Below are 1,054,795 nucleotides of genomic sequence, written 5' to 3'. Positions count from 1 at the left end.
GAGGAACCTGGTCAGGTTTGTGGTTAATAATAAACTTGGGGCCGTTGGTGTGGTGTAGCGGGTAAAGCTGCTGGCTGCAGTGCCGGCATCACATACAGACCCCAGTTCCCGACTGCTCCACTTCTGATCCAGCTCTCTGCTATGGCCTAGGAAAGCAGTGGAAGATGGCCCAAGTCTTTGGGCCCCTGCATCTGTGTGGGAGACCTGAAAGAAGCTCCTGGCTCCTGGTTTTGGAGTAGCTCAGCTCTGGCTGTTGCAGCAGTTTGGGGAGTGAACCAGCGGATGAGAGATCTCTGTCTCTCTGCCTCTGCCTCTCTGCCTTTCAAATAAATAAATAAATCTTCAAAAAAAGAATTTAATGTGAAAATAAATTATTTAGCTTATAATGATAAATATACAAGAATGCTGAAGAAGCAGAAGACCTATATCATGAACTGACAGAGTGCTGAGAGGAAAAAAATAATAATAAACTTGACAATTTTGGTATAGACATGTGAACTGAAGAGTAAAAGTATGCAAAAAATGTGAATGATAACGAAATTATGAAGAGAGTATAAATAGTCTGTGAAATGCGAAGGGAAAAAAATGTTTAAGTTGGTCATTATACTGAACTAGTATTATAATAGAAAAATACAGCATGTCTCAACAGGGAATTATGATTTAATTGTGAAGCACTGACATTGTTAGCTTATTTAGCCAAATTAAATGGTGTTCTTATTGATACATCTGTGAACTTCCCATGTTTACTCTGCACTGAAATGTCATGAATCTAAATTTTTTTATGAATCTTAATATGTTTATGGGAATATTCTAAACATTTCTGTGATGTTTCATACTTCATTATATTCAAGTTTTGTTCTCATCAAGCCATTTCATTAATCGTAGCATAGGGATTGCACAGAGTTTGATTTTAAGGTTCCTATGAAACCGAGGCCTTTGTTGGTTTCATTTGGTTTGGTTTGTTTTTTTGGTTGTCTTTGAGTTCTGTTTTTTAAATCACTGCATTTAATTATGGTCTCCTTTCACTTGTCAGCCATATAATTAAAACAAGTAAGTTGAACAGGTAAATTATACACAGCCCTGACTCTTTCTCAAATAGTTGATATTTTAGAAAAGAATATGAAAACAAAGGGTCACCATGGAGGAGTAGCAACTTAGCCTGTCACTTGGGGTATTCATCCCATGTCTGAGTGCCTGGCATGAGTCCCAACTGTTCAGCTTTCCACCCAACTTCTTGCTGTTGTAACCCTAGGAGGCAACAGTGATTAAGTCCTGCCACCCATATGCAGACCCAGATGGAGTCTGGGCCTGTATCCCATTTCTCTCTCTGCCTTTTTTTTTTTTTTTTTTTTTAAGATTTGTTTACTTGGAAGAGTTACAGAGAGATCCTCCATCTGCTGGTTTGCTCCCCAAATGGCTACAACCAACTGAGCTGGGCCAAGCAGAAACCAGGAGCCAGGAACCCCATCTCATTCTCCAATGTGGGCAGCAGGGAACCCAAGCGCTTGGGCTGTCTTCCGCCACTTTTCCAGACACATTAACAGGGAACTGGATTGAAAGTGAAGCAAGTGGGACTGGAAACTATATGCCAGTATGGGATGCTATTGTCCCAGGTGGCAGTTTAACCTGCTGTGTCACAATGCAGTCCTCTGCTCTGCCTTTCAGATAAAGGAAAATAACTTTATAAACTACTCTGTATCAACAACTCCAGGTTTCGCAAATGATTCCTTGTTGTGAAATTCAGGATAATAAAAGGACACTCAGTTTAGCAAATAAGTGAAGGTAGTTTTGGTGGCTTTTTTTTTAATGAATCTTTTATTTTTGGAGTCTACTCCCTAATTTTATTTTTATTTTTTAATTTCATTTAAGGTGTACAAACATCATGCATCTCATATATACAAATTTAGGAACATAGTGATTCTTCCCACTCTACCCACCATCCCGCCCGCACTCCCACCCTTCTTCCTCCTGTCTCTCCTATTCAATCCCACTCTTAATTTTTACATTTTACAAAGATATATTTTCTTTTTTTTTTTTTTTTTTTTTTTTGATAGAGTGGACAGTGAGAGAGAGAGACAGAGAGAGAAAGGTCTTCCTTTGCCGTTGGTTCACCCTCCAATGGCCGCCGCTGCAGCCGGCGCACCGCGCTGATCCGATGGCAGGAGCCAGGATCCAGGTGCTTTTCCTGGTCTCCCATGGGGTGCAGGGCCCAAGCACCTGGGCCATCCTCCACTGCACTCCCTGGCCATAGCAGAGAGCTGGCCTGGAAGAGGGGCAACCGGGACAGAATCCGGCGCCCCGACCGGGACTAGAACCCGGTGTGCCGGCGCCGCAAGGTGGAGGATTAGCCTATTGAGCCACGGCGCCGGCACAAAGATATATTTTCGTTCTCCTTTATATTCATAAGATTAACCCTACAGTAAATAAAGAGTGCAACAAATAGTGTGAGGGAAAAAAAAAGTGATTCTCAACTTGTAAACAATCATTAAATCTTAATAATATTGATCTCTCCAAATCATAAAAATGATACATTTCTCCATTTATCTAGGTCATTAGTTTCTTTGACAAAATCAAACATCTATTTGTGATAGCTGGTCTAAATAGAGTCTTACCAATTTTATTGATCTTTTTGAAGAACCAAACTTTGTTTTCACTCAGTTGTCTCTCTTGGCTGCATCCAACTCCTTGAGGAAAGTTTCTTCTCTGTCTCCAAAAGTCGGTTGCCCAGCAAGTCCCACCGATGTGCTGCTTCTACATCTCCTCCCAGTACACCTAGTAAGCAAACAGCAACAGGCTCTGGACTTCTGCCCTGAAGAAAGTGACTCGTTCAGATTTGCCCATTAGTAGAGGGTTCTGTCTAAGTTTCCCCTAATTGGATCCTAACTGATACCCAAGCATACCAACATAATCTAGTCGCCTGAACCATATTAGATCCTGAAAGGCCTTCCTGTTCCTACATTCATGTTCCAGTACGTGTGATGTCCAGCTATTCCTGATCATGAAAATTTCACTGGAGGCTGGTGTTATGGTTCAGTGGGTTAAGCTGCTACTTGTGACACTGGCATTCCATTTTGAGTCCTGGCTGCTCTGCTTTCATTAAGCTTTTGGATAATATACCTGGGAAGGCAATAGAAGATGGCCCAAGTAATTGGGTCCCAGCCAACCATGTGGGAGACCATGTTGGAATTCCTAGCTCCTGGTTTTGGCCTAGGCCAGACCTGGCTGTTGTGGCCATTTGTGGAGTGAACCAGAGGATAGGAGATTGTTTCTCTCTCTCTCTCTCTCTCTCTCTCTCTCTCTCTCTCTCTTTCAAATAAATACATAAATCTTAAAATAATTTCCTTGAGTCTTGAAGTTTCTGGTTATCCATGTTTATAGTCCTAAAATATCATGGTTAAAATAACCACAATCATCTATTTTCTTGAGAATTTCAATTTACATAGGGTTTTGTTGGGGAGATTCACCTGTTTCTCACAGTATCTGCTGGGGTAGCCACCCTGAGGGCTAGAGGATTGCTTCCAAGACGGTCCTTTGATGTGGCATTCAGATTAGTGCTATCAGCTGCGAGCATGATGGCCGAGTTCCAAAGGGAATGGGAACTGTATCGCTCTTTATGAACTCTCCTAATAAGTCACAGACTGTTACTGCTGCCATTCATTCTGTTAGCTGAGTCAGTGATAAGGTCTTCTCAGGTAGGGAATAATGAAATCTACTCCCTATGGTAAGGGGCAAAGTTCTGAAAGAGTATGCATATCTGGAAATGCTCATGTTCACGGATTTCAAAAAATTTGCATCAAAATAAATTTCTTTTAATTCCATTTTCCAGGAACTCTTTGAAGTACCCCTGTATTGTTAAACCCTGTTTGATGAAAATCTATCCCCAACTTATGAAAATGTGTTACAGTCAGCTCTCGGTATCTATGAATTCCACATCTGTTAGAAAACATTTGGAAAAAGAAATTGCATCTGTACTGAACCTGCACAGGGTTTTTTTTTTCTTGTCATTAATCCCCAAACAATATAACAACTATTTATATAACACTTACATTGCATTAGATATTGTAAGTAGTCTAGGGATGTTATAAAATATACTAGAAGGAGGTTTGTGGGTTATGTGAAAATACTATGCCATTTTGTAGAAGGGACTTTAGCATACACAAAGTTTGATATTCACAGGGTATCCTAGAATAAACCCCCGGGTATTCTAAAGAACAATTGTATATTACAGTAAAGGCTTCAATATATTTGAAATTACCTTAGTGAATCTTTGTTCTTTGCTAACAAGACTTTACGTAACACCCTAGGTCATCAGAAAAAACTCCCCACCAGCCACTGGGACATAGTACGTGGGATCACTGAGCCAGTCAGACCAGGAGAAAGGTTATGCACGCTCCCCAAGAAACTGAAGTAACTATTCATGAGAAATATATGTCTCCTCTCCATCTTCCATAACCGTAGAGCTATATATTTGAGCAAAGGACTTTCCATAAATGAAGATTATTTGATCCATTCTGCTAGAAATCTTCCTCAGAAGTCAGTATGGTAGAAATTTTACCTCTGGACTTCTTACTGCCTTTCACTCTTCAGCCCGCAATGCAAATGTAATAGCTGGAGCTTTAGCTTTAGCAGCCATTTTGGATCCTGAAGACAAAGCCACACTTATCTAGGGATGATGGAGTAGTAAACTGGAAGGAGCTGCCATCACTGAGGTCTTTGTGGGGCATAACCAACATGTCGTTATTCTATTGCCTTTTTTTTGAAGCATTTACATGATAAAATATTTAAAAATTAAATCTTATTTTGTTTGAGACTCTATTCTCTCAAGTCTTTGTTATTTGCTGTTCTCTCTATATATTTATAGATTTGCATATACACATATATATATGTATATAATATATATGTATATATAGTATATATACATATTATATATATATATTTACAAAGACATTAGTTAATACAAAGACAAATGTAATGGCACTGGGCTTTAGTGTTAGTGGACTCTCTTACTGCATTTTAAGACTGTTTCTCTATATTCTCAAAGAAATGTTGTGGTCAAAGTGATTGCAACTTGAAATTGCTGGAATAAGGTGCTGGTGCTCAGTGCTGTAAGGTTCCCAGATCTCTGGAATCGGACAGGAGTCAAGTGAAGTGAGACAAACCTCCCTAGAAAGCAACTGGGACCCTTTGTTCTGTAAGCCCTACTGGCATTGGAGCTACAAACTATTTTCAGCATCTCCAGGTTCACATTATCACCTCCCTCTAAAAGCTTATGAAGTAGCAGTTGCCAAGAGAAAGCCAGAATCAGGCACATGGGAAAGTGAAAAAGTGTAACTGAGACTCTGTGCCCAACCTTAAGTGTGGGTTCTACATTACCCAAATTTTGCCAAAATGTGGACATAAAAACTCCACACTGCTGACAGTGCCAAAACAAATATACTCACAAATTGTATTTTGTTAGAGAAACTTGTGAGAAATGCCTGCTTTGGACTTCTGAGCTGTTTTCATTAATTTTTTAAAATTGAAATTGAGTCATTATCAATCATCACTACACATGCTTTTGTCTTGAGTAGACTGTCATGAGTTTTTTGAACTTGTTTTTACTAAAAAATGAAATCAATTAGCAGTGTCTTTTCTTTTGTACCAATAAAAAGTAATATAGTTTGTAATACTTCAATAAGTTCATCTGATGAACATGACAGGAAATGATCCATAAAGTACATGACATTTAAAAAACATTGTGGAGGAACTATTGAACTAAACTAAGAATTAGTGAGGAAAGACATTTTTGTAATGTGTAGAGTAGCTCTAAAAGATGTAACAAGGGCTGGTATTTAGATCAGTGGTTAAGATGCAACTTGGGACATCCCATATTGCAGTGTCTGGATTTAAGTCTCAGCTCTGCTTCTGATACCAGCTTCCTGCTAATGCACACCCTGGGAGGCAGCAGGTGAAGGCTCAAGCACTTGAATCCCTGTCACCCATGTAGGAGACCCAGATTGATTTCCAGGCTGCTGCTTTGACCTTGCTTAGCCCTCTGGCCATTCAGACATTTGGAGGGTGAACCAGCAGATGAAAGATCTCTCTCTCTCTCTCTCTCTCTCTCTCTCTCTCTCTCTCTCTCAAATAAAAAACAAATATTTTTATTTTAGATGGAACAGGGACAGTGGTGTAGCACAGTGTATTAAGCTTGTGACCCTGGCATCCCATATCAGAGTGCTGTTCTAATCCAGACTGCTCTCTGCTTCCAACCCAACTTCCTGCTAATGCACCTGGGAAGGCAGCAGAAGATGGTCCAAGTAGTTGGGTCCCTGCTACCCATGTGGGAGACCAGAATGGAATTCCTGGCTCTTGCATGAGGCCTGGCCCCAGCCCTGGCTGTTGTGACCTTTTTGGGGTGAACCAAAGGATGGAAGATCTCTTTCCTCTCTCTCTCTCTCCCTCCCTCTCTCTCTCTCTCTCTCTCTCTCTCTCCCTCTCTCCCTCTCTCCCTCTCTTTCTCTCTCTGTGGTTCAGCCTTTCTAAATAAATACTCTTTTAAAAAATGTTGACTGATTAAGCAAATGAATAAATCACTTAAAAAATAAATAAATGAAACAGGTTTACTCTGACAGCAGCTCATTATTTAACTAAATAAAAATTCTGAAAGCAATGACTGGACTTCAATGTGTTCTTCCACTTGAATCTATTTTCTAGACTTGTAGTATACAACAATTTTAGAATTTCTGGAGAGCCCAGACAGTATCAGAAACCACCTAAGAATTGTGTATTCCTTCAAATTTGTTTGTATTCAAGTGAAATGCAATTTCCCTATCCATTGTCTAGGGAACATTGCACATAACAGAATCCAACTGAAACTTTAAGATAAAAATGTAAAAGACATGAGGGTGAATGCTTATTATAAGGCTCCTATAGAGTCTCATAGCAAGAACCCAAAGAGAAGAAGGCAATCAGTACTCTGGCAGGGATTTGAATATCCTCAGAGGGCCGGCGCTGTGGCGTAGCAGGTAAAGCCACTGCCTGCAGTGCTGGCATCCCGTATGGGCACCAGTTCGAGTCCCAGCTGCTCCACTGCCGATCCAGCTCTTTGCTGTGGCCTGGGAAAGCAGTAGAAGATGGCCTGATTCCTTGGGCCCCTGCACTCGTGTGGGAGACCCAGAAGAAGCTCCTGGCTCTTGGCTTTGGATTGGCTCAGCTACGGCTGTTGCAGCCATTTGGGGAGTGAACCAGCAGATGGAAGATTCTTTCTCTCTGTCTCTCTTTCTCTTTCTGTGTGACTCTTAACTTTTAAGTAAATAAATAAATATTAAAAAAAAAAAGAATATCCTGAGAATTCTCTTTCACTCACCTCTCCTTTACTCTGTCCATTTTGTTCCATTCATATTGATACCAACAAGCTACTCCCCTTTGCCCACTGGGAAGTGGAGTAAGATGACCTAAACAGTGTTTCCACATTTTAAGTTACAGGTCCATTACTTAAATGTTCTTTTTTTTAAAAGATTTTATTTGTTTTCTTGAAAGTCAGAGTTACAAAGAGGCAGAGGCAGAGAGAGAGATGTCTTCCATCTGCTGGTTCACTCCCCAGATGGCTGTAATGGCCAGAGCTGGGCAGATCTGAAGTCAGGAGCCAAGAGACTCTTCCAGGTCTCCTATGTGGGTGCAGGGGCCCAAGGACCTGAGCCATCTTCTACTGCTATTCCAGGCCATAGCAGAGAGCTGGATCAGCAGTGGAGCAGCCGGGACTCGAATCAGCGCGCACATGGGATGCCAGCACTGCACGTGGTGGGTTTATACACTATGCCGCAGCACTGTCCTCTTAAATGTTATTTTTTAAAATTTTTTCTTCTAGTTATGGTTCAGAAATGAATTTTGAACTTTTTGCCTGGATGCCATTAAGGTAAATATATATTATTGTATATATAAGTTTATACTATTGTATATAACACAAACTTAAGAACAGCTTAGTAAATTTTCTTTTTAATATTGTAAACCAGCTAATGTAATTTTCGAAATAATTTATTTTAAAAGATTTATTTATTTATTTGAAAGAGTTACACAGAGAGAGGAGAAGCAGAGAGAGAGAGAGAGAGAGAGAGAGAGAGGTCTTCCATCTGCTGGTTCACTCCCCAGATGGCTGCAATGGCCAGAGCTGTGCTGATCCAAAGCCAGGAGCCAGGAGCTTCTTCCAGATCTCCCATGTGGGTACAGGACTTGGGCCATCTTCTACTGCTATCCCAGGCCATAGCAGAGAGCTAGATTGGCAATGGAGCAGCCGGGACTCGAACCAGCGCCTACATTGGATGCCAGCACTGCAGGCGGCGGCTTTAACCACTATGCCACAGCTCCAGCCCCTGAAACAATTTTCATACTACTAGTTTATGACTTAGGGAATAATCTGGAAGATGTACCTAGCATGTGATACAACTAAATGACAAAGGATCCTTAATGTCTGTAAAGAATGCTCATCTTTGAGTGTACAATGACATTTTGTTAAAATTCCAGGAAAATGTATTCACTTGGAAATTTTTTTTTTTGACAGGCAGAGTGGACAGTGAGAGAGAGACAGAAAGGTCTTCCTTTGCTGTTGGTTCACCGCACAATGGACACTGCGGCCGGTGCGCTCCGAAGGCAGGAGCCAGGTGCTTCTCCTGGGGTGCAGGGCCCAAGCACCTGGGCCATCCTCCACTGCACTCCCTGGCCACAGCAGAGAGCTGGCGTGGAAGAAGGGCAACCGGGACAGAATCCGGCGCCCCGACCGGGACTAGAACCCGGTGTGCCGGCGCCGCAAGGCGGGGGATTAGCCTAGTGAGCTGCAGCGCCAGCCGGAAATTTTTAAACATCTGTTTCTTGATAGTAAGCAATAAAGTTCTTGTGGATACTCAACATTCATGAATGAGGCATTCATAACACTATTTTATTTTTTTAAGATTGATTTATTTGAAGGACAGAGTTTCAGAGGAGAGAGATCTTTCATAGGCTGGTTCACTCCCTAGAGTGCTGTAACAGCAGAGGCTGAGCCTGGCTAACTCCAAACTGGTCTAGTACATGAGTGACAGGGGCCCAACTGCCTGGGCCATCCTCTACTGCTTTCCCAGGTGCATTAACAAGGAGCTGGACCAGAAGTGGAACAGTGGGTACTTGCACTAGCACTCATAGGGGTTGCCAGTGTCGCAGTGGTGGCTTAACCCACTGTGACACAATGCAAGACCCAGGACTCAGTGTTCTTAAGGGACGAATTCATTCATCTGATCTTATTTTTCCCTGATCTAAGAAAGGTTTAGACATATGCCCTCAACAATGTACATGTATATTCTTGTGTATAGGAGACAGTGTTAAGTATGCATAAGACTTCCTTGGGGGATCAGAAGGGAGGAGAGGCCTACTTTCCCTAGAGATCTGCTTATCTGACTTTGTTTTCTGGGTATCACTTACTTTCTTTATTATTATTATTATTATTATTATTTTGACAGGCAGAGTGGACAGTGAGAGAGAGAGACAGAGAGAAAGGTCTTCCTTTGACGTTGGTTCACCCTCCAATGGCCGCTGCGGCCGGCACACTGTGGCCGGGGCACCACGCTGATCCGAAGGCAGGAGCCAGGTGCTTTTCCTGGTCTCCCATGGGGTGCAGGGCCCAAGGACTTGGGCCATCCTCCACTGCACTCCCTGGCCACAGCAGAGAGCTGGCCTGGAAGAGGGGCAACCAGGACAGAATCCGGCGCCCCGACCGGGACTAGAACCCGGTGTGCCGGCGCCGCAAGGCGGGGGATTAGCCTAGTGAGCCACGGCGCCGGCCATATCACTTACTTTCAAGCTTTTTAAGTAAACCTAGTTTTAATTAAAAATAGGCTTAATAAAAAATTGTGAACTGGATCTTTTTGGTATATTACTTGGACAGTGGTGGAAATTTCTTTATACATGTATTTATTTGGTTTTTTTTTGGATGGCAGAAAGAGATATGGACAGAGATTTTCTGTCTGCTGATTCACTTCCCAAATGCCTGTAACAACTGGAACTGGGCATCTTAGCTAAAAGGCCAGAACTCAATCCAGACCATCCTGGTGGGAGTGGCAGGAACCCAACTACTCAAGCCATCACCCACTTCCCAGGGTATGCATTAGCAAGGAGCTGGAATTGGGAGTGAAGCGGAAACTCAAACCCCGGCAGTTTGATATGGAGTGAAGACATCACAAGTGGCAGCTTGATTGCTGTGCCAAATGTCCACCCCAAGTGTTAGAATTTGATTAGGGTTTAAGGAGCAACTGGTAGCATCATTTCAGTGTTAATTTCCTGATTTTGTTGACTGAATTTTGATGACATGGGAGAATGTCTTTGTCTGAAAGAAACAAGAGATAACTTGTCCAGGGAAGATGGGTCAGAATGTTGTTGGTTCATTCTCATACGGTTTAGAAAAAAAAGCAACTATCATTGTACTGACATGCAACTTTTCTGTAAGTTTGAAATTGCTTTGAATAATAAAAATCAAATACAATTATTTTGAAAAATAATCCAATCTCTAAGTTTACAGAGTCAATGTGATTGTGGACAAAGTTAAGGCTCACCTTATATCTATTGCTTGCTTCATTGGTTATGGTCTGTGGCAGCCAGGCCTTTCTCTGCACAGTTTCTAAGACAGAGATACTGGGTAAATGCTTCAATAGATGTCTGTACACCTAGACAGTAGTTGGTATTGTGGCTCACTGGTTTTATACCATTGAGTTTTAAACACTGAATTGTTTCTTTAATAGAAACAACAGAGTGACAGAGATAGAGACGGAAAGATAAGTAGACAGATAGAGGACTCTTATCTCTCATCCGGTGGTTCATTCCCAAGTATCTGCAACAGCTAGGCCTTGGCCAGGCCAAAGCCAGGAGCTGGGAACTCAGGCTGGGACTCCAATGCTGGTGGCAGGAACCCAACCACTTGAGCCAACACTTGCTTCCTCCCAGGGTGTGCATTAGTAGGAAACTGGAATCGTGTGTTGATGTGAGAATCCCAAACAGTCATTTTAACCCCTATGGCAAATATCCACCCTAATGTACTGTTGAATTATTTTAATTCATTAGGATTTGTTAATTAATTTTGTTAGCTCTCTGTCTCTTTTACTCTTTGGGGAAGAGGGCAGAGGTGGGAGGCTAGATATATGAAATGCAATAAAAATCAAGACCAGCTTTAAAGTGTCCAACATGGAACTCCAGGCTGTGGTCAACCTGGTTTTGAATCCCAGTGCTGCCACTTATTACTAATAAGTGATTTGTGGCCAGTGATTTAACTTCTTCAAGGCCTGATTTTTTACTTTTAATACAGTGATATTAATATTACATATTTCATAGAATATTTTTAAGGATTAAATGAAATATATCATGATTACTATTACATTTCAGAAAATATCCTCTTTTTTTAAAAATATTTTATTTATTTATTTGAGAGGTAGAGTTACAGACATTGAGTGAGAGAGAGAGAGACAGAGAGAAAGGTCTTTTCTCCATTGGTTCACTCCCCAAATCGCCACAACAGCCTGAGCTGCGCCGATCCGAAGCCAGGAGCCAGGTGCTTCCTCTTGGTCTCCCATGCGGGTGCAGGGGCCCAAGCACTTGGACCATCTTCCACTGCTATCCCAGGCCACAGCAGAGAGCTGGACTGGAAGAGGAGCAACCAGGACTAGAATCGGCGCCCATATAGGCTGCCAGCACCGCAGGCGGAGGATTAACCTAGTGTGCCATGGCGCCAGCCCCAATATCCTCTTTCTTCTCCACATTCCCACCGACTCATTCCATTAGACATAACGTTAGCAAGTTCTTTCTTAGAATAAACTGCAAACATGATTTTCCATTGGTAATTCCTCTGGAGATAATTTTTATCCCAATTCAAATGTGACAGTGTTGTACCAACTAATTTAAGGTCCTATCTTAATATTGTCAAATGGCATAAAATAAGAAAAAGAGAAGCTTTACTTGCATTTTAGATCTTGAAACTACTCATAGAGACTACATTATAGCCAAGGTTTCTACCACTGTAGAGGGAGTGTTGTGGAAATATGTCATAAGTAGATTTTTCCAGCTTCTTGGTCTATATAATTTGACTGGTGACATTTGGTGGCTAAGAAGACAGATTGCTTTGCCTGAAAGACCTTTGCAAAGACTGGCTATGATTGGGTGTTCTGATATCTCTGTCTTTCCACTCTGACCAACTTGAAAGGGACAGAGGTTCTACTGGTCTTATCCTATCTCCTGATTATGCTGATTCTCTCCAACTCCTAGTTGGGCCAAGCTCAGCCTCATTTTCAGGGCAGTGAAGGCTCAAGGCTTATACATAAATGAAGAGTTTCATTGTGAGGATAATGCACAGCTCTTGTATTTTAAGGAAGAGTTAAACAATGGTCAAATGACTGAACTCAGGTGCTTCTAGAAATATCAGTCAACAGTAGTTTGGAAACTTCCCAAGGATGTTACTCCAAGCTGGCCCAGAAATAATTATCTTACATCTTGGCAACTCTATCCAAGTAGCCTGTTTTTGGGGGCAGAGATCATGATTGGTGTAGCTTGAGTAAGGTGATTTCATTTACCTCACTCCCTCGATCCCCAACCTCATTAAGTCAGTGGGAGAGAGCAAGGTTGGTTCTATTTCCAGAAGAAGAAAAGTCATCGGGGTTAAGTAGACCAAAGCAATATCCCCCTCTTCTTCTATTTCTTCTTCTTCTTCTTCTTCTTCTTCTTCTTCTTCTTCTTCTTCTTCTTCTTCTTCTTCTTCTTCTTCTTCTTCTTCTTCTTCTCCTTCTTCTCCTTCTTCTCCTTCTTCTCCTTCTTCTCCTTCTTCTCCTTCTCCTTCTCCTTCTCCTTCTCCTTCTCCTTCTCCTTCTTCTCCTTCTTCTCCTTCTTCTCCTTCTTCTCCTTCTTCTCCTTCTTCTCCTTCTTCTTCTTCTTTTTCCTTTTTAAATGAGAAGCCCAAAAAGCACTGAATGCTAACAAAGTCAAATGAAAAAGCAGAGATGTTCCTCTTTGTTGTTCTTCATTACACCTCACCAAAGCTGAATAATGTCTAGAGTCACTAAAGCCAGTTCAGAGAAGCAATGTGACCAAAGGTACTTGGAAAAGCCAAGACAAGTGAGGAAGTTCCGCAAGTTAAAGGTTGGTTCTTGTCTATTCCTACCATCAAATTATTTTAAATTCCAAATACTTTTACAGAGATGATAATGCTGTCTCCTAAGAGACAGAGATGCCCATGTGTCCATTCTTAAATATATATTTTTTGACAGGCAGAGTGGACAGTGAGAGAGAGAGAGACAGAGAGAAAGGTCTTCCTTTTCTGTTGGTTCACCACCCAATGGCCTCTGCGGCCGGCCCAACACGCTGATCTGAAGCCAGGAGCCAGGTGCTTCTCCTGGTCTCCCATGGGGTGCAGGGCCCAAGCACCTCTGTGGAAGGGCGGTTCCCCCTGCCACTTTCCCTACTTCCATGGGGGAGCGGCACACCGCCGGCCGGCTCTCTCGGGGGCTGCACAGGTGTTCCCTCAGATGTTCCCCTTAGATGCACTGCACTCCCGGGCCACAGCAGAGAGCTGGCTTGGAAGAGGGGCAACCGGAACAGAATCCAGCGCCACTACCGGGACTAGAACATGGTGTGCCGGTGCCGCAGACAAAGGATTAGCCTATTGAGCCGTGTGAGCCGTGGCACCGGTCATTCTTAAATATTTTTGAATGTGCCTATGTGTAATGCTCTGTCAGATGAGGCTGGAGCCACTGTTAGCTGGATCTAAGGGCAGTATTACCAGTAGCTCCCACTGACACCCAAAAAAACTGTTGCAAGCAACTACGATCAGCAAAGGTCAGCATCCTAGGCATCAAAGAGGGAAGAATATGTGTAGAATGGATAGGAATGGGAGGTGAGCAATGTGAGGAGTGTCACCGCAAGAGCTAGTCCTTGGACCTGTGCAAATTGTAATACATGTCATCTCTGGAACTATGCTGAAGGTCATGCATCCTATTTCATGTTTCCATAGCAACCCACCTCTTGCCACAAGATAGTTTGGCAGTTAGATTTTAGGAATGTGCCATTTCAATTCAATCCCTATTATAAATTGAAGGCTTTTATCTATAGCATAGCTTATACAAAGGGGAACCCAAAGCTCCTAACCTAAAGTAGAGGGTTGAATGGTTTTTATTATTCTTTATTCTAGCATATAATAAAATAATAAATTGCAACCTTAGGGATATGAAGATGAAAACCTTTTTCACAGGCACAAGAATATGTTGATTTAAGAAACAATGGTGACTTGCATGAATCTTGCAGATTTGCCAAATTGGTTTTAGAATTTCCTAAGTCTTCTAGAAGTATGCCTTACCCAACTGGAAGTATTATACATGTGGAGGGCAAGAAAAATAATATGCTTGCTGTCAAACAAAGATTTCTTTCTGCTCAAATGGTGTTTGTTCTCTAAAGGGGAAAAGAAAATTAGTATTTATTGAGTGTCTACCAAGTGATTCTTGGGAATTTATTTTTATTGAGTGTCTACCAAGTACATTAATATTTATTGAGTGTTTACAGAATATCTCCTGGGAGGGAGAAATAAAGTCTATCATCCAAGCTGGATGGCCATTTTGACGCAAGCCAAAGTTATCATTTGGGGTTAACTGATGACCTGCTGGCTAATAAGCAATTGAAGAATCAAGCATCAAAGAGAAGCAAGAGAGGGAACAGATACACAAAGGACGCAGAGGTGAACTACCAAGAAACTGCAGGGAAAGAAGGAAGGTTGCTGTGCAGCGATGATCGCTGATCGCTGCATTTGATCTGTGAGGTCCATTTTTACCTTAGTTGGCTTGAGAAAGCTTCTGTCACTTTCTACTCAGTGTTTTCTGAGACAGTTAAATGATGTCAGTTCTTAACAACTTTGCTGGTAATCTTACCCAAAACACGGGATGTGGGTTTATCGAAAACATTAAATTTTCACAAGAAAATTATACCAGTCATTTGAGGAACAGATAAATCCATTGAACTGAGTTTTCAGTTAATCTCTTCGATTCTGTAACTAATCTAATTTCCTATAGTTTTCTGATGCTAAAGCAACAGTGAACAAAGCCATGGAATTTCCCCTTGGGGCAATTAGAAAGAGCACTGCGTAAACATTCTTGATGTGTCTGTGGTGGGCATATTCAGCAATTTCTGCCAGGTATCTTTCAATAGAGGGTGTGTCAGGCCACCAGAGGTACCTATATTATTCATTCACGTTCCCCAGAAAGACAGAAAATGAGGAAAACCATTCCTTCACAGGGTGGAAAAGGAGTTGTCAGCTGCTTCTTAAGCCTTGCCAGACTCTTAAAAATATTTATTTATTTATTTATTTTAAAGCTGGTGTTACAGAAAGAGGACTGAGGGAGTGTGGGGAGCAACCCGGACTGGACTGAGTTACTGGAATTAAGACTTATTCTATGCATCTGCTCTCCCACAATATGGCGCTGGGAGAGGAGGAAACAGCTTCTACGCAGCTGCCTCTTGCCAACTTGAGTGATGACCTCCAGGAGCTGATCCTGCTCCTGATTGGAGGAGAGCAGCGTACTCGGCGTATGGGCAGCCGAGTTGGGATTGGCGGAGGAGGACTATATAGGAGGAGAGAGACAACATGCACCAGGAACATCTAAGGGGAACATCTGAGGGAACACCTGTGCAGCCCCCGAGAGAGCCGGCCGGCGGTGTGCCGCTCCCCCATGGAAGTAGGGAAAGTGGCAGGGGGAACCGCCCTTCCACAGAGGTGGAAGGGACGGTAGCCAACCCGGGAAGAACCAGCAGCAAACCCGGGGAGGGCCGAGCAGACAAAAGAACAGCGCAGGGTCCTGTGTCGTTCCTCCACGAAGAGGGGGAGCGACAAGGGAGAGAGAAAGAGAGATCTTCCTTCCACTGGTTTACTTCCCAAATGGCCCCAACGGCCAACACTGGGTCAGGCTAAAGTCAGGTGCCTAGAACTCCATTCAGGTTTTCCACATGGGTGGCAGGAGCCCAAGTACCTTGGATCAGCATTCACTGCTTTTCCCAAGGAGATTAGCATGAAGCTACAATGGAAGTGGAGTGTCTGGGACTTAAACTGGTGCTCCAGGATGGGATGCCGGTGTCACAGGCAGTGGCTTAACTCACCCACCATAGCACTAGCCCCAAGCCTTGTCAGACTCTTGAGAGAAACATTTGGCTACCTGAAGATGGGATTTAGGATGATGCAGAAAAGATAAACCTTTTGCTTAAGTTTATTTTGAAAATGTATTTGAAAGAGAGAGAGACAGAGAAAGAGAGAGAGAGAGAGAGAGAGAGAGAGAGAGAGATCTTGCACCTGCTAGTTCACTTGCCAAATGTTCACAACATTCAGGACTGGGCCAGGACAAAGCCAGGAACCAGGAACTCCATCCAGGTCTCTAACGTGGGTAGCAAGGGCCCAAGTACCCAAGTCATCTGCTGGTTCCCAGGGTGCACATTAGCAGGAAACTGGATCAAAAGTAGACATGAACTCCATCCCAGGCACTCTAATAAGGACTGTGGGCAACTCAAGCGATGGCTTAACTCCTTATACCACAAAAGCTGCTTCAGATATACTTTTAAAATATTTAAGTTATGGGGGCTGGCACTGTGGTGTAGCGGGTTAATCTACTGTCTGCAGTGCCAGCTTCCCATAAGGGGTCAAGTCCTTGGCTGCTCCACTGCTGATCCAGCTCCCTGCTGGGGGCCTGGGAAAGCACTCACGTGGGAGACCCAAGGAGGCTGCTGGCTCCTGGCTTTGAATCAGCTCTGCTCTGGCTATTGCAGCCATATGGAGAGTGAACCAGCAAATGGAAGACTCTCTCTTTCTCTCTCTCTCTCTCTTTCTCTCTCTATCTCTCCCCCCGCCCCACCTTCTTCTCTCTCTGTATATCTACTTTTCAAATAAATAAAAAAATCTTTAAAACATGTATTTAAAATATAAGTAACTTAACCAGGAAAGGACAACAACCTAAGCCTCATTCTACTTCAATGCACATCACACCATTAAGATAGACTACATGCTCATTTCATTATATTTACCTTCTCTATTGGGAAGTTTGGATCTGGACGGCTAGCTCCCAGCATCGCTTTTATTAGGAGACTTAGAATTAGGCTTCGCTCTGGAGAGTAGGCTGTTTTTCAAAATTTCTACCTCTCGGGGCCGGCGCCGTGGCTCAATAGGCTAATCCTCCACCTTGCGGCGCCGGCACACCGGGTTCTAGTCCCGGTCGGGGCGCCAGATTCTGTCCTGGTTGCCCCTCTTCCAGGCCAGCTCTCTGCTATGGCCAGGGAGTGCAGTGGAGGATGGCCCAGGTGCTTGGGCCCTGCACCCCATGGGAGACCAGGAAAAGCACCTGGCTCCTGACTCCTGCCATCGGATCAGCGCGGTGCGCCGGCTGCAGCGGCGGCCATTGGAGGGTGAACCAACGGCAAAGGAAGACCTTTCTCTCTCTGTCTCTCTCTCTCACTGTCCACTCTGCCTGTCAAAAAAAAAAAAAAAAAAGAATTAAAGAAAAAAGAATCAAAATTTCTACCTCTCCTAAGCTTTCTGGGTCAAAAATCATAAGCTGGGAACTGGCAAAATAGCACTAAAAATATCATCTCCGTTAGGATTACTACGAGATGCTGGAGAGTCTGTAATTCCGTTGGGTTATATTTCTGCACTTGATTTTATATTAGCTTCCAAGAGTTTGTTAGGTTGGATAAACTGTCCACTGAATATCTCTGGAGGCTCCGACAATTTTCCACACTGAATATTTTTCCTTCTGTATAGCATTTATCCTGCCCTAAAAAACGTCAAGAAGCTGCCTCAGAGAGCCCAGGCCACAGCTTTTTAATAACTCTGGAAAACAAGTAGAGTACACATTTATTCTTCCATTTCGCTGGTGGGGAAACCTGAGACTCAAAGAAATTATGTAACCTTCCTCAGATCACGCAAATAGTTCGTGGCAGAAGTAGCATTTGAAGTTAAGACACCTCTCTCTGTTAAATATCCTAAACAGCATTTAAGCATGTTGGGTCTAGATTATTACACTAAGTATGACCATTTTGGTGAATTAATTATTATATATATGATTATATATATGATGAATCATTCATTTTATAATATTTATTAAGTTTTAACTGTGTGCTAAAGTCTATTTTAATAATTTATTGGTAGAGATGGGTGGATGTTATGGTGCAATTAAGATGCCGATGGGACATTTGCCTTTCACATCAGAGTACCTGGTTTGAGCCTAGTTTTTGTTGTTGTTGTTGTTCTTTTTCTTCTTCTTCTTCTTTTTAAGATTATTTATTTGAAAGTCAGAGTTCTGCAGAGAGAGAAGAAGAGGCAGAGTGGCTGGAGCTGTTGTGCAGTGGGTAAACGCCCTGGCCTTAAGTGCCAACATCCTATATGGATGCTGGTTCAAGACCCGGCTGCTCCACTTCCAATCCAGCTCTCTGCTGTGGCCTGGGAAATCAGGAGAAGGTGACCCAAGTCCTTCCTTGAGCCCCTGCACCCATGTGGGAGACCTGGAAGAAGCTCCTGGCTTTGGATTGCCCCAGCTCTGGTCGTTGCTGCCAATTGGGGAGTGAACTATGGGATGGAAGACTCTCTCTGCCTCTCCTCTCTCTGTGTAACTCTGACTTTCAAATAAATAAATAAATCTTTTAAAAAAATAATAAGAAGAAGATGGGGTTGAGGGGTCTTCCATCCACTGGTTCATTTCCCAATTGGCTGCCAATGGCCGGAGCTGCACCGACCCAAAGCCAGGAGCCAGGTCTCCCACACAGAGGTAGGGGCCCAAGGACTTGGGCCATCTTCTACTGCTTTCCCAGGCCATAGCAGAGAGCTGGATCAGAAGTGGAACAGCCAGGGTTCAAACCAGTGCCCATATGGGATGCCAGCACTGCAGGTGGTGGCTTTACCCGCTACACCACAGTGCCATCCTTCCCCTGCTCCCCAGTTATTCTTCTGGTACAGCTTCTCGCTAATGTGCTTGGGAAGGCAGCAGATGACAGTTCACATACTTGAGTTCCTGCCACCCAGGTGGGAGACCTGGAAAGAATTACAGGCTCCAGGTTTTGGCCTGGTCCAGACTTGGCTATCTGGGGAGTAAACCAGTGAACGGGATGACCTCTCTCTCTCCCTCTCTTTCCCTCTCTCCCTCTCTCTTTTTCTGTCACTATACATCTCAAATAAATAAATAGTTTTTAAAAAGCTGGTCAATATGGGCAAAAACATCAAACTGGTCATATTCATAAACACAAGGACACTATTTCTTCCACTGATTGTCTTCCTTAGCTTCATCTTCATGATAGTTATGTCTAGGTATGGCGGAATCCTACATATAAATGAGCAAAATGTTCCACAAAAACCTTTCAGAAAAATGTTCTTGAAAGTCCATTAGGAAAGTTTTCTTTAAAGTCTTTTAGAAACATGCCATCTTGGAGAATATGCTGTTTGGCCAGTTTTCCCCCCAACCATTTCCATTCCCTTTGTTGATTGCTAGTGAAAGTAGAGGTCAGTGTACAGCATCTTTTATGAAATGTGTGCTGGAATCATATCATAGCTGGCAAGATGCTCACATCATGGGAGGAAACACAGAATCAAGACTGGCTGTGGGGAGAGCTACTTACATCTGCCATGCCAATGGAGTGTAGAAAGGGCAGATCCACCTAAGCAACTGAAGCTGTTACTGTCTTCTTGAATGAGCCAAGTGTCTGTGTGATGCAACCCCGCTCTGTTCAGCCTCTCCTCTAAAACTCAGGCTACTGCTAATTTTTCTCTTTTTAACTACTCTAATGAGATTTCTTAGTTAATACTCTTTGGCTGTAACTGCCAGAGTCCAAATCAAGCTAATATTCAAAAAAGAGGAGAAGTTATAAAGATATGGAAGTTTCTGACCAAATTGGAAGATGAACATGATGAATATTCATTGATTCCCTTCCTAACATATACTTTTTTTTTTTTTTTTGACAGGCAGAGTGGACAGTGAGAGAGAGAGACAGAGAGAAAGGTCTTCCTTTTTGTCGTTGGTTCACCCTCCAATGGCCGCCGCGGCCGGCATGCTGCGGCCGGCGCACCGCGCTGATCCGATGGCAGGAGCCAGGAGCCAGGTGCTTTTCCTGGTCTCCCATGGGGTGCAGGGCCCAAGCACCTGGGCCATCCTCCACTGCACTCCCTGGCCACAGCAGAGGGCTGGCCTGGAAGAGGGGCAACCGGGACAGAATCCGGCACCCCAACCGGGACTAGAACCCGGTGTGCCAGCGCCGCTAGGAGGAGGATTAGCCTAGTGAGCCGCGGCGCCAGCCAACATATACTTTCTTTACCAAGGTTTCTCTTTGGGGATCTGTATGGATATGGGCGGCTAACGCCAGCTCTGACCCTGAAGATGGAACATGGAATACAGAGTCATCCAGAAAATACAGTCCACCCAGTTTCCCACCTCCATGGCTACAATGATTGATGTTGAGATGGGCATGAGCCTCATGTCAAAACAGTCAAGATGATTCTTTGAACTGCAGTGAGATCTTTTCTCTGGATGACAGAAAACAGGCACATGGCTCTGAGGGCTTCAGCCAACCATTGTGACCTCAGCATGCTGAAGAAATGCAAAAGTAATAGGTCCTTGGAGTATATATGACCCACATGATCAAGTCTCACCTGAAATGAGATTTCTGTCATTTCAGTTACGTAAGCCAGGAAAATCTCTCTCTCTCTTTCTTCTGCTCTCCTTCCATCTCTTTCTCTCTCCCTGCCTCTTATCCTTTTCTCCTCCCTCCTCTTCCCCTCCCCCTCTTTTTTCTCTCTTTCTCTCTTCATTTCCCTTTCCTCCTTCCTTTCTCTTCATCTACCCTCTCTCCTCTTTGTCTTTTCCTCTCCTTTTTCCTTTCCTTTTACTTTTCAGATCACCAGTCACTGGCCTTAAGGCAAAACACAAATCCCCAAAATTACTGATAATTCCTAAATTAATTAATCTCAGTTTAAAGCAAACAACACACATTGAATTAGAGTATCTTGTACCAAAATCACATTTCTGGAAGCAGCATTTTATTTTTTTTTAAATTTAGAGAGAGGGAGGGATCTTCCATCTGCTAGTTGATTCCCCAAATGCCTGCAACAGCAAGGGCTGAGCCAGGCAGAAGTCAGGGGCCTAGAACTCAATCCAGGTCTCCCATATTGGTGGTAGGGACTCAAGTATTTAACCACCACCTGTTGCTCCCAGGGTGTGCATTAGTAGGAAGTTGAAATTAGAGCAGAGCTGGGACGGACTTGAACCCACATACTCCAATACTGAATGTAGGCATCCCAAACAGCATCTTTAAGATCTAGGCCAGGGACTGGTGCTGTGGCGAAGTGAATAAAACCACCAACTGCAGCACCTGCATCCCATGTGAGTGTGGGTGATGGTTATAGTCCCCCCTGCTCCACTTCTGATCCAGCTCCCTGCTAATGAACCTGGGAAAACAGTGGAAGATGCAACACATACTTGGGCCTCTGCACCCACATAAGAGACCTGGATGAAACTCCTAGCTCCTGGCTTCACATTGACCCAACTCTGGCCATTGCGACCATTTGGGGAGTGAACCAGCAGATGAAAGATTTTCTCTCTGTCTCTCTCTCTCTCAACTCTGCCTTTCAAATAAGTAAATAAATATTTTTAAAAAGAGAACTTGGCCAACTACCCACCCTTGGAAGCAGAAATTAGATTGGTTTGATCCACAGTCACCCTGAGGGAACAGTGGAGAGAGTGACAGGCAGAAGGACATACAAACTCCACTGACCATCCACCACACTGGTTATATAGAGGGGGCTGGATAGAGCTCAGATCAAACTTGTATCTTGGTTAACCAAGACAGTCAAGGACACCAAGATCAAAATGAACTGAAAACAATGAAAGTTTGTTTTAAATGAAAGATAGGTTGTCAGCAGACAAATTCTCTCATTACTTGGTTTTTCTTCAATAGAAATGAGAAGAAAAAATGTTCTTATGAAGAAGTGTATGTGGTGCAAGATTTCACCAAGTAAACCAAAGGCAATTCCTAGAAGCTTTTTGAAAAGAAAATGCTATAATTCTTGTAACCACAAGAAATGAAAGATGGATGGCAGAAAGCAAATGGTGAAAGAAGAAATAAAGGGTAGCATGAGCACTTGGAGACTTCTGTTCAGACAAGTTGCTAAAAAGGATTACCTGTTGATTTAGGAAAGATTGGGTTTCTAAAATTATGATTTTGTAATTAAAGTGCTATGAATTTCTTTAAATCTGGCTCTCACAAAAAGTTTCTGGTTCAAGACTGTGTGTTATGATTATACTGTTGTGGTGGTAGACATGGTTCAGGAATGTCCTGTGCTCCGTTGAGCTCATTCTACTAGTTCAGAAATGTTTCCGATTCTTATTCATTTCAAGTTTCCTTGGGGATGGGAGAGCTTTGAACTTCAAAAAATTTTACTTGGTCTCATTTCCAAAAGGTATTCTTAATGAGCAGATTTTTTCCATAGAACCAAGGGGTTGCTTTTTCAAAAATATTTTACAATTTTGCTACAGTCAGAATTCTTTCAATTCATCAGAAACCCAATCCAAAATTGCTTAAGCACAAAATACTTCTCATGTGCCTGAGAAGGCTAAGCTTGGGTATGCTTCAGAGATAAGTTTATATTTTAAGTCATCAATAGGCATTAACAAGCATTAAGATTTTAGATGTCCTAATATATATGCACCCATTGTTTGTAACAGCATTGTTCACAATAGCCAAAAGGTAAAACAGCCATAGATATGCTGACAGATGACAAGGTAAAGAAAATGTGGTATATACATACAAAGGAATAGGATCCAGCCCTAAAAAATGATCTAAGGGCCAGTGTTGTGTGTGGCTCAGTGGGCTAAGCTGCCACCTGCAATGCTGGCATCCCATATGAGTGCTGGTTCAAGCTCTGGCTGCTCCACTTCTAATCCAGCTCCCTGCTAAGCACCTGGGAAAACAGTGAAAGAGTACTCAAGCACTTGGGCCTGTGCTACTCACGTGGTAGACCTGGATGGAGTTCTAGGCTCCTGGCTTTGCCCTGGCCCAGCCCCAGCCAGTGTGGCCATTTGGGGAATGAACCAGCAGAGAGAATATTTCTCTCTTTCTGTATCTCTGCCTCTTATTTATAAATAAATAAATCTTAAAAAAAAAAAAACCTCTGCTATATGCCACAACATGGGTGAGGCTTGAAAGCATTAAGCCATGTGAAATAAGCCAGGCACAAAAGTTAAAAATATTAAATGATTTCATTTATGTAAAATGTCCAGAATCAACAATGTCAAAGAGGCAGAACACCGGCTTCTAGAGAAAGATGGGGTGGGAAGTAACTGCTGACTAGGTACAGGGATTCCTTTGGAGGTAGTAAATGTTTGGGAGCTAGATAGAAATGGTAGTTGCACACATTTTCAGATTTCTAAATATTTCTGATTTAGATACTTTAAAATGATTGATTTTATGTTATGTGACTCTGACGTCAATGAAAGTAAAGCTTTTTTTTTTTTTTTTTTTTTTTTTGACGGGCAGAGTGGACAGTGAGAGAGAGAGACAGAGAGAAAGGTCTTCCTTTGCCGTTGGTTCACCCTCCAATGGCCGCCGCGGCCGGCGCACCGCGTTGATCCGATGGCAGGAGCCAGGAGCCAGGTGCTTCTCCTGGTCTCCCATGGGGTGCAGGGCCCAAGGACTTGGGCCATCCTCCACTGCACTCCCAGGCCACAGCAGAGAGCTGGCCTGGAAGAGGGGCAACCGGGACAGAATCTGGCGCCCCGACCGGGACTAGAACCCGGTGTGCCAGCGCCGCAAGGCAGAGGATTAGCCTAGTGAGCCGTGGCGCCGGCCTAGAAAAGCTTTTAAAAAGTTTTAAACGTTCTATCCTTGGTAACAAATAGGCTTTTAACTGCAGCCATAATTATACATAATTATAGCAGTGCTCTTTTGTTGTTGTTGTTGTTGCTGTTGTTTTTTATATTTGACAGAATGGATAGTGAGAGAGAGAGAGACAAAGGTCTTCCTTTTGCCGTTGGTTCACCCCCCAATGGCCGTTGTGGCTGGCTCACCACACTGATCCGAAGCCAGGAGCCAGGTGCTTCTCCTGGTCTCCCATGCAGGTGCAGGGCCCAAGGACTTGGGCCATCATCCACTGCCTTCCCTGGCCACAGCAGAGAGCTGGCCTGGAAGAGGGGCAACCGGGACAGAATCCGGCGCCCAGACAGGGACTAGAACCCGGGATGTTGGCACCGCAGGCAGAGGATTAGCCTAATGAGCCGCGACACTGGCCTTGGCTTACCTTTTTAATATATGATTTTTAGTATTTTTCATAGATTAAGGTTGCAAGAATAGAATAAATGACTTCTACAAGCACTTCACCCATATTTCCCAGTTGGGAACTTGGGAATTTTACCACCTTCACCTGATTATTCTCTTGCTTTCTCTCGGAAGTAGAGCAGCCAGGGCTCGAACTGGCACCCATATGGGATGCTGACACTGCAGGCGGTGGCTTTACCAGCTATGCCACAGCTCTGGCAACCCCCCCCCCCCGCCCCCGCGCCTCTTGAGATTTAAAGGCGCTGAGTTAAGTATTTACCAGTTACCATTTAAGGGCTTTTGGGATGTCTGGCTTGCTGCAAGGAGAATGGCCATGCTCTCTTTCTCCCTCTCTCCCTCTCTCCCTCTCTCCCTCTCTCTCTCTCTCCCTCTCTCCCTCTCTCCCTCCCTCCCTCCCTCCCTCCCTCTCTCCCTCTCTCCCTCTCTCTCCCTCCCTCTCCCCCTTCCTTTCTTTCTTTTTTTTTTAAATCTGCATTTTTTTAATACAATACACTTTGCATGAATTTTTTTAAAGATTTATTTATTTATTTATTTGAAGTCAGAGTTACACTGAGAAAGAAGGAGAGGTAGAGAGAGAGGTCTTCTTCTCTTTTTTTTTGACAGGCAGAGTGGACAGTGAGGGAGAGAGACAGAGAGAAAGGTCTTCCTTTTTCCATTGGTTCACCCCACAAATGGCCTCCACGGCCGGCGCACCGCGCTGATCCGATGGCAGGAGCCAGGAGCCAGGTGCTTCCTCCTGGTCTCCCATGGGGTGCAGGGCCCAAGCACCTGGGCCATCCTCCACTGCACTCCCAGGCCACAGCAGAGAGCTGGCCTGGAAGAGGGGCAACCGGGACAGAATCCGGCACCCCAACCGGGACTAGAACCCGGTGTGCTGGCGCCGCTAGGCGGAGGATTAGCCTAGTGAGCCGCGGCACCGGCTCCTTCCTTTCCTTCTTGTGCTCACTTTTGCTATCTCTAGCTCCATTTCTATTTTTTATTATTAAGAAGGTCTACAACTCTCATAATCTATCAGACTATGAATAATAGTAGAAATTGAGTCAATGGAGAAGCAAAATACAAATTTTGTTTAATTGTGTTGTCTCCAAAATTCAGGTGTTGCCAGTGTGATGTTATTTACAGATGGGGCCTTTAGGAAATGGTTGTAAAAGAGGCTTCACACAGTGTTAGCTACCTCGCCCTCCTGCTCTGCTATGTGAGGACTTCTCAGCAAGGCCTTCAGCAGACCAAATGCCAATTGCTTGATGTTGGACTTCCTACCCTCCAGAACAGTAAGAAATACATCTCTGTTCTTTTTAAATTGCCTGGTCTCTGTCACTTTGTTATAGCCACAAAATAGAAATTATTACAAGCCACTGCCTTTTCTTAAGTGCACCTAACTGTGTGGTTTTGGGGATGAGCTGGAGAATGGGAAAGGAGTGATAAGGTTGTGGTGAAGGAGGAAGTTCTCAGACAGCTTTGCTAAGGGACGGGTGGCTGCCAGGATGTGTTCTAGGAACACCAGTACAGGAAACAGAGGACATGCTGGCTCCAATCCAGCTTCTTAAGCGCAGGGGCCTCCTAATAAACTGCCAACCCCATCTGCCCACATTTCTGGTTTTTCTTTGTGCTGTGTTTTCTGTCCTCTGCTTTTGAAGATGACACCACTAAGTAATGCTCCCCAGCTGGGAGTGCAGGTGTTGCCGATAAGACCAGTGGGGCACAGCAGTCTCCCCATACTGGGAACATATGGTGTTTTCTCTTTATTTTGGGCCTGCGGTTGCCATTCATAGCCTGATGTTGGGTGCTGTTGGTTATTAGACTCGAGGGTTTGCTCATTAAGAGTCATCTCATTTCTTATCGTCCCAAGTGCAAGAGCCTCTCAAAGCCACAGTAGACATTTCTCTATTGCAACACAGCCTATAGGACTCATAGTCATTGTGGGGAAATATAATCCAGCTTCATTCATACTAATCCTGTTGATATAACTGTTTAAATAAACATGCATGTTTTTAGCTGTTTTTAAAGAAAAGTGCTATGACTTTAGAAATGCTTTATTATTTTATCTCCAGAATCCATTGAAGATGACATTTTCAGAGAATTATTTGAAAAATAAATGCAATTGTATGTGGAATAAAAACAGTAACTTTACAATATTACTTTACTAAATTAGTTAGCACAAATTTTACCCTTGTAAATCTGTACTGATGACTTGAGTTTAGATACTTCAGTCAATCAGAACTTGGCAATGTCTCCATCCCAGACAAATCATATAGAGAAGTTTGTGTTCACCAGGCATTAGGAAATGTAGCGATTTCAGCTCTCCCCAAAGCAGAACCTGAGAGGAATATGGGTGGCAATCGTGTGTTGATGGAGATGAGATACCAGGAGATGGGGTGGGAGGGTAGAGAAGTGAGACAAGGAAGGGAAGGAAGCCAACAAAAAATGTGTGTGTTACCACTGTGGACAACTAGAGCTTAATCCTATTAAAGCACTCTTGGTAGAGCACAGACCAACCACTTAGAAGCAATGATCCCACCTGAGATTTTTTTTTTTAAGATTTTATCTGTTTACTTGAAAGTCATGGTTACAGAGAAGCAGAGGCAAAGAGAGAGAGGTCTTCCATCTGCTGGTTCATTCCCCAGATGGCCACAATGGCCGGAGCTGCGCTGATCCGAAGCCAGGAGCCAGGAGCTTCCTCCAGGTCTCTCACAAGGGTGCAGGGGCCCAAGGACTTGGGCCATCTTCCACTGCTTTCCCAGGCCACAGCAGAGAGCTGGATTGGAAGAGGAGCAGCTGGGACGAGAACCAGCGCCCATATGGGATGTCAGCGCTTCAGGCCAGAGCATTAACCTGCTGTGCCACAGTGCTAGTCCCGTATGCTAATTTTAAAAATTAAATATTTGTAAGAAAAGAATAAAGTAATGTGAGCATATATATGAGGGTACTTCAAAAATTTTGTAGGAAAATTGAATTAAAAAATAATATGCATTCTCCATGAACTTTCTCAAGCATCCTCATGTATCTACAATGTTGGGGAGTTGTAACAAGGCCAAAATGTAAAATGAATCTGTACAAAAAGTAGGAAATTTTGAAAAAAAAAACCAAAGCCTCAAAAACTATGTATCTATTTGCCTTGTGAATCTCATTTGAGACTTCACCAATTCTCTAGTGACCTCTGGTATTTCAGCAATGATTCGGCAGTTCAAAGGCTCACCCACGCTTTTCAGTAGTGCCAGCGTAGACAGGTAGCATACCATACCCTGTGTCTTAGAATGTGATCACCCCATTTCAGCAGACCCAATAGCTGTCTCAGTATGCTACCACCATATTTCTGTTCATCTAACCCAAACCGGAGGTGTGACCCTTACCCCAGCCCAAGGTACTATTTTCACGATCCAAAATATATAACCTGTGCTAGTAGGATTTAGCAAATAACTGGAGGGCATTTCCTGGCAGTGTGACCAACAGAAAATGAGTTGTCAAGTTAGTTCTGGGGAGAGTTGGTAGAAGTGCCATCAGACAGTTAGGAGCTGAGGAATTCCCAGTGTAGCTGAAACAAGGAGGAGAGGAGGGGCCATTCCACAGCCTGCATTCCCTGGGAAGCAGACCCTAAGGTGGAGTGGAGTGTGCTTGATGTTTCCTGGGCAAATGTTCTTGAATTCAATGCCTAAAGAAAGGAAAGTAGACAAAGAAAGGAGGTAGACAAAGAAATCTGTGATGTGGGGCTAATGATAGACTCAACCAGTTCATGGGAATGTCAGAAGCCATAATGGGCCTTCAGAATTGTGCTGAATACCACTGGGGTTGATAAGTTAATGAGCATGGACTGCCCTTGGAAGAGAGTATATTGGTCCATTTTCTGTTGCTATAACAGAACACCTGAAGTTAGGTAAAATATAAAGAAAAAAGGTTTATTTAGCTCACATTTCTGGAGGCTCACAGTCCAAGATCAGGTAGCTCTATAACTGTTTCTGGTGAAGGCCTAATGGCTGAAGCGTTGTGGGATCCCACGTTCAAGGTAGAGATTACATAATGAAACAGGCAGCCAAGAGCAGCGAGAGGCACCAATCTTGCTCTTTTATGATAACCTTTCTCTCTCAGGAAGTAACTCAAGGTCCTACGAGAACTCAATAATTTCTTCCAAGAACAGTGCCTCTAACAATCTAAGGACCTTCCGCTAAGCCCTGCCTTTTAAAGTTCTCACCACTTCCCAACACCCTGCACTGGGGACCACGTTTCCAACGTATGAATTATATCCAAACCATAGCAGGGGTACACCTTAGATGAGATAGTTCCCTGTGGCTGAGGCAATCCCTAAGGCATGCGTGACTCAGAAGTACATCTTGTGAGCTGCAGATCTGCACACAACTGCAGATCTCTTCACATTCCTTTTCCATTCCAAAAGGGATGAAGAGCTTGAGAGCCACAGGTGGGAGCCTGGAGGGCCTGATGATGACGGCTCTTGAAAAGTCACAGAAAATAAGACTACGGTACCAAAGTTTATGTCACCACTTTTATAATTTTACCAAGGTCTGATCCTTATCCTAGAAACAGCTCCATGAATAGTTGATTCCAGATCTTTAAACTTGGCTGTGTCTTCCTTTTTCTACCCATTAATGTCCTCCTCACATTTCGCACAGTAGTGTGGATGTCTTTTCCTTACACTTTGAAAGTTGATTTTCCTCCTCTTCTTTTATTACATAGTTCAGTGTTTATGAAAAGGCTTTTCGGAATGGATGCAAGAACAATGTAATTTAAAGATTTTAAAGCCAAAAGACTTTGGAAGAAAAAGTGTTTTAGGTCTTTGAAAAATAGAAGGCAGCCAGTGGCTTGAACTACTAAGATTTTCTGGGCATAAAAACTCAAGAATATTGGAATGAGTCTTTTCCTCTTTCTCTCCTTCCTCTGAATACAAATTGTTCCATAGGTCAAATCCTGCAATGGAAAAAACTTCAAATTTGATCTCCAAAACTATAATTTATCTCTAAAAATTTAGAGGAAGTAAAAACAAGAAGAAAAACATCAGAAGGGTGAAATTTTGCATTTGTGGTGTTGGAAAAAGTATGAGATTAAAAGCCAAGAAACTTGGATTTCTGGTCCTGACACTACCATTAAAAGTAGTTGTGTGACCTTGAACACAGAACTGACATTTTCTTGGCTTCTCTTAGGAAAGGAGGAGCACTGGGCCCATTTGTCTCAAAGTCCTTTCCACTGCTCCCTACCCCACCATCCTCATTTTTCAAACCTGTAAAGCAGTTTCTTCTTAGTTTTCCATCATCCCTTTGAGTTCAGAGTGGAGTTGGGTTGTGTCTTGCCTTTGAGTTAACATTTGTGTAACCAGACTGGCTTTCTGATAACTTGTGAATAATAGTTTGCCAGTCCACATTTTTTTTTTCTTTTCTGACAGGCAGAGTGGACAGTGAGAGAGAGAGAGAGAGACAGAGAGAAAGGTCTTCCTTTTGCCCTTGGTTCACCCTCCAATAGCCGCTGCGGCCAGCGCATCCCGCTGATCGGAAGCCAGGAGCCAGGTGCCTCTCCTGGTCTCCCATGCAGGTGCAGGGCCCAAGCACTTGGGCCATCCTCCACTGCACTCCCGGGCCACAGCAGAGAGCTGGCCTGGAAGAGGGGCAACCGGGACACAATCCGGCGCCCCGACCGGGACTAGAACCCAGTGTGCCAGCGCCGCAAGGCGGAGGATTAGCCTATTGAGCTGCAGTGCCAGCCTCACATTTCTTTTTAATGCTGAGATTCTATTCTGGGGGGCTGGAGCTGAGATGTAGTGGGTAAAGCTGCCACCTGCATCGCTGGCATCCCATATAGGCACCAGTTCAAGTCCCAGCTGCTCTACTTCTGATCCAGCTCCTTGCTAACGTGCCTGGGAAAGCAGTGGGAGAAGCCCAAGTACCCGGGCCCCTATACCCACATAGGAGGCAAGGAAGAAGCTCCTGGCTCCTGACTTCAGTGTGGCACAGCCCATTGTTGCAGCCATTTGGGGAGTGAACCAGCAGTTGGAAGATCTATTTATTTGTCTCTTTATCTCTCTCTCTCTCTGTAAATCTGCTTTTCAAATAATCAAATCTTAAAAAAAAACTATTCACATAATTGTGAGAAATGATAGCTCACCCATGTGCAGAACTATATTGAAGTCAGCAATGTACTTGCACACACAGTAACTCATTTGAGCTTCACAAATGTTAACAGCCCTATTAAAGTAGCTAAGGGGACTGGCATGGTGGTACAGTGGATTAAGCAACTGTCTCCTTTTTTTTTTCTTTAAGAATTTCATAAGATTTTTTTTAAAAAATTTATTTATTTGGGCCGGCGCCGCGGCTCACTAGGCTAATCCTCCGCCTAGCGGCGCCGGCACACCGGGTTCTAGTCCCGGTCGGGGCGCCGGATTCTGTCCCGGTTGCCCCTCTTCCAGGCCAGCCCTCTGCTGTGGCCAGGGAGTGCAGTGGAGGATGGCCCAGGTGCTTGGGCCCTGCACCCCATGGGAGACCAGGAAAAGCACCTGGCTCCTGGCTCCTGCCATCGGATCAGCGCGCTGCGCCGGCCGCAGCGCGCCGGCCGCGGCGGCCATTGGAGGGTGAACCAACGGCAAAGGAAGACCTTTCTCTCTGTCTCTCTCTCTCACTGTCCACTCTGCCTGTCAAAATAAAAAAATAAAAAAAAAAAATTTATTTATTTGAAAGGCAAAGTTACAGAGAGAAAAGGAGAGACATACTGAGAGAAAATCCTCCATCCAATGGTTCACTTCCCAAATGACTTCAATGGCTGGGACTGGGCCAGGTTGAAGCCGGAGCCAGGAGCTTTTTCCACATCTCCCATGTGTGTGGAGGGGTCCATGCACTTGGGCCATGTTATGATGCTTTCCCAGGCACATTAGCTTTATCCAAGTAGAGCAGCTGGGGCTCAAACTGGGGCCCATATATGGTGCTGGGCACTGCAGGCAGCCGCTTAACCTGCTGCACCACAGTGCTGGCCCTTGAAGCACTGGTTTGAACCCTGGCTGCTCTGCTTCGAATCCAGCTCTCTGCTAATATCCTGGTACAACAACAGGTAATGGTCCAAGTACGTGGGCCTCTGTTGTCCATGTGATAGACCTGGATGGAGTTTCTGACTAATAGCTTTGCCCTGTGCTAGTCTTGGCCATTACCACCATTGGAGGATGAACCAGTGGACAGAAGGTTTCTCTCTATAGCTCTCTGTTACTCTACCTTTCAAACAAATAAGTAAATCTTAAAAAAAAAAAAAACCTAAAAAGTAAGTTGGGAAAATAGTAATAATTTTGCCTTTTGCTGCTTGAGAAAGAAGCTTAGAGACCTTTAGTTTGTTAGTATTTCAAGATTCAAGATTCATTCAGGGCCGGCGCTGCGGCTCACTAGGCTAATCCTCCGCCTGCGGAGCCGGCACCTTGGGTTCTAGTCCCAGTCGGGGCACCGGATTCTGTCCCAGTTGCCCCTCTTCCAGGCCAGCTATCTGCTGTGGCCAGGGAAGGCAGTGGAGGATGGCTCAAGTCCTTGGGCCCTGCACCCGCATGGGAGACCAGGAGGAAGCACCTGGCTCCTGGCTTCGGATCAGTGCAGCGTGCCGATCTAACTGTCTAACTCTAGCTTTCAAAAAAAGAAGAAGAAGAAGAGGAGGAGGAGAAGGACCCAAGTCCTTGGACCTCTGCACCCATGTGGGAGGCCCAGAGAAAGCTCTTGGCTCCTGGCTTCAGATCGGCGCAGATCTGGCCATTGTGGCCAACTGGGGAGTGAATCAGTGGATGGAAAACCCCTCTATGCCTCTCCTTCTCTCTGTGTAACTCTGACTTTTAAGTAAATAAATAAATCTTTAAAAAAAATAAGAAGAAGATGGCCCAAGTCCTTGGGTCCCTGCACCTGCTTGGGAGACCCAGAGGAATTTCCTGGCTCCTAACTTCAGATCAGCCCAGCTCCAGCCATTGCAGCCATTTTGGGAGTGAACCAGTGGATGGAAGACTTTCTTTCTCTCTGCCCCTGCCTCTCTGTAACTCTGCCTTTCAAATAAATAAATAAATCTTAAAAAAAAGACAATATTTGTTGAGTGCTGACCATGTGTCAGGAACTGCTCTAGTTGCTGAGGATTCATCTGTGACAAAGATTTTTGCCCTCAAGAAACTTATATTCTGATAAGAAGAGGCAGTCAATGAACTAAATTGGTTTGGATGTATGTGTCCCTCCAAAACTCCTATGTTAGAACTTAAATTCCAAAATGGTAACATCAAGGAGTGAGGTGGTTTTGAAAGTGATTCTATGAGAAACGGTAACTTGATCAGCCCTCACCCTGACTGTTGATGAGCAACTTAATATGTTATCCCTCTTAGTATTTTTTTTGTTTGTTCTACTTAATACTTTTGGTTGAATACTGTAATCAATACACAATTATTCTTAAGTGCTGAAACTTAACTGAAAAGTGATCGCTGTTAAATATAAGAGTGGGAATAAGAGAGGGAAGAGATGTGCAATTCGGGACATGATCAAGCTGACTTACCTCAAACGGTAGAGTTAGAAACATACCAGGGGATTCCAATTCAATCCCATCGAGGTGGCATGTACCAATGCCATCTCACTAGTCCCAGTGATCAATTTCTGTTCACAATTGATCATAATGATAGGACTAAGAGTCAAAGGGAGCACATAAACAAGAATAGTGTCTGCAAATACTAGCTGATACAATAAAAAAGGGAGAGAACGATCCAACATGGGAAGTGAGATACACAGCAGACCCATAGAATGGCAGATGTCCTAAACAGCATTCTGGCCTCAGAATCAGCCCTTAAGGCATGCGGATCCAGCTGAAAAGCCCATGAGAGTATTTCAGGCATGGAAAGCCAAGACACTCGGGGGGGAAAAAAAAAAAAACTAAATGAAAGATCTCCACGAGTGAGATCCCAGTGGAAAGAACAGGTCATCAAAGAAGGAAGTACCTTTCTCTGAAGGGAGGAAAGAACTTCCACTTTGACCATGGCCTTGTCTAAAAATTATCAGAGTCAGTGAACTCAGGGGGCTTCCATAGCCTTGGCAGCTCATGACAAGAGCCTAGGGTGATTACTGATGCCATAAACAAGAGTGTCAATTTGTTAAGTCAACAACAGGAGTCACTGTGCACTTACTCCTCATGTAGGATCTTTGTCCTTAGTGTGCTGTACATTGAGATTTAATGCTATAACGAGTACTCAAACAGTATTTTTCACTTTATGTTTCTGTGTGGGAGCAAACTGTTGAAATCTTTACTTAATGGATGCTAAACTGATCTTCTGTATATAAAGAGAAATGAAAATGAATCTTGATGTGAATGGAAGGGGAGAGGGAGTGGGAAAGGGGAGGGTTGCGGGTGGGAGGGACGTTATGGGGGGGGGAAGCCATTATAATCCATATTCTGTACTTTGGAAATCTCTATTCATTAAATAAAAGTTTTTTTAAAAAAAGAAAGTGATTCACTTGGGGCTGGCACTGTGACAACAGCAGGTTAAACCACTGTCTGTGGCACCAGCATCCCATATGGACTCTGGTTCTAGTCCCAGCTGCTCCACTTCTGATCCAGCTCCCTGATAGTGTGCCTGGGAAAAGAGTGGAGGATGGCCCAGGTGCTTAGGCTCCTGCACTCTTGAGGGAGTCCTGGAGGGGGCTCCTGGCTCCTGGCTTTGGATCAGCCCAGTCCCCGCTGTTGTGGGCATTTGGGAGGTGAACCAGTGGATGGAAGATCTCTCTCTCTCTCTCTCTCTCTCTCTCTCTCTCTGACTTATAAGTAAATAAAATACATCTTTAAATAAATATGTAAGTTAGAAAGTGATTGATTTATTAGGACTCTACCCTCTTGTGTTGAATTAATGCCCTTGTAAATGAGACTTCTGTGAGCTCTGGGCCCTTTTTCCCTTCTACCTTCTACCATGTAAGGTTACTGCAACAAGGGGCTTTGCTGGGAGCAAAGACCTCCAGCCCTTACCAGACACAATCTTCCAGAACATTTATCTTACACTTCCCAGCTTTCAAAACTGTGAAAGATAAACTTCTACTGTTCATAAATTACTCAGCATAAGTTATTTTTATAGCAGTGGAAACTGCTAAGACAATAAATAGGTAAACAATATAATAGGTTGAAGATGGTAAGTGCAATAAGAAAAAAAGCAAAATACGTGAGATGGAGTAGGGATGCTATGATTTAAATTGGGAGGACAAGGTGAGCCTCACTTAAAAAAGAATTTGACATTAGGGGCAGATCCTAAGAGGCAATGGTGATGCCCCAAGTAGCTGAGTTCCTGCCACTCACAAGGGGAACCTGGATTGGGTTCCTGGCTTCTGGCTTTGGCCTGGCTCGGTCCTCGATGTTAGTGGTATTTGGGAAATGAACAGTGCATGGGAGCTCACTCTTTCCCACATCTCCCTCTCAAATAAATAGTAATTAAAATTATTAATTAAAAATAAATTAAAAGTTCAAAAAAGTAAAAAAAGGCATTTGAAGCTCAGTGGCCATGAGATAAGAACAAGCCCAAAGGGTTCAATGTTGACAAGCAAGGTCAATGTAGCTGGAACAGAAGCAAGGGAGGAGGGTTAAGAGATGAGGCACTGATGCAAATGAGAGACAAGATTATGACTTTGACTCTCATTGAAATAGGGAAGCATTACAAGTAACATGATGTGGGACTAGCGTTGTGGCACAGTGGGTTAACGCCATGGATTGAAGCACCAGCATCCCATATGGGCACCGGTTTGAGACCCAGCTGCTCCACTTCCTGTCCACAGCTCTGCTATGGCTCGGGAAAGCAGTAGAAGATGGCCCAAGTCCTTGGGCCCCTGCACCCACGTGAGAGACCCAGAAGAAGCTCCTGGCTTCTGGCTTTGGATCAGCACAGCCCCGGCCTTTGCAGCCATTTGGGGAGTGAACCATCAGATGGAAGACATCTCTCTCTCTGTCTCTTTCTCTCTCTCTCTCTCTCTGCTCTCCTCTCTCTGTGTAACCCTGACTTTCAAATAAATGAATAAATATTTAAAAAAACAAGCGACACGATGTTATGATATTTTAGGTGGATTGTCCTAGTTGCTAAAAATCAACTGTAGAAGAGCAACAGAGAAAGTGGGGACACCATGCATGTGGCAACTTCCATAATATAGGCGAGAGAGAATGGTGGTGGGGGCCCGGGTGGTGGCAGTGATAAGATGTGGCCAGACTGGTTATATTTTGAGTGTTAGATGATTTCCTGTTAGACTGAATGTGTGTATTGTCATAAAGAGAAGTATAAAAGATGACTCCAGGCTCTTCAGCTTTATAACTGGATGGATAACATTTTTAATAATTCAAATGTAGACGACTACGGATAGAAGACTTTTTGTGGGGTAAGGGAAGATCAGAAGGTCAGGTTGGGATGTAGTAACTTTGATACATCTAATAGAAATCCAAGTAGGGGTATGAAGTAGGAAATGGAATATGAGTGTAGAGTTCAGTATGCATTTAGAGTTGGAAATATATGAGGGTCATAAACATAGCACTGGCACCTGTAAAATAATGAGAATAAAAGTGAGATCACCTAAGGGAGCAGATGCACATAAAGAACGGAAGTGGTCAAAAAGTCAGCTCTGTGGCATTCGGCATGAAGAGGCCAAAGGAGATAGGGAGAGAATCCACAGGGAAGGCTGAGAAGGAAGAGTAACCGGGTAGTAGGGTGACCAGAAGGGCATGGGGACATGAAACCAGGAGGGCATGAGGCACGTGACACAGTGCTCTCAGGAAGAGAGAAGGATCAATTAGGGTGAAGATTGAGAATTGTCCATTAGATTCTCGAGCATGGAGGTCATGGGTCAACTTTGGAACAGTTTCTTGGAGTTCTGGTGACAAAGCTTAATATAAGTAAATGGAAGGCTGGCGCCGCGGCTCACTAGGCTAATCCTCCGCCTAGCGGCGCCGGCACACCGGGTTCTAGTCCCGGTCGGGGCGCCGGATTCTGTCCCGGTTGCCCCTCTTCCAGGCCAGCCCTCTGCTGTGGCCAGGGAGTGCAGTGGAGGATGGCCCAGGTGCTTGGGCCCTGCACCCCATGGGAGACCAGGAAAAGCACCTGGCTCCTGGCTCCTGCCATCGGATCAGCGCGGTGTGCCGGCCGCAGCGCGCTGGCCGCGGCGGCCATTGGAGGGTGAACCAACGGCAAAGGAAGACCTTTCTCTCTGTCTCTCTCTCTCACTGTCCACTCTGCCTGTCAAAAAAAAAAAATATATATATATATATAAGTAAATGGAGGAAAACGGAGTTCTGTTGAAGAGTTTTGTTTATCCAAACCTAAGTCAAGCAAAGAATGAAGCAAAAAAAAAAAAATGAGATCAAGAGAGAGTGGTTATTTTACAAAAGGAAAAATAACAGCCTGAGTAAATGTGCTGATGGGAATGGTCAAATGAAGAGGGAGAAATTGATGATTTTGGAGCTGAAGGAGGAATTGCTGGAGCAATAGGTTTAAATAGGCCAAAAGAGGTGGTAGAGGGCAGTGGTTCTCAAGCTTTCATTTTGAGTCAAATTCTCCAGTAGGGCTTGTAAAAACAGATTACTTGGCGCCATGCCTGAGTTTATGAATCAGTGAGATGGAACTTGAGATTCTGCACTCCTAATAAGTTCTCAGGGGATGCTAATGCTGATGTTTGGGGAACCACACTTTGGGAAACAAAAGTATATAGGAGGCAGCACTGTGGCGTATCTGGTAAGGCTGCCACCTGCAGTGCTGGCAACCCATATGGGTGCCGGTTCAAGACCAGGCTGCTCCACTTCTTTTTTTTTTTTTTTTTAAGATTTTATTTATTTATTTGAGAGGTAGAGTTAGGAACAATGAGAGGAAGAGACAGAGAGAAAGGTCTTCCTTCCGTTGGTTCACTCCCCCAAATGGCTGCAACAGCCAGAGATATGCTGGTCCGAAGCCGGGAGCCAGGAGCTTCTTCCAGGTCTCCCATATGAGATGCCAGTGCCGCTGGCAGGGGATTAACCTAATGCACCATGGCACTGGCCCTGCTTCTCCACTTCTGATCCAGCTCTCTGCTAATGGCCTGGGAAAGCAGTAGAAGATGGCCCAAGTGCTTGGGCCCCTGTACCCACATGGGAGACCCAGAAGAAACTTCCAGCTCCTGGCTTTGGATTGGCCCAGCTCTGGCCGTTGTGGCCATTTGAGGAGCGAACCAAGGCCTTTCTCTCTGTTTCTCCCTCTCTCTGTAACTCTACCTCTCAAATAAATAAATAATTAAACAAATCTTAAAATAAAAGTATGTTGGAAAGGGAGTGTTGGCTGTAAGTAGGAGCCCAACTGTTAACCTATAGTGACAGATCCATTCATTAAAACAGTCATACATGAGGATTTATTTTGGAAAGATGCAATCCAGAAGACAAAAACAACCAGCATAGCCAGTGTCTGTCCTAGGACATATGATTCACCAAAAGCCTGGCAGTGCTTCCAATGAGAAGTCACTCAGGATAAGTCTAAGTCAGCAGGCGCACTTATCCTCACCTCCTACTAGCTGGGCCATTTTTCTGATGTCCAGCCAAGTAGAAACACTTGCTTCACATAATCGCTCCCTTCACATGACTGGAATGCCTCAGTGGCCTCTCCTGGCTGGGCCTCAGCAGCATTCCTTGGAGTCCCAGGTCCATCACACCCCGGGACTTCTCCTTCCAATGCATGTTCCATAACATTGCCAAAGAGCCTAACTCAATGTGATTGTATTGCTTTGCTGGCCAGTATTTGGAGTTGTGCTTAGCTGAGGGCTGAGCCAAAAAAACCCAAGACGCCTGAGCCTGTATTTTTTTGTTCTTGCTGCAATGTTCATCTCTTTCCAGAAACAGCCACTAGCAATCAATCTTTCCATAAAGTTTCCTCTTTTCTTTTTCTCATTGAAGAGTTGGGTATAGCAATATATATTCAGAATACAATAACAGCAACTTCTCTTTTTGTAAGAAGTTTGGGGTTTAAAAACCTTTTCATATCCAATTTATTATGTCCAGTTTATACAGGAGGAAATGGAGGTTCAGAGAGGGTGAGCTACTTGACTTGTGATCCCGCACCTGATGGATCCAGTATGCTACGTCTTTGTATTCTAAATTCCAAACCCTTTCCAAATTTCAAATTCATTGGTCATATGCTGGTCAGAACATCTCTTCAAAGCCTCTGCCTTGGCAAGTGGCTGATACAAGCACAAGTAGCCCCTAGTCTCTCTGTTGGAATGAACTGACTCATTGTGACCTCTTATGGACACAGGTATTTGGTGTACCTTATCTCCACTAGGTTTCATCCCCTATCTCTCCCTTGATTAATATTGGATTCTGGATTATGTGAATGCATTTCCTAAATACCATATGTTTGAAAAGATGAATATGTGGGGGATGAATTTTGTGACTTTACTTTTTAAAAGACCTTTTTTTTTTTTTTAGAAAAGTTTAAGCTTACAGAGAATTGGAAATTACAAAATGATCAGAAAGTACATATACTTTCTTCCACCTTACAGAATTGTCCTTATCATTTATACCTTATATTAGTGTGGTACAATTGATAAACAACATGGGTACATTAACAAAAATTGATAGTTTACATGAGGATTCAATCTTCATGTTATAATTCTATGGGTTGGACAAATGTATGATGACATCTTTCCATCATTGTAGTGTCTTAAATTTATTTTCACTGCCCTAACAATATTCTGTGCTCCAAATATTCATCCCTCTCTCCTTTTCTTCCTTCAAAAATCATTGATCTTTTTACTATTTTTATATTTTTTATATTTTCTAGAATTCCATAGTTTGAATCATATGAAGTGAAAGTACTTCAGAAAGTTCATTGAAAAACTATAGATTTTTAAATTTTGGCATCATTTTTTTTATTTTTTATTTTTATTTTTTGACAGGCAGAGTGGACAGTGAGAGAGAGAGAGAGACAGAGAGAAAGGTCTTCCTTTGCCGTTGGTTCACCCTCCAATGGCTGCCGCAGCTAGCGCACTGCGGCTGGCACACCGCGCTGATCCGATGGCAGGAGCCAGGTACTTCTCCTGGTCTCCCATGCGGGTGCAGGGCCCAAGCACTTGGGCCATCCTCCACTGCACTCCCTGGCCACAGCAGAGAGCTGGCCTGGAAGAGGGGCAACTGGGACACAATCCGGTGCCCCGACCGGGACTAGAACCCAGTGTGCCGGCGCCACAAGGCGGAGGATTAGCCTAGTGAGCCACGGCACCGGCCTTGGCATCAATTTTTAATCATATTTTAGTTCCATTTCCATGAACTTTCTGAAGTACCCTCCCATATATTTCTTTTAGATTGACTTCTTTTTCTATTTTATAGATTTATATTTATTAGAAAAACAGAGTTAGAGGCTTGGAGGGGGAGAGAGAGAGAAAGAGAGAGCGAGATCTTCCATCCATTGGTTCACTCCCCAAATGGCTACAATGACTGGAGGTATGCCAGGTCAAAGCCAGGAGCCTGGAGCTTCTTCCAGTTCTCCCACATGGGCAAAGGGGCTCAAGTTCTTGGGCCATCCTCCAGTGCTTTCTCAGGTACATCAGTAGGGATCTGGATCAGAAGTGGAGCAGCCAGGTCTCAAACCTGCACCCATATGGGATGCCAGCATTGCAGGTGGCAGCTTTTGCTGTGACCCGTTATGTTACAACACTGGCCCCAGATTGACTTCTTTGAGTTAGCAACATGCATTTAAATTCTTTCCATGTCCTTCCATGACTTGATAGTTCACGTATTTTTATTGCTGAATGATATTTCATTGTCTGGATGTGCCACAATTTGTTTATTCAGTCACCTACTGAAAGCTATCTTGGTTGTGTTCAAGTTTTGACAAGTAAGAGTCAAGCTGTTTAAAACATTCATGTGTAAGGTTTTGTGTGCATATAAGTTCTCAGCTCATTTGAGTAAACGAGTGAAATTGATGGATCATATAATGAGCACCTCCAACTTTGTGAGCTATCATCCAAAGTGGCTATGCCACTGTGCATTCCCACCAACAAGGATGGGAGTTCTTATTGTTGGACATTCCTGTCAGCATTGAGTGTTGTTGGTGTTTAGAATTTCGGTCATTCATGTAGGTATACAGTGCCAACTAATCGTTGCTTTAACTTGTGATTGTCTAATTTCATACCATGTTGAGTATTCCCCACATATTTCTGATTTCACTAACTCTCAAGTCCCACAAACCATAAAATACCCCCTTCCAAAAAATCCTTTCAGGGCTACGCTTCATTTTGGCTAAGCTGAATTCGGTACATGTGATATGAATTAGCAATTTCTACTCTTCAGAATATTAGTTTACCACTTATGCGGTGATCATTTAGTTAATTATCATTTGGGCAAAGTGAGTCTTAGAAAAGATACTTCTATTACTTCCAGTTTACCATAAATAAGACCTCAATTTTTTCTTCCTTTCTTCCTTCTTTCCTTCCTTCCTTTCTTACTTTCTGGAAATATTGGTCTCTAGGCAAAAGATGAAGACTCCAGGTGTTGAAAGATCGTATCTCTTCTAGAAAGATAATTCTAATGTGGGTCTGGAGTATTAAAGACTTCTGTGTTCTCACACCACTGTTTCTCAGATGAGCTATTTGTACTAGTCATGGTTCATGATTGCAAAAAGCAGAAATTGACTGTAGCAGAAAAATGAATCAGAAATAAGTTGTTTGCTCACAGAATTGGTGGGACGGTTAGAAAATGGGCAGCAACCAAGGGAAGCTACATTTTAAAAATTACAGCCAAAATCATACTTCAGGAAGAATCTGGTTGTGATATTGCTCCTATTAGGCACTCTATACATCCAAAAGAATGAATTCGAAACTATTTTTTCTTAGATATGGAACTTGCTCCAGATGTAAGGTTCTGGAAGAAGGCAGCATCTATCTGATAGACATGATTGGCTGAACCAAATCACATGACTGTGGAGTGGTCCGAGAAGACTTGCCTTCCGCTAAAAATCATTACTGAAACTATAATAGCAAGAAACTCCTGTATAAGTCAGCTGTGGTTAAAATAATGCTGTGTAGCCATCTTACATACATTTCAGTAACTTATAATAACATTTTTCACAAGCATGAGTCTGCAGGTTGACTGGGGAAGTTCTGCTCAGGTTACCAGTTCTCTAGGCTTCGATTCAGACTGTAGTTCCATTCAGAACCGCTCCATGTGTCTCTAATTCTAGAAATAGCAGCTACCCGGACAGTTTGTGGAGATGATGAAAGCACAACAGTCCAAGACAAGTCACACCAGCTCAAATAAAACCTCTGCTCATATGGTATCTGCTAGCATTCTATTGTTCAAAGCAAGTTAGATGCCCAAGCACAAAGACTGGGGTAGAGTTGTGTACTCTATTTTATTGGCTACTTTGGACACAATGTATTATTTTTCCAGTTACCTAAGGTGGAAGCATAGATGATTAACTTCAGATCTTCTTCTTCTCTAACATATTTATTCAGTGATACAATTTCTTTCTACCACTCTCACTACTCTCACTAATTTTATGTTACATTTTCATTTAGTGTATAATTTTTGAAAGTTTTTATTGAAATTTGTTATTTAATCCATGTGTTATCTATAAATGTGTAATTTAATTTCTAAGCATATCAAGATTTTCTTATTATCTTTTTGTTATTGATTTCTTTTTTTTTTTTTTTTTTTTTGACAGGCAAAGTGGACAGTGAGAGAGAGACAGATAGAGAGAAAGGTCTTCCTTTGCCGTTGGTTCACCCTCCAATGGCCGCCGCGGCTGGCGCGCTGCGGCCGGCGCACCGTGCTGGTCTGATGGCAGGAGCCAGGTGCTTCTCCTGGTCTCCCATGGGGTGCAGGGCCCAAGCACTTGGGCCATCCTCCACTGCACTCCCTGGCCACAGCAGAGAGCTGGCCTGGAAGAGGGGCAACCGGGACTAGAACCCGGTGTGCCGGCGCCGCAGGCGGAGGATTAGCCTAGTGAGCCATGGCGCCGGCCTATTGATTTCTAATTGAATTCTATTGTGGTCTGAGGGAAGTTATTGTATGATTTTTATTCTTTTACATCTTTTTTAAGTTATGTTTTGTGGCCTAGAATGTGGTTTGTTTTGATGAATGCTCCATGTGGGCTTGAGAAGAATGTGTGATCTTCTGTTGAGTGAAGTAACCTGCAGGTGTCAACTATTGGGTGAAGTAACCTATAGATGTCTGATTGACTGATGGTGGCCTTGGGTTCAACTACGCTTTATTTATATTTATTATGCCTGATAAATCTGTCCATTTTAGACAGGCAAGTGTTGAAGTCTCTAACTATGATAGTGCATTTATATATTTCCTTGCAGTTATATCCATTCCTGCTTCGCATACTTCAGAGTTCTATCATGAGGTATATACTCCTTAAGGATCGCAAGGGCTTGTTGAAGTATTTAACCCGTTAGCATTATGTAATAACTCTCTCTATCCTTAATAACTTTCCTTGCTCAGAAGTTTGCTGTGTCCAAAATTAGTATAGCTACTTTCATGTTATAATTACTATTAATATCTTTTTTGATTAATGTTTAAAGTGATAAATGATTTTGATGTATTTGTATTAGTCTATAATATGTATTACTATTTTCCATTTGTGCTTTTATTCTTTGTTCCTGTTTTTGCCTTCTACTCTTTTTCTGTTTTTTTTTTTTTTTGTGTGTGTGTGTGTGTGTGTGTGTGTGTGATTTTAATTGAACATTTTATGATTTCATTCCCTCTCCTTTTTTGGCATACCAGCTGTGCTTCTGAAAATGTTTTAGTGATTGCTCTAGAGTTGACAATATATATTTACAACTATCCCAAATCCACTTAAAAGTAACACTGTACTGTGCCACAATGCAGGCCCAATCTTGGTAGCTTTATTAGAAACAACATAGACTTAGGCAGTTGCTATGTGAAGCTCTATGCTGCCTCCTGACTTTGCCAGCAAAAACAACTTCACCAGATGCCTGACTAAAAAGATCACCATGGACTGTGAACCTCCAATACGATACCCTTTGTAAATTTAGTTTATTTCAGGTACATCTCTGTAGTGATGAAAATCTAGCTAATACATGTGAGTTTTATGTAATAACAAGATACTCCAGATTTCTCTCTCCCATCCCTTATGTCATGGTGTCATTCAGTTTATTTACATATATAAGTGCACGTGTATACACACACATACACACAGAGAGAGAAAGGGGAGGGGACTTCAAAAATTTATGGAAAAATATTTTTGATGCAACTTTTGAAATCCATGCATAGTTTTTTCATAATATGCATTTTCCATGCATCTTTTGAAGACTACATGAATATATGTGTGTTCTAATACATTGTTACCATTATTATTTTGACTACATCTGTTAGATCAATCAAGAGCAAAAATAAAAAATTTTATTTTACTTTCATTTATTCATTCTGGATTCTTTTCCTTTCTCTATGTAGATCGGGTTTCTAGCCAATATTATTTTCCTTCTGTCTAAATAGCTTATTTTTACATTTCTTGCAAGACAACTGTACTGGCAACACCTTTCCTCACATTTGAGGAAATCTTTATTTCTCTTCCTTATTTTAAAGATTTATTTGTTTATTTGAAAATCAGAGTTAGAGGAGATACAAAGAGAAATTTTCCATCCACTGGTTCACTTCTCAAATGGCCACAACAGCTGGGCTGGGCCAGGCTGAAACCAGGAGCCAGAAGTTTCTTCAGGGCCTCCCATGTGGGTGCAGGGGCCCAAGACTTGGACCATTTCCCGCTGATTGCCCAGGAGCACTAGCAGGGTGCTGAATCAGAAGTAGAGCAGACTCGTCTCCAATGGGCGCTCATATGAGATGCCAGCACTGCAGACAGCGACTTAACCCATTGCACCACAGTGCCAGCTCCTCTCCTTCACTTTTGAAGGTTAATTTTGCTGAGTAGATTGGTAGATTTTTTTCTCTCAACACTAAATACTTTCCTCCACTTTCCTATTGCTTGCAAGCTTCCTAAAAAGAAGTCACATGTAATTCTTATCTTTGCTCTGTTCTGTGTAAGATTTTTTCCCTCTGGCTTATTTCAAGATTTTTTTCTTCTTCTTTTTTTTTTCTTTAATAGATTGAATGCGGGTTGTGAGATTGATTTATTTATTTGAAAGGCAGAGCAACAGTGAGAGAGGGAGAGAAAACCAGAGACAGAGACAGAGAGATTTCCTTTCTGTTGATTGACTTCCCAAATGGCTGCAAGAGCCAAGACTGGACCAGGCCAAACCCAGGAGCCAGGAACTCCAATTGGGTCTCTCATGTGGATGGCAGGGACCCAAATACTTGAACCATCTTCCACTGCTTTTCCAGGCACATTAGCAGGAAGCTGGAAGGGAAGCAGAGTAACCAGGACCCAAACTGGCACACAAATATGGGATGCCTGGGTCACGATCAGCGGCTTAACTACTGTGCCACAGCCCCAAGATGTTTTTCTTCATTTTTTTGATATAATTTTGGTACTTTTTCTGCATGGTGTTCTGAGCTTTGCTGAGCCATGGTTTGTTATCTAACATGAATTTGGGGGAAATTCTTAATCATTACTGCTTCAAGCATTGCTTCTGTTGTTTTCCTCTCCTTTTTATCTCACTGCATTCATATTAATATTTGTGATTGTCCCACAATTCTTGTTCTTGGATATCCCATTCAGAGGGTTTTTTTTCCCCCAGTCTTTTTGCTTCTCAGTTTTGGAGGTTTCTATTGCGATATCTTCAAGCTTAAAAGTTCTTACCTCAGCTATGTCCTGTCTACAAGTGAGACCATCAGAAACATTCTTCATTTCTGTTAGGGTCTTTTTAAGCTCTAGATTTTGCTTTTTGTTCTTAGAGTTTCCTTCTCTCTGTTTACATTATCTGCCTTATTTTGTATGTTGTCTACATTTCCTGGTAGAGGCCCCAGCATGTTAATTATAGTCTTGTTTTCAAATTCTCATTTTTAAAAAAGATGTATTTATTTGAAAGGCAGGGGCCGGTGCCACGGCTCACTAGGCTAATCCTCCGCACCGGCACCTTGGGTTCTAGTCCCGGTTGGGGCACCGGATTCTGTCCCGGTTGCTCCTCTTCCAGTCCAGCTCTCTGCTGTGGCCAGGGAGTACAGTGGAGGATGGCCCAAGTGCTTGGGCCCTGCACCTGCATGGGAGACCAGGAGGAAGCACCTGGCTCCTGGCTTCAGATCATAGCGGCCATTTGTGGGGTGAATCAATGGAAGGAAGACCTTTCTCTCTGTTTCTGTCTCTCTCATTGTCTAACTCTGCCTGTCCAAAAAAAAAAAAAAAAAAAGAAAAAAAAAAGAAAAAGAAAGAAAGAAAAAGAAAGAAAGAAAGGCAGAATGACAGAGGGAGATACCTTCCATCCACTGGTTATTCCCCAAATAGTCCCAACACCCAGGAAGGCTCAGGCCAAAGCCAAGAGCCAGAAACTCCATTTAGGATTCCCACATGGTGGCAGTAGCCTAAGTACTTGGGCCATTACCTGCCACTATCCCAGGCACATCAGCAGGAAGCTGGATTGGAAGTGGAGCAACTAGGACTTGAACTGGTGCTCTGATATAGGATGCCAGTGTTGCAAGTAGCAGCTTAACCACTGTGCCACAACACCCTAAATTCCTATTTTGATAATTCATTCCTACATCGTTGCCATATCAGACTGATTCAGATACTTACATAGCTGCTTTTTGCCTTTTAGTATGCATTGTAATTTTTTGTTTAAAGGTGGACATTATGTACTGGTTAAGAGAGCTGTGAAAATAGACCATTAATAATGTGGTGAAAGGTGTGGGGGGGCTAGGAATCATTCTATTGTCTTAGGATTAGGTTTCAATTTCTAATGAGCATGTGCCCCAGGACTGTGAACCTCACAGGTTCTCATCTTTGCCCACTCTGACATCCACGGTGGGACAGGATAGTTAGAGCTGGCAAGAGTTGGGTGTGTACCACCGCCCTGAATAGTTTAGGCTCTGATATAATGCCAATAAGTCAGATTCTGAAAGAAAATAGTTTCTTTTGGGGTAGGCATTTGGTGTAGTCATTGGCATGCAGCTTGGGATGCCCATATTCCATATTTGAGTGCCCAGGTTCAAGTTCTGGCTCTGCTCTCCCTTCTAGCTTCCTGCCGATGTGCACTCTGGGAGGTAGCAGGTGATGGCTGATGGCCCAGGTGATTGATCCCTACCACTCACACAGGAGAATCAGATGGAGTTTTTGGCTCCTGGCTTTTGCCTGGCCTAGCCTCAGATGTTGTAGGCATTTGAGGTATAAACCAGAAGATAGAAGATTCTCTCTCTCTAGTTTTGCCTTTCAAATAAATAATTATTAAAAAAAAAAACAAAGCACGGAAGTCCTATCTATTTTACTGAGAAGCTCTGAAAAGTCACTTGGCAACAAACATCAATTATAAATCCTATTATAAATAGCAAAGAATCAGAAAAGAAAAATCCAATCCACTCAGATCCTTCAGGGTATAAAAGAAGGATCAAGGAGGTTGGTAGATGGGGCTGGCATTTAAGTAAGGGCGAGAGATTAGGATAGAAATCAGCATTGGCCAATAAGGGAATGGTCACATGATAATGATTCCTTGTGGTCAACACCAAACACTGGAGGAGTCCTGAAGTTGAATTGGAAGGTCCAGAAAAATTGTTAATACTGATTGCTGTAGTTTTATTTATTGATTTATTTATTTGAAAGAGTTACACAGAGAGAGAAGGAGAGGCAGAGAGAGAGAGAGAGGTCTTCCATCCGCTGGTTCACTCCCCCAACTAGCCGCGATGGCCAGAGCTGCGCCAATCTGAAGCCGGGAGCCAGGAGCCTCCTCTGGGTCTCCCACACGGGTGCAGGGGCCCAAGCACTTGAGCCATCCTCCACTGCTTTCCCAGGCCATAGCAGAAAGCTGGATTGGAAGTGGAGCAGCCGGGTCTCTAATTGGTGCCCATATGCTGGCACTGCAGGCAGCAGCTTTACTCGCTACGCCACAGCTCCAGCCCCAATTGTCGTATTTTTATATTCTCAAGATATTTCCTAAGATCTTGCAAAATGAAACTCTACAAATGGTGTCAAGGAAGGCTATGGTTATGGACTAAAAATAAGAAAAGAAAGAAACAAGAAAACAGGGGCTAGCATTGTGGCATAGTGGGTAAAGCTGTGCCCTGTGATGCTGGCATCCCATATGGGTGCCATTTCATGTCTTGGATGCTCTATCTCTGATCCAGCTGTCTGCTGATGTTCTGGGGAAAGGGCCCCTTCACCCTTATGAGAAAACCTATTGAAATTTCTGGCTCTGGTTTTGGCCTGTCTCAGCCCTGGCCATTGTGTTTATCTGAGGAGTGAACTAGCAGATGAAGCACTCTCTCCCTCCCTCTCTCTTCCTCTGTAGCTCTGATTTTCAAATAAATAAATTTTTAAAAAAGATGAAAATAAAGAAGGGGGATACCAAATAGAAGTAGAAATTGTAGGAAATTTGCTGTCAGAAGATAGGAAAAAAATAATCACAGATGCTGATGCCCTTTTTTAGCATGGATGGTTCACTACCGATGTAGAAATTCAAGGCATCATGCATAGAATTTTAATCCTTCTCCTCCTGAGTGCCCAGAGGCTGACATTCCCTCAATCCCAATTGTTGCTTCATTCTGGGACAGGAAGTTCTCAAAAAAATTTCCAAAATAAGGTTTCTGATTGTGTTCACTTCCCAGAATTTAGTCCTGGCCTCCTTTTCCAATTGCAAACTATGAATCAGAATCATAGCTAATGATTCTGAAAAATAAACCTTAAGATGGTTCTTTGTACTTGGAGAAAGAATTAAATACACTATGAAGTGCTTTGCTGATGCATTTCAGAGTAATCTTCATGTTAACTCAGTGGGAAAGGAATTAGATTTCTCCTGAAGGAGAGGAAAAGATATCTCCCACATCACACACAAAGAAAACCAACATCAGTGGATTCCAGGGCCAGGAGCTACTACAAATGTTCCCATTTTTTGAAGAGAATTTGTTCTGACTTCACTTCTAAAGGACTCGGCTTATGTGTCTTGGGCTTATTTTCCATTTGCTAATTAAAAGTTCCTTGTCAGCGGGATTTATCATTATTATTATTGGTGAGTGAATCATTCTTTTTTCCACCAAATCTATTTTCCAGACTCACCCATTCTAAGTGCTGGCTTCCAACTCCCTCGTGAGTGCCAAGACGACCCACTCAGATGAGTCTCTTCTACATTTCTCTGTCAAATCTTTTTCTCGCCAATCTAACACTGAAAACTATAGCTGAACAATTGCCCACTTTTAAGACTTTTGGATTGACATTTGTCTTACTCTCAAACCAGAACATTTTTTGCATTCTTTCAAGACCAAGTCAGATACGCTTAATAAGGCACCATGAAAGAAATAGATTTGCCTTCAGCTTGGAGTCTTCCAGGATGTAACTGTAAATTCTGAATCTTTCAAATAAATGGTTTCTCAGGGGATTTGGAGACCCCATACTGTCTCTGTACTCATGGAATATCATGGCAAGGGAAATATTAATCAATGCATTTAACAGAAGGTCATTTCAAACCTGTACTTTAGTTTTCAAGTTAAAAAAAAAATTCTCTGGGCCAGGACTCTAGCTTAGTAGGTAAAGCCGCCACCTGCAGTGCAGACATCCCATATGGGCACCAGTTCCAGTTTCAGCTGCTCCGCTTCTGATCCAGCTCCCTGCTAATGAGCCCGGAAAAGCAGTGGAAGTTGGCTTAAGTACTGGGCCTCTACACCCTTGTAGGAGAACAGGATCAAGCTCTTGCCTCCTGGCTTCAGCCTGGCCAAGCTGTGACGGTTGTGGCCATTTGGCGAGTGAACCAGCAGATGCAAAATTCTTTCTCTCTGCCTCTCCCTTTCCTTCTCCATAACTTTGACTTTTAAATAAAAAAAATCTTAAAAAATAAAATCTTAACTCTTCATTTTGAAATGTTTCAACCTCCAAAAACATTATAAAATTAGTGTAAAGATGCTCATATACCCTTCCCGTAACTTGACCAAAGGAAAACAGGGTACATAACCACGGACTGATTATCAAAACTTTGCTTATCATTCCACAAAATCTGCTTTGTCTTTTCCAAGATCCAATCCAGGGTTATATGATACCTTTAGTTGTCGTGTCTCCGTGGTTCTCTTTAATCCAGGACAGCTACTCAATCCTTCATTGTTCATGACCTTGACATTTCTGAAGTGTCAGTTATTCTGTAGAATATTCCCCAGTTTGGGAAATCTATTCTCAAAGAATAGCTTATCCCTTTGCCCTCCTCTAGCCAAAATTCTGGAAAAGTATTGAGGTTCTGTGCTTGTGAGCAAAAGTATGCTAAGTGGGGTTGGGGTGGGGGAGAAGATGAAATTATCCCAAATAATTACATACTTATTTCTTCTATAGTTTCAGAATGATGCCTTGATCTCATGAAATCTATATAGTTAATTCAATCAGAAACTTGGTTATCCTTTTCAAAGAAGCAATCAAGTAAAGTAAGTCATTACAGCAAACAGAAACCCAAATCAGACTGGGTTAAGCAGTGGAGAAGATTAATTGGCATATGAAGTTGAGGAATTTGGAGATAAATTCAACTTCAGGCAAGGGCTGATGGTGGCTCTGGAAGGTCCTTCTAACATTAACTCAACTTGCCACACTGTTGGCTAACCCAGGCTGGCTCTCTTTGTGGCTACCAGTAAACACTGAGTGACTCACTCACTCATCTACATGCAGCAAATACTTGAGAATTGTTTCACACCCACTCTCTAGAGCTGGAAGATGGAAGACACTGATTGCCTTAAACCAATTATAGATCACCTCTTACTTGACAGTAAGCTTTTCCACTCAATTCACATGTGGGACACTGTTACCAAGGGAGAAGGAGAAATGTGTGTCATGCAGACAATTAGCTTATAGCTACCATAATCCAGAATCTTTAGTGGTAGAACTGCAGAGAAATATGTATATGGGGACAAAAGATTACATGCCAGTGTGTTTCTGGGGATTATCAATCAGTGCTGGAATGGACTTGGCCAGAATGTCAGAGAGAAGACAATATGCAAAATGTTATACATGAAAACTTGGAGATGGTGGGATTTTAAAATATTTATACACATTTTTAGGGGGCTAGCATTGTCATGTAGTGGGTTAAGCCACTACCTTCAACTCTAACATCCCATATGGGCACTGGTCAAAGTCTCAGCCTCTCCACTTCTCATTCAACTCCCTGCTAATGGCCTGTGAAGTCAATGGAGGATGGCTCAAGTGCTTGGGCTCCTGCCCCAACATGGGAGATCTGGAGGAAGCTCCTGGATCCAGCTCCAGCCATTGTGGCCATTTGGGGAGTGAACTAGAAGACGGAAGATCTCTTTCTGTCTTTTCCTCTTTCTCTCTCTAACTCTGCCTCTCAAATAAATAAATCTTAAAAATTATTGCATTTGCCGGCGCCGTGGTGGAGTAGGTTAATCCTCTGCTTGCTGTGCTGGCATCCCATATGGGCGCCGGTTGTAGTCCTGGCTGCTCCTCTTCCAATCCAGCTCTCTGCTGTGGCCTGGGAAAACAGTAGAGGATGGCCCAAGTGCATTAAAAAAAAAAGAAAGAAAAGTTTTGCATTTAATTTTTAAAAAGAATATGTATTTCTAAATTTTTTATTTATTTGAGAAACAGAGAGAGCTCACATTTGCTGGTTCACTTCACAAATGCCTTCAAAAGCCATTTCAGAGCTGGGCCAAAGCCACTATCTGGACACTATCCAGGGCTCCTATAAGCATGTCAGGAATCCGGTTACTTGAGCCATCAGTGTTGTTTCCCAAGGTTCACATCAGCAGGAAGCCGGAGTCAGGAGCCTGAGCCAGATTGTAAACCCAGGTACTCTAACGTGGGAGTCTATAAATTTGTTGACTTTGTAATATACTTTCTTTAAAAAGCATATTTTGAGTCCAGTGCCATATAAACAGCTGTTAATAGAGGTTAGCCTTAGCCGGCACCGCGGCTCACTAGGCTAATCCTCCGCCTTGCGGCGCCGGCACACTGGGTTCCAGTCCTGGTCGGGGCGCCGGATTGTGTCCCGGTTGCCCCTCTTCCAGGCCAGCTCTCTGCTGTGGCCAGGGAGTGCAGTGGAGGATGGCCCAAGTGCTTGGGCCCTGCACCCCATGGGAGACCAGGATAAGTACCTGGCTCCTGCCATTGGATCAGCGCGGTGCGCCGGCTGCAGCGCACCAGCCGCGGCAGCCATTGGAGGGTGAACCAACAGCAAAGGAAGACCTTTCTCTCTGTCTCTCTCTCTCTCACTGTCCACTCTGCCTGTCCAAAAAAAAAAAAAAAAAAAAAAAATAGAGGTTAGTCTTGACTAAACAACTTTTGGGTGTCACGTGTTGCAGTTGTGGTAGTGGGTCTCCAAGAATGACCCCTAATGAACTGCTTATGACTACTCATGGCTACTTCTGGTAGCCATGCTCTTGATGTGGCCCACTCCCCACTCTCACATTGAATATGGGGTGGCCTGGGACTTATGTTAGTCAATAAAATGAGAGAAATAACCTTGTAATTCTGACCTTTTAGATGACTGAGCTTAAAGTGGTCTTCCATTTTTCTCCTTCTTAGAATATATTTACCTTTGGGGGCTTTGAGCCACCATTTCAGTCTGGATATCACGTTGGAGAGACTATGTAAGGAACAGGGACTATGAGACTGGAGAGAAAGACATGCAGCTGGCCAGCATCCCAGGTCAATTTCCAAATAACTCCAGTCCCATCCACCATCCAACTACCACCTAAGTCAGACCAGAGAACTTCCCAGTTGAGATCAGTCAACCAACACAAACCTAAATATACTGTTTGTTGTTTTAAGTCACTAAGTTTTGAAGCGTTTTGTTACATGCTATAATAGATGACAGAAATGAAGTTCCTAACAAAACAGGGAGTAAGATACAAATATTTCAGTGTTTGATTTCTTGTTTAGGTGTTTCCTTGCTTTGCTTGGTGTCATTTATTAACTTACCATGTGGGGTTTTTCCCTATAGAAATTTTACTATAAAAGTCTGAATCTTGGGGCTGGCGTAGCTGGTAAAGCCATCACCTGCAATGCCTAGCATCCAACATGGGCGTGTTCTGGCTGCTCCACTTCCAATCCAGCTCCCAGCTAATGGCCTGTGAAAAGCTGCAGAACATGGCCCAAGTGTTTGGGCCTCTGCCAGCCACATGGGGGACCCAGGTGATGCTCCTGGCTGCTAGCTTCAGCCTGGCTTAGCCCTGGCCTTTGCAACCATCTGGGGAAGAAAACCAGTAGATGGAAGATCAATCTCTCTCTCTGTCTCTCTCTTCCCCTCTTTATAACTCTTTCAAATAAAAAAGAAAAAAAAAGTGAGAGTCTTCTTATCTAGTAAGAGAGATGAAACTTCTCTTGAGATCCAAATCTTTATAACCTATTTTTTTGTTCTGTTTTGTTTCCTGCCTCCCAGCATTTCTTCAAAACCTCTGATTGCAATTCTCTAAGGAAGCAATCCTTCTACTCACAGTTTATGTGCTAGGTCTACTCTGGCTCAATTGGTGACTCTGGGACATAGGTATAACCAATCAGAGCTTCCCTTACACTAGTCACAGTGACTGGCTCAGGGGATGACAATGATCCAAGGTAATCAAGATAAATTTAACTTTCTGGTCAATTGAACACATACAAGCATTCATTTCCTTCCTTCCTTCCTTCCTTCCTTCCTTCCTTCCTTCCTTCCTTCCTTCCTTCCTTCCTTCCTCCCTCCCTTCCTTTCTTCTTCTTTTCTTTATTTATGTGAAAGTCAGAGCTACAGAGTGAGAGGGAGAGACAGAGAGAGAGGTCTTCTGTCCACTGGTTCACTACCACATTGGCCATAGCTAGGCCAGGCTGAAATCAGCAACCAGGAACCAGGATCTTCTTTGAGGTCTCCCACAAGAGCAGCAGCGGCCCAAGCACTTGGACCATCTTCTGCTACTTTTCCCATGCCATTAGCAGGGGACTAGATCAGAAGTACAGCAGACAGAACATGGGATGCTGGTGTTGCAAGCAGTGGCTTTAACTGCTATGCCACAACTCTAGCCCTCAAGCATTTTCTTTTCTACTGAACTTGGAGTGAGCATCTAAGCAACAGAACTGAAGCTTAGACATCGTACCCACACACCCATACATGCTGGGCTACAGCCTCAACTTTTCTTTCAAAGGCCAGATGTGTGTACTCAACAATTTGCTTAATAGCTCCATTTAAATGTCAAATAGGTGTCATAACTTAACATGTCCAAAAGCAACTCTTTGGAAACATCACAAACATAGGTTTTGAATTGTTTTTTCCATTCCACAGAAGATTCTTTTATTGACCCACTTTCTTTGACCAGAAACCAGGATGTTATCTTTTATTTTTTTCTTCCTTTCACGTCACACATCCAAACCATCAGGAATCCTTTCCAATGTACCCTCAAAGAATATCTAAAATCCAATTATTTCTCATTGGCTTCACTAGGCTTTTTCAATCCATTATTTCTTCTTCCCTTGATTATTATAATAGCATATATTATATATCTGTTTGCTCATGCCTTCTCCTTTCTCTAGAAAGTTTTGAGTACACTGATGAATGTATGAATGTAGACTCATTAAATGGATTTTTTAACACAACTGTGTGTTTACTCATTGTCCTAAGTAAATGTCGTTTTACTCTTTGTGCCTATAACAATGAATTATACATAGCATGTGTTCAATAATTATTTATTGGTTTGATTAATAAATATACACAGAAAAGAGTAGCCAGATTATGGAGAGAAACAATAGTTTGAGCTCCTTGATTCAACTGAACTTGAAGCCTTATCTTTGAATTCCACAGCTACATGGTTGGGCCAGTTTTTAGTTGAATTTCTAGGAAGAACTTGCAACTGAATGAATCTTTTTTTTTTTTTTTTTTTTTTTTTTTTTGACAGGCAGAGTTAGACAGTCAGAGAGAGAGAAACAGAGAGAAAGGTCTTCCTTTTTCCGTTGGTTCACTCCCCAAATGGCCGCTATGGCTGGAGCTACTCCGATCTGAAGCCAGGAGCCAGGTGCTTCTTCCTGGTCTCCCATGCGGGTGCAGGGGCCCAAGACTGGGGCCATCCTCCACTGCCTTCCCTGGCCACAGCAGAGAGTTGGATTGGAAGAGGAGCAGTCGGGACTAGAACCCGGCACCCATATGGGATGCCAGTGCCACAGTGGAGGATTAACAAGTGAGCCATGGTGCTGGCCCCGGGTCATCTTCTACCACCTTCCCAGGCCATAGCAGGGAGCTGGATTGGAAGTAGAGCAGCCAGGACTGGAACCAGCACCCATATGGGATGCCGGCAATGCAGGCAGAGGCTTTACCCACTGTGCCGCAGTGCTGGTTGGGCCATCTTCTACTGCTTTCCCAGGCCATAGCCGAGAGCTGGATCCCAAGTGGAGCACCCGAGTCTGGAACTGGTGCTCATATGGGATGCCAACACTGCAGGCAGTGGCTTTACCCACTATGCCACAGCGCTGGCCCCAACAAATATTATTAATATTCAATAGAATGAATACATGAACAGATCAGTGTGTGAATAAACACATGTGGAGTGATTTGGGGTCTTGGAGATGCTGATGTCATCACTCTGTGGCTTTGATCTTAGTGTATCTTGTCCGGAAGGGATGGTGAATTTCCTGAACCCATCTGGGTTTCATTTTTTATTGTTATCACCACTGAGCATTGTATCTCCAAAGTCTCAGATTGAACAGAAGGTAAAAATGGAAAGCGAAGCAGGAAAAAAGGTTGTAAATTGCAAGGGGAACTAACACTTCTCTGCTTAAAAATGTTCCCCATCATTGGTACTGGTTCTACTGTGGCCAGAAGACAGCAATGGCACTTGAATACAGCAGAGTTCAAATACAGAAGACCCTGCTGACAGCCAATAAGAATGGCAGGACATTTTAAATATAGGTAAGGGGGTCAAGCCTGAGTGAACAACAAATGAATTATGCCTATGACACACTCGAAGATTTGTAGTTTCCTCAGATGAAGCTACCTGGACTGCAGATGATAAACAAGTTCTTAGGTTGTTACAACAAATTACTACAAACTTCGTGGTTTCAAGCAACATCAAGTTATTTAACAATTCTAATTGTATGAAATCAGTCTTTCTGGGCTAACATCAAGATGTTGATAGGGCTGTGTTTTCTTCTGGAGGCTCAATGGGAGAATTTTTTAAATAATTTTTTTCTTGTTTAAAAAAGATTTATTTATTTATTTGAATAGCAGGATTACAGAGAGGCAGAGGCAGAGAGAGAGAGGTCTTCTATCCACTGGTTGACTTCCCAAATAGCAGCAACGGCTGGAGCTGCATTGATCCAAGGCCAGGAGCCAGGAGCTTCTTCTAGATCTCCCAGGAGAGTGCAGGGGCCCACCCACTTGGGCTGTTTTCTACTGCTTTGCTGGGCCACAGCAGAGAGCTGGATCAGGAGTGGAACACACAGGACTAGAATCAGTGCCCTTATGGGACGCCATCACCGCAGGCGGCAGCTTTCCTAGCTGCACCACAGCGCGGGCCCTAGAGTTTGTTTTCTTCTTTTTCCTGCTAGTAGGAGATGCCTTCATTCCTTGGCTCATACTTCTTTCTGGCTTCAAAAGTAGCAATGATTATTCAAACTTTTCTCACACCCCGTTATTCTGACACTGATAATTCTGATTCTCTCTTCTTGCATAAGACTGTTCTGATTACACTGAACCCACCTGGGTAATCTAGGATAACCTGTTTTTAGGATCATTTGATTAGAAACCTTAATTCCTTCTGCAACTTTAATTCCCTTTTACCATGTAAAATAACATATTTACGGGCCGGCGCCGTGGCTCACTAGGCTAATCCTCCACCTAGCGGCGCCGGCACACCGGGTTCTAGTCCCGGTTGGGGCACCGGATTCTGTCCCGGTTGCCCCTCTTCCAGGCCAGCTCTCTGCTGTGGCCAGGGAGTGCAGTGGAGGATGGCCCAAGTGCTTGGGCCCTGCACCCCATGGGAGACCAGGAAAAGCACCTGGCTCCTGGCTCCTGCCATTGGATCAGCGCGGTGCGCCGGCCGCAGCGCGCCGGCCGCGGCAGCCATTGGAGGGTGAACCAACGGCAAAGGAAGACCTTTCTCTCTGTCTCTCTCTCTCACTGTCCACTCTGCCTGTCAAAAAAAAAAAAAAAACATATTTACAGAGTAAGGATTCTATTAGGATGTACACATCTTTGGGGAATTATTAATCTGTCCACCATAGATAATATCTGAATCATAACAGTTTTTTTTTGGAGGGGGGTTGTTTTAGAAATAGGTTCTAGAAAAAAGAGGCTCAGCCTGGATGGCCTCTCTGCATCCTTGTTTCTCTCTGGGAATTCCAAGAGACTGTAGAAAAAACCTCAAAGACTGGTTAGACACACAGTAGTGACACTCAGTGAATATTTACTGCATGAAAAGTAAAGTGGAAACAAAGGTGTTTTATTGACAGTGTCCCACATGAATGTTCAGCTCTCTTGGGGGCAAACTGAACCACAGCCTACAAACAATTTCCTATCTCTCATGTTTTATACTTGCAAACTTTAGAGATAAGTAGTAGGAGCTGGGATAAAGTTATTAATAATCAAATATGATATTTAATAATTTCTCAGTGAATGCTGTTGGACTCAGGTAAATGTATGGTTTTTTTCTAGTGGCCTACTATAGGTTGATGTAGTGATTCATATAACCTTCCAACATATCCTTATTAGGTTTCTCTCTTTCCTGGCTTCCATGAATTCTGGTAAATAATGTCTGAATGAGCACTGAAGTGCGTGAGGGAGTTCTTGCCCTTTTCATTCATACACCTTTCCCACCCCCACACTCTCAAAATGACCCTGACAGAAAATAAGTGGCCCCTGGGTCAGGGGCCTCCATCATGTCACTTTCCTGAAGATCCACACTATACCTAAAGCAGCACACAGTAAGCCTTCAAAAAAAAAAGTTACTGGTTGGCAGATTGGGTTAAGTCAGCAGTTTTGAGCAGAGGTGCCTCATCTCGGGTCTTACGAGGGATTCTTCAGAAGCAGGCCCAGAGGTAAGGATTTATGTGTAAGCAAATATGCTAAGGAACGAAGGACTTTTGGAAAGGGCAGATAAAGGAGTGCAGTGATAAGGACAGAGAAGAGGAAGAAGCCAAGCAAGACAGAGGTCAGGCAGAGCCCTAGCCTCTTCTTAATCCCATAGGGATGCTCTAGAGTCTAATTAATGCTTCCACATCTGTACCTTCTTGAGGGAATGGAGCTGGCAATATTTCAGGGTCATCACAGGTTGGCCAAGAGCCACCCTAGGGGGTTGTGAACTCCCAGGCATTGCCAGCCCTCAGCAAAGTGGGCCAGATGGATCCAGTAGCTCCAAGGATGGCCTGCGAAGAGGTCACAGGTGCTGGCTGTTTAAAACAAAAACACAGAAGCCAAAGGAAACGCATATGAATGGTCAAGGGGACCCAAGAGCATCTAGGTGTAGCCCCAAGCGATGTCCACAATTGTTTCTTCCAGTTCTGTGATTGTAGAAATATTGCTGTAAAGGGACAATGTATCAGAAATTTTATGTGCAAAAATTCACATTTTGAGGCTTCTAAAAGAAAGACACCCTGAATTTGGAATACATTTGTTTTTAATAAAGATGGTTTTGCTCCTAGGAAGTAAATGTTTCCAGTGGTAAATCTGGTTTTAAATGGCCATGTTATATATAACTTCTGCTTTTAAAAATTTCCATTTGGTTGTTTCTAGGAATATTTTGGACTTTTCTAGTCCAATTCTACTATACTTGTTGAAAGGGACCAGAAAAATGCAGCTGACCACATACCAGATCTAAATGTCCTCCTGTTCAGTTATGCTATTAATTTGGTTTAATATTGATGTTTTGGACATTATTCATGGCACGGTTAAAAAAACCATAAAAATAAAAGTTGAAGCACATGTTCTCCAGTTTATTTCTGAACACATATCCCCACAATTAAAGAAAAAGTTACTGAAAATAAAAGGAACTGAAGAGCTCCATCTCATGATCTCAGAATCACTGAGGGCAGGATGGTCCCGTGGAAGATGAAGACATTTCACTTCTAAAGCTTCAAGTTAATCTTGTTTCCACTGAGGGCAGGTCAAAAAGGCACTTGAAAGCAATGCAATGTGTTGATTTTGGATCATTTTAAAGCTCAAACACATATTTAAGCCATTTACACAAGATAAACTAACAATTTTTTGGCCAACAGCCTGCCAATTACTGTGTTAAAAGAGAAGCATAAGAAACCATGAGTTGTTTGGGATGTAATTTGAACCTGTTCTTTGGACCAGCAATATTTGTGAAAGACCAACATGTTCCTGTTTAGGACCAGCTTGTTTCTGTAGACTTACGAGGCTTCTGTGTCTCACGACTACTTTTAAAGCTGTTTATCTTTGTCTGGAGAGTGACTGGCATGATCACTGAGAAACCACTTGGCAAACAGATTGACAAACAAGATCTATGGATTTAATTCACATAGAGATTGCAATGACTCGCTGTTAAATACACCTCCCGTTCTTATCATGAGGATGTTAATGATGATGGTGATGACCATGAAGAGGAAGAGTGTCGCTCCCCCTCTTCGTGGAGGAACGACACAGGACCCTGCGCTGTTCTTTTGTCTGCTCGGCCCTCCCCGGGTTTGCTGCTGGTTCTTCCCGGGTTGGCTACCGACCCTTCCTTCCACCTCCGTGGAAGGGCGGTTCCCCCTGCCACCTTCCCCACTTCTGCGGGGGAGCGGCACACCGCCGGCCGGCTCTCTCGGGGGCTGCTCAGGTGTTCCTCAGGTGTTCCTTCAGATAGATGTTCCTGGTGCATGTTGTCTCTCTCCTCCTTTATAGTCCTCTTCCACCAATCCCAACTCTGCTACCCACACGCCGAGTACGCTGCTCTCCTCCAATCAGGAGCAGGTCCTGCAGCTTGTCAAGTTGGTGAAAGGCAGCTGGGTAGAAGCTGTTTGCTCCTCTCCCAGCGCCATATTGTGGGAGAGCAGATGCATAGAATAAGTCTTAATTCCAATAACTTAGTCTAGTCCAAGTTGCTCCCAGTTGCTCCCCACAGAAGAGGATGGAAGATACTTCCCAAGCTTCTTTATATTGTTAGAACACCCAGGGGCTTTGTATTTTCTCTTCTTGCTACTTGAGTCTTGTTCCTCCAGATCTTGACATGGCTGGCTTCTTTCTTCATTGAAATATAAACCAAATAATCCAAGGCCTTCCCTGGCCTGATCTAATGTTATTTCCCCGGTTATACAGTTATGCTCTTTGAAAACACTCTGCTTTAGTTTTCTCCTAACACTCAGCACTAGCAAAATTTGTCTTGTCCACCTATATTTTTATTCATTTATTGTGGGTCTCCTCCAGGCCACCCCTATCATTTAGGGAGGTCTCTGACTCACAGCTCAACCCTCTTTTTTTTTTTTTTTCCATTCCCTGACTCCTTCTTGTACCGTGAGGCATCCTGGGGACAAAGCAGTATGCCCATTCCAACTCTATCTAACACACCACTGTACCATGAAGGCTCAGATATGGCACAACAGAAAGAGAACTGCTTACATTTACTTTGAAATTAATTTTTAAATTTAAATAGGCTTATGGCTGGATACTGGAATGGCTAAATGGATAGATACGTAATAAAGCACATACAGTTAAATGTGAATGATAGAAGCTAAGTAGTAGATATATGGGAACTTTTTAAATTTTTAAAATTTTTAGTTCTAAGATTTTAAGTTTTTAGTGTTTTGCCATATTCACTTTATATGTAGATATTAAATACATATACATACATACTATATTTTCTTGAAAACAGGTATATTAGTATCACAGAATGTGTGATTCGTGACAGTATTCATAAAGCGAGAAAAGGGTATATTGTGGTGTACGTAGTATAATTCAGCGAAGACAATATTTACTACTATCTGTATTACCAAATAATATGATAGCCACATAATTTTTATACTCTCTCCATATATATTAGCTTCTACAAATAAAAAAACCACACAAATTCAAGTTCTGTATATGTTTGAAATTTTTTATTATATTCATTGGAAGAAATATAAAACTAAGAGACCTGGTCTGGAAGTCTGGAGATTTGTGATTGGGTCACAGGGCTGCTACTCACTAGTCACACAGTTTTTTTTTTTATACTAAAATATAGTTTCACTATATATTACCCAGAATATCTTCCATTTGAAAGTGGCAGAAATACCCCTCAAACTAGTTGAGGGAGAGAAAAGAGAGAGAGAAATTAACTCTAACAAGGGAGGTAGGAGGTAGGAGGTAGGAGGTTTCAAATCAGGTCATTTGACATTCATCCCAATTTCTAGCCTCTGCTTCTCTTCATGTGTTGGCCTTAATTTGCCAAACTTCATATGACCCCAGATATTTCTTATTCCTAATTTAGTAACCCCACGTGTAGAAGAGAAGAGAATCATCTCTCCAAAAATCCTTGTTTTAAGATTTCAGAGAAGAGTTTGGATTGGCCTGGCCTGAGTCATATGCCCAAACTTAAAGCTCAGGGGATGGAATGTGATTAACTAGGCCTGGATTATCTGTTCCTACAAGGGCCTGGCTATTAATAGACTCTGTCTGGGAGACCCAGGAAAAGCCACATAAAATGAGGATGGAGATCAGTTCCCATGGTCCAAGGGGGAAAACGGAAGGGAAGGAGAGAGACCGGAAAGCGTATGCCAAGTATAGCCTGGGCTTTCTAAGGAATCTTCTAGTGCTGATGTTTTATGAGTGCTGATCAGATTGCTGCTCCCTACATAATAGTTGCTCAGAAGGTATTTGTTGAAAGAAAGAATATGTATAAGAGCCTTGAAACAACGAATTATTTAAAATGTTACTAATGAGAAAATTTATTAGAGATCAGAGCTAAGCCTAACCTGCTTTGTTTTACCCATAAGGGAAAATGAAGCCAAAGCGTGAAACGATTTCCCTAAGGACGTGGAAATGCTTCTAGCACTCAAGCCTCCAGATCTCCCGCACTGCCTCTCTCTCTCTCTCTTTACTACATTCTTATTTCTTTTTTTAATTTAAAATGTTTTAGCAAAAATAAGAGATTCATATATATATGTATGTATATACACACACATATCACCAGATATCAGTTTAAACATTTTTCTTAAATATTTGGCATGTTCAATTATTTAGGGTTTTTTTTTAAGAAAGCTTTTATTTAATAAATATAAATTTCATAGGTATATCTTTTGGAATATAGCAGTTTTTCCCCCCACACCCGCCCTCCCATCCCGAAACCATCCCACCTCCTACTCCCTCTCCCATCCCATTCTTCATTAAGATTCATTTTTAATTGTCTTATATACAGAAAAATCAACTCCATACTAAGTAAAGATTTCAACCGTTTGCACCCACACAGACACACAAAGTATAAAGTAGTTTGAAGACTAGTTTTACCATTAATTCTCATAGTACAACTCATTAAGGACAGAGGTCCTATATGGGGAGCAAATGCACAATGACTCCTGTTGTTGACTTAACAATTGACACTCTTATTTATGATGTCGGTAATCACCCGAGGCTCTTGTCATGAGCTGCCAAGGCTATGGAAGCCTTTTGAGCCCACAAACTCTGACATTATTTAGACAGGGCCATAAGCAAATGGAAGTTCTCTCCTCCCTTCAGAGAAAAGTACATTTTTATTTGATGGCCCCTTCTTTCCACTGGGATCTCACTCACAGAGATCCTTTGTGTAGATCATTTTTTACCACAGTGTTTTGGCTTTCCATGCCTGTTATTTCTTTCTTTTAAAAACTTCCATTTATTGGGCCAGTGTTGTAGTATAGTGGCGATGCCTCTGCTTGCAATAGGGCATCCCACATGGGCACTGATTTGAGACCCGGCTGCTCCACTTCCCATGCAGCTCCTTGCTAATGTGCCCAGGAAGGCAGCAGAAGATGGCCCAAATGCTTGGACCTGTACACCCAAGTGGGAGACCTGGAAGAAGCTCCTGGCTCTTGCTTCAGATGGGCCCTGTGCTGGCCGTTTCTGTCTTTTGGGGAATTAACCAGCAGATGGAAGATCTCTCTGTCTCTTCCTCTCTCTAACTCCACCTTCAAATAAATAAATAAATCTAATAAATAAATAAATAAAATTACAAAGGAAAGGGAAAGGAAAAAATTCACCTTTGTTTAATTGTTATTCTAATCAGTTAAAACTTGGAACCAACACAGGCAGGCTCTCCTAATTGAAAAGAAGACAGGTTTGTTGGCTGCTCGCACAGGCAAGCTTGACGATGAAAGTGTGTTTATACAGCTGGATGGGTGCAGAAAGAGCCAGGGCTGAAAATATTTGGTGAGCAGGCTGATGGCAGGCGACAGCTGGGATCATCTGTTTCCCATTAGGGACGTCAGGCTACCATAGCAATGTCCTCTGTGTCCAGCTTCCCTGGGGGCCTGGGTGTATTTCCAGGTCTCAAGGTGCTGAAAACCAATTCACTTGCTAAACATCCCAATGCTGCCCATGGTTTGAAGGGCTCTGGTAAAGGATTTGGATGTAAAACTCAGAACTCAGACACTGTAGGTGCAGTTACTTATATTCAGCTTCTAAAGCACACTTTAATTGTGCAGTAAAAACTGACACAACAGCTCATCCATTTCTCTCTCTCCCTCCCTCCCTCCCTCCCTCCCTCTCTTCCTTCCTTCCTTCCTTCCTTCCTTCCTTCCCTCCCTCCCTCCCTCCCTCCCTCCCTCCCTCCCTCCCTCCCTCCTTCCTTCCTTCCTTCCTTCCTTCCTTCCTTCCTTCCTTCCTTCCTTTCCTCCTTTTAAGCCAAGCAAGAACACTGACAACAAGCTACTCAGTTTCTATAGAAAGACAGAGTAATGCTGCTCCTAAAATCATTAGCAGTTAGTCGCTCTGGCCAGCATATTGAAAAATATATTGAGTCTTATGTGCAAAATGAGCATCATAAAAAAGAATAATATTCAAAGTTGTTCTATGACTCTTATAAAATACCCCCCTTTTTTAGTGTTTGAGATAACATATTAACTTATTTTTTTAAAAGCTTTATTTTACTTATTTGAAAGGTAGAGTAAAAAGGGGGAAGGGAAGAGAGAGAGAGAGAGAGAGAGAGAGAGAGAAAGGAAGAAGGAGAGACAAAGGGAGAAAGATATCTTCCATCCCCTGGTTCACTCCCCAAATGCCTACAATGACCAGGACTAGCCAGGGCTGGGCCAGTATGAAGCCAGGAGCCACAGGTTTCTTCCAGGGCTCCCACCTGGGTGCAGCAGCCAAGGACTTGAGTCATCTTCTGCTGTTTTCCCAGGTGCATCAGTGGGTAGCTGAGTTGGATGTAGAGCAGCCAGGACTGGAACAGGTGCCCAAATGGGATGCCAGTGCTACAGGCTGTGGTTTACTGACTAAACCATAACACCAGCCCAAAGATATATGTTTTACATTTACATTACAGTAAAAAGGCTTAATACTTCACCAACTAAGAAGTTTAACAAGTAAAAAGCTAAAGACCCTAGTTTAGTGGTTATCTGGACAATGGCTATAAACAATAATTGAATGGAAAAATGGCCATTTTACCCACATACAGTAAATTTTAGAGTAATCACAGATCATTAAAACTATAGTAGTATAACATAACTTTTTAAAAGTATTTTAATGTATTCTCTTTTAAAAAAATCATTTATTTTTTTATTTGAAAGTCAGAGTTACAGAGAAAGAGAGGTAGAGGGAGAGAGAGAGAGAGAAAAGAAGAGATATTTTCTAGCCACTGGCCAGAGTTGGGATGATCTGAAGCCAAGAGCCAGGAGCCAGGAGCTTCTTCCAGGTCTCCCAACTGGGTGCAGGGGCCCAAGCACTTGGGCCATCTTCTACTGGTTTCCTAGGCACATTAGCAGGAAGCAGAATTGGAAGTGGAGCAGCCAGGACTCCAACCAGCACCCATATAGGATGCTGGTGCTGCAGGCCACAGCTTTACCTGCTAAGCCATGGTGCCAGTTCCTAGTCTAACATTCTTAACCACTGGTTTAATAAAGGTATAAAATAAAGTTTTACAAAACTATATTGTATCAGTACTGATAGACACAGACATTTCTTCTTTCTGTTTTTTAAGTTTTAGCTCCCACTTATAAGGGAGAACATGTCATATTTGTCTTTCTGAGTCTGGCTTATTTCATTCAAAATTATGTCCTCTACTTGTGTCCATTTTGGTGCTAATGGTAGAAACTCATTCTTTTTTATAGTTGAATAATATTCCATTGTGTATATATACCACATTTTCCTTATCCATCCATCTGATGACGGGCACCTTCATTGATTCCAAATTTTGGCTATTGTAAATACTGCTGCTATAAACATAGTGGTGCAGGTATTTCTTTGATAGAACATGCTCATGTCTTTTGAGTATATACCCAGTAGTGGGATTGCTGAATCATATAGCAAGTCTATTTCTAGTTTTTAAAGAAATCTCCACACTCTCTCTTTTTTTTTTTTTTTTTTTTTTTTTTTTTTTTTTTTGACAGGCAGAGTGGACAGTGAGAGAGAGAGACAGAGAGAAAGGTCTTCCTTTGCCTTTGGTTCACCCTCCAATGGCCGCTGCGGCTGGCGTGCTGCGGCTGGCACACCGCGCTGATCTGATGGCAGGAGCCAGGTACTTCTCCTGGTCTCCCATGGGGTGCAGGGCCCAAGGACTTGGGCCATCCTCCACTGCACTCCCTGGCCACAGCAGAGAGCTGGCCTGGAAGAGGGGCAACTGGGACAGAATCTGGCGCCCCGACCGGGACTGGAACCCAGTGTGCCGGCGCCGCAGGCGGAGCATTAGCCTAGTGAGCCGCGGCGCCGGCACACTCTTTACTTTAAGAAAAAAAAGGATTTATTTATTTATTCATTCATTTATTTGAAAGAGTTAGAGAGAACGAGAGGCAGAGTCACATAGAAAGAGAGAGAGAAACCTTCCATCTGCTGGTTCGCTCCCCAAATGGCTGCAATCATCGGGATTGGACCAGGCCTAAGTGGAGAGCTTCATTCAGGTCTTTCAAGTGGGTGCAGGGGCCCAAGGGCTTGGGTCATCTTCCACTGCTTTTCAGGGGCATTAGCAGGGAGCCGGACTGGAAGTAGAGCAGCCGGGGCTCAAACTGGTACCCATATGGAATGACAGTGCTGCAGGCCACGGTTTTATCTGCTACTCCAGAGCACTGGCCCATCCACACTATTTTCCACACTGTCTGCACTAATCGACATTCCCACCAACAGTGTATAGGTGCTCACCTTTGTCCACATCCTCGCCAGCATTTGTTGCTCCCTGTGTTTTGGATTTTAGTCATTCTGACAGGGATGCGGTGATATCTCATTGTGGTGTAATTTGCATTTCCCTGATGTCTAGTGATATTGAGCATTTTTTCATGTATTTGTTGGTCATTTGTATTTCTTCTTTTGAGAACTGTCTAATGAAGTCTTTTGTCCATTTATCAACTGGATTGGTGTTTTGTTGTTGTTGTTGAGTTTTTTAAGTTGCTGATATATTCAGGTTATTAATCCTTTGTCAGATAGGTGGTTTGCAAATATTCTTTGCCACTCCATTGGATGTCTGTTTACTCTATGGATCATTTCCTTTGCTGTGCAAAATCTTCTGAGTTTGACATAGTCCCATTTGCTTAGTTTTGCTTTTGTGGCCTGTGCTTTGGTGGTCTTGTCTGAAAGGTCATTCCCTATACTAGTGTCTTAGAGTGTTTGTCCTACATTTTCTTCCAGCAACTTCATAGTCTCAGGTCTTAAATTTAGGTCTTTGGTCCATCTTGAGTTGATTTTTGTATATGGTGAGTAGTATGGATCTAATTTCATTCTTCTACATATAAACATCCAGTTTTGCCAGCGCCATTTGTTGAAGAAATTATCATTAGTCCATGGTATAGTCTGAGCATTTTTGTCAAAATCAGCTGGCTGTATTTATGTGGATTAATTTCTGAGCTCTCTATTCTGTTCCATTGATCAGTGTATCAGTTTTTGTTTTGTGTGTGTGTGTGTGTGTGTGTGTGTGTTTTGGACAGGCAGAGTTAGTGTGAGAGAGAGAGAGAGACAGAGAGAAAGGTTTTCCTTTTTCTGTTGGTTCACCCCCCAAATGGCTACTATAGCCGGTGCGCTGCGCTGATCCGAAGCCAGGAGCCAGGTGCTTCCTCCTGGTCTCCCATGCGGGTGCGGGGCCCAAGCACTTGGGCCATCCTCCACTGCACTCCTGGGCCATAGCAGAGAGCTGAACTGGAAGAGGGGCAACCGGGACAATCTGGTGCCCCAACCGGGACTAGAACCCCGGGTGCCGGTGCCGCAGGTGGAGGATTAGTCTAGTGAGCTGCGGTGCCGGCCTTTTATCGGTTTTTTATTACAGTACCATGCTGTTTTAATGACTATAGCTTTGTATTATGCTTTGAAGTCAGGTATTGTGATGCCTCCACCTTGAGTTTTTTTGTTCAAGATCACTTCAGCTATTTTTTTTTTTTGTGATTCCCTATGAGTTTTAGGATTGCATTTTCTAATTTTGTAAAAAATGTCATTTGTGAGGCATGCCATGGTCTGGTGAGGTCATTGGAGTCCAGCTGGAGCAGGAACTGTTGCTTTGGAAAGTGTCAGTGTTATAGGCCTGCATCCGGGGCTTCTTGGTCAATTCCAGAGGTGTGAACTGAGAATGAGGCCATTGTAGGAGAGATCGAGGGTGACCTGGGTCTGCTTCAGTGGACTGGATTCCCAGGCAGAGGTTTCTCCCAGAGGTACAACTGACTCTTCCTGCTGACACTGGTCACAGCCTCACCTCCTGACACCCCAGTCCCTACTCCTCACCAGCTTGTTTGCTAGGTCATGGTGCCCAGGTACATGAACGGTTAGCCCTGGGACTCTCAAACCTCTCTGATTTCTCAGAAGGCAAAATCCAATGGGGGCAGGAAAGCAGGAGACAGGGTATCAAATGCAAAGCAACAGCTGCCGGAGCCTCTTCCTTGTGAAGAGCCTGAGAGACAGGCCATCTGGGAGAAGAAGCCAGGAGAGAGCCCAGCAAACCCGGAAGTCTTTTCAGCAGATGACAGCCCCCAGCTTCAGGCTGAGCAGAGCAGAAAACCCAAGCAAAGGGAGACCAGGAACACATCAAGAGTGGAGAACCCAGAAGCCATGGGTCCTGGATTGCCCCAGGTCTGCCAGAGCTTCAGTCTCACCGCAGCCACGTGGCCATGGAACTGCTTTGGATTCAACAAGCCATCAATAGCTGAAGGAGTACTTAATACTCAAACAAACACTGAGCTCCCCAGAGGCAGGCCAGGCAAGCCCAGGATGTGCACAGACCATGGGGGCCAGGCCTGTGGGTGGATCTGGTCACAACCAAGTCTATCACTAGAGGACCAGTCCTACAGAGACAGGACCACCACAGAGCTAACCCACGCAGATGACTCCTGCCAGGGGGTGGAATCTTAATGCCACAACTCCCCAGAAAGTCTGGCTGCTACAGAAAGAAACCCGCTGGGGCTGAGAGTAGAGAACCATGTTACAGGAGTGCTGGCCCACAGCTGCCTATGCCACTAGACAGCCAGCCTAGAGGGCCCAGGGTCATCAAAGGGCCAGACCGTGGAGGACAGGCACTTGAAGGGACCTGCCTGTAGCAGGTGCAACTCCTGGAGGACCAGACTCCTGGAGCCCTCAGACCTAGAGGTCACTGTTCCAGGAAGGCCAGGACACAGCTGCCTGTACTCTGTGAGGACCCAATATTGAGGACAAGCCCCCAGGTGGCTCAGCCACCAGGACTCTGACTGCCAAACAGCCAGGCCCCAAGGGGTGGGGCTCTCAGAGGACCATATCATCTGGGATAGGACTGTAGCAGGGCCAGAGCATGGTGGCCCAGATTTCAGAAAGGCTAAACCAGCCCAGAGCCAGACCCCCAGTGATAGAAGTTCGAGGGATGGAACCTCCATTGAGCCTAATCACAAAGGATGGAGAAGCCAGAGGACTGGACCATGGAGGCCACCTTGAGAACTTTTCTTCCACAGGGTCAGACAGTACAGGAGAGGATCAGTGGAGGGGCAGGCTGTGGAAAACAGGACCAGAAGGCTAAACCCTGGGGAGCCAGAGGAGGGCGGAGTCCCAGAGGAGGATGCCATGAGAGGTGATGAGCAGGGCAGAACTTCATCCCACCTCCCTGGTGCCAGCTCTGCCTTCTTCCCTGTCGCTGGTCATTACTGGCTGGTGGGACCAAGAGAAGCTGGAGTAGGGAGCTGGCAACAATGGAGAGAGAAGGGCAAAGGGCACTGCTTTATCCTCTGCCTGTGGCTCAATCCAGATTTCAAGATAAGGAGTCTTCTGGGGGAAGTAAAGTAGGAAACCTGATGGAGGATAAAGGTTTTCCTTGGATTCTGAAAAAAAAAAAAAGTCATTTGTATTTGATAGGGATTGCATTGAAACTGTAGGTTGCTTCAGGTAATATAGGCATTTTAATGATATTGATTCTTCCAGTCCATGAGCAAGAATGGTTTCTTTCATCATGTTTGATTTTTTATGGTAGAGATATTTTCTTTCATTAGTTAAATTTATTCCTGAATATTTGATGTTTTTGTGACTATTGTGAATGGGATTTCTTTCTTAATTTCTGTCTCTCTCTTTTTTTTATTTGACAGGTAGAGTTATAGACAGTGAGAGACAGAGAGAAAGGTCTTCCTTCCATTGGTTTACTCCCCAAACAGCCGCTACGGCCGGCGCTGTGCCAATCTGAAGCCAGGAGCCAGGTGCTTCTTCCTGGTCTACCATGCGGGTACAGGGGCCCAAGCACTTGGGCCATCCTCCTCTGCCCTCCTGGGCCACAGCAGAGAGCTGGACTGGAAGAGGAGCAACTGGGACTAGAACCTGGTGCCCAAATGGGATGCTGGCGCCATAGGCAGAGGATTAACCAAGTGAGCCACGGTGCCGGCCCCAATGCCCTTTCTTTCTCTTCTCTAATTGCTCTCATTAAAACTTCCAGTACTGTATTGAGTAAGAATGGTGAAAACGGACATTCTTGTCTTGTACCAGATCCAAGGGGAAATGGTTTCATCTTTGCCCCATTCAGGATGATATTGACTATTGGACTGTGATATTTGGCCTTTATAATTTTGAGGATTGATTCTTCTATACCTAATTTGTGGAGGATTTTTTTTATCATGAAACAGCATTGAATCTCATCAAATGCTTTTTCTGCATCTATTGATGACCAGAAGATTTTTGTTCTTCATTGTATTGGTGTGATTTATGATGGTTATTGATGTGCAAATGTTTTTTTTTTATTATTTTTTGACAGGCAGAGTGGACAGAGAGAGAGAGACAGAGAGAAAGGTCTTCCTTTGCCTTTGGTTCACCCTCCAATGGCCGGTGCGGCCAGCACGCTGCGGCCGGCGCACCGCGCTGATCCGATGGCAGGAGCCAGGTACTTATCCTGGTCTCCCATGGGGTGCAGGGCCCAAGGACTTGGGCCATCCTCCACTGCACTCCCTGGCCACAGCAGAGAGCTGGCCTGGAAGAGGGGCAACCGGGACAGAATCTGGCGCCCCGACCGGGACTAGAACCCGGTGTGCCGGCGCTGCGAGGCGGAGGATTAGCCTAGTGAGCCGCGGCGCCGGCCGATGTGCAAATGTCGAACCATCCTTGCATTTCTTGGATAAATCCTACTTGATTGTGATGTATGATCTTTTTGATGTGGTTTTGGACTTGATTTACTAGTATTTTGTTGAGAGTCTGTCCATCTATGTTCATTGAGGATATAGGTCTGCAGTTTGCATGTCATGTTTTCGGTTTTGGCATCAAAATGACTCTGGCCTGATAAATAAAGTTTGGCAAAGTTCCGTCCTGTTCAATATTTTGAAATAGTTTGAGGAGTATTTTACTTCAGTTACCTCCTCTTTGAATGTTTTGTAAAACTCAGTAGTAAAGCCATCAGGTCCTGGACATTTCCTTGATGGAAGACTTTTTTTTTTTTTTTAAGATTTATTTTATTTACTTGAAAGACAGAGTTACAAAGAGAGGTACAGCCAGAGAGAGAGAGGTCTTTTTTATCAATATGTTCGTTTCCCAAATGACTGCAACAGCCAAAGCTGAGTTGATCCAAAACCAAGAGCCAGGAGCTTCCTCTAGTTCTCCTACATGAGTGCAGGAGCCCAAGGACTTTGGCCAACTTCTACTGCTTTCCTAGGCCACAGCAGAGGGCTGGATCAGAAGCAGAGCAGAGCAGCCAGGAGATGAACTGGCACTCCTCTGGGACACCAGCCTAGCAGGCTGGGGCTTTAACCCACCGCACCACAGTGCTGGCCCCCAAAGGAAGATTTTGATTACTGCTTCAATCTCATTACTTGTTATGGGTCTTCTTAGGTTGTCTATATCTTCTTGATTTAATCTCAGTAGGTTATATGAATCTAGGAATTTATCCATTTCATCTAGGTTTTTAAGTTTATTAGCATATAGTTCCTATAGTAATTTCATTTGATCCTTTGTATTTCAGTTGTGTCAATTGTAATGTCTCTTTGTTTATCTCTAATTTTATTTATTTGAATTTTTTTTCTCTTTTTTTCCTTTGGTAATCTGGCTAGAGTTTTACTCTTTTGTTTATCCTCACAAAAAAAAAAACCACAACTTTTTGTTTTGTTGATTTTTTCATTGTTTCATTTTTTTTTTTTTTTTTCAGTTTAAATTTCATTTAGTCCTACTCTGATCCTTGTTATTTTTCACTTTCAGCTGATTTGGGATTTGGTTTGTTTTTATTTTTCTAAGTCTTCATGTTGCATTGTTAGAGCTTTAATTTGAGACATTTCTCTCTTTATTTAATGCAAGCACTTAATGTTATAAACTTTCCTCTTAATACTGCTTTTGCTGTATCCCACAGGTTTTGATATGTTGTGTTTTCATTTTCATTTATTTCAAGAGAGTTTTTTATTTCCTTTTTAATATCTTCATAGACCCATTGATCATTCTGTAGAATGTTGTTTAATTTCCAAGTTTTTATGCATGTTCTATTGCTCTTTTTGTTGCTTAGTTGTACTTTTATTCCTTTATGGTCTGAGAAGATACATGGTATGGTTTCAGTGTTTTCAAATTTGCTGAGACTTGATTTGTGGCCTTATGTTATGGTCTATGCTAGAAAACGTTCCATGTGCTGATGTGAAGAATGTATGGACTGTAGCTGATGGGTGATACGTTCTGTCAATGTCTGTTAGGTCCATTTGTGCTATGGTATGCTTCAACTCTATGTATCTTTATTTTTTTTTTTTCATCTGGATTATCTGTCCATTGCTGGAAGTGAGGTGTTGAAGTCACTCACTATTATTGTATTGGAGTCTATCTCTCCCTTTAGGTCTGTATATATCTGGTTGGTCTTGTATTGGGTGCATATATATTCATTCTATGATATTTTAAAATATTTTTATTTATTTATTTGAGTTGTAGAGTTACAGACAGTGAGAGGGAAAGACAGAAAGGTCTTCCTTCTGTTGGTTCACTCTCCAGATGGCTGCAATGTCCGGAGCTGTGCCAATCTGAAGCCAGGAGCCAGGAGCTTCTTCCAAGTCTCCCATGTGGGTGCAGGGGCCCAAGAACTTATGCCATCTTCTACTGCTTTCCCAGGCCATAGCAGAGAGCTGGATTGGAAGAGGGCAGCCGGGACTAGAATCGGCGCCTACATGGGATGCCGGTGCCACAGGCGGTGGATTAACCTGCGCCATGCAGCTGGCCCCCATTCTATGACTTTTCAAAAAATATTTATTTGAAAGGCAGAGTGACACTCAGAGAGAGGGAAGGGGGGGAGGAGAGAGAGAGAGGGAGAGAGAGAGAGAGAGAGAGGTCTTCTATCTGTTGCTTCATGCCCGAATGGCTGCAACATCCAGATCTGGGCAAGACTGAAGCCAAGAGCCTGGAACTCTATCTGGGTCTCTCAAGAGGGTTGCAGGAGCCCAAATACTTGGGTAATGTGCCTGCTTTCCCAGGCACATTAGCAGGGAGCTAGTTTGGAAGCAAAATAGCTGGGACTTGAACTAGTGCTCCAGTATAGGATGCTGGCATCACTAGTGGCAGCTTAACCCTGGGGTGCCACAACACTGGCCCCCATTCTATGACTTCGATGCTAATTCAAAGGCATAATTGAATTACACATACCAGTCTTCATCAGATTTTCCTGAGTACAGACCTGGGTGTAGTATGTTTTTTGGGAGATGGTTGCAAAAAGCAAAAGTGAGGGACTATAAAAAATAAGGGAGAGAGGAAGGAAGAGGCGATGTAAGTACGCTTCACACAGTGCTTCCGAGCTCTGTATGCTGAAAACACTGAGAAGTTTACAGGATGCCTCTTAGAATGGGCCTCAAAGACAGAGATTTTTTTTTTTTTTTTTGACAGGCAGAGTTAGATAGTAAGAGAGACAGAGAGAAAGGTCTTCCTTCCGTTGGTTTACCCCCGAAATGGTCACCATGGCCGGTGTGCTGTGCTGATCCAAAGCCAGGAGCCAGGTGCTTCCTCCTGGTCTCCCATGTGGGTGCAGGGCCCAAGCACTTGGGCCATCCTCCACTGCACTCCTGGGCCACAGCAGAGAGCTGGCCTGGAAGAGGAGCAACCGGGACAGAATCTGGCGCCCCAACTGGAACTAGAACCCGGGGTACTGACGCTGCAGGCGGAGGATTAGCCTAGTGAGCCATGGCGCCGGCCAGATGCTTCACTTTTTTTTGACAGGCAGAGTGGACAGTGAGAGAGACAGAGAGAAAGGTCTTCCTTTGCCGTTGGTTCACCCTCCAATGGCCGCCGCGGCCAGCGTGCTGCGGCCAGCGCACCACGCTGATCCGAAGCCAGGAGCCAGGTGCTTCTCCTGGTCTCCCATGGGTTGCAGGGCCCAAGCACTTGGGCCATCCTCCACTGCACTCCCTGGCCACAGCAGAGAACTGGCCTGGAAGAGGGGCAACCGGGACACAATCCGGCGCCCCGACCGGGACTAGAATCTGGTGTGCCGGCGCTGCAAGGCGGAGGATTAGCCTAGTGAGCCGCGGCGCCGGCCTCAGATGCTTCACTTTTAATCCAGCTCCCTGCTAATGGCTTGGGAAAAGCAGCAGAAGATGGCCCAAGTCCTTGCATCCCTGCTATGCATGTAGGAGACCTAGAAGAAGCTCTTGGCTCTTGGCTTTGACCTTGCCCAGCCCTGGCTGTTGTAGCCATCTGTGGAGTGAACCAACAGATGGAAGATTTCTCTCTCTCTCTCTCTCTCTCTCTGTCTCTCCTTCTCTGTCTGTAACTCTGACTTTCAAATAAATAAGTAAATCTCTCTTTATAAAAGATTATAAAAGGTAGAGAAATTCTACTAATTCTAAACTATATACAATGATAAATGTTAATGATTCCAAACAAATGATATACTTAAAGTTGACAGAAAGCATATAAGTTCAAAGAAATAGACAACATGGCATAGGCAGATATTTAAAAAATTATGCAAAAGGGAGAAACCCTGACTGTTCTCCTTATTTTAGGCAAAGTTAACACACAAAACACCCTGGACATCTAGATCCTGGAGCAGCTGTTGTTTTTGCAGTTGTGTATCCATATCCTTTCTCTTGGAAATAGTTTCGCAATTGTCTTCTAATTTTTTACAGTTTTAGTGGGATTTTAAATTCCAGGGTCTTTTCTTCTCTAGGATCAAGATAATAATTTATTCACAAGTTATTTTCACCCTGGAATTTGAATGTTGAGCCAACAAATTACCAGAAATAGATGAAGTTGATTTCATCCCATGATTTTATTGTGAAAAGCTTGTCCGTTAGTACTTGCTACATAGCTAGGACTTTGCTCCCCTCTTTTCTGACTTTTCCCCTTTGACTTTGTGAGCTACATGTATTCTCTCAAGAAATTCATCTTGCTTTTTGCTTTAGGTAGCAAAATGAGATCTCAGCCACAAGCAATTGCTGAACTGTTACTAAGTATGGAAGTTTGTCTCCAAGAATTCGGCTGTGGCGCAGTGGGGTAAAGCCCTGGCCAAGGGTGCCAGTTCTAGTCCAGCTGCTCCACTTCCGATCCAGCTCTCTGCTATGGCCTGGGAAAACAGAAGATGGCCCAAGTCCTAGGGCCCCTGCACCCGTGTGGAGGACCTGGAAGAAGCTCCTGGTTCCTGGCTTCAGACAGGCCCAGCTCTGGCTGTTGTAGCCATCTGGGGAGTGAACCATAGGATGGAAGACCTCTCTCTCTCTCTCTCTCTCTGCATCTCTTCTCTCTGTATGACTATGACTTTCAAATAAATAAACAAATCCTTTTTAGAAGATTTTTAAAAGATTTATTTTATTTATTTGAAAGTCAGAGTTACAGAGAGAGGAGATGCAGAAAGAGAGAGAGAGAGGTCTTCCATTCACTGGTTCACTCCCCAGATGGCCACAACGGCCGGAGCTGCGCTGATCCAGAGCCAGGAGCCAGGAGCCAGGAGCCAGGAGCCAGGAGCCAGGAGCCAGGAGCTTCTTCCAGGTCTCCAACATTGGTGCAGGGGCCCAAGGACTTGGGCCATCTTCTAAAGCTTTCCAAGGCCATAGCAGAGAGCTGGATCAGAAGGGGAGCAGCCAGGACTAGAACCAGCGCTCATATGGAATGCCGGTGCTTCAGGCCATGGCGTAAACCCACTGCGCCATAGCGTCAGTCCCATAAATAAATCTTAAAAGAAAAAAAAAATTCCTTCCTTCCCTATAGGTACATGATACCCTATCCAGGCAGAGGTTGTTCTTCCTCCACCCCTTTTAAATGAAGCTGGCCTTTTTTTTCCTTTAAAGATTTATTTATTTATTTGAAAGAGTTTACAGAGAGAGAGACCAAGACAGAGACAGAAACAAGGACAGAGACAGAGACAGATAAATCTTCCATCTGCTTGTTCATTCCCTATATAGCTGCATCTGCAAGGGCTGGTCTGGTCTGAAGCCAGGCGTCAGGAGCCTCTTTCAAGTCTCTCATGTGGGTGCAGTTGCCCAAGGATTTGTGCCATCTTCCACTGCTTTCCGAGGCACATTAGCAGGAAGCTGGATCAGAAGTGGAGCAGCTGAGACTCAGGATGCTGACATTACAAACAGTGGTTTCACCCACTACACCACAATGCTGGCCCCTGAAGCTGGCCCTTAACTAGACTTCTATGCAGTGTAAGTGGAGTTCTGCTAGTTCTGGGACCAATTTAAAGGAGTAGGCAGTTTCCAGTTGCTTTTTCTTACAATATTACACAGTGGGAGGTCAGCTCCCTTACAAGAAATCCAACTACATTGTGACCTATATGTTGTAAGGAAATCTAAGGTACCTGGAGAGGCTACATGGAGAGAATGAGCTCTCCAACCAACTCCAACTGCTCTAGCTAACCCTGGCCCGGCATCAGACATGTTAGTGAAGAAGCCTTCAGACGACTTGAACCCCAGTTGCCATATAACTACGAGAGACCCTAAGGAAAAACTGCTTAGCTGACAAAGTCAGCATCTAAAACTGAGTGTACAGAATGTGTGCGGGGCTGTAGCAAAAGATGTGTTCTAGAATTGCCACAGCAGCCATGTTTGTAATTCTTCTGTATGAGTTTCCTTGGGCTGTCATGATCAAGTGCAACAAACTGGATGGTTTAAAACAAGAGAAATCTGTTCTGTCATGGTTCTGGAGGCTCCAAGTTAAAATTCAAGGTCTTAGCAATGCCATATTCCTGCTGTGACTCTGGGTTGTGTGCTTCCTGCTTAGCTTGTGGTGATAGATGTCAGTTCTTGTAGCTCCATCGCTGCTCTCCCTTTGTGTGTCTGTGTCTAGATTTCCTTTTCTTAGAAAGATGCCATATTGGATTAAAGGCCAATATGGCCTTTAACAGTGAGTTAAGTTACCACTTGTGACGCTGACATCCCATATTGAAGTGCTGGTTAGAGTCCCAGCTGCTCTGCTTCTAATCCAGCTTCCTGCTAATGCATCCAGGAAGACATTGAACAATGGCCCAAGTGCTTGGGACCCTGCTACTCATATGGGAGACCTGCATGGAGTTCCTGGCTCTTGGCTTTGGCCTGGCCTAGCCCAGGCTGTTGTAGTCATTTGGGGAGTTAGCCAGAAGAGAGAGTGCTGTCTTTCTCTTTCTCCATGTCTCCTGCTCTCTCCCCCCCCCCCCAACCGCCTGATGCTATGCTTTCAAAATATATAAACAAATCTTTAAAAAATAGGGCAAGTATAACAGGAAAAGCCTCTGCCTGCCATATGGGCACTTGTTCACGTTCCTGTTGCTTCATTTCTGATGCAGCTCCCTGTTAATGGCCTGGGAAAGAGTTGACGTTTGGGCCCCTGCTGTCCACGTGGGAGACCCAGATGAAACTCCTGGCTCCTGGTTGCAGACATCTGGGGAGTGAACCAATGGGTCAAAGATCTCTGTCTCTCCCTCTCTTTATAACTTTCTCATTTTAAAAGATAAAAGCTTAAATGTAATTTAAAAGATTTATTTATTTATAATGCAGAGTTAGAGACAAAGAGAGGGAGAGAGAGATCTTTCATCCCCTGGTTCCCTCTTGAAATGGCTGTGTTAGCTGGGGCTGGGGCTGGGTCAGGCCAAAACCAGGAGCCTGGGACCCCATCCAGGTCTCTTCTGTGGGTGGCTGAAGCTCAAGTACTCTGGCCATCTGTCACTGTTTTCCCACGCACATTAACAAGGAGCTGGATAGGAAGTAGAGCAGCCAGTACTCGAACTGGTGCTTGTATGGGATGCAGATGTCACAGGCAGCAGCCTAACCAGCTGCACCTAACTGTTTGTTCTAGTCCTTAGAGCAACTCCACCCAATACAGTTTAGCAGCTTGGAAAATTGGGTCCGATGGTGGGCTTGATTGAATTTTGTTATTTAGGTACATTAAGGGGGATGACAAGTGCGGCATCTGGGTGGGATATCCAAGATAAAGGTGGGCAGAGCAGTATTGGGAGTCTTTATCTTAATGTAGCTAAATTTTGGGAACACAGTGGAGGCTAACATTGTCCATGATTTGGAAGGGGCATTTTGATGCATTTTACAAGATGAGCATCTTTTTCCCCCTTTATTCCTACCTGTTCAAGTTAGCACTGCAGTGTAAAAACAAACAAATAACTGTAATGGCATAAGAGCCCAGCCATTTTTTTAAAAAAGATTTATTTATTTGAAAGGCATTACACAGAGAAAGAAGGGGGGGGGCAGGAAGAGAGAGAGAGGTCTTCCATATGCTGGTTCACTCCCCCAAATTGGCCTCAACGGCTGGAGCTGCTCCAAGCCGAAGCGAGGAACCAGGAGCTTCTTCTGGGCCTCCCACATGGGTGCAGGGGCCCAAGGACTTGGGCCATCTTCTACTGCTTTCCCAGGCTGTAGCAGAGAGCTGGATCAGAAGTGGAACAGCTGGGTCTCGAACTGGTGCCCATATTGGAGACCAGCACTACAGGCGGCAGCTTTACATGCTATGCCACAGTGCCGGCCTAAACTCAGCCATTTTTATCATGCTCATGGATTATGAGGGTCAAGAATTCAGGAAGGCCACAGTGTCAATGGTTTGTATCTGGGCCAAACTTTCTGGCACCACAGAACAAAGGCCCCTATTCTCCAGCTTCCAGTTACGCCTCCTTGCCTCCCTTCAAGCGCTCAGGGACAGTCCTCTCCAGGCCTTTTACTTTGGCTGGCATTCTCCCGCCCCTCCTTGCTGCTTCACCTGTTTCCAAAGCCAGCTTGTTCTTATAACATAATGGGTGTTTTCTTTTTCAGACTAGCATTTATCGATTACTTACTGTGAATCTGATATTTTCTAACACATTTCTTATAAGCATGGATTTCAACATTTTTGCACCAAAATAAACATTTTTAACCCATTTCCATAAAATTTTTGAAGTATTCTCATAGTAACTTATTTAGTCCACACAACTGTATAAGTGGTACTATTATTATTCCCATTTTACAAATGTAGAAATGGAATCACAGAAAGATTAAGTAAATTGTTTAAGGTGACACAGTTGGTAAGTGACAAGACTGACTATGAACCTTGATTCTCATGGATCCAGAATCCTTGGTCTTAAGCTTTCCACTACTACTGTTTATATTTTGTTGACTTGAGCATTAACCACTGCTTTTATTTTTTATTATTTAAACCACTTAATTTAACATAAGTTCCTACATTCCCTTTCAAATCTAAAATCATTTTCCTATTTATTTTCCTTATTTATCAACTTTGAAGACTATTATGACTAAAATGTTTTTTAACTCTTTTTTTTGACAGGCAGAGTTAGACAGTGAGTGAGAGAGAAAGAAAGAGAGAGAGAGGGAGAGAAAGGTGTTCCTTTTTCTGTTGGTTCACCCCCCAAATGGCTGCCACGGCTGGCACACTGCGCTGATCAGAAGCCAGGAGCCAGGTGCTTCCTCCTGGTCTCCCATGCGGGTGCAGGGCCCAAACACTTGGGCCATCCTCCACTGCCCTCCCGGGCCACAGCAGAGAGCTGGCCTGGAAAAGGAGCAACGGGGACAGAATCCAGTGCCCCAACTGGGACTAGAACCCGGGGTACCAGTGCCACAGGTGGAGGATTAGCCTAGTGAGCCGCATTGCCGGCCAACTAAAATGTTTTTTAAAGATGTGTGTTTATCTGAAAGGGAGAGGAAAGGAAAGAGGAAGAGGGGGAGAGGGAAGAAGAGGGGGAAGGAGGAAAAGGGGGGAGGGGAGGGGTTGGGGAAAGGGAAAGGGTTTTCTACCTGCTGGTTTACTCCCCAAATGGCTGCAACAGCCAGGGCTGGCCAGGCTGAAGCTAGGAGCCTGGAACACCATCTGGGTTTCCCGGGTGGGTGGCAGGGACCCAAGCAATTGGACCATGTCCCACTGCTTTTCCAGTTTTGAGTTTTTGAAGGCCTGAAAGTTTGTTGCATTGTTCTCTTATGAGGAGCTCAGTGTATCACTCTTCCTACTTCATCTCTACAACCAGGGGAAGGAGAAAGTCATGTAGCTCAGTAGCTCTCAAATTTTAGGTGCATTAGAATCACCTGGAGGGCTTGTTAAACTGGCTTGTTGCGTCTCAAACCCAAAGTTTCTGATTTATTTAGTTGCATCTGATGAAGGACCTAAGTATTTGCATTTTTAGTACAAACTTAGATAAAGCTGATGGTCTGGAGACCACATTTCGAGAAGTCCTGTCTGAACATCCTTAATCTGAAAATTCGAAATCTGAAATGGTCCAAAATCTGAAGCTCTTTGAAAGCCAACATGACATCACAAATGGAAAATTCAACACCATGAAACTTCGTTTCATTCACAAAGTTATTTTGAAAATTGTATAACATCACCTCCAAGCTACACATATGAAACATAAGTGCATTTTGTGTTTAGAGCAGGATTCCAAAGTATCTCATTATGTATTTCAAAATAATCCAAAATCTCAAATCCGAAACACTTTTGCCTCAAGCATTTCAGATAAGGGATACTCAACTTGTGTTGCTCTACTTTCAGTCTTTGCCGCCCTAGAACAGGTTACATCATAAACATTTCATGCTAATGGTTACAAGGAAACATTACAGAGATTACACAAATGTTCCCAGGTCTTGATCTTAGATCCTAGACAGTAAAAGTAAGGCTACTCCTTTACTCCTGCCTAGTGCAAGCGTGGCCCCCACCTACCACACGCAATCCAGACAGAATTTACAGGGAGGCTCTAAGAATTGTGTGAAACTGGGCTCTTAAACAAAACTTCAATTAATCATAGCCAGCTTAATTTATTTCATAGCACACCGACAGTGGACCAACCGCTCCGATTAGAAAGTCATGTTCTGCAGCCTAATTAAGGAGCAGGGTCCATGGAAAGATAAGTAATGGCACCTGCAAAGCTCAGGACTTAGCCCGAGGCGGCGTTAGCACCGCACCTCTGGGGCCAGGTGAGCAACTAGGGAGCAAGGGCGGAGTCGGAGTAGCGCGTGGGCGTGCGCTTCCGGTCACGTGTTCGACATGCACGGCCAATGGAAGGGCGTAGCGTCATCCTCGCTTCCTCACCCTGGCAACGAGCGGGTGACTACTTCCGGTGCAGTGAGGGCTCGGGGCTGGAGCTGGTGAGTGTCTCTCTTTCTCACGCTGTCCGTGCGGCTGCTGCCGCCTTGCTTGGGTGTGGGTCCCGTAGGCTCGCTGGGACTTGCTCTCTGGGGCCAGGAGGGGACAGCGCGCTGGAAGCCCTTGCCCGGGGCGGGGCTGGAGTCGGGGGCCTGGGATGTCTCTTGTCTCGGTCTCGCGTGGGGCCAGCGTCAGACCTTAACCCACCCCAGTCTCCGGTTTGGCGGCCTCTTCGCTTCTGCGGAGTCGCGGGGAAGGACTGTCTGGGAGTTCTCAGAGCCCTCACCAGCCTTGCAGTCCGGGGCTCACAGAGATCCGAAAGTGTGTACCCTTAGCCTTGGGTGGCGGGTTGGCGGCAAGGCAGCCCCGTGTAGTGTAATAGAGGTCCGGTTAGAATCCTGTGGGACCTGAGTGTCTACTGCCCTGGCACAGGAGGAGTAAAGCACCGAGAAGATGGAGCAGCTGGCGAGGAGGGCGAAAAGCAGGAACTGGAGGTGCCCAGGCAATAAAGGGCATCGTGTTTCCGGAAGGAGGGAGCTCAACCTGACTTGCTTCTGTAGGGGAGGGGAAAGAAAGGTATATTGGGGACCCTGTGACTGAGATCGTTGAATAATAAGCTAAGGAATTTTTGCTCATACACTTGGGAATTGGATAATTTCCCTTTTTGTTTGTTGTAAATAAAGCTTTTCTCCACCACTTAAAAAAGCAGTGGATATTAAAGAATAACTGGAAATGCAGGCATACTTAAGAGATTATCTGTGGTTCTACGAACCCATCATTTGTTCTGATTTTGTATGAACGTTAGTCTGTGATTATAGTATAATATACGGTTGTAACTGAAAAACATAATTTGTGTACATTGCATCTATCGCATGGCTAGATTGTCAGTTTTTTGATATATATTTCACATGCCATACAATTAATCCTTTTAAGTTGTAAAATGCACTGGTTTTTAATATAGTCACGAAGTTGTATGTTCATCATTGCTGTTTAATTCCTGAACATTTTAATCACCCCCTCCCCCACCAAAAAATTCTGTGCTTACAGTGGTCACTCTCCATTAGATTCTCCTCTTCTTGCCCACCTCTTCCACCCAGGCCTTGCAGTCAGTACGGTGGATTTTCCTGTTTTGGACATGCCATGTAGGTGGAATCATAAAATGTGGCCCCTTGTGTCTAGCTTCTTTCAGGTAGCACAGTGCTTTCAAGGTTCATCCGTGTCTATCAGTATTTCATTATTGTTTTATGGATGGTTGGTGTTCCATTGCATGAATGGAAATGTACCACCTATTTTGCTTGTCCACCATCAGTTGATGGATGTCTGGCTTGTTTTCACCTTTTGGCTTTTTCTCACAGTTTCAGAAACATCCTTGTGTAAATTTTTGTGTGGAAAAACATTTTGAGTTAGTATGGGTCTATACCTAGAAATGGGGTCACCGGGTCATGGTGGAATCTTTGTTGAACTTTTTTGAGGTATTGCTGAGTGTTTTTGATAGTGGCTGTACCAGATTACCTTCCTTTCAGTACATTAGAGTAGTTTGTATTCTCTGGTTCTTGCTAATACTTTTATTTTCTGTCATAAACATCTTGGTGTCTGAAGTGGTGGCTCGTTGTACTTCTGATATGCATTTCTGTGATGACTAACCATGTTAAACATCTTTTCATGTGCTATTTCTTTTGTGTGTCTTTGGAGAACTGTCTATTCCTTTGCTCTTTTTTAAGTTCTCTTATTTTGAAGTTGTATGAGTTTTTTTCTGTAATCTGGACACAAGGCCCTTATTACATACATGATTTGCAGTATTTTCTCCCATTTTGTGAGTTGTCTTTTCGCTTTCTTGAATGATGTCTTTTAAAAACAAAAGTTTAAAATTTTGTTTAAGTTCAACTTACCAATTTTTTTCCCTTTGGTTGCTTTGTGCCTTTTGTGTTATATCTAGAAACCATTGTCAAATCCAGAGTCACTGAGATTAATCTCAATATTTTGTTTTATAGTATTAACTCATTATAAGAGGTTTTTGACCTACTTAATTTTTATATCATTCTTTTGCATGAGGATATCCAATTTTCTCAGCACCATTTGTGGAAGAGTGTCCTTTTCTTACTGAATGGCACTGGCTTCCTTGTTGAAAAGCGATTTACCAATAGTTACCATTTTCTTAACCATTTCTCTGTGTTGGACATGTAGGTTGCTCCTAAATTTTTTATTATTCTAAATTATCTTGTGTTAAACATAGCATGGAAGGCTTAAAATATTTTCTGTCTTTAAAGTTATTTTGGTAGAAAGCATTCTTGGAAGTGGATTACTGGATCAAAATTGCTGGATCAAAGATGAACTTATGTATGTTCTGGAGGTCATTTAATGATGCACTAAACCTTCAGTGTCATGGTGATAAAAGAAATAAAAAGTTTTATTCATCAGTTGAAATAGTTTACAGGTGAATTTCTGTAAAAGGCTTGCTGTAAGATGGATTCCGTGACTTCCTTCATCCTTCAACTGGTTCTGAAAGAGTGAGCAAACCTAGAGCAAAAAAACCTCAACACTGTAGTAACAGGATATGTGGACATTTCCTAAGTGGTAGAAAAAAAAAAATAGTGTCATCACATGCAGTAGGAAAATAAGAGAGACATGAGATCAGGATTTAGATCCTTAAATTAGTTCCATACAAGTCCCTGAGAGGTAAAAACAGTGTTCTATCCTGAGTCTTTATCCTGGCCTTGATAATCAAGGTTTAATTTATATTCATATTGGTCTCAGAGATGACATTCTTAAATTGTTTTTAGTAGATATTATTGAGTAAAAAAAGGTTTATTAGAAAATCCAGTTTCCCATGTCCTTGTCACTGTCTTCTAGTTCTCCTTGGAGGATCCTTGGTACTGTTACCTTGTATCTGTGTAAACTAGTCTACACCTGGAATATCTCAGGAAAGATGGTATATGCAAAATGATACATTTTAAGGCTCTGGATACTTATAAACAGATTTCTTTTCAAAATGGTTACATCAGCTTATGATGCCAGGACAGTGCTAGTGAGGTAAATTTCCTTTATGATTTTAATTCTTCAACATTCTTTCTTTAATGTTGGATTTTCAGTTTATATTTACTCTTATATCTTGTTTGCTTATGCCTTTTGGCATAGTATTTTTAGTTGGAGTTGTCCTTTATGATATTTGTTTTGGCAGCCTTTTGTAGGTGGTTGCTTTACTGTAACCTGTATTTGGGGAGGAAAGTTAAAGTGCTTTTTGTAGAATTTATGCTGAGAGGTATATCGGTATATAGAACAAGAGTCAATGAAAAGGAAATTAAATGCTTTAGGGAGAAATCTAATTGATTTGGCAACTTGGGTGCATTCCAAAATGACTTCAAAGTGGTTTGGAAAAGGGTAATGCTATTAAGAAAAATGAGTAATTTGAGATGGAGAAGATGAGCTTATTTTGGGTTTGCCAAGAAGACATTTCTTTCTTTTTTTTTTTTTTTTTTTTAAGATTAATTTATTTAGTTGAAGGACTGAGTTAGGGAGAGAGAGAAAGAGAGATGGATCTACCTGCTGGTTTACTCTCCAAATGACTGCGATGGCCGGAACAGGGCCAGGTCCAAGCCAAGACCCTGTAACTCTGTTCTGGTCTGCCACATGTGTGGCTGGGGCCCAAGTGTTTGAGCCATTCTCTGCTGCGTTCCCTGGCATATTAGCAGGAAGCTGGATCAGAAGTGGAGCAGCCGGAACTTGAACTGGCACCCATATGTGATGCTGATGTTGCTGGTGGCAGCTTAGCCTGCTGTGTCACAACTCTGGCCCCTCTGGATATTTCATATAAATGAAATACTGTAATATGTGGCCTTTTGTGTGTAGCTTTCATCGTTTCCAGTGTTCACTCATGCCATAGCATGTATCAGCACTTCATTCCTTTCTGTGTTCCACTGTACAAATACACCACATTTTGTTCTCCATTGTCAGTGATGGCCATTTCCACCTTTAGGCTTTTTTTTTTCTTATTTGGTAAATATCTGTGTAAAAGTTTGTGTGGGAAAATATGTTTTTAGTTCTTTTGGGTATTTTCTTAATAGTTAGGAGTTGCAAGTTCTTATGATTACTCTGTGATTAACTTTTTGAAGAACTATTGCAGATGATAGACAAGTTGATAGTATTTAGAAATAATCACAATGATTTTAATATCACTACAGGTAGGAAACTACAAAATGTCCACATTCAGATCATTATTTGGAAATAAAGGCATTATAAAAGTGACCCATAGAATTGTTTTTATTCTAAAAAATGTTACATGTGTAACATGAAATGTACATCTTCTTTCATTGGAATTTTTTTTGTGTTGAGTTACCTTAAAACTTAGCTCAAGTGTTAAGACATTTTTCTTGAGCATCAAAGTATGCTTTATCCATTTTGAATGATTTGTAATGATGACAAATTTGATAAAATATGAAAACATAACAGAAATAAATTTTTACACAATTATTTGAAATAGACTCAGACATGTGCGCGCACACACACACACACACACAGACAGAGGAGTCCATTTGCTGCTCTACTCCCCAGATACCTTCAACAGTTGGGCCTGGGCAGGTGAATACAGGAGCCAGGAGCTCAATCTGGGTCTCTTGTGTGGGTGGCAGGGACCAAGTATTTGAGCCATCACCTGCTGCCTTCCCATGTGTATTAGAAGTTGGAATCAGAAGCAGGCTTCAACCCAGTCACTCTCATGCAATGTCTTTTATTTATTTATTTTTTTTTAAGATTTATTTATTTTATTCAAAAGAGTTACAAAGAGAGGGAGATACAGAGACTGAAAGATTTTCCATCTGCTGACTCATTCCCCAAATAGCTTGCAACAGCTGGAGCTAGGCTGATCCAAAGCCAGGAGCTTTGGGGTCTCCCACGTGGGTGTAGGGGCCCAAGCATTTGGGTCGTCCTTTGCTGCCCTCCCAGGCCATTAACAGGGAGCTGTATTGGAAGTGGAGTAGCTGGAACTCAAATTGGTACCCATATGGGAAGCCAGCACTGCTTAGCCTCATATGCATGGCACTGGTCCTTCCATGCAGTGGTGTAACCATAGACCAAATGCCTACCCTCATTGCAGTGATTTTTGATGTTAACCTACAGTCGTGATTTTTTTTTCACTCCCTAATCTTAACTGTAGAGAGAAAATACTGTATTTTATCCATTCCCCCCCTCCAAGTTTGGATTGTCAGTAGTTTGCTGCCTGAAGTTCAAGATCCAGAAACACAAAACCAGAAAACTAGAAAGGACCCTTTGGTCAGTATTTGTGATTGGCTGTGTGTGTGTTTTTTTTTTTCCTGACAGGCAGATTTTAGACAGTGAGAGACAGAGAAAGGTCTTCTTCCGTTGGTTCACCCCTCAAATGGCTGCTATGGCCGGCGCGCTGCGCTGATCTGAAGCCAGGAGCCAGGTGCTTCCTCCTGGTCTCCCATGCGGGTGTAGGGCCCAAGCACCTGGACCATCCTCCACTGCCTTCCTGGGCCACAGTGGAGAGCTGGACTGGAATAGGAGCAACCGGGACAGAACCGGTGCCCCAGCTGGGACTAGAACCTGGAATACTGGTGCTGCAGGTGGAGGATTAGCCGAGTGAGCCACAGCGCTGGCTGTGTTTTTTTTGTGTTCCTTCTCTTGATGGGATGCATGTTCAGAAGCTTCAAAAATGTGACAATACCCTGCTTACTGCAATTTGTGAGATTTCCTAGGCTTGTTGTTCTTGAGCTTGTTAACTAGTGTTTCCATTAAAGAAAGAGAAAATGAAAGTAGCTTTTAAAAATAATATGTTCTGCGGGCCATCAAAGAAAGAGGTACCTTTCTCTGAAGGGAGGCGAGAACTTCCACTTTGACTATGACCTTGCCTAAATAAGATCAGAGTCGGTGAACTCAAGGCTTCCATAGCCTTGGCAACTCATGACAAGAGCCTAGGGTGATTAGTGACGCCATAAACAAGAGTGTCAATTTGTTAAGTCAACAACAGGAGTCACTGTGCACTTACTCCTCATGTAGGATCTCTGTCCTTAATGTGCTGTACATTGTGATTTAATGCTATAACTAGTACTCAAACAGTATTTTACACTTTGTGTTTCTTTGTGAGTGTAAACTGTTGAAATCTTTACTTAATATATGCTAAATTGATCTTCTGTATATAAAGATAATTGAAAATGAATCTTGATGTGAATGGAATGGGAGAGGGAGCCGGAGAGGGAAGGGTTGTGGTGACAGGGAAGTTATGGGGGTGGGGGGAAGCCATTGTAATCCAAAAGTTGTACTTTGGAAATTTATATTCATTAAATAAAAGTTAAAAAAAAAAGAGGCTTCCAGGAACCTGAACTAATTGAAAATACCTTTAAAAAAAAGAATATGTTCTGATGATTCAAAATAAAAATATGAAAGGATGAACAGTGAAATTTTGTTTGCACCCTGGTTCATTAGTACTCCCTATCTCCTTCTGGTAAGCATTACTGTTTTATTTTTTGATAGATCCTTCCAGATGTATACTGTATATTTAGCTCTCCTTATACTATATATTTATATTTATCTCTGTTCTCCTCTCCTTCCAATGTGATTCTGTATATACTTCTATACCTTTCCTTTAAAATTTTTTAATTTTCGTTAATTATTTCGGTGCTTTTTTGTTTTAAAGGTTTATTTATTTATTTGAAATGTAGAGTTTCAGACAGGGGGAGGGGGGGGAGGGAGAGAGGGAAGGAGGGGTGTTCTGTCTATTGGTTCATTCCCCAAATGGCTTCAATGGCTGGAGCTAGGCTAATCTGAAGCCAGGAGCCAGGACTCAGGAGCTTCTTCAGGGTCTCCCACGTGCACGCAGGGGCCCAAGCACTTGGGCCATCTTCCACTGCCTTCCATGGCCATTATCGAAGAGCTGGAACTGAAAAAGAGCAACTGGAATGCTAACCAGTGTCCATGTGGGATGCTGGCACCACAGGCAGAGGCTAAGCCTACTATGCCACAGCACCAGCCCCCTGTGCCTTTTTATTTTACTTCCTAAATATCTTTGAGATTATTAAAAATATCTGTGTATCATGAGCTTTCTCTTTCTTTCCAGTGGCGGCTTTTATTTTTAACCACTTCCATGAAGACATACTGCTGACCCATATCTTAATTTTGGGTGATTTTTGCCAAATTGTCTTTATTTAGGTGTACCACTGTATATTGCTGGTAGCTATTTAGAACTGCTGTTTCTCTGTGTCCTCAAAACACGTTGTCTGTATTTTTGATGTTTGTCAATCTAAGTTAAAAAGTGGTATTTGAATGTAATTTTATTTTGTATCTTTCTTTTGAATGAATTTAGCATCCTTTCTGTATAATCAATTATATAATTTTTTTTTCTGTAAACTGAGATCTATCCATCTTACCTGTTTTGTTGTCTTTTCACCATTTGTTGGAACTTTATTTATTAAATAATACAGACATCTAATGTGTTCTGAGTTATAAAGTCATGTTGGGGTGGAAGTAACTTCATTTCTGATAGAATTAAACATTTTTGGGAGTTGGGAGCCAGAAATGCATATTGAACAGTCTATCTAATTGAGTTCTTTCCAGCACAGCTTTGGAGCCAACATTTTTGGAGGGATTTGTTGAAATGATAAGTGTTGATAGCTAATTATATTTCAGATAGTGTCTGAGGGAGGACACATTGACTAAGAAATAGCATACTGATTGATTCATCTTCACACTTTATTAACTTTTTAGACAACCTTGAGAAGAAAGTTTTAAATCTCATATTAAAATACCTATTACATCAACCTTATTATAAAATAAAGATGTTATAATTTATCACTTTTTATAAAAGGTAAATGTCACTGTGAAAAAATAATCACGTCAGTGAGTCAGAGTAGCTGCTTGGATTTGTTTTTATTTTTATTGAACCTCTTAATTTTGCTAAGCCTTTGTGTTCAACATAATCTTATGTTTGTGTTTTTAGCTCTTTTTCTGGCTGTGCCAGACATGGTGGCACATGTGGGCTGGCAAATGAATCACTCAGTTCTACTTTGTCACCTGAAAATACAGAAATGGTAAACTATTTCAGAGAAATGTGAGAAATTAACCAAATAAAGGTAATTGAAGCAGATCCTTGTGAGATCACTGGACGAAAACCATCATTAGGAAGACAATTAGCACACAAAATAAAAACAAGAGCAAGTGTTAAATTTACTGTTATTTGATCAACATCAAAATTTTTGTAATTTTACAGTTTTTATAATTGTAAATTCAATTTTTTGTAATAAATAAAAAGTTTTCCTGCATATATGATTATATGTATAAACATTTTAATGTAACACTGTGTGTGTATGTATATCTAATCTATTTTTCCTTCAAGTGAAATGCTGAATAATAAAAATTAAATGGGTCCTTTTAAATCAGGAATTAAGAGAAGTTAAAAATAATATATTACAGTACTTCTCAGACTCTCAAGTGTAAGGGACCAGTTTTTTAAGAACTTAAGTCCATTGCAGCCTAACTCTTCTGTAAAATGCAAACTTCCCTCAAACGAAAAATAGAACATACTGAAATATGAAACTGTGGGGGCTGGCACTGTGGTGTAGTGGGTAAAGCTGCCGCCTGTAGTGCTGGCATCCCATTTGGGTGCTGGTTCAAGTCTTGGCTGCTCCACTTCCAATCTGGCTCTCTACTATGGCCTGGGAAAGCAGTGGAAGATGGCTCAGGTCCTTGGGCCTCTGCATCTGCACCTGCATAGGAGACCCGGAAGAAGCTCCTGGCTTCGGATCGGCACAGCTCTGGCCGTTGCAGCCATCTGGGGAGTGAACCAGCGGATGGAAAACCTCTCTCTCTCTCTCTCTCTCTGCCTCTGCTTCTGCCTCTCTGTAACTCTGCCTTTCAAATAAATAAAAAAAAGGAAAAAGAAATATGAAACTGTGCAAGATAAAATGGAAAACTCAAATTTTTGTTAGGTTTAGCAGGTAAAATTGTTTCAAAAATATAATTGTAAGGGAATAGAAAAGCATTGTGAAAAGTATTTACATCATTTATGAAAATGTGTCTCTAAAGCAATTAGTATGTTAACACAGTATCTCTGCCCTGGGAACAAAACACTGAAAGTGATTTCTGTTTTTTACATTGGAAAAGAAAAACTTGCTGCCTTTTCTCTTCCTTTCTCAATTTAGTTTAAGGTGCAGATTTTTACTTAAAGATGTGAACTTGGGTATTGAATAATTTCAACCTGCTTACTCTGATTTTCTTTGGTCTCTGTCAATTTTTAAGTGATCCAGTTTCCCCTAATCAGAAGTGTGTTCTTTTTTTTTTTTTTTTGAAAAAAAGAAGTGTGTTCTTATATTGGTATTGTTATTAAGCTTTAACTGGTGATAAATATTTTTATTAAACTTTTAAACTGGTAAATAAATATAGAACCTTTGTGTCATAAGTTATTTGTAATTTGTTTTATTAACTTTTATGTCTCGTTTATCTTTAGAGAGCCTCAGAAATAATGTTTTTCATGAATTGATGACTATTCACAGAAGTGTTGTTACTTTAATTTCTTGGTTTAGTCATATACCTTTGTTTGCATTTTTGTTAGGCAACTCAACTATGGAACATAAAACTGATTAAGAATTAGCATGTGTGCATCTGTATGTTGCTTCATTTTCTTCATTCAAACTTGTATTATTTTTTCATTTTATTTGAAAGGGGGAGAGAAGGATAGGAAGAGATGTTCCATATATGAGTTCATTCCCCAAATGCCTGGAGCAGCCCTGGCTGGGCCAGGCTGAAATGGGGAGCCAGGAATTCAACTCAGTCTGGGTCTCTCACTGGGTCTCTCATGTGGGTATCGGGGACCCAAATAGTTAGGTCATCATCTTTTGCTTATCAGGATGTGCATTAGTAGGAAGCTGAAACCTGGAAATAGAGCTGGGACTTGAATCTAGGAACTGCGTGTAGGATGTGGACATTCCAAGCTGTGTTGTAACTCCTGCCCCAAGTGCCTACCTCTCCATTCCTTTATTTAAATTATCAGAATCTAAGCTTTGTATCAAGGGTCATTGGTGTTGCCAGCACCACTTGGTGTTTCCAAAATAATCTAGAGATTATTAGCCTTTGGTTCTTAGGGAGTAAAAAGTGATATTTAAGATATATTGAAGATAACTTCAACGTAGTGTAGAAGAATGATAAAATACTGTGAGATCTTTTTATAATTTTTTTTTGTTTATATGACTTCAAGCAGTTACTCTCAGTGAACAGATTTAAGTTCTAACCTTTTTATATTCTTTGTATTACCCAGTTACATAACTTTAAATATAAGTTTTGAAAGGTCCCTTTCCATGGTTTTTTGGTAAGTAATGTAATGGGAGTATTAGTGGAAAGAAATCATACCATCTTTGCTTGTTTTCCTCTAGGGTAATTCCTGTTCTGCAGTTACTTTTGGATAGAAGTATGCCCTTTTTCCAGTAGAAGATGGTAATCTTGGAGAATGACCATGGAGAAGGGGATGAGTTCTGGAGAAGGGCTGTCTCAGATTTCAGCTGTTAAAGTAACAGCCAAAGACTTGGAAACAAAGCAGCCCCAGAAAGACAGACGAGGGGGCTTTGTGCTGGTGCATGCAGGTAAGCTCTGCATGGGTGATTCTGAAGATGAAGGTCATGTTGATTTTTTTTCTTGCCTTGAAATACACTGAGAACTGCATTTCACATGTGGAGGAGGCAACTGCCAGAGAGTAGTTGAAACCAAGAAAGTGTTTGCTTTCAATATCATGGGGACCTCTAGTTGAAAGATTTCCTAGTAGCAGTTCTTTCTGTATCTTCTTCACTCTGCTACTCCGTTATTTGTTTTTACCCCATATGATGGATATATTTAGATTAGAGAATGTTAAGTAGTTTTAAAATAGTTTTACAACTCTTATTTGCATTTTTTAAAATAATGCTGCTGAAAGAATTGTTTTGACTCCCATAGTAGACTATGGCCATCTTCGAGTGTAATTATATAATCTTAGAGTTACTTTGCTTTGTAGGGAAATTTTAAATTTTCTTTTTTCCCTCTGAAAATTGGATTACTTTAGTCTTTGAAATAAATTGACAATTGATTAATAGGAGAAAAACAATAGGTTTATTTTACAAGTATTTAGTTATTTATTTGAAAGGCAGAGTTACAGAGAGTGAGAGCACGAGCAAGAGAGCTAGTTTGAACAATAGTTCAGTCCTCTCAAATGCCTGTAACAGCCAAGAGTGGGGACCTCAGCCCAGGTCTCCCACTTGAATGGCAGGGACCCGAATACTTGAGCTATCATCTGCTGCCTTCCCAAAATGTATATTAACAGAAAGCTGGGTTAAAAGCGGAGTAGGCAGAACTTGAACTTAGCACTGTGCCTTGAGATGTAGGAGTCCCAAGTGGTCACCTGACAGCTGCACCAAATGTCCACCCCTTACAGAGCATTTTGAGCTACAGAAATGCCTCTTACAGGCTCGAGGCACCTGGAGATATGACAACAGTTATGAGAGGTTGAGGGGAAGAAATGGACTGCAGATAGAAGTCCTATGCAGATACAGTCTCCCATGTAACAGTCATTGGAAGAATATCTGATGTACTTTGGTGATCTCTGGAAGAAGGTGTTATGATATTATTTCTTCTTGAGTAGATAAGGCAGATTAGGGGCTTCGGAAAAGCTTCACTAATGTTGATGTCCTCTCCAGATATAGATCTCCCTCACAAAGCTATCCCATATCTGCAGCCTCTCTGAATAACCACCATGGAATATGCCAAAAAGTTGCATTTTGGGATGGGATATTTTACTCTCCACACATTCTTGATATTTTAATTGAGGAACCTTAAGACCAGAGAGATTAAGTGACTTAGCCATACTGCTATTAGGTGCCAGGGCCAGGCTGAGAGACTCTTAAGTGGGCCTTTGTGTCTCAGTCTGGTGTCCTTGGTACTGCATCATTCTGTGATCTCTATTCAAGAGGACCATGGGGACAGACACAGTGAACTTCAGACCCTGAGCCGCCCATCATTGAAGGGTCTTGGGTTTCTGAGCAGTGTGGCTCTGCTCGAGTATTGCTCAGCAGGCTCTTTTTCCTTTGGCTCTTTTTGTATTCCTGCTTTCAGAGTCTAACTTGGACAAGCTCTGTGAAAACTGAATGAATAGATGGGTCTTCTATGATCTTTCCCTAGACAGTCAAGCAAAATTGATGCAGGATCAGCTTTGATATGGAGTGACTTTTGTGAAACTGGTGTTTGGCCTGTTTTGACGTTTGTCTATATCTGCACTAAACAACCTGGGAAGTCTAGGAGGATCTAAAAATATAAAAACATAATGGGTTTAATTCCTTTTTATATAGATACTTTTACAAAGAAATGAGTTACATTTATTTAAATAACAAGTTCAAACTAGACCTGGAACTAGAACTCCTGCCTTCAGATTCCTGGTTCAGTGTTCTTTCTACTATGCCATGTTGATGGTACATATTCCATGATACCTACTGAGTTGCCATATTCAGAATGAGCATTTGGAAAATGAAGACGGGAGATCTGAAATTTTTAAGAAGCAGTAGCATAGAGCTTTTGATTGTTTGGAAAGCATCACTTTCTATTATTATCATAACAATAGCTGTCCTTTCTCGGAAACATACTAGAAGGTAATGGCTATCAGGTAAAGTTTGTACTGGGGGCCAGCAAAAAAGCAGAGGAAATTGGGCAAGAATTATGTGGATTAAGGGTGATACACCTCCAATTTTTAATTTATTAAAAGATCAGGTAGAGTGATTGATTATACAGAAATATATATCTTTCATGTTTAATGGACAAAATTTCAAATCCTTAATCATCGAGGAGCTGTTTTTTCACACTACAGTACACTTGCCTAGATTAATCATTTAGGTAGATTCTTGTTATTATTTTGAATATTTGAGAGGCATGCAGGGAGGGATAGAAGGAGTGAATAGGGAAAAATGGAAAGAGAAAAGATAGGTATAAAAAGAGAGATGTTGGTTTGTGCTCTAAATGCCTGCAATTCTAGGGCTAGACCAGACTGAAGCTGGGAGCTGGGAACTCAATCCATTGGGTGGCAGAAACCCATTGCTTGAACTATCACTGCTACCTCCCAGGATCTGTATTGATGGGAAGCTGGAGTTAGGAGCCAGATTGCAGAAACCAACCCAGGTACTCTGATGTGGTATAGGGGCATCTTAACAGCTAGGCTAAGTGCCTTCTTTTTTTTTTTTTTTTTTGAGGATATCCAGGGCTTTATTTTGTAATGCAGAGGCCACATTGTGGCCCCAACCCCACTTCCCACCCTGCACTTCTTAAATGTTTATCACTCTAGGAGACCTAGCAATCCCCTTCATGATCTTTTGCAGATCATTGAACTGGAAAATTACACCCTTATTTCTCTTAAACAGATCAATAGCATTACTTACAGAATTCATTTTACATAGATAGCAAAAGTTACACTAAAATTTTCACTAAACTAACTTTATATTTTCCTTGCTTCAGTTTCATTGCTAAACATCGTCACAATGCCTTCTGGTTCTCTTTTTCTTGGTGCTCACAATGTCCTTATCTAAGTGCCTTCTTTTTTAAAGATATGTTTTATTTGAAAGGCAGAATGATAGAGGGAGAGACAGAGATAAAGAGATCTTCAGTTCCCTGGTGCATTCTCCAAATGGTTGCAAGGGTTGTGGCTTTGTTAGGTTGCAGCCAGGAGCCTGGAACTCGGGGTCTCCCATGTGGATGCTAGCATCCAAGTAAATGGGCCGTCTTTGCTGCTTCCCTAGGCACACTAGCAGAGAGCTGGATCAGAAGCAGAGCATCCAGGCCTTTAACCAGAGGAATCCCAAGTAGCAGCTTACTCTGCTGTGCCACACCTCTGGCCCTGAAATGCCCATTTATATATGCTTTTATTGAAACTTTTATTTACTTAAATGAAGTATTTAAGTATTTGTCATAAAGAGAAAGGAACTTTAAATGTAGTGAAAACAAAACTGTGATTAAATTTTATCTGTGTCATATTGGTCAGTGGCTTGGAGCCTGAGCCTGTATTTCCTTTGTTAAGTGATAAAATTAGCAAATGCTAACCAAATAATAATGAAATAATGGATCTAGTGAGACTTTTCCCCTATGCTAATCAGAAAAATTTACATGATCACATTACTTAATGCCCTTATCCATACATGGAAGTTATCTATTTGGCAGTAGTATCCCATGCTTTGAAAAATACTGCCAGAAGACTGGGGTCCCTGAGACTTTAAACAACAGTTCAGGATCTCCTATAGACAGTGAATCTGCTATTCTGAGGCTTCAGAGATACCCTGAGCTACATAACAGGGAGTAAGAGCATGTAAAAGTGCTTGGGTAGGGGTGATGGTGTTGGTGGTTGTGAAACCGATTTGCTCTATTAGTATTTCCTGAAATTAATAAGCCTTATGGGTTCTTGCCATAAATTCAGAGAATTCTGAATACTGCCTCAAATAGACCAGGAAGCATGGTAAGTTTTTAGGCTTCTCATTTAGTGAGAGAAATGCACAGGAGAGTGATGGCTTTATCTAAAGGAGAAAGAAAAGTCCGAAAATTAAGTTGGAGTCCATGCTGAGCAGAGAGCAGGCCGAGAGCCACGTGCAGCAAGCCTTTGGTTAAGAGCAGCTAACACCAGCAGCTTCTCACAGGCAGCAAAGCTAAGGCAGAGAGCACGGGAGGCCTCGTGCCCTGAAGGCGTGAGGCAACAAGAGCAACAAAGGTCCATAACGGGGCAAAAAGGGAAAAAGGGCCTGGCCTACCCTGTTTCAGGCCTTTTACCCACTTCCAAAGGGGAGTGTTCACATAGCCTGAGTGGTAGGTGGGGTCAAGTGGGGGATGAGATCACACAAGGGCGTGGTGAAGGCATGGCCTTCCAGCTCACAAAACTAATCAATTTTATCCTATATGCCTGCCTCCATTGGTTGTGGGTGGGTAAGATGTGTAGGATGTGCAACCCCTCAAACTCAAATGCTTTTCAGGAGCTATACCTGGTTTTCTGAAGTTACTCTTTTTTTTTTTTTTTTTAAAGATTTTATTTGTTTGAAACACAGAATTACAGAAAGAGGTAAAGACAGAGAGAGTAATCTTCCATCTGCTGGTTCACTCCCCAAATGGCCCCAGTGGCTGGAGCTGAGCTGTTCTGAAGCCAGGAGCCAGGAGCCAGGAGCTTCTTCCAGATCTCCCACGTGGTACAGGGGTGGAAGGACTTGGGCCATCCTCCAAGGCACATTAGTGGAGAGCTGGATTGGAAGTGGAGCGACTAGGGCTTGAACCAGCATCCATTTGGGATGTGATGCTATAGACCAGGGCTTTTTTAAAAAAAATTTTTTTTAAAAAACATTTTATTTATTTGAGAAGTAGAGTTGCAGAGAGAGGGAGAGATAGAGAGAAAGGCCTTCCAGTCACTGGTTCAGTCCCCAAATAGCCACAATGGAAACTGAACCAATCTGAAGCCAGGAGCTAGGAGATTCTTCTGGGTCTCTCACTTGGATGCAGGGGCCACCAAGCACTTGGGCCATCTTCCACCACTTTCCCAGGTCAAAGCAGAGAGCTGGATTGGAAGAGGAGCATCTGGGACATGAACCGGCGCCCATATGGGATGCTGGTACTGCAGGAAGAGGCTTAGCCCACTGTGCCACAGCACTGGCCTCTGCAGGCTGGGGCTTTAACGTGCTGCACCACGACACCATCCTCTCTAAAGTTACTCTTAAGAATTCTGGATTCCTTTTTTCTTTCTTTCTTTTTTTTTTTGATTTTTTTTAAAATTTATTTGAGAGTTACAGACAGAGGGAGAGACAGAGAGAAGGGTCTTCCATCCACTGGTTCATTCCCCAAATGGCCATAACGCCTGGCGTCCCTCCAATCTAAAGCCAGGAGCTTCTTCTGGTCTCCCACATGGGTGCAGGGGCCTAAGCACTTGGGCCATATTCTACTGCTTTCCCAGGCCATAAGCAGAGAGCTGGGTCAAAAGAGGAGCATCTAGGACACAAACTGGTGCCCATATGGGAAGCTGTCACAGCAGGCGGAGGCTTAGCCTACTATGCACAGCACTGGCCTCAAGAATTCTGGATTCTAAACAGTAATTTCCAAATTTTTTTTGAAGACTTATTTATTTGAAAGTTAGAGGTTGTTCATCCACTGCTTTACTTTCCAGATGGCTGCAACAGCCAGGGCTGGGCCCAGCTGCAGTCAGGAGCCAGGATCTCCCTCATGGGTGCAAGGATCCAAGCACATGGGCCATTCTCTGCTGCTCTCCCAGGCCACTAGCAGGGAGCTGGATCTGAAGTGGAGCAGTCGGGAATTGAACTGGCACCCACATGGGATTCCAGCTCTGCAGGTGGTGGCTTCACCTCCTATACCACAGTGCTGGTCCTGTGGCAGGAGCTTTTTGAAGGCCAATAGAGAAGGGACCTTATTTTTTCTTTCTTTCTTTTTTTTTTTTTAATTTATGTAATTTATTTGAAAGGTAAAGTTGCAGAGAGAGAGAGAGGTAGAGAGACAGAGAGAAATCATATATCTACTAGTTCACTCTCCAAATGGCTGCAGTGGCCAGAGCTGGGCTAGCCTGAAGCCAGGAACCAGGAGTTTCCCCTGGGCCTCTCGCATGGGTGCAGGGTCCCAAGGACTTGGGTCATCCTCTGCTGCTTTCCTAGACACATTAGCAGGGAGCTGGATTGGAAGTGGAGCAACTAGGACTTAAACTGGTACCCATATGGGAGGCTGGCATTGCAGATGGTGGCTTAACCTGCTTTAGCAGAATGCTGGCTCCAAAGGGGCATTATTTCTGACATACCTGGATTATCAATTCCAGATCAAAAGAAGTCATAGCTAGGAAAGAGGTTTTCAAAAGGAGGAGAGGAGGTGATTTTGGGATATGAACCATTTCTGGGGCCTCTGGCCAGAAGAGCTTTTGAGAAAGAATATAGGTATGGCTTATGGTGGAGAAAGAAGCTATTAGATCTTCAAAAACCTATAAAATATGGGCAATAGGTTTATTTTCACTAGGATGGCATCAGTTTTATGGAGTACTTATATAAATAAGCAAGAACTCTGATATTATGAGGATAACTTAACAATTGGTTTTTGTTTCTCTACTCTAGGTGCAGGTTATCATTCTGAGTCCAAAGCCAAGGAATATAAACATGTATGCAAACGAGCTTGTCAGAAGGTATGAACAGAACGTGTAGGGTGTAAATGTTTGGAACACAAGGGAGCTTTACCTTGAAATTCCAAATTTTAAGATTTCATTTATAGGGCAGTCTTTGGTTTGGAACACAAATTGTTTTGCTCATATTTGTAGGTCTGGTTTTCCTTCAATTTCTGAATGAAGCTTAGTTCTTTCCCTTCCTTCCCCAGATTAAAGTCTATATTTTTGGAATTGTGGGCACATAATCATATCTCTTGTAATCTTTGGTTGTACTCTATAGAAGGGGTAGGGAAAACAGCTTAAAGGCAGCTGTTGTATCTTTCCATGAAGGAAAGAAAAAACATAATTAAAAAATTAAAGTGGGTGCTTTTCTTAGATTATCCTGTACTTTTTTCCTTCTGTTTTTCATCATGTAATTTGTATCCCAGCAAATCCATTGTCATTCCTGAGTTTAGCTTTATCCTTGTATTCAGTTGTGCTTTTTTCCTCTTTGGTTTTTGAGGTTTTGCTAAATTATTCAATAATTAATGTGGGAGTAGGAATGGACTCAGAAGAAACACTGTTTGTTTTTATTTTGATCCTGATTATATACTCTTGTAAACAAACCTTCCATTACTTTTTATGCAAATAGAATGTTAATTGGATACTGTGTATCAAGTAAATATGGGTCTTTCTAAGCTCTTTTCATTTAGAAAGATTATACTTTATTAGAGATCCAAGCTTTTTCTTATGAATGAAATCCCATAAATAAGAATATTTTGTTCTAGGGTTTTACTGTGTTTTTCAAGTTGATAATAAAGCTAGTCCCCCACCCTCCTGCCCTCTGGCCTTATCATTGCCTCCTTTGCTCCCTGAGTATGCCCAGCGCAGGCTAGAGGTTGGGCTACAGGCCTGGGGCAATGCAGTGTGGAGAGGGCGGGTGGCAGGCTAGGGGCCAGTGTAACTGCCTATCTATGGTAGAAGCTCTTTCAGGCATGACTGATTGGTTTATTTATTTATTTGAGAGTCTGAGTTACAGAGAGAGTGAGGAAGAGAGCGAGAGCGAGAGAGAGAGAGAGAGAGGAAGAGAGAGAGAGGAAGAGAGAGAGAGAGAGAGAATGAAAGAGATCCTCCATCCACTGGCTTACTCTCCAGATGGCAGCAACAACAGGGGGTTGGGCCAGGCTGAAGCCAGGAGGCAGGAACTTCTTCCAGGTCTCTCACATGGGTAGCAGGGACCCAATCACTTGGGCCATTCTCTGCTGCTTTTCTCCAGGCCATTAGCAGGGAACTGGATCAGAAGTATAGCAGCCAGACATGAATTGGTGCTCATCTGGGATGCCAGCGGTGACTTTACCTGCTGTGCCACAGCTCCAGCCCTGCTGCTCATCTTCTACTTGGCCTGGCAGCTGTGTGTCAACTTCCGCTACCTCTGCATCATGATCTGTGTGGTGCTCCACAGGATCATATTGAGATCCATTGATTCCCTGGCCTTGACAAAGCCATGACCTGCTTACCGAGTCAAATGGCACCAAGCATACGGATGGAAGAGGGACCCTTGGGCACCTGCCTGGCCAAAGTAAAGGAGGAAGGAGACAACTTGGACATGCTCCCACATACACTTAAGAAAGCACAGAAAGAGCCTTTGTGTAGCAGATCTGCCTTCCTGGATGAATAAGCCTGTGGCGGATGTCAGTGGAAATTCGCAGAATAAGACATCATTGGAAATGAAAAATTATCCTAGCAAGGCTGGCCTCTTGCTTCACGAAGTGCCCCCATGTTTGCAAGAACGAGTAGGAAGAGATCCAGCTTCAACAGCTGCTCCTAGCAGGATCGTGCATCTGTTTTCTGCTTCTACTGAAGAGTGTTTGCCTGCGCTGTCCCAAGGTTGCAGATAGCCACAGAACATGGTGCCCCAAAGCAGAGCCCTGAGCATCAGGACTGCCACACCATCCAGAACTGTGAGAAATGGGAGTTTTAAAGGGTCAGCAACTAAGTGGTTTTGCTGAGGGGCAAGGCAGAGCAGGAACCATCCTACCTGGATCCTTCTGTCTGCAGTGCTGTGTTGACCTCCAGAGATCTTCCTGAACGACAGACCCTATGTGTTCTCCTTGGCCTTTTACAGCGCACGTCTTCAGAGATATTGATAGAATACAAGAAAATGCTTTCAAGCGTAAAAAGTACCTCAAATGATCTATAGGTAACAGGATTCCTGATTCCATCAGCCTTTGAATTAGCAAATCTATTATGCCATAGTTAAGGTACAAGCAGAGCGATAAAAACTGAGATTAACATTAAAGCTGTCTTTCACATTGTTGGGGGCAAACTACATAGCCCTTAAGTTCTTGCTTAGCTAGCTGATGTGGAAGGAGATTTCTGAGTGTGTTTTAGATTGTGCCTGAAAAATATTCAAATTGGGAGCTGTTTCAGCAGTTGATTGATCCATTTTGTATAAATACCAGATGAGGACATAAAGATGTCACATGAAGTTATCTGTGAATCTCTAATACCTGTTCTAAGGGCCACTGTCTGCTATACCATCTCATTCTTCAACTTGTCTCTAACAACCTAACAGGAGTGTGTATTTATAGACTCTGTCCCACTGTATTTTAATTAAGCCTCCTGAATTCAGGGTAAGCTATAACCATTTCTGCATTTGTTACAATAATTTTTGTCTGGCAAAATTTGATTTCTTTACTCAAACCCCTCCCTTCTACTTAAAATGCACTTTGAATGGAGAACCTACAGTGAGAGCGCCAATATTCAATTTAGAGTAATATTCAATTTAGAATAAATTGATATTCAATAAATTATTCAATTTAGAATAATCGCAATAAACTAAGAACTCTAGCAGTGTTACTGTAGCTAAAAAGAGCTTGGGACCACTTGATGTAGCCCTCGTGTTGTGAGGCAAATCAAGTATTTCCCTTAAAAAATTTTCCTGATCTCAGGAATTGAGGTATATTTTACACCAAGATTTTTCTGAGGTAACTCCATTAGTGGTTTGTTGATAACTTTAATAAAGGTCATTTAAGAGTGCAAGTTTTTCAAGACTGCCAAAGTGAGACTGAAAACAACCATTTGAGGGATTATTGAATGCTTATGTCTGTGTATATTGTGAAAAATATAATAAGGCTAAGAGTTCTTTAAGCTATTTTATGCTTTTTCTTATTTTTCAAAGGATGAATTTTTTCATTATTTGAAAAGAAATGTTTTCTTTTTATACAACTGTAGTCCTGGAAATCTAATACATTTGGATTGTGTAATTAGCCTCCTGAATTTCTATAACAAGTGAGCCTCTTAAAAGTTTAATGAAAAAAATGTTTAATTAGTAGTATAGTTTTTAGCTTAAAACATTGTATTTATTGAATAAATAAGGGTTTTAATAATTTTCCAGGCTGCTTTCCCTTCTTTCCTTTTCCTCTCTTTATTTGTACCCAAGGAAGTAAGGTGATTTTATAGTTTTATTCTCCATAGTTTGTATTGGAAAAGATTATGATCTTTTAATCTTGGTATAATAGATATAATAGTATCAAAACTATGTTTGTCAAATGTATGCTTCCATTTATGGATTCTGATATGGCTTTATGACTGAATTTTTAATCCATGTAGGTGGGGAGAGTGGAAAAGTGGATGAAGAAATCGCTAGTTTAGTCTGGGATTCAGTTATCTATACAAAATGTGCATTGTCAGGCTATTTGAACAAAACTGAATTTGTGCAATTTCTGCAACTGTTTTGAATTGCCCTGTGATAAATGAAACCCTTTCACTTATTAAATTCCTGGTACTTTGCATTTTGCGGTTATATTCTATTTTCTTAATTTAGATAATATTGAATAAACTACATCATAAATTAGCCTGCATATGGAATACTGGCTTGTTTATGTCTTGGAGTATGGATTGGATTTAGTGATAAGTTTTTATTGACTCTAAACATCTTCTGTACTTCTTTAAGTGTATGGGTATGCCTGAGAAGTTGTGGTTTTATAATGAATAATTTCTGCCCTTGGTTTCATAGGCAATTGAAAAGCTACAAGCTGGTGCTCTTGCGACAGATGCAGTGACTGCAGCTCTGGTGGAACTTGAGGTATTCTTTCTCTCTGTTTGTGTTTTATTTGATATCTGTGAGTTTATGTTCCTTGTTCTGAAATGACATGAAACCGTTGGGGTAGTCAACTGTAAATTTGATCATGAGTATTTCCTGACAGTATTATCCTTTTTATGAAGAAGCCATTGATATTGGTAGGCTTTTTTCATTAGGGACTTTTCTGAGTCACATAAAAGTTGTTGTTGCCTTTTCTCTTTGTTTTTTCGGGGTTCATGAATACAAACATTAGTGGTGACTGGGTACTTAACATTTCTCAATATTTTCAGTGAAAGATTCTTGAAGTTAATTCCTTAAAAGACATATGTGTTTTCTTGGTTAGAAAAGAGAATTTCCAGCTGTCTAGAAATGCCTAACATGGAAGGGGCAGTTTCCTCATGAACCTGATGATTAGATGTATACCCTGATGCTGTCTGTTACATGAAGTGCTCTCGTTCGAGCGTGATTGTCTAGTCTGTCCCCAGGGTACAGTGGATGTTGAGGACCTCAGTGGACAGGCTCGTTAAGTTTGTCATGATTCTTTGTACTCCACTGTGAGGGCCTTTAAGTTCTTCTAACCTGGAAACTCAATAAGTTTGTACTGGGGATACTGAGGCCTTCATAAGACTGATTTTTGCTCTTCAGTTAGAGAAGGTGTCTTTGTGTTAGTGAGTTAAAGGATTTTTGTGGACCAGTGTTTTCCTGGTTGAGAAGGCTGCTTGGGGAATCAAGTAAGACATGAAGATAAAACAGTAATCAGTTTGAGGGATGAATGATAGTTAAAGTAGACATTCTCAAGTTGGCTGGATTTAGTCTGTCACATCAGGTCACCTGCCTTGTCATGCTTTGCGTTGTGAAAATGGCCAAGTTTACCACAACTCCTGGTTATGATTTCTGTATGCTCCCCAGCTTATTGTGGAGTTAGCCTTTTGGTCATGCTTTGTAGATTTTAATCTCTCTTGATAACCCTCTCATCTTGTCCTAATGTAGTCAAGAAAGGTGAACATCTATAGTGGGCCCCAGTTCTGTTCTAGTTTGATCGCTGAGGCATCTGACATGGGGATATGTGGTGCCCTCCCATTTTGACTGTTATATTTTCTATCAGCTCTACCCATCATTAGCCATTTGTTCCTGGGTACATCAGAGTCTGTCCTTGACTCAGTTTCCCCATTTGTAATATGAGGATAATTCCTATATCAAAGAGTTGTGAAAATTAACTGAGTTGGTATGTGACGTTCATTCAGAATATTATGCGGCACACAGTAAGAACCTTTTAACTGTTAGCAATTGTTCCTGTTATGAGGTGCTTTGGAAATGATATATGTGAGGTAAAGATTTATGGTGACTGTTAGTGATAAGTGTTACGTCAAAGACAGCTTAATTATTTATTGTGGATTACAGAAGAAAAGTGACGCAAGAAAGAGGGTGTACTTACCACCAAATCTCACTTTTACTCAAAGCACACACAAGGAGGACTTTGTCTAAATCCAGTTAAACTTAGTTGAAAATGACTCTCCTTTGTGCAGGAAGTGGTGTCCTGATATTACCAGTGCAGAGTATGTGTGGGTCTGGGGAAAGAAGATTAATGAGTAGTTTGGGAATATGCTGTAATAGCAACTATTATTATAAAATTGAATGAAGCTAAGTTTTTCTTTTCATCTTAGAATAATTTTCAAATGTCATATTTACATCATATTGAGTGTTTAATTCCAGTTTTCCCCAGTGATGAATACTACTCTTAAAGGGTTTACTTATTTTTCCTTTTTTTAAAAAAAGATTTATTTATTTATTATTTGAAAGAATTACAAAGAGGCAGAGGCAAAGAGAGAGAGAGAGAGGGCGTGCGGGCGGGGTGGGGGGGGGTCTTCCATCTGCTGGTTCGTTCCCCAGATGGCCCCAATGGCCAGACCTGTGCCAATCCAAAGCCAGGAAAAAAAGCTGCCTCTGGGTCTCCCATGGAGGTGCAGGGCCCCAAGGACTTGAGCCATCTTCTGATTTCCCAGGCCATAGCAGAGAGCTGGATCAGAAGTGGAGCAGCCGGGTCTCAAATAGGCAGCCATATGGGGCACTGGCACTGCAGGCAACAGCTATACCCGCTACACCACAGTGCCAGCCCCAAAATTATTTATTCTTAAAAATACATTTTGGAATAATGAGATACTCATGAATAAATGAGATTTATAGTTTTGAATGATTACCTGTGCTTTTTGAGAGTGCAGTTATGAATTAAACAATTTTAAAAAATAGAAATAGGTCATGGATCATGGTGGCATAGAATACTGCCTTAGTTAGTTAGTGCAGCCCTCCCCAATTTTTTTTTTTTAATTTGATAGGTAGAGTTGTAGACAGTGAGAGACAGAGACAGAGAGAAAGGGCTTCCTTCCGTTGGTTCACTCCCCAAATGGCCGCTATGGCTGGCACTGCGCTGATCCAAAGCCAGGAACCAGGTACTTCTTCCTGGTCTCCCACATGAGTGTAGGGGCCCAAGGACTTGGGCCATCCTCCACTGCTTTCCTGGGCCACAGCAGAGAGCTGGACTGGAAGAGGAGCAGCCGGGACTAGAATCGGCATTCATATGGGATACAGGCACCGCAGGCGGAGGATTAACCAAGTGAGCCAGGGCACCGGCCCAGCCCTCCCCAATTTTAATTATTACATTTAAGAGAAAATTTTAAATACCTTTAAATTTATTTTTGTACAGTATTTTTCTTCTTGTAAGAAGTTTTATTTATGTTTTTGGGAGGCACAGGACAGAGATCAAGACTGAGAGCAAGAGAAAGAGATGGACAAAGAGCTCCCATTAGTGGTTCATTCTTTTTTTTCTTTTTTTTTTTTTTTTTAAGATTTTTATTTATTTACCTGAGAGGTAGAGTTACAGACAGACAGTGAGAGGGAGAGACAGAGAGAAAGGTCCTCCCTCCGCTGGTTCACTCCCCAAATGGCCGCAATGGCTGAAACTGCATCTATCCGAAGCTAGGAGCCAAGTGCCTCCTCCAGGTCTCCCATGCGGGTGCAGGCACCCAAGGGCTTGGGCCATCTTCCACTGCTTTCCCAGAGAGCTGGACTGGAAGAGGAGCAGCCGGGACCAGAACTGGTGCCCACATGGGATGCTGGTGCCGCAGGCAGAGGATTTTCCACGGCGTCTGCTCCAGTGGTTCACTCTTAAAATGCCCACAACAGCCCCTTCTGGTCCTAAGGTGGAAGCCAACAATGTAATCCAGGTCTTGCATGTGGATAACAGAAACCTAATTACTTGAGTCATCACTGCTGCCTCCCAGGGTCTGCATGCAATAAGCTGAGTCAGGAGCTGGAGCTGGGAATTAAGCCCAGGTACTGCACTGTGGGATGTGGCTATCTTAACTATTAGGCTAAATGCCCACTATCTCTGTAGTGTCTTGTGGAAATGCATGTTAGTAGTTTAAAGGCTAAGGCTACATTTACTGGAAGAATTTTCCTGAATCTTAAGAATTAAGTCATGCTTATACTGCCCCCTGCAGTTTCTGTAACTTTATATAATTCCTTAAAACAGGGTCGGATTCTAACTGCAAAGCTCAGTTGAAGAGGTAATAGTTTGGGTGATGGAAAGAGATAACGTTGGATTCTAATATATTCTGTATGTATAAAAATATAAGTAACCCTATTGTGTGCTTTCAGTTTACTGAAAAGTACTGAGAAAAATCCAAGGAGCCTGATTTATACTGTGTTATGTTGCTTCTCTTTATAGATTAGGTCAGTATATTCAGTGGAGCTAAGTTTTGTCCTAATTATTGAATAGATATGGACATTATCATACCTTTCGTTTTTGACTTTGGGATATATATTTTTTAATTAAAGAAACTGTACTTTTTAAACTTGCCTGTTACATATTATTACTTAGGCAGATACTAAAATGGATGTGAACTCCCTGAACACTCTACTCATTGTGGACTGAAAGGACTGAAATGGTTTAATGATCCTTTCTGGCTGGAAATAGTATTTGACCTTATATTTAAAAATGTATGATGAAGGCCGGCGCCGCGGCTCACTAGGCTAATCCTCCGCCTAGCGGTGCCGGCACACCGGGTTCTAGTCCCGGTCGGGGCGCCGGATTCTGTCCCGGTTGCCCCTCTTCCAGGCCAGCTCTCTGCTGTGGCCAGGGAGTGCAGTGGAGGATGGCCCAGGTGCTTGGGCCCTGCACCCCATGGGAGACCAGGAAAAGCACCTGGCTCCTGGCTCCTGCCATCGGATCAGCGCGGTGCGCCAGCCGTAGCGCGCTGGCCGCGGCGGCCATTGGATGGTGAACCAACGGCAAAGGAAGACCTTTCTCTCTGTCTGTCTCTCTCTCTCACTGTCCACTCTGCCTGTCAAAAAAAAAAAAAAAAAAGTATGATGATTTGTACATTCCCAGTTAGTAAAAAATAGACTGATTTCAACCTGATGCCTTAGAAAAGGAAGAGACAAGGTGAAGGAAAAGGAACTCTGTATGTCTGTGTGTGAGTGTGTTTGTATGTATATAGTCACACACTAAAGGAACTTATGTGGGCCACCTAGACACATCATTTTGGAACTTTTCTTGGAAACGGATATCTTCTATGGTGTGCCTTTTTTTGTCCACCACACAGATAAGTGGTGTCATCCTAAGACTTAACACTTCTGGACTTTAAGAGGGGGTTTTCCTTCTTTGAAATAAAGAAGTGATGGTGTAAAAGTCCTTACCTATTAAACTGAACAGCTTCTCCCTTGAGAGTTCAGGAGGGAAGGTGGCTGCTCCTGTGTAAGAGTTGTCGTGCAGTGTGGAAATGAAAATGATGTGACTCCAAAATTCAATTTATTTTTTTAAAAAATATTTATTATTTGGAAAGCAGGGTTACAGAGAGGCAGAGAGAGAGAGAGAGAGAGAGAGAGAGAGAGAGAGAGAGGTTTTCCATCCGCTGTTTCATTCCCCAAATGGCTGCAATAGCCAGAACTGGGCCAATCTGAAGCCAGGATCAGGAGCTTCTTCTGGGTCTCCCATGTGGGTGTAGGGGTCCAAACTCTTGGGCCATCTTCTACTGCTTTCCCAGGCCATAGTGGAGAGCTGGATCAGAAGTGGAGCAGCCAAGACTCGAACCATTACTCATATGGGATGCCAGTACCATAGGAGGTGGCTTTAACCGATGTGCCACAGTGCTGGCTCCTTGTTTATCTTTAAAATATGGGGAAGGAACTGGAAAGGTCAGTTTACAGATAATATTTTAATGATTATTTGTTGATTATTTATTGTGAAATTGATTCGGCCCAGTTGTTTCGTAAGGCTTTTTGGAGATTATCCCTATAAATAATAAGAAAGTGAAAACTATTCATTGGGTAGCACAGCTGTGATTTCATTCTTAGCAGAGAAAACAATTTTTTTTTTTAATGTGGGACTGTACATTTGGAAGACAGTTGCTTTCTTGGCTGCTTTTGAAATTGGTTCAGAAAGTTATAGTAGACTTAAAATTCCATACCATAATTTTGTACATTTTACATTGTATAGCTTCTAGTGTGAATTTCTTCTTGAGGAAATTAGATAAAGATTTGGGTTAGTTATACCAAAATTTTCTTGGGATTGATAATAAGGCAGAAAGTGTTTCATAGATTTTGACTGAAAATTACTCAGAATACTTGAATTCCCTTTTTTTTTTTTTCAAGATGTATTTATTTGAAGGCAGCGTTACAGAGAGGCAGAGGCAGAGAGAGAGAGGGAGATGTCTTTGATCTGCTGGTTTACTCCCCAAATGGCTGCAATGGCTGGAGCTGCGTCCATCGAAGCCAGGAGTTTCTTCCGGGTCTCCCACGCAGGGGCAGGGACCCAAGAGCTTGGGCCATCTCTTCTTCTTTCCCAGGTCATAGCAGAGAGCTGGATCAGAAGTGGAGCAGCCAGGACTCGAACCGGTTTCCATATGGAATGCTGGCACTGGAGGCAGCGGCTTTACCCGTTACACCACAGCGCTGGCTCCTCCCTTTGCTTTTTGATGTTTTTCTAAAAAAAAGTGCTAAGACTTGGTATAAAAAGGTCTAATATAGAGTCATAGGTGAAATATGAAATATTGATAGTTTTCAGTGAGAAAACAGTATAGCAGAGATTTTGAGTATCTTGTGCCCTTTGAGGAATTTTCATCAATTAATTTTAAAAACTGATTGTTGGTGGGACTGGCGCCATGGTGTACTATGTTAATCCTCTGCCTGCAGTGCCGGCATCCCATATGGGCACCGGGTTCTAGTCCCGGTTGCTCCTCTTCCAGTCCAGCTCTCTGCTGTGGCCTGGGATAGCAGTGGAGGATGGCCCAAGTGCTTTGGCCCCTGCACCAGCATGGGAGACCTGGAAGAAACTCCTGGCTCCAGGCTTTGGATTGGCTCATCTTCGGCTGTTGCGACCATTTGGGGAGTGAACCAGCAGATGGAAGACCTTTCTGTCTTTCCATCTCTCTGTCTGTAACTTTATTTCTCAAATAAATAATAAAAATTTAAAAAAGTGATAGGAATAGCTTTTAAATTTCATTTAGTAAATGACAAATTAGACACACTCCTTTGTGAAAATGATCTTGTTGAAAGTTATCTAAATACACCCTGCAGTTCTTTTGTTGTATTGATTCATTTTTTAAATCTCCCTTACAGTAAGGGAGTTAGTAATCTGTGGTTGGAACGGGCTTATTATCCAAAGGCTTTAACATTTACAGAGCAGATTATATTGGGCACATGTTTTTATTCTGCTAAAAACAGTCTGCCTTTCCATCTCTATATAATCCAGCATATTGGTTGCTGATAAACTCTAGGAAAATCTTCTACGAAGTAGCTTCTTGTTAAACTGGCTTATGTTTTGGAATGTGAGAGAAGGAAAGTAGGTATTGCATTATTATATATGTATATTATTATTTATAATATTGGTATACATTTGTTTATTTTTCAATAGCCTGTTACATGCAGAGCCAGATCTACATACGTATGTTTTTTTGTTTTAGATTTATTTATTTATTTGAAAAGCAGAATGATAGAAAGGGAGCAAGATGTGGGAGGGAGGAGAGAATGAGAGCGAGAGAGAGAGAAATCTCTATCCACTCATTCTCTCCCCAAACACCCACAGTAATGGGTGTTAGGCTAGGCCAAAGCCAAGAGCGAGAAATTCCAGTTCTGTTCCCCCACATGGGTGAAGGAACCCAATTACTTGGAGCATCATTTACTGCCTCCCAGGCACATTAGCAGGAAGCTGATTGGAAGAGTGGAGTAGCTGGGAATGGAACCAGGTACTGGAGTATGAGATGTGGGTGCTCCAAGTGGTGCCTTAACTTGCTGTGCCACAATGGCACTCCCCTGCATTTCTCTCTCTCTCTCTCTCTCTCTCTCTCTCTTTCTCTCTCTATTTCTTTCTCTTTCTCTCTCTCTCTGTTTTAAAGATTTGTTTATTTGAAAATCAGAGTTAGAAAGAGAGAGAAGAGAGACACAGAGAGATCTTCTTTCTGCTGCTTCACTCCCCAAATGGCTGCAACAGCCAAGGCTGGGCTAGGCTGAAGCCAGGAGCCAGGACCTTCCTCTGGCTCTCCCACGTAAGTGGCAGGGGCTCAAGGACCCGGGCCTTCCTCTGCTGCTTTCCCAGACATATCAGCAGGGAGCTGGGTCAGAAACACAGCAGCAAGGACTCCAACTGGTGCCCATTTTGGATGCTGCCACCACAGATGGTGGCTTAACCTGCTACACCAACAGTACCGGCCTCTGCATGGAATTGTTTAAAGCAGGGGTCTTCAAAATGTCAATCACTGTTGTGTAGTCTGTTGCAGGGGGACCTTAGCCCAGGCCTCTACGTAGCTACATGCTTAGGTCATATTCCCTTTCCTAGGCCTTTTACTTCCAGCTGGAATTATTTGTGTGCCTCCAGAGGTTAGAAGGAATACCCTAAGGTGTAGGTGCTTAGTGGTCGTGGAGATGGTATGACTCGTTGCTGACATGTAGACGCATGTAGGATGGAAAGGGAAACTAGGGAGGGCTGATGGAGCCTCCCTCTCCATCACCAAATTTACAGGAAGTTTACTTATGGGATTTCTTTGTTAGCAGAAGTGTAATCATGCTGTGGTCTCTACCCCACTTCAGTTGTTTGTTTAAAAATTTTTTTTAAATTTATTTGACAGGTAGAGTTATAGACAGTGAGAGAGAGAGAGACAGAGAGAAAGGTCTTCCTTTTTCTGTTGGTTTACTCCCCAAGTGGCCGCTAAGGCTGGCACTGCGCCGATCCGAAGCCAGGAGCCAGATGCTTCGTCCTGGTCTGCCGTGCGGGTGCAGGAGCCCAAGCACTTGGGCCATCCTCCACTGCCCTCCCGGGCCACAGCAGAGAGCTGGACTGGAAGAGGAGCAACCGGGACTAGAACCCAGTGCCCATATGGGGTGCCAGCACCGCAGGCAGAGGATCAACCAAATGAGCCACGGCATTGGCCCAAAATTTTGTTTTTATAACTAAAAATATTTGAGAGGCAGAGAGGAGAGAAAGAATGCAAGAGAGCATGTTCCCATCTCCTGGTTCACTGCTAAAATGTGTTCAGTGGCTCAGGCTGGGGCTGAAGTCAAATGAGGAACTCAAGACAGGTCTCCCACATGGGTGGCAGGAACCCAGTTACTCTCAGGGTCTACAGTAGCAAGTAGCTGAAGTCAAGAGTGGAGCCAGGTATTGAAAGCAGGAACTCTGATATGAGATAGGAGCAACTTAATCTTAACCACTAACCTCAATTGTCCCTATTGCAAAAAAAGAAGGGCTTCTGCTTTGGAAGGTTTGAAGTTACTTAAATAAATTAGCACCTCTGTTTTCAGGCATATTTTTTTGTTTTGCAGAAATCTTTCCATAAATAGAGGGTAGCTGAGTATTTCAGTTGTTCCTTGCTCCTTCTTTCTCTCCCCTCTCCCATAGGCCTGAACCATTGGAAAGACAGCTTGATGCATTTAGCTTGTATGTACGTAAGTGCCCATTAGCTGTAATGTGGGTAGTGAGTCTAATTTTAGACCTACCACTCTTGAAAGCCTCAGTTTTCTCTTCCATTGATAATATCTTTCATTTTCTGTAATGGGGCTTGGGGGTATCTGCTTTTATATATGTAAAGTAGATTTCCTTTGTAGTACTTAGAATGTTTTCATTGCATGAAATTTGAGTTCTGACTTTACATACTTTATCCTTTCCTTTCTTTTTTTTTTTAAACTTGATGTCATTAATTATTTTAAAGATCCCATTTTGCCTGTTTAGCAGTATTTCCAGTGGTGCTTCAGTATTTCTATGTATTCCAGTTGTTTATGGAGTCTTTATGTTTCTCTGCATTTTTTTTTTGTTTTATTTTTTGAGGTGTACATACACAGTTACACTTCATGGAGTTGCATCCAGCCAAGTATCCATGTTCTTCTTGTGAAGAGGCAGAGAAAATCACCTCTCCCAAGAATTTCCACCTTCTGACCAAGGGAAATGTGTCCTGAAGAGCTGTACGCAGATGGGAGGCAACTTGTTTGCTTGTTCTGCTGTAGAGCATTGATTTAATTAGAAGACAGGCTGTGGGTGGCCATGTGCAGACAAAGAAGCACCAGACACAGCCCAGTTAGCCTGGGACAGTAAAAGTAAGTTACGCTCTTTTTAAAACACTTTTTGAATACTGATACTGATTCTTGCCTTTAGTACTACGGGGCAACTTGTAACTTACTGTTTGTGTTTTACACATTAGGTACTTCTGTTCTTTTCCTAGTACCCTAGAAATGAAATGTGCTCCCTAGCACAAAGTGTCTGCTTACTGGAAAAGCAGTGATTTTTTTTCTTTCCTTTTTTAGAATAAAAAAAAAGGAATCAATCATTACATTCTAGAATAATTTTATACTGCCCCCAAACAATGTTTTGTCTTTTAACCCAATCAAAACACATAAATACAGAGCTTGTCATGTTTTACTTTGTAATGATGAGAACTTAAAGAATTATTCTAGCCTTTTCTAAGCCATTTCTTGATGAGTTGTGTAGACCTTATTAGATGTAGTCATCTTAGCAGAATCTGTTAGGAGATTGTGGTCCAATACCATACTTAGCAGTTTGTAAGGAGCATGTGGCTTTATGCTATGAGTTCTTTTCTTTGGGTTGTTTCTCTCAAGAATACTGGAGTTCAGTTGAGCTACTGTAGTATTATGGCAGAGTTGAAAGTAATTCTGTGTTTGGACTATATTGAAGGAATTCAGACTGTTGGACTTCTAACTGTAAAATTCCTTCTAGACCTCTTTTAATAGGAATATTATACAAAAAAGGATTTAATTAGATTAATTCTAGGGTTTATAGTGTTTGGATTTTTGAATCATTCTTTGTATGTGTATTTGTGTTCTTATGGATCTATGTAATTTGGGGTGTCAGTTTTATTATATAACATCTCTTTTTTGTTGTTGCCTATGATGGTTTTTTTTTTTGTTGTTGTTGTTTTTTTTTGGTTTTTGCTGATGGTAATAAAGGAGCAAGGCTAGGAAGAAAACCTGCATTCAGAAATATCATAGACTTATGTCATTGTGTTCAATTTGAGATTTTTTTTTCTCATTTTATTTGAAGGAGAAAGGGACAGACAAAGATAGAGATAGAGAAATCTTCCATCCACTGATTCACTACCCAAATGCCCGTGATAGCCATGGCTGGGCATGGTGAAAGCCAGGAGCCAGGAACTCAATCCAGGTCTCACGAGTGGGTGGCAGGGACCCAAGCGCTTGAGCCATCTGCTGCTCTTCTCCACCACGTGTGTTAGCAGGAAGCTGGATCAGAAGCAAAGTTGCTGGAACTCAAACCATGCACTCCATTATGGAATACAGTATCCCAAGCAGGGTCATAAATGCTGCACCAAATGCCTGCCTCAGAAAGGCTTCCTTTTGATTTTAAGTTTTTGTGCAACTCTCAACTATAGACCTTTGTTCTGAATTTGGAAAAGAATGAGGAAGATATTTAATTAATAAATTATTTTTAAGAATCCTTCTCAAGATAACATTATAAATCTTGCTCCAAAGTAGGAGAGATTATCTGAAAAATTTTTTCATTTGTGTATGTCTAATTTTTATGTGAGGTAAACTTTGCCTAAGTATAATGAAAGATTGCATCTCACTATAGAAAATGACTTGAACTTCAATCTTAGGTATCCTACTTGACAGAAGTTCCTTGAACATTCTGACTGCTAAGAAGTTTTTAATGGTAGTCATTCTCACCAAAGGTCCAGTCTTCTGCATGACGTATGCATTTCCTGACAATTCATGATATGCTTATACTCACATTAGGCTCACTAGGAAATTCAAAGTGGGGAAATTTGGAAAATTTATATTTTCCATTCTTGGAGTATGTGCAAATGTTAATACTATTTTCTAGTGGGTTGGAAGTCTGTTTAATAAAAAGAAACATGGTTAGTCAAGGTTTTAAAAGTTAGTAATACCCCTCTCCATCCTCACAGTTCTGCCTAAGTTATTTGATAGAAGAATGGTTTAAGTTATTATAATTCCCTAGTCTGTTAGGTTTTTTTTTGAGTGAGATTTCCATATTCTTGTCAACTTGGTTAAAAGGTATAATTATTTAGGTTCAAGGGAAGTGTAAGTGGCTGCCAAATTTGTGAATACTGGCGAAACAGCTACATTTGTCTTTTCTATTGTGGCACATGTGGAAAGGACAATTTCAGGTACTGTGTGTACTCACCTCTTCCCGGACATCATAAAGCATCCAACTAAAACAAAGTTTAAAACTATTTCAGATGTGGAATTCTACTGAAGCCAATATTTTATTTTAGAGATTTGTGCTATGTTCGACAAGTAACTCTTTGTACTGTAATTCTGTGGCTTTCTATTAAAAAAAAAGAAAATAAACTGCTGTGGTGTCATTTTTTCCTCTTAATTATATTTATTGGTAAATTGGGCAGATTAATAGAACAGAGGTAAGTGTAGTCATGCAGTGCTTTTTTTATTCAAATATTTTGAATAATAAAGAAAAATAGAATTCTGTGTTTTGACAGAATATTCTATGTCATATCAACAAATGGTGTAATGAACAAATAACAAGATTTGTTCCATTTTTTTTTCTGATGTTTCCAGGAGAGTTTGGGTACTTTAAGAATATCATAAAAAGACTTAGTTCTTACTACATATGCTATTGTGTGAAGGTTTTCCGTTTTTTTAATAATAGTTTTTTGTTTAATTGAACAATTAAAATAATGAAGTGTTACAGGTACTAAAACTTGGTATTCAACATACTGTATTTGACTCAAGTGTTCCCAGAATGTGATGCAAACAAATGTTCTCTCAACTTACATCTAGGACAGCTAAAATATTACTTTAACACATGTTAAAAGTAGAGCACTGTAACTGTTTGGCTAGATATAATTCCGGGCTGTCTGAGTTGAGTAATTTCCTTAGGCATTCCAACTTTGATCAACCACAGCAAGAACTTCCAGCAAGTCTGTAAAGCAGCCAGTGCATCTGTAAATATGTCCTGAGGAAGAGAGAACAGAGAGAATGCCCAGAAAGAGAATACTTTCTGTCATTAAGGAGCAGTTACAGAATGAAAATGGAAAGTTTTTTATTTCCTTAGAAAACCTTTTTAGGTAATTGAACCTCTGATTTCTGAGTATACCCTGTGGTTCTGTATTAATGAATGAAAGATACTTCATTTGAGCCTAATAAAAATGCTTTCTGGCTAACTGTTGAAAATTATTAAAGTCCATTAATTCTTGAAGTTTCTGCTCTTTGTAGAGTAATAGTATATACTTCAGTAAGCATGTCTTAATTGTTTATAATTGGCTAGTATTTGGGCGAAATGTTCTTAAGTGATTCTATTTTTGAGAATAACTTAAGAATAGGCAGCACCCCCATAGAATTAACCTCATATGTTTTCTTTCAACACATGGATGAAAATAGGTTTCCTGGTTTTTGTTTTCCGTGACCTGAAAATGAATTTGCAAATATCTACTGTCCATATACAGATATATATTAATTTAAGAATATTTTTAATGGTAAATCATTTTCTGCTATATAAGTACTATACCTTTCCTGTAGCTTTGGACACAGCATGCTCATATTTTAAGGTACAGTTAACAACTGCTTGCAAACTGGCTATTAAATTGGATGATTGTCTAGTTTCTTTCTGATCTTAGTTTTCCTTAGTCTTGTGATAATAGATACCATGACCTCCAACTGATTAGCTCCAGTTGTGAAAATTCTGCTTATAAGATCACTCTTTTACCAAAACTTAGGAAGAATGCATAATCCTTTTATGACTTCCATGTTGTCAAGCTCTGTTCCTGTCCATTTTCTTCAATTCTTAAGTCATGGATGTTGAGGTTAGCACAGTTAAATAAAATTTAATAATAAAAATAAAAAAGTTTCACTTTTAATTTTTGTTTTTTAAAGGTTTATTTTATTTATTTGAGTTAGAGAGAGAGAGAAAGAAAATATGTTCCATCCGTTCATTCATTTCCCTAGATGGCTGAAATGGCTAGAGCTGAGCCGTTCTGAAGCCAGGAGCCAGGAGTCAGGAGCTTCTTCCAGGTCTCTCATGTAGGAGCAGGGTCCTAAGGACTTGGGCTATCCTCCACTGCTTTCCCGGGTGAACCAACAGGGTGCTGGTCTGGAAGTGGAGCAGCTAGACTCAAACCAGTGCCCATATGGGAGGCCGGCACTGCAGGCTAGGGCTTTAACTCTCTGTGCTACAGCTCCAGCCTCTCACTTTATTTTTATTGATCAGTTTTTCAGAACTAAACAAGCAGCAGTCTAGAAAGATCTGCCCTCTTAAAGCTCGTCTGCTATATTCTAAAAGAGGTACTGTGGATAAACCAGGAGAGAAGACTGAGGAGTAAGTCCTGGGTCCACTAACTAACTGTGTTGTATTCTGGATTGCCCAGATAAAAAGAACCAGCGAGACTCACTGAAATGCAAAGAGCAAAGGGACTTTATTTATTTATAGGTCCAGCATGCTGGGGCCTGACCTCCTGTGCAACTCAGTGCTGGGAGACCAAGACCCCCTTCTCGTTGTTCCCGGGGTTTTTATAGTCCCCAGGCAAACAAGTATTCCTTCTTTCCCCTGGCCCTGCTGGACCAAGGATGGCCCACCTTATTGGTTGCCCCTACCTGGCCCTGCCAGACCAAGACTGTCCGGTGTCAGGTTTCATCTTCCTGGAAGTCCTGGGCCTAGCCAGTTCCTTTGTCTTGTGAGAAGCCTGTCATGACGTGGCTCTGGCCTCTCACAACTGTGATGCTCAGGGGCAGCGTGCTTGAACAGATGTTTGAGTTGGTTGTTTCATTTTAATATTTACTCGAGCTTTCTTCCTAAAATCTTGCACATGTGAATGTCATGCTTTTTTTTTTTGGTATTTAATACTTTATTTCATATGCTTGCTGCCTTGAAGTCAATAAAGTTCACCCTGAGATCATTAGAGCCAAGTTTTACCTCTGTAGGTGCTGGTTACCTAGTTTATAGATAAAGTCTCATATTCCTACATTATTTTACCTGATCAACTTCTTGCCATTTTTTGTATGTTGCCTGATCATCGTTGTCCCCTGCCTTCCATGTACCTCTCTGTGATTTTTTTCCCCTAAGACTGCTATTTCCAAAAATTATGTATTTTCTTCTATCATTTAAAAAATTGTTTGAACAAAGGGCTGGTCCAGGCCAAAGCCTATCTGGGTTGCCCACATGGGGGGCAGGGACCCAAGTACAGAACCATCACTTGTTACATACCAGGATGTGCATTAGCAGGAGCCTGGAATCTGAAGCTGAGCCAGGAGTTACTTGATCTCAGGCACTCCAGTATGGATTGCAAGCATCCACGTGGTATCTTAACTGTTGTGCCAAACTCTGCACTTCTCTCTCTCTCTCTTTTTTTTTAAAGATAATTTATTTATTTGAGAGACACAGAGAGAGGTTTTCTTACACTGGTTCACTCCCCAAATGGCTGCAATGGCTGGATCTGGGCCGATCTGAAGCCAGGATCCAGGAGCTTCTTCAAGGTCTCCCATGTGGGAGCAGGGGTCCAAGCACTTGGGCCATCTTCTACTGCTTTCCCAGGCCATAAGTAGAGAGCTGGATGGGAAGTAGAGCATCTGGGACAAAAACTGGTGCCCATATGGTGTGCTGGTGCCATAGGCCAGAGGCTTAGCCAGCTATGCTGCAGCGCTGGCCCTCTCTGATATCATTTTTTAAAAGATTTATTTATTTATTTGAATGTCAGAGTTACACACAGAGAGAAGGAGACACAGAGAGAGAGAGAGGTCTTCCATCTGCTGGTTCACTTTGCAATTGGCCGCAACTGCTGGAGCTGTGCCGATCTGAAGGGGGGAACCAGGAGCTTTTTTCCAGGTCTCCCATGTAGGTGAAGGGGCCCAAAGGACTTGGGCCATATTCCACAGCTTTTGCAGGTCATAGTAGAGTTGGATAGGAAGTTGAACATCCAGGACTCGTAACAGCACCCATATGGGATGCTGGCACTGCAGGCGGTGGCTTTACCTGCTATGCCACAGTGCCGGCCCCTTTCATATCATTTTAAAAATAAGAATTATTTGAAAGGGAAGAAGGGAGAGAGAGAAGAGGAGAGGTATGTCTTTCATCTGCTGATTCACTCCCCAAATGGCTGCAACACCCAGGTCTGGGCCAGGCTGAAGCCAAGGAACAAGGAACTCCATCCTGGTCTGCCCTCTGAGTGGCAGGGGCTCACGAACACGGACCATTTTCCTCTGCCTTCCTAGGTGCTTTAGCGAGAAGCTAGATTGGAAGCAGAGCAGCAGATATTTAAACCAGCAGTCCCATATGGGACTTAACCTGCTGTACCACAATACTGGCTCCTCCATCATTTTGATACAGATATTTCTTCATTGGTTAAAGTGAGAGATGAAGTTCTTTATGCTAATGATAATTGAGAAAGATAATAATATTTGATTGGTTTTCAACTTGTAGATTCTGTGTAGAAAACTCATCTGACTAATTTTAGAGAAGCAGAAAAGCATTATAAATTGTATTTGTTGTACTTAGAAGATAAGTGGCATTTGTGATCACTAACCCAGTTACTAAAGGTGAGGTAACATATGATAGACCACAATACAGGTTAATTGGCTTACTTCTGTGTTTGTTATCTTCTTTAGCAATAGATAATTCTTATTTTAAATAAATGAGCATGTAAATGAAATCATGATTTGTTGTTAGGACTGACATTTGAGTCAAAGAAGTACTTTACCTGGAATCTGTATTGTGTGGGAAGACTCAAGACTTACCGAAGCTCAGCTTTTGCATTGGGTAAAGTTTGAGACCTTCTTAACCTTTATAAAATGGTGTAGGTCAGAGGTTGCAAAAGAGACAGTTTGCAAATGTGTGTTGATTGACCCACAGACTAGTTTTTAAAAATTGGAATTTGTTGTCAATATGTAAAAAATCAGGAGACTCGTCAAAATCAGGGTTTTTAACATCCCTTGAAACAAACATGAGATCTGGCCACATGGAGCATTCATTTTTTCAAGACTAATCTTCTGGGACTGAGTGAGAGCTTTTTCTTCTGAGTATAATTAACACTATTTAAGTTAAAGATACAGCTGAAAATAAGTCTTATACAGAGATGTCATCTTTTATCATGTTGCAAAGGCCAGGAAAATGAATTGACGTAGTTGACATCAGTTTAATGCTCTAGAGGTTGTAAATTGTTGTAATGGGATTTATTTAATATTTTAGCTACTTTCAGGATTTTTATTTCAATAAAATGGGATTTCTACCAAAACTAAGTAAAACTGGAGTGAATTTTGATTTAATTTAAAAAAAAAATAGGAACTGGACTTAAGTATTTATTTTGAAAATGAACCTCAAATTAAAGACTTTTCAAAAATTTCTTATTAAAGCAGTTTGAACCAGTACCAGAGTACATCACCCCAAAAGAGTTTTGAACTGGAGCTAAAGCAGATCAAAATAATCTGTGACCCAAATAAGCTTGAACCAAATGGTTCCTTTATTTACTTCTTGTTCCAGGAGGAAAATAATGTTTTCAGTGTTTATAGTAAAGAACGAACCGTTAAGTCCAAGAATTTCCTACTGATTTCCAAGCTTGGTCTTGCTAACTTCCTAAAGGATATTTAGCTTCTAACATCATTTATCTTATCTTGATTCCATTACTTCTTAATTGAAAACACACAAAGAGAAATCATTGATTTGCACATAGTATTTGTGACTGCATCTGTAATGATTGCTCATGAAGATTTTTATGTCCATTTACCAGTGGCTTCCTCCCTTTTTATTAGATTTCTTCCAACCTATCTAATTTGTCTTCAGCCAAAGATGAAACATGGGTCCCAGAGTGCTTAGCTTCTGTAGCATCTCAGTACTCATATTGTTGCCAATACATGCATTTACAGACATCCTCAAGATGGGGTTTGGAGACAGTGAAATTCAGAAGGAATAGAGATAATCTAAGTTGTAGTTACTCAAGATGATGGTCATGATCCAGCTGAATCCGTAGCATTTGAGGTAGCTTATTTATTTATTTTTTGACAGGCAGAGTGGACAGTGAGAGAGAGAGACAGAGAGAAAGGGCTTCCTTTTGCCGTTGGTTCACCCTCCAATGGCCGCCGCGGCCGGCGCGCTGTGGCCGACGCACCGCGCTGATCCGAAGCCAGGAGCCAGGTGCTTCTCCTGGTCTCCCATGGGGTGCAGGGCCCAAGGACTTGGGCCATCCTCCACTGCACTCCCTGGCCACAGCAGAGAGCTGGCCTGGAAGAGGGGCAACTGGGACAGAATCTGGTGCCCCGACCAGGACTAGAACCTGGTGTGCCGGCGCCACAAGGCGGAGGATTAGCCTAGTGAGCTGCAGCGCCAGCTGAGGTAGCTTATTTTAAAAAAGCAAATATTCCATAGTTTTAATTAATTTGACCTAAATTAAAATCTTTGGGGAAGGGAGATTGGAAATGTTTATTGATTTTTATTATAAGTTATTTGTAGATAAATTCAGTCTTAAGAAATAATACATAAGAGATTCTTTGGACCTTTTAACCTACATTAGTAACAGTTTTTTTTTTTTAATTGCTATTAATCTTTTAAGTTTCCATTGTAGTTTCAAAATGTTTATTGACTATAGTGAACATGTACTACATGAGCTGTGTTAGGAGTCCCCAGATCAGGAAGCAGAACATTTCCAGTCTTCCAGAGAGCTCGTCGTGCCCCTTTCCAGTTACCACGGGGTGATATATATTTCCATATATTAGTCTTGCTTACTCTAAAAGTTCACATAAATGGAATCATGTGTTCCTTTTGTGTTTGCCTCTTTAGTTTGCTTGTTTGATGTAAAATTCATATAGCACAAAGTTAACCATGTTTAAATGAATAATCCAGTGGCATTAAAATGTTCAGTGTTGTATAGCTGCCACCTGTATCTTTATCCAAACATTTTTTATCTCCCCTAAGAAACTCTGTACCTAATGAGCTGTTGCTCTCCATTTTCCCCTCCTTAACCTCCTAAAGCCAATCTGTTTTCTGCTCTGTGGATTTACTTGTTTTGGATACTTCATTAAAAAGGAATCATAATGTATGTGATCATCTGTGTCATTGTATGTGATCATCTATGTCTAGCTATTTTTACTTGGTATAATATTTTTGAAATTCATCTACATTGTATGCCATTGTATCAGTACCCTGTTTACCACCCTCCCCCCCTTTATGAGTATTCAACACTATTTTTGTATAAATGGCAATTTATCTGTTTTTTCATTGATGGGCACTTGGGTTGTTTCCACCTTTGTGCTATTGTGAATAATGTTACTCTGAATCCTGCTATATAAGTATCTGAGTACTTGCTTTCAATTCTTTTGAGTGTATACCTCAAAGTGGAATTGCTGGTTCATGTAGTAAATCTTTATTTAACTTTTTGTGGAATCACTGAACTTTTCCACAGCACTTGAGTGAACCATTTTACATTTCTAGCAGCCAGGTCTGAGGGTTGTGATTTCTGTATGTCCTTGCCATCCTTGTTATTTTCTGTTTCGTCATTATAGGCATCCTTGTGGATGTGAGGTGGTACTTCATTGAGCTTTTGATTTTCATTTTCCTGATGACAATGATATTAAACATATTTTCATGTGCCAGGAGGCCATTTCTGCTTATTTATCTTCCTTGGAGAAACATCAGTTTAAGTCTCTTCAAATTCTTTTCCTATTTTTAAATTGATTATTTATTTACTTTTGATGATGGTGCTTGGTTGTAAGTTGCAGGAGTTGTTTATATATTCTGAATACTGGACTATTCCACTTGATTGTGTGAAATTATGTTAAAAGAAATAATTAGGAGGGAAAATAAATTACAACTACTGCTTTGGTGGTTTTGTCTTCCCCTTGTAGCCCTCTGACTACATTCAGAACTCTCTTTATCCTGTCTTGTCTTATTTTTCACTATCATATTTACTGCTACCTTTTATGGTATCTAATATACTGTAGTACCTCCATATATGTAAGTTTTGCACCTATAGATTAAGCCACTTCTGGATTTAAGGTATTTGGGGAAAAATTGTGTCTATTGAACATGTAAACACATTTTTCTTGTCAATATTCCCTGAAAAATAAAACATTAACACAAAATTTACATTGTGTGGGCACTATACGTAGTCTAGAGGTGACTTAACATATATGGGAGGATATGTGTAGATTATGTGAGAATACTGTGCCCTTTTATTTAAGGTCATTGAGCATTTGTAGATTTTAGTATCTGCAACAGGATACCCCATGGATACCAAATATTATCTGCCTTAGTGAAATTGAGGTTTCTTGTGGGCAAGGATATTTTTCTGTTTTATTCACCACCGTATCCTCATGGTTTAGATTAAGGATTGGCAAACTATGGCCTGAAAGCCAACAGTCCTGCTGCCTGTTTTTGAATGGGTTGCAAACTCCAAATGGTTTTCACTTTTTTATATGGTTGAAATAAAATCAAAAGAATAATAATATTTCATGACACCAAATAGTTTATGAAATTAGATATTAATGTCTATAAATGAAGTTTTATTGTAATACAGCAATACTCATTCTGTGAATGCTTTTGTGGTATAATGACAGAGCTGAGTTGTTGCAGTATTGTCTGTGTGGCCCTCAAAGCCTGAACTATTTAATATATCTGGCCCTTTATAGAAAAGATTTGCCTGGCACAGAGTGCCCAATAAATATTTGTTGAATGAAAAAATCTTAGCCTATACTACCACAGAAGAATCTAAATTGGAAATATTTCAAGTATTCAGTTCTTGAAAATTTGAGTTCAGTTGGCTGCTAAACAAAAATACAAAAAAAATCCCTAAATGAATATTTTCATCAGTAAAACAGTTTCATTGGCTTCCATTCATCCTGTGAGAATTGATGATGGAGTGCCAGAGAATTCGTAATTTTAAGGATATTGTTAAGTAATTCTTAATTCTGGTGTTAGTTTGAAAAAGACTCTAATGACATAGAATACACATCCTATTTTTTTGTTTTAAAGATTCAAGAAAGTTTGTTTCAAATACTGTTTTTCTCCTTTTCATAGTTTTAGATAAATAAAGCTACTTGCTGATCAATGAAAGTAGTGATTAATATAATTTTGATGGTATACGTATTTGAGTAAGAAGCTATATTGTTACATATTTTATTGCATTCCATCCATCTAATGATGTGTTTGCTGAATTTGCACTTCAGTAATAGGGTGTGAATACTAACATATTAGTAATTTCCTAGTAATGTCTAACTTCTCCTAAAAGAAAAAATGGAAATTGGACAGACATAAATCATTTTATATAAATATGATTTTATAATGTGCCAGTCTAGTTTTTTGTACAACATTTGAAAACTAAATTGTTTGCATCTGTAAGAGCTGTTAATAGAGGCCTCATAATAGATCCCTAGAGGTACAGTACACCCTGTAGCCTTGCAAATAGTTCTTACTTTATTTTATGCTTTCAGCAAAGGACATTAAATGGGTAATACAGGTTGTGGTTTATAGTGAAGGAGTAATGCTTTGCAGAACTTTGTCTTGGCTTGGTGTTTCCAAATTTCATTAGCAGGAAAGGGTTTCCATATCAGAGTGAGAGAGTAGTTCCTGACTGGCCTCTTGGCCCTCATACCCTCTGTTTTCTGGGTTAGTCAGTCAAAGGGATCAAGTTTTGTCTTCTCTAAAAGTTACTGATAGGCTTAAATTATATTTTGTTTTTAAAATTCCATCTGTTAGAAACTGGAAATTCTGTTGCCTGAATTTATTTCATTTCTCATTTGAGAAGGTCAGATTCCTAACATCTCAATTAACATTTTCCTGTCATTTCTCTATAGGAGTAACCTGTAAAAATATTGATTTGTTTATATCAGCTCATTCAGAGAGATCCATTATTCTATTTATACATGGTTGTGATTAACTGCTGTTTATTCATTCTGCAAATATTTTTTGAATTCCTACCCAGTTTGCTTTAGACATTGGAATGTCTTTTTAAGACAATAATATCACATTAACACGAGAATTAATGAGAATTGTGTTACAGTAATTATTATGCACTAGCTGTTTGTGACCCTGAGAATCTAATATATTAGTAAATCCTTAAAAAAAGACAAATTCTTATATTTCTGGGGCTTACACTCTATGGTGAGAATTAGGCAAAAAAATTGAACTTTTTCAGGAGTAAAAAGTACCATAAAAAAGTAAAAAAGCAGGAGAATGCTTAGAGAAGGCTGGAAAAATCTTACTGTAGTAAGTTGGGAGAGAGCCTCTGATAAGTCATTCGAGCAGAGACATGAATGAACAGTATGAAGATGTTGGGAAAAGTAGGTCTTGGTCAGCACTGCCCCTTCTTGTTCTTTGCTCTTTATAATGCACAACACCATCAGACAACAGTTATTTATACTTACAAGGAAGCTAAAAAACTCATGGAAAAGTAGAATTAAAAGATAACGCACATTTTCCAGAACTAATGTTTTGAAGTGCTCTCATGCATGTACAAGCGTGTTTACTCACACAGTCTTTATTTATGGACCCTGTCCCCCCAATAGCTTTACTCATGAAATTTCACAGGAATGAATGAACAGCAAATACAAAAGCTGGGGGCATTCCTGGTATGCTGGGAGTTACAGTGTGGCTGGAGTACAGTATAGGAGGAGAGGAATAGGTGGTAGGAAGTTGGAGGGGGAAGGAGGAGCCAGACCATGTAGGGCATTATAAACCTTGGAAAGTAGGAATTTGGATTTTATTTTAAATGTGATGGGAAACCACTGTAGGTTTTTGAATGGAGGAGTAACTGGGTCAGACCAATTAAAAGATTAGATTAAAAGAATCCCTGATGGGGTAGGTGTTTGGCACAGTGGTTAAGGTGCCATTGGGCTGGCGCCGTGGCTCACTAAGCTAATCCTCCGCCCAGCGGCGCTGGCACACCAAGTTCTAGTCCCGGTCGGGGCGCTGGATTCTGTCCTGGTTGCCCCTCTTCCAAGCCAGCTCTCTGTTGTGGCCAGGGAGTGCAGTGGAGGATGGCCCAAGTCCTTGGGCCCTGCACCCCATGGGAGACCAGGAGAAGTACCTGGCTTCTGCCATCGGATCAGCGTGGTGTGCTGGCCGCAGCGCGCTGGCCATGGCGGCCATTGGAGGGTGAACCAACAGCAAAGGAAGACTTTTCTCTCTGTCTCTCTCTCTCTCTCACTGTCTACTCTGCCTGTCCAAAAAAAAAAAAAAAAAAAAAAGGTGCCATTGGGATGCCTATATCCCATCTCAGAGTGCCTGATTCAAGTCCTGACTCATCCGTTTCCAACCCCGATTCCTGCTAATGTGTTACCCTGGAAGGCAGCAGGTGAATGCTAAAGTTCTTGGGTCCCTTCTACCCACATGGTGAGACCCAGATGGAGTTCTTGGCTCCTGGCTTTTGTGTTTAGAAAGTGAAACAGCAGATCTCTGTCTCTGCCTCTGTCTCCTTGCACTTGAAATAAAATGAAAATGAAAAGGAGTACTGTAAGTATTAGAATAGTGATTATCCATAATGAGTCATGTCAGAAATCAACAAATGACCACTTAAACTTTACATGTATCAGTTATGGAGAAAAGTTTATATGTAGGGTGACGAGCTTATGTCAAGTGATAATTGTAGATAGATACTTTTGTCAGCTTCTTTAAAGCATAATTTTTTTAACTTTTATTTAGCAAATATAAATTTCCAAAGTACAGTTTATGGATTACAATGGCTTTCCCCCCCCATAACTTCCCTCCTACCCACAACCCTCCCAACTCCCACTCCCTCTCCCATTCCATTCACATCAAGATTCATTTTCAATTATCTTTATATACAGAAGATCAGTTTTGTATATATTAAGTAAAGATTTCATCAGTTTGCACCCACACAGAACACAAAGTGCAAAATACTGTTTGAGCACTAGTCATAGCATTAATTCACATTGAACTACACATTAAGGACAGAGATCCTACATGAGGAGTAAGTGCACAGTCACTCCTGTTGTTGACTTAACAAATTGACACTCTTGTTTATGGCCTCAGTAATCTCCCTAGGCTCTTGTCATGAGTTGCCAAGGCCATGGAAGCCTTTTGAGTTTTCCGACTTTGATCTTATTTCGACAAGGTCATAGTCAAAGTGGAGGTTCACTCCCCCCTTCAGAAAAAGGTACCTCCTTCTTTGATGGCCCATTCTTTCTACTGGGATCTCATTCACAGAGATCTTTCATTTAGGTAGGTTTTTTTTTTTTTTTTTTTTTTTTTTGCCAGAGTGTCTTGGCTTTCCATGCCTAAAATACTCTCATGGGCTCTTCAGCCAGATCCAAATGCCTTAAGGGCTGATTCTGAGGCTAGAGTGCTGTTTAGGATAAAGCATAATTTATATACAAAAATTTACCCATTCTAAGTGTACAATTTGATTTTTAAATATTTATTTATTTGAAATGGGGGAAAGGAGAGAGAGGGAGAGAGAGAAGAGATCTTTGATCTGCTGGTTCACTCTCTAGATGGCTGCAAAGAGCCAAGGCAGGGCTATGCCAAAGCCAGGAATCCAGAGCTTCATGCAGGTCTCCCATGTGAGTGACAGGGGTCCAAGCACTTGGGCCATCCTTTGCTGTATTCTCAGGTGCATTAGCAGGGAGTTGGATTAGAAACCAAACAGCTGGGAGTCTAACTGGCACTCTGATATGGGATGCTGACATTACAGGCAGCACTGTAGCCTGCTGTGCCACATCATTGGCACTTAAAATTTTGATGAGTTTTGACAAATGTCTACAATTGTGTAACCACCAATAAATCATGATATATGAGGGTATGTTAAAAAGTTCATGGGAAATGGAATTGAAAGATACGTTTATTTTGGTGTCTGCATTGTGTCGTAGCTAGTAAAGCTGCCCCCTGGGTGCCAGCATCCCATATGGGTGCTGATTCATGTCCTGGCTGCCCCAGTTCAGATCCAGCTCTCTACTAATAGCCCAGGAAAAGCAGGGGAAGGTGGTCCAAGTGCTTGGGCCTCTGCCACGTGTGAGGGAAACTCCGAAGAAGCTCCTGGCTTTGGCCTGGCCCAACTCTGGCCATTGCAGCCATCTTGGGGAGTGAACTAGCAAATGGAAGACTCTTTGTTCCTCTTCCTCTCTCTCTCTCTAAATCTTTCAAATAAATAAAAAAAAAAAGATGAGGTTATTTTGGTGCAGACTTTTTTTTGAAACCTGTGCAAATGAGGGATCTTGAAAAATGCATGTTATGAAAACCTGCATGGATTTAAAAAATATTTTCCAGCAAAATAAGCTAATTTCCATTTTTCCAGATTTTAAAAAAAGATTCATTTATTACTTGCAAGGCAGAGATAGAGGCAGTGAGAGAGAGAGAGAGAGAGAGAGAGAGAGAAGTATCTTTGATCTGTTGGTTCACTCCCCAAATGGCCACAATGGCCAGGGCTGGGCTGATCTTAAGCCGGGAGCCTGGAGTTTCTTCCAGGTCTCCCATGTAGGGCAGGGGCCCAAGGACTTGGGCCATTTTCTACTGCTTTCCCAAGCCATAGCAGAGAGCTGGATTGGAAGGGGAGCAGCCAGGACATGAACTGGCGCCCATATGGGATGCCAGTGCTGCAAGCAAAGGCTCAGCCCCCATTACACCACAGTGCTGGCCCCTTCACATGTTTTTTCTTTTTTTGAGTGCCTTTCAATGATGTTTTCTTATCTACAGTGCTTCTCTCTCCTCAGTGGCCCCTGGCAACCACTGTCTACTTTTTTCTCTATAACTTGACATTTTCTAATTTTTTTTATAAGTAGAATCATACAGTGTATAGCTTTGTGGCTGACTTCTTTCACTTAGCATAGTTCTTTTTGAGATTCATCCATAGTGTTGGGTGTATTAGGAGTTTGTTCCTTTTATTGCTGAGTAGTATTCCACTGTATTGGTGTATCACAATGTTCATCAATTATTTGGTTGGAACTTGGATTTTCATTTTGGGCCCGTTATGAATGAAGCTGATGTGAACATTTGAATACAAATCTTCATGTGGACATATACTTTCATTTTGCTTGGATACTTTAAGAGTAGAATTGCTGAGTCTGTGGGAAGTATGTGCTTAAGAAAGCTGCTAACCTATTTGTCATCTGCATTTTCACTAGCAATGTAGGAGTAGTGCAGCCGTTCCACATTCTTTTCAGTGCTCAGTGTTGTCAGTTTTTTAAATTTTAGCCATTTTCGTGGTCAATCATTGATATCTGGTGGTTTTAATTTATATTTTCCTAATGACAAATATTAAAGAAAAATATTTATGATACTTACGAAATTTGATAAAGTAGACTGTTGAAGAGGATGACTATTGTGATAGGTACTACTGCTGTTGGATTTTGCAGTGAGGGAGAAAGGGCTCAACTCTGCAGCAGAGCAAAGTGGGAATTTTTAGACAAGGAGCTGGTTGAGGATCAGTGGATAGAAAATTACTAAGAGAAAACCACAGGGTAAGGCAGATTCTAGTTAAATCAGCCTAACATGATTGTTGCTGGAGGCAGGGCAGGGTGAGCAGACATCACCTGAGTGATGGTGGTTGGTGAGGAAGCCAATTAAATATTGAGGTTGACCAAATTTCAAGGGTAGGAGATTCTGGTCAAACTGATCTAGGAAGATTCTTATTAAAATTGGACATTGGAAAGATGAACACAGAAGTCCAAAAGTCAGGGCTAGTTGGAAGAGTTTAGGGAAATCTGAATAGTGTAGGGTTTGGTCAGTGAGAGAATCTTTGTCACTGAAGATATTAAGCATCCTTCCATGTGTTTTTTGTAATGTGTTTATTAAGTTGTTTTCCCATTAAAAACTTTGGGTTGTTAGTCTTACTGAGTTGTAGGTATTTATAGGTATGTACATGTGTGTTTATGGGATATAAATCCTTAAACAGATTTATGTTTTGTGAAAATTTTACAGGGTGTATCTGTAGCTTAATTTTTTATTTTTATTTTTTGACAGGTAGAGTTACAGACAGAGAGAAAGGGAGGGAGGGAGGGAGGGAGAGAGAGAGGGAGAGGGAGAGGGAAGGAGGGAGAGAGAGAAAAGAGAAAGAGAAAAGAAAGAGAGAGAGAGAAAGAAAGAGGAAGAGAGAAAGAAAGAAAGGTTTTCCTTCCATTGGTTCACTCCCCAAATGGCCACTACGGCGGTGCTGCGCTGATCCGAAGCCAGGAGCCAGGTGCCTCTTCCTGGTCTCCCATTGTGGGTGCAGGGGCCCAATGTAGCTTAATTTTTTTAAAACAAAGTATTTTTTTTAAGATTTTTTAAAAATTTATTTGAGAGGCAGACTTACAGAGGGAGAGACAGAAAGGTCCTCCATCTGCTGGTTCACTTCTCAAATGGCTACAACAGCCTATTCGAAGCCAGGAACCTCCTCTGGGTCTCCCACATGGGTGCAGGGGTCCAAGCACTTTGGCCATCTTCTGCTTTCACAGGCCAGGAGCGGAATGCTGGATGGGAAGTGGAGCAGCTGGGATAAAAACCTGTGCCCAAATGTGATGCCGGCACTTCAAGCAGAGGCTTAACCTACTATGCCACAGCGCTGAACCTCAGATTTTTATTTTAGGATAGCTTTAGATTAGGGCCGGCATTGTGGTGTAGTGGGCAAATCCACTGCCTGATGCCAGCATCCCTCATGTGTGCCAGTTTGTGTCCTGGCTGCTCCACTTCTGAACAGTGCTGTGCTAATAGCCTGGAAAAACCAGCAGAAGATGGCCTAAGGGCTTGAGCCTCTGCCAACCATGTGGGAGACCTGGATGAAGCTCCTGGCTGACCTATCTCCACCCTAGCTATTGCTAGGGAAGTGAACCACTTAGGGGGTGAACCAGCTATGGAAGACCAGCCTCTTCTGCCTGCCTCCCTTCTTTCCTCCCTCCCTCCCTCCCTCTCTTTCTCAAATAAGTAAATAAATCATTCTTTAAAGAGTAGTTTTAGATTTTCTGTCATTCCATTATACATGGTTAATATTTCAAGCCTGCATTGTAAAAAGGTCTCCACTTTGGTATTTGTGACTTCAGTTCCTCCTTTTCATATAGTATATGAAACTCAGTTTATATTTCCTTGGCCAATATATTCAACATGACTTTGTCCTATATGGAAAGCTTCAATGACTTCTAATTGTTTTCCCAATCAAGTCCCGATTCTGATGAGTGACCCTGGCAGTTTCCATACTTGACTCTAGCTAACCCCTTTACCTGAGTCAGTTTTCTGTGACGCTTATACTTGCCCATTGTCTATGTATTGCTCATGCCATGTTCACCAACTGTAACTTTCTAGCTTCATGACTAGGTCTTTCTTTCATTTCATATCCTCTGCTAAGCCTGTTATTAACTTCTTCCTCTTGTAGTGGGCCATTTGATTTTGAATGCTCATGTATTTATTATCTGTATCACTTATTTTCTATTTAATTATATCCTTTTTTGTTTTCTTCCCTGTGATCTTATTTTTAGAATTCCATGGACATATAAATTGGGTAACTGCATTGGAAGAAAATCCTGATCTCAAATCCCTGACCCCTCTGTTCAATTATAGGTGCATATTGGAAGGGGTCTTTGTCATGGCCATGTTTTCTGTGGATTTGGCAGAAGTCCAGAACACCAGGGAAGTTGGTTGATGATTTTGAGCATTGATAATCTTCAGGTTGAACCAGAATTGCCCTGGGATCTAGGTATTATTGGTCTCACTTTAGAACTGATGGAATACTCTGTATTGCCTCAGATTTTTGCAGTGTGAGTTAGAATTGTTCATATTAAGCATATTGCTCAGTTATTTTTGAATGAGCTCTTCATTATTGCAGTTACCCTAAGGAGTGTTGAGTCTAAACTAACAGTCTGTCTCATTTTTTAAAGGTAAATTCTTTTGAAACTGTGTCCCATGATTTTTTTTTCATTTTTTTAATATTTATTTTTATTTATTTGAACGAATTACAGAGAGAGAGATCTTCCATCTCCTGGTTCATTCCCAAAATGGCCGCAATGGCCAAGGCTGTGCTAGGTCGAAGTCGGTAACTAGGAGCTTCATCCAGGTCTCCCCAAGTGGTTGCAGAGGTCCAGACACTTGGGCCATCTTCTGCTGCTTTCCCAGGCGTATTAACAGGGAGCCGGTTTTTTTTGGAAGTGTAGCAAACAGACTGCACCCATATGGGATGCCAGTGCTGTAGATGGCAGTTTAACCAGCCATACCACAGCACTGGCCCCCATGGTATTAATTTTTAATGTAACTTTTTTTTTTTTTTTTTTGGATAGACAGAATGGACAGTGAGAGAGAGAGAGACAGAGAGAAAGGTCTTCCTTTGCTGTTGGTTCACCCTCCAAATGCCGGCGCGGCTGGCGCGCTGCGGCCGGCGCATCGCGCTGATCCGAAGGCAGGAGCCAGGTGCTTTTCCTGGTCTCCCATAGGGTGCAGGGCCCAAGCACTTGGGCCATCCTCCACTGTCCTCCCTGGCCACAGCAGAGAGCTGGCCTGGAAGAGGGGCAACCGGGACAGAATCCGGCGCCCCGACCGGGACTAGAACCCCGTGTGTTGGCGCCGCAAGGCAGAGGATTAGCCTATTGAGCCACAGCGCCAGCATGCTAATGTAACATTTTATGTTACTGGCTTTTGCCTTTTTTTCTGGTTGGAGAACAAGTATGATATGGGCATGACTAAAAAGAAACATGTTTATTTATTTATTTTTATTTATTTGACAGAGTTAGACAGAGAGAGAGACAGAGAGAGAGAGAGAGAGAGAGAAAGGTCTTCCTTCCGTTGGTTCATTCCCCAAATGGCCGCTACGGTTGGAACTGTGCTGATCCGAAGCCAGGGGCCGGGTGCTTCCTCCTGGTTTCCCATGCGGATGCAGGGCCCAAGCACTTGGGCCATCCTCCACTGCCTTCCTGGGCCACAGCAGAGAGCTGGACTGGAAGAGGAGCAGCTGGGACTAGACCCCAGCTCCCATATGGGATGTTGGTGCTGCAGGTGGAGGATTAACCAAGTGAGCCACATGTTTTTAAAAGAACTTAATTCACTGTTTTAGGAAAAGAAAATAGTGTTTTCTTTAGATTTCATGTACATGGCTTGTTTTGGATTCAAATCCTTTATGTTTTGTTCACCTTATTGATAAAGCTTTCTTTTTTAACAATGCATTTTTTGAGATATAATTCACATTGTGCTTACAACGTTCTGTAACTACCACCCCTATGTAATTCCTGATTATTTTCACCATGCGCAGTTAGGCTACATTTCCCCTTTCTACTAGTGCCTTGCAACTACTAATCAACTTGATGAATTTGCCTATTCAGGACACTCCACAGAAAAGTAATCAGATAGCACATGGTCTTTTGTGACCAGCTGCTTTCACTTAACACAATCTTTTTCATGTTCTTTCATATTGTAACACATATCAGTACTTACTTTTTGTTGCTGATTAATACTCCATTGTATAGATACATCATATATGGTTTATATGATTATGAATTGATGGCATTTGAGTTGTTTCCATGTTTTGGTTATTATGAATAATGCTGTTTTGAGTATTTATGTGCAAGTCTTGTGTAAGCATAATGTTTTAATTTCCCTTGGGTATATACATAGAATTGGAATTCCTGGGTCAAATAGTAACTCTGTATTTAACTCTTTGGAGACAGTCCAGATGTTTTCCAAAGTGGCTACACCATTTTACATTTGCCTCAGTAGCATATGAGGGATCTCATTTCTCCATATTCTTGCCAACATCTGTTATTACCTAATTATAGCCATCCCTGTGGGTGTTAAGTAGTATTTTGTTGTGGTTTTGATTTGTCTTTCCCTGATGACAAATGGTGTTGAGTGTCCTTTCATGTCCTTACTGGTCATTTATATGTCATCTTTGGAGAAATAGAAATTCATATTCTTTGCCTATTTTTTTATATTTATATTTTAGTTTATTTAATGAACATAAATTTCCAAAGTACAGCTTATGGATTACAATAGCTCCCCCCCACCCATAACTTCCCTCCCACCCACAACACTCCCCTCTCCCACTCCCTTTCCCCTTCCATTCACATCAAGATTAGTTTTCAATTATCTTTATATACAGAAGATCAATTTTGCATATATTAAGTAAAGATTTCAACAGTTTGCACCCACACAGAACACAAAGTGTAAAATACTATTTGAGTACTAGTTATATAGCATTTATTAAACACCTAAGAGTAATTGTGTATTAATTACAGAGTTCAACCAATAGTTTAAAGTAGAACATAAAAAATACTAAAAGGGTAAAGTATTAAGTTCTTTTTTTTCTTTTTCTTTTTTTTTTGTTTGTTATATAGTTTTTTTATTTAATAAATGTGAATTTACAAAGTGCAACTTTTGTATTGTTGTGGCCCCCCCCAACCTCCCTCCCTCCTGTGGCCCTCCCCTCTCTCACTCCCTCTCCCATCCCGCCCTTCATCGAGTTTCATTTTCAATTACCTTCATATACTGAAGATCAACTTAGTATATACTAAGCAAGGATTTCAACAGGCTGCACTTACACAACCACACAAGGTATAGGGTATTGTTCGACTAGTAGTGTTGTTTTTTAAGTTTCATAGTAGAACACATTAAGGGCAGAGATCCTACGTGGGGAGCATGTACCCAGTGACTCCCATTGTTGATTTAACAATTGGCACTCTTATTTATGACGTCAGTAGTCACCCGAGACTCTTGCTATGAGCTGTCTAGGCTATGGAAGCCCCTTGAGTTCACCGACTCTGAACTTGTTTAGTCAAGGCCGTAAAACAGTGGAGGTTCCTTCCTCCCTTCAGAGAAAGGCACCTCTCTCCTTGATGGCCTGTTCCTTCTGCTGGGGTGTTGTTCACCAGGATCTTTCATTTAGATTGTTTTTTTCTTTGCCTATTTTTAAGTTATTTTTATTTTAGAGTTGTAGGTGTTTATATATATATTCTAAATACAAGTTGCTTATCAGATAAATAAATATAATTTGCAAATTTTCTCCTGTGGCTTTTTCTTTTTCCACTTTGTTTATGATGTCCTTTGAAACACCTACATTTTTAAGTTTAATTAAATCTAGTTTATTTAGTTTTTTCTTTGTAAAGATTTATTTATTTCTTTGAAAGTTTCAGGGACAGAGGGGGATTGAGAGAGATCATCCGTTTATTGGTTCACTCCCCAAATGCTTGTAATAGCTAGGGGTAGGCCAGGCCTCAGCCAGGAGCCAGAAATTCCATTTAGGTCTCCTACATGAGTGGCAGGAACCCAAGTACTTGAGCCATCACCTGCTGCCTCCCAGGGTCTGCATTAGCAGGAGACTGCATCATGAACTGTAACTGACACTCAAAATAGGCACTTTGATAAGGGATTCAGATGTCCCAAGTGACAGCTTAACCTACTGTGCTACAATGCCCACCTCTAATTTTTTCTTTGGTTGTTTATGATTTGGTATCAAGTCTAAGAAACCATTGCCAAATCCAAGCTCACAAACATTTACTTTATTTCTTTTTAAGAATTTTGGGGGAACTATTGCTGTGGTGTAGTGGGTAAAGTTGCTGCCTGATGTGCTGGTATTCCTTATGGGCACTGGTTCGAGTCCCAGCTGCTCCACTTCTGATCCAGCTCTTTGCTTATGGCCTGGGAAAGCAGTGGAAGATGGCCCAAGTGCTTGGGTCCCTGCTCCCATGTGGGAGACCTGGAAGAAGCTCCTGGCTCCTGGTTTTGGATCAGCCCAGCTCTGGCTGTTGTGGCCATTTGGGGAGTGAACCAGCGGATGGAAGGCCTCTCTCAGTTTCTGCCTCTGCCTTTCTCTCTGTAACTCTGCCTTTCAAATAAATAAACATCTTAAAAGAATTTTGTAGTTTTAGCTTTTAACACCGTTAGCTAATTTTATATGTGGTGTGAGATAGAAGCCCAGCTTCGTTCTTTTACATATGGATACCCAGTTGTCTATGACTTTTTATTAGAAAGACTATCCCTTCTTTTTTGTTTTGGCATCATTGTTGAATTGACCATAAATGTAAACATTAATTGATTTTCAAAGTTCCCAGTTGTATTTTATTGGTCTGTATAATCTGTATCACATTGTCTTGATTACTGTTAGTTTTATAGTTATCAAACCTAGAAGTGTGACTCTTCCAATTCTGTTCTTTTCAAGATTGTTTTGACTATTTTAGATCCCTTGCATTTTCACATGAATTTTAGAATTAACTTGTTGATTTCTGCAAAAAGGCACATAGGATTTGGTAGGTTGAATTAGGTCAATTTAAGGAGTATTGCCATTGTAACAATATATATATTTTAAAGATTTGTTGTTTATTTGAAAGACAGATAGGGAGAGAGAGAGAGAGAGAAAGAGAGAAAGAGGTCTTCCATCTGATGATTCAGTCCCCAAATGGCTGCAGTGGCTGGAGCTGAGCTGATCTGAAGCTAGGAGCCAGGAGCTTCTTCCTGGTCTCACTTGTGGGTACAGGGGCTCAAGGAGTTGGACCATATTCTGCTGCTTTCCCAGGTGCAATAGCAGGGAGCTGGATCGGAAGTAGAGCAGCCAGGACTCGAACCAGCACCCATATGGGATGCCGGCGCTGTAAGCCAGAGTTTTAACCCACTGTGCCATGGCGCCAGCCCCCATTGTAACAATATTAAGCCATCTGATTATTGTACATGGGTGTCTTTTCATTTATTTATGAATTTCTAATTTTTCCATATGTTTTATAGAACTTTAATGTATAAGTCTTCTATTTCTTTGGTTAAGCTTATTCTTAACTACTGTATTTGGTTTATTTTATTTTTGTTTTTATTTTTGAAATTACTTTTTATTTAATTGGAAGGAAAGGAGGGAGGGAGGGAGGGAGGGAGAAAGAACAATCTTCCATCTTCTGGTTCACTCCCCAAATGGCCTCAAGAGCCAGGGCTGGGCCAGGCCTAAGCCAGGACCCAGGAACTCCATCCAGGTATCCCATATGTGTGGCAGTGGTCCAAGTACTTGGGCCATCATCCACTGCTTTCCCAAGCACAATAGCAGGGAGCTAGCTCAGAAGCAGTGTAGCCAGGATTTGAATTGCTCTCTGGTAATGCTGGTGTCACAAGCAATGGCTTAGATTGTTCATTTCCAATGTATAGAAATTAAATATATTTTTGTGTGTTGACCTTGTATCTTATAACCTAATAACTTATGTATTCTATTAATTTCTTAGTGATATCCTTTAGGACTTTTTATATATAAGATTGTATTGTCGCTAAGCTTTTTCCTTTCCATCCTAGATGCTTTGTAATTTTTTTTTCCTTTCCTAATTATCTGCCTAGATTGCCCAGTATATTGCTGAATAGAAGAATGAGATAGGGCTGTTCCTATCTTTTTCTTGATTTTAGGGGAAAACTTTTAGGTTTTCATCATTGTGATATTAGCTTTGGAGTTTTCTGGATGTGCTTTGTCATGGTAAGGAAATTCTCTTTTATTTCTAGATTAGATAGTTTTTCTTATGAAAAAATTTTGGATTTTGTTAAGTGCATTATTTTCTGTGTCTGTCCTTTATTTTATTAACATGGGCTATTACACTGGTTTCAGACATTAAACCCATCGTGCTTTCCTGGGATCCTTGTTGTTTGTGATATATTATTCTTTTTATATTTTGCTTGGTTTGCTTTGCTGGTTTTTCTTTAGTGATTTTTGTGTCAGTATGTATGCAGAGTATTGATGTGTAGTTTTCTTTTCTCATGATCTTTATCTCATTTTGGTGTTAGGAGTACTGGTTTCAAACAATGAGTTGGAATTTTTGAAGGATTTGCATTAATTCTTTAAGACTAATGGTATTTTTGTTTTTGTCTTTCAGGATTCTCCTTTTACAAATGCAGGAATGGGATCTAATCTAAATCTCTTAGGTGAAATTGAATGTGATGCCAGCATAATGGACGGGAAATCCTTAAATTTTGGAGCTGTTGGAGCATTGAGTGGTATGTGAACATTATAACATACTATCTCTAATCTCTGAAGAACTGTGTTTTACCATTTTATGACACAATAGGACATATGCCAGTCTTTTTCACCACTCTTGCTTGGAATAGCGTTGCAAACAAACATTTTTTGTTCTTTTGCTGAATTTAAAACTTAAATTCTTAGCTATGAACAGTTTAAATAAAAACATCAAAACATTTTATGTCCAAGTTTTTGATTTTAATATGATCATTCTCCATTCCTTCAAGAGCTTATATATATGATAGACATGATTTAGTATAATTTATGATTCTAAAATATGCAAATAATGTGTTTTTATCATCAAAAGTTCAAGTAATATAAATAAATTGACCTTTGATTCCCCCGAATTTTCTCTTCCCATTCTCATGCCCCCTTGTGATTTAATCAGCAAATATGTTGTGTGTCTATATTTTTATGTAATAGAGACAGTTTTATTTTGTGGATGTGGTTGCTCTTTTTCTTTTCTTTTTTTTTTTAATTTATTTGAAGGAGTTAGAGAGAGGAAGAGACAGAGAAAGACAGATCTTCCATTCTCTGGTTCATTCCCCAAATGGCCACAACCTCCGTACTTGGGCTAATCCGAAGCCAGTAGGCAGGTCTCCTGTGTGGGTGCAGGGTTCCAAGTACTTGATCCATCTTCTACCACCCTCCTAGACCATCAGCAAGGAGCTTGATCAGAAGTGGAGCAGTCGGGACCCGAACTTGCTCCTATATGGGATACTGGCACTGCAGGCGGCGGCTTTACCTGCTATGTCACAACATCTACCCTCTCACTAATTTTTTTTTTAACTTTTATTTAATGAATATAAATTTCCAAAGTACAATTTATGGATTACAATGGCTTCCCCCACATACCATCCCTCCCACCCACTACCCTCCCCTTTCCCACTCCCTCTCCCCTTCCATTCACATCAAGATTCATTTTCGATTATCTTAATATACAGAAGATCAGCTTAGTATATATTAAGTAAGGATTTCAACAGTTTGCTCCCACACAGAAACATAAAGTGAAAAATAATAGATGATTTTTTTAAATGATGATGAAATCAGATCAGACCTATTGTCATGTTTAATCCCAGTGAGAGTCAAGTTAGGAGTTGATAATTTCTTTTTCTTTTTCTTTTTTTTTTTTTTTTTACAGAGGATCAGTTTAGTATACATTAAGTAAAGATTTCAACAGTTTGCGCCCCCATAGAAACACAAAGTGAAATATATTGCTTGAGTACTCGTTATAGCATTAAATCTCAATACACAGCACATTAAGGACAGAGATCCTACATGAGGAGTAAGTGCACAGTGACTCCTGTTGTTGACTTTACCAATTGACACTCCTGTCTATGGCATCAGTAGTCTCCCTATGCTCCAGTCATGAGTTTCCAAGGCTATGGAAGCCCTCTGAGTTCTCCGACTCTTATCTTGTTTAGACAAGGTCATAGTCAAAGTGGAAGTTCTCTCCTCCCTTCAGAGAAAGGTACCTCCTTCTTTGAAGACCTGTTCTTTCCACTGGGATCTCACTCGCAGAGATCTTTTGCCAGAGTGTCTTGGCTTTCCATGCCTGAAATACTCTCATGGGCTTTTCAGCCAGATCCGAATGCCTTTAGGGCTGATTCTGAGGCCAGAGTGCTATTTAGGACATCTGCCATTCTATGAGTCTGCTGAGTATCTCACTTCCCATGTTGGATCACTCTCCCCTTTATTTATTCCATCGGTTAGTGTTAGCAGGTACTAGACTTGTTTATGTGCTCCCTTTGACTCTTAGTCCTTTCATTATGATCAATTGTGAACTGAAATTGATCACTTGGAATAGTGAGATGGCATTGGTACATGCCACCTTGATGGGATTGAATTGGAATCCCCTGGTATGTTTTTAACTCTATCATTTGGAGCAAGTCAGCTTGAGCATGTCCCAAATTATACATCTCTTCCCTCTCTTATTCCCACTCTTATGTTTAACAGGGATCACATTTCAGTTAAATTATAGCACTTAAGAATAACTGTATATTAATTACAGAATTAAACCAGTCATATTAAGTAGAACAGACAAAAAAACTATTAAGAGGGATAATGTATTAAGTTGTTCATTAACAGGGCTATGCTGATCAAGTCACCGTTTCCCATAGTGTCCATTTCACTTCAGGAGGTTTCCTTTTTGGTGTTCAGTCAGTTGTCACCGATCAGGGAGAACATATGGTATTTGTCCCTTTGGGACTGGCTTATTTCACTCAGCATGATGTGTTCCAGATTCCTCCATTTTGTTGCAAATGACTGGATTTTGTTGTTTCTTACTGCGGTATAGTATTCTAAAGAGTACATATCCCATAATTTCTTTATCCAGTCTACCGTTGATGGGCATTTAGGTTGGTTCCAGGTCTTGGGTATTGTGAATTGTGCTGCAATAAACATTAGGGTGCAGACCGCTTTTTTGTTTGCCAATTTAAATTCCTTTGGGTAAATTCCAAGGAGTGGGATGGCTGGGTCGAACGGTAGGGTTATCTTCAGGTTTCTGAGGAATCTCCAGACTGACTTCCATAGTGGCTTGACCAGTTTGCATTCCCACCAACAGTGGGTTAGTGTCCCTTTTTCCCCACATCCTCTCCAGCATCTGTTGTTGGTAGATTTCTGAATGTGAGCCATTCTAACCGGGGTGAGGTGAAACCTCATTGTGGTTTTGATTAGCATTTCCCTGATTGCTAATGACCTTGAACATTGTTTCATGTGCCTGTTGGCCATTTGGATTTCCTCTTTTGAAAAATGTCTATTGAGGTCCTTGGCCCATCTCTTAATTGGGTTGTTGGTTTTGTTTTTGTGGAGTTTCTTGATCTCTTTGTAGATTCTGGTTATTAACCCTTTATCTGTTGCATAGTTTGCAAATACTTTTTCCCATTCTGTCAGTTGTCTCTTCACTCTCCTGACTGTTTCTTTTGCAGTACAGAAACTTCTCAATTTGATGCAATCCCAATAGTTAATTTTGGCTTTGAGTGCCCGTGCCTCCCGGGTCTTTTCCAGAAACTCTTTGCCTGTGCCAATATCTTGAAGGGTTTCTCCAATGTTCTCTAGTAACTTGATGGTGTCAGGTCGTAGATTTAGGTCTTTAATCCATGTTGAGTGGATTTTTGTGTAAGGCGTAAGGTAGGGGTCTTGCTTCATGATTCTGCACGTGGAAATCCAATTTTCCCAGCACCATTTATTGAATAGACTGTCCTTGCTCCAGGAATTAGTTTTAGATCCTTGATCAAATATAAGTTGGCTGTAGATGTTTGGGTTGATTTCTGGTCTTTCAATTCTGTTCCATTGGTCTATCCATCTGTTTCTGTACCAGTACCATGCTGTTTTGATTATAACTGCCCTGTAGTATGTCCTGAAATCTGGTGTTGTGATGCCTCCGGCTTTGTTTTTGTTGTACAAGATTGCTTTAGCTATTCGAGGTCTCTTGTGCCTCCATATAAATTTCAGCACCAATTTTTCCAGATCTGAGAAGAAGGTCTTCGGTATCTTGATTGGTATTGCATTGAATTTATAAATTGCTTTTGGGAGAATGGACATTTTGATGATATTGATTCTTCCAATCCATGAGCATGGAAGATTTTTCCATTTCTTGGTATCCTCTTCTATTTCTTTCTTTAAGGTTTTGTAATTTTCATCGTAGAGATCTTTAACGTCCTTGGTTAAGTTTATTCCAAGGTATTTGATTGTTTTTGTAGCTATTGTGAATGGGATTGATCTTAGAAGTTCTTCCTCAGCCATGGCATTGTCTGTGTATACAAAGGCTGTTGATTTTTGTGCATTGATTTTATACCCTGCTACTTTGCCAAAATCTTCTATGAGTTCCAATAGTCTCTTTTTTTTTTTTTTTATTTTTTTTTAATTTTTATTTATTTTTTTTTTTGACAGGCAGAGTGGACAGTGAGAGAGAGAGACAGAGAGAAAGGTCTTCCTTTTGCCGTTGGTTCACCCTCCAATGGCCGCCACGGCCGGCGCGCTGCGGCCGGCGCACCGCGCTGATCCGATGGCAGGAGCCAGGAGCCAGGTGCTTTTCCTGGTCTCCCATGGGGTGCAGGGCCCAAGCACCTGGGCCATCCTCCACTGCACTCCCTGGCCACAGCAGAGAGCTGGCCTGGAAGAGGGGCAACCGGGACAGAATCCGGCGCCCCGACCGGGACTAGAACCCGGTGTGCCGGCGCCGCTAGGCGGAGGATTAGCCTAGTGAGCCGCGGCGCCGGCCCAATAGTCTCTTAGTAGAGTTCTTTGGGTCCCCTAAATAAAGAATCATGTCATCTGCAAAGAGGGATAGTTTGAGTTCTTCCTTCCCAATTTGTATCCCTTTAATTTCTTTTTCTTGCCTAATAGCTCTGGCTAGAACCTCCAGAACTATATTGAATAGCAGTGGTGAGAGTGGACATCCCTGTCTGGTACCAGATCTTAGTGGAAATGCTTCCAACTTTTCCCCATTCAATAGGATGTTGGCTGTGGGTTTTTCATAGATTGCTTTGATTGTATTGAGGAATGTTCCTTCCAAGCCCAGTTTGCTTAGAGTTTTCATCATGAATGGGTGTTGTATTTTATCAAATGCTTTCTCGGCATCTATTGAGATAATCATATGGTTTTTCTTCTGCAGTCTGTTAATGTGGTGTATCACATTGATTGTCTTGCGCACATTAAACCATCCCTGCATACCAGGGATAAATCCCACTTGGTCTGGGTGGATGATCTTTCTGATGTGTTGTTGCATTCTATTGGGGAGAATTTTATTGAGGATTTTTGCATCTATGTTCATCAGGGATATTGGTCTGTAATTCTCTTTCAGTGCTGCATCTTTTTCTGGCTTAGGAATTAAGGTGATGCTGGCTTCATAGAAAGAATTTGGGAGGATTCCCTCTTCTTCGATTGTTCTGAATAGTTTGAGAAGAATTGGAGTTCTTCTTTAAATGTCTGGTAGAATTCAGCAGTGAATCCATCTGGTCCTGGGCTTTTCTTTGTTGGGAGGGCCTTTATTACTGTTTCAATTTCTGTCTCAGTTATGGGTCTGTTTAGGTTTTCGATGTCTTCCTGGTTCAATTTAGGTAGTTTGCATGTGTCCAGGAATCTATCCATTTCTGATAGGTTTCCCTGTTTGCTGGCATACAAGTCCTTGTAGTAATTTCTGATGATTCTTTTTATTTCTGTGGTGTCTGTTGTTATGTTTCCTTTTTCATCTCTGATTTTATTGATTTGGGTCTTTTCTTTTTTTAGTTAGTTGGGCCAATGGGGTGTCAATTTTGTTTATTTTTTCAAAAAACCAGCTCCTCGTTTGGCTGATTTTTTGGAATGTTTTTCTTGATTCAATCCTGTTGATTTCTTCTCTGATTTTAATTATTTCTCTTCTCCTACTAGCTTTGGGTCTGGTTTGCTGTAGGTTTTCTAGATCCTTGAGGTGAATTGAAAGCTCATCTATTTGGTGCCTTTCCAATTTCTTGATGTAGGCACCTATTGATATAAACTTTCCTCTTAACACTGCTTTTGCTGCGTCCCATAAGTTTTGGTATGTTGTGCTGTTATCCTCATTTACTTCCAGAAAGTTTTTGATTTCTCTTTTGATTTCTTCTATGACCCATTGTTCATTCAGGAGCATGTTGTTCAATCTCCATGTGTTTGTGTATGCTCTAGGGATTCCTGAGTTGTTCATTTCCAACTTCATTCCTTTATGGTCTGAGAAGCTGCATGGTATGATTCTAATTCTTTTGAATTTGCTGAGACTTGCTTTATGGCCTAGTATGTGGTCAATCCTAGAGAAGGTTCCATGTACTGCTGAGAAGAATGTAAAATCTTTGGCTGTAGGATTGAAAGTTCTGTATATATCTGTTAGATCCATTTGGGCTATAGTGTCATTTAAATCTACTGTATCCTTGTTGATCTTCTGTCCTATTGATCTATTTCTGAGAGTGGAGTATTGAAGTCCCCCAGTACTATTGTATTAGGGTCTAAGTCTCCCTTTAAGTCCGTTAACAAATCTTTTAGATAAACCGGTGCCCTGTAGTTAGGTGCATATACATTGATAATTGTTATATCTTCCTGTTGAATTGATCCCTTAATCATTATGTAGTGTCCCTCTTTGTCTCTCTTAACGGTTTTTGTGGTAAAGTTTATGGTGTCTGATATTAAGATGGCTACGCCCGCTCTTTTTTCATTTCTGTTGGCATGGTATATCTTTTTCCAGCCTTTCACTTTCAGTCTGTATGGATCTTTGTTGGAAAGATGTGTTTCTTGTAAGCAGCAAATAGATGGGTTTTGTTCCTTAACCAATCAGCCAATCGGTGTCTTTTAACTGGACAGTTCAGGCCATTCACGTTCAATGTGACTAATGATAAGTGGTAACTTTGCCCTGCCATTTGCCAAAGATAAGTTCTAATATATGCTTTGAATTCCCTGTGATCTTTTGCTGTGAGCTTTCCTTCCTTGGTTTCCTTCCTTTACCTTCTTTCATATTGATGACCGTGTTTCTTTGTTTCTGTGTGTAACACATCTTTAAGCATCTTTTGCAGGGCTGGACGAGTGGCAACAAATTCTTTCAATTTCTGTTTGCTATGAAAAGTCTTTATTTCACCTTCATTCACAAATGATAGTTTTGCAGGATATAATATTCTGGGCTGGCAGTTGTTCTCTCTTAGTACCTGGGCTATATCTCGCCATTCCCTCCTAGCTTGTAGAGTTTCTGATGAGAAGTCAGCTGTGAGTCTGATTGGAGAGCCTCTGAGAGTAATCTGACGTTTCTCTCTTGCACATTTTAGGATCTTTTCTTTATGTTTCACTGTGGAGAGTTTAATTACAACGTGCCGTGGTGAGGATCTCTTTTGGTCGTGTTTATTAGGGGTTCTGTGAGCTTCCTGTACTAGGATTTCTCTGTCCTTCTCCAAACCTGGGAAATTTTCTGCTAATATCTCACTAAAAAGGCCTTCTAATCCTTTCTCCCTCTCCATGCCTTCAGGAACTCCTAGAACCCGAATGTTGGGTTTTTTAATAGTATCCTGAAGATTCCCGACAATATGTTTTAGATTTCTAATTTCCTCTTCTTTTCTTTGGTCTGACTGTATCCTTTCCTGTTCTCTGTCTTCTAAGTCCGATATTCTCTCTTCTGCTTCACCCATTCTGTTTGTAAGGCTCTCTATTGTGTTTTTCATTTGATCTATTGAATTCTTCACTTCAGTCACTATCCCAGTTTCCTGTTGTACTAGTTGTTTCGTTTCATTTTGATTCTTCCTTAATATTTCATTTTCACGAGAGAGATTTTCTATCTTGTCCATTAAGGATTTCTGTAGTTCAAGAATTTGTTTTTGAGAACTTCTTAATGTTCTTATCAATTTTTTGAGATCTGCTTCTTGCATTTCTTCTATGTCATCATCCTCATAATCTTGAATTGGGGTGTCTTTTTCATTTGAGGGCGTCATGGTGACTTCCTTGTTTTTATTACCTTGGTTTTTGCGTTTGTTATTTGGCATATTGGAGATATTTGGTTTCTTCACTGTGGTGCTTTTTCTTGTTATACTATGACTCTAGATTAAGTGGACTATCTGTTTTTGATGGAGCTTTAGGGCTTGAGATGGGTGTGGCCTGAGAGCTCTGTTTGGTGTGCCAAAGGTGACACTCCCAGGTTAGGCATGGTAAACCTCTCTCTCTCTCTCTCTCTTTCTTTTTATTGATTCAAAAGGGAAGTTATTCTGCACAACTGAACGAAGTTGGAGGTAGTTAGCAGGCAAATGATATACCCACAGGAGCCAAAGATCAGAAGCTCTTTCCCAAGGACCACACAGAGAATCTGTTCGGCCCTCAGAGTGGGCTCAAATTCTCCTTCAGTCTCCCACTGGGTTGCCAAAGTTACGGAATTGTAGCGTCTCTGGAGAGTGCTCACATGAATTCCGTGAGTTCTCTCCCCCACCGTCTCTTTTTTCACAGTCTCAGTTCAGTAGCACCACAAATTTACTAGGTCCTAATCTCCTGTTAATTTGCCCCGCCCAGAGTCAGGTTTTTCTGCTAGGCTCAGGGCCGGTGCAGACCTGAGGTCGCTCTGCTTATGACGTATGTCCAAGATGGCGCCTGCTCTTTGTCTTGCTCGCCCTTGAGAGGTGAGCGGAGAGAGAGAAACCCGTGTCCGTACCAGTCACCTTTTTTTTTTTCTCTCTCTCTCTCTCTTCCAGCTAGCCTGGTGAACTCCCCCCCCCCCCCCCGGGGGTCGTTCCCTCTAGTCTCCTCTCTCCACTTGCCTGCCGGTGTCTCGGGCTATTGAGGTTCGGCTCACCTCGCGTTCCAGCGCTGGTGTGTTGAGTCTGCCGCTGGTGTCCCGAACTGTGGGCTCCCACGCTCTCCACGCAGGTCCGCTCCCCTTCCAGTGCCGATGTGTGGACTCGGAGCCCTGGACGTCCCAAGTCTCCCCGCTGTTGTCTGTGTGGCACGCACTCCCCTTCGAGCACTGGCGCGCAGAGCCTGCGGCTTGCGCAGCTCGGTCCCGCGGCTCGGCTTCCGTGGCTCGGTCCCGCGGCTCGGCTTCCGCACGGTGGGCGACCTTGTTCTCCCAGTAGGTCCTCCGATTCACGGCCACTCAATCCAAAAGAGTTTCCTCTGCAATATTTTCCTGGTTCTTTTTTCTGAGGCTACCGTAACTCCCCTTTTATTAAACTAAATTTTCCCGGACTATCAGTGCGCGCCCTCACTATTCCGCCATCTTGGCTCCCTACCCTCTCACTAATTTTTAATATTGTTCTTAGTTTAAAAAAAATTAGTCTCTTTATATGTTTGTAGTGGTTTTCACTATTTTGAGTTTCTGCAGTAACTATTGAGACTGAAAAACATTTTAATATACTTTTTGTCCATTTAGATGTCCTCATTATGAAGTGCACACTCATATCTTTGACATCTTAATTGGATTATATTTTTTATTAATTTGTTAGAGAACCTTATGTATTTTAGGTATAAATTCTTTGCCAGATACATCTCTTCCAGTCTGTGGCTTAACTTTTTACTCTATTAATGATGTCCTTTGAAGGACAGAAGTTTTTAATTATAATGAAGTTTAAGTTATTTACCTTTTCTTTTACAGTTAATTCTTTTTTTAGGAAGTTTTTGCCTACTCAAAGTTGTTATCTTTTAATAATTTTACTGTTTTTACTCTTAATATTTAACTTTGTCACTTGGATTAGATTAATTTTGTGTGTTTGAGGTAGAGGTCAGTATTTATTCTCTTCTTCATATGGACATTCCAAGGGTTTCTTGCCCCTTACTGAAAGGACTGTCCTTTTCCCACAGAACTGTGTTGGTGAATCAGGTTAATGGTTATGTAATGGTTTGTTCCTCTGCTCTGTTTTGACCAGCCATGTAATATGAGTTGAAGATTTTTTTTTCTGTTCTTGAAAATGGCTTATATATGATGGGAATGATTTCTTTTTAACTGTTTGGAAGACTTCATTAATTATTCTTAATGGGATTTTCTTTGTGAAAAATTTAAAACATAGGATTTAATGTCTTTAATATTTATAAAATTATCCACAGTTTATTTTTGTTACATATTTTTTAAGGAATGTGTATTTCAAGTGAGTTGTTAAATTTATTTGTCTAGAGGCTGGTGCCACGGCTCACTTGGCTAATCCTCCACCTGCGGCGCCGGGGCCTCAGGTTCTGGTCCTGGTTGGGGTGCTGGTTCTGTCCCAGTTGCTCCTCTTCCAGTTCAACTCTCTGCTGTGGCCCGGGAGGGCAGTGGAGGATGGCCCAAGTGCTTGGGCCCTGCACCTGCCTGGGAGATCGGGAGGGGGTGCCTGGCTCCTGGCTTCGGATTGGTGCAGCGTGCCGGCCGTGGCTGCCATTTGGGGAGTGAGCTAATGGAGGGGAGACCTTTCTCTCTCTCTCTCTCTCTCTCTCTCTCTCTCTCTCTCACTAACTCTGCCTGTCAAAAAATTTTTTTATTTGTCTAGAGACATTTCAGTTAGTTTTCTTTACTGATTGCTAGTTTGATTACACCATAGTCAGACAACATAGCTTTTGTCTGATTGCTGTCCCTTGAAATCTTCTGAGACTTGCTTTATGGTGTAGCTTATGATATATTTCAGTAAGCGTTTCAGGTAAACAACAGAACTTTAAAAGAGTTTGTATTCAATAGTTGTTGGTTACAGACAAACCTCTTTGGGGCTTGTCTTTTAACTCTGTTTATAATTTTTTTAGCATATTGTAATTTAGATTTCTGTGTCAAACTTATACTTTTACTTTTGTAGCTTTTGTATTTTTACATTTTTTTTTTGACAGGCAGAGTGGACAATGAGAGAGAGAGAGAGAGAGAGAGAGACAGACAGCCAGAGAGAAAGGTCTTCCTTTTGCCGTTGGTTCACCTTCCAATGGCCGCCGTGGCCGGCGCACCACGCTGATCCGAAGCCAGGAGACAGGCGCTTCTTCTGGTCTCCCATGGGGTGCAGGGCCCAAGTACTTGGCCATCCTCCACTGCACTCCCTGGCCACAGCAGAGAGCTGGCCTGGAAGAGGGGCAACCGGGACAGAATCCGGCGCCCCGACCGGGACTAGAACCCGGTGTGCTGGTGCCGCAAGGTGGAGGATTAGCCTAGTGAGCCAGGGCGCCGGCCGTATTTTACATTTTTTTAAAGTTTTTTTTTTTTTAATTTATTTTTATTTTTTTTTTATTTGAGAGGTAGAGGTAGAGAGAGAGAGATTTTCATCTGCTGTTTCACTCCTCAAATGCCTGGAGTTGGGCCAATCTGAAGTCAGGAGCCAGGAGCTTCTTCCAGTTCTCCCATGCAGGTACAGGGCCCAAGGACTTGGGCCATCTTCCACTTCTTTCCAGAGAGCTGGATCGGAAGTGGACGGCCACGCCTCAAGCTGGCACTCATATGGGATGCGGACACTGCAGGCGGTGGCTTTACTTGCTGTGCCACAACACTGGCCTGTATTTTTTTCCTTTCTTAAAGTTTTTTCTCTTAAGAACCATCACCTGTATTTTCTTCTAATATGTGTATGATTTTTAAAATTTACCATTTGAATACATTACTTTTTCTGAAATGACTAAAACTTTGTCCCCACCTATTTATTAATAATACTAATAACAATTATAGTCACCATCACTTATGGGATTACTATACCATACTAGACATTGTTCTATTCTGCAGTGCTTTATGTATATGAAATCATTTAGTTATCACAGTAACCTTATGAGATCAATTCTTTTATCCCCACTTTACAGATGAAGAAATGGAGATGTACAACAAGTTCAGTAAATTGTTCAAGGTTATTGTATCACACTAGGAGACAGAAACTTCACAGTAGTTTAGACAAGGGAAAGTTTAATACAAAGTGTTATCATGCAAACCCATTTACAGGTATTCTTAGCCTAGACTGCATAAGAAGAATTGTATGTGGTGAAATGTTGGAACCATTCCTCTTTTGATCTCTGTTTGATGTTGAAAGGCTGAACTAATAGGCAATGTCAGTTTCTCTCTTTCACATTCTTCCTTCTTGAGACTGTCAGTTTCAAGGATGCAAATTGCATTGCAAAGTCAAACTGACTTAAACATTTGGGCCAGTGCACTATTTACTTCCATGTGTTTGGAAGACACGTTAGGGCACAGCATTTGAGAGCCCTTTGTATCATTGCTTTTACAAAGAGCCCCTAATCTTAGTTTACTAGAAACCAGTTTAAGATCGATATGATGGAGTTTCTGTGCTGTTGCTGGGATTGGGAGAGATAAAACATGCCATTTCAAAAAAAAAAAAAAAAAAACCAGTGTTATCATGTAGTTAAGAGAGAGTATCTACGTAAAGATAGAAAAGAACTCAAAGTGTATCCTAGGATAGAAAGATAATGCTCAAAGAAATACGAACTTGAAAGTGGATTCAAACCTCATTGAAGATGTGATTGCAGCCTATTGTATAGCAGGAGAGTTGCTGATTTCTCCAGGTCAGAGCTGATCTGTAGTCATTGGTATGAGCAAAACCAATCCTGTGAAGCGCAGGCAACCTCTGTGGGGTAGGTAGACACATGTCAAGAGATTGTGGAAAGTTTGGCTCACTAGACTGCCATCCCCATGCTATACTTGCTTTGAATGCCCTTGAGGTGGAGAAGGAGTAGTGATTGGTCACTGGACGCTGACTAGGGTAAGGTCTCCTTTCTTGATCCTAAGCTTTGCTTTTATGGCCTGAATCAGGAGCTGGAGAAAACATGTGGTGACCAAATGCTAGAGAAATCTGTACCCTGTGGACACTTAGCATTGGAGAGTATCACATGGGCCAGATCATGGAGGCAAAATGGTGCTGTCCGGTAGCATAACAGCAAGGCATGTTTTCCACTGGAGTGTGTCCAAGTGCTTTTTGCTGATGACGCTTACTGTTGTGCCAGCTGTCAAAGGAAATTTATGTAAAGTGCCCATATCCATTTTTGCAGATCAGGCAACACAGGGTGAATTCATAGCTGAGAAACAATAAATTGATTGCTGGTAAAGTTATAATGTAGTCTGACATGTTTGCTTTTTACTTCATGTTCTGTCTGCCTAACATGGTCTATCCTTTTCCCTCTGATTTGAAATACTATCTACATCATATATTAAATACCCCAAATCACATGTGCCTGTTTCTGAACTTTAGCTTTAGTCTGTTTCATTGCTAGGTTTTTCTACTTTATATGCAATCCACCCTCTCTCTCTGTTTTTTTTTTTTATTTTTATTTTTTTATTTTTTTTTTAAAGATTGATTTATTTGACAGGCAGAGTTAGAGAGGCAGAGGCAGAGAGAGAGAGAGGTCTCCCATCCACTGCTTCACTTCTCAGATGACCGTGATGGCCGGAGCTGCGCCAATCCAAAGCCAAGAGCCAGGAGCTTCCTCTGAGTCTCCCATGGAGGTGCAGGGGCCCAAGGACTTGGGCCATCTTCCACTGCTTTCCCAGGCCATAGCAGAGAGCTAGATTGGAAGTGGAGCAGCTGGGACTAGAAACTGTGCCCATATGGGATGCGGCACTACAGGAGGCGGCCTTACCCACTACGTCACAGTGCTGGCCCCAACATACACACACGCACACACACACACACACACACACACACTCTCTCTCTCTCTCTCTCTCTTTTTTTTTTTAAAAGATTTATTTATTTGAAGGGCAGAGTTACAGAGAGGAAGAGGCAGAGAGAGAGAGAGTGAGAGAGAGAGATGTCTTCCATTTGCTGGTTCACTCCCCAGATGGTCGCAATGGCTGGAGCTGTGCCGATCCGAAGCCAGGAGTCAGAAGCTTCTTCCAGATCTCCCACGCGGGTGCAGGTGTCCAAGGACTTGGGCCATATTCCACTGCTTTTCCAAGCCATAGCAGAGAGCTAGATTGGAAGTGGAGCAGCTGGAACTTGAACCGGCATCCATATGGGATGCTGGCATGGCAGGCAGTGTCTTTACCTGCTACTCTACGGCACCAGCCCCATCCAGCACACTCTCTTAATCAGAATAGCTTTGAATAAAAAAAAAAATGTATTATTGGATGAATATCTCTTCAATTTTCTTTTTTTTAAACTTTTATTTAGTAAATATAAATTTCTAAAGTACAGTTTATGCATTACAATGGCTTCTCCCCCCCCATAACTTCCCTCCCACCCGCAACCCTCCCAACTCCTACTCCCTCTCCCATTCCATTCACATCAAGATTCATTTTCAATTCTCTTTATATACAGAAGATCAATTTAGTATATAATTAAGTCAAGATTTCATCAGTTTGCACCCACACAGAACACAAAGTGCAAAATACTGTTTGGGCACTAGTCATAGCATTAATTCACATTGAACTACACATTAAGGACAGAGATCCTACATGAGGAGTAAGTGCACAGTGACTCCTGTTGTTGACTTAACAATTTGACACTCTTGTTTATGGCATCAGCAATCTCCCTAGGCTCTAGTCATGAGTTGCCAAGGCCATGGAAGCCCCCTGAGCTTGCTGACTTTGATCTTATTTCGACAAGGTCATAGTCAAAGTGGAAGTTCTCTCCTCCCTTCAGAGAAAGGTACCTCCTTCTTTGATGGCCCATTCTCTCTACTGGGATCTCACTTGCAGAGACCTTTCATTTAGGTTTTTTTTTTTTTTTTTTTTTTTTTTGCCAGAGTGTCTTGGCTTTCCATGCCTAAAATACTCTCATGGGCTCTTCAGCCAGATCCAAATGCCTTAAGGGCTGATTCTGAGGCCAGAGTGCTGTTTAGGACATCTGCCATTCTATGAGTCTGCTGTGTATCCCATTTCCCATGTTGGATCGTTCTCTCCCTTTTTTATTCTATCAGTATTAGCAGACACTAGTCTTGTTTATGTGATCCCTTTGACTCTTAGACCTATCATTATAATCTATTGTGAACTGAAATTGATCACTTGGAATAGTGAGATGGCATTGGTACATGCCACCTTGATGGGATTGTATTGGAATCCCCTGGCACATTTCTAACTCTACTGTTTGAGGTATGTCAGCTTGAGCATGTCCCAAATTGTACATCTCCTCCCTCTCTTATTCCCACTCTTATATTTAACAGAGATCACTTTTCAGTTAAATTTAAACACCTAAGAATAATTATGTGTTAATTACAGAGTTCAACCAATAGTATTAACTAGAACAAAAAAATGCTAAAAGGGATAAAGTATTAAATTGTACATCAAGAGTGATGATGAGGGCTGATCAAGTCCCTGTTTCTCATAGTGTCCGTTTCACTGCACGAGGTTTCCTTTTTGGTGCTCAGTTAGTTGTCACCAATCAGGGAGAACATATGATATTTGTCCCTCTGGGACTGGCTTATTTCACTCAGCATGATGTGGTCATATTTGCCATTGTTAGTATCATCTTGATGGTGTTTATCACAGTAGTGCTAGCCTGTTATTATTCCCAGGTGAGCACTATCATCTTACTTTTACATATTGTTTTGCCTGCTGGAAACAATCTGAACAATTTCAGTTTACAGTCTTATCTGTGAGGACTTCAAAAATTTCATGGAAAATATGCGTTATGCAAAAACTATACATAGATTCCAAGATTTTTTTTGTACCAGAATAAACCTGTTTTAATTCCAGTTTTCCATTAACTTTTTGAAGTATATTTGTACTTGAGTTCTTCCTTCTACCCTTAAACAGTTTGAAGGACTTTCTTTCCATTCAGTTTCCCTCAGAAAATTTTTAAGATTTGGCTTATCTACCTTCATGAATTTTTCTTTCCAAGGTAAAATTGAAGCTATCTATAATTAGGTTTATTCTTTAAAGGAAATTCATGGCTTTGTGGTCAGTAAATGCCTGGAACATTTATTTAGTTTTGATAGTAGAAGAGTGCCAGATTTTCTTTTCATTTTTTCTATTCTGTTCTGAAATCTCTTAAAAAGAAACCTAACTTAAATATGTAGTAGTTCAAATTCATTCTTTGCTGTTGTAGCACATGATGTGAGAATATATATTTTATATTTATTCCTTTCTTACATCTAAGTATTCATATATCATTTTGATTTGACTCTTATTCATGATAAATAAGGGTTTTCATTATTATATTTGATATCTTGAAACAGAAGAATTTCCTGAAACAACCACAAAACTATTGAGGAAACTTGAAGACATTTCTGACTTTTTTTTCTGCCAATTTCATTTTACAGGAATCAAGAACCCAGTCTCGGTTGCAAACAGACTCTTGTGTGAAGGGCAGAAGGGCAAGCTCTCGGCTGGCAGAATTCCTCCCTGGTAACCACTTTCTTCTTCCCACGTTTTCACTGGGTCTTTAGTATTTAGTGCATGCAGTATTTGAAGGCTGTTTTTATCCACAGAAAGCTGATGCTTTGGAATACAGTAGTAATAGCAAGGCTTTGAGAGGAAGACACACTTGTTCTCTGATCTTGAAATACTTCGAAAACTTGATAAAATTCCAGAGGGGAATAGAATATTATGAATTAAAGCAGAGAAGAGCAGAGTTAATTTTGGGTTGTATAGTTGATTATAGAGTTGTTTTTACTATTACTAAGCGCTCATTTGAGTCATCTTGTTATGAAACTTTAAAAGTATCTTGATGATTGGAGTCTGGAGTCTATGAAGTAATTTTTAATTTAATTTGGAGAATTTTTTTTTTTTAAAGATTTATTTGAGGTCGGTGCTGCGGCTCACTAGGCTAATCCTCCGCCTTGTGGCGCCGGCATACCGGGTTCTAGTCCTGGTCGGGGCGCCGGATTCTGTCCCGGTTGCCCCTCTTCCAGGCCAGCTCTCTGCTGTGGCCCGGGAGTGCAGTGGAGGATGGCCCAAGTGCTTGGGCCCTGCACCCCATGGGAGACCAGGATAAGTACCTGGCTCCTGCTATTGGATCAGTGCGGTGCGCTGGCTGCAGCGCGCCAGCAGCGGCGGCCATTGGAAGGTGAACCAACGGCAAAAGGAAGACCTTTCTCTCTGTCTCTCTCTCTCTCACTGTCCACTCTGCCTGTCAAAAAAAAAAAAAAAAGAAAAAAGAAAAAAAAAGATTTATTTGAAAGGCAGAGTGACAAAGAGGAAGAGACAGAGAGAAAGAGATCTTCCATTTGCTGATTCATTCCCCAAATGGTCTTAAGAGCTGCGGCTAGCCAGGCTGAAGCCAGGAACTAGAAATTCCATCTGGGTCTCCCATGTGGGTGGTAGGGGTCCAAGGACTTAGATCATCTTCTGCTTCATCCTTAGGCACATTTGCAGGGAGCTGGATTGGAAGTAAAGCAACTGGGATTCAAACTGGCACTCTAGTATGTGATGCTGGTATCATAAGTGGCAGCTTAACTTGCTGTACAGCAATGCTGGCTCCCAGTTCCAATAGCTAACAATGTTTTTTCTTTCATGTATCTCATGCATCTTGACTTTTCCCTATAGTATTTTAAAGCAAATCTCCCAAATTGTATTTCACCCTTAAGCAGTTTTATAAATACCTGTCTTTGCAGAACATAGCCACCATTCTGCTAGATACCTAATAATATTAATACATATATCTTTTTTAAAAAATATTTATTTTACTTGAAAGTCACAGTTACACAGAGAGAAGAGAGGCAGAAAGAGAGAGAGAGAGAGAGAGGTCCTCCTTCCATTGGTGCACTCCCTAGATGGCTGTGATGGCTGGAGCTGTACCGATCCGAAGACAGGAGCCAGGAGCTTCTTCTGGGTCTCCCACGTGGGTGCAGGAGCCCAAGGACTTGGGACATCTTGTACTGCTTTCCCAAGCCATAGCAGAGAGCTGGATTGGAAGTGGAGCAGCCGGGTCTCAAACCGGCGCCCATATGGGATGCCGGCACTGCAGATGGTGGCTTTACCTGCTATGCCACAGCTCCAGCCCCAATACTTTATTTATTTATTTATTTATTTATTTATTTATTTATTTATTTTTCGACAGGCAGAGTGGACAGTGAGAGAGAGAGAGAGAGACAGAGAGAAAAGTCTTCCTTTTGCCGTTGGTTCACCCTCCAATGGCTGCCATGGCCAGGAAAGAATCCAGCGCCCCTACCGGGACTAGAACCCGGTGTGCTGGCGCTGCTAGGTGGAGGATTAGCCTATTGAGCCACGGCGCTGGCCATACCTATGTCTTAATACCATCTCATATTATTCTGTGCTTAGCATGCCTGACTGTGATAGTGTGTTAGTGTTCTGTGTTGAAAGTTGTGACGTTGACACTTCTGAAGTCGTAGAAAAAGAAATTAATGAGATCTTAAAAAAAATCTTAAAATCTGTTACCTAAATATATTCAAAGTTTCCTTTTAATCACATACATTCCAATTGTTTAATAATGGTACTAAAGGGTTAATTATAAAATGTTTCTCAAGGAAATAGTGATTTTTATTATTATATGGTTTGATAAAGCAAGAGGAAGAGGTAGGAAATCTGATTTTTAAAAATGATTTAGTATTTATATATTTGGAGGTTAGGGTAGCAGAGAGAGGGAGAGAACTTGAATCTGTTGGTTTACTCCCTAAATGGAAACAAGAGCTAGGGTTGGGTCAGACTGAAGCCAGGAGCCCAGAACTCCATCTGGTCTCCTCTCTGGGAGGCAGGGAAACACATACTTGGATCATCATCCTCTGATTTCCCAGGGGTATGAGCAGGAAGCTGGATTGGAAGTGGAATTGCTGGGATTCAAACCAGGACTTTGATGTGGGAGTCCAAAGCAGTGGCTTAACCTCCTGTGCCACAACTCATCTCAAAATCTGATTTCTTGAGATCAGTTCTAATATGAGGGCACCCGAAAGTTTGTGGAAAAAATGGAGTTAAAATGTAAGTTTATCTTGGTGCAAAACATTTATTTTTAAATATTTATTTTATTTATTTGAAAGAGCTGTGGGGGGAAGACAGAAATTTTCCATCTATTGGTTAACTCCCCAAGTGACTGCAACAGCCAGGGCTAGACCAGACCGAAGTCAGAAGCCAGGAGCTTCCTTCGTGTCTCCCATGTGGGTGCAGGGGCTCAAGCACTTGGGCCACCCTGTGCTGCTTTCACAGGTACATTAGAGGAGAGCTGGGTTGGAAGTGGAGCAGTCGGGACTTGAATTGGCACCCATATGGGATGCTGGTGTTGCAGGTGGCAGCTTTACCCACTGTGCCACAATGCTTGTCACAGTGCAAGATATTTTGAAATCGATACATACAAGTGGTGTTCAGAAAGATCATGTAAAATACAAATTTTTGTGTACCAAAATAAACCTATTTTTTATTTCCATTTTATGAAACCTTTCAAAAGTGCAGTCAGATATGTTTGATATCAGTAGGTTTCATTATAATTTTGGAAGTGAGAAAAGTACTTTAAGATATCGTATATTTACTTTTTTCATAATTTTTTTAAACACATGCTTTGGGTCTAACTGATATGAAGTCTGTCAACCCAAATGTTGCTAAGTGTTTATTCAGTGGGTACATCCATCTGTATCTTCTTAGGAAAGTAATAGTTGTAAGGTCATTGTTTCTGTATTTTCCTCAAGGTGATTTTGAATTTGACTGTGTTATTTTACCCATATTTCCCATTTTATATAGAACATAGGACTAACTGAGTGGAGGAAGACAGGTACTCAATAGAGAAGAAAAGGTACACAGTTGTTTTAGCTGACAAAAAAAAAAAAAACAGCATAAATACTGTAAAAAGTATTTTGAAGTTCTCCTACATATCTACAATAATGCTATTCCCTACACTCCTCATGGCATTTACCAAACAAATTCTCAAATTTATATTAAACAGCAAGTGTATAAGAATAGCCAAGACAATTTTGAAACATATCAAAGAGTTGGACTTATCTAGTAGATAGCATACCTTTTTTTCAGGCATGCTTCTGAGATACTGTGTGCTTTGTTCCAGATCCTCACAGTACAGTGACAATTGCAGTAAAGTGAGTCACATATCTTTCTGGTTTCTCAGTGCATATAAATGTTGTGTTTATAATATACTGCAGTCTAATAAGTGCAATAACATGTCTAATAAAACAAATGCTTTATTGCTAATAAATGCCAATGGTCATTTGAGCTGTTAGAAAATAGCTTGCTTGATACAGGGTTGCCCTAACCAAACTTTTTTTTTTTTTTTAATTTATTTGTTTCTTTGAGAGGCTGTTACACACAGAGATAGAGAGGTACACAGAGAGATCTTCCATCAGCTAGTACATTCCCCAAATGGCCGCAACAGCCAGGTCTGGGACAGACTGAAACCAGGAGCCAGGAACTCCATCTGCTTTCCCACATGGGTGGCAGGGACAAGAGTACCTCGACCATCTTCTATTGCTTTCCCAGGCACATTAGCAGGGAACCAAATCAGAAGTGGAGCAGCCAGGATGTGAACCTGTGCTCTTATGGTGTTACAGGCAGCATCTTTACCCACTGTTCCACAATGAGGCCCCTGCCACAAACCTTTAATTTGTAAAAAACACAGTGTCTCTGATTTATATTGAAGTGAAGCAAATACAATAAGGTATGCCTTTAGTGTACTCTAATAATTAAAACAGTTTATATCAGGATAGCTTAAAAAGATCAGTAGGCAGAACATATGATAACAGTGTCATCTCAAATCATTGTGAGAAAAAAGGATCGGCCTAGCTCTGTCCCTTGCAGCTATTTGGGGAGTGAACCGGCAGATGGAAGCCCACCCCCGCCCCCGCCTCTGCATCTCTGTAACTCTGCCTTTCAAATAAATAAATAAATCTAAAAAAAAAAAAAAAGAAAAAAGGAGGTTATGTTAATGATAATGAAGTAGCAAAAATCTTAAGGTAAAAAATGGGGGGAGGGTATTACTGTGCTGTGGCAAAGCAGGTAAAGCTGCTGCCTGTAATGCCAGCGTCCCATACGGGCTCCAGATTGAGCACCAGGTACTCTGCTTCCGATCCAGCTCTCTGCTAATATGCCTGGGAAAGCAGTGGAAGATGGCCCAAGTCCTTGTGTGGATGAAACTTCTGGCTTCTGGCTTTGGCCTGGCCAGCCCTGGCTTTTGTGGCCATTTGTTGAGTGGACCAATTGATGAGAGAGCTTTTTCTCTGCCACTCAAATAAATAAAATAAAATTGAAAAGAGGTATTCTAAATTTTAAAAAGTGGTAAAAGATACACATAGTTTATGGAAAAGAAAGTAATTGGAGCATATACATACATGAAAAGGTGCCCATCATAATTTTGATCAAGGAATTACGTTAAGATTTTTGCCTTATTGATATAGCAAAATTAACAAGGACCAATAATATTTAATATTGTTGAGGGTACAGAAAAACAGATTTTTTTCTTCTAATGGTGGGAATATGAACTGATACAGCCTGCTGATACTTTTTGGTATAATTTTTAATGTAAAAATTGAAAACATGCATTTTGTGTATTCTAGCAAGACTGTCTTTTTAAACATTTTATTTATTTATTTATTTTATTTTTGACAGGCAGAGTGGAGAGTGAGAGAGAGAGAGACAGAGAGAAAGGTCTTCCTTTTGCTGTTGGTTCACCCTCCAATGGTCGCCACGGCCGGCGCGCTGCGGCCGGCGCATCACGCTGATCTGAAGGCAGGAGCCAGGTGCTTCTCCTGGTCTCCCATGGGGTGCAGGGCCCAAGCACCTGGGCCATCCTCCACTGCACTCCCGGGCCATAGCAGAGAGCTGGCCTGGAAGAGGGGCAACCGGGACAGAATCCGGCACCCCGACTGGGACTAGAACCCGGTGTGCTGGTGCTGCAGGTGGAGGATTAGCCTATTGAGCCACGGCGCCGGCACATTTTATTTATTTTTTTAAGATTATTTATTTGAAAGGCAGAGTTACAGAGAGGCAGAGGCAGAGGCAGAGAGAGGCAGAGAGAGAGAGAGAGAGAGAGGTGTCTTCCATCCTCTGGCTCACTCCCCTGATGGCTGTAACAGCTGGAGCTGTGCTGATTCTAAAGCAGGAGCCAGGAGCTTCTTCTGGGTCTGCCATAGAGGTTCAGGGGCCCAAAGGACTTGGGCCATCTTGTATTGCTTTCCTAGGCCATAGCAGAGAGCTGGATCTGAAATGGAGCAGCCAGGATTTGAACCAGTGCCTATATGGAATGCTGGCACTGCAGGCAGTGGTTTTACTTGCTGCACCACAGCCCCAGTCCCTAGCAAGTCTATCTTAAGAAAAAAGACCCATACATGTATATAGAAGGTTTGTGCAGCACATGGCAGTGCTCCTTACAGGGTATAAAACTATAAAAACTTAAATGCCCTCCAGTGGCTAAATAAACCATTTTCTAGTCTTATTGTTCAATACCCTGTGGGATTAAAAAAAACATATACTTTTGTATATAACAGTGTAGATAATAATGTACTTGGCTACCATAACAAATTAAGGTAGATAGGGTGATTTAACAACATAATTTATCTCTCATAGTTTTAGAGGTTGAGAAGTCCGAGATCAGAGTTCTAGCTTGTTTGGCTTCTTATAAGGGGCAGAATGGTTGCTTCTTCCTTGAGTCTTCACATTGCCGGTAGAAGTGAAAGAGTTGAGACATGGAGATGAGGGAAGGAGGGAGGGAGATAAGGAGATAGAGAGAAATAGAGAAATAGATAGAGATGTCTCTTTTCACACACCAATCCCATCATGAGAGCCCTACGTTCATGATCTCTTCTAACTTTACCTTCCAAAGAAACTCTGCATATCAAATTGGAGGCTAGGGTTTTAGCATATGAAGTTTTGAGTGAATACATTTCAATTCTTAGCAGATCTTCACATAATAGTTTAAAAAATCAATTTGCTGGTGGTATGTTTGGTTTAATGTATCTTTTCTTAAAAAATTAGAATGTAATGTGATGCACACCTGTTTTCCTACCACCCAGGTTAATAAATAAAACATCACTAAAACATTGGAAGCTGCCTAGACTGAACCCTTTCTATTGAAATCCTTGCCCTTCCAATGCCCTATATTCTCAACTTGACCCCATTTCTGCTCCACATTTAGGTAATAATTATGACTTAGAACCTCTCTCCTTTCCATAGATTCCTTTATGCGATTACAATATATATAATATTCTGCTTTTCTAAGGCTATGAAAATATATACATTGATGTGCAAGAACTATTTGCAAAGAAGAAACCAAACTCATCTTAAAGGAGGCAGAAAGATGGATCCAGATGAAGCAGTTTTCAAAGGGAACATGTGCAATATCTTATTATTTTTATAAGGAGAAAATATATGGGAAATAGTGAGGGCTACCTCTTCACTAATGTCATATAGTAATGCTAGTTTGTGACTAGCTGTCTGATTTTTCTCATACACATAGTTCTTCAACTTTATTCTTTGTTTTCAAAATTGCTTTGATATATTATATTTCCATATGAATTTTAGAATTAGCTTAGGCTTTTTGGTAGATAGCTTGCTGGAATTTTGATTAGGATTCCAGTATATCCATTTTTTAAGGACTACATCAAACTCTCTTAATGGTATTTTATGGTTTCCGGTGTATAGGTCTTACACAACTATTACTGTATGTATTCCTAGGTCTTTTTTTTTATGCTATAGTCAGTGGTATGGTATATTTAAACATGTTAATTTCCAAATTTATGTTGCTAGCACATAGAAATGTGAGTAATTTTTTTGTTTTGGTAGTCTGTTCTTAAGATTTTTTTTAATTCTTTCCAATCTGGATTTCTTTTACTTCCTCTCCTCCCTTCCACTCCCCCCTTCTCCCTCCCTCCCCATCTCCCTCCCTCCCTTTCTCCCTCCTTCCCTTTCTCCCTCCCTCCCCTTCTCCCTCCCTCCCCATCTCCCTCCCTCCCTTTCTCCCTCCTTCCCTTTCTCCCTCCCTCCCCTCCTCCCTCCCTCCCTCCCTCCCTCCCTCCCTCCCTCCCTTCCTTCCGCATTGGCTGTAAGCTACAAGGAATGAAGTATGAAAGTGTACATCTTTGAGTTGTTTGTGACCTTAGGGGAGAAATATTTGGTTAATCTTAAGTGTGCTGGTTGCTGTAAATTTATGACAGGTACTCTTTATCATGTTGAGAAAGTTTCTAGTTGGTCATAATATATTATCCTTTTTATATATTGTTAATATTAGCTTCAATTTGTTAATATTTTATAAATAATTTTACACCGTAATTCTAAGGTAATACTGGTTTATGATTTTCTTGTAATGTCTTAGGTTTTGGTTTATTGGATTTGTAGGGATTTGTTTGTTGGATTTGTAGGGATATAAAATTTGGCAAACTTTGGCTATTATTTCTTCAGATATTTTTTCTGACTCCCCCTTCTCCCCTCTCTGCTATCCTTCTGGGCTTTGATTATACATTATGTTTTTAGCCTCTTATAGTAGTCCTGAAAATCATTGGTGGTTTATTTACTTTTTTTATTCTTGCTTCATTTTGAATAGTTTTCATTGTTGTGGTTGCAAGTTCCCTAATTATTTTTCTACAGTGTCTTATTACCTACTGATCCTATCCAGTTTATTTTTCATTTCTGAAATTTTAATTTTAATCTCCAGAAGTTTAAAAATGTCTTCCATGTATCTACTTACCATGTTTAATCTTTTCTATAGCTTCTTGAACATGTGCATACAGTTACAACAACTGCTTCAATATCTTCATTTACTAATTCTATCATCTTTGTTATTTTTGGGTTGTTGTCGTAAGTTATTTTTCTCATTATAGGTTCTATTTTCCTGCTTTTGGCATGCTTAGTAATGTTTTATTGGATTTCAGACATTTTGCATTTTGCCTTTTTTGGTGCTGTATATTTTTGTAGTTTATCAAATATTCTTGAACTTTATCCTAGGATGTGGTTAACTCATTTAAAAACTGTTTGATTCTTTCTGGTTTTATTTTAAGCTTTGTTACATGAGACTAGAGATGCATTTGGCCTTGAGCTAATTTTGCCTTGCTATTGAGGTAAAACCTTTTGGATTACTCTAACAGATGTACCCAGTATGTGTCTTTTTACCTTGGCTGGGGAGAGCAGGAGCTGTTCCTGGCCCTGTCTGTACCTGAGGATTGTTTCCTTTAGAAGTTTCAGCTTATTCATTCCAATACTTTGAGAAATTGCCTTTTTTTTTTTTTTTTTTTTTTGAACAGGCAGAGTGGACAGCGAGAGAGAGAGACAGAGAGAAAGGTCTTCCTTTGCTGTTGGTTCACCCTCCAACGGCCGCCGTGGCTGGCGCTCTGCGGCCAGTGCAGCGCTGATCCGAAGGCAGGAGCCAGGTGCTTCTCCTGGTCTCCCATGGGGTGCAGGGCCCAAGGACTTGGGCCATCCTCCACTGCACTCCCAGGCCACAGCAGAGAGCTGGCCTGGAAGAGGGGCAACCGGGACAGAATCCGGTGCCCCGACTGGGACTAGAACCCGGTGTGCTGGTGCCCCGCTAGGTGGAGGATTAGCCTAGAGAGCCACGGCGCCGGCGAGAAATTGCCCCTTAAACTTGCATGGATCTCTACTCAGTTGAAGACCAGAGGAATACTGCCTACAGATTTCTGGAGTGCTTTCTGTTTGTAGCTCTCTCCTCTCTGGTATTTTTTTTTTTTTTTAAAGATTTATTTTATTTATTTGAAGGTTGGAGTTACAGAGAGAGAAGAAGAGAAGGAGAGAGAAAGAGAGAGATACCTTCCATCACTGGCTCACTCCTGAAATGGCCCATAATGGCTGGGGCCGGGCCATGCCGTACCAGGAGCCAGGAGCTTCTTCTGGGTTTCCCATGTGGGTACAGGGGCCCAAGTACTTGGGCCATCTTCTGCTGCTTTCCCAGGTGCATTAGCAAGGAGCTAGATCGGAAGTAGAGTAGCTGGTTCTTGAAATGGCTCCCATATGTGGTGCAGGCATTGCAGGCATTTACTCATTTACTCACTGAGACTCTTGCCCCTGATCTGGTACTTTTCTTGTGAACTTTGGCATCTCTGGATGCCTAGGTTTGTTTCTTCAATGCAGAGAGACTGCTGGACTCTTGTGCTGGGTCCTTTCAGAAGCTATCTAGGTGGTAATGAGTAATAATTGCAGTAAAACAATCAGTCGTAGCATTTATGTTGTTCCCTTTCTCTCAAGGATTACTGTTCTATATTGCCTGAAGTTTAATATTTAATTGTTGCTTTCTGTATTTTGTCTTTTTTTTCTTTTTTCCATTGGTTTGGGCAAGAGGATAAATTACTCCCTGTTACTCTATCTCATCTTGAAGTAGAAATCTCTCACTTACCTGGAATTTCACTATAAAAATGTAGTAGTTTACAAAAAAAAAAATTCTGGGATAGGCATTTGGGGTAGCCTGCTTTTTTAAGGGCGCTGATTCCATTTAGTAGGCATCTCCCCTCATGACCTAATCACATGTACAAAAGGCCTCACCTCCTTTTTTTTTTTTTTTTTTTTTTTTTTGACAGGCAGAGTGGACAGTGAGAGAGAAAGAGAGAAAGGTCTTCCTTTTGCCATTGGTTAGGATTTCAAAATATGAATTTTGGAGGGAACATAAACATTCAGGTCATAACAGTTATACATGTTTGAAAATTTCTCTAATAAACAATTATAGAAAAAGTTCTCTTCTTACTATTTAATTTGGTTGTTATATATGAATTCCAAATATAGCAAATTATTCTTTATTTGTACTTTGTGTCTATAAAGTTTGAATAATCATAGCCTAATTTGCCTATTTTCAGTTTTATATTTGGGTATCACAAATGGGAAATGGAATTAAAAGATAAGTTTATTTTGGTATAAGATTTTTTTGAAATCCAAATACAGTTTCTTCATAATACACATTTTCCATGATCTTTTTGAAGGCTCCTCACTTATAATAGATGAAGTGATAGACAAAACACATAGCAGTTTTTTTTTTTTTTTAAATTTATTTGAGACGTAGAGTTACATATAGGAAGAGAGGGAGGGAGGGAGGGAGAGAGGTCTTCCATCCGCTGGTTCACTCCCCAAATGGTCACAATGACCGGAACTGAGCCTGTCCAAAGCCAGGAGCTTTTTCAGGTCTCCCATGTGGGTGCAGGGGCCCAAGTGCTTGGGCCATCTTCTACTGATTTCCCAGGCCACAGCAGAGAGCTGGGTTGGAAGTAGAGCAGCTGGGACTAGAAACGCGCCCATATGGGATGCTGGTGCTGCAGGCGGAAGATCAACCTACTGCGCCATAGCACCGGCCTCAGATACAGTTTGAAGTCCTAAAAACTAGCTATTATTTTGTCCTATATTTCTCTTATTCAAAATAGTACATTTTGATTTTTGCAGTCTCTGAGGATCCTCGAGAGTTTCTGAATCACTAAGTTTAACACTTTTAGAGTGATTTTAGAGACATAGTTCCTTGAAAGTGGATGATTCTCATCTTTAAGCTTGTTAGTTCCCATCATCATACGAATCTTTGTTCAGATAGCCCCTTTCACTGTGTTTTGCTCTGTAGATATTTGGGATCATACTCGCAGCTCAGCTTGTTGAGTGCTATAATCACCCCCACCTTAGTGCTGGTCTCAGTAGCTTGTTGTTGCTTTTTGTTTCCTAATATTTTAGACCTACTTAAATGTAAATTAAACTGAGTATAACACAAATATAGTGCTATCCTTTAGGGAGGTTTGACATTCTAAGTTTTAAATTCTGTTTAATATTTTGATAATGTTTATGTAAAGTTTAGTACTCTTCAAGAATTATTCTGAAATGCTTGAAATTTATAGATGAAAAACCAAAGGTCTTACCTTTATGAAGCTTACAGTTTATAAGTTAGAAACAGAAATAAGTCAACAGATATAATATTCAATATTATATTAATAAATTATCAAGTATGTAGTATGTTAGAAGGTAGAAAAAAAACAGTGTAAGAAGAGCAGGTTGAGGGAGATGGGGAGCAATGGGTAGGGGAATATAGTGTGTTTGGGTGTATTTTTAGACAAACTTCACTAAAGAGGAATATTTGAGCACATGAGGGAATTTGCCTAGTGAGCCACAGTGCCGGCCCTACACAATAATTTTTGGTAGTAAGGAAAGGTCAGGTATTTGGTATGTTTACCTGTGAAATGACTTCCAAATGTCCACTTTCCTATGAATATTTTAAAATGCTTAATATATGAGAAAAACTTGCAGAGTACACAAGAGTAAATTGATTTCCTTTAGAATCAAACCTATGAATTGTGGAGAAGTGAAAAATAAAGCTAAGATATTTATCAGAATGCTGCAGATACTAGAATTAAATCCAAAATAAGTAATGAGAGTGCTGACAATGTTAGAGTCAGTTATAAACTTCTGTGTTGATAATTTAGTGTACTGTTTTAGCATCTCTTAAATCTTCACATGAAAATAAATTATTTCTTTTATCAAATTCTTTTTCTAGAAGAAGGAAGAACTCAAAATGCCATCAGGACAACTCAAATATGCATCTAAGTTTTTATTTCTGTAATTTTAACATTTGAACTTTATCTACTGGCTTTTCCTTGCCAGTGATCTTCATTTGGAACAAGAGTAGGAAAAACTTATTTATTTTCAGAATCTCTTAAATTTTTAAAAAGAGATTTGAAGAACTAAAGTTGTTTATTACTAGCCCTCATTTTTTTTCAATAGTCTCCCCATTTCCAACTAAATGTATATTGGCAAGCAGTTACTTGTGATCAATCATTTAGTTTCTTGTTGGGACCATTTGAATAAGTGTCTCAGGGTATACTTAGATTTAATTTTGCCATTCTGTAACTAGTCTTCCTATTAATGATTAAATCTTAAGGCTTCTGTGTGTTTAACTGTGAGTTTTTACCGTTGGAATAATTAGAAGAAGAGAAACAAAAGACAGAGTGGGAAACTTCGCAAGTAGGCATAAGTTCAAGGAATCCATTTCTAGCTAGCTGAAATCTTTTGAGAAGTGTCTGTGGAAGAAGATGAAGTGATTTATTATGGTAACTGCTTGTTATGACTCTTTGCTTACTCAAATTACTTAAGAGAGTGGGGTAGTTAATTATCTTGAAAATAACTCTTTTATAGTTATTGTTCACCATTTTACATTAAAACGTGCAGATTAGGGCTTTTGGGACATACCATAGTTCTTTTCTTACCACAGTAAAGATAATTCTAAGGGTTATGTGTACATTTTTCTTGCATCAAGTCTTAGAAATGCAATCATATCATTATGTTTGGATATCTCTAGATAATATCTACATATTTGGGGTGGATCAAAGTATTCTACTAGGGAAAAATACCAAATCTGAAGATATTTATTTAATCTTAGATTTTTTTTTTTAACATTTGTTTGAAAGGCAGAGTTATAGAGAGGAGGAGAGGGAGAGAGAGTGAGAGAGAACTTCTATCATCTGGTTCACTCCCCAGATGACTGCAACTGCTAGGACTGGGCCAGGCTGAAACCTGGAGCCTGGAACTCCATTCTGGTCTTCCACATGGCTGGTAGGGGCTCAAGTACTTTGGACAGCCTCCACTACCTCCCCAGGGGCATCAGCAGGGAGCTGGATCAGAAATGAGAGAGCTAGGACTGGAACCAGTGCTCATATGAGATGCCAGCATCACAGGCTGTAACTTAACCTGCTCTGTCACAATGCCAACCCTTAATCTTAGACACTTAACCTTATTAAATAGATCTTGTTACATTAACTGAGAACCATGTTGATCCAAGATAAATCTTAGTATTTTCCATGTGGGAAGTCACCATTTTTACTTTTTTGTTATGTTACATTTTTACTTATTTGTTATTACAAATAATACTATAGTATTTCTGATTTGAGGAAAAGTTCATAGAATTTTTGACCATATAGTCGTGTATTATTTTGAAATAAATCTAGAATTATGTCTGTGCAGAATTTTTTAAAGTTTATTTACAATATTTATTGAATATGTGGAAGGTGACACTGTAAATTTTTAAAAGAATGATTTTTCTGTTAGCTTTTTAGTTGGAGAAGGAGCCTACAGATGGGCAGTAGATCATGGAATACCCTCTTGCCCTCCTAACATCATGACTACAAGTGAGTAAAAACTTTTAAAAAATTAAGTCATATGAACATATATGCCTGAAAGTGTTACATTGTTTCTGTTATGACCCTGCAGTAGATATTTAAGGAAGGAAGCTTACATGTTGAAATGTTTCTTGATGTCTCTCTGTTGCTTTATCATGCTTTTATAGAAGTATTGCTTTAAGATTCTTTTTAGGTTACATAAAACAATTATTACTAATAAAACTATAGTTTTAAAAACTACAGAGAGAGAAGGCTAACATGGTTAATATTTTAAAAAAATTTTTTAACAAATTTTAAAATTTATTTGAGATGCAGAGACAGAGGTCTTTCATCTACTGGTTTACTCTCATAACACCAGGGCTGGGCCAGATGGAAGCCAGGAGCCTGGAACTCAATTTGGGTCTCCCACATGTATGCCAAATACGTAATTTCTTAAGTTATCACCCACTGCCTCCCAGAATGAGCGTTAGCTGGAAGCTGAACTCAGAAATGGAGCTGGGACTTTAACCTAGGCACTCAAATATCTGATGTAGGGGTCTTAACTGCTCCTCCAAAAGTCCTCTTCCACAGGTTAACATTTGTAACAGTTCTTGAGCAGAGGAAGGGCTTTTTAGGTTCAAATACAAGTGGAATAAAAAGCAAAACTGTGACACATAACTGAAAAACAGTTAAAACTGAAAAACATTTGTCACAAATATGACAAAGTGATAAACATCCTTAATCTATGAAGAAGTTTACCAGATTAAAAACCACACAAGTAGAATAATAGCCAAATAGAAAAGTAGTCAAAAGTCTTATATAGATATCATAACATAACCAGTAGAGAAATTGGAATTAAAATAGTACATGTTAATGTTCCCTTTTTATATGTGAAAGAGTTAAATAACATCACTGCCAGTATGTGTGCATTGTAGGTTCAAATGTAAATTGGCAAGAATTTCTGGAGAAAAGCTAAGTAGGACTTGGGCCATCCTCTGCTGCTTTCCTAGGCCATAACAGAGAGCTGGATCAGAAGAGGAGCAGCTGGGACTAGAACCAGCGCCCATATGGGATTCTGGCATTGCAGGTGGAGACTGAGCCTATTGTCCCACAGCACTGGCCCCCTGCTGTTTTCACAATTCATTTGTGGGGCAATTATAAGCCATATAAGCTTTGTGAGTGAGGGCAGATCTTGTTGACCTCAAAGTGGGTTATAGGACCAGGTGTTTTTGTTGGGGGAATCTTCTAGCTGTTGTTCTGGCAGAATCTTCTGTGTTTTTTTGTTTTGGATCTATCAGAAATCTCTCAGCTCCAGCAGGACAATAGCCAGTATATTGGTTACAGACCAAGGGAAGGGGCTGGAGGGCTGACCTCTCCCTTTTCAGACTTTTATGTAAACCTTCTTTTTTAGTGAAACCTGCTGCATGCCCTGAAACCAGCTCTTCCTGATTTCCATTAATTTGGGGCCTATCTGATTCAAAATCTCAGAAGAGTAAACTTCATATTTTCATAAGCATGAGAAGTGGATTTGGGTATCTAGGTAGATATTCCTTATTGACATTTTGTGCTAGTTTTCCTGTTTTTTTTTTTTAATTAATTAAAAAAATTTTATTTGAAAGGCAGAGATACAGATGGAAAGAGAGAGAGAGAAAGGGATAAATATATCTTCTGTTTGCTGGTTCACTTCTGAAATGACCCCAGTTGCCAGGGCTGAGCCAGGCGGAAGCCAGGAGCCAAGAGCTTCTGCTGGATCTCCCACATTGGTACGGGGCCCAAAAATTTGGGTCATCTTCCACTGCTTTCCCAGGTTCATTAGTAAGGAACTGGATCAGAAGTAGAGCAGCTAAGACTCAAACCAGTGCCCATATGGAATACTGGCACTGCAGGTGGAGGTTTAACTTTCTACACCACAGCCCTGGCCACAGTTCTCCTGTTTTTAATCCCAGCCTGGCTTTCAGAGATAGCAAGTGCTTTCTATTCTGAGCTCTTCTGATATTTCTCTGGCAAAAGTGTCCTGGCTTCCAGACATCAGGGTTCTGCTTTCTTTCTCAATTACTTACCATTTCCTAAAATTATATTGTAATTACTCTTATCATTATCATCATTACTGTCATCTCTACTTTGCCTATTTAAACCTTTTTGTTTCTTGAATTTCTTTTTGGTTTTAGTAGGATGTGGGAGTAAATTCATGTTTAGCCTGCCAATTTTACTTTACAATATTTATGTAAAAGAGTTGCAAAATGGCTATTACTAGATTTTGCAGAATGACAAAAATATTTTTGACTGTACAACAATATTTTGTTCGTAGCAAGAAAAATATAGTATAGCACAGGTTTCTTAGAATTTACATAAATGAGTAGCAAGATATGTTCTCTGCATAAATAAATGCATTTTAAAGTTAAGTGATACAGCGATCTGTTTTTTAAGTTTATTTGTATTTACTTGAAAGGCAGAATGACAGAGGGAAATGGGGATAGAGGGAAGAAGGAGGAACTGTTGATTTTTTAAAAATTGTTTTTCTTTATTTGAGAGGGAGGGAGTGGAAACAGAGATTCAAAGAGAGAAGTAGAGAGACAGCTCCCAGCTGCTGAGGCAGTTTAATGTGATGTGCTTAAGAGTGGTTTTCTTTCTGTATAGTCAGCACTTTTAATTAATAAACCAATGCCTCTGGCCTCCAAAGTTTCTGATAAGAAATTTGTTTTTATTTTTATTGGGGTCCCCAGTGTGTGATGATCTTCTATAATGACCCTCTTTGTCTTTGGTCTTTATTTATTTTAAAGATTTATTTATTTGATAGGCAGAGTTATAGATAGAAAGGGAGAGACAGGGATTTTCCATCTGCTGGTTCACTCCCTAAATGGCTATAGTGACTAGGGTTGGGTCAGACTGAATCTTCTTCCTAGTCTTTCATGAGGGTGCAGGGCCCAAGCACTTGGGCCATCCTCTACTGCTTTCCCAGGCACACTAGCAGGTAGTTGGATCAGGAGTGGAGCAGCTGAAACTCAAGCCAATGCTGTGGGTGACAGGTTAACTCTAAGCCACAATGCTAGCCCCTGTCTTTACTTTCTGACAGTTTGATTATAATGTGTACTGGTATCTGAGTTTTCCTGCTTTTAGTTCATTGTGCTCTTGGATATTGATATTTATGTTTTTCATCAAATGTAACAAGTTTTCAGTCATTCTTTCTTCAAATTAGACCTCTCTTTGTTTCTTCTTCTGGGACTTCACAAGGTGTATATTTTCAAACCAGTGCAAGGGCCTTAAACAGACCAAAAATTCTCAGAGTTTCCCCCCAACCCTTCCAATCCTTTCATCCTCATCTTCCTCCTATGCTCTGCTATGATTTAGAATAATCTTGCCTCATGTTGGGATACAGGGTTGGATGGACTGACTGAGTTTTGAATCAGCCTTTCCATGAGGGTATTAGCTTAGTCTCTGTTAATTAGCCCATTCCTAGCTTAGTTTCTGTTACGTCTCAATCTTTAATGGGCCCTGGACTTGTCCTTTACCTCTCCTTGATGCCAGTTAACCTAACTTGTATGTACTAATGTTGGCAAATACTCACAGTGAAATGACAACTTTAGTCCTCAGATAATTCCTTGAATTTAGCTTGGTAGTTCTTGTAATGTTTTTAAGGTAGTATTTTCCATATTTTATCAATTGAATTTTAATTTGGTAATTGGAGATTTACTTCAGTTACTTAGTCTGCTGTTATCAGAAAACTTCAGTAACCTCTGTAGTGTTATGTTCCAGTTTGTCATTTTTCTTATTCATCAAATTTAATAAGCTGTATCTAAAGACTATTAAAATCTATATGTAAGGTTTTATAATTTTGATTATTATATATATTTATGTTTTTAAAATAAAGATTTATTTATGTGAAAGGCAGAGTTAGAGAGAGGGGGAGATATAAAGAGAAATGTTCCATTTGCTGGTTCACTTCCCAAATGGCTGCATTGGCAGGGGTTGGGCCAAGCTAGAGCCAGGAGCTCCATCCAGGTTTTCTACGTGGGTGCAGGGGCAAAAGGACTTGAACCATCATCCACTGCTTTCCCAGGCACATTAGCAGGCAGCTGGGTTGGAAGTGGAGTGTCAGGGACACAAAACGGTGCCCATATGGGATACTGGAACTGCAGGCTGTGGATTTAACCCGTTATACCACAACAGCAGCCCCATATTTCTGTTTTTGAAGAAGCTCGGTTTGCTTCTTCAAGTCTACCCTAGTCATTTTGTCATCTTTTGCTCTTCAGTCATATTTTTGGTATATGCCTATCATTTATTGGAGCATAAACAAATATTATATTCTGAGGCTGGCACTGTGGCATAGTGGGTTAAAGCCCCAGCCTGTGTCGCCGGGCATCCCATATGCATGCTGGATTTGAGTCGCGGCTGCTCCATTTCTGATCCAGCTCTCTGGTATGACCTGGGAAAGCAGTAAAAGATGGCCCAAGTCCTTGGACCCATGTACCCACATGGGAGACCCAGAAGAGGCTATTGGCTTCTGGCTTCGGATCAGCTCAGCTCTGGCCATTACAGTCATTTGGGGAGTGAACCAGTGGATGGTAGATATCTCTCTCTCTGTAACTCTATCTTTCAAGTGAATTAAAAATAAAAAAATAAAAAAGCATAAATATTTTGTTCTATATCTGATTATCCTGGTAGTTTTGAATATCAGATTATATACTTCTGATACTTGGCTGACTTATTTAAAAATTTTTTTTGTCATTCATTTTTCATGTGTTTTATGAATTTTTCTTTTTAAACTAAGGGCATGTGGTAATCAAATCACTGAGAATCCTTTGAGGTCTGAGTAGGTTAGGATGTATGCATTTTTCCAGGGTTTGCATTTGTGTTCAGAGAGCTTGTTGAAGCATTGTTACACAAAGATCATGTTTGGTTTTGTGTTTTTGTTTAGTTTTCTTGAGGCTATACAGTAACATGAATTTTCCAATACTCTCTTTAGTCGTGGATTTACTGGGGGAAACTTTTAGATCCAAATTTGAGACTTGCAAGTTTTCTGTTTCTTTGTGTATGGTGGCTTTTTTTAAAAAAAAAAATTATTTATTTATTTATTTATTTGAAAGGTAGAGTTAGAGAGAGAGGAGAGACAGAGAGATATTCAATCTGCTGGTTCATTCCCAAAATGACTGCAGTGGCCAGGGCTAGGCCATTCTGAAGCCAGGATCCAGGAGCTTCTTCCAGGTCTCCCACTTGGATGCTGGGGCCCAAAGGACTTGGGCCATCTTCTGCTACTTTCCCAGGTGTATTAGCAGGAAGTTGGATTGGAAGTGGAGCAGCTGGGACACAAACCAGCACCCATGAGGGATACCGGCACTGCAGGCTGTGGCTTATTACAGCGGCTATATCATAGCGCTGGCCCAGTGGCATTTTCTTGTCATCCTATTCCCTGGGGATATCAATCATTGGAATTTCCTTTTGTGTGTGCGTGTGTGTGTGTGTGTGTGTGTGTGTGTGTGTGGTGGAAAACTTCCAGTATATTTTCTCATGCTACATTGTCCCTAAGTTTCATCTTTTGTCTCCTTTGCGTGGAGACCTTCAAAAACCACAAGTGGTGGTGGCATGCTTTAGTAGATGGGGAATGTCTACTTTCAGTGCTTGCTTATATCTGAGTTTGAATGTTTTTCAATTTTTTAATCTTAGATTGTTTTTTTCTTTTGTTTATTTATTTGAGAGGTAGAGTTACAGTCCACTCCCCAAATGGCTGCAATGGCTGCAGCTTCACCAATCTGAAGCCAGGAGCCAGGAGCCAGGAACCAGGAGCTTCTTCCAGGTCCCCCATGCGGGTGCAGAGGTCCAAGGACTTGGGCCATCTTCTGCTGCTTTCCCAGGCCATAGCAGAGAGCTGGATTGGAAGTGGAGCAGCCAGGACTTGAACTGGTATCCATATGGGATGCTGGCACTGCAGGCCAGGGCTTTAACCTGCTGCATCACAGCGCCAGTCCCAGATTGTTTCTTATTCTCATACTAGCTCACAATATGTTGAAATGACCTCTTTAATATTTATGGGCCAGCGCCGTGGCTCACTTGTTTAATCCTCTGCCTGCGGCACCAGCATCCGATATGGGTGCTGGGTTCTAGTCCCGGTTGCTCCTCTTCCAGTCCAGCTCTCTGCTGTGGCCCAGGAAGGTAGTGGAGGATGGCCCAAGTACTTGAGCCCTGCACCCGCATGGGAGACCAGAAGGAATCACCTAGCTCCTGGCTTTGGATCGGCATAGCTCCGGCCGTAGCGGCCATTTGGGTGGTGATCCAACGGAAGGAAGACCTTTCTCTCTGTCTTTCTCTCTCACTGTCTAACTCTATCAAATAAATAATAATAAAAAATAATAAAATTTATTTGAGTGGCAGACACATACGTGTGTGTTTGTGTGTGTGTGTGTGTGTGCACGCACGCATATATGTATATAGTGAGAGAGAGCATGTGAGTTCCCCCATCTGTTGGTTCATTCCTCAAATGTTCCCAGTGGCTGTGGCTGGGCCATGACCAAAGTTGGGAGCCAGAAACTCAATCCAATTCTGCCATGTTGATGGCAGGAACCCAGTTACTTGAGCTATCATTGCTGCCTCCCAGGGTCCACATTACCAGGAACCTGCACTTAGGAGCCAAAGTTGGAAGTTGAACCCAGGTGTTTTAATATGAGATATGGGTGTCTTAACCAACATCTTAACCACTAGGCCCAATCCCCACCTCTGAAAAGACTTTTTAAACTTTTAATTCAATATCCTTAAGGATTTTGTTTTAGGAAGGCTCTTCAGGATATCTTATTAGTCCTTTTGCCCTAATATTTCTTAAATGTTATTTTTAATGTTTCTTTTATAGGATTCAGTTTAGCTGCATTTAAAAGAAACAAGAGGAAACTAGAGCTGGCAGAAAGGGTGGAAACAGATTTCATTCAGCTAAAGAAAAGAAGACAATCAAGTGAAAAGGTCAGGAGGTATTTCAAATATTAACAATTAATGTATGATAATGATATCTCTAATCTGAATTTAGATATATAACCACTAGAATATTACTATCCAGTAGAAATATGGTATGTGCTACATAGAGCTTTTTTTTTTTTAAATTTACTTGACAGGTAGAGCTAGATAGAGAGAGAGACAGAGAGAAAGGTCTTTCTTCCATTGGTTCACCCTCCAAATGGCTGCTGTGCCGATCTGAAGCTGGTGCAGGGGCCCAAGCACTTGGGCCATCCTCCACTGCCCTCCCAGGCTACAGCAGAGAGCTGGACTGGAAGAGGAACAACTGGGACTAGAACCCGGCGCCTCTATGGGATGCTGGTGCTGCAGGTGGAGGATTAACCAAGTGAGCCACAGTGCCGGCCCCCTACATAGAGCTTTTAAAGATTTATTTATTTATTTGAAAGGCAGAGTTACAGAGAGAGGAGAGACATAGAGAGTGATCTTCCATCTGCTGATTTACTCCCCATATAGCCCCAACAGCCAGGGCTGGGTCAGGCCTAAGCCAGGAGCTTCTTTCAAGTCTCCCACATGGGTGTAGGGGCCCAAGCACTGGGGCCATCCCTCACAGCTTTCACAGGCCATTAACAGGGAGCTGGATCAGAAGTGGAGCAACTAGGACTACAACCAATGCCCATGTGGGATACCAGCATTGCAGGCAATGGCTTAACCCACTGTGCCACAATACTGGACCCATATAGCTCTTATTTTTTAAAAAGTAATCATACAAACATTACCATAGTCCAGTTATGCTGGATAAGGATATTTTGATTCAGGACAGACCACATGTATAATTGTGGTTCCATAAGAGTATATTATCTAATGACATTGTAACTATTTTAGTTCCTATAAGTTCACTCTATGATGTTAGCACATTGATGAAATTACCTAATGATGTATTTCTTGGAGTGTAACCCCACTATTAAGGGATGTGTAGCTGTACTGATAGAAATAAGAATTAAAACAAGAAAGAATTTCCTTATTTTGATGATCTTGTTGCCATAGTAAACTAGTGTTTTTTTTCTCAATCTTTGATCCTTTATATTTACATTTGGTTAATTTAAAATAAGAATGATTGTGGCATAGTAGGTTAAGCAGTCACCTGCTATGCCCGCATCCCTTATGGGCACCAGTTCATGTCCCAGCTGCTCTAGTTCCTGTCCAGTTCCCTGTAATGCACCTTGGAAAGCAGCAAAAGAAGGCTTAAGTACTTGGACCTCTGCCATCCATGTAAAATAAAATAAACTAAGAAGAGTTAATCTATGGAATGCTTTTGGCTACAAAATAATTGAACACCTGACTGTGGATTAAGAAATTTGCATTTGTCCCTCTGCTCTTTGGCTCTTCCTCACGTAAGAAGTCTGGAGGTGGTTGGTTGTTAGCATTAGTTTAGTTTTCCAGTGATGTAGGACCAATCTATCTGGGATTATCTTGGGTCTTTCTCTCATGCCTTTGAAGCATGGATGTGATATGACAAATCCAATTTTAGACGTCACGTCTGCATTTGTGGAGGATGGGATGAAACTAGTGCTAGATGTATTTGTCCTTTCATTGTCTTGGATGCAAAAGTTTCTTGGAATTTCCCATCCCAGATTTCTCTTTAGTAATTTTTAGGGGGTATTGGGACAATGGGCCAGTTTTGTCACATGACTGTTCTTGGCTGCAAGGGATCCTGGGAAGTAGAGTAGATTATCATAATGACTATTCTCATAGCTCATAACTTGAGGCTGGACACATTGTTTTCCCAAACAAAAAGGGGTATTTATTATTATTATTTTTTATTTTTTTGACAGAGTGGACAGTGAGAGAGAGAGACAGAGAGAAAGGTCTTCCTTTGCCGTTGGTTCACCCTCCAATGGCTGCCGCGGCCGGCGCGCTGGGGCCGGCGCACTGCGCTGATCCGATGGCAGGAGCCAGGAGCCAGGTGCTTTTCCTGGTCTCCCATGGGGTGCAGGGCCCAAGCACCTGGGCCATCCTCCACTGCACTCCCTGGCCACAGCAGAGAGCTGGCCTGGAAGAGGGGCAACCGGGACAGAATCCGGCGCCCCGACCGGGACTAGGGGGTATTTATTATTTTTATCAAAGGAGGGTGGACACATGGTTATTAGGTAGGAAATTTATAGTGTGTCATGTAAATGGAGATGAGTTTTTTGCCATCTTTCTTTCTACGTCCTTTCTTACTATAAATTATTAGAGTCTTCATGTTAATTGAATAAAAACAGATTTTTGTCTCTACATGCAGAATATGTAGATTTTAAGGTATAATGTTAAAAATGAGGATACAAATTCTGTTTTATCCTTATTTTTTTGAAAAGATTACTATTCAATTCTAATATTATATTGTAACATAAAAATGGTAGTTGTTAACTTTCTTTTTCTCCACTGAGCAGACCCAGTTCTTCTGGATTTTCTTTCTCTCTCTTTCTAAAGATTTATTTATTTATTTGAAAGGCAGAGTTACAGAGAGGTAGAGGCAGAGACAGAGAGAGAGAGGGGTCTGGTTCATTTCCCAAATGGCCACAACGGCCAGAGGTGGGCCGATCTTTGAGAGCTGGATTGGAAGTGGAGTAGCCACTTCCGTATGGAATGCTGGCACTGCAGGTAGCGCTTTACCTGCTATGCCACAGCGCTGGCCCCTTTCCTCTTATGGTATATACATAGCCCATACTTTACATAGTAGTCCCCAACCATAAAAATGACCATGCATTCTAAAACCCTGCAAAGTAGTCTTTTTAAAAAAAGTTTATTTATGGGGGCTGGTGCTGTGAGGCAGTGGGTTAAAGCCCCAGCCTGCAGCACCGACATCCCATATGGGTGCTGGTTTGAGATGCGGCTGCTCCTCTTTCAGTCTAGCTCTCTGCTGTGGCCTGGGAAAGCAGTAGAAGATGGCCTAACTTGGGCCCCTGCACCCACATGGGAGACCTGGAGGAAACTTCTGGGTCCTGGCTTCAGATCAGCTCAGCTCTGGTCATTGTGGTCATTGGGAATTAATCACTGGATGGAAGACCTCTCTCTTTCTCTGGCTCTACTTCTCTCTGTAACTCTTTCAAATAAATAAAAATATTTTTTTTCTAAAAAACTTTATTTATTTATATTTGAAAGGCAGAGTGACAGATAAAGATCTTCTGTTTGCTGTTTCATTCCTCAAATGCCTACAGCATCTGCATCTGCATCCGAGCCAAACCCAGGCCAGGAGCCAGGGAGCTCCATCTGGGTCTCCCACATGGGTGGCAGGGACGCCAAGTGTTTGAGCCATCTTGTGCTGCCTTTCAGGGCGTGCCTTAGTAGAAAGCTAGTTTGCAAGTGGAGGCAGGACTTGCACCCAGGCACGTCAATATGGGATGTACGCATCCTAAGCAGTGGCTTAACCTGCTGTACTACAATGCCTGCTTACAGAGTGGTCTTTATGGCAAAAAAAATTACGTTTGTTCCATGACCTTTAAAGATTTTGGTTAAGAGTTTTAAAAATTCTTGCTGTTGATTATAAATATTTAGGGAAATGAAAATAAAAAGTAAATAAAATGGATTTTTTGTCAGTCATTTAAAGCATTAGAAGCATTAAGAAACTTTCATTCTTTGTAAAAAAACTTACCAAGAGAAGTTTGTTCTTTTTGCCTTCTTGATATATAATTTATGATGTACAGTTGAGCCTACTTTTGACATTGTGCTGAATTTTCATGCTTCTTTGAAATTCTGGATCAGCTTTCAACATTTTATCCGTTATGCTTCTAATGATATAAAAATAGCTCCTGCAGTAACTTTAGTTGCCATTTTTGCTAGCATCACTTCCTTCAGGGTATCTTTTTCTTTCTTGTCAAAACTACCTTCCTTGTTTGCTTGTCCTTGCTGTATTCCTCTGGCTGTATACTTCAAGCCTTGAATGGTGGTGGTGTCCAACATTTCCCACTGCCACTTATGTCTTCTGTAACTCTGTGTGTCTTTCATTTCAGTTTCACTTATCATTTTTTTTTGTTTCTTTGTTTCACTCTCTTTGAAATAAGTTCCCTCTTTTGATAATCAATTTTTGTAAAATATGTAGATTTATCACTGTGAAACAAAGAGGCCACACAACCACATGCTTTGCTGTTTGTGCATGGTGACACATCACTGATAGACTTTGAAAGACGTGTCTGTTCACATATCATGAAGTGTGTCTGATGTTTGTAGTGGTTTGTGAACTAAGAAGCTAGTAATGGAGTTTATACTTTATGTGATTACTCACTGAATATATCATGGTACCTGAAATTTGAACCATGTTGTTGGGGAACTGAATTTTTTTTTTAAACTAAACTGTGGTAACTGAAGTGTATATGAATAGGCAGTGAGACTGTGTTTATGACATTTCCTTCAATCTGAGTTTTGCTGACCACACATTCATCACGCAGCTTAGCATGCTTCTCTGTCTTCTGTAATTTCTGCAAATTGGCATCTACATTTCTGAAAAAAAAATGCCATGGCCTCTTGTTATTAGAGTACTTAACAATAGCTTCTTGTGGTATATGTGATGAAGTGATTACCTCTTTTAAATAAAGTTTTGCTATTGAAGGAAAAGGGGGTAGTTGTGTTGGTGCTATTCATTATCATATTTGAAAGGTAAACCTTTCTTTTGGAATGAAGTGGCTAACTCCTTGGTGTTAACTTGCTATAGTTGGCTTATGCCATGGATTGACTGAGTAGCTACATGATTGAAAGTTGCTTATTAAAAGAGGAGACCCTACAGTGAGAAGACAGATTCAATACACATCGTAACCTAGGTTTCATAAATATCACTTTAAAGCGATAATCCTGGATATGATCAGAGGGGACTCTTAATCTTTGGAATATTGAATGAAGTTGGGGGCATTGTTTGATCTCAATATTTTTGATGTTCCAAGCCTCTTTCTCTTCACTTTCACAAGCATATTGTCTAAATAGTTTCCATCTCCTTTGCTTTAATAACAGATTTTGGAGTTGAATGTACATATTAAGTGATTTTTTTTTGCCTCCTCTCATCACTTTTGTGATGTAATTTAAGTTTTCAATTAATTTCATTGGTTTTTAGGTAAAGCAGGATTTATTTAGGACAGTAAAATGAAAGTTAATCAGACCTTTCCATTGATTGTTCAATATCTAATGAACAAGTTGAAAAAATTTTGTAATGCTTTTGGTGTTCTTATACTATGTTGTGGATTCAAAACCACTCTAAAGAGATGCTACAACTTTTAATTTTGTGCTCCTAAGCCACCTCACAGAGACATCAAATTGGCCACATGTTTCAGAAAGGAAATGTTGGGCCTTGCTTTGTGCGCTTCATATAAATATGTTCTATTCTTTTGAAGTATATTGTGGGTAACATTTTTCCCTTTTATTCACCATCTTGAAATTATTATGTAAACGCTTAACTGTATCATACTAAATCACTGTATTCTTTGGGTGAGAGGTAGGTTAAGATCAAAGAAAATAAATGCACAAAAAACAACATGTTTTCCTCAGATTGTTCCATTTGTACTTGTGTACATATCTGTGCATTATGTGTTCAGGGAAAGGAGTAATTAGTCTTTTCTAGAAATTCACTTTGCTTCATCTAGAATTTTGCGTGTTTCTCAAGAAGATGATTAGTACATGGATACCCAAATAAACAGAAGCAGGAAACTTCTTATACTTCCCTACATAAAGATACTTTACATATTTATGTTTTTTCCACTTAGCTGAAAATTCATCCTATGAAGTGTAGCTATCTTCTGTTTGAAATTATTCCATTGAATTTTATACTGTATTTGTATCACCTAAGACTATTTTCATTACTGAATGAGCTAGAGATTTCATATGTAAATTGATAAGTAGGTCAGAAACATAATTAAAGGTTTTGCTGGATTGCCACTACCTCATGAATTTGTGTAGGTTATGGAGCCTGAAAATCAGCATTTCTTTCCATTATAACTTGATGGGGATTCTTTAAATGTCTCTAGTTACAGTACTTTGTCAATTCAGGTCTGGAGCTTTCAATACTTGAAGACTGGGCAATGTATATTTGTTCCTGCTTCAGGAATATCTTCTAAGTTCTCATGTAAAGATTCAGTAGCTATTAGGTTGGATTTTTTCCCCAAGTGTTTTTTAAATTTATACCAAGCTATACCTTAAATTTGTATGGGTCTTAAAGTTATGAGCAAAATAAAAATTGAAGCAAAAAGTCCAGGTTAACAAATCTTAACTACTGTTTTTATTTTGTAATGCAAGTAGCCTGTGGGTTTTCAGGATACATGATACAAGTTGACAGTAAGTATTGTCAGCCATAGTAATTCTCCCTCATTTTTTAGTATTTAGCAGGTCGTCACAGCTTCCTTTTGGTTTTTCATATTTCACAAAAATCAACTGGGGGGACAAAAGAGTATTCTTTCATTATCATTGGAATAGTTCTGGCTGATCTTGTACCTATGTAATATGGAGATTATATTGTAGCTTTCCTAACAGGAAGTACCTCCAGTGAATGTAATCTCATTGATACTACACATAGAAACCTTCTTATCTGGAAGTCGCATCAAGCTGTGGTATTAATTAAGAATATCAGAGTCTTAAGGCAGGACTTTAAAATATGTCTTCATATGATACCAAATGATATGACTCTGCACTGATGACCTGAGTTGACCCATCACGGAAATGATGATGCTGGTGCATGTATAGTTACAGAAGCAGAATAATCCAGTGCATGAAAAGAAAGTACGTGCACATGCATGCATACACATGCAGATCAATTGCAAGATATTTTTGGATCAGAAAACATCAACCAGTGCTTAATTAGGTTGAAGGAAAACTATTTAAGTTTGTAAAGGCTTGATTGGGCTATTTATTCTCTGGTCAGGCTTCAAGATTTTGAATAGGTAAATGCTACTGAAGGGGTGGAGGAGAGAGGATAGAGTGTGAGATGAGCTCTAGTCATCTAAGAGTTGTATCTGAGTCTACTATTTTCTAGCTCAGATACTTGGGACAAGATTGAAACCTCTCTAGGCTTCAGTCTGCTCATCAGTAAAGTCAGTTTGTGAACCAGATGATTACACCATGGCCATTTGAAGTCGATAATCCTCTCACGCATTTTTGTTGGCAGCATGGAGATGGTCCACATTCTCTTGATTCTCTCATTAAGGGATTCTTTCTTCTAGTGGGTCCTAAACTTGGTTGGTCATTAGATTCATTAGGGTGTTTTAAAGCTACTGATTGATTCGTAGGCTCTATTGTAAACACACTGAATCAAAATCTGTTGGGTCAACATTTGCGACATTGCTTTGTTCTTCCTGAAACGTGACGGTGGGCTTAGAAATCATTGTTTAAACAAACATGGAACATTCTAGAAGAACTGGGAATTGCATGATTGAATAACATTGCATGCAGTCTTCGCTCTCCTCCAACTGGATAAAACTCTTGTTTGAAAGCTGTAGCTCTTTTTCTCTGCTCCAGGACTTGTCTCCAGGTAATTTTCCCTGTTCATAACTGACAGCTCCCTCAAGTCAGGGTCCCTGCTCTTGGTGTTTCCTTTGTTGAGCAGAACACATTAGCCACTATTTAATGAAATTTTGTTTAATTGGATGAATCTAAGTTTATATTTACCCTACTTTTTTTTTAAAAGATTTTATTTATTTATTTATTTGAGAGGTGGAGTTACAGACAGTGAGAGGGAGAGACAGAGAAAGGTCTTCCTTCCTTGGTTCACTCCCCAAATGGAAGCAACGGCCGTATCTGTGCCGATCCGAAGCCAGGAGCCAGGTGCCTCTTTCTGGTCTCCCATGCAGGTGCAGGGACCCAAGCACTTGGGCCATCTTCGACTGCTTCCCCAGGCCATAGCAGAGAGTTGGACTGGAAGAGGAGCAGCTAGGTCTAGAATTGGTGCCCACATGGGATGCTGGCGCCACAGCACCGACCCTCCACTACTTTCATCTTTCAACTGTTCCAGCTACCTATTTCCACACGTTCACTCACTGACCCATCATACCCTAACTCATCCCATCTGAAATCAGATTTCATCATTCTGTCTGAAAGACTACAGTAGCAGTCTAACCCATCTGCCCTCAACTACTGTTGCCCCTCAGTTCTCCACCCAGCATTTGCTGAGTCATTTAAAAGCCCATCTTCTGCTTTAACTCTGTATTCACTTCCAGCTGCTCCTAAGAATAAGGTTTAAACTCTGTAACAGAGCAGGTGCCTTCTTCTCCACTCTTTTGGTATCTCATTCTTACTCTCAGTCACATTGTTTGCTAAGATTCTTCTTGTGTCAAGGCCATCATGCTTATGATTCCAGATACAAGGATTGTTGACAATCCCTTTCCTCTCTCCTTCTCTCATGTTAAGCTATTATGCCTTCCAGTTGTCTCTCTGTCATCAATTGTTAGTATTTGATGTCTTTCTCTTTAGATAGAGTGCGTGGTCTGGGAGGACAGGAATTATATCTGTCTTGTTCATCATGGTTTTTTTTTTTACTTGGTATATGATAAATGCTGAAGAGACAAGGGCTTAATGAATACATGCAGCAGTCATTTTTTTCTCATTTATTTTACCATCATCAAGTCTATGGTGGCATGAGCATTTTATTTTTTATCTTTACTATTGTCTCTAGAAACTGTGCCTTTATTTAGTTATTACTAATTTAAACATCTAAATTGATTATTATAATATAAATTTTGAAGTAGAAAAATGTTATTTTCTTTAATATTAAGTCTCATAATCTCTTAGGATAAGTTTGAATCTATAAATTCTTCAGATATACATTAGTCCAAAAATTATGCCTAAGTTTTAACAATAAATTTGCATTTGGAGATATAATGAAATAAAAGTGGTAGTTCATATTAAGTGTTACTAAATAATGTTAGTTTACTTCCTTAATATTTCAAATAATTTAAGATGATAGCTAAGTAAATAAGGGAAATGAGTGTCAGGAAATACTATCTTAAAAACCACCTACAATTTCCAAACTCTATTGAAGAGGTGAGTCAGGAAGTGCCCACAAGGGGGCGTGCTCATCTAGAGAAACTTGACCAAATGCCTTTCCTATTCTGCAGGTAAAAATTCCTGTTTAACAAAACTGTTTCTAGACTATGCCTCCCCCCCCCCCCCCATCCAGGAAAAAAGATGAACCATCTCCACAATGAGAACTCTATCCCTATTCATTTTATAGCATGTGTTTACTTTGGGTGTGTGATTAAGCAGAGGGTAGGGTCTTATAGAATGGAAATGTGAATTGCCTTGCAAGTTCAAACAAATTTATGAAGCAGGTGATTGCACATTCCCTGTGCTGCTTGCTCCCCGGCCCCCCGCCTGTGTTTACAGCATTTTCACTTTGTAAGCATTGTCATCTTTTCTATGAAGAAGTGTTAAGGTCTACAAAATTTCTTTTGTGGATGATTAGCCCAAAGGATAGGCAGTGCACCATTTTTACTGCTGGATTAATCCACATAGCCTGGGATTATAAGGAACTCACTAGCAAGTCTCTTGGAGAAATGCACAGGCTCTGTGTGGTGTTTGCATGAGAGACTGTGGCCTGATATTCCCTTCAGTTTTTCTTATCCTGTACTTTTTTACCTTTGGGCTCAGTGTTACCACCAGCAAACATTTATTGAATGCTCTTTATGATAGTTTTTTTTTTTTTTTACAGGCAGAGTGGACAGTGAGAGAGAGAGAGAGAGACAGAGAGAAAGGTCTTCCTTTGCCGTTGGTTCACCCTCCAATGGCTGCCGCGGCCAGCACGCCGCACTGATCCGATGGCAGGAGCCAGGTGCTTCTCCTGGTCTCCCATGGGGTGCAGGGCCCAAGCATTTGGGCCATCCTCCACTGCACTCCCTGGCCACAGCAGAGAGCTGGCCTGGAAGAGGAGCAACCGGGACAGAATCCAGCGCCCCGACCGGGACTAGAACCCGGTGTGCTGGCATGCCGCAAGGCGGAGGATTAGCCTAGTGAGCCGCAGCGCCGGCCTATGATCAAGTTTTTAAATAGGTTTTAGGGAGTAAATAGAGGATATGGCATATAGGCCCCACCTTTTAAGTATTTGGTCCAGGAGAATAAATAATAAAGGAAATGAAGCCATTTGGTGTGTGCTAGAAGAGTGAAATCGTGAATGAGAGCTAGAGAAATTAACTGGATGGGTAAGTCACTCTGAGCAGTAGTATGTTTCTTAAGCAGACTTTATATAGAGGGAGGAATTTAAGCTGGTTCTTGGTTAAAGAACAGGACCAGGAATCTGGGGGGAGAGAAAGAGAAGTCTTGGGTTTAGAGGCCTGAAAATGGAAGAGCTTGATTACCAGCAAGATTTGGGGGCCGTGCAGGAAGGCAGCCTAAGTGTGTGAGACAAATCTAGAGAGGAGGATAGGTAGAAGAGAGTAGGGCTGATTGGTGACATATGCTGTGTTTTAAGGTATTCAAAACAAAATATGTCACACCAACACTACATTTGTTGGTCAAACCAAACTCTGGTTTTGGTAGTTTGTAATCCCTGGTGGGTGAACGTAACATGGTTCATTTAACTGTCCACAGAATTTAATGAAGTAAAATAGGGTAAAGAGGCATTAAATCCACAGATGTAGTCCCCCTGAATTTCAGGCTACGTTTAGTGGTGCATTAACTTTTAACTGTACTTTGGATCAAATGTGCAGAATGTTTTCAAATATGTATAAGCAGGAGCCCTGGTGGCTATTTGCATTACACACAGGATTTTGAATGTTGAAAGTCTGAAAACACCACTGAGGTTAATTTGAATATTTCATTTTCTAGATACAGTTCTGTCATAATTAACTTAGATAGTATTTCATATCTTTAAATGTATTGGAGGCTCCTTTCCTACTCTTTGAATTATTTAGTTCTACTTTCTAAAAAGATTTTAATCTATTGAGGAACAAAAAGAGAAAGGGTGTTTTTTCTTCCTTTTTGTTTTTTTTAATATGCTTATATTTAGTTGTTATGTATTTATAATTTTGAATAACAATTTTTGTGGATAATTATATGGCCAAACAGATATGCTATACTTTAAAAAACTCAGGTCGATAAAAGCAACTTATTTATTAGTAAAGTCAATGTCAAATATCAAATATTATTCTTCAGTCTCATGAGGGTTGACTTTAAAACCAGGTTAAGTGACCCATCCCAATTTTCATGGTGTTTCAGTGGCAGGAATGGAATCCAGATTGTCTGTGTTACCTTCTAGTCCTTTATCTGTTATTCCCCACTGCTTTAAGACTCAGTTCAAAGGCCATTGGAGCTCTGGTATTTAAAAGAAAAAGTGTAATTTTATCCAGAGAAGGTAAATGCATGCCCTAAAATGAAAGAAAGACCAGAGGTCCAGACCACGGCCAGGTGTTCCTAGAAAGAGCCAAATTGGACGAGTAAATTGAAAAAGGTTGCCTGCTCTTATAAAGAGACTTTGTAGCTGTCTGTTTAATTAGCAAGGACTTAGCTTGCTTATTTATGTGCTTTTTAATTTGCCCAGGTAATGAATTCATATCCTATTAGTGAATACATTGGTTGTGTGTTTTTCTATCTCTCCTTAAAGTACTATCCATATGCCTCCAGGAAGTAAAATTACTAAATAATCTTGATACTCTCCTTTTCTCTTGAATACGTTTCCTAGATGGTGATGACTGATTATAGAAGGTGCCCTGCTCTCTAGTTGAAAAAAAAAAAAAAAAAAACAAAGCTGAAACTAAACTATAGTCTGGGTATTACTTATTAGAGCTTTTAGGAAGTCAAGAAAATTTGGAATTAAAGCAAATTGAATTAGCCAAGAATGAAAGTCAAATGACTCCTGGGTATGAGAAGGCAGTCAAGAAGTGTTATCTGAAGAAAACATTAAATAAGGAATATGTGACCAATATCATGATATATAATTCCTTTATAGAGAAAGTGAGAGGCTTAGTGTTTGATGGTTAGAGCCTTAGAAGTTTGTTTCGAATAGTAGACCAAAGGGCATGGAAAAACTTCTAAAGTTAAGATTGCTCTCATATTGTGAGAAATGAGTCAGGACTTGAATTTGTCATTGTGGGGACCAGACAAAGATTTTATGAGAGTTGTTTAGTGATGTGCTTTGAGAAAGGACTGATTTAGAAGTGACATTTCAGAAGCATTACATTTAAGGAAGTTATAAGTATGAAATAACCAGAAAGAAGCATGTGAAGTAATAGGAAAACTGTATTACGTAGGCCGAGTTTGTATTATGCATACAAACTGAACAAGATGCATTTTCAGAGGTCATGAAGTTGTAGTTACTGATGAGGTTTAATTTAAAAATATTAATTTCATGAAACTGTTATTTGTTGCTTACAGGCGCATGAAGGGCAAGAGAAGCTGCAAAAGTTCCTAGAACAAACCCATGTTATGTTTTCTCTGATCGGGAAGCATACCACATGTTTAACGGGATTTAAAAACACAGGAGTCTCACATGTGGTTAAGAGGTGATCCAGGAAACTTTTGAGTTATTTGAAGACCCAGGACTTGAATATGGGCAGTATTTTAATGTTTACGGTGGGAGTAGGAGATAATGGCAGAAAGTGACATTTGTGCTGGACAAATGCAAATGAGGCAGCGAGGCCAGTATCCATTATTTAAGAGATCCAAGGCTAGTGTTAGAGGAGAAGGCAGGAGAGAGGGAGTGCCTTTGCTGAGAGGTTGACACATAGAGAAAATTATTGCCCATTACATGGAATTCAGTCACTTCATTCACTCAGCAAGTAGTTTTCTCATGAAATCAACTTTGCTTTTTTAAATGTCTATTTAATACTTAACTTTTTGGCCGGCACCGTGGCTCACTAGGCTAATCTTCCACCTAGCGGCGCTGGCACACCGGGTTCTAGTCCCGATCGGGGCACCGGATTCTGTCCCGGTTGCCCCTCTTCCAGGCCAGCTCTCTGCTGTGGCCAGGGAGTGCAGTGGAGGATGGCCCAAGTACTTGGGCCCTGTACCCCATGGGAGACCAGGATAAGTACCTGGCTCCTGCCATTGGATCAGCGTGGTGCGCCGGCCACGGCGGCCATTGGAGGGTGAACCAACGGCAAAAGAAGAAGACCTTTCTCTCTGTCTCTCTCTCTCACTGTCCACTCTGTCTGTCAAAAAAAAAAAAAAATTAACTATTTTATCTCCATTTTCTTTGTGTTTATCTTGTTCTGTAAACTCTTAATTGGATAGCCAGTTTAATTAATTTTTGTTGCCTTTCTCATGTCAGCATTTTAGGTATAAATTTTCCTCTAAGTACTGCTTTTACTGTATCCTACAAGTTCCGAAATGTCATTATATTTTTATTATTCATTGTGCATTTTTGTTCCCATTTGGATGTCATCATTCTGTTAACTTTCAACTTTTCCATATCTTCATGCTTTCAGTGTATCTATTATAAATAACATGTAGTTAGGTTTAAAAACCCAATCTGACATCCCAGTAAGACATTAAAACAGTATCAGTTTGGATTTACTTGCAGGTCTGGCATTTTATGTGCTTTCCCATTCCTTGTTGCGTGCCTGAATGTCTTTCTTGGATTGCTTTCCTTCTTTTTGGAGAGTATTGTTTATTTATTCATCTATCCATTCAACAAGGATTCATTGAGTGCCTGAAGGTATAAAGTGCTTTTCTAGCTTCTAATGTTGGATTGGGCTTTTTTGGAAATTTGACTGTCATTTTGTTGTAGGAGACTTTTCTATCTGGTTCCTTTCCTTTCTCACTGATTTCCTAGGGATCTGGATTCTTGTTTTCTATCAGCTATGCAAGACTTGAGACATTTTCTCTTCTCTTCTTTATTTTGTCTATTCTCTTTAGTTAAATATAGATTAGACCTTCTCTCCTCCATATCTTGTACTATGTTGCTCGTATTTTTCATCATCTCTTTCTCTGTTTGCTTACAATTAAATATGTGTTAAATATGTGTCATAACAATAGCAAAACTTGGAAAATTTGTGTATAGTCTGATGTTTTGAATTCTTTGGTGTGTTCTTTAGGATAGTATGTTAGATTATTCCAGAAACTTTCCTTATGCCCCTTTATAGTGATTGCCTCTGGCTATCCCCAAGACAACATTTTTTGGCCTCATTCTTTCTACCATAGAGTAGTTTTATCAATTATAAAACCTTGTATAAAAGGAGTCATGTATTGTTTGCTTTTTTGTGTCCAGCTGCTTTTCCTGTGTGTGAAAGACTGTCCGTATTGTTGTACATACTACTATTTCCTTTCTATTGCTGAGCAGTTCTTCACTACTAATTATATCATGATTTGTTTGCTTATTTCCCTGTAGGTAGATATTTGGGTTGTTTCTAGGTTTTGGCTGTTGAAAAGAAAGATGTGACCATCTTTGACAGTCTTTTTGTTGTATTTATTTTGATGTCTAGTAAGTAAATACATAGGAATTTAGTTGTTGGGTCATAGGTAGATTCATATTTAATATAAAATTTAAAATTTTGACTTGAAATTATAAAATTATTATTCAAGACAAATAAACCAATTTATATATATTCATAATTATACTTTTAGATGATTTTTAAAGTTTTTGAGATATATTCTATATGTATTTGTATAAGATAAATGCATATCTATTTAATATTGTCCTAAGGAGCTTGTCAGAGTTATCATTCGTAACTTAATTTTTATTTCAACTCTAGTATATCCTAGGTTTACTGTCCTCACCTGTGGTTCATTCTGAGTATCAGTTAAAAATATTAATTAAGTCACATATGAATAAGAATTAAACTGATTTTAAAGTTGCATAAAACTACTTTTATGATTTTATTTTTCTGTTACAATGTACAAATCATGAGTATGTTCTTGCAATCTTTGCCATCACTTACACCTGCCCCCTTGATATGTACACTGAGGCTATCAGAACAATTCCATTTTAAATTCCTCTTTAAATTCCATTTTAAAGAGAAAAATCCCACAACCTATTATTTGAGAGAGTATCTTAACAACTAAGATTAAGCCATTACATGTTCCATCTTTAATGCCTCAAACCTCATATCACTGTGTGGGAGTTCTACCAGTTGGAAAATACTGCCATTTGTTGTCTTTAGAGTGTTTAGAATTTTTAGGTAATTTTTTTTGACAGGCAGAGTTAGACAGTGAGAGAGAGAGAGAGACAGAGAGAAGGTCTTCCTTCCGTTGGTTCACCACTCAAATGGCCAATACGGTCGGCACACTGCGCTGATCCGAAACCAGGAGCCAGGCGCTTCCTCCTGGTCTCCCATGCAGGTGCAGGGCCCAAGCACTTGGGCCATCCTCCACTGCCTTCCCGGGGCACAGCAGAGAGCTGGACCGGAAGAGGAGCAACCAGGAAAGAATCCAGCACCCCATCTGGGACTAGAACTTGGGGTGCTGGCGCCACAGGCAGAGGATTAGCCTAGTGAGCCGCAGCGCCGGCCCTAGGTAATCTTTTAGAACTTTGTTATGATATGAATTTATAATGAAAGCTCTAGTCAGAATAAATACCCTTAAAATGTGGCTTACCCATTTCATTTTTATTTTAGGCTGAAAAAGTTTCTGTTAATTCTGGTGAGTGATTTAGGAAATAAATCATGTAAAAATTTGTATATAGTAAATGATTACATTTTTTTCCAAATATGTTCAACACTAATTTGTCTAGTACTGCAAAGATATTTACCATGTACTTACTAAACCAAGAAAATGAAAGATTCAGAATAGACATCTTGACTATATGTAGTTTATAAGAAACATCATTTCTTGTTGTTGAGCATCAGAAGGTGATTTTCTAAAGGGGAAGGGAAAGGTCATTGGGTGTTCCTGTATCCAGGTTTTTCCTGGATCCAGCCAGTCCAGATACATGTTAATAGATAATTCTTGCTAAATTATTCTTTGTTTAAACACTTTGGATCTTCTCCAGCCCGTAGTGGCCCTATTTGTTGGAGACTGATTTGGGAGACATGGGCATAGAAACAGGTCCAGATCTCCTGTGGCCACAGTCATCTTCTGTGTTTGAGAAATTCAAAGATGTTCAAGATCTATGGTGACATTATTGTATGCCATGCAGGGTGTATGTCATTTTCCTTCTCAAGTGGAAGCCCATGCCAGATTTAATGTTGCTCTGAAATCTAACAAAGATATTTTTATTTATATCAAAAGGAGAGTTTGGTATATCAAAAGGTATATTTCCATCTTTATTATCATATTAGGGTATTGCCATGATATACCAATTATAAACATGAGATACCGGTTTTATACATTTGAAATTTATTCTTGTATTTTAACCATTTGCTGTTTGATTATTTTGTACATAAGAATGTTCAAGTGACTAAGATAAGTGTGAAAGATGGTGCCTCTTACAGATTTCATTTTTAGAGAATAGGTTAGAGGCTTGCTTTTCTGATGGGAAGCACCGTAACTGCTTTAAAGGATTTATTCCTTATAAAGTAGTTTACATACATTATTTAGTTGAGCTTTTTACAATCAGTGTATAAAAACTGTTTCTAATTTGGAGCAGAGAAATAAAATAATTACTACTAATTTATTGGTTACTTCAAGAAAGTCTTATTTCAGTGTTTTCTGTAATACATGCAATATTTCTGCCAACTTTGTGTATTTGTGTTTATCCTTAAGGGAACTATATGCAGTTGCTTTTTAGTCACAATTTTATCACAAATGTAATATGAATAACATGTTTCAGCCAAGGACAATAGGTATGTGTATCTGTGTGGTGCATTTATTTTTAAGTATTTATGGAGTGTAAGAGTGTAATGGTAGCTCTGCATAGTAACATTATTGTGTGTTTTTCAACCTTTCTAAGATTTCATTCCTGTACAAATGAGCTCTGTGAAATTATTATAGCCGAAATACCAATGTTTATCTTTTAGTCAATTTATCTGCACTTCATAAAAATGCTTAAATATTACTTCATCATCTTTAAATTTGCTCTGCAGTATGTGAAGCCTGTGAACTAATTCTTGAATATTTATGAAGTAATTCTGATTTTTGCAGGTGTTGTAGGCCCTCTGGACTATTTAGCTTAATTTGTAACAGGATTCTCTATTTTTTACATGATTTTTCACTTTTGAAAACCAAGTTATAGTAAATCCATCTATGTATAATCCAGGTATACAGACATTAATTTTTGTATCTTTCAAGAGGAGTTTGGTTAAACATGAGAACTTTTATTGTTCACAGTATTCTGACTGAAATGCTAGGAAAAATTGCTTTACAGCTAACATAAAGACTACTTTGGCCGGCGCTGCAGCTCAATAGGCTAATCCTCCGCCTAGTGGTGCCGGCACACCGGGTTCTAGTCCCGGTTGGGGCGCCGGATTCTGTCCCGGTTGCCCCTCTTCCAGGCCAGCCCTCTGCTGTGGCCAGGGAGTGCAGTGGAGGATGGCCCAAGTGCTTGGGCCCTGCACCCCATGGGAGACCAGGAGAAGCACCTGGCTCCTGCCTTCAGATCAGCGTGATGCGCCGGCTGCAACGCGCCGGCTGCGGTGGCCATTGGAGGGTGAACCAACGGCAAAGGAAGACCTTTCTCTCTGTCTCTCTCTCTCACTGTCCACTCTGCCTGTCAAAAAAAAAAAAAAAAAAAAAAGACTACCTCAAAAAGTTCATGAAAAATGGAATTAAAAGATAAGTCAATTTTTATGTAAAAACTTTGAAATCTGTCAATCGTTTTTTTATAATATGCATGTTATTGAACTTTTTTAAAGACCCTAAATGTGCATGAAATTTTTTATTGTACTAGCATAACCTTATCTTTTAATTCCATTTCCATGAACTTTTTTGTATACCATTGTGTATATGTTACAGAGATGCAATGTAAAATTGATTTTTAGACTCATTAGAAAGAATTACAGTTGCAATTTGTAAATGAGAACTAATACATTGAGAAGAGTTTGTTTTTAAGATTTCATTTATTTATTTGAAAGGTAGAGTTACAGATAGAGAAGGAGAGACAAAGAGGAATCTTCTGTCTTCTGGTTCACTTCCTAATGGCCCCAGTGACCAGGGTTAGGCAAGACCAGATCAGCAGCCTAGAACTATACCTGGGTCTGGCAGAGCCCCAAGCACTTGGGCCATCCGAGGCTGCTTGCCCAGGCACATTAGCAGGGAGCTAATCAGAAGCAGAGCAGCTGGGACTCAAACTGGTGCTCATATGAGATGCTGGTGTCAAGGTGGCAGCTTAACTCTTTGTTCCGTAGTTCAAGCTCCAATTTTTGAGTAGATTTTAAGCTAATTATAAACATGATCAAGTATGTAAGGCAATGTATATGTTAATGAGCTTGATGTTGCCATTCCACAGTATATACCTGTGAAAACATTATGTTGTACACTATTAATACATAGTTATTGTTTTTCAATTAAAAAAAAACTTTAAAAAAAGGAATGACCTTCCTTAAGTGTTCAGAAGGTAAAATATGATGAAAGCTGTATTTGATTATTCACCAGAAGCACTGATTCCTCTCTGGAAAGACAGATTAAGGCAGTTACTTTATATGTGCGTGGACTAGTGAAAAGTGTGTAAAACTTTATAAAGTTTTATAATAAAGAATAAAGGCAAAAATATTGGTATATATCTCTCAAGAAAAACATAACACTTTCCAAAATAATCATTAAAATTATTTCTTGACTTGTTTGTTAATTTTTTTGGAAAATTTATTTTGTACTGTTTATTTGTATGAAAGTTGTCTTTTCTTCTAAAAAATGTAAATAAGATCAGCACTTTAAAACACTTTACAGTTTGCCTGATGTAATATGATAGTGGTATATGTTGTCAGTTGATTGTTAAGATGGTAAAACTTAAATCTTTTTTTTTTAAGATTTATTTATATGAAAAGCACAACTAGAGAAAGAGAGAGAGAGACAGACAGAGACAGAGAGAGTGGGAGAGAGATCTTCTATCTGCTGGTTCACTTCCCAAATGGCCTCAATGGCTGGGGCTGGGCTAGACTGAAGCCAGGAACCAGGAGCCTCTTCTGGAACATTCACATGGGTGCAGGGACCCAAGCACTTGGACCACCCTCCTATGCTTTCCAAGGCACCTTAGCAGGAACCTGGATTGGAAGTGGAGCAGTCGGAACATGAACCAGTGCCCACATGGGATGCTGGTGTTGCAGGCACTGGCTTTACACATTCCATTACAACTCCGACCCTAGAACTTGTAACTTAAATATTTTATGCTGGCATTATGTTAGTCTTTAGATATTTGTGCCTATAGTATTACTTGCCTCGGGATGAATGGAACAGATATTTGGTTGATAATTATACCATGGAGTAGGATGCTATCAGATGTTGTTTGTTAAAGGGTGGTCTGTGAACCAGCATCAGCATTATCCAGAAGGTTGTTAGATGTACAGTGTTGGCCAGTTTCCAGACTACTCCATCAGAATCTACATATAAACAAATTCTTCAGACGATTTTTTTAAAGATTTATTTATTTATTTGAAAGAGTTACACAGAGAAGGAGAGGCAGAGAGAGACAGAGAGAGGGGGAGGGAGAGGGAGGGAGGGAGGGGGAGAGAGAGAGAGAGAGAGAGAGAGAGAGGTCTTCTGTCAGCTGGTTCACTCCCCAGTTGGGCGCAGCAGCTAGAGCTGCGCTGATCTGAAGCCAGGGGCCAGGAGCTTCTTCCGGGTCTCCTACTTGGATGCAGGGGCCCAAGGACTTGGGCCACCTTCCACTGCTTTCCTAGGCCATAGTGGAGAGCTGGATTGGAAGTAGAGCAGCTGGGACTCAAACCAGCAACCATATGGGATGCTGGCACTGCAGGAGGCGGCTTTACCTGCTACGCCACAGAGCTAGCCACACTCTTCAGATGATTTTACGCACATAGAAATTTGAGAAGCCCTTCTATAGAAGATCAAAATCTTGACCTCTGGACAAGGAACAGATGCTTCTCTACCTGAGGTTGCAACAACACAAAGAATTAGAAGTTGTTTATTGGCATAGTAAAATGAATGTTGACCTTTAAAGTAATTACTGTTATGATTATCTTTTCTGGAATTAAGATTTTTCCTTTCTCACTTGAATGGGCAAACTTGGCTATTGTTACATCTTCCTTAATATAGTGGCAGTTTTTGTATTTGCAGATTTTCAGATTTGGAAAACAAAGTGGAAGACTGACTTTGACACTGGAGAGGCATGATATACATAATCACATATTGAACTTATTTTCTAACAGCAGGAATGCAGCTATATTGCATATTAATTAATGAATAAATATATCCTGATTGTCTGCCATGAACAGAATTGTGGTATTCAGGGGTATAGTCATGGACCCATTGGCTAGACTTCCTATTGCTTTGGTTAAAGCAGAACTTAGGGGGCACTTATTGCAGCATGGTGGTTAAGCTTCCCCAAATTTGCCTGCATCTTGTGTTGGTGTGCCTGGTTTGAGTCCTGGCTGGTCTGCTTTCCAGCTAATGAATCTGAGAGGCAGCGGATAATGGCCCAAAAACTTGGGTTCCTGCCACCCACACCTTTCTTTCTCTGTTTCTCTGTGTCACTCTGTCTTTCAAATAAATAATAAGTGAATCTTTCAAAGAGATAGACAGTTTATGGCCGGCGCCGCGGCTCACTAGGCTAATCCTCCACCTTGCGGTGCCGGCACACCGGGTTCTAGTCCCGGTCGGGGCGCCGGATTCTGTCCGGGTTGCCCCTCTTCCAGGCCAGCTCTCTGCTGTGGCCAGGGAGTGCAGTGGAGGATGGCCCAAGTGCTTGGGCCCTTCACCCCATGGGAGACCAGGATAAGTACCTGGCTCCTGCCATCGGATCAGCGCGGTGCGCCGGCCGCAGCGCGCCGGCCATTGGAGGGTGAACCAACGGCAAAAAGGACGAGCTTTCTCTCTGTCTGTCTCTCTCTCCCTGTCCACTCTGCCTGTCAAAAAAAAAAAAAAAAAAAAAAAAAAAAAAGAGAGAGATAGATAGTTTATGATTAAAAATACCTGAGGCAGCCTAACTTGGTAAGGAAAGGAGGTTTATTTTGGCTCCTGGTTCTGGAAATGCAAAATCTAGGGGCCTCATTTGATGGTGTCCTTGCTGGCAGTTTCCCTAGGTGGCACAGAATATCACATGGCAAGAGACAAGGTATGTGTGCATTTATGTATTTTGGCTTCTTATAAAGCCATCAGGATCGAATCATGCCCCAACAACCTAATTCAATCTAATCCCTTCTCCAAGGCCAAACACAATTGCTTTAACTTTCTAGCTCTTTGTTTAGAAAGCTAGATTTATTTGAAAGGCAGAGGGAGAGAGATCTTCTATTTGCTGGTTCACTCCTCAAATGGCTACAACATCTGGCCCTGGGCTAGGTTGAAGCTAGGAGCCAGGTTACTCCATCTGGGTCTTCCACATGGGTGGTAGGAACTCAAGTACTTGAGCCATCATCCACTATTTCTCAGGCACATTAGCAGGGAACTTGATTGGAAGCAGAATGACTAGGATTCAAACCAGTAGGAGATATGGCATGTCGGTGTCCTCTAAGTGCTGGCTTACCCTATTGCACTGCCCAGTTAGCACTCTTTTAGTAAGATTTTGGGGATTAAACTTTTGAGTTTGGAGTGTCAAATATTCAAACTATGGCAGAAATATAGTAGTTAATTCAACAAATTAAGCTTTCTCTGTCAAAGTCAGCCCTGTATGAGGAATAAACTATATACGAGGGGAAATGGCTCTTGTTAAACTTGGGGTTGTGCCTGGCTATTGCGTACTGGGGTTAAGGGTGTGGTCCGAGACACTGGGCCATGGTTTGAAACCCATTGCTTTAGTTTAATAACATTACCAACTAACATGGCTGCTGATTAATCCTAAGACTTATACTACCTCCCTGTTTTAATTATGCAACAAAATTTTTTTTTCATGAACCCCCCCATTGCCCCTTAATTTGTCATTTTTGTCCAGTTTCTTTCTTGCATAGCTGAACCTTGTGGGTAGCACACGGCTGCTTGTAGTTACTAAGTGTAATATAAGTTAAGTGTGGGTCCTGTGATGAACATGGACATAAAGATGCCTCCTAGGAACATACGGCTTTCTGCCATAAAGTTCACAGACATATTATTGAAACAGCAGAGATGAGAGCTTACTGTAAAGTTTCTTACAAGCAGAAAATTATAAGAGAAAATGATATAGCATAGCCATTTTTTTCCAATTTAATTGGCTAAATGCATTGCTTTTTGAAGTTTTTATTAATTTTTTAAAGATTTATTTATTTGAAAGAGTTACACAGAAGACAACACACACACACATACACACACACACAGAGGTGGGGGGATTGGGAGGAGATTTCTTCCATCCAGTGGTTCACTTCCCCAAATGGCTGCAACGGCTTGGGCCTGGGTCAGGCTGAAGCCAGGAATCAGGAGCTGCTTCCAGATCTTCCATGTGGGTGCAGGGGCTCAAGCACTTGGGCTGTCTGCTGCTTTGCCAGGTGCGTTAACAGGGAGCTGGATTCGAAGTGGAGTAGTCAGATCTCAAACTGGTGTCCATATGGGATGGCAGTGTCACAGGTGATGGCCTTACTCACTATGCCACAGTGCTTTATTAATAGTTTAAAAAGCTCGGTGAGAAGCGGAGGAGCGGCGACTGCCCTAGCTGCGCACAGTACGCGCTCCTTCCCGCTCCCCCACGCCGGCCTCAGCCCGTTCACCGGCTGTAGTAGAAAATGGTGAAAGAAACCACTTACTATGATGTTTTGGGGGTCAAACCCAATGCCACGCAGGAAGAACTGAAAAAGGCTTACAGGAAATTGGCCTTAAAGTACCACCCTGATAAGAATCCAAATGAAGGAGAGAAGTTCAAACAGATTTCTCAAGCTTATGAAGTTCTTTCTGATGCAAAGAAAAGGGAATTATATGACAAAGGAGGAGAACAAGCAATTAAGGAGGGCGGAGCAGGCGGTGGTTTTGGCTCCCCCATGGACATCTTTGATATGTTTTTTGGAGGAGGAGGAAGGATGCGGAGAGAACGGAGAGGTAAAAATGTGGTTCATCAACTCTCAGTAACCTTAGAAGATTTATATAATGGTGCAACAAGGAAACTAGCTCTACAGAAGAATGTGATTTGTGACAAATGTGAAGGCCGAGGCGGTAAGAAAGGAGCAGTAGAGTGCTGTCCCAATTGCCGAGGTACTGGAATGCAAATAAGGATTCATCAGATAGGACCTGGAATGGTTCAGCAGATTCAATCTGTATACATGGAGTGCCAGGGCCATGGGGAACGCATCAGTCCTAAAGATAGATGTAAAAGCTGCAATGGAAGGAAAATAGTTCGAGAGAAGAAAATTCTAGAAGTTCATATTGACAAAGGCATGAAAGATGGCCAGAAGATAACATTCCATGGTGAAGGAGACCAAGAACCAGGACTGGAGCCAGGAGATATTATCATTGTGTTAGATCAGAAGGACCATGCTGTTTTTACCCGACGAGGAGAAGACCTTTTTATGTGTATGGACATACAATTGGTCGAAGCATTATGTGGTTTCCAAAAGCCAATATCAACTCTTGACAACCGAACCATAGTCATTACCTCTCATCCAGGTCAGATTGTCAAGCATGGAGATATCAAGTGTGTGCTAAATGAAGGCATGCCAATTTATCGTAGACCTTATGAAAAGGGTCGCCTAATCATTGAATTCAAGGTAAACTTCCCTGAAAATGGCTTTCTCTCTCCTGATAAACTCTCTTTGCTGGAAAAACTTCTCCCTGAGAGGAAGGAAGTAGAAGAGACTGATGAAATGGATCAGGTAGAACTCGTGGACTTTGATCCAAATCAGGAAAGATGGCGCCATTATAATGGAGAAGCATACGAGGATGATGAACATCATCCCAGAGGGGGTGTTCAGTGTCAGACCTCCTAATGGGGCCAGTGAAGAAGGCACTGCTGGCATTTTGTATGCAGCAGTGGATGGATGAGTGAAGGACTATAACCGTAATATGCTCACTACTTGCTATTGTTTTTGTTTTAATATTCAACTATAGTAGTGTTTTAAAAGTTAAATGAAGAATAAACGCAAATATAAAAGCTCTGACTTTGCCCTGTATGTATGACGACTTCAGTGTGCAAGATGAAATACCTGTAAAAACTTAATTTAAAAAAAGTTCCCCTAGCATTTGTTAGCCATACATTGTAATTGATTTCAGCTGTCTACATGGACAAGCTTAGACTGAAATGCTAGGTGTATGTGTTGGCTTCAGTGTCTGACCATTCATTGTTAAAAGCTTATGGAATTAAAACTATTTAACTGGCAATCAGAAAAAAAAAAACTCATTTTCTTTTTCCTCTAGTATAAACACACATTAATCTTAAGGAGAAAAACAAAGTGTTATAGAAAAGCAAGGAGACATATTTTGTTCAGTGGAAAATATATTTTTACTTAAATAGGGTATAAATGGTGACTTAGCAATGGATAATTCGAGATTATTCAATGTTTCACTTCAGGAGTAGTTCAGATTCTGTTGTGTCATGATTATGCGGAAAAGTGCCATGCAGTTGTATCAGAGTATCCCACACTAGGCCTCGTGAATACCTGCCTTTTGTGCCTTCCAGGAAAATGACTCAGGCACTTTGGACACGGTGGGCGCTGTGGTTGTGGACCATGAAGGGAATGTTGCTGCTGCTGTCTCCAGTGGAGGTTTGGCCCTGAAACATCCAGGGAGAGTTGGGCAGGTAAGTAATCAATGTTTTTTTTTAATTATTTTTTTTACAGGCAGAATGGACAGTGAGAGAGACAGAGAGAAAGGTCTTCCTTTGCCGTTGGTTCACCCTCCAATGGCCGGCGCGCTGCGGCCGGCACGCTGCGGCCGGCGCACCGCGCTGATCCGATGGCAGGAGCCAGGTGCTTCTCCTGGTCTCCCATGGGGTGCAGGGCCCAAGCACTTGGGCCATCCTCCACTGCACTCCCTGGCCACAGCAGAGAGCTGGCCTGGAAGAGGGGCAACCGGGACAGAATCCGGCGCCCCAACCGGGACTAGAACCCGGTGTGCCGGCGCCGCAAGGCGGAGGATTAGCCCAGTGAGCCGCGGCGCCGGCCCCCATGTTTTACTCTTAAAACCCATTGATTACTGGCCGGCGCCGCGGCTCACTAGGCTAATCCTCCGCCTTGCGGCGCCGGCACACCGGGTTCTAGTCCCGGTTGGGGCGCCGGATTCTGTCCCGGTTGCCCCTCTTCCAGGCCAGCTCTCTGCTGTGGCCAGGGAGTGCAGTGGAGGATGGCCCAAGTGCTTGGGCCCTGCACCCCATGGGAGACCAGGAGAAGCACCTGGCTCCTGCCATCGGATCAGCGCGGTGCGCCGGCCGCAGCGTGCCGGCCGCAGCGCGCCGGCCATTGGAGGGTGAACCAACGGCAAAGGAAGACCTTTCTCTCTGTCTCTCTCTCTCACTGTCCACTCTGCCTGTAAAAAAAAAAAAAAAAAGAGTAAAAGATGGAATTTCCTAGCCCACAGTGTTTAAATAAGTAGAAACTCTTTTTTTCTTTAGAAAAAAAAAATAGTATCATTATTGCTTAATATTTATCTGGTATAAATCATCAGCCATATCACTTTTATTTTGGTGTTTTTTTTTTTTTTTTTAGAAACACCAAAAACCTATCTTTTATAGTAGTGTGGTTCTTCCTGAGCTTCACAGTCAGTAATTCTAGCTTCACTGCCTTTAACAGACTGGGCACTGGCCTGGGTTTAGTAGACATTTAATAAATGTATTTATTTCCATTTTTTCTCTGTGTAAATGTCATTCTCTTTAGGAGTGAGCTCCACCTGATTGTTTTTGAGGTGGAAAAATGATTTCAGAGTTACATTTTTTTCCATTGAAAGATCAACAACATTTTGACCCTGTACATCTTTCTCTGCTGAAGCATTTCAGCCATTTTTGTAGAATAATCAATATTTGAGGTTGCTACCACATGATACCACTTAAGACATCAGAAATGAGAATTTAATTTATGTGAAATTTGTTCACTTCTTTACTTAATATCCTCTTTGCACCATCTCCAATCTTTAGTTTTATACTGAGAATGAAATTTGACAGTCCATTTGATCAGCTTTCTGAATATAAACCAATTTGGTACATAATGGGCATAATAAATAATCTTTGAGTAAACAAATGAATCAGACTCTCTACTAGTTGCAAGGCATGTGTTTAAAGTCAGTTATTGGATCTTGGGTCTTACATGTGGAGGTATGGCTTGGTATGCTTTGTGTCTCTCATATTTGAAGAAAAGTCAGTTTCACAGTTGATTTGAATATGGTGGTTATCAAATAGTTGAAGTACATTGATTCAGGTCATAGAGGATATATTTGCAAAACCCCAAGTGATGGTTCTTGATCAGCTATTTGTGTGGACAAGCCACTTACACTCCTAGGGAATAGGGGAAGAGATGAATAATTAATTTTGTGCTGTTCTTTCTCTACTGTACAAGGGAATTTATGGGCAAAGGTTGCTGAACATGTATATAATTTTTTAAAGATTTATTTATTTATTTGAAAGGCAGAGTTTCAGAGAGGCAGAGACAAAGAGAGATTTTCGATCCACTGGTTCATTCCCCAAGTGGCTACAATGGCTTCCGAAGCCAGGAGCCAGGAGCTTCCTCCAGATCTCCCACGCGGGTGCAGGGGCCCAAGCACTCGGGCCATCTACTGCTGCTTTCCCAGGCCATAGCAGAGAGCTGGATGGGAAGTGGAGCAGCCAGGAGTCGAACTGGTACCTATATGGGATGCTGGCACTACAGGCGGTGGCTTTATCCGCTATGCCACAGCACCAGCCCATATATAACGTTTTGAGTTCACGATAAAAGCCTTTGGTCATGGTGTTATTCAAATTTTAAGATCCTATGTGTTTTTTAAGTTTGAAATAAAAAAATAATGCTTGCTATATTAGCTTTGGATGGTCTAGTAGAGAAGGAGAGAGAAAAGCTAACAGAGCAGCCTTCATTGCATTGTAATTCCCATAACTTTCTCACTGTTTTCTGTTTGTTTTGGTTAGCAAAATAACAATATAGCCAAGGATAGTTCTGGTCTATATTAGGGTATTACATCTAATGATCTTGAAACGATTCTGTCACTGCCTGTGGGAAAATCCTGGAAAAAGAAAAACTTCCGTAACATGTAAATGCTGTTTTGCCCCACCTGACTACTCTATGAATGCATAGCTTGTGAGAGCGGGAACATAAGGGAAGGGTGTGGAGAAAAGAAATAAAAATGCTTACAGGAAAATACAGTTGTTTATTTGGATTAGATTGCTTGGATAGAGCAGATGTAATAGGCCTGGAAAAATAGATGTATCAGATGGGAGGCAAAGAACAATTCTTTTTGGCAATCAGAATAGAATGAACCCCATACAAAAGCAAGTTATATCAAAGGCTAATTATTATTTTATTAATGTGGTGAAACAAGACACTTTTAAATACACAAATGAACTATTTAAAAATTTTAGTATTTTATGCTGCTCTCAACGTGTAATAGCACTGAAGATGGAGAAGTGACAATTTAAAATAGGACTTCTTTAACTTTAATTAGAATTTACAACTTGAGGGGGGTCTGTGCTCTGGTGTAGCAGGTGAAGCCGCTACAAATCCAGGCTGCCCCACTTCCCATCCAGCATCCCATATGAGCAGTGCCAGCATCCCATATGAGCACTGGTTCAAGTCCTGGCTGCCTCACTTTCCATCCAGCTCTCTGCTCTGGCCTGGGAAAGCAGTAGAAGATGGCCCAAGTCTTTGGGGCCCCTGCACCCACTTGGGAGACCCGGAAGAAGCTCCTGGCTTCAGATCGGCCCAGGTCGGGCCGTTGCGGCCACTTGGGGGAGTGAATCATCAGATGGAAGACTGCCCCCTCTCTGCTTCTGACTTTCTGTAACTTTGCCTTTCAAAGAAATATGTCTTTTTTTAAAAAAAGAATTTCTAAGTTGAACATGAGAAAAGAATTACTGCATTTCACTGTCACACACAAATAGGTAGGTGAGTTTGATGGTGAAAGGTGTAGACTTTGGCTTCAGATAGAATTTTATTCTAATCCCACCTTCTCAATTACTATTCCTCTTTCTTTGAATAAGTTACTCATTTGAGCTCCACTTTCCACAATTGTAAAATGGGGATAACTAGCTATCTTGCAAAAGTTCTAAAAGATTAAAGTGACATAATGCATTAGATTATGTATCATAGTCTCTAATAATAAATATAACTACTATTTATTAAGTACCTTCTATGTACAACAGATTTCTTATTTTACATAATCCCATGTCAACACCATGAGTTGGGTATTTAAACTGTGACCCAGAGAACATAATAATAACATTATTTATATTTTCTCCTTTTTACTACATGATAATACTTTTACTACAATTTTACTACCAAAAAGAAGGTTGCTTTTTTAAATTTGTTTTTGTAGGCTTTCTTTATTTTTTTAAAGAACTTTTTTGGATAAATCAGAGGCATTTGTCTTTTTTTTTTTTTTTAAGATTTATTTCTTTATTTGAGAGGCATAGTTACAGAGAAAGAGAGAGGGAGAGACAGAGAGGTCTTTCATCTGTTGGTTCACTCCCTAAGTGGCTGCAATGGCCAGAGCTGGGCCACCCCGAAGCCAGGAGCCAGGAGCTTCTTCCTGGTGCATCTTCTGCTTTCCCAGGCCATCAGCTGGAGCTGGATCAGAAATGAAGCAGCGGTAACTCAAACCAGTGCCCATGTGGGATGCCAGCACCCCAGGCAGATGCTTAACCTACCACACCACAGTGCTGGCCCCTGTAGACTTTCTTAAGAAAAGAACTGCATAAGAAAAGAACAACCTTTGATTTTTTTTATCCTATCTATTACTATCTCAGGCTAACCAATTTCAGATAGTTAAGAAAGAAGTGATCTTTAGGTTATGAAATTAAGAAGGGAATTTTCTTGAATGGAAAACATAAATATTGTTTTCTAGAAGAGCAGCCTCCACGGACTTGAAGAAAATTATTTTTTAAAGATTTTTTTTATTTGAAAGAGTTACAGAGAGGGAAGGAGGGAGGAAGAGGTAGAGAGAGAGAGAGAGAGAGAGAAAGAGAAAGACAGAGAATGTCTTCTATCTGCTGATTCACTCCCTAGATGGCTGCAATGGCTGGGGCTGGGCTGAGCCAAAGTCAGGAGTCAGGAGCTTCATCTGGGCTCCCATGTGGATGCAAGGGCCCAAGCACATAGGCCATGTTCTGCTTCTTTTCCCAGGCTGTAGGCAGGGAGCTGGATCAGAAGTGGAGCAATGGGGACATGAACTGACTCCCACATGGGATGTCAGCATCATTGTCTGCAGCTTTACTCCCTATGGCACAGTGCCAACCTTCCACTTTCTTTTTAAGAGGCGTCCTAATGGCCTTATTTACTAGTTTTTGAATGCAGGCTCCTGATCAAGATAACTTTGGGGGGAAAAGTGTGAAGGGCGAATGTTTAGCATTTTCAGTGAACGAAGAGTGGGTCCTTCTGCTGAGGTCTTGTGTTCTTGTAAGATTTTGGCTAACCCAGCACATACCCTGGGGAGTATCAATTGAATGGCTTGTGCTATAGGTCTGCTAGTTTTCTTTTGAAATCCATACGCTAAATTACTTCTGAAGGGCATACAATTGTTATACCGAGTAGCATTAGAAAACTAAGGCATATATTTTTAGAAAACTGGTGTTTTCAAAGTCAGTAACAGTTTTTTACTGTCTACCATAATGGGAATGCCCTGTTCACTTTGGCTGTACTTTTCAGAATGCTGTTGTCAGTGACAACTGGACATGGCCACTGAGGGTCACATGAGTATGGTAGACTTTATTCCAGACTCTGAACTAATTCTCAAGAAAGTTGATATTTCCACATGAGGTAGTGAGATTCTCAGTAGCAGGAGTGTGTGGGATGTTTCATAGAGACTATTGGAATAAATGAATTCTAAGGTTCTTGTAAAATAATAATAAAAATAGAAGTATATCATAGCATGATAAACCTCTGGTCATCATTCTCATTATTAGCCAATTTGCTTTTCTTCAGAAATGAGCATTCAGAAAATAATAGGACTTTTAATGGAAGTATCTTTTTCTGCATTCGTCATTGTAAATACTGTATGTGTTGTTGTAACTTTTTTTTTAAAGATTCCTATAGAACTTCCTGTATTTGTTCCTAAATATTTTATTCAACGTGTTTCTTTTATTTTTAACCTTTGTAATGAATCCCACACATTGTTATTTAATCAGCCATTTATTTACTCATTGATACAGGTCATTTTCAGTTTCTCATTCTTTTTTTTTTTTTTAAAGATTTATTTATTTATTTGAAAGTCAGAGTTACACAGAGAAGGAGAGGCAGAGAGAGAGAGGTCTTCCATCCTATGGTTTCACTCCCCAGTCGGCCGCAATGGCCGGAGCTGCGCTGATGCGAAGCCAGGAGCTAGGAGCTTCCTCCAGGTCTCCCACAAGGACTTGGACCATCTTCCACTGCCCTCCCAGGCCACAGCAGAAAGCTGGATAGGAAGAGGAGCAGCCGGGACTAGAACTGGCGCCCATATGGGACGCCGGCACTTCAGGCCAGGGTGTTAACTCACTGCACCACAGCACCGGCCCCCAGTTTCTCATTCTCACCAAACATGTAGAAAGGAACTCTTGAGCACGCTTCCTTGTATTTTCTCTATGATTGCTAGCTAGAGTTTTTCTAACTCAGCTTCTCACTAAGGAGTGGAAAAGTTATTGGTTGTGATTTCCCTCCCAAAGAGAAGTCATTGTGGGTACTGAGGAGATGAATACAGACATATTGTAAACAAAATAGGAGTGATTGCCATAATCTTTTATAAAACTATACTAGCTTATTGTGTTCCTCGTGGTTTCAGGAGTATAAATCTGTTCCATCACTAACAAAGTGATTAGCTTGAACTGGCCTTTTTGCCTTCTTTCTTTTCATCTGGCAGAATCTAGCATATACTGGGTTCTTTGATATCAAGCTATTTGCAGTTCCTGTTAGGTTTACTCCAAGGGAGTCATGGAAAAGGTCCTCTATGCTAAGCCTCTGCAGCACCAGCATCCCATATGGGCAGTGGTTCGTGTCCTGGCTGCTCCACTTCCCATCTAGCTTCCTGCTGCTGGACTGGGAAAGCAGTGGAAGATGGCACTTGGGCCCCTGCACCCACATGAGAGACTGAAAGAAGCTCCTGGCTTCAGATTGGCCCAGCTCCAGCTGTTGGAGTCATCTGGGGAATGTACCAGCAGGTTGAAGACCCCTCTGTCTTTCTCTCCCTTTGTTAACTCTGTCCCTCAAATAAATAAATAAATCTTTTAAAAAGAAAGGAAGGAAGGGAGGGAGGGAGAAGGGAGGAAAGGAAGGAAAGGAAGGAAGGAGGGTTGGTTCTCCTGAATCGGGTTTCTCAGAGCATGACAGGAAAACCACCTGCATCCCAGTATCCCAAGACCCTGGTTAGTACTTATTCCCAGACTTCCTCCAGACACTTAATCGGAATCTCTGGGATTCTTTTTGGGCAACTCCCCAAGTAATTCAATATACTAAGTTTGAGAACTGTTATTGTAGGACAAACACATTGATTTCAAGGGGTCAGAAGTTTTAATAGTTAAACCTGTTTTTGGGGGTAGTTCTTGTTCAACATCTGGCATTATAACCTACACGTTACTCATTCTTATTAAACCAGGTTTTGTTGGATGGGCATGATTTTTGTCTTTTGTTGAAAACTTAAACTTGCATATGATATTTCTGAAATATTCTGTTTTTGTTCTTTTCCAGGCTGCTCTTTATGGATGTGGCTGCTGGGCTGAAAATACTGGAGCTCATAATCCCTACTCCACAGCTGTGAGTACCTCAGGTATTTGCTGCTTTCATGACCATTTTTCACAACTTCAGCTTTACCAGTCATTTAATGATTAAAAGCCATATTTTTGATAAATCTTAAGCATGTGCTAAGAGACTGTATAGACAAGAGAATTGAACCCATGAAAGATCTTTAGTGTTTGGGAGGTTGTAAGGATTGTTCAGCATCATCTTGCATATTCTTTGCTAGCAAATGTGTAAACCTGTATCCCCTGCCTGCTTATTGCAGCAGCCTCCCGACCTAGGTCCATTCCTTCCATCAGAGGAAAAATAGGATTATAAGATACTGGCCTATCAGGTGAAATCTAAACATGAATTAATGTTGAATCTAAGCCATACTTATATAATTGGTGAAAATTGTTTTGTAATATTTCATTTTTGAAGAGATGAGCATAATGTAACAATTTTAAGGTTAATTAATTTCTTATTCACAGGCCATGGAAATCTTGACACATATAAAGTTCACAAATTGGTCATTGAATGAAACTGTGGCCCTGTGTCTGTGGAAAAATTATGTTTATGAACAGACAAGTCTAAAATAGATAAATTCATTATTTCATTTTTATTTTCTCAAAGCAGCCTCAGTTGATGTTAAGTGTTGTATTGATTTTAATTTTATTCAATATTTTGCTCAGTTGTTTAGATATCAAGAAATAACTCTCAAATCTACATGTTAGGTGAACTGGAGTCTGTTTAAAAACAAAATCCCGAGAGCTTGCCTGACGAACACATTTAGGAAGAGAGATTCAGTCGCCTTGGGAGTTGTCCACCCATGTTTTCCCCTTTTAAGTTGGTGATGTAGAAGTTGGAATAAGAACATATGTTATGGGTTCGAATCTATTAAGTAGAATGCAATGGATGAGTAAAGCTAAAATTTAGATGGAAGTCTTTCCTCCTTCCCCATTCTGTATTAGTTGAAGGTAGTTTCATTCAGTTCATGACATCCAGTATAACCTTTTACCTTGGATACCCAGCTTGTCAGGTTACATTTTCTCCCCTGAGTTTAATGCTACCCACTGTCCAGAGAACCTGAGGATGATAGAAAGTCAGCTTTGCACTGCTGTGAGAAATACTTGAGAGAAGCTACCCATGTAGGAAGGTTTATTTTGGCTTATAGTTTTAGAGATGTGCAGTCCAAGATCAGGCAGTCTCATCAATTGGACATCTGGTGAGGGTGGTGGATGAGAAAGGCAGAACATGGACAGAGAAAGGTGAGCCAGAAGCAGTGGGGGAGGGAGGAAGAGAGAAGGGAAGAAGGGAAGGAGGGAGGGAGGGTGAAACAGTTATGCCAACTCAGGCTCTATAATGATACTATTGTGGGAACTACCTTCTGGGGTCACCCCTCAAATGACCTGAGAAACTCTCATTAAGTGTTTACCACTCCCAGTACCACCAGCTTATCACTTTGGGGTTCAAACTGCTCTATGAGATTGGGAGCCATATTCTATTTATACCGTATCAATATACTTGATCTCTGGTTTGTCATTTCTGTGGTACTTTGTGTGATTGCATCACTCTTGTTTCTCCTGGGGCTGTTATGAGATTGACAATGGGAACATATGGCAGAGTTGGGTGACCAAGTCGTAAGGAAAGTAGAGCACACAGTTTTGTAATTTTTTGGCCAAAATAAAGAAGACTTGTGCCTTAGGCTATTGCAGAAAATCCAGAGAGCTGGCCTTCATTTTAGGTTTATATATCTTGGAAGGTGATAATTGAAAGGCGGAGAGAAGATGGTTAGTTATGGTCAGGACAGTGCTCTCTCAAGGCTAGACAGGCGATTTGGTCATTAGCCTGAGGGATAAACTCCAGCATCTTGTTCTCATCACTGGGTGGGGAAGAATGATTGGGGGGTTTGGTGGCAGGAGCTGATCTTGCAAACTCTGACTAATGTCTGGCATCGTGGGAATTTTCCTTGCTAGCAAGGGAGCAGAGCAGATTCTTCCAGACTGACTAGTTGGGGAACCTGTGTAAGGGGGTGTGTATATAACAGGAATAAGATCTATCATTGCTGTGAGGGTTGAATGAATTGACGTATGGAAAGCACTTAGTGCATTTCTTGGCCCAGAGTAGGGGCTCAATGCTTACTGTATTCCACTGAATCTTAAATTGCTATCTTTTGTAAGATATAATATTGTTTTTATACCACCAGAGAGTGAAAAAGACTGCCAATCAAAGTATGACACACTACTTTCTCAGCACTGAACCATTGTTGTTGTTTTATAGGAAAACAAACAGGGATGTTGCCCCAATGAGAAGTATTTGCTTCACTGATACCAAAGTCATGCCTCATTGCTGTTTGCATGCCTTCTTATGTGTACAGTCATTTTACATTTCAAGTCTGTATCATATAGTAATCCTTCAAAACATGTTGTTAAAATGACACTTGAGCGGCTTGCGCTGTGGCTCAATAGGCTAATCCTCTGTCTGCGGCACCAGCACCCCAGGGTTCTAGTCCTGGTCGGGGTGCCGGATTCTGTCCCAGTTGCCCCTCTTCCAGTCCAGCTCTCTGCTGTGGCCCGGGAGTGCAGTGGAGGATGGCCCAAGTGCTTGGGCCCTGCACCTGCATGGGAGACCAGGAGAAGCGCCTGGCTCCAGGCTTCGGATCGGCGCGCCGGCCGCAGAGGCCATTTTGGGGTGAACCAACGGAAAAGGAAGACCTTTCTCTCTGTCTCTCTCTCAGAGGCAGCTTGGAAGAAGCCATCAGTTTTAATGTACCTCCTGATTCCAGACATTTTAAAATATAAAATAAGTATATTTTAGAACTCTGAACTATAGTAAAAGATTTTCTCATTCTCAGCATTTTTTTTTTTTTTTTTGGTGAAAATAACTTGTTTCATGTTCTCTTGAAGTGGTAAGATAAACTCTTGAGGAAAGGAAGGTTGTAGGTATATCTATGTCTCCTGAGTGCCTGGCATAGAGCCTTGTACATGTTAAGTGCCTAATAAACAAATAAAAAGGAAGAAATGCATGTGTGCTTCCAGCCTGTATAAATGATGCTTACTGTTTCAAAAAGATTATTCACCATGGAATTTCTCTAAATAGCGTTTAAAAATATGATTCAATTTGCCAAATTTGGACTCACACTTCATTTTTCAGTAACACATCAGATGTATAATGTAAGATACATCTGTAGCTTGTCTCTGGCAATGGAAAGGAAGAGCAGATCAAGGATTAGAAGATCAGAAGGAGGAAAAAAAAGCAGGAGATTAAGTTTATGCTCTGGTTGACCTTAACGTTGGTCTTCTGTTACTTGTCTGTACAGTTCTGTTTTTTTCTTAAAGAGAACAGTGAATCCAGGGGTACTGTTGGCAACTGACTGGAGATAGAAGGTAGAGGCTCAATCTCCCTTTCTTAACATGTTCTGGCATGAAGAAAGATTTTCTGTGTTGTTTCTTGTATGAAATCCAGTGATTCATGATTTTCCAGGTTTCTTTCTTTATTTCTTTTCTTTTTCTTTTTTTTCTTTTCTTAACTTTCCTAGGTCTTGACTTTGAGTAGTCCTAGAAACCTGAGAGCTGTGAAAGTTATGACTCTGAGTTTCTAGGAGGAGCTTCAAGGTGGATGGGATTTAAAGAAAAATGCAAAAATGGACACTAGTTTTATTCCTTAATCTTTCTGAGCTAGCAATTGGAGTCTCTTCCGCAAGAGCAGAGGAATTGTGCCAATCCTTCTTTGTTTCTCAACCAAATTAGCAGCCGTGGTTCTTTCTCTACCTCTCTGGGAGATTGCCTCATGGGACTGTGGCAGAAAACTCCGGTTTGAGAGAATCTTGTTTTTGAGAGGGCTGTTGTATGATGGCAAGAGCCAATACAAGACCATTGCTGAACTATATGAAAATAGTACGTGGTCATTACTGTTAAGGAGTTGGGCAAAAGGAGCAAAAATCCCTGCTTCACTTTCTTCCTAAGCAGCAATCATTGTTTCTCTTCTGCAATTTGAGTGTCATAAGCCCTCTTGGTGAGTTAAAGTGCTATTTTACTTAGAATTTTGCGTGCAAGTCACCTAGGAATCAACCTTCTAGCTCTCCCCTCATTTATTAGCAATTCTTCAAGGTAAAACAACAAAAAATTGTCTGTATTTGAGGTTTATTTTTTCTCTTAGTGCTGTTTTCTGATGTACTCTTTAATCTTCTTCAGTTAAGATTGTTCTTCTGCCATGCCACCGATCTACTCTTGTCAAGATTAACAGTTACCTCCAAAATCTGCTGGTCATCATTTTGTCCTAAAAATAGTATTTTGGCACAGTTGACTCAGATGACTTCCTCCTCCTGGAAACTTTTTTTTTTTTTTTGACAGGCAGAGTGGACAGTGAGAGAGAGAGAGACAGAGAGAAAGGTCTTCCTTTTGCCGTTGGTTCACCCTCCAATGGCCACCATGGCTGGCGCGCTGCGGCCAGCGCACTGCGCTGATCCAAAGCCAGGAGCCAGGTGCTTCTCCTGGTCTCCCATGGGGTGCAGGGCCCAAGCACTTGGGCCATCCTCCACTGCACTCCCTGGCCACAGCAGAGAGCTGGCCTGGAAGAGGGGCAACCGGGAAAGAATCCGGCGCCCCAACCGGGACTAGAACATGGTGTGCTGGCGCCGCTAGGTGGAGGATTAGCCTATTGAGCTGCGGCGCCGGCCGGACATATTGTTCTTTACTAACTTACAGAGAACTATAGTCTCCTGGTCCTCCTCAGTGTCATTTGTTAATGTTTTGAATCTTCCTGACCTTTCAGTGTTGTGTGTGCTCCAAGGCCTAGACCTTGAACCTCTTCTCTCTTTGTCTATCTACTCACTTGATGTGTCTCATCCAGTTTAATGACGACATACCACCTATATGCTGATGACTTTCAAACTTTAATCTCCAATTGGGCCTCTTCTGAGAAATCATTTGTAATTCAATTACTTGTTAAAAGTTTCCTGTCATATGTTTAATAGGCATCACAAATTTAACATTTTCAAATACAGATACATTTTCAAGTGCAAATATATTTTCAAATACAAATACATTTTCAAATATGAGCTTTGGGTATGTTCCCCTCACTCTCCCAACCTGTCCTCTTAGAAATCTTTTCCACACACAGCAAGGAGTAATTCCGTTTTCACAGTGGCTCAGGTCAAAATCTTGGTTCCATTCTTTACCCTCTTGTCTGTCTTACCCATATCCAATCCAGCAACAAACCCTGCCTATCCTCCTCACAAGCATATTTGCAATCTGACTACTTCTTGTTACCTATACGGAGCTGCCAACAGATCTGAGGTGCCATCATCTCTAATCTGGATTATTGAAGTAGTCTCCTGGCTAGACTCTTTGCTTTTAACCCCCTTTTTCAGGTGTCAACACTGGAATTGGTGTTCAAACCTAACTCAAATTATGTCACAGTTCTTGAACACAGCTTTTGTCACACAGCTGCTTCCTGTCTTCCGCAAAGAAAAAGCCAAAGTCCTCATGAAGGTGGTAGTATTTGGATGACTTTGAATAAGCATTTAAATTTTCTTTTGTATAAAGTAGGGATCATTTTGAGAAGGGATATGTTCATATTTTTGGAAGACAGATGAAGATCTTTCATCTCTGAAGTTACTCTGGAATGTTGAGCCATGATACATAAAAAAAGGCAAAACCAGTCAAGTTGTTAAATACATTGTTGGTAGTCCTACTGGTAGAACTTAAACTCTTCAGCTCACTCTGGTTCCTTAATTGGCCATGTTAGGTTTCTCACTGCAGGGCTGAGACTTTGACTTCCCTGAAACTTTTTTTTTTTTAAGATTTATTTATTTATTTTAAAGTCAAAGTTACAGAGGCAGAGAGAGTGAGAAAGAAAGAGATCTTCCATCTGCTGGTTCACTCCCCAAAAGGCCGCAATGGCTGGAGCAGCCACATAAGCTGAAATAGTTTGAGACATAATATGTAGAGTTGGGATTTATGTCATGAGGAATCTTTGTAAATTATGACTTTTAGATGTGAGTGCAGATAACACAGTAACATCTTAAAAGCACTTGACTCTTTGGATTGTTTTGTTATTGCGGGTCGGGAAAAATACTGTTCATTTTCAGATAACAGAAGATATAAATTACCATCACATTTCTAAGGGTGAAAGTAATTATGTGGGATGGGAATTCTATTCTGAGATTATTAGAAACTCTAATTAGGTCACTTCATATCTGATGAGCAATTAACATCTTAGTTCCTTCTTTTTATATAACTAAGGTTACTAATGATTCAAAATAAAGGGCAATTCTGCATTATGCCAGGTCATTTTCTAAGAACCCAGTTTAACGTGGCCACTTTTAGGTACCTTAGGGATTTTTAATTAGTGTATTTTAACTCTTTATTTGGTAAAGTATTAAAGTAAATGACTATAAAGTAATAACTATAATATAAAATGACTATAATTTAGGTAAATGACTATTAATGTAATGGCTATAATGTAAATTAAAATGTTATCTCAAAAGTTAAGAAAGCAAGGGAAAAGAAAATGAGAGGGAAGGATGGATGGTAGGAGGAAAGGGGGAGGGGGATTAGGAAGTTTTATTCTTAGAATTATATATAGGAGCTACATTGAGTATATTCTTTGTATTAATATCATATCAATATGAGAATTGTGTTGTAATTATCATGCATTTGCTGTGACCCTGATAATCTAATGTATTAATAAACTCTTTGAATAAAATAGAAAAAAATTTTGAAGATTAAAAAAGGAAATAATGCATAATCATTGAAGATAATTTGGAAATTAAAATTGATAATTTTGCCATCCTATGATATTATTAATTTTTTGGTGTATTTCTAACTTTGAAACAAAAGTTGGAATACTATTTAGCTTTCATTATGCTTTGTTAATTTAATCTTGCATAATGAACATTTTTCTGCAGCATTAAGTATTCTTCCAAACATAATTTTAAGGGACATGGAGGTTGTGTTTCCATGCATCATGAGTTCAGGTCTTTGGCTTCCTGGCAAGAAGACTTGTAATTTTTCTCACTCAGTTAAGCAGTAGGTGCTTTAGAGGCTCTTAATTTTTGCTCTAATCTGGATACAATTTAAAAAAAAAAGTAAAGACAGTCTCTGTCCTCAAAGGGCATGAAAGCTATACTTGATAATGTAGGGAATTTTCTTACCAATATGGAAATATTTTGCAATATTAGCTTTATCAAAAGTCTTGCTTCGCCCTCACAGAGATTCACCTGTCTCCATTTGTGTAGGGCCAAAGGGCCACTTGCAGGCACCTGGTGTACCTGATGTCTTGACTGTTGTTATAACCATTAGTACATCTCTCTTCCTGCCCCCAAATCCTACCAAAACTGTATCATTAAGCTTAGCATCATCCATCAAACTTGTATGTTCACAGAAGTGTCTCTAGCATCCTGCTCTCAAGGAGAACTAAATACTGCATGGAGAGAAAGTACGCCTTCAAAGAAATTGTAGACCTGGGTTAAAATGAACCAAGTGAGCCCAAGATGTTCTTTTGATGTTTGTGATTTCTCAAATTTTCTCTTCTTACTAGATACTTATTTTGCATTGCTTTGTTGTTGTTGTTGTTTTGTGAAAGAACAGACATCTAATTTTCAAACATGAGGTGAAGAAATGGTAAAAACAGAGGCATAAAATCAAGTGATGGGTTAAAATGCTAGTGCTATGATCCTTAATGTAATTCTCCCTTTGATTGTTCTCACTTGAAAGAATGCCATTCCGTCCTATTGTGGAGTACTACCTGCTGTCAGTTGGAGAGGGAGTAAGTAGAGCAACTTGTCAAAGACTTTCTAAGCTCCCTTCATATGGTTCGCAGAAACAGGGCTGGATTTTCATTTCTTCTTTCATTCAACAGGAGTCCCTTTCATGTTTGAAAATTGAAAACGCGTGTTTTTCAGTGTGGAGCGAGGATGTGTGTGCCCTCTGGCACACCTGTTTCTAATTTCCTGACTTGAAAGCATAACCCATCAAAAGGAGCAGAAAAAACAATTTCTTTCTGACACACTGCTTCGTGGCCCTTACCGGACTGAAGGCCTTCGTGGCTTTGCCGTCTTGGTTCTCTCTGTAGAAAGCTTTTGTTAGAGCCAGAATTCACTCACTGTACCCAGTGCCTTTTATAAAAAAGCACAGGGCCATTTTTGGTATTATTTTATTGTTGTTGTGGTGGTGATTTTTTTTTTAGCTCAGGAAATTTACTGGAAATAAGATTTATTTAAAAAGCATATAGAAAAGGCTTTAAAAGTTTTAAATATTAAATTTATTTGGATGGTAAGTGTTGGAAGGGTATATATAAGCCAATCAGTAAGCTGATTGGCTAGGAATGGGGTTTGGTTGAGCATATGAATGTTTGAATTCCATAGTGCTGTTTAACACAAATCAAATATTTCCAATGCATTACTTCAGATTTGTGTGAACTCAAAAGTCTTGCCAGCTTAAATGACTGTGAGGTACACTATGTTGACCTTTGAGTTTTGTAAACTGATAATTTGTTGTTATGAAAGTTGTCCGTGGTGTAACTCATCACTTTCTGAAGGTACATAGTATGTCTGATGTTGGCAGACTGTTAGGAAAAAAATTGATGCCCAAGGAATTGGGGGCTTTAGCTCTAATACTTCGTGTGTATCTTTAGTTTCTTTTAAGTTTTCCCTGGACATTGGTTCTTTAGACACAACCTTTGGCTTGAGTCTCCTGTTTTTAATTATTTATTTTTAAAGACTTATTTTATTTTATCTATTTGAAAGGCAGAGTTGAGAGAGAGAGAGAGAGAGAGAGAGAAAGAGAGAGAGAGAAGACCGACTGCGGGGGGCGGGGAGAGAGAGAGAGAGAAAGAGAAAGAGGTATTTTCCATCTTCTTGTTCACTCCAATAATGGCTGCAATGACCAGGGCAGGGCCAGGCTGAAGCCAAGAGCCAGGAGCTTGATCTGGGTCTCCCTTGTGGGTACAGGGAACTGAGCACTTGGGCCATATTCCAGTGGTTTCCCAGGCACATTAACAGAGAACTGAATTGGGGCCGGCGCTGTGGCTCACTAGGCTAATCCTCCGCCTTGCGGCGCCAGCACACCGGGTTCTAGTCCCGGTTGGGGCGCCAGATTCTGTCCCGGTTGCCCCTCTTCCAGGCCAGCTCTCTGCTGTGGCCAGGGAGTGCAGAGGAGGATGGCCCAAGTACTTGGGGCCTGCACCCCATGGGAGACCAGGATAAGTACCTGGCTCCTGCCATTGGATCAGCACGGTGCGTCGGCCGCAGCGTGCCGCCACGGCGGCCATTGGAGAGTGAACCAACAGCAAAGGAAGACCTTTCTCTCTGTCTCTCTCTCTCACTGTCCACTCTGCCTGTCAAAAACAAAACAAAACAAAACAAAACAAACGGAGAACTGAATTGGAAGTGGAGCTGCCGAGACTTGAACCAGTGCCCATATTGGATGCCAGCATTTCAGATGACAGCTTTTCCCGTTATGCCACAATGCCACCCTCATGTTTCCTGTTTTTAAGAGATCTTGTGACTCTTAGTGATATCTCCTCAGAAATAGTTTTTCAGGTTACCTTTTTTTTTAACCACAATCCTCAAACTGTGTGTGTGTGTGTGTGTGTGTGTGTGTGAGAGAGAGAGAGAGAGAGAGGAGAGGGGAGAGGGGAGAGGGGAGAGGGGAGAGGGGAGAGGGGAGAGGGAGGGAATCACCTGAGAATTTCGTTAAAATGCAGATGGTGATCTAATGACCATGTGGAGAATCCTGGGATTCTGCATTTTCCCCAGTTTCCAGGTGGTGCCAGTTTTGCTGGTCCACAGATGGTTCTGTAAGCAGCAAGACAACATTTCTATGGTCAAAATATGCTGTCACCCAGCTGTGTCTTGCCTACAACACCAATCCACATGCAGTTTGCTAATGTCTTCTCTCATTGTGTTTGGTGATCTAGAGCTAAGAAGAGAGTGGGCATCTGGTGCAGCAGTTAAGTTGCTGCTTTGGATGCCTGCATCTCATATCAGAGTGCCTGGTTTGAGTCCTGGCTCCCCCTCTTCCAGTGCAGCTTCCTGCTAAAGTGCATTCTAGTAGGCAGCAAATGATGGCTCAAGTACTTGGGTCCCTGCTACCCATGGGGAGACCTGGCCTGAGTTCTGGGCTGCTCACTTAGCCCTGGCTATTGAAAGTATTTGAAGAGTGAACCAGCAGTTGGAAGATCTTTCTGTGTCTGCCTCACTCTCTTTCAAATAAAATTAAATAAATAAATTTAAAAAATTAAAAATATACCCAAGAAGATGTGATCTATATTTTTGACTCTAGGATATCTTTGTGTGCATTAATGTATGGTGAGCCAAAATGGGTAGGGACTACTGGGCAAGGTTGTTCTGCTGCATGAAGTGATATTTGTGTTTTTACAGTCTTGTGGGGTATTACCTAGCTAGCCCTGTATGTTAGCCAAGGTTCTTATTGCAAACATAAGTGGATAAAGCAAAAACAGTAACCCTAAATATTACTGATTGTAGGATTAGAAAGCCATAATGCTAACCAGTTTTTTTTTTTTTTAAACTGGCCCTGTCCATGGTAGCTGGTTAATTTGAAGGAAAAGTGGGACCTTGTAGTTTCTGGTGTTGTGGTGCCGTGGGATAAGCCACAGCTTGCGATGCTGGCATCTCACACCAAGAGTGCCAGTTCGAGTCCTGGCTCCCTCTCTTGAGATCCAGCTTCTTGTTAATGTACTTAGGAAGACAGCAGATGGCCAAATACTTGAGTGTCTGCCACCCATGTGGGAGACCTGGATGGAATTCCTGGCTCCTGGCTTTGGCCAGCTCAAGCCCTGGCTGTGGTGGGCATTTGGGGAGTGAAGTGATGGATGAATGCTCTGTGTCTCTTTATATTATAATGTATGTAAATGTAAAATGTACAATTTGTATTTTTATTAACATGTTATTGAATGTGTCATGGTTTTCATTAGTAAATCACAGCATGATCCAGCCCACAGTATAGCATATCATGATCAAAGGATACTTTCCATTTTAAAAAATTTTCAGAATGCTTCATTCATTTTGTGAGACATTTCATTTATTTATATGCTATTTTTTTAGTTTTGATGAAAATTATTAAAATGAATACTAGCAAGTAGAACATATAGGTAGTCATTTTAAAATAAATCTGAGCTGAATATTGAAGATTTAGAGAATTCAACTAAAATTCTATAGTGCAATTTAAGTCTGCATGTTCCCATCTTGAATGGAGTGACAGGTACATTTGGGAGGGACTTCGAGGTGGGGGATAGTTAGAGAATTTGGAATCAGACTTGGGTTGGAATCCTTATGGAGAGAGCAAATTGGAAGGATTATGTCTACCTTTCCCTTACAAAGGAGGGACACACAGGCATGCTGATTATCATTAAAGGTGCTACTCCCATGAGTTGGCACTCAGTATTATGGCCGTGTATAATGATGCTGAACAGTTCTGTTTTCTGTTTTTCTTTATTTATTATAGCTTTCAATGAGAATACTTTACTAGGGTTCTTTGTCATTTCTTGGGAAATTATGTTTTGTAATTATTATATTTGTCCTTGTTTACAAATAATAATAGACTAATGAGTTGTGCTAATAATATAATATAGTATTATGTCTCAGAAATTTGAAAAAAATTTGCTTTAATTTAGCTAATTTTTCTAGTAAAATTCGTGTTGAAAGGTAATAGGGATTTGAAGATTTACTGAGCATTTATTACATCTGAGTTCTTCCTTGTCCTTAAAATTTGTATGTGTATTTTAACAATTAAAATGTGTATTTTAACTGTTACATTTTCTTATGCTAAGTAAATTTAGTGTGATATGGCAATACAATTCAACTGGAAGTTTTTCATATATTTCTTTTACAACCCCTCATTTGTCTGCTTCACCTTGTCTGCTTTGATTTCATTCTACATCTTAGTAAAGGTTTCTTTCTTGTATCTCTTTGCATCAGAATGATAATTTGTTTGGATCTGGACTAAGCATTAGTGGTGCAGTCCTGGGCTCCCCTAGGAACAGCATTTGCAGATTAAACTCTGCTCATGTCATCAAGTTTTGAGCAACTCTGTGTGAATTGTTATTTTAATTTATGTGTCAGTCTGGACAACTCTTGTTTAGAAAGCCCTAGCTATCATTGATTGCAATATTTCTTTATTGCTGCCATTGCAATATAAACACCTTAGCATAATTTCTTGAGGAGGATTACATGTTTTTCTTTCTTCTCCTGTTTAGTATCCCTTCCCTTCTTAGCCATCTGGTGAAGCCTAGTTTGTCCTTTAAGATTGAGCTCAAATGTCTTCTATTTTCTGCAGTCCTTTTCTCTTCCCTCCCTTCTTTTTTCCCCTGACCCCTCTTGATGTCTCCCCTTCTTTGCCCATCCCTCTCTCCCTCCATCCTTTTTTTCCATGCCCAAACCCATAGAATTATTTTCCCTGAGATTAGTGGTGCTGTGATGTGGCACTTATGGAGGTTTGTTTTTTTTTTTTTTTTTTTTTTTTTTTTTTTTTTTTTTTTTTTTTTTTTTTTTTTTTTTTTTTGACAGGCAGAGTGGACAGTGAGAGAGAGAGAAAGAGGAAGGTCTTCCTTTGCCGTTGGTTCACCCTCCAATGGCCGTCGCGGCCGGCGTGCTGCAGCTGGCGCACCGCGCTGATCCGATGGCAGGAGCCAGGTACTTATCCTGGTCTCCCATGGGGTGCAGGGCCCAAGCACTTGGGCCATCCTCCACTGCACTCCCTGGCCACAGCAGAGAGCTGGCCTGGAAGAGGGGCAACCGGGTCAGAATCCATTGCCTGACTAGAACCTGGTGTGCCGGCGCCGCAAGGCAGAGGATTAGCCTAGTGAGCCACGGCGCCGGCACTTATAGAAGTTTTATGATTGTTCTTCCCTGCAAAACTTGGAAGCTCTTTGAGGATAGGTTGGTGGCTTAAAGATACCCTTGGTTCTCAATAAATGTCTGTTGAATTAAATTCAGCAAGCTATTTCTTGTTTTCAAGCACTGTCAGGCAGATTTTGATTGGCAGGTGATTTACTTGTTGCAGTTTGGTAAACCAGAGTTAGTGTTCCCGTTTAAGAGCTTTAAATATTAATGAAAGACTGTGTTTTACTGAAGAGAAGGGTGGTTTAAATTTTGCTGGGGCTGGTGCTGAGGTGAAGTAGGTTAATCCTCTGCCTGTGGAGCAGACTGGCTGCTCCTCTTCCAATCCAGGTCTCTGCTGTGACCTGGGAAAGCAGTAAAAGATGGCCCAAGTGCTTGACCGGGAAGAAGCTCCTGGCTCTTGGCTTTGGATTGGCAGAGCTCTGGCTGTTGCTACCATTTGGGGAGTGAACCAACGGAAGGAAGACCTTTCTCTCTGTCTCTCCCTCTCACTGTCTGTAACTCTGCCCCTCAAATAAATAAATAAAATCTTTAAAAAAATAAATTTTGTTTATTTTTGGTTAAACTCTATAAACCTTTCACATTTTTCCATTATTGTAGTACAGACAGTCCTGCACTTCTGGTGGTTTGTCTAATGATTTTTCAACCTTATAATGATGTGAAAATAATATACTTTTGGTAGAAAATGTAGCTCAAATTTTGAGTATTCCTAGGCTAACAATATGCCTAATGATACTCTCTTCTTGCACTGCTGGACAGCAGCAGGGAGCTGCAGTTTCCAGTGAGACACGCAGTCATAAGGTGAAATAGTGTTGTATTGCTAAGCTGTGATGTTTGGTAGAATAGGTGCATTAAATGTATTTTTAAATTTATAGTATTTTCAGTTTCTGATGGGTTTGTTTTAACATGACCTCATTTATTATAAGTTGAGGTGCATCTGTAATTAAGATGCTTTGGTTAAGGCTAAAGAAATCACAACTCAAATTTGCTTCAATAAATCAGGAAATACGTAAGACAATTTTCTTCTTCATGTAAGAGAAAGTTAAAAAGTTTCAGTTGAGTCCAGGGCTCCATTGATGACATCAAGGGCCCTGGTTCTCATTTCCCTTGCTGTATTGTCATCATTGTTAGCCTTTTGTCTTGAGCTGATGGCAGAATGGCTACTGCATTGTCAGAAAACTCATCACATAAAAGTCTCCAGAGGAAAGAAAAAGAAATTGATCTCTTTTTATAACACTTTTCTAGTGAGGAACAACTTCTTCAGAAGCTCCCAGCTACCTTCTCCTCACATTTACTTGATTGGCTAAGACTGCATAGCTATTCCTAAACCAGTCATTGACAGAGAGGAATGAGATTACCCATGGGAACAGTCATGGGAACAGCACCTGCCTGTGAATTATGTACATTTCTGTGGGTAAGGGGAGGTAGAAAGCAGAGCAAATTCAGAATTGTGTTAGGGAAGAAGAAGGAAATAGTCATTTTGCAGGTAATCGCCAACATCCTACTATATTTGACACATGCCATCATTTTGTGATCAATAAGAATGATGACAATTACCAGTATTTGTGGAACATTTTCTATGGTCAGGCACTGTGGTTAGCATTTTTCACGATTCTCATTTTCAAATGGGAAATCTGGATGGAGTTCCTGGCTCCTGGCTTATGATCAGCCCAGCTCTGGCTGTTGCAGCCATTTGGGGAGTGAACCAGCAGATGGGAGACCTCTGCCTTGGCCTCTACTGCTTTGTAACTCTGCCTTTCAAATAAATAAATCCTTAAAAAAAAAAAGAATCTTCAGTCACTGATGGTAGAGAAATGTGAGAAAAGCAGAAGAAAGACTAAATCTAAATTTGATTGCTTTCCTTTTTAACTAGAAATGTTTTTGACTAGATACCTAGAGAGTTAAAAGATGTTTAGTTGTTTAAATCTGTCCTTACCAAAACCATGTCTCTTGCCATTATATTTGGCTAACAGTGGGTTGGCTGTGGAAAATGGATGTTTTTGTTTTGAAAAATCAAATACAGTAGATTAAAAAAAAACATGCGACCACAAAGTTTGTTTATATCTTCATTTCACCAAAAGTGAATAGATGAAATGGGATCTGGTCTTTTTCATATTGTTTATGTTCTGCTTTGCTTTTTGATTCTGGAACCAGACTCCTAGTTCTGTTAGAATTTGTTTTCCTCTCAAGTATCATTTGCAAATTATTATAGAAATTAATTAAGTGAAAGTATTTCTGTTCAGTAAGCAGTGAGCGTGTTTGTCCTAATACAACATCATACAGTACAATACTATTTTATTAGCATTATAAAATACCCTTCAAAAGTGTGTTCCCTAAGCCTCAGTCTACTTTGTGATTTTTGTTTAAGAAGAGAGGAAGGCACTTTGCATTAATAAGCATTACAGTATTTAAAATGAAGGATCATTTGTGGATCTTAATCCTTTCTATCTCTTTTATTTTTTAATGATTTATTTATTTACCTGTAAGACTTGAGAGAGAAAGAAAGAGAGAAATATCTTTCATCTGCTTGTTCACTCTCCAGATGACAGCAATGACCAGGGCTCAGCCAGGCCAAAGCCAGGAAGCAGGAGCTTCATCTGGGTCTCCCTCCTGGTTCCTGTGGGTGGTAGGAACCCAAACACTTGGGCCATTTGCTGCTGTTTTTCCCAGGTCATTAGCAGGGAACTGGACTGGAAGTGGAGCGGCTAGGACTTGAACCATAGGTGATGCTGGCATCACAGACAGCAGCTTTACTCATTGTGCCACAGTACTGGCTCTTTTTTTTTAATCTCTTTTAATAAAAGAGCAAATTTAGATGCTTGATCTATATTTCATTTGTGTGTAATAAAAGAACCTATGTAAATAAAGTACATAAAATCAAAGTGATAATTGTTTTTACTCAATGAAATTATTGTATAAATGGCATCCTGTGCTTGTGTATGCATATGTATGTATATGTATGCACAAATATACATATAGATAAAGGTTTTGAGGAGCGATAAGTGATGTTATATGCCCTAATGAATAACTTCTGATTGTTTCAGAAAATTATTAGGTTTTAATTAGGTGATCAGTCTGTACCTTTAAAACCCTCACAGTTTGTGGCTGAGCACAGTCCCTGTTATTTTTCACATTGACGAGGCCTCACATAGACAGTTGTTTTGCTGGGAGGTTCTCAAGTGACTGCAGTCAGTTGATGGCCTGACAGGATGTCCATAAAGCCTTCATTCACGTGGCTGACACCTTTGTGGGCTCTAGGAGAAGACTGAACTCATCTGGTGTTCTGATAGGCTTTGTTCTCACTTTGCTCCCTTGTAGTATCCTGGGTCCTGTTTGTCTAAATGTGACCTCTTCAGTAAAATAATTGATTTCTTACATGGTAGCTTAGAACTCTGAAGCATGCAGACATAAAAGCTGTCAGGCCTCCTTAGAGCTTAGGCTTGGGACTAGCGTTGTATGAAGGTACTTCAAAAAGTTTGTGGGGGCCAGTGTTGTAGAGAAATGGATTAAGCCACTGTCTATGATGCCATCATCCCATGTGGAAGCTGATTCATGTCCTAGCTGCTCCACTTCTGATCCAGCTTCCTGCTAATGTGATTGGAAAAGCAGCAAAAGATGGCCCCAGTGCTTGGACCCCTGCACCCACATGGGAGACCTGGAAAAACTTCCTGGCTTCAGCTGGCTAAGCTCTAGCCATTGCAACCTCTTGGGGAGTGAACCAGTGGGTGGAAGATCTCTATCTCTAACTCTGCCTTATGAATCAATACATAACATTAAAAAAAAGCTTGTAGAAATAGAATGAAAAGATGTTTATTTTGGTGTAAAATGTTTTGAAGTCCAAGCAGTTTTTTCATAATACATATTTTATAAGCTTTCTGAAGCCCCCTTTTTGCATGAAATTCCAGTTTTTGCACCAAAACAAATTTTTGTTTTTGAGTGATATTCTTCTTAATTTTTTGTTTTTTAAAAAAGATTTATTTATTTTATTTAAAAGGCAGAGTTAAAAAGAAAGAGGGTGAGAGGGAGGGTAAGAGAGAGAGGAGAGAGAGAGATCCTCCATCTGCTGGTTCATTCCCCAAATGCTTGCATCAGCTTGGGGTGGTGGGGGAAGCATGCTGAAGCCAGGAGCTAGAAACTCAATCTTGGTCTTCAATATAGGTGGTAAGGACCCAAGAACTTGAACATTATCTGATGCTTCCTAGGGTGCATGTTAGCAGGAAGCTGGAATGGAGAGGTCTTAAACCAGGCATTGTGATTAAGATGTGGGCTTCCCATTGGTGTCTTAATAGCTATTTCAAATGCCTACCCTGAAACTAATCTTTCAATATCATTTTCCACGAACTTTTGAAGAACCCTCTTTGTTAGAGTGAAACAGAGTCAATCCATATTCATTGTAGGAGGGTATCATATAAAGGCATGGAATCTCATAGCCTGATTCCTTGGGGGATATCTTTGGAGATGAGTAAACATAGTAATTATTATTATTATTTGAGTAGCCATTCTCCCTTTGATATTAAAAAACCTATAGCTTTTTTCCCCCTAGAAATATGCATATGAACTGTTACCTGCGTAAATACGAGTGTAATTCTTTTGAAATTTCAATGGATTCTTAGTCGTGGTGTTACAGAATGTTGACTGTGCTCTCAGTTCTTGTCTCACGGTGAAGAAGAATTTCCCTGAGGATAGAGACAGTGAGGAAATCAAGATTTATTGAGGTGAGAAGCCCCTGCCACAGCAGCCAGAAAGGTGGCCTGCAAGGGAGGAAATACCCAGGAAAACTTGCTAGTGCTGGGTCTTTGGGGCACAAAAGTAGCTACCTAGATTTAGCCAAACAAAGGAGAAGCAGAATAATAGCTAACAACCAATCAGAGGGCTAGAATAACCACCAATCAGTAGGCTGGGATAACAACCAGTCAGACTGGGATGGTAACCATTCAGAGGCAAGGACAAAACCCATCGGAGGGTTGGAATTGTAATTCTGTCTGGCTTGCTCATGATAAAACTAAAAAACCCATCAGAGGGTTGGGGATTTGTAATCATGTCTAGCCTGTTCATGATTAAAAAGTTAAACATTGCCACAGGTAGCCTCTGGGAGGAGGCAAGTGCTTGTTCACTCTTGAAGGAAATCTGCCCTTCTCTTAGGTTCCTGACCTAACTGCCTAATTCCTCACAATGAAATATTGAAGTAGGCAGGCATACACGTTAAAACTGATCAGATTTGTGAACTGGAAGACTGTGCCTTCACCACACCCCTGTGTGACCTCATGCCCCTACCTGATGCCTTTGCCACGCCCCAGTGTGGCCTCATTTCCTTACCTGGCCACACTTGGGTGCCCACCAGCCAATCAGGTTAATTAACCACTCCCCTTTGGGAGCCCATGGCATTCAGGCCGTGTGCTCTGGGCTTCCTGGCCTAGATGCTTATCCATGTGGCTGGTTCCTGGTGCTTGGTATGAACCCCTATTCACCTCTCTCTCCTAAATAAAGCTCTCACTCTCTTATGCATCTTTTTTACTAAATAAAAGCTTAAAACGTACCATGCTGCTTCACTTATCTGTGCCAGTGTTTAGAATTCTCTAAATATTAGGCAAGAATCCTCTTGGGCTTATTAATATTGGGGATTTAGTAATAAGCCCGTGGTGAAATCATAAGGCACCCCAAGTTCTGGTAGCACATGTGGCACCCCGAATAGCATTTCTAGGGAACTTTAAGGGGCCATACTTCAGTGTAGATTTTAAGGGGTCTTCTCTGATTTCAATATCAGCTTGTATATTCCTGGTCTAACACATACAAGTTAGGGATTTACTAACTCCTAAGTTAGTGATTTATGTAATAGCTTTATCATTTTAAAATAAGTATATAGGGGCCGGCGCCGAGGCTCACTTGGTTAATCCTCCGCCTGTGGCGCCGGCATCCCATATGGGTGCTGGGTTCTACTCCTGGTTGCTCCTCTTCCAGTCCAGCTCTCTGTTGTGGCCCCAGAAGGCAGTGGAGGATGGCCCAAGTGCTTGGGTGCCTGCCTGCACCCTCATGGGAGACCAGGAAGAAGCACCTGGCTCCTGGCTTTGGATTGGTGCGGTGGCCATTTGGGGAGTGAACTAACAGAGGGAAGACCTTTCTGTCTCTCTCTCTCTCACTGTCTATAACTCTGTCAAATAAAAAAAAAAGTATATAAAGTTCTGTTGTGATTGTTTACTAGTATCATTTGTATTCAATCATTTGGATGCTTCTTGTTTTTATTTTTGCTACTCTAATAGCAATGATTTTCTTTTATATAGTTTTTGTTAGATGTGTCTATTTCCTGACTGCAAGTTCCTGAAAAATGCTTTCCAACGTGAAAGGAATGAACATTTTTAAGGATTTTGATAGATATTGACCAATTTCCTTATATTTTCTTCTGGGAGTTTTACAGTTTTAGATCTTTAAGTCTTTTATCCATTTTGAGTTGATTTTTGTGTCTCATGTAGGATAAGGAGCTAATTTCATGTTTTTTGTCTTTGAGATAAATTTTTTCTTATTAAGAATTAAATATATTTTTAAAAATTAATTTATTTGAAAGACAGAGTTACAGGGAAAGTAGAGGCAGAGAGTGAGAGAGTTCTTCTATCTGCTGGGTTTTTCAATGCCAGGTCTGTACTGTTTTGATTAACATTGTAGTATAATTTAGAATTAGAAAGTATCATGCCTCCAATCTTGCTCAACATTCTTTAGATAATCTTTGCTAAATATTATGTTTCCGTAGTATTTGTTCATATAGTTATTCTCTCAATGTAGTGTATTTGTTTTAACTATTGTGTAATACTGCATTGTATCACTTTATTCCAGAGTTATGTGTTTTCTCCTGTGTTTATTAACTATAATTCTTTTAAAAAGAAGACTTTTCATGTATTATCTGTTTGTTTATGCAAAGATACAGTTCATACAGGAGTGGCAGCAAAGATGTGCTAAGTCTTTTCTATAAATATTAACTTTTTTAAAAATTTATTTGACAGAGTTAGTGAGAGAGAGACAGACAGAGAGAAAGGTCTTCCTTCCATTGGTTCACCCCCCCAAATGGCCGCTACGGCTGGAGCTATGCCGATCTGAAGCCAGGAGCCAGGTGCTTCCTCCTGGTCTCTCATATGGGTATAGGGGCCCAAGCACCTGGGCCATCCTCCACTGCCCTCCCGGGCCACAGCAGAGAACTGGACTGGAAGAGGAGCAACCGGGACTAGAACCGGCATCCATATGGGATACAGCGCTGGCCCCAATATTAACTTTAAAAATAATGAGATGAAACCCAGTTAATCTCTGAAGGTGTTTGGATAAGGTTTTATTATTTATTTCATAGATTCTTTCTTTCTTTTTGTCTTTCTGTCTGTCTTTCTGTCTTTCTTTCTGTCTTTCTTTCTGTCTTTTTGACAGGCAGAGTGGACAGTGAGAGAGAGAGAGACAAAGAGAAAGGTCTTCCTTTTCCATTGGTTCACCCCCAGAGAGCTGGACTGAAAGAGGAGCAACCGGGACAGAATCTGGTGCCCTGACCAGGACTAAAACCTGGGGTGCTGGCGCCGCAGGCGGAGGATTAGCCTATTGAGCCGTGGCGCCAGCCTATTTCATATATTCTTAAAAATTTTACTATTTACCTGCTTGTTCATAAAATTACCAATTTATAGACTTTTTAAATTTGATGTAATTCAGTCCATTGTATCAATTATTACCTTTCCCCATTAGGTTCTCCATTATTAGATGGTTGCACATTTATAATCGTTATGGCTTCTTAACCAATTGACCTTTTTATCATTATAAAATATTTTTTTTATCTCTGGATAATTCTCTTTGTTTGGATTTCTACTTTTTAAGCATTATAGTCAAAGCAACTTTTTTATGCTTAGTCCTTGTCTGGACTGTTGATTACCATCCATTTTACTTACAGCCTATCTTCTCTTTATATCAAGTGTATCTCTTATAAAGAAATGACAGTTAAGCTCTCCATTTAAAAATTTAACAAGTATTGGCAATCTCTGACTTTACATGGAGTATTATATTATGCATCATTAGTTTATCATGGTCTAGTTTAGGATAACATTACTTCAGGAACAATGCAAGAACCTTCTAGCAGTATAAATTCATGATTTTCTTTCTACCTTTTGAGCTTTGGGAATATTTTGTAGCATCTAAATTATGTTATAAACATACATACATACATGCATAATTTTACATTTTTACATTAAGCAGTAAGTTATATTTAATACAATTTGCATATATACATACACATATTCATAGACACACTCTCATACTGACTCACACCCCTCTGTAATAGCTTTTCTTTTATTTTAAAAAAATATTTATTTTATTATTTGAAAGGGTTACAGAGAGAGTTAGAGACAGAGAGAGAGCTTTCATCTGCTGGTTTACTGCCTAAATGGCCGCAACAGCTGGAGCTGAGCCAATCTGAAGCCAGGAGCCAGGAGCTTTCTCTGGGTCTCCCATGTGGGTGCAGGGGTCCAAGGACTTGGGTCATCTTCCACTGCTTTTCCAGGTGCATTAGCAGGGAGCTAGATTAGAAGTGGAACAGTTGGGGGTAGAACCGGTACCCATACAGGATGCCGGTATTGCAGGCCAGGGCTTTAACCCACTGTGCCACAGCGCTGGCCCCTCTCTTATTTTTGAAAGTTCCTCATATTAGTGTTTTATTTCTTCCTAAAGAAAGAGCAGGCTTCTTTCTGGTATTGCTTCTCTGTAGCCTAAAGAATGCCTTTTAGTATTTTGTAGTTAATGTCTGGATGTCTGGTGGCAATCAGTTGTCTTGGTTTGGTCTGTCTGAAATGTTATTTCTTAACTTTTTTTTTTAAGATTTATTTATTTATTTGAAAGGCAGAGTTACAGAAAGAGCAAGAGATCTTCCATCTGCTGGTTCACACCCCAAATGACTACAATGGCCAGAGCTTGGCCGACCTGAAGCTAGGAGCCTGGAGCTTCTTCTGTGTCTCCCATGTGGGTTCAGGGGCCCAAGTACTTGGGCCATCCTCCACTACTTTCCCAGGTTCATTGGCAGGGAGCTGGATCACAAGTGGAGCAGCTGGGACTTAAACCGGTGCCCATATGGGATGCCAGTGCTGCAGGCAGTGGCTTTACCTGCTACATCAGAGTGCCAACCCCTCATTTTCATTTTCTTTTTCTTTTTCAAGGTTTATTTATTTGAAAGACAGAGTTACAGAAAGACAGAGGCACAGAATGAGAGAGGTCTTCCATTGCTGGTTCACTCCCCAAATAGCCACAACAGCCAGAGCTGGGCTGATCTGAAGTCAGGAGCCAGGAGCTTCTTCCAGGTCTCCCATGTGGGTGCAGAGGGCCAAGTTCTTGGGCTATCTTCCACTGCTTTCCCAGGCCATAAGCAGAGAACTGGATTGGAAGTGGAGCAGCCAGGACTTGAACTGGTGTCCATATGGGATGCCAGCCCTGGAGGCGGCAGCTTTACCTGCTACGCCACAGTGCCAGCCCCCCTCATTTTCATTTTTGATACTATATATTTTTTTGTTTTTTTTGGTTTAATTTTCTCTACTAGATAACTACATAAACTATTATTTCTATTTTAAAAATCATTTCTGGTAATTCCAACATCTGGGTTGTTAATAGTCTGCTTCTGTTGACTATTCTTTGTCTTGTTTGCTGATCACATTTTTTTTTTTTTGCTTTTTCATGTCTCATAATTATTGATTATTTGCTAAACATTATATTTGAAAAGTAGAGAAGACCAAAGTAAATGTTTGTTGCTAAACAGTACTTCTTCCGTGCATCCAGTAAGACAAATTTTGGTAGCCTTTTCTGTAGTTGATTTGGGACTGGATATACTTGTAGCAGTAGTGCTGTTAATCCTGGCTTTGGATATTTTGATGATAGTGTTAAGACTTGCCATTTAGCAGAGCTTGGGATTTCAACAGTAGAAGCTGTCAGCTTTGGAAATCATGGGGAAATTCACTCTCTTTGTGTTCTGTGCAGTCTGACTTCTAGCTTATTGGGTCACTACAGAGATTTCAAATTTCTACCCTCAGATTTTAAATTCTGAGATTTTCCTCCTACCTTCTTCTCTGCCCTTGCTTTGGAAGAACACTGTTTCAGTGCACCTAGGAAAGACCCAGTGTGCCTCTGAGAGATTTCTCTCAGATTTTCTTTTTCCGTTGTTCAGGGACTTCTGCCTTATACTAGATGATGGCTATACGCATCTAGATTGTCTGGGGAGGTTCTCTTTCACCTCTCCTGTTTTGTTCTTGGCCTCCAGTGTGCTGCTGCTCTGTGCCTGAGGATGTGGGTGTCTTTCAGTTCTTCTGCCCTGCTCCAAGTATTTGAAGCTCTTGGTGAAGAACTAAAGGACAGAGTTGGTGAATGGATTCAGACTTACTTAGTGAATGGGGCTTGTCTTGATTTTAAGTTGCCAAGATAGTCCATACCTGATCACTTAAAGTTTCTTAAAGCGCTGCTAGTTTCTCTTTATCATTATTTTAGGTATTTCTCTGTTTTCATTGCTTCCTCAGGATTAAAAAGGACCTTGCCCTTTTTTGTTCTTAGGTTCATTGAGATATCCTTTCTCTGACTTAAACAAACAGAAATCTGTATGGGATGGGGGTTGTCAAGCATTGACTAAGCCACTGCTTGTGATGTCTGCATCCCATATTGTATTGTCTGCTTCAAATTCTGGCTGCTCCCTGCTTCTGATCCGGATTCCAGCTAATGCACCTGGGGGATAGCAGGTGATGGCCCAAGGCACTTAGCTTGAGTTACTGGCTCCTGACTTCAGCCTGGCCCAGTCCCCAGTGTTGAGGGCATTCCATCTCTCTCACTGTATCGTTCAAATAAATAAATCTTTAAAAATAAAACTGATTTTATAGTTTATCTGTCTGGTTTTTGTTGCTAGATGGCATTATGACTTTTGTAAGTTTCTCGTTCCTAGCTAGAAGTGGAGATCCAAGAGATAAGTTTTGGAGGTTTGGCTGGTCAAATTGTTCCCTCTTTTGTCAGTGAAGGCCTTTTAAGTTGGCTTCTATGGGCTTTGCCCTCCCTATCTTTGGTAGTTTCCTTGTTTTTAGGTAGAACAGAATGTCTCAGACTCCTCTTAGACACAGTCATCTTTCTAAGCAGCCTTCTTTCTTTTTAACAGGAAATGATCCAACATGGTCATTTAATTTAATTTTTAAAATTTTACAGCCGTTTTCATGTTAACCTCTAAGTGTTGATAGTGTCGTTATTGCCTTTGTCACATGGATTTCATGGTCCCAGCAGTTTTTTTTTTTTTTAATTGAAAATCAAAATGAAAGCTTAACTTAGTGGTTCAAAACCATATGCCTGTAGATTTTTAAATAAATTTATAGCTGTGTGGGTTCTTAATTTGGGGCTTGTGGTCCCTATGGAATCTATTCATGGGTTTTCATTGAACATTCTATGAATTTTCTGAGACTGAAAATTTCAGAAAAGAATAATATATCCTTTCTCACAACCTGAGAGAGATCAAGAAGCACATTCTTAGGTAATTTTAAATAAAATTGTAAATAAATTTCTTGACAAAAATTCATACAAGTATGTGGTTTCCATTATTTCCTTAGTACTATTTCTTAATAATAGTATCAGAGGATATCCTGGGTGAGTGCTAAACTTATATTATCTATTTTCCTTTTTACTATATATCTCAGGTATAAATTTTGCCTCTTCTTTTCTGTGTTATTCTAGTTGTTAATAAGATAGATTTTGGACCACTTCTTTATTCATATTCCTTGAATTCTACCCTGATATAGACAATATAATTTTCATTTCCCCCTTTCTCCTTCAGAATGTTTGTATCGTTCTGTATCCTCAGTACCACTTTGGTACTGTATTGAATTGAGAACGGGATACAAAATGACTGGTGAACAGATTTAAGACTTTTTTCCATCAAACTTTATGTGGCCTCTAAATATTGAATGCTGTTTTTAAACTTTGAATACAACTTTAAAACTGATGAAATGATTTATATTGCCTCTCCTTTGTACAGAGGAATTTATTGAGAAATAACATCAGTTTGAACTTCCTTATTCTATTTTAAAGAGGGCCTGGTTATTCAAATCACTCCCATAAATCACTTTTAAATTTTAAGTCATTTAGAAAGTTATTAATTAAATGTTTAATATATACAGCTGGCTTAGTAGTTATAGGTTAAATTTATGGTAGTAGTATAACTGTCTTGCTTATGTTCTTTCTGTGAGTTTTATACAGCATTTATAATCAAAATGTATAGTGAAATTTTCATTTTACATTGCATCCATGTTTTTGTAGATATTCATAACTGAATCTTGGCTTTTTTTGAGTAATTAAATACTCACTGTGTATACTTTGGCTTTGATACAAAGTGAAGTCTCCATTTTTTTTTTTTTTTTTTTTGATAGGCAGAGTGGACAGTGAGAGAGAGAGAGAGAGAGAAAGGTCTTCCTTTTACTGCTGGTTCACCCTCCAATGGCTGCCGCGGTTGGCGCGCTGCAGCCGGTGCACCGTGGCTGATCCGCAGCCAGGAGCCAGGTGCTTCTCCTGGTCTCCCATGCAGGTGCAGGGCCCAAGGACTCCGACCATCCTCCACTGCACTTCCGGGCCACAACAGAGAGCTGGCCTGGAAGAGGGGCAACCAGGACAGAATCCAGCGCCCCGACCAGGACTAGAACCTGGTGTGCCGGTGCCACAGGTGGAGGATTAGCCTATTGAGCCGCGGTGCTGGCCCTCCATTTTTTTAAAAAAGATTTTATTTATTTATTTATTTGAGAGGAAGAATTACAAACAGTAGGAGGGAGAGACAGAGAATAGATCTTTCAGCTGCCGGTTAACTCCCCAGATGGCCGCAATGGCTGGAGCTTAGTCAATCTGAAGCCAGGAGCCAAGAGTGTCTCCCACATGGAAGCAGGGGCCCAAGGACTTGGGCTATTCTCTGCTGCTTCCCAGGCCATAGCAGAGAGCTGGATCGGAAGAGGAGCAGCCAGGACTAGAACTGGTGCCCTTATGGGATGCTGGCACTGCAGGCTGTCACTCGCTCCGCAGGCTTGCGGAGGAGCGGCAACGGATTTGCTGTTGTTTCTTTCCCCGGTCCTCCCCGGATTAGCTGCTGCCCCCCCCCCGCCCTCTGTGGAGGGGCGGCACTCCCGCCGCTTCCCCCACTTCTGCGGAGGAGCGGCACACCGCCGGCCAGCTCTCTCAGGGGGTTCTTCAGATGTTCCTCCTGCAGGTTGTCTCTCTCCTCCTTTATAGTCCTCTTCCACCAATCCCAACTCTGCTGGCATTCTCTTCCCACGCACTGAGCACGCTGCTCTCCTCCAATCAGGGGCAGGATCAGCTCCTGCAGCTTGTTAGTCGAATTGGTGAGGCAGCTGTGTGGAAGTTGCTTACTCCCTTTCAGCGCCATATGGTGGGAGATCAGATGCATAGAATTAGTCTTAGCAGTTCCAGTAGTTTAGTCTAGTCTCGGTAATCTCAGTATTTGTCCTCAGTATTTATTTGTCCACAGTCTTAGTACTTATTTGTCTCCCGGGCGATGGGCCCTGCCGTGTTACGGGAGATGGGCCCTGCTCCCCGCTGGGCCCTGCTCCCCACAGCAGGCAGAGGATCAACTCACTGCGCCACAGTGCTGGCCCCAAAGTCATCATTTTTAGCAATATTCTTTCAGCATATACAATTTTAACATTGTTTTGGGATATATGCTTGGTAACTTACTGTTTCTAGGACTTTGTGGTTAAAATTGGGGACTATTTGTAATCTGTCAGTATCAGATCCTTTTGTGTTCCTTATCTACACCTAATTATAACTTTGGTCTTGATCATGGATTAAAATGTTCAAGACTTGTTTTTTTCTTCCTTGTATTTCCTTTATTCATGTGATAATTATAGTGACTGACCATTATGGAGCAAGCTTATTACTTGGAGTGATAAGACTTGGATCTTAGAATATCATTTTTTTTCAGTTTACCTTTATTTGTCAAATAGGAATGGTAATACCATCTTTATAAGATATTTGTAAAGCCTTATAGATATTTGTGTAAGCCCCAGAAATACAGTAGTTGATCACTTAATGGTGAATCAATGAGACAATGACCTCTTCTCCCTGAAATTAAGTTCTCCATAATTGAATATAATCTAAATATACTGCTTCATTAATTACATTAATTAATAGCATTTATAAAGGATATTGTCATATTGAGTGCCCATTTCAAGTCTCTTAACTGAATTTTAACCAGGAAGTGTTTTGAGTTCTTAAAGTTCATTCAGATTTAAATATTTTGTCTTGTGAAGAATTTCAAACCACGTAAACTAAGCCATTTAGTTTTTCAAATGGGGAAACTGAGGCATGTACATCTTAAGTGACTCTTTTAGTTTCTGCATCTGAAATTGGTTCACTTTATGGCTTCTCTCTGATGGAACAGAAATCCGCATGGAAGAATGGCAAAATATCAACTGAATATCACAAACAGTGCAACTTTTTTTTTTTTAAGATTTTATTTATTTATTTGAGAGATAGAGTTACAGAGGGAGGGAGAGACAGAGAGAAGGTCTTCCCTCTGCTGGCCCACTCCCCAGATGGCTGCAGTGGCCAGAGCTGAACCGATCAGAAGCCAGGAGACAGATGCTTCTTCCTGGTTTCCCAAGCGGGTGCAGGGCTCAAGCACTTGGGCCATCCTCTACCGCTTTCCCAGGCTATGGCAGAGAGCTGGATTGGAAGAGGAGTGGTGGGACACAATCCAGTGCCCAGGTGTCCACATGGGACACTGGTGCTGCAGGTGGAGGCCCCACTCACCCCGCCACAGTGCTGGGCTCCCAGTGCTGCTTTTTTAGTAGCTGTTGCCTTCAGGGAGTTCTCAGGTGTGGATCCATCTAATGCTTGTACATGTATTGTGTTTCCCAGATCAGTGTGGTAGTAATGATTGAAGTTTAGAAAGGCCATCATGGAGGAGAACACCACTTCTACTGGAGGTGGTTGCTTCTGTTTTAACATTATTTTTTATATTTTAAATAATTATGAAATGCTAGAACATGTATTAATAACATTTCCAGTGTGTAAGAGATGGTATCTCTAGGAGAAAGTTATAAAATTAGTTTTTCTTTTGGCTCTTTATCATTTGTCAAAGAAAAGGTGGAAAAACCTTCATTGCTTTTGATATATTACTACAAATACCCAAAGTGTGATGATGGGTTGTAGACTAGAGAGAACTGAATACATACTTGGGAAACACTAAATTTGTGTTGTTGAGCTATAACCTTTGGCCTTAACTGAATTAGACATCTTCACCACTTATTCCATCTCTCTATAAAGCTCCTTATGTTTTCTGCTTGTGTATAATAGATTCCAGGTTTGATAACCATGGGGACACTGTGAAGACTGGAATCATGTGTGTTCTATCACTTTTAAGGCAGCCCTCTTTTTAATTTCACAAGACAGGCTTGAAAACCAGAAGTAACCCAACTCCAAAATTGGCAGTAAATCCTCCGACAGGGAAAAGGTGACGTACTGTGTAATAAATTCCTTTGTTGAAAAAGAGATGTTGCAATACTGGAAACTGAAGTACCAAATGTTTCCTTTTAAATTTGGAAAGTCCTTTCCTCATTATTTATCTGTCCCTGTGGACTTCTAACAGGGGATGTGTTGAAAGATTCTTCAGATGCCCACTAGCCACAATGGGAGTGAATGGCAGCATTTACAGATGGCATAAATACTTCAAAATCATCAGTATCCTTAGAGATGTGTGAAGTGCCAGTGGTACTGAAGGTGAGCTTTGGTGACTGCAGACCTGGGTTCTTGGGAGCAGACTACCTAAGAATATTGAATACAACTTCACTTTTACTCTGTTTCTGGCTCATTGTGTCAGGATTGAGGGGAAAGTGGTTTATAGAAGAAATGAATGGGAGAAACATCTGGAGATTATGAGTTACATATAAAAATCCTAATCTTATTTGATGTGCTGTGGAGGAATTGTATCATAGTTGTTACCCATTGGAACACTACACTAAAAACTGGGCACATAAGGGCCTTTAATTTTTATTTTGTAATATTGTGGCTTATACCACCACTGTTGCTGCCACTAAATGAAATGAAGATAAAAAAGATAGTAAATAAATGTCAGTCTGGAGTTGATAAATTTCTTTTTTATCCTTATGACGAAAGCTTTTCTGTTTGTTATTTCTGCCTTTTGGAACTAAAACATGACTTGACAATGTGATTTTTTGAGCTGTATTACTTATATTTAGAATTTAATTATCTTAATTGGAAGGCTCCATCTTTTGCTAGAGTTGATGTAGAAAAAAGTCTTAATATGTGATAATATGTGATGAAAGTCAGATGAAATGAAGCAATCATTGCACCTGTTCTTAACTCTTACCAACTCATGCATTCAAGCTAGAGGGCTGTGAAGTGTATGAAACTAAATTCCTTTATCAGCATCTCTGCTTGCCCCAGCCCCGCCCCCCCCCCTTTGAAAAAGATTTGCTTATTTATTTGAAAGATTTACAAAGGGTGTAGGGGAGGGGAGAGAGATTGATTGATTTTTTCTATCCTGATTCACTCACAATGGCTAAGGCTGCGCCAGGGTTAAGACAGGAGTGTGGAACTCCATCTGGGTTTCTGACTTGGGTGACAGGGGCCCAAGCACTTGGGCTATCTTCTGCTGCATTCCCAGGCACAATAGCAGGGAGAGCAGGATCCAAAGTGGAGCAGTCAGGACTTGAACCAGCACCCCAGATGGGATGTCAGCATTGCAGGAGATGGCTTAGCCTACTGTATCACAACTCAAGGTTCCACCTTGACCTTTCTACCTTGATTAAAGAGAAGGTATTAAGAATGCAGGATTGGCCGGCGCCGCGGCTCACTAGGTTAATCCTCCACCTTGCGGCGCCGGCACACCGGGTTCTAGTCCCGGTCGGGGCGCCGGATTCTGTTCCAGTTGCCCCTCTTCCAGGCCAGCTCTCTGCTGTGGCCAGAGAGTGCAGTGGAGGATGGCCCAAGTCCTTGGGCCCTGCACCCCATGGGAGACCAGGAGAAGCACCTGGCTCCTGCCATCGGATCAGTGTGGTGCGCCGGCCGCAGCGCGCCGGCCATGGCGGCCATTGGAGGGTGAACCAACAGCAAAGGAAGACCTTTCTCTCTGTCTCTCTCTGTCACTGTCCACTCTGCCTGTCAAAAAAAAAAAAAAAAAATGCAGGACTGTTATATTGAAGTCAGTAATCAACCAGTTGGAGAAAAAATAGTTATAATGAAAGAAATAAGTAACATAAAAATCATGCATATTCTACAATCCCTGGAAAACCACAGGCTGTCCTTACAGACTAAGAGAAATCTTTTTGTTATTTGTTTTGATATTAGCAGTTTACTCGGGATTCATTTTGACTCTAGGTAATGGCTTAGTGCGCTTTGAAGTAATGGCAGTCAGAGTTTCAAATTAAAGAATAAACTTCCTTTATTTCAGTTTTGTGCTCTCAGTGGTGATTATAGGCTAGCTGAGAATCACTTTGTTTTAACAGAAGGAAATCAGAGAATAAGATAAGGAGAGACAGTAAAATGAGAAAATGGTTACCCTTAAGTGTCATTATTCTCATTGTTGTGCTTGTTCCTTGTATATGCTCAACTTCATGCTACAAGCATGTGGCTTTGTCTCATTTTGTTGTTGTAACAGCCCTGTAAGGTAGTTGTTATAACATTCTCCATTTCACAGCTGAGGAGTTTGAGTCTTAAAGAATCCCAATGTAATCGAGCTGGGTTCAACAAGACTATAGACTAGATAATATTAACCACTACCCTACAGGCCTTAAGGTTGAGGAGTGTGTGTGTGAGAGAGGAGAGAGAAGGAGAGGGAAAGAGGGGATTTCGGAGATGTAGAGGGAGAGGAAGAAGGAGGAGGAGAAAAGGAAAATGAATGAGTGAATGAGTTGAATAACTAAAATGGGCAAACTCTCCTAAAAGACGACCCTCATGGTTGACCCAGAAATCTTGTATTTTTCCTTTAATAAAGATACGGAAGCTTTCTGTAATGTAAGCCCATGTATTTACTACAGAAATGGTAGCACTGTTGTAAACAAAGATGAGGGGAAAATAAAGTTACTCTGTTAATTCTTCTCCTTTCCTTGGGGTTTTGCTGACTCTTTCTGGATTCTAAACAAAGCCACAAACAGATGTTCTAAAGATGGCCTCCCTAAAATGGTATCACGTGGCTGAGGGAGCAGTTATTCTATACATGGATGAAAGGCACTCTTAAATATGTAAGATTCCATTTCTCAGGCAATGTAAAATACTTACTTTAAGCTAATTACTGGCCCCTTTATTGAAACTAATTAAAAAGAAATTTGGCTGTTGGAACAATTAAATGTATCAAGTTTCCCCAAAAAACTCAGTTAAAATCAATGGTCTCATCCCAAATAATTTTTTTCATGTATTTGCACTAGTGATGTCTGATAAATAAATACACATGAGCTTCCTAGAAATTATATTTGAATCTATGCAAAGTGTTGAGTTAGATAAAGTAGTTAGTAGTCATCATCTTTCAGTGTAAATTTTCTGAGCCATTTTTGTTTGCCAGGAAGAGCCCTTTATACACATCAAGAATGCATTTGGTCCCATGTGTTCATTAATGGATGTGTGAATAAAGAACATGGGATACATACAGATAATGGAGTAGTATTCAGTTTTGCAAAAGAAAGGGAATCTGGACATATACTACAACATGAATGAGCTTTGAAGATGCTAAGTGAAGCATGTCAGTCATAAAAGGATAAATATTGTATGGTTCTTATAAGGTGTGTTCATCAACTTTTCATTATTATGGGAAAGTACCTGAGAGAAGCTAACCTTAGGAAGGGCTTATTTCTGCTCATAGTTTTAGAATTTCACAGTGCAATATTGGGAGGCCCCACTGGCTTGGCACATGATGATGGGATTTTTGCTGGTGGAGTCCCGAGGCAGCCAGAACATCACGTGGCAAAAGAGAGAATGTATCACTGTGTCTCTTCTATAAAGCCACCACAGTTTGACTGTGGGGACTCTGCCCTAAAACCTAACCTAGTCTGATCCCTTCTCAAAGACTTCATATCTAAAAAACATAGTTGGATTCCCTTTTGCCCCCTTAGTGACCCTAACCTAAGACTTTGGGGACCAAAGTCTTTAAGACCTGGGCTTTTGGGGGCTACCCAAACTAATATCCAAACCATAGCATGAGGGTATTGCAAAAAATTCATGGAAAATGGGATTTCAACATGAGTTTATTTTGTACAAAATTTTTGAAATCTTTGAAGGTGAGGGGTCTTCAAGAAGCTCATGAAGCATTTGTGCTCATTCATGTCGCCCCTCAGTCACAGGAAGATTGCTGTACCCCTCAGCTGTGCAAGTGTAACACATGGAAAGTTGGATTTGGTCAGATGTTCTAGAAACATTCAATTTAATGTTCCCTGAATATCCATATACTCCCTCATGTTACACTGATCCCTGCAGTTGCCTGGGAACATAAAGTCGTTTCTGACCAAATGACTGGAGTGGAAATAATATATGTCACTTTCACTCTAAAGAGCAAAAACAGCTATAGGTGGCTCTTGTTCCTGTGTATGGTAAAGAGAGTGCATTTTGAGGTGCAGGAGCCTCCTGCTGGCCTGTTTTGTTCCTGAGAAAGTGTGGGGAACAGATTCCCCAGGTGACCCAGGCATGGCCTATAAACATTGAAAATTGCATTTTTGTTATGTTAAGTCACTGAGATTTGACAGTTGTCTGTCTTTGCAGTCAAATATTACTATTCTGACTGGTATTCCAGAGTGGGTTTTTACCAGATCTGATATAGGATGCCAGCGTCGCAAGTGATGGCTTAACTGACTATGCCACAATGGCAGTCCCATAAGCATAATTTTATTCAGAGACATAGAACATCTGATTGTATCTATGATACTATCAGTCATCAATGATTATTATTTATATCAGTTAATTTACAGTTATAAATATTTATATACTAATTCTGTTTTTTCTTTATTACTTTTTTAAAAAAGATTATTTATTTGAAATTCACAGTTACACAGAGAAGGAGAAGGAGAGAGAGAGAGAGAGAGAGGTCTTCTATCCGCTGGTTCACTCCCTAATTGGCCACAAAGGCTAGAGCTTCTTCTGGGTCCCCAACATGGGTGCAGGGGCCCAAGGACTGGGGCCATCTTCTACTGCTTTCCTAGGCCGTAGCAGAGAGCTGGATCGGAAGTGGAGCAGCTGTGACCCGAGCTGGCGCCCATATGGGATGCCGGCACTCAGGTGGTGGTTTACCTGCTGTGCCACAGCGCTGGCCCCTTTCTTTGTTACTTGAGATACTTCCATAGAGAAATTTCCCTTTATAGACTCTGGTTACCTTGCTGTGCAATTCCTCTTAGGACAGAGTGCTTGATTGTTTTCTTTCATTTCTCAGTTTTCAGAATAGTTAATTGGTTTGTAGCATCCTCCAAAGGCGATCAGTGCTTTAAGTTACGAATTTGTGTTTCAGTCCATTCATTTGTCATTCTTAGCAATGCTGAATAAGTGTTTACTTTTTAAGTTCTTTTACAATTTAGTATTTACCACATTTCCTTTAGGCTTATTGAAGTTCTTATTCTGTGAATAATTCACATTTTCTGCTAAGATCTGAGAATATAAGCATACTCAGATGTAAGTAAGGCTTAAAAGAGGGTGTAATGAAGTGCTTATTTCTGATATCTGAGTAAAGGTTGGAACTCTACCTTTGAATCACACTTCACCTCTGTGGCAGCATATTCTAAGAAGCCTTGCAATTTGGTGGGGAACCTGCAGAAGAACAAGCATTTGATATCCTGTCTCTCAGATTAAAAGCTATATCTGTCAATAATATTACTCATTTAAAAAATTTCTTGGTAAAAATTAGTCACTAAAAAACTGTGTATTTCTGTTTTACAACAGAGGAGGAAGTTCCCCTAACACACATGTATTTTTGTTGACTTCTTATGGTTTAGCTGTTTCACTTGACACATGCATATGTGACTTTCTGAAGATTCATTTAACTTAAATATGCCAGTTTCCCAACAATTGTTATCACCCTTAAGTATAAAATCTCACTGTTCAACATCAGTTTTGTGTACAAAGGGATTTAAAAATTGTACAGTTTCATGAGTTTAGCACAGTATCTTTATGCAGTGTCAAACATGTCTTCTTCCTATTAGCTTTATTTTTCCTTTCTCTGATTATAAAAATAATGTTGGAAAAATTAGCAAAATTAGGATTGCCATAATCCTGCTCACAAAGTTATATTTGAAAAGTTAATAGAAAATAGAATTGAAACATAAGCTGGCCGGCACTGCGGCTCACTAGGCTAATCCTCCGCCTTGCGGCGCAGGCACACCAGGTTCTAGTCCCGGTTGGGGCGCTGGATTCTGTCCCAGTTGCCCCTCTTCCAGGCCAGCTCTCTGCTGTGGCCAGGGAATGCAGTAGAGGATGGCCCAGGTGCTTGGGCCCTGCACCCCATGGGAGACCAGGATAAGTACCTGGCTCCTGGCTTCGGATCAGCACGGTGCGCAGGCCGCAGTGCGCTGGCTGCGGGCGGCCATTGGAGGGTGAACCAATGGCAAAGGAAGACCTTTCTCTCTGTCTCTCTCTCTCTCTCTCTCACTGTCCACTCTGGCTGTCAAAAAAATAAATAAATAAATTTTTTGAAATTCATGCACAGTTTTTTTTTTTTTTTTTTTTTTTTATTTTTGACAGGCAGAGTGGACAGTGAGAGAGAGAGAGACAGAGAGAAAGGTCTTCCATTGCCGTTGGTTCACCCTCCAATGGCCGCCGCGGCCGGCGCGCTGCGGCCGGCGCACCGCGCTGATCCGATGGCAGGAGCCAGGAGCCAGGTGCTTTTCCTGGTCTCCCATGGGGTGCAGGGCCCAAGCACCTGGGCCATCCTCCACTGCACTCCCTGGCCACAGCAGAGGGCTGGCCTGGAAGAGGGGCAACCGGGACAGAATCCGGCGCCCCGACCGGGACTAGAACCCGGTGTGCCGGCGCCGCTAGGCGGAGGATTAACCTAGTGAGCTGCGGCGCCGGCCCACAGTTTTTATAATATGCTTTTTCCATGAACTTTTTGAGGACCTCTCCTCCTTGTATTAATTACATATGTCATTCTTTCTCTAAATGGAGCTGTTCACCAAGAGATGTTTCGATCTTGGAGAATGTTCAAATTTACAGTTTACCAAAAAATACAGAGAAGTTATTTCTAGTCAAATATCAGATGGTTTTTCAAATCTTTTGCACTTTTATGAACTATTTGTATCTTCAGCAACAAGTGTATATTTTATATGCATGTATAATGAACACATGTGCTTTTCTGTATGTTTGCATGTGTATATATAGGGGGAGTGAAAAAAAGGAGGGAGGGTGACAGGAGAGACGAATATATGAAGAGAACATTGCTGAAATGAAAGGCATCAACATGGTTTGTAAATATTATATATGTTATAAATATTAAGAATAGTTCTTAGGGAGATTTTTGCTAGTGTCTAATGCTGTCACATTGCATACCAACTGAATAAAGAAATATGTGTTATATGTCAGTTTGTATTCCTTTTAGTTTCATGGGTTTAAAAATTTGAAGCCATTATTTAGAAGTTTGATTTAACAATCTTAGTCCATATTTCTTTTATTTATTTGAAGATTATTTTATTTATTTATTTTTTATTTGAGAGACAGAGAGAAAGAGATCAATTTTTCATCCCCTGGTTCACTCCCCAAATGTCTGCAACAGCAAGGGTTGGGCTAGGCCAAAGTTAGGAGCTGGGAAATTAATCTGCCTCTCCCATGTAGGTGACTTGAGACTCAGCTACTAGAACCATTATCTGCGGCTGCTCCCAGGGTTCTCATTAATGGGAAGCTAGTATCTACCAGTGGAGTCAGGACTCCAACCTGGGCACAGAAAGTGGAATGTGGGTGTCCTGAGCTGCAGCTTAACTGCTACCCCAAATATTGCCCCCCCATTTCTTTTTGATTACTAGGAACCTTCCCTTCTCATTTACATTTGTGTGTCTGTGTATGCGTGTATGTGTATGCAGATGAATGATTTGGAAAAATGTTACTTTGTCCCTGGTCCTGTTAAGGAATCTGAGTGTATCTTTGAGATACTCTTTATTTTAGTGTGATTTTTTTTTTGAGGATAGAATTGAGGCATCTTGAACTGAGTCTCTTCGAATGCTTAGGATTAATTTATAGGCTTTATCTATTATGTGAATTAATGGAGAACTTGATTTTCTAATAAATGAACATAGCACTTTTGGCAAGAATTATTTTTAGTGGAAAAACTTGTAAATGAAAAAATATTTGTGGTGATCTTGTGCATCTACTGTTCTTGTTTGGGAAAAAGGACACTGACATTTTCATTAATGGAATTTGTTTTATATGAAAGATGCATGTCATTCATTTATTTGTTTTTAAAGATTTACTTATTTGAAAGCAGAGCAACAGAAAGAGAGGGAGGAGAGACAGAGAAAGGTCTTCTATGCACTGCTTCACTCCTCAAATGGCTACATCAGCCAGCTCTGGGTGGGGCTCCAGTCGGGAGCCTGGAACTCTATCAAAGTCTCCTATGTGGGTGGCAGGGACCCAAGCACTTGGGCCATCTTCTGCTTTTCCAGCACATTAGCAGGGAGCTGGATTGAAAGCAGAGCAGCTGGTGCTTGGACCAGTGCTTTAATATTGGACACTGGCATCATAAATGGTGGCTTGGCCTGCTGTACCGCAGCACCAGACCCAGAAAAGATGTGTTTCAAGGGTCATTTACTATTTTTTTAAAGTCTTTCTCTTCCAATGTTTATAAGAGTAGGCTTTAAGAATTTGGTTACTTCTAAGGAAAACAAAGTTTTTTTCTGGAAATATTTTATTAGAACTCATCAATTGATAAATTAAATAGCCTTTGTCCTACTTTTACAGTTACTTTCTACTTTTAAAAGTTATAAAACTTAATGGTATAGGAAGTATCTCCCTACCTCTGTTGCTGCCATTACCTGGTGTATTTGAATGGTTCAAGTTCATTTCAGGATTAAAATGTACTATTTCTTTAGCACTAGAGAGAATCTTTACCCTGAAAGCTTTAAAATTATGTAAGACAGTGAGAAAGGTGTGATTTTGTTAAGACCACTATTTAACTGTTGATTGTGATGACAGTGCACTGAAAAGTAGGTAGGGTGGGGATCAGTGGTGATCAGTGGATCAGTGGTAAGATTCCAGCTGCCCTGTCTGCCTAGATTTCTTCTTTTTTTTTTTTTTTTTTTTTTAACGGGCCTGCACTGTGGCTTAATGGGTTACAGCCCTGGCCTGAAGCGCCAGGATCCCATATAGGTGCCGGTTCTAGTCCTGGCTGCTCCTCTTCCTTTTTTTTTTTTTTTTTTTTTTTTGACAGGCAGAGTGGATAGTGAGAGAGACAGAGAGAAAGGTCTTCCTTTTGCCGTTGGTTCACCCTCCAATGGCTGCCATGGCTAGCGCGCTGCGGCCGGCGCACCGCGCTGATCCGAAGCCAGGAGCCAGGTACTTCTCCTGGTCTCCCATGGGGTACAGGGCCCAAGCACTTGGGCCATCCTCCACTGCACTCCCTGGCCACAGCAGAGAGCTGGCCTGGAAGAGGGGCAACTGGGACAGAATCCGGCGCCCCGACCGGGACTAGAACCCGGTGTGCCGGCGCCGCTAGGTGGAGGATTAGCCTAGTGAGCCGTGGTGCCAGCCTGGCTGCCCCTCTTCCAATCCAGCTCTCTGCTTTGGCCTGGGAAAGCAGTAGAAGATGGCCCAAATCCCTGGGCCCCTGAACCCTTGTTGGAGACCCGGAAGAAGCTCCTGGCTCCTGGCTTTGGATCGGTGCAGCCCCAGCCGTTGCAGCCATCTGGGGAGTGAACCAGCAGATGGAAGACCTCTCTCTGTCTCTACCTCTCACTGTAACTCTGTTGTTCAGATAAATAAAATAAATCTTAAAAAAAAAAATAAGAATTACACAGAGAGAGAAGGAGAGGCAGAGAGACAAAGTCAGAGTTATATATAGAGAGAAGGAGAGGCAGTGAGACAGAGGTCTTCCATCCACTGGTTCACTCTGCAGTTGGCTGCAATCTCCAGAGGAGCACTGATCCGAAGCCAGGAGCTCCTCCCAGGTCTCCCACGTGGGTGCAGGGACCCGAGCACTTGGGCCATCTTCTACTGCTGTCTCAGGCCATAGCAGAGAGCTGGATTGGAAGTGGAACAGCCGGGACTGGAACTGGTGCCCATATGGGATGCCGGCACTGCACGTGGTGGCTTTACCCGCTACGTCACAGTGCCGGCCCCCTTCCTTACACTCTTGTGTGTGGGTGCAAGAAGGAAAATGGCTCATGGCCATAAATAGTCAGTTACTGATGGGACACTAAGGCCAACTGGAAGGAAACAAATCAAGAAACTGTAAACAGGGTCTTCTGTGTTTACCTAACAGTGGGAGAAATTCTGCTTGGAGAATCTAAATAGCTGTGTTATATAAATTATTCCTAGAAAAAAAGGGTTTTACCCTTATTTTTATTTCTTTTTAGTATTAGACAGTCATGTGTATCTTTAGTTTCTCATTACTAATTCTCATTACTAAATCTACCAGCTTGTTCATAGAAGTCATTTCATTCCTCACAGACTTGGTCTCCAGTATAAGTACTTCTTAACTAATATACTGGGGAGTAATTTGTCTGTGAGTCAGACAAGCAGGGTGTTCAGTACTGCTTTTCCTCAATCATTCTTGATTTCCTTGGACTTCTAGGATGTGGAGAGCATCTCGTGCGCACCATACTGGCTAGAGAATGTTCACATGCTTTACAAGCTGAAGATGCTCACCAAGCTCTGTTGGAGACTATGCAAAACAAGTTTATCAGTAAGTATGACATGAAAAAAATTGCATCCTTCTACATCTAGATTGTTTCATTGAGCTATAAGTGCTGAGTCAAGTACACTGTATATATTTGTATATGTGTGTGTGTATTTCTACACACACAGAGATATATATATTTACATTTTATATATATAAATATATATATATTTATTATACATATATATATATATATATTTAGCTCAAGGACCCAGCATAGACTTAGACCCTTAGTTAATATTGGTCATGAAAAAAAGTTTCACAGTAGGTAATACAGCATGAAACCTGCTGAACTCCAATGCCCAAGTGATGAGACTTAGTCCAGGATTACAATGATATATAGTAGAATAAAATTCCTGCAAAACTAAAATTCAAGTAGCAATTTGCTGTAAAATTTTTATAATACAATTTGATTCATTCTTTTAAATCAGTGCTACATTCCTGTATCTGGTACTGCCATGTGCACTTGCATAGGACTGAATTGCAATCCCTCCTGGATACCATTTGCCCAGCTGTATAACCTGATGTGAAACTACATCTGCCTGGAGGAGTGCTTTTTTCTAATCTGTAGAAAAGTTTTATTTGGCTTAGCAATGGCCCTATACATAGCTATTACTTTGAGTTAAAGCCATTTGATTTAGTCTGGTTTCCCCATCATTTAACATTTAGCTTACTACTATGAAAGGCCTGTGAAATTGTATCAGAAACATAAAACATAGCTAAAAAGAGGTTAGGGTAATAAATCATGAACACATAAGCTAGTGAGAAAGAACACCATGGGATTAAGCTGCGGCAAGGGGAATGTCCCCCACTTAAAGAATTAAAATGGGATAATGAGGTACTAAATATGTGGTGAGGACATAACTCCCACAGTACAGGAAGAGTCACCCCCACAAAGGGCTGATGGACAAAGGGCTCTTAGAACTGGCCCCAGAATCTCTGGGATAGGTGAGAAAGAGAACAGAGGAGCACAGACAGAGACATGGCAATGGAATTAGAATCTGTCTTTAGGATTGTGGTAGGATCCTGGTGAACAACCAGGGTGACTCAGTTTCCCTAACATCTGGTGAGAAGTTCAACCTCTGGGATTATATTAACTTTTCCAAAATGGCAGGTCCTAGTACCCTTTAAGCAAATGACAAGCCAGGTGAGGCAAAGATTATTCCTTAATTAGTATGTTTTATGTGTACATAAAAGCAGAATATTCAGAAATAAGCAAGATCACTGTATGAAATGATAGGCAAAAATAGGTAAGAGATAATTACTTGAGCACTGAGAGCTGGAAATAAGCTTGCACTGTATGTCTATGGGGGAAATTGCCCAGGAAAACCTACCCCTTCAAGGAGACTCTTCAGTTTCAGACTGCTGTCAGGTTGTCGGCATTGAAGTCAAGGGCTCTTCGTTCTACCAGATGCCTTTTCAGAGTGAATTCTTGCAGAGCGGAGTCATGGCAAGATGTCTCTCAGATGACAAGTTGAAGGCACTGGTAGTTATTGCCACAGAAGGTGTATTTCCTTAGCTTCTAGATGTTAACCTTGGAGGGAAAATTCTGGACAAAGTTACCGTATTTGCACATCAGAACACAGTTGTCAGTGTAGCGTGTCACTTGACCATTGTGAAATAATGGACCTCCTTGCTGCCAGTTAGCTGATTGGCCTGGTTGTAACCTGTATTGCAAGAAAAAGTTCAAAATGGAGTTAGGGCTGTCAGAGCATAGTCACATTCATCATAATTAAAATACCAATTTACTTAGATTCAAGAATCAAAACATGGCAAAGAACATATTCACAATATAAGGATTCCTTCAAACTATTGATTTTGCTAAAATTTAGCCATGACCTACTCAAAACACATTTCATCCCAAAGCTGTTTGTACTTAGAATTGTAAAAAGTCCACTTAGAAGCTCAAAGGATAAAACTGAATTCAACTAGATGAGTATGTAACTGTTGGCCTAAATGGAAGGTTCCTGGTGTAGGGGTAAAATGTGGATTACTTCCTCAGAAAGTAAGCATTGTTGTTAAGACTTTTTTTTTTTTTAAAGATTTATTGATTTATTTGAAAGGCGGAGTTACAAAGAGAAAGAGGCAGAGAGAGAGCGAGAGTGAGAGAGAGAGAGAGAGATCTTGGATCAGCTGGTTCACTCCCCAGATGGCTGCAATGGCTGAAGCTGAGCCGATCTAAAGCCAGTATCCAGGAGCTTCCTCGAGGCCTCCCACCCAGGAGCAGGGGCCCAAGGACGTGGGCCATCTTCCACTGCTTTCCTAGGCCACAGCAGAGAACTGGGTTGGAAGTGGAGCAGCCAGGACTTGAACTGGCACCACATGGGATGTTGGCCCTGTAGGTGGTGGCCCCACCCCTACATCACAGTGCCAGCCCCTGTTCAGGCTTTTAATAATATATTATACCCTATCAGGAAAATAAAAGTTTTGGCCATAGAGAGAGAGAAAAAAAAGCAGATGATGGGCAGAAAAGAATTGAATTGGTTTATCTGAATGAAGAATAGATGAAGGAATTTTATTCAGGTGCTTTTTCACAGTTACTTGGACTGAGGTTGTGAAGATATGAATTATAGTGTTAGCTGTGTGTATACTTATTAGAACTGCTCAAATGACAAAGTATGTGCTGAGGAATGAGTAATAAACAAGTTGTAAACAAGACATTGCAGTCTGCCTCCAGTGACTTTTCGGAAAAGATTGACTACATTTATGTTACTGAGATCAGAATCAGACTTAAGTCTTAACTTTCTAATAACAATTACCATTATTGAGTGTTCTTTTTAAGGAAAACCAAATTCTGACCTTAGTGGCGTATGTGATTTATCTAATTTGCTGTGAGTTGTACAGATGTATATAGTAGATGCATTTCTAGAACATTAAAAGGAAAGATTAGAGTTGAAAACTGGACATTTAAGGAAACTTCTAGAAACCCTGTGATGAGCGTGTAATTATCACATATGGTAACTTCCTGCTTGCTGAGAATGACCTGATGCACTTTACTGAATCTACAACCACAGGTTCACTGGCCAGTTCTGCTTTTCCACATTTGTGTCCCTTCTAAGGCGCTCCTGTCACTCTTCTGTTGCTCTACTGTACCCTCATTCTGTATAGCTGTTCCAAATTGCTTATAGAGTTGAACTGAAGTATTTCATTTTTGCCCATTAGCTAATGCATATTAAATCCTGTCTTAAAAATTCCCAGCTCTCAGAAAGGAACAAGGAACTTGAGAGCTTGCCTAATTAATGCGCTTATTTAATAGTCGAAGAAAGTTATTTTAAGTTCCATATCCTGGGAGTCAGGACAGCCTCCTTCTACTCTCAGATGTGTTCGACTTACTCTGGGTGTAGAAAGTTACCTAAGCAGTTTTGTTTTAAGAAAGTGAGAACAATAGACAAGGAGCAGTATTTTATGATGCTAGTTTCTATGAAAACTCTACTAGAATCGGTCAATAAATGTGAAATTATTTTTAAGCGGAATTGGAAATGAGATTTGAAAATAAAGATTTTAGGGGAATTCTTTGAGAATTACAGCATGTTATTTACAACATAATTGGAACAAACTAAATCAAATTTGCCAAAAGCCTGAACTTGAAGCAAGATTGGGCTCTTTCTTTTAATGTACTGTAGGTATAAGTAGCTGCTTTAGGATAAGTCTCTTTGTTCTCACTTTTCTCATGTGTAGAATGAAGGGACAGCTCTACTTGGTCTTTGAAATTCCAACCAGCTCCAAAATTCTTGGTTGAGTTCAGAGATCAGTCTAAAGTACTTATGTAAATGCAGTACAAAGTTAAATTAGTTGCTAATTGAAATTATAAATTAAAAACCAGTAAATGGTTGAGCTCAAGTCCTATTTGAAGTACTTTGGCTAAATTCCTTTCTAGCAGTGATTGAGGAAAACTCCAACTACTAGCTTGGTTTTATGGAAATTAAGATATTCCTCATTTTTTACTTTTGAAAACTGACATTCCTTTTTTTCTTTCAAAATAATTGGTATACATGATATATCTAAAGAGTTTCATTGCAGTATATGCATAGAAACCTTTTGTATAAGTGAAATACCTCCTTTTCATTCATCTGAGTCCCGTTTCTCTTGCCAAAAGAACCAGTGCTCACAGTTTTGTATGCACCATTATAGTCAGTCTGTCTGTCCATCTATCTCTATCATCATTTTAAATAATCATGGAGAAGAGATTTCTGTTATGTTGTTTTTCAGCATATTTTTCACTTAATATATCTTGATACTCTTGATAGTATGTCAGTATGCTGTGATTCCATAATTTATTTATTCCCCTACTGAAAGAGATGACAAGATGTCACTTGTCTGTAGTTTTTTCTGTATCATTTTACAAGGTATGAATGCTTGTTCCTTCACACTATTAATTAAGCATTTTGTGAGATTCCATTTTTTCTGCTTTTTTAGTATATCAGTGATAATTGCCTTAGTGTTTGGAATCTACATTTATGACTAATCTGAGTTTTAATAACACTATACCACTTCATAAGCTTATAGTAACAAATTATTTTTTACTCTTCTATCCCATCCTTTGAAACATTCATTTCACTTATACATAAGTGTACATAAGTGAATGTTGTTAATTATTATTTTCAATGAATTTTATGTGTTAGATCAATTAAAAATAAGAAAAATAAAAATTTTGGTTTACTTTCACTTTTTCCTTTTTTAATTCTCTTCCTCTCTCTATGCAGTTTTGAGTTTCTGGCCTATATACATTTTTTTGTTTTTGAAGAACTTCTTTTAACTTTTCTTGCAAGGCAGGCCTACTGGCAACAAATTTCCTCAATATTTGTTTGTCTGACAGTCTTTATTTCTCCTTCACTTTTGAAGTTCACAGAGTACAGAATTCAAGATTGATATATTTTTTCTCAACACTTTAAATATGTCACTCTTCTTGCTTGATTTGGACTTCTAAGGAGACGTCAGATGTAATTCTTTACTTTGCTCCTCTGTAGGTAAGGTGGTTCCCCCCACCTTTGACTTTTTTTCAATAATTTTTGTTCACCTTTTATTTAATGCAGTTTGATTATTATACACAGAGGCATAGTTTTTGGAATTTATTCTACCTGGTGGTCTCTGGTTTGGTGTTTGATATTAATTTGGAGAAATTCTCAGTCATAATTGCCTTAAATATTTCTTCTGTTTCTTTTTTCTCCTTCTGAAATTAATTTTATATACAGATTACACCTTTTGTATTTATTCTATGGTTCTTGGATGTTCTGTTTTTTCTTTTTTGATCTCTTTTCTCCTTGCTTTTCCATTTTAGAAGGAAGTTTTTTCCTACTGAGATAGCCTCCAAGTCAGAGGATCTTTCCTCAGTTGTCTTCCATTTAATAGTAAGTTCATTGAAGGCATTCTTCATTTTTGTTAACAGTATCTAGATTTCTAGATTTTATTTTTGGCTCTTTTTTAGAATTTTCCATTTCTTTTCTCCTACATTACTCATTTGTTCCTGGAATTGTCTACTTTTTTTCTTTAATGCCCTTAGCATATTAATCATAGTTATTTAAAATGTTGATCTGGCGAGTATCATCTTTGTCACATCTGAGTCTGGTTCTGATGCTTACTCTGTCTTTTTAAACTGTGTCTTTTGCTCTTTACTATGCCTTGTAATTTTAAAGCCATTCATTATATACTGGGTGAAAGGAAGTCCTGTAAAATAGGCCTTTAGTGTGGAGGAGGGGAATAATTTTATAGTCCTGTGATTAGGTGTAAGTCTGTTACTGATCCCGTGCCCTGGACGGTGAACTTCACAAGTGCCTCTCAGCTTTTGCACCCTCCTCCCTCCTTGGGTAGAACAGCATGGCAAAGGGCCTGGAGTTGTCTATTTCCCTCCCCCAGGTTGGTGAGGCTCTGATAAAATGCCAACAGGCTAGGCTCTCCTAAGTAAGGGCTGGCCTCCTTGAGAACAGAGCACTCTGTCACATTCATATTTCAAAACGATTCTTTTTCTCCTTCCACTGTGGGATACAGGAAGGAAGTTTTCTGGTTTTCACTGAGAGAACCTGGTCTAACTCTTGAAGGTAAAACTCAGAAAAAGTTTAGATATCCCCCCATGACTGGTGGCCCCTGGAGTTTCTAATTGAAACTTTGCCACACTAAGCTTCCAGTAATTTATCAATTACAGTTTAGGTTTTCCTATCCTGGTACTGGTTCCCAGGGAGGTTTCTGTTTTGAGAAGTTGTGATTTTCTATACTTGTAGGAGCAGTAGTCCTGTGACTTTTGCTGAAAATTGAAAAAGGTTTCTGATTTTTACATTCGTTGTCCACCCCCCACCCAACTTGTTGTTAGGACAGAGTGCTGATTTCCAAGTTATGCCAGAGTGGAGACTGAGGTCTTTTTCAGACCCTCTTCTAATGGCTGTTATCAAATTCTTAAAAATATGTGAAATTGTGGAAAAGTGTTTTCTAGTTTTGTCTTTTTCTGATTTTGAATGAGGTTGAGAAACTTCACATATAATTTGGCCTTTTTGATTTTTTGTGAATCATCTCACAACTTTTGCCCATTTTTCTGTTGTACTGTCTTATGATTTTCTTTTAATTCGCACTTAACATTTATTTAGGGTAAAATTACCTTCAGTGAAAGATTCCAAAACGGCATTGCAGTAATCGTCTGTATGGAACTGAAAAATTGATGTGTTTAGTATGTATGACTTTCTTCCAATAATAAGGGAATTTTGAAAAACTAATTTTACAGTATGATTTAATTAATCTTATTTTTATGTATTTTCCCAATAGTAGTGACTTATTAAAATGATTCTTTCCATCTTTATTTTTACAATTTTGAGTAAACTCTGAAGTTATCTTACATGTATGGTTTATTTAAATGTTTTGATACACAAGACTTTAATGTAACAGAATGGAGTAAAAATGTAAAGACATTTTAGATGGAAATGTTTCTGTTTCCACTTGCATTATTGTTATGCCAAGATCTGGAGCTTTGGTTTGACTTAATATTAAAAACATTAAAGAGAATAATCAATTCATGCATTAAAAAAGCCCCACTGTTCAAACCTACAAAACTCATGAAAATGGGTACCGTAAAAATAGTACCTTACTAACACTTCATGTTAACCAACTGACTGTATACTGAATGCTTAGTTAAGTGGGAAAAGAAAGAGATTTCTTTTTTTAGTTGTTTTTCTAAAATGAACATGTAACAACACAAAAGCTCTTCAAATGTTTTAGATGTGTTTTTTCCTATTCATGATTATTTTTGAGTATACTTGGTTTCATGAATTACTCCTTTTTATGCAAATTCCGGCTCCACGTGTGGCAGTTTTGAACTTCAGGGTAGCATTACATTAGGCTTCCTGCATACTACTGGACAAGTAATATCACAGTATATTTTTAATTGTTTTCTGCTTACTACTAAATATGCTTGGTTGAATGTTATCTGTTTTAATCACTTTTCCCTTTTCTTTGAATTGTTTCATTACTATTATCAATCTATAGTCTATGTCACTATTGTTGAAAAAATTCTATATAGGGTACAGTATTACTATGATAAAAACAGGCAGTTTTGTTCTATATTTAACTCTTTTCAAAGGTGTTCTATGCTATTATTGGCATCAGATATTCACTGTCAAATGCGACTACTGTCAACAATTGACATTGAAGGGAGTCCTGTCTTGTGATTTTTCTACCAAATAGAAAAGTTACATTTAACCAATTTTTTTTTTTTTTTTTTTAATAAGGCCTGGCCAAATTGGTGGTCCTGTCTTTTCTTTTTTAAACATTATTCTGAAAGTTGGAGTTTCAGAGAGGCAGAAACAGAGAGAGATCTTCCATCTGCTGTTTCAATTCCCAGATAGCTGCAATGGCCATGGCTGGTCCAGGCTGTAGCCAGGAGCCAGGAGTTTCTTCCAGGGCTCCCACATAGATGGCAGGGACACAAACACTGCACCATCTTCCACTGCTTTTCCCAGGCCAGGGAGGTAGATCAAAAGTGGAGCAGCTGGGACACAAACTGGCACCCATACTGGATGCCAGCATTGCAGGCATTGGCTTTACCTGCTATGCCACAATGGCATCCCCTAATTTTCTTTTAATCATCAAATTCTTAGCCAAAACCCTACTAATTCATGAATGTCCACACTACAGGAAGATGAAAAGTACATTGTCATTACACATTTTTACCACTCTATCTGAGATCATCAACAGTGTTTCATGAATTTGTTTATAATTTAGAAAAACTCTAAAAATATAATATTCTCTTCTCCAGTACATTTTTTACAAAACCTTTTCTCATATTCCGTATACGCATTTCTCTTTCGCAGACACTAAAATCTTTTTTCTTTGCAACTATCTGGAACTTGACAAACTCTTAAGAGAAGTTATTCATTTTATCGTTCAGAAAATGACAGATATTTCTCCTTCAGTATTACAAACACTGACATTTAGCTTGTTATACTCATGTAAAAATGCAAAACAACAAAAATAATAGATTAGGCAATTGCTAAGACATTATTTATCACTAATTCTTGAGCTATAGGCTCTTGTACTTTTAGGATATTATTTATCATTTTATTTCAACAAATACTCATTAAGAACCATGGATGTATAAGGTACTTGCTGGCTATTGTGAGAAATTCACCCTTAAATAAACTATAAGATGGGGGTGGGCATTGTGTTCAATGATGACTGTACTTTTAATTTAGATCTTAAAGCCCTCATATAGGAACCCAAAATGAACACATAAAGTAAAACACATAAAGGAGAGTTACTATGTCAACAAAAACTTTACCCAGATACCAAAAACTTAATATATTTGTTACTAGATAGGAAATATTAGACATTGAAGTCTTTAAATAGACACAATTAGTTTGGGAAAATACTTGTTATTTTTATGAAAAGTAGAACATGTGCCTACCCTATAGCCCAGAAATTCTGGTCCTAGATATATATGTGTATCCCAGATAACATGCATAAGAATATTTATAGCATTATTTTTTAATAGCAAATAAATAAAACTCCATCAACAGGAGAATACTGGTGGTGGAAGTGGATTTATTTACAGTACACATATCATCATGGACGAATCTTAATAATGTTAAGTTCAAAAATACAGTTTACAGGGAGCAGTGTTGTGGTGTAATGGGTTAAGTTACCGCTTGGTATGTCTGCATTCAGTATCAGAGTACTGGTTTGAGCACTGCTGGTTCCAGTTCTGTCTACCTTGCCTCTGATCCAGCTTTCTGCTAATGCATTGAAGGAGGCAGCAGATGATGGCTTAAGTGCTTTGGCCTTTGCCACCCACTTGGGAGACTTGGATGGAGTTCCTGTCTTCTGAGTTTGGTCTGGCCCAGCTTTAGCTGTTGTGGACATTTGGGGAGTGAACCATGCATGAAAGATCTCTCTGTTTCTTTCTCTTTTCCTCTCTCTCTCGGTCTTTCAACTAGATAAAAAAAATTTTTAAATGCAGTTTACAAAGGACTGCAGTCAGTGCAGCATCATTAATATAACTTTGCAAAGTCAAACATTATTTAATTATAAATACATATATGATAAAACTATAAATGGAAGCAAGGAGCTATTAAAATATAAGTAATTTGAGGTAGTGGTTTCCTGTGGGAGGGAGGACCTAGCATTTCTCAACAGTATTGGTAGCATTGAATTTTTTAATAATTTATTGAATTGGTAGATACATGTTTTATTAATATTCTTTTTTATCATTTTAAATTTATATAAATCATACGGATTTCATATATTTCAAATATATGGTTTCAAGAATATAATGACATCTCCTCCCTTTCCTCCTTCCCGCCTATCCTTCCCTCCTTCCTCCCTTTCTTTTCTTTTTGTGATGACATTACTTTCAATCTACTTTTTTTTTTTTTTTTTTTTTGGACAGGTAGAGTTAGACAGTGAGAGAGAGAGAGAGACAGAGAGAAAGGTCTTCCTTCCGTTGGTTCACCCCCCGAAATGGCCGCTACGGCCAGAGCTATGCAGATCCAAAGCCAGGAGCCAGGAGCTTCTTTTGGGTCTTCCACACTGGTGCAGGGGCCCAAGGACTTGGGCCATCTTCTACTGCTTTCCTAGGCCATAGCAGAGAGCTGAACTGGAAGAGGAGCAGCCAGGACTAGAACCTGGTGCCCATATGGGATGCTGGCGCCATAGGCGGAGGATTAGCCAAGTGAGCCACTGGTGCCGGCCCCTTCAATCTACCTTTTAATTACAAGCTTAATCATCCACTAAATAAAGAATTTAACAAGTAGTAAGTAGAAGGACCACTGTTTTTCAGTAGTGTAGAAAAGTGCTATAAACAGTAATCAAATCTCAAGATGTCAATTTCACTCACATATATTACATTTTTTGTACTCTGTATATATTAGTTACCACAAATCGGAGAAAACGTGATATTTGTCTTTTTGGGACTGGCTTATTTCAGTAAGCTTAAGGGTCTCCAGTTGCATCCATTTTGTTGCAAAAGCAGGATTTCATTCTTTTTATGGCTGAGTAGTATTCTATCGTGTATATACACCACATTTTCTTTATCCAGTCATCAGTTGATAGACATCTGGGTTGATTGCATATCTTAGCTATTGTGAGTTGAGCTGCTATAAACATGGGGATACAGATAACACTTTCATATGCTGATTTCATTTCCTTTAGAAACTTACTGAAGAATGGAATGGTTGGATCAGTTTTCAGATTTCTGAGGAATTGCCATACTGTCTTCCATAATGGCTAGACTAGTTTTCATTCCCACCAACAGTGTATTAGGTAACTTTTTTTCCACATCCTTGCCTGCATTTGCTGTTTTTTGATTTTAGATGGTAGCCATTCTAACTAGGGTTGAGGTAAAACCTCATTGTGGTTTTGATTTGCATTTACCTGATAGCTAGTGACCCTGAGCATCTTTTCATGTAACAATTGGCCATTTGTATTTCATACTTTGAAAAATGCCTGCTCATATCCTTGGCCCACTTCTTAACTGGATTACTTGTTTTGTTTTTTGTTGTTGTTGTTGTTGAGTTTCTTCTTATTAATATTCTCAATAAATTATATGTTATATATATTCTCTTTATGTTTTGTGAAAACCTTCATTGTTGAATTCTTAGTATAATAAAGAAAGCAAGCCAGGGAAGGGTGGCCATTTGGCATAGAGGTTAAGCTGCTGTTCAGGGTGTCCACATTTTTTTTTTTTTAAGATTTATTTATCTATTTGAAAGTCAGAGTTACACAAAGAGAGAAAGAGAGGCAGAGAGAAAGAAAGGTCTTCCATCCACTGGTTCACTGCCCAATTGGCCACAATGGCCGGAACTGTGCGGATCAGAAGCCAGGAGCCAGCACCTTCCTCCAGTCTCCCTTGTGGGTGTAGGGGCTCAAGGACTTGGGCCATCTTCCACTGCTTTCCCAGGCTATAGCAGAGAGCAGGATAAGAAGTGGAGCAGCCAGGACTTGAACTGGCGCCACAGCGCCAGCCCCACCCACATCTTAAATGAGTGCCTGGGCTTGAGTTCTAAATGCACACTCCATTTCAAGCTTCTTGATAATGTGTTTTCTGAGAAGCAGCAGGTGAAAGCTGAAGTACTTGAGTCTCTATCACCATATGTGAAACTGGGATTGAGTTCTTGGCTTTTTGTTTATGCTTGTCCCAGCCATGACTGTTTCAGACATTTGGGTGGGTATCCAGAAAATGAGAGATCATTCTCTGTTTCTCTCTTACTTTCAAATAAGTAATTTTTTAAGAGAGAAAGAAAGGCAGAGGAGTTCAAAAGATATATAGGAAGGTGTCATGTCTGCTACATCATGGGATGTGTCTTAAATGAAGTAACTTCAGGAGAGAAATCTTGGATTTGTTTCACAAGCAGAAAGTGATCTAGTTTATGAATTAGAGTATATTCAAGAGAATGGTATTACTACAAGTAAGCAAATAAATAAATAAATAAATAACACGCAGTTGTACTTATTGTGGTAGACAGCCACCTAGGCTTTTTTTTTTTTTTTCAAAGCTTTATGTATTTATTTGAAAGAGTTACAGAGAGGCAGAGACAGAGAGAGAAGTTTTCTATCTTCTGGTTTACTCCCCAGAAGGCCTCAACTGCTGAAGCTGTGCCGATCTGAAGCCAGGAGTCAGGAGCTTTTTCTTCCAGGTCTCCCATGTGGGTGCAGGGGCCCAAGGACTTGGGTCATATTCTACTGCTTTTCCAGGCCATAGCAGAGAGCTGGATTGGAAGTGGCGCAGCTGGGACTCAAACCAGTGCCCATACGGGATACCAGCACTGCTGATGGCGGCTTCACCCTTTACGCCACAGTACTGGACTTGCCACCTAGGCTTTTGGCAATAGGGCTGTATACTAAGGTATGGGATGGATTAGAGGAAAGAGACCTTGGAGATGAGGTACTAATTTGTAGGCCATGACAACAATTAGAGAAGCAGACTGGGTTGGTCAGAAAAGAGGGTCGTGTAGTAATAACTCTCCAAGAGAGAATCTCAAGGGTTTGATGACTGACTGAATGGACAGATATAGTGGGAAAGGCTAGAGTTTTAATTTTGAAGGACATGGAATTACATGTCAATAAGAAATTTTAAGAGTGTTCTATATAAAATGTTGGTCATGTAGAGAGAATGAGATTGGGTTTGATGTTTTTAGCCACAGCAGTTAATTACTTGTGTGGGCTAGAATTTTTTTTTTTTTTTTTTTTTTTTTTTTTTTTTTTTTTTTACAGGCAGAGCGGACAGTGAGAGAGAGAGACAGAGAGAAAGGTTTTCCTTTGCCGTTGGTTCACCCTCCAATGGCTGCCACGGCTGGCGCGCTGCAGCCAGCGCACCACGCTGATCCGATGGCAGGAGCCAGGTGCTTCTTCTGGTCTCCCATGGGGTGCGGGGCCCAAGCACTTGGGCCATCCTCCACTGAACTCCTGGGCCACAGCAGAGAGCTGGCCTGGAAGAGGGGCAACCGGGACAGAATCCGTCACCCCGACCGGGACTAGAACCCGGTGTGCCAGCGCTGCAAGGCGGAGGATTAGCCTAGTGAGCCGCAGCGCTGGCATTGTGGGCTAGAATTTGAGAGGGAAGTTGGGACTTTAGAATTCTCCTTGTAAATTTTTATTATTTTATTTTTTTAAAGATTTATTTATTTATTTGAAAGGCAGTTACAGAGAGGCAGAGGCAGAGGGAAAGAGAGATCTTCCATCTGTTGGTTCACTTCCCACATGGCCACTACTGTCAGAACTGGGCCTATCCAAAGCCAGGAGCCAGGAGCTTCTTCCAAGTCTCCCACATGGGAGCAAGGATCCAAGTACTCGGCCCATCTTCCACTGCTATCCTAGGCCATAGCAGACAGCTGGAGCAGCCCAGACTTGAACTGGTGCCCATATGGGTTGCCAGCACTGCAGGCAGCAGCTTTACCCGCCACCCCACAGTGCCGGCCCCTAATTTGTTGTTATTTTTTGTGTAATGGATGAGCCAGCTTTGAAACCAGGTCTGCTCACATGTCATTTCCTTAAAGAGCTCTTTCCTAACCACCTGCTGTGGTTTTCCCTCCAAAGGTTCATGTGTTGGAAGCTTGGTCTCCGGTGTGGCAGTCTTGGGAGGTGTTGGAATCTTTATGAGGTCGGGCTGAGTGTGAGGTAATTGGGTCTTCGAGGAGCATCACCCTCAGAAGGATTATTGCTGGTCTTGTTGAGCAGAGTAAGTTAGTTCTTGTGAGAATGAGTTGTTATGAAAAGAGCCAGGCTGGTCCCTCACCACTGTCTGGCTTCCTGTCTTGCTAAGTGATCACTTTTGCATATACTCTCACCATTGTAATGCCGTCTGATAGGACACCTTTTTTTTTTTAAGACTTATTTTATTTATTTGAAAGACAGAGTTACAGAGAGAGGTAGAGATAGAGAGAGAGGTCTTCTATACGCTGGTTTACTCCCCAGATGGCCGCAACGGCCGGAGCTGTGCCGATCTGAAGCCAAGAGCCAGGTCTTCCACGTGGGTGCAGGGGCCCAAGGACTTGGGCCATCTTCTACTGCTTTTGGTAGGATACCTTTTTTAGAGGCCAAACTGATGGGGCTTGGACTTCCTGCCTGCAAAACTGTGAACTAAATTTCTTTATAACATGTCTAGTCTAAGATATTTTGTTTTAGTAATAGAAAATGGGTTAATACACTACCCACCCTAAAACCTTGCTCTTCATACCTTCCTCCTGTGGTTTATCTTTCTTCTTAGCCTTTCTTGACTTCTTGTATTTTTAGTTTATTATTGTGTATCTTTGTTCAGCAGAGAAAACTCTACGAGAGCACAGACTTTGTTATTTTTCCCTTGTTTTAACACTAGAGGTAGAATATTGTTTAGAAAATAGAAATATTTTTGGAGCAAATGAATGAGAATGAAGAGGAAGGTGCAAACCTCAGCAAAGAGTATCCCGTGAAACAGTTAGGAAAGGGAGGAAAAAAGCATAGAGGAGGAACACTGTGATCTGGAAACCTGAGATAGAAAAATTGCCACGTGTTTAGAGATGTAAGTGAGTATGGAGAAAAGACTTTTTGGTTTCAGCATTAGAAGGTTATGAATTAACTTTTAAGTGTGTACAAGACTCCAGTGGGCAGGTGGGAGAGAAAGAGGATAAGAAATGATGAAGGTATTTTGAGCCAAGATCTTTGTTGACAAATTAGTTGGCTTAGACTTCAATAGATGACTGAAATAAGTTTGCTTCTAAGCTGAGTGCTAATATTACATAAGTTATTGAAGAATAATACTTTGCTTTTCATCTTTTTTTTTTTTTTTACTTTGGAGGATATCTCATAGAGGGTCATAAAGTTGCAAGATAAATCATATTTTTTCTTCCCTTGTGACAGATAACACATATGTAGAATTCCAGACTATTTTGCTTGTATAGAAGATTTAGAAATCAGAATGCTTTTAAGTGAGTGGGTGGAATGGGGACAAAAGGAAAAAGATGACAAGTCATCTGAAAAAGGATGACAGTCATTTTAGAAATGAATGTGGTTTTCTAAGGGCCTTTAAGAGTGTTCTTTAGAAAGCTTATGCAGAATTGAATGCCTTTTACTTTTTTCTCTTTCTGGGAGTTGTTATGGTGAGCTCAGAAATAATTCCTAGAAAGGCTTCTTCTTTTTTTTTTTTTTAAACTGAGATTTAAGACATACCCTTTTTTGAAACAAGATTTGGGAAGAATGTGTGAGAATACCAAGATAGATTGAAGAATTGAAAGAGTGATTAGATAGATAATGCTCAGAAAATTGAAAGTGATAGAAATTTGAGACTTTTCCTTCCGTAAGAATGCTTCTTTATAATTATATCCCTTCTTTTCAATCAATCCTGAGTTTAACTGCTTGTAACTAACAATCTTTTCTTCATGTCTGGTATTTTAGCCTTTGAAAAATGTATATAATTGGAATTGTACAGGATAAAACCTTTTGAGATTATCTCTTTATAGTCAGCAACATTCCATTAGGACTCATCCAAGTTATTTTTCAATAGTTCACTCTTTTTCATTACTCAGCAGTACTCCGTGTATCATAGTATGTTGAATCATTCACTCTCTGCAAGACATCTGGATTGTTTTTGGGTTTTGGTTATTATAAAGGTGCTGTAACCACCAGCACACAGCGTTTTGTGTTCACTCAACTTTTTGTTTCTCTAAGATAAGTGCCCAAAATGACATTTGTTGTGTTGTATGGTATTTGCATGTTCAGTTTTACGTGAAGCTTGTTAAACTGTTTTCCTGAGTGGCTGTTACATGTTACATTTCTGCTAACAAGGTGTAAGTGATCCAATCTTCCACATCATTGCTAGCATTTGGTGTTGTCACTATTTTTTATTTTAGCTTTTCTGATAGATGTATAGTGATACAGTGTTTATTTCAGTCATGTACTTCTTAAAAAAATTTGTGGTAAAATACACAACATAAGGTTTACCTTTTTGACCATGTAAAGGGGGTAGTTCAATGTGTTAAGTACATTAACCTTGTTGTACAACCCATCTCCAGATTCTTTTCATCTTACAAAATTAAAACTTCATACCCATTAAACAGCAACTCCTTTTTCCTCCTTTCTGTAGTCCATGATTATAGTTTCTTTCTCTGTGTTTCTGATATAGTTTCTGTCTCTGTGAATTTGATCATTTCAGATGTTTTGTTTTTTAAGGTTTGTTTATTTGGAAGCCAGAGTTACAGAGAGGGAGAGAGAGAGAGATCTTCCAAACGCTGTTTCACTTCCTAAATGGCTGCAATGGCTGGGGGTGGGCCAATCTGAAGGCAGGAGCTTATTCTGGGTCTCTCACGTAGATGATAGGGGTCCGAAAACTTGGACCATCTTCCACTGCTTTCCCAGGTGCGCCAGCAGGGAGCTGGATCAGAAGTGGAATAGCAGGGAGCTGGATCAGAAGTGGAGTATCTGGGACTAGAACTGGCTCCCCCATGGAATGCTGGCACTGCAGATGGCAAGTTAACCTGCTATGCCACAGTGCTGGCCCCTCTAGGTATATTTTATACATGGAATAATACATGTTTGTCTTTTTGTGAATGGCATATTTGACTTAGAGTAGTGTCCTCAGTATTCATTCATGTTGTAGCCTGTGTCAGAATTTCCTTCCTTTTTATGTCTAAATATTATCCTATTGTATGTATGTTTAGTACATGTTATTTTTTAATTTATCTGTAAAGGGACACTTAAATTTTTTCCACCTTGTATTAATTTTCTGTATAACAAATTACCACAAACTGGGTGGCTTTTACAACAGAAATTTATTTCCTTGCTGTCTGGAGGCTTGATGTGTCAGTAGGATTGGTTTCTTTTGAAGTCTCTTCAGTGGGCTTGTCCCTGTGTCTTCACATGGTCTATGTGTATTTCTGTGTTTTAATTTCCTCCTCTTATAAGGACACTAGCTGTAGTGGATTAGGACCCACCCTAGTGACTTACTTAGCTTTACCTCTTCAAAGACCTCATCCACATACAGTAGCATTCTGTGGGTGAGGCTGCTGGTGGAGGCATAATTTAGAATTTTGGCTATTGTGAATAACGATGCTGCAAACATAGGTGTATAGGCACATCTTCAAGACCCTGCTTTCAGTTCTTTTGATTTCTTACTGAAGTGGAGTTACTGAGTTATATTGTTATTCTGTTGTTAGTTTCTTGAGGAACTGCTATACTGTTTTCTGATAGCAGCTGTATCATTTTATGTTCCTACCAACAAGCATATCTTCCTGTTTCTCTGCATCCTTGCCAACACTTGTTTTATTTTCTTGCAGTAGCCATCTTAATGGGTGTAAGATGATATCTCATAGTGGTTTTGATTTACATTTCCTAATTAGTGATGTTGAACATGTTTTCATGTATTTGTTGACCAGTTGTATATCTTCTTTGGAGAGGTGTCTATTTAAGCCCTCTGCTCATTTTTTATTTGGTTATGGGTTATTTGTTGATACAATCTAGGAATTCTTTGTATATTTTTTATTTTAACTCCTTATCCCATAGATACATGGTTTATACTTTTTTTTCCATTCCATAGATTGTATCTGTTGGTGCATAGAAGTTTTTTATTTTGATGTAATCCAATTTGTTTTTAATTGTGTTTTCTGTGCTTTTAGTATCCAAGAAATCATTGCCAAATCCAGTGTTATGAGGCTTTCTTATTTTCTTCCCAGAGGTTTTTTCTTTTTTTAAAATTTATTTTCTTCACTTGAAAGGCAGATTTACAGAGGGAGAGAGGGAGGGAGGGAGTCCTCCATCCACTGAATGACTCCCCAAATGGCCACAAGAGCCAGGGCTGGACCAGAATGAAGTCAGGAGTCAGGAGCTTTGTCTGGGTCTCCCACATGGGTGCATGGGCCCAAGCACTTGGGCCATCTTCCAGTGTTTTCCCCAGGCTCATTGACAAGGAGCTGGATTGGAAGTGGAGCAGCTGGGACCCAAACTGGCGCCCATATTGGATGCCAGCATTGCAAACGGCAGCTTTACCTGCTGTGGCACAACACAGGCCCCTTCCAGGAGTCTATAGGTTTTGTTCTGATGTTTAAGTCTTTGATCCATTTGGAGTTGATTCTTATATATATTATATATACTCTATAGTGTATAAATTATACACTATAGTAGCATAATAGTTTACGTAAGGGTTTAGTAACGTAAGGATTTAACCTTGTTCTTTCTATGTGTACATCCAGTTTTTCTAGCACCATTTTTTGAAAATGGTTGTTTTTAATCACATTGAATGATCCTATCACCCTTGTTGCAAATCATTTGACCATATATGCAAGAACCAGTGTCTATTCTATTCCATTGGTCTGTATGTTCATCTTTATGTTAGTGCTATACTATTTTGGCTTGAAATCAGGAAATGTGAATCTTTCAACTTTGTTCTCAGTTTTCAAGATTACTTTGGCTATTTGGGATCCATTGAGATTCCATGTGAGTTTTAGGATGATTTTTTTCTATTCTGCTAAAAGAAAATCACTATTGAAATATTTGGTAGAGATTGTATTAACCTGGTAGACTATTTTAGGTAGTATTAACGTGTTAACAGTATTGAATCTTGAAACTCATGGACAAAGGATTTCTTTCTATTTATTTGTGTGTTCTTTAATTTCTTTTAGCTATAGTTTATAGTTTTTAGTGTACATGTCTTCTGACTTTTGATTAAGTTTATTCCTAAGTATCATTTTCTTTCTGTTGCTATTGTAAATGGGATTGTACTCTTAACTTAGTTTTTTGCGTTATTCTTTGTTTATAGAAATCAGGTTGAAGTTTTGAGGACATGTGTGTATAAGCTCAGTATCTCTTGTGATGCTTGGAGAATCCTTCAACCTGCCACATTGTCGGTGAAGCTGTTGGATGTGAGACAGGGATTTGACAGGAATATGGGCAGTTATCCCCTTTTCACCATATTTATGAAATAGAGCTCATATTCTTTGAACTATCATCAAAATTAGCATCCATACATTATTATACTCATTAGCCACATGTGACTGTTTAACTTTGAGTTAATTAATATTTAATAAAATTGAAAGTTCCAGTTCCTTAATTTCACTAAAATGTAGTTTGTTAGCTTTTAGGTTTATTTCTTAGTGTCCACATTTGAGTCTACGATGCTTTTCTTCTTTAAAGATTTATTTATTTATTTGAAAGAGAGTTACAGAGACAGAAAGAGATCCGTCTTCCATCTGCAGGTTCACTCCTCAAATGGCTGCAACAGCCAGAGCTGGGCCTATCAAAAGCCGGGAGCCAGGAGCTTCATCTGGGTCTCCCACATGGTTGAGGGCTCCAAGCACCTGGGCCATCCTTTGCTGCCTTCCCAGGCCATTAGCAGGGAGCTGAATCAGAAGCAGAGCAGCCAGGACTCAAACCAGCACCCATATTGGATTCTTGTGTCGCAGGCAGCAGCTTCACCTGCTACACCACAACACTGGTCCCTCTATGATGCCTTTATACTGCAGGCTGATGTAACTCTGTAGGGAGATTGACTTTCTTTGTAGAAAAGCATGTGATAAAAATAGCCAGTCTTCAAGATTTTAAAGTTATGACAACATTGTTTAGCATTGGCAAAGCTGAGGGGGCAGAACTGGTTTGTAGATCTCTGAGAAATTAATTAAAATTACAATATGGATTATTAAAACTTAAATTTAAATATGGAGGAAATAAAGGTAAGTTTCAGATGTGTATTCCTTTTTTTTTTTAAATAATTACTTTTTATTTAAGAGAGAGAGAGAGAGAGATGTTCCTGTCTGCTGGTTTACTCTCCTCATTTCCACTATGGCTGGAGCTGGCTTGGGCCAAACCAATATCCAGCAGCGTAATCCACATCTCCTACATGGGTGACAAGAACCCGATTACCTGAGTCATTACCTGCTGCCTTCCATAGTCTGCAGTGGCAGGAAGCCAGAGCCAGGTATTGAACCCAGGCACTTTGATATGGGATATGGGTATCTTAACTAGTGTCTTAACAACTACACTGTATGCCTGCTCTGAGAATTAACATCTTAATAGGAAAGCACATAATATAAATATATGGCTTATAGGTTAGTTTATTTTCATCTTTATTAAAGGTCCTAGACATTTTTACTTCTCAGCATATGCATCTTACCTAAAATCCATCATATGAACATATATAACAATATTAAAACAGGCAATACTGTCGGGTTACATTTCTTCAGCTCTGTGTGCCATTCTATGTGCTCTACGTGTTTGTGGCATCCACTGTAGGCTTGCTTGTTCAGTAATTATTCACAGCCTCCTTTGCCCTTGTGTGTCTCCCTTGTACAGGGTATAAAACAAGTATTCATGTCTTAAGACTCCTTTTAAGTAAGCAATGGCCATGCAATATGGCTCAGGTCAGTAAGACCTAATTAGAAGTTTTGGTTTAATGGGGGAGCCTTTTTGTTTTCCAGATAAAAAGAGCTGGAGCAACTGGCATCCTCCCCTTCTTCCTGTTCTAAATATAGATATGATGCCCAGAGTAAGAGCAGCCATCATGTAGCCATGAGGAAATGGAATGCTGTGAATGTGAGAGCTGCTTTCCTCCAGACGACTTATTTAATGGGAAAAGTAAACTTAAATTTTTTTAAATCATAGTAGGTCTGAGTTCCTGTTAATTATTTGTAAATGTACTCCAAAATCATTGTTCATATTATTCTCAGTGTACATTTGTAAAGTGAGGAAAGATGTGCTGACGTCCAGTCACTCATTTATTTCAGTGTAAATTGTATGTGTGTTTGTGCATGTCTGTACATATGTATGTTTGTACATTAATGGGGGGATGCTGGAGAGGGAAGGGACAAATATATTTGAACAAACTCTCGTTAGAATAAAATTGGTCACCTCATCCTCCCATCCCAATCTGTTTTGCTAATAGAGCCAAGAGTTTGCATATACTGTTATTTATTTGATACAAAGGAAATACATCTATGTGGTATAAACTTAAAAATATACAAAAGGATAAACAGGAAAAATTTCTCCTAAACTTTGTCCTCTATCCAAAGTCCCTCTTTATAGAAGCAACCAGCATAATTAGCTCTTTTGTATCCATTCAGAGGTAACACATGGATTTATGTGTGTACATAGGATGGTTTGTATGTTTTTTCCTTGCTTTTCACATAACTGATACCAATCTATGTACTGTTCTTTTACGTTGCTTTTCTTACTGATTGTATCTTGGCAATGCTATCCAAATAAGTATATGAAGAGTTCTATATTCATCTTAACAGCTATTCATATTCTATAATGTAGATACACCGTTACTTGCTTATCCAATCTGCTTTTAGTGAACATTAGGTTGCTTCAGTCTTCTGCTGTTATGAATACATATCATTGCAAATGGCCATGTCTATTTCAGTTCACCCAAGTTACTTAAAGTTTAAAAATAGTATGTATGATGTTTACTTTTCATTTTTATTTTTATTTTTATTTTTTTGACAGGCAGAGTTAGAGAGACAGAGAGAAAGGTCTTCCTTTTTCCGTTGGTTCACCTCCCAAATGGCCGCTATGGCAGGCGCGCTGCACCAATCTGAAGCCAAGAGCCAGGTGCTTCCTTCTGGTCTCCATGGGGGTGCAGGGCCCAAGCACTTGGGCCATCCTCCACTGCACTCCCAGGCCACAGCAGAGAGCTGGACAGGAAGAGGAGGAGCAACCAGGACAGAATCCGGCGCCCCTACAGGGACTAGAATCTGATGAGCTGGCACCGCAAGCGGAGCATTAACCTATTACTCCACGGCGCCAGCCATTTTTCACTTTATTTGAATTATTTTTGTTTATTTGAAACCAGATAGAGAGAGAGAGAGAAGGAAAAGAGAGTGAGATCAAGAGATTAAGATTTTTCTTTCATTTACTCATTGCTCAAATGCCTACAACAGCCAGGGTTCAGCTGGACCAAATCCAGGAGCCAGGAACTGCATCTGGATCTCCCACATGGGTGCCAGAGATCCAAGCACTTGAGCCATCATCCTAGGGTGTATATGATTAGCAGGATGCTGCATCAGAAGTGGATATGGGGTTTAATTCTAGGCCCTCCAATATAAGAATGGGCATCCCAAGTGATGGTTTAACCCACTGTGCTACAACACCCACTCCTATTTTGTTTTTTAAATATCAACAGGATGAAGGATTATGATTATTAGAACAGTGAAATAAATATAACGAAGCAACTTATTTTGAGGAAAACAACTTCTGGGTAATCCCAGAGAAGGGGTGTGCAGGAGTCTTTGTTGTCTATGATGATTTAGACCTGAGGCCTTTTTGGTGCATCACAGTAATAGATGTTTTTAAAGTTTTGATTAGAGGGAAAGAATATCTTTCCTGAGTCTTTTAATATCAGTTGTACTTTTTCACTTATTATAATAATCCTACACAATTATGTGGTACTGTGTACTTTTTAAAGATTTTTCCAGTGTATTCCCTTCACCCATGTTTTTAATACTTTATGCTGGATAAGTCATCCCCTTCTGGTAAATGATCAGAAACTCAGAACCACAGGTCATGTATTTGCCTGGCGACTTGCATCTAGTTAGTTAAGAGAGCCACGCCTGCAACTCACAACTGTTAATACTTACTGCACACATACACATACCTCACTTTTTTTGTGCTCAGGGGATGTACACATTAATGCCCCTCTCCCCATGTCTTCTAACACCAGAACCTTTCTTAACTGGGAGGAACCATTCTGTCTTGTATTTGGGGAGGGCTGACCCTGTCTTCTTTCCATGCTAGAAGAGCAGTCAGCACCAACCAGACTGGTCATTTATCTGGCCATGGTGTTGGTTTCAAGGATGGGCATGTTCCAGAGTCAGGCCCATCAGCATTCTTCCTTTAGAATTTTCTGCCAGAGCTGTGTGGAGGGACCTTTTCTTTTTTGAATTGTCAGTGTCAGAATTGATTTACAGTTGTCAACCATATGGATCCACCCATGTATGAAGCTGGATGAAATTCCCAGAATTCCCAGTTATCTGAGCCTGGGAAGTGATCTTTTCTTAGAAACAAGGCCCATGTTAATTCAAATGTAGTCTACTTTGCAGAGTAGCATGTTGTCTCTTTTATTCTGAACCCTGAATTGAATTTTCTTATTCATTTTTTAAAAAATATATATATATAAATGCATAAGTTTTTTAAATGCATTGTGCAATTTTTTAAACATTTATTTATTTATTTGAAAGGTAGAGATAGGAGAGAGAGATTTTTTTTTTTTTTGACAGGCAGAATGGACAGTGAGAGAGAGAGGCAGAGAGAAAGGTCTTCCTTTGCCGTTGGTTCACCCTCCAATGGCTGCCGCCGCCGGCGCACTGCGCTGATCCAAAGCCAGGAGCCAGGTGGTTCTTCTGGTCTCCCATGGGGTGCAGGGCCCAAGTACTTGGGCCATCCTCCACTGCACTCCCTGGCCACAGCAGAGAGCTGGCCTGGAAGAGGGGCAACCGGGACAGAATCCGTCACCCCAACCGGGACTAGAACCCGGTGTGCCAGCGCTGCAAGGCGGAGGATTAGCCTAGTGAGCCGCGGCGCCGGCCGGAGAGAGAGAGATCTTTCATCCGCTGGTTCACTTCCCAAATGGTCGCAGTGGCTAGGACTGGGCCAGGCCAAAGCCAGGAGCCAGGAGCTTCATCTGGTTTTTCCACATGGGTGTAGGGGCCTAAGGACTTGGGCCATCTGCTGCTGCTTTCCCAGGTGCATTAGCAGGGAGCTGAATCAGAAGTGGAGCAACCAGGACTTGAACTGGCGCCTGAATGGGATGCTAGTATGGCAGGCTGAAGGCCATAGAGTCAGCCCCTCTTATTCATTTCTGACTATTCAAATAGTTAACATAAATGCAACAAAAATTTACCTAAAGTAAATGAATGTTATTTATTAGGCTAAGTTCTATCCTTGAGAGAGGAGTAACGTGAGAGAAAGGTTCCTTATGTGAAAGCCACAGAATAAGCTCAAGTCTCCCTTCTGCCACTTCCTGGCTTTTAGGCAGTGGCTTTACTGCTACACCTCGGTGCCAGCCCCTCTTTTCTCTCTTTAAATCCCACGTTTTAAAAGGTACTTATCTTAGGTTGATCAGAGACTTATTTTTCCTCTCGTAATAAGATATCTGGGGGTCCTTGGACCAGCTCCAGAATGTCTATGTAATACTGTCTTGTCTTTCTTCTCTGCTATAGCGTCTTAGGATGTGCCTCTTACAACTCCATGGCCATCAAATCTGCCTTTCAGACAAGAAGAGGGAAAAGAGCAAAGGAAGGATGCCACCCGAGCCCATCACCCCTTTCACAGATCTTTCCTAAAGGATTTTTGTGTCTTATTGGCCAGAACATTGTTCACAGTCACCTCTAGCTTCAAAGACTGGGCAATAATTTCTTTTCTTTTTTTTTTTTTTTTTTCTTTTCTTGACAGATAGAGTTAGACAGTGTGAGAGAGAGAGAGACAGAGAGAAAGGTCTTCTTCCGTTGGTTCACCCCCCAAATGGCCGCTGTGGCTGGAGCTACACCTATCCAGAGCCAGGAGCCAGGTGCTTCTTCCTGGTCTCCCATGTAGATGCAGGGGCCCAAGCACTTGGGCCATCTTCCACTGCCTTGACTGGGAAAATTTCTTAGGAGGCACATATTTGACTTTGTTTTAGTTAGGAAAGAATGGGTACTGGTCAAGCTTTTGTTCTCTGCAATAGGATTTGGCCTAGGTGATTCTTTGTCTACATGGTCCTTCTAGCTCTAGAAGTTACAAACTCTGTGTAATAATCTCTGGGAGAATTGGTGATGAAAGGCTTAATGCTCAGGGTAGTTAGAATAGTGTACATCAAGAGACTTCGGCAAACTATGGCTTACTGGTCAAATCCTATGCACTAGCTAATTTTGTAAACACAGTTTTATTATAGGGAAATATATTTGTTAGCATACTGTCCATAGCTCTTTTTACAGCACATGGCAAAATTGAGTCATTGTGACAACAGACCTTTTGGCCTACAAAGTTGGAAATCTTAATGTCTGGCCTTTTATAATCCCTGGCCTAGATAGTTTTAGAGAATGCTTTTATTATGGTGGTTCCACAACAAACATTTATTCATTTATTCAGTGGTGATTGGGCATATATAAGATTTTAGCCATCCTACCAAGCATTGGGAATACAGCAATGACTAACACAAAATGCATGTCCTCATGGAAGTTATGTATTATTAAGTCAGGCAGATAATAAATCGACAAAATTTATATTTTATCATATGGTAATAAGAACTACAAAGTAGAAATGAATTAGGAAAAGTGGATAGCCTATGAAGGAGAGAAGCTTGCAGTTTTTGAGCATGGACAAGGACGGCCTCCTTTAGAAGGTGACATTTGAGCAAAATATCTGCAATTGAGAGAGGGAGCCATGTGGCCAGCAGAGGGAACAACACTGCAGACAGAGGTCACAATGTGTCTGGAGTAGTTGAATGATAGGGAGGCCCACTGTGTCTGAAGAGGAGTGTGCAAGGTGAAGAATGATTGGGGATGAGCTCAAAGAGGTGGTAAGTGTCTTTATGTAGGACCTTGCAAGCCATTGTAAGATGGGAGTCATGGAGAGTTTTGAGAGGGAGAATAACATGGCTTGACTTATGTATTTAACAGGGACATTCTGGCTAGAGTGTCATCAGTAGTCTGGGCCAAGGTTGGGGGAAGCTGAACCTGAGAGTCCCGATTGGAAGCTATTAGGTTTATTCAGTCAAGGGATAATAATGGCTTGGACCACAGTGATGGTGGTGAAAGTGAAAATGATTGGATCCTGACTAGTGTTTAAAGATAAAACCAACATGATCTGCTAGTCAGTTATTACAGGATAAGAGGTAAAGAGAGGGGTCAAAGATGACTTTAAAAGTTTTGGGCAACTAGAAGATTGAAGTTTCCAGGAGAAGTAAATCTTGTGAAGAAGATCAGGATTTCCAGGCAATGTTCATTAAATGAACAATTGAAAAAGTTAGTTAGGCAATTACATATGTAAGTCGTTAGTTAAGGGACAAAGCCTGCTCTAGAATAAATCTGAAAATAACAATACGCTATGATATTTTTAAAGTGATGGATGGTGTGAGATTAGGGGAATGGATCCAGACATAAGAGAGAAGGCATTGAAGAACCTTGAACATTTCAAAGTTAAGGTCAAGAAGATGAGTAGGAACTGGCAACAAGATTGAGGCGGAGAAGCCAGTGTTTCTGGAGAAAATCCAGGAGCTTGTGAAGTCCTGTGAGTAAAATAAAGTCAGTGCTTTAAAGTGGCAAAAAATAATCAGCAAGTCGAACACCACTGATAGCTGGTAAGATGAGGACTGGCTGCTCATTGATTTTAGTACTCCTGGAAGCGATAGGTGACTTTGAAAAGAGGGTTTGGATGAAGTGGTACAGGTTATAATCGTGTTTGAGGTAGATAAGGGAAAAGAATGAGAAGAGAGAAATAGGAGATAGGGAGTAGAGACAAATCTTTCAAGGAATATATTTTCTTGAAAGGAGGAAGAGGGCCGGTGCTGTAGCTCAATAGGCTAATCCTCCGCCTGCAGCGCCGGCACACTGGGTTCTAGTCCTGGTTGGGGTGCCGGATTCTGTCCCGGTTGCCCCTCTTCCAGGCCAGCTCTCTGCTGTGGCCTGGGAGTGCAGTGGAGGATGGCCCAAGTGCTTGGGCCCTGCACCCCATGGGAGACCAGGATAAGCACCTGGCTCCTGGCTTTGGATCAGCGCAGTGCGCCAGCCACAGCGGCCACTGGGGGTTGAACCAAAGGAAAAGGAAGACCTTTCTCTGTCTGTCTCTCTCACTGTCCACTCTGCCTGTCCAAAAAAAAAAAAAAAAAAAAAAAAAAAAGAAGAAGGAGGAAGAGAATGGGGTGACAGCTGCTGGAGGGGAAGAGTTTTCATTGTGTAATTGGAGACAACTGATGTCAATTTGTTTTGTACATAGGCAAAATTAGAGTAAATGATGGAGATGAGAGATCCAGGAGACAGTTTATTGATGTTAATGGGTGTATGGAAAAGGTGCAGATCCTTGAGTGAGGAATGAAACTGTAGCACAGGTAGAACAGTTGACCCTGGAGAAGCATGAGCAATTTATCTATAGTAATAGGAGGGAAGAGAGAATTCATGTCCATGGATCAAGATGGGGTGGAAGCTTTTGGAAGTTCTCTATGATTGCCTTTCTTTTTCTGAGGGAAAGAGAGCTGCAGAGTTGGGATAGAGGAAGAGATTTGAGGAAAAACAAGAAAGTGTAGGTGACTACTTAGGAAATGTATGATGATTGTCAGGAAGCCTTAAGGATCCAAACTGAAGTTAGTGACCATGGATTTAAAGAAAGAGTGATTAGCATGGTAGTGTAATTTTTTCCTGCCACTTTTGGCTATGGATGCAGGCATAGAGTAGGATTTCATTATGGTTGGAGTTTTGCCAGGTAAGTGCAATGGCTCAAGAGCAGGCCAATTTTGCTGCCCTTTTCTGCAGGGAATTATAATGATGGACCATGAATGTTAGCCCACTTAATGACCTAAGTGAGGATTTGAGAAGGGTGAATTCTAAATTTGGGAGGGATGTTTTCACTTGTAAGGGGAATGAATGGCAGACATGGAGTTGAGGAGAAGATTATTGGGAGAGAAGAGGCCATAGAATTAAGAGGCCACATAGCAGGTAAAGCATTCGCCTGCGACATCAGCATCCAGTATGGGTAGAGGTTTGAATCCCAGTGGTTCCACTTCTTATCCAGCTCCCTGCTAATGTGCCTGGAAAAGCAGCAGAACCTGGCCCAAGTGCTTGAGCCCCTCTTTCCACATGGGAGACCTGGAAGAAGTTCCTGACTTCTGTCGGGCCCAGGTCTCACTGTTGGGGCCATTTGAGGAGTGAACCAGCAGATGGAAAATCTCTCGCTGCCTCTCTGTCCTTCTCTCTCTCTGTAACTCTGCATTTCAAATGAATAAAATAAAAACGTTGTAAATAAACAAAAAAGAATTAAAAGGCCAGGGAATTGGAAGGATAATCTTCATGTATCATGGAATCTCTAGGAATTATGGTGGTATGGATATCAGAGGGACAGTGAACCCTCAGACATCAATCTTTGAGCGGTGATGGGGGTGCCCTCTGGAGGAAAACAGATGAACTGCCACCTGAACATGTTTATGAGATGAAAGTCCAATCTGGTTAAGGGAGGAGGAAATTTAGTTATATTGGCATAAATTTCAAAGTTTATAAACCTCTAATAAATGTAACAATGCCAACTTTATCACCATTAAAATATGAAAGAAAATTGTAGGGGCAGGCATTTGGCACAGCTGTTAAGATGCCTGTTGGAATGCCTGCATCCCTTATCAGAGTGCCTACTTGGAGTCTTGGCTCCTCTGCTTCTGATCTAGCTTCCTGCTAATGTTCACCTTGGGAGTCAGCTTATAATGGCTCAATACTTGGGTCCCTACAACACACAGGGGAGATCAGGATTGAGTTCTGGGCTCCTGGTTTTGGCTTGGTCCAACCTTGGTTATTGGGGGCATTGGAGGAGTGAGTAGGTGGATAGAAGATCTCTGTCCACCTTTTAGATAAAATGGCAAGTAAAATTTAATTTAAAAAAATAAAATAATGTGGAAGGTTCTGAACTAACAAGCACTAAGAAGGTATGCTGGCAAGTTGACATGCAGGTCCCCAAATCTGCTGGTTTTCGTTTTTGTTTTGACAAGAGCATAAAATAGCCACAGGGCTTAGGAGTCCTAGGAAAAGAATTCAGCCAGATGTACAAAGAAAGTGGGCAGTTCTTTTCTTTAGTACAGAAATTTATACGTTAAATTAACTATGGACACAAAATATTTGAATTATTGCCACTCTACTCTTTCCTTTAGGGTAGTCCCCATCAAAACAACACTGTTCACTTAACAGACTATGTAGATCTTGCTCTTGTTAAAAGTGGTTCTAAAATATGTGTGCTGTTTTGAAATGTTTTGGATTGACCAATATTTCTAACATTAACTTTTTTGGTTGCACAGTAGATTAAGGTTTTGAGCACCACCACTGACTGTGCTATATTTAGTTGTCTCTCTTGGTGGCAATGCAATAATTGAAAACTTACAAGTGAAAACATCCCTCCCAAATTTAGAATTTTTTTTAATGAATTTCACAGTGGTGCTTCACTTGATTTCTGTGTTGTTGGACAATTCTGTGGTTACAGCGTCTTTTTTGTGCTTTAGTAATTACTCCCTTCTGGGATGTAGGTCCAAAACAGAAACGGCTTATATGGAATTCCCAGAATTCTTAGGGTGATATTTTAGTGTTTATCCCAGTTTATTAACATAGCTTTATGAATTTGAATGTTGTATGTCTGCATTTCTAAATAAATTTAATCTGTAGGTAGACTTCCCAAAATTCTTGAGTGATATTTTTGCATTATCTCAGATGGCTGATGGCTATTTCCAAAGTTGCGAGAGTTTTCTATATTCAATCTGTATGTTGTGTAAAGGAAACAGAAAAACCTGTAAAATATTTTTCTTCATGTAAATTTGGATTAAGATCCTTCATGTAGATCTTCAGAAGGCTTTGTGCTTTTACTTTTTCCTTACAAAAATTCTTTAAGATAAAAGTTTTTTGTGGGCATAAGGCATCATTTATTGGTTTATGATTTCCTAAAGCCATCCATTTTATATATATATATACACACACACACACATATATATATAAGTTTTATCTAAAATGAGGTTTCATAACGTATATAATTCACAGGATCCTATCTTGCATTTGAGTTATTTTGCCTATTTTCCCCCCTCTTAGGTATCTGCTTTTGTTTTTGGTTCTTTTTGCTACAAGTTTTTTTTTTTTTTTTTAGATTTATTTATTTATTTATTTATTTATTTATTTATTTGAAAGGCAGACTTACAGAGAGGCAGAGGCAGAGAGGTCTTCTATCCACTGGTTCACTCCACAAATTGCTGCAATGGTCAGAGCTTTGATGATTTGAAGCCAAGAGCCTGGAGCTTCTTCTGGGTCTCCCACATGGATGCAGGGGCCCAAGGACTTGGGCCATCTTCTACTGCTTTTCCAGGCCATAGTAGAGAACTGCATATGAAGTGAAACAACTGGGACTCAAACCAGTACCCATGTGGGATGGCAGCACTGCAGGTGGCAGCTTTAGCTAATATGCTACTGTGCCAGCCCCTATAAGCTTTTTAATTTCATTTGTCTTTACTATTTTTATTTTTCTTAGAGTTTGGTAGTCTACTGCTTATCCTTCTGTAAATTACCACAAAGGTGACCAAAAAAAATCAAATTGGCACTGATATCATACTAATTTTAGTAAGGATACTTTTACCAGTACTGCTGAAGAGAAGGAGTTAATAATTTGTGGTTACCTTTGCTGTCTTTCTAGCTTCTCTGTGAATAAGGTTTCACATCTAAAAATGTTTTGAAAATTCTTAAAATTCATGGTTCTCATTTTTCCCTAACAGACACTCTTTAAGAAAACATTTATGGTTTAATTCTATAGTTCCTTCTTTTTCATTTATTAGATATAATAAAATGTTCTCCCCAGCCCAAGGTTTCTAGGCATGTGTAGAATGTAAAAATAAGCAATTAAACAGGGCAGCTAAAATTCCACAATGAAAGTGGGAAAAAGAAAAAAAAAACGTTTAGGGCTTTATTTAGTAAAAAATGACAAACTGAAAAATAGATCCTGCTCAGTGTCCTAAGGTTAACAAATTAGAGCTGTGCTGAATTGGACAGGGAGGGAATTCCAGAGATAAACCAGGCTCTGATGGACTGACAAGGAAAGGAATTCAAAACCTTGAGCCAAGGAAGGAATTTCACAGGAAATAGCCAACCTTGTTATGCCCAGAATTCTCTGACAACTGTCCCCAGGGCACTGCATTTGATATTACGTAATGAGCAGAGGACGTATAAATAACTTGATTAAACTGATAGGTCGAGGCCAGTAATCCTTTGCGTACATTCCAGTGCAGCCCTTGAGCTGCCTGATGAGGAGCAGTGACCCAAAAGCTCGCATCGGGACAGCACCTAGCTAAGGTTCCCAGCCAGCTTTCTTCTTGTCCTGCGTCTGCTCTCCGCAGTGTCTGCACAGCATATACTCAGCACTGTGTGGAGGGGTATGGTCCACTCAGCTACTGGCACCCCTTACCACGCATGTTCAGAGGAAGCGAGGCCGGCCGTCAGGACACGGAGATGTCTCTCCACACTCCTGAGGAACTCTCATCTGAACTCACACAGAAGTCTCCTCAGCTGTCCTCTTGCCTCAGCCCCATCTGTTCTCCACAGTTCAGCTTGTTTGAATTCCTTGTCTAAGGATTTGTGTTTTTAAAATACAAATCAAATGTCCTTACCCTTTGGTGGCCCTCCACTGTCAGGAGGATAACAGGCAGTCTACATCAAGGTGTCTCTGATGTGATTACTGCCGCTTTCCTCCCTTGCTCATTATGCTGGCCCTCTTGCTTGTCTTTCCCCCCCCCCCAATATCCAGGTTCTTCAGTACCTCAGGACCTTGTCAAGTGCTATTTCATTTGTCTAGAATGTTCTTTTTTTCCTAATCTTTATCTTTTTCATTCTTCCTTATCCTTTAGGGAAAATTGAAATGCCATCTGCCCATCCACAGTGTGTTTTTCAAGCACCCTAGCAGTCTCCATCTGAACACCTTGTTTGAACTGTTGCCACTCTTTTTTTTTTTTTTTTTTTGACAGGCAGAGTGGACAGTTAGAGAGAGAGAGAGAGAAAGGTCTTCCTTTTCTCTCGGTTCACCCCCCAGTGGCCACTGCGGCTGGTGTGCTTTGGCCAGTGCACCGCGCTGATCCGAAGCCAGGAGCCAGGTGCTTCTCCTGGTCTCCCATGCGGGTGCAGGGCCCAAGCACTTGGGTCATCCTCCACTTCACTCCCTGGCCACAGCAGAGAGCTGGCCTGGAAGAGGAGCGACCGGGACTAGAACCCTGTGTGCTGGCGCCGCAGGCGGAGGATTAGCCTAGTGAGCCGTGGCGCCGGCCTGAACTGTTGCCACTCTTAAGTGTGTGTGTGTGTGTGTGTGTGTTTGACCTTCCCCACCATCAGAATGTACTTCCGTGTGTTCTGGGACTATGTATGTCTTTTTGACTGGTGTGACTCCATCTCCTGGAATGGAGTACAGAATTAATAGTACTCAATAAATCATTATTGAGTAAGTGAAGAGTGGTAGGTGTTTGTCTTTGCTGTTAAAACTCCAGTTAGGATGCCTGCATCTCACTTTGGAGTGCCTAGGTTCAATGCCTGTCTCTAACTTTTAGCCTCCTGCTGGGCAGCAGTGATGGCTCAGGGTGTCTGCTCCCTGTATAAGAGACCTGGATTGCATTTCCAGCTCCTGGCTCAAGGCCTGGCTCAGCCCCAGGTGTAACAGGCATTTGGGAGGTGAACAGTGGGTGGGGGCTCTCATCTGTCTTTCTCTTTACCAAATAAATAAATGAATAAATAATGAAGGAAAAGTAATGATACTATCCATGTACTGTTCCAGGTGATGGGTCACTTTTTTGTGATCCCCCCTCCCTTTCAATATAGGCTTTGTTTATTCAAAAAACAAAACAATCTAACATGTAACATTCCCAGTGGGAAAAGAGTAGTTATGATGTGTTTCTTCTCACTTGTGATGTGCTTGCTTGACTTTTTAAAACAACTAAAAGTGTTTGAACTCCATCAGAATATTAAGTCCCTAAGTAATGTGACCTTGGAAATGACATCATCTTCTTGACCTTAGTTGGTTGTGTCTTACATATTTTTTTAAAGATATATTTTTTGCTGGTTCACTCCCCAAATGGACACAATGGCCAGAGTTGGGCTGATCTGAAGCCCAGAGCCAGGAGTTTCCTCTTGGTCTCCCATGCCAAGTGCAGGGTTCCAAGGACTTAGATCATCCTCCACTGCTTTTCCAGGCCATAGCAGATAGCTGGATCGGAAGTGGAGCAGCTGGGACTCGAACTGTTCCTCTGCCTTTGGAAGTACTTGGAATTTCCAGTTTCTAATTGTATTGGGATTTTATAGTGAAAATGGGTGTTTTTTTTATAGATGCTTCCTACTCCATGTTCTTCCTATCCCATGGGAACATAGGATTTAGCTTTCTTGGGTCTGCTAGGTGAGCAACTGCTTGTTCATCTTCCCACTTTTCAGAAAGTTCACTGTTTTTCCTTGACTGCCTTTTCTCTGCCCTTACTGAGTCGTGCCTTTTTTCTTTCTTTCCTGTAAGTTCACTGGGATTTGGGGTGGGAATGGAGATAAGTGCATGCATTTAATATGCTAAGTTTAACCAGAAGCTTCCCCCAAATCCAATTTAGCTGACTTTTTTATTTTTACCACTTTGTTTGATAGTTCGTGGGTAAATTTTGCATTTGTTCTCCACGTGCTAACTTGCTCTGCCAGATGTTTGAAGATGTCCTTGGGGAAGAAAAATGAGGGTTTTTAAAATGTAATATTCTTGAAATGCTCGCAGCAGTGCAGTGTGTGAGTTCTCAAGACTGTTTCTAACCACCAGACTCTCATAACAGAAATACAGTATCACCCTTATTTGTGTAAGCTATTAGGAGCATTTTTAAATGTTTGTAATAAAGTTTGTGGCTTATTGTTGAAAACTGAATTTAAGGAATCAAAGCTTTTGGTGGCATGCCCCTGACAGCAGGGAGAGCCTGGTAAGTGATCCCTGAGAGCTGATCCAAAAGAATCATTGAGCATTTTGCCCTGTATTTGTGTTTTGGTCCTTTAATCTGGTAATAGTTCCAGTTCCATTCTGAATACCATGGTGCACCATCCATCCCCCACTCAGGTCTTATTGGCGGCATCTGGCAGTGTCTTTGCCAAATGGCCCCTGTTCTGGCATAAGCCTGTCTTTGCCCTCAAGTCTATATGAGTATGAACAGTGATTGTTGGAAAATGGGCATCTTTCAAGATCTTATTCATACCACGTTTTTTTCTAGTAATCGAATTGACAGTCGAAAAATTAAAAGAATAAAAGTCACTGAAAAACGAACACCAGTCCTTTCTGCACAGGTTCACCTTTCCTTGCCAGTGAAGACGGTGTGCTTGGTGGAGTGATTGTTCTCCGGTCATGCAGATGTTCTGCAGAGGCTGACTCATCCCAAAATAAGCAGACACTTCTAGGTAAGTTGGAGATGTGTGTGTGTTTCCAATTTTTCCAAGACATGAAAAAATATATATCCTTAAGTTAGTAATTGTAAGCTCTGGTAGGGTCAGGATGCACTGGTGATACCTAAACATTTATATTCTGATCTTTTTCCATGGGTAAACATATAAAAGATGAATGTTAATTTTTAAGTACATGATCAGAGCATATTTTTCAACTGGATTTGGAACCCAGGACTTTTGCTAAAAGTCTAGTATTAAGAGAACATTGGACCATGTATTCATCTCCTATGTGATTCCACAAAACATTCAGATGACCCATACCTGTGTACACGGAAGTGTAAATAGAGGCCTGTTCCTGTTCCCTTTCCCTAAAAGGGTCAGAACCACATGAAGAGCCTAGGAGTTAGTCCTGGCTACATGACTTAGTAGCTATGATGCCTTTGTGCGTTGGTCTTAACTGTTGTGTACCACTTCCTCATCTGTAAAATAAGGATGTCTGCCCTGCCCTCCTCATAAAACTGTGGTGAGGGGCCGGCGCTGCGGCTCAATAGGCTAATCCTGCACCTAGCGGCGCTGGCACACCGGGTTCTAGTCCCGGTTGCCCCCCTTCCAGGCCAGCTCTGTGCTATGACCCGGGAGTGCAGTGGAGGATGGCCCAAGTGCTTGGGCCCTGCACCCCGTGGGAGACCAGGAGAAGCACCTGGCTCCTGCCTTAGCATCAGCGCGGTGTGCTGGCCGCGGCGGCCATTGGAGGGTGAACCAACGGCAAAAGGAAGACCTTTTTCTCTGTCTCTCTCTCTCACTGTCCACTCTGCCTGTCAAAAACAAAACAAAACAAAACAAAACAAAACAAAAAACTGTGATGAGGGAGAGTGAAACAAGTGTCTTTACAGATTCACAGACATCCATCCAGATGTGTGATTTTTCATCTGGCAAAGCATACCAATGGGATGAAACCCAACCTACCCTCTACTGGCCGAGGTGTGGACTTGTGGGGCTATCTTTGCCCATTGGGTTGCCTGTTTCAAAGCTGTCCATCCAGAGGGGACACTGTAAAAAAGTCTTTCTAAAGGTAACACCTAAGCTAGGAGGGACTATTTAGGTGATTTTATTAAATTAAATTTTTAATGGAAGTATACATACATTCAGAAAAGTCATAGCAGGAACTGCTTGATGACTTCTCACTAAGTGAACCCACGAGCATCCAGATTAAAAACAGAATTTTACCCCAAAAGCACCTTGTGACCCCTTTCCTATCTCTATGTGCTCCAGTGGTAGCCAACATGCTGACTTCTAACACCATGGTTAGTTTTGCCTGGTTCCGTATTTTATGTAAATGGAGTCATAGAATATGAACTATTTGTGTCTGGTCTTCAGTCAGTATTAAGCTTTTTAGATTTATCCATGTTAAATGTGACAGGCATGCTAATTGTTCATTTTTATTGATGTATAATATTCAGATATATATAGCACTATATATTAATCCCTTCTTAATTTTTTTAAAGAATTATTTGTGGAAACTTCAAAACTTTATTTGAAAAATGAAATTAAGAAAGAAGTGTGTAGTTTTTCCATAATAGGTATTTTCCACTGACTTTTTGAAGATCATTTGTAGTTCATCCACAGGGGCTGTGATGGTTCAACCTGCCTATAAATTTCCTTATGTAAAGTATGGATGGTGTCTTAACTGTATTCTATGATTGTTTTAAATGTTGTAGTACAAGTGTTTTTATACTCTAAAATTCTATTCATTTATAAAATAATAGACTGTTTCTTATGGCCATAAAAAGTTTTTTTTTTCTGTAGAAGCTCAAAGCTTTTTCACAGAATCTCTTCAGTTTTTCTTCAAAGAACAAAAGTGGAGATTTATATAAAAGTTCCTTTTTTCCACTTGAACTGTGACCACCAACCTTTTGCCTAGACTCTCTTTTTACTCACAGTACCTGATACAAGGTGTCTCAAGGGAGGGTTTGTGGTTTGTTTTTTTTTCTTTAATTTTTTATTTTATCTGAAAAGCAGAGAGGAGAGAGAGCAAGAGAGGAGAGAGAGAGAGATCTTCCATCTGCCAGTTTGCTCTCCAAATGTCTTTTTTAAAAAAATTCTTCTTTTTTAAAAAAGATTTATTTATTTATTATTTGAAAGGCAGAGTTACAGAGGCAGAAGCAGAGAGAGAGAGAAAAATAGAGATCTTCCATCTGCTGGTTATACTCCCCAAATGACCACCATGGCTGGAGCGGGCCATCCTGAAGGCAGGAGCCAGGAGCTTCTTCCAGGTCTCCCACGTGGCTGCAGGGTTTCAAGCACTTAGGCCATCTTCTGCTGCTTTCCCAGTTCATAGCAGAGAGTGAGATTGGAAGTGGAGCAGCCAGGACTTGAACTTGCACACATATGGGATGCTGGCACTGCAGACAGCAGCTTTTACCTGCTATACCACAGTGCTGGCCCCTAAATGTCTTTTTTTTTTTTTTAAGATTTATTTTATGATTTGAAAGACAAAGTTACAGAGAGAGGTAGAGGCAGAGAGAAAGGTCTCCCATCTGCTGGTTCGCTCCCCAGATGGCTGCAACGGCCAGAGCTGTGCTGATCCGAAGCCAGGAGCCAGGAGCTTCTTCCTGTTCTCGCATGTGAATGCAGGAGCCCAAGGACTTGAGCCATCTTCTATTGCTTTCCCAGGCCATAGCAGAGGGCTGGATCGGAAGAGGAGCAGCTGGGACTAGAACCGGTGCCCATATAGGATGCCAGCACTTCAGGCCAGGGCTTTAACCCACTGCGCCACAGTACCAGCCCCCAAATGTCTTTTAATAGCTGGCCCTGGGCTAGGTGGAAACGAGGAGTCCAGGAATGAATCCCATGTGTGTGGCAGGGACCCAAATACTTGAGCCATCACCATTGTCTTCCAGGATATGCATTAGCAGGAAGCTAGAATCAGCAGTGGCGTTCTGATTCAAACCCAGATACTCTGATATGGGATACAGATATCCCAACTGGTGTTTTAACCACTGCATCAAATAGGTGCCTCAATGAGATGTTTGTTTCAAATGATCATCTTTTGTTAAATCTGCACAAATACAGCGCTTAGCTTTAGTATCTTAATCATTGTTGATTCTTTTGACTTTTATTCCACATTTAGGTAGTAAAGAATTGGTTTTAAAATATGCAGAGGATATACCTGGATTTCTATAATAACTCAGAATAACCTTCAGTATTAGGAAGGGAGAAGTTACTAAAACTGCTTTATATATTATTCCTAGGAAGGAGTGTCACAGTTCTTTTCTGAGGCTCACCTCTTGTCAAATGTGGTCAGAACTGAAGACTTCTGACTCGTGAAACAGTTGAAAACAGAGCTTGCGTTACATGCTCGTCTTCTTCCCTGCTGGTTTTTGTTGCAATTCAACTCCAACTTGGGATAATGTATTTTAATTTTGCAACATTTAACTCACCATTTAAAAATATTTTTGAGGTAACATTTTAAAATTTACACTGTATTCAAATGCTTAACGTTCCACTAAATAACAAGTTCATTGAACAAAGTAAAAAGACCACAGTTAAGTGGGAAAGTAGGCAAGGCCTATAAATAATAACCAGCTGAAAAGATGTTCAACTTTACCTATATAAATTTTCTTTTTTTAAGTAAAATTTAAGACAGTTATAAAATCATTAAAACTGTAGTGCTCTATGATTCTTAATTCATTTGACTAAGATTTTAAACACTTTGACAATACACTGTAGTTACAGTAAAACTGATATAGAGGGGGAGCATTACCTCTTTTCTTTTGTTTTTTTTTTGTTTTTTATTTTTTTAAATCAGCTCACACATGTAAAGGAGAACATGAGATATTTGTCTTTCTCTGTCTGACTTATTTCACTCAACATGATTTCTTCTAATTCCAAGCATTTTGATGTAAATGATAGAATTTCATCCATTTTTTATAGGTGAATATTTCAGTGTGTATGTGTGTGTACACATGCCACATTTTGTTCATCCATTCATTTAATATTGGACACTTTGGTTGATTCCAGATTTTGGCTATTGTGAACAGTGCTGCTATGAACATGGTGGTGCAGGTATTTCTTTGGTATAGTGTAAGCATGTCTTTTGGGTATATACCAGTAGTGGAATTGCTGGATTATATGGCAGATCTATTTCTGGTTTTAAAGAAATCTACAGACTGTTTTCCACAGTGGCTACACTAATTTATGTTCCCACCAACAGTGTGTAAGAGTTCCGCTTTCTGGGGCTGGCACTGTGGCTTAAGGGGTAAAGCTGCCACCTGCAGTGCCGGCATCCCATATAGGCATCCTATATGGGTGCCGGTTCGAGTCCCAGCTGCTCCACTTCCTATCCAGCTATCTGCTATGGCCTGGGAAAGCAGTAGAAGATGGCCCAAGTCCTTGGGCCCCTGAACTCACATGGGAGACCTCGAAGAAGCTCCAGGCTCCTGGCTTAGGATTGGCACAGCTCCAGCAATTGTGGCCCATCTAGGGAGTGAACCAGTGGATGGAAGATCTCTCTCTCTCTCTGCCTCTCTGCAACTCTGTTTTTCAAATAAATAAGTAAATCTTAAAAAGAAAAAAAATGTTCCCCTTTTTTTCACATCTTCATCAGCATTTTTTGCTCTATTGTCTTTTTGGATAATAGCCATTTTGAAAGGAATGAGGTGATACTCATTGTGGCTTTGATTTGCATTTCCCTGGTGCCTAGTGTTATTGAATATTTTTTTCATATATTTGTTGACCATTTGTGTTTCTTCTTTTCACAACTTTCTGTTGAGTTCTTTTTGCCCATTTCTTAACAGGATTGATGTTTTTGTTGTTGTTTTTTAACACACCATGTCTTGATTTACTAATTTTACATAATGTCTGTCAGCCATCCTTCACTTCTTTAACTATGGAAATTAAGAGAAGTTTATGTACTTTTTTTTTTTTTTGACAGGCAGAGTTAGACAAAGAGAGAGAGAGAGAAAGGTCTTCCTTCCATTGCTTCACCCCCCAAATGGCCACTACAGCCAGCGTGCTGCGCCGATCCGAAGCCAGGAGCTGGGTGCTTTCTCCTGGTCTCTCAGGCAGGTGCAGGCGCCCAAGCACTTGGGCCATCCTCCACTGCCTTCCTGGGCCACAGCAGAGAGATGGGCTGGAAGAGGGGCAACCAGGAGTAGAACCCAGCACCCACTTGGGATGCCGATGCCACAGGCAGAGGATTAACCAAGTGAGCCACTGCGCCGGCCCTGAAGTTTATGTCCTTTTTTCTTTTCTCTTCCCCCTTACTGCCGTACTTCAGCTTAACTTCTGTGAATGAGAGTACTGTTGTAGGTTTTGTGTGTGTTTTTTTTTTTTTTTTTTTTTTTTTTTAAGATTTATTTATTTACTTGAAAGTCAGAGTTACACAGAGAGAGAAGGAGAAGCAGAGAGAGCGTCTTCCATCCGCTGGTTCACGCCCCAATTGGCTGCAACGGTCAGAGCTGCGCCGATTGAAACCAGGAGCTTCTTCCAGGTCTCCCATGAGGGTGCAAGGGCCCAAGGACTTGGGCCATCTTCTACTGCTTTCCCAGGCCATAGCAGAGAGCTGGATCAGAAGTGGAGCAGCCATGTCTCAAACTGGTACCCATATGGGATGGCAGCACTGCAGGCGGCGGCTTTAGCGGCTTCGCCACAGTGCCGGCCCCCACTGTTGTAGTTTTTAATGACTGCATTCTGTACTATAGCTATACTTGTCTTCTATACTTTCAACAGGGATTGATTCCAAACAGTGGCAATGAATAACCTGCATTGGAAGTATCCAACTTTTATAAACATTGCTCATTTCGTATTCTAATAGTGGAAGACTGGACCCATAAACAAGGGAAGTGTCTGTCATAAACCTTTACTTGTAAAAGGTTTCTCAGACATTGAGATCAAGTGAATTCCCTTGTGTATAATTTATCATTTGTTCCAAACCAGGCCACAACTTTAAGTTGCCTTATGCTTGGACTTTGACTTCTCATTTATTGCTTTTTCAGATTCTCATGAAAGTACAACTTCATAAATGTACTTCTCCGCAATACTCAGTAACAACTAGTATCTGGGAAAGCTTATATGTCTTTCATTCCTACACATCCAAATAAAATAATCCCAAAAGTAAAAAAAAATACTTAAAAGGTTGTATGTCATTCAATCACTTTTTTATTGCAGGAATATTACTATACTCAGAAGAGCCTTTAGCCTTTTCTGTGTCCAGTTTCTTTTCTGAAAATCATAAATAATGTTCCTATTATACCACAAGTATCAGTCAAACTCGATTCCCACTTGGAGTTTCCAGGAAGCCATTACTGAGCCTTTTCTCTTGACAAATACATCAATTTCCAGAGTTCCAGTGGGCTGCTTCAGAGCTGAGAGGACTCAGGTGCAGGACATTGTTGAAGTTTGGCCTGTGTCCTGATCCAGGAATACGATGGGGGAACCTCAGACATGAAGGAAGGTTCATAGTGCCATTGTGTGACCTTAGTAAAGGTTCTTTGTCCATCATGTCATTGATATTTCTCTTTTCAAATTATGGATCTTAGTTCTCCTCCCCTCAAGTCTGACTGAGACATCAGAGATTTGCTATCAACAAATAAGAATATGGCAGCAGTGACAATGTGCAGCTTTCTAAGATGTGGGTCAGAAAAGGCATTACAGCTTCCTCCATGCTCTCGCTGTTGGGTCATTCACTGTGGGAGAGACCACTGGCCATATTGGGAAGCACTGTGGGGAGACCCGTGTAGCAAAAAGCTGCAACCTCCTTCCAGCAGCCAGCCAGGAACAGAGAATTCCCTGCCAGCAATTTCAGAGTTGAGTGAGCTTTCAGATGACTGCAGCCCTGGGCTGTGTCCTAATTGAAATTTCCTTAGAAACCCTAAGAAAGAACCACCCTAGTAAAAGCATTCCTCAATGTTTGACCTGTAAACACTGGAAGATAATAAATACTGTTGTTTTAAATCATTGCATTCTAGGGTAATTTATTATGAGGCAATAGATAACTAAAACTTTTAAACCCTCACGCTGTCCAGTGGCCCTCTAGATGATCTGAAGAACTCCAATGACAAATGAAGGTACGTCTACTGCATCTAAAGGTAGCTCTATTAGACTTCAGTTTCCATCAGTGGATCCTGGGTCTCATCTTTGGGTCCCACTGGGACAAACCTGGCCCGTATCCTCCTGCATTTCAGTCCCTAATCACTCTTTTCCAGCTGTCTGTCTCTTTAGCTCCTCACGTCCAGGCTCACTGCCTCTATTTGTCCCTCACTTCCACCTCCATCCTGCCACCAGGGTTATCTCTGTGTGAAACACTTGCAGTTGACCCAGAGAGCCACAAACCTGAGATGGTCAGGAGAGAATACTGTTCCAAAGCATAAAGGGACAAAATGAGAACCTGACCTTGAGAATCACACCAGTATCCGAGGGATGGAGGCCAAAACAAGTGACACAAGTATTTGTGATTAGTTTACTCTATGTCTAAGCCAATATTGAGTAAATTTCTATGTATGCTAGAAAATAAAACATGTATCTCTATCACTTCCGTGCTCCCTACTTTTAATTTTTCAAGCAAGACACCATTTCCCCAACACACACACACACACAGAGGGAGGGAGGGAGGGAGGGAGGGAGAGAGAGAGAATGCGCCCTACCTCTGCTGGTCAGTCTCCTACAGGATAAATGGGAGCTACCTAACTTGAGGGGAAAAGTCCCCCTCTGCTCTGCCCCAGATTCTGCATTCAGTGTTAATTCTACCTAGGCCCTCTTTTCCTTTGCTCATCCCAAACATCTTAAGTACCTGCCATTCCAAAGTGTATGGTTTTCCCCAAGGGTAATGTTTTCTGCCAAAAAAAAAAAAAAAAAAAAAAAACTTGTGTCTGCTGTTCCCTGTGCTGGGAAGGCCCTGGGCCAATACCGTTCCTTCTTTGAGACCCAAATCAAATACATGTCTTCCTGGAATCTTTTGGAAATTCTCCCAGGTAACTTGCTCTTTCCTTGTGCTCTCTTAGCACCATGCAGTTGGCCTTGCATTGGCCTTTCTTGTTTGTTTTTTAATTTTTTATTTATTTATTTATTTTGACAGGCAGAGTGGACAGTGAGAAAGAGAGAGACAGAGAGAAAGGTCTTCCTTTGCTGTTGGTTCACCCTCCAATGGCTGCTGCGGCCGGTGCGCTGCGGCCAGCGCACCACGCTGATCCTATGGCAGGAGCCAGGTACTTATCCTGGTCTCCCATGGGGTGCAGGGCCCAAGCACTTGGGCCATCCTCCACTGCGCTCCCTGGTCACAGCAGAGAGCTGGCCTGGAAGAGGGGCAACCGGGACAGAATCCGGCGTCCCGACCGGGACTAGAACCCGGTGTGCCGGCACCGCAAGGCGGAGGATTAGCCTCGTGAGCTGCGGCGCTGGCCTGGCCTTTCTTGTAATAGTTACCACAACACATCCTAAACAGATACTGAAATGTCTGCACTTCTGTGTTAGGCCAGTACTTAAATATTGTTTTTTCTGAATTCAGTTATTTTAGAGAAATGGATCACATGTCTGTAAGCTCCATTAATACACATGGGGAAAAACTAAAAATAAATAAAAAATTAATTAAAATTAAAAAAAGGCGGCCGGCGCCACGGCTCAGTAGGCTAATCCTCCTCCTGCAGCGCCGGCACGCTGGGTTCTAGTCCCGGTCCGGGTGCCGGATTCTGTCCCGGTTGCCCCTCTTCCAGGCCAGCCCTCTGCTGTGGCCAGGGAGTGCAGTGGAGGATGGCCCAAGTGCTTGGGCCCTGCACCCCCATGGGAGACCAGGAGAAGCACTTGGCTCCTGCCTTCGGATCGGTGCGCCGGCCACAGTGCGCCGGCCGCGGCGGCCATTGGAGGGTGAACCAATGGCAAAAAGGAAGACCTTTCTCTCTGTCTCTCTCTCTCTCACTGTCCACTCTGCCTGTCAAAAACAAAACAACAACAACAACAAATTAAAAAAAGAAAAATACACATGAGGAGCATAGGGGTTTAAAATAGCTTTTTCGGTCATTAGAAAATTTTACCATTTGTAGAATTGCAGATTGCGAGGGGAGGAACGATGTCACTGAACTTTGTACCTACTGGCATAGTAGGCATCCATTGATTGTTGGATGAATGAATGAAGCGCTAAATGGAGTTACCTTATCTATTATCTAGGAGAAACTTTCAAAGAAATGTACTCCTTTTACATAAAAATTAAATGTCACTTGAAATATCCTCATATGCTCTTACAAAAACAATATGGGCTGGAAATTTTGGATAATGATGAGTGTCTAGGAACAAGAAGATCTGGTGACAGTTTAAATGGATCATAGAAGACAGCCTCAGAAAACAGCCTGTAACAGGACAGTTTGGATGTGAACATGTTTGCAGCACTCATCCTGCCACCTCCCACCCCCTCAGATCATGAGATGCTGACAAACCCTGGCCTACAAACTGCAGATTTGACGTAAAGCAAATGGTTGTCCCTGGAATGAAACAGCTGAAAAGAATTAATTTTCTCTCTGCTTTTAGAAAGAAAAGAACCAATATATTTTTACCTGCTAAAGTACAATTACATGTGCTGTCCAGGCCTCTACACAAGTGCTTTTTTATTGAGGCTGCAGTATATAGTATGGTTAATAAATTGTGTAAACAAAGGCACATCAAGCCTTCCAGTGGAAAAATGAGTTCTCTATCATTTTAAGCTTGTGATTAGTTATAAGAAATTAGACTATATGCAAAAATATGAAGTAAACAGCCAATCTCACTCTATGGGTATATTTCTTCCTTTTTACCCTGGACCCCACTGCATAGACCCTGTGAAGTTCAGAGATTCCTGCCTTGGAGTGATCAGTAAGAAGCAGTGTGTATGGGGAGAAATGAGAAACAGACCCCATATATTTAAGGAAAATCTTGAGCAATCCAGGATAGCAAGCATACAAGCTCTTAGGAGTTAAAGAAGGTTGTATGTTTTTGGCTGATGATCTTTTGTGCCAAGCCTGTGTTGGAGTTCTTCACTCTAAGCAGATTTTAGGCCCACAGTTCATCAAGAGCCAACCTGATGAGCACACATGGTAACTGTTACCTTGCCTTTAAGTTAACTCCAATTTAGAAAGTAACTACAGGTTTTTTCCTATCTGGGAATATGTCCATGATGCTGATCATTGTTTATATATACAATCCTTCCATTTGTCCACCTACTCCCTACTTCCCCATTTTTTTTCATCTTTTACTATGAAATCTTTCATATGTTTTTAAAAGAAGGACATAATAAATTTGTAAGTTATAAAAGATAATAATAAAATGAACACCTGTGGACCTGCCACCCAACATAAGAAATTGCCCATTACCCATATCTTTGAAGCCCCCATGTGGGCCTCTCTGATCTTACTGCTTTGTTTCCTCCATCTTTTATTTCATGTTAACCCCCTAGCTTTTCCTTACGGCTTTTTCATCTTTCTTTGTATCTCTGAATGTTGTATTGTTTAGTTTTGTTTGGTCTTAAGCTCTATGTAAGTGGTAGATCATATGCCTTATTCTGTGAAGATGTTTTCAGTTTCTGTCATGATTGCCTGAAAGGATAATGAGTTTCTTTATCATTTTATACTTAACTCTTTCAAGTTAAACTGTTCTGCAGTTGCCAATTAGAACTTGAATGGAGTGTTTCCCCTCTTCTTTTCACAATAAGCAAAATCCTTTCTTGAGTATTTTTTAGTTGCTGTCACCAAAACATAGTATGGTTTAAAGATTAAAAAAACAGTTAGATTGAATTGATGCTTCCTGGAACTTTAAAAAGATAAAAGGTCATTTAACTGTAAGTTGCAATTCCAACCGCCTTTTGGTTTTACTGGCATTAAAAATTTGGCGAGCCCATATAAACACATGCACTTCAAAGGATCTTCATTTGGGGCACCAGCAGTATCACTTATTTCCATTACATGGCACACGCCACTGTGAACCCTTATGATTAGGCATTTCTGCTGGGTTCACATGATCCTAAAACCAACAAAGAGAAGGCCAATTAGTTTTTATGCTCATAGTCGGGGAAAGTCCTTTAGTGATGCTACTAACTTTATCTTAAATATGGAAATAAAATTTTGATCTTTAACAGAGTCCAGTGTCGTAGTTGGAAGGTCATTTCTTTATTGCATCATCAATGTTTTGTGCTTATTACATCTTCACTATAGTTTCAAGAGATAGGCTGGCATTTTAGTTCTTATTTAAGGAATCAGATAGAAGGATGCAAAGTAAGTTCCCAAGATATCAAATGAATAAAGCAGGCGTGACATAAACTTTTCAGTGACTAAGAGTAGCATTTTTCTGTTGTGGTGTTCTGAGATTGTTATTTTCAGTTTTAAAACCCCAAAATGTTGATTACAGTAGCTGTAATTTGCTGCTTTGTTTATTAAAGACCTTTACTTCCTTTAAAAATAATGTATTCTTTAAAAATTGGAAATAGAGGTTTTCATCTGTAATTTTCTTTTCCATCATAAGAAGTATAGTTCTAGCTATCATCTAATCAAGAAGTTTTGTTTTTTGGCTACAGAGTTTTCCAATTGAAATAGAGGATACGAAAATTTATGAACAGATTGCTAGATATTATGTAATTCATATAACTCTGATTCTTCTAAAAGTCTCTGGAAAACATTTTGACAAATTTTATAGCCCATTTTCATCTGCTCAGAGGGTAATAGAGATTATTCCAGCATGAAATAAACCCAAAGAAATATTTGTTGAATAAATACAATCATGTTTCAGTAAAACTCATTTTACTGAATGGTTTTTGTTTACCAGAGAACTTCAAAGTTCCAACCATTGCCCCCTATTTCTGGAAGTTCCTAAGATATAATAAAATGATAAGACAGGAAGAGAATTAAAATGCCCTTTAGGGCTTGTATTACTATTTGACCCACATCATCCTTTTTTAGTCAGCATCCTTTTTAGTCTTGAACACATCTGAGTGAGACTTGAAAAGAGGAAATGATTATTTTCTTGGCCAGACATAACTAGGATTCTATAGAACTTTGTCCCATTGCTCCTGAGACTATGCAGTAGTGAAAGTGTTTCAGGGAAGCCCGCCAGCTCAATTCCTTCATGACCATAATGGGACATGCATTCCATGAATCTTAAGGATTCCACATTAGGACAGGAAAGCATCTTTGCTTATTATTATTGTTATTTTTATTTTGGTAAAGTTGAACCTCCTACTGTGTTATAAAGAGTCTAACAACCAGGGGCGGAATCTACAAGATAAGAGGAGACTGTTTTATATAAGGTTCCTCAATCTTCCCTTCTTATAAATGAATTTCTCTTTATTCAATAAAGAGTAACTTAAACACTGTGCAAAATGTCCCAGGCTATGCCATGCGACCTAAGGCTAAGGAGCGGCTGCTGACTTGGCAGCTGCCCAGACCAACACGGTTCTGATTTTAGAGTTCTGTTTTCTTTGCAAGAATGTCTGACATGTGAAGCCAAGCAGAGAGGTTCTAAATGGGGGCTGTTAACAATTGGAGGACAATATTTTTTAAAAAAACAAGGGGTGGCTGAGGGCTTCTTGTTAGGAAAGAGAATCAGGACAGAAAAACTGCAACCTGGTAAGGAAGCTTTGTTTTGTTTGTCTCAATTTAAGCAGGATAACATGGATAATTTTGAAAGAGAAAGAGGTATCCTGGGGGAAGAACCATGCGAGGGTACTTTGTATTCCCATATTAGCCAGTGAAGGTGGTCATTAAAATGCCACTAGGACAGAAGCCTTGCTTTTGGGCTTAGGACTTCCTTACACACCAGGGCACCATTAAAACTGAAGGGGAACTATCCTCAAGAGTGAATTTGCTTTTGCTAAAGCATTAAATACAATTCTCTGGAAAGGCCTGACCCTAAGATTATGAGCAAATGTGTCGTGAGTGTCCTGTCATTCTAGAGGAACACATGCTCATTTCACCATCACCTGACTCATTCTCTGACACCATACGTTGGGAAATCACTTAGTGGAGAAGAATCTTGCTGAATCTCTGTGTCTGCTTTCTTCACATGTTAAACATGTTCAAGAACTTATTTTAGGGGCCAGCGTTGTGGCCTAGCCATTAACCTGCTGACTGTGATGCCAGCATCTCATATGGGTGCTTATTCATGTCCCTGCTGCTCCATTTCCTAACCAGCCCCCTGCTGATGTACCTGGGAAAGTAGCAGAAGATGGTCCAAATGTGTGGACCCCTGCACCCAGGTGGGAAAACTGGAAGAAGCTCCTGGCTCCTGGCTTTGACCCAGCCTAGCCCGGCCATTGTGGCCATTTGGGGAGTGAACCAGCAGATAGTCTCTCTCTATCTCCCCTTGTAACTCTGCCTTTCAAATAAATAAGTCTTTTTTAAAAAAGCTATTTTAGTGTATTCTGCATACTTTCTAATGGAGATCTTTTCATGGTCTGGGCATTTCGGGTAGCACCAAATTCCTGTACTTCGGCTTATGGAAAAATCAGTAGTTGAGGTTGTAAATCATCACCAGCTACTACCAAAAGACAATGGTCATAGGAGATTGTCTAGATGGAAATAAGGTTGATCTTGACCATACTGAAGACAGTGATAGCCAGAACTTTAGCAGGTTCACACATATCATTCTATGCCATTCATTTACCCTGCTTATTGGCAGAGTTCATGGTTCCCACGTGTATTAATTACACATAGAAAAAATCCCAATTAAATAGTGTATCTGAAGTTTGCTGTATTACTAAAATCAGTTTTTAATACCTTTGCCATAAACTTCAGCTTTTAGTGTATGGGACAGTTTCAAATATAGTCTCTTAAATCAGGAACCAAATTATAGACTACTAGAGATGACCGATGCTAAGAAATGCTGCTCTTTTACTGAAACAGTAATTTTTCTTTGTAAACTTTGAGCAAAGTTTGTACTACTATTTCCTGGCTTTTAATTATAAATCAGTAAATAAAACAAATCTTTAAAAAAGTTTGATTCTTTTTAAAAAATTATAAATCAAGACAACTAATAACTAAATAGTTGTAAAAGTTCTTTGTGATGTAAACTTTACCCTTGAGACAAATAAGTGTTTGCTAGTCTTTTATTTATTTTAAAGGCAGAGAGACATACAAAGATGGACAAAAATCTCCCACTTCATGGATCACTCCCCACATGTTCATAACAGCTAGGAGGAGGCTGGTTTAAAGCTGGGAGCTAAGAATTGAATCTGGATCTGCCATGTGGGTCAAGCACTGCTGGATTCCTGTGTCCAGTTGTTTCACATTAAATCTACTGAGAAACTGGTTTTATTGTGTTCTTAATGCTTTCTGATGGAGGTCTTTTCATGAGCTGGGCATTCCTAATAGTCTCTCAGGGTGCACGTTAGTAGGAAGCTGCAGTCTGGAGCAGAGCCAGGACGTGCACCCAGGCATTTCCATTTAGGATGTGAGTATCCCAAGTGGTGTCTTAACTGCTGTGTCAAATGCCTGCCCCTGTAATGGTTTTTATTTCTAATGGAAAGATAATTTGGGGAAGTTGTAGGGTATGGTATTTTTTATTTTTGTTTGTTCTTTGGACATAGAAAAAATGTATTGCTAAATATATAAAGAAATTTCAAACAAGTTTGTGGAAAAGTTTAATTAAAAGACAAATTTGGTGCAAGAAAATTGAAATCTATGCATAGTTTTTAAATGTGCATTTTATGTGAACCTTTTGAAAAGCTCTTATATGCATGGATTTCAAAGAAATTTTTGCATCAAAATAAAAATTTTAATTCATTTTCCATGGACTTTTTTTTTTTTTAAGATTTATTGTTTATTTGAAAGTCAGAGTTACACAGAGAGGAGAAGCAGAGAGGAAGGGGGAGGCAGAGGCGGAGGCCGAGGCCGAGGCCGAGGCCGAGGCCATGGCAGGGAGTTGGATTGGAAGTAGAGCAGCCAGGACTCAAACCGGCACCCACAAGGGATACTGGTACTGCAGGTGATGTCTCCACATGCCATGCCACAGCGCGGGACTCTCCGTGGACTTTTGAAGCACTCATGTATCATGAAATATATCTCAAAGCTTTTTAAAACAGAAGCACACATGAAATAAGGTTACTTATTGATAGCTTGTTGAAAATGTGACCAGAGGCTAGCAGGAACCTAAACCTGCAATTCTGAGAGTAATGACTGTATTTGCCAATTCAGTGTTCACTGCAACCTAATAGAACATAACAACCAGAAATTATGACATGTATTTCCAAATGACATATAGTGTTTTATAAGAGACTGCTCTTTTCTTCACTTTCAGCTGACACACTTTTATTTCAGACCTCTTGGTATTTGAAACTTGGATAGTTAAATAGTAATATTCTGTGATTTAAATTTGTGCTTCTTGCAATATGAATAAAGTAGAACATCTTTTCATATATTTTAGGACTATTCATATTCCCTTTTATTCATGTCCTTTTTGCTTTCTCTTTGAATATTTGTCACATAGATTTGTATAGCAAACTTATTAAGAAAACTAGCCCTTTGTCTATGCTGTGAATGGCAGATATTTTCACAAGTTTGGCATTCATTTCTTGATATTTTTTTAACATGGCAAAAATACATTTTTTAAATTTCTTTTTATCTTTATTTGAAAGGCAAAGAAAGAGTTAGACTTCAATCTCTAGGTTCATTTCCCAAATGTCTGTAACAGCTGGAACTGGGCCAGATCAAAGCCAGAAGCTTGGAACTCAGTCCTGTCTCCCAAGTGGGTGGCAGGGACCCAAGCACTGGAACCTGCTGCCTCACAGGGTACTCTGGCAGGAAGTTGTGTTAGAAGCAGAGCCATACATGAACGCAGGCACCTTGTTAGGGATGTGGGTATCACCTGTGGTGCCAAATGCCACTCCCATAAACCCTTTAATATATTAAGTATATTAAATATATTGATCATAGCCATCTTTTGTGGCCTCTGAGTTTTGTTATAATACTAAGTGCTTCCCTTAAGAGATATTTAAAATGTTTTAAGAGTTGTCGTTGGTGTTTGTGTTTGATGTTTTGTGGTCCTTTGATGTTTGTAAGGAATTTAATATTCTTAAAATGCATTGTTAATTGTTATTCCTTTATATTTGTGCTGAGTAAATTTCAGAATAATAGAACAGTGGGAGACCACAGATTTTGATGTCCAAGAACCCAGCTTGAACTCTGGTTTTGTTGTGGGGTGCACAGATTAAAAACACAGTGACACTTTTGATGTCAAATTAGAAATCTTAGTCAGCTGGCGACTGCCCTCTCACAGAGCAAGTCTGGAAAAGACACCCTGAATTGCAGAAGCAGGGCGTTTTTAAAGGCACAACCAACTTTTTATCAGTCATTTAATTACGGGTGGGGGCTTGTGCAAGCAGAAAACAGGCACACAGAAGCGAGAAGCAGTTAGCCAATCAGCCAGTTTCTTTATAACCGTATTGAAAAATGTAACAATTTAATTATTCAGTTGTTCCCAGTCAGGGTCAAGCAGGGTGTCACTGACCTTGGGGCCACCTGTGTTATCTTGTGGCTGCAGCCAGGAGAAGACAGGAAAAATCATAATCTGGTGGCCTTGGCCATTATCAAGCAAGCAGAGGTACAGAAGCCAGAAATGAGCCAGTTACAAACATTTATTTTTATGAAGAACAGGCCCTGTTTTTAAAACAACCAAGCAAAATAACCTATAGTCTGTAACCACCTAGGTGTGCTAGACCTTGTAGACAGTTTAAACTTTTGAGTCACCTGGCATAGTTGTGCATTACTAAGCTGGCCTAAACCAGGTGACGCCCCTTCTCAGCCTCAGGTGCCTCATCTTTGATGAGTTCTAAGACAGACAAAGCCTGGCACGTGATACATTCTAAATGTTAGTTTCTTCCTCTCCTGCCTCCTTAAAGTACTTAACTAAGAAATAATTTACTAATTTGTCTTATTCATGAAATGAAAATAACACAATGGATTTTTCTAAAACAGTCTATAGATCATAGATATTTCTTTGGAATTTCTAAAGCTGAGCTGAATTAATAGCTTATCACTATATGCTGATTGATTGGTATTTAAATATAATGTGTTAGTACAATACATTACCATTTTGGGATGAGGCAGGGATAATAAGTATATATGAATACAGTAAAGAATGCATTTCTAAAAACTGGGTTACTTTCTTTAGGAACTACTAAACTTAGGCCGGCACCACGGCTCACTAGGCTAATCCTCTGCTTGTGGCGCCAGCGCCCTGGGTTCTAGTCCCTGTTGGGCGCTGGGTACTAGTCCCAGTCGCTCCTCTTCCAGTCCAGCTCTCTGCTGTGGCCTGGGAAGGCAGTGGAGGATGGCCCAAGTGTTTGGGCCCTGCACCCACTTGGGAGACCAGAAGGAAGCACCTGGCTCCTGGCTTTGGATCGGCGCAGCGGAAGGAAGACCTTTCTCTCTCTCTCTCTCTCTCTCTCTCTCTCTCTCTCTCTCACTGTCTAACTCTGCCTGTCCAAAAAAAAAAAAAAAAATCCAACTCTTTATCTAGAAATGTAACTGAAAATCCTTCAATATAAAAGTAGCTATTTGGGCTGGCGCCACGGCTCACTAGGCTAATTCTCCACCTGCGGCGCCGGCACCCCAGGTTCTAGTCCTGGTCGTGGCGCTGGATTCTGTCCTGGTTGCTGCTCTTCCAGTCCAGCGCTCTCTGTTGTGGCCTGGGAAGGCAGTGAAGGATGACCCAAGTGCTTGGGCCCTGCACCCGCATGGGAGAGCAGGAGGAAGCACCTGTCTCCTGGCTTCGTGATCGGTGCAGCACGCCGACCGTAGCGGCCATTTGGGGGGTGAACCAACGGAAGGAAGATCTTTCTTTCTGTCTCTCTCTCACTGTCTATAGCTCTCTCTCTGTCTCTCTCTCTCTCTCTCTCTCGCTGTCTAACTCTGCCTGGCAAAAAAAAAAAAAAAAAAAAAAGCTATTTGATGAAGTCAATCAAAGTCTGTCCTCATCTGTAAATCTGTGTTCATTGCCACCTAACAGAATATAGCTGCCAGAAATTATGACAGTGTATTTCCAAATAACCACATGCCACCATCATTGAAAGAGACTGCTCTTTTCTTCACTCCCCACTGAAACATTTTTATTTCAAACCTCTTGGTATCTGAAACCAGGAAAGTTGAATTTCTGAAAAGAAGGCTATAATTTTAGGGAGAATAATGAGTTTAAATTTTTTAATTGCCTCTTTTGAAAAGGTATGTTTTTATAATTCACTTTCAAGATTTCTGTAGGGTTTAAAAAAATCAGTTCCTGCACATTTGCCACATTAATATTTGAAGTACACGAAGAAGCTGCAATTTTAGGAATGCCTTAACTTTGTGTTTGAATATAATTTGTTGTCACCAGTGTAGGGAACTTCAGTTAGACTTAAGTGCCTTTGCTGTGTTAAGCGATTTAGAATATCCCAGACCTTGCTCTGGACTTCAAGATATTTGAAGTTCAAAGCAGACGTGTGGGGAAGAAGAAACATCTGGTGGAGAGAACTCTGCCTTGCGTGATGCTGTGTCCCTGCACTCCTCAGCAGAGCGTCTGGTGAGCAGGTTGGCAGGTCTGATAATTAATTAATGATGAGGGAATGAGCCATGTATCTGAGGAACTCAGTTTTGCCCTTTACTGCTTCTTTCCTCCCCACATGTCTGGCAAAGCCTTCAGAGTCCAGGAGCACTGATCTCAGGCTTGTGCCTCAACTCAAACCCTCATCTTCAGGCTTAATTAGCTCAGAGATATAAACAGATGACTAGCCTGGGACAGGAAGGGTTTAGTGCTGAGCCATGTAGTTTTATTATCAGGGACTGGAGAACGACATCAAAACTTAACATCAAAAATGCCTGAGAAAAAACTCAGAATTTTGAAAACATGTTCTTGAAGATGAGTTTTTGTACATATCCATATATATTTGAATTTTTCTTTTTATAACTTTTCATTAAGATTTAATTTCACACTTAAAGAAAAGTTGCAAGAATAGTGCGAAGGACACCCATGATTTCTTCTGGATTCACCTGTGGTTTTCATTTTTCCCGTTTATCTTTCTGTCCCTCTTTCTTCCCCTCCCCGTTTCTCTCTTTCTCTCTCTCTGTTTTATACATACACACATACACTGTTTTTTTTTTTTTTTAAATATTTGAGAGGAAGGTGGCAATCTCAGGGTCTTTTAATTCTTCAATGTGTAATTCTTAAGAACAAGGATGTTATTCTAAATATTCAGGGACTGGCTCTGTGGCATAGTAGGTTAAGCCTCTGCTTTCGCTGCCAGCATTCCATATGGGCGTGGTGTGAGTCCCAGCTGCTCCACTTCCTATCCAGCTCTCTGCTAATGGCCTGGAAAAGCAGTGAAAGATGGCTGAAAGTGCCTGGGCCCCTGCACCCATGTGGGAGACCTGAAAGAAGCCCCTGGCTTCAGCCTGGCCCAGCCCTAGCCATTGTGGCCATTTAGGGAGTGAACCAGCAGATGGAAGATTGATTCATTCTCTCTCTCTCTCTCTCTCTCTCTCCCTCCCTCCCCCTCCCCCTCCCCCTCCTCCTCTCTCTCTCACTCTGCCTCTCAAATAAATAATCTTTAAAAAATATTCAGAGTATATTTATCAAGATCATAACATTTACTATTGGTACAACATTGCTGTCTAACACATAGTCCTTTTGAAAAGTCTGTCAATTATCTTGATGCTGCCCCTTTATAATATCCCCCAACCTTTTGTTTAGAATACAATCCAGGATGACACATTGTATTTAGTCATGCCTCCTTTAAATGAACTGTTTCTCAGCTTTCTTTCTGTTTTCTCACTTGCATTTTTGAAGAGCTTGAAACAGTTATTTATTTTGTTTATGTATTTAAGAAGAGTGAGAAACAGATACCTTTCGATCTCCCATCTGCTGCTTCATTCCCCAAATGCCTATAGCAACTGGGGCTCAGCAGGCCAAAGCCAGGAACTGGGAACTCAGTCCATGTCTCCCATGTGGGTGTAAGGGACCCAACTGCTTGAGCCATCACCTGCTGCCTCCCAAGGTGCACATTAGCAGGAAGCTAGAATTAGAAGTGAAGCCAGGGCCAGTGCCACAGCTCAGTGGGCTAATCCTCCGCCTGTGGCACCGGCACACCGGGTTCTGGTCCCGGTCAGGGCACCGGATTCTGTCCCGGTTGCCCCTCTTCCTGTCCAGCTCTCTGCTGTGGCCCGGGAGTGCAGTGGAGGATGGCCCAGGTGCTTGGGCCCTGCACCCGCATGGGAGACCGGGAGAAGCACTTGACTCCTGGCTTCTGATCAGCACGGTGCGTCGGCTGCAGCGGCCATTGGGGAGGGTGTGAACCAATGGCAAAGGAAGACCTTTCTCTCTGTCTCTCTCTCTCTCTCACTGTCCACTCTGCCTGTCCCAAAAAAAAAAAAAAAAAAAAAAAGTTTTAAAAAAAAGTGAAGCCAGGACTTACACCCAGCACTCTAGTATGGGATGTGTCTAAACTGGGCCAAATGGCCACCTTGAACCAATTGTTTAGTATATTAGGTTTGCTTGGTGTTTCCTCATTCCACTCTGCTCATACTGTTTTGGGAGGAATGCTGTAGAAGTGGTGTTGTGTGTTAAGGCGTCCTGTCAGAAGGCCCATAGTGTGAATTTGTGCTCTAGTTGGTGATGTTAGCTCTGATCATATGGTTAAGTTGAAATCCATCACATTTTTTCCACAGTTTACTTACATTTTTGCACCTTTATGTTTAATAAAAGTTTTATAAGGAAATATGTTGAGACTATGTAAATATAGCCTGTCCATCTTCAATTTTTACTCACCAGTTTTAGCAGCTAGAATGGCTTTCTAGCTCTTTCTTCTTTTTTTTTTTCTTTTAAAGATTTAATTATTTTACTTGAAAGTCACAGTTACACAGAGAGAAGGAGAGGCAGAGAGAGAGAGAGAGGTCTTCCATCTGCTGATCCACTCCCCAGATGGCCAGATGGCTGTAGTGGCTGGAGCTGTTCTAATCCAAAGCCAGGAGCTTCTCCTAGGTCTCCCAAGTGGGAGCAAGGGCCCAAAGACTTGGGCCATCTTCTACTGCTTTCCCAGGCCATAGCAGAGAGTCGGATTGGAAGTGGAGCAGCCGGGACTTGAACTGGTGCCCATATGGGATGCCAGCAATGCAGGCGGTGGCTTTACCAGCTACGCCTACAGCACTGGCCCCTGCTTTCTTCTCTATTTATTAGTTGACATTGTGTTACAAGGGAAGAGCTTTGGCTTCTTCATTTACTAACTTACTTGTCTGGGTAGTATGGACTCATTAGTTCTTCTTTTTGTAGTGGTTATAGTTCATTTGTAACGTTATTTGTTTTGATAGGCACCGATTTGGCTAGTGGGGGCCCTTCAAGCTGAACTGTGTGCCTTTCACAAGGCCTCTTCATTCTTTGGGCATTTCCTTGCATTCTGGCGCAAGATTCATTTATTATTTTCTCTGTCCTGTTTCTGGAATTGACATTTTTCTAAGGAACCCTGTTTCCCTTTCATGGAGAATGATATTTAGAAATCAAGACAGTATGTGTGTGTGTGTGTGTGTGTGTGTGTGTATGTGAATTTGAAAAGAAACTATCCTATGGAATATTACATTTACTAAATCACCATGTACAGTATGTATTAGTTTGTGTGTGCATGTTTAATGTTACAAGTTTCAAACAGAAGAGCATTTATTTTACATGTAATAATCATAAGTTTTGACAAGAAAGAAATACATTTTTCATTTCTCAGTAAATGGCATTACACAGTTTTGAGCACTAAATCATCTTGACATTTATGAAGGAGCAAATGGAAAGTGGGGGAACTGAGTGTGTTAAATATAAAGCTATCTTTAACTGTTCTATTAAAAAGCAAAGATTTATTTTCCATCTGTGATCTGAATGTGCCTATTTGTGTTCTCTTTCATGGCAGTGGAGTTTCTGTGGAGCCACACGACTGAGAGCATGTGTGTTGGATATATGTCAGCCCAGGATGGGAAGGCCAAGGTAAGTGGGAAAAACTGGGTCATAACCTGAGAACCCTGTTGCCATTGAACAAGGCTCTAAGCAGCTACATTGATATGGATGGATTTTTTTCAGCCTTTCACTGGCAGTAGCTAGATGGTCTTTAAAAGAATCTGATTAAGAACAGTTAATGATCCCAAAGAAAAATTGCAGTTCTTTTTTGCTTTCAGTGACAAAGCAAGTGAGGATGAGGAAAAACCTTTTATTTTTTCCAACTTGTTCCTGTTTGTTCATTATAAAGAACTAGCAAAGAGGAAATTGGGGGTTGGGAATGGAAAATGAGAATGAAGCTGATGTGGTAACATAACTGGGTAATTGTGTAATGGATGTTATAGTAGTTAAAGGCAACTGAGGCAAAGAAAGCTTAGCCCCTGCGAAGCATTCCTTGTGCGTTTGATGGCAGAGGTGGCTGACCTGCTTGCAAATGAGCTGGCTTATGTGCCAGCGTGTTTTGGCATGCCCAGGTGTGATGCCTTTGTGGGCAGAGTCAACGTTCTTTGGCCTTGTGTGCCACAGGCACACACATCCCTCACTGAGTCGTAGCAATCATGTAGGTGTCCGTGCATCACCTCTAGAGTTGCTTGTCTTCTCTGGGCTCATGGTAGTGGATTCTGGGAGTAAGAAATACCATTTGTAGATTTTATTTTATATTGGGTTCATGTTCATCTTGTTTATAACATTTTTAGAAGTAGCTATGGTATCTGATGTTTACTTGGCATTAGAGTACAAGTTGCAAAACTGTGATGTGAAATTGAGCAGCCTCTTCTTTACAAGAAGTGATTTATTCTGGACATTTGAAAATACAAAGGAGGAAAACTGTTATAAACCGTCTGACACAGACTGAATCATTAATAAATAAAGTATAAATATAATAAAGAATAGCTTATTGCTCATTTGTCACGTAATGTTCATTCGAACTGTCCTCTGTCCATTATGCAGCATGCCAGTGGCTTCACAGGGCTTCTGTGTATAAGGACATTGCATCAGACAAAGATTGGCTGTTACAAGAGGCTTCCAAAAACTCATGGAAAATGGAATTAAATGGGAAGTTTATTTTGGAGCAAAAGATTTTTGTAATCCATGTGTAGTTTTCTCATAGTATACATTTTCCATCAACTTTTTTGAAGACTTCCTCGTCATAGACCTGTTTCATAAGAGAATGCATAAAGATTGCTTTATTCCATACTGTTAGGAGAAGGGAATTAGAATTACCCATTGTAAAGGTGATTTAAGGTTTTAGCACTGTCTTGCAGCATTTTCTATAATGATGGAAATATTTTCTGTCTATACCGTTCAGTATGGTGTTCACTAGTCACGTGTGACTGTTGAGCACTTGAAATGTGGCTAATTTGACTAAAGAACTGAGTTTTTCAATCTTAATTTCAATTTAAATAGCCTCAAGTTGCTAGTGGCTACCATGATGAATAGCAAAGGATTAAAGAATGAGTGGGAACGTGGTTATTCCACTAAGTATTTTTAGAACATTCATTTCTTCTCAGTGACAAAACAGTTCCCAGATATAAAGCAAGCCTCGTAAGCCGCAAGAATCCGTGCACGAGAATGGCTTGGAGCCATTTGAATTTCTCTCACTCCTTCAGTGTTGATGCTGAACTAAGATTGCTTAATAATAATAATAATAAAAAGATTCATGAGGTTGCCTTTAACACTGAAGCCAGCTGATGGGATATGGTCATGTTACAACGTTCCTTGTGTGGAACTGCTCTCATTTTCCCTGCTGGTGGCCTGTGGAAGACACCTCACCATTTTAGATGAAATATGGGTAAAAAAGAGTGGAGTCTGTGCTGATCCCAAAGATGTGTGGCCTCCCATTGCTATGGCTTGACATCTAGTAGGCGCAGTTTTCATGCTGTTGGTAAATTCTCCAGCTGGTATTCTTGATTGGGACAGCAGATACAGCCACTGCTCTTGCCACACTTGTAAATTATGTGTTTGATCTACCTTGCAGAAAGTTAATTCCCCTCACTTTCTTCCTGAGCCTGTGAACTAAAAAACAAAAACACTTGTGTTTTGGCTGCTGAATTCTAGACTTAAAAAGCAAAACAAAACAAAAACATCCGTTTGTCATAAAAACTGGAATTTTATTGCATTGTAAGTAAGACTAAGTTACAGAAGAGAAGCTGGGCTGAAAAGAGAAAATAGAGTAGGCCTCAGGACTACCTCTTCCTCATCACCACCATTTCTTGGCTTCTTTGAGAGAATTACTGAACTAGTGATATCCTTGTTCAGTGTGCTGACTGGCTTGTGAAACGTGTTCTCCTATAGTGCTGAGAGCCATGGAAGCAAAATGAGTAAGGAGGCATGTTAAAAGCTTTTTTTTTTTTTTTAATTTAAAAATGACTTTTTAGATTTTTCAAAAAAATTTTTTGCCCTGCTTTCCAAAAGTTTCTTTATTTTTGTTGCTAAACCCAGCACCTAAAGCCACCTAACCATTTGAGCATTTTAGATAAGCTGGCTGTGTTTCATTCAAGTTTAAAAAGCTTTGAATTGAAGCTCACCTCGAAATCATGCTGCTTAGAAAAGGCTGGAGAACGATCAATATCATTGTAACTGAATCCATTTCTAATTTGAATAAATAGACTAGATTCTTTTACAGTTTTCTTTTCTTTAAAAAAACATTCTTGCCGTTTTATAACTTAATTTTTAAACCCCTCTGTAGTATAACATGAAGAGATTTATTTTTATGGAATCCAAAGCACAGCACATAGCCCATATCCTACTCAGACAGCAGACAGTCAATGAATAGTTTTTAGTAAATACCCCGTGTGTATGGACTACTGTAATAAAAACAGATACTAAAACTGACAAAGTTCAAGTATAATAAGTGAAATTAGATTTATCTTGCTAGATAGAGGTCACTGTTTAAAACAATAAGAAAATGCTGTTATAAAAATTCATCCTTAAGGAGGCATAGGCTGTTTCATAGGTTTAAAGTATCTCTCCACAGACTTATTAGTTTCAGGGAAAAAATAATAACTAGATAATGGAGAAACCATACAACATCTCTACCATGTGATCAGAATTAAAAGCCTCCCTGAGGGGCAGATGGATGATAAGTGCTTCTGGATGTGATAACCTGAGAAGGACACAATATCATGTATGTAGCATTCCATCTGGAAGTATGTAACCTGAGCCTAATCATGACAAAACATTAGACAAATCTAAAATGAAGGACATGCTATTAAATAGAAAAAAGGAACTATATTCTTTAAAACTGTCAATGTCAAATTGTCAAAAAAAAAAAAAAAAGAAATCCAAATCCAAAAAGGTCTTCAAAAAGTTCACAGAAAATGCATATTATGAAAAATAATGCATAGTGCATAGATTTCCATTTTTTGCACCAAAATAAAAAAAATTGTCAATGTAATTTAAGAAATAATACAGAAATGTTGCAGATTAAATGGCACTAACTGCAATAACTGGTCTTAAACTGGATCCTACACAGAAGAGCAGGGAAAACTATAAATATATTATTAACTCAATTTGCATAAGGAATATGAGTAGCAAAAAGTATTGTTATATTATTGAATTTGCTGAAGTGGATTATTGTGATGTGAAGGAAAATGTTCTTTAAAAATGTGCTTTGAAGATATAAGGGTCAAGGGCAATAACATATATAATATCTTAATGGTTTAGAAAAATATATGGATACATAGATAGATGGATGAATAAAAAGTACATTTCAAGGCAAGCAGTGATAGTGAAGTCTGGTAAGGGATGCATGAGTGTTTCTTGAACTCTTCCATACTTTTAAAATTATTTTCAAGTGAGAAATTTCTAAATATATTATATTTGATATTATGGCACATCTGATTAATTCTTTTGGGCCTTACACTTGAAATGATGTAGTTCAAAGAAACAGTTCCCTTGGTTTGTAACCAAGTCTGCATTAGGATGAATGTTTATATTCTCCCAAACTACTGCCTGTTTTACCTTTTGAGTTATTGACTGGATTGACACAAAATATATTTGCGTAATAACAAATCTCTTTAAAAATAGTTTAGAAAATCTTTCTGTAGTAGTCTGTTGTATTCTAGCTGGATCTACGAGAAGTTACCTTTCGTTACGATGGCAGTGTCACCTTAGGGTATCTTTCAGGATAATAGCTTCCCATTTTTACTTTTTCATTTACTCAAAAAAAAATGTTTATTTGTGATCTTCCTCTGCCCTGTGGTGCTGAGCCTTGTGCGAGCCACATGGTAGTGAAACAGGACTGAATCTGGATGACAACTCAATATGTACATTTTGTTCTTAATAATTTCTTTTTTTATGCTTGTAAAGTCTTTCAAATAGGAAAGTTTACAAGGTCATTCCGAGATTTCTATCCTTGGCACATCTGATTAGTTATTTGGGCATTATCAGGATGGATGCCTCTCTAGGAACTTGGAACCTAAGTGTCCAGTCCACTCCTTGCATGTTAGAAGTCGTGGTGTGATCACTCTACCTCTCTGAATTTCAGAGGCTTCATCTATAATGTGAAAATAATACATCCTTTCTTTGCCTTAGCTAAACCCTTTCCTGGGATAAGGTATGATAGGAACAAAGAAGCAAAACTATCTGTGTGGGATACAGATGTATGGACTCTGTTTATCTTTGTTTCCAATCCTTGATGTTTCTAATGGAATATTCTAAACTCTTTGTTCAGGACTACATAGGAAAAAAACTGCTATTTCACCTGCAGTAGAGTTTTTGCAGTCCTGATGTAGAATCTGTCATGTTTATTTTATGGAGATGATTCTCAGTACTTTTTCTTTGACAGATAAAATTGTGTGTATTTACGGGGTACCACGTCATGTTTCGACTCATGTATATATTGTATAGGGTGTAGTGTATAAATCAGAGTAATCGTATCTGTCTCCTCAGGCACTTGTCATTTCTTTTTGGCAAAAATATTCCAAATCCTTTCTTGCAGCATTTTAAAAAATACAGTACATTGTTGTTATCCATAGTCACAATTATGTGAAATAGAACACCAGAACTTAATTCTCATATCTAACTATAACTTTGTAACTGCTATCCCACCTTTCTCCATCCCTTTTTCTCCCCTGGTCTCCCCAGGCTCTGGTAGTACCCACTGTTCTACTTTCAACTTCTATGAGATTCCACTATGCATGAAATCATGCAGTGTTTGTCTTTCTGTGCTTCCCTTCCATCCACATTGCAAATGACAAGATTTATCCTTTTTCTATGACAGAGTAATATTCCATTATGTGCATATACCACATTTTCTTTATCCTTTCCTCAGCTGATAGACACTTAGGAGGTATCCATTTCTTACCTCTTTGAGTAGCACTGCAATAAGCATGGGAAATGCAGGTATCTCTTCATTATACTAATTTCATTTCCTTTGGATTTATATCCACTGGTGGGATTACTGGTTCACATGGTAGCACTACTCTTAAGTTTTTAAGGAACCTCCATACTGTTTTACACAGTGGCTGTGCTAATTCATAATCCCATCAACAGTGTGTAAGCATTCCCCTTTCTCCACATTCTCTCCAGCACTTACTGTCTTTTGTCTTTTGGTATTAGCCCAGATAACTGAACTGAGATGATATTGTTGTTTAATTTGCATTTCTCTAATGATTAGTGATGCTGTACATTTTTAAATATACCTGTTGGCTATTTGTGTGCCTTTCTATGCGAAGGGTAAAAAATATCGGTAAATCTGAATTTCAGAAAGAGTAAACCTTTCTTTGAGACAAAAATCTCTTTACTACTTCATGTCCTGGCAGAGTAGCAGATGGGGAATAAAACTGACATCAATGGGTATAAAGAGAAACCAGCCAAACTTGTAATGAACTCTTTATGGCCACATGTAAGCTGATGTGATAAAGTCCTGAAAAGCTTTAGTTGTAGGTGAATTTTGGATCTACCACCAGTTTTTCTCTTTGAAGCCTTCAGCAAATGGTAAGACACCAAAGGCTTACAGCAGAGTGAAGAAGTGTGAGTGATTCATTAAGGTGCATCAGATTTTCATTAAGTATATGACAATGACCTAAGAAAGACCAGAGGTAGAGCAGGATTACTCAGGACATTTTCCTGAGTCATAGTGGCCCTTTATCAGGTGCAAAGGAGTGTTAAAGAAGAAGAGATGAAAAAACAGAACCAAACCTGTCCCACCTGAAATGTGTTCATCAAAGGGAAGGCAGCAGACTTGTGAAAGCGCGTGCCAGTGTAGCAGGGTGAAGAAATATGCGATGGTACTAAATCTGGGGCAGGTTATGAAGAGAATACTTTAGCAACTTAGATAGCTGGTGTGGCCTATAAACAGAGAGAATTTCCCCTGGTAGAATATTGGCAGGTGAACTATAAGAATAGAGAAATCTCTAGAGTCTTACCAAGGCTCAGATACCAAACCTTGCTTAAAGGAAATTCCTGATTGGGACCTTAAAACATAGCCAGTATTGGACTGAATTTAAAATTGGCACAAAGCCTAGAGCTAGCTCAGCTAGAGATCAGATTGACTTAGAGTCCTCACGCAGAGGAGGGGATGCTAGTTTCTTAGGGTAAATATTTACTTTCAATGCTATCTACTTTTACATATTCTTTTTACATATTGCATCATACAGTAAAAATTAGGGACCCTCTGGAAAAAAATAAGAGAATTATTTATACCCAAGAGACAAATCAATCAGTAGATGGTTAACAACAGATGATCCAGATGTTCAAATTAGCAGAGGACAATAAAATAACTATAAATATTTTTAAATGGAAATGATATGACTGAAAAATGCAATATCAGAAACAATATTTTTGATGAACTTATAGGAGAGTAAGGTGGATATTTAGATTAGTGAACTTGAAAATTAGTCAATGGAAATGACCTAAACTTAAGTGCAAAGGAGAAAATAAATTTAAGTTACTAAAGCAAATGAAACCTGTGGGGCTTTGACAGATGGTCTACAATATATGCAACTTGAACTATATACCTGTGGAGTTCTTACATTTCTTGTGAAGCAGTATAATGTCTGAAGATAGATTGTGATATGCACACTTAATTTCTAGAATAACAAGTTTAAATGTGATAAAAAAAAATTGGAGTTAAAAACTTCAGTACAAGGCATAAAAGGATACACTAAGAAAAATTAGACCCCAAAACAGGCAAGAGAAGAGGAGTAGGAAAGCAAAGAACATATGAGACAAACAGGACAAATGCCGAAAGACTTAATTTCAACCATATCAATAATGATGTTAAATATAAGTGAAATAAGAACTAAGTTTATAAGGCAGAGATTTTCATGCTGAATAAAAACATAAGACCCTACTATATGCTCATTATAAGAAATATGCATTAAATATCAGGATTCAAATAAAAATAATGGTAAAAACTTGACAAATATATTTACCATGCAAACACTAATCATAAGAAAGCTGTCAGGTGGCTGGCGCTATGGCGTAGCAGGTAAAGGCACCGCCTGCAGTGCCGGCATCCAGTATGGGTGCCGGTTCGAGTCCCAGCTGTTCCATTTCCCATCCAGCTCTCCTCTGTGGTCTGGGAATGCAGTAGAAGACAGCCCAAGCCCTTGGGCCCCTGTACCTGCATAGCAGACCTAGAAGAAGCTCTAGGCTCCTGGCTTCGGATTGGCGCAGCTCCAGCCATTGTGGCTAATTGGGGAGTGAGCCATTGGATGGAAGACCTCTCTCCCTCTCATTGTCTCTCCTTCTCTCTCTGTGTAACTCTGACTTTCAAATAAATAAATCTTAAAATAAAGGAAGCTGTCAGACATAAGAGACATTGTGAAATAAGAGTGTATTTCATAAGGTAATATGATCCATTCAGTGTCAGACATAAAAGACATGAGGTAAAGCACGATATTTCATAATGATAATGTTTAATTCATTGAAAAGTTACCATTCTAAAAGTATACGTACCTGCTAACATTAAAAGAAGCAAAAATTGAGAGAACTGAAAGGAGGATTAGACATATCTCCAATCATAGAGGGACGTTTTAACATCCATCTCTCTGTCTCTCTTGGTAATAAGTAGAATAAAAATTAGAAAGGATAAGAACAACACTATTAATCAGTTTGACCAAAGTGATGTTTATAGAACACTACACTTACAAGTTATTCTTTTTCATATTCACAAATCTACTCACCAAGAGAAACTTAAAATTATTTCAAAAGAGTAAAATTTAAAAGATGCAAATAAAACAGTGAGAAGAAATATATATTTGATTACTACCCAGCATATTTTATTTTTTAACTGAATACTTCACTAATTTTGAGATAACATTTTTAATTTATAGTTAAAGGCTTAATGATCAACTAAATAAAGACTTTAAAAAGTTAAAAGACTATAGTTCAGCAGGAATATAGGCAAGGGTTATAAAAAATAATCATGAAAATATGTAAGTTTCACTCATATACAGTAAATTTTAAAACAGTCACAGACCATTAAACTATAGCAGTATATAATTCTTAACAATTTGTTTGACAAAAGATTTAAAGCAAAGTTTGACAGAACACTGCATCTGCAGCAAAACTGATATGCCCAGGCATGCTTATGACAGAAAAGAAAGTTTAAAGTAAATGAGTTATACTTGCTTCTTAAGAAGCTTTAAGATTATGTCCAAAATGACAAAGATAGGGGCCACTGTTTTGATACAGCAGTTAAGATACTACTTGGGACACCTGCCTCTCATACTGACATGCCTGGGTCTCAGTCTGTTCTCTGCTCGTGACTCCAGCTCCCTGCTATTGTGCACCCTGGGTGGCAGTAGGTGACAGCTCAAGTAGTTGGGTCCATGCCACCTTCATGGGACTCCTGACTGAGTTCCTGGCTGTCGCCTGGCCCAGCCCCAGCTGTTGCTGAGGTTTGGGGAGTGAACCAGCAGGTGGGCTGTCCTTTTCCTCTCGCTCCCTCTTTCCCACTCTCTCTCTCCCCACCTCCCTCACTGCTTTTCAAATTAGTAAAATAAAAATTTTAAAAACCAACATGAAGTAAAAGTATAAACAGAAAATAAGTTAAAAAAATAAAATTCAACAAGACCAAAGATTGGTTTTAAAAAAAATTTAATAAAATGACAAATTCTTAGAAATATTTATCAGAAAAGAGAAAAAACACAAATTGCCAAATAGCCAATATTAAGATTGGAAAAGCAATATCAGTGCAGGATCACAGGTTCTGCAGACATTAGATAGATAACTTTATTCCAGTAAATTCACTACATTTGATAAAATTCACAAATTCCTTGAAAAATGTAATTTAACAAATATAATGCAGAAATAGAAAATTTGAATATTCATTTACATATTCAAGAAGCTACATTTATTAACAAAATCTTGTCATAAAGAAAGCTTAATGCTCAGATGGTTTCACTGGTGTGTTACAGCAGAAATTTAAGAAAGAAGTAATACTAATCTTATGGCAGTTCTTTCAGAGAAACAAGGCAGGAGAATTGCTTTCCGCCTCATTTTGTGAATGAAGGGTGACCTAATATTTGAACAAAAATAAGAAGGGGAAACCAATATTTCTCATAAACATAGATGTAAGAATGCCTAATAAATTCATTGTCACATTGGGACTAAAAATTCTAGCAGTGGGGCCGGCGCCGTGGCTCACTTGGTTAATCCTCCACCTGCGGCGCCAGCATCCAATATAGGCTCCAGGTTCTAGTCCCGGTTGCTCTTCTTCCAGTCCAGCTCTCTGCTGTGGCCCGGGAAGGCAGTGGAGGATGCTCTGAGTGCTTGGGCCCCCTGGCTCCTGGCTTTGGATCGGCGCAGCACTGGCCATAGCGTCCATTTGGGGGGTGAACCAACAGAAGGAAGACCTTTCTGTCTGTCTCTCTCTTTCACTGTCTGTCACTCTACCTGTCAAAAAAAAATAATAAAATCTGGAAGTTCATTTAAGAAATAAATTCTTTCAGTATTACATGCCCATACACATTAAGCAAAATTTTTGCAAGAAATGCACTTTGATTTAATGATTTAATCAATGTCAGCAAATTGTGCTGGGACATACAGAAGTCCAAATGCAAAAGCATGAAATTGGACCTTTATTTCACAACATATATAAAAATAAACCAAAATTTAAGAGCTGAAGAATTATGAATTTCTTTGGAAGAATCAGGAGTAAGTCTTCATGACCTTAGATTAGGCAGTACTTTCTTAGATATGACCCCCAAAGCACAAACAACAAAAGACAAAATAAATTGGACATCACAAAAATTAATAACTTTTAGGCTTCAAAGAACACCATCAAGGAAGTGAAAAAATAAGCAGAATACTCAAGAATCATATAATTGTTAAGGGAGTTGAGTTAAGCTTGTATAACCAACTCTTGTAAATTAACAATAAAAAGATATAAAATGGGCAAGGGATTTGAATAGGCATTTCTTTTTTTGGTATTTTTAATAGAAAACTTTTATTTAATAAATATAAATTTCAAAAGTACAACTTTCAGATTATAGTGGTTCTTCCACCCATAACCACCCTCCCACCCGCAAACCATCTCATCTCCTACTCCCTCTCCCATCCCGTTCTTCAATAAGATTCATTTTTAATTATCTGTATATACAGAATATCAACTCTATGCTAAGTAAATATTTCTATAGTTTGCACCCACATAGACACACAAAGTATAAAAGTACTGTTTGAAGACTAGTTTTACCATTAATTCTCATAGTTAAGGACAGAGGTTCTACAGGGGAAGCAAGTGCACAGTGACTCCTGTTGTTGATTTAACAATTGGCACCCTTATTTATGACATCAGTAATCACTCAAGGCTCTTGTCATGAGCTGCCAAGGCTGTGGAAGCCTCTTGAGTTCACAAACTCCGACCTTGTTTAGACAAGGCCATAATCAAAGTGGAAGTTCTCTCCTCCCTTCAGAGAAAGGTACCTCCTTCTTTGATGGTTCCTTTCTATCAGGATCTCACTCACAGAGATCTTTCATTTAGGTCATTTTTTGCCACAGTGTCTTGTCTTTCCATGCAAATCAAAACCACAATTAGGTAACACTTCCCACACCACTAGATGGCGTTAATGATAAAAAATGAACACTAACAAGTGTTGTTGAGGATGTAGAAAAATTGAAACCTTAAATTGATAGTGAGAATATGAAAATGGTGTGTCCACTTTGGAAAAGTTTGGTGGTTCCTCAAAAAGTGAAATGTAAAGTTACCATATTACAGAGTAATCCCATTCCTATGTATATACCCAAAAATATTTTTAAAAAATCCACACAACTTGTGCAGAAGTGTTTATAACAGCATTACTAATAACTGTTGAATCAGATGTCCATCAACCGATGAACAGATAAACAAAACGTGGCATATTCTTTTAATGGGATACTATTCAGCTATAAAAAAAGGAATGAAGTACTGACACATACTACAGCATGGGTAAATCTTGAAAACATTATACCCAATGAGTTAAGCCAGACATAAAGGCCACTTTATTTTATGATTCTATCTATATAAAATATCCGAAAGAGGGAAGTCCATAGAGACAGAATACAGATAAGTGGTTGCCAGGGCCTAAGGGATGACTGCTAATGAACATGCAGTTTCTTTTTAAGGTGATGAAAATATTCTGGAAGTAAAAAGTTACACAGCTTTATAAATATTAGGTAGCCTTAAAAAGCTGATGGAAAAATGGAATTAAAAGATTATTTGGATGCAAATTTTTTAAAATCCACACACAAATATTTCTTAATGCGCATTTTCCGCAAACTTTATGTAGTCCCCTTTATACTAATAACTATTGGATTGAAAATTGCTTAAAAGAATGTTTTATAGTATATAAATTATATCTTAATGAAGAAGTTAAAGTATCAAGCAATGTACTTTACTGTATTACCAAAACAAAAGAGAAAAACTATATGTTCCTCTTGATGCTATATGATCATCTCAACTTTAGTTTATTTTAAAAACCTTAACATACCAGAAACTGGAAAAGCTTCATCTACTAAGGACAGCTACCAAAACCTACAGCTAAAATCATTCAATTCCTAATCATTAAAGTACTAAACACTTTCTTTTTAATGCTGAGAAAAATCAAAGAAGAGGCCTACTCTTCATAACTACTATGCACTGTTTTACTGGAATTTGTAACCAACATATAAAGCAAGTAAAAGAAATAATAGGCAAAACTTTGGGAACAAAATTAGTAAAAACAATAGTGATTCTCAGATGAGATGGAATGAATCTAGCAAATGACATGTAAAATCTGTTTCCTAAAAATTACAAAACTTTGCTGAGAGAAAGAGATGAAAACCTAAATGATAAGAGAAATACCATGTTCATGGATTGGAAAATTCATTAATGTTAAGATACTAGATCTTTCCAAATTCATTCATATACTCAAAGCAATCTCAATTGAAATTCTGTGGGGGGGAGGTGGTTAAAGAAGAAGTGAACTAGCTGGTTTTAGAATTTGTATGGAAATTCAGAGAATATAGAATTGCAAAAATCAGCTTTAAAATACTTGGAGGACCTTTAAGACACATACGAAGCAGCTGAAATGAAGGCAGTGTTCTCTGACAGAAGGGACAACCCTAAACTCCATGTATCAGAAGCTCTGATGTAGTTGGAAATGCTGTGTCAGTCTTCTGCAACTTCATCATCCTTGTAAGGGAGGAAATCAGACTGCTGATGCAGCAGGGTCCACATGATATTGCAGATTTAACAAATGTTATCTTAAAAATACAGATGGGAGCTTGTGTCTCAAGAAATCAGGGGCAGGTATTTGGCACTGCAGTTATACTGCCACTTGGGACCCCTGCATTCCGTGCTGGAGTGCCTGGGAGGCAGAGATGATGGCTCAAGTACTGGGGGCTTTGCCACACGCATGAGAGACTCAGGTTGAGCTCCTTGCTCCTGGCTTTGGCCTGGCTCTTTCCCAGCTGTTGTGGACATTAGAGGAGGGAAGATCTTTTCCCTCTCTCTCTCTCTCTCAAATAAAATTAATAGATTTTTTTTTTAAAGAGGAGGAAATCCAAAGTAATCACTGGCAGTGTGGATGTGGTTTATATTCAGAGGAAAGGTTGTCAGCAGTATCAACTTTCAAGATGACAAATGAGAAGTTGTATACAACTTAAATAAAATATGATTTTAAAAAATGAAAGAAAATTTAGACCCTTGTATCTCCTAAAGTATATATGTATCTTGGTCAGCTTCTTCACAAGCTTACCTAATTGTTTATACACTTTATAATGTACTTTAATTAAAGTGTACATTTTAAAATGTAATTCTTGACTGTCAGTATTAACTGGTGTTGTAGTATTTAAAACATGCAATATCTAGTAAACTGCATGGATTTCCCATAATTCTACCACTTAGAAATAGAGTTTGTAGGGCAGAATTGCTGCTTTAGGGAAGTGATATTTTTCTGCAATTAGATGAGTGTCACTGAAATAATAACCACATTATTTGTTCTTAAAGTCTCTTCTTTCTTCATTTAGGTTATTGTTATACAGTTGGTTAAACAAGTGTATACTGTTTTTAAAGATAAAAATATAACCAAGGTCAAACATAAAAGACTATAATAAAAGTTTATTTGTGACTGGTATTGAGGAAATATTTTACAGAGATAAAATTGAAAATAAATTAAGATATCAGCTAGATATTGAATGGAAATAAATATTTGACTATAAATTGCTGTTCTATGTTTGAGGGATATTGTCTTTATTCCTTGATTTATTTGACCACTTTGGTTTTGATCGTGTATGCAAATCTTGATGATCATTACCTTTCTCAAACTTAAGTCTGAGAACCTCCTAAAATATCCTAAAAATTTATCTAAATAAAGCAATTTATAAAACTTTTAATATGGTTTTCCTGTGGCAAGGGTACTTAAAATGCTAAATAAATTCTCTACCATACCTTTAATAAAAACATTCTGTTGAGTTGAAGAAGTGAGACACAAAAGAAAACTTTGTGAATTATTCCATGTATACGATGTTCAAGAACTGGCAAAGCTAAGGTAAGTGCTGTAAGAAAGGAGAATGAAGGAAATATTTTATATGAAAAAATTTTCTACTTAGATTTTAGTTTCATAGGTTCACAAATTGTTAAAAGTCATGATATGAAGTGAATAAGCTCTTTTTTGTTATAGGACATGAAAAATAAAGAAAACAATATTCTAATGCTATATAATTACTCTCATATGTGTCTAGCTTAGCATTAGTATGCCATCTTGTTGGCTTCTGATACTCTTTTTTTTTTTTTTTCCTAATACTCATTTTGTTAGAAAAATAAGCGCCTCCTCAGGCAGGTACATTGCTGTTTTCCCACAAGACAAATAGTCATGACATGTAAATGGGACAAGTATACTTAGAGTGATTGCCCTTGTTACAGTGAGTAAGTAATGATTATTATATAATAATGTTTTCTTTTTGTTGGAAAGCAGTAGACAAATGATGAATATATTTCTTTTTATCTCAAGGGGAAAATAGGATATAATCTAGATCATGTCATTTGTATGTTAGCTTTCTAATTTGAAATAAGGTATTAATTTCTGTGGTGGTAATTCAGAATTTCCCATTGATTTTGTGTTAAAACAACTTTTATTATATTATTTTGTTAAATAGATGAGTGATAGGAACAGAATCTACTAGGCATACAGTATATGTGGATCTACTAATGCCCACACAGGACCCAGCAAATGGTAGGCATTTGATAGATACCTCTTTAATGAGTGATTGTGATGAGATGTAGGGTAGAAATTCTGGTCAAGATGGTTGTCTAGACAGAGCACTTTGTCTGTCTTGTGCATCTGTCCCTGTTATCTCCAGATCTGAGATAAAAAGCTGAATTTAACTGATTAGAAGTCAATTTTTAAAAAAAGTTTTTTAAAAAACTTTACATAAGAATGTTTAAATTTTACGTACTATTTAATCATTTTAAATTTTATATAACATTTGACTCCTTTTCCTCCTGATTTGTTTTTTTTTTTCTAATAAGAACAGATGATTTGACAACAGTGCGATGTGCTTTCTGTGTAGTGGCAGTTGGTTGGAACCAAATGATGGTTATACTATTTGGTGAGGCTTGGGTAACCCTTTGAGACTCCTACACCTGGCCTGCCTCGCAGCCTGTGAGACCAATCTCTGTTGTACATTTTTGGGCCTAAATCAAGCCTGTCTGCCAGAATACATTTTTATTCCAATATTCAAAAATTCAAAACCCATAGTTTTTTTTGTTTGTTTTTTAAGGCTTCACGTTGAAGTGTCCATTCTGTTTAATCCTAAGGATTCAAATGCCTTTTTATTAAAGATTTATTTAGTTATTTGAAAAGCAGAGTTGCAGAGAGAAAAAGTGAGAGGGATGGAGAGAACTCTTCCATCCACTGCTTCACTCCCCAAATTGTCACAATCGCCAGGGCTAGGTCCGGCCAAAGCCAGGAACCAGGAACTTCTTCCAGGTCTCCCATGAGCGTGGCAAGGGCCCACATATTTGGGCCATCTTTTACTGCTTTCCCAGGTGTGTTAGCAGGGAGCCTGATTGAAGTCTAGCAGCCAGGACTTGAACTGGCACTCACATGGGATGCCAGCATGCAGGCAGCATCTTAAAGCACTGTGGCACAACTCCACAGCCCCTAAAATGCTTTTATTATAGTTAAAATGTATATGACTTTTATGTCCGGTAAATAAAGCAGTACTGTACATTCGTGAAAACTTAACATCTTAGTATTAACTAATTAAGACATTTGGATACGGTTGAGTTATTCTCTCTGTATACATTCCTTTCAGATACTTCTGGATGCAATAAATGGTAGGTGCTGACAGTTTACTTTTATGCTCTTGAGCTGTCATCACTAGACTGTGCATGTTTGGATGGTACTGTCTGCTGCAGTGTTAAAGGAGTACAAAGAAACTTACTAGGTTGAGGGTTGTATTAACACTTTGGTATTTATTAGGAGATACACAAAGAACCTTGGAAACAGCTTTTTTTTTTTCCACATGAGATAAGAAACTAGTGTTTTTTTTTTTTTTTTTTTTTTTTTTTGACAGGCAGAGTGGACAGTGAGAGAGAGAGACAGAGAGAAAGGTCTTCCTTTGCCGTTGGTTCACCCTCCAATGGCCGCCTTGGCCGGCGCGCTGCGGCCGGCGCACCGCGCTGATCCGATGGCAGGAGCCAGGAGCCAGGTGCTTTTCCTGGTCTCCCATGGGGTGCAGGGCCCAAGCACCTGGGCCATCCTCCACTGCACTCCCTGGCCACAGCAGAGGGCTGGCCTGGAAGAGGGGCAACCGGGACAGAATCCGGCGCCCCGACCGGGACTAGAACCCGGTGTGCCGGCGCCGCTAGGCGGAGGATTAGCCTAGTGAGCCGCAGCACCGGCCGAAACTAGTGTTATTTTAAACATGCCTCCTCTAAAGATGAGAAACCCAATAATTCTCTAATTTATTTCATTAATGATTTTTTGTGGATATTATGGTAAAACTTTGAACAGCTAGAAGATACTAACCACACTAGTCCATTAAAAATATTTAACATGTATATTTAGGAGAAAAAGATCTTAGAAAAACAGCCTCTTCTTAGATAATAATAAATTCCATTAGCTCCTGACTAGAACATCCCAAATTCCCTCAAACTTCCAAAGCCCCATCAACAGACAGGAAGGCCTGGTCTATGAGGTAGGACAGTTTCCCGAATCTAGCAATTTATACTTTTCTTCAGGAAGCCAAATTTGAAGAGAAATATAATTTACAAGATTTTCACCATCAGATCACAAAATGCATCTCTCACTATCCTTCATTAACCAATATGAGAGCTAACCAGTCAATACAGTGGTTATTAATAACTGACTCTGAAGAAAGCCTGAATTATTTGGCTTTGAGAGTTAAGCTGTTACGTTTTTTTCAACTTCCTTAGGAGTAGAGTTAAATTATTTATTTGAAAGCAGAGTTTACAGAAAGAGGGAGAAACAGACAAAGAGAACTCTTCCATCCATCGGTTCACTCCCCTTAAGGCCACAATGGCCAGGGCTAGGCCAGGCCAAAGCCAGGAGCCTGAAACTCCATCTAGGTGCCCCATGTGGGTGCAGGAGCCCAGGGGCTTGGGCCATTTTCTGCTGCTTTCCCACTTGCATTAGTAGGAAGCTGGATTGGAAGTGGAGCAGCTGGTACTCAAAACTGGCACCCATATAGGATTCCAGCACTGCAGGCAATGGCTTAACCTGCTGCACCACAACACTGGCCCATTTATCTGGCCCATGATATCTCTTTTTTTTTTTTTTTTTTTACAGGCAGAGTGGACAGTGAGAGAGACAGACAGAGAGAAAGGTCTTCCTTTGCCATTGGTTCACCCTCCAATGGCCGCCGCGGCCAGCGCGCTGATCCGATGGCAGGAGCCAGGTACTTATCCTGGTCTCCCATGGGGTGCAGGGCCCAAGGACTTGGGCCATCCTCCACTGCACTCCCTGGCCACAGCAGAGAGCTGGCCTGGAAGAGGGGCAACCGGGACAGAACCGGCGCCCCGACCGGGACTAGAACCCGGTGTGCCGGCGCTGCAAGGCGGAGGATTAGCCTGTTGAGCCACGGTGCCGGCGATATCTCATTTTTAAAATGAATTATTTTTTACACAAATACTGTTGACTGCCTTCTACACTCAGGTGCTTTTCAGGGACATAATAGTGAACAAAACAGACAAGAATCTCTATACTTGTGGACCTATGTACTAGTGAGGGAAACAATAAACAAGAAGAATAAGCGGTATACTATGTGTGTGGTACGTGCTAAATAGAGATGAGAAGCTCGGGAGGGGTTATGAAGTATGAGGTTCCAGTGTCAGGGTGGCCTCACTGCGAAGATGACATTCCAGGACAATCTTTGAAGACTTGGAGCGAGGCAAGAACATTCCAGGCTGAGGGAATAGCAAGTACAAAGGCCTCACCTAGTAGTGTGCCTACTGTGCTGGGAGGACCGAGAAGAGGCCAGTTATCTTGGGTCAGAGTAAGCATTAGAGTACCAGATCGTGTGGTTTCTTATTAGTCATCATCAGACTTTTGGCTTTAGTCTTTGGATGGTAAAGAGCAGAGGGGTGCCACTCAGGTAAGAAGCTGTTAACAGCTGTTAGGTTTTAGATAGAGCCTTTCGGATTTCCTGATGAATTGTACAGATATATGAGAAAAATAGAAAAGACAGTGACGACTTCCAAGATTTTGGCTTCATTAAAAAACATTAGAAGATTGGAGTTGCCATTTCCTGGGATAAGGAAGAAAGAGGAGAATAGAGGGGAAGTATCAGGTGTTTGGTTTTAGGTGTGCTTATTCTGAAATGCCTGTTACGTACTGCATGCGGATGCCCAGTAGGTATTGGATAGATGAGGGAACTTCACAAAGTTCATGAGAAGTCTAAATTATGAAAAAAAAATCAAGCTATCATTTCAAACATTTTTATTCCATTTTTCAAGAGCTTAAAAAATTATTTATGAGAAAGGCTGAGTGAGAGAGAGAAAGAAAGAAGGAGAGAGAGAATGACAGAGAGAGAGAAAGAAAAAGAGAAAGAAAGATAGATAGATCAATCAATCAATCGATTTCCCATCTGCTGGCTCACTCCCCAAATGCTTGAAACAGCCAGGGCTGGGCCAGGCTGAAGTCAAGAGCCAGGAACTCAAGTACTTAAATTATCACATGCTGTCTCCCAGAGTCTACATCAAGCAGGAAGCTGGAATGGAGAGAGGAGCCAGGACTTGAACCCAGGCACTCTGATGTGGGATGTGGGTGCCCCAAGAGATGTCTTTACTGTCATACCAAATTCCTGCCTCCATACATTCTTTGAAGTTACCTCACACATGTTGGATATTCAGGAGAGAGAACTGAGCTGAGGATGTGTATTTGAAGATCTCAGCATATGCATGCTCTTTAATTATAATACTGGGAGCGGGCATCTGGCCCAGTGGTTGAGATGCTGTTTGGGACACCCATATCAGAGTGCCTGGTTCATGTGCTGGCTCCTCCACTTCTGATCCAGCTTCCTGCTAATGCACAACCTGGAAAGTGGCAGATGATGGCTCAAGGACTCCCACATGGGAGACCCAGATGGAGTTCTGAACTCCTGGCTGCAGCCCTGTTGCAGTTGATTTCTCAACAATGTTGCAGTGGATTCGTTTCTGAGAGGAGCAGTGTGGTGGGGGCAAGAGGCGCGGAGTCACCACGCAGAACCCGGGAGTCGGTGAAAGCAGGCTTGAGGCGAGCAGCCCGCAGACTCGTTTATTACAGTTGGAACAAGATCTTATATAGCCAAGACCAGCCAATCTAGTCAAGGGGTGGTCTATGCCCCAACCAATCACAGCCTGTTCCCAGGCAGGCTCCGTTGCCAGGTGGGTTTCAAAGCCATTCCTGAGTAACTGACACTCGCTTGCCAGTGGCCGCCTTGGCATGGCCTTATTCCACCACACAGCCTGGCCCATTCGTGGCTATTACAGGCAGTTAAAGAGTGAACTAGTAGACAGATCTCTTTTAATCTCTCTGCTTTTAAAATGAAACAATTAAGGAGAAAAATTGGATGAATTCACCAAGAGAGTGAACACAGATAAGAGAAAAAAGGCCAATGAATGGTGGCTTTAAGTTGAGGAGTCAGCCAAGGAGACTAAGAAGTTATGATCATAGAGGTGAGAAGGAAGGCAGGTGAGTGTGGTGTCCTGAAAAACAAGCGGAAGTGTTTTTGGAAGACTGTGATCAACTCTGTCAGATACTGATATTAGACAGTTTGAACTTAGGTCTGAGGATTGCCCATTGGATTTGGCTTTGGAAATCATTGCTTATCTTGGTGAGAGAGGTTTTAGTGGAGTATTCAAGGCAAAAAGCTGATTATAGAAAGTTGAAAAGGAGAATGAAAGGAAATAGTTTGAGGTCACCAGTGTAGACAACTCTGTAAGGGAAGTTTTCCGTAAATGGAAGTAAAGAAGTGGATGTGTGCATCCCACATCAGAGTGCTAGTTTGAGCTCCCTCTGATCCAGTTTCCTGTGATGCATCCTGGGAAGCAGCAGATGATGATGCGTATGGGAGAGTCCATGGGATTTCTGGCTCCTGGCTCAGCCTGTCCCAGCTCTGACTGTTGTGGATGTTTGGGGAATCAATTAGTACATGGAAAATTTCTCTCCTTCTCCCCTTCTTCCTCTCCCCTTTTCCCTCTCCCTCTCTTTCCTTCCCTATCCTCCCCTCTCCCCGTTTACCTTTCAAGTAAATCTTTAAAAAGAAATGGAGTGGTAACTGGAGGAGAAAGATCTAGAGAGTTATTATTACCTCTTTTTCCAATGCTAGCAGAGACTTCACTTTATATCTAAAAATGTTCCAGGTATTTTTCTACAAAATGAGTAGAAGAAAGTTGATTCAACTATTGGACCCTGGGGCACTCCACTCCAACAACTGCTCTTGGGGATAGGTACCATGAAAGAAAACTGAGGTTCTATTGTGGAGTAAAATAAAATTTCAGCATATTCTTCGTGGTAGTTCTGGTACAGCTTCAAGGAAGATATTTTTTGACATTTGGGGTGAACTGGCTAAAACAGAATTGTACAGCTTTCTTAAAAAAATAAAAAGATTTCTGTGAAAGGCAGAACAAAAGAAGGAGAGGGAGGGAGAAAGGGGCGGAGAGAGAATCATCCATTCTTTGGTTACTCCCCAAATGGCTGCAGCAGAGCTGAGCCTGGCCAAAGCCAAGAGCCAGGAACCAGGACTTCCATGTGGGTGACAGGGCTTAGGCTTAGCCTTCCCAGGCTCATTAGCAGGAAGCTGGAAGCAGAGTAGTTGGAACTTGACCCAGTACTCTGTCTGATACGGGATGCCAATCTTCCAAGTGGCTTAACCTGCTGTACCACAGTGCCGGCCCCTGCACAGATTCCATGACCTTTCTGTACTCATGTGCCTCTCTGGCTCTGAGAAGAGTGGAATGAGGCAGAACAGATAAATTTGCAACATTTCCCTGACGTTTACTCAGAGTTCTTTTTTTCAAAGAGTGCCTCCTGAGACAGAGTAAAAGTCAGTTTGGGGAATGCTGCTATCTAGGATGAGACGCCTCAACAGTTCTTTGGCATTATATTTGTCAGATCAATGGAAAGTTGTAAAGAGGATGATTTGACGAGGAGAACTTTATTCAGAGTTTGTTGATGGGTTTTATTTATTTATTTATTTATTTTATTTGACAGATAGAGTTAGACAGTGAGAGAGACAGAGAGAAAGGTCTTCCTTCCGTTAGTTCGCTCCCCTAATGGCCGCTATGGCTGGCGCTGCGCTGATCCGAAGCCAGGAGCCAGGTACTTCCTCCCGGTCTCCCATGTGGGTGCAGGGCCCAAGCACTTGGGCCATCCTCCACTGCCTTCCCAGGCCACAGCAGAGAGCTGGACTGGAAGAGGAGCAACCGGGACAGAACCGGCGCCCCAACTGGGACTGGAACCCAGGGTGCCGGTGCCGCAGGCAGAGGATTAGCCAAGTGAGCCACCGTGCCGGCCCATATACTGATTTTTAAAATCAATTTTAATGTATAAAAAGTATATGTTTTAAAATATTTGAAAAAGAAGGTTAAAAATACTTAAAACATCAAAGTAAAGAGTGTACAATGTCTTTACAGTCTCAGTACACTTATTATCATTAATGGTATCAGGTATGTATTTCCTTACAGACTGCATGATATACCTGCTGACCTTTCTACCTTATCTCAAAGATATTAGGGATAGGCTTTCTTTCTGTAGAGATAGAAGTAAAATTCCCCAGGGAAGGCTGAAAATTGTAGGCTCCTGTTCCTCCACCTCTCTGTACTCTGATGTTGTGCATCTTGGTAGGTGGTCTTAAGATCACTCTTTTAGAAAACTACTCTGACGGATTAGGCTTGGGCTAAGAAGGTGAGTCTTAGTTCTTGAACCAGTCGGGATTCTGATTTTTTTTTGACAGGCAGAGTGGACAGTGAGAGAGAGAGAAAGGTCTTCCTTTGCCGTTGGTTCACCCTCCAATGGCCGCCGCGGCCAGCGCACTGCGGCCAGCGCACTGCGCTGATCCGATGGCAGGAGCCAGGTACTTCTCCTGGTCTCCCATGGGGTGCAGGGCCCAAGCACTTGGGCCATCCTCCACTGCACTCCCGGGCCACAGCAGAGAGCTGGCCTGGAAGAGGGGCAACCGGGACAGAATCCGGCGCCCCGACCGGGACTAGAACCTGGTGTGCCGGCACCGCAAGGCGGAGAATTAGCCTAGTGAGCCATGGCACCGGCTGGGATTCTGATTTGTTCTTAGAGAGCTATTAAGAAAAACAAACAAACATATAACCTGAATTCTAGAAAAATCTGGATGTGGTTTTTTATTTCTTTAACATTTAGAGAGTCTTTCTAATGTAGAATAAAAAAGAACCCTGAGTATAATTGAGTCATGTTCTTATTTTTGCCTACAAAGGTGCTGAACTTTGAAGAGCTAGTAGCTTCCCAATCCAGGGACTGTCCAATCCATCAACAGCATATTTAATGCTCAAATCCAATTCTTTGAGTCCCCAAATCATCCTGAAATTTATTATTAAAATGAGTGGGCCTTAGCTTTTGAGCAAGCACTATTCCATCCTGAAAAGCTACCTTGTCATAAGCCTCCTGCAGTGAAAGGTGTCTCTTAAGAGAGCTAGATTTAGAATCCTCCTTTGTGTGGACAGCCCTTAATTTGGAGTTCAGAGGCTTTCATTCATGTCTCAATTTTTCCACTTCCTCTCTGACCATAAGCAAACCACATAACCATTTTAAGTCTTGCTTTTTTTTTTTCCCCACCTGAAAAAAGATGACTATGTATATCTGTCTACCTGCCAGGGAATTCTGAGGTAACCTCATCAGTACAAAGCAACATGGAAACTAAAGCAATATGCAAATGTAGGCACTTTAATTTTTATTAAGTTTTCACAGAGAACTAGTTTCTGCATCCTACAAAGACCTAATTGCCTTCAGAGCAAGATCTATGTGTGTTTCATTCTTCTGTTCCCCATAATATGTGCAGAATAAGTATTTGCTAAATAGTGGAGAGCTTTTATCACCTTTAGCAAAAGTGAATACTCATGATAATTCTTCACGTGAGTGGTGGGCTAATAGGTACTCTGAGGCTTGCCATGTTTATGTGGGTGCCTTGACAGGGCTTTTAAGCTAAAAATAGGAGGAAACTCTTGTCTGATGTTGCCTTTGACTGAAGTGTGGTGTCAGTAGGCATGGTAAAAGAAGGAGCTAAAGTGGCCATGAGACTGGAGCAACATGCTGTTCTCATCAGACAGCATTTTAATCTTATTTTAAGGTTCCCTGGACATGATCTTTATACGTGAGAACAACAGAAAGTTGTTCCCTTTATATAGTCATGTTTCAGTGCTAACAATGAAATTTGCTATAATGCTGTCTTTGTGTTTTGTCCACATTTACCATTGGATCTTTTATGGCATCTTTGTTTAAATATGGAAAATGAAGTAAGGGGTGGCATATGGTAAAATGACTAGCATATGGTATTAATTCCTCATTCTGTTGATATTTTTAATTGTGAGGTTGAGTTTGGGAATTATATCTTCAAGTTTCTCTTGCCTGTTTATTACTTTTAATTTAAGACTGTGATGATTCTATGTAAATGCCTGTTTTTAGATCCATTAACTTGCATGCAAAAGCTAAATAAAGTCAGTGTCAGAGAGTTTTCAAACTTAGAGACCCTGTTCTAGAGATAATCCAACTCGGAGTCCTCATTTTATGCACACTGCCCAATATCACACAGGTGAAGGGAAAAGCACTGGGTCTTTTGACCTTTAGTTAATGGGGTTTTATCCTATGAAATTTACTCACTGTTCCTCACTGTATTAAGAAGGCTCATGTGAACCTGTCAACTAGTTGAGTATATCTGCTTTCAGGATGAGGTCTGAAGACCAAGTTATTTTTACAGCAGTTAATTACATTCCAAAGTTTAATTGCTGCACACAAAGAATGCCCAGGATATACTCATTCACAAGTTGTGTCTCCTTGAAAGACAGCTCTTGCATGTGGTGGACAAGGGACTTCTGGGAAACTGATGGTGCGTAGCAGCATCTCCCTATTCAATTCATTAACAGAAAAATAAAGCCCACAATAGAAACAAGATAATAAAAAGCTAACCAGACACACTTCCCCAGCCCTTCTCTCTCCGATCATTCATTTAAGGTCTGTCATGTTTGTGCTAGGTAAAGAAAGCTGAGAGTATTACCATGTCTATTCAGAATTCACTATGTAAGGATATAAGGTGTGCTCAGCTCACAGTTCCAAATTTTATACTGCCCTAGTAGCATGGTAATAAATAGAAGAGAAGCTTAACCTTTTAAATGAGTTTTGATTCTATAAAACACACACACACAATTCCAGATTATATTAAGAAAGTTCATATGATACTGTCAGTGCATGAAAAATGCAATCTATCAAGGACCCAACAATTTGAAAAAGATTAAGAAAAGGAAAATGCCCACACAAACAAGTTTGCCTTAGTGCTTTCCATATTCCTCCCAGCATAGAATTCATCAAAATTTCATTAATGCAGCATAACACAACAGATAAGCCCAGCATACAGCCTGCACTTGACCACTTGAAGGCTGATATCTTCAATAATATCTCTCTGGAAGAGGAGAATATACATGCTGAGTGCAATGATTGGATAAATGAGCAGATCATGTCAGATCACATTGCTCCTACTTTTTTTTTTTAATCAGTTTTGGGAAACACATAGGCTTTGTTCTAGAGATTTGAAGTCTGCCACTTCAAAATCTTCTTGACTGTTTAGTTTATACAAATGTCTTCTAAAATTTACAGCTAACCTAAAAGCTATAATCCAAAACTATAAAAAAGTAAGAACTAGCAAATATCTACTTTGCAGTTTTCTCTTTCAAGTCCCACTCTCACCTCCCATTTTAAAAAAATCCATTATTCACTTAACAAACATACATATACCAGGTATAGGCCATTTGTTGACATTCAGGGAAGACAACAGTGAACAAGCAGGCTAATGTCCCTGTCCTCAGGGAGCTTGTGTTCCTCCAGAAGACAGGCAATGAATAAAATAAACAGAATAGCCCAGTGATTTGGTGAAACTAAGCTTATATGCAGTGTTGAAGGGTGGTGATAATGAAATGCAGGGCAGGGTAGACATTTCTGAGAAAGTAGATTTTGAGTAAAGATCTGGCAGGACTGAGTGAGTGAGCCACACTGACATTGGAAGGAAGAACTTTTTGTAGGGAGAGTACATAGTGGCCTTGAGGTAGGAATGTGGTGCATGGGTGAGGAATGGTAAGGAGGCAAATGGAAAGGGAGAGGAATGAATGAATGAAGGAGAGAGCAGAAAATATTTTGGTCCATGCCTCTGCACTTAGCTGTATGACTTACTGGGGGGCCTTGTCGGCTTCAGTTCTCTGTTGCTTTAAGACCTCTGTCTGTTGTGATCTGAATTGTGTCTTCCCAGATTCATATCCATGCTTTTGTTAATGGGTTTTCCAACTGTTTCATAAGGTTATATGTGTCTTCCCCAAGACATTACAATGTTATGAGAAGGTAATTTGCCAATATTCTACCCTTTTGGTTTTCTCTATGGCACCCAAGCTTGTTGAATTAATTATTTTTGAGCCTTCGGTTAGTGTTATAGCATGCTGGTACATGCAAGCCCTCACCAGTTGGTAAATCTCAGCAGTTCCTTTTTATCAGTAGTGGTAAAACAGCAGCATCAAAAATGCTCATATGAAAATGAACATTATCTTCTGCCTTACCTTTTGGCATGCAACTAAATTTTCATGAAAATAATTAATTCTATTTTTACAGATGACCAAACTTTTCAGATAGAATTTATCAGTTTTGGGATATCCTGTAAACTCTAATAGCAGTTTGCTGCACAATATTTTGTATTATGTCTGTGGTTTTCTTTTCCAACAGTAGTCTCTAACACTTATGGAGACATGTTTTCTTTGCATGCCCTGTCACATATAGTCCTTATCAACTTTATGATAAATAGTATTATTATCCTCACTTTTAGATATGGAGGCCTAAACGATGGTTAGTAAGTAACTAGCTGGGATCACACAACCTGTAAGCTTAGAGGCTTATATTGAACCAGTATTGTTTATGATACCAGGAGCTGCTGTGATAAGCAACCCCCTAAATATAGAGTTGCTCAGATACTATAAAAGTGTGTTTCTCACTGGCAAAAGGCTCTCCTTTTGGGGTCCCAGACTCATTCCATCTCACAGGCCTCAAGATTATCAGAAAAAGAAAGTAGAGATTGATCCAAAGGAAGATCTTCTGCCAGTCTTGTGGGAATGCCTATCACCCTAGATCCCTGGAGCAATTTCACTCATATAGGTACACCTGACTAAAAGAAGCCTGGGCAGTGTAGTTTTGCTTTTGTTCAGGAAGTAGAAGATAAGACCTAGAACCCCAGACATTCTAATTCTGCAATCCCTGCTTACAGTTACTGTGATGCCTGTGCAGATTAGCTTTAGAATATGTTGTATGCTTTATGTACTTGTTTAGCCATTGGTTGATGAGAACATCTCCACTCTGTTTGGAAATGCTATTTCTTTTTGTTGTTGTTGTTGTTGTTAAAGATTTTTTTTTTTAATTTATTTGATAGACAGAGTTACAGAGAGGGGAGAGACAGAGAGAGAGAGGTCTTCCATTCACTGGTTTACTCCCCAAATGACCAGAATGACCAGATTAGGCTGGTCGGAATCCAGGAGCTTCTTCCAGGTCTCCCATGTGGGTGTAGGGGCCCAAGCTTTGCCAGGGCATCAGTGTGGAGCTGGATTGGAAATGCAGCAGCCAGGACTTGAACTGGACTCCATATGGGATGCCAGCACCACAGAGGAAGGCTTAACCTAGTATCTCACAGCACTGGCCCCTTGAAGTGCTGTTTCATAAGTCTGTCTGCTGGTAGGTGTTTTGCCATGATCATTTGTTCTATTTGTGAATGTGTGTATTGCTTTGACTCTAGTATTTGCTTCAAGCTCTCTAAAAGAAATTTTTTTTTTTTAGAAAAGAAACCCAAACCCTCAGAATTAGGAAACCAGTGAGCAAAATATTTCCAAGAGCCCTTTTTAGATTGTTTCTGTCTCGATTTTGTTTTTCTGACTCCACCAAAGTAGGATAATGACTTGTTTAAGAGAATCTTCCCTTGACTGTTGTAGAAGACGTTGATCAAATCTCCTAAGATGGTTGTAGGTTGAGTAGAGAGGCAGCGGCTTAAAATATAACCACTAAATAAAGGCTTTGAGACTTTTAAAATTAAATTGTGTGCTTGTGGTTTTTCTAGAAACCACACAAGAGTAGTCACTATGGTGGTCTTAGAAGATGTTCAAATGAGAGTGTAAGTGATAGGAAATCTCAGCTGCTACTTAGATTGTGATTAGCATAGGAAGGAATTATGTAACTTTTAAATATCTTTTTCTTTAACTTTCTTGTTTTGAAATCTTCAAGCTAAATGTACTTGGTTTTTTAAAGCGATAAAGTCATAAGAGTATTGGCTTTATAAAGACAGTTTACTTTACAAGCTGGTAGTTTTTCAGAAGTGTTAACCTCAAGGGTCCTGCCTGTATTGCTCAGGGAATTAGCGAGAAAGCAGAGAATTTCAGCTACAAGGCCACTTTTTCGTTCTGGAGGAAGTCCTGGAAGAGCTGCCCAGATCATGCTCTTCTGGCTGCTGTTCCTAGCGTGGTCCACCACGGTGGTGCTACCCCGTGAGATGAACAGATGCCTGCCACTTCCTAAAGAGGCTTCTGGGGTCACTACGTCCATCACCACCAATTTCTGTTGGGTTGTGACAGGCTCTAGTGCAAGAACTGAGTGATCCTTTGATATTCTGTCTCCTGGAGGTATGACTGTCAGACGTGATCTCTCTTTGGCTTGGACCCAGCCATAATTCTGGAAACGAAATGGATTGTTCACACAGTGAACATTGTGTGCTCTGGGAACCTAGAAGAAATTGCCTTCTTTGGGCAGCCCCATGTGTAGAACCAAGTTAAGAGTGTTCTCCTGAGCCTGGTGTTGTGCACTAATGGGTTAAGATGATGAAAAACCTAAAGGTGTTCTTGAGGGCCCAGTGTGCGACCCCTCATCTCAGCATCCACTTGCTTAAAACAACATTAATTATTGTGAGGAGCCGATCATTATAAGAACAGTCCTGCTTCTGTTACTAAAGTTGAAGAGAAGAAAGTGTTCTTGAATCTCTGCATTTCTTTTTTCCCCTGTCTTGATAAATACTGATCTATTGTTTGCTAACATAAGATTGTATAACTATTCTAATAAAGAAATAAATTCTATTTTTTTGGTCCTATGGCATAAAACATTTTGCTCACTTAAAGCAAAATTATGAAATAGAAAAAACCAAGAAGAATCTTATTATGGCAAATTAGTCTGATTGTCTTTTTAACCAAACTGGTCACTTGAGATAATTTCTATATTTCTATGCACACAAGCATAGTCTTGAAATGTGTGCTTCAGTCACTTATCCACTCAGCAAACATTTCCTGAGTGTGCCTCCATCAAGTTCTTTGACAGATATAGGGGGTATTGAGGTGTAAGGCAAGTTCCTGCCTCTGAGTGAGTTTCAGTTATAGTGACCTAAACACTCAAAAATAAACCAAAACCATGAGTTATACTGCTGAGAAATGCTCAGATGGGTGCTATTGAATCCAAGGGAGCTTCAAGGTTAAATGGGTGACTTAATCAAGATCTTTGCTTCAGAAACAGCCTATATATATATATATATATATATATATATATATATATATATATATTCCTTCATATATATATATGAAGGAATCACAGTAAAGGAGGTGCACACAGCAAGGAATGAACAGAGATTATCCAAAATGGATATGGCTGCTGTTTGTTTCATATATCATTTTCAGGCATTATTCTCATTAGTTCCCACTGATGGTAGAAGTGGTTTGCTAATTAAATAGTTGTGAAAGCATCTTAAGTTCTTCTGCTTAAGAGTGTCTACCCTCAAACTAGAAGTCGTTACCTAATAGCCCATCTAAAACATACACTTCTTCATTTTTAGTTGCATAAAAGGCTATCAGGAAAAGCACCTGGCTCCTGGCTTCAGATCAGCGCGATGTGCTGGCCACAGCGCGCTGGCCACAGCGGCCATTGGAGGGTGAACCAACGGCAAAAGGAAGACCTTTCTCTCTGTCTCTCTCTCACTGTCCACTCTGCCTGTCAAAAAAAAAAAGGCTATCAATGCTATCTTAGATTGGCTAACTCACCAGCTGCATCTAACAACCTCAATCCATGGGTTTGAACTCACAGGGCGCAGTCCTTAGGAAAAGCTTGTTTAGAGAAATAGAATTAGAGAGGATTAACTGAAGGTTGTGTAGTCCCTATGTTCTTACAGACTTCCAATATTTATCCCTAGATTAAACCAGATAAACCCCCATACCAAAAAAAAAAAAAGGAATTACTGGCTGACAGCATCCTGGCTCCTTATGGATTAGCATTTACTGTCTTCCACTTGCGCTTCTGGCCCCAGCCTCTTTGGAGTGGTGTCGTAATACTCAGCTCTACAAGACTCCGTGTTGTGTAGCTGGTTCTGCGTGAAGAACTACAAGAATAATGGCTGCCTGGCCAAAGCTCCAGGAATGATTGGTCTCTGAGCAGTTGGTTTGCTATGATCCTGTGCACCACATCAGCCACCTACCTGATCCTGGCTACCAGAGGATGGAGAGACAGGGCAACAGTCTTCTTCCAGTCTTCCAGGGTTGGTACTGAACTCTTAGGCTAGTATTTTTTTTTTTTTATTTTAAGATTTTATTTGAGGGGTAGAGTTACAGATAGCGAGAGGGAGAGACAGAGAGAAAGGTCTTCCATCCACTGGTTCATTCCCTAAGTGGCCGCAGTGGCCAGAGCTGGGCCAATCTGAAGCCAGGAGCCAGTAGCTTCTTCCGGGTCTTCCAAACAGGTGCAGGGGCCTAAGTGCTTTGGCCATCTTCTACTGCTTTCCCAGTCCTTAGAAGAGAGCTGGATCAGAAGAGGAACAGCTGGGACTCAAACTGACACCCATATGGGATGCGGGCATCGCAGACAGAGTTTTAACCTACTGCACCACAGCATTATCCCTAGGCTAGATTTTGTGTTAGCCTTACACCTGCGCTCATTTTATAAATTCTTATTTTTCCTTTTTCTCACTTCTTCACTTTAGGTAATTGAAATGTGAATTTCTGTAAGCTACTTAAATCCCTTAAGGATTAAATAGACATGAATTAAATATTCTCAGTTGCTTTGAATATTTATAGGACAACATGTAGATAAATTTTTCGTTTTCAGATGACTGGAATATGCTCAATATTCACATTGAAAACCATTACCATTTTGTATACTAGTGCTATGCCAGGCATCTGGCAGCTGCTCATAAAAGGTCCTGGAGCCATGTGAACAGATAGGATCTTTCCATACCCAACTGTTACCTTCCTCACATTCTGTGGATGCTCAGAAGTCAAGTAACAATGTGATGCACTACTGTTTCCGCCACCTTTCTTGGACATGGGAGGACACCGCTGGCACCTCTGATGTTCTCCTGTCTCCTCTGCAGACTCACATTTCAAGACTCCCTCCCGGTGCAGTGGCAGGACAGTCGGTGGCCATCGAAGGTGGGGTTTGCCGCCTGGAAAGCCCAGTGAACTGACTGCTCAGGCTGAGAAGGAAGCAACCGAAAGCCGTTTCAGAACCTGAGCTTTTGGGGTTTTTAACTGAAGTGGGGTGTTTTATCTTCGTTATTTTATAATTCCGATAGCAACCTCGTGTTCCGCTCGAGACACAAGTGCTGCTGTAGTTCACGCTTAGTGACGCATGGGCCTCTAGCAGGTGAGCGGGAATGTGTGTGTGTGTGTATGTGTGTGCAGTGTGTGTACTTGCTTCTCCCCTGATGAAATAGAGACTCCTCATTGTGTAACCTAAGACCAGGAATGATACAATTGTCTTTACAAAATATGTGCTTTAACTGTTTACAAGTAAAATCTGAAATTGCAGAAAACTTTTTTTATTTCATAAAGAGGTACCAACTGTCTTTGATGTAATGTGTCTGAAATGAAGAGTAAACCTACTTGTTTAAATGATTTGACAGTGGTAGTGCTCCATTTAAAAGCAGTAATAAGTAATAAGGTGTTTTTATTTGTTAACCAGTTTAAGTGGAGCCAGTGGTAACTTAAACTGTTCTCATCCCTCATATGGGGCATTTTTCTTTAACAAAGAATGGTTTCAGTGAAACAATCTAGCAGAGAATTAAGCTCAGAATGTTTTTAAATAATAGTCTTATTGATAAAGTTTGTACTTCTTTCCTCGAGCTTTTCTAAGCTTAAATATTGCATAGTTATGAGCTATATGTACTATATTATGAATGAATATGTAAAGAGAACATACAGTAATGCACAGTCCTTAATTTGTGTATAATGGAATGCTGTTTACAATGTAACACTGTAAATAAGAAAGCAAAGTTTATGAGAAAATTCAATATTACCTTTGTTTCTTGTTTAAATATATTTTTAAGATAAAGGCACAAAAATAAAAGAAGCATATTACTGGGTATAGAGTGTGACTTCTGTTCTCAGACTAATAAATTATCTTTTGAATCCTAGGTCATTGACTTTCTTTTAAAATTTTTTTGAAAAGACTTCTTCTAGAAATCTTGCCATTAATCCATTTCGCTGTTCTGATGATTCAAAATCCAGTCTTATATCCAGACAGGAGCAAGATGAAAGTTGAACTTAGTACACGATTGAATGGTCAATTTGGAAATCCCAAACATTTCAATTTCAATCTGATAAAAGTAACAAAAGAAAGAAGTAAGAATATTTTGTTTGGAAAAATTGTGGTGGTTGCTAAAAGCTGGATGGTTTCAGTAGATAAATTGGTTCTAAATGCTATATTTAGGGACTCTGGAGCCACATAAGAAAACCAAGACTTTCCTTTTGATTTTTTTTATGTAAGAAGTGGTTATCAAGAAGATACTAAAGATAGACTTACTTGGGGGGAAGAAGTTCCCCTGCACTATATAATCATGGCTCTGGGCAGTAACTGATAAAGCACCATATGAAATTATACACTTGACATTGATGTATGACCAAATTATAAAGGAAAAGCAACCAAAATGGAGTGGGTGTAAATATGAATGATTTGAGAGTTGCTGATTTATATTCCTCCTACAGGCAATTACATTTCTCTCGCGGTGTCTTGTAGACAGGTTGGTGCCATGGTATCTGTTTCTCATTCCTAATGAGACTGAAAACTTAGGAAGAGATGGGCTGGCTGATGGGGAGACTTTGGCTTCAAAAACTTTCAAAGACTTGTTACCTGTCGGCAGGGTTTCTTCAGGAACTGGACTGGATCATATAAAACTATCAGGACACTTCGGAGTCTGAAAATACTCTGACCTATTTCACCAGGAATGCCATCTCTTTCATCTCCTTTTGATTTTATTCCATTCATGTTTAAAAGTTTGAGCTTGTTAAAGATGACTTTTATGAAGAGTTTAAAAACTGGTCAGTATAAAAGCACAGCCACTCTAAGTACAGCTTGGCAAGACTTTATTCTCCAAATTTCTAAATACCTTTTTGTTTGTTTGAGAAGTATCGTGAAGCCAAGAGGCAAAAGAACAAACAACAACAACCGTGATGATATTTAGAATCGTGGAGATTAAAATGCAATGAATTATATAAGTTCCTCCATCGTAAGATCAGATGTTAAAGATCAGATACTGCAACCAGAGGATACTACTGATGGATGTAAAATCAACTTCATTTTACTCAAAAGTAGGAGATGTAGAAACGGGTAGGAAGATAATCGTCTTCTCTGTTTGGCTTATATCACCAAGATTCTGTATCTGTATTATAAGGTCCCCCCTTTTAACATGGTTGATGCTATCTGTATGGCTACATTTGATTGCTTTTTTGTTGTTTTTTTAAATAAATACTTAATTCATATTTAATATTTTAAATAAATAAATGTTTATTTATTTGCAAGGCAGAGTTACCAAGAGAGAGGGGTGAGATAGAGAGATCTTCCACCCACTGTTTCACTCCACAAATGTCCGCAATGGCCAGAGCTGGGCCATTCCGAAGCCAGGAGCAAGCAGCTTCTAGGCCTCTGGCATGGGTACAGGGGTCCAAGTACTTGTCCCATCTTCCACAGCTTTCCCAGACACATTTGCAGGAAGCTGGATCAGAAGTGGAGCAGCCAGGACTTGAACCAGCACCTGTATGGGATGCTGGTGCTGCAAATGGTGGCTTAACCTGCTACGCCACAGTACTGGCCCCTTGATTGCTTTTTTAAGAGCTGAGATTGGGTATCTGTTCTCGTGAGTATAATTAAGCCTGTTCTGGATTCTTTACTCTTCCCCAGTCTAGGTTTAGAAACAGGACATCTTCAGGGCTTTGTGAGGAAGCAGGGGGTATGTATTGTCCTTCAAGGCACATGTAGTGCTTTTGCTGACCGAGGACACACGGTGGCCTGGTCAAGGCTTTGTTGTTAGCACTTTGTCTCTTTTATTAGCTCTGCCGCTTCTACCTACCCTTGGTGTATCTGCCTGTGACAGACCCTTTCTTGTCTTTTAATTGCCACTTCTAAATGTAAATTTGAATTCAGATCTCAACATCTGTTATGATTGTATACAAAATGTATAGATGAGCCCTAAATGTTTTGTATTTGGTAAAGTGAATGAATGTTGGTTTATGTGTTTGGGAACATCTCTTTGTACTACTTAAACACATTTTTGCCTAATTCCTAGTTCTCTTCTGTATTTGAGAGTGATAACATTGCATACCAGTTCCCTGAAGATAATCAGAATTACTCTGGATTGAGGGAGAGAGTGAAGAAGGGATGATCTGGAGAAGCACTGGCTTTATTCTGAATTTGGAATTGTGTTGTGCAGTCTCTTAAAATTAAAAAAAAATTATTTATGAGACAGAGAGATACACACACACACACACACGAAAGAGAGAGGGAGATATCATCCAGAAGTTCATTCCCCACACGCCCACAACACTGGGCCAAAGCCAGGAGCTGAGAACTCAATTCACTCTCAATGCAAAAGTAATCCATGCTTTTGAAAAATTGGAATATACATGAAAAAAAATTAACTCTTTCCAGAACTATGGAAAGCTGCTCAGATCAGAGTGATTTCAACATCGAAAGCTGCTCTGTTTCTGTGCACCATGAGGTGAAAGTGCTGAAAATCAGTACTTCTGTGAATCAGCTCCACACAAAGGAAGAAGAGAAATTGGCGAGCAAAGAGACTCGCTCCCTTGTACTTGGGTGGGAACATCCGAAGGTATATGTTTTACACTGTTTATCAGAGATTTCACTCAGGAGTTCAGATATGCTGTCCCCTGAGGTGGCTGGTTATTACTACGCCTTGTAGAGGCCTTCTTCCCTTTCTTTTACCCTTCTCAATTCCTCTGTCTTTATTTCCTGGACTGACCTCCCAGATGAACTGCTTGTGCTGAACTCCTTGTTTTGGTTGGTTGTGGGGGTACTTAAGTGGAATTCCACGTAGTATTGGCCATAAAGCTCTGGTGAGCTCGCCAATCTGTGTACCCTACTGGGGCCTGTCCTCCTCTGACAGGCTCCTGGTGAACCATTTTCAGTGGTAACATCTGATTGTGCTTTTCCCCAAGTGGTAAGGCTGAATCTGCCACAGAAGTCTGTGACGTTTACAACCAACTCAAGGTTAACAGGCACCAGACTGCTGGAAGAGACCAGAAAAAAGCACATCGTGACTTTAAGAGATTTGAAGAGACTGAAAGAGTGTGTGGCAGTGTCCCATGTCACAAACAGCACCGGGATGCCCATCTCCACAATGCCATCTCAAGCCTGGGCGTCCATAACATAAGTGTATCACGATTAACTTTTTAAAATGCATCCCAGCATTTTTCTTAAAACCAAATGTGTATAAATTCAAACACATCAACTGTATTCTAAATAAATTCTGTCAACATTAAAACATCGAGTTGCTTTGTGCTATGAAGCCCTCTCCCTGCACAACTGAAGATCTCAGTGGTTAGTCCTGAGTGGAAGACCTCCATAGGAAGTCTAGACGGTAGCCGCTTCTCTCTCCCAAGAAATTAACTGGCCCAAGAAAAGTTGGAGCCCACAGGAAATGAACCCCTCTGTGTATGGTTAATTTGTTTTACTTTGGTTCTATTCTTAACTTTCCCAGAAGCTGATTAACCAGGGGAAGGAGGTATGGGTGAGTGAATGGAATGAACTATAAGTGGGAATGAATGGCAGCTTGGCAACATAAAATTAATCCTTGTATATTAATATTTGTTCTGGAACATTAAGAATTTTTAAGGAATACACTGCCTTTCCCCAACACTTCATTTGGGTTCAAGTCCACAGTTAGTCCAGATGTCTATGATCAGATGTCTATGATCACAGGCCGACCAAATTGACCAGGCAGTTTTTCATTTCCACACGCTGCTGTCTTGAAAGTGTATGGCCACAGGAAGGATTAAATCTAAAATTGGCAAGGGCTGCTCTCCAAGGCGACACACTCAGCTTCCAGAACACCAGCAGCCAAGCCCAAGGTGGTTCACCGTGACCAGTTGTGGAAAGCTGGGAAGGGAAAGTGAGCTCAGTGGTTTCTCCTTTACGTGGTGCAACCACCAAAGCCCTGAAATCACAGTGTGCAAAACCAGAAACACTGAGGAGGGTTTCTCTGCCTTGAACTGCCAGGGAATTTCTCTGATTGTCAACAGAGCTTCAGAAGCTGGAAAGAAAAATGTCATAACAATTCTTTTAAACTCTGCTGTCACTATTATGTTGTACTTCCAAAGAATTACCCTTATGAGGTGACAGGCAAGTCACTCTGATCTGACTATTACAGACTGCATAAATAAGATGAAATGTTACACTGTACTCCATAAATACATGCAATTACTGTGTGTCGGTTAAATATATATATATACATATATATATAACTAGATTCACAATTTTTAGCTAATAAGCTATTAAGAAAGCATTGTTTTCACTTCTAAGCAATGTGTTGGAAAATATATTTTAATAGAGGAAAACAAATATATTAGTCCTGTCCTTAGAATCCAAATGAAAGCAAAACATTTAAAGAACTAAGTGACTCCTAAAATGGCTTTTTTTCTGGCCTTGGATAACCTAGTAATAGAGGATGTCCTCTAATAGATTAAGACTGACATGTTCTCTTTTCCATGTATAAGAGGTAAGATTTTAATTTTCCCACCCAAGTTCTTCCCCTAAACCTCTTGACTAGCTCTCTTCACATCTGGTTAATGATAACTCCACCCTTCTGAGTGCTGTGGCCAAAACTCTTGAGGTCATCTGTTTCGTGTATTTATGGCTCAGTCACAAATCAGCCCAAACCTTAGTGGCTTCAACAACTACTTTAGTTGCCCGTAGTTCTGTGAACTGCTCAGGCTTCCCTCCGTGGTTTTTCTGCTGCCCTTGCTGGTAGACACTGATGTGCTGTGCTTGGCTGGAAGGTGAGCTGGGGGCTGGGCTCAGCGGGGACACAGGGATGTCTGAGCTCCCTTCTTTCTCCATGTAGTCTCCACATGTGTGTAGAGGCCATCTCTACACATGCAGCTTAAGGCCCTTAGGAGCACAAAAACAAAAGCTGCTGGCCTTTTTAAGATTTCCATTGAGACTGGTCTGTCATCACTTTTACCACATTTAATGCTAAGTCACCTGGTTCAGCCCAGATTCAAGAGGAGGGGACTGCATAAGGCCATTCATATCAGAGGCAAGACTTGTTGGGGGCCGCTAATCTGACATCTGTGGATCTTTACTTTTTTCTCTTGCCCTACAACAAACCCAACAACAGATCCCACTGGCTCGCCTTCAAAGTGTATCCTGATTTTAACAGTGGCTTGCCACCATCTAGATAGTCTTTGACCTGAGTTCTTACAATATGCTCTTCTCTATTCTACCTGTTTCCACTCTCGCCCTGACAGGCAGTCATCCACTGGCAGCCTGCAGGAGTAAACTCATGGCATCCCTCTGCTCCAAGCCTTCTGGCACACCTTACAGGCCTTGGGACGGGCTCCCCCTTGTTTTCTGACGCATGCCCTACTCTTTGCCTTGCCCAGGCTGCTGCAGTCATCCTTGCTTCCTTGCTGTTTCTGTGCAGCCCAGACATCCTCCCGTCTCAGAACCATTACATGTGCTTTCGCCTCCCTCCTTGGAAAGCACTTCTCCATGAGCTTGCTCCTTCCTCATCTCCTCAACTCTTTACGTGAATGATACCTTCCTAGTAAGTCTGTCCCTGTGTATCCGCCTCACCACAATCCTCCCAGCACTCCAGAGCCCCCTTCTGCTGTATTTTTTCCCTGGAACTTAGCATTTCCTAATCTACCGTAGGTCTGAGAACATTACTCTGGTGTAAGTGCCTCCATTTCAAAGTAAGCTCCTGAAAACGGGTTTCTGTGTCATTCAGTCAGTACCTGCAGCCGGGTCTCCTGGGTGCTTGGCACTGAGTTGTCCCTCAATAAATGTCTGCTCGCCGCAGAAATGAAGGTTCTTCATGGTGACGTGGAAGAGACAGTGTGAAGGTGTGTATCAGTTTCTTGTTGCTGACATAACAAATTACTATGAATTCATCAGCTTAGGACAACACAAATTTATATCTCACAGTTCTGCAAGTCTGCAGTCTGGAAGGCCTGCTTGGTTTCTCTGCCCTAGCTCCCACAAGCCAAAGTCAAAATCAAAATCAAGGGGTTGACGGGGCTGCATTCCTTTTGGGAAGCACTAGGGGAGGATTTGTTTCCAAATCATTCACATTGGTAGATATGCAGTTCTGTAAGGTTGTAGGGCTGAGATCCCCATCTCCCTGCGGGCTGTGCTAAGGGTTATTTTAAGCTTTGAACTACATTCCTTGGCTCCTGGTCCTTTTCTCCACTCCATCTGTAAAATCAGGAGTGCCTCGATAGAGGCATTCTGATGCTCCGTGTCTCTGACTCATCTCCTTGTGCCTCATCTTTCCTATTCATGTCTTCTGATTACAGTACTAGAAAAGGTTCTTCATTTTGAAAGGCTCTTGTGGTTATATTGGACCCATCTGCAAAACCCAAGCTAATCTCCCTGTTTCAGCGTCTATAACCTTCATCGCATATGCAAAGCATCTTTTGCATGTAAGCAACATATTCACAAGTTCTGGAAATCAGAGAAAGGGCATCTTTGAGTTCCTTTATTCCTCCCTTCAGGAGCAGTGGCAGTTCAATGAACTGAGGGCAGGATATCAGGTGCTGGCCCTGGTCCTACTACTAACTTCCCCCATGGCCTTGAATAAGTCCCCCTTTCTAGGGTCATGTTTCCACATGTGACAAATGAAGAGTATTGGGTTAGATCAAAAATTCTTTAAAAAAAAAAATACGGTTCCCTTAAAAAAATACGAGTCTGGGCCAGCGCCATGGCTCACTTGGCTAATCCTCCACCTGCTGTGCTGGCACCCTGGGTTCTAGTCCCAGTTTGGGCTCTGGGTACTAGTCCTGGTTGCTCCTCTTCCAGTCCAGCTCTCTGGTGTGGCCCGGGAGGGCAGCGGAGGAGGATTGCCCAAGTGCTTGGGTCCCTGTACCCGCATGGGAGACTGGGAGGAAGCACCCGGCTCCTGGCTTCAGATCGGCGCAACGCCGGCCATAGTGGCCATTAGGGGAGTGAACCAGCGGAAGGAAGACCTTTCCCTCTGTCTCTCTCTCACTGTCTATAACCTTTCTCTCTCTCTCTCTCTCTAACTCTGCCTGGCAAAGAAAAAAGAAGAGAAAAAAAATATGGGGTCTGGTAAAGTGGAGTCCACAGTGAAATGCAGCTAGAATTTTCTGGAGAAGATGCCCTCATTTGTGCCTTCCACCTGCTGTGGGGTGCTCTGTGTTTTGGGTTAAGAAAATGCCTAAAACTTTAATGTACTATTGAACTAGTTACCTCAAATATTGCTGGGACAATTTGGCAATACCTATCAAAATTACATGTTCATTTGCCCTCTAACTCAGCAACATCCTTCTTGGAGTTTATCTTAAAAATATAGTTACATACATTGAGGCCAGCACTGTGGCACAGTGGGTTAAAGCCCCAGCCTGCAGTACTGGCATCCCATATGGGCTCTGGTTCGAGTCCTGACTGCTCCTTTTCTGATCCAGCTCTCTGCCATGGCCTGGGAAAGCAGTAGAAGATGGCCCAAGTCCTTGGGCCCCTGCACCTGCGTGGGAGACTCAGAAGAAGCTCCTGGTTCCTGGCTTCGGATCAGCTCAGCTATGGCCATTGCGGTCATTTGGGGAGTGAACCAGTGGAATGGAAGACCTCTCTCTCTCTGGCTCTACCTCTCTCTCTAACTCTGTCTTTCAAATAAGTAAAAAAAATTTTTTAAGTATATATTTATACACATACAAAAATGATATATATACACGGATATTTGTGGTAGCATATTTGTAGTAGATTATTGAGGATAACCCATACTCATTATATAGTATGGAAATGAACTATTGTTTATTCATGCTGTGGAATAGTATACAGCTGTTCAAAAAGAGGGTGAGGGGCGAGTGTTTGATGTAGAAGTTAAGTTGCCACTTGAGATACCTGCATCCTGCTTGAGACACCTGCCTGGTTCTGATTCTGGCTACTCCACTTTTTATCCAGTTTTGTGCTAATGTGCACCCTGGAAAGTAGCAGTGAGTTCCTGCCACCCACAGTGGAGACCCAGAATGAGTTCTGGGCTCCTGGTTTTGGCCTGGTGCAGTCCCAGCTATTGGGGGTATTTGGTGAGTGAACCAGGGGATGAAAGACCTCTCACTCTCTAGTTCTCCCTTTCTCTGCCTTTCAGATAAGAAAAATTATGTAAAATTTTTTAAAAACAGCGTGAGTCGTCTCTGCTGGCATTGAAAGAGCTTCAGGATGTATTAAGTGGAAAAAGCAAGCAAATATTTGTCTTTAGGATAAGGATTAGGACAAAGGCTAGGCATTTTTAATTAATTGTGCTATGTGAAGTAATTCCTTAATCAAATACAAGGGAAAAAGTTGTCATCTTTAGGGGTCATGATTCTCAGGGATGAGAAATGGAGTGGCAGAAGGGTGGTATGGGAGCAAAGTTGTCAGTGTAACTGACCCCTGTGCTGTAGTGTCGGGAAGGCCTCTTGCTCTTGGATCTGTGTGTAATAGGTGGCCAATGTGGAACATTGGTTTTTAAATTGGCAACTTTATTTTGGCAAGTAAGTGCATTAAAAAGACAAAGCTAGCATAGTTTATCTCTGCCATTTTATTACACTTGATCTTAGCCAAAAGGCCGAGAAGCGATATCTCTGCCATTTTATTAAAGAAAAGTGTATAATTATTTTGAGTATACCTATTTATGGGTGTGATAATTCAATACATGTACTCAATATGTGATGATTAATCAGGTTAGTGAGCATTTCCATTCACTGTGTGATGTTAAACATTTTTAATATATTTATGTATTTATTTATTTAAAAGGCAGAGTGGCAGAGACAGAGACGTTTTATTTGCTGGCTAATTCCCTAGTTGGCCACAATAGCCTAGCCCAGGCCAGGCTGAAGCCAGCTACGGGAACTCCATCCAGGTCTTTCATGTGGATAGCTGGGACTCAAGTACTTGAGACATCATCTGCTGCTTTCCAGGTGTACCAACAGGAAGCTAGGTGAGAAGTAAGTGGCTTGGACTTGAACCAGGAGTCATAAGTGGTGGCTTAAGTTGCTGCACCTTTAAAAAAATGTATTATTTAATTATTTATTTGAAAGGCAGAGTTACAGTGAGAGAGAGAAGGAGAGACAGATATTCTATCCGCTGGTTCATTCCTCAAATGGCCTCAATAACTGGAGCTGTGCTAATCCAAAGTCAGGAGCCAGGAGCTTCTTCTGGGTCTCCCATTAGGCAATTTCCACTGCTTTCCAAGGCACATTAGCAGGGAGCTGTATAGGAAGTGGAGCAGCCAGGACTCATACACCCATATGGGATGCCATCATTGCAGGCAGCAGCTTTACCCTCTGAGCCACAGCACTGGCCCCAGTGCCTTTCTGGTAATATCTATTCTAAGGTGAGGGGACATCTTATTGTGTTTGTTTTTTTTACATTCCCCTGATAGAGGTATTGAACATTTATTCATATGTTTATTGGATATTCATCCTCTTCTGAGAAGTATCTATTCAGATCCTTTGTCATTTCCTAATAATTTTGAATTATTTTTTTTCTATTGCGTTGCTTGAATTAGTTGTATATTCTCGTTATTAATCCTTTATTTTGAGAAAATTATGTAAATATTTTCTCACATTTTGTCAATGTTGTCTTCACTCTGCTGATTATTTTCTTTGTGGTGCAGCAGCTTCTTAGATATAATACCGTTTGTCTATTTTTACTTTGATTGGCTGTGATTTTGGCATCTTATCCAAAAAAATCTTTACCTCCACCATTGTCTTGAGGTGTTTCCTATATGTTTTGATCTAATTTCAAGTCTTACACTTAGGTCCTTGATGCTTTGTGTTGATTTTTCTATATGCTATGAGATGTACGTCCAGTTCTACCAGTGTCAATTATTGAAGACAATTTTCTTTTTCCAGTGTACATTCTTGGCACGTTTTTCAAAAATCACTTGTCTGTACGTATGTGAATTACTTTCTGTGTTCTCTATTCTGTTCCATTGGTTTCTGTGCCAGTACTATGCTGTCTTAATTATGGCTTTGAAGTCAGAAACCGATGCCTCCAGCTTTTCTTTTTTCACTTATGATTGTTCTGGTTATTCTGGTTTTTTTTTCTATTCACATATGAATATTTTAGAATTTTTTTATTTCTGTAAAGAATGTCATTAGTATTTTGATGAGCCTTGCATTGAATCTGTAGAACGTTTTGAGTAGTATTGTCATTTGAACAATTTAAATTTTTCCAACTCATGAACATGGAATACCTTTCCATTTCTGTGTGTGTGTGTATGTGTGTGTGTCTTCTGTAATTTCTTTCATTAGTATTTTACAGTTTTCACTGTAGAGATCATTGACATCTTTAGTTAAATTTATTCCTAAATATACGTTTTTTGTAACCATCGTGACAGGGATTGCTTTCTTGATTTCTCTTTGAGCAAGTACATTACTCGTATAAAAATGTAACTTTTGTATGTTGATTTTTCTATTATCAAACTTTACTGAATTGATTTATCAATTCTGACAGGTGTTTTGTGGAGTATTTAGGTATTTTTATGTATAAAATTCTGTCATTTGTAAACATAGGTGTTTTGATTCTCTCTTTACCATTTGCATGCCCTTAATTTCTTCCTTGATTAACTGCCCTTGCAAAGATTCCCAATACCATATTGAATAAGAAAGGTGAAAGCTTGAAGCATTTGGGTGAGTTTTAAAATTTGTGTTCAGACCTCATTCTGTCCACTTGGCCCTGCCCAAATCAAATACCTGAGCCAAACTCAGATCTTTTCCAGAGCAAGGAGTGGATCCAGAGTTACTGACCAAGAACTCCCCCTCCACCTTCATGCCTGGGCCATACTTTGCATGTTTTACATTAACATTTCACTTGATTCATATTTACAGTGAAGCGGCCAGAGGAAAATGAGTCTAAAAACATGAAACTCTGTGTTTTTTATTTCTTGCTGCAATAATAAATGAAACACCAAATCTCAAAGTTTTAATGTGATAAAGCATTTTTATACATAAGAAATCTAAATGGTAGCCATTCTATAAACAGTGATCGGGAACTCAAGCTTGTTCTATCATGTGTAGGACTTGACATGAGAGGAAAGGATTAAGACCATATGCAATGTAGCATGAGATGTGAATAGGAGCATCAGCGTGTGCTTTTGTTTGGAGCTCATTGACTAAGTGTCTTCCATCTCTTGTGTACTTTTCTATCCTGTGTTATAAGGATGTTGATTTTTTTTTTTTTTTGACAGGCAGAGTTAATAGTGAGAGAGACATGGAAAAAGGTTTTCTTTTTCCATTGGTTCACTCCCCAAATGGCCGCCATGGCTGGTGTGCTGCGCCCATCCGAAGCCAGGAGCCAGGTGCCTCTCCTGGTCTCCCATGGGGTGCAGGGCCCAAGCACTTGGGCCATCCTCCACTGCCTTCCTGGGCCACAGCAGAGAGCTGGACTGGAAGAGGAGCAACTGGGACAGAATCCGGCGCCCCAACTGGGACTAGAACCCAGGGTGCCAGCACCGCAGGTGGAGGATTAGCCAAGTGAGCCATGGCACCGGCCAGATGTTGATTATTTTTTTTTAAAGATTTATTTTACTTGAAAGGCTAAGTTACAGAGAGAGGGAGGAAGGAGAAAGGGAGGGAGGTAGAGAGAGAGAAAGAGAGACAGAGACAGAGACAAAGAGAAAGGAAGAGAAAATGTCTCCCCTCCTTTGGTTTACCACCTCAAAAGGCCACAACAGCTGCGACTGGGTCAGGCCAAAGCCAGAATCCAGGAACTCTATCCACATCTCCACCATGGGAGACAGGGGCCCAAGCACTTGGGCCATCTTCTGCTGCTTTCCCGAATAGATTAACAGGGAGCTGGATCAGAAGTGGAGCAGCCAGGACTCCAGCGGTGCTCAAATGGGATGCCGGTATTGTAGCTGTGACATAACCTGCTGTGCCACAATGCCAGCCCCAAGGATGTTGATTTGTAAAGTTGGTGTCTTTAAATGGCAAAGCTAGAAAAGACAACAAAGATAATTCAATGAATACTGAAACTTACATTAAACAAATCAGAGGTTTTGATGTGCCCCAAATCAGACTGACAAACAGCGGAGCTTTATGGACTACAACCATCTCTAGCACTTGATAGTCATATAAACACAGATGTTTCTCATTATAAAAGTTCATTTGATGTTTACCCTTCTCCACCTCATGAAATTAAGGAGTTGAGTTTGTATAGTGTCGTAACAATATATTTATTTTCTAATTCAGCCGCACATTTGATGCAGGAGCCCCAACTGCAGGGTTACTGGAAAATGGCCATCCAGTTTCTGCTTGTAAGGTTCTAAAGATGGAAAATTTCCTGCTTAGAAGACAGTCCATGCCACTTAAAAATAATTCTAGTGAACAAGATGTTGCTTATATGTATTTAAAAAATGGCCACTTCGTAACTTCCACCCCCTGGTTTTCCATTTTGGAGCTACATAGAATGTCTTCCTTATTTCAGGATGGCAGATCCACAGTTCTACCATCCTCACTGTTGAGACCAGGGCAGACTTTATGTTCTAAACATGGATATTTCTTACAGAGCTAGGGTTTCTCTTCACAGTTTTCAATGCAACACTTTAAACAGTGGGTATAGGGGCCAGCACTATGTCATAGCAGGTAAAGCTGCTGCCTGCAGTGTTGGCATCCCATATGGGCACTGGTTCAAGTCCTGGCTGCTCCAGTTCCAAATTCAGCTCCCTGCTAATGCACCTGGGAAAGCATTGGAGGATGGCCCAAGTCTTTGGGCCCCTGCCCCCAATGTGGGAGACCCGGAAGAAGCTTCAGGCTCCTGGCTTTGGATTGGCCCAGGTCCAGCCATTGATGGCCATTTGGGGAGTGAACCAGTAAATGAAAAACGTCCCTCTCTTTGCCTCTGCCTTTCTGTAACTCTGTCTTTCAAGTAAAATAAATAAATCTTTTTAAAAAAATCTATCAGTGTTGATACCCTAAGCTAAATCTGTGTACTATTTGTGTTCTTGGCCATCTTCTATGTGACAATCACTTTATTTAAAATAGTACAAAAATAATCAAATACTTAGGAATAAACTTAATGAAAGATATTTAAGAGGTTTTAAGAAAGTTATAAAGAGTAATTAAGAGAAATTAAAGAAAGCCTAATGAGGGATATACCATGTACATAGAAGACTCAAAGTTGTAAAGCTACCACTTATCAGTTTATATATTGAGTGCAGACCCAATAAAACTCTGCTATTCTTGTCTGTGCTAAAATTGACAAGTTCATTTGAAAATGTATACTGAAATACAAAAGGCCAATAATAGCCAAGACATTCTTGAAGAACAATGATGCACAGACTTACATTATTAAATGTCAGTATTTACTCGATATTATATTAACAAGACTGTACTTATTGGGGATGATGTTGTGGGGCAGTGGATTAAGCTACTGCAGCATCCCATATCAGAGTGCCAGTTCCTGTCCTGGTTCTGCGGCTGATCTAGCTTCCTGCTAGTGCAGCTGGGAAGGCAGTGGAAGATGGCCTGAGTGCTTGGACCCTGCCACCCATGTGAGAAGCCAGGATGGAGTTCTTCGTTCCTGACTTTGGCCTGGACCAGTCCTGGCTGTTGTAGCCATTTGGGGACTGAATCAGTGAATGGAAATTCATTCTTCCTCCCTCTCTCCCTCTCCCTCTCCCCCTCTCCCTCTCCCTCTTCCTCTCCCTCTTCTACTCCCTCTCTCTCCCTCTTTTTCTAGTGATACACCTTTCAAATTAACAAATCTTAAAAACTTTTTTGAAAAGTAATTTAAAAAACCTGTATTTCTTTATATTAGCACAAAGATAGAAATATAAGCAGATAAAAAAAATAACAGAAAGTACCGAATCCTAGCCACTAGACCACCAGGGAGCAGTATACTAAATTGATTTTCTGTATATAGAAATAATTGAAAATGAATCTTGATGTGAATGAGATGGGAGAGAGAGCAGGAGATGGGAGAGTTGTGGGTGAGAGGGAAGTTTGGGGGGGGGGGGCATTGTAATCCAAAAGCTGTACTTTGGAAATTTATATTTATTAAATAAAAGTTAAAAAAAAATAACAGAAGATCCAAGATGGTTGACTAGTGAGAAGCCACACTGACCTCAGCTACAGAAAGATCCCAGAAAAACAAAGGAAGGATCATGTTCTCAGGGGACTGATAAAGTGAAGTTTTCAGGGGAGAAGTGACAGAACAAAAAAGAGCCCCCATGGGACAGCGAGGAAAGAGGAAATAAATACCACCATCACATCTACTCAGCCATTTCCTAGCTGGGAAACACCATCTTCCTAAGACAAGGTAGGAGTAACTTGGCTGTGGCACCTGAGCTGCAGTACCCCACCACTAGAAGCTTTACTTGTGGCAGAATTCCACTATCCCCATTGACTTCAGGTCCAGCCTGACTGGGGTCTAAGCAACTACTTTGCTCTAAAAAGTGAAGCCACATTGCCTCCTGCCCCTCTCCACCAAAAAAAGTGCCAGACTCAGTTGACTATGGTAGAGTTGTGGCTGAAATCTCTTCCTACTTAGCAGACAGCAAACAGTCATGATGTTGCCAGAAGCAACCAGAGCCAGAGCGAGGGCAGTGTACAGGGTGGAGAGCAGACCCCCTGCATCCTGCCAACTGTGGGAGTTTTGGGCACTCACACTGCATGATTCAGAGCAGGGTTCTCTCAGCTTCTTGGGGTGAGCATCAGTTGTAACTCATAAAAAATACAGATCAACCTGAAGAAGTTCCCTCTGTACCTCCTAGCTTTCAGTGCTGGGAGCCCTGAAGACAAATCCTGATGTTACTGTTGCCCATGTGAGAGCCGGGGACAATTCCATCTGTGCCTTGCAGATCCAAAACTGTTCGTGTTTGTATTGCAATCTTTGGAGTAACTCACACTCACTCATGGTAACTGGAATGCTCTATTTGCATCACTCTGCTTCAGGCAGGTGGCTACCACTATCCCCAACACCTAGCTCCCACCTTGCGAGATCTGGATAATGACCCAACTCTATCCTGCAACACCAGGACTGTAACCATCAGTACTAACTTCCTCAAACCGACCGGAGTCTACCTGGTGGGAGCTAGGAAAGAACCTGCCTGCGTGCCACCTCTCTAGATCCCTGGCTGCCAGGGCAAATCTCCTGTATACTTTCAGTCACCCTACAGGACTGGAGCAGGATTCAGTTCACATCTTTCATTCCTGAGTCTAGGGCTTTTGGTAAATTAAGCTCCAGCAGCAGTTGCACTCTCCCAACAGGACTTGGGGAAGGGACCATCCACATCACACAGTCCTAGAGCCACAGCTATTGGTGCCACAAAACCCAGCATCACTCGGGGTTGCCAGTGGTACAAAGAGATAGTCTCCTTTGTGTCCATCAGCACCAAAAATGAAGAAAAAAAGAAGCCCAGGTGATCACCATTCCTAGTGAAACTGACACTCAACTCTCTGGGGAGACTAAGATACACACAATAAGAAACCCAACTGCACCTCAAAATCACACTTCTGCCCCCTACAAACTGTTGCAGACTAGAACATCATATCCTTTACAGATGCAACTGACATAGATTAAAGCAAAAGCAACCACTCAGGTTAAACTTCTGGGCTTACCTAGAACCAAAGCTAAAGAAGAACGCAAAGTGATACCCTGGGTTCCATCTAAACAATAAACTTTTTTTTTTTTGACAGGCAGAGTGGACAGTGAGAGAGAGACAGAGAGAAAGGTCTTCCTTTGCCGTTGGTTCACCCTCCAATAGCCGCTGTGGCCGGCGCACCGTGCTGATCCGAAGGCAGGAGCCAGGTGCTTCTCCTGGTCTTCCATGGGGTGCAGGGCCCAAGGACTTGGGCCATACTCCACTGCACTCCCTGGTCACAGCAGAGAGCTGGCCTGGAAGAGGGGCAACCGGGACAGAATCCGGTGCCCCAACCGGGACTAGAACCCAGTGTGCTGGTGCTGCAAGGTGGAGGATTAGCCTACTGAACTGCGGTGCCGGCTAACAATAAACTTTTTCAAATAAAACCTACTTCATAAAGAAGAAGGGACTACACACCAGATGTGTGCAGACATCAATATAGGGACATAGGAAGCAAAGTTAGCATGACACTTCAAAAGAATACAGTAGTTCTCCAGAAACAGATCCTGATTTGAAGGGTATCTATGAATTCCATAAATGGAATACATAATAATGATTATAAGGAGATTCAGTGAAGTGCAAGGGAATACAGAGATACTGCTTAAAGAAATAAAGAAATAGGTGACATTAATTAAAAATTCACTAAGGACTTGGAAATTACTAAGAAGAACCAAACAGAAATTTTGGAGATAAAAACTTCAGTTAGCAGAATAGACCACGTAGAGGAAAGAATTTCTGATCTGGAAGACAAAACTTCTGAAACAAACCAATTAGACAAAAATAAAGAGGAAAGAATTAAAAAGAATGAATAACACCTATGCAAAACATGGGACACCATTAAGAAACCAAATATTTGAGTTATAGGTATTCCTGTAGGAAAAGAGAAGGAAAAAGTGTTGAGAAACCTTCTGAATTAAATAATAGCTAAAAACTTACCAACTCTTAAAACTAAGGAGGACATCCAGATACAGGAAGCTTGAAGGACCTCAGCCAAAAAAGATCTTCTCCAAGGCATATTGAAGTCAAATTGTTAAAAGTTAAGGACTACGAGAGAATCCTAAAGACAGAGAAAAACAAGTGGCATACCAAGGAAAATCACTTAAATTAACAGCAGGTTTCTCAGCAGAAACTATATGGGCCAGAAGAGTCAGATGATATATTTTAAGTATTAAAAGGAAAAAAGCTTCCAATTAAAACTAATATCCAGTGAATCTATCCTTTTGAAATGAGAAATACAGCATTTCCCAAATAAACAAAAACTGAGAGAATTCATCATCATCAAACCAGCCTTAGAAGAAATTCTGAAGGAACTCTTAGATTAGAAGTAAACATCATGTAAACATAAGACACTACTAACTAAATTCACTAACAGCACAGGTACAATCAGTAACCTGATTGTCAACAAAACGACAGAAGTTAGTTCTTATCTACCATTATTGAAATACATTGAAAGTAAATGGATTAGATTCCCTTGTTAAAAGATTTAGGTTGACTGAATGGATAAAAAAACCAAGACCCAATTATATACTGCCTACAAGAAACTCATTTCATGAATAAAGATACACATTGACTGAAAGTGAAGGTCTGGGAAAAAAAAATCAGGAAAATTGAAACCAAAATAAGCAGGAGTAGTTTTACTCACATCAGATAAAACAGACTTTAAAGCAAAAACTGTAAAAGGAGACAAGGAATGACATTATGAGTTGACAAAAGGACTGAGCAAGAAGATAGAACAATCACAAATATATACACTAACACAAGACCACCCAAATAATTACATCAAATACTATCAGATGTAAAGGGAGATATAGATTCCAATAAAATGATAATGGGGGACTTGAGCATCCCACTGTCATCAGTGGATAGATAATCTAGACAGAAAATTAACAATGATACATCAGAGTAGAACCGTACTATTGAAAGAATAGATCTAACAGAGATTTCCAGAACATTTCACTCAACAGCTACCGAGTGTACATTCTTCTCATCAGCACGTGGAACATCGTCTAAGATGGATCATATATTAGAATACAAATTTAGTCTCAGTAAACTTAAAAAGGTTGAAATCATACCATATATGTACTCAACAAGGATTAAACCAGAAATTAACAACAAAAAGCAATAAATCATATTTGGAAACGGAGAATAAACAACAGGCTACTGAATAACCAATAGATCATTGAAGAAATTAAAAATAAAAACTTCCTTGAAAAAAGGAAATTGAAAACCCAGCATACCAAAAACCTGTAGGGTACAGCAAAAGCAGAATTGAGGGGATTCTGTGGCATGAAGGCTTACATTTGAAAAAGAGAAAGGTCTCAGATAAATGACCTAATGATATATCTCCAGGACTTAGAAAAACTAGAACAAACCCAAAATTTCCAGGAGGTAAGAAATAAGGGTCAGGGCAAAAGTAAATGAAACAACAAAAATAACAACAACAACAACAAAAAAAACTCAAAAATCAGCAAAACACAAAGCTTATTTTTTGAGAGGATAAACAAAATAAACAAAGCTTCAACCAGATTAACAAAAGAAAAAAAAATCAGATGAATAAAATTAGAGATGAAATAAGAGACATTACAACTGACACCACTGTAATACAAAGGATTGTAATATATTACTATAAACAACTACACACTAACAAATTGGAAAACCTCAAAGAAATTGATGAATTTCTGGGTACATATAACCTACCAAGGTTAAATCAAGAAGATAGAGAAAAATCTAAACAGACCCATAATAAGCATTGAGATTGAAGCAGCAATTGAAAGTCTTCCATCAGGGTAAAGTCCAGGACCTGATGGCTTTACTAGTGACTTCTACAAAGCATTTTAAAAGGAATTAACTCTAAGACTTTTCAAACTATTCCAAAATATTGAACAGGATGGAACTCTACTGAACTCTTTTGATGAGGCTAGCATCACTCTGATACCAAAACTGAACAAAGACACAGCAGGAAAACTGCAGATCTGTGTCCTTGATGAGCATAGTTGCAGAAATTCCCAACAAAATACCAGCACACTGAATCCAAAACCACATGAAAAAGATCATACATTGTGACCAAGTGGGGTTTATCCCAGAGATGTAAGGATGGTTCAATATTTGGAAGTCAATAAACACCATAAATCACATCAACAGAAAGAAGAAGAATCTGTATAGATGTGGAGAACATATTTGATAAGATTCAGCATCCTTCATGATAAAAACCTTCCACAAATTAGGCATAGAAGGAATAATCCTCAAAATTATAAAGGCTATGTATGATAAACCAGCAGCCAATATCAATATGAACAGGGAAAAGCTGAAATCATTTCCTTTCAGATCTGGAACAGGATGTCCACTTTTACCACTCTTACTCATTATGGGATTGGAAATATTAGCACAAGCAATCAGTGAGGAGAAAGAAATAAGGAGCATCACAATTGGGAAGGAGCAATTAAAAATGTCCATGTTTGCAAATGACATGATGTTGTAGATGGGAATACCTAAACACTCCACTGAAAAAAACTGTTAGAACTGATAAACCAATTTAGTAAGTTGCAAGTTATAAAATAAACATGTAAAAATAGTAGCTTCTTATTTACTAGTGATGAACTTGCTGAAAGAGAAATCAAGAAAGAAATTCCATTCACAATAGCCATGAAAAATCAATATTTAGGAATAAATTTAGCCAAAGATATGAAAGATCTCTACAATGAAAATTACAAAACATTGATGAAAGAAATCATCAAGGCCACAAAGAAAGGAAAGATATTCCTTGATCATGGATTGGAAGAATTAATATAACTAAAATGTCTATACTACCTAAAGCAATTTACAGATTCAGTGCAATCTATATTAAAATATCAGTGACATCCCTTACAGGATTAGAAAAAACAATCGTGAAATTCATACGGATTCACAAAAGAGATGGAATAACAAAGGTGATCCTGCAGGGGGAGGGGGGGGGAGAAGCTGGAGGCATCACAATACTAGACTTCAAAGCATACTACAGGCCAGCGCCGCGGCTCACTAGGCTAATCCTCCGCCTTGCGGCGCCGACACACCGGGTTCTAGTCCCGGTCGGGGTTCTGGATTCTGTCCCGGTTGCCCCTCTTCCAGGCCAGCTCTCTGCTGTGGCCCGGGAGTGCAGTGGAGGATGGCCCAAGTCCTTGGGTCCTGCACCCCATGGGAGAACAGGATAAGTACCTGGCTCCTGCCATCAGATCAGCGTGGTGCGCCGGCTGCAGCGTGCCGGCCGTGGCGGCCATTGGAGGGTGAACCAACGGCAAAGGAAGACCTTTCTCTCTGTCTCTCTCTCTCACTGTCCACTCTGCCTGTCAAAAAAAAAAAAAAAAAAGCATACTACAAAGCTATAGTAATTAAAACAGCATGGTGCTGGCATAGAAACTGACACATAGATCAGTGGAGCAGAATAGAAAGCCCAGAAATGAACCCACATACATACAGCCAGCTGGTTTTTTACTAAGGTGCCCAGGCTATACCATGGACTAATGATAATCTCTTCAATAAAAAGTGCTGACAAAACTGGATGTATATATGCAGAAGAATGAAATTAGTTCCCTACCTTTCACCATACAAAAAAACCCAGCTGAAGGTGGATAAATGACCTAAATTTAAGACCTAAGACTATGAATTGTCTGCAAGAAAATGTAGAGGAAACACTTCAAGACATTGGTGTGGGTGCTGACTTCTTGGATAAGACCCCTAAAGTGAGGCAACAAAAGCAAAACTAGGTAAATGGAATTTTATGAAACTCAGAAACTTCTGCACAGCAAAGGAATAGAGTGAGAAGACATCCAATAGAATGGGAAAAAATATTTGCAAGCTACCTATCCGACAAAGGATTAATATCCAGAATATATCAGCAACTCAGAAAACTCAACAAGCAAAAATAACCAATCCAGTTAACAAATGGGTTAGGCTCCTCAGTAGGCATTTCTCCAAAGAAGAAATACAAATGGCCAACAAATAGCTGAAAACAAAAATGCTCAGCATCACTAGCCATCAGGGAAATGCAAATGAAACCACAATGAGATAGCCCCTCTCCCCTGTTAGAATGGCTGTTGTCCAAAAGACAGTGATGAATGTTGGTGAGCATATGGAGAAAACAGAATTCTTATATAGTGTTTTTTTTTTTCTTAAAAAACTGGGAATGGACCTGCCTTATGATTCATCAATTTCGCTACTGGATATATACTCAAAAAACATGAATACTTTGTATCAAAGGGATACTTCCACCACCATGTTTACAGCAGCACTGTTCACAGTAAACCCAGTTAGGGAATCAGCTGAGGTGTCCAGCATCAGATGAATGGATAAATAAAATGGGTATGTATGTGTGTGTGTGCATAATGGAACATTAATTCAGCTATAGAAAAGAGTGAAACTCTATCATTTGTGTCACAATATTTGGAACTGGTAGAAATCATGCTTAGTTAAATAATTAGCCAGACACAAAAAGAGAAATACATCATGTTTTCCCTTATATGTAGGACCTAAAATTATTTTTAAAAATCAAAAAGTAGGCCGGCGCCGTGGCTCACTAGGCTAATCCTCCGCCTAGCGGCACCGGCACACCGGGTTCTAGTCCCGGTCGGGGCGCCGGATTCTGTCCCGGTTGCCCCTCTTCCAGGCCAGCCCTCTGCTGTGGCCAGGGAGTGCAGTGGAGGATGGCCCAGGTGCTTGGGCCCTGCACCCCATGGGAGACCAGGAAAAGCACCTGGCTCCTGGCTCCTGCCATCGGATCAGCGCGGTGCGCCGGCCGCAGCGCGCTGGCCGCGGCGGCCATTGGAGGGTGAACCAACAGCAAAGGAAGACCTTTCTCTCTCTCTCTCTCTCACTGTCCACTCTGCCTGTCAAAAAAAAAAAAAAAAAAAAAAAAAAAAAAAAAAAAGAAAAAGAAAAAAGAAAAATCAAAAAGTAAACATAAAACAACAAAGTAATGCCTGTGTATCAGTTTTGCTTCAACTACAGTGTTTTGTTAAACTTTGTTCTAAATCTTTGTCAAGCTAAATATTAAGAATTATGTGCTACAAAAGATTTAATGATTTGTGACTTTTAAAACTTACCTTATATAAAGTACAAACCTAGTGGTGTTCTTGAAAACAATAGCATGTGTTAAAAAAGAGCAAGAAGCTGTAGGCCAGCTAGTTCATAGCAAGAATAAGGAAAGGGACATCTAATAAGAACTGTTTTGTGATCAGAACAGACTTAAACACTTGTCTTAAAAACTATCCCAGCCCAACTTAATTAGATCATACTGCTGAGCAATTTATATCCCAGAGCATTGTCCAAACCAATAGAATAATTAGTGGTAATTAGTGGAGAATAATTGGTGTGTGTAATACCAAAAGTGTAGACTGCTTAACAGAGAGATGATAGAAAGAGACAATCAAAGCTCTGCTAAATTACTATAATTCTAGGGGGCATCCCAAGGCTGCATCCTATGAGGAATGACATCAAAGGGTTTGCATTATGGGAGAGATAGACTTCACCCAAATAGCCTCTCCAAGTCACAAAACAAGTGAGCAACAACAAAAAATAACTAAAATAAATCCCAGGTAGTAGAGAGAGGAATCAATAACCAGAGTTGTTGAAATTTCAGATTTTTTTCCAGAAAATTTCAAGAGAGCAAAATAAACAGAAATTTGTGGACCATTAACAAGTAAAATTTTAAAAACAGGCAACAGAAACTGCCATGGAGAGTGATTACATATGAGATTCACCAAAAGCTTCAAAGTAGCCATTGTACACACGTTGAAAGAACTAAATGTAACCATGATTAAAGAAATAAAGTAAGGTGTGAGGACAACATCTCATCAAATAGAAAATGGTACTATAGAGATGTAAATGAAAAAAATGGAAATTCTTGGGTTGAAAACCACAACTGAAATAAAAATTTCTCTGGAAGGACTCAATTCGAATAGGCAGCAAAAAGAATAAGCGAACTTCATAGACTGATCAAGGTTTAACAATCTGGAGAATAAAAAATGAAATGAAGCAAAGAGAGCCTCAAGGAAATGTGGGGCACCTTTAAGTGCACTGATAAAAATGTGATGGTAGTAACAGAAGGAGAAGAGAGAGAGAAACTGGCACAAAGAATACTTGAAGAAGCAGCAACTGAAAATTTCCCAAATTTGCTGAAAAACATTCACCTACACATTGAAAAATCTCAACAAATTCCAGATAAGATAAACACAGATCTATAAATTAACACATCACAATAAAAATACTGAAAGCCAAAGACAAGGAGCACATTTTATAAACATCGAGATGAAAATGACTTGTCACCTGCCAAGGAATTCCATGAAAATTAGCAGCTGACTTCTCACCAGAAATAATTGAAGCTATAAACAGTGCAGCATCATATTTAAAGTGCTGAAGTAAATAACAGCTATCAACCAAGAACCTCATATCCAGCAAAGCTATTTTTCAAAAATGAAAGAAAAATATTTTCTGGAAAATAACAACAACAGCAACAAAAACTGAAAGAATGCATTGATGGCAGAACTGCCATACAGGAAACACTAAAGGAAGTTGTGTAGGCTGAAAGTGAGTAATCCTAGATGGAAACTCAAAGCCAGATGAACCAAAAACATGGCAGTGGTAAATGTAAATCTAAAATATAATACACATTTTTCATTTCTTAACTAATTTCAAAAGCACGTATATAAAACAAAGTATTGTTGGGCTTGTGATATATAGAAGTGCAATGTATTTGACAATAATAGCACAAAGGAGATGAGTGGTAGTTGTACTGGATTAGATAAATGGCACTATAATATTAGGAATAACAAGTACAAATGAAGAGAGAAGTGATAAATATGAAAGTAAATGAAAATGCTACAAATTCATACCTAGTCTTTTTTTTAAATCTCAGCTTCTTTAGTAGATATAACATTATATTAAATAATAATTACCATAATATATTGTTAGGTTTTCATTATCTGTATATGTAATATGTATGATCATAATAGTATAAAAAGGGAGAATAGGGAGTAGAGCTATATAGAAGTAACATTTCCATTCCCCAGTGGAGCTATGTTAGCATGGCTCTGAAGTAGATTCTGCTCAATTAAAATATGGCCTAGGACAACCGTTATGAATATTCCAAATAAATACTGAAAAAAGTCATTACAGGAATTAAAATGTTGTGCCAGAAATATTCATTTAATGCAAAGGAGGAATAGAAAAACAAAACAGACAAGATATATAGAAAACTTGACAAGATATAAATCTGATACCAACAATAACATTAGATTGTGTATTAGTAAGGAGTCTCTAGAGAGAAAGAAGTAACTTGAAACCTGGGAGAGTTGATAGTGCAGATAAAGTCATAAGGCTATCCCCCACCCCGTCCTTGCTTAGCAGAGTTGGTTTTTTTTGTTCTATTCAGGCTGTGAATTCATTGCTTTTAGGTTTCAAAACTCATTGAATTCATGGGTTCTGGAGATCATGTCTGTAGACCCACAGGAGCCCACAAACTCCAGTCTGAGAAATTCGGAGCTAGACTATTTCCAGAGCCTAATGTAGTGGAGGATAGGCTTCAGGTGGCTGGTACATATTGGGGCACATGTGTTGTAGAAGGGGTCAGGAAGGCACCACCTAACCAGTAAAGTAATGACGGTCACAGAAGGTTGGTTCATTCTTTCCACATCTGTATCATTCAGATCCCTTTGACCCTGCTAGTTTTAACGTGTTGCAGCTCATTTTCAACTCCTAGGATTTGCATCTAGGCCTGAGAATTCTCTCCAAAACTGCAGTAGGCTATTCTGCCTGTGGCAGGTCAGCAGTGGCATTCTCTGGAGAAGCTCTCAACTCATGACTTCCTCCGAAGCACTTTATAAAATGTTTTTATTTTTTAAAAAAATATTTATAGTTTTATGTATTTAATTGAAAGGCAGAGCAAGAGAGACAGAGCCCTTCTGTCTGCTGGTTCATTCTCCAAATGGCTGTGATAGCCAGGGCTGGGCTAGGCTGAAGTCAGGCGCCAAAAACTCCACTTGGGTCTTCCTCATGGGTGGCAAGGACCCAAGCTCTAGAGCCACCATCTGCTGCCTTACCAGGCACATTGGCAAGAAGCTGGATCAGAACTGAAGCAGCCAGGACTTGAACTGACCCTCTAATATGGGATGCTGGTGTCACAAACAGTAGCTTAACCTGCTGAGCCACAATGCTGGCCTCATGTTTTTGGCTTTTGTCATTGATATTTCATTTCACTCATACAACAATTTTGGAGAGAACTAAGTTTTACTAAACAAGACCTACCACAGAATGTCATTGCCATGTTATGTTTTGTTCTCGTGGATCCAAATACCTCTTGGCACATTGTAGATCTCAATAAATAATTGATGAATAGAGGAATAAGCAGGTGCTCCTGTAAGTGATTTGATTAAACTGCCAGGGATAGACCCATGATTTAATTGCTGGGCTTCTGACTCCAAGTAGAGTCCTCTCTCTCTCTCTGATGTAAACACTCTAGTTCTTGTGTCTAACCCTGTGTTCTCAGATCATGGTTTCAGAAGAACTTAGGGGTGACCTAAATATCCTGATTTCTTTGGTCAGCTCTAACTGTAGCAGTGTGAATGGTATCATAGTCTGTGTAATTAAAATATTTGTGAAAGCATTAAATATATTTAATGGTACAAATTATGACATCTGTTTACTTATGTCACACAGATATTTGGGGATCCCCTCATTCTCACAGTGACCGTTTAGAGATTCAGGAGCCCATTAAATAGAGGGAATTAGTCTTTCTTAGCTGCAAGGTAGTTGGAATATATCCTATCCCAGACTTGTTTTTATGCTTTCCTTCTCCTCATGTGTGGATGTTTAAGAGTCAAATGGCTTGGGACATCTCATTCTTAACATTCTAACTTGGACTTTGAAAAAAAAATCATTTTGTATCTCCTTTAAGGATTCTAATGAGTGCTTCAGTAAATGGACACTTGTAGATGAAACCATATTGTGGATTATGAGAGCAAAGAAATAAGATGCATGGCAGTTAGCTGTTACTCATTAATCAACTTTTGCATAGAGTCATGCGTCTGTCCCCACATGGATGGTTATTCTGTGAAGCCATTTCGATGCTGGCATACTGCTTTCCCTCAACTCCTTAAAGTCAATCAGGCACATTAAAGGATATCCAATTTCATTGGTCTAAGCTGAGTGGTCGCAATTCATCAAGGCATGAAAAGTCTGTCCAGTCTTGTGGAATATCATTAAATGGTTCAAGGACGTTTCTAATCTTAATGATGGCCAAGGGGGAGCAACTATTATGATGATGAATGGGAATGAATATCTGGAAAAAGTTCAAGGCATGTTATACTTACAAAGACTAATACATGTTGTTTATCTAAATCATCCAACTGATTAAAGAAACACACAAAGCCCAAGACAGTTAAAAGCAGAGTATCAAATAGGATTTGACCTACCCTGGTATATTTATCGCTGACCATGTCATGCGTGTAAAATGTATTGCTCTACCGAGATGCTGTGTATATAAATCGGGAGGGTCTTTGAGGCTGATGTTGAGTAATATAGGCTGTCCAGTTTATTGCCTGGCTAAATATTTATATAAAATGAGTCTATTGATGGTTGGGAAGCCTCCATAAAAGGAGTCTTTCAATGTTGCTAGCTGATTAGCTTCAACACCCAAGGCTTAGGGAGAGCTGGGTGTTGGCAACATGTGGTACTTCCTCTCCTTAACCCAATTCCTGAGTTGCTTAATGTTTTTAATACCTGACCTTAGTTTGATTTGTGCATGTGTATGTGTGGCCAAGTAAGGTAGTACCTCTTGGTACCAAAAGAAATACAGTCTGCAGGGAAAGGGGAACTGCTTTTTGGTACACACCTGGAAGAATGCTTTTTGGAGTCCCTCTTTTGTCAGGAAAAGCAGGTCTATTAAATGCATGCTTCTCTTGGTTAGTAGAGGAGGTCAATGATCATCTGAATGGGGAAGACTCAATTTACATGAGTGAAACCCTTAAACAAGGGGCTGAATTGTGACTGCCCTTTCCCTGGACAAAAGGAAGAAAAATAAACCACATAGGTGGCTGGGAAGCTGTTGGGCTATGGTCCAAAGACTGAATCATATTAAATATCTTCAGTAGATATGAGAGTAGGATCTTGTTGGCCTGAAATAGTGCAGATACTGCTTAAAGGATCGTTATAGAAAATAAGTAGAAATAAGAAGTCAGGAGTAGAAAAGTTTAAAAGTGTAGACTTTATTCACTTGGATTCTTAGACACCTCAACACTTCAGGTTTTCCTCATATATCCCTGTTTGTTTCTTCTCGGTATGCTTTGATGATTTTTCTTCTCTTCCTGCCTTCTGAACACTGGTGGTCTCAGGGTTGGTTCTCAGCCCTCTTGTCTCCCTAAATGATCTTATTGCATCTGTTTAAACATCATGCCTCCCAAATATCCAGCCTAAACTGCTTCCAAAGTCCAGACCACCTACTTGACTTACAAACTGTGACCGCTAATAAAGTGTTTTCAAATTAATATGTCCAAAAGAGAACTCCTAATTTCTGTCTTCCCATCCTCCCCTCCCGGGCTGCTCTACCCCCAGAATTCACCATTTCATAGGACGCTTTTCTTTTTCTCATTTAGTCGGTTGCTTATGTAAGAAACGTAGAAGTTGTCTTTAAGCCCTCTTTTTTTCCTCATTTGTGCAAATATATCCTGAATCCCAGTATTTCTCAAAATGTCTACCACCTCCATTCTAGCTTAAGCTGCCATCATGTGCTGCCTTGACTCCTGCCTTCCAGCCGTTCTCCCTGAACTCCATGCCCTCTCATCCCCAGGCTATTCTCTTCAGCACAGACAGAAAGAGCTTTGCAAGACACATAAATCATCACATCTTTCCCCTACTAAATGCCTTCCCTTGTTTTCCCTTCAATCAAAATAAAATTAAAACTGCTGACCATGGTCCACCGGGCCTCCACGACCTGGCGCCTCATGCGTCTCCAAACGCATCTCTCTCCCCGTTCTCCCTGTCAACGTAACCTCTCCACAGTGGCCTTTTCTATGCTCCCTCAACACACCAGCTTTATTCCTGTTTCAGGGTTTTGGACTTGTCCTTCCCTCTGCTTAGTCTGATGATCCTGTCTCCTTTCAGTCATTCAGACCTATGCTCAGTCATCCATCTCTCAGCAAGGCCTTTGATAAGACACTAAGCTGAAATAAACTCCACACATTATTTCACGTACTCTCTATTCCATTATCCTGTCTTATTTTTCATTATAGCACTTACAACTCTCTGAAATTATTTTGTAATTTTTCTGCTCATTTTCTATATCTAACATTTAAGCATAAACACCATGACATTATAAAACAGTCTGCCTGATTCATTACTTTATTCCCAATGTTTAGGATAATACCTGACACAGAATAGACGCCCAATAAATATATATGGAATGAATAAAGAATAGATAAATTTAAGTGATCAGAGCAGAATAACTAGGAAAATTCTGATAGCAAACAATTTGACTTTGTCTAAGTTGTTGGCTAGAGATAGCCAATGGAAAAATTTATTGCCAAAAATAATATGAAAGTGATAAACACAGATGATTTTTGGTCAAGTACAATTTTCTCTCATCTATTATGTTTATTCAAGATAAATTGTTCTGTCTGAAAAATATCAGTCAAAACCAACCTTTTGATTTGTTCGCTTAAACAGTATTTAGGCTCTAAACTATTTCAACTCATTTCAGAAGAAAAATAGTCCAGTATTGCGTATGTGTGGCTGTAGCCTTAGTTGAGTGGCAAATAAGAGTAAGATGTACTACAGTAGCACTCCTTTATCCACTGATCCACTTTCTGTGCTTTCAGTTATCTGACATCAACCATAATCTAGAAATATTAACTGGAATCCAGAAATAAATAATCAGCAAGTTTTGGGCTGGTGCCGTGGCTCACTTGGTTAATCCTGCAGCACCAGCATCCCATACGGGTGCTGGTTCTAGTCCGGGTTGCTCCTCTTCCAGTCCAGCTCTCTGCTGTGGCCCGGAAAGGCAGTGGAGGATGGCCCAAGTGCTTGGGCCCCCGCACCCGCATGGGAGACCAGGAAGAAGCACCTGGCTCCTGGCTTTGGATCGGCACAGTGCCAGCTGTACCGGCCATTTGGGAATGAACCAACGGAAGGAAGACCTTTCTCTGTCTCTCTGTCTATAGCTCTACCTGTCAAATAAAAAAAAAATCAGCAAGTTTAAATAGCTTATTATGTTCTTATTCTTGTTCTATTTTATTATTGTTTTGCTTTCATGCTTAGTTTCTGTTTTTATTGATAGAGAGGGAACAGATATCATGTATTTAATAAATGGTAACATCACTCTCTTTCGCCCTCTTTACTCCTTCCTTTCTTATTTTTCTTTTAACTTTTGCGGTGACATACTTTCAACTTACTTTATGATTGTTAGCTTAATCCTCCACTATTAAATAAAGAGTTCAGCAATAGTAAGTAGAAAACTAGTGTTCCTCAGGAGTATAGACAAGAGGTGTAAACAATAATCAAATCTCAAGAGTTCTCACTCTTCCTGATTTATAAATTAAACTCTATTATAGGTATGTATGTGTAGGAAAAAACAATGTGGTGCTGTCAGTGGTTTTAGGCACCCACTAAGGATCTTGGAACATACCTCATGCATGAGGAGGGACTATCTAGTACACAAGCACAGGACTTTGGGGGCAAAAACATGAAGAGCAGGTTGACTTGGAAAGGTGCATTCTAATGTGGTCATGGGAGATATGATGGGGAGGGGGGCATCTAATGAACAGCAAACCACTCCTAGATCACTTAAAGTTCTCTTTTCATTCGACACACACATGTGTCTTACCTATACACACACACACACACACACACACACATATATATATATATTTCAAATATTGGATCTTTGAGTTTCAGTCGAACTATCCTAGGCCCTTGGGCCAGAGCACAGGACAACAGACTGCTGTATGGTGCTGTATGTCAGGTGGACTTTTGCTGTCTGTCTGGGGCCACTGCATCACAAAAGATGTGCGGAGAACACATCAGCTTCTGCCTCTTCTCCAGTGTATGATATCATTGTTATCCATCTCTTCCTTTCTTAGGAAATTGTCTTCTTTCTCCAACCCCAATTCTCTCCTCGGCTCAGTGCAGTCAAGGTGATATGGCCCCTCCCTCTTCAGGTTCCTAGGCCTGGACTTTTCTATTCCTTATCTCACTTTTCATAATCAAACATTTTATTTATAGTGTAAAAAATAGTTCCATACTTAAATGAACAAAAACTTTTCTTATTATAAGAACTACGAAAGTAATGCATTGATGTAGTAAGAAATTTGTAAATGCAGACAAAAAAGAAATTAAAATTTCCTTGCAAACCGCTACTCAGAAGAAATCACAGCAGATGACATTTATGTTTTTTCTCTCATCTTTTTTTATGTGTGCATATACTCAGTATTTGGAAGAAAAATTATCCAAACCGTATCTAGCATTGAACCTTATATACTTATTGCTTATATACAAATATCATAGGAAGTAATCGTTTTGATAGGCTGTGTAAGCAATTTTCTGTTGAAGTCTTCTGAGATGGAGACCATGTGTGAGAAAACAGTTACTATCCTACTAACTGAATGTCAGTGAATATTCGAAGATCTTTAGCCAGTCCCCCTCCCCTTTTATATTCAGTCTAACATTGATCATCTCACCATTTTCTTGCCCCATAAAATGTTTCCACTAAGAGAAAATTCTTGGATTAGTCTGCTATGGTTCTTTTCCCTGTAGCAAGATTGTCATAAAAATTTGACATACGCTCTTAACCAATTTATCTAAAATGGTTTTTGAAAAATTACAATAGGATCTTACTGTTTTATAATAAGGCTGAACTCTTTTAATGCCAATTATATGTTCCTAAATTCTCTGCCTCAAAACCTGAATGGATGTTCCTTAAATGGGAGATAGCTCTCGGAGACCTTGTTTTGAAATATTTTCTGGAAATTATATAGGCAGTGTGCATCCTGAGAACCAGCAGATTGCTGTTATACTTCTATTCCATGGAAAGAGCTGAATGCCCACTGCTACATCAGCTAGCTTAGACACTAATGACTAAGTCACAGCCTCACAATCACAGTAAACACTTCCATAATTAGTATGCGCACTAATTTAGACTCACAACAATCTCTTGTGAGAGGAATGATCATTCTTCTTGTTGTACAAGTGTAGAAACTAAGGTACAGAAGGACTGTGAATTTCTTAAGATCATACAGATGATAGCAGAGACAGAATTTCAACCCAGTCAGTTGAGTTCCAGTATCCCTAATCCTCTGCTGACTCCCCTCAGCAGTACAAAGATTAGGTAAACAGGCCTGCTCTCTTGTTCTACTTGTACTCCACTTCTGACCAGCTGTGGACCCTTGCTACAGGACCTCTGTTCATTCCACAAACATCTGTTGAGTGCTTGCACAATAGTTAGTTTCCAAAGATGGCTTCTATCACTTCCTTCCCTCTGTAGGCAAATGTCACTTTTGTTTCTTCCCGCTTTGCACCGAGGCTAGTATTCTTGCCAGTAGAATGTAGCAGAAATGAAATTACAGGAGTTCTAAGTTGAAGCCTAAGAAGACTGAAAGTTTCTGTTTCCTTACTCCTGGTGTATCCCTTCTTAGAACCTGGCTGCCATGCTGTGAGGAAGCACAAGCAGCAACACAGAGAATCCCATGTGGGATGACCCCATCTTCAAGTCAGGCTGCTAGCCAGCAGCCAGCACCAACTGCTAGCTATGTAAGCAACAGCATTTTGGACTCTTCAATTATCCCACTGTCCCAGCCATTGCCATGTGAAACAAAAGAACTAAATCAATCATGAACAATAATATGCTTATGCATCTAAGTTTTGAGGTTAGGTATGCAGCAATTGATAACTGAAACAATTTACTATGTGCATTTGACATAACCTCATATTTTAAATTTGAACATTCAGATGTAATTCACTGACCTTATAAGTTGATGAAGTAGAAAATTCTAAGTATTATTGTACCAAGAGAGTATGGAAACTTTAGCTCAATTTTTGAAAATGTATTTTTAGTTGGAAACAAAGAATAATAATGGAAATATACTTTGGCATTTTTACTTCTCACTTGACCAAAACCAAAAGCCCTAATTATACTTAAGATCAGCTAAGAACTATTTATTCTTCTTATTGTTGTTGAAGACAAAAACTTAAGACATGTGTATATGAGCCTAACAACTCACAAAGAAACTACTGAGGGACAGACACAGAGATGAGTGGTAAGTGGGCTTTGGAGAAGACTTGCTTACGCAAGTCTAGGCTTACACTGAAGAAGGTCATGGTCATTGTCTTCTTAGAAACCATTATTTTCTCACCAGCCTGAATTTTTCTCACTGAAAATAAGTTTGCTGGTTTTTCATTTGTTACTAGGGAAAAGTCTACTTGAGAACAGAACAAAGTGCTTGGAGACTCTCTGAAAGGCACATGTATTTTTATTTATTTTTAAAGATTTATTTTTATTTACTTGAAAGAGTTACAGCGAGAGGTAGAGACAAAGAGAAAGGTCTTCCATCTGCTGGTTCACTCCCTAGATGACTGCAATGGCCAGAGCTGCGCAGATCCGAAGCCAGGAGCCAGGAGCCTCTTCCAGGTCTCCCACGTGGGTGCAGGGGCCCAAGGACTTGGGCATCTTCTACTGCTATCCCAGGTCACAGCAGAGAGCTGGATCGGAAGTAGAGCAACCGGGACCAGAACCAGCTCCCATAATGGGATGCCGGCGCTTCAGGCCAGGGTGTTAACCCGCTGCGCCACAGCGCCCGTCCCTGAAAGGCACATTTAAAATGTCTCATGGCCATTTCTCTCTCTCGACCTCCCCTGCTTCATCACTAGTTTCCCTACCAATGGGACTGATTGCATTGAGATTCCCCTTGTCCACCCACCCCTCACTTGCACCCCACCTGCATCTTTCAGCCCTGAGAGTGTTCACAAAGAAATCTTCTGGACCCTGAGTTGGACATTGGAATTTGAAAGCCCATTTTTTTCTGTATAAAATGGCAGTAGTAACATTTACGTACTGAGAATGTTGAAAATTGTGACTGTGGTCCTGCTTTGGAGTAGAGTTTAGCTGCCTCCTGTGGAAACACACTTTTACCTTTGTGTCTTTTAAAAGTCAGTTTCTTGTTGGAATTTTGCATATAAACTACACCATTTCAAGTGCATAGTTCAATAAATTTTGACAAACCTGTACTCCAGTGCAATCACATGACAATAAAGGTATAAATATTTCCATGACCTCAGAAACTCTCTAATGACCCTTTCTGAGGAAAGGATCAACCCTCAATGCAGTGCTTCTGACACCATTTACATGTGGGTCCTTCCACCTCACCCCGACCCATATAACACACAATTCTCTAGCAGACTCCAAATGGAAGTTCGATAGTTTATTTTTTTAAAGATTTATTTATTTTTTTTATTGAAAGGCAGAGTTACAGAGAGCCAGAGGCAGAGAGAAGTCTTCCATCCACTGGTTTACTCCCCAAATGACTGCAAAGGCCAGAGCTGGGCTGATCCGAAGCCAGGAACTAGGAGCTTTTTTTTGGGTCTCCCATGTGGGCGCAGGGGTCCAAGGACTTGGGCCATCTTCTACTGCTTTCCCAGGCCATAGCAGAGAGCTGGATGGGAAGTGGAGCAACCAGAACATGAACTGATGCGCTATGGGTTGCCAGCACTTCAGGCGGCAGCTTCACCACTACACCACAGTGCCGGCCCTGATGTTCTGTAATTTAACTCAGCCCTGACACTCTACCTAGAGAACACACCATATCCCACGGGTTGAGGGCTTGGTCCCACAGGCTTCCCTCCCTCTTTTTACTTCAGATGTTAATTGTAGGTAATAGACTGTTGCCTTTAAGTTTGACTAACTAGCTATGAATTAGAGGTTTCCATGACCTCCTTCTAAAGTTTCATTAATTTGCTACAGTGGCTCACAGAACTCAGGGAAACATTTTACTAATACTTATTGGTATATTTATAAGGGGTTTAGTAAAGTGAAGAGTCACACAGGGTGAAGTCCCAAATCACAGAAGCTTCTGGCCCCATGGAGATGAGATGTACCATTCTTCTGGCATGGGACGTGTTCAACTGGAAGCTGTCTGAACACCATAGTGCAAGGACTTCTACAGAGGCTTCGTCTCTTTGGCGTGATGAATCATTTCATTTCTAGCTGCTTTTCCTTTTCTAGGGAAGGGAAGGGGTTGCTGAAAATGCAGTGTGGGGATTCCAGCTGGTCAAAGTTCATGATCTGATGCCTTGGGTCTGAGGAAGGACAAGGGAAAGTGAAGATTCTTTAGCAAGTCATGTTTGACAATCAGGAAGGTCTGCTCCAGGGAACAACCTGCTGACCTGAGAAAGGGGATTGGTCAACAAATCCATTGCTTGAAAAAAATAGATTTTTAGGAAGCTTCTGGAACAAAGATTGGCATTATATACTGGGCAAGAATTTTGCTGGAACAGTCAATAAAGTACATTCATGTAGGCTTAGATGTGCGATTTAAACTACAAGGCTGCAGGAAGCCCCTTAGTCCTCAAACTCAGTTGCCTAAAATTTAAGTATAGGAAGGCAGACTAACTCTCTGAACTCTACACACTGAATGAAGATAGTCTGCTTTACAACAATGACTCATTGTTGATTGTTCAGCTAGGAAAATTGTAGGCATGACTGGGACACCAACTGCTGCATTCCCATCTCCTGAGTTTAAGCCACAAAATCTTATTATGTAAAATAGTAACATCTCACCAGCACATCATGGAATCAAGAAATGGTGGAGTTGCAATGCTTTTCTATATCTGGCCTTTCTCTATTTTTTCATAAATATTGCTCTATTATATATATATTATTCATATATATTGTTTATATATATTCATATATACATATGAATATATGTTATTCATATATATTGCTCTTAGCTCTCCTGTAAAAAACCCAGTGGGAATGAAGAGCAGGAGGACATACCAACTGCTTGGTGTTGTGTAACAATTGTCTGTTACATGCTGTCTCCACTGAGGAAGCAGCAGTGGCTGAGTGACAGACAAGTTTGTCCATGGAATCAACATATCTGTTTTGCTGCAATGTGAGAAACAATGAGCTCTCCATAGGACTTTCCTTAACCAAAATACTCAGGACTGGTAACTTGGGAGAAAGGAAATCAGCAAGAGTTACATGAAGCAGTTAAGTGCAGCTGAATTATATTGCCGTTTCCCCACTAGTTGGCTCCCTAGCTAAGTCATGAACCCTCGCAGAAGTGGAAGACAGAACCAGTCCAGAGAGCCTTCCAAAGGCAGCACCACCATCCACGCTGTACCAGATTGGCAGCCAAGGCTTGACCTGCTAGTGTTGGAGGAAGCATGCTGAGGCCTGTGCAGTTCCCCAGCCACATGCATGGTGGATAGGGATGTAGGAAACTTCTAACCATGGAAAATAAACATCTCACCTCCTAGAGGGTACAGTTCTGCAAACACCATGGAACAAAGACTCAGTATTGTGAGCTGAGCCAAGAATTTCCCAAGAGGGAAGGTGGAGCTTGGCCATGGCTTTCCTTCTCTTCCCTTGCGTAATATCCTCATACATCTAGGGGTACCACGTGCTGGAAGGAACCTTTGGAAAGATGGTTGTGCCACAATTTATGGCTCCCTTCAGCAACTAAATCTTTGCTATCTGACCTATACTCCAACGACCATAATTCCTCTCTTCCTTTTTAAAGGTTTTTTCCTCCCATAAAACCTATAGATATAGTTTAAAATGCCCCCAAATAGTAGGGTCCTTACCCCTTGCTATCTTTAAATCCTAGTGCCCAAGATCCAATTTCTTCTCCTTTCAGCTGTTTCTTTTTTTTTTTTTTTTTTTTTTTTTTTTTTTTTTTTTTATCAGTGTTTGCTTGTACTCTTTCTGGATGTATCCAGTGAGAACTTTGTGTATTGACATCCTGCTGTCTTAAATAAGAACTTAATACTTTTATATATTCTTTCCTCTTTCCTTTTCCCCTCCCTATTCTCTTAATATAATCACACTACAGTTTTCAGTTAAATTTATGATCACTGTTCACATTATGATTGATAAACATGATTTAACCCAGAACCAAGTAGGAAACTGTGATTTTTATTTTTGTTGTGCAATATTTCATTTTGTTGTTGTTGTTTTCACTTGCTGAGTTTTCTGAATTTTTAATTTTTTTATCAGGCTTGATAATACCCATTGATAGTTTTTCCAAAATTTCAAACATATCAGATAATTCATTTGTTCTACTTTTTTCTCTAAATACCTGCTGGCTAGACCCCTCTCTCCTCCTGTTTTGATACATTCTTTAGCTTTGCCATTCAGTGGGCATTCTGAAATTTCTCTTCACCTGTGAATTTAAAACTTCCACTTTCTTGCCTTGCTCTCTCCTTCTATAAGATTCTATACTCTAGTGGTTTCCTAAGAAAAAGCCCATGGGAAACAATTATTTTTCAGTTTATGGATGTGTCTGAAAATATCTTTTCTTTCCTACTCACAATTATTAATAATTTGATTATATATATATTCCCTGGTTGAAATTCAGTTGCTTCATTTTAGCACACATGTTGCTGTGACTAATCCAGTGAAATCTCACTTCCAATCATTGGTAAGTGACATTTCTTTCTCTTTTGGGGGGCAGTTTATAGGGTCATCTCTTTATTTCAATGAGCTTCAGAGTTCTGGTCACTCAGTGGACCCACTAGATATCAAATTATTCCCTTATGGAATTTTCTCTTATTATTTCTTTGATAGTTTCTGTCCCTCTCTTTTCTCTAAGTCTCTGGGATAACTATTATTTGGATATTAAATCTCCTAGATTATCTCTCCAAGATTTTTACCACTCTTTTAAAGAAAAATCTTTGATTTTTAAATTTTTTGATGTTTCCTCTTGTTTATTTCCCAAATTTTGTAATGATTTAAAAAAAATTAGCCATCCTCTAAAAAATTTATAAGAGTTCTTTTGTATTACCTGATGTGTTTTTTTGTAGTATTCTATTATCATCTCACAGATGCAACATTTTCTCTTTTCAATCTAGGAATATTAATTTTACTGGAATTTTTAAAGTTTTCTTCTGATCTCCACATTATCTTTGTGTTCCTCATGTTCCTTTTTTTCTTCTTTCTTTGTTTTTGTCTCTGTCTTTTATGTAGGAGGCATTCTTCAAATGTCTGGTGGTCTTTGGATCTTTGTTCCTATTTATAGTAAAGCACTTAAAATAGAATTGAAAGCTTTATGTGCCAGGGGGGTTTCCCAGTAGAATCAGGCATTGGGCCAGCTGCTCTGGGAGGACTTCCAAATGTCAGGAGCTAGGCGGTCAGTTTTTCCAAAGAAGAGTCTTCCAAACTTAACAGGGATGTATACCTACTGTTGGAGCAGCAGTGGGCACATAACCCACTTCCTAGAGTTGTAGATAATTGAACTATCTATGCCACCCAAGCTGCTGAATGTGTGACACAGTGGGGCATAAGTTTATTTTAGGGGGTGAATGGCTAAACATCTTTCCTCATAATGTACATACATTTATTTACTTTAGTGTTTATCAGCAAAAATAGAACTAGCCCACATGTCAGGGATGGTATCAAGACAAACTAAGTAAATGAGGGTGAAGCAAATTAAAAAAATTAAACTAAGTAATAGTGTAGGCAGGTTATAGACAAAGTAAAAGTCTTAAAGGAAATACTCAAATGACTGATGTTTGGGAAACACTTTAACAAGAAAAGAAGGTATCTTTTGCTGTTTTAATTAAGAGAGAGTAGACAAGGGACTCTGGAATTGACAGCCAAAGTCAATCAACAAAGGAGTATGGAAATTCCAAGTCCCTCTGATGTGTGGAGAGTGATGAGGGGTGGTCAGGGCCAGATACAGCAAATCCTCTATGTCCTAGAGTTGTTTTGAAACACTGATCCAGTAGTTCTACAGTGTGTGAGAGGCAGCCTGGTTACTTGTTGTGGCTGAACCAAGCTAAGATCAACATGTTATGATTTGTCTTTGAATTGCTTATGACAATGAAAAAAGGACATAAACCCATTTTTACTGGCATTCAACAAGCTACTGGTATGTTGCTTGACTCCATCCAAAAATACATGCCCATCACCTCATTGGATGTAGTATGCTGAGAGAATGTAAATTTGTTTGAACCCAAATATCAGAAAATCTTAACTAGCAAGGTAACTCTGCTACACAATCTAGATTATTGGTACAAGTGTTTGGTTTCATGATTAAGATGTTGGTTACGACACGCACATCCCATGTTGGAGTACCTGGATTAATACTTGTCTCTGGCTCCTGACTCCAGCTTCCTGTTAATGCAGACCCTGGAAGGCAGCAGGTGATGGCTAAAGTACTTGGGTCCATACCACCCACATTGGAGACCAGGATTGAATTCTTGGCTCCTGGTTTGACCGAGCCTAGCCCTTGCTGTTATGGGCATTTGCAAAGTGAACCAGCAAATTGGAGCACACTCTCTATCTCTTAAATTTAAAAAAAAGTCTAAGTTATTGTATTATCAATGAACATACAGGTAATGAATTTTGGCTTTCTTAACTCTGGATTGCAATATGGAATATCTTAGGGTGGGTATTTGGCACAGTGGCTATGACTCCACTTGGGATACCTGCATATCATGTCAGAGTACCTGGGTTTAAGTCTTAGCTCTGCTTCCAATTCCAGCTTCCTGCTAATGTGCATTTTGAGAGGAGCAGGTAATGGCTCCAGTCATTGGGTCCCTGCTACTCATATTGGGAACCTGGATTAAGTCAGGCTGTTGTGGACATTTAGGCAATGAACTAACAGATATATCATCACTCTTTGACTGTGTCTATCTCTCTCTGCCTTTAAAAAAAATAAAAATAAAAATGGAAAATGTGTATAGAAAGTTCAGTGTTCTGTGATTGCACTGCACAGTATAGTACCTGTTAGCCATACATGGCTATTTAAAACTAAATTCATTGGCTGGCATCGCGGCTCACTAGGCTAATCCTCTGCCTGTGGCACTGGCACGCCAGTTCTAGTCCCGGTTGGGGTGCCGGTTCTGTCCTGGTTGCTCCTCTTCCAGTCCAGCTCTCTGCTGTGGCCCGGGAAGGCAGTGGAGGATGGCCCAAGTACTTGGGCCCTGCACCCACATGGGAGACCAGGAGGAAGCACCTGGCTCCTGGCTTCGGATCAGCACAGTGCACTGGCCGTAGCGGACACTTGGGGCGTGAACCAACGGAAAAAGGAAGACCTTTCTCTCTGTCTCTCTCACTGTCTAACTCTGCCTGTCAAAAAAAAAAAAAAAATTAAATTCATTAAAGTGAAATAGAATAAGAATACAATTCCTCTGTCACATTAGCCATATTTCTAATGTTTACTAGTCACATGTAACAGTGGCTACAGTATTGAATAGCAAAATATAGAATAGTTTTAGTCCCCCTAATTCTATTAGATAGCATCACTCTATGATTACATAAAGCCTAATTTTAAATTTAAACAATTGACATTATTGTGTGTGTGTGTGTCATTCTGAGTTTTAACACAAGCACAGATAAAAGTAACTACCACAGCCATGGTGCAGAACAGTTCCATGAACCCTTCAAATTCCCTGATGCTACTCCTTTACAGGCAAACCTTTGCCTCACCCCAAGCCACTACCAATATATTCTCTGTTCCTCTAGCTTGCCTTTCAGGAATGTCATGTAAATAGAGTCATATAATATGTAGCCAGTTAGTACTGGCTGCTGTCATGTAGCTCAGTGTCTAAGATTCACCAGTTACTACATTGACTCTCTTCATTGCTGGATAGTATTCAATTATATGGTAATGCCTTGGTTTGCTAACCCATTCACCCACTGAAGGACATGTTCGCTGTTTCTCGGGTTCTTTTTTTTAATAAATAAATTTATATTTTATAAATAAAGTATTCATGGTCAGGTTTCTATGTAAAGATAAACTTTCATTGCTCTAGGATAAATGTTCAAGAGTGGGGTTTCTGGGTCATATAGTAAAGTATATGTTTCATTTTATAAAACACTTCCAAATTCTTTTCCCAACTGGCTATACGATGGTGCATTCCCACCAGCAATGTGGGACCAAGAGGTCTCCATCTTTGTCAACATTTGATGTTGTCATTCTTTTTTCAGCTGTCCTAAGATCTATGTAGTATTACTTTATTGTGGGTTATTTGTTATTTCTTAATGGCTAATGATGTTTAGCTTCTTTAGTACTTATTTGCCATCCTTATGTCTTCTTTGTAGGCATGAGTGTTCAGATCTTTTGCCCATTTTAAAATTACATAGTTTGTGTATGCATTGTTGAGTTTTTCTGAGAGTTCTTTATATATTCTGGTCAGGAGTACTTTATTTGATAATGTGAGTTACAAATATTTCTCCAAAGCTATAACTTGATTTTCATTCTCTTACAGAGCAAAAGTTTAGCAAAAGTTTTTAATGTTGATGGTTCTAATTACTGTTGCTTCATAGTAGATTTTAAAATTGGATAAGGTGATTTGTAAAATTTTATTCAATATTATTTCACTTCCTTTAGTTCCTTTGTTTTTCCATATAAATTTTGGAGCCAGTATTACTACAAAAAAGAAAATACTACTGAGATTGAGACTGGGATTTAGTTAAATCCTTAAGTCATTTTTGGGGAAAATTGACTTCTTACAATGAGTCCACTGGTCCATAGAAGCAGTATGTCTCCCCACTTATTTAGAGCTTTCCTAAGTTCTTTCATTAGTGTTTTGTAATTTTATCATATAGATTCTGCTTATGAAGTTTAGATTTATATGTAATTGTGTTATGTTTTAGAAATAATATAAATTATTTTTAAAATTTTGATTTCCAATTGTTGATTGCTAATTTATAGAAATGTAGTTGATTTTTTAATGTTGACCTGGTATCTCATGACCTTGATAAACTTACTTATTAGTTCTAGGAGCTTTTTTGTAGATTTCATGCAAATATATATTTAGATCATCATTTTATATATGAATGGATAAAGCCTTCTTTGTAATGTTAGGATTTGGGCAACAATCTACTGAGAGAACAGAAAAAAAATTTCAAGTCATGTAAAACAAAGTTGAATATTCTGGCCCCCTCCTGTTTCCATTTCTATTTTTCTGATTTAAACTGTTTTTGGATTATTTGCTGGCTTTCCCTCCCATGGCCCCAGTCACAGGGACTTACATGTAAATATTCTCCTAATGAAACAGCCTTACGAGAAGATTGATTTTGGTGACTGTCCTTGTGAAATATTAAGTGTTCTAAAATGGAAGTCCACCCTGCTAAATATTTTCCAGGATTTATAACTTCATACCCACTCAAGCACTCCTTGAGTAAGTTTACTTGTCAACCATATGGTAAATGTGGGTAAATGTTGCACCTTTACCACTAGTGGTGATCAAATGAAACTGGAAGCAGACATCCCTGTAATCCAGAGAACTCTTCCAGGGCTTCTGATAGTGAAACAGAGAACATTATTCTCAGCAGTGAGACAGCCGTAGAGCCAAAGAGGAAAAAGGTTGACATTTCTGTCCCTTCAAAAGGCCCCAGGCACCAAACCACAGCTAGTGTCTTCCAGACATCGAGGTCCCATCATTTGTTTATAGGAAAATGGTCCTCCCACCACTGGCTGATTCCTCAAGGATTTTTCAAACAAGCTTAGCCCACACAAATGACAGGCTGAAGTTAACCATGCTGCTCTAATTGAGGACTGTCAAAAATACCAGCATGCGGGAGGTGGCAGGACATGGGTGTTCTGCACGTCAGAGCTGCTTGCTCTTGTATGATGCACTTGATCTGTTGTGAGCCCAGAACTGCTAGAAGGAATAAGAAGGAAGGAAAAGGAAATACTTCTCCAGAGACCGCGTTAGCTCACACGCTGTATGTCATTAATCTGGCAGCAAAACAGGAAGCAACATAGATGCTCAGAGCCAAAAATAAGGCCCAGGAGCCATATCCGGAAGGCCTGCCGACAAGGCAAAAGGCGTCTTTTAATTAGGACTGAGCAGCCATAATAAACCAATGGAGACAGGGCTAGACACCTCGTGCCATGCAGCAGTGGTGTCAGTAGCTAAAAATTCACAGCATTTGAGCAAACAGAAAAAAACAAGGCAACATGAAATCCACAAGCTCCCTAGAGATGGGTTGACTTGCAAAAATTCTTTTTTTTTTTTCAAAGTGAATTATATTTTTTCAAAGATTTATTTGAAAGGCAGAGTGACAGAGAAAGAGTGAAAGACAAAGAGAGGGAGAACTTCCACCCACTGGTTCACTCCCCAAGTAACCACAACAGCCAAGGCTAGGCCAGGCTAAAGCTAGGAGCCAGGAACTCCATGTTTGAGGCAGGGTCTCAAGCCCTTGGGCCATCTTCTGCTGCTTTCTCAAGCACATTAACAGGGAGCTGAAATGGAATTGGAGCATCCAGGACTCAAACCAGTGCTCTGATATGGGATCATGGCATTCCAGGTACCAGTTTAACCTGCAATTCTACAATGCTGGCCCTGCTAAATTTCTTTCTTTTTTTAAGATTTTTATTTATTTATTTGAGAGACAGAATTTCAGACAGAAAGAGGGAGAGACAGAGAGAAAGGTCTTCCATCTGCTGGTTCACTCCCCAAATTTCTACAGTGACCGGAACTGAGCTGATCTGAAGCCAGGAACCAGAAGCTTCCTCCAGGTCTCCCATGCAGGTGTGGGGGCTCAAGCACTTGGGCCATCTTCTATTGCTTTCCCAGCGCTCAGAGAGCTGGTTCAGAGGAAGAACAGTCGGGACATGAACCTGCGCCCATATGGGATGTGGGCGTGGCACTGGCCCTGCTACATTTCTTTATAGTAATGTGTATCTATGAGTGGACTCAATCAAATTCTAACTCTGTGGCTCCTAACCACCATTTTCATTCTGGGAAGGGAGAGTTTCCAAAGAATGCCAAGAGCTGTTATTAGGCATCGGGTTTGTTTTCTTCATCAATAAATACTCAACAGCATTTGGCCACATCTGAACTTTGGGCCATCCTCCACTGCTTTCCCAGGTTCATTAGCAGGGAGCTGGGTCACAAGTGGAGCAGCTGGGACTCGAACTGGCGCCCATATGGGATGCTGGAGCTGCAGGCCATGGCTTAACCTGCTGTGCCACAGCACCTGCTCCAATTGTTTTCCTTATTAATTAATTATAATACAAATATTGAGAAAAATTATAAACATGGAAAATAAAAGACAAACTGCTGTTAATACTTTTGTATGGGTCTTAAGATAGGATTTCTCAACGTCAGCATTACTCTGACATTTTGTTCTTAGTGATTCTTTGCGGAGATGAACCGTCCTGTGCATTGTAGGATATTTTTGAGGGTACTTCAAGAATACATGGGAAAATAAAATTATAAGATAAGTTTATTTTGGGGGCTAGTGTTGTGGTACGTAAGTTAAGCCTCTGTCCAGAACATTGGCATTCCATATCTGAGTGCTGATTCAAGATTGTGTTGTTCTACTTCTGATTCAGGTCCCTGCTAATGTCTCTAGAAAAACAGTAGAGGACGGCTCAGGTATTTGGACCCCTGCTACCTACCTGAGAGAGTTGGATGGAGTTCCAGGCTCCTGGCTTCCGCCTGGCAGTTGTAGCTATTTGGGAAGTGAACCAGAAGATGAAAGTCCTCTCTGTTTCTCCCTCTTTGTCACTCTGCCTTTCAATGAGATAGATAAATATCTTAAAAATGTTTATTATGGTACAAAACAATTTTGAAACTGTGCATTTTTGAAATACACATTTTCTTTCCAGGAGATTCCAATACAATCCCATCAAGGTGGCATGTACCAATGCCATCTCACTAGTCCAAGTAAGCAATTTCAGTTCACAGTTGATCACACTGATAGGTCTAAGAGTCAAAGGGATCACACAAACAAGACTAGTGTCTGCTAATACTAACTGATAGAATAAAAAAGGGAGAGAACGATCCATCATGGGAAGCAGGATACACAGCAGACTCATAGAATGGCAGATGTCCTAGTAGCAGAGTCCTAAATAGCCCTCTGGCCTCAGAATCATCCCTTAAGGCATTCAGATATGGCTGAAGAGCCCATGAGAGTATTTTAGGCATGGAAAGCCAAGACACTCTGGGAAAAAAAAAAGAAGACCTAAATGAAAGATCTCTGTGAGTGAGATCCCAGTGGAAAGAACGGGGCCATCAAAGAAGGTGGTACCTTTCTCTGAAGGGAGGAGAGAACTTCTTCCACTTTGACTATGACCCTGTCGGAATAAGATCAAAGTTGGTGAACCCAAAAGGCTTCCATAGCCTTGGCAACTCATGACTAGAGCCTAGGGAGATTACTGACGCCATAAACAAGAGTGTCAAATTGTTAAGTCAACAACAGGAGTCACTGTGTACTTACTTCTCATGTGGGATCTGTCCTTAGTGTGTTGTCCAATGTGAAGTAATGCTATAACTAGTACTGAAACAGTATTTTACACTTTGTGTTTCTGAATGGGTGCAAACTGATGAAATCTTTACTTAATATATACTGAATTGATCTTCTGTATATAAAGATAATTGAAAATGAATCTTGATGTGAATGGAATGGGACAGGGAGCGGGAGATGGGAGGGGTGTGAGTGGGAGGGAAATTATGGGGGGGCGGAGCCATTGTAATCCATAAACTGTACTTTGGAAATTTATACTTACTAAATAAAAAAAGTTTTAAAAAGAAAAAGAAATACATGTTTTCTGTGAACTTTTTGAAGATCCCCATTTGCTTAGATTTTTGAGCACCAAAATGAACTTATTTTTAAATTTCATTTTCCATGACCTTTTTGAAGTGCCCTCATATGAATATGCATAGATGCTTCACATTAAAACAGTATCATACTGCACACAATGTGTTGTAGCCTTTTTGTATCATGCTATACACACTCTTTTATAACTGCCAGTTAGAACACTTTTTACCTTAGACCATTTGGTTGTAAGTGCCAGTGTTTACTTGTTTGTATATAATGAGTTTGGCCAATTCACTTTTGTGGACACACTTGATCATCTAAGTGGATACGACTGCATGGGCAGTCCTGGTTGTTGCCTCAAGGCCCATTATTAGAAGTGTCATCATTGATTTAAATGGTGTATATTGAAATGCTGTCCTGGAAAGAGGCTCCAAATTATGTGGAGCTTGATGAACTAAGATAATTATGATGACACTGATCATGAAAGATGACTTAACAGATGCACTACTTATTTTTCTGGCTTCTGGCTCTTTCAAAGCCTCCAGAGCTGATTTGAGTTTTGCTGCCCCTGCAGTAGACAACCCTGAGGTCCCCAAGAAGACTCTTCCATCCATGGATGCACATAAATCTTGGCATACCATATGTGCACCAACACTGAGAGCCTGTGCCACACTCTCTGGCCTAACTAACTGATGAAATTGGGTGCTTGCTCATTGGCTGTGGGTTCAACCAGGGAAGGTCATGGTGGAGAAAAAGTCTTGCAGCTTTGTGAAACTTATTCTGGATCTTGAGTTGTGCAGATGCATGGTCCTTCAAATGTTTTTGTCATCTTTATCAAGAATCTAGGCATTAACATTTATATTTTGCTATTTATAACCAAAAGGTCTAGAGGATTTACCTATGTAATCCCTTTAGTTTGAGAAGTTCATAGAAAAGTAGCCATTAACTAGCGTGAATTTTTAACATTAACCCCAGTTAAATACTATCTAGAAATCAAAAGCTCATTTGTTCCAGGAAATTTTGTGCTTTTTTTTTCTCATCTCTCTCTTCCCCAACTTAAACATGACCCCAAAAAGCACCGTCGAAATCATGAAGCAGGAGACAGTCGGATTGCCAAGATTAATATTTGTGTTTGGAAGCAAGGCCCCTGTCAAACAGGCAGTAGCCCTCAAGCTACCTCCAAGGTTTCTCTTAGCCAGTGTGTTGACCAAACAGTCCTGTTCTTCATTTGTTTTTTTATGGATTGGGAGGGAACTGAGTGTTTTTATGGCAAGAGACTACCTGGGTGGGGGGAGACTGACAGTAGTAGGGGTCCCTCCACTAGGTCCTGCTCAACGTAATCATCTGCCCCCTCCAGCCTTAGGCCATGTTAGGAAAACCCACTGGGTCTGGGGAAAAGACAAAGTGATGAGGTTGACTTGGCTAACAAGCCCAGGGTGGCACCCACTCTGAATCCAGTGCCAGCGTCCATCCTGCAGACACACTGACAGCTCTGTGCTGTGAGGCACAAGCCTTACATCACTCATCCGGGGAAAGATATGTGCTTGGTCTCACTCCCTCTGGCAAAGTGTAGACCTGCCAAGAAGCAGGGTAGAATCCACAGCAATTAGAGGCATGCAAAGGAGAGTCAACTCAGAGAAGCAGCTAGCTTTACCTCTGGCGTCCTGTGGAGATCAAGGAGGATGAAGGAGCTGTAGTGCCAGCCCTTCAGCAATGCCGGGTGAACCAGCTGAGCTGCCATGGCCCTGCCAGGACATTGCTGGACTCAAGTACTCAAAAAGCCTTAGAGGTTAGAAAGTGCAGCTCCGGAGCTAGCACTGTGGAGTAGCAGGTAAAGCCGCCGCCTGCAGTGCCAGCATCACATATGGGCGCTGGTTCAAGTCCTGGCTGCTCCACTCCCAATCCAGTGCTCTACTATGGCCTGGGAAAGCAGTAGAAGATGGCCCAGTCCTTGGGCCCCTGCATATATGTGGGAGACCTGGAAGAAGCTCCTGGCTCCTGGCTTCAGAGCGGCGCAGCTCCAGCCATTGCAGTCATCTGGGGAGTGAACCAGTGGATGGAAGACCCTTCTCTCTCTCACTCTCTCTCTGCCTCTGCCTCTCTGTAACTCTGCCTTTAAAATAAATAAATTAAATCTTAAAAAAAAATGCAGCTGACATAGAGAATAACGTCAGACAACAAAATTCCCCAGGTTCTGAAATGGCTATCAAAAAAATTCAAGTAACTTACAACAATTTATTACCTATTTCAAAGTAATTAGAAGAGAAGGGGTTAAAGCATCCCAACACAAATGATAAATGCTTGAGGAGATAAAAGTGCTAATTACACTGATCACTGCATATTGTAAACATGTACTGAGTTATCTCCCTATATCCCATGAAGATGTACAATTTATTATTTGTCAATTAAAAATTAAGTAAAAAAAAGAAGAATTTTAAGTTAAAATCAACATGCCTTCAAGTGAGAACTAGACAGAAGTCAGAGTACCCAGATAGGAGAAGGTGGACTAGAAATATTTTTTTTAAAGATGTATTTATTTATTTGAAAGGTAGAATTAGAAAAGGAGAAACAGAAAGAGAGATCATCCATCTGCTGGTTCACTTGCTAAATGGTTACAATGGCCAGGGCTGGCCAGGCCAAAGCCAGGAGCCATGAGCTTCATCTGGGTCTTCTGTGTGGGTGGCAGGGGCCCAAGGAGTTCAGACATCTTCCACTACAAGTGCATTAGCATGGAGCTGGATTTTAAGTGGAGCAGTTGGGACCTGAACGGGTGCCCATAAGGGATGCCAGTGTTGCAGGTGGCAGTTTTACCCAATATGCCATGACACAGGCCCCAGGGATAGTTTTCAACTCTAGTTTCTTCATCTTCTACAATGCAGTTATTCTGCCCTTATAATTAATAAAAGGAAAATTTTCCATTTTAAAAATATTCATCAATTTTAAAGGTTAGAATCAGGCCAGCTTAATGGTTCATTCACGACTAGCTGGCCCTGTGAATGTGTGTGAACTCAGATGAGCCTGGCGAGGTTGTTAGGTGCGCAGCAGGGTGGAGCTGGGAGCAGGTAGGGAAGTTTACCTGGACGTGTTTACCTGCAGGAGGTCTGATTTCCTTGCATAGTGTCGAGCTCAGCAGAATCCCAGAAGACTTCAAGTCTCTGCTATCCCTCAAGCCAAAGAAACCTTGGAGGCCACAGGAGGCCACTTCTGAGCCCGCACAGCCGTTAGTCATGTCAGCTCCTGAGTGAGCCCCTTGTGAGGTGAACATACAATCTACACAGATGGAGAGGGGCCGGCAGGGATAGCATGGTGGGCTCAGGGCATAGGGCAGATGGGCACTCAAAGGCCCTGGGGGACAGGAAGAAGGCAAAGGATACTGGAGAGCATGGCCATGGGGGACGTCCCCCTTCATGCTCGGTATTGACCCCATGGGCCACTGTCACATTTTCTTCCCAGGAGATTGGGAAGTGTAGTCAAGAGATCTTTGAGATAATGAAGATATCATTCCAGGAAAAAAAAAAAAAAAAAAAAAAAGAGCCCGCTCTTTCTGCTAACTTATGAAAATCTCTGATTTTGGATCTCTCTCCTCCTTGAAGATGAAGATTTGATCCCTTTGTCTTCCTTCCCAGCTTTCCACCCCATTATGTCAATATTCACCCATTTCCTTGGCTTTCCTTTACTTAAATTAATTGCACCCTTTTATCAGCATCTGGAAAGTCTGACTCTAAATGTTGTGTTGAAGGAGACTTTGAGCTTGAGAATCCAGTGTGTGCAGGTATATGTGAGGATGTGCTTGTGTGCGTGTGTATGAATATTTCACATAGTCTAAACTTGAGGTCATTCCCAAGACCTGCTCCCCAGAGCGTAGAGGTCAAGAACAAGTGTACTTCCTGACCTAATGTAGGTCATGTTCTCCCCACGCTAAGACGAGTTTCCTGCTGGTGTCAACCAATCTGTCAGTTGAATTCCAGAAAATAGAATACTCTTGAAAAAAAAAAAAAAGATGACATATGTCTGGCATGGAGCAGTTGAGAAAAAGGAGGATGTAGGACACCCACAAGCAGAAAGGCTACAAGTGAGAACATTCCTTAGGAGGGTAACCATTTATTAATGTGTAGGAGATCGATGGGCTGGAGGGGCTTCCCTGGCCCTCGTGGTGGTCCTTGGAAATGAGGCTGCCCAATTAGGCTTGAGAATCCTGCCAGGTTCTTCAGGAATGGACTCCATCAGGAGATCAGAGCTAACGCTCTACAAATGGGTAGAGCGTTCGTCTCTACTGCAGACTAAGAAATGAGTGTGAAGCTGTAAGGACGTAGAAGTCCCTTTCCCTGAGCCTCAAGCTGTGCTCGGCCTCTCAGGACAGGTGTGGGGCGTCCTTAGATTAGGAGGACTTTTCTACTAACTAAGGAAAGCAGGAACCACAGTGCTTGGCCCAGATCCAGAGGCTTCCAAGCATGAAACTCGAGCCAACAGACAGAAATACATAGAAAGTGGATGGGGCTGGTGCCGTGGCTCAATAGGCTAATCCTCCGCCTTGCGGCGCTGGCACACGGGGTTCTAGTCCCGGTCAGGGTGCCGGATTCTGTCCCAGTTGCCCCTCTTCCAGGCCAGCTCTCTGCTATGGCCCGGGAGTGCAGTGGAGGATGGCCCAAGTCCTTGGGCCCTGTACCCCATGGGAGAACAGGAGAAGCACCTGGCTCCTGCCTTCGGATCAGCGCGGTGTGCCGGCCACAGTGCGCTGGCCGCGGCGGCTATTGGAGGGTGAACCAATGGCAAAGGAAGACCTTTCTCTCTGTCTCTTTCTCTCACTGTCCACTCTGCCTGTCAAAAAATAAAAATTAAAAAAAAAAAAAGAAAGTGGATGGATTTCTTTTGTTTGTGCTTCGGTCCAGGTGTGGTTTGGGGGATCTCTTGTAGCATTTGAATTTGGAAACTTTCACTTGGGTGAGAACTGAACTCAGTATTGTCTGTAGAGCAAAAAAAAAAAAAAAAAAAAAAAAAAAAAAAACCTCCCTGGGGAATGAGTCCCAATAAGGCCATATTCCAAGGGCCGAACTGTGCCTCCCTTGAGGCACTGCTGAGTCTGCCCTCTGGAAGAGCTATGGGTGAGCTGGCCACGGCTTGTTCTGGTAGAGGCTCTGGCCTCCCTACATGGGCCTACAGGCATATCTGATACTGGCCTCCTGCCCGACCGTATTTAATACCTGCATGTGGGTGGAGAGGATTGCATGAGGAATTGCTCATTTTGCCTGCTCACACAGGAATGGCATGAGAGGGCTCTGCCTGATGTGAGAAAAGCCAGTGAAGGGGCATTTGCCCCCACTGGCCAGGACCCTTGCTCAACCCTTCCACATCTGAGCCATGTTGCAATATTTCCCCATGAGAAGACTGTGTTCCCAGGGGCTCAGCCAGCAAAGTGCATGAGAACAATTTTTTGCCTTTTTTTTCCCAAGACATTCTTTCCTACATCTCTGTCAGCCACATCTTTGACTCCTTGTCGCAGCCCCAGATGAGGCTGTAAAAGGAGTGAGAAGTGACAAGAGCTGGGCAGGCACCCGCCCTCTACAGGCACTCTCCAGGAGGCGCTCTGTCGGGAGTTTGTGACACCTCCTCATCCCTGTCCAGAAATGACAATGTGATTTCATCCAGCAGGACCATCCAAGGCGCTTCCGTGTCTCATGTGAAATCTGCAGACTTCCAAGTGGAGAAAGCTTGAGCAAGATAGTGTCATCTGAAGGCCAGGAAGACCACAAATTCTTGCCTGGGATTGTCCCCTCTTAGTTGATTAGGTGAACTTATTCTTCACCCTAGGCAACGTTGACCACGACTTTGATGTGCAACACCTTGGCTTCGGAGACGCTCTGAACACCTAAGAAGGAAGACCGTTATCTTATGGAAACAGCCTCCAGGGCCCCAAGGTTGCTGTAGTCTCTGCTCCCTGCCAAGTGCCAGAGCTTCTGACCACAGAGCAGTGCTCCCTCCCGGCAATTCTTAATACACATGGCAGGCAGAACTGAGCGATTCCCCTCTGTGAAGGAAACATCCTGGAAATAGCTGAAAGTCAAAACAAACATAAAAACAAACAACTCATCCAGACCTGCAATATGTGCCCTGCTGGAAAAACAAACTTTGTCTGGGTTTTTGGGCACAGACGATTTGGGAAGGCCAGCCCACATGTGTGGCTCTGGAAAACTGGCTATTGTAACTGATTGCTAAAATGCCCACACATTCTTCATCATCACCCATGTGATTTTATAGCTCTTTCATTAAGGATTGAAGTCTATTTTCTTACCCACTGAATCTGGGCTGGCTTGTGACTTGCTTTGGCTAATAGAATATGGCAGAAGGGAGGGTGTGCTCATGCTGAGCCTGGACTTCAGCGGGATTGCACATTTTTGTTTCACCCTCCTGTGACTACCAAGTGAATAAGCCCAAGCTAGCCTACTGGAGGATGACAGCCATCCAACCACCACATATGTGATTGTGACCATCCTAGAATGGCTAGCCATCAGCTGACTCCCACCCCCATTAATGATAGACAGATGAGAGAACCTAGCCAAGCTCAGATGAGAAGAACCATCCACCCCGTCCATAGGTTTTTTAAAAAATAGATCTTATTTATTTATTTATTTATTTGAGAGGCAGAGTTACTGACAGAGGGAGGGAGAGACACACAGGTCTTCCATCTGTTGGTCCACTCCCCAAATGGCTGCAACAGCCAGAGCTAAGCCAATCTGAAGCCAGGAGCATCTTCTGGATTTCCCATGTGGATGCAGGGACCCAAGTACTTGGGCCATTTTCTACTGCTTTCCCAGGCATTTTAGCAGGGAGCTAGATCAGAAGTGAAGCAGCATGAACTCAAACTGGTGCCCATATGCGATGCCAGCACTGCAGGCCAGGGCTTTAACCTACTGTGCCACAGCACTGGCCCCTATCCATAGGTTTTTGAAAAATGATAAATGGTTGTTCTCTTTAAAGCCATTACATTTTGGGATGGTCTTTGGGATCATATCCCAACTCCATAGAATTACTGTGAGAATCTTACATGATAATGCCACACCACGGATCTGTAAGAAATGTTAATGGAATTGTAGTACAGTGTTATAGAATTGGAAGAGACCACAGAGAGTATAAAAATATGCATGAAAACATTGTATATCACAAGCTCACATTATCTTTTTTTTTTTTTTTTTTTTTTTTGGACAGGCAGAGTTAGACAGTGAGAGAGAGAGACAGAGAGAAAGGTCTTCCTTTTTCCATTGGTTCACCCCGCAAATGGCCTCCACGGCCGGCATGCTGCGGCTGGTGCGTCGCGCAGATCCAATGCCAGGAGCCAGGTGCTTCCTCCTGGTCTCCTATGTGGGTGCAGGGCCCAAGCACCTGGGCCATCCTCCACTGCCTTCCCGGGCCACAGCAGAGAGCTGGACTGGAAGAGGAGCAACCGGGACAGAATCCGGCATCCCAACTGGGACCAGAACCCAGGGTGCCGGCGCCGAAGGCAGAGGATTAGCTAAGTGAGCTGTGGCACTGGCCCACACATTATCTTATTTAATCTTTAGAACGTCTTTGAATTACTGTGAATATATTCCACCCATGTTACAGATGAGAAGACTGAATTTCCAAGAAGCTAACTTGCCAAGGGCCATGCCTCTTCAGTGGTAGAGCTACATTTGAATTCAGCTCTGTGTGATTCTAAAGGCCATGTTCTTAACTATTAGGATAAAAGCATTGGTTCATATATTTAAAAACTGTCCAAAGCATGCTCATCTAAACAGATGAAAGGGATTGAGAATGGAAAGATGAAAATATCCTGTTTCTAAAGGACTAGGAAAAGTTAGCTTTTTGTCTGGGATCACAGTGGAATGTGGGGAAGCAAGTCCATTGTAGCACAAATTATGAGTCCTGTCTGAGTGACCCACTTGGAAAATGAAACTGGCTGTGAATTTGGCTGATAACTCAGCTGGCTTTCAGAATTAAGAGCTTCTGTTTACTTCTTTTTCTTTTCTTTTTTTTCTTTTTTTTTTTTTGACAGGCAGAGTGCACAGTGAGAGAGAGAGACAGAGAGAAAGGTCTTCCTTTGCCGTTGGTTCACCCTCCAATGGCCGCCGCAGCCGGCGCGCTGCGGCCGGCGCACCGCGCTGATCCGATGGCAGGAGCCAGGAGCCAGGTGCTTTTCCTGGTCTCCCATGGGGTGCAGGGCCCAAGCACCTGGGCCATCCTCCACTGCACTCCCTGGCCACAGCAGAGAGCTGGCCTGGAAGAGGAGCAACCGGGACAGAATCCGGCGCCCCAACTGGGACTAGAACCTGGTGTGCCGGCGCCGCTAGGCGGAGGATTAGCCTAGTGAGCTGCGGCGCCGGCCACTTCTTTTTCAAGCTGTAGTTTGAATATGACTTTGCCCCTGAACTCAGGTAAGGCTTTAAACCCCAAAGTCATAAATTAATGGCACTAAGAGGGTAGAAACTTAATCTAGTTTATGGTGTTTAGGAAGTTGGTTTAGTGTGGGATTGGGAGAGGGCATGTCCTTGGAAGGTGGTCTTTGTGTGAGGGCGTTGGTTATAAAAGCGTAAGTTGGGCCCAGCCACCCTCTCTCTTCTTTTGGCTCATCACATGATCCTTCCTCTGTGTGCCCTCCACTATTGCCATTCACCACTCACCAGACACCAGAACAACAGGGTCACTCCGTCTTGAAATTGAGCTCCAGAATGTGAGACAAAAGAAGCCTCTGTTTCACAAGAAGCTGTCTTAGATATTTTAGTATAGTAATGCAAAGTTGACAAAGATGCCATATTTCTTAGAATTCACTGGAGAATGACTTAAGATATGACTATTAGGGGGAAAGATTTAGTCATAACACTTGAATTTTTAAAAAGATTTAATCATTTGAAAGGCAGAATTACAGAGAGAGAGAGAAAAAGAGAGAAAGAGAGAGAGAGTCTTCCATCCTCTGGTTCACTCCTCAAATGACCACAGTAGCCCCAGGCTGGACCAGGCCAAAGGCAGGAACCAGGAGCTTCATCCAGATCTCCCATGTGGTTGCAGAGGCCCAAACACTCAGACCATCTTCTGCAGCTTTCCCAGGTGCATTAACAGGCAGCTGGATTAGAAGTGAAGCAGCCGAGACTCAAACTGGCACTCATATGGAATGCTGGCATCACAGGCAGTGGCTTAACCAGTTGTGCCACAATGTCAGCTCCTATAATGCTTGAATTTAAGCCCAAATACTTCCTTGGTAACTTGAATCCCTTTGTGCTTCAGTTTTCCTGTTTTCAAAATAGAGATTAGAGTAATGAGATAAGGAAAGTCAAGGTGCCATAAGAGGATCCGTTATTCTTATTTGTGTTACAAGAGTACTATCTTGACTGAAATTGATTTCAGTGGCACATTTGAAAAGTTTTGGGATAAACAAAAAGCCACGTATTTTGAAATCCTTGAACAGCAGAAGTCCTGAGAATAGTGTACAACTGCTATGATGGAGTTTTTGCTAGGTGATTGGGTTTATCAGTTAGGAATATTTCAGATGACAGAAAACTCCATCGGCAGTGTTTCACATAAATAGGCAGTTAATTTCTCATTTGGTGAGAAATCAGGAGGTGGAAGGCTACTGGCATTGTTTCAGTTGCTTGATGATTCCTAGGTACCTGCTCAGCTGTCCTTAACATTTTGGCTTTAATCCTTATGCACTCTGTTTTATGGCCCCAAGTTGGCTGCTGCAACTCCACCCAAGAAAGAGAGATGGGACAATCCAGCACTTCTCAGAGGTCTGTTGTTTTTTCCCTGTTTAGGTCTCCGTGGCCTGAAGTGTGTCTTGTGATCACTAACCTGGGAGCCAGGCTTTGTTGTATTGCCCTATGCCAGACTCTGCGAAATAATGAGCCAAGGAGATTTAGTGTAAAAAACCAACAGGGGTGATCCCAGGGGTGACATTTGAGCGTTTAACTTGTGGTTTTTGATTTTTTGATTTTACTTTTTGCTTCTTTGCAGTTACTAACATTTTTGTAATAGGCATATTTTGTGTTTTTATGGAAGAAAGAACTAAGAGCTATTATTTTTAAAGGAATACAATGAAGGACTTTGACATATTTTTATACTGAGCATGATCTGATCTGGGACAGCCTGATTACACATATATTCCCTGGCCATTTCCTCTCCTCCTCTTGTTTTTAAACCAAGAAGATTAATGTTCAGGCTGATGACAGGCTGACACAGTCACCTGTGATACTTAGAGGAACAAGGACCTTGTCTACTTGGCTTACTCTGTATTGTACCACATGCAGATCACTCTTAGAATGGTTGGTCTCTACCAAAATAAATTAATAAAGTCACATATAAGAAAATAACAAAGCCCAAAACACATCAGAAATCATTTCAGAATCAGTAATGGCCAAATGTCAAACTTTGGTACTGAAGAGGTATGTGGGAAAAATTAATAACCCTAATTCTGTTCTCTAACAGAAAAATCACCAGCTGTTATTGACAAAGTGGCTGCCAAGCAAATAAAGAAGGTGAAAAATGATGGAATAGGAGATGTTGCAATCTGCAACATGTTACAGATTAGCTGATGTTGTCCTCACAATGAAACCAATTTTAGGGAGAGAGTAAAAATGTGGCTTGATTTAGAGCTGATGATATCATGTGTCTAGTCACTAGAGATCAAAAGAAAGCTTGCCTGTAAAACATTGCTAATGAAATGAAGAGCACAGACTAGACTCTTCTCTTGGGTGTGTCAAAGGGAAGTATTGCTCTATAGCGGGCCAATGGGATATGAGTCATAGTACCTTCTCTAGGGGTAGCTCTGCCTATGCGAATTCATGCTCAACACCAGTGCCCTGAACTCTAAAGATTTATCAAGCCCCTTTAATGACTGTTTGTTCCCTATGGTGTATGAGTTGAAACTTAGGTACTTTTGATTTTGCCTTCTTAGAAAGCAGCTATGGTACATATGTGTGCTTAAGTCATGCACATGGGCAGGTGTAAGTGAGGGGAGTGTTGGAGGGGAGTGTGAAGAGGCATTGACTTTCAGACACTCACCCTGTAAGAACACAGGCTGAACAGCCCACATTGGATGACTGGAGTATTTTTTCCCGAGACTAGAAACTGATATGTGCAAGGTGAACAACATCTTCTTTGGATAATTTCAAGGAATGCTGAGGGCACAGTGAAGTCAAGTAGAGTCCAAGACATGAATTCAGGTTAAGTCTGAGAAGTGAACCACACTTTTTGTAATGAAGAATTAACCTGAAGAAGGCCGAAACATCCTTAGCATGAAACTCCAATTCAAAGAAAATGCCTACAGCCTATCTTATTTTGAGACTGGAAAGAACTTCTTCATGGTAGGACTTATTATCCTGTGTAAGAACAGTTTCTTTTTCAGAAACAATGGAAACCCTGGACCTTGCTCAACTTCCTTGTGTGAGTTCCATGTGTACCAAATTTCCACAGAATTCCTATTTATAACACAACAGAGGTGCTGAAGAGCTGTCAGAGTCACACTCAGAGCTTCACTAAAGCACTCACGTTTCTTTTTTCCCCCTGGCCTCTGGTTACTGAAAACATTTGCTGAAAATTGCTGTCCCACTCAAGAACTGTCAAAGGTAATTGTGTTGCACAAAAGTTACAGAGAAGCATGAAATAATATGGTTACCACCTGGCGACCAACTTAATAGGACCTGTCTGATGAGCCGCCAAGCCTGCCACATGTGAACACACCAATTTCTGTCTGAAAACCACGACAACATAAATTGGTGAGGAGGATGTGGATCAGGGGCCTCTTAGTGGCAATTTACGATACAAATCCCTATGTAAAGGGCAGTTGTCAGGTCACCAAATCCAGTGAGGTCTATGGTTCTGTGAGTGGCAGGGAGGAGGAAGATTGGGGGGAGGGGGAGGGGGAGGGGAGAGAATATAAACTTCTTTGGGAATGTGGACCTGTGTGGAACAAGTAGCAGCACTGCCTTCCTAAAGCAACGTCTGGACCTGGCTATCTCACAGCTGGCAATGACCTTGGTGTCTAAGAAAATGAAAATCAGAGCCTCCCAAGGTGGGAGGGGCTTAGAGAGTCTTTTTCAACCCCCCTACTCCCACCTAGTCTCTGGCCCTTCCAGACGCTGGAGTCTCTTTTCCTCTTAAAAATCCCTGGAGAAAAGAAATCCTCCTCATTCCTGGGAGCCATTTTCAGGGTCTTGCATCTACCTTGAGGTGGTTTGGCCTTGAACTTAGAAGACTCTGAGAAGCCCTCTGAACAGATGCCTCTATTCATAACAGCAAAACTCCACCAGGCTCGCAAACCCACTCGTGATTTCCTTGGCAACATCTCATTTTATCTGAAATGAACTTGTTTGGTCACAGTTTGTGGCAGGCTGGATATGAATCCAGTGCTTGGTGTCTCATCCAGTGATCCAGCTGTGGCTCAGGAAGGATACCCTGGAACCAAGAAATTCCAACTGTGGCATCCAGGGTCCATATTGGAATGATCGTATCATGATTTTAAAATCAACCCATGTCTTTTTGTTTATTAGAAATGCAGAGTGAGAGAGGGGAGAGAGAGAGAAATATGAATATCTTCTGCTCACTAGTTCACTTCCAAAATGCCTGCATTAGCAGGGTTGGTCCAGGCCAAAGTCAGAAGCATGGAACTCGGGGGCCAGCACTGTGGTGTAGTGGGTTAACGCCCTGGCCTGCGGTGCTGGCATCCCATATGGGCACCAGTTCGAGACCTGGTTGTTCCACTTCTGATCCAGCTCTCTGCTATGGCCTGGGAAAGCAGTAGAAGATGGCCTAGGTCCTTGGGCCCCTGCACCCATGTGGTAGATCTGGAAGAAGCTCCTGGCTCCTGGCTTCGGATCGGCGCAGCTCCGGCCTTTGCTGCCAGTTGGGTAGTGAACCATCGAATGAAAGACTTCTCTCTGTCTCTCTCTGCCTCTCCTCTCTCTGTGTAACTCTGACTTAAAAAAAAAAAAAGCCTGGAACTCCATCTGGGTTTCCAGATGGGTCTGCAACATGGGTTGCAGGGGCCCAAGTCCTTGGACCATCTTCTGCTTTCCCAGGCATATTAGCAGGGAGCTGGATAAGAAGCAGAGTATTTGGGATTTGAACTAGCACTTCAATATGGGATGCTGGGTCTCAATCAGAGTGTTAGCACTTTGTGCCCATAGGCTGGCCTCAATATCAACCACTGTTAAGAGTACCTGCTCTTTTTATCTTTGATAGTATTCATAATTGAGGTTTTGAAATTTAGAAAAAAATCTCACTTTTCAGGAAGCAAGTGTGAGGCTCCCCTTCTGAGTGTTAGACCCTGTGCAACTCTACTGATGGCATACCCAGGACAAGGCCCTGGTTGCAGCTCTCTCTCCCTCAGTACTGTGAAAACCTAACTCAATGGCCACCTGCAACTTTGTTGCCCCTGAGAATCTCCATGACTTTGTGGTTCCTATTCTTTCTATGTAATCTGTATTTTCTTTCCAGAAAGGTTTAGGATCTTCTCTTTCACACTAATATCCTGAAATTTTGCCCTTTAGTGTAAATTTTTCATCATTTGTTGTCTTGAACCCTCTGAGAAACTTTTCAATTAGGAAACTCATTCTTTGAGCTCTGGGACTTTTTCTTGCATGATTTCTTTGATAGTTTTCTCTCTTTTCCTTTTCTCCATTCTGTCTTTCTACAACTCCCATTGGCAGATGTTGGATCAACCTTCTAATTTTCTTTCCTCTGTTTTCTTCTTATTTAAATATTTGAGATGCTGTAGATAACTTATTTATTTATTTAGGCGGCAGGGAGATAGAGATAGAGAGAGAGAGAGAGAGAGAAGCTCTGATCTGCTGGTTCATTCCCCCAAATGCCCACAATGGCCAAGACTGGGCCAAGCCAAAGTTGGGAGATAGGAATACAATTCAGATTGCCCACGTAAGTGATAGGAATCTAATTACTTGAGCCATCACAGCTGCCTCCCAGGGTGCACATTAGCAGGAAGCTGGGATTTGGAGTAGAACTGGAACCAAGACACTTCAGTATGAGATGTAGGTATCCTAACTGGCATCCTAACCATTGGGGTGAGCAGGCACAACTCCCTTCTTTTTTCAGTTGATTTGATTTGATTTTTTATTCTTTGCTGTTTTTCTCTGGAAATTTTCCTCAACTGTGTCAATTTTTGTTAAATTTTTTACAAACATTTAGCAATTCCATTTTTTTATTTCTAAGAACGATTTTTTCTTTTTGTGCATTTTCATAACAACCTATTCTTTCTTGAATGCAATCTCTTACCTATTTGAGAATAATAATATTTTAAATATTTTAATATCTTTGTTAATCCTTACATTTACTCCTTTTCTCTTCATTTATTTTATTGGTTCATTTTAGAGACTTCACAAGTAATTGGTGATATGTTTATATTAAAAATTGAAGCATGTTGCTGGCATCATGACACAGCAGGTTAAGCCTCTGCCTGTGATGCCAGCATCCCATATTAGTACTGGTTCCAGTTCCAGCTGATCCACTTCCAATTCAGCTCCCTGCTAATGTACCTACAGCAATAGTAGACAATAGCCCAAGTACTTGTGCCACTACTGCTCACGTTGGAGACCCAGATGGAGTTCCTGGTTCCTGGCCTTGTCCATCCTAGGCCATTGACAGCCATTTGGGGAGTGAACCAGTGGATAACCAGTGGTTGGAAAAATATTTCTGTAACTCTGCCTTTCAAATGAATAAATAAATCTTAAAAACTATGATGCACTACAGTTGCGTGCTCTAAAATCGTGGATGGCATTTTCCCCAAACCATAGGATCAATGGAGAATGAATCACCAAATCCACTGAAGAACTACCAAATGTCATTTTCTATATGGTTTTCCTCTGGACTATTTAGAGTGGAAACTTAGACTCCTGCCAGGATGTGTGTGTGTGTTTGTGGGTGTGTGCACATGTGACGGTAAGGGAAGTTCTGGAAGGAGGTTAGGGTGGGAGACTGGGAAGTCCACAGAAGACTTCTGCTCCATGCATGCTCAGCTCTGCTTCTCTCTGGGCTTGGCCTCCCCTCTCCCCAATAATATAGCTACTCCAAAGAATAAGCCTCCACTGTCTTCCAGGAAGCCGGGAAAGGGTTTGTGTAGAAGCAGATGTGCACAATGAAGGAGGAGATCTGATGGGCTCAACCATGTAATCAGCAGAGTTGCAACAAATTCTGTTTTTCCCAGTGGGCCTTATTCTCAGCTTCCTTTGGAGATTCTAATTGGTAGAAGCACTGAGCAACTCAGACTTCTACAGAGTGAAACAGCTCTGTTCCTACTTGTCTGCAAGCATTTGGCTTTTCCTCTTCTTCATTCTGCCAAGGTAATTACCATTCTTCCATCCATTTCTCGCCTTTCAAAAATTTGTTGAAAGCACTTATGGCAAATGCTCTCTAATTCTCTGTGATATTATTACTTTGGTTTTAGAAAATTCCTAGACTGTCATTTTAATGAGATTGGGTAGGAAGAAAAAAAAAAAAAAACATGGTGAATTGTATTTTTTTCCAGAAATTTCCTTTAGAAATCTTAGTCTGTTGGATTCTAAGACTAATGCACTTTACTCTTAGGTGACTCTTTCCTTTTTACTAAGTAAAACAAGTAACTGTCTAGAGAAATAGTAAATTTCAGTCTGTGTCCCATAGCCCTATTCTTGCTTATTTAAATATGACTATAATAATCTTGGTTATTTAATTTCCAAGCTTTTGGTAGACCAGAGCAGAATAAAGCTAGATGTGCTTGTGACTAGTCATACATCCTGATTACACCAAGAGTTGGTTGGTGGAGCAAAAGAGAAAGGTGGCAGAAAACTTATAATTACCTATCACAAGTTTCTATAGGTATGAACAGTCCACCACATTTCAAAGGGCATTGCTGCATGAAGGTGTGATTTAAATGCCACCCCCCTATTATAATATCTTCTATTGTTCTCTAATGTTTGTGGGCATAAGTTCCGTATTCTCCCACTGTCCCATCTATTGCCAAACACATGAACTGTGGTTCCAGTGAGACACCCTGCTCTATTTCACACCTGTAAACTTCTGTTTTAGACCTGTGGATTTCTTAGTATAGTGCACCATTTCTTATCATCACAAGTCATTCATCCCTCAAGACCCATAAGAGTTCCCTTGATGTGCGCTCTTGTTCTCTCTTTTTCCCTTCTCTGTTCTTATGTTCCCGTGCTGCTTGCTTAAATTTATATAATACAACTTGTTATTATGTTTTTCCATGAATTTTGAACTTCTACATTTGCCTTATCTTTCCAGTTGGATCATAAATACCAAATAGCAAATGTTATTACTCTTGGCATAATTCCATACCTGTAAATGCTCCTGTATAAATACTTATGGAAACTGATTTAAAGTATCAAAACTGATGTTCAACCTGACAATCCTTAGTCCTCCAGGAAAGGCTAACTAGGAGTCTTTACACTCTGCTTGACTGAAGATAAATGTTTGATTCATTTTTTAAAGATTTCAAAAATAATGAAGTGAATTAAGAAACAGATTTTTAAGATGTGCAAAGGGCACGTTACCTTTATCATAAAAAGTATTTTTTAATTTATCATAAAATGTATGAATGCATTCATTTTACAAAATTTATTCTTAATTTATCATAAAATGTATTTATGAGACATAAAACGTATCATAAAATGTATGTTGATAGAACAATGAGGTGTTATTTTTTACATGAACAACAATCTTATTATACTGCCAAGTTGCTTAAGTTTGAACATCATAACTTAGGTATGAAACATCAACTATGAAGTTTTTTTTTAAAGGAAATAGTGTAAAGAGTTTGTAGCATGATGGAAAAAATGTGAATGTTTTAATTTCAGTATGTTTTGTAGAGAGCAGCTCTGTGTGCCTTGCCATAACAGACCTGTTCCCAAAATGTTTGGGCTCAAATCCTATCTTACTCTTGACTCATGTTGCAATTTTCAAGGTGCTTTTCTTAAATCTTTGCTCTAGATTGATCTTTATTCATGTGTGACTTCTGACACATTTGCTTTAAATCTCTCTTCCTCCCCTGTCAAGTAGTTAATGATCTCAAAATGTCATACTTGATTCTGAAGATTTCCCAGGGAGTCAAGTGTGGGTAACACAATAAAACAAATAAAACATATATTCACCTTACTGTCACATGTACATGCCAGACTGCCTTCATGGCCATGTGACCCATGGGCAATGCCACAGGGTCTGTGCTCATAGGATACTGTACATAGTTGAATGCTCTGCTCTTATTATCTTAGTGTTTGTGATGGCCCCTAAGCACAGACTTCTGGTGGACCCAAGATGCATGGGAATTCAGTAAGACTCAAAGCATGCTATGGCTGCAACTTCCAAAGCAGGGTACAGCACTGACAGCCCTGAAGGACACACTTTGCATTCAAGCCAGAACTTGCTTGAATGAATAAAGAATAAAAATGCATTCCATGAATGACCAAGAGTCCTTATCATGTTTGTATTATCCAACCACATAGGCTGAAAATCACATAGAAGGAAAGGGAAAGACAGGGAAATCTCTAGTTCTGTTTCCTTTCAGTCCTTCCTTGTCTTCACTAAGCCCAAAATAGAGGATGTTGGTAGAATGTGTTTGAAGAAGTAAAATAAAAGTGGTCATGTTATTTTTGTGCAATATTTCTACCATCTTAGTAAGAGACAAATACATACACATATATAAGCTATTAAAATATAAACCATGTAATAATTTTGGTGATTCTTCATATAAGTGAAGTGCTCTTAGATGAGAATATTTCATGTTTGTGGAAAATGGAATTTGAAGGTAAGTTTTATTTTGGTACAAAAACTGAGAGACATGCATATAAGTTGTCTTCCAAAATTTTATGAAAAATGAGTTATGAAAACTTTTTTGCATGCAGATAAGTGAATCTTTTGATTCCATTTTCTCACAAACTTTTTGAATACTTCTCAATTTTATTTAATACTAGCACTGTCTCATATAAAAGATTTATAATAATATTCATGCTGATAACTTGAAATTGTAATTTAATTTTTATTTACTTAGAACAACATTGAATAGCAAATAAAAAATACCATGGCAAACGAAGAAGGAGAATTTGGAAAGAGAAGAACATTTTACTGGAGTACCTCTTTAGGCATTTTTCCTGCATTTCTCCTCCTGGAAGAAGAGCCCCTCTTTCATTTTGCACTAAGACTCGCAAATTATGAAATCAGCCCTGCATCCATGTATGGTAGTTAAGAAACAACAGTCACTTTAGTACAAGTTTGAATCAAGTAATCTTTTATTTCAAACATGCAAAGAAAATTTCCATGATGGAATGGAACATTTTGAAGTGGTCTTTTCTCCAATGGGATCAGACGTGTTCTGGCCTCACCGCATATTCCATGAGTCAAAGAACCCCTTTGCTCCCTGAAACAAAGCAACCCCAGCTGAAGACCAAAGACACTTCATTCATTCACCAATATGTTCTGTTTGCAGAATATTGCATGATTAATAACAGTCATAGTTCTTGGCTTTGTGGGACTCACAGACTACTGCTATAAAATGTGATAAAAAAAAGAGAGTAAAATTTTAAAAATGGTTAAAAGCCCGAAGGAGTTTCCCTGTTACAGGAATTTCTGTTAGTCACCAGAACTCTTTCATAGCAAGTGACACATGCACACAGCGCCCATCTCAAGTGGAATTATGAAAAAAAAAAAAAAGCCTAATATATGGGCACATCAAAAAGTTCATGGAAAATGTAATTAGAAGATGATGCTCATTTTCCAGAACTTTCTGAAGACCCCTAGTATGACCCAAGTCACTTGAATTATGTGTGGGGAAGAGGTGATTCTCCAAAACAAAACTGAGGCGCTTTTGTCCAAAAGCAGGGAGGGATGCTGCAGTACAGTATACACTAACTAGCCTTTCCACGCTGTGAAGAATCACTCCTGTTCCTATTGAACTTTGAAATGTTGGGGTGCTAACTTCTCTTCCTGAGCATTCTTGTTTTTTGAGCTATGTCTTGAATCTGGAAGATGTCCTTTTAACTTTGTTGGCAATGGTTCTCTTGAAACATTGAGACTTGAGTGAATTGTATCAGGAAAAAAAATGTTCAATAACCCAGAAGAAGGCATGAAAATGGAAGCAGATGATTGAGAAAACAAAGGAATGAAGAAACAGAACAAACTGAGAAATTAGAAATATTTAACAAAAATGAAGATACAGCTTATCAAAATTGTGGGATAAAGCAGTACTCCAGAGGAAATTTAAAGCATTTAATTCTTATACTAGAAAATAAGAAAGACCTCAAATCAATCCAAGCTTCAACTTTAAGAAACAGAAAAAAAAAGGGAGAACAAAACAAATCCAAAGTAAGCAGAAATAAGCAAATCATAGATATGGGTAAAATTAATAAAATTGAAACCACTGAAACAATAGAGCAAATACTTTAAACCAGAAGTTGGTTCTTGAAAAAGATCAATAAAATGTATGAATTCGATCAATTCTGACAAAGAAAAAACAGAGAGAAGACAAAAATGACCAGTCTCAGGAATAAAAGATATACACACTCTGCAAAGGTAATAAAAGGATATTGTGAGCAATTCAATGTGTTTACATTCTATAACCTAGAACAAATAAGGCAATACTTCAAAATCCACAACTACCAAAACTCATTCAAGATAAAATAGACACCTGAGTAATGCTATAGCTATTCAAGGTCTTGAATTTGTAGTTTAAAAGCTTCCATCATGGGCTGGCGCTGTGACTTAGCAGGTAAAGCCGCCACCTGTGGCGCCAGCATCTCATGTGGGCGCAGGTTCCTGTCTTGGCTGCTCCACTTCTCACCCAGCTCCCTGCTAAAGTGCCTGGGAAAGCAGTGGAGGATGATGTACGTGCTTGGGCCCCTGCACCCACATGGGAGACCCAGGAGAAGCTCCTGACTCCTGGCTTAGGACCAGCCCAGCTCTGGATTTTACAGCTGTTTGGGGGAGTGAACCAGAAGATGAAAGATCTCTATCTCGCCCTCTCTCTCTGTAACTCTGCCTTTCAAATAAATAAATAAATAAATATATGTAAAACATTTTATCTATTTATTTGAGAGGTAGAGTTATAGACAGTGAGGGAGATGGAGAGAAAGGTCCTCCATCTGCTTGTTCACTCCCCAGATGACAGCCAGATGACAGCAATGGCTGGAGCTATGCCGATCCGAAGCCAGGAGCCAGGAGCCAGGAGCCTCTTCTGGGCCTCCCACATGGGTGCAGGGGCCCCAGGGCTTGGGCCATCTTCTACTGCTATCCCAGGTTATAGGAGACAGCTGGATCAGAAGAGGAGAAACCGGGAATTGAACCAGTGCCCATATGGGATGCCGGCATTGCAGGCAGCGGCTTTACCCGCTACACCACAGCGCCAGCCCCTAAATATTTTTTTTAAAGGTGTCCATCAAAGGAAATTCCAGGCTTACATTATTCCAATGGAACACTCTCCTAATCATTTAAAGAAAAAGTTCTATGTGATCTTTTCCAGAACATGGAGGAGGAGTCATTACTTTTTATGAGGCCTTTACTATCCTGGTGCCAAAATTCAAGAAAGGAAAAAAACAAATAATCATTTTGACAGATATAGAAAAAGCATTTGACAGTATTTTAACATGCATTCGTGATAAGAACTCTGAACAAACTCTGAACATCCTTGACTTGAGAATGATATTTTGCAAAATTCCTAAACATAGCAGCAAACCTAATGGTGAAAGACTGAATGCTTTCTCATTAAGAATGGCAGCAAGGCAAGGATGTCCATGGCTGTCATTTCAGTTCTCCATTATTCTAGAGGTTCTAGCCATTGTGATTGCAGAACAAGAAATTAAAGCCCTGTCAGTTGCAAGTGGGAAAATAAAAAACTGTCACTATATGTAGATGATGTGATTGTCTATGTAGAAAAGCCCAAGGAATTTTTAAGAAAAAACCCCTAAGTTTAATAAATCAGTTTAATAGGATTAATAAAAGGTAAACACATTAAAAAGTCCAGTTTTTCCATATATAAATAAGAAACAATTGAAGCAGAAATTTAAAAAAGCAAAAGCATAATTATTCTATGTTTGTTAGGGCTACCATAAAGCAATAGTATAGACCGAAGGGCTAAAACAACAGAAAATATTTTCTCACAATTCTGTAAGCCAGAAGTCAGATCAAGGCTTTGGCACTGTTGCTTTCTTTGAGGGTCTTCTCCTTGGCTTGCTGATGACTGTCTTCTCCATGTGTCTTCATGTGGTCTTCTCTGCATATTTTTGTCCTTATGTCTTCTCCTCCTCCTCCTCCTCCTCCTCCTCCTCCTCCTCCTCCTCCTCCTCCTCCTCCTCCTTTTTAAAGATTTATTTATTTGAAAGGTAGAGTTTCAGAGAGGCAGAGGCAGAGAGAGAGAGAGAGAGAGAGAGAGAGAGAGAGAGAAAGGGAGAAAGGTCTTCCATCTTCTGGATCCCTCCCCAAATGGCTGCAATGGCCAGAGCTGGGCCTATCCGAAGCCAGGAGCCAGGAGCCAGGAGCCAGGAGCTTCTTCTGGGTCTCCCACACGGGTTCAGGGGCCCAAGGACCTGGGCCATCTTCTCTGCTTTCCCAGGCCATAGATGAGAGCTGGATTGGAAGTGGAGCAGCCAGAACTTGAACTGGTGCCCATGTGGGATGCTGGCACTACGGGCAGCGGCTTTACCCACTAAAGCTGCAGTGCTGGCCTCCTTACCTTTTCTTCTTACAGGGAAACCAAGTCATACTGGATCAGGGCCCACTTTAATGACCTAATTTTATCTTACTTACCTCTTTGAAGGCCCTATCTCCTCCCAGGGTGGGTAATCTTTTTTTGTTTGTTTGTTTTCTGCCACGCGCCATCAACTTAAAAATTAGTCTGCTACAGATTTATTGCATTTCAAGTCCTCCTTACAGTTGCCATGGGAGTGGTGCAGACCAATTGATCTTGCAGGCCTTTGTATGGTCCCTACCCCTGCAACAGTCACATTCTGAGATACTGGGGATTAAGATGTCAGCATCTGAATTTTGAGGGAGATGCTATTCAGTCCATTAAACTTATGAACACTCCAAAATGAAGAGATTTAAGTTACAAATCTTGCAGAACATGTGAAATATCTTTACTGTTGATGACAGGGGTGAGTCTGGTACAGAACTCTGGATGTCTGCATCTCCTATTGGAGTGCCTGGTATGCGTCCCAGCTCTGCTCTGGATTCCAGCTTCCTGCCAGTGCATACCCTGGGAAGCAGTAGACACTAGCTCCAGTAGCTCAGTTCCCTGCCACCTATGCAGGAAACCCAGAGTTCTTAGCTCTGGCTTCAGCCTTGCCTGGTACTAGCTATTGTGGGCATTTGGTAGAGTAAACAAGCATGGGGTGTATCTCTGTCTCTCACTGTCTTTCCCTATGCTTTTCAAATAAATAACGTAAGTAAATTTTAAAATATTTTAAAATGTCGATGCCTTTCAAATAAAATGAAAATAAATCTATAAAGATAAAATAAAATGAAAATAAAAATTCTAAAAATTAATTTATTTTTATAACCAGTGGTCCGTGTGGTTCATGGCATGTATAAGAAAAATCAAGTTCAAGTTGATGAACTGAGTTCATTGAATGTGATGTAGGAATGAATGGATATTACCCATGTCTCAGGTTTGACACAGGTGAGATTCACTGACAATATGATCGTTCTGGATCTGGATTTCTTCTGAAGAGTTTTCTTTTTTTTCTTCTGAAAGGAGGTGGAGGTTTTTTTCCAAACCCACGATCAAGTCAGCCAGGTGACTTTCCAGGAAAGAGGCTGGGAAGAGGTGAGGATGGTAATCCACCTACTGCCTTCCGGTAGCAGAAGCTTCGGGCTTTTTCATGACACCCAATCACACTCCTGCCTTGTTTGGGAAACCCAGGGACAAGGTTCTCTCACTTTATTTATGGAGACAGAAGAGAAAGCAAGAAAGAGCTCTAAACAAATACAACTTAAATACGAGCTCCGCACGTGTTGCGGATTTTCTTGCCCGTACAGATGTGCGACCTTGCCTTTCAGAAGAGACCCGAGACCTCTGACCCCTTGCTTAAGAACAAAAGATAATATGGTATCACATGTGTTTCCCATGAGAAGGGAGACTCTCCAAGGCCACCCTCCGCTTGTCGAGCTGCCCTGTGGGCGCCCCCTGGTGGTCACTTGCATCGACCAGCCCGCTGTTGCTCACGTTCAGGAGCTCGCTGACCGGAGCATTACATATAAAACAAACAGAAGCATACTGACCGTTTTGTTGGAGCGGCAACAAAGAGAGGGCTGACCACCAAGAAGGGAAGAAGCAGGAAAGAACATATTTTCTGATCAAATGCTGTTAAAATGTGATCATCAGGGCAACCTTGTGTTTTTCTTCAGCTGTGTGAGCAAGTCTCTTCCTCTCTCTCTGTTTTCTCTCTTGAAACTCAGAAACTTAAACTATGTTATTTCTGAAGCTTCCAGCATGTCTAAAACCTACCTGATCCTGTGTTTAGTAGGTCTCTGCAGTAGTGTTAGATGCTGCTTCGGCTGGCGCTGTGGCTCACTAGGCTAATCCTCCGCCTTGTGGCGCCGGCACACTGGGTTCTAGTCCTGGTTGGGGCGCCGGATTCTGTCCCGGTTGCCCCTCTTCCAGGCCAGCTCTCTGCTATGGCCTGGGAGTGCAGTGGAGGATGGCCCAAGTGCTTGGGCCCTGCACCCCATGGGAGACCAGGAGAAGTACCTGGCTCCTGCCTTTGGATCAGCGCAATGCGCTGGCCGCGGCGACCGTTGGAGGGTGAACCAACAGCAAAAGGAAGACCTTTCTCTCTGTCTCTCTCTCTCTCACTGTCCACTCTGCCTGTCAAAAAAAAAAAAAAATTGAAACATCTTGGTTTCTTCCAAAAGGCTGTCATCCAATCGTGATTAAGACTTACTAGTCTTCAGCGAGAAGTAAAGATGCAAATGGTAGACTCTATGCTTCTGTCAAAAATGTGAACAAGACCTTGTTTTCTGTACCTTTCCATCCTGCCCATCACTTTAAAGCTTTACAAGTCATGGAGCCCTTCCCTGCCTTATCCCACTGTATCCCATTATTTCCTTATATTCAAGCACTTGGATAAGCACATATCTTATATCCTTATTCCATTGTATTCCATTATATTTCCTCAGTCCTTGTCTTGTCTTCAACACAAGTCTTCAGTGTGTCTCTTGCTTTACATAGACAAAACCCTTACCCATCCAGCCCATCATGTCACCATTTGAATCAAGGATTTTTGGGGCCCCTAGCTCTGTGCTGCTGCCCTCCTCTGTTCCATAGGCACGTTCATTTGCTACCCCTTTGTGTCTGCTTTTCCTGCAGTCATCACGTTACAACACCTGACAGGTTGGGTAAGCGCTTGTGTCAAGGGGCTGCATACTTTTCTCCCTGGAGACTTCTTGGCTCTCAGGGGACTATGGTGAGGAGCCTTCTAAGAAATGATTATGGCGGTGCTGTCCCTGGAGCCCACACCTACTTGTTACAGGAAGCCAGACAGGTCTGTGGTGCTTTTCTCTCTTCCTCTGTCAAATGTTGTCTCTTCCTACAGTAATCCCAGGGACTCTTCATCCTGGAGCTTTATTCCAAATGGAATGTTAAGAGGGTTCAGATGCTGAGAGACAGGTCAGGGCGGTGGGGGTGGGGAGAGGTGTGAGTTTGTCCAGATCTGTGGCTTTGCCGGGACTGTTTTTAAGTTGACACAGTGCTAAAAAAAAAAAAAAAAAAAAAAAAAAAAAAAAAAAAAAAAAAAAAAAAAAAAAACAAAAAACAAAACTCTTGCTTTGATCCCAGGGACTTCCTGGGTAGACTGTCTGATTAGATAAAGATCACGTATCCTCCGACCCCCATCCTTTAGGAAGTAATCTAAGCTGTGCAGCCATTCCTGGTCCTGCCTTCCTGTCTCCTTCTCAAAATCTGGCTGTCTGTCTCTTTGGGTCACTTCCTGGGACCTGGGTTTTTCTTTCTGTGTGGGCAGGAAAAGATAACTTTAAAAAAAAAATAGGGCACGTCTTCCTCTTTGAATTCCTCTTAAGTTGTTTAGAAACAAAGCAAAAGCCTTGTCTGAGAGCCTCATATGGACCTCGTCTGGTCCTGGCCATCAAAGGGAACTGATCTCTGTTTGCAACATGGTCAGCTGTTGGGATGCTATGAAGCAAGCGAGTTGGCAGGTGGAGGGTTTGGGGAGAGGATTACAGTCAGTGTCTGCACTGGGTTCTTCAGCCCAGGCAATGGGGCAGGGTGGCAGTGGGGATGTTTCTTTTAGAGAAGACACCCAGAAAATGCACCATCAACTAACTGTCTTGGACCGTGATGAGCCTGTGGGAGGTGGGGGCAATGCTGAGAAACACTTGAACCTAAAGAGCTGCCAAGTTGGAAAACAGCTATGCTGGGCTGCAGTTTTCCACCTCTATTTAAATGGAGAATCCTTTTGAGATGCTGAGATGCAAAAGAGTACTTGAATTTGTAGTGCATTTTATATAGTATTTTGTGCGAATCACTATTCTAAATGATTCACAATTTTTATAGTAAAAATGTTAGCTGATGCACTCTTCAGGACAACCCTATGAATGGCAGTACCATTTATGAACCATATTTTGTAAATGAGACAACTAAGGCACAGAGAAGTTGAGTACCTTTCCTTAGGTCACACAGCTAGCATGTTGTCAATTAGGCATTCAGATCCAAGCAGGATAGCCCAAGAATCCAACTCTGCTGCCTCTCTCCACACCACATACTACTAGAAATTCACTTGAGAAAATAATGGAAAGAAAAGACATGAATTCAATAATATTCTTCAGTACTTCAATACACGTGGAAAAGAATCACACATTTCTGTCGGAGCAAGGCATGACTCATTCCTCATCTTTTCAAACGTTTCTTGAGAGCCAGCTGTGTGTGACTGCACCTGCCTGGTCCTGGATTCCAAGTCCCTCTGCTCAGGCTGTCTTCAAAGCAATGGCCAGGGCTGGGAGATGAGGATCATGTTCACACTGCACTGCTGGTGAGGGTTTCAGATGCTGGGGAGTCAGGCTTCTGGAACTTTCTAGAACTTTTTTCCCTTGGATCCAAGCAGCACTACCACTAACCCAAAGAGCAAAAAGCTATGCTTGAAGTCTGACCACACACAACACATGAATTTTGACTACAGCTGTCAGTCAGGATTTGTGTGGTTTAGGCCCCTGTGGAAGAAACTGCCAGTTTTCTCTCCAGTATCATCTTATTTGTCATAGAATTCTTATAGGTTTTTCTCTCCTGGGGTATACATACATATATAACTACAGTCACCCTGAATAGACAGTTTTCCCCATTGTCATGGTTGAATGGAATGCAAAGAGAAGTTGCATTTTTACCTTCTGGGAAGTCTTTTCCCACCTTTTTTTTTTTTTTTCCTGACTTGAATATGAATGTAATGACTGGAGCTTGGTAGTCATTTTAAAACATAAAGTGGACATTGCACAAAGAGAACCATGGAGCAGTTAAACTGAAGAAATTGGACCCATACCTACCTGGGATCATCCATCTCTAGACTTACTTTTCATGAGAGAGGAATAAACTTTCTCCACAACTCCAGCCCTTGCCCCCCATCCCAGCCTCTGACTTTGGGGTTCTGGGTCACCTCCTGAAAGCCCTCTTGGAAGACTAGCTGGTAAGACTCTCCAGCCCCCAGCGCCTAGCTGGGGTTTTCAAAGCTATTGCGGCTTTCTTCCCTCCATGGGGTATCAGTAGTGGAACCACCTCCCTGCTCCCTTCCCGCCCAGAGCCCTGTGTGTTCTCTGGGGGACCTGTGCAGAGCCTCTTTCCTCTGACCAGATGGCCAACTGCTACTGCAGCCCAGAGATAAGCAGGTCACCCAAGGTATCCTTGGAGCTTCCTCACCATCTGGAGGGTGTGTGTGTGTGTGTGTGTGTGTGTATGGGCTTACTTTACAGTCACCCATGAAAAGATGTAGACACTTCCCTGCTGTCAAAACTTACCCCCATTCATATCTTTATGCACCATAGTACGTTTAGAACTCTGAAGAAAATGATCTCTTTTCGCCTGACTTAACAAATGAGACAGAAGGTGGGACAGACTTTTTCACTCCACATCTTGCCTGTCTTGTTTTTCTTTCGTTCTCTCTCTCCTCTCATCTGTACCTTATCCAGCTTTCTTCTCACAGGTGACTGCTCCCTGTTAGGATTCATGCAGGATCATTCCTTAACCTTCGGCCTCTGTGAACTCCAACCGTGCTCAGCTGTGGATCAGAGGCTTCCATCCAGGTTCTGACTGGGAGGAGACATGCCTGGGGAGCCAGGCTCATGCAGCTAGAGGCTGCTTATGCAGCCTAAGCCAGGAGTTGCTCACAATCTAGTTGTTCACATCCCATTTGATTCTCTGTGACTGGTGGAATTTTCCTAATATTCACTTAAAACACAGATTTTATTTTTAGAGGCGTTCTGGATTCACAGTGTGGAGATTCCTCGCATACCTCTTTCCCCCACACGCACACAGCCTCTTCCATTATCGGTTTATCAACATCCCCTGTCTGTGTGGTACATCTGCTACAGGCAGTGAGCCTGCATTGATGCACCCTTATCACTGGGAGTCCACGGTTTACATTAGTGCTTTCTTGAGATGTTGTTTACTCTTAGGGTCTGGATAAATGGCAAATGGCATCTATGTACCACTGTGGTATCATGCAGAGTAATTTCTCTGCCTTACAAATCCTCTGTGCTTCTCCTGTTGATCCCTTTCCCCCAACCCAAAATCACTGTCTTTACAATTTTGCCTTTTTAAGAATGGCATATAATTGGAGTCATATAGTGTGTATATTTTTAAGATTGGCATCTTCTATTGCTAATATACATATATTTCTTCTATGTCTTGTCATGGCTTGGTAACTCATTTATTTTTAGTAATGATTGGTATTCCATTATCTGGAAATACTACAGTTGTTTATCCACAAAATCCTGAGGGACATCTTGGTTGCTTCCAAGTTTGGGCATTATGAATAAAGATGCTATAAACATTCTTGTGCAGGCTTTTGTTTGGACTTAAGTTTCTAACGACTTTGTGTTAAATACTACTGGATCATAAGGCAAGAATATGTTCAGTTTTGTATGAAGCCTCCAGTCTTCCAAAGTCTCTGTTTCCATTTTGCATTCCCACAACCACTGAATTCCCATTGGTTTATGTCCTTACCAGCATCTGGTATTGTCAATATTCTGTATTTTGACCTAAGTGTGTAGCTGTATCTCATTGTTTACATTTCCCTAATGACCTGTGATGTGGAAGCTCTTTTCATGTGCTTGGTTGCCATCTGTGTCTCCTTGGTGAAGTGTCCATCAAAGTCCTTCACCTTTCTTTCTCTATATATGATTTAATTTATTTGTAAATTTTTGCCCAGGGTCATTGTTCAGATTAATATGTAATAATTGTACATATTTTAGGATAAAGTGTGATATTTCAAGACACATAGTATGTAATTTGGTTGCCTGTGTCCTTATTTTTTAATTTTAGAATCCTCTTGGGGCCTGTGCTTTGGTGTAGCAGGTAAAGCCACTGCCTGCAGTGCGAGCGTCCCATATGGGTGGCCGCTTCTAGTCCTGGCTGTCCCACTTTCAATCCAGCTTCCTGCTAATGTGCCTGGGAAAGCAACAGAAGATGGCCCAACTAACTGGGGCCCTGCACCTATGTGGGAGACCCAAAAGAAGCTCCTGGCTCCTGGCTTCAGATTGGCCCAGCTTTGGCCATTGTGGCCATTTGGGGAATGAACCAGCAGATGGAAATCTCTGTGTCTGTCTCCGTCTCCCTGTCTCATTCTCTCTTTCTCTCTCTCTCTCTTTCTCTCTCTGTAGCTCTGCCTTTCAAGTAAATACATAAATAGATGAATCTTAAAGAAAGAATTTTCTGTATATTTGGATAACTGTTCTTTAGTTGATGTATCTTTGGCAGGTATTTTCTCAAAGTCTGTGGCTTGTCTTTTCATTCTCTTTACACTTTTTTGCAGAGCAGAAATTTTTAATTTTAATTAAGCCAAGCTATCAATTATTTATTTTGCAGATTGTATTTTTGGTATTGCATCTAAAAAATCATTGCCAAAACAGAGGTCATCTAGATTTTTCTCCCATGTTATCTTTAGAGTTTATTGTCTTGTTTTTTTTTATGTTTAGACTTATGATCCATTTTGAATCAATTTTTGTGAATGGTATATGGTCTGTGTCTAGGTTCTTTATTTTTCTCTTTACATATAGATGTCCAGTTATCCCAGCATCATTTGTTGAAAAGATGATCTTTCCTCATTATGTTGTCTTTACTCCTTTGTCAAAGATGAGTTGACTCTATGTGGCTCCATTCCCAAACTTGCTGTCCTGTTCCATTGATCTTTTTGTCTCTTCTTCTGCCAGTAACACACTGACTGGATTCCTGTGGCTGTGTAGAATGTCTTGGAGTCAAGTAGTGTCAGTCCTCCACCTTCGTTCTTCTGCCTCAACATTGTGTTGGACATTCTGAGCCTTTAGCTTTTCCATAGAGCTTAGATTAGTTTCTGATATCCACAAAATACTTGCTGGAATTTTTATGGTGACTGCTTCCAATATGTAGATAAAATTGGGAAGAACTGACAATCTTGACAAAATGGAATCTTCCTGACACGGAACATCTCCTTATTTTGTTCTTGGACTTCTTTCATCAAAGCTCTGTATTTTTCTGTGTATAGCGCTTGTGCATTTATATCCAAGTATTTTATTATAGGGAATCTATCATAAATTGCATTGCTTTTCATTTCAAATTTCAACTGTCCATTGTGATATATAGTAACACTGTTGACTTTTGTGTATTTAACTTTGTATCCTGCAGAATCAGCTATAGTTGTTTATTAGTTCCATTGTTTTGTTGTTGATGTGTTGTTATTTTGGGTTTGCTACCTAGACAGTCTTGTCATTTGTGAGCCAAGACAGTTTTATTTGTTCATTCCCAATATGAATGCCATATATTTTGTTTTGTTATTGTATTGTATTACCTAGGACTTCCAGTATGAAGTTGAAAAGGAGTGGTGAGAGGGGACATCCTTACTTTGTTCTTTATCTCATTAAGGATGGTGTTAGTTGTAAGCTTTTCCCAGATACTCATCGTCAAGCTGAGAAAGTCCTCCTCTATTCCTTGTTTATTGAGAAATTTAAGCATGAGTGATTGTTGGATTTTGTCGTATGCTTTTTCTGCATCTACTGATATGATTATGTGATTCCTCTTTAGCTTCTTGATGTGATGATCACATTAATTGATTTTTTTAAAGATTTATTTATTTATTTGAAAGTCAGAGTTACACAGAGAGAGGAGAGGCAGAGAGAAAGAGGTCTTCCATCCAATGGTTCACTCCCCAGATGGCCACAATGGCTGGAGCTGCGCGGATCCAAAGCAGGAGCCAGGAGCTTTCTCCAGGTCTCCCACGTGGGTGCAGGGGCCCAAGGATTTGGACCATCCTCTACTGCTTTCCCAGGCCACAGCAGAGAGCTGGGTCGGAAGAGGAGCAGCTGGGACTAGAACCAGCACCCATATCGGATGCTGGAGCTTCAGGCCAGCTATATAACCCACTGTGCCACAGCGCCAGCCTGCATTAATTGATTTTTGAATGGTGAACCGGTCTTGCATTTTGGCATAAATTCTTCTTAGTTGTACCATATATTCTTTTAATACACTGTTGTTTTAATTTGCTAGCATTTTGTTGAAGATTTTTGCATCTATTCATGAGAGATACCGGTCTGCTTTCTCATGTACTGTCTTTGTAAAAAGAGAGAGAGAGATCAATCTTCTATCTGCTGGTACTCTTCCTAAATATCTACAATGACCTGGGCTGGGCCAGGCCAAAGCCAGAAGCCTGGAACTCCATCCTGGTCTCCCACATGGGTGGCAGGGTCTAAGTACTTGGGCCATCTTCCACTGTATTCCCAGGTGCTTTAGCAAGGAGGTGGATCAGAAGTGTAGCAGCCAGGACTGAAATGGTTGCTCATTTGGGGTGCTGGCATCACAGGTGGTGGCTTAACCTGCTGTGCCACAACGTCAGGCCAAAAAATTTTATTCGTTCAAAGGCAGAGTGGTAGAGAAAGAGGGAAAGACAAGGGAGGGGGAAGAAAGAGGGAGAGAAAGATAGAGAGAGAGAAAGAGGAGACATCTCCCATCTTTTCATCCCAAATGCCTGCATCATCTGAGGCTGGGCCAGGCCAAAGCCAGGAGCCAGAAACTCCACCCGGATCTCCCACATGGCTGAGCAGGAACCTAAATGCTTAGCTTATTATTTCCTGCCTCCCAGACACATTATCGGGAAGCTAGAACAAAAGTAGGGCGGGAGGACCAGCATTGGGCGCAGCAGGTTAAGCTGCTGCAGGATACACAGGCATCCCATATTGGAGTGCCAATGCGACTCCTAGTGGCTTTGCTTCTCATATGGAGTTTCAGGCTTTAGGGAAATGAACAGTGGATATGGGTTGAAGATCTCTTTGTCTCTCTCTGTTTCAAATAAATAAAATAAATCTTTTTTAAAAAGTGGAAGTAGGACTTGATCCCAGGCACTCCAATATGTAATACGGGTGTTCCCTAGCTGCAGCTTAACCCACTGCACCACAGTGCCTGCCCCTATTATACTAACATCTATATGATTCTGTGGTGATGTCCTCTTTTCATTTCTGACATTACTAATTTCTGCCTTCTTTCTGTTTTTAGTAGTTGGCCTGGCTCAAGGCTTATTGAAATTATTGATCTTTCTGCTTCTGCTTTCATTGATTTTATCTATTACTTTTATGCTATAATATCATTGATTTCTGCTGTATTTTAAGAAATTATTTCTTTTCTTCTGCTTGCTTTACACTTAATTTTCTCTTGTATTCTCTTTCTCCTGAGATGAAAGGTTAGGTGGTTGATTTTAGATGGATTTTTCTTCTTTTTCTAATATATACATTTTTGCTGTATTCCAGAAATTTTGTCAAGTTGTGCTTTTAATTTTATTAGTTTACAGTATTTTAAAATTACTTTTTAAAAAGAAGCTTGCACAGTTTTTTTTGTAAAGATTTATTTATTTCAAAGGCACAGTTACGGAGAGACAGAGAGATCTTCCATCTGCTGGTTCATTCCCCAGATGACCCACAATGGTTAGGTTTTGGCTAGTTTGAAGGCAGGAGTCAGGAGCTTCTTCTGGGTCTCTCATTTAGGTGGAGTAGCCCAAGCACTTGGGCCATTTTCTGCAGCTAATGCTGGAAGCTGGATCAGCAGTGGAGCAGCTGGGACTGGAGCCAGCGCCCATATGGGATGCCGGCACTGCAGGCAGTGGCTCTACCTGCCACACCACAACACCGGACCCTAAAATTACTCTTGAGATTTCTTTGACCCATGATTTTGGGGATTTTCCAGCTATCTTTCTATTATTTCTAGTTTAATTCCATTTTGGTCTGGGACTGGACATTGTATGATTTCTGTTCTTCTAACATTGCTCTAAGGTCCTATGATTAGGTCTCAGCCTATTAGTAAGCCTGCATCTCTGGACCGTGAAATGTGTATCTCAACCCTCGGACCCCTACCCCTAGATAGGACAGGGTGGCCTGAGTGAACTGGGGTAGGGCATTCCCCTTCGCTTCTTCCAGGATGGGAGGCTGGAGGGGGCTAGAGTGGTACTTCTGCTCCCAGATCAGTTAGGCTAATCCCAGAAGATTAAGCTCTCATTAACTAGTTTCTCTGGATGGAAGACCTTGCTAAGAATAGAGTGTTCTGGTGTATTTTGCTTTTCTTCTGCCCTTGCTGGAGGCATGAGGGGATATTTCTCCAGTATTCACTGTGATAACCTGGTTAAGCTCCTGAAGTAAAATGCACACCCATTGACTGGTTCCCCTGGGAGCTTCTCTCTTTCAGGCTTAAGTGGACTGAGCCTCCAGCCATTGATCAATTGCAGTTTGGATTTCCCAGCTTGCTGATGGGAAAACCCAAGGAGGGTTGTGCTTGTGGATTTTTTTTTTCTCTGCATTCCCTTGTTGGTCTCTCCAGATCTAGAGGCAGTGGCCTGGTCTGTGATACCACTTTTCTGATGTACCTAGGGAGGGTTGTTGATTTTCAGTTGGTTCAGCCTTTTACTTGTTATAGAAATGGAACAAGGACTTGTAGCTCCTTCCATGTCAGACTGGACACCACAATATAATAATTTGAAATTCAGTGTTTTCAGGGGGATATATTGTGGAAGAATTCTGCAGGTGGATCTTGGTCTTGAGTCATTATAGTAATGAATGGGCCAAGAGGAGGACTGGTGGTATCCACTGGCAAGCTCATTTGGTTTCTGGGAGGACCTTCTTGAAAGTGAAAGGAGCAACAGATGAGGCTCAAATTTCACTCCCCCACACCTCGTGCAGCTGTTCATTTGATAGACAGAGGGAACACGAGAAATCGAAGATGCTATCTCCAACTTTGAAGAATGAACAACAAAAGAAGAAATACCAATTTGGAATCTGATACGCTCAGGTTTCAACACGCACCCACTTGTATGATCATGTGCAAATTTCCAATCTCTGAGCTGAGGAGTCCTCATGTGTAAAATTTTTAAAGGTGGTTGAAGGAGATGGTTTCCTTATTCAGTGTCTGTCACTAAGTAGATGCTCAGTAAAGCTGTATTTCAGCTTGAGGTGGGAGCTCGTGGGAGCCAGTGAGCCCAGAGTTGACTTTCTTGTTGTGTCTCCTTGACTCTCCCCGTCCCCTCACCCCAGAGGCAGGAGTACAGGGGGTGAGTAGGAAGTATAACTCAGCAAAGGCTGGATTTGAAGCCAGATTTTGAGTCCAGCACATTGTTTATTTCAGACTGTGCATGATAGAGAGAAGCTGGTGAGGGGTAGTGTGTGCATCTGTTGTGGGAACCAAAGTGGCTGGCAGGAAGGGCCTTATTACCCACCTCAGCATCAACAACGTTAGCTGACATCTTCTGTTCCACATATGCTGGCTCAGTGCGCCATGACCTTCTAACCTCATTGCATCACTTTGTTTTCCCTTTTCAGTTTTACATAGCTTTAATATTTGGTTTAAAATAAATCACAATCACAGAAAATAATGGAACAGTTGCATATTACTCAATAGTCAGGTTTTTACTCAATAGTCAGGTTTTTACTCAATATTCAGATGTTTCCAGTATCAATACTTTGCCATACATGGTTTTTAGGCTTCTTTTTAATTGAAAATTGTATTTATACATGGTACACAATGTGATAGTTTAATATATGCATATATCATGAAATGATTAAATCACAATAATTAACATATATCCATCACCTCACATGTTCATTTTTGTGATGAGAACACTTAAAATAGACTCCCAGCAATTTTAAGCATGTAACACATTATTATTAATTACAGTCATCATGGTGTACAAAAACCTCCATAACTTAGACCTTCTGTCTAACTGAAACTTTGTACCCTTTAAGCAACATTTCCCCATTACAAAACCCTGTTTTCCCCTATCCCTTGGTAACCACCCATTTTATTCTCTAATTTTATGAGTTTGGTTTTTTTAGATTCCACATGGAAGTACAATCCTGTTGCATTTGTCTTATGTGTCTGGCTTATTTCGCTAAGTGTAATAGCCTCTAGATTCATCCATTTGTCACAAATGATAGGATTATCTTCTTCTATAAGGCTGTATTTGTATGTATTTATGTTTGTATACACACACACACACATAAACACAAATGTACTGTATTTTCTTTATCCTTCCAACCATTGATGGATGCTTAGGTTGTTTCTCTATCTTGGCTATTGTGAATATTGTGACATATAGTGTGAATATATATTATTTATATAATATGTGTATATATAATATATTATACATAATTATTATAATTCACATATATATTTTATAATATTATATATGTAGTGCCATTACCAGGTTGTTTTGGTTACCATAGTACTGCAGCATATTTTGAGGTTAATGTCTTCTGCTTCATTCTTTTTCTCAATACTGATGTGACTATTTAGAATCCTTTTGGTTCTATATGAATTTCAGTATTTTTTCCTGTTTCTGTGAAAATTTCATTGATACTCAATTTTGGTGTTATGGATTTTTTTTTACAATATTCATTTTCCAACCCATTAATACAAGGTATATTTCCATTTATTTGTGTCTTCTTCAATTGCATTCCTTAATGTTTTATACAATTCAGTGTACATTTTTTTTTTACCTTCTTGGATAAGTTGATTCGTTTTTAAAAAACAGATCTAGCTATTGGAAAGGCAGAGTTACAGAGAGAGAGAGCAAAAGAGAGAGAAGGAGAGGCAGAGAGAAGGAGAGAGAGAGAGAGAGAGAGGTTGACTGATCAATCTTCCATCCTCTGTTTGCTCTGCAAATGATTGCAACCGCCAGGGCTAGGCCAGGCCAAAGCCAGAAACCAGGAGCCACGAGCCTTGTCTGGGTCTCCCACATGGGTGCATGGTCCCAAATACTTGGGCCATGCTCCACTGCTTTCCTAGGCACATTAATAGGGAACTGGATCAGAAGTGTGGCAGCTGGGTTTTGAACTGCTTGTGCTACTCTAAATGGAAATATTTTCTTGATTTCTTTTTTGGACAGTTTTTGTTAGTGTGTAGAAATGGTACTGATTTTTTAATGTTGATTTTGTATACAGCACCTTTACTGAATTTGTTTATTAGTTCTAAAATGTCTTTGGTAGAGTCTTTAGAGTTTTCCAAATAAGGTCAGGATCATATTACCTACAAATAGACAATTTAAATTCTTGTTTCCTATTTGGACGCTTTTCTTGCTATTGTACAGGTTAGGATTTCCAGGACTGTGTTGAGTAGTAGTAGTAAGAGTGAGCCTCTTTGTCTTGTTCCTGATCTTAGATCTTTTAAATTTTCACCATTGAGTATGATATTAACTTTTGGGCTTGTCATACAAGACCTTTTTGTGCTGAAGTGCATTACTCTATGCCTAATTTATTCGGAGTTTTATTATGCAAGGTTGTTTAACTTTGTTAGATGTTATTTCTATGTCTATTGATGTATTGATATATTTTGTCCATAATTCTGTAGGTAACTGTTGTCTTGAAGTCCGTGGTTAGCCTTCCTCTGCGTAATTTAGTACTTTAATTATGTATGTCAGAGTTCGGACATGCCATCATCCTAAACTGTGTTTTTAAATGATTGAAATTGTAAAATAATTGTAAAATAATTTATATACTGTCTTAGTTCAGACTATTGTACAAAATTGCCATGGACTGATGGCTTATAAAAAAACAGAAGTTTATTTCTTGCAGTCATGGAGACTGAAAGTCCGAGATCAGAGTGCCAGCATGGTCATTTCCAGTGAGGGCCCTCTTCTGGGCTACAGACTGCTGTCTGCTTGTTGTGTCCTTATGTGGCACAAAGAAGACGCGAGAGCTCCTGAGGTCCTTTGAATAAGGCACTAAATTCACGCGTGTAGGCTCCACATTCATAATTGAATTACTTCTCCAAGGCAGCACCTCCCAATACCACAGACTCAAGGTTAGGTATTCAACATTTGAATTTTGGGAGACACAAACATTCAGTCAATGCCCATTTGCAATTTTGTCTTTTACACATTTTTGAGAGACGCTTCTATAATGATATGTATTGTCCTAGAACATTTGGTTTAATGGATGGACAGTATTATGTTATGAACAAAGCATGGTTTTTTTTTTTTTGTCCCTTTAACTGTTGGTGGAAAATTTAATTGTTTCCATTTGTTGTTAATGGAAAAAGAAGAAAGAAAGACCTCCAGGAGTGAAATTGGTGGAGCCTCCTATGTGACAGCTTCTACTGTACAAGGAGTAATCTAATTATTAATCACAGTCTTATCACACTGCATGTTACCTATTACAGTATTCCAAACATCTGAGTTGCATTTGAGTCACATAGCAGTACGATCACCTCAGACAGACATTCACCTATGACAGAGTTCTTGTCAGTTCCGTTCTGTGTGTCCAGCATGCAGTATGGTGGACAAGACAGGCACGTAGTGCTCAAGACTTACATAGTGACTTCAATATGAAGACTAAAAAGGCCAATGAGCAGAATGGTCAGGGAAGACTCAGTGAAGAGGGCTGAATCAAGATTGATCAAAGAAGTGAAACCTTCAAACTCCTGGACAAACCATCAATCAGTACAATTGCTTTGGAAAATTATTGGGCAGTACCTACTAAAGATGTACTTGCCTTATGCCTTACTAATTCCACTCCAAATAGAAATGTGTATAGATGAACACCCAAAGACAAACCCTGGAATGTTTATATTTATAAAGCCTCCAAGCTGAAAACCACCGAAATACCCATCCATGGGGACTTTGCTAAATAAAAATGTGGTATATTCACAGATTGACTAGACAGCCGTGAGAATGAATGATCTATTCCTGCAGGCAACAGTAAGGAAGAATCTCATAATACCATGTTGAAAAAAAACTGTTAGATCTCAAGAAGTATATACTTTTATGATTCCATTTACTTAAAGTCCGAAGTCAAGCAAGACAAATTAGATATAAGTGTCATGATACTGATTATTCTTGGTGAAGAGTAGGTACCGACAGGAAGGGAGCAAGAGAGTGCTGGTAATGTCTTATTTATTTACAAGTCATGTGCCACAGAATGATGCCTCCCTCATTCAATGTCAGATTGCATATACGACTGTAGTTCCATAAAATTTTAATGGAGCTGAAATATTTCTACTCCTAATGACATGATAGCAATTGTAATGTTATAACATAATGTGTTACTCATGTGTTTCTGGTGATGTTATAAGTGAACCAATTTGTTGCCAGTCATATAGAAATATAATGATATTAACTGGTTTATATTATACTCCTATTTACTTGAAAAAAAAAAAGCTTATGTAAAATGGTATGCTGTGTGATGTAGTGTGATGCTGGCATCAAGAAGCCATGTAGAGTGACCTACAGTATCAAGTTTGTGTAACTACATTCTGTTATGTTCACATGACAAAATCAGCAATTAATGCAGTTTTCAGAATGTATCCCTGTCATTAATGGACATACAACTGTATTTTGTAGTGAGATAAAATTTATTTATGCGGAAATTTCCTTTAAAATTGCCTAGTTTAATGAATTTTGAGCAAAATATTCAAAACATAGAACATTTCTGTCACCCCAAAGTTCTCTTTGATAAGCCTTATGTTCCACTTCTTGATCTTCATCATGAATGTGGTTACATGAGCATGTTCTCTTGGTGCAAATTCATTGAGCTACACACTTGTAACACATGTGCACTTATAACACATATGCCCTTTTCTGAGTTTGTGTCTACTTCAATAAAATGTTCAAAGAGTATGCTTGAAAATTTTTGGCCCAATAGATGGCCAGTTGGCTATAAAATGTGCAGGAGAGGGGTGGGAGATGAGCTGTGATGTAGGTGACTAGCATAGTGTGGTATCCAAACAGCAGAGAAGGTAGAAGAGGAACCAAGTTTGCCAGGTCTACGTCAAGTTTTACCTTTCTGCATTCATTGCTAGCTAGTGGTGTGAACCAGTCTTTATCATCCCAGCACTTCATCCTTGCTTTCCTTATCCACCTCACTTAACCATATCCCAGAGGTGGGAACACCCATGAGACACTCAGTGGTTGGTAGGCTCATTTCTTAGTCAAGGAGCAGGTGACTTTGGCCACCACTTACTTGGATACCAAAGTGAGGACCCTAAAATGTTCTTGACAGAAAGCCCTGCCCTCTGTAGCAACTAGCATAGAATACCCCAGTTTCTTTTGATTCAAGGTCTCTGAAACTTTAGACCTTTGGAAACCCCTTCTGGGTCTTTACTGGGCAACTGAGCAGCCCTGCTGGGGGCAATTTGAAGAGGTGTGAATCTTTTCTGTCTTCCCTTTTCAAAGACATCACCTGATCACCTGGCTTATGCTTACAGTAATGTTAGTGAGTCCTTTCAGTGGCTCCCAAGAGAATTTCATCTCTTTGAAAAGAGATCTTTTTTTTTTTTTTTTTTGCTGCTCTCCCACCGCCTTTCTCCTTCTCCATTTGCTGAGCTGTCCAAAGGTAGAACAAAAAGCTCAAAACATAAATAGATGAACAAATAAACCATAAAAGTATCACCAAAACCAAGCGTAGAGGAGAATAAAGGAGAAGACAACTAGACAAACTAAAACTGGGAGTCCAGTGGTGTAAAAATGCAAGGAGCTTGTTAAGATCCACTACTGTTCCCTTACGCCAACAAATGAAAGGCATACTTCATTTAGTCTGTTCCCTTCCACAGCAAATGAACCTAAGATTTAGCCATGACCTTTGTGAAAAGTAAACTTAACTGTGTAGAAAAAAGCATTCTTTTTTCTGTTTTGAAAGCCAGACTTGAAATTTTTATATCCTTTGAGTCATATTCTTGAATCAACTGCCTGATTAATTCAAGAAATGTTACTCTCCCAATTCAAACATGACATTTTGAAAGTCATCCATGAATTACATGCTTCAAGAATGAAAGGGTTTTCTGTGCCATTTGAAAGATTTTTTTTTTCATTTTGGGGCAGTCATGATTATCTATAAGGGCATATTTATTACTCCCAGAACAGATAGAAAATTAGCAAAGTCATAAAATTCTTACCCAGCTTTGCTATTGCAGCTGTGTCTCAATCCTGTTTCCCACCAATTTCTTTGCCACTAAAATGGTTAAGGATGATGTTATTCTTGCCATTGCAGGCAAGACACTGACCTTGTTTGTTGGATTTCCAAGTCTCTACATGGAGATCTAAAAAACCAACCACACATGCAAAAGAGAAAAAAAAGTAAAAAAAAAAAAAAAAAGAAAAAAGAAAAAAAAGAAAAACCAAACCAAACAAACAAAAAAACAAAAACAAAAAAAAGATCAAAAACTGTATCTAAGCCTTGTCATTCTGCTGGGGTTCAACAAAGAATTGCTAATCTCATAAATTTGTTCCAGAAAATCTTACCTTCTGATTCCAGAAAATGTCCCTCTATTTCTGAACCTTTATGGTAAACCCATTCTAAACCTCAGAAAAGCAAGTGGCTGTAAACACTGTGCCTTAATTTACACTACTGTATGCAGGACCTGTACAGAAGGATGTATGTTTCTGCATATGCCCACCTAGTAATTACTAACACAAGCCTTTAATTTGTCTGAAATTGTGCAGGCATAATGGTGAGGACCCACACATTTTTCCATTGGAAATTGTAAATGCATGACAAAGAGAGAACCCCTCCCTTATCCTCTCCCCTCCCACACTTCCTGCAAAGCTTGTTCATAACTCTTCTTATGTTAGTGCAAAACTGATGCTGTTGGAGGACTTGCATCACTTGCTGAGCTGTTTTGAGCACTGCCACTCAAAGTGTACTCCTTGGAGCAGTACTGGTTTATTAGTCAGGAAACAAATTCTAAAATCAAGAAAAAGTGTTTAAAACTGTTAGAGGTATTTGGTACAGTAATTTTCTGTTTGTTGAGTTTAATCATAAAAACTGTGGTTCTATTTTTATTTTGTAAAAAATGATATTAGGAAACTTCAAAAGGTTCACGGAAAACTGGAATTGATAGTAAGTTTATTTTGGTGCAAAAAATTTGAAACCCATTCACAGCTTTTTGATAGTATGAGCCATGAGCTTTTTGAACATCCTTTGTATTAAAGTCTAGCAGAGTTCCTATCTCACCAGAATGAGATTGATTTTCCTTTTTTGGTAGATCTGTCACCTCTAGTAAAACTGCATTTTCAAATGAGCATTTTGACAGTAACAGGAAGCTCACATTTGAATAGCACTTAATAAGTATTAAAGCATGACGTGACTTCTTGGTTTGGGATCTCCCTGAAGCACACCCTGGAAGAAGTTTTTGAGCAAGTAGCTTATTTGGGAGATTCTTAGAGCAAACTCCAGTGGGAAAGGAACAAAATCAATAAAGTGTGTGTTCCCAAACAGGTGACCACCAAGAGTGCCTGGAGCTCATTTTGACTGGGCAGGTAAATGGTAAAAAATATGCCTTAGAGTTGTGTCCCTTGTGGGGTGAGGGGTCTGGGGTACTCACTCACCAAGTGCCTGTCAATTATTCAGTAATCCTGGGGAAGGGGCAGTGTTAGCTCCCTGAAACTCCCAGTCTGTCTCTGTGCAAGCTGAGTGGACTGTCTCTAGACAAAGACATCAGGCAAAGACTTGCAGGATCTGCCAGTACAAAGTTGGGCTGGTCTGAACCAATATGGAAAGTACCAAGGGGCTGTCTAAAAGCATCTGCCACCAAGTAGGTAAAATAGGCAGTTTTATCCCAATTTATAGATAAGGAAACAGGTCCAGCTAGCACTATTAACACACTGTGGAAGATGATAGAGGGGTAAGAAAGCCTTCTTATGTTGGCTACTTTGAGCTCACTACTTTGGGCACGCTTTTGGCTGTCTTTCTTTCTGCCTGTGTAATCAGATGATGGGTGGTCTACCTCTGTGGCAGAAACTGTCTTGGTTCTCACACAGAAAGCTCTGCTTTCTCAGCCCCCAACAGGATTCTGTTCCCCGCTCTCCCTTATAGAAGGGTATGGTGTATAGCAAGCTGTGGAGAGAGCAGATGTGATGAACAGCACTTTGCTACCTGGCTTATACAAATCTTCACACATCTTCTCCCCACTCTTTACCCTTTGAGCAAGCAGGAATAGAGATGTTCTCCAGGGCCATGTGCCGGGTCACACCTTGATGATAGCAGAACTACAACATAGGAGGAACCTGGTCTCTGGGTCATCACTTAGAGGTGGGCCACTTAACCAGAAAAGTACTCATTAGACTTGTTGTATATTACAGCAACTAGAATTAACTTAAATAATTCAATAACATACATTTGTGATCAAAAATTTTTATTTGGCTCAGGGCACTGAGTTGTGTCCTAAGCAGGTTAACTCACAGGTTGGATATCCATATCCTATATCAGAGTACCTAAGTTTGAGTACTGCCTCCACTTCTGATTCGGCTTCTCGATAATGCACACCCAGGGAGGAAGCAGATGGGGGCTCAAGTACTTGGGTCCTGCCACCCATATGGGAAACTTGGATGAGTTCTTGGGTCCTGGCTTTGGCCTGGCTGTTGCAGGCATTTGGGGAGTGAACCATTAGATAGAAGATCTTACTGACTCTTTTTCTTTCACTGTTCCTTTCAATTTAAAAAATTGGCTTTCTATCTCTTACTTTATCTCAGATTATATACTTATTTACTTATCAGCTGATTACTTTCCAAAAGGAACATGTTTGGTTTGCACAGTCTCGATCATGCACAGAGCGGATTATCTCCTAGAAATGTTGAACTCTGTGGCCCACACTAATCTCAACAAGGACCAGCATTTATAGGAAAAGGCAGGTGCTCTTTGTACAACTTGAACAAAGGCAGAGTGAGTCTCTGAACTGAGGGATTTTAGGAAGAGTTAGGAGAGGTGTGGAGTCCAGAACTTGGTGATCAGAGTAAGAACTGGTTTCTACTAACCCTGCTCTTTACCAAGTGGAATGATGCTAGGTAAGTTAACTAACCTTTCTTAGTTTCTATTCTGCATCTGTAAAATTGATATAATAATGCTGGCCTTCCATGGTATAGTGATTAGCACAGAGGCACAAAGTATGTGCTCAGAAAATGGTTTCTAGTACGGTACTGATTCTTTGATCTTTAGATTTAGGATGGGGAATTGTACCCTTTTAGATACAAAGATGGAAATGCTTGGGAGACTATAATCATGGTAGATGCTAGAATTGTGTAGGGGAGAAAGTTATATACTTCCTGGCCTCTTCCTCTCACTTCCCATGTGTAGCCACTAGAGGGCCTTGGCCATCTCTGCCATAGTTGATGTGTTCAGATGGGGCCCTCAAGAGGCCCCGTGGATTATTAGAAAAAGAGCACTTTGCAGAGAGGCAAAGGAACAAAACATTTGAAGAGAGACATGTGAGTAGCTCTCCAGGGTCACATTTACGGATGCTGCAAGTGAAACTGTATACATCTTGTGCTGCTGAGAGCAAAGTCTGCCCCTTAGCAATTGATCCACCATCCACTGAGGGAATTACCTGGTATTGCCTGGGGCCAACACAGGGTCCTGAGTTGAATGAGATGAGGGTTTCTTTGTCTTATTGGATACCTTGGGTGATGAAGATTTGATTTCTGAGGATGGCTTATTGGCTCCTGGGACTTTGGTACTGAAAATGAGTTTATCTTGATAGAGGCAGATCATGGTTCCGCCAATTTCCAGTGGTGTGGGACCATGCCGACGTTTATGGGAGACCAGGTATATTCTCGCTGGGCAGAAACAAGGAGTTCTCCTATGCCCCCAGTTAACTCTTCCTTCCACCTATAAGCTCATTAAGACAGCAAAATCTGACATCAAAAGGCCCATAGCCTGTAGAAAACATTAGTTTTATCAGGCACTCTCAATGTGGTACACAGGAGCTCAGTTTTCCATGAGATTCCGCACTAAATCTTTAACAAAACACTACCTTAGATATGGTTCCGTAACTCACCACTCTTACCTTGCTGCTCATTACTCTACACATCCAAGTTTTCAGAAGAGTAGTTTTGTGTCTTTGTCTATAGTATTTTCTTACTCTGAATGCATTAACTTTTCCCCCATCTTTTCTGCTTTTATAACATACCACTCCTCCATTAGAACAACAGATACTGGGCCAGTGCCGTGGCTCACTTGGTTAATCCTCCGCCTGCAGCGCCGGCACCCCGGGTTCTACTCCCGGTTGCTCTTCTTCCAGTCCAGCTCTCTGCTGTGGCCCGGGAAGGCAATGGAGGATGGCCCAAGTGCTTGGGCCCCCACACCCGCATGGGAGACCAGGAAGAAGCACCTGGCTCCTGGCTTCGGATTGGTGCAGCGCCAGCTGTGGCGGCCATTTGGGGAGTGAACCAATGGAAGGAAGACCTTTCTCTCTGTTTCTCTCTCACTATCTGTCAAAAAAAAAAAAAAAAAAAAAAAAAAAGGGCCTCATTGAAGTACATTTTTGTCTCTCCTTATCACTCAGTTGCATGTCCTATTTGCATTATCTCTAGCCTCTCCTGGAATACTTGTCCTACTAGGGAAGACTATGCATTCCACTGGCAGCCAACTCTGTGGAGAAATAGATTTCTGGGGGTGGGTGTCGTGCTGCGGTGGATTAAACCGCTGCTTGGGACATCTGTGTTCCATATTGGAGTGGCAGTTTGAGTCTCAGTTACTCTGTTTGCAATCTAGCTTCCTGCTAGTGCATCGTGAGAGGCAGCAGAAGATGGCTCAAATGCTTGAGCCCCTACCTCTGAAGTGGGATACCCAGACTGAGTTCTAGGCCCTTGGCTTTGGGGTGGCCCAGTCCTGGCTGTCACAGGCATTTGGGGAGTGAACCAGCAGATAAAACAGTCTCTTTCTCTCTCTCAAGTAGATGAAAATAAACAACTGTGTAAAAAAGAAAGATTAGTTTAACTGTTTTTAAAAATCGATCTGCTTTCATGGTATATAGACCCACTGAATATCTCTCTGCTAGTTCAGTTAATGAGAATAACGGTTCCATTATTAGAGATAGACCTTAATGTGAATTCCTGATGACCAGCACAATCCAGAGTATAAATAATTCATTCTACAATGTAAACAATAAGAGCTTTTACATAAGAACAGGATTTTATCATGAGAACTTAAGAGTAGAGTCAGGAATATCAGACACCAAAAATGTAAGGACACCCAAAATGGATTATAATAGAAAGAGCACTGGGCTAAGAAATGCAAGGTGCGTCCAATGTGGTTTACATTTCCTGAGCTTTGGTTTTCTCATCTGGAAAAGAAATCAACTGTGTGTTGAGTAGTTCTACTTATTTCTACAACTGTGGAATTTTGTCTAGAAGTGGCCTTGCTCAGTTGGGCTGTCTTAAGCCTTTGCTCTGGGTTTGGCTCTCTTAGTTCTGAGTAGGCAAAAATCACGTGTGTGTTGATGAGCTTCAACCTCTTAGTCAGGTAAATGCTCTTGGTACTAAAGATGCTATGCACAACATTGTGTTAATCCATGAAGCTGATTAATCAAGGATGCAAGAACACGTTTTATGATGATTTTATTATATATATATTTATATATATTTCTCTTTTCCTGGAGTTTTGCAAGTGAGTTTGCAAGAAAACCAACTCTTTATTCTCCTAAATTCTGCCTTTCAGAACCAGGTCATCTTACAATTGCTTGATGCACAAGACCCAATGACTCAATAAATACTTTACAAAAATAATGAAATTTTTTCCCCTTTCTTAAAATATATATATAAAAATTAGGGTTTCCCAGACTTCAGCCCTTCCACCCCTTTTATATTTATTTACTGGGAATAAATTGGTGGAGAAAAAATTAAGATGGTATTAAAATAAGTGAAATGAAGTCCATATTCTTGTCTCATTTCTCTTTTTTTTTTTTCCTTTTCTTTTTCCTTTGGAAAAGTGCTACTCCTTGTTTTTATGTCTGAACTTCCTGCTGTCTTCTGAACCTACTAAGCAGAAATTTTACTCTTTGGAGGCATTTTAGTGAAATCAGAGAATTAGGTTAATATTGGCCTTTTATTTTAAAGACTATTTAAAACCAGGCCTCAGGTTTGCTATTAAAAATATCCACAACCCCCGCCCCCAACTGCTACCCAAACTGAGGCAAGGGACTTTTGGCATCTGCAACTCCAGCAAGGTGCCTTAGGACTAAAAAATTTTGGTTTAAGGTGGGTGTTTTCTTGTTGTGTTATTAATTTTTAAAGAAATCATTGCAAATTTCCCTTTCTCTCCCACTTCCCTAAGCCCCTTTCTTTTCAAACTCTCACAGAAGTGATGAGTTTCCCAAGGACAACTCCAGAGAAAAGGTTAAGCTTAAGTCACATCATTCGTGTTAAATAAGTTATATAGAAAGACTGCTCATAACGTTTCCAACTTGGTCTCTCTCTCCCTTCCCTTCTCTGGGAAACACCGGATCCTGGAGTGTGACCTGAATCACACCCACTGTGCTTCCCGGTTTCTTCCTCAGGCCTCTTTGTCCTCCCATCTTCCTGCCCACATGCCCCTGGGAGGGGTAAGACTTCGAGGAGGTCTGTAGGCACTGTACATGGCAAGGATGGCTTCAAGGCCGGCGCGCACCCCTAGAGTGATTTATAAAAAATACTCGTGTAGTATATACAGATATACACACAGGCGGATAGGAAGGACCGGGTGCCAGCCGGCGGATCAGTGCAGAGCGTTCGTCACAAAACCAAAGGCAGCATCTCTCCGCCTCTGCCCCGTCTCGTTAATACTCCCTGGCCTCTTGGAACTGTTTGATGTAGTCCTCGTCCGAGGGGCTCTCTGCGCACTTCTGCCCGTTGTTGGGCGGCCGCGCCTCGTTGTACCTGCTCCAGTCGCCCTTGCAGATGATCCAGGGCAGGACGTCCACTTTGTAGTGGAGTTCAGCGGAGAACTCTGTGCTTATGAGGTTGGGCGTGCCGGCCCCTTTGCCCCGGGTGATGAGCTGCATGTTGTCACCATAGCAACAGTGCTGGGCAGCCAGCGTGGTGCTTTCGAGGGACAGCATGGAGCGGATGCAGTACCGGGCCGTGGGCTTGTAGATCTCCAGCTTCTCCTTGGGCCCGCTGGCGTCCTTCCAGCGGAAGTCCTTGCGCTTGATGTGGTCGAAGATGTCGGCCGTGCTGTAGGCCACCTCCGTGGGGTAGGAGCAGGGGCAGCTGGGCAGGTCATTGATCACCTTGTGCATGTATTTCTTTAAGAACTCGCTTTTGCAGCTCATCCATCGCTCACAACTGTCTGTGTCTGAGAAAGGTCACAGAGAGAATCTTTTACCAATGCAAAGCCAGGCTTGCAGGATGACAGTGAAGTCAACAGCTCCCCCCTAGAGGCAGGGACCCTGTGGGCACCCAGAGCCACGAGGCATGGATGGCCATTCTCACCTCCCTGGAGTTTTAAGAATTGCTTTGTTTATAAGACTGTTCTGCCTCGGTTAACACAAAGGTATACTTCAAAAGGTTTGTGGAAAATGGAATTAAAAGAAAAAGATGTTTATTTTGGTGCAAGTTTTTGAAGTCTTCATATAAAGGGGTCTTCAAAAAGTTCATGGAAAATGTATATTATGAAAAAAACTATGCGTGAATTTCAAATTTTTTGTACCAAAATAAATATATCTTTTAATTTCATTTTTGGAAGTACCCTCATATTACAAAAAATTCTCAGACATATGGGAAAGAGAACGTATACATAATGATTACTCACACTCCATCACCTTGATTTAATTATCACTATAGTTGCTTCTTTTTTATTTTGAGAAAATATATAATATTATCCCTACATCTTTCAGGCACCTACAACACACACACACACACACACACACAGATATTTCCTAGGTAATGACAACCACAATATCAACTCTCACAAAGTTAAGAGTACTTCTGAGGACTGCTTTCACTCCCTTCTCTACATAAGTGGTGATGTGACGGAAAACGCCTCAAAGGAATATTTGAGGACTAAGGTTTATTTTTGCCACTCATTGACTGGCTTAAAAGGGGCTAGTCCCCCAACATTGTAACTCTAAGCACGTAGCAATCACTGTTTGAGGGTACTTCAAAATGTTTGCAAGAAAATGGAATTAAAACACATGTTTAATTTGGTGACTTTCTTTGAAATCGATGGTTTTCAATAATATGCATTTTACAAAAACTTTTTGAAGATACTTCATATGCAAATTTCTATGATAAAATGTGCGAGAGAGGAGGGAGTCGGTGTCATTCACTTTTAGGGAGCTTAATATTTAGGCCAGAGGCCAGTAACCTGTAGCCTTGGGTCAGAACCCACCTCCAGAGGTGTTGTATTTGGCTCTTGTAGTATTAAAAATATTGATTAGTCATTAATATTTAAGACTTGGGTGACAGCAATTATAAATGTGTATTCCTGGTTTCATTTGAAAAATCCAAAGATGTATCCAGGCTGGTTCTGCATTGCCCCAGAAGAACAACTGCTCCCATAAACAGGTGAATGGTGACCCTTTTTGGACAGAGCAGGAGGTCTAATTCTGCACAGACTATGCCAACTCCTTCACTCATGGGCATGTTCTTGGTCCCTAAGTCATCCAAGTCTGGGACCTCTGATTTAGTGACTTTCTTAGTTTGGGTTCTCCTAGATGGAGCCAAAGAGTCCAGAGAAAATGGTTCTTAGGGAGGTGATTCCAGGACAGAGCAGGGGAGTGGACGAGCGGATGGGGAAAGGAGGGCAGCCCATATAGGGTGTGGATCAAACAGGTAACCACTGCAAGGAACTGGTGGTGTTGGATCCCACTGGGACCAGGAAGAGTGTGCAGAGACTATGACTCAGCATTTTCCCATCCAATGATGAAGTCAAACCTTACCCAATCCCAAGACTGTGAACATAGAACGGAGTCAAGATGAAGAAGCCTCTGCCCACTTTGCATTCTGGACAAGGGCTTTCTGCAAAGAACTTCTTTTCCTCATAGGACTTAGTTAAGACTCACAGACAGCCCCCCTGTTACCTGTGACAAAGTCAGGTACAGACCTTCCAAATTCCCTTTCTTTGCCTCATAAGTGATTAGTTGAATTCCTTGTCACTACTGGTTAGTCAGAAAGAAATGCATCTCAGCCAAGCTTGGATTAAAGTTCTCTACCTCCCTCAAGCCCTGTACTCTGGCTCTTCCCCAGCCAGGCCAGCACACAGCCTCTCTTTAGGGATACCTTCTGGAAAACAGGTTGGCCTCAGGGTAAAACATCCTCTGATCTATTTTCCAATCTCAACACCCTTTCATCCCACTTCACTGGTGGCTGTTTTTCTAGCTCTATTTACTCCTCATTAGAAGGAAACCCTCTGTGTCTAACCCCTGACAAGCTTGAATACCTATGGTCACAGCCTTCTCCTTACTGCAATAATAGGGGAATAATATCTCCTCTTGTTTTCAGTAATCCTGAAAATATGGCCCCTCCTTACTAAGTCCACACTTTTTATCTGATAGGGATCTGGGTAGTTCTCTACCAGTAGTGTCCTTCAGCCACTGAAGGAAATCAATGGCTGTTCATGGTGGGGCACTGCCCGAGGAGGGACTCCTCTATAATAAGCCACCTCGTCTTGGGTCCCTGGTTGGCATGGCTGAGACTTTCTCAGTGGTACCTGAAGCTCTTCCTTTCCAGTCCCCATTCCCTTCCTCTCTCCCTTTGTGGGAGTCAGTCTGAGAGCTCTCCCTGCTTGGTCTTTCTGCCTTCCTCTTTGTCCTCCCCAGGTGTTTCTTCAATAAATCTCTGGCATACCAGATTCCATTTTGATATCTAGTATTCAGAGTACCCTAACTGCTACAGATTGCAATAGCAGAGATGGGGGAAGGTTGAGGGAGGGAACCCCAGACAAGTACTAATTGTGCAAAGTAAGGTTGGGCAGAAAAATATAGAGTGGTGATGTCTGGGCGAGGGATATGTTCCTTTTCAGTGGAGCAGAAGGTATAGGAAAATAAGATGGCTGGTGTCAGATCATGAAGGTCTTGTTCAATGTAGGTTTGTTCAGAGGGTACCAGGGAGCCACTGAGAGTTTGTGAGTGATAGTGAGCTAGTGGCTGAATTATACAGTAAGAAAATGAATCCAAGCACTGATATGAAATGTGAGGGAAAAGTAGGTGGGATCCAGACAATCAGGAGTTTCAGAGATGCCAGCCTTGATGGCTGATGGGCTTGGAATAAAGAGAGAAAGTCATCAGTGCTTGGGAGGTCAAAGGTGCAAATCAAACAGCCAGGATGAAGGGCAGTGTGGAGGCAGGCTCAGGGCTCTTGTCAGTGAAAAGAGGAGCAGAGAGAGGGGCTGTCTCTCATGAGCCAAGAGAGCCCTGGTGCAAAGTTGAGAGTGTGGCTTCTCACGCAAAGCTGCCTGGGATGGAAGCCCAATGTGACCCTGTGCTAAAATGCCTTGTGTGTCAAATACCTGTGTGTTTTAGGTTTCTCATCTCTAAATTGGACATGTCTCTCATGAAGCTGTGATGAAGATAAAGTGGGTGGGAAGGGTGGAAAATGCACAGAAAAGTGTCCAGGGTGCCATCAGCTGGGACATGCTGTGAATCCTTTTAGTCCTAAGTTCTACGAGTTCACAACCACAGCGTCCTGACTGAGAGTCACCAAGAGATGAAAATCCCATCCAAGGACATGCCCACAGAGCCTGTGTAATCTCCTTCGGATGGCAAAGTTTTCAGAAAAAAAAATTCAGTGAGCTGCATTCCCCGACCCCCTCCCCCCACCCAGGGTGAGCAGTCAGTATATTCATGTACCAACAGGGCAACCATTAACTTATTTTTATCTTTTTATTTATCAAAAATACATAGTGTTCAGTGTGGTAGGCATGTTCTAAATGCTTTCCATTTAATAACTCATTGAATTCTACAATACCTCTGTGAGGTAGGCACACTCTTACTTCATACCATGTTACAGATCAGAAAACTGAGGCAATCTTAGGTTAAATAACTTGATCTTATACAAAGCCTTTCCCATCTTCAGTTAGCCTTTCTATATCCTCACTATATGCCTCTTCTTGCCCTAGAAGGTTGAGCTATGTGGATTGTATCAGCAGGTTCTTTGAGTTCTAGTTGGGTTGAACTAATGAGACACAAGCCATAAGCCAGACAGATGGAGGAAAGTGAGGTCAGAATATTTATTTCTCTGTCTCCTCCCTCACTGTTGCAGGTTAGCTGGGCCCTTCAAGAGTCACTCTTTGGGCTCTGGTCACTACTCCTTTCCCTGGTCCTTTCAGGCCAAGAAGTAATAGGAGATCCCCATTATTACAACCCCCATGGTAGGGTTTGGTACAATCCATTCTTGATTTTCATCCACAGTGGGAAAGTCATGGCTGAACCCCTTTGGAAGAAGCATGAGTTCATTTTGTCACAGTCTCTACTGCTGTCTACTGCCCCCCAGTACTATAGCTGTTTCAGTTTCTTTCTTTTTATTTATGAAAGTGAGAGAGAAACTCTCATCTGCTGGCTCACTCTCCAGATGCCCACAATGGCTGGAGCTGGGTCAAGGCCAATGCCAGGAGCCAGGAGCCAAGAATGCCACCTGGTGTCCCATATGAGTGACAGAAATCCAATTACTTGAGCCATCACCTCTGCCTTCTTGAGTCTGCATTAGCATGAAGCTGAAGTCAGGGGCAGGAGCTGGGAATGGACCCAGGTCCTCTGATATGGGATGCAGGCATCTTCACTTCTAGATACTTCTCAGTTTCTGTTCATTATGGTGCTGGCCCAGTTTTTTTTTTTTTTTTCCATTCTTTCCTATTAGTATTTCCTTTTATTCCAGGTTGTTCTACTTAGATTCTTGCCTGACCCCTGTAGTCAGTTGAGGAATATATCTGTTCACAGTTAGTTCCCAATGGACTTGGGGAAGAAAAAGGACTTAGGACTCTCAGACTTTGGCTAAGGAGACAGGGCAGAAGTGGAGTGTCTAAGAAAGGATTTTTAGGTGGCAGAAAGAAATGGTGCAAGAAGGAATCCTACGGGCCGGTGCCATGGCTCACTTGGTTAATCCTCCACCTACGGTGATAGCATCCCATATGGGCACCAGGTTCTAGTCCCGATTGCTCCTCTTCCAGTCCAGCTCTCTGCTGTGGCCTGGGAGGGCAGTGGAGGATGGCCCAAGTGCTTGAGCCCCTGTACCCTCATGGGCTAGCAGCCATTTGGGGAGTGAACCAATGGAAGGAAGACTTTTCTCTCTGCCTCTCTCTATATATTTTTTTAAAGATTTATTTTATTTGAAAGACAAAGTCACAGAGAGGTAGAGACAGAGAGAGAGGTCTTCCATCCGCTGGTTCACTCCCCAGATAGCCACAACAGCCAGAGCTGCACTGATCCAAAGCCAGGAGTCTTCTTCCTGGTTTCCCACACTGATACAGGGGCCCAAGGACTTGGGCCATCTTTTACTGCTGTCCCAGGCCATAGCAGAGAGCTGGATCGGAAGAGGAGCAGCCAGGACTAGAACCAGCACCCATACGGGATGCTGGTGCTTCAGGCCAGGGCTTTAACCCTCTGAGCTGCAGCACTGGCCCCTCTCTGTCTCTCTCTCACTGTCTATAACTCTACCTGTCAAATAAAAAAAAAAAAAAAAAGAAGGAATCCTACCCTTTGACAATATAGAATTAAATTCAGAAGTACATGAAGCTGTTTTTAAAAAGCAAGCTTGCATCTGGGTAGTCATTTTTTGTTTTTGTCTGATCTGTGTTTACTATGCTGTTTTCTTCTGGATTTGTATTTTTCTAGCAGTCAAGTAGCAGAGCATATCAAAGGTTTATGGAAAATTCTTGAGGGGAAGGAGATGTAGAATATTGAGAAAATTATCTTTTTCCTTCCTTTCTTCCCTCTATTAGAGAACTGATTTTATTTTTTAAGTTTTGCTTTAATTGATTGCTTTGAAAGGTAGCCTGGCAGACAGAGGGACACACACACACACACACACACACACAGGGAGGAGGAAGAGGGAGAGAGAAGGAGGGAGAGAGGGAGTGTGCACAAGAGAGATCTTTCATCTGCTGGGTTTACTCCCTAAATGGCTGCATCAGCTTGGGCTGCGCCAAGCCAAACCCAGGAGCCAGAAACTCCAACTGAGTCTCCCACATGAATGGCAGGGACCCAAATACTTGAGCCATCATCTGCTGGTTCCCAGGAGCATTAGCAGGGAGCTGAATCAGAAGCAGAGTGGCTGGGACTTGAAGTGGCACTCCAATAGAACATGCAGGTGTCCCAAGGGCCAACTTAATCCGCTGCACCACAATGCCTACCCAGAGAACTTATTTTAGTGAGGACACTTGGTGTAGGCTGAGTGAGAACAGATTCTAGGGAGCTTGGGCTCCTCCTATGGATGGATTCTGTACTAAGGGAAGACAGTAGTCCTACTTGCCCCCTTGCAGGGGAGGCTATGTGGCAAGCAGGGTTCTCACAGACATGCCACATGGCTCAGTTTGTGCAAGAGGTACAGGACTGCTTTCTCTTGCTTGGAGTATATTCAGTGAGCAAGAAATACACTGGGAGAATTGGGCCTCAGAAGAGGAAAATGAAATACCTCATGGATCCAAGGATGGCATTGCAAAGGAATCTCCAAAGCACTAAATCAATATTTGTATATATAAAAAAATCTTACCAACTTCAAACAGTTTGGTGGCATTAAACTCCTCGCTTCCCGCAAGAAGACTCACTTCAGTGGCAGCTGTCTTGAAAGTGTCTTCAATTCCTAAACACAGACAAGAGCTCATTTTTCCCCAGCTATATGGAAAAAGTTACCCCTCTCCCCAAATAAAAAAACAAATACACCTGAACAAAGCCTTTTTTGTATCCATCGCTACTCATGGGCAGTAACTCGCCAACAGGGGAAGCAGTAAAAAGCAGGTAGCAGCATGTAAAATATATTAAAACCCCAGATACCATTTGCAGCATGAAATCAGATCCAAATGTGCCCAAATGTCTCCTAAGGATCTCACCCCCATGGGCCAGGGATGGAGTTTTATGCACTGGGGTAGGGGAGGCAGGGCACACAATCAGAATGGCTGTCTGGTGGCATCAGGGTGACAAACTGAACTACAGGCAGTAGAGTGTTGTGGTTAACACCATGCCTCTAGGGATTGCCTGCCTGGTTCGCATCATTATTAGCCAGGTGATGCAAGGCAGTCAACTGCTCTGTGCCTCAGTCTTCACATCTGCAAAATGAGAGAGAACTAAATGCTCCACATCAGTGGGTTGAAAGAATTAAATGATTTATATGTGAAGAAAGATCTTAGAGCAGTAGCTGGTCAATGTTAGCCAGTGCTTTTCTCTTCAGTATCTGTGTAGCTCATTTTGAAGATGCCAAAGACCAGATATCTGATATTCCAGGACTTTTAGTGCAGTTTATGGTGCTTCTGAGAGAATAAACTGGGATTCTCCTTACCTGCTCTAAGGAATTGAGCCCAGCTTTCTTTATACTTCTTGCTGCTGCCACCAACTCCCAAACTACTAGCCCCAAGCAGGCTTCCTTTGCCAACAGGAATTCAGTGCAAGCTAAAGCAGTAAGAAGCGGGAGGGATGGAGACCCGGAGCATTTGTTGGCTTCCCTGCTGGACATGTCTTGACCTTCCCGATGTTTCTGTGAGGCCCCCTCAGGCTTATTGGTGGGAGATACGCAGGAGATAAGCTTTCACAGTGTAACACTGCCAGGCCAGGGAGACCTTGTCTGCTCTGTGGTTCCCTTCAGAAGGCCGAGAATTAGCAAACCAAATAAGCAAAGAGATTCCTCAAAAAAAGAAAGACCTCATATTCCGATAGAGACTGAAAAGCTAGAAAAGCCAGAAGCTGTAGAACAGATGGAAGGAAGTTAAGGGCAGATGAGAGGAGAACGTATGAACAGGGATGCTGGCCACATTGCTCTCAGCAGCGATAGGAAATAAGGAGGGAATATTTACAAAGCCAGCAGGGATCAGCCTTCCCCTGACAAGATACCCACATCTGCCCCTTTGTATCTAGATGCCAGCTCTTGAAGAGAACACAGCTGGAAAGCCCCTAAACCCTGACATTATATGCTGTCTGTATCCATGTGTGGTCAAGCCGCACACCCGTATTCCCAGTGGAGGCAGAAGAATTTGAGAACATGAACTCTGGGGCCGGTGCTGTGGCACAGCGGGTTAAAGCCCTGGCCTGAGGCGCCAGCGTCCCATATGGGTGCCAGTTCTAGTCCTGGCTGCTCCACTTCTGATCCAGCTCTCTGCTATGGCCTGGGATAGCAGTAGAAGATGGCCCAAGTCCTTGGGCCCCTGCACCTGCGTAGGGGACCAGGAGGAGGTTCCTGACTCCTGGCTTCAGATCAGTGCTGCTCCGGCCATTGTGGCCATCTGGGGAGTGAACCATCGGATGGAAGACCTCTCTCTGTCTCTACCTCTCTGTAATTCTGTCTTTCAAATAAATAAAATAAATCTTTAAAAAAAAAAAAAAGAACATGAACTCTGGATTCAGTCTGCCTGGATTCAAATTCCATATTGGTCACTGGCTGCTGGCCTTGTGCCTCAGTTTCCACATATGTTAAATGGGTATAATAATAATTGTCAGCCCATTTCATGAGGCTATTGTGAGGACTGAATGATGTGATGATATGATATACATACAAATCTTAGGAATTTGCTTGAAACATGAATACTTCAAGAATCTTGGTCATTTTTTCATCTTTATCTCCATTTTCTTTTGCTTCATGTTCCTATCTTCATCATTGTCTTCATCTTCCTCTTCATAGTCTCATTCTCTTCCTTCATTTTCTCCCTATCTTCTCCTCCCTCCTCTTACTCTCATTATTAATTGGTTCATTTCTGCTCATTCAAATTGCACCCATCATACTTCCAACTTAGCTGACTATGACAAGCACGGAAAAAGATAACAGGAAGCATCTTGATGGCTGATCCGTTTCTTTGAACTCCATCCACACGGCTGACGTGGAGCCAGAACCACCGCACTCTACATTTCAGCCCCATTTTTACACACGCTCATTTGTTAACAGACACATTAATACCAACCCAATCCTTCCTCTATCTCTGACCCTTCCTCTCTCTCTTTCCACTTCTTTTTTTGTTCCAAGTATTTCTGGTTTGCAAACAGAGTGTCTAGAAGGAGAAAAAGGAAGTTTGGAGTATGGGGATAAGATTTTTTTTTTTTTTTGGTCTTTTATATTTCTTTCAGATGAAGCCATCTGGAATGTGTGGTTTCTTTCAAGGGCCTGAGATATTATTTTAGGCTGGTGTTCTACCTGGCAGTGGGGGCTGCACAGTAAAACTATAAATCAGGAGTTGGTAAGGTTTCTTTGTCACAGGGTCATAGAATACGTGTTTTGGGGGGTCACATATAGTCTTTGGTCACTCCTTTATCTTCTTCCTTTCTCCTCCTCCCCTTCCTCCTCCACCTCATCCTCCTTCCTGTGTCCCTCCTTCCCCTCTTACTCTTCACAATCCTTCAAGAGCATATGAATCATACAAGGCCAGGTCATAGGCTGCTCTTAGCCCACCGACCGCAGTGTGAGAACCACTGCTCTAGTGGGTCACAGTTATTGTTCATTTCCCAAATGATCTCCCACCAACTTTGCAATTAGTTTTAGTTTTTAAGCACTGGCCACACAGTATGATAAATAATTGCTAAGCTGCCCCAGTTTGCTGTCTCTGGAATCTTCCACAGCTTTCAGATGTCACCAACAGGACCAACTGTGTGGTTTTTCTGCAGATGGCTATTATACCTCTGTCCTGGCTTCCTTATCAGACCATGAATGTTTGTCTCCTTGTGTCTCTTCAAGGCACACAAAAAATATCCCACATCAAAGGCCCACACAAACTAGAGTCCCTCTTTTAAATTAAATAAGTACAATGTAGCATTGTCCTTAAGGTCACGGTTGCTGCAACTGTGCATTAGACTTAGAAAAGCCATCTTTTCATCCATTCAGCTTATTAATTAATTATCTCTGGTCTTACTCTGGTCAGAAATCTTAGGGCAATGATCATCTTTAAAAAGATAATTGCTGTAAGATTTTAAATTCCCTTGAACTTGGCGCCACAGCATCTACTCACCTGGGCAGTTGGGACGGTCACAGGTCCTAGATTCCGTGGCGGTGCATGCATAGCCACAAGATCGGGTCCGTTTCTGGTTGCCATTCCCGCACGTGACACTGCAGACAGACCAGAGACTCCAGTCACCCTCACCGTCTGTGGAATCTGGAAGGGAGCCAGGAAGATGGTCATCAATGTCACCAAAGAGTCCCCAGACATCCCTTGGCAAGCAGCTGTCTACTGTACTGCTCCCACTGTTGAAGGGGTCCAGATGCCAACTGGAGCTGAGAGACCTACCACTCCAGAGTCCATTTAGGGCTCAGCTTTGTGACGGCAGGGAGGTTTGGGGCACTGTGGTCAGCAGCACATGGCCAGGACCTGACCCCTGGTAGATGCCCAGGAAATGTTGATTGGGCATGCATCCATCTGCAAAGCATGGGCTCATGGAATAATAATGCCAAGCAGTTTCCAAAGATAACTACCATCAGTTCCTTCCTCCTCTGTGTACTCATCTACTGTGACACACACACACACACACACACAACACATAGACACAGGTGGTAGTGGAGCTAATCTATTCCCTCCTCTCTAGAATCTGGGCCTGCTTTGGCCCTAAGGCCTGCAGCTTCTGTTTTTTGCTCTAGAGAATTGAGCCACTGTGAAAGAAATTCAGGCTAAATCTATAAATTTTGAGACAAAAGACCCGAGGACACTGGACATGTAAGCAAAGCCTTTTTGAGCCTCCCAGCCCTTCCCAGTGGACAGCTGAATGTAGCTGAAGCCTCAGGAGTGGAGGAGATGCCCAGTGGCCCTGCTCAAACTCCCAAGCCACGGAATCATGAGAAATAATAAGCTGTTGCTGTTTGAAGCCGCCATGTTTGGGATGGTTTGTTATGAAGCAGTACTTACAGATGACTGATACGTTAATGATAAAACTAGAAATGTCCCTTGAGGTCAGTGCTCAACAACCATCCAAACAGAAATGAGCCCTCATTATATGCCAGGTGCAATTCTAGATATGTGATATATTACTGAGTAAAACTTTCAAAGATCCCTGTCCTTGTGAGAGGCAATAATCAATACGTATAAAGATGAGTAATTCATATAGTATGTCAGAAGTTGAAAAATGATGATGTGGGAAAAGGAAAAGTAGATTAGGCTGGATGGCAGCAGCTGGGAGTGTGAGGGGTGCAGGAGAGGCTGGTACATTCTTAAGACTGACTTCCTCTTATCAGAAGTAAGGTCCTGGAGGGACTAGATGACTTGTCCAAGGTCAACTCATCAACAGAAAGGAAAGCCTGGCCTCTAGCTCTCTGCAGCTCCCTCTGCAGCAACTCCATTCACTTTGCCATCATTTCTCTTGGATAACTCAAACCTTCCAATAGCCTTGGGGCCTCTTCTGGTGCCAGGTGTGGAGCTACAGGCATGTGCCTTGCAGGGAAGAGGTACCCACTGTTCCTAACAGCTCGTGGGGATTGTTATTACATAGGCCCAGCAAGAATGTCGTCCACACATGTTTCTACCTGAACTGCAGGCCTCGTGCCAGCCTAGGCTGTTTTTTACATTGCTTTCACTCTGAACACTCCTCAGGCAAACACAGAGTCACTCCATCTCATTGGCCCATTAAGCAGAATCAGAGTGCAGGCTGGGGGGACTTGGTGGCCCCTGGTATCTCAGCACCCCCAGCTGCGGCCCCAGCATTGTGAGTGAGGCCATTTGAGGCCATTCAGCCCCAGTCTAACCAGCCAAGACAAGAACAGTCCAGACAGCCCGCAGACTTGCTGGAGAGAACCCTTTGTTCTTTTGGGCCAATACATTTTGGGAGTGGTTTCTTAAGCAGCAAAAGCTGACTGTTACAGATACATCATAATATCCTTCCCAAAATATGCTCTCTTGGGGGCTGTAGACTCTGGGACCATCAAGGATTTATTATCCCAGTAAGTGCCTTTCTTCATGCCTTTAAGAGCTCACAAAGCCAGTTTGCTTCCAGCCTTTTTTATCTGGGTCCTCCAGAGTCAGGCACAGAACTCTTAAAAGCCCTGTGGCTAATCCTTTCTACTGATGCTCGCAATGACACAGAACAACCTCCTAAGGAGAGCGTGTGTGTCAGCCAACCGCCCGGAAGCCCCCAGAGGTAGAGACCCTCCTTTCAAACACTTCAGTTTGTTTAAGGGATTCAGGGGACAGAAAATTCTGACTGGGACAAAGCTTTGAGGGCAGAAGTCCTTTGAGCAATAATAAAGAAGCCCATTGCCTTTTGCTCAACTGCCTGAGTATCTTGAATGTAGATAAAAAAAAAAAAAAAAAAAAAAGGAGCAAGGAAGCAGTGACAATCACAAAGACAGATAACACTCGGACAGAGAAAAACAGTTCCTGGGAACCTGTATATGGTGCTGTGACAGCTCCTGTCTGTGACATCAAGGAGCTCAAGCCACAGAGCAATGGGCTGAGAGTTGGGTTGCAAAGATGTCATTTGGATTTTTTTTTTTTTTTTTGACAGGCAGAGTGGACAGTGAGAGAGAGAGAGAGACAGAGAGAAAGGTCTTCCTTTTTGCCATTGGTTTACCCTCCAATGGTCGCCACGGCTGGCACGCTGCGGCTGGCGCATCGCGCTGATCCGAAGGCAGGAACCAGTTACTTATCCTGGTCTCCCATGCGGGTGCAGGGCCCAAGCACTTGGGCCATCCTCCACTGCCCTCCTGGGCCACAGCAGAGAGCTGGCCTGGAAGAGGGGAACCGGGACAGAATCCGGCGCCCCGACCGGGACTAGAACCCAGTGTGCCGGTGCCTCAAGGCAGAGGATTAGCCTAGTGAGCCACGGCACCAGCTCATTTGGAATTTTAAAACAGAATTTTTCCATCTAGTGGACACCAGAGTTTGTGAGCCAGTTAGAGTATCAGGACAACTAAAATGATTTGGGTCTTTGACTTGGTTACGGGCAAACCTGTACCACTAATCCTACAAGATCGTGGATACCAATGATTGAAGTCCTGCTTTAAACAACTTTCTCTGTCTTTTAAGCCACTGTTTTAATTTCTACAATAACCCTGCAAGGTACAGGGAGAGATTCTCCTTGTGTGGATAAGGAAACTGAGCTTCAGAGAGTTTAAGGTACTTGCCTGTGGTCACACCACTCAAATTCAGCCAAGCTGGGACCAGATCTGAGGTCTGTCTGCCAGCACATCTTGTTCTACATCCTGGTACTCCAGCAGCTGTGGTTCTGGCCCAAGTTTTCCTACTCCTCTTCTCTAATACACCTCATTTATACAGCTTATTTGGACAAAACTATAACATCACAAAGAAAAACTCCTGAAAAATAATGACAATGAAATCCTCTCAACATAGGACCATGAGCGGAGAGAGGATTTCAAAGACCCAAGTCCTAACTCAGATACCAATAAGTGGTGCCCACTTTACTTCATTATGCAGGCTGTTCTGAGTGATTTGGGGAAATGATCTATTACTGTTAGGTCAACTTTGTTTGGACTCTCTTTTGTCCTGAATTCCTGAAGAATCTTCAGAGGAGGTATTTAAACTGTACTATTTCAGGGATGTGTGTTTGGCCTAGCAGTTAAAACACTGGTTAGGATCTCCACATGCCATATTCGAATGCCTGTCTTAGATTCCTGGCTCCAGCTTCCTACTACTGCACACTTTAGGAAGCAGCAAGTGATGACTTAAGTAATTGAGTCCTCGCCACTGATGTGAGAGACCTGGATAGAGTTTCCAGCCCCTGACTTTGGCCTGGTCCAGTACTGGCCATTGCTGTATTTCGGGGGTAAGCTACTGGATGGCAAGTCTATCTGTCTCTCTCTCTCTCTTTCTCACAAATAGAACTTTTCAAAAACACAGTATTGATGCCAGTTCAAGTGCTGGCTGCTCTACTGCTGATCTAGCTTTCTGCTAAAGAGCATGGAGAAGCTACAGAAGACTGGGAGACGCAGTTGAAGCTCCTGGCTCCTGGGTTTTCCCTGGCTCAGCCCTGGCCACTGTGGCAATTTCAGGAGTGAAACCATGGATGGAATCAATCAATCAATCTCTTTCTCTCTCTGTGTGTGTGTGTCTCCCCGCTCTGTCTCTCTGTCTCTCCTTCTTTCTCTGTAATTCTGCCTTTCAAATGAATAAAGTAAAATATTTTTTTAAAAAAACCCACAGTATCTCTACACATCCTTTCCATAGCTGAGTGGACTCAAGGCATCATGACAGTATGTTTCTATCATCATCCCAAATCGAGTCTGTCTTCTGAGTATCTTGTATAACTCATTCTACAGGTTCCATTAGATGCTATTTACTTCACCTTGGATTTTTAAAAACACTGTCTGCCATAAACATTTAAATTCATCAGAAATCTGACATTTGCATTCTCCACAAAGACCAGCTCCTGTGGCAGCTTCAGCCTGTCTTGAACAGTACTGCAAGCTCTTAGATACGATGACTTGCCGTGCTTTGCTAATGCATGGACCCCATCATTGGTAGTGTGTGCTTGTGCTTCCCCTGTGTCCTCCGCATCTCCCAACATGGGGACAAATACTTAGCAACTGCCTGATAGTTTCTTGCTGATTCGAATAAAAGGAGAATTTCCAGCTCGGCTGATGCTGTAGGGAAGGCTAGAAACTACACATCCCATGTGAGGTATCCTGAGTAGCAATAATCATTCATTTGTTCTGCAAGGACTGTTAGGTACTTACAATGTGCTTAGAGTCTTGCTACTCAGAGTATGGTCTGAGGGCCAGCAGTGCCAGATTTATCGATTTATCTGGGCTCCTGCCCCTTCTTTATACCTACTGCATCAGAAGTTGCATTTTCAAAAAAACTTCTGGGGCTTGGTTGGTGCACACTAAAGTTTGATAATTATAACTTTTGAGGTACTAAAAGATACAGGATTTTCTTTATAAGCAGCAATCCTGAAATCCAGTCTAATGTTTGGAAAGTTACCAAGGGATAATCTGAAGTCATAGAAGATGGGGTTTCTGCCTGGCCCAGGGGTGCTGTGGGATCCTGATGCAGGGAGCTGGCTGGGTCCCCTACATCTAGGAAACTGCGGTGAGAGTGGCTGGGTAGCCACAGGAAGTGCCCCAGTAGAAGCAAATTCTGCCCTCATGATTGAAATAGAAAGGATGTTCTTAATGTTCATGAATTCAGCAAGGTGTACTCTATAAATCTTTAGATTGAAGAAGTTGTTTCTAGCAGTGGTATTCAAACTTTGGAGTGAGCATGAGAATCACTTGGTGACCTTTACTGGAAAAAGAAAAAAGCAAACAGATTCCAAGTCTCATTCCTGGCCTTCTGATTCAGTAGATGCAGGGCAATGGCCTTCAGCTTGGGCTGTGCACTGGACCACGCACAGACCTTTAAAGGTCACGAGTAGCTGGATTCCACACTACCCCCTGCTGCTGCTCAAAGGTCCCAATCTAATTTGGAGAGAGATCTCGGCACTAGAACTTAAAAAAAATTCCTCAAGTGAATAGAATGAGCAACTAAGGGTGTGAACCAGTGCTCTCAAACAATGGTACCTGATGCATCAGACACCTGGAAGATTTATTCAAATATATATGTGGGGACTCCAGAAAGTTCATGGAATTAAAAGGTAAGCTGATTTTTGAAACCCATGCATATAACAGGTCTATAGAACATACATGTCATGAAAAAAACTATATATGGATATAAAAATTTTCCACATCAAAAAAACTTATCTTTTAACCGATGTCTATGAACTTTTTGAATCTGCCTCCCACTGTTTGATTCAGTAGGTCCGCAGTTGGGCCTGAGGATGCATTGCTTTATCCCATTCTCAGGTGATACTGTTTGGAGGTCACAGTTGGAGGACTATGGGTACTTAGGGAAGGGGTTGAGGCCCAGGATTAGCACTTCTTATCACGTAACCAAGGGGTTCTGATGCCGTAGTTTGCGTCCCACTCTTAGAAACAATGTGTGGGTTGGGAAAACAGGCTAAGACATGAGCCCTGTGTAATGTCAGATCAGCATCCAGGGATTTTCTGTGTTTCTCCTGTTCAACAGCACTGGTCTTTTCCTCCCATTCCTGTTGTCCTATCTAAGCACTCGTTCTAGAGCCACTCTACTTTTGTCAGTGATGTGCCATTTTTTTCCCAGAGAGGCCGAATACTATAATGATTAACAGGACAGACTCTGCACCTACTGTCTGGGATGAATCCTAGGCTTTGATCTTCTAAGCCAAACTGCTTAATTTCTCCAGGAATTACTTTGTCATCTGTGAAACTGCGTATCTGCCTCAGATAGCTGAGTAAATGAGCTAATTTATATGTCATGTCATGGAGAGTAAGTTGTACATGTCACGTACTATATAAATGTTGGCTGTTCTCCCCAGTCCTTCTTCTTGAGAATAGGTAACTTGAACTTCCTCTAGGAAAGGTGAAGTTTTTGTGAGCCTCCTGGAAGGGGTATGGAGTTCTTTTTCTACTCCCCTAATATTTGATGTATATCTCTACAATGGCACTATTTTTCCTTTATCATTTAATATTCCCTCTTTGTTCACATATGGGGAGGATACTCTTTAGGTAAGGACTATGTCTCGCTTGTTTTTGGATTCCCAGCACCTAGTTTAGTGCTGGACACAAGACATGCTCTTAATAAATACTGGTGTAACAACTGATTATGTGGTTGAAGAAAATACTGTCTCTTATTTTGGAATTGGCCTAGAATCATCTAGACATGACTCTACAATGGTCTTTCTGTGGGAAACTAAGGGTAAATAGGAGAGTGCAATCCATTCGCATCATACAGGGGTCATTCAAAAATTTAATAGAACTGTCTTTAAAAGATAAGTTTATTTTGTATTTTGTTGCAAGCACTTTTGAAACCCATGCATATGGGAGAGCCTTCAGCAAGTTTATGGAAAGTATAGTATGAAAAAACTAGTCATGGATTTAAATTCTTTTGCACTAAAACAAACTTAATTTTTAATTCCATTTTTCCATGAACTTTTTGAGTACCTTCAGTATTAAGTATACTCCTAAGTAGACACACTTTAAGGCCACAGGAAATAAGTGTACTGTTCACTCCTTGAGTCTACTGATTATGAGATCACAAGAACGTCAGGCTGGTGGGTGCATTTGTAAGATAGCAAATATTCTTATGACACACTGCACAAGTCCCCATTAAAACTGGCCAGATGCTTACTAAATCTGTCTTCTCTTTTCCCCTACTTTTTTTCTGGACACACAGAACATCTAGAGGATAACTCTCAGGCCCTAACTGTTGATAGAGGTCCAGTATGGAAGAAGGCTGGATCCCTGCATGACTAAATGGAGCTGAGCTCTTCCATGTCTCTCATCCCAAAGCAAGTGAGACACGAACTTTTATTATTTTAAGTCACTGAGTTTGGGAATTGTTTGTTACCTCACCTACCCTAATCTAAAAGCATAAGAAGCTAAAAGTCCTTACTTGGGTTCTTGAAATTTATTGTGTGTCAGGGAATTCACTTGGACAACCCATGACACATGTTCATCTGGATTCCCAAGGACCACTCCACTGCCAATATCAAGCATAACACAATTGTCAAAGGGAACAGCTGTGCACATCTTATTTATTACATTGATTTTCAATGTGAATTTTATAATGAAAAACACAAGAAATTAATTGGATGATTTCTTCATTTTTAGAAAGTAAGACTAAAATTTGGAGGGGATAAAGGCAGAAAGAACCCAATAACCTTAAAAAAAATTCCCTCCTGGGATAATTGGTGTGATTTAAAAATTACAACCTTTCCAGAAAATGTGGCTGCTGGTGCCTCCTTGGGGCTTCTGCAGAAGAGATCCTTTATGAGGTGTGCCTCACAGAAAACCAAAGCCACACACTGTCAACTGGTTTTGCTTGGCTCTGTGTCCTTGAGGCCTCACCACTCATTTATTTTCCCCACCAATTTTATGTTACTGCGTGGTAAACTCACCATATTCTGGCTGCTCTTTGGTTTCAAAAGTCCGGTGGCCTGGGGCCGGACGGTCCCACCCCCTGGAGGGGTTGAGGAAGTTGCTGTCGTCTGAGGTACTGTCGTACTTGTAGTCCTGGTCCCCGCTGTTTGCCCTCGCCAAGGACAAGGACCTCTGCCACCAGGCCCGCCAGTCGGGGGATGGGACTGACCAGCTGGGCTTATTCTCCGGATGCTGATCTTTATCTGCTTCAGAGTCAGGACCGTCGACCACCTCTATGGTGACCTGAAGAATTCAGAACAGGCCAGGGTCAAGGTGGAGTCAACAGCCTCCAAGCTATGTGACCCTTGGAAGAAAGTCTGAGAGAGCCAAGGGAAACAATGGCTGTATCCCTCATGAAGGAAAGCTGAGTTTGCTTAGAGAATGGAAAACATCCAGGGATGGCCCACATGATTCCACAACTAGGCTTCATGGTGGGAGGAGACCATTTTTCACTGGGATCCCTGATTTGCTGCTCACTAAATTGTTGAGCTTTCAAGGGGTACACATATATGCTATGTGTTCCTGAAGTGATACAAGAATAATCATCACGATACCCAACACTTATTGAGTTACCAATACATTGCTCTAAATACTCTGCCTCCAGGAATTCATTTAATACTCATAACCTCACATCCCATAGGTATGTGCTATACCTCCCATCAAGAGGGTGGAGTCATTTGCTCTCCCTTTCAGTTTGGGATGGTCCTATGATTTGCTTTGTCCAATAGAATGGGACAGGTCTGAAGAGGTCTTGCAGCTTCTATTTTCATTCTTTTTATCTGAAAGGAACCAGAACCTAGACTGCTGTCTGCATAGAGAACATGTAAAGACAAGGACCACATGGAGGGGATCCAAGACACCTCAACTAATGTACTGCTCCAAGGCTCCTGTCATGTGAATGGAGCCATTGCGGATCCTTCAGGTCCAATTGGGTCACCTCTGATAATAACTACACGGAACAGAGACAAACTCTCCCAGCTGAACTCTGCTCAAGTTCCTGACCCACATGACCATATGCTATACAACGGTCATTGATCCATGCTCTTAAGTTTTGGAATGGTTGCAAAATAGGCAACAGACAGGGAAAACTGACGCAAGAGACTTTAGTCACTTGCCTAAGGTCATAAAGCTAGTAAGCAGGAAATGAGGGAGTCTGGCTACAGAGCCTATGCTCTTACCAACTGTTACACTGCATCTCAAAGAGCAAGTGATGGAGGCACTGTCCACTCATGAAACCACAGGAACAAAGAGGACAAAGATGCTGGTGAGGGCTTTATGCCGTAGGATGTTCAGAGGCAGGAATGCAAGGTCCTCAAGACTAGATTTCCTGGTTATGATTTTTACCCTTCCAGTATTCCAGATGCAGCCTGCACATTTCTCAACCGACCTATAGGGTCAGAGCAGAGAATCCTGGAGCCAAGTTGTTCCTCGTGCTGAGACTGATGGAGCCTACTTTTGAAGCCTGTTGTGGGGCTGGAAGAATGCAGCTTTTTGGCTCCAAGAGACAATCAACACAGAGAAACTTGTTTAAAAATATTATAAAAGACTCATTAGGTTCTTTTGGCCATCATGTAGCTCTTGCAACACCCCCTGGATGAGTTACGTGCAAATGAATCAGAAACATGCTGTCCAAGTAATCAGCGCAAGCTGTACTGGGCAGATGAATTTCCAGTTTTGCCCTAACCTGACATTTGAGAAGAGTTGCGGAGATGCTCTGCCAAATTGCACTGGGTGTGCCCATCCCTGAGATGCAGAGCCACTTCCTTTTGTGTTAGGAATGGGAAGATTTGAATTCTGCTCACTTTGACATTGAAAGGAAGTTTCTCATTCAGCTTTGGGTCCATGGTATGGTGTTGTGAGGTTCAAACACATGGTCAAGATGGCAGCCTTCAGTCTTAGCTTATACTCAAGCTATGGCAGGCCAAGCACACTTTTCTCCTCTGATGTAGGATGTCTAGAAGGGTACCATTAGCTTTGTCCTATGCCTCATTCTTATAGGTATCTCTTGTACATTTATAAATAAATATGGAACATATGCTAGAATAAAGGTTAACTGGGAGCCACAAGGAACCTTGGGAGGACAAGTGGAGGAGTGCCCAGCTGGGCAATGACCAGACAATGCTGAGCCTTCGCAGACAGTGACTTTTCTCTTCTGTAACTCCACCTCCTGTGCCTGAAGACAGAACAACTGAGCTGCAACAATCCTCTGCAAGGCTATTAAGGGTCCTGGATGGGAGAGGCTGCCAAGAGCCAGGCAGGCCTGTAATTACGGTAATGAAATCAGTCTCTGGGTAGGAGATAAGGGGAAATGTGCCCAACAGTTTGGGTATTCCATTTGTATTCAGACTGGAGTCAAAAGGATTGCTAAAACAAACGTGCCCTGCAATTTCTCCAAGCGGGGAATAAAAACAATTTCATGTTTCAAGCTATTACCGTCAATACGCTGTGTTTTTTTTTTTTTTTTCCAAATTACTACTCAGATCCAAACAAAATAGATCCTTTGCCTGGCCAGGCAATGAGTAGCAAAATATGAATTTATTCCAAAAACTATATCAATGACTAAATCTCAACAGCTTAGAGGGTTTTTTTTTCTCCCTTTAATTTCTAGCCACTGCCTCAAGTGAATTACAAAACAAAACAAAACAAAAAGAAACAAGCCATAAGCTCCACCCTTCCCTACACTTAACTATGTGGAAACCTCACACTGATGTTAAAAGCGGGACTCTAATCTTAAACCTGAAATTTCATAGGCATCTAATTAAAAAGACTGAATGAACATGATCCATGGCTTCTCAAACAGTGGGGGTTAGTTTTATACTTCCTGTTGCTCTCTATGTACGCACTTTTTCACATCCAAGACTCCTTTGTAAAAACATCGATGTGATGGGCTGTAGGTAGAGCAAGCACAGCAGACTTCCAAGCTGACAAAGCTTCTATCTCTCCCTGTCCTTTCTCATCCTTAATAATAAACCCAATGTGAGTGGCTTCATATATTTGCTTCCTCTGGACTGTTCCATTCCATAAATCAAAATGGTAAATGAAAATGAACTCTTTTAAAAGTCCTAAGTCCAACTTCTAGCAGAATCCCCCCTATTCTAAGTAAAGGAGTCCAAAACAAGGTGTTAATTTGGAGAATTCTGTCCAAAATTGGGAAATGGGGACAAGATTCAATGTACCCTGATCAGCTTCCTTCTCTTAATAGTTAATACTTTCATTAGAAACAAACTCTTCAGTCTTGTTCTGCAAAACACTTTCCACAGAGAAACTAAGACAGTTCTCATTCTGATAATAAACAAAAGCCTCCATGAAGATAAAGCCCTTGGGAGCCATGCAGAACCCCAGCAGATCTTCTCACTCATCTGTTCTCAAAGTCTTGTGAGCTGTGGGGACCAGGTGGGTGTGGGTTGTTATTTCCCAAAGAGGAAAATGATTTTCTCAGGAGTACAGAGCACCCGGGGATATGTCTCCAGCAAAGGTTTAGGATCCAGATCATGATACCCTTTCTGCCTTGACAACTGCCATGAAAAGATTCCTAAATGGACTAGGAAGGCTTTTAATTCTGCCCCCACTCCAGATGCACCAATGCTCTAAAAGTGAGTTGGCCACCCCTACTAACTGTGGTTAATGCTGTGAGGTTTATAGTATGCTTGGCCAAATCTGATTGCCCATTCTATACAACTTGGGTCCAAGTTTCAGGCACAGAAACCGGCTTGGGAATTCATGTTCCCAAAGGAAACAGCAAAGGAAAGTGTTAAGGTGGATCCCCAAAGTAGTTCTTCTTCCAAATTATTTTTAAACATGTTTCCTCTGTCATCATCATCCCCATCATCATCAACAACCAGCATCTACTAGTTATGGCCCTGTGCAAAGTGCTTCATAAGGATGATCTGATTTAATCCTCACAGGTAACCTTTCCTACATGTGCTTTTATACTACACAGGTACTTGTCGGTAATATGATCATTCCTATACTATAGACAAGGAAACTGAGGCACACAGAGGTAAAGTAACTTGCATGAGCCCAGGTCTGGCTGACTAAAGAGTGGTGTCAGATCCCAAGCACAGGACAGTTTGACCGAACAGCTCATGCTGTGCACAGTAGTGCCCCATGAGAATCTGAGTAGTGCAGTTTTGTTCCTGGGGATGCACAGGTCCATGTCCTGGGCACAGGCATTTATTTGTTCGTACCTAACCAGGCCTGACATTCCAAAAGCATTTTAGAGCAAAAGGAGGAGGTGGAATCAGAGATAGAAGAATGTACAACATTTGTAGCCCCGGCCAACTCATCTGATTGTATCTCATGCACTCAGGAGGCCTACAGCCATGTGAATAAGTGGGCGCAAGGGAAAGATGCCTTTACATGACTGTTTTTAAGTCCCTCTCTTGGACAGAAAAGACAGAAATGTACAGGTTGAAATGAATCCTAATTTCAGCTTGATCCAGAAGATGGGAATATTTGGTTATGAATAGCTACAGTAGTAAACCTAATAATGAGTGTATTTTTGAGATTTTTGTCTTTGCTATCTGAACCTCAGTTGCTGACCAGAAGTTCAGCCAAGGATACTATGGATCACATCTAACTTGTCCTGGGAGATTTACTTTCTTTCTTGAATAAATTTAAAAAAAAAACACAAACCCCATATTTTGTATTATTTTGAATTTAATATGGAGACTCAGTTCAGGCATTTGAGTCCATTTCTATTTTGTGCATTGTTGGTATATTTTTTCACTCACTTCCATAGCCTGAAGCTAGTCTTAAGATGAAGATTGGATTCACTTGTGACAGAGGTAGCCTGACTTACGGGGATTAAAAACACTCTCCAGATGCTGAGGCTTTTATAAAGATTTCCCACCTTAAAAGTCAAGGGGTCAAGAGGGACATGGCCCCTGGCATGGGCTCAGCAATGGCAGTTTGGAGAAGCGGGAAGGACAGCACATCCAGACCAGAAGACTGGGAAAAACTGGGAAACTAGAGGGGAGAGGGTGGGGGTTCAGAGAGAGGGGTGCTAATTGCTGGCCGTAGTTAGGGATAACCAGGTAGGGTAAGGAGCAAGTGGCCAGGGAAAGAGGCAGATGAGACCAGAGGCTCTGGCAGTGGAAGCTGACCCACTGAGGCACCCTTTACCTGTCTTCACGCCACTACCCAGGGAGAGAAAAAGCTTTGTCTGGCCGCAGTGACCAACAGGGCTGTCTGCTTGGCTGAATCTGTCTGAGTCAAACCAGTGGATTTCAACAAAAAAGCAGTGCTCTAAGGAAGGGGCTAGGGTTGCCAACACAGAAACCATCGCTCCCCTATAGAAAGCACCTCATGATTTAAAGGACCACCAGGGAACTGGTTTACTCAAGTGCAGTGGTGCATGGGGCTGCACCACCAGAGCTGTGTTGTGTATGCTCGCACACATGCATGCACACACGCTTACGTGCAGACATAGGGCTGGTGCTCCCAGGGGGTAGGAGCTGCTTCATTCTTTCTTTAAACATCTTTCTGAGTGACCAGCACCAATCTTTTGTGGGCTTCCAGAAATGTACCTCAATTTTCTTTTTTTTTTTAAGGCAGCAAGTCCTCAGATCAATAATACTTTTGTAGCCTCCACCCTCTTTTCTGCTTGCTGAAGGTGAACAGACACAGGGATTGAATAAACCAGGAATGGAAAAAACTGGGCAGTAGTCAAAATGGTGATATTGGCTCATTCTTTTTAGATTTTAAGCTTCAACAGTCTCTAGCTTGGAGATGCACTAGTTTTGAATCCATTTGGCCAATAACCTGCTGGGAGATCTCAACCTTTGGGATTTAAGGTGACCCTTGCTATCCAAAGGGTAACTCCAGAAAAATATGGAGACCTTGTTGAGGGGTATATCTGATTCTTCCACCCTGTCCTCCAAAGCTTCCATTTTGGGAGCACCACCTGGAGGTAAATGTCTTGTCTCTGGGCCAAAGCAGGGTGATGCACAGTGAAAACAAAGCTTTGATTATGACTTTTCACCTGTTCTCAGTCAGTATAAGCAGGTGGCTGGGAGTCTCAGAAGAGATTTCATACTTTTGGGACAGCTTATGGAGAAGTTGCCTTTTGTAAAAAATCCAGGAAGCTTTGCCAGAGAGAATCTCATGCTGTGAGCAACCATGGTCCATTGTGGTTTCCCATAACTCATCCTGCATTTATTGTGTGCTCCTTTGTCTCACTTTGGTTCCTTCCACACCCAGCTTCTTTCTTCCTCAGGAATCCAGGAAGGACGGTTCTGAATTGTTCCTTACTTCCCAATCAGCTAACCAGTGCTGCTTATATGATGAAAACTCTATGGTAATCTTGGCTGCTGTAGTGAATTAACACACAAATCTATCACAAGGGCTGGAGAAAGGCTAAGCACATCATGGTTACCCCTCCCTCCCTGCCTCCCTCCGCCCCCTACCACCAAAGTAATCTTAGATTCCTAGCTCTGTGAATACCAACTGTCATTGCCCCATGGTTCTTCTGCACCATTTAGGCCCATGTGGGTCTGGTAGGAGATAGACAGTTCCAAATAGGAGGATGTATCTGGAAGAGAGAAAGGGGATCCTGAAAGTTCTGCCTGAAACTTGATTGTCTGGTAGAGTGCAGGCATCCAGTAACTTTTCAGCAAGAGAACTCTTCCTTTGCAGCTTTCTATTGTCCTTATATCCAGACATTTCCCTGTAGGGTTACATTGGTAATTCTTAAATCTATTACACTAATAGTTCAATCTTCAGCACTAAGAACCACAATTTTACTTCTGGCCTCTGGGGGAAAATGCTAGACATGGTGAAATTAAGATTGTTTTGGGCTTGACATAAGCACCATTGAGGTAACTGCTGTCTGGTCCTGGAACCCATAAAATCAAGTAATCAATTAAAAATTACTTCCTATAGATGAAGCTGTGATTGGTTGCAATGTTGAACAATGGTATGGAGATGTCTGTGACTTTTTTGCCAATTTACACCTCCCCTGTGTGGATCCATTGTGTTTTATGAGAGGATCATGTGGCTCGTTCCCAGAGAGGGGGGATCAGAGAAAGGCCTGTTCTTCAGGTCATCAGTTAGAATACTACAAGACTCATCACAAATGTTAATTTGAGGCATACATTGATCTCCGCATATGGGCTGTCAAAGAGTGGCCTCTAAGACATTTTTAACTGCTGTATCATCCACAGAGCCCTGTCCTACTTCTTCCTACTACTGGGATCTTCTCCTCCTCAGTTTCCATGATGCTCCTGGCACTGTTTTATGTGGTAGCCGTGAGGGTCACACCTATGTCATTTTCTGGAGGAAAGGAGTCTTATATTTCTTAGTTTCCTGTAACCTAATGCAGAGTTTTGTATAGGCAGGGGCTGGTTGATACATTCTAATTAAGTTGTGTGTCTCAATGACTTTCACTAGACAGCATGACATTGGTGTTATAAGCAAAACAACTCTGGTCAAGGAAACCTGGTGTTAAACTGTATCATGCAGAAGGTGTTAGTCTGAGAAAAGAAGCAGAGAGAGAGATAGAGAGAGAGAGATAGCGAGAGAGATAAAGATAGAGAGAGAGAGAGAGAGAGAGAAGAATGTTTAAGCAAGTGAGTGAGAGAGCACTTAGTTAATGAGTTGCTGAGGCCATGTTCAGCAACTCTATGCCATGTTGGCTACTAATTGACATTTGGTACTGAGAGGAAGGATAAGAAAAAGCTGCACCTACACAATCGAGAAGAATTCAGAGTAAAGCTTAAAAGCATGGATGCAGACACAGGAGGACATGGGCAAGGTAGGGGCTAGACTGCCTGGGGGTGAGCCTCCTTCAGCCATCATAGAGTCCATTGTTAGGAAGAAATGGAGGGAGGTACAAGTTACATTCATGAATTGGTAGAGTGAGAATTCCTGGGAGTCTGAGAGCCTGGATTTGAATCTGACAACTATGATTTACTAGTCATATGACCTTGAGAAAACAAATAGTAACTTCCTGGGTACCTCTGGCATTATTTATATCACTGAAAAAAGTGACAGGTACATTGTCTCCCTCATTAGCATGTTGGGAGGGTCAAATCAGATCACCATTTGATTTGTAAATGATAAAAATGTGCTGCTTCAGTGCGGGCAGTGCTATTATATTCAATCCCAGGCACTCTTTCCCTTACCTCCCACTTCTCTCTGCTTCATCCAATATGATCTTAGTGGTCCAATACGATCTTAGTGGAACAGATTCATTGCCCCCTTAGGAACTTCTGTTGTCATCTTCCTTCCTCTTATCAAAAAATTTATCAGTCATTTACACTTTCAAGATACTAAAGGTTGCCACCTTCCAAAAGGAGTTTCTGGTGAGGAAGGAAAGCTAGAGGAGTATCAAGAGAAATTGACTTGGCTGGCGCCGCAGCTCACTAGGCTAATCCTCTACCTTGCGGCGCCGGCACACCGGGTTCTAGTCCCGGTTGGGGCGCTGGATTCTGTCCCGGTTGCTCCTCTTCCAGTCCAGCTCTCTGCTATGGCCAGGGAGTACAGTGGAGGATGGTCCAGGTCCTTGGGCCCTGCACCTGCATGGGAGACCAGGAGGAAGCACCTGGCTCCTGGCTTCGGATCAGCGCAGCGCACTGGCCGTAGCAGACACTTGGGGGGTGAACCAATGGAAAAAGGAAGACCTTTCTCTCTGTCTCTCTCTCTCTCACTGTCTAACTCTGCCTGTAAAAAAAAAAAAAAAAAAAAAAAAAAAAAAAAAAAAAGAAAGAAAAGAAATTGACTTCCCAGGTGCTTTGAAATGAACTGTGGTTTGCCTAGACTATTCACATGTCAAATTGGCCCATTCTGTAGCTGCCACACTTCATAAATTTCAGGGCATATTATTTGGTTTTGTTTTATATTTCAGTATCTCTAGAATTAGGATGTAACTTATAATCCTTGATGGGTCATACTTTAATTAGCAGCATTTTCTGAATCTTGATGTGAATGGAATGGGAGAGGGAGCGGCAGATGGGAGGGGTGTGAGTGGGAGGGAAATTATGGGTGGGGGAGCCATTGTAATCCATTAACTGTACTTTGGAAATTTATATTTACTAAATAAGAAATTAAAAAAAAATTAGCAGCATTTTCTTTTTTGAGTGGTTCATAAATAATGGTGCCATTATTATGGGGCCGGCATTGTGGTACATGTTAAGCCACTGCCTGCAATGTTGGCATCACTGAAGGGCACCAGTTGGCTGCCCCACTTCTCATCCAGCTCCCTGCTAGTGCACCTAGGAAAGCAGCAGAAGATGGTCCTAGTGCTTGGGCTCCTGCCACCTACAAGAGAGACCCAGATGAAGTTCCAGGCTCTTGGTTTTGGGCTGGGCTATCCCTGGTCATTGCAACCATCTGGGGAGTAAACTAGCAGGTGGAAAAATCTTTTTCTGTTTCTCCTTCTCTCTGTAATCCTTTCAAATAAATAAATAAATGTATTTTTTTATAAAAGGGTGTTGCACAGATGAAATGGAACACTGTTACTATGGTGATGTCATGATCCCAAGCAGAATTCATTGAGGAGTTAAGAAGAAAAATAAGGCAAGGCAGCAGTTTCCATTGGAATCAGATCAGGAAACAAAGATAGACTATTTCATTTTCTGCAGACCTACAGCTGCCCAGAATTACCTGGATATTTGGATTCTGCCCATTGATATCAGCTTTGGAAAGATCTGGAAAGTTTGGTAGATCAAGGAGAAAGGATCTGGGGCCATCTCTTTGCAGTGAAGGACGCCCCGTCTCTTGCTGGAATCGCTGTCTGGGGAAGGGCTGGTGTGCAGTCCGGTCGTCTGGATGCTCCCCTGCTGCTTCCTTGGAGAGAGGAAAGTGGGTTTCCAACGTGGAGTCACTCTCCATGTTGAAGTTGTTCTAAAACAAACAAACGAACAGGAGATACACGATTTAAAAATGCCACCCTTAACAGCCCATTAACCTCAGGAATAAGGAGAAGTCCAGTAACTGGAATCAAGCCAGCAAGGTATTCCCAACTCATTCCACTACCTCATGGTTGGCTTTTCTCTATTCAAAAAAGATAAAGGTCAGGAAACGTCTCCCAGCCTCTCCGTGAAGGTAATGCCTGGGACAAGATCTGAACAACAGAGGGAAGCTCCTTGTAAGACTGGAGGTGGGGGGTGGATTTTCTAGAAGAGGGAACAGCGTATAAGACCAGCCTAGGATAGGGATGAAGTTGGCTAATCTGAGGAATAGAAAGGTCAGTGAAACTGGTGGAAAGTGAAGCGGATAAAACCATTTGAAATGAGGATGAAGTGATGGGGATAGCCAAAGAAAATGTGATAAAAATGGCATTCTGCAATTTAATGTTTTTATTCCAAAAAGTGCAAGTCCAGTGTTTTTCCCAGATAGTGAAAACTATCTCTATTTAGTATCTCTGGGGGAAAATTTTTCTAGAGATTGAAAAGTGTAGAAGTTGCTGGATTCTTTCCCCAAACCAACCCTTCTTCTCCACCTCCCATTCTCCCTGGAGCTCTCATTGGAGGCTTCCCCCACTCCTTCAGGGATGGTATTTCCATGTTTACTGGTGTTGGGAGATGTGGAGATAGAATTTCACCAGTGTTTGGGTCAGTGGCTAATGTTCTTGTTATTCTTTGGGGATGTTTTGGGGTTTGGGAGTGTGTATTCCAGCACACTGTCTCCACACACACTTGCCTCCGCTTCCTGCCCTCCCTCCTCCCCTTACAATGGCAGTGCCTTTGACCCAGCCAAAAGGTTATATCTGGTATCAAAACACTCAAAACTGAGTATCCAAGGTCAAGAACAGCCCGAGGAGAAACATACACAGAGCACCTTTGTGAATGTTGGAAGAAATCAAGAGGAGGACTCAGAAAAGCAAGTCTCCCCTTTAAAGCATGCGGTGACAGAGGGGAGAGCTGGCAACTCTTTAGCATGTTTTAGCTTGCCCTTTGCTTTTGCTCAGGAGATGTGGCCAGGGGCAGTGTCTTTGTTCACCTTTCCAGACACCTCTGCCATGGTTTGTGTCTTCTGGCACATCCCTGTGGAGGGAGTTGCCTTGGCATTCTGAGGCATGGCTGACTGCAACAGAAGCCAAATGTATTATTCTTTTACTGAGCCCAGCAGGGGGTGGGGGAGAGACCCCAACTATTTCCTTAACATAAGACCATAAGATTATTTATCATAACCAAAGGGGGAGATAATTGAATATAATTGTTTCCAGATTGCCAATCCTAAAACTTCCCCAACAGTGTTAGGAAGGATAGTTGGATTCTCATGGAAAATTCCTGACCCAATATTTAGAAATGCTAATTTCAAAAGGAAGCCAGAATTTGTTTCCCAATTGTTTTAGGTATTTCTGCTAATCAAACCCTAATTTCGCTGTAGCAACATACAAGGCATACTGCTTAACTGGGTTAAAAATAGAGTTCTTGGGTCACAGTGGCTAAAACATTGCTTGAAATGCTCACATCCCATATCTCAGTTCCTGGGTTCAACTTCCAGTTCTGACTCCCAATTCCAGTTTCCAGCTAATGTGCATTCTGGCAGGTAGAGGTTGATGGCACTAGTAGTTAGGTCCCTGGCACCCATGTGGGAGACCCAGGTTGAGTTTGCTACTCCTGCCCTGATCTGGCCCTGGCCCAGCCCCAACCGTTGTAGGCATTTGGGGAGTGAACCAGTGAATGGGAGGTTTCTAGTTGTCTGTCTAGATCGCTCAGTCTTTCAAAGAACATAAGTAAATAAATAAAAGTTTTAAAAATAGAGCCTCTTTCTCTTTTCTTTCCCCTGTGATGAAACATATTTTACAAGAAGAGGTAAGGCATGTATTTTTGCTGCTATTTACCATTTTGCTTAGATGTCTAAAAAATAAGGCCTGAATCTGATTGATTTCTCAATCTGATGCTTGGGTTTTCCTGGTAGAAAAAAACCATTACCACAGGGTGATCCTGGCTTAGCATTAAACCAAGCAAACTCCTTAACCTTTCAATGGCCCCATGACCTTCCGTGTAAAAAAGAGCAGTTAATGACAGGCATGAACCCCACAGCAGGATGCTCAAGAAAGCTTCAGTTGGGTTTTGTCTGCATAGGCAAAGAGAAATGTAGCATTAGGGCCATTGGCTGGGTAATTCAGGCCACAAGTGCCCCTGCTGGGAATAGTTAGACTGGGGCTAAAGTTTTGTTTGGCTTGAGTTATGCACACAACTGTGGCATTTCTCTATCTCTTTCCAACCATCTCACCAACCCCGCCCCCCCTACACACACACACACACACACACACACACACACACACACACCCCTCAGTGTTTGCGAAGCATTTAAAAGGTGGAAAGTAACAAAGAAATGCTAATCCCAGTCTCTGAATATCTGAATAATTCTTACTCCTCTTCCAATCACATTTAACCAAGAACTTGGCTCCCAGCAGTGGCATGCCCCCAACTCAGAAACTGGAATAGGATAGGGGAATGGTGTCTAAGAATGAAACTTCATTTTATTCAATCATGAACAACATTTGGGAATGGACATTATTTGGACACCAAGATTTTAAACCTGGAGCAGGAGATGGCAGGTGGGAACTGCTAGCAACACAAGGAAAAGTCCGTGTCTCTTTTCAAGGAGACACATGGCGCATCCTCCTTGCAGCGTCTCCACCTGAGGTCCTGACTGAGGCCATCACTCCAGTTGTTACCCAGAACACTCAATGAGCATCTACACACAAAGGTATTCTAGCAGGGTGAGGATTCTTAGAAGAGGCAGATCTTAAAGTGAAGAGTAAAATACTTTATTATTTTAAAAGCAGAGTGAGAGAGAGGGAGGGTGGAGGGAGGAGAGAGAGAGAGAGAGAGAGAGAGAGATTTCTGTCTATTGTCTTATTCTCCAAATGGCCATAACAACCAGGACTGGGCCAGGTTGCAGCGAGGAGCCTAGAATTCCATTTGGGTCTCCCATGTGGTTGTTAAGAGCCCAAGGAGTTGGACCATCTTCCACTGTTCTCCCAGGCATATTAGCAGGGAGTTGGCTCTGAAGCAGAGCAGCTGGGACTCAAATGGCACTCTGATATGGGATGCCAGGACTGGAAGTGGTGGCTTCACCTGCTGTGTCACAACACTGGCTCTAGTAGCTCATGTTTTAGTCAGAGAAGCAAACACTAGTCTCTGTGTTAATATCTTAGGAACGTTCTGAAATTTAAGAAGAGAAATTTCATTCTTCCCAAGCTTTTATAAAGTCCATTTTATTTAAAGGGGCAATGAATCAAAGGGATAATTCATAATGAGTTAAAGGGACATGAGAGGAACCTGCTCAGTATGGAAGATATTTCGTTCCTCATTGTGTTTCTCTGAGTTGACCTTCGATCTGTCAGCACTGACAATGCTGCAGCATCAGTAGCAAGGTCCCCTTTCATGACTCTGATTTTAGTGTTGTAACTCTCAATGAAAATGAAAATAAAAACAGGAATTAATGCTATTATAATGTCTATGCACATATACTGTTCAACTGCTGAGACAGGTCATCTGTTTTGGTCAAATTTTCCCCACTTTTACACACAGCTCCTGTCTCTTCATTATTTTAGAAGCAATTATCTAAAATAGAAATAGAAAAAAAATCATGTCCTTGAAGTCTGCTATTTTTGTCTGAGATGGCAGTATTGTGGCAGGCATAGCAATTGCCTACCCTATGTCCATTCCCTCTTCTTTTTTCTTTTACTCACAGCTTGTTTCAGATAGCAATACATCTAGTGAAAACTACATTTCCCAGCCTCCATTGCAGCTGAGGAGACCATGTGACACCTGACACAGTTCTGTCCAGTGGGAATAATAGGAAGGTGGTGGGTAGAACTGCTGAGAAGAAGGCACATTGAGTTGTGCCTTTTGTGTTTCTGTCTTCTGCTTGAAACAAGGACACAGTGCTAAGAGTCAAATGAGGCAGCTGGCAGACATGAGGATGAAGGCTGTTGCTGACAAGAAAGATGGAGGGGCCTGGGTCCCTGATGGCATTTTAGAATCATCATACCAGCCCTGGAAGGGTGACCTTCAGATGCCTTTCACCATTAACACGTATGTTAACACTGACAATGTGCCAGTGCTAGTAGCAATATTCTCTCTTGTGATTCTAATTTTAGAGCTATGACAACCAATAAAACGTGAAAAGCCCTGCATAGCTAAGTGGGCCTTTGTTGGGTTTTCTGTTCTTTGCATTTGAGGTACCTACAGGGCATTTAAAGAAACATGGTGAAATTCACTATGGAAGTCAGGCTATGATGCAGTGGTCTGTCCTAATAGCATATTCTAAATCTGCTATCCATACCTTCCAGATATATTTGCACAATCTTTTCATTGTTTCAGCATCTGTACATTACATTTCCCAAATCTATTGCTCACTGTGTAATGAAATGTTTTCTTTAAAGTTCTAAAATACTGTCATTAAATTTCAAGGGGTCTGATCTCATTAAAAGGAACCAGTGTTCCTTGGACAAATGGCTGAATACAGAGCTTAGGCAGGAAAAGTATAGATGCACCAGAAATCAAGGACACTTTCAGTGGCTAATAGGCTTCCCTTGAAAGAATGCAGGGGCCAGTTTGAAGGCCTCCCACTGCTCAAAGATCAGACAGTTTGGGCATAAAAAAAGACTATATGACTAATGCTCATTGCATCTATGAAAACCCAGGAGCCCAGAATGATATTCATAAAGGACAGAAAAACCACTATAACCAATACCAAGGCATTATAAAACTCAGTACTTTAAAAATTGGTACTAAAAAGAAAGAAGGGTTTTCCTGTAGAAGAAATGTTTGGAGCCAAGATTGACAAGGAAGTAGAAGTTATACAGGTAAAGCCAGTGAAGAGAACAGTGGAGGGGATGCATGTCGGGGAGCATTGTGACCCTAGCAAAGGACTCCTTGGCCTGACAGGGCCTGGTTTGTACTTCAGAGCTGGAATGGGTCGGTGTTAACAATCAGAACCACTCTGTTGTCCTGAGATGAGACAACTGAGTCCAGCAATAAAACATCAGGTCCAATACTCAGAGATCTCAGCTCAACAGGGTTTTGTCATAGAAATTTCCATCATATAGTGTGTTGTGACCGTGTCACTAGGCTGCCATTCCCCTGTGGCTTTCTCCAGGTCACTTGGAGGCTGGAGGCAGCGGCGTGATGCTGAGACCTCCTCCCTACTCCTTCTCTCTCACAGCCTGGCCATGAATGCCCCAGGAGAACTCTGTTGAGGTGAACTGAGGAAAGACAATCTGTCATCTGTAGGATGAGTGCAATTTCTAAGATGACACCCCAGATGCTTCAGTCATTTGTGTCCTATATGCTTGAGTACATCACTGATCTAGGACCAAGGATGTCCAACTACTGCCTCCAGCCACTGCAAGGCTGCAGCTGCTCATTTTGGCTGTCCTCGTGACCAAGGTGGGTCACCACAGCCACATCAAGGGCCAGAGTGGTCAGAATGGCCACACTCCCTTAGCTGGTCACTTGGCATAGACAGATGAACACAAAGGAGTGAGGCTGTTTGGGAAACAAAGCCACAGAACAAATTAGGATGCTCACGTTGAAGGAGAAGAACAAGATGTGAAAATGGGTGATGGATCCACTTTGGGAAAAAACAATGTGCTAAGCATAGTTGTCCCAGCCTGCAAATAGCCACCTGCTCTATTCTGCAAACAGCAACCAAAGCCTGGTGTGTGAAAACAGGGCTGATTTAATCCCTTCCAGAACCTTCAGAAGAGGCACAAACTAGGACAAAATTGTTTCTGTCTAGGAAAGTTTTAGTGCTTTTTGTTTTTAAGTCTGGTAACTATTCTCAGATTAGCACAACCAGGCAGGCTTCTTGGAGGCAGATTGGCTGGCAAATTTCTGGAGAGCAAAGAACAGGCCATATATGCAATCTCCAAGCTCCACACCCCTTAATTCCACAAGTTTAGGGGGCACCCAATAAGTCCTAGTTGATGATAATAATGGCTAAGGACCTCGTTAGATTTTGTTTTAATTAGGCTCAGGCTGCAGGCCTCATTACTCCTACTGTGGCTTTTATGTGGGATTCTAAAGAAAAAAAACATCCAGGAATCTTCTATTGAGGATATTAAAGAAGATATTATTAGCAATGCATTTGGTCTCATAGACTTTGAACAACAAACAACAGAGATTATAATTAACGTCACTGTAGCCTCTCTCCTTAAAGCATACTAACAATATAGCTAATTAGCAATGTGGACATCTGCATATTATTATCGACAACGCTTGTTTCCTTTTTCCAGATTAAAGGAAGCCATACTGCACTCAGGCATATGGCTGTGCTCCTGCCACATTAAAACACTCAGTGTTCCTTTACCCATGATAAACACACCCTGGGCTTTATCTGTGCTGGGCATCGGTTTCGTCTGGAACATTTCCACACATCTAAAAATAAGTTCAAGAATACCAGTGGTGGGATTTCAAAAGAAAGAGTACAAGTTTCCCCATTTGGGGAGAGAAAAGAATAAAAGGGCACTGATTATCTTTACACATGATTGAGGAGCTGGCCGGCACTCCCGGGAAGAGAAAGACAAAGGAATGAATACAGTGTGTTTCAGACGGTGAAATCTACTTGGTCCAGGTGGCACACTTATCCCCAGTGCTCAAGAAGATGGCACGGAGGTCATCATCATAGCAGTGGCAGCAGAGGGGGGTGGAGACTTGGTCTGTGAAGTGCTGGAAAAAGGCAGTCAAGATCCACAGGGAAGAAACTGTGCACCCTGAATACCTGCCCGGCAAGGCCCACCGACTTCCACCTCGGCTCTGCCCGTGCTGATGGTGATCAGTCCCCTTCAGGCAGCAGGAGCAGAGTAAATAGCAGTAGCACTATTTTAGAGCAAGCATGAAAATGCAATGCGTCTGACAGAGGAGAAATGGCCACACATATGCTCCAATCTTTGCTGGGGGGACCTTGAAGACAAAGGGGCTCCCCTGGGAGCTCATGACACAGGCACATCATGTTTCAAGAATGCAGGGACATTGCAATCCTGGGTGGGAACAGAGCCTGTGCTCAAAGTCTGACTAATAGCTGAGGAATCTCTCCTTATGGTGGCAGAATGCATCATGAGGATGTTTACTTTAGGGCTTGGGAGTGACCTGACTTATGATCTCAGGCGACGCCTTACAAGACATGAAGAATGGTCAACTCGGTGCACTTGAGCAGAAAGAAGGCCCTGGGAAGGGAGAGGCACCCACGCCTGTGAGTCCCTCCTAACTGAAGACTCTTGGGGCAGGCTGAAAAACATGGGAGGCAACCCTTCACTGGCTTGTCTTGAATGCATCTATAAACTGCTTTGATCTTGAAAATGTGTGGATTATTGGTGATTTTTCAAATTCTGCTTTCTCCATTGCTGGCAAAGAAAACAGAGTGGTAACTTTCCAAGACCCATTTCCTTTATGTTCTGAGAGGCTAAAGAATGAATTAAAATGAAGCTCAAGTAACTCTTTCAACTCGAAGCAAACATGTAAACAGTAGCAGATGCACAGAGAGCCAATTTGGCCATAAAAGCCTTCACGCATCATCTAAAGCATTTTTGAAAATGTGAGGAGATGGAAAAACTATGTTTTCCAAAACTTTTCTCAAGAGGAATGGCAGACTTACCTGGAAGGAGCAGTTTGATAAATCCATCTGGGTGTCAGGCCAGCCGTCCTCAGGCTTAAGCTAAGAGCAAGAAGAATGTCAGAACTTGAGGCCAGAGCTAACTTGCTTAGGGCTAGAATGGACAGACCGAGGGTGGCCACCAGGGGGCTTCATCCCTCCTCTTTGGTCACATCAAAGCTCTCAGGCTCCCCTTGAAGTCACATTTTGAGCAAATATTTTAATTAGTATGGAATATTGCTGATTTTTCAAGTGGCACATTCTCCATCGACAGCAAAGAAAACAGAGTAGTAAGTATCTAAGACCCATTTTCCAGGATCAATTGGAAGACACACCGAATCACTGGTATGCCTAATGGGCCCCAAAGTCTGAGGTCTCCCTTGACCAGAGACAGGGTGTTGAACAGGACAAAGAGACACAGCAGGCAAACATTCCCTATGGTGAATCTGTGTTTCCTACATGAAATAAGGGGGACCCGAGGTCCAGGCCATGGCTAGTGTCCTGCTGTCAGGAAGGAGACTGTGGAAGACAAGCCAAAGAGCATGGAATGGCAAAGTTCAGAGGCCGAGGCCTAGGGAAGAGGTGGTCAGGGGACCCTCACACAGAGCTCTTATTCTACTCAAGGGTTTGGATTCTTCTCAGCATCCAAAGTCAAGATCTGTCATTGACACCTACCGTAAATCTATCTGCTCCAAGTACCTCTTACAGAGATGTTAAAGGGAATGGGACCTTAACCTTGGAATCCTGGAAAAGGGCACATGGTATAATGAAGTGGGCCTAAACCAGGAGTTAAGCGGCCTGGGCTGCATTCTAGCATTGTCTCTCTCTAGTTTGTAAGTTCTGTTACGTTAATATACATCTGCACCTGAAGTAGCCAGGTTTGCAGAAATGTCTATAAATTCTTCCTCTCTCTAAATGTCCATAACTTGAATTGTTAATTGTCTCCCATACTATCTTTGAGCTTGGCTATGCTGACTACTGTGGTCATAGGGACAACAAGCAGAGACCTGAAAAGTGCTTGGCACCGGAGTTTTCCTGCTTTTGTTGATTTTGGAATCCTGAGACCACTGTGAAGAAGCTTGAACTAGACTGAGTGGTGAGAGACCTAGAGGACAGGGACAAGCTCTCTCTTACCAACCAGCCTGCCACTGAGCAGTCACTCAGACTACCCAGCCCTGGCTGAAGAAGAGCCACCCAGCTGAGCCAGAGAATCACAGGAAACAATAAATGTTTGTGGTTTTCAGCTACTGAATTGAGTGGCTTGTTACACAGCAAAAGCTAACTGATACAGAAACTCAGTTACTGCTTCTGTAACAAGGCCATGGCGAGGTAGGATGGGAACCACAGAAAACCTCGCAGTCTATTCAGTTTTGATATGCTTGGAATGGAAGCCTCAAAAGACCTTTGTTCTGGATAAATGATTTCACAACAATTACAGGTAAACAAAGCTTATTCCAAATGTTGAAAACATAAAATTGAGGGTGGGAAGATTAAACAAAAATCGGATGATTTTGGTTGCTGAAAATGTAGAAACTCTCTTTCATATCTAGAAATGTCTGCTTTTTCTTATCTTTCTACCTAGTAACTCAAAGCTGGGTAAAACCTGTTGGGAAATCCCAACCCCCTGCCTGCTCCTTCCTTCATCTACATGTGCTTCTTGTGTTAACAGCTCTGCTGCCAGTTTTTCAGACTCAGGCCTGGGACTTAACAGTTCTTCCTTGCACTTTCATGATGCACCTGAACAGCTCTGTGGGCCGCCAGAAACTAGTAGTGCTCATTTATTAGGGAACCCCTACTGACATTATAAAACTATTATAGCTATCATCGGCTGAATGTGGCCTGAGGTGAAGAGAAAGCTATATACCACCAGGACCGGTTCCCTTTACCATCTGTCTACATAGATTGGTCTTGTTTGGGCTATAGTTCTGTCCTCTTCCAGGCAAATGGCTTGATCCTAGACTGGAACACTGACAGCTGATGCAATTGTGGGCCATTGGCTTAGCTAGGTTAACCTTTTTCTATGAATGGCAGGGATGTTAGTTCCACTCATGGGCTCATTCAACAAACACTTCCTCATTCAAACAAACACTTTGTATTCTGTATCAGGTTCTGTGTTGGATTAAGACAGTTCCAAATGAACATGGCTTACTAACACAAATTATCCAAAGCTTGGAAATGAAGTGAAAGGTTGACTGTAAGTTTACCAGCTCATGCTGGGGCACAGTATCTTGGGCTTATGTTTAATTCTGTAGCAAATGTCTTTGATTGGCCTGTTATTTACTATTGATTAGGGTCTAAGTTAAAGTTATGTGTGATAACTGGTAGATTTTCATCCTGTAGAAATGCAAATTTTGTTGTCAAGTAGAAACAGCAACTCAGAGCTTACTATTTTATGGATTTATAGGACATTAACTCAATTTGTTTACTTCATCGTGGTTTTTCACAACTAACTTTGCAAATAGATATTCCTCAAATTCTCTGAAATAACATTCACATCTTGCTAGCTTCCTCACTAATTGGCTAAATAAATCTTCAACATGGTGTTTATTCCAATTTACTGTTGTCCAAGGCTCATGTTTTTAACATTATGAAAATTCTGTTTTGTTAGTTTTTTGTCTTCACAGAGTGCAGACTCTAGAGGGAAAGTTAATAAATGCTTAGACACATATAAAATACAAGGTAGAAAGTGAGAAATTCTTAAGGATGGGATAGTTTCAATGTCAGGAAGAGAATTATTTAACTCCTATTTATGACTCCACAATTTGCCACCTATTGACTGTTTCACAACACTGTTTTGCTTTTTTGTCTTCTATAAAATATTTCCATCTGAATAGTGGTTCAAGGCACTACCAAGTTGGAACAAGTATTGAGAACCATAGTTTGTTGTCGCTCCCCCTCTTCGTGGAGGAACGACACAGGACCCTGCGCTGTTCTTTCGTCTGCTCGGCCCTCCCCGGGTTTGCTGCTGGTTCTTCCCGGGTTGGCTACTGTCCCTTCCACCTCCGTGGAAGGGCGGTTCCCCCTGCCACACTCCCCACTTCCGCAGGGGAGCGGCACACCGCCGGCTGGCTCTCTCGGGGGCTGCACAGGTGTTCCCCTTAGATGTTCCCCTTAGATGTTCCTGGTGCATGCCGTCTCTCTCCTCCTTTATAGTCCTCCTCCGCCAATCCTAACTCGGCTGCCCACACGCCAAGTACGCTGCTCTCCTCCAATCAGGAGCAAGTCCTACAGTTTATTGGCTGAACTGGAGGCAGCTGTGTAGAAGCTGTTTTCTTCTCTCCCAGCGCCATATTGTGGGAGAGCAGATGCATAGAATAAGTCTTAATTCCAGTAACTCAGTCTAGTCCAGGTTGCTCCCCACAGTTTGTAAGCCAGACTTCCCTTGGGTTTTTGTTCTTTTATTATTATAATTATTTTTAAAGATTTATTTAAGGCAAAGTTAGAAAGGAGGGGAGAGGCAAAGAGAAAGAGAGAGAGGGTCCGGAACTGTGGCTTAGCAGATAAAGCCACCACCTGAAGTGTTGGTATCCCATATGGATGCTGGTTCAAGTCCCGGCTGCTCCACTTCTGATCCAGTTCTCTGCTATGGCCTGGGAAAGCAGTGGAAGATGGCCCAAGGACTTGGACACCTGCACCCACATGGGAAGACCCGGAGGAAGCTCCTGGCTCCTGGCTTCGGATTGGTGTAGCTCTGGCCATTGTGGTCAATCGGGGAATGAACCAATGGATGGAAGACCTCTGCCTCTCCTTCTTTCTCTGTGTAACTCTGACTTTGAAATAAATAAATCTTTAGAGAGAGAGAGAGAGAGATCTCCCATTCGCTGGTTCATTCTCCAAATGGCTGCAATACCCAGGGTTGGGCCAGGCTGAAGCCAGGAGCCAGAAGCCAGAAGCATCATCCGAGTCTCCCAAATGGGTGCAGGGGCTCAAGCACTTGGGACAACCTCTGCTTCTTTCCTAGGCACATTAGCAGGGAGGTGAAATGGAAGTGGAGCAGCAAGGACTTGATCTGTTGCCTATATGGGATGCCATACTGCAGGTAGTGGCTTAAGCTGTTGAGCCACAGTGCCAGCTCCTCTTCTCTTATTTTTAAAGTTTTATTTATTTACTTTTATGAGAAAGGCAGAGCAACAGAACAAACAGAGAGATTTTCCATCCACTGCTTCATGTCCCAAATGCCTGCCACAGTCAGGATTGGGATAGGCTGAAACCAGGAACCCAAAACTCAGTCTGGGTCTACCACATGGGTGGCAGGGACCCACGTACTGAGTCACCAACTGCTGCCTCCAAAGGTGCACATTTGCAGTAAACTGGAGTCAAGAGTGGAGTGGGAACTTAAACCAGGCACAATGATGTGGTACATGAGCTTTCGAAAATGGCATCTGAACCACTGTGCCACACACACACATTAGAGGGTTTCTCCTCTTATGAGATGTTCTGGGGGAAAGACTTGAAGGCCAACCACCAGGGGTCCCAACTTCCTCTCCTTTCCTCTCCTACTCTCCACGGCGCCAGCCTTTCTTTCTTTCTTTCTTTTTTTTTTTTTTAAGATCTATTTATTTATATGAAAGGCAGACTTACATGGAGAGGGAGAGTAGGAAGAGAGAGAGAGAGAGAGAGAGAGAGAGAGAGATCTTCTATCCACTGATTCACTTGCCAAATGGATGCAACAGCCAGAACTAGGCTGATCCAAAGCCAGGAGCCAGGAGCTCCATCTGGGCCTCCCATGTGGGTGCAGGGGCCCAAAGAGCTGGATTGAAAGAGGTGCAGCCAGGACTTGAACCAGCGCCCGTATGGCATGCAGGTACTGCAGACAGTGGCTTAACCCACTGTGCCACAGCGTCAGCCCCCCACAACCTACTTTCAACCATTTAATTGCCTTGCTATGCCCATAAAATTTCCTACTCTGATCCTAGAGGAATGAAGCATCTCCACATTTTATTCTCACAAAGAGACTCTCCCATTAGAACTCATTTGGTCAGCTGAGGTTCAAGAAAGGAGAACCCCAAGCTTCTCAGAGGCTTTTGTGGGGGGTGAGAAGTGGCCAAGAGGTGTACAGATGGTGTGACAGGGAGTATACCTATGTGTTCGCTGTTCACCATACAAGGACGTCTCTGAGTGTGAGCAGAAAACGAATGTCATCCACAAGCTGGGTAACCGGGGAGAACTTAAGGAAGGAACAAAGTGGCTGGGAACCACCAAGCATACTCCAGTACCCAGGGCCAATAAGGCTAGGGAGATCTTATACCCCCAGGCTTGAAGATGTAAAGAAAGGGAGAGATCACTGTTATCCAAAGGGAAAGAGGGGTCTTTGTGTGAGGAGGGAATAAAGAGGGATATAGGGGATTTACCAGATACTTCAACATCCCTCCCCTCTTCCTCTCACTTCCTGCCATTTTATATAATGACTGGGCCAAACTCAATCAGAAGCCAGAAAGCAAAGATGCCTGTTATAATTATATACCTGGTGCCAAAGGCATAAACTAGGATGGCAAAGGGTGAAAAATGGGTATTGAGAGATAAGCAGAAGATCCGGGGCATATAGGGAGAAGCAGCAGCTGTCACCCATGTGTTGCACTGCATGTTAAACCGAATCTTCACAGTGTTCATTAGAGGGAGACAGGAGAACTTGTATTCCACAGACCAGGCAATTGAGGCTGAAAGGCCATAGCTAGTAAGTAGGATCCAAAGCCCTTGTTCCTGTCACTGAATCGTGTTGTCCTAATTTGTCCCCTGGAGGTGTTGTCTATGATAAAGGAGTCTGCAGTCACTTTGTATTTCTCAAATGTAAGCCCTGTACTGAGAAACAGTTCTGAGAAGACTGTCTCCAGAACGCTGGCCTGCAGCACACCACTGATTAAACCCTTAGCCCTGCTCCACGCCCTTAGCCCTGCTCCAGTCATTTGGTAGGGACAGTCCTGGCCTCATTTTCTGGGGGGAAAACTCACCTCGAGATACCAGTCTAGCTCAGTGCTGTTGGACTTGTGTGGTGTGATGACTTCATAGGGTTAGTTAGATCTGGTCAACAAATGTAGTAGGTACCATGAGGATGGAATGAAGCAGATGGTGATAAACTCAGGAGGGAAGAAGGTAGGAATGGAATGGCAAACATTTCATGCAAATATGATGAGGCTATTCAGTGGCCCAAATGAGGCAGAAAATAAAGAAAGTTGGTCACAAAAAGCAGGACCCCAAACAGGTTGCTTTGGATGTTAGTAATTGAGGATCGTCGTATTCTTCCTCCGGTGTTCCAAAAATATGGGTGGGATTGTATTTCAAGGCAAACAGAGAGAAATCTTCTACCCTCTAGTTCACTCTCCAAATGCCTGCAATATCCAGGGATGGTTAAGGTCAAAGCCAGGCCCCAGAACTCAGTCTGGATCTCCCACATGAGTAACAGGGGCCCAACTACTTAAGTCACCACTGCTGCTTCCCAGAGTGAGTACTAGCAGGAAGGTGGAATGCAGAGTGGAGCTGGGACTTGAACCCAGGCACTTTAATATGGGACTGGGCACCCCAAGCTTAACTTCTGCACCAAAAGCCTGCCCTGAAGGGTGAGTTTTAAAAGTGACAGGGACCCCAGTGACTGGTAGACAGCATAAGTAAAATGTAGCTAAAATAAATATCCCTGGAGTGAAACACTACAGCAATGAGGATGAACAGACTATAACCATATTTGACACCACTGATGAATTTCACAAACATACTGTTAAACCAAACAACTCAAATGGAAGTGAACCCTTGAGGAGCTGCTGGAGGACCAACTATGTTCTGTTTCTTTTTGGGGAGCTGGTTATGTAAGTATGTGCACTTGGTGAAAATTCATTGAACTGTACACGTATGATCATACATGTATGATCTGTGCCCTCTTCTGTATGTATCTTATGTAGATACAGAACTTATGTAACTACAAGAAACACAAAATAAAAGAAAATAGAAAGAGAATTGAAGAGAAATGGCAATTTGCAAGGTCATAAATACTTTCTAAAGGAGGCAGGGAGATTCAGCACAGGTTGAGGATTGCTTAACCAAAATGCTTAGAATCAGAAATGTTTGGGATTTTGTTTTTTGGATTAGGGGTGCACAACCTGTACTTGAATGAAGAGGGGCTTGCTTATTGGGCGCACATTTTCGTGTGGCTCAATTTCTCACTGTGAAATGCTAAGATCTCTGTGGTCAACATTGCTTTTTCCCCTTTGTCAGCTTTCTCTCACTAGCCTTTCCTTATACTTCCATCATCTCTGCTGTTCAGTGCTTTTCTCCTCAGGCCCAGTTCCCCTCTTTTCTAGTAATAACCACTCCTCTGTGTCCTCCACCCTTTCCCAATGTCTTCTCTGTGTGAGTCTTGTCCAAACACCTTTCATGCATTAGTTCAACACATTGGATACAATTATCATAACCTCCATTGTACAAATGAGAAAACTGAAGTTTATTTTACTTAAAAAATTTTTAAATGTATTCATATAGAGCTCCCATCCACTAGTGTACTTCCCAGCTAGATGCCTGCAACCAGGAGCCAGGAATTCAATGCAGGTGTCCCTTGTGGGTGGCAAGGATCCAGTTACTTGAATCATCACTTGCTGCCTTCCAGGGTCTGCATTGTCAGGAAGCCAGGACTCGAACCCAGGCACTCTGATCTGGAATGCAGGCATCCCAAGTGGCATCATAAACATTAAGTCAAATACTCACCCTTTCATTTAATTTTAAAATACTTGAAATAGCCTGTTGTTTCCTAACCAAGCTCACAGAAAAGCTGATCATAATACCGAGTTATCACTTCTACCCAGTTTGCAAAGTTGTTCTCAAAGCAGCCTTAGGGAATGTGTTCAAAATGCTAATTCTCAGTGCCCGCAACACCACAGAACCAGAATCTCTGCAGGACCAGGGGTGGGAAGGAGGTGCAGTCATCAGAAGTTTAACAAACTGTGCCTGATGCCACTGCAGTCTCACACCTGAGGACATCAGCTTGAACTAGAAGATGAGGAACAGAGCCAGATAGCAGTTGTTCAGCAAAGGCAAATTATTACCAAGAAATGAAGGGATAGCAAGTAGCTGGTGTACTTTTTAAAAAAGATTTATTTATTTATTTGAAAGGCTGAATGTCAAAGAATGAGAGGAAGAGGGTGGGAGAAAGAGAGAGAGAGAGAGAGAGAGAGAGATCTTACATCAGCAAGTTTACTCTCAAAACAGTTTCAATGGCCAGGGCTGGGTCAGGCCAAAGCCAGGAGCCTGGAACTCCATTCGGTTTTCCATATGGGTGGCAGGGGCCCAGGTAACTAGACCATTTATTGCTGCCTTCCCAGGCACATTAGTAGGGAGCTGGATCAAAAGTGGAGCATCCAGGACTTGAACCAATAATCTGATATGGGATTCTGGTGTTGCAAAGCAGTGGCTTAAACTGCTGTACCACAGCACCAGCCCCTTAGCTGGTATACTTTTAATCTTTGGAACATGTAATCATATATATAGTCATTGAGCCACAAGGCTTCCCGTCCAGTCTAGAAGGACACTCTGGGCACTCATGCACACCACAAGGGTTCCCAAAGATGATAGCACCATGAGGGGAAGGCAGAGCTTCCCTCATGTCCAGGAATCCAGGTGAGGGAGGCTGCACGCTAGGTCAAGCAAGATCAGCATACAAGGGGACAAGTCAGAACTCCCGACCATGGAGGCGAATGGTAAGACTGGGCTCACATTCTACTCTTTCCCTGTGTCAACATATCCTAGACTCCTCTGACTTGCCTAGGTAACAGGTGCCCAAAATAGGGCAGCAAAGGGCCTTTGACTGATGTCTTCCTCACCATTCAACTGTTTCTAGATAAGTCACTCAGGTCCACGGAGAAGGATAGGCATGGATCCACATTGGGTATTGAGTCAGATAAAATTTCTAGATCACAGGTCTTGCAGAAAATTAAGCAACCCCTAAAAGGAGGCTCAGTGGATGCAGGCAGATCTAAGAGAAAGGGAAATTAACCATTCGTGTAGGAGAGAAGAGAGAAGAAAGCAGGTGGAAGAGTCGGAGGGAGAAATCATTTCCTTTAGGCGCCCCAAATGCCAAATGACTATTACCATGAAGAGGGATCCTCTTTAAACCATAGAGCACCTTAGTGCCCCAAAAGCTTTCCCACAACATCACCAGTCAGCAAGGGTAAATCTCAGACTGTCCAATATCTAACTTGCAGTTTTCCAGCAGATCCAAGTTCATGTACAAAACTGGAGGAGAAAAATCAATGTGTTCCCAGCACATACACAGCAGGCACCATCAAAGCCAAAGCATTCCTACTGCAAAGGGAAAAAAAAAATCTGAGTAGCCTTCATCTACCAACTCCTCTGTTTACTTGCTCCTTACTGTTCCCAGGGAGATCTTCTGGGAAACAGAGTCCTGATGGATCCATCACACCTGTGTGTCTAAAGGTCCCAAAGATAGGACCAACTGCTGTCAAGAGTCCAACCCAGGAAAGCGTTCTCTTCAAACCAACTGCCCAGGCCCCAACCAGAAAGTCTCATGCAGGAATTAAAGCTTCACTTTTCTCCAGCAAATGCATACCTTGCCCTGTGAAAATGCATTTTGCTTGCTTCAGTCTGGACTCTCCCACTTACAGCCCCTCCCCGCCCCTCCTCTCCCCCAAGTCTGCAGATATAAAGACTGGCTTTTGAGATACAGCCAAACCCATTTTTAACCAAAGTCCTGGGCATTCAGTTACTAAGAGCCCAACTGGAAGCTCGAAAATGCTCACCCTCCCCCGTGGTTTACAGAAAAGTCACACGGTAAGCAAAAAAAACGTTCTCCAACATGGCATGTTACACAGACTTCTGAATGGCTCCTTTCAAAAGGCTTGAGAAGGTCAAGATAGTTTGTTACAAGTGGATTTGCTTGCTCTGACCAAAGGAAACATGTTTCTAGCTTTTCAAAGGAGAAAGAAAGTCTTGTAATCCCTTCATCCTGCATCCCACACGGGTCCCCTCACTCCCTGAGCCTCACCTTCTCTAATGCCAGGTCATAATCCCAAGCCTGACTAATAGAGAATCCTGTCCCCCCAAATTCCACACCCCCGCCATTAGAGTGGGATTTCTCCCATCCCAGGTCGTCAACAAAGATTCCAGGACACATGCATGTTTGATCTCTTCACGCTCCATTTTCATTAGTCCTTCACACTCTCTGTCGCTTGGAAAAATACAAACAGCATGGTTCAGTTTTAAGGTTAAGAACTGACAGTCTCCATAAACATTTTTACAATAAAATCTGACTTATCCCCTGCCAGAATTCGGTGTCTCCTCAAAGGGGGAGATGGGACGAAGGCAGGGGGTGGGAAGTGGAAACCTTCCACGTCAGAAAGAAGCAGCAAGAGCTGCCCATACAACTGTGGGCCAAATACCACCACCCCCAGGGCTTCACTGCCAAAGAATCACTGGGCTAATCTACCTTGGAATAATTCAAATATTGCAGGGCGTGGATGAGGATACCTGAGGAGCAGAGGAGCTCAGATGTAGATCCCTGGCTTATGGAGAAATCAAAGCAATTGATAGTGACAGGTTATGAAATTGCCATGTCATGAAAATTAAAAGTGGCCTAGGAGGAGGTTATGAAATCACTCTCTGGATGTCTTAAGTAAGGAGAAAAAGAGGGTAAAATAGATGGGGGTGAGGGAGATCTCATACTTAAGCCACACTCCACCCTAGACCAGCCCAAATATTTAAGAGCTGAAATCACCTAATTAGCTGGGATTTATTTTAATGGTGTGTGGGCAGATGAGCTGTAGAACCTTCATGCATTTACTCATTCATCTTTTAATTACTGGGGGCTAATTACTCTGTTCCGAATGCTGAGAATACAATAGGGAGTAAGATCGCCTCCATCCTCACCCTCCTGTCGTCCTTACCCTAGTCCTCAGTAGGGGTTTCCAACTTTACAGTGCATCCTGATACTCCAGTCATGCACTGAACTGTTTAAGTCAGGGGATCTGGAGTAGGATCCAGGCACCAGTCCTTTGAAAAGGTCCCCAAGGGGTTCCAGAGGGCAGCAAGGTTTGGAAACCACGTGGGGTTCTTAACTGTGTTGCCCTGATTTTCCCATCGATGCCTTACCCATACTCCTCTTAGCAGCTCCTTTCCTGCTCTGCCTTCTGAAACCCCATGGGCCCACGAGGACTCACTCTAATGCCATCAGCTCAAGTGTGAGAGTCCCTCCAAGCTCTACCGGAAAATACTCGGTCACATTCTCGAAAGCTGGTAGGGGGCGCTCTTTATTCCAAATCCTAAATCTGGACTCAGTGTCCAGCACATAATCTGACCATGATATAAAATATTTGAAACCCAGGCCATCCCAGAAACCCTAAGTCTCCCGACTGTCACACTGACAAGGTCATTTCACGGCATGAATCCTGAGAATGGGCTCCCTGGGTGTTTAGCTCTCCAGATTTCTTTGTGAAGGTGAAAACCAGAATGTGCTTAAAAGGCCTTCCCCTCTGTTCTCTCTCAGCTTTCATATCCAAGTCCCCTTAAGGAGGTCAACGAAATGCATTATAGACTTTCTTGGGCCTACTCCTGGATTTTCATCCATTAAGAAAAAACACATAACATTAAGCCTTTTTCTGGAAGGCCCAAGGAATTCTCAAAAAGGAGAATAAAGGAAAAGAGAAGGAAAGAAAGAGTGCGCTTTGAAGTTGTAAGGAACATGCCAGAAAAAAAGCCAATAGATGCTGAGAAAAATGTTTTAGAAGTACTTCCCTTTGCTTCCCATTGTGTGTTCCACAGGGTGAAGTGGTCCCCACTCAAACCAGCAGAGCCTGCCAGTTGGCCAACCCAGCGGCATTCCACTGCAGAGATTAAAACCAACTTTATGATTGTGGTGCAAATAATAAAGAGCCTGGCAGGGTTTCCTTCTAAAATGAAAGCTCATTTATTTTCCGAGGTGTATAATTTGGTTGTAAATGTTTCCTTTGGGCCCAAACATCCCAGATTGGGCTTTTGCCTGGAACATATCACTACTTTGCTGGAGAAGAATGGACCCCGTGTGGTCTCACTGTGTTCGTCCACCCCAAGGCACGGGAGGGTTCGAGTTGGCCTGCCACTGCTTCAAGTCTGGCCACAGCTGTGTGCAGGGTAGGACCAAAGTTGAGGAGGCAGTAGGTGCAATGGGCAGTCTCACTGCTACCCCTCATATGAGCCTATTTTCAGTGGTGGGGGGAGTGGAAGGTCGTTAGGAACCCTAAGCCCTGTGAGATTTGGCTTTTGTTCCAGGTTTTTGTGTCCTTATTAATCTTTGCAAACTTCATCCTAAAAAAATCTACCCAGAAATGATTAATATTTAGATAAAGGGCAAAGCCAGATTCTTTTCAGGGCTCCTGGGCTGACCATAAGTACTTGGGGCCAGAATCTAGCCCATACTGTTTAGCCACTCTCACCCAAACATAAATAGTTCTTTCTCCTATAAAGCAACTCTTTCTACTATTTTCATATTTATAAACTCTCTTATATACTTTTATCTTGTCTCTCTATTTGCATCTTTGTATAAATTCAAAACTATTGTCTTCTGTTTGCATCTTTGTGTTAATTCAAAACTAGTATTAAACGTATAGTCAATGCAGCCTGAAAATATATTTATTCTGTCTTTGCCTTCCTCACCCTCCAACTCCAGCAAACAGCTGAACAGGGAAATATCTGGTGGCATGAAGGGAGTGGCATCATCATGAGCCAACTCTTTAGCATATTCCAAGTTGTCACTGTAACACTGGGATTGGGGTGAAGGCTGGAGAAAACAGTACAATAAAAGGGGAAACCAAAATAAGCTCAGTTCACCCAGGACACATGAGAAGAACACAGATAGAAGTTAGTGTTATGGGGCCTGGCCCAAGAAGTGAAGTTCAATGCTTCCATTTATTATAAAGTCACCTTCTGGAAATGATGAAGTATGCTTCTGCTAAACCTGAGGTCCCCCTGAGATTGGACCCCAAAGCAGTATTTATGGCATAATGTTGCAAAAAAAGCCTTCCTATATCATTTAAACATCTTACTGCTAAGGTGAACAGTCCATCAGTTTTTCAAAATACTATCAACTTTCTCAGCTTATCATGGCCTCTCCAAGACAGGTAACACAGCAGCTATGCAACTCAAACTCAGGTTTTTGGATGATCACTTGTTGCTGGCCATCACCCCCTTAATTCAAAAGAAGCAATAATAAATGTTTTTGAATCAAGTGAATAAATGCAAGAGAATAAAGTTTTCTGACAACTTGTGCACCAAGAAACATTAATATGAGTCAAGCCTCAGTCTCCCAGTAACCTGCTGGCTGTAGCTAACTCCTTCAGCACCTTTGGCCATTGCCATCACCCACATAGCCCACCTGGAACTTGGAAAATCAGGTTCATACAGCATTTGGAAACCACAGTACTGACACATAATGAACAAGTCAAAGGGGAAAGCCTGACTTTCCTGTGTATCAAACCCACAAACACCAGGATTCAGACCCCTCTTGTTGCAGACACATCACTTCTGCGCTGTGGTTACAGGGTTGTATTCAAGGACATACACATCATACTGAGATAAAAGAGAAACTAAGATCCCACATCTTTTTGAAAACTGTAATTCTTTCCTACTTCACGATCTTGTGTCAATACAACTGTGCCTGCAGAGCTGTAAGTCACTTCCTGTCATGGTCAGGTTTCATCTCTTTATGAAGCTTGCAATACTTCTCATTGTTCCCAGGTGCAAACAGGACTTGGCTGAAAATCATTTTGCATTCAGATTACTGTGCCTACAGAGGTCTGAACAATGGGTTTTAAGAAGTAATTACCCTTTCTTCTAAGTCTTCCAGAAATGCCAGTGGCACAGTATCTGGCCAAGGAGTCCTGGATCCTTAGAATCCTCTTGACCCGTGCAGGCCATAAGCTGCATGAGACGTCATCACACAGAAGGAAGTAAGAGGACAGCAAGAGACGCTGACAATTGAAGACACGATATTTCCTGATGCTACTTTTTTGGAGAGTTGAAAAGGGTAATCCACAAAGGAACAAGAAATTCCAAACCTAGGCCCTCCTCCTGTCTCTGAAGCTCTCTTATTTATTTTTTTAGTCTCTTATTCCCTGTCCTCCCCCAGAATGGTTAAAAAATATATCAAAGAGATAGACATTTATTACAATGCAGGGGTGTTGAGTTAATCTAAAGTGTTCTATTAAAAATCAAGTCAGGGTAGGTGGGTTTAGATTTAATGGGGAGAAAACTCAGCCATGTATGAATGGAGACTCCCAAATAATTTTTTTTTCCTACTTATAGGCCAGGAGGCTTCCCCAGAATTTGGGCATTTAATCAGGGCTTTGCCATTGTCTGCTGTTAGGCAAGTAGGTAAACCTCTTTGGGTCTCAGTTTTCTCATCTATAAAATGAAAATAACAATATCCCTCTGCCTTCCTAAATGTGGTGCAGGCATTTCTGGAGAGCACAACACTGCCTGACATTCCAGACTTTATTGAATCCTTGCCATATGCAAGGGGCTACATTCCCCACCGTGGAGGATAAAAGAGAAGTAAGCTACTACTGCTGTCAAGACCCTTTCCCTGTTTGGCAGGCAGAGTGGGGAGTGGGTGAGTTCACACCCCCCAGCTAGTGACACAGGAGGAGAAATGTAACAAGCACTTAATGGGTGCACAGTTCTCTGAGGGTTAGAAATGAGCCCATTTCCACCTTGGCAGTTCACAGAAAAGCTCTTGTGGCTTGTTTGGAATTTTCGCAGCTGGAAAGAGGGAGCAGGGCATTGTTAGCTAACAGAAGCCAGGATTAGAGAGGCAAAAGAGCACGGGGAGGGCACAAGCAATAGTAAGAGTCCAGTCCGGCTGCCAATGCAGCCTGTAAAATGAAGGGCAGGAAAAGTTGATTAATTCCAGATTTGGAGTTCCTCAATACCTGTTCTGCAGAGAGGAGCCGGGAATGACTGGAAGTTCTTGAACAGGGGAGAGCAGCAATTCAAGGGCAGGTGATACTGAGTATTTTATTTTGAATGCACCTGAGTGTAGAGGAACTGTCAATGAAATTAAGTCTATCTGGGAAAGTAAGAACACAGGTAAATCCATCGGGAGTACAAAGGGATAAACAGGAAGGGGCAGATTCCCACCTGAATGTGAAGGGGAGTATGGGAGGCAGCATTGCAATGGCCCTCAATGATGCCATCTCTGGGAATACACAGCCTTGTGTAATCCCTTCCCTGCGATATGGGATGGAGCAGGTGACTTGCTCTGGACTAACAGACCGTGCAAAGTGATGCCATGTCACTGAGATTAGGTCACAAAGGATCAGGGGGTTCATCTTGCTCACCCTCTTTCTCTCTGCTTGTATTCACTGGGTTGCTCTCAAGAAGCCAGCTGCCATCCTGTGAGCTGCTCTAATGGAAAAGTCCACATGGTAAGGAGCTGAGGACGCCCTCTGGCAACAACCTGTGACAAACTGAATCCCATCATCACTGTCAACATGAGACGACTGCAGTCTTCTTTGGTACCTTAATAATAATTAGTAGTAGTAAAAGATTTATGTATTTTTAAATCCAGGCCAGGCCAAAGTCAGGAGCCAGGAGTTTCATTTGGGTCTCCCCTGTGGTTGGCAGGGGCCCAAACATTTGGGCCATCTTCCTATGCTTTTTCCAGGCCATTAGCAGGGAGCTGGATCAGAAATGGAGCAGTCGGGACACAAAGCGGCACCCGTATGGGTTGCTAGCATCTCAGGTGGTAGATTTACCTGCTATACCATAATGCCAGCCCCCAAAACTTAATTATTGCCTGTGACAAACCATGGGCCAGAGGAGTCTAGTGAAGTTCTGTCTGAAGTCCTGACTCACAGGAATTCCAACCAATCAGTGTTCTTTTAAGCTGCAAAATTTGGGGGTAATTTGTTACTCAGTAATTAATTAATACAGGAGGAAGATATTTCACTGGCATAAGGATGGCAGGGAACAAATGCTCTTTGAAATTAAATTCCTAGACTCTTGACCCAAAGTTGTATAGTCTCTTTCTTCTAGACTTTGTTGATTTTAGGAATTCTTCATGAATAGAAATCTCTCCATCCATTCTTTTCTTTCACGTTTCCTAGAGCTGATCAAAGAAGCATGCTTATATTTTCAATTTCAAACTACTCATTGGACATTCTTTTTTTTAATTATTATTATTTGACAGAGTTAGACAGTGAGAAAGAGAGACAGAGAGAAAGGTCTTCTTTCCATTGGTTCACCCCCAAATGGCTGCTACGGCCAGAGCTACGCTGATCCGAAGCCAGGAGCCAGGTGCTTCTTCCTGGTCTCCCATGTGGGTGCAGGGGCCCAAGCACTTGGGCCATCTTCCACTGCCCTCCCGGGCCACAGCAGAGAGCTGGACTGGAAGAGGAGCAACCGGGACTAGAACCTGGCGCCCATATGGGATACCAGTGCCACAGGTGGAGGATTAACCAAGTGAGCCATGGCACCAGCCCCCTCATTGGACATTCTAGTAGAAGACCGGCAGGGAATGAATGCAACAACCATGCGGGAAGACAGCCACTTGTGAGTCCAACACTTAGGTGAAATGCATCTGTCCTTTTCACACATCTTACTTTCTCACTGGTAGCTGTTCTTGGGGGACAACAATAAAATGGGTGCCAATGCTGGCATCAAAATATCCGAATGATATGACAGCGGTTTGAGGGGTCCTCCTTGTGGTGATGTGAGAAGTCAGTGGAACTTTAAGAGGTGGGATCTAGTGGGAGGTGTTCAGATCACTAGGGGCACCGCCCTCAGAGGAGATTAATGTAGTTCTGGAGGGACACTGGTTAGCTCCTGAATAGAGTGTTATAAAACAAGGACGACTGGCCCCTCTGTGGTCTCTGGCTTCCTGCCTTCCACACATAGTTGGTTCTCTTTCCATTTCTCTGCAAGGCTGGAGGATGAACAGGTGGGGCTGCCAGATCTTGGATGTTTGGCTTCCAACACTGTGAGCTAAATAAACCTGTTTTCTTTATCAAGTATTTTGTTATAGCAATGGAAAACAGATTGGTCAAATGGCTAACAAAAACTTGGCCAAGGGATTTTTAAGGAAATCATATCTCTTCATTTATATTTGAATATACAGCAAAGGTAATACTAGGCCTGGAAATTATAGAATAAACCTCTATGCTAAATTTCTTTCATGTGTTTCTCTATGCAATATAATTGCTTATAATTGAATTCTTTTCATCAATCATTTTGCTGTGTGAAAAATAAATTATAGAGTTGCCTTACTATTTTTATTCACTTAAGCTGTATCAGCTATATCAGCCCCTTAGCCAGGGAATGAATTTCCAACTCACCCTGCTTTAAAAATTATGATCAATATGATCAAGAGGAATGTAGTTGCTTCTGAACTGTTAAGAAGATGTAAGAGCTTACATCATCCTGGCTCCCTGGATGACTATATGGAACTGACAGGAGTGAGAAGTGGGCATTTTGTACAGTGGTTAGGAAGCCACTTGGGGTGCCCACAGCCCATATTGGAATGCCTGCTTTGAGTCCCAGCTACTCCATTTCTGATCCAGCTTCCTGGTAATGCATACCTTGGGAAGCAACAGAAAGACAGCTCAAGAACTTGAGTCCCTGCCACCCATGTGGGACACCTAGATTGAGTTCTAGGTTCCTAGTTTTGACCTGGCCCAGCCCTGGCTGTTGTGGGATTTAGGGAGTAAATGAGCATGTGGAAGATCTCTCTTCTGTCTCTCTGACTTTCACATAAAATGAAAATAAATAAAAACTAAACAAAATTAAAACAAGAAAAAAGGAAGCTGAAAAGAGGCCAAAGTCACAGCAGGTTAGTGACAGAGTGAGGACATGAACTCAAGTCTTTTGATTCTCAAGGCAACAGGACTTTCTGACAATGGAAAAAGACCTTCTGCCTCAAGCCACCGCATTCTTAGGATTAAAAGCATGGACTCTGGGGCCAGCGCTGTGGCGCAGTGGGTTAACACCCTGGCCTGAAGCGCTGGCATCCTATATGGGCACTGGTTCGATACGTAGGTGCTTCACTTCCAATCCAGCTCTCTGCTATAGCCTGGGAAAGTGGTAGAAGATGGCCCAAGCCCTTGGGTCCCTCCACCCGTGTGGGAGACTGGAAGAAGCTCCTGGCTCCTGGCTTCAGATCGGCGCAGCTCCGGCCATTGCGGCCAACTGGGGAGTGAACCAGCGGATGGAAGACCTCTTTCTCTTTCTGCCTCTCTTCTCTCTGTGTAACTCTGACTTTCAAATAAATAAATAAAAATCTTTTTTAAAAAAAAAAGCATGGACTCTGAGTCTCAGCTGGCCAAAGTTCAAATTTTGTCTCTATCTGTGACTTGGCACTGCATTGTTAGTAATAACTTCGTGACTTGGGCAAGTTACTTAACCTTATTGCATAAAGTGAAAATAATAATAATGCCTACTTCGTGGTAGGATTAAATAAATTAATATTCATCAAATGCGTGGAAGAGTGTCTGGCATATAGTAAGCACTGTTAGTGTCTGCCAAAAACAAATAGATAAAATCAAGTAATATTTGCATAACTGTCAGTTTCTACTACTCCACATGTGAACACTAAGGTAGCTAATACCCTAAGTTGTGGCTGCCAACTTCATTGGGTAATCTAAGTAAATCCTACCCCTCATCTGATTCTTTGATACCAGGCTAAATAATCATAGAAACAGCACAGCCCAGAAGCCACCACTCCATTGAGAAAGGGTATCACCACCATTCAAGAGCTCAAGACCATTCCATCATGGTTTTCATCAAGATTTCCTGGCCACCAGATTCTCTGCTTGCTCTGCTCTGAATGTCACATTCCCCTCCAATTTTCCAAGCCCTTCTTCTACTGGACATTCTAGGACAATCATTCCATGATAAGCCATCTCATTTCCAACCTCTTCCCTGGACATCCTTCAACCTCCTAAGTCTTCCTGTTCCTTTTGCTGCTTCTTGATCATTTTCCTCCAGCACAACAAAAGCGAAAGCAGGCAACCCTGATCCTCTCATGATGTCCATAGAGGTTCCAAGTGCTCTATGGACCTCTGGTCCATCTACATTACCCACTGACAATTTTAGTTTCAGGTCAGTCGTCCTCACCGACAACCTTGTTATTCTTTTTGTTGATCTCAACATCCATTTGATGACTTTCCCAGCTCTATCTCTATCTCTTACAATCTTTGGCACCATTGAAACTCAGCTACTCTCTTCCTCAGACTTTTTGTCACCAACCCCTCTTCAGAAATACATTTCCTGTGCTTTTAGATCATTTCTCCAGTTTTCATACTCGCCTAGGTCAATACACTACCATATTCTCACCATGCTTCAGCTGTCTCTTGCTTTTGCTCTCCTTCTTAGTCAGCAAGTGTTTCCTTGTTACAATCATTCCCTTGACACTTTCCTCAATACTCCCTATCCTTCTTTCTCTCTGATTTAGTTCACTGGCAAAATCTTTTTTAAGTTAGTAGCCAAAAAGGTTGGTGATGGGAAAAATGAAATATCCCAACTTGGAAATCTTGCTTCACTATATTTTTAAAAATTTTTAAAGATTTATTTTACTTATTTGAAAGGCATAGTTAGAGAGAGGCAGAGGCAGAGGCAGAGAGAGAGAGAGAGAGAGAGAGAGAGAGAGAGATTGATCTTCCATCTGCTGGTTCGCTCCCCAAACAGCTGCAATGGCTAGAGCTGGGCCAATCTGAAGCCAGGAGCCAGGAACTTCTGGATCTCCCATTTGGGTGCAGGGGCCCAAGGACTTGGGCCAGCTTCTGCTGCTTTGACTTGGGCCAGCTTCTGCTGCTTTCCCAGGTGCATTAGCAGGGAGCTGGATCTGAAGTGGAACAGCCGGGACTTGAACCAGTGCCCATGTGGGAGGCCAGCACTGCAGGCAGTGACTTTACCCACTACATCACAGCGCCAGCCCCTAAAATGATTTTTTAAAATTAGGGACTATCGTTGTGGCACGATTAAACCCTTTTGGACTGCCTGTTCGAGTTCCTACTTCTAATCCAGCTTCCTGCTAGTGTGCCTGGGAAAGCAGTGGAAAATGGCCCAAGTTCTTGGGCTCCTGCACCCATGCGGGAAACCCGCAAGAAGCTCCTGGCTCCTGGCTTTGAATTGGCCCAGCTCCGGACATTGTGGCCATTTAGGGAGTGAGCCAGTGGATGGAAGATTCATCTCTCTCTTTGCCTTTCAAATAAGTAAATAAATAAATACATCTTTTAAAGATAATTTATGAGAGGGAGAGCGCAAACTTTCATCTGCTGGTTTACTTTCAAATGCCCACAACAGCTGGGGTTGGGCCAGGGCTGAAATGAAGAGACAGAAACTCAGTTCAGGCCTCCCACAGGGGTGGCAGTATCCCAGTTGCTTGGGCTATCATCACTGCCTCCAAGAATCTGCATTAGCAGGAATGTAGAGTCAGGGGCCAGGGCCTGAAATCAAACGTAGGTACTCTGATGTGAGATGTGGGCATCTTAATTGCTTGGCTAAACGCCCACTCCCACTTGTTGCATTTTAGATAAATATTCTCAGACCTGAAGTGAATACTCAGCACTATTTAAAAATCTGACTTCTCCTCCCTCCTAACAGTATGTCCTCCAGAATCCAAGATGACTGTTTCCTCTCTTCTCTATTCAATCTCCTACTTGTGCTTCTTGCCCTCACCTCGCATTTCATTGATGGAATGGGAGCCATCTAGTCTAACTATCTTATTCCCACCACCCCTGTATCTACAGTCCCATCTGCATAGCTTATTTTATTCCTCTTTATAACTGTTACACAGAATGAGACTTCCTGCTTCTACCAAAGGCCAGTTCTCACACTTACCCTCTAGATTACTTGAAGAATTCCCCATACAGTCCTTCTCTCTCCATCTTGCCTCTTTAACCTCTCCCTTTCTACCAGACCATTCTCATCATCAAAGATGATCTGTTCTCTCTGATCTTAACCAAAAAACTCTCTAAGGGCCCCATGTTTACATGTCCCTTTTTCATAATAAAACTTCCCTAAGACTTATTTATGTATTCTGTCTTCACTTCCTCAGCTCCCACTTGCTCCTTTATCTAGTAGACACTGGCATCTATTCCCATAATGCCTCTGAAACTGCTCTCATTAAGGTAACCAACAATGGCTGTTGCCTGGTGAAATGGGCACTTCTCCATCGTTATCTTCTTGGCTTTCCCAGTATCATTTGATTGGGGTTGTCTCTCTTTGAGGCACACTCCTTCTTTGGTTTCTGTGACACCACAACTCTTGGTTCTCCTCCTATCACCTTGCTCATGACACCTCAATTTCAACTCCTGGTCCCTTTGACCACCTCCTTGTTCATGATCTTCATTGAGATGCCCCTTAGGCACGTTATATCCCACATATTCAATATAAATCAACTAACATGAATTTCTCTTCACAAAACTGGAAGTTGTTTTTTTTTGTTTTTTTTTTTTGTTTTTTTTTTTTGACTCTTCACTTCCTCTCTGAAATAAGATCTAAGACCACATTCTGCTGGCAGTATCTCAGAACTGTGTCTTGCAGCCATCCACCATCTCTTGTCTGGATTATTAGGAAAATCTGTAACATGTCTCTATCTTTCCCTCCTATTTTCTGCAAACCAGACAGACCTGTCATTCAAAAGTTAATTGGTGGCTCCTTTTTCACCGATCTCAGAACAGCAAGGCTCTTTAGCATGACCTACAAAGCTTCTGCCTTTTGTTGCAAGTTCATACACTGCTTTGTCTATTACACACTGCCCTCCCGTCTTTCCTGTTTCTTGGTCAATGCAAAGTCCTTCCTGCCTCGAGGCTTTGGTGCTTCTGACTCCATCTGCCTGAGCTGCTCTCCCTCCAGCTATTTGCAGAACTGTATTTTCTTATCCCAGCTCAGGACTCAAGGATTAATTTTCCAGTGAGTTCTTCCCTGAAAATCATCTGTTAGTAGGTACCCTCAGTTATTTTCTATTTTTTTGCTCCCTGTTATACCCTTCTAAGGCACCCATCACAATCTATAATAATAGCTTTCCATGTGCGTGAACTATTTTCAGCCTCCTCTTCTGGAACATGAGCTTGTCCTCCACTGACTCTCCAGAATCTAGCACAATGCCTGCTCATAATACCCTCTGGATATGTAAGTGCTGAATGAGTTAATGGAATCATGGAATGCTAACTACATGGTTACACAGTACTCTTGACTTATATGTACATTATTTCATTTACTTGTCAGCAATCTGACTGCCACTGAAATAAAAAAGAAACAATTAATGTTCATTTTAAAAACAAGTTTATTTATTTATTTGAAAGAGACAGAGAGAGGTCTACCATATACCAGTTCATTTCCCCCAAATGACTGCAATGACTGGGGCTGAGCCAGGCTGAAGCCAGAAGCCCCGAACTTCACCTGTGTTTCCCATGTGGATGGCAGGGGCTAAACACTTGGGCCATCCTCCACTCTCTTCCTAGATGCATTAGCAGGGAGCTGGATCAGAAGTGGAACAGCCTGTACTCAAACCAGCACTTGGATATGGGATGCCAGTGTCACAAGCAGTGGCTTAACCTGTTGTGCCAGAACACCAAACCCTGAAATCATGTCCGCGTAGTTACTTTTCAATCCCTTAAACAACTAACAGTAGCAATGACATCACACAATAACATCATGGGGTTCTGCAGTTGTACATTTGTTCCACTTCTCTTCTGCTAGGAAGAGCTATGAGAATTCTTAAAGAGGTTCAGTAAGGAGTGGTTGTGTGGTTTCTTGTAACAGGATGTGCCTGAGATTTAGTCATTATGGACTCTGTTACTGGCTCTATAATGAGTGAGTGGTATAGTTTTAGGCAAGTCCCTTCATTTCACCAGTTTGGATTCTTCATCAACGAAATGAGAAGTTGAGGCTTGGTTTTCCTGCCAACAACAAAACTCTAGGAATCAGTATCTAGAACCTGTCTTCTAGGTGGAGTGCCTCATTGTTGGTGGTGGTAGACTGGAGCTCAGATAAGGCCCTGGAGCAACCCCGAAAGCAGAACAGTGACCACCCTTGCAGCCACGTGCACATGAGCACCTGCCACATGCCCGTGTATCCTGGTGACACACAAGGCACTTCGCTTAGCTTGTTAGGACACAGAACCAAGTGATCTTTCCTTCAGTGTCCACCTTAAAATGGATAACCAAATAAAGCATTCCATTGATCTCAGTGGGGATCCACAGATGGCCCCCTAATGTCACCCCAGGCTGAACAGTTGGGGCTTCGTGGATACTGAGGTTTTCTTTTAAAGGGAGCCTCTGAAGCATAGAGATGGTTCCTCCCCCTCAAGCACGCCCCATCTTACTGGCAGGTTTTCATGATGTCACTGTTTACACCACACTGTAAGTGGCATGAGAAACTCCAGACCAAAAGAACAGACACATACAGGAGCCTTCAAAGCAAAGTAAACTGAATTAATTGTTTGAGCAGTCTCAGAGCAACCGCTCACAGGCCCAGGGAGAAGATACGGCCTTTTGTAATTAGAGGGTATTCTCTGAGGCTGTGACTTCATCTCCTTGCTTTAGGAAGGTGGGAATTCTGCTCCTCTTGGCTCCATGGCACACAATTCTGCCTTTATTCTGAGTTAGCTGGGTCTGGCCTGGCTCACTTCCCTTCTTTTCTTCCCTTGTCTCCCTGTTGATGAGAAAATTTAAGACCAAGGACATTGATGTTCACTTTTGGGCTATCACAGACCTTAGCACAGGGGTTGGCCTTGCAGGATAAGCAGTGGACGCACCATTGTGATGGAATGAAAATGCACAGGGATGCACTGCAGGGCAAGGGAGCTGTGGGAAGAACTTGGAACAGAAAAGCTGTCTCCCACAGGTAGCTTCCTAAGAGCCAGGCTCATTATTTCCACCTGCTGTTCAACAGAAACATTCTCCTGGCAATCCCATGATATCTCCAAATATTCCCTTTTTTCCAGTTGTTGCTTATTTCCCAGATCTGCATAGGTGTTTTTTCAATGGAATGCTTTGGTTCTATCAGAATCTTAGCAGGAGAATCTCAGTAGTTTTCAAATGATTCGTGAATCTTCCTGCAGGTGCCAGCAAGGGGACAGAAAGAAACTCAATAACTAGCCTCTTTTCCCAGCAAATTGTGGAAACAGTGTGCTAAACAGAAGTAGATGACTTGAAAACTCTAAAATGTTTTATTTCTTTTATTCCTGGTGGTCTGACTAGCTGCTGTAATGAGTGATGATGTATCAAATGGATCATGAGCAGGCTGGTAATTTTGACCATAGATTTTTTTTTTTTTAATACCACATAGGTTAGACTCCATGTTAAGTCAAAGATATCCTTTATGATATAGATAGTTTTATTTTTCCCCTCTGAGAAAGTTAATGGACTCTCTTCATCTTTTGGTAGGTATAAAAACAACTCCAGGGGCTGGCGTTGTGACACAGTGTGTTAAGCTGCCACATCTCATATCACATTGCCAGTTCAAGTCCCGCTACTCTGATTCCCATCCCGCTTCCTGTTAATGTGCCTAGGAAAGCAGCAGAGGATTGCCCAAGTGCTCAAGTCCCTGCTAACCATGTGGGAGATCTGGATGGAATTCCTGGCTTCTGGCTTCAGCCTAATCCAGCCCTGGCTATTGTAGCCATTTGTGGAGTGAAATAATGGAGGAAGATTTCCTCTCTGGCTCTGTCTCTCTGGCTCTGTCTCGGTCTCTCTCTCTTGCTTTGTCTTTTAATAAATAAATAAATCTTTAAAAGAAAACACACAAAGACAAAAAAAATCAACGTTATTCTTTTCTCTCTCAGTTCCTGTATCTGCAAATGCTGATTCCATGAGATTTCCATGCCAGGATTATGTGGACTGATATTCACATGGATATTGGACAACTGCGTATGACTGATCCTTTAGTAAATATTTATCCCATGGAAAGGCAGCTCCAAAAAAGTTAAATGAGCTACGGGATATGAACTTTACCGTTTTGATTGATTTCACTGAGGAGAGACCTTATGGAACCTAGGGACAGCCTGAAGCATGACAATGTAACTCAGTGAGTCCCAAACAGTTACCACGCCAAGGAGGAGGCTCTCTGTCCAATGGCTGGACTTCTGGAGTGTTTGGGCACATGTCACCACAGTGATGTTTATTAAATGGAATGTCCATCTCATAGTGCTCTCAAAGGTATTCCTTTTTCTTATTTTAAGTTATTGCTTCTCTTTATTGCACACGATGTCCTATAAAGAAGATATATGTCTACAATTGAGCTTTGAAAGAGGACCATGGGGCCAGTTCCATTTAAAGGGAATGAAGTCAAGCAGTAAATTTGCTGGTCACTCTTTTCATAGGGACTGTATCTCAGCCAGCGGTTGGTCTTTGATGTTGTTACAATGGTGCTGGGCCCCAGAGGCACAGGAGCATCCCCATAACATCGAACTAGTCGCATTCATTAAAGTTTGGAGAACAGTGTGCAAGACAATGCATTTCTGCAAGCCCAGGAAGTGGACTCCAGGGCTGCAGGTTTTATTTCCTAGTGAAAAAAAAAATCATTCTGTTTTCACTATTTTAAAATCTATGCATATGAGGGATCTTCCCAAAGTTCACAGAAATGCATGTCATAAAAAAATAGGATGGTTTCAAAATTTTTTGCGCCAAAATCAATTTATGTGTTCATTCCGTTTTGTGCATTTTAAAGTATATTTTTATTGAAGTATGATACTAATATAGAAATAATATATAGCCATACAGCTTGATGAGATTAAATGAAAAGAGGACATCTGTGTAACCAACAATCAGATCAAGAAACAGAACATGGCCAGCACCCCAGGTGCCCCCCTTGTGTCCCTTGTTAATCACTTCCTTGATAAAGGTAACAAGTGACCTCCCTTCCAGTAGCATAGATTCATATATATAATATCTCATCATATCCTTTTTTGTGCCTGGCTTCTTTCATTCAACATTATATTTGTGAAATTTTACCTGCTGTGCGTAGTTGTTATTTGCTTATTCCCAGGGTGTCCATTCTACTATTGATGGGCTTTAGAGCTATTTCTAGGTTGGGCCTATTTTTTAAGATTTGCTTATTTTTAAAGGCAGTGTGAAGAGGGGGGAGGGGAGAGAGAGATCTTCCAAATGCTGGTTCACTTCCCAAATGCCTACAACATACAGGCTTTGGTTAGGCTGAAACCAGAAGCCAGGAACTCCATCCGGTTCTCCTACATAGGTGGCAGGGACCCACGTCTTCGGACCATCATCTGCTGCCTTCCCACGTGCATTAACAGGAAGTTCTTTTAGAAGTGGAGAAGCCAGGACTCAAACTAGCATGCTGATAGGGGATGCAGATGTCCCAAGCAGTGGCTTAACCCACTGTGCCACAATGCCTGCCCCGGCCTATTTTAAACTAGTGCTGGGGCTGGCGCTGTAGTGCTGGCCTGAAGTGCCAGCATCCCATATGGGTGCTGGTTTGAGACCCGGCTGCTCCTCTTCCGATCCAGCTCCCTGTTGTGGCCTGGGGTAGCTGTAGAAGATGGCGCAAGTCCTTGGGTCCCTGCACCCACATGGGAGATCCTGAAGAAGCTCCTGGCTCCTGGCTTTGGATTGATGCAGCTCTGGCCACTTCAGCCATCTGGGGAGTGAACCAGCGGATGGAAGACCTCTGTCTCTGCCTCTCTCTGTAACTCTGTCTTTCAAATAAATAGAATAAATCTTAAAAAAAAAAAATACAAAAAACTAGTGCTGCTATGAACATTCTTTTTCAGATCTTCGAGTGCATTTCTGTTGGGCACATACCCAGTGTATAATTGTTGAGTCAGTGATATGTATTCATTCTGTCTGAGTAGGTTCTTTGGTTTTCCGAAGTGTTCTTATTAACACCCACTAATTTGCTCCACATTTTTGCCAACACTTAATGTCTTTTCATCTTGCCATTCTGTTGCTATAATGAAATAGTTTCTCATTTTTAGTGGTCATGTATTTTATTTTATTTATTTTTTTTTGACAGGCAGAGTGGACAGTGAGAGAGAGAGACAGAGAGAAAGGTCTTCCTTTGCTGTTAGTTCACCCTCCAATGGCCGCCGCGGCTGGCGCGCTGCGGCCGGCGCACCTCACTGATCTGATGGCAGGAGCCAGGTACTTATCCTGGTCTCCCATGGGGTGCAGGGCTCAAGCACTTGGGCCATCCTCCACTGCACTCCCTGGCCACAGCAGAGAGCTGGCCTGGAAGGGGGGCAACCGGGACAGAATCCGGCACCCTGACCTGGACTAGAACCCAGTGTGTCGGCGCCGCAAGGCGGAGGATTAGCCTAGTGAGCCGCGGCACCGGGACGGTGGCCATGTATTTTTAAAGTTCTTTTCCTTTTTTCTTTTAGCTATTGATCTAGTCAGTGCTCAATTCTGTGGCCACCTTCAAATGAGTAAATTATTAAGAGAGCTGAGATGAGACTGATCTCAACTCAACATTTAGAGTGAAAAAAATAGAAAGGATATTGTAAAATATATCTTTGGTGTGATGTGGTTGAAAATGTGTTCAATAAATTAGAGTCACAATGTATCAACAACAAAAGCAAGGAAACACATGATAAACTGCTCTGGGGATAAAGAGAAGCTGGGGACAAGGAAAGCATAATAGACAAAGATCTGGAGCCAGAGAGGCTCACAAGCTGATTAGATACTTGCAAGGTAATGCCACCACTTAAAAACAAACAAACAAACAAATATGATACTACTCATGAGGAAGGGAAACATTTTAAAACCCTGAACACATGCTCCATGGAACACCACAAGGAGAAGAACTTTGTGACACACTGAAGAAAAGGAAAACCTGGCTCATCACATGGAGAAATTCTTCAGGCCAGCAACAGTAATTAAAAAGGACACACCACTATCAGAGCTTGTGGAACTCCTGTGCCCAGGCTCATCCTGCTTCTCTTGTTATATCAGAGAAAGAAAGGTGGGGAAGGATGCCCCTTTATCAGGCTTAAATTATTCAAGTCCTTTGAGCGATGAATGACATATTTGTGGGCACAACTTCATTTGTACCACATGGCACATGATTTTTAAGCAATTGAAAATGAAACCAGAACTGAAAAACTCCAAAGTCCACGGCCACTCTTTGGCCACCCTGTTGGAACTTGTGACTTCTTTTGGCTGAGGAGATATCAACAGCTATAAGCCAAGTGTGACCCAGGCACAGAGGTGGTGTGCTTTTGCAATTCGACCTACCTTTTCCTTTTTTCACTTAGATAAATGTAGCAGTTGTCCTGTTGGTAACAGAATAATGGGAGATGCACAGAGTAAACCCAGACTCATCCCATGGCTTGGAGCCATGTCCTGCCCAGATCCGCAGAATCCCAGCTAACACTCTGCCCATGAGCATAAGAGTACATGCTTACTGTTGCAGGCCTCTGAATTTGGGGGTATTTTTCCCTGCAGTATAATTAAGAAATAGCTGAATAACACAGGGTCTATATTAAGTACTTTCTATGACTTGCAATTTGTGAGAAAGATATGCCTCTAGGCCAGTTATTCTCAAATTATCACTTGCATGTAATCAACCTGGAAATCTTACCAAATGCAGATTCTGATTCAGTAGTTCTGCATAAGGCTTAAGACTCTGACTTTCTAAAAAGTTATCAGAAAATGCTGATGCTGCTGGTCCACAGACCACATTCTAGGTGCAAGGGCTGAGAAGTGACTCTGAGCTGCTTGTTGGTATCAATGGGACAGAGCTCTACCTAGGGAACAGGTGTAAGGGAGAGACAATCTTTGCCCATATAATGAGAACCCTTGGTAGATCCCTAACAGTCTGCACCTACTTAACATCCAGCTTGGCCTGAAAGTCAAAGTCAGCTCATATTAATATTTCCTCAGCTTAATTTGCAGGCTAAGAATTAGAAATATAATATCTGATGGGATCTTTCTTTTTCCTGTTTTCCTTTTTATTTTCTTTTTCTTCTTCTACTTCCTTGGATTTGAAGGTTTCCGGCATTAAACCTGGCTTCCAACTCATTCTGGGCCCATAAACCATCCAAGGCTTCTAAATCACAATGTAATTGAGGCTGCAAGCAGGTATGTTTTTTGTTTGTGTCTTTGTCACTGGTGTAGATATTCTATCTGGATGCCTATGGATACCAGTTAACACCAGGTTCCTGGCATCTCTTATCTAGATTCTAACCAAATCTTGTTATTTTTGAAAACAAATATGTGTTTTCAGCAGGACACAGCTTGGCCTATTACATTTAAAGTCTACTTACTGTTTTTCCAGGTCACTGCTGTTGAACATCTGGGGGTTAAGGTGTCTAAAACTGCAACTTTGCTAGCTAAATCTGGACTCAAACTTGCAGACAGAATTCTTCAGTTCTATAGGTACTGTAGCACTAACTTCCAAAGAGAACAGAGGCATTGCTCAGCAGTGGAGGTATATCAGTCACAGAAAACACTCCATGCAAGATGACTCTGTTTACTGAAATATGCATGGGTCAGGCCAGCAGGAAGAAGGGGTGGTTAACCTACTGTTTCTTCTTCTACTCAGTTTACAGAAATAACTTCCCAGTGACACCTGCTGGTTTGTGCTTGGGGAGTTGATGCTAAGCTATATTTGTCAAGGCTCTTCAGCCTCTGCCTTTTTCAAGCATTCAATAGAACCCCATATGTCTCTGAGGACTCCCCCCATTATTCACCTGCCCACCTAAAATAGTAAACCACCAGAAATCAACCTCTCAGGAGACACAGGATGAGTTAAATCTCTAAACACCAGGGATTTGTAGACTTTGCCTACGCATGACCTTTCCCATCCCTGCAATTTTGAAATTCCCCTCTTCCTGAGTGCTTTGAGAGAGCATGGGTAGTCTGACTCTGGGACTAATGGACCTCATCATTAATGATTACAAGCAGCAGGTGTTTCATGGAAACTCCATTTCTCTAGCTTTCCAGAAATTTCCTATACTAACATTACCTAGAGAAGTAGTTGCTATCCTAGTAACTAAAGTATGGGTAATGCTTCCTTCAGTTTTGGGTCTTTCAGAAGCAGACACTGAAACTATATTATATTTCTAATTTCAGATATTATATCTCTAATTCTTAGCCTGCAAATTAAGCTGAGGAAATATTAATATGAGCTGACTTTGACTTTCAGGCCAAGCTGGATGTTAAGTAGGTGCAGACTGTTAGGGATCTACCAGGGGTTCTCATTATGTGGGCAAAGATTGTCTCTCCCTTACACCTGTTCCCTAGGTAGAGCTCTGTCCCATTGATACCAACAAGCAGCTCAGAGTCACTTCTCAGCCCTTGCACCTATATATTTCAGAGATGACCCCACTATTTTCTGGTAGTGGAAAGGGAACAAAGACAGGTAAGGGAAAGCTAGAAGGGTACTTTATGAAGTTAGTGACCATAGTGGGTAGTGAGTGCTTAGTCCCAAGAGTAAAAGCTGAGTTTTTTTTTTTTTTTAATGCCATACTCATTCTACACTCTTGACTGATATGCCATAGTAGGAAGTAAATGAAGTTTTATATATTTTATGTTCATGGTTTCCTATGAAGTTCTTATGGAAGGGGATTGTATAAGGTTTAAAATGCGAATTGAGATTTTTTTTTAATCAACACATTCCCTTGATATTCATTTGAACTCATTGCATATACTCTGCACATTAAATTGACACCTTATCTTATCCCCTAAATTAATCTCCTGTCTTAGGGGATGAGTAGAGATGGATGGATACCCTCAGCTGTCACTGAGGAGAGGGGTTCATTGCCATAATTGTCTTTATAAATCATAAAATCTTGAGCCAAGAATGAAAAAAGAAAGATGTTCTAAGAAGAACACATGGGAGACCCAAAGGAATCTCTTGGCTCATGGCTTCAGATTGGCCCAACTCCGACCACTGCTGCCATTTGGGGGAAAGAACCAGCAGATGGGAGACCTCTCCCTCTCTTTCTCTTTCTCTCTCTACCTCTACCTCTCAAATAAATAAAATCTTTCAAAAAACAGATATAAAAGTATAAGAGCAAAAATTAAGAGGCAAAAATATTTCAAACTCTGTAGGAGTTTCATAGGAGAGTATGGGGTATCAGAAATAAACATAAACATAACAACAAAAACAAAGTAATTTTCTCAAGCTCAAGACATGCTTGGGGTTTCAGATCAAAAGAGTCCATCATGTGTTAAATAGGACTAACATTTAAAATTATGAATCTAAACTCAATCTGTTGAAATTTAGTAAAGAAAAATGTACAAGAAGCTGTAAAAATCACCTTCAAAATCTATGAAATGCCTGAAAATGAATTCAAAGTAATGATGCTAAAGAAACTCAACAAGATGCTACAGAATCTAGATTGGCAGTTTAAAGAAATGAGGAAAGCAATAGATAACATGAATGAGAAATTCCATAAAGAGTCAGAAACCATTGAATACAAGCACACAGACATTTTGAAGCTGAAAATGACAATCAATAAAATAAAAAATACAATTGAGAGCCTCAAAATTAGAGTAAGACCAAGCAGCAGAAAGAATTTCTGATCTGAAGTACTAGATTTTTGAAATAACCCAATCAGACAAAAATAAGAGAAAAGAATTAAAAAGAATGAAGAAAGCATATGTGACATGAGACATTAAAAGAACAAATATTATATATTTAATATTATTAATATTCAGGTACTACAGGGATACCTGAAAGGAGAAGAGCAAGGCACAGCCATTGAGAACCTACTGAGTGAAATAATAGCTGAAATCTTCCCAAGTCTGGAAAGAAACATAGACAGCCAGATACAGGAAGCACAAAGGACCCTGACTAGACTCAACCAAAAGATATCTTCTCCAAGGAATATTGTAATCAGATTTTCAAAAGTGAAGGACAAAGAGAGAATCCTAAAGATACTTTTACATATAAGGTAAAAAAATTAGCCTAACAGCATACTTCTCAGAAGATACCATACAGAATGGAAGAGTTGGTTGATATATTCAAGGTCTTGAAAAGAAAATTTTAAAAATTCCAACCAAGAATATTATATCTAGTGAAGCTATCTGTTAGAAATGAAGGAGAAATATTTACCATACCAAAAAAACGCTAAGAGAATTCATCACCACCAGACCAGCCTTAAAACAAATTCAGAAGGGAATTCTATAATAGAAGTAAACATCATAAAAACACATATGTCATATTAGATTCACTAATACAGCAGATACAGTCAGTAACCAATCAATAAAATGTCAGGAGTTACCTCTTATCTATCGCCATTAAACTTGAATATAAATGGCTTAAATTTCCCAGTCAAAAGATATATATTGGTTGAGTGGATTTAATAAAGCAAGACCCAAATATATGTTGCCTATAAGAAACTCACTTATGTTGAGTGAAATAAGCCAGACACAGAAAGACAAACACTGTGTGTTCACCCTTTATATATATATAGGAGCTAAAAAATAAAAACAAAACAAACAAAAAAACAAAAACAAAAACAACTCATTCATTGATTCATTTCCTGAAATGACCATAGTAGTCAGGTCTGGGCCAGGACATAGCCAAGAGCCAAGAACTCATCCTGGTCTCCCCTATGAGTGGCAGGGTCCCAGGTAATTAGGCCATCTTCCACTGCCTTTCCAGGCATATTAGCAGGAACCTGGACTGGAAGCAGAGAAGCTGAGGTTCCAGCTGGGCTCTGATATGGGATGCCAGTGGTTTAATCCATTGTGCCACCAACACTGGCTTCCTGAAAAATTTTTTGAGAATGTATTCTATCAAGTAATAGATGAAGATATGAGATACAAGAAGAATTAGTAGGTAAAGAAATAATAAAATCTATTTATGTGTTAAATAGTTATTAGGAACACAATAAATTTGATAACAATTGATTGCTAAAATAACTCTAACGGAAAGGAATGGAAAGGAACGGAATGGAACAGAATGGAAAGGAAAGGATGAAGGAAGGAAAAAAAGAAAAATATATTATCACTTTAAAATTTCAGAAATATGATTAAAATTGTAGAGATAGCAGACTGGTAAGACACAGTAAAAGTATGTTAGAATCTTTTTATTTTTTCAGGGGTGTTTAGGTTATAAATGTTAATTGATTATCATCATTTGCAGGAAAATGTAAGTTCAAATATGTTAAAAGTGCTGAAAGTAACAGAGCATATAATTTTCAAAACTTGAGAAATAGTGAACAAAGCATTTAGTATTTACTCCCTAAATTCATGTGTTAAGCTCTAATAAAGCAGTTAGCATGCATTCAATATTTTAATCTTATAAAAACACTAGAAAATAGTTATTACATACTTATTTTACAGATGAAGAAATCTAGATATAGAGAAAGGATACCTCTTTAGCCAAACATCACACAGACTAAGTTGGAGGAGAATAGAAAATATTGAAAATTTTAAAACAGCAAATAAAATGGAAAAAAAATCTTAAAATTGATCAGTATTAGCAATAAATATAAATGGATTAAATTAATTGATGTATTACACATAAAAAAATAATTTAACCATAGTTTTTTGTTTGTTTGTTTGTTTTTTTTTTTTTTTTTTTTTTGACAGGCAGAGTGGACAGTGAGAGAGAGAGAGACAGAGAGAAAGGTCTTCCTTTTTGCTGTTGGTTCACCCTCCAATGGGCGCCACGGCTGGCATGCTACAGCCGGTGCATCGCGCTGATCCGAAGCCAGGAGCCAGGTGCTTATCCTGGTCTCCCATGCGGGTGCAGGGCCCAAGCACTTGAGCCATCCTCCACTGCATTCCCTGGCCACAGCAGAGAGCTGGCCTGGAAGAGGGGCAACCAGGACAGAATCCGGTGCCCTGACCGGGACTAGAACCCGGTGTGCCAGCCCTGCAAGGCAGAGGATTAGCCTAGTGAGCCGCGGTGCTGGCATAGGTTATTGGTAAAAGAGATATTTAAATCAAAAAAGGTGGAAGAAGTTTTAAAATATAAGTTGGAAACATTATTCAAACAAATGCCAAAGAAAGAAAGAAAGCAGAATTAATATCAAGCAAGAATGTATTCAAGAAAAAAGGTAATAACATAAATAAATAAGATATTTCATTTTGATAAAAATATAACCACCTAGGGGGGCTGGCTCTGTGGCCTAATGGGCTAAGCCTCCTCCTGCAGTGCCGGCATCCCATATGGGCGCTGGTTTGTGTCCCAGCTGCTCCTCTTCCAATCCAGCTCTCTACTATGACCTGGGAAAGCAGTAGAAGATGGCCCAAGTGCTTGGGCCTCTGTGCCCAGGTAGGAGACCTGGAAGAAGCTCTTGGCTCCTGGATTTGGATTGGCCCAACTTCGACCATTGTGGCCATTACGGGAGTGAACTAGCAGATGGAAGATCTTTCTCTCTCTGTCTCCCTCTCTCTGTATTTAACTCTACCTCTCAAATAAATAAATAAAATCTTTAAAAAAAGTGACCACCTAAAAAAACATTTTATTACCTAACACTGTATATTCTAAAAGAATAAATTTAAAATTAAGAGAACAAGGGTAGCAATGAGAAACAGACTAATTCACAACCATAATGTAAGAATGCAAAGAATGCAATTAATTGCTTGCAGGAATCAGCAGCTAAGTGGACAATAAATAAAGACTTGGTAGGTATATAATGTAATTAAAAATCTTGCTGTGTGTGTGTATAAAACTTTGTTCACCACAAAGAAAAGGAACATGGAATCATTACATGTTTATAAAATAAGCTTGTTGTATGTACACATTTTATATTGACAAAGTTAAAATTCAGCTTAAATGTATAACTTTCTAGGAAAACATAAGTTACCAAAACTGACTACAAAAAGGTTATATAATTTGAAGAGACTATTGATCATGAAAAACTTGAAATGTTAATAAGATCTCAACCAAAGAGGTACCAAGCTAAAGATAATTTAATGACTGAATTCTGACAATCTTTTATGAAATAGTGATTTTTAATTGCTATTTTTTAAATCACTATTTTAAAATGCTACAGTGAAAAAAAGAAAATATTTCCAACTTATGCATAAGACTATAAGGATAGTGAAATGGATAATGCCAGCTGTCATGTGCATACTGTAAATATATATTGCTAAGTATAACTTTTCTAGAATCTGTAACTAACAAATTGGAGTGTCGCTCCCCCTCTTCGTGGAGGAACGACACAAGACCCTGCGTTGTTCTTTTGTCTGCTCGGCCCTTCCCAGGTTTGCTGCTGGTTCTTCCCGGGTTGGCTACCGCCCCTTCCACCTCCGTGGAAGGGCGGTTCCCCCAGCCACTTTCCCCACTTCCGCGGGGGAGCGGCACACCGCCAGCCGGCTCTCTCGGGGACTGCTCAGGTGTTCCTTCAGATAGATGTTCCTGGTGCATGTTGTCTCTCTCCTCCTTTATAGTCCTCTTCCGCCAATCCCAACTCTGCTACCCACACACCGAGTATGCTGCTCTCCTCCAATCAGGAGCAGGTCCTACAGTTTATTGGTTGAACTGGAGGCAGCTGTGTAGAAGCTGTTTCCTCCTCTCCCAGCGCCATATTGTGGGAGAGCAGATGCATAGAATAAGTCTTAATTCGAGTAACAGTCTAGTCTGAGTTGCTCCCCACATTGGAGAATATAACAGAAAATAAAATCTTATTCATAATTGCAATCAGACCTAGAAAATAGCTTATAAAATGAAATGTAAAAAAAAAAGCAAAGAGAACTATAAAACTTCCCTCAACAAATAGAGACATATCATGTTTTAAATGGGCAAATTAAAAATGGTAAAATTCTCAATTCTGTCATTAGAATAAGATACATTGTAAGATTTTTACAGTCTTTAACCAAAAGTCATATGGGAAAATATTCAGAGCTGATTAACTTTAAAATGGAAAGTTTCTTCATGCATAAACAATGTTAACAGTGTTAAGCATTTAACAATAGTAAAATGTACAAAATTGGTCAAAACATGTACAAAAGTATGTGAGACAAAAAAAAGAATAGGGTAGATATTTTGCAAAGATGGCCATAACAATTCCTTTCTGTACTACATTCCTCCTTTGCAATGTGACTTTGCTGTTCACCCAATAATATGTGGAATCTATTTCCTGTCTCCTGCCATCTAAAGTCCAAGCTGGCCCCATGGATTTGTTTAAAAAAAATTTTTTTTTTGACAGGCAGAGTGGACAGTGAGAGAGAGAGACAGAGAGAAAGGTCTTCCTCTGCCGTTGGTTCACCCTCCAATGGCCGCCGTGGCTGGTGCGCTGCGGCCGGCACACCGCGCTGATCCGATGGCAGGAGCCAGATACTTCTCCTGGTCTCCCATGGGGTGCAGGGCCCAAGCACTTGGGCCATCCTCCACTGCACTCCCGGGCCACAGCAGAGAGCTGGACTGGAAGAGGGGCAACCGGGATAGAATCCGGCGCCCTGACCGGGACTAGAACCCAGTGTGCCGGCGCCGCAAGGCGGAGGATTAGCCTAGTGAGCTGCGGCACTGGCCTGCCCCATGGATTTGTTTGGCTACTAGAAGGTGACTGAAGTGCTATTGTGCATGTTTATCTGGAGGCCTTATGACTTCTGCTTTTAATATCTTGCTGCTGTGAGTCCTTATGGATGAAAGATTATGTGGAGAGAGAAACTGGGTGATAGCCTAAACCAATCATCAGACATATGACTGAGGTCATCTTGGCACTAAGTACTCCATGAAGCCAACAGATGCTCATAGCTATTTGAGTAATTTCAGGTGCGATGAGCAGAAGAACCACCCAGCTGAACTCAGAACACACTGTGGAATAAAAACTCATGAGCACATAAAATGATGGTTATATTAAGCCACCCAAATTTCGGGGTACTTTGATATGAAGCCATGGCTAAGTGGAACAACTTGCTGTCACTTATAAGGAATTTCAATGATAAAAGTAAACAATCAGACTGGAAAATGGGCAGGTAATTAGAAAACAAGAAACACAAATGACTGTTTACTTGATGGACTAGAATAAGAACTTGGATGCCAAAGCTAGCCTCACAGCCTTGCCCCCACCAGAGTTGTGTAGTCTTGCACAAGTTACTTAAATGTCTTCTGCCCTCAATTTCTTTATCTGTAAATGTGTACTGTAGTTCCTCTGTGCCCAGTTTTGCTTTCCATGGTTTCAAGTACAGTCAGCCACAGTCTTAATCTATCAAATGAAAAATTTCAGAAATACACAGTTCATAAATTATAAATTGTGCCCTGCTCTTAGTGTGATGAAATCTCTTTTATTATAATATATTGTAATAATTATTCTATTTTATTGTTTTTGTTAATCTTTTACTGTCTCTGATTAGTAAATTAAATTTTATCATAGATATGTATACAAGAGGTCTTCAAAAAGTTCCTGGAAAATACTTTTTATGAAAAAAGCTATGCATGATTTCAAATCTTTTTGCTCCAAAATGAACTTATTTTTTAATTTCATTTTTCCATGAATTTTTTTTGATGTTTCCTCCATCCATAAGGAAAAACATAGTATATACAGGGTTCCATACTATTTATAATTTTACACATCTGCTGGGGGTCTTGGAATGTATCCCTTGCTAATAAAGGGGGATTACAGTACATAAATGTCATCTGTCCCATAGAGTCACCATAAGAAATTTTTCTTGAATTAAGTACAAACCAATGTTGCTTTTCCTTACATTGCTATAACTTGGCTCAGATGAACTCTTGAGTCTGCAGCAGTGAATACAAGAAGCTAAGCTATTTAATTGAAGGCAATAGAGGATAAAAGAGGGGAAGTGCTTACAAAGATGACAGGAGACAGAGAACAAAAACATTTGTTATTGCAAAAATAATCAATTTGGTTTTTTTAAAAATATTTTCTTAAATATCAATGACCTGATGAGTCCTGGCTTTACTAGTAAAATTATGTGAAACTTAATGATTCTAAACCTGAATTTTAGTAAAAAGGCACTTCTTTGAATTTCAGGGAAAAGATACCATTATTATAATTGAAATTATTAGTGCCTATGTATTCTCTGTTTTGTTATGTTCTGTTTTCCAGACTTCTTTTATTATATATAATTGTTTTCTCATTCTCATTCACTGAAGAGCTAATCTGAGTATCTGATCAACATGAGACAAATTTATTCCAATGAGGAGAAAATATTTCATTTTAGGAGCAAGAATGGTTGATATTTCTAGGCATTTTTATGCAGCCCTGCAGACAATATACTAGATATTTTAAAATATTGAAAATAGTACAAAAACTAAGATCATTATTTTTACAAATCAGTTAACTAATAGAGACAGCATGTTCAAAGCATTGTACTGACACTTTGGAACAGGGTACCTGCAATACAGGCACAATCGAAAGTGCACAGTCAAAATGTATCCCCAACTATGTGGAAACTATCAGAAAATATCATCTTAGATTATGCTCATATAAATGTGTATGTATGTTCATATACATGAAATGCATGTACAAAGGGTCTTTAGAAAATTTCTTGAAAATTTTGCTTTGGAAGAACTATGCATGGATTTAAAAAATTTTTGTGCCTAAATGAACTTATCTTTTAATTCCATTTTCCATGCACTTTTTGAAGTATCCTCATATGTAACTGAATACCTACATGTATATTCATATTTAACACAGTAAGATTGTCAAGATGCGTTTGAAAAATGCAAATTGTTGAAAGGCTTTTTCTGCCCTGTAGCTAGCATGAGGACATTACCGAAAATTTGGGATACAAGTATATACCCCTCAAGAATTTTTACACTACAAAATAACAAAAACAAATTAAGGATCCTCTAGCTGTGCGACCTTGGATAAGTTATCCAATGTCAGTTTCTCCATTAGCAACAGTGATAAAGATACTGCCTAATTCACGGGATTTTTGTGAGGATTAAGAAAGTTAACATACATAAAGTGCTAAGAACAGAGCCTGTCAAATCAAAGTCACTTACTGAACCTTAACAATTATTGTTTTCATCCTTACTACTGTTTTATTAACTGTCCTTGATACATTCAAACTACCAAATTTCATACAAAGCTGTATCACTGAAATGACTCCATATATGATAAAATATGTATACATACACTCACCATTGCATATTTCTGACTAAGCCAGCCTCATATTTTAGAATGTTTCAAGTGGAGATAGCAAGAACAAAAATAATGCATAAGAATTGATTAACGGACTATTTGCAAAGAAGGATTTCGACAGCTTAGGGTATCACAAAGCTAATAAAGTTAGATGGAATGAAGACTGGGTTTAAGATTCTTAGTGAACACAAAGAAACAGCATCCACATTTTGTCTGCAAATACACCTGCTCCTAGCAAAGTCACTTTCCAGGGTCTGAGAACAACAGACTCATAAGTGTGTTCTGCAGAGCTCCTCACTTGGCAGAACATGCTTTGTCCATTGCATGGCAATGTCTTTGTGGCAATCAGAGTGCCCAAGAAGTAACTTTAGTCAGGAAGAATATAAAACTCTTACAATAACAGATTACAAAAGAGTAAAATCATGAACCAACCTGCTACGTTCATCATTCTGCTTGGAGAAGTGTGTGTACTGAGTGGACAGTGTTAATGGAATACTACTACAAATTAAGCTGACTTTAGTGATGTAGCAGCCGATTGAGACATAAGATCATCCTAGGAACATTAGTGTTTCTACACTCCCCCATGTCTTTTGCCCTCTTGGGGGCAGTTCTTTTGCCAAAGCCTCTTTTGAGAATTCAATCCACTTCCTTTCAGAGTTGCCACTTCGAGCAGCTGCTTCTCTCATTACCTTCCTGTTCAGGCAGAAAAGGCCAATCCCGGGTTATTCTAATGATAGCAAACACCTCATAAAGAAATCTGCCAAATTTACTTTTCCGCCGAACATCATCTTTATGACTTCTCCTGAGTCCGGGAGGAAAGAAAGCATCATGTGTAAAATATGACTTCCAGAAATCTTGAAGATATTAAGGATTATTCTTACAGTGTAAGACTAGTGGGTATACACGCCAGTTTACAAGGACTCCAGGATCTTCCATATCCCCAAAGGAATTCCATTGGCCTGTCACGGCACCTGTTTATCCACAGGAGAAGTGAAGCGCCCTCCCTCCCAAGGTTAGGGCCTTTTTGGAAATGTCCCCGATTTAAAAGAAGTTTAAGCTTTCATTCCCGGTTTTGTATTTGTGTGCAAAGATCCCCTTGCTTTAGTCTATCACATCCTGGCAGAGAGAAAACTTGATGTAATCAATCAAGTTTGGAACGCGTGAACTTTGGCAAACCTCTTGTTCTTTCTGGACCTCAGTTTTCACATCTGTAAAGGGGAGATATTAACAGTACCTGCCCGGCAGGGTTAGGATTAAATGAAATGAGTTAAATTCTGTGCAGCACTTAAAATAGTAGTGCTATGGACAGATTAAAGTGAACTCTCTTTAACTGCAAAGTCTTTAGCATCAGTTTTCACAAGGATATTTAAAAAAACGAATTAGCAGAGGCATTGACTATAAATGTTTTGGGACCAATGAATAATACTTGTTTAACATTGCAGAGTTGAGGGTTCTAGAAAGGATGCCTTAAGGAGGTTTTAGGAGCCAGAGAATTCTCGCTGCCTCCTGGGAAAATCCCTGCTCACTTCCATCCTCGCGCCAGGTTTTCAGTTGTCACACGCCTAAACCCAAGGAAAAGCGCTTTCCAAGGCAGCTGCAGGAGATCCACCAGAACAACCTTTACTCATACACTAAAATTCACACTGTCCATTTCCTTCCCAGTCGCGACTCCTCTGCTGCCTCGGAGCTGACGAAAGTCAACAGAATCCCATTCCTAAAGAAAGCATCGCTGGGAGGAAGTGTCTGCCGCTAGTTTAAAAGCCCAGGTAACTCGGGCCGGGCCGGAATCACCACAGGTGCTTGATTCTGCGCCTTCCTCCCCCACCCACGGCCAAGAGGGTATGTGGGAGCCTCCGACGAGGCCCCGTAAGAACACAAGATGTGTGGCTATTCTCTCTGGAAAACTGTGTCCTGACCTTGGGTCAGGTGGGCAGACCCCCTGAATTGTTTCTTCCCAACACACTTTGAGGATGTTATCCCATAAGATCCCCCGAATCCCGCCTCTCCGCCCCGCCTGAAATAACATCACTCACCTCCAAAGGACACCGCTAGCCCGGTAGCAACCCAAGCCAACACGCACTCCCCACCCTCTCCGCGCATCCTACGCCGCGCGTCCACAGGTACCTAACCTGAGACAGATGTTGGGGGGGCGCCTCCCGCAGACCTCTGAGCAGGGTCCAACCTTCAGGCACAAAGTCCCGCCCGCCTCTACCTAAGTCGTTATCTTGGCAGAATTGCTGCCAAAACAGCCGCCCTTTGGTGGGGCAGAGGACCCGCCTCCTCACCCGCACCAGGCGCTGTCTCAGCATCCCGCCACCCGTTCCCCGCTGGACTCACGCCCGTCGCCGGTGACGCACTCACCTGCAGCTGGGCCCGGCTGGCGTTGCCCTCGGCCGTGTCGGGCCCGTCGGCGCCTCCTGAACCGCGCAGCACCGTGATGTGCAGCGTGAGCAGCAGCAGCCCCAACAGCAGCAGCAGCTCCGCCGCCAGGCGCACCATCCTCTTGAGACGCGCGGCTTTAGGACCCCGCGCGGCGGGCGGCGGTGGTGGTGGCGGTGGTGGTGGTGGCGGCGGCGGCGGCGGCGCCGGGGGAGGAGGAGTCGGAGCCCTGGAGCCCGGCAGCGCGGCTCCCGCCTCGGCCCCCGCCGGGGCCCCGGTCCCCTCGCCCGTGGGGCTGGCGCTGGGCTCGGCGGGGCGCACCGGACTTGGGGAGCAGGAGCCGCCACCGCCACCGCCACCGCCGCCGCCGCCGCAGCCACCGCCGCACCACGGCGGAGCCACCGCGGGGCCGGGGACGTCCAAGCAGGCTATGGAGCAAACCCCGGCGCTGCCCGGCGGCGGCGGCGGTGGTGATGGGGACCCGGGGTTGCCCGGGCCCCGGGCCCGGCCGGAGGCCACCCTGCAGGCAGGGGGCTGCGGGGGCGGCGGCGGGGCGGGCGCAGCCGAGCCCCCGAGCGCACATGGGCGCCCCAGATGTGGCCGCCGCGCCGCAGCTGGAGCGGGAGCGGCCGCCAGAGGAGCGCGAGGAGGAGGAGAAGGAGGCGGTGGAGGAGGAGGGCTTCAGCAGCGGCCCGGAGTTACCTCCACGCTTGGCTCCCCCGCCCTCGCCGCCCGGAGCCACTCACCCGGCGAGTCACCTCCCTCACTCCACTCCGCCCGGCCGCCCAGTCCAAGGGTGGGCTGGCTCCAGATGGGGGCCCGGGGCACGCGGACTTTGTCACTGTTTTGGGGTGGCCGGGGCGCTCCTCTGGCGCCTGAGTCCGCGTGCTTCGGCTGTGCCAAGTGCGCGCTGCCGAGGTCGCTGTGGCTGGCGGGGGCACAGCCCCGGTGCACACCGAGGCTCGGGACTATGGGTGGGTGGGAGTGCCTGCGCGAGTTTGGAAACCTTTATTGGCAAAGTGGAGCTGGAGTTGTAGTGTTGGAGAACGGAGGGGGCGCCGGACCAGCCAGGTGTCTGTGCGCCCTTGCGCCAAACAGGGAGGGTAGTGGGGGAATGACAACGTATAGTTCCCAAAGGACCTTGACACGGGTTCCTGAACGCGGGAACGCCGGATCCCTCGCGTCCGCGCCGCCCTGTAGAGCCTGGGAAGGGAGGTGAGTCGGATTCGCTCTGCGTCGGCCGGGTCCAGCGCGCAGGTGTCGCGGCGGGAAGCTGCAGGGCGCGGTGCCGCCGACTGGGCTCAGGCGCTCAGGACGTAGGTGACGCTCGGGGGGTTGGATCTCAGCTCTGTTAGTCTCAAGTCTGGGGTGCTCATCCCGGGGGCGCCGCGCCCGGAGGGGACTTGGGGGCCGCCGTAATGCAGCCGTTGCTCTTGGGCCACCGCCTCATGACCGCGCTGCAACCTCCGGCTCCCGCGCGCGACTCATGCCTTGCAAGGGGGCAGCTGGCAAATGGAAGCGCTCCTGGATCCTCTCCTCAGACGCTGGAGCGACCCGGGTCCGGCGGTGGGCTCGCGTCGCTGCAGCGGCACCGCGCGTTTTTCCTCCTGTGCTTCTCGCTCTGGTTCCTGCGCTCCTGAAGTGGCTCGGAGTGGCGGGCGCGCTGAAGGCTGTGGCCTTTTATACCGCGTTCCGCCCGCCTCCCAGCGCGTTTCCTCCCTCCCTCCTCCCCTGCGCCAGCCCAGCCCTTCCCTGCCGGTGAGCGCAGCCCAGCCCAGGCGTTCGTACACAAACGTCCCTTTCACACACTCTTCCAAGCCCGTCTCGCATCTCGGACCCCAGCGTCTCCTGGGTGGATCCTTTGGGGTCTCTTTTGGCGAGTGAAATTAAAGCTTTCCAGATAGCAAGGCCCCTACCTTTCTGCCCCCGTTCTCCGAGTCCTAGAAACCTAGATGCTAGATTCTGAATCTGAGCTCATTCACTTTCCCAGCGCACTTCTTCATGCATGACACCTCAGCCGAGTCTCACTCCACGGATGACAAGAAGGGCTTTTACCTTTCCCACAGTTTCTCAGGTCACCGTAGGGTGGTGCAGAATTTATATCGCGGTGGTTAAGGCACGCTGGTTGGATTTTCTGTGTCGGGGGGTAGGAAGATAACTTGTAGAATTAAAAAAAAAAAAATCTGGCCGGCACCACGGCTCACTTGGCTAATCCTCCGCCTGCGGCGCCGGCACCGCGGGTTCTAGTCCCGGTTGGAGCGCCGGATTCTGTTCCGGTTGCTCCTCTTCCAGTCCACCTCTCTGCTGTGGCTCAGGAAGGCAGTGGAGGATGGCCCAAGTGCTTGGGCCCTGCACCCGCATGGGAGACCAGGAGGAAGCACCTGGCTCCTGGCTTTGGATCAGTGCAGCGCACCAGCCGTGGCGGCCATTTGGCGGGTGAACCAATGGAAAAAGGAAGACCTTTCTTTCTGTTTCTCTCTCTCACTGTCTAACTCTGCCTGTCCAAGAAAAAAAAAAACCAACCAGGGCCAGCATTTTGTTAATAAATTGGCAGGCGTGAGATCCCCCCCCCCCCTTTCAGTTAATGTTTTTGGCGGGAGAGAAAGAGATGTGTAGACGGCGTGCTTGCTTGGGATGGTTAGGCAGCTGGTCCTGCCAGGCGGGCTCCAGGCTCCAAAATGCCCCTCATTGTCAGCTGGTGCACTGGCGGGGGAGAGTTTGAAACAATAGACTGAGCACGGTTCAGAATGGGAGATCAAAGAGGGCAGATCCCAGCGGTTTTCAAGTCCCACAAGGATACTCACTGTGTTTTCCAACTAGGAGCACGTAAAAGGGAAGGAGGGGGGGGAGACTCAGCTGTACAGAGATGTCGCATCTATAAGATGGCACACTGGAACCCTGTAGCCAAAGAGAGTTTAAGGATGGCTCCAACCCCAGTTGTGCCGGATTGCGATGCAGGTACACTGGAACAAGTGGCTTTTCTTGTGGGCAGAGGCAGACTGGCATAAATTCGCCTCCAAGGGCTGTGTCCTTACTTCACACGCAGCCCGCACATGTGAGCCACAAACACTTCTCCTCTCATCTAGGTCACTTTTTTTTTTTTTTTTTTGATCCTAAGGCAGGGTAGGGGGAGGGAAATGGCTTTTTTAAAATTCTGGAAAGAAACCCTTACAATGAATGCAAATTCTTGTAAAATTGTAAATTGAGATTTAGAGATCAAAGTCTTTTGTAAAATGTTGTAAAATGTAAATTGAATTTTGGGGCAGATGTCTTTATAAAATGTTCAACAGGTTATATGAATGAATCCTATTAAAATCCCTTCACGCTGGGGAATCCAAATTCCAGGTGAGTTTATGTTCTAGCAAGCACGCGTAATGAGTATTGATAAACATACGGGTGCTGGGGCTAATATTGCCCACAAGGCTGCCAGCAGAGAGCCACTTTTGAGATGTTAGGGAGCACTGGTTTATAATTTTCATACAGGGTAAGTTTCAAGCACATTTATGAAATTGTATACCAAAAGCTGATGAAATATTTTAAAATCCTACCTCCTTCAGAGTACTACAGTAGCACAGTACTCATGCCTTTATGATTGATCGCACTATACTCAAGTACAGTGTGTCTGTTTGCTTGTCTGTCTTCCCCCAGAGCTGGATCAGGATCACCTTCATGGTAAAAGGCTCCAAAACCCCTTGCCCCCATCTCCAGGATCCAATTTTCTTCTTCCTGGGATGACAGCCATAACTGTGCTACTTCCATGTCTGGCCATAGAATATCTTGAGTGATTAGCCACATGTGCTCTCTTTCAACATGGTACAGGAGACTGAGGTATAAGGAGCCCAGATCTAACTTACTACTCAGAAGAGAGTTATTGGGCCAAGAATGTCTGTGTTTAACTTTACACAAGTGAGCTATACCGCATGTCAAAGCACTGTGATTTGGAGATGTTTGTTGAGCAGCTGCTATTACTCGTGGTGATGAGTACAATCTTCAAGGCAGGGATGTCTGCTTCATATGGCATCATTATTTGCCTTGCATAGAGTAATTTTGCTCAACTGATATAAAAATGTTTCTTGAAAATTGAATATTTGAGAGTGGAGGATGGAGATAGAGGAGAGGAGAGGAGAGGGGAGGAGAGGAGAGGAGAGGAGAGGGGATGGGAGGAGAGGAGAGGGGAGGGGAGGGAAAAGGAGGAGAGAAGAGAAGAAGAGAGAAGGGAGAGAAAGAAACAGGTTGCCAGCTACTGGTTCACTCTCCAGATGCCCACAGGAGCTGGAAACTCTATCCGGGACTCCCGCATGTATGTCAGGGACCCATTTACTTGAGCCACCTCCACTGTCCCCAGGGTCAGCGTCAGCAGGAATCAGGAGCTGAAGGTGGATATCAAAATCAGGTACTCTGATAGGGAATGTGGAAGTCTCATCTGGCATATTAGCTACTAAACCATATACTGACCCCAGTGCTTTTTAAAATTTTACTTTTCTTTTTGAAATATTTATTTATTTGAAAGGCAGAGTGATGGGTGGAGTAAGGGGAAAGGGAGAGAGAGTAAGGTGGTGGGGGGAGAAAGAGATCTCTCCCATATGCTGGTTTACTCCCTAAGTGCCAACAATAGCCAGGAATGATCCTGACCAAAGCCAGGAGGCTGGAGCTCATCTAAGTCTCCCACATGGGTGGCCGGAGCCTCTGCACTTGGGGCATTTTTGTCCTGCTTTCCTAGCTGTATTAACAGGTACCTGGATCAGAAGCAGAGCAGCCAGTTCTTGAACCAGAACTCTGATACTCCGCACAAAAAAAAAAAAAAAAAAAAAAAGAGAAAAAAAACCTTTTTTATCTTTCAATTGCATTTTCTTTGAAGTTCTTGAAGTTTCTCATATATGTGTTTTAATATAGATTTGGGAAGTAAAAAATCTGACTTTTTCTGAGTGTAGAGATGACTAGAATTTAGGCATTGTGGTGGAATGTTATGTATTCACAAACCCCATTTCCTTGTCTTCCTGGACATACCAATAGACTACATTTCCAAATATCCTATACAGGTAGGTACAGACATGTGACTGATTTAAGCCAATATAATGTGGATTGCAAGTGTTGTGTTCCCCTTCCAGATTTAGCCCATAGAAACTTCTTTTGCCTGGTGCGCCCTCTTTCCCTTGTGTGTTGTCTGGCTGTTTGGCTGTTTCTGCCCAGGGTAACTTTAAAGCAACAATCAGCCTATGTCCCTAGAGCAGAGCCCCTCCCTACCTTCTCTTACCTCTAGTAAAGAACACCCTGGCTAGGATATTGTGTGATTGTGAGACAAACTTTTTTTTTTTTTAATTTTTTTTGACAGGGAGAGTTAGACAGTGAGAGAGAGAGAGAGACAGAGAGAAAGGTCTTCCTTTTTCCATTGGTTCACCCCCCCAAGCGTTGCGGCCAGCACGCTGCTCCCGATCCGAAGCCAGGAGCCAGGTGCTTCCTCCTGGTCTCCCATGTGGGTACAGGGACCCAAGCACTTGGGCCATCCTCCACTGCCTTCCTGGGCCACAGCAGACAGAGAGCTGGACTGGAAGAGGAGCAACCGGGACAGAATCTGGTGCCCTAACCGGGACTAGAACCCGGGGTGCTGGCGCTGCAGGCGGAGAATTAGCCTAGTGAGCCATGTTGCCGGCCAAGATAAACTTTTTTTAAAAAATTGTATAGTATTCAGCCATTGGAATTTAGGCTTTTGGGCAGATGTGGTTGTGAAATGCTTTGACCTACTGTTTGGGATACCTGCATTTCATATAGAGGAACCTGGGATCTAGTCTTGCCTCGAATTCTGATTCAGCTTCTTACTAGTGTGCCTGGGAGGCAGCAACTGATATCCCAAGTACTTGAGTTCCTGTTCCCCATGTGGGAGACCTGGATCAAGTTCTGTCTCCTGGCTTCAATCATTTGCAGGCATTTAGAGAGTGAACCAGTGGATAGAAGACCTATCTTTCCATATCTCTCTACCTTTCAAATAAATAAGTAAAACTTAAAGAAAAAATAATAATGTTTTTAAAATTTGAGAGTTAGTTCCAGGAGCTTCTATTGCCTTAACTAATACAGGAGATAATGTCCTAGGGGTATATGGGTATGGGCAAGGGTAGCAAACCTTCTCTTTAGAGGGCCAGATAGCAAATATCCGTCAATGTAATTGGCCATAAAGTCCCTGTTGCAACTACTCAGCACTGCTATCTCAATGGGAAAGCAGTTGTAGAAAATATGTGAGGGATGGGTGTTTGGCCTAGTGGTTAAGATGTCATGCCCACTTCCTATTTCAGAGTACCTGGTTCCAGATCCTGACTCCAGCTTCCTGGAGTAGACCTTGGGAGGAAGTAACAATGGCCCAAGTAATTAGGTTCCTGCCACCCAAGTGGATTGAGTTCCTGGATCCCAAGCCTTGGCCCAATCCTGACCATTGTGGGCTTTTGGGGAGTGAATCGGAGGATGGGAGCTCTGCCCATCAATATCTCAGCCTCTCAAATAAATAAATAGAAATTTAAAAAAAGAAAATATGTCAATGAATAGGTATGGATGTGTGTGTGTGAGTGTGTGTGTGTTTTAATAACAGATGAGCTGGAGCATATGATTTAGCTTGGCAATGCTGCTCTCAGAGACTGAACATCTTGTCGCTTTGTCTCTGATGCTATATGTGAAGGCATTATAGCAAAGTAGAGTTAGATGGATTACACTGAGTAGCTGTGTAACCCTTTGTGCAAATTATTTTACCTCTCTGAGTCTGTTTCCTGATCTTTAAACGGGAGTAAGGATGTCTACTGTTGTGAAGTTCAACTATCACTTCCGCATGTAGGACGAGGTATGTAGTTCCCTGTCTATCTGATTGATGAAGGGTTCCATATTCTGTCCACGAGGGCAGGAGTCTAATCTGCCACCTTCGCATCTGAATTCATATACAGTAGGCACTCCATAAATATCCATTCAACTAATGCAACTTTGACAAAACTATTGCAAATCATAGCTCAAAGGAGCCTTCGAGGTAAACGCTAAGCCTCATGAAAACACAAACAAAGTCCACAGTGTTGTTCCATTAAAAGCTCTTTTGAACTGTGAAGGAGTCCCAGGGCTCACAAGTGAGAAAACCACCACCCTCCGAGGCATTCCCAGGCTCTCTGCCCCTGAAGGCAGCTGCAAGGCTTGTGGGACACCTGGACCTCTCTGGCAGCCCTCTGCTTCCCAGTGACCCAGTACACACAAAATGTGTGAAGACGAGGGGACCCCTGTGAAGCTCTCTGTGCTCCACCCTCAGTGACCCCAAATGTATGAGACCGCTGAGCACGTGGCTTTCTGAGGAGACCATGGAATTGTATTCCCAAGGCAGTGCTGTCATTTTCCAGAACAAGGGTAGAATGCCTGTGAACTACTTGGAAGGATTCCTGGTGCTTCCCAGTGACATGGCAGCTCTTCTGCTCTGTTTCTGTTGTGATACTACAATATGGTGCCTTGCTCCTCCACTGGGTTCTGCAGATAGCTAGCCTTGTGCCTTTTGTCTGTATTCAGAAAGGTATCCCTGGCCGGCGCTGCGGCTCACTAGGCTAATCCTCCGCCTTGCAGCGCCGGCACACTGGTTCTAGTCCCGGTTGGGGCGCCAGATTCTGTTCCGGTTGCCCCTCTTCCAGGCCAGCTCTCTGCTATGGCCAGGGAGTGCAGTGGAGGATGGCCCAAGTGCTTGGGCCCTGCACCCCATGGGAGACCAGAAGAAGCACCTGGCTCCTGCCTTCAGATAGCCGCGGTGCGCCGGCCGCAGCGCGCTGGCCGCGGCGGCCATTGGAGGGTGAACCAATGGCAAAAGGAAGACCTTTATCTCTGTCTCTCTCTCTCACTGTCCACTCTGCCTGTCAAAAAAAAAAAAAAAAAAAGATATCCCTTTATTCTTTTTGCTTTGTTACAATTATTTCTGTGCAGACTCTGGGACATAAAATAAAATCTCAGGGATGTACAGTAAAGCTGGAGAAGAAAAGTTTCCTAATTAGAAGATTATATGTTATATAACATATAAGTTATTTTCAAATTTCCTACAAATAATTTGTAGGCAGGAAGAGAACAAACTGTTAGGTTGGAATTTAATCTCAGAATCCAGATTGTGAAAGGGATCATAGAATTTTCTAGCTTCTTTTTACAGATGAGGCTCAGAGAATTAAATAAGCAGTCTGAATATCACAGGGGGACTTGGTGGAAGCATCAAGTTTTCTTTTAAGGATTTATTTATTTATTTGAGAGGCCGAATTGTAGAGAGAGAGGGAGAGACAGAGAGAAAGAGATAAAGAGATCTTCTGTCTACTGGTTTATTCCCCAGATGGATGCAACAAGTCAGAGTTGAAGCCAGGATCCTGGAACTCCATCCAGGTCTCTCACGTGGGTGGCAGGGACCCAAGTACTTGGGCTGTCTTCTGATGCTTTCCGAGGCATATTAGCAGGGAGCTGGATCAGAAGTTGAGCAGCCTGTACTCAAACCTGTACTCATATGGGATACCTGCCTCGCAGGCAGCAGGGGGCTTAACCTGCTGTGCCACAAGGCTGGCTCCAAGCATCATGTTTTCTAACTTCAAGATCAATGCTCTTTCTACTTTTGAAATCAAATGTTCAAAAATTAAAGTATGCTACACCCACAGCAAAGAGGACCTGTCTTAGGTGAGTGGCTCAATGGAGTTTTTACATTTAGATCAAGAAACCAGACGCTGCCAGCATCCCAGAAGTCCACGGAATGTAAAATATTCTGACTTCCATCAGGACACATTAGATTTGCCTTTTCAAAAGATTAGAAAAATGAATTTTACACTATGCATTCTTTTGTATTTGGTGTCTTTTGTTGTTTTCTATCCCTGTCTATTTCTAGTATTATTGAAAAGACACACAGAGATCCTTGTGGTAGATTTTTTTTTAAATGATGGTAGTTTTATTCCTCGTTGTTTTCAGGCCCTTTACAGTGTGATTTTGCAGCTTCTCAAATCACAAATGAAGGCTTCATACCTCTTGACTCTGGGCTGGCCTGGTGATTTGCTTCGACTAACAGAATGCAGCAGAAGTGATGCTATGCCAGTCCTTCAACTAGGCTTCAAGAAGCCTTACATGCTTGCTCTCTCTGCCTCTGTCCATGTCTCTCCCTCTCAATCACTCTGTGCATCTCAGAGCTTTGCCACTGCTACGTGAATAACCTAGAACTTGACTTCTGAAGGGGACCTAATACCCCTGTGGTCCCAGCTGACACCAGCCTAATCCCAGAAACAAAAAGTTGGCCTGGAGCTAATCACAAGCACATAAAGTAACCTAAGCCCCGCCTAAACAAAACAATAGGCTGAGTAGAAGGCTGTCGTTGTGTGTGGGGTGGTCTACCACATAGTAACAGCTACCCAATGTAACTCTTCACCCCAGATTCCTCAGTGTGTATCTCCTAAGAGTAAGAATATTCTACACCATCACGATATAATTACCATACTTAGGACATTTAGTATTCATACAATAAGACCACAAAATTTATCATCCATATTATGAAATTATCCATATTATGAAATTTCTAATTGCCCCTACAGTAACATTTGTGGCTACTTTTTTCTAGCTAGGATAGAAGTGAGAATTCCTTATTCCATTAAATTGTTATTGTCATGTCTCTTTATCACTTTTTGTTCTTGAATGGTCCCTGTCTCTCCTTCTCCCTCTTTTTCTTTTGGACCTTCATGCCATTAACATTTTTTTAAAAAACAAAAATAAACAAGCAAAAAAAAAAAAAAAACCTAGGTTGATCTTGCAGAATGATCTTTTGTTTATACTTGCAGTGATCTTTTCTTCAGGATTAATTTCAGATTATGCACTTTGGGCAGCAATATTGCCCAACATTTGCATGCAGGCCGTGATGCCGGTATGTCCAAGTATTGGGAAATCTGTTTCAAGAAGAGATCCTCACTAATTTTTCTGAAGATAAATGTCATGAGTTCTTTTTTTTCAAAATTGTATATTTATTTATTTGAAAAGCAGAGAGAAAGAGGGAGAAAGGAATCTTCTACCTGCTAGTTCACACTCCAGATGCCTGCAAGGACCAGGACCAGGCCAGGCCAAAGGCAGGAGCCCAGGACTCCATCTGAGTCTCTCCCAAAGATGGCAGGGGCCCAATTACATAGGCCATCATCTGCTGCCTTTCCAGGTGCATTAGTAGGGAGCTGGATGGAACGTGTAACAGCTGGGACTCTGACTGGGCACTCAGATACGGGATGCAGGCATCCCAAGTGGTGGCTTAGCCCTTAACCCACAGAGCCGTAACACCCATCCTGAAAGAGTTATTGATTGAGAATATGTTGGACACATTTTATGTGGAAAGGAGAAAACAGGAGTCCATCTAATTTCCTGGGAAGAAATCTACTTCACTTTCTTCCAAGTTGTTTGCCAATATGGTCCAGCTTCCTCAGGGCAGTGTATTGGGACTGTATTAGAGGGTGACTCTCCTCAGGGTGAACTCCATTAATCAGTTATTTTGTTGGCTCTAATCAAAGATCATTATCAATTCATTCTTAATAATTTAGTCTCAAAGTCCTTTTTTATTCTGTCTCTCTTTCTTAAGAGCCAAATCAGTCATAGTATAATAAAAGGGAGAATTAAATTTGTAATTAATTAAAATTGTCTTTAATTTTTTGAAAATAATAAATACCTTAGCTTTATATGATGTGTTTTTTTTTTTTTTAAAAAGGATCTAAATCTACCTTAAGGAGATTTAAAAGAGCTCAAATAAAGAAAAAAACCAACAGGCCAGGAATGTTCACTCTTTTAACAATTAAAAGAAATTGAAATATTTTCTGCAACTCCAGGTAAGATGGCATCTTAAAGAAAGCTATACTGGTTAGTTTACATTCAGAGGAGAATTTATTGCAGCAGTTCTTCAGCAGAGAAAGATCAAAATAACACCTCTGAGATGCCACATCAGAGACATCTCCACTCCAAATAGCTTTGCGACTGACTGGTTCTAACATCTTTACTAATAAACACAAGATCTCATCATCCATGCTTGTGGCAAAGATTTCACAATGACTGAGGAGGGTGTAGGGCCTCATTTGTGAACCAGATGTGTCCAAACTGAAATCTGAAGATTCTCACTTGTAAACTCTAAACAGGATGATGAAAGTTAAATGAGAAAGAGCCTTGTGGAAGAATGAACATGAAAAAGCTGTTTATGTATTTGGACCTCAAATTTGGGATGGTTGTTATAAAGTTTGGGATTCTTTATTTACCTGCTGTCTAACTTGGTTCTGACATTGCAGTTCAGTAAATAACTGTTGGCTTTTATCCATAATAAAGGGCAAACAAATTTCCTTTTTTGGGACCCCAAGAGGCAAATAATATTTTAAAAGCATGTTTTGGTTACTCGGAAAGACTGAAGGATAAACCAGTCTCACACTTTGGTGGGCGTGTGTGTTTCTGGGAATAAGCAGCATGTGATGGTGGTGTCAGGTGTGGCTATACTGAAACTTCACTTTTGTACCCATGTCAGTCAGGGAAAGCAACACTGGCTGTTTTTTTTTTTTAATATTTATTTTATTTATTTGAAAGACAGTTACAGAGAGAGGTTGAGCCAGAGAGGCCAGTCTTCCATTGTGCTGGTTCACTCCCCAGATGACTGCAATGGCCAGAACTGAGCTGATCCAAAGCCAGGAACCAGAAGCTTCTTCCAGGTCTCCCATGTGGGCACAGGGGCCCAAGGACTTGGGCCATCTTCTACTGCTTTCCCAGGCCATAGCAGAGAGCTGGATCAGAAGAGGAGCAGCCATGACTCAAACCATCGCTCATATGGGATGCCAGCGCTGCAGGTTGGGGCTTTAACCCACTGCGCCAGAGCACCGGCCCCAACACTGGCTGTTTTTAAAGAACACCTTCCCACTCCCAAAACTCAATGGCTTAACACAATAAAAGTTCATTTCTTGCTTATGCAATGGTATTTTCAGTATTTAAAGGTATTCATAGGACATCATTCCTTTGATTAAGGGACCCAGACTTCTTTTGTTTAGTGGGTATACGTGTTCTAGAACATTCATCTAGCAGACAAAGGAAGAGGAAAAGAGTATATTGAGGGTTGCTCAGGGTATTTTAAGGACTGGACCACATGCCATTGGTCAGCACTCAGTTGCAGAGCAGCATCCAACCTCAAGAACAACTGGGAAATGGAGTGTTTTTTTTTTTTTTTTTTTTTTTTTTTTTTTTTACCGGCAGAGTTAGACAGTGAAAGAGACAGAGAGAGAGTTATAGGCAGTGAGAAAGAGGCAGAGAGAAAGGTCTTCCTTCCATTGGTTCACCCCTCAAATGGCCGCTATGGCCGGCGCACTGCGCTGATCTGAAGCCAGGAGCCAGGTGCTTCCTCCTGGTCTCCCATGTGGGTGCACTTGGGCCATCCTCCGCTACCCTCCCGGGCCACAGCAGAGAGCTGGCCTGGAAGAGGAGCAACCGGGACAGAATCCGGCACCCCGACTGGGACTAGAACCCCAGGTGACGGCGCCACAGGCAGAGGATTAGCCAAGTGAGCCATGGCGCCTGCCCAGATATGGAGATTTCTGTATGCTTAGGAATGATAATAATAAAAAAAGTATGTTGTGTTGCTTCTACATTGGCGTTATTTCTGCCAAAACTCTACTCATTGTCACCAGTTTGTGAACAAAAGCTTCTAGTGTTGTGGAGGAAGTTTAGTAGCAGCCAGCATTTTTTTCCCCTATAACTCTGATAGGAAACAATTTTAGCTTTGTGGGACAAGATCATTCTAGGTGTGGATTCACCAAACTGTTTGTTATTTTTGGGCATATGGAAGAACTGCATTTCCCAGCTAGGTGAGGTAATGTGACTGAATTCTAGAACCAACTTATTCATTTCTAGACCTGGTTCCTGAAGTATTCCAGGCTATCCTCCCCCCCTTTTCCCCCATTCCTCTCCCTTCTTCCCTCTCCTTCTTACCTCTTCCTTTCCTTCCTTTCTCTCTCTCTCTCCCATCTCCCCCTCCCCTCTGTTCCATCCCCTCCCTGTTCCCTCTGTCCCCTCCCTTTCTCTCTCCCTCTGCTTCCTCTCCATCTCCCTCTTCTTTTCTGCTGGTTGGATGCAAACAATACAGTTTAAAACTCTAGGGTCTTTTGAAATGGCAGTCAGTGCAGAGAAGGAACATTGATTTCTTGAATGACCTTGTAGGTCAGAAGCCTCCTTCCTTCCTGCTCCACAAGCCTGCACTGGCAAAAAAATCACACTTATTATGTTAAGCCACTGAAAATTCACAGGTATTTGTTTCAGCAGCTAGAGTTGCCCTGTCTAATAAAAATATATAATCCTTGAAATTAAAATCACCAGCCTATGCACTTATTACCTAACTTTATCTTCTGAACCCTCTAAAATTTGCATGCCACTCCTTGAAAATAAATCCCCATTTGAAAATCAAGGAAACAACCTCAGAGAAGGAAAATGCCTCTCAAGCAGGTGCCGTGAGTTAGAGCAGGAGCTGGGGCCTGAGCCAAACATGCCCCAGTTGCAGACTGGCAGATTTCCAGGAAAGCTGTCCACACATTTAGTCCACTGGGAACTGCAGTACCAGCTCCTCACAGGACCATCAAGTAGCTTAACAGACCCTGCCAATGTCCTTTATCACCTTGGCCACACTGAGAGATGCAAGGATCCCCCATGCTGATCACCTGTGACTCTGCCTGAGGGGGTTCTCAGGCCATAAGATTACATCCCTGTTCCCACCCTGCTGGTTGCTGTGAGACCACTGCTGAACTGACGACAGACATGTATGTCTGGTCAATACCTTGATTTCCTTCCTTGTTGGTCTAACAGTTGGTATGTTCTGCAGTCTCCTAGAGGACCCTCAGAGGGAATGGTCCTCAGTTTCCCCAAACGCTAACCTGCCCATTAACTCTGCATCTTGGTCCCTTCCCTCTCACGGTCATTCCCCCCTTCCATTTTTGATAATTTGGCAAAGAGTTGGCTATGCACTGTTCCCCCCAGTTCATAGGCTGAAGCCCCAGTGCCCAGTGGGATGGCTTTGGAGTTGATTAAGTCATCAGGGTGGAACGCTCATGAATGGGATTTGGGATTAGTAAGAAGAGGGAGGCAAGAACTTGCCTCCTCTTTGCGGTGTGCAAGAGCAGCAGAGAAGCGAGAAGACAGCCTCATGGCACATGGAACCAGCCAAAACTTTGGTCTTGGACTCCTTGCTTTCAGAACTGGGAGAAATAAAGGGCAGCAGTTAATGGTGCTGTTTTAGTCTGCCGGACAGAGAATAAGGAGAGGCATGGACAAAGACCTGAGTTGAAGGGGGATATGTTAGAAGAGAGTTTCAGGTAAAATATTCATTACTTACAAACAGTCCTAGGGATAGGAAAGGGCTTGGGATGTGCCAGGCATAGAAATGAGGCTTGCACTGCTGGACTGAGAAGAAGCACACGGCAGGGTGTGTGTGTGTGTGTGTGTGTGTGTGTGCTTGGAGAGGTGGGTGTGAGCCAGCTCCCTAGGGCGTTTGTATTTATCTTAAAGATGGAGCGACAGCAAAAAGACGAAAGATAAGCATAGGAGCGATTTGTCTGACTTATGTCTCCAAAGTTCAGTATTTGATCTTTTCAGAAAATGTGTAACTCCTTTTGGGCAGAAGACAGCACAGATACTCCACAAGGTCTACCCTTGAGCTCCCTCTTGCAGGCAAGGCTGGACCCGGCGGGCTGTGCCGTACATTTTCTAGAAGGTCTGTTCTGTTTCTCCTTCCATTCTCAAAGGGCTGGCGGTGGTGGTGCTGGATGGGTGAAGGTGCCCTCACTGTTTTCAGATACATTTGGCCCCTATTCTATCTGAAAACAGTTCCATTGCCAGCTACCCTATGCCAAATCTGAAATGGATTTATTCCAATTGGGAAGAAAATACTAACTCACTATTAAAATGGTATTTTCCCCACACTTTGACCACACCAAATAAATATCCTTTTGCACAACACCCTGTTAAAATTACTAAGGAGGCCCCAGCAATATATCTGTGCCCAAGGGGAGAATTCTATTACAAAGGTGGACAAAATGGGCCCTTGAAAGCTCCGTCAAGTAATCTTGAAAATGGCAGAGGGAAACTGTGAGCTCGAGATGTAAAATAATTGAACCAAAGTGGCTCAGCAGGCAAAACAGCAACTGAGTCTCCCTCGCTGGCTTCCCATCAAAGGCAGGGAATTCTGCTGTGAAAGTGATGAGGTTGTTTTAGATTTCGAACTAAGATGTTTCAAAATTACAGGAACCTTTTGGGAACCCAAAAGCAATCAGTGCTCAAAAGGCTGATTAAGTCTGTCTTGAAACATATAGATGATAGAGTCATATTATTTGAGTTATTATATTCATGAGGATTCTGAGAGGTCATGTGACATTTTTAAGTTTTATATGAAATGATCTTACAAAACTGTTTTTGGTGTGAACACATGTGACAAGCATTTGAACAAACACTTTATTCCCTTGGAGACAACCCATGTATTTTGGTTTCAGAATGGATTTAAAGATTTGGGTCAGAAATGCTTTTAAAATATGAGCTTCTCCTTAGAGTTTCTTAATTTCTTACTCCGAATCACTCTTGGCCCTATCCCTTTTCTGAAGTTTAAAGAGATGGTTTGACAGTACAAATTACCTTCTTTGTTTTCCATTTAGCAGAGCTTGTGGTTTTTATGGGCATATAAACTATTTTTATAACGTAATTCTCTGCAAGTTGTGGCATGAAGGAAAATAGGCATGGGCTATAAAAAATGTGTGCTAAATCACTGCTAATTAAAAATGCAGCTATTTATCATGCAAACAGAATCAAATAATTTCTTTTTTAATATTTTAGTTTAATTTTGTTTTATATACATGGAGTTACATTTTATTAGGACAGACTCTAATTTCAAATGCATTGAGGCAGTTGGAAATGCAGAACCTTCCAGCATCTAAACAAGATCCTAAAGTTTGATCCTGAGCTTTGAGATGGGTGATTGTGTATGAAACAGATACATCTGCTTGGGTCATCTTGTAAGATTGCTGAAAACAGATATTTTACTTCATTTTAATTTATCTTTATATTTTAAAGATTTATTTGAAAGTTAGAGTTACAAGAAGAGGAAGGGAGGGAGGGAGGGAGAGAGAGACAGAGAAAGAGAGAGAATCTTTCATCAGCTGGTTTACTCCTCAAATGACTGCAATAGCTGGAGCTGGGCCAGGCTGAAGCCAGGAACCTGGAACTCCAACGGGTCTCCCATGTGGGTGCAGGGACCCAAGCTCATGGGTCGTCTTCTACTGCTTTCCCAGGAACATTAGCAGGGATGGATCAGAAGTAGACCAGCCAGGAGTGTGCTCAAATGGGCACTCTCATGGGATGCTGGCATTCCATGTGGCAGCTTAAGCTGCTGCACCCAATACTGGCCCCTAATTTATCCTAATTACAGTTTCTTTACATTCACTTTATAGAGGCAGTTCAAATCATGGCATTATCAACCTACTAATCCTCTGTGTGGTCATAAAGTGGGGATAATAATACTGTTTACTTACATTGCTGTTGCATGCTTTAATTCAGTTAATACAAGATCTGGAACAGTGACTGGGTAACATCCAATGCACATTATTTATTTTTCCCAACCCCTGGCATCTAGTTATAATGCATGTACTTTATTCTTAGTAGCTGCTTTAAAAAAAAAAAAAAAAAAAAAAAAAAAAAAGAGGCCGGCGCCACGGTTCACTAGGCTAATCCTCCGCCCAGCACACCGGGTTCTAGTCCCAGTCGGGGCGCCGGATTCTGTCCCGGTTGCCCCTCTTCCAGGCCAGCTCTCTGCTGTGGCCCGGGAAGGCAGTGGAGGATGGCCCAAGTGCTTGGGTCCTGCACCCCATGGGAGACCAGGATAAGTACCTGGCTCCTGCCTTCGGATCAGCGTGGTGCGCTGGCCGCAGCGCGTCAGCCACGGCAGCCATTGGAGGGTGAACCAACGGCAAAGGAAGACCTTTCTCTCTGTCTCTCTCTCTCACTGTCCACTCTGCCTGTCAAAAAATTTTAAAAAAAGAAAGAAAAACACTTTTTTAGTCATTTATTCGATAGGTAGAGAGAAACAGATTTACAGAGAGCTTCCACCCACTGGTTTGCTCTCCAGATGCCCACAATGGCTAGGACTGCACAAGGGCCAAAGCTGAAAACTCAGTCCTGGTCTACCACCTGGGTGGCAAGGATCCAGCTACTTGAGCCATCACTGCTGCCTCCTGGGGTCTATGTTAGCAGGAAGCTGGAGTCAGGAGCCAGAGTTGGAAATTGAACCCAGGTACTCCAATATGGGATGTAGGCATCAAATGGCTAGGTCAAATGCCTGCCCCAGTAACTGCTTATTAATGAGAAATCTGGTAAAACAGACCTTTTGCAGAATTCAAATGGTAAAATAGACATTTTTCATGAACTCAGGGAGTCCAGTGAAGCTCATTGAATGCACGTTTATAATACCCTTTGTGTGTTACAGTGAGCCATCTTGGTAAGCTGCAGACGGAGGTACCGACCTGTGAGATTTGAGTGTGTGTGTGTGTATGTATGTATGTGCGTATTTAAAAAGATTTTATTAGCCGGTGCTGCGGTTCACTAGGCTAATCCTCCGCCTTGCGGTGCCGGCACACCGGGTTCTAGTCCTGATCGGGGCGCTGGATTCTGTCCCGGATGCCCCTCTTCCAGGCCAGCTCTCTGCTGTGGCCAGGGAGTGCAGTGGAGGATGGCCCAAGTGCTTGGGCCCTGCACCCCATGTGAGACCAGGATAAGTACCTGGCTCCTGCCGTCGGATCAGCGCGGTGCACTGGCCACAGCGCGCCAGCCGTGGTGGCCATTGGAGGGTGAACCAACGACAAAAGGAAGACCTTTCTCTCTGTCTCTCTCTCTCTCACTGTCCACTCTCCCTGTCAAAAAAAAAAAAAAAGATTTTATTTATTTCATTTGAAAGGCAGAGTTAGAGGAGGAGAAGAAAAAGAGAGATTCCATTCATCCACTGGTTCGCTTCCCAAATGATCATAACAGATAGAGCTGGGCCAAGCCCATGCCAGGACGCATGCCTCTGCCTCTCTGTAACTCTGCCTTTCAAATAAATAAATAAATCTTTAAAAAATTATTATTTCAATTGTATGCTTTTATAGTATGTTGCGTGATAATTCTGTACATGCATTCAATGTGTAATGATCAGATTAGGGTAGTCAGCATTTCCAGCTCTTAAACAATCTTTAAAATGTTTTTTTTATTGACACTTAATCATTGTACTTATTTATGATTACAGTGTGATATTTCCATACATGTGTAAAATGTGTATCACCCAATAGAGTAATCAGTGATTCTCTCTCCATGTCAATGCTTGTATTTGGAAACTTGAAGCTCCTCGCTTCTATTTTCTCATAAAGTACAAAATAAACTACCGCGTGTGGGGAAGCCGGAGAGTCGGCATGCCTCGGTGCGCGCAGCTGGTCGTGCGCCCCGCCGGCAGCGGGAAGACAGTCGGGAACTGATTGAGGTGGACGATGTGACGGAGGATGATTCCTTGCAGTTCGGTCCCACTGGAGGATTGGTAGCTTGCATGGAGCACTTTGCCAATAATTTTAACTGGCTAGAGCACGTCTTGGTCATGTAGAAGACGACTTACATCCTTTTTGACTGTGCAGGTCACACCGAGTTGTACACTCGCCTGTGATGAAGCAGCCGGTCCAGCAGCTTGAGCAGTGGGAGTTCCGAGTCTGTGGAGTTTTTCTTCCTGATTCTTAGTTCATGGCGGAGTCATTCAAATTTATTTCCGGCATCTTGGCTGCCCTGAGTGCCACGATCTCTCTAGAAATGCCACAGATTGACATCATGGCAAAGATGGATCTGCTGAGGAAGGAGAAGTTTCTAGATCCAGGCATGTATTCTTTGTTAGAAGATTCTACAAGTGACGTAAGAAGCAACCAATTCCAAAAATTGACTAATGCTATATGTGGACTGAGAGATGGCTGCAACATGGTTTGATTTTTACCGTACGATCAGTCAGATGAAGAACGCATGAACAATGTTACAGCATATTGATTTGGCCATTCAGTATGATGAAGACTTAGCGTTTAAAGAGCCTAAGGGACATGCCGTTGAATCTGCCTCTTTGCTTGGTGAATATTTTCAAGAATGCCAGAATGAATGAAGAGTTTGCTAAAACGTAACTCTAATGTGTGAAGAACTTGTGGTCAAATTGGCAGAACATTCTTCTCCTTGAAGGATACAGTAGTAGAAAGCTATTTATTTCCATGGAAAAAATGGTGCAGCAGCACGCCAGAATCAGGTTCTGAAACTGCTGCTGTGTAAAATGGAATCTTTTAGTATCATTTTAGCAGCATCAACTTAGATTTTTTTTTTTTAATTTTTGACAGGCAGAGTGGACAGTGAGAGAGAGACAGAAAAGTCTTCCTTTTTGCCATTGGTTCACCCTCCAATGGCCGCTGCGGCCGGCACGCTGCAGCCGGCACATCGCGCTGATCCGAAGCCAAGAGCCAGGTGCTTCTCCTGGTCTCCCATGAGGGTGCAGGGCCCAAGCACTTGGGCCATCCTCCACTGCCCTCCCGGGCCATAGCAGAGAGCTGGCTTGGAAGAGGGGCAACCGGGACAGAATTTGGCGCCCCGACCAGGACTAGAACCCGGTGTGCCGGCGCCGCAAGGTGGAGGATTAGCCTATTGAGCCACGGCGCCGGCCCAACTTAGATTTTAAAAGTCAAATTGGGGGCCAGTGTTGTGGGACGGCAGGTTAAGCCACTGCGTATGATGCTGTCATCCTGTATGAGCACTGTTTCAAATCCTGGCTGCTCCACTCTGATCCAGCTCCCTGCTAATGCCCCTGGGAAAGCAGAGGAGGATAGGCCAAATGTTTTCCGGCCCCTGCCGCCCAGTGTGAGACCTGGATGGAATTCCAAGCCCCCAGCTTTGCCCCAGCCCAGCTCAGCTGTTGCTGCCATTTGAGGAGTGAACCAGCAGATGGAAGAGCTCTCTCTCTCTGTAACTCTGTCTTTCAAATAAATATATAAATCTTTAATAAATTAATAAATAAAAGTCAAAATTGAAATGGAAAAAAATTATTGTGTGGGGCCAGCATTGTGGCGTAGCAGGTTAAGCTGCTGGTGCAGTCATCCCATATGAAGACTGCTTTGAGTCCCTGCTGTTCCACTTTCTATCCAGCTCCCTACTGATGCACCTGGGAAGTCAGCAGAAGATGGTCCAAGTGCTTGAGGCCCTGTCACCCACCTGGGAAACCTGGATGGAGTTCCAGACTCCTAGCTTCAACCTGGCTAGGCCCTGACCGTTGCGACCATTTGGGGAGTGAATGAGCAGATGGAAAATCTCTCTCTCTGTCTCTCTCTCTTTTTGTAACTCTGCCTTTCAAATAAATAAATAATACAATACAATGCAATACAATATAATACAGTACAATACATACTTCTCTCCTTCTAGTATCTCTTTAATTTTTTTTTTTTTAGTTTAGCACTTTCTCTTTTTAGGGAAAGGCTGAGAAAAGCAAATATAAATACCGAATAAGAAATATCAGGAAGTGAATTTCCCTCTGTCGTCAGAGCCAAGGCAGACCTGCTCCAAGGACTGGCAGTGTCTCCTTGCTGGAATCAAAGGGCACTGAAGTGGGATTCCAGCATGACATTTGCGGCACAGTATGTTCCTAACTGTGCTTCCAACTGTCAGAGATAGAAACGTCACATGGAGCCTTATAAATACGTACAATTTAATGGGTCTGTTTGAAAAAAAAAAAATTGCTTAAGAAAAAGAAAAAAAAATGGCACTGAACTCTTAAGACTTGCTGCTTCCTCCTATAACCATCATACCTCAATTTAAAAAGTGGGTGGGGGGTTATAATGGAAAGGTAACACTGGGCATTGAAAAAGGTCAGGAAGAACAGAGTTTGAAAAAAAAGCAATAAAGGAAACAACACAGGCAACCTTCAGGCAACGTGTCCACTGTGAGCATCCTTGTTACTTGGGAGACTGCTCAGCTGTGAATATGCGCAGGCCTCACCTGCTGGATCAGATTCCCCAGTTGATTTGGCTGTACACTCAGGTCTGAAAAGTCCTATCTGGAGAAGCACACGTTGGGAAGATGAACATAGTTACCTTGTACACCCCGAGGGGCATCTTACTGGCCATGTTGTACTGCTTACCTGTTATCCTGCTTAAATTTTAGGTATTTCTTCACCTTTCCCCACTTTGCAGTATCTCTTTCTTGGTCCCTCTCCACCTTGTTCTGTGACTGGCCTTGGAGGCCATTACTCAGACTGGATTTTGTTCACAGCTCTGCTGGGGCCCCGGCTGAATGAGCCTGGTGAAACCACTTAACTTCTGTGCACGTCTGTTTACTCTTCCTTACAAAAGGCCTAATGATACTGGGCTACTGAGCTTAAATTAATTAATGTTTATAGAGCACTTCAAGCCTTGGGGATAAAAGCCTCTTTGAAAACGCATGCAATTATCATTATGGCTAATGAAGCTCTCTCCTAACTCCTCCCCCCTCACTGGGGGGCAGGGGAGCTGCCTTTCGTAACATAATCCAGATTAGTTGGGAATTCAGAACAAATGTCCTTTTCCATTTCTGCACATTCTACTGGTGTTTTTCAGTTTTGTTTTATTTCCCCTTTTTAAAATTTTTTAAACTACAAACTAGATTTAGATCAATGAAGGCAAGAGAATTTATGATAAAACAACCAAATCAGGTTCTTACTTACTGCTTTTCCCCAGGTGATAGACAACGAACCACCCACAGTGTCCAAAGGAAGATCCGTTTACTCTTCAGGGATAATCACATAAATGACCTTTGTCATTGACAATTTACATTTATTCTTTCTTCATTTCTGCAGGTCATGTCTTAGGTTGTCATTGTCAATTTGATTTTGGAGATGATGAGGGAAGTAGTTACATAAGTCAATGCAACTACTTCAAAATGCTCTTTTGAATACTTAAGTTAATCTGTTTTTTGAGTTTGGGGAAATCAACTCCAGTTTATGTATACCAGGATATACTTGCTGCTTTACCTATTTGGAATCATTTTGAAGAGAGAAGCTTTAGTTTGAAACAGTCTGGTCAGGATAAATTCATGGTTATTAATTGAGTTTCGTAACTGTTATAGAGAGGCTATGTAAGTGTAAAGGCCTCAGGACTGGCCCAGGAAGTGTGAAGTCAACGCTGTTCAAGGAGTGCATCTCCAGCACAGCCCAGCCCCCCTTTGAAGGAGCAGAATCATGAAACCAAAGCACAAGCACTGACTTGACTTGTAATCCCCCAGATCTGGGCACCATTTTGACATCGTGAGCACACTCTGCTCACTTCATTGCTTTGGTTTAGGATTCAAGTCTTCACTGAAAACCTTTTATTTTTATTTTACTGTATTTTATTAGAAAGGCAGAGAGAGCGCACGCATGTGAGAGAGAGGATGGGGTGGGGAGTGAGATCTTCCACGTGCTGGTCCACTTCTCAACTGCCTGTGGCTGCAGCCAGGAGCCTGCAACTCCATCTGGGTCTCCCACATAGGTGACAAAGACCCAAGCACTTGAGCCATCATCTGCTGCCTACCGAGGTGTACACAAGCAGGAAGCTGGAATTAGAAGCGGAGCCAGGACTCGAACCCAGGCACTCTGTTCTGCATAGTATGCGGGTGTCCCAAGTGGCATCTTGACTGCTATGCTGAATGCCTGCTCCTGTTCACTGACCTTTAATCAGAGTCCTAGAAGCAAATGCACAAAGTCAGTTTTGAACATAAATATTCACTTCTCCGGTAGGACACTGGTTTGAAGAAGCGTTCCTGAGACTCTTGTTTGTACTGCAGGATGAAAAGTGGCCCTTGCTGTCCAGAGGCTTGCTTCTGGAGGATAGAGACATGATAAGCAGCCTGCACTGTGGCATAGCAAGTTAAGTCTTGGCCTGTCATGCTGGCAGCCCATGAGGGTGCCGGTTCGAGACCTGGCTGCTCCACTTCCAATATAGCTCCCTGCTAATGTGCCTGGAAAAGTGGCAGAAGCTGCTTTACTTTTCCCAAGTGTTTGGGCTCCTGTTACCCATATGAGACACCTGGACGAAGCTCCAGGCCCCTTGCTTCAGCCTGGCCTACTCTCAAGCTGTTGTACCCATTTGGGGAGTGAACCAGCAGATGGAAGATTTTCTCTCTCTCTGTAACTCTGCCTTTCAAATAAAAGATGGGGGGAATGGGGATGAATAGGCTCATGTTTGTCTCTCACTAAGGAAGCTTTGTGAAGGGGAGAATCCAAATCTGTTGCATTTACTGCGTTTTTTTTTTTTTCAAAGATTTATTTATTTATTTGAAAGGCAGAGTTACAGAGATGCAGAGGCAGAGACAGAGAGAGGTCTTCTGTCCTCTGGTTCACTCCCCAAATGGCTGCAATGGCTGGAGCTGGGCTGATCTGAAGCCAGGAGCCAGGAGCTTTTCTGGGTCTCCCACATGGCTGCAGGGGCCCAAGAACATGGACCATCTTCCACTGCTTTCCTAAAACATAGCAGAGAGCTGGATCAGAAGTGGAGCAACTGGGATTCGAACCGGCGCTCATATTGGATCCTGGCACTGCAAGCAGCAACTCCACTCGCTATGCCACAGCGCTGGCACCCACTGTGGGGTCTTAATTCATTGTAGAAGCATACTAAATACTTTTCGAGTGCATGGAACAAGAGAGGGAAAAGGAGAAGAAGAAAAGAGTAAGAAGGAAGGAAGGGTGATAATGTTGTTATTCAAATAGAAGCACCTTACAAATTAAAAGGACAGTGATGAATATGTTTGTGGGATGAAGTACAAATTAATGGCCCAGAAAACCAAAAAATAAACCGCAGTGGTGTCAATTACAGGTATTTAGATAAGAGGCAGAAAAACAGAGTTGTCTTTTATCAGGTCACATCCGCATACAAGCAACCAATTAACAACTGAAGGATATAGTTAATAACCTAGACATTTCTTTGCCTATAGTTAACAGTACTGTATTATTATTCATTTGCAGATTTTCTTAAGAGGGTAGATCTGATGTTGAATGTTTGTGATGGATTGCATGGTTATGTCTTCCTCAAAATTCAATCAAGCGTACTTCAGAAAGTTTGTGAGAAAACAGTTTTAAAAGGCTAAGTTTATTTTAGGGCAGAAAGTCTGAAATCCATGCACATGAAGGGTCCTCAAATAGTTCATGGAAAATGTATATTATAAAAGAACTATGCATGAATTTCAAAATTTTTTCACACCAAAAGAAACTTATTTTATTTTTAATTTCATTTTACCACGAACTTTGTGAAGTACCCAATAGGATAGTATTAGGAGATACTGGTTTTGAAGTGGTAAGGTCAGGAGAGTAGAGCCCTCAAGAATGGGATTCATGTTGCTATAAAAGGAATCCCAAAGAAGTTCCTTACTCTTTCTTTCTGCCATATTAGGGCATGCTGGGAAGTCAGCAATGTGTAATCCAAAAGGTGACCTTCATGCGAGTACCATCCTGCCCGCAGGGATTTCAGCCTCCAGAACTGTAAGCCACTCAGCCTTTGGTACTTCCTTAAAACAGCTGGAACCAAGATGGTGTTCTTAATGATAATGAATATATGTATACACACACACATATCTGTATGTTCTCAAATCACTGCATATTTATAACATGGAGAGTAATATTGAAGTAATACTGGAGTATTGACTATTGAAACTTTCTGGGCTTTTGACAAACACAGAAAACCCCGGAGAGACTTTGCTACTTATATTCTTGATAGATGATAAGTTTAAATTTATTCTTTCAAATAAATTAGTGCCTTAGAAAAGGCATAATTATTATAGAATGTCCATGAAAATCTAACACTTTTCTTCATTGTAGTCAAAGTAGTTAGCAGTGAGAATATCTCAATTCAGGCAACAGGTATGGACAGAGGTTAAAAAATTATTTAAAGCATTTTTTTTTTTTTGACAGGCAGAGTGGACAGTGAGAGAGAGAGACAGAGAGAAAGGTCTTCCTTTTCCGGTGATTCACCCTCCAATGGCCACCGTGGCCGGCACACCGCGCTGATCCGATGGCAGGAGCCAGGAGCCAGGTGCTTTTCCTGGACTCCCATGGGGTGCAGGGCCCAAGCACCTGGGCCATCCTCCACTGCACTCCCTGGCCACAGCAGAGAGCTGGCCTGGAAGAGGGGCATCCGGGACAGAATCCGGCGCCCCAACCGGGACTAGAACCCGGTGTGCCGGCGCCGCTAGGCGGAGGATTAGCCTAGTGAGCCGCGGCGCCGGCTAAAGCATTTTTGTAAATCACTGGCCAGGGTAGAATTTGAATCCTAGGCAATTGGGACATAAGTTTAAAACTGCATACTTTTTCTTTCCTTTGAGTATAGAGATCTCTATTCTAGGACAATGTTGGGGAAAGTACAATTTGTCATGGGACTTTTAAAGTACTGCGGTTGCCCAGTCCTGGGCCATTCATTTTCTGCATAGGACAGAGCCAATCCAGGGCAAAGTAGAAGTAGATTCTGATTTGTCTCAAAGTCTTTGTGTCTCTAGACAGGCAAATCTAAAAATAATAGTTGCGAGTGGAGTGTGAACTTTCCCATTCACCTTAATGAGGCTGTCAACTGTGAAGCTAATTATATCACTTATATAACACTGTTAGCCATTTAATGGCAGTTATGGGACTCAGAGGCCAGCAATTAATGATGACTTCTAGCCCACTGTAATACCTCACGTTTCTTGATAGTTGTAATGATTGCTGGCTAGGCAGAAGGTCAGTTAAAGAGTCTTTGATCCTAGTCAACCATCTTAGTTACTGAGTCTTTGGTTCTCTAAGAACCAGCAACATCTTTGGTGACTAGATCTTTTTTAGGTAGGTTGCTCATTTTTTTTTTTTCATATGAAATAAATAGTCTTCCATTTCTGACTGTGATGTCATAAAGAAAACTACATTCAGTTATGGGCAGAGGGCAAGTTCTGTTTCTTTTGTGTAACTACTACTCCTCTCCCTGCAGGGAAATGTGGTCTTGCTCATTAACCTAATGAACACTCAAATGAGTGGGGGGGTTGGGGGGCAAAACTGAAGAATGTGGTTAATAACCTCAGAAAGAGCTCATAGTACCCTCATTCCTTTATTACATCATCTATTTTATCACGTGTGTTTTTGACTTTACTGTATGCCAGATGCCTATGTGAACATGGCTGACAAGATCCCGGAAATTTATAGTATACTAGTAAACAATTGGTAACTTACTTGTTTAGTTCCAGGTAGTGATAAAGTATATTGATGACTAAAAGTGCAGTGAGGTTGGTTTGGGGTCACTTTAGGTCATCACTGAACAAAGGAAATATTGTGAGGCCCACAAATATGAGACTAATATGTATTTTAAGATTGCTCTGCTAGCCACATCAAGAAAAGTAATACACTGGTAAAATCAATTTCAATGACTATTTTAACTCAATGTATCCAAAATATCACTTCAATATGTGATAAGTATAAAAATATTAATGAAATGTTTTACATTTTTTATTGTACTAAATCTTCAAAATCAGGCCTGTCTTGTAAATATGGCACCTCCCAAGTGTTTGCCATTCACAAGTGGCTAGTGGCTGCCAAGTTGGACAGCACAATTTTAAATAGAGGATGATCTTTCTCCCATCCAAATTATGAGGAAGTACTAGCCATGTAGAGGTATGCACTTTACATTGAGGGGCTGGCAAGTGCAAAGATCCTGTGGTAAAGTTTAGATTTAAATCTACTTTGATTTCAATCATAAAACTAGAAAACAAATATAGCAAGACATTGACTTTATAATACTTGTATGCAGCCTTGTGACATGGCTTAAAAATAAATCATTCTTTCAAAATGCTCCCATAAGAGCCCATCTTTTTTTTTTTTTTTTTTTTTTTTTTGGAGCATAAATGAAATGACAGGTTTGGCATAGTTTAGTAGCTTGGTCACAACAGAAATGAAGTCAGTGCAAAATGAAACTTACAAAAAAATGTCTAAATTAATGCATTGTGAACATATTTTTCCCTTTTGTCTTTAAACATGAAAATTTATCACAGCCTACTGTATATTTTTCTGATAAATGTGCTAATTGTAGGGCCTATGTTCTAATAGTATTATCTATCTTCAGGACAGGACTTGGTGAGAAATACATCTGGGTACCATTGCTTGCTTTTTATCTTTCTCTGGAGGCAGGCCATGCTTGACCCCTCAGTTAGCCCAGTAACATAATGAATTAATTAGGAACAAAGGTATGCCATACATTGAAAAATGAAAACTCACACAGAAATAACTTTGAAAGAACCATCGAATGTGTTTTGAAATATAACGTCTGGAACAGGCTTTTCTTGCCAAGTGAACATTCTCATATCCACACGATGCTGGTTTGATGTCGCCCTTACTTGGATTCAGAAGCTGAGCCTGAGACTAGGATATGGGTGCAAGATGTTGGTTTGGGAGGTTGTCCCAGGAAGCAGGGCCGGGAACGATGAAAGCCCATACAAGTTTACCATTGTGGAGTCTGTGAGCTGAAGCATGCTGTGCCACACTTCTGGGAAATGTGCCTCAGAATTACCCAACGTGGGGAGCAAGGAATGGCTCCCTAACCTGTCAGTCACAGGCTGGTCTGTCTGTCCTTGGACTGGGGAGAAGAATGTTAATTTCCCAGCATTTGTCACCTGATTCCTGCATGGATAGAGAAGGCCAGTGCTGAAAGAAAAGCCTTAAACATCGGGACATAATGCCTGTAATTGGAGGTTGGGTGGTGCAAGCAGAGAGGTAAAGGCCAAGTGGACCTGGATGGGTCACTGACAGTGGCTGCTCAATTATACTAGAAATTTATCCAAAGCTAATTTATGTTTTTAAGCACCTAGCTTACCAGGTACTGCCATTTATATTGTCTCTTTAAATATTGTGAGCCCCCAAAAGGGGTGAGTTGAGCAGGTCTTAGTATTTATGTTATAGAGGAGGGCTCCAAGGTTCACATGTTCATGGATGGCAAAGAAGCAATGCAGAAATCCAGCTCTAGTGGAAATCGTGGCTGCCTCCCAGCATCCCAGGACGCCAGCTCTCTCCCACTGTGGTGCTCTGTGGTTGTGCTTTGGGTAGGACGGGTCCCATCCCTAGCTTCAGGGATGTGCCTTTGTTGGCTGACACCAATCAGATCGCTGTGCTCTTATTGTCATTGTAGTATTCCAGGGAGAGCATGTGACCACTTGGTGACATGTGACAGCAACGTGAATGTTTGGAGCAAACTAAATGGCCTAATAAGGGCAAGATGATTCCATATCTTTTTAAAAATTTCATATGTACTTGAGCAAATCTTTAGTTCTGCAGTTGTTGGCAGCCATCTCGTGAGCATGAGGCAATGCGGCCTTAGGGCGAAGTTGATGTCATCCATGGTAGAAAAGACAGATGGAAAAAGAACAAAACAAAACAACATCCTTGGTGACATTGTTAAATCACTGGATCAACCTCTTTCGAAACCAAGAAACTCCTTTTATTGTTTAAGAAATCTGGGTTTCCAGCCATTTGCATCTGAGAATGTTCTCTCTGACTCCTGGCTTGGTGTTCTACACTAAGGGCCCCAAGCCAGCTTAGAGTGAAATAACTTAACCTCTTGTATACAAAATCTAGAGGGATTTTACTATAATTTGCACTACACATTTAGAAAATTCTATGCTTTTCACTTGAAATGTATATCACAGTCATGGAAACCAAATATAAGCTAGAATGGAGCCATCAATTCATGTTAGGAACTGAAGGACAAGGGTAGATGAAGTTTTAAGCACATTTGTGGCTTATCTAGTGAGTCTTCATTGAACATAACTTTTCTTTTTGGGATACCCAACGTTCATACAACAAAAGAAGAAAAACCGAAACAAAGGATTGATAATTGGACTTTCTGTTTTTGACTTTGATAAATGATGGTAAGCACTATATGAGACTGATATATCTTTCTTTTTCTTCTCTTATATAAATATATAGTTTGAAAAAGGAAAATGCTTATTTTCTGAGCCGATCTTGCAGCTACAGGTGATTAAGTGTTATAGTTTTGGACAGTAAGTTGTAAACAGGTGTCTTCTGAGGAAATTTCAGGGAAGACACTTACTTTCCTGATAAAAGGGTATATACTACTAGTGTGCCTCTTTCTTTCGTTGTGCTACCTTGAATAATATGTGAAGCCCAGAACCATGGGGGCCACCTTGTGAGGCAACAGACTTGAAGACAAAGGGAACTGGCGTGAAAAGGCAGAAATGTTTTGGCTCCCTGAGGCCCCTATTGAGAAGCTGAGTTCATGCCAGAAACTGTCCTTTTTCTTGAGTGAGATATCTACAACTTTATATGTTTAAGCCAGCATTTAGTGAGTGTTCTCTTACTTTCAGCTTAATGTATTTCAAATGAGAATTTGTAACCATCTCAACAACTCTTTGAATCTTTAGTACTATTCCACATCTTTACTCTATTTTTTTTTTTGTCTAGATGGAGGTGGCTTGACTCAGGAGATATTTGTATCCCACAGATACAAATCAATGACTGAGACTGTTTTTTTTTTCTTTTTAAATGAAGGAGATGCCCAGTTGCCCTTGTAAATTGGAAAAGGCCCATCTATTGTGGATCCAAGACCATCTTGAACTCTTCCACTTTCTGCCTCCTTGTTTGTATTTTATCCACACTGACCTCTGTCTTTTAATTGGTATATTTAGGCCATTCAGACGTAAAGAGGTTGTTGATATTAATGGGCTTATATCTACCGTGTTTGTAACTGTTTTCTTCTCATTGTATTATTGTTTGCTTCTTTGCCTCCTATTTCTATCTTCTCTGATTTTAATTATTTAGTATGATTGATTCCATTTTATCTCCACTCTTAGCATACAAACTATACTGAAAAGATTTTGTAAGTGGTTTACCCAGAGTGTGCCATAATATGATCATCTAAATTCCACCTTCAAATGACACTGTAACATTTCACCTTAAGAACAGGTAAATTCTCTACTGTACCTGGTGACTGTATTCTGTTTCACTTAGTCATATGCTGTATTTACTAGAATACATTGTGTCTATTATTATTTTAAAAGGTTATCATCAATTAAGATTAATATGAATAAAACAATTTTATTTTAATTTATTTTACCTTTACTTATTCCTCCTCCAATGCCCTTTTATTGTTTTATGGAGCTCCCAAGTTTCTGATCTACATCATTTTCCTTAGGCCTGGAGAATTTCTTTTAGCATTTGTTGTAGGACAAGTTTGCAACATCTCAAATAGTTCACTTCAGTCTTAATCCATTTCTACTACTGTAACAGAATACCACAGGCTGGGTAACTTATAAAAAACAGAAGTTTATTTCCCATGGTTCTATAGGCTGGGAATTCCAAGCATATAGTCTGGTAAGGGCCTTCTTGCTGTATCTTCACACGGCAGAAGCATGAAAACAAGTTAGTTAATGTTGTGTGAAACCTCTTTTAAAAAGATCTTAAGGGCTGTTGTTGTGATATAATGGGTAAAGCCAAAGCCTGTGATGCCAGCATCCCCTATGGTGCTGGTTCCTGTCTCAGGTGCTCCACTTCCAATACAGCTCCCTCTTTTAATGTGCCTGGGAAAATAGTGGAAGAGGCCCCAGGCGCTTGGACTCTTGTACCCATGTGGGAGACCTGGAAGAAGTTCCTGGCTCCTGACTTCACTATGGCCCAGCTCCAGCTATTGCAGCCATCTGGAGTGTGAACCAGCAGATGGACAGTCTCTCTCTCTCTCTGTGTCTCTCTGTCTCTCCCTCTCTCTCTCTCTAACTCTGCCTTTCAAATAAAAAAAAGAAAAACCTCAAGTCTACCCTCTTGGCTCACATGCCTTTTAAAGGCCCCATCTCCTAATACTATCACATTGGCAACAGCTGAATTTTAGAGGGGACACATTCAAATCAAGAAACTTCACTCTTTTTTGCTTGCATGGTTTCTGATGAGAAATCAGCTGTAATCTTCATCTTGTTCTTCTGTGGTTAAGGTTTTTCTTCCCTGTGACTTCTTTCAAGATTTTCTCTTTGTATTTTTCTGCCATTTAAGTATGATATTCCTAAGCGATTTTGTTGTTATTGTATGTATTTATCCATCTAGTGTTCTCTGAGTTTCCAGGATCTGTGGTTTAGTGTCTGTCATTAGTTCTGGAAAGTTCTCAGTCGTTCAGTTTAATAATTTTCCCGCTTCTGTTTTAGCATTTCAATTGCTTATATGATGTACATTTTGAAATTTCCCTACAGCTCTTGGATGTTCTGCTTGGCATTTTGTTCTCATTAATTTTTCTCTTTGTATTTCAATTTGGGGTATCTCTATTGTCTTGTCTTCAAGCTCACTGTTTCTTTGTTCAGTTCTGTTAAGTCTCCTGATGAAACCAGTCAGAGACATTTTTCATTTTCTTGTTACATAGTTTTTTATTTTTAACATTTTGATGTGACTCTTAGATTTTTTAAACCTCTCTCTTACATTGCTCATCTGTTCTTGCATGTTGCTTACTTTTTGCATTACAGTCTGTAATGCATTAAACTCCCTGATAGTTAAAAGATCTGTGTCTACTGCTTGCAATGCCTGCATGCCATACCAGAGGGCTTCCACTTCTGATCTGGCTTCTTGCTAATGCACACTTTGGGAGGCAGCAGACAGATTATGGTCCAAGTAGTTGAGTTGCTGCCATCCACATGGGAGATGCTGGGTGGTGTTCCTGGCTCCTGGCTTTGGCTTGGGAATGACCCAATGGAGGGAATATCTCCTTCTCTCTCTCTCTGTTCCTTCCTTTCTCTCTGTTACTCTGCCTGTCAAATAAATAAATCTTTTTAAAATCTTTATTTATTTATTTATTGACAGGCAGAGTTAGACAGTGTGAGAGAGAGAGACAGAGAGAAAGGATTTCCTTCCGTTGGTTCACCCCTTAAATGGCCGCTACTGCTGTTGTGCTTTGCCGATCCGAAGCCAGGAGCCAGGCTCCTCCTCCTGGTCTCCTATGTAGGTGCAGGGCCCAAGCACTTGGGCCATCCTCCACTGCCCTCCTGGGCCACAGCAGAGAGCTGGACTGGAAGAGGAGCAACCGGGACAGAATCCGGCGCCCTAACCGGGACTAGAACCCTGGGTGCCAGCACCGCAGGTGGAGGATTAGCCAAGTGAGCCGTAGTGCCGGCCAATCTTTTTAAAAAAATTGTTACAAAAAAAGAAAAGACCTCTGTCATATCACAGTCTGGTTCTAATGATTGAATTGTTTCTTCAGATTGTGTTTTTGTTTTGGCATCCCTTATAATTTTTTGTTGAAAGATGATTATGTTGTATTGGTTAATAGGAGTAGAAGTAAATTGTTTTTGGTGTGAGGATTTATCTTACTCTGGCTAGCAGGCTGACTTTGTTTTAGGCTCACTGGAACTATAGGTGCAATAAGTTTCAAATTCTCCTGCATCTTTGTTTTTGTCTTTCTGTTGGGCTTTATTTCATAGTTCATGTCAGTTCTTTTAGCTGTAATCCACTATTACTTAATGGATCCATGTTGGTGTGGTGATGAGGTGTTGGGGAGTGGTAGTGTTTTACAATTTTTTAATGAAATCTCAATGGTTTAGTGACCTATGTCTTTGGGATATGTCCTTTACAAGTGTTTTTACTGAAAATGTTGCTGTTTTTCCCACTAGCCCCTGCTTTTATCCCTGACTACAGCATTCCCAATGTATTTCCTTGGTGTGATATTCTCTAGTGACTTTAGTGACTTATGTTTTTCTGAGTTTTTTTTTTTTTTCCCTACTCTTTAGGCAAGACAAGAAGAATTGAAGGGACTGGAATAGGATAAATACCCCTTTCCTCGATGCCGTAAGGCTGTGGCAACATTTTTTTTACTCCTGGAGAGTAGGTCTTTGTTGCAGAAAATGTTATGGTCATATTTTACAAGCATTACTCTTTTCCTACTTGGCCAGAACTACGAGAGGATCTTTCTCTGATATTCACTTGAGGAACTTTGCGGGGCTCCAGGAGATGAACGCCATGAAAGGCTGGCCTGCCTTGAAGACTGGGGTCTCTGAGAGTTGCTCACTCTCCTGCTGGTACACGGCTGAACCTCCAGTCATTCAAGTTACCATGTGAGCGTTCTTGCTACTTGAGGTCCAGCAGCTCCAGATACGCAGATTTTGACTGTGACTATCTAGATGCCCTATCTGTTCAGATTGGTGGGGGGAGTTTGCCCTCTATTTCAGTTCTCTGATGAGTCCAAGATAAGTCACTCCTTTTCTTTTATTTTGTTCAGCCATTTTGTTGTTGTTGTTATTGAAACGATGGGAGTGATGACTTACAAGCTCTTTTCATGTCTAGACTGGAGTCCTTTCACTTCCTCTTAGAGTCTTAATTTCTTTATCTGTAAAAATGAGTATATTTGTAGCTACTTTACAATGTTGTTGTGATTTTTATGAGGCAATAGTCATTGGGAAATCTTGTAAGGTCTATTTGCAAGTGGACAATAAAATGGAGGGGTCTGTACTGAACTTCTAGAGAGAATGCCATTGTCATGAACAAGTGGAATTATATGGAATCAACTAAAGATGCTCAAAAAAAGTTTTAAAACATTATAGGGAGGGAAAAATTTAAATAATATGGCCAATACTGCCACCATTCCATGTAGCGATTTTTATCTTCTGGTGTGAATGTGATAGTCTGTGTCACCCAGGAGAAAGGACTGAAGAGCTGGGAAGTGAGAGTCCGGGCTGCTCTGCAATCCTTCCTGCTAATGCACATGCTGGAGGCACAGCAGTGCTGATGCAGGTAGCTGACATCCACAGGGAAGACCCTGATGGAGTTCCAGGTGCCTGGTCCAGCTGCAGCTGTTGTGGGCACGTGGGGAGTGAGCCAGCAAGTGGAAGACCTCTTTCTGTCTTTCTGTTGTTCTGCCTTTCCAATAATCAAAAAAAAAAATACATAAATAAACATTTTTAGCAAAGAAGGAGGAGGGAGAAGTTCTCAGCAGAAGGAACATGTGTATTGGGGCTTGACAAAATTCATGGAAAATGTGCATTATTTTAAAATTCCAACTTCCAACAATGTTTTTGAAATTCCCTTATAAGAGAGAAGCATGAGGCAAGAAAAAGCTAAGAAGATTTTTAAAAATATCACAGTGGCGTTGGGGTGGAGAGAGATAATGCTAGGCCGGGGCTTAGTGATCCATTTAGAGTGCTTGAACTCTGTTTTAAAAGAAGTGGCCCAGGGGCAGGAGTTGTGGCACAGCAGCTAGGCCCTGCGTGGATGCTCAGAGCCCATATCACAGAGCCTGGTTCGAGTCCCAGATACTTTGCTTACCATCCAGCTTTCTGCTAATGTGCATCCTGGGAAGCAGTGGTGCTGGCTCAAATATTGGAGTCCCTGCCACCCAGGTGGAAGATCCAGATGGAGTTTCCAACTCCTGGCTTCAGGCTGGCCTAGACCTGGCTGTGTGGGCATTTGGGGATGGAAGTGGATGGAAGATTCTCTCCCTCTCTCTCCCTATCTGCTTGGTCTAGGGAGCCCTGGATGAGGCAGTCACTGACACTCTGCCTTGCAAATTTAAATAGCAGACAAGTGGCCTAGTCTCTCCTAAACTCAATTTTGCTTATTCATATATATTTAATAGGTAAAAAATTGGAAACAATGCTTTATTATAAGCTTATTTCGCATTTTTATTGCTGTCTGAATTCAATTTTTCTTTGTGAATTTACTTATGTGGGATTATTGTCCCATGTCTTTTCCCCATTTATTCATTGTTTCTTTGTGGCAGTACTGCAATTTCAATAAACTCATCATATATTATTTTTTAATCTTATATTTGAGGAAAAATAAATTTTTTATTAATTTTTTCTTTTACTTCAGATATAATTCAGTTATTTAAAAATATGGATCTTCCCGTTCCATCTGTCGATACGACAACCAGTAGCTTATAATGCAAAGACTTCTCACTCATGTGTCTGTGGGTTAGCCCACAGGGGATCTAGATTAAGTCTGACTGGGTTTACTCCAGGCTGTCTAGGCCCAGGTTTGCTGTGTTTTTCTGTCATCCTCCTTAGACCAATAGCTTCTTAAATTTGCTCTCATGGCAGAAGACAGAACGTCAGAAGGATATGGGCAGTCACACTGTACATTATAGCTTCTACGTATTGTGTGTCTGCTAACATCCTGTTAGTTACAGCATGTCCTGTCACTAAGCCCAAATTCAGAGGCTGGGAAGGAATACCCTGTCAACAGGGTGGATATGTAATATTACCACAGTGGCAGGAAGGATTTAAACTAATAATTAAGCCTACCACATGTATCTGTGATTGTGATAAGATTAAAGTCTCTAATCAGGTCGTGTAAAAATCTAAAGTAAAATATCTCAAGTTCATCCTGGATGGCTTAGAATGATATTGGTTATGCCTTAAGGACAACTGGAGTTTGAATATATTACAGTACTAACAAGATAATATTAACATTAAATTCTTAAAATACGTATGTTCTATTACAATATTATTAAATAACTTTTCATGTCTCCCTTGTTTGGGATATGTTTTTATTATATTAGCTTCCATAGATACTTGGGCTTATTTGTGCTCTATTTTGCTGCATAATCTATTGTTTGATTTGTAATTTTTATGAGGTTACACTTGCTTGTTCTGTCTTGGTCATTGCTGCATTCCAGTAGCTAGAACAGTGCTTGATGTCCAGTGGATGTTTAATAAATATTTTTGAAATAAATGTTGAGTATACATTCATGCCGAAGTATTTTTTTAGAGGGGACAGTGGAGGGAGAGAGTTTGACAGAGAAAGATTTCCCATTTGCTGATTCATTCCCCAAATGCTGGAGCTGGGTCCTGCCTAAGCCAGGACCCTAGAACCAGGAACTCCATCTGGGTTTCCCATGTGGGTGGCAGGGACCCAACCACTTGAACCATCATGTGCTATCACCCAGAGTACACATCATTAGAAGCTGGGATCAGGAGACAGTCACGACTTGAACTCAGGTGCTTTGATGTAGGATGTAGGTATCCCAAGTAGTGTCTTAACTGCTGTGCAAATACCACTGTTATTTATTTATTTATTTATTTATTTATTTATTTTGACAGGCAGAGTGGACAGTGAGAGAGACAGAGAGAAAGGTCTTCCTTTGCCGCTGGTTCACCCTCCAATGGCCGCCGCGGCTGGCGCGCTGCGGCCAGCACATCGCGCTGATCTGAAGCCAGGAGCCAGGTGCCTCTCCTGGTCTCCCATAGGGTGCAGGGCCCAAGAACTTGGGCCATCCTCCACTGCACTTCCGGGCCACAGCAGAGAGCTGGGCTGGAAGAGGGGTAAGCGGGACAGAATCCGGCACCCCGACTGGGACTAGAACCTGGTGTGCCGGCGCCGCAGGCGGAAGATTAGCCCAGTGAGCCGCGGCGCCGGCCCAAATACCACTCTTATTTTATTTTTTTTAAAAAGAAAAAATTACTTGAGTTTTTGCTTGATAATATATTCTAATATCTGCCATGGTGAGTAATTTTTAAGTTAATTTTGTTTTATTAAGTTTATGATTTAGAGAGAATTGGCTTATTTATAATTTAAAAACTCAAGCTATTAAAGGATTTGTGTAAAAAATTCATAACACATTCAAAGTGTTTTTATGCAGATACTTCACATTTTCCTTCAAATTAATTTAAAAGTTAATTCCAAGAAGTTTATTAGTATTTTGTTTTATAAATGGATGTTTTTTACAGATTTATTAAAATATATTAGGATCGGCCAGCTGTCATAGCTGTCCCCCCAAAAATTAACAGCTTAAAACTACAAGCATTTCTTTTTCCTTCTAATTTTGTGAATTGCTTAGGCAGAGCTTCTAGTCTGGGTGGCTCAGCTGGGCTGCATATTCTAGCAAGTCAGGCCGGCAGCCAGCAGGCTGCTTGGTCTAGGGAGCCTTGGATGAGGCGCTCCGTCTCTCCTTCATTGGTCTCTCATCACCCAGCCTTGTAGTCTGGAAAACATCATAGAGTAGTCTCAGGGTTTGTAGTAACAAGAAAGTAAGCCCTACTGAGTAAACACTTTTAAGCCTCAGTTTACATCTTCTTTTCTGTTGTCTTCCTGGACAAAGCAAAGGAAATGGCCAAGCCCAGTTTCAAAGGCTGGAGAAATAAACCCCTCATCTTGATAAGAAGAGTGGCGAAGTTACAATCCATATGGACTTGGATTCAAGGATAGGAAGGATTTAGGCCATGTTTCTGTGTTCCCCAGAGGAGTATTTTGGAAGAAAAATCATACTCCTTACATGGACTGTTGTTAATCTGCGTCCACTTTATTCTCACGTAAATCGCCGATGTGAAACAGTGAGTGCTAAATGTATAAGGAAGAGAATTGGGTCTTTGGATTCTTCATTTCTTAATTCACTCGTTCATTTATTAATTTCTACTACAGGCTAAGCTCTGCTCTTGGTGCAGTGGATGCAAGAATGACTAGGACAGGGGCCAGAGCTGTGGCACAATAGGTTAATCCTCTGCCTGCAACGCTGACATCCGTGTGGGCACCGGTTCTAGTCCCCTGCTGCTCCTCTTCTAGTCCAGCTCTCTGCTATGGCCTGGGAAAGCAGTAGAAGATGGTCCAAGTGCTTGGGGCCCCACACCCATGTGGGAGACCTGGAGGAGGCTTCTGGCTCCTGGCTTCCGGTTGCAGCCATTTGGGGAGTGAACCAGTGGAAGGAAGACCTTTCTCTCTGCCTCTCCCTCTCACCCTTCTCACTGTCTGTAACTCTACCTCTGCAATAAATAAATAAAATCTTTAAAAAAAAAAGGGTGACTAGGACAAAGTCTTTGTCCTTAAGACATCCATGGAAGACCAGGGAAGACCCAGGGGATACTCAAAATATTTAATTATGGACTAGCATTGGCTCTGAGCAATCATGATATATATTACCCTCTGGGCTAGAGGAGGGTACTGTGATTTCTGGATCAAGAGAAAGTTGAGAATGTTGCAGGAAGGAGTCTGGAGTGGTAGACGGATCACTCAGAAGATGCAGGACATAGAAATTTACCCACAATACGAATATTGGGTCAGCTGTACCTGTGAATCCAGCACTATTGTAACCATTGGGAGACCCACATGAGAGCAGATAATGGAATACAATGAATTGATTATGGCAGACCATGTATGAGCCTAGAGAATGGTAGAATTCTTCTTCCAAAGTAATTGGAAAGTAACCATAGATAAGATCAACCATAAATAAAATTAGATAGGGTTATGTAAGACAAATGGAAGTTTGACAGGTAACCAAGGATGAAGAGGATATTTCAGAGAGCAGACACAGATTGTGCACAGGTAGAGTTTTAGTCTGGTTTATCTATAAGAGATCACAAAAGGAGAGACTTGCAGGAGAGATTTGGCTGTCAACGTATTTTGTTTGGCTGATGTGGGCTTTAAACAATTGAACTTTTTTTATTTTTATTTTTTAAAGATTTATTTGAAAGTCAGAGTTACACAGAGAGAGGAGAGGCAGAGAGAGAGAGAGAGAGAGAGAGAGAGAGAGAGAGAGAGAGAGAAAGGAGAGAGAGGTCTTCTATCTGCTGGTTCACTCCCCAATTGGCTGCAACAGCCAGAGCTGCGCCTATCTGAATCCAGGAGCCAGGAGCTTCTTCCGGATCTCCCACATGGGTGCAGGGGCCCAAGGGGTTGGGCCATCTTCTACTGCTTTCCCAGGCCATAGCAGAGAGCCGGATCAGAAACGGAGCAGCTGGGACTCGAACTGGCGCCGATATGGGATGCCAGCACTACAGGCTAGGGTGTTAACCTGCTGTGCCACACCTCTGGACCCTAAACAATTGAACTTTAATGCTTTAAGACAGAGCTTGAACTCTGCTCTGCCATGGTTCCCACTGTTCTCCAATGTAGCACCACTCCTTACTGTAGGCTTTTATGTTTGTAACCTCTGAATGCTGTGATACCTGACATCGTTGAGCACCAATTAGTATCTTCTTGATATTTTACATTTTCCGACACATTAAGTCATCATAAGGCAGCCCTTATTAACTAGTTTTACAGATGAGGAAACTGAGTCTCAAAAATATTTGTTAACTCCTCCAAGGCAACAGAACTGAAAAGAAGTGGAGTTATGGTTTCAATCTAGGTCTCCCTGAACCCAAATCTTGTGTTTTACTGCCGGGTCAGAGCAAGTGTGTGCTATGCTTCATCTTATACAGTTTTAAATACATTGGGCTTTATCTATATGCAGGAACTTCAAAACATCCATGGAAACTGTAATTGAAAGATAAGTCTGGGGCAGGCATTTAGCCTAGCCTAGTGATTAACAGGCTAGTTAAGATGCCTGCATTCATGAGGGAGTACCTGGATTTGATTCCAGCTCTTGCTCCTGACTCCAGTTTCCTGCTAGTGCAGACCCTGGACAGCAACTATGATGGCTCAATTAATTGGTTCCTGCAACCCACATGGGAGACCTGGATTGAGCTCCCAGCTCCTAGTTTCAGTCCTACTCATTCCTGTCTGCTGCCAGCATTTGGGAAGTGAAATAGTTGATGGGAGCATTCTTTCTCTCTTTCCTTCCCCTTAAATAGATAAATAAAAATTCAAAACATAAATTTATTTTGGTTCAAAAAATTGAAATCTGTGCATACCTGAGGTCTTCAAAATATTTGTGGAAAGTGGGCATTATGAAAATACTATACATGGATTTCAATTTTTTTTAAATCTAAGTAAACTTTTAATTCTATTTTCCACAATCTGTTTGAAGTACCCTTATATAGTTGACTTTTTCAGCAAGGCATTTCTGCAGGAAGGCCAATGTTTGGTTCCTTGAAAAAGATTAGAACAATGCCACAGCTGATGAGTTACTTCTTGTGACTCTAATAAGATCATAGGGTCAACGGAGGTGAAAAGGGAAGAGTTGTCTTTTTTGCTGAGGTTCATTAACATCACACCCAGGCAATTTCTTTGGGAGGTGATTTCAGAAGTAAGATAAGAGAGAGGGGGAATAAGCCAGGGAAAGGAAGACAGTCAATAAAGCCTTTGTTGATGGGCAGTTACAACTGGGGTAGCTGAGGACACTCTCAGAGACTGTATAGACGCCTAACATTATAGAGCACTGCACCATGCCTGGGGACATTCTTGGAATTTCACAGTTCTTCCAATATTAAACCAGAGAGATCTTATCCCATTTTATGCATGAGGAAATTAAATCTTGTAGACATTGAGTAACTTTTTAGAGGCAACTCAGCTAAGAAGAGATGAAGCTAAGACTTTCAAATTAGCCTCCTAAAGGGCAAGGGAGCTGCGGTGCACATCTAGGACGTTAACTCCTACCTGCTTGGACCAGGGACTGCTGAAACCAGAGAAAACCCTGAAGCAGAATGATGTAGAAGTTTGAGGTAGGAAGCTGTCAGTGTATTGAAAATGTCCACCAAACTGCAAGTAGCCTTCAGCAGAACATCTTGTCTAAGAAGATGCCAGAATGCAGAGAATAAAATAAGCCTAGGGGCATCGTGCCTCTTTTTACTAAATCTTTCTGTGAGCTCAGCTGGCCTTCACTAAACACTTGCTATATCGAAGAGACCATTGGGTTTATTTACCAGAACATCAGTATCTTGTAGAAAGGAACAGGAATGGTGTATCTTCCTTTCCCAAAATCTAGTTCAGAGCCTAACACATTAGTTACTCAATGAATATTTATATAGGAAGGCAATTTAGAACAGTAGGGAAGATTGGTCCTTGGGATTAAATAGACTGTAGTCTCACGTTTTGATGATTTTTTAAAAAAGTTTATCTATTTATTTGAAAGGCAGAGTAATAGAGAGATGGAGATGCACCAAGAGAAAGAGATGTTCAGTCAGCCAGTTCGCTCCCCAATTGGCTGCAACAGCTGGGGCTGGCCTACACCAAAGCCAGGAACTCCATCAGGGTCTCCCATGTGGGTGGCAGGGGCCCGAGTACATGTTCCTCTGCTTTCCCAGGCACATGATTTGTTTTGTAGTGCATTGGAGACAACTATTGTTGTTTCTGGTATCTTCATTTGCTCTTGCTCATGCTGAATTATTTCCCGTTGAGTTTTGTCATTTGGGGCTGTGAGCCCATCTTCTGTGGAACCTTGGTGGTGATCCCAGTGTAAAAATGTGGCTCTTCAAAGAGACTTTCTGATGGCTTCTGCCAGGCATGCAAGGGGTATTATTTTTTTTTTTTAAGATTTTATTTATTTATTTGAGAGGTAGAGTTAAAGACAGTGAGAGGGAGAGACAGAGAGAGAGAGGTCCTCTGGTTCACTCCCCAATTGGCTGCAATGGTCAGAGCTGTGCCGATCCAAAGCCAGGAGCCAGGAGCTTCTTCCGAGTCTCCCACGTGAGTGCAGGAGCCCAAGAACTTGGGCCATTTTCTACTGCTTTCCCAGGCCATAGCAGAGTGAGGGATCAGAAGAGGAGCAGCCAGGATACGAACCAGCGCCCATATGGGATGCCGATGCCACAGGTGGAGGATTAACCTACTGTGCCACCATGCCAGCCCCACAATGGGTATTATTAGCACAAAATAAATTTTATATTACTCTTTGTTCATGAAAGTTTTAGTGGAAATCTGAATGCTAAACTCAAGAGTCCAGGCCTATGCCTATGAATTCTTGGAGCCCATAATTTTTTTTTTCTCTGTCTAGAGCTCAGACAGAAAAAAGCCTCATTGTCATCTCTCCCTGTCTTTTTTAGATTTTTCTAGGCTAACGTCTCACCTCTTACTGGCCAAATTCCTCATCTTTTTTCCATATGTGGGCCTTAAAAACTCTGTTACTGAGCCCACAAAACACCCATCTGGCCTCCTAAGTTTCAGCCCAGTTATTACAGTTTAAAATTTCAAGTTCTTCTTCATTTTTAACACCCCAAATTTTTCTTTCTTGCAGGCTCAGCCTTGCATTTCAAATGTCTTACATTTTAACCTAGTATTTACACTTTGCAATGAAAGGGTTTTTGGTATTTAGACCACAATATTCCCAGAAACTAATGTTCTTAAGTATTCTTTTACTATAAATTTTCAGAGGTGGAATTCCAAGTTTAAAAGACAAGTATATTTTTAATTTATCTTACACATTAAAATTTGATTATAAAATTAGAATATTGAGAGAAGTTTGTCCTCTTTGAAATATTGTATAATTCAAGAGCATGATAATGAATGCAAGATAACTTTTAAATATTTTCTTACTTGTGTTAACTAAATCAATGTTCAACTTGTCACTTTCTCACTTGAAGGTTTTCTGCCTTAACAGAACATCTGTTTCATCATGAACTTTGGAGGTATAAATCCAAAAGACCTGAGTGTGCCCAGGGGATTATGATGAACAAGAATTTTTTTAAAAAGCATGCTCCCAAATTCTTAGTTTTACAAGGTGAGGACCTACCATATATAAACTCTATTTCCACATTGCCCACATATATGCATGTGGAAGGCTGGATGGTGAAAACAGAGGAGGGCACTACATGGGGATAGAGCAGTAATGAATTGCTGTGCACGCTGTTCTTTTTAGTGGCTACCTCTCCTAGTCTTTAAACTGTCACTGAAGAGTAGCTTTGAACAAGCTGCAAAATCCTGAAGGGTCATAACCCAGGGGAGGAGAGACTCCAGGAGCGTGCACCAGGGAAGATGCAGATGGATAAACAAGCCATAAAATGCACCATATTTTCTCCTTTCTAGCATTTCACTGAAGAGTTGACTCCAGGCCATTACTCTCTGAAAGTGAAATTTCTAAAACAGCCAATCCCAAGCAAATCTACACCAATGCCCAGTTGGCTGGCTTTCCCCATCACTAATGAAACCCAGGAGGGTCCTGAGGTGAGGTGTGACAATTTGTGGGGCAGAGTGAAGATCACAGAGGCGAGAAACCTATCACCTCTCTTTTCATATCCTGAGGAGCATATGGGCCAGACTCAGTGTGTGCAGCGTTCTCGTGGCCGAGACAGCAGATGGGCACGCACTGCAGCAGTGCCCCTGCCTCCGTTCCAGTCCATCCTTTTCAAAGGTGCCTTAACTGACAGCATTCCCATCTGGCAGGCACTTTGTACGTGGTGAACAGAAGTCAACACACCATTTGTGAGGAACTAGGTGAATCTACCTACAGATGGTGGAAAGGAGACAGTGGGATGAGAAGTAGAGAAAAATCTAAACTGCTGCCCCACTGGCAGTGGGTTCCTGACCCTGGATTCCGTAACTGGCACATGGATGAGGCTTACAAGATTTCATCCATCTGATGCAAAGCAATGAAGTTGCTGTTGATGCAGTGTGGGGGGAAGAGGATGGGGTCTCTAGGAGCTGAGCTATTATCTGCAGCAATTCTGCATTTTAGACATCTCTGCTTATTTCTTTTTGGATCATGGGATCAGGGTTGGCCAGCCCTCTCAAAATGTGTCAACAGAGTCAGGGTCAAGTCAATCCTTAGATAGGGATCATCAGGGGCTCTTTTTTGCTCACTCTGCCTTTCCCACAGGCTGAAACCTGGATCACCAACCACGCAGTGACAAAATCCTAGGGACTGGTTGGGCCACAAGCTGGAAAATAGCTTGAGTCCTTAATGCACCATGTAGAAGGAAGCCCTTAGCAACTAGAGACACGCATTTAGACTTCTATTTGGAGCAGAAAATAACTCATCATCTTTTTTGTCAACAGATAATCTACTTTAATGATAAATTATCATTCTGGGATTATTTTCTATTATACTCTTAGATTAATTCTACTCTCAATCTTGTCTTCATTTTGCTTGGGAGTGTTTATTAGAGTATTTGTGAGATAAGTTTTTTTTTTTTCCTTGAGAAAAAAGTACCAAGGAAGCAAACTTTTTGAATCCTTATATAGGTGGACATTGGCCTTGCTGCATGGATACCTATACCTTTTACATCTTTTCTCACATTAAAAATTATCTTGTCCTTTGTTGTATATTAAAAAAAAAAAACAATCCTTCCCTCTGAATGTTGAAGGCATTGCTTTATTATCTTCTAGTACCCAATGCTGTTATGAGACATTCATGATTTTTAAAAAAGTATCACAGCTCACTTGGCTAATCCTTCGCCTGCGGCACCGGCACCCCAGGGTTCTAGTCCCGGTTGGGGCGCCGGATTCTGTCCCAGTTGCTCCTTTTCCAGTCCAGCTGTCTGCTGTGGCCTGGGAAGGCAGTGGAGGATGGCCCAAGTGCTTGGGCCCTGCACCCACATGGGAGACCAGGAGGAGGCACCTGAACCCTGGCTTTGGATTGGCGCAGTGCACCGGCCGTAGCGACCATTTGGGGGGTGAACCAACGGAGGGAAGACCTTTCTCTCTGTCTCCCTCTCTCACTGTCTGACTCTGCCTGTCAAAAAAAAAAAAAAAAAAAAAAGTATCAGAAGATACAAACAAGAAACATGCAAAAGAGAAATAAAAGCTCTCAGCATGCAAATGTAGAAATTATATCTCTGGCAAGTAGGCATTAGACATTAAAGAGAACCCACTTTTTTCTCTATAAGATTGACTAAAATAATAAAAATGGTAATACCCAATATTGGTGCAGATTCAGGAAATAGGTAGTTTATTCTTAGATGTTGTCAATGGATGAGAAAATTGGTATGAACTTTCTGGAGGACACATTTATAGTATTATAGTTAAAGTAGTTAAAATCAGTTCCTTTTAACTTTTTAGATTTTTTTTCTAGCTGTACACATTTAGATTCTTGTTTTTATCCTAGCGTAGAAGAATTTCATGGAGATGTGTTTATGTGAAAAGCTGTTTTTATTCATCATTTTAGCACTTACCAGCCCATTTGCATATTCTGTTTCATTTCAGTATCAGTAAAATAGCTCTATTAATTTTTTTGATTTATTTCTGCTTTCCATTTTTCCCAACTTTCTTTTAGATGGGTATTGGGTATCCTGTATGTGTTCCCCAATATCTTTTACATTTTCTCTCAGATTATTTCATCCTTTGGTCTGTATTGTAAAATTTAAAAATATTTCTTTGCTTTCTCTTGATCTACTTACACCAAACATTTGGTTAAGTATTTTTATATTTTATGAATTCTGAATCTTTCTTCATATCACTCTATTCTTGTATTGTGGATGTGATATCTTCAGACAACTAGTTTTGCTTATAAAGAGCATAATTACAACATTTAAAAAGTTATCTTTTCCATGAACTTTTTGTTTCCATCAGTAACCCATTTAACTGTTGCTAATTTTCCTCAAATGTTTGGTCATCCCTGGCTTTCTATCCTACTCACAATTGAGAACCATGTTGATCAGTTTGAATGGCTATCATGTTTACTTTCTATTTGGCTATTATAATGATAAATGCATAATTAAAAACAGTATATTTTCAGGAGTTATTTTTTATTTTACAGAAATGGACTCACTTTAATAAAATATTTTAAGTTTTTTATAATATGCCTGTAACATTGATGACATATAGGTGTTATATAATGTATCCTCTATATAGAAAATCTTCTCTTTTAAAGAAAATCTTTAGCATTTGATTTTTCCTAGAGTTAATTTATTACTTAAATGTATTACAAATTTATACTGCAAGCTCTATTTAAGAATTTTCTTAGAGTTAAAATCTCAAGGTGGGTATTTGGTTTGGTAGTTAACACACTGGTTAAGGCATCTGTGTCCCATACCAGATGCCCTGGATTCATTATCAACATCTAACTCTTTTTTTTTTTTAACATCTAACTCTTGACTCCAGGATCGTGCTAATGCAGGCCCTGGGAAATAGCAGTGAGGGCTCAAGTAACTGAGTTCCTGCTAACCCATGTGGGAGACCCAAATTTAGTTCCCAACCCCTAGCTTCTGACTTAGTCCAGCGCCAGCAATTGTAGGCATCTGGCGAGTGAACCAGTGGATGGAAGCTCTCTTTCTCTCTCTTTCTTTGTGTCTCTCTGAATCCTAAAAGAAATGTAAACAAAATGTAAAAAAAAAAAAAAAAAAAAAAAAACTCTTCATAGGGCACCTCATTAAAAATGTTTTAGGGGAAATGAATTATATTTTTAAATATCAACATGATTTTTATATGTAATGTAAAATCTATTTTGAAAAGTCTATAATTTGTGACTGTGATTTATTGAAGCTTTATATATATGATGCTTTTCAAAGACTGGTATAAATTATATGAAATTCTTAGGCATATTATAAAAGTAGTTGCATGAAAATTATAATTACTTACAAAATAGAAATATTATGAAGGAATCACGTATTGTTGACAAAAAAGATTATTTTGCCCTTGTAAAAGACTAGTAGACTGATTGGCTGTTTTGGCCTGTTGAAAACTTTTCATTCTAAATATGCCAATATGGTTTTTCCATGACCTCACATTGCTGTCCATTCATTTTTCACACACAGAGCTTTATTTATGCTGGGGATCATAGTCAAGTTGTAGGGTAGACTAATCTTGTCACAGTGAGGCCTTTACACTTCTTTCAGTCTTCCTTACACATTTGCTCAATGCATGCTTCAAATTTGGAAAAAAGCACACCTAGAGGCTGGAGAAACAAAGGAGCTGCCATTCCCTTGCCTTAGTCTTTGGCCCATGATGAAGTAGAGAGCTCAATGCGGTGATTGGAGCCAGACCTACTCCTGGCCCTGGGCACTGAAGCCAACCCAAACCTAATTTAAAAAGATCCTGAATAAACTTGGGTGAGAGCCAAAATCACTAGCCCCTTCAATCAATATTTTAGATATAAAAATTAGCATCTGGGCTGAATAAAAATGAGCATTGTTTCATGCCGTGATAAAAAAAAAATCCCTCCTGCTTCTAGTCTGATTTTCAGTTGTTGGATATTTTGTTGATTTGTGTCTGTGATGACTTCTCAGAGCACTTGACTTGCAAATGTCAGATTTCAGCTTCTCATGTGGACTGAGGGATGCAACAACAATTAGAATAATGAGTCCTACCTTAAACCCTAACTGGCATATACATAAACCTTTTCCAAATGGGCAGACTGGTTTGACTTGTTCTCTTATTTTTTTATTCAGATGTTCCTGTTAATATATGAAGTTTAGCAGGAATAAGCTTTTAGAGAAAACTTCCTTAAAAAGAAGACAGGCATTCCAAGAAAAATCAAGACTATCAGTGTCTTGGAATTTTTCTTTATGCTCTGCTACTTCTCTTACAACTTGAATATTGTTGCCTTCCAAGATGATTTCCTTATTAATATCTAGAAGAGTGTGCCAAAGATAGTGTTAGGCATATTTAAGAAGAAAATAAAAATGATTGCTCTATTATCTTTCAAGACACCACATACCTATTTTAGAAATAATTACTAGTTTTGATCCAAGGAGCTTAAATGCAGATTGTGAGATAGAGATCAAAAAGGTTAACAATTGACTCATTTTAATGTCTTTGTTATCCTGAAAATGTATCTTTTAATGAGGTTGTAAGAGGACCAAATGAAGTCATCCCTACCTTTAAGAGCGATTCAGTGAAATATTTACTGATGAAATGATAGGCTTCCAGAATTTGCTTCAAAATAATCTGGTGGGAGAGGGAGAGTGAGTTGGGTAGGGGGATAGATGAAAAGACTGGCCATGAATTGCTAATGAATGAGGCTAGGTAATGGGTATATAAGGGCTCATTATAGTGTTCTTTCCATTTAAATATATATAAATATGTGTATATATATATATATATACATGTATATATATATATACATACATATATTTGACAAGCAGAGTTAGACAGTGAGAGAGAGAGACAGAGAGAAAGGTCTTCCTTTTTCCATTGGTTCACCACCCAAATGGCCGCCACGGCTAGTGTGCTGTGGCTGGTGCGCTGTGCCGATCCGAAGCCAGGGGCCAGGTGCTTCCTCCTGGTCTCCCATGCGGGTGCAGGGCCCAAGCACTTGGGCCATCCTCCACTGCCTTCCCAGGCCACAGCAGAGAGCTGGACTGGAAGAGGAGCAACCGGGACAGAATCCGGCGCCCCAACCGGGACTAGAACCCAGGGTGCTGGCACTGCAGGTGGAGGATTAGCCAAGTGATGAGCCGTGGCAGTGGCCTTAAATGTATATTTAACATTTTCCATTATCAGTTTTCTTAAAGTGGATGTTTTAGTTGAGTTCCTCCCTAGGAAATATTTTAGCTGAATAGAGTTGTTTTCCATAAGTTAATGCCCTGTCCCATACTTCTACCCTAGTAGCTTGTACCCTTTGACTGGTTTAATGGGGAGGACATCAAAGCCTGGCTTCCTTGCATTCAATTTGAGATAACCCTAAAAGCCATCTCAGTTGCACAGTTCCCCAGGGCCTGATTGAGGTCTTTGCTGTGATGACATCACAGCTGAACTGTTCCCTCTTCCTATTCCTGATCTCTTACTCTACTAGATATTATTGTACCGTTTTATGTGGCCTCAATGGTATGCTGGTAAATGTTTAACAGTCAGCTCTCTGGAACTCTGATTTGTAGTGTTTACTGATTTGTGGCCATTTTCAAGCTACCAATGTGGTGTCAGTGGATGCGGAGTAGATGTGAACAATTCATGACAGTATAAGCCAGCTCCAATCACTGCTACCAATGCTCTCCAATGAAATTCTTAATGCAGGCCGGTGCCGCGGCTCACTAGGCTAATCCTCCACCTGCGACGCTGGCACACTGGGTTCTAGTCCCGGTCGGGGCACCGGATTCTGTCCCAGTTGCTCCTCTTCCAGTCCAGCTCTCTGCTGTGGCCTGGGAAGGCAGTGGAGGATGGCCCAAGTGCTTGGGCCCTGCACCCGCATGGGAGACCAGGAGAAAGCACCTGGCTCCTGGCTTTGGATTGGCACAGCACCGGCCGTAGTGGCCATTTGGTGGGTGAACCAACGGAGGGAAGACCTTTCTCTCTGTCTCTCTCTCTCACTGTCTAACTCTGCCTGTCAAAAAAAAAAAAAAAAAAAAAAAAAAAGAAATTCTTAATGCAAATCTCTAACTCAGTCTCTTTTCAGGGTAACCTAAACTAATTTAACATGAAACCATTGATTATTTTTATACTGTCAATTATTTTTATGCTATGAATTTCACAGTTAGAATGAAGTAGAGCTGGTCATCTCACTTGTGTCAGTGAAATATATACAACACACACACTTAGCCCATACATCACAACACCATTAGACAATGTCCTACAATAATTCTCTAGAACACACCTCCCTAGATACACACTCCTCTTAATTTCTTAAATAGTACATAGCTGGGTAGAGTGTGCTGGGCAACTTGACTTTAAATACATTGTTCTTACTGTTTTGAAATCAGAAAAAATTGCAAAGAATTCATCAAGTGCTGTTATAATGGTTATTAATACAATTATTATTATTGCTATAAATCAAAGTATATATTTAAGAGGGTCAAGGTTTCATCATCAGAACTTGTATTTTCAAATCAGAGTGAGTAGTTTATAACAATTGCTATCTTTGAAGAAAAACAGAACATTGCATGTTGAGAGAACTGTCAAGACTTTCACTCCATTGAGGAGCTTTTTGTTGGGATCAATAAATAATCAGAGGTTAAAGGGCTTTTTTTTAAGGGTTGGAAGATAAAAGAAAAAAAGATGAACAAGATAAGAAAATGAAAAAGGCCATCTTGTAAGGAGTGATACAGAAGAGAATTGGAGAAGGAGTAATTTTGCCAAATGAGTGGCAAATTATTCCTCAACATGTAGTACATTTTTATTGAAAGAGAAGTTACTTGGAAAATGGGAGGAAAACGTCATTAAGGAAAAAGGTTGGCCATGGAATAAATTCATTTTACTTTACTAATAATTATCCGCAGAGAACCAGGACAAGGTTCCTGTTTTTAGAGCTGACAGATCTGTCAAGTGAAAGCCCCAATAATGGCTCTCAGATTTTGACTGGGTTACAAGCACCTGAGCAGGCTGGTTTAAATGTAGATTCCTGGGCACTACAGCTATTACAAATCTGGAGGTCTGATGTGGGACCCAGTGGTTGACATTTAAACAAGTTTACTAGCAAAATCTGAACCTGTGGTCTATCAAACCAAATCATGCTAAAAGGCAAGATGGGGGAATGTCCATGACACCCTTGTTTTATGTTAAGGTTAGGAAGGAGCCGATGTCATTTCCTTATTATACAAATGGATCTTCCTTACAAATATCAGTCTGGGAGTCTGGAACCTTTGCCTTCTCATTTCCTGAAGGTCATTTTCTAGAACAACATCTTTTATTTGTCAATAAACCATTCAGATTCTCATGTATATACTTTTATACTCTTGATTCCCCTGTAGAGGAAAAATCTGTGTGTGTGTGTGTAGGTGTGTGCATGTTTGTATGTGTGTGAACGTCTGTGTGTGTATGTGTGTGCTGGACTGTAAACAGTGTGTGCCTTTGTAAACAGGAGGTTTGGGGGCATATAACATTGTAGTTCTGTTAGAGGATTCTCTTTCCCAACAGACCTAAACAAAGAGAAATTTTTGTCTCCAATATAGCTTCTCATTAATCTCTATAGAATTGAAGTTACAGTCTTATCAACCTTGCAGTAGAGGAATTCCTGATAAAAACTTTAAAAATGCATTATTCACAATCATGTTCCTAACCTACCTTGTTCTGTACAATATACTTCTATTACTAGCCCTAGTCTGGGTCTCCCCCAGTGTACCCAAGAAGCATTCCATTTTAATTACATTTGTTTTATTAAAGGTATATTCAACATAGACTCTCTTAGAGAAATAGGGATTTTGTCTTGGATCTTGATGAAAAGGGAATAACCTGCTTCCTGCCCTCCATTTTGAGGGGGTAATTAGCTTCCCATGATGGATTAGACTTAAGCTTCTCCATGAAAGTTATGGTGGACATTTATGTGCAGGAATACACCCACTTAGGGGCTTAAAATCCAAGGGGACTGTGAACTGTGTTTGAAGATCACAGACAGATCTATATAGGAAGAGGGATGTTTGTTGCTTCCTGACTTTGGGAAAGACCTACATATCCCACTGTCTTTTTTTTTTTTTTTATTTTTTTACTATCTGTGTCCTTAATAGGACTGGAGATAGTCATGCATTTTGGACAACTCACTAGAAACAATTTCATTTAAATGCACATATTCAAAAGACCTACATAGTCTTCCTTTCTTTGCATATTTGTATGACATACATGTATGTTCTTTGCACAACTAATGCTGCACCAATTCACTGAGAAGAGTTAATTTCGTTATTCAAGTCAATCCAGATGCAATTGCATCCTGAGAACTCAGTTCTTTTCATCTTTCACTAACAATACTTCTTATTACCCTTAACCATTCCCGAGGATCTTTGTCACCATGATGCACTTTTAAACTGATGTACCCACTGAGGGTTATAACTTTCCCATGGATAGCGTTCCCTGCTGATCCCTCTTTTCTTGAACATGCTTTGAGCATCTGAGCACATTGCTCTATCCAGTGCTGGCAATGCAGTAGAGTTTCTATCTCAGTGCACAGCATGAAAGCTTGGGTCCATCTGTGTCACACAAAACCAAACCTCTCTTGAAGTGATTTGTTTACAGTGTCATTTGATGGAGTGGAATGTCCTGTAACTCATTCGAACTGTTACAGAAGCTTGGCTAAAAGGTCACCACTGCTCTTTAGAGTTTCCAAATCTGGGCACCATCTGGGAGCTTGTTAAAGATAAGGGTTCCCACTGGCTTTTTCCATACCCACCAGATTTACTTAGCAAAGGGCTACTTTTTCAGAGAACTTTGTGTCCACATTGACAGAGAGAGGAGAGAAGTAAGACAGAGAGAGAGAGAGAGAGAAATTATTTGCATAAAAGTTTACTTTGTGCTAAATTTGAGTGTGTGTGCCAAGTGATGGTACTATTTAATAACCAGTCTTGGAAAAGACAAAATTTGCTTTTCCATGTCCTTGAATCAATACATCCTTCAAATGCCGTCTTCAGAGTTAGTTCTAAATCAAATTCAATTTCACCTTTTTTTTTTTTTCAGAAATCCGTAAGAAACTGGCAATGTATTCCTGAAAGTCATAAAGGTTGTGCATGCTAAACATTCACTCTGTGTGACACCAATAATGCTCAAGTTGTTTTGACTTTAGAATTTTAGTCTAGACCTAGAGCCGGCTCCTGCTTGCTTTCTGCCCTTGAATTTTCCAAACCTCAAAAGCTCAGCTGTAAAACTATAGGAGACCAGCAAGAGGTAAAGGGAAGTTTCCTTCCAAGACATGGCTAGATGCTGCTAGCCAATTCTGGTCTTTCCCATGAAACATTAACTATGTCTTTGGACACTTGTCCTTGGAAAAAGTTCAAATGTGGCAAAATGTAGAACCAATGTTTCTTTACCTCCTTGCCTGGTTCCTCTCATGATATGGATGAGTTCTAGCTGGAACTTTTATGGGTGGAACACAGAAGTCAGGCACCTTCCACCACCCTCACATCTGTAGGTGAAGTGAGTAAACACATAGTGAGATAACAAAATTAAAACTCAAAAATCTCTCGTTTGGCTGGATCCGCTGAAAGGATCTGGACCAACGAGGCTTCACTGTAGCAGCTAAAACATAGGCTCATTGCCACTAAAAAATATCCTAAGAAGTGTACATGTGTGTGTAGGCATGTGTGTGCATGTGTCTGTGTGTATTTCTGGCAGAAGGCTTGAGAGAGGAGAAACTTAAATCTGGAGCCATATTTGTTTCTGAGGTCCCGAGTTAGAGACATTAAAAACACAGCAGTGTCTCCCTCATTTCAATCAAACTAGTCCTTAGGAAGGAGGAGAAATCCATTTAGACTGCTTCTGAAGCAAGGAGGGAGATCTTTCTGGCAAAGTCTTCATGTTCCATTCAGGACCAGGAAACTCAATCGTCGAGTTCAAAGCTTGTCTCGTCGTAGAGTTCAGGGCGCGCTGAATGCCTGTGCCGGGAATATTTCACTTGCAGGAGATCACCGATTTCATCAGTGGCTTCCAAAACCTGTAATGAGATTGACTTCCGTCAGTTATCTTGAAACCTAAGTAGCTCTGCTTTGTAGAGTGCAGATAAATAGCAAGCCTCACAGAGACCCTCAGTTTATTTTGCCAGCTTCTTGGGCTTTAACAAAAAGGATCAAGATCCATATCATTAAGCTGTGGTTTCTAAGCCCTACAGGAATGTTAGATGCTAACTCATTTTACTTAATGATCGAACTCCACATTATGAACGTGTGTTTAATCGTGGGCAGTTTGAGCTGTGGGATACCAGCATCTGACCCATGCCTACCTATCCTTCAAGGCTTTATTTTAAAATTTAATGACTTAGATATATCCTTGTGGAAGAAAAAAAGGAAAGGTTGCAGAATGCATTTGAAGTTTTGTCTTCATGACACAGCAAAGCAACCTGGCCAAGAACAAAGTGGAACACTGTGGGAGCTGCTCAGCCTCCATCCTCCCAGGCTCTACCCTCCCACACCTGTGTTTCATGTTCTAATAGGGCTTCAGCTCACGAAGGGCCACAAATTCACCTGCTTCACTTCTTTTACTTCAGTGGGTAAATATATTTCCACTTTTACCGATGAAATGGCTGAGAGTCAGAAGGTGAAAAAGTATGTCTTTTGTTTTTTGTATATCACCAATTCTATGGTACTGGGCAGATTTTTTAAAATGTTTCTGAGTCTGTTTTTCTTAACTGGTTAAATGAAGAGAAAGACAGTTATTAAGATCTAAAACTTCAAAAAAAGTTACTGACAGTTGTCAATATTGGAATGAGTGACTACTGGAGTTTAGGAAACTTCCTTTTGGGAAATCTTTCACATTTGTATCCATTGAGATATCTCTGGGGTGGGTGTCCTGGGTGTAGCCAGCTGAGCCACTGTTTAGGACTCTCCTATCCCATATCAGAGAGAAAGTTCAAATTTCAGCTCCTTTGTTCCTGACCCAGCTTCCTACTAATGCACCTGGGGAGGCAGCAAATATTGGCCAAGTATTTGAGTTCACGCCACCCATGCGGGAGACCCAGATGGAATTCTGGCTCCTGGCTTCAGCCTGGCCATGGCCCTGGCTTTTGAGGATATTTTAGGGAATAAACCAGAAAAAGGAAAATTCCCTATCATTTTCTCTCTCTGTCTCTGCCTTTTCAATGAATAAATAGAAAATTATTTTAAAAGAAAAATATATCCACCAACATGTTGAAGGTAATTTATTTCTTGGTGGTGAGACTGAGGATGTTTAAAATGATTTTCCGGGGGTGGGGAGGCTGGCCCTGTGGCATAGTGGGTGGAGCTGCCACCTGCAGTGCCAGCATCCCTTGTGGGCGCCTGTTCGAGTCTGGCCGTTCCACTTCTGATCCCACTCTCTGCTATGGCCAGGGAGAGCAGTAGAAGATGGCCCAAATCCTCAGGCCCCTGCACCCCTGTGGGAGACTGGGGAGGCTCCAGGCTCCTGGCTTTGGATCGGCACAGCGTTGGCTGTTGCAGCCATCTGGGGAGTGAATCAGCAGAGAGAAAACTTCTCTCTTTCTCTGCCTCTGCCTCTCTATAACTATGCCTTTCAAATAAATAGATAAAACTTTTTAAAAATGATCTTCCTGGTTTTTCTAGATTTTTCTATGCACATCCAAGTCCTAAGGAAAAAAAATACACAGTTACCCTTTAAATGTCATCTATCTGGGATAATTTCTATTGATGGTTGTGGAAGGTGGGTTATGGAACAGCTCAGTGGGGTCTGTAGTGGAGTACAACCCCTGGGATCATGGGTGAGACAATTCAAGGGGAGTGCAGGAGGAAAGTATTAGGATTTCTAGTCATTTTTTAGGTTAAAATTTTAAACTTTTTAATTCCTGTTTTATAATCGACATAATGTAATAGTTCATGGTAAAGAAAGACTACCCAGTACACACCTATACTCAAAGTTAGAGTTCCTTAGCTGACTGCCATTTGGGGGAGCGGCGTTCTTTCTTTCTTTCTTTTTTTTTTCAAAGATTTTATTTATTTATTTGAAAGGTAGAGTTACAGACAGAAAGAGGGAGGGACAGCGAGAAAGGTCTTCCTTCCGCTGATTCACTCTCCCAAATGGCCACAATGGCCAGAGCTGTGCTGATCCAAATCCAGGAGCCAGGAGCTTCTTCTGGTCTCCCACATGTGTGCAGGGGCCCAAGAACTTGAGCCGTGTTCCACTGCTTTCCCAGGTCATCAGCAGGGGGCTGGATTGGAAGAGGGGCAGCCAGGACTAGAACCGGTGCCCATATGGGATGCGGGTGCCACAGGTAAAGGATTAACCTATTGTGCCACAGCAAAACCCCGCCCCCCACCCAAAGCAGGGTTCTGAGTTGGCTGGTGTCACTCAGCAGGTGCAGTTAACTGACTTGTATATTTACAATTTTTACCCACAGGGTGGACGCATTAAGGTGAGTTTAGAGCTGTCATTGGTAAGGGATAAGCCTTTAATTAAAAAGGGAAGATCTGAAATCATTTTATGTCTGTCTTGTTCCAAACATAGGCATTGCATGCATTTGTCTAGTGTTGTTTACATTTTGTGAGCATTTATGTGCAGTTGCTATCTTAGTGCCTTGGCTGTTCAGCTGGGTCATTGTTTCTCTTTCTCTTATGTATATAGTAAGGAGCTGTTCAGATTGTTTTTACTGAATGGGGTGCATGATCTCAAAAGTTTAGAAGCATCTATCTAGATGATGCCTTGGTGTTCCTTTCAAACCTGGTTTTTTGCAGTAACTAAGAACTTGTGAAGAGAATCACAAGGTCGGATAGCTACAGAATTGTGTATATGTGAGTATCTCAATATTCCTTGGCTCACCAGAAATACAACCTTAATCCATCTTCCTATCCTCTCTGGTCATCTGTGGTAGCTTGCTCCCTGGTCACCCCCTCTGCTCATTCTTGCCTGCAGGCCCCCTCTTCATCACCTTCTTCCATTGATGTACAAACATGTTCAAGTCTTCATCCATTTCCATGGAGTTTTTCTAAACTTGACTTTTTTTATAAACAAACATTTTGTATTTCCTTCCTTGTAATCCTTCTTACCATCAAGTCACTCCATTGAAAAGAAATGACATTTAAATGAATGTACTAGAAATAAATGCCATAACTAAAAATAAAGAAGGATATGAAGAACAATAGAGTTCATTCAGCTGACTTCCCATCTCAATACCTAGAGTAAGCTCCGTTGTTAATGTGCCATTCAGCAAATTTTTGTTGTGTACCTATTATGCAGTAACACTGGTTTAAGTACTATAGTTATAATGGTTAAGAAGAAAGACACAGTCACACTCTGGGTGTGTGTAGTTCAGATTCAAACTACCTTCTTCACTGTTTTATTCTTTGTATTCTTATTTTTCTTCCCTGCATTTTCCTAAAACTGCCCAATGTGAGAACATCAAGCTTCTACTAATGGCTAATCCAATACTGTCTTTTCACCTCTCACCCTACTTAAATTTTCTGCAGGTTTTTTTTTGGGGGGGGGTCACATTTAGATCTCCCCCCTGTTCCTCTTCACTGTATCTTTTTAAAAATTTTTTTAAAGATTTTTATTTATTTATTTGACAGGTAGAGTTACAGATAGTGAGAGAGAGAGAGACAGAGAGAAAAGTCTTCCATTGGTTCACTCCCCAAATGGCTGCTACAGCCGGCACTGCGCTGATCCAAAGCCAGGAGCCAGGTGCTTCTTCCTGGTCTCTCATGTGGGTGCAGGGCCCAAGTACTTGGACCATCCTCCATTGCCCTCCCAGGCTACAGCAGAGAGCTGGACTGGAAGAGTAGCAACCAGGACTAGAACCCAGCACCCATTTGGGATGCCAGGGCCACAGGTGGAGGATTAACCAAGTGAGCTACGGGGCCGACCCCCCTCTTCACTGTATTTAGCACCACATCAGTCCAGGCTTTCTTGGATCATTCTAGCCTCCTCTAAGTCTAATTCCCTGACTGTGATCCCTATATATACCCAGATACGTGGGCACCACACAGATGTCTGACCTTGGCCTGATCCTTCTCACTGAACAATTATATATCTTCTGCCACCAGCTTTTGGGCCGGCGCCGTGGCTCACTAGGCTAATCCTCCGCCTTGCGGCGCCGGCACACCAGGTTCTAGTCCTGGTCGGGGTGCCGAATTCTGTCCCGGTTGCCCCTCTTCCAGGCCAGCTCTCTGCTGTGGCCAGGGAGTGCAGTGGAGGATGGCCCAGGTGCTTGGGCCCTGCACCCCATGGGAGACCAGGAGAAGCACCTGGCTCCTGCCTTCGGATCAGCACGCCGGCCGCGGCGGCCATTGGAGGGTAAACCAACAGCAAAGGAAGACCTTTCTCTCTCTCTCTCTCTCTCTCTCACTGTCCACTCTGCCTGTCAAAAAAAAAAAAAAAAAAAAAGTAATATCTTCTGCCACCAGCTTTAATGGCCCCTCATTTCCCTAAACTGTAGTACCTCTTGCCATGTACACTCTCGGGGCTTTAGAATCCAATTTTCTCTGATTAGTGGTCCATAGACAACTAATCTCACTAGGTCTAGAACTATGCTCATTTTATTTCTCCATTACCATTGCAAATTTGCTGTTCCTTACTGTGTAGCTTGTCTGTTTAACTGCTTTACCATCCTGCATACCTCAAGGTATCTTATGGTCCTTCTCACATGTTCCCCACATCCAATCATGTGCTAACTCTAGGCAGCGCTGTGCACTTGTAATGAATGCTCATAGGTCCATTTCTTTAGTTCCTGCTGCCATTGGCTTTGTTATCCCTTATTTTGTTCAAATAGCTCCATTTTATGTCCCCTCCTCTTGCCTCTTTTCTCTGAACACATTTGTCATATTAACTTCATAGTTATGCAGCACCACTAGTCAAAAAAACCTTGAATGCTACTCCACAGTCTCTATCAAAAAACCTGCCTCAAAAGTTACCTCTTCTGTGAATCTCCTCCATTATAATAACTCATTCCTGTCTTCATGTTCCCAAAGTTTTCCATATTTCTTTAAAATTTTTATTAATAATAATTGTACATATTTATGGGCTACAATGTGACCTTTCAATACATGTGTACAGTATACGGTGATCCAAACAGGTAATGACCACCTCCCTTTCTTTGACATTACTTTGTAACTGGAGACTTGGAGCTTTGTTCTTCTCTTTGTTTTTGCAATACACACTAGGTTGTTGTGAACTATCATCTCCCCAACTGTATTCCTTTTTCAAGATTAATTTACTGCGTGTGGTATTATCATTATTTGCTTGCTTATTATTTCCCTTCCTTAGTCTTTTTCCGGTAGAGTTTGCACATAGCAGACACTCATTAGCATTTGCAATTAACCCCAAACTGATTGGGATGACTTAGTTCTCTGATGTGACTCACTCATATAAAAGTGAAGTCAAGGGACAATGAGATGCAGATTTTAAATCATTTCCATCACTTTTAAGTCTGTCTGATAAAATATAGGTCTGTCTTGGTTTTCCAACATGTTGCTAAGCAGGGCTAGATTTTATGGTAGATTTAGTAGGTATGAAAAATATAAGGATAACAGGCAGCTAATGCTAAAATAGCATGCAAGATCAATTTTTACATTTAAGAACAAGTAAATAGCAGGAAATTTGGCTACTATAGAACCAAAATAATACCTTGACTCAGATTTTTGTTAAAATAATTTCATTTTTCTGTTGAATTAGTCCCATTTTTGGGCATTGTGGAGGTACCCTTGCTTTTTAGCAGTGAGTTTCCCTAGTGGTTTTCTAAATCACCCAAGAGAAACTTCAAAAGCCCCAGGCTGGCTTAATAAATAGACTGAGAATCCAAGGGAGCAGGACTAGAGATTCCGTTGGGCTAGGCCGTACTCACCTTGTCTAACATCTCCCGGGTATGTGCTGCTGAAATACAAAACCGAGCCCGAGCTTCTGCCAGGGGAGTGGCTGGAAATCCAACGACAACCACTGCAATTTTCTTCTCTAACATATGCCTTGCAAAAGCCCTTAGGGAAAAGCAAAAAAAATGTTAAAAAGGAGATTGGCTGAGAAAAGACAAAATTATCCTGTCTGCAGAAAAGGAATATTACTAATGACTTTTTCTTTTTTCATAAGTAGAAGAAGATTGGAGTTAAATTTCTGTCAAATAAAATTGACAGAGAAATGGTCAGTCACTTGATACTGCTTGTTATTGGGTGTGATATTATGGGTCCTGACACACTCATTAGATAATTGTGGGTACTGAGTCTTTGACATGGAGCAGAATTGCTGATGTATGTGGTATGTGACTGTTGCTTAACAAGGCTGCTTTGATGTGAAATCCTTCATCATCAGGGTTCCTAGGACTAACAACCAACAGCTATACAATGCAGTTACATAAGAAAGAGTACATATTAAGTGCAAACCTACATATTTTCATAAAAATTAGTATCAACAATGTGCAAATGTCAAGAGGTCTATATTTAGTGACTATAATTTTAAAAAATTATATTATCTTAGAGGACAGAGAGACAGGGAGATCCCAAATGCCTCTGGTTCACTCCCCAAATGCCTTTAACACCTGAGCCTGGGCAAGGCTGAAGTTGGGAGCCAGAACTTGATCCAGGTTTCCCACATGAGTGGCAGGGACCTAATTACTTGAGTCATCACCACTGCCTCTCAGTGTCTACATTAGCAGGAACCTGGAGTCAGGAGCCATAGCTAAGTATAAACCAGGTACTCCAGTGTGGGATGCAGGGTTCCCAACTGGCATCTTAATTGCAAGGCTAAATGCCCATGTCAGTGACTATAATTTGAATATCAAGATCAGAAAATTCAACGCCAAACCAATATACTACTCTAGAGCCAAAGATTATATTTTCCATCAAACTAGATATAAGAAATAGCAAATCAGATCTAAGAAATAGATGTACTAAATAGCAGTTATTTTTTATGTGTGACTGAACCAGGTAATTTCAGGAATAATAAGCCCATTGGCTAGGTTAAAGGGGAATGTGGCAGAGGGAGACAGGAAAAAAAGTTTACACCCATAGAGAACTTAGTAGGAAGACACAACATGTGGGATACAAGTCATATAATTATAGAGCTCTTCAGCACAGTATACAACTTTTGTAAGCTACAGTTCCTTCTTTTTGTTATTCTGGACTCTGTTTTTCAGAGTAACACCAGTAACAATTCTAGAATATCAAACTCAAAGTCTATAAATGTCTTTGCTAAAAGTCAAAGTGAAACAACAGACACCACAGAAATAAAAACAATCATCAGGAATTACTACAAAGAGCTGTATGCCAACAAATTCTGAAACCTAGAAGAAATGGATAGATTCCTGGAAACATATAACCTACCAAAATTGAGTCATGAAAACATAGAACACATAAACAGACCAATAACCAAGATGGAGATTGAATTAGTAATAAAGACCCTCCCAACAAAGAAAAGCCTAGGTCCTGACAGCCTCACTGCTGCATTCTACCAGATATTTAAAGAAAAACTAATTCTAATTTTTCTCAAGCTATTCAAAACAATTGAAAGTGAGGATATCCTCCCAAACTCCCACAAAGCCAGCATTACCTTAATTCCTAAGCCAGAAAAAGAAAAAAACAGAAAAAGAGAATTATAGACCAATTTCCCTGATGAACATAGATGCAAAAATCTTCAATAAAATACTAGCTAATCAAATCCAACAACACATCAGGGAGATCACTCATGGGACCAAGTGGGGTTTTATCTCTGGTATGTAGGGATGGTTGAACATTTGCAAATCAAAACATGTGATACGACACATTAACAAACTGAGGTAAAAAAACCATATGATTATTTCATTAGAGTCAGAGAAAGCATTTGATAAAATTCAACATCCTTTTATGATGAAACTTTAAGCAACTTGGGTATACAAGGAACATTTCTCAAAACGATCAAGGCAATTTATAACAGCCAGCATCCTACTGAATGGGGAAAAACTGGAAGCATTCCCATTAAGATCCAGAACAAGGATGCCCACTCTCACCGTTGCTATTTTACTTAGTCCTGGAAGTTTTAGCCAGAGCTGTTAGGCAAGACAACAAAATCAAAGGGATACAAATTTGGAAGAAGGAAGTCAAACTATCCCTATTTGCTGATCACATGATTCTACATTTAGGGGACACAAAAGACTCCACGAATAGACTATTGAAACTCATTAAAGAGTTTGGTAAAGTAGCAGGATATAAACTCAACACACAAAAATCAATAGCCTTTTATACACAGAAATACTATAGCTGAGAAAGAACTTCAAAAATCAATTCCATTCACAATATCTACAAAAAATTTTAAATACCTTGAAACAACTTTAACCTACAACATTAAAATTCTCTATGATGAAAATAATTACAAAACATTAAAGAAAGAAATGGAAGAAGGCATTTAAGAAGTGGAAAAATCTTCCATGTTCATGGATAGGAAGAATCAAAAATGTCCATACTACCAAAAGCAATTTATAGATTCAATGCAATCACAATAAAAATACCAACAACATTCTTCTCAGACCTAGAAAAATGATGCTAAAATTCATATGGAAACCAAGTGACCCCGAATTGCTAAAGCATTCTTAAACAACACAAACAAAGCTGGAGGAATCACAATATCAGATCTCAAGATATACTACAGGCAGTTATAATCAAAACAGCCTGGTACTGGCACAAAAACAGGCATGTATACCAATGGTACAGAATAGAAACTCCAGAAATCAATCCATGTATCTACAACCAACTTATCCTTGGCAAAGAAGCTAAAATTAATACCTAGAGCCAAGACCGTCTCTTCAACACATGGTGCTAGGAGAACTGGATCTCTGCATGCAGAAGTATGAAGCATGACCATTACCTTACACTTTACATAAAAATCCACTCAAAATGGACCAAAGACCTAAATCTAAGATGTGATACCATCAAATTCCTAGAAAACTTTGGGGAAACCCTATAAGACACTGGCATAGGGAAAGACTTCTTGGTAAAGTCCCCAGAAGCACAGGCAGCCAAAGCCAAAATTAACAAATAAATTACATCAAATTGAGAAGATTCTGCACTGCAAAAGAAACACTCAGCAAAGTGAAGAGGCAATTGACAGAATGGGAGAAAATATTTGCAAACTCTGCAGCTGATAAAGGATTAATTTCCAGAATCTATAAAGAGCTCAAGAAACTCAACAACTACAAAACGAACAACTCAGTTAAGAAATGGGCAAAGGATCTAAACAGACATTTTTCAAGAGAGGAAATTCAAATGGCCAACAGACACAAGAAAAAATGCTCAGGATCACTAGCCACCAGGGAAATGTGAATAAAAACCATAAGGAGGTTGCACCTTACACTGTTAGAATGGCTCTCATACAGAAATCAACAAACAACAAATGTTGGTGAGGATGTGGAGAAAAGGGTACCCTAATCCACTGTTGGTGAGAATATAAACTGGTACAGCCACTGTGGAAGACAGTATGGAGATACCTCAGAAAGCTGAATATAGACTTACCATATGACCCAGCCATCCCACTCCTGTGAATTTATCCAAAGGAAATGAAATCAGCATATGAGAAAGTGATTTGCACTCCATGTTCATTTCAGCTCAATTTACAATAGCTAAGAAATGAAATCAACCCAGATGTCCATCAACTGAAGACTGGATAAAGAAATTATGGTATATATACACAATGGAACACTAAACAGATTTTAAAAAATGAAATCCTGTCATTTGCAGCAAAATGGATGCAATTGGAAACCATTATACTTAGTGAAATAAGCCAGTCACAAAAAGAAAATACCATTGGGTCTCTCTGATCTGTGGTAACTAATAGAGTACCTAAAAGGTAATCTGCTGGAGTGAAACTGATGCCTTGAGATGCAATGATTTTGAACAGCCCTTGTCCTGACTGTTGAGGAACAATGTTTGTTTGTTTTGTTCTTTTTTTCTTTTATCTTCATACTATTCAGTGAACTCTCTACTTAGTGTAGGGTTAATCTTATGAGTATAAAATTAACTGAAAATAGATCTTTGTGAATAAGAATGGAAAAGGGAGAGAGAGGAGGAAGAAGGGTAGGAGTATGGGTGAGCAGGAAGTATGGGGGGAAAGAATCACCATGTTCCCAAATTTGTGTATATTAAATGCATGAAATTTGTATTCCTTAAATAAAATAAAATAAACATGTACTGAATGCCTGAGAATATGACAGGAACAGTTGTATTCAATGTTCAGCGATGAATAAGATTGATAAATTCAGTGTCTCAGGGGAAAAAAAGGGTCAAGATGAGATAAAAAGGCATGTACCCCCAAGGGAGTCCTCCCCTACCTTGTTTGGGCTCTGTTGCTCTCTGTAGGAAGCCTTAATTACGGAGTGGCTGCACCCGTAAGTGAAGTCAGTGCCTCAGATCTGCCCTCAGCATTAAGAGGTTGATGGTGTATTATTTTAGGTTCCAAGCTGGCAGCACTGGGGAAACCTTCCAGTCATAATTCAGAAGGAACTCTTGAGCCAGATGTGGAGAGTATGCATTCCTGTCCATCCATCTGTCTTTTGCCCTCTGCCTGTTGATTGCCTCTTGCAGAATGTAGGTTATCACATGAAGCACAGGGGACTGCAAGACTTACAGAAACACACGGCTTCTCTTACACACGACACCCCCCACCCCCCAGCTTGGGCAAGGCAAGATCTGCCCTTTGATTTGCACTGGGATGGCTATGCGGAGATGAAGCATTCTAACCGAGAAAGCTTGAAAACAGAGGCTGTTCTTTCTCTTTCTTGATCACCCTATGGAAGGCTGCCCACGGAACTGCACAGGATGAGAGCTCCTAATTGTCTGAGAAACAAGTCAAGTGCTTTTATTGCTAGAGGACAAACCACCTGACCCATGCTCTCAGACCCATTTCGGGGGCTCCTAGTGGACTATTTTCCCTGTCTGCATGCTTGTCTTTGTACCAAAGGAAGCAAGTTTTGCCAGAGCATAGAGCATAACCTATGACTCTGTTGATTTGTTTAGGCAAATCTGAGATGAAACTGGTGCACTGTTGAATTTAAAACTTACACTACTAAAACTAGCATTTTTAAGTGAATGTATATGATCGCACTGGGCATTTTATATAATGAGTCTCTAGGTTTGTACTCCCCAGAGAAAATTAGAGCTGGCATAGGCTGAAAGAAACTAAACTATGTGAAATAATAATAATAATTAGCATTGAATTGCAAACAGCACCACTCCATCTCATGTATCACCCTCTTCCAAGTACATGGCTGTGAAAGGAAAATGCAATCCCTGTACCAAGTATTACATACAATAATACTTGGTGATTTGAGTGCATATTTTATGGGTGAAGTTACATTATTCTGAACTCCATAGAAGACTCCAGTAGTAGAGTTGTAACAGGACTTTGTGCAACAGGATAACTGACTAGAGATTTTATTTTCATTCTACTTAGGTGGAAATATGAAGAAATGGCAGTTCATTAATAAAATTGAAGATTTTTAAATGAGCAAATGAAAGAAGTGCTTTTACTCTGGCTTATACAATCTACTCTCTGTTTTCAAAAGCTTTTCTACAAGTAAACTTTCAATGGGAGAAACATGGAAAGAAACAAAGCCAAGCAGCCAGGTAAGGTCTTGTTAGCACCTCTTACCAGCAACAGTTGACATGTCTTTTTCTTAACTAACCTTTTCTCAGTTTCCTAACATTTTCTCAGTTGTCTAAACTCAAACAATTAGATTTTTTTTTTTTATCACAGTGATTGATGCCTTTACAATCACTAAGGATAACATCAAAGAGAGTTAAATTTATACTGTGTTGCTTCAATGAGATGTGCATTTTTTTCCTATGGACCAAAAGTTGAAAGACTTTGCTGTGTGTTCAAAAGAGTGGTTTAGGAGGCAAATGGAACTGGCTTTAAATTCTGGGCTCTTCTGCTTAAAATCTGTGTGAATCTTAGAAAGCAGTTTTCTGTTTCTTAGAAACTGGCTTGCTGGGACCTTTATGAGTCTCAGAATCCTTATTTATAACCAGAGATAAGCACACTACCCTCAGTGTGTGACCAGTAGGCTCTAGCAACCTCATGTCACATACAATCAGAATGCTAGTCTTGTGGCACAGCAGTTTAAGTCTCCACTTGTGACATATGCATCCCATATTCGAGTGTGGGTTTGAGTCCTGGCTGCTCTGCTTCCAATCTAGCTCCCGGTTAATGTATCTGGTGAAGCAGCAGATGATGACCCAGATACCTAGGCCCTTCCCACTGATAGGGGAGACCCAGATGGAGTTACCGCCCCCTACCTTCAGCCTGGCCTCTGCTGCCTGGCCTTCCTGCTGCCCCTACTCCAGTATTGTACATTTTCACCTTGAACAGTTTAATTTTTGGTGTCTTTTTTGGTTTAGTGATAAAGTGTCTAAGATTCAAATCTTTTTTCAGGAGGTAGCATTTCCCCAGCCACTTTGAATTAACATTGATTTCCTTTTGTGCCTTCCAAAATCAGATGGTGAAAGATTTTAGATTATCTTCTACTTGGAATCACCATTGTCACCCCTCCCTGCCATTGGCACGGAGTAGTACATTGTGCAACATTTCTGTAGCACACTATCTTCTTGGACACCCCAAGCACTGTTTTCTTGACTTAGAGTCACAAATAAAGGGCCCGCTTGTGTAATTGCAAGGCATGCTAAGAAACCTCACGTAGGTTTTAGCTGCCTGTTATTTTGTTGTGGTGAAATGACACTAAAGAATGCTCCAAAGAATAAGTCTTTTGAGAACTTATAACTCAGTCTTACCCCCTTGAGTTCTCAACCACAAAGACACAAACCTCTTTTACTGGCACACTTATCTACTTTAAATACTCCACCTAACTATTCTGATAGTTAGACAGTCAAACCAAACATTTCAGCAGAAGTGTTATGTTGGGAGTAAGTTAAGACTTCTAGAATCTGAAAAATATTGTGTTTAATATTTCTTCTTACACTGTGTTGGGCAGAAAACCAAATATATATTTACATTTAGAAAGAACTCTAGTTAATTTTCTTAAAAAATAACAGAAATAATTAGTCTCTAGCAATTGGAAAAATGGCTCATATGTAAAATTGTGCTATAATGGGAAAGTCATTTTTTCTCTTTTTGCAGTTGTTGCTAAGGCTCAATTTCAGAGTTTCAGTGTTGCAATCCAATGTAAAACAATTCAAAATTGGTCTTATAATAGCGATATTAAAATTTGGTGTTAAGAGCACAAGATTTTGAGTGCACCTAAGTTTATCTTTTCCATCTTAGTTTTACTACTGTTTGCCATGTATGACTTTGGGAAAGTTGTTTAATTGCCGAAAGCCTCAGTTTCTCCATGATTAAAATGAGGATTCTCTACTCTGAGGATGGCCATGAAAGTTCAGTGCAAGAAAGCACAGAGAGATGGTCTTCAGAAGTTCTCCCTGAGAAAGATCTTTGATCTAAAGAAGGCTGAAAGCCATCCTTAATTTACAGTTGAGGCTGGAGATAAGTGTTCATGTGCACAGAGGCTGAGAGAGGTTGGCCTTAGCCCCTAGATTCTCCCCTATAAGCCTTGCTGAAAGGTCCTACTGATGGGCTGGCAGGTGGCATCTGACAAACTGTGTAAGTGAATTCAAAACTTGAACAACCAGTTCAAAGTGCATAATCTGAAATCCATGCTGAAAACCTCATAGTATCAAAAGCATCATCCTGGTCAGGTCACCTTGGTTTAGGTGTGATTCTGAGAGTCCTTGGATACTTACGCCACTTTACCAGGCATGTAAAGGAGCACAGGAACAACAGGAGAGTGATCATTGCCATAGATAATGAATCCCATTTCCCGCAGTCTCTGTCTGAAGTATTTCGTATTTTTTGCAAGTTGCTGTACTCTCTGCAGCCCTGAAAGGAGAAAGGCATGAAATCCATCAATTCCCACCAGCAGCAGGGAGTTAAAGGTCAGGGTAACTTGGTAAATATAGCTAAGTCTCTCTATAGGCTTACACATTAGCTTGTCAGGGGTCAAAATTGGGTGGGGAAATATCTCCTGATGAGCAGGTGTAGGCACTAATATCTATTACTACCTTGAGTCCAGGAAGCAGGATAAACTTGGTGCTGTGAGCAAATAAAGCAAGGCTAGGCTGCAGGGCCGATGGCAGGCCGTGGAGGAACCTAGTGCGTATAGGCTCTGTGCTGTTTTAAATGCATTACTTCAGGAGAAGGGAGTGTTACACAAAAAGTCTCTCTCTCTCTGTCTTCTCTCTCTCTGTCTTCTCTCTCTCCCTCTCTCTCTCTCTCTCTCCCTCTCTCTCTCTCACACACACACACACACACAGAGACTGCAGCTGTTGATAGGTGGTTTTTACTCAAGTTGAGATAGCCCATTAAATGAACCCTCACTACGTCTCTAATCAAAGGATACTTCATCCAACTTGAATTTGAGGAAGTAGTTGGACGTAGGTATACCTGAGGCCAGGGATGAATTGTGAAGCTTTGGGTGGTGGTAGAGTCTTAGACTCAAGGGAATAGCAGGGCTTCTTCTTTCCTCAACTGGAGAAAAAGGTTGACATTAGCATAGTACCTGTGTCCATATCAAGACTATCGGTGTTTCAGCTCAGAAGTTTATCCTCTTTCTTGAGTGTGTGCAGAAGTTACAATCACGAGATCACAAAGGGAATTAGAAAGCAGAAATTATCCTGGGAGTACCTGTTCTGAGTAAATCAGCCAGCACCAGACAGTGTTTTCTCAGTAATCATGAGTAGGATTGGATATTGAAGGTCCCTAGAAATCAACATTTGCATTTAACATACAGTTGCTCTTAAGCAGAAATGTGCAACTGTCTTCTTATGGTTTTCTTTAGCTGATCTGTGTTCTTGTTGGTCTGCTGTTTGTTGAAACAGACATCCTAATGTAGAGGTTTTTTGTAGTATTTTGAATACCATTCATGTATGTTTGTAATTCTCTGTGTAAGTAAGATGAAAGAGTAAAAATTTTAGTGACTACATCAATTGTGCTCATCTAGTCCTTAGAGAAATGGCCTGGGATTGTCCCTTCACAAAGTGCTGAGCGGTGGGCATCTTCTGGTCAGAATATTTCTCCTAGGGAACAATATTTGAGTAGAGTTGGCCTTTCCTCTTTTCTACAAGGGTAGCATGAGACCACCTTCAATTGAACAATTGAATACTCTATCGCCTGATTATTGATTCAGTGAAGCTTCACAGCCTGGTGCTAGTAGAGTTTTGCTTCCAAATTCACTGAGGAAAAAATGTAAAGATGAGATAATCCTCAAGCTACCTCTTTGCTACCGCAAGAAGGAAGTCAGTTCATGAATGATGTTGACTCAAATGAATGCCAAGGCACAAGACAGTGAAAGTCCTGAATGGCATCATTTGAATCCTTGGGTACAGCCAATGTAGGTTGGGCTATTCTTTGGACTTTACTGTTGTGTGAAGCAATAAATTTCTTTTTCTACCACCTGCAATTAGTGGCCATTAATTGGGTCAGATGGCCTTTGAATGCCAACAATAATATCAACAACAGTGACTATAGCTCACACAGATGTAATGCCATCACTGTTCAGTGACATTTAGTGACTTACTTAATCTTCACAACAGTTATATTGAAGCAGGTGCTATAATTCTATGTTATACAAGAGGAAAAACCAAGTCATCCACTCAAGTTCATTTAGGTCTCAAGTAGTTGAGTTCAGATTCAACCCATGCACTTGAGTTCTAAGATCTGTGCTATGAGCCCCTATGCTAGGATCTGTGCTAATAGCCCTTAAGCTATTACATAGCTTCACTATGTAATGCATGGTGGATATCTCTTCTCAACCTCAACAAAACTTTAATCTCTGCTATCTATTTAGATTGTAATTATACCATTTTGGTTCTGGTAGAGGTAGTTGAGAGGTTGAAGGTGGAGCAAGCTGTTAACAGCATCATATTGTGAGCAGTAGAGTAGAGCATCAAGGATTAGAATGCAGGGCCTGCCAATAGGGAGACAAGATGAACCCCTTTTACTTTGGGTGGAGAACCTGAAGGGTTGCATGCAAACAGTAAGAGTGAGTCAGTAGATAGGCTTCAAGGGATACTTTTTTATCCAATCATCTGATATACTTTCAGTAGGCTCTGTCACTATTGAAATAATTCAGATATTACTTCAAGACTTTTGTTTGTTTTGTTTGTTTATATTTGCTCATCTGGGCTAAATGGACTTAACCACTGCATCTTAATTGTGTTCCCAATATATGCAGGGGAATGTAGATTTAGTTTAATGGAATACCAAGCAAGGAGCAGGCTGTTACATGCCCTGATCATTCATTCTTGTTTCCTGTTACTCTCTTGACTCAATCTAGTTTCTCCAAGAAGAGCCCTATCCAACTGTGCCAGCACCCCCACAAGAAAGTTTTGATGGGGAAAACATCTGGCTTATTGTCCTTCTTCAAGGAAACTGATAGCTCCTAGACTGACTATCCTAGATACAGCCAATGAATGGAGGATGCTCCTGACTCAAAGTCCATTTGGGTGTTGCCCAGGGAGCCATGTGTTGCTCTGTTATAGAAACTTTGACAAAAAAAAAGATCATAAAAATGAATTAAACTAATCAGATCCTCTTTCTAGTAGAGTGCAGATGTGAAAAATTTAGAAACATCTAACAATTGATAGTATAAGTAGAAACTGAAAGAAATGTTTTTGACAGAATCTATGATACGGAGTAAACCATTAGTTGGTAGAAGCTATGGCAACCTATGAAGAAGAGAAGTGGCCAGTTCAAGGTTGTTCAGCAGCACTAGGAAGAGAAGATATAGCAGAAGAAATGTTTACCTCCTAGTGGGAGAGACAGACTTTAACCAAATAATTACACAAATTCATAGGACATTGCAACTCTGATGAACAGCAAAGGCATATTATTTGCTGTCATGAATGTTCACTTTAGGACCAAATCTGAGAATCAATAAATGATGAGTGGATGAGCAAGTATTAGCCAGGCAAAAAGCCAGAGGAGAGCATGCCATGTGTAGGAAACAGTCCTGTGGTCTGAAGGAGAATAGAGTGGTTGAGAACCAGACAAGGTGTGATTGATGCATGGAAGGCAACACAAGGCTGGAAGGATAGGTAGATTGTCTAAAAAGGAGGGGAGGGTATATATGTGAGAAAAACTATAGGGATTGAAGAATCCAACATTAGTGATTGTGAAGAAAAGGATAACCCCAAAAGGGAGATGCAATATGGTTGGTCAGGGAGGGAGAAGATACATCAAGATATTAAACAGTGTTCCCTGGATATATCAATGTTAACAGTCATTGATAATCTTCACCTTGGGGTCCTTGGACAGGACTCTGGCTTTAAATTATCAGGTAGTTGTAAGTATGGTTTACTTCAATGCATTTGTTGTTTGTTTTCTCATACACATCCTTAAAAAGACAAAAAAACACCCATGATTATAGGTTGCAATGTGAATGTAAGAGATCTTGCAGAGGGGTGGAACCACCTGTATACATTTTTTTGCACAGACAGCCTCTTTGGTGCTTTAAAAAATAATGGCTTGTAACATGCTGAAGGATATCCCTTGGATTTATACAGCCTATGGGAAGGACAAAACTAGATATTAGGAAGGAGGAGATTTGCCTTCATTTCATGACAAAATTCATACATTCATTGAAACTGTGTTGAGAAAGAACGAACAAGTAGGGAGACCATGTGGATGGAGGAAAAAGAAAAGAGGGCTACGTTAAGACTTTCCTAAAGACAATAGGAAGGAAGGCACAGATATACATCCAGGTCACCAAAATGCATTCCATATGGCCTGTCCCCTCATGTGTTTGGCTCTTTTGTTGATTGTTAACTGCACAAAGAACACACGACTTCTTCAGGCTCAGCCCAATGATTCCTAAATGTTCCCCCTCAAAGACTAGAAGGATTTTCTGGTATGGAAATGCATGAGTGACTTAAATTGATTTTCCCTGTGGCATTATCTTTGCACTTGCTTATAATAACTCATCTATCACTGGACTGCCCTAGCTACTTAATTGTCCCCGTCTGTCCCTTTTGCCTTGATTAACCCACATAACTGGATCATCAGCTTATGTTACCACTTCACTGCCTCTAGATCCATTGAGACTTGACCAAAATGATCATAATATGGATTCCAAGGTTGTCTGGTGAGAACTGAATGTTTTATTTTTGCTCCTTTCTTTCTCTGAACTGTGTAGAACAGTGTGGCTGACACACCATTATAGCACACTTGGTGATCACTATGTTTTTTCATATAGGTCACTGTAAATCCCTTTGAGATCTTCTGGGTTGGCCAAGATACAGCTCCTTCCAATTACTCTATTGCTCACTCTTTAAAATTGGAAACATTCTCATACTCTCGGAGGGCCTGGGGCAGAGGGGAATTTGTACATATAAAATGCTACTCATCTAGACAGGATGTGGGTGATTTTATTAATTATGTTGTTCTTTGAGATGCTTTGTAAAAGTAGAAGGAATATTTGGCACCATATGTTCTTTCATAGAGGGCTGGCCGTGCCAGGCTGGTACTTGGGCGCTTCAGAGATTGGGCACTATAACCACATCCACTTTGACACTCACCGTCCCTGAATGTTTGATCGTCTCCTGCATATGGTGTAGAAGGCAGAAAAGGTCCTTACTGAGATAAATTAGTGAGCCAGTCTCTCCTGTAGGCTTCTGGAGGGTTCACAGAAGTGTGTATTTTGCTGTATTCTGAGTTCCCTGGGAAGGCTGTTGAGTGGAGTTAAATGGATTGGGAGTCAAATCTCACCTGGACAACTTAAAGCCTGAAGTCTGAAATTTTATCTGCAAAACACTGATGATGAATAAGCTTATCTCATGGAAAAACTGGGACAAATAGAGGTAACTGCAGGAAATGCGCTTGACTCTATCTGGCATCTAGGAGGTACTCTGAAGGTTAAATTCCCTTTTCTGTAGGGAAGTCACTCTTAGCAGCCTCGCTGATGCCTTGGAATTGTCTAGTGAGCCTGACAAAGTCCCATACTCAGGCTGTACCCCAGACCAGTTGAATCAGGATCTTTGGGAACAGATCTGGGTACAAATTTGTGTTTATACACAGTGCAACCAAGCAGACTTGGATACTCAGAGATAACCACCATTTCTAGTCCATACCTAAGGCCATGAATTTCCTGTGTTTGGTACCTAATTAGGTCCAGGCTGAACCATGCTCTCTGGTTAGATGTGGAAAATAAGAAACGGACATATGTGGTAACCTCTTCTGTGGTATGAGTGCATCCCAGCCCTTACTGAGTGCTTGAGTTCTCATTCAGGTAGCAAATTTTTGGGGGTGACCCGCTGCTGGACACCTATTTGGTCCAAAGTATTCACTCAGCTGGAGGTCAACAGCACCCCCACCATCAATCTCACCCTTTTCACAAGGGTGGACGAAATCATGGGTGAACCCACCCCAGCTGACAGCCTAACTGTTGCTGTTGCGTCTCTGAGGGCTGGAGAGATGGGCGAGGTTAACGGAGGCCACAAACACTTTAACCTTCCCTCCAATGCTGTTAAAACAAAAACAGCTGGGGCAGAGGAAGGAAAACAAATAAAACACAAAGAATCTTACTACAAAGCCTTGCAGTCCCCTAATAAAAACAATGGTCTGTGGCGTTTCCAAAAATATGTTTGGGACAACTCAGTCTCCCAGAGGGCCAGAAGTGGAAACTACTGGAATGCCCTATCTTAAAGAGGGGATATTTTCTTCTCTGTCCATTGGCATGCAAAAGAAAAGAAAAAAGAAAATAAAGAGAAAGAAAAAAAAAGAAAGTTATTTCCCCCCGTAAGATTAAGCAAAGGAGATAGATTTGACAAGCTTGTGGGCCAATACCAGTGTCACTTTCTATTTTCTGCAGACCCTGCAAGCTCACTTTCTCACAGAGGAGACGTGAATGTGCCCAGATGCCACGAGGTGACTAACTTTATTACTCCCCAGGCTTAAAACTCTAAGAATTGAAGTACACATGCTCACTCCCTTCTTAAATTATTTAGCACATCACCACTCTTAGAATACAGACTGGACAATCTCAAACAAACTTTTAGGGAGTACTGCAATTCCTTTAAAAAAAATGTGGTTCTTTTCATTTGAAATGGCTAGTCTCCTGCCACAAAACACATCGCACAATTTAAGAAGCAGAGCAGGCATGAGGGAACCTCAAAAGGTTCATGGAAATTGGAATTAAACAGTAAGTCTGTTTTGATGCAAAATGTTTTTGAAATCCATGCATACAAGTGGCCTTCACAGAGTTCATGGAAAATATTACGAAAATCTATTCGTGGATTCCATTTTTTTTTTTTTGTACTCAAATAAACTTATCACTTAATTTCTTTTTCCCCACCAACCTTTTGAAGTTCCATCACATTGCTGAAAAATTAACCCAGGAAAGATCTAACTGATACCAAAGAATGCCTGAAGTGGTCAAGGAATAACTAACACCCCTTCTTCATCCTTCTTCTCTGTCCGCTCGTGTACCCTTGGCTTTCCCCCCTGGCATGGTGAGGGGCTAGGGGGATACTGGGGAGACACCTTGGAGTAGCAGGGACCCAGCGTCTGTTATTGTAAGCACTGGACACCAGACGGGACATTTTGTTTCAGCACACTTGGGGGCAGAGAGATCTCAGTAAAGATCAAGAGGCCGCAGAGCCGAGAGAATCCTAAGAATCACATTAGCAGTGACAAGCTTCCCAGTGGGTGGAGGAAGCAGTGTTTGGAGTGGTTTACTGAGAGAAACACACATTTTTATCAGGCGCTGAAGCGCTCCCTTTTGATGTACACATTCCAAGGTTACAGCATGTTTTATAGTCACATACACATGTTCTGAGGGCTCTCCGGGCTGCTCAGTCATGCTCCTGTGGAATGCACGCAGGAGCAGGCTGAACATCAGGGTTGGGTGACTTTCTGCACGGCCCGATTTCAAGGGCCCTGGGAAGACACGCCTGCCCCCACCTCCCCACCAGCTGCTCAGATACAACATGTAGGATTTAATCTACCACGAGAGATGTTAATGGACGTCTCTTGCATGCCTACTATGTCCTAGGAAGTGGATTTATGAGCCCTCTTCACAGATGAGGAGACTGGGCATAGAGTTCATTAAAGAATTACCCTACTGGCCCAGGAATTGGCTATGCCTATGAGACTATCCAAGTCTCCTGTATGGAAAAGCTGGTAAACTCATTCGTGAGGAGGCACAAATTCCATGGTTCATACATTTCACAAATGAAAAGCACTCACTAAGTGCAGCAGCCAGGCCAGCTGCTACGGTGGGAGGAGAAACTGAAATCATTCTGGGACTGTTTGGAAAGAAATGGTCTACTAGAAAACAGGGAAGATATCAAATACTATGCAATTGAAAAGAAGTGCCTTAAGACAAATACAGGCATTTCCATAATGCTGCTTCATAAATATTTATAGAATGCATGATATGAATTAATGTTAATTTGCATTTAAATAGAGACCAATATCTTAGTCATTAGTTGTAGAATTTTAAATGAGGCAAAATTGAGAGGTAAGGGGGCCTTCTGGGAACCCTTGCAAATCATTCTTTTAAAATTTTAAAAAAAAAATTGATCTGAGAGGCAGACAGAGCAGTCTCACATCTACTGATTCACTTCCCAAATGCCCACAACAGCTGGGGTTGGGTCAGGTCAAAGCCAGGGGGCAGGAACTCAATCTGGTTCTCACACGTTGGTGGCAGGGACCCAACCACTTGAGTCATTACCTGCTGCCTCCCAGGGTCTGCATTAGAAGAAAGCTGAAATCAAGAACAGAACTGAGACTAGAACCCAGGCACTCTGATTTGAGATGTTGGTGTCTTAACTGGTATCTTTATTTCTAGACCAAATGCCTGCCCCAAATCATAAGCCGAGGGACACACCAGAATCCTGTGGAAAAGAATTTTCTTTTGCATTTTTATTTTTTAGAATACACATAGCCTCCCTCTACACTGGAAGGAATGGGGTTAACCTTTATAGAGACTTTCTGGGAATTGTGGGGTGTACCCCCAGTTAAGAACCACTGCTCAAAATCATGCATTACACTGCAGTTTTTAATTCTCCATAAATAACGGTTGCTCATAATTGAGGACACGAGAGAAGAAACAAAGAAACAAAGAAGTTATGTGTTTAGCCAATCAGTCTGCCTCCTTTCCTATGAGGATGAGCAAGTCGCTCATCATCTCTGAGCCTCCATTCACTGACCTGTTGAATGGAGATGACAGTAATGCCTACTCTACCTGCTTCCAGGACTTTGGGGAGGATGATTAATTTGACATCTGCCTATTTAATACCTACGCCACGCAGGGGGCTGTTCTGTTCAGTGGAGAATTAAACACTGAGTGTATGCGCTATTTTCTGAGGGGTATATAAACTGGAAATATGAATAGAATCTTAACAGAAGGTAGGAAATTGAGCACCTCGGGGAAGAAGTGCTCTGAGAGTTTGGAGCAGAGACCCAGAGGTGGTAAATTAACATCCTGGGCACACAAGTTTGGTGAGGTTTCTAGAATGGTTAAAATACAGTCACAATAGTCAGACCATTGGGAACTGCAGATGCCAACCTGAGAGTCAGGACTTTTTGGTGACTAACAGAATCCATGGCAGCATCATAAGCAGAAAATGATACATTCCAAGAGTGATTAGAAAGAGGAAGCTTGTAGTGTATAGGGCATGGATTATGGTGAGGGAAAGAAACTGGAGGTTGCCAGACAAATTGGACAGCCAGGGTGGTGGCCAACTCCTGAAGTGAAGGAAGGGGATGTGTATCAACATCTGTTCTCATCTGAGGCAAAGCAGGTGGCAAAGGGCAGGTCCTGGACTGAGTAATAGGATCAATGGGATCCCCTGAAAGGACTCTGAGAAACCATGCAAATGAAGGTGGCCACCCAGATGGAAGCGCCACCCAAAGCAGCTATTCCTCTAACTTCCATAATTAAAACTTCTGGTTTCCATAGCATTTGCTAGAAAGGGATGCGCTGAAGAAGCCTCAAAGAGTTGCATGAGGGGAAAAATTGACCAAGAGGTCCTGTACCTTGGCCTTACTCCCATGACAGCTGCCTCACAGCCAAGGGCTCTGGGATTGTCAACCCAGTGTTCTGAGTTCAAAACCAACTCTGTGATTTTGAGCAAAGTACTTCATTTTTCTATAACAAATTCTTCACCAGTAGAATGGGAATAGTAACACTGATACTCATCATATTAATGTTCATTTTATATTCTTATGAGCATTTATTTTGAAGCAGTTGCTAGCATATAATAAATTGTGTGTTGCAATATATGTTTTACATAATAGACTTCCATACACATCTGGAAAAATTCTATGGCTCAAAAACATTGAAAACTATTAATCTGAACCAAAGACTGTACTAACCTGGAATTGCTCTCCCAGTCTTATCCCTTGAGAGCAATGTAACCGATCTATAGCACCTATAGCCTTTCTGGCTATTTCTGGGTCCCCCTTAGTATTTTTGGTGCCCCTGGCATGTCCTTCAATATCCTTTTATTTATCAGAATTAAGTGTTTATCAGAATCATTTTCATTCTTAATGCTTAAATTGAAACAGATGTTCACTGAGACTCTATTAAAGTCTTCCTGTCTTATGAAGGAAATCTCAGAGACATTAACCAGTAGTTAGAGCTAACAGGTGAGCCCTTAGAGGGGTGTGGGCTTTTCCTGAAGGAAGAGGGGAGGAGAGGAGAGGGGAGGGCAGGGGAGGGGAGTGTAGGGGAGGGGAGGGGAGGAAAAGAGAGATTTGATGATGAGGAGATTCCATTGGCTTTGAAGATGTAAGGGAACAGAAAATGAGGAATGCAGCAGCCTCTAGGAGCTGACAGCTGCCAAGGAATTGGGGACCTCAGTCATATGACCCCAAAGAACTGAATTCTTTCGCAATCATGTCCTTGGAAAAAGCACTTGAACTCCAGATGAGAGGGCAGCTGCTGACCCCTTGATTTCAGCTTTATGTGAACCTAAGCCAAAAAACAAACAAACCAAAAAAAAAAAAAAAACAACACCCCAATCAACAAACAAACAAACAAAAAAACAAAAAACAAACCCAAATGGTACCTGGGCTCCTGAACTAAGAAAACAGGTAGTAAATAAGCATTGTGTTAAGCTCCTAGATTTGTTATGCTGAAACGGAAAGCTAGCACATTTTCTCTAGCCCAGACACACATGCTGGGCTTCCTCAGGCACAAATCCACCTGCTTAATCTTCTCCAGCTGTGTCTGGTGAGGTAGCTGGCTTTCTCAACAAAATTCTCTGTATCAGAGTAGGGCTTAGGGGGTTTTGTGGGCTCACTGAAAATGAGTGCATGATGGGAAAAACAGAGACGGAGGTGGAACACCAGTTTCCTTTTCACCCTGAAGATGCAGTTGTGCTGAACCAACGTGAAATTCCATGTGTGTCGCATCACGACTCCTCATCTCAGTTCCATCCACACACGTGGGGAGACAAATGTGAAGAGGAAGCTTCAATGGGCTTCTCGGTGTAACAGGATATCTTGTTTGTGGGCAGCTGGAAGGAAGTGGCTACACTATCCTTTTGCCCCAGTACCATTTCAAAGACAGAGTCGTTTTACACCCTTGCTAGGGAAATATTTTTAAGGACTCAAAGCAAGTGCAGAATTTACTGAACTTCCATGAAATTCTACCCTTGGCTACTTGTTAATGTGAAATGAAGGAAGGGGTGGAACATTCTGGAAGCATTTGCCCAGCATTTCTGCACCATCAAGCAAACTTCTTCTTGTTGGCTAATTTTGCAGTTATTAGACCCAAGCTGTCCTACATGTATATAAGCAGCAATAGGGCAAGAAGGCAATGCCTGTCACCTTGATTGCTAACCCTGACCTTGGGTCTATGCACACAAAAAGACCAGGTAGAACTTTTTTTTCCCCCCAGCACAGGTGATTAATCATGGAGGGAGGCAGGCCCTAGTTGAAAGCCAGTGGAGCATAGCACCTGACATCTGTTTTGTATTAGCTATTGCTGAAATGCCAGTGGCCTGAAACCATTTAGAAAACGTGGCTTTGCGTGCCCTCTATTTCTTTCTTGGCCTTTTTCTGTGTCTCCAGCTGGTAACTGAGTGGCAAATATATTTAGGAAGCAGCAGCTACTTCCTCCCTTAACAAAGCCAGGAGCTTTCAATGCCAAGGCCCTCAGACAGTGCATTTTGGGTAGAATACTCTGTCAATGCCTCTTAAATTCATTGAGGGGCCGCAGAGGGACAGAATTAACAGCATGTCAAGGCTGAGTTTGACAGCAAGAAAAAAAAATTGTAGGAAGCCAGTTTTGCATTCACTGATTTCTCCACCAAAGTAGACACTGAGAAATGTGAGAAGACCTTTCAGAACAGTTTAATTATGTTTTCGCTCCCATCACAGTCCTTTTGCATTTCATTGTCTTCCTTGAAGAAAAGACAGAATTCCAAAGGAAGAGTGAAACTTGGGAGTAATAGCTGCTAACTGAGCTTGGTGATATGGATGTTTAAGTGCAGTTTTCAGCCTGCAAACAGCATGCACTGAAAAAAAAAAAAAAAGCACCTTACTTGAGAAGTTTGTGAGTGTATCTCATCCTGTCATCCAATATACTCCTTTCTTTCACTCCTCGATGCCCTAAATCTTCCCACTTAGTCACTGCTGTTTTTTAAAGCTATCAAACTCAAGTGTAAAAATATGTGTGCCCTGTTCCAGGGACCAAAGCAAAGGTGCAAGGTCACAGCTGGAAAGAGCTGGTGCCATTTTCCCCAAGTCCATGTTGAGTTAGGTGCAGAGCCAGTACCTAACCCGTGAATCTCATGATACACTTTCACAAATGGTCAGAATGGATGAAATAAATCCATGAAAAGGATTTTAAATTGAGGTATGGCTGTCTTTTCAGTACACATACACTGGAAGCATATTTCAAACATCACTCTTTTTTCTCTGTAGAAGACAAAGAAAAATAACTTAAGTAAAAAAAAAATTAATGAAGTTAGATAAAAGACCTTGGTGTTTTACTCGTCTTTCTCCTAATAACTGAATGAAAATCAGAAAAAAAATTTAAAAATATCCCAGATATGGGATGGAATTGTCTAGAGTGAACAGCTTTTGGTGCTTCCAAAGTAGATGAAGTGCTTAAAGTGGTGTTGATCAGGATTTTATTTTCATATCAACTCAATCTATATATGAAACATTTGGCTTTATTTCTCTATCATGGCTCAGAATTCCGTCTTCTCTTTTGTCTACTTATCCCAGTCTGTCAAGGGCTGGGTGCTAATGTGATAAACATCACAATTTAGATACCTGTTCAAGCCTGTTATCTTCCTTGTAGTATACAGTCCCAAAAGAACTCTAGGGCAGTGGAGTAAGAGTCAGGGATGACTCAAAATAAACCTATGCAATTCAGATAATTAGCCTAAATGTCCATGTCTTAAATAGCAACTTATAATTTTATGATAATGATGCTATTTTTGTCTTATCACATACCCTCTTCCAGAAATAATATCCTTGGGGTGGGTTTTTGGTATAGCAGTTTAACTGCTACTTAGGATGCCCACATCCCATACTGGGGTGTCTAGATTTGAGTCGCAGATCTGCTTCTGAGTCTGGCTTCCTGCAAATGTGTACATGGGAGGCAGCAGATGGAGACTCAAGTAATACCTGCCACCCCCATCGAGGACCCAAATTGAGTTCCCAGCTCTTGTCAGGCATTTGGGGAGTGAACCAGCAGATGGGAGAGCTCTGTCCTTCTCTGTTTCTCTGCCTTTCAAATACATATAAATGAGTAAAAATGCAAAAACCACCAACACCAGTGTTCTTAATTTCTGTAAGTTACTGTTTCCAAAATATACATTCCCCCTCTCCTGGCCCAGCTTCCAGAGCTGTTCCAATACTGTGTTATTTAACTTTCTTCTGCAGAAGTATTGCCTTCAGAGTCCATTCTCTGCCTCCAGAAAGGACATAGCACTGAGGGATTTCACAGCACAGTAATGATATTGACATCAATACCTGCCAGGTGTTGGGACTGAGTTCTATGAAAAAGGGACCAGAAGTGGTTGAGTAAAAGCCAGACTGGTAGCCCCGAGAGTCCCTATAAAAGGAAAGAGACCCATCTTCAGTCCTTTAGACTTTATTTTTCTTTTGTTCTTAGGTACTATTATCCTATTTTCAGGTCAAGAGTTCATTTACTGGGCCTATAGAAAGAGATTGGGAAACTGTCTAAATAGTCCACCGTATCTTCCCACTGTAACTGTCCACATGCAAGTCTGAGGAAAGAATGTCCTGGATGGAGGTCACCTATTCATCAGCCTCATTTCCTCCTCCTAGGCGGATGCTTAAGTTCATTTTCCAGACTGCTTTGTGGTTAGGCGTAGTCATGCGGAATGTGGGTAGAAATGTAAGGCGCCTTTCTTGTCACGGCCCCTGAAAGCATCCCACACATGGTTCTCCTTGCTCCCTACCCCCTTGTCAGCAAACTAGGAAGGCAAATGGGGAGCCACTAACTGGAAGGAGGCTGGGTTCCTGGAAGAGAACTCTCTGACCATCAGAACCACCAGGTTTTCGGACTTTATTTGAGGGAAAAGTAAATTTCTATTGGATAAACTACTGATAGATTGTGATTTGTCTGTTACAGCAGTTAATATACCTTAACTAATATGAATGGTAAGGATTAGGATACTATGAAAAACTTCCAAGGATTCAAAATCTGAAGCCCTTCTTCCTTAATTGGCTGTATGGTGTAATTGGCTGTATGGTGTGAGAGAAAACCCAAATTTTCTGTGGGAGTTTTTAAGTTTCCTCAACCTCTCATTACTAGTCGCCAAGCAATGTCATGAAAACATGGAGTTTCTTGATTGAAAAACATCTTAAGTGCAAATCATCATTAAGATGGGGGAGGAGAAGGAGGGTGGATGGAAAATGCCATTTTGGACGCTTAAGAGTCAGCCTGCTCTTCTCTATTTTAGAATGTACTTCAACTTGGACACAGCAATGGCTGGTGCCCAGCCCCTGCTGATTACTGTGCATAAAAAAGTCAAATGCATGATGAGTTTTAGATGGTGTCTCCATAAGAAACCTTAAGTGAGGGATGCAGCTAACTGCTTGGATAATTAAAGGAAAAACTCCATTTTTGCTTTGCTATATTCCGCGTTGGCTTGAACTACCTAGGCTTATCTTACCCTATATCTGATGATGTCTAGACAAATTCTTACTAAAGGTAATGTAAAATTATTCATTTATCCAACAAATAAGAAAGGGACTCTAGATGTTGGCCCACAAAGAGTCATTCATGCAATATTTGAACCAAAATAACTCTATAGGCAACCTCTAAAGAAATGATGTTGTAATTGTTTATAAATTATGAATAGATTCCACAGTTTGTTCATGAAATCTACTTAATCCCAAATACAGTATTCAGTGCCCACTCACTCCCATATATCATACTTAAGGCACAAATAATGAATCACTATCTATTTGTAGGGTAGGTTAGATGTGTATGTGACTAGGCAGGTTAGATGTGTATGTGACTAACATAATAAGAGCAAGAAACTGCAGGATACTTGAGGAGAAAAGGGTTATTTTTTAGCTGAGGCCATCAAGATCAGGCTTACAAGGATTAACAGGGATTCAAGACATAAAGAGTAGGTATAGTGTGTTGTAAGGAGAGATCAGAGTCTTTCAGATAGAGGAAAAACCATGAGTATGCATGGGGAAATACAACTTCCTGAGGAATGCTTGCTGGGATGTGGCCCCGCTGAATGGTGTCATTTATTCAGCTGACATGTAGTATTTGAGGTTGGGGACAGTTTATCTTCCCTTATGGTACTTCTATTCTCCTAGGGGTGACAGACAATAACGAAGGAATCAAATGAGTATTCTCAGTAGTAATAAATGCTATCAAGAAAGCAATGCAGGATAAGGGAGGAAACAGAGTGACTTACAGGGAAGAGGACATTGTTTTAGAAAGGGTGGTTGGGGCCCGGCGCCGTGGCTCACTAGGCTAATCCTCCGCCTTGCGGCGCCAGCACACCCGGTCGGGGCGCCGGATTCTGTCCCGGTTGCCCCTCTTCCAGGCCAGCTCTCTGCTGTGGCCCGGGAATGCAGTGGAGGATGGCCCAAGTGCTTGGGCCCTGCACCCCATGGGAGACCAGGATAAGTACCTGGCTCCTGCCATCGGATCAGCGTGGCGGTGCACCAGCCACGGCGGCCATTGGAAGGTGAACCAATGGCAAAAAGGAAGACCTTTCTCTCTGTCTCTCTCTCTCACTGTCCACTCTGCCTGTCAAAAAAAAAAAAAAAAAAAAAAAAAAAAAAAAAAAAAAAAAAAAAAAAAAGGGTGGTTGGGAGAGGTCTCTAGGGCTTCTAGAAGGGCCACTCCAGCATGCTGTTCTGAGTCCAGATGTCCTCTGGGTCCCAAGTTTGGGCTCTGAGCCTATCTGAGCCCAGGACCACCTGTGTTTGTTTTCAGAAGCAAGAAAGGCCTGTGTGGATGAGGGGTGGAAAATGAGGAAGGCTGCACGTCTCTGGGGAATCAGAGATGGCCTGATTGCTTTCTTCCAATTTTGTAGAGAGATACTTTTTCTTTTATGAAGAAAATTTTATCAGTTTCAATTTTTGACTTCTCTGTTTTTAGCGACCTGGATTTCTTCAATCTCACTCCAGTGTTCGGTGTGTTTTGCGACAGCTAACATTAATATATAACAACACAGATTTTTTTCCTGTTGTATAGACACCACTTATCTCTGGCCCCTTAGATGTTCTCAGTGACAAGACTCAGGAGGTTTCAAATGAAGAGACAAAAGACCCAGTCTTAATTTTAGAATAGGCAAAATCACCATAAAATATGATACTGCATAACCAAATATTTATTATGTAGTTATCCCATGGTATCCAGAAGGGATTGGTTCCAAGACTTACTTAGACACCAAAATCTACAGATGCTCAAGTCCCTGTATATAAATGACCAAGTGTTTTCATATAATCTAGGAATATTCTCACATATATTTAAAATTACTCCTAGATTACTTATAATACCTATGTAAATGTAAATACTGGTTGTACTATATTGGTTAGGGAGTAATGACAAGAAACAAATCTTATGTGTTCAGTACAGATGAAATTTTTTTAAAACCGATTATTTTTAATCACAGTTGAATCTGTGGATGTAGAACCCACAGAGAAGGAGGACTTATTTTGATGCAAAACAGGTGTTTTTTTATAATGTATGGACAGTGTATAACATGAAAATCCATGCAGTGATTTTAAAAAAATGCAACAAGGTAAACTCATACTTTCAATTCTGTTTTTCAATGAGCATTTTGAAGTATCCTTGTGTATTATAACACTGTTATATAACCACGTGCAAATTTAAAATCCATCAGTGCTTGGTTCAGAAACAGAGAGCCTTCTCCCAGAGAGCAGCACTCAAAGGAAAAGAGAAGAGCGCCCCGTTCACTTTGGGCCCGGTGAGTGATGTGAGAGTAGAACTCTATGGCAGAGGTAACCACTTCCCTACTAGTGGAATGTTTTGAATACTTCCCAAGTCACCAGAAAAATAAAACATCACAAAAACTTAAGTATGGGGAGGCCTCTTGGGTGGGGGGCATTTCTATTTGGTTTTTCCTCTCCAGACTTGGTCTGAAGTTGATTTTGATTTCTAATGGGCAATGGAAACACGGCCTGAAGAGGAATTCCTTGTACCAGCACAGTCGTGGTGGTGGGAGTCCTTGGCTCTAATTTACAGACTCAGTTTCCCCATCTTTTTCTTTGTATTTTTTTTAAAAGACGTATTTATTTTTATTTGAACGGCAGAAAGAAGAAAGGGGGAGAGATGAGAAAGAGATATTCCATCCACTGGTTCATGACCCAAACCTGACGCCAAGAGTCAGAAATTCCATCCGGGTCTCCCACATGAGTGGCAGTGGTCCAAGCACTTGGACCAGACCGCCATCTACTGCCTTGCCAGGTGCATTAGCAGGGAGCCTGATCAGAAGCAGAGCAGCTGGGACTCAGACTGGTGCTCCAATATGGGGGTGGCTTAACTCGCTGTGCCACAGTGCATCTTCCCTCCAGTCCTTTTCTTACTTGCTTTCTGAACTCAGATTGACAAAAAAAATGTGAGTTTTCATACTCTACTATGCTTGTTTTTTTTTTTTTTTTTTTTTCCTATATATTGCAAGTAGGAAACTGAGGAAATTATCTGGATAATAGCTAAGTTTGAGTGATGATATTATGACTTATGTCCTCTTTTTGCAGCAATAATACCTGACTACTACATCAAAAAGCATGAAGTTCTACAGAGAAAACTTCACATTGTCATTCTGTCGGATAAACTCTTGTATTTTTGAGGCTCTTGTATAGCTAATTGTTTTATTTCCAAGGAAACTATGCATTGGAGCATGTTCTTTTTTATCTTCAGTTTAGCCCTACCTACATAATATCTAGGCGTACCCCCTCACGACCAAGTAACTCTTTTTTTTTTTTTTGACAGGCAGAGTGGACGGTGAGAGAGAGAGACAGAGAGAAAGGTCTTCCTTTGCTGTTGGTTCACCCTCCAATGGCCGCCGCGGCCGGCGTGCTGCAGCCGGTGTGCTGCAGCCGGCGCACCGCGCTGATCTGAAGGCAGGAGCCAGGTACTTATCCTGATCTCCCATGGGGTGCAGGGCCCAAGGACTTGGGCCATCCTCCACTGCACTCCCTGGCCACAGCAGAGAGCTGGCCTGGAAGAGTGGCAACCGGGACAGAATCCGGCGCCCCGACCGGGACTAGAACCCGGTGTGCCGGCACCACAAGGTGGAGGATTAGCCTAGTGAGCTGCAGCGCCAGCCCCAAGTAACTCTTTTTAAGAGCAGGGAGGCATAGGTGTGACTTTGAAGAAAAATAATCCTATTTTTCCTACACTTTTTCCTAAATTTATCAGAGGAGAATTTATTAGCAGTGATGTAAATATATGAAATCTGACCTCATACACTAGAAACTGAAATTCCATATATATTTTCGCATATAAGTAAATTCCCACTTCTGTCTCCTTTTCTATTGGCCACTTGATTACAAAAAGTCAAATGTTTCTGTGCGTGTTATAGTGATAAGTGTTTTTGTGACTCAAAGCTGGCAATTATCCCACCAGCCTAGCATTGAAGTAGCAGATGGGAGAAGGTTGATTAAATCACAAACATTATGAGTTTTTCTATAACTATTTTTTGTTAAATAAGGAAGGAGGTATCCAACGGAGTAATCCAAACTAAGTACTGGCCTGTTAATCAGAGTCATTCCAACTATTCCTGTCTCTGGTGTAGGTTGGTACTTAAAAGAAGAGTTAATTTCACATGTTTGACAATATAACTGCTCTATCACCCTGATAAGTAACTGAAAGTATAACAAGAATCCTAGTATTTGATACTAAAATGCTAAATCAATAGATGAAACTGATCAATAGATATTTCAGATTGAACTGATCATCTTTTTTAATAAAAAAAGTTGGCATCTGTTCAATACCATGCTTTCAAATTCTAACAATCATATAAGGAAGATGGGTAGCCCAAAAGGGGTGATAATTACAGTACAAAGTCATGCAGATCCCACATAATTATAGGGAAAGCCATCCCTTCCAAGTTATGAATATGAAATGTTTTGTCATCAGTTATTCTTAGAAAACACTTAGCATTGTTGCCCATGGGGATCTTCTTTCTCACCAAATTGATTCTATGTATTAAAAATGCACTGTAGAAATGGAGAATTTCAGTAATTATTATGAATACCACCTTGTCTATCTCAAGAGACATGAGTTAATACAGAAATGGCAATGTCTCTGTGAAATGCTGTCTTAGACTATTTTTATTACCACAGTGAAATCCTGAGGCTGGGTCCTTTATAAAGAAAAGAGGTTCATTTAGCTCACAGTTATAGAGGTTTGAGGGTACGGTGCTGGCACTGGGTCAGCTCTGGTGAGGACCTCATGGTGATAGCATCACAATGTTGAGAGTGTGCAAGTGAGTGGTCACATGGCAAGACAGTAGCCAAGGAGTGGGGAGGACCAGTTTTGTTTTTTTGTAGCAGTTCATAATTTTGAGGATAGTGGAATCCCACAAGATCTACTTTCATTAGCAAGACCTAATGGCCTTCCAGTACATGCCATCTCTTAAATGTTCCACCACCTCTTAATATTGCCACAATACAGAGCAACCATCTAACACATAAATTCTTAGGGGGATAAATCACAACCAAACCATAGTAGCTGCCTACCATCAAATCAAATGACTTAGTCAGTATTTGCAATCATGAATCCTTAATGGCTTTACATGAAAGCATGGAGTCAAGGGAGAGTCTGTTGGAAGACACAGATCCTTCATGAGGGCAAGAATTCTTTGCTATCCTTTATTCCAAGGTAGGTAGGCACAGGTATTGGGAAGAATAGGTGAGGTAATGTTGACTGAGTAAACAGAGTTGATATTTTGATTTAAACAGGCTGAAAGAAATGGATCAAAAAATGCTTCATGATTTTCTTTTGGGAGATTTTCTTTTTATCTGCCTTTTCTTCTTCCTAATTCTTCCTGATTTTCTGCTGTGTCCTCTCCCTCTGCCTGAATTTTCCAGAATTCCATCCCTTGTTTTCTCGACTTTTCCTTCTGAGAAAATGCTGTCACCCACATCCTTTCCTTTATGTAGGAACATGGTTCTTAAAGTTGAGCCTGCACCAGAACCACCTGGAGGGATGGTTAAGACAGCTTGCTGACCGCTGCCCTAGAGTGTGTGATTCAGAAATGCTTTCTGCATTTCTGGTGAGCCCCAAGTGAAGCTGTGGACTACCATTGCCCTCTCAGCAGGCACTCCCGTCTTCATGAAACAAGCAGTGATGACAGGACATGTGGGCAGGTTTTCCCAACACAGGTGACAGTATATGAAGCACAGAAATGTAATGAACAAGACTGCACACCAACATAGGCAAGAATTACAAGGAAGAGGCTGAACTTGGTGGGCAAGTTCAATTGCTCATCTGGCTAACAGTAAGTGTTCAGAGAGTCTGTTCAAGTCTATCAATGAAAAGATGGCTCTGAATAGATATTTTTATCAGCATCTGTGTCATGGCACAACTGGGTCTCCACATGATTCTTTTCAATTCAGCTTGAACATACGTGTTGAAAAACTATCATGTCAGGCACTGTGCTGATGATATAAAGATGATATGATAGGACAGTTTCTAGCCATAAGAAATCCACAGTCCATTAGTACCTGGTAGGAGGGATAGGATGGCTGCGCAGTTATTATAAAGCAGTGGTTCTCGAAGGGTAAAGGCTGGGCCAGCAGCGTCGCTGTCACCTGGGAGTTTGCTAGAACTGCGGGGAGTGTTTCATGCAGAACTCTCTGGGCGGTGGGGTCAACAAGCTGCTTTAACCCTCCCTCCAGGTGAATCAGATGCAGGTTCAGGTGTGAGAGGCACGTCTCCAGACAAAGCAAAGGAAACAGGTGAGGGAACTCGGGCAGAGGGAGATGTTAAGAGAACAGAAGATGGAATTCTGGCCAATAGAGATGGGAAAAGAGGCCAAGCTGAAAAGAAGAGGAAGAAAAAGGACAATAAAAGAAGCATGACAAGAGCAAAGAGCATCCCCACAACTAGGGGAAGACCACTTTCGAAGAGAACAAATGACGCAGAGAGGCCAATTGCAATCCAGAAGGAGAGTAGGTTTAGAGTGATCTTTGAGGGGGCAGGGCCTGCAGAGCCAAAGATCAGAGGTCAAGCTGAAGGAGCTGAAAACTGATTGTGGGGGGGAGAAGGGGCAGAGAAGGAAGCAGGAAGGGGTAAGACTCGGTCACTGTTCGGAGAGGAAGAAGGCTTAAGGGAAGGCTTTTTAGTATGAGGGGAACTGATAAATTCATGGTTGAGTAAAGGGGCTGGTGGGTCTAGAAGGCGGAAAAGAGGAAAAGAAAGCCCAAGGAGTAAAGGAGATGAGACTTGTTTATTTGTTGAGATAAGAAAGGCAGAGAGGAGAATTCTTTCCATAAATATTTATTGAGAACCTATGCACTGGTCTCAGTTCTCCTGGGGTTTACATTCTAGTGAGGAAACAGACAATAAGCAGATACATAATTTGTTAGGTGCCCCTAAATGCTATAGAGATGAAAGACAGTCCTGGAAAATTAGAGGGACAAGGAATGTGCACTATTTAGGATAGGGCTACTCCCCTAATGCGGTTGATTTTGAGCGGAGATGTGAGGGAAGGGCGGGGGCGGGGGTCACACAGATGTTGGTCTCTACTGCTGCTTTGGAGGAACCAAGTGCAAAGGCCTCTCCATGGGAGCTGCCCTCTGTACTCTAGGAGTGCAGGCTGCCAGCTGGGTGCATCAAACAAAGGTAAGTGTGGAGGAGCACGTTCCAGAGGACTTCAGGGGCCACAGACTGAACTTTGTGCTGAGCAAGCAGAGAAACTGTTGGAGAGTTCTGAGTCAAGGAGTAATATGGTTTGAGTTATGACTTTTCTGCCCCCCTTTCCCCCCTAAACATTTACTTAAGTTAAAGACAGAGCAGCAGAGTGACGGATAGACTCTTCCATTCACTTATTCACTCTCCAAATGGCTGAAACAAACAGGGCTAGGCCATGCTGAAGCCACGAGCCAGGAACTCCATTCAGGTCTCCCATGTAGATGGCAGGGTCCCTGGTATTTGGGCTGTTTTCTGCTGTTTTTCTAGGCACATTAGCAGGGAGCTGAATCAGAAGCAAAACAGAACTCAAACTGGCGCTCACATATGGGATGCTGGCATCCCAGGCACTGTGCCGCAATGCCAGTCCCTCTCCCTTTTTCCTTAAAGATAATTTTGGCTTCTGTGTGGAGAACAAGCCTCAGAAAGGGAGGGGCAGAAGTGGGGAGAATATTTGGGAAACTACTCCAGCAATCCAGCTGTGAGGTGAGCAAGGGAGGGGTGAAGTGTGAGGAGTGACGAGAATACGGGCATTTGAAGGGCCTTCAAAAGTTCATGGGAAAGTGGACTTGAAAGTATGACTTGACTTTGGTGCAAAAAAACATTTCTTGGGGCCTGGTGCCGTGGCTCACTTGGTTAATCCTCCGCCTACGGCGCCGGCATCCCATATGGGTACCAGGTTCTAGTCCCGGCTGCTCCTCTTCCAGTCCAGCTCTCTGCTGTGGCCCAGGAAGGCAGTGGAGGATGGCCCAAGTCCTTGGGCGCCTGCACCCATGTGGGAGACCAGGAAAAAGCACCTAGCTCCTGGCTTCGGATCGGTGCAGCACCTAGCGGCCATTTGGGGGGTGAACCAACAGAGGGAAGACCTTTCTGTCTCTCTCTCTCTCTTTTTGACAGGCAGAGTGGACAGTGAGAGAGAGAGAGAGAGAGAGAAAGGTCTTCCTTTGCCATTGGTTCACCCTCCAATGGCCACCGCGGCCGGCGCGCTGTGGCCGGCGCACCGCACTGATGCGAAGGCAGGAGCCAGGTGCTTATCCTGGTCTCCCATGGGGTGCAGGGCCCAAGCACTTGGGCCATCCTCTACTGCACTCCCTGGCCACAGCAGAGAGCTGGCCTGGAAGAGGGGCAACCGGGACAGAATCTGGCGCCCCGATCAGGACTAGAACCCTGTGTGCCGGCACCACAAGGCAGAGGATTAGCCTAGTGAGCCGCGGCGCCGGCCAGACCTCTCTCTCTCTCTCTCTCTCTCTCTCGCTGTCTCTATCTGTCAAATAAATAAATAAATAAAATCTTTAAAAAAAACATTTCTTTTCATATTACATGGAGTATGCATATTATGAAAAAACTATGCATGGGTTTCAAATTTTATTTTTGCACATAAATAAACATTTTTAATTCCATTTTTCTATGAACTATTTGAAGTACCCTCATATGTCAGAGGAATAGGCTGCAGGATTTATGGATGGAGTAGGTGCCAAGTCACAGAGAAAGGAAGAATCCCAGGGTGGGTAAAAGCTATTACAAATGTGGGGAAGGGAAGAAAGCAGACACATAAAAAATAATGGAATTTCATTGACCACTTATATCAAGCAACATGCTTAGCTCATTATCTACACTCCATCATTTAATCATCTGACAATATCAGTTGACAGTGGAGGAACTGAGACTAAAGGAGGACGAGTATCCTGCCAGTAATGGAGCAAATGGTGGGCTGGGCACAGACCACACTCCCACAGTCATCCATGCTATACAACCGTGGTTTTCTCTGAGAAGTGAAAGGTGCCCCAGGGTTGGGGAAAAGGGTGCAGAGAAGTAAGGTCAAGGTTGCAAGGTGAAAAATAATTTGACTAATTGAAAAATGTGCACCAGTGATTTAAACCAAATAATAAGACAACTGTTGACAATACTTTCTTAAGGGAGTCAATGTAGATTGGGGCTCCACTGCCTGCACCATGTCTAGATGGAGGAAATGACTGAGATGCAATCTTTCTGGACCTCTCCGAAAGTAACCACAATCGCTGAAAGATCTTGGTCCCCAGGCCTATGAGATAAACATCCCCATGATCTCAATTAGCTGAAATCGAGCAGGCCGGCAAGATGGAACTTGAATCATGACATATTCATTAAGCCAAGCACTGAGTTTGACACTCAGAGGAACACCAAATTAACTCAAGACACATTTCTTGCCCTTAAGGGGCTTACCGCATGGTTTGGCTGGGGGACCACCCACTATCCATTAGGCTGGAGAAACCAAATCTCCACTTTGGGCTATTTCACTGCACAGAGTGACAGGCCAGGAGTTTAAAAGGGCCTCGGTGCATATGGAATGCACGCCCGGCCTGCAGCCCCTCAGCCTGTGTGCATTAACTGTACCAGAAGCCTGGCTGCAGAGCGAAGGTGGCTGTTTGTGCATAAACATTGTCATTTCACTGGGACTGCTATTTCATCTTTGAACCCTGGCATCAAAGGGACACTGACCTTATTCCTGTAGCTTGCTTTTCTTTGAAGCGTATGGCTTTGCAATGCAGATTAAAGCGAAGACATTCATCAAGGAACAGATCTGGCCAACCGCTCCCCAAATTCAACCCGAAACAAAGCCTTGAAAGGCTCCGATCACAGTTGCAGTGGAGTGGGCCAAAGATGAAGGCTTGGAGCCGGGCTTCTCTTTTCTCAGATCCTGTAAGTCAGCTCCAGCATAACACAGTGCATCCCTTTGAGCTTTGGACAACTTTAACCCAAGAGTCAGTCTATCTCTGCGGAAAGGGCTAGCTCATGCAATATTCCCAACCTGTCCGTTTTACTTAAAGCAGTCATTGTTGTAAATGAGGCCAGCATGATCATTCACTGTGCGCCTTTGAATTCTTCAAAAGACATGTCAGGCAGAACCACCTGAAACTTGGCTCATGAGTCTCGATTTTCTATTCTACTATTTCCCTTTGTTCATTTAGTTGAAAGGAAACTCTCCTATCTTTCTCCCTGGTTCATCTCCTTCGGTTCTGAGAAAACAAACCATGTTTCTGATTTTTCTTCCCTCTCTTAAGATGGCAAGAGGAGTGAAGTGAAAAACTTCAACTGCAAGGTTAAAAGAAAAGGATCAAGTAATTAATTATAAAGCTGAGAGAAAAAACCAGGAGAAATAGCGCTTACCTCAGGGGAAGATGAGAGATGGCATTGATGATAAATGACTGGAAGGACAAATGATCATATCTTTAAATGCAATTTTTCTATTGATCTTCAATCGTGATCACATAAGCAGAACAAATCCTGTCTGTGATGAATGCATAAACCATTCCAGAGGAGGGAAGAGAATGATTGCAAAGCTGCATACATGTAAATCAATGGATCTTGATAACAAAGGCTCCAAAGTGTTTAAGGAATTCTCAAAAAATCCTTACTAAGAAATAGGCTACTTTTTGGAATAACTTTTTCCTAGTCACTCATCTTTAAAATAAGACCAAAGAGTCATTCAGGTCATTATGATATAATAAATCACAAATAGGTGATTTTCCATTAAGAAGTCCTTAAAGATCAGGGCATAATTCACACAGCCCTGTAAGAAGCCTGTGATTCCACAACAGTATCTTTACACCACCTGACAACTCGCACAGGGATGGACACAGCTCTTTATTGCCGTTTAAAGTGCTGGAAGATAACTGCTTATCCAATATCCATAGCCTTTAACTTACTACCTCTTTTTGACACGGCTGTATGAGCAGTTCCAGACAGTGGACTGTGAGCAAGGTGATAAATATCATTTCTAGGTTGACCCTCCCTTTCTTTCCTCCTTAGTGACCATGGGGACCATGTTCTGAGAAGGCCTACCCTAAAGCTTGGAGCAGCCCAAGTCACTGCCCCTATGAACAAGAACTGTGCCAGGAGTTGGCTGATTTGTATAAGATTTGGTGCAAGCCAGAAATAAATCTTGGTTCTCATAAGCCATTGAGATTTTCAGGGTTTGTTAATGTGGCATAACCTAGATTATCCTGACTAATCCAGATATTTGGAGGATATCTAGTCCTATTTCACTTCTGTCATAAGAATCCTTCTTACAGCATCCTGAGATGTGGTCAAAGTCTCCTTTGAGAGGCAGGTGTTTGGCCTGGAGGTTAAGAAACCACTTAGGACACCCATATCTTATATCAGAGCATCTGGGTTTGAGTTCTGGCGCTGGTCCTGATTCCAGCTTCCTGCCAATGCACACTCTGGGAGTGAGCAGGTGATGGCTCAGGAATTGGGTTTCTATTACCCACATGGGAAACCTGGATTAAATTCTGGAATTAGCCCGGCCTGGTCCAGCCTTGGCTGTTGAGGTCATTTAAGGGGTAAAGCAGCAAATAGGAGCTCTCTGCCTGTATTTTTTTTCTCTCTGTCTCTCTTTGCTGCTTAAATAAATAAATTTGGAAAGATTCTTCAGGAATAATGGCAAATATCAGGAGCAACAATTATATTATATCAAACTTACTAAAAATCCTTTCCAGACAGAACTTTAAATACCTCACAAGGATGAATTCCCCTAATTTTTTTTTTTTTTTTTTTTTTTTTTTGGACAGGCAGAGTGGACAGAGAAAGAGACAGAGAGAAAGGTCTTTGTTTTCCATTGGTTCACCCCTCAATGGCTGCTGCAGCCGGCGCGCTGTGGCCGGCACGCTGTGGCCGGCGCACCGCACTGATCCATAGCCAGGAGCCAGGTGCTTCTCCTGGTCTCCCTTGTGGGTGCAGGGCCCAAGCACTTGGCCCATCCTCCACTGCACTCCCGGGCCACAGCAGAGAGCTGGCCTGGAAGAGGAGCAACCAGGACAGAATCCGGTGCCCCGACTGGGACTAGAACCTGGTGTGCCGGTGCTGCAGGCAGAGGATTAGCCTAGTGAGCCTCGGCGCCAGCCAATTCCCCTAATTCTTACAAAAACCTGACTCATAAATATTATTTTCCTTATTTAATAGCTGGTGCAACTGCAACACACAGATGTTCCATCACTTCCTTGGGGTCGAACAGGTAAGTCACTGGCCTAAGACCACACAATATGTAAGTATAACCCAGGGGTTGAACCCATGTGGCCACCTTCCACCTGTACCATGAGGCCTTTCTAGACTGGATTGTGATTTCCTTTTTACAAAGATCATTCAGTCAGAGTCATAAGATCTTTGAAGGCTGCATTTTATATGGAGGGAAAAAAATCAACCTGCTGTCCATCTTCCTGCTTTTGTGAAGAAGCAAGATCTATCTTAGTGGTGAGGAAGGTCTTAAACAAGTGTCATGGGGGGCCCCGGGGCCCCGTAGAAGACCCCAGGTGCTGTTCATAAGTGAAGGAAGGCACCACTTCCACCAGACCAGTCTCACTATTACCTGCTTTATATATTTTGTGGATTGATTATCCCTTATCCAAATTGGTTGGGACAAGAAGTGTTTTGGATTTTTGGAACATTTGTATATCTACAATGAGATACTCTGGGATGGGGCCCAAATTTTAACATGGCATTAATTTGTTTTATATTTTCCTTGTACATGGAGTCTGAAGGTAATTAATACGATAATTTTAGGACAACCATGTTTTGATTGTGAGCCATCACATGAGGTCAGATGTGGAATTTTCCACTTGTGTCATGTTGGTGCTCCAGAAATTAAAGATTTTTGGAGCATTTCAAGTTTCAGATTTTTAAGTTAGGGATACTCAACCTATAGTCAGTTTCTGGTAAAATTTGAATAAAGTTTTTGCTGCTTTTATAGTATTGAAAAATGCTGGATAGGCTCATATATCTACTGAAAAAGTAGGCTTGGAAGGTTGCCCTAAACAGTGTAGGGCATCATACAAACTGGGCTATGAGGTGGGTCACATGGATTGTATTGCTGAAAAGCTGGTTCTGGGGTGGGTATAATTTGCTGCTCCATAAAAGCACTCACCAGCTTGCCTGGCTGCGGAAACTGCCTTATTCATCACTGTCTCCCCAGTGGCATGTGCCATGTGGGAGAAGCTCTATAAAGCATGTGTGAACGAAAGTAGAAGAGTTACAAGGGGCTTTGATGAAACAGTTTCTCAAGAAGTAGTTCTAATTCATTTGGGTTGAGCAAAGTCACACACTTTAGTTGAGGTGATCCAATGGCAAATAATGGCTGGAAAGTTATTGTGTGTGTTTTCCCCAGATACCCTCAAATGGCCAGTGGGTTGTAAAAGGATGTTAAAAAGTTGAATATTAAATGGACTGTCTTGGTGTCAGGGAAACACAAGTGACAACCCCAAGCAAACTAAAGCAAACACACACTCACATCCATAATATACACAATACATACACACATATAAATACATACACACATACATACATATACATGCATACACACACCTATAAATATACACATAGAAATACACACATAAATCATACACACATACACAAACATATACACACAAAATATTTACTTCATTTCAACATAAGTAATCACACAAAATTATCTAAATTTGCTGATCACATTAGGAGATGAATTAGAAAGTTTTCTTCCCTTTAACAAAGCATTTGTGTGTTTGTGTGTGTGTGTTTGTGCTGACAACAGTTCTGATACATTTATCATATTGCTTGTGTTACTTTAGACAAAGGTATGAATTTGAGAAGGGGGAAGATTGACAGAGTCGGGGAGGGGAGTCACAAGTGCTCTGTGGTTGTAGATGCTCTTACCTTGCGTGGTCCCATCCAGTCCCATGATGAGTTTCATTGCTCTGATGATTTGCTCTGCCACTGGAGGGCTCATGGATGTAGCATAAACAGCACTATGTGAGTGGACCCGTATGTAATCCACAAGTTCCTTAAGCAAAGATGGGGGAGACCCAAAAAGAAGGCAAATAAATCTCAGTATCAGAGGTGAGCATCACATCTAGTCTTGCCTCCACCCATCAAGCAAAAGACATTTTATTTTTGAAGCTCAAAAGATGCATGTGACTTTAATGGGCATTACCAAAGTGCTTCTATTTGCTACCCCTTTAATCTCAGTCTCACCCTCAAAAATCTAGAAGCTATACAAAAGTGGGATACTGCACATTTGGAGCCGAAGTCTGTAAAGCAAAACCAGATTGTGAAGCAAAAATGATTCCCAAGACGTCTGTTGAATTCTACTATGTGAGAGAACTGACTTGGTATTGAGGAGTGTCCAAAGACTATAGGATATGGTTCTTGCCTTTGAGAATATTACGATTGTTCCCATGGAAATGTAGTGCTAGGAAAAGTAACAGTACATACAATAGGGCTACCAGATGCAGAGGATTCAGAGAGGACACTGCTGGCTGGAGCAGAGAGGGAAGCTTCCAAGGAGGAGATGGGATCGATTACATCTTGAAAACAGAGTTTAGAAAATGTGAGGGGAGGGAGTGCAAAAGGAAAAGCTGAACAAAGGTATGAAGGCAATAGCAGAAGGTAGATTGTTAACAAATGGCTGCATTTCCTTTATTTCCTATACCGTACATCTTTGCAATCCAACTTTGCAGCAACTTCCAAAAGATAGATGAATTGGACTGGTCACGTGTCTTTCCTTAACCAACAGAACGTTGTTCTGAACAACTTTGTGGGAGTTCACATGGGAGGGAAGAGAGAAACAAGCCATAGGCTAGTTTCTGGCATCTACAGTCCATGTATATAATTAAAATTAAGTTGCTGCCTAATCTTTTTTTTTTTGGTGAATATAATAAAAACAGCTGGGCAGGTTTTGCCATATTTGAAGAATATGAAGGTGCTTCAAAAAGCTCATGGAGAGACTGGCATTGTGGCACAGCTGGTTAAGCTGCTGCTTGTGATGTTGGCATCCCATGTCAGAGTGCCAGTTTGGTTCTCTGCTGCTCCACTTCTGATCCAGCTTCCTGCTAATGCACCTGGGAAGGCAATGGAAGATAGCCCAAATCCTCAGGTCCCTGCCACCCATGTGGGAAACCTGTATGGAGTTCCTGACTTCTGGCTTTAGCCTGGCCCAACCCTGGCTATGGTGTGCATTTGAGGAGAGGCCCAGTGGATAGAGGATTCTCTCTCTCTCCCCCACCTCTCTCCCTCTCTCCCTCTCCACCTCCCCCCCACCGTGTGTGTGTGACTGCCTTTTAATTAATAAATCTTTTTAAAAAGTTCACGGAAAATGGATTAAAAAGTGTTTATTTTGATGGAAAATCCTTTGAAATCCATGCACACTTTTTTCATAATACACACTTCTCATGAACTTTTGGAAGATCCCTTGGATGTGCAGGATGCTGGCCTCATTTAGGGTATCGGCCATGTGGCTGGCAATCGGGAAGTTCACTTTGGAGGATCCAGGGCACCTGAACAGGAGAGCAGCAGTCACTTTCCAGAGCAGCTGCAGCCAGGCTGCCCTTCACATCTCAGTGTTCTGCCCCAATGGGCAGCAACAAGGATTTTCTTTCTCTGTAGAGAGTGAACACCTCCCCACAGGATGCTGGGGGAACCAAGGAGAAGTGGGGTGTGATAGACTCATGTGGACCTGTGTCAGGAAAGGAGTGTTTGACGACAGTGATCTCGCCAAGAGGATGAGGGGACTTAGATGTAAAGGAGGGGAAAGTCATGGACCTGTGCTAAAATCAGGAATAAGGATGGCATCTTATGGGCACACACCACAGGAGTAGTTGGGAGTCGAAGGGGAAACGTGTGCCTCTGAGATGAAGGAAGTATAATGCAGGAGTACCAGCACAGGCTCCTGAACCCAAATATTTTGGGATCAAATCCTGGCTTCGTGATTTACATGGGCAAGTGACTAAATCTGTGCCTGAGTTTTCTTCTTTGCTGAGAGATGACAGTAATGCCTACCTCAGAGTCTATGAGGATAAAATGAGTTAATGCATCAGTGGTGCTTCAAAAGGAGTCTGACATACAGTGAATACATGATGTGGTTGGTTATTATTGCGAATAGATGGCCAGTTCAAAGACTGTTGGACAAGTGGGAGGACCCCTTGGCCTGTCTTTATTCCAGCTCTCTCACCTTGCAGAAGGCAATGTTCTAGAGTTATTTTCTAGATGTTACATTCTAGACTTATGCAATTAAATGTGTTCTAGATCATGCAATTAAACACTGGTAGACCCAGACATCAAGCCAGGATTTTCAGCCCAGTTCCTCCTCCATCCTCACTGGGGTGGTGGCAGTAAGAGTGAAAAGGAAGGATAAGAGAGGGATTTTAAAGAGAGGAGTATGTGATGGCAGATGGAACTTTGAAGAGAGAATGAGACTAGAAGCTAATGCCATAACTGATATTCATCGTCTGCTTGAGGTTCCATTTTAAGAACTTTGCACATCAAGGTCTGCAATAACTCTATGAGGTAGGTCCTATTTTTGTCCCTATCTCATAGATGGAATAAATGAGTCACAGAGAGGTTCAGAAAATTATCCTGGAAAAGTGATGGGACAAGGATTTGGACCCAAAGTATCTGGCTCTAGAGTTCCCACCTTTATCACCACACCACAAGGGTGAGGGAGTTCTGATTGGCCAGAGGCCAATTCAACTTTTACTTACCCTGTGGTACTTTTTCTGATTCACAGTCTTCCTCTTTTTTGGGGGGGTGGGGTGTTGGGGAAAATTACTCAATATGCTGTATATACTCAAGTCTGTACAGTACTAAAGCACAGATGGAATCGTGTCAGTTCCCAAATGGTTCATGTCCTTGAGAGCAGGTGTGGTGTTACACGTTTCCCTTAAAAATCCATAGTGGAGAATTGGCGGGGGGCGGGGGGGGGCATGGTGCATACTGGTGGCCTCATGGAAAGCAGACAGGGTTCAGAGACAGAGGAAGATGGTGAGGGTCCTTGAAGTGTATGGGAGGTGGTATACAAAGCTGCATTCTTGGAAACAAATGTAACAGTATTCTCTGAGCTTGGGGGCACTGCTGACAAACAGCTGGCAAGGGAACAAGGCAAAGTTACTTTGACCCCTGACTGAAAGGGCTCTTCCCAATGTTTCAGACCCCCAATTTTCCTTCAGAAATGGAGAGATCCCATAAAGTCAAGTCATGAGCATTCTTGTTTTAAATACATGCTCAGTGGTTCAGTATCACCCCTTTTTAACATCAGGACTGTCTTGTTCACAATTGTATTTCTTTTGGACTGAGTTTGCTCTCCCTGAAAAATCAGTTTGCTGACTGGGGGTAATACTGGGGGTAATTTGCTTGTGTGGTTCAGAAAGGAGAGCTCTTGAGTAACTTCTGGGGACCGGCAAGGAAAGCCTTGATTCTCGGTTACTGAGTGCCTTCCTTTATGTCCCCACTGGGTGCGATAAGTCGTGAGTTAAGAGCTGGCTTTGGTCTTTTGCAGGGTGAGTCTGGGTTGTGTCTTCCTTCAGGGTAGGTTAGAGGTCTCCTCAGACTGAGGTTTCCAAGTCCATGTTTAAGTTCAAAACTTGGATTATTTTCTTTACCCACAGTCCTGGAGTTGAGGGCAAGGGTGGGTTTTGGACAGGAAACCAGACAGGAGGCTCTTAGCATAAACATCTTGGTGCTCATTCTGTGACCCCCTGTTTACTTCAAAGGGCTGTTAAACACAGCCAGGGCCGAGCTCACAAGGCAGAGCTGGCTTCTGCCAGGGGCCTGCCTGTGCCTGGTGTGCAGACTCTGGGAGCTCACGCTCACCCCAAACTTGGCTGCGCTATCCCCCTTCCTTCCTTGAGCGTTCCAGCCCTGGAAACTATCAGTCAGGAGGGTTTTCCTTTGCTTCATTCATCTGCAAGTCTCTGGTCAGCCTGTCGAGGCTGTGGAAGCCAATGGTTAGCACCAGACAGGCAAGAGAAATCAGAATCCATGCCTGGAGAAAAAAGTGGGGTCTCCGGGGTCAGGCACAGCTCCCCAGCAACTAATGAATACAAATGAAAACAAGTGTAGGGCCATCAGCTTAGGCTTTCTTCAGAGAAGCCATTCATGGCATGGGGCTCCCTTGGGTGGAGGGGTCATTAGCTAACGTTTCATCTGAAAGATTTTGGAAGGACAGAATCCTCCAGGTGGGGTTCTTCACGGAGCACCTGTCGCAGCTCTAAGCTCAAAGTGAGCAAAATAGAGAGTACGAGACCGCCAGAGCATGCAAGAGAGCCCCGGCTTCCCAGTTCACTCCCCAAATGCCAGCAAACCAGGACTGGAAGTCAGAAACCCAGGAACCCCACTAGTTGGAACATCACTGCTCCCTCCCAGGGTCTGCAGTGGCAGGAGGCTGGCGTCAGGAGCCAGACACTACCATGTGTGGGCCTGGTAACTGCTGGGCTAAGCGCCCACTCCGTGTGCTCACTCTCCAGAGACTTATTAGCATTTTCTCCTAGGTGGGGAAAGAAAGCCAGACAGACACTCTCATTAGCTGAGATGAATTTGTCAGACATTTCTATGAGGGGAAGGCTGAGGCCAAAACAAAACCTCTGCTCTCTGGTAGCGTCTTAGCATCAAGTTGATGCTTTTCACCTTTGTTTCTCAATGTTTCCCTCTCACTTGACTCTTCCAGATGGTAATGTATATAGCTCTGACCTTGGCCCACTGCATAAAGATTTCTAGAGCCTCTGGAACACTGTTATTGGGAATATGGTTCATCTATATCAATATTAACATTGTCTTTTAGAAAGGAAGGGTCAGGTTTTTTTTGGTTTTCTTGGTTTTTGGATTCAAGTGATTGTTTTTAAATCTTGATTTACTAAGATCCCCATTTTCAGAAAAATGTTAAGTCTGAGTGTGTGCACTGTAACATTTTTATGGTGAATTTTGTTGCTATGTGTCTGGTGGTTTAGAATCCTGGATATTTTGCAATAACCCCCAAATTAAGATATACAAAAACATTTCAAAAAAGTCTGTGGAGAATGGAATTAAGAGATAAAGTTTATTTTCCATGTACTTTTTAAAACATCTCATATACTGCAAAATATCTTGGAAGACTGTGTGTATGAAATGCTCTAATTATTTAAACAGATAAGGATGAAGATTTTTTTAAAACTAAAATATTTTTATTTGCCAAATCCTATGTGCTTTCAGTTTAAAAAGCATAGCTTAAACCAAACCCAGAGTGAAAATTCTTCACAAAGTTATCCTCAGTTCAGGAGAATACATTGTATCATTTAAACTGAAGATACACATAATTAAAATTAACACAATTAAGAGAAATTAAAGGTACCTGGGAGCAGATACATAAGTTTTATTACATAATGGGTTCCTTGGCTCATTAGGCTGGGGAGAAACCAGTTTATCTCGGCTTTATGATCTCACCAAAACCATTCCAGCCACGTGTGTATCTATCTGACTGCTTTTTAAATCATAATGGGTGACACAGACAAGCAACTTCTCCAGCGCCCTCCTATCTCTTACTCACCCTTCACATCTTAAAAAGCGCTCTATTTTCAAAGTTTCGGATCTTGCTGCTTTTGGGCTTTCTTGCTCAGTATAGGCTAACAGGGCTCTGCCTAACACCCTTTTGCTTTCTGCCATCTAGTGGTAAGTTCAGAGTTTGCACTGTACTATGGAGAGAGAGGACCAGAGACTAGGAGGAGGAGTGGAAAAGGAAGGAACGAGTGATGCAGCCCTCTGCACCCAAATATCAGAATGAGTATTTTAAGGAACAATAAAATGAACAGACGTCCATACTTCTTCTGCATCCTGATTAATGTAAATAATCATCATTTTCGCAATTGCTCAGTATGTATCCTAAATGCATAGGAGTGATGCTGCCAAGAACGCCTATACTTTTAAAATCCTCCAGCTAACTTCAAGAGGGAGACTACGTGGGAGAACTACAGGGTGTCATTTCTTACTTCGGCTCGTCACCGGGCTTTGTGTAAAGTGTGTATCAGTTGAAGGAACTCCAAGGAGAAAACTGTGACATCTACCAAATTTGACAGCATTTCAAGGATCTGCTTGCTCCAGTTTATTCAGGTGCCTTTCACTCTGGAAGCAGAGTTATGCCTGGTTAAAATGTTTGAGCTCAGGGCTCTGCTAAAGTAATCACCAAACCTCAAGCTCACAAAACATTGCAGTCTCGGTAAGAGGAGCTCCTAAATTTGAGGCCCTCTGATCCCACTGCTGTGAGCGCTGTGAGGGGAGCATTGAACCTTTCACCGGGTTTAGCTGACATGTGTAGGATCCTGGGCATGCTCTAGGTTTTCCGCATCACCCAGCTAATTCCCACAGGCCAGTGGAAGGAGGCTGAAAACGGAACGCTGGGAGCCTGGGATAGAGCAGTGCTTAGTGAGGGGTAAAGTCCACTTAAAACGCTGAGTATTTTCAGCATCATAGCAGGGCGAGTGGCCAAGATGAAATCTGTTGTTTTAAATCACGGGCTTTGAATGACAGGACTGTTTTCTGCTGCACTCCTTGATCTGTCTAACTGGTTTACCAGGAATTTTATTCCTTCTGATCACAATGGGCAAGGAATGGAGAAGTTTAGATAAGCCATTGGTGCCACCTGTGTGCACTGGTTTGCGGCCTGCTCTTCCATCTGAGGTGAGCCAGCACCACTGTCGCACGATCTCTTTGGGGTGGATATAGGGTTGTATGAGATTGCTGTCAAGGTTTGGATAAGGCTGTCATATAATGGGGGAGACATCTGGCCCCCTTATGCTCAAATCCGAGTTTGAATATCAGACTTTCCCTTTCCCATCCTCCTTCTCCTCCCCTGTCATCTCCATGTCTCCCCCTTCTCATTCTTCTTTTGAAAGATTTGTTTATTTATTTGAAAGGTGAGTGGGGGGAGAGAAAGAAAGAAGGAGAGAGAAAGAGAGGAGAAGGGGGGAGGGAGAGAGAGGGAGGGAGGGGAAGAGAAGGAGGGGGGAGAGGGGGGAGAGAGAGAGAGAAATATCTTATATATCTTATATCTGCTGGTTCCACTCCCCAGATGGCCACAATAGCCGGGGCTGGGCCAGGTTGAAGCCAGGAGCCAGGAGTGCCATCTGAATCTCCCACCTGGGTAACAGGAGCGCAGTGTCTGCTTCCCAGGTGCATTAGCAGAGAACTTGATGAGAAGCAGATAGCTAGGACTTGACTCAGTACTCTGATAGGGGATGTGGGTGACCCAAGGGGCTGCTTAATCCACTGGGCCACAACCCTCTCCCATCCAGCCCCTCTTCTTTTAAAATGTCTTCCGAACATTTATTGTTTTATATTCACAAACCCATTGGTGGTACTAACACTCGAATAACAGAGCTAGCACTCATTTAAAAAGTCTAATTTCATCACATAAAATCTTTTAGGTATATAGATAAGATTAGAGAGTGGGAAGATTTGACCTATGGCTTACCCAACACTATGGAAAGAACTGTTTTTGCAGAGTATCTTAGAAGTACAATGGGTATTTCAAAAAGTTCATGAAAAAATGGATTAAAAGGTAAATTTATTGTGGTACAAAAACTGACATTCACACATAATTTTTTTTAAATAATATACATCTTCCATGAATATATTAAGATCCTTTTTATATATGGTTTTCAACTTTTTTTGCACAAAATAAACTTCTCTTTTAATTCCACTTTCCATGAGAGTGCCCACAAATGCCACTGATCCTGCCATTGTTCCGATGAAAACTCTCAAAACTCATAGCTTATAGCCTAACATAAGGTCAGCCTCCTTAACACCTGGCCTTTGCCTACTGTTACTATTACCTGCTTTGCGTTCTTCACAAAACACAAACTACTTGCAGATCTGTCTTGTAACATCCCCTAATCACTTCTGTGGCTGAGTATACATTATTCCTCTCTGAGGAATAATCCACTCTCCCATCACTTGTCGGCAAGGCTGACATTCATTCTGGAGACATCCCAGAAACTCCCCTAGTGAGTCTGTTATGCCTCTCCTTTGTACTGAATCTTGGGTAAGCTTTGGCATCTTATTATAAAGTGAGCACTCACTCCATGCTGCTCTCCACAATTAGAGAGTGAGCTCCGTGAAGTCCTTGGCCTCACCTGGGTGTGGATCCATTGTTACTCAGCTGCAGGGCTGAGTCAAGGTGAGGTGAACTGAGCTGAAGCTTCCCCGGAGTTCATAGCGGCCAGCAGATTTTAAAGACACTAGGAGTCTCTTACCTTCTTTCCAGCTATGTAACCTCCTGCGGCTCCAAAGCTTTTGGTGAACGTGCCCATGAGCACATCAACATCTCCAGGGTCTATTCCAAAGAATTCGGAAACGCCCCGGCCGGTTGGGCCCACTGACCCAATACTGTGAGCTTCATCTACGTAGAGGTAAGCTTTGTATTTCTTCTTTAGGGCCACGATCTGGGGAAGCCGCACAATGGAACCTTCCATGCTATGGCAGAAGCAGAAATGCTCGTAACTAATGAATACTCTCCTGGGGTGCTCTGTCAATCTCCCAGTACATGCACTGGGATTCTAGGTCCTCTGCTAGTTTTTTTATTAAATTGCTCTTCAGTGATCATATGTTTTCCCTGATCCAAGGTAACTAATAGAGTAACTAACATGCACTATATTGGAGTGAAATGGACATTTTGAGATTTGATGACTGTTTACAGCCCTTGTCTCTTCTGCTGAGGAGCTGTGTGTTTTTTCTTCCTACTATTTGTTGAACCCTCTTACTTAGTGTAGGGTTAACAGTCGATCATTAAGCAAGCTGAAAGTAGATCTTTGTAAAAATTAAAAGTGGGAATGGGAGAGGGAAGAGAAGGGCTGGAGGGTGGGCAGGAGGGAGGTTAGGGTAGGAAGTTTCACTGTATTTCTAAATCTGTATACATGAAATACATGAAACTTATAGAACTTAAAAAAAAACAATAAAAATTGTTCTGCAGTGACCCACATTTTTCCATTTATGCATGAATTGTCAAATATTAAAAAGGAGGAATTGAAAACACACAAATATTAAAAGAAGGAATTAAAAACACACGAAAGAAAATTAGTTAGGACCTCAGAGTATTAACTAAGGCACAGTAAAAAGTCCTAAGGACCTCTTATTCAATACCTATTGAAAGTCAAAGGCTAATTTGAGGCACCTGGTGTTGTCTCCGCTTTCTACTCTTGGGGCAGTGAAACAAAGTTGAGCAACTATTTATGAAAACACAGATTTCTGGGTCTGTCCCCCAGAGTTTCTGATTGAGCAGGTCAGTGTTGAAATAGTACATTTTTTCCAGACTCCCCAGAGTTTCTGATCCCCGTCATCAGGGACAGCACTTTGAGGACTGCTCCTGTAGATGAACCCTTTTGCATTAACCCATAGTGTAAGTTGCCAAACACTTCAAGTCCTGTCTCAGGGGGAAAAATACAAAGTCAATAAATAAGTAAAATTAATAATATTTTATGGCACCTCTGGAAGTCAGCGGCTTTAAAATAACTGTTGGGGGTGGCGCTGTGGCACAGCGGGTTAAGGCCCCAACCTGCAGCTCCGGCATCACATACAGGCACCGGTTCAAGTCCACTTCCAATGCAGCTCTCTGTTATGGCCTGAGAAAGCAGTAGAAGATGGCCCAAGCCCTTAGGCCCCTGCACCCACGTGGGAGACCTGGAAGAAGCTCCTGGCTCCTGGTTTCAGATCAGCTCAGCTCTGGCCGTTGTGGCCATTTAGGGCTGTGAACCAGAGGATGGAAGACCTTTCTCTTTCTGTCTCTATTTCTCCCTGTAACCCTCTCTTTCAAATAAAATAAATCTTAATGCTTAAAAATATATATATAAAAAAAAAAAAACCCTGTCATCTCTCATCAGTTCTCAGGACACTTTGTAAGCTGTGTTCATAGTACACACAGTTTTGACTGCACTGGCAGGCAAGTACTATGAAAACACAGACTCACACACTCACCAGGCAAAGGAACTTGTCAAACGATTCAAGCTACCCTTCAATTTAGGTCATAAACTAATCAATTGAATCAGGCAGCTGAACTTCTTCCTAATTAGTTTATTAGGTTAATTTTCTTAATATAAGCTTCAAGGTTAGACTGATTCAGTAAAAAAGTAATATTTCCTGCCTCAGTTTTCTCATGTGTAAAAAAAGTATGATAAGGGAACCCTCCTCACAGGGCCTTTATAACAGTGACTGGAAATCATGAATGTAAAGTGACTGGTCCATAATTTAGCACTTGGGGAATTGTTATTCTTAGGATACAGCACTCAGAGAAATTGGTTGCAGTGAGGCCTAACCTGGAAATCAGGGAGCCCTCAACTGTGCTGTGCGTTGTGTCTTTCAGAATGAGGCATGTGGGTAGCATTGTGGGTGTCAAATATAACAAATGGCTTCAGGCTGTCAGAATTCTAGAGTTTTCTTCTCATCTTTAAACATTGTGCATGGGTAACACAAATAGGCTAAAACCTGATATGCCACAAATAACTATTCTTTGTTCTGGGTCTGAATTTGGCAGGGTCCAAAGCTAATGCTGAACAGTGTTTGTAGACACTCTGGGCGGCTAATTATCTATCCTTCAATGGGGCTGGTCTTGTTAATGTTAGGGGCCTGCCCACCTGGTTTATATTTCTTTCTCTAAGATTAATGACTGTAAAATACTGCTGATTTCTGGAATTAATGCAAGGGCATGTGAGAATCCTAGGGAGAATTCAGCTTTTATAAAGTTACATTCATTCACACTAAGTTTTCATTTTCTCAATGTGACCAGATTTGAATAGAACCTTTCCCTATGGTGGGGTATCGAGTCTGATGCTTGCATAAAAAAGGTTATCTATGTTATTCCTATGAATTTCTGTCCAAAAAGCAGTTCCAAAAGTGATAAAACAAGAACAGCATTTTATTCTTTCTTCCTGAATGGAAGGTTGTGTTTTTCTTTTGATTTCAATTGAATAAAAATAACTAAAATACAACTGTAGGTAAAGATAATTCTACCAGTTAATTTGAAGCTCTGTTCAGGGACTTGAAATATTCTTAAACCAGCAAGCCAGTGAATAATTTCTTTATATCTTTTCTATTACATAATGTATTAGCTAAGTGACAAGACGCCTTTTGAAATCTCCCTCTCACCACCTTTCCCTCTACATATAAACCATATTATCCACTGACCGAATTGGAAATTAAACCACTGGTTGGCCAATATATGTGGTGGAAAAATCTCTTTGGTGGTATCAAAGTATAACCCATGATTGGAAAGGAAGGTGAAAAAAATGAGAAAAAAGGAGTTAAGACTAATTAAAAGTTAACACTGTTTTCTTATTCTCTCTCTATTTAAAACATAGAGATATAAGTTAGAATTTACTGCTGCCCTTCTCAGTCTAAAGTTACACTGTTCTGGGGAGGAGGATGGCTTACATTCCTAGAGTAGATGGCATTCTGAGACTTGAGCACATGTTTACATATGTATTTTTTTTGGAAGGGACGAATATTTTTTGATGTCTTTCACTTTTGAACGTTTTGGCTCCAGAAGTGCTAGTTCATGGCCCAGGCTAACGCTCACCCCTTTGTCCCAGGATTAATTTTGGATGAATTTTTAGTTTTCTAAACCACTGTGAGCTGACAAGAAATTTAGACTTAGAGCCTTAAGACACAAAACTAGGAAAATGTGACTTTAAAACAATACTTGAAGGAAAATACAGATTAGGACACTAAAATAATGCTATTTCACTTTTAAATAAAAAGAAAAATCATGAGTTCATGGAACTTTAGGCTTCAAATTTCAGTGTCCCTATTTCATAGATGAAGAAGACACTAGACCCAGATAGGTTAATAGTAAAAGTCAAACTGATGATCTTGCATGTTCCACGTTTATGTCCCTGGATAAGGTCAGATGGGCTGACTCTTCTATACACTGAGCCTTTGTACCAACACTTGATTTTAAGCCCAGATCTGCTTCATCTCAGTTATGTGTTATGTGTTATCTGGGCCTCCATTTTTCCATCTTCACAATAATTTCAAGGGTACTGGGAGATTCACTCAAGATTCACACATGAAATGTTTAGTAAGGAGTAGACGTATGGTCCATGTGAGTTCTTTCCTCTGACACTGTCCCTTGGGTAGGTGAAGAACAAATAGCCTTGTTATACACATGGCTTATTGTTTTCCATGTTGCAACTTCCTCAACTAAAAATAAATGTAATGAGGAAGATGATGGCCTTCAGTGTGGGCTTTTTATGGACTGGACCTCTACTAAGTACCAGTTTATATGACTTCATTAATATTTACAAATGGATGAGGAAACTTTAAAAGTCCATGGAAAATGGAACTAAAAGATAAGTTTATTTTAGTTCAAACATTTTTTAAATCCGTGCATCATTATTTTATAATATGCAATTTCCATGAACTTTTTGAGTATCCCTTGTAGTCAAAGATTTAATTTTTTTGCAAAAAACAAACAAGGGTTAATCCAATTTTCCATATTTTTGAAGCATGTATGAAGGGTACACAGACTACTCAGAGACACTAGGATAAAAGCTCAAATCCCAGGTCTTCTTCCGAATTCTGTCTCCTCTATATTCTATGTAAAAATAATAATAGCTATGGATGGTGACATTTTTAATCTTATTATTTTTTGGAGTTTTCCATTTTTTTGGTCTTGGTATCTAGACTTTTCTGTTTATAGCCATGCCTAAAATGTTCCAATTTGTCTGACGGCTCTCTTTTGGAGTTACGAAAATAATTGATGTATGCAGGCTGTTGGTGGTGAAAAGTGCTTTGCATTTGATTGCAGATCACAAGCAGAGAAAAAACATCTGAAGTTAAAATTTGAGGGAAACTTTGGGTAGGTATCTACAAGGTGTGTTGTCCATGATGCACCTCAAAAAAGTGGAAGTGCATTTGTGAATTACAAATTTCACATTCCTAACCCTTTGGAAAATTCTCTGAGAAATAATTTCATCCTTTGGTGATAGCTGAAAATTATAACACTCCTCTGAAGGCTTTTCCTTTGCATTTCAGGGCCCTGTAACCCTTCACCAGGCTAGCTTTATTTTATAGATTAGGAAACCAAGGCCTTAAGACCTATCAAGGTCTGTTGAAGCAGTACGCTGACTCCTATCTGTCAACGAGGCCTCTGGGTCTTGATCTCATTTAAAGGCAAGAATACTTGCAGGTGAGACAAAAAGAACCTCTTAATGAGGGAAGTTCGTGAACAGTACAGATTTTACTCTACATAGATGCCAGGTTGCTGGAGATGCTGTTGTAGTTTGCCTCCTCCAGAGATAACTTCCTGAAATCTTCCTATACACAAACTGATCCTCCCATCAAAAGGTGAGTTTATTTCACCTGCCCTTGAGTCTGGGCTGGCTCCATGATGTGTTTTAGCCAACAGGGCCCAACAGAAGTGACGCTGTGCCTAGCATCTCTTTAAGGCCTAACCCTTGAAACACTGCCAGCTGCTGCTTTTGTTCTCTATGTTGTAAGGAAGCTCCGGCTAGACTACTGAATGAGAAGAGACACTACCCACAGAAAGCTATGTAGAAGAGAACAAGGCACCCCAGTCAACAGCCAGTATCAGAAGCCAGATGTAGGAGTGAGGCCACGGACTGCTCCAGTGTTAGCCAAACTCTCAGTCCCATGAATGACCTCTAACCAATACCATGCAGAGCAACTGCCAAGTGGGTCCAGACAACCCACAGTAGCATAGGAAATAATAAATCATTGCTTATGCTTTAGGGTTGCCAAAAGGTGCCTGAGCAGTCACCATTTCTAGCGCAACATAAATTGTAGGTGGAATGCCATGAGGGCTTAGAACTGGAAATCTCCACCTAGCTCTCCTGTCCTGACATCATAGTAGAACACAGACCCAGAGTAACAACTCCTGGTTTCTCTATGAAACTGGTGGGAATATTTGACAGTAAGATGCTGGTGGTCCACTTAATTTCAGCCATGATCAAAGTGCTTAAAATGTAACTTTCCTTCAGTGGAGTCAAGTTCTGTTTATTTGCAATTGGGTTCTGTTTACTCTGGTTAAAGGAGATGCCAGTCTGCTCTCCTTCAGCCCATCTGTCCTTCCACTAGTCCAAGCCTGAAAGACAGGAGTTTAGATAAGGTCTCTTGGCTCCCCATCCAGGCTGGCAGCTGGCACAGAACACACAGGGAGAATGATCTATGCTTGAGGTTATGGTGATACAGGTTCAATATGAAATTATTTCCCCAAAGCAGCAAGTTTAGGGCCAATGAGTACTTAATTATTCCAGAGCAGGATTGGTTGACATTGGCTAATTTGAGCTAGATAATTCTTTTTTTGTAGGGGAGGGCGGGGCTTTCTTGGGCACTGTAGGATCAATAGTGGCATCCCTGCCCTCTCTGTGCAAGATGCCAACAGTTCCCTACCACAGATGTGGTAACTGATCATTGCTAAATGTGCCTGGGGTGAGTGTACAGACAAAATCATCCCAATTGAAGCCCCTGGTATAGAGTGGTCTCAAAGACCTCATCACCAGGTCGTGATCCCCAGCCAGGCCTCAGGGGGAACTGATAAATAATAAAGAAAATGGACTACTAGGAATTTCAAATGCAAACTTCAGAACTACTTCATAGCGCTGGGAGCATGCAAAACACCAGCCATTATGGGGCAGTAAATTGTAAAATTAAAATAAAAAAATTATACTAGACTTATTATTTTAGATTTCAAAGAATTCATTTTTTTCTCTAAAAGGAATGGAGGTACATATCTGGATTAGGATAACCAACAGGAGAAATGTCCATGTGAGTAATGGTAATAGATTCAGACATAGAATGAAATAAATTCAAGCTCAATCTACAGTATGAAAACATCAGTCTGAATGGTTTAGTGGATGTTTTGTCTGCTCAGCATAAAAGGGATGGGAAAACTTGAAGCTAAGCATTCACCTTTGGATGCTCAAATCATCCCACTCCCATACCTCCAACTCTGGAACAAGAACTGCCCTTCAGGTCAGTCCTCCTTTGACGAAATCAGGTGGGCCTTTGGTATTCTGAGGCCAATCATTGGCCAAAATTCAGTAAGTAGTTGGCCATTGGCTCTACTGTCCAATTAGTGTATCTGGGTCACCCAGGGAAACATGTACTACATACATAAAAACAAGGAGCATCATGATGTTGCATAACCCAACTGCAAAAGGCCTTTTAAACTCTGGGGAATCTGAGAGTAAGGGAAAGAATCAACACAGGGCAGCAATATCTTGTGAGAACATTTTTGAGGAATGCTTCATCAACATGTCAATCTCCAGTGTATCGCATGTATAATGTTGTCAAAAAGACAGGTGATCCGAAGCCTGGTAGCTCCTGTTGGTAGCTCTGTCTCAGGTCCCTGTGTAATATCCATATCTAATCCATTTAGCTAGGAAAGGTCATCTTTTCCCCACTGGTCAGCTGGTGTATGTTAACATGTTGCTAGTTATTTACATACCTGTAGATGCCCTCAACCAGAATGAGAATCTTTTTCCAAGCTCTGCGGGTTCGAGGCTGGCCATAAATGATAGCATCTCTCAGGAGCTTTTCCAGGCTTTGCATGTCTTTAAATAATAGCAGAAAAGAAATTGAGTCACAAGTCATTTCTTTCTTGAGGAAGCATCAGATTTTTTAGGCTCATGCTCAGACTGGAACTTTTAGAGCGCAAAGAATCAGAATACTGAGAAGAGAGAACAGTCTAATTTTTAGTAAAACTTGACTCTGACAAGATGAGTAGTTGGGTTTGTACAAGTAGGAAGAGCAAGCTCTCACTGGAGGTGGATGATTTCCTAAGCTCTTACAAGGCTTGCTTCTCCTCCTTGAAAGATTTAAATTTTGCATGAGATGCGTGTGTCAGGCTGAAGTGTTACTGTCAGGTTGATATGAACTCTTGGAGATAGAATTAACTGTTAGAGGTTAGCTGGGGTTTCAGAGAACAGCAGCATTGCTACCAGGCATCTCATCTTCTATACTTTGGGATTTGATTTTTGACATCCCCCAACTTCAGATATTTTAAAACTTGAAGGCAATGGGGCAGTTAGTATTCTCATGCAAAATATGTAAAGATTCCTGGAAACAATAACAGTAGCTCACAATCATTGTGCCTCAGGTGCCTCATCTATGTGCAGGACCCTCTTCCAAGCCTTTTTTTTTTTTTTTTTTTTTTTTTTGTCATACTTCATTTAATCCTCAAAAGAACCCTCTGGAGGAGGTACTGGCGCTATCTCTGTTTTACGTTTCAGGAAATAGATGCATAGAGTTTGGTAAACCAGCCAAGGTCTGTGATCCCAAGTGGCTGAGTCAGGATTTAAGTCCTTGTAATCACTACCATTCACTACCTTGTGTGACAGCCATTGTCCTCCGCAACCTCCATGATGATGTTGAGAAAGGGAGGAAGACCAGTCTGGCAGAGAGTCTCAAGTATGGTTACTAGTGGCATTTTCTTTATCTACAATCAGAGGTAGATGTCTGGTCGTCGCTGAGAGATCCTTTGGATCTCTCCATGTAGAGATCCTTTGGAAGGGTTTACCTATCAACCCAGCTGTCTGATGGTTAATGGCAGGCTGTGTTTTAATTTTGTTTTTAGCTTTTAAAGTCTAGGGAGAGAGAGGGAAGGAGAAGGAGAGAAATGGCAGAGGTTTTAGATGCATGCTTTTTTGATTTGCTATATTTATTTGCACTTCTAGGTTTTCTCTTCTTTGAGAAGTAGTTCAGGCCTACCATCCAATCTTAATTTTAAAAAGAGGGAGATGCTACTGAACTTCTAACTTGGTTGTTATATAATGTGCACTAGGAGATAAAGATACCATGTTAACTGCTCACCAGAGGAGGAATCTAGCAAGCATAATACGGAAGCCATACAGTTGACAGTGGTTTTTGACCACTGTAGACAAAGCTCTCAGGAAACCAGTGTTCACCGATTTATCATTCACTGGTCTAGGTTCCAATTAGCTGAGGTTCTTGGTCTCCATGTAGAGCCCCTCAGCTTTGTCTTCTAGTCCCCAATCTGTAGTTGGTTCCATTGTAGGGCATTCCCCAAAGCTGGGTAAATGCATTCATGAATCTATTAACTTTTCCCCATTGCAACACAGCCACAACCTCAGTGAAGCCAAAAGGTATTTCCTTGGAAATACCAGGACTAGTGATATACTCCTTGATATTCTTGGACCTGCTTATGAAGACTTAAGGTATACATAAGGAAGAAGTGAAGGAATAGTTCTGATTCAAACATGCAAGGCCTGTGTACTAAAAATAGGCCCATTTTAGAACGCTACCAATAAAGCCCAGCATGATAGGCGAAGCAACAGATCCAAAAAGTGTCATTTTTCTTTGTTTATTAGCCAGAGATTAACTTTTAAGATGATAGGTCAGTTTAGATGTGGAATTAATCAATTTCACCATGATAATATGGGACCTGTGAAAGACATGGAAGAGATGGTTGATATTCATTTTATTTCATCTCTCTCCTGCTCTCTTTTTCCTTTTTCTTGGCTACTCTGATTCCAATCCAGTGGTAATGGGTCTGAGAAAGCAGTTAAGCATGGCCCAAATCCTTGGGCCTCAGCACCTACACGGGAGACCCAGATGAAGCTCCTAACTTCAGCCTGGCCTATCTCTGGCTGTTGCAGCCATTTGGGGAGTGAACCAGCAGATGGAAGATTCTCTCTCTCTCTCTCTAATTTTGACTTTCAAATAAATGGATGAATCTTAGAGACAGACAACAGAGCATGCTCTCATCTACTGATTCACTCCTCAAATGTCCATAACAGCTAGGGTGGTCCAGGCCAAAGCTAGGAGCCAGGAGCTTCTTCTGGGTCTCCCCTGTGGGTGCAGGGGCCCAAACATTTGGGCTATCTTCTGCTGCTTTCCCAGGCACATTAATAGGGAGCTGGATAGGAAGTTGAGTAGCCAGGGTCTTGAACTGGTGGCCATATAGGATGCTGGTGCTGCATATGTAGGCGGTTTTACCTGCTACGCCACAGTGCTGGCAGCTACATCATGATTTTTCAACTACCTTTTAGACTAGTTCACAGGTTCTCAGTCTCAACATTTCCAAGATGAAACTTGTGGCAGATCATATCACTGCCTCCACTTTGCAGACTGCCTCCCATTTGAGTCCTTTCCTATGGGACTTTACAGCCCTTCCCAGTGAACAGGCAGAGGGCCTTTCCCTGCCCCTTGACTTGAGTTCAGCCAAGTGACTTGCTTTGGCTAATAAAATGCAAAGAAGAGCCATTTTGCTATTTCCACACCTAGGTCAGAAAGGATCTTACATATTTCTATTTTTTTTCTTGTGTTTCTCTGAGTGACATGAAAAAACATGCCCAGGCTAGCCCCCTAGTGCCAGGATGACCCTGAAGAGGAAGAGAGACACACATAAGACACCTGCCCAGCCCACCTGGAGTCACAGTGGGAAACAAGTGTCGGTTGTTACATGCTACTGAGGTTTTGCAGTTCTGTGTCACTAAATTAGTTACCTACTACACCCTCTAAAGGCCCTTCATGATGTAGCCACTGTATCTGTATTTCTGACATAGTTTTCCTATGATCCACAATGCAACTCTCCTGCGTGCTGTTTCCACTTGTCTGTCTGGGGAGCTCTCATCACTCACTCAAGCTTCAACTCAGACTCTGGTCCACAGTGCAGCACAAATCACAGGATTTCTCATCCCCATCCCCCCATCGACTCATCCTTAAGCAATATTCACATTGCTCATTATTTGCTTTCATATCTCTCCTCCACAGAAGGCAGGGACCATATCTTCCTTATTTTTGTCCAAGTGCACAGTATTATTTCTACATCATGAATAACCAAATCCATCTTATTTTCATGGACAAAGAATGTACAGTAGACAGTAGGAAAGGGAATGTCACCTTTTGGCATAAATAATCATTAGTTTAGAGGAAAATTGGCTCCTGTCTGAAATAATGTTCTTTAACAGTGATATCTGATGTTCCCAGGAGCATGTTTTAGGGACATCCCAACATTAACCACCAGGTGGCAGCCAGGGAAACAAAAAGGCTGCTTTCTTCTGTGGGAAGTTTCAGGTGCAATAAAACCCTTGCATTGGTATCTTGTCTTAATTTTTCCTCTGGCCTGAGTTTCTAAAATATTGAAGGGAATCATGTCATGGGGAGAATTCATCAGCCTTTTCTATACTCTACTACCAGTTATTAGCCTCTGGAAATGGAATAAAGATGAATATAAGTATTCCTGTTTCATGAATGTCTGGAACCTGGGATTTCTATATTCCTGCACAGAAATGACACAGATGAATGTGACCTCAATCCCATCCTAACTAAAGCCAGCCCCTACTGAGCTAAATTAGCAATCATTTCAAAATAAATTTTCTACGATTTTGAAAAAAGCTACGAATCCAGAGGGTATTGTACTGATTTTGCATCTTCCCTACAGGGTTAGTCTTAGATTCGTCATAAAAGGGACACCTCTAATGTAAAGACAAGTTTCCTTCCATTCTTTTAATGACCAAGCAGGCCATGAAATCAAGCCTGGACAGGGATCTGACGTGTTTTATGCATGATGCTGACGAAAACAAAAGGAATCCGGGGAGCTTCCTAGGTAGGACGTCATTGTGATCAACCTGCCTGGACAGCCTCAGAGGCTGTACCTGGACTTCACAAAACCCCAGTGTTCACACACTGTGATCCCTAGGCAGAGGGAAAAATCAATCAGCCTTTTTCCCCTGCTGCGAGGGATGAACTCACTGACCTTTTGCAATCACAGAAGCCAGACGGGGGTGAGGGTGGGGGTGGGGGAGGGGGAAGGGATGGCTTCTCTCAGCGTGGGTTCTGAACGTGTAAGAGCCTCTGGAAGTTTTCCCTCTGGTTCTCTGATTCTTGCTCTGTTAGGCTCAGTCTGTAGGTTTTAAACCCGAAGATCCAAGGGATTGTGATGCATGGTTTTTGGGCTGTGTGGGGTTCTACTGTTACAGCAAGCCACATGCTAACATCTGCAAAGGGTTTCTTTTTTTTTTTTTTTTTTTTTTTTTGACAGGCAGAGTGGACAGTGAGAGAGAGAGACAGAGAGAAAGGTCTTCCTTTTGCCGTTGGTTCACCCTCCAATGGCCGCCGCGGCTAGCGCGCTGCGGCCGGTGCATTGCGCTGATCCGATGGCAGGAGCCAGGAGCCAGGTGCTTTTCCTGGTCTCCCATGGGGTGCAGGGCCCAAGCACCTGGGCCATCCTCCACTGCACTCCCTGGCCACAGCAGAGGGCTGGCCTGGAAGAGGGGCAACCGGGACAGAATCCGGTGCCCCCAACCGGGACTAGAACCCGGTGTGCCAGCGCCGCTAGGCGGAGGATTAGCCTAGTGAGCCGCGGCGCCGGCCTGCAAAGGGTTTCTTAATAGTAATGCTTATTAAAGCACTTACACTCACATTATGTGAATCTTCATGGCACCTCCGAGAAGTAGGAAAGAATGATTAGATTTTATTTTTTTCAGATGAGCACACTAATGCTTGAAGTTTATTCAAAACAAAACAAATGCCCCCCTCCCCAGAATCCATTCATGTTGGTTTGTAAAAAAAACTCTGAGGCATGGAAATTAAAAGGATAGACTGTCGCCATCAGGGTTCACACAGGTGCATGCACACACACCGTGCTATTGTCTAATGTTATTGCAAAGCACAAATGACATACTATGCATTTGTAATCAGCACACATCTGAGCATCAACAATGCCTTAGATGTTGTTTACTACAAAGTCTGACTCACCAAGGAGGGGAATAGAAATGGACTGTTTAGCTGTTAAGATTGGAAGTGTGGCATTGCAGTGCAGTAAATTAAGCCTGCGATGCTGGAGTTGCACATTGGAAGGCTGGTTCAAGTTCTGGCTCTCTGCTAATATGCCTGAGAAAGCAGAAGATGGCCCAAGTACTTGGACCTCTGCCACCCATGGTGGAGACCCAGATGGGATTCCTGGCTCCTGGCTTTGGCTTGGTCCAGCCCTGGCTATTGTGGCCATTTGGGAAGTGAACCAGCAGATGAAAGACCTCTCTCTCTTTCTCTGTCATTCCCTCTCTCTGTGTAACTCTTTCAAATAAATCTTTAAAGAAAGAAAAAAAATATGAAAGCACACTGGGGCACATCCTGGTGGCTGGTGCAAAGCAGTCCTTGTTGCCATAGGCATGGTTACCTGGGTCCTTGAATTACTAAATACTCATTATGATCCGACCATGGGTCAAAAACAACAGTCAGGTTTAGGTGACATATATGCCTTAGTCCTTAAATTCAAAGCCCTGATGGTGTCAGCATATCTTCTGGGTCTGAGAAAGCCATAGATAGGATCTTGTGAAAAGAGGGCGTGAGGAAACAAGGGAGCCAGAATGTTCTCAGAAGCGTAGATTGGGTGTAGTTCAAAGAGTGTTTTCCTTAAGATAAGAACCAGACACTTGGTTCAGCTGTTATCTTACTGGAGAGTGACAACACTGATGCTTCTACCCTGGCTTCCCCCTTCTTCTTCTCTTGTGACACTGGGCTTCCTCTGAAGGCCTGGGTTCAGTGGAGATCGTCCCTCATTGCCTGTTTCTCAGTGTCCTCCCTCTCCTCTGGATCCAGGGACCCAAGGAAGTTGGGGCTGGAACTAGAGTCTCCACTTTCCATTTGCTTCCTAGTGTTGTTAGTAGTTTGTTAAAGGATTTGCAGAACCTACCTGCAACTGTGTTTAGTTGTTAGCTTTAAAAACATTTAGCATTTTCATTTATGAGAGACAACAGCGAAAGTGGGAGAGAGTACGCCCATCCGCTTGTTCACGCCTCAAATGCCCACTAAAGCTGGGGCTGGCTGGGAGCCAGAATATAATCCAGTTCTCCCACATGGGTGGGTGGCAGGAATGAATGAATTCAGCCATGACTGCTGCCTCCTAGGGTCTGCCTTAGCAAGAAATTAGAAATGGTAGCCAGAGCCAGTTACTGAAGCCAGGTCCTGTGATGTGGGAAGCAGGTGTCAACAACTAGGCCAAAGGCCTGCCCCTGAAACTACATTAGAGACACTCTCTTGTTCCCTACTCCACAGGTTGCTCAATGAAAATATTTTCCCATATCTTTCCATGGTAGGCACTCAACAGATGTCCCAGTTCATCAATGAAAAGACAGACAAATGATGAATGAATGCTGTGCTTTGCTGTTTCTCGGCCCTGGCTCACAGCCTTTATCTCCATTTGTTTTGTTCCTTCAGAGATACCAAGTTTCACCCTTCAAAATTCCGTCCCAGTGTGAAATATTAAGTACTAATTATTCAAATAACTGAATCACAATAAAAGAATTATTCTTATTTTTAAGATGGTGGTGCAGATTGCTCTCTCCTGTAAGGGAAAACAAAACCATAATGGTCCACCTTGGCAAGGAAGGCCAATATTTTTCTGAAAGTCACATTTATGGAGTCTCTTCTATATAAGATCATGGGATTTGTTTCGCACTGAACATTTGGAGGCTTTAAGTTTTCTAGAATAGATTGGGCAAATACTTTGCTTCAGATTTTCTTGATGGACCTGGAAATGTGAGTATATAGACAGGTGTTACATGGTTTTTGGTCAAAGAAGCAAGGTGATCTTCTTGGAAAAGTGCAAAAACCAGTGGAAATCAGATGACCTGGGCTGGGTGTAGGGGTGAGGCAGGTATTGGGGGCAGGGCTTGCTTACTCTGTAGTCAGGGGGACAGTCATACTTCAGGACATGAGATGAATCAAAGAGCCTAGAACATGTGTACAGAGGATATACATGCAGACTTTGGGTCCAGTGCTGCATATAGGGCTCTGACTCTCAGAGAGGCATGAGGGAGTAGACAGAGGACTAAGGTGGGATTCTGGGAGTGAATGTGGTGTAGGAAAAATATGGGAGCCCAGGAGTCAGAGTCCCAGCAAGGGGGATGCTGGCTGTATACCCTAACCCAGAGTGCTCTGGTCTAGGGAGAGATGCACAGGAGACGGGCTACTAACCATAGCATGCAGCATTCTACCATTCAGGGGCAAGCAGAGGGTAAAAAAAAAAGGCCAGGAATGGAGGAAAAACTGCCTCATGCTGAAAAGCAGCGTCTCCAGGGTGCAACTTCATAGGTTGAAGTTCCCACTGCGCCTCTGACTAGCTCTGTGTCTCTAAGAAGGTCACTTCATTACTTTGTGCCTCTATTTTTCTATATGTTTTAAGGGGATGTTAATAGCAGGTGCCTGTTGCATTCTTGGGAGGCTAAAAAGCGATGATACGTGTAAAAGGCTCATTATGGCAAAGGCTCAATATTGTTTGCTATCGTAAAAAGACAGGGGTGCAATCGCTGTATTTATTAAACGGTGATTAGGGACTAGTTTAGGGACTCAAGTAGTATCTTCAGATTTAATGGCCATGGCTTGTGAAATAGTCTAAATGATGTTTTAGGGTGACCTTCCAAATAACTTCTGAGCCCTCATTCTGCAGACAAGCTGGTGCTCAGCGTTTTCCAGCAAACACTGGATTCTTTGTTTCTCCTCCTTGTGGCCTTTAATTGCTGCTAGGTAGAGTTTTGGTTCTCCCTCTCTGCTTTCCTTTTTAACCCACTCCAAATTCTTGGCCTACCTGGACCCTTGACCGTAAGGCAACCCTCTTAGCTGGAGAGACTTCTCTTCAACACTTCTCTTCAAGGCTTGAGGACACCCTTTGTGATCACTTGAGGATGGAGATTGCTTAAGCCTTTCCTGTACATAAGCATGAGCTTGTGATAATGCAGACTCCCAGGCCTCTCCCCAGATCCGCTGAATGAGCCTATCTCTTAACAAAGACCTTGCAGATGTCTCCTGTGCATGTTAAAGTTTGAGAAAGATTGTCCTAGTGTCTATATCATATGCTGGTAATGTGGGTAGATTCAGGGATAGACTTAGTGTTGATTTCTTTTTTTTTTTTCAGCTTTCTCTTTTATTTTTTTTTTCATTTTCGATTCTCTTTATATACAGAAGATCAGTTTAGCATACATTAAGTAAAGATTTCAACAGTTTGCTCCCACACAGAAACATCAAGTGAAAAATACTGTTTGAGTACTAGTTATAGCATTAAATCTCAATGTACAGCACACTAAGGACAAAGATCCTACATGAGGAGGAAGTGCACAGTGACTCCTGTTGTTGACTTAACAAATTGACACTCTTGTTTATGGCATCAGTAATCAACCTAGGCTCTTGTCATGAGCTGCCAAGGCTATGGAAGCCCCCTGAGTTCACTGACTCTGATCATATTTAGACAAGGCCATGGTCAAAGTGGAAGTTCTCTCCTCCCTTCAGAGAAAGGTACCTCCTTCTTTGATGACCCGTTCTTTCCACTGGGATCTCACACATAGAGATCTTTCATTTAGGTTTTTTTTTTTTTCCCCGCAGAGTGTCTTGGCTTTCCATGTCTGAAATAGTCTCATGGGCTTTTCAGCCGGATCTACATGCCTTAAGGGCTGATTCTGAGGCCAGAGTGCTGTTTAGGACATCTGCCATTCTATGGGTCTGCTGTGTATCTCACTTCCCATGTTGGATCATTCTCTCCCTTTTTTATTCAACACTTAGAAGAAATCTAAGTGTTAAGAAATCAACTTAGTGTTGATTTCTACAAATCTCTAAAAGATTTTGACCTTTCCAGAAAGTTAAAAATCTACCTAGAGTTTGAGATCCTGGAATGCTAAGGTGTTAATACACTCAGCTCAGAAGATGTGGCTACCAAAGGCACTCAAGGGCAGGCTGCTGCCCACATTCTCCTAGTGTGCCTGAATCACAGTGGAGAGCAAACTTGCTGGGTTGTGTTGGAACTGACTCCTTAGCTTAGGCTATGAAATGGCTTAAGAATCTCTTATGTAGCGCCCAGGAGGTCAAGGTAACCTGAAGATTGCCCATTTCACTTAAGTTGCACTTAAGTTTTCACTTAAGAAGATGCAAAGAGATATTTTTTAATACTTGGCCTGCAAGATGCAGAGGCCAACCTGGAAATTCAGAGTACTAACAGGTTAGGACACCGTTGCTCACCACCTTCTGGATTGATTTTTTTTTTTTACACAAGGGACCACAGCTTTCTGGCTGCTACATAAATCCTAGCAGGGGCTGAACTTAGCTAGTGATTAAGAATGTTAACAAATGCTGTGTCTACCCTGCCTGTATTCCCCTTATCTAAGCTGTTCATTGCAAACAAAAGCCATTCTTTGTCCTTTTAGTGTCTGTGGGAGCATATTGGCCTGAATAGGGAGCAGCCCTCAACCCATCACAAAAGGGAATTAAGGGACAAATACCCCAGCTTCCTCACCCCTCAGATGGTGTACTACCAAGGTGCCTACTCTGGCCCCCAGAATTTCCTAGTAGATTTGAGATCCTGTTGTAACTGTGGTAACCACTGACAACATGCCCTTCATAGTTTGCTGTCCCCTTCCCGTTTCTCTGTTCACCTGCTGGTGCTCCCTGGGATCACTTCCTAAATAAGTGACTTGTACCTAAATCCTTGTCTCAGAGTCTGCTGCTGGGACAAACCAACCAAGACAAAAGCAACAGACTTGGCTTTGAAATTTTACTTCCACTACTCATCATCTGTGTGATCTTGGGCAGGTCATTTAATTGCCTTGAGTTTCAGTTTTCTGTTTAATAAAGTAAAGATAAGAGAAGGATGTATTTGGGCTGGTAAAATTAAATGAACTAAGCATGTGAATAGCTTAGTGTAGTGTTGGGGCATCTGTGAATAAATGATAGCTCTGACTCAGTCCCTGCCTATATCTACTATTCAGGAAGAACTAGTTTATGGTGATTGAAGATGCTGGTACATATTTTTTAGTTATTAGAAATAGCCTTTGCTGTTCTGAGTTTGTTCCCTTTCAGAATTTTTCTTCTGTTTAGTCTTCTGAGTTTTTGGTCTCATGGGAAAGGGGGAGAGAGAGAGAGCGAGCGAGCGAGCGTGATTAGCTAACTTGAAGTTAGTAGCCAAGTCTATTTACAGAGGATTTATTATGATGATCTGAGTAGGTATTGCTGTATCTTAGGCATATTTTTTCTATAATAAATTTTAAAATCCAAGGGCCCAGGATTCTGAATCATTTTCAGTTACCCTAAATAACAAAGGATATCCTCTGGCACTCCATGAAAATAGAACACCCTCACCTTCAACAGAGTATCACTGATGTCTAAGGATAAGACACAAGGCATAGGACCAACAAGGAAGCAGAACAAGTCTGGAGTTGCACAAAATCCCATAATCCTGACATTCTAGAACATTCTGGCGTAGGTGGTCATCCTTAAGAACCTGCCTCACAAGTTACTAGTTTCTATCTGGACTGTTTGTATGTGTCATCCATGCATAGGAAGGCAACTTGACATCTGCATATCCTTAACAATCTCCATATTATCACTTCAATCTGTGTGGGTGTACATTAGGGAGGAAAGCGCCTTTACACAATATATCGATTTAGTATTATCCTGGGAATAGCAGGCCAGGAAAGACAGCAGCAACTAATGCCACACATAAGATCACTTCACTTTAGTCTCTCACTTTTCACCTTCTCATTTTGCTCACCTGTCAAGAAGTCATTCAGAGGACTCTGAAAATAAATTTGCTCTCAGATGACTGTTTTTACTATGTAAACATGATAGAGAAGAGAGTATGCACATGCTTCAAAGTTGTGATAAGCATGTTGGCAAGTAAGAACAAAGGCTTTTGGTGTTTGAGGATGAGATTATGTTGGTTTCATCCTGCTTCTCTATGAAATTAGCACAAACTGTCTTCAAGCCAACAGAAATTTACTACATACAGTTCTGGAGGTCAGACATCTGAAATGGGTCTGAATGGGCTAAGTCAAAGTGTTGGCCGCACTGTGTTCCTTTCTGGAAGCCCTAGGGGAACATCTGTTCCCTTGCCTTTTCCAGTAGAAGAGGCTTCTGGTGTACCTAAGCATGTGGTCTCTTCCATCTTCAAGACCAGCAATGGCTCTTTAAATCTTTCACACCTTGCATTGCTATGACACTCAATTTTTCCTTCCCTTTTTTTTTTTTTTTTTTTTTTACAATTAAGGGCCCTTATGATTACCCTAGACCTAATCTCTCTAAGTTTAATTGATTAGCAATCTGAGTTCCCTCTGTCTCTACAATTCCCTTTGCCATGTTTCACAACATTCACAGAGCGTGGGATTTTTCAGAGGTGGGTGTACTTCTATCCCCTACAGAATGCTGAAGAAGAACCACAGCTCACACCTAACACTTCCATGGATTGGATGACAGACCCTGACCCTTGCAGACACAATTCTCAATGAATTGGGAAGAGCTGCATTTATACACATAGTTCCAGGCTTCACCAATGAGTAGTTGTACAATCTTGGACAAGGTCTATGCCTGAACTTCCTCATTTGTAAACTTGCTCCTAACTCATGGAATTTTCCACAGAGCTAAATAAGTAAATAAGACAAGGCCATTAGCTCAGCAACAGGCAGACTGTATTTTCAGCGCTAGAGGCTAGTATAAAATAACTAAGACTACCATTTATTATAACAAGAGATAATGAATGTCATCTATTTTCCAGGAATACAAAGGGAAGGCATGAAGAGTAAGTGAGTGTTTTAAGAATTTTTGTTAAATTGAAAGATGAAGATTTAACTCTTGTTTCAAAGAATTTTAAAGAAGTTTTATTGATTTGAGAAGAGAGGAGTGGAGAGGAGAGGAGAGAGGAGGAGAAGTGAGCAGAGGAGAGGAGGGGAGGGAAGAAGAAAGGGGAGGGAAGAGACAAGGGAGAAACTCTTGTCTGCTAGTTTACTCCCCAAATGCTTGCAGTGGTCAGGACTGACCCAGGCTAAAGCCAAGAACCAGAGACTTAATCCAAGTCACCCATACAGTAGCAAAGACCCAATTACTCGAGCCATCAATGCTGCCTGCCAATGTCTGCATTATCAGGAAGCTAGAGTCAGGAGTGGGAACTGGGAATCAAACCCCATTCTCTGATATGGAATGTAAGTGTCTTAACTACCAGACTAAATTCCTGCTTCAAAATTTAACTCAAATTATACTTTTAGTAAAGAATTAAGTATTTAAAACTAGCATTTATTTGTAATTTCACAGTTCATTGAAAAATTGCATGAACAAGAACACTACAAACACCATTTTACCAGGTTAGTCTACCAACACTTTATCCCTTTTTTTTGTAATTCTATTCATATCTATCAATATTTATGTGTATCTATCAATTTGTGTGTCGGTGTATCTGTATGCATAAGTCTGTGTACACACACACACCACACACACAAGCCACTTTTCTAGATTGAGTTTTTTACCCCTAACTAGTTCAGTGTATCTTCCTTAAGAATAAGGATATTCCCTTATACAGCTACGCTACAGCAGAGGTCAGCAAACATTTCCTATTAAAAGGCATATAGTAATTTTTTAGGCTCTGAGGATTACCTATGTGTTCTGTGACATAATCTTCTTTGTTCTCTTTAAAATGTAAAAACTATTCTTAGTTCACAGGCCACATGATGTCTACCATTGGATTACAGGGTATTCACTTCTGCTTATTTAACATAGATACACTACTCTTATCTAACATCATCTAATCTGTCACCCATCTTCCAGTTTTGCAAAGTGGCTCAGTAATGCCCTTCATAGGATTTTCTCATCTTCCACAATTCAGTCTGGGACCAAATATTAAAATTGGTTGTTTTAGATCTTTAATATCTTTTCATCTGTACCATCTCCTCAAGCCTTTCTTCTTCATCTCTAAGATACCAACATGTTTGGACAACACAGTTCACATCTTTTTAAATGACACTTTGCTAAGTTGGAGTCGTCTAAAGCTAAGGTTCAATGTTCCTCCTGCATGCTATGCAAGGGATGTTGAATCCTTGTCAGACTGTGACAGCTAGAGACACACAGTGTCCATCTGCCCCTCACTGTTGACATCAGTGTTTAACAGCTGTCCAGATGGTGTCTGATTTCTCCTTAGTTTAGTGATTATGAGTTCTCCTGGGTGTAATTTCACTGGAACTGTCCTGAGATTGGCATTTGAAGGAGAGCATCCCAAACAACTGCATAGTATCCCATGGGCTGGGTAAAGAGCAGTAGTTTGAGCTGCTTGTGTCCCTAGGGTACTTAGCAGTCAGAACCACTGGAAAGATTCAGCCTATGGCTGGATCAGTTTATTTGAATCTTTTAAAGAAAGTTGCTTTGTAGGCTCTTTAGAAAATGCCCCATTGTATGATTTCTGTTAACTCGTTTGTCTTTTGTTTGAGCATTTTGTTTGAGCAATGGTATGTTAATGTTGTTGGCATCTACTCCATGTATCTGTGGATAAGAGAAGCACTTTTGTGAACTGTGGGAGAGTGAGGTGGGCAAGTATTTTGCTTTTCTCTTGATATCTCAGTTTCAGCCAGTAAGGAAAGAATCACTTCAGGCCATCATCCCACTCATCCCCAAGAGAAGAGTTGTTAACATGATGGATCAGAGTCTGATATTCCTTAGCCACGTGGTACTTGTGGGCGGCAAACTATGTTTTAAGAATTCAAGAGCATTCGATAAACCCTGTTTCACATCTAATCTATGGTCCACAGGATCTAGTTTTCTGTTGCCATGCAAACCAACACAGCTAGTGACTAGGCAGATAAAGTAGCTGAGTAAAATCACCCAGGATCTTCTGTCTAGAACTTCCTGGAGGAGAAAGTTGGAAGCCACACTTGGGTGTCCAGCTTGTACCCTAGCAATGCTGACCAGAGTAGCTATCTCAATACTTAATGATCTGAAACAACAAAACTTTGCTAACTTAAAGATTTCATGGGTCAGGAATTTGGGAGATGAAGCTGGGTGATCCTGGCTCAGCAAACTTGGTAAGCTGCAATCAAGATGTTAGCTTCTGTTATTGTCATCTGAAGGCTTGACTGAGGCCAGAGGATCAGTCAACACATCCCATTCATGTGGTTATTGGCGGGAGTCCTCTGTTACTTTCCTTTGGCTGCCCAAGTGTCCCAAGTATTCCAAGACAGAATGACAGAGACAGAAGCCACACTAACTTTGAAATCTGACCTATTCTTTTGATCTGTTTTACTTACTTATTTATTTGGATCACATATACCAACCCCGATATAAGGCCTCCTGATACAGGAGGGGACTGCACAGGACATAAATACTAGGAGATGGGGATAACTGATGGCCATCTTAGATAACTGCTACCCCAAAAGCTTTAAGCTAAAGTATATAGAATGTTTCATTCAGGATTACTAAAGCATGGACTATGTCTCTGAGTTTGGTCACAATCTCATTTGTACATATGTAAGTACATACATGCATGTATGTATGTCTCTATGGATAAGTGATCCATCTATGATCTACCTAGCTATCATCAATCATCTCTACAGAACTTACTAAGCAAAACTTGCAAATGGTAGAATATGGCCAGAATTCCAAACAGTTGCAAATGTAGGATAGAGAAAGTATAAGCGAACTCTGCTTTGGGGACAGACTATGATCATAATACCTAAGTATTAAGTTTTCCAAAACTTATTTCAAAACTTACATCTCTGTTTCCATCTCTACTGGACATATGGGAAGGCAATGACATGGTTAGAGGAAAAACAGTTTTTTCAGGCAACATAATGGCATAAAGCGGAAATTCTTGGGCATTTTTTGTTGCTTCTTGAAGTACACAGAGCTTAGCTGGCATATGAAAGTATATCTAGGGGCTGACGCTGTTGCACAGTGGGTAAAGCCACCACCTGCAGTGCCAGCATCCCATATGGGTGCCAGCTGGAGTCCTGGCTGCTCCACTTCCAATCCAGCTCTTTGCTATGGCCTGGGAAAGCAGTAGAAGATGGTCCAAGTCATTGGGCTTCTGCACAGAAGTGGAAGACTTGAAAGAAGTTCTTGGCTCCTGGCTTTGGATCAGCCCTGGTGTGGCTGTTGCGGCCACTTGGGTAGTGAACCAGTGGATGGAAGAGCTCTCTCTCTTTCTCTACAACTCTGCCTTTCAAATAATAAATTTTTTAAGGATTATTTAATTTTTATTTGAAAGTCAGAGTTACACAGAGAGAGGAGAGGCAGAGAGAGAGAGGTCTTCCATCCGCTGGTTTACTCCCCAGTTGGCTGCAACGGCTGGAGCTGCACTGATCAGAAGCCAGGAACCAGGAGCTTCTTCCGGGTCTCCCACATGGGTGCAGGGGCCCAAGGACTTGAGCCATCTTTCACTGCTTTCCCAGGCCATAGCAGAGAGCTGGATCACAAGTGGAGCAGCCGGGTCTTGAACCGGTGTCCATATGGGATGCTGGTGCTTCAGGCCAGGGTGTTAACTTGCTGCGCCACAGCGCCAGCCCCATAAATAAATTAAAAAAAAAAAAAAAAAAAAGTACATCTAAGTGATTCTACATTAACTGGCTAAAGTCTTTATTTTTTAGCCTGTTCTCTAGTAGTTTGACTTTACATTTAGGCTGCACTAAAAATCTTACTGCTCTCTGCAGAATTATTGTTCAGTTTGAAATACCCATTTCTTCTTTTGTGATTAGAATTCTCGTCATCTTTCAGTGTTGACTGCAAATGCCATCAGTTTTATGGAATCCCCAAGGCTACATGATCTATGCACTCTTGTAAGTTAACATAATGTTTTGTTTTGTCTCTTAGTGACACTGATGACAATGATGAGGATAACAACTCTAAAATAGCAGTGCAAATATTCAGTGATTTTCATAGCCAGGCACTGAGCCAAGTACTTTATTTGTTTCCTTCAACATATTATGAATTAGCTTCATAGTTATCCTCATTTGTGGAAAAAGTAAATAAAGATCCAGAAGGTTAAATAATTTGTCTAGGACCACCTACTAATAAGCTACAGTGCAAGGACACAAATGTTTGGGTCAAATACTATACTTTCTAAAAATGTTGAATTAATGGTTTTAATTATATGTATGATCTATGATAATAGTGATATTTTTAGATAAAATTTGCTTATAGGGAAATATATAGATCCTACATTTATAAATCAATTAATTTTAATAAGAATGTAACCATTACTTCAGTCAAGACACTGCACCTTTCCATCACTCCAGAAACTTCTTGTATGCTTCTTGTCATCAGTTCCCTCTTCTACAACCTGAGGCTAGCACGGTTATCATTCCTGTCATCAAGATTACTGTGGTTTTGAGTTTTCTATAAGTGAACTCATGCAGTATGTGTACTGTTTTGCATTTGGCATATCAGTAGCTCATTCCTTTTCCGTTGTACAGTGATATTCTAAGGTGTGGATAAAACACAATTTTTTTCCCTCTTATTTCCAATTTGGAGTTATTATGAACAAAGCTGCTTTGACTGTTCTTATACAGGCCTTTTTGTAGACATAGTTTCATTTATAATGGGTAAATATTTATGTATGGAAATTCTGGGTTACAGTATAGGTATGTGTTTAAACTTATAAGACTTTGTCAAAGAGCTTCCAGAAGCAATTGTACTATTTTACAATCCTCCAGCTGTGGGAGAAAGTTCTGGTTGCTCCATATCCTTGCTAACATTTGGTGTTGTTATCTTTTATTTTAGCTATTTCTGACGTTGTGGCCAAAGCTTGTACTTCTAACCACTGCCTGATTTCACCATGGCCCTTTTCCACTTTGGTCTTTAATATACACACACATCTGTCTTCTGCATGTACATCTGTCTATCCTACCAGACTGTATGCTCTCAGATACCTATTGTAGTACACTTTCTTTTTTATAGTCCTACAAAGGCCTAACATAGTACCTCCATATATTTTGGCTTAGGCCACTAATTTTACACTTTATGGGACTCTTTGTCAACTGTGGGTCAGGAATGTAAAAGAGTGGCAAGAGGAAGAGTGAGGACCATTAATATGGTAGTGTGTTTTGGCGATATACCCCTGGGCACATTGACAGGAACCAAGTATAGCTTAGGTTAAGAGTCAAGGAAATAAAATTCTAGGTCTTATCTTGATCATTATTTCCATCATAGTCATAAGAGGACTCTGAAAAATGCAGATACCTTGGCCCCAAGCTAGATATTTGGTCTGGAAGTAGATGCAGTCCTTGATCTTTTATAGATGTTCTCAGTGGGGAGGGGCTCCATTGTACAATTAAGATCATGGACTGCTCCCCTCAGTGGAACTAAGAAATGAGAGATTAGCATTGACAGTCATCCAGTTCATTTGTTTCATATAGATACAACATGACTATGTCTGCTTCTGAAAGAGAGTTTATCATGTTTAAACATTTACCTGGATGAAACTACATTACTGAGTGGTTGTCAGCTATCATTTCCCAAGTAAATGGAGCCTTTGACCACTAATCATCTGCCATGCTGAAGAATCATAAGGGCATAGCACAATTGTGCTTATGTCAAAGGCCTATGATCCATTCATAAACTTGCTTCTTGAAGACCTCAATGATGGCTACTCCAAACTTGAATGTCCAACACTGTCAATGTAATTTGAGTCTCCATGTGGATATGAAAATAATTTAAGAAATTTAAGTTGGTTTATCAAAGACTAAAGCCAAGATTTTTTGGTGCAAAATTAGTAAATGAGTTTAGTGGATTTTTGAATTAACTTTGAGCTTGATGTTGTAATTGAACTGAGGCTGAGGGATCCATGATGGATAATCCTGGAAGGCCTGGCCCTACACTTCATTTCAGAATATTCATCTTCACACCGATGCTGAAAATGTTTCAGTAAAGACTTAGATCTTACTTCTCTTAGTGAGAGCAGATCTTTTATTTGAATAACTCTACAAGTTAGAAAAGGGGGTTCACAGGAGAAAAATCCATGCATTTTCTTTCCTCACCCGTGGAACCACTGTTGTTTGGTTTGAGATTGCTGTGAGGTGGGCAGAGTATTTCTTCCTCTGTTGTCCATCAGGCTTATTCTTGCCTCAATGTTTGTTGATTCATTGGAGGATGGAAGGGTGAGGCAAGGAGGAGGAACAAGGAAAATTTAATGGGAAAGCAGGAGAGAAAGGTGATCAGAAGGAAGAGAGACACAACAAGTGAATCTGTATGTGTTTGTGTGTGTGCATGTGCATATGTGCATGTACAGAGAGAGAAGGGAGATTTCCAATGACAATAATGAATCCAAATCAGAACCTTTGAAACAAGAGATCCTTATACATCATAAAGTTCAACTACCTCATTTTACAGACATGGAAGTTGAGTGCAAGGAAGATTAAATAGCCTACATAAAGTGACACTAGAACTGAGGGATAGAGCCAGACAAAGAGAACTCAAGTATCCGCCACCACCTTCCTTTAAAGTATTTTGTAACACACCCCATGCTGACTCATCAAGTCTCCAAAGAAGACAGAGCCTCACCACCCAACCACACAACCCTACAAGGAAATTTCAATGAAGTTCAGTAGAGAATTTTGCGAGGAGATATCTGAGCATTCTGTGGTTGGGGATAGTGGAAGGAGATATTATACTAAGGAACAAGCTCACTTTTTACCTGACTATAAGACAGAAACTTAAACAAGTCTTTAAACTTTCCTAAGTCTGCATTATAGAGAGGGGAGAGTTATAACACTTCAGATAATTAAATGGCAGTTCTAAGAGATCAATCACATCTTCAGAAGCCACTCAGCAAGACCACTAGCAGTGACATTAATGTGTTTGGGTTGCACTTAGCAATCTGTTTGTTTAATTCATTTCAACCATTTGTTCCAGGTCACAAGAGGTTAACAAGCCAGTAGTGAATATAAACATAATTGTGTTCATTAGGCTAGGTTCTCAGTTTGAAGAACAAGGATAAAGCCCCATTAATAATCTGTATTTTCTTGTAGGAGCAAGCTGGACATGTTGGATAAATATATTGGTACTTACTGTTGTGTTTGAAGGTCCTTATGGTTGCGCCTGAGAGTCGGGCCCCAAGCACAACAGATGTGTGGTTTAACTCATCACTTAAAATTAGGCATCCCTGTGCAGAAAACAAATACACAGCATACAAGCCAATCAGAAAATGAAGGGAAAACAACTTTTAGGAATAGGAAAAGATTCTCTCAACTTCCACTAATGTCTTAATATCTCTTGTAGATGTTATCTCTTATCCTATTTTTTTCAATGTAAAATCCAACATAAGATCCAATATAAGATCATGCATTGTGTTTTGATGTCCTGAGTTAATTTTTTAAAGATCTAGATCTGATTAGCATACTTGCTTACTTAAAATATACTAGCTTCCAATTTTGTCAGGAGCAATTTCAAATACTTTAGCATGATTTATCCTCTAGAAGTTTTTGCACTTTCGCACTGCTGTCATCTTTAGTCTCTTCTTCAGCCACTACCATTTGTTATAGTTCTTCCAAACTTCTGAATTTTATAGGTGGCATTCCCTCTTTGTCTTAGAAATAACTTTTTTGTTAAAATTCTCTTCTTATGCCACCCACCGTGCATGGGGATCACAAGCTTTCTCAAGAAGAGTTCAGGGTACTCTTTTGTCCTTGCTCATGTATGTGCATGTCTTTCCTAGGGTATTCATCCTGGTTTAGATAGTATATTGTTTTTTTCTGTTAGATTGCAAACTGCATACATTTATGATGAAGAGATTGTTTGTCTTATATCCTGTATCTTGCCTCATATTAAGACATTGATTCTCGGGGCTGGCACCGTGGCTCACTTGACTAATCCTCTGCCTGTGGCAGTGGCATCCCACATGGGCGCCGGGTTCTAATCACAGTTGCCCCTCTTCCAGTCCAGCTCTCTGCTGTGGCCTGGGAAGGCAGTGGAGGATGGCTTGGGCCCTGCACCTGCATGGGAGACCAGGAGGAAGCACCTGGCTCCTGGCTTCGGATCAGTGCAGCACCAGCCGTAGCAGCCATTTGGGGGGTGAACCAATGGAAGGAAGACCTTTCTCTCTGTCTCTTTCTCTTATTGTCTAACTCTGTCAAATAAAAAATTAAAAAAAAAAAGACATTGATTCTCAAAACGTGGTTTATTAAATGGATATTGTGTTGTCCAAATAAAAGCTTGGTAACAGCTACATTTCAAATGGAGATTGAAAGATCTAACATTTTGATTGACTTTGCTAAACTATCATCAAAGAGGAAATTGGATCCATATTTAGTGCTGCAATTCTGTAATCTGAAATATTACAATGAAGAAATTTGCTGGACTAAACTGGTAACTTTATTTAAAAATCTAGCTTTCTAATCAACTTATTCTAAGAAAATTATCTTTTCAGCCAAACTCTAACAAAGGACCTGCTCAGAGTTATAAATCTTAGGAATGATAGTTCAGAAAAATAATTAACAAATGCTTACCTTTCCAACTAGTACAGGGATATTCATTGAATTAGTTGCAAATCCCATTCCAAAGACCATAGCTGCTTCTACATTCAGAAATTTAGCCACAAGGTCCTCCAACTCTTTATGCTTATCCAAGGTACCTGCTCATGAAATTATACAAGGAGTGAGCCTTCTCTTTTCTAGTGGCACAACATTAAAAACTCAAATTCAAGTACATTACCATCACAGAAGTACCTGTACAAGAGTATGTGTGGCAATAATTTGTCATACATTTGTTGTATCCCCAACTTAGAAACAATCTAAATGTTATCCACTCACAATGGATAAGAATGTATCAATACATACAGCAATGTGGATATGTTGTTCAATGAAAAATGTCGGACATTTAAGAGCACGGGCTGTATGAATTGATTTATATAAAGTTCACAGAGTCAATCTATAGCTTTAGGAGTCAGGATAGTGGATACTTTTGTTAGGAGCATGAGTATAGTTTTGAGGTTCCCTTAACATTCTATTTCTGAATCTAGATGCTGGGTATACAGGTTTGTTTCTATTGCTTTTCACTTATTATTGGGGGAATTTTCTCTATATGTATTTAAAATACCATAATTCCTTTTTATCCTAACCCTATATCTCTCTCTGAGGTTCACCACACCTAAAGGCAAATAGATCTCATGACTTCCACAGGTACCAATAAAACTGGTTATAACTTATTGAACCTTGGGATCATACCACATACTGCACTAACCCTGGGATCTGGGTTACCTCATTTAATCGTAGAAGCCCAATAATGCAAGTATTATTATTTTACAGATAAGAAATCAAAGGTAAATGAGGTCACAGATAAAAAGCTGCAGAGATAATCTAGTCTAACTTCAAAGTTCACATTTTTACCTTTCTCTGACCCTTTATTTGCTTCCACTTTGATACCTTCTAAACCCTCAGGCCTTGCTGACAGCAAATACTGATGCTTCAATGTTTCCTGTTTGTTATCACTGAGATTTCTAAATGGGCACTTTCCAGTATTGTGGCCATTGGCAATAGCCATAGTGCATTTTAATTTAAAATTTGTTCCTTAAAATTTTAATTAACTTAACTTACCTTTTATAACTGAAGTACTATAAAATATTTTCAACTAAACATAACTTTGTTTTAAATATAGGATTGTATTTCACATTAATCAGTGAAAATTTAGTGTCTGAGATGTATTCTAAGTGTAAACTAGGCACAATATTTGGAAGGTTAGTACAACAAGAATGTAAAATAACTCACTATTGTTTTTTATGTTGCATATATGCTTAAATGATAATATTTGGGATATATAATGCTAAATAGAATATTAAGTTAACTTCACTTTTTAAACTTTTTAAATATAGCTATTATAAAGCTTAAAATTCCACAGTGCCTTACATTATATCTTTATTGAGGAAATTCTTTGTAAATGATGTACTTGAGGGAACAGAAAAATGCACAGGTCAAAAGACACTGTACTTGCATCCACAGAATATAGGAGTTGTTGCTAAGATTAAAGTTAGAGGAATTTGTTGGTATGTTTTGGCCAATCCTTATCCTTCATGACAGACTACAATGTCATATAATGATGGTTGATATCCTTTCCTCTCAAACCAGAATTCATTTATTCCCAAAATTTTTAGAAGTGAGAGTAAAGCAAGGATTCTATCAGAGCCAATCTTACTCAAGGTTTGGGGGGAGAGTTAAATGTATAAGTTGGAGCACAAAGAAAAACCGAAATCTAAATAAAGCAACATGGGCACATTAGTCATTTGTCAGATTTGCTTTTGCTATAAGAAATTCCATCCCAGAGGGGAATGGCCCCAAGAAATGGCATATGAAAAGGCCACAGGTCTGGGCGTGAGATCAGGTTCTGGCCTCAGTTCTTCTACTGGCCAGCTGGATGGACTCTGGCTACCTCTCCCTGAACATTCTGCGGGGACTGGGGAGAAGCATTTTTAGGCTTCCCTGATATAGCTTGCTTTTTCCTCCACATAAAATGGTCTTGATGCCATAGTGGCAGCTCCCATTCATTCTCTGAAACCCATTCCATGTATCATCTTTTCTCGTAAGCTTTATCAGCTTTCCCAGGCAGAACTGTTCATCTCTTCCAGACCAACAACCTTCATCATGAAATTGAACTGAGGGAGTTCCTGGGAAAATATTCCTTATCACAGAAAGACTCCTTGATGTGTGATAAAGTGTATGAGATCCCATGACTTCCATAGGTACTAGTTAAGAGTATCACAGATGTTCTCAGTGTCACAGATGCCATGACAATATTGGAAATGTTTGTCTTGGTAACCACAATGCCTCGCACAGTACTGACATATTTGGTGTTTGTAGAATTGCATGGAGTCTTTTGATGGAAAATGAAATGCTGAATTTAGAAATAGGGTGGCATGGAGAAGCTGAGCAAAAACCACACAGTACCATAGCAACAAGATGACTTGGCAGTGAGTACCAGCCTGAAAGCACCTGTACCTGGAGAAGTCCTCTGGTAGAGACAGAACACACCCAGACTTTGTCTATTTGGTAACTTTCCCCATGAGTCTTTCCTGTCCAGAGAATAGAGCAACTCCCCCCAGAAGTGCATAGTGTCTGCTTTCTACCTTCATCTCTCCAAACTTGCCATCCTAGGGTTTAATCTATAACAATTGCCTCACTAAAAGTCTTTAGGACAACATGGGATGCATTGCCAGGAAATAGGACAGCCAATCAACTTATGAGAAGTGTGTGTGTCCAAGACCATCTTGAGGGATTGCACACTACAGGGTCTCTACCTTTAGCCTTGGTTTAAAGCTTTGAGGGGGAGAAAGGAAAGGCAGATGTCCGTCTGAAGTCTTCAGACACCAGCATTTTTCTGACTTTCCAGTAGATGAGTGGTTTGTAAGTTTTATATAGACCAATTTCCATTACAGATGTCTCACAGCTTAGTTGAGTTATGAGCCATTTTGTATGAAGGGGCTTATGTTCATTTATAGGAAACAATAGTCCCCAAACATCACTATTATGGAATTTCTCTGTTTTATATTCATAGCTCAGGTATTTTTAAAAACTTTTTTTATTTATTTACTTGAGAGACAGAGTTACAGACAGAAGGAGAGGCAGAGATAGAAATCTTCCATCTAATAGCTCATATTTTATAAACAAATTTGAGAGACCCCCAGGATGGCTGGATATTTCCACTTCAGGGAGCCATGCCTTTCAAAGTTATACTGCGTTAACCTGGAGTGAGGTGAGAGCCTTTAAGGAATAGTAAAATATATGGCTCAATCATGCTTTCCTCTTGTGCTTCCTATGCAAGAAATAAAAACATGGGAAGAGCTTGAAGAAACAAATTATTTACTATAAAATTGACTAGTTTTCTTTCTGCAAACAATCAAGCCATATAATGATTGAGTAACGGCAGCTGGTGGTCCAAGTGGGTACTTCAGTAATTCTATCTGTTAAATTTGACATTCTGTCCTTAGTACATGAATAGTGTCATCTTTTAAACCCCAAGAAAGCATAGCTATATTTCTAGGTGATGGTATAAATAAATACACAATACTTTGATTTCTGTTTCTCTCTATGACATTTTGGTACATTTGAGTATCTGGTGGTCATTAAGAGTCATACATTGGCTAGTGACGAGTCACAAATCAGCTAGTGACAATGGATCTCCAGATTGCTATGTTATGAATATATTGACTCTTGATTGTCTATATTTATTCAGTGTGATACTTAAAATATGCTTTGTAAGTTAAAGAATAAATACAAACTGGGCATATCCCTTTGCCAGCTCTCTCAGCAATATTTCCATGTGCCAAGCATTGGGTTTGCTTTTTTTTTCATTTTTAAACTTTTATTTAATGAATATAAATTTCCAAAGTACAGCTTATGGATTACAATGGCTTCCCCCCCATAACGTCCCTCCCACCCGCAACCCTCCCCTTTCCCACTCCCTCTCCCCTTCCATTCACATCAAGATTCATTTTCGTTTCTCTTTATATACAGAAGATCAGTTTAGTACACATTAAGTAAAGAATTCAACAGTTTGCTCCCACACAGAAACATCAAGTGAAAAATACTGTTTGAGTACTAGTTATAGCATTAAATCTCAATGTACAGCACACTAAGGACAAAGATCCTACATGAGGAGGAAGCGCACAGTGACTCCTGTTGTTGACTTAACAAATTGACGCTCTTGTTTATGGCATCAGTAATCACCCTAGGCTCTTGTCATGAGCTGCCAAGGCTATGGAAGCCCCCTGAGTTCACCGACTCTGATAATTTTTAGACAAGGGAATGGTCAAAGTGGAAGTTCTCTCCTCCCTTCAGAGAAAGGTACCTCCTTCTTTGATGACCTGTTCTTTCCACTGGGATCTCACTCGTGGAGATCTTTCATTTAGGTTTTTTTTTTTTTCCTCAGAGTGTCTTGGTTTTCCATGCCTGAAATACTCTCATGGGCTTTTCAGCCAGATCTGCATGCCTTAAGGGCTGATTCTGAGGCCAGAGTGCTGTTTAGGACATCTGCCATTCTATGGGTCTGCTGTGTATCTCACTTCCCATGTTGGATCGTTCTCTCCCTTTTTGATTCTATCAGCTAGTATTTGCAGGCACTATTCTTGTTTATGTGATCCCTTTGGTTCTTAGTCCTATCATTATGATCAATTGTGAACAGAAATTGATCACTGGGACTAGTGAGATGGCATTGGTACATGCCACCTCGATGGGATTGAATTGGAATCCCCTGGTATGTTTCTAACTCTACCGTTTGAGGTAAGTCAGCTTGAGCATGTCCCGAATTGCACATCTCTTCCCTCTCTTATTCCCACTCTTACATTTAACAGCAATCACTTTTCAGTTAAGTTTCAGCACTTAAGAAGAATTGTGTATTGATTACAGTATTCAGCCAAAAGTATTAAGTAGAACAAACAAAAAAAATACTAAGAGGGATAACATATCAAGTTGCTCATCAACAGTCAGGGTGAGAGCTGATCAAGTCACCGTTTCTCATAGTGTTCATTTCACTTTAACAGGTTTCCTTTTTGGTGCTCAGTTAGTTGTCACCGATCAGGGAGAACAAGTGGTATTTGTCCCTTTGGGATTGGCTTATTTCACTCAGCATAATGTTTTCCAAATTCCTAACAGGGATCACTTTTCAGTTAAAATGTAAACACCTAAGAACAATTGTGTGTTAATTACAGAGTTCAACCAATGGTACTAGAACAAAAAAAATCATCAGTCAAATCAATAAAAATTAGATTCAGGATAAAGTGCCAACATTCTGTTTGTGGACTATACACTTCTTCTGTGTTTTATTGATGCTGATGGGCTCCTGCTCTTTAGTCAGAGCACAGAGTTTACTGGCCTTCATACTGACATTGATTAATAAGAGAATATGGTGTAATAAGCAAAACTGTTTCACAACTACCAGTGCTTCTTTGTGGCACATGTGAAGACTATTTTCCAAACTGTGACTTTTCATTTTTGGTTTAGATGGTCCTGTTTGTGGACTATTCCCTTGACCTTACCTAAGAGCATGCAGTTGTTTCCTATGGGGACTTACCAGCTACCCCACCTAGGTATTCAATTGTACCATTGCTATCAGTTTACCTCTGTTCCACTTTGCTTGCAATGGTGATTCCTGTGTTAAAGTCAGCATCAACCTTTCTGGCTAAAGAATTTCATCTGCTGGCCCAAGTCCTTGGCCCCCTGCACCCATGTGGGAGACCTGGAAGAAGCTCCTGGCTCCTGGCTTTGGATTGGCACAGCTTGGGCTATTGCTGCTGTCTGGGGAGTGAACCAGCAGATGGAAGAGCTCTCTTTCTCTCTGCCTCTGTCTCTCTTTAACTCTGCCTTTCAAAAATAATAAATAAATAGCTTTTTTTTTTTTGACAGGCAGAGTGGACAGTGAGAGAGAGAGACAGAGAGGAAGGTCTTCCTTTGCCATTGGTTCGCCCCTCAATGGCCGCTGCAGCCAGTGCGCTGTGGCCGGCGCACCGCACTGATCCGAAGCCAGGAGCCAGGTGCTTCTCCTGGTCTCCCATGGGGTGCAGGGCCCAAGGACTTGGGCCATCCTCCACTGCACTCCCTGGCCACAGCAGAGAGCTGGACTGGAAGAGGAGCGACTGGGACAGAATCCAGCGCCCTGACCTGGACTAGAAGCCGGGGTGCTGGTGCCGCAGAATAAATAACTCTTAAAAAAATTTCATCTGCTAGCATCACCGAAAAGCCCTTGTGGTACCCTAGCTCTCTTCTTTTCATACCCAATCTGGTGGAGGTTCTAGAGCTGGAGTGCCTGTTGAGTGACTTTGGCCAACATTCAGAGAAAGTGTACAGGAAGCTAGTCAATTCGTGACTCATCACTAGCCAAAGTACACAGGGTATCCATGTTTGTACAGAGTTCAAAGGAATATGCACACACATACACACACACATATGTCCTTGTTCTAAAGAATCATCATGGCACATTGAATATGTAGATGAGAAATAGGAGAAGCCTAGATAAATTTCTAGACTCTGAAACCTGAATCTTTTCAACTCTGCTAGTCTACATCAGGTGGTTTTCACATCAGCTGAAAAGTCAGGTCACACTTTAATTTATGTTCTGTGTATTAGAAGCAACACTAGTGACAAGATGATCAGAAGTGACTTCCATTTTGCTGCAATTCTTTTGCATTATAATGAGGGATAGGTCACACATTTTTGTCCAGTTGTTCTTTTGCTATCCTAAATGTTCCCATTTGTCTGAATGTAAAAAGTTGGAGGTAGACATTGATGATGTCCTTGGTGTCCCTCAATGGATATTCACAGATGCCCATATTAATAAAAGTTAATATGTATTCTTATTTTATTTTATTTATTTATTTTTGACAGGCAGAGTGGACATTGAGAGAGAGAGACAGACAGAAAGGTCCTTTTGCCGTTGGTTCACCCTCCAATGGCCACCGCGGCCGGCGTGCTGCGGCCGGCACACCGTGCGCTGATCCGATGGCAGGAGCCAGGTACTTATCCTGGTCTCCCATGGGGTGCAGGGCCCAAGCACTTGGGCCATCCTCCACTGCACTCCCTGGCCACAGCAGAGAGCTGGCCTGGAAGAGGGGCAACCGGGACAGAATCCGGCGCCCCGACTGGGACTAGAACCTGGTGTGCCGGCACCGCTAGGTGGAGGATTAGCCTAGTGAGCTTTGGCGCTGGCCAATATGTATTCTTAATACATTTGGATGTAATAAGATATTTAGTCCAAGTGAAGGAGCCTAATTTGCAAATCCAGAAGCTTCTTTTCTCCAAATTACTATGATGCCTATACTTTTTCAATGAGCATACTTTTTTTTATAGAGATCTAGAGACTAAATAGTTTAGAAATGGTTGCTGTTCCGGCTATGCAACTCTGCCATTGTAATGTGAAAGCAAGCAGATACACACAAAAGAATTGACTATGTTCCAATGAAACTTTATTTATGGAAAGTTGAATTTCATGTGTCACAAAATGTTATTTGTGTTTTTATTTTTCTCATCATTTGAAACTATAGAAATGGCTCTTAACTTGTGGGCAATACAAACACAGGGGGCCGCAGGGTTAGTTTAGTGATCTCTGATGCAAATGGTCCCTGGCTTTAGCTGTGAGCAGGATTGTGCAGTGCAAAGAGCTCTTAAATGGGACTCAAGAGAGTTGATGTCTGGTCTTCTCAACCTACAGACTGGAGGAACATTGATTGGCAAGTCATTAAAAAAAATCTCTGGGTTTCTACTGTCTCGTCTTATGGTATTTGTGTCAGGGGAGAGGTGGAGATAAATGATTTAGGAATTCTGAAACTATATGAGCTTTAACTTTCCCTGCTCACATCCCAGGCATAAATTTGTTGGCATGTATTAATGCTTATGTAAAATTTAATAGTACATCTTGTTGAATCACTGTGCTGACTTGGCTTTGTTGAACCTATAGAGCCAATTCTTTACTTGCAGAAATATCCCTGCTAGTTGACATTTGGCTGGGGTATAAGATCTATCATTGTCAAGAGAAAGGCAATTACCTTGTCAGAACCCTGCTAGGTCTCAGGAAATCGCTATAAAGCTTTCAGAAACCAAGATACACATTCATTTTCCTGCTCCTAAACAATTCCTCTGAGAGACTCCTTCTTACAAATGTTGTTAAATGAAAATAAAAGCGTTTGAGAGAAATGTAATGAAATCTCATTAATCAGTTTACAATAATTTGGTCTGAGAGGAACTGGCACTTTTTAGCAAGAAGGGTTTTGTTGTGTAAATTATCTAATTGGGGGTGGGGAAGTTTATTGCCTATTTAATTGAATCCATTGCTTTAAAATGTTCCTAGCATTGATTTGCATAAAAATGTATTAATTAGAATTGCATTTTAAAGAGAAGCATGATCTCTAGTTGGTAGCCATTTCTTTGAAACTATTCATCCCTAGAGGAGCTAGAAAGCCATAAGCAGAAGTTTATTTAAAATATGTTTTATTTAGACATTGTGAAAATTCAGGCTATCCTCTTCTTCAAAAGCTTAGGTTAATAAGACTGTGTCTAAGTCTTTGAGAAAGAAACACAGGAAGAATCTTAAATAAATGATGGCAAAGAACTTCTCAGGGAGTTAAGTTGGCAGATTTCACAAAGTAATGATTAAGGGCAATGTTCTCAAGTTGAACAACAGAAGAGAAATTTCAGCAAATTTGCACATTGCTATTAACATGAAAATCACACCAGAAACTTTAGAATAGAAAAGGATTTCCTATTACATCCAGTTGCATGGATTCCTAAGTCAATGTATTCCTTCTGGTGTTTTTAAAACAAAAATATGGGAGGCTACTTCTCCAAATTGCAATAATAATTTGGAAGAATGTTTTCAACTAGGCTGACTTTGGGTGTGCATAATATTCAGAAACCCCAGATGAGAGACAAGCATGGGATTTTCCTTAAGGGCAGAAAAGTCTCCAAGCAGAGATGAGCTTTCATTGGCACAAGAATTAGTCTTGTGGCATTTCATGAGTTTGTTTTCTTAGAAATGAACTTTTGACTAACAGTTGCTGGGTGAAACTAAGGCAGAACAAAGGATTTACAGATTGTATGCATGCAAATAATATACTGGTACTACATTTCTGTTCTTAACCATTGGGTCCTCAGGAAGAGAAAGAGCAAGAAACTCTACATCCTTGTAGAGTAAAAATGTAGAAAGAGGAAGAAATGAGAGAAAGCTTCTGAATGGTTTGCCTGCATCTAACCTTTCCTGGATTTAGAACTCTTGAACAGCAACAATTCAATGATCAAAACCACCTTGCTTCATTGATTTTCTGGGGTATTTATTACCAACTTGCCATTTTCTCGTGAACAGACTCTATCTCCTATGCACATGTGATGTTCACGCCACACAAAGTAAAGGGCCATTGCATTTTGGAAAACTTTTGTCTAATTTGGTCAAGAAAGTCAGCCATATTATATAGTTTCCAGTGATTCTCAAAGTATTTCCTAGCATAGCAGTGTTAACATCACTTGGGAATCCATTTGAAGTGGAAAACCTTGGGTCTTCTTCCAGAGCTGCTGAATTAGAAACTCTGGAAGTAGAATCAGCAACCCATGTTGCTTTCAAGCCTTGTAGGTGATTCCAGTGTGAGCTACAGTTTGATAGCTACTGGTTCAGGGTCAAGAATCTCCCACTGCCTGTAGCACAGCCCCTTCAGTAGGCTGGAAGAGCAAGATTGTCTGATGTGGTGGCGACACTTTTGAAGCGCCAGAATTCTCTTCCATAAGACTGTGCCTAAACACCTGACTTCATTTAAGATGGTAGAAAATAATTTGCTCAAGAAATATGAGATTATTTTTAAAAAATCAAAAGATCACAAAATAAATATAATCTTACTTGATACAAATACTCATATGCAATACATTTCTAAATAACTTAGAAATGCTGTCTACAATTTATTTTATTTTCCTAACAGCGTATTTCCCATTTTACAGAGGGGAAAATTGAAGCCTAGTGAGAATACGCAGCTTATCCCAGTCCCTAGCTTAGAAAAAGGACAACTAGGATTTGTACCAAGCAACTTAACCATGGTGCTCGGTGACTATAGTACAATTTTTATGGTTAAATCATGTGTGTGAAATAGACCCACCAGTTATATTTTGAACAGATCTACCCAATATTCTTAATCCATTTCTTGGTATTGGGAATTCACTTGTTTTCCTACTTTTTACATTATTAATTACACTGAAGTCATTTTTTTCTGGAACATACTTTGGCATTTTTAAATAATTACATGTTTTCTAAGGCAAAATTTCTTGAAATATAATTACTGATTCAAATGGCTTTCTGTTGCTGCAGTTTCAAATTGTCTTCCAGTTCACTGTACTATAAAGACATTTTTTCATTTACTCCTTAGAAATAATTTTTTAAATTTATGCCAGCTAGGTGAAAAAATGTTAACTCAGTGTCTTAATCATTATTAATTATTTGTGGAGCAGAATATTTTCCATAGGCTTATATTTCTTTCTCCCTTAATTCCTAAATCAATTTTTAAAAGGTTTAAAGAAATTATTTGAGAGGCAGACAGAGGTAGAGGGGAGAGAGAGAAGTCTCCGGTTTGCTGGGTCATTCTCCAAATGCACACAATGGCTGGGGCAGAGTCAGGAGGTGGGAACTCAATCTAGGCCTCCCACATGGGTGGCAGGAACCCAAGAACTTGAGCCATCACTGCTGCCTTCCAGGGTCTTCATTAGCAGGAAGGTGGAATCAGGGTGAAGCCAGGTATTGAAACCAGGCACTCCAGTGTGGGCTGCAGAAAGCCTAATCAGGTTCTTAACCACTAAGTGAAATGACCATCCCTGGGTCTCTATTTTCCCGTAAAATTTTCATTGAACTATAGTATACGTACAGAAAAGAAAACAAATTATCAGTGTAAAGCTCTATAAAGTTCCACAAAATGAAATACACAAAAAACTGCAACAACAACATAGTAATAATAAAAAACAGAATATGTGCATCCCCTGGAAAGCACCTTGTGCCCACTTCTGGTCACCATCTACTTCCCCTCAAGGCTAACTATATCCTGTGCACTCTCAACAGGAGCAATATTGCCCCAAAAGGGTAAAATTTTGTTCTTTGGAAAGAATGGCTACTCTATTCATATATAAAGTACAGATATCCATGAGTACATGAACAGGTTTATAGTAGATCAATGTCATGAGATTGAGATGATAATGAAAAAAAATTAAGAAACAGTGCATTGCCCTGGATGTAATGTTTTGCCCATTTTGAACTTTAACAATAATGTGGCCCCTTTTCTTGTTAGTTTGTAATAGTCTTTTTGTCTATTTAGAAAATCAATATTTTATCATATATATTGAGAATAACTTTCTAATTTTGTTGTTTGGCCTTTATCTTTGTGAACATTGTGTTCAACATGTACAGAGGGTTAACTACTTCTCTTCATTGGATATTTTCCCTTAAGATTCCTGTGAGTGCTTTTTCTGGTTCCCTGGAATGGGAGGGCACAGTAGACTACTGTGTGAATCAGGCTTGAGAACCCTGAAGGGCAAACACAGTGGCTTGCTGTTGGGGTGGGAGCAAGCTGTCTCTCCTCCAAAAGGGAAGAGTACCTTCTTTCATGGACCCGGGTGCCCTCTGTGGCATTGAGTCACTGGGTAAGGCATTTAAAATGGAGCCCGCCCACCTAACAGAGTGTCCTGCCAGAGTGAGCTGAGCTCACCTGGAAGAGACTGGAGGTCATCCTGGGTTGTAGAACAGAGGAAGGGTTGGCCATGCGGCAGCCTGGAAAAGAAGCACTGCTCACATCAAGGAAGCTACAGCCTGGTGTTCCTAACAGGACCCTCACTGGACAACACATATAAATGTGTCTTGTACTTGAACTATCCTAGTAGTTTTATTTTATCCATCCATTCATTCATTCACTTTTAATTGTACATATATAATCTGTATTGGTGGTGGTTGCTTTATTTTTTTACTTCCAATATCAAATACATTTGGAATTTCTCCAGATATGATTTACCAAGATGTAGTATGTGAGGTAGACTCTCATTCATTCTTTTATCTTATCAGCCAATTATCATAAGATTAAACCATGGGATAATTCTTTTCCAACTGATCTGAAATATTGTTCTTGTCATATACAAATGAGTGCAAAATTGTGTTTCTAGATTTTCAGTTTAGGCCTGTTCATACCCTACCCATAAAGGACATGAGTATTATTTTTGAATTACATATCCATTTGGGTAAGAATTGATGACGTTACAATACTGTTTTCTAGTTTTCTTCATAGGTTCTAAACCCTTTCAAAATAAGTTTATTCCCTGTATGCTGCTTTTATTCATAATTATTAATAATATCATTTCCCCTGTACATTCCCTTACTGATTATTGCTGATGACTGATTTTACTATATGAACTTAAAAAACTGGACTTTTTTTGAGCCTCTTGTGATGTCTAATAAATGAATGCAAAGTGGGAGAAAATAGAAGAAAACTGTTTTAAGTGAGCAGGTGCAAAGCCCCATTGTCCCAATTGCTCAGTTCCTTTTCCTCTCCACAGTGGTCTCAAGAACAACCCAGTTAGGAGTCCATCTTGCTTCTCTCAGGTAACAGAAAGCCAGAAAGGTGAACATTGTGCTCACCTGCAAATAATGGTTCTTTTACCTCTTCCTGCTAGTTTTATTTCACTATGACCCAAGAATATTACCTATGTTGTTTTTATTTTTGAGAATTTAATGAGTATTTTTTTTAATGCTGCATGGTAAGATTTATTTAGAGAAGTGAGAAGACTACACAGGCACATGAGAGCTTTATTTAAGGAGAGTGGACAAGGAAAGGTGAAACAAGGCATTTCATACCCTGCTCTGAGATTCTTTGTGGTATCATATCTAGCAATTTTTATGAAGATTCAATTAAGTATGCTGATATATGTGCTTTAAGGTTCAACATCCAGTAGTTAAATATTCACTTTAGAATTAATCATTAGAAAATACATTGTTAATATCCTCTGTGTATTTATTTTTGTGGCTTCATTTTTAAGGATTGAGTTATGGTCTTTTATCAATTTCTTTTTTTTTATTTTTCCTGATTTTTTTTCTCCTATGGCATGTAAATTTATCTACACTTTTGGAGCCCCCCCCCCCCCCCCATAATTCACTGTTCCTCTAACTTCTAGTTCACAGCAAAATAAACAGCCAAACATGTCTCTGCTGGGTTATTGGATGCAGAAACTCTAGAGAAATTATATGTTTTCATTGTGAATGTTCCATATAGTTTTTATAATACAAATTTTTTATTCTGTTTTATTGCTTATAACTTAAACTTCTGTTTTCCTTTTTGTTCATACTGCATCATATGTTTAGGAAATTCATTTATTTATCTTTAAAGTTCATGTTATTCTTTGAAGCTTAGTTCACATAGCAGAGAAACAATTATGCATTGCTTAAGGCTTCTGCACTCTGTCCTCCATTGTTAAATTAATGTATTCAAGTAAACACCTTCCATATCAGATAAACAAATTTGAAAGTGGAAATGATTACATAATAGAAGTATATCTTATTGTTTGATTTTCAGTACTCAGATGTTATGAATAATTTGTACACAGTGCTCAATCCAGGAACTGAATATCCAAAAGTCTATGTGATTTACAGAATCCCTTTGTAAACAGTTATCCTAGTGAATTGTCAAATAAAAATTTGGAGGCAAGACAGCTTGAAAAGCATTTGAGTACCAGTCTCGGAAAACTTTTATAAGCCGTAAGGTTTAGAGTTCATTTATTCACGACTTAGTATCATTAAAAAAAAATTTCCACTATCACATAACACTTTTAACAACCTGACTATGAAAAACTAAACTCTCACTACAGCATTCTAACAACAACAACAATTAAAAATATTTCAGGGGTGGGCATTTGGAGCAGCAGTCAAGACGCCACTTGGGATACCTGCATCCATGTGGAAGTGGGAATAAGAGAGGGAGGAGATGTATAGTTTGGCACACACTCCCTTGGACTTACCCCTATGGGTGAAGCTAAAAACTTGCCACAGGACTTCAAATCCCATTAAGTTGGCAGGTACCAATGCCATCTTACTAGTTAAAGTGATCAGTTTAAATTAATAACTGATCATAAAGATAGGATTAAGTGTCAAAGGGATCACACAAATAAGACTGGTGTCTGCTAATAATAATTGATAGAATTAAAAAGGAGAGAATGATCAACATAGGAAGAGGCAGACTCATAGAATGGCAAATGCCCTAAACAGCACTCTGGCCTTAAGGCATTCAGATCTGGCTAAAAAGACCATGAGAGTATCTCAGGCATGGAAAGCCAAGACACTAAGGCAAAAAATGACCTAAATGAAAGATCTCTGTGAGTGAGATCCCGGTGCAAAGAAAGGGATTCATCAAAGAAGGAGGTAACTTTCTCTGAAGGAAGGAGAAAACTTCCACTTTGATTATGGCCTTGTCTAAATAAGATGGGAGTTTGTGAACTCAAGAGGCTTCCGTAGCCTTGGCAGCTTATGACAAGATCCTTGGGTGATTACTGACATCATAAATAAGAGTTTCAATTGTTAAATCAACAACAGGAATCACTATGCACTTGTTCCCTGTGTAGGACCTCAGTCCTTAATGTATTGTACTATGTGAATTAATGGTAAAACTAGTCCTCAAACAGTACTTTATACTTGGTGTGTCTGTGAGGGTGCAAACTGTTGAAATCTCTACTTAGTATATACTAAGTTGATCTTCTGTATATGAAGATAATTAAAAATGAACCTTAATGAAGAATGGGATGGGAGAGGGAGTAGGAGATAGGACGATTTGCGGGTGAGAGGGTGTTTATGGGGAGAAGAACCACTATAATCCAAAAGTTGTATTTTGGAAATTTATATTTACTAAATCAAAGTTTTAAATTAAAAAAAAAAAAAAGGAAGTGGCTGGGTTCAAGTTCCAGCTCTGCTGTGGATTCCAGCTTCTTACTAAAGCACATCTGAGAGGCAGCTGATGATGGCTCGAGTAGTCAGTCAGGTCCCTGACATCTGTGTGGGAGGGCCTGGATTGAGCTTCCACTGCTGGCTTTGGCCTGGCTCTGCCCTGCCTGTTACAGGCATTTGGGAGTGAACCAGAGAATGAGAGGGCTCACTCTCTTTCTCTCTCCCTCTCCCTCTCTCAATCTCTCATTCTGTTATTCTCTCTCTCTCCCATTCTCAAATAAAATTTAAAAAATGTTTTAGACATTTTCATGCTTAATTATTTCTCTCTGCTTCATATTTACAATATATAAAGTACACATCCTCCCACTTCCCTTAATTGATGCAATATTAGACTGACCCAAAAGTAAGTCAAAGTCTCTCTTGGTTCTGTATGCCACTATTTTTCAGTTGTACTCTAAAATAAACAGTAGTATGTCATTTCCACCTGGAACACAGCAGTTGTACTTCTGTGCCTGTGTGTGGAAGAGTATCATTTCCAGCTGCAGCTGGGGGCTTAGTTTAACATTAGCAGGTGTGGGGTCAGCAAGAAACCTTCCTGTGGGCTCTTTCCTCACTGCTTTCCGCTGGCTAGACCTCCCTCTGAGCACCAAGCGCAGGGTGATGGTGGCTGAAGCAGGGAGGGAGGAAGCAGATGGCTGGGTAGCACCCATCCTTCTATATTTCATCCACTCAGATCACTTTAATTCAGTAGTGTTTTTAAAACTTAGATTTAAAAAATTTAACTCAGATTTCGACAAATCTCACTGTACTTCTGCTAGTAGGCAAATGTGTTCTAGTTACTTTTTATTGTCAAAATAGTATGTGTTGTCTTTTATCCTTTTACTATGTTTTAAATGTATTCTTTTGATTTCTCTTTTTGTTTTATTTTTCTTTGTAACATGAATTGTAGTTTCTTTTCCCCTCTAGAACCTTGAAAAATATTTTCAAAGCTTCAGGAATTTCCTTTTACGTAACTAAGTGTTCTTGAACTTTTACTTTTAGTTCCTCAAGAAGCTGTTTTGGTTATGAAAAATTGTTAAACTTCTATATTTCTAATATGCATTGTTTATCCATTCACACCATTAAACATTTTTAGAAATGCTCCCTAAAAGTTAGTTTTATACTTTAGAGTATGTGGTTTTCAGAATTGTGATCCTCCTAATTCTTTCATGCTATGTTATGATTATTGCTTATAGCACAAAATGCTTTCAAATGTCCTCTCTTTGTTTATTTCTTAATGGATTGCTTATATTCATGATCCAATCTTTCTTTTTGCCTAAAATTAGTGTGGGTGGCTTCTGTTTGGCTATTACTTGGAAATGGTCAATATCTTCTTAAAATCTGACCTAGAGAACTGGGTGAAGCCAGTAATGTTAAGAACCCAAGCAATTCAGAAATAATTGTCAGTAAGTGGAGAAAGAACTTGGGTCATGGACACTAACAAATGGGAGCTGCACTTCTGCCTGGACTCTCTGGTGTTGGCTGAATCTGCAGATTAGGGGCCCACATTCCATATCTGGCTCCCGTGGCAGATAAACTATTGTCTGCATCAGGCTGCCTCCCTTTGGCTTCTGCTGCTTTGAAGGGGGAGTGCTCTGTCTCCCTGAGTTGGTGTTGTGGTCTTTGAAATGTGTTTCCTACATGTTCACCAACAACCCTGGTATTACCTGGTGTTTGATGTAACAGTTACTGACTCTGTGCCTCTCATGGATGGGAGTGTTCTCCCAGTCTCTGTCCATCTCCAAATGGGACATCACAGGTGACTCAGTTCTAAGTGGAGAACAACCAGTCACCCCCACTCCCCAGCGCCTTGTGTATGTCCCAGCCTGTGCCTCAAAATGAAGATAAGTAAGTTCTCTTTCTTAAGAAATCTGAGCCACCACTATTCACTCTGGAGCTTTAACTAAGTATTTACTGAATGCTGGGATAAAAAAGATACTTTGTCCAGTTTGAATCATTTGTTTCACAGCTCTGAACAATTGCATTGTTCTTAAAACCCTTCTGCTAACTGTCCATCTAAGAAGGGCATGTGGTTTGTTTTTCATTAAAGGTAAATCTCTTTTTATTAGATTTGCCTCAGTTTCTTAGACCTGGACTGACCTTGTGAAACTTGCAGGCGTCACTGTGATGGTGAGCTGCTGAGGAGAGAAAGCTGAGCTAAACTACGAGTTAGGATGTTTTGTTAACCATACTGGGCACATCTCTTAGATGCCAAGATCCTCTGTTTCCTCCTCCAGAAGATGAAAATAACGCCATCTATGCTGCCTAAAGCTCAGGATATATGCTCCTTTTTGAAAAATAAATGAGATGCTGCATAAAAAGACAATACACCAGGCATCGCAGAGCACGCTACACATGCAAGCTTGCTGTATTCTTTCTCCCTGAAGCAGAAAGGAGTGGAAATCTCTTTCGCACAGATTTTGCTCCTTTGAATAAGAAAACCATGTTTTCACGAACAGAGAAAGGGAAAAGTTGTCTGTTCTACCTTGTCCATTCATCCTGCCTGTTCATTCATCATTTATCCACACATTACTCATTCATTCATTCAACACCACATTCCATAAGGCCAATCCCGCTCCTTGTGAAGCTTACAGAGACAGGCCACATACACACACAGAAGCAAGATCATTTTATTCTGTGCCAAACATCAGCAAGGAAAGTCAGACGAAGAGCAGAAAAGGCTCAACTGGAGGAGGTGTAACAGTAGCTGTTTCAGAAATATGGTTAGGAAGAGACCATTTTTATCTATTTGGGACAACCAAAACATAATTAATGATTTGCCTGGCAACAGCATAATGCTTGAAATTTCCAAATTTTTTTTTTTTTTTTTTTTTTTTTTTTTTTTTTTTTTTTTTTGACAGGCAGAGTGGACAGTGAGAGAGAGAGACAGAGAGAAAGGTCTTCCTTTTGCCGTTGGTTCACCCTCCAATGGCCGCCGCTGCAGCCGGCGCACCGCGCTGATCCTGGCAGGAGCCAGGAGCCAGGTGCTTTTCCTGGTCTCCCATGGGGTGCAGGGCCCAAGCACCTGGGCCATCCTCCACTGCACTCCCTGGCCATAGCAGAGAGCTGGCCTGGAAGAGGGGCAACCGGGACAGAATCCGGCGCCCCGACCGGGACTAGAACCCGGTGTGCCGGCGCCGCAAGGTGGAGGATTAGCCTATTGAGCCACGGCGCCGGCTCTCCAAATATTTTTTATCCTTTTACTTTTTGGATTTTATAACAGCTGTTTGGGGCACATATTCTGTACATGATTTAAATTTGAGAGGTAGTCACAAGAAAGCTGAGACTCAAGGGGACAAAGCTTTAAAATAGTGAACATACATACCCATTTCATGTCTGGTGCTGGCCACGCCTGTGCCATACCTCTCTAAAACCTCCTTGACTGTCCTCATAGACTCGTTGTACTTGGAAACAAGGCCAAGAAAATTATAGGAACCCATGTTGATGACATCTTTGATGACTCTTCCAGTAAACCTGCAGAGAGACAGGAAAGTGAATATAAAGGGTTGTCTCATTTACTTTTAAGCCAGAATCCAAGAAACACCGGGTCTGATCCAAATTATATATTTTCTTTTTAATGCATGCTGTTGTCGGCATAATGTGGTTTTCCTTTAGAGGAAAGGAACCCCATAATGATAGGGACCTAAATACTAGAGAAAGCTATCCTGAGCTCTGAGCTATAACTTAGCCCTGATTCTTCCTGGGTGCTCACTTTTATGACACCCACGCTGTGCAGGAACCTTGTGAAAGAACAAGAGCCATGGGCATCACTGTCTCCTTCAGCAAGGAATAGGAGACTAGAATTTGTAAAAAGAAAGCTGAAAAGAGCTCTTCCCAGCTGGCTTTGTGAGTCTCTTCTGACACAGATCCCACTTTAATTACAAATAAATGATCCATCTTGGCAACTTAATTCCTGTGACTTCCTGCTCTAGCATCATGAGTGCTAAGGACTGAGTAATATAAGACCAGGCACTCCAGGCCTTGGCTTTTCACATCTGTAACCTGGTACTCATGCTAGTATTTCCTTGAAAGCCTGGCAAACCACTCCTGATGACTGCCTCACCTGAACGTCCAGTTATAGTCATCAGACACCCTCTCCAACATGTCAAAATGCGGTCCTGGGGCACTGCAGACAGGCCGGTTCCAGTTGTCTCTGATTCTCATATAAAGATTTCGCGTATAAAAATTCTCAAAGTCTTGATACAGGGGCACAAAATCCTATTATAACAAAGGTGGAAGGTTAGTTTTGGTCTATCATCTAAAAAACATTCTTATCTTTAAAAATGTATCTTAAAGAAATAAAGAGTGACAGGACACCCATCTGTTGATTCACTCCCCAGATGTCCACAGTGGTCAGGTCTAGGCTGAGACAGAAGCCAGGAGCAAAGAACTCAATCTGGGCTTCCATGTTGCTGGCAGGGACCCAGTCATTTGAGTCATCATTGCTGTCTCTCAGGGTCAGCATTAACACGAAGTTAGAATCAGGAGTAGAGCTGGGTATTGATCTTAGGTATTCCAGTATGGGCATCTTAACCACTAGGCCAAACACCTGGCCCAGCCCCTACCCCCATTTTCTTTTGTATTTCATTTAGAATTGGAGGCTGGGCGAAGATCTAGAAGAGCTATGTAAATAATCTATCAGCAAGTCTGTGTTTTGTACAAAGATCAGTAAGCAAGGAAACAGATGAGATCCATAGATAAATCTGTGAAGTCTCTACCCTCAAAAAAAACAAAACAAAACAAAAACTTAGCATGTAGTGGGGGAGGTAACACATGGGATAAAGAAGTATAACAGAGATGACAGAACAGTACATTTCATGTCCCAGAACAAGTGTTAGAGACAAGAGTCCCCGTAGCCTTTCTATAGAAGGAGAATTTCAGAGGGGTAACAACAGGTGTTTGTGTCTAAGACAATTTAATTGGTACAAAAAATAGTTGAGACAAGAATTGGTCTTAACTGCTCTAAACTGGACTATCCCTACTCACTATGTTTTCAGAAGTGTGGTTGAACTCAAAATTTTGGATCTGTTGGCAGGACTGCTGTTGGCAGGAAGCTGGCTGTCACATGGCTGAAGACCTGGAGACTGAGATAAGAAGCTGGTGGAGACACCTTGCCTCTCTTGCAGTTGAGATTAACTCATGACTGGAGGGATTTGCAGTCCAGCTGGTGGTGAACGCAAGGCATGTTGAATTTTGTCATCTGGCTTGCAATAGTTAAAGCAAGGCAAGAAAAATGCAAAAGCTGTAACTATGGCCTAAGCCAAGAACTTTGGACATTGATAGGATTAGAGAGAGTAGCGGAGGAAGAGCCACATCTTGCAGGGGGACTCAGGGAAGCTGTAGGAGAGGGTGCCAAGGCAGAATGAGATTGCTACAAGCAGGGATTTTGCAGAGAGCACTCGGGGAATGGGTGTATAGGCTGGAAGTATGGAGGGTATTTAACAAGAATGCGTATGAATAAAACGTAAGGCATCTGTGGTCATTCTTTGCTCAGAACTCATGGTAGCTCTGACTTCACTTCTATTTCAAGGTCTTGCTTTGTTTCTGATTTTCAGATTGGCTTCCGGTTATCTGATACCATCTCCTGTCTACTCCTTGTAGTGAGGATGAGGTTGCAGTGTTAGCTGGGCACAGATGGTGGGAGCCTCAAGCATTACTCACACTAATTACTTATTCTGCAAGTGATGGGTGAAAGGGAATAACTGGTCGTCAGTTCGCTCATTCTTGCTCCCATCCTCTTTGGGCTGCTTGCTCTCCTTCCCCTTGTGAAATGGACTTGCTTTCCCAAATAACAAGCAGACCTGTGGGGAAAGCCTGTGCAGATGAACTTCTGCTGTTGACTTGACCGACCCCTCACTCCCTGAGTTCGTTCATTCTAGAGGAAGATACAGGGAAGCTCCGGGCCTCAGCCCGTTCTGTCACTTCACCCTTTGATCCTCAGTGAGAGAGGCATCATTTCTAGGGGTAGTGATTTTTCTGTAGGAAAGAACGTTCTTGGGCACATTCTGGACACGATCAGTTGCCTGTGATGTTCAAGGATGGTTGGGAGAATTGATTTGTTCCATTTGAAAACCTCATACCAAATGTGCTCTCTCCAACTAGCTGGTGACACGGGTTTTAGTTTTATTTAAAACTACAAGTTTATGAAAACTATATGGCCCTTTCATGTTCTCACAAAGAGTCATATTTTTGAGACAGCAAGATTGTGTAATTCCAGAAAGCTCATTTCCAAACTATTTCCTTTTTGATTCACTTTTTTTTCCAGATTGTTTGTTTTGTGGATTCTATGTCCCCAAATGATATTTATGTCCATTTGTAATTCTTGTAAAGCCTTACTTGAAATGATGATATAAAACTATCCTATCAAGAGAAAAGAGAGGGGGCCGGTTCCATGGCACAGTAGGTTAATCCTCCACCTGTGGCGCCAGCTCCCATATGGGCGCCGGGTTCTAGTCCTGGCTGCCCCTCTGCAATCCAGCTCTCTGCTATGGCCTGGGATAGCAGTAGAAAATGGCCCAAGTGCTTTCGTCTCCATGTGGGAGACCAGGAAGAAGCATCTGGCTCCTGGTTTCGGATTGGCGCAGCTCTGGCTGTTGTGGCCATCTGGGGAGTGAACCAACGGAAGGAAGACCTTTCTCTCTGTCTTTCCCTCTCACTGTCTGTAACTCTCAAATAAATAAAATATTTTAAGAAAAGAGAGAATTAGTTCTGTAAATAGTAGTTCAGGAGTCTGAATGGAATCACAGGATTAGCTTTTGTAAGGACCCTTACCCAAAATATTTTTTAAGTTGTTTTGGAGAGATGGAGTAAAGAGTCAACACATTCTGTCAGTAAAATCAAATAAAAATAAATTTCAAACTTGGAATCACAAAATGCACAAGCTACAAGATGTGGAGGAAACACAGAAATCATGGAGTTAAAAACCCCTTTTAATACATGCAGAAGATCAGGCTGAGCAAGGTGAGTGACCTGAACTCTGCTCCGCCTCTGACCTCATCCACTTTCCCAGGCAGTGCCTTCAGAGTGACCTCAGGCTTACCCATCTCCCCTCTAAAATAACAGTGCTGACAGAAAACCTGACCTGCACCGTAGAAAACTAAGACCCACAGATCACTAGACTTTTGTGGGTGTGTCAACTAGACACAAGGAACTTGGCATCAACTTGAGAAAATGGTAGCTACCCCATATCCTGCCTCATAAAGATGCATTGTTGTGGTGCCAGAGAGAGAATGAGAAATACTTCAACCTGCCTAAGGTTTCTGCCTCCTGACACAGATCCAGAATTTGTTTCTATGTGTATGTGGGCAGCTACCTCTTTATGGAGACAAATGCTTTGAGGGCAAGTTACAGGGATTCAAACCTATTTTATTGAACCAGGGAAGCCTTCTTGTTAGGATGATCTTTATATTCAGTAGAAATTGTGTAAAGTAAGCTCTTGTATTCCCATAGGGGAAAGGAAGGACTTTTTTTTTTTTTTTTAACTACTTAGAATTGTTTCTTTGTGTGCGGTAACACAGTTCCCACCCAGATCTGATATGCAAGTTTGGCAGGTTACGTGTTCCTGAGGACAACTGAGCTTGGAACCTTAGGATTCAAGATTCAGTCTGGGAGTGAACTGACTTGCTACAGGGCGTGGTCTTGTTCTTCCCACCTGTGTGGCTTGCTCCCTTGCCTCCGTGTGTTTTCACTCCACCCCATTCTTCCGAACAGCCAGCTTTCTTTAGGACCTGCCAACACTTCCCAAAGGTCAGTGTCCTCTAGTCTCAGGCAAGCCTCCCACAGCATTTTAGGTACACCATAAAATGAAGCTGCACTTGACATTTCAAAACAAGAAGCACTGCAATTAGACATATCTTTATCTGTAGCTATAATTTGGTATACTCACTATCTTTTGTTTTTCTCTCTGACACAAGTGACTAGATGTAGACAATTCGCAGTCACAAGAATATAATCATTTTGGTGATAGAGTGGAAAAAGGGGTGAATTCAACCTAAAAACATAGCTACAAAAATGAATTTTTTTTCTTACTTACAATGTGATAGTCTTTCTTTTTCCACCTTTATGCCTGTATGGTAATTTATAATTTTCTAAGTATTACAGATAATTCTATCAAACTTTTATGTATAAAGTGGAAGAAGGCAAACTGGACTGGACAAATTGAGAGTCATATCCAGTTCCAAAACAAATGTTCTTTCCAATAAACCTTGATGCAGGACTTGGTGTTTATGAGGAAGTCAAGAGAACATGTCCACTGCCCATTGTAAGAACTATTGTCACATTTGGAAGCATGTTCCTTCTTATTTGATTTGGCTACATTCCCATTCAGTAGCAACTAGAATCATGACATTACATATAGAAAATGTATCATTATATTCATTCATGTCTACAGTGACCCTTCTGTTCTCACCTAGTATTTCGTATTATATCACCATTTCTTTTAAGGAAACAATCTTTTCTCCTGTCAGAGTAGGGCTCAAAATAACAGAACATGTTTGTGCTTTCTTTCTTTTTAGTTTTTCGTAAGGATAATATTTCAAACAGTTCTTTGAAATATGAGAAACCCAAAGGGTGGTTACATTTGTTTTTTAGAGAATTACATAGCGATTGAATAAAGATGGCAGACCCATTATTTGTATGGATCATGAAAGTTCCATGAAATGACAAGATGATATATATTTTAAAAATAAAGCTATAAACAACTAGAAAGACAAGCAAAAGTGTCATCAATGAATCAGAAGTATTGAAGAATCACTAAATAGAGAATAAAAATAAGATGTAGTAAGTGAAAATATAAAACCACAGGAAAGCATAGCTCAAAACAATATCAGAGAAGACACATATAGATATTAGCTAACATTTCAGGTCAAGAGTGAAGGACTGGCTGGCGCCGCGGCTCACTAGACTAATCCTCCGCCTTGCGGCGCCAGCACACCGGGTTCTAGTCCTGGTCAGGGTGCCAGATTCTGTCCCGGTTGCCCCTCTTCCAGGCCAGCTCTCTGCTGTGGCCAGGGAGTACAGTGGAGGATGGCCCAAGTGTTTGGGCCCTGCACCCCATGGGAGACCAGGATAAGTACCTGGCTCCTGCCATCAGATCAGTGCGATGTGCCGGCTGCAGTGCACCAGCTGTGGCGGCCATTAGAGGGTGAACCAACGGCAAAAGGAAGACCTTTCTCTCTCTCTCTCACTGTCCACTCTGCCTGTCAAAAAAATAAAAAAATAAAAAATAAATAAAAAAGAGTGAAGGACTGTACAAAGTTGATATTGCAGGTGATTAACTGGTGATTAACTGGGAGGCTAGATCCATCCATCCTCCTCCTATTGGGCTTTGAAGTAACCATTGGTAATATTGCCCACAGGATAGAGTTTTGTGGTGGGTTGCAGGAACTGAAAGGAAGAGCAATGCCCCAGTTTAGAAAGGTGGGGAATTTACACAGAAAGGAGGCAAGCTCCTGGGCCTGGCAACTCATCCCACTCTATTTCTGTGACCATTCAAAATAGATGAACCATCTGTCTGTCTATTATCTATCTATCTATCCATCTATCTATCTATCATCTTTCTATCTGATAAAAGTGACATCATTATCGAAACATTACCGAACAATGCATTCCTTTACAGGACAAAGAGCTCAAGAGTATGGTGGTCACAGCCACAAAACAGATTAATAAATTAGAATTCCTTTTCTCAGAATAAAATGAAAAAGGATAAAAGAGAAAAGAAAATATGAAGGAAAAGGCAAGAGACATGTAGGACATTCAGGGATCCAATATCTCTCAAACAGACATGACAGAATCAAAGTAGGCGATTAAGGAGAGGATGAAAAAGAGGAAAAGATGGCAAAATAGAAGAGAAGGGGTGAAGTTTCTAGAAACAGACAGGTTTGAATACTAATCTGTGGTGCTCAACAGGTACTAATTAGATAAAATACATGAAGTTTTGCACCAAGATACATCCTACTTTAAGATCTCCAAAAAGAAAAATCTCAAATGCTTTCAAAAAGAAGGTAAAGATAGTTTATATGTAATGGAATAATAATCAGATTACTTCAGAGTTTTCTTAGGTGACAGTAGTGGAAAAGACTATTAGGGAATATTATTTTGAGCTTTAAATCCTATAGCTGTCCAAGTCAGCAACCAATTGATAAGATACCAAATAAGCATTCCCATCTATATAAAGAATTGAGTTAGAACAGAGAGTCCATAATTAAATCCACGCCGTTTATAGACAGTTCTTCTGTGACAAAGGCACCAAGAACGCATACATATCTCTTCAATAAATGGGGTTGAAAAAACTGGATGTTCACCTGCAGAAGAATGAAACTGGACCCTTACCTTATTCCATATACAAATAAATTATTATTTAACTGAAATTTTCTAAGAGAATAGATCCTAAATATTCTCACCACAAAGCTAACAGAAAGAGGAACTAGGTGTTTGGAAATTCATGTCCCTAGCAGATGTGATTCAAGGCTTAGGCACCAGCTGAGTGACAGTCCCGGCTGTGGGCTCCTGGGGTGCTGCTGGCTGCCTCTCCCCACTGGGTGGAGAATGAAGACTTCACCCCAAACCTTTAGGCGGAAGTGGGTTTTTGTTTGTTTGGTGTTGGTTTTCATTTTTGTTTTTTTTTTTTTCCTCTTGGGATTTTCCTTTTGCATTTTGCATCGCGATGGTTACTGTTGTAGGCCACAGGCATGACAGGCAATGAACAGGCGAGAACCAGTGGGAAAGTGTTCAAAAACTCCTGTGTTCGCTAACAGGTTTCTGAATGTATCGCTGTGGTCCACAGAGAAGGCTGCGCAGGGTAGCAAGGAGATGCTGTATCAGCTACCACAGCCGTAAAACAAAGTAGCTGTCTCTCTGGACTTTAAAATTGTTCCTATGCAGCTTATTTTATTTTTGTTGAATCAAATAAACAAGAGGGTTTTTCCATGGGAAAAAAAAAAAGAAATTCATGTCCCATATAAGAACATTTTATACATATAAGAATATATATAATATAAAATATATATAATATAAAATATAAGAATATTTTGCTTTTCAGCTCTGGTTCCTGACACCAGCTTCCTTCCAATGCACACTCTGTCTCAGTAGTGATGGCTCAAGTAATTGGGTTTCTGCCACCCATGAGGGAAATCTGGATGGAGTTCCCAGCTCCTAGCTTTGACTTGACTCAGCTGTGGCTGTTGGAGGTATTTGAGGAGTGAACCAGTATATGGAAGTGCACTTCTCTCTCTCTCTCTCTCCCTCTCTCTCCCTGCTCCTGCATCCTCTCCCTATCTTTCTCTGCCTCTCAAATATGTAAAAGTTTTACAAAAATAGAAGAAAGAAAGAAAAGGGTAACTATATGAGGTGAGGATACAGTATTAGTTTCATTGTGATAATCATTTCACAATGTATACACATATCAAAACATCATGTTAGGCACACTGTATATACAACTTTTATTTGTTATACCACAATTAAAAGAGAAAATTAAAAGTATTAAAATATGTATTAAGGAAAATAAGTAAATGTACCAATATCTTAAAGAAGTAATATTTAAAATAAAAAATAATGGGGCCAGTGCTCTGGTGCAGCAGGTTAAAGCCCTGGCCTGAAGCGCCGGCATCCCATGTGGGCGCCGGTTCTAGTCCCAGCTGCTCTATTTCCAATCCAGCCCTCTGCTATGGTCTGGGAAGGTAGTGGAAGATGGTCCAAGTCCTTGAGCCCCTGCACCCACGTGGGAGACCTGGGGGAAGCTCCTAGCTCTTGGTTTTGGATAGGCGCAGCTCCATACTTTGCGGCCATCTGGGGAGTGAACCAGCAGATGGAAGACCTTTCTCTGTCTCTACCTCTCTCTGTAACTCTGTCTTTCAAATAAATAAGATAAAGCTTTAAAAATTAAAAAATAAAATAGCCAAAAATGTGAACATGAAACATGAAGACAATAGGAAGAAGTTTAAGCACATTAGTAAATAAAATACCACATTTAATCACATATGATGGCTAGAATTTGACTAGTTTTAATTTATAATAATTTCACATACTATAATAGTTATCAGCAAGGCTCCTGCAATACAGAAGCTTTCATACTTGTTTAAAATCTATCTATAGGCTGCTCATAAGAGCCTACGTCTTATGAAAATGAAAAAGACTGAAAATAAAGATGAATACTGAAGAAAAAGTACATGTCTAAGTACTAATATCAGGCAAGACAGAACATAAGGTAAAGAACATGACTAAAGGGAAAAATCTGCCAGTAACTGTTAGAGCCAATGAGGTTTTTTGTGCCTGATAGTTACACTGTAATACATAAGGAAGAAAAAAAAAAACACCTAACAAATTCATAATCACCGTGGAAGACATTAACATGCACTCCTTAAAAAAACTGAATAGACAAAAGTCCACAGGAGTTAGTTGACAGAAAATGTTAACCCAACAGATAATATGCATATAGTTTATTATTTCGTGAAGGTGTGGAAAATTCCAAGAACTTCCAATACAATTATCTGTTACACTATGGAGAGATTCATTGAGGTGGTAGCATATGAGATTGTAATATGAAAATATTATTTTCCTATATGCTATAATAACTAATTTGTAGATAGTGTGGGAAAAGCTAATATTCAAATAAGAGCATGATAAAAGGAAGCATATCAAAGTAGAAAGAAATTACACAACTTTTATAAAGAAATTATGACTTTATTGAAGAACTCAAGAAATACGTAAATGGAGGGACATAGACATATCCTGTTTGAATGCTATGAAAATATCAAATTTTTTTTAACAGAGTGGACAGTGAGAGAGAGAGAGACAGAGAGAAAGGTCTTCCTTTGCCGTTGGTTCACCCTCCAATGACCGCCATGGCCGGCGCGCTGCGGCCAGTGAACCGTGCTAATCCGAAGGCAGGAGCCAGGTGCTTCTCCTGGTCTCCCATGGGGTGCAGGGCCCAAGCACTTGGGCCATCCTCCACTGCACTCCCTAGCCACAGCAGAGAGCTGGCCTGGAAGAGGGGCAACCAGGACAGAATCCAGTGCCCCAACCAGGACTAGAACCCGGTGTGCTGGCACCACAGGCGGAGGATTAGCCTATTGAGCCACGGCGCTGGCTGAAAATATCAAATTTAAGTTGTTATAGATTTAAGTATTTCCAGTTAAAATAGCATCTCTTTTTTACAGAATTCAATACCAGACAAAGCAATTCTAAAAGATAGCCTAAAACAAAAATTTTAAGAATTACTTTAAAACATGCAGAATTACCTAAGAAATAGACAAACACCAGTATTGCATATTAATGGGTAAAATGTTTAGTTAATGATATTGAGACAGCTAGGAATGTCTTTAATAATATTTCCTCCATCTCACTGCATGTGTAAAATAAGTGCCTGAAATCACAAAAGTACTGAATGAATCCTAGGAAAATATATTATTACTTTAAGATTAAAAATTTGTGTTTCCGAAACCATCACTAACTTCTGTCCCCAAAGAGAAGTGAATAACAACAGAAAAAAACATTTAAAAAGTTTATTGCATATGGTTTAAAAATTTATGTGTAACTGTTAATAATGTAATGTTAAGGGCAAAGAAACAGAATTGGAGAAAAATTTAAAACACATTTATTGGTCAAATTATTGACATAAAGATATGCAGAAAGAATTTCACTACATCAATGGAAAATGACTTAATAAAGTTATTAGCAGTGGCATGAATAGGCAACTCAAGAAGCATAAGTATAAAAGACTAAAATACATGTGAAAATAAGCTCAGCCTTACTATTAATCAGGAAATTGTGAATTGAGATAAGAATGAAAAATGTTCATCTGTCATACTGGTGAAAAAAGTAAGTTGATAATGTCACATATGTAAACTGTTGGCAAGAAGCACTCTGATAATGTTCACTTGACTTTGACTAAGCAAGCTTTTCTGAAATGCAGTTTGACAGCTTTTCACAGAAAATATGCATTCCTTGGGCCCAGAAAGCCATTTTGAGAAATTATCTTAGAATAAACACAGATGCTGCTTATGAACATATTATTTATAATAATAAAATCTGAACATAAATAAATTATGATATATTCACATCATGGAATACCATCCTATAGCTGTTAAAAGGAATGAAGTAATCCTGTCCTGGCATTTAAAAATCCCTCAACATATAGTTAGGTAAAAAAGAATTATTTTACACAACAACATGTCTGTTATAATCTCATGTGTAAAGGTAAGGGCAGAGTAATTGCAAATGAACACAAGTATATAAAAGGGATAAGAAAGATGCTCAAAGGGATTACTTTTATGCATTGTTTCCATAATAAAAAGAAAAGGGAAAAAGATAGGAGTTTTAGAAGTAGCAATTCATTAGGGCTTTTCATAACCCACCTGTCTCACACATTGGCTTTATACTAGTTAATTGACAGATGTCAGTTTTTGTTGCAAAATAAATAACTTTTTAATTCTGTTTTGCACAGACATTGAGGAATACCCCAATAAAACTTCACCTGCTGACAGATTTGAATTGGGATCTTAGAAAAAGAGTCTGGAATGACTTAGAGGAGAAAAGTCTAGCACACCTGGACTGGTTGAGTTGCCATTGACTGATCTGGGAAAGACTGCAGAAGGCTTAGATGTGGAGGGGAAACTCAAGCCCATTTTCAATTGTGTCAAAGTGGAATGATTGCTGATGAGTGTGATCTAGTGCACAGATGAAGAGCTTGGCCTAGGTGGAAGTCCAGACATCTCCTTCATGGTAATACCTGGCCTAAAGCCAATTATGTGGGCATAGGTGCATGGAAGTAGTGGTGGAGTGAGCAAGTGGAAGTTCTGACTCCCGCCCCCGCCCAGTTTTCTCAATGAGATAGCAAGCATAATTATTGGCTGAAAGTCAGGAAGGCACTCTGATACATGGATGTGGACATTCCAAGTTGTAGTTAACCGCTACACCAAAAGCCTACCCCGAAGTTTATCTTTTCCACCCCCAGAAACCTTCTATTTAAGGTACACAAAATTTCACACATTTCATAAATATGACTTTAAGAAAAGAGTGATTCCGGCCAGCGCCGTGGCTCAATAGGCTAATCCTCCGCCTTGAGGCGCCGGCACACCAGGTTCTAGTCCCGGTCGGGGTGCCAGATTCTGTCCCGGTTGCCCCTCTTCCAGGCCAGCTCTCTGCTGTGGCCAAGGAGTGTAGTGGAGGGTGGCCCAAGTGCTTGGGCCCTGCACCCCATGGGAGACCAGGAGAAGCATCTGGCTCCTGCCATCGGATCAGCACGGTACGCCAGCCGCAGCGTGCCTGCTGCGGTGGCCATTGGAGGGTGAACCAATGGCAAAGGAAGACCTTTCTCTCTGTCTCTCTCTCTCTCACTGTCCACTCTGCCTGTCAAAAAAAAAAAAAAAAAAAAAAAGAAAAAAAAAGAAAGAAAAGAGTGATTCTTCCCACTGTACCTGCTCTCCCACCCTTCTTCCTCCTCCCTCTTGTATTCCCATTCTTACTTTTTTTTTTCACTGAGATCTATTTTCAACTAACTTTATTCATAGAAGATTAACTCTATACTAAGAGTTCAACAAATAGTATGAAATAAAAAAAAACTGTTCTTCGACAGTTTTTTGATTTATTTTTGATTTCTTCTATGACCCACTGCTCATTCAGGAACATGTTTTTCAGTCTCCATATGTTTGCATATGCTCTAGAGATTCCCGAGTTGCTTATTTCCAGCTTCATTCAGTTGTGTTCAGAGAAGATGCATGGTATGATTTTTTTTTTAATTTGCTGAAGCTTGCTTTATGGCCTACCATATGGTCTATCCTAGATAAAGTTTCATTCACTAGTGATAAAAATGTATATTCTGCAGCTGTAGGTTGAAAAGTTCTGTAGATATTCATTAGGTCCATTTGCTCTATAGTGTCAACTAACTGTTGTTTCCTTGCTGATTTTCTGTCTGGTTGATCTGTTCATTGCTGAAAGTGGAGTATTGAAGTCCCTGACAACTATTATATGGGATTCTATGTCTCCCTTCAGAAATAGCCAGTTGCCCTATAATTAGATGCATATACATTTATTATAGTCACATCTTCCTGTTGAATTGATTCCTTAATCATTGCACAGTGTCCTTCTTTGTCTCTTTTAACAGTTTTTATGTGAAAGTCTATTTTGTCTACTATTAGGATGGCTACACCAGCTCTTTTTTGGTTTTTGTTACCATGGAATATCTTTTTTCCATTTTTTTCACTTTCAGTCTGTGTGTATCCTAGTTGGTGAGATGTGTTTCTTGTAGGCAACAAATAGAGGGGTTTTGTTTTTTAATCCATTCAGCCAGTCTGTATCTTTTAACTGGAGAGTTGAGGCCATTTACATTCAAGGTGACTATAAGTAAGGACTTGGCCCTGTCATTTTTCTATAAATATCCCTATTGTTTACTTTGGATTTCCTTTGTACTTTGGGAGATTTTCTGCCTTCATCTTCTTTCATAGTGATGATCATATTTCTGTGTTTCTGTGTGTTTCACATCCTTAAACATCTTTTATAAGGCTGGATGAGTGGTGATAAATTCAATTTCTATTTGTAATGGAAGGTCTTTATTTCACCTTCATTCATAAATGAGAGCTTTACAGGATACAGTATTCTGGGTTGACAGTTTTTTTCTCTTAAGACCTAGACTATATACCTTGCCATTCTCTCCGAGCCTGTAGGGTTTCTGATCAGAAGTCTGACGTGAGTCTAATTGGAGATCCTCTGAAAGTAATCTGGTGTTTCTCCCATGCACATTTTAGAATCTTCTCTTTATGTTTTACTGTGCAGAGTTTGACTACAATGTGCCATGTTGAAGGTCTTTTCTGGTCATGTCTATTAGGAATTTTTGGTGTTTTCTGTATTGGATGTCCCTTTCTCCAAATTAGGGAAGTTTTCTGTAGTTATTTCACTAAAAAGTCCTTCTAATCCAGTCTCTCTTTCCACACACTCATGAACTCCTAAGGCCTGTATATTGGGTCATTTGGTAGTATCCCATAAATCTCTGGCACTGTTTTTTAATTTTCTAATTTCTTTTTTTTTCTGTGTCTGACTGTAAAATTTTCTGAGATTTGTCTAACTTGAATATTCTTTTGGAAGAAAGGATCCTCACCAAGTCTGTTGTTAAGGCTTTCCACCACATTTTTTTATTCTATTGAATTCTTCATTTCCAAGATTTAATTTTGATTTCCCTTTAAAATCTCAATTTCATGGAAAAAATGTTCATTTTTACCATGTATGGATTTCTTTAATTCATGGACTTGCTTCTGATTATTTCTAAGTAATCCTATGATCAATTTTTTGAATTCTGTTTCTGGCATTTCTTCAATCTCTTCATTTTCACATTCTAGGATTGAAGTGGAGATACTTGTTGGTTTTTTTTTTTTCCTGTGATGGCTTTTTTTTTTTTTTTTTTTTTTTTTTGGACAGGCAGAGTGGACAGTGAGAGAGAGAGACAGAGAGGAAGGTCTTCCTTTGCCGTTGGTTCACCCTCCAATGGCCTCCATGGCCGGCGTGCTGCGGCCGGTGCACCGAGCTGATCCAATGGCAGGAGCCAGGTGCTTCTCCTGGTCTCCCATGGGGTGCAGGGCCCAAGCACTTGGGCCACCCTCCACTGCACTCCCAGGTCACAGCAGAGGGCTGGCCTGGAAGAGGGGCAACCGGGACAGAATCTGGCACCCCGACCGGGACTAGAACCTGGTGTGCCGGCGCCTCAAGGCAGAGGATTAGCCTAGTGAGCCGCGTCGCTGGCCATCCCTGTGATGACTTTTGTCTTTGGACTATGCCTCTGGATTAGTGGAGTGTTTGCTCTTTCAGTGAATATCCTGAGGCGTGTGCTGGGTGTGGCCAGGAAGCTCTATTCAGTGCTCCAGGGTAAGGGGTGACACCCAAATTGGGAGTGGTAAATATTGCCCCCCCCATTTTTTTTTATCAGAAGGGAGGTTTTATTTGCTTTGTTGGCATGGTCTCATGCTCACCTTCTGTTCTCCAAGGAGATGAATGCCTGGTTGCTAGCCCCAGTAGGTATAATATTTGTTCACGCTGCCCCAAGAACCACACAAAGGATCTATGCAATCCTCGATGTAAGCATAGATCCTGCAGCAATGACCCTCACCATGGAATCAGGGAGCCCTGAAGGTATGGAGCTCTCCATAGTGACTGCCCAAAGACCCAGCCATACTCTGCACCCTCCCATGCAGCCACAGTGCTTTCGCAGTCTCAGTATACAAGGCTAGCACCCAGCCCCTGTCAATTCTCCCAGCCAGACTCGGGCATCTCCTCTTGGCTGGTTGCTGGGCACCAAGACACAAGCTGGTGCAGCTGTTATATATCTCCAAAATGGTGCCCACCCTCTCTTGGCTAGTTACAGGGCACTGGTGCTGGCTGGTCAGAGAGAGAGAGAGAAACACGCCTGCTTTCTTATTCCTCTAGGTTGGCAGGTATACTTTCCCCCACAGGGCTTCACGCTGGACGCATGCCAGGCTCTTCCTACAGCTTTATTGCCAATGGTTTGGGCTGTTACAGTCTGTTCTCAGCTCACTCTCCAGAGCTGGTGCTGAGGCTCTCAGCTGCTGGGTTCCTGAGTTGTGCATGTCCACACCCACCATACAGATCCACAGTGTCCCTCTAATTTGGGTGGAGTTTCCTCTGCTGTTTTCTCCCTAACTCTTCTCTGAGATTGCACTCTCTCCATGGTTTTTTATTTATTTATCTATTTATTTGACAGGCAGAGTGGACAGTGAGAGAGAGAGAGACAGAGAGAAAGGTCTTCCTTTGCCGTTGGTTCACCCTCCAATGGCCGCCGCGGCAGGCCTCCTCCGATGGCAGGAGCCAAGTACTTATCCTGGTCTCCCATGGGGTGCAGGGCCCAAGGACTTGGGCCACCCTCCACTGCACTCCCTGGCCACAGCAGAGAGCTGGCCTGGAAGAGGGGCAACCAGGACAGAATCCGGCGCCCTGACCAGGACTAGAACCCGGTGTGCTGGCGCCGCAAGGCAGAGGATTAGCCTAGTGAGCCACGGCGCAGGCCGGTTTTATATTTTTTAACTATCTTCCCCTAGACTAGAGTAGTAAGCTCCCTCCCTATTCTGCCATCTTGCTGTCTCCTAAGTTTATCTTTTTATTCCACTTTTCTATAAGCATTTTGGAGTACCCTTGACTCAAAGCCCATGAAATTTAAGCTGGATATAAAGAAGGAAAAGTGGGTATAGGGGAGCTCAAAAGAGCTAAAAATCAAGGGATTGCAGGCTCCATGGGCAGAGCAGGCTAAGAGATGTCAGAGGCAGTTACAGGAGTGACAAGGCTGGTAAAGACAAATCCCTCGGATGGGGGGCAGTCCTGCTGTTAACAATGAATAGCCAAGGTTGAGACGCACTGATCTGGTATTATCAGCTGCTGATCTGTAATGGTTAACTTCCAAGGGCAATCACAGGAAAGTACTTGTAGGTTGGGACTGCCTTTCATGGAACTGGCAGTGAAATAGCTACTATGCATGTGACAGGAGATGGCTCTGTCTGAGGGATGGTGCTGCCTCCACCTGAACACAGGTGACAGCTGGACATCAGAGTACTTTCAGAATAGCAGCACTTTTCAAATCTTAATGTTTGTCCATATCACCCAAGGATCATGATTAAATCATGACTTGCTTCAGAAGTACTGGACCAGGCCTGAGATTAACTCACCCTCAGTTTATGGTGATTAGAAAGATTGATGGGTGGCACTTGCTCCAGCAGCCCTGGCTTCATCTGGAAGCTTGTTATAGCTACAGAGTCTTGGCTACTGAAGCAGAACTTGCATGTTAACATGATCCCCATATAATGTGGAAACACAGTAAAGTTGGAGAAGCTTTGTTCTAAAACATTGGTTTGCTACTTTAGGCATCTGCAGAGTTACCTGGGAGGCTTATATGAGCCCTGCTACACAGGCTGCACCATAAAGCAGTTAAATCAGGATATCTATGGGTATAGTCTAGGCATTAGTATCTTTCAAAGCTTCTCAGTGATTCCGACGGGTTGCAAAGGCTGTGAGACACTGGTCTAACATAGTGTTTCATGTGCTGATGGACAATGTAAGTACTGAAGGGATAGATACCCCAATGACGCTCTCCGAGTTTGGCCCCCGCAGGTCCAAACAGGAAGATCAGCACTTGGTCTGTTTGCTCTGGACAAGACTCTGTAACACCCAGCAATTTTGATGGACCTCATTCTTCAAGTTATTCAGAGGAACGTTCTTCTGGGCTAATCCTGCTGCTAATGAGAATGTAAAATGTGGATCCAAAATGACAACTTTCATTTCATGGAAACACTAGAATATTTGTCTTAAAATTTTCCAAAGCTACACCCAACTGAGTCCTCTTTGTTTGAGGTAGGAGTAAAATATCTCTGAGAATGGATCAGAAATGCCAGGGATTTACTTGCAGAGGTAATGGGGAGTGTATGGAACTAACGTAAGCATGACTAGAACTGAATTGTTTTATACCAAGCTGGTGTCACATTATCAGGTCTTACAGAACCTGTTCAATATTGGGGCCAAATAAATCGTTTTTAAAAAAAGGGCTCAAATGGAACACATAACACTCATAGAAAGAATGCCATATAGAAGTTGTAAATACCATGGCAAGTCTACTGACTAATGCTCTCGAGCTCAAGAGATCAAGCAGAATGTAAATAAAGCATTTATTTTGTAAATAATGCAAGATACTGATTTTTTAAAATGCATATCCTCCAGTGAGAGCAGTTCGAGCAATTCTTGTAGCAATGGGGACTGGTGTTGGAGTACAGATGGCCGTGTTAGTCCCAGCACATCATTCAGGACTAACGTACTCCTTGGCCTACCTGCTGCAGCATTGGAACTTACAGCTCTCTGAGGATTACCTGGGCCTGAAAGAATCTACCTCAACCAAGACCCCTGGAGCCAGTATCTCCTGAAGCTGGGGTGTGAAGACCCAGCCCTCTTTCCTGATGACTGCAAAGGGCCCTCCCATCCCCGGCACTCTCTGTGGGGCAGGCTGAAGCATTTGCTGAGTCTTCACTACTGTGTTGCTCCAACCCCGTTGCTCCATGTTACTTCCTTCACTATCTCATAGGCATTGATCCCAGGACCCGAGGGAGCTTCCTGCACTCAAGCTACCGTCTCAGAATACACTCCACAGGGAATAATTTGGCATGGATATTTACATTTTTTTTTCTTCTTGAATTGTAAGAAACTCTTTAGAAAAGGCAAGAAGACTGGATCTGCTGGGTTAATAAAGCAAAAATATGGAAACTCAGGTCTCAAAAGAGGTTGCAAATCTCAAGCCAGAGCCTGCCAAAAGATGTCTCATCTGAGAAATTTACATTTGATTAATCTTTTGTCCTTGCAAGTGCTCTGAAATGTGCTTGTTTATCGTGCCCTCCTCCCTAGTGCCTGATAAGCCTGTAGATTAGTAATGAGAACCTCTAGGATAGTCCAGTTAGTATGAGAGTGGGGCTGTGGTGATAATTATGACAATGACCAAAAGACTCCCTTCTTAAAAAACCTATTATTGGGGTTGGTGCTGTGGCATAGCAGGTAAAGCTGCTGCCTACAGTGCCAGCATCCCATATGGGCACTGGTTCGAGTCCCGGCTGCTCCACTTCTGATCTAGCTCTCTGCTATGGCCTGGGAAACCAGAGGAAGATGGTCCAAGCCCTTGGGCCCTTGCACCTGCTCCTGGTTTCAGATCGGCACAGCTCCAGCCATTGTGGCCATCTGGGGAGTGAACCAGCAAATGGAAGACCTCTCTCTCTCTCTGCCTCTGCCTCTCTGTCACTCTGCTTTTCAAATAAATAAATTAATCTTCAAAAAGCCTATTAATTAATTTATTTTTAAAGGCAGACTTGCAGAGAGAAAGAGAGAGAGAGAGATTTTCAACCCTCTGGTTCATTATCTAAATGGCTGCAATGGGCTAGTCCTGGTCCAATGCCAGGAGCCAGGAGCTCCATCTGAGTCTCCCATGTGGGTGCAAGGGCCTATGTATTTGGGCTGTCTTCTTCTGCTTTCCCAGGCACATTAGCAGGGAGCTAGATTGGAAGTGGAGCAGCTGGGACTTGAACTGGTGCCCATATGTAATGCTGGTTTTGCAGGTGTTGGCTTAACCTGCTTTGCCAGAAGTGCTTGCCCTAAGAACTCTCTTTTTAATCCCAATTTCCCATTTTCATCATTAGCTCTACTAGGACTGGGGAAACCATCTCTGGGAGAAGGCTGGCTTGAATCTTGCTTGATTTTACTGTTTCTGTATACTATATTATTCAAGTGCTTTGGTATCCTCAAAACTGGATCTGTGGCCATCTTTTTGCAATATATTCCATTGTGATGGATACAAAATTGCTATCCATGTGTCTGTCCAAGCTAGAAGTTTTGCTGTCATTGCTTCATTTTATCTTCCATCTACTCAGTCACCATGACTTGTCGATTCCTTCCTTTCTTTCCATTCTGTCTGTCTTCCCTGCTTCAAGCACCATCTCCTTCCTAAACTATTGTAAACTTTCTTTAGTGTGGCTCTCTAGACTTGAATTGGAATATTCCTTCTCTGACATCTATTAACTTTTCTGGAGTTATTTGTTCTTTTCTCATCTTTTCACTTTTTCCTTGTGGAACCTCCTTGGGAGAACTCATGTGTTTCTCTGGCTTTGATTTAGATGAGTAGGCTGAAGATATGCTGAAGATGCATGTGATCCACCTGACACTTTTCTCTGGAGGTCAAGATCTCTATATTTAGCTGTCAATTCTTTAAGATCAATTTGTCAAAAAATGAATTGCTCAGTTTCCCCCTCCAATCTTTCTTGTCTTTTCCTCATCTCAGCGAGTGATACCATCTTCTTCTACCCAGCTACCCAGATCATAAACCTGGATGTGCTTTCTTATTTGTCCATTTTCCCAATTCCCCATGTCAAATCTATCATTTCTAACTCCAGCTTGTAAACATCTCTTGGTCTTATCTCCTGTCACTACCTCTATGGTAACCACTCTGCTTCCAGCCCAAGTGTCTTACCTAGATATTTTTAATGATGCCAGGGGATTCCAATTCAATCCCATCAAGGTGGCATGTACCAATGCCATCTCACTAGTCAAAGTGATCAGTTTCAGTTCACAATTGATCATAATGAAAGGATTAAGAATCAAAGGGATATCATAAACAAGACTAGTGTCTGCTAATACTAACTGAAAGAGTTAAAAAGGAGAGAATGATCCAACATGGGAAGCGGGATACACAGCAGACTCATCGAATGGCAGATGTCCTAAACAGCACTCTGGCCTCAGAATCAGCCCTTAAGGCATTCGGATCTGGCTGAAGAGCCCATGAGAGTATTTCAGGCATGGAAAGCCAACATACTCTGACAAAAAAAAAAAAACAAAAAAAACCAAAAAAAACAAAAAAAAAAACAAAAAACAAAAACAAACAAACAAAAAAACACCAAACCTTAAATGAAAGATCTCTGTGAGTGAGATCCCAGTGGAAAGTACAGGCCATCAAAGAAGGAGGTACCTTTCTCTGAAGGGAGGAGAGAACTTCCACTTTGATTATGACCTTGTCTAAATAAGATCGGAGTTGGCGAACTCAAAAGGCTTTCATAGCCTTGGCAACACATGACAAGAGCCTAGGGTGATTACTGACGCCATAAACAAGAGCATCAATTGTTAAATCAACAACAGGAGTCACTGTGCACTTACTTCCCATGTAGGATCTCTGTCCTTAATGTGTTGTTCAATGAGAATTAATGCTATAACTAGTACTGAAACAGTATTTTACACTTTGTGTTTCTGTGTGGGTGCAAACTGTTGAACTCATTACTTAATATATACTAAATTGATCTTATGTATATAAAGAGAATTGGAAATGAATCTTGATGTGAATGGAATGGGAGAGGGAGTGCGAGATGGGAGGGTTGAGGGTGGGTGGAAGTTATGGGGGGAAAAAGCCACTGTAATCCAAAAGCTGTACTTTGGAAATTTATATTTATTAAATAAAAGTTAAAAAAAAACCTGAATTTCTGCATCAGCCTCTTAGTTTGTGCTTTGACCTGCATGTTGCCTTTCTGCCATCCATTTCGCACACAGCAAAGAGAATGATCTTTTGAATCTGTAAATCTACATTCCTCTGCCTGAAATCCTTCAGTGCTTTCCCATTGTTCTTATAGTAAATGTTCATGACTTATAAAAACCCATTGTAGTCCAGTCCCCAAGCCTCTCACACAGTCTTTTTCCCTACACACTCCCACTCTCACTCCCAACACTCTGTTCATTGGAATTCCTGGTTTTCTTGAAGGCACAATGCCTTCTCTTACCTCTGGACCACATTCCCACTCCCTAAAGACGCTTCCCCCATCTTGCCTCACCCTTTGCCTTGCTGCTTACTTCTCAGCCTTTAGCTCTCAGTTTAACTTTCTCTTCCTCTCAGAAGCCTTCATTGAATGCTAAATTCAGGACAGACATTTCTCTTTGCTCTCATGCTGCCCTCCTCTTACATGCACTATACCTCTTGTAAATTGTATTGCTTTCTTATGGTTAGCTCTCTAAGGGCAGGATCTGTGTCTGTCTTGGTTCTTCTGGTTTCCCCAGATTGTAGCATAGTGCCTGGCATAAAATACATGCTCAAAGATAATCCCACTTTATTCATGAATTAAAGTATTCCTTTGTACATGAAGTGACTTCTTTTGAGAATATCTTCATTTGCATCCTTGCTTGTTTGGCCAACTCCTATTCACCATTCAAGCCTCAGCCCTATGACTTTCTGACTCCTTTAAAATGTGGAAGACATGGAAATCTATGACCCACGTCTCTCTCCTCCAGACCATAAATAATTAGCATTCGATTTGCTGTAGAGTGTGCTTGCATAACAGACTTCAAATTACCTGATGCCAGGATCTGTCTTTTCTGCTATAAATATCAGAACCAAGTAAGTGGTATACAGCATATGCTCAAATACTTGCTGCAAGTAGAAGCAGTTACACTATTAAAGAGGGTTCTGAATTTCTTCTGAAAGTGATACATTAGACCTAAGGCAATTCCAAAAGAAATGTTCCATACGGGGACAGGCATCTGGCTTGGGCTGCCCACATCTCTTATCAGGGTACTTGGCTTTGAATCCTGGTTCAGCTCCTAATGTGCAACTTGGGAGAGAGCAGATGATGCCTTCAGTAACTGAGTTCCTACAACCTACTTGGGAAACCTGGATTGAATTCCCCACTCCTGGCTTCAGCTTGGCCAAGCCCTGGCTACTGTGGACATTTGTGGAAAGAACCAACAGAAAAGCAATCTCTCTCTCTCTCTCTCTCTCTCTCTCTCTCTGTGTGTGTGTGTGTGCATTTCAAACAATTAAATAATTAAAAATGTCTTTTTAAAAAAAGCATTTCATATGTTTTCTTCATGGGTGTATCACAATAATGTTTACCTTACTGTGGATACTAGTTGTTAAGTCACAGAATTTGAGGATTTCTTGTTATATTGAAGTTTGTGTCTTGCCTTTGTTCTTTATGGGTTCAAGATTCTAATCACATGGATGGTGCATACATACTCATATATAATATCCCAAGGCAATGGTTTGGTGAAAAAAAGTGATTCGTGGCATCATAAATCCTTTGACTCAGTTGGGGGAAATATATTAACATAAAGCAGAATCTTTGTGTCCTCTAGTTCTGTGCAAAAAGCAATGATATAGACTTTTATAGGTTAACTATACCTAGATCAGTGGTTGTAATCCATGAGTGATTTTGAGCTCACATGATATTTGGCAATGTTTGAAGGAATTTTTGATTATTATTAATGTGTCTTACTGCTAATGGCTAATCTAGTGCATAGAGTTCAGGGGTGCTGTTAAAATTCCTACATTGTTCAATGTGGCCTCCCCATCAAAGAATTATCCTGTCTAAAATGCAAGTAGTGCCAAAGTTGGGAAACTGACCTAGATGAAAACACGCTTTTCTATTTCAGGATACAACATAAATAATATTCAATTTAAAACTAGAAGACTGGAGGACCATCCCATTTGTGTGTTCTTACACTTAGATTATGAAGTTTTCATTTTTCAAATGGTATTTTGATGTTTATCTCATGGGATTTATTATAAAAATTACATATTATAATTTACAGAGAAAAAAATGCCTAGCTCAGTATCTGGCCCAAAAAATGTTTGTAAAAAACAATCCCAAACACTCAAATGGTAGGGCTTAGGGGTGAAGATGGATGGTATTTATCCTGAAGAGTTCCTGAACATCTCATTCTTTCCAGAATCTATACCTGCATCACCACTACTGAGAACTTTAGAGAACAGGTATTGACAAAGATCCAGGGAGGTGCACATACATACCTTTTGTTCTTCTCGCTCTACGGCTGCATTGCATTTTTCTATTCCCCAATTTCTCAAAAAGTCTCTGAGATAACCAAACAGGGTTCCAATTCCATATCCCATATAAGTGAAAACCATAACATGAAGAGGTGCTTCTTCAAAGGACTCTTCAATCTCCATGTTAATATGTGGTTTCCCATTTTGCTGAAGATACAAAAGAGAATACAATTAGTACTCTCCCCTTACAAATATACGATGATACTTGGAATTTTGGACTTACAACCTTTTATATTTCAAAGAACATATTTAATATTATAAAATATTACTGTAAAATCAAAATGATGATTTGAAGAGGCTAATCAGACATGAAAATTTTATTTGGTAATCCCTATCAGATAGTTGTTTTGTTTTTAAAGAGTTGATTTATTTATTTGAGAGGCAGAGTTACAGACAGAGAGAGAGGGAGACAGGTCTTTCATCTGCTGGTTCACTCCCCAAGTGGCCACAATGGCCAGAGCTGAGCAGATCCAAAGCCAGGAGCCAGGAGCTTCCTCCAGGTCTCCCACATGGTTTCAGGGGCACAAGCACTTGGGCCATCTTCTTCCACTTTCCCAGGCCACAGTAGAAAGCTGGATTGGAAGAGGAGCAGCCAGGACGTGAATTGTTGCCCAAGCGTCACAGGCAGAGGCTTAGAAGCCAAAGCACCGGCCCTAAGTTAGTTGTTTTATGCAAAAATCCTAAACACATACTCAAGCCATTAGTTGCAGAATTAATGAGGACTAGGGTATTTGCTGGTTGCCAAAGTTCAATCACATGGCATGGCTTACTCCCTAATTGCAAACCTGGATTCATTACCCTATTTCACCAAGTTACCAAGTTGTATCACAAATGTTGGAACAACTAGTCATTCTACTCTCTTATCACAATGTAACATTCAGTACTCAGCATCACTGAGTGTATATCTAACTTCCATTTTACAAGAAATTTCAGAAAGCAGGAGCATGGAAAATGAATGCACATGAAAACAGTCAGATAACCCAGGATAAGGGATTTTTCTACATGACAGTTAGTCTGGTCTTTTCAAAAGTTTAATTATCACAAAAGAAAAGAAGAGTTGACAGGGGAACTTAAGAGTAACAACAAGCAGTGAGTGTTCCTTCTCTAGATAGTGACTGTTTTAAATTCATGTGAGAAAGCAGGAAAAAAAGGATATATTTTATCCTGTAAATTCAAAGTAGACTATACATATTACTAAGGAATTATTATTAATTTTGTTAAGAATGATAGTAGTATTTTAGTGACATAAGATAATGTTCTAATTTTTATAGCTACATGCTGAAATATTCTCTACTATGAGAGTTGTAATTTTATTTCGAATGGTTCGTCAAAATTGCATAAATAGATGAAGCACCTTTAGGAAAATGTTAACAAGTGTTGAATCTAGATGGTAGTTATATGGGTCTTATTACATTATTTTTTCTGCTCTTGTGTGCTTGAAATTTTTCACGATAAATTTAAAACTTTTATTTTAGGTGACAAGATTCCAATGGAAAAGAGACTTTTAACTCCAAACCATTTTGATTATTATTTGATTTATACATAGCAACTCAATCAAGATTTACTCAGTAGATTAGTAAATAATTACTTATTTTTATTTATTTATTTGAAAGGCAGAGTTACAGGGAGAGGGAAGAAAAGACAGAGATAAAAGACAGAGACAAAAGACAGAGACAGAGAGATCTTCCACCCACTGGTTCACTCCCCAAATGGCCACAATGGCCAGAGCAGGGCTGATCTGAAACCAGGAGCCAGGAGTTTCTTCTGGGTCTCCCATGTGGGTGTAGGGGCCCAAGGACTTGGGCCATCTTCTACTGCTTTCCCGGCTGAATCAGAAGTGGAGCATCTGGGACTCAAACCTGTGCCCATATGGCACCAGCCCCAGGAATAGATTATTTCTAATGCTAATATTTAATTAAGCTTTAGTCCTTAAAATATTTATACACACATCATTATTTTGTTATATAAATCCATGCCACTTCTCAAATTCCCCATTTCCTAATGATGTGACCCATAAAAAGTGCTTTGTCCACTTGGAATATACAACTTTTCCTGATTTATAAGAAATTGTCAAATGTGCACTAATATTTCATGTGTTAGTTTAGCTTATATATAAATTTAGAATTTTGTATTTTATTAAATTAAGGCAATTCAAAAGACCTTTCTAGCTATTCCCACAGTATTTGTAATTACCACCATTACCACAGTGCTGCAGAGAGTATCATCTTCATTTCTTCTGTGGCGCTGAGAGGCAGAATTTTTGGAATCTATTTGATTTAGCCATTAGAAGTTATGTGACTAAGCCACAAAACAGACACGCCCAACTAACATTAACGGTTGTTGCCCCCATCTAACTTGTCTTTCCTCAACACTATCTGATGATTAAAATGAGAGAACATTGCTTAATATAAAGTCTTGAATGAAAAGTGAATGAGAGGCAGGCGCTGCGGCTCACTAGGCTGATCCTCCACCTGAGGCGCCAGCACCCCGGGTTCTAGTCCCGGTTGGGGCACTGGATTCTGTCCCGGTTGCTCCTCTTCCAGTCCAGCTCTCTGCTGTGGCCCGGGAAGGCAGTGGAGGATGGCCCAAGTGCTTGGGCCCTGCACCTGCATGGGAGACCAGGAGGAAGCACCTGGTTTCTGGCTTCAGATCGGCGCTGGCCGTAGTGGCCATTTGGGGGGTGAACCAACGGAAGGAAGATCTCTCTCTCTCTCTCTCTCTAACTCTGCCTGTCAAAAAAAAGTGAATGAGACAGGTTATCTTCTTGTGTATAGGGACATTTATTGAATGCTTATCATGAGCAATCTATGCGCTAATTGCCTTCAGATCAGTCCTGTAGGTCTGATGGATGGCTGATCTTACTAATCTAGTTAACCTATGGCTCCCCATCTTGGCTCTATTCTGCACTTGACCTTCGGGATACATTTGTCTCCAGCATTCTGGATGACCTCCTAACCCAAGCTAAGATCTACCTTTCACTACCTTCCACATCATGCAGGCATACAATGGCTTCCTTGACCAATTTGTCCAGACTCAACAAAAGGCATTGAGGTCCTCATAAAGAAAGATATGATGAAACTCTATGATAGGTTAGGTGAGGTCAAGGAAGAGGAAAATAGAAAGCATCTGCAGGGAGAAGTATCAGATTGTTGATAAGAAGGAAACGGAATTAGAAAGCAGGCTGCCTATTGAAGGGAAAAAAAATGAGTCATGTGGGACATGCTGAGTTGAAGGTGGTGGTTACTGCTGGAAATGGGATTGTTCTCTAAGCAGTTAGTGTTGCAGGAAAGGAGAAAGGCCTTGACTGAAACACAGGATCTGAGAGCCAACTATAAGACACAGTTTAAGCCATGGTTGAAAGTAAATGTGGTAAGAGAAAAGTCATAAAGAAGAAGAGTAGGGGACTTGGGACAGAATTTAGAGGCAAAATGCTTTTATGGGCAACAGAGAAGAGGAAGGTTGAGCAATGCGGACCCAATGTGGGTGTCCTCAGAATCATGATTTAACCTACTCACTAATTAACCCTTGTCTGACTTAGAGGGTGGCTAAGTTCTGGGGGGGCAAGTAAAGAGATAAACTTTAAGGACATTCAAGACCATCCTAAGAGGATCAGCAGGTTTTTCCCTTCTTTCTGGGCTGTACACCCATCTCTGAGCCCCACATTTAGCCAACATAAGGGGAACATTTCCCTTGCAAATCCCTGGGAAGATCTAACTCCCTGATAATGTACCTTGGAAAGCAGCAAAGGATGGTTCACTTACTTGGGCCTTTGCCATCCTCATGGGAGACCTGGATGGAATCCCAGGCTCCTGGCTTTGGCCTGGTCCATTCTGACTGTTGCGGCCATTTGGGGGAGTGAACCAGCTTTGAAAACACACACTCTCTCTCCTTCTCTCTCTCTGTAACACTGTTTTTCAAATAAATAAAATAAAAATCCAGGGCAATTTCTGCTTGAACTAGTTCCAAAGCAAGCCACACTCTACTTAATAGATAGTCTACTGATGTCAACAAAACTCTCAGTTGGTTGCACAGGCTGGTCCTGCGTAACCATTTTTTCTCCCTGTGACTTGTTCTATAAAAATGTTATGACACAAAGGAGAAATTTTCAAAAATGTCCATCAGCCTCAAACAAATATCTTCTGTCTTATATAACTTCATTTTAAATATAATTTAATGTAATTTAATCATATTTCACAGAAAGAACATACTTTCATGGAGAATAAAACTTTCTGGGAATGTATAGGTCTTAACAGATGCCAAGTGACTCATTCAGTATCTTCCTTAATTTCAAATTGAAATTAGCCACACCTCTTGAAAGGACTTTCCAATTTGGGGTTGGTTAGGTATTGGAAGTATGAGATTTTTGTCCTATCAAAGTCAATGAAGCATAAAATCTCATTTAATAGTTTGTCCTTATCAAGCACTTATTATTGCTGTACACACATTTTTATCTGTCATACACTTTCCCTGTTCTACTTTTTCTTGCATAGCTTTGAGAATCAATAGACCCTAAGCCACTTGCTCAGTGTACCTGAACATTTGAGACACCATAACACCCTTGGATTTGTTTTTCTTCCTGCACATCTGTCAGATCTGGAAATAAATAGGGGGTCAGGATATGCTAGGAGGACTCAACTTAACAGGCAATTACTCTCCCTTTCAATTTTGCATCTCTTTTATTGGGTGCCTATTTTATTATGTCTTAGGTCAAGATGAGGGGGGATATGAAATTCATAAATAGAGCCTCTTTCTCCTGGAATAGATAGTACAAGGAAGTACATATGTGGTGTGTTTGGCAAAGGTGGGTGCAAATTACCCTAATATAGAGGAAAATGTAAATGTCATAATGGTGACAGAAAGGGAAGGACCTATTCCATTGAGCAGTTAAGACTGCCTTCCTGAAGGAGGTTGTATTGGAGCCCAATCTTTTTTTATAATTAAAGATTTATTTTATATTTTTGAAAGGCAGAGTGACACTGAGAGGGGTAAAGACAGAGACAGAAATCTACTATTAGCTTTTCACTCCCCAAGTGCCTACAAAGCTGGCCCTGGGCCAATGCCCAAACCAGGAGCCTAGAACTCCCTTGGGGTCTTCCATGTGGCTGGCAGAGGCCAAAGTACTTGGGCTAAATTCCATTGCTTTCCCAGGCACATGAGCAGGAAGCTTGATTGTAAGTGGAGCAGTTGTGACTTGAAATGGCTCTCTGGTTTGGGATGCTGGTGTATAGGTGGTGGCTTTACCTGTTGCACTACACTGCTGGCCTCAAGAGCCCAGTTGTGATGGGAGTTGGAGCATAATGACAGAGAAGATGTGGGCAGGATTCAGAGTGTTGAATTCAAATGCAGGCATTTTCATTTGGTTATTGTATAACCTTGTGAATATCAATGAATTTAATAGGGATGGTGAATGAAAAACTGTGAGAATGGAGATTTTAGGCAAATATTTGGGGAAGAACAGAATACATCTATTTGGCTGATGCCGTCACATAGACTGCAGTGGGAAAATGAGAATCCAGTAAAGAAACAGCAAGAGTGGGAGGGAGAGCAGGAGGAGAAAGGAGTTTGAAGGGGGAAGAGTAACTGGGGTTGGAATATTAAAGTTGAAAAGATCATTGCATATGCAGGCTCTCCTAAGAATCCTTGAGAAGTGATTTCATCAGGCTGTTATCCCTGCAGGTTTATCAGAGAGGGAGTGTGTTGACAATGGGGCGGGGAGCTGTGACTACTAATTAATGCAGTATAGTGAGAATGAAACAGAGAGTGGGTGGTGGCACTGAATACTAGAAGTGATAGGAGATTATTATGTTGTAATAAAGATATACTGAGTGTGTATGGGAGCCGAGGAAAATTCCAGTTGAGGCTAACTGGAGAGAAAGTAGGGGATAGTATTGTACTTGGAACAAGGCCCTTGAGGAGGATGGAATGAGGAACACTTGTGACTATCCCAACCATAAAGGCCTATAGTATCTCAAAGCACTTTGAAAAACTTGTGCTGCAGACCCTTATTCTCCTTTTGGTCCTTTAGGTATGATAAATAAAGGGTGAGTCGATCAAAAACCAAGATAATTCTGCAGATTCACCACGCATTTCACAAGCAAATTTTTGTTTTCAGACTGAAGCCACCCATGTAACAAGGAACATTCAATCATGCTGTTGGGTCACTCCTTGGAAAGAAAAGTCAAGATGAGAACAAGGAGGAAGCAGATTTTTCAGGACTTGGTCACTCTGTAAGGGCAGGAAGTATGGGAACAAGATTGGCTCTAGGATAATCAAATGCCAAAGAAAACGTAGAGAACTGGAGATAAAGAGAAGGTCATGTTCTTCTCTGAAGTGACTGGAACAAAGAGTTTTCTACATTCTGATCAGGTGTTAGCATAGAATTTCCCTCTTCTGAGAAAGAACATAGCCTTTCAAGGATACTGGCAGTTTGGGAATGCGTCTCTGATTACACTGTAGAAGTTAGGTTTTGAGCAAGGAAACAGAACCTCTGTGAGTGATGTGGAATAAAAATCTTATTGTATTAAATATTACATACAAATATGGGAGTTGGTTAAAAATCTATAGAAAGGGAGATCATTTTCCTTATGGTAGGGTCAAGAATTCCATAGACCTTCATCACAGTTCAAAAAAAAAAAAAAAAAAAAACCAAAAACAAACAAACCCTGTAACTGATAAAAAAAATGCAGCTTTGAAACTTTATTCAAGAAAATCTAAATATTTAAAGGAAAGTCAGAGTCAGTGATTTTGAGCCATGTCAGTTACCCCTGCACATGGCCGTTTCCTGCATTGCTCTCCTGCAGTTCAGCATGAAAAAGTTCTACTCTGAGAAGGCACAGCTAAGATGATGGGTTCCCTGTCCCCTGCTTTGATGTGTCCTGAGAGCATTTCTTATCACCCTCCCATCCAGCTCTGTGTGGTAGAGTCTAAGTTTCATGTAAGTGTGGCTGAGAAGCTGAGGGTTGTGCTCGCTTCGGCGGCACATACACCTACTCTTAGCATGAAGATACTGTATATACGGCATGACATGCTGGGAATACTGGGGTCCCCCCTGTCCTTTTTCCAGCTCACCAGAAGGATAGAGGTTCTGTGGTGGAAGAGGAGCTCACGGTGACCAAAGGCTCTTATCCCAGCAGAAGCCTGCTTCTCAAGTTGGCATGTCACACCTTGAGAGATCATTGTTGTTTGCCCAGTGGCTCATTAGTTTTGGTCAAATTGAGGGGCAGACCACAAGATCCCAGAGTTCCAAAGCATTGCCTAAGAAAACTGATTTTATTTTGAGAAGAAAGTAGGGTATTTGAAACTAAACAGTGCTTTTAAAACCAAGGTTTTGATGGCAAGCATAACAGAGAAGACTGGTGGCTCCATGAAAGCAACATGATAAACAGTAGGCAATTAATTTACTAGAGAGAAGCAGGCAAATAGGTAAGGAGTGCTCTCTTGGCATCAGAACAAACCTCAAAGGTTGGCATCAAAAACTGTCCATGTCAAGGATCATGAATTTAATTGGATCAGATTGTAGAGCATCTTATGCCCCAGGGAAAAGCCAGTGCACCCATCTACAGAGCTAAAATATAAATATTTTCAAGGACAAAGGCTTTAGGCCGGCACCGTGGTTAACTAGGCTAATCCTCCGCCTGCGGCGCCGGCACACCTGGTTCTAGTCCCGGTCGGGGCACCGGATTCTGTCCTGGTCGCTCCTCTTCCTGTCCAGCTCTCTGCTGTGACCCGGGAGTGCAGTGGAGGATGGCCCAAGTGCTTGGGCCCTGCATCCGCATGGGAGACCAGGAGAAGCACCTGGCTCCTGGCTTTGGATCAGCGCTGTATGCTGGCCACAGCGGCCATTAGGGGGTGAACCAATGGAAAAGGAAGACCTTTCTCTCTGTCTCTCTCTCTCACTGTCTACTCTGCCTGTAAAAAAAAAAAAAAAAAAAAGAACAAATGCTTTAACATATAAATGTTTTCAAGGACAAAGACTTTTTGCATTTCTGAGATCATCTCTTTCTTTTAAAATTTATTTTTATTTATTTATTTATTTCAAAGAGACACAGTGACCTCCTATCTTCTGGTTCTGGTTGGCTCTCCAGATCTCCTATAGCAGCCAGGGTTGGGCCAGGCTAATGTCAAGGTCTGGGAACTCATTATGGGGTTCTGATGTGGGTGACAGAGACCGTAGTACTTGAGCATTATCAGAAAGCTAGAATTGGGAGGAGAGTCAAGAATCAAACCCAGGCACTTTAATATGGGATGCCCACATCTCAAGTAATGTCTTAACCACTAAGAAAAATGCCTGCAATGACATTTCATTCTTGATGACCTAAGGTGAGTGTTCTCTTGTAGGGGATGAGAATTCAGAAATAGTAAGGTTTCCATACTTTCTCTTGGTTACGTATGAGAACTTTTCCTTTAGAACCCTGAGGAAGCTCCATGGTCCTGTTGTTACTGCTGAATATACTGGGCATGAGTATCAGGTACAACTTTGAATTACAGGAATTGAAGACAGAGATTTGAGTGCATGTGTATCGTTATAAGTCCACAATTTCTCTTTTTAAATACTTGTAGATAATCTGGTGGGGTATTTTCATAATGTAGGTGCTTCCGGTTACTTACCTTATGAGCATAACCTATATTCTTATTGCAGGAAGAACCAACCTTAGTTAGTGTTCAGTTGAAGGTGACCCTTCCCTCACCTCAGGGAATAAGCTTTATTGTCCATGATAGCCATAGAAGTCTGGCCAGTGACAGTTTTAGATGTGGTCATGTGGACCTGGCCAGTGGGTACTGAGGAAAAGTCCCTTTGGTGGTTTCTCAAAAAGGCATCATTTAAATATTAAAATAGATGGGGAAAAAGGAAAATGTCTATTTTTTTTTCAAACATTGTTGTATCTGCTTTGGATTTCCAGACTTCAGCAACCATCTTGTGGTCAGTAGGGGAAGACCTTTGTTATGCATGAAAGATGGTAAACACTGCGTTTTTTGATGACATTGTTCACTTCCCCAGTCATCACATCCAGGGATCACCCAACTCCTCACTTCTTATGTGAGAATAACAAAATCCTTTTTTAAATCTAGCTAGCTTTGTTGAGTCTTCCATTATTCACAGCTGAAGGGATTCTATCAGTTCCCCTTCCCAGTCAAGGATAGGACAAACATTGTACATCCATTATGAGGCTGACTGAAGAGTTTCGAGGCTAAGGGCAGGACTGATGGCTGCCAAGTACACACTGACAATACTCACCTCACTTATTTAAGATCAGAATCCATTTTGATTATCTAATGAGCATCCTGTTCTTAATAGTATACATTACTTACTACCAATATTTATATATTTTTATCATTAACCCAATGGTAAATAAAATTCAAAGCAGTTCTTTCCTCATTAGAATCCTGTACTTTTAATCTAAATTTTTTTGGATGTCTGATTGATTTCAAAGCTGCTATTTATTATGCTTTTAAAGTACTTTGGAATGTCCATTAGATATGACTGAAATTTTGTGAGTGTTATAGCAGCGAAAATCATGAAATGTAATAAGAATGATGGAGTACACAGTTTTATCTTATATGTGAGAAAATTTAATATAATTTAAATTGATTACTTAATTAGGACAACTTAATTCCTCTAAGTTGTCTGAGGATTTAAGAACTAAGTTTAACAGCAGCCTGGGCCGTGTGTTTTATACATGCAAATATTAGAAATGTTTCGTGAAGGTCATGTCTCACCCTGCATCACTTTTTTCACAAACAGGAAAGTTGCCCTGTTTAGAATGTGTCATTTGATTCTATATGTATTTAGTCATTTTTAATAAATCCATTTGGAATAGCTCTTCCCTAATTTTATTTCTGTTTTAAGGCAGCTTATATAATTAATCATTAATCTTTTGGCAGCTTACTGGCAGAACATGGGATAAGATATTCCACATGACAGATAGAGGTGGAAAACTACTACTTATTGGGCCCCAATGGAATATATAGAACAGATCAAATGAGTTGCTCAGCCAATTCAACTTATTCAGACCACTGAGATATAAAGCTGTATAAGAAACTTAGACTAAAATTTATTTTCTATACAACATCAAAGCACCAGCAGCAACTATATCTGAAAGACTGTGTTAACATTGGCTTTTCTTTTCGTTTCTTTCCTATCAGGATGCACGAACGATAGACTAGACGCTGCCAAACAGTACTGTAGTGAGAGTGGGAGAGAGATACATCTAAACGAGGCAGAGAAGGGGGACTGCAAATGAGGAATAACTGAAAAAGGCTTGAAGGGTGAGGAATGGGAGGATAAGAGATAAAGGCAGTAGAAATGGGTAGAAAGACCCTCAAGACAGAGGAAAGCGTAAAAGAGTTGTTGATCATCTTTCTCCTGGACTACTGTACTCATCTCCTGGGTGTCTCTACTCCATGCTGACCCCTTAACCCTGTACTTTTTAGGTAATTCCACCTCTATCTCTAACATCTAACTCTCATTTATAGTAAGCTTTCCAGAGCACTCCCTGGAGATGATAGTCTAAAACAGATTTTGGAAAAATTATGTACCCCTGCCCTCTTTTGGGGATTTGTAGTATACTAAAGCTACAGTGTGAGAGCCAAGGGAGATACCTTTCTCCTTTATCACTGTATCCCTAGGGTCTGCACATGGCCTCACACATAGTTGGTTCTATATCAATATTTGCAGACTGAATTAAGTGCAGTGAAAGGCACTGAAGTAAAAATCATTTAACTTTAGGAAACCCAGTACATGCATTAAATATTTTTTATCTTTCATATAAACACAGCTATGCCATGACAAAAGCTATCTTTGGAAAACGTGTTGGTTTTCAGCATAAAGCTAAGTTGCTTAGCATAGAAGACAATGACCTCCCCAATCTCTGATTTCCTACTTTTTATTTATTTCTTATGCATGAAACTACCTTTGCTTCACATCGTGCTTTTTATCTTTTCCTAACCTTTTCTCATGCTTTCACTTTTCTATAATCTCTTCAGTTTCTACTCTTTTCTGAACTGCCACCTCTCCCCCATCTCCACTCCTGCTACAGAAGGTCTTCAAAAATTTCAGGATAGATGTTCTCACTGTAGAACATCATCATTACACTCATCATATTGTATTAAAATGATATTTCTATAATATTAAGAAATACAAGTAATTTTATAAATACTTTATATCTATTTAAAAAAATAACAGAAAATGAAAGATCACTTGGAAAAATAAGAGCTTTCATTATGTCTCATGCAGGGCTTTCAAATGTTGTAACACTATGACCAGTGTGGCAAGGACTGGCTGTTCATCATACTCATTTCCCTTGCTTCCTTCTTATAAGGGAGCCACATTTCTCACAACAACCTTGCAGATGAATGTTGCCATGTGACTGAGTTCTGACTAATGTGAAGTGGATAGGAACACAGTGTCTCACTTTCATGCCCAGCCCATAAAACCTCTCTCTGTTGTTGCCATCTGAATCTTCATGGCCCAAGTACCCTTGGAAGTCACACATAAAGGATTGTAGCAGCTTTGCTAGCCTGGATGTCCCAACAACTGTGTAGAGTACTACCTTACTCTCGTACTTCTATCACTGCAATTATGCTTACTTTGGTTGAGCAATACATTTCTACTAGATTATGCTTTTGAGATTTATTTATTTTGACACAGTTTGATGTTTCAACATACATACTATAAGGATATCGTTAGACTTCTTCCATTCTTAACCCTTGCATAGAAGATTTTGTAAGAAGCCTGAGAATTAATTTAATTCCTCAAGGAAGCTTCCGGATTGGGATCTGCTTGGGCTGACCACCATTCAAATTTAAAAATGTGAAAGTTTAAGTTCAGAGAGTAAATTAGTTGGAGATTTAATTGTGGACTTATTGAGCATCTCTTTGTGTCAGGTGGTACATAATGGGAAAAGTATCTTGAAATTTTTAGGCTTCAGTGATCCTGTAAGCCAGGGCAGGAGTTGGTGGGGGGGATGTTTTGAGTAGATAAGTTATTTCTATATTTGCTATTCCAACCCTTTCTTTCTATGATGAACAAGTTGAGCATTTTAGAGCTTAAACTGCTTTCCCATTATCTTGGCTCTCGGTTTCCACACTTGAAAAGTCAGCTAACAAGCCAGGGAAGCCCAAGAGCAGAGACACAGGCTTCAACAGGTTGGAGAGAGAATGGTGAGTGAGGGGTTCATAGAAAGGGCAGGATTCCTTCAAGAGGTATAAATATAAATAGATCCCTAGTATATTTGCAGAGGGAATGAATAAATAAGGAAAAGTTGGGAGAGGAGGCAGAGAGGGACCTTCCAGGATGAAGATCAGCATGGACATCCAGTGATGGCTGGAAACCGGGGAGAGAATCATGCAGGGATCTCTGGCTGGAACTCATCTGCAGTAGCTGAGGATGTGTAGAGCCCACTTGAATTGAATAATGGAAGGCCATCTAGGCCCAGACTTTACTCTTCAGATGGAGATGAAAAAAATGTATGGATGCATCCTTATCAGAACTGCAGAAGGAACTTGGGGGCAGAAACATTTGTAAACTGGAATCACCAGGGATAACAGCTAAGGTCTCAAAAGTCAATTGAATGCAATTCAACTTTGGAATTAAGTGGCTGTCCTTTACCACCTTGCAATAGTTGCATTCTTTTGCTCTTGTTAACAACCATCTGGCTCACTTTAAGAGTACAGAGCTTTTATTAAGTTTCCTGATAAGCTAGATAAAGCAATTCACTTGCAGTTTAATATCTCTGTGAATAACTACTGTCTTCTTGGTCAATTATAATCTGCCACTGGAGAATAATTCTTATCTCCAAGAAGCTCAGAAGCTTTTATAGACTTACATGATCTTATTTATTTACTTGATATTCTTAACAGGTAGGTGGTGAATAGCTATAATAGAATTATCTTCACTTAATGATAGAGACACCAGGGCATTAAGCAACTTGCCCAAGGTTATAAAGCAGGAATAGCCAGGACTAAGCTGAATTTCTCAAGCCCACAATATCAAGGTTGAAGCCAGAAAGAAACCTGAAGTTAGCAATTTGTGACACAATGATTGGAGCATATTTCAGAAATAAAGTAATCATGATACTGATTTTTTTTTTACCTTCTCTGGTCGGCACTCTGTGGGAAGTATCATTGCTATGTACATGTTCTTGTGTTAGGTACACATGGGTTCACGCAAGTAGTCACTCTTAGAGCTCGCATACTTATGATGCTGATGATAAGTAGGTAAATAAATTTGCAAGTAGAAATAGAATATTTCAAGGGTAGAGAGCAAGAAGTATCCAAGTGGTAACATAGTGTTGAAAAGAAAAAAGAAAGAGATTATATAATTCATTCCATATTTATGTACTTTTTCATTCATTCATTCAACAAACATGTATTGAGTATCTACTTGTGCTATGTCCAGGTGGCACAGTGGTGAACAAGCGGGATATATCCCCTGACATCATGGTCTATCCCCCTGCTGTCCTAGCATTTATCATGCATGGCTGGTTACATTTAAACTTAAATAATTAAAATTAAATGAATTTAGAGATTTACATACTCAGTTGCACTAGCCACATTTCAAATGATAAATAACCTCATGTGTTTGGTGGCTGTCTTCCTGGATAGGACATAAATATAGCATTTCTATTATCTGTTGTTGAGTGGTTAGCAAATTGTGGCCCATAGGTCATCTCTGGCCCATAGCCTGATTTCATAGAAAAAGTTTTATTGAAACACAGCTACATCCATTTATCCATGTTTCGTTTGTGGCCACTTTCAGGCTACAATGACAAAGCTGAGTATTCACAACGGAGACTATTGAATGGCTTACAAAGATGAAAATATTTACTGTCTGGTCCTTTAAAGAAAAATTTTGTTAATCCTGGGCTAGATGAAAAAATATGCAAAATAATATTTATAAAAAGGGAAATGATGAGTAAGTAAAGGTGCTGTGGAGTGGGTAGAATGGGGATCGAGCTTAGTTCAGGAAAAGGACACGTCTCCCCAAAGAAGATGGTGCTCAAGGTAAAATCTGAACAATCGGTAGTTCATGAGAAACAGAAAGTCTCTCTAACATAAAGAAGAGCCTAAGGACCTGTGACATGGAAGTAGGGGCAGCTAGCACAGGTGGTGAGGGGTGACCCTGGCCCAGTGGCAGTTCTAGGAGCAGAGGTTCCATCCACGTTGTCTGTTGTTAGTTTCCCAGTGCCAAGAACAGTGTCCGAAACACAGTACATGTCCAGGAAACATTTGAAAATGAATGAATATCTGCATGAATAGGCGAGGAAGTTGTGCAATTCTGGCAAATCAAGTTAAGGACTACAACCCTGATCTTAACAAGGGAAGCCACTAATGAGCTTGAACAAATGGTAGCCTGATCTGTTGTGCATTTTCGAAAGTGCCATTGGAAGACAGTGTAGAGAATGGATCTTCAGGGAATCTCATCGAACAATTTATATCTATTTGTGTGTAGTAATTTTACAATCTTCTAAACATATACATTGTTGAAGATTTGATGAAGCCAGCTTGCTCAATTGACTGATATTCCTATGCACTGACTAAAAAAATCCAAAGGATAGAATCTGTTAAACTGAACAGGAATGAATTAACAACAGAGGAGCAGTCTGTCATCACAGTGTGGTGTGCACTGTAGCATTTTTTCATGGTGCTGGGCTGCCGATGACTCATGGATGAGTTATGATGGGGGTGGGGCTCCAGGGGGGATCTGGGAGTATTTGACTGAGTTCAGTAGATTGAATTTGGTTTACAAACAATGGGTTTTCTGTTAGAATCAAAACAACTAACTTCTTCATGGACCTCAATGGTGCTGAGCTTCTGTACCTAGGTCACACCCAAAACTTCCCTTCCCCTGAAACTAGGCCACATAAGGGCTGCTATTCTGCAGCATGCAGATTCAGAGAGCCTTCTGACCCAGAGAGAGAGAAACTTACCGTGATGGCTATTCCCGTCTCTCTGTGCGTACTAGGAATTGGCTTTTAGTTGACCATACCCATATCCCTAGTTTCTCCTCCTTCTTTACCTGTCACCCCAAATACTCTGGTTGCCTTCTGCTTGCCTTTGAAGACAGAATGTATCCTTAAAGAGATAGTGCTTCATTGAACATATACAGATTCTCTGACTAAACTTTTTGGCTTTCATGGGAGGCAGGACATACTTTGTTTGCCATGAAAATGTTTTGCTCCTGTATGAAAGGTAAGTATATTGTCTCCAAACAACCAAGTCACTAAGACTTGATACCATAACTTAGTCCCTTGTTTCCAAAGTATCTGGAAATGTCTATATGATAGTTATCTGGTTAATTTTTCTTATCATATGGAATATCATGTACGAAAAGTAACTTTTCTCAGAGTCAAACTCATCTCAACTAGTTTTTACCTGTACTCCTGAATCAACCAGCTTTATAAGTCCAGGAGTTTTTTTAGTCACAGTTTCTGAAGCCAAAGTAATGAGTTGGCACAAATCATGAGTCACTTAATGGGATTAAAATTGATATTATACTTACCAAAAGGAGATTGATGTTTGCAACTTATTTATTTCAGCTACTGAATTATTTTCTCAGGCTATGAGGTGGAATGCTTTACTTAGTCTGTACACACCTGATTCAGTTGTCATGCTAAGAATCAAGCAATGGGAGGCATGATTCCTTAGGAAAAAGGCTGCTCCCTCATGTCACAGCTTTAACAGACCAACTCCTGATATACATCAGTTGTGGGATTTTCCTAGGTGTCCCAAATCATTGACACGGCTGGCAAAAGGTGGTGGTGCTAAGGACTCCAACAGGACTTATTTTGATCCTGTGATGTCAGAGGGTGTGTTTTGCAGAGGCACTAGAAACTGGCAATGGGCAGACACACTCTTGTCCTAGATTGGCTATTTTGAGGTATTGGGCAAGTGACTGAACCTGTTTGAGTCTCAGTTGCCTCATATTTTCAAGTAAAACCCTGATAGCCTTATTAGCAGTAAAAAGATGTGAATGTACCAAGATTGCATCTCATGTCTGAATTTGAGACTCTGGTTAGGGAGAAATAAGACCAAAAAAAAAAAACCCTCAATTTTAAAGGAGATATGAGCCAGTAACTATTGTAGACTTTGATTTTGCTTTTGACAAAATGAGAAAACAGTAGGGAAAATAGTCCACTATTATTTTTGTATCCTTTTTTTGAACACCTAATCATTTCCAAATCTGCTTTATGCCTTTATAAAATATTCGCTAAAATTTTCACTGATGTATGGTGAAACTTAAAAAGCATATACATTTATTATATATTCATATACAAACATGCATATGGGAATACATATTCACATCTTTCTTTTTTTTTCTTTCTTTCTTTTTTTTTTTTTTACAGGCAGAGTGGACAGTGAGAGAAAGAGTCAGAGAGAAAGGTTTTCCTTTTTCCGTTGGTTCACCCCCCAATAGCCACTGCGGCCTGCGTGCTGCAGCTGGTGCACTGCGCTGATCCAAAGCCAGGAGCCAGGTGCTTCTCCTGGTCTTCCATGCGGGTGCAGGGCCCAAGCACTTGGGCCACCCTCCACTGCACTCCCTGGCCACAGCAGAGAGCTGGCCTGGAAGAGGGGCAACCAGGACAGAATCCGGCGCCCTGACCGGGACTAGAACCCAGGGTGCCGGCGCTGCAGGCAGAGGATTAGCCTAGTGAGCCTTAGCGCTGGCCCCATATTCACATCTTTTTTAGATGCTAATCAGACACTGTGTCCTCAGAGGAGTAATTTCCCTGCTTGGTCTGGAAGTCAGCATTCACTGAATTATGTTTTTAAAGATGGAATTGAGGGACCAGCATTGTGGCCTAATGGCTGAGGCCACTGCTTGTGACACCAGCATCCCAAATGGGTGCTGGTTCACGTCCCTGCTGCTCCACTTCCCATCCAGCTCCATGCTAATGCACTGAGAATGGCACTGGAGAATGGCCCAAGTGTTTGGGCTCTTCCACCCATGTGAGAGACACACATGTAGCTTTTGGCTCCTGACTTTGGCCTGGCTTCATCCTGGCCATTGCAGACACGTGAGGAGTGAATCAGAAGATGGAAGATCTCTCTCATTTTCTCTCCCTCTCTCTTTATGAGTCTGACTTTCAAACAGATAAATAAATCTAAATAAATCTTTATACATAAACAAGTAAAAATGGAGTTGAAGCTGTTCAAACATTCAGAAGGTAACTCTAAGGAGTACACATCCTAAGCTGTGAACATAAATATGTGAAGAAAAAGGTAAATGATTATTGAAGAGAGATTTACAGGAAATTTTACATCCGTATGTACTATGTAAAAACACTTTGCTGTCTGGTTATGGAAATATAAAGTAGAAATCAATATTATTTTTCATCAATGCTTTCAGAATCAAATGGAATTTCTTTTTTTTTTTAATTTATGGAGCATGGTCCTCAAAGCTGTTTTAAGCAAGTCTAATAATGAAAATGACACATTTTTCATGTGTTAAAATAAACTGTTGAAGGACAGAGGCTCCCAATATTTAACTCCATATTTATTTCTTATAAAGAGCAGTTGATGGAATAGTACAAACTGTATAATGGCTTGACAAATGTCTACTACAGCTCATCTTTAGAGATATCCCCAACTCTGCAATATCAGTTTTGAGATGGAGACTAGATTTGCAGTAGTACATGATGCTTTATGATTAATTGATCTATTACAGTCTCTGATTGAGGTTGAAGTTTAAAAACAAAAACAAAAACAAAAAACACTGCAGCTTTCTAGATCGGACCTTTGACTATCAAGACAGTGTGGTGGAGGTGACGATGGAGGAGTCTCATGTTGATGTGGCCTTGAAGGTGGTCTACAGATTTGCTGAGACTCATTTTCCCATGTGTAAGCAGACAGAGATTACAAAAGAATTGTAAGGATTTTTGAAATTAAGATCCCTTCCTGCTAGCTGGCTTATACTAGAAATAAAAAGAGAATTACCTCTTAATCCCCTTAGGACCATGGGTGTACAGCAGAGTAGTTTCTCTAATTGATAGCCTTTGGGTGACCCTTTTCTTTACATCATTATATGCTAATTGGCATAATGATGGGGTCTTATTCCAGAAATTGAGTGAGTTCTTCATTGGTAAACGAGCAACTTTAGAACATCTTTCTGTAGTCAAAATTGTCTTTTAAAATCCTATTGAGGGGCCAGTGCTGTGGCTTAGCGGGTAAAGCTGCCGCCTGCAGTGCCGGCATCCCATATGGGTGCCAGTTTGAGTCCCGGCTGTCACACTTCTGATCCAGCTCTCTGCTATGGCCTGGGAAAGCAGTAGAAGATGGCCCAAGTCCTTGGGCACCTGAACACATGTGGGAGACCCGGAAGAAGCTCATGGCTCCTGGCTTCAGATGGGCGCAGCTCCAGCCGTTGTGGCCAGTTGGGGAGTGAACCAGCAGATGGAAGACTCTCTGTCTCTCTTTGCCTCTCTTTCTTTCTCTTTGTAACTCTTTAAATAAATAAATAAATAAATAAATCTTTAAAAAAAAAAGAAGCGCTATCAAATAAAACCCATCAAAAGATGGTCAAAAATCTTTGATTAACATACTTCATATTTTGCATTTCATTGTATGTAAATTTTACCTCTAAGGAAAAAAACTAAAGGCATCATTGAAGTTTAGTTAATAGTATTCATGCTTAAGGTGTAGTGAATTGATTTTTTTTTTTTTTTTTGACAGGCAGAGTGGACAGTGAGAGAGAGAGACAGAGAGAAAGGTCTTCCTTTGCTGTTGGTTCACCCTCCAATGGCCTCCACGGCCAGCGCGCTGAGGCTGGCGCACCGCGCTGATCCGAAAGCAGGAACCAGGTGCTTCTCCTGGTCTCCCATGGGGTGCAGGGCCCAAGCACTTGGGCCATCCTCCACTGCACTCCCTGGCCACAGCAGAGAGCTGGCCTGGAAGGGGGGCAACCAGGACAGAATCTGGCACCCCGACCGGGACTAGAACCCGGTGTGCCGGCGCCACAAGGTAGAGGATTAGCCTATTGAGCCGCGGTGCTGGCCGTGAATTGATTCTATAACTTGCTTTGAAATGTGTATGGATTGATGAGTGCATAGAAGGGTGGATAGATGGGAAGACATAACATAAAAACACAGAACAATATTTATATAATCTACATGGCAATAATAGGAGCATTTATGGTAGAAATCTCTTTTTCTGCAAGTTTTCAAATTTTCATAAAAAATGTTGGTGGAAAAAACATTTTGTCTAGTGATAAAAACACATACTCTGAGACCAGTCTACATTGCTAACCAAATTTTTGGTCTTAGGCAAGTTTAGTGTGACCCGGTTTACTCAAAACATGGACTTAGTACAAATCTGAAAGTTTTTTGAAAATCAAACAGTATTTACAATGTTTTTAGCATGTAGTGTGACGTAAACATCTGTTAAGTAGAGGCTGGCTTTGGCACAGCAGTGAAGCCACAGATTGGAGCACCTGCATTCCATATTGGAAGGTCCTGGGTTCAAGTTGTAGCTGTGTTCTCCATTCTAGCTGCCTGATAATGCACACTCTGGGAGGAGAGACGTGGTGGCTCCAGCACTTAGGTCCCTGCCAGCCACATGAGACATCTGAATTGATTTCTGAGCTCCTGGGTTGGCCCTAACTGTATCAGGCATTTGGGGAGTGAACCAGGAGAAGTCATATGACTGTGATGGCTCTCTTTGTGTGTCTGTCTTTTACACATTTTAAAAAAAATTACTAAATAAAAAATTTAAAAATCTCTGATATGGGATAATTTATGAGAAAACAAATTCTATTGATTTTTCTTAGGCATCCAGTTTGGAGAACAAGAACTTTATTAGTACATGATGATAGACACATGTGTTCTAAATGATTAGTCATTTTCCCCCTAATCCAGGCATATTTCATCTCCTGCTAAGGAGCTCTAAAAATCACTGGGTTGAATCAGTAACATTTAATTTCTATTTTAATTTCCTTTTAAAAAGTTCTACTTTCTTAAAGCAGAACTGCCCACTTAATCTTTATCTCCAGGCTTGGGTGCATCGTAAAGGGGACTTCAAAAAGTTCTTGGGAAAATGGAGTTGAAAAGTCAGTTTATTGTGGTGAAAAAGTTTGGAAATACATGTACATGAGCAGCCTTTACAACATTCAGGGAAAATGTATATTCAAAAAAAAAACTATGCATAGATTTCAAACATTTTTATACCAAAATATACTTGTCGTTTAATTGAATCTTCCACAAGCTTTTTGACATTTCCTCATAATATCTCAATATCAGTTTAAAAACCTGTAGCTACCTAGCCACACAAGTAACAATAATTTTTACAAAGAGAGTAGTGAATAGTAGCCATGTTTTCCAAGAAAACTTGAGACCTGTCAATTAATTAGTAAGAGATTACATGCTTTAAGTTTAGGAACAAGCCTTGTGTCCTATGAGCTGGGTTTTTTTTAGTCTTTTAAAGAACTAGCCATATGCATAGCAAACAGACATTTAAATAAAATTTAAATAAAATCTAAATGGGATGAAATGAGTGATGTCAAGTGACAGATTATTCGCGGTGAATGGTCTTTATTCATCCTACCATGTTCTTCCATATGATTGCATGTCTGTTGTGTACAGACTCTGAACTAGGTGCTGGGGCTTTCACCAAGCAACAAGACAGAAATTCCTGCCCAAGTGAGCTCACAATCTTAAGGCAGAAGCAGACAAAACAAGAAGTAACTTTGTGTGTGTGTGTGTGTGTTTGTGTGTGGTTTGCAGATGGTGTTAAGTGCTAAAGCAATGATGAGGGTGTAAAAAGGGGCAGGAAGTGAAGAGATTTGCAATTTTAGAAATGATTGCAAAATTAAATCTCCCAGAGAAGGTGATAATTTGTGTCAAGATGTTCAGGGTGGGAAGGGACAGCCCTGTGGATATCTGGGGAAAAGGTGAATAGGAGGGAACAGGAAATGCAAATATCACAGGTGGGAGGCTGTGATGTAAAGCTTGCTTAAGGAACAGTGAAAAGTGTGCAACTGGAACAGCATGAGCTCTGTGGGAGACAGCAGGAGATGAGTCATAGATGATCAGGCCAAGGAGTCAAGGTCATTTTAAGGATTTTGGCTTTAGCTTTGAAGGAAATGGGAACTGTGGAAAGGATTTGGGCAGAAGAGTGACATCTTTGGATTTCATTGCAGCAGGCTCACTGGCTGCTGTGTTGAGTCCTGCAGGTAGTGGCAGAGAATTGGGTAGGGATGGAGGCAGAGCAAGGTGGATTTGAAGTGGTCCATGAATTCCTTGATATTCCTCCCATGAGAGGTAGGACGGTCCCTTTCCCGTCAGCCTGATGGGCATGTCTGTGATGATGTCAATTCAGTTCATAGTCCCAGCTTGCCTATCGTTTCATTTTGAAGGTCAGTTCTTCTGGCCTGGGCAACTGTGTCATTGCAGCTATGGCCTCGGACGTCATGCAGTAGGAAAGAGCTATATCCGCTTGCATTTTCTGAATTCCTGACTAGGAGAATCCATTAGCATAATGAAATGGCTGTTGTTTCATGCTACTAAGTGTCGGGCAGGTATTTTAAACAATAGATGACTGAACCCCAGGGAAAATAGATGGAACTGTTGAAATCGTCTGGGTGAGAAATAATGATGGCCAAGACCAAGGTAGTTGCTGAGGAAGAGGCGAGGGATGGTGAGATTCTGGATATATTGTGAAGGAAGGAGTATGCTTTTCTGACAGAATGAATGTAGAGTATGTAGAATGATAGAAAAGTCGTGAATGATGCCAAGTTTTTTCACTTGAGCCATAAGAATAAAGTTGCCCTTTATTGATATGAGAAGGATGGTAAGGGGATCAGGTTGTTTGGGGGACAGAATGAGGGAGTATCAGGAATAGTTTTTTATATGTTAAGTTTGAAATGCCTTTAAATTATGCACCTGGAAAGATTAAGTGTACAGTTGGAAATGCCTCCTCCTGACTCCATGTGCATTAATACTCACATCTGTGTATCAAGTAGTCAGTTGGAAATGCCTATTATGTATATATAATGATGAGACAAGATCAGGTCATCACGTGTAACATGCAGTCAAAAAATAGAAGTGGTGGGGCCAGCACTGTAGTGTAGCAGGTAAAGCCACTACTTGTGGGCATTGGTTCGAGTCCCGGCTGCTCCACTTCAAATCCAGCTCTCTGCTATCGCCTGGGTAAGCAGTTTAAGATGGCCCAACTTCTTTGGCCCCTGCACCCACGTAGGGGGCCCAGAAGAAGCTCTTGGCTCCTGGCTTCAGATTGGCACAGCTCCAGCCATTGTAGCCAATTGGGGAGTGAACCAGCAGAGGGAAGACTCTCTGTCTCTACCTCTCTCTATAACTTTCAAATAAATAAAATAAATATTTAAAAAAGATTATAAAAAATAGAAGTGGGACAATGACTAGGCCTGTGATAATTACATAATTTATAGGTCAAAAATATGAGGAGAACCAAGAAAAGAAATTGCAAAGGAACAGCTATTGATAAAGGAGGTAAATCAAATGTCATATCCTGAAAACCAAGAAAGCAAAATGCTTTTAAGAAGAGGGAGTGATTACTTGTGTCAAATGCTATTGACAGGCCAAGTAAAATGAGGATTGGAAAGTTATCACTGATAAAAGTTTTATGACACTTATTGTTGAACACCTTTTATATACCACGCATTGAACTGATTATTCTTAGAACAGCAGTAGAGGAGAAAGAAATGGTTGCAAGGTAACTTTAATAGATAACAGTTGTCATTTATTGAGTGTCTATTACATGGCTGATGTTTATTAGAAGCTTATATGATATGTAATTTAATCTTCACTGTAACCTGATGAGATATGGATCAGAGACATGAAGCTCCTCATCCAATATGACATGACTAGGATGTGGCAGAGCAGGGACTCAAACCCAGTTCTACGTGACATCAAAGCTAGTATTCTTTCTATTGTTCCTGCTAAGGGGTTTATATTTTCCTAAGAAATCTCAAGGAGTGTTGGGATGGGAATAGCAGAAAGGTATGAATACCGTATTCATATCTTTCTGGCAAGTTCAATATTACTTAGTGTTTTAAAAAAGGGTATGAAAGGAATTTTGTAGTAAAATAAATATCAATATCCTGTGAATAAAAATAAAGAATTCTCACACCATTTAAAAACAAATGCCTAACACTTATGTATCTTGTTGCCTGGGTAGCTTTGGGTTATATGTGTTTTCTCTCTTTGCTGCGTTCTTCACTCTGCCTTCTCTGGGAAGAGGTGTTCTACTGGTTTTTCTGGTTGGGTTGTGAAAGCAAATATAGTCTAAGTGGTAAAGGCATTTCAGAGCTGGAGTTTATAACCTGGAGATTTGAGAAGTCAGGGAGTATATGAAGTCTCTTCATGGAAAGTGTTGTGATTATGGATAGAGTTGTTTTTCTGCAGAAAGTGTCTCTCATTTCCTCCAAGGGAGGGATCCTTGATATGCAAAAGTCAGCCTTTGGACTCCAGGACAACTCCATGACAGAGAAAGATCAGTCATGTGCAGCTTACAATTAAGAGGATAATCAAAATCTGCACGTAGCCTTTTTTCTTGGGCAACTTCTGAAGGCCCAGTTAGACCAGATCTAGAAACACGGTGACCAGGCTTTATGAGTGTCTCATCTAACAAAAGCTTTGTGTTCCTCCCATGAAGTCCGAGAAATGAGGTTTGCCAATAAACACTGCCAGGTCTGTGACATTTTGTCAACATTTGAGGATCTACTATTTGAAATCAGAGTTAGTCAAAGAAATCCATTGTGTGTAGTTGGTCCTATGAGTTCTTCAGACCTGTGCATCCCAGAGCAAGTGTTAATTTAACAACATGGAGATCTCTCCTATTGTTTTTTTTTTTTTAATTTAAGTTAATTTAATTTTTTTGACAGAGTTAGACAGAGAGAAAGGTCTTCCTTTTTCCATTGGTTCACTCCCCAGTGGCTGCTACAGCCGGCGCGCTGCACCAATCCGAAGCCAGGAGCCAGGTGCTTCCTCCTGGTCTCCATGCGAGTGCAGGGCCCATGGACCTGGGCCATCCTCCACTGCTTTCCCCGGCCACAGCAGAGAGCTGGACTGGTAGAGGAGCAACCGGGACAGAATCCAGCGCCCCAATTGGGACTAGAACCCGGGGTGCCAGTGCCGCAGGTGGAGGATTAGCCTATTGAGCCATGGTGCCAGCCTCCCATTGCTTTTTAAAACTATAAAGTCATTCTAAATAAGAGGAAACAAATTCCCTGAGTCATTTTTTCTAAAATATATTTTAGAATTTTTTTCTAAAAATATATGAGAAAATAGCACTTGATTTATGACCTCTTATTGCCTACAATTCAGAGGTAAAAAATTGGTGGTTGGTAGCAGTGTTTTTTTTTTTTTTTTGAAACTTATATGATTTGCATTTATTTGTTTAATTTATTTGAAAGGAGACGGTGAGAGAGAGAGAGAGAGAGAGAGAGAGAGAGAGAGAGACTGCGAATGAGAGATACCACTAATCCTCTGCTTCTGTTTTGCTTCCAAAATACTAGACAAACCCATGGCTCAGCCCGTCTCAATCTAGGAGTGGGGAACTCACTATGGGTCTTCCACATTGGTGGCAGGGACCCTACTCCTTGACTCATCAGCTGTTGACACAGTGTGCATTAGCAGGGAGCTGGAATTGGGATCAGAGTCTAGACTGGAATCTAGTATCTGCATATGGGATATAGATGTCTCAAGTCATGGTTGACCCACTGTGTCACATACCTGTCCTTTGATTTAAGTTTTTGAAAATTAGATGCCAATACTTAAAAATCAGGAGAATACCTACCTACGCTGCATGACCAACACAAATTTAGATTTCCGGCTTCTTTTGAAGCAGAAAATCTGTCAAGATGGGGCCTTTTTTAAAATCCCATGGTATCCCTTGACTTTGTACATTGTTATTATCCCCTAGTGTCTTACACAAACTTAAGTCACTGACAGCTGCTCTAGGCCTTTGCAATCTCAACCACCACTGAAATCAAATGATCTTCAATGTAGAAAAATTTTCAGTGAGAGCAGGATTCTGATAGCACTTTGATGGGTGGAGTAGATATGGACAACATTTCTCTCAGCTGTGCTTATGTGTTTTTTTTTTCCCTCCCCAAATATTTCATCTAAATTGCAAATTACCTGGCCAAGATATTTTTTTCCTAATATGATGGCAGTACATCCTTTTCACATGAGCTTATAGGTTGATATACTTTAGAATACAAGTGAAACTGCAGTTGTTTAGGCCCACTGAGGCAAAGGTAACCATATCAATGAAAAATTAAGTGTATATAGAAATAAGTATGATTGATTTCTTGCAAGGTTACCATAAATCTACATCTAATTTCCAAAGAGGAAGCTTCCCTAGAAAACTTTACCCAATAGATAAAATTAATTTTCAATTGGAAGTCACTAAATATATTTAAAATTACATTCCTTTAATTAATAAAATTAAGATATTGACCTTACTTTAAAATATGTATTCTTTTAATTAATGAAACACCTGACCACACACATTCTCTTAAGCTGGCCCTTTCTTAATAGAAATGCAATAAATTACAGGCTTTCTTAGGTTGAATAATTTGGCAAAGGTCCAATGATTGTGCTTTTGCACAATATTCCAGGTTCATTGTATTTGGTTTTTATAATCACATACTCATCCCTAATTTAGAAACCTAAGCATACATTCCTTGTGCCAAACAAAACAAAATAAAAGTTTACAGTGTAGGAAAGGGCATCTTTGCCAAAAACGGAAAGCAAATATACAGCCAAAACAAACTCTTCCCTGAATATTTAGAAGCAAGCATTGACAATGATTATGAAGGGAGATTACAGAATGACTTTCCTAGGCATTTTAAGAAAATATAATTTCTATGTGTGCATGTTCTGTTGCTTTTGAGAAACTACCACTAAACTTAAATTACTCATCGCTTATTTCCTCAGGAATCTGTAATACGGGTGGAGCTCAGCTGGGGCAGCTCTTCTACGCTGCATGCCGATCAACTGGAGCAGATGGACTCTGGGGCTGGGGGATCCATGTCTAAAGATAGCTCTTTCACACAGTCAGTGAGTTGATGCTGCATCTCAGCTAGAAACACAGCAAGAACGCCTGGTTTCTCTGCACTTGGACTTCTCCTTTGACTGCTTGGGCTTTCTCCAGGCATCTTGTTTGGGTTCTAAGAGGAATGGGTTCAAGGTGCAGGGTTCTTATAACAAGACTCCGAAGTCCCAGAATGCCCCTTTTATCAGTCTGTTGGCCAAGTAAGTCATTAGGTGCGGTCCAGATGCAAGAGGAGTAGAAATAGCTCCTACCTGTCTATGAGAAATGTCTCCCAGAATTTACAACTAACGTTATCACTTCACATGTTTAAGATATTCATAATGCCAGGAAATGTCGCACTCAGCCTGTTCAGGGAGGCCAGGTGCCCTTGCAGAAAGCTTCGGAGAGGCAGCTTATCTCTGGAATTCCATCTGGGGATATATCTGAATCCATTTGACTCAGGGTCACATGGGGTTTATTTAATTTAATTCAGAGTTATTCAAAGTGAAGCATGGTGGGGTGGCCAGTTCTCTGCTGCAGTTATCTGTGATTAAACATTGTTGCATTTTGCAACCTCAGATAATGTGACAGTTTGGTGTCATTAAGAAGCAAAAAGCAAGCAAGCAAAGCAACCCATCAGACCTTGAACTCATACTGACTCTTCCCTTTAATGCTGACACCAGTTGGCTCCGTCTCTGTGGAAGGAGCTATGAACCCCACTCCCAACGATATCTTATGTTTAGAGAGGAATAAGAACTTAAGTTGCTGGATTGGACATATGTTGTTTTCAAACTTAGTTTTGATACTTATAAGCTGGTGACCTTAATTAAGTTATTAACACTTTCTTTTTCCTTACTTGTAAAATTTGGTCTGATAATACCCAGAGGATTATTGCAAGATGATGAATGCCTGGCACTTCAAAATAACTCAATACTGTTAGGGTTTATTGTAGTTATTTTCTTGGTTACCTCCCAAAGTTCCTTTTAAAAAATTTTCTTTATTTAAAAAAGGGAACAAATTTCATACCTAGAATTTTAGGGGCATAGTGATACTTCCCATTCTACCTTCCTACCCCCATTTTTTAAAATAATTTCTTTCTTTCTTTCTTTCTTTCTTTCTTTCTTTCTTTCTTTCTTTCTTTCTACAGGCAGAGTGGACAGTGAGAGAGAGAGAGACAGAGAGAAAGGTCTTCCTTTTTGCCGTTGGTTCACCCTCCAATGGCCGCTGCGGCCAGCACGCTATGGCCGGCATATCGCGCTGATCCGAAGCCAGGAGCCAGGTGCTTCTCCTGGTCTCCCATGCGGGTGCAGGGCCCAAGGACTTGGGTCATCCTCCACTGCACTCCCGAGGCATAGCAGAGAGCTGGCCTGGAAGAGAGGCAACCGGGACAGAATCTGGCACCCCGACTGGGACTAGAACCCGATGTGCCGGCACACAAGGCGGATGATTAGCCTAGTGAGCCGTGGTGCTGGCCCATTTTTTAAATTTCTACAAGGACATACTTACGTTTAGTGAAATAAGCCAGTCCTAAAAAGAACAATATTATATGTTTTTCCTAATTTGTGGTAACCAATAAATGTAGTACATAATAGCAAAATTAACATTTTGAGATGATAATTGTTTATAGCCCTTATCTATACTCTTGAGGAATAGTGGTTTTTCAACTTACACTTGTTGATTCTTTATCTAGTGGAGTGTTACTTTGTGATTATAAAGAAAATTGAAAGTACCTCCCAAAGTTTTTAACTATAGACCAACCTATATTACGAAATGGAGCATGATGTTCTAGAATACTGTGTTAGCAAAGAAAGTTGAAGTCTTTTTCTTTTCTTATATGTTATCAATGCCTTGAACAACAAGATGATATATTCAGTTATAAAATAAAGGTCTCTAGGCCTATTTTAATGGAAGACAGTTTTTGGAATAATGGGATAGTTGTTAAGAGTAAAAAGGAGTTACGAGTTAAATGGGGGGGGCAGCACTGTGGCACTAGTGGGGATGTTGACATCTCATATGGGTGCTGGTTCAAGTCCTGGTGGTTCCACTTTCAATCCAGCTCTCTGCTATGTGCCTGGGAAAGCAGAGGAGGATGGCCCAAGTGCTTGGGCCCCTGCACTCATGTGGGAGACCTGGATGAAGCTCCTGACTGTTGGCTCCAGCTTGATTTCCATCATGGCTATGGCAGCCATTTGTGGAGTGAACCAGCAGATGGAGAATCTCTCCCTCCCTCCCTCCCTCTCTCCCTCTCTCTCTCTCTGTGTGTGTCTTCCTTTTTCTTTCTGTAACTCTTACTTTCAAATAAATAAATAAGAAAAGTTAAGATGAATTGTCTAAAGTTGATGTCCCGGTTTTCTTCTGGATGTGTGACTTTGGGGAAATAACTTACATTCTCAGAACCTCAACTTCCTCATCCATAAAAACATGGCTAACTATATCCATTTAGGAGTACTGTTCTGAGAATTAAATGAGGAAAATTATGTAAAAGTGCCTGGCATGTAGCAGCTCCCAACAATTTTGTTTATTAGCTTCACCACCATTGAACTGATGAAAATAACTAGACTATTTCAACTAAATTTCAATTTGCACATTATGGACACAAACAGAAAATGGACTTATAAAGGATTTCTCCATGTAAATATTATACAATCTATATTTTCTGGATTAATTTAAATAATTACTTAAAATATCTCTCAATTTATGTGCTAATACAAAATAATTTCAATTCTTTTGCAGTCTAACAGAATTTAGCTGGTTGGTAGTGCTAATCATCGTCTTTATTATTTTCCATGTATATTCTGTCATTATTTATTAAGTTTAGCTCATAAACCTTAGTCATTTTTCCTGGCTGAACAATTATATTGCTTTATTTAATTTGGCTCACAAGAAATTTATAGATTAATTTTGGCAGAATTAACATGTTTTTCATCTTGAGTCTTCCTATACATGAGTATTGTGTGTCTTTATGCTTATTCAAATTTTCTTTCATTTCCTCCAGTGACTTTTTTAAAATTTATTTTCTTTATTTTTAATTTTTTAAAAAAGATCTATTTATTTATTTGAAAGGCAGAGTTACAGGGAAAGAGAGAAAGGGAGAGAGAGAGAAAGAGAGTGAGAGTGTGAGAGAAAGAGAGAGAGAAAGATCTTGCATCTGCTGGTTCACTCTCCAAATGGCCTTAATGGCCAGAACTGGGCCAGACAGAAGCCAGGAATCAGGAACTCCATCTGGGTCTCCCCCATGGGTGCAAGGGCCCAAGCGCTTGGGACATTTTCTGCTGTTTTCTCAGGTACATTAACAGGGAACTGGATCAAAAGCAGAGCAGCTAAGATTTGAACCGGTGCCTGTCTGGAGTGCCAGCATTGCAGGCAGTGGCTCTACCTACTAGGCCATAGTGCTAGCCCCTCCAGTGGCATTTTAACCCTGTCTTTAAATTGATCTTCAATTTTTCTTTTTACATTTTGTCCCAGGTCTTTCATGTTTCTCAGACTACTGTGAAGGAATTTTTGCTTCCGTTGCATTTTCCAGTTGGTTCATATTTGTTCTCTCTCTCTTTTTAAAATTTATTTATTTATTTGAAAGTCAGAGTTACTCAGAGAAGAGGCAGAGAGAGAGAGAGAGAGAGAGAGGTCTTCCATCTGCTGGTTCACTCCCCAATTGGCCACAACAGCTGGAGCTGTGCCAATCCGAAGCCGGGAGCCAGGAGCTGCTTTCTGGGTCTCCCACATGGGTGCAGGGGCCCAAGCACTTGGGCCATCCTCCACTGCTCCCCCAGGCCATAGCAGAGAGCTGGATTGGAAGTGGAGCAGCCGGGTCTCCAACTGGAATCCATATGGGATGCCGGTGCTTCAGGGCATTAACTCACTGCACCACAGCGCTGGCCCCCGTATTTGTTCTCTTTTATAATGTCCTTTACCACATAGAGTTTTAGATTTTTTAGATAAAATTTGCTGAGTTTTTATGATTTTTGCTTTTTCATCCTGCCTCAGTTCAAATGGGGAAAATCATGAGAATGATATTCAACCTTGATATATTCCTTTTCTCCTTAGCCATGCGGTGTGTAGGCTCTGTTTGTGTTCCTTAATAGCATAATCCAGTTTTCCATGATGATTAGCTTATTAGGTCAGTGCTAATCCATAAACTATTCTCTAAAAGTCAAAAAGGAATAAAATTCAAGCAGTCTGAGAGAAATACAGCTTATAAAGCCAGTTCTCTAGCACTTACAAATAAATGTGGCTCTAGCTGACACTCTTGGTGGTGCATTCCGACTCCCATGAATTCTGATGATTTTTTTCTGAAAGCACCTGTAGCTCACCTTGAAGGATTTCTGGGGTGACAGGAGTTTGCTCAGTTCAGGTGTGGGAGGGCTTAATGCGCTGTTTGGTTAGTGTCTGGGAAATTTGCTGAACAGATGACGGATAGCCATTTATTGATGTAAACTCCAGGTTTCTTGTGTCTTAGTTGGAAAAACTTTAGAGGTCCATTCTACATCATCTCCTGCCATGTCCCCAATAAGTGTGAACCTCCTAGTAGTAACCTATAATACAGTTGTTTCCCAAGGTCATCTTTCTTACTCTGTAGCACGGAGTTTGGCTGCATTGTGTCCGTAAAATAAAGTTAATAATGATGGACTAGTTTATTTGACGAAAGAAATTTCAAAATGGGAAAGCATTTAGGCTGGATGGATATTAATGGCTTTAAAGCCATATTAAAAGCATGGATATTAATGGCTTCTTTTGGTCAGATTTACAGTGAGATGTGGGAGCTAAAGGAAACAGGAAGGCAAAATTTGAAAAATTTGCAAACTGGTCAGGAAGAGAATAAAGAATAAGTGTTTAAAGGTGTGACCTAGCAACCAGTTGCTGAAGAGATTTATGCAGATCAAAGGGAGCAGTGGCTTTGAACTGGGACAATGAAAAAAGGCCCAGGGGCCAGCACTGTGACACAGCAGGTTAAAGCCCCAGCCTGCAGCACCGGCATCCCATATCGACGCCGGTTTGAGTCCCAACTGTTCCTCTTCCAATCCAGCTCTCTGCTGTGGCCTGGGAAAGCAGTAGAAGATGACCCAAGTCCTTGGGCCCCTGCACCTGTGTGGGAGACCTGGAAGAAGCTCCTGGCTCCTGGCTGCAGATCAGCTCAGTTATGGCATTTGCGGTCATTTGGGGAGTGAACCAACGGAATGGAAGACCACTCTCACTCTGGTTCTACCTCTCTCTGCAACTCTGTATTTCAAATAAATTAAAAAAGATTAAAAGAAAAGAAAAGAAAAGAAAAGAAAAGAAAGGAAAAGAGGCCCAGAGGACACCTCTTAAATCTTTGAGGCTGCCTCTGCCATGACAGGACCAGGAGCCCTCCAGTGCAAATTTATTTCAGAGACTGAGCCTTGGGCACTGTCTGTGGGCTTCCTGCCTAAGACCACTGTGGGGAGCAATCCGGACTAGACTAAGTTACTCGAATTAAGACTTATTCTATGCATCTGCTCTCCCACAACATGGCGTTGGGAGAGAAGTAAACAGCTTCCGCACAGCTGCCTCCAGTTCAACTAATAAACTGTAGGACTTGCTCCTGATTGGAGAGCAGCGTACTCGGCGTGTGGGCAGCCGAGTTGGGATTGGCAGAGGAGGACTATAAAGGAGGAGAGAGACGGCATGCACCAGGAACATCTATGGGGAACATCTAAGGGAACCCGTGCAGCCCCCGAGGGGGCCGGCCGGCGGTGTGCCGCTCCCCTGCGGAAGTGGGGAATGCGGCCAGGGGGAACTGCCCTTCCACGGAGGTGGAAGGGATAGTAGCCAACCCGGGAAGAACCAGCAGCAAACCCGGGGAGGGCCGAGCAGACGAAAGAACAGCGCAGGGTCCTGTGTCGTTCCTCCACGAAGAGGGGGAGCGACAGACCACCTTGGGAATCTTGCTTTCTGGTGAGGTGCTCTGCAGTCACTATGGCTGTGAATCAACAGACCCATGCAGATAGCAGACCTTGTATCCTTGTGGTGTCGACTTCACAGACACACAGAATGCAAACACTGGAGGGTCCAGGTGGCTTCCATTGCGATTTCAAAGTAAGGCTTGGCAAGTCCTATGAAAGTGTATCACAGGGTCAGAGGCCCTCAAGAGAGCCTCCAGTGAAGCTATGTTCGGTGAAGTCCTGGGAGGAGATCTGTAGCAGAGACTCCAGATATGTCCAGCTACCAGCACTAGCCAACACTTTCTGAGAAAACCTGCAGGCACCGTGCCAAAGCAGCCCAGAAGGTAATCATGTGGACTATGAGCAGCAGAGCCTTGGCGTGCTAAAGGCCTGTGGGCCCACTCTTCACTGTAGTGTACTCAAGAAGTAAGACCTAGAGCTTTAAGACTTAAAGTGTGCATTGCTGAGTGTTGGCCTTGCATGAATCAATTACTATTTTCTGTGTGTCTTTTTCTCCCTTTTAAAATAGAAATGTTTACCCTATCCCTGCATTGCTATTGTATCTTAGATGTACATGCTTTGCTTTTTTGATTTTACAGAAGTTCACAGCTGGAAAGAATTTACCTTGAATATCTCATGAGAGTTTGGCCTTGAATTTTTGGGTGATTTTAGAATTAGCTTTGGGAGTATTGGTAATGGAATGAACTCAATTTGCATTGTGAGAAGAACATGAGCCCCTGGAGTCCGGGGTGGATAGCTATGGTTTGGATATGATTTGAGTTTGTTCCCCCAGGGTTTTTGTGCCAGAAACTTTGCTCCCAATGGTGGTGGTACTGGGAGAAGGTGTAGAATCTTTAAGAAGCAGGGCCCAGTGGGAGGTTCCTAGGTCAACTAGGGGTGAGTCCCTGGAAACAACTGTGACTCCGACTTGCTCTGGGTTCTTGTCTGGCAGCATGATACCCTTTTCCTACATCGTTTTCACCACTGTGGTGCCGTCCACCATGAGGTCCGCATGAGAACTGAGCCGATGCTGATGCCATGTCCTTCAATTTCCAGAACTGTGAGCTAAATGAAACTGTCTTCTTCATAAAGTCCCATGGCTTCAAGTATTTCGTTATAGGATTGGAGAACTAGTGAAAGCACTCAGGCAAGCTGACCACAGCAAACACCACGTGAAGGAGAGAGAGGCCACCTCTATGATTCCTCCCTGAATTCCTAGCCTACAAAACTCATGAGAAATCCAATAGTTGTTGTTCCAAAGAGAACATATTCTTAATAAATATTGATGAATGAGTGGGTGAGAGAAAAAACTGCATCTTATGGATCACTACATTCTGCATGTAATGTTACAGCATATAGGGCAAGAACTCCATAAACACCAAATTAAGACACCTGTAACCCATGATATTTTGGTATTCCATGAAAGGAATGATTAGGGAAAGCCTCACAAATTTTCTTTCATCTTTATAGGATCAATTTAACAGAAAATGCAGACCCTATCCAGTTAAAAAAAAATAAAAAGTACCTCTAGGAGAATGCAGTAGTTAGAGTGAAGAAGATAGAAGGTCTACCTCCCTAGGTTCATGCTTCCCTAATAGATGTTTCTGGCAAACTCAGAAATAATTAGTGGCAAATAAAAAGCAATTATGTAGATTGTAACTACAAAGTAATTCTATGGAATTAAGTCAATAAGAAATTATAGGAACTATGGCATTTATGGATTAAGGATATTAGGGGCCCTTCTCTCTTTTATGTGGACAGGCTCAGAGTAGGGGAGAGGGAACCCTCCAGGACAGTAATGTTCTGTTAGAAGTGAAAGACATGATGGCATGTTGGAAATGGACAAAGAATGCACTTAATCAGTGATGACACCAAGTTTCAGTGCGTCCTCAGGGCATATGGGGTTTAAAGGAAAAAAAAAAATTGGAAAGCTTTGGCCCCTTGGCAGTCTTGAGATTGGGGTAATGAACTTGTGTACCACAGCCAGGATGTTCAAACTGGGCTATGTTGGAACAAAGGGAGGAGGATTCCTAACCAACGATCTAGCACTGGTTTTCATATTGTTGGTTATGCCAGGAAACCCTGGGTCAATGGAATCTCAAAGGGTCCTCCAAATAGAAAAGGCATAATTGTGTTGCCGAATGGTTGTAAATCGGAAAGAAAAGAAAGGGCCAGGGAATCTCTGGAGAAACTGGTAGGGATTGTAGATGCTACACCACCGAGCATTAAGTGAGGCATAATGTGTTTGGAAGATTACTAGCCTGACATATCTGTGAGCCTTGATGGATTTCTTTTATCACCAGCAAGGGTTTTGGTCAAGATCTAGTTTGTTAAAAAGCCCCAAAGCAAAACAGAGTTAAACTAGCAGCTGAGGATCAGGATAGCAAAGCCGACTTCACTCACATCATGGCAGGGGAAAACAGGCTGCATGATAGACTGTTTGCTGTATTATACTGTGATCTCAGCAGGGGTTATTCTTTTTGGAAAATATTTTTAAGCCATAATTGAGGCTCTCAGTGGAAGCCAATTTCAACTTAGTAACACCTAAATATATCTGAGACCACAGGCTGTGGACAGTCCTTCAGAAAGAGCAAAACAGCCGTGAGAACAGGCAATAGCAGCCCCGATATTTTCTGCTGCTCTCAGGAAAACCTTGACTTGGAAGGAATTACAGTCTTGTCGTCAGATCCTACTACTGGAGCCTGGGTTCTGTGTTACCTGGAATTGCTGTAACCATCTCTTTAAGTTCCTAACCTCATAGAATGTGTTTATAAAAATAAGATAAGAAGAAAGACACATGCTGTGCAGGCCTGTCTGACCGAATGAGAGCCTCCGGGGTCACAATGATCCAGTGGGTAGTGAGTAGGTGAGTGGCCAGGGAGTTCCAGGCATTCCAGTGTAAGAAGCATCTTGGGCAGTGGAATGAACAGCTATTCAGTAGAGAGTAAATAGTGGATATCATTGTAATTTCGCTCCTGGAAATAATGAGTGTTGAGTACTTCCTCTTCACATTGCTCCAGGTTTCAGATACTCAGTTGACAGAGCTCGGTACTGAGATAATCGGTAGACACTCCCCAGGCTAAGTTGATGTCTTTTTTTTTTTTTTTTTTTTTTTTTTTTTTTTTTTAACATTTTGGGAACTGTGCCTTTTCACACACAACCCAGGCTCCAGAGGACCTCCTGTCTCTTCTAACTGGACCCAGAAAATGAATTCACTGAGTGGAGCATTGACCCCATCCAGCCCTACCTGTCCTGAAACCTTAGAACAATCTGATCTTTTCCCTGGGTGGATGCTGGCTCTCTGGGATGACTGAATGATGGGAGATTGCGTGGCGTTCCCTGGGCAGCTTCTCCTTTCCCAACAGGGAGGCTACCTGTTTGGCTGCTCAGGTTTGCTCCTGACGCAGGTGAGCTCACCCGGTCTGCTCAGAGCAGAGCATCAGGGCATCATGTGGGAAGTGCAGAACCGCCTTTATATAAGAACCTCACAGACACCGGCTCCTTTGAAGAAGTTGACAATATTTCTTGAGTCCCTGCCCTCCCGCCCCACCCCCAGTACCTCCCCTCAAACCTTCCTTCACAGCCAGAGCAGAAAGTGTCACATGGGAAAACTCAAAAGTCTGTTGTAAAGGTGCGGCATGTCACCAGAGGCCATGGGTTCTGAAGTGCCTTGGCATGCCAGTGATGTCAGATTTCAAAGGACTCTGGCCTCAAATCAAGCTGCAAGCTGCGACAATGCTTCATTAAACACCAGCAAGCAAAACAAAACAGACCTTTTTCCAAGCAGAGACGTCTCTCATGTATGTGAGGACCATGCCATGTGCACTACAGTCTCGGCACAATTTACTTTCACTTCCTCTTTTTGTTCCAAAGCATTGTGAATGTAGCAGCTCTCCTGATGACCTGACAATTTAGCTGAACAGTGGGAGCATTCCGAATTTTGCCCTCCAAAGAGACAAAGAAAAGTCTAGCAGGAAAGGGTATATTCTGGGGAGTCTAGAGCTGTGTGGGTCTCAGTGTGTTCTCTCTTGTTTAGAAAAGAAATTCTCTCCTTAATCCATAGCTAAACTTTTTGGGAGCGGAGCATTGGAGCATTTGACATTAGCTGCCCTGAACACACAAAACACAACACTGAAGGCAGTTTAAGTTATTTCCACCTCAAAGAGCTTTGCAAAGAGACACAGAGGGGCTCAGATCATTCAGGATAAGGATGGGTTTGAGCGCTTCTTACCTGGGCTTCTCTCACTATTCCATTCTTGGTGCAGTGTCCGCCCTGCACACAGTTGCTCTCTGTCTTGCAGTTGTGCAGGGTACCATTGCCAACAGCACCACCTCCAGGATTAGCCATTTGGGGGGGAAGTGATGGAGAGGTCTCCTGGGGAGCTTCAGTGTTCCAGGCGCCAGGGGATAGAGGGGAAGCTCTTGAAGGCTGAGCCTGGACAGGAATCCGACCAGTCAGGCTTTTCCAGCCTATCTTTTCGCCAGATCTTTGAAACGAAAAACCAGTGGTTACCTTTACACTCCACAACTCCAGTCAGAATGTGGACTCCTCTGAGACAAACCTGCCTACAAAACTACAGAGGAAGTGGCCCATGTTGGCTCCTCCTGGGGACGGAGGAAACCTGGGGAGGGCGAAACCCAGTGGCGAGCCTCTAGGAGGCGGGCTGGGAGGTGGAGAGACTTTTAAAGACACACGCACAGGCACACTCTCACTGCCTCCTGCGCACTGCAGCGTCAGCTCCAGCACTACCTTTTTCTGTCACCTCTCCTTCCCCCCTTGTAATTACTTTTTTGACTGTCAACAGAGCTCAAACATCAGGATGCCTTTTTGGCTCTTAAACTGCATTCAGAGGTGGTGACCGGAGGCTAGAGGGAGGAGGGCACAGAAAGTTACTGTTTAACGAGAGCAGAGTTTCAGTTGGGGCAGATCAGGAAGGTTATGGAGGTGGCTTGTTGCACTGTGTGAATGTACTAAATGTTGCTGAACTGTACACTGAAAAATGATTCGCAAGGCGGATCGTACGCGATATTTGCTTTACTATATACTTTTTAGGTGGTGTAAAAATTAACAACTGTCAAATACTCAATATTCAAACCAATTAAAGCCAGGGGTATGATGAGGGACTGCTAAGTCAATAAGGCTTACAGGAAGACAGAATATATGGTTTCTCAGGATGACTTCAGTATCTCTGCAATGTGATCGTGGGAGAACCATACACTCTCTTTGTGTCTCAGGATTTCCACCTTTAAAACAAAACAAAACAGCAGTGTGGCTTGGGTTTGGGACTGACACAGGTGTTGTCAGGTAGGCAGTGAGAGCAGGGTCCCAAGCCCACACACCTGTGGTTTACTCATTAACTCATACTCTCAATGCACCAGTCATCAGAGGTCTGTTTCTTGCTATCCTCATCAACTAGCACTGTGGTGATATGGTTTGTTGGACAGTGTCAATCATTTACAGCTTACTGAGTCTTCCAAAGCCCACTTTCATGACTGTCTTGTATTGGGGATCAAAAAATATGATACCTCAAGGTAAAGAGCCCAGAAGCAGCTGGAGAAGGAACATTTCTCTCTGATCATCTCCTGACTTCCTGTGTCTTGCTTCCCCTACCCCCCCTCATTTTTTTTCCTATAAGGCAAGTGACAGAAACTAGAATTTTTCTTGCCCAAGGTGAAAACTAAACCCTCTTTCCCCCCAAAGCAAGTCATGAAGTCTAAACATATATTCTAGTCTTGTTATGGGACTGTGTATTGTAATCTTTTTTAGAAACATTTTTTTTTTTTTATTTTTTTTGACAGGCAGAGTGGACAGTGAGAGAGAGACAGAGAGAGAAAGGTCTTCCTTTGCCGTTGGTTCACCCTCCAATGGCCGCCGCTGCAGCCGGCGCACCGCGCTGATCCGATGGCAGGAGCCAGGAGCCAGGTGCTTTTCCTGGTCTCCCATGGGGTGCAGGGCCCAAGCACCTGGGCCATCCTCCACTGCACTCCCTGGCCATAGCAGAGAGCTGGCCTGGAAGAGGGGCAACCGGGACAGAATCCGGCGCCCCAACCGGGACTAGAACCCGGTGTGCCGGCGCCGCAAGGTGGAGGATTAGCCTATTGAGCCACGGCGCCGGCCTTGTGTATTGTAATCTTTAGTTCTAGGTTCTTGCCCCCACAGAGATAAAAATTCAAAGCAGAGGCATAAATATAGTACATAACTGAGCACTGGATTTATTTAAAAGAGAGAGAGTAAATACACATTCACATGTGAGGGTGGGCCACCCTATATGCAGAAATACCCATTATAAGTGGGTTAAAATTGCCGAAGAGTTGGGGGGGGGGGGAGACCAGAGCAGGATCCAGAGGCCAAGTGTAAGAGAAGGGAAAACCTCCCAGGCTATCAGTTTCTCTTATGAGATAGGTAGTGGAGCCCTATTTGGATATACAAATGGTGTGAAATTTAGCACCCACCAAGCTTTCTGAAGGTTTCATGGCACCACCATGTAGACTTTAACCCACATGGCCATCATCATATCTGCTTCCTCCTTGTCCCAGGTGAGACACAGGTGCATCATGGGAAAGTGGGCCCGCTGGATTGGCAGGTGAGGAAATAGTTACAATGCAGGGCTGGCAGAAATTGTGATTCTGTTCACTCATTCCTAACTAATCTTCCTGTCGAGTTGCCCCACAGCAGTCTAACCCTGTCATTCTGTCTTGGAGCTGACCATAAAGAAATTCTCTGACCTGTTTTGTCTGAGAGTAGATTGCAAGAGACCCATTTTGGAAGGGGTCCTGCCCCATACCCAGGAGGAAGAAATGCTACAGAGAGAGGCAAAAACATCGGAACAGAGAGACCTTGCTGTGTTTTCCTACTCAGTCTATTAACATTAGGTCACACTCTTTTGGTCTAATCATATTTCTACATGGCTATCCATACTTCTTCAAACCTAAGCATAAAAAGGACTAGTTCATCCTGGGTCTTCGGGTTCTCAGTGAAGACTCCCCCTGCCACAAAACTCTATGACCAAATTAATTCCTTATGCTTTCCTCTCGTTAACATTTTTGGCAGAAGGATGTTGTTCACGACACTTTCTGATGAGCAGGAAGTGGATGGCCTGCTTTTTCATCCCTGTACTGAGTCTAGCCTTCGTTGACAATAGGAGCTTAGAAAAGCAACTCATTTACTGGCTCAACAGACAAAAACAAACAAACAAACAAAAGCAAAAGCCCACAGGCAACAAGCACAACAGAAATGTTCCCTATTGCCAGAGCTGCATTTCTTGGCCCACAGCTTTCTTGGGCTGGGTTTGTTTCTACTCCAGAATATGTGACTTTGAAAGGAGGTGATGATAATGTTTCTCTTAACCATGATTTATAGGTAAGATTCCCCATTTTTTTGCATTCCAAAAAACATTGGAGAATTAAGACAAGATCCTGGGCCAAGTGATGAGATAGAGTTAGTACCAAGTGTGTCCTGCCCTGCCCAGTTAGTATCTCCAGCTTAGCATTTTTATTACATCCCTCCCAATCTTTGTCTTTAGAGCAGAATGAGAATTCTACTGGTCTTTCTTCCATGGCTATTATCCTAGGAGTTGAAAGTTCCTGCTATGTTGGTTTATTTTTTCCTAAGACTTATGCAACAGAGAGAGAGAGAGAAAGGGAGAGGGAGAGGGAGAGGGAGAGGGAGAGAGAGAGAGAGAGAGAGAAGGGAGCATTAATTACTCTTGGTCCGACTGCCTCAGGTTACTTAAAAAGATTCAACATTGTTTTGATTGAAGTATATAACTACTTCATGGCTTTTTTTTTTTTTTTTTTTTTTTGACAGGCAGAGTGGACAGTGAGAGAGAGAGACAGAGAGAAAGGTCTTCCTTTGCCGTTGGTTCACCCTCCAATGGCCGCCGCGGCCGGCGCACCACGCTGATCCGATGGCAGGAGCCAGGTGCTTCTCCTGGTGTCCCATGGGGTGCAGGGCCCAAGCACCTGGGCCATCCTCCACTGCACTCCCTGGCCACAGCAGAGAGCTGGCCTGGAAGAGGGGGCAACTGGGACAGAATCCGGCGCCCTGACCGGGACTAGAACCCGGTGTGCTGGCGCCGCAAGGCGGAGGATTAGCCTAGTGAGCTGCGGCGCCGGCGTACTTCATGGCATTTTAAAAAATATTCAGTTATTTATTTGAAAGGAAGAATGACAGAAAGAGAGAGGGAGATAGGAGGGGAGAGACAGAGAAGAGAGAGAGAGATTTTCAATTCACTGGTTCAGTCCCCAAATTGCAGATGACTGCAACAGCAAAGTCTGTGCCAGTCAAAGCCGGAGCCAGGAACTTCATCTGGGTTTCCCACATGGGTGGCAAAGGCCTAAGGACTTGGGCCATCACCCTCTGCCTTCCCAGGTGTGTTAGCCTTCCCGGGGAGCTGGTTAGGTAGTGGATCAGGCAAGACTCAAACCAGCACTCAGATATGGAATGCCAGCATCACAAGGGGCAGCTTACCTTGCTGTGCCACACACCTATCCCTGAGAAATATTTTAGAATATATTTTATCTGTATAAAAGATACATTTACTACCTTTAAAAAATGTTTTGATAGAATCATTTTATGTTTCTGGTCAGCAAGGGGTGGTAAATGGAATTGAAATGCTCACCACTTTCCCCAGTTTTCTGTTGCTACCGTAACAAATCATCACAAACTTAGTGGCTAAAGCAACACAAATGAGTCATCTTAGAATTCTGCAGGTCAGGAGTCTGACATGGGTCTCACTGGGCTCACATCAAGGCATCATTCAGGCTCCCCCAGCCCTGCCAAGAAAATCTGTTTCCCTGGCTCTTCCGAATTTCAGAGGACACCTTAATTCCTTGGTTAATGACCCCTTCCTCGTCATCAGAGCCAGACATGCTGCATCCCTGTGGCCTTGCTTTCATTGTCTAGCTGTGAATGCCCACAGCCAGAAATCATGTGATTATATAATAATCATCCGTTAATAAAGGCTAATCTTAGCATAACCTCGATTACCTCTGCAAAGTCATTTAAAAATTATTTAAATTAATGTATAAGACTTTATGGCCGGTGCTGTGGCTCAGTAGGCTAATCCTCCGCCTTGCAGCGCCGGCACACCGGGTTCTAGTCCCGGTCGGGGTGCCGGATTCTGTCCCGGTTGCCCCTCTTCCAGGCCAGCTCTCTGCTGTGGCCAGGGAGTACAGTGGAGGATGGCCCAAGTGCTTGGGCCCTGCACCTCATGGGAGACCAGGAGAAGCACCTGGCTCCTGCCTTCGGATAGGCGCAGCGCACCGGCTGCAGTGGCCACTGGAGGGTGAACCAGCGGCAAAGGAAGACCTTTCTCTCTGTCTCTCTCTCTCACTGTCCACTCTGCCTGTCAAAAAAAAAAAAAAAAAAGACTATATATTTATAGTATACAATAGGTTGGGTTTTGCTATAAGTATACATTGCAGAATGGCTAAATCATGCTAATTATCATAGGTATTACCTTGCCACAGTTATCATTGTGTGTGTGTGTGATGAGAACACTTAAAATCTAATCTTTAACAATTTTCAAGAATAAAATACATTGCTATTAACCACAGTCACCATGTTTTAAGTGGATCTCTTGAACTTATTCCTTTTAACATAAATTTTGCATGTAACAGATTGCAAATAGATTGCAAAGTCCTTTTCGTCTTGTGAAAGAACACATTCGCTGAGTCCACAGATTAGAGTGTGGACAATTTGGCAGACCATGACTCCGAATTAGTGCCATTAGCACTAATCTAAAATTTGTAAAGAACCACAGAATGTCTCTTTAGTTTATTGCTCTTGTTGTTTTCTTTTAATGAAGGTAGAAAATGTGCATTTTAATTTTTTGTTGATTTTGCTTATTGCAGAGATGAAGAGAGAGAGCAAGAGTGAAAGAGAACACTTCCATCCACTGGTTCACACCAGACAGATCTGGGAATGCCATCCGGGTCTCCGCATGCGTGGCAGGGACCTGCATTAACATGAACTTGGAGTCAGGAGTTGGAGCCGGAAATCAAACCCAGGCACCTTAGCGTGGGGTTCAGCCCTCTTAACTGGCATCTCCACTGCCAGGCTGCACTGCCAGGCCTGGGCATGTGTACGTCTCTGGGGTGGGGAACTTTTTTTTCTGCTACAGGGCATACAAAATTATCAGCTTGAAAATGAATCTGTCATAGATTTATTAGGTTTCGAGTCTCACCTGTGGTTACCTTGGTGGGACCAATCTAAATGATTTCTTAGGCTTTATATGCCCTGAGGGCCGGACTTTCCTCACCCCTGATAGAGGCTTTCACAGCTTCATTTTCAGGTTCAGCATCCAAAGCCTCTTTCCAGCCGTGTTTAAATTATATTCTAATTTACACCAACAAAGATACATGGCATCAGTGTAAAGTGCAGTGAATTTGCAGAAGGTTAACATACCTGGGTAACTATCACCCAGGCCCAGAATTGGGAAAGTTGGAGCATCTGCAAGCCTCTTTGTGCACTGCCCCACTCATTACTTCCTCAAAGCCACTGTCATGAGAGATTTCTACCACCCAGGAAGACTTCTGCGTCATGATTTTATAGAAACAGTACACAGTATGCTGCTCATGCTGCCTATATTTTTTATTTATAGCTTCTTTCACCTAATTATTATGTTTGAGAGAGCTTTCCATTTTGCAGTATGTGTGGCTGCAAGTTGTCTCACTGTTGTAACAGTATCCCATTTTATAGCATTCTATAACTTGTTCATTCAATCTATTGTGGACATTTGATTTTCAGTCTTTAGTCATTAAAATGATCACTACTATGAATTTTCTAGTTTATATTTTGGTAACCATATTGTATATCTGCATTTCTGATGGGTATGTACCTCCAAGTAGAATTTCTGGGATATTAGATATGTATTTATTCAACTGTGGAAGATTTTAATAAATAATTCCATGTGATTGCATCAGCTTATACATCAACTAGTAATGGACATCAAAGCTGCTCCATATCTTCACTAACACTACATATGGTCAGTCTTCTAAACATATTAATGGTCTTAGTGAATTCGTAGAGGTATCTTATTGCTGTTGGGTTTATTTTTTTAAGATTTTATTTATTTATTTGATATGTAGAATTAATAGAGAGAGGAGAGACAGAGAGAAAAGTCTTCTTCCATTCGCTGGATCACTTCCCAGATGGCTGCAATGGCCAGAGCTGAACGGATCTGAAGCTAGGAGCCAGGAGCTTCTTCTGGGTCTCCCGCATGGGTGCAGGGGCCCAAGCACTGGGGCCATCTTCCACTGCTTTCCCAGGCCATAGCAGAGAGGTGGATCAGAAGTGGAGCAACCAGGACACAATTTGGTGCCCATATGAAATGCTGGTGCCTTATGTAGAGGCTTAGCCTCCTAGGCCACAGAGCCAGGCCCTCTTGGGGGTTTCTTAAAGGTAAAGTTTACATAAGGGGAAACACATACAGCCTAAGGTACAGTTAGTGAATTTTGACAAACCTGAACTTGTTTGAGCTTTAGGTTTTCATGTTGTTTAATTGTGATTTTTTTTTTCTCTTGGAAAGGCTCTGAGGAATTAAATTCCCTGTGCCTGAAAAGGAAAACCGTATTTATTCGGTGCCCCTAAACTCCTCCTTCCAGTGCTAGGCATTCACAGGCGTGGGCTGCTTGCTGCTGGTGTCTGTGGACTGTTGGATTGAGAGAGTTAGCATATTATCTGCCTGGGTGCTCATGTACCTACTGATCTGATGTGTACTTGACCACAACAGAACAGGGCAGAGCAGTAGCTTTTACGTCCCAGCATTACCCAGTAGCCTGGCATTCAAACAGCCTGGTTGTCCAGCTCCAAACTCTTGAGCCTGACGAGAAGGACCCTGAGAGCCTGCAGAGAGCCAAGTCTTCCTTCTTCTCCTGCTCCCTGTCATATTGCAGTAGGAGCCGTGCACCTCTAGGTATTTATGTGATGGTGAACACGCATTCTCGACCATGCCTCTGGCACACACAGGCCCTGTGCTTCATGCTTAGCTTAGCTACAGGAAACGTACCAGTTGCAATTTGCATGTAATAAAGAGCATGGGGGAAAAATCATTTGACCTTGTGAAAGATGGGGGCCTAAGGTCCCATTTGCCTAGACTCTCTGAGGCTTTCTCATTCCAGGGACTTCCTTCCTCTTAGGGGCACTGCCTGCCAAGCAGGGCAAGCCTTTCTACAGCCACTCAATATTGTGCCTCTGGTCAGTATTTCTCGTGGAATCTCCCTCCTCACAGCCTGGAAGCATCTCTTCTGTAGTCCCCCAGGAACATTCCTTTCTCCCGAAACCTGGTGCTGTCATTCATGCCTGTCTCTATGTTCTTCCCAAGGATTTCACATTTGGAGCATAAAAGTCCAGAAGAGATTATTATGTTATTCTGATGTGATTATTATTATTGTTTTTACACCTCTGCACTGTAACTTTTCCTCTTTATATGAGACTAGGGCAGCTTATCAGGCTGAGGAGTAAAGGGCAGATTGATATTGCCTATCTGTAGGGTATAATAGTCTACATCAATAATTCACTGTCCTGCCTATCCATCCTCACAACACACACACACCATCCTGGTCTCCCACGTGAGTGACTGGGACCCAGGTCCTCACACCATCCTGTGCTCCCTCTCCAGGTGCATTTGCGGGGAGCTGGAACTGCAGCAGAGCAGCCGGTACTCTAACTGCCATTCTGATCCGGGATGTGAGCCTCCAGAGCTGCAGCTTAGCCTGCTGTGCCACAACTCGCCCCACACTTGAATTTTTACTGGTAAGCAATACAACTGATTTCTGTCCATGTAATGGGTTAAAAAGCATTCAATCCATTTTATGAGTTAAAAATCAATCAAATACAATAAAAAATTGTGCTTCCCTGGAGAGGGAGCTTTTCCTCTATTAGAAAATGTATGTTGGCCGCACCGTGGCTCAATAGGCTAATCCTCCGCCTTGAGGCGCCGGCACACCAGGTTCTAGTCCAGGTCGGGGCGCCGGATTCTGTCCCGGTTGCCCCTCTTCCAGGCCAGCTCTCTGCTGTGGCCTGGGAGTGCAGTGGAGGGTGGCCCAAGTACTTGGGCCCTGCACCCCATGGGAGACCAGGAGAAGCACCTGGCTCCTGGCTTCGGATTAGCTCGATGCGCCAGCCTCAGCATGCCAGTAGCGGCAGCCATTGGAGGGTGAAACAACGGCAAAGGAAGACCACATCTATTGATTATTCTATGTTCCTCAGATTCTCCTTCGACTCAGTCTTTATATATTACTATTGGTTAGTTAACAGATTGAATAAAATCTTTGATGTGTTCATTTTATATTTGAATGAAGGCCGAGTTTTATCATTTCTTGAAAACTACGTTGTGAGACATTTGAAGTAGAAGGTATTTCTCCTTAGCGCATGTTTCAGATTGTTTCTTAGGGGTTTTCAGCATTCCATCTAATCATCAGAAGATTCTTCATGATAATACACAATAACATTTTCATTTTACACATTAAAAGCCAAGACTCAAAAGATAGTTTAATTGTAGGTCCCAGGTAGTCAGGAAAGATATAAGGAATAGATCAGGATTTTCAATAAAAATGGAGCTTGCTTTATTACGCTTGTACCTCCACTGTGTCACTCTGGGCTGCCTTGAAGTCAGACTGGCCAAGGTCTGTCCATTCTTGCAAAAGTAAAAATATTGGAAAACTAAAATTCGTGTAACAGTAAAAATATTAGAAGATCTTAGCTCTTCATTTTCAAGAGAAAGCTAAATGTTAGCACTGGAGGTTTACATTTAAAGCAGCAGTTTGCATCTCTGCTACACAGAGGGTGGTCTGCATTGTATTAGCCCTCAGTCCTGTGAAGGGAATGTATGATATTTGAATCTTGTGAGACAGGCAAAGCATGGACATGTAAGCTAGAAAAAATGTTTATAGCATTAAATTATCTCAGCAGAATTTCTTAACAACTAGCAGATCAAACAACACAATTAGTAATTGGTAGTCAAATGTATTATTCCCCTCCTTGATAGAAACAGGAACATATAGGAAATACTCTTTCATATCAAGTTGGTATTCAGGTTTGAAGTTGGTGAGATCATCTTGATTATTCTTTCTCTCCTTTCCAAACCACAAGGAAGCTGTGATTAGACAGTGAATGGTGTCAGCACTGGAGTATCCCCTACAATACAAATAAAAATTCTTAATTTGTTTAGACAGTTTTGACTCCATTGGTTTTTACCTGTCCTGAACAAGTGATTTTTTAAAAAAAGATTTATTTATTTTATTTGAAAGGCAGAGTTACAGTGAGGCAGATGCAGAGGCAGAGGGAAAGAGAGAGGTCTTCCACCTGCTAGGTCACTCACTAGACGGCTACGATGGCCGGAGCTGTGCTGATCCAAAGCCAGGAGCCAGGAACCAGGAGCTTCTTCCAGAGAGCTGGATCGGAAGTGGAGCAGCCAGAACTTGAACCACTGCCCACATGGGATGCCAGCACTTCAGGCAGCAGCTTTACCCGCTACACCACAGCGCCAGTCCCAAATGTATGATTTTTGACACTTGTTATAGCTGCTACAACCACTTCTTGAAATTTTAGACACATTACACATATTAAATGAGCAAAGGGAAGGGAAGGACTAACTATGAAATTTGCAGGCCCAGTATAAAATGAAAATGTGGGCCTCATGTTCAAACAAGAAATAGAATATTGGGGCCGGTGCTGTGGTGCAGTGGGTTAACGCCCTGGCCTGAGTGTTGGCATCCCATATAGGTGCCGGTTCTAGTCCTGGCTGCTCCACTTCCGATCCAGCTCTCTGCTGTGACCTGGGAAAGCAGTGGAAGATGGCCCAAGTCCTTGGGTCCCTGCATCCACATGGGAGACCCAGAGGAGGCTCCTGGCTCCTGGCTTCAGATGGGCGCAGCTCCGGCAGTTGCAGCCAACTGTGAACCAGTGGATGGAAGATCTCTCTCTCTCTCTCTCTCTCTCTCTCTCTCTCTCTCTCTCTCTCTCTTCCTCTCCTCTCTCTGTGTAACTCTGACTTTCAAATAAATAAATAAATATTTAAAAGAAAAAAAAAATAGAATATTAATAGATGGGCCTCATGTTCAAACAACAAGTAGAATATTACTGGCACTCCAGATTTTACCACCTGCAAACTCCAGCTCTAACTTCCTGAGGAGTAGCCACCACCCTGACTTCTAACAGCACAGGTTTTCTTGGCCTCTTTTTGACTTTGTATTCATGGAATCACACAGGATGCACTCTTTGGTGCCTGGCATCTCTTGCTCAATACTGTGATTGTGAGATAGTAGTGTATGTAATTGTAATTTGTGTAATCTTATTGCTCGAAAACACTCATTTTATAAAATCTTTTTTTTTAAAGATTATTTTTTTTTACTTGAAAGTCAGAGTTACACAGAGAAAGGAGAAAGAGAGAGAGAGAAAGAGAGAAAGAGAGAGAGAAAGGTCTTCTATATACTGGTTCACTCCCCAACGGGCCGCAACAGCCAGAGCTGCACTGATCTGAAGCCAGGAGCTAGGAGCCAGGAGCCTCCTCCGGGTCTCCCACGTGGGTGCAGGGGCCCAAGGACTGGGGTCATCTTCTACTGCTTTCCTAGGCCACAACAGAGAGCTGGTTGGAAGCGAAACAGCCAGGACTCAAACCGGCACCCATATGGGATGCCGGAACTGCAGGCAGTGGCTTTACCCGCTACGCCACAGCGCCGACCCCCATTTTAAAAATCTTAAAATTATTACTACTAGTATCATAATAAGTTTTCCTTTCCACAAATTGTGTATGCACATACACAGACACGCATGTGCACCGTGATGAATTCAGTCTCCTCTGAATAGAAGAGGGGAAGGGAAGGTTGTACATTAACTGCATTTTGACCTTTGAATAGGGTGTAGATCACCCAGTAACCACGATGTGTTAAATTTCCAGAAGATATTGCTGACACATTTAATCACATCATCTTTTCTTCCAAATAGTTATGTTTCTTCCTTCTCGTGAGTGAAATACTTACCACAACTTTATCTGGTGTCATGCCAAATCTACATTCAACCTGTTTTTCCAGTTCTGAGAAACTGACAACTTTCCCTTGTTCCATTTCCAAGTCATTGGCTCCTAGTCCTTGTTGTGTTAGTGTGAAGATGATCATAAAGTAGTCACATGTACCTGATACTTGGAAAAACTAACAGAAATGAACCGCAAGTAAGACGTGCATCAGTGACCCCTTACCTTGTTTTGAATGCAACAATATGTCATTAAACATTTGCTTATAATGCTTTTGAAGCTTCTAAGACTATTTTATTCTTTTTTATAATAGCCTTATTGATATATAATTTATACTCCACACAATTCACCCATTTATAGTGTAGTATTCAATGTTTTTTAGTATTGTTACTAGAATTTTACAGAATTGTGCAACCATCACTGCTATCAATTTTAGAACTTTTTAAAATTTATCTCTAAAGACTCTTTGAAATTTATTTGAAAGAGTTATAGACAGAGGAGAGATAATGAGAGAGAGACAGAAATAAATTTTCCATCTGTTGGTTCATTGCCCAAGTGGCCTCAATGGCCAGCACTGGACCAGGCTGAAGTCAAGTTGCATCTGGGTCTCTGACATTGGTAACAGGTGCCCAAACACGTGTGCCATTTTCTGCTGCTTTTTTTAGGCCATTAGCAAGGAACTGAATCGAAGTGGAGCAGTTGGGACATGAATCAGCACCCATAGGGAATGCTGATGTTGCAGGTGGCAGCTTTACCCACTATGCCATGACAGCCCCAAAATATTTCTTTTTTTATAGAAAAATTTTATTTAATAAATATAAATTTTATTTAAGAAATATAAATTTCAAAATGACAACTTCTGTTTTAAAGTGGTTCTTCCCCCAGAACCAATGCTCTCACCTGCAAACCATCCCATCTCCTAGCCCTCTCCCATCCCATTCTTCATTAAGACTCATTTTTATTTATCTTTATATATAGAAGATCAACTTGGTATATACTAAGTAAAGATTTCAACAAATTGCACCCACACAGACACACAAAGTATAAAGTACTGTTTGAGGACTGGTTTTACCGTTAATTCGCATAGTACAACACATTAAAAACAGAGGTTCTATGTGGGGAGCAAGTGCACAGTGACTCTTGTTGATTTAACAATTGATACTCCTATTTATGACGTCAGTAATCACCCAAGGCTCTTGTCATAAGCTGCCAAGGCTATGGAAGATTCTTGAGTTCACAAACTCTGATCTTATTTAGATAAGGCCATAATCAAAGTGGAAGTTCTCTCCTCCCTTCAGAGAAAGTTACCTCCTTCTTTGATGGCCTATTCTTTCCACTGAGATCTCATTCTCAGAGATCTTTCATTTAGGTCAATTTTTGCCACAGTATCTTGGCTTTGCATGCCTGAGATACTCTCATGGGCTTTTTAGCCAAATCTAAATGCCTTAAGAACTGATTCTGAGGCCAGAGTGCTGTTTAGGGCATCTGCCATTCTATGAGTCTGCTGTGTATCTCACTCCCCATGTTGGAACATTCTCTTCTTTTTAATTCTATCAATTATTATTAGCAGACACTGGTCTTATTTGTGTGATCCCTTTGACACTTAATGCTATCTTCATGATCAGTTATGAACTTAAACTGATCACTTTAACTAGTAAGATGGCATTGGTACCTGCCAACTTAATGGGATTTGGAGAATCATGGCAAGTTTTTAGCTTACCCATAGGGATAAGTCCGAGGAAGTGTGTGCTGAACTGTACATCTCCTCCCTCTCTTATTCCCACTCTTACATTTAACAGGGATCAATTTTCAGTTAGATTTAAACACCTAATAATAATTCTGTGTTAATTAAAGAGTTCACCCAATGGTATTAAGTAGAAAAAGAAAATACTAAAAAGAATAAAATAGTAAGCTGTTCCTCGACAGTCAGGACAAGGGCTGATCAAGTCATTGCTTTTCATAGTGTCCATTTCACTTCTACAGGTTTCCTTTTAGGTGCTCAGTTACTTGTCACAGATCAGGGAGAACATATGATATTTGTCCCTTCGGGACTGGCTTATTTCACTCACTCACTTTCATGATGTTTTCTGGTTTCCTCCATTTTGTTGCAAATGACCATATTTCATTTTTTAACCGCTGTGAAGTATTCCATAGAGTACATATCCCATAATTTCTTTATCCAGTCTTCTGTTGATGGGCATTTGAGTTGATTCCAAGTTTTAGCTATTATGAATTGAGCTGCAATAAACATTGAGGTGCAGATAGCTCTTTTATTTGCCAATTTAATTTCTCTTGAGTAAATTCCGAGGAGTAGGATGGCTGGGTCATGTAGTAGGGCTATATTCAGATTTGTGAGGAATCTCCAAACTGTCTTCTGTAGTGGCTTTATCAGCTTGCATTCCCACCAATAGTGGGATTAGTGTGCCTTTTCCCCCACATCTTCGCCAGCATCTGTTTTTAGTTGATTTCTGTATGTAAGCCATTCTAACCGAGCCCCAGAACATTTCATAAAAAGATTTATCTATTTTATTTGAAAGGGAGAGAGAGAGAGAGAGAGAGAGAGAGAGAGAGAGATTTTCCATCTGCTGATTCACTCTCCAAATAGTTGCAACGGTCTGCAGTGGGCTAGGTGGAAACCAGTAGCCTAGTGACTACTATCAACATGGGTGAAAATTAGAACTAATTTTTAAGTGAAAGGATCCACACATAAGGAATCTGTGTACAGAAATCGCAATTTTATAGAGACAGACTCTTCTTTATAGAAGAGTGGCTGGGTGTGGGAATGAACATTTACAGGAAATGGAAATGAGGGTCTTACTGGGGAAATTGAAGTAGTATAAACCTGATTTATGTTGATGGTTGCACCACTCAATAAAGTTACTAAAAATCACTAAATTGTAGCTGAAGTATTGAATTTTATTACATGTAAAATATATCTCAATAAAAAAATTTTAAAATTGCAAAAAAAAGAGATTTATCTATTTTATTTGAAAGGGGGAGAGAGAGAGAGAGAGAGAGAGAGATCTTCCATTTGCTGATTCACTCTCCAAATAGTTGCAACAGTCTGCAGTGGGCCATGTGGAAGCCAGTAGCTTAGTACTCCATCTTGGTCTGCCACATAGTTAGCAGGGGCCCAAATACTTAGGCTATCTTCTGCTATTTTCCCAGGTGCATTAGCAGGGAGCTGTATTGGAACTGGAGCAGCCAGGACACAAACTACCACTCATATGAGATGCTGACATTGCAGGCGGTGGCTTTACCTGCTAAGCCACAGCACCAGCTGCTTAGAACATTTTTGTGTCTCTAAAAGGAAATGCTATAAGTATTAGCAATCACTTCCTATTTTCTTAACCCCAGCCCTTATCTAAATACCCACAAATCTACTTTGTCTCTATAATTTTAAATATTCTGGACATTTCAAATCAATGAACTCATACCATATGTGATAGTTCTGTGAATGACTTCTTTCATTTTGCATAATATTTTTGAAGTTCATCCACATTATAGTTTATATTAATGCTTCATTCTTTTCGTGGATTAATAATATCCCACTTGAATAGTGTGCCGGCCTGCAGCACAAAGAACTGGGTTTCCTGAAACACAGAGTGGGAATGGGGACAAGGATGCAAAGAATGGAGCCAAGACAAATCCTGATCAAGGCTCCTTTATTTAACAAATCCAACAGTATTTAAATATGAACAGTTGTATACAAGAAGGCACACAAAAGATTTACATATGTAAAAGACTTTTTGGGGTTAAAAAGGTTCTTCTACTTGACAGATCATAAAATGTTATCAATCATTGATTACAAGGATACAGTAAAACACCTAAGGGATAAATGCAGGTTTTAAGCGTGATTAATTATCTACATCAGTCTCTTGTAAGAAGTGTAACAGGGAGATAAGGTTTTTCCTGTCTCTTAAAAGGGCGACTGTCTGTGGTTGCTCACAGAATAGATCCACCATATTTTTTAAAGATTTATTTATTTATTTGAAAGAGTTACAGAGAGAGGAGAGGCAGAGAGAGAGAGAGAGAGAGAGAGAAGTCTTCTATCTGCTGGTTCACTCCCAATTGGCTGCAACAGCTGGAGCTGCCAGGAAACCACGAGCCAGGAGCTTCTTCCAGGTCTCCCATGTGGGTGCAGGGGCCCAAGGACTTGGGCCATCTTGTACTGCTTTCCAAGGCCATAGGAGGGAGCTGGATCGGAAGTGGAACAGCCGGGACTAGAACCAGCACCCATATGGGGTGCCAGTGCTTGCCAGTGCTTCAGGCCATGGAGTTTACCCGCTGTGCCACAGCACTGGCCTGAGATACACCATATTTTACTTATCCAGTTATAATTTGATGGATATCTGGATTTTTTCCACCTTTTGGTTAGTGCAAATCATGACAAATTTTTATTTAAAAATATGTTTTTATTTTCTTGGATATTGTGGTATATATATTTATATTAAAGATTATATTTATTTATTTGAAAGGCAAAGTTACAGAAAGAGGAGAGAAAGAGAAAAGAGAGAGAGATCTTCCATCTCTCATCTGCTGGTTCATTCCCCAAATGTCCATAATGGCTGAAGCCGGGCTTGGCTGAAACCAGGAGCCAGGAACTTCATCCAGGTATGCTATATGGGTACAGGGGCCCAAGTTTTTGAGCCACCTTGTGCTGCTTTCCCACATGCATTAGCAGGGAGCTGGATCAGAAGTGGAGCAGCTAGGACTTGAATTGGCTCCCATATAGAATGTCAGTGTCCCAGGAGACGGCTTTACCAGCTGCACCACAATGCCAGCCCCAAACGTGTTACATACTTATATTTTGGTTTTCATCCGTGGTTCCTAACTCATAACCCTCAACTCTCTTGATATTTACTAATTGACTGGACATATAGCCTATCTATATCTTGCATTAAAGTATTTAGGATTTTGTCCTTGATTCCTGAAGCAGCTTCAGAACACGTTCAGAGCCATGCACGTGACAGACAGTGACACTGGGGAACGTGAGGCCCTGGAAAGCAGTGTCTCCTTCTCTCACCTTCTCCTGCCTTCCTTTCACCTACTGCTTTTTTTCTCCCCAAGGTAGTCCAGAGAACCTAGAATTTCCCTTTCCCAAGGCAGGTCCTAGAAACTAAAAACGTGCTTTAATACTCTCGCTTCCTTCTGGACATAAAAAAATCCTCTGACCTGCCTGATCTGGTCGACCATAAGACCCTCCTTTGAGAAGGGGACTTGCCTCCTATTCATGGGGAAGGAATGCTGTGCAGAGAGGCCCAGAAGAATCTGAACGGACAGGCCTCGCTGGTTTCTCTGCTCAGTCCATTAGCATTTTTGTTCACTCACATTGCTCCAAGGTTATACATGGTTCTATTATATTTATGTAGTGAAGTATGTAAAAATCCAAAAGGATAGGGTTTCAAGAACTCCCGAACAGCTGAACACGTGGAGGTTCCTGGAGAGAGGTGCCTGGAGAGATCAAGGGAGCCCTGCACCCCTCCCCCGTACCTATCTTCTGTATATCCTTTGCAATATCCTTGACAGTGAACCACAACCATAATTGTGTCCCTGAGTTCTTTGAGCTGCTCCAGCAAATTGGTTAAACCCTAGGAGGGGATTGTGAGAGCCACAGAAATGCAGGTTGCAACCTGGGGCTTGCAATTGGCATCTAAAGTAGAGGCAGGGAGGCGGTACTGGTGACTGAGCCCTCACCTGTGGACTCTGGGGCTACCTCTAAATAGCGGGATTCAGAACTGACTTGAGTTAGAAGACACAGAGCAGATTGTCTGCTGAAGAGCTGATTGCTTGCTTACTGATGGTGGTCGGGGGTGGGAGGGCTCTCCACAGCGTTTGGGGTCACAGACTTGACCTATATAGTAGTATATAGTAAGAGAAACCTACTTTGAGCAGATTTGTGTTTTCTTGATATCATCAGAAGTATATACCTGGGAAAACTTCAAAGCTCCACTCCACAAAAGTTTGTGGGTTAAGCATTACAGATGCTTTTTGTTTTATTATTTTATCTGACGCCAGTCTCATGGCTAATGGAAAAGACAAAATTGCTCTTCTTTTTATCTGTATCACCCGGGCATGCTTGTCTCCCCCTGCTGAGTCTAAAACACAGTTGTCTTCTTTTAATTGACTTTGTAGCTTTATTAGGTTGTCCCTTCTCTCTCTGTTCCCCCTCTCTGTCCTCCTTTCTCTGTCCATCCTCCACTCTCTCTATTATTCTCTCTCTGCCCCTCTCTCTGTTTGTCCCCACTACTCTCTCTCTCTCTTTCTCTCTCTGTCTGTCTCTTTGTGCCTGGCAAACTCTGGGCTCTCAAGAAACAACACATAGGCAGACTCTGGCCTCCCAGGAGAAGAATGAAATTGGTGGGCCATGTGGAAGCTTTAGCTTTAACATTTTTAGGAACTGTCAGAGTGTTCGCCAATGTGGCTGCGCTGTTTAATGTTCTACCAGCAGTGCAGGAGGATTCTAATTTCTCCCCATCTTCAACACTTGTTAATATTTTTTCCAAATATTTATTTATTTGAAAGTCAGAGTTACACAGAGAGAGGAGAGGCAGAAAAAGAGAGGGGGAGAGAGAGAGAGAGAGAGAGAGAGAGAGAGAGATCTTCCATCTGCTGGTTCACTCCCCAGATGGCCACAACGGCCGGAGCTGTGCTGATCTGAATCCATGAACCAGGAGCCAGGAGCTTCTCCTGGGTCTCTGATGTTGGTGCAGGGGCCCAAGGACTTGGGCCATCCTCTACTGCTTTCCCAGGCCATAGCAGAGAGCTGGATCAGAAGAGGAACAGCTGAGTCTAGAACAAGCACCCATATGGGATGCCAGTGCTTCAGTCCAGGGAGTTAACCCACTGCACCACAGCACCGGCCACAACACTTGTTAATATTTTGGGAAGAGTTTCTGAGGATAAACTATTCCATGACTTTCAGTGTTTTTGGTGGGTTGAAATCCTTTCTTGTTGCCTAAGGCTACTATGAATAAAAAGTATTTTCTAATAAGAATATTTTCCCTAATAAGAATATTTTTATCTAATTGACATCTGCTTATCTTGACCACAAAAACAGAAAGATACCAAGGTAATTAATGTGTTCTTATTAGATCTGGGCTCTTGGCTTAACTAAGCATTATGGGAAGCTGACAAGCAGCACAGGACAAGCACTGTTCTGTTTAGGCTCTTATGAGTCGAAAAGACACACCAGGGAGCAATTCATTCAGACATAAATTCTTTCTGATTCCCAGAGTATCCACTGTAATGCTCTTCAGGTAAATCTTCAATACATATTTATGTACGTAACTGAAAGATAATACAGAATCATCGTGCAGTCTGATCTCTTAGCAAGCTGTGGACGTGGGAATCTCAATTCACTTCCCGAACTCCTGTTTATTCACCTGCAGATGGGGCCAACAACAATGTTTAGCTCAGAGGATATAAAGAAGACAAGTAAGGCAGCCGCAGCTGAGGCAAGTGCACATATAACTGTCCAGACTCACCCTGCTAGGAAGGCAAGGCCAGAGGCAGCAGGGAGGAGTTGATTAGGACATGGTTTTTGAAAGAGAACTGGATGAAAATTCAGTGTCGGGGTGTTCTTGGATGAGTACTCACTTGTAAAATCTGCTTTACAAGACTTCTGTTGATTGTTTTGGACACAGAGGGACCTTTTAGGCAAAGGAGTCAACAGGTGCAAAGCATAAAGGAGGTGTGTAGTCTCATCGCTGGGTAATATGTTGAGAAATAAAATAAACACAGGATTAAGAATACCCCGAGTGGGACCAGTGCTGTGCCTCCGCCTGTGGCACAGACATCCCATTTGGGTGCCAATTCATGTCCTGGCTGCTCCTCCTCCAATCCAGCCCTCTTCTATGGCCTAGGAAAGCAATAGAAGATGGCTCAAGTGCATGGGCCCTGCACCTTCATGGGAGTCCCAGAAGCTCCTGGCTCCTGGCTTTGGATCAGCCCAGCTCTGGCTGTAGTGGCCATTGTGGGGAGTGAACCAGTGGATGGAAGACCTTTCTCTCTGTCTGTCCTTCTCTCTGTGTGTAACTCTACCTCTCAAATAAATAAATAAATACGTAAAATCTTAACAGAAAAGCACATTCTTATTAAGAATCAGAATCAGAGAACTTAGATAGGCCAGGTGGAGGATGCTGAAGGGTTTCATGACATCTACTGTCTCTGATGCATGTCTCAGACTGAAGAGAAGACAATCTGCACACTGGGGAAAGCCCCAGTGTGGCAGCCCAGAAAAAAAGCCCACGTTTAGCTCTGGCTTCACCACTAGTTAGGCTTGTGTCTTAGATCAGTCATTTAACTTTCTTGGGCGATGTCAGCAGGTAAGTTTATTGTGGGAAACAACAAGCTCCAAGTTGGTAGATCCGGTTTCCCTGATGGAGCTTATGTGAGATTGCTGCTTAAGTTTAGAAAGCAACTTGTGCCTGGCCACTTTGTCTTTGGGGCAATATTTTAAGATTTATTTATTTATTTGAAGGGCAAAATTAGAGAGAGAGAGAGAAAGAGAGAGAGAGTCTTTCATTTTCTGGTTCACTCCCCAGATGGCAGGCCAGGCTGAAGTCAGGAATCTGGAACTCCATTCACATTTCCCGCGTGTGTGTAGGGGCACAAGGACTTCGGCTATCATTTGCTGCCTTCCCAGGTGCATTAGCAGGGAGTTGGATCAGAAGTGGAGCAGTTGATACTCCTGGGATTCAAACTGGCTCCTGTATATGGATGCTGGCATTGCAGGCAGCAGCTTAATCCACTGTGTCACAATGCCAGCTCTGGGACAATCTTTTTAACTTCCACAGACCTTGATGGCTTATGTAGCAAAATGTATGAGCATATAAAGATGTTATCCAAGGTAGTGCTTGGCTGAACATTTCAGATTGTTCGTGTGTCTTCCTGAAATGTGCTTGACATCCCCAAGAAGTCTCTGCAATGCATTTCTTGAACATTTACTGGCATGTAACATATATAGAAAAAATGCTCAACTTCCCTGTTTTCACTAACTGAACACCCTCTAGGAATCAGTTCCTAAGTCAAGAAACAGAACAAGACCAGGACTCCAGAACCCTAATTGCTCTCTTTTCTAGAATAACCACTGACTTCTAGTATAATGGGGTAGTTTTAAAGTGTCAAAAAGTCATTACATTCTGAGTCTTTATTTAGAGATCTTTAAATGCCACTCATGGGGCCATGTTGTGGTACACAGTGGGTTAAACTGCCACCTGAAGATCTCTCTCTCTCTCTCTCTCTCACTCACTCATTCTGCCTTTCAAGTAAATAAAATAAGTCTTTAAAAATGTCATCTATAAGTATAATTCTTTGTGCATGGATAATGAAGTATAATATGTTTAGAAAATGATTTGGCAATATATCTCAATGTCCATTAACATGTCTGTAGTATTCTGTCTTCAGAAATTTATCAAAAAGAAAATTACTCAAAAAAGGATTATTTTGTTATTCATAAATCTTTTCACTTCACAGATATCTGTAATTATTAAGCCAGAAAGTAACCTAGACATTCATCAGTAGGTGAATGATTAAATAGTTTATACACAAACCATGAAGCATTAAGCAGCCACTGAAAGAGAAAGCACTTATCTTGGAATGTTTAGTAAAAAGTATTGTTGTGTATTATTTTATTTTGAGAGGCAGAGGGAGGGAGGGAGAGAGAGAGAGAGGGAGAGAGAGAAAGAGAGTGAGATTCTATCCACTAGTTCATTCCCTAAAAACAGACAAGAGCTAGGGCTGGACCAATGCCAAGACTGGTACCCAGAAATATAATTCAGGTCTCCCACATGGGTGTTAGGAGTGCAACTACTCCCTAGGCCACATCTCAGGGGATGACTTCTTGGATAAGACCCCCAAAGCACAGGCAGGCAACACAAGTAAAACTAGACAAATGGGACTATATCAAACTCAGAAGCTTTTACACAGCAAAGAAAATGATCAGTAGACAGAAGAGACATCAATGGAAAGGGAAAAATATTTAAAATCACCTATCTGACATAGAATTAATATATGGAATATATCAGCAGATTTAAAAAATCCACAACAAAAAACAATCCAGTTGAGAAATGGGCAAAGGACTTCAATAGGCAGTTCTCAAAAGAAGAAATTCAAATGGCCAACAAATATATGAAAAAAAATACTCAACATTAATAGCCATTAGGGAAATGAAAAATAAAAACCCACGGTGAGATTATCACCTCACCACTGTCAGAATGGCTAAAATCCAAACACAAAGAGTAACAAATGCTGGCAAGGATGTTGAGAAAGGGGAACACTTATACACTGTTGGTGGGAATGTAAATCAGTGCAGCCTCTGTGGAAAAGTGTGGGGATTTCTTTAAAAACTAGAAATAGATTTGCCATATGATCCAGCAATCCCACTAATGGGTATATACCCAAGAGCCTTGAACACAATGTGTCAAAGAGATTCCTGAACCACCATGTTCATAGCAGCACTATTCACAATGGTGAAAATTTGGAATCAACTAAGGTGTCCATCATCAGATGAGTGGATAAGGAAAATGTGGTGTATATATGCACTATGGTATATTATTCAGCTATAAAAAAGAATGAAATGCTAACATTTGTAGCAAAATGGATGCAATTGGAGGATATCATGTTGAGTGAAATAGGCTAGACCCAGAAAGACAAATACTAAAATGACAAAAATGTTAAAGTACATCAACCTTCAGTGTTGGCAATGACTCAAGTAAAATGCCTTTTCATACATTTATAGTAGGTGCATAAATTGGTAAACTATTTGGAAAACAAACAATAACAAGAACATTAGAAATGCATAGGGCTGGGGCTGGCACTGTGATGTAGTGGCTGAAGCTGGACCCTACAGTGCTGGCATCCCATATGGACACTAAATCAAGTCCTGGTTGCTCTGCTTCTGATCCAGCTCTCTGCTATGGCCTGGTAAAGCAGTAGAAGATGGCCCATGTGCTTGGGCCCCTGCACCTGAGTGGGAGACCCAGAGAAAGATCCTAACTCCTGGCTCTTGGCTTCCAATTGGCCCAGCTCCTGATGTTGCATACTTTTGGGAGTAAGCCAGTTGATGGAAGACCTCTCTATCTTTGTTGCTCTCTCTGCCTCTACCTCTCTGTAATTCTTTCTTTTTTTTTTTTTTTTTTTTTTTTTTTTTTTGACAGGTAGAGTTACAGACAGTGAGAAAGAGAGAGACAGAGAGAAAGGTCTTCCTTCCATTGGTTCACTCCCCAAATGGCTGCTACAGCTGGCACTGCACTGATCTGAAGCCAGGCACTTCCTCCTGGTCTCCCACGTAGGTACAAGGGCCCAGGAACCTTGGGCCATCCACCACTGCCCTCCTGGGCCACAGAAAAGAGCTGGACTGGAAGAGGAGCAGCCAGGACTAGAACCTGGTGCCCATATGGGATGCCTGTGCTGCAGGCAGAGAATTAACCAAGTGAGCCACAGTGCCGGCCCCTGTAATTCTGTCTTTCAAATAAATAAATAATTTTTTTAATTTATTTGACAGATAGAGTTAGTGAGAGGGAGAGACAGAGAGAAAGGTCTTCCTTCCGTTGGTTCACCCCCCAAATGGCTGCTATGGCTGGAGCTACACTGATCCAAAGCCAGGATCCAGGTGCTTCCTTCTGGTCTCCTATGCAGGTGCAGGGGCCCAAGCACCTGAACCATCCTCCACTGCCTTCCCAGGCCACAGCAGAGAGGTGGACTGGAAGAGGAGCAACCGAGACTAGAACCCAGTGCCCATATGGGATACCAGCACCGCAGGCAGAGGATTAACCAAGTGAGCCACGGTGCTGGCCCTAAATAAATGAATCTTAAAAAAAAATGCATGTGCATTTTTTTATTTCACTTGGACAAACTCTGACATCAACCACTCTCAACAACTAGGTCAGACTGCTCTTCCGGAAGGCTTCGGGGACAGTTCTTATCACTTCAAATAGGATTTAGCCTTTTCCTTTCTCACTCTATCCCAAAGCTGTCTCATTCAGTGTGTGGATAAACTTCTCCTCTGTTGCCCCAAAATTTTTTTTTCTAGCAGCATCACTATTTTTACTCATCTAGAACACGAGGGATATAAGGTTTCCCCTAACAAGGCCCAAATAAATCTCTGTACTATCAAAAAAATAGGCTTTCTCTTGTCCTCTGGACAAAGGACCAATACCACCTATGTAGAAAAAATTTAAAAACATACCTAAGACCCTAACTTTAAAAACAAACAAATAAAAAACAAAACAAAACAAACTCAAAGCTTTCTTAGGACTCACAAATCACTTTCTCTTTCAGATATCACAATCTGGTTTAATTGCTAAACCATTATATAATGCTCTTATGACCCGATTCCACTTCCCTAGACTGGTACCCCACTACACAAAAAGCTTTCACCCACTTATAGTGGGCATTCAAGTCAGCTTTCATATTTTCCCTCCCAGATTTAAGCAAGCCTTTCATTCTGTACAAACACAACAGAAGGGGCATTGCTCTCGTGGTAGTATGACAGAAGACAGGACCAGATTGCAAAGCAGAGGCTTTTCTTTCCAAGACATGAGACAGCACTGCCAAGGGATGGGCTCCATGCCTCTAGACACTAGCAACCATATCCCTCTTCACGTCAAAAGCAAGGAAGCTCATATATGGACAAACCATACATCTCCTCACTTCACACCAGGTCGAGGACATTCTTAAGAACAAGAGACACCTGCTTCTCTCCAACAACCACATCACACAGTACCAAACTGTTTAATGAATGTACCCTCTCTCACCCTTCCCACTTGCATGGTCCTAAGCCTGGTTATATTTCTCTGACTCTTACTATCCTTGGTATCTAGATAGCAGCAGCTTCACAAATGATGGACATTGACACATAGGGTATGCAGTTGTTGCAACCCCCAAAACCTGCCAAGTTATGGAGAGCTCCTGCTTACTTTCCAGCACTTCTGCACAAAAGGCTAAACTGATAGCTCTCAATGGGGCCCTAGAACTAGGATGATTAAAAATAATTGCTTACACTGACTCTAAATGTGCTTATCATGCCCTAGTCTCACCTGCCATCATCTGGAAGGAGCAAGGACTCCTCAACTCCTAGGGATTCCCTATTAAACATAATGCCCTCATTTTGCAACTTATTTAAGCAGCAAACTTGCTTCTCAAGTGGCCATCATTCATAGCTGGGGACACCTAAAAACTCAGTGCTTAGAGACTCTAAAAACAATAAATGCAAGCAAACAAATAAAAGCCAAAAAAACAACTAGATTTCTCTACCACATAATTGAAGCCCCAGCCATACCTTACCTCTCCACCCTATCCTCCCCTCATTATTCCTGTCTGAAGGGATATATGGGAGAGATCATGGTTTCATCTGGACAGAAAAATTGTCTTCCATTTTCAGTTTTTCATTATCAATCTTTCATGATCAATTATCAACTTTTTCCTCTTTTCATGGCAAGCCATCCTCTGTCTCCTCATTTTTGCATTTTTTAAAAAAGATTTTATTTATTTATTTGAGTGGTAGAGTTATAGACAGTGAGAGGGAGAGACAGAGAGAAAGGTCTTCCTTTCGCTGGTTCACGCCCCAAATGGCCGCAATGGCTGGAGCTGCGCAGATCCAAAGCCAGGAGCCAGCTACTTCTTCCCGGACTCCCATGTGGGTGCAGGGGCTCAAATATTTTGGCCATATTCTACTGCTTTCCCAAGCCACAGCAGAGAGCTGGGTTGGAAGAGGAGCAACCAGGACTAGAACCGAAATCTATATGGGAATAACCTACTGCATCATGGCGCCAGCCTTACATTTTTTAAAACCATTTATTGTTCGATTTGAAGGTTACAGAATGCAGGGGGAGGTGGGCTTTCATCCAGTGGTTCATGCCCCAAATGGCTGCAATAGCTGAAACTGGATAAGACAAAGCCAGGAGCCTGAAATTCCAACCAGGTCTCTGACATGGATGCAGGGGTTCAAGCACTTGAACCAGATTTTGCTGCTTACTCTGATGTGTTAGTATGAAGCTGGAATGGAAGTGTAGCAACTGGAACTCGAATAGACTCTTATATGGTTTGCTGGTATGGCAGGTGGTGGCTTAACCCATTACACCACAATGCCGTCCCCTAACTTCTCATTTTTAAACTCTACACCCTCCTCATCCTAATTTCCCTCTTCTAAAATTGTATCTCTAAACCAGGAAAGGGGGATATCTGGTCCACGGACTGTGTAAAGACCATGCAATCATTTGGTCTGGAAACTGCAGGTAGGAATCAATATTCAATAAATCTACAGCAGGCTAATTTTGCAATTGACAATCTTGTATGGCATGTGAATGATGTTATAAATATCAAAATGGCCCTTGGCAGAAAAAAAAAAAGTTTCCCCATCCCAAAACAAAAATCCTTCATTCCCCTGCCAAGCAAATGATCTTTCCAAACAATCCAATTCCAACCCTTGCCATTGCCACAGTTACCCCTTCGATAGAGACAGTGTCGACTCTCCATCCTTTCTTAGCAAGAAGCAGTTATAGATAACTAACTTTCAACCCTCAACCACCTGATAACAGGAGTCATTCCCAATAACCTCCCAAAGAATTAATACTCACAGTCTGACCCTGAGAAAGGAAAATGACAACCCAAGACCCACTCAATTTTCTTTATGTTTTTAAAGTTTTATTTTATTTTATTTGAAAGGCAGAGTTTTTACAGAGAAAGAAGGAGACACCCACATACACACACACACACACACACACACACACACACACACACAGATCTCCTATCTGCTGATTCACTCCCTAAATCGCCACAATGGCCAGAGTTGGGCCAGGCTGCAGCCAGGAGCCAGGAGCTTCTTCAGGGTCTCCCATGCGGGGACTGGGGCTCAAGCACTTGGGCAATCTTCTGCTGATTTCCCAGGTGCATTCGCAGGGAACTGAATTGGAAATGCAGTGCCTAGGACTCCAACCAGCACCCATAGGGGATGCTAGCACTACAGGCAACAGCTTTACCTGTCATTACAATGCCAGCCCCAACCCACTCCATTTTCTAATGAAACTCCTGAAAGGGAAGACCTTTCTTTGCTGAACTCTCCTGGGTCAGTCAAATAACAACCCAGAGCCACACAGTCAATTAGCAGAAAAATCGCTGAACACTTGATTAACCCCGCCTATATCTCTGATTTGGTCTGCAACCTGGTTGCTAACTCAAAAAATCCCAAAGACAGGCATCCTGCTTTGCAGTGAGGAAACACACACACACACACACAAACACCTGTCCATACTTGCCCCTTTAAGCCCTGGCCCATCATCACTGGAGCCCATACTGCCTATGGTGTCTGGCTCCTTTTCTCCCTTGGAAAGGCAATAAAATCTCCGATGTCGTGAAATCTTTCACAACACTTGCAGCAGCCATGCAAACTCATCTTTCAAAGGTCAATGACTTCCCCAAAGCCCTTGAACTTGAATACTTTACATAAAATTTTCTGAAGTAATAGACTGCTAAGTATAAGATTATTACTATTGAGATTATTCCATCTAATATCAAATGGCTTATAAGAGTTTACAAATGAGTCTACCTGTGTCATTTTTTTAATTTAATTTTTTTAATGTTTACTTTTTAAAATTTTTTAAAGATTTATTTATTTTACTTGAAACTCAGAGTTATACAGAGAAGAAGGAGAGGCAGAGAGAGAGAGAGAGAGAGACAGAGAGTGAGTTCTTCCATCTGCTGGTTCACTCTCCAACTGGCTGCAATGGTCGAAACTGCACCAGTCTGAAGCCAGGAACCAGGAGCTTCCTCACAGTCACCCACATGGGTGCAGAGACCCAAGGGCTTGGGCCATCTTCTACTGCCTTCCCAGGCCATAGCAGAGAGCTGGATCAGAAGTGGGGCAGCTGGGACTCAAACCAGTGCCCATATGGGATGCAGGTACTGCAGGAGGAGGCTTTACCTGCTAAGCCACAGTGCCAGCCAATTTTTTTTTAATTTTTATAAAGGTAGAATTGTGATAGTATTCTTTACATTTTTGCTACAGACAGCATTTTCCTAAATGTTGTCTAAGAGCAACTTTGTAGGATAAAGCATAAGGTGAGGATATTCTTAATTCCTGACATCTACAAATACCTTAGCCTCACTTTCAGTGAATAAAATGCTGCAACCCCATTGCTTCAGATGGGGTGGGGCAGAAATTTAGCACCCAGAAACAGCTGCTGGCAGCTCCCAAGTGTTAATCCCATTCACACCAGTTCAACTTGCTCTGTTGGAGGGGTGGGGCTGGCATCAGCTTTGTCTACATCAGCTGTCTGCTTCATGGTGAAACGTAAAGTAAGTGTTCTTGGTTCTCCAGGATTTACAGCTTGGAAGCCCTAAGGAGAATAGGGAAAATACTTTGCACATGTCTAGAAATTAGGTATCTCAACTCCAGGCTCTGTCTTCAGCAAAAGTCCTAGATTTCATGTGTTGCTCTTGTCAAAAGATTATCTGACAAAATCTCCAGCCGTCAACCAAGGCAGCAGATGGAGTATCAGTGATTTTGCCAGAAAAATTTGTGTTACACAAACTCTGAGTTATTTTTCTTGTGTTAAGATCCCCATAACATGCAATCTACTTTCAATATTTATTTTAAAAGTGAGAGAGGGAGAGAGGGAGAGGAAGAGAGAGAATCATCCATCCATTGGTTCACTCCCCTTCAACAGTTGGGGTTGGGCCAAGCCAAAGCCAGCAGGTAGGGACTCAGTCCAGGCCTCCCACATGAGTGATAGGGAACTGAATACTTTTTCCAACATCTGCTGCCTCCCAAGGTATGCATCAGCAGGGAAATGGAATTAGGAGTGGAGTTGGTACGCAAACTTAGGCGCTCTAATATGGGACGAGGATAGCTCAGGTGGCATGTTAACTGCTGCACCAAATGCCCATCCCACCCCCAGTGTTTTGAAGACTGAGTCAGTTAACTTTTTTGAAACATACATTTCTTTTTTGGTGTTTATCATTCAGATGAAAAAGCTCTGATATGTGATTTTCACCTCTTTATCCTTTAAGCATAGGCAAAGATGTACAGTGTGTGCTATATGGAATTATGTATGAAGTGTCCTGATTACAGACAAAAAAGAGTTACTGCCTTGGCTCTCAGAAACATTTGCCCTAAGCCCCTCCTCCCAACCACACAAAATGTCCCACACAGATTGTCCTTGTGATTGAGAAGGCTTTGTTCCCAAATAGTACTTATAAAAATCTTTGGAATTCAGTATTACAGTGTTTTTAGTTGTGAGAGGTAGTCTTTTTAAAAGACTTAATTTTTTAACTTTTTAATGAAAGCAATTATAGTGAAAGAGAAATATGTTTGTATTGCTATTTTATACTTTGTGTAATGCTATTTTATAGCAACCTATGACTGAGAAAAAGGGTAGGTATTTTTATTCTTATTTCATGAATCAGAAAATTGAGGCCAGAGACATTAAGCCATTTGCCCAGAATCTCACTTTGTAAGTGAAGTTTTGCCTGGGAGTACAAGAATCAGTCTCCCTTACTTTATAGCATATCGAGCAGTGGTGATACTTCTGAACACTGATCTCTTGTTAGTTCTTTCTATTGATGTAAGACCCAGCCTCTCCCAGGTTTGGTAACTCTGTGTTCTGAACTGGATCGAGAGGTGTGGCATTCCACACCTAAACTCTGGTTTATTTTTCACATGTATTGGTTGTTTGTAGTTCGTGTTGGAAACTGCCTGAATAAACATACCTGCCATGAAAAACAACAAACAAGAATACATATGAGGCATATATCACACAAACAAGTCCCATCAAGGCCAATCCCAATCATGGATACAATATTTACAGAGGTGTTTTTAAGTAGATTACTTACAGGCAAGAAGAATGTTTTGAGAGTAACAGATGGAATAAATTATTTGTCTTCTAGAGCCATGGTTCAGTGCAGCAGAAATTGCTCTTCCTTAATTTTAGAACCCACTGACCTTGCTCCTCTAAAAGAAATTATTGTTCTCATCTTGACTGAAGTCTTTTATGAGAAAATTCACAAGGCATTACACAGAGAATGTGTAGGAGAAGCCCCCAAAAGACTCAAAGGACAAAAACCATATTTTGCAATTGATCGAGTTGTTACATTCCACAAATACATTTTATTTAAGAAAAAAAAAAAAAGCACTGGTTCTTCTTACCTAACCTGTATTTTTGAGATTGCACCAGTGCACAAATGAATGAATCAAACTCATGATAAGAGTCATCTGACAGTATTTTCCTGGTTCCACCCAACCACTTTGCTAGAATTGACTCCTTCTCTCAAACTCCTCCTGCATCTTCTTGTGATGCCCCTGCATGTTTCCACGTTTCTCGTGTTCATGTCACATACATAAATCTTCTTGTCTTGGGAAGAGGCTGTGTTGGACATAGACTCTTCATTTTACCCCCAATGCTTTGCTTCCTGGTGCTAATTAATCCCCACCAATCCTAGGGCATGGTCATGACTGTCTCAGTGCTAGCCCCTGCCTACACGCTTGTGGAGGAGGCTAATGTTTTACCAAAGGTGCCAATTCCTAGTCCTACTGGCCCTGATGCTGTTGTTCTTTCTAAGATTTTCAGAGAGTATAGTGACTTGATATTACTTGTTCACTTGCTCTTTCCTGAGAGTCTGCATCCACCCTTATGCCGCAAGCATAAGCATACGAAACATCATCTAGTTTTGTGACACTAGTTTATGACACTGCTTGGTTACCCTTGAACCAAAGCCGTGGCTTGGACTTTCCCTGATCTCCATTGAATCTTTCTTTGTAGTCCCACTTCACAAGCTCTCCAAGCCTACCCAGACACTCTCATCTCCCTAGAGCAAATACCTAAACAAGTATAGTTTATACACAAGCTGAACCTGTCTTCACTGTCCTTGGAAACATTCCTGTTGGAAAGGCAGCCTTCTTGAGACCATTAATGATCCAAAGGAAGAGTTGCCCAGGTACAGTCCCCTCCAGCCCTCCCTCCTCCAACAGTAATGGTTTGTAGATTTGGAGCTAAAAACAACAGCAAATTAGGCTCTTTAAGATGGCATTATTCTTGGAGGGTACTTTGAGTGTGCCCAGGGGCCAAAGGTCCTTGCAAGAAACAGCGACATATCCTGGGAGCCTCAAGGGCCTGTGGGTGCTACCCCCAGTCAATTTTAGAAGTATCGGTGGTTTTCATTACAATCTTCTGTGTTCCCTATTATCTGTGGGTTTCCTTCTCTGACAGGGATGTGATATAAAAGAGTTTTCTATGATAATTTCCCCCCTTCATCTCCCAGATTCACCAAGGATGATGGACTGATTTCATGTGTGGTTTGAGTATCTGTATAGGTAGGCATGCTCTTAACATTTTACCTGCAGAGTAGAATGGAGAAGAGAAAGATAGGAGTCTGGAAGAAACTGGTTCCACCCAGGGCAGAAATGATTTCTAATTGCCTCAAGGATGGAGAGGCCCCTGTGCTCTACCTAGTACAGTCTGGACATCATATTACCAACAGACTGCCTTTTTTTCTGGCAAATACTACATTAAATGCTCAACTATTTCATCAAGCCATATCCTTTCAACCTAAGTGGCATTGACATATAAGTTTGTGGAGAAGATATGTTTGCTTCAGTGTAAGAGTTTTGAAACCCTTGTATAGATTCTTCCTAATGTGCATTTTCTATGAATTATGAAATGACTGCACATGAAGTTTGAAATAATTCTTTGAAGTCCTCGGAACTTGGTATTTGAAAGCAGTCCCCAGACTTCCTTCTCTGGGTACTCAGAGTTTGTGTTCATGGGTCTCTTGCTACCTACAGCTTCATAAATCATGTCAGATGTGTTGCCCCTGTTGCCCCTAAATCCATTTTCATCACCATTGTCCCAATTATCATTATGCTAGAACTTGTGTGGATTCACAAGAGCTCTTGCGCTATTATCTGACTACTCTCAGCTGGTTCATCTTTTTCTCATCTTCTGAAGGCCCATGTTAGGTATACACTATTTATGCAATTTACTGATCTATGAAGTGGGGAAGTTGGAATAGTCTGTTACCAGGTCTCATTCAGCCCAAATATTTGATGACTATTTAAGTCTATACCATCATAACTGCTCATGTACTGTGGCAAACAAGGTATAAACAAGTCCAACCTGATAGAACCCTGTAATTCAATTTTTGCCTTAAGTAGAGGACATTTGCATGTGCTTCATTTAATGTCATAGAATAAAGGCACATTTGTTAGGCACAGGTTAGCTTTAGGATAAAAAGTTTTCCTTTTGAAAAACATGCAAATATATTCAGAAAATTCTTTGGGAAAAATAATGAGAAGATAATGATTTTTATGTATTTGTTTATTTTATATCTTAAAATGGCCAAAGTTTAGGTCACTTCTCTTGCCATCTGTTATATATTAATGTTAGCTGTCGCAAAACACACCAAACACCAGAGTAACGGAAAGGGTTTATTGGGGAACACCAACCGACCAGAGTGAAGGGGTGGCAAAGGAAAAAGAAAGAGAGTATAAGAGAGAAACAGAGAGGAGAGGAGCTAGCAAGGAGAGAAGAGAGATGAGAGGAGCCGAGAGGGAGAGCCAAGAGACCAGGAGGAGGTTAGAGAGAGGAACCAAGAGAGAGCAGGAGAGAAGGGGCCAAGAGAGGGGCCAAGAGAGCACGTGTGCAGGAACAGGCCCTTTTAAAACTTTGCCTGAGGGCGGGCAGGGAAGCAGGAGCAGCGAATCCCATTAGGATGGGGGTGGAGCTTGGCTCAGGTAGCTGGGCCATGCGGCCACCTGGCTAAAACTGCGCCAGTTTCCTAACACCATCCATTAAAAAAAGTCTAGAATACTTCATATAATCGCTCTAAAGAAGGGATGTTTCATGTTTTAGGTTGTTATTTCTAAGCTTCCAATGGGAGATAAATTATATCAGTGTGTCGGGGGACTGGTTGTTTTTTATTTTTAAAGTTTTTAATTTTAACAAGATCTAGTCTAATTTATTAGTTTTATTATTTTTTAAGATTTATGTTTTTATTTGAAATGCAGAGTTACAGAAAGAGAGAGAGAGAGAAAAAGAGAAAGAAAGTCTTCCAAGTCTTCCATCTGCTGCTTCACACCCCCAATGGCCACAACAGCCGGAGCTGGACCTATCTGAAGCCAGAAGCCAGGATCTTCCCCCAGGTCTCCCGCGTAGGTGCAGGGGCTCAAGGCCTTGGGCCATCCTTTACTGCTTTTCCAGGCCATAGCAGAGAACTGGGTCGGAAGTAGAACAGCTGGGACTCAAACCAGTGCCCATATGGAATGCCTGCACTGCAGTTGGTGTCTTTACCCACTACACCACAGTGCTGGCCCCTAGAACTGGTTCTTGTTTGAGATGCTTTTACTTAATGTGAAATTAGCTGCGTAGCTTTGGAGGGAATCAAATAATGGCTTGACTTCTGGATCTGATTTACTCCTTACCAACGCTGCATTCTTGGCCATTCTGAGATTCAGTTTCTCCATCAGTGCAACATGCAATAAGCTCTGATTTTTTCCCATGTTTCCAGACTTGGGTACATTTAGTAGTATATTTGTTATACCATTTTCCAACTAACAATTAAACCCAACATTTTAAATTAAGTGTCCTTTTTTAAAAAAAATTATTTTATTTATTTGAAAGAGTTACAGAGAGAGGTAAAGACAGAGACAGAGGTCTTCCATCCACTGGTTCATTCCCCATATGGCTGCAACAGCTGGAGCTGTGCCAATCTGAAGCCAGGAGCCAGGAACTTCCTCTGGGTGTCCCACATGGGTGCAGGGGCCCAAGGACTTGGGCCATCCTCCACTGCTCTCCCAGGCCACAGCAGAGAGCTGGATCGGAAGAGGAGCAGCTGGGACTAGAACTGGCACCCTTATGGGGAGCCAGCGCTTCAGGCCAGGTCTTTAACCTGCTGTGCCACAGTGCCGGCCCCAAATTAAGTGTCTTTTATTTAAACATATAAACGATGTACTATTTTTTACATGCTATTTTAAAATAAGTTTACCTCATGTTTTCCAGCTTTTGGATGCTCTGTAAGGTGGAAGGGAGGTAAAATTTGTGTTAATGGGAAGAAGTATTGTCTTGAAAGAGAGGGATGAAAAACCCAGGATATAGCCCAGAGATATTCTCCTGTGATGTTATATGTCTCTACAAATTATGAAACAGGTCTCTGAAGATGGAGAGAGACCTCCATGGAGAAAGAGAAATAGGTGGAATAGTGGTTGGTAGGGATGGAGGATGGCTATAGCGACACTGAGGGCTAAAATGACCATCCTCCAAGGCTAGGTTGAAAAGTTGCAACAACGAAAATTACCCGAATTACTGGATCTCATAAGATTTGCCACATCAGTGCCTTTCTGTCCATGTCCATGAGGAAAGTCTCCTGATGCACTGTGATAAATTGAGTAAATGGACTAAGACTGTGTCCTTAAGTCCCCAGTTAGTGTCACTTTCATCACAGTGTTACCAGTTCATGGTTGGTTTTCATCCCACTGGAATTAGCCCATTATGAGGACCTAGCAGCATAGAAACAGAAACCTCAATCTGTCCCACCTGCTGTTTACATCTGTCGGTTTTGGATAACTCAACCTTCCCATTTGGGTTGCAGTAAGGAATCTTGATTTCAAAAGAGTTGAACACTCTCCCTTTGCAGTTGAAGAAACTGACAGATAGTTGTGTGACTTGCGTATGCTACTAACTTATGTATGGCAGAGCTGTTGTCAGGGAAGCATTTCCCAGTTTTTAATCCAAGTCTTTGCCCCAGTGTGAGATAAGAATTCAAAGCAGTTGAACATAAATGAGAGCAGGATCAGGATTTACTGAAAATGGGAGAGTGAGTATTCCTTTAGGTGTAATGGCGGATAACCCATGAGGAGAGATGCTTGCCATGAAAGGGCTCTCAGAGAGAAAGCTTAGGAGCTGGCAAGGAGGTGGCCCAGACAAGGGCTGTCCCGTGTCAGTTGGCCACCTGTATGAGGTATGGAGTGGTGCTCGAATTGAATACACAAATGGAGTGGAGTTCGGGCAGGGTTTAGTGTGCATAAGGTTTTCTGGGGTGTTCATGGTATCTCCATGTGGACTTCAGCTTACATGCGTTCATTATGGCATCTTCCTCCTTCCTGGTGTAGGAGACACAGGTACGTCATGGGAAAGTGGGCATACTGGATTCACTTGCAAGGGGGTGGAGTTAAAGTGTGGGATTGTGAGAGAGAAATTGTGAAGGAATCGGTTCATTTTTCCGTAACTTCCTGCCCAGCTCCCCCATATCAGAGCTAGGATAACAACCCTAAACCCAGTGCTGTTTTCATACAACCATGCCTATCCTGTGTAGCATCTAACTCTGCAAAGAGGTGTGGTTTAAATATTCATGATCCTAAAAGGAAATACACATTTTATGTATTTAGTAGCAACAGCTTTGGGAGAGGTATGGATGGCCTAGTGCTGAATGGCTGATCTCTAGGAGTTCCAAGGAAAAGATTCAAGTACACAAATAATAACCAAAGGCTGCATGGTGAGGGCCCAGCTGTGAGTGCCTATGGGTTTTGGCATTAATTCAAGAAGCCAGTCTGAGTCAGAGTTGGCTCATTAGAGTTGGGAGGCTAGGCGCTGTGGGTGAGATAAAATTTACACTAATGAAGCGTTTGAGGAGTGCCTCATGCCATTTCTCATGCTCTGTTTCTGTTTTGGGTTTATGCAACCCCACAATCTATACTGAATCCTTTGTTGTGACATCTAGATGGATGCCACACATCCAGAAATTCTTCTTTTACACAAATGAAAATGAGGCCAGAGGCTTAGCATATGCGGAAGGGAGACTGTCCTTTAAACTTCCTTTTATACTATTTTTAATTCAGGTATAGAATTCTGAATCATGTAGCCAAGAACTGTATCTCCTCATTTACACGTAGTTCTAACATTTGTGCTTCATGACAGCACCAGTATTTTGGATTGTAGTGGACATTTCTAGGATAAATAATTCCTCAATCTATTCCACAATCTATCCCAGAGTACAGAAAGAATGAACGCCATCATATTCATTGATGAGACTCAGTAACCTTGATGCTAAGTCCTGATAAGAACATTATAAGCAAGGAAAGTTACAAGGTCATCTTACTTTCTAGCACAAATGCAGAACTCTCAACTAAATATTAACAAGCCAAGTCCAGTGAATTATAAAAAAATTATTTTCATTTCTAGGATTTTTAGTTTTTCCATCTCAGTTTAACATTAGTGATCTCATCGATGTGTTTTATCTTATTAGCATAATAATGGAGAAAAGTATCTAACACAGGAATATGCAAATGATCTGACAAAACATACTAAATATACATGAAAACAAAGCTCAGAACAAACAACTGCTCAGCAAACTCAGATGGAAGGAGACACTCTTAATCTGATAAGGAACTTTTACAAAAATGTACAGCAAGCATAATACTTGCTTGATGATATGATGATAGGTTGAAAGCACTTCCTGTAAGACTAAGAGCATGAATGGATATGTGCTGCTTCGATTTCTTTTCAAGATTGTAATGGTGATCTTGGAAGGACAGAAGAAGGTAAATGCCTGGAAGGATAAAACTAAGTTGTCATTACTCATAGTTGAGATGATTTTCTGTATAAAACACCTACTATGGTTTGAACAAGATTTGGCTTCTGAGCTTATGCAGGAATTTATACCCTAAGTTTAGTACTACAAGTTAATGGTACTAAGAAGACAGAAACACAGTCCAATTATGGTGTATAGAAGGTGGGACTAGTAGGAAGTTCTTAGGCCAGAGGGGCCATGCACTTGGAAGATAATTCTCCAGAAGAGTTGAATAGAAAATCCTGAGTTGGGCCTGCCTGCACTGTTTTCTTCTTCTACACACACTCCATGCTCCCCACTGCTGCCCCCATTAGGGGCTAAACTAATGGAGTCCCCAAATCTTGGACTTGAACCTCTGAAGAAAGCTGTAATCTCAGTAAACTTTTCTCTTTAAAAATTTAGTTTTTTCAAGTATATTTCATTTTAGTGATAAAAAATCCAACTAAACATCTAAAAGAAATTTTAAACCTGAGAAGTCATAAGATTAATAAGGTAGGAAGATACAAATCAAAATATAAAATTACTTGTATCTCTATAAACCATAGTGATTAATTAGATGAAACAGTTTTTAAATTATACTGTTCAGAATAAAGAAACATAAAACTATAAATACTCAGGGATTAATCTAATAAAAGATAAACAAGTCTTCAATGGAATTGAAATTCAATAGAAATGAGATTGAAATATTTAAATTTTTTTAGAAAACCTACATAAAATGCAGAGACATACAATATTATTAAATGAAAGATTCAGTAGAGCAAAGATGTAAATTCTCATCAAATTGATCTGTATGTTAAATGTAATTAAAAGGAATCAGCATTTGGAATAGATGCCACTTGGGATGCCTGCATCCCCTATCAGAGTGCCCCATGTCTGATCTACTTTTTTTTTTTTAAGATTTATTTTATTTATTTGAAAGAGTTACAGAGAGAGGTAGAGGCAGAGAGAGAGGTCTTCCATGCGCTGGTTCACTCTTCAGATGGCCACATGGAGCTACGCTGATCCAAAGCCAGGAGATTCCTCTGGGTCTCCCATGTGAGTGAGTGCAGGGGCCCAAGTACTTGGCATCTTCTACTGCTTTCCCAGGCCATAGCAGAGAGCTGGGTTGAGAAGCAGCCAGGACTAGAACCAGCACCCACATGGGACGCTGGTGCTTGAGGACAGGGCCTCAACCCTCTGCGCCACAGTGCTGGCCCCTCTGAACTGCTTTTGATTCCAGCATATTGCTAATGCTCACCCTGGGAGGCAACAGAAGATCACTCAAGTGCTCAAGTTCCTGTCGCTCACTATCCAAACCAGATTGAATCCCTGGCTGCTGGCTTTGGCCTGACCCAGCCCCAGCTGTTTTGAACATTTGGGAAGGGAACCAGTGGATGGAAGATCTTTGTCTCTGTCGTTCTGCCTTTCAAAAAATGATGATAAATAATAAATTTTTAAAATTTAAAGTAAAATGCAATTATAAGCAAAATTCTAATAGGAATTTTCACACACAGAATATAAGCGGATAATTTTAACATTATATAAAAGAATAAAAAGGAATTTTTCCCTACTGAAAGTAAAGAACTTTTTATTACTTTCTATTAATTTTTTTATGATTTATTTATTTATTTGAAAGGCAGAGGTACAGAGAGGCAGAGGCAGAGAGAAAGAGAGAGAGGTCCTCTATCCACTGGTTCATTCCCTAGATGACCACAACAGCTGGAGCTGTACCAGTTCAAAGCCAGGAGCCAGGAGCTTCTTCCAGGTCTCTGATGTGGGTGCAGAGGCCCAAGGACTTGGGCCATCTTGTACTGCTTTCCCAGGCCATAGCAGAGAGCTGGATCGGAAGTGGAACAGCCAGAACTTGAACCGGCACTCGTATGGCATGCTTGCACTGCAGGCAGAGGCTTTACCACTATGCCACAGCACCAGCCCCTTTATATTAATTGAGATTGCATGCTGTTCATGTGAAAATAGAGCTCAAACAAATTATTGCAGACATGGAAATTTGATTTACTAAAGAGCAAATAAAATTCAGATTAGACAAGTCCATACTGTAGCAGAAAGTTACCCCTTGCATTTCTCACTGATATTACAAATCCAAAGTGACTTGACAGGGTGGGGCTGGTATCCAGCTCCTCGAAATCACTCAGCTATCCATGCAAACAGAGGCTTTGTAATCTTAGAATTGTACTTTCAAGAATCTTGTGGCTATTTTGGTCATGGTGGCATGGCTAACAAGAGTGAGAGGGTCACTACCAACTCATACATGCTTTGACTTTATTTATTTATTTATTTATTATTATTATTATTAATTTATTTATTTGAAAGGCAGAGTTACAGAGAGACACAGGGAGAGAGAGAGAAAGAGAGAGGTTGTCCATCTGCTGTTCACCCTCCAAATGGCTGCAGTGGCTGGAGCTGAACGGATCTGAAGCCAGGATTCAGGAGCTGCTTCTGGGAGTCTGGGGTGAAGTGGACCATCTTCCACTGCTTTCCCAAGTGCATTAGCAGGGAGCTGGATCAGAAGTGAAGCAGTCAGGACTTGATCTGGCGGCACTGCAGGCAGCAACTTTAAATGCTACGTCATAGCACTTGCCTCATAAATCTATTTATAAAAACTCAATACTAAGCAAAACTAAGTCATGTATACATAACATATATAGTTATGTAAAATGATACATATATACTATATATGTTTTGAGGATGAGACTATACATGACAAAACATAAAAAAAAACAGCGATGAAAGCATTATAATGTATGCAAATCAAGATCCAGTTTGAAAGGGGAATGGGAACTGGAGAAAGCACACAAGAAGCTCCTAAAATACTGGTGATTTTTAATGTCTTAAAGCAGGTCATACCTAATTAATTCATCCAACAATGGTGAGAGTTCAGAAGGAAGTGAAATACCTGGTCTCCCAGTAAAGAGTGGAAAGTCTGGACCTGAAAAGCATCTCCATCAGGACCACTGGCCTCTTCCACAAACAATTCTCAGCGTGCATCTTAGGGAGCAACTTTCCCTCCGTACCTCTTTCTTGCTCATCAGCATTTTGGACATATTACCTACCTTCCAGAAATCTGTGGACATTTCTTGTCATCTAATTATGATTCCAATCTCAGTTCTCTTGTTCTAGATTAATATAGTCACACACACACACACACACACACACGCGCGTGCGCACAGATAATTCAGTGTATTGAAGAGAACTTAAAAAAATAACAACTTAGGAAGGTACTAGGGGGCTGGTGTCTGGTGTAGTGGGTAAATCTGCCACCTGTAATGCTAGCATCCCATATGGAAACTGGTTCATGTCCCAGCTGCTACACTCCTGAACCAGCTCCCTGCTAATGGATTGAAAAAAAGCAGCAGAAGATAGGTCAAGTACTTGTGAGACCTGGCTGAAGCTCCGGACTTTGACCTGGCCCACTGCTGGGCATTGCAGCCATCTGGGGAGTAAACCAGTGGGTAGGTGATTCCCTCTCTCTCTCTTTCTCTGTAACTTTGACTTTCAAATAAATAAATAAATAAATCTTAAAAAATAGAGAAGACGGGCCGGTGCTGTGGCTCACTTGGTTAATCCTCTGCCTGGGGCGCCGACATCCCATATGGGCGCCAGGTTTTGGTCTCAGTTGCTCCTCTTCTGGTCCAGCTCTCTGCTGTGGCCCAGGAGGGCAGTGGAGGATGACCCAAGTGCTTGGGCCCTGCACCCCATGGGAGACCAGGAGGAAGCACCTGGCTCCTGGCTTCGGATCGGCGTAGCTCCAGCCATAGTGGCCATTTGGGGGATGAACCAACGGAAGGAAGACCTTTCTGTCTCTCTCTCACTGCTAACTCTGTCTGTCAAATTTTTTTATATATATATATATACATATATATATATATAAAATTAAAAAAAGCAGAGAAGACATTGTACCCATGAAGCAAGAAAATGATGCTATTAGAAAGCCCAAAATACATGAAAGCATATTTTTAATAAGAAAAAGTGAATAACTTCCGAAAATGTAGAGTGCCAAGAATAGACAGGAAGTTTCAAGAAATAGTGAGAAACAGAGGATGTATCTGGGAGGTCCAACAACCAGCAAGTCAAGGCGACAGAAAGAACAAAGAAAATTGAGAGACCTGAATGATGTAAGATGCAACATAAGGATGTCTTTTTCAGAGATGAAGGGAACAGAACTCTGAATATAAACAACTCACATCTAGATCCTGATTATAAAACAGGAACACACTAAGGATTAAGAGCCATTTTGTCAGTAGAATTCTCATCAGATTCAGTTGCTAGAAAAATAATTAAGATGTGCTTTTATATTTATGAAAAAAATTTCATTTCCTCCACTTCTTTCTCCTTCCTTTTCTTGTCTTCTACTCTCCATCTGTCAGTCCAACCATACACTCACCTTCCATCCATCAACCTACTCATCTATCCATCTATCCATTGATCCATCACAACTCATCTTTCCTGAATTTTCTTTTCTAGTTGGTGTCCTTTTCCAATCTGCTCCCTTATAACACTGCCATATTCATTGTAAATAAATCTGCCAAGTTTTTCCTCTTAAATCTGAACAAGTCACTCTTCTATTATGACATCTGATGAACTGTTTTTTTTATTTTTGTTCTTATGGTCTATTTTCACCAAAATGAATTCTTACAATGCACAACATTGTAAGACTTGCTTTTTCTCAATATTTTACAAATGGTACACAATGTCAATATGGATCTAATTAACTTACTTATTAGCTACTTAGTAGTGCTTTGTGGAGATTTACCACAATTTATTCATCCACTTGCCCATTGAGTCTGTCCAGTTATTTTCAGTACTAAGTTCTAGTCTCTTTGAGTAGCAGATGTTTAGAGAATTAACAAGTGATCAGAGTAGAGACCTGGAAGACCCAAATTATCAGGACATATTTCAAGAGTCTTCACTCTGTGACTATTATAGTGCCTAATTTTTACCAAGAAAGATTATCACTTTACCATTGGAAAATACCACAAAGTATGTTTTCTCTATGAAGGGGACATGAGTTATATGTATAAGGCTATATTTTCTGTCTCAAATGGAATTTCTACTACCCTAAACTCCTTTTTATTATCCAAGCAAGTCACCAGAATGATAGATTCCATAGAGTTTATCTTGTTTTTGAACATGAGATATAATTTCTGTTTCCCCAAGAAGGTGGTCTTAAGTATATACTTCTTAGAGCTTACATGGATGAGAGATGATGGATGGTAATTAAACTTTGCTTCCTAAACTAATTGTATAATGCTATAATCTGCCTTATAAAAATCCATTCATTTATTCATTCATTATTTTGTTATTTGAAAGGCAGAGCAAGGGGGGCCGGCACCGTGGCTCACTTGGTTAATCCTCCACCTGCAGCACCGGCTTCCCATATGGTTGCCAGGTTCTGGTCCTGGTTGCTCCTCTTCCAGTACAGCTCTCGGCAGTGGCCCAGGAGGGCAGTGGAGGATGGTCCAAGTGCCTGGGGCCCTGCACCCGCATGGGAGACCAGGAGGAAGTACCTGGCTCCTGGCTTTGGATTGGTGTAGCTCTGGCTGTGGCGACCATTTGGGGGATGAACCAACAGAAGGAAGACTTTTCTCTCTGTCTCTCTCACTAACTCGTCTGTCAAACAAATTAAAAAAAAAAAAAAAAAAGGCAGAGCAAGAGAAAGAGAGATCCATCTTCCATCCTCTAGTTCACTCCCCAGATGCTCTCAATAGCCAAGGCCGGGTCAGGCTGGAGTCAGAGCCTGGAGATCACTCTGGATCGCCGGTGTGAGTGTCAGGGACCCAAGTATCCAAGCCATCATTTGCTGCATCCCACAGTTTATTATTTGCAGGAAGCTAGAACAAGAACTTGAACTCAGGCACCCTGATATGGGATACATGTACACCAAGCAGATCTTAACGATCATGCTGAACTTCCACTCTTTATCTTTTTCCCTTAGTCTTATCTACCCATCAGACAGAATGACACAGTTGAGTGTGTGTTCTATTACTTCTAGTATGAGAAATAAATGCAGCCAGATCAGTTTTATCCCAAAGCCAGTTTTATGAAGCATGAACTTAACTGAAAAAATTACTTAGAGTCTACCATTAATATATGTGTTGAATTTCATTTATCTTTATTTTATTTGAAAGGCAGAGAGACAGAGATCTTCCATCCTCTGATTCACTCCTCATATGCCTGCCATAGTCAGATGTGGCCCAACCTAAAATAAGGACCTTGGAACTCAGATTGGGTCTCCCACACGGGTGGCAGGGATCCAAATAATTAATCACTGTATCATATGCTTGCCCAATAATTAATATTTTTAAAAATAAAAATATGATATTTGAGAATTTATTGGATTGTTTTAGCAACCAAAACAATCACAATTTGTTTTTAACAAACCACTGTTATATTTTCCCCCTGACTTTTCAGAATTTTTTGGACATAATGTAGCATTTGCAATCAAGATGATTATTAAAATATTAATTTTATGATATTTGTCATCTCTTAAAAATAATTAGTTTTAAATAAAAGCATACTATTTTATTTTGACTTCAGGTTTTATTGCTCACCATTAGACTTTTTCACTCTCTATTTTTCATATTTTATTAATTTTAATTAATTTCTCAGTTAATAGAGTATCTGTTTTGTTTTCAGGAATGGTGAGTGAATGTTGCATTTTTAATGACACACACTCGTACATACATCTTTATTGAGCTTTAATTAACAAAATAAAATATTCAGCTATCCTGTGTTCAGACCAAAGAGTTTTTTACACTTGTGCACATTTAACTACCACCTGAAATAAAATGCGGAATGTTTTCACTTTTCAGGGAGTTCCCTCAAGTTTATTTCCTGTCCCTTCGCTCCCCTTCCCTCTATTCCTTCCCTTTAGAGCCCCTATTTGATTTCTCTTTTTCTTCTTTTTTTGACAGGCAGAGTTAGACAGTGAGAGACAGAGACAGAGAGAAAGGTCTTCCTTTTTCTGTTGGTTCACCCCCCAAATAGTCGCTATGGCCGGCACACTGCGCCGATCCGAAGCCAGGAGCCAGGTGCTTCCTCCTGGTCTCCTATGCAGGTGCAGGGCCCAAGCACTTGGGCCATCCTCCACTGCCTTCCTGGGCCACAGCAGAGAGCTGGACTGGAAGAGGAGCAACTGGGACAGAATCCGGTGCCCCATCCGGGACTAAAACCTGCGTTGCCAGCACCGCAGGCGGAGGATTAACCAAGTGAGCCGCAGCGCCAACCGAGCCCCTATTTGATTTTTATTGCATACCTTATTTCTCTGTATTTGGACTTCAAATAAATGGAATCACTTAGCATGTATTCTTTTACATCTGACTTTTTCTTAACATTACATTTTTGACATCATGTCATCATGTGTATCAGTAGTTCTTTTTTTTATCAGAAGTTCAAGTTAAATTTTATATCTTGATATGAATATTCTACAGTTTGTTTATTCAACTTTTCCTCAGTGGACATTTGGGTTGTTTACAGTTTTTGGATACTTTGAAAATGATTGATGAAAATATTCTTGTACAAGTCTCTGTGGACCTATGTTTTGATTTCTCTTGAGTAAACATATAGAAGTGAAATTGCTAGGTCATAAGGTAAGGTTAAACACTGTAAGAAATGGCCACAGAACTCTGAGATGTTCCACTTCACACCAACCAGCAGTGAATTGAAGTTCCAGTTGTTTCTGTCTTTGCCAATGTTTCTAGTTCTTGATCATTGTCTTACTTTCCTGGTTGTTCTATTCATCATTTTTCAAAATTTTTTTCTCTTTATTTGAAAGACAGAGACAGAGATACTTCTATCTGCTGGTTTTCTCTCCAAATGCCAACAACATCCAGGATCGGCTAGGCCAAAGCCAAGAGCCCAGAACTCAAACTGGGTCTCCCATGTAGAAGGCACGAGCCAACTATTTGAAGCATCACCTGTATCACCTGCTGCCTCCCAGGGAGAATATTAATTATCCAGGAGCTGAAAATGGTAGTGACACTCAGACTCAAACCTAAGTACTCTTATATGGGTGCAGGCATTCTAAGTGGAGTCTTAGCTGCTGTGCCAATTGCCCACCTCTCAACCCATCTTTTATTTTGTAATTTTTCAGTTTCTGTCACTCTCCCTGATCCTACACTGTACCCTAAGGCTCACAGGTCTAAGGCAAATCTTTTGTGAGATTATACTTAGCTTAACTTTTCCCATTGGTGTCGCAGTCATAAGCTTAGCCTGACAGTGAAGGTTCTCTGTGATCTCACCTTCAGTTAAATGTTTAATTTTATTTCCCAATCCCTCATATGGAATTTCTACACACCCTACATTCCAGCGAGACTAGTGATTGGTGTTGCTACACCTGCTGCTCCCCAAACCTGCTGAAGGATTTGTTCCTTTGCTTTTCTGCATGCTAGTCTTCACTCCAAATCATTCCCTCACCATCTCTATTATCTATAGCCCGCCTCCAACCCTGACTCAGCTTACATTTTAACTTTCTATGATACCCACTCTCCCAAACATGAAATCAAGGTTCACGATACCTTTAGGATTGGACTTTTGCCCATTTTAGAATGTTTAATTTTCAATTTTTTTTTAAAAAAATTATTTATTTATTTGAAAGGCAGAGTTACACACAGACACAGAGGGAGAGACAGAGAACTTCCACTTGCTGGTTCACTCCCCAAATGGCCCCAACAGCCAGGGCAGAGCCAGGTGAAAGCCAGGAACCAGGAGCTTCTTCTGTGTCTCCCATGTGGGTGGCAGGCACCAAAGTACTTGAGCCATCCTCTGCTGCTTTCCCAGGCACATACCAGCAAGCTGGATTGGAAGTGGAGCAGGTGCGACTCAAACCGTTGCCCATATGGGGTGCTGGCACTGGAGGCAGCGACTTAATTCAGCACACCACAGCACTGGCCCCCATTTTCAACTTTTTTAAAAAATTAAAAATTATTATTTTGATCAACAGTGTGCATTTTTATATATCTCAAAATACAGCAGTGGATTTTGAATGCACTCACTGAAGGAGATGTTAAAAGTGTAGGATGCTGAATTTGCTAATTACTCTGATTTGATCATTACAGAATGTATACATGAGTGGAACCATCACTTTCTACTGTAGTTTATTTTCCATAAACCTTCAGGTTTCTTCCTAGCTAGAAGACAGTTTGTAGGTGAGAACAGCACCTCGTTTCTTCCCTGTTCACGTATTGTGAGCTTCAGTAGGTTAACTGAAGGAATGAATAAGCTGACTGAGTTGTGAGTGGGGAATGGCAGGTGCAGTTTATAATGAATGGTGGCCACTTCTGTAAGTGTATTTCTAAATGTGGGAAATGAAATACACACCCTACCTTACCCTACTCTGTGGCTTGTCATATTCATAATCTAATAATTGTTTCTCGGGGCTGGCGCTGTGGTGTAGTGGGTAAAGCCTCCACCTGCGGCTCCGGCATTCCATATGGGCATTGGTTCTAGTCCCAGCTGCTCCACCTCCAATCCTGCTCTCTGCTATGGCCTGGGAAAGCAGTAGAAGATGGCCCAAGTGCTTGGGCCTCTGCACCCACGTAGGAGACCTGGAAGAAGCTCCTGGCTTCTGACTTCGGATCGGTTTGCCATGTAGGGAGTGAACCAGCGGAAGGAAGACCTTTTTCTCGTCTCTCCCTCTCACTGTCTCTAACTCTGCCTCTCAACTAAATAAATAAAATCTTTAAAAAAATAATTATGTCTCCCAAGAAGATTTGCTGAGGTGTAAATTTGAGTCCTATCCTCTAATTTTTTTCTTCATTTTTCTCTCTCTGCCAGCCCCTCTTCTTACATCCTTGTAAGAGAAGTGTCAGTTCTGGGTCTTTCCTGCTTCAGGGACTTTTGTGTTTGTGGAAATGGCAGCTGTTGAAAGGAAACGTTTCTTTCTGTCTTTGGAGCATATAAACCAGTGGTTCTCAGACTTCTTGTTTTCAGGATCCCTTGGCAATATTAAAATGGTTAAGGACTCCAAAGAGCTTTTATTCACATGAGTTTTTAATCTGTTGTTGGCTTTGTATGAGTTTTATAAATCTCTTTAATGGCTTAAGAGAGGAACAGCTGGATTCTTGGGTCTGCACTGTATTTATCCTATCCTAATATTACACGGTATGTGGTCTCTGGGAAATCCTGCTATACACCCCTGAAGGAATGAAAAAGGAAAATAATGTCTTTGTATTACAATATCAATAGTTTTGACCTCACAGACTCTTTGGGAGGACCCCAGAGGTCCATGGATGACACTCTGAGACCTGCTGGTTTATTTTGAAGAGATTGTGTAGATGCCCTTGACAGGGATGGGTATAATGGCGGAAGGGAAGTTGCTTTTGAGGAGGAGAGAAGGGCTAGCTTCCTCTGAAGGGAGAAGAGACCTTCATCCTCTGGGTGGCTGTGTTCCGGGAGGCAAGCCAGTGCTCTGTGGGGTGTGGTTATGAAGTGCACTGAGAATGGCTGCACCCTGGGCTTTGTTGTCAGCGTTGGTAAAGTTTCCTAGAGCCCAAGCCAAGTCTGAAATTTCAGAGGTGTCAAGTTCCACGAAGCAGGCTGGTTGGGTCCAATCACATTCCACTGGTGACCAGGATTGCCTACCAGGGCCTTCCTAAGTGCGCTGTAAGACTCAGAATCTCAGTATGTACGGTACTACCTCCCAGAGGGTTTTGAAACTTTGTGAAGGCAATTCTGGTTGTCACAATAGGGGTGGTGCTATTGACACCGAATGAGGCATCTAGCTCAGTCTCTGCACTGCAGATGAGATGCTAAACATCTGCAATGCACAGGTCAGTGTCCCACAGATTTCCAATGGTTCCAGGCATCCATGAGAATGAAAAACTTAAGCTAATCTTCCTAGTTTAGATTCCAATTCTGTATATGAGATATAAGCACAGAGCATGTTTGTATTAAATTTTAGTATACTCTACATCTCCCCAAAATAAACTAGTATACATCAAGAGAGGATTCTACTTCCATCTGTCTGGAATTTTATGCAACTTATTTTATCATTTTAGAAAAGAACATCAGGGCAGATATGTGGCATAGAGGTTAAGTCATCACTGGAAACATTCACATTCCTTATAAGAGTGCCTGGTTCAAGCCATGGCTACTTGACTTTAGATCTAGCTTCCTGCTTATGTGCACCGTGAGAGGTAGCAGATGATGCCTCAAGTATTGGGTACCTGCCACCTACCTAGGAGACCCAGACTGAGTTCCTAGCTTCAGCCTGGCCTGTTACAGGCATTTGAGGAGTGAACCAGTGGATGGTAGGTTTTTCTCTATATGTCTCTCTACATTTTTCTGCATCTCTCTGCCTTTCAAGTAAAAGGCAAATGAATAAAAATTTTAAAAAGAAAATAACATTATGGCGGAGCCAAGATGGCGGAATAGTGAGGGCGCGCACCGATAGTCCGGGAAAATTTAGTTTAATAAAAGGGGAGTTACGGTAGCCGCAGAAAAAAGAACCAGGAAAAAATTGCACGGGAATCGTGTATCGGAGGACCTACTGGGAGAACAAGGTCGCCCACCGCGCGGAAGCCAAGTCGCGGGACCGAGCCGCAGAAGCCCCAGTGCTCCAAGGGGAGTGCATGCCACACAGACGACAGCGGGGAGACTTGGGACGCTCAGGGCTCCGAGTCCACACATCGGCGCTGGAAGGGGAGGTGAGCTCAATAACCCGAGACATTGGTGGGGAAATGGGGGTCAGAATCTAGAGGGGGGCCGGAAAGTGCAGCAAACTCACTACCGGAAAGAAGGAAAAAAAAAAAAGCTTCGGGGTTTCTCTTCCCCCTAACCTTGCAAAGGTTACAAGGCTGCAAGGCTAGAATTCCCAAGAGACAAAGAGCAGGCCTGCTCTCTGGATTTACATATCAATGGGGGAGAGCTAAGGAACTGAGTCACTACAATTCAGTAGCCTAGGCAACCCAGTGGGAGTCCAGAGGAGCCAAAGACTGGAAGCTAAATACCATCAATTCTGCACAGCCATGCCCTGCGGTGTTACTTACCCCCTGAATAAATAAAATAAATAAATAAATAAAAAGAGAGAGATTTACCACGCATAACCTGAGGGTGTCACCTTTGCACACCCTTAACCTGGAAGAACCAGGCAGAGCTCTCAGGCCGCACCCATCTCAAGCCTCCAAGGCTCCTCCAACAGCAGGCAGTCCACTTAACACGGACACAGTATAAAAAAAAAAAAAAAAAAAAAGAAAAAAAAAAAAAACGCACAGTGACGCAAGAAGAATTAACTATGCCGAGTAACCAACACAGAAATAGAGGGAGCAAGATCAACGATGACACTATGATGCCTCCAAATAAGCAAAACACCCCAAGCCAAGAGTATGAAGATGATGAGATAGAAGAAATGCAAGATACGGATTTCAAAAAATTTATGATAAGAACATTTAGAAGTTTTCAAAAGCAAATCCTTGAACTACAGAAATCCTTAATGGACAAGATTGAAAATCTCTCTCGTGAAAACGAAATTTTAAGGAAGAGTCAAAATGAAACTCAGAAACTAGTAGAACAGGAAAGTGTTATAGTGAAGAGAAATCAAAATGAAATGAAGAGCTCAATAGATCAAATGACAAACACATTAGAAAGCCTTAAAAACAGAATGGGTGAAGCAGAAGAGAGAATATCGGACTTAGAAGATAGAGCACAGGAAAACATACAGTCAAACCAAAGAAAAGAAGAGGAAATTAGAAACCTAAAAAATATTGTTGGGAATCTACAGGATACTATTAAAAAAACCAACATTCGAGTTCTAGGAGTTCCTGAAGGCATGGAGAGAGAGAAAGGATTGGAAGGCCTTTTTAGTGAGATACTAGCAGAGAACTTTCCAGGTTTGGAGAAGGACAGAGATATCCTAGTACAGGAAGCTCATAGAACCCCCAATAAACATGACCAAAAGAGATCCTCACCACGACACGTGGTAATTAAACTTACCACAGTGAAACATAAAGAAAAGATCCTAAAATGTGCAAGAGAGAAACGTCAGATTACTCTCAGAGGATCTCCAATCAGACTCACAGCTGACTTCTCATCAGAAACCCTACAAGCTAGGAGGGAATGGCGAGACATAGCACAGGTTCTAAGAGAGAAAAATTGCCAGCCCAGAATATTATATCCTGCCAAGCTCTCATTTGTGAATGAAGGTGAAATAAAGACCTTTCATAGCAAACAGAAATTGAAAGACTTTGTGGCCACTCGTCCGGCCCTGCAAAAGATACTTAAAGATGTGCTACACTCAGAAACACAGAAACACGGCCATCAATATGAAAGAAGGGAAAGGAAGAACACCTACCAGTAAAAGAGCATGGGAAGCTCAAAGCATATACTAGAAAATATTTCCGGGAAAATGGCAGGGCAAAGTCACTACGTATCAATAGTCACATTGAACATTAATGGTCTGAATTCTTCAGTTAAAAGACACCGTTTAGCTGACTGGCTCACAGAACACAACCCAACTATTTGTTGCCTACAAGAAACACATCTCTCTAACAAAGAGGCATGCAGACTGAAAGTGAAAGGTTGGAAAAAGATATTCCATGCCAACAGAAACCAAAAAAAAGCAGGTGTAGCCATATTAATATCAGACAAAATAAACTTTAATACAAAAACTGTTAAGAGAGACAAAGAGGGACACTATATAATGATTAAGGGTTCAATTCAACAGGAAGATGTAACTATTATAAATGTATATGCACCTAATTACAGGACACCGGTCTATTTAAAAGATATGTTAAGGGACTTAAAGGGAGATTTAGATTCCAACACAATAGTACTGGGGGACTTCAATACTCCACTCTCAGAAATAGACAGATCATCCGGACAGAAGATCAACAAGGAAACAGCAGATTTAATTGACACTATTGCCCAAATGGATCTAACAGATATCTACAGAACTTTCAACCCTACATCTACAGACTTCACATTCTTCTCAGCAGCGCATGGAACCTTCTCTAGGATTGACCACATACTAGGCCATAAAGCAAGTCTCAGCAAATTTAAAAGAATTAGAATCATACCATGCAGCTTCTCAGACCACAGCGGGATGAAGCTGGAAATTAGCAACTCAGGAAACCCCAGAAAGTATGCAAACACATGGAGACTGAACAACATGCTCCTGAATGAACACTGGGTCATTCAAGAAATCAAAAGAGAAATCAAAAACTTTCTGGAAGTAAATGAAGACAACAACACAACATATCAAAACTTATGGGATACAGCAAAAGCAGTATTGAGAGGCAAATTTATAGCAATAGGTGCCTATACCAAGAAATTGGAAAGGTACCAAATAAATGAGCTTTCAGCGCACCTCAAGGACCTAGAAAAACTGCAGCAAACCAAACCCAAATCTAGTAGGAGAAGAGAAATAATTAAAACCAGAGAAGAAATTAACAGGATTGAATCCAAAAAAAATTACAAAAAATCAGCCAAGCGAGAAGCTGGTTTTTTGAAAAAATAAACAAAATTGACACCCCATTGGCCCAACTAACTAAAAAAAGAAGAGAAAAGACCCAAATCAATAAAATCAGAGATGAAAAAGGAAACGTAACAACAGACACCACAGAAATAAAAAGAATCATCAGAAATTACTACAAGGACCTGTATGCCAGCAAACAGGAAAACCTATCAGAAATGGATAGATTCCTGGACACATGCAATCTACCAAAATTGAACCATGAAGACATCGAAAACCTAAATAGACCCATAACTGAAACAGAAATTGAAACCGTAATAAAGGCCCTCCCAACAAAGAAAAGCCCAGGACCAGATGGATTCACTGCTGAATTCTACCAGACATTTAAAGAAGAACTAATCCCATTTCTTCTCAAACTATTCAGAACAATCGAAAAAGAGGGAATCCTCCCAAATTCTTTCTATGAAGCCAGCATCACCTTAATCCCTAAGCCAGAGAAAGATGCAGCACTGAAAGAAAATTACAGACCAATATCCCTGATGAACATAGACGCAAAAATCCTCAATAAAATTCTCGCCAATAGAATACAACAACACATCAGGAAAATCATCCACCCAGACCAAGTGGGATTCATCCCTGGTATGCAGGGATGGTTCAACATTCGCAAATCAATCAATGTGATTCACCACATTAACAGACTGCAGAAGAAAAACCATATGATTATCTCAATTGATGCAGAGAAAGCATTTGATAAAATTCAACACCCTTTCATGATGAAAACTCTAAGCAAATTGGGTATAGAAGGAACATTCCTCAATATAATCAAAGCAATTTATAAAAAACCCACAGCCAGCATCCTATTGAATGGGGAAAAGTTGGAAGCATTTCCACTGAGATCTGGCACCAGGCAGGGATGCCCACTCTCACCACTGCTATTTAACATAGTTCTGGAAGTTTTAGCCAGAGCCATCAGACAAGAAAAAGAAATCAAAGGAATACAAATCAAGAAGGAAGAAGTCAAACTATCCCTCTTTGCAGACGATATGATTCTGTACTTAGAGGATCCAAAGAACTCTACTAAGAGACTATTGGAACTCATAGAGGAGTTTGGCAAAGTGGCAGGATATAAAATCAATGCACAAAAATCAACAGCCTTTGTATACACAAGCAATGCCATGACTGAGAAAGAGCTGCTAAGATCAATCCCATTCACAATAGCTACAAAAACAATCAAATACCTTGGAATAAACTTAACCAAGGACGTTAAAGATCTCTACGATGAAAATTACAAAACCTTAAAGAAAGAAATAGAAGAGGATACCAAAAAATGGAAAAATCTTCCATGCTCATGGATTGGAAGAATCAACATCATCAAAATGTCCATTCTCCCAAAAGCAATTTATAGATTCAATGCAATCCCAATCAAGATACCGAAGACATTCTTCGCAGATCTAGAAAAAATGATGCTGAAATTCATATGGAGGCACAAGAGACCTCGAATAGCTAAAGCAATCTTGTACAACAAAAACAAAGCCGGAGGCATCACAATACCAGACTTCAGGACATACTACAGGGCAGTTGTAATCAAAACAGCATGGTACTGGTACAGAAATAGATGGATAGACCAATGGAACAGAATTGAAACACCAGAAATCAACCCAAACATCTACAGCCAACTTATATTTGATCAAGGATCTAAAACTAATTCCTGGAGCAAGGACAGTCTATTCAATAAATGGTGCTGGGAAAACTGGATTTCCACGTGCAGAATCATGAAGCAAGACCCCTACCTTACACCTTACACAAAAATCCACTCAACGTGGATTAAAGACCTAAATCTACGTCCTGACACCATTAAGTTATTAGAGAACATTGGAGAAACCCTTCAAGATATTGGCACAGGCCAAGAATTTCTGGAAAAGACCCGGGAGGCACAGGCAGTCAAAGCCAAAATCAACTATTGGGATTGCATCAAATTGAGAAGTTTCTGTACTGCAAAAGAAACAGTCAGGAGAGTGAAGAGACAACCGACAGAATGGGAAAAAATATTTGCAAACTATGCAACAGATAAAGGGTTAATAACCAGAATCTACAAAGAGATCAAGAAACTCCACAAAAACAAAACCAACAACCCACTTAAGAGATGGGCCAAGGACTTCAATAGACATTTTTCAAAAGAGGAAATCCAAATGGCCAACAGGCACATGAAAAAATGTTCAAGGTCACTAGCAATCAGGGAAATGCAAATCAAAACCACAATGAGGTTTCACCTCACCCCGGTTAGAATGGCTCACATGCAGAAATCTACCAACAACAGATGCTGGTGAGGATGTGGGGAAAAAGAGACACTAACCCACTGTTGGTGGGAATGCAAACTGGTCAAGCCACTATGGAAATCAGTCTGGAGATTCCTCAGAAACCTGAATATAACCCTACCATTCGACCCAGCCATCCCACTCCTTGGAATTTACCCAAAGGAGTTTAAATTGATAAACAAAAAAGCGGTCTGCACCCTAATGTTTATTGCAGCACAATTCACAATAGCCAAGACCTGGAACCAACCTAAATGCCCATCAACGGTAGACTGGATAAAGAAATTATGGGATATGTATTCTTTAGAGTACTATACCGCAGTAAGAAACAACGAAATCCAGTCATTTGCAACAAAATGGAGGAATCTGGAACACATCATGCTGAGTGAAATAAGCCAGTCCCAAAGGGACAAATACCATATGTTCTCCCTGATCGGTGACAACTGACTCAACACCAAAAAGGAAACCTCCTGAAGTGAAATGGACACTATGAGAAATGGTGACTTGATCAGCATAGCCCTGACTGCTAATGGACAACTTAATACATTATCCCTCATAGTATTTTTTTTTGTCTGTTCTACTTAATATGACTGGTTTAATTCTGTAATTATCACACAGTTATTCTTAAGTGTTGAAAATTAACTGAAATGTGATCCCTGTTAAACATAAGAGTGGGAATAAGAGAGGGAAGAGATGTATAATTTGGGGCATGCTCGGGCTGACTTGCCCCAATTGGTAGAGTTGGAAACATACCAGGGGATTCCAATTCAATCCCATCAAGGTGGCATGTGCCAATGCCATCTCACTACTCCAAGTGATCAATTTCAGTTCACAATTGATCATAATGAAAGGACTAAGAGTCAAAGGGAGCACATAAACAAGTCTAGTATCTGCTAACACCAACCGATAGAATAAAGGGGAGAGTGATCCAACATGGGAAGTGAGATACTCAGCAGACTCATAGAATGGCGGATGTCCTAAATAGCACTCTGGCCTCAGAATCAGCCCTAAAGGCACTCGGATCTGGCTGAAAAGCCCATGAGAGTATTTCAGGCATGGAAAGCCAAGACACTCTGGCAAAAAGATCTCTGTGAGTGAGATCCCAGTGGAAAGAACAGGTCTTCAAAGAGGGAGGTGCCTTTCTCTGAAGGGAGGAGAGAACCTCCACTTTGACTATAACCGTGTCTAAACAAGATAAGAGTCGGAGAACTCAAGGGGCTTCCATAGCCTTGGAAACTCATAACTGGTGAATAGGGAGATTACTGATGCCATAAACAGGAGTGTCAATTGGTAAAGTCAACAACAGGAGTCACTGTGCACTTACTCCTCATGTAGGATCTCTGTCCTTAACGTGCTGTACACTGAGGCTTAATGCTATAACGAGTACTCAAACAGTATATTTCACTTTGTGTTTCTATGGGGGTGCAAACGACTGAAATCTTTACTTAATGTACACTAAACTGATCTTCTGTAAAAAAAAAAAAAAAAAAGAAAGAAAGAAATTATCAATTCCCAACTTGACTCTCACTGGGATTAAACATGACAATAGGTCAGATCTGATTTCATCATCATTTAAAAAAAATCATCTATTATTTTTCACTTTATGTTTCTGTGTGGGAGCAAACTGTTGAAATACTTACTTAAGGTATACTAAGCTGATCTTCTGTATATTAAGATAATCGAAAATGAATCTTGATGTGAATGGAAAGGGAGAGGGAGTGGGAAAGGGGAGGGTTGTGGGTGGGAGGGACGGTATGGGGGGGGAAGCCATTGTAACACATGAGTCGTACTTTGGAAATTTATATTCATTAAATAAAAGATAAAAAAAAAAAAGAAAATAACATTATCAAGACAAAAATATTCGTAGTAATTTAGTCTCCACAATACATAGCTGAATCCACCTGCATTTGTAGCTAAGGCATTATATGCATAGATGCAACTCAGAGCATTTCCTTACATCTTCTAATTTAATCATCATCAAGCTGTTGCATATTTATATTCATTTATTTTAATTAGAAATTTATCTTATATTTATCGGGGTTATAAATTAAAGTGGATTTTTTTGGGACTGGTGTTGTATTGCAGTAAGTGAAGCTGCTGTCTACAATGCCAGCATCCCAGGATGGTGCTGGTTCAAGTCTGGCTGCTCCCCTTCCAAACCAGTGCCCTTTGTGCCTGGGAAAACAGCAGAAGATGGCCCAAGTGTGTGGGCCCCTGCCACCGTGTGGGAGACTCAGACGGAGTTCTAGGCTGCTGGTTGTTGTGGCCTTTTGGTGAGTGAGACAGCTGATGGACGATGCATCTCCAACTCTCTCTCTGTCTTTGCCTTTCAGATTAATAAATAAATATTTTAAAAAATCAAATGGATGGTTTCAAAGATTTTGCCTTTAGATAGTAAGATCTATAAATTTAATGTCAAAGTTGTAGGGAGCATTATAACTGTTTACTATAAAAAAAGGAGTGGTGAATCATTAGAAATCCTGGAATCTTCATATAAGTTTGAAGAGGGCAGGTAGAGCGCAGAGAGAACACTAATAAGGACTACAATAGGTAACATACGGATTTACTAACGTTTTATTTAAACAATGCATTATCATCACCAGAGGTTGGATAGTAGAGTTGGTCACTCCTTTTTGTTAGTGACTCTATCCAGGCCTAGCAGTGCAGCTCAGTTTTGTCCTGTGTGCTCATTGTCTGTGTCAGCAGTATAGCTGCTACTATTTCCAAAACTGACTCTGCCGTGTTAGCCACTGGGCCATAGGCACACGGCAGCGCTAACGAATTAAGAGGGGGTAGTATTATGCCCTGTAGTAACCCCCTGGGAGAGGGGATTTAAATTTTCCCAAGGGGTTTTGTTCACAGAGATTATAGTTTTGTTCACAGACATGACTTAAAAAATTGTTATTCAGAAAGGTGATCAGGCCCAGTTACCAGATAGAATATTGTATAGAAAGTGACAGAAGTAAAGGGACAAAAAAATGTACATGGCTCTGGAATCAGATAGACCTGTGTGTTTCTGTCCCCCTTACCAGCTCTAAGTCCCTGCGCAAGCTGCTAACCCCTCTAAGAGGTCAAGGTTTCCTCATTTATCAAGTGAGGATGCTACCACAATTAAATGAAAAGTAAGTACTCTAGGTATATTAATTTTTCTTCTTTTCATTTGTCCTGCCCACTGATTCACAAGTCAAACTTTATATCCCTTTTAATACTTGCTATTCATGTAAATTTCAAAGATGTGGAAGAGGACATTCACCATGGCTCCTTATTGGCAACAGTGAACCAAGTCAAAGGACAGAGTGAGCAAACCCAGTCAGCCTCTGTATCTGTGAACTCTGCACCTGCAGACTCAACCAGTCATGAATAAAAAATACTCTAAGAATAAATCGTGTTCATACTGAGCATGCCCGGGTTTTATTTCCTTGTCACTCTCCCCTAAACAATACAGTTTAACTATTTGCATGGCATTTTCATTGTATTAGGTATTATAAGTAATCTAGAGATGGTTTAAAGTGTATGAGAGGATATATGTAGGTCAAATTCCATGCCATTTCATATAAGGAACTTTAGTGTAATGGATTTTGGCATCTGCACTGTATCCTGGGACCAATACTACATGTATATCAAGGGATGACTCTTCCCACATTCTAGAAAGAGCTGCAAAAAAATTTATGCAGGCCAAGAAGAGTTGCACTGTCTCCACAATTCCTGAAGGTCACCCAGTGTCCCTTCCCAGAATATAAAAGAGGACTGAGAAAAGTGTGGATGTTCATAGGAAATGTGGGTGTCAGTTTGGTGAAGCAAGTGTTTGTGATAATGATGTATTCCAGTCTCTGAACCAAAGCTCTAGGGTCTGTGAGAAAAAATCACTCATGATAAAGACTGGGGCGCTGGAGAAAAGGGAATGTGAGGTCTCGACTTCTAGACAGTTGTGTGCCCTGGCAGGCAGGCTTTCTCATCTGCCCCAGAACCTAACTGAAGGGGTAGGGAATGGTATAAAGACAAGAGGGCGGGAGAGAGAGAGGAGCGATGGTGGAGAGGTTTGCATGGTCACGGTGGGAATGCAGTTCTCCATGGTGGAGTCGCTGAGAGCCACCCATGGGTGTGTGCTGACTGCACTGTGGATGACTGCCAACAGGCTTGAAGATCCTCCCTTGGTCAGAAGAGGGAGGAGTGTAGTTGCTCTAGGGGAAATCTGAAATAATTGAGCTTAGGCTGACATCTTGTGGCTCAGCTTGAAGTGGGCATGTCGTTAAGAAATTTAGCGGACTGGAAGAGCAGTGGCGTGAGAACAGAAAAATAAGAAATAAAAACCAACTTACCCCTCCTTCCTTCAGAGCCTCTAAATTTACCATGAGAATAGTGGAGTCCCTGTCACCCATGTGGGAAGCCTGGATTGAATTCTGGTCTCCCTACTTCAGCCTGGCCCAGCCAAGCAGATATTGGGGGAGTAAATCAGCAGATGGAAGATCTCTGCTCCACCTATCAAATAAAATGAAAAGTTAAAAAAATAACCAAGTTCTTTTTTGGTTTTACCATATCACTGTATGATGGTGGCAAAAACATAGGTTAGCCTCCCTAGGACTCAAAATGAAGTCGGCAATACAGCCTTTATCTAGGAAGGAATGAGTGAGATGATTTCTGTGAAAGAATCTTTAAATTATATCTCTTGACTTTTCTTCCCTAAGTGTTCTTCCTTCCTTTTTTTTTTTTTTAAGATTTTTTAATTTATTTTTCTGAGAGGTAGACAATGAGACAATGAGAGGGAGAGACAGAGAGAAAGGTCTTCTGTCCATTGGTTCACTCCCTAATTGGCTGCAACAGCCAAAGCTGCGCCAATCCGAAGCCAGGAGCCAGGAGCCAGAAGCTTCTTCAGTCTTCTACTGTTTTCCCAGGCCATAGCAGAGAGCTGGATTGGAGCAGCCAGGACTAGAACTGCTGCCCATGTGGGATGCCGGCACCACAGGCAGCGGATTAACCTACTGCACTACCACACTGGCCCCCTCCCCCAAGTGTTCTTAATGCATTTGGAGCTGGTGATTCAGGGTTCTTTAATTACCTTGTATGGCCCTGTGTAAAATGTAGGAATATTAGGGGAAATGCTAAAATTGCTCATGAAATTTACAGCAATTTACTTGTGTATGTGGGTTAAGGCTTTGAAATATATTAACTTCTATTTTGTTTTTCTAAGTAATGGCCTTCTCCTTCAACTTAAAATACCCACTGCCTTGGGCAAATGGGTGAAGTGAGGACCAGGGTAGAGGCTGGGGATAAGGAGAGGAATAAAGATTGCTATAGCAGGAATCCAAGGAGAACAACATGACTCATGAAATTCTCCTAAAATTGTTGTTGTTTTTTTAATGTTTACTTATTTGAGAGAGGGAAGAGGCAGAGAGGGAAGAAGGGGGGCGAGGAGAGAAATCCTGTCCACTAGTTTGCTCCCTCAATGCCCACAAACGCTGAGGTTTTACTGGACCAAAGTCAGGATCTGGGAGCCAGGAAGTCATTCTAGGCCTCCCAGGTGGGTGGCAGGAATTCAAGTGCTTGAGCCATAATTGCTGCCTCCCAGGGTACAAGTAAGCAGGACACTGAAGTCAGGAACCAGAGGTGGGCATCCAGCCTACATACTCTGATGTGGGGGCATGGGCGTCTTAACTGGTGTCATAATTGCTGAGCTAAATGCCCACCTCACTTGTCTGGGGGTCCCTAAGAGAAGGCAACTGCACAATGACGAAGGCACAGGGAGACACTGAGTATCCCCCAGGCTGCCCTTGTCTCCTGTACAGCATCCTGGTGGGTCTCAGATGTTGCCACATGCTCCGGAAGAGGAGTATCAAGGATTGTGCAAAAACAGTCATGGAAGTGCAGAAAGAAGCTCCTTCTAGGGACCATCTAGGCTAGGATCATGAGCATACGCTGGGTGGTAGGAGGATCCATAGCCTCCTCCGAGCTGATTAATGTGTATGGAGGAGTGAAGGAAACACTGGTAGCACTGTGGGGGAATTGAGGTGGAGAAGGTGTGTCACCAAAAGTGAGTCCAAAACCTAGCCAGTTAACCATTACAGTACCTGGAGCTCATTCCATTGGCACACCCTAGGAGTACACATAGGACACTTACTTCAGGGTCATCCCTTTATAGTGGCAACAGAGGTGGGATACTGACTGAGTACTGCTTCTAGGGGTGTTAATTCTCCAACACTTTCTGCACCTACTTTGAACATCTCATGGTGGATTTCCAGTTAGAGTCCTGGCTGCTCCACTTCCCATCCAGCTCCCTGCTAATGCACCTGGAAAAGCAGAAGATGGCTAAAAATCAGACTAGGTCCGGTCTCAGAATCTACTCTGGGGAATCTGAAATTAAGACAAAACCTAAGAATATTGAGTCCAATTTTGGATTTTTGAAGCTGGATTTGTTGCCTCACTTGTCAGCTTTCTTTGGGCTCATAAACCATGTTTTTCACACTTTTCAAAACCCAGGTAATTGATCCAAAGCTGTAAAATCAAACTGGAAATGGGCCATCACTATTTCAGTAGGCACATGTATATACTCACTAATACATTTCTCACAATAAATTGTTATTATCTAGTATCATTTGGGTTGCTGCTCTCCAAAATATTGATGCTTTGGAGTTTGGCGTAACCTAAAAGAAATAATGTTAGAAAGTATTAAAAGTAAGAAAGATGTGTGTGCTTCCTTTAGGAAAACTGGGAGATTTGTGCACATTTTAATTTGTCAGGGCTGGATGAGATATTTTGATGGGTGGGATTCATTCTCCCTGTGTAATTTCTTGAACCTCTCATTGATCCTTTCCCCCTTTCTTTCTCTCTCTTCCTTTTACCTATCTACATTCCTTTCCCTGTTCTTTTGTCTTGCTCTGGATGCCAAGCTCTCACCCCGCTTTAAAAGAAGACAAATAGCAGAAACCCGTCACAGGGAGAGAACGCCCTTGGATAATAGCGCCCCTCTCAGCACTTTTCTTCTTGGGAGTAAATTACATTGAAGACATTGACTTCTGGGTGCTTCCTGAACTGAAGTTCTCCTGGTTTGAATGCTCTTTCCTGGGCTAGGCTCTTCTGTTTTAATGTGTTATAGTCTGAAATCTCAAATTATGTAGGAGCACTCAGATACAGATCTCCCAAAGGAGAATAAACACACTTTGGCTTACTTAAGACACAGGTGAAGACCAGTCTCTTCTCAAACTAAATGACTTTTCCTTTTCATTCCAGGATCAAGGCAGATTCCACCCACCTTTGACTGGTGTCATGGGAGAGTAAAGAGTGACATAAAACCATCAAAATCACTTGGAAACTGACCCCTCCATAACCAAGCAGCCAGCATGAAATATGGTCTTTATTTTAGGAAAGAAGAGAACCCCTGAGGGGATTTGACCAGTAACAGTGACACTGGCCTGAAACGCTGAGCAATATAGGATGATATTTGAAAAACTCAGGGATCTTTTCAGAATGGATGGAGCTAAGAAACAAAAGAAGGGAGTTTCTGTTGATACTGTTGATGTTTTCTCTGAAATCACAGAATCAGAAGGCATGGTTCATGGTCTCATAAAACTTCCTCAATAAAATTCAATAGGGGATCAGATCTTTCAGAGTTCTTAAATTCTCCCTCGGAGGACTAGGGGCTGGTGTTTTATGGAGGTGATAGTACGCCTACATTTTCTGTGGGGAAAGGCATTTGCCAGAAAACCAGGATGTGTGACTGAAATACAGTTTTGTTGCTGCGAGCATTTCTTAACATTTTATGGTTTGAAGTTTTATTTCTTTGCAAAACAAGTCTTACCCTTTTACTTAGTCAAGCATGTTTGCATAGCTCCCTTACAAAAATGCCAGAGTTTCTAAATTCTGCTGAACATAGAGGAGCCCTTTGATGAGGAGAGAATCAGCCGTCCTGTGGTGAAAAGCCCACGTCCCACATTGTGGGAAATTTCCATTCATTCGGTTGTTAAAATCCCCGTGTGCTTCAAGTGTTAATCTGAAGGCTCTTCAAAAAATTCATGGAACATGTGTATTGTGAAAAAAATCTATGCACACATTTCAAATTTTTTTGCACCAAAATAACCTTATCCTTCAATTCCATTTTCCATGAACTTCTTGAAGTCCCCATAGGATTAGTGTGTTAGTGGAAAATGACATTTCCCACAACCTCCATGAGTTGGAAAGTTTGGTTTTTATTTGATTTGACCACAGTTGTAAAGATATTTAATCTCCTTGCATTGATAATTTATTTCTCCAGCAATCAAATGCACATAATGAACATATTTTCCTCCTATGGGAGACATAAGAAAATTAATCAAGGCTGAGGAAACATGAACATTTTGGGATTTAAAAGGTGTACTAAGTGTTTTTCTGTATTATTTCACAACTAATGGGGTGAAAACGTCTCCTTTATGATTCACAGCTGAATGGAGTGGTGGAAGTGTTTAGGGCACGGTATTCACTGAGAAGTTAAAATGTTCTAAGCTGAGAAAGAATTGGACCCTGGAAACAATGGGCTGATCTGTACTCTGAATTTAGGCATTGGGGAAACAAAGCCAGATGTTGTGTGACTGCACCCCTGGACAGGTATGTGCTGAAGACCTGTAACATCGACTTCCTTTGGGGCATGGTACTGCACTTAACCTGCACCTCTGAGACCTTCTTCCTCCACTTCTAGGACAGAATTTGCTTTGATCGCCCTTCCTCTCTCTCATCTGAGTCTTTACCCTAAGATGTGAATTTATATGATTTGTCTTTAGAAAGACTCTCAAAAGGCAGTTTTGATATTTGACATTATCAAGTGCTCATCAAGAAGGTGGATGAATAAGAACATTTAGTATTGATGGGAATACTGGAAATTGTTATAACACTTTGAAGAATAATCAGCTATGTTTGGTAAAGTTGAAAATCTGCGTGTTATCCAACAAATTGCCCTCATGTTTCCCAAGTATGTAAAATGATAATAATTTTCTTTCATAGTTAATATGAGAAGATGATTTTAAATTTATAAATACACACACATATATATATGAAAATTAACCTACAAGTTACATTTTTTAAAAAAGATTTATTTATTTATTTGAGAGGCAGACTTACAGACAGAAAGTGAGAGAGAGAGAGAGATCTTCAATCCACTGGTTCACTCCACGAATGGTCACAATAGCTGGAGCTGGGCCCATCTGAAGCCAGGAACCAGGAGCTTCTTCTGGGTCGCCAAATGGGTGCAGGGGCCCAAGCACTTGGGCCATCTTCCACTGCTTTCCCAGGCCATTAGCAGGGAGCTGGATCAGAAGTGGAGCAGCCAGGGGCCAGCGCCATGGCTCGCTTTGTTATTCCTCCACCTGCAGCCTCGGCAGCCCATAAGGAAGCACCTGGCTTCTGGCTTTGGATCAGTGTAGCTCCAGCCGTAGCAGCCATTTCAGGGGTGAACCAACAGAAGGAAGACCTTTCTCTCTGTCTCTCTCTCTCTCACTGTCTAACTCTATCTGTCAAATAAAAAAAAAAAGTGGAGCAGCCAGGACACAAGCTGGCAAAAATATGGGATGCTAGCACTGCTGGCAGAGGCTTAACCTACTATGCCACAGCGCTGGCCCCTACAAGTTGCATTTTAAGATCTCAATGATTTGCAGATTTGTGGTAGTACCAATGTTATCACTGTTAGTTTCCCACCTTATAAAAATTATTGCAATATCTACAGGGGACATGTAAAGTGACTATAACAGCAACAAAAATTTCAAAGAACCTAAGTATTACTGAAAAATGGAGTGGATAAAAATATTATGCTATAATCATACAATGGAGTAATTTATAACAGCTACATTCATCAACATAGATAAACATCTAACATAATTAAACAATTTGTAAATGCTCAAATTGTGATACCAGTTATATGTAGGCCATAAATTTGTAAGCAAAACTGTATATTTTTGGAATGAATATATATGGAGAAAAATATGAAAAGATGCATTTGGATAATAATTTCAAGAGAGTTGTTAGCTCTAGTTGGGAAAAAGAGTTCTATGGTCAGGGATGAGATGACCTGGGGCTTCAAATGGATTGATAACATTTCATTTCCCAAGGTGAATAGGGTCTAAGTAGGTGTTAATTGTTTCATTCTTTGTCTTTTCAGTAAATGTTAAACATGGCACAATAAAGCAGAAAAAGCAATGAATATCAAGAGTAGAGACTAAAAAGCATATTCATGAATTAGCTTTCCACTTACACATTGACTGAGAAAACTAGTTATTTGTTAACTTGGAAAGGCCCTTTGATGTCAACAGAAGACATTTAATGTAATCATGTTTTGATTCAGTTTAAATCCTTGTTAGAGAACTGAAGAGAAGTGAAATCTAAAAGCAATGAGAAAATTCATGTAGCAAATATTTAGTGCTGGTTGCTCATAGGATTAATGAAGTCAAGATAATTACATAATAATTAATAAGATTTCAGTTAAGCTAGTTATTACTTTGTGTTGTGTTCCCCCAGAGGTCCCCCCAAACTGTGGTCCTTGTGTAGGTCTTTAGGTGTGGTGACTCATTGTCCATTTATGTACGGACTCTTTTCATGATGTGGTCTGCCTGTCTATCAACCTGCCGATGCTCAGGTTAGTATTTTTGGTTCTTATAAAGTTGGGGTGGGATTCAATTAAAAGTTCCCATCTTAGTCCAATCATTCATCCAAATGACATTTACTTAAGACGTGCCTCCAGTATGTCCACCACACTATAAGACACAGGCTTAGTCCCTTTAAATCTTCTTGTACTGAGAGCTTAGGGTTCTGTCCTCAACAGGTCTACTTTAATATCAAAGTGTTTCAGCCTTCTATATTTTAAAATGCTTTTCCCTGAAGCTTTTTACAATAACCTGCAATGTAGAAACAACTTTCATTCTTACTTAATATTAACAAAACAAAAGGGCATATTGTTAATAACGAAGAGAACCAGTTTTCACTGAGCTCAACTTCTTTTTCCACTCAGTGTTAGTTATGGGCTGATTTAAAAAGCAGTCCTATGATCTTAGACACCATGACTTAATTGCTTGAGCCCATAAAATCCAGAGGAGTTAATGTGGCTCTTGTTAAAGGAATATTTTCAGTAAGTGACTGGGTCTGCCAGTGCTGTGGCCTTGTCACATGACCACAGTGGGTTTCTGAAATGGAAAGTTGCCTTAGGAAAACCTCTGTAGTCATGGTGAGCATTTGCTTGTTTGTCGTTCTGCATCTGCTCAAATTCCCCATCATAAGAATGGCAGTAGAAAAATAACAGTCTGAAAAACTAGAATATAGGAATTGTAATGGATCATTCAGTTCAGGAGTCTGTAAACTTTCTCTAAAGGGTTGCAAATATATTCTACTTTTCAGACAATATGGTTTGTTTGGCAACTACTAGACAGTATTTGTAGCATAGAGGCATTGATAGGCAATGAAGGAATGGTTGGGAATGGCTCTGTTGCAATTGGTCTATTTTCATAAAAAGCACAGAGATAGATATGGCCTACTTGTAGTAGTTGCTGAACATTAATCCAGTTCGATCTGTTTTCTTTTCTTTTTAGTAAAAAAGAATGCTAATATGCCAGGGCAAAGCTCATGCTCTTAAAGTAGTCTACAGGAAAAGTTAAGATTAGAAGATCAAGAAGCAAAACAAAATTTAACACAATAGTTTTCACAACATTAAAACACGTACATGTTATAACACTACATATTTTCCAAGAACTCACAGAAAGTAAAATACCTATATTAAACACATATTGATTTCCTTTTGGGGAGGTTAGTAAGAAAGGGAGTGGGAAATTGATAAATAAAGAGTAGACCTTGAATGATCAATGAATGGACTATGTTTTGATTGCAGCCTTTGCTCAACCCTCTGCTGCTAAGTCCCCCCATTAAGAAAAGACATACACAAAATAATGTGAAAAGTTACAGAATTGAATCTTAATTTGAATCCAAAGGAGGATAACCAGCTGCATAAAGACTTTGTGGATGTCAAACATCATGAGTTAACATGAGCATAATGACGTGATCTCAACATTCAATTATATTAATTATTTCTAATTCCAGTGTTTATTGAATGCAATCTAAGTACTGTTGTGAGCTATGATTTTTAAAGCTGTGAAAATAAACTTAATATCAATTCTAGGAGTTCCCTCTCTGTAGGGAAAAAAATAATGGCTGAATCAATGAAATTCAAGATGTGATCTGTGGACCACTGCTGGCCAGTGAATATTTTATGTCTGGTCTGGGATAGGATTAACATAGCAGTTGAAAGCAAGTATCTAGAAACTTTCATTGCAATTTGGCTGTGCCACTTGCCTTACTGAATGGGATGTAGACCAATCAGGTGTTATCAAATTCACATGGGGATCCATGTATACATTATGTAATGATCAGACAAGGGTAATTTGCATACGCATCACCTCAAACAAAACATCACATTATATGTATGACTGTGTGTCAATTAAAAAAAAAAACTGAAAAGAAAGAAGAACAAATCACCTGGTGAGTTGTAATTAGAAGAAGCTCTGTAATTGTTGAGCATAGTAGGTCGTGTTCTGTAATAATTTCCCAAATTCAGAAGTTTGTGACGGATTGTAAATCAATGTATTGTTTTCTTTTATAAAAAAAGGAATTCCTATTGAGCTTAAATATTGTGCTTTAAGGAAATAGTAAAATATATGTGTTCCATAAAGGGTAATCAGTTGAATTCGATTATTTTCTTTTTTTGTGGACAAAATTGTGGAAGCTGATCAAAAACAACTGCTCATATATGTGAAGGTATGTGATAGTTGAAGGAGAATGTTTGAACTATGAAATGAATGTTTCTGCAAGGTAAGCAATCAGTTGGATATTGACTTTAGAGAAGAATATGGGCAATCAGTGTTGCTAATTTGTCTTATACTTAAGGTACTTCAGTGATTTTAATACTGTTTTGCAAAGAAAAAATGCAATAGGTCTTGCCAGGGCAGATAATATCAAAGGGCAAAGGCTAATGTTGGAAGCCTGGAAAAGCTGGGTCTCTAAAGAGAAGTTCCATGACTTAACAATTGTCACTGATAGAAAGCGAGACACAGGTGAACATGGGAGCTTTTCAGGAGGCAACTCAGCAGGACCAATTTAGGGACCACAAAAGCATGATCCAGAAGAAAAAGACAATGTAAAACTTTAGAATCTATGAGCATGCAAAACTATTCAGTTTAGAATAGGAAGAATTTAAGTCAAACTACAAGGAAAGGTGACTAATGAATAAACATAAAATTCAGAGTGACTGCTACAGAGGAGGAGGCAGTTGCTGGGGCCAAACAGAATGTGTGAAGAGCTGCAGAAGAGAAGGGGGTGGTGTGAACTCCAAACATTAGAAAATGGATTGCTTGATTCGATGAGTTTATGCTGTACATACGTGTTGAAGTATTGCACTGTGCTCCACAAAACATATTCTTACATGGCATGGTGCAAGTATTTCATTTGAAGCAAAACTTTAAACAAAGCAAAACAGAAGGCTGCTTAGGTAACTAGTACTCTGTTTTCTAAGATGAGTGATAGTCACCCTGGCATTGTTATTTACTTTTCTTTCTGCTGTGTGTATACATTTTATGTATTTTCTCTAATGAATCTGATATTTTGTTAAAATGGGAAAAGTAACCAGACACAAGAATCTTGACTTAAATTGATGAACTTCTATAAGGATTTTCTACTAAAATAATGATTCAGGAAATATTCACCTCATTCAAAGATGAACTATCAACCAAATAGCTTCAAAGTTGCACCAAGATACAAGAAAAATGTAAATAAGAAAAGGGGGGAAAGTTAACTGAGAACACTTGCCAGGAATACATTATCAGAGAGCAAATAACGACAACTGTAACCCATACCAATGCAATGCATACACATGCGGCTGCCTGCAGAGAACCACTCACAGACAGGGAGACACCAACTTGAAATGGAAGTTGGTAGTGTTGGTGGTGCTGAGCTGGGGGGTAGATCAGTGTAGGGCAATACCCAGGAGGAAATGGTTTTGGGAGGAACAAGCCACAAGAGGGTGTGATCTGATCATATAGACATCTTGGGTTCTGTCCAGGATTCCTGGCTTACAATTCCCATAGCCCTGGCTATTTCCTAAATCACTAGAACAATAAGGTTAGAGTAGTTATCCTTTTGTCCTCGGTTCCTGAAGCAGCTTCAGGAACAGCTTCTCTCCAAAGGTGGTAAGAGACAGTCTGTTGTCGTGTGGGGCATGCTGGGCCTCAGAGGCAGCTTCGGGAAGCAACATCTCCCTCTGTGACCCTCGCTTGCCCTCTTTTTTTTTTTTTTTTTAAGATTTATTTATTTATTTGAAAGAGTTACACAGAGAGAGGAGAGGCAGAGAGAGAGGTCTTCCATCTGCTGGTTCACTCCCCAATTGGCCGCAACGGTTGGAGCTGCGCCTATCCAAAGCCAGGAGCTTCTTCCTGGTCTCCCATGCGGGTATAGGGGCCCAAGGACTTGGGCCATCCTCCACTGCTTTCCCAGGCCACAGCAGAGAGCTAGATTGGAAGAGGAGCAGCTGGGACCAGAACCTGCACCTATATGGGATGCTGGCGCTTCAGGCCAGGGCATTAACCCGCTGTGTGGCAGCTCTGGCCCCCGCTTGCCCTCTTCACCTGCTGCTTTCTCTCCCGGAGGCAGGCCAATGAAGCAGACTTGCAGGGCAGAGAAAGTAACAATGTGCTCCTGCCTTTCTAACTCGGAGCTGGCCATAAAGAAATACTCTGACTTACCATGCATGATGGTGGAGCACAGATCCTCATTTCAGAAGGGTTCCTGCCCCGACCCTACAGGAAGATATGCTGCACGGAGAGACCACGAAACTAAGCAGAAAGGGCTTGCTGGGTTTCTCCTCTCAGTCTGTTAGCCTTCCATCTTACCCTCTCTGTGCATTCACGCTGCTACAGGGTTGTCCTTGCTTCAACCACACAACGAAATCTCCAGAAAAGCAAAGCACAGGGTCCAGAGAACTTCCGGACAGCTGCACACATAGAGGGATGTGGGAAGGTGACCAAGACTCATCCACCTGCTGTTCTCCCAGGCTCCTAACATGGGGCAGAAGCTCTTGTGTTCAGAATTCTTCCAGAGATCATCCTATGAATCTCTTCCTGTGGCTGCTTACTTAAAGTGTTTAAAATATCCCTTATAATAGCTGGTGAATGTGTTTCCTTGTGTTTTGTGAGCTGCTCTAGTATCTTTAGCTTAAAGAAGGGGTCCCAGGAAGCAGTGAGTTAAGAAATTCCTGATACCAAGACTTGGTGTCTGATGTGGGGGCAGATTGGGGACTGAAAACCCAACCTGTAGCCTCTGATGTTACCTCCAGGTACATGGTTTCAGAATTGATTTAAATTAGAGGACTGGGTGGGTGTTGCTGTGTAGCAGGTTAAACAATAGTTTGGGATACCTGGTTCAAATCCTGGTAACTCTGCTTCCAGTCTAGTCTCCTGCTAATGTGTTCGGGAGGCAGCAGATGAGATCTGGCTTCCGGCTTTGGCTTGGCCCAGCCCTGGCTGTTATAATCACTTAGGGAGTGAACCAGCAGAAACACTCTCTCTTTCTGCCTTTCCAATCAATAAATATTAACAAACCAAAAAAAAAAAAAAATACAAAGAACCAGAGGGCACTCCACTGGTGTCAGCATCAGAATCATTGCTGGCTTGCCAGTGGAGAGAATGCCCACACATCGGGGGATCACAGAAGTGATCTGTTTGTGGGTGTGCAACAGGAGGAACTGAGTTTGAGTTTGTCCCCCCCCCCCCATATCTTTGAAAGGACAGGAGAAGGAATTGTCTGCTGAAAGAATGTCTAAAAGAAATTTACCTGTTCAATCAATATCAGTATGGCACATTTATAAAAGGGAAAATCTTATAACCTCTTTCCTGATCATGGATGTTTGAACCACACAGGTGGTGTCCTGATGGGGTGGGTGTGGCAGACTGAAGGGGTTGGAGGTGGACTTTGGCTTCTGGTCACATAGGGCTGGGAGCCCCCTGCTTTCCATGGTGTGCTCCATTCTTCTTCTTCTTCTTTAAAGAATTATTTTACTAATTTGAAAGATAGAGTTACAGAGAGAGGAGGAGAAGAGAGAGTGAGCGAGCGAGCGAGAGAAGCAGATCTTGTATCTACTGGTTTACTCCCCAAATGGCCACAATAGCCAGGACTGGGCCAGGCTGAAACCAGGTGCCTGGAACTCCATCTGGGTCTCCCATGTGGTGGCAGGGGCACAAGTACTTGGGCCATCCTCTATTTTTCAGGCACATTAGCAGGGCGCTGATTTAAAAGCAGAGCAGCTGGGACTCAAACTGATGTAGGGGCAGATATGGGATGCAGGCAATGGCTTGTGCCATAATGCTGGCCTCTGGTCTGCTCCATTCTAGCACAACCCACCCAAAAGAGCTTGTTCTATGGACATAGCTACCCTGTTCTTCCCATGTCTTTCCTTGTCTGGCCTTCCTGCTGCCCCTACCCCTACCCCTGGATGAATCAGGACTATCTGGGCTTTCCTTTCCAGCTGGTTCCCTTCTGACTTTTGTCCCTGTTCTCCCATCTAAATTCATTAGACCCTTAGTTCCTAGAGATCCTTGTTCTTGCTGTTGCCCTGGCCCCAGATTCTTAACCTAGACCTCCTAGACTCTTCTCTCCCCTATCCAAGTCCCCATCTTTTCCTCCCCAAGGCTTGGATGCTAACTTGGGGCTCCTGTCTCCTTGCCCTGTTCCTCCTAGGTTTTCAACTCTAGGGAAGCCAACAAGATAAGCTGGGGCAGAATCATCAGGCAGCTGAGTCTTGTTTGCTGGTACCATGGAAACACGGGGTGCGTGGGACTTAGCAGGTTCTTTACAAGGGAGGAGGTCAAACGCTAGGTGAGGAGTCAAGTCTCGACTTCTCTCCACTCAGTGCTTTTGGGGGGCTCTTCTCGGCACCTGGAACCCAGCTCCTTCTGCGTACGGGAAAGGAGCCCGTTATTGCCTCCTCAACACCTGGGACGGCAGGTGGGACGGGTAAGAGGGAAGCAGGAGCTGGGGGGAGACTAGGACAGTTGCTGCGGTGGGTCTCCCTGGTGCAGCGTCAGCCTGCGGGGAGTTCTCGCGATGGAATCTCGGCGCGGATGGGGTGGGGGTGGGGGTGGGGGTGGGGGTGGGGACCGTGACCCTTAGTGAACTCGGCGATTGGCCAGGCAGGCAAAGGTGGCTGATGGAAGGCCTTGCTAGGGCCTCTGCCTGGCAGAGCGCCCCTGAGTAGGAAGGGCTGGCTCTGGGCTCCCGCTCCGCACGATCCTCCCTACAGGACGCCGTCTGCCTGCATCTTCTCCTGAGACTCAGACGCAGACATGGTCTAGAGTCTACCCCAACCCATGCCCCACTTCCTCCAGCTTCTCCAGTCTCGGCTGAGTGTTCCTCCACCCTGATTTCCAGGAATTTCTCCTGGCGCCAGCCTCTCCATCCAGAGTCGTTGGCTTCCCTGCCAATTCTGTGTGTCCTGCCCACCTGGGAGTCGGGATGACTGTGATAGGCAAGGCCACTTGACTTTTTCTCTGTACGGTATCGGAGCTCATGATAAAGCTTCACAATAGGATTATTTAGAAGGTGACGCTGGGGGAGACATGGGTGTCCCCGGACCAGCATGTGAGGGACCACAGAGACACTGCTGTTGGCAAATGCTTGCAGAGAGTCTGCGGGGGCTCCTGGGAGAAAGGCGTGGAGAGCTGCGTTATTGCATACTTTACCGTGGCCCGCGCTCCCGGAATGGTGTATAAACAGCCTTCAGGGAAGCTGTCTTTCTGGCCACTCCTTAACTGACAGAGGTCCATGTCCTGAAACCTGCAGGTCAGAAACTGATGCCAGGCTGGCGCCGCGGCTCACTAGGCTAATCCTCCGCCTTGCGGCGCCGGCACACCGGGTTCTAGTCCCGGTCGGGGCGCCGGATTCTGTCCCGGTTGCGCCTCTTCCAGGCCAGCTCTCTGCTGTGGCCCGGGAGTGCAGTGGAGGGTGGCCCAAGTGCTTGGGCCCTGCACCCCATGGGAGACCAGGAGAAGTACCTGGCTCCTGGCTTCGGATCAGCGTGGCCATTGGAGGGTGAACCAACGGCAAAGGAAGACCTTTCTGTCTCTCTCTCTCTCTCTCACTGTCCACTCTGCCTGTCAAAAAAAACCTGATGCCCACCAGGGGAGATAGGGGGCATAACTCAGGAGGAAACAGCAAGTGCTTGAACATGCCCAAGCTATGTCTTACAGGGGAGCAAGAGTTCTGGACACACATTAACTATTGCCTTAATTAATCTTGACATACTTACTGTGTATAAAGAAAAGCTATAAAGTTTCTCAAAACAGATTGAGAGGATAAATAACATCTTAGTGAAATAATTTTAAGAGACCATGGGGTTATAATTTTTTTTAAGATTCTTGCCTTGTGCTTCAAAAATTAAACATACAAGAATAAAAAAAAAGGAAAACAAAATAAAGAAAAGTTGAAAAATAAATAGGATTCAGATTCTACATTAGTGCTCTTAACAAGGGCACCCAGGTGATTTTCACTGTAACCTGTGCTGCAGACAATCTCTTCGTGCAGAGAGAATTGAAGTGGCTGCCTGAGAGGGGGCCTTAGCGCTTCAGCTGTGAGGTCGTGCAGCTTTAATGGGCTGCGGAAATAGCCACCAAATGCTTTCACAAAGAAGACATCCAAGTCCAGGGGGCTCTTTGGCCCCCACATTGAAACTGAAAAAGGTTACTCAATCTAGGCTCTTTCAACTTGTGAGGCTTCCTCTTCTGGAAATGGAAGCTTTGGGCTTATGCCTTAAAGGGCCTACCCCAGCAAACGTGCTCACTGAATCAGTGGGCTTAGTGCTGGGCACACTGTGGCCGTATCAGTGGCCCCGGGCAATCTGCGTCTCCTAGCGAGAGATGTTTTCCACATTGGTGCGCCTGACATCAGGTTTTCCCTTCAGTGGTATCTTCCCCACCGGAGAAAGCCCACATGCTTGCAGCCCATTTAGACCCTCTCCTCAGCTGTGGGAACTCCTTCAACACACCAGGGAGTCTTAGGAGCCACTCTTGGGTTTTAATGTGATGAAAGGTGACAGGAACATGGCTGCTAGTTAAGCAGTTGCTGTGTTATGCACTGAACAGAACATGGGTCCCCAAACTCGTGCACATGTTTAAACTCCCCAATGTCTTATGTTAATGTTTACAGATTGGTGATAATGGTTAGTGGATTATGGTAATTATGAAGGCTAGGCCATGAGGCCACTGGGAGGTCTTAGGTCATGTGGGATTGCCCCGGGAAGACAGCTTTTGTGAGAGGTTTGTTTATTGGAGTTCTTACGTCTCTCCTCTCTGCAGCCTGGCTCACTATGGGACTTCCTCCATACCTGCTCCACCGTGGCCAGCCTCCACTGGACACCAGACTAAAGGGACTGCATGATCCTGAAGTGTGAACCTCCACACTGTAAACTGAAATAACCCCTTCCCCCGTTACCTCCAAGAAACTCCTCCCAGCCGTTTTAAAGCAAGACTAAGCTGGCTGATGTTACCGGGATGTCGCCATGAGTGCACAGGCACAGCTAGGCGATGGTGGTGTCCTGTTGAGCAGAAGCAGCGCATGGGGGCCAGACAGTGCCACTCTGTGACCATGAAAGGTTAGGGAAAATAAAAGCTGGATCACTGTTAATCTTAATGGAGACAAAATCATGAAAATTGTTCAGACCACAAAACTCAAATATTTTCCTTTCTTGGTCGAAATATGAATAGTGCCTATGTGCTCTCCAAGCAGGGCTTTGACTGTATGCTCCTATCGGCTTTTGGATAAGATCAAGATATCTAATGAATCCCCCCCCCCCCCAACTATTCAGTACAGGACAAATTCCTGCTTCCTGGAATCCCCTCAAATTGCCTCTTACAAGCCCAACCTGTAAGTTTTTCCTTGTTTCTGCTGACTCTGATGCCTCATAGTTCTGGCTGATGTGTAATCTCCCTAATTTTATTTATTTATTTTTAAAGATTTGTTTATTTGAAAGGCAGAATTACAGAGAGGCAGAGGCAGAGAGAGCAAGAGAGAAGTATTCCAACCACTGATTCATTCCCCAGATGGCCGTATTGGCTGGAGCTGTGCTGATCTGAAACCAGGAGCTTCCTCGAGGTCTCCCATATGGGTGCAGGGGCCTAAGAACTTAGGCCATCTTCTGCTTTCCCAGGCCGTAGCAGAGAGCTAGATTGGAAGTGGAGCAGCTGAGCCCCAAACCAGCGCTCATATGGCATGCTGGCACTGCAGGCAGTGGCTTTACCCGCTATGCCACAGCGCCAGCCCCCTGGTCTCCCTAATTTTAATGAACCAAAAAATCATACCTGTTAAACTATAGTTGTTTTCCATGGGGTCTTTGATCATAATGCCTTGACGTGAGTGAGGCTCCCCCAGATTCAGCTGTAACCAGTTGAAGGTTTCATTGTCCCATATTGGAAATCTCGATTCAATGTGAAATGTGTACACCTGAAACTTCCTGTGTGTCTACCTGTTGAGTGTCAGCATGCCCTTGGCAAGGTACTAAGTTAATGTACAATCAGTCTTTAATTTTATCAAAGGTTATCTGTGTTGGTTTATTTTGGCTCTCTAATTATTAGGTCCTATAATGCTTTTGTTTAATGAGCAGATTGTATTGTTCCTTACGAAAATTGGTTTTTGTCATTCTAATACCTGTTTCCATGGTTTCTGTGCTTGTCTAATGTTTTGTATATTGTTTGTCTATAAGAAGAAATGTCTTGGGGCCTGTGCTGTGGTATAGTGGGTAAAGTCACTACCTGCAGTGCTGGCATCCCATATGGGTGCCGGTTCAAGTCCCAGCTGCTCCACTTCTGATCCAGCTCTCTGCTATGGCCTGGAAAAGCAGTATACGGTGGCCCAAATCCTTGGGCCCTGCACCCATGAGGGAGACCTGGAAGAAGCTCCTGGCTCCTGGCTTTGGATCTATTACTGGAGAATGGCAGGGTCTTTGTCTTTGTGCAAGAAAGAATTCAGGCGTGAGACAGAGAGTAAGTGGAAAGCAAATAGCAAGATTTATTAGGGCAGGGACATCCGTAAGAACAGATGGGCACCTCTCCAGACAGAACCTGAGAGAGCGTGCCCAGTCTCTTAGTCTGGGGGAGAGCGAGGTTACATGGTTGAGTGGAGAGAATACACCAGGCCAGGCCAGGTGGGCAGCTCAGTAGAGAGGCAGAGGGCTGAGCGCAGTCCAGTCCAGGTTAAGGTGAGGCCAGGGTTTTTAAGGCAATGGGTCTTGCCTTCCTGCTTCTTCTCCTTTTTGGATGTAAATACAAAAAATTCCTTTCTGAGTTTTCCCCCTGAAGTTATCAGGCAGGGGGAAGCCTGGCTTGTGTTGCCCCGCCTTAGAGGAAGGATGGTTATCAGGCAGAAGGGGTAGGGCTTTTGAAGTACAGACACTGGGCTGCACCTGGAAGGTTATTAGGATGACTTTGAGATGCATATGCTGGACCTAGTTGTCTCCTTAGGCCTTAGTCACACATAAGCTCATATCTGACTTCCTGCCTAACAAAGGGACTCCTGCTAGACTCCTCTCTAGCAGTCTGAGCAAGCTGGGTGGTAACTTAGCTGTTAATTCATTCACAGAAGTAATATTAGGCCCAACCAGCATCACCAACAAGCCTGAAAACTGCTGCAAATAAGTTCTTCATACTTGGAATTCTTCTCCCTGGGGTGGGGTTGGTTGAGAGCCCTGGGCTTGGGTGGTGATATGGGAACAGCCTCTTGGGAGGAGGTGAGGCCTGTGCTGGGCCAGTTCTCTGGCTGGCCTCTTCCCAAACCAATCTGCTTATCGCCAAGCGCTTGCACTTGGGCTGCAGTTGTGAGCCACCCTCATCCTCAGCAGGGACTGAACTTTCATTCTCATCTTTTCTTGGTCTCTTGTTTTTGAGGGCTGGTGATGGTGGGGTCACTTGATTAGGAAGTACCAAATGTTTCTGGTCCAGTTTTGAGAAGGCTGCATCAGGATCCCATGTACTGGCCAGAGCCTTGAACGCTGACTCCAGAGCTGTGATTCCGGGGTGGTTGGAGTACTCTGTAGCTGCCTTGCTGGTTCTCTGGGAAGCTTTCCGACGGCTCTGGTGCTGGCTGCTTGTCTTCCTTCACTGTACTTGAGCAGCAGACTCAGCTTTCAAAGCCTTTTGGGCCACCGTGAAGAGGTAGGGCTCTGTGTCATCCAGTGGCTCTCCAGGAAGTGCAGCATCTTCTGCTGAAAGACAGAAGGAAAGGTTCTGGATAACAGGGTGGGCCACATTCTTTTCTCAAGTAATGTTCGGGAGGTCATTGCTCACCTTCTGAGCTGTGGGGTCCTTAGACATATGTTTTTTCATGATTTTTGAAGCCTTTTCAAATTCTTTGTATTTGATACAAATAATGACAGCAGCCTCCTTGACCAGTTTTCTACTGGATTCCATCACTGCTTCTGTCAATGTAAATTCCATTTTAATCATCTCCAGTACACAGATAGCTGATTCCAGTGGTGTGACTCAGCTTCCATATCAAAGGAGCAATCTAAATGCTCCCCTTCTTCAATGCCTGACAGACACTGCGTGGCTGGCAGCTCCTTCCCCAAGGGCCTGACATGCAGAGCCTACATAATATCCCGGATCTGTCTGAAGTCCCTGTACCAGCTATGCTGAGGGGCCCGCAGCGCCTCATGGAATTAGAACTTAAGCATCCTGCAGGTGATGGCTTCTTCATTTTAATGTCTTTAAAGATACTACACTTTATTATAATTGACATCAGTGTAATATCAATAACAACAATAGCACAAAGGAGGGAGGAACTGGAGCTCCTTTGCAGAGAATTTTTACCTTTTACTAGAATTAAGATAACATGAGGCCGGCGCCGCGGCTCAATAGGCTAATCCTCCGCCTTGCGGCGCTGGCACACCGGGTTCTAGTCCCGGTCGGGGCGCCGGATTCTGTCCCGGTTGCCCCTCTTCCAGGCCAGCTCTCTGCTGTGGCCAGGGAGTACAGTGGAGGATGGTCCAAGTTCTTGGGCCCTGCACCCCATGGGAGACCAGGATAAGTACCTGGCTCCTGCCTTCGGATCAGCGCGGTGCGCTGGCTGCAGCGCGCCAGCCCTGGCGGCCATTAGAGGGTGAACCAATGGCAAAAAGGAAGACCTTTCTCTCTGTCTCTCTCTCTCACTGTCCACACTGCCTGTCAAAAAAAAAAAAAAAAAAAAAAAAGAACCTGAAGTAGATTGTGAGAAAAGACATATTTTAATCCCCAGAGCACCCACTGAAAGAACACCAATATAGTTTATAAAAAACCAAATTATCACAATTGAAATGGTAGATGAAAAATATTTAACACCAAAGAAAACAGTTATGAAGAATGAAGAATAATGACAGGGAGCATGTAGAGAAAAAGGTAAAATAATGGACAAACACAGCCATGTCACATTAACATAAATGCTCTAACTACTACACTCCTAAGTCACAGACTGCCAGATGGGAAAGAAAGATTGCCAAAGGGAAGAAGAGATACACCTGGAATTCAAAGGCATCGATTGAAAATAAAATAAAAAAGGTATCCTGAAAATAGTAACTACAAGAGATATGGGTGAGTTGTTAATAGCAGATATAATAGATTTTTTTTTTTTTTTTGACAGGCAGAGTGGACAGTGAGAGAGAGAGACAGAGAGAAAGGTGTTTCTTTGCCGTTGGTTCACCCTCCAATGGCTGCCGCAGCCGGCGCACCGCACTGATCTGAAGGCAGGAGCCAGGTGCTTATCCTGGTCTCCCATGGGGTGCAGGGCCCAAGCACTTGGGCCATCCTCCACTGCATTTTGAGACCAGAAGTGTTATTAGAGATCCCAGTGATAAAAATTCAGCATCTCAGGAAGGTATTAAAAATTATAAAGGTTTACATACCTAGTGACAGTCTTATAATTTGAATTAAGTACTTATAGACTTGAAAAGAGCAGTATAAAATCCAATGTTTTTGGAGAACTCAATGGCCCACTTGATAATTGACAGATCACATAGATAGAAAATTAGCAATTATATAGAAGACTTGAGTACCACTGAAAATCAGTTTTACTGATATATGGAGATGTCCACTCAAGGACTGCAGAGTATAAATTCTTTACAAGTGCATATGTGACATATTTCAAGGATATACTACATGCTAAACCATGAAATAGTCCCACTCTATTTAAAATGACCTAAATCATACAATGTCTTCCAACTACAGAGTAAGATAGAAACCCAAAACTGAAAGAAATCCAGGAAATCTCCAAATACTTAGAAATTAGCAAAGCATTTCTAAGTAATCATGGGTCAAAGAAGAAATCATTAGGAAATCAGAAAATATATCAAACTAAAAAAAAATCAAATTTATGAGATGTAGCTATTGCATGAATTAGTTTTCAACAAGAAAAAGAATCAAAGTTAAACTGGTAACTTAAGCTCCTCTTTAAGATTCTAGGTAAAAAGAGCAATGTAATCTAAAAAGCAAGCACAAGAAAGGAAATAGTAAAAACTAGAGCAGAAATGAATGAGAAACAAAAAGCAGGAGAAATATTAGTGAAACCAGAATGGGTTCTTTGAAAATATCTACAAAGTTGACAAAATTTTATTAAACTGACCAAGCAAAATGAAACACAAATTTGTAAAATCAGGAAAGAGAGAGGGAATATCACTACTAATACTAAAAGAGAATCAGAATGGAATACAAAGAAATATTGTGAACAACTTATGCCAATAAATTAGGCAACTTTGAAAAAATTGACAAGTTCCTCAAAGTAAACAACTTATGGAAGCTCAATGTGGAAGAATGAGAAAATATGAATAAACCTATAAAAAGTAAAGGAACTGAAGTAACAATTATTTTCCTACAAAGAAAACCTTATTCACAAGTTATTTCACTGGTGAATTCTATCAAATAATTTAAAAAGTACTACAGATCCCTTTCATGTTCCCTCAGAAAACTAGAGAGAAGGGAGTACTTTCTAGCTCATTCCAGCTAGTGATAACCCTGACACAAAGAGTTATTACATGAAAAAAGAAATAAAGGTTAATATTTCTCACAGTCAAAAACACAAGTATTTTAAGAGAATAATAGAAAACTGGATCCTGCAACAGAGAAAAAGAATTATGTACCATCGCCAATTAGAGTTTATCTCAGGGTGACAGGATAGATTTATCATTCAAAAATCATTTAAAACAATATGCCATATTAATGAAAGTACATAATTAACTCCATAGATGAAGAAAAAGCATTAAAAAACCACAACATTTGTACATAATAAGACTACACATACTCAGAAGCTTCTTTATGCTAATAAATGGTATCTATGAAAATTCACAGATAAGATGCTTATATATTGAACATACTAAATGCTTCTAGCATAAGTTTCTGAACAATTAAAGGTCACTACTTTTGTTACTTCTGCCAAACATTATAGTAGAGTTTTTAAACTAGTGAAGTAAAGCAAAATGAAATAAAACCAGAAATTTTTCAAGGAAGTAGGCTGTCTTTTATTCATAGATGTCATAATTTTGTATGTAGACAATTTTACAAGTTATAGATGAACCAGTCAAGTTGGTAGAATATGGATCCAACCACAAAAATCAATTGTTTTGATATAGAGCAATAAATAATACATAAATAATCTCATTCATAGTAAGTAGCATGAAGAATGTGGACATTTATGAAACCTGTCAGCTGAATATTATAAAGTGTTGCCATGAGAAATTTGAAAGTTATGAATAAGTGCAAAGACATTTCATATTCATTGATTAAAAGACTCAGTATTAAGGTCAAGATTCTCCCCAAATTAATTTGCAACTTCAAAATAATCCCCATAAGTAACCTAGTAAACATTTTTGTTGGGCAAATTGATTCTAGAGTTTATGGAAATGCAAAGGGTTAAAATAGACCAAACAACTTTCAAAAAGAAGAATATAAAGTTGGAGAACTTTCAGCCGGCGCCGCGGCTCACTAGGCTAATCCTCCGCCTAGCGGCGCCGGCACACCGGGTTCTAGTCCCGGTCGGGGCGCCGGATTCTTTCCCGGTTGCCCCTCTTCCAGGCCAGCTCTCTGCTGTGGCCAGGGAGTGCAGTGGAGGATGGCCCAGGTGCTTGGGCCCTGCACCCCATGGGAGACCAGGAAAAGCACCTGGCTCCTGGCTCCTGCCATCGGATTAGCGCGGTGCGCTGGCCGCAGCGCGCCAGCCGCGGCGGCCATTGGAGGGTGAATCAACGGCAAAAGGAAGACCTTTCTCTCTGTCTCTCTCTCTCTCTCACTGTCCACTCTGCCTGTCAAAAAAAAAAAAAAAAAAAAAAAAAAAAAGTTGGAGAACTTTCAAAACTGCTTTCAAAACTTAAAGTAATGTTCTAGGAATCAAGATAAGGTATCGCCACAAGGTCAGGCATATTGATCATTGGAAATTGTGTGTCTAAAATCCTTAAATTTGTGGTAAGATTGTATTTGAAAAATGTGCTATCTTTTTAACAAATAGTGCTGAGATAGTTGAATATTTATAAGCCAAGAAAAAAAGGGAGAGTCTTACCTCAAGCTGTACACAAAAATGAACTAGAAGCAAATCATGGACCTAAATATAAGAGGAAAAAAGTCTTCAACATTACAGTAAGAAACAGGGGAGAGAGCGGTGTCATAGCACAGTAGGTTAATCCTCCACCTGCACTGGTGGCATCCCACATGAGCACCAGTTCGAGTCCTGGCTGCTCCCCTTCCTATCCAGCTCTCTGCTATGGCCTGGGAAATTGGATCAGCTCAGCTCCAGCCATTGCAGCCATCTGGGGAGTGAACCAATGGAAGGAAGACCTTTCTCTCTGTCTCTCCCTCTCATTGTCTATAACTCTACCTCTCAAATAAATAATTAAAATCTTTGAAAAAAAAAAAAAGAAACGGGAAACTTGGATTGGGAAAAGTACTTATAGATACAGCAAAAGCAAAATATTAAATGGATTTCATAAAAACTAGAAAGTTTTGTACTCCAAAATACATCAAGAAAATAAAAATAGAAGCCATAAAGTGGAGAAAAACATTCCCAAATTGCATATTTGAAAATAGATTTAAATCAATGTTTAAAGAACTCTTCAAGCTTTATAATAAAGAGAAAAATAAAAAGTGTTCAAAAAGCTTGAACAGATATTTCACCAAAGAAACAAAAGACTGGATAATGAGCACATGAATGATGAACACATTATATTGTGTTCAAGATGATCAGATATTAGGGGAAATCATATTCAAACCACAGCAATATACTTCTATATATCCACTGAAATGATTATTTTTTTTAAAAAAATCCAATTTTTAAAAGATTTATTTATTTATTTGAAAGTCAGAGTTACAGAGAGGAGGAGAGGCGGGGGGGGGGGGGGTGTCTTCCATCCGCTGGTTCACCCTCCAATTGGCCAGAGCTGTGCCAATCTGAAGCCAGGAGCCAGGAGCTTCTTCTGGGTCTTCCCACGAGGGTGCAAGTGCCCATGCAAGATCTTGGGCCATCTTCTGCTTTCCCAGGCCATAGTGGAGAGCTGGATCGGAAGTGGAACAGCTGGGACTTGAACTGGTGCCCATATGGGAATGCCGGCACAGCAGGTGGCAGCTTTACCCACTACACCACAGTGCTGGCCTCTGATTATGGTAAAACAGGAAAGAGCAAGCGTTGGTGAGGATAAACAAACTGAAATCCTCATGCTTTGTTGATGAAAGTATAAAACAATGCAGTCACTTTGGAAAAGAGTTTGGCAGTTTCTTAAAAAATTATACTTGCCATACAACTCAGGAGTTCAACTCCCTAGAATCTACTCGAGAAATGAAAACACATCCATATATGATGTGTATGAATGTTTTTCATGGTTTTGTCCATAACAGCTCAAGACTAGAAGCAGTCCCAGTGCCCATCAGATGGTGAATGGTTAAGTCAGTATAGTATATCCCTACAATGGAATCCTATTCAATAATTAAAAGGAACACATGGTGGTGGTAGGGGCAGTGCCCTGGTGTAATGGGCTAAGCCTCTGACAGTGGCCCTGGCATCCCATAGGGGCACAGGTTCTAGTCCTGGCTGCTCCTCTTCCAATCCAGCTCACTGCTGTGGCCTGGGAAAGCAGTAACAGATGGCTTAAGTGCTTGGGCCCCTGCATCTGCATGGGGGACCTGGATGAGGCTCGAGGCTCCTGGCTCTTGTCTTTGGATTGGCCCAGCTCCATCCATTGAAGCCATTTGGAGGAGTGAACCAGCAGATGGAAGACCTTTCTCTCTCTTTTAAATAAAATCTTTAAAAAAAAAAAATAAGGAACACACAGATGCATGGTAAACTATGAATGAACTGTGCAAACACTATGCTACATAAAAGAAGCTAGCCCAAAAAAGGCTACATATGGTACAGTGACATCTATCTCTACAAAATTTAGAAAAGGCCAATTTCTAGAGACAAGCAGGTCAGCGTTTGTCTTGGCTGGAGCTGGGAGGGGAGACTAACTACAAATGATGTGAAAGAACTTTGTGATGGTTCTTGGGGCAATAGTACCCTACCAGACATCACGTTTCTTTCTGAAAAAAAAAAAAAAAAAAAAAGTCATTTTTAGGAGGAAAAATCATCACACGTAACAACCCACAGACACCCACATTCCTTTTCCATTCCCCGGCATTGGTGGATGTCATGGTCCTGCCTAAAACACAAGCCTGGCCAGCGGGTGATGCATCCTTTGTCTTTCACTGGACACACATGCACTGACGCACAGTCCACGTCCTCCCAGGCCCACTCGCTCAGGATGTCCTTGGCACAGAACTCTGTGTGGCTGACTTCTCCCCGCTGTAGTCAGCTTCAGGAAAGGTGTATGTAGAACATGGACGCAGAAGGCCCTTTGATTGGAAATCGTTGACTCCCACAGCACTGTGAAAGACAAGTGTGGGCCTGGGCCTGTCTCCTCCTGTGGAGGGGCCTTGGCTCTGACAGATTCCGTGCACTGGGACAGCATGCATTTCCCGGAAGGCCCCAAAGAGTGGAGGAACTTCCTCAAGTTCATCTGAGCAGAGCAGGTCGCAGATCCCACAGCCCCTGCTCTGACCGCTGCAGGTCCCCGCAGCATTGGTTGGCTTTGCTCCCTCCAGTGAGGAGCAGTTTCCTTGAGGTTCTCTGACCTCTGCTGGCAGAAGCTCTAGCTTGCATGGACTATGAGCCACCACTGGGTCTCTGTTCACGCAGCCCCTCGGAGGCAGGGCTGTACCCTGAGTGCTGACCCTGGAATTAAGCCTCAGGATTATTGGTCTCTGGAGATAGCAAGGTGGTCAGGGATGGTGGAACCACCCCAGGCCCAGGGAACAGATCCCACCAACCTATAGCAACCATAGCATCTCTGCTGGTGACAGGTACAGCAACAGGCAAGACACTGCTGGCCAGTGAGTTCTTTTTTTTTTTTTTTTTTTTTTAAATTTTTAAGATTTATTTATTTGAAAGGCAAAGTGACACAATGAGAGAGGAAGATGTTGTCTATCTGCTGGTTCACTCTCCCAAAAGGCAGCAATAGCCAGGGCTGGCCCAGGTGGAAGCCAGAGTCCCAGAACTCCATCTAGATTTCGCATGTAGGGCATGAGCCCAAGTACTTGAGCCATTCTCTTCTGCCTTTCCAGGGCATTGGCAGGAAGCCAGCTTGGAAGTGAAGCAGCAAAGACTCCAACTGGCATTCGCATAATGGGATGCCGGTGTCATAGTGGTGGCTTAACTTGCTGTGCCACAATGCTTGTCCCCTGGTCAGTGAGATCTAAGTGCATGTCCTCTGGGGTGGTTTCTGGAAAAGATTTTTTTTTTCTACTTTTACAAAAATCCAGAGAGAAATAAAAGCTACCCACTTCTGGCCCTTACTGTGTAGCTATAGCAGGATTCTTTGAAGCTACAGCAGGTGTCTTATACCCTGGAAGGAAGGTTCTACTGATGCACTGGGGGCAGGTTGCAACAGGAAAGTTGTTTTTCACTCTTGAAAGTTCCCAGGATTCCTGATAAGTGCCCCAGAACCACCTCCATCCGTGCTCATGGGCTGCAGGTAAACAGCAGTGTCTCTGTGAGGGTTGTGGATCCTGGGTTTTCTGTCCTTGCACGGGAAGCACCAGTAGATACAGTCCTGGCCGGAGAGAGGAACCGGCCCTCCCAGGCTTTGGAACCATCAAAGGGAAGACGGCTCTTCCTGAAACTGAAGAAACTGCCATCCTCAGAGGCCCATTGTGAGTCACTGCAGCCCAGGTCAATCCATTCTTGTTTAGTGCTCACAATCCGAAAGATAACTCTGCTTAGAGCATAAAAGAAAATGAGGGGTTGGGGTTTGGAACTGTGGTTAAGATGCTGCTTGGGACATGCGTATCTAATATTAGAGTGCCTAGGTCTGAGTCCTGTCTCTCCCAGATTCCATCTTCCTACTAATGCACTAATGGGAGACAGCAGGTGATGGCTTAAGTAGTTGGGTCCCTGCCACCCACCAGGGAGACTTAGATTGAGTTGCTAGCTCCTGGCTTTGACCTGGCTTAGCCCTAGCTGTTACAGGCATATGGGGAGTGAACCAGTGGATGGCAGATTATTGTCTGTCTGTGTCTCTGTCTCACTATCTTTCTGCCTTTCAAATAAAAGAAGTAAAAATTAGAAAAATATAATGCTAAATCATTTATAAGAAGAAATAAAATTTTAAAAATTAAAAACCATGATACAACCTACAAGGAATTCCAAGGTCTGGCCTTGAGTGTTCATTAGTGCAAGACATCAAGACCTGCAGGAGGTACTCAAACATTCAGCTTCCCTCAGAGATTCTGACCCAACCAGGGACCAGGGTTCCAGAGGGAAAGGTGTGGGTCTGCATGCACTGATTTGCCAGAAGCCCAGAGCTTTGCTAAAATTCTACCATCCTGCAGAGATGTTTTTCATCCATGAAAAGATATCTCTATTTCTCTGTATTTCAAATGGAATAAAAAGACAGGAAGGGAATGAAGGAGGGAGGCAGAGAGGGAAGGAAGAAAGGAAGGAAGGAAGGAAGGAAAAGAAAAAAGGTGAAAAAACATAAAGGAAAAGAATTGGTTAGACAGGAAACATGCAGAAATGGCTAAGCTTATGCTGCCATCTGGTGGTACACTGTGAGAATTGCACCTCACTAAGAAATGAACAGAGCCATAAATTTATCTTGGGGAGGGAGATGCATCTAAGAACAAGGAACTTGGGGGTTGGCACTGTGGAACTTGAGGGCTGGTGCTGTGGCTCAGTGGGTTAAAGATAAGGCCTGCAGCGCCTGCATCCCATGTGGGCGCTGATTCCAGTCCCAACCGCTCCTGTTCCCTGCTAATGCACCTGGGAAAGCAGCAGCAGGTGGACCAAGTGCTTGGGCCCTGCACCCATGTGGGAGACCTGAAAGAATGTCTCGGCTCTTGGCTTCTGCCTGGCCCAGTCCTGGCTATTGAGGCAATTTGGGGAGTGGATCAGCAGATGGAACATCTCTGTCTCTTTTTTTCTCTGTAAATCTGACTTTCAGATACATAAATTTTAAAAACAAAAAGAACAGGGAATTTGAGCATTTGTTCTTTTCTTCAAAAATTTTTAGGAGCTGGCATTGTGGTGCAGTGAGTTAAGCTGTCATTTGCCATGCTGGCATCCCATTTCAGAGCACGGTTTCTAGTCCTGGCTGTTCAGCTTCTGGTCCAGCTCCCTGCTAGGCAGCAGAACATGACCCCAAGTACTTGGGCCCCTGCAACCACATGGGAGGCCAAGATGAAGTTCCTGGCTCCTGACGTCCACCTAGACCAGTGCTGACCATTGAGACCACTTGGGGAGTGAACCAATGGGTGAAATCTCTCTCTCTGTCTCTCCTTCTCCCACTCTATTGCTCTGCCTTTCAAAACAGATACATAAATGTTTAAAAATTCATTTATTTGAGAGTCGGGGGGAAGTAACAGAAGTGGGGGATGGCACAGTACAGAGAGAGAAAGAGACAAGCAGAGCTTCTATTCATTCCACAAATGCCCACAAAGACCAGGACTGAGCTGAGCCAAGGCTGGGAGACGGAAGCTTAATCCTGGTCTCAGACATGAGCGGCAGGGGACTCAATTCCTTGGGCCCTCATCACTAACTCCCAGGGTGTGCACTGGCAGGAGTCTGGAGTTAGAAGCTGAAGGTAGATGTAAAACCTGGGCACTCTGGTTGGGGATGTGTGCATCTTAAACCAGTATCCTAACTCCTAGGCCAAACGCCGGCCCCATTGAGCCTTTCCAATTTCATCCTCACTTTTTCTCTGCTCCCTTTTAAAATTAAATGTCAGGTTTCTTCAGTAGTCTTCTCAATATGGTCATAAGAGAGATATTATTTTACCTATATGAACACAGGCTTAAATTTATTTTCAGTGAATAATAAATTAGTATTATGACTAATTCTTCAGATTAATAAGCCATGTACGTCATATCATCTGATGACCACTTAGTTTTTTTTTTTTTTTTTTTTTGACAGGCAGAGTGGACAGTGAGAGAGAGAGAGACAGAGAGAAAGGTCTTCCTTTTGCCGTTGGTTCACCCTCCAATGGCCGCCATGGCTGGCGCGCTGCGGCCGGCGCACCGTGCGCTGATCCGAAGGCAGGAGCCAGGTGCTTCTCCAGGTCTCCCATGGGGTGCAGGGCCCAAGCACTTGAGCCATCCTCCACTGCACTCCCTGGCCACAGCAGAGAGCTGGCCTGGAAGAGGGGCAACCGGGAAAGAATCCAGCGCCCCGACCGGGTCTAGAACCCGGTGTGCCGGCGCCGCTAGGTGGAGGATTAGCCTATTGAGCTGCGGTACCAGCCCCCCCTTAGTTTTTAAAAATGATTTATTTTATTCAAAAAGCAGAGAGAAAGAGAGAGAGAGAGAGATCTTCAAAGTGCTGATTTACTTCACAAATGCCCTCAACAGCCAGGGCTGGGCCAGGCTGAAGCCAGGAGCCAGGAGCTCCATCCTCGTCTCCCACATGAGTATGTTTCCCAGGTCCATTAGCAGGAAGCTGGATTGGACTTGGAGCAGTTGAGACTTGAACACATTGTGATTTGGGCTGTTGGCAATGCAAGCAGCAGCTTCATCTGCTGTACCACAATGCCAGTCTCCCTTTCTTGAAATGAACAACGGGCCGGCGCCGCGGCTCAATAGGCTAATCCTCCCCCTGTGGCATCGGCACACCAGGTTCTAGTCCCTGTTGGGGTGCCGGATTCTGTCCTGGTTGTCCCTCTTCCAGGCCAGCTCTCCGGTATGGCCCGGGAGTGCAGTGGAGGATGGCCCAAGTCCTTGGACCCTGCACCCCATGGGAGACCTGCAGGGTCTCCTGCTTCCAGGAGAAGTACCTGGCTCCTGGCTTCAGATCAGTGCAGTGCGCCGGCTGTGGCGGCCATTGGAGGGTGAACCAATGGCAAAAGGAAGACCTTTCTCTCTCTCTCTCTCTCTCTCACTGTCCACTCTGCCAAAAAATAAATAAATAAAAAAGAAATGAACAATGTAATGCAGTTGACTTGGGTAATTTATGTAATTTCTAACTAGAAACTAAGGTAGGTTTCATAAGTGTATTTCTAAAGATTCGTGAAAAAAATGGAATTAAAAAGTTTATTTTGGTGCAAAAAAGTTTGAAATCCATGCATAATTTTTTTTCCTTTATTTATTTGAAAGTCAGAGTTACTGAGACAGAGTGATATATAGAGAGTGATCTATCCTCTGGTTGACTTCCCAGATGGCTGCAACGTCCAGGGCTGGGCCAGGCTAAAGCCAGGAGCCGAGAGCTTCTTCCAGGTCTCCCACGTGGGTAGTAGCAAGGGCCCAAGCACTTTGGCCATCTTCTGTTGCTTTTTCTAGGCCCTTAGCAGGGCGTTGGATCGAAAAGGGGAGCAGCCAGGACACAAATGTGCACCATATGGGATGCTGGCACACAAGCAGGGGCCCCACCTTCTACAGCACAGGGCCACCCCCTGCATAGTTTTTTCAAAGTATGCATTTTTCATGAACCCTCTGAAGATTCCTCATACGCATGGGTTTGAAAATGTTTTTGCACAAAAATAAACTTACCTTTTAATTCTGTCTTCCAAGAAGCTGTTAAAGTCCTTGTGTACATTACCTTCTTAATGAGCAGGGTCCACAAATGTCCCCGTTTTACATAGGTGGAAGCCAAGCAATGCTCGAGGGCACAGCGAGACCGTGAATGTGGGCAGAGCCCAGAGGTGGAGCTAACAGTCTTCACTTTTTTCCAAAGTGCAGGAAAACCAGCCTGGTCTTCACACTTGGCTCCTTGTGGATCTGACCTTGCTCTCTCTGCTTCGGAAGCTCTTCCTTCTCATCCACCTCCACTTGTAGAGTCCATCCTAGTGTTCTGTTCTCTCCACTGCTTCCTCCCCATACACCTATCCCACAAATGGGCTGTCACAAAATGTTAGCATTTGTCCCTGTGGTTCTCTTTGAAATATTAGTGATGAGTCATTGTTATTCCCCAGGGGCATTTGTATTACAATAAAGATAAGGAACTCAGGAACACAGAAAGGCTTTGGGACTTAAAAGGAGCTTGTCAGACTGAGAAACATATGGGAGGCCAGCGCTGCGGCTCACTAGGCTAATCCTCTGCCTTGCGGCGCTGGCACACCGGGTTCTAGTCCCGGTCGGGGCGCCAGATTCTGTCCCGGTTGCCCCTCTTCCAGGCCAGCTCTCTGCTGTGGCCAGGGAGTACAGTGGAGGATGGCCCAAGTGCTTGGGCCCTGCACCCCATGGGAGACCAGGATAAGCACCTGGCTCCTGCCATCGGATCAGTGTGGTGCGCCGGCCGCGGTGGCCATTGGAGGGTGAACCAGCGGCAATGGAAGACCTTTCTCTGTGTGTCTCTCTCTCACTGTCCACTCTGCCTGTCAAAAAAAAAAAAAAAAAAAAAAAAAAAAAAAAAAAAAAGAAACATATGGGGCTAGTACACTGGGGGCAGGTAAACAAAGATTTCCTTGAAATACCCTAACAAAGACAGCCTGTCCTTGGCAACCTAGGGTTTCCAGACATCAGATTACATATCTGATGCAACTGAAGGTCCAACTAAAGGCAAGTAGTCACGTGTTTGGCATCCTGGATGGAGTTACCAGTAGGGCAATGTAAATGCCCCTGAGAAAAACTGGAAGCAGACGCTAAGGTGCAGGACCATTTTGCAAAATAGTATCACAATTTCAAAATAAAGGGACCAGGACATTTTAACTCCAAGGAACTTGAAGTTTTCATTTCCCTAAAACAAATTTGAAGAGCAGTGCCCGATAATTTGGAATACTTATTAAGGACCAGGCAACCATAATACTAAGTACTGTTTTTAAATTATGTCACCTGACTCCCACACAACCATCTATGAGGTTGCACTGATACTTGCATCTTATAGGTGAGAGAAGTGACTGTCAGGGGCTGGGTCACCTCTCCAAGGTTGCTCAACTGTGAGGGGCATAGGTGGCCATCTCAGTGGGTTTGGCTAGACTCTGACCTCTTACTTTGTCTACCTCCATAGTGTTCATCTCACTGTTTGAAGTAAAGTGGAGTATTGATGCTGAAATTCTTATTTTCAGAATTCTCCCCTGCCTCCAACAGGTGGGTAAGAAAAGTGGATAGAGTCACAGACCCAGACACTCCAGTCGCTCTTGCTAACTGCAATTGTAACCCAGGCACCTGTATTCTGGGGGCCCTGCTTCCTTCCTTTCCAGTGGTCCCAAGTCTGAGCTCTCGTGGGTGCGAAAGATTTTTGAGAGCCCAGGGTAGTGTCAGGATGTCCCAAGGATCCGCCCATGACCACAGTACTTCATGCTTCAAACTGCTCCTCCTGCAGGTCTGTGACCCCATTTTCTCTCTGACCCCTTTTGCCAGAGACTGTGAAAAAGATGATTCCATAAAGAAAATTTCTAAGTTTTGAACTCAACAAACCTCACTGACACTCGGAGATAATATAAGAGAATTACAGTGTAGAAAGTGGAAATTTGGCCGCAGCGCGGCTCACTGGGTTCTAGTCCTGGTTAGGGTGCCAGATTCTGTCCCGGTTGCTCCTCTTCCAGTCCAGCTCTCTGCTGTGGCCCAGGAGTGCAGTGGAAGATGGCCCAGGTACTTGGGCCCTGCACCTGCATGGGAGACCAGAAGGAAGCACCTGGCTCCTGCTTCAGATTGGCGCAGCATGCCGGCCATCGCAGCCACTTAGTGGGTGAACCAATGGGAAAAGGAAGACCTTTCTCTCTCTCACTAACTCTGCCTGTCAAAAAAAAAAGGGGGGGAATTTAAAACACCAGGATACCCCTTTCCTGGAATGTAACAAATTGATCTTTATCTTAGTCCATTTTGTGTTGCTGCAACAGAATATAGGATGCTGGTAACATACCAAAAAAGTGCACTTGGCTCATGATTCACACAGCATGGTGCTGGTGTCTTGCAAGGGCTCCCTGGTTATGCCACAATATTGCAGAGAGGCAGCAGGGAAGGTGAGTGTATGCAAAATAGTACGAGTGTGTAGGGTGGCCTTGCTGTATAACAACCCACTCTTGTAACGAATCCAGTCCCTCAAGACCTAACCCACTCATGGGAGATGGATAACAACCCCTTATGAGGGTGGTATCTCCATGGCCCAAAATACCTCTTAAGGATTCTTCTACCATCTCTCAACAGGATGATGCTAGAGACCAAGCCTCCTGGGTCTTGATGGGAAAATGTCATATCCAAAGCCTCCTAATAAAAGGCTACCAACTGCACAGCAGAGTGCTCCCATGTTATTTTGAAATGAATTGGTGTTTTGTTTCCTGGAAATCAGAGTTGGAGGATCATCACAGTTGGAGGTTGTGGCTCTTCCACTCTAGAGGACATTGAAAACGTGGGCTCTTGGAGTAGAAGCCATGGAGGCCCCCGATTTAATATAGAAGAAAACTGATTTCATGTATTTCACATGTACAGTTCTAAAATAATGTTGATACTTCCCTCTCTTTTGCTCTCCCTCCTTCAGTACCTCTCCTTCCTATCTTTTCTTTTTTCTTTAATTTTTATAAAAAAATTTCTTTTTTTTAAAAGAAATATTTATTCATTTGAAAGAGTTACACAGAGAGAGAAGGAAGAGGGGGTATAGCTCAGGGGTAGAGCATTTGACTGCAGAGAGAAGGAGAGAGAGAGAGAGAGAGAGAGACAGACAGACAGACAGACAGAGAGGTCTTCCATCCACTGGTTCATTCCCCAGTTGGCTGCAACAGCTCAAGCTGTGCCATTCTGAAGCCAGGAGCCAGGAACTTCTTCCAGGTCTCCCAAGTGAGTGCAGAGGCCCAAGGACCTGGGCCATCTTCTACTGTTTTCCCAGGCCATAACAAAGAGCTGGATCAGAATGATGAGGCAATGTAGAGATGAAGCCCAGGGTGACAGACTATCACATCAGTTTGTGGGGACTAAATCTTGCTCGTGTCCTAGTTGAAGAAGAACAATAATTCACTGCAGAAATAACACTCAGCAGCATAGACGTCTCGGTTGGCTCAGCTTACCCAATTGTGACTGAGAGAGTGGAGCAAACTTTCTACTCAGTGACCATTCAACGTGTTGTGCACAGATGAACGTCGTAAGAACAGAGATTTTAATGGAAAATTTCAACAAATGGTTTCAAGATTCTAAAACATTTATTCCAAGAATTGGGAATAGGAAATAAAAGCTGGCTTTAGTAGGACCATCCTGAAGATAAAGCGCAGTTAGCGAAATGCTACTAAGAGGTAGGAGTGGTCCTGTCAAAGCAGAAGCAGGCTGATTGAGAGCAAAGTTCCCAGCAACAGTTCTTTGGGAAAGCTCAAGGAATTTTTCTGGTTGGCTTCCTGGAGGGTCAAAATTTGATAACATCTGCTTATTAGGAAAGTGTTTGGAGAAATGTGGCTGAGCTTTTAGTAGAAAAATGCCTGGGAAATCTGTAACAGTGAGTCCTTCTCCACTCTAACAATTCTACAGGCCATTCTTCTTATTCGAAAAGGGCGTTTGGATTAGAGTTTGAATGGTAAATAATTAGGTACTCACCTTACAGCTTTGATTTAGCTTGTTCTGACTTCTTTTTGGTTTCCATTTTTTTTTTTTTGACAGGTAGAGTTAGAGAGAGAGACAGAGAGACAGAGAGAGAGAGAGGTCTTCCTTCTGTTGGTTCACCCCCAAAATGGCCACCACAGCCGGTGCAATGCGCCTATCTGAAGCCAGGAGCCAGGTGCCTCCTCCTGGTCTCCCACGAAGGTGCAGGAGCCCAAGCCCTTGGGCCATCCTCCGCTGCCTTCCCAGGCCACAGCAGAGAGCCGGACTGGAAGAGGAGCAGCTGGGACTAGAACCCAGCGCCCATATGAGATGCCGATGCCGCAAGGTGGAGGATTAACCAAGTGAGTTATGGCGCCGGCCTCTGGTTTCCAATTTAAAAAATAGTTAAAGGGAGCCCATTTTTAATCAGTTAATATTATAGGAAATACTTAGTTGACATGGTTTAAATTCAAGGACCTGATTTCTTGGGGATGGACTAAATGGCTGTTTTCATCATTTATAAAACTGTCTTCAAGATGATAGTGCTTAAGTTAAGAAATAAAATTTACATTTAAATTTTTACCTTTTATATCCATTTTCCCACAAACTTTGGGAGCTTCCTCATATAACTTCTCCCTTCTTTTTCTGAGGGTTGTTTTTTTTTGGGGGGGGGGGTCTGTTTCAAAGCAGGAAAATGGTGTAATGGGAGCAGGAAAAGCAAAGAGTAGAGTTAGCATTAATACAGAAGATATCGAAAGGTAAAAAAAAAAAATATTCAACTCTTGACATGAAATATAGGCCTTCTGAGGGAGGGGCCTGAGTACTGCTAGTTGTATTATTGTAAGTCATTGGATACTGTTGAAATCATGGGATAGCTGTAAATCTTGAGTAACCTAAGAGGCTTCAGATATAAATGTTCTAATGGAGATTAGATCAAGATCAGGTTTGATCAAGAATCAGTTGGAGAGAAATACCTTTTAAAATGTACAAATACTCTTTTTTTTTTTTTTTGGAAAGTTATGGCAAAAAGATTCCACCCACCTAAAAGTGGCTTTTGTAAGAATGAGTGTTGATTTATAATAACGAGTAGCCTGCATACCCTTTCAATAACCAAGGGTGTACAATGAAAAATGTTTCTTCAAGAAAGAGGAAAAGGGAAGATGTTCTTTCATCTCTAAGCCTAAATGGTTTGCTCAGAAACAGTTACATCAAACCAGGTCTTTTGTCTGAAACTGAAATGCCAGGAAGAGATGTTGATTTCTCTGTTTCCCTCTTGGATGATCTAAGCCGGTATTTTAAGAACTCAGGTGATATCATATAGGACTGAGAAATGAAAGAGTAAGGATGTGTTTTGGTTACTGTTTTTGTGGTTTCCAGGGGTTACAAAGAGGAGGTAGTTGGTTCATAGTACAAATTCTTAACTTACTAATTTCAAAGTTTTCAATGCCATCTGTGAAATAAACACAAGTGTGTTGAAAAAGGCTAGACAGCATCACCTGGAATTTGCATATCCTTTATTATCATAAAGAATGAAAACACAGATTGTCCTAAACATAGAACCCTGGGACAATATAGTATTTATATATACATATAAGATAACTATAAATAGGGCAAATATGATATACTTTCATATATTACATAGTATACAAAGAAGTGACTTTCATGACATGTTCAATGATTGCTTTGGTGGAATAGGAGCAAGATACTTCAAACAAAGTGTTACATTACATTTTTGATCATATATATTGGTGTTGCCAGCTTAGTTTTTTTCGACATTGCTATCATTTTTGTTAATTTTAATAATATGGTTTCCCATGTTAAATCCGATATATTGGACATGAGTAGATACAGGAGTACTATTCTTTCATCCTGATGGTTTCTCGTAATTTTTTAAGGCAGATGTCTCTTTTGAAATTCAACAGATTAATGAGATATTTCTTGTCTCTGTTCACAAATTTTAAAATAATCCATGCACTTATGATACACATATTTGAGTGAACAAAGGCCAGTACTATTTTTTATTCCTTCTATTTATGTATACTGCTATTGGAAGTGGAATATTTGGAAACCAACCAATCATGTTTATCTGTACCACCATTGGAATTGTTATTGGTACCTCATACCTTTGGTTGGGGCACATTATTTTTTAAAGGTTTATTTATTTATTTAAAAGCAGAGCCACAGAAAGAAAGGAGAGACAGAGAAGTTTTCCGTCTGCTGGTTCACTCCGCAAATGGCTTCAACAATCAGGCGCTGGGCTCTGAAATTCTCCTATTGAGAATTAGGGTATAGTGTTTTTCCTAATTTTCTTTTTTAATTTTTTTTGCACAGACATAATTTTAATTTTAATTTACTCTATAAGCACAGGCTTAACTCACCACTAACCCTAATATTCAACAAATAAAATGTAGGAAGATCACAGTTTCACAGGAGTATAAACAAGGGCTAAAAACAAAAATCATATCATAAGATATCTGTTTAATAGCAGTCATAATACCTAGATGATTTGCAGTGGGGAAAGGAGTTTGCCATAAAAAATTTAGGATGTGTAACTAAAATATAGTCTATTTTGTTCTTAGAGTCTACCAGCTTTTTATGGTCTGATTTTTTTTTTTTAAGTAAAACAAGTCTTACTCTTTTGTCTAGACAGACATAGCTTCCTTACAAAAGGTGTCCATATTTCTGCAATCTTCTGTATAGAGAAGGATCTTTTATGAGAAAGGAATTTGCTGTCGTAGTACTGAGAAGTTCTACATCTGACACTGTTGGGTTTTCTGATTGGTGCTACTTTAAAGTTGCCATGAATTTCAAGGGTTAACACTAATGAACTAGTGAGAATTGTTGTCTCCCTTAGCCTAGTAGGTTATAAACTTTTTTTAATTGGAGGAGGGGTATGTAATTTATACTAAAGGGCTTTAATCTCCTTCCATTCATAGTTTGGGTGTGTTTCCCTATCGATCAAGTATAGAAAACATTTCTTCCTCCTAGAGGAGACAAAGAAATAAATGCTGGTGAAAAGTGATAACTTTAGGTTAAATTAAAGTTATTGATTTGCTCTGTGCTATTTGAATTATTCATAACAAAAAGAAAGCAGAGATGCTTAGGGACACAACGGTTATTAAAAAGTCATAATGCTAAAAGTAGGGAAGGGTTTAGAGTTAGAGATAAAGACTTTTTCCATTCTCTGATCTCTCATTCAGATATCCCCCTATAGTCTTTGACAGACAAATGAGCCCTGGGAAGAAGCAGAATTAGCATATGTACAGCTCTATTGCATAGATGGATGTGTACAAGACTATCAATTAGGCCCAGGGCCTCATTTAGGGTATTTTTACTGAGTTTTTAATTCCCAACATCTCTGACCACATTTTCTTATTCCTAAAATAGACTTGACTTTAGTTTGATTTCTCTATTTCTTTTTTTTTTTAATTTTATTTAAGGTATACAAATTTCATGTATTTCATATATACAGATTTAGGATCATACTGATACTTCTCACCCTACCCTCCCTCTGCCCATGTTCCCACCCTTCTTCTTCCCTCTCTTATTCCCACTCTTAATTTTTACAAAGATCTATTTTCAATTTACTTTATACTCATAAGAGTAACCCTACACTAAGTAAAGAGTTCAACAAATAGTATGAAGAGAAAAATATCATTTCTCAACAGTAGAGACAAGGGCTATAAGCAATCATCGAATCTCAAATGTCTATTTCACTCCAATACATTACATTTTAAGTATTCAGTTAGTTACCACAGATGAGGGAAAATATATTCATCTTTTTGGGGGTTGGCTTATTTCACTAAGTATAATGGTTTCCAGTTGCGTCCATTTTGTTGCTAAAGATAAGATTTTATTTTGTTTTACTGCTGAGTAATATTCCATAGTGCATATAAAATCATAATTTCTTTGTCCATTCTTCAGTTGATGGACATCTGGGATGATTTCAAATCTTACTATTGTGCATTGAGCTGCAGTGAACATGGGGCTACAGATAACTCTTTCATTTGCTAATTTCATTTCCTTTGGATAAATTCCCAGGAGTAGGATGGCTGGGTCATATGGTAGATTTCAGATTTCTGAGGTATCACCATACTGTCTTCCACAGTGGCTGGACCAGTTTACATTCCCCCAACAGTAGATTAGAATGTCTTTTCCCCCACATTCTCACCAGCATTTATGTGGATCTCTGTATGAAAGCCATTCTAACTGGGATGAGGTGAAACTTCATTGTGGTTTTGGTTTGCATTTCTCTGATGGCTAGTGATTCTGAGCATTTTTTCATGTGTCTGTTGGCCATTTTGACCTTCCTCTTTTGAAAAATGCTTGTTCAAGTCCTTTGCCTATTTCTAAACTGGATTGTTTGTTTTATTTTTATTGAATTTCTTGAGCTCTTTATAGATTCTGGATATTAATCCTTTTTCAGTTTCATAGTTTGCAAATATTTTCTCCCGTTCTGTCAGTTTGCCTCTTCATTTTGCTGAGTGTTTCTTTTGAGTGCAAAAGCTTTTCAGCTTGATGTAATCTCATTTGTCAAGTTTGGCTTTGATTCCCTGTGCTTCTGGGGTCCTTTCCAAGAAGTCTTTGCTTATGCCAGTGTCTTGCAGAATTTCTCCAATGTTCTCTAGTAATTTGATGGTATCAGGTCCTAGATTTTGGTCCTTGATTAATTTGTGTATGGTGTAAAATCTGAGGAGTCTTGCTTCATACTTCTGCACACGAAGATACAGTTTTCCCAGAACCATTTGTTGAGGCTATCTTTGCTCCAGGGATTGATTTCAGCTCCTTTGTCAAAGATAAGTTGGTTGTAGATGCATGGATTGATTGATTTCTGGAGTTTCTATTTTGTTCCATTGGTCTATACCTCTGTTTTTATACTGGACTATTCTGTTTTGATTATAACTGCCCTTTAGTTATGTCTTAAAATCTGGTATTATGATGCCTGTGGCTTTGTTTTTGTTGTATAAGATTGCTGTAGCTATTCAGGTTTCTTGTGATTTCATATAAATTTTAGCATTTTTTTCTAGATCAAGAAGATATTTAAATTGGGATCACATTGAATCTGTAAATTGCTTTTGATAGTATGGACATTTTGATGATATTAATTCTTCCAATCCATGAACATGGACAGTTTTTCCATTTTTTGTGTCTTCTTTTATTTTTTTCTCTAATGTTTTGTAATTTTAATTAAAGAGTTCTTTGACTTCCTTAATTAAATTTATTCCAAAGTATTTATTTTTTTGTAGCTATGAGTGAATGGGATTGATTTTCTTTTTCAAGCTATGAGTGAATGAGATTGATCTTAGAAGTTCATTCTCAGCCATGGCATTGTCAGTGTATACAAAACTATTGATTTTTTTTGTGTTAATATTATATCCTGCCACTTTACAGAACTCTTATATGAGTTCCAGTAGTCTCTTAGTGGAGTCTTTTTATTCCCCTATATATATAGAATCATATCATCTGCAAATAGGGATAATTTGACTTCCTCTTTTCCAATTTGTATTGTTTTTTGCTACCTCTGGCTAAAACTTCCAGAACTATATTGAATAGCAATGGTGAGAGTGGGCATTCTTGCTTAGTTCCAGATATTAGTGGGAATGCTTCCAACTTTTCCCCACTCAGTAAGATGCTGGCTGTGGATTTGTCATGAATTGCCAATTGTGTTGAGGAATGTTCCTTCTATACCCAGTTTGCTTAAGGTTTTCATAATGAAAGGCTTTTGTATTTTATCAAATGCTTTCTCTGTATTAACTGAAAAAAATCATATGGTTTTTGTTCTTCAGTTTGTTAATGTGATCTATCACATTTATTGATTTGCAGATGTTGAACCATCCCTGCATACCAGGAATAAATTCTACTTGGTCCCAATGAATGATCTTTCTGATGCTTCATTGCTTATTTTTTAAAAGATTTATTTATTTATTTGCAAGCCAGAGTAACACAGAAAGAGGAGAAGCAGAGAGCGAGAGAGAGCGAGCGAGAGAGAGGTCTTCCATCTGCTGATTCACTCCCCAGATGGCTGCAACGGCTGGAACTGTGTTGATCCGAAGCCAGGAACCAGGAGCTTCTTCTGGGTATCCCACGGGGGTGCAGGGACCCAAGGACTTGGGCCATCCTCCACTGCTTTCCCAGGCCATGGCAGAGTGCTGAATGGGAAGTGGAGCAGCCGGGACTAGAACCCGGCACCCATATGGGATGCCCGTGCTTCAGGCCAGGTGTTAACCTGCTGCGCCACAGCACTGGCACTGTGTTGTTGCATTTGACTACTTATATTTTGTTGAGGATTTTTACATCTATGTTCATCAGAGATATTGGTCTATAGTTCTCTTTGATGAAAAAGAAAGTGTAACAACAGATACCACAAAAATAAAATTAATTATCAGTAATTATTACAAGAGCTATATGCCATAAAATCAGAAAATCTAGAAGAAATGGCTAGATCCTGGACATATAGTCTGCCAAAACTGAGTCATGAAGATTTAGAAAACCTAAATAGATCAATAACCAAGACAGAGATTGAGTCAGTAAAAACACTGGATGGCTTCACTGCTGAATTCTCTCAGACATTTAAAGAACTAATTCCAATTCTTCTCAAGCTGTTCAAAATTATTTCTCTGTTTTTGTCTTTTTTTTAAAGATCCATTTATTTATTTGCAAGGCAGTTACAGAGAGGAAGAGGCAGAGAGTGAGATAGATCTTCCACCCACTGGTTCACTCCATAAATGGCTGCAAGGGCCAGAGTTGCACCAATCTGAAGTCAGGAGCCAGGAGCTTCTTCCAGGTCTCCCACACAGGTGCAGGGCCCAAGGACTTGTGCCATCTTCCACTGTGTTCCCAAGCCATAGCAGAGAGCTGGATTGGAAGTGGAACAGCTGGGAATTGAAGTGGTGCCCATATGGGATGCTTGCGCTGCAGTCTGGGGCTTCAACCTGACCCCCTGTTTTAGTCTTTGTCGCTCCCCCTCTTCGTGGAGGAGCAACACTAAACCCTGCGCTGTTCTTTCGTCTGCTCGGCCCTCCCCGGGTTTGCTGCTGGTTCTTCCCGGGTTGGCTACTATCCCTTCCACCTCCGTGGAAGGGCAGTTCCCCCTGGCCACATTCCCCACTTCCGCAGGGGAGCAGCACACCGCCGGCCGGCTCTCTGGGGGGCTGCACAGGTGTTCCTTCAGATGTTCCCCCTAGATGTTCCCGGTGCATGCCGTCTCTCTCCTCCTTTATAGTCCTCCTCTGCCAATCCTAACTCGGCTGCCCACACGCCGAGTACGCTGCTCTCCTCCAATCAGGAGCAAGTCCTACAGTTTATTGGTTGAACTGGAGGCAGCTGTGCGGAAGCTGCTTACTTCTCTCCCAGCGCCATATTGTGGGAGAGCAGATGCATAGAATAAGTCTTAATTCCAGTAACTCAGTCCAGTCCGGGCTGCTCCCCACAGTCTTAATCTCTCTCTCTTTCTCTCTGTGTCAATCTCTCTTACTCTATATTTTATTTGTTTATATTATCTATATATACATTTGGAGCATAATGTTAAGTCTGACAATATTAAGCTTTGGTGGGCATGTAGAGTAATTTTTATATACTCATTTTTATTCACTCAATTTTTATATACTCAATTTATATACTCATGAAGGGAATACAAATTTGCTTAAGTTCCCTGGAGAACAGTTTGGTTGGTCATATTTTATAAGGTAGAACATTTTCTTTCTATAACTAAATCTTTCCTCTCCAATGTGTTCTTATGGGTAAAATGGAGTTAGTGATTATATCTCCTTCATGGAAGTCTTAGGATTAATGAGTTAATAACTACAAGAGCAATATGTGAATAAAAGTAACTCTTATTAGAAGTAATACTAGTTGCAGTCATGATAATAGTGTCTTTATTTTTCTTATTAGCTATGTGCTATGGAAAATTCCACATATCCCCAAGTAGATCTGTATAAGAATGCTCGTAACACCATTGTTTATAATAGTATAATATAGAAATAACCTCTCATCAAAAAGACTATAAAATATGGTCTATGCATACAATGAGATACATATAGGAGGTACACATATCATTAGGAATGAGCTAGAAAATATATCATTGATTAAAACACAATTTTCAAAAAAATAAATTTAATGTCATTATACTTAGGATAAAACTTACAAATACTGTATCTACTTTTGAAGAAATGAATACAAATGTTTGTGATGAGTAAAAATAATTGAAAACAATGATCCCCACATTCAGGATTGTTGATACTTTTGATGAGGATGGAAGGTTCTGGACTCAGAGATGGGGACTGTAGTTGGATGGTTTTATTTCTTAACTTGGATGTTTACTGCATTATTTTTATATATTATGCTATATTTTAAATGATACCATCCAAGTAAAGAATCACAACAACAGAAAAGAACAAATAGCATGTTAACAAATTAGGTATTTATCTATGTATATGCTATGAATAATAGCTATTTGTTGGCTTAGAAAGGCCTTATAAATTGAATATTAGAGGTCTTCATACAAAGCTAGATGCATGAAGCTTCTGCTAACATTGGGCAGAAACCAAACATATTGTGAAAATTCATGCATTGAATATTTACTAGTGAATGCCCATGAAGTTAGGAAAAACCAGCATATGATTAGGTTTGGCAATAAAGGTGAGCTAATTGCTTTTACTGTCCTAAGCTTAAAAAAATATTTTGTTTGTAAGTGGCCATAGGGCAGGTCTTGTCCATTTAGGTCTGACCTGTTTTTTCACTGCTGTCTGGGTGCCTTTTATCATTTCCATGTCAGCATCTTCTCTCATATTTCGGTTTCCAGAGGGCAGTCTACTGTTTGGAGCACATATCAGCACCCACTCATTTATTCAACACATACTTATTGATGGTCTGTTAGGTGCCAGCATTGCTAGACACTGACTCAAGATTTGCAAATCAACTATTTGATAAACACTGAGTATTGTCCAAATGAGAGATGTGGTCAAGATGACCTAGAAAGTTCGGGCATGAGTGCACTCTGGGAGCTCTTTCTGAGCCCTTAAGCTGATGTCCTCTATTCTCATCAGGTCCTTCTGAGACCCCACGTTGTTGGCACCTGGTATGTTTTGAAGCTTAGGTTTTTGATAATTATTAAAAATATAAAATTTTACAGTTTTCGTAAGAAGAATGGAGAAATCATTCTGAAATTAATGTAACTTTCCACTTAGTGTGAGATTGATTTTAAAACAGTGGAGAGTTAAGTTTGTGATTATAAGGAGAATTCAAAGTCTATCATTGTATGGGGCCAGAGCTGTGGTACAGTGGGTTGGCATTCCATGTGGGTGCTGGTTGTTGTCCTGGTGGCTCCACTTCCCATCCAGCTCTCTGCTATAGCCTGGGAAAGCAGTAGAAGATAGCCCAAGTTCTTGGGCCACTGTACCCGCATGGGAGACCTGGAGGAAGCTCCTGGCTTTGGATTGGCTCAGCTCAACTCCAGCCATTACAGTCATTTGAGTGAACCAGTGGATGGAAGACCTCTCTCTCTCTCTGGCTTTACCTCTCTCTGTAAATGAAATAAATATTTTAAAAAAATTGTATCATGTAAAAATTACAAGAAAAATAAGAAAAAGAGGAGGGAGGGAGGGTAGGGTGGAAAATATCATTATGCTTTTAAAACTGTGCATATGAAATTCATGAAATTCATTTTCTTTATATAAATAAAAACATAAAACCAAAACCAAAATAAACCTTACTGTTGGCTTACTTGTTCCAAGTCATAGTCCAGTCCAGATAAGGTAACGTGGAGCCACACTGTGAAGAAGCTTTACGAATGACTGAATGGCTCCTGCCAGCAGCCAGGATGGTGTCACACCACAGCAGGTCAGGTTTCTGAGATGGAGATTTGCTTTAGGAATCCCGGCAGACACTGTGTTGGGGACTCTTTATTATCTCCAATTGGTTTATTCATAGCTGCTATCCCTGGCACACCCTCATTGTCTTTTTTATCATTTAAACACAGAGTTTATGATAATACTTATAGTTATTTATTGTATTTGTTATTATAGATAAGACTAAATCAAGTACAGATGGTCTACAGTTTATGATGGTTTGATTTACGATTTTTTTTGACTTTATGATGGTGTGAAAGCAGTATGCTTTCAGCAGAATTTGTTCTTTGCATTTTAATCTTTTCCTGAGCTAGCAAAATGCAGAACAGTACTCCCCTGATGCCCAACTGTGGGATACTGAAGGTATTCTGGGCATGTTTAAGGCAGGCTAGGCTAAGCTATAATGTTCAGCAGGGTAGGTGTATGAAATGCAGTTTTTTTTTTTTTTTAATTTGGGAGTTAGAGGTGGAGAGGAGAAAGAGGGATAGAGATAGAGACAGAGATAGAGACAGAGATAGAAACAGAGATAGAGATAGAGATAAAGATAGAGATAGATGTGTGTGTGTGTGTGTGTGTGTGTGTTAAAGTTTAAAGTCCTTATCTAAGTTACAAGGAAATCTTGGAAAGCCAATAAGTGAATTCTGGTTTCTACTTGAGGGAGAAATTCTCCAAACACAGACAGAGCACTCCAAACATGCTGTATAGCCAAATATGAGGGAACATCCAGAAGTTTATGGTAAAATGGAATTAAAAGACAAGAATTAAAGTAATATAAAGTTCATTTCTTAACACAAACCTTCATCAAGTTTAAGATTCTTTTGGAAGTGATGATATTGCCATTTAATCCACTCCTAAAAAGGGTCCTGGGAACTTAACATGCCAGTGCAGTCTGTTTTACATTATTAATCATAATTACCCTTCAGGTAATTTTTAAGATTAAGAAAGGGCTGGTGCCATGGGCTCACTTGGCTAATCCTCTGCCTGCAGCGCCGGCACCCTGGGTTCTAGTCCCGGTTGGGGCACCGGATTCTGTCCCGGTTGCTCCTCTTCCAGGCCAGCTCTCTGCTGTGGCCCAGGAAGGCAGTGGAGGATGGCCCAATTGCTTGGGCCCTGCACCCACATGGGAGACCAGGAGGAAGCACCCAGCTCCTGGGTTCGCATCAGTGCAGCGCTGGCTATGGTGGCCATTAGGGGAGTGAACCAATGGAAGGAAGACCTTTCTCTCTGTCTCTCTTTCTCACTGTCTAACTCTGCCTGACAAAAAAAAAAAAAAAAAAAAAAGAAAGAAAGAAAAAGTAGTAATAACTAAATCAGAACTATAAGGTGGATATCTGATGATTTCTTATTGAAACTTTCGCAAAATTTCTCTTGGTTTATGAGAAGAATGAGCAAGAGCATTGTCGTGGTGGAGGACTCTGGTCAAGATTTCCTTGGTGATTTTCTGCTAAAAGCTTTGGGTGACTTTCTCAAACACCTCTCCTCGTAAGTACATGTTCGTTGGATTTCCAGGAAGTCAGCAGGCAAAATGATTTGAGTAACCCAAAAAACTGTGATATGACTTTTGCTCCTGACTGTGTTTGCTTTGACTTGGACACGTCCACGTTTTGGCTGTCATTGCTCCGACTGTGGTTTGTCTATGGACACTTGTGAAGCCATGTTTCATGTTCTCTTCCAATTGGGAAGAAATGCTTCAAGATCTGGATTCTACTTGCTGAAAATTCCCACTGAATCCAGTACACTTGTCTGAAGCTGATCTGAGTATAAGTTTTGGAATCCTTTGAGCATAAAGTTTGCTCTAGTTTAATTTTTCAGTCATTGATATGGAGTTGAATATTATTTCTGCTGTAAATAATTGGTGTTTCTCAGTTAATAGCAGGTCTGTTTTTTTTTTTTTTTTCAGAAACTAATGTGGATAGTGTCATTCTTTCTGAAAACAAGCTGTTCATTTGTAAGCTTCTCATTTCTTTGGGGTATTACCCCCATAAGATAGTCACAAACATCAATGATTTCACCATTCTTACACTCAAGTTCCACCATCAAGTTGATGTGTGTTCTTGCTTCAGTTTTAGTAGAATTAATGATGCTTTGATAGTGGATATTTTCACACTAATATCTTTTCTTTCTTTGTGAATCGAACTAGTTCCTGTTCAGATATGTTATAACAAGTTAGTGTGAGTTTATTTTGGTACAAAAAGTAGAATCCCATGAATAGTTTTTGCATAACCTGCTGAAGACCCCTCATATGTTCACTGCAGCCATGGAGTGAGAGAGAGCATGTAGAGGCATATTTTGTACAAGGAGGACCGTGTTCTAAAGATTCTTAGCCTGCCTCCCCATTTAAATTGTTTTTTCTTGATCTTGTCTATTTTCAGTCTTTGTTGTCATTTTTTTTTCTCACTGTTGATTGCAGGGTAGAAGCTGTATGTTTTTCTTATCAGTCCTGATACTACCTGTTGCAATATGTTGCTCTAATGTGTTCTAGTACCTATGAAAAATAACTTTACATATATTTAAAATGCATTTCTGATAAAATGTTTATAAACTTATAGGATACCTATTATTCTCTTAACCTTAAGTTTTAGAGATTATTATTATTATTTTTTGACAGGCAGAGTTAGACAGTGAGAGAGAGAGAGACAGAGAGAAAGGTCTTCCTTCTGTTGGTTCACCCCCCAAAATGGCCACTACAGCCGGAGCTGCGCCGATCCGAAGCCAGGAGCCACACGCTTCCTCCTGGTCTCCCATGCGGATGCAGGGTCCAAGCATTCAGGCCATCCTCCACTGCCTTCCTGGGCCACAGCAGGGAGCTGGACTGGAAGAAGGGCAACGGGGACAGAGCTGGTGTCCCAACCAGGACTAGAACCTGGGGTGCTGGCGCCGCAGGCGGAGGATTAGCCTAGTGAGCCACGAGTTTTAGAGATTATTAAGGTGTCTTGCTTGGATCTGTGGTAGGATAGCCAGTGAATGAGGGAGCTGAAATTTGATTCCAGGCCCTTGGAGACTCTAACCCTAGTACTCTTTCTTCCCCATCAGGTTAATTGTTTCTTCCAAGTTCACATATAATGGTTGGTTAATAAGAATTGTCCTCCAGGGTGACTAATTACTTATACATACATAACTAGATAGACATCTTTTTCCTCTGCTAAGAAAATGGAATATTTTGGATTCAGGTAACTTGCAAAAAATTTAAACATACAACCAAAATGATTGCCACAAGGTGGCATTCCTTTCAGCGGAAAAAGAAAATGAGAACCTGCTGCAGTCTATCAGAAATGTCTTACTATCTTCTGCATTACACGAGCTAGGACTGTTGAACTGCGAAAATGCAGACTAGAGACTTCAAAATGAGTAATACTCAGTCTGGTCCACTGAGGGCTCCTATTGGAAAGATATTTCCACTAGTAAAAGCTCTGATGCTCTGACTTTCAGTCTCTCTTAGCAACTGTAACTTACGCTTGTCTGTTTTTAAAAAATTTATTTATTTATTTATTTGAGAGGCAGAGTTACAGAGAAGGGCTTGGAGAGGCATCTTCTATCTGCTGGTTCACTCCCTGAAAGGCCACAAGAGCCAGGGCTGAGCCAGGCTGAGACCAGGAGCCAAGAGCTTCATCTGCATCTCCCACTTGAGTGGCAGAGGCCCAAACATTTGGGCCATCTTCTGCTGCCTTCCCAGCTGCATTAGCAGGGAGCTGGATCAGAAGTAGAAAGGCTGGGATCTGAACCAGCACTCCCATTTGGGGATGCTGGCGTGCCAAGCAGAGGCTTAACTAGCTGGACCTCAACACTGGCCCCAGTGCTTGTCCTTTTGATTCATTTCTTTGTCTCCCTGACCTTCATATTGTTGTCTACTATTCTCCAGGGAAACAGAGCAATTATATTACCATGTATAGAACAATTATATTACCATGTATTAGCTCACCTGTTTATGCAGCTGAGAAATCCCATAATCTGCTTATTGCAAACTGGAAACTCAGGGAAGCTCATGGTGTCATTTCAAAGGACAGACAGTGAGCCAGTAGAGTGTATTCCTATCTCAGTCTAATGTCTTAAGAACCAGGAGTATTAAGGTGGGGTAGTTGATATAATAGCTCAAGAAGACAGGCAGGGAGGGACTATAACATTCTCCTGCCTCCTTTTTTCTGTTCAGGCCCTTGAAATATTGGATGGTGTCCACCTACATTGGGAAGGGCAAACCATCTGACTTAGTCTACAAATTTAAGTACTATCTACTGTTTTGAATAGCTCTACAGATGCATCAGAATTTGAATTGGTTATTAGGCATTCCATGGTCCATTCAAGTTGACATATAAAATTCTCTATCACATCTGCTAATACAAAATAGTGAAGTTGCTGCTTTAGGTCTGTTTTTCTCTTTACAACCTTAATGACCTTTTAAGTTCATCCACCATCTACTTACCTCATGGATGAAGACTTCACAGTAGTTTGTGTCTGCAATAGAAAGAATAATTACCACTATCTGTTTTGCAAGGTCATTATGGTTGTTCAACTATACCTATTGCTGTGACTTATACTTTCACCAGAAATGCTGGTTTTTGAGAATATTAGTTAATATCTGTGGGGAGCAACTGAGACTAGACTAAGTTACTGGAATTAAGACTTATTCTATGCATCTGCTCTCCCACAATATGGCGCTGGGGAGGAGTAAACTTCTACGCAGCTGCCTCTCGCCAATTTGACTGATAAGCTGCAGGAGCTGATCCTGCTCCTGATTGGAGGAGAGCAGCGTGCTTGGCGTGTGGGCAGCAGAGTTGGGATTGTTGGAAGAGGACTATAAAGGAGGAAACAACATGCACCAGGAACATCTGAAGGAACACCTGAGCAGCCCCCGAGAGAGCGAGAGAGCCAGCGGGTGGTGTGCCGCTCCCCCGCGGAAGCGGGGATAGCGGCGGGGGGGGGGGGGGGGCGCCCCTCCACGGAGGTGGAGGGGCTGGCAGCCAACCCGGGAAGGACCAGCAGCAAACCTGGGAAGGGCCGAGCAGACAAAAGAACAGCGCAGGGTCCAGTGTCGTTCCTCCGCGAATGGGGGAGCGACAAATATCACTCCTTGTAACACACATTTGTAAAATTCAGGTACTCTTTTATTACCTGATGGCCAGTAATGATTTTTATTTTGAGAAAGATTACTGTTATCATAAAAAAAATGGTTTGAGAAAAGAAGCATAAACTTTTAAGTATTTTCTTCCACTAAGCTCACTTTGGCATAGATTCTCAAACTTTGTTCCACCGAGTATCCAGGATACCTGTGAAGAGCCCCAGGGATGATGGCAGGGAAGATCAGAGATACGCACAGGTGCACAGGCCCTCACCTGCTTAACCAGAGCCACTCAGCTGGAACTTGCTTTGTATTTCAGGCTCTAGGTAAACTTTCATTTGAGAAAAGAATTCTGCTCCCAAAGTTTAGAAACCACTCATATACTGAAGGGTTGAGAGAAGGTGATTTCTTCCCACACACAGAGAAGTTGAAGGGTAGGTTAGGCCACACCTATGGTCTTCCATACTTGGGCTTCAGTTAATTATTTTTTCTTTAAATGATAAATTCATAAAATCCTACATACATGTATTTATTCCTTAATTGAAAAATGTGCCCACATCAAAGAGTCACACATTGGTATACATGGATGTTGCGTTCTGGTACTGCTGGAGATACCATACCTACACATGGTCAAGTCCTTTGTGTAAAATGATTCTGTATTTGCATATAAACTAGGTATATCCTCCCTTGTTCTTTAAATCCTCTTTAGATTTCTTATAATAGCTCATGTGATATGAATGCTGTGTAAATAATTGTTAAGATATTGTTTAGGGAAGAGTGACATACAAATACAATCTGTACCTGTTTGGTGTGAACAAAATTCTCTTTGAGATACTTTCTATGCCTGCATGTTTGAACCATGGATTTGGAACCCTTGGATACAGGGGTCCTACTGCATTTATTGCTGGATAGAATCTGCAATTTTGGGTTCCAATGAGTAATCATGTCCATTAAGACAAACATAAGTGATATGTGAGTGGGAGTTTTGAAATAAATTAGGAAGGGACCTACACCATACAGGGCATTTATGGTGCACTCTTCATTCCTGAGGATGTCAGTAGGGTTTTCTAGCTCTTCTCATATTTCATGCTTCTCTGGAAACTTCTAATTCAATCTATAAAAACATAGTTTTCCTCTGGATAAAGATTCCTCTGGTTTACCAGTTTTTTCTCTGCCTTACTTTTGTGTTCTGTTTAGCAAAGACAGATGTCTGCTGTCCTGAGAAGGTGGAGGAGGGTCCTTGGAGACTCCTGAAATGCGTCGCTACCCTCTTTCCAGATATCCTCAGCTCACTTGTTCAGAGGTGACACAAAGATCTGCAGCTTTGAGTGAATGAAGTGTTTCTCTCTCTGTGTGAGTATTTTTCCCTCTCTCCTGTGTCTTCCCATGGGTTTGTTCTCACCCAAGTGCTGCTAATGTTTGCTTGACATGATGATGTGTATAGTCAGCACATAGCCTGACAGTATCCAACCTAGCTGTGCTTGCCACTGAGTGCAGGACTTATTTCATTTCTCTCCCCATTTGGACACATGGGGATCCTGCCACTCACTCCCCCTATAAACGCACACAGCAACCAAGGAAGCTTTTTCCCTGGCTCCTTTACATGGAGCCATAGTGAGCTAGTGGGTGACAGCTTAGCGGAAGGCGCAAAGTCCCCCATGTGGAGTTGGGCTCATTAGCAGCTCATCTTTTCAGACCCCTCTGCACAGGGATCACATCTTGGTAGGCAGAGAGGCAGGGCTGGATCAGAAGCAAGTCGGGCCCCAGATTATTTCTGAGCATTGCTCCTGGCAGAAAAGCTCTACACTCGACCTCATGCAGCAGCCTGCAAATTGGCCTTCAGAGTTTTCTCCATGCTTCTAGGAGAAACCAAACACATTGCAATTAAGGCTGGGCCAGGCATTCAATTATCCTGTTGCTTTTCTGCTTCCTTGGCTGCCCTGGGGTGAAGGGAGTCCCTTTGCAGCCACAGGGGCTCCCCTAACTTGATTGCTCTGCTAGGAGGGACACACCTGCCATTTGAGCCTTGGAAAAGACAAGGCTTTCCAGGCAGTCTTTAAATGTTTCTGACTTCAAGCTGTGAAGATGGGCCCTCTTTCCTCATGGACAGAGTGGGGAAGAGGGTAGCCCTTTGTAAGGATAACTGATTGACATTGTGTCTTCAGAGATTCATTTATTCACTTAGTGAATATTTGCTGGGGGTTCACTCTGCTATAAACTGTTGTAGGCACATTGTGGTATTCATCAGTGAACAAAACAAGAATTTGTTCTCCTAGCATCTTGTTTTGGCTACTAGGTATATAGACACATCCAGAAGGGAATACTGACGATTGCCTTACCCAGACACTCCCAGGAGCTTCCTCCCAGTCTCCCATGTGGGTGCAGGGTCCCAAGGACCTGGGCCATCTTGTACAGTTTTTCTAGGCCACAACAGAGAGCTGGATTGGAAGTAGAGCAGCCAGGACTAGAACCAGCGCCCATATGGGATGCCGGCACTGCAGGCGGCGGCTTTACCTGCTATGCCACAGCACGGGCCCCAGACTGGGTCTTGTTTGCTTGGGTTTCTCTGTAAATCAGTTTCTAGCACAAAGCAGGTGCCCAGAATGTAGCTGTGGACCAAATGAATGATTGTGAGCTTTTAAATAAAAGGGATTATACGTTTTATGGCTTTATATTCCCATTGCTTAGGTGAGTCTGTGTATAATAAGTGCTCAAAACGTTTGCTAAATGCATTGGTTCAGCAGATTAGGGGTTTAGCTATAGTCTTAAGAAGTAGTAGTTTTATGGAAAGCAGTAAGTTTAAGTATCCCCCAAATGAACATATTTCTTTTAAAGCAGTTTTAAGAAACCGAATGCCCTTGCCTTCTGGAAGGAAGAGAGTAATTTTTATTTTGTGCCTAGTGAGAAATAAGATATTCTTTTTGGCTCTTTTTTCTTTCCCCAAACCAATGCTTCCATTTTCAATACTGGACCAGTTGTCTGGAAGTGAAATTAAGCTGAGGGCTGAATTCCTATTCTGGAGCTTCCAGTCCATGTTAAGAGAACAAAATTTGGATTTCTGGTTTCGAACCCCTAGGTTGCTGGAGGTCAGGTGTGATGAGGAGGCAGCCATGCAGGGCTGGGGGAACAAGTTTACTCAGTTTCATTGCCATGACGGTGGCCACGGCTGGTTGGCTGACACCAGAGCATCCAAAAATGATGTTCTTGTGTAGCCACAGAGCCATGGAGCGATCACAAGGCTCCACTGTTTTGCAAGTGAAAGAAATGGAGACCTAGGAAGGGGAGCTTTCTTGGGTAATGTTGGTTAGCTGTGAACCTACAAAGTGGTTTTCTAGAACCTAAGAGGCATTCTCTGTATTTCAGAATACTTCCTAGTTAGCCACAAACCATTGAACAATTTCCTATGATCTTCTTGAGGATAAAGCCCATCTTCTCTTCCCGACTACCTTTGTGATCAAACTACCTTTCTTGAGCTCAGTCCATCACAGGTATACCAAGAGCAACAGAGAAATCATTCCCATGAGCTCCTCCAGGCATTGAGGTCCCTGTCCAAGGCTGAGTGACTGAAAGGTTCTGAGTCACTCAACTAAGGGAGTGATTCTCGCTCAGAAACACTGGACTCAGATTATACCCCATCTCAGTCTGGGTTCCCTGAAGAACAGACCATGAGACAAGGATTCAAGTACAAGAATTGTATTTGGGAGGTGATTCCAAGAGGCACCTGGAGGGCATTGGTAAAATGAGACTGAGATAGCCAGGCTTTATTAGCAGGTGCCTACCCCAGCTAGCTTCCACACTGGGCTCCTGGAGCTTAATCCCCAGGGGAACTCAGGGAGCCTGTGTGAAACTCACACTGCAGAATTATTGCACCCAAAGGCAAGGGAGCTGGGACTTCTACACACCAGCTCTCAGCAGTACTGCTTGATAGCTGTTGAGGGAAGGTGGTGGCAGTCAGCCCTTAGGCACTTCCAGCAAGCCCCAATAACAGTCTTCTCAGAAAGAGAAGCAGAGGCCAGTGGCTGAAACCAAGCAATCTTATAGTAACATGGTATCTTGGCTTCCTAGTAATTTCTATTATTTTTCTGAGACTCAAATTTATTTATAATCTGGAGTTCAGAAGTTTGAAATCCAGGTGATAAATGGATCTATTCTTTCTGGAGATCTTAGGGGAATAAACCATTTCCTTTATTTTTTTCAACTTCTAGAGACAGGGGTGGGGAACCTTTTTTTCTGCCAAGGTCCATTTGGGTATTTATAACATCATTCACGGGCCATAAAAATGATCAACTTAAAAATTAGTCTGCTGTAGATTTATTGATTTTTGAGTCCTGCTTGTGGCTGCTGGGCAGGGCCGGACAAAATGATTTCACCCACTTTATATGGCCTGCAGGCCAGCTGTTCCTCACCTCTGTCCAGCAGCGTAGCATCTTCTCTGTCCACTTCCATGTCCTTCTCCTCTTTTGGCTCTGACTCTTCTGCCTGCCTTTTATGATGACATTGGGCCCACCCAGATCACCCAGAGGAATCTTGCCATCTCAAGACCCTTAATCATATCTACCAAGTCCCTGCCTATCTTATAAGGCAACATATGCAAAGGTTGTAGACATCTTTGAAAGACTGTTATTCACTCTGTTACACAGGGCCTGAGGCTGGCTCACCTTTATCTTGGGCAGGAGGGTGCTATTGGGAAGGTGCAATAGATACTGACCAACAAATAAGTAACACATTTCATCTACCAAGAAACATTTTCATACTTGGTTTAAAAACAAAGCCAGGGCAGGCATTTGCACTGCACTTCAGATGCTGCTTGGGATGCCTACATTCCATATCAGGGTGCCTGAGCTTGAGTTCCCAGTCTCCTCCCAATTCTAGCTTCCTGTTAGGGAGGCAGCAGGTGATGGTTAAGTAGTTGGGCCCCTGCTACCCATGTGGGAGACCTGGATTGAGTTCCTGGCTTCTGGCTTCAGCCTGGCCCACCCCCAACTATGGCAAGGATTTGGAGGGAATGAATGAATGGTAGGTGGGAGCTCTCTGTTTCTGTTTTTGTCTCTCTCTGCCTTTCAAAGACATAAACTAGAAAATAATAATTATAAAAGCAAAGTCAGGTGAGGAAAGCCAAAAGACTATGTGTCTTTGATCAGAGCCTTGGGAAGGGTTTGAGACCCAGTCCAGGAAGCCTTTGGGAGTCTATTAAAGATCTCACAGGATTTCCACACTGAGTTTACATCCCTCTCACCATTTTCAGCTTGTCTGGGGCACTTCCCACTGATAATTTGTTTGCCCCCACTTCAATCACCACCTCCAAAACCAAACACTTGGCGTCCAGATCAAATGTTCAGTGCACAATCATAGTTCTCTAAATATTTAGTGCAAGAAGAGAGGGAGGAAAAGAACGCAGATAATGATGAGGCCTGGTATGTTTGTGTTTGCATTCAGCTCCCCTGTGCGTAAGCCAGAGTCTTTATGCAGAAGTGAGGGACACAGTGTGATGACTTTGGGCCAACTCTGAGCACACATAATGAATTAATCATGTTTCTCTTGTGATGCTGATGTATAGGTCACCGAAGGTGGGAAGGGAGAGCCAGGGTGTCCCAGCCCCTGACTCATCCTGTACTTTGCTGCAGCCCAGGACAGGTGCAGCCCAGGACAGGGGCAGAGCTGATTTGGAGCAAAATGCTGAGTCTATGCTGTTGTGGGTTAAGCTCTCCCCATGGGCTGGTGTGTCCTGAATGGTTGGGTTTAGGCTGCAAGGCAAAGCTGCTATTATGTTTGCTCTGTGAACAAATCATAAAAGTCATTTCCTCAAATGACCTGTCTTGACAGAATTCCTGCACAGTCAGAATAAAGGCAATGTGCCTCCCTTGATGCCTTTGGTTCTGGTGCCAAGCTTCTAAGCCCCTCTGTGGCTTGCACACAGTACTCCCCCCCTCATTCTCTGCATTCATCACCATCAATCATCCTCCAAACTTGACCACTGTGATCCCGTTCCTTCTTAAGGAGCTAAGAGAAATATGCCTCAGTTGTGTGTGTGTGTATGTGTGTGTGTTCTTACTTATAAACAGAAAGCTGTGCTGTCCAAATATCAAATTTTGGCTAATGATAGTTTCTTTTAAATATAACATTGTGGGTAGGAGGCAAAACTCAAAGTCCCCATCAACCTCTCATGCCCCCCACATCTCCCACCAAAACAATTATTCACCTCTGTTGCTGATTATTTTTGTGATCCCGGCTCTGAGCTAGTACATGGAAAAGCTTTCTTAGAAATAAAAAATTAAAACTAGTACACACTTTTCCAGTTACTTTTTTTGGTGAAAACTGCAATTTTATTTTTCTTACTGCTAGGATTCCCATGATACCTCACGAATGCCAGCAAGGCTCAGACGTTCAGATTTGCTCCAATCGTTTGATTCAAGGAAAACTAAAAAGGAGATGAAGACCTGGGTCATCTTGCTCATGCCACACTGCAGGCTGGGTGCGGACCCGAGTGATGACCAAGAATTCCTATTCCATCTCATGGTTTGCAAAAATGTTTTTTGAAACCAAGACCCCTGGCCTGGCAGAGAAGGTGCTGCATCAAACCAAAGCATGTTTTTTCTTCTCAAAGTACAGGCAGAGATGTGAGAGTGTAAGAGGGGCTTATGTGAGGCTTCAGTGGAGATGGACAACTACTCACCTTTGTCACAAGTCCTTATGGTCCCTGAAAGGTCCCTGAGGTTCCAATTTGTGTGTGGTGTAGCCAGAGATGATGCATTCATCTCAACTTTGCCATTTACCACTTCTGTGAAAATTTAAGTACATTTGAATGTTCTCAGCTTGGAACCCTGCAGAGTGGGATAAAGCTCCCTGAAGGATCCGGAAGCCTGAGTGTTGTCCTGTGACATGGCAGCTCTCAGGATAAGCATTGCAGCCCAAGCAGGTGGCTACACTGTGCTGTCCCTCTAATGGCTCCCCTTCTGCACTTGGGATGAAGTGTGAGTACTTACTGTGTGGCTCAGAGGCTCTGAAGACCCCCAGTGAAATTCGGCTTCTTAACTCCCATCACACTGAAATTGTATGGTCCTCATTTATCTTGTCTACATGTGCAAAACTCCTGGAAGGAAGGGATCCTGTTTCTCTCACTCACAGCATTATCCTCAGGGCTTAGCAGAGTTCCTGACACACATTAGATGAGCAGTCATTGTTTGTAGGAAAAATGCATGGCATCAAATAAATTCCTCCTTCAGTTGACTGGTCCCGTAGACAAATGCCTAAATTCAGGGTGATTTGGAGAAGCTTGGATCGCTGGCCTGGGTCAGACCATAACTTTGTCAGATGTGTTTTGAACCTAGATGCCCCTGCTGTGCTTAACTCTGTGACCTTGGTTAGGGAAGAAACAGTGTAGTGTGCTAGCAAAGGACATAGAAGCTGGCATTTCTGCTTGGTTTATATAAGTGCGTGAAATGGGCAGCACCTGCTTTTAGGCTGTGTCTTCACCACATGTGGGTTGGTGAACAATGGCAGAGGTTTCTTTTCTTTTTCTGGAGCAGGTGAGTTCAAGCTAGAGGATATCGTTCCCCTAAAAGCTGAAGAGCACCTGCTGCAGACCATTAGACCCATGGAGGGACAGAGTGCATGAACGTGCTGCTTCGCCACCCTTGCAGGTGCCCTTCTAAGCTGCTGACTCCTGTGCTCAAACAAAGTGCTGAAGTGGGGATACAATGTCCCTGCAAGATGTGATCGACTTCTGATGTTCCTGAGACAGCAGAAAGCCGACCTATGACACCCAGGATCCATTAGGTGGCTGTATTGCATTTCTTTCCATCAATGGATATCTTCTCCCAATGCAAGCTGTGAGCTCAGCTGCTCCCCAGAATCCGTCCCTCAACTGTGGGGAGAACAAACACCAGGAAAACCAGACTGAGGCTTCCTCACTCAGATCTGCGTGGTGACCACTGTTGTACGTTTAGTACACCTGTCTGCCAGGCAGTATGACGATGTGTTGGAACCTTCTTGTGGAACACAGCTGGGGCTGAACCTGTCTTCCAGACTCCATGGTGATTCCATGGCCTGATGCAGAGGCACAGAGCAAGTTCATGGCGGGGGGATTCTAATGCTTGTCCCATATCTTACACTAATTTGAGATAACTGAGATTGTATTCTGTATCATGGCTCACTGGGATGGAGTCTCTTTCCTATCCCATTGGCTTTGGGCGTAGTCAGTTGACTTGCTGTGGCCAAGGAAGATGGACATGACAGGATGCTACCAAAACAGAGGCTCTGTTGCTGCCACTGATCATTGTTGTTCTGCTTTTGCGAACTCCATGAGAAAAATATGCCTTGAGTGGCTACTGCAGACCGCCACAGAACTTCTGGTCCACCTGCACTCTTGTGAACAAGTGAATGTTTGTCATTGCAAGATACCGTGTTTTGAGATTGTTTGGTACTTGACATTATTGCAGCAATATCTGATTAGCATAAAGAGTTTCAAGTTCCTTAATTAATTATTCTTGAATTTCTCTTTTGGTGTGAGGTATGATTTTACTGTGTCTGATGAATCTGACAATGTTGTACATTCATGCAATCACCAACAAGCAATTGACTCTTTTCTATCACCCTCGAAAGCTTTCTCAAGCCCTTCTCCAGCTTTCTCTTTCTGAGAGCAACCACATCCTGTTTTCTAACGCTGTCATTTAGTTTGCCCATTCCTGAGTTTCACCCAAATGGAATCATACAGCATCCTCTCTTTGTGTCTGATTTTATTGATCAATATCATGGCTTTTTAGATCATCCATGTTTGTATCAGCAGTGTATTCTTCTGATTGCTGACCTGCTTTCCACCCTATAAATACACCACAGTTTGTGTTAGATCTACCTAATGCTAACCATTTGTGCTAATTCCATATTTTGGCTATTGTGAATAAAGGTGATTTATTTTCAATATAAGTGTTTCTCCTTAGTGTATATCTGGAAATGGTATTACTGGGTTATAGGGCAAAATGTTTTTCAAACTGGATATACCATATTACCCCAATCAACAACGTATTAGAGTTCAGTTCCTTCTACCATTGTCTTTTTAATTTTAACTCTTTGGGTAGCATCTCACTGTGGTTTTAGGTTTTCTCTGATGAACAGTAGTGGTAAGAATCTTTTCATGTGCTTATCTGCCATTGCTAGATCTTTATTTAAATGATTTTTCTATTTCTGATCTTTGCCCATGCTTTAAATTGGGTTTTTGGTCTTCTTGAATTGTAAGGTTTTTTTATTTATATATTTATTTGAGAAGCAGAGTTATAGACAGAGAGAAGGAAAGACAGAAGGAAAGACAGAGAGAGAGAGGTCTTTCATCTACTGGTTCACTCCCCAAACGGCCACAACAGCTGGAGCTGAGCCGATCTGAAGCCAGGAGCCAAGTACTTCTTCTGGGTCTCCTATGTGGGTGCAGGGGCCCAAGCAGTTAGGCCATCTTCCACTGCTTTCTCAGGCCATTAGCAGAGAGCTGGATCAGAAGTGGAGCAGACCAGACTAACTGGCGCCTATATGGGATGCCGGTGCTGCAGGCAGTCTTAACCTATATGCCATAGTGCCAAGCCCTGTGGAAGTTCTTAACGTGTTCTAGATATAAGTCCTTTATCATATATATGCATTATAAATCATTTCTTGTAAATTATTCTATCAATAACTAGAAACCGAGTGTTAAAATCTTTGTTATATCAGTTTTTGCTTTATGTTTTTATGTCTGTTATTTGATATATCTGTTAGGATTTCTCATGTCTTCTATAAGAATTTCTTATTCTATCATTATAAAATTCCTTTTTTATTTCTTGCAATACTTTTTGCCTTGAAATTTACTTTTGCTGATATTAATAAAAGTATGCCAACTTTCTTTGCTTTCTGTTTGCAAGTTAGATAATTTTCCCTTATTTTTAACTTCAATATATTTGTGTGATATTCAGAGGATTCTCTTTAGACAGCATAGCAAATAGCTGTCTAAAAAACTATTTCTTACATTTTTTGTCCTGTCAGATACTCTCTGCATTTCAATTATATTTTTTCTATCAAATTTAATGTAATTACTGTTGTTACTGAGTTTGTCTTCTTAATGTTCATTTTCTATTTTTCCCATCTGTTCTTTTTTCTTTTGCTTCTCCTGTCTTCCTTTCTTTGAATAAATCAAGTATTTTTCCCTGTATTACATTTAGTTTCTTCTCTTTATTTTCTTGATCTGGTTTATAAAAATATTTAAATGATCACAATGTATTTTCATTTGATGTATTTCTTCATACACACTACAGAATTTATAAGAAATAGAACTAAATGTACTCCCTTCTTGCCCTTTATGTTTTTGCTGTCATATATTTTACTTTTGGATGCTATAAACCTATAATATACTTTCATTATTTTTGTTTTAGTCAATGAATTTTATCTTTTTTTAGATTCTTAAATTTATTTGAATATCAGCATTACAAGGAGGGAGGGAGGGAGGGAGGGAGGGAGGGATCTTCCATCTTCTGGTTCACTACCCAAATGGCCATGAGAGCTGGGTCTGGCCCAGGCTGAAGCCAGAAGCCAGGAGCTTTATCCAGGTCTCTCAAATGGGTGGCAAGAACCCAAGTACATGGTCCATCATCCACTGCCTTCCAGGCACATTAGCAGGGAGCTGGATTGGAAGCAGAAAAACTGGGACATGAACTGACATCCACGTGGGGTCCCGGTATCACAGGCCACAGCTTTACCCACTACAGCACAACACCAGCCCTGGTTGATAGATACAAAAGCAAAATTAACATCTTATGATTTAGTTAATTTACTAATGTATTTTATGTTTACCCTTGCTGGTATTCTTCAATCGCCATTATGGATCTAATGATATTTTGGGTGTTTTCCCCCAGCCTGCAAAATGTCTGTCAGCATCTCTTGTGGCTCAGGTCTGTAGAGGAGTCTTCCTTTTCCCATTGCTCTAGTGGATGAAGCAGCCTTCCATCTCTGTTCTAGAAAAACCTTGTTACCTTCTGCACTTTACTTCAGTTAGGTTTCCTACATCCTCAAGTTTCTGATGTTTTTTTTTTTTTAACTTTTATTTAATGAATATAAATTTCCAAAGTACGGCTTATGGATTACAATGGCTTCCCCCCCATAATGTCCCTCCCACCCGCAACCCTCCCCTTTCCTACTCCCTCTCCCCTTCCATTCACATCAAGATTCATTTTCGATTCTCTTTATATACAGAAGATCAGTTTAGCATACATTAAGTAAAGATTTCAACAGTTTGCTCCCACACAGAAGCATAAAGTGAAAAATAATAGATGATTTTTTAAATGATGATGAAATCAGATCAGACCTATTGTCATGTTTAATCCCAGTGAGAGTCAAGTTGGGAATTGATAATTTCATTTTTTTTAACAGAAGATCAGTTTAGTATACATTAAGTAAAGATTTCAACAGTTTGCACCCCCATAGAAACACAAAGTGAAATATACTGTTTGAGTACTCGTTATAGCATTAAATCTCAATGTACAGCACATTAAGGACAGAGATCCTACATGAGGAGTAAGTGCACAGTGACTCCTGTTGTTGACTTTACAAATTGACACTCCTGTCTATGGCATCAGTAATTTCCCTATGCTCCAGTCATGAGTTTCCAAGGCTATGGAAGCCTTTTGAGTTCTCTGACTCTTATCTTGTTTAGACAAGGTCATAGTCAAAGTGGAGGTTCTCTCCTTCCTTTAGAGAAAGGTACCTCCTTCTTTGAAGACCTGTTCTTTCCACTGGGATCTCACTCACAGAGATCTTTCATTTAGGTCTTTTTTTTTTTTTTTGCCAGAGTGTCTTGGCTTTTCCCGATGGTTTATTTGTAAAGTTTGATTTTATTTGAGGTGGGAAGGGAGAGGAGAGAGGAGAGAAAGAGAGAGAAAGAGAGATAACTTTCATCTGGCTCACTTCCTAAATGCCTGTAACAGCCAGAGATGGGACAGCCTGAAGCCAGGAGCCTGGAAATCAATCCATGTCAGTGGGAAGGACCCAAGTTCTTGGGTCATCATTTTCTGCCTCTCAGGGTGTGCATTAGCAAGAAGTTGGATTGGAAGTAGAGACTCAAATCCAGGCACTCTGATATGGGATGTGGCCTTAACCATTGAACCACAATGCCTATACCCATAGGATTTAAAAATGATTTTTAGGGATTTTTTTTTTTTGCTTTTTTAGTTAGGGTGAGATTGACAGTGTCACTTCCCATTATTTATTATGCAACTTCCTTATATCTCTCCCACCTTTCCTCCCTCCCAGATCATTCTTTATTCAGTGGTCATTCCCCCTTCTCTCTTGAAGGCTCCCTAAAACATTTCCTTCTCCGTGCTGCATCTCAGAATCCAAATAGATTCATCCTTTAGCCACACATTAAAAATGGGGTGTAGGTCTCATTATTCAACTGTTTCTAGACTTGAATTAAGAAAGAACAATCCAGGGCAAGCTTATTGCCCATGAAGGACTGATTTTCATTTTGATTGGTCAGTATTTGTGCAATGCTGGATTTTAAATATTTTTAAATCTCCTCACCAGGGATTATCAGTACATCACATGGTATCAGACTTATAATATGAATTCAGTACATATTTTTTGAATAAGTTAGGGAACTCCTAACTGACTGGTTGCATGGTTGGTACTGCCTTTCCAGATACTATAATCTGTTCTCTGCACTGGGCACAAAACTAAATGAGGTATTATCCACAGCCTAAAATGGAATCCTTAATGCATGTTGGACATTCATGTCTCTCATGCTAGCTTTTTGCTCTGGGCATTTGCTGTAGACCAATGCTGCATTAAGTGTATCCCAAGCACACTTGCTACACATTGTATCTCTCACTTTCTCCATCATTGTCATTATTCCCTGAACCCATCCTTGATCATTGGTGAACAATACCTAAAGGCTAAATACCCTTCTTATTTTCAGATGCATAATTCTAGGCCAAGTTTATTCAGTCTCTCAGAAGATCCATCCTCAGTAGAGGGAGCCCAGTGGCCTACATTGTTGGCCAGCTCGATAGCTACTCCCTGGATTGCTTTTGCTTCCTCTCATGTTTCCTTGTTTTCAGTCTTCCACTCTGTTCCTGGGATCACTCTCCAAAATAAATTGCTGAAGTATTGTGTTTCCTTTCTGAAACATCTCAAGATAAGACGACTTATAAACAAATAATCACAGGACAGTGTCATCATTGTGATATATTCATCAGGGAAAAGACATCTTAGGATTATTATTTACATAAAATTACTTTTGAGTGAGTCTTTTAGGATGAGTGGGGTAAGGCAACCTGACGAGATGGATAAACACATTCCATGATGACCGACAGAGTTGAGAAGGAAGGGTGGCAGCTAACCTCCAGGATGACCCACAATGAGTCCTACGTCTTGGTATGCAGTTGTTTAATCCTCTTCTCATCCCACAGTATACCAGTATTCATCTGTGTGCCTAATAGAATGGCCAAATTTATACTTTGTCTCTTCTAAGATGGAACCATTGAGGACTTCCACTTTCACGATGGGCTCTGCCCACCTTGGATCACATGCTCTGGGGCAATGCAGCTCCATGCCATGGTGAAGCCCATCTGATGGGTTCAAAGACTCTGGCTAACTGTCAGTGAGGGGCTGAGGCCTGGCAGTAACCATGTGAGTGAACCTGGAAGTGGAACCTCCAGCCCCAGTTGAGTGTTGAGATATCTGCAGCTCTGACCACTGGCTTGACATTAACCTCATGTGGAACGCTGAGCCAGACCCTCTAGCTAAGCTGCTCATGGATTCCTGAGCTTCATAGATAGTGTAATAAATGTTTGGTATAATTTGTTATGCATCAATAAATAACCAGTGCAGGGAAGTGATTGCAAGAAAGCAAGATACATTTTGGAGTTGTAAATGGATTTCTCAGGTCTTTTCAACTGTAAAAATTGTGATTGCATCATCATTTAGGCCAACATGGTTAAGATTAAATGCATTGCCTTTGGAGACAGACTATTCACAAAAGTCTTCCTTCTGGCATGTACCAACTTTGTCATCTTGGGCAATTTTCTTGATTTCTAAACTTTAATTTTTTTCTCAATTTGTAAAGAGTTTTAAAAATCTGAGAGGGAGAGAGAGACAGAGAGAGTGAGCTTCCATCTGCTGGTCTACTACCCAAAGGTCCACAATGGCTAGAGTAGGGACAAGACCAAAGCCTGGAGCTAGAAATTCAAGCCAGGTCTCCCATGTGGGTGGCAGGAACCCAATCACTTGAGCAAGACTTCTTCACAGAGTCTGTGTTAGCAGGAAGCTGCAGTGAGGAACTGGAGCCACAAGTCAAACCCAGACACTCTGAATATGTGGCTGAATGCCTGTCCCTAAACAGTTATTTAACAACTTACTTATTTTTATTTGAAGGGCAGAGAGAGGAAGAGAGTGAGAATGAGAGTGCAAGAGAGCACGCCAGATTCCTCATCTGTTGGTTTACTCTCTAAATGGCTAGAGAAGCTGGGGCTAGGTCGGGCTGAAGCCAAAAGCCAGGAGATCAAGCTGGGTCCCCAACACAGGTGGGAGAAATCCAAGTACTTGAGCCAAGTACCTCGTAGGGTGTGTATTAGCATAGCAGAGGTGGAGTTGGAAATCAGGCCCAGGCACTCCCATGTAAGATAGCATATTACCTGCTGGACCAAATGCCAAACCCTAAACTTCAATTTTCATTGTCCATAATATGGAACTGGAGATCATATCTTAGATAATTGAAAGAGTTAAATAAGATAGTACATGTAAGGCTTTTATTATTCTTGCACACAATAAGCACTCAATAAATCTTAGCTATCATTATTCTTCCAAAATGGTGCCAAATATGGATTATACTGTGAGTGCAACTTCCCATTTTCTGGTTCATTTGCAGTCTCCCAATTGTGTTCAAGAATAAATCTTACAGAAACTTCCCACTTTTCTTCTTAATCAACTTAGTTCAGGAGTCTAAGAATTTGAAGAAGTGTAAAAGTGTATTCAATACCTTTAATTATCAACCACTAATACATTTCCCCAATGTGCCAACAAAAAGGATGAAAGTAATCAGCTGGTGAAAGGTTAATTAACTCAATATTTTATAATTTAGAACAGGTTGGGCTGTGCTTTAAAACACTTCCTATTGGGCAGACAGCCTTGCACCCAGAAAGGAAGGAGAAAGAAAACTCTGTCCAAATGGAGCTGAGAAGAAACAGCCCCCGAAAGTGGCTGTTGGTGCCTGGGATGCTTCTAAGATGATCCAGTCTGAGGCCCGGTTCAGCAGTCCTGCTGCAGACAGAACCTGCACAGGCAATGAAGGTGGGAGAACTTGTCAGTGATCTGAGAAGGCTGAGGTCTCCCTGAGCCATTAGCTTCTCTGATGGCTCAAGGCTTTCCTCTTGCACAGCTTCCTGTCTCCCAACCTTCTCTGATTCCACTTGAAGCTCTGTGTTTGGCAGATGTTGTTTCCTTCTGTCTTTTCTATCGTATGGATTAAAGTTATGGGACTGGCGCTTCTGGCATTGGCTATGAAATTGCTCTATCCTTGAGGATAGGACCTCAAGCCTCAGGAGCAACTGGGGCAGGTTTTCATCCTGGGCTCAGTGGACTTCTCAGAACCCAAGAAGCCAGCCTGGGTGGACTGTTACCAAGAACACTATAAAGGATCTTCAAGTCCGGTAGGACAAGGCCAGGCCAGCAGTGACAGGAGCCCACGTGAGAGCACAACCTCCAGAGACACAGAATTCCTCTGCAACGGCTATGAATTTCAGGTAATCTCTGGACTGCCTCGAGCATGTGCACATTTTGTCATCTTGGGTCATTTCCTTGACTTCTAAATTCTAAAGAATTTTAAAAATTTGAGATGGAGAGTGAGAGCAAGAGCCAGTCAGGGAGGGATCCAATCTCCCAATAATGCACACCCTGGGAGGTAATTGGCTCAAGTACTTGGATTCTCCCACTTGTGTTGGAGACCCAGCTTGATCTGGCTTTTGGCTTCAACCTGACCTAGCTGCAGCTGCACTAGGCATCCCTTTCTTGGATGATAATCCTTGAAATCCCTGATGTTAGAGCATTGTTCTAAGGAAAATGTCCCTCCCCTCTTTATAGTGTAATACATGTGGCCTGGGATTCTGTGTCAGACTTTCTAGAAAATGAGAGAGCCTCTCCCATCCACCAGTTCACTTCCCAAATTCCCACCCCAGCCAAGGTTGAGCCAAGTCAAAACTAGGAGTTATGAGCACAGTCAGTGTCTTCCACAGGGGTATCACAGGCATGAATACTTGAAGCATCACCTGTGAGAAGCTGGAATCAGGAGCAGAGCTGGGACTTGAACCCACTAACTTTCATACGGGATGTAGGAATCCCAGGTGGTGGTTTAATCACTAGGCCAAATGCCTGCCCCTGTGTAGGAATTATATAGCTAAATCAAATCACCCTTATAAGGAACAGCTGTATGGCTGCTTTTCCTGTCTCCCAATCTAGCTATGACTATGACTTGGGCTTCTCTGATTTTGTGTCATCCCCCATGTGATGACAGTATGTCAGGAAAAAGGCACATGGTCACTTGAGGAGTGCACAGCTCTGGGTACATGGAAAGGCACCTGGCTTCTCATTTGTATAAGGCAGTTTTTGAGGTGGTGTGGGCAACTCAAAGAAATGGCACACACCCTCTGTCCAGGACTTAGGATTTGAAGAAGCAAATGAACAGAAAAGTGGGCCATCTTTAATTTCCTTCCCACCTTTGAATACTCTAATGTAAAATCTTTACAGAGGAGCAAAGAAATCTTAAAAGGTCAAGAAATACTGAGGGGGGGAGAATAAAGGGGCAGGGGTACAGTTTAGAGGTTTTTTCTGCATGGGTTTGCAGGGGGCTCTGCCCAAAATTTGAGTCAAAAACTTCATTACTAATGTGACTGTGTTGGGAGGTGGGGGTCTAATAAGAGTGGATTAGGTATTAAGTACTCTGCCCTCATGAAAGGATTAATATCATTTTCACTAGAGTGGGTTAGTTAACGTGAGAGTGGGTTTGTTATTCAAGTGAGCTTGCCCCCTCTTACTCTTCTGCTTGTTCCTGGATTTCTACAATGGGATAACATAGCAGGAAGAGCCTTATCCAAAGGCAGCACAAAGCTGTTGGTCTTCCAGCTCCCAGAGCTGTGAACCAAATACACTTCTGTTTAAAAATAACCAGTTTCTGGTATTCCCTGATAGTAACACAGTGGACTAAGAGCCAGTCTCATTACTTCCCTCATGATGACTCTGCTCTGGCAGGAATTCACATCTTAGTTTGCAGAATGATAGCTGCTGGACCTCAGCTTTCATTGTATGTGGAAGCATGAGTTCTGTGAAGCTGTGATAGAACTGTTTAGCTCCATCTGAGCTCTGAGTAATCTCAGATGACCCTGGAGGCTAGAGACAGGTGTTTCAACTGAGCTTACAATCCAACTGATAACATGAAAAACCTGCATTCTTATTGTTGACTACAAGGAGAGTGAATGATACCCAAATGTTTTGTAGCATGGCCAACGTCACCACTGGCACAGTGGCATATTGGGGTGGACATTGTATCCACATCCCAGAGCTGGGGATTCCAGAGTTGATGATGACAACCTGTACAGGTCAGATGCCTCTACTGAGCCATCCTGTCTCCTCATGCCAAATAGGGATATCACTGGATTCGGTGAGCTCATTCTCCCCCTTTTCCTCTATCAAAACTGAGATTTACTTTACATCAATTCTTCGCAGATCTAACTTAGGGATGACAAATGCATTTCAATGTTAGACCTCCACCTTTGAAATTAACTAGGTTTCTTCCCAGGTTCTTTATCAAATTTGGGTCATGATCAGCAATTTGCACACTAGCTTTAATTGCTCAAGTCAAAAGCAGCCCATTCTAACTTACTTGTCTACTGTTAGAGGGGGGAAAAGCTGCCCAAAACCCAAAGTAGGGCTTAGAGAAACTTGAAACACAATTAAAATATTGCTCTCATGTACACAGAGTGGTTAGCATGTAACATAAAACTCTGAAAAGCAAGTACAGTGAAATGAATCACTAGGCATGCAACCTAACAAGTAGATTCCATATGCTTTCAAAGTGCCAGGCACACGTGCCTTAGGCTTTACATATTAACTCTCTTAATCCTTACAACAACCCTAGGAAATGGGCTTTGTGTGTGTGTGTGTGTTTTTTTTTTTTTTTTTTTTTTTTTTTTTTTTTTACAGGTGAGAAAACTCTGCAAGTGGGCAGAGTGTGTAGGGCAGAACTGGGGATAGTGCTTCTGGATTCATCCAGACAACTTCCTCTGATCTTCAAAGTCCCTGAACTTGGTTCCATCACATTCATTACTAGCCAGGGATTCAACTGCAGCCTGCAGCCTTGGCGGTCACTTAGTCTGGGTGTTAGTTCTGATGCTACTTAGCTGTGCAATTTTGGGTAGATTTCTGAAACTATGGACTACAGTGTCCTTCTCTGAAGAATGAGGATCATCTCATTCTACCTGGCAGAGCTGCAACAGGAGCTACATGAATTGATAGGTACAATGAGGATTTCCCATCAGCACTGCTCTCCCTTGACTTGCTCCTTCCTTTGCCTGTGTTCCCTCACCACCCCTCCTCTTGAGTCCTCCTCTAAGTTATGCACTGTATGTTTCCTGTGCTTCCCGGAAGAAAGCTGATCATCTGCTTCTTGCCTGTAACTGCCTCTTGTGATGTGTTCTTTCTTCTCACTCCTAAGTGTTTCCTTTCTGGATTTAGCAACTTCTTTAGGCTTGGATGCCCCTACCTTTTACACTCCTTGCAAAATCGCCCACAGGGACCCCATCTTGGTGCTTGGAACATCCTGTCTCTCTATAACTGCAAGCCAGCATCCATGAACACCCATGTAACAGGCAGGAGTCAGAGGAGCTTCTTGGATTCTAATTATAAACAAAGCAAGCTAGAGTTATGTAATTAGATGGGCGAGAACAGAGGCACAGCTGTTCTAAAGGTTGTGCCCTGAACTGACGAAAGGCAGTAAATTTGGAGGGGCAGATGTCTCATCAACCTTGCCTTTGGATGGTGTGGCTTCCTTGGCTGATATATAGCTTTCCTTCAAGGTATTTTGAGTTTCTAATTTCTGAATTTTCATTTTTAAGGCATTCACAGGATGTTGTACCTGGGAGACTGATGGACTCCTTTGAAACTTAAATAACCCAAAGGAGCCATCCAAACCTCTGGGTGGAATATGTATTCATGCATTTTTAAGAAGTTATATTATATACATCAGAGACTTGGACGGCTCATTAGGATGGGTTTGCTGGAGTATGTAATTCAGGGTTTAATGTGCTGTCCACAGACTAAGCTTACTGGGGCTGTACTAAATCGGTTTTATTTTACTTTATTTTTCACAGTAACATCTAAAGCCTAAAGCATTTACACAAAATGACTGACTAATCATTTGCATAGTTTCATTTTTGAAATCTATGCCTTTTTCAAGTTAGACAAAAACCAGACACAACTGAAGCCACTGTGCTTTCCATGAAACTTAAATAACCTTGGTAAATCCTTCAGCTGCTGCTTTTTAAAAATTTACAACTAGGCTGATAATGAATCATTTTAACTCCTGTCTCTCGAGGTTTCCTGTGCTTGGGTTCCCATAGTGTAACTTTTGGGATTCTTTAAAGAAAGCAAGATCAAGTTGGGTTAAGCTACATAAGCATTATTAATATTTTATTTCTTGGCATATTAAGCACTTTTTATATTTTCAGGATTAAAGAATATAGTAAGAGATGACTTGGACTTGATGGGACATCAAGGTGGTGACTACAGTTTGGGGAGCTGTGTACTCAGGGTATGTGAGGAGTCATCAGACGGAGAGGGACAGAACTTGACTGTGTCTTAAACAGATTTTAAGATCCCAATTTTATGGTGTCCTTGCCCATTTTTTCCAACATTTATAGATAAAAAATGTTTTTTACATTGTTGGTGCCCCAGCTGGCTAGCTAGAAATAGTCAAGATCCTAGTGTATCTTTCTGGCTACCCAATGTGACTGAACATTAATTCTTCTTGGTCCGAGGGAGCTGCAAAGAGCAGCAAATTGAGTTTTCATCTGGAGAGGAGCAATCTCTCCTCTTGCTGCTGAGAGCCATGAGCTCTTATCCAGGACACGAGGGCCTCCTATGATAGAACAGCTGTGAGGGAAGATGCAGAGAATGCTCTTTTTAAAACAGTATTTTTTTGGTGTTTTTTAAACTTTTATTTAGTAAATATAAATTTCCAAAGTACAGCTTATGGATTACAGTGGCTGTTTTTTTCCCTATAACCTCCCTCCTGTGGGGAGCAACCCGGACTAGACTAAGTTACTGGAATTAAGACTTATTCTATGCATCTGCTCTCCCACAATATGGTGCTGAGAAGAGAGAAACAGCTTCTACGCAGCTGCCTCCAGTTCAACCAATAAACTGTAGGACCTGCTCCTGATTGGAGGAGAGCAGCGTACTCGGCGTGTGGGTAGCAGAGTTGGGATTGGTGGAAAAGGACTATAAAGGAGGAGAGAGACAACATGCACCAGGAACATCTGAGGGAACACCTGTGCAGCTCCCGAGAGAGCCGGCCGGCGGTGTGCCGCTCCCCTGTGGAAGTGGGGAAAGTGGCAGGGGGAACCGCCCTTCCACGGAGGTGGAAAGGACAGTAGCCAACCCGGGAAGAACCAGCAGCAAACCCGGGGAGGGCCGAGCAGACAAAAGAACAGCGCAGGGTCCTGTGTCGTTCCTCCACGAAGACGGGGAGTGACACCTCCCACCTGCAACCATCCCATCTCCCACTCCTTCTCCCATTCGATTCACATAAAGATTCATTTTAAATTTTTATATACAGAAGATCTATTTAGTATATATTAAGTAACGATTTCAACAGTTTGCTCCCACACAGAAACAAAGTATAAAGTACTGTTTGATTACTAGATATACCATTGATTCACATAGTACAATACATTAAGGACAGAGATCCTACATGGGGAGTAAGTGCACAGTGACTCCTGTTGTTGACTTAACAATTGACACTCTTGTTTATGGCGTCAGTAATCCCCCCTAGGCTCTTGTCATGAGTTGCCAAGGCTATGGAAGCCTTTTGAGTTTGCCGACTCTTATCTTGTTTAGACAAGGCCATGGTCAAAGTGGAAGTTCTCTCCTCCCTTCAGAGAAAGGTACCTCCTTCTTTGGCCCGTTCTTTCCACTGGGATCTCACTTGCAGAGACCTTTCATTTAGGGTTGGTTGGGTGGTTGTTGTTGTTGTTGTTGTTGTGTTTTTTTTTTTTTTTTTTTTTTTTTTTTTTTTTTTTTTTGCCAGAGTGTCTTGGCTTTCCATGCCTGAAATACTCTCATGGGCTTTTCAGCCAGATCTGAATGCCTTAAGGGCTGATTCTGAGGCCAGAGTGCTGTTTAGGACATCTGCCATTCTATGAGTCTGCTGTGTATCCTGCTTTTCATGTTGGATCATTCTCTCCTTTTTTATTCTATCAGTTAGTATTAGCAGACACTAGTCTTGTTTGTGATCCCTTTGACTCTTAATCCTATCATTATGATCAACTGTGAACTGCAACTGATCACTTTGATTAGTGAGATGGCATTGGTACATGCCACCTTGATGGGATTGAATTGGAATCCCCTAGCACATTTCTAACTACGGTTAGGGGAAAGTCCGATTGAGTGTTTGCCAAACTTTAAAACAATATTTCAGAAGCAACATAAATAGCTTCCAAGCCACATAATATCCTAACTGTGATTAGAACATAGTGAGACATGTGTCTTGGGAAATATGGAGTCTGAAAATTATATAAGTATCCTTGAAACTAGAAAAGGTTGGGATTTTCATTGACCTGTTTTTCTGATAGTCTTAGGTGACACATCATGTTGGGGGTACAAGAAAGGGCAAAAGGGGGAAAGAATACTTATGAAACATCGTCTATGTTTCAATCAAGTTGATCACTATGCTAAATATTTTGCATACATCAGTAATTTTGTTCCCCACCATCCAGCAAAATGATCATTGTTATCCCTACTGATCAGTGAAAAAATTGAGATCCACACTAATAGCAAAGGTACGTTCTTGGGTTAGTAGTTGCTTTTTTTGATTTAGCACCTAATTCTGTGACCTACTTCAACTCACATAGTAGCGCTATGCTTCATTTTTCTCCTTTTCTAAGACAATGGATTCGACTCGGACTTTTGGGATTCTACAGGGAGGTTCTGGATTCTAATATTCTAAGAATTTTCTGTAGAGTCTGATCTGTTCTGTAGACTGTGGCTCTTGGTGTACCACCAAGCCTAGAAACCCATATGGCAGAACAGGCTCCAAATGATCCAAACACATGAGAGAACTGAAAGTGCAGTTGAGAACCACTGCCATCCAGATATGGGGGAACCATAGCAGAGAAGTGTGCTGTTTAATGGGGCAAGTGAGGGTTCAGATTACCACCTCTGGAAAAGTGAGTCCAGGGAATGTGAATTACTCTAAAGAGAAAACGCACTATATGAGATTTGCAGTCAATGACTACCATAACCTCTTACTCACCTCCCAGGTCCCTGGCCCCGTGTCCTCCTTGGACAAGGTGCCACATCCTTCTACTTCAAGATTTTGTTAAAGTAGCTTAGCCTTGCTTGACTGATTTCTCTTTTTTAATCATCTCTAGCCTTCTCCCTAAATCTTCCTCTTAGCTCTGGCCTTGTTTACTTTGTGTAAACCTCTCTTATAAATCCCAAGATTACTCCTTCATTTTGAGGAGTGGAAACTGGGTGATGTGCTCTAAACTAAAGGCCATGATGAGTTAGTCTGTGTGAGACATGATAGCATCATCTGACATAACACACTCCTGGAGCTCCAGACTCTTGTGCTGGGAGCCAGCACCACCATGCCAAACCCCAGAGTAAGTTATTTTGACAGATTTTTCTGCAAATACTATTGCTTTGCACTACAGCATGTTCCATGTGCAGTCTTCAGAAAAAAGTTAACTTTGAGCTGTTTGACTCAGTCACAAATACATTATCAAACAGCCTGTTCCTTGTGTAACTAATCTTTAACTTTCTTTAGCTTGTATGAGACTGTTCCCTTAAATTAGGAATGCAATTTATTGGTAGATTAATTCATTTATGATTTTACTAATTTCCAGCTCAGATTCTTCTACATTCTATAATCTACCAGTGATGTAGAAAGTTTAATGTTTCAAAAAAATCCTCTGATCTCAAATGAAAAGCACAAATTGAGGATTTAGTCCCAGCTGGATGCTATGCTGAGTACTGTACAGAATGCAGAGTTGAGTAAAACGTTGTTTATCCCCTCAAGGAATTTACTTTCTTAGAGACAAACTCACACATTGCTTATTTGAAAAGCACGCTGGTAGTGTTGCTGGAGGTCAGAGTTAAGGGGACTGTAGGCATTTGAGGCATGTGGAGGTTGTCATTTTTAGTTGCTTACTCTCTGCAAGAGCTGCAGCTATGGGTTCATCAAGCTCTGTTTAGAATGGGGGATCCATAAGCACATCTACCTTCTTCTGGTTCTTATTACTGTGGAAGAGTTAATACTCCTATCAAGGCTAATTCCTACTCTAACATTTCAACATGCAATCTCGTGTTTTCCAGAGGATTTAAAGAAATTAGCTGAGGCCAGCATTGCGGCACAGCAGGTTTAGCTGCTGCCTGGGATGCCAGCAACCCATATGAGTGACAATTTGGGTTCTGGCTTCTCCACTTCCATCTTCTGGTTCACTCCCCAGAATGGCTGCAACAGCCAGAACTGGTCCAGGCCAAAGCCAGGAGCCCAGAACTCCATCCAGGTCTCCCACATGGGTGGCATGAGTCTAAGCATTGGATCATCTGCTGCTGCTTTCCCAGGTGGATCAGCAGGGAGCTGGATCACAAGCTGGGCAACTGGGGATTAGAATAACTGGGATGCTGGGATTGCAAGTAGTGGCTAAAATAGCTGTGTCATGACACGGGCCCTTGAGCTGTAATTTTTACTTGCCTATTTTCTACTTGATATTTCCATTTGGAAATCTTTCAGACATCTGAAGCATCATCCAAAATGGAATGTTTGATTTCCAGTTTCCCTTGCACACTGTTGCTGATCTTCTCAGTTGCTCAAGCTAGTCGTGGATATGTTCATCCATGATTGATCACCTCCTGTCAGATGCTCAACAGTGATCCTAGTGGATCTAATACATGTCAGGAATCTAACTGTTCCTCACCAAGTCCACTAGTGAGTCCTTGGATATGACCATGATGCTTTTCATCTGGATTAATGCAATTGGCTCCCTACTCCTACTCCAATCCCACTTCCACATGGCAGCCTTGACCCTAGCATATCTCACAGTTCTAATTCACACTACATAAATCCCTTCAACCATGTTTCATATTTACCCCTCACTGTAAAACAAAAACAAATCTATTTTTTCCCTTGAAGACACATAATCATTTCTCTTTGAGATTTTGAGTTCTTGATCTTGCTTCCTACTCAGTGACGGGTTTTCTGAAATAATGACAGCTTCCTTTTAAGGTGTTCATCTCACCAAAATGGAAATGGATTGAAAAGTGACAAAACTTTTAAAGATCTGAAATGCTCAAGGAGTGTGTCACATAGAGGCTAATACTTGCACTTGTAATGTTTGCGAAAGAGTGAGTTGTTTTGGCTGAGAGAATAGTGGGCACTGGAGACCCCTGGACAGGTAAGCTGATGCTTTACTGTGGACATCCTCCAATGCCTGACTGAGGAATCTGAATCTGGTTCAAGTCAAGAAGTTGGAAGCCACTGATGAAGTCTTGATCTTGCTGTGATGCAGTGGATGTTTTGTTTCAGAGATCCCAGGTTGGCACTATTTGCAGAGATGGATTGGGTTGGACTTGGATGGGAAGGTCAGAAGGTGGGGAAGCCAATAAAGAGGCTAATAAAGCAGGTGAGAAGTATTGAGAGTTTAAGAATGGCAGATCCTGGGCCACCTTCATTGTGTGTGCGTGCGCGCGTGCGTGTGTGTGTGTGTGTGTGTGTGTATTCATTCAAAAATACTTGGGGGAGATTTCTCTGTTCCTCAAATAGTTTTAACATCCATTCTACTGGTTCACTCCCCAAATCCTCACAGGAGCCAGGGCTGGGCTTTGGCTAGAGTAGGAGCCAGGAACACAATCAAAGTCTCCTATGACAGTGGCAGGAACCCAATTACTTGAGCCATCACTGATGTCTTCCAGGGTTTATATTAGTAGGAAGCTGGAATAATGAGTCTGATGTGGGAGTTGAACTCTGGCACTCCTATATGGGATGCAGGCATCATAACTGCATGTCAAATTTCCTACTCTTTGCTTTAAATACTATTTTTTTGTTTGAAAGAGTTATAAGAAGAGAGACATAGAAAGAGGGGGATCTTCCATCAGTTTGTTCACTTCCCAAATGGTCACAATGGCCAGGCCTGGGTTAGGCTGAAGCCAGGATCTACCACGTGGGTGCAGAGGACCAAACATTTGGGCTGTCCTCCACTGCTTTCCCAGGTGCATTAGCAGGGAGCTGGATCTGAAGTGGAGCAGCTGGCTCTTGAACTGGTATCCAAAGGGAATGCCAATGTCACAGGCATAGGCTGAACCCACTACACCACAATGCCAGCTGCTAAATATTTCTTTTTGGTTAAAGATTCATTTATTTGAAAGTCAGGGTTGAAGATAGAGAGGGAGAGAAAGAGGAGGAGGGAGAGACAGACAGATCTTCTACCAATCTACTGGTTCACTCCCCAGATGGCCAGAACAGCCAGGGCTGGGTCAGAGAGAGAGTAAGGGAGAGAGAGAGAGAGGAGACAGACTGAAGCCAGGAATTTCTTTCAGGTCTCCCATGTGGGTGGTAGGGGCAGGCAGCTGGCTTGGAAGTGGAACAGCTGGACCTGAACCAGTGCCCATATGGGATTCCTGCATTGCAGGTGGTGGCTTAATCTGTTGCACCACAATGCCAACCCCAAGTCATATCATTTCTATACTCTCCTTACCCAATAGATGATATGGATATATCTATATGGAGGCATTATTTTTTAAGAAAGCTTTTATTTAATGAATACATATTTCATACGTACAGCTTTAGGAATATAGTGGTTCTTCCTCCCATACCCACCCTCCCACCCCCACTCCCATCCTACTTCCTACACTCCCATCTCATTCTTCATTAAGATTAATTTTTAATTATATATGTAAGACCAACTCTATGTTAAGATCTCAATAGTTTGCATCCACACAGTCAAAAAGTATAAAGTGCTGTTTGAGGACAAGTTTTACCATTAATTCTCATAGTACAACTCATTAATGACAGAAGTCCTACATGCAGAGTAAGTGCACAGTGACTCCTGTTGCTTATTTAACAATTGATACTCTTATGAGAATTACAAAACAAAGAAATAGAAGGTACAAAAAAAGGAAAAATCTTCCATGTTTATGGACTAGAAGAATCAATATCACCAAAAGGTCTTTATTTTTAAGATTTATTTATTTTACTTTTTCTTTTCATTTTGGTTTCTCTAAGATCTCAGTTTCATGGGAGAAATTTTCTTTTATGTCCTGTATGGATTTTAGTAGTTCATGCATTTGCTTCTGATTACTTCTATATAATCTTATGATCAGTTTTTTGAATGCCATTTCTTATATTTCTTATCTTCACAATCTAGTATTGAAGTGTTCTTTGGGGACGTCATGTTGTCTTCCTTTTTCTTGTTTCCTGTTTTTTGGCATTTGTGGAGATACTTTTTTTTTTCTTGTATCGGCCTTTATCTTTGTACTGTGATTCTACAAGATAAGTGGAATGTCTGCTTTTAGTGAACATCTACAGGTTTGTAGTAGGTGTGGCCAGAGAGGTCTCTGTTCAGTTCTCCAGGTGTGGGGAGCAACTTGGACTAGACTGTTACTGGAATTAAGACTTATTCTATGCATCTGCTCTCCCACAATATGGCGCTGAGAAGGGAGTAACAACTTCTACGCAGCTGCCTCTCGCCAACTTGAGTGATGACCTGCAGGAGCTGATCCTGCTCCTGATTGGAGGAGAGCAGCGTACTCGGTGTGTGGGTAGCAGAGTTGGGATTGGCGGAGGAGGACTATAAAGGAGGAGAGAGACAACATGCACCAGGAACATCTATCTGAAGGAACACCTGAGCAGCCCCCGAGAGAGCCGGCCGGCGGTGTGCCGCTCCCCCGCGGAAGTGGGGAAAGTGGCAGGGGGAACCGCCCTTCCATGGAGGTGGAAGGGTCGGTAGCCAACCCGGGAAGAACCAGCAGCAAACCCGGGAAGGGCCGAGCAGGCAAAAGAACAGCGCAGGGTCCTGTGTCGTTCCTCCACGAAGAGGGGGAGTGACATCCAGGGTTAAGTGTATGCCTAAGGTGACACACTTAGGTTTGGCATGGTAAATCTTTCTCTCTCTCTCTCCCTCTCTCTCTTCAATCAGGAGGGAAATTCTTCAGTTGAACTCCCCTCGTCAATGGAGACTAGTGCCTGAGCACTAGCCCCATTGAGTGTAATATTTGTCCGCTCTGTCCCAAGGACCACACAAAGGATCTGTGCAGTCCTCAGTGTAAGAAAAGTTTCCCCAGTAATGTCCCTCACCAGGTAACCAGGAAGCCCTGAGCATGTGGAGTATCCCACTGAGACTGCTCAGATTCCAAGCCACACCCTCAGTTTTTTTTTTCCACAGTCTCGGTACGGAAGCCTCACATACTCACAAGCTCTTAGTCCCCTGTTAGTTCTTCCCACCAGAGTCAGGAGCCTCCCATCTGTTAGTTGCTGGGCACAAACAGGAGCTGGTGCAGCTGTTCCATATGTCCTAAGTGGTGCCTGCTCTATTGGCTTGTTACAGGATGCTGTTGCAAAGTGATGGGGGAGAGAGAAACGTATCTGTCCTTTTCTGTCCCTTTTTTTTTTTTTTTTTCCTCCTGTAATGTGGCTGGTACACTTTCCCCCACAGGGCTCTAAGCTGGGTTCCCTCTAGGCTTTTCCTGCAGCTTTTTCTCCAGTGGCTTGGGCTGCTGTGGTCTGGTCTCACCTCACTTTCCAACACTGGTGTGTAGGCTCTCAGCTGCTGGAGTCCTGAGCCGTGGGTAGGTTCATGTGTCCCTCTAATTTTGGTAGTTTCCTCTGCCATTTTCTCCCTAACTCTTCCCTGAGACTATACTCTCTCCATTTTATTAAAACGATCCTCTCCTGGGCTAGAGCAGTACGCTCCCTCCTATTCCACCATCTTAGAACTGCCTATAATCAGTCAGATTATTCTTGATAGAGCCTTGATTGTTTTAAACTATCCCAGGCGAGGAGATAAGATTCTCTGCTTTTCATTCATTTGTCATGAGCAATTAGATGGTTCTTTTTTTTTCTGCCTTTTTGTCTCTTCTGCTTTCTGAATCATCTTTTACATGTTTTGAATCAAGGTTGTCTAAATTTGGAGGGAGCATCAGAAATGTTTGGCTTATACATAATAAAGTATTCTAATAAGTTCATCCAGCAAGTGTTTATTGCATGATAACAACATATCTCAGGCACATATAACAGTGCCTATCACATCCAGGTACTGCTGTAGGTACTTAGGATATAACAGTGAACACAATAGTTAAAGGTACCCTCCATTCACTACTACTTAACGAATAACTACTTAAGGCTAACAGGTTCCCATAGAAGAATGTTTACTTATTTTCATTACAGTAATGATATCAAGGCCACTGGTTGAGATGGAAGGTGCCTTGAGGCAGCCGACTGTAATATGAGAGAGAATTTCTTGCTTTTATCTAGATTCTTCACAACTGTCCTTTTCTTTAATTTAAATTTCACTCTTACTAGGGGCAGAGGGCAGAGAGGAAGAAGCATTAGCTTGGTACCCTTATGGAAATTAATTGATGTTCCTTCTCACACTGGTCTGGATAAATTAAAATTTAATATACTGTGCAGACAACAATGCCTAAAGGTTATAGGCGCTGGCTGGTGAGCTGCAGGCATTGCAGTCTGCCAAGCAGAATAAGAAATAGATAAAGCTAAATTACTGACCTATTAAAAATAAATTAGCAAACGGTTTCTTTCGGGGGGGGGGGGATAAATTAGTGGTGTCAAAAGCAAATTAAGATGCAAATAATCTAATTTCAGAGTGTCTGGTGAGTGATGCTTAATTCTTATGTTTGATGAAGAAATCTATTAATTAAATATTTGTATAAAATGAGCCTGCACAAGGTCTTTATTTCAAGAGGGCCCAACATCAATTGATTTGATCAGGAGGTGGCCTTGATTTAGTTATTTATTAATTTTTTTTGTGTGTGGAAGGCAAAGCCTGCCTTCATGCTGTCTAAATTAGGGCCTGTTTTCCTAAAATATCCTTGCCAGTTATAGAGAATGTTTACCTTACTTTTCTCCACTTCAGTTTTTCTCAGCTTTGTCTTTTGACTTCCTGAGGCCAATTCCAAATCATTCATCCTGCTTCTTTCTCTTCTGATTGTTCTCAATACAGCAGTTGGTTTGTAACTGCATTTGGAAAAGGAATGTGGCCAAATAAGCAGAGAAGTCCTGCTTGGAGATGCACTTGGAGAAGTGAGAGACATAGAAGGATGCAGTCATTGACTGCATTAGTCAGCTATTCATGACACAACAGCTTTAGAACAGCAACCACATCTATAAATAGAAAGGCTTATTCGGCTTTAGAGGTTCAATATCAAGATAGGGTGACTTCTTTGGTTTGGTCTTTGGAAATCGGTGAGCATGTGCAGAGGTAGAATCACATGGTGAGCAAGGAAGGGGGGAGGGGGAGTAGAGGGGGAGGAGCAGGTGGAGTAGAGGGGGAGGGAGGGAGGGAGAAAATGTACTGAGACTGACTTACACCTTTATAAGTACCCTTTCATGAGGGCAGTGATGCAAGGACCTCTGGCTAGGCCCCACCTCTAAACAGAATCATTAGATTGAGGTTCCATCCTCTTCGTGCCATTAACTTAGGACTTTGGGATTTAAAATCCTGTGAGTGTATGGGGGGGGGCAATTATATTCAAATGATAGCACTGAGAGATGTTCAGGTAGGAATTATGGAAGTATTTGAAGTCTTATGAGTGAAGTCTTACCAGAGGTGAAACAGCTGGATCTGACGAAAGAGTGAATCTCCATAGTATTATTAGCCATGTGATATTATTTTCTTCCTTGTACTCAATATGCTGGATAACAGGATTACTACACAGGTGCTGAGGCATAGGTCAAAATGAAGTTTAGGCTTTATAGTCATTCCTCACACCTGTCGGCTGACAGGTGGTTAAGAGAGCTCATCAGCAGGGAGGCTGCGCAGAGCTGGTCCCGCATGCTGGGAACTTCTGGAGTTCAAGGAACTCCGTTCTGCAGTACAGGAATACATGCAGCAAAGGAGGCCAGTCCTGCCCCTGCTGTGTCTCACTGTCCTACTTTGTAGCAGAAACAGGATTGAGTCAGAGGCAGGAATCAAAGAATCTCCCCAGCTGGCTGCAGGTCTTGCTTGGATCCAGCACTTGGTCATAATGGTAGGAATAGTGGTGGAAGGCAACATGTAGATTTTTAGTCTTTTAAATCTATCTTGTGGATTGCAAAAGCCATATCATAGGAAAAATTTAAAAAGAAAACTTTTAAGGAAAAGCTAGCTTAGGAGTAAAAACCTGTCTCAGGACAGGTTTGATTTCCACAGAGATAGCATGGGCTGCACAGCAGGCAGAACAAGAAGTAAAAACAGCAAGTTACACTCAGGCCTGAGAAGACTGAGCGCCTGCAGTTTAGAATGGTCAGTGCCTTAGGATGCCATCAGTGTGACAAACACTTTGACCCTCTCTTGGGCAATGAAGGCCTGCCATTACCTCAGGCAGAGCTCTGGCCTGGTGGGCCCGGATCTTACTGCAGGGGTTGGCACCTTCCCCGTCTCCCATGGTGACCTTGTTAGGTAAACAGCACTGTTTGTTTCTATCAGTTGTCTCAAAGTGTTTGTAGACAGTGGCTTTTCTCATGCTGTAAGTTTGACACCTAAGAACTCTTAGTTTAGAATTTTATATTTAATCCATGTAAAACACATACACACACAGGTACTTCAAAAGATTGTGGACAGTCCTCCTATGAAAAAACTATATGAATTTCAAAAGTTTTACAACAAAGTAAACTTACTTTTTCGTTCCATTTTTCCACAAATGGATTTGCTGTATCCACATGTATATGTTTGTTTCTTTGATTAGCACCTGGTGTTTTGTGTTCTCTCCAGTCTCTGTCATTTGCATTCTTGTATCTGGAAGGATTATTTTCTTCCTGTTTCTCAGCACTTGATTTACCTGGGAGAAATGACTGATCCCCTAGGCAAGTCCAAGCCACTGTATAAGCTCTAAGATCTTGGGCTTCTCCGCCTACTTGTTTTCCCTGCATGTTCTCTGGGAATGTTGAGCCAGTGCAGATGAACAGTTCACATGGAGCCACATTGCTAATAAACTGCAGTCCTATTTTTATGTTGGATATTTTTATGCCTCTCCATGCATGCTTAAAAATAAAGTTACTGCTTTATTTTTTTGTGGCAACTCTGCGATGTATAGGGATCTGCCAAGGGATTGACAGGGGATTCAAGAGCCTAAAACTTTTCTGATTCTGGAGTTTCTTCAATGGCTTCTTTAGTGTTGTAGAAAAATAGGAGAAATAAAGTTTATATCAGCGTGCAAGGACCATCTATCATGGATCACTATTTAAAGCAGGCATGGCCCCAGCCCCTGCTGTCAACATTGTATGGGATCTGGATGTTGCATTACTGATGGAGCAGGGTTTTATATCAGACAATGCTCTGTCCCTGCATTCTGCCTGTATTTCTGCAGCTGTTGATTGGACTACACTGTACCTGGCCTGAGTCTGGTGATTACTAAGATGATCTGTGAGTTCCCTTTATCTCTCTAGACCCATTCTGTGTCCTGCCTGTGCTCCAGGAAGTGGTTCTTGAAAGATGACTTCCCCTGGATTCTCTTGCTCTCTGTTCCCTGTTGGGTCTACTAGAAGGAAGCACTGGTGGGAGATCATTGGCCTGAAAAAGCTGGGGCCACAGCTTCAGCCATGGCAGAGTGGCTTCCCCCTCCACTGTAGCTCTTGCTAGTAATCTGGTACTGACCCTTCCCCCTGCCTCCTCCCATAGTATCCGCTTCTGCCTCCTGTTCATCTTTGAGTCCTCAGCTGACCCTTGCTGGTTCCCTTAAACCTGGCCCACTGCTGCAGCTCATCCTTTTATTAAGCATGCTCCCTACTTGGAGCACGTGAGTATCCACCTGTGTACTGGCAGGGCCCTGAGGGATGCAGCAATCATCCTCCTTAGGAAACTGGCTTTTTTGTGTCTTCCAGGTGGCAGCAAAATCCAGGACACACTGAAAGCTTATAAAACTAGGGGAGGGTCTGACTTCCTGTAGAATCCCGAACTGAAAATCTGAAACCCTCACAACTGGATTCATTTCATATCTACATTGTATGGTGTGTGTGTGTGTGTGTGTGTACATATAGTAAACACATTATAAATCAGCCATTGGTGAATTATTTTGGGATTTAGGCAATGAGAAGATCACGTGACAGGTGGCAGAATAGTTAGGTTCTTGAATATAAGATGAGATCTCGGTTCAAATCATAGTTATGTTAGTAGGTACTTACCTTCTGAGTCAGTTTTTTTTTTTTTTTTAATCAGAGGAGTGTGTGTGATCCTACTTCATTCACATAGGATTCTTGTAAAAAGCAGAGATGAAGACTGTAAAGTACTACAGAGTCGAGGCTGGCTATATCTTACTTTTTTTAAAGGATTTATTTATCTGAGAGTTACACAGAGAAGAGAAAGAGAGCTCTTTCATCCTCTGGTTCACTCCCTAATGGGCTGCGATGGCCGGAGCTGTGCCTATGCAGAGCCAGGAGCTTCTTCTGGGTCTCCCACAAAGATGCAGGGGTCCAAGGACCTGGGCCATCTTCTGCTTTCCCAGGCCATAGCAGAGTGCTGGATCAGAAGTGGAGCAGCGGGGACTGGAACTGGCGCCCATATGGGATGCCGACACTGCAGGCAGTGGCTTTACCCACTATGTCACAGCGGAGCTGGCTATTTCAAAGTACCCTATACTTTTACAGCTCTATTGATTCACACACACAAGCACACACACCCAAATACACTCCTACTTAAGTGCTTTCTTTCCAAATGGACCTTGGCTTTGCCTTGGGGAATAAGGCCTGATGGAGTCTGTGGTGACTCAGCAATGTGTCAGCTTGGCCAGACTGAACTAGACCTTATAGATTTTCCTCTCCTATTCAGCTCCAGTAAAGATGTGCCCAAGAGCGACCCCTGTGTGATACATGGAGTAAGGGAGTGAGGTGGCAGGCATTGTGTAGTTGGGGCACACTGTCTCTGATCTGCTGATGCTTTGTAAGATAAGCGGGCCAGGTGTGCAACTGCCCCTGCGTCCTGCAGTTGCCTCTCTGGGAATGCTTCTGTGAGGGCCCAGAAAGTGGCCATGTTGTACATGGAGGAGATAGGCCTGTATACAGCCTTACAGGAAGGTTTTTGGTTCCTGTGTGGCTCCTAGACAGTGAGGCTGTTTGGCTTGGAGAACCTCATTGCCCCAGGGTGTCTTTGTTTATTTTCTGGTGCTGTGATAGAATACCAGAGACTGGATAGTTTGTAAAAGAAATGGGCTTGTTTAGTGCATGGTTGTCAAGGCTGGAAATCCAGGATCAGGCAGCTGGATCTGGTGAGGGCCTTTTGCTTTGTTGTAGTGTGGTGGCACAGTGGAAGGGCTAGCCAGCATGTTTATAAGACAAAAACAGGAAGGGCAGCCTCACTTTGTAACTTCTGACTTCTGTGATAACTAATGCAGTCCCATGAGAACTTCATCCACCTCTGACTTAATCACCTGTTAAAGGCTCTGCCATTTCTTAACACCATTACATTGAAGACTACATTTTAGCATGCCTCTTGGAGACGAACCATATTCAAGCCATAGCAAACAGAGAGACCTTCTCTGCAATACCTGGTAATAATACTTTGAAGTTTACCACCCCTCCTTGCATCTCACCATGCCAGGACTCCACAGAGACCTATTTCATCAATATTTTTGGAAACAATAATGTAAACATCTGACCAGCCTTCAGGTTACAGGTGCTATATGACAGTGATTTTGCGGACTTTGATAATTCATCTGTTATGAAATCCCAATGGCATTTTGCACCCCATTTTATAAATGAGGAAATTGAGGCCAGACAAGATTGAGACCTAGGTGGTACAATCCATGCTTGAAAAGTTGAAATCATCAAAACAAGTGATGTTTCTTGTATGTAAACCTGAATTTGCAGGCATAAATGTGTACCAGCTTGCATATCATGTTTAGAATTAATGTATTTTATCTTGACACCTCTACAAAGGAGAGAATCAGTCCACCTTTCTACAGGGGCAAACAAGATGTATATACCAAGATCTGCTTTGAACCCTTGAAGCCCAGCAGGGGTCATAACGGAAGATTGAGTTGCAAAAGGACCTGCCTTTGGCCTCAACAGTATCACACTCTCAGTTAAGTGTCTGGAACATAAAAGCCCCCAATAAATATCAGCTGCTTTAATGATTATGAGGGTGATTATGGTTATTACCTCAGAGAAGGCGGTACAGAGCCAATCTGCCAGCACAGAATTGCTGCTCCTTCAGTGAGTTCTCGTTCACAGAATCGGACTGCTTGGAGGTTATCACAGAGATTACCTCACCCCTGCCACAAGCGTCCAAGGTTCTTAGTTCACCTCTCCCTCCTATTGATGTGGAATGAAATCTGATCATCTAAATCAGAAATTTGTTATACCAATACATGTATAGAGTTACTTGCATTTAAAAGGAGAGGGCAGTTTTGAGTGAAAATGGAGGCACATTTAACAATACATGCACAGATTTTCCTGGATATTTAATGATGTCATAATAGGTTCTAATAGCCCTGATTATTTACCAAGGTCTTACCCTATGTCCAAGTCATTCTGTCCATCCTCTTTCCTGTCTGCCTTGAAAGAGAACATAATAATAGGGTCCAAAAGCTGAGATGTTGGCACATAAAGTGGGCAGCCTTGAGCAGTGAGGACAGAAAAATTTATTTGGCAAAATGCAATGAAAAACATCCTGACCACAAAGTCTTCTGCTAAGTAGCTCTGTGTTCATGGTGGTTGGTCTGTTGTGGCTTTGAGAGTAGGAAGTGCTTGTGGAGATAACATTTGCCAAGATCGGCTATCCCAGGTGGTCCAGATGTGTGCCATAGCTTGGATTCCCACCCAAACATACTTGTATATTTAGAGAAGTGTCATATTTGGAGGGGAATGACATGGATGACTTAGCCCCTGTGATGTTAAAGTCCCAATGGACAATGCCTTTTTTTGGTAAATATCATTTGATTTATTCAATCCGAATGAGGACGGATAGTGTTACATCATTCTTATGGCAACTGACACAGTATCTTAATCACATATTATGTGTAACAAGAATCTGTGGAACCCCTGACTACAATGTATACAGCACAGGTGGTACAAAGAGTGCCAAAGAGGATTTGAGATACCCTGAGTTCTATTCATAGCATAGCCCCTAAATAGCCCTGCAACATTGGTTCAGTTTCTCAAGTTCTCAATGCTCAGATCGTTTCTCTGTAAGATGGACAATGTTAAGGTTCTTTAAGGACAGTTATATAAAAGGGTACTTCAATAAAGTACATATAATTAAAGGAGAAATTTCTTTTGGTGTAAACAATTTGAAAGCCATGCATACATAGATTTTTTTATAATATGCATTGTCATGAACTTTTAATAATGTGTATTTTCATCTACCTGAAAGGCAGACAAGAAGAAAGAGAAGCTTCCTTCTGCTGGCCCACTCTGTAAATGCTCACAGCAGCTAGGGCTGGGCCAGACTGAAGCCAGGAGGTCAAGATTCCATTCAGGTCTCCCACATGGATAACATGGGGCATAATATTTGAGCCATCATCTGATGCATTCCAGGATGTGTTAGCAAGAAGCTGTATTGGAAATTGAGTAGCAGGGACTTGAACTGACCCTCCAGTATAGAAAGTGGGTGGGTGTCCCAAGTAGGTACTAAACCTGCTGTGGCATATTTCCTGTCCCATGCCTTTTTTAGGAAGATTCTTCACATGTGTGGACTTCAGGTTTTTTTTGCCCCCAAAGAAACATTTTTAAATTCCATTTTGTGAAATTTAAAAAGGCTTTATTTACGTATATTTACTTAAAAAGCAGAGTAACACATACATACACACACAGAGGGAAGGAGGGAGGGAGAGAGAGAGAGAGAGAAAGCAAGCTTCCATCCACTAATTCACCCCCCAAATGGCCACAGAAGCTGGGTCTGGGCCTGGCTGAAATCAGGGACTCAACTCCATCCAGGTCTCCATGTGGGTGGCAGGGGTCACCTGCTGCCTCCCGAGGTGTGAATTAGCAGGAACCTGGAACACAAAGGAAACCTGGGGTTGAACCTGACAATATGATTGGGGATACAGGAGTCCCAAGGAGTAGCTGGACAAAACACCCACCCTCTATGAACTTTTTGAAGTACCCTCTTGGGAATGCTGTTTCTGTTCTGACATCTTCAAGTGAATGTTGATGATTAAGTTACTTTTTGGAACATCATGCTTCTCCTTGGGTGTAACTACCCTCTGATCAATGGCTGCTTGGCCACTGTCTCTTTCCATGTCCTGCTCCAAGTCTTCTGTAATAACCTCCTGCCTGAAACTTACCCATTGCTGATTTAAGATGAAGTCGATTCTATCCTAAGTTTGCCTTTGCTACAGGTTTATGGATTACAGATTATAAAGATTGACTCAGGTCCACTTATGTACTATTTTACACACATAAATTTATTCAAACAATTGGTAGAAACAGACATAACATCGATTTTGATGACAAGCCTTGGATTTTATGTTTTAGAGGACCTGTTAATGGATACCAAATCTACTGAGTTTTGACATTTGTGATTAGATACTTTATTCATTTATTTCAGGTCTTTGGATCTTATTAATTTTAAATGTTTATAGATAAGCTGATTTATAATTAAATCTCTCCTCCTACTTCATGTGAGCACACTATGCTCAGGTAGTGCAATGATATTAACATTTACCTCTTAATGTACTTTTTTTTTGAATTAGGACACTATTTAGTTTTACACCTGATCTTAGCAAAAAGGCTGAGAGGTAATACTATTTAGTTTTAAATTTGGTTTCATATTAAACCTAGAGAAATGGCAACTTTCAGCTGTTTAGCTTCCAGAAAGAATATGTTCAAATGTCAGCTATTATGGACTTTTGCTTACTCTTTGGCTCATGGCAGATATATGAGGAATTTGACAATTGTGGTCCTTTAACAGCTCATCTTAGAGGTGATAAATAAAATGAGTTGACACAGAATTCATCACCCTAATGTGTATCTGTGGGTTAATGGGGAACATTAAGTATGAGATGCCAAAATGTCCCCAGTGTTGACAAGGCCCTGCATTTGGGCATCTATGACAAAGTGATGAAGCTGTCAATGAGTTGGTTTCAGTGCTGTTGGACAAATAATGATGCCACCTATGTGTCTGAACACAGCTGGCCCTTATAGAAAATCAATAAAGTAGGCCTTAGAAGCCATGAAAATTAGCATAGCTCCACAAGCCAAGGCCAAGGATGATAATCTGTTGGCTTAGATTGTAAGAGAAAACAAGGGCTGTGGTTAGTTCATGAAAATGCTTAATCATTCATTTAAGGTTTCTCTTTTACAGAAGCTTCTCAGAGGTAAGAAAAATAGAGCCTTCTTGCACTACTCTTATGTTTCAGAGTGTGTTGTCATGCAGTTTCTTGGCTGACCATCTCAGCGGTTCCGGTAAGATTCATGGAGTAAGAAGTATGGTGTTGAAGAGTAGCTTTCTCCAGTGCTCATCGGTGGACTCCTAAAGAGGTAAGGGTAGAGCTTTACTTCCACACTTCCCTGTCCTATGGCATGTGTTTTGCTGACTCTAAATGGCTGGGTACACACGTCTGTGAGTTACACAGTTTACTACGGGAACTCATAATGTCTGGACAACTATGTTAGAACCTACTGAGAGACTGAAATGAGGTGGTTGGTGTGAAACTAAGAGGTTTATAAAAGTGCTATTGAAAGTAAGAGTCCATTTGGGGTGTTTAGGCTCTTGCTGTGGTGTTGACATACAGAAGGATCAATTATGGCTGGTCCATGAACAACACTGTTTCCTTCCCAGATTTTCATCATTTACTGTTCTCTCCTCAGAAAATGATGCAGAGGTCTTCCCAGACCCCTCCATCCCCCTTAACCCCTCATACATAATCAGTCATTTGCTAGGGACTATTGGAAAATATCTAGTTTTTTTTTTTTAAAGGACTCCACTTTGGTCTGCCAGACTCTGATTTTAGCCTAGTTCCCATCTTCTATTTTCAATACTGTGTCAGATACAATGATGGTTTCAGGTGCAAAACTACTCACATTTCTATTTGAAACAAGCTCCTTTTTTGCTCCAAGAACTAAGTCCAAATTCCCTCACAAGGCTTAAGAGGCCCTTTGTAATCTGGATCCTCTTAGCTCTTCCATCTCCTCTCTTCTCTCTTATCCCTTACAACCCCAAAGCTGTGTTTCATCTATAGAAAATAGTTACACTTCCCAGAAGGCACTACAGTCTCTCTCACTGTCATTGACCAAGATCACTCCTGTCATCTTCCAGGGTTCAGCATAGCCACCTGGGGAGAAAGATTTTTTCAATCACCTAAACCAACGTTGGCACTTCTTTGTATGTGGTCCCTCAGCTCTATTAGAGTACTCATTATGCTTTATTTTTTAAATGTTACATTTAAGAATAATATTCATTTAGAAAAATGTACAGATCAAATTGCACAGCTTACTTAGCCAGAAGTTAATAGACCCATAACAACCAGTCAGGCCAAAAAATTGAACATACTGTTACCCTAGAAGCCCTCTTAATGCTTTCTTCTATCAGTTCCTTCAGGTCTAAGGTAATCCTTATTTTGATTTTCAATATTATAGTTTTGGAGATTACTGATGCCATAGACAGGAGTGTCAATTGGTAAAGTCAACAACAGGAGTCACTGTGCACTTACTCCTCATGTAGGATCTCTATCCTTAATGTGCTGTACATTGAGATTTAATGCTATAACGAGTACTCAAACAATATATTTCACTTTGTGTTTCTATGGGGGTGCAAACTGTTGAAATCCTTACTTAATGCATACTAAACTGATCCTCTGTAAAAAAAAAAAAAAAGAAATTATCAATTCCCAACTTGACTCTCACTGGGATTAAACATGACAATAGGTCTGCTCTGATTTCATCATCATTTAAAAAAATCATCTATTATTTTTCACTTTATGTTTCTGTGTGGGAGCAAACTGTTGAAATCCATACTTAATGTATACTAAGCTGATCTTCTGTATATTAAGATAATCGAAAATGAATCTTGATGTGAATGGAAGGGGAGAGGGAGTGGGAAAGGGGAGGGTTGTGGGTGGGAGGGACGGTATGGGGGGAAAGCCATTGTAGTCCATAAGTCGTACTTTGGAAATTTATATGCATTAAATAAAAGTTTAAAAAAAAAAAATATTATAGTTTTGCCTATTCTAGAACTTCACGTGGAATCATGCAGTATGTATAATTTTATTCTACTTAATATTATGAGATTTTTCTGTGTTGTGTTCGTAGCTGTAGTTCTTCTATTTTCATTATTGGTATTCCATTGTATGAATAGATCAATACGCATTTATCCATTTGATTGATGGACATTAATGCTGCTTTTTTGTTTTTGTTTCTTTGAAAATAATGGTGCTATGAATATTTCTGTTTCCATCTTTTGGTGGAAATAAGTACTCATTTATCTTGTGTACATATCTAGGAATTTGGAATAGGCAAATATTTGGCTTCAGTAGACACTACTGAAAATTTTCCAAAATAATTTTTTCCAACCAATTTTCTCTCTCCAGGTGTGTTTAGATTCCAATTGTTTCCAATTCTCATCAACAGTGGGTATTATCCAATGGTTAGCCATTCTGTTGGCTGTCTATAAGTATCTCATTGAAGCTCGATGTTTACTGTTCATGTAGATGTCCTGTGGATGACAATTTGTCTCTTGCCCAGCTTTCTGTTGGAGTATATTTCTTTGTATTACTGATTTGTTGCAGTGATTTTTCATGTACATGCAATAGAAATACTCTCTGTGGCTTATTTTCTTATTCCTTTGGTTGTATCTTTTGATCAACAGAATTTTTCATTGTTAATGTTATCCAATCTATTGTTTCTTCTGTGGAGAACATTTTTTACTCTAAAACCTTTTTTCCTACCTTAAAGTTGATGAGAAAATTTTGGATATTTTCTTCTAGAGTTTTTCTTTGCTTTTTCTTTCACATTTAGATCAACAGCATTTCTGGAATTTTTTATATACGATATCACGCTGTATTTTAATTACCCTCTTAGTTGTCTGTCTCCCCATTTAAGCTATAAAGAGCTAGGAGGAAAATGTAAATTGTATCTTCCTAATTTCCAATAGGGGATCCATCTGTGTGATGTTTAGATTTCTATCACACACAAGCAGTAGAAATTTTTCTTATTTTAGTTAATTTTCCTCTCTAGGTTTAAAAAACTTCTTTAAATTCAATGAAGATTGCATCCTGATGTGTTATTTAAGAAAACCTGTGCACTATCCTTTGTCATCATGATGCTGTTTTACTTTTGGGATGTTTTCTCTGTTGCACCTGGTGTGCTTTCATTTTTGTGGTTGTTGATGTCATTTTCAAGTCCTTGATGTGAAATTTGGAGCACAAGGGGGAAATGTGTGGCACTTACTTGAATTGTTTATTTCTACATTTATTTTCTGATACTTACTGATTTAGCTTGCATCTCAAGTAACATCTTAATGACATCTCCAAATGCCTGACCTGATTACATAGCTTTATTATTCAAATACCAATTATAAAAAATGAGAGCTCTCTATTTTCCTCATATCTGCATCTACCAACTACCCTATTCCTTCTGGGTTTTCAACTTTTATTGATTTCTTGTGTAACTTTCCACAGTGTATTTATATACAGAGAGAAGATTATTGCAAACAAGACTACATGACCCCAGAACATACATAGCAGGCCTTTTGGAAAAGCAGTTATTGAGAGAGAAATTTATAGAGACATAAAACAGTTAGCAGATGTGTGGCCTCCCATTGCCCATCATGTTTTGATGAGGGAGACAGGATTCTAGAAAGGTGTACTGCTGTAACAGAACACCAGATACTGGGTAATTCATAAAGAGATGAGTTTGGTTCATGGTTCTGGAGACTGGGATGTCCTATGTCAGGGGGTTAGCCTCTAGATACAATCTCTTTTCTGAATCATCCTGTGTTGGAAAGAAAAGTTGAGAGTGAGCAAGAAAAAGCAAAGAAGGAGGCCTAATTCATCTTTTTATTAGGAATTTGCTCCATGAAAAGTGAGTCCTGTGACAGTGGAATTAATCCATTCATAAGGGCAAAGTCTTCATGACTTAGTGGCCTTTATAAGTCCTACCTCTGACCACTGCCACACAGGGGTTTAAGTTGCCAACTCATGCACTATGGGGAACACACTTAAACCATAGCAAAATGCAGAATGTCAGATTTGGGGAGCAGATGACTGGTCTGCAGGTGTTCAGTACATTATTTACATCCACTGGCATGGTCAGAGGGATGGGGTACAAGCTTGTGACTGAATCCATTTGACAATAGTTCACTGTTCTGACTCACCACCAAATGTTCAACTCCAGTCCTTTCCAGGCTCAATTGCCTTAAGTCTGCAAATTTTGTGGAGCTCTATATGAGATCACTGATTTTTTTTTGGGGGGGGGGTGGGGAGCAGCCACCCTCCATAGAGTAACTCATTCCTTATCCCAATGTGTGGATGCTATGTTTCATTACCCACTCTGAAAGACTATGAGGTTGATCTCTTATATTGCCATGAGAGACACTGGAGGTTGATTATGATATAAATAAAAAAAGCCATGAATAATATCTGGAAACCTCCCCTAATGCAGAGGCCAAGAAAGCCCAGCCCTACTCTATAGTATATATTCTAGTTGCTCAGAGTTCTAGAAAACCCTGCTTCCTATTCCCGTATGTGGGCCTCTGAATGTTTTGAATCTTCGCTGCATATATGTGTGATAAATTCGTCCAGGTTAAGATTCCCCCTATTTTCCCAACAGGTAATTGATTCTGTTACTTAAGATGGCTCTAGAAGTTAGGCTGCCTTCTGTTTGTCTTTAGTTGCCTGGAAGATTCTATACATTTTTTGATATTGGCATACATCCCACACCTAGGTATTAGGCCATGACCAAGGTTATGGAGAGCTTTATTGCCTACTGGGACAATCATGGATGTGTGATGCTCAGATCTCTCTTCAAGAAAGAAGCTGATGTAACTAATGATATGACTTAAAGAGCCCAGCCATAGCACGTTCAAGTTTTACTGCAACATTTGAACTGAGGCCACACTACTCAGGCTGTTCCCAGTCAATGCTGAGCATTATGGACATACTAGAGTCTGGACCCTTTTTTTAATTCACTATAGGACTCATCTACAACCTTTCTCCATACTGAGGCTTCCCAATGGGGTGGCTAAGATTGGCTCAGAGCTGTACTACAGTCTGAACCTCTTCCTACATCATCTTCTGTCACTCCCTGTCTTCATGGAGGAACGACACAGGACCCTGCGCTGTTCTTTTGTCTGCTCGGCCCTCCCCGGGTTTGCTGCTGGTTCTTCCCGGGTTGGCTACCGTCCCTTCCACCTCCATGGAGGGGCGGTTCCCCCTGCCACTTTCCCCACTTCCGCGGGGGAGCGGCACACTGCCGGCCGGCTCTCTCGGGGGCTGCACAGGTGTTCCTTCAGATAGATGTTCCCTTTAGATGTTCCACGTGCATGTTGTCTCTCTCCTCCTTGATAGTCCTCTTCCGCCAATCCCAACTCTGCTACCCACACGCCGAGTACGCTGCTCTCCTCCAATCAGGAGCAGGTCCTGCTGTTTATTGGTTGAACTGGAGGCAGCTGTGTAGAAGCTGCTTCTCCCTTCTCAGCGCCATATTGTGGGAGAGCAGATGCATAGAATAAGTCTTAATTCCAGTAACTTAGTCTAGTCCGAGTTGCTCCCTACAATCTTCCTTTATTTCTCATCTCCATTCCTGGATGTCAGTCTTCATCCCGTTTTATTTCGGATATTGCCTTCAATAAAGGTCATACTTGAAATGTATGGTGTCTGCTTCCTGAGGAACCTGAACTGACAGATGTACCCCAGGAAGCGTATTCCTTCACAATTGGGTAAGAAGGGATTGGTGGGTGGGATGAGTGTTGTGGTACAGTGCATTAAGATTCCACTTGAGATGTCCACATGCCTTAACTGAGTGCCTAATTTGAGCTCCAGATACCCCACTTCTGATCCAGATTCCTGCTAATGTGCTTCCTGGGAAGCAGTAGATTATATCTTGAGTACCTGAGTACATGTTACTCATGTGGGAAATGTGGATGGATTTTCAGGCTTCTGAATTTGGCCTGGCCCAGCTGTAGTTGATGCAGGCATTTGGAGAGTGAATCAACAGATGGGAGCTCTCGTGTGCTCTCTGGCCCCTCCCTCAGTAGCCATCCAGAAGAGCCATGTTTTCTAGTTTGAGAGTGTCCTTTATAGTCGTGGGAAGTCAACTCATCAGGTGCTCTGGTTGACTTATCAGATGTGACTGGTAGACACAAATGGTGTGTGTAACATAACCACAGTTGCAGTTCAGAGGTCAATCCAGTTGGAATTTGAACCGGTAGAATTGATTTCAAGCCTCTTGTACCTAGAGAGACTATGTAAGGCTAGAAGAATGGGAGGGTTTTACTGGCATGGAATAGTTGGCCATGGAACCTAGGTTTTTGATTGTTCCATTGGATTCCAGGAAAGTAATGGGTGATGTAACCAAGTGGAATACATTAGAATATAGGAAATTCTAGAAGTAGTGTTTCAGAAGACATGCAAATGGCTACCAGCTCTTCCCAAGACCAAGCATGGTGATGAGCATGCAACAGCATAAAAGATTAGAGATCAACTGTTCGAAATACAACTGACCAGAGTCCCCAAGATCACAATTGTCCTGAGCTATCCAAAGTGCAGGATGGGTGGGGCTGGCTTCAGACCTTCACCCTCCAACATAGTTATCACCTTCCAGGTTTCTGGTATTCTGTACTTCAAGGCAGTTGGATTCTTCATCTAGGAAAGCAAGACCATATATCTCATAAGCAAATGATAATAGTACAAGCTTACCCTTTTTGAATGGCACACTAAATATTGGTCTGCACGTAACTTTTTCCACTTAGCAACATTTCTGAGTCATTAGACAAACATGTCCTGGTGTTTTCTTCATCCCTATGGCAATTTCTAAGATGAAAATACTTGACAAGCATGACAGGAATCTTCAAGGATGGCTGCCTTTATCCCTTTGCATTCTTAGGTTTCAGTTTCCATTTGAGAAAAATGTGTATTGGATTGGCAATAAATTATTACCTCTTTTGAGTGATAAAACTGGCTTTACCATAAGTCTTAAGGACACCTGCCTGATTGAAGTTGATCTTTTAGAATGGATTGGTTGACAAAATACTCAATGACGGAAACGCTGTAATTTCAGTAATACTTTTCTATAATTTATTAATCACAATAGCATACACATCTGTGTATATATGTATGTATATGTATGAAAAATATTATCACAAATGAGGGTGAGAAATGATATTTATTCAGATAGCAATATTTGGTGTCTGGGGGGATATTAGAAGTTCTCACACAGCAGAAGAAATAGAAGTGTCATTTTTCACAGCTGACATCAGACATGTTTTTTTAAAAGCGAATTTTATTTAGGAAGATGCGTTAAAGAGCTTCTTGGGATGTTAAAAGGGAACTTGAAGCATGAGACCAAAGGCAAGAAAGGTGAAGACAATTCTTTTCTCTAAAGTGAAGAGAGGAATGTATTCTGACTTTGAGAGTGACATGAAGACTGCACCACACTGTGTAGAGCTGGCCTTGGAGCTTGGTGTGAGGTCAGCAGCACCTACAGGATGATATGGTGATAAAAAAACGCTGACAGGGTAGTGACTGAAGGTTTTTTAAGGAAATGTTCAATGTTTACTGGAAATTCTTCTTTACAGTGTCTCTTTATAAATATTTCCTTTGTCCACAAATATTGAGTAAGTCTATTAAAAATTCAAGTTATCATATGTATGAAGGATTTTTGTGGGTGGAAAAGATAGTATATGTAGAATAGCAAGTCGATTTATAAACTGAGAAAGTGAACAGTCAGAAGTAGAGATGAGAACGTAAAGCTCTGTAAAATCTCATGAGTCTTGGGAAGGATTCTAGAATCTGTAGGGTGTGTGTAGGGTAGTGGTGGTAGGGTGATAAGGCTACTTATAAAAACATTACCTGAATCTCAGTGAGTCCCTATTTAGATTTTATCATTTATTCACGAAGTATTTATTGAACACCTACAATATAACAGGTGCTTTTATGAACAAATTATAGTTCCTACCTGTGTAGTGTTTGCATCCTAGTAGCAAGATAGTTAATAAATGAAATATTAAGGACTGGTGCTGTGGCTCATTTGGCTAATCTTCCGCCTGCTGCGCCAGCATCCCATATGGGTGCCGGGTTCTAGTCCCAGTTGCTCCTCTTCCAGTCCCGCTCCCTGCTGTGGCCCAGGAGGGTAATGGAGGATGACCCAAGTGCTTGGGCCCCTGCACCTGCGTGGGAGACCAGGAGGAGGCTCCTGGCTCCTGGCTTCGGATCTGCATAGTTGTGGCCGTAGCGACCATTTGGGGGGTGAACCAACGGAAGGAAGACCTTTCTATCTCTCCCTCCCTCCCCCTCTCTCTCTCACTGTCTAACTCTATCTGACAAAATAATGTATTCAATTTTTTTATTATTATGAAAAAATAAATGAAATAGTAAAAACCATATGAGATATGATGTTAGTTAATAAGAGGAGCTATAAAAGAACAAGGGGAAGCAAATGAATAGAACCTTATGGTGTATTTTTTTCATACAGGGTTATCCTGGAAAGCCTTTTTTTATTCATGTTTGACATACAGAACATGAAAAGAGATCCGGGAGAGAGCATTTTTAGTGAATAACCAGTGAATAAAGGCCCTGATTGGCAGGTGTGTCTGAAAAAGAGCAAGAAGGTCATGGGGGCTGTAGTTGAGGTAATGAGGGGGAAGAAGCTATGGTGAGAGCAGAGATGCAGAAGTAACCTGCTTAATAGGGTTTGGTAAACCTTGAAAAGGGCTGAGTTTTTATTCTAAAGATGGTAGGAACCAATTGGAGGGCTCTAAGTGGGAATGTGGGGCTCACTCTGGCTGTTGCATAGAGAATAGCTTGCAGCAGGAAAAATGGAAGAAGTGAAAGAAGATCAGTTGGGGCCACTGTAATGGTCTAGGAGCAAATACTGGCTTGAACTAAGGTACAATTTGAAGCAATGAGAAACTGAGAATATATTGTAAAGGATCACCCAATAATAAAGCTTTGATGTGAGCTATACGGATTCAAAGTGAGTTGTAACAAAAATAGAGAACTCAAAGATAGCTCTGCATCTCTTCAGAGGCTATATTTCAAACAGAGGAGAGTCTGCATCCTACAGAGATCTGGAACTTTATGGATCTGTAAGGAAAACTAGAGTGTGGACTTTGTGGAAGATGATCTCTGTACAAGTGGCAGAATGCCTGCTTCTTATACCAAGTAAGCTTACAGAGGGATGGCTGCTTCTGCCAGCTTACAATAGGATGAGACTGTGCATGCCTAAGAATAACTGCAGAATTACCTACAAGACCATGTTGACTTGTTGGTAAAAAATTAACTTTTGTGGGCCGGTGCTGTGGTGCAGTAGACTAGGCCTCCACCTATGGTGCTGGCATCCCATGTGGGTGCCAGTTCATGTACTGCCTGCTCCTCTTCCAACCCAGCTCTCCGCTGATGGCCTGGGGAAGCAGCAAAGGATAGCTCAAGTACTTGGGCCCCTGCACCCCTGTAGGAGACTTAGAAGAAGCTCCTGACTTTGGACAAGCTCAGCTCTGGTCATTGCAGCCATTTGGGGAGTGAACTTGTGCATGGAAGACTTCCCTCTGTCTCTGCCTCTCTCTGTAAGGGTACCTCTCAAAAAAAAAATTATGTTTTTACTTTGAGAAAAGTGTTGATGTGGCCGGCGCCGTGGCTCACTAGGCTAATCCTCCGCCTAGCGGCACCGGCACATCGGGTTCTAGTCCCGGTTGCCCCTCTTCCAGGCCAGCTCTCTGCTGTGGCCAGGGAGTGCAGTGGAGGATGGCCCAGGTGCTTGGGCCCTGCACCCCATGGGAGACCAGGAAAAGCACCCCTGGCTCCTGGCTCCTGCCATCAGATCAGCGCGGTGCGCCGGCCGCAGCGCGCCGGCCGTGGCGGCCATTGGATGGTGAACCAAAGGCAAAGGAAGACCTTTCTCTCTGTCTCTCTCTCTCACTGTCCACTCTGCCTGTCAAAAAAAAAAAAAAAAAAAGTGTTGATGCAAATATTTAAGAAACAATGCAAAGGGCTCTAATCTTTTCTTCTGTTTTCTTTAGTGGCACTGTCTTGCAAAACTATAGTAAAATATCACAAATAACATATTGATATTGGTACAATCTAGATACAGAATAATTCTAACACCAAAGCATTCCTCAGTTTGCCCTTTTGTGAGTCGCATCTATGGTCTATCCTGCCCCCACCACTTCCTTAGTACTTGATAATGGTTATTCTGTTTTCCAAATGTATAACTTGCCATTTCAAGAATGTCACATAAATAGACTCATGTAGTATATAACCTTTTGGGATTGACTTTTTTCCATTCAGCATGTTTCTGAAGATTCATTGAGATTGTTGTGTGCATAAATAGTCTGATCCCATTGCTAATGAGTAGCAATCATTGTGTAGATATGGCATAGTTTGTTTACCCATGGGAGGGCTTTTGACTTGTTTGCACATTTCCTAATATATTATGGGTACATCTATTTTTTCTTGTAGTTTTATTAATTTTAGCTTTGTATATTTTGTACTTTTATTGTTTTGGGGCAAAAGTATAATATTGCTATGTCCTTATAGGATCACATATTTCATATAATGGCCTTATCTATTTTTTAGTAATTTGCTTTGAAGCTTATTTTATCTGTAATTAACAGAATCGTCCCTTTGTTATTTTAATACTTGCATGAGATGTCTTTTCTCACCCATTTATTGTTACCCTACCTGTGTTTTTATATTTGAGGAGGGTTTTTAAAAATATGGATAGCATACAATTGGAAAATACTAAATATTTAATTTACTTATTTGAGTGGCAATGAGACAGAAAGAGCTCCCATCCACTGGTTCTGTTTCACAAGGCCCACAGTGGCTGTGACTGGGCTGGGGCCAAAGCTGTAAGCCAAGAAATTAATCCAGTTCTGCTGTGTGGCTGACAAGAACCCAATTACTTGAGCCATCCCCACTGTCTCCCATGGTCTGCATCAGCAGGAACTAGAGTCAGTAGCCAAGCCTGGAATTTAAGCCAGGCACTCCAATATAGGATGCTAGTGTCTTAATTGTTAGGCTGTGTTTCTGCCCTTTCCACCCCATATTTGGGAGATGCATTAAATTCAGTCTTCCAATCAATATCTTTTAATTGGTATACATTTATACCATTTACAAATAATGTGTTTATTGCCATAGGTGGACTTTGTTTTTTTCTGGGTTGTCTGGCTATATGAGTATGGTTATTGTTTAAAAATTCTGTTCCCCCTTACTAAATCCTTTAGATAGTGAGACTGGTGATTCTATCTTTTTCTTCCCTTTAGTGTTTTTGGTTTCTGTCTATTACCATTTCTCACTTGCCACATTTTCTGCTGCAAGTCTTGAATATGGACAAAAGAACATTGAGGGATTGTTTTGTGGCCCTTAGTTCCTTAGTTTATTTGTACTCTCTTCACTTTTCTAAGTTCTCTGAATGTTATGTTTAACACAAACTTAAGAGCTTTAGTTGTACCCAGTAGAAGAAATAAGAAACAATGTGTCTAATCTTCTGGCAATGAAAGTCCTCATTTTACTTTTAAAAGAAATGTAATTATTTTATCTGAAAGAGAGGAAAAAAAGATCAATCTTCTATCTTCTGGTTTTACTCCTCAAATGCCCACAATAACTGGAACAGGATGGTCATAAGCCAGGAACCAGGAACTCAGTCTGAGTTTCCCATGTGGATGGCAGCAACCCACGTACTGCTTTCTAGGATGCATGTCAGCAGGAAGCTGGAATTAAAAGTGGAACTGGATCTTACACCCAAGTACTCTGATAGTGGATGGTAGTCAATTCAACATTGTGCCTAATGTCCCATTTTACTTTTTAAAGGAGTAAATTTTTGCCCCATGGTTAGAGATTTTGATTATAACCAGCTCAAGCCCTTTGTAATTATAGATCTGTAACAAATGACTTACCACTGAACCTCACTTTATTCTACAATATGGGTAAAGTAGAGATGTGAGGATTAAACAAATTAATTTCAGATAAGCATGGAGCATAGTGATAACATATAGTAACCTCTCATTCAGTGATTATTATTATTACTGTTACTATTATAACTATTGGTGTAGTGTCCTTTTTGTTTGGTTTCAATGACTTCCAGCTTAGAACATGGATTAATGAAATAGCAATCAATGGGAATATCAACATGATCTCTCTTGCCTTTCTTTTTTTAATTATTTTTATAATTTTTTCTGTAAGATGAGCCACTTTAAGGTTTTTTTTTTTTTTTTTTTTTTTGGACAGGCAGAGTTAGACAGTGAAAGAGAAGAGACAGAGAGAAAGGTCTTCCTGCCGTTGGTTCACCCGGTTCACCCCCCAAGTGACTGCTACGGCTGGCGTGCCGCGCCGATCCGAAGCCAGGAGCCAGGTGCTTCCTCCTGGTCTCCCATGCGGGTGCAAGGCCCAAGCACTTGGGCCATCCTCCACTGCCTTCCTGGGCCACAGCAGAAAGCTGGATTGGAAGAGGAGCAACTGGGACAGAATCCGGCGCCCCAATGTGTTTTATATATACAGATTTAAAAGCATAGTGATACTTCCCACTCTATCTTCTCTCACACTCACACTCCCATCCTCCCTCCTTCTTCCTTTCTTCTTCTTTCTTTTAATTGTTATAGTGATATACTTTCAACTTATCTTATAATCATATGATTAACCCTCGACTAAATAAAGAATTCAACAAATAGTAAGAAGAAAAAAACAATGTTTTTCAACAGTAGAGATAGAGGCTGTAAACAATGATCAAGGGGCTGGCCCTGAGGCATAGTAGTTTTAGCCTCTGCCTGCAGCACCAGCATCTGATCTGGGCATGGGCTAAAGTCCTAGCTGTACATCTTCTGATCCAACTCCCTGCTGATGGCCTGGGAGAGCAGTGGAAGATGGCCCAAGTGCTTGGGTCCCTGCACCCATGTTGGAGACCCGGAAGAAGTTCCTGGCTTCGGGTCAGTCAAGCTCGAGCCGCTGTGGCCATTTTTGGGGTAAACCAACAGGTGCAATATCTCTCTGTCTCTCCCTCTGTAACTCTGCCTCTCAAATAAGTAAATATTTTAAAAATTAATTCTCAAAGTATCAATTTTGCTCAGATAAATTTTTTTTGTACTCAATTAGTTTGAGCCTATGAAATATGTTCAAGTAAACTCAAGGCTGACTATACAAACTGAGGTATTAGACTGTCATAATTGTGAGATTTTCCTAAACTATAATTAATTCACAGGTAGATCCATACTAGTTTTCTATTTTCCTATTTTGTACATGGCTTTTACTCTTTGCCCTGATTTGTCTCTTACTTCTGTAATTATTCTCACTCTATGTGGCTGGAGAGCCTGTCTCTGAAATGTGCTTTCAGAATTGTCCTGTCTAGCACTGCATGGCATTCTGTGGATTTGTCCCTCTTCTTGATGCTATAATCGATGGCTAGAGATGGGGCAGTGCCAATGAAAACAACAATTTCCAAATCATCATTAAGAGTAGTCTGATTCAAGGAATGCATCCGATCTCGAGCAACCACTTACTCTAGACCTTAGAGGTATAAATTCCTCATCTCAGAAGTAGATATGATTCTTAGGAACAGATAAGATCTCTTTATATTTTCCTTTGATCCTTTTTAAAAAGAAAAATTGAGAAAATGTGTAGTAAAAATCATATACTTTAAACCTTCACTCTTTCAAAGATTTCTTACATATTTTATTTTTTGGATTCACGTCTTTTCATCCCTAAACTTAATATGTTTTGTTTTCCAACTTCTGCATCTAATGAGTATTTTTGGCACTAAATTGTAGTTTTTCAAAGATAATTTAAAATGGAAGTAGACAAAGATAATATAGAAAGTACCCATCCATCACTTTACTCTTATCTGGTAGACTTCATAAAACCCAATGAATTCTAAATACCAGAAAACCTCTGCTTAATGTGCAAGAAACCTACCTTCTGCTATGCTTACATTTTGTTATTGGTAACTTAAATTTCAAAAATTTGAAAGACAGTAATAAAGAAGTTTTAGGGTTTTTAAATATCAAATGTCCCCACCATTTAAAGGTGTTTCATGGCATGTGGGATTGGAGCAACCATTGCCTTCCCACATCTTTGCTTTGAGAATTAGAATAACAGTATTTTCCCTAAGCAATTCCTTATAGGGTTTAAAATTATTGTTGGTGTTCCTACTGTTGTCCTACTATCTAATTGGACATACTTTAACAAAAAAGATAAGAGAAATGAGGTTAGCAAAACTGCTCTGAATTCAATGACTGCTTTTTCTAATATTTGAGACTTCATTAATTTGTTAACATACAATGCCAATTACCGGAGCACCAAAAAGCCTTCACTAGAGATCATGCTTTGTACAAGACTGGGAAAACTTTTCTTGAAAAATGGGTTAAGAAGAACAGCAAGGGGTTCAAATATCTTGCCGAGCTGGTCATACTGATTTCACCCCATGAAGTGCTGGTTGCAGGCTGGAAGCTACTAAGAAATTTTACTCCAGTCAGAGGGCTGAAAACATTCAGCCAGTGGGATGGCAGTTTTGCTGAACTACCTTAGAACAAGGAAAAGGACACTAACTATGAACATGAAAGACATAGCATTCTTAAAATCAAGCTAAATCAAAATTTAAATATCTTAAAGTAAGGGTATGAGTTGACTTTTCTTTTTTAACCCTTACAGATGCTAGATGAATATACCAGAATAGCTTTTGCTTTCCAAAGCTAATTTGTGAATATGACTCAAGAGACAGTTCTCACTTGTGCAAAGGAAATCCAGTCCTGTCCTGGCCTTGGAAGAAGATGAAAACTGAGAACCTTTTCAACATTTGTCCGTGGGCTTTTCATACGACATTGACATTTCCCCCAGCAACAGTCTCTGCTTCATTCTTTCACCATGATTCACTCTGGAGTTGGATCTAACAAATTGTCAATGTTTCTGCTTCATTCCCCAGGATCTTTTTTTTTTTTTCCATGACAGTCTCAGTGGTGACAGATTGCCCTTCCATCGTTCCCTAGCCCCAGATTGTTTTAATTACTGCTGCTGTGTTTTATTAGATGGTAAACTGTGAAAATGGCCTCTGGTTGTTTAGTTTGCTTAGATTCTTTGAGAGGAAAAAACAAAAAAACGAGAACACTTCATTGGAGTGAAAGTGGTGCATATGACCTAGAGATCTATTGATTTACTCATTTGTTCATTAGGAGGGGAAGCAAAACCGGAGATAAGCGGTAATTCATCTGCTGTGCTCACCTCATTTTGACTGCAGAGATTTTTCTTAGTTCATACTCTATTGACAGAATGTCTGCAGGAAGTGGGGAGAAGGTGGGACTGTGCCCTTCCCTGGGAAGCTTTAGTCCTTAAATTACATCCTTTCCCCGAACTATTTTCTTGACAAAGTCCTGAGAAAGGGGAGGTGGGAAGAGAAGGTCACAATCTCCTTGAACACGGACTGCCTAGCAGGGAGGTGTTAATCCAGATTGGACATCACACTATTAGCATTGAGTTCTTAAGCAGGGTGCTCACACAAAATCCTCCTTCTTCCAGGCCTCAGTTCCCTTGCCAGAAACATGAGGATAAAAAGAAAACCTGTTTAATGTGTGAATGCATTCGTTTATGGGCAAGTCTACTATAGTATGTTATATTTAAGACAGCTCTTTTCATTCATGGCAGAGGATCTTCAAACTCCTTGATTGGTTTCTCTTAGTTTTCCATACTGCCTGATTCATTAAAGGAGCTTGGTGCAGAGAGGAGTGTAAATGGGTTGGATGAACTAAACAATATCATTAAGAAAATGGGAGGAAAAGAAATTGCGAAAGGTTTTTTTGAAAGAATGGAGACTGTTTTTATTTTCAAACATAAGAAACATCTTTAGAGAAGAAACTAACTTCTGTACTCCCCAGAAACAAAAACACCATTTAACTTGCACTCTGTATGGGATTTAATTTAGCATTTAGGTTTGCTTTGGTGATCCTTATATTAATGATTATACTCTACACTTCCCTAGTTGGGAAAAATCTTTCAGTGATAATATTAGTAATACTGATAAAAATGTTTATTAAGAGTTTGGTGCTTTCCAGACCACAGTCCTAATTGTATTACATATCTTAAATCTTCTAATATCAATTTAATTTTCACAATGAGGCTGCAAAGTAGGCATAGGACCCCGCGGTCCATCCTATAGGTGAGAAAACAGACAAAAATGACCTTCTGATTGGTAGTGCCAGCTGTGGTAAGCCACAGAAAACAAATCCAAATTTAGAAGTTTGGAATTATTCTGTTATATCATCATATATCTATGATGATAGAGTCCTTTGTGCCTAGCTGTACATACCTACCACCACTACACAGGCAATCTAAAAATGTCGCTGTTCATTAGCTATTTGTACTAACAGTCATGCTATGTTTTTAGAATGTCATATTTGACAATGTGCTAAATAGCCCTCTGCGATGAATAGCTTTCAAATGAATCAGCTTGCAGGCTGGCAGGCTTGTTCGTGTCAAGTCAGTTCTAATCTCCACTCGTCTAATCACAAACTTTCTCTGTTTTTTTTTCCATCACTCTCTGACAACTTCGGGTAAATAGTATTTCAGCTAACAAAGAACCCTTGGTTCCATCCTGGTGTGGCTACCTCCTTTCCTGGCTTGAAGCATGGTCGCTCTGCTGTTAAATAATGAACAGCAGTTTCAGCACTAGGGACAGCGTATTCTAATGAAGTGGTAATGGAATGTGGAGTCAGACACGCCTTGATTAAAATGGAGTGCTCTGATTAAAGATTACAATCCATTCCCATTTCTTCATGCAATTACGATTTTTCTTCTGGTTACCAGGCTTTCTTTCCAGTCATAGACAACTGTAATGTAGTTTGTGTATGCTGTGCTTCCAAATAACTTTTAATTAGATATTTAAATTAGACTGGTGCTGGTTCACTGAACCCAGAGTTTTTATATTTCTCCAATCCAATTATTAGGTGTTTTAATTCACCAATTCACATTTTGCCATTCATTTTAATATTACTTACTATGACAATAAAGCTATAATTCCTAGATTTTCTCATTAAGAAAATGAGATATAAATGTCTAAAATTAAGAACAAAAATTCCAAGTAGTCAGATTCACAATAAAAAATAAATGAAACTGGCTTAAGCCATCAAATACATAATAAAAAAAAATCTCGCTACTCTAGACAGGTCCTGATGAAGGAGAATGAACAAAAATAATATAACATGAGGGGAAAATACACGAGATATCTTAAGGGTTTTCTTTTTAAAATTTTCTTATTAAATTTTTTTTAATTTGGGAGATAAACAGAAAGTCTCAGAGAAGAGTGCTCCGATCCACTGCTTACCTCCCCAAATGCCCATGGTGCCTGGGGCTGGGACAGTCTGAAGCTAAGAACTAGAAGTCTAATCTGGGTCACTCACATAAGAAGCAGTAACCAAACTACTTGAGGCATCTGCTGCCTCCCAGGGTCTATGTCAGTGGGAAGCTGGAATTGGGAGCAGAGCTGAGGCTCAATCACAGGTACCCTGAGGAGGGATTCAGGAGGCCCAAATGATGTCTTAACTGTTAGGCCAAATGCCTAACAGTTTTGCTAGGCATTTCTATGTTCTGTCAACATGAAAGTGAATGTGGGCCTTACTGATGAGAAGGGTCACTGTGCATACCCATTCCAGTCTCTGCTGACCACAACTGACAAGCTCTAAGAATTCTTCTGGAACTGGGGAGACTGGGTCATGAGGTAAGAATTGAAGCAGATGGAAGGAAGGTTATATGGCCCTTTTAACCTTGTGTCAAGTGTTGTAATGTTTAAGGCATTCTTTTGGGTGCTTTGGCATTTAATTCTCAAAATGCTGGTACAAAGTAGGAACTATTATCTCCATTCATAGAAGAGGAAACTGGAGCACACAGAAGTAGAGTAACTTGTCCACGTTCATGTAGATAGCAGGAATTAGGGATAAGATTTGAACCTATGCTGTTTGACTCTTGATATTGCTCTTCCAACTGTTAAGTCTCCAAAAAAGTACTTAGTGAAAAAATAAGGAAAAGCTGGGCTGAGCTGAGCTGCCAAGCTGAGTCACAAATGGCAACAGTTCTTGCCCACTGTTGTAATTGTAATGATTCAATATGGTAATTCATTGTAAAACACTTAGCTTAGTACCTGGCACAGAATGTTGCCCATAGAGAAAGTGAAATGAGAGTTTGCTACATGCCTTCAAGCCACTTAGAGTAAAATTAAGAAGAAGAAGATGATGATGATAATGGTGATCATAGTGGTGGTAGGACAGAAGCAAAAAGGTTATGGCAACCAAAGCAATGCCTTAAACATGGGGTCAGACATTCCTCTCATTGATGTAGTACCTTTGAACTTGACAAGTTGTGGATGGAGTTAGGAGCTGGGAGGACAGAAGGACCCTGTCATGAGACTGGAAGAGGGTAAATGGTTTACCTTCCCTTCATGCTCCAGATAATGGAACTGGATATTGGCCTACACAGTGTTTGAACCTAACCGTCTCTCCCAAGCTATTCATACCCATCCTCTTAGTCTTGTGAGCCCCGTCAGATAAGTGCCTGGCAAAAGTCCAACAGGACCTAGCATTTCATTCACCAGTAATGTGAAGAAAATAGTTACAAGCCAGGAGTCTTCTGGGCTCTTTATGAAGGAATAAATATACTCTGCCTCCAAGTCATTCATTATCTAATCGTGAAAATACACATTTATAATTAGTGAAGAATGTGTGGCTTGAAACTGAGGGACATACATAGGAACAATTAGTGTATACATACTAGAAATAGTGAATGAATTTTTAAAGTGAGATTTTATCTGTGAATTTGAATCAACCATAAAATTAATGTTTTGATGAAATTGTGTGGAATTCTTTTGGTGAGATTTCACGTGTAGTCTTGGCAGGAGAGAAATTCCAGCCATCTGGTGCCCTCTCTTGAAGCTGAGTAGGGCTAAAGTTCATCTCTCTGTATCCTATGTACTTTTCTTTTTTGGTGAAAGAGATGTTGCCTATGATCTTGACCTGGCCAATCACATGATCTTTCTGAAGACTTGATACCTTAAGTCAGTGACTTGGGAACACAGTGACTAAACTACACACCACACAGGTGGTCATACATGATGAAGCCCTGACTGGGGCTTTACAACCAAGAGACTATTGCTGTGGTTCTGGCTTTTTTGTTTCTGTCATTCTCTTGGCTTCTACCTCTCCCAAAACCAAAATACTCATTAATTATTTAAACATCCCAATGTTTTCCTAATGCAGTCTCCAATATTGAAATTAGAGCCAGTGCCTGATGATTGTAACCCATGACCAACTCAGTAATGCCTCTGTAAGTGGTTCAGACATGGGAACAGCTACAGTCATGTGATCCTCCTTTGGCATGCTGTTAATATTGCCATATTGGGAGTTGCATGCCTGTCCCTTTTAGGATTACTTCTGTAACCCCCACATTGGAAAGCTAGTAATGATAACCACCCTGACTTTTAGCTCTGCTAAAGTGCATCATAAGACTTCTGAAGCCTCGGGGATCTTTGAATTTTCTATGGTGTGAGATAAGGCTCTTTCTCATTACTCCAAGAATAGCCCAGCTCCCAAATCCATTCAGAAATCCACAGAGGGAGACCTGGCTGCCAGGCCTTGCAATAAACTCCTATTAACACTATCAAAAGTAATCTGCTTTTGTCTTGACCTCACTTTAGATTCTCGGCAGGTATAATGGACAGATTTGTAGGATTTCCTTTTCCCTTTTGAAAGACTAGATAAATGTACCCTTTTTTTTCTCATCAGATAATAAAAGCCTAATGTAAATGGAAAGTTGGTTGCTTTTCTTGATAACAGACTTAATCTTCCCAATGGGTGCCCCTCTGTCAGAAGACATATGAGATAGTCATAGAGATTGTTTTTGGTGAAAGCAGGAAAAGAATAAGCTTAATTTCCTTGTTGATGCCCTTTAACCTCTCAGAGTGATACAATGGGAGAATGTTTTGTAATATCTTTGAGTGAAGAGAAGGTGTATGCTTTCTGTTGCTTCCAAATTTGACTGGGTTAGCTCTTTGCAGACTGGTCACAATTGGCCCCAATGTCCAAACCTTCCAATTAGATTATCTCTTCATCACATGTTTATTTTTTTGGTAGGTGAGTAGATGGGAACAGTGACAGAAAGAGTGAGATTAATATCAATGCTAGTTTAGTTCTAACTGTTAAAATCAATTTTGGCTCTAAGTATGGGCAAGAGCGCACCAACACAGCACTCAGGAAATATGTTCAGCCTTTTGTACATTTGATTGTGTTTTCATTTCTATACTCTCAAGTTCTGTAGCAAGTAGGAAGCCTTCATTTCCCCTTTGACATTTGGAAAAACCAAGGTGCACACACACCTTAAGACCTTGAAATCAAGTCACACAGTAAATCAGGCTCTTGGCTCATTGTACTTCCATTAAACAACATGGCAGGTGGGAGCTTAGAAAATAGGCATGGGATTTGAGCCCAAGAGACAAGATCTCTCCTTCCTGGTTATTTGTGTTGTGCGAAGATTAAGGTTTATTTTTCTCATATGTGAAAAGGGAATTAAAACAATGCTTAAAACAAATTAAAGCAGGTTATTTTTAGCAAAGCACTGTTAAAAAATTTATTTTACTTGTAAAGAGCAATTACAGAAAGGTGGACACACATACACACACACACACACAGTGGGAGAGAGGGAGGGAGGGAGAGTGGGAGAGAGGGAGAGAGGGAGAGAGAGAAACTTCCATCTAATAGTTCACTGGTTCACTTCCCAAATGGCTGTAACAATCAGGGCTGGACCAAGCCAAAGCCAGGAGCCAGGAACTTTATCCAGATCTCCCATGTAGATACAGGAGCCCAAGCACTTCATCCATCTTTGCTGCTTTCGCAGGTGCATTAGCATGGAACTGGATGGGAAGTGAAGCAGCCTGGATTTGAACCAGTGCCCATATAGGGTGCTGGCATTGCAGGTGGCATCTTAACCCACTATGCCACAATGCTGGCCCCCAGACAAAGCATTTTTAAAGTACAAATTACAAAAAAAGAGGATCATTATCATATATCCTTACAATTAAGCAGTTACTAAATGCCAAGTAAGATACACATTATTTTTATATTGTGAAATATGAAACATGGGCATAAAATAATTCCTAAAAGTCATTATATAAGAATTTGTCTTGAACTATCACCTTGTCAGGAATGAGAACACCATCAGCAATGCAGAAACTGTGTATATACTTCTTTCTTCTTTTGCTCCCCCTACAAGTAACTGTTATGAAAAAATAATATGCTTTTCTTTGTATTTAATGTAATGATAAGTCCAGTTTTGCCTGTGTTTGGCCTTTGTTAATGGAATCAAACAGATATTCTTTTGCATTTAGTTTCTTTTCTTGGCATCATGTTTTAAAGATTTACAATCTTTTTTTCCCTAAAAAAGGTTTTATTTAATGAACACAAATTTCATAGGTACAGCTTTAGGGACATAGCAGTTCTCCCCATACCCACCCCCACTCCTGTCCCACCTCCTATTCCCTCTCCCATCCCATTCTTCATTAAGATTTGTTTTTAATTTACTTTATATACAGAAGACCAACTCTATGCTAAGTAAAGGTTCATAATCTTTTCTATATAACTGTTGACATTCTTTTTTACTTATAGTATGCTATTGGAATAGCATACTATAATAGTTTATCTAAATAAACTATTTAAATAAATAAACTAAATAGCATACTATAATAGTTTATCTAAATCTTGCACCACTGGTAAGACACTTAAGTTGTTTCTAATTTTTAAGTTTTGAGAATGTTGCACCTGAAAATAAATGCCCATATGAATGCGGTTCTGTAGGTTATGTACTTAGCAACTGAGTTACTGAGTCAGTTTACTTATGAGGGGACTTCAAAAAGTTCATGGAAAATTGAAATAAAAGATAAGTTTATTTTCATATAAACAATTTTGAAATCCATGCCCACTCATATATCCTCAATTGAATTAGATATTGCCAATATTTTTTAAGTGTCGTAGGGCAGGTGCTTAGCCTAGAGGTTAGGACTAAGACACCCATCTCACATATTAGAGTGCCTAGGTTTGATGCTCAGTTTTAGTCCCTGACTATCTTCGTACCAGTGCAGACCCTGGAAGGAAGTGGCAATGACTCCAGTAATTGAGTTCCTGACACCTATATGGCAGACCTGGACTGAATTCCTGACTGTCAGGTCTGGCCCTGGCCTAACTCTGTACATTGTGGGCATTTGGGGAGTTATCCAGGGGACAGGAACTCACTCTGTATCTTTATATCTTTCTCTCTTTCTGTCTCTCTCTGCCTCACAAATAAATAAATGAGTAGGAAAAAAGTAGGTGTCCTAATTTATACTCCAAGTAGCAAAGCATGAAAATTAAAATTGTCCTGTACCCTCTCCAGCACTCTATATGTTTAAATACTTTATAGTTTGGTGTGCATGTAATGGAATCTCATTGAAAAGCTAACCTGCGTTTCCTTTATTACTAATGAAGCAACATCTGCTTTTGAGTTTTATTCTCTTTTTGGTGTTTCTTCAGAGGTACTGCCTAGTTTTTTATTGAGTTACTTTTTCCTCTTTAAAAAAATGTTGATTTGAAAGGAAGCAAGTGAGTGAGAGGGAGGGAGGGAAGAGAGCAAAAGTTGTGATCGAGATCCAGATCAAAATCTACCATCTGTGGTTTCACTCTTCAAATGCAAACAGCAGCCAGGGCTGGCCCAGGCCAAATCCAGGAGTCTTAAGCTCCATTTAGTACTCTCACTTGGGTGGCAGGGACCCAAGTATTTGATGCATTAGCAGGAAGTTGGCTGGGAAGAAGAGTAGCCAAGACGAACCGGTCACTCATAAATGAGGTGTGGTGATCCCAAGCAGCAGCTAAATCCCCTGTAGGATTTTTAATAAGTTAATCTGGATATAAACTGTTTTTTGGTTATACGTATATCACATCTCTTCTCTCTTACAGTGTCTCCTGATGCATACACATTCTTCATTTAATGTTATCTAATTGATTAATCATTTACTTATGGTTGGGGTATTTTGTATATCTTGTTATGCAAAGTCTTTCATTTCACTGACATTGTAAAGACTTTTTTAGTATTGTTTTCTACAACCTTCCAGTAAATTTTGTCCCTCATTGGACAGTTGAGGCCAAGTCACTAGAGAGGGAGAGAATGATGGAAATGCAGATTTCAGGTTAGTAGCAGTCAGTTTACCTTTGAGAATTTGTGAAATAAGTGAACTGGAAAAATTCTAGATGTCTTGGATCTTGTAATTTTGAGTGAGAAGAAAAACATCAAACAAAGCTTGCAATGTGTCCGTTGGTGATAAATGCTATCAAGAAAATAAGAATAAAGATAAAGGGAGTTACCTATATTGGTGTTTTCTTTAGATTTAAATTTAGGAGGACCTTCTCATGTAGTGACAACTAAGCAGAGATAGAGATTGAAGGTATGAGCCGAGCTGATAGCTGGGAGAAGAGAGTAAAAAGGGTATTGTTTTGTAGAAGTATAGTTGAACAAAAGAAGAGAGGAAAGGAGAGAGGGTGCTCACTGGGTTGTCCATAGTGATATTACCTGTTGTGAAAGGTAGTCCCCCTAAAATGACATGAAATAGCTAAAAACAGAGTGAAAACATAAACTTACCTGGGGCATGGCTTTACAAAGTTGAACAGCCATTTTTGCTTCTTTATTTAGTTTTCTCTTTTGGTTAAGAATGGGGGCCTGAGAAGGAAGAAATCAGAAGAAAAAAATTACATGCCAGCCCTGTATTTCTGGTCTGAGATTCACAAAGATGAAACTATTGCCCCTCTATGGTTCCCACATCCTTAGGAGTTGGGGCCAGCCACATATTTTTCAAGACGTGAGAAAAAAGGTCAATATGGAACCTGATTATATAAGTCTTGCATCTTTTAAATTTAGGAGCATGGGTTACCAAATTTTGGGGCATTAAGTTTAATATTTTACTGTTTCTCACTTCTCTAAGTGACTTATCTGTCAGTGTTTTATGGAATCTTGGAGTTGGGTTAGTTCAGATTTAATCTTTTCCTTTTTCAGATGGGAAAACCATGAATGGAGAATAAAAAAACACTTGCCTGTGGTCACAGACCTTTTCAGTGAAATAATCTCTATTCATTGCTTCTAAAATGCTATAAGGCATAATTCTGGAATAAAATTAAATTGCTCAGAGATATCCATTAATGATAACTGCAGATAGCTTTAATTACTGTAGAATCAAGAAAAGTAGCAGAATAGTGCAACAAAGTATGGAACAAATGTCCAAATCTAGTCTGCCATAAACATTTTAATCTGAATAAATCAGGGAAAGGCTAAAACAAAAATAACTTGAAATATACAAAAAATACTTTACCAGGAACTTTATTAAAGAAGATATCCAAATGGCCAATAAATATGTCAAAAAGGTGCTTTACTTCATTAACAATGTGGAAAATACAATTTAAAAGCATAATGAAATCCAACTACATGCCTACCATAATGCCAAAAATAAAATAAAACGAAACAAAAGCTAAACACCACAGCTAATACCAAGTGTTGGTGAGGACCTTGAAGCAAATGTAATTCTCATACTATGATTGTGGGAATTTAAATGATCTGATTACTTTGGAACATGGCAATTTACTAGATCTGAATATGTGGGTACCACATGAACTGGCAATTCTCCTCCTTAGTATGTACCTAGGAGGATATATGTACAACACATGGCATGTACAAGAATCTTCATGACAGAAGTTCGCATAACAACCTCACCCTGAAGTCATGCCAAATGCTACTTAACAGGGGAATGGCGTGGTGGCACACTGGGTTAATCCTCTGCCTGCGGCACCAGCATCCCATATGGGCACCGGGTTCTAGTCCCGGTTGCTCCTCTTCCAGTCCAGCTCTCTGCTGTGGCCTGGGAGGGCAGTGGAGGATGGCCTAAATGCTTGGGCCCCTGTACCCGCTTGGGAGACCAGGAGGAGGCTCCTGGCTCCTGGCTTTGGGTCGGCGTAGCTCCGGCCGTTGCAGCCATTTTGGGAATGAACCAACAGAAGGAAGACCTTTCTCTCTGTCTCTCTGTCTGTAACTCTACCTATCAAATAAATAAATAAATACCAACCAACCCTCAGTGGCCCTCCACTGCCTTGAGCAATTGTTAATCACCTGAGCAATCACTAGAATAACCACTGGGGATTTAAAAAAAAAATGCTACTTAACAATAAAAGCAGTAATTGAATTATGGTATGTTTAGACATAGAACAAAACCAAATGATGAGAATATGTGAACTGTAACATTCATTAGTATGAATACATCTCTCAAACAAAATATTTAATGAAGTTATAACAGAACCCATCATACATGATTTGATTTATAGCAAATTTGTTCTTTTAGAATTCTCAACAGATTACCCATTGAGGGGGTAGTTATGAGGGGTATGTGGAAATCCTGTCAATAATTTTCTTGAGTAAGAGACAATTAGCAAGTTGTGTTTAGTTCGTAAAAAATCATTAAGCCATATATTTATGATGTACACATTTTTCTTTTATGTTATGCTTCAATAAGATATTGAAAAAGTCATGTCTTCTAGCAAAATTCCACATTCTTAAACAACATTCTACCATCCTTAGGATAACCCAAATGCATTTTCCATTTGACATAATGTACCTTCCACTTAGCCTGACATTTGCTGCACAGCTGTTTCCCCTATGGCATAAAGTACATTAAAAAACACAGATGCTGAAGAAAAATCACAATTCTTGATTGGTTGAATTTAAGATGTATATGCTATAGAGGGAAAGAAAAGTTTTCAGTTGACATCAAGAATGAAAAGTCAGTAGGAGAGAAGAGGAAGAAATGTTGAGTTTTTCGAGTGAAGGCAGATTTTGCAGTGAAGTCCGGCGGATTGTGAGCAGAGCTTAAGATCAATTTTGGGGACATGAGTGGGGAACTGTGGAGTTCTCTGCCCCTGATAAAACACATTGCTCTTTTTGGCTGTGTCTGCCAAGGAAGGGCTGTATTCCTGCCTCATGTATTACTTTTTAAAAAAACTTTTTAAAGAGAGTAGAGACAAAGAGACATCTTCTGTCCTCTGGTTCACTCCCCAAATGCTGCAATAGCTGGAGCTGGGCTAATCTGAAGCCAGGAGCCAGGAGCTTCTTCTGGGTCTTCCATGTGTGTGTAGGGGCCCAGTAGCTTGGGCCATCCTCTGTTGCTTTCCCAGGGGCATTAGCAAGGAGCTGGATTGGAAGTAGAGCAGTCAGGACTTGAACTGGCACCCGTATGGGATGCCAGCACAGCAGGCCAGGGCTTAACCAGCTGCACCACTGCAGTGGCCCATCAGGCATTACTGCTTGAAACGTGTGTTGGGGGGAGTTGTGTTTGTATGTACACACAAGGAGGCAGCGGGAAGGGTGGGGAGGGAGCAGGGAGGGAGGGAGGAAGGGAATGAAGGAGGGGAGAAGTGATACCCTGGATCTGAAAATCTTTACAAGTTAAAAGTGGGTACTTGATTTTATAGCAAAGAAAGAAAAGTGACTTGAGTACTCACAGCATGCAAAAAAACATGGATGTCATAATATTTAGTACTCATTGCAATCTGATTATATATATATATATATTCTTTAGATTCAGAGAGTTTGGATCCCATTAGCCATTTAATAAGGGAGTTTGGATTCCATTAATCGTTTGATATAGAGCTCAGCTTTGAGCACATGCCAGTCTGTCCAAAATCCCTTGCTCTTTCCACTAAAACAAGCATTCTCTTAGGGAAATTGGGTCTCCCACTTTGCATTGCATTTCTAACAAGGACCAGAACTTGATAAGCTGACAACTGACCTATCACGTCTGCCTGAGGGAATCTGCCAGGGCAGGGATGAGACTATTTTTGGTTCTTGAGGAGAGGCATTCTGGATCCCAAACACTGTCCCTGGGGAGATTGAATGCCTTCTCTCAGGACTGAGAGCTTTTGTGTAAATACCAGACGTAGGAACTCCAATAACAGGCACCATAATAATGTTAGGGCCCGATTTCTGTTAAGGTGAATTGTATACAGATCCATGTTATCACCCTTCCCAGAAAGAGGAAGAAGTAATTTAATCCTAAAGCATATATCACTACCTGGGGAATCCTAGTACAGCTGGTGAGCATACGTGCTGATTTGGAAAGGGAGAGTCTAATCTGACTCCAAACAGCATAGATTAATATTCTCTGCTTGTATAGTTTATGTAAATGGAACTGTTGAAGGTTCTGCTTTTTATTTTATTTGGCATGTTGTTTGAAATATCACTGGTTGTTGTGTGTATATATTGTGGTGGATAGCAATGGTTCACTTGTTCCCCTTGCTGCACAGTATGCCATTGTGATTGTGGACAATGCATCAATTCTGCTGGTTACCAGCATTTGGGTCCTTTCCAAGGAGTGCTTCTGTGAACATTCTAGTACCTGTCTTCTGTTGCTCTAAGTATGGACTTTTTTTGAATATCTACTCAGGTTTGGAATTGGCTGGCCATAGGGAATGCATATGCTCTGCTTTAGTAGATAAAACCTAGTGGTCTTACAAAAAACTTGTACTGTTTTGTATTTTTAGAACTTTGGGGCCGGTGCTGTGGCTCAATAGGCTAAATCCTCTGCCTAGCGGCGCCGGCACACCGGGTTCTAGTCCCGGTCGGGGCACCGGATTCTGTCCCGGTTGCCCCTCTTCCAGGCCAGCTCTCTGCTATGGCCCGGGAGTGTAGTGGAGGATGGCCCAAGTCCTTGGGCCCTGCACCCACATGGGAGACCAGGAGAAGCACCTGGCTCCTGCCTTTGGATCAGCGTGATGGCCAGCCTCAGTGGCCATTGGAGGGTGAACCAATGGCAAAAGGAAGACCTTTCTCTCTGTCTCTCTCTCTCTCACTGTCTACTCTGCCTGTCAAAAAAAAAAAAAATTTGAAATTCTTAACATTTTAATAATTCCTATAAGAGGATCTGGCAAACTCAGGGCCACATTGACAAATGATATTGACAGATTGGAGCTTGTAGCTACAGCAAGCTCGTTTCACTGGGAGCTCACTGTATTCCCAAGATGCTTTCCTCACTGATACTTTCTTGATCCCTGTTTCTCGGTTTTCTTTGATTTCATATGTGACTAATGAGACACTAGTGATGAAATGAGAACTCCAAACAAGCACTTAGAGAACTGTAGAACCTGCAAAACCCATTTTCTTGGTTTGGATTTTGCCAGAAGCAGACCGGAGATAAGGATGTGACTACAAGCTGTTTATTTGGCAGGTGACTCCAGCATACACTGGCTTGGGCATGGAGAAGGGCGTTAGGGGAGAGAAAGAGACCAATAAAGTATATGATGTCAAATATGGGCATCTGGAGCTGGTCCCTCTGGGGAATGCTGGGAGGCAGAGAGCAACCACTTGAGCTGGAGGGCAGGCCATTAATTTGTTGAGGACTGCTTGGGGGACAGTGGTGCTCATGCCCGGGACTTCTGGCCTCATGTACTTGCATCCAAAATAGGTCTTGATGATTTGAGGATTTCTAGATCATTGGAAAGCAAGCACTGACACAGTAACACAAGAGCAAGACAGGCACTGGCAGTGGCTGCTGCATCGCTAGGTTTCACAGTTACTCCCAGGTCTTGTTTTTGAATCCTGTATTTTAAAACCCTGGTTCTCATAGCCTCAGCAAAAGGAGACAAAAGTACATTGCTTTTTCATTATGCATATGACATTTTTGCTCTCATTTATAGGTCCACTTATCCTCCTCTACCATCCCCTTACCAAGCCTGTCAAGATAATGACATTTACATGGCAGTCCTATTCTCATTACAGTCCAGGGGATCCAGGGTCTCCAGAGTAAGAGGGTTTCTTTCCTCATTTCCTTCCTGTCCAGGTATATAACATTTTCATCTCCTCTGTGCAAGCATATTTAAAGAATTTTAATAACCCATTTGCCAGGATAGATTTGTCTTCTCCTTGTGTGTCCTATGATTTGCAATCAAGTAGAACAATTAGACTGCTGCACAGCCCTTTCAACTGCCATGAGAGTTGCCTGGAGATGGGAAATCTGTATGGAGGTGAAATAGAAATTATCTTTCTTTTTACTGTTCTTCAATTTTCAATTTATATTCCATGATAATTTTAAAAAAAGAAATCTTAAATTATTACATGAAAATAGGATTTCTGTGAATAAGAGGAGACCTACTTATTTATTAGATTTTATGTTAATAATACAATATATTTCAATGTAAAAAAAAAGTTTGCTAATCATTCCTTTGAAAAAGAGCCCAATGAGAGTTTTTGCAGAAGATGGAAAAATCCAGTTTCTCATCTAGGAAATAATAAATGTTTAACTACCCTCAGAGTCTCTTCCAATAAAAATAATTCATGTAGGGATATAGTCAGTGTCAAATCATTTTCCATTTTTATCAAAAAAGTTTAAGGTCTAAAACCAGCCATTCAAAATCTCAAAAACTGGCTGAAGTACTTTGACATGACTATAATTCCCATGCTAGCTGACTTAAAAATACATTTCAAATGAAAAAGAATTAAAGGAATAAAATAAAAAAATTCCAAAAATAGCAAATAAACAACATGTGCAATGGGAAACTTTGACCTAGAAGTATTAAATTCTTGGAGAAAAATTTCAGTTGCTACTAATTACATACACACACACACACAAATATGGGAACTAAAAAAGGCTTATGGAAATTGGAAAAGAAATGACAAGTTTCTTTTGGTGCAAATAATTTAATCCATGCATAGATATGCATTTTTGTGACCCTTACATGTGAGGATTTTAATTACTTCACAACAAAATATACCTATGTTTTAATTCCATTCTTGCCTGAACATTTTGAAATAACGTTACAGGATGTTACATCTGTTTACAGTTGGTTCTCATTATTCACAATAGTAGGACCTATAAAGTTACTATGGAAATTGACTTAATGACTATTTGACTTTTGTGACAGTTTTTGGTCTAATTCTTAAGGAGAATACCACAAGTGATATTTGGGAAGCATATCCAGCAGTCCCGATTCTGATTCCTGTTTCAGGCATGTTTTCAGCTATGTGACCTTTGGAAAATTGGATAACTTCAATGAACTTTTATTTCTTTATGGCTTAATGGATGTATTAATATTTCTCTCCTAGCACCACTGTAAGACTAAAGTAAGAAATGAAAAATGCTTTGTATATTATTCATTAGGTGGCAATCCTCTATAATTTGAACATGTTTGATTGAGCAGGCATATAAAATAGTGGTTAAGGAGCAGATTTGGGAGCTGCTTCCCTTGTTCAAATCCCAGCTTTTTTAGTTATTCTTTGTGGAAATAAGTGCTAAGATGAAGATTCTTCTAGTTTGGGTCAATCAGTGTCCATGTGATATAGAATCCCATTCCCTGACATGAATGTGAATGAATGTATGTTTGTACTGAGAATGCCACAGGGCTTAAATATGTAGTGAAAAATCTGTATCAGAATAGATTCAGAGATTGAGTGATTTATTTGTGTCTGTAGTATAGCCATCTAGTCTAACAAATTCTATGGGCCTGTGACATTGTCTGAAAGCAAGCAGCTAAGATAGTTATTCTGTTAAGGAGAGGGGGGGGGATATAGAAAAGAATATGGTAATCTAAACAAACCTAGGTGATTGTTGTATGAATGCAGATGTAATAAGAAAGGGTGAGATAGATAGGATGCCTCAAGAAGTAGAAAACTCAAGGAAGAATTTAAGGCTTAGGGTCTCCAATCAGTAGTTAAATTTACATTAAATTTAGCCACATGGATGGGATATAAAAATGGTAGGCTGATAGAACATATTAGGCAGAAGAAACTTTATATGAAAATGTACAGATAGCAACAGTGTCAGGGCCCAGAGCAGTTTGGAGACACTGTCTCACATTAGGAAGACATTGTAGACTTTGGAGTAATTGGATAATAGCAGAACTAGCCACTCAGAAGATTAATCAGCCATCAGCACTGATTGGTGATTGGAGCAGGAGATGAGACAAACAGGGAGATCTCAGGAAACTTTTCATTATCTACATGAAACCTCAAAGTGCCTTTTTTTTCCAAATGAGGAAAGGGATAGCTTTTAGAGAAATTTAGAGAAGTCATATATTATGAATGAATCTGTCAATAACACCAACAATGAGAACAAATCCTCAAAACTTTAGTGACTCAAGCCACACCATCTTTCTCACTTGAAAGGCTCACTTGGCGTTTGGCTGATCTTGCATGGATTCAGCAGGACTTGGCTCTAAACTGCAGCTCAAATTCTACTGTTGAGGGCCGGCACCGTGGCTCACTTGGTTAATCCTCCACCTGCAGAACCAGCATCCCTTATGGGCACCGGTGCTAGTCCCGGTTGCTCCTATTCCAGGCCAGCTCTCTGCTGTGGCCTGGGAGGGCAGTGGAGGATGGCTCAAGTGCTTGGGCCCCTGCACCCACGTGGGAGACCAGGAAGAGGCACCTGGCTCCCGGCTTTGGATTGGCGCTTTGGGGTTGGTGCAGCGCCGGCCGCAGCAGCCATCTGGGGAGTGAACCAGCAGAAGGAAGACCTTTCTCTGTCTCTCTCTTACTGTCTAACTCTGTCAAATAAATAAAAAAAAATCAGTAAATAAAAATAAAAAATAAAGTTCTTTTGAAAATGATTTTTTTTTAATTTTTAAAGATTTATTTACTTAAGAGGCATAGTTATAGAGAGAGGGAGAAATGGAGAGAGAGAGAGAGGTCTTCTATCTACTGGTTCACTCCACAAATGACCCCAATGGCCAGAGCTGGGCTGGTCTGAAGCCAGGAGACAGGAGCTTCTTCTAGGATACCAAATGACATACATATCATTTTTATACCCCATATATTAACTTCTGCAAATAAAACATGTGATGTTGTCTTTCTGAGTCTGGCTTATTTCACTTGCCATAATGATCTCCAGTTCCATCTATTTTTTTTTTTGTTGCAAATCTCAGGATTTCATTCCTTTTTGAAGTTTAGTAATAGTCCATCATATGTGTATGCCATATTTTCTTTAGAGCTCTGGCTGAAAAAGGAGTGGTTACTGGAAATATTCTCTCCTTTTTTTTATTAATAAAACTTTTATTTAATAAATACAAATTTCATAGGCACAACTTTAGGAGTATAGTAATTCTTCCCTCCATACCTGCCCTATCACCCCCACTTCCATCCCACCTCCTACTCACTCTCCCATCCCATTTTTCATTAAGATTAATTTTTAGTTATGTACAGAAGACTAACTCCATACTAAGTAAAGATTTAAACAGTTTGCACTCACAAAGACATGCAAAGTATAAAGTACTGTTTGAAGACAAATTTTACTATTCTCATAGTACAACTCATTAGAACAGAGGTTCTACAGGGTGGGGGTGTGTAAAGTGCACAGTGGCTCCTGTTATTGATTTAACAATTGACACTCTTATTTATGATATCAGTGATCACCCAAGGCTCTTGTCATGAACTTCCAAGGCTGTGGAAGAATTTTGAGTCTCAGTCTCCATCAGTATTTAGACAGGTCCATAAGCAAAGTGGAAGTTCTCTCCTCTCTTTAGAGAAAAGTACCTCCTTTGAAGGCCCCTTCTTTGTACTGGGATCTTACAGAGATCCTTCATGTAGATTATTTTTTGCCATAGTGTCTCAGCTTTCCATGCCCGAGATGCTCTCATGGGCTTTTCAGCCAGATTTGAATGCCTTAAGGGCTGATTCTGAGGTGAGAGTGCTGTTTAGGGTACTTGACAGTCTTATCAGTCTGCTGTGTGGACTGCCTCCCATGTTGGAACATTCTCTTTTTAATTCTATCTATTGTTACTACCAGGCACTTGGTCTTATTTACGTGATCCCTTTGACACTTACTCCTAGCTGTGTGATAAGTTACACATTTAAAATGATCACTTTAACATGTAAGATGGCATTAGTACCACCCAGCTTAATGGAATTTGGAGTCCCACAGCAAGTTTTAGCTTTACCCTTAGGGGTAAGTCTGTGGCAGTGAGTGCCGATATGCAATCTCCTCCCTCTCTTATTGCCACTCTTATTTTTTTACTGGGATCTATTTTCAGTTGGATTCAAACACCTATGAATAATTCTGTATTAAGTAAAGAGTTCAACCAATGGTATTAAGAAGAAAAATAAAATAGTAAACAAAAAAACCCTGTTCCTCCACAGTCAAGACAAGGGCTGATCAAGTCATTGCTTCTCAGAGTTTTCCTTTTAAGTGCTTTGTTAGTTGTCACAGATCAGGGAGAACATGATATTGGTTCCTTCGGGGCTGGCTTATTTCACTTAAGATGATGTTTTCCAGATTCATCCATTTCGTTGCAAATGAGTGGATTTGGGTGTTTTTTTCCCGCTGTGTAGTATTCCATATACTACATATCCCATACTTCTTTATCCAGTCTTCTGTTGATGGGCATTTAGGTTGATTCCAGGTCTTAGCTATCGTTAATTGAGCTGCAATAAACATGGAGGTCCAGATAGCTCTTTTATTTGCTAATTTCATTTTCCTCGGGTAAATTCCAAGAAGTGGGATGGCTGGGTGATATGGAAGGAGTATATTCAGGTTTCTGAGGAATCTCCAAACTGTATTCCATAGTGGCTTTGCCAGTTTGCATTCCTACCAACAGTGGATTAGGGTACCTTCTTCCCCACATCCTCTCCAGCATTTGTTATTTTTTGATTTCTGTATGAAAGCCATTTTAACCAGGGTGAAGTGAAACTCATTGTGGTTTTTATTTGCATTTCCCTGAAGGCTAGTGATCCTGAACATTCTTTCATGTGTCTGTTGGCCGTTTGTATTTCCTCTTTTGAAAAATGTCTATTTAAGTCCTTGGCCCATCTCTTAACTGGGTTTTTTGTTTTGTTGTTGTGGAGTTTCTTGATCTCTTGTGGATTCTGGTTATTAATCCTTTATCAGTTGTATAGTTTGCAAATAATTTCTCTAATTCTGTTGGTTGCCTCTTCACTTTCCTAACTGTTTATTTTGCAGTATAGAAACTTCGCAATTTGATGTAATCCCGTTTGTCCATTTTGGCTTTGGCTGCCTGTGCCTCTGGGGTCTTCCAAGAAGTCCTTGCCTGTGCCAATATCTTGCAGGGTTTATCTGATGTTTTCTAGTAATTTGATGGTGTCAGGTCATAGATTTAGATCTTTAATCCTTGTTGAGCCGATTTTTGTCTAAGGTGTAAGGTAGGGGTATTGCTTCATACTTCTGCATGTGGAAATCCAGTTTTCTCAGCACCGTTTGTTGAAGAGACTGTCCTTGTTCCAGGGATTGGTTTTAGCTCCTTGATCAAATTTAAGTTGGTCTATATGTTTGGGTTGATTTGGTTGTTTATATTTTGTTCTATTGGCCCATTTATCTGTTTTTATACCAGTACTATGCTGTTTTGATTATAACTGCCCTGTAGTTTGTCTTGAAATCTGGTATTGTGATGCGTCTGGCTATGTTTTTGTTGTATATGATTGCTTTAGCTATTCGAGGTCTCCTCTACCTCCATATGAATCTCATCATCATGTTTTCTAAATCTGAGAAGAATGTCTTTGGTATTTTCATTGGAATCGAATTGAATCTGTAAATTGCTTTTGGAAGAATAGACATTTTGATGATATTGATTCTTCCAATCCGTGAACATGGAAGATTTTTCCTTTTTTTGTATCTTCTATTTCTTTAATGTTTTGTAATTCTCATCATAGAGATCTTAGACATCCTTGGTTAATTTTTGCCCATCATGCATTACCCTTATTCATGTGTTGGTTAATTTTAGGTGTCAACTTGACTCGATTAAGGAACTAGACATCTAGGGAACTTGTAAAGCATTATTTCTGGATTCGTCTGAGAGGGTGTTTCCAGAGTCAATGAGTGTGTGTATCAGAGGACTGAGTGGAGAAGATATGCCTTCAGTATGGCTGTGTATGTCCAACTGTCTGGGAACCTTGGCCAAACAAAAAAGGAAACAGGATTTTATTTCCATTTATTGGAGTTGGAACAATCTCTTCTGCCTATCCTGGACATAAGAACTCTAGATTTTTTTTTTTTTTTACTTCAAGCCTCTTCATCTTCACACTGGTGGCTTTCTGGGTTCCTAGGCATTTGGCTTTATACCAACAATTATACTATTGGTTTCTCTGGTTCTGAAGATTTTTGATTTGAACAGAGCCTCACTGTCAGCATTCCAGAGTTTCAGCTTGTAGATGCCCTATTATGGTGAACCAATTCCCCTAATAAATTCCCTCTCATCTCTCTCTCTCTCTTCTATCTATATCTATATCTATATCTATATCTATATCTATATCTATATCTATATCTATATATCTCTCCCTCTCTATCTCTGTCTCTGTTTCTGTTTCTCTCTGTCTCTGTTTCTCTCTGTCTCTCTCTATCTCTATATTGGTTTTTTAAACTATGGAGAAAGATGATTACTACAAGCAGTGCAGTATTCAGCTCAGTTGTTGAATCTGTCACAGAGAGTTTAGGAAAAGGAGGAAACAAACCCAGCCCAGGGTTCTGAACCTGATACACTGGAAGACTGCCTACCTTGTTTACTTAGTTGCCAGATCAATGTGCTATTACATGTTAGGTTTCTGAGTCCTGCAGTTCCATTCCAGTCCTTGGCTATTACCACCAGTGCTGTATGGTCCACCCTAGTGGAGTCCTCCAGGTGTATATGAATGTGCATTTCTCTGGGTTAGGTGCTGAAAAGTACACTTGCTGTGCCATACAGGGTACATGATTACAATATTAAGAGATATGAGTGAGTTTCTCTCTGGTGTGAATCCTAATTTATATCTCTCCAGTGCAAGAAGATGCATGGTCTTTAGGAACTATCTTCAAATATTAATCTTATTTTTCCTCTAACTGCCTCCCCTTGAGGACTATAATTTTTCCAGATGGTGACAGACTACATGAGGCTATTGGCAAATTCCCTTAACTTCACTGTACCTTAGTTTCTTGATCTATGAAGCAGACATAACAAATCTGCCTGCTTCACACTAAATGAGGTAATATGAATAAAGTGCTTCTAGCATTACTGAGTTCTGAATAAGTACCCTATGTTTGCCATCTGTTTTATCATTAACTAATTTAATTCTTTTTTAAAAGATTTATTTTATTTGAAAGAGTTACAGAGAGGGGTATAAACAGAGGGAGTGGTCTTCCATCTGCTGGTTCACTCACCAGATGGCTGCAATGGCTGAAGCAGCACCGATCCGAAGCCAGGAGCCAGCAGCTTCTTCCGGGTCTCCCACATGGGTGTAGGGGCCCAAGGACTTGGGCCATCTTTTACTGCTTTCCCAGGCCACAGCAGAGAGCTGGATTGGAAGTGGAGCAGCCAGGACTAGAACCAGTGCCCATATGGGAAGCTAGGGCTTTAACTCGCTACACCACAGCACTGGCCCCAACTCATGTAATTCTCACAGCAATTCTTCCATGTTGGTATTTTTTATAATCCCCATATTATAGACAAATAATCCAAGGCAGGGTAACTTTTCCAGGATTACATATGTAGTGAGATAAATCTCCACACTCAGTTCCATCTCAGAGAATAATGGCTTTTATCATCCACTGGAACTAATTCCAGACCATTCTCTGTGTATTTATATTCCTATTGGTAAAAGTTAGAAAGTTTTTTTTTTTTTTTCAGAGATGTGCAGGCTTTCCTTTTAAAAACGCCATATTATATCCACATATTCTGCTCTTGTTTTGTTTCAGTACCACACTATATTTTGGAAGTCGAATCTTGTGTCACTCATACAAATTCACCTTATGTAAAGTCTTATAATTCAGTAACTGCAGTGTGCTTGTACAGTAGGCAGCCCTCCCACTATTGGTCAATATGGAGATATTTATTTGCTATTGCTAACAGCACTGAATGGGCCATCCATAAAATCCTCCTGGTACACATGGATGTGTGTTTCTCTGGGCTGTATACTGAGAAGTCATCATGCTGGGCCATGGAGTGTGCATGGCTGCAATTTTAGGGGATGCCAGCAAGCTGTTCCCTGGTGTGACTCTATGAGTTCATTCTGCCACCAGCAGTGATGGGGATTTACTTCTCTGCCATCAGGAAAGCAGCAAGTGCTGGGGTAAATGACGAGTGAGATGGGAGAAGAAATGCCCAAGAACTGTGGAGACTCCCGGCAGGTGTCTATCCCTTTATTTCTCACTGAGCTCCCAGGATCCAGTTTGATTTCCAGTTCTCAACTAATTCTGGGGAGAAAAAGTAAACAGAAGAGAAGAGATTGTTTTCTTTCATAATGGACAGAACATTATTTCCCATTTGCTGTACTCAGGAGGCTTCTGCAATCTTACTTTTTATTGAAAAATAGATTGAGGTCTTTTGTTTAGATCAGAGAGAAAAATAATTTTTTTTCCATCACCCATCTAGGCTAGCAAGCCCAGCTGGCACTATTATCAAACTCTTAGGAGCCACTTACCCTCCTAATGTTCACATTCTATTTAGATCTACAACTCAACACGACAAATTTCTGTTCACTAAGGAAGTCTGGGTGGTTCAAGAATTTAAAAAGCTGTGGGGAAAAGAGTCTTTTTAAATGGTCAAAACAGCAAACTGAATTTACCAGGAGGCATTAACCTCCTGGACACTGATGGTAGTCTTTGTAGCTATCCACAATAGTCAGCAGACAATTAGGAAAAAAACTGTTCTTCTGACAATTTATAAAGTTCAGTCTTTGGAAGCCTGACAGCAAAGCTTGGTTCTAACCTAGTAACCAAAGCTATATAATTAATTAGTTCTTGCAGGTTTCAGGCGGAAAATGGCGTTGCCGTGTTACAGTAATAATCCTGTTGTTGTTGAGTTATCAGCAAACTGCAGCTCCTCTCTCAGGGGAAGAAACCCTGTAATTTAACAAATCACTGTATTTTGGGTTTTGACATTGCACATGCCTTTCAATTTCCATCTTTTCCTCTGGTTCATTAGTATTTTATTGTTGCTACAGTCAGAAACATTTTAATAGTTTTTCTCCCCTGAAAATAATACACCATCAACTATCTTCTGTCATCCCTTTGGACACCTAAAAATGGCATGTCCATTCCAATTTTAAATAGCTTTCAGGGAGCAGTATTCTGGACATTTTCCCAAAAGTCCAAGATGGCTCCCCTTAGCTATGAACAAGAATAATTGCTTTGTGTTTGAAAACAAATATTCGGTCTACTTCAAACACAGATTTTTTAAAATAAGGAATAGAAGAATGTCCTTTTATATTAAAATATCTTTTTCTTAGATCATAACATGATCAATAAATTCAGTGTGAAATAGTGCACATACACACAATTTTCACATACACAACCTATAATCTTCCAAGCATAATACTGATAGACATACATGAAGATATACAATTCCACATATGCCATACATACCATGTACATATACTCACAACATTGCATGTACAAACACATCTCCTTGTCCTCCAAACATAAATACAAACACAAATGCACAAACGGATTATGCATGGATATATATACTTCAATTTCAATGCATATGTATACCACAGACAAAACATGTATGTAACCTGAGGCATGGATGCATATATTAATGCACCATGATCACACACACATCTCACCCTCCCATAAACACAAAAACAAACATGCATGAATATACAGACAGCATATTCTTACATGCACCTTGTACGTGACTGCACACTCCTATAATCCACATACATAAAAACATATACATGCCTAGCCTGTAATGTGACTATTTACCACCAAGAATGAAAATTAAAAAACTACAAATAAACACAAGTAGGAGGTCATACTTCAAAATACATATTGGGAAATATCTGGAAATGAATGTAAAAAAAAATTTTTTTTGCAGAAGTTTCAGCAACTTTCCAGAAAGTCATGTTTTTTGTGTCAAGTATGTAGTTTCCTTTATTGATCTTGTCCTATCTGTGAGCACTCAGATTCTTGCTCCTGAGTTGAAACTAAAGATCAAGGGCATATCTTCAAGAAGGAAATGGGTATTTGACCCAAACACACATGAATGTGCACATACACACTCAGACATACTGGTGATTGGGGACAATATTGACATATTGATTTCTGAATGAACTGGGAATATACTATATGGTATCAAAAGAAAGATATACCTATCTGACGAGGATGCAGCAAGCCCGTCTGGAAGCACCTGCTAGAATGGGGAGGCCTAGCATTCTTGGGCTTCTCTCTCTGCAGTATTTATTTCTGGCCCCCTGAAGACTGATGATTTCTGGGAATCAGTGTTATTTGGAGCACTGCTTATGAACGGGTTGAAAGCCTTCCCCTGGGGAAGTGGACAGCAGCTCCATCAGGGGAACAGAGGCCAGTTCAGTGACCAAGAAACCTCAAAGAAAAATCAAAAGACTCCTCTCAGCAGGAGGCCACGCTTCCCCTCCAGATTCACAGCACACACGTGTGGTTGTGAAACTGTTCTTCCCCAGTGTCACCTTCAGAAAATGTCCTAACTGCACTGCAGACTGCTGTCAGAACTGCGAGTAAGTGTGAAGCTCACATGCAGAGGAGGCTTAAACTCAGAGTGGCATCTGACTTCACAAGTTTTAGGGCTATCTAAAGTCTGCTCTGATGGGAAATCGATTCGCCGAAAATGCTGTGGACCCCATTAGACTTTAAAAATAACTTTCCTGTTCACCTTTGGCCCTGTCCACTCTTTCTTTTTCTTCCACTCTTACTGATCTTTTTTTCCTCCTAACCTTTCCTCCCTTCGCCCCTTCTATGTCTTGTCTTCCATCTTCCTCTCCTTGGTGGTTTGTGTATATATATGTATGTATGTATGTATGTATGTATGTATTAATTTGTACTAGGGCCAAAGAAAGTTACTATAATACATGCCAGGAGAAAGAGTACTAGGCAGTTCTCTATTTAAATATAATCCATGCTGGCTGGAATGTTCAGTTGTTTAAAACATAATTGTTTTAAAATTGTTTATTTTCCCAAGTAAGAAGCATTGCATATTGATTTTGAATTAACTCTCCTATATTTCCCAATAGCTAGCTGTCTTTAACTTATAAGTACTCTGTTATTGGGATCTTTGAAGATCAGCCTAAGTTGGTTTAGATAAAAGCATTTAGGCTACAGAATCTTAATTTCCTCATCTGAAGTGTAACTAAAATTAAAGAATTCATCTCCCATTGATTCTTGTTATCTCCAACAGTTTTTGCCAATTCTAGGTTCTTAATTTGCTTTTTTCTGAATATCATCTCTCTCTCTCTCTCTCTCTCTCTCTCTCTTTTTTTTTTTTTTGGCCAGGCAGAGTTAGACAGTGAGAGAGAGAGACAGAGAGAGAGAGACAAAGGTCTTCCTTCCGTTGGTTCACTCCCCTAATGGCCGCTGCGCCAATTGGAAGCCAGGAGCCGGGTACTTTCTCCCAGTCTCCCATGTGGGTGCAGGGCTCAAGCACTTGGGCCATCCTCCACTGCCCTCCCGGGCCACAGCAGAGAGCTGGACTGGAAGAGGAGCAACCGGAACTAGTACTCGGTACCCTAACTGGGACTAGAACCCAGGGTGCCAGCGCCGCAGGCAGAGTATTAGCCAAGTGAGCCATGGCACAGGCCCAGCATCTTTATTTTTATTTATTTTTTCTTTTTTTTTTTTTTTTTGACAGGCAGAGTGGACAGTGAAAGAGAGAGACAGAGAGAAAGGTCTTCCTTTGCCGTTGGTTCACCCTCCAATGGCCGCCGCGGCCGGCGCGCTGCGGCCGGCGCACCGCGCTGATCCAATGGCAGGAGCCAGGAGCCAGGTGCTTTTCCTGGTCTCCCATGGGGTGCAGGGCCCAAGCACCTGGGCCATCCTCCACTGCACTCCCTGGCCACAGCAGAGGGCTGGCCTGGAAGAGGGGCAACCGGGACAGAATCCGGCGCCCCGACCGGGACTAGAACCCGGTGTGCCGGCGCCGCTAGGCGGAGGATTAGCCTAGTGAGCCGCGGCGCCGGCCTCAGCATCTTTATTTTTAACATGTTTTTACCCATAGATGGCCTTTGCAATTTGACTCCAGTTCCCCACTAGTATAATATTTGGCCCCAAATCCCCATATTTTAGCTTTTGCTGTCCATCATTTCCCTGCATCAGAAGGCCGCCATCCTTGAAGCCCACAAAACCTTTCCACATGTCAGAGAGAAGTAATTGCATTTGACTTGTGTTTCCACTTAGCCTTGCATAAGAATTAAGGGACCTACTGTGTCTTTCTAGGACAATAGTGAGGACTGGCACTCTTCATCATGGATCATGGATTAATCCATGGTTCCAAGCAGTCTGCCTGACACAAGGTGGAAACTCAAAGGATGCTAGAAATGTTTGAAAGACAGCAAAGTTCTGGCCATTTGCTGCTGCTGTTTGTATAGTACTCATTCTCTCTCTTTAAAGTAAGAGCATTTGGTTTTTCCTTTGGAAAAAAAAATCACATTTTGTTATCTCAAAAGTCATGGGGGCCTGATATTACCCTATTGGCTAAGGAGTGCACATGTGACCTGAACTGAGCACTAGATACATAGAGCTGTATACATGGTCCAGCTGGAATAATTAAAAATGGGTCATGGAAATCTTTGATTAAATGATAGAAATGAGGTTGTTCTTTTGCTACTGCAATAAAACTGTGATAATGCAAGACTAGACTTGTGGATGATCGTGTTTATAACTTGGAGGATTTGTGTTTAAATGATGCTCATGCAGATAAAGGAACCAAGGAAAGGTAGCAAAATCTTAGCAACAAATTTGAGGTTATTATGCCTATAGAAATTTTGTCCTATGGTCAAATATATTTCTATTTTTTGCTTTAACCAGTTTATTTTTCTGTTTGTTCTTTTTTTCATTGACTTGGCTTATATATGAATCCTCTGGGAGTCTTGTTAAAATGCACATTCTGGCCCAGCAGGTGTGGAGTAAGCCCGTGATCCTGAATTTCTAATAGGCTGCCAGAAAATGATGAAGAAGCTGTTCAATGGACCAAATTTTGTAGTGCAGGGACATAGGTCACCTCATTGTCAAGGGTCATCATTAATGCCTATAACTTCCTGCCTATTACTTTCTAGCGTCCCATTGTTTTCTTAAAGTGATAACTGCACACAACACTTATTTTTTTTCAAAGAACATCCTTATATCTAGTCTGATTCTTTGAGGAAAAGGAACGTGAGCCAAAAGCATGAACACAAGGAGTGGGAGGCATTAGCAAAGTGTCAAGCCAGTGTATGGGCCACAGGACTGACTTGTTTAGAATGCTGTGGAGGCACAAGGAATATCCTCTTTTCCCTCACCTCGAGTCACAGATTTGTCTTATTGAAAGCATTTAGTTCAACGCAGCCTGTCTCTGCTGGGACTCAGCAGAATGAGCACACATGCTCTCCCCTGGGACCCAGTCTGCTGCCACAAAGATTGACTGTTCCACCAGGGATGGGATCTAGTATATCCCTTTCTCAGTGCCAGGTTCCTGGGTACTGGCACTGCAACAGGAAGCAGCACCATTGATCATCCATGTCCAAAGCCAGCTGCTTACCCACAATGCCAGGTGGCTCCAGCTAAGCTTTGTGTATTACCCTGCATGATGAAATAGTGACTTGCTTTCACTTTAACAGAAACATATGCCATTTGAGTTTGTTATGTTTGGAGATTATTAATAACCACACAAAAGTATTTAAGTAGGTATGAGCATCTCATCTTCCTGTAAACATGCCAGTTTCAAATCCAAATTCTGTTCCCGCATATCCATAAACTCCTGTCGTCAGAATCACTTTCCATGTTGAGACTAGGAATTTCTGCAGTTTCAAGCACGTCACCTCTGAGTTTCTTTGGGTTGCTTTCTCCAAGGCAAGTTAGTCAAGCAGAGGTGGCATTACTTGGTCTTACGGGCATCTCTCATCAGCAGTGATTAATGTGAAGCCCTGGGTCCTCCTGGAACTCTTTCTCCAGGGTCTCAAATACGTGAAGGGTGAAAGACAAGGAAGGAAGCTTTCTATTTCTACTTTGCAAAGTAAATGTGACTTCAGATTTCAAGAGCACTTTCAGCATCTCACCACTTGAGAAAGAGATTGTTGGGTTACCTCCGAGCTTCCAGAAAAGAATTTGATGACAAGGGCATCAGGGCTAAGGCAACAACAGGGAAGAATAATTACCAGAAATCTGTTAGACGCAGGATTGTATTTGTGTTATCAGTGTTGGGTGGGTTGGGGAGTTTGAACTTAGTCTTTGGAATAAAGTGTGATATTCAAAGTAATACTTGGCACAGATGGGCGTGATATTAAAGTCACTTTTATCACTGAATGAGCAGCTTTATGGAATGAACAAAGCTGGCTTTGAGTCAAGACAGACTTGTTTCTGTCTCCCAGCAGGCTTCTGGAAGCTTCTCTAGCTAGCTGATGGGTATATGTTCGGGGAATGCCAACTGATTATTTTGTTAGGTGGAGAAAATTTAACTAGTCACTTAGATATTTTGTGACACATTTATACCCATTGCATCCTGTATACAAATATAATTTAGCTTTGACTAATTTGTGTTCTCACTAACTAAATATGTCTAATAAGAAGGTAAAGAGACACATCACAATGCCAGGAAATGGGGGAGAGAAAAGGGTCTCCCTTCCAAATTACCTTGGCTTCATTCCAGATCCTGTGCCTTAATTTAGTCCTGTATGAGTGGAAAATCACCTTCTCAGTCTTTAGGTGCTTGTTGTGAGGTTTCTTTCATAAAACACAAATAGAGGTGTTGCTGGCATAGGGTTCAGGCTGAAATTAAATAGATTTGGAGAGGCATGGGCTTTTTTCCTTCAGGGTTTTGAGATTACCCAAGAGGGATCTGCAGTTGACAGCCAAAAAACTCTGCAGACATTATAAGAGGAGCAGAAGGTAAGTTTGTGAGAAATGTCAAGGCGATAACCAAAGAGAGGGGAACAGAACGTACTACTCACTGTGCTAGGGACATTCCCATCAGTCCGTGCACTTGTACTGTCATCAGCAAACTCCAAGATTTCCATAAGAGTTTATTATTTCTCAGTGCATTAAAAGGGAAACTTGTTGTTCATGCCTTCTTTGGGAACATGGTTGTGAGCTGAGACTGAGTACTGCTACCAAGGAAACCGTAGTTGCTCTCAATGAACAAGGGGGTGTTATAACTGGAATGGAGCCTGATGAGGTCCACACATCATCTGGTCCTTCTTGTCTGTCTTTACCTAGCAGGGTGTTTCCTTAGTACCAAGGGGGATTGACTGGCCTGAAATCTTCATTTCCATTGCTGGAAATTGTCAGATGCTGTCAGAAATTAGTGAAACTAGGAGCCCTGGTATCAATTCCCAGCTCAACTGTGTGTTCCTGGGCAAGTGACTATATTTCTGAATTTCTGGGGTCAAATTCCTTCATTGTACCATGACAGTTTGGGACTAGAGTACTAGGACCGTGGCTTTATGTTCTATGACACACTATGGCTGTCTTGAATATCTTATATAGGCTTTGATAAACCCCTGACAATAATCAAAATATGGGCTGATTCTGACCGAATCTGCACAGGTGCCACCTTGTACTGTCTCCCTCCTCTCTCGCTTGGATGACTACAGCAGTCTCTGCACAGACTGATAGATTTTCTCTTCTGCCCCTACATTCTGTTCTCAACACAGCAGACTGGGTTATTTCCTTCCAAACCTGTCACACACTGCCTAGTCCTTTCTTTGTTTTATTCTCCCTTTGAACCGGCAGACCTGACTCAACCTAATTCTCCTGGTCTCAGCTCCTGCCCACTCCTGGGGTTATTTCCCTTCAGTTATACAGGCACATTTCTCTCCACTCATCTCCAGCCCTTTTCTGTTCCCTGACTGGAATACTCTTCTTGTCCCCTCTCCAGATGCTAGCATGGGTGACTCCTTTGTTTTCTTCAAATCTTTTTGTAAACATCACCTCCCTCCATGAGGCCATCCTTGGTCATTATATATATTTATTTACAGACTGACTTATTTATTTGAAAGACATAGAGAGACACACACACAAAGAGTCATGTTCTACGTGTTGCTTCATTCCCCAAATGCCTGCAATAGCCAGGGCTAGGTCACACTGGAGTCAGGAGCCAGGAACTCCATCTAGGTTTCCCACATGAGTGGCAGGTACTCAAATACACGGGCTAGCTTTCACTGTCTCCCAGGTGTATTAGCTGGAGGCTAAATTGGAAGTGCAGAGTAGTTGGGACTTGAGCAAGCACTCTGAAGTGGGATGTGGGTATTCCAAGTGGTGGACTAACCTGCACCACACTTCCAGACTTAATGTTATATTTAAAATTATATTGACCCCCAAGATAGTTTCCAGACATTATTCTGCCTTGATTTCCATTGCATTGACTTTTCAGCATGTAATTAACATATTATGTTTTTCCTTGCTTTCCTCTACACCAATGCAGACTCCATGTGGCTAATATTTTTGTATTGTGTTTTAGCTTATCTTTCCACTGTTGGGTTTCTCATACCTAGAACACCTCCTGGTGCATAGAGGTGCTCAACAAAAATTTGAGTGATTGAATTTTGACTCTTAATTACAGGTCAGCATCCTCTTGTGTGTACATGATGTTAATCATTGGCAGACATGCAAAGACTATGAAAAAGTGCCTTCCTAGGGGAGTGCCTATGCTGTTTTTGTACTTGAAATATATTGTAATTATTCCTAGATAGATGGAATGTGTTATCTGATGATACCACGTTGTACTTTTACATGCATGCTCTCAGAGTCCTTCCCTTGTACCTTCGAAGGTGTTGTCCCTTCTGCTTCAGCACCTGTTTGTGTGCTTGAAAGCTTTCTTTGCTCAAAGAAGCAGGTGTGAGGCCAAAGTGCAGTTATCACCCCAAAGTGCTATGGAGTTAATGCCTCTAGGAGTGCCCAGGAGTATCTTCAAATGATAAGAAATAGTCATGGGTGGTTGAACATTCACACTTCCTCGGTCCCTGTGTTGGGCCAGTCTTGCCCATGTCCATCCATGTTCCAGGCTCTGCTGTGGGATACAGCCCCAGTTTCCTGAGTGGCAACCTGTTCAATAACAGATGCTGGCTTGACTTCCATCCTTTCCCCACCATACTTCCCTACTCACCTACTCTTCCATACTAGGGTTTTATGTAATCAGCTTTTGAATAAATTGTAATCTTACCTCAAGGCCTGCTTCTGAGGGTAGTCAAACACTCCTAAATATGCAACAAAGACCCTCCTCAGGCATTGTTCAGGGCCACTGTGTGTCAAGCAGAGCACATTGCTCATGCAATTTGAACCTTGATTAGGGAGGTGGATCTCTGTGCTCCCATGACCCAAGAGGCTGGCTTGGGAAAGACAGAGGCATGCCGTGGTTAGGGCCCCAGTCTGCCTGGGTTTGCATCCCGGCCACTGCCTGCCAGCAGTAGGACCATGGGCATGTTTCCTAGCCATTCTGTTCTCTGGTTTCCTCATCTGCAAAACAATTTTAATGATAGTGTTATCTCCAGTAGTTGCAGTAAGATTAAATAAGTTCACATTTGCAAATCAGTCTGACCAATCCTTGGTCCAGATGAAGTGCTACATCAGGTTAAGTAATTAAATTTCCCCTACTTGCTAAGAAAGAAACTGGAGTTCAGGGAGGTTAAATTTACCAGCCAAAGTCATACAGCTGAGACTCCAGAAAACAAAAACAGCTCCTTGGAACCCAAGTACAGTGTGGTTTTTGTTGCATTACTCTCAATTTTAAAAACTGTGAAAAATAAAGTAAAACTCGGAAAAAAAATCTAAATCCATGTGCCTATATTTTCTTAAAACATAATCTATAATGAAGATTGGAAGATGTCTTTTTTGGTTATAAAATTCTACCAAAGGCATAGGGGTCATACAAGTTACTTTGAAACAATATTAGCTTTAAGTCTTTGGATTGCTTCATGCACTCTGTAGAAGGATGTCTCATGGGTAAATATTTCACTTGGATAATAAATCAATGTTTTTGTCCTTCTGATACTATAATTTTCAAATATATGACAAGATTTTGTGTGAAGGAAAACAATGCATTTTGCATATTCTCCATGGATCATTGTAGGAAACGATTTAAGTAAAATTTCACTGGAGGAAATTCCATTCATATATAGAGTTGAGATTTTTTTCCAGCTTCATAAAATCATAATTGACAAAAACAATGAGTACAACATGACGATTTAATACATACTTATGTTATGAAAAGGTGACCACAGTGAAGTTAATGAAAATGTTTATTATCTCTCAAAATTGTCACTTTGTGGATGTGGCCGTGGGGAGGTTAAAACATTGAAGACTTATTCTTTTAGCACAGCATTTCTAACTATAGTCAGCATATTAGTCAGCTTTTTGTTACACTGTGTAAAATACCTGGGAGGGGCTTCTTGGAAAGTAAAATGTTTTTTAGCTTACAATTTAGAAGGTCACAGTTCAAGATCTGGTGGTCTCATGTGGTCTGGCCTGGCATCTGGTGGAAGCTGGCAGTGGTGGAGCAAGTGCAAAGAGAAGATCACTTAGTCACGCAGGAAGCAGAGAGATGGTAGAATCACGCTTGGCTTAAATAACAAACCCTCAAATGAGAACTACTTTCTGAGGACAAGGCACCAGTGACTGAAAGACTTCCCATCAGGATCACCTCTCAAATGCCACAATTAGATGAAGTCAGTACCATTAGTCCATATAATATTGGTATTAATCCATTAACCATTAACATAAGATTTTGGGGTTTAAAAATCTGAGTTTTCGGAGTTGAGTCCAGTTCAGTCCCTAACATTGCCATGCTGTAATTAGATTCCCAGAACTTAGTAATAAGTAGGAATTCATACCCTTTCACCAATATTACTTTGTTTTCTCTGATTCTTTTTAATTTGTTTTTTAATTTCTTTATTTCTCTGAAAGGCAGAGTTGCAAAGAGAGAGAAAGACATCTTCCATCTGCTGGTTCACTCCCCAAATGGCCACAATGGCTGGGGTTAGGACAATCCGAAGCTAAGAGCCAGGAGCTTCTTTCAGGACTCCCACACGGGTGCAGGGGCCCGAGGACTTGGGCCATCTTCTGCTGCTTTCCCAGGCCATTGCATAGAGCTGAATCAGAAGTGGAGCAGCTGGGACTTGAACCAGTGCCCATAAGGGATGCTGACACTGCAAGTGGAGGCTTTACCTACTATGCCACAGCATTGGCTCCTTCTCTGATTCTTAGGCTCTGACAACCATTCTTCTACTCTCTGCTTCTGTGATATTGACTTTTTGAGTTTCCTCATATCAGTGGAATTATGCTGACCTCATTTAGTATAACATCCTCCAGGTTAATGCATATTGTCTCACACGCTAAAATTTTATTTATATGATTGAGTTGTACCACATTTTCTGTATCCATTCTTTTATTGATGGACACTTAGGCTGTTTCTGTATCTTGGCTATTGTGGAAAATGGTGCAGTGAACATAGGGTGTATTTATCTCTTTGCATTTTTTTTGGATGTATATTCAGGAATAGGGTTGCCAGATCATGTGTAATTCTATTTTAAATTTTTTGAGGAACTTCACTATTTTCCATTATTTTTAGAAAATATGCAATTTATTTACTTGGAAAGCAGAGTTTTACACACACACACACACACACACACACGCACTCACTCACACACACATACATCTTCTATCTACTTGTTAATTCCCTAAATGACTGCAATGGCCAGGGTTGGGCCAGGCAAAGCCAGGAGCCTAGAAACCCATCCAGGTCTCTCACATGGGTGGTATAGACACAAGTACTCAGGCCGTATTTTGCTGCTTTCCCAGGCAAATTAGTAGGGAGCTTGATCACAAATAGAGTAGCTTGGACCTGAGCTGGTACTCATATGGGGTGCTAGTGTCCTAAGTGGAAGCTGTACCTGTTGGGTCACAAACCTGGCCCCTATACTATTTCCCATTATGGTAGTGCCAATTTATATTCTCACTAACCAGAATTCAAGGGTTCCCCTATCTCCATATCCTCATGTACACTTCTCATCTCTTATCTTCTTGATAATAGCTATCTTAAATAGTGTGAAGTGGATATCACACCATGGTATTGATTTGCATTTCCCTCATCACTAGTGATACCACCTACCTTATTATAAATCTCTTGGACATTTGTAAGTCTTTAGAAAAAAATGTCTATTTGGGGCTTTTATTTTTTTCTTTCCTTTTTTTTTTTTTTTTGCTGTTGAGTTAGAGTTCTTTATATATTTGAGGGATTAACTCTTTATCTTACCAAAATTTTCTTTCAACCTGTAGCTTGCCTTTTCATTCTGTTGGTTGCTTCCTTTGTCATGAGAAGATTTCTAGTTTGATAAAATTCCATTTATTTGTTTCACCCATTTTGCCTGTGCTTTGGTGTCATATTCAGAAATTCATTGCCAAATTAAGGAGTTTTGTTATCATATTTTCCTTTAGGCACTTTATATTTCCAGGTCTTACATTAAAATTTTAAATAGATGTTTGGGTTACTTTTGGTATAAGATAAATATCCAATCTATTTTTTTCTTTTGAACATAGGTACCTAATTTTCCTGCCATCATTCATTGACAAGAATGTCCTTTCCCCATTGTGTATCTTTGTGAAAGATTAGTTGACTTTGTATTAAAGAGTTTAAGTTCTCTGTTAAGTTCTATTGTTCTATGTGTCTATGAGATTTTCTGACAAATACAGAGAACTGGAATTGAGGTTAGCTCTATATGGATTTGAATTATACTTGGAAGACTTCCATTTGAAGAATATCTTCCATGTCTGGCTTGAACTTATGCCTAAATTTATACCACTAGAGATTCATTCTTTTATTAAGTTTATTCCAAACATTTAATGGAAAATAATTCACGACACAGTGACGGGGTCATTTAATAGCTGAGATTTGGCTATTTCTAACACCTTCACGAAATGCAAACATCCCTGAGCAGGTGACACATTATGCTGTTGTCAACATTTGACATTTCAGCAGGGATTAATTTGTCAGATCCTTTTTCAACTATGAGAGCTGCCTGAGAACACAGACCCAAGGGAATAAAGTGCAAAATTGTGGTTTTGGGCAGGGAAATGGTAGAGGGAGAGGCAGATGTACCTGCTGTTGCTAAAGGAGAACAACATTTAACCCTTGTTGGCAGGTGCCATATTCCAGGCACTGTGTGATTGTCTTTAGGGGACTTTGGACAGTCATCATCATGATTGTTCCTGAGGATCCTTATTGGATTCCAGTGGTTGAGAATAATATTTATCTTTATATCATTTTTGGAGTGGGAGAGAAATCTAGAATATGGAAAGATAGAAATTTTTCTGTTGCTACAAAGAATTCAAACACCAATATGAATAGAAACGCTTCCCAAAAATAAAGAATTTTTGGAGGGTTTAAGGTTGCCCAGTTTCTTTTTACTCTAAGTACCACTCATAAAAAAGTGGTAGGTATAATTAAATATTTTTGGTTGGGGAGGGACTATACTTGTTTGGCGTTTTAATTCTTATTTAGTATACAGATACCTGTTTAGAAGTCCTTATTGTCTTTATTGAAGTTGTATACTAACATGGGAGAAATGGGATTTGTGACATCTGAATGTCATGTACCTTGATACTAATTTTCTCTCACATACTGTAGCCATTTGTTTACTTATCAAATATTTGTTTTGTGCCCTTTAGCACAAGAGGATGCCTTCTCACTTTGTTTCTTCTCGATGAAAAATATGACATGCTCTGAGCATCTGTCTGAATTACCATTAGATGGAGGGTCCACCTTCCTATTTTTCTGCAAAGTGGTCAGTTTGTCTTCCTAGTTTTTCATAAGATGTGAGTTTTTAACAAATAGCATTCATTTCTAGTGGCAAGCATTTGGTGCAGCAGTTATGATACCCACATCCTGTATCAGAATGCTTGAGTTCAAGTTCTAGCTCCACTTCATTTCCAGTTTCCTGCTTGTGCACATCCTGGGAGGCAGCAGATGATAGCACACGTGGTTGAGCCCTTGCCACCTATGAGGGAGACCTGGATTGAGATCCCAGGTGCTGGGTTAGGCCTGGTCCTGCTCTGGCGGATACAGTCATAATTAGAGTAAGCCAGTAGATGGAAGAGCTCTCTGTCGATCTGTCTTTCAAATCAAATGGCAATAAATAAAAATATAAACTGATTCCTAGTAGATTGAAGAAAACAAATTTAAACTCAAAATTACTTATGGCATAAGGATTTAAATCCAATGATTATCTCTAATTAGACTTTAATTTTCTGGTTTATTTTCCTCTTAACTTTGCTATTTCTGCAAAGCCCACAGTTTCTTGTAACATGCTCCTCATTTTGTTCCACTTGCTCAGTTTTCCTTTTCAGGTCATTGCCTCCAGATTCAGGGCTAGCGTCTGCCACTTTATAGTGACATAACATTTGGCCAAATTATGTGACCTTTGCAACCTCAATTTCTCCCTCTGCAAGATGAGGATGACCATAGGTGGTATGCCAGGTTACTGTGAGGATGTACAAATTCAGTGAAAGTGTGTACAGGAGGTGACTGACGACGCAGCGCTGGACACAGGTTCCAGGTTCAATAAGCAGTGGTTACTACTTTATTTCAAGTTTTGGAGACTTGTGAGCTTGGCCCTCTTGCCACCTTCCTCTGCCAGCCCTGACATCTCAGCCAGGCCCTACTCGGGGATCAGTTCTTGTTGCTTCCCATGAGGTTCACGCTCAACAATTAGACTTGAAGTTCCCTCTGGCTTCATTCTCAATGTTGCCTTTCCAAACCAGAAGAGAGGAAATGTGAGGAAAAGCTCTCTTTTCCATTTCACCATAGCAACCAGCTGTTTCTAGGCAGGCCTGTCGCCCTTCTAGTCTCAATAGAAAATCATCACTTTGCAACCTTTTCCTTCTTCTCAACCCCAGATGGGTTAGTTTTAGCCATTTGGCTGAATCTTTTGTAGTTTTTATGAGAAATAAGTTGCTTCAGACCGTAATTCTATTTGTGTTTTAGTGGACATCAGATCTGACTCTCTTGTTCATAAAGAAAGAACATAAACATAGGCTTTGGGCAAGGCCAGGCTGTTTAAAGCAGCTGAGTGTAAATACTCCCCCACAGTGGAGGGGTCTCAGCCTGCCACCTTCAGACACTGCAGAGCTCTCGGCCACCTGCACTGTAGGCAGAGCTGGGCTGTCCCACAGGCCCCCACATTTTTTATTGATTGATTGACTTTAATTTGAGAAAGAGAGAGAACTCTACATTTAGAGGGACCTCATTCTTGACTTAACGCTCTGCTACCACCCTCTTGAAATTCTTAATCATTTTTTTTAGAAAAAGGCCCCCAACTTTGATTTTGCTCTGGACCCCAAAACATATGCAACCCATCCAGCTTCCAGGGTCCCTCTGTTTCCCTCCGACTACCACCCAGGCACCTGGCACAGTTAGAGACACCTCCTGATGCCTGCAATGCTGGGTCAAGTTGATGTTGACGTTAGACTCAAATTCATTTTTATCAAAACTCTGAGAAAGTAGGATACCCTCCATGCTTACTCAGTGCCCTGCATGTTTACACTGGTTTCATCTCTTCTAAACCCTGTAAAATGAAAAAAGGAGGTATTCCATAAAGTACGAAAGTCTGTCCACTGCAGCTTTCCATATGTAGTTGTTCTAGCTAGATAGCATGGCTGTTGATTGAATTCCTTATAAGAGAGGAACACATGAGAGGAACATCCATGTTTAGATACATGAACAGAACATACTGCCCATCAGAGCTGCAGGTGCCGCTGGTTCTAAGTGGGACATGTATTGTGAGGCAAGCACAACATTGCATCTATTGGCTGCATTATACAGGCACATTATTTCTGTCTCATTAACCGAACACCCCTTGACTAAAGCCTGGGTGTTGTAGTTCAGGTATCATGAGCTCCATGTCTTCTAAGGTGCGTTAGCAGAGTACTCACTCGTCTAAAAAGGAAAAATGTGTAACTGGTTGTTACAGAATTGAAAATGAAAATAGTGTTAAGTCCCAATTACCTTAAACATGGTCAGGAAGCATCTGCTAATAAATAGCACAGTGATTTTGGTCACCAAGAAAAACCCAGAGAATAGCACCTGTGAGAACGTGTGGAACACAGGTCACACCAGTGCTCAGAGGCAGGGGAAGCCGGAAGACGAGAACCTGCCAGCAGGGGACCTTGAGGGGCACTAGGAAGCAGGTAGTCATTTCCCTGTAACTCACTAGCCCAAGTGAAGTTTACAGTGGGGTCCCTCTTTTCCTTTAGATCATCTTTTGGTTATAAAGGGAAAATTCAGAGTCTGGGTGCTGCTTCTTTGTTATAGCTTCTTGGTGAACTCTGTCACCTGGCCCTCTAGGGACAAGAATTGTCCCTTGGTCCTCACTTCCTAAGTATTGAGGATTATCTCATTTCTAGTTGAGTATTGGTGTTAACTGCGTTTCATTATATTTTAATCCTATGCAGATAGGAAAACCATGTGTGGTTGGCCTGGCATGGGTTACTCTCTTCAAGTCCACTTGCCTAGTGGTCTGGTTTGCTTATTAAACAAACATGATTGATGGCTCAGCTGCTGGGAATTTGTCTGTGACGTCACATTGCTCTTTGAGTGGGGTTAGAACTCTTGCTTTTCTAGCAGCGGCCTGTGAGTCGGGGTTCCTGCACCCTTCCTTGAATTCTCACCCTTGACTCTTCTGCTTGTTCTTGCTTTCTTCACCTCCTGGCAGGTGAGGAAAACACTTTATTTTCCATTGCTAAAGCCCCCATCTCCATGGTGAGTCTACTGTGTTTGCTTTTTATCCTCATGACCCATCTCTGGGTCTGGCACAGGGTAGGTGCTCCTTAAAATACTAAAAAAATTATTTATAAAAAGGGAACAGATTTTACATAGGCAATTTTAAGAACATAATGATACTTCTCACCTTATCCTCTTCTATACCCTCCCTCTTCTTTTCATTTTTCTCACATTTTCTTTATAGTCACAAGATTAACCCTCCACTAAATACAGAGTTCAACAAGTCATAAGTAGAAAAACCACTGTTCCTCAGGAGTGTAGTCAAGGGCTCTAAAATTAATCAAATCTCAAAATGTCAATTTTGTTCATGTTAGGTTTTGTTTGTACACTGTATATTAGTCACCACAAATCAGGGGAAATGAGATAATTGTATTTTTGAGACTGGCTTATTTCACAAAGCATAATGGTCTCCAGTTTTATCCATTTTGTTGCAAAAGACAGGATTTCATTCTTTTTCTTGGCTAAGTAGTATTTAATCATGTATGTATACTCTGACTTCTTTATCCAGTCATCATTTTATGGACATCTGGGTTGATTCCATATTGTAGCTCTTATGAGTTGAGCTGCCATAAAATGGGGTTACAGATAACTCTTTCACATCCTGATTTCATTTCTTTTGGGCCAGATACAGCAAATAAACTACATTTTATTACTATGCTCTGAAGTTAAATTGTTATGCATATGATAACAGAAAAATGTTTTAGATTAGAGGAAGAAAGTATGGGTCCATAGAAATTATTTAGGCAAGATTAGGCTATTCATTTTTGCAAATCTATTTTTTCTCTAGATAACCAGATAACATTTATGAAAGTAATACATATAGATAGTTGCTTTTAGATGTTTTTAGATGTGTCTGAGATCCTTTTCTGTCTCCATGCCCTAATCTCCAGAAGAATCCACTGTTAACAAATTGTATGTACATTGTTGTGGATCTTTCTCTACTGGTGTAGCAGCCCTGTGCAGGAACCACTGCTGTCTAGCAGCCCTGTGTTGCCTGGGGTGGAACACTGGGAGGGACCTGTTTGGTGGCTGCAGTGCCACTTCTTTAGGTCTGGGGTGAATAGGCAACACCAGAGACAGTGGTAAAAGTGCACATCCGACTCTGCCTGCAGTAACTATGCATGGAGTACTGGGGACCCACTATTGATTTACCTAGGAGAGTGTTGGACCAATCTGATGCAATTTCTTTTGGGTCAGATGGACTCAGCTAAAATAACTGTATCCCACAAAAGATTGCACAGCCCTTTCTGGAATTAACAAGTAATTGGGGACTATTCCATTGTTCGAATCATTTGCATCATAGATATCACTTAATAAGCAGGACTGTTATTTTCCTTATATTTTTTATTTAGGTTTTAGGATAAAATGTTATGTTTTGATTTATAAATTGATGTATATATTAATTTGTATCACCGCTCTGGTTGTTAGTTTTTTTTTTTAAGATTTATTTTATTTATTTGAAAGAGCTACAGAGTGAGGTAGAGACAGAGAATCTTCCATCCACTGGTTCACTCCCCAGATGGCCGCAATGGCTGGAGCTGCGCTGATCTGAAGCCAGGAGCTTCTGGGTCTCCCATGTGGGTACAGGGGTCCAAGGACTTGAGCCATCTTCTACTGCTTTCCCAGGCGATGGCAGAGAGCTGGATTGGAAGAGGAGCAGCTGGGACTAGAAGCAGCGCCTACATGGGATGCTGGCGCTTCAGGCCAGGGCTTTAACCTGCTGCACCACAGCACTGGCCCTATGGTTGTTAGTTTTTATATTACCATTTTCCCAGTTTATTATTAAATATCATGCTAATACAGGTCTGTTTCTCAATGTTATGCAATTTTATTAACTTTTCTAATTTTTCTGTGCCTCAGTTTCCTTGTCTGTAAAATGGAACTGATGACAGCACCTGCTTCATAGGATTAGTATATTAAATAATTTAACTACATGTGAAGTGTCCAGAACTCTCTGATATAAGGTTAGAGCTGATGAAATTCAACTTTTATTATTATTATTATTTTCATCTACCCTTGTGCATGCTTCTCTGTATTTGCAACTAGGTATCATGATAGAAGACATGCTCTTTAGAGCTACCATGCTAATCTCTCATCAGCTTTAAACTAATAAGTTATTTACATAATTAAACTCTAATTATAATGGAATGAAGTGGAGGCATGTGGCACTCTAAATGGTATTCAGAGCCACCAAGATATGACTGAAACCCCATTAAACACAATGACGTATCCAAAGAAAGACCTTACCCACTGAGAGGGAGCTGGTACATCTTGGAAAAATTGGAAAAGGAAAATAAACTCAACCAAATGCACTAAGCTCAGGCCCATCTCTGGGAGGTAGATGCACAATGCATCTCCCCCCACCTCTGGAAATTGCTTTGTCTGGTTGTGGAGGATTGGAGTGGGGCACAGAGAGTGATGTGGACAGTATTTGCTCTGGACTCTCTCAAAGGGGAGGCACCTATGGATGGATGTGATCAGAGAAGACAGGAGAAATTCCATGGGACAGATGCTTGTGGCTCTTGCAGCCTCCTTGCCAATCTACCTCTGAATCTCACCATGGACTTGGGGAGCAAACCTGCACAGGTTACCTAGAGGTAGGGGAGGCAGTGGCCAGTGGATAGGGGTGTCCATCTTCTTGGAAGGGATATTCCATGATGTCTTTGAACTCTTGTTGACTGATGAGTCAGCCCATCTCTTGCACCATTCTACCTGCTGGGGTTGGTGACTGAAACAAGTACAAGTAAATGAACTCACAGGGCATTTACTCAAGTTGGAGAGTTGGGAAATGAACCATAAATACATACATACATACATAAATATGATGAAGGTCCATGACAGAAGCTGGAATTTTAGGTCAAGAGGCTTTTTTTAATTTATTTTTTATTTATTTGAAAGGCAGAGTTACAGAGAGAAAGGGAAAGATAGAGATAGAACTTCGATCTGCTGGTTCAGTCCCCAAATGGCTGCAATGGCTAGGGCTGGGCCAGGCCAAATCCAGGAGCCAGGAGCTTCATCTGGATCTCCCACATGGGTGCAGGCACCCAAGCACTTGGACCATTTTCTTCTGCTTTCCCACATTGTCAGGGAGCTGCATTGAGAGTGGAGCAGCTGGGAATAGAACCAGCACCCGTATGGGATGGCTGCATTGCAGGCAGTGGCTTAACCACAATGCCAGCCCCAAGAGGCTTTTTTCAAGAAGGGGACTTTTGAGGGAACATCTGCAGGCAGTGAGGGAACAAGTGGTGGAGATAGCTGTCATGGGAATCCCAAGCAGAGGTAGCCTAGTGCTTATGCCCTGTGGCTAGGTGGGTTCCAGTAAAAGCAAGAAAGCTGGGCAGCAGGACGACAGGCAGGCAGATTATGCAGGGCCAGAACTCCTTGAAAAGACATGGGCTTTATTTGAGGATTTTGAGCAAGGATGAACATGATCTCAGGGCTTAATAGGATCATCGTGACCTCTGTGCAGAGACAGGAGGTCCAGACACAGGGCAGAGGCTGTGAGAAAACAAAGAGGAGGCAGGCAAATGCACACATTTTAAAATTATTTTCATTTTTAAAATTCCTCTGTCAGTATCTCATTACCTTTATTAGGAGTTCATATTATAATCACTTAGATACACAACGAGATCATAAATAGGTGTGACGTACACAGGCTAAGTGCTCAGGTGTACAGATGGAATGTACTCTTTTATGGAATTAATTTCTAGTTAGAAAACCATTAATTACAGTTACTTCAGGGTGAATTTAATCATGCAGCTTTTTTCTAAGGTAATTCTGGATTTTTTTTTTCATTCAGTTCAGAGATTTCTCTTATTTCTTATGTTTTTTTCATCTTGTTCCTTTTTACCTCCCACGCTGGCACTAACAGGGGTGTACTTGGTTGTCATTGCTATCCCAGGTTAGTGTCACTGTAATTGTGAGGTTCTAGTGGACTTTGGACACCAGATGCCAAGTATCCAGAGATCCACAAACCTATCTGAAGATTCTCCCATCTGCCCCCAACTACCTTGGCTTTATGCCCAAGTAGAGAGCCGCCACAGGATAATTCCCACAGTTTTCCTAGCAATTTTCACTCTTCATTGGATGTAGAATTTTTGCCCAAGCTGGAAAAGGATAAGAAGGACAATTTGGCCAGTTTTTAAAGAAATATATGTTCTCCTCTGTTTATTATTGAGATGGGGATCATGATTCTAGATTAGAACCTCCAAGGATTTATTCTCATAACTCTCAGAGCCTTTTCTCTCAAAGTTGTCATCTCTGCCATGGTTTTGTGTGTGTGTGTGTGTGTGTGTGTGTGTGAGAGAGAGAGAGAGAGAGAGAGAGAGAGAGAGAACAATGAAAAGAACTAAGTCTTGGATAAATGAAAATAACAGATACATCTCTAAACTCACAGCATGTTAACATAATGTTTGCAATTGTATAACCTGTAGGATAGGAAACATATCAGTATTTGTTTAGGAATGGAGAAATTGAACCAGTTTATTTCTGAAATTATTAGAGAGACTGTGTGTGTGTGGAGAGAGAGAGAGATTGATTGATTGATTGATTGATTTTCTATCTGCTGGTTTATTCCCCAAACTGGTTTACTCCTCAACACTGGTTGAGATTGGGCCAGGCCAAAGGCAGGAACTCAATACAGATCTCCTAAGCTGATGCAGGCATCCAGTTACTTGAGCCATCACCATTGGCTGCAAGGGTGTACATTGGGAGAAATTTGAAATTGGGAGCTGAGCTGGGACTTGGACTCAGGTACTCTGATTTGGGATGTGTTCATCTTGAACTGTGTCTTAACCGCTAGTCAAACACCTGCCCTTAGGGGAAGTTTTATAAGGGAAGTGTTTGGGGATAAAGAATAGGTTTGTTATTATGAAAATAGTGATAGTTTCACAGTTATCTAAATATGTCAAAATGAAAACATACTAAATGCAACATTTTAAGAGTTTATTTGAGAGGTAAAGTTAAAGACAGTGAGAGGGAGAGACAGAAAGATCTTCCATCTGCTGGTTCACTACCTAAATGGACGCAAAGGCTGAAGCTGGGCCAATCTGAAGCCAGGAGCTGGGAGCCCCTTCTGGGTCTCCCACATGGGTGCAGGGGCCCAAGCACTTAGGCCATCTTCCACTGCTTTCCCAGGCCATAGCAGAGAGTTCGATCAGAAGAGGAGCCACTGGGACATGAACCGACGCCGCAGGTGAAGGTTTAGTTTACCATGCCACAGTACTGGCCCCCCAGATAGCACATTTTAAATATATTAAGTGTACAGGCCGGCGCCGCGGCTCACTAGGCTAATCCTCCGCCTAGCGGTGCCGGCACACCGGGTTCTAGTCCCGGTCGGGACGCCGGATTCTGTCGGTTGCCCCTCTTCCAGGCCAGCTCTCTGCTGTGGCCAGGGAGTGCAGTGGAGGATGGCCCAGGTGCTTGGGCCCTGCACCCCATGGGAGACCAGGAAAAGCACCTGGCTCCTGGCTCCTGCCATCGGATCAGCGCACAGTGCGCCGGCCGCAGCGCGCCGGCCGCGGCGGCCATTGGAGGGTGAACCAACGGCAAAGGAAGACCTTTCTCTCTGTCTCTCTCACTGTCCACTCTGCCTGTCAAAAAAATAAAAATAAAAAAATAAAAAAATATATTAAGTGTACATACATCAATTAAAACTCAATAATTTTGTTGAAAATGCAGTTGTTTAAAGACTATCATTCAGGCAGCTGTGTTATTATATGTAATAGCTCAGGAGCAGAGTAGCCACTTCACTTTGTCTGCAGCTTGTCCATCTCTAATATATTCCCTCGGATATATTTCTTTGTCTTTTTATTTTTAGCTCTACATAGACCTATAATGGCTAGAATATAGTGATTTAATGTTTGCAAGGTGAGACATCTGGGTCCTGGGGACAGATGTAGGGTGACCAATTGATGGTCTGAACTTGCTGACAATCCACCACTCCATCCTTTGTAGCCTTTGTTTCCACAGAAGTTATCCATTTGTACACAGCAGACCCATAGAATGGCAAATGTCCTAACAGCACTCTGGCCTCAGAATCAGCCCTTAAGGCATGCGGATCCGGCTGAAATGCCCATGAGAGTATTTTAGGCATGGAAAGCCAAGACACTCTGGGGGGGGGGGGACCTAAATGAAAGATCTCCATGGGTGCGATCCCAGTGGAAAGAACGGGTCATCAAAGAAGGAGGTACCTTTCTCTGAAGGGAGGAGAGAACTTCCATTTTGACCATGGCCTTGTCTAAATATGATCAGAGTTGGTGAACTCAGGGGGCTTCCATAGCCTTGGCAGCTCATGACTAGAGCCTAGGGTGATTACTGATGCCATAAACAAGAGTGTCAATTTGTTAAGTCAACAACAGGAGTCACTGTGCACTTACTCCTCATGTAGGATCTTTGTCCTTAGTGTGCTGTACATTGAGATTTAATGCTATAACTAGTACTCAAACCGTATTTTTCACTTTATGTTTCTGTGTGAGAGCAAACTGTTGAAATCTTTACTTAATGTATGCTAAACTGATCTTCTGTATATAAAGAGAATCGAAAATGAATCTTGATGTGAATGGAAGGGGAGAGGGAGTGGATAAGGGAGGGTTGCGGGTTGGAGGGACGTTATGGGGGGAAGCCATTGTAATCCATATTCTGTACTTTGGAAATTTATATTCATTAAATAAAAGTTAAAAAAAAAAGAAGTTATCCATTTGGTCTCAGGACCAGCCCCTCCATGGATATCTTGTTTGTGGTCAATCCCTCATTTTTCTCCTCTCTGGCAGCTGCAAGGTCCTTCTGTTCCTCCTCCCTTTCTTACTTCCTCCCACTTACCTATTTTTTTTTTTTTTTTGACAGGCAGAGTGGACAGTGAGAGAGACAGAGAGAAAGGTCTTCCTTTGCTGTTGGTTCACCCTCCAATGGCCGCCGCGGCCGGTGCGCTGCGGCCGGCGCACTGTGCGCTGATCCGATGGCAGGAGCCAGGAGCCAGGTGCTTTTCCTGGTCTCCCATGGGGTGCAGGGCCCAAGCACCTGGGCCATCCTCCACTGCACTCCCTGGCCACAGCAGAGAGCTGGCCTGGAAGAGGGGCAACCGGGACAGAATCTGGCGCCCCGACCGGGACTAGAACCCGGTGTGCTGGCGCTGCAAGGTGGAGGATTAGCCTAGTGAGCCGTGGCGCCGGCCCACTTACCTATTTGAAAGGCAGACTCAGAGACAGAGAGGGTGTGGAGAGAGGTGTATGTCTTCAATTGCATTATTCACTCCCCAAATGGCCACAATAGCCAGGGCTAGGCCAGGCCAAAATCAGGGGACTGGGAATCTCTCTGGGTCTCCCATGTGGGTGGCAGGGGCCCAAGCACTCAAGCCATCTTCCACTGCTTTCCCAGGCACATTAGCAAGAAACTGGTTTGAAAGCAAAGCAGCGGGAACTCAAATTGGTGCTCTTATGGGATGCCAACATCACTGCTGGAGGCTTAGCCTGCTGTGTCATAAGGAAGGACCAGGTTTTTCAGGTTGGGAGTTCAGCGCAGTGGAGGCACCATCATTATCTGTGATGACAGGTGCAAGGAGGCCATCAGCTCCTCATACATGGTCACCTTCTTGATGCTGCATGGAGGGTAGAAAATGTTTCCATACAAATGGATCATACGCTGTGCTATGAAGAGATAGTTATGTAAAGACTCATTGTGCATCTTTTTGACCAGCCTCGGGTAGACTTTGCAGCCTTGAATCACATGTCTCACATTTTTTCTTATTGATAAAAGAAACCCTGCTGGGTGTTTCAGTGGCCCATCTTAATGAAGATCACAAGCACATGCACTTTTATTGATTCAGGGGGTCTGCCAGGGCCTTCCACCCAACTGCCCACTCACAGTTAGTGGTGGATGAGTTTGTGACATGTCTTGGGGGGCATAATTTTTTAGGATGACCAGAAACATGGTAAACATCCCAGCAGTTCTAGGTTGAAGTCCAGGTAAGGGACGCTCACTGATATTATCCCACCATCTTTTTCAAGTTCTGTGTTTGAAAATGAAGACTGAATCATAACTTATTCTCTCTGCATTTTTTAATGATAGCATGGAGGGAGCAATGATATAACTGCCAGGACCATGGAAAAACGAGATGGGTAGAGGAAAGCCAGTTTATTCTCTACACTATTATTCCATCCTGGTGGTTTTGTTCTTGCGCAGTTGGGGAGCCCATAGACCTACTTTAATAAATTTATCAAGGCCTTGTCACTGTTGGAAGCTGCCAGAACTATACCCTGGAGGATTGTTTTAACACTGCAGAGACCTCTCCTGGAACAGAATATCCTCTAAATATTGTCAACAATGCAACTTGTGCTGACCACATTGTGAGGATATTGCTATGGTTACAGAAACCCAAAGCTAAAGTCTACCTCATTTCTTAATGCCATCTGACATTCCTCTATAGATATGATACAGGAAATGAGAGGATAAATCTAATCATGACTGTATTTGTGTGTGTGTGTGTGTGTATACACACAAAAATATCTAGTGTAGACTTCTGTTTGGAATCTTCAGAGAGAACTCTGGTTTATGAAAAAGGAAGAAAAAATGCTCTACCTATGAGTGTCACGCTGATACTAATTCACCAGCACTTTGAGGCATGAGTGTTCTAATTGTACTTCCTGCCATAAAGTGTTTCGCAGATTGAATTTGGATTACCAGGACAAGTTTTCCTTCGCCACGGTAGTGGCCAACAGAGGCAACAGATTGTTTGGAATCACGAAGTGGAAGGTCAGCCATGCTGTAGGGTGAAGGGTGGGAAACACGGGTCATTCACCTTTTCTAAATCTACTATCCAAGCCTAGCATTTGCTTTGGGAATTGTGGCTTTTTTTTTCTTTTGCTAAGCCTTTCACTAAAGCATAATAAACAGAGAAAAGTACACTTATGATGTATAATTTGGTATATTTTCAGAGAAAAAAGCACACTCCTTTACCACACTTAGATCAAGAAACAGAATGTTTTCAGCTCTCTAGACAGTCCCACCTAGAAGCCTACTTCTAGTCACCACCTACTCATTTCCTCCAACTAAGCATGATCCTGGCTTCTAACACTACAGATTCCTTTTACCTGTTTAAGAAATTTATGTGGATATAATTATACAATGTTTATTGTTCCTGGCTTTTCTAGCCAGTATTATGTTTATGAATTTGTCTGTGTTACATATGACAGCCATTCATTCACTCTCACTGCTTCTCATTTCCATTCTGTGAATATACTACAATTATTTTTAATCCATTCTGTCATTGATGGACATTTGGGTTGTTTCCAAGATTTAGCAATTATCCAGAAAGCTTCTCTGAAAACTTTTATGCATGGTTTCTGATGAACAAGGCCCATCAAGTTGCTTGCTGGCTACTTTATTTTTAGTGTTTTATTTATTAGGAAGGAGAAGAGGAAAGGGGGAGAGAGAATGGGGATGGGAAACAGGGGGGGAGAAAGAGAGAGTGAGAGAAGGAATATTCCCATCTGATGGCCCAAACCTCTCCCTCCCTGCCCCCAAAATGGTCAAGACTGATCAGGCCAAAGCCGTGAGTCAGGAACTCAATCCAGTTCTACCATGTGGGTGGCAGAACCATTACTTGAGCCATTCGTGTGTTTTTGTGGATCCACAATAACAGGAAGGTGGAGTCAGAAGCAGGATCCAGGCATGAAACTCAGCCTGCGGAACCAGGGTATCATAACTAGTAGGCCAGATACTTGCCTCTACTGGCTACCTGTATATTCTCATTCAGGAAGCATTGAAGTCTTTGCCCATTTGCCATAGCAATGGGTTATCTGCCTTTTTCTATTTGAATAGTAGGGTTTGTTATATATTCTTGCTAGGAGTCCCTTATCAAATATCTGTACTAAAAATAACTTCTCTCATTCTGTGAGTTGAAAATATCCTTTTGAAAATCAAGAGATTTTTAATCCTTTTCTTAAACTCGCTGGTTATGGAATCATGGGGCATTCACTTATTCCATCTAAATCAGAGTTCTCTCATCAGTAAAATAAGAATTTTACTTCTTAATTTTTTATTTTCTTGAATCTGTACCACATATGTCCTTTTCAAAGGCTGAGCGAGATTCTATATGAACCTTTGGGGCTCCCAGCAGTTGATTCAAAGTGCAGAAAGAATGAACAAAAGAGCTATACTAAATGTACAGGAGGGACAGATGACATCACAAGGACTTCTCCAGCCTTTTATTCTCTGTCTAAACCTAGCCATTCTAGACTACTAAAGGAGTTCTTGCTAAAGAATATGTGCTCCCTATGTTGGGTGGTAATAGGCCACTTCCAAGTTTTGCTCCCTTGGAGTCCTGTCTTATTAAACATCCTATCTTTAGCCTAGCGTATTTCCTACTTGGCTTGAGGAACCAGACTACTGCCATCTTGTTCCCCAAATAAACATCTCCAATAGTATCAGTGCTTAATAGATGATTTTTTAAAAAGTAAAGGAGATCTTCAGCAAAAGATAAAACTGGTATAGTGTTAATGGAGGGTGATTTGTACATTATAATAATGCTGCTTTTATTTCACTGATCTCAATGGCTTTCTGAGAGAGGTAAATCTTATTCCTGTGCAATGCAAAGCCTGGGAATCACTCTTTGTTGAAAAAGAGGCTGGAGTGAGACAGAACTGGTTTTACATATTAATTCTTAGTCAAGTGATGCATTTATCTGTGCTTTATTTTTCTCACCTGGAAAATGGAGATGGCACTTTTAGATTTTCTGAGTAGCTGTAAACAATAGGGACCTACATTTTCCAACACAGTAGCCACTAGGCATATATAGTTAATGAGCACTTAAAATGTGACTTGTACAAATTGAGATGTGCTTTAAGTGTCACATACATGTTGAATTTCAAAGGTTGATACAATTGACTTTGTATTAATGACATGTTAAACTGATAATATTTTGAATGAATTTGGTTAAATGTTACTAAATTAAGGTAGACAAACTTTATATATATATGGCTTATATTATGTTTCTAGTGATGATTTTAATGGTATCCACAGATGTGCATTCTCCATTGTCTCACAGAGAAAGGTTTTCCTTGTTGCATTTTGCTAGTTCACAAGAGAAGAAAAGGAAGGAGGCATTACTTTTCTCTTTAGCATCTCCCATAGAAAGATTTCAACTTCCCCATCCTTTTCAGGGGCTCTTAGAGGAATCAACGATGTGCATTCTCAGTATCTCTACTGTATTTTGCTTGTTCTGGGCCTCCCGGTGGAAGATGTACTTCTGTTTCCCACTTTGAATGCACCTAATCCCTCCAGCACTTTTCTTTCTAGTTCAAGTGGATCCTTAGATGCTTCTCTACATTTCTTTTAGCCCCAGACTTATCTCTGGGACAGGAAACATTGGTCAATGAGATATTCCGTAGATAACAAGGTTTTGGAATTCTTGCCCCTGTTTGCTTGCCCCTGTGGCTAGGAAAAGAATATCTGTCCTTAAAGTAGTGGTGAGAGAAGAGGGGGAAAGAGACAAATACAAAGAACACTCTGATTTATAATTTAAGAAATAGCATTGTTGTATAGTAATCTTGTATGGAGCACAGACCTGTGTCACAAGCAACGCAGTTTGACTGAGAGCTAGGCAATATGTTAACAGCATTCAATGTATCATCTCATTTATTCTTGAAATCAACTAGTGAGGCTGTGATAATTATGAACCCCATTTTACAGAGGAGGGACTAAGATTTGCTAGTGCCTCAGATCTTTGCATTCCCTCTTCTGTCAAGATTCAAACTCTGACAATCTGACCCTAGAGCCTTGCATCTCTATTGCACTAAAGAATCAGCACAGTATCAGGCACACAGCAGGGACCTGAAGAATGGCCACTTTTAGTGCTATCACGGTCACTGTTGCACTTAGCATTGGCCAATCAGTAAGAAGGCAAAGCTGCATTTTAGTTCCAAAATCTTGTTTTCCTGTTCTTTTTACTCCAAGCTTGTTCCTGTTATCCCTCTTGTCCTTTTTATGGTTTCTCCAGTAGGCTGGAGGTGGTGCATATTTTCAACCATGTGTCAACTCCTGCTAGTCAGTTGTGGCAGCTGCGGGGGTTAACTAGCAGTCTGAGCATACATCAGAGTTGGAGAGGAGTGCCATGGTTGGTCTCAATGTACCCCAGGGACAACAGGGCCACATGGCTATTCTGCCTTGCATTTTCTCCACCCTCCTCTTCCTCAGAGAATATGGCTCTGTCTTCTGCTTTCCTGTGCTCTGTCTCTTGCTGTTTTCTTTAGAGGAAAGATAATTTCTGACTAAACAATTCCCATGAAGAGTAGTTCATGATTCCCAGGAACACTGGCGTTATGTTAGGAAATTAACTCCAGAGATGGTCTACACTCGTCCAGCTCTTCTGATAGTTAAATGTCATGTTCTCCCATAGGTCTGGAGGAAGCAAAACTGTTGGAGCGGGAAGGAAATACTCGGAGGCAGCTAACCTTTCCTTTCAAGCTCCATCACACTGCATCAACTGTGGATAGAGCCCACGTTAGTGATAAATAGATCGAAGTCCCTAAGAAAATCCCCAATGAGCAGATTTTAAATGTTTGCTTGTGAGGCTACCCTTCTATTTGAACTCAAAATAGCATCTATTTTCTCTGAATAACTGAGATGATTTGGGAAACAGATATTCTCCTACAGACGGGCTCAGATATTCTTTATTACACGGCATAAACACAAAACACTGATATTTGTTTGAAATATGCCCCAAAAGCCTCCAAAAGGGGAGAAAGTATGGAAATGGCATGAATTAGGACAGGCTATAATATTCTGAATGTACAGTCTGTCCTCAGCCTTGCTGTTTTGCAAAAAGCTTCCAAAATTTATGCTCTGAGATTTGTCAGTTTAAAATTGTGAGCTGTGTGTTAGGCCAGCTCAGTAAAATATTGAAGGCATCACCATAGATGGGAGAGTGGGGGTGGGCATTGTAATACATCATGATCAAAGACAACACGCAGACTTTATAAACTCTGCAGAGATTTTTATCCTGCCTCATTTGTGAATTGCAAGAAGCTTTGTATATTTTTCTTTTTCCTCTCCTCAGATATTTAGGAAGGACAACAAATTATATTGTTTTTCTGTCACCTTTGGAAGCAGACTGTCGATGAACAAGCTGTAAATAATGTAATATCCTTAATAAGTAAGTGTGGACAAATCATGTTGCAAAATAGCGTTAGGAAAAGAGGCGCTAGGTGGTTGATGACTCATGGCGAACTAATAATGAGACGTGGGGCTAGAGGTCCCAATGTTCTCTAACAGGGAAGTGTTCTCACAACCCTCTTTTTTCCAAAGCTCTGTAGAGTTTACAATTTTAGCATCACCATCTACAGTCATCTAAAAGATTTTGAAAGGCAGCATTGATACTGGAAAGAGGAGGCAACATTGGGATTAGTGGTTAAAACATCACTTGAGTTGCCAGTGTCCCACAGTGGAGTGCCTGGATTTGATTCTTGGTTCCAGCCGCTGATTCCAGCTCCATGTCTATGCAGACTCTGGAAGATGGCAGGTGAGGGGCTAAGTGGTTGGGTCCCTCCTACTGACTTGGAAGACCTAGATTGAGTTTTGGGATCCCAGGTTTGGCCTGACCCATTATTAGACATTGCAGACATTTAGGGGAGTGAACCATTGGATGGGAACTCTGCCTGTCTGTCTCTCTCAAAATTTTAAAAAGGTACTTTAAATAATGGAATATTAGAACAGAAAAAAATTCTTCAGGGCCTCATTTAAAGAAGTACTGATGCTATTCACTTATGGAATGTCTTACTTGTGGAAAAGGATGCTCCAAGTAGGATGTTGAAATTGGAGAATTCAAACTAAGAAATTTTTATTTTCCTGGAGATGATAACCCAGGAAGCCTTTGCATTTTGCTTTTGATTTCCACAAGGCAAAATCAAAAGGTCTTGAGAATCTTCTTGGAGAGCTTGGCCAGTCTTTATATCCCTTAGCAATAAACTTGCAATGAACTTGATTAAATCACATGCAATTATATTATTGCTTTTAACTATGTCAGGGGGCCTTGTGATGAGTTGATGATTATTTTGGACAGGCGTAAGCTGTCTATTGGATAACAGAGTGAAGCTAATGGGGACTTGTGTTCCTTTCCTGCCTAAGCCTGTCTAATTAGCATATATGTTGCTCAAAAAGCATGCTTGATGCAGTATTATTTTAAGAAACAGCTTTCATAACAGACAACAGTTTGCTGCACTGCTCGTCTCTCTGTTTCAAGACATATAGCGATATGCTCTGTTTTCATGTTTAGAACTGGAACTGAATGTCAGCTAACATCTTGGATGAGGAAAGAGCATTCAAGCAACACCTACTAAAGTGGGTTTCTGAACAATTTTGTTTTCTCCTCCCCCTGGGTTTTAATTATATCTCAGATTAAAGATTTGAAACCCAACTAAAGATTCTTTATCTGCACCATGTCCTCTGCTCCATGCTAGGAATATCATGGGGGCATTACCCTTTGTGGGACAGGTAGTGTAGTGGGGAATGTGGGACACCTCCCTCAAGCTATTGCTATAAAACTGGTTCCCAAGTGTGAAAGGCAAACCTGATTGAATGAATCCATCCTGCATTCCTGTTCTCCTTGATTCCACAAAGCATAATTTTTTTTTTTTTTTAACAGGCAGAGTGGACAGTGAGAGAGAGAGAGAGACAGAGAGAAAGGTCTTCCTTTTGCCGTTGGTTCACCCTCCAATGGCCGCTGCGGCCGGCGCGCTGCGGCCGGTGCACCGCGCTGATCCGATGGCAGGAGCCAGGAGCCAGGAGCCAGGTGCTTTTCCTGGTCTCCCATGGGGTGCAGGGCCCAAGCACCTGGGCCATCCTCCACTGCACTCCCTGGCCACAGCAGAGAGCTGGCCTGGAAGAGGGGCAACCGGGACAGAATCCGGCGCCCCAACTGGGACTAGAACCCCGTGTGCTGGCGCCGCTAGGCGGAGGATTAGCCTAGTGAGCCGCGGCGCCGGCCTCACAAAGCATAAATTTTGGGACTTGGGTTGTGGCCGAGCAGGTTAAGCCGCAGCCTTACACTGGCATCCCATTTGGACACTGGTTTGTGTTCTGGCTGCTCCAGTTCCCATTCAGCTCACTGCTAATGCACCTTGGAAAGCATTACAAAATGGCTGAAATATTTGGAACCCTTCCACTGATGTGGGAGACTGAAATGGAATTTCTGGCTCCTGGTTTTGGCCTGGCCCAACCCTGGCCATTGCAGCCATTTGTGGAGTGAACCAATAGATGGAAGATACCTCCCTGTGTTTCTCCCTCTATCTATAACTTGACTTTCCAGTAAATCTTAAAACAAATTTCAAAGTACATGCCTATAAAATTCAACGGCCAAGGCTGGTGTGGTATGGCAGGTTGAACCATTACTTGCAACACTAGCCTCCCATATAAGAGTCCCAGCTACTTTTCTTCTGATCTACCTTCCAATAATATACCTGGAAAAGCACTGCATTAAAAAATACTTGAAAAACATAAAATCCAAGAGGCACAAAACCAACATTCACAACCTCTTGTGTTGTGCATCTTTCTACATCTTCCCTAATCAGTGGGTATGTTTCTTGATTCACATGTTTTTTTTTTTTTTTTTTTTTTTTTTTTTTTAATTTATTTGAAAGGCAGAGCAGCAGAGAGATAGAGAGCTTTCATCTAATGGTTCATTCTCCAGATGCCTATAACAGCTGGGCCAGGCCAAAATCAGGGGCTTGGAACTTACTCTGGGACTCCCACATGAGTGTCAGGGACTCAAGTACTTGAGCCATCATCTGCTGCTTTAGGATGCCCATTAGCAGGAACCTGGTGGAGTGCAGAGTACCTAGGACTCAAACCAGGCACTCCAAAATGGGATGCAAGGGTCCTGAGTAGGGGCATAGGCCTCTGTGCCACAATGCCTACCAAATGGTGGGATCTTAACTCAGCTGACATCAGCACTAGGAACAAGAAATTGCTGGTCATGGCAATAAGTATCATTGTGAGCCAGGAATCTGTTTATTCATACTCAGCTAAGGAAGGAGACGTGGGTTGTCCCTGGCCTCAGGTGAGAGAAGATGAATTAAAGCATCTTACAAGAATGGAGATGCAGTAAAGAACAGAGAAATTTCCACAGTTGCAGGAAACATCAGAAGAATTTGCCTCTGAATTCCCAGCTTACTTACTATTTTATCTTTGTAGTTTCTAGAAAAATATTTTTGCTCTTAGCAGAGTCCATTGGGGAGATGATGGGAAAGGAGCTTGTCTTTACAAGTCACCCCAAAGGACAGTGATTCATTGTCCAATATATCGTGGAAAACACACTATCATGAACCTCAGCTGCATTTTCTGCCGAAGGTTACCAAGAGGTAGGTGAGGCGAAGAGACCTGCTTAGTTGACTAGTGAGAAGCCCACTGATCTCTGTGGTGATGGAATCCTTCAAACTCTCAGTGCCAAGAGTATAGCCCCTACAATCTATAATGTGGCTGAATCAAGAGATATTTGGACTGTCAAGAAGGTCTTTAATTTAAAGACCAGTAGGCGTTTGGGGAAAGCAAGTTATTACAGTTATACTATAATCATAACTGCATAACTCCGAAAAAAGATACATAAAAGAATGTTGAGAACAACATGCTAAATGATCATCAGGAATAAATTGATCATTTATGTTCTTAAATGGAATGTTACATACAAAGTAGAGTGAAAGAACTATAGCTACATGTAAAAACATAGGTGAATCCCAAACATTGTTTCACTTAACATAATTTTCTGTTGCATCTATTTTGATGCAAATTCAGGATTTCATTATTTTTATGAGAGTAATATTCTGCTGTTTATATATATCATATTTTCTGTATCCATTCATTGGTCAGCGGACACCTAGGTTGATTCCATATCTTGGATACTGTGAATAGTACTTCAATGAACATGGAGGTGCAGGTATCTCTTTCATATTTCTTTTCCTCCAGGTATAACCTGAAGTGGGATAGCTGGGTCACATGGTAGATCAACTTTTAGTTTTTTGAGGAAACTCCATACTGTTCTCCATAATGGCTGTACTGATTTGCATAAGTCAGTTACAGAAAAATACTGCATGTTCTCTCATACATAAAATATATAATGCTACATATACTTACATATACATACAAACAAACATGCATATACATACAATCCAAATTAAAAATAGTGATTACTAGAGGTTGGGAAGGGTAGGTGGAGGAAGTTGGACAATGAGTTCCCAGACATAGTAGGATTAAAATGACCAGTTCTGGTGTTTTGTAGCACAGTGACTCAATGATAAATTCTGTTTAAATAATTTGCACAGAGCAGTTGAGAGACTCCAAACACAAAGAGAAGATGAGGGTATAGAAAGGTTATTTGACTTGTATGATTGGTTTAAGCTATGGATATGTTTTGAAATTCTATACTGTAACCATTAAAATGTATAAATATTATATAAAATTAAAGTAATCTTGAGTAAGGAAGTTCAAGAGAATTTGGTACATATTATGTATAAACAGTAACACTATATAATTATATAATAAGTATATCTGAGAAACAAATTAAGTCAGGTGTTCAGAGAGGCTGAATTAGACCTTTCTTCCCCCTCATGGTTGACACCTGCTTCCACTTCTATTCTGGATTCAATGCTAATGTTTTTGTGGAGGGAGGTGGAAGACTTCTCTGATTTGTCCCTGTTCTATACTGTTTCTAAGTGTTGCTGAATGCTTATCATGCCTGCATCATGATAAGTTCAATTAATCATGTGCCGTATTATATATCATACCTTTCTCCATGTGGCAGGGACAGCTCTGTTAATGACTGTATCTTTGGGCCTAGCTCTGACTCAGAAAATTTGCTTGAATAAATAAGAAGCGGAAAATAAAAGAGTTTAATGCTCGCTGACATTGTGAATAAAGACTTTACAAAGGGGCTTCATCTAAGTCAGACTTTGAATGATGTGTAGGAAATGAATCAAGACACAGTGTAGGGAAAATGAATATTAACTGAGCAAATGAGAATGTATCAAGCTGTTTCCATGTGAATTTCATTTAATTATCACAATAACCTTATGATGCTGGCCATATGATTTCTGTTTTGTTTATCCTCTAATATTTTGGGAGGCTAAACACAGTAAGTAAATGATCAAAATTTGAGCTTCTAATTTTGATCCCTTTAAAGGGCTCATCTCAGGCAAAAAAAAGCAAGCAGGCTTAGCACACATCAATGCTTTTGGCTGGGTCAGTAGAACTCCCACATTATTAGGTACAGAAATGATGGGCCCTAAGAGATCTTTTGGGTAGAGGCCATTCGATTCCATTAAGCAAACAGTAGGACATTTTTGTTTTGTGTTTAAAGAAAGCCAAAAGATTTCTCTCTAGGATTAATCCATTTGACCATATAAATCCCAGGTAATTGTTAAGGCTTAAAATAGTCTTGTCTATATCTGAAAAGGAGAGGTTTGGGTATACAATCAATATAAGCAATCCAAATAATGCATTTCACAAATAAAACTGAGGACCTGCAGAGAGGAGAAGGTTGGAGAGGGAGGAAAGAGTACAGCTTCCTCTGACAGGTAACTCTGGCTCTTGCACAACTGGGATGCTCTCTGCTCTTTCCCCTACCACATCTATATGCTGCAAAGAAGCTTGTAAGTGCCTGGGTGTTTATGCACACATATGGCACAGTTAATGCCTACCAGATCTCTATGTCCAGAAAATCAATATAGTCTCTTTGATGTTTTTCATTTCAGCTAAAAACCATAGAATAAAATGGGGGTTCTCTACATATGATACATTTGCAGCCTAAAGATGTTTTATAAGTCACTCTTGGTTGCTTAACACTCCAGTCCAAACTTTGTAGCTTTAAAAATTCAGTATTTATGCTTTTGAGTGTACATGGCAACTGTGAGGTTCTTCGTATTCCGTTCAAAAGTAGGGTCTGGGTTCTTTCATGAATGTGTAGTTAGCTGGTAGGCCGTAAGAGCAGGCTAGTCTGGGATGGCTTCACTCACATTGTTGAGTGAGCCTCCAGCAGGATTCCTGGGGCTTGATGCCACGGAGAGGTAGTGGACCTGTGCAAGACGTCTGGAGATAATCGTTGCCACAGATTCTGTTGGTAAATCAAGTGACAAAGTCAGACCAGATTCAAGAGGAAGGCAGAATAGACTTCTCTTCTTATGAAAGGAGTAGAAAGGCTACATTGCTATTGTTGTGAACATAGGAAGAGAGGGGTACTTGGGGACAATGTTTCAGTCACTACACTACAGATGTAAATGAAGGGACCCATCAAATGTCATGTTATTGAGGCAAAGGCAAGACCAGCTTAGTCTCCCAAGCTGCAGCCATGCTCCCTGTCCAACGCTGCCCAGCTCTTTGGTTTGGGTGGCAAATGACATACTGTTCTGAGAATGCTTGCCATTTTGCACAGTGTTGATAGAATGTAAAGAGAAGACTTCACGTGATGTTTGTTTTTTCTTCAAATCATCAGGTTTGATTGAGGAAGATAAACAATGTCTTTTTAATTTGAGATATTAAACCACAATGAAGATGACTAATAATTGTACCTTTACATTATCAGATATATTATATATATTAAGATATAAAGAGGAAAATGCCTCCTTGCTGGAACTCAGAGGTTCTGGCATATTGAGACTGCAGAGCTGGTAGAAGTCTAGCTGTAGGGAAGTTGAAAAATCTTCTCAATTTAAAGAGAAAAGGAAAACAGGTTACATTGACTCAATGATGTTGACAAAGGAGAGGTACATAGTACTGACAGTCATTTTACATTTTGGCCCAGTGTCATTGGAGTACTTCCCATAAGAAGAAAATGTGATTTAAACAAAAACTTAAGTTTCTTCAAAATTTTATGGAAGCATTACATATTGCTTTAGAAATACTAAATTTCTGGGGCTTGTGCTGTAGCGAGGCGGGTTAAAGCCCTGGCCTGAAGCACTGGCATCCCGTATGGGCGCCAGTTTGAGTCCCGGCTGCTCCTCTTCCAATCCAGCTCTCTGCTATGGCCTGGGAAAGCAGAAGATGACCCAGGTCCTTGGGCCCCTGCACCCATGTGGGAGACCTGGAAGAGGTTCCTGGCTTCGGATTGGCATAGCTCCAGCTGTTGCAGCCATCTGGGGAGTGAACCAGCGATGGAAGACCTCTTTCTGTTTCTACCTCTCTGCCTTTAGTATTTAGGAAATACTAAATTTCTAATACTAATACTAATTGCTCTCCAAGAGGAACTACAGGACTTGTGTACTCAAGAGTAGGTGGTAGCAGCCAGCAGATACCTCCAGTGGAACCTGGTGGGAGGAGGTGGCACCTATCAGGTGTCAGTGACAGATTCTAAGGGATCTGTTTCTCTGCCTGAACAACTAGAAGCCATCGCTGATGCAACTGCTTGCTTGATTTTATTGTGAGTCTGTTTTTGGTGAGGATCAGAAAAATTCAGTGTCTGTTGCTATGCACCAAAACCTAACTGCGGCAGATGCTGTTGCTAGCCCCACATGATGCTCTTGGTCCACCCTGGATGTCATAGCTTTGGAGGACACTGTGCATCTGTACATTTGGAAGACAGTATCTGCACATTGTAGTGCCTTGCTACTTCATTCTCCTGGGCAGAATAGGCATCCCATGAACTAATCCTCATCCAAAGAGAACTCAAAATGGACAGATAAATGCTTAAACCTTCTTGACGTTCAGTGGAACAGTTTTGAAGTGTGGGTCATACACACACTCAGGTGAGCTCCAGCAGAATAGACTCTGTTTTTGCTAAGAGGTCACCGGTGCATTAATCAGCCCACGATTACTACATCATCTTTTTCCTGTCTCAGTAATCCATACTTTTGCTGCACTCCGAGGGAACACCTCTGTATTCTCTCTCTTGTATCCAAATCCTCGTCTCAGGTTTGCAAAGGAAGACAGAGACCTCTTGCAGGTTATCATTGATCACGGAGCTACCAAACTCAAAAGTTACTTCTTGATTATGATTCTATGATTGTCTGAGGCACTAGACATGTTGATGTCTTCCTTCATAAAGATCTACTTTTCCTGAACCCTTGAAATATGGCTCCAGTTCTCAAAACAAGTCTTTGATTGGTCTGTCTCTTTCGAATCTTCTTGCCATTTGCTCTCTCTTTGTTTTTCTCTTGTCTTCACTTTCTCCCTTGATAGTCTTGTTCTTCAATGAAAATTGACTCAAAGTGTATGCAGATGAATCCAAAAGTTGCCTCTGATCTCAGTCTGAGCTATCTGAGGTCTCTCCCAAATTTCTAACTCGACACTGTTTGATGGAAATACCCACAAGGTAGAAAATTTTCAGATTTTTGCTGTATAGTATGGGAGATAATGGACACATATGACCATTGAATACTTGAGATGTTAATGAGGCTGAGACACTGAATTTTAAATTTTATCTTACTTTAGTTAATATTTACATTTAAATATTCATGTGTCCTACAGTACAGTTCTTCATGGTTCTGTGTTTATCTTCTTATAAGTTTAACCTCTTTAATCCTCAGTTTTGTCAGTGGTGAAATGAGAATAGATCGATTCATTTTTTTACCTGTTTCAACTGGAGTCTTCTACAGAAACTTTAGATGTAAACCAGAAAAAAAATGAAGAACTATGGAATAACAAAGATTTACTGTTAAAGATGTCAAAATGTCCTTTGAAGCTAACTTAAGGAAGCTAGGTATTTGGGGAGAAATGATGGAAGAGACTGGAAATCAACTCATGAATCTATGAGGATATGATATATGATAAAAGTAACATTTTAGGGGCCAGCATTGTGGCGTAGTGGGCTAAACCTCTGCCTGCAGTGCCAGCATCCCATATAGGCGCTGGTTCTTGTTCCAGCTGCTGCTCTTCAGATCTAGCTCTTTGCTTATGGCCTGAGAAAACAGTGGAAGATGGTTCAAGGGCTTGGGCCCAGCACCCATGTGGAAGACCCAGAAGAAGCTCCTGGCTCCTGGCTTAGGATCCCATTACTGCCATTTGGGGAGTGAACAAGCAGATGGAAGACTTTTCTCTGTGTCTCTCCCTCTCTGTACTTGTACCTCTCAAGTAAATAAATAAAATCATTTTTTTAAAAGTAACATTTTAAAAAGAAACTATAAGTAGTATTAGGACTAGGGGGCTCTCCCTTTAGGAAATAAAATTTGATTTCAAATTATATATAGTAAACCATATCAATTATAAGATAAAAATAATAACATAAAATTAAAAGATAATGTGCTTATAGTTGTAAATTGGGAAAAAATTCTAAAAACCAATAGGAAAAAAGTAATATTCCAATCTTAAAGTCATAAAAATATCACCAGTGGAGCCTTATTTTCTGGTCCTTCTTCCCAGTGAGTGAGAATCCCAGGTAATCCCTACTTTCCTGGGAGTGACATACTGGTGGGGGCAATGAGAAATTGCTTCCTTAGAAGTAGGTGACCAAGACAGTCACAGTCTACACCTATTATTCTGGAAGAATTATTGATGGTGTCCCTTTCTACTCCCATCAGGGTCCCAGTGAAATGATAAATTGTATGGTCACCATACTTAGAAGAGCATTAAGACGTGAGGGAAAAGATAAATAGGACTCCAAGCTTCCCACTCTACCTTTCACAGGAGTAACTTCACTTTAACTATATTTCCTGTTTATAACAATATTTTTGCATGTTTCAAAAAACAAATAATGTATGAGTATACAAGCATTTTTCTAACAAATTTAAAATATGCATGCATATAGAATAAACTCCAAAAAGCTCCATAAGTCCCTTGTTAAGCCCACTCTCCACTAGTCAGATAGATTCTCACCTTAGATTTTTGTTTTTGTGAATTTGATTTTTAGAGGTATGTATGTGAGTATGTTTACACACATATTGTGTTTGAAATTAGTAATATTTTTATTCAGAACAATCGAAGAAGAGGGAATCCTCCCAAATTCTTTCTATGAAGCCAGCATCACCTTAATTCCTAAGCCAGAAAAAGATGCAGCATTGAAAGAGAATTACAGACCAATATCCCTGATGAACATAGATGCGAAAATCCTCAATAAAATTCTGGCCAATAGAATGCAACAACACATCAGAAAGATCATCCACCCAGACCAAGTGGGATTTATCCCTGGTATGCAGGGATGGTTTAATGTGCGCAAGACAATCAATGTGATACACCACATTAACAGACTGCAGAAGAAAAACCATATGATTATCTCAATAGACACCGAGAAAGCATTTGATAAAATACAACACCCGTTCATGATGAAAACTCTAAGCAAACTGGGTTTGGAAGGAACATTCCTCAATACAATCAAAGCAATCTATGAAAAACCCACAGCCAACATCCTATTGAATGGGGAGAAGTTGGAAGCATTTCCACTGAGATATGGGACCAGACAGGGATGTCCACTCTCACCACTGCTATTCAATATAGTTCTGGAGGTTCTAGCCAGAGCTATTAGGCAAGAAAAAGAAATTAAAGGGATACAAATTGGGAAGGAAGAACTCAAACTATCCCTCTTTGCAGATGACATGATTCTTTATTTAGGGGACCCAAAGAACTCTACTAAGAGACTATTGGAACTCATAGAAGAGTTTGGCAAAGTAGCAGGGTATAAAATCAATGCACAAAAATCAACAGCCTTTGTATACACAGACAATGCCATGGCTGAGGAAGAACTTCTAAGATCAATCCCATTCACAATAGCTACAAAAACAATCAAATACCTTGGAATAAACTTAACCAAGGACGTTAAAGATCTCTACGATGAAAATTACAAAACCTTAAAGAAAGAAATAGAAGAGGATACCAAGAAATGGAAAAATCTTCCATGCTCATGGATTGGAAGAATCAATATCATCAAAATGTCCATTCTCCCAAAAGTAATTTATAAATTCAATGCAATACCAATCAAGATACCAAAGACCTTCTTCTCAGATCTGGAAAAATTGGTGCTGAAATTTATATGGAGGCACAAGAGACCTCGAATAGCTAAAGCAATCTTGTACAACAAAAACAAAGCCGGAGGCATCACAATACCAGATTTCAGGACATACTACAGGGCAGTTGTAATCAAAACAGCATGGTACTGGTACAGAAACAGATGGATAGACCAATGGAACAGAATTGAAATACCAGAAATCAACCCAAACATCTACAGCCAACTTATATTCGATCAAGGATCTAAAACTAATTCCTGGAGCAAGGACAGTCTATTCAATAAATGGTGCTGGGAAAATTGGATTTCCACGTGCAGAATCATGAAGCAAGACCCCTACCTTACACCTTACACAAAAATCCACTCAACATGGATTAAAGACCTAAATCTACGACCTGACACCATCAAGTTACTAGAGAACATTGGAGAAACCCTTCAAGATATTGGCACAGGCAAAGAGTTTCTGGAAAAGACCCGGGAGGCACAGGCAGTCAAAGCCAAAATTAACTATTGGGATTGCATCAAATTGAGAAGTTTCTGTACTGCAAAAGAAACAGTCAGGAGAGTGAAGAGACAACCGACAGAATGGGAAAAAATATTTGCAAACTATGCAACAGATAAAGGGTTAATAACCAGAATCTACAAGGAGATCAAGAAACTCCACAAAAACAAAACCAACAACCCAATTAGGAGATGGGCCAAGGACCTCAATAGACATTTTTCAAAAGAGGAAATCCAAATGGTCAACAGGCACATGAAAAAATGTTCAAGGTCATTAGCAATCAGGGAAATGCAAATCAAAACCACATTGAGGTTCCACCTCACCCCAGTTAGAATGGCTCACATTCAGAAATCCACCAACAACAGATGCTGACGAGGATGTGGGGAAAAAGGGACACTAACCCACTGTTGGTGGGAATGCAAGCTGGTCAAGCCACTATGGAAGTCAGTCTGGAGATCCCTCAGAAACCTGAAGATAACCCTACCGTTCGACCCAGCCATCCCACTCCTTGGAATTTACCCAAAGGAATTTAAATTGGCAAACAAAAAAGCAGTCTGCAGCCTAATGTTTATTGCAGCTCAATTCACAATAGCTAAGACCTGGAACCAACCTAAATGCCCATCAACGGTAGACTGGATAAAGAAATTATGGGATATGTACTCTTTAGAATACTATACTGCAGTAAGAAACAACGAAATCCAGTCATTTGCAACAAAATGGAGGAATCTGGAACACATCATGCTGAGTGAAATAAGCCAGTCCCAAAGGGACAAATACCATATGTTCTCCCTGATTGGTGACAACTGACTGAACACCAAAAAGGAAACCTGTTGAAGTGGAATGGACACTATGGGAAACGGTGACTTGATCAGCATAGCCCTGACTGTTAATGAACAACTTAATACATTATCCCTCTTAGTAGTTTTTTTGTCTGTTCTACTTAATATGACTGGTTTAATTCTGTAATTAATACACAGTTATTCTTAAGTGTTGAAATTTAACTGAAATGTGATCCCTGTTAAACACAAGAGTAGGAATAAGAGAGGGAAGAGATGTATAATTTGGGACATGCTCAAGCTGACTTGCCCCAAATGGTAGAGTTAGAAACATACCAGGGGACTCCAATTTAATCCCATCAAGGTGGCATGTACCAATGCCATCTCACTAGTCCAAGTGATCAATTTCAGTTCACAATTGATCATAATGAAAGGACTAAGAGTCAAAGGGAGCACATAAACAAGTCTAGTACCTGCTAACACTAACCGATAGAATAAATAAAGGGGAGAGTGATCCAACATGGGAAGTGAGATACTCAGCAGACTCATAGAATGGCAGATGTCCTAAATAGCACTCTGGCCTCAGAATAAGCCCTAAAGGCATTTGGATCTGGCTGAAAAGCCCATGAGAGTATTTCAGGCATGGAAAGCCAAGACACTCTGGCAAAAGATCTCTGTGAGTGAGATCTCAGTGGAAAGAACAGGTCTTCAAAGAAGGAGGTACCTTTCTCTGAAGGGAGGAGAGAACCTCCACTTTGACTATGACCTTGTCTAAACAAGATAAGAATCGGAGAACTCAGAGGGCTTCCATAGCCGTGGAAACTCATGACTGGAGCATAGGGAGATTACTGATGCCATATACAGGAGTGTCAATTGGTAAAGTCAACAACAGGAGTCACTGTGCACTTACTCCTCATGTAGGATCTCTGTCCTTAATGTGCTGTGCATTGAAATTTAATGCTATAACGAGTACTCAAACAATATATTTCACTTTGTGTTTCTATGGGGGTGCAAACTGTTGAAATCTTTACTTAATGCATACTAAACTGATCCTCTGTAAAAAAAAAAAAAAAAAAAAAAAAAGAAAAGAAAAGAAACTATCAACTCCCAACTTGACTCTCACTGGGATTAAACATGACAATAGGTCTGATCTGATTTCATCATCATTAAAAAAAAAATCATCTATTATTTTTCACTTTATGTTTCTGTGTGGGAGCAAACTGTTGAAATCCTTACTTAATGTATACTAAGCTGATCTTCTGTATATCAAGATAATCGAAAATGAATCTTGATGTGAATGGAAGGGGAGAGGGAGTGGGAAAGGGGAGGGTTGTGGGTGGGAGGGACGGTATGGGGGGGGAAGCCATTGTAATCCATTATTCGTACTTTGGAAACTTATATTCATTAAATAAATAAATTAATTAAAAAAAAAGAAATTAGTAATATTTTGTATTAAATTAATGAGGTCATAATATATTAGCAAAAGCCAATATCATGACAATGTCTGAATTATTTTTTCTTTATAATACATTAGAGATATTTCAACATCAGAAATTTAGGTTTATATCATTTTTTTCTCAGTAACTATAGAGTTTTCCACAGTAGTGACAGTGTGAGAGACAAAACCATGCACCCACCCACCAATATGTGCCCTTCTTAAATGGATATTACTTTACATTGGAAAAAGGTTTTGCAGAGGTGACTAATGGTATTGACCTTTGCACTTTGAGATGGAGAAGTTATCCTGGATTATCCAGATTGACTAACAATAATAACCTGAATCCTTCAAAGTTAAGAGAAAGGTGAAAAACAGGTCAGAGGCCCTAAGTTTCCATGACAGACTTTGAAAATAGAGGAAGGAGACTAGAAGCCAAGGAATACAGTGGTCTCTAGAACCTATGAAGAGCCTTGAACAGATAGCTAACAGTCAAATAAGGATCTCAGTCCTGCAACCTAAAGAAGTTTTACCCTGCCAACAAGTGTAAAGAATAGAAAACATGTTACTTTGTAGAACCTCCCAAAAGGAATACAATTGGCTGCCATATTGTTTTTTTATTATTATTTTTTGACAGGCAGAGTGGACAGTGAGAGAGACAGAGAGAAAGGTCTTCCTTTGCCGTTGGTTCACCCTCCAATGGCCGCCGCGCTGTGGCTGGTGCACCGCGCTGATCCGATGGCAGGAGCCAAGTACTTCTCCTGGTCTCCCATGGGGTGCAGGGCCCAAGGACTTGGGCCATCCTCCACTGCACTCCCGGGCCACAGCAGAGAGCTGGCCTGGAAGAGGGGCAACCGGGAAAGAATGCGGTGCCCCAACTGGAACTAGAACCCGGTGTGCTGGCACCGCAAGGCGGAGGATTAGCCTAGTGAACCGCGGCGCCGGCCCCATATTGATTTTAAGAGACCATGGTGCCATCCTGATCTACAGTACTGTAAGATAAATCTGTATGGCTTTAATCTCTACATTTGTGGGAATTTGTATGACAGCAACAGAAAACTATTACAGATACTAAGTCACAATATAGTAATTCTATTGCTAATTGCCAACTAAATTATTTCTAATTTTTGTTATTAAAATGCTATACATTAACCTTTTATATTCATCCTTAGGTATATGTGGAAAAGATTTTTGTTATAGCACATTTCTATAAAATTGAATTTTTAAAAATCAGTATGAATGGTTGTAGATTTTCCTAGAAATTACCAAATTTTCTCATGATTGTCAATCACATTTATAGTCCCATGGCCAGTGTATTAGGTTGTTCTTTGAGTGTCACCTTACTTAGCCCAGGATGTTGTCGTTCTTGTTTACTTTTTCCAGCCTGATATGTGAAAATGTTATTTTTTGTTCTTTAATTTCTTTCATTTCCAGTAAGATAGAACATCTTCTCATAATATAACTGCTCCTTGGTGAATCTTTTTCAGATTGTTCTACTCAAGCTCATCATGTTCTACTCTGTAGGTTAGCAGTTGTAAATTTCTTTTTGATATGAAGTAAACTACTAGTGAATGTTCCCTTGTCATAGTCCTGAAACCTGGACTCATATTAGAATTCTCCTATCCTCTCAGCCCCCACGATCAGTCCATCTTTGCCCCCTGCTTGCAGGTCTCCATCTGCCACCTCCTTTGTAGTTCCTCTGTAGCCTTCCTGATGCAGAAGTCTATTGCTTACTGTCTTGTAGTTCTCCCTACCCCTGGTGCGCTCTCTCTACCCAGTGCCCTTCTTAAATGGAAATTCTGATCCTGCTGATACTATGCTTAGCAACCTCAACATTGGTTTACCAATTGCATCCAGAGACACAAAATTTCCCAGATAGGCCTTGAAGGGCTCCATGGTATGACCCCAGCAACCCTTCTTTCCTTCCCACCCTCTTCATGTAAGCATGTAAATATATTTGTCATTCTCTGAACATCCTCTTACTTTCACAGGCCTTGGCTTCTGTTACTGTCTCATTGTTGAATACCCTCTATGTGGAATCTTCAATAGTTCATGGGAAAATGTGTATTATAAGAAAACTATGCATGGATTTCAAGAATTTTTGTACCAAAATAAACATCTCTTAGTTTTCATTTTTTTCAAACTTTTAGAAGCACTCTTATATTTGTGCTTCTACTATTCTAAATTCCTTCTTGCATTTTCAAAGAGAATTTCAAAATTCTTCCTCATGTAGGAAGTTTTTTTTTCTTTTCCCACTATTTATTATTAAAACTTTCTAACATACAGAAAAATTGAAATAGTATAGTGAGCCTCTATGTATCCCACCTTTTCCAAGCCATTAATATTTTACTGTATTTGCTTTATCACATAAGAGGGGACTTCAAAAGTTCTTTGGAAGGTAGAATTAAATGATATTTATTAGGGTGCACTATTTTTTGAGATCCATGCACATTTTTTGCAGTATGTATTTTGCATGAAATTCTTTTTTCTTCCCCAAAGAAATGTTTTATTTAAGGAATACAAATTTCATAAGTACAACTTTAGGAATATAGAGATTCTTCCCACCATCCCACCCTCCCACCCAACCTCCTCCTCCCTCTCCCATTCCCAGTCCCATTCTCCATTAAGATTCATTTTCAATTAACTTTATACACAGAAGACCAACTCTATTCTCAGTAAAGATTTCAATAAGTTGCACACACAGATAAAAAAACTGTTTGAGAACAAGTTTAATAATTAATTCTCATAATACAACCCATTGAGGACAGAGGTCCTGCATGGGAAGTAAGCACACAGTGACTCCTGTTGTTAACTTAACAATTAACACTCTTATGTATGAAGTCAGTGATCACCTAAGGCTCTTGACATGAGCTGTCAAGGCTATGGAAGCCTTTTGAATCCACAAACTCTGTCAGTCTTTAGACAACGCTGTAAGCAAAGTGGTTCTCTCCTCCCTTCAGAGAAAAGTAAATCCTTCTTTGATGGCCCCTTCTTTCCCCTGGGGTCTCACTCAGAGATCCTGCATATAGGAAATTTTTTTTTTCTTTTGCCACAGTGTCTTGGCTTTCCATGTCTGAAATGCTTTCATGGGCTTTTCAGCCAGACCAGAATGCCTTATGGGCTGAATCTGAGGTCAGAGTGTTATTTAAAGCAATTGTCATTCTACGAGTCTGCTGTGTGGACTTGCATGAACTTCTTGAAGACCCCTTGTATCTAGTCATCCATCAATTCATCTGATTTTTATGCATTTGAAAGTGTAAAATAACTTTTTCCTATATGCTTCATTTCTAGAACATCATATAAATGGGATTATATAATACATATACTTTGGAGCTATTTGTTTCTTTGCTCATAGAATGCTTTGTCAAGTGGTCTTACACAGGAGTACCACACGTCCTATCTCATTCCTCCTACTGTCTGGCTAACTCTGAATGCACTGCAGTATCAAGCATACTGCCTTACAATAATGGGGATTCAGTATGCATTTCTTGAAACGGGAGGCAGAGTTCCTAAAGGATCTAACATATTAGAGGAAAACATGCTTACTGGGTTGTTATCTTACATTGAAGATAAAGGAAAAGTAAATGTTTCTAAGTTTCTACCTTTGGTGAGAAGTACAGATGTTGCTCAGCTTGCAATAGGGATGCATCCTGATGAGCCCCTGGTAATTTGAAAATATCTTTAGTCAAAAATGAACATGGTTCTTAGCGAAATAAGCCAGTCCCCAAAAGACAAAAATCATGTTTTCTCTCTAATATGTGATAGTTAATATAGAATACAAAAATAGTGAAGAATGAAATTGACATCTTATGATTTGATTATTATTGATAGCCCTTGCTTATGTTCCTATAGAATAACAGTGTTTTTTCTACTTTTCACTTGTTGAACATTATGGTTAGTAGTACATTAAGTCTATGGTTATGAAGTAAATTGAAAGTATGTTATTGCAAAAACTAAAGGAAAAAAAGGGAAGGGGAAGAAAAGGGATTGAGGGATGGCAGTATGGTTATCTGCTTAGAATTTTATCTATGAAATGCATGAAATCTGTTCTGTTTACATTAATGAAAATTTTTAAAAGCGAAAACAAAAATACACACAAAATGCGCTTACTACACGTAAGCTACAAAACAGTATAGCTTAGTCTGAACACATAGAACACTCACATTACCCTTAGTTAGGCAAGATCAGCTAATACCAAACCTACTTAATAATAAATTATTGGATATATCACATAATTTATTAAATATGGTACTGAAACTGGAAGCAGGATAGTTGCATGGCTACATTTTTATAGCATTATACAGTTAAAAAATACTACGTGAAACCATCTTAAGTTTGGAGCTACCTGCATGTAACAAATATTTGCTTTTTATGGTTGTCTCTTTTTTATAAATGTACAGGGCAGTCCTGGAGGTAACCTTAGTGTAGGGGTTTTATATGGCACAGAGCAACAATTCCTCACCCAAACCTGGAAATCTTACATCCTAAGAATCCCTAATGGCAATATGAATAGAAAATGCTCATGGTCCAGATCAGTCTACTGTCGGGAATTCTGCATTAAGGCCCCATAAATGTTCATCCATTAAAAATCAGTGCTCTTAGATTTCCATAGACAATCTGTGTTTGACTTATTTGGGAGTACTGGCTTTGTGGACAGCAATGTACTGAAAGGTTTGGAATTTATTAAGACATAGTAATGGTTCTCAGCTTCCTCTTCCAGAAGCTTAGGGTCTTAAGGGGCACAAATATCATTGTAGAGCACATAGCATCATTTTGGGGTCAGCATGAAAACACAAGAATTGATTTACTGGGGCTGGTGCTGCAGCGTAGTGGGTAAAGTCACCGCCTGCAGTGCTGGCATCCCATAAAGGTACTGGTTCGTGTTCTGGCTGCTCCTCTTCCAATCCAGTTCTCAGCTATGGCTTGGGAAAGCAGAAGATGGCCCAAATACTTGGGCCCCTGCACCCACGTGGGAGACCCAGAGGAGGCTCCTGGCTTCAGATCAGCATAGCTCCACCTGTTGGGGCCATCTGGGGAATGAACCAGTGAATGGAAGACCTCTCTGTCTTTCTCTCTGTGTCTCCTTCTGCCTCTCTGTAACTCTCTGCCTTTCAAATAAATAAATAATTTTTTTAAAAAAAGAACCAATTTTCCTTTAATGGTTTCTAATTCAGAGTACGTTGATTATTTCTCAGTGCAATAGATGATTATTTGACATCATGAAGGGAAATGTTGATTACTTTTTTCCTAAGGTATCAAATATTTATGGGCTATAAAATTATTGCCGTAGCTGCCTGTTACAGAGTTCAGTTTCTAGGATGAAACATAAGCCTCATTGTTTGATAATCATAAAGCACCTTTGGAGTCAGCATACCAAGCATGATCAATTTTTATCTCTGATGCTTAAAAAAGCTCTATATTTTTGTTAAAAATAGCTAAATTGTCTACTTTAACAAATTGCTCTCTGCTCTCCTTTTCACCTTGTTCCATGCCATCTTCTGGGTTTTTAAAAACTTTTTTTTTTTTTTTTTGTGGCATTTTGCTCTTAAAGAGAAAACAACTTTTGCTAAGGAGACTACACTGTAGGTACTATTGGGTCACATCCTGAATGACAAGGCCAGAGTTTGTTCTTCAGAAATGCAGAAAAACACTTGCTCTATTCCAAGGAAATTACACACAGGGGCCTTCACGGAGGGATCTCACATCAAAGCAGGCTTTCTCTCTCTGTGCTCCTAATGTTGCATTTTGAAATCTTCATGTTTGCACATTCATATTCATTAGGAGTCAAAGCAATCTGCCATTCTGGTTAATTTCCCTATGCAGACAGTAGAGATTTCTATGCTATTGCCTATGGTGGGCAGTGAGGAATCCCTACCTCAGCTCAGCACTTTTCCCCACTGGGGGAACGATTCTTCAGAATTGTTAATAGGGCATTGAAATCTGTACAGACAGAAATGCTAATGCCTCTGCCAAATACCTACGATTATCAGCTCAATCTTTAGTGGTTAGAATCTGACATAAATCCTCCGAATGTATTAAAGTCGGCCATGGTTCCTGGCGGAAAAGCTTGTTATGTTGACCTTGGGCAGACCCTTTCCTGACAGCAATTCAATAGAAAGATGGGCGCCAAGACTGTATTTTTATGAAGCAGAGAATGAAGAAGCTCTTTAAGTTAAAAATGTACTCTCCTGCACCAGAACAGCAGGATTCAGACTCCCAGGTGTTTCCTACATTCCAACGAGACCCTGAAAAGGACATTAAACAGATTAGAAAGAGGGAGCCATGTAGCTGCCCACTGTGGCTTATTCACTGTTGGGGCATAAAGTGTCTAAAACTTTGTGTTCCTGGCAACAGAACTTCATTGCCATAGATATGGTATTTTGAAATATCATGGGCAGGGCATCAAGTTTCTAAAGTTCCCTGGACACTCTAGCGGTAGGAACATATTGAATAAAGTCAATAGTGGTTTCCCAATGAGGGTCAACTTCTTAACCTGAATTGACATGCATCAAACATGAAGGAAAAAGGGTATCATTTATAAAATACCAATAGACCCATTTCTCTTTCAATTACTAGTTAAAATTGTCAAGGCCCCTCTAATAAAAATGTTAAAATAATATTTGGGGAGTGTAGGATTAAATATAATTAAGATTAATCTATTTCTTTGTACTTTTTAATGTGACTACTAGAAAAGTTAGTGTATGTGTGACCCAGATCGTATTTCTCATAGAAGATTCTATTCTAGAGTAGGGATTAGCAAATTATGGCTTATTGTGCCATAATTTATATAATAGGCTATCCTGCAGCCTATTTTTATAAACAACATTTAATTGGAACATGACCACACTGATTTGTTAATATATTATCTATGGCTGTTTTTCCTTCTGGCACCCATTTTTTAAAAAAATGTTATCTGTTCTTGTGGAAGAATTCACTAAACTCCAAGCATTTGGTTTTTTTCTCCCTTTTTGTATTACATATTGTAATAATCATTTTCTTCTCCTTCTCTTAATCCAGTAGACTTGGAGCATGATAGGAAAAGGAACTATGTGCTCTTCATTTCTCACAAACTGTCAGACTCTCACATGGTAAAGATTCTACTAGGTATATCCAATGGCTGTTGAAAAGATTGCAGTTTCAGATGCTTGAGTTTCATGGGGGTTGGGGAGAGAATTGTTGTAAAATAGCTTTGAGGATATTCAGGATGTCAATCAATGTGGTGATGTTTTGGGGGAAGTCAAACAGATGCCCTGTTCATAAAAAAAAAAAAATAACAAGATACAAAGTCCTTTATTAAAAAAAAAAAGCCATTGCACAAACTGAGGGAAACCAAGGTGGAAACTCAGGAGTCTTTATTCTACCACATTGCTTATACCGTGATTCTGCCTCTAATTTCATCTTCTTTCTCCTCTTGTTGCTTGTTTTCTTCTCAGTGAAACTGGAGCATCCTCTCTAGCCACCAGTGTTGCTTTCAGCTCACATGTGCTGACACTCACGCACTCCACCTGCCCTCCTGTCTCAGTGGAGGAATTGCTCCTTTCCAAATTTAGGACAGATCTTTCTTAGGTACTGATCTTGTGTTCTCTTGCCTACTCAGGGAATTTGTTCCTAAAAATATTCCTCTCCTCCAAGCATCAGTTTCTCTCTCTCTTTCCCTCTCTCTCTGCCTGAATTATTCCTATCATCCATCATTTTGTATCTTTAAGTTTCATGAAAACCAAACTAAAATACCATTTCAAGACCACACAAATACCTTCCTCTCAATTTTCTCTGCTTCTACTTGAAGCAGCTGTCTCCAAAGAGCAGTTTAAGTTCACTGCTTCCCTGTGCTCAGTTTTCGGTCCCCTACTCAACCCACGCCCATCAGTTCTACATCCTCACAGCTCCCCAGGCACTGCTGTGGTTGATGTCACCATCCACTGCCCTGTTGTCCATCAATGGCCAATTCTCCATTCTCTTCATATTTGACCTTTCATCAGTACTTGACAGAGTTTAGCATTCCTTCTTCTAGACACATCTGCAGCCCCTGGATTTGAGGATTCCAGTCTTTGCTTGTCCTCCTCTCTTTGCTATTATCATTCATTAAATCCCTTTGGGGATAATCCTCATTTCCCTTAATTCTAAGTATTAGTGTACCCTAGCACCTATCTCTCTTCCTTGTTTCTGTTTGCTCTCTACCTGTCTTATCTAATCCTATCACCATACATACGATATAAATGCTGAGAAATCCCAAATTAAAATCTCCAGTGTTGGTCTCTCTTGATTCCAACCATGAACCCAACAACTCTACATGTATGTCTAACGGACAAACATAAATTGTTTATCACTCAAAACTCAATTTATTACCCCTCTGTCCCCAAATTGTTCTTCCTTTATCTTTGCTGTTGGTCAATGACATCAACATTCACATAGTTGCTTCAGCCAAAGATGGATGTGTTATTCTTGCTTTTTCTCTTTTCCCATACCGCCCCAGTTAAAACATGTTTCATTAGAGAGTCTCTTCCTTCAAAAACATATCTGGATCCTCAGGACTTAACTCCACCTGTGTTGCTACCAGTTAGTCCAGGCCACTGTTAGCTTTCTTCTGAATACAGCAATTACCTCCTCTCTGGTCTTCCAGCTAAAATCTATTACCACTACACTGCACATTTGTTATCTAGTCATAAGCTTCTGGGTATAAAATTCTAAAATATGTGAAATGGTGCTGCTCCCTACACAAAACCTTCCAGTAAGTTCTTGGCCTGTACTCCTCAGGGCTAATGTTTCTCACAGCACATTAAGCTGCTGCTTGCAACAATGGCATCCCATTTGGGCACCAGTTCAAGTTCCAATTGCTCCACTTCCACTCCAGCTCCCTGCTAATGCTCCTGGGAAAGCAGGAGGGGATGGCCCAAGTGTTTGGGCCCCTGCCAACCACATGAGAGACTAGCCATGGCTGCTGTAGCCATTTGGGGGGTGAATCAATAGATAGAAGATTCTCTACCTCTGTCTTTCTCTTTCTCTTATATTCTGCATTTCAAGGAAATAAAAAATCTTTTAAAAAAAAAAGTGGAAATCCTCACCATAGCTTACAAAGCTCTGTATGACCTGGACCTCGATGGCCTCTTGAATCACTTCTCCTAGCATCTTGTCTTACTCATTTCATTGTAATCACATGGGCCTTCCTTCTCTTCACTGAACACATGAAGCTGCACCCTGCCTGAGGGACTTTGCATAGGCTACATGCAATGTATTGTTTTTTTTTTTTTAAACCTTTACATCTGTTGCTCCTTGTTTCATTTGTTTGAAGAATAGCCACTCCATTGAAGAGTGTTTGTTATTTAAAATAATCCTATTTTCATGAAGTTCTATATGCTCAAATCCTACTTTTTTTCCTTCATCATATTGATTGCATTGCACATTTAATTATTTTACATCTGTTATGTTTACTCGTTTATTTCCATATTCTAGAAGTGTCATTAGAAAGTGGACAATGGTATGCTGTCTGGCTTGCACCAAGCTGTAAGAATCAATTCTTAAATTTCCAAAAATATTTACAGTTGGTTTTAAAAGACTTTACAAAAATTAAATTACTTAAGCTTATAATACATTATGTGAAAAACAAAGGTGATATCTGTCTTCATTACTTATAGTTTCAATAAATTTCAGTGTTCTAAAATTCATTTGATTTATTTGAAAGGTAGAGTGTTAAAGAGCAAAAGGCAGAAATCTTCCATCCACTGGTTCACTCTTCATATGACAACAATGGCCAGGGCTAGGTCAGATCCAAACCAGAAGCCCAGAATCATCTGGTTCTGCCATATGGGTGGCAGAGGCCCTACTACTTGGTCCACTTCTTCTACGTGCATTAGTGTGAAGCTGGATCAGGAGCTGAGCAGGTAGGATTTGAACTGGCATTCCAATATGAGACGCCAGTATCTCCCACAGCTTAATCTTCTGTGACACAATTCTGGCCTCTACATTTTATTAAATATTCATTCAAATATTTAGAAATCAGAGAAGGGTGTTGTGAGTTCATGTACACTTTTGGTCAAAGCAATCATATGAGTAAGGAAGTAAAAAATGGGATATTATTTCAGGGGCTCTTGATAGATCGATTTATAATTTTGAAAGGTTCGGACTTGCCCCAAACAGTAGTTAGAAACGTGCAAGGGGATTCCAATTCAATCCCATCAAGGTGTCATGTACCAATGTCATCTCACTAGTCAAAGTGATCAGTTTCAGTTCACAGTTGATCATAATGATAGGATTAAGAGTCAAAGGGATCACATAAACAAGACTAGTGTCTGCTAATACTAACTGAAAGAATAAAAAAGGAAAGAACAATCCTACATGGGAAGCAGGATACACAGCAGACTCATAGAATGGCAGATGTCCTAAACAGCACTTTGACTCAAAATTATCCCTTAAGGCGTTCGGATCCAGCTAAAAAGCCCATGAGAGTATTTCAGGCATGGAAAGCCAAGACACCTTGGAAAAAAAAAAAAAAAAACCTAAATGAAAGATCTCTGTGAGTGAGATCCCAGCAGACAGAATGGGCCAGAAGGAAGGAGGTACCTTTCTCTTAAGGGAGGAGAGAACTTTCACTTTGACTATAACATTGTCTAAGTAAGATTGGAGTTGGTGAACTCAAAAGGCTTCCATAGCCTTGGCAGCTCATGACAAGAGCCTCGGGTGATTACTGACGCCATAAACAAGAGTGTCAATTGTTAAATCAACAACAGGAGTCACTGTGTACTTACTCCCCATGTAGGATCTCTGTGCTTAATGTGTTGTACAATGTGAATCAGTGCTATAACTAGTACTCAAACAGTATTTTACACTTTGTGTTTCTGTGTGGGTGCAAACTGTTGAAATCTTTACCTAATATATACTAAATTGATCTTCTGTATATAAAGCTAATTGAAAATGAATCTTGATGTGAATGTAATGGGAGAGGGAGTGGGAGATGGGATGGTTGAGGGTGGGAGGGAGGTTATGGGGAGAAAAAGGCACTGTAATCCAAAAGCTGTACTTCAGAAATCTATATTTATTAAATAAAAGTTAAAAAAATTTTGAAAGGTAAAGAGGAATGGGGATGATTTCTGCAAGTTGTGTGTGTGCATACATCTGTCATAATTCTCTCACTTCATGACAGTACAAAAATGATAAACCTTAAATTAAAATTTTATGTTGGATCTTGAATTTTAATACTTTTCTGGGACAGGGATATGTTGTATGGCTTTTGTATTGTTAGACAGTGGCAGTGAGCATAGCTCATGACCATGAGGGGGAAATACTTGGTGCTGTGCTGCTCAGGTAGAAAGTTCCATAGGTTAGGCGTATTTAATGCATTTTCGATGTATGATATTTTCCACTTGCCATGGGTTTATTGAGATGTGATCCCCTCATAGGTCAAACAGCAGCATATCCCCAACCCCACTCCCCAAGTGTGTGTGTGTGTATGAGTGAATATTTACAGGGATACACACACACACACACACACACATATCCCACAAACGAAAGGACCTGCTCTGGCACAGCTTGTCTGTATCTCAAAGGTTACCTCCAGGACCAGGTTTCATTCTGTGTCTCCTCACTTCTCTGTCCACCATGTTCACTTTAGGGTCAGACAGTAGCTGCAGCAGTTCCTGACTTTGTACTTTCTGAGCTTCAAATCCCAGGAAAAAGAGTAAGAAATTTCTTTTCTAGAAGGCTCATGAAAGAAAGGTGATAATAATTTGAATTAGCATTTAGTTTGACACTTACTATGTAAGTAATTTACTTTTAATAAGTCATTCAGTCTTTACATCTTCCTGTGAGAGTTTTACTTAGGTTAATGTTGCTTCAGAAATAATAGAATTGCTACATAGAAGCATTAAATAAGGTCCTAGGTCATATGTCTAACAAGTGGCAAAGTGACAACCCAGGCAGCTGCTCCCCAGGGTGTGAGCACATGATCTCCTGTGTGATCTAGGACACCATATGATCTTCCAGAAGGTCTTTCATATGCCATTGTCTCAGCCAACAATCCCTGAACCAAACCTGTGCTGCTGTCACTTAGGCCTGAGTCCAGTGAGGTATCCTAAAGTTGAGCAGTCCTGTCCTGCCCATATTGCATAGACTAAAAATGGTGGGTAGGTCCCTGGCCAAGTCCCACTCCAGAGTGATTGGATCTGAAGAGGCTGGATCCCCTGTGGAGGGGGCACTTTGGGGAGGGACTCCATTTGCCACAATGAATGAGGGCTCTATACTATGGTTGGAACTGGCTGACTTGCTGCTGCGTTCTGTCTGTCCCAACCCACATTGCTAAAAGGCTTTCATGCTCCCAGTCACAAAGAACTTTTTTAAAAAAAAATTTAAAAAACCCACTGGTGCCAGACTTCTGAGGGATGTGTGGCAATAAACCCAAGTGAAGGCTGCCACTCTGAGAAATGAGAGAACCATGTCTTCGCCAAATGCTGCTCGCAGGGGCACAGGAATGACCCCTGTAGCTCTCCAGACCTTTCCACCTTGTCAGCTTAATGAATTTGAGCACCAAAGCCTGCCGGCAACTGTCTGTGCTCAGAGGAAGACAGTGATGTAATCCTGATTAAAATAGTTAATAAGGAATTAATGAGAGGTTAGCCCCTTGTCTTCAATCATTTCCTGGTGAGAAGAAGATTCTTGAGCAGAACTCATTAGGGCTATTCCTTTGTAGCTACTGAAATGACCCTGTTTTGAAATCACTCTGGATGTTCAAGAAGCAAACTCATTGGAAACCATTATTTCCTAATGTTATAAGACTCCATAATGAAAGAAGTTTAGTGTTTTTTTCCTGTTCAATTCAAATATTCCCTCTGTACCTTCAGTGATGCAATAGGTAGAGTGTTTAAGATAAAAAAATAAGACTATCATTAATAAATTCAGATGCTGAACATGAAGACTCTGGGGCAACACTGCAAGCTGGAATTATAGCCCCAACATTTGGGATCTTGGGCAAGTCAATTCTCTAACATTCAGTTTTTGAATATAGAAAATGGGGTAAGTTCTGAGTGTCTGTCCTCACCCAAGCCTGATCCATGTGCCTGTGTTGTGAACTGTGGGACTCTGGAGAGCGATGGGGCAGGGACAAGAAATGTAGCTCTGTGAATGCCTGTGATTCTTCTGTTCCTGTTGGGGTCTGTCTTAGGGAAGGGTGGAGGGAGCTTGACCTTGTGTCTTTGTCAATAAACTCATTTACACACACACACACACACAAAAGAAAATGGGGCAAGTGGATACTTGCCTTACAGGATTAATATAAGGGTAAAATAAGTAATTTGTACAAAGTATTTAGAAAATGACTGTTGCACACTATGTGCCAATAAGTGTGCGGTCAAGTTAGGAGTTTGAACTAGTATAATACTAAGAGAACTTTGTGCTGGGGAATTTGACAAAGTATATGCACCACTGTCTGGTCAGGTTCTATCAGAGTACTTGGAAAAATAGAAACTATATCCAAATTTATATGGAAATTTATCATATGACCAACAATTCATTTTATTTCAGCATAGTTTGATTGTGCCATACTGAATTAAAGAGCTGAATAAAAACAAAATAATAGCATCTTAGAATAAATTACAGAGAGGCCGGTGCCGCGGCTCACTTGGCTAATCCTCTGCCTGCGGCGCCAGCACCCCAGGTTCTAGTCCCGGTCAGGGCACCAGATTCTGTCCCGGTTGCTCCTCTTCCAGTCCAGCTCTCTGCTGAGGCCCGGGAAGGCAGTGGAAGATGGCCCAAGTGCTTGGGCCCTGCACTCGCATGGGAGACCAGGAGGAAGCACCTGGCTCCTGGCTTCGGATTGGTGCAGCGCCGGCCATGGAGGCCATTTGGGGGGTAAACCAATGGAAGGAAGACCTTTCTCTCTCTCTCTCTCTCACTGTTTAACTCTGTCTTAAAAAAAAAAAAAAGAAATTACAGGGGAATATTTTCATAGCCTGGGGATGATTGAGCATTCTTCATCTAGGCAGGAATCTCTGATGTCATCATAAAATGGAATACTTGACTATACGAATATCAAAAATATAGCATGACAAATGTATCATTAGTAAGGTCAAAGTGTTGGCTCTATAGAATGTTAACACGAGCTGGCACCACGGCTCGATAGGCTAATCCTCTGCCTGCGGCGCTGGCACACTGGGTTCTAGTCCCGGTTGGGGCGCCGGATTCTGTCCCAGTTGCCCCTCTTCCAGGCCAGCTCTCTGCTGTGGCCTGGGAGTGCAGTGGAGGATGGCCCAAGTGCTTGGGCCCTGTACCCCATAGGAGACCAGGAGAAGCACCTGGCTCCTAGCTTCAGATCGGCCACTCTGCCTGTCAAAAAAAAAAAAAAAAAAAAAATGTTAACATGAATACTACAGAAAGGACCAGACAGAAGAAAAGGGGTTACTGGTCCTACTGCTCAAGGAACTTCAACTGATAAACTAAAAAAGCAAAGACAAGTAACTCTACCAGGAAATTCAGAGAGGAAGAACAGAGATAAGACAATAAGATTAGAGAAGTACGTTTAACTAAATGTAGGAAAATGAACATTGCAAAATGAATTACTGTGTGTTGAGTTACCACATTTACAATCCAATGTGTGAGACTAGGTTTTTCAGAGGGAAACTGAATTATCATTTTTTTGAGTTATTATATTTGCAATCAAATGTAGTGAGCTTAGTTGTTTTTTTTTTTGTGAGGGGAGATTGATAAGGTGATTGTACACTGTTTCACATTTCTGGTGGGAGAGTAAGTCACTAAAACAATTGGGAAAATTACCTAGAAATATTATTTAAAATTTGAAAATGCTGATATGTTTTGTGCAATAATCTTGGGAAATCTTACCTATAGGAATAAAAACACAAGAAAGTAATGCTAGGTAGGAGAACATTTATTGTAGCTTTGCAGAAGAAAATGGAAAGTGGTTAGAAAATACATAACAAGGTAGTGGTTGAATACATTACAGTGCATATATGCTATTGAACACTATGTAACATAAAATGAGGTAGAGATGCATATTTGTTTGTCAACTCTTTTGCTTCTTTGCTACATTTTCTAAGCCTAAAAAGGGTAGTTTTACTATAATTTGGTTTATATTTTTCTCCATATCGATAGTAAGGGAACTGTACCCTGGATGGAAATTCACCTATTAGATTCATATTCTGTGTGGCATGAAATTGCTGTCTGAGACATAGTTGAAGAAGCAAGAGGGATAGAATATTTAAAGCACATCAGCACTAGCATGGAGAAGAACACAGGTAGCATATAAATTATTTACTTAGCATCTTTGCCTCATGATGGATTTTAAGGCATGGCTCCTCCTTTTCAGAGTATGTGTTGGGGGTCCCCTTTGCTAGATCATAGAGGATTTAGGCATACAATCTGGGGCGATTTTCATGACACCATAGTTAATATGGCTGTATGCTGGAACCTGCCGCAAATGAAGGTCTTATAGCTTCATCGTAGTGCCTTTTGATGACTGCAAAACAGTTCTTATAACACCTGAGCTAATTCATTTATGCTGTCATTTCTAAGAGTAATTATTAAATACCTGATATCTGTCATACACTATTCTGGGCATTGGTATAGTGAATCACACAGATCAGCTTTGTACTCTCAGGAAGTTTATATTCCAGTTAGGGGCAGGAGTATAAAAACAGATGGAAAAATAAGCATGTGTGTGTGTGTGTGTGTGTGTTTGTAAAGAAACACAAAACATGTAAGGAAGTGGTGCATTCACATGGGTGTGCTTGTGCAAACGCACACTATTTTATATAGGGTGGTGAGGCAGCATGGTTAAGGAAGTCTCCCCCCCACCCCAAGATGGTATATCAGCTAGATTCTAGCAGAGAATGTCAACTCTCGGGGGTTCCTAAGAAGACACATTTCAGGAAGAAGTCAAGGGTGAGAGCATTTGAAGGCAGGGCAGGAAGCCAGGAAACTGTCAGTGCCCCCTGAACAGTGGGCATGATGGGGAGAAAGGGAGGAAATACAATCATGGAGGGGACAGATCCTTGAGGCCTCACATCACCAAGATTCTCTGGATACTGGGAGGAGTTTGGTTTCCCCTCTGTTAAATGCCATGGGAGGCTGTGAGCAGGAGGCTGATGCTGTCTGAATGAACATTTTAGCAAGGACTCTGCTGGCTGTTGTGATGAATACACACAGGTGGAAGCAGGGAACTACCTAAGAGTGTTTCATTGGCTCAGGGGGACCTTATGGTGGCTTGAACTTTGCAGGCAGTTTGTAGCATTCAGGCTTGGGACATTCTGCTGAAGGCTCAGATGCATGGCAGAAGGAGGGAGGGCTGACACCCCCAGTTTGGGCTGAGCCCCTGGAAGAAAGCCTTCCATAGACATTTGCTGTCTCAGAGGACTCACTCTTCAGGAGCTGGGAGTTCTGCACACTTGACTTTGGGAGAGGTGCTAGGGGAGGTCTGTTAGGTAGTGTCTTGCTCCCCCAGCTCTTGAGGCTGGTCACAAAACTTCTATTTGTACCTCATTTTAGAATTGGACAAAACTGACATCATTTAAAATCCGCTGTCTGATTTCAGAAGGACCTTGTATTGTTTTCTTATCCTAAATCTCTTCTTATTCAGCTCAGGGCCAAGTGTTGACATGGTTTCTCCCATGTGGTGAACCTGTGATTTGAGCCAAACCCTCTCTGCAATGTCGCATGTGAACACCCCAAGCCATTCCCCATGCACTCAACACTCACAACTTCCCAATGATTTTGCCCATCACACGGAGCAGATAGAAATAGCCAATAGTGTGAACAACCACAGTAAGGAGCAGAAGGATTTACCGAGATGCCTGGAAGTCATGCTGCTCAGCTCATGGGGTGGACCTGGATCTGCAGCTCCTGAGCATGGCGCTCACATGGTAGGATCCAGGCACTGTGCATCTGCTGACGACAAAGCATTAACAGACAACTGGATTCTTCTTGTTTCCTACCTGCCATGTTGTTAGAACAATGAGTTTCTTTTAAGATAAAACAGGGCTTCCTGGGAAGCTAAATTAAGGGAGCTGCTCTTGTGGAATGTGCTGCCTTACTTAATGCCTCACGGAGGACGCTGTGGTAAAGCACTCCAAGCCGGGGCTCACAACTTCCCATTGTCTGGGAAAGGTCAGTGCCTACAGGAAGCAGAACCAAGTGGAAGGACAGGAAACAGCTTGTCTCCCCTGTATGAAGAATGTAAAGTTGCTGCTCCTCCCCCTTCAGAGGAGGCTGATCAGAGAGGGAGCTTCCCTGAGAGAGCAAGACACCCTCCTTTTCAGGGAATCACTGCTGTATGTCTGCAGAGAGCTCTGGAGGCTAGGAGGCACCTGGGAAGGCGCTGCTGTCTTTCATCCCGGCTGCTTTGCACTGCCCCCAGCCTGCTGCGGGAGCTGTAGCTGGCTGGCTTTGCTCAGAGGGGCTTTGCAGCCCTGTCTGCTTAATTTCCGGTGGACCCTGCGTGCCCAGGAGAGCACATGTTTTGCTTGTGATGTTGGTAATGAACCGCCGCTGGGAACAAATTAATGAGTGTGTCAGAAACTGTGGTGGAACTGCATTATGATTCATAAATACCACAATGAAAATGCCAGTTAAGCTCTGGTACAAATACATACAGACTCAGAAGAAGCAGCCTCTCTTTTCTTCTAATGAGAGAAGAATTTAAAATAACATCATTCTGCCCCTGGTAGCATTGCCAGGGGAGAATGTCTTAGCAGATTTTTTTTTAAATTCATATGTATTACACAGAAAAGATAGTGGAGTTTAATTTTACTTTTTATATTTGTATGCACACATACTATGCTTTGAAATACATACAGCGTATATTAGCATGTATGACTGTAAAATAGACAGTAGTGCAAACAGTATCAACTTTTTGGGTGCTGTACCATGTTTCCAACTTTCCCTCTTTCTGTTAACTATCATGTGTTTACATAGACTTTCATTAATCATATTCTTTAATAATCAGAGTTTTGAATTTGGGTTCAGAAAATAAAATTCAACAACAACAACAAAACCCACAGTGGTCCACAGAGACCCATAACTTTAAAATTCATGGTGCAAGTGGGTGGAATGCATGGGACAGAGAAACTTGCATTTTCCTCAAAGATGCAGTAAGGTTGCAATGGGAATACATCTAAGTATCTGAGTTGGTGACTCCTGATAGACAGGAGGATGCTCATGTTTATGGTTGCTGGAGAGAAGCCCACACTGCGGTTCCTTGGGACTTCAGTTTTCCAGTACAGTACTGAGGTTGATGTAGAGGGTTGGAAAATAAGGAAGCAACCTGTGTTGTAAGGGTCCAGAATTTTCCTTTATAATCAGAGGTTCTCTTTTATTTGTTTCACTTATTAGGCTCCAGGTAAGTTTTCATTTCATTAAAGTGTGTTATGAATTAAAGCTAGGAAATGGTCAGTTATTCATTCTGGGAACCACTAAGACTTGACTTTACCTATTAAGTCCAGCTATGTGTTAGCTAATAGATTGGGGGCACATGTAACTTCTTGCAGCTGCTGTTTCTTTCTGAGAAAATAATACTACCTATTTTCTTGGTTTTCATGAGGGTTAGAGATAGTGAATTAAAATGCCTTGTTCTTAATTGATTTTCACAAAAGTATGATTATTACAACAGATTCTGGCTGGTAACTAGTCATAGATTTAAGTTGTTTGTTTTCTTCCTCTGACAACTATAGAGCACGAAGCCTCCTTCCTCTGATGTCAAGGCTAAAAGAAGGTAATTTTGCCTTGACTCAGAGAATCTATTTTAGCTAATCACAATCTCAAATGTTAAATAGAGTTTCAGAAAGGAGAACAAAACTTGTTCATAAGTATTGCTTATTTGTCACAAGTGACCAATTTGAATTTAGAACAATTGTGGGAAATGGTCTACACAGACTTGAAGAAATAATTTAACAGTTCTTTTTACCACCTCATTTTCAGTTATATAACCCTAAATTGCACTTTTCTAGCTTTGTAACATTACAACTTGTGAATTTCCACCCAAAACAATATGCAGAAGAAAAACCACAATGATTGAATCAGAATTGGATTTAAAAGTCAGATCGACTTTTGAGGAGTAAAGGTACATGTGTGTGAGACCCCGTTCAGTTCGATTGTCCCTAACTTCAGTAGCTGGGTTACTAGTATGGCTCATGTCAAGGGTCTCCTCTACCTGCATCCCTCCAGTCTTAATGGTGCATTTTTTTTCTGTTTCTTAACATATTGACTTCTTATTGATGAAATTTTTCTTTTTAAAGAGATTTAGGAGAGTAGTCAATGGATTGCTCAGTGGTCAATACCATGCAAAGATGACAATAAGGTATTAGTGTCTTGAAAGGCATATGAAATTAGTGTGTGTGTGTGTATGTATATATATATATATAGGAAATTATAAATCTAAATTTAAATATATTGGAAATTCCAGGAGAAAATCCAAACTGAATGATACTGCTCAAGGGAAAATGAGAGATTTGCTCCTTCCCTCAAACCTCTACATTTTCTCCTCTGAATTTGGGCAGCTTTTGGGAATTCTGTTACTCCAGTAGAACTATGCCATATTTATATTATGTAGTTCAAAAATCAGAGGAGATGAGATATTGTGTGACCTTTTCAAACTTATGGATCCTGTCTCATATAGGCAAATGATCTTGAATACACTACTCACAAAGTGTCAGTGAATGTTACCTTTTTGCATAACCAAGTATGCCTATAGATGGGACACCCATTTTGCTCATTTATAGCAGAAAAGTCAGTGTTATAGATCAAAATGGCTTCTCTGCAGTACAGAAATTCATCCTTGAAGGGCAGTGAATAAAGGTTTATGAAAGGACTTTTATGAATCATTCTGCACAGAATTAGAAAAGTTTTGAGGATTCACTCACATTCACAGTCACCAGAACTTTCAGAAATGCTTGCTGACTGTTCAGGATCATCCTAACACAGTTGGAGTGTGTCATCCAGCCAACATATGTTCTAAACCTAAGGTTTTCAAATAGCTTCTTTGTGTGGTGCCTGAAGTGAAACTAAGTGGAGAGGCAATGGTAAGTTACTGGGCAGACAGCAGTGATTTGTAGGTGGCTGCAGGAATCTTGGGGTGAGCCCTGGCCTCTCTGTAGACTTCTGATCAGCTCCAGTAGGAGGGCAGTTTGCTTATTTTACTTTCCTAAACTCCTTTGCAGTGGTACTCATTTTCTAGGGACACAATTTTAGTGATGATCAATATCATTCATTGGTGGGAGACCATTAGAAGCTGACATCAATTGAAATAGTATCTTGATTTGTCTTCTCCTAGAATTCATAGGAAACACTGAGGCATGAGAGAAAAGAAACAGACAAAGCATATTTTTCAGTTATTAGGTAAATCACCACGCTAGACAACTAAAGCTCAATCTCTTTGGGAAGGTTTGTGAAAAGATGTAGAATATGCCTCAGAGTTAACCTACATGGGAGGCAAGGAGAATCAGGGCAAAAGGGACAAATAGGAGGCAGTGGGAGGGTCTGCTATAGATAGTGATACTGTGATGAAGGATCTGACTTTTAAAAAGTGCTCTAGATATTGAGATGAGTCTGGGAATGGCAGAAGGATATCCTGCAGATGGTAAGATGAAGCAGAGGGGGCCAAAAAAGCAAAATAAACAAGTAGGCACCTCATACTCCTTATTAAAAAAACATAGATCAGGGTCCTAGATTCATTAGTCTCATTGACTGAGGCATTCCTTACATCATTCTTAAGACTGGACCAGTGATTCTGGTTGAAGGTCACTCCTTAGCAAGGCTTGATATTAGCATGGAGATGGTGTATTAGAGTGGGTTAGAGAACACACTGGCTTCACAGAATTAATTTAAATCCCATTGTGGCTACCTGCTGTCCATGAGAGCTTTTATAGGTTATTTACAACTTTTATGTCCCATTCATTCATCTATAAAATGGACAAAATAATACCTCCTAAGGTTGTTGTAAAACTAAATAATTCACATACAGTGCCTAAGATCTGCCACACGCTAAGCAACAATAAATGCCTCTTGCTGTAGTCAACAAGAGATGTTAAAAAAAAAAAGCCGAGATCATTTAAATTTAACAATGTTTACTTAAGAATAAGGTTCTAGAACAAAGGAGGACTCCAGATCAGAACCGGTTCAGAATGTCTCATTCTACCACATATGCAGGAAAGGAAGTGACATATACAAACGATCTGATTGGCTGCAGCCAGCATTTACTTATAGGATCATGTTTTAGCAGTTTTCCACTTCAGATTGACTTGAAGTTCAGCTGCTGTGATTAGCTAGGACTCAATTTCATGGTTACAAGAGTAGATTTCTAAAGTAAGTTACAAGCCAGGGCACAGTGTGTTGTGTGTGGAAGCTGCTTTAGGCCGTATTTATTGTTCAGTATGGATGCTGGTGTAAGCCAAATTTAATTAAGCTCAACAAGTTCCTACTGTGTGTTAATAGAAGTATCTGAATCATGTAGCTGGAAATTTTCCCGAGTATTTCTGAAATGATGCCTTATTAAATTACTTAACCTATATACAACATGTAAAGAAATACTTTAAAATAACACATCCAAATAAGTAAGTATAATTTTAAGCACTAAGGATAGATCTATTATTCATTATATGCAACAACTTTCTAAACTTTCACATTGTCTTAATGACTATGGAGGCATTCTTCAGATGGATTCTACTGTAAGGAATTTACATTCATATGTCAGCATTTTCAAAGCTTTTAGCTTTAGCTTTATATCTTGACAACTTGTTTTATACTTGCATTCTCTGCAAACATTTCATATTATAATTGGTATGGAAAACAATGCCACTTTCTTCTTAATTAAGACACCTTTTTGGAAGTTTCTAACTGGCTATAGTCATTATAATCCTGTAACATTACAACATAGCAACTGCATTTCAGAATGTTAATTGTGTGAAAAAGGTCATTTTTAGTAATTTTTTACTTAGATTTTTAGTAACTTTTTTCCCTACCGTTCTGATGCTATTTAACTAGATAGGCAAAATACATGAGTAGGGATTTCGGAGATGACAATGGTTATGAAATAAGTGTAAGCTTTGTGCCAGAGTCCACAAGACAGAGTAAGCAGACAGTCTCCTCAGAGTAGAAAATGAAAACTGAGCATATAGGCCATTTTTTGCAGTTTCAGGTAGAGTCCTTTCCAAATGTGAAAGCATCCCGACAAAGGAAAAGACATTTTGTCTGAAATCAGAACCTTAAGCAATAACTGCTGACTCTTTTTCCATTATGTTACAGGATTCTTGGCCAGGATAGTGGCAAGAGTGAAGGGAGGAGGAAGACAAGACAGGTTTAAGATATGTTAGCTTCTTTATCTCTTAATGGATAGACTAAAATTTGATTTAAATTACAAGCAAAATTGCATTAGCTGAGTTCAGCAGAACTCCTGAGAGACAGTTATCAGCCATTCCTAATCACTTCCCAAGTGATCCCTTGGCCAGACTGTCAGCAGTCAGCTGCTTTCCAGCCTTTCTGGAGTTGGTGGCCAGAGGACCTGGGAGAGAACCCAACAATGGTTAGCCAGTCTCACTCATGTACTCATGCTCAACGAAGGCATGGATGGCTGGTTCTAAATGCCCATTTCAACTTGTTGGGAAAATGCAGCTCACAATTACAGTTTTCAAAGTGCCATTTTCTACCCTGGCAAAACACATTTCTCATCTTTTTCCTGTTTAATAATTCAGAAATTGATTTGAATATTTCCTGAATGCCTCTCGGTGCATTACAGGTGTTGTGGTGACAGCATTTGAAGGTCTATCCTGCATGGCCAATTCTAAATCCAGATGGTCATATACATTTAATTAAATATGATTACCCCTTTTACTAGGAATACCATATGCTTGATATTTTTGATTTTTAAAATTCCTACTATGTGCAAATAATTTCTATTGTGGGTGCTGAGAATGCATATGAGGTACAATATACAACCCATACACATAGAAACACACTCACATAATATAGATATTTAGGTAAGTCCATCCTAACAATGGATTTATAGATTTTGTGAAATGGTGATTATAACTGAAGCTTGCAGAAATGAGAGTACTTAATGTTGGGTGGATTGTAAGATGTAAGTACTGAATGTGAAATTTTAATATGATGATATGCAAAATATGAGTTATAGAGCTCAACTAGTTCAACCAAAGTGTTACTATTATGATGTAGTGGAAAATCAAAAAATTACAGGTGAACAAAATTTGATCTGAGTTTATAGGTTTTTTGATGTCTCACCAAATATGTGTGAAGCCTAGAGTTATACAGTTGGTGTAACACTGAATTTTCAGATTGAATCAGCAGATTACTCATCAAATGATAAATACCAATCCTTAGGTTGCAAATGATAACTGAAGCATTTTGACATGAGATCTTCTCTCTGCCCTCCATCATTCTCTTCATTCCAAACTTTAGAACTGATGCAACTCTAGGCTAGTGGAGTAAGCCCACATGTCAGAGTTTTGGCAATGAAATGGCTATAACTATGCTGGAACAGATTAATTTTGGGGGAAAAAAAGAACCTCTGCTATTTTTCCCATCACTTGCATTGAAATAAGAAGAAAAGCACACCCCAGAGTTTCCCCTGTTTGTTACAGGTAGTAAAAACCTGGTGAGGAATCCCAATCTGATTCTCTCCCTCTGAATTCCCTGTGATTCTGCCTATTTGGAGAATCAGAGTTGTCTCTCTATTTAGCCCTGGCTCAAGATGCTTCAAGATATCCTGTGTCTATGTATTAAAGTCCAGCTTTTCTGTTTTGTCTTTTGAGGTTACTCTTTTAAGCGGATCCCATCAGATTCCCCTTCTGCCACCATCATGTCTATGACAAACTTCTACTTCTTCCTTCACGATTTGATTCCATGTCTGTCTCCACTTTCAGATTGTGAAGATATTGAAGGCAAATAAAAGGTGTTTTTAATTATCTGATCTCCAGTGCCTTGTAAGCACAATTCCTCAAGATGGGTATTCCAAGGATGCTTATCAAAGGAAGCAGGAATACAGGAAGATAGTTATTTAAAACATTGGCACTTGGGAATCTTGAAGACTTACCAGCGCTGGTAGTAACAAAAGTTTTCACATTCCTTCCTTCCTTCTCTTCCTTCCCTTCCAAGACTGTGGATCTTTCTGACACAGCATTCACTGACAATGCCCAAATGTGAATCCTAGAACTAATAGCAGCACTGGATTAAAAAGGGGAAGAAATCCCATCTCATTTCTGCACTCTTTAGTCTCTCTGAAACATCTAACCTGAAGCCTTTACTTTTCAATGGAGAATTGGAAGAGCTGTCTCTGAAAACCCTGTCTTGCACTGTTTGCTTGGGAGAATCAGGATTCCATGCCTATTGGAAGAATAAGAGGTAACGATTTGAAAACCTATATGTTAAGAATAAATTTTTTTCACCTCTAGTTTATAATTTGCAGTCTAAATCATAGGATTCACTCTGGTTGAAACTTCAGTTTTACAAATTATATTTTCACATTACTTTAAGAAAGCAGCTTGGCATGTTTCTATAGGACATAGCAATCTCTAACATTATGGTAATATTTGTGTAGATGTAAATTAAAGGTATAATTACGTGCTGAGGCAACTACTGCAAATACTAAGAACATATGGGGCCAGGACCCTGCAATTTATTATATATATCGTTGGACCATTTGGATTTTATTCCATAATTTAAGCATCAAGAAAGCAGCTTCCCAATTTCATCACAAGGTTTTTAGGGAAGCTCTAAAAGCTCTAACAGTAAACAATCTGGCAGGATACAAAAAAATCCTGGTGTAAAAGTGATAGTGGTAACATTAGGGGTTGCATTTCCCATCAAGAGCTTAGAATAGAGTAACTCAAACTGTCAAAAGTAGGTGTCAATAGTAAACATATAACAAGTATATACCATGAAAAGAATTAAAAATAGGAAAGTATTGCTTTGGGCTTAATTTCATCATGAATACAGTGAACATTTACCTACAAACAGCCCCACAGTGCCATAAGGGGCAAGCACAGTGTTCCTGTGGGTCTCAAATGATTCTTAGCTTTGGAAACCATTTGTATTGACATCTTCCTCTCAGAAACTAATAGGTAAAGCTGGGGGAAAAAAAACACCCCAGTTAAACACTCTAGTAAAACAAGAATAGTCATCCTTTCCTTTCCCCTGCCTTTTGTGGTCATCTCTGAGTTACCAGGACTTTGCTAGATTACAAGTTTAACCCTATTATAGGAAACATTTGCCTTTTCCTTGTTTTTAAGATGTATTCTTTCTAACTATTCTATTAATGAGGTAGGATACATGTTTAAATATAGAATAAATTCCCAAAGGTGACATGTCATTTTAAAATGGCATAAGTGTTTTTTAATTTTATACATTTTTAAGAGTTGCATAGAGGTTTTTGCAACTTGCACTGTTACTCGAAATGAAAAAAACTGACTTTCTACAAAATGATACCCATAAAGTATGTTTTCAAACTTTGTTGAGTAATCCTCCAAACTGAAATGTCACCTTCACAGAATATTTAATTTACTTTGGTTCTTTCGTTATTTGGGTATCTCACTTTTAAAATTACTGTGCCTATATAATAAGTTTAACTCCTGGGCTGGCATTGTGGTGCAGCATGTTAAGCCATGGCCTGCAGAGCATGTGGGCTCCAATTCAAGTCCTGGCTGCTCTATTTCCAATCTAGCTCCCTGCTAACATACCTGGAAAAGCACCAGAAGATGGGCCAAGTTCCTAGACATCTGTACACACATGAGAGACCCAGAAAAAGCTCTTGACTCTTGGCTTTGGCCTGGCCCAGTCCCAATTGTTGGGGCCATCTGGAGTGAACCAGAAGATGGAAGATCTCTGTCCTTCTCCCTGCCTTTCAAATAAGCAAATAAATCTTAAATAAGTTTGATTATTTGCTTGCTCTTATTCTCCTTTCTATTGTTCTTCTTTAATATTCAAAATTACTTCTTAAAAAAGTATTATGTGAAAGGCAGAGTCACACACACACACACACACACACACACACACACACACACAGAGAGAGAGAGAGAGAGAGAGAGAGAAAGAGAGAGAGAAAGAGAATCTTCTACCTACTGGTTCATGTCCAAAATGACGGCAACAGCCACAGCTCGGTCAGGCTAAATCCGAGAGCCAGGAACTCCATTGAAATCTCCTACCTGGGCAACAGAGGCCAAAGCAGTTGTACCATCATCTTTTGCTTTTCCAAGCACATCAGTAGGGAGATTTTTTTTAATTTTTTAATTAATTAATTTTTTTTGACAGGCAGAGTAGACAGTGAGAGAGAGAGAAAGGTCTACCTTTTTCTGTTGGTCCACCCTCCAATGGCTGCTGTGGCTGGTGCACCGCACTGATCCGAAGCCAGGAGCCAAGTGCTTCTTCTGGTCTCCCATGCGGGTGCAGGGCCCAAGGACTTGGGCCATCCTCCACTGCATAGCAGAGAACTAGACAGGAAGAGGAGCGACCAGGACAGAATCCAGCGCCCCACCCGGGACTAGAACCTGGTGTGCCGGCACCGCAGGCGGAGGATTAGCCTAGTGAGCCACAGTGCCAGCCAGTAGGGAGATTGATCAGAAGCAGGGTAGCCAGGACTTGAGCCATCACTCTTGTATGGGATGCTGATGTTGCAATCCATGGCATAACCCATGGTTCCACAACACCAGCCCCTCAAATAATTTTTGATAATTTTCCATATGAACTTTCAAGAGAATTTATCTACTTCCATATACATTATTATTGGTCCATTTATTTGTAGCTTAATTTATAGCTTACCCAGGAGAGCTTAGTATCTTTATGATATCAAAAATGAGAATTTTTGCATCTTTTTTTGTGTTTTGCATAGTAACTTTATAGATTATGCATATTTTTGTTAAGTTTACTTATGTACCTTTTTTCAGTTTTTGATAATTTGAATATATAAAGGCTATTGATTTCTGTTTATAACTTTTGTGCCCAAGTACATTCTGAATTTTTAAATTGTCTATGATAGCTTTGATTTGGATTCTTTAAACTTTCAACTTTCCATATAAATATTCATGTCATTTTATTTCTTAGTTTGTCATTATAATTTTATCTTAATTACGGTAGTTGATATTTCTGAAGCAATAGAATATGATGGAGATAGCAGCTTCCTTGCTTTATTCCCGGCAATAAAGAGAATTCTTTTAGTCTATCTCCAATAAATCAAGTGCTGATTTTGGGTTGTGGTCATTCATATTTAAGAGCATTATTTTATTCTTACTTGATGGTGCTTTTCTAAACCAAGTAGATTTTGATTCTTGCATATCAATAATTAATAGGTTATAAATAGCTTATGAATTGTACATATCTTTTTATACATATTTTATATATCTATACAACTGTACATATTTCTTTATATTTATAAAGATATACACACATGAGTTTTTACATATATATCATGTCTTTTAGCATAAAGTGATGCATGCTTACTTTTTATGGTGAATTATGTTAATACGTTGGCTAATATTGACACCTTCTTGAATTTTTCTATTGCTTCTCATCTTGTGTTTCTATGTTACTGTTTTGTATGCTGCTGTCCTTTGCCTGGTAATATGTTGTTGGGATTTTGGCATCCCTTCACATGATGGGATGTATTTGCAGTTTGGGGTTGTATTAAATTTCTCTGGTTTTGTTAATATAATACTATTTTCAGGGAGACAAATTCAGTGGTTTTTTTCCTCTGTTTTGACTAATCTAAATAATAAACATTACAGTTACCTTTTCTTTAAAAATTTACTCGAAATCCACTGGGAATTCATTTATGTTTGATATTTTGGAGGAAGGCAGTTCTTTGAAACATTTTTTCCCCCTGTGGCAATTGGTTTTCTCGGACTATCTTTTCTGGAATTGATTCTGGTCAAGTTTTGCTCAGCAGTGGACATTGAAAATCAGTTAACTACACAGAAATCATGTTTTGGGAAGTGTGGTTGACAGCTATTTGGACACTTTATATTTCCTTGGTGAGCTTTTTTTAGAGTTGAAGATATAAAAAATGTAAACTCAAATCATGTTCCACAGAATTGCTAAAACACGCATAGGAAAGTATTGTGACAGTGAATATGCTATTCTCTGCTAATAACAGAACTTGACAGGAAGACATGAGTGACAGGAAAAGATAGGGAAGGTTTTCAGACATAGAAAGCCACTACGGTGTTGCTTATATCACAAAAAAAAAAAAAAAAGTCTTGTCCATAAGAAAGTTATTTGTGAGAAACCAGTATCCCTTCCTTACTCATTTAAGGATCTTACTAACTTAAGGATCATTAATTTCTAGATTTTTTTCACAAAGCAAGGGTACATCTCAATAAATACAACTGGTATTAACAAATTCACAGGAAATTCATACTATTAAAAAAGAGCTATGCAGGAATGCCAAAATAATTTGTCATCCAAACAAACTTATCTTTCAACTCCATTTTGCATAAACTTTTTGAAGTTCCTGCTGCTTATCTTAAATCTTGGGCTTTTACTGTTGATTCTTTTGTTGTTGTTCAAAGTTTTGCTGTGCAGTCCTAGAATTGATAGTTAACTAGGCAACAGGAATGAGAAGGGAGAAGGCAAAGAAGATGAGTCACTTTTAAAATATTTTCATTTTATTTGAAAGGTAGAAAGAAACAGATGCTGGCAACTTTTGGGTCTAGGCAGGACCCCAAAACTCCATCCAGGTCTACCACATGGGTGGCAGTCACCCAAGTACATGAGACACAACCTGCTGTCTTATGGTGAGCATTAGCAGGAAGCTGGTATGGGAAGCAGAACCAGGATTCCAACCTGGGCACTCTAATATGGGAAGACGGTGTACCAAATGGGGTCTGAACTATTGAACCAAATGCCTAGCCCAAGAGACATAAATCATATTACGTGTATGATATAAAACTTTACATTTGCTATGCCATTTAATTTCTACCACTTAAGTTTCACAAAGTGAAGTTAATGGTTTTCCTAAAGTCACATCATTAATACATAACAGAGCTGCACATGGACTTATGTTCTTTATTCTCTACTCTCCTATAACTTGGCTGACAACATGAATAACTGCAAAGAAAGAAAAATGCAGTTGGTAGACTAAAATATCAATGACCCCGAGCAAAGGGGTTAAGAAAATTCCATGGGCAACAAAGCTGAGGTCATCAAATTTTTCCTCTTAGACAATTACTTTAACTCCTCTTTTATTGAGCCTTTTATCACATCAGGGGGAAAACAACTTTCTTACTAGTTTCTATTTTAAAGTTGTCAGGCACATTAAAAAAGAAAGCAAGAAAATGGCAACTTTGTTTGCAGCAACTTTCTGGTCAGAGAGGTAATTTTCTAGGTTGGCAGTTAGCACTTGAGCACAGAAGCTGCTATTTTGGTCTGACCTGAACATCAGCCCACCATCCCTAAGAAATTGGCAGGCACCACTCGGAAGACTTTCCCGTGAAAAGACAGGCATTCACAGCAGTGTACAGGAGGCATTTAATCCAGGTGAATTCAGGAACTAAATTCAACATTAGAACAATTCTTACCAGTACCACACTATCCAGACTCCACTGAACTAAAGCAACATCAATGTTCAGCTTTCTTAATTAGTTCACACACTCCTTAGTAATTTTCTTTAAACTCAGATTTTACTCTAAAAGTGATCCAACAGTGTTTTATGGACAACAACATCCCCTTTAAGATATTGTAACTGACATTTCAAAAGTAAAAAAAATGGGGGTGGTGGTGGTAGGTATGTGGCCTCATTGGTTAAGCTATCAGGATACCTTTGTCTCACATCAGAGACGTGAGTTTGAGCCCTGACTGCAGCTCCTGATGACAGCTTTCTGCTAATGCAGACCCTGGGAGGTAGCAGTGATGGTTCAAGTGGGAAGACATGGCCTGAATCCCTGACTCCTGTCTTTGGTCTGGCCCAGTCATGGTAGTGTTAGGAAACTGGCACAGTTTTAGCCAGGTGGCCCCACGGCCCAGCTATCTGAGCCAGGCTCCACCCCCATCCTAATGGGATTCGATGCTCCTGCTTCCCTGCCCGCCCTCAGGCAAAGTTTTAAAAGGGCCTGTTCCTGAACATGTGCTCTCTTGGTTCTCCTCTCTGCTCTCTCCTTTCTTGGCTCCTCTCATCTCTCCCTTCACCGCTCCTTCACGCCGGTCTATTGGGTGTTCCCCAATAAACTCTCTTATTCCGGCATTCGGTGTGTTTTGTGATGGCTAACATTAATATATAACAGTAGTTGCGGGCATTTGGGGAGCAAAGTGGCAGACAAGAGCTCTGTTTCACACTCTGTATTTCCCTGTGTCTCTATTTATTAGAGAAAAATTTAAAGTGTATTTAGGAAGTGTGGGGTACTACACATATCTCTCGGTTATCTACACTGTGCATTCACATATTACATATACTGAGAATTTCTGAAATAAATTTGCTTTACATAATCCAACGTTTAAAAAAATTTGACCAATAGCTTTACTGATGGAATAGCAATAATTTTCATGCTGATTTATGTTGTGTATAAATTTTTGTTCTAAAATGGGGTTTGGCAAACTATAGTCTCCAGACCTAGAATATTCAGTCTCTTAGTCCACCCCAGAGCTAAGATTGTTTTCTATTATCCTATAGGTTGAGAGAAAATAAAAAACAAGAAAAGGAAAACAGGGAGAATGTAAATTACATGCAGTGAAACCCTAAATATGACTCAAATCCTTGATTTTTTTATTCCCTGATTTTTCTCAGAAAATATTTTTGTACTATTAATCTAAACCAAATATAATGTGTTTTAAGCTAATCAAAATATGAGAGAACTTTAAAAAGATCATGGAAAATGGAATTAAAAGGTAAGTCTGTCTTGGTACAAGGATATTTTAAAATCTCTAAAGTTTTTCCGTAATGCACATTTTCTGTGAACGTTTTAAAGACTCCACCATATATCAGTTATTATAAATTATAGAAAAGAATAAGCTAAGTTCATTTTTCATTTTTGAGAATACTCTAAATAATTCAGAATGTCATTATTCAAAAGGAAAGCATGGCAATGAAAAGATTAGAGCATTCGGGAAGCTCCTAAAGGCTTAAACCCTCAGTTTAAAGTTCATAACAAAAGACAACATTTCATGGTATAAAATAAATTTTAGCTTTCATCAAATGAAAAATAACCTTGACTCCTATACCAATTGAAAAATTTCTATCTTTATAGAATCACCATCTCCTATACTCATATTTATTGAATAGATTGAACACATTGCCTTGTAGTTGACAAAAAGATTGAAGATTATCTGGTAATTAAAATACTTAATGTGAGGCCTGCGCTGTAGCATGGTGGGTAAAGCCACCGCCTGCAGTGCTGGCATCCCATATGGGCATTGGTTCAAGATTTGGGCTCCTGCAGCCACATGGAAACTTGGAGGAAGCTCCTGGTTCCTAGCTTTTGGATTGGTGCATCTCTGGCTGTTGCAGCCATCTGGGGAGTGAACCAGCTGATGGAGACCTCTCTCTGCCTCTCCCTCTCTGTAACTCTGCCTTTCAAATAAATAAATATTTTTAAAAAATACTTAATGTTTGCAACTTGGAAAAGTCCCTGAATTTTGGGTAACTTTCTCAAAACAAATCCTTTGGTTTGATTCTTGAAGAAGGAATAATTTTTAAAGACTTAGAAAAGCAGAGTTATAGAGGAAGAGAAGGTGAGAGAGAGACAGCGAGCGAGCGAGCTAGCTAGCATGAGTACGCACACAATGAGAATGAGAATATGTTCTACTCGCTGGTTAACTCCCCAGATAACAAAAATGACCAGGCTGGACAGGCTGAAGCCAGGAGCCGGGTGCTTCCTCTGGGTCTCCCAAGTGGGTACAGGGGTCCAAGGACTTGGGGCATCCTCCACTGTTTTCCCAGATGCATTTGCAGGGAGCTGGATCAGAAGTGGAGCAGCTGGGACTCAAACTGGTGCCCATGTGGGATGAGGGTGCTACAGGCTCCTGCTATGCTACAGTACTGCCCTGGAAATTTGTGTGTGTGTAAGGTATGTCTTAAGCTTTTGTGTGAAATTTGGTAAACATTTTGGGGACTTCTTTTGTTTTCTCTCTGTTCTCTTCCTTACCTGCTAGTGTGCAATAAATCACCCTTACGTCATCATTTAGTGTCTTCAAACAACAGTATAGGGATGGGCATTGTGGAACAGCTGGGTCAAGCTGCTTCTGATGATGGCATGCCTTAGCACAGTGCTAGTTCAAGACCTGGCTGTTGGGCTTCTAATCCAGCTTCCTACTAATGCAGCTAGGGAGGAAGCAGATGGTGCCTCAAGTACTTGGACACCTGCACCAACACGGGAGACCTAGGTGCTGTTCCTGGTTCCCGGCTTCAGTCAGTTCTGGTCCCAGCTTTGTGGGCATTTGAGGAATGAACCATGGGATGAAATCTCTCTCTCCCCCTCATGTTTTCTCTCTTGCTCTCTAGCTGACTTGCTGTGTTACCCTGTCAGTCAAATAAAACAAGTGAACCTACAAAACCACATCAACTGAATGCACCCATGTGCATCTTATGGTTCTGTTGGTTGACGGGGCTCTTCCTAGTAGTTCTTACTCTGGGTCCTTCATGCAATTGTAGGCAGACGGCACAATAAGTTATAATCATCTGGAGGCTTGATTGGACTGGCAGTGAAGATACTCTTCTTATATAGCTGGTAGTTGACAGGAAGCTCATTAAGGATTGCTGGCTGGAAAAACTATAAGTGACCCCTCTGTATGGCTTGGGTTTCTCACAGGGTGGAAGTTGGATTCAGAGCAGAATCATACACGAGACCCAGCTTGGAATATTCGTGATACCTGGACTCAGAAGTCCAGAATGTCACTTCCATAGCATTCCATTGGTCAAGGAAGTAACTAAGGTCAAGTAAGTTTTGGGAGGAAGGAAACAGGGTCCTGATTCCTAAGGTGACAGTGACAGCTGAGGGTAGGGGAAGGCAAGGGGTTGGTACCCATTATCTCTGAAGTTCACCAATCATATTTAAAAGATACTTATTCATCTAACATATTCTACCATTCCAAGCAGAAGGCAAAAATGGATGGCATGTCCTTTTTGAAATGCATTCACTAGGCATTGATACCAATCATTGTTTTTGGTGGAAAAGTGGGGACCACAAATTTAGGTGTACTGTGATTTCCCTTTAAGTGGAATTGCATTAGAGTGGCGTAAGGTTGCAGTTGCTTATTTCTGTGTGAAACTTTCTTGTGAAGGAACTAAATATTTTATGTAACCTCATGAATGATGTGATCTCACACAGCCTGGATTATATACTTGCACGCTGTTTTCTTACCTGTAAGGTTTTGTGATTATGCAGTGCACACAGCAAGATGGTACCCTTATTTCTGGTTTTCAAGGTTGATTTGTGTACACAATTGAGTAAAAGCAATAATTGGACAGGTTGATCAGTTACTTGGCGACAATCCTGAAAGCAATTACCTCTTTAAATGTGGCATTTACTTAGCCACTTGTATTTTTCCCCTTAACACTCTGTCTTTGTGTGCAACCATATGTTGGTTGATGTGGATGATACCCAGGGCATATTACAGTGAAGGATAAGCAGGAGAGAGGGAGGCCCATTTATTGAGGGCTTCGCATTCAGAGGATCTTGATTTAAAAACAGAAGTTTTTCTTAAATTAATTTAAAGATATAGTCAGAGAGGTAGCCCTAGCACAGATGAAAAAGATGTTCAGAGTGCAGCTTTGGATGTGAAATAATGATCAGATCATTATAAAACTTGTAATAATTATAATTTTAGCTAAAATTAAATCCTACCTCTGTCTTGTGAATAGTAATATTATAATGTGATGCATTTTGTGTACTTATGTTAAAGTTGTTGAATTTTCCTTGCATACACATATCCAATTGCCCACAATATTTTCTTTAAAATATTTTTATTAGTATAAAGAGAACAGATGTCATGTATTTTTAGATCCAATTCTAAGAAGATAACCATACTTCCCTCTCTCCCTCCTTCAAGTCCTCTCCTTCCTTTCTTTTTTTTTTATTTTTTCCCACTCCCTCTCCCCTTCCCTTCACATCAAGATTAATTTTCAATTATCTTTATATACAGAAGATCAATTTAGCATATATTAAGTAAAGATTTCCACATTTTGCTCCCACACAGAAACACAAAGTGTAAAATGCTATTTGATATATAATATATAAAGTATATAATATATAAAGTAATTTCAATTTACTTTATAATCACAGGCTTAATGCACAATTAGCCATAATATTCAGCAAATCAAAAGTCCACTGTTCCTTGGGAGTTTTGACAAGGGCTAAAAAACAATCAAAATATAAGATGTCTGTTTCATTCTCATATTTTTTTATTCTATATTAACTATCACATATCAGAGAAAAATATTTGTATTTTTGAGATTGGCTTATTTCACTTTTAAGTCCACTGTCTTTCCTTCCTCCCTCCCTTCTTCCCTCTCTTTTAGTGACAGCAAAGGTGAGACAGGGTGAAAGTGACAACCAGAGCTCCCCACTCTGGTTCATTTCCCAAATGCCTGCAGTGGTCAGGGCTGAGCCATGCAAAGCCAGGAGGTAGGAATTCAAGCTGCATCTCCCATGTGAGTGGCAGAGACCAAATGACTTGAGCCATCATGGTTGCCTCTCAGGGTCTACATTAGCAGGAATCTGGAATGAGAGTTGAAACCTCAATCCAACATTCTGATATGGGATGTAGGCCTCCAATCTTGAGTTTTATCTGCTAGGCCAAATACTCCTCTCTGGCCACCATTTTTTGAACTCTAGTTTGATTTCTTTCTTTTGCTTCATACATGGAGCAACTTAAGTGATGGCCATATCTTTTCTTGGCTTCAAGAAGCCATGGACCTTCACCATCTGCATGTTCTAGGGGTTAGGATGATGGTATAAATGGCTGTTCTGTCTTAGTGATATTGATAGTGCTTCTTGACAGTACATATTTTATGTAGGGAACAAATGCCTATCTTCTTAGCAAAAAATGCAAGAAATTCATTTGTGAGTAAAAAAAGGCTTTCTTTTGTGGCTGTTGCATGGATGTCAACTTTAGGCTGACCTGTTTCTTCACTTAAAAAAATGGAAGGGAAGTTAAATAATTTTTCAGGAAGAAAGGTCAGGTGCTACCTGATGATTGAGTATGGAGAGAGTTCAGGGAGAGAGAGAAAAAATCCAGTCCTAAAGAGACATATTGCATTGTTTCTTATATAAGTCACTTTTCAAATATTTGTTTCAGTAAATTCCATAGCACAGAAATGCTTTTTATGAGTATTTTTTTAACTATCAGAAAAAAGAATGACGATAAAATTGGCTATTTGCACCATGCAAAGGAATACTGTCATGGGGTGAGAGCAGGTTATGGAGAGGGACCCTGCTGGGCATACGATGAACAATGTTGCTACAGGCTGCTACAGCAAGGGCAAGAGGCCTTGACTATGTAAACAAGAGGTGAACAGCTGAACCTAGGGGGATTTTGACTTTGGCGAAGGGAACCTGGGCTTTACCTTTGTCCCACTCTTCACATACAGACGCACGATCAGTGGTGGGGTTAGAACCAGTCTTTGGTACCACACTGGCCAGAGCACATAGCCTCTCTTCCACATTATTAGCTATGCAATGACCTGGTAATTTTTCAAAAAATGAATCCTGAAATGTGAAGACACAATGCACTCTAGAATCAGAACACAGGCCTTGAGTCAGGGAATAAATATTAAAACACAAACAAGATCAGTATTGGGCAGGGATCAATGGGGTCTCATAAGAGGGAAAGTAAAGGAATAAATGGAATCTGTGAGATTCTAAGCCACAGTCATTTTTAAGCTCTGAAAGTTGCTCCTCCTCCTTGCTTTGTGCTTTCACGGATATAAATGTAAAATAAATAAATAAATATAGCGTTGGCTTTAACAGCTGTAATACAACCTTTTTTAATATAAGATTTTGGGAGGCAGAGTTATAGAGGGAGAAAAAGAGAGAGGTCCTCCATCCACTGGTTCACCCCTCAAATGGCTGCAACAGCTGGATCTGGGCCAGGCTCAAGCCAGGAGCTTCTTCCTGGTCTCCCACAAGGGTGCAGGGACCCAAGCACTTGGACCATCTTCCACTGCCTTCCTAGGCCATAGCAGAGAGCTGGATTGGAAGAGGAACAGCCGAACCAGCACCCATATGGGATGCTCACGCCACAGCTGGAGTCTTAGCCCGCTACACCACAGTGCCAGCCCCAAATCCAACCTTTTGACCTAGCTACATGTATAGCTAATTAAATTCTTCATATAAAAGTTTGTTAGATTAGATGTTTGAGAAGCAGATCCTACAGTCAGGATTTGTGTGCCCCTTGGAGGAACTGGTAAGGATGTAGAGACAAGGAAAGGAAGGGACACAGTCATGCAGGATTGCAACATTAGAACTCCCAGACTTAGCTTCAGCTGTAGGTGTGGCCTTGCAGCTTGGATTTTGCCTCCTTGGAGGTAGGGGGACTCACGTTAGTCACTCAGCACCTGCCAATTGTTGGCTTCCACCTCTTACTCTGTTGTAGCAACCAGAAGAAAAGTGGAGAGTATCTGCTAGAGACCAGTCACCTTGGTCAGGGCCTAGATAAGGCCACTCGTGATGTGAATTTTGGTTGACACCCTCATGCATAGTCCACCTGGTCATAACAATTAAATCTGTCTGCACAGTAACAGAATGGCAAGGGATCATTGCACTGATCCTTCTCATATGGCCCATGACCATTCTACTGTCCCAAAACCCAAGTTCAAGACCCTTAAGGGGGCCAGCACTATGCCCCTCCCACACCGGTTAAAGCCCTGGCCTGAAGCGCTAGCATCCCATATGGGTGCTGGTCTAGTACCGGCTGCTCCTCTTCCGATCCAGCTCTCTGCTATGGCCTGGGAAAGCAGTGGAAGATGGTCTAAGTCCTTGGGTCCCTGCACCTGGATGGGAGACCTGGAAGAAGCTCCTGTCTCCTGACTTTGGATCAATGCAGCTCTGGCCATTGTGGCCATCTGGGGAGTGAACCAGCAGATGGGAGACCTCTCTCTCTGTCTCTACCTCTGTAACTCTGTCTTTCAAATAAATAAAATCTTTAAACAACAACAAAAAATACCCTTTAGATGTCTCACAGGCTGCTGGCTGCTAAGTTGATTGTTCAGCATCCTACCATAGAGGCTGAAAGTTTGGAATGTCTTCTTTCATGGCGTTTTCCATAGCATTGGTATATGATTCTGAGAGTTGTTAGCAAAATACATACTTTCACTAAATGATTTACTAAATTCTTCCCTAAAGTGAATGAATTCCAAAACACTACAGGAGGCAGGAAGAGTGGTGTATCTTGGGATTTCCATAGGTTACACTTGTCTTCCTTATGTATGTAGAACATTCTAGACATTTTTAGTAATGTCCTTTTTAAAAAAAAATATATTTGAAAGGTGGAGTTATAGGGGGAGAGAGACAGACACAGACACACAGAGATATATCAATCTTCCGTCCACTGGTTTACTCCCCAAATGGCTGCAACAGCCATAGCTGGACAACACTGAAGTCAGGGGCCAAGAGCTTCTTCTGGGTCTCCCACATGGGTGCAGAAGCCCAAGTACTTGGGCTGACTTCTGCTTTCCCAGGTGCACTGGCAGGGAGCTGGAGCAGGAAGTGGAGCAGCCAGGACCCAACCGAACACCCATAAGTGATGCCAGTGCTGCAGGCGGCAGCTTAACCACAGCACCAACCGTCTAGTAATGTCCTTGACCCAAGTTATCAAAGTGATGTTTAGTGGTCAATGGGATCCCAACTCTTCTAAATCCAGAGGTTTTAATGGAAAACTTCAGAAAAATAACCCACAAATCACCGCTAAGTGACACAACCTAAGGAGAAGGCGGCAGTGTGTCACTGTTCAGTACAACACTACTTGTAGCTATGTGTATTCCTATGAATCTCTTGAATTTACTATAATGATTTGGCAAGCTAAATCTGTCTTCCAGCAAAGCTAGCAAATAAAACTATTTCCTCATGCAGGGAGGAGGCAGACACACCTGAAAGGGCAGAGGGAACAGCCAGGGATGTGCTGCCAGAATGGATGGACTTAACTCTCCCCATATCATTCACCTCCAAGTCAAGTTCTAGTAGAACTTGAATCAAAGTAAGCTCAAGAAGAGATGAGGCATTTGTTTCCCAATTAGCTTCTGCATTACCTCTAACAGTGTGTATAATTACAAGCTTCCTGATACTAGGTGTGTGTTGCTGTGAGAAGATTGTCACAGCATACGATTTCCCAGAATAGGACTCTAAAGCTAAGCTGTAGGTACCTGCAGTTTATTTGGGAAATGATCCCAAGAAGCACTGGTAAGGAAGTGGGGGGAAGTGAGGCGGGGAAACACAAGGGTATTGTCACTGAGCAGGTTATCTGCTTGAGCCGCTGGCACTCAACACTGCTGGGACAGTCTGAAAGCTGTGCCTCAGGGCTATTCTCTCCAGGGCACTAGTAGTATCAATATGCATGTTGACACTTTGCAATGTAGGCTGTTTCACTTCTGTGTTTACCTGTTTCCTTGGGATAGAACTGTAGGTTTGGAAAACTTGTGTTTTGATGGTAAGTCAGAACAAATGGAGGGTAGATATATCATTTTGGTTATTTCTTAACATTCATTAATAAAATGGGCATCTCTGTAACATAAAATCCAGAAACATGGAGGGTTGTCTTAACTGTCACCTCATCTTTTTAACGTCTTCTGTGTTATCCTTGCTTTAGGAAACTCTTAGCAGCTATTTCCACATTTCTGGGTTTCTGATATTTCTGACTGCTAGAAATGATACAAGTGAGAGTCTTTAGACAACACCACAGCTTCACCCCAGGTAATGGAGAGTCATAGGAAAATGGGGCCATCTCTCAAATTTAGTTTGTTTCTCTTGATTCTTTGAAAACAAAACAAAACAAAAATCTATGGATACCAACTACTGAAAGCTAAGGCAGTTCAAACAACTGCAGTCTTTGATCCAATCTAGGGGGCTTAGTGTAATAAAATGAAGAATTTATAAATAAATAAAAATGCCAAGTTGGTGTTCAGAAGACTTAGCTTCAAGTCCATGATCTGCTGATCTAGATCCATACTTGTAGTCTGTCCTTTTCTCATCTTAGCCTCGGTTGTGCCAAGTAATGGAGGAGAAGGTTGCATTGCATGATGTCTTGTCTCTGATGCTCAAAACCATTCATTTGTATTCACTTCCCTTTCTTCTTACAGTTTTTCAGGAGGAAAGCTAATACTATAATTTTTGGTTTCATACCCTCTTTGCCCCATTACAAAAGCCAATGCACAAACTTAGAAAACATATGGAAATCGGAGAAAAGGAAAAATATACATCTACATCCTATTCATTACATCTAGTGTGCCTCTTCCATTTTTCTCATCTGAGCATGGTTAAGCAATCAAAATTAAATATATATATAAGTTTGCATTATATTGTATTTTATATATATATATAAAATACATGTTTGTATTTCTAACAGAATGAGAAGGCAGGAAGATGACAGCTCTTTTCAAATAGTTGAAAAGCTTCCAATTAGAAGAAATGACAGACTTGTTATGTGGAAACTCAATGAGCCAGAAAGGAGGTGACATCAATTTTGTCTTATTACAGGGAAAAAAGTTCCCTTTCTGTGTATCTAGAGGAATTTTGGTGACTGATGGAGATGCAACAGGAAAGAACTGAAGAAGTGTTAGCACAAGATAATGTCACTACACTTTTAGGAAAGTATCATTCTAAGGTTTTACCTCGTAAGGTCATTTTCTGACATTATCTGGTATCTCCTATCTTTGTAAACTCTTCAATAGTATCATTCTATTGAAAACTCATAGCAATTATTTAGTTATTGCCACATTTCTGGGTTGATGTCATTGCTAATGACTCTTCCAGAGAGGACAAAATGTGACAACTCTGAAGACATCTCTACAGTTGTTTCCAGAGCAGAGGAAAACAAAAAATTTTAATAATACTTTAAATTTTCATATCTTTAGTTTCTACTTCTCACTGTGTTAACCAGGGATGACTTTACCTTGTGCATTTTCTCTTAATAAGTCCAAACCAGTTTCTTTCCAAGCCTTTCTATACAGTTTCTAAACATTTTATATCAGAATTCTGTAATTTCTTCTGGGTTAATCATAAATGATTGACTCATATTATCTGTGGGTAACATAGATGCAAATGCAGCAATGTCACATCCAATAAAAATTGTTCCTAAAACTGATTGAAATTACTCTTGAGAGATGAGCAAAAACAAGTAGTCTCATTCTTACAAATTTCCCCCACTTATTCTTTTCCTTTGTTTTTACTTCAATGCAGTTCTTAAAAATGTTTTAATGTGCCCAGGAGTTAAATTGATCATCAACTGAGGCGAACTCTGTTCTGCATGAGGAACCATCCAGAAGCAGACATTGGGGTATTCAACATCCTCTTAAGATGAGAGAAGCAGGAGGAATTAAATGCTCTCTACATATCATTGCAGAAAGCAGTTAGCTAAAACATTTTTCTACCAAATTGCTTTTTAAAGGTTTTATTGAAATTTACAACTGAGACACTTTAGATGGCAAATAGAGAAAGTAGGGAGTCAGACAGGAACTAGAATAGGCATGAGTAGGCAAGATACCCATTTCTTGCTGGGTGTCTGATTTTTAATTTCTCTATATTGTATTTCCTTAATGATAGATGTAGAGCTTTTAATTTTCAAGTTACATCTATTTGTTTTATTTTGTGTGATATGAAATAAAGCAAGAACTCTGTAACAATAGGAAATGAATATGTGAAGCCCATCAAAGAGCGCAGCATTCTGAATGGCAGTGAATGCTATAGTTTGGATATGGTTCATCTTGCAAGAGTTCACATGATAGAAATGTGGTCTGCAGTGTGGCATGGTGGAAGTGGTGGGTCCTCTATGAGGTGGGACTTACTGGGAAGTAATTAGGTCAAGGGATCTTGACCCTCATGAAGGGATTAATGCTGTCTCTCCAGAGAGGGTCAGGTCTGATAAGAGATTATAATAACTTGCTATCTGAGGGACTAAAACAGCCAGCCTGGCCCCTCCTCAGTCTCCTGATTCTTGTCTCAACATGTAATCTCACTTTTATGAAGTCCCACCAGGATGCCAGCTGCCATGTTGTGATGTAGCTACAAGGTCCTCACCAGAGCTGGGCAGATGATGGCATCATGATGTTGAATGTCTAGAATGGAAAGCAAAATAGACATTTTCTTAATAAATAACACAGCATTGGATATTATGTTATAGGTAGATAAAATGGACTACGACAGTGGACTTTATTAAAGTCATCTAAATAGTAAATAATACTAGACTTGGTTTCAGATCTGCTACTGCCCAATTTTTTTGTTTCCTACTTGTAGGAGTATTGATTATTTTTTTTTTTTTGACAGGCAGAGTTAGTGAGAGGGAGAGACAGAGAGAAAGGTCTTCCTTCTGTTGGTTCACCCCCCAAATGGCTGCTACGGCCAGCGTGCTGCACTGATCCAAAGCCAGGAGCCAGGTGCTTCCTACTGGTCTCCCATGCAGGTGCAGGGCCCAAGCACTTGGGCCATCCTCCACTGCCTTCCCAGGCCACAGCAGAGAGCTGGACTGGAAGAGGAGCGACTGGGACAAAACTGGCACCCCGACTGGGACTAGAACCCGGGGTGCTGGCGCCACAGGCGGAGGATTAGCCTAGTGAGCCACGGCCCTAGCCAAAGAGTATTGATTATTATACCTATTTTTAACCTGCCTATTTTTACATAAAGTATCTTTGAATATGAGGCAGTAGAAATTGAAATGATTGAATTAAGTGGCAAATGACCTACTCATTGTAGGGACTGTGGAGACAATGTGATATTGTGGAAAAATGAAAATAAATACTGAAAACAGGCTAAAGTTTTAACTACCTGCCACTTTGAGATATGACAAGCTGGCCATTTCCACACTTCTGAAACTTATTTCCTTACTTTCTATTTTAAAATGTGTGTAGTAGAAATCATTTTCCTATTAGGTCTCTATTCAGTATCTATACCTTATTTACCTGGATTGTCTCAGCCCCAGTATTTACATCTTTCTACATTCTTTAGGAGATGACCCATAATTTGATGATACCAGCTAGAAATTCCTACCAGCTTAGAACGGTAAACAGTTCTCCCATGGCTGTAAAGCACGGTGTCTATTCTTCTGTGAAGTGAGATTTTTAATATCCATAGAAGGAGGAAATATGGAAAGTCTCTATCTTGTGTGTAGTTAGTGAATCTCTGTAAATACTGAATTTCGGTAATAATTTCTGTAATATATCTCTAGGATGGGGATGCCACTCGTGTCATTATTTTGTGTGACTACTTTGTTACAATGATGTCTATCTGTCCTATGTTCATTATTTCTAAAAAGAGATATAAAATAAACCCTCTGATCTATTTGTGTGTGGCTCCTCCCCATCTGGAGGAACAAGGGTAGTTTTGAATTTGCAGGGTGGCATGAGTCTTGAGACTTCATGGTAGATAAAGATGCCATCCTATTTGCTTATGAACTGACCCCAATTTTTGTAAATTGACATTTTTATTTTAAGATAATTATAGTCTTACATGCAGTTGCAAGGAAAAATAGAGACATTGACTATACCAGTTATTAATGTCAGCTACTCTAATTCATTTTATTTTCCATCAGCATCCAAGAATAATATTGTATCTCCAAGAAATGTATTTATTGATAATTGCATTTAACCTACATATACTCTAATGAGTGCTCATATCATTACTATGTTGATTCTTTGAATACAAACATATTTCTCTTAATTATTTACATTATCTTTTATTTCAATAGAATGCCCAACTTGCAGCAAAAATATTCTTCAAATATTTTCTTAAATTTCTAATTAGTTTATTTTTTGAGTGACAGCAAACAGTATTCTATTTAGTTTTGATTTCCACATGCTCATTAGTCATCCATAGAAATACAGTTTTCTATGTTATATATTGTTATTTCACAATGTCTTGACTATTATGACACACTCAGAGCCTGAGAACCCACTAAGAGACATTCAGATTTCTGACTCACAAAGTGTTTGTTACTTGAATCTAGTAATTTTTCAGGCAACTTGTTACATGGCAATAAGTAACTAATAATACCAGAAAAAAAGATCAGGATCACAAGAGCTATTAGTAATGACTCATAAAATGTTCATATTCAGAAATGCTCCCATTATGGCCAAGTTTATATATTTAGCCACAGAAGAAATATGGATGGGTAAGACACATGGCTTCTGTGCCGTGCACATCTGAGTGTTTACCTGGTTGAACACAATCGATAATCACAATATCTGAGGCTGAACAGCAAAGCAGTAGTGATGGGGGACAGAGAAAGGGAGGGAAAAGAATTAGGACTGACATTTGATGTCTTTTAAAAAATCTGACCTTTTGGAAATATCACTGTGTACATTTAAAATATTAATAAAGGCTCTTGCTGTTAGTAGGCAAAAGGGGTTGTTGTCATGTGTGACCTTTTATTGAAGTAAAAGAAAATTGACAGTTTTATTAGCAGTAGAATATCAGACATGAAAGTGCAAAGAAGAAGAGAAGCTGCCACAGTAGTAATTAGTTACACAAGCTGAATTTTGTTAGGCAGCTGAGATTTTAGACAAGGGAAGCCTAAATGGGACTTCTGAGCTTCCTCCGCTGAGGCTGGCATAAATTATGGCTCAATTGGGAAAGTGCTATGCCTAGACTATTCTTTTTGCAAGGATTATTTAAGAGTTTATAGCTTTCCTTTTTTTCCCATTTCAGTGAAGACATTTTCCCCAAGAAAAATCACGTAGAAGAACCTCTAATTCCCTATACACAACTACCCATTTTTATATTCATTCAACAAATATTACGCACTCAGAAGGTGCTTGATATTTTTCTAGGCTCTGGAATCAGTGATGAATAAGAGAGATAAGGTCCTTGCCCTTGGGGAGCTTACGTTTCAGTGGGGAAGATGGAGAGTAAGCAAGCATATACATATTTGTAACTGCTATGTTGGCAAGCAAGATCTACAAGGAGCTCCATTCCTGTAAAATAATGACATTCTTTGCCTTCACAATGTATCCAAACTCCATGAAATTAGTCCTTACTTACTTCCGGATGACAAGTTGATCTAACCTCATGACTTCTTCCTTTTGTAACTCAGAAGACGGGAATTTTTCAACCACCTTATAGCACAAGAGTTTCACTGCAGTAATGAACATACCCAGTTCCCTGGCTGACCAAAACTCTTAATTACTTCATGTTCAGCTCAAGTTTCTCCCATCACTAATGGATGGTAGCAGGACAAGTGGTGATATGCATCTGTTTTCACATCTTGGGCTTCTTGTTTACTCTTCCTCTGCTTTACTGCTGTCCTCAAAATTCAGTTTATCACCCTTTCAGATCTGTGTAGTGGAGCAGGAAAGGTGGTTCTTGTGGGTACTGTCTTGTTCTGGCTTTGGACTGCTCTGGGCTTGTGCGGTGCACAAAGCTGACTTTTTCGGGATCCCTGATACGGATGGCACCACCTCGCAGCTCCTTCTCTCTGTGCAATCTTCAACTTGCAACTGCTAAAATACTTTCAACTAAGAAAATGTGTGCAGATTAGAAAAATTGCAGCCCAGGCACTTTGTGGGAGTTGAGGCAACCCCTGGTGTGGCTGCATCTCCTGATTACATTGCCAGGACAGTTGAGGAAGCCACAATCGATCTATTTTCAAGGGTTTTCTGCCTGAGGGTTTAACACAGCCTGGGGGACAAAGTCACCAAAAATCTTCCTTGAAGCCACTCAGATGGGAGTCAGATCACTCTACTCCCACTCTGGGTAAAGGAGGGAAAATCCATAGCAAACAATCTCTTTCTGAAATGTTGACTCTTAACCATTTTTTTTTAATTCTAGGCGAGTGTTAGACTGATGTCATAAAAACTTTTCCCCTTTCTCTACAAGTCTTGTATAAGTAACTGCCACCTGCTGTTTCATTTCATTCTCAGCTTTCCACGGCCTTAGCCAAACTAGAGACAGAAAGAGCCCCAACTAAACATCTATCCATTTTCTGTCATATTTTCCAGGTAGTAATAGCAGTAATAATAAAAATAATAAAATGAATTATGATATGGCATATTATCTGGGTGATAGGAAAATATTTTTAAGGAGGAAACTCTGCACCACCAAATGCATTTGATAAACAGGAAACAGGAATAATGAAACTGAAATGACCTTGACTTATTTATTAAACAGAATGCATTCAACCTGAGGGACTAGATGGCAATGACTTAGCCTAGCACTAGTCAACAGTGAATACTCAGCAATTTTTAATGACTAAATTATTTGGGACATAAATTCAAGAGTCCTTTGCTGATAGTCTTACCTTCTTGGATCTATGCCAATTAAAATATGCCATTTATGTTGATCAGTTTGATGGAGACAGTTTTTAGAGTCTACCAGCTTCTGAGAATTCTTCCTGTTGCTCATATTTCTCTCTTTAGTTCCAGCCTTTTTTTTTTTTTTTGTCTAGAAATAGCATTTTTTAGAACAGTGATGTGCATTTTAGAGCTTGTTAACTTCAAAGAGAATCTCAGGCTAAAGTTTGAGCCTGTCTTGGCTTGATATATAATTCTTCCTTTACTGATATATTTATGGAGGCAGAAAGGAAACTTGGACATTTACAGAAAACTTTATGAATATTTGAAGGAATGCCCATCAAGTGGAGTTAAGAGACTAAGTGCTTTTATAGCAGGAGAAAAATAGCTGTCATAGAACTCAGAGTCAAGTGGGAGTTATAAGTGTAAACTACATGAAATCTGTTTACTGGAAAATAAATGTATGTCCTTACGAAGGACCCCAAGGAAGGCAGGGACTGTCCTTACAGGTTATTCTAACACTAATCTCAGTGTAAAACTTAATCTCTGCCAAATGGAATCGAAGGGCAATGCACTTTGTTTATGTAATTTAAAGATTAACAATATGTGATTAAACCAGTTGGACTGACATTACATTTCAAGAATTTAAAGCTAAAATGCATCGATTCTTCTTTGAGGCAATGGCAATGTAATCTTTACAGATTGAATTACCTGATAGCATATGATAGGCACCCGATGGTTATTTGTTGATGCATGTTTTATTCTTTGACTGAGCCTACATTTAGTGGTCGTGTCTGTTGTTTCAAGCGCTAAGCTAGACACACAGCATACACAATGCTCAAAGGCAACATGAGTGTCACATTTTCTGTTGAAGATCTAATATTTCAGATCTATTGAGTTAAATAACATATATTCTTAATGTTAATTTTACCTGTTTCTTTGTACTGTTAAAATGTGGCTACTAGAAAATTTGAAGTTACACAAGTGTCCCACATTCTATTTCTAGTGTATAACATTGATCTGGAGGGATTGGCCCACACATACCCAGCTGACTGTACTGTGCCTCAGTCCTGTACTGGGAAAAGTCCAAAAGTGGGGTCCACTGCTGATTTTTTTGTTTTTAAGATTTATTTTGAAAGGCAGAGATAGAAGTCTTCCAACCTCTGGTTTACTCCCCAAATAGCCTCAATGGCCAGAGCTGAACCAGTCTGAAGTCAGAAACCTAGAGCTTCCTCTGGGTCTTCCACGTGGGTGCAGGAGTCCAAGCACTTGGGCCATCTCCTGTTTTCCCAGGACTGCTGATTTTTTTTTTTTTATTAGGAAGCCTAAGTAATTGCCAGGAGCCTCTAATGGGGTGGTGTTTAACCTTCTTATCTATATACATAGTGTACCCTCAAATCTTCATCTAAGCTCTTATCTCAATTACACTACTATTTATAAGAACATCCTATATATTATTTTCTTAGACAAGTGTGTGAAAAGTTCTAAGGATAGTGTCACTTAGGAGAGGAATCTAGGCCTTTTATGAAATCCCTGGGGACTTCTTCATCTAGGTCAAATATCAGAAATATTTACTAGGTACATCAGTACAGTTTTGTGCAGCAATCACTAGTTATCAACCAGTAAATTTTTTTTTGGAGAAAACTGAAGCAGAACATGGGGTAGATCATATATGGTTGGAGTAGAGACACCACTGAGTGAGGAAATTGAGGCTCTTAGAGACACAGTGATCTGTGTAATTGGTTATCAGTTAACAGCAATTCTGGATGATGACAGTTTGTGGTGGAAGTCCTTGGTAAAACTGTCTTACTTACTCCTATAACAAAGTTAGAAAATGTCTGTGTGGTCGACTGCTTCCAGTAATGGCCCTAGTCATTGCCTTTCCAGTGTCCATACCCATTTTCCATGTGAGTGCTGATTTTACCATTGAGAAGTGGATTTCATATGACATGAACCAAATATGGATGCTGACTTGCTCTGATAAACGCAGTAGAAGTAACTGTGGTCAGGTCTAAGTCTGGACTTCAAGGAAACCTAGCATGCTTGTCTTTTTCTCAAAGCCTTGTGGATAGCATAAGAACAGGCCCATTCTACTCTGGTGAAATATTTTCCCCCAATCCCTACCCTCAAAAGGGGACAGAAATGAAAAGTCTCAGCCAAACACAAATATTTAGTAGCTGACTGTAGACTCATGAATAAGCTTAGCTGAGACTGGGAGAACAACCCACTTTGGCTCTGGCTCTGTCCCAGTTTCTGACCCATAGAATCTTTTTTTTTTTTTTTTTTTTTGGACAGGCTGAGTTAGACAGTGAGAGAGAGAGACAGAAAGGTCTTCCTTCCGTTGGGTTATCCCGCAAATGGCCACTACGGCCGGCGCACTGCGCCAATCCAAAGCCAGGAACCAGATGCTTCCTCCTGGTCTCCCATGCAAGGTCTCCCAAGCACTTGGGCCATCCTCCACTGCCTTCCTGGGCTACAGCAGAGAGCTGGACTGGAAGAGGAGCAACCGGGACAGAATCCGGCACCCCAACTGGGACTAGAACCTGGGGTGCCAGTGCTGCAGGCAGAGGATTAGCCAAGTGAGCCACAGCGCCAGCCAACCATAGAATCATAAGCTAAGTTAATGATCATTGTGTTAAGCCACTAAATGTCAGGACAGTTTGTTATGCTGCAAAGTCTAAATGATAGCTTTCTAACACTTCCATTTCCCACCCAGACTATAGAATCTAAATTTTTAAGGTTGGGTGACTAGTGCATGGGTGACTCTTGTGTAACATGTAAGTGGTAAGCCTATTTGAATATTCAGGACATGGCTTAAATTCAGACAAAACTGAAAATTTAGAAGACAATTAAGAACATGGGATGCTGTAGGTAGTCTAGTTCTGCATGCTTATAGTAGGGTCAGCTACTTTTCAAGGTCCTGAAACAATTTCCTCTTAGATAAGTTATCAATGTAAAGATATGTTCTAAAAATGTCTTCAGTGATTTTGATCATTTCAGAATGTTTTCCACTGTTTTATTCCCTTTGAAGAAATGAGTTCAGTCATTAAACTTTGTCCCCTAATAGACAAATTGGAATGTTATTTCTGCTTGAGGGGGATACTACTATAATCATGGTATTCTTTGGGGTTGCTTCCTTTTCAGGGAAATTGTGCCTGTGTCACTGTAATCGGGACTGAATGTGAAAGTGCGGTGTCATATGACACATGGTTACATTACAGACTTAAAGAAATAAGTATCCTATATTTACAAAAGGCAGTGGGTTCTTAACAGCAACAGTGCCTTAAAAGAATGAATGAATGAATGTAGCTACAGATCATCCAAACCGGTTTGTGGAGGGACAATTATTTTTCTCCTTGTGACAAAAAATGTGCAGTGAGAAAGCTGGGTAATAGTTTCTATGGGATGGTGCTTGGTGGGGAAGCTGTATGGAAGGAATATGGGTTTTCGGAAGTTAGAATATGGGCAGGAGAGGAGGAGGTGACTGAGATGGTGAAGAACTGAACCTGATTTTGTGGAATTTCTGTCCTTCATTCCACCACAAAGGCTGCCCATAGCTTCTCCTAACATGGGCAAGATGTCATTCTGTTTATTGAGAAAGCTGGTCAAGGGTGGAGTTTTTTGTCAAAGAATGTAAATGACTAGTGTGGAGATGAGGGAAAACCAGAACAGGATGATAACATGCAGTATCTCAGAAACTGTGGAGAGAGGTTATAACCCACCACATTGTAAAATTAAATATTCCAGTTAAGGTTGTACTATGTTTTCTTATAATTTCTATATCATAGGTATCTTTATATTTTATATAACTGCTCACCATCACTCTACTTCTTTATTTTTAATATGATTTAGTTAACAAATGTATCATGCTTACTATATGGTGATGCTTACGACACACATAAATGTTTTATAAATATCAATTCATTAAATCCTCATAACAATCCTGTTACATAGAACTAACTGCTCTTTTAGAAATAATAAACAAACAAACAAAAAAAAAAACAGTGGCACAAATAGGTTAAGTGATTCCCTAAGATTACCAAAAACAGAAATTGCTCTGAGATTTAAACTTTGGAATTCTAGTTCAAGACACTGGGTTTTTCACTATTTTGATTTGTTAATCCATGCTCTCTCACCCATCATTTAAGCCCTCTTCAGTGGTTAAAAGGTAACAGAAAAGGTGCATTCCTGTTTGAGCAAATTTTGCTGAATTTGGGCAAGGCAAAACCTTTTCTAGCCCTTCAAATCAGTTCTACCCAGGAAGGTCATGGCTAAGTTACCGGTTTACCAGCACTCTCATTCAACATCAAGAGAACTACCTCAGGTTCTGAGTATTGTTGCAAGTGCATATAATTTACCCTTCTGTAATACAGAATTCAGTGGTGTTTAATATATTCAAAAATTTGTATAAGAATCCCTGCCATCTATTTCTAGAACATTTTATCACCCTAAAAATATACTTCATATTCTTTAGTACTTAATCTATCCGCCTCTGTCCACCTCTGAGCCTATGGCAACCCAAGATCTGTTTACGGTCTCCATACTTATTCTAGAAATTGTGTAGAAAGGTGATTACACACAATGTTTCCTATTGTGTTTAGTTTCTTTCAGTTGCAAATTTCTCTGTTTATCCATGTTGTAACATTCATCAGTACTTTGTAAGGTGACATAATATTCTCTTAGAAGGCTAAAACTCATTTTGTTTATTCAGCAGTTAAGTGACATCGGGTTATCTACTTTTTGGTCACTATAAGTAACACTGGTAGGACATCAATGTAAAAGTTTTTGTGTGGTCATATGCTTTCAGTTCTCTGGGGAACATGCTTAGGAAAGGGATTGCCAAGTCATATGGTAACTCTGTGCTTAAAATTTTGGGAAACTACCAAACTAGTTTTCTAAGAGGCTGTGTGATTTTACTTTCCTGCCAGGAACCTAGGAGGGTTCTATTTTTCCTGCGTTCTTTCCAATAATTGTTATTGTTCATGTTTTTGACTTTAGACTTCCTAGTGGGTCTGAAATGATAGCTCATTGTGGTTTATATGATGATTTGGACCAGGAAATTAGCTCACTAGTTAAGATGCCCACATTCTATATCAGAGTACCACGGTTAGACTCCTGACCAGCTTACTGCTAATGCAGATCTCAGGAGGCAGTGTGATGACTCAAGTAACTGGATTCCTCCCACCCATCTAAAAGATTATGGAGAAATTTTCAATTTGTGGCTCTGGCCCCAGTCCATCCCCATTATGGCATTTGGGAATTGAATTAGCTGATGGGAATGCCTCTATTCTTCTCTCTTTGCCCACCCCCAATTCTGTATGCCTCTCTGATTCTCAAATAAATTTTTAAAATAATGACTACTTATGTTGACTGTTATTTGGCATCTTTTCATTTACTTATTGGCCATTTTTATGTGATGGAGCTTCAAAATTCATGAAAAATTATATTAAAGGATAACTTTATTTTGGGGCAAAAATAATTAAAATCAAAGCACAGTTTTTTCATAATATACATTTTCCATGAACTTTTGAAGGTTTTTACATCTTATTTGAATAAAAGTCTACCCATTCAAATCCCTTGTCCCTCTCTAATGGGCCTATTTACCTTTTTATTATGGAAATAGTTATGAAATTCTTCATGTTTTTGAGATCAGCTCTGTATCAGATATGATATTCACATATTTTCTCCTACATATTCTCATTTCACTGCCTCATGGTGTCCTTCAAAGTACACAAGTTGTAAATTTTTAACTGTGTGAAATTATTTGTTACTTTTCTGGATCTTGGTGCCATAGGTAGGAAATTATTGCCTAATCCAAGATGGTGAAATTTATACTTAGATTCTCTAGTGAGGGTTTTATAGTTTTTGCTAATATTCAGTTCAATTTTGTGTTCATTTTTCGTATTTGATGTGAAGGAGAAGTCTGACATTGTTTGGCATGTAGATATCCCCAATTGTTTTGGCACCGTTTGTTAGACTGCTCTTTCCCTCAGTGAACTATCTTAGCCCTTGTCAAATATCAATTCATCATAAACATAGATTTATTTCTGGGCTTTTAATCCTGTTTCATTGATTTATATGCTTATTATAATTGTACCACTACCATGCAGTCTTGATTATTGTAGCATTATAAGTAGTTCTTAAATTTTTACTTATTTGAGTGGCAGACAGAGATGGAGACAAAGAGTGAGCTCTGTCTTCCCTACCCTGCCCTAGTTCACTTCCCAAATACAATGGCTGGGGTTGTGCTGGGCAGGAACCCAATGACTTAAGTTTTCACCACTGTTTCCCAAGGCCTACATCAGCAGGAGTTGGGAGCTTGTGATAACATCAAACTCAGGTACTCTGAGGTGCGATGTGGGTGCCTTAACTGGCAACTGCTAACTAGGCTAAAAGGCTGGCCCCGTCATACACTTTGACAATTGAAAGTATGATTCTTGCAATGCTATTCTCTTTCAGTTTCTTAAAAAGAGATTTATTTATTTGAAAGACAGAGACAGAGAAAGAGGACGCCCTTCCATTTTCTGCTATACTTCATAAAAATCTGGGACTGAGCCAGGAGCCTGGAACTTTATCCAGGTCTTCCACATGTAAGTTAGGGGTCTAAGAATCTGGGCCATCTGCTGCTGCTTTCCCAAGGGGGCTGAATGGGAAGTGTGGCAGCTGGGACTTGAAGTGGAACTCACATGGGATGCCAACATCAGAGGCAGCGGCTTAACCTGCCATAATGTTAAAGCCCCTCAGATTTCTTTTTACTTGACTTTTCTGGTTCCCTTGTATTTCCATATGACTTTAGAATCAACTTGTCAATCTCCATAAAAACAAATCAGGCTAAGAATTTCATGAGGTTTGGGATGAGCATATAGATCAGTTTTTGAAATACTATAATTATTTTAAGATTTATTTATTATTTGAAAGGCAGAGTTGCAGAGAGACAGAGAGGCCTTCCATCTGCTGGTTCACTGCACAGATGGCTATGATGGCCAAAGCTGTACCGATCTGGAGTCAGGAGCATCTCTGGGTCTCCCATGCGGGTGCAGGAGCCCAAGGACTTTGGCCATCTTCTACTGCTTTCCCAGGCCATAACAGAGAGCTGGATTGGAAGTAGGGCAACCGGGTCTCAAATCATTATAGGATGCTGGTACTACAGGCAGCAGCTTTACCCGCTATGCCACAGCACTGGCCCTGGAAATACTATAATTTTATAATTATTTCATCTTTCAAACCCAACTTATTTGGGTTTTCTTTTCAATGTTTTCTAGTTTTCAATATGCAGGTCTTAAACTTATTTATTTTATGGTAAGCAATTTACTATTTTCATTTTTCTTTTACTGGAGCATTTAATTCATTTTATGTAATACATTAACAGAGGTAGGATTATATCATCATTTGCTATACATAGGCACACATTTTCAACATACCTATTACTTGTATAAATGAAATTATTTCCAATTTCCTAGACACTAAAGGTCTTTCACTGTACTCCTGGTTGTCCTTTCTAGAGCAAGCTCTAACCATTTTAATTAATAGGAACACTTGTCTTTGGATGTATTTGATTATGACAGATGACTGAAAATTAAATCCTTCTTGTATTAGAATACAAAGATGTAATTTTTCATATTTGCATCAGAATTAGAGGAAAGGCAATCTGAGTTGGTTTTATGTAGGAGATGAAATTGAATTATGTCCTAAAGTGAGAATGGATCCTGGTCAAGTTTGACAATGCTGTTTAACTTGCCTGTCACTTGATCTATTTATCTAAACTTTGCAGGCTTGAAATCTTTGGAAATGTGCTGGGGTCAGCTCACAATGTCTTCTTTAAGCAAAGGGTGGAGGAGTGGAAGAAAGCAGAATTCTGGGTGAGGCCTCAAAGGACAAAAGGGGAGGAAAGTTGCCTGAGCAGAGGGACTGGTGTTCTGCTAAGCCTGGAATTGCCTCAGGCATATTTGACAAATAGCAGTGAAATAATTTATTGGGAAAGTTTGTGTTATTTTAGTATAGTTGAGAAATACAGTCATAGTCCAGATGGTCTTGAATATCAAGTTTAGTATTGAATATTTTGAGAGTATGTGTGTGTGTGTGCATGCTAAATGGCATCTTAGATTAATATGGAAGCATTGAGAAGACTGGAGTCCGGGAACACCAGAGAAGATGATGTGTTCACTATATAAAGATGCGTTGGTAACAGCCTGGGATAGGACGATGACAGTAAAAATGGGAGACAATATATTTGAGTTTACTTACAGAAAAGAAAATGGGTTGTGAAACAGAAATCACATAAGGAATCAGCTTACCTGAGTGTGCAGGCTGATGTGTGGCTCCTGTCAATCCAGGAAGAGCTCATGTGTGAACTTGAGTAGGAATATAAGGAGAAAGAGAGATCTCTCAGCTCAAGACAGTTAGGCAAAGTAGTTCGCTATTTTCATTTGTTCTTGTCTCCTTTCATTGGAGCATTTAATTCATTGTCTGTATTACATTATCAGAGGTTCTTCTATCTGTCCTATTCAAGCCTTAAACTTTTGAATGAGGCTCACCCACCTTACAGAGGGCCATCTGCTTTTCTTGCTTATCAATTTGCTCAATTCATCCCCAAAATCACCCTTACAGAATCACTCAAAATAATGCTGAACTGAATCTCTAGGAGCTTTGTGGCCTACTCAAGTTCACATATGAAAGAAACCACTGGCCGGCGCCAAGGCTCAATAGGCTAATCCTCCGCCTTGCAGCGCCAGCACACCGGGTTCTAGTCCTGGTTGGGGCACCGGATTCTGTCCCAGTTGCCCCTCTTCCAGGCCAGCTCTCTGCTGTGGCCAGGGAGTGCAGTGGAGGATGGCCCAAGTGCTTGGGCCCTGCACCCCATGGGAGACCAGGAGGAAGCATCTGGCTCCTGCCTTCGGATAGGCGCGGTGCGCGGGCCGCGGCAGCCATTGGAGGGTGAACCAAAGGCAAAGGAAGACCTTTCTCTCTCTCTTACTGTCCACTCTGCCTGTCAAAAAAAAAAATTAGGCTTATGAATATGAAATTAGCGATTTGTGAGTTCTTTGGAGATGGGAGGAACACAGGATGGTTGGAGAATTCTTTTGGTGAGTCAGTCTCTGCTTTTTGGCAGCTGACCCTGTTTCCTCAGTAATCAGCGGGGACCTGTTTAGCACCATAAGAGAGATTAACTGGGCAGTGAGTGTTGAAGTGCTTTCAAGTACAGTGGCTTTCAACAATCCACAATCATTTAAAATTACTATGACCACTGTGGCTATCCATCTGGCTCTCTGCTGCAATGATAGTTCTTCAGGGAGAACCACTCAGACAGTTCCACCTAACATCGTACATCACCATGTGATCACTCCCATCACCATTCTTTTAGGGGTTGAACCATCCACCACGCCCCATTCCAAATTCATATGTTGACATCCTAATCTATTACTCCCAAATGTGACTATATTTGGATATACAACCTTTTTAAAAATATTTATTTATTTCAAAGAGAAAGGGGAGGGGAGGAAGTATCTTCCATCCACTGGTTCCACTCCCCAAATCCTAAATGGCCACAACAACCGGACAATGCCAGTCCAAAGCCAGGAGCCAGAAGCTTCTTCCAGGTCTTCCACATGGGTGCAGGGGCACCTATTTTCTTCTGCTTTCCCAGGCACATTAGTAGGGAGCTGGATTGCAAATAAAGCAGCTGAGAATTAACAGTGCCCCTATGGGATGCCAGCATTGCAGACACAGGCTTAACCTGTTGTACCACAGTGTGGACCCTGGACATAGAACCTTTAAAGAAGTAATTAAGGGTCAGTGAGGTCACCAGGTAGGGCCCTCATCCAATCATTGGTGTCCTTGTATGATGGGAAAATGAGTACATGGACAGTTCAGAGGGAAGAGCTCCTGAAGAGAGAAATACAGGAGAAAGTCCTTAGGAAAAGTCAATCCTGACAACAACTTGGTCTTGGACTTTTAATCTCTTGAATTGTGAGAAAATATTGGCATTCACGTAAGCTAAGATACCTTTATTTTCATTTTTAGTATGGATCCAAACTTGATATTATTTTATACATGAATTTATTATTTTATTGTGTATCTCCCAAACTAGAACACAAGATATTCGGGTGTAAAGATTTATCTGTGTTATTCAAAGCTCTACCTCCAGTACCTATAACAAAGAACTGAATTCTTGGAATCATCATTGTCATGCAGCACATACAGTTGCCACCTTATGGACATTAGTTCAGGTCCTGGCTGCTACACTTTCCATCCAGCTCCCTATTAATGTGCCTTGGAGGGCCATAGAAGATGGAACAAATCTTGGGCCCCTGCCACCCACGTGGGAGTCTTGGAAGAACCCCCTGACTTTAGAGTGGACCAGCTCCAGCTGTTGTGGCCATTTGGGTAGTGAACCAGCAGATGGGAGATTTCTCTGTCTCTGTGTAACTCTACCTTTCAAATAAATAAATAAATCTTTTTTTTTTTTTTTTAAAGAACTGAGTTTTTAGTAGCTGGTTAATAGTTATCTGTGGGGTAGATATGTTACACAGTGGTTAAAAATCATTACCTGGGACACCTATATCCCGTATCTGAATGCTGGTTCAAGTCAGGGCTGTTCAGCTTATGATACAGCTTCCCATTAATGTGCACCTTGGGAGGAAGCAGATGATGGCACATCTGAGCTCCAGGTTACTGGATTTGGCCAGGTCCAGTGCTGCTACAGGCAGCAGGGGGTGAACCAGCAGATGGAAAATATCTATCTCCCTGCTTCTCACAATAAAAAAACATTTTAAAAAGATTATTTGTGCAATAATCAATCGATTGGGAGGGATTCTAGGCAATTAGAGAAGGAAGTGTCTCAAATATTTAACTTAAAAATAAATTTCAATTCCAAGAAAATGCTGATTCCATTTACAGGAATAATAGAATTGAAATGTGAACCCAGTTTGGAGAGTGATGGAACATTAACTTGAGTTATGTGAAATTTGAAGTGATAAAATTTCTACCCTAGGCTGATTCTAACAAAATGGTTATAAATATGAGGCTGAAGTTCAAGATAAAGCTTAGGGTTACTGATATAAATTTGGGCATACAAAGATCAAACAACAGTGTCCTCAATGAAATAAATAAAGACTTGTTATTCTTTCACAAAAAGAAACATGGAAGTCAGCTATTCAGAACTTATATGGCAGCTTAGGGGGCAAGCTTCTTCTATCCTTACTACATGGCTTCCTTGCCATTAGGTCTTCCAATGATGATGGTGGGCTGACCATTATATCCACATTCAAGGCAGAAAGGATGAACTGAGAGGGTCTACCTTCCACTTGAGTCAGCCTATATTAAGACCTTTCTGAAAAGCTCTATTCAATGACTTGTGCTTATATATCATTGGTCACCATGAATGGAAAAGAATGAAAATAATGTGAGGCAGGTCATTGATGGGTCTAATAATCAGTATAAGACTAAAGGAGAAGAGAAGGTAGAGCACCTGAAAGGCCATATTACACTCATGAGTGGTATGCTAGCTTCCTAGAGCTGCCAGGACCAAGTACCACTCACTGGCTAACTTAAAACAACATTTACTGTCTTAGAATTCGAAGGACTATGTTCTGTCTAATGCTGATCAAGGAATCCTACTTTGCCTCTTCCCAGCTTCTGGTGGTTTATAACTAAAATCTTTGTCATTCCTTGGCTTGTTGATGCATTGCTTCAATTTTTAGTCTTCAAAGAGCATTTGCCGTGGGTGTTTTCACATAGTCTTTCCACTGTGTCTGGCAATCTCTTTTCAAATTTCCATTTTAAAAATATTTGGGAAGGAGGCAGAGAGGGAGAGAAAAAGAGAATATTCCTATTTGCTGGTTCCTGCAAGGGGGAGCTGAGCCAGGAGCGGGGGATGCAATCCAGGTCTCCCAAGAGGGTGACAGGAAGCAAAATGTTTGAGTCATCATCACTAGCTCCAAGAGTCTGCATTGCTAGTGTTCTGGAGTCAGGAGCTATAGCAGGAAATCAAAACCAGGCACCCTAATGTGGCATGGTGATATTTTAACCACCAAGCTAAATAAATGCTCTTTTTTTTCCATGTTATAAGGACAGCAGTTGTATTGGACAAGGCCCCATCCAAATTACATCATCTCAAGTTGGTTAAATAAGCAAAGACTTTGTTTCCAAATAAAGTCACATTCTGAGGTACTGGGAGTTAGCACTGCACATTATCTTCTTTAGGGAGAACTAATTCAATCTGTAACAATGACCATTGCATTAACTGTGTGTTCCAAAGCATGTGCTGTTGTGAACTTATAAAGATACAGTATACTTTACAATTTTGAGGGAAATGTAACCATATATATCAAGAATATATATATATATATATATAGAACTCTGTAGAAATTACTAAAGTCATTGACATTAGATCTTCTGTCTGCCTTTTAAGTGATATTTTTGAAATCCAAATTTTCAGATAAAAATCAGTGTGGAAAACGAGTGTGAGGGTATCTAGTGTGATCCTGAATTTTTAGGTTTTGAGGAATTCAACAGGCACATATATCCCATTGGCAACTGTGTTTGTGTATAACTAAATGAATATTCAGGTATGTCATGTTTCTAAACAGGAAGATGTGCATACTTACTAAGTTGTTTGGATGTGACTCCTTGGCAAATAGAACTGTTCACATTCCCCTTGGTCTAAGGGTCTTTTGAAAAATTACTGAGTTACTAAGGAATTTGTGAAGCTAGAAAAATTTGATTAAGGAGTTTGGGAGAAGGACATTGACAAACAAGTACCATAATGTGTTGCAGAGTTCTGAAAGAAATCTGTATGGATAAAGGAGTGCACAGTCCAGCCTCAGATGAAGGATAACTTTTCATCTCATTTTAAAGATCAAGAGTGAGGGGCTGGTGCTGTGGGGCAGTAGGTTAATCCTCCCTCTGCAGCGCTGGCATAACATTTGGGTGCCGGTTCTATTCCTTCCCGGCTGCTCCTCTTCCAACCCAGCTCTCTGCTGTGGCCTGGGAAGGCAGTAGAGGATGGCCCAAGTCCTTGGGCCCCTGCACCCAAGTAGGAGACTGGGAGGGTACACCGGTCACCTGTTTCCTGGCTTCGGATTGGCGCAGCTCCAACCGCTGCGGCCATTGGGGAGTGAACCAACAGACGGAAGACCTTTTTCTTTGTCTCTCCCTTTCACTGTAACTCTACCTCTCAAATAAATAAATAAAATCTTTAAAAAAGGATCAAGAATGAGTTAATGTTGCAAAATACTGCAGATTGGAAGAGAAGGGGTCCTGGGAATGCACACAGAACATGGGCTTGTGGAAAGTACACTGTGTAGAAGTCCTCTCTTTCAGAATTTGAGAAGCAATAGTAGGTAAGGAAATGGATGAAATGAGTGTATGTAGTCAAGATGGCTGACAATAAAGAGCATGTGAGAAATATGACAGCAGAGCAGAGCTTCAGGGAAACTTACTGTGTTTAGATTTCTATTATAAAGGACAAAGATGATGGTGGAGGTAGTTTATTGGAGGGTGACCTGGAGGCAGGTAAGAGGAAAAATTGAATGAAATGGAGAAGGGAGAACAGCTTCTGAGAAATTGCATGGGATTGTCCCCAAGACAAACAGGAGGCTGATGCATTTATTCCCCACAGATGGCCGCAATGGCCGGAGCTGCGCAGATCCGAAGCCAGGAGCTTCTTCTGGGTCTCCCATATGGGTGCAGGGGTCCAAGGACTTGGGCTGTCTTCTACTGCTTTCCCAGGCCATAGCAGAGAGCTGGATCAGAAGAGGAGGAACTGGCGCCCATATGGGATGCCGACACTTCAGGCCAGGGCGTTAACCTGCTGCGCCATAGTGCCAGCCCCAAGTGTGGGTTTTAACATGTCTTTTAGGGGTTTTGTATGCACACAAAAATTCGAAACTCTGTTTCTCGTGAGTGTGTGTGTGTGTGTGTGTGTGTGGGGTGAGATGTGACAAGAGATGGGGTTGGAGTCCACTCTAATTCATTCAATATTTAGTGAATGCTTATGTATGCAAGGTACATCTTATCATTTATGCTAAGATTTGGCAAAGGCAGGAGGACATGGTCCTAGAGAAAAAACAAATATCGGCCAGCACTATGGCTCACTAGGCTAATCCTCCGCCTGCGGCACCGGCACACCGTGTTCTAGTCCTGGTTTGGGTGCCGGTTCTATCCCGGTTGCTCCTCTTCCAGTCCAGCTCTCCGCTGTGGCCCGGGAGTGCAGTGGAGGATGGCCCAAGTGCTTGGGTGCCTGCACCCGCATGGGAGACCAGGAGAAGCACCTGGCTCCTGGCTTCGGATTGGTGCAGTGTGCGGGTTGTAGCGGCCATCTGGGGGGTGAACCAACGGAAAAGGAAGACCTTTCTCTCTGTCTCTCTCTCCCTCTCACTGTCTAACTCTGCCTGTCAAAAAAAAAACAAAAACAAAAAAAAAACTCCCGAGGTCTTCAATTGTAGTCAGTAACTTCAAAATTCTTTGCTATCCAGGCTTTTATAACGCATATTTAAAAAGTGAGCAAACTGATTACTCTAAATTTTATTGCTCTTTTGTATTCCTCCTCTGACACTATGAACAATGAAATGCCCAATTTGGATAAATGAAAAGAAGATGAAGAGAAGGAGAGGATCCACCAGCAAGCTAATTCACTCTTGAAAAAGTATGAACTGTACATATTCCCCTAATCCTGCTGTTTGTCCTATGTTCTAGTGACAGCTAAAAAGGTAGAGAATTGTCAATGCTTCAAAGTGGGGACAGATACCTTTTCAATGTCTATACTGGCATGGAGCAATTCCGAGGAAACATAATGCATCATCTTTCAAACCTATTTTCTAAGAAAAAAATAAGCACTAGAACATTGCTATTCATTGTGATGACAAGAGAAAAATGTTTCGTGTAACATGTAATTTAGAGTTATGAACTGAAAACTGAACACTTATGTGAAAACCATGCCTATCTTCTTTTTAGAGGAAGTACTGCATGTCCATGTGCTACAAAAGTAATCGTTATGGAGAACACAGATTTCTATGGTATTTACTGGTCATAAAAGTAAATTTAAAAAGTAAATTTTTCACATTTCCTAACTCTGCTTCCTCATGACTGAGTCAGTTGACAATACTGAATCTCACAAAGAGCATTTATTTGGAATGACATTGGCATTGGATGTAGGAATGTTACTGATGTGGAGAGATGACTGCTCTCGGCTCTGGGGGAACGGTATTTCTGCCACTCCTCTTTGCACTAATTGCCCAAAGAGCTGAAAGTCTTGAATTTTGTGCCCCGATGGAACACATTGAAGACAGTGCTGTTTTGAGGCATGGTTACTATAGCAAGGGGTATAATCCATCTGAACACATTTCAGCACCTGGTTATTTCTTTTGTATGAGTTTTGACAGGGTGGGAGATAGCTTCGGATGAAAAAGCCAATAAGACCAATGATGCCTATAGCTAGGAATGGATGCCCATGAGACAGAAAATGAAAGAGATGAGCACTTTAATATGTAGCATGGATTATGTCAGGATTACTAGCAAATAAAAATGTATACAACAGGGAGAATGTTCTATCACAGATTAAAGTTTTCTTTATTGGCTATACTCCATAGAGATGATGATTCATTTTGGAAGCATAGAATCTATTTACTCCCCACCCAATGCCAGAAGCCCGGAGACTGTATGGTGTGTGTAATCTGCCCTTGCAGGTGAGAGAGGGAAACTTTAGACAACTTTGGATATCAACAAAGAGGGACTGTGGCATCCTAAGCAGGCACAGAGGAAGCTAAGCATTATGGAATGCTGACTTTTAGACTGACCTCAGAAGGTTGAGGTCCGTGAAAATAGTTGAGGACCTCAGAGGACAGGCAGTCTAAAAGGTCCCATTCTAGCATGGAACACAGGACTAAACAGGTTGCTTATAAACCTAAATTCTGTGCATGTCACCTGGATATCTTCCAGGTACTCCATTCTGTATCTCAGAGAAATTCCAAGGCTGGAGCGAGCTTTACAGGATTTCTTAACACTTAAGAAAATGGAGGGGGGCTTGGTCATTCTTGTTGATCATTAGTTAATGGTTGGGAAGCCAAATTCTTAAATTTCAGTGACAGGTTAGGGTGTGTTGATATCTTTGTAGACTCTGTCAATAGCAATGTACATAGAATCATAGATTAACATTTTCATTTTTTGAAATATGTTGTTTTAAAAAGTAGAAGGACACACCCCAACATCAAGGCTTACTATGAAGCTACAGTAAGTGGGCAGTCAGGTAATGATAATTGTATTAACAGGCACTGGCCTTGTGGCATAGCAAGTAAAGTTGCCACGTGGGATACCAGCACCCCAGTTGGGCTCTGGTTTGTGTCCTGGCTGCTTCACTTTAGATCCAGTGCCTGGCTAATAGGCTGGGATATTGTCCAAGTGTTTGGGACCCTTCCATCCATGTGGGATATCCAGAATGAAGCATCTGGCTCCAGCCTGGGCCAGCGCTGGCCATTGCAGCCTTAGGGGGAGTATCCCAGCAGATGAAAGATCTCTCTCTCCCTCTGTAACTTTGTATATCTTTTTTAAAAAGATTTATTTATTTTGAAAGTCAAACAGATCAATGGAACATATGTGGGCCATCAAATAGACTCACACAAATACAGTGAATTAAGAAAAGAGCAAAGTCAATTCAGTCAAGAGAGAATAGTCTGTTCAATAAATGATGCTGGAACAATGATATCCACCAGAAAAAAAAGTCTAGAGTTTAAGCTTTTCACAAAAGTTAAATCAATATTGGGTGGGTGTTGGGTACAGTGGATGTGTGTACACTTGGGAGGATTGCTTCTCATATTTGAGTGGCTGGTTGGAGTCCCAGCTCTTCTGCTTACAATCCAGATTCCTGCTAATGCACATTCTGTGAGATAGCAGATGATGGCTCAAGTACTTAGGTCCCAGTGGGAGATGCATATGGAGTTCCAACGTCCCACTGTTGGCCTGGAGCAGCCCTGGTTTTTGCATTTATTTGTGGGGAATGAACCAGTAGATGAAAGATCATTCTGTGTTTGTCTCTCTCTAATTTGTGTATACAATGAAAAATAGAAATTTAAAAATGCTTCAGTGTGGATCATAGACCTAAGTATAAAACGTATACCTATAAACTTTTTAGAAAACCAGATAGGATAAAGTCTATGAGAATTTGCTTTGACAGTGACAAAATACAGTATGTTATATAACAAAAGTGAGATATGAAAAAAATGACAAGTTGGACTTCATCAAAATGAAAAACTTCTGATCAGTGAAAAGAAGCTTTGAAAAAAATGAAACAAAAGCCATTTCTGGGATAAAATATTTGCAAAGCACTTATCTGCTTAAGCTGGTATCCAAAATATAGAAACTCTTAGAACTTAAAAAACAAGAAAGCAAACAACATGATTAACTATGGGAAAAAAAAAAACCAGAAATCTCACCACAGATAAACAAGTGGAAAGTATCTATGTGAAAAACTCTGAACACCATATGCCAATAGGGAATTGCAAATTAAAACAATGAGATACCACTGCACATCTATTCTAATGTTTAAAATCCAAAGCACTGACGCCAAATGCTGACAAGGATGTGGAACATGAGAAACTCTGATGTTCTGCTGGGGGGAATGAAAAATGGTGTAAGCACTGGGGAAGACAGTTGGCAGTTCCTTATGAATATGAACATGTTCATGCCTGTGATGCGTTCATCATACTTGTGGGTATTTGCTCAAATGAGTAGTAATGCATGCTTATAGCAGTTTTATTATAATTGCTAAAGCTTTGTAGCCACCAAGCTATCCTTAATTGGTGAATGGATAAACTGAGGTCATTTACACATTGCATTATTATTCACTTTTAGAAAGAAATAAGCCATCAAGAGGCAGGGTATGGGAAAATTTTCTATACAAATTGCTCGGGTAAAGAAGTACTCTGAAAAGCCTATATTATGATACCAACTACATAACATTCTGGAAAAGGCAAAATGAACAGAAAATAAAAAGACCACCAGTTACCAGGGGTTTGAGGGAGACAGGAATGAATAGGGAGAGCACAGGGAGTCCTTAGGTCAGTGAAACCACTCTAATGATTCTGTAATGGTGGATACATGTCATACATTTGTCAAAGCTCCTAAGATGTAAAACATGAAGAGTGAAGTTGATGTAACTATGGGATCTAATTAATACCAGTGTGTCAGCATTGGCTCATTAATTGTTACAAATATATCACATTGATGCTAGATTTTAATAGGAGAAATTGGGAGGTGTGTGCATATGGCACATTTCTACACTTTCTGATCATACTCATCTAAGCAATAAGCAGTATTTTTTTAAATTAGCAAACTACTTAAAGAGATATTTCCCCCAAAGGATATGCAAATTGCTAGTAAAGACATAAAAATGGCTCAATATAACTAACCAATCATCAGAGTAGTACAAATCAAAACCAGCTCATACAAATTAAGGTAGCTACTACAAAAAAAAAAAAACAGAGTTGGTGAGGAATTTATTGTTTATTGATTTCTGTATGAGAACCATTCTAACTGGGATGAGGTAAAAACCTCATTGTGGTTTTGATTTGCATTTCCCTGATGGCTAGTGACCCTGAGAATTTTTGCATGTGTCTCTTGGTCATTTGAATTTTTTTCTATTGAAAAATGACTATTCAAACCCTTTACTCATTTCTTAACTGGAATTGCTTCTTTTGTTGAGTTTCTTGAACTCTTTATAGATTCTGGATATTAATCCTTTATCAGTTGCATAGTTTGCAAATATTTTTTTTTCCATTCTGTCCATTGCTTCTTCTCTTTGTTGAGTGTTTCCTTTGCAATGCAAAAGGTTTTTAGCTAGTTGTAATCCCATTTGTCTATGTTTGCTTTGATTGTGCTTCTGGGGTCTTTTCCAAGAATTTTTTTGCCTATGGCAATATATTGCAGAGTTTTCTCAATGTTTTCCTGTAGTATTTAGGTGGTATCAGGTTCAAGATTTAGATCATTGATCCATTTTGAGTCGATTTTTTGTGTAAGGTGGGGGTCTTGTTTCATACTTCTGATTGCGGAGATCGCAATTTCTTTTTTTGTTTTAAAGATTTTATTTATTTATTTGAGAGGTAGAGTTACAGAAAGTGAGAGGGAGAGACAAAGAAAAGAGGTCTTCCTGGCCGGTGCCGCGGCTCACTAGGCTAATCCTCCACCTAGTGGCGCCGGCACACCCGGTTCTAGTCCCGGTCGGGGCGCCGGATTCTGTCCCGGTTGCCCCTCTTCCAGGCCAGCTCTCTGCTGTGGCCCGGGAGTGCAGTGGAGGATGGCCCAAGTCCTTGGGCCCTGCACCCCATGGGAGACCAGGAGAAGTACCTGGCTCCTGCCTTCGGATAGGCATGGTGTGCCGGCCACTGCGGCCATTGGAGGGTGAACCAACGGCAAAGGAAGACCTTTCTGTCTCTCTCACTGTCCACTCTGCCTGTCAAAAAAAAAAAGAAAAGAAAAGAGGTCTTCCTTCTGTTGGTTTACTCCCAAATGGCCACAACGGCCAGAGCTGCACTGATTAGAAGCCAGGAGCCCAAGGACTTGGGCCATCTTCCACTGCTTTCCCAGGCCACAGCAGAGAGCTGGATTGGAAGAGGAGCAGCCAGGACTAGAACCGGTGCCCCTATGGGATACCAGTACCCTAGATGGAGGATTAACCTACTGAACCAGCCCCTAACAGATCCCAATTTCTTAGCACCATTTGTTGAAGAGACTGTCATTTCTCCAGTGACTGATTTTAGCTCTATTGTCAAAAATTAGTTGGTTGTAGATTTGTGGATTGATTTCTGGGATTTCTATTCTGTTCCATTGACTTGCAGGTTAAAATGATGTATTTCCTATGGAAAACTGTGTGGATGTTCCTAAACAATTTAAAATAGAAGTAGCATTGCTGGGCAAGACAATTCTGATTATATACTCAAAAGAACTGAAAGGTCTAGAAAAGCTATTTGTGCACCCATGTTCATAACAGCCTTATAAAGTATAGCCAAAAGGTAGAAGAAACTTAAAAGTCTATCAGGAGACACACAGGTGAAAAAATGTGGCACTGTACATACATATAATGAAATACTGTTCTGATTCCTACTACAACATGAATGAGCCTTAAGTGAAATAAGCTAGCTACAGGAGACAAATACTATATGATTCAATTTATATGAAGTACTATAGTCAATTCAGAGAGACACAAAGTAAAAGAGTCAAGGGCAGTGGAAAGGGGAGAATTACAGAATTGATATTTAATGGGGTAGAGTGTTCAAGTCTTGAAAGATGAAAAATCAGGAGATGTAGCAATGTGAGTGTACTTACGACTGCACCATATATTTTAAAATGGTTAAGATAGTTAACTTTGTTTATATATTATCACAATTAAAGTTTATTTAAAAATACATAAACATCCAATTTTAGCTGTTAAAGGCAACAAGATGGTGGTTATTCCTCTAATACTAACAGCAACTACCATCACCAAAGGCTGAGAAATAATGAAAGTAACTCCTTGGACTCATCAGAGAACTGAGGTTTCAGGGTAAAATAACAACTCAAACAGGGAGAAACAGATAAATCACAGCCAAGATTTGCTCGCTTGGAAAAGAAGCCACTTTAGTTATAAACAAGAGGAGATCCAACTATTAGTGTTGACACATTTCTGGAGGCTGAGTAATGTGAAGCAAGGACTTCCTGGAGGCCATGGTCATTGAGGGTGTTCCATATTTTCATGACTTGTACCTGGAGGAACCATAACCAGTTCTTGGGTCTTAGAAAATCTCCTTCTATTCTAACAAGACAGGGAGAGAAGAGTCAATATGATATGCATCCTGAGCATTCTCCCCAGCAAAACCTACTCTCCAGGGAAAAGACTTTTCCAGAGCCTTAACCAGGTTGGAAAGGGCATTTATCCTATCCCAGCCTCCTCTATATTCCTATCTGACCTAATAGGGAATAGAACTGTCAACAGTTTCAGAACTTGAATAAAATAGATTTCAAGTATCTTTAACCAGAGAAAGGAGTTGTGGTGGGGGTGAGGGGTGAAGCTACAAAACTAGAGAAACACATTTGGAGGTCACCATCCATAGACACAGGTGCATGAAAACACTGGTATTTAAATGGAATACATTAGGGGCTGGCGCTGTGGCTCAGTGGCTTAACGCCCTGGCCTGAAGCACGGCATCCCATGTGGGTGCCAGTTCAAAGCATGGCTGCTCCACTTCCCATCCAGCTCCCTGCTTATGTGCCTGGGAAAGCAGTAGAAGATGGCCCAAGTCCTTGGTCCCCTACACCCACGTCAGAGACCCGGAGGAAGCTCCTGTCTCCCGGCTTTGGATCAGCACAGCTCAGGCTGTTGCGGCCAATTGGGGAGTGAACCATTGTTGGAAGACTTCTCCCTCTCTCTCTGCCTTTCCTCTCTTTGTGTAGCTCTGACTTTCAAATAAACAAACAAATCTTAAAATAAAAAATAAGATGGCCCGAGTCCTTGGGTCCCTGCACCCACATGGGAGACCTGGAGGAAGCTCCTGGATGGCGCAGCTCTGGCTGTTGCAGCCAATTGTGGAGTGAACCATCAGATGGAAGACCACCCCCCCACCCCGCCTCTCTTCTCTAACTCTGCCTTTTAAATAAATAAATAAATATTTAAAAAAATAAAAATAAATGGAATACGTTACAGCCACCTCTCCCACACCACCCCCACAAATGCACATACACATACACACTTCACTATTGTATGGTAAATATTTATTTGAGAGATGGACAGAAAGAGATCCTCTATCCCCCGGTTCAGTTCCCAGATGGGTGCAACAGCTGGGGCTGAGTCAGGCCAAAGTCAGGTACTTCTTCCAGGTCTCCCAAGTGGGTGGCAGGGCCCAAACAATTGGGCCATCTTATAGTGCTTTTCACAGGCCATTAGCAGGGAGCCGGATTGGAAGTATAGCAGCAAAGACTTGAACTGGCTCCTATATGGGAAGCTGGCGTTACTGCAGCTTTACCTGGTATGCCGGCCATACACACTTTACTATTAAAAAACACTCCAGGCAATATCAGTGGATTAAAGCTAGAATAACTGCAGGACACAGATTCTCTCCAGGGAATACTTAGGATACCCCAAATACAAATGGGAAGGCGTAATATAATGATAAGAGGTCTTTGAAATTTCTGGTACCTATAGCTTCAGGAATCTTTAAGCATTAATCCCAGCATAAATTCTAGCTATATCAAGCAAATGTTCTTACTGAATGACTATTTGTCATAGTTCCATTAATCAGCACATGTCCAAATCTCAACAAAAGCTGAAACACAAAGGCAAAATAGACCAGTGATTGCTTAAGGATGGGAATAATAGTAAGATTTTTGCAGTGATAGGTAAAGGATATGCAGTTTCTTTTTTGGGAGAAGGAAAATTTCTAATGATGAATGTGGTGAATTTTTTCACGTAGCTATAAATGCACTAAAACCCCCATCATTATATAGTTTAAATTGACAAAACACATGGTATAGAAATAATATTTCAGAAACTGTTAATAAAAGATGAAGGAATAGAGAAAGTATACTATGCTAACAATGAGCCTAAAGAAAGATGCACAGTGCTTGCACTGTAGCGTAGTGGGTAAAGCTGCTGACTGCAATGCCGACATTCCATAGTGGGGCTTGAACTGCCGGTCAATGCATCTGGGAAATCAGCAGATGGCCTGAGTACTTGGGCTCCTACTACCCATGTGGGAGACCTGGAGGAAGCCCCTGATTTCTGGCTTTGGCCTGGCACAGCCCAGTTGTGGCCATTTGGGGAGTAAACTAGTGAATGGAAGATTCTGTTTATTTCTGTCACTCTGCCTTTCAAATAAATAAGTAAACCTTAAAGCTGAAATTGTCCTATTAACTTCAGACAGGCCAAATTTCACAAAAAAATACCTTATCAGAGTGAATCATGGATATTAGATAAAAGGCCAGTTATCAAAAATCTGATAATAAATCCTACATATATGCATTGCATGTATGTGCAATGAGTATAGCAAGCTCACAGGATAAAAAGTTAATATGCAAATGTTTATTGGTGGTATATGGTAGCTTAATTAACACTTGGATTTGCAATTTAAATAATAGTAACACTAGTAATATTGTAAAACTACACACTTATATAAAATCAAACAGGGTATATAACTGATCTATATTTGGAAAACTACAAAAAGGTCTTACAAAAATCAGACCTAAGTAAATGGAAAGTATCCATATATTTACAGATTTGGGGCTCAAAATTAATAGCTTTTTATCAAACCTGATCTAAGATTCAACACAATCCAAATCAAAATTCCATTAGTGTATTTAATATATATTTAAACACTAATTCTGAATTTTATATGGGGAGGCAAAATTCCAAGAAAGCCAGAGGATTCACATTACCATATGTCAAGACTTAATCTATTAGCAAAATGATAGACAAAGATTGATGGAACAGAATAGAATCCAGAATATATTCATGTACATACATATATATATATAGAGAGAGGGGGAGTGTATATATGTGTGTGTGTTTGGGATCTTTGCTTTGACAAAAAACCAAAGGCAATAAAATGGAGAAAAGATGGTCTTTCAACAAATGCTTTGGGGTCAATGCACATCCATTTGAAAAAGGAGCCTAAACAAACTAAGCAAACTAAACCTAAACAAAGATCTAACACAAACAATTAACCCAGATGGATCATATCATACTATATTAACATATGAAACTATGGAACATTTACAATAAAACATGGGACTATTGAGTTTTATGATGTATTTTTAAATATACCACCACTACCACAGTCCTTCAAAAATTTTGCTGTTTGACTTGATTAAAATGAAAACATCTGTTTTTCAAGATACACAAGAGGAGCAAAGGGCAAGGCACATATTTGAAGGAAATTTTTGAAAAACATGTAACTGAAATAATATTTGTATCAAAAATACACAATGAACCAGTGAAACTCAAGAGTAAGAAAAACCATTTAAATGGGCAAAAGATATTAATAGACACCTCTCCAAAGAAGATATACAAATGGAAAATAAACTAATGAGGACATTCTCAATATCATTTGTATTTAGGGAATTTCAGATTAAAACAATAATATAGTATCACTAGACATCTAATGCACATTGTTTTAGAATAGCAAATACCCAGAAATTTGATTTATTAATATGCTAGTAAGGATGTAAAACAACAGGAATTCTAACTCATTGCTGGTGAGCATGCAAATGGTACAGCTACTTTCAAGCAACTGCCTATAAAATTAAGCATAATCTTTCCATATGATTTAACCATCATGCTATGCTCCTAGGTGTTTACCCAAATGATTCAAAAGTGATATTAATATGAAAAACCTTCACGTGAATGTTTATAGTGGCTTTGTGATTTTAAAATCACAAACATCTAGAGGCAACTGTCTCTCAATAGGTGAGTGGATAAATAAGCTGTGGTATCTCTACCAGGGAATACTGTTCAGTGACAGAAACATGCTATCAAGCAAGCCATGAAAAGACATTGATGAGACTTAAATTCATATTGCTAAGTGAAAGAAAAGAGTGAAAAGATAACATACTGTATAATTCTTTGGGGGAAAAGAAAGCACTATAGACATGTTAAAAAGATGGGAGATTGTCAGGGGTTTGGAGGGAGTGAACAAAAGCTGAATAACTGATGCACAGGGAATATTTTCAAGAGAGTAGAATTTTTCTATCTGATTAAATAATAGTGGATTCTTGGTGCTGCAAATTTATTAAAACCCATAGGAATTTACGGTACTAAGAAATATTAATGTGTACAAATTTCAAAATAGTATTTGGGAGTTTGGGATAGCCCAGGATCAAGCATAGCATGTGACAAAACCATCTAAGTTACAGATGTATGCAGCCACCTCACTGAACAGATTGGGTGTGCACACACACATACTCATACTAGGATTGGACATTTAAGTAAGTGTACAGTAATAAGAATCAGATGTCTAATTATTTGGAGGGGAGTTATTAGTAAGGAGAAAAGGGTAGAACATTCCATGCAGTAATGAATTAGAGTAGGGGATATCAGAGCAAATTTTTTTTTTTTTTTTTTTTTTTTGGACAGGCAGTGTTAGACAGTGAGAGAGACAGAGAAAGGTCTTCCTTCTGTTGCTTCACCTCCCCCAATGGCCGCTACGGCCGGCACGCTGAGCTGATCCAAAGCCAGGAGCTTCCTCCTGGTCTCCCATGCAGTTGCAGGGCCCAAGCACTTGGGCCATCCTCCACTGCCTTCCTGGGCCACAGCAGAGAGCTGGACTGGAAGAGGAGCAACTGGGACAGAATCTGGTGCCCTGACCGGGACTAGAACCTGGGGTGCTGGTGCCGCAGGCAGAGGATTAGCCTACTGAGCCATGGTGCCGGCCATAAGCAAATACGTTTTTAAATATATAGATACATCTGGCTGCATGTATATGTAAGTGATGAATTAAGTATGTGTGTCCTTACCACTCACATGGGAGACCCAGATTGAGTTCTGGACTCCCGGCTTTGGCCTGCCCCAGCCATTGGGGGAGTGAACTAGTGAATGGAAGCTCTTTGACTGTTGGTGTCTCTCTCTCTCTTTCAAAATAATTTTTTTTTTTTTTGACAGGCAGAGTGGACAGTGAGAGAGAGAGACAGAGAGAAAGGTCTTCCTTTGCCGTTGGTTCACCCTCCAATGGCCGCTGCGGCCGGCGCATCGCGCTGATCCGATGGCAGGAGCCAGGAGCCAGGTGCTTTTCCTGGTCTCCCATGGGGTACAGGGCCCAAGCACCTGGGCCATCCTCCACTGCACTCCCTGGCCACAGCAGAGAGCTGGCCTGGAAGAGGGGCAACCGGGACAGAATCCAGCGCCCTGACCGGGACTAGAACCCGGTGTGCCGGCGCCGCTAGGCGGAGGATTAGCCTAGTGAGCCGCGGCGCCGGCCGTCAAAATAAATATTGATAAATCTAGAAGATTAATCCAATTTTTAAAATGAACAATTGCATGAATAATTTAAAATATAGAAATTAGGCTAAAAAAGCTGCTGAGTAGAAGATCCTTCAGCTAACACATCCAACACATCTCACATCAAACAGGGTGATGATCTGAGAATGTGCTTCTGTCCTGTAACACTCACAGAGATGTTCTCTGAAAGCTTTGGCTGCTGACAGCTCCTGGGCAGGAAAGGCAGTGGATGGAAGGGTTGCTCCTTCTGGTTATTTCAGGTTGAGAAGCCGCCCCTAGTGCCAGCCTGCAGGTTTACATATTGGGCACTGACTCCTGCCCACTTTCCTTAGACAGATGGCCCAGTAAATTGATTAGCTGGAAGGCCCAATGTGGTTATAATGGTGTTTGCCAAAGGATATTTATTTTTCTTGACTAATTATCCAGTTTGGAGATTCCCTAATCCATCCTGTCTGGCCTAGTGTTTAGAAAAGCTCTTGTCCCATGACTGATGACTTTTCAGGCCACTGCAAACTCTGTTTAAGCCATCAACCAACAGAATGGTTTTAAATCCCTGGTGGATGCTACAAAGGGAACTTGGCTCATCTAGGAGAGAAAGCTGCTAAATTCAGGGGGCACAGAAATGCATCTTTTCACTCCAAAAAGAAAATAAATGATCAAATATATCTGGGGAGAAGGGATTTCGACTTCTTTATCAACAGAACCGTCATCAAATGCACACTTTACCACCTCAGTGTCTGCCATCTGCTCAACATTGCCTCCTGTACACGATGAATGGTGCTCAGATAGGGAGGTGGTTCTCAAGTCATGGTCACCAGATCACCTGAATTAGCATCACCTGGCACTTGTTGGAATTCAAATTCTCAGCTCTCACTTTAAATTGAATGAGTCCTAGAGGGTTTTAATGAACCCATCTGTTGATTCTGATTCATATTATAGTTTTAGAACTAATGAAATAGATAAATGGTTTATTAAGAATTAATCTTCAAAAATGGTTACACTAGTTTTCCCATCAACAGTATATTATGGTATCTTTTCCTCCATATCCTTGCCAGCATTTGTTCTTTGACTTTTGGATGACAATGATTCTAACTGGGGTGAGGATAAATTTTGTTGTGATTTTTATTTGCATTTCCCTGATGGCTAGTGACTCTGAGCATTTTTTTTAAAGATTTATTTATTTATTTGAAAGAGTCACACACAGAGAGAGGAGAGGTGGAGAGAGAGGTCTTCCATCTGATGGTTCACTCCCCAAATGGCTGCAACGGCCCGAGCTGTGCCTATGCAAAGCTGGGAGCCAGGAGCTTCTTCCAAGTCTGCCACACCAGTGTAGGGCCCCAAGGACTTGGGCCATCTTCTACTGCTTTCCCAGGCCTTAGTAAAGAGCTGGATGGGAAGTGGAGCAGCAGGGACTCCAACCGGCACCTATATGGGATGCCTATGCTTCAGGTAGCAGCTTTCCTATGCTGCAGCTCTGCCCCTCTGAGCATCTTTTCATGTGTCTATTGGCCATTTGTATTTCATCCTTTGAAAAAAATATGCCTGTACATTTCCATATGCAATTCTTAACTGGATTGTTCCTTTTGTTTTTGGGGAGTTTCTTGAGCTCATTACATATTCTGCATCTTAATCCTTTAGCTTGCAAATACTGCAAATATTTTCTCCCATTCTGTTGAGTGCTTCTTCAGGCTGTGTATGGGGTTCTTAGCTTGATGTGATCTCATTCGTTTATTTTTGCTTTTATCCCCTGTGCCTCTGGGGTCTTATTTAAGAAGTTGTTGCCTATACCAATGTCTTGCAGTGTTTTACCTATATTTTCCTCCAGTGATTTGATGGTTTCAGGTCCTAGGTTTAGATCTTTGATTCATTGTGAGTCGATTTTTGTATAGGGTGTCAAGTTAGGTGGCTTGTTGCATACTTCTGTATGTAGGGATCTAATTTTCCCAGCACCATTTGTTAAATGCATTGTTAAAAACAATATTTGCTGTGTGCCAGTGTTTTGACTGAACTCTCACATCAGATAAGGTGTGAAATACTCTTTGTGGTATCATGTCCACTGATGCTCAAAGTTGTGGCCTTTGGGGCACCTTGAATTTTGGATTAGAGATGTTCAATGTGTAACAGAAAACCCAATTCTAATAATTTCAACTACAGTGACAACTATGACATAAGGCAGATTCTCTTCATCTCTCAGTTCTGTTTCTTCTGTTTGTTGAATTTGTTTTTGGGAAATACCACTCAAATAAAGCAAAGGTGCCCTTTGTTAGCTCCAGGCTCATCTGCACAGGGAAAGAAAGCCCCTGTTTTGTAGTAGTTTTTTCTAGAGTGTTGGTGAGGGCTCCTATTAGCCTGCCTTGGCTGATGCACTTCCCTAACCAGTTACTGATGTCAGTGCTGAATTGGGCTGGCCTGAGTTACAGACAATGCCAACCTAAAGAGAGGTTGAAAGGTCCGCCTGAATGGAAGATAAGGGCTCTGTTCAACAAGCGATTTCGACCAAAGTCTCTAAGAAAATGTAGAGTTCAGGGTTTTAGGATAATTCTATTCCTTTACTCTATTTTCAGAATACACATTTAGGGAGAAATAAAGACCACTAAATCCAAAATTGGCCGATATCAGGTATCCTTTGGCTGTTCCCTTAATGAATAATTTGTTACCATATATGTTAGATGGGCCATCTTCTCTATCTCTAGGGATTTTACTCAATTATGGGAATAATATTCTGGAAGATTAAGAAAGGTATAGCCATTGATCTAAAAATTATGACTAAATGGTCTGTAAGGAATTCAGCTTTGAAAATAACTTTGGCAAGTCTTTGGTTAAAAATTCATTCATAAAAGCATATACATAGGTTTTTTCCATTGTACATTGTCAAAAACTGACTTGCTTTGCGAAGGGCTATCTTTCTCCTTTCCCACAGTCTGAGGATTCATATTCATTAAAACAAGTATCTCATATCTTTAAAGAGGCTATAGGGGCTGGTGCTGTGGTGCAGTGGGTTAACGCCCTGGCCTGAAGCGCTGGCATCCCAGATGGGTGCCGGTTCAAGTCCCAGCTGCTCCACTTGCCATCCAGCTCTCTGCTATGGCCCGGGATAGCAGTAGAAGATGGCCCAAGTCTTTGGGCCCCAGCACCCACATGGGAGACCCAGAGGCAGCGCCTGTCTCCTGGCTTCTGATCAGCGCAGTTCTGGCCATTGCGGCCAATTGGAGAGAGAACCAGCGGATGGAAGACCTCTTTCTCTCTCTCTGCCTCTCCCCTCTCTGTGTAACTCTGACTTTCAAGTAAAATAAATAAATCTTTAAAAAAATACAGAGGCTATAGTTTGGCAAATCCAGTTTGAGGTACATGAACTCTTCAGTGCATAGAGTTATATTTTCTTACCAAATGTAAAATGATACAGGTGGAAATGCAAATGTAGAAAGGTAAGTGGTCCATAAAAAGTATGGAACATCTTATCTAAACAAGATAAGAATCGGAGAATTCAAGGGGCTTCCATAGCCTTGGAAACTCATGACTGGTGCATAGGGAGATTACTGATGCCATAAACAGGAGTGTCAATTTGTAACGTCAACAACAGGAGTCACGGTGCACTTACTCCTCATGTAGGATCTCTGTCCTTTATGTGCTGTACATTGAGACTTAATGCTATAACGAGTACTCAAACAGTATATTTCACTTTGTGTTTCTATGGGGGTGCAAACTGTTGAAATCTTTACTTAATGTATACTAAACTGATCTTCTGTTAAAAAAAAAAAGAAGAAATTAGCAATTCCCAACTTGACTCTCACTGGGATTAAACATGACAATAGGTCTGATCTGATTTCATCATCATTTAAAAAATCATCTATTATTTTTCACTTTATGTTTCTGTGTGGGAGCAAACTGTTGAAATCTTTACTTACTGTATGCTAAACTGATCTTCTGTAGATAAAGAGAATCGAAAATGAATCCTCATGTGAATGGAAGGGGAGAGGGAGTGGGAAAGGGGAGGGTTGCAGGTGGGAGGGACGTTATGGGGGGGAAGCCATTGTAATCCATAAGCCGTACTTTGGAAATTTATATTCATTAAATAAAAGTTAAAAAAAAAAGTATGGAACCTCAAATGTGTGGAACACAGGAACATAAAACCATGTGTTGTCCTTGGATACGGCTGCTGTATTCTGCAGCTCAGCTTTGAGGCAGAAGAAAAAGTAAATACATCAAATGCTGCACTTGACTGTCCTATCAGATCCAGTGCATTGCCTCCTGCAGACCTGCAGAAGTAAGGCATCATGTCAGACTGCTTTTGTGGTCAGTGTTGATATTTTCAGTTTACAGCTTAGTTGGTGTGATAAGTCATTCACTGTCATGAGTTCAGTTTCTAGACTTAGGATCTAACCTCAAGCCTCTTTAACTGGACCACCTCGCATGAGATTCCTCATGTCTTCAATGAAGGCTCAGATAGGGTTTTGAGGATTGATAAAGATAAGCTATTTGGGGCCAGCACTGTGGTGTAGTAGGTTAAATCATGCTTGCAGTGCCAACATCCCATATGGACTCCGGTTCAAACCCTGGCTGTTCCACTTCTGATCCAGCTCTCTGCTATGGCCTGGGAAAGCAGTGGAAGATGGCCCAGGTCCTTGAGTCCCTGCACCTGAGTGGGAGACCTGGAAAAAGCTCCTGGCTTTGGAGTAGCCTAACTCTGGTGGTTGTGGCCATTTGAGGAGTGAACTAGTGGATGAAAGATGTCTGTCTCTCAATTTTTTTTTCTAAATTATAGGCTATTTGAAGAGTCTAACTGGGGAGATCTCAATTAACAGTAGTTATTATGAGTAGTATTGTCGCTCCCCCTCTTCGTGGAGGAGCGACACTGAACCCTGCCTAGGTTTCCTATCCGAGTCACGGCACCATTATGTCGCTCCCCCTCTTCGTGGAGGAACGACACAGGACCCTGCGCTGTTCTTTTGCCTGCTCGGCCCTCCCCGGGTTTGCTGCTGGTTCTTCCCGGGTTGGCTACCGTCCCTTCCACCTCCGTGGAAGGGCGGTTCCCCCTGCCACTTTCCCCACTTCCGCGGGGGAGCAGCACACCGCCGGCCGGCTCTCTCGGGGGCTGCACAGGTGTTCCTTCAGATAGATGTTCCCGGTGCATGTTGTCTCTCTCCTCCTTTATAGTCCTCTTCCACCAATCCCAACTCTGCTACCCACACGCCGAGTACGCTGCTCTCCTCCAATCAGGAGCAGGTCCTACAGTTTATTGGTTGAACTGGAGGCAGCTGTGTAGAAGCTGTTACTCCCTTCTCAGCGCCATATTGTGGGAGAGCAGATGCATAGAATAAGTCTTAATTCGAGTAACAGTCTAGTCCCAGTTGCTCCCCACATAGTATAAACTTCAGATTCACTTGATTAATGAGTTGTCACTTTTCTGTCAATTCTTGAGCTTGCCATAGCAATCCCCTAAATCACACAAACTTTTTAAAAATATAAAAGAACATATCTTATGCATTCCATAGGTACAGTTCCAAGAAGACAAGCATACTTCCCTCACTCCCTCTTCCTCCTTTCTATTCATTAGTTTTTGCAAAGACATAATTTTAATCCACTCTATATGCAGAGCCTTAATTCAGCACAAGTAATAATCTAACTATACACTTTGCACCCTAAGTTCTTAGAAATTCTTTGAGTACTTGGATTTATTTTCAGTGTTTTTTTTTTTTTTATCACTGAGGCTTCCTGAAAACTTTATGCTTTTGATTTTGGCAATAAATCATTTTGCTGCTGTCCTAAAATAATGAATGTGTTCATTAGTTCTTTTCATGTTAACATATTTTAAGCTCAATTCTTATGAACATTTCTATCATTGGTTGAAATTAAGATTCAGATTGATAAATTGGCGTTAAAATAATATTCTACACAATATTTTTATTTCATAAAATCAATAAATGTATAAATTAGGGATTCAAGGTTATAATAATTCCCTAAAATATTAACTTACACCATATTTTCATCTACTAGGGGTAAAAAAGAGTGTCTGATTTTAAGTAACTAATGAAAAGGCATTCTCAATTTGCTTTGAGAAATGAGTTGTCTAAACAGAGAACATAATAACAGCCAAAAATGTGCTTCTGTAGTGGTGTAAATAAAAGAAAATAAGATTCATAAGACAGATAAAGGAGACTAGAAATTCATGTTGTTAAGGCCAAAATGGGTATTAAAAACAGGGAGAACTTCACTTAGATCTAAACTCTTGAACATCTATATTACAAGATATAGAAAACTAGGCTCAAATTGGCTTATGCGAAAATTGTAATTTATTAACTTAGAGCTCACAAATCCTGGTAAGTCCCAGGAGTGAGTCAGGCTTAATGCTTCATATATGTAGATCTCTGTTTCTCTTTCAGTCTTGCTGTCTTCTCAACTGACTGCCTTTGTGGGTTGTACAACTTAGAAGAAGGAAGAGTCTTCTTTCTTAACACCAGTTTGATGGGCCTCTCTTTGGTTTACTTCCAGTTGAACAGAGTGATGTGATTCCTTGACTGGGGAACTTGAGTGTCGTGAGTACTGATGAGGTGTGGGGTATAGTGTCCAACATGAATGTTTGCTAATGGTAGAGGAGGTAAAATTCCCTCATAGGAAATCAAATGCAGTTACTAGAAAAGGCGAGACAACTAGGTTCTTCCAGGTACAGTTTAAATATCTCTGGCAAATATTTTTAGATCACAAACATACGACCACTTCTGTCTCTCAATACCCAGAAGTTACTGTGAATGATACACTGCGTGGCAGCCATTTTCTTCATTCCTCATATTGCTCTTTTAATTTTAACCTAGTAGATGCCTGTCTTAGTCTGTTCAGGATGCTATAATGATGTAGGTAGGCAGATAGGATAAAATCAATTCGATTTGTGAGCTGGAAGACCATGCCCCCAGTATGATCACATGCCCCTACCTGACCCCACCTGCTACTCAGACTACATAACTACTCGCCTTTGAAAGTGGATAAAAGGCCTGGAGCATGGTGAGCCCTTCCCTTGTTGTCCTCAAGGCCTCTGCCCTACCTCTGCTTTCCTGCCTGCAAGCTTGCTCCACATTGCTCCTGATCTGCTCTCTGTCTGGTATGGACCCAACTTAGCTTCTAGACTTCTTTCTCTGCTAATTAAAGCCCTCATTTTTGTGCATTTCTCTCACTGAATAAAATCCTTAAAAAATTACCATGTTGTCTGGTCTACTGAGACAGTAGTCAGAATTCTCAGAATTGGTGGCAAGAACCCACTAAGATGATATTAAAAATTATTAATCAGCTGGATGATATCAATAATAAGTACCATAAGCTAAATGACTTACAAACAACAAAAACTCATTTCCCACAGTTCTAGAGTCTGGAAGTTCAAAATCAGGTACAAGAACAGCCTACCTCTGGCAAGAAACCTTGTCCAGGTTGTGGCTTGTGTTATTTAATAAATATAAATTTCCAAAGTACAGCTTTTGGATTACAGTAGTTTTTCCCCCTATAACTTTCCTCCTACCCACAACCCTCCCCTCTCCTGCTCCCTCTCCTATTCCATTCACCTCGATTCATTTTCAATTCTCTTTATATACAGAATATCAATTTAGTATATATTAAGTAAAGATTTCAACAGTTTGCACCCACACAGAAACACAAAGTGTAAAGTACTGTTTGAGTACTAGTTATAGCATTAATTCACATTGTACAGCACATTAAGGACACAGATCCTACATGGGGAGTAAGTGCACAGTGACTCCTGTTGTTGGCATCAGTAATCACCCGAGGCTCTTGTCATGAGTTGCCAAGTGAGTTTTCCAACTCCAATCTTATTTAGACAAGCCATAGTCAAAGTGGAAGTTCTCTCCTCCCTTCAGAGAAAGGTACCTCCTTCCTTGCTGACCCATTCTTTCTACTGGGATCTCACTCACAGAGATCTATCATTTAGGTTTTTTTGTTTGTTTGTTGTTGTTTTTTTTTTTTTTTTTTTTTTTTTTTTTTTTTTTTTTTTTTTTTTTTGCCAGAGTGTCTTGGCTTTCCATGCCTAAAATACTCTCATGGGCTTTTCAGCCAGATCCGCATGCCTCAAGGGCTGATTCTGAGGCCAGAGTGCTGTTTAGGACATCTGCCATTCTATGAGTCTGCTGTGTATCTCATTTCCCATGTTGGATCGTTCTGTCCCTTTTTAATTCTATCAGTTAGTATTAGCAGACACTAGTCTTGTTTATGTGATCCCTTTGACAGTTAATCCTATCTTTATGATCAATAGTGAGCAGAAATTGATCACTTGGACTAGCGAGATGGCTTGTACACTTTTAACTAAGTATTGCATGATGGAAAATAATGAGAACTAGGGACTCTTTGTTTATCTTTCAGGAGGATATTAGTGCTCTGTACTCAAGAACTGAATTTCTTCCCCAGACTCCCACTTCCTAAAACTCTAACTGTGGGAGTTAGAATGTCAACATATGAGCTTGGGGGTGGCGGGAGCATAAGCAGTTATACCATAGCAATGCTAATGGTACCCAATCCAGTTTCTCTTTCCTGGCCAGTGAATCCTCTAGCTGATGTGAATAGTGACTGACAGCATTTCACAGTTGCTCCCCTTCATCAGAGAACAATCCTCAGCTGAATGCATCCCATAGTGACAGAAAGTTTATATACAGTACTCCCATCTGAGGGAAGGCCACAGCTACAGGCTCTTCCTCTGGAGTACAAAAGGCTACTTCCCTTGCCTCAAGGCATTCTCAACTCCAAGGCACAACTCATACTCCAGAGCTCCCTTTTGATCTGACCAGGGCTACACTCCAGCTGGGACCACACCCTCACTGTGCTCCTTCCCCTGCCCCATCCTGCTTCCTTCACTCTTCTGAGAGCCTCTCAAGTAACATAGATCCCAATATCTCTCTCTGGCTCTAGGTCTTGGTAGCTGGACTTGAGATAATTTTTCAACTTGCCACATTCATTTATGTTGGAACTGTAAGATCCTTAAGAATAGAGATTGTATTTTGGTTTAATCCTAGTTTTTAACATGATTTAAGTTTGCTTGTGTATATCTAGTGCTTTTACATTTGCTGTGAGAAGAGCACATCTTCTATGGAAATATTTTTCAAATTTTAATGTTCATACAGATCCCCTGAAGAAGGTATCAAAATGACTCATTAGGTTGTGACTAAGGCCAGAGTTGATGCTGATGCCAGTGTTGTTCTGTGTACCATACCTTGGGTAGCAAGTTATGCTATGCAGTAATTATTTTAAATAACTGACAGCATTTAGCACCTTGCTTTCTACTCAGTGAGCACTCAGCAAACATTTGTTAATGGATTATGGGGCATTCGGAAAATACAGGCATTAAAGACATTTGATCAAAAAATAAAGATGATTTTAAAAGTATGTTTTCAAACTATAGATTCTCTGCCTTCTATGGATGACTTTCAATAAAAGTTAGTAAGGGAGACTATTTTTTAAAGTTCCCAGATAACCTGCAACAGAAATATTTCCTAAACATAATTTCTTCTGTTCTAGAACCGAAAGCTAAGGGGCCAATTAGTTGTGGGCCACTATTTCTCAGACATGCCAACAGAAATTGAAAATGGCAATTTCGTGAGGAGTTAGAATGTGATTTCTTATTTGGCATGGGAGATCCAATGTCCACACTGGACTTTAGCTTCTGAGTTTAATCTTGAAGCTGGTCATGCTTGGCCATTTGATTTATCCCCAGGGAAAGGATAATGGCTGCAGTGAGATTTCTGCTGGATGTGCAATCTAGGTCATAGGGCTGTGGGTGGCTTCATCCCAGTGCACACAGCTCAGCCGTCCTTCTGACATTATCTCCTATTAATTATGGATGAGACAGCAATCAATCTGTCATTCTGGAAACCTGCAATATCTGGCTTTGCTCTCAGCAAATAGTGGGAGTTGTTCTTTAGTTTTTTGCTCCAGATCTTTCCTTTGGGGGAAAAAAAGATTAGTATTCATTAAGTTTCTCTTCAAGAAGGGTTAACAGGTCAGCTTGATAAATCCTGAAGTCCATGCACTGGAAGTATACAAAGCAATAGTCCCTCTAGTAAAACGATCATTCTGAATCACGGTGCATCAGAGTTGCCTAAATACCCATGTGGAAATAGTGTCAGCAGGTCTGGGATAGGGTCTAAGAACCTTTATAAATCTCTCCAGGGGAATCTGGTATATAAGATTGACCACCACTGGTGATCCTCAAACTTCAGCGTGTGACAGAATTGCCTAGAGAGACATGAAAAATGTTTACTAGTGTTTAACATTATTATTTGAAAGGCATAGAGACAAAGACTAGTTAGCTTCCCAAATGTCTGCAACAGCCTAAAGCCAGGAACTGGGGACTGAATCTGGGTCTCCCATCCAGGTGGTAGGGACTAAAATACATGAGTTATCACCTGATGCCTCCCAAGGTGCACATTAACAGGAAGTTGAAATTGAAATTGTTATCTCTAACCCAGGCACCCCAGAATAGGATGTGGGTGTTCTAAGCTACATCTGAACTGCTCCACCAGACAGTTACCTGGGAGGATTTTCAAAACACAGATCGCTGAGCTTTTCCAGAAGCTCTGACCAAAGGAGTCTGGGGAGAATCTGTGTTCCCTACAAACTATGGTGATGCTGATGTTGTCGATCCATTGGATTACACTTTGCATATCACACCTATAGCTGCATATTAGCATTGCCCTGAGAGATTTTAAAATTCCCAAGCTCAGGACAAGTAACTAGAATCTCTGGGGTCAAACGATGGTGTTAGTATTTTTAAAACCAATTGATTTCAGTGTTCAATTAAGGCAGAGAATCACCAGTGGAGAATGATATGAAATCACTCCTATCCTTAATTTCTAGAGAAAGCTACCTTTGGGAACATGTCATGGTGAAGAGCATCAGCTTTGTGATAGGCACAGAGAGGTACAAATCTTGGGTATGCTATCCAATAACTGGGAACCTGGCTGCACAGGACATAAACTGTCTTAGCTATCGTCAACTATAGAATGGGTATTATTACAGTACTACCTTCCTCAAAGAAATAAACTCATGATTTCAAAGGCTCAAAGGGTAATACAGAGTAGGTGCTCAATAACTAACTTTTTTTTTTAACTTTTATTTAACAAATATAAATTTCCAAAGTACAGCTTATGGATTACAATGGCTTCCCCCCCATAACTTCCCTTCCACCCACAACCCACACCTTTCCTGCTCCCTCTCCCCTTCCATTCACATCAAGATTCTTTTTTTTTTTTTTTTTTGACAGGCAGAGTGGACAGTGAGAGAGAGAGAGAGAGAGAAAGAGAGAGAGAGAAAGGTCTTCCTTTGCCTTTAGTTCACCCTCCAATGGCCGCCGTGGACGGCGCACTGCGCCGATCTGATGGCAGGAGCCAGGTACTTATCCTGGTCTCCCATGGGGTGCAGGGCCCAAGCACTTGGGCCATCCTCCACTGCACTCCCGGGCCACAGCAGAGAGCTGGCCTGGAAGAGGGGCAACCAGGACAGAATCAGGCGCCCCGACTGGGACTAGAACCTGGTGTGCTGGAGCCGCAAGGTGGAGGATTAGCCTAGTGAGCCGCGGCGCTGGCTAAGATTCTTTTTCAATTCTCTTTATACACAGAAGATCAGTTTAGCATATATTAAGTAAAGATTTCAACAGTTTGCACCCACATAGAAACATAAAGTGAAAAATACTGTTTGAGTACTAGTTATAGCATTAATTCACATTGTACAGCACATTAAGGACACAGATCCTACATGGGGAGTAAGTGCACAGTGACTCCTGTTGTTGACTTAACAAATTGACACTCTTGTTTATGGCATCAGTAATCACCCTAGGCTCTTGTCATGAGCTGCCAAGACTATGGAAGCCTTTTGAGTTCACCAACTCTGATCATATTTAGGCAAGGTCATAGTCAGAGTGGAAGTTCTCTCCTCCCTTCAGAGAAAGGTACCTCCTTCTTTGACCTGTTCTTTCCACTGGGATCTCACTCGCGGAGATCTTTCATTTAGGTCATTTTATTTATTTTTTTTTTGCTAGAGTGTCTTGGCTTTCCACGCCTGAAATACTCTCATGGGCTTATCTACGACCCGACACCATCAAATTATTAGACAGCATTGGAAAAACCCTGCAAGATATAGGTACCGGCAATGACTTCTAGGAAAATACCCCAGAAGCACAGGCAGTCAAAACCAAAATTAATATTTGGGATTGCATCAAATTGAGAAGTTTCTGTACTGCAAAAGAAACAGTCAGGAAAGTGAAGAGGCAACCGACAAAATGGGAAAAAAATATTTGCAAACTATGCAACAGCTAAAGGGTTGATAACAAGAATCTACAAAGAAATCAAGAAACTCCACAACATCAAAATAAACAACCCACTTAAGAGATAGGCCAAGGACCTCAATAGACATTTTTCGAAAGAGGAAATCCAAATAGCCAACAGACACATGAAAAAAGGTTCAAGATCACTAGCAATCAGGGAAATGCAAATCAAAACCACAATGAGGTTTCACCTCACCCCAGTGAGAATGGCTCACATTCAGAAACCTACCAACAACAGATGCTGGCGAGGATGTGGGTAAAAAGGAACACTAACCCACTGTTGATGGGAATGCAAATTGGTTAAGCCACTATGGAAGTCAGTCTGGAGATTCCTCAGAAACCTGAATATAACCCTACCATTCAACCCAGCCATCCCACTCCTTGGAATTTACCCAAAGGAAATGAAATTGGCAAACAAACAAGCTGTCTGCACAATAATGTTTATTGCAGCTCAATTCACAATAGCTAAGACCTGGAACCAACCCAAATGCCCATCAACAGTAGACTGGATAAAGAAATTATGGGACATGTACTCTATAGGATACTATATAGCAGTCAAAAACAACGAAACCCTGTCATTTGCAACAAGATGGAGGAATTTGTAAAACATCATGCTGAGTGAATTAAGCCAGTCCCAAAGGGACAAACATCATGTGTTCTCCCTGATCAGCGACAACTAACTGAGCACCAAAGGGGAAACTTGTTGAAATGAAATGGACACTATGAGAAACAGTGACTTGATCAAGCTCTCGTCCTGACGGTTGATGTACAATGTAATACTTTATCCATTTTAGTATTGTTTATTGTTTTTTGTTCTAGTACCGTTGGTTGAACTCTGTAATTAACACACAATTATTCTTAGGTGTTTAAATTTTAACTGAAAAGTGATCCCTGTTAGGAATTTGGAAAACATTATGCTGAGTGAAATAAGCCAGTCCCAAAGGGACAAATACCACTTGTTCTCCCTGATAGGTGACAACTAACTGAGCACCAAAAAGGAAACCTGTTAAAGTGAAATGAACACTATGAGAAATGGTGACTTGATCAGCCCTCACCCTGACTGTTGATGAGCAACTTGATATGTTATCCCTCTTAGTATTTTTTTTTTGTTTGTTCTACTTAATACTTTTGGTTGAATACTGTAATCAATACACAATTCTTCTTAAGTGCTGAAACTTAACTGAAAAGTGATCGCTGTTAAATGTAAGAGTGGGAATAAGAGAGGGAAGAGATGTGCAATTCGGGACATGCTCAAGCTGACTTGCCCCAAACGGTAGAGTTAGAAACATACCAGGGGATTCCAATTCAATCCCATCAAGGTGGCATGTACCAATGCCATCTCACTAGTCCTAGTGATCAATTTCTGTTCACAATTGATCATAATGATAGGACTAAGAGCCAAAGGGATCACATAAATAAGACTAGTGTCTGCAAATACAATGGATAGAATAAAAAAGGGAGAGAACGATCCAACATGGGAAGTGAGATACACAGCGGACTCATAGAATGGCAGATGTCCTAAACAGCACTCTGGCCTCAGAATCAGCCCTTAAGGTATGCGGATCCGGCCGTATAACTAACTTTCAATATTATTGCTGCTTCATTTGTTATCATTAATAATGGTATTATATGAAGAACATTAATGAGAATATCATCCCACTGCACAGTTCTTTAGAGTTTGTGTTCCAGATCAGTTGAGAGCTAGAGGTAGTCCTTTGGCATTATTTTCTATAGTTAGTGTGTTAGCCCTAAGAATCATTTATCTTTCCATGACTATGTTTCTCAATTGTAAAGGCAGGAAGGATTTAGACTGCACTGAAAAACTGGAAGTAAGATTGTTTTAAAAAATTGCCCTCACATAACCTTTGATAATCTTCAGGATACATTCTTATTTCTCTTGCGAATTCCAATCTTATTGTGCTAAAACATCTTTTGTTTGCTTTAATAAACATTTTATTTTTAAAAAATTGCCCCAATCCTTACTCTTTCCTTGTCTACTCTCTTTGCAAGGTGATTTTACAGTTAATCCTATCAACAGTAGGGGGAGTCTCTTTTCCCATCCTTGGAATCTGAGTTGCCTCATGACTTTGGCTGACAGAAAGTGATGGTAATGACTGGGAGCAGATTCTGAACCTGGGTCTCAAGAGTCTTTGTACATTCTTTCTTTTGCTTTCCTTAGTCATGAAAGCATGCCAGGCTAACCTGCTAAAACATTAGACATGGGGAGCAGAGTTGTCAGCCAATCATCCTGAGACTGCAGATGCATAAAAATCTCAAACAAAATCAGCAATCTTCTGACCAACCCATAGCTTACAAGAGTTTCATAGTCAACTTAGATCAACACAACCACCCAGTGAACTCAGAATTAGAAGGAATAGTGGTTAAGACATAAAGTTTTGGGATAATTTATTATATGGTACTAGTTAACTAACAGACTGAATAAAGGTTTAAATAGAATCAAGTTAATACAGACTAGGAATAAATAATTGCAGCCACATTTCACTACCTCAAAAAAATTGTTTAGGACTGGTCATCTGTACCTATTACATAGAAAATGAACCAACATTTCTTTGCCTTCAGAAAAATAAATTATTTCATAAAGCCTTTAGAATTAGCATTTTTTAGTCATTTATTGAAAGAATAGAATAATGTTTTTGTTTTCATTTCATCAGTAGTCTGTTGACAAACCCTGGAAACCTTTAGAAAGGAAGTTCTCCTAATAGTTTCTGTTCCAGACAAAAGCCACATGAAATTTCTAGTGTGAGGGTCACAGGCAAGTCTAAAGCAGTAACAGATTGTACCAAATTCCCATTTTGGCTTATAACATTTAGCAGTTACTGGTCTGTTTACAAACCTATTCCAAATAGTGGGGAGTGAGGACAGGGGGCAGTGGGAAACTACAAATTTTGCTTTTTAATGAAGCTGCTTCCTGGGGACATTGGGCACATAGCATTTATCTTTATAGAGCCTTTGACAAACTCACAGGCAATGGTATGTGAGGTCATGAGTTAGCAGCACTGTACACTTCCAAGTGCTAAAATTCCAGACAGTCTGCTCTACTCCCACAGCAGAATAAGAAACATCAACATTCTCCTGCAACCCAGCCATCCTTTTATAAATGAGCTTTAACTGTTCAATGTTGCAAGACTTAAATGCCAAAGAATATAGAATCTAATTATTTTACACAAAATTAAGCTGATGTTTAATTTCTTTAAAGTATTAAAGTGAATTTGGCAGGCACACTAAAGTATTGATGGCAATTTGACCCATAAAATATGCCATTGTAGGGTGTTGTCTGTTTGATTTGATTTGGATAATTTATGGCCTACAATATGGAAGACAGGGACAACTAAGAAATGAAATTGCTTTCTTAGATTAGTTTGGTCACAATGGCTATGACAAAGATGCCTCAGCTCCAAGCAGCATTGATTTTTGAACAGTTGATATGTAGGTTGTCATCGATATTTACTGAACATCTTCTGTATGGGATGGGACTCCGTGGGGGTCAAAGTGATTGAGGACCATTCTCTTTGGAAAAAAAGTGCCATTAAAAGGGAAAACACACAAGATAAATGCAGTTAAACTATAATGAACAAATTACGAATAGAAGCTAAGGGCAAAGGGATAGACTTCAAATAGGGCAAAATTAAGGAAATGACCACTGGGTCATTTAAACTGAAGGGAGAGGATGAATATTTGAAGGAAAAATATGAATTTGCCAAACATAAAAGTTTGAGGGGACTCCTTCCAACCAGAGAAACAGCATGTGTGTCGTTGTTATACTTGCCGAGATGGACCTTTGCAATATTGGGAAACAGCACAATCTTTGCTATATTTAAAATTAGGCTCACTGGGAAGAAAATCAGGTCTGGGTTAGATGGTAGATGACCTGAAGTGCCATGATAAGGATTTTACCTGGAAGAAATGGAGAGGGTAAGGTTGGAGGTAGGGAGGCCTTTTAATGGAACATGGGGATAATGTTTATCACAGATGCTGAGAGCCTCATGTAAGGAATTGTGCTGCTGGTTGTCAGGAAGCAGACTGAACCAAGGATTGATGTGCAAGTGATTTATGACAGCAGTGTCTTCACCATGCTGTGGGAAGGAATATATGTTGCTAGTTGGAAAAGCCAAGCAAGGCTGTGAGTTCAGGTATCATCCCAGCGTTGGTTTGACTCCACAACAAACTCTACAGCATAAATTATACCTCACTCCACTGTTGGCCAGGAGCCAATCCTGAGGGAGACAGAAACCTGTAAATACTTTGAGCTGTCTTAGGTAAGGCCATTCCCAGACCCAAAGGTCAGAATTATGGGCTTTTAGGGCAAAAGCAGTGGTGGCACGAAGGTGGTAAAAAAAGACCCAAGCAGAGGTAGGCATGGTATCAGCAATATCTTCCAAACAGTAACAGTGGGGGAAAAGGGACAAAAACAAATAGCTTCCAAGCCATGCTTCTCAGAACATGTGATTCTGTGAAATTTCTTTTGGTGTTAGTTTTATAAGTCATAATTATAAGTTTGGAAGCACCAGGTTAAACAAAATTAAAAATCTTTACCACGGGTCCTTTACCACCCGATGCTTTTTACCAAGAAACAAATTATGATGTATTTAAACAGAGCACACGTTGGGAAATTAGGAACAAAGCAAATGGCTACAAATGGTCAAGATAAGGAAGGTGTCTGAAGGGAATCCTAAATTTATAAGTTAGGATGGTAGAATAGGTTGGGGGGTAAGGTGACAACTTCAATTTTGGACTTGTTCAGCTGAAAATCTCTATAGGAAGGACAGAAATCTGTGTGGGGATTTGTCTTCGGGAAATATAAGTAAAATTTATAGATGAGGTCACTCAGGATGAGGGCATAGCAAAGAATGAATATTTGGAAGATATTTCAAATCTTTAATTGGAAGGAATAAAAGCAGCTCATTTAGGAGACTGGTAAGAAATGATTGGAAATATTAGAACAGAACCAAGGATGAAAATATCTATTAACCTAAGAGTTAAAATACATATTTCAGATTTGCGAACTAGATCATTCACAATCTCTTGAAAGGCCCTCTGTGGACTACTGAGTATATTTGCTATCCTGTGGTTGGGAGAAAAATCTAAGAGGTGGTGAGTAAATGGAGCAATTCATCTGCAAATAAGTTAATGAAAAGAAAAGGAGAGGCAAAGAAATGAAAGAGGGTTTCTTTGAGTGGAGAAAGTTGAGTTTATGTTACAGTAAGAGGAAAGAAATTACAGAGAATAGATGGCTGAGAATTTAGAAGAGAGAAAATGACTAAAGGAGCTTTATGATATTAACTTAACAAAAGTGAATATAAATATGATAACAGATTAGGATGATAGTCATGGTGTGGGAAATGGTGAAATTGTTAGGACTAGTTTCTTTTATGGTACATAAGGAGTTACCCTCTGAGAGGTTCATGGATGTGGTCAGTAATCATTGTCACATTTATTGATTATCTAAAATATGACAAACTGGAATGTGCCAGCTACCACCCATATATATACATAAGTATACTTCTTGCACTCAAGTAGCACCTATATTTTTTTCAGAAGAAAAGGTAGAATTCATAGATGATATTTTGAACATCTGAACAAGTACATGTAATAGGATTATTAAATATCAGAGAACACTCCCCTAATTGGCATGAGTGCTTACAACTTGGGAACTTTCTATGTGAGTAACCCATAGAGTCTTGGCAAGAAGGAAAATAGAAGTTTGAATGGATCTAGATGTGAGATTTTGCAAGATCCATTGGAATTAAGGAAGAAGCCTCAAGGGATGCACAGTGGAGTCTCATGAGCATAGACAAAACCAGGAAAGTGTCATGGGACAGTAGAATGATGAGGATCAATGACTGGTGCAGGAAAAAGCAGCTTTAGGTTCTGGGTATTGTCATGGGAATGGGTACTTGATGCTTAAGTGAAGGTCATAAGGATCCTACAAGCTTCTAGACCTAAAAAGGTTCAGATATCAATGTCAACTGTAGTTGTGTTAAGAGTTGGATCAGCGATAAATACCACAAATCAGTTGTTAAGGTCCTTAAGAATAAGTGAGTGAGGACTGCCATTGTGATGCCTTGGTGTAAGCTGCTGCCTGTAAAGCTAGCATCCTATATCAGAATGCCTGTTCAAGTCCTGGCTGCTCTGTTTCTGATCCAGCTCCCCACCATCAGCGGATGGCCCACGTATTGGTTCCTTGCCATCTACATGGGAGACCTGGATGGTGTTCTGGCTGCCTTAGCCCCAGTTGTTGTAGCCATTAGGGAAGTGCACTAAAGGACAGAAGATCTGTCTCTGTCTCTCCCTCTCTCACATAAATAGAATAAATCTTAAAACAAGTGATTGAATGAATCTGACACATTGAACTTGAAGAATACTAAATTAAAGCTACATCAGATAAGCATATCCAATTGTTGGCATGAAATGCTGTCCCAATTTACCAGGTAGAAGGTAAACAAAATGCAGCAATTTTCTACAAAGCAAAAATCAATTATGTATATTCAAAAACATACCTTCTTTGTGTTTATTTTTAAAATAATTTCAGAATGTTTGAAATCCCTCTTCCATTGTACTGAAGTGATGAACTTGGGTTTGCTGAGGGTTATTAGATCTTCACCTCAAGCCCTAAGGATGAATAGCGTACTAAATTCAACTCCAGTCCCTCATAGATGACCAGCATTCAAGGAATGTTCCCACATCCAAGCATAATATCCAGTTTACACTTCTCTAATCTAAGGGAATTCATTTCTTCAGGAAGTATCAGATATATGGTGTACTGTTTGACTATTGCTCAGTAGTTCAGAGAGACAAATTAATATGATAAGCAGTGTATACCAAAAATACTCACATGGAAAGAGGTGAATAGTAACCTAGCTGTTGGTGCTTCATCATATATCACTCTCACAAACCTCTTCCGCATACTCCTTGTCGGTCTTTCCTATCCACTCAGCAGACCACTTCACCAAATGTCTATTACAGTAAGCAAAGTATATGATTTTTTCAAAAAAATTCTACAACATCACATAGTATATGTGGACCGTGGGTCAAATGATTATGAAATTTTATCTTTGCTCTTTACAACAACCCTGAAATGTGGGCATTACTATCTGTAATACAAATGAATAAATTAGGCACAAAATTTTATCTTTAAAGCTCAACAGAAATATTTTAGGGCAATGGTCATAAACCCTACTAAAGCCAGTGGCTTCATACACTTCATTTGAATCACTGGACATCTTGATAAAGAAGTTTGTTTATTGGATTTTCGGTTCATCAACATTTGCCTTGTAGTTGATTCTATGTCCCATAGCCATCAGCCATCTGCTTGTCTTTGATTGCATATTACCAATCAAGAAAGGTGCAGGAAAGTAAATGAGTCCTTCCTGACCCCTTCCAGATTGATTCCATGAAGGGTCCTGGACAGTCTGTCTCAAAGCAATGTCTCTCACTTTCTCACCAACATGACTGGTATTGTAGTTCTATGAAAAAGTTCTACTTTTGTTCTAAGAACAAAAGCAATGCCCAAACAAGTAAACAAACCCAGTTCCATCCACTACTTTATCACCTCAAGCATCAGATTTATGGGTTTTGGACATATATTACCCCAGACAGGATATATTTTCTTGAAATCTGTGGGAGTCAAGGACTATCAGAATTTGCCATATGTACAGATTCAAGCTGTTAGCCAACAAGAATGTTTATCTATCCACTAGCCATGGAATGAAGAAGTGGAGAGAAAAGTTTGTCTTTGCTTTATTGCCTTCTGAATTACAATTGCTTATAAGTAGATTTAGTAATCTCATGGAGTTGTTATTAGGTTTTTCTGAAATGACCTGTAATAGCAGGGACCACAGAGAACTGAATTGTCTACAAACATTCATTGTTCTATTCCCAGGGCCATCAGTTTAGCAAAATTTTCTACTGAGATTTATGTCTCTGCTTGGGATTCAGTGCAGGAAAATTATTTTCAATCTAATAGAAACTTTAAATTCAAAAGAGATAAGTACTTGATGGGACCTCTTTTTCATATCTTCTGATATGAGAAGGAACAGAATGGGGTTTGGGAAGATACATCTCTGGTATGCAAGGAATGTGTGAAGAGTGGGTTTCCATAGAGGAAAAATAGTCCCAGTGAAAAACAGATAATCTCATCTCTTAAAGATCAAATGTAAAGAGAATCATCATGATGTAGTACACTTTTGTTTTACCTTTATTTTATACAGATAGAAACAGATGGAAACTTTGAAAGGTGATTCTAGAACCCTCAATATTTGTCTTGACCCCAAACTTTCTCTTAATTCTAAAAACTCACCATGTTTTCCATTTTATTTTATTTATTTGAAAGGCATAGTTACAGAGTGGCACAGAGAGAGAATTCCATCTGATGGTTTACTCCCCAAATGACCACAACAGATCTGAAGATAGGAACCAGAAGCATCTTCTGGTTCTCCCTTGTGGGTGCAGGGACCCAAGGACTTGGGCCATCTTCCACTGCTTTCCCAGGCTATTGCATATAGCTGGATTGAAAGAGGAGCAGGCAGGACTTGAACCAGTGCCAATATGGGATGCTGGCACTACAGGCAGCAGCTTTACCCACTATGCCACAGTGCTGGCCCTGATGTTTTCCATTTTATGAGAAATGATACTTAAACTACTTTACAAGTTAGGATTTAATCAGAGAAGCAGAACACTATAATTATAATTATATATGATATATAAATATCATTTATATAAGGTAATTTTATATATAAATTATACATTATAAAATATTTATATTATATATTTATATAATATATATTATATGAAGGAAAGAGGGATATAAAGAATGGGAGAGAACAAAGACAAATGGGAGCCCTTAAGGATGAATAGTAACTTGCATCAGTCTCATTATCTATGACCTTGATAGTTTATCTTGGAGAAACTGGAGCTCTTTGTTACACTATACACACACTAGGCCCAGAAGTCAGAGAAGCTGAAGATCAGAGAAATTGCTGGTCCAACTACTGCCCCAGAGCCACAAGGTGAACCAGTAGATCAAGGACGAGGTATATGGGTGACAAAAGCATCTTCTCCAACCTTCAAAAAGTAAAAATAAATGGCTGATGCCTCAGTGCTACCTTCCAAATCAGCAAAAATACATCTTATGGCCCTTCCTCACCAGAAACAGGAAAAAGGAGTGTGGGGGAATGTAGTGTAGCCTAGACATGTTGCTACATTACACCTCCTTCATGAAGGTGCACTGATTCCTATCCTCAAGTACTGCTATGCAACAAGGAGTTCAGTGACAGAGTGTTGGGATGGAGTTATTCCAGGGACCTACGGCAGGTGGCATGACCAATCTAAGGACAGGCCCACAGTTATACCAAGAAACCAACCCTACAACTATTATCAGAATGCATCATGCTCCTTTTCCTGGTGATTGTTTGCTAGGTTTTCTCCCCAAAAATCAATGCATAAAATACATCCTTCTAGCCACAGTCAAAGAGTAGGCTAATAAATAGACTGGGGAGGGAGACAAGCATATTCATGTCATCTGAGACATGATAGAAACTTTTTGGGGAAATATGTCCACAAATATTGCACATTTTTATTCTAGAAGTTTATTCTTAGTAAAGGTTCTGCTTTCCATTTTCAGTAAAAAATTTCAATGAATTGATTTGAGGACTTCTACTTTATAGCATTGTCCCTTAATAACTCAGCCTCTGTCAGTCATATAATTCATTGGGAACAAAATTTGAGAGTATTTAAAAAAGTTCATGGAAATGGAATTAAAACATGAGGTTATTTTAGTGAAAAGATCTTTTGAAAACCATGCTGCGCTTTTTCATAATATGAATTTTCCTTTAACTATGGAAGCTACCTTATACGTGTGATATACAATATAGGAAGCAATCTGAGATGCTTGTGGCTTGAGAGCATGAAAGTCATATTAGAAGTCAAGCATCCTATGGACATGTTTCACATGCAGCTTGAGTATATGTAGCAGCAAAATCCCAGTTACACAGTAGCATTTTAACCATTAAAAATATCTTATCTATGTAAGTCCTATGTGTGCACATTGTTTCCATAGTTATGAGAATGAATGAAATAATTTTCTGAGGAAGGTGAGAGCCTTGAGCTTGGTTTGAATATGAGAAAGAACTTGAAAAATGCAAAGGAAGAAATCAGATGTGGTATTATAGCTGAAATAAAGATAAGAAAGGGAATTGTGGAGAATCTGAATAATGAAAAGTAACTAGAACCTAGGCTGATTGGAACGTCACATGAGCAAATTCTCCTCTTACAGGGAGCCTAAAATATCCAGGTTGGAAAGACATTAGTAGGATCAGGAATTATTGGGAGAAAATGTTACATGAATATACTTCTTTAGCTGTTAGAAAGTAAGTTTCAGGTCAAGGATATGATAAAGATGGCTGACTACACAGGATTTGCATCAAGTTTAGCCTGAACATGTTTCAAAACCCCAGGGAGTAATGGCATTTCCAAAAGCTTATCTGAGGGAAAGGTTTAGTAAAAAAGTCATGGCAACTGCAAAGAGCATGGAGACTCTCTCTTTCTCTCTCTCTCTCTCTCCTGGTTTTAAGAGAGAGAGAGAGAGAGAGAGAGAGAGAGAGAGAGAGAAAGAGAAAGAGAGAGAGAAAGAGAGAGAGAAAGAGAGAAAAAGAAAGAAAGCACAAAGCACACCACAGCTGTCGCTGTCACTGCCCCTACCCCGATGCCCTGGCCAGGGAACACCATCTTGCCAGGAAAAGGTTTCTATAATATTAGAACTGAGGAGATTGAGTGCAAAAGTTCAGTGAAGAAATGATCGCATCTGCTAACAGCACAGAGATTCTGAAGACACAAGAGAGTAAGGAAGAAAGCATGTGAAGTGCTGTTGCCTCCCAATGCCCCTTGCCCCAGGTCCTCTGCCACGTCATGGCTTTTTTCTTGCCAGGAAGTGGTAAGCAGAAAGAACTGTGACCCCAGCCACACATAGGCAAGCCCTAACTATGGGCTAATTCCATGGTCCTTATTTCTTTAAATCATGTCTAGAGTGCTGAATACAGTCTGTCCACCTTGCTCCAAATAAGACCTCCACACTGCCTCTGTATGCTCCCAAAGTGCCAGACCTGAGTTGCTGCGCAGAAGCTGTTAACTCTGCCTGTATTAGGGGAGAGGAAGCAGCCCTTTCATTACCAGAAGCCCCTGGGGATAACAAGGACACTTTGCAGGGCAGAGAGCAGGTTCTATGCATCCTACAGCAAAGGGAATTCTGGGTGCAAGCCTGCTTGCTTTGTATGATGTAGAGATGTTCCCCTTGGCTTCTTGGGGTTGTTGGCAGGACCAGCCTATTCCCAAGCCCAGGGAACCTGACCTGAGGGAGCCATTTCTGCAGCTCTTACTACACAGTCTTGGGAGCAGAACACAAGTCCCTGCACTGCCATTACGTGCCATCCAAGAAATGGGGACAATCCCCTCTATGCCCAGCAGCTCTGAGAATGCTGCTGCTAGAAGCCCTGGAGTGACTCACACTCACCTGTGGGAGCGACCTGCTATCTTTTGCTTCAGAGTGGTGACTGGCCACAAGCCCCAGCATAACTGGCCCTTAGCTTTTCTGAGACCTGCGCAAAGAGGCCTGCATCCTATAGCTCCAGGACGTGATCATTAGTACCATACTCCTCCAAGTCATTGGAACATACCCTGCAGGACCCAGGGAAGAGCCCAACTGCATTCTAGTGTTCCAGACCACTATGCTTAGTGAAACAAGTCAGATTTTCCCCAAAACAAATACCATAGGTTTTCTCTGACTTGTGATAGCTAACATATAAAGTACAAAAAATAAGTGAGATTGACATCTTGAGATTTCATTATTGCATATAATCCTTGTCTATAGTTGTACAGAACAGTGGTCTTTCTAATTTTTATTAGTTTAACTCTTCATAATCACAGGATAATGTTTCACTTAATAAACTAAAAGTATATTACTATAAAAATTAAAAGAAAAAATGAAAGGAAGCATAAAATCCTTAGAATGGTATTTGTGAAATATATGAAATCTGCTTTATATTAATACAAAGTATTAAAATAAATTATCTCAAAAATAAATAAACCAATATAAAGAAACTGTGTATCTGCAGAACTGAAACAAAATAAAAGAAATAAGACTCATAGTAAGCAGAAGATTGAAGCAGTAATTAAACATTTCCCATCAAAGAAAAGTCTAGGACTGGAAGGCTTTACTACTGAATTCTATAAAACATTTGGAGAGGAATTAACTCCAATGTTGTTTAAATTATTCCAAAATATTTAAAAGTATGAACTCCGTGAAACTCTGAGGCCAGCATCACTCTGATACAGAAACAAAACTGAGCCACAACACAAAAAGAGCAGTACAGACCCATATCCTTGATGAATATATCTGCAAAAATTCTCAATAAACTACTAGCAAACTTAACCCAACACTGTATCAAAAAGATCGTACATCCCAGAAATGCAACTGTGGTTCAACATACAAAAATCACATTATAAGAATGAAGAACAAAGACCTTATGATTATGACAATAGTTACAAAGAAACTATTTGGTAAGATTCAAAATCCCTCATGATAAAAAAAGTTATGTGTAGAAGGAACCTAACTGAAAACTATACAGTTATATATAAGAAACCAACAGCCAATATCATACTGAATGAGAAAAAGCTAAAAGCATTTCCCCTCAGATCTGGCACAAGGCAAAGATATCCACTTTAACCACTCTTATTAAATATAGTCTTGGAAGCATTAGCAAGAGATAATTAGGGAAGAGAAATATATAAAGAGCATTGAAATTGGAAAGGATGAAATAAAAATATCCCTGTCTGCAGATGACAGGATGTTGTACATGGGAAAACCTACACACTAAAACAAAAAGCTCTTGGTTTATCAGTTATAATTCACTGAAGTCTTAGTACATAAAACGACATGGAAAAAAACCAACATTTTTATACACCAATAGGGATAACATGTCTGTCTTCTTCATATTATTAAAATTCTTTAAATATAAAAAATTCCATTCCTAATAGCTACAAAAACAATGAGAAGCAAAATGGAATGAAGGACTTATAGAAAAACTGTTCTATCGCTACCTGACAATTTTTGTTGTATAAATTTAAAAAGAATAGTAGATAATAGAATAGTGGTTTCCAGAGCCTGAAAGAGTGTTAGGAAAGGAGGGGTGGAGAGGGAATGGTTAACAGAGTACATAGGGCTAGGAGAAATAAATTATGTGCTATTCTACTTTGCAGTGGTCAACAATTAAACACACATGCACAGATAGGAGAGGTCATTTTGTATGTTCCCAACACAAAGAAATGATAAATATCTGAGGTGATAGGCCAATCACCCTGGTCTGTTCATTAAATATTGCATACATATATCAAAACATGCCACTGTTCCACATAGACATGCATACTTACTATACCAATATAATTTAAAACTTTTTTAAAAATAGAAATCTAGAAGCTTAAGAGCTGGAACTAAAATGCAGTTATTTGGGAAAATAAAGGCTCCATGTAAGAATATGTCTTTGAATCAGAAAAGTAAACATCCATGGTCATTAAGCAGAGATGGCCATCAATTATGCAACCAACAAGGAACAAGGCTCCTCCAGTACTTGCAGCTCAGGCCCCCAGGCATAGTGTGGAAAGCACAGCCTCTCCTATCTTTGAGGAAAGATCCTTGTGGAAAGACCTTTATACATTCAAAACTAGTAGAAGTGATGCAGAATAGTAGTAGTAGTAAAAGTTTCAGTAATAGTAGTATTGAGGTCAGTAACAGAATTAGCATTAGTAGTTAACATATCTAAATTTTGTCTTAGACATATTTTTTTTAAACAAATTTTTATTTTTTTCTTTTTCTTTTTTTTTAAACTTTTATTTAATGAATATAAATTTCCAAAGTACGACTTATGGATTACAATGGCTTCCCCCGACACCGTCCCTCCCACCCACAACCCTCCCCTTTCCCACTCCCTCTCCCCTTCCATTCACATCAAGATTCATTTTCGATTATCTTAATATACAGAAGATCAGCTTAGTATATATTAAGTATGGATTAACAGTTTGCTCCCACACAGAAACATAAAGTGAAAAATAATAGATGATTTTTTTTAAATGATGATGAAATCAGAGCAGACCTATTGTCATGTTTAATCCCAGTGAGAGTCAAGTTGGGAATTGATAATTTCTTTTTTTTTTTTTTTTTTTTTTTTTTTACAGAGGATCAGTTTAGTATGCATTAAGTAAGGATTTCAACAGTTTGCACCCCCATAGAAACACAAAGTGAAATATATTGTTTGAGTACTCGTTATAGCATTAAATCTCAATGCACAGCACATTAAGGACAGAGATCCTACATGAGGAGTAAGTGCACAGTGACTCCTGTTGTTGACTTTACCAATTGACACTCCTGTCTATGGCATCAGTAATCTCCCTATGCTCCAGTCATGAGTTTCCAAGGCTATGGAAGCCCTCTGAGTTCTCCGACTCTTATCTTGTTTAGACAAGGTCATAGTCAAAGTGGAGGTTCTCTCCTCCCTTCAGAGAAAGGTACCTCCTTCTTTGAAGACCTGTTCTTTCCACTGAGATCTCACTCACAGAGATCTTTTGCCAGAGTGTCTTGGCTTTCCATGCCTGAAATACTCTCATGAGCTTTTCAGCCAGATCTGAATGCCTTTAGGGCTGATTCTGAGGCCAGAGTGCTATTTAGGACATCTGCCATTCTATGAGTCTGCTGAGTATCTCACTTCCCATGTTGGATCACTCTCCCCTTTATTTACTCCATCGGTTAGCGTTAGCAGGTACTAGACTTGTCTATGTGCTCCCTTTGACTCCCAGTCCCTCCACCATGACCAACTGTGAACTGAAATTGATCACCTGGAACAGTGAGATGGCATTGGTACATGCCACCTCGATGGGATTGAATTGGAATCCCCTGGTATGCTTCCAACTCCACCACTTGGGGCAAGTCAGCCTGGGCATGTCCCAAATTATACATCTCTTCCCTCTCCCATTCCCACTCCCATGTTCAACAGGGATCACATTTCAGTTAATTTTCAACACTTAATAATAACTGTGCATCAATTACAGAACTAAATCAGTCATATTAAGTAGAACAGATTAAAAAAAACTACTAAGAGGGATAATGTATTAAGTTGTTCATTAACAGTCAGGGCTATGCTGATCAAGCCACTGTTTCCCATAGTGTCCACCTCAAAAACAATCGAAAAACTCAAGGTTTCATGACACCTGCTTCACCATGTTTAATGCAGCACTATTCACAATGGTCAAGATAGCGAACCAACCTAAGTGTCCATAGTGAGATGAATGGGTAAGGAAAATATGGTATATATACAGACTATTCAGTCATAAAAAACTGAAATCCTGTAATTTGCAACAAAATGGATGGAACAACAGGATATCATGTTACATAAAATAAGCCAGACATAGAAAGCAAGTACTTCATGTCCTCCCTCATAGGTGAAAGCTAAAGTACTCAATCTGAATGGGAACTAGTGATTATTAGAGGCTGGGAGGGGAGGGAGATGTTGAGAGTTTGGACAATGGGAACCAAATCAGGATTAGATTGAAGGAATAAATTTCCTAGTGCTGCACAGTGTAATGGAATGACTTAGTTCAAAGTACTTAACTTAATGAGCAAAAAGAGCAATGGAGTTCCCAGGCTCCAATTGTAAAGTAATCTCAAAGAAGGAGAAATGCCAATTACCCTGATTGGATAGTACATTTTATTTATATGTATTGAAATGTTGCACGGCAGTCCGGAAGCCTGTATAGTTATTAACAAACTTTTAAAATAAGGCTACTGATTTTATTATCCCCATTTTACTGAGCAGAAGCTTGAAATTCCAAAGAGATTAAGTAACTTGTACAGGAGTGGAGGAGACAGGATAAGGCTCCAGGTAGTCTGTCTGTAGAGTTTACCCTCTTCACTTCCTGAGTACTTGGAGTAGCTTTGGAGGTAGGAAGAATTTCTACAATTACTACTACCAATAACTAGAATTTATTTAGCACTTATTCAGACTCTCTTCCAGGCACCATACTAAGGACAGTAACTGAATTTTCTTAATAGTAATGCAGGTCTGTTGACTGGTAAAGGGTTTTAACAAGCCCAGTGGCCTGAAATGAACTTTCTGGGGGTGGGAGCAGGGAAGAGGTTCAAAAATCACTTTTTCTTAGTTATGGATTTTGGAACTTGTTTTAAAAACTGCAGAATAGAAATCCTAGGAAGGTCATCACAAACCTCATTAGTGGAGAAGCAGTAAGGGGTATAACAGAAATAGCAGTGTAAATTGAGAATTAAACCCAAGAGCACCACATCACAACCTATGTGGCATGCAAGCAATCACTCATGAACATCTTTTTATTTTAAGTTGACATTCTCAATAGCTTTAAAAAGCACTAGAAACAAATCCAATAAAGAGCCAGCCTGCAGGCCTACTTTAAAAAATTATTATTAATATCCAATGATGCAACATTCATTGTGAGTCACTCATCATAATTTCCAGAGCCAGAATAAAATTAATTTTTTTCTCATTTAGCACAGCAACCCTCAAATTATCACAGATGCAAATGTGTGATTTGCCCACACACATTCTGATGCTGCTATCAGATATTCATCTGACAAATCAAAACTCCCAAGAACTGGCATTTACTACACAATGAAAGCTAGAGAGAGTGCCTAAGAAATATGTTCTTTATAAAATATGCATGGTTTTAAAATCTTCCCTTTAAGTGTGTACTTCGTTCTCCTACAATATCATCTGTGTTTGATCACTGCAGTGCTATCTGGATCGAAGTGAGAATTCATAGATGGCAGATGCTATCCTATGTTCTCCACTTTTTTCAGCCAAGGACCTCGTGTGGGAAAGGGCTTGATATTAAGGGAAATAGTGTCTGCAATAGACAGTGGCATTTCTATCCACTAACATGCCCTCATTTATTCTTCAAACACCATCAAGATTTTTTATTTTCCAGATCAACTATGTGCCCCAAACCAGGAAATGGAGCTTCATTGATTGGAGCCAATCCTAATGAACCTTTGGCTCTTTTCTGATCTCCACTGAAACTCTCAATGTAAGAGGGCACTTGGGAGAGACTCTGCCCCTAGGTAAAAGGGCAGTTCCTTTCTGCTAACTCACTTCCTTCACACCTGGCATCCTGTGGAGAGGATGTGCTCTTGGAGTTACTTTGTAACCATATGGAGGTCAGTGAAAAGGATGGGCTGGAGGAGCCTGGCCATTTAGGAAGAGCCTGTTCTGGGCATCACCAAGCCACTAAGCTGCCCTGGACCACTCACCTCCAGGTATCTTGTTTCCGACTTTAATCCAGTTGTGGTCAAGTTTAATGTAACCCATGGCTAAGCATATAATTAAAGAGTACCATGATGCTCAGAAGACAGAGATCATGATTTCAGTGAAACCATTACTTATGAAACATGGACAAGACTTACGTTTCAAGGCTGTATATCCCCAGTAGATTTTCATGAGCTAACAGACACCCACAATCTTCACTAGCTCTTCCTACATCACCATATTCACTCCTGGAACAATTATTTGTGCTATTACTGAACTAGGAAAACCTCAGTGTTGTTGTTCTTTACCTGGCATACAGTTAATACCGTATTGCATTCCTAGCCTGTTTTGTGAGGATTGTTTTACAGTAACAGGAACATGGAAAGTGAGGAAAGATAAAGATACTTCTCCATAAGGGATCTCAAAATCATCATGACCATATGTTCAGAGGGAGGAGTTTAATAGTTAATGCAAAAGAAAACAGACCAAGGCCTTAATTCCAGCTATATAAAACCATATACTGGGTTTTCATTTGGGGCAATTTTCTTTACGTGGTTATGCCTCATTTTCTCCTGTGTATTGTTCAGATAATAGTGTTTATGTTACTTGGGTATAGTGATAAAGTAATATTCTTTTAAAAAATATTTGAGAGCCAAACAGACACAAGGAGAGACACATAGACAGACATATAGAGAAAATGTCCCTCTGCTGGGCCAGGCCCAGGCCCATGGGCTGGGAATTCAATTTGGGTCTTCCACAGGGGTGGCAGGAAGCCACCTTACTACTTTCTTGGATTTGTATTGCTGAGAAGATAGAACCAAGAGTTGGGACTAGGAATTGAACACAGGCACTCTTACGTGAAACCTGGGTATTTTAATGGCTAGGCTAAATGCCCATTCTGCAGCAACATGCTTAATACCTAGTGCACAACATGCATTAGATATGACAACTGTGGCCTTGAGAAATCTAAACATATCCTGTAAGAGGTGAGTTTGCCAGAATTAAGTCCTGTATCCTGTGATTTTCAGGTTAATGATGGCTTACTCCTTGCTAATTCTTTGTAAGTCCCTGAAGTTTGCCTTTGGAGACATTTTCCCTGTGTCTTCTTTGTTTATGATGAATGGCTTGACTTGATTTAATCTTCATAAAAACTGTAAGCATCCCTGAGGGTTTTATATTATTCTTTGTCCAAGTCCTCTTTTTTTCTATTAAATAGGTTACTAGTCTTTCATATATGATTTTTTAAACAGACAACTTTGGAAAACCTAAGTTACTCCAACAAAATTAAGTTTGGACAATTATTCTATTTCTAGTGTGCCCATATATTTACATTTCAAAAGAGAATCTTAATTCAAACCAATACCCTTAAAGAGAAATGCAGTTTAATTTCAATAATTAGTGTAAAGTAGAAAATGCAGGCCACATTTTATATTTTATAAATAAAGACTAAAAGGACAATAAGATTAACTATTACAATGGATGCCAAAATTCTGTAAACTTATATAAAAGGCTGATTTCTGCAACTTTATCAATGTAATCTGATGAAACTCTACCAATTTTATTTATAGACATAATCCCTATCAATTACCATTCACTTTCACTCTCCTAAAAGAGAAGTGGTAGGTAGATATCTTTGGGAAAACAATTTTTGTCCTGTGTTTGTACAGTTAACACTGAAAACTTTGTTTTTTTGAACAGCCGGATCATAGAGAGGTACCTTACATCTTCTTAGAAAAGATTATTAAATAAAATTAATCAGAACTATAAACATGTAGAATGTGTGGGATTTGAGTGGGGACAGAAATTTCTGCTGCATAACCAGGTGGATAATTTTATCTAAAAGTGGGTAACTAGTAGAGCATATTTTGCTCTGAATCATTAGCACATTTATTTCAAGAACTTGAGTCTTGCCTCAGTATCCTCTTCTCTCCTTCTACACACAACTGTGAGATTCAAGTTATTCTCTATTTTTCTGCTCTAACATTCCCTGACACCCTGTCACCCGGTCAGCTTCCAGTTTTCAAAACAACCTTCCATTAGGCCATAAAGAGCTACCATCGTGATTTAAAGACACCTTTAGTTTAATCATTGTTTTTGAAAACAAGTCTCAAATAGCTGAACACATACAGAGATGATCAAGTTTTTGCCATACAAGGAATCAAACAAATTTATGAACAGGAAGAAAAGGCCCCAAGACTATAACTGTTTTATTAATTAGCAATCTGCAAATTCCTTCCAACTAATGGAGTCTGAGTCCATTGAAATCTAATTACTGACTTATGACTTTGTTGATTAGAAGCCCTACCTCAATCATTGTTTGTGCTGCCTTTGAGTGAACTCTGCAATAGTCACCCAATGGGTTACCACTCATTGCTTTGACAACAGAAGTCTATGCTGTAGCTAAAACTTTCTGGGGAAATGTACACCACTTTCCCTGTCATTGTGCTGATAAATATTTTGACACTTATTCTTTATTCACTGAAGGTGAAGACATCTCTCTTACACTGATTTTTTTCAGGAGCTAGGCTTATTAATGATGCAATGAAGTATTTGGTTTCCATGACATGACTAAGAGCAAGCGTGGAAGACTTGTGTTTCATAGCTGATGTCCATTATCTTATTAAAAACATGAAAATAAGCCAACAAAAAATGCTTCCTTTAAAGTAATGGCACTCTTAATACCCCCACTGCCCTGGGAATAGATTCTATAGCTATTATTACCTTTGCCGTTCAGGACAAGGAGTGCCTGACTCCTTGTTTGTTCTCCCATTGCACTCCACATGTTTGAGTTCAATGCCCCGTCCTCACTTCCCTGGAAACACTGTATCAGGAACAATATTCATAGTTCTCATATCAATTAGGCTTTTTAGAGTCTGTTCAGTCAGCTCCCAAGAAAACCTGATGTGGAGTTCCTCACCCACTTCTTTTTTTTTTTTTTATTTAATGAGCATAAATTTCCAAAGTACAGCTTGTGGACCACAATAGCTTCCTCCCCCCCATAACTTTCCTCCCACCCACAACGCTCCCCTCTCCCACTCCCTCTCCCCTTCCCTTCACATCAAGATTAATTTTCAATTATCTTTATATACAGAAGATCAATTTAGTGTATATTAAATAAAGATTTCCACATTTTGCTCCCACACAGAAACACAAAGTGTAAAATACTATTTGAGTACTGGTTATAGCATTAATTAAACACCCAAGAGTAATTGCGTATTAATTACAGAGTTCAACCAATAGTTTTCAGTAGAATATAAAATGCAACTTTTGTATTGTTGAGGCTTCCCCCCCAACCTCCCTCCCTCCTGTGGCCCTCCCCTCTCCCATTCCCTCTCCCTCTCCCATCCCGCCCTTCATCATGTTTCATTTTCAACTACCTTCATATACTGAAGATAAACTGAGTATATACTAAGCAGGGATTTCAACAGGCTGCACTCACACAACCAAACCAGGTATAGGGTATTGTTCGACTAGTAGTGTTGTTTTTGGGTTTCATAGTTAAACACATTAAGGACAGAGATCCTACGTGGGGAGCATGAACCCAGTGACTCCCGTTGTTGATTTAACAATTGGCACTCTTAGTTATGATGTCAGCAATCACCCGAGACTCTTGCTATGAGCTGTCTAGGCTATGGAAGCCCCTTGAGTTCACCAACTCTGAATTTGTTTAGTCAAGGCCATATCACAGTGGAGGTTCCTTCCTCCCTTCAGAGAAAGGCACCTCTCTCCTTGATGGCCTGATCCTTCTGCTGGGGTCTTGTTCACCAGGATCTTTCATTTAGATTGTTTTTTGCCACCGTGTCATGGCTTTCCATGCCTGCCTCACCCACTTCCATGAGACAACTGATACTGGTGGGGAAACGAGATATTCCCATTGGTTCCACTTGGATCATTTTCCCAGTTCCACCTTCTTCTACTTCGATCTAGCCATTCACCTAGGTCCTAGAAAATGTGTCTTTAGTATTTCTGAGATTTGCCTACCTCTGAAGATCTGCCTCATGGAGGCCATAGATAGGGAAAGAGGAAGAAACTAGGTATAGAGAGAGGTTAGATAGTATTTCAGTTGGTAAGTGTTCCAGTGCATCTTGGATACAAGACTACATGTGACCTAAGTCCTATCTGTTTCCCTAATTGGATCTTTTACCAGCTCCATCATCCTGTGTCCATGGTGGCCCACCTTGGTCACTTGTAGGTGTCACTCTTCTCTGCTGGACCTGCTGGGCCTTTATTTTCTCCTAAACTTAATGTGACCTCTGCCTGGAGTCCTTGTATTCAGCTTGTTGAAGCTTGCTCTTCCTTAAGGATTTGGTTCAGATGTTATTACCTCTGAGAAGTCTTTTCTGACTCTCAAAGACTATCTTATACACCTCTCCAATTTGTACCACTGTACTTTCTGGATCACCTATTCTCTTTTGAGGCATTCATCAGATTTTATACCAAGAGTGCCTTATCTTTTGTTGTTCAGTCCCTTTACCAGTTCCAAGATCCATTAAGAGCATGGTCCTGTCTTTCACATGCCTGGTATTCTTGCTACTCTGGATATTGCTGATGGTGAGATAGGGATATCTCAGCAATAATTAATTCATTAAGAAGTAGCTGAGTGTATAATCAAAAGTCCCAACTCTGCTATTTTCTAAAGCTGTATTTGGAAAACTTAATCTTTTATGATTTTAGTGCTTTCTTCTTTGCTTAGAGGGATTTCTAGACAGTATCATTTGTTTCCCATCTCCTTCTCTAATGACCCAGGAAAAAGACATTTAGCCTGAAATCATGCATAGAAAACTCCAGTTCAAACAGAAGGTGTTCATCTTGAGAAGGTCATTGGGGAGGGTTTCTGAGAAAGGTTGTGGAATCAAATTCTTTTGAAGAGTTCCTTATCTATCTTGGGTTAGCTTAATAAGAATCTGCATAATGATAGCTGGACAGATTACTCTTTGTAGCCTCAAATACTATTCTTATAAGACTTCAGAGTGATTTTAAGTTTATTTTAGTTTAATCCACTTCATTTTACACATAGAGCAACAGAAATGTATTGATCTATAATTTTGTGAATGCTTTTGTAGACTTATACAAAAAGTACTATTATTAGCAGTAAACGAAAAAGCCATGCTCCTTAGCAGTAGGGAAAATGAGGAGACAGTATCAAGAAAATGCTGCCTTTGTAGGTTGTAATTTTAAACCTTATTTTGAAAGGGATGTCCAGAATAAAAGAACAGAAGCAAGGTAGCAGAATGTTTACTCACTTAAAAAAATTACAGTGTCTATCTGGAACGCAACATAGATATTTTATCAACGAAAACATATTCATTTAGCAAAATGTGGACTTCTATAGAGAAGTATAGACTTTCTTACCAACAGACTTTACAAAAAGAAAGGGGCTCCCAGGAGCACAGTGTAGAATGTAATAATGTCAAGTCATGGGGCATGCATTCCTGTCATTTTCCAACAAGGGTTTTGGGGATATAATCATAGTTATTAGTTGCAATCTTGTGCAGGCAATCTGAACAATGATAGCTGCTCATTGCCAGCCCCTTTACAGACTGTGCATGCACTAAAGCCTTTTCACATGGTGCAGTATTTACATTCCACATAACCTCAAATATTGCCTCTTTGCTTTTGGACTGATTGATTGCAGACATTATATGTATACTGAAAAAGAAAAAACCTAGGAACTTGAATCTCGTGCTTTATAACTCCCTAATCGTAAAACACTGAGGTGGCTCACCTAGAAGCATTTGTGGGTGACATTTTTTCCTACTATGACAACACAGAATCCAGTAGGGTATGGGACTCAACTTAAATTGCTGGTGAGAAAGGGAGCTGGTGGCCCACTTTCAGATTTTAGGCTTCTCCTGATTTGAGCATTCTCATTAGTGTGACTTGGACATGGGTCATAAAATAGCCAGTGACCATCTGAGTTACAAGTCTTTACAATAAAATCTTCCCACATGGTGGAAGAGTAAAACATGACTTATGGACATATTGCTCTACAAAAGCAGTTTAATGTAGTTTCCAGTACATAAAATAAAGTGAGCTAAGAGATCAAAGTACTTATTTGTAGGTGATTCCTTATGGTAATTAACAACATGTCAGGACTGAAGCTTCTTAAGTAATTTTTTCCTTTAACTAAGGTGAATGTCACCCTCATGTTTTCACTTCCTCTGTTAATTTACTTAGGAAATGGAATTACCCCTACAGAATGAAGAGCTTTAATTCATTTTCCCCCTCTCTTGAGTTATTTCTAAACCCAAATCAGTGGGACAAATGTCTGGAATATCTGAATGGGAAATTCTATAATCCAAACCATTTGTAAATCAGAGACACTTTCCCCAGAGTACTTTCCATGTAGTTCTTTCTACAAATGTGAATCAGCTTAACACGAGTTTAGGCAATTTGCTGACTGCCTCAATTCTGCTCTGGAATTTCCAGTCCTGTAAGCTCACAGTCTGGACAGAGCTCATTCTTTGACAAAGGACAGCCAGAGGTAACTGAAATAACACTAACATCAGCATCCACTAAAACTGAAGTGATAACCTTTCCTGTAGGGCATCAACATGAGAATCTATTTCCCTGGGCTTCATAGGTCTTTTGCTTAGTGTTATTGATAGATATTGCATTTCTGCATGCTAGTTGATGGTTTTGACACCTGCTTAATGAGCTCATGACTTGCGCCTAAATAGCATTGATGGAACCTCTTGCCTTTTCCGTTTCTCCATGCAAGAAGCACTCTCATGAGGGCAGTTATGCCATATTTATCAGGATATTCGCTGCATCAATAGGGCTCACTGTTCTGTCTCTGAAGTGGTCCTCTACAGGCTTACCAGGTATTCCAGCCTGGCCATCTCTGGACACCAAGCTACTATTGCATAGATTGGGTCCTGGCAAAGATAGATCTCAAATCACATTGTTAGAAACAGAGCTCTCTCTGCTTTGTCTCTGAGCTGTAGCTTTTCCTGCTTCAGGTACTGCTGCTATGATGAAGCAACTGGGAGCGGGAAGAAGGGGTTTTGATGTTATTTAACCCCATACTTCATTAACAATGTGAGGTCCAGGGAAAAATAGTCACCTAATTTCTATATTATTTTTAAATCATAGACTTGAAGACATTAGGTATAAACAGAGCACTAGCACCAGCAGTAAATTGTGACTGTGAGGAGTTTTGAGGAAGTCTTGAATGGGCAGCTCCCACCCTATGTCAGAGGAGAATTGAGGATGTCAGTCACATTTGGTGGTAGGATTTTTACATTAAGACTTCCATGGGGAGAAGGAACGAGAAAGGGGAGGGTTGCGGGTGGGAGGGAAGTTATGAGGGGGGGAGCCATTGTAATCCACAAGCTGTACTTTGGAAATTTATATTCATTAAATAAAAGTTAAAAAAAAAAAGGCTTCCATAATAAGGACAGAGAACTGTAACACTAGTTACCTCATCCCTACTGCCTCCTTAAATATTTTTCCATATGAAATATAATTGAGTCTGGAGTTAGGATTTGCCTGTTAATATTTCCTCATCAAGGGGTTCAAAATTCATTATATCTGGGAATCTGAATTTGTTATGTCCGTAGGATAAAGAATCTACACATGTGAGATATTACAAACCCAGCTTGCATCTTGCTTGGTCATAGAAAGTGCGTCATTCAAAAACCAAAGGGAAGCTTAACTGTCATGTCATCTAATTGAAATAGTTACTCTCACACATCATATTATTATGATGTTAGCAGAATCATGGCTGCTTGTTGGCTTTTGTTAAATACATTGTCCCAAAGCAAGGTCATTTGCTATAAAGCAGATGGAGATTGGAAATTTCCACCAAAAAAAAAGTATTGAAGATGAAATCCTATCTGTGCATGATGGTGGAGAGTGGCTATGATTCTGAAAATAGGAGAGGGTTTTGGCTCTGATAAACTTCATGCTCTGGCTCACAGGAGCAACTGATGCTCCTGTGGAAAATTCCTAATGTCCCTGAGATTGGCTGAGAAAAATCACTGTGAATAGGAACAGCTTTGAGAGTCAGAAACTCTGATCCTCTGCCAAGGCTCTCCACAGGCAGGAGAAAGTAATCAATTTGTGAGAATGAAGTTGAAGATTTGGAATAAAGCTAGACTCCTTGATCTTCAGATGAGCAGATACCCCTCATTGTGGGGGTTCTACAATTGAATCAAGAATGTTTCTGACTTTTTTTCAGGTGAAGGTGATGCACGGACTAATACTTTTCTGAATCCTTGTTCAAGGTTGAGAATATGTGCAACACAACCTAGTCTTTCCTATTGATAGCCTAATGGACCAAAAGGATGCTTAAAGATAAAATTATAGTATGCATTAGTCTTCTGAAGTAATGTGTTAAACTGGTGTTCAAATTGGTACCATGCATATCACTGATATTTTGATTCACTCTCTGTCAAAAGACTAAGACTGTGGCTTCTTACAGATAAAATGAGGGACACAAAGCATTTTCTTAGCTAATCCAGGTATAAGAAATGGCTCATGGGGCCAGCGCTGTGGTGCAGCTGGTTAACGCCCTGGCCTGAAGTGCTGGCATCCCATTTGGGTGCTGGTTTGAGTCCCAGCTGCTCCACTTCCAATCCAGCTCTCTGTTATGGCCTGGGAAAGCAGTAGAAGATGGCCCAAGTCCTTGGCCCCTGCACCCATGTGGGAGACCCAGAAGAAGCTCCTGGCTTCAGATTGGTGCAGCTCTGGATGTTGTGGCCATCTGGGGAGTGAACCAGCGGATGGAAGACCTCTCTCTTTCAAATAAATGAATAAATAAATCTTTTTTTTTTTTTTTTGAAAAAGAAGGAAATGGCTCACAAATCTCCTGTCGTCTGGTCCATGTGCTTGGGCTCTGGTCTTCAATAACTGATCTTGCTGAGTCATTCAACCTGAAAGATTATCTACTTCTCACCCCAGTTGCTTCCCTTTTTGAGATATCAGAGAATGTTGCAGAAAAGAGAAATTGCAATGTTCTACTCCCTTGTGAGGAGAGCTCTAAAATTTTCACAGGGCTGTGAAATCTTCAATTGGAAAAGGTATTAGCTATGGTCAAGTCCAGTCGTTGTGCAACAGATGATGATGGCATAAAACAGGAAAGATGCTGGAAACTTCGAGGCCCCTAAGGTTAAAGAGCTACACAGAGGATATTTCATTTTAATTCAAGTATAGATACTAGTTATATATTTATATAAATGAATAAAAATAAAAACATACTCTGTTCTAGATATGTGAAACTTATTCTGACAGCCCAAAATTATAGCTAATTACCAAAGTTGAGAGGACAAATGAAATGTGGTACCCCATTGTTTGGGGGGTGTAATATAAATGTTCCCTTGTCATCTTGGTTTGAATTCATCATGAAGTACCTTCTCAATGTAAGTGCTTTGCTTGGAATATGATCCCAGGAAATGGAGTAAGAAGGGAGAGGAAAGGAAACAATAAACAGTGGAAGAGTTTATAACATAAAAACAACTAGGTATTACTGGGGAACTCTAGGAGACAGTGTGTTAAAGCCCTGTATTGTCCTTCTTGAAGGGGACATGAGCTTGGGTATTCATACCCTAACTCCTGTTCCTGCTTCTGAGGGCAGTGCTCAGTGGTGTCAGTGTCTCCCCATTTCCAACCTGCACTGTATGAGGCTGAAATAAAGCCTTGAGGTGAAAGTCACAGGGATCTTCAAATACACTGCTGTGTGTGTCAGAATGACAGCAGCTAAGGAGATGAGACTGGGACATTTCTAGCATCTGCTCAAATTCTCTTGCCGTGATATAAGAGAGGTGATTGGAGCTGGCGCCGCGGCTCACTAGCCTAATCCTCCACCTTGCGGCGCCGGCACACCGGTTCTAGTCCCGGTTGCCCCCCTTCCAGGCCAGCTCTCTGCTGTGGCCAGGGAGTGCAGTGGAGGATGGCCCAAGTCCTTGGGCCCTGCACCCCATGGGAGGTGCAGGATAAGTACCTGGCTCCTGCCTGCGGATCAGCGCGGTTCGCCGCCCGTGGCGGCCATTGGAGGGTGAACCAATGGCAAAAGGAATACCTTTCTCTCTGTCTGTCTCTCACTGTCCACTCTGCCTGTCAAAAAATTAAAAAAAAAAAAAAAAAGAGAGGTGATTGGATTAAGATGGCAGAGTAGAGAGGGAGCTCACTGTTCTACTGTAGAAGATAGTTTAAAAAAACTGGAAAGAGGGGCCAGTGCTGTGACACAGCGGGTTAACGCCCTGGCCTGAAGCGCCAGCATCCCATCCCAGATGGGTGGCAGTTTGAGACCCGGCTGCTCCACTTCCAATCCAGCTCTCTGCTATGGCCTGGGAGACCCGAAAGAAGCTCCTGGCTTCAGATCGGCACAGCTCTGGCCAAATGGGGAATGAACCATCATATAGAAGACCTCTCTCTCTCTCCCCCTCTCCTCTCTGTGTAACTCTGACTTTCAAATAAATAAATAAATCTTTAAAAAAAAACTGGAAAGAGTGAAGTGTCATCAAAGAGTTAGGGAGCAAACTACACACATCTGAGGAACAGTGGACTTACATGGAGGATGAGGACACTCACAACTCAGGACCCTAATAGCCGAGAGCTTCTGCATCAGTGTTGGAGAGTGAGGTGAGACCAGACTACAGCATACCAAGCCAGTGGCAAAAATAGCTGCAGGAAGAACCTAGAGGGAATCCATCTTGGAGCACTGTGGGGGATAGTGTACCTGCCAAATTAGAGGAGAAAAAAACAAAGTGGGGAGCATGCTTTCTCTCTTCCCAGTCACCCTGCAATGGCATCCTGGAACAAGCTGATAGAGAGAAGGCACCATTTTGGACATACATAACAGCTTTGCCAGCTCGTGTCAGCACCCAGGAACCCGAGACTCCTGAGTCTGGTGGGGAGAACAGAAGGGTGGGGTGCTAGAACTGTGGGAGGCTTGTACAAGCAGTTGAGTGTATGCCAACAGACAAGAACAAACCATCCCTATGATTAAAAAAGAAAATTTTATCACACCAAACTTGGGTTTGTCACCTCAGACATGCCTTTCACCCTGGAGCACTGAACAGAGTTCCTTGGCCACATCTATCACATGCCTCCAGGTATTCCCTGAAAGCAGACACTCCACTAAACCACTGCAACATAGTCCAAAAATAAAAGCTGCCACAGTGAAAAAAAAAAAAAAGAAAAGAAACCAAATACTATCTCCACAAATGCTGAATAACAAATGCACCAGTTCAAGAAATGAGAATAAGGAAGATAACATTGTCATGTGGTATAGTGGGTAAAATTGCTGCCTGAAGGGCCAGCATCCCATATGGGTGCTGGTTTGAGTCCCTGCAGCTCTACTTCTGGTCCAGCTCTCTGCTGTGGCCTGGGAAAGCAGTGGTAGATGGCCCAAGTCCTTGGGCCCTGCATCTGAATGGGAGACCTAGAGGAGGCTCCAGGTTTCGGATCAGCCCAGCTCCAGCCATTGCATCCACTTGGGGAGATGGAATCACTCTCTCCCAGCCTCTCTGTGACTCTGCCTTTCAAATAAATAAATCTTAAAAAAGGAGACATGATGCCCCCAAAAGAACACAACTCTTCAATTGTGAAGATGATGAGATTGAAGAAATGCCAGAGATGGAATTCAAAAAATTGATCACATGATTACTTAGAAGTATTCAGAAGAAAATGCACAAACTAATAAAATCCAGACATGACATAAAAGAAAATTTCTCCCATGAAACTGAGATCTTAAAGAGAAATCAAAATGAAATCTTAGAAATGAAGAAGTCAATAGAACAAATAAAAAATGCAGTGGAAAGCCTTAACCACAGAATTGGTGAAGCAGAAGGAAGAATATCCAACTTAGACAAAACACAGGAAATAATACAATCAGACCAAACATAAGAAGAAGAAATTAGAAAACTAAAAAAAAAATACTGTTGGTAATCTATGGGATACTATCAAATGATCTATCATAGCAGTTCTAGGGGTTCTTAAAGGTGTGGAAAGAGAAAAGATTAGAAGGCCTTTTTAGTGAAATAAGAGAAAATTTACCCAATTTGGAGCAAGAAAGGGACACCCAAGTACAGGAAGCACACAGAACTCCTAATAGACATGACCAGAAAAGATCTTCACCATGACATTGTAATCAAACTCTACATAATAAAACATAAAGAAAAGATTCTAAAATGTGCACAAGAGAAATGCCAGATTGCTTTCAGAGGATACCCAATTAGACGCACAGCAGACTTTTCATAAGAAACTCTACAGGCTAGGAGAGAATGGCAAGATTCATTCCAACTCTTAAGAGGGAAGAACTGTCAACCCAGAATACTATACCCTATAAAGCTCTCATTTATGAATGAAGATGAAATAAAGACCTCCCATGACAAATAGAAATTGAAAGAATTTGTCACCATCCATCCAGCCCTGCAGAAGATGCTTAAGAATGTACTGCACACAAAAACACAGAAACATGGTCATCACTACAAAAGAAGATAAAGGAAGAAAATCTAGTAAAAGTACAATGGAAATTCAAAGTAAAAAATAGGAATAGTTATGGAAAAATGGCAGGGCAAAATCCTCAGTTATCAACAGTCACCTGGAATGTAAATGACTTCAACTCTACAGTTAAATGACACAGACTGCCTGAATGGATTAAAAAACAAAAGCCATCTATCTGCTACCAACAAGAAACACATCTTACCAACAAAGATGCACCCAGACCGAAAGGATGGGGAAAGATATTCCACACTAACAGAAACCAAAAAAGAGCTGGTGTAGCCAACCTAATATCAGACAAAATAGACTTTAACACAAAAACTTAAAAGAGACAAAAAAAGGCACTATATAATGATTAAGGGATCAATTTTACAGGAAGATGTGACTATTATAAACATATATATGTGACTATTATAAATGAACTTGGCTATTTAAGAGAAATGTTAAGGAATCTAAAGGGAGACATAGACTCAAATACAATAGTAATGGGGGATTTCAATACACCACTTTCAGCAAAGGACAGGTAAACCAGACAGAAAAATCAGCAAGTAAACAGCAGAGTTAATCAACACTACAGACCAAATGAACCTAACAGATATCTATAGAACTTTTCATCCTACAGTTGCAGAATACACATTCTTCTAACCAGTGCATCATGGAACTTTCTCTAGGATTGACCTCACATGCTAGACCATAAAGTAAGTCTCAGCAAATTCAAACTAATCAAAATCATACCATGCATCTTCTCTGACCACAGTGGAAGAAAGCTGGATATCACCAACTCAGAAATCTCTAGAATCTATGAAAACACATGGAGACTGAACAACATGCTCCTGAATGAGCAGTGGGTCATAAAAGAAATCAAAAGAGAAAGCAACAAATTCTGTAAAAAATGAAGACTATAATACTACATAACAACACATATGGGATACAGCAAAAGCAGTATTAAGAGGAAAGTTTATAGCAATTTTTGCCTACATTAAGAAATTGAAAAGTCACCAAATGAATGAGCTATCAATGTTCCTCAAGTATCTAGAAAAACAATAGCAAACCAAACCCAGAACTAGTAGGAAAAAAGAAATAATTAAAATTAGAAAACAAAATTGAAACAAAAAATTACAAAAGATCAGCAAAATTAAGAGCTGTTTCTTTCAAAAAATAAAATTTTCCCAACTAATCAAAAAAAAAAAAGGAGAGAGAAGACCTAAATCAATAAAATTAGAGATGAAAAAGGAAATGTACATCAACCGTCAGGACAAGAGCTGACGGTAGATGTACAATGTAATACTTTATCCATTTTAGTATTTTTTTTGTTCTAGTAACATTGGTTGAACTCTGTAATTAACACACAATTATTCTTAGGTGTTTAAAATTTAACTGGAAAGTGATCCCTGTTAGGAATTTGGAAAACATTATGCTGAGTGAAATAAGCCAATCCCAAAGGGACAAATACCACTTGTTCTCCCTGATAGGTGACAACTAACTGAGCACCAAAAAGGAAACCTGTTAAAGTGAAATGAACACTATGAGAAACGGTGACTTGATCAGCCCTCACCCTGACTGTTGATGAGCAACTTGATATGTTATCCCTCTTAGTATTTTTTTTTTGTTTGTTCGACTTAATACTTTTGGTTGAATGCTGTAATCAATACACAATTCTTCTTAAGTGCTGAAACTTAACTGAAAAGTGATCGCTGTTAAATATAAGAGTGGGAATAAGAGAGGGAAGAGATGTGCAATTCAGGACATGCTCAAGCTGACTTACCTCAAACAGTAGAGTTAGAAACATACCAGGGGATTCCAATTCAATCCCATCAAGGTGGCATGTACCAATGCCATCTCACTAGTCCCAGTGATCAATTTCTGTTCACAACTGATCATAATGATAGGACTAAGAACCAAAGGGATCACATAAACAATAGTGTCTGCAAATACTAGCTGATAGAATCAAAAAGGGAGAGAATGATCCAACATGGGAAGTGAGATACACAGCAGACCCATAGAATGGCAGATGTCCTAAAGAGCACTCTGGCCTCAGAATCAGCCCTTAAGGCATGCGGATCTGGCTGAAAAGCCCATGAGAGTATTTTAGGCATGGAAAGCCAAGACACTCTGGGGAAAAAAAAAAAAAAAACCTAAATGAAAGATCTCCGCGAGTGAGATCCCAGTGGAAAGAATGGGTCGTCAAAGAAGGAGGTACCTTTCTCTGAAGGGAGGAGAGAACTTCCACTTTGACCATGGCCTTGTCTAAATATGATCAGAGTCAGTGAACTCAGGGGGTTTCCATAGCCTTGGCAACTCATGACAAGAGCCTAGGGTGATTACCGATGCCATAAACAAGAGTGTCAATTTGTTAAGTCAACAACAGGAGTCACTGTGCACTTACTCCTCATGTAGGATCTTTGTCCTTAGTGTGCTATACATTGTGATTTAATGGTATAACTAGTACTCAAACAGTATTTTTCACTTGATGTTTCTGTGTGGGAGCAAACTGTTGAAATCTTTACTTAATGTATGCTAAACTGATCTTCTGTATATAAAGAGAAACGAAAATGAATCTTGATGTGAATGGAAGGGGAGAGGGAGTGGGAAAGGGGAGGGTTGCAGGTGGGAGGGACGTTATGGGGGGGGGAAGCCATTGTAGTCCATAAGCTGTACTTTGGAAATTTACATTCATTAAATAAAAGTTTAAAAAAAAAAGAAAAAGGAAATGTAATAACAGGACACCACACAAATAAAAAGAATTTTCAGAAATTACTACAAAGAGCTGTATGCCAAAAAACTGGGAGACCTAGAAGAAATGGATAGATTCCTAGACACATAAAACCTACCTAAATTGAGCCATGAAGACATAGAAAACCTAAACAGACCCATAACCAAGTCAGAAACTGCATCAGTAATAAAGGCTTTGCCAACATAGGAAAGTCCAGGACTGGATGGATTCACTGCTGAATTCTACCAGACATTAAAAACTCCAATTTTTCTCAAATAATTCGAAACACTTGAAAGGGAGGGAATCCTAGAAAATTCTTTTTATGAAGCCAACATCACCTTAATCACTAAACATGGAAAAGATGCAACAGAGAAAGAGAACTACAGACCAATTTCCCTGACGAACACAGATGCAAAAATCCTTAACAAAATTCTAGCCAATCATATCCAACAACAAATCAAAGATCATTCACCCAGACCAAGTAGGATTTATCCCTGATCTTTAGGGATGGTTCAACATCTGTAAAATCAATCAATATGATCCATCATATTAACAAACTGAAGAACAAAACCCATGTGATTATCTGAATAGATGCGTAGAAGGCATGAAGATAAAAACTCTTAAGTATATTGGGTATAGAAAGAATATTCCTCAACACAATCAAGGCAATTTATGACAAACCCACAGCCAGCATCCTATTGAATGGGGAAAGTCGGAAGCATTCCTACTGAGATCCAGAACCATACAAGGATGCCCACTCTCACCATTCAATAGAATTCAATAAAATCATGGAAATTTTAGCTACAGCCATTAGGCAAGAAAAAGAAATCAAAGGGATAAAAATTGAGAGAGAAGAAGTTAAATTATTGCTGTTTGCAAATGACATGATTCTATATATAGGGGATCTGAAAGACTCCACCAAGAGACTATTGGGATTCATAGAAGAGTTTGGTAAACTAGCAGGATATAAAGTCAATACACGAAACTCAACAGCCTTTGTATACACAGATAATTCCACAACTGAGAAAGAACTTCTAAGATCAATCCCATTCATAATAGCTACAAAAAAACTTAACCTTGGAATAAATTTAACCAAGGATGTCATAGATCTCTACAATGAGAATTACAAAACACTAAAAAAAGGTACAAAAAATGGAAAAATCTTCCATGTTCATGGATTAAAAGAATCAATATCAAAATGTCCATTCTTCCAAAAGCAATTTATAGATTCAATGTGATATCAATGAAAACACCAAAGACATTCTTCTCAGATCTAGAAAAAATGATGCTGAAATTCATATGGAGGCACAGGAGACCTTGAATAGCTAAAGCAATCTTATACAACAAAAACAAAGCCAGAGGCATCACAACACCAGATTTTAAGATACACTACAAAGCAGTTATAATCTAATCAGCCAGGTACTGGTGCAAAAATAGATGGAAAGACCAATAGAACAGAATAGAAATGCCAGAAATCAATCCAAGCATCTATAACCTACTTATATTTGACCAAGGAGCTAAAACCAATCCCTGTAGCAAGGACAGTCTCTTCAACAAATGCTGGGAAAACTGGATTTCCATATGCAGAAGTATGAAGCAGGACTTCAACCTTATACAAATATCCATTCAAAATGGGTTAAAGACCTAAATCTATAAACTTATACAATAAAATTATTGGAGAACATTGGGGAAACCCTACAAGACATTGTTGGGGTGGGAGTGGAGGTGGGAATAATCACTATATTCCTAAAGTTGTACTTATGAAAAATGTACTTCTTAAATAAAAAATGTTTCTTTGGGGAAAATTGTCAATTTCACTCATATACACTTTATTTCTGTACTCAGTTATCACAGATTACAAAAAAAAAAAAACAAACATGATATTTGCCTTTTAAAGCAAATAGCAGAGGTGTGATCTGAGCTCAAAGGCCAAGTGTTAGGGCTGATCAAGAGAAGACTTGTAAAGTCTTGGGCTGCAATAATAAATGGAGGCTGATCTTGTCTTAGAGTGGCTTTTTAGTAAGGATTAGAAACTGCAGAAGCTTTCCGATTAGAGTAGTTCATGTTGTCATTTTATTAAAGTTCTTGGCATGGGTTCCTAGGAGTTTGGAGCTGTATATGGACATAGCCTTTAGGGTCTTGTACTACAAAGACACAGCTGCCTCTAAGGAAGCCTTCCATAAGAGGACCAGGAGAAACCTGAGCATCACTTCAGGAAAAGTCCATATAACTGTCAGAAGGTGGCTGTGTCAATTGGAAATACATCCACTGAAAGCCGGAGCACAGGACCATCCTCTCCAACCCTTATAATGATTGCAACCAGTCAATAAAGAGATCTTTCCATTTACCATTCCCACTGGAGGAATTAGAATCTAGAAGAGTTAGGGGTAGAGGAGATATTTATAAATATTACAATGTATTATATTCTAAACATAGAAACTGATTACAAAAAGTTATGAAACTGAGGCCACATTCCAATAGCACAGGAAATGAATATTTAAAAAATTAATAGAAGTGATGTAAAAGAAAAGAGGGTGATTTTTACATTTTTTCTGCTGTATAGATTGTCAGTTCTATGAGGGCAATGATTCTGTTCTCATTTCTGTTTTCCAAATTCTGAGACAGTATCTCTATGTAGTAAATGTCTAGAAAACATTTGTGCAACGTATATTCCTCAATCAGTGAATATTCCACCACCTGTTTTTAGGTCCAAACCACCTAAAATATAAACATAAATACGGATGCTCCTTTGCAATAATTAAGTGTATTTTTCAAAATAACTGGTAAGAAGATTTCTGAATATTCCCAGAATAAAGAAATGACATAACTTTGAAGGGATGAGTATGCCGATTATTTTGCTCTGATCATTGTAGTTTGTATACATGGATTGAAATGTTACACTTGATCCTATAAACATTCAATTGTATGTGTCAATTAAAAATTAATGGTTTTCCTCAGTTGACAATGCAGCTACATTCTGATAAATCCATTTGAAATTAAGTATCAGTTTATGCTTAACCTAATGAGCATCTTAGCTTAGCAACACAGCATACTATAGAATATTGGCTGCTTCCAGTGACCATGGGGACCACTGGGGGCTATGCTCACTGATAATGCCCAGCAACACTAGAGTGGATTTGGCTGTATACAACAAGACCAGGAAAAGATCTGAATTCAAAGCACAGTTTCTACTTCATATTTTTGCTGTCATACCACCATGAAGTCAAAATATCCTGAGCTGAACCATTGTTAGTAGAGGGCAACCTACATTAATGATAAAATATTGCTATTCCAGTACATCAGTAATTTTAGTGTTTCTACCTCTAAGCTCCAATAGTTTTCTTTCTTATTATTTTTCAGCCAAACTTCCTTCTGTCCTTTTTGTCTCCTTTTACTCCCCTCTTTTTCACTTTCATTTAAAAAAAAGATTTATTTATTTGTTTGAAAGAGTTGCAGAGAGATAGGGAGAGACAGAAACAAAGGGAGATCTTCTATCCACTGATTCACTTCCCAAATGGCCATATCAGCTAGGGCTGGGACAGGTTGAAGCCAGGAGCCAAGAGCTTTATATGGGTCTCCCAATGGGTGCAGAGGCCCAAGTATGTGGTACATCATCTTCTGCTTTCCCAGGTGCATTAACAAGTACTGGATTGGAAGTGGAGCAGTCAGGACACAAGTAGGTGCCCACATGGGATGCCAGCCCTATAGATAGCAGTTTAACCGGAAGCACCACAGCACCAGCCCTTCTTCTTCCCTTATCTCTCTTCCTTCTTCCACCCTCAGGTTGTTTCACAACTTCTTTTTGCCACAGGACTTTGGCTCATGCTATGTCCCTATCTGAACTGTTTTCCTCAAGATCTTGGCAAATCTCATACCATTCTTGTTTTTCAATTTTGCTCAAGTATTTCCTCCAATGGATTCTACATGCTAATCTATCCCCTTAGCCTACATTAGATATTTACTGCACAAAAGTCCTGATGTATTGTGTTTCTGAATTTGTTACTTTGGTAATCTCTGTTTCACCCAGTGGGAGGTAAGGCCCATGGAAGGAATGCATTTTCTCCATTTTGCCAAGACCAGTTCCTTGGGCAGAGAAGGTGGCTTGGTTTGAATACACACAGACAAGAAGTTACTTCAGGTAATATGTTTGTGAAACAACAAAGGAACCAGAGTTGATGGAGTGGGAAAGTAAGAGAAAGAAGAAAAGGCAGCCAGTGAAGGGAGTTCTGTAGAGTAGGTCATGACTGTGCAAGGAGAGGTTAAAGCCACTAGGAGGCCTGTGAGAGACTATGGGATGCACCCAGGAATTTTTCCACTGAAGGCAGAAGGAAGCTGAGGTCCTTATCCACAAGTTCCCCCACCCTTTCACTGACTGAGGCTGGCTAGATGACCTCCTCATCACTAGTGGTTCTATCCGTACCTTATGCCAGAAGCCAGAGAAAGCTCTTCAAGGAAGGGTTATTATAGAGATTTTTTAATGAATCAACAGACCACCTCCAGGGAAGACCAAGGAGCTGTGGCAGTGCCCTGACATGTCTACTATAGCAGCTGTTGAGTAAATGTTGAATGAATAAGTAAATCACCAATATCCAAGAAAAATAAAATGAATTATTTATAAAGGCAGCATTAACTTTTAACATTCATATATAATATTTTCCTAAAAATTAAGTGTTTTCAAGGATTTTTGTTTTTCCAGAATTACCTTAGAGGTGGTCAAGGTAGAGCGCCCAAAAATTATTAAAATCAGTGTCATACACAAAAATAAATTCCTGAATAACATTTTTATGTAGGTTTTTGAGTCTTAGTGGTGTTTGTATAGGCAGAAAATGCCAGCTAAAATTATTTAATATTGTTCATTTAGGAGCAATGTTTTATTTTAGTGGTTTCTTTTTATGAAATTACTCTGATACACTAATTCTATTTCATACTGTATCAGTTTGTTCCTAGCTAGGAATATTGTCCTGTATCTCCCCTGGATTCTAGATCTGGCGGTATTATTTAGGCAAAGGAAGTAACATTCTGTCTGGTATGTGAAATGATGACAGTGTAAGAAGTGAGTTTGCAGTGACTTTCTCTCCTATCACCTCATTTCTTTCAATATACTCTCTTTAAGAAGGATTTATTTAGGAGCTGGTGCTGTGGTGCAGCAGGTTAATGCCCTGGCCTGAAACGCTGGCATCCCATATGGGCACCAGTTCTAGTCCCAACTGCTTCTCTTCCAATCTAGCTCTCTGCTATGGCCTGGGAAAGCAGTAGAAGATGGCCCAAGTCCTTGGGCCCCTGCACCCACCTGGGAGACATCGAAGAAGTTCCTGGCTCCTGGCTTTGGATCGGCACAGCTCCGGCCATTGTGGCCATCTGGGGGGTGAACCATCGGATGGAAGACCTCTCTCTGTTTCCACCTCTCTCTCTAACTCTGCCTTTCAAATAAATAAAATAAATCTTTTAAAAAATTTATTTACATATTTGAAAGCCAGAGTTAGAGAGAGGGAGGGAGGGAGGGAGGGAGGGAGGGAGAGAGAGAGAGTGATTGATTGGTCTTCCATTTGCTGGTTCATCTCCCAGATGTCTGCAATGGCCAGGCCAAATCCAAGAGCCAATATCTGCCTCCAGGTCTCCCACATGGGTGCAGGTGCCCAAGCACATTGATTATCCTCTGCTGCTTTTCCCAGGCCATTCGCAGGGATCTGGATTGGAAGTAGAGCAGCTGGAACACTAACTGGGATGGGATGCTGTGTCCCAGGTGATGGCTCTACCCACTGTGCCACAATGCAGGCCCCCAATATACTCTTGAATAACCACTCACAGAAGGTAAAAGCAGTGCACACAGCCACAGGTCAATATCAGCCCACTGCCGCCCCCCCCCCTCAGCCAGAATGTGGCCCCAGCATTCCCATCAGGCTGAGTACCAGTCATGACTACTTTCTAGATCCAGCCTCTATAGTTCTGGGACTCACAACTGTCGTGCAGTTCTTGCCCGCTGTGAGTATACTCATCTTATTCTGAAGTGGAACAGGTAGGAGATTACTGTTGTTCACAAAGATCCTACCATGGCTCCCCTGGAACATGCAGTTGTCTGAACAAGGGCTTTGGAAGCCCTTTCTAGCTCAGAGAATTTGGGGCCCCTAGAATGGATCATGTGAGATCTGTTTAAAATGTTATACTAAATTTCTTAAGTTTAAAAAAGACATACATTACTAATGTCAAGTTTACAGAAAAGTAACAAGAATAGCACAGTTTTTCTGGGGCTGGTGCTTTAGAGCAGCAGGTTAGAGCCCTGGCCTGCAGCACTGGCATCCCATATTCATGCTGGTTCGAATCTTGGCTGCTCCACTTCCAATCCAGCTTCCTGCTAATGCACCTGGGAAAGCAGAAGAAGATGGCCCAAGTGCTTGGGTCCCTGCACCCACATGGAAGACCCAGAAGTAGCTCCTGGATCCTGGCTTCTGATCAGCTCAGCTTTGGCCATTGCAGTCATTTGGGGAGTAAACCAGCAGATGGAAGACCTCTCTTTCTCTCTCTGGCTCTACCCCAGGATATTTAATATTAGATATAATGCTCCTGTATAAACTAGAGTCCATAATCCAGTTTCACTAATTATCCCAACTAATATATTTTATGAAACATTCTAAATTTTCATTTACTTTGATTTTATTTGAAAGACAGAGAGAGAAGATAACAAAAGGCAGTCAGACAGAAAGATCTTCCATCTGATGATTCTTTCTCCAGCTGTCTGAAATAGCCAGGGCTGGGCTAGGCTGAAGCTAAGAGCCTATAACTCAATCCAACTCTCCTGGTTGGGTGCCAGGAACCCAGGTCATCCCCTGCTGCATCCCAGGATGTTCATTGTCTGGTAGCTAGAATTGCAAGCAGAGGGGTGGGTGAAATTTGGCACTATGATATGAGATGTGGGAATCCCAAGTGGCAATTTAACCTGGGATCCCAAATCATTTCTTGAAACTTGGATCAAGCTCAATATCATTCATAGTTTTTTAGTTATTTGTGTTTAGATCTTAATCTGAGACAATGCACAGTTATTGTTTTTGTTTTTTTTTGTAACACCGACTTTAAAAAAAATAGGAATTTTCTTGTTTTGGTTATTGATTAATGTTTCAAGGTTATGACCAGAGCTCCAAAGGCAATTAAGAGAAAGACATCTAGCACAAAGAGATTAAAATTGGAGTAGAGAAAATATCCAAGATGCTTTGATGTAGAATAGAATCATAATAATGCAGGGTCCAGTGACAAAGCTAACATCTAAAGTAAAGATTCTCTGACCAAATATGGGATGTTTCAATCCACTGCTGTCTCCTTCAAGGGCATCACCATCTCTTTTCCTATATAAACTGGTATTCTCATCGCACCATCTTTTGACAGGAAGTAAATTAACTTTTGTCTCTATGAACCTCATCGCTCAAAATGTACCCCTCAACAGTCATGAAATATGACGATCTCAACACAGCCACCTGCTATCTTATTTACAGTGTAGCAAGACAGCACTCATCCTTCCCAGCACATGCGAAAGGAAAAGGTGCAGAAAATGGAATTATTCAAATTATGCACTTCTTAGTTTTTGTTTACTTATTTTTTGTGTTTAGCTCAAATACCTCAGTTCTTTATTACTTTTAGTTATTAACATTAGTAGATACTAGCTACTCTCAACCTAGACTTAATCTCAGGTAATAGCAAAGACCTCATGGAACAAACTCACACAGTAAAATCCTCATACCCTAAATTGAATTATTGTACCAAAATTTCATCAAGACCTCTGAAATGATTCACATTATACTAAACACTGGGACTCCAGAATTCATCAAGCAGATGTGGTTCTTTCTAAGTTTATAGCTGAATGAGAAAGAAAGAAACTGATTTACATAATTATAATTGACAGGAAATACTGTGACGGAAGTGTACCATGATGCTGAGGTGCAGAGGAGGACAAGGTTTTTAGATCTCAGAATCTGAAAGTCTTTTCATAGAAGGATGTTTCTACTAAATTGGGATCATGTAGGTAAGTTAAGTAGGGGACAGTGAAATCAGGAAGAGAGTGACTCCAGCAGAAGTTACAAACTTTGTAGAAGCCCAGAGAATCAAAGAGAAGGGAAAGCCAGAAGAAAGGAAAGGCTGATGATATATCAGTTAGCCATTGCTATAAAAATACTGTGTAATAACTCATTTTGAATTTCAGTGACTTTCTGGCATGAGCATTTATTCTAGCATGCACAAGTCAGCTGACCAACCGTTGGTTCACCTACAATGAGCTCCAAAGCATCACAGTCTCTGGTTGTCACTCAGCTGGGCCTGGATCCTGTCTCTGGATGGAATTCAGGTATGCTTCAATGTGTTTATTCTGGTGCCCACGCTGAAGTTACCCAAAGGTTACCGCAGCTGTTACTCAGACATGTTTTTCTCAGGACATCTCACTAGAGACAAGAATGAGGTTCAGCCACAAAAGTATCTTTAAGATCCCTGCTCATTAGGCCAATGCTGTGGTGCAGCAGGTTAACGCCCTGGCCTGAGTGGGTGCTGGTTTGAGTCCTGGCTGCTCCATTTCCAAT

At 41.2% G+C, this 1,054,795-nt stretch overlaps 5 protein-coding genes, 3 long non-coding RNA genes and 3 pseudogenes across 36 annotated transcripts in view; 6 read left to right on the top strand and 5 right to left on the bottom strand.

Annotated features, from left to right (window-relative positions):
• Nucleotides 1-62,692: 62,692 nt before the first annotated feature.
• Nucleotides 62,693-68,364, top strand: LOC100349139 (IQ domain-containing protein C-like; annotated as a pseudogene).
• Nucleotides 68,365-80,237: 11,873 nt separating this feature from the next.
• On the top strand, nt 80,238-585,048 carry TASP1 (taspase 1). Of its 26 annotated transcripts, XR_011380001.1 has the most exons (20): nt 80,238-80,314; nt 90,689-90,895; nt 97,400-97,467; nt 101,444-101,512; nt 135,722-135,842; nt 151,477-151,561; nt 165,116-165,195; nt 172,004-172,110; nt 196,601-196,720; nt 203,772-203,850; nt 242,399-242,509; nt 276,415-276,525; nt 298,379-298,452; nt 438,113-438,231; nt 485,330-485,420; nt 497,018-497,121; nt 522,163-540,512; nt 561,966-562,138; nt 570,391-570,446; nt 580,886-580,969. XR_011380001.1 is itself a non-coding variant. In XM_051846217.2 (15 exons), exons 3-15 carry the CDS (start codon nt 90,763-90,765, stop codon nt 299,509-299,511), a joined length of 1,260 nt encoding a protein of 419 aa, XP_051702177.2. In that variant the 5' UTR covers nt 80,339-80,633; nt 80,745-80,888; nt 90,689-90,762; the 3' UTR covers nt 299,512-304,564. The 26 variants fall into 26 exon arrangements, 14 of the variants coding, with proteins under 14 accessions (XP_069908195.1, XP_069908194.1, XP_017197289.2 ...); XR_011379999.1 differs by lacking the exons at nt 570,391-570,446; nt 580,886-580,969 and adding an exon at nt 581,760-585,048; XR_011380000.1 differs by having other exon boundaries at nt 561,966-570,446.
• FAM220A (family with sequence similarity 220 member A) lies at nt 97,988-101,422 on the top strand. Its single transcript, XM_070051549.1, is given in 4 exon segments — nt 97,988-98,007; nt 99,011-99,318; nt 99,423-99,625; nt 101,381-101,422. Coding segments are annotated over 4 exon segments (573 nt in total).
• On the top strand, nt 194,335-196,079 carry LOC100346508 (dnaJ homolog subfamily A member 1). The gene has a single exon (XM_017341807.3). It carries the CDS (start codon nt 194,718-194,720, stop codon nt 195,909-195,911), a length of 1,194 nt encoding a protein of 397 aa, XP_017197296.3. The 5' UTR covers nt 194,335-194,717; the 3' UTR covers nt 195,912-196,079.
• ISM1 (isthmin 1) lies at nt 419,766-497,992 on the bottom strand. 3 transcript variants are annotated; one of them, XM_051846210.2, is made up of 7 exons: nt 497,717-497,992; nt 456,418-456,477; nt 448,462-448,701; nt 438,837-439,101; nt 430,931-431,074; nt 427,501-427,590; nt 419,766-421,150 (listed from the first exon to the last, which is right to left on the bottom strand). In XM_051846210.2, the coding sequence occupies exons 1-7, from the start codon at nt 497,852-497,854 to the stop codon at nt 420,633-420,635; spliced, it is 1,455 nt and encodes a 484-aa protein (XP_051702170.1). In that variant the 5' UTR covers nt 497,855-497,992; the 3' UTR covers nt 419,766-420,632. The 3 variants fall into 3 exon arrangements, with proteins under 3 accessions (XP_051702170.1, XP_002711014.1, XP_051702171.2); XM_002710968.5 differs by lacking the exon at nt 456,418-456,477 and having other exon boundaries at nt 497,717-497,990; XM_051846211.2 differs by lacking the exons at nt 456,418-456,477; nt 497,717-497,992 and adding an exon at nt 497,485-497,701.
• On the top strand, nt 516,099-521,426 carry LOC138844333 (GPN-loop GTPase 3 pseudogene; annotated as a pseudogene).
• SPTLC3 (serine palmitoyltransferase long chain base subunit 3) lies at nt 546,940-706,744 on the bottom strand. 2 transcript variants are annotated; one of them, XM_002710970.5, is made up of 12 exons: nt 706,310-706,736; nt 670,136-670,318; nt 647,897-648,051; nt 647,159-647,307; nt 628,881-629,005; nt 627,445-627,538; nt 608,126-608,231; nt 600,921-601,140; nt 592,582-592,708; nt 564,269-564,404; nt 556,402-556,531; nt 546,940-550,572 (listed from the first exon to the last, which is right to left on the bottom strand). In XM_002710970.5, exons 1-12 carry the CDS (start codon nt 706,424-706,426, stop codon nt 550,459-550,461), a joined length of 1,656 nt encoding a protein of 551 aa, XP_002711016.3. In that variant the 5' UTR covers nt 706,427-706,736; the 3' UTR covers nt 546,940-550,458. The 2 variants fall into 2 exon arrangements, with proteins under 2 accessions (XP_002711016.3, XP_017197300.3); XM_017341811.3 differs by lacking the exons at nt 546,940-550,572; nt 556,402-556,531; nt 564,269-564,404 and adding an exon at nt 575,859-576,046 and having other exon boundaries at nt 706,310-706,744.
• A 68,573-nt stretch (nt 706,745-775,317) lies between these two features.
• On the top strand, nt 775,318-814,311 carry LOC127490997 (uncharacterized). Its single transcript, XR_007919419.2, has 3 exons — nt 775,318-776,327; nt 778,664-778,769; nt 813,425-814,311. It is a non-coding gene; the product is annotated as an uncharacterized lncRNA (long non-coding RNA).
• LOC100349652 (telomeric repeat-binding factor 2-like) lies at nt 780,832-782,031 on the bottom strand (annotated as a pseudogene).
• Nucleotides 814,312-856,314: 42,003 nt separating the features above from the next.
• Nucleotides 856,315-954,600, bottom strand: LOC138844332 (uncharacterized). The gene is made up of 3 exons (XR_011379996.1): nt 954,169-954,600; nt 873,431-873,508; nt 856,315-856,450 (listed from the first exon to the last, which is right to left on the bottom strand). It is a non-coding gene; the product is annotated as an uncharacterized lncRNA (long non-coding RNA).
• Nucleotides 954,601-982,575: 27,975 nt separating this feature from the next.
• Nucleotides 982,576-1,054,795, bottom strand: part of LOC127490996 (uncharacterized) — a 338,530-nt gene continuing 266,310 nt past the window's right edge. The window contains exon 4 of the long non-coding RNA XR_011379995.1: nt 982,576-983,834. This is a non-coding gene — a long non-coding RNA (uncharacterized lncRNA). The remainder of the gene's footprint in view (nt 983,835-1,054,795) is intronic.

Source organism: Oryctolagus cuniculus, chromosome 11 (genome assembly GCF_964237555.1).
Source record: "Oryctolagus cuniculus chromosome 11, mOryCun1.1, whole genome shotgun sequence".
NCBI lineage: Eukaryota > Metazoa > Chordata > Mammalia > Lagomorpha > Leporidae > Oryctolagus > Oryctolagus cuniculus.
This window is presented reverse-complemented; position numbering and strand designations above follow the sequence as displayed.

What these genes read in the sequence shown, in the direction of transcription:
- ISM1 (XM_051846210.2), bottom strand. Translation starts at nt 497,854, where the DNA reads ATGGTGCGCCTGGCGGCGGAGCTGCTGCTGCTGTTGGGGCTGCTGCTG. An exon ending in CCAGCCGGGCCCAGCTGCAG is followed by an intron (nt 456,478 to 497,716) that starts GTGAGTGCGTCA and finishes TCTTGCTCTTAG; the next exon opens with CTTAAGCCTGAGGACGGCTG. An exon ending in GGCAGAATCCAAATATCCAG is followed by an intron (nt 439,102 to 448,461) that starts GTAATTCTGGGC and finishes TGAATTCTTCAG; the next exon opens with GTCACCATAGAGGTGGTCGA.
- LOC100346508 (XM_017341807.3), top strand. Translation starts at nt 194,718, where the DNA reads ATGGTGAAAGAAACCACTTACTATGATGTTTTGGGGGTCAAACCCAAT.
- TASP1 (XM_017341800.3), top strand. Translation starts at nt 90,763, where the DNA reads ATGACCATGGAGAAGGGGATGAGTTCTGGAGAAGGGCTGTCTCAGATT. An exon ending in CTTTGTGCTGGTGCATGCAG is followed by an intron (nt 90,896 to 97,399) that starts GTAAGCTCTGCA and finishes TCTCTACTCTAG; the next exon opens with GTGCAGGTTATCATTCTGAG. An exon ending in GCTGGCAGAATTCCTCCCTG is followed by an intron (nt 151,562 to 165,115) that starts GTAACCACTTTC and finishes TTTTTCTGTTAG; the next exon opens with CTTTTTAGTTGGAGAAGGAG.
- SPTLC3 (XM_002710970.5), bottom strand. Translation starts at nt 706,426, where the DNA reads ATGGCTAATCCTGGAGGTGGTGCTGTTGGCAATGGTACCCTGCACAAC. An exon ending in GAATAGTGAGAGAAGCCCAG is followed by an intron (nt 670,319 to 706,309) that starts GTAAGAAGCGCT and finishes TTGTATCTTCAG; the next exon opens with CAAAATGGGAAACCACATAT. An exon ending in TCCCTGTACTAGTTGGAAAG is followed by an intron (nt 627,539 to 628,880) that starts GTAAGCATTTGT and finishes TTTTCTGCACAG; the next exon opens with GGATGCCTAATTTTAAGTGA.